Source organism: Stegodyphus dumicola, chromosome X1, assembly GCF_044657685.1.
Source record: "Stegodyphus dumicola isolate Sdum_Otavi_A_Nest chromosome X1, ASM4465768v1".
Lineage (NCBI taxonomy): Eukaryota > Metazoa > Arthropoda > Arachnida > Araneae > Eresidae > Stegodyphus > Stegodyphus dumicola.
Genome location: NC_140780.1, coordinates 180,841,454 through 181,994,886, shown reverse-complemented (window position 1 = coordinate 181,994,886; position 1,153,433 = coordinate 180,841,454). Strand labels below are relative to the sequence as shown.

The 1,153,433-nt window shown below is 32.0% G+C and overlaps 4 protein-coding genes and 3 long non-coding RNA genes across 21 annotated transcripts; 3 read left to right on the top strand and 4 right to left on the bottom strand.

Moving 5' to 3' along the window:
- Nucleotides 1-375,909: 375,909 nt before the first annotated feature.
- LOC118185736 (uncharacterized) lies at nt 375,910-395,834 on the bottom strand. 2 transcript variants are annotated; one of them, XR_015038539.1, is made up of 2 exons: nt 395,666-395,834; nt 375,910-379,161 (listed from the first exon to the last, which is right to left on the bottom strand). It is a non-coding gene; the product is annotated as an uncharacterized LOC118185736 (long non-coding RNA). The 2 variants fall into 2 exon arrangements; XR_004757640.2 differs by lacking the exon at nt 395,666-395,834 and adding an exon at nt 383,003-383,094.
- LOC118183128 (uncharacterized) lies at nt 381,552-794,363 on the top strand. 10 transcript variants are annotated; one of them, XM_085807731.1, is made up of 12 exons: nt 473,361-473,526; nt 475,895-476,014; nt 652,821-652,922; nt 687,734-687,871; nt 694,560-695,062; nt 708,613-708,783; nt 720,953-721,072; nt 740,898-741,043; nt 779,375-779,510; nt 783,658-783,863; nt 784,429-784,505; nt 789,545-794,363. In XM_085807731.1, the coding sequence occupies exons 2-12, from the start codon at nt 475,954-475,956 to the stop codon at nt 790,438-790,440; spliced, it is 2,556 nt and encodes an 851-aa protein (XP_085663857.1). In that variant the 5' UTR covers nt 473,361-473,526; nt 475,895-475,953; the 3' UTR covers nt 790,441-794,363. The 10 variants fall into 10 exon arrangements, with proteins under 10 accessions (XP_085663858.1, XP_085663859.1, XP_085663857.1 ...); XM_085807732.1 differs by lacking the exons at nt 473,361-473,526; nt 475,895-476,014 and adding an exon at nt 381,552-382,361; XM_085807733.1 differs by lacking the exon at nt 475,895-476,014 and having other exon boundaries at nt 473,353-473,526.
- Nucleotides 436,419-471,206, bottom strand: LOC118185735 (uncharacterized). The gene is made up of 2 exons (XR_015038373.1): nt 470,740-471,206; nt 436,419-436,534 (listed from the first exon to the last, which is right to left on the bottom strand). It is a non-coding gene; the product is annotated as an uncharacterized LOC118185735 (long non-coding RNA).
- A 9,846-nt stretch (nt 794,364-804,209) lies between the features above and the next one.
- On the bottom strand, nt 804,210-881,951 carry LOC118183160 (coiled-coil domain-containing protein 186-like). Of its 3 annotated transcripts, none has more exons than XM_035352606.2 (14): nt 881,795-881,951; nt 872,412-873,109; nt 865,519-865,678; nt 860,994-861,206; nt 851,443-851,562; nt 849,763-849,966; nt 840,074-840,160; nt 832,046-832,188; nt 826,783-826,963; nt 822,604-822,678; nt 818,329-818,413; nt 817,929-818,008; nt 816,328-816,534; nt 804,210-804,537 (listed from the first exon to the last, which is right to left on the bottom strand). In XM_035352606.2, exons 2-14 carry the CDS (start codon nt 872,915-872,917, stop codon nt 804,358-804,360), a joined length of 2,241 nt encoding a protein of 746 aa, XP_035208497.1. In that variant the 5' UTR covers nt 872,918-873,109; nt 881,795-881,951; the 3' UTR covers nt 804,210-804,357. The 3 variants fall into 3 exon arrangements, with proteins under 3 accessions (XP_035208497.1, XP_035208502.1, XP_035208509.1); XM_035352611.2 differs by having other exon boundaries at nt 861,081-861,206; XM_035352618.2 differs by lacking the exons at nt 826,783-826,963; nt 832,046-832,188.
- Nucleotides 881,952-927,583: 45,632 nt separating this feature from the next.
- Nucleotides 927,584-1,037,928, top strand: Amph (amphiphysin). 2 transcript variants are annotated; one of them, XM_035352638.2, is made up of 13 exons: nt 927,584-927,830; nt 984,765-984,845; nt 993,587-993,641; nt 995,233-995,327; nt 995,903-995,998; nt 1,000,272-1,000,382; nt 1,011,788-1,011,873; nt 1,015,595-1,015,771; nt 1,017,377-1,017,492; nt 1,019,201-1,019,292; nt 1,019,410-1,019,517; nt 1,024,810-1,024,911; nt 1,036,644-1,037,928. In XM_035352638.2, the coding sequence occupies exons 1-13, from the start codon at nt 927,759-927,761 to the stop codon at nt 1,036,722-1,036,724; spliced, it is 1,272 nt and encodes a 423-aa protein (XP_035208529.1). In that variant the 5' UTR covers nt 927,584-927,758; the 3' UTR covers nt 1,036,725-1,037,928. The 2 variants fall into 2 exon arrangements, with proteins under 2 accessions (XP_035208529.1, XP_035208519.1); XM_035352628.2 differs by having other exon boundaries at nt 927,586-927,830; nt 1,019,171-1,019,292.
- A 36,376-nt stretch (nt 1,037,929-1,074,304) lies between these two features.
- LOC118183189 (uncharacterized) lies at nt 1,074,305-1,100,122 on the bottom strand. 2 transcript variants are annotated; one of them, XM_035352660.2, is made up of 5 exons: nt 1,100,063-1,100,122; nt 1,083,859-1,083,957; nt 1,083,430-1,083,556; nt 1,076,001-1,076,088; nt 1,074,305-1,075,292 (listed from the first exon to the last, which is right to left on the bottom strand). In XM_035352660.2, the coding sequence occupies exons 3-5, from the start codon at nt 1,083,547-1,083,549 to the stop codon at nt 1,074,397-1,074,399; spliced, it is 1,104 nt and encodes a 367-aa protein (XP_035208551.1). In that variant the 5' UTR covers nt 1,083,550-1,083,556; nt 1,083,859-1,083,957; nt 1,100,063-1,100,122; the 3' UTR covers nt 1,074,305-1,074,396. The 2 variants fall into 2 exon arrangements, with proteins under 2 accessions (XP_035208551.1, XP_035208541.1); XM_035352650.2 differs by lacking the exon at nt 1,100,063-1,100,122 and adding an exon at nt 1,084,593-1,084,848.
- On the top strand, nt 1,100,095-1,147,080 carry LOC118183200 (uncharacterized). Its single transcript, XR_004757199.2, has 3 exons — nt 1,100,095-1,100,232; nt 1,141,926-1,142,006; nt 1,145,262-1,147,080. It is a non-coding gene; the product is annotated as an uncharacterized LOC118183200 (long non-coding RNA).
- Nucleotides 1,147,081-1,153,433: the final 6,353 nt, after the last annotated feature.

The following is a 1,153,433-nucleotide window of genomic DNA, read 5'->3' as shown; positions in this document are numbered from 1 at the left end:
GACTTTCTTCGCGGTTTTGCCCAGTAGTCAGAGAAGTGATGCATTTTTAATGAGAACTGGGAGTTCCATTAGCTAAGTGCAAACACCACTTCGAATAGTTTGATAGTCGCCTCTGAATTCCTCAACGTTATCTATTTCTTCTTACGTTTGCAAATAGAGAAAGAGCTGTAATAAACGAATTACTCCAAATTGCAGATTCCATTTTCCGAGGCTTGTCCCGCTTACAGTATGGAGTAAATGACGCTTTTCTTAAATCTTAATCTCTTAAATTAGTATTTTTTAAAGAAAAATATCATCAAGTACAGAGCAAAATTTTTGGCACTGAAAGAACATATTTTTTTTTTTGTTCAGTGGCATTTACAGACCCATGAGAAACAAGAATTGACTGCTCTAGCACTGTAGATGACCATTGGAAACAATTAGAAAGTTTAGAGACATTTTTTTTTTTTCATTTTGAAAAAAGTGGTTTTCTATAATCATCGATATTCACAAGTGCGTTTCTTTCAATAGGAAACTACTTACTGAATAAGATACAGACCATACTACTGTATTTATAAGAGACATTCTACAATGTTGAATCTAAAATAATATATCATAACAAAGGCTATGTTAATCGCAATACACATCTTTCTACATGAAAGCATACCTCCTCTTAGGCAGTTAGCCCTCATGGCTTTGTCACATTCAAATAATCTAAACTAACATAACTACTTTATGATGGAACCTGAGTGAAAACTGAATATTTGCTTCAATTTCGTTTGTAATATGACTGAATTTTCTGGAATGTGCAGTTATTTAGAAGTAAGATAAAATGGTTGTGAATTTATTCAAAATAGAATTCATTTACGTAATCTTTTATTTTAATAAGTTTAGCAAAACTTGGAAGTTGGCCTAATAAGGTTTGATTGATGAAAAGAAATACTTTGTTAATATCGAAAAATAAAATAATGTTTTTAGATTAAAATTAAGAATTTCTTTAAACAAAAACTCTTAAATACAGTAGAAATGTAATTAACATAATTCATCTTCAAACTTATTAAGGTAGATGAATTTTAATGAAGTACAATATTTTAATTATTTTATTCAATCCAAGCTAATAGAATTGTCCTGAAAAGAAACTGATATATTGAACAGTAATTATGGATAATATTAAGCTATAATAATGCAAAGAAATTAATATTTATGGCTGCATATTTCGAACTTGTTAAGATATGAAAACTTGAACGTTTTCATCAGATAATATCACATCGGGGGTTGAACGAAATTATGTGAGATATGACAAATATTAACGTGCTTCGTGGTTATCATATTTCCTAGAAAACCGAAATTCTAATTTCATAAAAGCGGTTGTGATAAATTCTAATTAAGTTATGTTTACCTAGTATGTATTTATTATACATGAACTGGACGTATATTATTTTACTTTTATTTGTTAACAATTTTTTCCTTTCCAAGACCTGAGTACGTGTCTTTCTTTATGAACTTGGATAGCTAAAAATAAAAATTTTTTCAGTCGTTTACTAAATTGTAAATTCGGTTTTATATCTTTTAATCCTAATTTAAAGCTTATAGTCACATCTTAAATATGTGCCTTCCCACCACTCCTCAGGCACTTAACAAACGTTTATTCTAGATCATCTTTTCTGTGTATGTCTTAAAGGTGATAGCAATACATGTCGTGACGTATTTCTTCTTATTATCTTATTAATCCAGCACCTTCTATTTGCCTCCTCGTAAGAGACGGCCGATGGCAGAGTTAAAAATGAATTATGCAGTATCTTATGTACTTATATATATGCTTTCTTTCGGTTAACCGCAAATAATTGCGTTCAAATGATTAATTTATTTAATAGAGAACAAGGTTCAGTTATTCCCTAACTAAGATTTAAAAGTAATAATTTAAAAGTAATCTATAAAGCTGAACAGTCTGTAAAATTTAGAAGCCTTTCTTATTTGGAGAACGGAATGCTTTTTTATAAAAGCGCAGTTGAATTAAGCTCCAACCCTAATCGATATTTCTTAAATTATGCATTCATCATTGAGTAGCTCTGCAGAGGATTTGCTCTACTTATTAATATATATGTATATCAGTTCTTAGCAGTTTCGTGGGAGATATATAAGAAAAAAGATACTAATTGAACGAATTTATATTTCAAATGAAAATTTCTATGCAATGCAAAATTTATTATACTTTTAATTTTATTTTATTCAGAAATAAATCATATTCATAATACCTCTTTGCTGTTTAATCTTTTTCATTCACTGAATAATTTTTTCCTAGCAGTTTAATAAAAGTATATAATTAAATTATTAAAATAATGTTAAATAAAGATAATTTTTAATAATTTTATATTCAGTTGTAGATCGATTACTATAATTTTGAGTTATGTAAAGGCTTCATAATATCTAATCAGAATATATGTATTTTTCAATAATTGTCTTAAAAATAAATTAATATTCGAAAATATTTTTCTAAGAAAAATATAGTCACGTCGAGTGAAGGTTTTAGCACTTTTTAAAAATCTTATAGCAATTCTAAGTCTATTTACTAATGTAAAATTCTGAATTTCTATTAATAGGTTGTAAATTTAAAATGCATTCATTTCTTTCTAGTTGGAGATAAATGAGAGAAGAATTCTATTACCAGGACTGTTATATCAATAAAAATTTATTACTTTACTGCGCATTTGTACTTAATTCTTTTAACAGTTCGAGAAATGTTTCCTATAAAATTTCTGAAAATTTAAAATTTTCATTCCATCTGAAAAGTGATGAAAGGTTGCAAGAATTTATTTTATTCTAACCAATTATTTTTAGTTTGACTTTTTCCCCCTCCTGATTTCAGTTTCCTGCCGGAATGTAAATTTGTATGACGCAGTATTCAAATTTAAACGTGTTTCAGAAGCAGTATTTAAGCTGCGTTTCAAGTCTTCAAAGATAGTAGTCGCGGACTTAGTTCCCATGTTTACGCTGCGAGTTTGAAACTAGCTCTCTAGTCGGTGTTCGACACCTTTCAGTTTATACTGATATTTCTCTGCTTGGCTTTGCTATGTACAGCTGATTTAACGTTAGTTAAGCTAAGGAACCAGTCATTAGATATCTTAATTTACTAGTGTTTTGTTACATTCTTTTTTTCTGTTAATTTACGTAGCCGCAAGTGTGAGAATTTGTGAGCACTAAGTGCGTGCATCCGTTTTAATTTAGTCTAAATAAAAAGGGTATTTAAAACCTTTCTTCTGCAGTATTTATTCTTAGAGACATAGCTTGAATTCGCTACTTCATCTTCGATCGAGTCCAATTTCTATGATACCAAAGAATGCTTATAGACTCTATAAGGTTAGTTATGCCATTTTACCAGTGTTTTACTAAGGCTGGTGTAATTCTTAATGCTTAGAGATACTGGGCGTAAAAATGAAATTATTACAATAATATCACGATACAACTTGTGGATCGTAAAAAATTAATTACGTCGTGCAACGATCATAAATGGCAATACCTTCATTGAAAGAAAGAGGCGTTTTTGAGTGTTTGGAGAATGCCAGTCATGCGGCTTTCCACACTTTGGCCAACTTTTATCTCTTGTTAGGCGCAGATGGTCTTTAGTGTACCACTCGTTGTTCGATCATCGTTCAGACTGTTTACGTAGGCGAGAAATACAGTAAGCATGTGGACTAAAGTAGAATGTAAACATGAACATCGTCCAGGAATTGTTTGTCATTGCGTTGCACATGCGTTAGTACATTGTGCTGCTCTTAATTGGCCACGAGAAGAGGTTAGAAATAAATGATAACAATAGGCTCCCAGCGCTTCAAAGACATAACGGTGGATGGTCAGTGTAGGTGGGATTCGTCTGAGAAAAAGATGCTATGTTATTCTCTGCTCCATCCACGATGATTTAGACAGCATTACAGCCGCAGACGCTTGCGGTGAAAAGTTAAAGGCAGCCTAAGCAATAGACGCTTTGCAAAAATTCCCAATCCTTGAAGACGATTTTGCATCAAACGTATGCAAATAGTTTCCGTGTAAAGCAGCTTAAATCTTGAGCATGCGTTTTTGACATGATAGCCTGAAGGGCTATGAGCTATCAAGCCAAGACTTTGCTCGATCTTGTGACAGGGCTAATGTACTTCACTAAATCTGTCCTTTTTAACCCGCCTCAATCATTTAACTCTATTTGTACACTTATGACAGCAGTTCAGCTAACATAAGCTGCTAATCTTTTACACGTTTCTCTATTATCTCTGTGAATGTTTAATATACAGCACGCAATATATTTTTCCAATTGTTACATTATGGAATTATGCTGTAGCGCGTTTTACAATTGAAACAGTAGATTGTTACACACTATTGTTCAGATTTTCATCTGATGAAGGGTTAGTTCATGAGATATTTATTGTCAGTACTCATAAACTTATAGTGTTTTTCAGATGAACATGAAAACCATATTTTAACAAGTCTGCAATTTCTTGAGGTGCATGTCCCTGATCCTTCTCAACGGGCCTCAGTGAAAGGTCAACAGCCACAGCAAGCAAATTGTCTGAGATAAGATTATCTGAAAGAATGTCTCCTCCAAAAAGGTTTGAAACCATCCCTTCCATTTGGAACGGGAGACTGATTTGTGACCCATAGATTTGTGCAGATTTTATTGAACTGCATTTAGAGAGTGCTTTGTCGTAAGCTCATGATATATAAACAGCCTCAGAGCCTCATGTATCAAGTTTTAGCACTGGAATTTTTGTACTACAGTCAAAAGTCGTTAATCCGGACTCGTCGGGACTTCGGCGATTCCGGATTATCGATTTTTCCGGATTATAGATCATCAGTTTAAATCTGGTAAGATGGCATGCAGAAATTATAAAATTAAAAATATGAAACCGTAATTAATGAAATAAAGAACAATTCGGATCTAAAGAGTATCACAATTTACAAAAAGTAAAAGCTTAGTATTTATATGTTTACTTTATTAAACATTTCTTTCAATGTAAGTTGTTTAAGTTGCTTCGTTCCATGTGATAATACTTTATCTTTAATTCTACTAAACAGACATGTTTAGTTACAAAGTTCCGCTGTTACAAAGTCCTATAATTTCTGTGTCGAGAATACCGACTAATTTGTCAATCGAAATTTTTTCGTTTTCAATAACCTCTGTATCACTTTCTTCACTATCGGAAGCGAATTATAATGACGAGAAACTTGATTTAAATCATATCAAAGACGGAGTACATCGAGATGAAATACTACATTTAGTAAGGAATTATAAGCCAAATAAAATAAAAACCTCTGCCCTGAAGATAAGGATAGTGCTGACAGATCAACTTCCAATTCATTGCGCGCTGCGTCGTTTCCCTCCCCCCGCAGAGCAGCGTGAAATTGATAAACATATTTCGGAATGATTAGATAATCAAAGGATATACCTTTATCCATTTTTTTTGCAACAATTCCACTTTCTGCTTAATGGACTTCGAAACATACTTTCGCTTTGTAGATCCTTTACATATTAGTAAATATATATCGGAAATTCTATTTGACATAACCGAAAGTTCAAGCTTACTTTTATAAAATTGCTCTAACAGTCTGCAAAAAATAATAAGCCGGATCCAATTCGAAGATTAAGGAACAACGCAATCTGCAACATTAACTGTATTAGATAATTTTAGCTTAGCTTATACCGTCCGTTATACATTAAACGCTCATGCGTAAACGTATTATGCGCATGCGCACACGCATATTCACAGCCGTAAAGGTCTTACGCGCATGCGTAAACGCCTATGCACATGCATCAACGCGACGCATGCGCAGAAAGTTTGTAGCTTTGAGGTCCGGATTATAGATCATTCCGGATTATGGGTGTCCGAATTAACGACTTTTGACTGTAGTAAATAAATTCTGCGGTGTAATATAAGAGCATATGTAAAACATGTAGAGAGTTCTAGGTCATTGTGAAAGTTTTTAGAAGAATATCCAATTTTTCTCATCAACTGACATCATTTTTTGAATCAATTGAAAGCTTCTTTGGATAAGAGATTAGAACTTCTTTGATGCAACTTTATTCATTTTTTAATGCACCTTTCTATAACTAACTCACAGTTTGACAGTATACAACAGTATTTCTCAAAGGGTTAATCACAACCCATAATGAATCTTGAGTCACGATTATATGCTGTCTATTTTCTCAAAGAATTTAATTTCATGAATTTTACTCCCAGCTGAAAATACAGTGAATTATATTGTTGATTCATGATTCCAGTATTAAATCATGCTTTCATCATCTTCCCCACGTAGCACATGACGTAGCAAAGACGTTCCCCCGCCCCCTTTGCAACCTCTCGGACCAGTTTGGAGCATCTTTGCTACGTCATGTGCTACTTGGGTCCCTTGCTTTAGCTTTTTTACTTAGCTTTTCTATTTTCATCATTTAAACTAATCCATTTAATCTACACTATTCCCCTTAACGTGGGGGAATGTATATCTTATATGCACTGAGTACCCACTGTTTTCACTGCTTTTGTTGCTTTAGCCTGAAATTTATGCTGCAGTATATAATAAGTCTGACTTTAAAAATTCTCTAGTACTTGCCTTATTTCGTTTGTACCATATATAAAACGCTATAAGCACCTTGACACTGTCATTTTCATCACTTTCAGTACCATTCCTTCAAGTTTGCCATGTATCTTTCCTAGTAAACATTTCATTGGAGTCATTCCTAAAACTGATTTCGCAGTATACATTTAGGTTTTTAGCTCACTATACTCAGAACGTATGATATCTTGAATACATATCTTGATATCACGAACAAGATGATTTTTCAAACCACCTGTTTTATGTGTCGGTTTATAACAGCAAGAAACTGCATTTAACATAAGGTTTCTGGAAGCGTGTTCCTTGAACTACCTTCTCTACTTTTAGCCACCATTAATTCTCAAAAAAACTGATTTTTTTCTTTTTTTCTTCCATGGCAAACCGCTATTGTTTACTTAAGCAAGTTTACAGGTTTTTTCTTTCATTTGTCGTCTGCGATTTACGACAAACTTGAGACTTCCATTGCGGAAAATTTACCCATCTGATGAAACAAAATTTCTACTTAAGGTATATACTTTTAAAAACCTTTCTCTTAAGCATCCTCCACATAACAATCACCAGGTAGGCAAGGTAATATTAAATTTTTCTCTACACATCTAGCTTAGAATATACACCGTGTCCACAAAGATTCTTATCCTGCCTTTATTTTTGCAATCGTTAGTCGTATATATATATTTCTAAATGCAAAAATTGTTTAAAATGACGCAAAGCTTAATAGTTTCCTATTTCTAATGCATAAAATATAATTTTATATATAATACGATATTTTTTTATATTTTCTTCTGTTCCTTATGACTATATACTTGTTAAAGGAAAAGGTTATGAAATACAAAATGCGAAAAGTTTGACTCCGGTAAGATCAAGTTGAACGGAGATATTTAATTTCAAAATTTGCGATATTTGACAACATTTTGACTTTGTATTGAGCAGTCGTTTGATAAATAAATTAGAATAATTCGAGATTCATTTTTTCCCTTTAAATTTCATTCAAATTTCATTCTTATACTCTTTTATGATTAACTAGTATCCTTAAACTAGTATATTGTGAAAAAATTATTGGAGAATAAATATGTTTCGTTTTTAGCTAATGAAAATAAAATGTCGAATTAGCCACGCGTGAATGCTGAAGCCTGCCAGTACTTACTAAAATACGAATAATATAAGACTGTTTGAATAAGATCTGCATTTTGAAAAAAATTATATTGATCAATATTGTTCTCAATAATAGGCATAGAAATCCTCTTCATGTATCTCTTAGAATCTGAAGCCTTTTCCTAAATGTCATTTTATTTTTAGTTATATTATACAAATGCAAACATTTCGCTTTTCAATTTGTGAACCACCCCTGAATAGGATTTTCAATTTTAATATCAAATATCTTGGTCAATCTTTTTAACTTTTTATATAGAGTAGAAAATTTTCTTAAACATAAGCATAGGAAACTCTGGGAGAGCGTGTAAAAAGTTAGATTTCATTTTTTATACAAAGTTAACTATCTTTAATTTAAATATATGAAAACATGAATCTTTGCATCATTTAAGCATTTTTTGGGCTGGACGTATATATTTACCACCAGGGGTTGCCAAAATAAAGGCCTGTAAAGACATTTTCAAACTCTGTGTAAAATTATCATGCTATTTACACAATAAAATACCAAACACTTGTTAGTTTCGAACCTGTATCGAATTTTATTTCGATATAAAAACCTTTAATGAGTTTTTTGAACCTATATTCGATATAAGAATCTTTGCTGGCTGTACTTGAGAAATTTCTCAGTGGTGTACAGTTTTGTGGTGTTGTAAGGCCATTTCCTGAATAAATATGTTTTATAAAATCTTGCTGTTAGATCAGTCTTCTCCCCATCATTTTTTACAATTCTAAGAAACAGAACAAGTCTTTAAGTTATAAGAAGTTTGTTTTAGGTATCATGAAATAGATACCTGATCAGGTACAATTGCACTTTTAAAACTTCAATGTCCTTTGCTTGCCCTGAAACAAAACTGGCACCAAGAGGTATATTTAGAAGGTTATATTTCTTTCTTTTATTCCTCTTTCATGTGATTAAAGAACACTTTAGAAACCTTGAAACAACTACATAGTACTTCTCTCGACATTGACACATTTGATTTTTGTGTGTTTTTTCAGTGAACATGAAATTAGAGTCCCTTACAATGCTGAAGCCAAATATTTTGAGGTCTCTAACTGGTTGTAAAACTTTTCTAGTTTTAAAAATGTTGCTTACTCGATGGATAATATGCTGAATTGAGAATAAGAACAATGACTCAATAAGAGGGTATCTGCATATCAATAAAGACTTGTTTCATGTGCTTTCTGAAGCACAATTGTTATTGCAAATCCCGTATTTAATATTTATTATTTTGATGTAACTTAATAAGTATATTACCAATAATAAAACATTTGAGACTTTGTGAAGCAGAAGATTTTTGTAATTACACCATGTAATTTTAGATGGGTTATACAGAAGAACTGAGATGTAAAAATCCAGTTTGCAAGTTTAATTCTAGAAAAGAATGTTTTTTTCAAAAATGCCATTTGATAATTATAACAGCTTAAAGTTATAAGTTAGTGGAACTCAAACTGTTTTTTTTTTCAATCTTTCTGTGACTACTACTAATACAGAATATAAAATGTGTTAAGAAAACACGCTACGAAAATGTTGTTTTCCAAATACCTGAAACATCTAGCTTATTCTAATAAATTTTGGTCATATCGTCAAGTTATATAAAATTTACTTTTGTAAATAAGTGATAGTTCCCTCATTTACTGTTTTGAATGAATGGTTATTATGTGATTCTCTAGCAGTTATTTTTACTAAAATTCAAAGGTGAAGATTTGAAAGATTGTACTAATTGGTTTTTGGTTTTTGAAGCTGTTTTTAATTAAATTTTCAAGAAATATGCTAGTACATTCTACAAAAATAATTTAGAGCAGCAAAATACTTTTTAAAAATATTTATAAATTTATTCGTCTGTATTTCGCCCAAACAAAGCTTACAGATTTAAAGAAAATACACTACAAAAGTTTTCTTCCCAGCGAAGGATTACAGCTGCAAACGAGATGAATATTAAAACGATAAAATTAATACAGTTATTGGAATTAGGTGAATTCACAAAACTTGTGAATATATATTCATTTAGGTATCCTAATCATTCAAGATTGTAGATAATAGTATTGCACTAGCACATTTCGCTGCAATTTGCCTGAAGACACACTCAAGTAAAATCTTTTATTTAATTCAAAAGTAAAAGAAAAACATAAAACAAAGTAACATTATATGTTTGATTTATAATTATAGTGGTTACAAAACTGCTCATTTTAAACTTTAGCATCGCATTAAATCAAACTAGTCTAAATAAAGACTTACAGATACGTAATAAGAATACATTTAATAATAATAATATATTAAATTACATAATAAGAATTACATAGTTTTGATGGAAGTAATATAAGCGCATGATTTCAGTGCGATTATGATTTATTCTTTCAGCTTAAGTATATTGACTCTAATAAGAAAAATGAGGAGTTATGTTTCCTTATTAAGGAATATTTCCATAATAATTTAAGAAATAAAGTTAGCCAATAGATAACAGCATCATCTTTGCCTGCACGGAAAATTCATATTAGTCTAGACTTTGGGGAATGTTGTCTCAAACCCCAGGACCTTCTGCAAAAGGAACATTTCTAGTTATTATCGCATTTAATTTATCAGCTGCAATTACACGAACAAATTAGTGTCATTTTCATCCCAAACACATTCTGACTCGATTAATACGTAAATTATTTCATACTACAGGACAGAAACATAACCTGAAGCCATAAAACAAATATGCCTGTGCTCAGGAATATTCAACCGTCTTACACTAGTTTAGTTTTAAAAATATTTAGGAAAACATTGGATGCCATTTTGAAAATGAATTGTAATTAATAAAAGAATTATAAGGTACTTCTCCCACCTTCTTAGCATGTCATCGTGGTTTAATGGTCAGCACAATCGGCGCTTATTCGAGAGGTCCGTGGTTCGAGTCCCGGTGAAGGCATTGCTAATTTTTCATCTCTCCTGCTTCGAAATAACCTAACGTCTCTACAGTGGCGCCCAAACTAAAAAAGGTGGAGGATGATGATTCTCTACCACCAGGATTTGGCGACTGGGTCCTCTAATCCCCAATCGCCCTTTAAAAGAGTAAGGTATTTCTCCCACATTCTTAGCATGCCTTCGTGGTGTAATCATCAGCACACTCGGCGCGTTTTCGAGAGGCCCGAGGTGCGAGTCTCGGCGTGGGCATTGCTCATTTTTCATCTTTTCGCTTTCTAAAATGCCTAATGTCTCTACAGAATGTAATAATAACTAAGTCCATAATGACTTTATTTTCTCTTCGTCAAGACCTTTGAGATGTCCTGTAGAAGCCATATAATCTGGATGGCTCTAATTCGCTTAAATTTTTCTCCAGTGTTTCTGCATCCCAATATCCTGCATATGTCCGAAAGAATTGTAATTCCTTTAACCAGGATTAAAACTTCTTTTAAAAAATTAATCATATACAGCGTATAGAATGATAACATGCGTATCATCATTAGCATCTTATTTTAAAACAAGAAACAGAATATTTATAATTCAACTAAAAATCAGTTTAGATGCTTTGAAAGAAATTAGTTTTCTTTCGCACAACTTCAACAGATAGTATATATATACATTTGCACTACCATGCGTTTGGAATGTTACGGTCTCCCTTTGCATGACAGATATTTTTTTTAGCATACTTTTTCCAAAATCCAAGATTTCTTCCAATAAAATTTTCTGAAGTTTCTTCTCAGCAAAAGTTTTACATGGGGTGAAATATCCTTTTTCGCTATGTATGAAAATTTTATCTTTCTTTAAAGAAGACTTTTGCATATTCCTGATAAATATTTGCAGTACTTTATTTTTAAGCAACTTTTACCTGCACAAAGATTCATTCAAGTTTAGAATAATTTGTAAACAAAAACTGCCATTAGAAACATTCATGGAAGAAAAGACCAAATATTTCAATTCATTTGTAAAACGATTGTTATACAAAAGATTTAACAAAAGGTAATATTTTGAAATACGTTATGTTCAATGAAATAATAAAGTACATTTAAACGAAACCTGTATACATTATACGAACTGAATAAGAAAAAGTCACTTACCTGTACTCCAGCAGCTATACCTTTTATATGGAACAAAATTTTGCAAAGTATTATTTGTAATATGTTTATCCATAGAATAATTCTAACTATTATATAAAAAACTTAAGTTTAGAAAGCAGTGGTCGAGCGAGTCACTTGGTAACTTGCTAGGAGTTATTGCGCAATCACTGCACGGAAAACGAAACTTTTATTACTGAAAAAAACCCCGCAGAAATTTTAAACTTTAGTTCATTTTGTGAACTTAATTTTTTAATATTTAAAATTGTATTAAACTGCTTAATACTTATAACTTACACGTTAGAAAACACATTTTGAAATGCAGAGCAAAGCATTTCTTATCATGTTTTAATTATAAATTAAGACAATTTGATTTGAAACCAATTTCAAAAACTTTAAAATGGACCTATAAGTCTGAAACAAAAAAAAAAAAAAGCCTTATCTTCCTTAAGTATTATAATATTTTTAGATGCTAACTGATGTGAATAAATACAATTGATTTATATTTTCTTTGTCAAGAGTTTATCAGATTCTTAATTTAACTATCTCAATACTATGCTAAGGTGAATAACAATCCACTCTCTACGTTCTTTCGAAAGGGATTATTCTTTTTCGAAAGCTTATCACTTAATTTGTTCATCAAATGTGTTAAAATATTTCATCGCAGTTTCTCCTGTAAATAAAATCTGGCTTGAAATTTATAAATTTTAGAGCTAAAAATAGAAATCTGGAATTCTGCTTAATTTCTTAAATATATTTCCAATATGATATTTAAAGTAAGTTTCCTCTTAAATGAGAGAAATCTTAAAAAACTGCCATCACTAAAGCATTAAACTTGCAGGCATAAAGGCAATAGTATGATTAAATATTCTGAATTATTTCATAAATAAAGTTATTTCTCTTCGAACAAAAAATTAAAGACTCCGCTTCATTAAAATTTTAAATCATAGCTATCAGTGTAGCAGACGAATTTTATTTTATTAAGGATTCAATATTTCAAGGGTTACCTTTGCTGGAAATTTCCTTCTCTTTCCGCCTTCTTTATTTTTATTTTAATCTCAGCCTTTCATAGACGCAAGAATGAAATAGAAATATGGAATATGTGGTACAAATCCTGAAATTAAAGGAAGAGAATTTTTTCCTTTTAAATCATAAAACTAAAAAAATAATAATATATTTCTCATTAAACTTCACAATACAAAATCATATAAAATTTGGTAATGGAATAAATTTTATTTTAAATCCTGAGCTTTAATTTTTTTAATTCATAATAAGCAGACTAAGAATATTAAAAACATGAAGTCGCATTTAATAATTACCCCTGAAACTCAACAACTGGCATATAGCATTAGTCTTTGCAAGACATTCAACATTATTATATTCCTTGAAGCCTTAGTAAAAGGAAGTCGCATCATGTATGGACAGTAATATGAATTACTTGATTTGATGCTGTTTGTTAAGTTAGTAGTTTGACTAAGACAAGGTGTTCTAAAAGCCTCATAAACTGTAATACACTTATTGTGAACTACTTAGGATCCATGTATTTAAGTAATTTTCTTTGAGTGAAAATGAGTGGAATTAAACTTTTAACTGATTTTCTTAGCTAGCTAACTTTCTTTTGTATGCGTGCTTTTCACCCACTTTCCACACGTATCACAGATTTCAGAAGAAAGGTTCTCTAGCACGGGACATCTAAAAAAACACATATCTAGCAATCTTATAATTGCGTAACTTTCAGAATTTCATAATCGATTTCAGCATGATGTAATTCTTGGGGATATTATTATACACATGGCAATTACAATAGATACAGACCAGTGCAGTGTAACCAAAATTCATTAATTTTATGGGGGTGCAAAACTGCAAGCCATTCTTAAGCAGTGATAATCTGATGATAACACCAAAGACAGCATCCTTTTCCTTAGGCAGATTGCATTCGCCTGCTTTGCCAGATTCAAATAACATAACGTAATCGTATCTAGGCCTTAAGTGAGGAAAACAAAAAACTAATATACCTTAAAACAGAAAAACATTGTTGAAAAACCGACAGTAAAGTCAGAAAATCGCAATAAATCCAATCGCAGCGTCACTAAACACCATTAATTTTTAATTAGTGCTTTTATTTTAGTGCTTTTATTGGAATACTTAACCATTTCCTTGAAATTGGAATACTTAACCATTTCCTTGAAATCTTTAAGTTCTCAATTTGAGAATTCTAATAATTCTATGTAATAATAAAATAAATCTTACGTGGTTTCCTTCGCGTAGAAATTAATACAAACTAGATTTTTTAGCTGTGAAAGATTTTCTCTCAGACATATAATTTTCCCTTTTTTAACCTTTGAAAAGATACATTAATTTAATAGCAAATAATTGGGTAGCCTTAGAAATTATATTTTTCCTTCTCTTGAACGCAACTTCCTAAAAGTAAGCACCGCACGCAGAAAGATGAACATATTATTTTCTAATATTTTGTGACAGAATTAAAGTTTATTGGAAAACTTTCTTATGTCATATATTCAAATTTTAAGAAGAATAATCGTTATTTTCAGACGCTAGCTCTGCAAATGCTTATATAATAATATAAAAACGTACTGAAACTACAAACAATTAGTATTTGATTGACTCTTTAACATAATCAGCTCCCTGTTATGTGGGCCCCCTTGTCTTAAAATTGGTTGGGTTGTTTAACTGCGGAAAAATGGGAAAAGTACTATTACAAACCACTAGAATAAAGCTATGTATCTGTAGGAAATTTGAAAAGAAGAAAAAAATGCCTGAGGTAATAGCACTGATAGCAAATGATGTCACAATATTTAAGAAATGATTTTATCTTCAAAAGGGTATACTTTAATTGCACATAGAAACACTAAGTCATTCATTAAAAATAAATTGCTAACTCGAAAGCAAATTAAGCGTACAGCTATTAATCTTCTGTTTCCCATTAAATCGCATCGAAATGCAAGAAATATAAAACAAAAACATTAGTTTTTCTGTTTTGAAGTGTAGTCTTATTTTAGCCCAAAGGGCGTTAGCCCAGAAGAGCTATTAATTTCCTTTTGGCATTTTGCGTTGGTTCACTATAAATGTCGGTTCACTTTTCAAATTGTTGTCACCAAATATTAGAGCCCTGTGTTATACTTAAAGAAATTAAATAATGAAGAATCTGAATACATGTATGTATATTTCTCGCATTGTGATGAAGCAACGGTACCTAGAGCCATCATATTTTGAATAACTAAAGTCTAGACTCGAATATGGGCATCTGGAAGACAGAATTTGGAATTTTAAATTGATTTTGTTATCGATTTCCTATTTTGTAACACTTTAATGAATTTTTTATTAACAAACTCAACGATTTCAAAGTGAGCAATGGCAACCCTATACGGAAAAAAAACCCCACCATCTCCAGCGCACGAGACTGTGTATCGAAAATTCTAAAGATATACTCATTTTAAAATTATTTTGCGATATTGCTGTTGAATTGAATTTTATTGCTTGTGCGAAGAACATGATATTTAATAATTAAAGGTAACACACAAAATTTTAGATAAACGCCTCTTTGAAAATGTAAAATCAAAGGGAGCGTTTTTCTAACGTTTAGTGTGTAATTTTTTGTTAATAAAAAATAATAAAATCTGAAATATTTTAGATTTTATTAATTTTTTTATTAATGCTGATTTCATTAACATAACCAAATAAATTTTCTCTCCAAATTAAACTGCTTAAAATTGCAGATCAACTACGAAAGCATATTCTATTAATATAGGTTATTCCTCTTTCCTGTCATTTTTTAACTGTTGTCGGATTAATCGTGGGATTTTGAGTTAACCGTAGTGCTGTTAATTGTGAGTTTTGTGTTTGTTAGAGTGAAATAAAAGTGTGATATTTTACATTGAACGCTATATTATTTCATACTTTTGCAAAGTGTTATTTGTTGAAATACTTAACAAAAAATATGGATAGATCTGTCAAACGTAATTTTCATAACCTTTTGATTTTTAAAAAAATGACATCTTGAAAGCTGATAAAGCTGAAGAATTATTTTTGCTTCAATATGAGCTATTAGCAACAGTTAAAAATACCTACGCTTACTACTATTTTTATTGATATAATGGAATTCAAATTGTTGCAAAAAAGAAGTTTGTCTACTGTTCATTTAATGATAGTCTAAGGACCTGTATTAGTCTTTTCGTCTGAGTCTCATAAATTTAAATCCCCTTGTAGTAAATTTGCCTAGATGCCTACATATATTAAATTTATCCAAATATCATAACTCAAACACTCATGTTAGGAAAATTTATGATATGTGGATAAAGGAAGTCTCGTAACTTGGGTTGAAATGCAGATCAAAATCCTGCAAAAACGTGTTTTAAAGAAGAAGGGTCGTTAAGTAGAGAATATGTGCTAGAATTTTAATAAGGCTTACATATTATTTACTTTGAGGATACTTATTCTTTGTTTAGAGAGGAACTCATATTTTAGAAAACTTGATGCACGAAGATTCTCCAATAATCACCTCTCGAAGCGTGATACACGCTTTAACCAAGAATTATATTAATCGAAAATGTTTCCAAAATTAATCTGATGTGCGCCATCGTGATGTAAGAACAACGAACGTCGGAAACTAACTGGAAGAGACTGAAAAGAAAGGGTAGAACTGTTGCTACCTAATTAGCATAAGATACTTAAGCGCTGTTGCTAGGGATTTAATTATATTGTCAATAACTTATTTACCTGCTTCAGATCTTCATATCTTGTGAAAATGAATTCATCAAAAATTGTGAAAGTAGAAGTAATAGGGTTTAGTGATATTACAAATAAATATCCTATGCAGATGTGTATTGAAATAACAATAATTCGTCCCATAAAATTTGGGAAATTTGAAAAAAAAAAAAAGAATTTGACTTTTTATAGTTTATATTAAGATAAATAAAAACCTTCGCTTTTAAAAGTTCAAAATAATGTACCTCAAAGTGATACCAGACAGAGGAGCTACAATCCTCAAACAAGTTGCTGACAGAAGTGGAATCCCTGACGGTAATGAAGCAATCTGTAAATAAGAGAATAAGTTCATAGATTATAAATGAAACATAATTTTTTTTTGTTTTGTAATTACTTAGCATTCAATATAAAAGTAAAATAATGTATATAAACTTGATTTTACTATACAATTAAATTTGAAGTATCAAATAACGTCATGTAAAACTTCGATAAACAAATACCATTTACAACATTATTGATTAAAAAAAGAGATTTTTTTTAACTCTGATTCTCTAATGCTCATTTCTGCAAAGGTGTAAAAATATCATTACATCCCCTGATAGCTTAAAATGATATAAAAAGGATATTTTGATGAAATTTGTTATGTACAAATTTGCTTTTACCCAGCAACGTGTGAATTTTCTGTAATCTGATGTCCAGTGCTCTTTGTGGAAACATATAAATACTCAAAGTAGTTTTGAGTACATATATAGAGAAAGTTGTTCAATAAATCAAAAAGTTTCTTTCATTAAACATTAAGACTGTTTCCACTATTAGTCAAATTTCCGTTTTTGTTTGAGTTTGATTAATAGTCGAACAGAAATGCAAAGAGTAAATAAATTTTACTAATCAAATTTTCTCATTTGCTAAATTTTTATGTTCTTATAGTTGTAACATAAATTCAAGTTTTAAAACTTTATTTAAATCCCTTGACAAACTTGAAAGTTTGTTAAACATTTTTTAGTGTTTGGCAATGGCAATGATGAAAAGATGAATGTATGCAGACTTGTTTCTTTTATGCTTCTCAGCATGTTTAGCTGTACCTCTTGAATTTGTTTCTTAACATTATGAATGTCGTTACTTAAAATTAATGATAAATTTTTCATAAAACTTTAAGCTGACTTTCGTCGTTTTCACTATTAGAGCTTGCTGCAGATTTATTTCAAGACGCAAATAATGATTTCAATAATTTCAGTAATAATGACTGATCTTACATTTTTATATGAAATTTTTTATTCACAGAAATTTCTCGTTATGTTAAGAAGCTAAAGTCCCAAATATTTTGCATTTTATTCTAATTGGATGACTAAAAGTTCAGCTAAACACAATTTTCTGATACGAAATTTCCATCTCTAAAATTTGTTTGAATTAAAAAACTTATAGCTACTGAGATTTAACTATCAAGAAAGGAAAGCTCGTTTCCAAAGCACTCTATTACTTCAAGTTTGTACTGACTTTGATGACATCGAAAACATTACGTTTAATTATTAGAAATTATGTACAATTTATCAAAGTAAGTTATCCTTTCGGGAAACTTAGTAGATAGACAATGTCTAATAAAGGCAATAATGACTTTTCAAAATCTTTGTTAATAATATAGTATATCTCCTGCTTCCAGTGAATTCATTTTAGTTTATCCTCAGTTCTAAATATGAGTTTACCTGTACATTTTTTAAAAATTTTGTATTTTATTTGAAACGTACATTATACTTAAAGCATCATTTTGTTAAATTAAGCTGCATAAATATTTCAGATACTGAATTGATATACAATCTTTATTCAAATATAGATTTAGAGATAATTTTCAGCTTTTTAAATAATCATTAAAGTTAATCTCAATTCGTTTTCTAGCCCTAGCTAGTAATTTCAAGCAGCCCTAACATTCGCTTAAACTTTTCTTTCACTTACTGCGTATTCCTTTGTAAATTGAACGCATATTAAGTTTTGTATTTATGCATTATAAGCTATGTATGCTATTCTCGAAGAGCAAAGTTATAATTCTCAAATATTCTTAAAATTTGTTCTTTAAAGATTCAATCTACATTATTTTTTATTTCTATATTAATGATCAATTTTTTTGAGTAAAATTTGAAAGAAAGATTTGGACACAACTTAAATAAAATTATTTTAACTAATAATTTCTCAAACGCTATGGAGTAAAGGAAGAGTTCAACTTAGAGCATTGACCTTATGAGGAAAAGAGTTTGAGAAAATTCTTGAACAGGTGAACCTCAAGTAAGGTCTTAAGTTTCCCTAAAAGGCACCCCTTTCTTTTCAGAACCCCTCTTCAATACGTGTGAAGGAATGGAGCATAAAAAATCTCCTAGAGTTTACTGACTCCAGGATGAGAAGTAGGAAATAAAATCTTTGCAAGGATTTCTGATCCAACTTTAGAGTAGCATGTGCATCAAAGGGAGATAACATGAAACTGTGGTTAGTTTGTTATGACTGGTATGTGGCTAACAAGTTGTTGCTTTACAGAATTCCTTAAGAAAACAATCAAGCAGGGCTTTTCTTTGTTATTTGGGTTTGTAATATGTATACAAAGTAAATAATTGTCTTAAGTCTGGTTAAAAGGTTTTTAATAACGCAACTGAAACAAATCAAGATATTAAATTCATACAGAATATTGCTCTTTTTGATGCGCTGAAAGACATGCTTGGTTTAGAGCTGCCGCAGGAAATTTAAAAAAAGGTTTGAGGAAACATTTTAGAGTCTTCAATACTCTATGCATGTTCGCAAGTTGGCTGTGTTTTATATACTAAGAAATAAGGATCTTTAGCTTTAAAAAATAAACTACATATATTGATAAAAATAAACTACATATATTGATAAAAATAAACTTAAGGGCAACTAGACAAAATTAGTAAATTTCCAGTTCTTAGTTAGCAAAGGGCTATATGAAACATAAAGATTACACATTACATAAAACATATTTAAAAAACTAGGTAAGCTCAAATTTCAATATAACAAATAAATGTAAAGAATTCAGTGTAATATAGTAGCGAAGTACATTAAAAGTTGTGGTAGGGGTAGAATGATAGTTAATAAATGTTTTTGAACTTCTTCTATACGCCTCTCATTCATGTTATATGTTTTTTCTTTGTGTGTATATATGCTCATGAGTAAACAATTATTTCAATGAATAAGTGAAGTTGTTAAAATGCAAAGAGTAACCGAAGGTCCTAGTACGTGTTATCATTTCCCTGTGCCGAAGAGTCTGTAAGTTTCTGGTATTACAATCAAGCTTTTATTATTGCTCAGAGAATAATCTAAAGGTACTGTAGTTTTCATTCCGTTTTGTAAAATAAAATGTTTATATCCATGCTGTTTTATAGCCATTTTTACCGTAATGAATAAACTGAGATCTCTACATTTATAAGTGTAGAAATAGTTGGTTTTATTTTATTGATAGGAATAAAAAAAGTTCTTATATAGCTAATGAACTTCTCTGTGATTTACTGCTAACCATTAATTAATAAAATGATTCGCTTAAGATTTTCATATTAGAGATGTATTTGCATAATTTCAATGAATTTCATTTTTTCTCCTAAACTTCGTGATATATTTCTTATGCGATATATTTTAAAGTTTATTTTAATTTATGATATAAAAAACTTTAACTTACATTTAGCTTAATATAATCATTTTAAATTAACAGTTGCTTTGCTCAATAAATGTTCATAAATTTTCGATACCAGTAGGAATGTTCAAAACTGTATTAAATAACTATGATTATAATAATCCGTTTTTATCAAATTATATATTAAGAATTATCTGGTGTTTTCGTCCACTCACATGCATTATTTTATTATGTTAATTGTATCGTTTTGTAAGGAATTATTAACAATCAGGCTCAAAACTTCTTTAAAGTTACTTTTACAATTACTGTGAACTAACTCTTATTTTGTTCAATGAATCTGAAATCTTCACAGTATTCAAATCTTCACTTCTTTCAGGAAATAAACTCACAATACTTCAAAATTGGGTCGCAGTTTGATAAAATTAGTGTAATCTCATAATGCAGTGCATGAAATAACGAAATAAGACCAGAAATTACGTTTACCTTGATTTTTATTAGCACAGCACACGAATGAAATTCAATGGTGTAGAATACCAGTTTTAGACACACATATGGTCGTGCGTTTTATTCAGACTGTAAGTGAGATTTGTTTCCTGAAATTACTGCTATGATACTATTAACTAAATTTAAGGATGCAGGTTCTGTTAATAAATGTTTAGTAAAATTATTTACTCTCATTTTACTCTGATTACCCAATCAGTAATTGTGTCATAATTTATCTCTATATGTATTCAAATTATCATTCTGGAAGAGAAGTACAGATATGATATTCATTTCTATTAGAAACATAGGATATTCTTCTTTAATATATATATATAAACATGTCGTTTAACGTTGCATTTAAAAATACTCGTATATTTTAATTATTTTAAAGCTCTATAGTGGATGCTTTCATATGATTGAATTTTAAGTAAATCTTACGTTTCTCTCTTTTTAACACTCTAAGCGGCAAGGCCGTATATATACTGCCTAGAATATTTTTTGTGATATCTGTAAGAACATGTATATACGAGCATATTAAAATATGTCAGAAAAATTAAGGCAATGTATCAAAAGAAAACAGATCCAGGTGTGAAATACCAGGAGAGTTTTTACATTCAAATAAAAAAAAAATTTTTTTTTTCACAGTAGTTTTAGGAAATTTGTGCTTTCTTAGCAAAAACCCTGGCCGCTCAGAGGGTTTTAATCGTGTTCTATAATTTCACTCCTTCCTATTTCTTATATTTACATGCCTTCACTGCGCATCTCAATAAAACTTGCAATTATGCAAAGGAGAGCATTATTTTGTGTGATTACATAAAGAAATAGGAGGAACTGAAATAAATACAGATTCCATCTGTCTGTTTACTCATATTACTACTGTATTTTTTGTTTGCGTAAATTTAGTTTCTATTTGTTAACAGTTACTCAATAAAACAAACTGAAACTAAATTTTCAAAGCACTCCTTCAAATAAAAACGTGTCGCATTTAGAAATCAATCGCTCTATTTAGGCAGAGCTGCTTCAGACGTTTTAAGGGAACTGACATATGAAAATAATTTTTCTTTATAAATATCGCAGATGAATTATAATGCTTTAGTGTTTATGAATAAATTGAACTTTTGTTAATTGTTATTTATTAAGTAAATAACATTTCCTTTGAGAATTAATTACATAGATTAACTACGAATAATTCAAAGTATGCCGATAAAATTTGCATTAATTTTTTATAAGGAATTTCAGTACAGTGTCTTTTAAATTGAGACTATATTTTTTAAACACTTAAATTTTTCGACTCAAGGTTTCCTTAAGAATATAAAAATATGTATCTAATTAAATGAATTGAATTAAATGAGTTTGAATTAACTGAGTTTGAATTAAATGAGTAATACAATAATTAAATGAGTTTGAACTTTTTATGAAGAAGAAAAATTTCCAGACAATAAAAATAGGAAAATTGTGAGAGTGTTGATAATTTATAACATAAACAAATCCGTAATTTTTTTTTACTTTTTTATTTTTAAATGTTTGCAAATACAAAATTATTTTTTGATAAGAGTGCAATGGATTTTTTCAAAAATTAGTTCTTCAATAATAGTACTTTTTACAAATTAGCTAAAATTTCTCTAAGAACATAACAAGTTATGCTTTCAGTTATTGAAGTCTTATATTATGCAAATTTTTTCCCTCATTGTTTTTCTTTCGAAATTCGTATTAAGTCCGTTTACGTTATGTAACTCTCAGATTTGAAATATATAGACTGAGTGTAAGCAAATAAGGAATTTATTTTATGCTGAACTGCTTCCTAAATTCACAGAATATTTCAAATCCGAAATAGATTCAGCATTTAGCATTCCAAATAATTCATTCTTTACTCTTATTTATGTAAAAAATACCGTACTAATAACTTATTAAATAGCACTAGAATATCATGCGTATATTTTAATGGCAAAGTTTAAAATATCTCATTTGTTTGTTTAAACTATAGTGTTTATTGTATTTAGATCGCTTCTGTTATATAGATGAGATTACCATAAACGTAAAGTTTGATTTCCAATTCTGTACCCTAAATTTACTCATGTAACTGAAGTCATACTGACTACTCATGTATATATTTTATGCTAATCTTTAAAGCCTGTAGATGTAGCTAAATTAAGTTTCTTTATAATAGGCATGTAATGCTATTTGAAATAGCACTAAAATTCAGCAGAAGGGCTATTAAACCATCCAAAGGTTTTCTGAAATTAATCCCTATTAAATCAAATCTATGCAGTCTAAAACTACTTGCTATGATGGATAAGCAAAATAATATATTTTAAAATAATAATACTTCAGATAAGCTAATAATGCACTCATTATTATGAGTCTAACATTCTCTTTGTAGGTAATAATTAAAAATTAAAAAAGCATTCAACTTGTGAGATTATTTATCTATTTATTTATAATAAACAAAACATTTCTCTTAGCTATATACTGTTTAATGAAAAGATTAAAAAAGGATACTGCTAGATAGTTTGTAATTCTATTGCGTTTTTCCCAAACTCTTCAAAAAAGATCAGAATTTCAAATTCAGTGATTAAACGTAATGGCAAAAGTGCATTTTACATGCTTTTTTTTATTATTCCCCACTGCATTCGCGTAAAATGAACTCAGTGGAATGTTTGCAGAAATTAAAGTAAAGAAACTTATTGTTTTTCTTGAAGCAAACTCTTTTTGCAACTGGAAGCAAACTCCTTTGTTTCAGTAAACATATCTTTTATGCAGAATTCGTTAATTTTCAAAGCAATCCACTCAGTTATTAACTATTTTTAGGAATATCTTATTCTTGGTATTTGTTGATTATTTTTCCCATTTCATTATATAAGCTAAAATTGCTTACGTGATGTGAAGACAAAATTTTAATTTGTTACATGGACATGCATTGGAAGTCATATGTCAGTAGAATAGAAGACAAGCGTCAGTGTGAGCGTTGTCATATTAAAGCATGTGTTAGCCGATTTTCAAACTCGAATGCAAAAGAGTTTCGCTACCTGAAGGGGCCATTTTCAGCAGATCTCTAACAAAACTTGTTTTGCGACATACAAAGTAAAAGCACAGAGTCTTCCTATAGAACGGTTCAAAATTAAACATGTTTTAGAGAAATATTTGTTTTTTAGAAAGAAGAGCACCCTGTACCTATAATTATGAAAATCTATTTCAAATTAAATGTAAATTCCAGGTGATGACACTGTAGCGAAATAGCAAGTGAATCGAAGTGAAGGAAGTAACTAATTAATAAAGTATATGCATTTATAAGAGTTCGAAGACGATCGTTCAGGATTTTATTGGCAGATTATATCTACGAAAAGTGCAATCTATACAACAAATCAATCTTGAAAATGCATTATAAATACGTTTCAAGCAATTTTTACCCATAGTTCTGGGTGCATTTAAACACTGAGTAATTAGCAAAATTTTTTGTGTATCTTACTATGTTATTTCGTACATTAACCAGTATCCTAAATATTATCGTTTAATGATAAACAGAGCAAATTTGAAAAAAGAAAGCAATTTATAAAATCAGCCTAATATCAGCAAGGGAAAGGAATATCATCTAAGCTCCTTTTCTAAACCAATTTGATTCTAAGCGTAATTAAAAAGTCAAAGATGTAGTTGGAGTGCGACTCCACATTTTATAAAAAATTGAATAATTTTGTCATCTACCCAGATTTCTCTCATTTTATACTTATATCACTTTAAAGAGTATAAAAGTTAATGTTTTGCGAAAAGGATATCTACCATTGCGAAATATAATACGAATTGTGTACTTGATTATGTGTAAACTTTGCCTTTTGTTTCTCAAACAGATTCTGTAATTTTGATTGGTATATCGATATAGAATATCCATAAATGTATCAAGTTTAATTGTTAAAAGCAGTTCTTATAGATAAGAGATTTTGTATTTCATGAAATACACTGTTAAAAACAAGTGTTTTTGTTGACGTAAAATAGAGACAAAAACTGAATGTTTATTAATCGTCTCTTTCAAATCTTCTGATTTTTTCCCTTGAAATTTGTTGATTTGTTTGACAATGTAGTTTCTTTTATTTCAATCAAGCACGAATTAAATTAATGTGCATTTTTGAAATTTTGAGAAAGAATAAACTGCACTAGCCTCGAAACGTTTTCTTAGAAAATTCCAAAAGTGTAGAAGGCAAGTCTTTATAATAGGTAGTAGGTAGATAGGAGCAGTAAAGAGTGTGCATTTAAATGGCGCATTCAATCTCCGGTCCACCGGTCACGCTTAGGTGAAAACTGCTCCTTAAGAGAAGAACGATCTCCAAGTCGTTACGAAGAGGTTTCATGGACCGTGCCTAGCATTAGACATATTCCATGAAATTGCTTACCGTAAATGAAATGAAAGTAATGCCCTCGACTTACACGGTTGCTTTAACGGCGAACGCCTAACAAGCTCTTTCCACAAGACGACGAAACAGTTCGGCGCGTTTGGCTGCAGCGAAATCGGTTATTTTCATTTTAGTTTCTCAGAAATGCAGTAGAATTTTAAAAAGTGTGCTTAGAATTCGTATGTAGATTGCAAGCTTTGAACACTCAGAAACTTGAGAAAAAAGATCTCATTTACTGATACGGTATTGGAAGGAGTTAATAATAATTTTCGTATTAAAACGCTTGCTAATTAAAAACGTGTGTCATTTTAATTGCTTAGCAGAGAAAAAATAAAGGAATCATGAACTATCTACTGTGACAGCTTGTATTAATTTTAAAAGGAAATTAAAATAGTAAGTCAAATAATTATGAGCATTTAAAATCCGTCTTCTTTTATGAACTTAATTTCACATTAATATTGATTTTTTCTGAATATGCCTATATTAAAATTGAGTTATATGCTATGAGAAAATCTACTATTAAGGAAAATAATTAACTAATAAAAAGACAGATTTATTTGGGGAAAAATAAATAGCTTCGATGCTGCATTAGCCTGACGAGGTCACAGCCGCTAGTTTATTAAAGTGTTCGCTTCACCTCACACACCACGAAAATTAGCAAATAAACTAGTATCTGTCATAATGAAGTAAACCTTCTTGAGTAAACAAATAGCAAACGATAGAAAGTGGAGAACCTGGAGGAACTACTTTCAGGCTGCTTTGAATCTTATATTATCTCAAGCATAGGTTCTCGCATGTATCGCTTATAGATAAACAGGCCTCTCTCTCTCTCTCTCTCTATATATATATATATATATATATGCACATTTATATAGTTATAATTATATATATATACACTGTTAAAAACAGTGTATATGTATATAATTATAACTGTTAAAAACAGTGTATATTATATATTTATATTATCCATATATATAAATAGATAAATTTAAGTCGCTATGTTATTACATTTGAACAAAATAATTCGTAAATATATTAATTTGTAACTGCTGCTTTGTCCTGCGTTTATGAACTTTTTTCTCGTTTCTATAAAACTTTCGGGTGTTTTTATGCATTTAATCCTGACGACTCTAAATTTGACATTTACTTTTAACTGTGATGGATCTATTTTAAAAGCTCCAGATTAAAGGAGATTAAACTCACTTGGGTCAGAAAATTTCTCTTAAAATTCATGTCATGTCTATGCATTTCTATAATAAATAGTTTAATATGATTTCGTTTTATGTGAAGCTGGCTTAAAAAGTAAATATTTTTAACTACTAAAGCTACACATGTCACATGTTTCTTACTAGAAACAGAATTTTCCTTTAGTGAAAAATTTTTTGAGGTAGCAGTTGTACCTTCTTTAACTATTCTATTCACATATAAACAATAATATTTGGCAAAACGTTTTCAGAGTTAGTATCAGAAACGCATTTGTTTAACATAGAAGCTCCAAACAGAATGTTTTTAAGACCATTAAAAGAAATGGTCGAATTTGATATCAGTGGTTTCATTCTTGTTTATAGGAATAGAAGAAAATTCAGTCTCACTAAGGTGGAAATGACTTAAGACAGTAGCTTCACAGTAGCTTAATATTATATAACAACTAAACCAAAAGTTTAAAGTTCTTACTAAGTTACTTGCTCTTTATCTTCAAATGAGCCTACTTAATGGTATATATAGGAAAAATATTTATTAATCATGTCATCTTTCTAATGCAGGTACTAGCGACTTTCAAGCTCTAGAGCTTGCCCTGTCTTGGGATTCAAAATTAAGAATCAAATGGACACAATATTTTAGATGCTTCTTTTTAAGGGCACAATAAGCTTAGTTTCATAGTTTACCTGTATATAGCAAGTGAAGTCTACGTAATAAAGTGAACGGTTCGCAAAGCCTACAGTGCAGTGACTGTGTATATAAAAAAGAGAAATAAAAGCATTAAGGTATTGCGAAGAAAAAAAGGTTGGCCACATTTCCTTAGAAGTGAACCCACCTCAAGAGGAATTCCCTTAGCGAATGCTCACAACTGGCGGTATATTATTCTCAAAGATGGATTGATTTACCACATTACAGTACGATTATATGCACTTTATTTTACCTCGTATTCTCAGGCCAATAAAAAGTTATAAAGAAACTTAAATAAAACTCATTAAAAAGAGTGATTATTAGAAATGTATATATTAGGATAAATATTTTTCGTAAAAAAAAAGCTTTACAAAGCATAGCGCTTTAATAAAGGAAGAGGATCCATTTATCCATGGTCACTGTATTTCAAAATTTACCAAAAAGTACACGTAATTACTTTAAATTTATTGATAATCTTCTAATAAAATACTGACGTTTGGTTTTTATTAAGCTTCAAGTCGTAAATTAAATTAAAATCGAGGACAAAGATACAGAGTGTAATTAAAGCAAACTGGTTGTAAAGAATTTGCACAGAAGAAAAAATCAGGGATGACCTTCATTTAGAGCAAATGGAAATTCGAAATCACACATTTCACACATTTCATACATTCATGGATATTTTGTTTCAACCGTTTTCAGTGAATAAGGTTACAAGATTTCACGTTTCAAAGGCTGTGATAAATAGAACAGAGCGGTAGAGTGTTAATCTATTGCACCATTATTCTAGATTTAAAAGCGAGTGTGTTATTAAGCTGTAAGAATCGAACAGGTGCAGATGTTTTGCAAAGCGAAGCAATTTTATCTTTTACTACGCCCGAGGTCGTAAAATGCATCCGTTTCAACACCCTAGTCTCTCTTATGTAAATTGAGCTATAACTAATAAAGACCATTCGGATACTGATTTGCCTGGATGCATCGTAGACACAACAGCAAAAAGGTCATTTCCTGCTGCCTGTTGTCCCAGACATAGCAGTCTAGAAATCCAGCCCCTCACTTTTATTTTCTCATCTGCGTCTCTTAAAAAAGCACACCATAACAGATTCATTGGCTCAATTTCGCACCAGATCTATCGTTACTCATATCTCTCACGCACTCTTGAGTCCTGTAAACCATAAAAAAGCCTTCCTTTTCTTTCTACGTTAAAATAGCACATGTAAATGAATGTGAATCATTACGAAAACTATCTGATTCATATAAAAATATTCAAAAGTATAATTTGATATGGCTTCTGTAATTTGGAAAACTTGAAACTTATTAAATTTTGAACCTTCTGTACTTCAAAAATGGATATATCATAAACTGGAGGCAAATTTAAAGTGCGCATAAAAATCTCGAAATTTCTTTCAAACTAAAAATTCTCTATAGGATTACTATACATGTCAGAAATAATCTCTGTTAAGTGATAAATGTCATCACATAAAATAGTGTCCTCTAAACATTTCTTCCTCAGTGACTTCCTAAAGAAAGAAAAAAAGTAAACTACGTTAGACAGACCATTTAGATAAGAAATAAATCATCGCTTTTATACTTTAAATGTTTTTTAAAATACATGCTTATAAATACATATTAAATAGTTTAATTTAAAAGAGTTTTTGAATGTAAGATAAATAATTTTAAAATAATACCAAAGATTTTATTATTTTGGACTTTATTAAACCATAATTTATGTTTCCGTAAAATTCCAATTTAAAAATATAAGAATATCGGAAAGAACATATAGTTAGTCATCACTTCTTACAAAAGATCCAATAAAATTTGCTGTTTTGACTATCTTTAAAAAAATTATATAAAAGATAATCAATATACTGGTGTACTGTAATGACGATAGTATTACACTAAAAAAGTGTACAAATAGGAATTTTCTGAGACGGCTGCCGCTGCTTTTAGTAAGTTGATTAAGGAAGTTTTGAGGGAATTCCCTGAAACCTTCCTTACTTGATTCACTTTTGAATGATACTATTCCCTCAAAAACTTCCTTACTCGACTTTCTGGAGAATAACAATATTTTGAAATACAGTTGGAATATACGTATATATTTAGATTTTGTAACGCTAATGCAGGAAAACTTATGCACGCAAGATATAAAAACGCACAAAGCAGAAACATTTTTCAGATATTATCGAAACATTTCTGTATATTCAAATCCTGCATTCTGCCAAAATTTTGACAGTCAATTTTCAAAAGCTTTATCTTTAGTGAGATAACCCTTGTTAATAGAAATACTGAAACAAAGCCCACAGATATATTAGGGAACTCTTTCTTAAAAGAAAATTTCACTTTGATTTTCTTTGGAAAACGAATATTTTTTACCTGAAAAATTAACTCCTGGAGATAACACCAAGCAATATTTTTATTGCATTTCATCCTTTTAAAAAATAAGTTTTTTTCCCTTTAAGGTAAATTTTTTGCAGCTATTTTTTTCTTCTGAAGATAGCTGTCTTTGTAATTAAATTTGCCTTTCAAGGCAGTTGATTCTCAGACGAGAATAAAAGGATTGTGTTCAGGACACTACTTTCTTATGAATTCTGCATGAAATATGCTTCTTTTTTCTAAAACCATCTAACGAAAAGCCAAAACTACATTCACAGTCCTATCCATGAATCCTAAAGTATGTGAATAATTACAAACTTCTTCGAGTAATGTCTTCTCCGAGGAAAACTAATTTTGAATGAGGTTCGGTTGCAAAATCAAATGATAAATATTTTAAAAATAAAATCACCGTTTAGAATTAACTGGTAACTTTTGTTGTTGTGTTGTGAATTATCTCTCTTTTTTGACGAAACCCACGAAATTCATCATGGCAAGGAGAGCAAGTTTGTGCCTGTCGTTAGCAAGAGCCTTGAGCACCCTACAGTTGACAGTACGACTTTGTTCAGTTACGCCTCCAATTTTCATGGACAGCTTCCCACTCTTCCCCTACCAGCAACCTCTCGAGAGGACTTTCAGCTCGTAGCATATTTAGAGTGCCTGCCTTGCCCCACAGACACTATACATTTGCAAACATCCGTGCCTTCTCTGGGATTCAAAGCCGGGCTTTCGGCAGGGCAGTCAGCTTTCTAACCACTGTCTCGATTGGGCTGCTAATTGGTAACTAATGCAATGAACAGAAAAAAAAATGTGTTTCATATTAAACTGCTGTTTATTTTTGCTCGATTCTGGGAGTCATTAAAACCACTGAATTGAATAAAAATCTATAAAACTCCAAAGCAAACTCTGAGCAAAGGTACTCTTATCTAATAAATTGCGAATGGTGAAACCGCTTTGAGTTATCATAAATATTTATAAAGTACTATGTTAAAAGCTATGAGTGAGTGAGTGCAACATAGAGTGCAATATCTACTAAGCTAGTTTGTTTTCGTTGAAACATTCTGCGAAAACAAAAATCACAGAAATTACAAAATTTATTTTAATTATATTTTATAGCTAATGAATATCCGCTAGTCTTTTTGCCTTTTTTCAATTCAGCAATCTAAAATTAATTTATTTCTGCACTTTAATAATAGATTCCAATAATTATTAATTCTTCCTCTTATTCCCTTAAATTTTAAATTTAGGTATCTCTAGTATATGCTCTCTTTAACCGAAATTAAAAGCGTACAGGATGTGACAAACTTCTGATAGAATTTGCTTTTATTTCATCGTCATGTTTATTATGACTGGAGAAAAAATTCAGTTTTGTAGACATATAACTGATACTAATTCAGAAGTCAAACAATAAAAATCAGCGTTATATTTTCAAATTCTCACAGGACTACTTTCGATGGTTTTACCGAACCACCATCCTCAGCTGCAAAAGCGAAAAAAATCTAATGTCTTAATCTTTATCTAACTGATATTTGAAGGAAATCTAAATAACAAAATGGAAGCCGTATTTGTGGATCCAAAAGATGTGTATTTTGACTATATGTCGCTTATCAAAATAATTTTAATCACACATTATTCAACTGTAGGTCAAAAATCATGCAGTTGGCTATCAGAATAAACAATTAACATTTTAGTTAAATGAATTGAATGAATTGTTAAATACTTATACTAAAGATCTTCAAAATCCAGTTAATTCACTTTTTTAAATTTCTCAGAATACCCTGCTGGTTTAGGCTAAAATTTTAATAATTTCATGTTAAATTAGTTTTTAACTTCTCTAAGATTACATTACTGGAAAAAATATGCTTTGGAGGCTAAATGTTTTCATCTTAAAAGGCTACTTGATTTCACTGCAGCATGACTTATATTTTTTTTATATTTCCATTACAGATATCTAGTCCCAAAAACAGGATTATATTATTTTTCATTGGAAAACGTTTAGACGACAAAATCGTAAAAAAAAATGAAATTATTACGACCTCAGTGTGCAGAAAATTTCCAATATAAAGACTTCAAAAATTACAAAAAATTCCCAATATTAATAATACGTTGCGGCGAGTAATCATAATAACGCGTTGATTTCTTTGCTTTCATGCTTTGCAGCGCCTAAATTTCTTTTGCCCGCCTCTGATTTAAAGGCATATTGCTTGAGAGCTCTTCATAGCAAAGCAAGCACGCCGCACCAGTTTGTGTAGAGAGCTACCTTGTTAAGCTATCTGACGATCAATAGGCTATCGGTATGCCACATTCGAGGGAAAATTCTCTCCCCCCCCCCATGCACACCAAAGAAAGCCTGCCTTAAAAATTCAGAGCTTTCGCCTAAACGCGCATAATGAGCCTATAAATTGCGTCGAAACTCCAAACACTAGCCCGCTTCGATCCACGGCTCCAGTAAGACATTTTTTAACCGACATAGAAGAAGCATCATTATTCGTATTAGAATAAAACGACGCCCCGTTATTTGCATGCAACGACCCACCCCTCGGACTCGAAGTGCTGGCCCCGCCCTCATCCATGGACTTCCGCATTGATCCTCCGCTTCCGGAGACTGCATCATGGGATGGGATGCGGCTCTGCAACGTTTGGCCTTTCCCCTGGCGGCCGCGCGGTAACTAGAGGCACCTCGCCTCCGTCCCGGAAGTGTTGTGTGGCCCGGAAAACACTCGTCTCCAAAGTCCCTCAACCCCAAATGCTACGACTTGAAGCGATACGTGGGAAAGGGGTGACACGATTCTACATATTTCTTAATTCAAACGAGGTAATGCAGTTTCGAATAAAAATTCATTCTTTTCTTAAAAAAGCTAAAAGCTGTTTTTCCCCCTTTTTCTTTTATATTCTTAAAATTTTAAAAACGAAACTGCTGTTATCTCTATAGTTTCAAACGTCTCAAAGCCTTGAATAAATTATTTTATTCTAAGGAAACTGAAATGAATGGAAACATAATTAAATCATAAGCTTCCGGGTTCCGCGCTAAACGTCACTATTACGGAAATTATTTTTGGAGCTAACATGCGAGCTACAGTCAGCTCAGGATATCCTAAGTTTGGGGTGAATTAAGGAGTAAAATCTGATTAATTCGAAACTCAAGGGGGCAAGTAAAAATCCTACTAAGGAGGAAATTTCTATAATATAAAATTTATAGCTGAATGCTACTTTTTTCCTAAATCCTAAATTTTCAAGAGATATTCTTATGCATACTTACCAAAACGTACCATTTTGGATCCTACATTACTAAATATAAACTTCCTCCTTTGCTTCTTCCCATGTAAGAAATTCTAATGCAACAGAAAAAATGTCTAGACGTTAAGTATTTAGTTAAGAACTTAATTGCAATGACGAGCATTTTGCACCATGTTATGAATTTTGAAATCTAAACTTGTAGGAGAGTTAGATGTTTCAAAAGGTAGTGACAGTTTCATTAGAGATTTCATAGTTATATCCTCTTAAGAAAGCTAGTTTCAGAAATAAAATAAATAGTTTCATCTAAACTAACTGTGTTACAAAATAAATAATAACAGAATTTTTACAATTTTATTTACGTATACTATCAACAGCTTAAGACCATTACTGAAGGAAATTCTTTTACAATTTGTTTCCAAAACATTCGAAATATTATCTGATAAGTAGCAGAAATTATTCAACATGGAAATAAAATAAAATGAAACACGAAATGAAGGAGTTACCTAAGACAAGAAAACGAATGAGCTTAATGTTTTATAAATCCTTATCTAAACCTATCATTTCTATTAAATTTTGCAGAAACAAAATTTATATCGATAACTGAGCCCACCAGCGGCCGAGCGGTAAAATCGCTGAACACTGGTAGTTCTGTCCGAGGTTCGAATCCCGCGAACGAGCTGGCTGCATGGGCGTTTTCGTGGTTTTCCCCATGTGTAACGTGTATACGAGCCAGTTTCCCTTAGAAAGTCCTCCACGAAAGGCATCCCTCCCCTTAGGCAGATAGCCCTAGTGTGCTTTGCCGTATTCTCAATAAACACACAAAATATATCGATAACTATCAACATAAAATCTTCTATCTGTTATTTCTAGTAAATTTTGTAGAAAACAATTCATATTGGTAACTGAAAAAAGAGGTTAGTCTGCAGAAAGGTTTCAAGAATAAAATCTAGTACTGATCTTTTTATGTTACAGTACACTGTTTCAAACCAGAAAAGCACAGCTTTTCAGAATTGTAAGCTTTCGTATGAATCTCTAAAATGAAACATTGAACATGTTAAATTATGGAACTTGACAGCTTTGGATATCAAGAGACTATTGTGATTATTCAAGGGCTATTTCAACGTGAGATTGGATCGCATTATGTTTAAGATAGTTGCGGTTAGCTTCCTTAAGGAAAAGAAAAATTTTCCTATTAACGTTTTGGCTATATTCTCAGGCATTTAATTTCAAAGGCTTTTATTCAATGAAGACAAAGTCTTACATTTTTTAATGTCTTTTAAATGAATAGTGCTTTCCTATTTGTTAAGACTTATTTGTCTTTTTAAATGCAAAATCAAAAGTAGAAAAATTCAGTTTCTCTTTGTTCTGATTTTTCTCATAGTTATCTAAAGTACATTAATAAAAACATTATATAAATATATATAGTAATATGCAGTGTTAATCTAAAATAAAAAATAGCAACTCAATTCGCATCCCTTTATATGCAGTATATTGTTAACTTGTGAACGTCTGATTTTCTTATTTTAATTAACCTTTTACTAGTTTTTCAAAATCTGTTGAAGAAATTTTTTTTCTCTTAAAACATTTTTCTGAAAATTAATTTAATAAAATTTATTTTAAATTGATTTAATGAACTAGGTAAACATTAAACATATACTTTCCAATTTAAAGCGATTCTATTATCTATGATGACAAACCGGAAATAGAAAATCGGAGTTTGTTGAAACTTGTATTGTAAATAATACTTCATGCAATCATTTTGCTTTCATAAATGTTAGAAGCCTGAATCTGATGTAAACTTTTGCCGTAGTAAAGACAATTCTGACTTTGAATAAAAATATGTCTGCATGTAAATAAAAGAAATATTATTTCATGTTAATTAAACGTCCCTATTCAATAGAATTTTACTCACGTCTTGTTTGTCTATATTATCAAATACCGAGAGGAAAAAACATTATTTATGTGGCTTTGCGATTATAAATAAAATTTGTAGAGTATGTATTTACACATCTAATAACTTTCTTCAATTAATTAGAGAACATTTTATTAGTTGATAAAACTTTCTACGAGCAAACCTACTATATTTCTCAGAGAAAAAGAAAGCGTTGTGGTGAATAGTAAAAGACATTTTTATCTTCACACACCTATTTTCTAGCAGATATTTTCTAAATTATATAAGTGAATTCGGTCGATTTTGTTCTTTATTTCATAGTTTTCCTATTTTTATTGTGAAAGCAATTTTGTACAGTTATGTTTTACACATGTTGAAATACCTAAAGTATTTATCGGTATGTATTGTCAGTATATAATGTTTGCTTTATCTCCAATATGTACTAAATGATTGTTGCAAAGTTGTCGAGTAAGTCGAAATGTAAATCTAAGGTTGCAATCTAAGGCTTAATATTTAATTAATATTAATCTAAGCAATCTAAGGCTTAATATTTCTGATTAAAACCGCTTTTATGTTTTATATAAAATTATAATAAAAGATTTTGAAACTTTTCCTGGTAGAAGGGTGTTTCTATCAGTTTTCCTGCTAATAAAGTAAATCAGCGCGTCGATTTCCCAGAGAAAGTCTTCTACAGAGGTATCAGTCTCTTCATTTATGCAGCTTAATATATTAATCCCGATTTATTGTCAACAGATCAAATACATTCTTAAAATATTTATTTTTATTGCGTTTTTGCGCACTTTATAGATTCTCAGCTCATAAGAAATCAAATCTTTTTTTTTTTTTTTTTTTTTTGGAATGTCGGCTATGTCAGTAATGTGGATAAATGATAAACTTTAACTGGCCGGAATTTTACAAATTGCTTACTTCTGTACTGCTCTTAGAGACTTAAAAGGCTCCCTATTTAAAGTCTTAAAGCTTTTTTTAACTACTAATTCTCTACAACATTTCATTAGCGTTTTAGAACTGCTTGAAGGAGAACACTTATTCCAATTTCATTACATGTTTTCCTGGATTTACAGTTAGCCTGGATTCGCAAGCTTGTGGTTAAGTTGAAAATTAAATCAAAAATGTATTTTTAATCTACTTCCCTTTATTTAACACATCCTACTGTAAATGAGTTCAGAAGAATTAATTTATTGATCTACTCATAGGCAAAATTATGTAACACGAAATTTAGATTATGGTTAAGTTTTGAACATGTTACATAATTTATTATATCTAATACTGAAATAGAAAAACAGTTAGTATTGCTGAATATTCGTTGTTTACGCAAGCTATTAAAAGCACGCTGAGCCTAAAAATATTTGAAAGATTTACTTCAACTAATTACTTGATGGCTGTGATTATACAGTAAACAAGATCATAAATTCACTCTCCTCTGACGAAGGTCGATATAGCTTATAGAATATCCTGTAGCATCGCCATTTGTTGACAGTTAGCACAGTATTCTCTGTGTACTAAATAGTCCATTTTGCATCAGTTGTCATCACATCCTGCTAACATTTGCTTACACGTCATTTATTTTATGACTAATAATTACTAGTATGAAATTAAGTCAGTACTAGTATGAAAAATAATCAAATATAAAAATTTGAGTTGTTATTATTTAGTACTTAAAAAATTACAAATATTGCAGTGAAATGAAGGCTTTGTGTATGCATTGTTAAAGTGTATGGACAATATTCTGCGATGAAATGAATTTTATGAAGATTCAGATGATTTTTCGCAAGACGTAATTTTTGCCTACTGAATATTTAATATAATTTTGAATTCAGAAAAGCATACAGCATTCATTATATATCCTTACATAAAATACTTCATATTTTATTGTTTTATAAAAAAGTGCATGTAACATCTGTTTCTAGAAGTCTAATCTTTTCCTATAGAGTTACTAACATTTGTCTTAATTTTGTTGTACCAGGTGGTTTTGTTGGTACTTTGAAAAACGCTTTATTTACAAATACTAACACATTTGTAAAATAATAAAGTTGGTCAATGGATTAAACTTGGATTTTAGCTGAAATAATCAGAATGAAGCATTTCTTTACTGTGAAATACACCTCGCTTATTTTTTCTTTATTTTTAAACCAGTTCTGATTATTATCACCTATTAATATAAATATGTTCAATAAACAAGTTGTACTGTAAAGACAGAAATGATACAAAATAAGATTAATACAAGTTATAAGAATGCTCTTTTCTTTAAGTAATATACAATTTGTTAAACACTCTCTTCCACAACTTGCCTATTTCATTCAAATTTAATTTAAAGTTAACAGAAGCCCTTCAATTTCCTTCAATTTGCATGCAATAATTATCAGATTTCTGCTTTACATTTGAGACTTGTTTATTTGCTCTTAAAGCTAAATGAATAAGAGGTATGTTTTTTAATTGTTAATAGATGTTTAATTTGATAAAAGCGTTTCAAGTATTCCGGCGCGAATTTCATATCTGTTGAAAAGAAGTGATTCACAGTTTTAAATATTCCATTTTAAAGCTCATTTTTAAAACGTTCTAAATTTTTACTCACTCACTTTCTTCACTCACTTTAAAGATTTAAATGATGATAGTTTAAGAACTATTGTAGAAAACACAGTTCAGCCTCATTTGCATATTATTTTGATTTAGGAAAATATACTCAAATTCGAAATTCTATGTATGAATTTTGAAAGATTCAAATGAATCAAAAATTATATGTCAGATCCTATTTGAAACACTTACTATTAATAAAAATTACTTATAATCTTGAATAACCTTTCAGTGATAATAACTTTCTGTCCTAAATAACGATAATTTCAGCCTAGATTTTGGGAAAAAATAATCATCTACAAATTTTATTAAACGCTTGTTTAGTTATGAAATTAATTATTTAACATTTTCAGGGAATTTGAGCACAATATTTAAAGTCATGGACTGCTTTAAGCAAATATAAAAAACTTATAATAAACTAAATACGGAACCGATATCTTCAAGTATTTTCCAAATAGCGCAAAGTAAGATATAAATATTGAATTAAAATCCGAAAATAGACTTCACTCACTTTAAAGATTTAGGATTAAATATAACCAGGATAGTGGTTTGCGGCCAAGATAGTGCTTAGCGACGCTGACTGAATCTCGGAGAAGGCATGGAAGTTTGTAAATGTATAGTCTCTGCGCGGCATGGGGCACTCTAAATATGCGGCGATATAAAAATCCTCTTGAGAGGCTGTGGTTGGGAAAGAGGAGTGGGAGACCTTCGGACCTATTCCCCCGAGCGTTTTTCATCAGAAATGGGAGCGAAGCTGAGTTAAGTCGTACTGTCACTTGTATGGTGCTCAAGACTCTTGCCAACGATAGGAGCAATCTTGCATTCCTTGCCACGAGGAATTTCGTGGGCTTGGTTTGATGTTACTGTAACACGGGTGAGATGAGTCACAACAACAAGATTAAATATACTCATTAAAGATACATAAAAGATCTATTCAAAATTACATAGGCTATTGTCAATTGTTTTGTTTTGTTCAGGTTTAAAACAAACATAAAAAGAAAAATTCTGAAAGGTTTCAGATTTTAAATTACGTCCAAAGGGGCGTTTTTTTAGCGCTTTATGTGTTACCTTTATTTATTAAATATTATGTTCTTTGCACTTAAACCATAAAATTCAGTTCAATAGCAATGTCGCAAAATAATTTTAAAACGAGGGTATCTTTAGAATTTCCAATACACAGTTCCGCGCGCTGGAGATAGAAAGGTCTTTTCCCCACGCAGAGTGTTGCCATTGCTCGCTTTCAAATCGTTGAGTTTCTTACTCAAAATTCATTTTAGAAAATATGAAATCGATAATAAAACAAATTTTAAATTTCAAATTTGGTCTTCCACATGCCCATATTCGTAGGAGAATTACGTCATTCAAAATTCTATGGCTCTATGTACCGTTGTTTTATCACAAAGCGAGAAATATACATACATTTATGCAGATTTTTCATTATTTAATGTCTTCAAATATAATGGAGGACTAACATTTTGTGACAACACTTTGGAAAGTGAAACGGACATTTATAGTGATTCAACTCAAAATCGCAAAACGAAAACAATTGTCCTTCAGGGGCAGAGCCCCTTTGGACTAATTAACAGTTACAGTCTACGCTGTAATATTCGCTCCGAAGATGATTGTGACTTCCCTAATTAGAAAACTTGATTTAATTTTAGAGCATTGTGATTTTATCATTATCTTTATCAATATTTAATTAACTCCTTAAAACTGATGTAGATTTTTTAAAGAATTAAGACGCAATGATGTATTGAGAAATTTTAAGGTAGAGGTGAGGCCCCAAATCATTATATGGCAATTGAACTCCATAAAATAAAAAAACAGAGACAATTGTTAATTCGAAGCATTAGAACATAGATATATTTTTTTAGACAAAAGAGGCTTTATCCCTGAGAGGACTATTGTTTTCGTTTTGCGATTTTGCGTTGAATCACCATAAATGACCGTTTCACTTTTCATAGTGTTGCCACTAAATGTTAGAGTACTGCATTATGTTTCAAGAAATTAAATAATGAAAAATCTGAATAAATGTATGCATATTTTTCGCATAGTGATAAAACAACGGTACCTAGAGCCATCGAAGTTTGAATGACGTAATCCTCCTACGAATATGGGCATGTGGAAGATCAAATTTGAAATTTGGAATTTGTTTTATGATCGATTTCATATTTTGTAAACCTTTAAAGAATTTTTGAGTAACAAAATCAACGATTTAAAAGCGAGCAATGGCAGCACTCTACGGGGGGGGGGAACTTTTTTTTTATCTCCAGAGCGCGGAACTGTGTATCGGATATCCTAAAGATATGCTCGTTTTAAAATTATTTTGCTACATTGCTATTGAACTGAATTTTATGGTTTAAGTGAAAACAACGTGATATTTAATAAATAAAGGTAACACACAAAACGTTAAAAAAAAGGGCCCTTTTGGACGTAATTTAAAATCTGAAACCTTTCAAATTAAAAGAATTTTTTTTTTTTGCTAAATTTTATCATTGTGGAATGATACAGAATCTAGTTTTATTTTATTACAAAAAATTCCGAGATTCGGAAACGGTAAAATGACATCAAATAAAACTCTCTTTGCTTTGATCGATGTTTTTCCAAATAAATATTTTCTTTAGCATTTGAAGTCAGTTTTGCTTGCAATGAATAGCTCAATGAATATTCAATAACGTTTTGAAATGCAACATAAAATATATTAATAAAATGATATTTTATATTAAAAAGCACCCTCTACGTAAAACCGAAAATTATGTTTATTTAACAAAAATTAAAGGTATTTATGTAATCTAATTATTATGTACACAGTTAATGTTAAAAATTATCAGCGGAGTAGTTTAAAGTGTATTAGAGCTGAAGAAAACTATCTTATTAAGCCAATTCCATTTGTGTTTTCCAATCCAGTTTTCCTTAGCTACCCTCTTTTATCGTTAGCATATTTGAGTTTTTAAGGTACTCCCCACTGTAATTAGGGCAAAGTAGAAATTAAATGGTAATTACGTAAAAACGTGAAGTAAAATGTTAAAAAAAAACTCGCAGATGTATATAAAATCATTTTTGTAATGCAAACTTTAATTTTAATTCAATGTGTATATTTAAACATCAGTGTATGCATACATTTTTAGAAACATCGTTATATAGTATCAGATTGATGTTATATCTTACATTATTAAGTCATGTCACTGAAAAACTTTTGCATTCTCTACTACGAATCCAAATTTACAACTGCAAATACTGAGAGAAAAAAAAGAAACAAATCCTTTCCTTGAAACAGAATTTTCGATTTTGAGGATTGCATCCTCAGTTTTGCTAATGTACTGCTATATATAATACGTATAAGATAAATGGAGAATATATCAGTAGCATCAGAGTTTGAATAAATAACAATACTCATTTATAAGAACGCATTCACTTACTTTTAAAATAATACACTGTTGAAATCTGCGCTTAGATTACTTAAGCAAAAGTGCCATACTACATGCTATTTCCTCTTGTAATTAATTTATGATACTTTACTTTGTATCCGAAACCAGTAGCTTTGTACCATAATTGAAGATTAACACAGACCAAGGAAGAATCTGAGCGTTACGGCCTTGCCCCTGAAAATTCAAATTTCCTCAAACTGCCATGAGTAAATGATATTTTCTCGATTGTAATTTCAGAACAACTCTCTCACTTTGTACCTTGACTCCTTTTCTTCCAATATACATCCAACCTGAAATCGGATGCATTAGAAGCTGGCAGAAATTTTCATGTAGCCTTTTATACGAAATTTTACCTCAATAACCCTTAGAGAGTTAGAATTTATTTTTTTAAAGATGTTAAACGTTTAAAACTGCCTTTAAAAGTACTGATCACGCTAATGTGAAATTTTACTGTTTTCATATACACTTCTGTTAAATCTGTTAAAAGTTTTGGTTTAAAACTGTCTGAAAGAAAGATTATGTTTTGAATTGTGAAAATTTAAATCTGCCTCAAAAAACAATTAAGTGTTATTCAGCTTAAAATCTGTCAACAGGAAACCAATGTATGCCCAAAATATTAAAAGCAATCACCTTGATTTCAGGAATCCCCTTATTGTAGGTTTGAAAATCACAGTTAAGCGATTATTTCAGGGGTATCATATTCCACCTAAATCACGATATGTCTCGGTTAGCACAGTTCATACTTGCTCAGCAGTTCCCTAGCTAACCGATATTTATGCTGTTAAGCGAAATATTTAAAATTTTCTATGTTTTAAGTCTTCAAAATAATATTTAAAATATTCTATATCCTACATCTTCAAAATATTTTAAAGATAGGAATATCTTAAATATTCTTATGTTTAAAATATTCAAAATCTCAGAGGTCTATCTTACAAGGAGGTTTTTCTTCAACTGTATCGCTTTTCATATGTGACCGCAAGCGTCATTCTAGTTCTTCGGATCCAAATATTGTATTGACATACATTGAATTTTTAAGTGCAAAAATAGTTTAATACTCAAGTAGTTTATATTGTTACAGTAGCTTATATTACAATTATATTTTTAAAGAAGGGGTGGTTAAACCTGCAATTTGTTTTTAAATTATTTTGAATTAACTACAAACTAGTAGAACATACATAACAATATCATAGTTTGCATATGAATTCTTCACATTACCTTTTGAGAAAACATGCCTCTCAGGAAAGATTTTTGTACATATCAGAGTTTTCATTTACACAAATTACTTTCCATCTCGCCTTTTTAAAATTAAACTTCACTCAAAAACTTTTTCATAAATCTAAATAGCAATCACTTTCATAAATGCTTCCATAATTTCTTTTGAAATTTACAAATATTATGACTTTATTAATACAAAATCTAAGTTAGGCAAGAACTTTTTCGATTAGAGCAATACAAACTTCACTGCTCTGAATTCTGTCGTTAATAGTTATCTCTGTTTAGAACTGGGCATTAAAATTAATTTTATTGTACTACAATGATAATTTTAAACATGATTAAGTAGTAAAAAACAATTTTATTTTAAGATATTATTTGAAAATCTAGTGAGTTCAGTACCATAATACAGCAGTTAGCATTATTGTTTTCTATATATCTCTATTATTTCGAATATTTGTGCCATCATTTTACCGTCACAAAATGGTTAATCCTTTTCTGTTTACATACGTATTTCTGTTTTATAAATGAGGTATTGAAAGAAACAAAGTAAAACTGATGTAATATAAAAATTTACGCTTTATATCTACCCGACTGATATTTGAGAACATTTTTATTACTGGAGGAATTTTTATTACCGAACATACTTTATACATTCAGTACAAAACTTTCTTTGGAGATTCATTTTCCAATAATTTCACACAGAGAAGTGTCTTGTCAAGTGTACTTACTTTGTTTTTATCATTATTTCTATCTTTCTCATAAGTATTATATTAAAAAAATAATTTTTAAAAAGCATTTTAAAGGTTTCAGATCAAGTCAGAGCGTTTTTACTAGCAATTCACTTAGAAATACTCTCATTACATTATATAAACTCTAATTTTGAGAAACCAAGGTATTTTAATGCATATTAGAAATACTGCATGATACAATAGCTTGTTTTAAAAGATCCAAAGCCTAGTATTCTATTAGAGTGGAACCTTGAATGACGAACGTCTTACTTTACGAGCAGTTCTGTTCTCAAACAAATTATATAAATAGAAAACGCCTCGGATGATGAACTGTGTCTCAGATTACAAGCACTGATGTCGGCCTGAGTGTTAATTATCACTTTGAGTGATTTGACTTGATACGCAGGACTTTTTTTTATTATCTATGATACTGTGTCTGTAGGTAAATCCATAGACTAGAAATTTAAAATGAAGAGAGGGAGAAGTTGCTAGAGGACCATAAAAATGAGCTCAACAAGGAATTGAAATTTTAGAAGCAGCAACAAAAGTCAGTTTCCATTGGAAACAAATAGGATCCTACACCTCTTATCCTCGAAATTTGTGCAAAATGAATTAAGATGAAAGGTTTTCAAGTCCCGTTATCGCGCCGATAAAGCGGTGTCACATTACAGTGTAAGCAATTTCAGTGATAATGCAATGTTTGGCTTTAGACACATTTTAAAACTTAGATAACAACAAATAACAGTCATATTTTGAGTGAACAATATCTCAAAATTTGACAATATTTGGAGTAATATTGTCAAATTTTGAGTGAAACAGAGGCCCAGTGAGTCTCAAGCGAAGTCGAGTGACGCTGAAAGAAAAAAAAATTAATAAAATAATCCGCCTTAAAGACAATTTCCTGATGTATTTCAGGAAGGGTAGTTCGCAGCCAAACAATAACACCATCCTGACCATTTGCCACTTATGCCATCCACTCTCTTTCGTACAGGTGGTGTGAAATTAAATAAAATTTCCCTCTGTTTTATCTGTTTAATAGTATGCTTATTATTTTGTCTTTACACTTAATAATATGTAGTTTTTTTAGGAAATTTCTTTATGTCCGTTTATGTTTGCTTATAATTTGGGGTTATATAACCTATGCACGAAATACTTTCTGTAAAGTTCAAGGGAGCGGTCATATGTGAATCAAGAACGAATTAATCCATTTTACCTATTTTTTATTTTACCATTCCTATGGAGAGAACCTTTTCGATTTAGGAACATTTCGGTTGTTCGGTTCTTTTCAGGAAATAATTAAATTCATCGATGAGGTTTCAAACTATTTTATAGCTTTGGAACTGAAATTTTAATCTAGTTTTTATCAACTTTTATTATTAAAACTGGGATCACACTTTTTAAGTAATCAGTACTCTTACTCCTAGTTTGATATTTAACTTTCAAAATTGCAAAACAGGTAAATTTTAAAATGTAATAAAACTAATATAGCAGTATTGAGAGAAAATAGATTAGTAGGTGATGTAAATTGTTTGTAGAGCTTTTCAAGAAGCGTTTCACTGTTTTGTATGCTTGATCCCTGTTGGTATATAGAGTTATTCATCAAAAATGCAGTTTTTTTCCTGGTTTTTTAACACTGAATAAAGGTAAATCTCAAATAAATTGTAATTTATAAGCATTTTATAGCAGCGTTATGTTATTTGGTAATGAGTTTTCCAATTGAATCTTTACTAATTGAATTAACAAGTGTTATCGTCATCAAATAATAAAGGATTGCCAGAGAAGGAAAGAGAGAAAGACTGACAAGGAAATTGAAAAACAATTTACGACACTATAACACATCACTAAAAGATTCAGTTACGAACTATATAACAAAACATCTAAGTTACGATAGACATCTTAAAATACTAATTAATAAAATTCATCTAAACAGAAATTAAATAAAACAAATAAAATATAAAGACAGTCAAATTTAATAATATATATAATACTGTTTTCTGTTTGCAAAGTGCGGAAAACCATCTTCACTATCTAATTCATTTTATTATTGCTTTTGATTTTTTCGGAACCCAGACGTCTCGTGCAAGCTAAACACATAAAAAGAGTTTTTAAATTAAGTTTCTTCTCTACTCATTCTATAACTATTAAAGAAATAAAAGGGAAATACTTCGAATATAGAATTCTGAATAGTATTTATTGAGATTTTACACTCTGAAATAAAAGTTTTTAACTTTCATTAAGCTGTACTTTATCTCTCCTAATACTTAAACAGCAAATATTGTAGATAAAATTTTAGCTGTCTTCATTTTAAAAATTCTGCAGAATCATTTATCTTGTAGTTAATTACATAATTGGGTATGTTTTGTTTTGGAGGTTTAAACACAACAAAAGTACATTTTTATTCAGAAACTCGCTTTTTTAACTAAATAAAAAAGAAATTCTCCGAAGTTATTTCTGATACAAATTTTACTTTTAAAATACAGCATTATAAAATATAAAGAATATATTACCGATATACTATATGCATAAAATGAACGAGTACAAAATATTAACTTTCTGTTACTTTTACTATATATGTTACGGATATAATAAATGAATAAAAAAGTGCATACAATGTTCGGAAAGTAATTTTGCTGCTAATTAGCCTCACTTTACACAAATTTGACGAATAAGTCCAAAGTTAAAACACTGCAAGATTTTTAAAATCGGTCCCACAAAATAATTTTTTGAAAGCCTTTGAAATTCGAATAAATGCGAATACTGGGTTCCCTAAAACCATCATAAACTAGTTGAGAGTTTCAAGAGTATGGGAAACAAAATAGTTTTAAAAAGTTGAAGTGTACATTCAGATGTTTTCATCAGATTAGAAATTATCTTAAACCTCCTAAAATAATTTTGAAGTACCTAAACTAATTTTTGTTAAAGTTCTTAAGAATAAATGAAGATTTAAATGGTGGAATTCTAATAATATGTTTTCATTCTTTCTTATAAAAGCATAAACTTGAAACAAAGAATGAAAGTAAGTTTGCCAGCCCTTCTTTTTTCAATAGATTTCCTATCTGCGTCTCTTTATTTTCTTTTACTTTTTGAGAATTTTTCATCAACATGCATGCATGCTGGCTCATAATATTGTATTCCGAGGTTTGCTTCCACAAGAAGCTGTTGCTGACATTTTGCAAGAATTCTTTTAAATACATATGCTTTGCCTACTGAAATTCTTAAAAAATAACTTTAAAAAAATATTCCGGCTCGTAAGTGCAGAATAATGCGATTTTAGTTGACCTCTTTCCACAAGAAACTGATGCCAGCAACCAGAAGGCCGTTGTTTTCCTGGTATAACCCACTTTTATAATATAGTCGAGTTTAAATTCACCCCTTTGGTTCCGTCTGTTGCAAAGAGGGACCAAATGTGACCCATATGATTCGTAACTGTTTAACGTGCCTAGGTAGGGAAAGCCGCTTGCGAAGCCTTTTTTGGGTGAGGAACAATACCCCCAATGCAGACGTACAGCATTATTCCGGTCTCCCATTTTTTTATACCTTTTCTACCTATAATAGTTACAGCTACATGTACCCTTTTTCAAACAGACATGCAACACACATATGCATTCTCTAAATGTTTTGCCCTACATTCTCTCCTGCTATAACCTTTAGTTGCGTGATTTGAATATTCAAATATTTGGATGGAACAGAATAAATATAATATGATGATTATGAGTTTAGGGTTATGGGCAAAATATTAAAATTCCCGGCAGACTATGAGACAAATTAGTCAAATTGAAGGTATCGACTTGTAAAATTTCTTTGCTAGCATCTAAATTTCGATATGCAAATTGTTTTGGTTGATTTTTCTTAAATCAGCTGTTTATGTATATGTTCAGCTGTTTTTGCCCCCACAATATGGTGGCTTTAGGTCATTATCCTAAAACAATGTTATTTCGAAGAAAGAAATGAAGAAAAAAAGCTAGTGTCCATAATTGAATCCACTAGTTCCATGAAATTTAGAAACTATTCTAAAACTGTTTCCAAAATTGAGAAATCATGTTAAATGCGTTAAAAAGAAATAATTCTGACATACTATTTAATTCTTTGAATCAAATGGGCACAACTCTCTGTATTTTTATATTTTTAAAATTCCAATGGAATTCCTTTAACTTCACTGCAAGCATATAGATGTTTTAGTTAATGTTTTAAGTGACTGTATTCCTTAGCATGAGGTTATATATATATATATATATTAAGTTTTTCATCAAAGTAATTGACAATCTTTATTTTGAAATTTTCCGATTTAAATTTCATTTAAACACTATCATATTTGTTCCTACATTAGTGAATTAATCGGAATAGAAAAAATAAATAGAAAATGAAATACATGAAGAAGTATTTCAGATTTATTAAAATGTTATTTATAATTTATGGCTCATTCAATGTACTCATTTAATTAAACAATAAGATACCCAGATGTCAAATTTCCAAAGTATGAGATAAGTAAGGTTCTCGATTTTTTAAATATCTTTTAGGTGTATGCTTTTTAACCGCAACGTATTTCGTTTAACTTTGTTCTGTTTTTTAAACGCATTTTTGTGTTTAATGCTAATATCATCTTTAATCTGAGACACGTTGATTAAGGTAAGTAAAGTAGGATTTGTGCACCAAAAGGTTATACTTCGATCAATTACTTCCAATTACAAGGCAAATTATACTTTAATTTTAAATTCCATGAATGTTTACTTATTTTTGCAGATACATAATAAAATTTTAACTTCTTTACAGAGAATATATGTTAATCATATCCTTTTTAAAACCAACCTCAAATACTTCATTTAACACATGACGTAGAACTCAGTACTGAACAAAGATACACTTCAAATATTATCATTTAAAAAGTTAACCAGTTATTGCTGCGAAACCAGTTATTTCTTTCAGGCAAAAAACAATATGCAAGCATTGTACCTTTTCTTAATTTCTTTAATAAAGTAAAAATAAAGTATGGTTTAATTTCTCAAACCATACTTTATTTTTAAATTTTAATATTTAATATTTTATTTTAAGGCTCTAGAAGATGTAATAAACCATACTTGTGTAAAAATCATGTTTCCCTAACCTAATATTAGCATTAAAAGAGGATATAATTAACTAATAATAATTTCACACCCCAAAGTGTTATCAAGAATCATTAAGCAGTTAGACCCCCATTATAGTAGCTTAGAATTTAAATTTTCTTAGAACTGTTTTGTTCATGAATAAAGAACTCTTAAACAAAAAATTTAGAATAAACGAGAATCATGAGACGTCGGCAGGTAAGTTATTTTGTATAGGATTACTCAACAGTTGTCAAGATCCGATCGTCCACGATGCTTTCTTTACATACAAAATTATTTTGCTGAAAATTTAAAAGCTCTTAAGTAACGTCATTAATAAATTAACTCGAATGCCCCCATTTCTTCTGTGGCTACGTTATTTAGATGTTCGTGCTACTCAATTTGTCATATATTTGGAGGAAATTTGTTTCAACAAAATTTCGTTCAGTTTTACAAAATTGCAATTAATCTCTTTATTTGTAAATTAAAAAGTAAATTTATCTAAAAGCTCAAAGTAAAAATCTATTTTAAATTCAATTAGTAGATCATTGAATTGAATGAGGCTTTTTGAATTTCATTTCAAATTTAGATATCAAACTTATTTAGCTATGCATGAGCTTCCTTCTTAAAATTACGGTTTATTTTATTACAGTAATAAGGAATTTCTCGGAAACTCCTAAATACCTCTATAATCGTAAAGAAATTCATATAAAATATTGTTTTTTCGCAAAAAATGCTTAATTTTCATGCAGCTTAAGAAATTCATTAGCTCGTCAAACTTCTTAATTTCGCATCTTCTTCTTCTTGACTTTATCGTTAGGTTATGTGACTTCGTTACATTATCTAATAAAAGATTCCGGTAAAAATATCTTAAAATAAAATCAAAATCGTATGAAAACTATCTTTAAATATCACCTTTTTTGGGGGAGGGGGGTCCTAAATCAATACTTTAAGTCCAAAATCTATCCTGATAGAGGCAGGAAAAGTTCGTGCTTCAGGTTGAATAATAACTTATTATGCTTTATAGGAAACACTGGAGAAAAGCACGAAATTAACATGCTATAAAATGCAAGTTCAGGAGGGGGGAGGACATTTAAAGACGTTAGAATAACTGCTTATTAACTGCCAGTTTTTAAGGGTAAGATAGACTTCTCTATACTTCCGCCAATGCTTCTCTTAACTGTCACTGATTATTTCAAGTAAATTGAAATCTGATATGATTTTAAAACCTTAAATCGTATATAGCAGGTCTAATAATTTATATTCAGTAATCCAATAAAATTCATACTACTGTTCCTTCTAAACTCTACGATTCTTAAGCAGTTGATTCATCAAAAGAAACAATTTTCTATAAATTAAGTTAATTTTTGTAGAAATTGATGAAATATAGTCGTTCACTTAAACTTACGTGTCAGACGTTCTAATTAACAACCGTCTTCATATTAACATTAATATTTTATAGCCTTGGATAAAATTAGAAGAGCAAATATAATTTGATCATAATATTTCGAAGCATTTTGTTGGAGGGAAATAGTAAAATCATGAAAGAGAAATTGCAATATAAGAATACAAATAAAGATTGTTGGTAATCTTCAGTATCATCCGTTTACTAACAAAATTGAAAAATAAAAAAAAAAATTATTTAGATTACTGTTGACATATGAGTCCTGGAAGAGTCTTTTCTTACAAAACAAATTGACGCTTCTTTGATATTTTAGCGTTATTGAATATGGATATGGATATGGATATGGAGAAGTGTGGTGGCACCCATTGTTTAACCATTGGCCATGTGAGTGTTGTCCAGTAACACTAGATATCCAGATAATTACACCCCACAGGACTTACAGAAGACCCTGCCAGGCGTTGCTTACAATGCTTTGTATTTTACCACACCGCGAGTGCCTTTCTTTTTTCCTTATGGATCTTATGCATTGTGAAAAAATGTGATGTTTCCTCTGAAATTATGCTTAATATAACTTCTAACAAGGATTTTTGATTCTGTGCTATCTGTTGTGATGACTTAAAGAAAGACATGATTCAGGTCTATCGTGTAAAGTCAGCGTTCATGAGAAGTGTGCTGGTGCCGGAAAAGAGATCAAAATGTATTACTGCGAAACATGCAACTGAACTCATCAAGAATGAATAATTGACGCAGTAATTTTTTTAAGATTTATAGCCTAATATTAATAGTAAGATTAATAATTATTTTATGTTATTTGAAAGCTTTCAAGTTATGGTTATTGTTCTTTTTATACTAGCCTAACTATAAATTAGCCTCAGATTATGTGTTTCACTAAACTGTTTAAATAAACGAAATTCAATGTTATTTCTTCGATTCTCACATTAGGCCTATTTTATGATTATAAAGACTAAACTAAAATCCAACTCTTTATTCCTTGTGAATAATGCGAAGCTATATGTATGTTTCAATGTATTTATAGTGGCCTGTGTTAGTTTCTAACCAGAATTTTATATTTACGAATCACGCTTAAAATAATTTTATACATTATACTCACTTGTGTTAATATGATACTGTATTAAAAAGAAAATAGCTATAGACCATTTCATAGAAGCTCCCCGGGTCAATGAAGGCGACCGGTTTCCTTTATTGGGCCAATGGCACCTATTTTTATTTTTCTAATATTTATTCAATACTTCATAAATATAATGTCTATTCCTACAAAATATTATATTAATAATAAAATAATATTAAAGTAATATTTATATTAACGTGTACAAAACTGTAAAATTGCCAAGGTTGATGATTTTAATGATTATTTTGTAAAATTGGCCCCTCGATAGCAACCTTCCCTTGGGTACAAAAAGTTTTGTAAAACGAGCCTCCAAATGTGGTTCTCCTCCGTCCTCCCCGGGCCCACCAGCGGCTGAGCGGTAAAGACGCTGAACACTGGTAGTTCGGCCCGAGGTTCGAATGCCGCGAACGGGCTGGCTGCATGGGTGTTTCCGTGGTTTTCCCCATGTGTAACTTGTATACGAGCCAGTTTCCCTTAGAAAGTCCTCCACGAAGGCATCCCTCCCTTTAGGCAGATAGCCCTCGTGTGCTTTGCCATAACTGAATAATCCAATTCAATAATCCAATCCTCCGTCCTCCCCCTTCTGAATATCCATTTGATATATAAGTTGTAGATTAATGCAAATTACTCATTTTTTTCCAGAATAATCTACTTTAATCACTGTAAATATCATCTTACAGAATTAATATAAACTACTTTCCAATACCTCGTAGAACTAAGACACTACTTCCCCGCATTACCTAATATGTGTTTAGAACATTTCAGTTTTACACCAAAGACTCTTCTTTAAATCATATAGTTCTTTAGAAAAAAAATAATTGAGTATACTCTTTTTCTTTTAATGATAAAACATTTTCTTCCTGATTTTCTGTTAACAATGAATGCAATGTGTCTTTTAATAATAAAACATTTTCTTCCTGATTTAATATTTAGGATTATTTGTTTTTCAAAATTAGGAAGACTCACTAATATAATATAGACTCACTAATAATTGTAAACAAAATGAAACAGTTACATTTGAAAATTATACTGATTTCTTCATTTTATTGTTTCTTGTGTTGTTCAAGTCGATAATTTTAATAATCTTTCTGATAGATTAATACCAGTTTAATCTAGTTTTAATAAAACGTTTCCATTCTTAAGTTAAAATCTCAAACCATTCCATTCATTTCATTCTTTAGCATGAACCAAATTTTAAATGAATAATTTTTTATTAATTCTTAAGCATAACTATAATAGTTTTTAAGATCAGAATCAAGTTACTTTTGCTGAAAACATTTGGGTTGCAAATTAAAATAATAAAGAGAAACTACGCTTCATTTTATTTACCAAAAGCTGTGGAACTAAAAACGTCTCTAAGCAAAAGTTCAAATAAAATGAAAAGCTGTGAAATTTAAGAGGTATAATCACATATTTACATTGGTGGATAACACGAGTAGAATTTAGCAGATACTCACCAAACTAGATTTAGAAACTTAAGTGGTATTAAAATCGAGACCATGCAGTTTCTGTCTTAATTTACTGAATTTATTTAAAGGAAACTTTAGAAGCATTTTCAAATAAATTGCAGAATTATCAATATACCTATTTGAAGACTTGAGTTTTTTTATAGTTTTATATAGTGAGCTTTAGTGAATAACACGCTATCCTGTTTTAATTGCTTACTAATTGCGCCTAAGTTTTGAAGAAGATCTGGACAAGATTTCATTTGTATACTTAGGCGAATAAACGGCTTTCAGATGATGTTGACAGGAGCGGTGTATAGCTTTTCCTGCCATCTACTTCAAGCGGATATTGTGCCTCTGTTTGCTTATGCATATACTTCACGTACTTCAAAACTAGAAGAGTTTCTCCTTCATTTGCTTCAATTCATATCACTGATTTTCTTGGTTTAAAGATTCGCTAGTTACGAGCATCATAAGTAAAAGTATTTGAATTTGTGCCAATTGAAAAATACTTCACGGTCTTCGATTTTAATTCACCTAAATACCGAGCTACTGCTTCACGGCAGAAAGCGCTGCACATATAATCTCAATCATAACACATTCATTTTTATTCGTAATAAGGAACTCATCTGCGCTGTAGATTTTAGAGTTTTGTTTGATGAAAACTCACTAATGGAGTTTATGATCTATTCAGAAGGCAGTCAAGCCACATTATTTAGCTAAAATAATTTCCTGAATGTTTGACCCATTTCACTCCTGTAATGCTGTTACTGTTTACTCTTTTAAGATCAAAGGTTTTCATGTTAAGATCCGTGAAATGAAAGAGGAGTTGAAATTTTCGATTAAACTCCACGTATTTGTTTATGTCTCACCGAAACAAGTTCTCAGAAATTCCAGATTTTATTTTTTAGACTTATGATGCATACCAGTGCAAAATACTCAAACTGAATTTTAAAAGTGTCCGATACACACAAGCCGTATTTTATATTCCCTTAAATTTAATATTATTCCGAAATTCCTAGAAAAATGGGACTGACACTTTATATATAAATTAAAACATCTTCTCAAGATTACACATGTAATTCATTTTTTCAATAGAAATTGATAAAATCGCAATAAGACACTAAGTATTTTACAATAAAATTCAAAGGAAAATAATAATATGTGATACTCGGTATTATTTTTTATCTGCTCTGCAGTAAACTCATCATTAGTTAAGCTACTTTTTCTATTAACCTGCACAGAAATTACAATCAAATAAGTATCAAGTAATTAATGACATTAAGGAATCCTTAAACACTGAGATGTGTATGCTTTTCTAAGTACCAAGGAAAATTCGAGCTTTAAAAAACTTTCTGAATGTCTCTCTTGTTTTATAGAATTTGCATTCTTAAGCAACGGAATGCAACAAATGTGACTTTTCATACGATATTTACGCTGAGCGAAGCAAAGCATTTTCAAAATTCTAAGTACCTACAAAACAAATTTGGAGCTTAAGAAATGTAGTACAAACATTTGTTCAAGACGCCGGCAATCAAATATATTTATTAAACAGATTTGCAGTTTCAAAGAATAGCTTCTAAGTCTTCCATAACATTGAATTAGTGGCGCAGATCAGACAACTATCGCTCCTCAAACACATAATTTATCGATTGTTTTCATGAAATTCTTGCTAAGTAACGGCTCAGGTTGAACTCTTTGATTGCTTTCTTTATTGTAAGGGAATAGGTATAACCATTTACTGTATGAATAAATAAATACGAGGTGAAAACTCCTGTACGGTGTTAAGGACTATTGGGGTTTTTACTTCCACTTTACTAAAGTGACTAATATGTTTAAATATGACAAAAGATCGAGACACGAGATACCAAAAATACAAAACATCCCTATACAATGCTGGTATTTTTACGAACACTTGGTGTCTTCTTTTGTTTAGATTTTTATTTATTGTGGCTCTCATTTAATTTGGTAGAGGAGACAGACATAGCTTAAAATTAGAAATGTAAATTACTTTAGTATTTAGAGGCCAATATTAATTGAAGCATCCATCGAAAGCTTATAAAATATTGTCCTCTCTCTGATTTACAGAAATAAACTTATAATGTGAGCTGGACGGTTATAAAGATTTTAGTTTCTCGAAGGACATGTTAGAAACATATAAATAGCATTTTCGATTTTCTCACGTCGACGTATGCAACTAAAAATGATATTGTGACTACTACCAAAAATCTTTTAAAAGAATTTAGAAATGGAACTTTACTTTTCAAATATTTTCAAATCTTGCAAGATACAGCATATTTATAAATGAAAGCATGACGTTATTTAATGATTTTTTTTCCACTAGCAATCTTCCTGTTTTTTCAGAAATTGTTAACTTTTGACATTGTTGCTGTTTAAATTGATTTGAGATACGTATCCTGTTACCTATCCTTGTAGCCCACCTATGATGTTCTAACTCAGAAATCAGTTTTTGAATTTCAGTCATAGAGATCACTGACGAAAAAGAAATTAAAAAAATTAAAATTTTACAGTTTAGTATAATAGTGATTTATACTCCTATACATTATGCTTTGCCTGACGCACCATTTTCAAAGATGTTAATGTGAAAAGAAGCTAAAAATCATATTTCTTTATCAAAATACTAAGTTTTGGATGTAAATATTTCAAAATATAATTAAGTAATTAGCCAAGTAATTAGCCAAAATTTCGGCTAAAGCTAGGGTGGAAGGCATTTGATGAAATTTCAAACACAATTTTCATTCCTTTGTTTCGGAATTACTTAAAAATATACTGGTACTAAAGTGTTTTAAGAAAAGTAGTATTAACTGTATGAAAGTTATTTTGAAATTAAAGAAGAAAATCTTAATGCTAATGACTGAAGTTTGCTAACTGAGAAGTTTAACATCATAAGTTAATTTAAATTACAAATGTATAGTACATAAAAATATAAAAAGCAAAATAAAAAAATGAAAACGTTACATTTTATTTTAATTTATTTTGCCCGCTGCAGGTATTAAAAAATTTCGAAACTGCGTTTCTTTTCATATCTTTAATAAAGCTCGGAATTTTCACCGCGAATGCTGTTTTGAATGCCTGCCAATCTCGAAACAATGTTATCTTTAGTATTCTTTAACAAATGGTGAGTAACAGTGCATGCTTATGTATGCAAAGTTTTAGAAAATTTTCTGTATCATAGAAGTATATATATAGCATCAGCTAGATGCCACAAATTTAAGTCTTTAATTCATTTCAAATGATTCTAGCAGAATCTAATTCCAAAAAAATTGAAATTGAAAGAAAAATTGCAAAAAATGCTAAGCAGTTATGAGTATCCTACTTAATAATTTACGACATATTTTAAGTTATTAATTATCTTAGTTAATCGATTTTATATGGCCTTAATATATTCAACCCAACAAAAGATACTGTAATATTTGAAAATGAAAGCTTACACAAAAAAAGCTATCATTGCTATTGGCATTTTTACTAGATCTGCATTTTAAACAACAAACAGTTCTATCTTACTTATAATTTAGCAAAATGAATATATTTCTTTAAATGCGCATATATACACTGTATCGGAGAAATTAAACGCTAGATTCTTTGCTCAAGTCATAGACTGAACAATTTCAGGCAGAAAATTCTGCTTAGTAATTAATATGTATTCTTTCTAATAGAAAAGTATAAGTAGTTTTGTAAAACGTAATTAGAGCCAGAAGTTCAATTTTTTTCAGTGTGTATATTGCTAAATAGGAAACGCACAAGGTATTTTTAAGAAGCACACATAACACTCTCAAGACTTAAATTTAACCAAAGCTGCTTCTTATTTACCAAGTCGGATGGAATTGTTTTCATTTAATTTTCAGACCACTTGGGCAACTATGAATTTCACCCTAGACTGAACTGATAGTCTGCCATTTTTTTTATTTCCTAGTAATTATTCTTCAACCATATTCAGTAATTATTCTTAACCATGCAAGAACGCTTATTACACGTTAATGGTTCTGCTGTACCAATACTTAAGCGAGAGAATATTTTCCACCTGACGTTTTACAACATGTTCCGATTGTTGCAAAAGTATACTCAATATTAACGTGAAATCTTGCATTAATATAGTGGAGAACTATTTTCCGTGCATAATACCGCTTGCAAACGACAAGGAAAGGAATTATACAAGTTATGAATAATATTTAAAGAAATAATGCATCATCCTTAATAGGGGAACCGCTCATATTCCTGCAAAGTTGGTTTAGCTGGTGCATATTTTCTCCCTCCTTTCCAAATGCATTCGTCGTGTAACTGTTGCACACTCAATGCGTATTTGAGAGTTCCTAGTTTGAGCACCGGCGAAGGCATTGCTCGTTTTTTTCATCTCCTGCTTCAAAATTACCTAATGACTCTATATATTTTGTAACTGTATTCTCCAAATATATCACAATGGTTAAATAATATTCAAATTTAGAGAGTCTTACTTCATATTTTTCATGCTGTTTGTTGGGCAAAACTAGCTGCGCAGGTAAGAATATTATCGTCAAGCAAAATGACAACTCTTGCACGATATCACTATTACATCACTGGTTGGACTTCGTTGGTTAAAACATCGACATATTCCTTGGCAGTAGGTTTCTGTTTTCATTAGGGCCTGCAGAGACATAGGTCTTTATTAGATGGCTGCCTATAAAACTTAAGATCCGCTTGTAATAGTTAGTAGGAGACAACTTCTATCGTAGTCTTTTTTATGTATCCTTTCTACATATCTACATATCTATCAATGTGAACAATTATTTGTCTGACCAAATGATACTCATCCAAATTACCATTTGCACTCCTAGCACCATTGTAGACGTCAAGTGGCTTTGGTATTGCTACTCTGTCACGAATCTTTTATTTGTAAACATTCGTAAATTATCCACAACATAGCACGGCTTTTTAACTTAATTTCTACTAGTTATTTGAAGAAAAACATCTACACTACTCACAGGAAGAAAAACTGGTGGCAATATGTAATATTTTATAGATATGAAGCACATGCATAAAAAGTTAGTATTAATAACTGTTTCCATCTTTTGGGCATTTATCAGCATAAAGAGATATAATTTGTATGCTATTACATATTAAAATCTCTGCCTAACTCGACAATCATGTATCACCGTGAATTTTATAACATGGCCTTGAGAGAATTTTAACTTAAATTACGATATGTAAAGAACTTAGGGAAAAAAGCATTAGTATAATTTTCTAAGAAACCTGCTCTTGATGGTAATCTACCCACAGACCTCTAGATCTATTCTGATTGCTAAACTACGATTGTCACTAGCAAACTTCTTAATTACTAAACTTACAGTTTGCCACTAGCAAACTTCTTAATATCTATATAAGTTTCTTCGGAGTCATCATGGCATATTTTACTTGTTACAAGAAATATATTTATCAAACATGTCATTTTAAGTAAAGCAACCGAAAATGAAGTCAAATATTTAAAACTCCTTTTATTTAGCAGATGTAGTTACCTAGGCAATGAAACTATTAAAAGAGGAAAATTTCTTAAACAAAACTACTAAAAAAGAAAAAATACTTGAACAAAACTAATGTTTAAAGCTGTAAAAGAAGTAAAATAATGAGTTTGTACTATATTTTCTTCTTATCTTCCTTTCTTATCCAAAATTGTCGAAATGATACGTATTAAGATATTTTTACGTTTACAATTACTCTTCAAATTCAATTGAAAACTGTATCCTTTGAACTCCTTTCATAAAGGGAATTCAAGAGTCGGAAGCACACGAAGTCTGATTGGAAATAGAATCTTTATTTCGGAAGTCTAAGAGGTGCTAATCTAAAATAAGAATTTTCAGAATAAGTATATTGCTTATCCACATATTAATTCTCTTAGTTCCAGAGAGATTCTGATTTTTAAAATGGAAGCTTGCATCTGTTACACGAAAAGTAAAAGAGCTTTGATCAACAAATGATCCCTTTCTTTCAAGATTGAAATTAATTAAGGAAATAGTTTGATGACTGATAGCTCTAGTAATGTTTCCTTATAGTTTGAATCCTTCACTTTTATTCTTTTCTAGATAAAAACTAACTAAATATAATACTTACTATTCCGCCAACACATATTTTTTCCCACGAAATAAGTATTTCTAAATTACTTCATTAATATAATTGAAAGATAGTTATGCATCCCATGATACAAGTGGAACAATTATATATAATATAATTTTTAATTAAAGATACAGTAAAATATTGAATAGTCATATAATTCATTAAAACAAAATGAAGTTTATAAATTAAAATATCACGAAACGCCAGAGCTTAGAGAAGACAAAGATGCTTTATCTTAGCTCATATATTTTAAATAAAATGAGTATTTTAATACAGTTAAGTATTTTAAAAAAGATATTTAGAGGTAATTTGTTTTGTCATTAGTATTGCCTTACGAAAAGAAAAGTATTTAAAATACCTGTATTTGAAACAAGGAAAGGTTTAGTAGTGTGAACTTTAAAAATATTCGTATGATGTAGGCATCTCATATGCATTATGAAAAACTGAAATATGACCAAATTTTGGGAGTAATTAATGCAAATATATTTACCATTGATATGAGACCTTTAGTAATGCAATTAAAGTCTTCGAATTCCAATATAGCACTAAAAGTTGGCTCAAATCATCACTAATAGGGTTGGCTTTGAGCTCACTCAAATTTTACGGTTATTTACTTGACATATTTCATTTCTTTAAGACTTTTAGTAACTATATTAGTAAAATTTTAAATGACTTACATACAACTTTCAGGTTCGAAAACTATTTTAAATATGTAATCCCTGTCTAGAGCCCAAGTCTTCCAAAATCGAACTATGCTTCTTCTCATTTTTATCATTAAGTTCAACTGTATTTAAATTTCAGAGAGAGTCATAATTGATACAATTTTTTTCTCTTTAATCTAGTAAAAATAAACCATAATACGTGTGATATTCATCTAAAAATAAAAAGTGAGTAATATTTTTTGGCATACACGCAAATCATGTATGCGCATAAAGAGTCCAGTAAATATGAAAATAATGTTTTGAAAGTATGGTTGCCTCTCAGTCACATTATACAAGAAAATTCAGTGATTTCTGCATATAATTTATTAAACATGTACCAAAAGAAAGCAACATTGTGAAAATCTCGTTAGATTTTAGGCACAAACTATAAAAGAAGAACATTATTTGTTTTCTCAAATAACCTCGTAACAAACAAAATATCACGAAAAAGGTAAAGCGATTTTTAAGATATTCTTTGATGCGAGTTAGATTACTAGAAGAAAGTCAAATAAAAAGATTTAGATTGAAATCTTCAGCAAAATGAAAACTCAAAAGGGGTAAAAGAACTCATAGAAATTTAATGAAGGGAAATCAAAAGAATAATCCCACCAATGAGCAAGAAATTTACTCGCTTCTAAAGACAGATGAGTTAATGAGAAACTAAGTCGTATTTCATGTATATTTATGTTAGTAGCAATCGATATCAGAGAAATAATTAAACTCTCTAAAAAATGAAAGATGGTTTAATGTTACAAAAATTGCAGGCTGGAAATGTTATTGCTTTAAAAATTACATTCAAATTTATACTCTAAGCACAACTGAAATTTCAGTCTATTAATGGAGGCAATAAGATCTAGGCATTTAACTCAAAACAACTCAAAACGTCTCTAATTAAAATAAGAAACGTATGAACAGTTGCGTCATCTAACACACTTCAAAGGCAAAATAAGGAAAATCAATATATTCTTAAAAATTATATTCATACACACTTACAACTCTAAACCCCCTCTTAAAACTGCTTTAAAGTAAGCGAAAACGTTTAAATGTTTTGCTTATTAACAATTTAATAAGCTGTAGGAAGGCTATAAGTATTGTTTACGAAAAGTGAAGAAAATTCTTGTCAGTCGAGGGAAACATGTTTCGGCATAAAACCAAATAACCTCTCTATATAAAATATATTTTGTTTTTTCTCTATCATCTAGAAAACTACATGAAAATTTTAAACAGCATGCAATACTCAACCGTAATTTGGCTTTATATTCAAGTTTAACGTATTACGAAAAATAGACGATTCATAATTTGTTTTATAACTTTTTGTTTATTTTAAAATTTATGCTAACACGCATTTATTATGCAAGAATACCGTTACCTGAAAGTTATTAATTATAGCTATTCAAGTCTTGCTTATTAGGCCTGTGTCTTAAAATTAAATATGTAGTTTATAGTTGGAAACAGTTATAAAATACTCAGCTATAAAGTTACTACGTATAAAATGAAACTTAAGGAAACAGGTGAGCAATGCAAGGATTTTTATGGTTAATACAACCAATTAGGCACTGACAAATATACAGCGCTTTCTTGTAAATTTAGATCAGAGTTTAATAAAAGTACCTTAAACAAAAACGAAAACGAATAATAAGTAACATACCATATACAAAAGATAAACAGGTACCTGAAATGCATTTATCAATCGTTTCGAAAACTAATAATTGCTTATATCTGACTATTTTTGTTATTTTATAAATATAAGAATTCCATCTTGATACAAATAACAGTTGCTAGACTTACTGCTTAGCGATTCATTAAACGGAAACAGGTGAGCAATGCAAGGATTTTTATAGTTAATACAGCCAATTAGCAAGCTCTACGCACTGACAAATATACAGCGCTTTCTTGTAAATTTAGATCAGAGTTTAATAAAAGTACCTTAAACAAAAACGAAAACGAATAATAAGTAACATACCATATACAAAAGATAAACAGGTACCTGAAATGCATTTATCAATCGTTTCGAAAACTAATAATTGCTTATATCTGACTATTCTTGTTATTTTATAAATATAAGAATTACATCTTGATACAAATAACAGTTGCTAGACTTACTGTTTAGCGATCCATTAAACGTACTGTAAAAAATGATTCAAGTAAATTCCATTGTCTTCATTCTTTTTCTCATAGGATTGTGAAATATTGCAAAGCAGAGTTTAGTAAAATTCCTCATTGTTAATTTTAGCACATTTGCTTCTGTTACTAGCAGCCCAGCCGGTATATTGGTTAGTGACTCGACTGACACAGCGATAGGCCCGGGTTCGAATCCCGGAGAAGGCATCGTTGTAGCTGTCTGTCGCTTTAATAGGCCCATTAGGCGCTTCCATAATGAGATGGCCACCACTTCCCGCCCCTATAGTGGTGCATGCTAATGGCTATTAAATAAAGTGCCCGGTCATTTATAAAAAAATGGTTTCTGTTGCTTAACTTTCCCATCTTAAAAGTCGCAGTCTTGAATCTTTCAAAAAAGTTGCGAATCAGATTTGTAACATTTGAGGCGTTTGGGCTAGCCTCATGCAAAACTTTTTTTTTTGATTAGTTTTGAAACCCAAAAAATTTCTTATTGTCATTACACTACCGACCTACATTTTCAACTCGGAACTTTTCAAAGATTTATTAAATTAAGTTATTTTCTCCTATTAAAAGCTCTGTGTATTACAAAAAATTATGGAGATGCCAGAGTATATTTCTTCACATTCGACAATATGTTTAGTAAGAAGCAACATAGACTACTTTTCCTAGTTATATTTAGGGTATGACACCTGATTCAATGTTTACACACGGTGTTAGACATCCTTTAAGACAAGCCTTACTTTTCTCAGCTTAATAAAATTTTAAAGCACTAATTTTTATGTTTCTATCGTAAGAAAGTTTTTATCAGTAAATTAAACTAATCTTCATGCTGCAACGTTTTTCAAGTTTTGTTTTTATACCGTTTTGTTTATTTTAAAAATTTATGCTAACATGCATTTATTATGGCAAGAAAACCGTTACTTGAAAATTATTAATTATAGTTATTCAAATGTCTTGCTTATTAGGCGTGTGTCTAAAATTAAATATGTTATTTATAGTTGAAAACAGTTATTAAAATACTCAGCTATAAAGTTACTAAGTATAAAATGAAACTTACGGAATAGGTGAGCATTTCAAGAAAGTCATCACAACAGATGTAATTTATTGGCTCATCATATAAAGACTGAGTTTTTTGCTTATAATTCTGCAGTGGATGTTAATTATATTTTCATAATAAGTGTTTTATGTAACACACTTTTTGTCTTGCATGTGTTATTTTAGAATGAAAAATAACACAACATTTATTTTAGTTTAAATACGTAGTAAAATAAATAAATTGTTATAACTCTTATGGTTTTACTAAAACTATTTGTATTGTAAATTTATTCTGCAGCACCGTTTTACAGTTTTAATAAATTTAATCAACGGGCTGATGATAAATTTCATGTTAAGATAAAACTTATTTTGCAGTGCATCTCCTAAAATAGAAGTACTTACTGGTCTTTTTTTCCGTGTTGCTTGTGTTACACAATGATGAATATTTAACTCCGATGTACAAAACTTATTATAAAAGTACTTTTTATGCTGTGGTAAAATGTTTGGCTAAATGATCTGATCACTTGAAATCTATTGCTTCGTAATCCAAGATACCTGATCAGCTGACATTCATTGCTTCATAATCCAAATGGAAAACGTATCAGTTAGATTTCAAATTAATTTTCACGCTCATATGTATGTTTTAGTTAAAAATGCTTATGTACACTTGAGAAATAGGTATATTCATACAAATGTTTCTGTTAAAACGTATGCACTAAAAGGAAAATCAAACATTTTTTTAATAAACATGAAAGAAAGTCTAGTAGTTATTATTTCTTTAAAAACCATTTTTTCAAATGTTTTTTTTCTTTTTTTTCTTAAACCATTTTTTCAAATAAAAGCGAATATATATTGAAGACATGGAAATCTTAGAGTTTAATTTGCAAATATGTCAATTTTATTCTTAACGTAAAAGTACCATACGAAAACAGAAATCAATTTAACAGATTTTTTAGTAAAAATATATAAATATATGAAAACAATTTGCATCTGCGTATAATATAATTTTTGTAGAAATGTGAAAAAATTCTAAAATTTTCTGTTAATATGCTTTATAGTACAATAAAATAAGCAATGTTTTCGCCGACTTTAACTTTGCTAATACATATTAAAGAATACATTAAATATACGTAAAATGCATATTTTTATTTAATATTAAACATACACATAAATCAAACATCCTTAAAATACTTAAACCTCAAACTACTCGCTTTGAAAATAACTAATATTAAATAAATTCCTTTCCTTCCAAATCTAATACATTTTAGATTTTTAGGAGAAAAGATTTCATCGTGCTTATAAATGTTTTAAACATTGCCTGTAATTTATTCGTTATTTCTGTGCTCCTAAATTTTGAATCAAATCTCTCGCTAGTGATAATGTCTGTGATCTTTTCTATATAGTATAAACGAAAATGACTTCTACCAGGATGATTCATATAATCGAATTTTATAATTAAAAATGACAAACATATTTTACACAAATACATATTTATTTTAAAAATGTTAGTATTTTATTTTAACACTAAACTGTACCTCTATGTAAAACTAACTAAATAAAGACTACGGTAATAAATCTATGCAGTCTATGAAGTTTCATCCCTTTTGCATTCAGATATCAGATTTAGGAATAATGCACTCCCCAAGCAGGCTTTATCGTATAATCCCAAAAACTGAATTAATAGAACAAACAAGTTTCCAATAAGAGAGACAAAGGCAGGCTAGGAAAGTTAAACATAAGAATAATCAATGCGAGAAATATCTTAAAGACTCCAAGATATAAATATTTGATTACTAAGGCAAGAGTGATTTGTAGATTTTGAAACAGTTAGCTAACCGTTCCAATATCTTGTTGCCATACTTTCCCCTTAATGTTACCCAGGTAAGTTTTAACTAACTCGGGAAATCTAGTCTTTGGATAATCGAATTTTTGCTGTAGACATTATTCAGTCCACATCCAAGAATAGCCGAAGTGTTCTTGATCCCACAGGAACTTTTGAATCCTTAGAATTGAAGAAATACGTACATCTACCTTTCTGCCAGATCCAATTGAATGAAGATTATCATATATAAAAACAATTTATACCAACATAATATATATCAGTATAAACTGCTTACTGAAAATTATGTTTCAGAATTAGAGGTGCTTTGCGTCTGCTACTTAAATGGAAAAGGCATATATGCCATTATTATTTCTTATCCAATACCCGAATAAATAGCCACCGAAACGGCCTCTTTTTGTCATAGCTCTTATGACTTCTAAAGAAACACCTACTTTGCACAACTTTTCCTAGATTTGATTGAGGATAAAATTACAGGGTCTCTTACTCCTTTTTTTCATAACCTGCCCCTCGGCAGGAAAATTCTCGTCGACAGATCTTAACTGCATCCGTACCACAATGGCATTACCTAGTTAAAAATATCCCTGCCTTCACCTGTTTTCAACAATATGACAGCCGATTTTCTTTATCCAAAATGCCATACAAAGCTGGACGAAAGTTATTTAGCACTTATCTACAATATTGCTTCATCAAATGCGGATAATTAAAGGGAGAGCACACATGTTCTTTTAAGTTTTTACTTTTTAAACACGAAACTTTGTGTGTATAACATGACTTATAACATGATTATCAAACAAGTGCTAAAATTTCATTTTTTAAAAACAAATAACTAGTTGTTGTAATAGTTCTCCTTGCACTCTAGTTTTCAATAATTGTTTCTAATTTTTGCATTAAATTACTTAATACTTTCAAAAATATTTCAATATCTGTTTTTAAATCTAACGAAAAGTACATTTTTAAAAATTATTTGTATAAATTAAAACCCAGTTTTGACAGAAATTTCATCATTTGGTAAACGCTTTCTCAAGTTTCCAAATCCAAATATACATACACGCATTTATTAAAGCACTTAGCGAGATAGTTTCTTTCAACTATCATTAATTTTTAACCAAACGTTAGTCGCATGCAGCATTATCAAGACAAATGAACTGCTAAAACATTTTTTGAGAAAACTAAATTTAAAGTTTCACTTCAAACTTACCTTTTAATGCATTTCCAAGAGAAATACTTAATTTTCTTTATATTTAATTTTTAAATATTAGATGCTGTCTCCTCATTTAAGTATCATTAGTCTCATGCTACTAAATACAATACAATTAAACATGTTAGGACAATCTGCTATATCATTCACAGGTATAGATAAAAACTTACTTTACTGATTTGATAATATCCATTTAAAATATTAAAATACATAAGTTCATTATTTGAACTTATATATTTTATATGAACATATATAAGTTCTAATTATATCCATTTAAAAGCCTACCAGCGGCCGAGCGTAAAGATTATTTTGTAAAACTGGCCTCTCGATAGCAACCTTCCCTCGGGTACAAAAAGTTTTGTAAAATGAGCCTCCAAATGTGGTTCTCCTCCGTCCTCCCCGGGCCCACCAGCGGCTGAGCGGTAAAGACGCTGAGCGCTAATAGTTCGGTCCGAGGTTCGAATGCCGCGAACGGGCTGGCTGCATGGGCGTTTTCGTGGTTTTCCCCATGTGTAACGTGTATACTAGCTAGTTTCCCTTAGAAAGTCCTCCACGAAGGCATCCCTCCCTTAAGGCAGATAGCCCTCGTGTGCTTTGCCATAACTGAATAATCCTATTTATTTAAAATGTTAAAATTCACGCACGCAAAAATCAAATTCATTAATAGTTGTTTATATTGACATTTCTAGCCCGAATTTTAAGAAACAAATACATAAATTAACTCAGTAGATATGTGCTGAAGCATATTTGTTTACAATTTCACCATAAAAAAGTCAACGTTTGTGTTCTTTACACATCTTAATGCTAACTTCTTAAAAAATCTGAATACCTGAATATGGTTTCTCGCATACGATCCGGTTACTTATGTTAAAAATATAAGAATTAAGAAAATATAACTTAAAACATTGAAGTTCTATCAAGCATTTGGTTAATATGAAACTTAAAAATGCATGAGGCTTTCTTTAATGTGAATAAAAACTGGTAAATAAAAAATTGAAACCTATCTAATGCCTCCTAATTATCGGATTCTTATTTAACTTATATAGAACCATTAGGACATTTGGAAACAGGAGAGATGAAAAATGAGCAATGCCCTCGCCGGGAATCCAACCACGGGCCTCTCGAATACGCGCCGAGAGTGCAGACCACTACACCACGAAGGCATTCTAAGTAGACAGGCGAAATACCTTATATACTCCCCCTTTTAAAGGGCGACTAGGGATTAGGGAACCCAATCGCCAAATTCTGGTGGTGGAAAATCGTCATCCATCACCTTTTTTAGTTCGGGCGCCATTGTAGAGTCATTAGAATAATTGGAAGCACGAGAGATGAAAAATGAGCAATGCTCTCGCCGGGAATCGAAACATCGACCTCTCGAATACGTACCGAGAGTGCAGACCACTACACCACGAAGGCGCGTTAAGAAGGCAGGAGAAATACCTTATAACCTGATTCAAACACACTTTATAACAACAAAGAAATTCTGTGTAAAACTTTCTGTTTGTGTGATTTATGTATTATAAAGGAAATACTATTTTATACTGAAATTTACGTTTCTAAAAAATATTTTAAAGTACTCTTTATTAAAATCTTGTGAAATAATAAGTGGCTTTCTTTTTTCATATCTGGAAAGAAACAAATGATAATGTATATATTAATATATATGCGCCGCTTTACGCACATATTTACATGTATACGCATTAGCGGGACACTAGAAGTAAGCTAATAAAAGCGTAATTTTGGGTATGAGAGGAAATACATTTATTATAGAGTGTGCTCCAAAATCATTTAATCATATATGTTATTAGTAAAGTTTACCATCTCCTTTTATATTTCGCATGAATTAAATAAATTCTACTTTCTTAAGTTAAATCTCATGCGATGCAATTGCTATCCACCGCATTTAATTTGATGTAAGACTTCAAAAGTTTTTGTTTTCAGAAAAAGGTTTTACAGAGTCGAAAGCTTAAGGAACTTCTGCGATTAATTTACTGTATAGAAAGATCTTGTTTGCAACCTAAAATTAGCAACTCTAAAACTAAGAAACGAGTAGAAGTGGGGAATATTTTAATTTCAGTTTACGTAGTCAGCAGCTAATTACGTCTAATCTGTCTATCTAATCATCTAATTAAAACCTGAAAATCAATTGTGAATTTACCATTTAAACACGTTAAGCAAATTTTCCATCTCTATTTGTTCAGAAGAAATTAAAATGTGACTTAAAGGACTGCTTTGTGGAAAATATGACAACAATATTTATTTTAGCGAATATAGGTCTATGAAGGATGATGCAGAGAACTGGGAATTTCAATATATTTATTTAATTTTAAATTCTTCCTCTTAATTGCATACGAATTTTCAACAATTAACAATTTTATGCAAAAATATTGAAACACTGTGAAATCTAAAAGAGTGAAGGATTTACAGATACATTACAAGTTATACACTAACATGGGATAAAGCTGCTGCTAATGAGAACGAAACGGCTGAATCGTATACTTCTAACATCAATTCTTAATTAATAAAAGATCGAATGTTCTTTGCACAAAAATTGAGAGCTTCCTCTTACGCAAGATATTAAATTTTAAATATGAATATTTTGCAATAGTTTAGTGCTTTTAAAATAATATTCTTTTAATATTTGGCTCATTTTTTATAAAATAAAGTCACTGCAATTCCCAATAACTCAATACATTTTGCTTAAAGAACAAAATGTAGTTACATCATAGTCTCCTCTTGAAATTATGCATATTTTATTGTAATTAGTAGGCAAAATAATCCCCATATGTTTGAAGAACCTTTTTATTTGTGTGAAGCTTCGCATTTTAAGAATTCAAAATAACTCCTATCACCTTTAAGCTATTGCTATATATTTTTGTCAATTGGTTTTGCTTTAGTTATTGCAAATATATGCCTAGAAAATACTAATAATTTGCAAACTTTTATCATAACTTTAAAATCAAAGTGATGAGGTTATCTACTAAGTAGCTTAATAAATTTAATTAGTTTTATTTTTTATTCTTCGCAACCCAAAATCTGAAAACAAATTAAAACGTTTTTTTAAATCTCCTGATTATTTGAGCTGTAAATCGTCTTTAGAGTACAATTAATATTATTACCTTCATTTCGTTACACATTTATCTGCCACCCTTTCTCCTGAAAATAAAGCAAACATTTCACTGCAATTTCACTTATAGAAACTTGCTGAGTACTTTCCACTCCATAGTAGTGCAAATAGTTCAAATGTGGTATTTATATAAATACTTTTAGGGTAGTTCAAGTCTAAAGCTTTAAGTTCTAATTAGAAAATTTAACTTATAAGTTTAGGCTGTCATGCATCGAAGTGCAAAAATTAAAATGTCAGAGAGGCAAAAAAAAATAATGATAAGTGTTCTTTTTTGCAATGGCGTGTAAATAACAAAATATAGGAATGTTAAGCCATATTAGATTTTTGTAGGGAAACGAGAAAAAATATCCCAGAAGGAAAGCAATGGTTGAAGTGTAGGTTTTTTTTAATTTTTTTTTATTTAGCACAACCGTCTTATCTTGAATTTAGTACTAGAGAATTATTCAAAACAAGACCTTTAAGATTTCCTAGTTTTACACTATTAGGATCTTAAATAGCTAATTAATGAGGCATTTGCTGTATTTATTCTCTTTCTGTTCGTTACAGTTATTAGTCTTCTTAAACTTTCCTTATGAGCTCGATCCTAGCCTAGCGCAATAGAACCCTGAACATTAGTAGTTTGGTTCCGGATTCGGTTTCTGTAACAGGCAGCTAGTGGAACCGGGCACAGTAACGGAATGTAACAGGCCTACAAGGATTGTTTAAATGTTTACTTTTCAAGTGATACATGAAGTAGCAATATTTTTTACTCTCTGCTTAAGGAAAAGGACTTCTGAACTCTGATACTAATCCCCAAGAGGATGATTGCTAACTTATTTTCATATATCTATATCTTCCTCGTTCTCCACTCCCAGGCAAACAGTATTGCTTTCCTTAGAAACTGCATTATGAAACTAGTTCTGTTAATAAAATGCATGTAAAAAAATACATGTTTTTGTCTTATTGTCAGCTTAATTTACGTGTTTGAAGTTTCTTTTAATTTTAAATGTACTCATTTTGGTTACTCGTTTCCTGGAGAAAGAGTTAGTTAGGGTCTAAATTTGAAAACCTATCTGAAACAAAAACCGGAAAAAAAATGCAAACTTACGGAATTCTTAAGACGACCATCTAAACGTAAACTTAACTAAATCCTTAAGACGGTCAATCCGTGTTCTTTGCAAAAGAAAGTTGAATTCAAGGCTACTCTGGAGAAGCAAAAATTTTGCAGTTATTGGAAAAAGTATGCGATAAGGTTCAAAGGGTTCAATAACAGAGCAAAGTATTTTAGCGTGTATTCAAAATGCCCTATCCTGTTAAACTTTGTGCGTGGGAGTGCCAAACGTTGGGTGCGGTCTGTGAAAATAATTACCAATGAGGAGGGTGATCGTGTTTACGTTTAGATGGTCGTCTTAAAAATTCAGTAAATTTGCGTTTTTTTTTTTTTTTTTTTTTTTTTTTCAAATAGCTTTTTAAGGCTCAGATTAGATCGGCAAGCAGAGTTAATTATATTTAGACTGTTTTAATATTTTATTTAAAATCCTCTGATGGGTTTCGCTAAGAAAGTCTAAATTTGCTAAAACTGCCATACGAAAGAGGTATTTTCTTGATTTTAATGGCAAAATGCGACTGTTGATTTATAACTGGATTGTTAGTACCTTAACCTTGGACATATTTTAATATGCACGTAAATATACTTTGTTAATGACATCTCAAAAAACATTCTAGACCGTATATATAAATGGCGTTGCCAGTCAGAGGATTTTAATAGCTTAGATATTTTTGGCTTACATTTATGTTTTTTTTTCATTTGTTTCAATTTTTTGGCGCATAAAATTATTTATTGCAATTGATACTTTTTCAGTTCAGTTGCTTTTTAATATGTGTTTGTTGTTTCAGGAAAGTAAGAAATGATAAAGTATACAAATTAAATAATGTCCTCTTAATCATTTGGCTGATTATATTTAACTTAGTTTTTAATTAACTCAGTTTTATTTCTTCTTCCCTCTCTCTGAATATATACAGTGTCTCACAAAAATGATCTGGCGCGACAATATTTTTACTTTTTCAGTAATAGAGAAAAGCTCTGCAGTAAACTAATAAAGAATATTTTACCTTTGAATACATATTTTCTTAGCTGTCTCTTTATACTGAATAAATTAAAAAAAAAACGGAGTGGTAAATTTAAAAAATAGCGTTTTATACTGAAATGGAAGAAAAAGATATCACAAAATTATTCGTAATTTCTAACTAAAATCATTTCCAATAAATAAAAAACGAAATTTTATCCAATTAGTTTGGATAAAGAATCTAGGCAAAACTCTAAAAATCGTTTGAGTTCATAATTCGAATTTTCGTTTTAGAAAATATTCGTTATTTTAATGTTTTCTTGCAATGGCTCGGTCACGAAAGGAAATATCGTTAGAAACACACAGATTAGTTATTGATTCGGATAAAAAAAAGGAAATTTATTAGAAAAATTGCCTGTTTACTTAATTTAAGTGATTCTATAGTTTTTGTTATAACTAAACGGTATAAGATACAGAATCGTATTCAAAACAAAGTAAGACAATCTAAGTTATCTCATGGAATGAAAAGCTTTATTCTAAAGAACATTAGGAAGAATCCAAGACTGAATGCTTCTAAACTTGTTGCGGAACTTCGGGAATTATATGGAATATGTGTAAATCCAGGAACTGTAAGAAGAGTAATGCGATCTGCAGGATATCATGGCCATACACGCAGAAAATTTTGTGTCAGTAAAAAAAAACCCGAAAATATCAACTCGCTTTCGCAAAATCGATGAAACAAAGGACACCCGACTACTGGAAAAAAGTGTTGTTGTTTGCTGACGAAAGCAAATTTAACATCTTTAGCTCAGATGGACGATTGTTGGTGTGGAGAAAACCAAAAGAGCAGTTTCGGAAGCAAAACTTAGTACCAAGTGTTAAACATGTTAAGCATGGTGGAGGAGGAGTTATGGTATTGGGATCTATGGCACATTAATATAGAGTTCGTAGGATAGTATAATTCATCAGTTGACATCTTGAAGAGAAATTTGGCATCGTCAACATAAAAACCTTTATATACAAAATAGTTTTAAATTTTACTAGGACAATAATCCAAAGCATACTGCTCACAGTGTCCAGAAGTAATTAAAGCACCACTCCAATCGCCAGATCTTAATATTATTGAACATATTTGGCAGGAACTTCGAAATTCGAAAACAAAGCATACCTTTGGGACATCAACTGAAAGCTGTGATGCAAGAGGAGTGGCGTAAAATAAGTCCAGAAATAATAAAAAATATTTGTGGAGTCAATGCTAAAAAAATAAAATGAAGTGAACAAGTGTAAAGGTTATGCTAAAAAGTATTAAGAAGCAAAAGAAATGTACGTTTTTGTCATTTTTGGCTGTTACTAAAAGTGTCCGATTATTCTTGTGAGAATACTTTTCCTCATTAAACAAATGATATTGATTTTGGAATTTAATTTTCGTCTTTTCGAAAATGTATTTACTATAAACAATGTTGAATTTATATATAATTACAATAAAAGCTTTTCTTTTTGTTTTAACTTATTTTTATGTTCATTAAAGAATACAAAATCAAAGCACTCTACCATTTTTGTGAGCCACAGTATATATATATATATATATATATAATTAAAAAACAGAAATTGGAGTTAGTTTAATAACCAAGGTTAAAAATTGTTTTAGGCTTCCCAAGCAAATATTACCTAGCGCAAATGCAGCATTAATTAAATGGTAGTAAAATTTATAAAAATAGTTTTAGAATTTCACACTTTCCAAAAAACAAGAAGCTATAATAACAGCGCAAATCAAGGTGTAAGAAAATGTTCAACGAAAACAGAAAATAATGATATGCAATTAAATTTTTTTAAAAACATTTGGAAGGACTGAAAAGAAGGGAATAAACAAAGTATATAAAATTTACAAGCTAATAAGCTAAAATATTGGAATGGAAAGTTTTTCTTGTTTCCTTTCGGTCTCAAAGGGATGGCAGTAAACAAGTGAACTAATCCCGGCCTAATGTAGTAAGTAATTCCCATACAACGTTTCTTAAAAGTATATGTTAAAAGTATATCGTATAAAATTAGCTAAGTTCTGGGCTAGGAAATAGATAAAAACATAAAATAAAGGAAGATTTAGGACAGTTAATTTTTAATAATTTTTCAAGGGTAGAGAAAGAGAGAAAACAATAGTTGTGTGCTTCTGACACTTCTTTAACTTTATGCTATTCTTAACAGATGGAACTAATTACTATGAATTTTACTCATTAATTTCCTTTCGAATTAACAAATTACTTTTTCAGATTTCTTCTAGGTCTCAAATTTACGGTGATGAGTAAATGCAATAACATAAAATTAAACATAAGTAATGGGATTTTGCATATTGTATCGACATCACTAATTCTGTAGTTCCCATTTCTAATTGAAGTACATTTCACAAATATTAAGTTTCAAATTTTAAGAAACGATTTCAAACTATTTTACAAACATGCGAAATTCAAATTATCTGCAATACATGCAGATAAATGCATTCCAATACAAACAACTTCCACAACAAATTGATTTACAAAAATTATATGTATTTTATGTGTGAATATTTAGAGAACTAGCACATAATTTCCTTACTATTTAATTTCGCCCACTTAACTTTCTGTTACGAAAGAATGTCGAAGTAAAAATGCAAAATAAAGCTGACAAAATAAACGTGCTCTTTTGTCGACTTGTGTAATACTACTACTTTTACTACTCAAAAATTAGTTGCTGATTTAGCTAGCATGTGATATGGTGAAAATTATTTTCGAAGTTTCCGTTTTTGCTATTTATGTTTTACAGATCAACAAACAAATCTTTCAGTTATAAGACATTATAAAAATATAACCGAGACTCGCCAAATCTTATTTTAAGCCTTTAGTAAAATTCTGAAATAAAGCATACCTTCTAAAATCAAATTATTTTGTTTTAGTAAAAATATAAGATTTAAAATAAGGTTTCTTTAAATTTTATATTTTCCCTTTCTCAATAAGAAATAACACTCAAATTTGAATTATAACATTTTAAAATAAAACATAATAGTTCTGCATTTAAAATTCAGGTTTCTAAGTTAAAGATAAAGTTGCATGCATGATCACTAAATTAATGTTTTGTAATCACAGCTAAGTCTACAAAAATCTTAACAAATTGTTGTTTCCCAAATTATTGTGAATAACCTAATAAGCAGGGCTACTTCAGCAATAGGCCTTACGCTTAGTTTGGTGCAGTTTGATGAAAACGGTATATTAAAATTTAAGTATTTGTTTTGTTTTGAGATTTATTCAGCTTCTTTACCTACAGTTTTTTACTGTTTAACATGTTTTATTTAAACTTTAATCATAAATTAACAAATGTTAATTAATTAATACAGTTAGCAATCATTAAACAATTTTGTCTTCTGAACGTCATTTACTAAATGGCTTTAAACTGAAAATGTGAACGGTGTTTTCTAGTTTTTTTGGTCAACTTATTCACTTGATTTTTTTTTATTATTATTATTATTTCCCACGCCCCCCTCATAGTTATGATCACTTTCCTCGCAAGGGGGAAAAAAATGATGTATTGAAAAAAAAAAGAACTAACTTTCACTTTCGCCTTCGGGTACAACAATAAAAAACTTTTCCACAAAAAAGCTGTAGGTGCTTATTTGCGGGAAAAAAACTCTCACTCTCTCGAAGGGAATAAAGAGGGCGGAGGCGTAAAAAAGGAAAAAGTAAAAAAAAAGCTCCCGTAAACTCTTAACGCCAGGTACGAAGCGAAGCTTCGATAAGAGTGAAAACTAATCATGATGCGCCATCTAGGGTTAGATCAGAGAACTGCGCTGTAAAGGAATCTGCTTTTGCAAGTAGAAGTATCGCTTACACTAGCATAATTATGCGTAGATTTACTAGCAAATTTTGAAGAACTACTTATATGTTATATCACAAGCTGCACACCTTCAGTCAGAATATGATTCTTCTTTTTACCCATAACTGTTAATTTTAAAAATATTTCCTAATTGCCAAATATATTATTCGCTCTTTTTTAAAAATCAAAATTTAACAGATAAATCTTAAAATTAAAAAATAATAATAACTGGCGTTTTTCGAGACATTTTTAATTGGGTAAAATTACTCTTTATTTAAAGATCAGATTCATTTTGTAGGTAACATATAACATACTTCATATTTGTTATGGTTTAGTTTAGCAGAGTTAAATAAATATTTTCCGTAGGATTTACTTGCATACTGCAGTGATCCTAAATTGGCGGCCGCCGAAGCAATTTTATGCGACCCGCGAATATACTTCAGTTACATATTTGTTGCAAAAATTTCAAGATTTTAGATATTTGAAGTCTGAGTTTACGCTACTTTTATTAACATTAAAAACGAACATGCATAACTCACCAGACAAACTAAAAATGGAGGTAATTAATTTACAGTGTAATATAAATCTTATTCAAAGATTTTAACATTCGGCTATTTTTAAATTTATTTCTTCCTTGTCAGAAAAAAATCAAAAATCTCATTTACATATTTTTGCATTAAGAACTTCCGCGCTTTCTTAGGGAATACATTTAAATGTGAAAAGCTTTTCTTCACAGTTGAGAATTAACACGAAAAGAACTTGATGAGTATCTAAAAATCCATAATAAAAAACAAAATTAGTAATTTCTCTCCAAAGATACTAAATTTACGAATCAAAACGCCATCAAGTGCTAAACTAGAGTAAGAAATAAAGAATTTTATAGTTATTTACACATGAACGTAGTTATTTTTGTTAATGCGTTGAAGAAAAATTTAATAACTAAGAGAAATAGTGTAGGTTGCCATTATTTATTTTCAAGATTTGTCACACTTGGAAAATTTTTATGATTTGCTTACTTTTAGTTTAAATTAAAGTAAGTTATTTAATGACTACTTAAAAAAATTAGAACTCTTTGAAATAAATGTCAGTCTGAAAATTTAATTTTCAGCTGTCAGTATACTTAAATGACAAAATGTAACCAATAAAGATATCTTTCAGGTACCAAACTTGGTATTCAAGATTGAAAATAAATTTAAATTTGATTTTTTAGACATTATTATTATTGTTTTTGTAAGTTTTGATAAATAATTAGTAAACCAAATTAAAAAATTTTCTAATTGTTTTTACTTCATGAATTAAAAATTGTCCTTTTGTCTAAAAAAACTTCGGATCCATCAATTCCTTTCAGATCGGGCCGCATGGTGTTTTGAATTTGAGATAACTGGCTTAAAAGAAAAATTAAACCCCTGTGAAAAAATAAAACCCTATTGTTCCTTGAAAATATTGTGCGAAAGTCATGCGAGTGGATGAAATATTTCACAATTTATGCAATAGCCTACCATTCTGAATTTTGTTTCAGTTTCGTTTCATTATATCTTGACTTTAAAAAACTGATTACTTTTGAATTTGTAACAGTATTTTTGACAGTTTTGAAAAATATTGACATTGCTTGTTGTTTCTAATTTGACATACAGTTTATTTATTTAGCTTCGAGATTTCTTATTTTTAATACTGTTGACGTTTTTTGAAATATTTTGTGTTTTAATCACCTAGAAGCAGATTATATCTTGGTGATTTATTAAAAAGACTAAATGATTTTTTTTAATTTTGTAAAAAAAATTCTATTATTTAATTTACTGCGTTTTTCATTTGCATTATTTAAAACGTTAATGCTCTTATATTAGTTTAATTAATTTAATTTATTAACCTTTGATCCAGACATAATTAAGAAACATGGCTCTGTTAAAACATTTTCGGCTGCTTCTTGAAAAATATCAAAGGATTTTCAGTTATTTCATTTATTCCTTTATATTACTTTTTATGTGTTATTTTATTAAATTGTTTTGTTTTTGTTCCAGCCTTGCTTATGTTCTTCTTTTCAGATTGTTAATCACTAAAATTTTGATTGAATTATTTAATTAATTTCGCAATATACTGCCCTACTTTCAAATAATATTACTTCATAATTTATAATCTTAGCTTTCAAATTCCTGAACTCTTGTTTATAAATATATATATGACGGGTTTGTACCCAAGGAATCATTTTAAGACGTGCAAAACCTTTTCAAAGTTCATATATATATAAGAAGTTCTTCGCTTAAAATGAAATATAAAAAGGAATTTTTAATGCAAAAAAGAGGAATGTCATAATTCATACATAATATATTCTATCTTCTATTGTAAGGTATATATGCAGTGTTGTACAAAATTTTACGAAATAAGCTGAAAGATTGTCTTTGTGCTTAAAATGTCAGTTAATCTTACTATTTGTTATACGCTAATTAATTCTTTAATTAATACATTTTCTGAAGTCAACGGTTATTTGCTGCAATGGAAATCAGTGATAGAGACAAACTTTAGGTTCATACAATTTAATATACTATAACCTTTTCTATCCTTTCTTTGTTTGCAAACTAAATTTATTATACTACATTAAATTTTACTGCATTTTTCAGCGAATAGATTTAAACAGAATTCTTGTAAAGTTTAAATTAGTGATTAAATTTGCTTTATACAGATGAGTCTTGTTTTGCAAACCTCCAATTTAGAAACTCAACATTTTTACTGAAGTTTGAGGTCAGGTCCTGGAAAGTTTATACTTTTTCAATGATTTTCTCATTTATGAACTTTCCATTTTATTAGCATGTTTCACAGTTCGTAAGAGTTCAGATGACTAAGAATCTACTGCAGCTTTAAGATTACTTAAAAAAATTCTTCAAAATCTTCATTTTCTTCCTTCATCTTCACCATTTTTCTTTGAGTGTTCATCAATATTGGTTTTTTCAATATCAAGATTTTCTATTGGATCACAACAAAAGAAAACTGAGAAGGAGTGAAAGGCTAATATGTTAACGTTGCGAAAGTATAATTAAAGAGTTATATAGAGAAGACGTAAGTTAAAACGCGTACATCATTTAAAAAAATAAAAACACTCGAGCAATTTCCATTACCGAATTCATTTTGCGATTAATGGCTATTATGATACGAATAATCATTTGAAAACTGCTTTGAAAGATTTAAAAATTTGGTTAGTGCCGGCTATATTAATTATAAATATATTAAAAGAGAGAGAGAAATTAAAATAATTTCCTAATTTTTAGTTGAAGTTTTTTAATTTATGATATAAATTTATAGCCGTAAACTAATTTATAACAAGTATTTTTTTTTTTTATTTTCTTAATTTTTTCTGTATCTACTGAGTTCTTTTAATGGTAAATAAAATGGGTGCAAAATATACAAGCGGAGTTTTCATTAAATGTAATTTCTATATGTAACTCGTTTTTTATTTTCTATAATATGTTGTTAATAAAATACCAATTTTAACTAATTTTCCAAATTAAACCAGTGAACCTTCTAATAAAATCTGAATTTCGTGATAATATACATTTGATGTATATACATTCAAAAATTAGTATTTTGCGAAATTACTCAAATTTATGAATTGATTTTAACTGTGTTAGAAATTACAAAAAACAATTTTTCGTGGAATTTCCGTATTTACAAAAACTCTAGATAAAACTTAACTTTGCGACTTGCTAATTGAATTTTAAATTCATAACTTTTCAGAATTTAATGCATTTCATCTTTAATTAAAGAATCTCAAGCATATTGGCAAAGTTTTGATGTATGTAAACTGTTTAGTTGCACCTTAAAATAGAACGTTTTCCGTCTTTTTAGTGAATAATATGAGCTTTTGATTTAGCTTTTTATAGTATATAATAGCAACTTTAGCAATAGCTTTATACAGTAGATTTTTAGCAATTTTATGCAGCTAAATACGAAAATAGATTGAAATATTGAAGTATGTTATATTCATCTATAACGGGATGACAAAGTAAATGCAAATTTGCATGAGCATAAATTTCTCGAAGTTTGAGTCAAAGGGAAATCTTAATTCGAACATTTCTATCTATTGACGGAAGGGATTTCAGCTTGGCTAATAAAATGAACCATTTTATGTAAGAAACTTTTCTATGAGTATTTTATATACATAGTTATCAAACATTATGGGAAGTTGTATTTCTTTAGTTCAACATTAGGAATATCAGGACAATACAACGATTCCTGATTACTGTTGCTGCAAATAGCATTTCGCAAGATAGTGAATATTTCGTTACGTATTTGCCTATTTTGTTAGATAGTGAACATTTTGTTTTTTTATCAGTGACAAACAGTAGACCTCCTCAAAATGTCTTGAGAGGGATCGCTGAAATTTCTGAAATTTACAATACTAAGTTGAAGTGTTCATGCGTAAATCAATTAATTATTGGTATATTGCAATAAAAAATTTATGCTACAAGCTGTGATAATGCAAATGTCTAATTGCTGTGAGCATGCATAATTCAGGCTGAACTATTTTAAACTACTCAGTAGTATATAATCATTTTATAACCCACATGCAACTCATTTAGTTAACACCACGTAAGACAGAACAATACTGGCAAAATTTTGCAAACTGCAATATAAGATAACGAAAGGAAGAAAGCCATTAATTGAAATCAGTCATAATATGCAAAAATGTATTTGCAGACGTACATTTAGAATGAATAAGAGTTTGGTGAGCCTGAGAGAATTCTCATATGAACGTGCGATGTGTTTCGAGTTTGCTCGCATCTTTGCTTTTTATAATTTTAAAACATCCAAACAACTATGTACTACTCCAGTTTGAGCTGATGCTCTCAAATAAAAAGACCCGAATTTGCATAGTAAATTGAATTAGGGTTAAATTCTGATGTCGTTCTTAAAAATAGCGTTTTAATCATCCAATTGGAATTATAAGGAAATATTATTTCTTGTAATTGATACAGTATTAAGATTTTGATCACTATGTAGAGACATTAGGTTAATTAGAACAGAGAGGAAAAATGAGCAAACGCCTTCGCCGGGAATCGAACCGCGGACATCCGGAACACCGGCCCAGCGTGCAGAACCACTACACCACGAAGGTACCCTAGGAAAGTGGGAGAAATACCTTACATACTCCCCTTTTTAAAGAGCGACTGGGGTTTTCAGGGGACCCAATCGCCAAATCCTGGGGGTGGAGAAACCTCATCCAACACCCCTTTAGTTCGGGCGCCACTGTAGAGACATTAGGTTATTTGGAAGCAGGGAAGATGAAAAATTAGGTACGCCTTCGCCGGGAATCGAACCGCGGACATCTGAAATACCGGCTCAGTGTGCTGACCACTACACCACGAAGGCACGCTAAGAAAGCGAGAGAAATACCTTATAGCTATACTAATAGTTAGTCTTCTAAATCTTTAGCAACGCTCATAATCAAATAAAGAGATTATTTGCTTCAGGTTTGCTTAAAAAGCAACTAAGATCTGAAAACATCATTGATCATTAAGTCGTTCAAAGACAGAACAGTTGACTGTATAAGATTGATTAAATGTTTTTAGTCCTTTTAATGTTAAAACATGCAGTTTGTTTCGGAAATAGGTCTACTGATCCGAATTGCAAGGATAATACTACAGCTTAAGGAATCTGAAATGTGTTCCTCTAGTTAATAATGCCCAAAGGGTACTTCAAATGCAAATTAGTTTTCTGGTTGAAATATTTTAGTTTAGATACTTAATTTTTGATTGATTTTCGCCAAAGGAGAGGCTGTTTAAGTCTTTATCCCCAGAGTTTAAAATAATAGCTCATAAATTTGCATCATAAAATAAAGTGTGCTAGATTCTGAATAAAACGAGTACTCTTTATAAGAGTTTTGAGATTTAGTCGAGATTTCTGATCAATTTTTTTCCGAATTTCACCGCTGAATGTAACGGTAAGCCGAAAAAGGTTATAAGCCTCTTCGTTATAAGAATTTCACTTATGAAACGCGAGAACAACGGAGATTTGAAAATAATGAATTTATAGGATTGCTCTGTGTTTTATTTGAAAGTCCAATTAAATACTTAAAATTATAAATTTTTACTCAAAACCGTATATAAAGAATTATATTGTAACTCAAACGTAACATTATTCCGCAGATAAAAACCTTACAATAAGAATTGTTTCGATTTCACATACGTTTTTATAATTGCCTTTAAACATTAGGCTTTTTTCCTTAATTATCAAATATTTTTGGTATTTTTAGCATACATGGAAGGAAAAATGGAACATCATTTCTTAAATTTGCTTTTGAAACTTTCCTCATTCACTACCAGGAATAATCTTATGAAGTATTTTACTGCATTGTTTCCACTTGAAAACGATACTTTTTAAGCATGAGCCCTAAACCTATTATTCCAAATGAACGTTTGATGAAATTTTGAAGCGTGGATTGTAGAGTCATTAGGTGTTTTTTCGAAGCAGGAAACATGAAGAATGTGCAATGACCTCTCCGGGACCAAAACTGGACCTCTCGAATACGCGCCGAGTGTCCTGCCGCTTACACCATAAAGCCATGCAGGAAGCGAGAGAAAATACCTTATAAGATTACGTGAAAATTTTTTGGCCTCTTGAGCAAAATCAAAAACATGTAAAGTCGTACTCAGACTAATAGTCTGAGCACGCAGCAGAAACAGCAAAATTTTAAATGTAATAATTATCAATCAGAATCAAATTGATGCTGATAATAGGTTCTATATATTTATAAGCTTACAGAAAACGAGTGCCTGTAAAAGAAATGTTGTTCAGAATTTGATGAAATAGAAACGTCTTATTAATGCATATCCCTTTGTCTTATAACGCTATCTTTATTGTTTGATGCATCAAACAACTCAAATCCTCTTTAATAGCTTTCGCACTCTTTCTGGTAAAGTTCACAAGTGGCTGGCTTGAGAACTTGACTGGTCTCTCTTCTTGGTCAAGTGTTTGAGGTTTTTCCCAAGTTTAAAGTAAATACTAACCAGATTCCACTAGAAAATCCTCCACGAAGGCGGTTTTTCTGAGACTTACAGACTTCTTATATTTTACTACTATGTAAGCCAAATAAGTAATCTAATCACGCTTTCATTATAATCAGGAATATCTACTTTCTGAATGTATTATTATTAATAATAATTTTTGTTTTCCACTACTCCATGCTCTAGCGGTGCATCTGGTGGAAAGTCTGGCTAGCAATTGGGAGATCCGGAACTCGAATCCCGGTGAGAACATAGCTGATTTCTCACATTTCCTGGCTCTGCAAACGTAGTAGTTTAATATATACTCAGCTGAAGAAAGATCTTTCAGAGAAGTTTAACAATTTATTGACATCAGAGAAGATAACATTTAGAATGGTGCAATACCCTTTCCTTTTTTTCTCACAAAACTTGCGTTTAAACAAGAAAATTTACATGAATTCCTTCATTCGTGTAACTTACCGAGTAATAATTAATTCCTAGAATAATTTTCCGATTTCATACATTTATTTTCTAGGCCAATTTTAAACATAGTTTAACACATTTTAAATGTTTATATTATTCATAGTTGCTTACAGTAAGTATATTCAGAATAGAACTCTAAAAAACAAGATATTTTTTTATATTTCTTTAATACATTAGAGAACCGGGGAATCCTAATGTATTTCTTTAATACATTAGGAAATCATGGACCAGTATTATAGGGAATTGTTTTCTTGACAGTATTTGTTACGTTCTATCTTAATTTTAAGTACCTTTGAACAGAAAGAAACTCAAAATTTGTTAAACTTCTTGCAATAAAAATTTACTGATGAGTTTCTACTAATTAGGATGATATTAAATCAATTTTAACTGTATTCATTTAAACATTTGTATTCCATAAAATCCAAAATACTCAAAAACATGGTGCTTTGCTTCATTTTTTAGACTTTATTTTGTAAATAAATACATTGCATGACTGGAAATTCATTAACTTGTATGATTGGAGAAGAATGCAGACTGCAGAACATTTCTTTACAACTCCAACTGTTCATAAAATGACAAATTCCTAGAAAATATATTTTACATTTATTCTTCTGTTTAACATCCAAAGAAAAATGGATACGTGGAGTAAAATGGAAAGAATATGTGAGATATCCGTTTTGAAGTAATGGTGGTGGTGTGGTGTATTTAATTATGGCAAAGCACACTAGGGCTATCTGCCTAAGGGGAGGGATGCCTTCGTGGAGGACTTTCTAAGGGAAAGTGGCTCGTATGCACGTTACACATGGGGAAAACCACGAAAACACCCATGTAGCCAGCCCGTTCGCGGGATTCGAACCTCGGACCGAACTACCAGTGTTCAGCGACTTTACCGCTCGGCCGCTGGTGGGCTTGAAGTAATGGAAAAATCTGTAATGTAAGTAGAATATAAGCTCCATCTATAACTATTAGAAGAATCAACTAGGTGACATTAAAACATGATGTTTTACATATTAATTATATTAAAACGCCTGAAAAATGACGCAGTCTGTAGTTGTTCGCCACAGAGAATCTTCGCAGCGTTCTGTTGTAGAGACATTAAGTTATTTTTTAAGGCAAGAGAGATGAAAAATGTGCAATGTCCTCGCCGGGAAACGAACCACAGACCTCTGGAATACGCGCCCAGTGTGCTGACCACTACACTACGAAGGTATGCTAAGAAGGCGGAAGAAATACCTTATATAATCTCCCTTTTAAATGGTGGCCTGGGGATTAAGGGACCTAATCGCCAAATCCTGGTGGAGAGATTCATCGCCCACCAACCCGTCCTTGTTCAGGCGCCACTGTAGAGACATTAGTTTATTTTTTAAAGCAGGGGAGATGAAAAATGAGCAACGCCCTCGCCGGGAATCGAACCGCGGACCTCTGGAATACGCGCCCAGCGTGCTGATCACTACACTACGAGGGCATGTTAAGAAGGCCGGAGAAATACCTTATACTGTTATCTTATTGTATATTGTATTACTTAGCATCCAAGCCAAGTAATGATAACTTTACTATTCTTCTGAAGATGACTTTCATGTTAGAAACATGTAAGAATTACATCTATGAAAATTTTATGGATATTGCCTAATATAACAGTTTTGGGTAACAAATATCCTCTTTAAAACTTGCAGTTTTTTTCTTTTTTTTTAAATTTCTTTCATAAAATGTCAATGATTAAACATCAGAAGGTCTGTATGAAATTTCAGATAAAAGGACAGAACAGAAAGTAGATGATTTAATGATAAATTACACTAAAGCAATCTGATGTTTGGAGGATACTTTCTTCAGAGACTTGATCAAAGAAACTGCCTAGATTATAGGATAAATCACAGGAAAGCTACAGGGGTTGGACAAAAATATGGAAACACCTTTAAAAAAACATGTTTCTTTGCTTAACATGGTGTAGGAAACCCGTTGGCATCCAAAACAGCTTGCAGTCTTCTCGGATTGGATAAATACAGTTCCTGTATGTTTGCAAGGGAATATTATACCATTCTTCCTGCAAAACGGTGGCAAGTTCAGATAACGATGTTGGCGGTGGATAACGAGAACGCACTTTCCGTTCCAATGTAGACCACAAAGGTTCGATAATATTCAGGTCTGGTGACTGTGGTGGCCAGGGGAGATGGGACAACTCATCCTCGTGCTCAGAAAACCAGTCCTGGACAATATGAGCTGTGTGAACAGAGGCTTTGTCGTCTTGGAAGACACCATCACCATCGGGGAAAAAGTTTGTACTATGGGATGAACTTGATCGGCCAAAATGTCCACATAAGTCTTGGCAGTCATGTGCCCTGACACAGTTATCATGGGGCTAGCAGAGAACCACGATATGGCTGCCCAAACCATAACAGAACCCCCGCCATGTTTCACTCTTGGCAACAAGCAGTCTGTATTATAGGCTTGAGATGGCGTTCTCCAGACGTAAACTCGGTCAGAAGTGGGAAACAATGTGAAAGAAGACTCGTCAGACCATATTACTCGCTTCCACTGCTCTATAGTCCAGGCTTTATGACTTAAACACCACCTTTTCCTGTTACGGACATTAGCATCACTGATGAGTGGCTTCTCAATTGCAGCACGGCCAGCAATTCCCTGTTTATGAAGCTCCCTTCTAATTGTTTTGGTACTCACAGGGTTCGGTAACACAACATTCATTTCAGCAGTAACTTTTGCAGCTGTGGTCTTCTTATTTTTCGTCACAATTGCCCTTAATGATCGTCTGTCACGATCACTCAGGACACACTTTCGTCCGCGCTGTGATTTAGCAGATGATGTTTTTCCGCTTTTCAAATATGCGGAATAAATCTTCGATACAGTACCTCTTGAAACACTAAACACCTCGGCTACCTTGCTTGCGGAAGCACCTACCATACGTGCTCCAACAATTTGCCCACGTTCGAAGTCTGTTAACTCTGACATAATGCAATGACAACCTCACATAACAGTACTCCGACAACAACTGAACTGTTTAGCACATTTACGAAGTTGTATAGGTGGCTTCAGTAGTCAAAAATGCCAGCGCCACCTACATGTTTCATTAAAATCAATCTTTCTTTTCAAACATGCATTTCACAAGGTGTTTCCATATTTTTGTCCATCCACTGTATATGCATCCCAACCCTTCCAGCAGTTAATATGTGCTCGATAAGACCCCTCGGTCAAGCGGTTTTATGTACACTGATCTCAGCAGATAAGTGAAAAATTAGTTAGGTAAATGAACTACAGAAATTCACTACAGATTCTCAAATGAAGAATTTGGGCAAACTAGAAATTAAAATTACTTAAATATAAACGATACTGGAATGTGATTCTAAACTTGTTTAAAAAAATGGTTCAAAACAGTAGTTGTTCCGGTAAATTAGTAATTATTTTTATCAGTTAATAATTCCATTCGTTTTCTATTGTGTATTTAGAGATAGTTAAATATATACACGGGGTGGACAATAAAATGTAACATTGAGATTTTTTAACAAAAGGGAATAGTGAGGATGAAAAACTCATGTATAAAAAAATTACAACTCAGTAGCATCACTTGTAGGGAACAGTTACTTTATGAAAGGTACATCTTGAATAGTTAATTTCTAAAATAAATACTCTGTAGTTATTTACTTAATTAGAAATGTATCTTTGATTTATACTCAATATTATCCTTTATTTTGCTTTATTTGCTAAATTAACGTTTTCTCTAATCGGAAAAGTTAAGCAAATGTTTTCTAACAGCTTACAAAGAACGTGTAAAACAAAATTCTAGTTTTTCTTTTACCATTTTGCATGCATTCAACTAAAGCGTACTGTAAGCAATTTTATTGCGTTTGCAAATGAACTGTAGCCTTAAAGACTTAAGTTTAAGAGTCCTACAATTTCAAGATTATGGCCTTAAACTAAAATTTTATGAGTTTTGTTTATCAACATCATTTGGTTTCATCTAAGTACAGTTACTCACTAATACAAATCTCTACTTTTAGATCATATAAATAATTTTAAATCATAAACATGTAACATAAATAAGGGAAAGTTAGCGAACGCATCCGCTTATTTAATGTTTATACCAGCCACTTCAAAATATTCTTGAAGCCATTCCTCACATTAGCCGTAGCGAGCTTTGTTGTATTCATAGAACCTAATCTAATCTTCTGCCTTTAAATAGAAAAAGAAGTGAAAGATACACCTTTCTACAGTGCTGTCCTACCATACGTTGAGTCACAAGAAATTAGCAGCCCTCAGTAATTCGTACATCTTAAAAACAGATATAATGTATGCCTGTACAGGTTCCTCTCTTTAAGCTTAAGAAATCAACAATGAGGAAGAGTTTTAAAGTTCAGGTTACACAGCTTACAATTCGAAAAATTTTATGAAAGTGGCGTAAGTTCATTACACGTAAATTTTAATATAAGCAGAGGCCTTTCTCATCTTTACACTTGGTCATTTTGTCTACTGAGTCCTGCAATACCTAAATGAGCTTCACAAAACAAATCTCATCTGTCAGTGTCCTTCTCATCTATAGGGTGTGGTAATTTAGACTACTAAATCTTCTGACATCCAATTTAGACTACTAACTTTTATGATACCCAATTTAGACTACTAAATCTTAGGATACCCAATGTTTACCTAATCCTCACATAATATGTTATGAAGAAACTTCGTGTATGCGTCTAATACAGCCCTTCGAGTTTCCTTCGACTACCTTTCATTCTCCATTTTTTATAAATTATGAAAGCTTTTAAAATAAGCATAGGTTTTAAAATACATGGTGCAAATTATCATTTTTCTTGAGTATTCAGACATCAAGGGATTTTTTTAAATAGTGAGAAAAAAACCACTTTTTTAGGCAGCAATATAAATGCTGTTTCTCTTTTTTTTTTTAATAAAATGGGTGCTTTTTATTGAGAATAAGTATATAATGCTTGATTAGGCTATGCTTTAAATAATAATTACTGCATGTGCTTTTAATATACAGTAATTATTAATAGCTGCATTTTTAATTGTTTTAAAAAGCAGTCATTTTTGACCATTTTTAAAGGAATTTAAAATATACATTTTTAAAACTATATTTTTAAGTGAAACAGCAAAATGACATGCATTTTAAATATTTGAATAAGATTTTTATGTAGAATTTTTCTTACCTTCTCAATTTTGGGCATCATTACGTTATGTTACATTGTAAGGAATTATTTCTTTTGTGGTATAAGCGGTTAGCTCGTTCAGTTCGCGAATTCAAAGATACGTGTTTTAAATCCCAGCAAGAACGCTGTTGACGTTTCGTGTTAGCCACACAGAAAGACTTAAGAGCTTCTGCTATGCAACCAGGATATTTACAAGATAGGTGCTGCTATTCCATGAGACATGTGGCCAGGTAAAGAGTCATTTCTTAGAATGTCCAAATTTGACGTGAAATGAATTCTTAAATTTATTTGTCAAATTATAACTGTTAAGTGCTTAACATATGAAGGAATTTAAAAACAATAACTTTTCTCTTAGTAATATATTTTTTAATTTCGTGTTTTTCATTTTATGTGATTGACAGAACTTACAATTCCTAGCCACCTATTCGATATAGTTTGTTAGTGATTCTGACTGCGGTAGCTAGGGGCCCGGGTTCGAATTCCGGAGAAGGCATGGTTGTGACTGTCCCTCCCTTTATAGAAGGCAACGGTAGCCACCTATTAGGTGTTTCCATAATGAAATGGCTACTACTTTAATTTCGGTCCTAGTAGTGGCGCAAGGCTAATGGCTATTAAACAAAGTCCCCGGAGTTAAAAAAATAATATCTTCAAATAATAATTGTTATGAACATGTATACCATTATTGTAAATGATAAAAAAATGTGTTAACCATACACAATATGTGTCACGATGCCTTGGTACAAAATAATCGCTTGCCTTTGTAAACTTTTGAAATTTCTAAAATTATTTTTAAAACTTAAAAGCAGTTTAAAAGCGTATTAATTACAATTTACGCAAATAGAAATAGGTATGTTTTGATAGTAGTGCAGGATAATTAAAATTTTAAAAGCATGTAGAGACATTAAGTATTTTTTTGGAATTTTTCTTCGCCGGGAATTGAACCACACCCCTGGAATACCGGCGCGGCAGAACCACTACACCACGAAGGCACGCTAGGAAAGTGGGAGAAATACCTTAAAAACTCCCCTTTTTAAAGGGTTTTCAGGGGACCCAATCGTAAAATCCTGGATGTGGAGAAACCTCATCCAACACCCTTTTAGTTCTGGTGCCACTGTAGAGACATTAGGTTATTTGAAAGCAGGAGAGATGAAAAATTAGCAACGCCTTCGCCGGGAATCAAACCGCGGACCTCTGAAATACCGGCTCAGTGTGCAGAACTACTACACCACGAAGTCACGAAGAAGAAAGTGGGAGAAATACCTTACAAGCAAAAGCTTCAGTGATAAAGGAAATGTCCAGAAACTAAATGTTTTCTTAAAATATATATTGTGACCTTCATCACTAAATAACGTCTACTTAGAAATGAATTTTTAATTAAGCAGCACAAAATTCACTTTATGATTCATACATTTCTTCGAAATATTTTTATTTACATGCGCAGTAAGGTGCTTTGGTCGTTAGAATACGAACTTCTTTCGAAATTTGGAAGTTGAAAGAAAAGGGGACATAAATACATAATTATAGTGGAGGAGGGAATGAAAAGTGTAAATTTAGTTAATCTACATTGCTACAATTAGCAAATATTGGTAAGGCTATGTCTATCTGTAAACATGGATGTCAAAGGCTTATGTGAAAACTTAAAATACTTATGAAATATATTTACTACAAATAGAAAACTCGAAAGCCTCTTATTTTTTCTAAAATAAAATTTATCAAAATGATGCAATTTATATAGGCATTAACGTATGTTTTTCTTTTCTAAAATCGAAGCGAGAAAGTTTTAACATCATATAATGAAAAAAATATTACGTAATAAAATTTCGCTATAAATATTCCCTGTTTTAAAATATGAAGGAAGAAATTAAGGACACTTTAGGGAAATTAAGAAGTGTGTGTGTGTGTGACCATGGCAAAGACTCGAGGGCTATCTGCCTAAGGAGAGGGATGCCTTCGTGGAGGACTTTCTAAGGGAAACTGGCTCGTATACACGTTACACATGGGGAAAACCACGAAAACGCCCATGCAGCCAGCCCGTTCGCGGGATTCGAACCTCGGAAGTAAAATATTTTTTTCCAGAAGTTTTCTCCTTTTAATATAATTTTTGCACAAGTACTTTTAAATATGTGTAAAATGTTTTCCTCCTAAATCGTAAACTGATATGCTGGGAGATAAACTGGAACCGCTTTGAGATTCAAAGCTATTTTTAGGTTTTTGCATTTATTATAAGGACTAATTTTAGTTGTAGTTTAAATATTTCACTTTGAGAAATAAAGCGCATTAAATCTGTTAATCAATAGTTACTTCAGAAAAATGTAATTACGCTTTTTAGTTGCCGCAGAAAAATATAATTACAATTTGTAGTTGCTTTAAAAATATATATTTATATCTTATGTGGAAAATGGATCTTTTTTGCATATAAAATTTTTCGTATTACATCAAGATTATTATGTTAAGTATTTTTTTACTCTTATGTTTTTTGACCTTCCAGTGGCCAAGCAGCAAAGTCGCTGAACACTGGTAGTTCCGTCCGAGGCTCGAATCCCGAAAGCGTGCTGGCTGCTTGGGCGTTTTCGTAGCTTTTCCCATATGTAATGTGCGTACGAGCCAGTTTCCTTTAGAAACTGTCTCCACGAAGGCATGCATCTTTATGCAGATAGCCCCCGAGTGCTTTGCCATAATGAATTAAACGAAAAAAAAATTACCCCTTTTTTTAGCTCATTTTAGCTGATCTGCTTCTAATACCTTAGGATCGAGAGACTTTTAATGAAAAAAATATTTACAATTTGCTACTGTAGGCCCACCAGTGGTCGAGCGGTAAAGTCCCTGAACACTGGCAATTCGGTCCGCGGTTCGAAATCCGTGTAGTGGCTTAAGGGCGGAACACGTAAATAATAATAATAATAATAATGATAATGATAATAATTTGTTACTGATAATTCATTTCCCCAAAAAACGTATTTTGGAACAACAGAGGCGGCTTTCAGCGTATGAATTAGCTTTGGTTCCATCTGATCAGAAGGAAAAATATTTTTTTATTTCGGAAACAATTCAAACTGCGAACTTTTATCTAAAAGCAGAAATTTCACAAATTAAGTGCTACTACATTGTTAGTTTCATCTGAGGATAACTTAAACAAAATCTCCTATTTCAACTTCATGAGTAAAATTTGAAAAATAAAATATTTATTTTGAGGTTAAAATTTTTAATTTTAGGTAAAATCAGATTAATCAGATAATCAGATTAGATAGTAAAAATTCCAAATATTAAAAGATAAATAAGAAATAATGTAAATAATATAAGTTGGAAATATGTAAAAATGACAAGACCACGAAGTTTTTATCGGTATTTAATTATACTGTGGCAATTCTTAAAATCACAAGCAAAGTTTAAGATCTTTGATAAATATCCAAGTAACACCGTATTTCAGTTCCGTAACTCTTGCTTCGAGTATTACAAAGAAATATACATACTTTTCACTAAGCATTCAGCTTTTACCCTTAACATCAAAAGCAATAAACAAACTTAATCATACATTACTTTAATTTAGAATTAGGATGTGCAAAGGCCACTATTTCTACGTTATGTGAAAAATATGAAAAGCAAAATATTTGCTAAACAAAACTCTTAATTTTAGATGAAATTAGATTAAGGTATAGAATGGGAGGATCTTCAAGTAACGCAAAACAAATGCGCATAATTTTAATTCCATATTATTGACAAGACTGCAGACTTTATATTGGCATTTAATTACTTCGTGACACTTTTTGAAACACAAATAATTATAAAGCCTATGATAAATCTCAAAAATATTTCCATATGACATATGTCAGTTTTATAGGTGTCGTCCCATTGGTAGTTGCAAAGAAGTATGTGAACTTCTCATAAAGCTTTCAGCACCCTAATTCAACATCAAAAGAGATAATCATAATTACTTGCAACCGAATGCGATTCAAATTTTGCTGAAGAAATTCGAAGCTTCAGAGAACATTTTACAAAGGGTGTGTAGAGTTTTCGCAGGAGACTTGAAATGTCATTTTACTCCCTCAGATTTCTTCAAAATATTTTAATTCTACCTCGCTAATCCTTTCTGAATATATCAGTTGATTAAATCTTGCTCTGTAGTATGCTTTATCAGTTGTGTTATTGAAGTAACCCGTGAAGAAATTCATCAGAAATCATGGTAACAAACTAATTTCGTAATATTTCATTTCTCGTGGAATCTTAAATCCCGTTTTAAAATTTAAACTTACTGTTACGCAAATATAAAATTAAATAAATCAAATTAACTAATTTATTAACTTGCATACTAGATTCCGTGTAACGTAAATTAAGATTTTAAAATGCTTAATTGACTTTTACTTGAAAATATTCATAAACCTATTAATTTGATGTCTTATAGAATGCCTTCTGTTACTGCAATTGCAAAAGAGGAGTCATTGATATGTCACTTGAGTTTTGAAAAAAAAAAGTTAATTAGATGATATTAGAATTTATTAGTTTTTTTAGATGATATTAGATTTTTCCTGTTTAGATGATATTAGATTTTTCCTGTTTAGATGATATTAGAGACTTAATGTCTCTTTCAAGAAAACTATTCTACATTTTCAGCAAGTAACAAACTGAAATTTAGAAACAATATTACATGGGAATTATAGTTAAATGAAAACCTGCAACGTGCAATGTTAGCGTCGTTATTATCTTTCGGGAAATGACACAAAAAGCAAAATAACGTGCACTTGCCTTCTAAATCCATAGAATTTTGTTTAAGTTAAAAGAATTGTTTTCAAATTCCATTTGAAAAACGAACTTCAAACTGCAGTGCTTTCGTTTTTTTATTAAGGGAATTATTGCATTTATGGAAATAAATCTCACGAAACTAAAATATTACTGCATTATTGACTTCTCACCAAATATTTTGACTTGGAATTTTGAAATATTTCATGACTCAATGGAATACAAGTGTGGATAATGTTGAGCGGCGTGACTCCTTTATAAGAGAGTGAGAAATTAAGGAGCAAAAATATTTAGTTAAAAACTTTAGAAACAAATATTGGTCTTCCACAACATATACTCTATTTCTAGTTTAAAAAAGTAAGTGAAGGAGATAGATTGAAGATTCTTTCGCAACTTAACTAGCTTCAACTGTTTTTGAATTGTTGTTTTGTCTTAAATATTCTAGAATGTTACTGATTTGAGAGATGGCTTTTCAGCACTCAGAACTTCTTGACAGATGCTGTCAGGATCAAATATATCAAACAGTTTTCATTGATGTAAAAACAAGACAATAATTCCTTTTATAAATACGGTACAAATATTTCTAAAACAGCTTCTGTTATATAATTATGTAAATCAATTTAAACAAAAAATCCTTCAAATTTAGATTTAAAAGCTTTCTCCGTGCCACACGAAACACGCTTATGATCAAGTAGTTAAGATATTGAAACAGAGACTTGAAAGTAGTAGTAATTGAGATAGATGATGAAACAAAGAGTAAAAGTATTAAGTACTAGAATATTAATGCTAGTACCGCAGTTGTCTAATAGTAAATTTTGTATGTAAAGAAACAAAGGAAAATTCCTTCCAAAGAAGAAAATAGAGTGTGAAGAGTGAAACTGTGAAGAGTTTTGTTTAAAATTTAAATCTTCATTTCAGTCATGTAGTTCCCTCATTGCAAACTAGAAGTAAGTGTGGGAAAATACTTCTCTCTAAATGCTAGCTTTTAAATTATAATGCTAGCTAATAAGGCTAGCTTTTAAGTTAGCCTATTAGCACTATTAAAATAGCACTTACTCATTCTTGTATCCCACGAACCCTTTCATAAAAAAAAGTCATACCAGATTCTTTGCAACAATACATAAAATACTAAGCATTTGATAAAAGTGAAACTCCTTGTTTTCCACACGCATGCTATGGATTAGTTAAAATACACTTTTGTAATAGCATGATAGTGAATAATTGTAGAATTAAGAGTATTATCATCTATAATTGAGATAATTATTTCTTGAAGGAAGTTCTTCAAGAGTGAGAAATTTTGTGTTAAGAAGCAAGTTGAAATTAAAAATACATTTTGTATTGATACAGTCCACTGCTTTTTAAAATAAATTCAAATGATTATGCACTTCATTAGCTCCTTGAAGGCGACAGGGAAAAATATTTCTAGAATTAACCTTTTAATAAAAGGCCGCAGGATTCATTTATGAGTAGAAATAGCAAATTATTGCTGAAGGAAAAATATGTTGCTCAGGTGCTTGAAGGAAATAAAACTGTTGCAAAGAATAACTTCAATTACTATTTCACTCAGCCAAATATAATACACAATGAAATAACTCGTAGAACATTAGAAATAATTCACTGTTTAGTTTCCTGGATTCTAATTTCAGCATTAACCAGATTCGAGAGTAATTTGCATTTTGGATCTGATTTTCACTCAATTGATCAATTTCTTTTTCAGTTGAACAGAACATGTAAATTTATCGATTTCCTAAGGAAATTTCCCTTTTGGCTACATTAGCAGCTGAAGAATATTTTGAAACAGTTAAAGAGTCATTTTCAAAACTGAATCAACAACATTTCAGTTATTTAAGGGTGAGGTATTTAACAAATAATTTCACTGCCTAAAGTCATTAACTGACTTTTATTATTCCATTATTCCTGATAATAAACTGAATATCAGGAATAATGGAAAAGTATTCTCAAATCCTTTAAAATTTAGTATATTTAAAGAAATTCCTGTACAGTTTTATATGCTTAAAGAAATTCCTTTTAGGTAGAGACTTCAGGAAGGAAAAGAGACTAAAACACTTGTAAAACCCTTATAAAAATATAATAAACTGTTCGGGGAGAAAAGAATCTTTAAATATGATTCATCTACTTAAATGTATCTGAAGATTCGATTTCACTTAACAATATCTGTCTTAAGAGTTAAACATCTGATTTAAGCACTAAAAATACTAGGCCCTATGAAAAGTGAACAAAAAAATGAAGGAAAAAGAATTGAGCTTCCAATAACGTGCAAGGGGGTATCAAATTATGCGCTTGAAAGAGAATAGAAAAGAACACATTAGCCGTTAAGTGAACTTGACTCTAAATTGCTTACCAAGAAAATGCTAATTTCAGATCCCAGTCTATATGTAATATCTTTCAGAAAATATGTCCGCAATTAGATTTTTGGAGATATCCTTTAATGCTGTTTCAGTTCACAGTTTTAAATGCAACTTTTCAATTACCTATCTCTAACTTCTTTTCTGTTTGGCAATAAAAGCAGAAAATTCCCTTATTAATTCTTAGTTTACTGAAGATCTAATGCAAATACCAACATGTTTACCGATATTTCATATTCATTATTGACATAATCACATTTAAGACGCTGAAGACGAAGCTGCAGATTTCGAGGGAAAAAGAAATGACATGAAGGAATGGCATGCGTAAAGTTATAGTATTACAAAAATGTCTTCGATAGAAATACATGTATTTTGGTATTGTGTATTTATATATATATGTGTATATATATGTGTATTTATATATATATATATATCTAAAACCAAAACAGCCACATGCGATTCCCAACCTAATGCGGTACATAACCAAATGTGATTCTCATTTTTCTGTAGAAATCCCGAAACTTCAGAAAACATTTTAAAGGGCGTGCCGAGGATGTTCAGGAGATTTAAAATGTCATTTTACTCTCTCAGATTTCTTCACATTTTAATTCCACCTCTTTAATCCTTTCTGAATATATATGTTGATTAAATCTTTCTCTGTAGCTTGCTTTATCTCTTGTGGTATTGAAGGAAACCCGTGAAGAAATTCATCAGAAATCATGGTAACAAACTAATTTCATAATATTTCATTTCTCGTGGAATCTTAAATACCGTTTTAAAATTTAAACTTCTGTTACGTAAATAGAAAATTAAATAAATAAAATTAACTAATTTATTAACTTGCGGACTAGATTACGTGTAACGTAAATTAAGATTTTAAAATGCTTAATTGACTTTTATTTGAAAATATTCATAAACCTATTAATTTGATGTCTTATGGAATGCCTTCTGTTTGTGCAATTTCAAAAGAGAGGTCACTGATATGTCATTTGAGTTTGAAAAAGAAACATTAGTTGGATGCTATTAGAATTTGTTAGTTATGGCAGGTTTGGTGCATTACTACTAGCGAGTAGCTCTTTCTACAAAACTATTCTACATTTGGGCAACAAATAACAAACTGCAATTTAGAAACAATAACGCCTGGGGCTTACAAATCGATGAAAACTTGCAATGCTAGCGTAGTTATTATCTTTTGGAGAGACACAAGTACACAAAAATCAAAGTGAAATCTAATGAATCGGCAGAAACTTTGGCAGATCCAGTTCTGGTTAAAGTATGTTATATACCGACTTCTAGAGGTTTTTAGTTTTTATTCATTAAATCTTTTTTTTTCTTTCATTTTATTACCATCTGAAAATTTCCGAATAACTACCGAGATACGTTCATCTCTTCAGAAGACTGGGTGTATTCTTGGGTGTATTTTGCAAAAAAAGTTTAATATAATCTCAGATGTGGCATATGTTAATTTGACTGAATTTTATTGGTACTTTTATTTTTGTACATTTTTGTGTATATGTTTCTCTACATATACAGCAATGACCGTAAAATACCGTAAAATGATTTCATCAAATTTTTATTCAAAACTTTAAAATTCACATAAAACCGAAAACTCGAATTTCAAATGTACCAGAATTTTCCCTACACATTTTCGAAACACTTGGAAAAAAGAATAAAACATTGAAAAAAAGTGCCAAAATGACAATTAAAAAATCATAGAACTTACATTATGCACATTGCAATTAGAAATAAATAAATGAATAAATAAAACAAAACAAAATTGGACTAAAATCAATATATGCTAAGCCGAAATTAAAAAAACAACAAAAAGGTCTAAAACCAATATATGCTAATCCGAAATTCAAGAAGAAATAAAGAGCAAAGCTAATAGGCATTTAAACAAACTAAAAAATTAGGAGGTCCACTATTGAATTAGCTAAACTTAACTTATCAAGAAAACAAAAAACTGTACTTAGAGAGATTTCTATAAATAAAAAGATTAAATTTGAGCTTTAAACAGATGAAAACTGAAAACCTATTTGAAACAATAATTGAAAAAAATTTTAAAACGCAAACTTACTGAAATCTTAACACGACCTTTTATGTGCGAGATAATTGAATTCTAAAGATGACCGAACTGTATTCTTGCTAAAGTAAGTAGAATTCAAACTGCTCTGGAGAAGCCTAAATTTTGTAGTTCTTGGAAAAAGTATGCTACAACGTTCAAACTGTTCAATAGCAGAACAAAGTCTTGAATTTCGGATTAGCATATATTGGTTTTAGACCAATTCGTTTTCTTGAATTTCAATATACATAATGTAAGTTCTATGGTATTTTAATTGTCATTTTGGCACTTTGTAATGTTTTATTCTTTTTTCCAAGTGTTTCGAAAATGTGTAAGAAAAATTCTGGTACAACTGAAATTCGAGTTTTCGAGTTTATATAAATTTTAAAGTCTTGAATAAAAAAATGATGTAATCTTTTGCGGTTTTTGATCTCAAATGGACCAGAAGAATGAAACATATTTTCGAAACCTATTAATCGAATTTTATGAAGCTTTAATTCATTTTCCCCTGAAGAGATATGAACTGGAGTTTCAATAAAAGGAGATTAATTTTTATTCGTATAATTTTGCATATTTTCCCATTCGCAATTTTATTTTGAGATTGTTCTACTATGAATTCTCTCTCTAATTGGGTTAGTTTTGATACTGTGTTAAACCTCTTATACGCAGTCGCAATTATTATATTATAATGGAAATGCCTAGCTTTTATTCCAATTAACTAAGGATATTTTTGGATTTTTCCTTTTGGATTTTCAAGAAGGCAGCTCTGGATAAGTATTAACTCTATGAAAATTTAATTGGCCTGTCTCAAATCGGGATGACCATTTCAGCTTTGTTTCACTTGATTCACCTTTATTTGGATTTTGTAGTTTCTTGTTTTCTTTCTTCATTACTTATACTGATATTCTTTTGTCATTGTTAATTTTTTTATTCTTATTTTTGTCACTGATAACTGTATTACAAATAAAACTTCTTAAACAAGGCATATATATGTGAGTGTGTACTTACTCTCATACGAACAAAAGAGGAAAAAAAAAGATTACTTAATGCTATGGAAAGCAAACCTTTGTACCTGAAACCAGAAATGAAAGTAATAAAATAATTAGAAGATTTGAAGCAATTAGATTAAGTTCGTCATTAGAAAGCAGACCGCAACCACCATAGTCTTAAAGCTTTTCTGTATAATTTCTCTATTCATTTCATCAAATTTTGATTTTTGAAGATATAAAATTGCTTGTTGAATTTAAGTTAGTATGTAGTAATTCCGTAACCAGTAATAAGTCCATAAACAGAACTAAATAAGCCCAGAAGCGATAATTGAGAAGAATGGGTATTAGGCGGAATACGAGATGAAAATCGCCTCAGATTTCTTAAATACCAAACAAAATAAAATAAAGTTACTGGCATCAATACTATTTAAGTATAAGAGATCTACATAGAAGGTTAAAACTTGTCACCTTTAAATATAATTGTTGTCAATTATTTAGCATAGCTTTCCTTGAGGAATAAATAAGATTTTTTTTTGCAACTTTTTGCTTACATTTTACAGTTCTTATAGCAGCAGGTAAACCGCAATTTTTATTTCATTTCTCCTATATTTTGAACTATATATATATATATACATACATATATATATATATATATACATATATATATATAACATACGAAATTTCTACATTCCAGTAACGTATTTATAAAACAAATTGCTTTGAATCGCTCCTCGGAAAGAATGTTGTGGCTGCAATGTTCTTCATATCTTCCCTAATATATTTCCCAGAAGAGGTTTCCAAATAAACGGCAAGTATTTTGGGGAAACACATTTTATAATTCAGGTAAAATTCAACTATTTATGAAGAATTATCCTATAGCAGTATCATCCCAAGTAGCACAGCAACGTCATAACGACGTTGCAAACTCGTCACGGATCTCGTTGCAAAAACGTTTCAATATGTCGTCTTTAAGACGCCCAGATGTCCGCGAACATCCACTGTTTTGCAACCGTTGCAAAGATCATTGCAGATGAGGTTTTTGTCGCATAGACGTCGTTATTGCGACTTTCGCAGGTTGTATTTTGGTTGTGAAAGCATCCTTTCACGACGTCTTAACGACGCTTAAATGTTCGCAAAATTCCACCTTTCTGCAACAATTGTGAAAACGTCGTTATTATGTCCTTGTGTCACATATTAATTTATGCAGAAAAATAAGCTTAATAATTACAATATTTTTCTTCTTTTTTTAAATATTTTATTTCTTGTAGTTTTCTAAAGTTTAAATATTTTATCATTTCCTGAAAACCAGAAGATAATACAATTTTTTCTCTTTAGACTAAATATGCATAATTAATAATAGCCTTACTTATTTTCGGTACTTTAAACTATCGATATATTTTTTAAATAACTTAAATTCTAAGCTACGATTATTTAAGATTTCATCATTTTTTTCTCCTTAATCCTTTAGTATGTAAGTGAGAATAATTATGAAAGTGGTTATTATAAATATATAACGTTAATAGTAGGTTTTAAGTAAATAAAACTCAATCAGATATAAATAAAAGTAAAGATACATATGTGGGTAAAAAACAACGTTTCTGATAACAGCATTATCACATTTATTTCTGTTAAATCTCAGAGACATTGAAAATTGCCCCTGTCATGATAAATTAGGAAGCGGTTCTTAAGGTAACATAATCAGTATTTTACCTGAACCCAAGAATAAATTTATTCGCGTTTCACAGTAAAAAATATAACCATTAACTTCTATATCTCCAACATATGCAAATGAAAGACAATATAAAATAGTTAAAAAATGTGATAAAAAACATACCTAAATTTAATAACTTCTCATATTCATATCTAAAATGAAATAATAACCTAACAAACAACATACATGACAGCACTATTTAAGAAAAAACATGAACTAGTAGTGTTTGAAAGTATAAGTAGCAGAACGAAGGTAACAGAACTAACATTTCCAATTATTTAAAAAAAATGTGTTCTTTTAAATAGTAAGCAATTAAAAGTGCAATAATTATGGATTGCAGTATTTGCTAGTAATGCTGATGTTTCTTAACACCATTTCTTTCGAACATATGTTAATGTATTTACTAATTTTTAGTTTCTACATTTTAGAATAGTGGAAGATTATAATGTTTATTTCATGTACTTTTTATAATCAATAACTTTCCTTTTGTTACTGTACAGAAATAATTTAAATAATATAGTATACGATAGTAAGCTACGTACGTTAAAGTAAGCTTTTCGTTAAATAGCACACGATGAAACTTTTTGTTTCTACTTATTATGAATTTCTTTGTTATCACAAGCACATAAAAAGTAAGCGAAGAAAATAGAATATACTTAAAGTTAATAAAAATAAAACCTATCGATATGCGATATAGCACTTAGGACGTTATAACCGAAGCACAAAGCTAATAAAGGTATACAAATATTGCACCGCTGGAACCACAGTGATTGGAGAGACACTATTTCACTAACCACAGAGACACTATTTCACGAACACTATATTCCACAGACCACTATAGATCACAGAGACACTATTTCACGAACACTATATTCCACAGACCACTATAGATCACAGAGACACTATTTCACGAACACTATATTCCACATACCACTATAGACCACAGAGATACTATTTCACGAACACTAGATTCACGATTCGCATTGCAACATTTCTTGTAGAGCAGATATTCACACACAAAATAAGCACAAATTCAGCATTCTCACGTTTATTTCTTCTCAATTCAGAGGTTCCAAACAGGAGCTCACAGCAATGGAATTTCACTCGCTGAAGGCAGTTGAAGTAAGTAGATACAGAACAATGAGAAGATTCACAATGCGTTTTTTGAATGACAGTTCATTACATTTGCTTTTAATATAAGCAATAATATTTAGATCAGTCATTGTTTGATTAAATTTCAAACGCCTTACAGATGGCATCTTTACCAAATTACTTGAAATACCTGCTAAAATCTGAATTAATTGGCAGCTAGCCAAAGCGCCCAAATCTCGAGATGTTCGTTTATATAAGCATCCAGTAAATAATGTACAGGTCTGCTTCTCGTTCCGCCATATATATTGGACAGCCGTGAATTCGTCCTTACTTCAAAAATAAGAAATAAAGTCATATTTCAGTAGTGAAATAATTGCTAATATGTGATTTGAATTAATTTCAGAAATATGATTTTTAAAGTATATAAAATGCATAACTTAATAACTTACTTTAGAGATTAGTTTCAGTTTTAAATATTTTGCTATAATATTTATAAAAATATTTTAAGTATTAATTATTTTAACAAAATTTTAAATAATAATTTAGCACGTATTTTTAGATCTTATTAAATTTAATAAATAAAACGTAATTATAATAAATTTACATTTCATTAGATGAATCTACCTTATATTAACATATTTGGATGAAATAAAGTAATGAAACATTGCAAAGTAAAGCTTATGCGGACTTGATTCTTGAAAGGGCAGATTTAGTCTCTTTTCATTCTAAAAGTAATGCTGATGAACTAAAAAAATGCTAAAAGGACCAAGTCTAAAAGCGGTCATGTCATGACGTTTCAGCGACGTCAACAAATTGCCAAGATGCAACGGCAAATATTTTACTTCTTCGCAACGTCTACGTCGTAAAAGTTACCCCGACAACTTTGTAACCTCTCGGACCAGTTTGCAACGTCTTTGCAACGTCGTGTGCTACTTGGGATGAAGCAATGTTTTCGAAATCTTACATTTTGCTATTTTACACGTGCATAAAAAGTAAACTTTCTTTCCTGTCGTGAAATAGTAATGATAAGTAAATCAGGAACAAAAATGATTTTATTTTTACTAGTCTTATTAAAAGAAATCATGGTAATACATATGAATGGAATAGAGAATGCGCAGATTTGAAGGATAAGTCCTCTCTTTCTCAGTTTTTATATGCATTCGCTTACTTTTCCTGTCCGGATGATTAAAAGAAATCATCCTAACAGATAATACTGATAAATTTTAAAAAGATTACTACTTCAGATTTTTAGCACAAGAGAGAACAAATAAATATTTTCTTGTCAAGTGTGTGACTGTATAGGAAACCAAATTAAGAGAAAGCTTTTAAAAGTCGCCCTTAAAAATTTACAGAGCGAAACAAAGAATGCTTTTTGCTTTGTAAGCCTCCACTTGAACAGAATTTTAGTTCTCCATATGAAAACAATCTTATTTTGCTTATTTTATTCTTATAAATTAATAGCACTGATTTCACGAATAAATGAAATAACAGATATTCGAAAGAATTCAAACAAATATATGAAAAGAATGTAGCGAAAACATTTACTAAATTTTAAACATCAGATATTCATAATTTTGGCAAGTATATCCGTGCTGTCAGAAAAAATATTAAATTAAAAGGAACATAATAACTAAATAAGGCGTGTGATACTTTCAAAACATATCTCAAATATATTTCAGCAGATTTTATGCTACTGATAACTGTGCCCAGATCTTCAATGTAAAAATTGTTCACTCAAGTCTCTTCGAAAGTTTCTGTGGCTTGAGGAAGTATCTTAACAGTGCAGAAAGTTCCTAGATCATCTTATATATACTTGCTAAGATTAAGTTTTGAGTTGCCTTTCTCATAAGCAAAGAATATGTCTCTTGAATCGGTTGTTTTCTTAGCTTAATACTACGTCTTAAATCATAGGAGTCCTGAGCCTCATCATTATATATACTAACATTCAATGTGAATTTATCCACTCTGTCATAAATATGAGAGGTTTGACAGCGTATCTTTTTTCTCTTCAGACCACAGTGCATCAGGAATGATGTTAGCTCTAGATGTTAAACATTCTCTGGTCTTCAGGCTAATTAAATTAAATATTTTAGAATGTAATTGTTCTGTTGTATGGGAGTGTAATCGTGTAAAAAGCTAGTAGTCTTGCGCAAGGAACTCTTCTTCAAGCCTTCATTGGGGGGGGGGGGATACCGAGCTTCCAGTAACCAGGGCAATAACAAATCCTTACTCGGCGAGAATAGACCAGCAGGAATTAACTGGGCACGAATAGTTGAGTTGATCAGGCAGGTATTCGAAAACATCCATTTTTCTCATACAGTTTTAGCCCTAGATACTGTGCAGGAATTCTGAAGTTAGTACTTATGTTTCTAAACTACAGAAAATCTCATTTTTTGCACGCTCTGGATTCATCTTCCAAACTTATATGTACGTCTGCATGTTTTTATTAATGACGCTTTGACACTATATTTTAAAATTATATTACCCTAAAAATCTCATTCTATTACTATAATAACCGCTAACTAGCAAACAACCTAAAAGGCATGTTTTTATGGTAAAGTACCGTTCTTTTGCATAACATACAATAGCTCGGATTTATTAGTCTCAATATAAATAACAACTATGGATTTTTAAGTAAAGAATTATTGAGATTTTTCTTCCATTTCTTGTTAAACTGCACGAAAATGTTTAGTTTAAAATTAATTTAGTAATTTTATTCTTAAAAATAAAAGTTAAAATTTCCTGAAATATGAAATAAAAAGTAAAATTTTCAAACATTCGTAATAAGGAACATTTGTAACAAATTACACTTTTCTTGACACTAAAAGGTGAAACTAAATAAAATTAAAAATTCTACATATTACTCTTAAGAAGTCCAAATTGCTTTGAATTAATTCTTTTATTTTAGTTTATTGTTCTTCCATATTAAATTTTTCCTCATAGGTCTTCTCACATTATTTTTTTTTATTCTAAATTTTACATTCTGACCATCATAGTACCTACTGCCATAATAATAGCATAATATTTTTTCAACATGCTATAGCTTAGCTGAAGTTATTTTAATGGCATCGTTTTTAATACTAAATAAATTAAATTATTCTTAAACTTCGCAAGTTTCACTTATTTTAATGTGTTTCATTAACTTCTTCGTTTAAATACCTCAATGTATTGTATTGTTGATGTGTAATTTTTCCTTTGTATCAGTATTATTTTTAAGTATTATTTTATTTTTAATACTGTATTATTATTTAGTTTATTTCCTTTCATAGGAGTATTAACATAGTTTAATTATTCATGGTATATTTTAGCATTTTTATTACAATAGTATTTGTATTTTATATTATTTCTTTGCTTCCTCCAGACATAAATATTATGTTTTTATTGTTGAATTATACCTCTTTGTATTATGAGTCATTTACTTAACATCTGTAAGCCTCGTGGAATACTTGGTGGAGCACGAGAAGTTTTGTATTTGTTTTCTTAATTAAAATATATAAATATATAATGATATTATCGTCAAATTTCTTTGAAAGTAAATAGTAAAAGTAGCAAATTACGAAGAACAATTCTTAAAAATGATTTTAATACTTAATTTGTATTTGATTTTTTTCAGTATAATTGATTGAAAGAAATTTAGCAATTGGCTTGAATTTTTAAAATATATATTTGGATTTGTAATCCAGTCATCGGAACTATTTTCCAACGCTTATTAAATTTCTCTTGGAAAAAAAACAATTCTTTTCTCACTTGTAAAAATGTAATATTTAGTTTTCTGTCTGCGGTTTAAAAATCCAATAAAAATACTACTTAATTTAACCCTAAAGCAAAGTAATAAAAATTACTGGAGTGAAGTAAATTGATGTCGCCCTCTCAGGCTTTGATTGAATTATCTGGTTATATTTAATGGCGATTGAAATTCAAGTGCAAATCTTAAAAATTATAATCTCTCATTCCTTTTTATGCAGCAACAAATTATTATTCTATATGGTAGTATCATATTATATGACGATAAAAATGTCTCTCAGTAACTACTGTTAAAAATTAAAACTTTTGTTAAGAAATTGTTGAACTTGATTTTATATTTAATCATTTTTAAATGTTTCGAAGGAAATATTTTGAGGTGTTTATTACTTTCATTTCCTGAATTTCATGTCCTAAAGTGGTGGTAATGTTTATGAAAATCCTTAATTACATAGTATAAAATTATTATGTTATTAATTATGAATTAAATGTACAAGTATCCTGAATTGCCTCATTCAAAAATATAAAAAATAAAGTAAAGATCTAATAGTAATTTTGCTCATTACTTTTAAATTATTTAGTTTGGTTATCGAAGTAAAATTTGAATTTTAAAATTAATTTGAAGATCATACTAATTAATGTATCTTATCAATTTTATTTTTCAGCAATTAATTATTAAACAATGACGTATATTTTCTATGTAGTATAATCAATATTCTTTAGAAACCAAGCGAAATACTGAATCTGAATGAAAGGTCCCCCCCTCAAAATTTCGCTGCGCAAACAAAGAGCTTTTACTACAAAAAAAAGATACTTTTAATAATATTATGCTGAAAAGGCTTTTTTTGTAAAAATTCATTACATTTTTTTTCTTTGCTGAAAATCGATAGAAGCAAAACGTGTTTCGTTAGAATAATATCATTATTCCCAAAATCATTCTTAATAGTTTAACTCTCAAACACTTACAACCATAATACGCAATTTAATTATTTTTTATAAAAATTTTAGTTTAATAAATAAATGAAAAAAGTAAAATAATTTGAAAAAATACCCCTTCCAACAACAAAATAAAATAAGCTTAACAGCGCATTTTTCTTAAATTTATTTGTGTGTTAAATATTAGTATTATGAAACATATTACTTATTGAATTAAAGCTGAAATCTGGCCAGCAACATGTATGCAACTGAATGAATTTAACAGCGGAAATAAATAACAAACTTTAAGCAAACGGTACATATTAAACCGTAGAGAAATTACCGGTACTCCTTTTGAAATATTTCATCCAATGGGAGTTATGCGATAGAATTAAGAGCGGAGTTTTAAAGCGAATATTAAAAACGCAAGAAAAAAATCCAATTAGACGGAAAGTAAAGGTTCCGGCAAACACAAGGCAACCAATACAAAGCTGTGTTAATTCGTTGCAATATAAAAATAAAAACTCTCCTTGATAAATATTTTTCGAACGGAATTTAAATTCGTGACATTGTAATTCGAAATGATTCTCTTTTGGGATGCAATTCATTCGGCTTGTACACAAAGCTTAGCCAAGACATAACTATTATATGTTTTAAAGAAACCTATGCCTTTGGCATTAAATATCATTCGATTTGCTTATAAAATAGAAATGCTGCCGCATGAGGGAAATGAAATTTTCTCTCTCAATTTGCTTTGCGCAGCGCGATCAAAACTAATTCCAATTACTAAACAGTGTGCTTTTTCTTTTCTTTTGCAGGTATTTGCCTGTTTCCATTTCTCTCTGACGTGGCTTATGGGCCATGAAATACTCCAGATCTGATTATCGTAAATAAGGTATCACCCTGTAATGTATTTGCTGAATTTTCATTATTTGTAGATGTCCAGAAGTATGAGTAGTAATTATATATGCGCTCATATATACACATGATTTGAATATATTTTAATTACCACAAATACTAGTGAAGAAAAAGATTTTATGTACGTATATAGAAGCACATATATACATATAATACGTTCATACCATATTAATACATAAAAAGTAATAAAAGTATGTAACTCAGAAGATAAAAGATTCATTAGACAGACGATACGTTTTATAACTATCTACCTGTTACCATATTTTATGGCTTGGTAGAAAATATTTTAAAATGATTGCAGGAATTGTTTCCCGAAAAATATAAATATTTGTCATATGAATCTTGACTGCTTTAATATTTGTGAAATGCGCAGAATCTTCTGGTCTTAAAAAAGTCTCTCTCGTTAGCTTCAATGATGTCGATTTGCTTTTTCTTTAATTAAAATTTCGGCAGGCAATTTTTTAATTAAATTTCTGAGTTATTTATTTTTATTACGTTTCTGAAGGAGAGTATTATATTTTCAGTATATAAATGGAGAAGCAAAGGTAACAAAATTATAATACATTTACTTAAATCAGAGTTATCTTTAAATGAGCAATACATAATTCTGTTAATATATCATGAAATTTACACCTGATATTTGGTTTTCTATTTATATAGACAAAGTGTGTTTCTTATCAGAGAAAATAAATGCAAATATATGTATGATGAATGAAATGTATATAGATTAAAAGATCATTTGTAAATATTCCAATATGATGACCCTAAGTATCTATGAAAGGTTAAATGTTGAATAGAATGTCAACTCTCAACAGTAAAATGACTTAAAATCGAATAATATACGCCTTTATGAAGATTAAGGAAGCTTACCTTATTATGAAATAAATAGGTTCCACAAAATTAAAAAAAAACAGATAAATAATCTGCTATAAAATGAATAATTGTTATCAGACAAAGCTAGGTTTAAGCATTTTGAAAGCCAAAAAACACATGCATCTTTCTTCTATACGTAAAATGCAATATACATATTACTTAAACTGAAAATTAAGCAGTGTACGCATAAGATGACTAAACATATACTAATGTGATATAAATCTTAAAAATTCTAAAATTTATAGATATAAAAGTTAACATCTTACATCTTACGTACATGTGTGTAGCTGTATGTCTCTATTGCTTCTTTACGTGAACAGAAAAGTTTTCGTAGACATTTTTGTCTGTCTACAGAAATACATAATTCAGCGGTTATTAGTATTTTATAAATAAGCCTTATTATCGATAAATATTAAATAGTTTTTAGATTGCTTCATAATGATGAAGAGTTTTCTGAATCAAGGAATAATGATCATCAAGTTAATTTTTTTTCGAAGTTAATCAAAGCTGTTTTTAAATCAAACTTGTTAAAGTATTCTGCTTTCAAAATGTCGCATATCTTAATAATAAGTATCATTTTTCCGGTAAAGACGTGAAATAAAATTCCAGGCTTTGTTTAAACAGCTGCCTTTCTTTCTTTACACTTAATCATCCTTAAAATGAAAACTTCCGAGGCATCTGAAATGTCGCATCATCGAAAAAAGTGTTATTGGAAGCCGCTCCTTTACTCTTTTAACCGCATTGCGTCACATGAACTTATGTTTGAAAAATGAGTTGGAGCTGAAATTTTTCCCCCGCAGCGAAAACGATTAATTTTACGTCAAAACGCTCTTATTAAAACAAGAAAATTCGCAAAAAGTGTCAAATTTTCTTCCAAAAGAAAAATATCATCTTCGCTTCGCTTCTATAAAAAGGTTATTCTTGCTTATTAAAATATCTCACTTTTATTAGTTTTGTGTTTTACAAACATTAAATCATAGCGCGCTTCGACCGTGTTCATCGAAACTTATTAAAATGAATTTCGCTGGCCTTTCTGAAAAAGTTCTACCTTTACGAAGGAGTAATAGCGATAATGATAACTGACTTATAAGGGCTGTCACTCAAATAGCAAAGGCGCACTCTGGAGTTTTTTTCCTTGAATACCTCTCTTCGTTCATATGGCCCTTCCAGGGTACCGCGAAGGTTTCATTGTTAATCAGGTTTCCATTGAATCCAAAGAGCTTCTCAGGTTGCTAAGCGGGAAATATTTATCGCCCTTATTTCGCACCGTCTTTTCACCAAAAATTGGCCATCAATTTTCAATGTTGGCTACAGTTTAACCTCTTTCATCTTCCAGACACATTTAAAATTTCAGTCCCTTCGCCCCTCTCTCTAAAATTTACCGTTTCTTTTTCCTGAATTTGACATTCCGTAGTTTTTCACTACTTTTAATTAACGAATGTGCAGGATTAATCTAAATATATTGGTGTTCAAAAGTTAAGCAACAAACGTAGAAGGTTGAAAGCTTCTTTGAGTAACTGGCAATGAATAATTGAATTGATATTTTTAAGTAAATATATTTCCGATTTTAAACATGCTTAAAAAAACCACAATAATTCTAGATTTATTGCAGTAGTATGGAAACTTGTCAGCTGTTATAAATTATTTCTGTCGTGATGAAATACGTTTAAACAATTTAATGCAGATGCCCTTAAGAAGCTTTTGAAGCAATCATGTGAAGATAATATTAAGGAATGGAGCAATAGAAAGCTTCAATCGGAGTAAAAAGAGAGCTGTGATAGCTATAGAAAGTAGGTATTAATCGTAATAATGATTAGATAAGATAAGAAAATGATTAGATAAGATAAATTTGCGGTTTTGCAGCTGAGGATGGTGGTTCGGTAAAACCATCGAAACTAGTTCTGTGAAAAGTTTGAAAATATAACGCTGATTTTTGTTGTTTGACTTCTGAATTAGTATGGTAATGTTTTTTATATAAAATAAATTTTGGTGGATTAACGTTTTTGTAAACGATAAGCCATGTAGATTGATAACTCTGTTCCCTTACTCTAAATTATTTTATTGAAACATTTCGATTATTTAAAAGAAAGGAATTAACAGATTATGCACGTCATCCAGAAAGTTCAGATTTTTTTTCAAGAATGCAATTAAACAATGAAGTTCTCACCTGAGGACCTGACCTATCAATTAAGAAAATTCAATGCCAAACCAATATCATTGCATTACTTTTCTCAACACAATATTACAGGTGTTGCCAAAAGTTTCTTAAAAAGCGCATATTTGCGCTTAAATGATTCTTTTTCTTGTATCACAACGGTTTCCATACAATAGTGAACACTGTCTTTAGGAAAGAGTTATGTCTTTAGGAAAAAATAATGTGCTGCAATAAAAATTAAAAGCCTTTAAATTCATAATTCTGTGGTTGTTGCTCAAACTTTTAGAGCTATTATAAACATTTTACATGATATTAATGAATTAAGTCATTTAGAAAGTTTTAGAAATCTTTTTCCCCAAGCTTAATCTTCGTCGGTATAGAAAACTGCTTTCCTGTTAATTTCAAAGCAATTATGTCTGCGTTATGTCTATTTGATTTGTGTATGCTACATTATTTTCAGATTCTAAAGATGCGTTAATGACTAATTAGAAAGTAAGCCAAATAAAATGAGCTAAACAAGAAACTAGTCTTAATTGACAAGAGCCAAAGTTACTCAGTAATGAAACTTATCCATTTATACCAAATTATTACGTAAAATGGCATTATCTGAATTATTAGTAGGCTATATTTATAAATGTTTTAATAAAAGCATCTTCATTTAAAACAATCTTTAAAAATAAATTTAAAGTTAAATATACTAAAGTTAAATTACCATAGTACTGTATGTTAAGTAAATTAAATACAAAAATAATCCTTTTATTCAATATTTATTCCAGTTAGCAGGAAAACAATGGGAAAAGAAAATGAAGGCATCAGAAATAAATTTAAATGCAAAATTTAATTAATTTCATTATTGCTTATGAAAGATAAATTTTTACAGTTAAGAATTGCTTTTTCTGTGCTTGGTCTGCATTATAAAAAAATCTGGAACAGAAGGTGAACTTCAAGTAAAAAGTTATGCAACAAATTATTTAAATGAACATGAAAGGTAAGTTTTCCAGTGCAATTTTTTTTAATACAATGCAATTTAATGGCATTCGTTCCTTCTAAATTATTCTTTTATTCTATATTTCTGTGAAAGAGCAGATAAGTCTTTTAATAGGAATGGGCAAGAAAATTAGGATATGGTGACTGATTTTGTAAGCTTTTATCAGCACTGATCGTAAGAAAAACATATTTTTGAGGTTAAAAGTCTACTACTATTATGAAACTCGACAAGAAACTGAGACTATTTTAAAACTGATGAATCTTAGGAAACTACAAATCATCAGTAGTGATCATTCATAATTAAAGTTACTTTTTTAAAAGCTAGTTTCTAAAGTACTCTTTGTCATTAAACATTATAGAATACTGTAGAAAGACTAATAATTTGACAATATTCTGTAAGGAAAACAATTTAATATTATTATACTTTATTACATCCAGTCATCGAAGTTTAGTTACTCCTTTCGTTTACTGAGTTAAAATATTGTGCTTTAAAATTTGTCATTATTGACAAAATATCCAAACTTTTGTTTTAAATTTATAATCATAAAAAAATTAAACCTCGTCTTTAGCAGTATTCGTTTTTTAAACATATTTTAGAATTTTTCAGGTTTTTAATAAAAAAATAATTATAATAACAACGTTTGAGCTATAAATTATCTAGCAAAATTAAAACGCAATTAAATTGTACAAACGTTGAAATTTAAAAATATATGATATGCAATATAAAATATGTGGAATAATTCAAAAGCTATGATTATAGGAATCAGAATGATGTAAATTCAAGTTTAGGGTTAATAAAAAGTAACAATTAACGGAATAATTCCGGCGTTTGGTTTGTCTTCTTGAGACATATCGACTTTTCGTCATTTATTTTCTTCATACACATGCATAACAAATGATAGTTATAGCTACTTATAATAACCATTAATTATAGCGGTCATTTAATTACAAGACCGATACAAAAATTTGCCATGTCACGAGAGTACACAAAGTGAAAAGCTAAAAAAGTAAATTTAAGAATATCTTTTATCGCTTTATTTTTACGGTAATTGTAGACGTTAGTTATTTATAAAAGGATTGATATTCAGCCATATTTTTATTATTAAACGGAAAGATGAGAAACTGGCTGTAGTATTTGGGCTATTTATCAACATTTTTACATAAATGATTCGAGAATATGTATTTTTTTGCTCGTGCACTAAAATATAAATAAAATAAACCAGAAAAAAAATGCTCTTTCAAAGCATAAATACCTTACGAGGGCAATTGTTCTTCGCCTATATTAATTTATCATCCTCAGATTACATAAGAGTAAAGGTATACTTTTCTTTTTCTGAAGCTAAAAGTTATTTTTAACCGAAAATAAATTTAGCAGGACAAAAAATTCCTTATTTATTTGGCCTGAATTTGCGTCCAATCATGGCGTTGTTAACAGTCTTGGCATGATTAGCTCTTTTCAGACGGACATGTCACACGGGAAGATGAGGGCTTCACGGTGTCAGCTGGAAGGTATGAAGGAAAAGCAAATGACGCGCCTGGCGAGAAAAGCGGAGGAGAGGAAGAAGGAAGTTAGAGAGGGTACAACTTGTCTCCTCAGTTATTTTAAATTAGCTGCCTTAAGACCAGTGTGGTATGTGAGACCTCCGAAAGGCTTAGTGGCCAATCTCGTCAAAATGCGTCTTGCTCTTCGTCGCAGCAATACTGGGCTTCCTCTAATTCATTTCAGACAATGACATAAGAGCCTGATCCGTACTCATCGACTCTAGAATGACAACGAAATAATCAAGCTTTTTTTCTTTGTTTTGGAATGGTAAATGAACATTAATTTAGAGTCATTTCTTTTAAGTGTATCTTGAAAATAAATCTCTGGAGGAGAGCCTCGTTAGGATTTTATTTCAGTTGGTTTCTATGTTATTGTATAATTTATGTGACAGATTTGTATTCTGTGCAATATACCACTCTGCGCAATGTAATTTAGTTATTTAATTGTGAAAAATTTAATGAATGGAAAAAAAGCAAATAAATATATTTCTTTGAAAACAAAAATGAGAAGATAATAATTTCATTATTCTTTTGAAAAAGGTTCAATGACAAATCAAATACAGTTTATTACATCAAATCTTATAGCGGTCTTGCGATTCATTTTTTGGCTATGATTTTTTAACTCCTGGTACACTTTTTAAATAATTGCTCATTATAGAAAACGCTCTGAGCTCCATGACCGGCTTTATGAGATTTTTTGCCACTTTTTATATATTAGCTTATAATTTAAGATATGCCGCCCAGTTGTATAGTGGTCAGGGAAGCTGACTGCGATGTCGAAGGGCCTGGGTTCGAATCCCGGAGAAGGCATGGTTGTAACGGTCCGTTCCCCTTCATAGGAAAGGCGATGGTGGCCAATAAAGAGACCACCACATCCGGCCTTGTATACATTAATGGACTGGGTTACATTTGTAATTATTCACAATCTGCCATTTAAAAAAATATAAAATATTTTGCTTTCTTACTTTCATTAATAATAATGTTATAAATGCCATCTTGATGAATGTAAGTTTATGAAAATAGAGACTAAAATAGACAAATATACATATATAGCTGATAAAGGCTCTTTAAATACAGGTTTTGGTGGCAGATCCAAAACCCCGAGCCACTTAGAGTATTCAAAAAGGTTATTTTATCAAGAAAGATACATAAATAAAATTACCCTATGTTAATATTCGCGTGCCTTTAAACCTCAAGTCATTGAATAGCTGTAGGAGTACAGCTGTTTCGCAGATAGTACCTCAGTGTCTGTTATTATGAGTGTATTAATTACATTTTGATGTAATATAAGTGCACTGATTAAATTTCGGTGTCTTGTATCAGTCACTTTTCAAAGCTGTGAATCTAAATGAATTTTGTAGGACTAAATATAACTTTCTTCTTTTAATCATTTACAGAAAGGAAAATGATCCTGTTGTATACGTTTTCTAACTAATAAATAAACACTATTAATTACTAATGAATTAAACTAATAATACACAGGAAATCTTTGTTTAATATGCAAAGAATACGAATGTGAAATTAATTTCAAGTGAACGTGAGAATTTTAAAACTGTCAAAAGCCTATGGCCAAATTATTGTTGTTGAAAAGTAGGACAGAGATAAAAAGCTAAAATGAAAACAAAATTAAAGAAAAAGAAGAAAATGATGCAGTCAATTGAATAAATTCAAACTAGACTATCGTCAGGGTGTGTTTAAATGTATGTCTAATACCATCAGACATTTGTGCTGATAAACTTTATTTCATAAAATATATATATAAAATCTTAAACGTGTATTTTACATTGAATGAAACAATAACATACATCCATTAAAAATTCCACATTTATTCTTCTCTTCTTTAGATAAGGAGCAAGCCCAAATGAAATTAATTTCGGGAATTTTCACAAATAGAGGGCAGAAATTGAAGGTCATTTCAGAGAAATAACTAATACGGTTTTAAAAAATGTGCTATGTTTCGAAAATTTTTAATATATACACCAATGTAAGAGAGAACAAAGCATTTTATAATATAATGAAAACCTCTAACCTTAAAAATTCTTTTCGTGTTGGTTTATACTTGATAACGTGTCCGTGATACAAGCTTGGATATTTGCTGAAGCATCGTTTTAGCTCTAGCATTTTATTTACTTCAAACTTCCGTATTTACAGCGATGAACAAATTAGAAATTTCTTTTAGTTCGTTTTAATGAATATGTGATCACTGTAACATCTTCTGATATGAAAGCATGGCATTCGTCACATTCTGAGGTATTTCAAAAGATATATTTTTCAAAATTTGCAGAAAAACAGCACAATTTTCGGTTATGCTTTCTCTCGACCGCTTACGTTTACAAAACGTTATTTGGATTGCGTAGTGCTTCGTGAAATGTAATTAAGAGTTCCATGGGAGTATTCACATATGAAACGAGAAGAATAAATGGGTGTATTTCTTTTAACATTTATATTTGAATTATTTTTAAATGTGTCTAAGAAGGTATTTATACCGCTTCAGTCTCTGTGTATAAGTGAACTGAGTTGCATTAGTTTGTAATATCACTTGTATTAAAAAAATACACAAATCCACCACTTCTGTTCTTGGCCAGTATGAGACATTATATTATATTTAATCATTAAGATGTACTATAAATGTGTATACAATCATTAAGATTATATTTAATCATTAACTTGACTTTTTTCCAAACTTAAATGCCTTTCAGCAAGAAATTAAATGTGACACTCGCGACAAAAATCTGTGTCGCCTTCGGTATTTAAATACAGTCAATAAATTACGAAACTTTAATAAATGACAGCAATAAATTTTATTTTCATAGCTCACTTAGGATAGAAGAAAATAATTTCTAATTGTTAACATTTAAATAAAATTCCATTTGAACTGACATCAAACAGTCGATTCTATTAAATGAATACAAAATATGCTGACTTATTTGAAAAAGCAATTCGTACTTTCTCGCTTTTCGCAAGCATATGTATGTGTAAATATATATATTTTTTATGCTCATTTACAAAATGTAAACATAAAATTCAAGTGCCAATTTTTCTAGCGCTCCTTAAAAAAGTTTGAAATAGTTTTCTGAAACTCAAGTTTTGGGAAAATTAATTAAAAGCTTGCTATATTCGAAATTTCGTGAAATTTTTGGACAGAACGACAATTTTTAGACAGAAGAAAATGAGAAAATACAATAAAAACACTTTGACAGATTCTCCAGTCATATTGAAATTCTTAAATTAAAAAATAACATAAAAAAGGTTGAAACTTGCATCTTTTAATTTTCTCTTTAAACTTTGACTTCCGGTGTGGAAGACAGTAACCTCCTTTTTGTCGTCTGTCAGAAAAACTGATATATCTCCACTTTTAATCAACATAATCAAGAAGACAGAAGTTGTTTTTGATAGCTAGGAATGTGGCCTTTAGAAATGTTAAATAAAACAAAATTGAGATTTTTAGTCAAAACTGGCCTTTTGAACGAATTCGGTTACCTTAAGTTACGAGAAGAAATTAAAGTTACTTACTCTTATTTACAACTTTGAAAATGTAAAATTTAATATTTTAATTTTTCGAACAACAGTGCAACTGATCAGTTTCTTATAGCACGGGATATAAATCCTCATATTTTGTAGCAGAATGAAATTCAGCTTTATTACAAAACTAGCATTTTAATAAGTAAATATGGACATGGCGCCTATATCCGTTGACGACTTTTAATATAATTTCTTAAAGCATTCTTTTATAAATTCAAAAATAATATGTCTTAAAGTTTATCGTATCTATGAATCATACTCGTTTTGAATTCAATTAAATTAGATTAAGCCATGAACTGGGTCAAGTTAATGATGATTTGAGTCCAAAATCTGCAGATCGACTTTTTCCGTATTTTGGAAAAATCTTTAACAAAAACCTCACAAAGAATGATAAAAATAAGTCTAATGTGCAATAACTAAAAGCACGAAAATCAAATTAAAAATAATAATTTTTTAACAAATTGAAGGAACGCTGTCTGAAAATTAGAGTAAAATAAATGTACAGTAAATTAATCTTTATTCTTTTAAAAAATTAGTTCCATAATTTTGCAAACAGCAAACATAAATTAGAAGACACTTCGATGAACTTGGCGTAATTTAAAGCTTGGAATTATATGATATGGAATATTACATAATATATATATATATATGTACGTATGTGTAAATTATAATACTCAGAAAATTCGCGTTGATTACTAAAATTAGCTGAGCAAAGAAATAGCAACAGCCTTTTTTGATGGAAAAAGCCCATTTTTCTACGAATAACTTTAAGCATTTAATAACAGACTGAAATTTTGAAAACCGTTTTATAAGTATTATATTAATATATATAAACGAACTGTAAAATATTTGTTTTCTTTATTATACTTTCTAAATTTGCAAAATACTGTAATTCATACTGTAGACATAATTTTTGTTACGTTACATTAATGTTTGTAAACTTTCAAGCTAATTCTAATGGGTTTACGATTTAACTATGACTAAGTTTTCAAAAGTACATCTACATTTTAATGATTATTGAACATTGTTAATCAATTATTTATGATGATCAGTTGTTATTTAGCAAACTCTATCAGATATTTCATCTTTTGCTTAGAGTTTAACTACCCAATTGCTGTTACCCCGTAAATTAAGAGACATATTATTCTTTAAAAGCGAATCTTAAGTATTCCCTCCACAAACAACGATGCTTAAGAGCAAAGAGCTGGCTGGTGATTAGGAGATAGTATTGGAATTTAAATAGATGTTAAGACACAATAAATTAAAATAGAAAATCGGTCATTGATTAATGAAGACGATGCATTTATCATGCCAAAAAAAAGATAATACACTGTTTTTCTGTCTTTATTTTGCTTAGTATAAAACCTGACATGGTTTAGTATAAAAGCTACATGTGTACAGCAAACATTTGTACTGATATGCTTCATGTTATTATTTAAATTTTCGTACTGACATGTTAAGTTTAAGGTTTTTAAATATAATATATCAAATATTTAATGATCTAAAAATGTCCCAAGCGTTCTTATTCTTAATACTAAATCGTTTTAAAATTCATTTGTTTTACATTTATCGGCTATTGAAGAGGCATATAAATAAACTTTACTACCATGTGTAGTTTTAAATCAATGTAAAATTTGTACTAAACTCTTAAGTCACACTGCTGTTACATTTAAAGCAGTACCATGGATATATCAGTGATTCCAATGTTTTTTTAGAAATGTCAGTCTTGCTTTATTTAATGAGCAAAACTTAAAAAATAAATCTGATATTTCCAAAATAAATAACTATAAATTTTTTATGTTTTTCTTAGTTAAAGAGATATTACATTACGGTGTGAAACTTGTTTTATTATTTAGAACTTAATCAGTTTTATTTTCTTCTGATTGGTTCTGTCTAGTTGTCATTTCATAATTTTGAAAATAAAGAGTTTATCATGAACACTACTTCAAAATACTTATAAATTGTTTCATTCTTATTTACATGACTCATACCATAATAATACCATGACTCATACACCATAATTTTAAGCAGAAGGATTCCGTTTGCAAAAAATTAAATCTGAGTGTACCGAAATGATTTCTCTGGAACATTAGTTTAAACCAGTGCTTTTTTCAATCACGACCCCTTTTTATCAAAGATATTTTTTTCGCTACCTCTAGACCCCATAATATTTACGAAAATTTTGTGGTACTCTATAAGCATTGCACAAATCCGACACACGCGTGAGGGAAACTGCCAATTTTTTCACTTGCACTGTAACTATTGCTGTTTTAGGTCTTTAACTTTAATTTCTAATTTTAAGACATAGAACAATGTGAAAATTTTAAATAAGTAACAGACGAAATGACAGCGTCATGTGCAAAGCAAGTAAAATGAACGTTTATATAATAAAAAGAACGCTTTCGTTTTCGTCGTCGAAATGTTTTCGTTTTTCCTTTGTCTGTATTATCTTATCTTTATCTATTTTCAGATACATAGTGTAAAAATATTTGGTTATTGTAAAATTATTATAATAAGTTAAAGAAATATCAAAACTGCCAAAATTTTTAGCGACCCCCTGCTGCAGGTCCTGCAACCCCCATGGGGGTCGCGACCCACAGTTTAAGAAACTCTGGCTTAAACGATAATGCTTTTGTATATTACTATCTGTATATAGTCTGTATAATTGTAGCGTTTTAGACATTAGTTTTTTTAAGTCAAAAATATTTAACCTAAATATTCAATATCTCATTTAATTGTTTCTAAGTGTAAAATTCGTTAATAGTTACTCCTCAAATAATTTTAGAGATTTTAATCAGAATTGTAGAGTAAAAGTTGTGTGACTCTCCTGTGCACTTGATTTGAGTTGTATATATATTTTAGAGTAACAGGGCTTGAAATTCAGTTTTTATGTTACACACTTTATGATTTCGTATCTGCTCCTTGTAATACCGTATCACCTAAGAACCTAAACTGAATATAGAATTGAAAGTCGTAAATGTGGCCTGATAATTTTAATTTCGTTGTCAAATATTTGGAAATGGAATTTTTTAATTTAAATATTTACGAGAATTTCCTTTGCGGAAAGTAAATAAAAAGGAAAATGGATTTCTTTAAATTTAAGAAACGAAAAATTTAATATAATCGGAACAGTCTCCAATTCCCCCAACTATGAGCAAAGGTCTACTCTGGTTTAGCTTAAGTTTCTACAAACTTTTAAACTATGTGTGAATGAGATCTTGATTTTTAAAACTTAGATTTAAATATTTAAACTTTTTTAAAATGTTCTTAACTTTATCTTATTTAGAACAAAAATTTGATACATCAATTTAATTAAATATCCCTTGAAATGCATTTTAAAATATCTATGGACTTCATATATGAAACTGCTCTAGATGGGAAAAGGAATTCACAGATTTATAAATTTTATTGCCCAAAAGCAATAATGTTTTTCTGCATTCAGGAATCGAGTCATATTTTTCAAAGGAAACAAAATGGTATTTGATCTTTTAATGATTAAAACTGACTTTTCAATTTTCAGGATTTTATTAAATGTTAAAAATGACAAAAATTTTCAAAACTATTTTAACATTCAGAACTCTTAATTCCCCATTTTATTAAAAATTAAATCACTTTAAAGTTATGGCATTAAAAATAGATTTGCATTTTATTAGCTTATTTTTCCGTATACAAGAGAACTAATACAATGTTAGTTCATGTGGCACCTTCTTTCCGTTGCTTCGTATATCAGCTCTATTTTAGACTCTTCAAAATGGAATTTTATATTTATTCTTGTTTAAATTGTTCATCTTCTTATTCATTAAAGTATTTATGTATCGCAATTTTGTAAAATATTTTAATGTATCGCTACTTTGCATATTAAAACTTCTTACAAGGTTCTCCAAAGAATAATAAAATGTTCTTTTCATTTGAAAGTTTAACTACTTTATTCTTTTTGAACCTTCCGTAACAAGATAAAAAAAAAGTAAATACAAAAAACAAGATGATAAATTCGATGCTTTTATATAATTTGCCTTAATATTATGCCTCTACAAGTTACGATACTGTAGTATATTTAATGTTCAACACAGCTTGTTTGTTCTAAATTTTAAAAGCACTTTTTTAATATTAAACTCATATTCTGTTATTATGTGCGAAACTAATTAATAATAAATATTCTCTTACTTAAGCTTTCTTTGGAAATCATAAAACTTAGTTTTCGTTAAAAACTTTTACTTTACATTTTTAATTTTTTCTTCAGTTTCACCTAGACTGAAAAGCGTATTGTTATTTGCCTTTGGGCAATCAAACAAAACTTGGCTAATGAGTGCATCGAGTGTGATTTCTGAAGAGTCTGAGCTCCCGATTTGATTATTTTTAATTTATCTTGAGGTTACTGCATTTACAGTCGACATATATTCATCGTATTTATCAGCAACTTTTAATTTCAGATCCGAATTAGTAATTAATATGGAACTGTGTTTTGGAAATTTTACCTGATAGAAATGTGCAGTCTATTTATTGAATACTGACAGAAATGACGACTGAAGAGAAATAGGTAAATCTTTACTGAATACATTCTAGAAATTCACAAACTGTAAATTTCTTTCGAAAGCTAGATAAATCAATAATAAGCTTGAAATCCAGTTTGAATTATTTATACTCTGCTTCAGATTTAAAAATATTCCTTGAATCATTGATATATTAAGCTCTCCTTGTTCTTCCTCTGATACATTTAAAATTTTTAAGAAGATATTTAAACTCTCCAGTTAGCGATAGTTTGTCTAATTCCAAACAGTTCGACAACCTCTAACTTATAATGACTTTTTCTTGGGAATTTTTTCATTTTCTTACTAAAAGAACTCAAACAGAGTGAAATTTTCAGAAAACAGAAAGGAAATTACAAAATATATTTTGGTATCATTCTTTTTATTTAAAAATTTAAATCATAAGTGTTTCTATAAGGTAATATTTTAATAGATTTTCACAAGCATTTCCTTCTTAAATAGTACACTATTTTCTTGAAACCACATTAAAAAAGAAAATCCTGGTATGAATAGTGAATTTAGATTAATTTTGGTTGGAAAAAATATGTATGCTTAGCAAAACTGAAGAATTTTTTTTTTTTGATTGGTAACTGAATTCAGGTTTTATTTCTATAAATTTATGTTGTGACAACTAAACTATAATGGAATGGAATTTTGATTCAATTTGTGTTGTCTATTATGTATTGAAAAAATTTACATTAAATAAGTTTTTATTATTGTATGTAATACTATACTATAATATAAATGAAATTTTATTACTGTCCTTTTATATCCTAAAAGAAAATGATAATGGAAAATTACGAAATTTTTTGCTTAGTTACTAATCCTTGCATGTTATTATTGAAATTTCTCTTAGCTGTGCGTACAGATCATTTAATATGTTACGAAGTAGATTACAGTTCAGAGGAAAGACTGTGCATCATTGCATTTAATTCAACGTAATATATTATTAGCATTCCTACTCTTAATTTCTACATTTGTTCTTTTACTGTAATATACCATATGTAACAACTAAATTTTAGATTTATTTATTTATTTATTTTCATGAAACAGAAATAAAAATTTTTAATCTTACGTTTAAAAAATATGCTTAGTGCACTGACTCTGTACGAGGTCTTTAACCTTAAGATTCTCAGGCAAGAAATCTTTCTTCCTGTTCCGCAAATTCCCCCCCCCCCTCAATTTCGTTTGAACCCAAACCCTTTACTTCTTCTATCGAACTTATCAGACCCCTTACCGAGACAACATTGAAATTTGAAAAAAAAAAAAAAAAAGGTTCAACTACCGACCTCGAGGACATAAGGTGCACAGAAAGCATCGTTTTAACAAGCAGTATACTTTTCGGTTCCCACAGTAGATAATATTTCCACTAGAGGCCACTGACAGCTACATTTTTTCATAGAAGGACTTTGTAGCGTATGTTCAGCACCTAAGCGGAGATGTCGTAAAAGAACTTAGACTACGACAGATGAATTGTGTTATTCAACCTCCTTTTCTATATTATGCAGAACTTATTTTAAGATGTGCTCCAATAATTATTAATATTATTTAATTCACTTCTAATATGCTTGTTTTTGATTGTAATCGCGTTAGTTTTATAAATTACCTCAGAGAATGCTTTTAGCACTGAACCAAATCATAGGCATCTTAATAAGCATATTTTACATAAACACATTTTAAAGTCTTTTTTTTAAAACATAACTGAGATTTTTACATTCTATTGTATAAATCTGTTATTTATCATAAATTTATAATGCAAGTGTAGTACTTAATTAATTTAATTCTTAACTGCTGAATTAATAAAAATGATTATTCAGGTAGTCAAGGTAGTTAACTATTTTTAGTAAAAGTATTTTACGTATTCTTAAACGCCTTTTTTTAGACTTACAGCTACTAAATTACTTTGAATATAAACGTTATTTCTTTGATATAAAATATACAGATATTAGTCTTTTGTAACTTGAATGAATATTTTAGAATCTAGGTATGAAGAAACCCGAAATATTAACGCGTGATAGCGTGAAACTTGTAACAGATTAAACAAAAACTTTCTCTTAGTGTTAGTTAATTTTTAGAAACGGGAATGGAATAGCTGTATCAATTATTTTCTAAAACAGCACCTTTTTATAGCTTTCTTCTAAACTTCCTAAACAGATTTCTAATCTAAGACAGCATCTAATCAGTGATTTCCAAAAGTTTATGTTCTTAATCTTTTAGTTTATGTTCTTAATCTAAGACATCATCTAATCAGTTATTTTCTAAGATAACATCTTTTTATAGCTTTCTTGTAAACTTCCTAAACAGGTTTCTAATAAGAAATACTGCGTTACATTTAAAGCGCAAAGAAAGAGAAGTTTGCAGATTCTTGATTTAACTTTAGAAATTTTGCTACCTGAAAAGGATTTATCAATTAAAAAAGTTAAAATTAATAAATAAAAATATTTTCATAGTTTTTAATAAAGATTCTGTTTTAAATTTGTTTTTTCGTTTTCCCACACGAATGACATCAAATAATCAGAGATTTATTTACCGTTATTATTAGTTAACATTTCAAAACAATTTAATCCCCTTAGGCACAATTATTTGTACCTTTTTCAAAATATCAAATTATCTCATTTCATGCCTTAAATGGTTTACCGTTGTCATTCTTTTCGATTTAAGTTATTATATACAATTTTCTACAACCTCATTTTTGAGTTCCTTTCCACGCTTTAGGTGACTAAAATATACTAATAACTATGTTTGTTAATATTCTGTGTAATTATATTTTTAAATGCAAATACGCTCAAAATTCAGAAACCTTGAAATTGTTTCCTACTAATATTTTACGTAATAGTGTAAAATAAAAAATCTGAATTAATTTTTTTCTGCTTTTCTGAACTCACTTTCCCGATTATATTCCCGAGTGTGACGCCAGACGAGAATACAGAATGAATTTATAATGAAGCTTGAAAAAGTAATGCATTATAAATTTTCAGAAATGTTGATGTATTTTTGACTTTTTAATACTTTTATGCTGGAATGAATTTTCTACAAATTAAAGCATTTTTTCACAAAATAAAACTCTAGTTCTCCAAGGAGACATGCATAAAATATATTCTATATTACAAAGCAAAAAATTCTTAGTTATGCTTCAGTATATGCTTAGTTATGATTTTAAATAGATTTTGGTATTATCTTAATTCTGTTTGGTGGAACATAAAGCCATATTACTTTAAATTATAATTTATAAACAGCAATACTGTCATATTTTTCGTATCTATTTTTCATTTGCTTGTTTACAATCTTACTGTAATTTATAAAATGTACCGTATAAATTTACTATATATATATATACATATATATATATATATGTGTGTGTGTGTGTATGTATTCCTTTTTCTTATTTCATTTTATTTATTTTTGACTTTCCCGACGCCTCCTCAAATACACTTAGCTTCTCCATAGTGCCATATTCCTGGTCAGAGACTTTTCAGCTTCGTTTTCCCTTCTGATAGTAACAAATGTTCAGAAGTGTTCAATTTTTTAAACGAAGCAACCATCTCTTAAATTATTCTTTGAAAAAAGTAAGTATCTTCAACACATCATACACAAATACAACACATTGTTAGGAGACGTGATATATTATGCAGACACACGTATATACCATATATTATGAAGATACACGTGATATATTATGAAGATACACGTATATACAAGCTCATTGCACACGTATATACCAGGAGTTGATACACATAGTTTACCGATAGCTGACTTTCTACTTTTGTCTTCTTCTCTCGATGTAAATTCACCGGCCTCTTTCTGAATCTCAGCACAAACAATTCTGAACTTCAATTATTTGGCAGGCAGTACCATTTTCATTTATTAAATTAATTAAAACCTCAGTTATATAAGATAAACATTAACAGGTACTAATTAAAACCAACAAATTCCAAAAATTAAAAAGTTTCAAAGTTCTGGTTGCGCAACAAGGTATAAAATGTATTTTAGTTTTAATAATACCAAACACAATTTAATAGAAAAAAATACCGCTTTAGATAGTTAGTATCTATCAACGTAAATGTAAAAGTTTAACATGGCTGTATTTTGAATAAATTTCAATCTCTGAGAATTTAAGTTTATTAAATGTTAGCTTTTTCTTCTAAGAAGTAGATTACTTTTAATATTAATAGTGAACCTTTATAACAATTGTGACTCCAGAAACAGTGTTCACTCAAATTTTTGTTACAACTTCAAAGTACAGAAATGTACTCAGATAAAACTTAATTTGGATAATACATTGGAATTTTCCTTTATTATGACTTTATTATTATAAACGAAGATTCTTTTTTATTTATCTTGCTATAGAATTGTTATGGTTGTTATAACAACAGGAAGTAGATTATTTTTAGAAGAGTCGTCCAAATTATGTGCATTAAAGCTATGGAGGAAAAAGTAACGTTTTTAAATTTGGAGAACTAACGGGAATACGTCTAGATCTTACTTAGCAACATAACAGCTGAACCATAAATCCAGACTCACGCAGAAATATTTTTCAGTAAATGCAAGACAATATAAAAGAAGTGCTTTTTAAATGTTTAAATAAATTTAATTTGGAAATGTGATGATAATTTCCTTAATGTCTTGAAGCATTCCAGAAAAGCTGAGCAGGTGAAACATTTTAAATGAGATATGCGCTTCGGACAATCATTTTTAAGTTAGTCCTTTGCGGAGGAGAAATTTTCAAATGTATTTCGAGGTGGGTAAAAATATTTCCTTTATGAATCTATATTACGTATTAAGGATTTAAATATGGTAAGTAAATGCATAAATATGACATAATATTTAAATAAATTGTCTGGTGGCTAATAACATTAATAATGTTAACATGTTATAACATGTTAACATTATTACTAATAACATGTTAACTTTGATGAGCTCTTAAAGTTATGATAATACCTCTTATTTAGCGATGTACATTAACGGTAAACTACAGATACTGCACTGCAAAAAGTAATTTTGACTGAAATTAAAAGAACTACATCAAACAATTTACTGGATATAAATTACAATTTCGCTTACTTCAAACTATATTTAAAGTGATTGTAATATATAAATACATTTAAAGCTCAACCTCTTCTAACAGAGAAAAAAATACGAAGGTATATTCACAGAAGAAAGAATTGGTCAATAAAACTATTTTTAAATGTTAAGCTCAAAATCTGTATCCGCGTGCAATAAATGTTATGCTAATTTGAGTATTGTTTCGACCATTCAACATAATTTTCTGTAATGAAGCATTATACAAATTAAAGTTTATAGTAGTATTTAGTAGCATTTATAGTAGTATTACAGTACAAATTAAAATTTAAAGTAGCATTTTTCTTAATTTCTGTGTATCTATATACACAAACGCTTAGTTATTGATACAGATATGAAATTCTCGATATTACAAATATTTGATATAGTTATAAATTAAGATGCAGATTACAATAATTACAGATTACTTTGAATACTAGTTGTTTCTGCACAAATTAGATTGAGTTAAAAATATTTACACTTTTCCTTTTGTGTAACAAATCTGAGCCGTTTTCATTAGATCAATGGTTCTTAGACTTTGGTATATTCACATGATAAGCACGTTAATATAACAGAGTCTTCAAAGAAGGATTGGGAAAATTGGAGAATTGAAAAAAAAAACACATGATAACAGAAAACAAAATAGGCGTAGAACTCTGCATCCGAAGAGAAGTTTTTATTTAAATACCGAAATATTTATCTATCATTCTTGAAAGACCTGTTAAATTTCCTACAAAGAATAGTTAGTTATGTTTCTTATTTTCTTGAGTATACGCTTTTCGAAATTTTTAAAATACCGAACAAGATCGCAGTCATTTATGTTTCTCCAGCCTAGCATGCTGACCACAGAGTGCGAATTGCATTCAGTATCACATATTTTTCTCCTTAGTATCTTTGCATCATTTCTGAACTGTGCATCGATGATTCAGGTTAGCGTATTTACACCTCTATTATCAGAAACAGCTACTGAGAATAAAACTACGAGTTTTCATAGAATTTGACAAGAATATCGATGCAAGTATTTCTCTTATATGCGGTGAACATCATTCAAAATAAATAATTATGCAAATGTGGAGGGTTAAAAGGGAAAGATTCAAAGTCCAGTTCATAATGAAAAAGGGCTCAGACCCAGCTCCTCAAGGAACACATACATGAGTAAGGTCAGCTTCAGATGTCTTCCAAATTACCAAACCCCCAGAGACAAACTTTTGCATAATAAAAAATACAATGACACACACAGCCCGAGTTCAGACTTAACAATACCGTTACGAGTTCCTGCCGCATCTGAGACGACCACCCTAGAAACACTGGTTCTAATTCTGTGAAGGCAGGCTAATCTCCCCATACTGTCCACACTCAACGTATAGGCAGAGCGAGTGACCATCTCGGGGCAATGATTTCATAAACATCATGATTCAAAGTGCGCAGCGAATTTATCTGTGGAAAATATAAGTTTTACGAATGTAAGTTTTTTATTTTCGTTACAGAGCTTCTACAATATACACCTTTGCTTAAGAATTTCTTAAGAGTAATTTCAGTGATCCTGGATACTTTGAACACACATTTCACTGTTAAATTGGCCATAAATTCTTAAATCCAACTTTCCTCAAAAAAAATTCTGAAAGCTTTCAGATTTTATATTACCCCAAAGGGGAGTGTTTTTTTTAACATTTGTGTGTTACTTTTATTTATTAAATATCATGTTCTTCGCACTTAAATCATAAAATTGAATTCAACAACAGTATAACATAATAATTTGAAAAGAGCATATCTTTAGAATTTTCGATACACAGTCTTTCGCGCTGGAGATTAAAATGTTTTTTTTCGTACAGTGTTGCCATTGCTTGCTTTGCATTAATAAGTTTTCTAATAAAAAATTTATTAAAGTTTAAAAAATACGAAATAGATAATAAAACAAATTCCAGATTCCAAAATAGGGCTTGCAGACACCTATATTCGGGTGGAGGACTACTTATTCAAAATTTGATGACTAGGTACCGCTGTTTTTTGATGACTAGCGAAGCATACATACGTTCATGCAAATTCTTCATTATTTAATTTCTTTAAATATAATACAAGGATCTAATATTTGGTGGCGACAATTTAAAAAGTGAAACACTGTTTTTAGTGAGCCAACACAAAATGTCAAAACGAAATTAACAACCCTTCTGGGCAAATTGTCCCTTTGGGCTAAAAAAAAGCATTTTCATACGAAATGTGGCAGCCTGAAAAGAAGCTATTTAATTATTTTACGCTACAAAAAAACTGAGATTGCCTTTTTAAATTTATAAATATAAAGGTTCACAAAATGTCGTATAATATTAGTTAACTTAAGAATTCAAAAAGCAAGTAAATTTGCACCAGTCATGCCATGTTTATACCTCTCCCCAAAGCGAGATATCAAGGGAAGCTAAAAATCAAGCTAATCAGCTCTATCTTATAACTTTACTAATTCCAATTCGTTACAGGATCTCAGTTATTACTAAAACACCTCATCACTAGTCTAGAGGTCAAAAAATATTTTGCTTTGCAGTTCATGAAGGTTAATATTTAGAAAATACGACGTAGTTGCTATATTTTGCATGATATATAATACTTCTATTAAAGCGCAGAATTTATAGCTCCTTCAGGGTACATAAAGTAGGCAATACAGAATAGATGGTTGGTATTTCGGCATCATCGGTTCATAAATTCGGATGAAGAGTTAAAAACGAATATATGTATAAACTACCTTTAACTCATAATGAGAGCTTAAGACCTATGCACGCATAAATTAGCCTAAACTATTTTACAAACACATCATCGTTTAGACAAAGATCAGCAACAAGCAAGATGCTTTTCGAATACCATAAACTGAAATTAATTGTATAAGAGAAAAATATAGCCCCAGTATGTAGGTCGTATAAATGGTATTCGAGAATGCAATGCTTCTTTTCGTGCTATTACCAGACGAAAGCAGAAGAGTGTTTCAAAGACGAAGGAAAGCACAGGAAGACGATCGTCATACGATCAAGACGTTTTTAATTTGCAGTAATGCATCACTGATAGTATTGGCACACCAAAAGTGGACATAATGCATTTGCCAATGTCCCTGTCACTGTTTATTACGTTCTATATTGCGGAAGCGTTTGGTTACAGGTTTAGGACGTTCTAGATTACGGGTGTTTCTTAGATTGTCTTTGTCATCTCCGAAACCTACTGCCAGAATGTAATGGTATACTGAATGTCTTGCGAGGTAGACTTAATGGCATGACATTAGCTTAGATGCTTCAGCATTAGGTGAAAGTGATGGTCGCATATATAAGAGAAATGAAGACTATTCATACCTAGCATACCGCGTCTACAAGAATCAATCTTTTGTGGAGTGTTATTGGATTCAACAGCAGATTATCTCTTATAAGAAACTAAGCCACCCTACCAAATACTCGCTATGTCAATGAAATTCTAAGACCAGGTGGCTTTTCTTTTTGTAACGTCTTCTGGAGGGAACTTCAAGAGTAATGCAACTCCAACTACAGCAATGAAATTAACAACGTTCCACTTCTTCTTTGTTCCCTTAGATCACTTGGATTACCCCTCATTGGAAACGTAGGGAATATGAACAAACGAAAAGTAACATGTTATAACATTTCTACAAGAAAATCTTGACGAAATTCTGTAGTACATTGATGAAGCTTGGATAGCGATTCTACAGCCAACATTAAACTTTAAGTGAGTACCATGGCGTGTAGATTAAGTCCACAAAATGTATTCAATGTGCTAGATCAAGCTAGAAGAGAACACGCAGGATGCTGACAATATAATGTGTATAGCTTTAATATAGTGTCGTTCTAGCCTATATTTTTAATATTGTACTATAAAATTCAAAACTTTAGCTATATTTCGTTTAATTGTTTCATTGGGTAAAATCGTATATTAATATTTTTCTACTGTCGCAAAGCACATTTTGATCTGGAAGGAGCTCCCAGTTTGGACGGTGCCACTGAGATATTTGACATTCTTCTAGGTTTTCAAACTCAAAATGACGTACGTTGAGAGAGCAGCTTTAATATTTTCGCTTATTCCGCTTCTGCTATAACCGCCAAGCATGGTAGTGTTGTTCTCCATCTCAACATAACTCCTCTGCAGACAGAGTACTCTGGTCTTTAACGGAAGATTAACATGAAATGTCTAATTTCATACAGAACAAAACAGATTGTTCCATATTAATTTTAGGCTTGTTAAAAACGTATTTCAGATATTTCAGACACTAAAAGATTGAAAATGTGTATTCCAGTTTAATATTTTGAATTTCTAGTCATTTCGGACAAATGAACGGATCCGTGCAACCCTATGAATCTATATCTCTCCCATGTAAAATGTGCATGCCAAGGATTCCGCAAGGGAATGGAATTTGCTTTAGGTGGCTTTAAATGCTACCCTTGGTACGTTCACAAACGCTTGTAATAAGATGTACTGCGTGTGACTTTTCTGACGAGTTGTATCTGTTCATTTCTTAAGCTCATTCCTATGGGTTTCAATTCTAATCTGGACGCTAATTTACGTTGATGAAAACACTCACTTGACTGTAGAATCCACTAAATTTATTAAATTAACCATAGCCACCTCATTTACCCGATTACAATCTTATCGCACATGTCTTCAACACCATATAACCCTCTGGAGAAATCAGAAATATTGAATTTGAATATAAAACAGAATTGTCGAACACTTTTAAGAAAGTGTAAGGTTTATGGCCTACAGAATACTTTAAATTCGTGGAGTACACACCCTGGCATAATTCTGAAATTCTATACGCTTTTTAGGAATTTATTAAGTATTAGACTGTTTACTTATTTTCTGGCCTTTCCGTATGTGTATTCCGTATGTGTATACTCTGACTCAAGGTCAATGAAATTATCCCACACTGTAGAAACAGTACCACAGCCAGGAGCTGAAGAAATGGTTGAGGTACATGTTGGCAAGCAAATAAAAGGAATTTTATGCTAACGCACATCGTCCCAGATCCTGCAAGCTAAAATTACAAAATGCCAAATTTAAATAACATCACTTTGTCGACTGTTTTGCAGAGACATTAGGTTTCTTGGAAGCAGGAAAGATGAAAAATTAGCAATCGCCTTCGCCTGGAATCGAACCTCTGAAATACAGACTCAGTTTGTTGACCACTACAGCACGAAAGCATGCTAGGAAACCGGGAGAAATACCTTACAGTTTATGAAGCTGTAAAAGCACCAGTTGATGGATCGCGTGTAAAGAAGAAAGATACTGTCTGGATGCCAGAAATGATGGTTTGCACTCTTACTTCCTCAGAGGCCTTACCATTTCAATGAGAATCCCAGGGTTGCCTGCATACCCTATAGCTCGCTACATGTATCATTCGTATAACACAGTCCGACAGAGTTGGCAACAGCGGAGATGTGAAGGGACCACATGTGGTGGATCCTCTCAGAAAGAACTAGGCAGACCGTAAAAGAATTCGAAGAATCATTCTTCAGGCGAATGCAGATCCAATGGCTAACCAATCCACTGTGTAGGCAGTTGGATAGGATAAGCTGAACGTGAAAAACCATTGCAAGACGCCTTCAAAAAATTAATCTGTGATCTAAACAGGCTTTAACACCAGAAAATCACGACTTTCCAATAGTACCAATCCAGAGCAAGGTTCCGGTGAACCTCTAGTCAACAGAATAATCATAACCTAGTTTTCGAATAGCACATGTGATCAACAGTAAGCATTATGAACTAGGCAGCCATATCCTACGATAGCCTCCCTTTTCTACCTGAGGTTCATAGTAAGTTGATAACCCAGCCATGTGTGAATGAAACTGTATGACTACAAGCACTTTGATTCCTTGCTGAAAGTTGAATAATGCCTGGATGCATTCGGCATAGGTTATGCATGCGCGGACATGTTCAAAGTCATCGTGTGAATAACCTATGCCGTTTAGATGTGTCGCTATAAATTTAAAATGCACCATTCGGCAAGGGCTACGGGTAGCTGTAACGGGCATATCTATTGCGGTATATAGCTGTTTTATCGATCGGATACTGAGCTCATAGCCGGACTGTTTTGCGGCATGTGTCAATGTTTCACATTATGCGGCAGAGCAACACCTTGTTGAAGAGGATTTTATTATCCATTGCGTTGCTGCTCTGGTTTTGAGATCATGTGTATCTTTTATATATATCCCTATGTTAATGAAATTTCACTTGCGTTCAGTGCTTTCTTCTTAGTGTGCTAATGTCACTGACCATCAGAGTATACACGACATGAAAATTCGTCATTACATTAATAATGACAATCTTAAGTTTTCTAAAAGCTCTTTATGGAAGGAAAAGAAAGCCAATATTATAATAAAGCTTGAACTCTTGAATGAAAAAGACGAATAAAGCCAAAAAATATTCTAACATAAACCAATGGCATTTCTTTTAAATAGCAATTAATCGCTATTTATATTCTGTGTTATATTCAGTTCAATTTTCTTTTGTTTTATTTACTTTTGGTATATTATATTGATTTTTGGTTCTCTTTGTAATAGTGATAAAAGAATAAAAGCAAGTAAATTATTTGCATATATGTTTTGTACATATAACTGCAGAAACTGGGAAAGAAAATTCAAAATTGAGTTAATAAAGATCAGATAACTTGAAAATGTATTTATTTTGATCAATTCTTCACCTCCTCCCTAACTACAGGCTATGCGCATACAAGAAAATTGACAATATCCAAACAGCTGTATACATAGTTCAAAGGTCACCCTTTTATTCGGATTGGTAGACATGTTATAAGAGATGTACTAAATTATAAGTTAGGAAATGAAATTACTGTCATGAAGATAGCAGCGCAATTTTATGTGTATGTTCCAGGTGCTGGAAATTGCCCTATCGTGCTCAAATGATTGACAGAAACAATTAAACCTGTTGAAGCAGATTTCCTACACTAGCCATGTCGAAACTTTTATCTTGAGGTTAAAAAAATGATGAAAATACATCAAATCAATAGATAAAAAAAGGAAGAGAAAAAAAGGAAGAGAAAAAAAAAAGGTTTGATGAAAGAGACCAACGATGTATACCGTGTTAAAAAAACAATTTATTTTGCTTTTACGGTACAATCAAAAGTATATTGTTTTATCCGCGAAGAGCTCTAATGCCCTTAATGGAGTTCGGACATCTATAGATAAGATGAAAAAAGTGGCATTCTAAAAACAAATCATTTTTCATGATATCTTCATTTTGAAATAATACGCTTAGTAAATCGTTTTCAGCCAGGCAACGGAAAAAGGTAATTGCAAATGCCATAGATTTATGGTATACATGTGAAATGGTTTTAAGATACTCTAGCTAAGCTTTCTGACGTTTCTGATATTGCTCCAAATATCTCCATGTAATCAAAACTTTCTTGGGAGACTTTTCATTATTTCATATGTAAGAGTTCATTTACTATTTTATGCAGTATATTTATTGACAAAAGCCTTCTAAACCGTATGTATACCTTCATTAGTATATATATTATAAACTAGGTTGTAAGTACAATACTAAAAAGACCAATTTTGGTCAAAATCTTTTGCACAATATGCTGCAAAATTAAGAAAATGAGAAGAGAAATTGTAGTTAGCTCGCCAAAAAGTTACCAGGAGCTGTGGCTCCAAGAAAAAGTTCAACACAGTTTTTTTAAAAAAATGACATTGAATGAGGTGAAATATTAGGCTATATGCGAAATAAAATGTAAATTAAAAAACACAGTAAAATACTTATCGTTGGAAACAAGTTAAAGGTGAAATATAAAACATAGTAAAAAACCAATCGATAGAACAAGTTAAAACATATAAAAGTAAAAACATATAAAAATTAAAAAGCGGAAAATGGTAAATTAGCTCAATTCGAAGTCCACCCTGGCTTTTCAAGGAAAATTGTTTTGGTTGAACGTCGAACCAAGCTATATATATATGCCAGTATTTTTAATTAGATTTCGCTCATTCCGTCTTGATCGGCCTAGTGGTTAACGCTGATGGCGTATCTTTGGACCCGGGTTTGAATTGGTTGTTTGTAACTGTATAGCGTCTTTGTAGCATGAGGGTACTTAAATTACACAGCAAGCTGGTAGTCCTATCTGGTAGAAGGTGGTAGGGAAAGAGGAGCGAAGACCCTTGGAACTGTCGTTCGGGGCATTCTCCATAAAAACTGAGATGTACGTGGGCGTACTAGTAATGTCACCTACCTATATGGGACAGAAGGCCCATGCCAAGGAAGACGCAATCCTGCGCTCCTAGCTAAGCTAAAATTCATGGATTTTTTAATAATTTTACTGACGGATAAATGAGATAAATCGCAGCAAAAAAACAGATTTTATACAACCATTTTTAGTGCTGGTATTGTTTGCTTCAAGCATACTTTTTGTCCTCGGTTTATTTTGATTGGTGTTATGTTTTTGCTTTCAACTTGGTATTTTTTTAGAACAAACCTCAAACTGCCCCAGTAAACTTACACTTAATTTATATTTTTTTGCTCCCTAACATTAACAATTCCTAATGTTAATTGCTACTATTAATCTCTTCCTAATGTCTGGTATTCCCAAGTGTTGTAAAAATTAGCTTATAGTTATCAAAAAAACTTTTAATTTGGCATTTAAACTCAGAATTATAAACAAAACTTATATGCAGAATATTATTACCTTCCAAAACAGAAAAACCTCTGCAAAATATGTAGCAAAAAGCACATAGAAAGAAAAGAAAAACATAGAAAAATCAAAAATGTCCTCAATTCTGATAATAAATGATTCCAAGCTGCCGCTTTCTTTCAGGTAGATGTTGGAATTCATTAATATTAGTCGCCAAGCAAATAAATAAAAAAAGTTCCCAAAATAATGGAAGTTCTTTCGGGGCGAAAATAAGGAAGAATCGATTTGCTGAAAACCCTAGAGGGGTCCATGTTCAAAGGAGGAAGGCATTTTTCTCCAGCATGCGTTTTGGAAACTCAGCGGCGAAGAGTAGAAAAGAAAAAAGAATCTTTTATCCTCTGACGTGCCGTTGCTCTGCAAGCCGTTTTGCAGAAATAAAAATTTTTCTTCTTCGGTCTTCTTCCCCCCCCCGCCACACATTTCTCAGTACATTGCAGAAAGCGCCGAAAGAAAACAAGGGGGAGGGGGTGTTATACGCTTGAGACAAGGGGGGAAGGTTTAGATCTCATGTTCTCTGCTCTTTAAGCTTGGGCGCCCACAACAGTAAGGCGGCAGATAAAAGAATGAAACGAAAATTTAAATTGCCAAAGACAGAATGCAGGAGAGGGCGAGCGAAGGAGATATAAAAGGTTAAAAAGAGAGTAAAAAACGCGCTTCTGGAAATTAAAAGAGGGAAGATAGTAAACATGGGGTCCAAAGACGTGTTAGGAAGGAGTGAACGAAAAATCGATGCTCGTGCATGCTTTCCTGCTCCCGCTAATTAAAGACTTCGTAAAAGATATTCACGACTGGGTTCCAAGAATAAAAGTTTTTTGAACAACGCATTGACCGGGAAGATGCGATTGTAATGCTCTTCCTAAAGCTCTAAAAACTGAGCTCGAAAAAAGAGAACAACTAAAGAGGCAACAAAACTAATATTTTGAATAAAACTTTTTCCCAGCGAAAAATTTTCGTAATTAAAAATATAATTAGGGAAGTCTGACTTTTATGCCGCAGGAACCAGTTTCGAAGGCATTAACGGCTGGTATTTGTCGCTTGATTAAAAAAAAAAAAAAAAAAAAAGAAGAGACTCAGAAAAGCTCGTTCCGGATAATAAACACAGAAAGGATTTTCTAGAAAAGTCCATTGTCGTTCTAGTTTATAGAAGAGGAGAAAGTTAACGCACTTTTAATTAGAAAAGAGAGCGCTTTAAAAGAAAGATAGAGTAAAAATCAATATTTGCTAGAGAAGAGGAGGGCCATCATGAGCACGGTTTGCCCAGAGCATAAACAATTTCTGTATCTACCAACAGCCAAAAAAAATTAGCTCGCTAAAGGTTCATGATTGAGTATGAGCTGCCATCAGGCAGACATTTGTTGTAATGAGGCATGAAGGAAAAGAAAATATCTTGTTTCGGTTTCATGACACTAGCTTACTCATGAATCCAAACATAAATATTCGCAAGCAAGTCTAATGCACTTTTAAAGCGTTCATAGCACCTTCCCATCAAAATGGCCCTCAACGATTGTTTTTTAATGTTTGTTCAGATTTAATTCGTCATTTGACGTCCAATCTACTAAGCTTAATTTGTAATTAAGTTTTTTTTTTTTTAATTTTGGGGCTCAATGATGGCACTGCATAAGACATTATAATAGTAATCATCTATTTTTGAAAATGATCACCTCTTAATACCAGCTCATAATAAACTATCATTCTTTAAACTACTAATCTCCTTACTCCAGATTCAATGAAATAATAACTATTTTTTGAAACTCGGGCAAGGCTCAGTCGTTAAAAAGAGCTGAATACTTTTATAAATTTATATGCACAGCACATAATTGATATCTTATTTAAATAGTTTATTTACAAAGCAACTGTGATTAATTGACGAATGCTTTCACATCGAAAGAAAAATTTATTTTAATTTTCCGTTGACTTCAGTGGCAAAAGACATATTTCCTTCTTATTCAGATAGAAGTTAATAATTGCACTTTAAAATACACTGGGATCAAAACTATCAAAAACCATTCTTAACAATGAATTGATTCACTTTTAATTTTGATCACAGCCGATATTCTTCTGGACAATGATTCAACAAGTTGCTAACTTCATTCCTGAGGAATATTAGTCCATGCTGACAAACGGCTATTCTAATTTCTTTGAAGTTTTATGGTGATGTTTTCATACTTACGAGCAATCTTTCTACTTCAACTTACAGAAGTTGAACAGAATTGAGGTCAAGGAGCTGAACTTGCCACGGAAACAATTTGAACTCCAAATCATGCCCCAACCAATTAGAAATCAATCTTGCGTGATGATAAGGCGCATTGGCCCATTGAAAGTCACCGCCTGCATGAGGGAACGTCATTGATATAAACGAGTATACACGATTCAGCAACGATACTGAGGTGAGCTATTAGGCTGACAACTGTTTCCAGACGTATCGCGGTACCCACTATACTCTAGAGAAATATTCTCTATATAATAATTCTGTGGCCATCAGTTTAAAGAGTTTACTACTAAGCAATAAAGTTTCGTGAATTTCGTCAGCTTGCTATCCTCAACGTCAATTTTGGTGCCTCTGAGTCCGTAGCAACCTCGATTACCTGTTTATCAGTAATAGCATAAGCACCCTGAACAATTCCCTGCTGTTTAAACCACCGAAATCACCGGTATAATGGTGACTGCTGGCTACCATATCGTTAAATCAGACTTCGAGCCTGAGAAGGTTGTACAGTCATTAGGTTATTTGGAAGCAGTAGAGGTGAAAAATGTGCAGTACTCTCGCGAGAATTCGCAACCTGGACCTCTCACCACCTGGCGCCACTGTGGAGTTATTGGGGTTTTTTGTGTTGAAGACATGAAAAATGTGCAATGCCCTAGCCGTGATTCGAAACCTGGACCTCTCGAATACGTTTCCAGTATGCCTCTAATTACACCATGAAGGCATATGAAAAGGAGGGAGAAAATACCTTATATGATCCGAATGTTTGTTTATAAATGCGCAGTGTCTGTATGGCATGAGGCACTTAAAATATTGCCAGCCGAAAACCCTCATAAGTGGTTTTAATTGTATAGAAAGAGGTATGGAAAACTTTCTGATCCTTCCATCGGGGTATTTGTCATAATTTGGGCGAAACTGCACAGTTAGAGCGGAGGGACTATGCCTGTTAGACCAATGACGAAATTCTGGTGTCCTACCAATTTTACTTATGCCTGCTGCCTAAATCTTCCATTGCAAGATCCATGGTTTTTGGGTTCGAATATGTATTTTGATGCATCTGAATTAATTTGCGGTGTTGTTGCCATTTTGTTCTTGGGGACTGTTTATGCTAATGGCCTTTCACCTCTTTCATTCACCATCATTTTTTCAACCAGCAACCAGCATTGTACTTACTGCCTGAAGGTTTTTGCTTAACTGTCAACACATTTCATACTTTTACCACTTATATGCACATGGATGTACCTGTCACATTTCGGCTTCATTTCGCCTACTAAAAATCGAACATAATATGCAAGAATTGTGTCTGTTATAAATTGATAGCTATAGTTCTCCATCCGAACACGTGTGAGACATCAAACCCAGGTGACGCTGCATCACCGTAAGATAGCATCCTTGCCCATACAGTATGCACCACACCACTCTGGTTTCCAAGCACGATAATTCAGTTAAACAGGCACTTCTGTAAACAAAATTAAAAGACATATTTTAGAATGCTCAGAAATGTTTTACCTGCTGTATTTTCTGTCTTTAATTTGGTAGCAAAATATCTTAAAATATCCTTAAAAACAGAAGAATTGCAGCGGAAGAGGTTGCAAGGGACTTGAACAATCATAGAATGCTGTTTCTTGAAATAATGTCTACACTGATTTCCAAACACTAAGAGAAAATCACTTCAAAAGTAAGCCAATCCGTATAAAATTTGAATATTTAGTCAAATAAGAGTTGCACAGTAAAATGGCGCTGCTGCTGGAATGCGTGATCTGCGAGGAGCATAAAATTGCATGTTTGAGAGCAAGGCTGCGAATTTTGCTGTGACACTGAGCTACGAAATCTGGTATAGCCAATTCGTAACAATGACCTCCAAACATCATTTGCCCGAAGAACTGTGATGGAGAGCTATTGGGAAAGATAAGACTAAATCAAATAGAAGAGGCCAGATGGCTAAATGTGAGTGCTTCTGTGGCTCATAAACTTTGGCAACAATTTCTAACCACAAATTCGGCATAAGCAGGTTCAGCCAAATACGGCCAACCTCTAAGTTTGTGGAGACATTAGGTTATTTCGAAACAGAAGATATGAAAAATGAGCAATGCCCTCTCCGGGTCTCGAACCACGGACCTCTCGAATACGCGCCGAGTATGCGCGTATATAAGGCGGGATAAATACCTTATATACTCCCCTTTTAAAGAGAGACTGCTGATTAGGGGATATTAATTTTAATCTTAATTATGGCAGCTATTAATCTGGCATAATCCAACTTTTGTTAATAGGTTAATTTCTTTATAATAATTGTATACTGTGTATTTGTAATTGTATATTCAATGCGTAAGTCTAGTATTAATGTAAAGTTACTGTGTAAATGTCTTGTTAGACTGGCATCCGATGCGGGCCAACCGAAAGCCCAGCGGGTGCAATAGCAATACCCGTAAACGTCACTGACGAAGTTATGGTGCTCCGTCCACTTTTCCCTGTCCCTGTTCCTGCTGATTAGGGGACCCAGTCACCAAGTCCTGGTGGCGGAGAATCATCATCTACCACCTTTTAGTTCTGGCATCACTGTAGAAACATTAGGTATTTTTTGAAAGCTAGAGAGACTTGAAAAATGAGCAATGGCCTCGAACCACAGACCTCTCGAATACGCGCCGAGTGTGATGACCGCTACACCACGAAGGCATGCCGAAAGCCAAGGTGGGAGAAATACCTTATAAGATGAGCACCTATGACCAATATTCGTAGTTATGCGCACGAAGGAATAGAACCGCGACTCCGACTCAACTCAGATCCTCCCTTGCTGCAGCCACCGGGAGGTTGGTGTCAACGTTAAGCATGCCTAGAAGGCTTCACGAAACACATTTGTACGTGAGGCTACCAGCCATTTGCGTGCCACTTACGCCACGCCATAGAAGAGAACGTTTGAAGTGGGCATACCAACCTGTCGGCTGATGAATGGAGGGCTGTTTTCTTTCTGGATGAGTTCAGGTTCAGCCTCCTAAGCGACATCATTTGCTAAGCGACATCATCTCCTAAGCGACATCGACTCCTAAGCGATATAACAGACATCATTTGATTTGGAAAGAACCTGGAATTCTTTATCATCCATCAAACAACCGTGAAAGACATACATAAAGAGGAGATAGATACAATGTTTGGAATGGTATCTCTTTGGGTGGTGGTACAGACCTCCATGTCTTTCCACGTGGAACAATGAATGCTCAGGCCTACAGTGATGACATCCTTGATGTTTATGTGCGACCTTATGCTGGGACAATAGGTGATGATATACTTTTACAGAACGACAGCGGGACTGACAGTATCACACATTACTGTATGTGTTGCATTCTTTCTAGGGAAAGTTTGCTATACTTTTCGTATAGCAAACTGACACCTTCAATTTGTTCATTTTATACATGTGCTAATTTCTATGCTACCATATTTGTCTGTTAATTTCCTTTTATGTTATTTGATACATTACTATGTGTTGTATATTGTGGGTAAGTTTCATTAAATTCTACATGTAACGTTTTCAGTAATCGTGATTTATCCTTACTTTATGATAACCAGTGTATTTCACTTATCTAAACAGATTTATTATTATTTATGTTTTAATTCATTCTTACCTGAGTTTTAGTACTAAGGTATTAAGCTGATTTAAAGTGTTTGATAAGTAAACTGTAGAAACCCAGAAGGCACTAAAATATTTTTCAAGCTACTAAAATTAAAATTGTTTCAACGTATTTGCTAATGAGCTAAAATTATCAGATATCAGTTTTCAAACTTTCTTCCTTGGGCGTAGTATAAGACGTATTTGTAATTTCTTTTCTGAAAATGTGCTGATTAAAAGGTATGATACTTCTTATTGAATCAACTGAAATGTTTAAAGCAGACTGCTGAGCCATGTTTAATATTTTTTCTTAACTTCAGCCTGTTCGACTCTATTACTTCACTTAATTGTGTTAGTTTAAAACAGCAATATAGAGTTGCATATTTATGACCGAAAAAATTTCCCAGCTCAAATATTCATCCTTATGTAACAGCACTGGGCATCCGAGCGAAATCAACATGTCGCCATATAATAAAAAGTAGTTTATGAAACGCAAGATGGGATCTCTAAGAACCAAATGCATAAATTATTTTTTCTGAGTACTCAAAAAATTCTTTCCTTCCAGATGCTTTGAGTAGCTTGTCCTTTATCGTGCAAGTTTTTAAACATAACATATATGTATTAAGTATATATATTTAATACAGAGAGAGAGGAATTTATATATCTATATATTTATATATGATTATGTATGTATCCTATATTTATATACATATATGCATTCATATACGTATGTTATGTATTATATATATATATATGTATGTATTACGTGCTTAAACACGCTAATGCACAATTTCTTGAGAGTATGTCATCATACTTATTAATCCACACTTGAACTGCATTTGATGTTCCTGACTTATATTGTTTTAAAGGTGCGACCAAAAATTAGTTTGTTTTTTTATATACGCCTTTGAAACAATATACTTATAGCTCGTCTTAAGTCCAGAAAACACATATTACCAAAGCTTTTGAATTTTTTTCAACGTTCTTCGATATTTATTGCATATTATTTTCACTACTAATTTCTATGTTAACCTTCTAAAATGAATTAACTTTCTTACTTTATTTAGTCCACAGAATTTTGCATGGTATTAGTCATCAATAAAAAAACCAGAATCAAGTGTAAACGTCTCGTTGCTTTGAAATACGTCAAAATTCTTCTCCTTGTTTTCTCGTGAGGTGTACTGGTCATGACTAAATTTGACAGTTAAATAATCTAAATTTTAAAGTTTAAATATTTACGTGAAACTCAAAATCCTTGATCCAAGTAATTTTAAGAAGGTCAATCTATTTTTAATAATTATAACAATACTATTTTGAGCAAACTAGCTCTTAATATCGAAAAGTGAAATTATTTACGAAAGTAAATAGTAGCTGATTGTTAGAATATAAATTAGTATATTAGATAACTTTCAAGAAAGGCACAAAAGTTCATTATTTTTTACAAGGCAGATTTTCTTTGTATATTGGCAGAAGTGAAATTAATTAATGTTATGCAGAAATATTGTCTACTTAATAGAATGTATTTCTGAATTACTTATTTATAATTTATGTGCATTAGATTTAAAAAAATGGGAGTAAAATGCTCCGAAATTATTAATCTAAATTAGAATCAATATTTTGAGTTGCAGACTAGCCTATTCTTAAAATATATCTATCAACTCTGAATACAATAAGCAATTCATCTGGGAGAAGTTTGTCTGATGGTTAAATAATAGCCCATATAGTAATAATAGTATAATAATAGCCCTTTTATATCCTATATAGGTCTTTCCAACTACACTAGTGTAAAAATTTTAAGCAACAAATTCGTTTTTCAACATACAATCACAAAACAGTTGAAAATCGCTTTTGCGATCAGTACAATAAAAGGCGCGAACTCAGTAAAAAGGTGACGCATAAGCAAATATCAGTGCCATAACTCCAAAGAATACGTCAGGGTACACAAAACGAAAGCAATCAGGCTCACAGTGTAAGACAACTTAAAAAGAACGGAAGGCGCATTTCCAGGCATTCTTCTGCAAGTGAAAGATTGTACTTGCAGTATGGCTACAAGGATGTATCAGAGCCCCTTTATACGCGATAGAATGAGTGGCAAGCAGGGGCATAGTTTCACGCCTGTTGCTCGAAAGTGATAAAAGTCTTGCTTCACGAGATTAGAAAGCCTTCCAAACGACAGGTGGAGCTGTAAGAAAGGTTAATGGTTGTCGACCAAGAGAAGCAACTGTGACTGATGCTAATGTATTGTCTTGCAAGGCAGAAAGAGATCAAAACCAGACAGCAGGCAACATTGCTCAGCAGTTAGTTTCTCACAGAAACCGGATGACATGTATCCTAGTTTACTGTAGTTTACGTTATAAAGATGGTCTCTTCGCCCGCCATCCTGAACGCGGAGTACAAATAAAACCAGCCCATCGCGGGCAGCGTTTACAATGGTGTAGAAAACATAAAAACTGGACACCTCATCAATGGAATTACCTCCGCTTTACCTATGAAAGTCGTTTCAGTCTGAGAGAAACGATTCTCGGCGTCAGTTGATATGAAGTGAGGTAGCAACATGCCTTCATCCCACTAACATCAGGCAAAGAGATAGTTTAGGTGATCCTCTTGTGCTTGCATAAGGAGATATTGTGATGAACGGACGGACGAAGTTGTACATTTTCGAAAGAAGCTCGCTTTCGGGGATCCATTCCGTGGTGAAGTTATCATCCCTGTTTTCGCCCTTTTCGGGGTGTCCTTAGTTCCAACCTTATTTTTATGAATGTAAATGGTCAGCCACACAGGGCTCATGCTGTTGAGGAGTTCATGGAAAGTGAAGCTATCCATGAAACAGACTAATCGGCGTGCTTCTCTGATTTAAACCGCACTGAAAGTATGTAGGAAGACACCTAGCTGCATGATCATACCCTCAGGCGACCACCCGACAAGTGAAACAGACGCTCCTTGAAGAATAGGAACTGTTGATCCAAGAAGTGTTATATAATCTAGTGTTGAGTACCGACAAAAGGGTGCAAAATAACCATTGCAGTTAGATAAGGCCATACTCCTTCCTAAAAGCTCTTTGGTTTGTTCTTCTTCCTCTTAGCCAGACAGTTTTTGTAGCTACGCCATTTTGTTAAGAAAGTATTTTTCTGTTCATTCCATATTGTATGCATCCTACTCATATTTTTGTTCGTATACCTTTCTCATCCTTTAAGTACTATATCGTGCCTCTGTAGCATAAATTTCATATTTCCCAATTTTTTTTTTTTTTTTTTTTTTTTTCGAAATTAGGACCAAAATCCGAAATGTTGCTTGAGTTTTTGACAATAATGTATTAGTGTCTATCATATGTGTTCTTATTCTACGCACCTTTTTAATAGTTTTTCTTTAGCAAAGAAGTGAAAACAAGACAGTATATTATGACTGACAAAGCTATTAATTGATGATCACCAGGCACACGCTTTAAATTTAGCTAAACTAGAACTTGTATTTATTCGTAATTGTCCTAGCTCTCATTCATTTACGCTTCTCTTTAGTGAAACTGTGCTTTAATGAAATTATCCTTTACATTCAACCACAGCTTTTATTCCCATACATATACTCAGAATCAGCATTAATTAATGCTAATCTTACCCATTGTATTCAATGAAAAGCTGTACTTAAGTCATTGCTCGCGATTCAATATGTTCCTTTTATTCAGCAACTTTAAATAAAAATTTGTTTTGACGATTTTATTTATTTTTAACGAATGCCATTGTTTCCCTGTTTTTTTCTTGTTTTTTTATGAAGATTGCATGTTAGTATTCATATGTATGCGAGCAAAATAATAAGAATCTCTAAAAAACTGTTTCTATTTAAGATATGTAGATAAAGGGCATAAATACACGAAACTCGGTATCCTGCGGCGCTCTGCAATTATTTTTAATCAGTTATCTCAATATCATTAAAGAGTTTAAAATGAAAGTTAAAAAAGTGCTTTGCTGCCTTTTGTTTGAATTGTATTTAAATAATAGTAAACCATTCTCCGAGCAATTTTAGACTTCAAATTTCGCTTTGTCTTAATTCAAATTATTTTTAAGATTTAGACATTCATCCCTTCCTGATGCTGATATTTCGCAGCAGCGGTCTTTAGTTTTTAGTCTCGAGTTTTATTTTACTCTTACCTGCACGGCGCCTCAAAGCTGCCTTGTCAGTAATAAGCCCTTTCTTATGTAAATTCATATCCTTTTGTGATGTAAATTAATTTGATGTCACCTAAATTACCTCTAGATTTCACAAATCCTGCCTGCTTTGAAGTTAATGTTGTTTGTTTAGTCAGATTTTAATGGAAGTGGGCAATTTTCTTATATCCTTAAATGCGCTCGGTAAAAAAATTATCTGAGTTATAATTTTCTCACAGTGATGAATGCCGAACTTATTTCATCATCTTGCACTGGTTTATTTATCTTTTTTATCTTTGTCAAATCCTAAATTTTCTATTTGCTCAGGGGCTTTAAGCCATTTCATCTTAATTTGTGCGATGAAAATTATTATTAATATTCAGACTAGAAAGATATTAAGTGTTTCCTTAACATGAATAATTATTTTCACTTCTGCAATGCACCGAAGTATAAAACAGAAGTAAATCAGACCTGTATAATTCACATAAACATATTGTAAATTTTAAAATCTCTCTCAGAGATTTAGGTGACTTCAATAAAATATTGAGATACCTGTAAATATTTAACCAATTGCAATTTATGCAAGAGAAAATATGCCATCATAGGCTTTATAATTAGACAAAATTCTGCCTTATATTGATACTAATTTTCAGAAATAATCTGTACATTTCCATACAAACTGGCATAAGTGTCTATCTTTCAAGAAGGGATTGGGCTATTCTATCAAACACCAATGCGTTAATATATCGAATAGTCTGCTAAATTATAGCATTTTTTACATTTAAAGCGAGCGCAACTTTGGCGTCACTACAATGCGAGGAACGGCGTACCACAAAGATATATAATTAGCACATTCATCATGCATTATCTCAGGTTATCTCAGGTATTAGAAATTTCTAAAATTTTAGATTTAGGCACAATTTCACGAAATATTGGCCATGATATTCAAATTAAGTTGTTCCAGAGTTAAGGGTATTTCCCACTTGCTCTTTAAATTTTACATAATGGATGTTGAAAATCGTGAATGAGAGAGTTTTAAAAAAGATGAGAGGAGCTCAAACTTGGATGAGTATGGCATAAGGATGTGACATAATGCTCAATTTTTGCTTTGGGAAACTAAGACCTCTTAAAGGACTTTTTTTTATTTCTTGAATGTGCATCATGCATTGCAAAATTTTTCTCTCATATTATACTTGGTCACTTACAGATCCTATGCTTTTCGCTCCTTCTGTAAATTAAGCAACTTCCGCTGGAAGCATTCTTGAATGTTTGAGACAATTATTTTCTTTAACCGTAAATTTTTAAATTACACAATTCCAACCCTTTCCTCAACAACTAACAAGATAACTTTTTAAAAGCAGTTAAAGAGAGAAAAAAATGCGTTTAGACTGCTATCCAAGCGAGCGTAAAACCTCAGCCCGGAAGTGTGTACCTGCTGGTGCAGCATCTCGAGAAGACATTAACCGGAGTTTCAGGATTCAGTGCTGCGAATATTCATTACAAAAGCAGAAAAAACTCTTTTTCTGTTCGCTAGCTTCAAATTTCTCTCGCAGCGGCGGAGCCTTGCAGAATAAAATAAATGAATATTTTGCAGTGCTTACCATTTCGTTTAGCTTAAACACTGAGCTTCTTTAGTGATTTCGTACGAGTTATGCAAATGCAAACAATTATGTAACCGTTCTCAGATGCTTGGTTTTGCACGTGACGGGGGTGAATGACGTCACGAGATACCCAGCACTCTCTCCATACGCAAACCGAGATCGGCCTCAAATTAAATAATGGGAATTTTATTCCGAAATTAGATGAACGAAGCGAAATTTTGCTACCTCTCCGCTTTCTCCCACAGAACGTGATCTACATTTCTCCTGCTTGTTCCGCATATGAAACAGAATACAGCATTGAAGTCCTGCATGAATTATTTTTTATAACCTCTCCCGCTTTTATTGTGGCGATTTCTCAATTGTGCGTCTACAGAATAAAATTTTGCGCCTTATATGGAGTGCAAACAGTTTTACAAAGCCAGTTTCAAAGTTATGCTGCAGATTCCAAAATTCCTGTTTGTTTTTTAAATTTTAATCTCAGTTTTCTGAGGCTAATGTCACTATATTTTATTTAAAGAGCGTAGTTTATTTGAAGCAGTCGAAATTAAACTATAAATGTTGTTAATATACATATACAATAAATGATTCGGGAACGCAATTCATGGAAATGTGCAGATTCAGTTGGTATCTTATGTAATTATATTATACTTTGTTTATTTATACATATCTTTTTATTCTAAAGATAAAATGGAAATGATTATGAAGCAGAAACTGAATCTTTATGTTATGTTTTACCTTTATGTGATTAATTATGAAGTCTGAAAAATTAATATTTCCTAGGCTTATCTTCACATTAAAGAGTAAGCAAGATTTGTAATATATAAGAAAATTTCTTTGTAAAGCGATTAGAAACTGCTTATTGAGTTATTATCTAATATATTTTTAAAAAGTGGATTTGTATGCCTTTTTAGCACATTCTTTTAGTTAATAAAAAGGAGAAAAGTAATGGAAGGTCACGAAAAACCTGACTTATTATTATTTTGTATTTTTGTAATACACTGACTACCAATAAGTATTTGGACACCTATGCAAATGACGATATCTGCGGTCCTAAGGTACGTCACTGACTCCGCCGGTATATATCGTGTAGGAAACAGCATCGGCTTTAGTCGCAAGCAAGATGCCTCGTAGTTCAGAGCTCTCTGATTTCGAGAAAGGTATAATTATCGGGTATCACAAATGTGGCCGATCCTTAAGGGACATATCTAGCGATCTGAAGTACCTAAAATCGACAGTGGCCTATGTGATTAAGAAGGTGAGCGGTGATTATCGGAATGTGCCCCGAGTCGGCAGACCAACGAAACTGGGAGATAGAGACCAACGAGTGCTGTCCAGAGAAATTCGGAAGAACCGCACCCAACCGATGGCCCTCATCCGCGAGGAGTTTCAACAGGCATCCGGGAGTATTGTTTCAATTAATACCATCAGTGAGGAAGCACATCTGCTTCGTTTTCATGGTCGTGCTGCTGCCCATAAGCCTTTGATCACAGAGTATAACCGCGCTGCTCGGTTAATGTGGTGCAAAGTACATCGAAATTGAACCGTAAATCAGTGGAAACGGGTTCTTTGGAGTGACGAATCAAGATTCACCCTTTACCGTTCGGATTGCAGGGTCTGGGTCTGGCGTCTACCTGGAGAACGTCTCCTGCCAGAATGCATTGTGTTAACAGTCAAGTTCGGCGGAGGTGGAATTATGGTCTGGGGTGTTTCTCCTGGTATGGGTTGGGACCCTTGGTCCCCATTCATGGTAAGCTCAACTCGGATGCCTACTGCACTATTTTGGATGACAATGTGCTTCCTACGTTGTGGCTACTTCCTACGTTTTACGGGTTGGACCCCTGTTACTTTCAGGACGACAATGCCAGTTGTCATGTTTCGACGTTAACCAAGGCTTGGTATGATGCCAATAGAGTTCATCGAATGGACTGGCCTGCCTAGAGTCCAGACCTGAACCCTATCGAGAACCACTGGGACGAGTTGCATCGCCGAATTTAGGGGTTCACTACCCGTGCAAAATCGGTGAAGGAACTTCTATGTCTTCTCTAAGCCGAGTGGAAGAAAATACCACTAGCTGTCATACAAAGACTTGTGGAAAGTATGCCCCGGAGAGTCCACGCTGTAATTACTTCTCGTGGAGGCTCTACCAACTATTGATTTTGAATAAAGTTAGTTTTTCTTTTCTATCACAGGTGTCCAAATACTTATTGGTAGTCAGTGTATAGAAAGGATCGCAACAATGTTAACTTCTTATGTTTTAAAGCAGGTCACTAAGCTTGAATAGATTTGCAGAAAAATATATATAAAAACTAAAAAAAGTATTATATTCAACAAAAAAAACAACAAAATAAAAAGCCTTAAGAAACTTTAGGTACTGTTGGACATTCCTATTTCAGTCATCTTCAGTTTGCATATTCTTGATCTGCAGTTTGAGTAGTGTATTTTGATATATTTGTTTTATTCCAACCTTCAGTTTTTAGAGCTAGTTATCCAAGCATTTAATCGCTGGATATTTTTTATATGAGTAGAACGTTCGTCAAGCAGGCAGAAGCACCCCTCTTTGCCTTTCACTCCCAAGAAAACCTCCCTCCTTTCTCTTTCATCCTAGCTCCCTCTTCACCCTCTAGCTCCGATATATTCTTATCACCGCACAATAACCCTTCTTTCCAACTTTTAAACCTTACCTTATTTTTTATTATTATTTAAGAAGAAGAATGTGAATAAAAAAAGAACTTTCCCAAGGCAAAGGGGTTCATCGGCCTCTTCAATATGTTTTTTCTTCACTTGTTCAATTCGGTCGATGACATCATGGTACACAGCTTAAGAAAATGAAAATAATTTACAAAATATTTTATAATTGTCTTCTAAAATATAAAAATGTTATACGGAAAACTTAAATGATCTGTCACATTCAACGGTTTGTTTACGTAAACCTGAGTAAACCAAGATAGGATAGTTTGAATTGAACCTCGGTCAATGACCTCCGTACAAATTCTCTAAACATTTTAAAATAATTTACAAAAATATTTTAAATTTAAAACAATTAGAATATTAACAGTTTTATAAAAGAGCTACCAATTACTTCGAAAAGTAAAGAAACTTGTTTAGCGGTGTTTGTAATTATAAATGATTTGCATAAATTTTTAATCTAATTCCGGAATAAATTCCATTATCATTTTTTAAACAAATTTCAGAATCAAGCAAACGTTCACCTGTAATTATGAGATATAAACGTTTTACAAGCAATTTAATTATATTTCAAATTTTATATAAAAAAATTACTATCATTTACATAACGTGATTAATTATTTCCAAATTCAAAAAGAGTATTTCTGAAAACCAGAAAATAAAGTCTTCCACCAAATTCTCCAACCCATATAAAAATGTATGCTTTGTAGCACTACATTGTTATCCAACAAAAGAGTATAGGGAATAATATATGTGACTTTAACTAATTTTAACAAAGAAATTTTCGTTTCCTTTCAAAATCATTACTAGTTTGAAGAGTTAAAAAACTTGGAGTCCAATTACATACATAAGTATTCATTTTTCGCTCATGTTGACGTCTAAAATTTTCATCTAATAACATTTTTATGTAGAGGAGAAATTATTTACTATTTTTTATGTACTGCATTTTTAACTTGTTCTTAATAAAAATAAATTTCTTATACAAAAAATTAGTATACATGTTTTCAGACTGCTAATGCAGGATAAATCTGAGCGAAGGGTGGTCAGTTCAAAATATAGTTCCAAAATCATTTGCAAATTTAGGAATTTGACTGATAATTTTATTGTTCTACGAGAATTCACTAATACAATAAATGATAAGCAATAGCTATGAAACTGTTAAAAGGGGAATCTTTCTCTTATTCTTCACGTTATTTGATTTCTCTCATTTGTAATTTTCATGTAAAACACTTAACCAAGAATTACAATGACAATATTTGAATGTCTTTAGAACTGGTTTTATTTGCTAACAAAAATTTCCGAAAACATTTTGTAATAACTAAACATTTTTCAAAATTATTCAAATATGCAAATTTTACATTTCAGGAAACCACCTCAGAAAAATAGCTAGAACATTTAAGAGGACTTCCAATTACTTATCAGAAATAAATAAGAAAAAAGCGTTTCTTGTAGCGTTATGTGTACAATAAACCAAAGAGCAGCATTAATATTTTTTCAGATAAAGAAAAACACATAAAGCTACATATGTTGATATTACAGAAATTATTTATTAAATCAAGTAAAATTCGGGTACATCATATTTTTTCTCATAAATATCAAGAGGTTATCTTTGCTAGTATAAAATGTTACTGTCAATGTACTCGAAATGCATATTCCCTTGTTGTTTGTATTGAGTTAAAAAACACATGGTATTTAAAATTCTTTTTTAAAAATTTTTATTGATAATTATAATAATAAAAGACGTCTCATAAAAGAGATGGAAAGTGTAAAGAAAAATACTTTTTAAACTTTTTCTCCCTATCGTTTTTATCTTGAGAATATGAAATTTACCTTGACTTAATTAACTGTCAACGACATATCCTGCCATTATACACATATTTGTATCAATGAGCCTAAATTAAGTGTAATTTTCTTAAAAAGTCGATTAAAGTTTTAAATGTGAAAACTATAACAGTTTAAAATCGGAAGCTTTCATTGCCTATTGATGAATATGTACTAAACTGCACTGTTTTAGCAGCTCTTGAGGTCATCAGTCAGTTTATGTCAGTCAGTGGCTTTATTTTAGAGAACCGAAAAAGTCGCGCTTCTACGTGGTATCGCGGCAATATCCGTCCAGCACGAACGATCAACCATTTTATTTTCTAGATTTCTTACCTTTTGACCCCGCTGTTCTCTTTTATCAAGATGGTTTCAAAGGGTCAAAATTTTCAGATAATTCAAGTTTTCCAAACCAGCCTATGATAAACATTAAAAGAGACATTTTCTCAATGCTGCTAGAAATGGCAGAATCCTTAAGACAAACGTCCGTTTTATTCAAATTTTATTATAAGATGATTATGTTATAAGGTATTTCTCCCGCCTTCTTAGCATGCCTTCGTAGTGTAGTGGTCATCAAGCTCGGCGCGTATTCGAAAGGCCCGTTGTTCGAATACCGGCGAAAACATTGCTCATTTTTTATCTCTCCAGCTTCCAAACTATCCTAATGTCTCTACAAAGTGATAATAACTACTTTAACTTTTCAAATCGAACTTCCCTTCAAGCATTTTCCTCAAACTTCTTAATCGTAGGATTATTACTCGAAGGGTATTTACAGCTTTAGAGCTCGCTATGTGAAGAAAGTTTATGTAAGTAGTTAGACTTTTTGACTGTATTGAAAAAGACTCCGCTTCTATCATTTTTGTTGTTATCTTGCAATGAAGCCTAAAACTAATGTCTGACGATGGCACATGGAAGCAATGTTCGTAATTTTACAAAGCCGGTGAAAGCAGTTTCATCCATCGCCACAGAAACAATAATGCATTGTAAAGAGTACTGAAGTATAAATTTTAGGTGTGTATCCAACTCATCAGCATTAAGACATGAATTCCACCAAGGGGAACAGAATGCATTTATATATGCCTGAAATAAACCAGAATGAAAATGCCGAAGATTGTATTTCAGAGATTTTTCCTTTACACGCGCTTTGAAAATATTAAGCTCCAGTTTCTTGTTTTACATAAATTTGTTATCTTAATAATTACAATATACAGTATTGATAGTAGTACCATTTACTCAAATCCAAATGTCACGTTAATTTATTTTCTTTCGTTCCTAAATTTGTGCAAATTAACATATTTCATGCAAATGAGATAAAAATTTAAGATTGAATTAATATTTGGAGGTACTATCTTATGACTCCCAATATTCAATTCAAACAAATGGAAGAGAAGGCTTTGAGTTCCTGAGATTATACAAATGAATTTGTCTTTTATCATATACTGAAATATACTTCTATTGAAATATTAGTTTATTTACAAGGGATATCGCCCTTCTTTAGCTACATGAATGTGCTAGGTTTATGTATTTAATATACGAACTGTATAAATGTCTAAGAGACAAACGTATAGTAATAATTTACTTAAAAAGTTAATTAGATTCATATCTCTCTTATAAAATTAATCACCATTCAATTGCTTTTAAGCGCAAGGAGAAATGTCACTTCAGCTGCTTACCTACTCCTTCCGTAAAAATATTTTCCCTTTTTCCACAGCATTTCCCTGATCACGTTGGTTTAAGAGGCATCAACTTACCCATTGGATGTGCTTTGTAAATATTCTTGTTGTTCGACTCTCTTTTCGCGTCTTTTAGGCGATATCTACTTTAGTTTTGTTGATTTGATTTATGCTGATTCGAGTTCTTGGTAAAATTAGCACTCTTTCCAGCGAGTCCTCCATCTTCATTTAATTGGAGTGAAGTAATTAAAACAGCAGATCAACTGCTTAGCTGAATTCGCTTTGCCACTAACTGCTATTGACCAGTTCAACCCAAGCAGACCTTAGTCGTGATTGAAGATCATCAGGTGTTTCCTTCTCTCCTAACCTAATTAAGTCCACCGATTCGCTTGCAATGCTTTAAAATCGAAACTTCTTTAAGGTGTTTATTAGTTTGATTTTTAATTTTCTTTTATTTGTGAGAAACATAATGTCCAAGATCATGTAGACTTTACGAGCAGCAACTGGTATCTCAGTTTATGGAAACTATACTTAACAACAACAATATAATTAATATAAGATTTACAAGAAAATGTTAATTACAATTTTGTTAACTTTTAAAGATTGAGAAATTATCTGAAGACGAAGCTTAACCGTCAGCTACCTTGCTTAGACAATCAGCATTATTTATTTACTCATTCTAAAGCAGAAGATTTAAATTTTTCAGGGCCTTTTTTTATTTTTCAGTGGGGGTTAATAGTTGGTGCATTTTGAGACTGCGTTGCTTTTGATGTTTTGATAACTTCATAAACTCAAAAAGCGTCATTTATTTTCCAGCATTCGGAAAATAAGCAGTAACCTATTAAGGACTAGGCAAACTTGTGCTATTTATTTTAGATTAATATATTATAACACAGTGAACGAATATAGACCTATGTATATTATGAACTGAATATAGGCCTAACAAATATAGGCCTATGTAGATACGTATATTTTTATTGATTCAGTTGCATGCAGTGCCATAAATGCGATATTTCTACATCCATGACATCGATGCTCGTCCACGTACCACAAAGGACGGCAACATTCGTCGATCGGGGCTAATTTGGTAGATTTCTTTCCTTGAAGGTAAGGATATGAATTGGATAGCCCGCAAGCTATATTTTCCGCCCTAAAATCTGCAGAAAATGTCTCGTACTCCGTTGGGAGGAATTTCGTAACGATTCCTCTGTCCCAGAACTCTCCATGATCTAAAAGCAGCGTTGCTGGAGTGGGGTCGACCTCATAGACCAATAGCCTCCGTTTCGTACGCTATCGGACACTCCGTTTTAATGCAATTGTAATTGCAACTCTTGAGATGGATTTTTGGAGCTACAGGTGGAGTTTGAAATTCTGTATATGACCATTTCAAGAGTCTGCTGTGTTTGCAGGAATTTCAACAAAACTTTGAATTTATAGTAAGAGTACGGCTATGAAATGACTCGGGATTAAGATGAACAGCATCAGCTAATAGTAATGATTTTACCTGATAGGAGCAAAACATTGCCTCAAGTAATATAAAAATTCTGTTCCTGTGCATCAACAAATATCAGCATTTTCATTAACAGGATTTAGTAGTCAATAACCAGGCAGAGTATCCACAATGAACGTAAGGTATAGAATTGTGAAGTTCACCTTGGCTCGTTTATTCGGATGCTGAACAATTTATCATGGAAAATGAAAGCCTTGCATAGCCAGTCATATTTCTAAACTGAAAGGATCTTTATGTGGACAAAATACCCCGAATTCACAAATTCTACATACCAGAAAAAGACTGTAAACGCAGTGATGGCTTCTTAATGGCGTGGGATTTAATTGACATTTATAGGGGCTTTGGGTGCGTCTATAAACATCTCTGATAGGTCAACACAATCGCAGTTGCACCAACTCATTAGTTGAATTTACACCCGGGCGGTTTACAGGGACTATTCGGGTATCGCCCGGAATCCGCAACTGTACAACGTCAGAACTGTTTGCTGTAGAAATGCAGTAGAAACAAATGCAGTAGAAAACCGGCGAAACAAATTCAAATTCGGATAAGTTGAATTTCGTATGAGGTAAGTATTTTCTCACAAGCGGTGACATGACGACTGCTTTTTAGTGGAAAATACTTAATTGACTATGATTTTCTTAACATTCCAACCACTTTGTAGCCAGTTCTAGACATTTAAGGGCTTGAATGCTCAGTAATTATTACTTTATTATCGCAACAAGAGTTTTTATTTCCTACGATTTCTTGCTTATTTCTAACAGATGACATGAAATAATCATCATTTGAATTTTCTAGCTAGAATCACTCTTTTCGTCATTCAGTCGTTCTTTTTTTCCCATCATAATTTAGATTTCTTTAAGGTTCGTATCATCGGTTTGGATTTTGTGTTTTCGTTACCACACTGTGCAATTTCATTATCGTTTTCAATATCATTTTCATTTCATCATTCATTGTATTATTTTATTTAAATTTTGTTCCAAAATATCTTTAGCTTCGAAACTTCTCAAGGATTCTGGGAATCTCTGGCCATCATGCCAGAAAAAATTAAAGCTTTTCTTCAAATCCTTAATTTTTGCAATCTGACTCTATAAACTGGAGTATTCGTGCAATTAATTAGACAATTTTAAAAGCTAAGCAAAAGAAAATCGGTCTTCTGAGTTTTTTTCAAGGAATTTGTGGGCATATCATCAAATAACAAGTGAGGTAAATCTTACAGCACAAGTAGCGTAAAATTACAATAGAAAATAACCATTATCCAAGGCACGTTGAAAGCTGAAACTAGCGATGACACAAATTCATTGATTGTACATCTAATTTGTTTCAGTTTATTTTCATATTGTTTTATAATAATTCAAATGCAATTTCTCTGGTACGATGACAGCATTCAATCGAAATTGGATAATATTTAACCTTTTGCACTGCTTAACTAATTTCTGCTCCCTGGTGAAACAAGATAATGTTTTTTGTAATTTTTCTGCAGAAAAGATTTTCATTTAATATTTATTTTGTTTCGGTAGTTTTTTTATTCGTTAGACCATTTAAACCTCGCTATAGCGACCCCATCCTATAAAGAACAAATGTTTTGGTCTTGTCCAATTTCCTGCATATTTAATGTTATTTTATACGGCTAAATGTATGAAAATCGAATATTATGAACTTAATGGCTATCTTCGAATGTAAACGTAATAATTTTGTAATTTTCGTGATTTTTGCAAGTTTTGACTGAAACATTATTAATTCTGAAAATTACTCATATTTAGTATGTTAGAATTCTGTCCATATTAGAACAGCAGAAAGCACATTTACGTTAACGTTCGTTTTATCTCCATGATCCCTTTCTTTGTGTTCTAAGTAAAGGTTACGCGAAGGCGAAGCAGGTATAACAAATAGATCTTGGAGGATAAGGACATATCTTAGGAAAGCATATGGTAACCGTTTTCGCTGAAAAAAATTTGAATGAGTTCTCCGATTCCATTCAATTTCTTTGACTTAGCTGTTAGACGGAGCTCTGTCCCAGACTGATTCTATTAGGAAACTTTTTAAATATTTGTTATTCATGGAAAGAAGTAGTGAATATATTCTCATGTGCATGGGGTTATACAGGTAATTCATCTTTTAAGGAAATGTTTTTATCCTTATAGATTTGTTTTGCATTTAAAACGCTGTCGAAATTCTGCTTTCTGAATGGGAGGTTTTCATTATTTAAACGTTTTGCAAGATTTAGGATGTTTTTTTATCAAAACTACTGCACCTTTTACTTTGCATAACGGATTAGCAGAGATATTATCTTTTATATTTTCCAGAACGGAGAAGCTTCACATATTCTTTTATTTTACTCTCTTTACTCTGTATCGGGAAAAGTTTTAGTGTCAAAAATTCATCCGTATGGCAAACAGTAAACGTTTTAAAAGTAAGGTGAGGATTGCTCTAAAAATACAGAATAGGTGTTGTCAAACTGGCATCTGACGGCAATTTAGTTTATCCGAATCTATGGTTACCGTGTGGAAAAATCGATACTTGATAATTTCTGTTGAAGGGGAAAATAGGATAAGAGGAAAACGTTGAAAAAGCAGAGCTTAAGGATGTTGAAAAAGCGCTTCAGGAATGGTTAATTTTGAAAGAAACCTCAAGAATTATCTGAACAAATATTAATTATAAATGTGTAGTTTAGATGGAGTTGTGTAATTGAAGGGACAGATCTAAATCATGCTTATATGCTAAATAATTTACCGAGCAAAATTATTAATGAAAAATTACGAAAAAGAAATTTAGTAATAGCACGTAATAATGATTGTAATTAACAGTTAGTACGATTTTTTTAAATTAAAATTATTATTTACTTATTTTATGGGATGTAACAATGCAAATTAGGCTTTTTTATCGTTAATCATTTTTTACATCATAACACTTTTACAAATATTTCTCATTCAGTTGCGATATAGCGAATGAAATTTCCCTTCCCTTAACACTCGTTTTATCAGGGTTCAGCTGTACTTCGTTTTCCATTTTACTCAGCAAATTTTCCATCTAGAAATGGTTTTTCTTTCTTCAGCTGTGATATTCTTCATTTATATTCTTTCATCATTTTTCAAGCATTTCTTCCAAAGTTTGGTCGTTTAATAATTTACAAGAATATCGCATACAATTTTAATTAATTTTCTTTTCGTTCCGCTTTTATCATTATGTTAATCATCACTTTTCAAAGTGCTCTGGGTTAAACTTACTTCACTTTTTCTATTACCCATTTAATAAAATAGATATATACACTTAAATATTTATATACTACTTTTTAGCTTATTCTTTTGCTGAGTAAAATGATTTTGTAACTTTAATTTCTACAGTCTTTCAGCAGAAAAATTATTCTTCCAATGTACATACTTTCTGAAAAGTCTAAATGATCAAACTTTTCTTGCATCGGGGGTCTGGGGAAGCTAAATTTTATTTAGAGACATATTTTAGGGAGGTTAAACCACTACAGTTTATTTCAAGCCTTAACTGCAGTGAAGTTTAGGATAATACATATGGATGAGAAAAACTAACAATTTAAAAAATATTCTGCAATTTATAGTGAAATACTAATTTCTTTTAGATATCTAAGAAACCGAACATTATAAAGATCCAAAGAAAAACTTTTAAGATCGTCTTCCTGTTTTAATACGAAATACAGTTTATTTTTATATCATTTGTCAATAACAATGCCAGGTAAACATCTTAAATTTTCTAATCACCCTTTCAACATAATTGTCAGCGCTTTGTTAATTAAAGTTGTTTCTCAGAACTAATTTTTTTAATTAATTTTCAAAATAGATTTTCGAATTAAACTCTTACTCAGAAATTTATTTTATGAAAAGTGATTTTAATTGCAAAATTTCTGCTATACGTCGTCATAAAACAAGTTTATGACTATGTTCTGTAGCAATTAAAGAATGTTAAATATTGAAATATAAAGCAAAGTAATATTCAATTTGTAAACGCTTCCGTTCAATCTAAATTTAATTATTCGCAAAACATTCATTAAAAAGTTTCTTTTCTAATTTAAAACACTCATTTAATTAATTAAGTTTTACTCCTTAAATTACGACAGTGTTCTCCGTGATTTATATTGAAGTTTACAAATCTTCCGATCCTTTATTGCTCAAAAAGGATGAAAAACCGAAGAAATAACTTAAATTTTCTAGAAAGAGTTTCATATAATTAAAAAAAGATTTCTCTTCAAAACAGCTATTGTTCTTTGAGATTAACATGATAAACTTCTTAATCTCTTCTCCCAAACAACAGCTGTGTCTACATCGATTTTATAAGAAGGATTTAGGAAAAAAAATTAATAAATTCCAGAGGACCTATAAGCGTCATGAAATGGCCGTTTAGCAAATTTCTTTTTCCCCCTACTTTTCACGCACCTATGCATTATCCCTCAGTTATGAGGGGCCTAAAGCAGGGAAGCGAAAATTCTCATTTCAAACACCAGGTGTCGCTCAGTTCGTTTAAACTACATTTTGGCCCAATTTTAGAATGATGGGAGAAAAATTTAAATTGCAGACTTCTTATCATTGCTAAGCAGTCGAATTCCGAAAATAGAAAAATTCTACAAAAATCAAAATAATCCTTTCTATTTTTCATAGTGTTTAGAAATATTTCTAAAATATATGTCATCAAAAACCTTTTCTTTCCGTTGAATTAATAAGCTCTTTTATATTTAAAAATGATGTAAATCACACATTAATTTAATTTTATGCGATTAGTTTTACTTAATTTTCTTTTTTGGTTACTTCAGATAAGGATTTTACAACACGTTTTTGGGGGAAAAAGTGTTTTCTTTCACAAGTTTCTTAGATGTTTTGTTCAAATTTGAATGTCATATTTATTAAAAGTAGGAAACTTTAAGCGTCTTTTCGTTGATGGCTTGCAACTTACGTGTATCTTAAAATTCGTTTTAAATCTTCATAATTTATTTGTTTATGTAAGCGATCATTCTTTTCTATTACTACTTAAGTTATTACTTTTTTAATGTATCATCACAGAGAGCACAGATCTTAGGAAAAGAAATCAGGCTGTATTTTGATGAATTATGTATTCCTCCAGATTTGTTTTTAAACATTTGCTCTTAATTTTATATCAACTATTTAATAAAGTCTTACATAAATTTTCTGTGAGGTAAAAGAGCAAAAAGAAATATTAAATTTGAAATGTTGGTTTATTTTCGGAACATGATTGCTATTGCTGCGGCAACGTTACTTTTCTTCAAAGTATAAAATTTATTAATGCTTATAAATATTTATTTTACAGTTACATAAAAGATTTTCTGTCTTTTAAGATAAAATTACTTAGAAAAATAAAAAAATGTAAATAAAATTTCTATCTTAATGAACTGAAGTAATATGAACAGTCCATGAAAACTAATAACGACTATACAGTCAACTGATAATCCTGCTTCTTGTTTGGGGTAAATTTCGAATGCAATACATTGGTTAATATTAATTCTTTTCAATATAAAAAAACTAAATTCAGTTTAACTCTTTACAATGTATTTATATAATAGTATCTTCCCATATAAGGTTTGAATGAAATTTTAAAGCACTTGAATAAAGGAAGGTTTTGAATATAATCTGGATAGACCACTTTATAAATGATATTCTGATTTTATAAACAGATCAGAAATATTAACATTTCTAGAGCTCTTAAAAAAGGGTTTTACTCTATTTGGAAATGCAAAAATTCCTGCTAAAAATTTCTAAAAATAATATGTTTTAGCATTAAATTTCTTGTAAAAATATTTTCTTAACTAAATGATTAGGTTTTGTTGCATTTTAACTAGAAAACTAGAAAAATTAATCAAGAAGAAATTTAGTGAATTTTCGTTTTGAAATAATGGTCTCTGAATATATTCTAATATAGCTTGCTTGTAAAATAATCCCATGGCTTGATTTTCTATGTAAATTTCTATATTTTGTCCTTATTTTTAAGGTCGGTATTTGAACAAATTTCTCTAGGAATGAAATTTAAATTCATAATTTGTAAATATTCTGGTTATTTTTTCTTTCAGCCTGCAGAAGAATCCGTTAAAGATGCATTAATTAAAAAATGAAACTAGACAATTGTTTTGTTAAAAATATTTTCTTTTGTAAAATTTATACTCTCACACGTTCAGAATAATATTTCTTGCATTCTTACATCAAAACATTAAGTGCAGAGGTAAAGTCAAAAAATAAGTGAATTTCATAAGCGTTTTAATATTTGAATTTATTATTGCAACTTTTCTTTTTCGCAATGTCCCATTTTTACCTTTAACCATTTTTTCTCAGTCTAGACGAATAAAAGTCACTTCTGTCTAATTCTCATGCCCGTTCTTTAAATGAAAAATGACGTCATACTTCTTATTATTTTGTTTTTTTACTTCTCAGAACGCTTCTTATAGTGTGTATTTTGTTCCTTAAATTTCCGCTCTTGAAAGTGCTTTTAACTTTCCTCGAGATTTTCAATAGTTTTAATATCAAATTTATTAAGATTAAATTTTTAAAATTAAAGAAATATTTAAGAAAAGTAAGTCTAAAGAATCTTACCAAATATGAAAAATTAAGCATTTCTGTAAAACCATTTATTAAAGATCCATATGTTCAACATTTGTGCCCAAAAAGTGTGTTTTAGCAGTATACTTTAGCAAATATCGGATCTTTAAAACAATTCTATATTGTTAAGGAGTTTATTTACGAACATAATTTAAAATATCCTCGCTAATATATATCTTAAGAAAATCTATGCAACATCCATACATGAGTGATTGCTGAGAATGGCAAACACAAAATTTCTTAGGCTGGAACGAAGACCACACGAGGGAGAAGAGTGATGTAGAAAATTTTCATGCTATACTTATGATAAATTTTTCCATAATTACAAGAGGAGAAACACGACAAATGTGAGAACATATAATGTAATTAGTATTTATTTCTATAATAAAAATATATGGGTTGAGCAACACGAGCAGCATTTTCTTCTCCCTCATATTGAACTGGTTGAAAATGAACTAATTTTCTTGAAACTGAGCATTATTTTAAAAATCGCTGAAATCTTACGTAAGACGGTAAAATAAACTTGAATTTTTAATCATTTCCTATCGAAATGACTATATTTAGCATGAAGTTCAAATTTATAAAAAAAACTGAATAAAAGGCTAACTAACGAAAACGATATGCTGCTCTTTTTAGGAACTGCTTTTTTGAACATCAAGCATCAGTATTTTAGCTAAACGTTTTCTATACTAATATCTTAACTTAAATTACCATCATTATCATCATTATAAATTTTAACATATTTAAATCTGTTGTCACTCTTTTTGTAGTTATTACTATGTACCTAAAAAGGTTAATTATTTTCTTTGTGTATTCTTTTCCTTTTGTAACATTATTTCAAAAGAAGTGATACTAAAGAGACATTAAACTTTCTGAAAATTCCATAAGGATTTATTTCTAATTAATCAGTCTAGCTATTTACATTGCCCGTTTGCGCCTAACAGATCAACAAAGTTTGTTCTCTCAAATGCAAGAATGTTCTGTGAAGTTCATTCTGAAACTTTTAATGGTTTATTTCTGATTAGTTTGTATGAGCGGTCTGCACTGCACTCTTGCACCTAACAGATCAACAGAGTTTATCGTCAGAAATATAAACAAGATTTTTATCCAAAACAGCTAGTATTTTTTATTAAAATAAAATCTCAAATGTACGGAAACATCGTACGTAAAGCAGCGTTAAGACTTTCATGTGAGGAAAAATATTCACAAATTTATCATAAATGTGAAAATTTTACTTGGTCAACATACAAAAATGCATTCTATTACAGTACGGAATTCCACCATGATCGACATCATTTTCCGTGCCTTCATGACAAGAAATCAATTTTTAACGACTTAGTCTGATGTTAGCATTTGTATTTCCCAGATATTATATTTTCTTATGGAAATTATAAAGACCAAACTTTACTAAATCTAGTACACGTGATATGAAATACAGACTAGGTTTCAAGAAATTTCATCGGCATCTTATTCGTTTCTTGCACATAATTCCTTTATGTTTTCCTGTTCTGAAATTTTCTTTTGATAGTAAAAAAATGGATGACTGGACATAATTTTTATACAATTATATATTCTGGTAATATTTACATGGAGATTAATAGAAAGAAAAGGAGAATATCTGTATTACACTGCTGGTGATTAAAGAACCACATCATCAAATTCATATCAATTAACTTGTTGCACATAACGAAATTTAAAGTCTACCATGCTATACAAAGCTTCCCGAGCGTAGAGAAAAAGCAGAATTTTCTTTTGATTCCCTTTAGGAAAATAAGGAAGTCTTTCAGATATTTTTTGACAGATTAGAATACCTATGGATAATTCCCAGTTACAAAATATGAACACGGAGGGTTTTATCAAGGTTTACGGTAACTGGCTATCAGAAAATCAGGTTTAAAGTAGCCAAGATTTGAATTCACAAAGCAAATTCCTATCAAGCTCTAGCTCAGTATTCTTCGAGCGTGAGTAGTATAGGACTAACACCGGTGTGACGTAGTTCTAAGAGCTGAAACAGGACACATCACGAAGGTCACTGTAGAAGCTCTCTCTCTATAACTTTCATTCTTTAACACGTGCCTACTTACAAGTTAGCTAACTTGTATCCTGGTAGAAGCCGACGAAATTAGAAGGCGTAGTACATAAAATAATAAGATGATGGGATAATAAGATAAACCTTTCAGGAATTCTTGCATTTTTAATCTCATGAGTAACATTTCAGACATTTATTAAACGTTTTTTGAAATATTACATAGCAATCTGAACAACAATTTTGTTTTCTTAATGATATTTAAATCAATACAGACGATATTTCGTTAAACATTTCAGCTATAGAAACGTTACAAAAACTGGATAAATTAAAATCTCCCTCACATTTTCCCCTACTTATGTTTGTCGAAGTTTTGAGTTCTCCAGTGCTCTATGTTTTTCCTCTATAGATAATCTTCTGTATATCTGAGCATATTCGTTTACATAATCATGAACTGTCTGCAATTATTTGTCCCTCTACATAATGCAATTACAGATTAACAACATTTCAGCAAATTTAATATGCTAAATATATGCTTCTGTCTCGTTTTTATATACTGTTTGCTAAGTTCACGGGGAATAAAATACCTAAAATAAGGAAATAAATATTTCATAATTTTTTTCTTTTTTATCCATCTATTGTTTTATTTATCAGTCTGTCTTTCGATTTACATTTATATTTTTATCTACCCACTTAGCCAGGCAGCTGTCGATGTGTAACACGTTTTATTTAACTTTTCCACTATCCGAAAAAGGTAATATATCCGTTGTTTTAATGAGTTTCCAGAGAAAATTTTATCGCCAGGGCCAAAAAATGACGAAAGAAATTCTATACATATCGTCTTTTGTAGAGCTGGAAAGCGCGGAAGACCGCTCTGGTTCTGTAACGGAAATGAACGTTTAAAATAAGAGCAAAATGGGTCGTAATATCGATATTTGCATTCTAAAATCGGCATCGGCGGGTTAAAATACAGCAAGCAAAACTCGTCCTCCGGCCACCCGGGTGAACCACAGATAGACCGACGATAACAGTCACCCGCGCGAACGGAAACATTAATTACAAACGTCGTGAAAAGTTTGCGCCGTATTAGCTGATTGGTTGGGGGAAAAAATTCGGAAAAGAAATCTGCTCTATGTAGAATTTAATAAACGCAGAAGGCGTGCGGAGATATTTATGACGCTCGAATGTCCCAAATTAAAAATCTGTCTGTATGACCTTTTTTTAGGAAAATTCGTTCGCAATGACCAGGATGAAGCATAATTTGCGTTCCTAGTTAATGGTCTCGCTCTTCTTTATAAACGACGCTAGAATAAGAGCTGATACGGAATCATTGCATAAGCTTTAAGCTCTGATCATCCGTCAGTGTAATGACTGAAATAGAGAAGGAAAAAATCGATATGCTTCCATTTTCATTAAATAAAATTATTACTCCCATTTGATACTAGTTCTTTCGCGAAAATTAATATTTCTAGGTAGGCAGCATTTAAACGGAAAATTTCAGTTACATAAAAGATTATCTGTAAATCTTTCGCCTTTAATAGTCAGTAACTTAGTAGCCTTCGGCATCTCTGGTGTTAAGTTTATGCATCTTTCTTGCAGAGCACTGAGTTAATTGTTGGATTCATTTGCATTACAGATAACCTCTCCTTTTTTAAACCATCGAGAGAGAATTTTAAAAGTCAACATTAGCTATATATGAGCAAATTATGCCATTATTATATGGGACCTGAGGGAATTGAGGCTTTCTCCTCGTGTAAGCAGAACGCCGAGGTAATAAAAAGTGTCTAATATTTGCATTATCTGTTGATACAAACAGAAATGAGTCTATTTTATAGCTATGTTACTCCAACATCTAATTTTATATCACAAACTAGAAAACGTGGTAATAAAAACCAATAGTGTGCTTGTAAGGAATTATCCCATTCCCCGTTGCGTGCTGCTCTGAATGCATCTAGAAGGCAGTTTGAAAGATCCGTGGTTTGAATCCTGGCGAGAACACATTTGATTTTTCACGTTTTTCAGCTTCAAGAAATCTGATAGTCTTAACAAGCTAAATCAGGCCTAACGTACAGAAATTGTACGAAGAAGAAGGACTGACCTGTATCTGATCGTCCTCGAAATCGATAGAGTTTTATTCAAACATTACGCCATAATAATATCGCTTTTTTTTTTTTTTTTTTTTTTTTTTTTGCTTAATTTTAAATTTTTCGTTGGCGTGATGATCGTTTAAGAAAAAATATCAATATTTTTATGATATTCTGAAACAATGTACACTCTTGGACAAAAAAATCGTCGAACAACTCGACATTTGAGTAGGAAAGATGCCACTATTAGACGATGTTGGCAGGAATGGGTGAACCATGGCCGCACATAGCGTCAGGATGGAAGCGATAGGCCTAGAGAAACGACAGAACGTGAAGACCGAGCAATCGTCAGAGCGGCACTCACAGCCCAGATGCATCATTATCATCGATTGTACGTGCAACTAGTGCTTCAGTGACCGCAAGGACCATTCATAGACGGCTCACAGAAAGTGGGTTGAGGTCACGGCGCCCTTTGCGCCGACTACCATTGACCTCTGTACAACGTCAAACCCGTTTTCAGTGGTGTCGGGCTCATTCGCACTGGAATGTCACTGACTGGAGTAGAATAGTCTTCAGTAATGAGTCCTGCTTTGAACTGAGCCCCAATGACCAGCGATGACGAGTCTGGAGACGCCCCGGTCAGCGGTGTGATACCAACCTGACTGTCTTCCGGCAGACAGGCCAACCAGGAGTGACGGTCTCGGGTGCCATTTCATTTCATAGTAGGACCCCTTTGGTTGTCATCCGTCACAACCTTACAGCACAGCGGTACGTCAACGAAGTTCTAAGGCCCGTTGTGTTGCCCTTCATGTCACGCCATCCTGGACTTACATTTCAACAAGATAATGTTTGTTGAAGATAATGTTTAATGAACTGCACATGTTTCTACTGCTTGCCTTAGTGCTTGCCGAGCATTACCTTGGCCAGCAAGGTCGCCGGATCTCTCTCCTATTGAGCACGTTTCGAGCATTATGGGCAGACCTCTCCAACCAGCTCGGGATGTTGACGATTTAACGAGCCAGTTGGGCAGAATTTGGCACGATATCACTCACGAGGACATCCACAACCTCTATGAATCGATGCCAAGCCGAATAACTGCTTGCATAAGGGCCAGAGGTGGACAAACGCGTTACTTACTTTTTCACTTTGAAAAGCTCTATCATATCAAATTTTTCTCAAACTATAATCATTTGTTTTTCTGTATATGTACATCACTTCTACCGATTTTCGTCCCATTCGCATAACTCCTTCTTGGTGCGGTTTTTTTTTTTTTTTTTTTTTGTCTAAGAGTGTATTATTGAATCAATGTAGAATTATTAGGGACAAAATTATGCTCTTCTGAATTCGGAAAATTGCATGAATATTGTAAGGAAAACATTTGATTCATAACATTCACTGATTTAAGAACATTTTTCATAAAAATCAATCTTGAAGAGGCAAAAGTTAACTGCTTTACAAATGCCTCAGGCATTTTTTATAATTTTATAAATTTAGCATTATTTCTGAGATTAATTTTTATATAGAAAGCATAAATTTTAAACTGATAGTTACACGAGATGTGAATGACTCTTGTATATATATTGCCCTTTTCTTTTTTCAGGCAGCTAATAAAATGAAATTAGTAGTAACTATCAGGATTATGCTGTCTCGCATAAAACTGATGAAGCTCCTATATATAGCTTTATCAGTCTTCATTTAGCTTAAATGAGAGTTGTCATAAAGAGTCATCAATTCTGTCTTTAACGTCTCATTCCTTTCTTTGACACTCTCGGTTCCGAAAGTTTTGACAATTCAGATGATGTGGGAAGGACCTTTTTTTTTCCACTAGTGCATTTTAATCTAATGAATATATCATTTAATTCCCCCCCGAAAGTAATTACAGCTGCAATAATAATATTAAATGAAATTTTCTCTTTCCACTTAAGATTTCGGGAGTAAAGAAAATATTCAATGTTCCATTACGTAGAGCGAAACCTATGCTAACAGTGGAAAGCATTCTCTTTGCATTCTTATATTTCATGTTTCTATCGCAAAACCTTATTTTCCTCCGTATTCAACTTTATTATTGATGTGCCTGCTTTATTTATAATATAGAATTATTTTTAGTCAAGCTTTTAAGCGGAATTAAGTTAATAATTAATTATTAACTCAATAATTACTTAATTACTTAAAGTGCAATCTTCTTGTTTATGTAGCTGATACTGGTGATATGACGTTGTATTAGATAAGAAAGAAAGAACGGTAACAGTTCTAAATAAGTAAAGTTGCTTGAAAAATAAAAAATTTCATTCTGAATTAAAAAATTCGATTTTAAAAGGAAATATTATGTTTTACAAATTTTACAGTATGGATGAAATTAAAGAACAAACCTTGTGTAGAACGGAAATACACTTTTTTTGTTCTATCTCTATACCCCGAAAACTGCTTATCGTTTAGCTATACAAAATGGGAAAAAAAATTCAAATAAAAATATATCTTTCGCTGTGCATTGAACTCATGATGCTTTTCATAATTTTTTAATAATAACTAAACCCCTTACTATCGAAATGTAATTGTTACTAATGTGAATTTTGTGGTATCAGGAGCATGAAAAATGGTTAAAACTTGCAATTTCCAATTATTTATTGTTTGCGCAAAAGCTAACAAAATATTTCTTTTTGTAAAAATAACAATATTTCGTAATTTCTGATAATTTTAACTTTTGATTTTTTAGTAAACAAACGGTGAAGGTACTTTTCAATTTTAATTTTATTACTCAAAAGAGTTTCAGATAAAGTTTGAATTTAGATTTCTGGAAAACTTCTGACGCAATAGGTTTTGACAGGAAAGTCGTTCTGATCAAGCCATCTTTTGCGTCAGCGCCACATACATTTTTAGATGCTTCACTCACAAGTTTGACACGCCATTCTACATCCTGAACAAAGAAAGCTTTACAATTTTGGTTGCAGAGATATGCCAGTCTTTAACAGAATTTTTATATCCTCATCCAATGTCAATATTCCTTAATACTGGAAGAAAACAGACATTGCAACTATCTCACCGAATCATGTTGAAGTAGTCTGTTGCTTGGAAATTGAGTTTTGGCGGAGTGATGTTTCGAATAGTTCTTCCCTTAAAAAAGTGATCCAGGTTTCAAAAATCGGCGAAGCCCTATTTCCTGATACATCTTTACGTCTTTTTTTATCCACAATCATTGCAAAGATAAAATTTTCGGGATGAACAAAGCAAACATTCCAATGAATTATTGGATTGATGACTAGTAAATTTTCAGTTAGATATGATGCTCTTCTGATGGCTTCAAAAACTGTCTTTGGACAGTCTGTGAAATTTTGATTTTGAACCAGAGAAGGATGTAAACACTAAAAATAGAATGTATCAAGAGCCTAATTTCAACAGTATGTTTTTCTAAGCTCACGTTAAATCTGAGAACTTGATTTACTGTCGTCTTAAATGCGAAAGCCGACCACGCTCATGAACTCATGAACAGACTATATTAGCCATGTAAATAATTTACATGGCTAATATAGTCTGATCCTGGTTCTTCTGCGAGGAAATAATGGTGCTCTTTTTCAGTTCTTTGAAAATACTTTAAATTAACTTTTTAATTGTTCTCGTATAGTACTTTCCTAAATCCGAGTGTAGAACACATAGTGTTTCCTTAATAAAATTAATTGCCAATCATATCTGTTATCACGAGTTTTCCCTCTTCTTATTTTGTTTTTGTCAATGACGTGAGAATTGTACGAAACAATTATCACATATGTAGTTACATAATATTTACAACTACACAGTATAGGACCCAGCGAGATACATTATAGTCGCCGTTTAAAAATGTTTGTAGTAAAAATTACAAAATATTGCTATTTTTACAAAAAATTCTGTTTTTGAACCTTTTCCACAAACAATAAATAGTTTTAATTACACATTTTAAATTTTTTGTGTTCCTCATACCCCCCAAACTTCGCATTAGGACCTACAGTGTTTCGATAGTAGTAAATTTAATAAATGTAAAAAATTTTCGAAAAACATCAGATTTTCACCATTTTCGAAACTTTGAGTGGGGAGCGCGAAAGGAAGATACAATAAAAATATGATTCTCGGTTCAACCTAATTAGCAAGTTTTAGGGAACTCCTTCTAGCCAGATCCATTATATTACATATATGACCAACTATTCAGCCGTTTTTTGGATCTTTATTTGCTTTTAACACAGCTATCAATCCATTAAGCATTGCCCTCGTAAGTACCGTCCACAAATTTATATAGAGTGGAATGAGGCGATAATGTCTGTGTCAGGAAAGATCAAGTGATGTCTAGCATTGCCTAGTCTACCTTCTCAACAAACGGTCCAAGACAACAATTTACGTTAAAATATCACTCAGTAAGCAGACTACTTGTAGAGCCTTTAAGATGTTTTATTCTGGAGAAGTGAAAAATATGCATTGCCTTCGCCGGGATTCGAAATCTGGACCTCTCTAATACGCTTTAATACCTTATACACTAATCGTAGTTTGTGCCAACTAATAATCATCTCACAGCATACAAATAATTTTCCATGGTAACAGAAATTTACTATCAGGATTATTTTATCGCGTACCTTTTTCTATAATATAGCTTTATAAAACCGTGAACGTCACCTGTGCAGGGTACTGTATTGGATTCTTTTAATTTCATTCATTAGCTAATTAATCACTGGGAATGGGAACACGTTTTACTGTGCAATGAACCGATAATATAATTTATAAGGCTTCATTTATTTATCTAACATTTAAATATTTAGTTCTTTCTTTTCCAGTCGATTCCTTATCTTCAAGACACCTACTTGGAATACATATATATTACTTGTAGAAAAGTTCTTTTTGCACACCAAATGTAGCAAAATTATAAAAAAAGACACTGGTAAATCACAAAAGAATATCATTAAATGGCATTTAAGGTTAAAGTTATAAGGTATTTCTCCCGCCTTCTTAGCGAGCCTTCGTGGTGTAGTGGTCTGCATACTCAGAGCGTAATTGAGAGGTCCGCGGTTCGATTCCCAAAGAAGGCGTTGCATATTTTTCATCTTTCCTGCTTCCAAAAAATACCTATTTTCTCTACAAAGTTCGACCTCAAATTATCGTAATTTATTTCTTAATAATCCTCAGTGCAAATTCAGATTGATGTCACATATTATCAATTTTGGAATTAAATATCTCATTGGTGGGGTCAGTTTTCGTCATAGGGTGGTCAAACATTTTGTTTTTTTATTTTTAATAAAGATAAAAATTATCTTAAATTTAAATATGGAGACCGGAGGAAGGTGAAAAAATTTAGATTTCATATTTTATACAAAATTATTAAGAATATGAAAGCGCGAGTCTTAGGGTCACTTAAAACATTTTGAAATTGGAAGTATACGTCTACGAGGAATGGTTGCACTAATGAAGACCAGGTAAAAACTTCTGTGGTCACACATTATATGCATGAAAATAATGCTCGTTAGAAAAGAAGAAATAGTGGAAGTGATTCGATATGACCCTTTTGAATCGATATGACTTGATGCGTTTTGTTGCTCATGCTAGAGCAGTAGCTAGTGTGAATTAATTGAACCTCTCTGCCGTTGCACATTTTACAGTTGCATTTGTAAGTTGACATTTGGAATTCGTTGAGATTAGCAGAAATAAGTAAGTGGAATTTAAGCTGTTATATTTAAATTAATTCAACAAGTCATGACACATGAATAGAATGTTTAAAGTAGAATGACTAGCTTATTTAAGTTAATAAAAGCTTGTTTGGTCTATTCAAGAATTTGGGACGATAATATTTGCAAGCAGTTCCAAATCTGTAATTTTTATTTTTCTGAATTTAGTTATACTATTTCAAGAGTAATAAAAATTATACGTGTGTTTTGCATCTTCTTTCGTATTAAATTTAATTTAGCTCGGAAGATTGATTTGCACTGTGGTAAGGCGATAGCACATGTGACACAAATTAATGTTCTACTAATTAGTCAAAGACAGATTTTACGATTTCTGCTTTTACTAGGTTAACTCACTAGTAGCGAATGCATGAAGCCACTGCCACTTTCGTTCGGATCATTCCCACGGTAAAGCAGTTTAAATGTAAGAAACTTTGGCCAATTTTCCTCATGTTTAAAGGAATACGAGACAAATTTCTTTTATTCCTCTTAAAAGATAGCTCTTCCCAGGTTAAAGATTCTTCATGTATTTGCCCCTATCATTTGTTTGGCCTAACTTATTACTAGCTCTCTCCGTTTGTCGACACTCTTTGTATGCTTTCACAACTATACTACCCGAGCAAACCACATGCTTAGGTTATTTAAATATGACAAAGAACAAGAGGGCAGTCTGCCTTGGGAAAGCTATACCTTCGTAGCAAAAGAAGTAAAACTAGCTCGTATTCATACAGCACATTGAGAAAACCGCAAAACCCAACCATGCAGCCAGTTTGTTCTCCTGGGATCGAACCCGAGTGGAATTCTTCCCATACAGCGGTCTTAATCCTTCGGCCACTGATGAGGCCAAAACCACATACTCACTACTTTGTGATATACAATAATGCCAGATTGTTCATTATAGTATATTTATTATCTTAATTCTATAGTTGAACTCAAATCGAATTCAATTAAACATACCTCATGACGTTTATATTTCAAAAATTAAGATAACATACTGCTTCTCATTTGATTTAGAATGCAAAATGTGAGTGATAATTGCATTAGATATTCTAACAAGAATGCTATGTTATTGTCTTAAATTAAAATTGAATAAGATAGGTCATTAGACTAATGAGGAGTGAACATACTTTCTCTAAACCCTATTCGGATTGCAAGATACATCAATTTACTGGTAAATATGAAAGAAAGATCAGGATTTCACTAAATATTCTGTTTTTATAGAGTAAATATTTTGAATTATAGTTTTAAAATTATTTTAGATCATAATTTAATAATAAATATTATTTATAATTTATGGCTATTCTAAAACATACAAGAAGAACTGTACTGAAAATATTAGTCTGCATTTACATTACACTTCAAAAATAATTGCAAATTACAGAAATAAATTATCCAATATAAGCAGCATTTGATGTATATGATAGCATTCTTTTCTAAGAAAATTTCGCATTAATGTCATTCAAGAGTAAAAACTGAAAGACTAAGTCTATTAAATTTTTATTTTATAGATAAAATTTTGGTATAGTATAAAATAATGAATTTATTTACATTACGCATTTTATACCACAGGAAAGATTTAAAGACCTTTAGATGTTTAAGACTTTCAGGAACGGTGGTGTGTATTTAATTATGGCAAAGCACACTAGGGCTATCTGCCTAAAGGGAGGGATGCCTTTCGTGGAGGACTTTCTAAGGGAAACTGGCTCGTATACACGTTACACATGGGGAAAGCCACGAAAACACCCATGCAGCCAGCCCGTTCGCGGGATTCGAACCTCGGACCGAACTACCAGTGTTCAGCGACTTTACCGCTCGGCCGCTGGTGGGCGACTTTCAGGAACAAATTGATCATTTAAAAAGAATTTAATACAGAATTTTTTGAGAATTTCTTCATAGATAGGATAAGCTCCAATGTATGGTGTGATCTAAAAATCAAGAAATACTTGTATTCAGTGTTATTAAGAGGAAAATTTATATTTCAATGTCTTTTTAACACAGGGGAATACAAAATCACATATTTCCTAATTTTTAATGCACTTTTTTAAGAAAGTGTACATTGCTGCACTGAAATAACTTTAACAGCCCGAAAAGAATGTTTTTCAGCGAAGAACGTAGCCTAAAATTTGTTTCTGTAAACATCTGAAAATAATCATTTGAAATCGATAAAAAACAGTGCCGTATTTGCAAATCTAAGAATGGTTTTCAGTTATATTCTTATAAAGTCAGCTACTGTGAAAACAACTGCCAGTCCTTCCAATTTACTTCAATTTTATAAACAGGTGTCAATAAAATTATCCAATAACCATTGTCAAGTGACTTTTAAAGCTTTCCTTCAGATTTATTTGCATTATTTTGTACACTTTTATATGAACAAGTTAAGACTCTTTTAAACAAAACTTTGTTTAAGAAATAAATTACACATTTGTGTGTTTTTCTTTCTGATGCCAAGAGAAATATCTTGAAGCCTGTGCTCTTATTGGAGAAATTACGACTTTTCAAATAATTCAAATATGAAATTTGAAAAGAAACTTATGGTGTGTAATAAGGAAGACGAGGTATATTTTGGAACTTCAGATCCATCAAATACTCCAGATCATACGTTAACGAATACATTTTTTTGATTAAAAGCTTAAAGTTTCATAGTTTTAGTGCACTTTAGAAAACCTAAAAAGCTTACGTATTGTGCCTTGAAGGCTTTCTATGCTTTGAATTCAAACTGGCTTTTAGAGAGATGAGGCAATAAAGATTTTCAAATATTCCTCTGTACATGCATCATATGCCAAATTTAAATACTCTTACCTAAGTTCAGATATGTCTAACATTTTAAAATGCCTTGAAAAGTTTAAAAAATGTGCATAAATTAAATTTTGAGTATGTTTGAAAGTATCTGTCTATGAATTTTTTTTCATTATATAAATTAAATCAGAAGTGGGTTAGTTTTCTCTTTAAAGAGAGTTAAATTAATCATACTTGTCTTTTAGAATGGAGTAATTGTTATTTTTGAAGTTTCACAACATTATTACGCTCTTTTAACTTCGTTTTCTTTGCACTTGATGTTAAAGATTATTTTCTGTATGAACAATTAATCGAATCATCATATTAACAGATTATTCTATATTTATTTAAGAATAAATATTGATTGTCTTAAAACTTTTACCCCTGATATTTGATCACACTTATCAACAAAATCTAATCTTAAAGATTTTTATTTCATTTAGATGCTGATCATTTCATGCTGATGAATAATCTTCGTAAAAATTATTTTTTTACACTTTAAATATAACCATCATGTTCCTATGCATTTCGCTTTCATCACAAGGGTAGAAAAAGGTCCAGTAAACTGTTGACAATAGGCGACAAAAATTTAAATACCTGTTCTATAACCATTCTTTTGAATCTTCTTCAAAAAATCTCCGACTATTCATTCACTTTTTATGCATATTAATACCACTGTCCGGTTAAGAATGTTTTCTGGAATATCCCTAATTAATTTTATTCGGAATAAAATTTCTGCCTTAGTCCTTTACAAACACGTTTTTTCAATCAGTTATGAAAAGTATATTATAGTTTTAGTTTTCTACTTTAAGTGGAAAAATAATAAAATAATACTCTTTTTCAGTTAAAACTGTGACAAATTAAAATTCAGAGTTTGAGTATTTTAACTTAACTGAATATGTATTCAGTAGCAATAGATTTTCACTTCAGCATAAGTGTATACATTCTGACATGTGTGGTTTTAATGTAACTTTCAGTTTGTTATAAAATCGAGAGTAGTCGTCAATATATATATGCGTTTGGTACATATTATACTAAATTAATATCATAGGAATAAGAGTCAGGCGAAAATATTTCAGCTTAATGAACATATTTTTTATTTCCTCTTGCAAAATGTGTGCGTTAAGTGAATTCTGTCAGCTTATTTAAGTACATTAATGCAAAAATTTATTTCTTTAATATTTGGAACCCATCACTGATTTTAATAAATGTATGATTAAAAACCAGCTTTCCCAAGGCAGCAAAATGTTTTGGAATGCTTTTGGGAAAGTTGAAAGTTTTGTACTCCAGAAATGTTTCTCTAATATTTCTTTAGATTTGAGCTCAAAAAAAAGAGAAGGTTTTTTATTTTCAAGCTTTAAAACAATGTATTGTTTCAGTTGAAATAAACATTAAGTTTACTTTTATAAAAATTATAATTAATAAAAAGAACATCTACAGTATAAGAAAGAAAGGTCTGTGTTTATTTTTCCCTCTAACCACCAAGAACAGAAAATACTCCTTATAAACATGATTTAGGACCCATATTATAATAATTTATTCGCTTTTGTGTTCAGTAATATTAAATGCGTAATTAAGGCATATATTTTACTACATCACCAATACTCAATTTTGAAGCTCTTACTTTTTTCCTGGGAGTTCAGTTAACTTTTCAAGGCTCAAATAAAACAAGCGACATTAAAATGTTTTGGAATAAATAGTTTAGTATTCCAAGTACAAGCATATCACTTCTTTAATATCGAAATTCAAATAAGTATGTTTTCCTGCTTATAACTTTAAAGCTGTAGAATTATTAAGCACATAATTAATCAAAAGTTTCATAAATTTCGAAAAATGCGTGTATTCTTTATTCACCAGTTTTTATAGTGTTATTATTAATAACAACTGCGTAACTTTATTTTTCAAAATTTTTCCTAATTAGAGCAATCTAATATGATAAGTAGTAAATATTGGAACGAAATTCTGTGATTAAGGGTGTTAAAACCCAAAAACCTTCAAAAAATTGCGATTTTGGATTTTTGCATTTTCAAATTCTCTACACTTTTATCTTTCTAAAAATACAATTCTTTAATCTCTATGAAAATTAGAACTGTAAAAAAATCTAGTTTTAATTTTTCATCATCAGTGAGGATTTTTACATAAAAACGCATTTTTCTCCAAACGTGATTTTTTTATACTTGATGTACCTTTCCTCAGGAACTACTGCTCACAGGTATATAAAAATTTTATGGTTTATTTATTAGGTTTCCTAATATTTACTGAATGAGTTTTTTGTGATAAACTAAGAAAAAAAAATTAATTTTTTTTATGTGAGAAAAGTGCTAAATTTTACTAACAAAATAATCTGTAAATTACTCTAAAATTCAAAATGTTTCAAAAGCTCATTTCAGTAAAATAAGATGGGTATACTTTACTTAAAATACACAAAAAATTTCAAGCGTGTATCTACAGCAGAGTTTGAGAAAAGGTACATCGAAAATGGCCAATTTAACATTGTCGGTATAGGGGTTGCTGATACAGCTTAAAATCTACGCACGTGTTTTGAAGCATTAAATTCAAAGAAATTTATTAACCTGCAAAATGCTTATCCGAAAGTGTAAGGAGTTAAAATGCATAAAAACATCGATGTTTTTTCTTTCACACAAAGATAAATTATTTGTAATATAATATGTTGACTTAACAATATATTTCATTTTTCACAGCTCTGAAAGTGAATATGAAGCTCAGAAAGAGAGTTTTCAGATTAATTTACAGATTTTAATACTTAGGTTTCATAAAGCTTGTAATAAAATTATTTCTCTTCTCAAGGAATGGGATTCTAACTTCAACACTTAAGTTCTCCTTGAAAGTCGAAATAAACAGTTCTACATTTGCAAATCATTATTCTAAAATTAACTTCCGCAACAACCAAAAGAAATTAAATTACACAAAATGAAACCCTGAGTTATAGCCAAATTACTCATGTGTGGCTGAAATGTAGAGCATCATCATAACGAACGATGTATCATAAAATAAATAACGACCTTCCCATTCTCAGATCAGTATGATGATCCTTACGCCTTCCGTAATCGAAATGTTATTGCTAATATTTCGATATACATTAAGACTCTTAAGTTATTTAAGCTTCCTTTCTTTTGTAAAAGAGGAAAGTGAGAGCGATCGCGCCATCTTCATTCACTGAAGTTGATGGCAGTTCAGGGGGTGCTGAGCGCCTCGAGGAAACACCTGTTAGCTTCGAAGGGTGCTCTAGATGGGTGGCAAGTACGCCAGCGTCAAGGGTCTTTAACCTATGCACTTGATGATGTTCGTGTCAATTAGCAATTATAGACGCTTTACCTACAGCAGAAAAATTATTTTGCTATCTCTTATAGAACGAAATTTTCTGTTTTCCTTCCAAAATATTTTAAAGCAAATGTGTGTAAACACCGATGCCAATTTAACACATTTATGATAGCACACTGATGTGATTTATTCACACTGAATAAAAATTCCTTTGCATAAATATCAGTAAAATTACTGCATGCAAATGATAATTTTACAGATTTTCAACGATATATTCGATATATATATAAATTTTACAAAACACCTCTAAAGTACTTAAAAACCCTATTTTTTTACATCAGAATTTTTAAAAAATCATGGGAAATTCTGACAAATTTCGAGGCACATCTTTCCAGGGCTAAATTGCTCATCATAAAATATTGTACTCAGATTTTGTTTCAATTGCTTGCAATTACAGTGGTTTCGAATTCATGAATGCTAATAAATTGATTGAAAATTTGGAAAATGAAGTTGGAAGTATCATGCTTTTATTTAAGGTAATGTGGAGAAATGTATTGTAGAAAACAGGAATGCTTACTAATACTCGGATACATGTTGTGTGCGTATACACATGAAAGGAGTTTTCATAAGCTATATTGTAGAAAATATATAAAAAAAAACTATGAGTAAGTGCTTCAAGACGTGGGTTTTTCTCAGGAAAAAATTTTGTAAAATATTCACTTTTCCATTTGCAATTTTTCAAGTTTTGTCCGAGTTTCCCTTTTAGCATAATTTAAAATTGATTTAATCACAAAATTAGTAATAAATATATGTTGTTTAATATTTGTATCAAAATTCCTTACCTTTTATATTAATGTATCCATAATGAAGAACAAATTGGTCATTCCGAAGGCACGTGGTTTCACTTAATTAAGATGTATGGAAATCCAAAACAAGCCACTTGAAATGAACATTATCCAAGAAAGCATTGCACCAAAATCCAATGTAATAAACTCACGTGTTGTTCACTTGAGACGAAACTGTTATCTTGTTGACGAAGAAATTTCACTCTCGCCTGAAAATTCCAGAGGATTGCGAGATGAAAGTGCATGTCTGTGAGGTCGGGCCGTTGAACTTTCTTGAAGCATGAACCTGTCCACTTTCTCTCTCTCTAGCGGAATTCTATTACTGGTGGGCCCCCTCAGGTAAGGGAGGGGGCCGTATTAACCCGTACTCACACAATAAGCCTTTCCGTTCTATTCCTCAAAGAAAGGGGTGAGTTTTTTTTTTTTTTTCATAATAACAGCTTCTATCTTTTCCGCGTATGATGGGTAGCCAAAGGGGGCCGTTGAACCCGTTAGGTAGGGAAGCTTTTTCTGCGAGATCCTTGCGATATTAGTCTGAAGAAAAGACGCTGTGAGAAAGATCTCAACTCAGGTCATTGATTTCTTAGTAGATGAGGATTCGAAGCAAAGTTTTCGGGAGTCCCTTACTTCTGGGGATCTTCAGGTACTTTCAAGATTCTCATACACCCCAGAGTTCATTGACTGAGAATGTCAACATTGGCCCACACCTGAAATGCCGACACACGTCGAACCTCAGAGTACCGAAGATCTCAACACTAGGAAGACCCGAAAAAGATGTCTCTGCATGGAAATGAAAAGTGTTAATTTGTGATTATGTGTCAATTAAACTATGTATATTTGACTTATTTGACTATTACCAGCATACGTTTTAAGTACTTATTCAAATCTGGGATTAATTTCGATATTGGATTGCTGTTTAGAAGTAAGTTTTAATTAGATATATTCGTTGACCTTTATAGTACAATATAGAAACTTTCTTTTCATAATTCAGAGAATCGCATATATTTGCTTAAAATAATTTTTCATTTTGAAGTGCTATTTAACAAATAAAATATCTTAAAAGTTAGCTATATTTATATTTATAATGAGAACCTTCATAAGAGCTCTTGGCTTAGTAAAAAGAGCATAAAGTTTTTATTAGTTTTCACTGTTTATTTTAATTCTAAATTTGTAAACTAAATTTTGATTAAAAAACGCTTATTTTTCTGGAGATTTTTAAAGCTCATTTTGTGAAATTTCTGTAAAATAAAAATTTAATTAAAAAATAATTGCTCTGTAAGAAATATAACTTTGCCTCAAACTCTATAATGAATTTCGTTTCACATCATAATCTCGCTTATAGTCTTCCTGTACATTGTGTGAAAACACTTTGGGCAGTTATTCACTCCCTAGAAATTACTAAGGGATGATTATATCGTCTCCTTCCAAAACTGAAGGCGCGATCTTATAAGTGGGTTTTAGTTACTTTTATAAACTGCATCTTATTGACAATGTGTTTCACTAAGAACTGTCTTTTGTGCATGCATTATCATCAACTTCCGATTTCTCCATGTAAATAAGATGTTTTAGGGCAATGAACTCTCTATTCAATTTCACTTAGTCAAAGTTTTGAATCTTCTTCAAAAGTTCTGAATCTTAATATTTACACAAAAAATCATAATGTTTATTCTTTAGTTGAGAAAGACCTTCCTAAAATAATTTACTGTACTTAAAGAAGAACACAATTGAATATTAATGGTATAAATTTGTACACCATCTTGATACAGATATAAATTTGAATTAATGTGTGACTATTATTGAAATTTCAACCGTGTGCTTAATTTTATTTATTGTCATTCATAAATACCATTGATTTCACAGTTATTCGCATAAAAGTAAATTAATTAGTTTCGATGATCTTGCAGTTCCTCAATTTAAATGTTTTTCTTGTTTCGTTTGTTTTGGTTCTTAATTTTAAAATCGCACACATTTTCACAAACACAATAAAGTATGTTGCTTTCATTTTGGGAATGTTAACACAAAATTATAAAGGAAAAAGCTTTATAATTTTGATCATAAAGCTTTCCAAATGAAGATTATATAAATTTGTTATGAATTTTTATAGAACAATTCTTAAATTAACTTGCTTTTGAAAGAAATGAAATGCCTTACTTTTATTCATTTACAAAATCAAGGTACAATCTAAGTTAAGCATCTTATACTGCAGAATATTCTGCAGTTTTTGTTTAATTGCCAAATATTCTTAAAACGCATAAATTCCGAATTATTTTACTCCAAATTTTTATATCTCTAAAATGCAAAATAATTCATAATATATTCTTTTTATCCTATTATTAAAGTAGCAATATTTTTCTAAAGCACTTAATATAATCTCTAACAATAAAAGTAATGTTTTTAATATTAAGTGCACTGATCCTTTTCTCGCAAAGTAAAAAACAATTCAACACTAGATTATTTACGTAGAGCATTAACACTAAAAATGAGCTAAATTAAATTTCTAGATAAAAAAATTATTGCAGAGAGTTTAATTTAAACGTAAACCTCTCATTAAAGCCACATATCCTACTTTTATATAATTCTTATACTGGCTCCAAGGCATATGTTACACAAATGTGTCCTCTTTCAAACTGAATGTTTTATATAATAACGCAATCCTTATAAAGTAATATAATAAAAATTTCCCACTTTTTTAATGTTTCAGCATTTTTTTACATTTATAGCTGCTATTATCTAAAATTTAATTTCGTATTCAGCATTTTATTACAATTAGACTGTTTTTTCTTTCTGAAGTGTTTTGTAGTCAAGCGAGATTATTGAAAAAATATAAGAATCTCAATATTTTATTTAAAGACATATCCGTAGCTTTGATCAAAGAATATTATTACAGAGAAGGTATTTGATACTTTATATCCCCAATGTGTTTTTCTTTACATTCGAAGGAAAAGAGTTCAATCTTATTTAAGCATTCGTCATATTAATAATGCGCTTTCTAGGAGAAATATTTTCTAATATGCGAAATAATTCTGTTTGCTTTCATCATTCGCAACACTTTTTGAGCTCTTAACTAGCTAATTAAAATTTCAATGAGTATATTTTGTGCAAAATATTGTCTTAAACATCCTAATCATTCAATCAAAATTAGCCTTCTCAGCCTGAATTGAACAAATAAGCAGGGGCACCTTATTAATTCCTTTTGCAAAAACTATTTTTATTAATCAATTTTTATAGCTCAAAACTCATATCTGGTATATATATATGTATGTATATAAGCGAAACCGCTTTAATTCGCTGTCATAATCAATGCAGTTATGACTCCTAAGTCTATTTTTTGGTTAATAAAGAAAAATTGAAATATTTCTGCACATAAACGCGGAAATAGAATTGACAGTACACTTTACGCATAGTTCGGTCATTGACATGGATGCTGTATGCAACGGGGAAGCATCTGTCCCAAAGAAGTCCCGTTTCGGAATCTCAGCTGCTCCACAACCCTCGTTTGCTTCCGGCCTCCTCTCTTTTCAGGTAGATCAGGACTACTGAGTAATGAAGACGTCACTCATCAAATTCTTTTATTTAGCGGCAATTAAATTAAGCGAAGGAGCTCCCTCAAATCTCTGGAAAGATTTCTCCTTATTAATCTCCAATCAGTTCTTTTTCGTCCGCCGCAACTCAACAACCATGTGTTATGCTACATATCCTGGGGGAGTATTCACACATGTAAGGGGAAGTTTATAAGGAATAATTGCGATGCTCCCGCTATTAAGATAGTACTTTTAAGTAAAATCTACTTTTAACACAGTTTTTGATTCGATATACTTTTAGTTACTGATTATTTTTAAGTAACTTTCATTTTTTTAAATTTTTCGGATTTTTCCCTCTTATATATGAATTTATGTTAATGCAATTTCTTACTCTTAAATTTTACATTACTTTTAAATGCAAGTTTATACTATAATGATTTATTATTCTTAACCCATTAACTTAAATATTTTCGATGAATTTATGTTTATTTTGCAGATTTTTAGGTTTTATTTACGAAGTCTTTATAAATCTGTATTTATTTAAATTTAAGTAATATGATCTTGAACGTTCTTCTTACGTATTTACATTTATTATTTGTAAGTTTTACTTATTTTAATTGCATCATTCTTTTTATATTGTAGTTCTTTTTTAAATTTTTTATTTTAAATTCTTCGCGTTATTTTTTACATTTAAAATTATATATGTATTATTCGTTTAAGATTTCGTCTATAATGTGCTTTTAATTTATTCGAAATTTTTGTTTAAATTAACCGCTTTCGTTTTCGGTTCCTAACATATAATTTTGTACTTTGAGTTTTAATCACGGATTAATTTCTTTTGTTGTCACAATTTTATTTTACCATTTATTAGTGCATTATTTTGTATTTTATGTAGTTCGATGTTTTTTAGCAAAGAGTTCTGATTCTTATAAACTAGTAATTATTTTTAATTCATAAATAAATATTAAAAAGTTCTATTTTTTCAAATTAGTTTTATTTCTCTGTTATGGGGAGAATCTAGTATAAGTTCCATTGCCAGAAATATGCATAAAGACAGTGAAACAATACTCTTCTTTCTTCCCATACATAGACTCTTGACATTATTTAATCTGCAGAAGAATTTTAGCAAAATATTAACCATCCGAAATTTAGTTAATTTTTGCTTACTCCGTTTAATTATTTTCCCATTTACGGAATTCATTTAGTCATCAAAACTTACAAAATGCCAACATGAGAGCTATTCTGTCATTCTCTCTTTTGCCTTACATTAAAAATATGACTTCTGTAAAATGCAAGAAATAAAGCAAGAATTTTCCACAAGAATCAAACAGGGCATTGCCCTTTAACTGTCACCCATGAAAATGCACATTAAGAACATCACAGGCTAAACAAAACCTTTGTGAATAGTTTCATCATTTTTAATTAAATTGTATGTAGAGTCTGTTTATGTAAAAAGACAAAAAGGAAGAAAAAAAGAACTAGTTTAATAATTTCATTGTAAGGAACAGTTCTTGGCCTTACTAGAATTCAGGTAGGCAAAAAGCACAACTAGTTGTTTCATAACAATAGAGCAACAAGTTGCGTAAATTTTGTTTCCTTTTCAGCAGCTTTTCTTATCTCATAAAGTATTAAGTTAAAACCGATAAATTAAACAATATACCATAAATGGCCAAATAAACTAATAGACAGAAACTTCTTAACTTCCGTAACGAAATTTCTAATTTGCATTCACATTCAAGATTTATATGTTATAAAATAACACTGCCATATGCTTAGGAGAAAAAAGCCTTTATTCTTAATTTGGCTTTCTAAAGGAAATAAATTAAATTCCTCATGGGCTAAGCAGAGAAGTCCACAAGCCAGCGCATTAGAATCTTACATTATTCGTTGCTGTAGGTCTTTTTTCAGCAGAGTTATGAATCCATTGGCGTGATTAAATCTGTATAAAATTCCTTATACATGTAGCCTTACGAGATTACCCCTCTGAAAACAATTCACTTGCTGCAGCAGCTCAAAGCAAACGAGAAAATTCCTTACTCCCAAACAGATTAAGTCGTTCCGCTTATTATTGTATTCGGAAGTTGATATTTAAAAGGCGGAAATCTCTTCGGAAAAGAATTCGCACCATGACCTCCGATGCCACCGGATACAGGAGCATCAACTCGGAAAGGTATCGAAGGAGATGCTTGCTCAATGAGATCCTTCTGTGGATGGGACTTCTTTCTTTTAGGAGCGGTAATTGGCGTCGGGAGTGATTTAAGATCGGTTTTAATAAGCGTCGGTGAGAGAGATCAATCAGCTGGTAGCAGGAAGACGACAGGAAAGGTAGGGAAACGTAATAGTCTGCAACTTCATGAATGAAAGCGACGTCACACTCTCATTAACATACGTGCCTCCATTGTCTTTATTGCGGCGATGGATTTGCTTTGGTGCCATTGTGCCCTTCCCCTCTCTCCCTTTTCTCCCGAATACTTCGACCTTCGGAGGCTAATCGCGTGAATTATAATCCGGAGTTTAAACGGAAAATTGGAGCATACGGTGTTTACTTGGTTTGAATATTTATAGAGCAATTCTCTGTAAGGAAACCGCAAAGTCTCTTACAGCGCGAGCTAGCTTTCTCCGCTACCGAGGAATTCAAGGTCGTCTTTCGAGTTTCTGGGGTTTGATTAGAAGAGCGTTCTTTGCCCACGTGACCTAATTTTGCTGGTTTTCCAGTTCGCAAGTTTAGAATTCATATTTCTTATTTTCTTTAACTTCTGTCAGATGAGTAATAATGAGTAAATCCTTTCAATAATATCATTTAGAATTATTCTATATATATAACAAAAGCTTAAAATTTGTGACTTAGGAAAAAAAAAAGGTTATGCCATTATAGAAAATTCTTTAAATTGTATTTTAAAAAATAGAGAAACTGTTAAATTTAATAAACAAATAAGTTGCAAAATGAAATTTTTTGAAGAATTTTTTAGTATTTTTTTAAATAAATTCTGAAGAATTTTTTTTAATTTTTCAGTTGAATATGCGAATTAAATATTCAAATTAATTAATTATATTCTAATGCTTCAAAATAATTTAACACATTAAAATATGAACATTTAAGGGCTAAAATGTATATATCTATAAAGTTTAAGCCCTAAATATAGAGTTCCTTTCCTAGTGTTATTACTTTTTAATTCTGAGTTTAGTTTAAATTATTAGATTACTTTATTAATACATAAGCTCGTGCTACTGAAAATTATAAATATATACTTGTTCTTATAACAAGGAAAATAATTTTAGTTTCAGAAGACAAGGAATACATTTGAAAAACCTACAACAACACAAAATATAATAGTAGTAGTAATAATAACAATAATAGCTTCCAAAGAAAAAGTAAGCATCATCCAAACAATTGCATAATTCTCATAATAACATTCTTTTTTTTTCATAAGTCTCTTTTTTAAACAGGCCTAAAGGTTGGTTTTTATGATCTGTAAAAATTGCAGAACATTATTAAGTCATATTTTCCAAAAGTCGGAATTTAAAAACATTAGATATAGGATATAAAAAAATTATGTTGGAAATTTAAAAACAGTGGAAAATATATAAAATGAACTTCACGTGGAAGAGATTTATCCACCTTTTCAAAGTTGATGTTTTTATGATTTTTTTATTGTTAAATGAGGAGCGATTATTAAAATCATTAAGCAAGAAGCGGCCAAGAAATGATTTAAGCGTTAAGTAAAAACAAAACCTAAACTGAACCTTCAAAAAATTGTTCCCATTTGTACTTTGATTCTCTCGGAAAGCACGTATGCCGGATTTTTTATCTCAACTCTATGCTATGCAATGCACACTCATTCACTCAAACAGAGAAAGAGATAGAAGTTGCTCCTTGCTACAAATTATTACTACCCTAAATACAAGAATTTTAAAGCACTGGGTGAGTAAATCCATGCCGTTCTTCACTGGGTGGACAGCACTACATTGTGAAGACTACGTTTTTCGTTATTCAATTGTCTTCAGGTTGGAGTTTGATTATTGCAAACAAGAGCTTGTATGTTGTCAACAGTTCGTTTTGGCCATTTTCAAGGGTAATCAGTATGCAGTGCGAAGCAAACAAAAATGGACACATCAGACACATTTGACGCCTCTCCTGATTACCAACTTAATAATATTTAGGGACAAGAGTTTCATAATGAAGCTTCTTTTAGCATCTAACTAACAGATTTCTTTAACCCGAAACTACAACAGTTCTATAGGAAAGACATGAACTCCTACCTGAATTCTGGCAAGCGGTCATTGGTCATTACATCATTGAGTGAATGAATGAGTGATTTTTGATTTATGATGCAGAGAAAGGATGTCTTGTTATTGAGTATTGTATTGTTTTGTAATATTGTAGTGCATTTTAAACTAATAAAATCATAGCATAGTAAGGAACAGCAACCCAGTGTAGAACAGCACGAGCCTATACACTGACTCAATACCACAGCACTCGTATCAAAAATTATCATTAATCTAAGCTGTTGTTAACTGCAGAACAGTTGGTATTTCTTGATACAAATTCAGAATGTACAGGTAGTATATCAATCTATATAAGTTTAAATGCAATTACAATAATGAAAGCCATACTGCTTTAAAAGTACTGATAAATTTTATCTTATATATAACATGATCTAGGTATAAATTATAATCTAAGAAAAACTATCTAAACAAGATAAACTTTTATCATGTAATTTTCCTTTCAACATGGGGAATTCAAATCGTATCCGAAACCACAGCCAAACCTTTTTGCCTAGAAGAAAAAATGTTGAATTGTGAAAGGACAAAGAGAAGGGAGTGTTCTACTAAACTAAGTATTAATTATTAAAAAGTGTTTCTTTAATTATTAATTTTGAAACAAATCATAAGAACGTGATATCATTAGAATTCATAATATATTTTTGTTTTAGAGCAATTCTTAAGGCTAAGTTAAAAAAATCTGAAATTTTACAGTCCTCACTTCGGTAACTGAAAGAATTTTTGGAAAAATAAGTTCGTGAGGTGTGAACATTTACCAACTTCGTGGGGCTGAGTTTCACAGTAGGTTGATAAGGATGTGATATATAATAAAAAAGGACATACACGTTTACATTCTTCTTTCAGTATGCAACGTTTTGGCAAACTGATGACATTTTCTTTGTAAAACAAGTTGTATAATGCTGAGTGTTTTTTATCACCTAGATTCAATAACTTAAGCAATCTTCTAACGTGTCTTGTAACGAGTAACATCTTGTAACTTTTAAGATGCTTGCACATTACAATACTGCAGATGCAACAATTCTGCTTTGTTTAACGTATATGAAGTTAAGTTTTATTTTAAGACGATCTAACTAGGTAGTAAAAGTGAGCAAAGATACGGCTAAAAAAACCTATCAAGATTAGTGGTGTTTTTAATAAAACTATAATGATGTTAGAAGTATCAAATTTCAAGTCTATATTAACATTTATGCAGATCCTTCATTACACAAAATTAAAAAACACATAATTAAATTTTATTAACTGATCAGATATAAATTATGAAATATAACGTCTCGAAAGTTTGAATGAAGAAAAATTGTTGATGTAAGGAAAGTAATGTAACATTTTCTCTCCTAAAAAACTAAGTTTAAAATGTTGAGTAGTACTTCATTTAAGTAAAAGTAAAAGACTTCAAGATGAAAGTATATTTTTATACATTAATTATTAAATCGTTAAATAATTAAACATTAAATTAATTATTATTTTTTTACAACCTTCAGTTGTTTACCATAAGTCAAAACGAATTTCCAGATGAAATGTAAATACATTTCACAGCAAGACTATTGTTTTAAAAAGAAATTAAAGAAATCTTTTATGAGTATTTGATAATTTGCCCGAAACACGCCGGGGGCAATTTTTACGTTTCCTGCTTCGATAAGTACCGAATTACCTCTACAATATCACTATAATATACAAAATTACATACTGCAAATAAAAAGGCAATTCGCACAGCAATTTTTCCTAACCCAAATTTGTATCGTAATTTTGTTTTCTCTGACATTTCTTAACATTATTGCTTTAATAATATATATATATATATATATATATATATATATATATATCCGATATAAATATTGCAATTTTTCTAACTCTTTGCCTTTTTATCTTACAGTGTGTATATTCAATTACTCAGAGAGAAAACTATTTTTTAAATTAAAGTGTTATTCTCATATAGTTCAAAATTAACTTACATCTTGGTAATCCTATTAAAATTTATTCATTGAATTTCTCATATAGTTCCATATAGCTCAGCTCAGATTTATTAAAATTTATTCAGAATTATTTAATTCTAATGCAAGATCTATTATTCATACTAGTGTTTTCAAATTTTCGGTTAATATGTTTTTGTAACATGAGTTGTAAGGAGAAATATGATTTCTTTTAAACTACTTATCTTTTTTGTAATTTTTTAGTCCCTTCCACATCAAAATTTGCAAAATAATTTGACATTTAGTGATATTTATATATGGTGCAAGAAAGAGGTTATTAACATTAATTTTGATAAACTTTTAGCTCCAGTAACTAATGCGAAATATAAAGAAATGCAAAATTCTTTAACTATAATAATAAATGAGAATGAGAATAGTTCATCCAAAGCAAGCAAATAAATTGCAAAACACGTTAAACCGACAAGATATATGATTGTTAGCAAAGATGGACTTATTTTATTCGTTAATGGTTTCAGTGCTGCAAGAGAGAATGTGTCTTTTCTAGCCTTTGTTTTTCTGGTCACGTTTTTGAAGCTGAACTCCTATTTCCATTATGTTTTTGAAAGGGGTATCGCATTTTCTACATGTTATAATTATATCTGTACAAAAGAAGATCTCCGTCTTTCGTTTACCTCAAAATCACTTTCTTGGACAAGTCTTGCAGAAAGGAAGGGACTGCTAAGAAACGTATGAGAACTCTAGCATCAATTTATTTTGCACCATTTGGTATAAAAGTGGTAAACAACGCTTCGATTAATAATATGGCGGCAAGCGATAATTACTTCAAATTAGCCGCTGAATTCATAATTCGTTATTGATTATTTCATATGCTTGTAAGAATCCATGCATTGAAAAGCAAATGCATGAAAAAGGTTAGCATTTTCCATGGGGCTGAAAGATATATGTCTCATGCCTTCACTCATTTAAATAAGGCTAAAAATTATTTCACTCTCTTACAGAGATTTCAATTTTACTACTTAATGTGAAGCAGAAAATGGCAGATACTGTTGATTTGTTTTTCTGTTTCTTGCTGATTAAATAATTAACCAAATGGCTTCAAATGCATGAAAAATTAGTCTGTAGAGCATAAGTGAAAAAATTAATTTTCATGTGGTTTCAATCAACAAATATCTCTTCCATACGAAATACAAATGTAAAGTCTATATTAGAGCCATAGGTTTTCAAATAATACTAAAAATCCAAAAAATGCGCTCTCTCTGATGCATGGAGTTTCAATAGTAACTTCATTTCATTCAACTTTATGAAGCTAGTTTTCATAATTTCATTTCGTTACTCTTTGTAAAGCAATAAGCTGTTTAATGTAAGAATGCAAAAATGACATTTTTGTCTTTCTTTTTTCGTGCCTAATTGGTCCAGTTCATCTATCAGGAAAGCTGTCAGTTGAAATATTTTCAGCTTTCTTAAAGTAATGGAACTTTTCTTAACATTTTTATACTCATTGCGTTGCAATAAATACAACGCAATGCACATGAGTCAAGTCATATTAAGTTTATTTATAGGAGAGCTTATGGTCAATTTGAAATTTGGATCAGAATTAAAACATTAACTGATTAAAGTTGCGATGATAAGCAGAAGTTGGCATCAAACAACCATCTTTCACTAAGAGCTGTACTTCCTCCGTTAATAAAACCTTAGATATTAACCATCAAAAGAAAGCATGCACATCATATACCTGGTAGAAAAATATTATTTATTTATATTAAAATCTTAATTACTTTACATACTCCTTTTATTAAAAGTTATTTCACATGTTTTATAAAACGATTTCGAAATGTAAAACGTAAGATAGACTAAGACTTTTAATGCAAGTATTTATTTTTAATTAAAAAATACACTTCATGTTTTTTCACCTATTTTATCATTTCGATGAACATAGAACACTTCAGCACAGCTGGGTGGTTTGGCTTGCAGTATATTTTTGTGGAAAGCATGAAACAAGTATCATTTTCCCTCTTGTAATATTCTCTTCAATCTTCTAAGCATCTCATTCTGAAAGACATACATTAAAATACTACTGTTAACCAGCATCAAAAGTATACAAAAACATCAACATATTAATATCAAATTCAATATATTGTTAATGGAAATGAATGAACAAGCTAAAAATGTAAATTCAAGCTGTTTTCTATACAAAAAGACCAAATATATGTAATGAGATAAAACATAAATGTACGTTATAATAAATAATGCTCAGTAACAAAAGTTCATGTGATCTACGTTCAGTAAATATTTACATTTATTTTACATTTATTTTGTAGTCTGTCAATTTACTGTTAAACTATATTTTTCTTTTTCTGTACTTCTTCTACTAAGCATAAGACTGCATAATAGTGCAGGACAAATAATGGGCGTTTTAGAGACTAATTTTATAATTTCAGTCTAATTTACAGTATTAAAAGAAGTTATATTGAAAGAGTCGTTTTTAGTTGTAAAATTTTTCATCAGGAGATATGCATCATTCCTTTGCAGTATATAAACAAAAGTACGGAATACTAAAAAATGCGTTTGCTTTTTAACAATCACAACTGAAACATCTTGGAAAGTTTTCAGGTATAATAAATTGAAATGTTTCCAAGAATTTTTCTCATTTTTGTAATTGTGAAAGCAGCTTGACACAATTTTATGCTTGTTAAATGGCTTCTTTAAAAGTTTTTTTTTTCCTTCTGAATACAGAAAGGAATTTAAAAAAAGTATTGAATTTATATACTTCCTTTAAATTATAAATAAGAAAGTTTTTGTTTGAAACGATAAGACAGATAAAAGTACATTTTACTATCATTTCTATTTGTGAGGATTAGGAGTTCTTTCATTTAAATTGCGGAAAAAATTCTGTCGCAAACTTCAGTCTGTAGTGGAATGTATTTTTGAATAGACTGCATTTTCATCCTTTTAACTTAATGTACGTATGTTTATTTTCTAAAGTAAATACAATTTTGCAAAATAATTTGAAAATATTTTTCGCTTTTAGAGATTTGCCCACCAGCGGCCGAGCGGTAAAGTCGCTGAACACTGGTAGTTCGGTCCGAGGTTCGAATCCCGCGAACGGGCTGGCTGCATGGGTGTTTCCGTGGTTTTCCCCATGTGTAACGTGTATACGAGCCAGTTTCCCTTAGAAAGTCCTCCACGAAGGCATCCCTCCCCTTAGGCAGATAGTCCTAGTGAGCTTTTCCATAATTAAATACACCAACACCAACTTTTAGAGATCTTTATAAAGATAGTTTTAACTTCAAACAAGCAATTTTTTCGCTAATTTTAGTTGCAACCTGACATTTAACAGAAACATTTTATTTAGTAATAAATACAAGTAATATTTTTGCACAAAATGCTTTAAAATAATTTTATATTTAATACCATCTTAAAAAGAGAAATCAGGAAGATACCAGTTACTTTCATTTTTATAAAACAATTCTTATAAATTATTTTTTTTCATTTTTATAAAACTGTCCATACATATGCACTCTTAATACGTAATTTGCATCTATAATCAACCTCTAACTGTAATGTATTTTAATCAAACAAAATAACATCTCATTATTTAATGTACTTTTACTTCAGTGAAAGCGAAAGCAGTAAAAGCTTAAGCATTTCGAAACTCAGTAGTCAAAAATCTTTATTTTAACTTTTTAAACTTTTATTTGCTTTTCATATTTTCGTACTACTATGAAAACTTTTGATTTCAGTACAATTCGAAAAATTTGGAGGAAGGTGAAAAGTAATTTAATTTTGTTCTTTAAAATTTGGATGCTCCTTCAGAGCTTTTTTTTATCATGCACAGTACTCTGCATGGCTTCCAAAATTAAAATTTCATTTGTTGAACAATTTGATTTCACTAGTTGCATAACAAGTCAGCACAGAGCTCATGAGGTATTTTTAAGGATAAGAAAACTCATTACAACAGAATAGAAAAATTCTGAAATAAAAGAACTTAAAAAAAAAATATTTGCTGTTATTTCAACTCATCAAGATATGATAAATAGTAATAAATACATGTATGTGATATAATTTTTAATGTTTATCAGGAACTTTTATGTTATCATAACCTTTCAGCTGCAAACAGAAGATGGCTGTTGGCTTAATTTCATTAGCTCTTTGTACAAAAGGAGAAATGAAAAAATTAAAATATAACAAAATACATGATAGCACTCTGGTATTGTGATACGTTGTATGCAGTGCTTAGCAAACCAGAGTAAGATTCATCAAAGATCTTGATAATTATGTTTCGAAACATAACTGTTGGTTCCTTCAATTACTAAAAAAATTAAACTGTTTTTAGTAAATACGCATCATATTTCAAAGAAAAGTTCTTATGTAATAATTAGTAAAATATTTTTTAATTTATTAATTTCTACAACCTTGATTAGAAATTCTAGTAAGAAAATAATTGTAATTATAGCAGCAATGACTGTAAAATGATGAAAAAATCTTGAAAAAATGAAAAAAATCATTTGCTTGATAAAAATTTTAGACCGAGAACACATATGAAAATACATATAACTGCGTGTTCTAAAGCTGATATGACATTATTATGTTAGAAATAATCATTTATTGTTCTATATTGAATTTAATTACTTGAAAAATAACATAAACCAAATTACCTTACAAGTTATTATCGATAAATTTTATCTTTGGTCATTTATTTTGGACAGAAAGGTTGATAAGAAAATTTCTGTAAACATAATTTCTTTAATGATTTCTATAAATAATATATTTCCTATCAAAAGCTCTACTAATTTCTTAAATGTTTGTTATACGTGAGTTTTGATCGGAATTTAACACTAACAGAAAAATATTGTGGCAAATTACGAAATTAACATTTCATAAAGACTTTCATTTGTCAAGCTCACTAAACAACTGGTGAATCACTCCTTTCTTCAATCTGATTTCTGTATTATACCTGTTGAATACTTACGATGAGTCACTCCATATACCTTAGTAGTCATCGCATAAAAGCATTTCTTGACACTTTTTTCCTAAGCTTCAATATTCACTGTTGGCCCTCTTTCAACCCCCTTTCTTACATCACTTAGACTATGAGAGGAGGGAGATGGAGAGTAACAAGTCAGTAACCCCAGTAACTTTGATGGTTTAGTAACATGAGTAGTTCCAGTTTGTCATGGGTTAACAACTTCCTTAGAGTGTTTAAGTTGTATTTTCAGACGGTGTTAAGAAAGATTTGTAAACTTCTCCTGAAAGACAATATAGCGTGATCAAATTTTGAGATAAACATTTTATTTTGCGGATTATCTGAGCTCAAAGAGTTAAGCGCTTCTGGATTGCGATGATCCTTTTAATTTGCATGTTTTTATTTAATTGTTTTGATTATTTTCTTTTATTGATAATGTTCTTATTGACTCGAATGTAGATTAAGGTCTTATAGTAGTTTTTGGTCCCTGTTTTGGTGGAAATGATTAGATATGTTCAGGTCGATTCTTTGGATTATTTAAAGTTGTTTTCCTTCATGCAGGAATGAGTAAATAATTTTAAAAGGTACATTCGTAAAAATCAGAAAATATTATGCAAATTATTCTTAATACTAGATCTTATATTTCATCTTAATTTTTAAATCAAACTATTAACTTCCATTAAAAATATATCAAATTCCAATAGCCGCTAGTTTATTAGATTAAAATTAATTAAATCATTAAACTTCTCTCATAGTAAAAGTTCTTTTAAGTATGCGTGTGAAAACGTTTCTTTGCAAGTGGTTGCAAACTCCAAAATTTGAGATTTCTTGTTATGTATAAAACCGGCTGTCGTGTATTTTACTTCAAAATGAACTTTCATTTTTGATTTTTGACAGTTGCTTCTCCGTGGAAAAAAAATTTCAAAAATAGGATATCCAAAGATAGAAAATATATTACACTCTTAAAAGCATTTGAGCGTATAAATGCCCTAATGTGTTCTGCCGTTATCTAGTAAGTAGACACGTGAGGCAGACTTTACTATTGTTTTTGAAGAAAACAAATATTAAATATTATAAATTCAGAAGTAATGATTTTCTAAAGAATTTTCTTTTTAAACATCATGAAAAATTTCACTGTCATTACCATTAGCATCTCACGGTGAAAACGTTTTTACTGTGCAAAGAATTTTTCACTTTTTCCATTGCTTAGGTAATATTTTTCTAAAACTTTGAACTTTTACATACTATATGCTAATAGCTATAATTTTTCAAACATACGTAATGGTAACTATTACTTTTCACTTTTGCGTTGTCGTTCTGCCGATGAAATAACAGTGCTAGTAAATAGTGTCTCACCATTTTTTCATTTGTTTTCTTATAAAACAAAACTTAAACGTTCTTTAAACAATGGTATAGTAATTTAAATCAATTTGTGTTTACACTTCAAAAAACTTTTAACACAGGCAGTCAACTTAACAAAAATTTGCAAAATGCAGATGAAACAAGCATTTTCGAGTCCTTCTTCTATTTTAGAGCTAAGTATCAAAGAGAAAAAAATTAATGATCTCAAAATTAAGACAAAATAGAAAAACAGATGTTATGTAATCTCAAAATGTTACGCATTGCATTATCTATAAGTGAGTATTACTCAGAAAGCAACGAATTTACATTTTTAACTTTCATTTCGACAGTGAGTAAAAATAAAGCTTCAAAGTGATCTAAATGTATTAGTAAACCCCTAATAATAAGTTAAGTCCTTGTATCATAAACAAATTAAATTTCGAACTGCTAGAATTCCCGAATTTCGGCTTCTGTCTTTTTTTTATCTCACAATATGTAGAATCATTGTATGTTACTTTTGAATTAGAAGAAATGAAGCTCTTCTATTTAACTCTAACGGAAACTCTATTATTTAATTTCTGCATTTATATATGAGGTGAGACGTAATTTAATATAAAAGTTCAAAACTAATTGTATCAGTATCAATCTTCAAGATTTTAGACATTCGATCTCTTAATTGTCAGTCTACCAAATGAAATTATTTAAATTATTTCAGTTAAAATACATTTAAATTTCCTGAATTTAATTCATGATATATATTTAAAAAAACTATTTCTAACATGCTTAATCATCTTGAAAATGAAAACCTTCCACCAGGTGTCTAATAATTTAAAATTCCTCAACGAAGGTATGTGTGCTTTTTCCCATCTTATCAAAACACTTTGCTTAAAATTATAGTGCGAATAAAATTGCTTTAATCAGTTTAAAAAATTCATACTGCTGTACTATTGAAAATTTTGATCCACACAAATTTATTGTATATAAGTATATATAGATGGATAAATAGACAGATAGACAAAAAGAGGAAGCGAACGATAGATAGAGAGAGATAAAACGTATTCTCGATTATATTTGGTGGGAATTTTCCCCTAATCTAATCACAACTGATCATAGCAGTAGTCTAATCACACCTGAAACGTATGAACGGAAAGTTGTATGCTTTCGGGTATTGAAAAATTTCCTACATGTCATTTTGCTATTATTAATGCCCCAAGATTATTGACATAATATTAGTTTCGACAGCAATATTTTCTGTAAGTTAAATTCCTGCAGGCAGTGAAAGAGATAAAAGCAAAGAAATGAAAGACTATTTCAGAATATCAGATATATTTACAGCTTGTATGCTGTAAGTCAGGAACTCAAAGATGTCGATATCTGCCCTGATTAAAATAAAAGCCCCGGTATACGATAAGCTCTAAATCTCCGACTTGGGATCACTTGAATTCTTATGATCAGAAATTGGTAAACATGACAGAAGTTACATGATTTTACTTTTGGTTATGCATCAAGCATGTAGAATTCATTCGTCAACAGCATGTAGTACAAAAATGAAATTTTTTAGAGCACATTAAAACATGACAATGTTGAGGTACTAAATGTCTATCACATTTCATTTACACAATTTTATTCTAATGTGCGTGGATACCTAAATTACGCTTATTCAAAAGTTATTGCCTACCTTATTACTAAAGCAACAGCACTGCTAAAATATTTTAAACAAACAGTGAAATCAGTTTCACCAATTATGTATACTTAAAATTCCTTTTAACAACATATAAAATCTACAATTAGGTCTCAATAATGTGTATCAAATGGGTCTATTGAAACAATGAAAAAAGAGAAATTTGAAGGTTGTGGAGACTCTGACTGTAACTGACTAATAGCCAGATTTATGAATTACATTCATCCCTGTCATCCCAGTTTATTAATTCATCAAGGGAATTAGCTGCCCATAAATGTAGCAGAAGTTTGTTTCCAATTAGTGTTGTATATGTTAAATTTACGTTTTATACAAAAACTCTGTGTACCCTTAAATTGTTTATAATATTGCGTTCCATGTACTGATTCATTTGCAATATTTTTATTGTGTTAATAATTATTGATAATTGCCATAGCTTACAAATATTTCCTTGGGTTACCTTCACTGTTTTGAATCCTTTGATATCATTAAATTAGATTATGTATTCTCATAATATTATGAATATTGCATTCCTTACATTATATGCTGTAGCATAAATTCTCTTTGAAAACATTGCTTTCTTTCAAGTTACTATATGACATACTTAATATGCGTAATTAAAGGTAAAATTCTTTACCTTAAGAACTGTAATTAAAATATAATGTTAGTTTTACTGAGAAGTTTACAAGTTTCTGTTGGCCCATAATACCTTTTAGTAATTTTAAATATCTTTAAAATGCGAATTTCCAAACAAAATTGAAAGAAAAATTCTACCTAAGAGAACTATTTTATTTCCTTTTAATTTTTCCCTCTTATCTACATATGTTATGTCCTGAATATAATTTTCTAAAATCTCTCAAAATATAAATTCTTAATAAATACGTCCCAATAATTTTTGGAAGCAAACTCATAAACATATTATTTCTTAAAAATGGTATTGTATTCCAAATCCTTTTATATTGTTCCTTTAAATACATTCATCTGAATAATAAGTTTTTAGGGCTTAGATATGCTTAAGCCTTCTCATGTAAATAATTTTTGAAAAGGAAAGATTCACTTCCGTAGTTAGGAAAAGATGTAACAATTTTATTTCTATTGTTTACATTTCTCATCTAAAGAAATTAGTGTACACTTATAGGAGGACAGTATTTATAATGTGAGTATACCTGCAATAATTTTATGATAGAGATTAAAATTAGTTAAGTAACTTTCCTAATTCTTTTTTTTTTTTTCATTCTTGAAATCCATGTCATCCTTTATAAAGGCATTCTTTTATTTTTTTAGCATTACCTCTATTAACTATAAAAAAGAAAATCTACAGTAAGTCTTTCGCTTGTTTGTTGGATGGCATAAAGGTATTATTGTTTTTATAGGGAAATGATTTCCTATACTATTTTCATTCAAACTATGCTATAAAAAAGCCTTCTTTATTAAATTTTAACGTATTGTATCTTTATGATAATTGTTACAGATGTTTACACTTTCCTGGAAATGTCTAGGTGCAAAGGATATGTGTAAGTTTAATTGTAAGTTTAATTATATCAAAGCTAAATATAATTAGAACTCTTTTGAAGTTTTTATTTTTTTAATTTAATACATTTTATCGTTTATCCTGGTGTTGTCGTAAGTAAGAGTACTACAAATACTGTTCCATACAAATCAGTGTGTGTGTGTGTGTGATTTTGGCAAAGCCTCGAGGACTATCTGCCTAAGAGGAGGGATGCCTTCGTGGAGGACTTTCTAAGGGAAACTGGCTCGTATACACGTTACACATGGGGAAAACCACGAAAACGCCCATGCAGCCAGCCCGTTAGTGGGATTCGAACCTCGGACCGAAATACCAGTGTTCAGCGAAATACCGCTGGTGGGCACCCATACAAATCAGAAAATACACATAAAATTTTTAACCAAAAATGATAGCTGTTATTGTTTAAGGGATAATAAATTTTAAGGATACGGGGAGTATGGCGGTACTGTAGAAATATTTGATTATTTAAATAAGACAATTTTAGTGAATGGAAGAAGAGGATAAAATTGTACCTCTTACTTACAATTAAAATCATTACTTATTAGATATTAATTTGGGGCTAAAACTTATTTCTTAATATATTAAAAAAATATTTGTCTGTTCTTATGAAATTAGCAGAATTAATATGTATTTCTAAAACATTTTAATAAAATCTCTTTTACTATCGTAATTAAATTGTACCAATAATGCATATTGCTTATAAATTAAAAAAAAAAGTGTTCAGTAATAGTAAGAGTATTATTATCATTTTATTATCATAACTTTTTATCTGACAGGGTAAACTTGCGTCATTTTAAAGCGTTTTTAATTATTTGAATACGATTCAAGCACATTTGTTCAAAACTATGTATTTATGGATGAACCTTATATTTTAATTTCAAATTATAATGTAGTTTAAACCGTAAACTAATTACAGCTCAGATTTAAATTTTAACATAATTACTTAAAACAACGTGAATTAAAATTCTTGAATGAAATTCGAAAAGTAAATTGAAACCTTTGAATATATTATAAAAGGAATAGTACAAGTATTATTATCATTTTATTATAATTCATAACTTTTTATCTGACAGGGTAAACTTGTGTCATTTTAAAGCGTTTTTAATTTTTTGAATACGATTCTAGCACAATTTCAGCTAGTTTTTTATTTATTTGAATACAATTTAGCAAATATTCCGTTTCCATTACATTTGTGCTAGAGTAACACAAAGTTTTGTGAAATAATATTTTTTAAACTTCTTTTTGCATATTCACTGGGGGGGAGGAAACCTTTCACTCCACGTGCATCTAATAACCTTTGAGGTTCTTCATGAAAACTTTCTGCTATTTAAATAGGCTTCTTTTATAGTATTTTAAACTTACTCATCACTAACAGCCTCAGGGAATGCGGCCACTTCAATCCAAATCACAAAGTAAACACAGTCCGATAAAATTATCGCTTTTCCCCGCGAAAAATGTGGTTGGCGCGCCGCGCCGACAATCGTCTCTTCTACCGACGGCGGCGAACCAAATAAACTACGCAAACTAATCGTCAACCGTCCTCCTGATATTAGTTGTTAAAGATGTCATTTCGTTGAACCTCTATACCTGTCTTCACGGCAGAAGACGGGTTTGGGCTCCTAGTGTCTAACATCTTCAAGAGTAGAGCAGGTTGCGGATGATCGCTGGGTCTTATTCTCATACCAGATATTTATCGACTTGTTCCGATCATAGATTATCATGATGTTTTCCCGAAGGTAGACGATCAGGATTGGGGATCTTCTTGGAATGGAGTTTTCTTCGCACTCTCGGTACGAGATTAATTTAGCCGATATATGCGAAGCCGCTAAACGTTTCCAAGGGAGGGGGTGGTTCGATCCTGATTGATCGACATTCTCTCACGAATAAGGGCACACATTGGCTATCTGTATTTACGATTCATCGGAAGTGCCGTTGTGAAAGGAAAGAAAGGACCATTTCCTGGCAAAATTATTACATTTTTTTTTTACTTCATTTATTCAAAGAAGTTATTAAAAGGATGAAATGGATTATTCGAACTTCTTTTGGAACTGGAAGTCGTCGGACGAAATCATTGATTTCCAATGCACCTCACTGGTTAGACGCTCCTGCATCATTTCTTAAGCTGGAACACGTGTTCTAACGCTTTGCTGTTATTGAATAAATCGGAGCAGTTTTGTCTGTGAAGCATTTAAATCCGATAAAGGGAGGAGAAAAGAGTATTTAATGTATCACCTCATATCCAAAGTTCTAGTTTTGCCTTCAAACTTTATCATTATTTAAGAGGTTTATTTCTTGTTAATTTTCTGTAGATCATATAATGATCCACAAATCAGGACGTAACTTGGAATCGGAATGTCCTCCTTGCCTAATCAAGGAGATTTTATGCATAATAGTTTATGCAAATCGAGCATATTAATGCAAACATTTTTTCATGCTATAAAAGTACGGCTGTTATGACTATATAAAAAATTCATTTAAGAACTTTAAAAACAAGAAAGTATATAATTAAATAAGTTTATCAAATCCATCAAAGATTTTTTTAATCTTTTTGTTGGTAATTAAATGTTAACCCCATTTACCTACTTCATTAATTCATTTTTATTTTTATTTTATTAAAGTTATAAAGGAGTACATTACATATATGTACATTCCCACAAATATTCCTGATGGATATTAAGTGGCTTACTGAATTCATGCCCATACATTTTTTAATCTACTCTTTCTTTTTATAACTGTAGACACAAAAGCAGTTTTACTATTCAAAACTATTACAACCAATATTGGAAATTTAATCAGACTAATTATATAAATGAAGGCTGATTTGTCTTCGTAATTGAATACCTACTTCATGGTCCATAAAGTTGTTAAAAAGCTGCTTTAAGTCAAGTTCATATTCTTTCTCTCTAGAAAAACATTCCAAAAATATATTTTTGCAAGTAAAAATGTTTCTTAAACAGATGAGGGCATTAGAATCATGCTAGATGTCCCCATCAAGTCTACACAGTTGTATTTACATTTACATTATGCTAATTAATAAGTATTACTTTCCTATAATTAATGTAAAGTACATCCAAACATCTTAAAGTACAGTACTAAACACATATTTTCCTCCAAGAATTTTAAATGAAACGATTAGAAATTTCCTGCATCAATTTAAGTGCATCTAAGCTGTTTTTGGACATAAATATCACACTCACACCTGCTACTATCATCACGGTGGATTTTTCTTGATTTTCTTAAAAGGGTCCAATTCCATTATCCATCAGGAATAACACAGCAAAACAAAACATCTATTTCTGCAATGCAGTTTTCCAGTTGTTATTTATATTTTAAAATAACCATATTCCTGCTCAAGAGCCATACTTTTTATGGTTTAGTGAAGAAACTTAATATTTATACTTGAATGAATGTGTCACCAGCTGCTTCAACCTCATCACTGTCGTCATAATTTTTATATTCGAGATCTCTGATCTGCATCCTCAAAGGAATCAACTGCTACTTTAACTGTACCTTCAATGTATGCTTTATTTTATTTAAAAGTGCAACATGAGCTTCTGTGATCGAATATTATAATTTTTCACTTCTATTGTAAAGGGCAAAAATACTTTTTAAAATTTAATGCACAAATTTTAATTCATATTTCCCATTTAATTACCTTAAAATGTCCGACAACCTGTGAGTTCTTGTTTTTCCTTCCAAAAGTTGCCTGTCCATGCGTTTTTCCCCGAATAAAATCTATAAATTGTTGTTTCAAATAAGGTTCAAATAAAAAATTATAAAAAGGATTATTAATTCTCAATTAATCTATTTTTAGAAAGACTTTTCAGAGTGCACAAGCAGTAAATTCTAGAAGTGGCTGCTCAGAAACTGAGTTCAGTACTCATGCTTCTCAAAACGTAATGCATAGTATTTCACTCTTGAAACTTAAGACCTTTTAAACACTCCAATTTGAAATACATTTAATTTAAAATTAATCACTAAAGCAAACTTAGATTGATATTAAATGCTTTTTTTTGTCTAACTTTGAATATATTAAATAATCATGCTACACATTTGCATTCCAAATGCAAACCGTTATATAGGAAGGATTTCCAAAACAAAAGTATAGAAATAATTCAGTGTCATAAATTTCCTTATTATCCAGATGGCATTTGTTTGAAATACTATATTTTTACTGTTTTTCATAACCTACCTTCATAGAAATTTAAAGTAAATTTATAAAGTAAAACAAACATGGAAATGATTTTGCAATGAAAAAACTGTTCTAAAAATTTGACTTACTTCAGTATTAGAGATTTTAAAATTTTTTGTAAGTAATGTCTTATTTCTTTTCTGTCTTAAATAAGCTTTTCTGAAAGCAATTACATTTTTAAAATTTTACCTGGAACATTATTACATATTAAGTACATTTTAAGATTTAATTGAATATTGACATTAAATTCATGAAGAATAGTTATGATTTCACTCTGCAAGTACAATTATTATATCAACAAACTATACATTATTTTAAAACTTTTGTTGTATTAAATTAATCAAAAAAAGCTAATTGTTCAAAATGTTTTAATAAAAGAATTAAATAATGACTACATTCATTATTTAATTATTTTATTTACATTAATGACAAATTCTTACATTAATGACAAATGAAATTTGAAACGTTTAAAGCATTATAAGTAAAATTATTTAACTGCCTCATGATATTACTCTTCCAGCATTACAAAAACGTCGCATAGTCCCAAATGATGTAGAAAAGTAATATTTGTAACTTTAAAAAATTACTTCCGAGAAAAAATGGGACACTGTAAAGAAATTTTAAGGAATTAAGGAAAAGAAAAACTGTTAGCAATATACATATCCTATCTCAGAATGTTGGCTGAAATGCAGATTGGAAGCCTGTAAATAGTTGACCTAAATGAATTTGAGAGCAAACATTCAAAAGTAGTTCAAATTTCCAAAAATGTAAGTAATTAATTTTGTTAAAAGAGGTTAAATTGGAAATAATTTTAAGAAGGAATTTTTCTGGCATGTAAAATTTTAATTTAAAACAAAAACACCTTCGAACCTTATTTACTTCGGCTAGTGATAAGCTAAAGACCATAATTTCAAACTATTATTATTCAAAATATTGCTTCAAAACTATTACATCACTAGAACTATTCATTACTAGAACTTCCTTCTGTCTCTTCCTTCTGTCTGTCACCTTTTAAGTCAAGATCATTTTACTTTCCTATTAGCGGGCACTAGCCATTTATAAACTTTGGCTACTGCTAAGGCAGAGCGATGTGGTCACTTCATTATGCAGACACCTAACAGGTGGGTCAACGTTGCATCCTGTGAAAGCACAGACAATTTATATCCATTCCATCTGCTGGATTCAAACCCGGACCTTCGGTATAGCAGTTAGAGTCATTAACAACTTTCCCGTCAGCAGCACGACAAGATCTCAAAGCTCCAAGATTATCCTATGTAGTACGGTAAGTTAAAATACCAGTTTTAAGGAAGCCTTGTGAATAAATTTTTACTGAAACAACAATAAAAAAAATTTAAAAAATCTGAAATGTTTCAGATTTTAAATTACGTCCAAAGGGGCGTTTTTTTAACGTTTTGTGTGTTACCTTTATTTATTAAATATCACGTTCTTTGCACTTAAACCATAAAATTTAGTTACACAGTTCGACGCGCTGGAGATGAAAAGGTCCCCCCCCCCTCCCGCAGAGTGTTGCCATTGCTCCCTTTTAAATCTTTGAGTTTGTTACTCAAAAATTCGTTAAAGTTTTACAAAATATGAAATCGATAATAAAACAAATTCCAAATTTCAAATTTGGAATTTCAGATGCCCATATCCTCAGTAGAATTACGTCATTCAAAATTGGATGGCTGTAGATACCGTTGTTTTATCACAATGCGAGAAATATACATACATTTATGCAGATTTTTCGTTATTTAATTTCTTCAAATATAATGCAGGACTCTAGCATTTTGTGGCAAGAGTTTGAAAAGTGAACCGACATTTATAGGAGTCAGACGCAAATTGCCAAAACGAAAGTAATAGTCCCTCGGGACTCAAATCCCTTTGGACTAATAACTAAAACACTTTATTCACTAATGAAGGCAATCCTTTGAATCCAAAAGATTGATTCAGTAATGCTTTTAAAAGCATTACTAAATTTCAGTTGAATTAATGTCACATGATTTTATAAACCTTAATAAAGTACATCTGTTCACTTTATTAAAACAAGTTATTTAAACAAATTTTTAACTAATTTGATATGAAAATCTGCTTTATTAGTAAGCATGCTACTTTAATAAATTAATTTTTATAAGCAGTTACTTATTGTAGTCTCTTTTTTTTGCCATGTTTTTCAAGACCAAAACTCTGTTGCTTAAAATTCCTTAGATACACCAGGCGAGAGTAATTCACTAAAACGTTCATACTTTTGCCTCAGTCTATGTAATAGCTCTAACTTTAAGAGAAACAAAAATTTTATACTTTCCAATAATTTCTAGGGTCTTAATTGAGAGATCTCTGAAGGAGAAAAATCGAATGTTGTCACGGTTGTACTCTTCCGCAATATTTATCCATACTGAGTTACTGTAGGTGAATATGATAAACGAAGAGACAATTTCAAAATTCATGCCTCATTTATCGCTGAGGCCTACAGTTACTTGAACAACGCCTTTATTTATAAGAGTTAAACACACCTCATTTACCATGAAATTATAGAGTTACTTAAGTGAGCAATACTTTTGCTCTGTTTATTCCTTAAGCAACAGGTTAAGTAGGAGAAGTGACATATAAAACATTTCACTGGTTGTTACCTGTTGTTTTCCTTTAGTAAAATAGTATCTCAAAATTTTAATTCATAAGCTTTTTCACTATTTTTCTTGGTTTTTGTTAATTTTAAGGAGATCAGTTATTTATATTTTCCACATTACTCCTGATAGGGACATGGAATATTGTTTGACGTTAAAAATAGCTTTCCTTTTATTATTATCCTGGATATTGCACAGAAATAATACAATTATTTTTCAAAACTGTTATTTCTTAGTAATCAAAAACCATAGGAAATGGGCAGCAGTTTTAAAACAGTTAACGTTAAAGCTTAATTTGAATTTGAATTAAATAAAAAGACTTTTCTTTTACATCAGCAACAATGTAAATTTTAATTGTGTCTGCGTTTAAATGTCATTAGCATATTTACTGCATTTTTTATCCTTGATAATGTTTAGGAAAGAAACTTCTCCGAAGTTATTAAATTTCTTGTTATCAGCTTCTACTGCTATTTAAAATGAATCATTTTTATTTACTTATATGACTTTCCCAAAAGCAAGGAAACCTTATAGCTAAATCACGAATTGATTATAGCATATTTATGTGGATCACAACTACCCGGTTCGATTTCCATTTAATTCCATTAATGACTTAACTCCGAGTCATAGTGTTTGAACTTGCTATTGGTGCAACAGCATACCCGAAACACTCAGCAATTATATGCACTCTTCTATCAGTTGCATTGTAATTTTTATTGACTTTTGCCTGTATTCTTCAAAGAACTATAAAAATAAAAGTAATAGAAATTGTAATACTTATGAAAATCATTCCAAGAACATTCTCGGCGAATTGCATAACGCACTCATTTTATTTGAGAAAGTCAAAAATAAGATTTGATTTCTCAATGCATCTGCAGTGGTATGCTAGATGCTGCTTTTCTACTTCTACTTAAACGGCACGCATTATCTTAAGTCACTAAAAAAATTTACGTTGTTTGGACAGTGGGTTATCTATGCATGAAATGGCATAGTTAACATTTCCTTCCCGGTTATTTGCCTTTAAGAACCGAAATAAGTGTCAGTAGTAATGGGAAACTTTAATAAAATATTAAGGAAGCTTCTCTAATTTTTATTTGCATCACAAACTAAAAAAAATAGAAATTAAACTCCTCGGAGAAGGTTGAAAATATCTGAGTGCAGCAAATATTTACTCCTGCTGCCTCGGCTGTCGTAATTAGAAAAACAGAATTCTCATTACACAGTCCCAGCTAAGTGGATTCCGCTTTCTTCCACGTATCTCTACGTTTATTATTAAATACTTTAAAGTATTTTACTTTTAATACTACGCGTTATTTTCAGGATTGCGTTTTTGCGTAACGGTATCTGCATCCAGTTAGCCACTCGATCTTCAGATTAAACATTTACTTCGTGCAGGTGTGTTCTAATTGCAGCCGCAGGCGAACCGTCCGAGAGCGTCTAATGGATATTCTCGCATGATAATATGCTCCATTAATGCATTCCAAAAACAGCCTTCTCTAAAACTTCTGCAGGAAAGACTCCCGTCAGTCATTTCTTTATCCGATTAGGACATTACTTATTCACTAACTCCTGATATTCTCGACTGCGTGCTTCGGGCTACCCTCCCTTTCTCTGCGTGCCATTGTTTTTCCCTCTCAGCCTTTATCCCCGGCTTTCTTTCGCGCATTATGTATTCTCGTTTTAATAAGACCTGGACACGGCTAATGTTAACTCGTCTTCGGAACTTCTTAATCTGTAAGACAAAGCCTCCTCCACTCACTGCTGAGGACAGCGAGTGAAGGCGTTCATTATACCTGGAAATCAAATCCGTCGCATACCTAATGTCACTTTGACTTCGTTGAAAAATGTAAGACTCCAACCGGTAATCAAATGTATAATTAGTATAACGACAAGCACAGCTCTGAGATGCAACATTTGGAAGGATTTCGCATATAAATTGATAATTTTTAATGGCTGCTCTCATTTGCATCCTTAAAATTATTTCATTTATGAAATAAAAAAATATAAATAGCAATGGTTTAATTTGCACGTACAGTAGAGGTCCAAACTTCTGTGCAAACTGCTACCTTAACGCATCTGGATATTCAGAAATCTTACATTCTTTCTAATTTTTCTTTGTAGGCCAAACATCCATTTAGTGTAACGCAAATGAAATAATGTTACTTTTCCTTTCATTTAATTTTATTTAGAAAACAATTGCATAGTTAAATATTAAATGTTTTTATTTTTTAATGTACAGCATAGTCTTTGTTTTTCAGCAAAACGAAGAAATATTTTTTTATTTGCCCGACAAAAAACTCATTTCTAGTTCATCTAAAATAAGTTTCAATGATTAAATAAATTTTCCAAACAATATCGCATGACGAACTTTAGGCCACCCTTGTTTTATATTACGCAGTTTCTTTACCATTAATCTTCAGTTGTTGGGCTGCCTAGTTGCTCAACAATAGAAACTAATCTATAATTGATACTTTAATCTATACATAAATTCAAATATATTGTGCACTTATTTTAAAGCCTTTTAAAATAGCGATTTCAATCAGCGAAAAAATCAAAAGGAAATTAACTGCAAGCATAATTTTGCCTGACTTAGAAATAAGAACAAATGATCCACATAATTGGACTTGCACTATATTTCTAAACATATCTTATCATTTGAGCCATTTAAAGAAATGTAGGTGTTTTGCAAAAGCAACTGCCTTTGTTTACAATTGCTACTCTCGTCCAAATGGAAATTATACGCATGCCGAGAGTGAAATAAAAGTCCAAATGAATGTGCCTGCCTAATGGATGTGTTAATTAATTTCTTAAATAAGATTCTAGGCCAGACAGATTGTCTCTTTAGAGAAATATTCTCTGCTGATCAGCAGAAGCTGAGATGGAATATGAGACTAAATTTTAAAACGTTTAAACTGGGAGAGTTCAATTGCTTGATTTTGTAATTATATTGGAGGGAGACCTTATTTAACCCTCATGTAAATTATAAAAGCCAACAAAAGTTTCCATTAATACACTTAAATAACACCTTTTTTGAATAGGATTTTCTGAGGTGTTAAAATTTCAGTTGCTTACCATATTACAGTTTTGCAATGATCCCTTTTTCAAAGCTTAGAAAGTATCACCAATGTATTTTGTTATTTTGATGATGCATAAATGATATTTGTGAGAACCCTATCAAAGCACTGTCAGATATTCAGAAACGTTTTAAGACATTTGTCCTAAATTTAGAATTTTTTTAAGAATTATTCTGCTTTAGTAGACTGATAAGGATTCCAAAATGTGTATCAATATTTTACCGTCATATCATCATTGCCATCTTATAAAATGTAAACTTTTATAGAATTTGTACTGTCTTCAATAAGACCTCCAAATGTGAATATTCCAATGCTTTTCGAAAAAGTGTCAAAAATATGACTGAAATATTCATGTTTTAATAAGACCTGGATCTTGATGAACACATTTTGCTTCATTAAAGCTTTAAAACAAAAAAAACTGTTTCAAGTTCAAGGGCCCCTGCAATAGTTCCATGAAACATCAACTTTGTGCATGGGAATTAATAATACTCATGTTACACTTGAACTCAGTGCCTCACTCATGTTGCCCTTCAAATTCAGAGCAATTAAATATATCTGATAGTATACCACCTGCATATTTAACTAAATAAGGCATAAATTCAAGGATTTGAAAAATGTACGAAGTTTAGACTAAGTGTTGCAATAATGCTATTTCTAAATTTCTACATTCTAAAAATCAATCTTCACCTTCAGTTTGAGATGACAGTGTCTCTATCCAAATTGAAAGCAAGAAACATTTGTTTTAGAAAATTTTTATAACTATTAGGTTTGACATTACCACACGGACTCTAATATAATAGCATTACCTTTGGCGTTTACTTTTATTTCAAAATTTCTAATTTAAAAATTTTTAATCTGATCTTGTGATTTCTTTATTTAAAGTATAATTTTATAAAAATTAATGGTAACTTGATCACACGCATTGATGTAAAACATTGTGTTAAAATAAAGTTCAGGGAGATTATGGGATTAAAAAAATTGCTTAATAAACAACCCTCTTCCCGTTTTTAGAAAGTTTCAAACTTTATAAATGAATACTGTTTGATTTTTTTTTTTTTTTTTTTTTTTTTTTTTTTTTTTTGCTGTAAATTGCATTGTTCAGAGATAATACTAAAATTCTCCATAGAAATACAATACATTTTTCGCAATGTAGATCTAAAATTGTGTAAAGGAAATTTCAGACTTGCCTTTTAATTTATTGAATATGTGTAATTGTTTTCTTTTTTGTTAAGTTCTGAAATTCTAGAGTTAAACATTTCATCTAAAAGAATGTGAAGCAATCAAAAAGTAATGATATCTAATGCTATTTTAAAACGCCTGCTAGAATACAACAAATGTTCATTGTTTTCTTAGTATTGAATTCTGTATTAAAAGTACAGAAATTAAGTTTAAGCTTCATCTTTTCTATAAAATATTAAATAATATTTGCTTTAGATCCAAGAGCTCGATTTGACTTGTCACTATTACTTGTGAGTTCTATTAAAACTGTACAAATCAAGCTGAGAAAAAAATTTAAAATTTAAAGAAATTAAAACTAATTAAATCAATGTACTAAGAGGACTGGTGATGACTGAAACAATGACTTAAAATATTTCTATAAAGCCTCTTATTAAAAATTATGAGGACTTATTAAGAATAATATGATAATTTGAACTTTAAGAAGATTAATAAATTTTAAAAACAAAATGGTTTCAAGTAAATTTTAAACTTGGATATTACTTAAAATAGATTGATGGTTAATACTGCAAAATTAGTAAGATTGTAAACCTCATCCCCTTCTAACAACCGAAAAACTCTACATTATATCAATGATATTTATACTACTATATCTTCCCTTTGGCGCTTTATTGATAGAAAAAAATAAGGCTACTACTAATATTGCATGTACAATTACGCATGAATGGGAACACGACTCTATGAGATATTTAATAGTATTTGTTTCTAATATATACCTCTAGATCAATTCGAAATACACTGAGTAAGAGAAGTTTCAAAATAAAGAATTAAAAAGTCAACTTTTTCGTTTGTTTTCCTTTCTAGCTATTTACCGAAAGAAATATAGTCCAGCTTCAAGTTATATTAACAGGATAAATGCATTTTATTATCTTTTAAGAGAAAGTAAATAACCCTATCAAACTTCACATGTCATTCAAAATATTCTTCTTTCCTTCCATATGTCGAAAGATTAAATAATTCTTAAAACTTCTCATTTTAAATTTAGATTGATTGTTAAATTACTTTTACTTCTTCATATTTCAGATTTTGTGATAAGAAGATCATTAAATATCTAATTAAGAATCTGCTTGACTTTGTATTTGCTTTCATTCTTTCCGTATGAGAAACTCTCTCCCCTTTCCCTCCTCTTCTCCCAGTAATACATTTTAAGAAAAGTAATGACTTTAATTGAAAATATAAAGTGCATATGTTTCTGGAAAAAGCTTTACTAAGTCAATAATATACAGAAAGTTTCATTAGATATATCAGACGAGATACCATCCGTCAGCCAAAAATCATTGTGCTTTGTTGATCTTCATATATGTCAAATTTGACGTCTGCAGCGTCCTACTTTTTATTAGTTTCAACCAGATGTTACTGTTTTACTTAAAGCATGTATTTTTCTTATTCATTTTTTCTTTGAATGATCAAGCTTTTCAAATGAACAAGACTGCAACTGCAAAAACCCTTGATTGTCTTTTTGTTTTTCCACATGTACGCGATAACATTTTCCTGAACAAATCAAGCATGTGCCAACAATACTCCTTGCATAAAATAATTGGTTTAATTTTCTACCGTATAACTTACGAAACGTTTATTCTAAAGTGTTGTGCAAAATAATTCAAATTTTAGCAGACTGATTGCAATGTTGCACGCTACCAGAAATATTCCATGTTTCTTTGCGATGTAGACTTCAGATGAAAGATCTAAAAGGTCAGTGTTTGTTGTATTGCATATATTTTATTTGCTTTGAAAGTTATGTTATTTTTTCAAGGTAGTAATCTGCTAAGTTAATTTAGTTTAAGAAGTTATTTACAACATAAAACTTATCATCTTACTCTATAAAAATTTTTAGCGTTAATTGTAAACGAATTTGATAGAAGCCAGTGTGTTATAAATTTTGGATAATTTTACAATAAATGATTGATAGAGCAACTAAGAATTGTAGCAGGGAAAGAGTATAAAACTTTTGACAGATCTGGTAAAAGTCTTTTAGTATAGTTATGGTCATATTTTTAAAAGATTTATTGATTGATGTTGCATTTCATTACACATTTTGTCTTCTTCAAACCTGTCAATTGCATTAATAAATAATATGGAGCCGTCCTAATAATTCTTTATAGTAATTATTATACTGAATAAACAAAATTTTAAGCGTTTATCCATGTGCAATAGTCAATCTAAATCCCTTTTTTTTCAGTAAAAACATGGGCTATTCTTCGTAACTACTAAAATATATATCCATACCACATAAAACTGTAAGCAATGACCACTCTCTTGATACAGACTGAAAACATTTTCAGATGCTACAATGCAAAATTCGTCTGATCTTTTAAACATGAGGCAAACGTTTAATGTGATTCAAAGCACATATAAAAGCAACTGTGATTTTATAATTTCTTTTGGAATAAAATGTCTAAATGCTTCGTTGGAACTTAAAATGACCAATATAAGCTCTCACTTTTACTAACAGTTTACAGAAAAGTATTCAGAAGCTTATTACAGTTAATTTGACGTACATAAGATGACATAAAATTTAGTGTAGAATATATCGACGATAAAAATTCTGTAAGAGTAACACATATTATGTTTACTTAATGGTAGTTCATTTAACTTAAAAATTAAAGTTGCTAGAAAGACTTTTGAAGATTATAATGGGAATTAAAAGAAATTAGGAAATCAAATTCTTTTAGGTAAATTTTTAAAGATCATACACACAGTATTAAATTTACGATACCGTTTCGTCTTTCCCTTTCAGAATGTTCCTAAAAAGTATTCTAAGAGCTTATTATTTGTTAGCACTCATTACTATTTTAGCATGCACATGTTTTCATCTTCTGCATGTTTAAAAGCTTCTATTATATAGATTATAAGGTATATTGAGAATCGTTGCAAAGATAATCTGTCTCTAAGATTTGTAATATTATTTCATTAAGCTATAATAATTAATCCATTCAGTTTTTCTTAAAAGCTCAGTTATTTAAAATATCATTGTTTAGTTATTATTTTAAGGATATTTTCTACAATGCTAGAAAAATCTCCCCAATAATAGCAGGTTCTTTGGGTATCTGTAACTATGGAGTATTGATTCACTTTAGTTTGATTTTCAATATCATTTTTTATTTTAACTTGTTTCATGATGAATGATCTGAGTAAATAATAGGAACAACACATCATTTCTAATATAAAAAACAACTCCGGAAATTTCAAACTATTTAGATTTTAAAATTACTGAAATTTTATACTTATAAATTGTAAGCCGAAGATCTTTTTAAATGTTTCATGATCGCAATCATATTAAAACTAAATTCAGAATTGAATTCAAAGCATATTGCTTTAAATCCTATAGTAAATAATAATAAATAAATATTTCTTGCTCCCATACTTAAAGTATATGTGGGCTGTCTAACAAATCTAAATAAACATTTTAATAAATTAAACCTTCGTAATAATATTGCTGCGTACTTGTACAATGACATAAACAGCATCATTATAATTTTCCAAACCTGATTTAACATTAGTAATTAAAATAAAAAGGATGAAAGCCTTTAAAGATATGGTACCATAGTATTTAACAAATTGATTTAAAATCTTAATTCCTAATTCTACGTAATTTGAAAACAAAACAATTTCAGCAGGTGTTAAAAGAATAAGAAAGCCTTTTCGGAAACCTCTGATAACAATTATCGTAGTTTACTGTAACTTAAGTTTTTCAAATTATGCTGTGATTCTAAAGTGCTTTTTTTGTCTTTGATTTTGAAGACATTCGGCAAAAAAATAAAACTTATTCCAAAAATTTTTTCGATAAAATTTTTAGATTGTAAGAAAATTTAGCAAAGCATCAAAACATGTGTCCGAAAAATTCCATGAAACTTTCCTCATTTAATGTGCCAATTTTACTAATAAAACTTTCTTGTAAGTTAAATAATTACTTGAAATGAAAAAAGATGTCCTGCAAATTAAAATGCTCAAAACTTCAAGTAAATAATTCCAGTATAAAATTTTTTAATATTATGTTATACTAATTGCTTTTAAATTTAATATTCATTTGGCTAATATTTTTATTTAAAAACTCTTCACATTTTAATAACATAGATTTTGATATCCCTTTCACAAAGTCTTTTAATATGAGAAATGACAAAAAATATTTAAATAATCATAATACTGTTAGAATACCGTGCTTCACCTAAATCAATCCTTAATTCCTCTCAGTTGTATATTCAATAATCAACAATTATGTACTTGGCTATACAGTTCATCTTCGCCTATATAAAAATTTACCTGACAATTATCATTGAAACGTTTAGGTACTTTGATCTTTAATGCATGTAAGAGTTTTAGTAAACGCTTTATTTTATGGTCTAGAACAGTGTTTCCCAACCCTTTTTTATGCTATGCCCCACCTAATTAAAGTTGTTATGCTTCCCCTAGCATATGCATAATTTTTAATATTCAAAAATTGAAATGTTTACGAAAGAATCTTAAATGATAGGTTTTAGGAAAAAATCTCTAAGCATTTAAATGTCCATGTCTACAGCTAAAATTCTTTACATCTTTAAAATGCACCGTAATTTAGAAACTTCTTTACGTATGCATCACTTACATTATTCTTTACTTTGGGGAATAAAAAGTGAAATTTTGAAAAATTTCGACTTTGAATAAAATTTAGAAATTTGAATAGTACTTGTCCCCTTGAACTCTGGACAAGTCCATTTTCAAATTGCCCGCCTTAACAATCAAGTTGCCCTGTATAAGGCATAGGCTCCACGTTAGTAAACACTGGTCTAGAACGTAAAATATAATCGTATAATTTGAAGTTTTATGAAGATAAATTTTATGAATGTCTGTTTAATAATACTTCTCTTTAAAGACTTCATATCAGGACCGTAAAACAACTGAAAAAAATCAAAAATTTTCTCTCTGATTGTAAATAAAATATTCCATTGAAATCAACAATTTATATAATATAGAACAAAAAGAATTCAGATTACGTCATTTTTTCACTCAGTTTATTTCCAGTGGTGCACATAAAGAAAAAAAAATAAATGCTGAGGAACATTTTGAAAAAATTAAATAATTTTAACCTCAATAGATCTGACGCATTGGATGATCGACATTTTCTGACGACTATCAAGGTTTGATAATTCACTTCTTTTAAATTCTGAGTATTATTACTTGTGCTTAGAATATATTAGAAGTTCCATATCTAGCATTTGCAATAAAAACTTGTGACATCTCTGAAAAAGTAATCTCTTAGAAAATCTCTTTGCGTGTTTGATGATAGTCAGTGGTTTTAATATGGTTGCAGTCTGGCTTATGCTGTTCAGTTACCTAAAATAGATCATTTTTGAAGAAGAATGAAATTGAGGAAATAATAGCATCCTGCTGGAGTTCTGTGAGACATTATAAAGTTAAGAAAGCCTTACGACCTTCTCAAGGTAAGTCCAGTCTCAAATCACATATTTTGCTACAAGACGAATCCAATGAACACTCACCTTCATACCTTCACTCGTCTCATGAAACAAAAATAAGCTAGTTTATTATCAGTTTCAGCCTCAAATTTTCAAGTAAATTTTCCCATTTGATAATGGGCAGTTGTAGCAGAAATGAAGCAAACCCTAAATATGTTTGACAAAACTACATTTGGGACCAGCTCGAGCCAAGTGGGAATCTCAGGACAACATTTTTAGTTAGCAGAACTATCGTCCAAAGTTTTAGAAAGAATTGGCTTGCAGTTTTATAAACGCGTTTTCAGTCTGCTGAAGCCTACTCCTTCTGTTATACTAGATCTCTAGTTCAAAGGAAATGCACTCTGTAAAACAAAACTTCGAACAAGCTCAGCCAGCACTGAATTTTCAGCTATTAATATATAAGAAGATGATTGTGACCTGCAGTAATCAAGATATAGGCATATGAAGTTATAATTCTCAGTCGATGATATCATCTACCAAAACTCAGCTGAGTTGCAGTTCCTACACTCAAGAAATAAATACCTACTCAGCAGAACACTGCTTCCACTAACTTTAGCAGCACACTCTTTAAAGGCTGGAGAGGCAGCAAAAGTATCAAAACTTTAGCAAACTCTTTGAAATATTCTTAATCCTACCACCATCAACAGTAAGCTCAGAAAGGCTGTTTAGCACATCAGGCATCCTAGCTGGTTTAAAATGATGTAGGCTGGACAAAGGCAAAGATCGAATGTCTATTTCTTAAACAAAATTCTCCATTAAAGGGTTTTTTAGTTAGTCCTAAGAATAAAGTTTATTTTTTAAAGTTAGTGTGTTAGTTATAGTGTCTAAAGTTTTATGAACTCTTAAACAAGTGTTTTTAGTTATCTCAAATCTCTGGAGAATTCTTAATTTTCCATGATTAATGTGTTTGTTCGCTAATTTTTAAAAACGTCCTTCCTATCTATACGTAAGTAAAAAAAATTCTGAAAATAGCTGTAAAATTTGAGCTCTTGTTCTAACAGTTTTTGACATCTTATATTTCTTCATAAAAAGTCGGTTGGTTAGGAAATGATATTTTGCATTATACTGGCTGTTTTTTCAAGGGCTCCGTTTCAGAAAATACTAAGCTGCTAGCCCTGGAGTTAAGAGTTGATCTAATTGATGCAGGATGCTCGACAATAGGTAGATTATATGGATCATTATTGACTTCGAATAATGGGAAACATAATCAGGCTCATCAAAAGCTTAAATGCGTATCTTGCAGTAGGGGTGATGATCTTGCGGCTTCTAATTAGGTTTATAAATGTTTCCCCATTGTTCAAGTAGTTTGTGACTCGTTTTCTCTGAGTGTTTTGCTCTGAGAAATTTGGAAATAGTTCCAGATATTAGAAAACGGCTTGAAGCGATGCCATGCCATAAGATGATATTAGATACACTTTGTAGGGATACCTCAGTATAAGGATAACACAGCGAACTCCTATTCGGCATTGTTTTCCTAAGCTACACAAAGTGATCAAAACGTGCTCGCATAAAGTGAATACTGGTAGCCATGCTGACTGAACTGTTTCTCTGGATTCAATTAAAGTAGCTATTTATATTGCTTATATTTTCTCTATTGATTTATAAATGTCGGAATGCATACATTGGTCTTTTCTCCCATATTTGAATCAGTTCTCTTATCAATGTTCATCAACACTTCTCTTGAAAACAAAATATATGTTAGTTGCTATTTGGGAAACTACTTCAATTGCAAAAATTCTAATTCCTTTTCTTTTTTTTCATGTTGAACGAGTTGCTGGGGTAGGATACAAAAGATTCGAAAGACGAAAAAACCTCAAAAATAAGATTCTAGGAACCAAATGGCCTAACTATAGTTGGATCATTATTCTTATTTATTATTACATAATAAAATAAGATGGCTTTATGTTGCATGTTAATTTCTTTACAAACTTTTTTCCTCTTGTACAGTAGATTTTTTATGATTTCTGGTTTAAGAAATTATGTTGAAGACATTAACGATTCTTGAATATCAATTACTGCAACACAAAAACGAGAAATATTTCCAAGGGCCTTTTTTGTATAAATATAAATATTCTTTAAAAACACCGTAATGTTAAATATTACACAATTTAATTTACTCTATTACATCGCTGAGCATTCCTCCTATTTCCATAAACTTAATCTTAACGATAACATTAACCTTGAAGATTTTGAAAAGGAGCACGAAGATTCCAATATTTTGCTCTCGACTCTAAACTAATGCCAAGTAAATTCGAAGTAATATATATTAATAATTCGAGAAATGTTTAACCTCCTCAATTAAGAAGGTAATATAATTCACAAGTTAAAAAATAGCTGAATACTGCCTAAAATAACTGCTTCTATAACTTTCTCATTTTCTTCTTCCAAGTTACGTTCCAAGCTATTCGCAAATCTTGAAAGCACTAATTAGAGTTTTACTGCGAGTGTCATTTCTGATTTTTGCCATTAGGGAGTATTTAAATCCACTTAAAAATCCTGTAAGATTTAAGCGAGCAAATATATCACCCCCTGTCTTTCGATTACCTGTAACCTGGAGTAACTACATGGATTCCTTTTAATTACTTTGAGCTCTCTCCTCAAAGGGCGAGAATGTTTTGACGCGGGTAAGCGTCTGTCATCTACGAAGAGGAGTCATACCTCTTGGATTGGTCCCGTTAAGGCATTTAATCGCTATCTAGTCGCCTGATAATTCGAAGAAGGAATGTACGAGGAAACTGTATGTAAAACTATTCTCGAATTTTAGATTCTCATAGCGTATTTAAATAACTTGAGATCTTAAGTTAGATATGACCTTACTCATTTGGAAATTTTTATTACCAAGAAGTGCGTTTTGCTTGCAGCTGACCTGTTTCTAAAGCCACTCCTTTGTCGGCTTCTAGTGTATGACTCATTTCTCAGTTTTTATGCCCTTTTGAAAGTGTATCATGTATGTTCGACCTTTTACGGATCAAAAATGCTTCACTGAGAATAAGCAAGTTAGAAAAATGCCTGACAACGTAAATACATGTCTAAGTCACTAAACTGCAATCACTCTCTTTATTACTCAGGTACAGATCGAAGTTTAAGTTGCGTACCCGTATAAAAATTAAAGAAGTATTCTCATCATACGAAGCTCTACATCTCTGCCGGTCTAGTTTATGCAGGTACAAAATAATACTGATTTTGAAAGTAAGAAGTCGAAAAGTAAAAAAAAAAAAAAAAAAATTAATAATACTACATTTTTGTTGCGTTTACAACGTTTTAATTTTTTTTTCCTCCGGAATTGCTTTTTTAATAGATTATTATTTTTACACGCCTAATATTAATCAAAACTAACACAGCATACTTCTACAGTCACATCTGTCTTACGTTAATACAAACTTGCTAAAATGGTACCCATCGGTAAAAATTGCTAATAAAATGCAAAGTTTTAAGCAGTCAAATTTCTATTATATGATTTCACCTCAATCCTATCAAATATATGCGCAACGTCCCAGGGTACTTTTATATACCATTTTCCCCAAATTGACAAATACCTTGGAATGTGAGATATGACGGTAAACACAAATCACACAAGTGAATTATGATCAACCACGAGCCCCAATAAACAATACACTATTTATTAAATTCCTTTTATTATGTTTATAGCTGTAGATGTAATGCTATCATCACCACTATATATTAATAGTCAGTATCTGAATGCCAGGAACTTAAATCTGACTTTTAAGATGGAAATCAAACAAAGATTTACTTTTTAAAAGACGGTAAAGTTTCATGCCAATTTTTTCGAAGAATGCATGTATGGCATAACTCTTATATTTTCAGTGCACCTCTGGTGGCCAATGTTTGTAACAATAACTTTCAGTGTTGAATTATATTCAATTACATTTCATCAAAAATTTCTCAAATTTAGTATCAAAATTTAAACTTTTTATGCAATCGAAAGGTATATTTAACATTAGAGTAAAGAATTATGTAGTGACCCTCACTGATTTTTATAAATCTATTTTTGCAAATGATACTGGCACTAGCTTATTTAGATGCAGTGCGTGTTCAGGAGGTATCACGAATTAAGTTCTTAATATTTTGCTCTTTACAGTTGATTTTCATCTCAAAAGTCACTTTTATAAGTCACTAATCTTTTTGTTCCAATAAATGTACTTTGTGAAAGTTCTTAAAAAGAATTCATTATTGAGAACACAGTTGCTTGAAGTGCTCTCCAAAATACGCATCGCTTCAAGATTTAATTTTTTCAACGAGTTCCATAAATTTGGCATTGATTATTAACATATTTAGACTAGTTTTCTTTCAACTAGCATCTTGTTAGGGAAAGGAGTAAAGACTAAAATATTTACCTGAATTTACATAACCGATATATATTGGAGTCAAAAACTGTATGGCAAAAGACAGTGAAATTATGAAATAGATATAAATTATATTTGGAAATGGAATGTTATATACAGCCAAGGTGGATCATATATTGTATTTAAAAGTTTCGTTTTTAAGAATGGCTTCGTGGATAATCTTGGGGAATGAAAGCATGAATGGCAGCTCTTCAAATTTTAAAATGAAAGAACATGTGAAACATTTACCTGAAACTAAGCTTATGAAAAATCTTCATGTTTTACAAAGTATCAAATTGATTTTCAGTAAGTAATTTTGGACGTTAAGGTCAGAAAATACTCTACAAGATGACTGTTTTTGTTATTGTATGGTTATGTAACTTGTCACAACCCTTTGGGCATCAAACAATCAACTGCAGCCTAATTATCCCTTTACACACCTGATCTGATACCTGTGAGCGACGTTCTGTTTTTTAATGTAAAAATTCACCTAAACGGGTTCTATCGTGAAAGCGGCATTAAAATTTCATAAGTACATTCAGGTTTGACTTTTGAGAAGCTATATAGAAAATTTTATGACCTTACCAAGAAAGATACAGCTTTAGAAGGAATTTATATAGAGTGCTAAGAAACTACAAATATTTTTCTTAAAATATCAAATTCTGTGACTAATATGGTAATAATGTTAACATGTTTTGTGACTAACATGGTTTTCTAATACAGTAATAATTCCCTTTTGATTAGTTCTTCTAAATCAAATCGATGAAGTAAATCAATCAAAGAAATTAAGCATTGTATTGTTGAATATTTTAAATTAATAAACTCGAGAAATTAATTCTTGTACATGTGCATACAAAAAAATTGCTTCCAAAAAAGTACTTTGGAGACAGCTCCACGGATGAAATTCTTAGTGTCATAGTTAAGCGTCGTCTTACTGGCATTAAATCTATATAGGGCTTGAATATCTGACGCTCTGTAATTACGTGGTTTTTAGGCTGCAGCTGCGTGGTACAACTACTGCATTCGGATAACAGATGAGCTTCGTATAGCTCATATAATTATATTTGTATTAATACCAAGTTTTCATCAAGTACACATTTGTTCAGAATATTTAAAAAGCAAATAAATAATTTACTAACACAATAAATCAAAAAACTATTAAGGAACTGTATTAAATGCAGATAGCACTTAATTATGTAGTACTTGAAGAATTCAGTATGCCACTATAAAACACCCGATGCAGCTTTTCTTGAGTAACCTACTGTAAAGCTTTTTAACAAAACTATCCTTTGATCAGCGGCAGAAAGGTCCAGAGCGTTTGATCCTAAAACTGCATCTTGGACATCGTTACATCTTGGACATTAATTATAATTTCCTCCAAAATTGAACTTATAATGCTGAAGTTGCTTTCACGAATCGAATTTTGAAATCTTATTTTGTTACAAAATTTATGACCTTTTAACAGCAAATTTCAATAGCACTAAATTCAGATCGAAAGCACAAGTGCTGAAGCAAATTATGTAATTCAAATATTCTTAAGAAACGCTAAAACAAACTTCATTTCTCAAATCTTTGAATAAAGCTTAGACGAATCGCTTTGAATAAAGAAGGATGTTCTACTACCTTTTAGGTTTTCTTACTGTATTTCTATAAACATATTAGTTATTTCATTTCGCTTTCATTACAACGTTTAAAAACCTGAGCGTTTCTGGAGAAGGAAAGGAACCTGATACTAAATTTAATTAATCATTAATACTTTCAACATTCTTGTCGTAAATTTGCTGTTGCAAGATAATATTTTATGTCTCCTTTTTAACTAAACATAATTATAAATAAATAATGTGTTTCAGTGTAAGATAATAATGTCAAATTAAATATCATAACCCGAAGAATTTCATTTAACACGATATTGTATTTTTATCCATTAACATTTAAAAGTCGTAATTATGTGTTAATTTTTCTTGTTTATATCACGTATTTCACTGCACTAGATTAATAAACATTTTCAAACTATCTAAACTAAATATTAACAATCTAAAACAAAAACTAAGTATTAAAAATCTAACATGATTGTTTAATCAGAGATTAGACTTATAATATGCTTACATGTTATGGAAATAGTAAGTATTTTGGCTTATCCTTGACTTGATGATATCTTTTGCACTTCTCTTTCAATTCCCATTAGTTTCAACTAGTTAAGATATTTCTGGAAGAAGGCGTGAGACTTTTCAATTGCGAGTCATTCAAGTTAAACTATTCAAACACGTTTAACATTCACTCTTCACGAGTTATAATATATTTAAAGAAGATTGAAGGATCAATACGATCCTCTTGTGAAGGTTTTTAACGAAACGGAACCAATTACATCACAATAATCACATTTGGTATTCTTCAGCAATTAGATTTCATTTGAAAAGCGTAGATAATTTCATCTTTAACCATGCTCCTACCTCGTCTCATTACCTGCCTACTTTCCTCAGCATTGAATTTGTCTATCGCACCCGAATAATTTAGATAGCTGGATGCTCCATTTTCGTTGCATGTCGTTTTTTCTCTGAAATTTCGCACAGATTTTTAAGAGCTACTTGCAATATACTAGTGTTTCTTTATTACAACTAATGCAGCCGCCACCGCATAAGCCTAGCATAAAAAAATAAAAGGAAAATTGTTGCATAATATTCCTGTCCCTCAGCGTCACGCCAGTTAACTACTGCGCATTTTAAACGGTTTAAAACTTCGCTCAGGAATGTGATATCATTTCCTACGTTTAAGAATGATGGAAGTTTTTATCATTTTCGTTAAGTATCATATGATAAACAATTTCAAAGGAGATTAAGAGTTCATTATTTAAATTGTTTACACGATAACATAGAAAATCAACTATAGAATAGTTAATTTTATTTACATTACGAGACTTTTTAGAGATAAAACTCCTTTTAGATGAAATTATGGTTATTATACTGAATAAGGATATTCTGCAAACTAAATTCATATATTTAAATCAAGAGCTAATATTAATTTTGAATTTAAATATTGAGCATTCGATAATGTAACTTTTGCAGACAGGAAAAGTGTATCTAAGTTAATAACAGAAATTCCTTGAATTGCTGAATTCTAAAAGATCATTCTATGACAATCAGCATATTTCATGCATGTAATTTAATATCAGTGAATCTAGTCAATGCATCTAATCTAACGTCTTTGGTTGCGAAATTCCATTACAAATTAATAAAACAATAAAAGTGTGGTATAAAATATATTCTCGAACAATATTCTTACCTACAGGTCATCTCTAGAAATATTGTTCTTGCTTAATCTATTTTCTAAAAGATTAAATGTTACTTTTCTAAATTTTATATCTATCTTGACGTTTATCTAATTTCTTAATGTGTTCAAGTTTCATTTCTCTTCTTTTCCAAACAGTATTACTGTCCAATAAATTTTCCTTAAATTAACAAGAAGAAATTTCTTAAATCAATTAATACACTTCTCAGATATAATTTTTTAGCAACTATTAAGCTAATTAAGGGAATTTCCAGATTTAATTATTTGCAATACTTTGTTTTCAGTACATTTTAATGCAATTAATACTATAATAACACTTATTTTCAACTCAAATTTTATTTTATTTTCCTGCAGGACATTTTAAAAATGGATATTTTCCATATCCCAAGTTTTTAAACGAAATGCTCCTATCTTTTGCCACAATTCAGATATTCGGATTCTGTTAAATAAACCGGCTTTATTAAAATATATAAATTACTTAAAATATCCTTTTAATAAACTGAATACAATCCTTTTGGACGACAGAAATAGAACAGATAGAAGCATTCCATTTTTCAACTCAGTTGGTCTAGATGAAATCAAATTCTGAATCCTATAACAAGTCTTTATAAGCCATTTTTTATATTTCTGGTAGTGAATTAATCCATAGCGTTTCTGAGTAATTAATACTAACTCTGCTGCGAAAATACCTTTCATACTCTTTCAGTTTTTAGGTAATTAAAACATAGTGAAAAACATTATCAATTAAATCGCTGTCTATTGTATAAAATTCAGTTTGGTTTATTTATAAATTTCAATTTGTATATTTAAAATTATATAGAGTTAATAACACTAAAACACATAAATAATACTACTCTTTATAAAATTGATGTGGCAAAGTTGAGCTTTGTAAATGTCTCTTAATATTAAATAAAATGCAAGTAAGGTAAGATCGATAATAAATATGATAGTTTTAAAAGCTCATGAAATGGTATACTGTGTTTTATAAATCTAAATCAAATATAATTTTTTCCGAGTAATATATAACAAAATGGTATTGCGTTCTTAAATGATGGCATGTAAAACTAACAGATATGAACTAAAAAGAAAACATTAATATCACTGAATATTTTCAGTGTATCTGATGGTGTCAATGCTTAGCATTCAAATTATATTTCTTTGAATGTTTTTCCTATTCTGGGAAACACAGACCTATGTCAGGTTTCCTTCGAAATCGATACATTTTTCTTGGAATCTACTCCAGTCTAAGGTGAATTTTTGCCAAATTTTAAGCTATAAATTCGTTGCTTAAACAGAAGAGTCCTGGAGTTTTTACATTTTATGTTTACGTACTTCTTTTTGAAAACTGTTATTAAAAGAATTAAAAATAAACAATCATTTTTTTTTTCTTGAGAGGCTCTGACGCTGATGAAATTTGAACTCATTTTTATATTAGTATATTGACGAGACAGAACCAAACGCAAAGCGTACCGGAATTATACATAGGCATCACGAGCATCAGTTTCCAAACTTAATCATAAAAAGTATATTCATACGAATTTTATAAATTCTAGAAATTTTGAATTTACTTTTTAAATTAGTTTAAGGAATTATTGCAATAATAAAACGTCAATCACGTCAGCGAAACTTCGACATCAATTAGAAATTCACAAAGCAACCTCTTTAGCTGAGCTATTTAATTGCGATAAATTAATTCCATAGAGACAATTGCTTCAAATTTTTTAAATCTTCAGAGTTCTATGTCAACTTTCCTTATTTTAAGTAGCATATGTTTGTGTAACTTGCAGTGAAATATCAAAATGAATTTATTATTGATTTATGACAACTGTATAAATCTAATCCATTTGAATATCAGATTTAATGCATATATATCGAGGCGCGAATATTTAAACAATAATTTTATTTAATAGTAGAGGTAAATAGCATTTTAATATAGAAAATTAACTTTTAATGCATGCGTAAACGTTACAAATACCACAAACAATTTAATAAGGCGACCTATTTTCAATGTATTAATTTAGCAACATTCTTAGCTTCAATTAAATGAAAGTAATTTATAACTCATTATTTTGATCTATGAAATAATTTTCTAAATATTTTACTTTAAATTTTATCAGTTAAGAATAATATCTAATGTAATTTCTCCATTTTCTAAATGGGTTCTGAATGCTTAAAAAATCTCTCTTTTTGTTATAAATAATAGAAATAAGTGTATTAATTGAAAATATTAAAAAATAAATGTGTTTCAACGTTTAGAGATTTTAGTTGAGATATAAATTAGCTCAGACAGTTTGCACATTATAAATATTGCAAACTGAAACTACTTTTGCATTACCAAATATCATTTATTTATTTAAAACATTCTATTAATTATTTATTAGAGTTATCGTGTTGCTTATATAGTACTCATACTTTATTTTGTAATTATTAACTTCAAAAGAAAAGAGAAACACCACAGTAGAATATAAAATTAGGTAAAGCAAGAACCTTCTGTTTGGCGAATATTTTAATCTAAACAAAAAAGGCTTGGATTAAAATATACGTAGAAGATATTAATGTTAATAGCCATAATGTGAGAACACAATACCGTTTTGTCACATTTTGCTCGAAACAGATTCTATTCTGAATATTTTTTTTTCCATTGGCGGTCACTTAGCCGACTTAGGCTTGGCCACTATTAAGATTGAATGTTATAGCCACGTATTGTGGAAGCGCATAATATGTGGGCCACTGTTGCCTCCTATGAAGGAACAAATGCAGTATAATTAAGCGTATTCAGAATACATAAAGCCTTTTTTGTACATAAGTGTACTCAGAATAACTAAAATGTACTTAACGTACTTAAACATCAAACATCATTGTATTTTCAATATTCTCAGTATTTTCAATTTCAAACTATTTCAATACTATTAATCAGTCTGTTGTATTTTCAGTATTTATTAATAATCAGTATAGAATGTACTCTAGTATCTATGTATCACAGTATTTATGCATTTTTCTGCATGTACTCATATCCCAGAGTAATTTGATTATTAATTTAGTATTATTTAAATGTAAAAGTAGCATGTTACAAAAGCCCTTGTATGTCGATGTACTTATATTTTTCTTTGATATCAATGGATACTGGGCAGTTGCATGGTAGTGAACCCCATCGGTGACTCTGGATAATGGTGAACGGGGTGCTGTACAAATTAAGCATTAAGGTGACAGCGCCCACGTCCTCCGTCACTATCGCTATGAAGGAACGGATAGTTACATCCATGCCTTCTCCAAGATTCGAACCCGCACCCTTTGGTATCGCAATAGGCTACCCTAACCACTATACCGTCTGGTCGGCAAAGTCTATATTTGAAAACATAGCATACTATTTCATGAGCTCTTGAAACTTCCCACTCAAATTTATTATCTATCTCATCTTACTGACATTTTGATTAATATTAAGAAGAATTTACAATACTCGATCTAGCCACATCATTTGTATAAAGATCCAGCCACATCAGTTGTTGTTATTTATGTACTTTAATATATATGATATTATACATTGAATCTTGGTTCCAATATATGCCAAACGAAAGGTTGTTGCCTTGCCTAATTTAAATTATTAACTTTTTCATATATATGTATTGCATTAGTAGCAAAACACTCATTGACAAAAAAATTTATGTCCCTACTTGTATTGATTGTCTACTAAGTATTGATTTCAAAACCGTATAACAAGTCAGATAATTCAAATACAGGAATTAGTCTATGTCTTCTCCGTTCATATATAATAACATTCTTTATTTTATGTGAAATATTTATCGAATTTGACATTTATTTTTAGAAATCAGTTTATAAATAAACAATAAGCATTGTAAATGAAATTAAAAGGTTTTGGGGCTAAGCCTAAATAAAGTATTTTGAATGAAATTAAAACAGTTTTAGAAGTGCTTTGAATATTAACTTGTTGATTATCTTTACTGGTTTATGTGTGCATTTCCTATTGAATCTATTTTTCTTAATTTTTGTGAATCTTAGTTTCCTAAGCTGTCGAATCTTAATTTTTTCTAATTTCATGATATAACGATATTAAGCTCCACAGAAAAGAAAAAGATTTTGCGAAATATTATTCAGATTTTAAATTATTATTCAGCTGTTCAACCAGTTGCTGGAAAAAGCATTTGCAGATAGCTCTAGCCATTTTATGGAGGTATTTGCCAAAACTGGGGGTAAGCTCCTTTCACTTATTAAAATTTAGTTCACGAGTCAAAAACTTAAAAAAAAATCGACTCATAGAGTAGCGAGAGGTGAAGCTTGTACCCCTTTTGCAACCCGGAAGCATTGTAGCAACCAGACGTCCCACTCGTAGCTCGTGCCAGACAACAGCTGAGGGATCTGCGAACCCCATTCCCCGGAAATAACGGTACAAAAGTTAGCATTTCCTTGTTTTTTTTCACTTGAGTACTACCTATGAGCAGTTAGGTTTTCAGTCCTACAATATTTCCGATAACTGGTAAGATTAATTCTGATAAAATTAAGTGTATTTGCTTAATGAAATTTGTCAATAAATTGATATAAATTACTTCCTATCGCCAAAAATGTTATACTTGTGTTAAAAGGGCAAGATATGTTATATTAATCTCAAAATCGTTTTTTTTTTTTTTTTTTTTTTTTTTTTTTTTTGCTAATATAAATCCGAATTCTCGTATTCCACAAAGCATCTTGAAGGAAATTCAAGAACTCAAATTTTGTGCCCCTCCTGTTTTTTATATATATATATATATTAACTTTTTTGCCATTGAACGCGAAAAAAGAACGCGAATGTCGCAATTTTAGTGGATATGAATCACCAGTATCACCTCGTGGCAATTCTGAATGTCAAACCTTTAATTTTCTAAAATTTCAAGACCCCCGTTTTAAAGTGTATAATTGTGCTAACTCTTTACACTTAACTCTTATGTTATCTAACTTTCCCTTTTACAAATGCTGGTTTGATTTGAAAAATTATGGAAAGTTTTCAAATTTTTAACAATTGCTAAATTATATTGAGAAAAATGAATCAGAGGTTCAAGATCATTAATTATATTATTCAAGATCTTTAATTATTATAAATATTTTCTTAATAAATATAGGCAAATATAGGCGTATTTTGAAACACTGTATTCTTAAATTTGTCTTTCTTTGTCTACAATTCATAATTATTTCTAAGCATTTGTTCATTTCATAATGACCTCTAAAACCAGTCCAACCTTCAGTAAGTAGTTAAACCTCTAAGTAGTTAAACTTTCAGTATATTCATCTTTTTAGGGTTTTTTTCCCATTCGTAGCTTTCGAATTCTAACAAAAAAAAAAAAAAAAAAAAAAAAAAAAAGCAGTTAAAAGTTTTAATTGAAAACTTTGGAAAAATTAATATTATTGATTTCAGATAGATTCATTCATTGAAAAATAAATTTACTTTTTGCCATTTCAGTGGATATGGATCACCACTATCACCTCCTGGCAACCTTGAGTTCCACTCTTTTAATTGTTTGGAAATAATTAAGGCTGCAGGTCAAGTGCATATCTGCACCATTAACTTCCGAAATAACAATTTCCACTCTAGTGCTGCTTTGTTTTAAAAAGTTTACGGAAAATTACGGAAAGGTTTTCATAGTTACTCAAATATGTTTTATGAAATAGTATTGATAAAATGAATCTCAAGATTCAAGAACTTTAGTTATGCACTTCATTCACTAAATAAAACTGTATTTAATAAATATAGGAATGTTTCAAAAACTGTATTCTTAAATTTATTGATCTTTAAGGATCTTTAAGGAAATTTATTGATTTTTAAACATGGATTTCAGGTTTTACTTTAGTTTAAGACTTTAAAATTAAAAAAGGTATTTTTCATTTCCTGTTTTTCTTACATGAAGGCTTCGAGAAATTAGATAATCTTTTTGCATTCGGATTCATATTTGAAAAATTTTAGGATTCGTCCCATGCTTTTGAATCCTTAAATCTTTTTAAAATTATCTACAGTTCTTCATTCTATAGTTATAATAATTCTAGTTAATTAATCTATTAAATTATCAGAATCATCTCTTCTGTAGTGGTTGATTATTAAGTCACCATATTTGAGAATATATGCAAGTCTAATATTGCAAAACAAAAATTGAAGACTATATATTTTGATCATTTTTCTGTATGCAGGTAAGCACTTATTTCGTCAAGATTTTTTTTTAATTTTAAGTTTCGAAGCTCTTCAGACAACAGTTAAAAATCATTTCCCGGAAACAGATGCTGATATTAAAGAACTGAGGTTTATCAAGATCAGCTGTAAGTAAACTTCGTACAGCAAATGTTAGTATAAATTAAAATTATTGCATTCGGATGAATTTGAGTATAAAGTATTTTGATTAACTGCTAAAACCGTATCACTTATTTTGTCAAAACTAGATATTAGAATCAGGTTTGCCTTATTCTGAAAGATCAGTTTTTAAATATACATGCCTCTCAATACTATTTGAATCAACATCTTCTCTTGAAAATAATTTATTAGACAAGTTATCTTACATTTGACACCTTTCTGGTCCAATTATACTAAGTTTTAAATCATCGCAATAAAAATATGTCTGCTCATTTCTGCATATTTCATACCTTTCTTATTTCATATCGTCCTTATTATCTGCTTATTTCACATATGTCATTCAATATTTGAATTTCCTGCCTGATACTTTATTACATCAGGGCATTACAAAATTATCTGAACAATAACTGCTTCCATTAATATATAAGCAGCATTTTATTAGTCAAAAGTACTTCATCCTTCTAGATGGACGTATGGTAGAAATTTATTAGGTGAAATATTTTTGAAGAAACTTAAATGTTTATATATCGCTAAACGAAATATCATTTAAGCCTTTATTTGACCTAAATCCGGACAATCTTAATTTATTACTTAAAATTTCTATTCGGTATTTGTTTGCTGCATGAATTTACTTAAAAGACATAATATGTAAAAGGGGATTCTATATTTTTAAGTATAGAAATTTTAGGTATGGTGCTAAAATTAGCTGCTTGTTACATACTAGTTTCAGAATAAGGTATTTTTTTTATTTTTATTTCATTATAAATAGCTTAAATTAAACACTGCGACTGAACACGTTACATACTTAATATTTAATTTAGAAACTGCGATGAATAAGAAAAAATCGAATCAGCAGAACGAGGTAAATCGCTCAAAGTATAGCAGCTTTCAACTTTATACGTATTATTTAAGCTACCCCCCAAATTATAAAAACTTATACTTTTATTTAATTAATATTCTTCCAAAAGAAAGTTACTTAACATGAATTTTGTCTAACTGCTAAATAAAATAATTTTATGGAATTATGTTCTTTTCCAGTTATCACGAAATGCTATAAAGATTGAGTTTTAAGAAACCCAAATTATGTCTTTATTTTATTTATTATTAGTTTCACAAATTCTCAGTTGTATAATTTAGTTGTTTAGTTGTTAGTAAAACACTTTCAGAAATAGCCGTATTATTCCTTAGATATTCGAGAATTTCCTTATATTATCCAGCTACTGAATAAAGCATTTGTTCATTAATTACTTTAACCAGAATGTATGATATATTTCTTAAACATTTTGTTAATAAACGTTGTCTCGCTTTCATTCACTACATGCCATGGCACTTTAATATATATCATGTACAAGAGTTCATTTCTTATAATGTAATCAAAAATATTTCAAATAATTATTCAAATATTTTCAGCGTCTTTAAAAACAGCTGATCAAGTGGTAGGTACAAGAAAGTATTCTAATTTGGATTTAATGCGTCCTTCCTGTTTTTCATGTGCAGTGCAGAAGAAATCGCGAACTGTTTTCTGAAACAACTACTGCTAAATTATACATTATGAAATAAAACTGTTCAAATTAATTGCACTGAAGTTTAAAAAATGTTGTTTAATTTTTTTAAAAGGAGCTGGAAAAAATATGGTCAACATATTCTGTCAATTTAATATTTGTCCGGCAGTGTCCCACTGCGTGAGATCATTTAGCACTAATACCAATTAGTAATGATGCAGGTTAACTGCTTATGCGGTTTACGTCATTCTCGTATGCAATATAAATTCAAGTCAAGTTTCTTTAAAGTACCTTTGAAGACATCCTACTCAAAGCAGTTAGCTCTCGCAGGCTACGCCACAGTAAACTGCCTATGTAAATGAAATTATACTCCGCACCAAAAGCTGTACATAGTATTTATTACATAAAAAAAATATTTACATAGTTTTATATACAATTTCTAAAATATCAGTAACAGAAATAGCATTTTTTTTTTTTTTTTTTCAAATGACCAAATGATTACTTCTCAAGCATTTGTCTCGATTGACGGAACCGTTTGTTCATTTAACAATCTCATCACCGGTAGCTTTTGCGCAGGGTGCACCACGGAAGTTGTCAGATATTACTTCCGAAAGAAGGGGGCAAAGCACGTGTACAAATAACCAAGTGTTTCTCAGGATTCGAACCTACAACCTGGAATAGAACTGGAAGTGCACCTCCGCTAATTATTAAACAATTGAGACAGACATGAAAACAGCATACAAATTAATTGCATAGTCATAAAGCAAAATTTTATAAGTTGTATGTAGCACATATAGAATATTTTTTAAATTATGACAACAAATCCGAAAGGGATTTTTCACAACAGTTTTAGTGGAAATAATTATAGAAATGCTGTCAACAATGCTCTTGCAATTACAATTTCTTTCATTAAAAAACTGAGTTTTTTAAGACTGTTATTACAGTCAATCTTATAAAAAGTTATTAAGTTTCAATCTTATAAAATTTTTAATTTGACTGAGCTTTTAATAATTTAATCTTAAATTTTAAGATGTAACCTAAACAGTGTAGGTCTAAATTGTTACATTTACCACTGTTCACATCTAAATAATGTCATTAAAGTACTTTTTTTTGCAAGCTCTTAAAAATTAGATTCCGGTTTTTGACATTAACCTTCCATTAAAACTTAAAGCAGCTTTTCTATTGAAACTGTTTCATAAACTTTCCAATAGCTGGAATTTTCACGCTTTGATGTATGCATTTATTGACCTCAAATCTCTGTTATTTTAAAAGTTTTCAAAAATCCTTTTTCCGAATTACTAACTTTTATTCCCTAAGATAAGGTTTAGTGTTTCTTTTTAAATTTAATTTATGTTTCCTTCGTGGATGTTAAAAACGTACTGCAGTAAAATGGTATAATAAGTTTGAAGTGAAATAATGCAGCTTATGACAGCATTACAACACCGAAAATTTAACTTCCTACGAAATAAAGAATTCCTAAAATGAAAAACAAATTGACTGGTTTAATGTTTCATATTTTTTTAATTTTATTCCAGCATCTCTTTGAGAAAGCTATACAAATTTTGCATAATATACAGTCTCAGAATATAATTAGTTTGCGTGTTTATTTCATGCTAAGCTCAATTTTTAAAGAATTGGATCGTGCTCCATAATATAATTTTGATTATTTTTTGTTTTCACTCTTCATATACTAGAAAGATCTGATTCATTTGAAAAGGGCAGTACTAATTCAAAATAATGTAGCGTTCCATTTATGCTTCCAATGATCTAACTCAAGCTAAACATTCGAATTAATTTCTCTCATTTCGAAAATAGCTGTTCTTGTCATATCCCATGTCTAAATAGACAGGTCCAAGTTGAATTGTGATAAACTGTTTGATCAGCCACTTGTCATGGACCATGGACATTACTGAAAGCACACTTTGACTTAATAATCAACAATCATAAACAGATCGACTTTAGACGCATTAATTCCGAGTCGAAGGAATAATATGCCTGAATCAAATTGCTTAAGCTGAAAATATATTGAAAATTTAAATGCAGTTTCTAGTTAGGAAAATTTAAAGAAGCATTCCAAAAAATATTTAATCACTTAAGAGTAAATAATAGTAAGGTTTTATTTTACTAGAAAACAGCATGTGCTTGATATTTAAAATTTCATTCTTGAATTAAAGAATTCTAAAAATTAAAATAAGAGTACAAAACGAAGAGTGATAAGTAGATAACACTCTCTTTTTAATTAATATATTCAAACTTGAATTATATATTACTGACATTTACGATCTGAAACTGTCTTCAAGTAATGCGGATTCAAAGTTACTAGTTAATAAGTTAATAATTTACTCCCGTTTACAGACGGGGTTTGAATCTTTATTTTGAAATCTATTTTATTAGTTGCTTTGCTACATTTAAACCATAATGTTGGAGATTTTTAAGTGGATATATGCTTCTTATCACACATCAGTTTTTGCGAGAGCAGTTATTAATTTTAACAGCTTTGATAATAGTACGTAAAATGTTCATTGAAAACATGATTCATAAAAACTTCTGAATCAGTGCCTAATTTCTAAAACTAGGAGTATGAAAAATTTTTGTCATTCTTTGCTTGAATGTAGACCACAAAATATTATTTCCAAATGCCTACACATTAAATGTAATCTTCAACTTTCTATTCGTGTTTCCATTATTGTGCTTAAATTCAGGTTGTCACACTGTATTGTTCCGCTCCTTAATTAGCTTAACCTGAACCCTACTGAGACTGTCAGACTTCTTATAAGTTCTCAGTCTATGCAAGCAGCAACAATTCAGAAGAAGGTTTAAATGAACAGTTTTGTTTAAATTCTATCTTAACAATGCACGGTTTGTGCTTACAAATTAATCTGCAATGCTTGCGAGATTTTAAGGTACCTAACATGGATATTTAAAATTCAAAGCAGGAGATTTGCTGCTTTGAATCAAATGCTGGAGATTTACAAATATGTAGCTTAACAAGCATCGGCTCAATTTCAACTAAATTCTTAATTATTTCGGCTAGCAGGCAAGGCTAACGCCGAATATAGCAATTCCCAGAACTCATCGAGGAAATCACAACGGTCAGCGTCGCTACCAAAGCTCTCTCTCTAGCTTTCAAAAACTCTTTTCTTATGCACTCAATTTCATTTATATCCTCGGGAGAGCTAAAGAAAAGTAGAAGCGAAAACATGTAGAAAATCATAAGACAATTAATTTATTCAATTAATATTCTTGCAACTGCTTATATTATGAGAACAAATTTTTGTTTGCTTCTGAGAAAGAGTAATTTTTATCTGATCTTTCTCTAAATAGAAAGAGTTTTATTTAAAAAAGCTTAGCCAATCTGATGCTGTTTTTTTACATAATTTTTATGTATGCATATAAATAAATACTTTTAAAAATAATTCTTATGTCATTCTTTTTTCTTTCATCTACCTTAATTAATATATTAATTAAGGAAACTGGTAAAGTCTGAGATTTTAATAGAGGGTTCAGAATAATTCTCATTTATTTACCCTCCATAAGGCTAAGATTACTGAACTATTTTACTGCAGGTTAAATTTGGAAGTGGAAGATAAAGTTAATGAATTGTTAAGGTTCTGGTAGTATGGTTTTCATTAGGTTTGATCAGCATAGTTAAAGGAAATTAAATGTTCCTCTTGTGTTAATCTAAGAAACAAAGGAGATGAGAATGAAGGCTTGTAATTGGTTTGAAATTCCTAAAATTAATCATTAGTGACAACTGTTTAAATACTGATATTTATTCAAGTCAACGGAGAGCCAATTTCAATATTTTGAACATATCCACGCGTAAAGAAATAGCATAAAATCTGCCATCTTATTTAATTCAAATAACGAGCATAGAATTGATTGAAAATTGATGATTCTCCTGAAAACGCTCTCAAGGACTTTTCCAAATACAGAGACGGAAATACTTATGTCTCTCTAAAAGCCTATTTTTGCTACTTTAAGACTTCGAAGTTTGCTTAACTTTAAATACGAGTTTTGGCAAATTAAACTTATTATGTACATCATTAGTCGAGAAAATTTCACAGACTTTTCAATGAAGTTCGGAAGCTGCTCTATGTGGACATGGTAAGGCGATGGGAAAAAAAAGGACCTGATTTGCTATCGAGGTCTTTTTCGAGCAGAAACGCTCTGCTTGTTTTGGCATCGCACAATACCTGCCCCTTATTATCGACCCAGATTTTGTTTCTTTTGGCAGCGCACTTCTTGTCTCGAGTTGTTGCTAGGGCTGAGATCGAGAACCCCATCCATTGCTGCTTGTCTTGCAGTCGATAAAAAGTGTGGCTGTCGCCCACTGGATCGGAGAATATCGAGCACACATTCGGGCTCCAATAGCAATGCGTATGTGGCCAAATAGCTCCGCCCCCTCCGCATCACGATCATCCTCATCTCCGTCTTCTTTGCAAAAACTCCTCTCCTGCATCCTTCTCTTTCTAGCAATATATAACTCTTCCCCCACCCTCCTTTTTCCCTTGGGACGAAGCTTGTGGAAGTAAAAGTCCAAGCTACGGGGTGGGAGGCGCATGCTGGAAACATTTGCATATTCTTTTCCATCCACAGTCTTTTATAAAACAGGCATCGGCTGTAAACGAATGAGTTATTGTTTGAGGAAAAGTTTGTTCATCGCCTTCCCCTTTTAAAACCCTCCCTTCTTTTGAGTTTGACATTTGTTTTGAAAGATGATGTCCACGACTCACGAGTTTTTCGCTATAGTCTTTGAAAGTTCTTTCCACATAACTTATGGACAATGATTCCACATTCCTATTTATTACTAAATTGCTCGTATTTAGCTTTTATTATCTGAACTAAAATTGACAATAATGCTGTTTCCTACGGGCAGACGAAATGATATATCATTACTCGAATTCTGTGCACTCAGATCTTTACAATGTCTTAAACAATGATATAAGTAAAAGGGGATGTCTGTTTAGCTAAATTTCTGTAACTGGCTTCTTATTGATTTTTCTTGCCACCCTAACACTGCTTTGAATTCAATATATTATTATTTATAAAGAAGAAATCTTTAGGAACATCGGAAATGAAATAAATTTCTTGAGACTTTATATGGCATTGAAAATGTTTTCCAAGTTAATTCGATTTTGAGTTTGTTGTCATTGATATATATTATTTATTTTTTAAGAGGTATGTATGTTTGCAAAAATTTTTGCTTGCCATTTAGAGCTAGCTTTTGTACTTAAACTCTAACTGCAACTTGCATATTGAGGCCATTCTATTAAGACATTTCAATTCTATTAAGACATTTCATTTTATTCAAATTTAGTGTTTGATAGGAGGTATGCAAGAGCCTCCTTATGTTCACAATTTACTTTACGGACACAACATAAATATCTTCCCATTTCAATTTATTCCTAATTTAGTAGTATACAACTTCCACTTCCTCTTTTCTACGGGCACGCACAATCGTTAATATTCATACGAATGGCACTGTACGCCCGTTGGAAGAATTATATGTGATTTTCTAATTTTAAATGCTGACAATATCGACATGAAAGCTGCAAGCTTTATGGGCAAAGCCTGTAATATCATATTTATTTAATTTTCTTGCTGTCGTCGTTTCTTCACATTTAATACATTTTTATTTGAAGGAAACATCTTTGTATATTTGAATTTATCTTAATGCCTCCAGGAAATTGCTACAGTTTCCTTGTGACTTTTATACACTTATTATTCATTTAAATTTAAATCTATTTATCTTTTATTACCTGATTAGAAAGCAGAAATATGGGATTCTCTGAAATGGATGAAATATCATTAACCGAGCTTTCTTGCCTTTAAATATCTTGAACAAGATTTATAAAGAGGAATGATACTCAGCTAAAATTCTTTAAGAGGGCGTTAATCGATTTTTTAAATTTCTTTCGCTTTACTTTGAATTTAATAACTCTCTCTTATAATATATTACCTGCTAAAGAGTTTAAAACGAGTATGAAACAGATTCGTTTTCGGAATCAGACTTGATATCGATTACAAAAAGCAGTATAAAATCTTTTCACTTTAATTTGTGCAATACCTACAGTCCTACTAATTAAAAATGATTAAGCTGGAATATATAAAATGATTTCGTTTGAAAGTAAATAAATATATGTAAAATTCTCCGGTGTGTAAAGACCAAAAGCTTACCTATTTTTTCAGCTTCAGTTTGCTTGTTTAGATTAAATATTACACAATGCAAGAGGGATCTTTGCCTATGGAAAGAAATGCCTTCCGTGGCGGACTTTCTGCCTAATTGAGTAGATTTTCCTACTTTTATTAAATCACGCTGACTTCTATAATCCCATTTTACTTTTCTCAATTTTCTAATTGGAATATAAATATTCAAAAGCTTTTTTGAAATTTTTCGTGCTGGTATTAAAGATATGGTTTCTTAGTATATTTCTTTTTAAAAATGTAAAGAAGTGAAATTGATAAAAATTTCGATGCTAAGTATTGATGATAATGAGTGAAGACTTCGACATTTTTCGTTTCGCTGAAAACTGCTAATATTTTATCATTTACTGTTTAATTAACTGCTATGCTGACGAAATAAAATTTAATAATTGAAACATGCCATTATCGTTAAAAGTCTGTAAAGTCAAAGACTCCAATGATACTAAATACGCAGAAGCGATATTAAAATAGGACTATTTTAAAATGCGAAACAAAGTAAGACGAAAAACTTAAAATAATGCACACCTTTGTGCAGAATAAACTCTTCCACATTCATAGAATATTCTTGCAATTAATATGAATTTCTGAAGCTAAGTTTTATTAGGAACCTAAGTGCAGGTATTTCTTGAATTAAAATGTCCGGCTTGTTACCCAATGAATGGAAAACAGCTACCTATGCGACATTACAGCTATGAGTAACTGCAAAAGAAATAAGAGTAATCTACAGTAACTTAAGGAAACAAAAGTTCTTACCTCTTTTTTAAAAATTTTATTGTCATTAAGGCAGGAAATTTTTGGAAAACGGCAATCTCTCTTCCGAACTATGTATAGATTGAAATATAATTTAAATCTAGAACTGAAACGCTTATATCTCTAATCAAACACATATAAATGCATTATTAAAAAATGACGCTTAGTTTCAGACTATAAAATAGAGCAAAACTTAAAATTTACTGCATATGACTTTTCTGGTTTTAGAGAACGTTTACCTTATTTAATTCAATGGTTTTAAGTTTGGAGTTGCACTTTTCTGCAACATAGGCAAAACATTCTGATTTCTGAAAAACTCAGTAGGAAAACTTAGCTAAAAGTTCATAAAGTATTTCTGCTATTATTAATAGCACTGTTTCTGTTCATATAAAAGAAACGAAACTGTGCATTATTAATTTAAGTACATAAACAGTAGGAAAATGTTATACACAAATACATTTTCTGTGTACGAAACATTACACTTGAATGATATTTGCTTCAAAAAGAATTCATATATTATATTTTTCAAAGAACAAATCCATTAAATTTTTATTTTGGTATAAATACCTGAAAATAATTCGAGCAAAAATTCCGCATCCTTTCTCAAGCATTATGTTTTATTCACATATAAAAAGATGAGAATGTGCTGCAAAATGTTTTATTCCGGTAATATCAGGCATATATATAGCATATACACAGCAAATAAAAAGCTTAAGAAACACGTGATTAATAGCAGTAGCTTAGAAATTAGTTAAATAAGTTGCAGTTATTAAATATAAAAGAATAAGTTCCAGAAATTACTTAAAGAGTCAGAAAAGCTACTCATGTTTTTATGTTAAGAAACATATAAAAAATAAAGTGGAAATAAACTTTTTTATTTCGCACTTTTTTATTTCGTTTCTTTCAAAGGAAACAAATGGCTGGCTTGAAGTTTCGTACTGCTTCAGACTTTAAAATTATGCATAGTGTATACAGACTAAAAAGCTTTTTAACGTTGGAATTAATTAATTTTCACCAATCAGAGCAAAATTTCTATATCTTTGCTTATTAGGACAAAGACGAATAATAATCACAAATTTCTGAGCTAACTCAAAGTGATCGTAACTCTTGGAGGAAAGGATGGGGTTTTTATTACTAGTAGCTTTATTATGTTTCATTTAATATTTCTGATTTTACTTAAACTATATCAAAGAATTTTATATCAAAATAAAAAATAAAGGTAAGATAATTTAACCTCATTTGTACTGCAGTATCAAATCTGAATATTTTATATTTTAACATTCTTTATTCAAGATTTTATTTTCCACTTTACTCATTATATATTTAGTCCTAATAGCTAAATTTCAACTAAAATATTAACATTTATCTGAAACTTATGAAAAGAATTTGAGATTCTCAATTGTCGCATCCGCCGGAACTCTGTGAAGGGAAAAAAAGGAACGAAAGAAAGAAATTATTAGAGTTGTTTGGTTTTGCCAAAACATACAAGAGCTGTCTAGAGAAGCGAATGTTTGCATTATAGTGGACATTTTACTGGAAACTCTATTATTCAGATTACACATAGCAATTCTTATGCAGAGCCTGCCCTATCACCAGTACATGAAATCAGGTCAGACTACATGTGTTCAGTGATGACTTTTGAAAACAGAGTAGTATAGGCAACTGTCTGAATAAAAGAAGAATCTAATTTATATGATTATTACCCAAACAGTATTTTACTATAATTTTCCTAATTTTCTAGATCTTCTACATTCCATAGGATTTATAAATAAAACAATATTTCATTTTTAGACTTCATTGCTTTACAAAAATGAAGGTGAAAGTATGAATCGTAAGGATAAAATACTTGAAAACAATATGAAAAAATAAAATGTCAAAAAAAGTGTTTCCCTTTCTGGTAATTTCTCAAAGAGGATTAAATTTAATTCAGGGAAACCGTGCAACTGTATCTTCACAAAGCATATATATATAGATTTACAAAAAAAAGGCTGTGAACTCATTTAATTTATCTGTTATTTTAGCATAGACAGAGATCATGAAATAGTTTTAGGTTTGTTATTAACAGGTAACAAAATTGGTAAGTTGCGACCAATTGACAGAGAAGGCTGCTTTTTATAAATGAAGATAAAAATTTCGTTCAAACCTGAAAGCTTAAGCAATCGAATGCCTGCATTATTACGCCATATCAGTACATTTAGAGTCAACAAAATTTCTGTACTCTGCATCTTTTATAATAAAAACAGACATTCCCCGATTTTGTTCAGGTAGCTCAGAAAACTGATTTTAATAAATAGATTTCTAAATAAAGAAGAAAGCAATTCTTAATAAATCTTCTCAGGATTAATTACAACATTTATTAATAACTTGCTTAATTAATCTACAGTTTTTCGAGGGAGTAGAGTTGCCAATATACAAATTTGAGAGGCATATTTTCGATATAAGTACTTCAAACAAGCTCACTATTTTGAAAGGTAGCATAAGCACTTTCCCTTTTATTAACATAGTATGTTTCGCAGTTTTCTGTACAATTGGGAACTGTAGAATTATTCTTTTGTAACGGTAATTTTTCTGTCTGTAGTCATAGATTATAAAAATGATTTTTCCTGTAAAATAAGCGGAGCAAATATTACTCAAAAAATTTATTAAAAAGATTGACAACATTTTTTGTAAAATAATGATTAAATAACTTTGAAAAGTAATGTACTTTTATTAATTAATTTTATACATTTTTCACTGAAAGCTAAATGTGACACTGATTTACTAAACCGAATACATACAAATATAAATTACGTTTTTATTTTTATTCTCCCTACTTTCTGTCTCAAAGTGCTCCTTTGCAAAATATATCCAAAATATATATATAGTTTATGAAACTAAATATCGTCTTAAGGCAATTTATGAAAAAATGTGTACATCTTGTATATATATACATCTTTATATATATATATATATCTTGTATATATCTTATATATATCTTATATATATATATATATATATCTTGTATATATCTTATATATATCTTATATATATATATATATATCTTGTATATATCTTATATATATCTTATATATATATATATATATCTTGTATATATCTTATATATATCTTATATATATATATATATATCTTGTATATATCTTATATATATCTTATATATATATATATATACAGTTAAAATCTACTGTTTTTCATCATATTGAAGCACTTGGACCTTCAGATTTTGCTAAACCGCTAAGGCTAGCTCCTGTGCGTTTAGGAAGATGTAAAGCAAACTTCTAAACTCTTGCGATTTTAAATATTTTAGTACAATATTTGCAGTTTAATTAAATCTGTTATGTTTAAGAAATACTGAATTATGTATTAGAGAAATGTATTATTAATGTTTTTATTAACTTATTAAATTGATTTAGCTTTACTTATGATACTGCATGCTATAACGGTAGAATATGTAAGTGGTAAAAAATAACCAAAGAGTTTCTATAAATCAACGAATATCAATGTCCGACGAATATCAAAGGGTCAATGAAATTAGTCCGTATATGTGTCAATTATACGATATTTACATGAAAGGAATAAGAACAAGCCTTTTTTAATTTTTAATTTAATCCTTTTTTGCTATCATTTTTGCTACTCATGGTTTGTTATCTTAGCATATTAAGATGCTAAATATTTGAACCACGTTATTCTGTTTGTGTATTATTACACACTAGCTAACTGCATATTTTGATGAATTAGGATTATTTCTTTCTATAAAGATGAATTCGTTCAAATGAGAGGAAATATTTGATTAAAATTTAACTACGATGCTTCGTATTTATTCATTCAGAGACGATATGTAACTCCAAGATAAAATGCTAAGTAGCTGCTTTTACTTTTGCCACATTTTCCTATAATTTGTTATGAAAAAGGATTTTTAAAGAGCTGTTAATAAGGTAAAAATTTTACTTAGTTTTGCTTAATTTATTGGTAATTTCGCTAACATTCAATCCTAACACAAGTGTCTATAGCAAGAGCTGCATTGCGTCGGTTTGATAAATTATTAGAGAAGACATTTAATGAAAACTTTTACATTTTCGTTTAGTATTAAAGCAGTCAGTTACATTTTGAGAAAAGATTCACACCTCTATAAAAATATAAATATGTTTCCAAAAAGATACCATCAGATGCCATCTGTTTTAAAAATTGCATGTAGTTGAAAAAATATCAACGACTGAAACAGCTTCGTGATTTACTATTTTCAGATTTCTCTTTTTTGTTGCTAGTAACTAAAAACAGTTTTCCATTTTTAATTGGCTTAAATAATCAAAGATTTGTATTGGGAAGCAATCGCTGCGATTTCCATAAACATTATGAATGAAAAATAAAAGGCTATGAATGATTTTACCGTCGGCAAAAAGAAATTAGAGTGATACCTGGCTATGTTAAAACTACCGAGTAAAATGTGATGTAGTTTCCTGCATAAACAAGAACATAATAACATGTATGTTCTTCCTTATTTCAGTCAAAATGAAGCTGTTTAAAACAAAAATTCATTTGCTGACATTTAATAATGTAAGGTTCTGTTAAAACATGAAAATGCTTCAGGTAATTCTACTGATGGATAAGAGATTTTCTAAATTTTAAATATGCTTCAGAGATTATCATAGCATGTTTCAATTTCCTCTTTTGAAAATTTATCATCAAATAAGTGAATACAATCAAAAGGTTTATAACAGGAATACCTAAATAGATAATGAGATTAGGAATAAATACTGAAAAAACTAAAGTAAATGGAAGATAAAATTCCTAATAAACAAATATATTTCTAGGCAAGTTATCTTGACTATATTATCTAAATAATCAAAATGGTGGAGAAATGATGATGGATCTATGCAATTTCTGTAAGAATGCAAATTCCTGAAAGAATTCATCTGCACAGCAATTATCTTTAATGTTACTAAATTTTCCCCTGCGTTTTGTGTTATAACAGATTGCTTTTACAAACTTAAGTAACAATTTAAGCTTTTACATAATGCGCATATAGAAAATACTTATTTTTTTCATATAGTGAATTTTCTAACATTTTCTCACAAACGAATATTCTTAAAAATTCATATGCAGTTGCTTCCAGGTAAGAAGAGTAATGGGGCATTTCTCACTAAATATTAATTCTTTTGCCACAATTTATTGGCTCTCCTTAAAAATGTTCAGTATGACTGCACACATTTTCAGAATACTCCAGCCCTTACAAGCGCAAGTCGAAAGTCGAATACTTTTCTTGAAAGTTGTGCTCAAGTGATACTTAATACCTACATTTTATGGTCTAAAATATTGCAATTTATTTGTGACTCAATGTATCTTGAATATTCATTAATGGCAGTTTGATAAAACCTTCCTTTCTCTCATTATAGGACAATAACATTAGTTGTACACAGTTTAATGCGCTAAAATAACACTTTTGTAGCAAAATACATCCTGTAGTACAGTTGCTTATTCTCTAAACTTTGTATCTCGTTTAATCCGAAACTGGCATTAATGTTCTGTCGGCAGAAAAGCATTGTCATTGAACTAAACATTTTATCTGAGGTCAGTTGCAAATCCTTTATTATAATGTGCTATTCAAGCATCAAAAAATACAGCATCCATACTAAGCCCAAAAAAATTTGTTGTTGTAACTAATTTCACTTGTCTAACATCAGAACATGCCCACGAAATCCATCGTGACAAGAATGCAAGATTGCGCCTGTCGCTGACAATAGCCTTGCTCATCATATAAGTGACATTACGACTTTGCTGAGTTCCGCCTCGAATTTTGAAGGAGAACCTAGGTGGGAGCGGGTCCAGGTATCTTCAACCCCTCTTTCCCTACCACTAATCTCTCGAAAGGACCTTCAGCTCGCCGCATATTTTGAGTGGCTCCATGACGCACAGACACTATAGATTTACAAACATCCATGCAATCAGAGAACTAATCACGATCCCAGTTGGGCTGCAGTTAAAAAAATAATGATGTATTAATAACTGTAAACGAAAATATTATTATTGTTACAGATCAAGGACTGAATACTAAACCTAAGCTGTCATATATTCGCAGCACGGAAGATTGAAGTATTTTCAACGACTTACCGAAAATAAGGTTAAAGAGAATTTTGCTTTCTATTTTGAATGAATTAGCTTCAATTCCTGTAGCTCCTATTGTAAACATGAAAGAGACTTTTGAAAATTCAAGCATTATTTCAAAACATTCATTAAGAAGACCATGTGTGAAATATGTACTTTCTAAATGCTATTTTCTTACTGATGAATTTGAAGTAAGCTTCACCAAATATTGTGATTTTTTATGCAAACAGAATAACTGAGTACCGTGTCTGGATTTGGTGGACAAGGAAAAAGTATATTGACAAAAACTTCCTATACAGCTGAGTCTCATTAAAATTTTTGTAAAGCTAAGTCTGGAAACACATGGACTGGAAAAAAGTTTTTCTGGTGTGAGTTCCTTGTTTTCTTTAAAACTGGTTTAAGACAGTGAAACATAAATTTCTTATTTAGAATCATCGATGAAAATATCCAATAATCGCTCAAGAAAGCTGCAGGGAAGGGGAAAAAAACTTTTTAATGCAAAACAGTGTAATTAGTGTGTTATCTTTCAAGCGTCACATGTTAATCACACACTTCACGATGGAAGATTCAAAGCAGTTCACAGTGATATAAATAAAAGATGATTAAGAACCTATCTCACTCACTACTTTCACTAAAATTGAATAGCTAGCATGGCCATTCATGAAAAAACTCCTCTAGCTGCCTTTAAGAAATACATGAAGTTTTGCAGAGTTCTCTGGAAATTTTGGATTTAGAGAGATAACTATATATATTCTAGCTGTTTACAGATAGTTTTATACTAGATGGCGGTATTACTTTGGTATGTACCTTTTGGTCTGAAAGCAGCTTTCAAAAATTTATTGCAATTATTCAAGTAAAACTTACTGCAAATATTCAGTTAAAAGGCTCCGTGTCAGATTAATTCTCATAAACATTTCAGTTCAAATACAGTGAGGGATATGTTACCAAGATCAAGCGAAGTACTATTATATTTGCTTGGTGAAATATACACTTGTCACTTTTTCCCGATGCTATCGAGGCTGACCCAAGTACATTTTGGAGTTCCTCTAGTGTATACTAATATTATATGGTCTTATATGCTGATGAAGAACGCTTATTTTTTTTAAATAATAAGATTTGTTGCTTAATATTAAGTCTAAGTATACTTGCGTTTTAATCATGTTCATAGGATTGCTTGTTGAATCCCAGAAATAAACAATACAGTGATCCAAAAGATACATTAATACAGTGATTCAAATCGCAGTAATTTCTTACACTTTTTCTTATAAAAAATTCCTAATTCCTGAGGTGAATTGCGGATGATTTAATTTATTGATTTAATTGATTCCTTAGAAGAATTGCATTACTATGCTGTTAAAATATTTTAAAATTAATTTATGCATTGCTATTAAACTGTGATTTAGAAAATTTTAAACAACATTTCATGCTAAGTAGTTTTATTAAAAACCGCCGACTGAAATGAAACTTTACTGCAAACTATTTTAAGTAATACTCTGAAACGCCTCTATTCTATACACATATGTCTATTTAACACATGAAAAAAATACTGCAGTCCAAGAAATTCAAATTACCTCAAGGAAGATTTTACCATTAAAGATCTCAAAAATTTAAAAGATATTAAAAACATTAAAAAATATAAAAGGGAAGAAAAATTTTTAAAAAATTGATGCTAAACTTCTGTATTAAGTACGTTGCGAATGACGAAAAAAAAACACTTTGATAAATTGCAATACAAATGTGCGTATTCATAAGACGTGTTTGCTAAATTTATTATAAATTAAACTGGTTTTAATCTATACCCTTTATGTAAGTTATTAAAAAAGTAAAATAATGGTTTAAACAATTATGAAGAACATTTATTGTTTTTGCACCTCTCAGTTTTTTAGACAGCAAAAGATTAATCAAATTTGAAAGTTAAAGATCTTATATTCTGCCGAATGAAGACACTCAGAACTAGCTGTACGCGATGGCATATCTTAGGTTTCCCGTAGCAGCAATACTTGCTTTTAAATTTTGAGTTTGTTAATCAGAAACAGAGTGATTATACATTAATGCTAAAATAAAGATCTGACACTCTAAAGAAAGGCAACAATCTGAAAATCTGCTGTTCGCAACGCCGCATGAAAGATAAATAAAAATTTTTTTTTTGATAAATTAAAGGTTGACAATCCTAATCAAGGGCTTCTTTTAATTTTTTTCCTTTAAATCATGCGTCGGTTTCGAAAGTATGATTCTGTCCACAGACTTTAATTTGCTATAAATTTTAAATGTTAAGTTAAAACAATACCTTTTCGTCGAGGTGTAATAACTATCTAATTTTTAATGAAATTTATTTACTTGGAAGGAACAATAGAAAAACATATTATCCTTTAAAAAATATTAACTTCATCTTTGAAAGCAAATGAATTTAAGTAGCTGGTAGTGTAAAATGTTAGTAACATTTCGTATTTTAAGTGTGTAAGAAATATGTTCAAAATCTTATGTGTGATTACTATGTAATATTTGGTACGGAGTATATCCAGAATGTTTCTTATTACATAGGAGAAAAAGTTAAATCTTGGAAACTGCGTATTACATAAATATTACTAATTACTTGAATTTGGTCGCATTCATGAAAAATAACTCAACGAATAACGGTAATTTTGTAATCGTTTTTACATTCCTGGAATGAAGAAATACCTTTATACAAGCTCATCGTAAAGAATGCAATTAAAACTGCAACTGTTAACTTTCTTTTATCAGGAAGCTTACCAGAGGAAGCTGATGTCTTAAATTTATAACTTTTCCTGATTTTAGTTTGCCCGTATTATTGATTCTACTACAAGTTTCAATAACCAAGTAAGAATAAAGATCTTAGAAATAGTAAGCATAGTTTGCTTCATTATATTTTCAATATGGAAAGAAAATTACACATATATGAAATTGTTTTCAACAATGGCACTCAAAATATAATATTTTTAAGATAGCTGTATTCAAGTTTAAAATTTTCTTCCGCACCTTGTGGCTGATTATGGATTGCTTATTATTAAATCATTAAAATCAAGTTGAAGCTATTTTAATACTCGAATTAATTTATCTCCCTTTTTCTCATTTTATACGTTATTGAATTACACTTTCATTTATAGCGTTAATTTCACAAAATTTTTAAATTGCCTATGGCGAAATATTTACGTATTTTGCCCATGCTCTGTGTAATCGAGTTTTTTTAAATATATGGAATTTCTCATGAAACATGATGTAAAAGGCTAAAGCAAGTAATGCATTTCTGTCTGTCTGCGAGTTTTAAAATATTATTGATTTTAAACAAATTACATTTTAAAAAGTTATCAAACTAAGAGTTACTAAATTAACTGGAACAAGCATGCAATTTGTTTTAAACACCTGCTTATATACCAACGTATATGGTGTTATTTTTATACCATTGCTATTTTCTTCTTGGTACTTGCTCCTACACTGACTACCAATAAGTATTTGGACACCTATGCAAATGACGATATCTGCGGTCCTAAGGTATGTCACGGACTCCGCCGATATATATCGTGTAGGAAACAGCATCGGCTTTAGTCGCATGCAAGATGCCTCGCAGTTCGGAGCTCTCTGATTTCGACATGCGACGGGGAACGTGGGCACCACCCCTTTACCGTCGGTTAATTGGTGTAGCGCCACGTCCACCAATATCTAGAGTTGAACCTTGAGTCTTTCAAAAGAGCAATTACATGGCCATACAAGGACTTTTAATATTTAGTATTACATTCTTGTTTGCTGGTTAACATATTCTATGGATAACGTGATTTACAGAGTTACATACTGACTTTATCTCTCATTTCCGGCATACAATGCATATGCATTACCTGAATTACATTAATCTTACATTGCGTTGAATTACTTTTGTGTACAGTTACAGTTTTTAGTTGTACATTTCAATAAATATACTTTACTATACATTACATTAATAATTAATTACATACATTACATAATTAATTACATTACAGTATAATACATTACTTGTACATTGCATATAAATACAGTTTGCATGTACAGTTACATATGCCAATATTACATGTGCCTTACGTTACATTATTTTTATATACATACATAGTCAGGCACGCCTGCTTCACATATTACTTAATTTTACCTACATTGCTTAACCTTAGGTTACATATACTTGCAGTTGCTTACGGATACATGCAGATACATTCTGATTAATTTTTAGATACAAATATTTACAAACATAATAGTCTTACAGGTTACTTACATTACATGTTATTTGGGTACTTATTGCATAATTTTCCAGTACATGAAATAGACATTCCAATATATACATTGCTTTGCGTTAGACATCCTATATCCCTTATTCATACTACAAAACATATATGTTACCCATGCATTTTTATTAGACATTTCTGCATTTATATTGCATTACTTTAAATTGCATAACTTACTTATACATAGCTTACTGATACACAAAAATATTTACTTATTTACATATATTAGACTCCCTTACATTACTTTTGCTTACAAATATATGCACTTTCATACATTCATACATATTATGCCTACATTATATATCGGTTCATTTTGTATGGTCTTACGGTATAATTTGCCGAAATTTATTTACACAGTACATGCGCATTGTTAAATGCAACTGACTTTCCAGGTATGAATACAGGCAGTCTTTATACTGTGAGTTTCTAGTCTACATTATAGTTTCTTACAATTCACTTGAATGACAGTTTTCCTACATTGAATACATGTCCTTTTTAAAATGCTTAAGTTGTTTTTACATGCTGGGTTGTTCTATGACTGACACAAGTCTGTATCTAAGTCGGACAGTCTGTCCATCAACTGTACCAGCTTTTTAATAAGGTGCCGCTGTTTTATAATATATTTACAGAACGGCTGGCGACTTGTTTCAGGGAGATTGATATGCAGTCCTTCTGTTAATAGGCATGACGTTAGATAGTGCTCTGGTGAGCCTGAGTCGCCGCATGCACATTGACTTGTGTGACTTATGCCACGCTTGAAGAAATATTCCGGGTAGGGTCCATGCCCGGAAATGAACCTTACCAACTGTGCGTTCGCTACATTTCGGCTAGTGTCCACATAGCCGATGAAGTAGTGGGTCTTTCTCCCTGTGGTGCTTTGGTCCCATTCGTTCTGCCACATGCCAGTGGCCCTTAGGCGTAGTGTCTTCTTTAAATACGAATGCGGCCATGGGATGATAATTGGTGCATCAGGCGGGTCAGTTGTTGCCTCTTTGGCGAGTTGGTCGGCAAGTTCATTGCCATAGTGGCCAACATGAGCCTTTATCCACTCTAATTTTGTGCGGTACTGGGGGTTGCTTCTAAGATCTCTCTGGATTCCCTGTATAATCTCCGAGGGATGATCTGCATTCCAAATGGCATATAACGATGATAAGCTGTCCGTTTTAATGGTGACATGGCCATGCTGGTGCGAGTGCAGGTAGCGAATCGCTTGTGCAATTGCCACTGCTTCGCTTTGAAAGACACTGTTATGTTGTCTTAACTGTCCCTTCCATTTCTCCATTGCGTTGTCTTGTTTCGTGGCGACATAGGCGCATCCCACTCTTTCGTCCAATCTAGACCCGTCTGTATAGATAGTCATTTCCCTTGAGTGATGAGTTGCAGCGGGATTAATTGAGATAAGTATCCCTTTGCCTTTCTCTGCCGGGTGGACGTCAAGAGGGCAGAAGTTTGTTTCGTACTCATCCGGGTAGTATGTTTCATCGTCAAAAGTAACTGCCTTCTTAAGTTTCAAAATGTGTTGGCGTGCTGCCTCCTCCTCAACCCGGATGTGCAGGGAAAGGAGACCAGCAAGTACGTTAATGGCATCGGTGTAGGTGGTGCGGTAGGCCCGTGTGATTCCCAATGCAATGGTCGTTGTATGCTGTTAAGGTGTCTGACCTTCCTTCTTTGCATTGGGTAGGCCCATACTGCGGCAGCATACGTCGCTATCTTCTCGATGACTGTCGTGTACAATACCTTTTGAATATGGGGGTTAAGCCCCCATTTGTGACCATAAAAGAGTTTCATTTGTTTGGCTATGGCTGCCGTCCGGAGTTTGAAATCCTGCACGTGAGAGATCCAGGTCATCTTATGATCAAAAGTGACCCCTAAATATCTTAGCTGGTCCACTATCTGCAGGCGTTGGTTGTTAATCTTTATGGTGGGGCGTCTTACTAAGGATCCTCCTTTTTTCGGAATTAAAAGGACTTTTGACTTATGTTCTGCAATTGTGAGTTAAAGTTTGGTACACTGGTCATGAAAGATCGCGCAAACTTCATTGCAATTTTTCTGTAATTTTTCTCGCGTGGTACCCTTTACGATAAGCGCCGCGTCATCCGCGTATGCAATGATTTTAGTGTGCGCCGGCCACGTCGCTGTCAGTACTTCATTGAACGTTAAGTTCCATAAATGCGGCTTGGCGCACGATCCTTGCGGACATCCTCTAGTTTGCACATTTTCGATAATGCCTGCATTATGTACCGCTAATAGCTTCCGATCCTGCAGGTAGTTGCTTATTATACTATATATGTTACTTGGGCAATTGGCCCTTCGTAATGCCTGCTTGATAGCCGGCCACCACAGCGTATCGAAAGCATTCTTTAGGTCTATGCTGACCATAGCCGTGTGGTGGCCGCTGTGTCTATTTTCCAGAATTGCCTCCTTTATATTATGGAGGGCATTCACCGTCGATGAACCAGTCCTGAAGCCATGTTGGCTGCTGCTGAGATAACCGTTGAGATGCAAGTGGTGGCGCAGTCTGTTGATGATTAGCTTCTCCAACACTTTCCCCATCGCCGACAAAAGGCAGATGGGTCTGAATGATGAGGCTTCTGAAGGATCTCTGTTTTTCTTGAGGAATAATACCACTTGCCCTATTTTATATGGTGTTGGAAAAAGTCCTACTGACAGAAGCTTATTGAAATAGCTTACGAAGAATGTAGGGTATGCCTTTATGGTAGCTTTTACGATTGTGTAGTCCATGCCGTCTGTCCCGGGGGCTTTCTTTCGCGGCAGACTTGCCAGCACTCTCTGCAGTTCTTGAAGCGTGAATTCCGGATCTGCTTCTGTGTCTATACTATTTGTATCTGCTCGATTTCAGCTTGTTCGGCGGTGTCTTGCTCTGCATCGTCCTGACTGAACACAGTATTAAAACATTCAAAGTGTCAGTCGTGTAGCTTTGGTTGCTATCCAGTGATGACGGGATTTGAAGCTGCGAAGGCTTGAACACCTTCCCCGTTGCTATCTTGTGATGCAGCCCATATACTACTTTTGTATTGGAACAGAACTCTCTCCAAGATGTTACCTTAAGGGGAAGATCTAGCGATCTGAAGTACCCAAAATCGACAGTGGCCTACGTGATTAAGAAGTGGAAGGTGAGAGGTAATTGTTGGAATGTGCCCCGAGTCGGCAGACCAACGAAACTGGGAGATAGAGACCGACGAGTGCTGCCCAGAGAAATTCGGAAGAACCGCACCCAACCGATGTCCCTCATCCGCGAGTTTCAACAGGTATCCGAGAGTATTGTTTCAATGAATACCATCCGTAAGGAAGCACATAAGCTTGGTTTTCATGGTCGTGCTGCTGCCCATAAGCCTTTGATCACAAAGTCCAATCGCGCTGTTCGGTTAATGTGGTGCAAAGCACATCGAAATTGGACCGTAGATCAGTGGAAACGGGTTCTTTGGAGTGACGAATCAAGATTCACCCTTTGCAGTTCGAATGGCAGGGTCTGGGTCTGGCGTCTACCTGGAGAACGCCACCTGCCAGAATGCATTGTGCCAACAGTCAAGTTTGGCGGTGGTGGAATTATGGTCTGGGGATGTTTCTCCTGGTATGGGCTGGGACCCTTGGTCCCCATTCATGGTAAGCTCAACTCCGATGCCTACTGCACTATTTTGGATGACAATGTGCTTCCTACGTTGTGGCAGTTTTACGGGTTGGACCCCTGTTACTTTCAGGACGACAATGCCAGTTGTCCTGTTTCGACGTTAACCAAGGCTTGGTATGGTGCCAATGGAGTTCATCGAATGGAGTGGCCTGCCCAGAGTCCAGACCTGAACCCTATCGAGAACCTCTGGGACGAGTTGCATCGCCGAATTCAGGGATGCACTACCCGTGCAAAATCGGTGAAGGAACTTCTATGTCTTCTCCAAGACGAGTGGAAGAAAATACCACTAGCTGTCAAACAAAGACTTGTGGAAAGTATGCCCCGGAGGGTCCACGCTGTAATTACCTCTCGTGGAGGCTCTACCAACTATTGATTTTGAATAAAGTTAGTTTTTTTTCTATCAGAGGTGTCCAAATACTTATTGGTAGTCAGTGTAGAATAAGGTCGTCGTTGACTTGAGTCGTTTATTTCAATTGGATTAACTGTTATGTAAGTTACTTCCTCTGAATAAGAGCTCATTAGAATATTCACTAGCAAATAATATTGCTTTAATGATATTCCAATCACGTGTTTCTAACAATAGGAAAATTAGACAATATTGCTTAATATTTAAAAAACATTTTTTAAAGTTTTTAGGGAAAATATCATTATCAGGAAAAACTGTAGCAAACGAAATTATTGCAAATATACTCATAATATTCTTTTAGCATGCTAAAAATTTATTCAAGAACAGACATCTGACTGTTAAAAGATAATTAAGAGGATAATCTTTATAGCTAAAAGAAGATATTCTCCGATTCCTATAATTGGGATACCAGTTTCTATATCATCTTATTTTACTTGAAATAGTATTTTTGTTTTCATTCATTTTATACGTTGTTTTTATATATCTATGACTAACTCAACTGCAATTTTAGACTTCATTTGCGATTTTAAGCTTCAATTTCTCAATAGTTTCGCTTCTCATTCTTCTTCCATACATTGTTACCATCCTTATTTTTTTGTTCATTGAAAGCGAATATGTTGCTAAATATCATTCATTTTTGGTTACAATCATTTAAAATTTTTTAAATGAAAAATCCTTAAATCAAATAACGTTTATATTTCATGCATGTAAATACACCGAGTATCAACATGCATAGAGTATTAAGATTTTTTCAGTTGATGAACATTTATCAGCAACAAAGTAATTCCTATTGTAGTCAACAGATGTCTAATTATCGAACATCAATACCTTTTGATTTTTCGATAAGCATTAAATTTTTCCTACATGTCTGTTATTAATGATTTTAAATTTAGCAATAAGGAGAGAATACATCTTATAAAAATCATTTTACGCGCTTTCTTGTTATCTTACATGCATATTTAGAAAAGGTAATCTAATCAAATGAAATTCCTATCATATTACTTTAATTATCCGAAATGTCTTCTAATAATTTAAATTAAACGTGAATCGTCTTCATTTGTCATTCTCAGTCATTGCAGACAATTGATTAAAAATGTGTGTTATGAAATTAAAAAAATTACGTCACTAAAGAAAACATTCAAACTATATTAAATAAACTGCGTGCATAAACTAATTAAATACAGCATGACTACTTAAAGTTCAATATCCTTACATTAATTCTTTAATAACTTTCTAATCTAATTGCATTTAATAGCAATATTCAATAGATTCTCTCCATAACAGATAGTCAATACAAGCTTTGTTGATTCCACAAATTATACTTTCACTCAATTTAAATTTGCTACCAAATAAAACTCTAAAACAAAAAGTTTCCTTCCTGCTACAAATCCACGTTAATAGCTACCGAGATTGAAACGATTAATTTTGAAACCTCATTGTGAATCACATATCAAAATGAACGTTAAACAACCACAAAATACTGCTGATGTATTTAAAAATTACGAATTATACTTTCTAAATTATTTTAAACAATTATATTCAAGCTAGTAAGGTAGGTGCCTTTGTGCCTTTTTTTTAAACCTAGCAGCTGTCCTTTGCTAAATGTTATTACACATGTAGCTTCATCCTAAATTAAAACATTATATTAAATTTAGCTAAAATATTTTAGTTAAAACTTTGTGCAATATCATTTAATGAAATCTAATGAAGCAATTAAAAATGTCAAATAATTTCATTAATAAGCTGTTCTTTTTTATTTACAAAGAAACTTAATGAGAAGTATCAGAAAAAAGCATTAATTAAAATACAGATGCAATTTTCAAGCTTAATAGTAAGTTATTTCAGTTCGTAAACTATTTTAATATCTGCTTTTTCATAGCAGATAAAACTCAGACTCTTCCATTTATAAGCTCGTATGTCATGTGGTGTAGCAATAAGAAAGAAATAATGTAAAAGCGTAATTTCTTCGTTCTGATGCTGCCTCTGCCGTAAATTAATAAACACAAATATTATTTCACATTGCTTAGCTGTCAATGAGCAGTATGAAATATAGTTTAACCGCTCGCGATAATGAGCACAAACACGCATGCTCTATTCGGACACATTTGTTAACGAAATAGAGTGGATGGGACGTGACTGATATAGTAGTGAATTTTCCATTCTTACTTTTTTCCTGATTATTTTCACTGCATTCGAAGAGCATAGATTCAAGGAGGCTGAAAATTACTTTTAATTAGTTTGTTGTTGTTGTTACTTATGCTCAATTGTCTGACAGTAACACTGTAGAGTCATTAGGTTAATTGGAAGCAGAAAAGATGAAAAATATGCAACCGCCTTCGCCGGGAATCGAACCACGGACCTCTGGAATACCGGCCCAGCGTGCTACCGTTACACTACGAAGGCACGCTAGGGATGGCACGCTAGGCAAGCTAGGGATTATGCCAGAGCGGAAAAAAAAAGGCACCTACCTTTTTACATTGTGCATGAGCTGAAAAAAATTACTTCGTTTCTACTTCCAAATAATTTTAGCAAAGTGTCTAAACCACATTTGATGTTTTATCGCTTTCAACAAATATGCCAAATTTCAAAAGGGGCTAATATATAAATTCACGAATATCTTCAGAAATTTTGGATAAAAAAACTGTAATTTTTTGCAGGTATGCTTATTTAATTATGGCAAAGCACACTAAGACTATCTGCCTAAGGGAAGGGATGCCTTCGTGGAGGGCTTTCTAAGGGAAACTGACTCGTATACATGTTACACATGGGGAAAACCACGAAAACGCGCATGCAGCCAGCCCGTTCGCGGGATTCCAAGCTCGGACCGAACTACCAGTGTTCAGCGACTTTACCGCTCAGCCGCTGGTGGGACCAGGTATGCTTAGGAAAATGGCTGCTTTATGATGATGGCAAAATTTTTATAGATTATAATTCAAAAATGGTTTTGAAAAATTTATAAAAATTATTTTTAAAATGTAAATTTTTAAAATAAATCATAAAAATCGGGTGAATTTTATTTGGAATGAACCTGAATTTCGAAATGTGAAAGGGAGAATCAAATAAGTTTAATAAAAAAGAGAGATTATTGAATATGTAACAAACTCAATTAACTTTGAGGAGCTAAAATTTTGAGAGCTCATTTTTTAAACACGACTCGTGCGATTTTTACAAAACTTGGTAGTTTGGCTTAATTTGACTCGAAATATGGAAAAAAATGGATATGTTTTCTTCAGGAAATTCCGATTTTGTGTTAAAATACCTATATTAGAACGATGCTATATATAAATTTAATACATATCGTAAGTCGCGCTTTCGAGACATGAAAAATGCAAGTTGAATTTCGTCAATCGGCCCAGTAGAACGGGAGATATAGAACTGTCCCTTTTTTTTTTCCGGAGTGTACATAAAATTTCTAATTTAAAATTTATGCAATTTAAACTGATGACCGACATTACTGTTCAATTAAATTTAAATTTTAAATAACATGATTTTAAGTGCTTCAGAATATAGCTTTAGTGCAAAATGAGTGTAAAAAGGAAAGAAAATAAAAGAGGGAGAAAAGAATGCGTAGTCATTAAAATATAGAATTGTTCAAGCATTCTATGTGCAAAAAAAGGGAGGACTTACATAAAGATATGCATTACAAAAAAAATTCTGGAACTAATTACATTTTGAACTACGTTAAACGCACAGATGTTTGACGTTTAAAGGAAAAAATTCGAAGTAAAATAAGAAGGAAATAGCGTTAGCTTCTAAATAGCTTTTTTTCTCCCTAGTTGTCTAACCTTGAACCTAAAGTGTTTCTATCGTTTCTTATTGTTATAGTAAGTGGCCATTCTGAGTAAGGTCAGCGGTCATAAAAGCCATATATTTATATTCAACTACTTTAGCAATACAGTTAATCCAAAAAATCACACCATGTGGGAAACAGAACAATAACGTTAATATTTTAATTAAGTATAATAATCCTCTGACCAATCTAAGTAATAATTAAGTATAATAATAAATTTTAACTGAATATAATAATAATAATTTCGATAATTTTACATTAATAATACTGTAATATAAAAATCTTCACATTCGGGTTTTTTTCATGTATTTCGAAACGTAATAACAAATTTATTTGTGGACGCATGCAAAAATAATTTTTTTTCAGAGGGAAAAATAAAGTAAGGAAAAAATGCCTTTTCTCTTTCTTTCACTACGTCTTTCATTTCCAATTAATTATATAAGGATTAATTTTAATACAACATTTAATCTTCAGAATAGAACTGAATTTTATTTCACAAAATGTAAAGCTGCAAAATACTGAAAATTAAAGCTCAGTTTACGTTACATGACATTCTTTTCGCACTGCATTTTCCAGTTAAGATTATGCCTGCATTATCATCAAAACACATATTTGTATATAAATTAGTATTTAACATTTAATATTTGTGCCTAAATTTAATTTGTATAAATTGCTTCTACAAACACTACTTACATTAAATAATATAAAATGTTGTTTAAATGGAAATTTGATCCTGTTTTATACATCAGGAATGTATGCATGAAAATAAACTAACCCTTAAACGTTTTTTAAATAATTTTGCACACATTTTATCCATAGCATGAGAACTGATCTCTTGATAAAAATGAAGTTAAAATGCCTTCAGATTCCATCGAAAAAACAGGTAGTTAATAAAAATGTTAGTGCATAAAGACTTTAATGCAAAAATATTTCTCGCTTTGATGATAATAAATATATAAAGTAATAGCTGCAATAAGTTTTGCTGTGAAAATATTTTAAATTATTTATTTATACACATTATTGATATCATTTAATATTTCGTTAAGCGGATAAACAACTCGTCTTCTGTTACTGAATATTAGAGTATGTTACAAATTTCATTTAATAAACTTACCTACACACAGGCAGTTCTGATATATGAAATAATTTTCTATCCTTTCTATCTAGCGTTTACATGAATGTTTCTTTAGAATTGTACATTTATTTCTTTTTAATGAAATTAAAATGTTAAATAAACCTCAGTTCTGAAATGCTCATTATATGTGTATACAATACTGCTTCAAAACTTTAATCTTGAATTAGGAAGCAAGTAGTTAGTTAAAGTGAAAATGTAATATAAAATTTGAAATGCATGCTTTATATGATTTCAATATACCTTAGATCTCATTCCTAATTACAGTGTAATGAAGAAACTGATTTTTATTTCACAAATAGATAACATTAACATGTTTTATGTTTTCATTATCATAAACTGATATTGCTGTTCCGTTTAACAGGTTACGTATTGTAATAAGGTTACGATTTTAATAGCAAAATATTGCGAAAGCAACTATGTAACAAAGACGGAAGAAGAATGTTGAGCAAAAATCGCAATTCATCCTTCTCTTAGAATTTTTAATCCGAAATTTTCCATGTCTTAATGTAATAGTTCAAATAAAGACCATTTTCATTTGAGTGCAGATGCAATTCATTTAAGACGCATTGTAATAAATGCAAATGAATTACTTTTATGGCGTAAAAGAAAGTATTTATAGCGATTGTGGCGCTTTAAAAGACCTTCAGTTGTACATTTTCATACAGTTTTCATGCACATTACTAAATACAACTAGTGTTTAAATATGCATTCTCGGAGACCTTAAAATCTATGTGTGGTAGCTTTGTAATTTTAAAAATTTACAAGAGCAGTTATTTCTAATATTATCATTCGGGGTTATTTTCTCGCATCAAACAAATTCGTATGGCTCATAAAAATTTTATTTTATTTATTGGTAAGGAAAAGAAATCAATTAATGGTTAACAAAATTAGGAGATTGTGCAGTATGTAAAAGGTGGCGTACAGTTGATGAATTTTCGCATACAAAATGACAAATATGAATTATAATAAAAAGTTTTAAAAATTACACATTTATTTAAAGAGATCTGCAACTACTTATTTTGCAGGATTGCATCAAAGATTTATGGTATTAAAAAAATTCAGGATATTTTCAATGTGAAACTGAAAGCATCTGTTATAGAGTGCAAGATTCCTGAGAACTACTTTAACCATAGTACGTCTATGTATTAACAATAAAAAGGCGATTGTCTAGAAATTCTTATGATATTTTTATCCACTTTTGTTTAAGGGCAAATTATAACTCTGCTTTCTTCAATAGTATAGATTTGATTGCTGGTCAGCAATCCTTTTTTACATCATTTTATCATATTGAATTGAATTTCAATTCTTTGAGTCCACAGACCACCGAGTTGCTGGTGTAATCAGTACTAGCAGAACGTAATCTTTTCTACATCTGTGATTACTTGTGCACTGTGTTGATGTACATTATTATCCCGAAGAAAGAGTGTTCAACTGCATTAACATAAGATTTCGCAAAATGCCTGTGGACTTCATTTCTGTAATTTACTGAGGTCCGTAAATCATGCAGAATCGCTTAAAATTCAATGGAAACACCAATCGACACACAAGAAAAGCATTTCTGAAAGGTCCTCTCTCAAACCAGACATACTTACCGACTTTACAGGAAACCTCAACACATTTATAAATAAAACGAACTTTCATTGCTGAGCGCTCAGATCGCTATGCCCTATAGTGTGCAGCTGAACTATACCCAAATTGCCTATGATAAAATATCAGCTGTCCACTGTACTTCAACCTAAACTGCCCTGACTGTCTTGATTATTTGGTGGTACTGGACATCGGAGTAGCCTCATGCTTAATATTTTCTATTGCTAAAGTAGAACGCTTCAACATGAATAGCTTTAATAATATTCAAATTGAAATACCAAAAATTATTCCCAACAGAAAGAAAAACTTAATCGAGAAAGTCCATTTATAGAAAAAAAATTAAAACGCTGCATCCTTTTGCATTTAAGCCATGACAGCAAAGTATTTAATACTATGAACAACAAAATATTTTCAAAACTTCTTGCGCTTAAAAACGCTTGCAATTTTCAAAGTTCAATACCAAAAAAGGAAGCAAAGGCAGCAAAAAATAATAAAAAAATATTTCTGGAATTTATTAATTTAATTGTTAAGTTGTGTAGTAAAGAAATTATGTTAAAGATACTAAAAAAAATCATTTTCGCTTTTAAAAATATTAAAACTTATTTATAAGTTTTAATAATAATTCAATGTTTAATTATGAGTTTTAATAATAATATTAAAGCTTACTAAAAAGCTTACTAATATAAGCATACTAAAAATTAACACCAATTTTATACTCTGAAGTACATTAATAATCATACCTAAGGACATGAAACTGCTGTTGAGATTATTAAAGGATTTATAAACTACTAGAAAAGGATGCATAAATTTCTGAAAGTTGCTGCAAGATTGATTTCCTAAATCCAAACAGTAATTTCACAGGTTTTAGCAAAATTGTAAATTGCTGTAAATTTTTCCCACTTAATAATGTAAAAACTAAAATTTGCTTTAAATATTATATAAAGATTAGAATTTTGCTCTCTAACCGCAATCAGATTTCTGAAAATAACCCTCCTCAATATTGTCACTATTTTTTATATGAATGTTTTTAATAAAGATCATAAACTTATAATCGTAGGCAAATATATTGTTATTAAAAATGTTTTCATTAAACAGGCAAAAATGTTTAAGGAATCATGCTGCAAATTTAAAATAAATTACAGTCTTAACAAAATTATTCTTTTAGCAAAATCAGAGTTAATTTGAACCAGTATATTATTATTAAGAGCTACAAATATAGCACACATCTTAATGCTGTTGAAGAATGGAAATATAAGGTTTACAAACGTATTACTAAAAACAATTTATTAACTAACTAACAATTAATTATTTAATTATAAAATTCTAATTTCAAGGAACTAAATAATGAAATAAAGATATTAAAAATATATTTGTCATTACTACCGTCCAGAAAGTCAAAAATAATTTTATCATAATTTGTAAAACCTTCTACAAATAAGTTATAGGAAAAGAACCTGAAATGGTAGTACTTTCAAAATTTCTTCATCGCAAGCAAATATCATTGAGAAATTTAAAGAATACCTTAAAAACACTGTTTCAAGCAAACTTATAACAAGTTTCCTAGCATTTACCACTTCTTATACTTCCCAAAATCCCATTTAATTTATATTCATAGGCTACAAATCAATATATATTTGTGCGTTTCCAGAAATTCGTAAAAATCCCATTAAATTTAGAGTCATAGCATACATAGTGCTAATAATTACGAAAAAGCCATTGATTATCCTTTGCTGTCATTCTTATAAAGGTTTATGAGTTTATTAAACATAGTAACAGTTTAATCGATCATGATCTTCAGATTATAAATAATAGTAAAGGAATTATTAAAGCTATTAACGAAATCAAGTTATAAATATTAATTCTTACGATTTCGAACCTTATACTACTCATTACCACTTAATGAATTACTCAATATTTTCACTGATCACATAAATTATTTCTTAGCAAATGAAAGTATTAGAAATTAAGAAAACTGGACTAACTATCTCAGTTTCACATTATTTTATTAAGTTTCAAAATAACCTACAAGGATACTACAAACTACAAAAGGATACCTACAAAATTAATGGAAATACTGGGGAAATTGCTGTTCTACTACCGTATGTAACTTATTTCTTTTCTTTAAAAAATGTAATTTCATTATAAATTTTGGTTATCCTAATTTATTTAAACACGTATTTAGCTATGCTGATGACGTTATTAAAATCAATAATTACTGTGACATGGGAAACAACAAATTTAACTTAAACGCTTTAAACTTAATAAAACCAGTGACACTGAGAAGTAAATGGACTATTTAGACTTTAAATTCTACAGCCTAAACTAGATAAAAAAAATTGATAAAAAAAAAGCTTTTCACTTTTAAAACTATTAAACTAATACACTGACAATACAAGCATTAAAAAAAATAGTAATAATTGCTAACACAATTTTAGGATTAAAAATATTTGCAAAGCTTACTAAAAACTTTCCAAAAAATTAAAAATATTAATTAATACTCAGAAAAATAAAAACATTTCCTAATAGCTCTATTTAAACAAATTGCCAAATTACGCTTGTGAACTTAAAAAGTTTTTCTTTTAATTAGTAAACAATTAATATACATATCAGCTTATTCTTAAACCGTAACTGAAGGTGTAAACTTGGTGTTTTGTGACAATTGGTTTAAACAAATTGTTTTCTAAAAGTTATTATACATCATTTTAAACTGCAGGTTTTTTTGAAAGAATTCCTTAAAAAATGTCTACTTCTTTTTAAACTTCTCTAATTAACTAATGAGTTCGTTTCATTTCATGACCTAGGGGGAAATTTCTTTAGTGTAACTACTTATTTCGTTTTCCAGTTCTGTGACGTTAACTCTCTTTTTAGACTCATGCACTTACTACATCAAACATTCCTTTAACTGTAGAGGTAAATAACTAGCTTCTTAGTTTACTCGGGCATCGTTAACTTTGCTTGAATTCTCCCATATTAAACTTGTCCGTGGAAACAGTGTGGTGTGTATTGAGAATACGGCAAAGCACACTAGGTCTATCTAGTCTAAGGGGAGAGATGCCTTCGTGGAGGACTTTCTAAGGCAAACTGGCTCGTATACATGTTACACAGGGGGAAAACCCTCGAAAACGCCCATGCAACCAGCCCGTTCGTGGGATTCGAACCTCGGACCGAACTACCAGTGTTCAGCGATATTACCGCTTGGCCGCTGGTGAGCCTGTGGAAACAGTGAGGAAAATTATTACTTTTTTCATTTTTTCCGCTCCAAATTTAGATAGTTTATAATTTCTTAATTTGTAAATTTATTTTTAACGATACATTTTAATTATTTTTTAAAAACTTAAAATTTCATCTCTCGATCACTTTGTAGTAATACTGATACAAATGCATACTGATGTATATACATGCTATTTCCATGTATGTATATATTAATCACAGATTAGAAATTGCAAATTAATTATTAAGCATTACTATGCTGCTAAACTGGTAAGTCAAGAGATAATACAAAATTAAATTTTCACTAGTAGCAAACTTACTAACAGAAAGAAAAAACAATATTAATTTTGTATCTTCTTTGTTACGTAGTTTCGTTTTCCTTTAAGTTTTTATTTTAATTTTATATTACATAATGTATTTGTATTATGTTTGTTTCTAATATGCATTTATTAATATCTAAGTATATATTATAAATCAGCCCATAAAATGTTAAATGTTTTTATTTATTTATCTATCAAACATTTAGGAAAGTTATAAAATAAAAGACCGATTTAGTTTTCAAAGGAACAGGCAAAAGCGCTCAAAATATTTCGAAAAGCCGTAGTTTCCTAACCGTGCTAACCTCTAATAAGAAATGGCTTTCGCTGCTCACTATCGGCAGATTAACCTTGAAACCGCGAGTGCTCAAAAGCATTTAGCGAGCGAAAGTAACGCCAGCCCAGCCGTGCTGAGCTTTTCTAAAAGTTAGTGTTTGGCATTTATTAATGACCTTCTCGAATTACTCGCTCAGAAGTCTCAGACCACATACTGATTATGTCGTTTCTGTTTATGTCTTACTTACATCTGTAGTCTGGTCAATAAGTTGTACCAAGCCTGGATGTTTAATTTGTGACTGAGATGTATATTTCATTGCTCTTCTCTTTATCTAGTGCATAATTAACCTTTCCCTTCGAGACCTGTTACGAAAACTCATCACCGCGTGTGCCTAGAGCATAATAAAACATGTTCCTAAATAAGGCTTTTCTCCCAAGATGTCTTGAGCATGTGATATTGTTGACATACCTTCGCTGTAGCACTTCGGCTCTTACGCTTTCTAAGACTTTATTATTCTTTCAAAACAGGTTCATTTTTATACTGACATAATATTTATTTACATATTTTACATATAATATTTTAAATACAAAGCGTAGGTCATTTTCCAGGTGTAATTTTCATTTATCTCAAGCTTTCTAAACTCATCCTTAAGAACATCTTATAAACTATTATACCTTTGTATCAGTAGTCGTAATTTAGACATAATTTGCATTTCTTCTAACTAGCGGTGTATTAACTCTATATGATTGTACCTATCAACACCGCATTTAAGCATATGCATAGTAGTCAAAAATTAAAAAATTACAATTACGTCATGATTACCAACGAATTTGCACAAGATGACAAAAAACGGAGCCATGAAACGACTACTCTTTCAACTACACTACCACTTGACACTATCAAACATAGAAAACCGCTCAAAGTATTTAAGTTTCTTATGTGATTAAATGCTTAAAATTATCATTGATGAACTCTGGTTAATTACAGTATTTTCAGAAATGAATTTGCGCATTTCGTATTTCATATCGGAAATTGATACAATATTTTTTAAAAAGAACTGTCAACTTATAAGACAATTTTGGAAAACAAAATATTAGCCTAATGGCAAGGAAGTAGAAAAATATTGATAAAATATTTTTGTACCCTCAAAATCGGGTATAATCGTGAGCCTAGTTAAGTTAGTGGTAATAATATTTTTTCTCTCCAACTATGTCAAAAGTTTTATTAACAATTTCTCTTCGTTTTGACTTTATGACTTTTTTTTATTATTTTTAAAAGGTAACTTGAAATAAGCTTCTTTTAAAACATTTAGCTACTTGCCAATACTAGAGGATTCTAGAAATAAGAAACGTTTTCGCGAGTTTCCGAAGTGTGTCTGTATCGCACAGTAATGAATTACAATGGAAATACGATCCTATCTTTTACTATGTGAGTAAAATTATTCTGTCTAAATAAAATTGCTTCACATAGAAAAAACTTAGGACGGTATTCACGTTTTAATTCATTACCGCGCGACACAGACTTGCTTGGAAAATTCGTGAATTCACAATTGTCTGAGCAAATGAGAATACTAGCTGTTTAAATTTTATGAAGGCTATTTAAAAAAAAAGTGGTTTTTACAAAATAAGAAGAAGCTCGCAGACTATTTTCAATTGTGGCATTACTGGTTTTGATTAGAGTTTGGGAAAATAAGATAACTGTCCGGATTGTCTCCATTTTGCTATTCCAAAATCCTCACTGGAGCCTCAAATATGAAATTAGATTTCGGATTCAATTATATCTCCTATTCGTTTCAAAAATATTCTTCTTTAATTGGCTATCTTAGAATTACCTAAAATTTTTAGGCCCACCAGCGGCCGAGCGGTAAAGTCGCTGAACACTGGTAGTTTAGTCCGAGGTTCGAATCCCGCGAACGGGCTGGCTGCATGGGTGTTTTCGTGGTTTTCCCCATGTGTAACGTGTATACGAGCCAGTTTCCCTTAGAAAGTCCTCCACGAAAGCATCCCTCCTCTTAGGCAGATAGCCCTCGTGTGCTTTGCCATAATTAAATACACCACACCATACCAGCCTAAATTTTTTAGATAAGATTTATCTGCTGCATTTTGAAAGGGTTGGGTTGGTTGAGTTATTCAATTATGGCAAAGCACACGAGGGCTATCTGCCTAAAGGGAGGGATGCCTTCGTGGAGGACTTTCTAAGGGAAACTGGCTCGTATACACGTTACACACGGGGAAAACCACGAAAACGCCCATGCAGCCAGCCCGTTCGCGGGATTTGAACCTCGGACCGAACTACCAGTGTTCAGCGTCTTTACCGCTCGGCCGCTGGTGGGCCCCATTTTGAAAGATTAACTCCCTCTTCTCACTATATTATACTGCAACCAGCTATACGCTGTAGCAATACAAAATGGCTTACAGCTAACATTTACGTAGTATAAATTTGCTAATACAAAGGCTATAACCACTAAAAGATTTTTTTAATAAATAGTACCGACTTCTGTTAAAAAGAGAGAATTCGCTAAAAATAACAAATTACAAATTGATTGGTAAAATTTGATATATAGAGTCAAAAACGATTACTCAATAGTTTGATTGAAGCCCTTTTGTAACTTCGCGAATTTAATTCCTTATCGCATACCAAATGTTTTCAGATTGAAACCTATTGTATTTCGCATTGACAAAAACAAATTAAATACATTTGCATTCCAAATAATTTGCTTATATAGTTTAAAACGGGGAATAAGAATGACAAAAAATAAATAATGTGGACTTTAAAATTCTTTCATAAATAATGTGGACAAATATAACCGCAGAACAATTTCTGACAGTGTATACATAAAATTTAAATAATGTTATGTATTATATTCATTAATAGACGTAAATATGCTTGGACAAAGATTTTCGTTTTCAGTAGAGTGCTAATTAAATTATGAGTTTGGCATATTTTGTTGAGTTTCTAAGAAACAGATATAAAACGATAAGCAAAAGAAAAGATACCAGATTATGAAAGCCAACTTATGAAAGATTATGGTATTTTTAAGGTGCATTTTGGTTATGGAGAATCTAATATTTCATTTTATTCAGTACAACAAAGAGTAAGCTAAAAAATAGTAGTTTCTAATTCATTTATTTTCAGTCAAAATTTAGTGTCATCTTCAAATTGCACGATTAATGTACAAGGGCCGAACAATGAAGCTAAAAGAACCTGAGTCTAGAATACAGTACTTAACTAATCTGGTTTATGTTCTCATTTGGAGGCACAAAATGCAGCGATTTTTCTTAGAAATGACAAATATAAGTTCCGCTTAATTAGTAAAAGTATTTTAGCCATTCTTCTTACAAAAAGAGGTTATTTCATTTCATACGGGTGAAGGAAAAAGCGCATTTCTAAATTCGCTTCCAGCATATTCTTAACAGATTCTGTGGTACTGAGATCAGGGAATTGTACAAAATGTAAAAGATGTTCAAGCCCATTTTCATGTTATTCAAACCATTCTGACTCTATTTTACAGTGCGAAGTGGTGTAGTGTCCTGTACACAGCACGTCCATCCTATACACAGCATGTCCATTGAAAAACGACTTTAGAACAAGTGGGAGGAATTCATCCATCAGTAGTCCTTGACAGTGATGTGTCCATCAAGAATAATCATCCAGTTGGTTGTAAATACTTCGTTTTTCTAGGTAAATAGACATGAATCTGGTTACCATGGTCTATACATAAAAAAGATTTGCTGCCGTGGTCATAGATTCACTAACCAAACGAACGCGAAAGTTTTATCTACGATAGATCCCTCATTAATGTCCAATAATTTAATAACTAATTAGTACCTTTAACATGATTACAAACGCAAATTTCACACTCTGCTGGTTAAACTCGAAATCATTCAGTTTTCCTAACCGAAAACGTCATTGCTGGCTTGAAATTTTATAGACTATACTCTATAAATGTTTCAGCTTCTTTACTCAGACTTTGTGTAAGTAAATTTAACCTACTCGTTAATGCCTGCATTTGCGTTATATCGGACATCGAAATGAGGGTATTCCCGCACGTCAGTGTCATTCAGCTTAAACCAAAAGCTGCAGTTAAAAGCTAAACTTGTAGTTTACAGATTTTCTTAAGCAATAGATTGCGGAAGTACACATGTCTAAACAAAGTGATAGATCACCATAAAAATTTGTTACATTAACATTATTCGATCAAGATATATTAATTCTTATAAAAATGACTATTTCCATTAAAATACTGGCAATGAATTTTTTTATTTACTTCTTTTTTAATTTCCCTAAGTACGAAGAAAAACCAAGTGAAGTTTTACTACATACTGCAATCTGCAGTATGTAATCATCTGCAGTCAGCAGTATTTAGTAAACTGCAATCTGCAGTATGTTGTAAAACTCTAGAGAAATGTTCGTTTTCATTTAATCTATTTTAACAGCAAAAATTACTACTGGCAGGAAATATTCCAAACACTTCATTTTGGTTTTAAGAAATATTTTTAAAATAATATGATGAACATCGATAAACAAGAATAATTTTAGGCATTTAATACCTTTAACAGTTAAGTTATAATTAATAAGGCATGCGATAGTTTATGAATCAATGCATTTTTATTCGCTTTAATATGTATGAACAGAATAAAAGGTCAAAAACAAGTAGTTATAATAAATAATAAGATAAAAATTACGTTTGGACGGATAAAAATGCTTTTTATTGTTAAATGTTTTTGGGCCCAGCAAAAAAGACAATTTAGATAGTATTTTTCTGGGCAGTTTTTTATTTTTCAAGATGTATTCCTGCATTATTGACTTAGTGTATCCTCAAGAAAAGTAATGCAATAAATGTCTTTCCTTAGCCCTTTTTGAAATGTAATGCTCTTCCAAGTATTTAAATAAACAAATTAAGCATGTTAAAATCAGAAATTTTGATTCGGTATCGATTAGAAGTTCAGCGAACTCAAAAGCTGGAAAACTAGTAAATTTTAAAGTGTTAATACAATGTACATAAATATTAGTAACATAATAACAAACAATAAACTTGAACTTATATATGAATTTAAAATTTTAAAATAGTTGAAATATTTACTTAGTTTCCTAAAAATTGCATAATTTAAATTTTTATACTTTTTCTCCCGATCTCTCATAGAACATTTGACCTATTCTTGTACTAAAGCAAAATTACATTTCCTTACTTTTTTTAGTGATCGTGAATCAGTCTTATTTGCTATCTAACAGAGAAATTTCTCAGCAAACCTTGAATATCTAACTCTTTTCTGAACTGTTTATGATGTAAAACCCTAATCAAGATTTGAATATGGAAAATCCTTCAGCAAAAATATGCTTTATTCTGAAGGTGTCCAATTAAGAAAGGCAGCAAATAAATAAAAGCTGTTATATTCCTTTTATATATATATATATATATATATATATATATATATATATATATATATATATTAATTATTGCCAATCTGTATCTCATTTGTAGTATTGTTACTATGTAATACATGACGCTAAAACCCAAAAAATAACAGCTGAATTCCCTCAATTTACGAAAACAACTCTTTTTTGTAAAAAGACTACGTAAGATATATTGATATTTCACCTTATATATGATTTGCATTTCTTCGACCGATATTTAACTCATAAAGCTACAATCTGTAAATAATAGAGTTTTCTAGGTCAGGAAAAACTGTACATCGCATTATAAAAGATTACAAAACTTTATAGTGTGCAGCAAATTTAAAGGATGTAATTGAATAACCACCAAAACTAATTGTATTTAATTAATTTTTAAATGAAAACTCTAAATAAAAGATAAACACTAATTATATTAAGGTCATTCAAATTATATCAAACATTTAAATATATGAAAGAATGAAATCAAAATGAATAGGAAAAAAGTAAGCAAAAATGAAAAGAAATTTTTTTTTCCTTTTTGGAGGAGGGTTATCTTTATTAGATTTGCGAAGCAAGATAAAAGCCCAAAGATTGTCAATAAATGTTACATTCGTTAAAAAATCTTGAATTAGAGAGTTTCATGCTAATACATTTGCCTTTATTAACAGGAAGCAAACATAAGGGCAATGAATCACTCTCTTTGAACTTGGTCCCAGAAGCAGCCGAGATGTTAAGACGGCTGAATACTAGTAGTCTGACCTAGGTTCGAACCTATTTGAAGAGGCTAGCTGCTTGGGTGATTTTCGTGATTTTCGCCATGTATATAGTGACTACAAATTAGTTTCTCTCAGAAAGTTCTTTACGAATTGAATCCCTTTCAGCAGGCAGGTCCCACGTGTGCTTTAACGCATTCAAATAATTCTCTTTCACTTTTTACTCGATTTTTAACCACAGGTAGTTTTTTTCTCCTACTTAGCAACTAGTCGGTTACAGAATTCATTAGAAGCTAGTTTCCTCGTCTTCTTTAAAAGCTAGTTTCAGATATAAGTTATGGATAAAGTTTAAAATTTGCTCTTCATCCTTAGATTTATATTTATTTATATCTTGTTCGCGAAAATTAAGAGTACAAGGGTAAGCCAAACAACCATTCCAATCATGAGCTTGCCAAGAAAACCATGGAGCTTTTCCTTTTGCAGCCTTCTCTTTCCCTGCTCCCTTTTCCAATAGTACGATTCGAATTTATTTTTGAACTTTTCTAATTCCTTTTGGACATGTAATTTTTAACTAGCATTTTTTCATATGTTTTTTATTTAAAATAAAAAATAAAGGGCAAATAGAAGACTTTGTTAACTGTTTGACTTTACAACTTTTTCTTCATTTTAGATCTTTTGCATGTTTACCTAAAGCAGTATGCTTTGATTTAGGTTAAAATAACACACCGAATAACGATTACTGGAGAAGATAAACAACAAGAATCAGCGTAATATTTGTAAATTTTGCAGGAAGGACTAGTTTCGAAACTAGTCCTTCAAAATTTAGAAACATTAAGTTGATTCCTTTTACTTATCTTCTCCAATAACAGTATGTTTTGATTTATACACAGAGAATATAAAAAAGAAATTAAAAATTAAACTTTGCGTCTGTAAACCTGAGATATAAATATAGCTGATTATTAGAACTCTTATATAAACTTATCAATGATTAACAGCTGTAATGACTTGCTATTGTGCAGAAGAGAGCAATGGAATCGACACTGAATGTAAAATAATTCTCAAACTGCAATATAGTGCAGCCAGCAAATTGAATAGGGTGGTAACTCGAAGCAATGCAATGTAAAGCAGACTGACTGTAGTCGCTGTTGGGCTTTTTTCATGCACCATAAAGTCAGATTCTATGATGAAATGCTAAGGAAAAATTATAATCTATTCAAATTACTTACTTTACCTTCGGAATTCTTTCATAGCATGATAAGAATGAATCGTTACCTTGGCGAATTGTCATAAGCATCGTATAAAATAAAATGACTTGAATGAAATGGTGAAATTTAGTCTCAAATATAACACAAATAGATCTAGATCGTAAAACTAATCATTAAACAGCTTTTATGAAATTGCCTGTGAGTATTATGCAAGAAGACTACTGACATCTGTATATAACAGGTACAAGAAACTATTTAATTTTCATTTATGTTCAATGTGTACAGTTTTTTAAAGATTTAAGGATTTAAACTAAGGAATAATAAAAGTACATAAAACGAGTTAAATCCAAACGTGGTAAAATGCAAAACAATAATAGCATGCCTTGGGGAAGAATTTCACCTTATGGATTTCATTGAGTTCTATAGTGTTTGACGTATAATGTAAGTTGATTGACTCTAAAATTTTGGAAAGCTGTTGTTTGAAGGAAAGTTATTAATAAAATCTTTTTAAATCTCTAATTATATCTCTTATAATCTCTTTTTTTATTTATGTCCCTTTCTTTAGTTTCTTCAATTTTTTCACTGACGTTTGTGCAGACTGTTCTCTAAATATCATCAGTATCATATTATACAACCATCTGCATAGTTCCATGACAATTAAACAAATAGTATACTAAATACTTAATCAGTTATGTTCCATTAATATTTTTTTAATTTAATGCATCAAAAATTACACGGATATATCGCTTATGGTTAGCACATGATTTAAAGTGAAATTTAAGGTGCTCTGATTTTGTATAATTAACAAAGTTTATATATGTATTTACTTCTACATTCTTATACGTGGATTTACGGTTTTTTTAAATTGAACTGCAATTTTATTAAATATATTTCCTTAAACTGTATTCTGAAAAGGTATTTTGAATGATATATTACGCCTAACGTAATGACAAAAAATTACGAAAAAGCTGAACTGCCTTAAAAGAAAAGAGTATGCAGGAGAAAATTTGAAGGAAATTTGGTTAATTTTACTTTACACTTTAAAAAACCAAAAAAAAAAAATTCCATGCAGTAAGCATTTCGAACATAATCAATGTGAGCGAGAAACTACCCACATTCAGCGCTTTATGTACTCAACTACCCCACCAAACCAATAATTGTTGTTGCTGTTGTGATTTTTCTCATTTGTCTGACAGTAACATCAGAACAAGCCCACGAAATTCATCGTATTAAGGAGTGCAAGATTGCGCCTGTCGTTGGCAAGATCCTTGAGCATCATACAAGTGACAGCATAATTTCGTTCAGTACTGACCCCCAATTTCGATGGACAGTACCCCGGGGGGACGGGTCCTAGGGTCCCCTACCAACAACCTCTCGAGTGAAATATCGGCTCACCGCGTATTTAGAGTGCTCCCATGCCGTACAGATATTTACAAACCTCCATGCCTTCTCCGGGATTCGAACCTGGACCCTTCAGCACGACAGTCAGCGTCGCTAACCAATATCCCGGATGGGCGGCACAAACCAATAATTTCTTCTCTCCAAGCAAGTAATCAGGAATCTGTAACATCACAGGTCACAGGTGAAAAGTTTACTTGAAAGAAAATTTGAAGAAATTGGAAAAAACTGGATTATTCTAAAGATTCAAAGATATCAACAAGACAATTTTTCAGTTAGTGATCTGGAAGAATAAAATAAATAAAAGATTAACTTAATAATTGTTTCAAAAATAAAAGTATTGAAAGAATAAAATGCACAATTTTAGTAATAATTTTAAGTCAAATAATAATTCAGTAATAATAATTCAGAAATTCAGTAATAATTTCATTTCACATTTTCATGTGAAAATAAAGGATGAAGGACAATGGCAGAGTTCGAAATGGAGCAGATTCTTTACAGTTGACAAAAAGCGAATTCTTTACGGTAATATGATGCAAAGAAATTTTTGAGGTTTACTCTAGGAGCATTATGTTGGTTGTTCAAAATAAATAGTACTTGCTGAGGTGAGATTATTTAGGCACTCCTCTTGGCTTAAAGCTTTAAGAAATATCATCTCTCTTCGTTTCAAGGATCACCATGTTTCAACTAATTTAATCTTTCTAATATTTTAATTTACCTAGAAAAGCCTCAGTCTTGTAAATTTTCCTCGAATAAATTTGTGTAAGACAAGCAGTACATTCGGAAAGTGAAATAATCTAAAGTGGAAAAAGCTTTGCTTTGAAAAATGAAACACACCAATCTCATTCATAAATAACAATTTGCTGCTGTTTTCGCATGACTCGTTTTCTTAGCGCCTCAGTTTTAACTAAACTACTCGAATTCGCACTTTTTTCCCAAAAATCATTTGAGAATGCCAAGAAGGTACTCTCTAGGGCTGAAACTTCCTTTTGAATTATTATTGTCCTAACAATATAGTTTCATATCAATGAGAAATGGAAATGTTTCTTTTTCCTTATTATAATAACGGCTAATCAACTTTTTTATGAATAAGGATTAAACAAATAGCTTTTACGATACAATCAATTCTTCAATAATTTCTTAGTGGAAGGTTAAGAAAGATTTTAGGACAAAATTCTAAAGAAAACTTTAATATAGTACTACATTACTAAATTTTGTTTTGTTTCAAATATTTCAGCAAAATCATTTAGATAAACATAATTTAAAACAAGGATAAAAAAAGGTTTAAATTAGATAGATTAAAATATCTCTCTCTCAAAGTTGAACAAAATGTAATATGACAGAAAAATTTAAGCAATAAAAAATAAAATGAGTTTCTAAATTTAGAAATGCAATATGTTTCACATATATTATTCAAATATCTTTAAAGGATGAATATCAGACTATTTAATTAAACCGAAAAAAAAACAGAAGTGAAAACAAAAATATTTCAAAATAAAGTAATTTAACTTGTAATAATTTCCAGATTTTTAAAGCAACTATCGAGATTTATTAAATCAATAAGAAATTTAAGATGTTTGCAACGAATGTGCAGCAAATCTTTGTTTTATATATTAGGTATAATATTTCAAATAGGAAAATTTAAATAAAACCTGGATAATTTTGAATCTGCGAATAGAAGTTGGGTATTTAGTGGGATTTTATATAAAACATTATATTTACATACTTCAAAACCACTGTAAAGCAAATTATATAGAATATTTAACATAATACGAAGGCTCTGAGATAGTTCAAGACATCAGCATGCGGAGATCTGCTAACAAAGTACCTGAGCCCGACTTTTTTTATTTGCGGGTAGTTTTCAAGAATAACTTGATAAGATTTTGCTAAGGATTATTAGAGATTGCTAAGGATTTCTGCATGAAGATTTGAAGATTACATTTTCATCAAATGCTTATGCAAAAATTAAATGAAAACTAGCTGTAGCATCATATTTCAGGTTCTGTGAGAAATCAAATATTTTGAAGCGATATGTGGTTTATCACATCTAGCTTCTTTATGCTTATCAGAACTAATCAAATATTAATACTTTTTTGAAGATCTGTATTCAGAAATAAATGAGAAACCTCACTTTTCAGTCACCAGTATATTCAAAAAACATGCACAGAATTTTATCTCCTTTTTTAACACTTTTAGTGTAACATCTGTAATTAAGAAAGGGGATTTTTTTTCTCGGGGCTATTCCATGGATATGATGATGATACGTTCTTTTGAAAATAATGTGATGACAAAAAATTCCGAGAAAGGTGAACTGCCTTAAAAGAAAGGAGTATGCAGGAGAAAATCTGAAGGAAATTTGGTTAATTTTACTTTACACGTTAAAAAACCAAAAAAAAAAATTTCCCATGCAGTAAGCATTTCGAACATAATCAATGTGAGCGAGAAACTACCCATATTCAGTGCTTTATCTACTCAACTACCCCACCAAACCAATAATTGTTGTTGCTGTTGTGATTTATCTCACTTGTCTGACAGTAACATCAGAACAAGCCCAAGAAATTCATCGTATTAAGGAGTGCAAGATTGCGCCTGTCGTTGGCAAGAGCCTTGAGCATCATACAAGTGACAGTATGATTTTGTTCAGCTCTGACCCACCAATTTCGATGGAGAGTACCCCGGGGGAACAGGTCTCGAGAGGTCCAACAACCTCTCGAGAGGACTTTCGGCTCACCGTGTATTTAGATTGCTCCCATGCCGTACAGATATTTACAAACCTCCTTGCCTTCTCCGGGATTCGACCCGGACCCTTCGGCACGACAGTCAGCGTCGCTAACCAATATCCTGGATGGGCGGCACAAACCAATAATTTCTTCTCTCCAAGCAAATAATCAGGAATCTGAAACATCAGGTAAAAACTATCAAATGCCGTAAATTCGTGTATTAGAAAAGAAAGAATACATGCTTGGGGTTTGCGTTTTTATTTGCTGAATGACATACTATAAATGGCTATTCAAATGCCAAAAAGGTTCACACTTCAAAAACATTCCTTTAAGTCTTTCCAAAATGTTCATATGCTTGTCTTCTTTTCTCACTGAAATAAAATAGAACAGAAAATTGGAAAATTATATAGTTGAAAAATTTAACTTTTATACCCTCCTTCTAATTAAAGTATCTCCAAAACAGTGCCTTTAAGGATAAATACGATTACTGTTAGTATACAACTACAGTATAATATGTATTACAATATAAAATAAAAATGAAAAATACAGTGGCTTCAATTGAACACATATTTCTAAAGCAGTAAGATAAAATACTATTGACAACTTATAATAAATAAAATACACTGAGATAATATCACTTGAATATTTTTAAAATTTCGTAATTTGATATTATTCTACACATTAAAATATGTGAAAGCTTTTTTCATCAAAATTTAAGGATAATTTTTAGCCTCATATTAGGTTTCTTTGTATATATATGTATAACTTGGAGAAAATGCGAAGGACATTGTTTCTAAAGCTCTTTCTTTTGAAGTTTTTTGACTTGTGGTACTGATCAATATGATCTCTACAAGATTTTGATGTTTATTTTTAATAAATATTATTCTTTTAATTTCTGCGGACTGACATGTGTTAACCATTTAGAATTTCATGGCTAACCAGTTAAACGTATGAACTATCGCAAATGTATATGGAACGCATACACACAATTGCCATTAAAAAAATAAATGAGATTACTTGACAACCTTGTGAGTCACAAATAATATCGAAATAAAAAAAAAGCGAGAAAAAGTGTTGTTGGGGAGAAAGAAAAAAGAAATTGGTGAGGAATGAAGAAATTCTTTTGGTTCCTTTATCGCAAAGGTTAGCATTTTGGCGTCACACACCCTCTGTTCCACTTCGGACAGCCATATATTTCTTGCTCTTTAACTCTTCTTTGTCTCTGCATCTGGGGCCGAACTAAAAGGTAGGTGAATGATAACTTGTCACTGAATTGCGTCGATCAACTGAGGTTCATCCCATCTCTCAGTTGCCCTACCTGTACTGGGATATAAGGAGTTTCAAACATTCCTTCCATGTGCTCTTGTGGTACAGAGATTAGCATCCAAAGTCTGCGTATTGATAATTTCGTATTCAACTCCAGGCAAAAGTACTGTAAATTTTTCACTCTTCACCTATCATATAGCTCTCTTATAGAAGTTCTAGTATTTCGTACATGAATCTACTGAAAAATGTAAAATTTAAATTGTTAACACTCCTCTCTCTTAAATCCTTGTTCTTGATATAATTTAAGTGTGAATTATTTCCAGATGCAGCTGAATGTTCGTAAGAAATGTTGTCTATCTACACGATTAGTACCTAATGCTATATAAAATGGTATACATAGACATTATATTTTAAGATGTAATTATAATTGTCATTAGAAAAGATAGATTTTTTACAATCGATACAAAGTAATTTAATGTAAGTACTTTCATTGAAAGCTATCCTATGATTTCTAAGCACTTTATTTGTAGCAGAAAATTTTACAATTCATTATGATATAAGAACTCATTATGATATAAGAACTCATTATGATATAAGAATTCATTATGATGAATTCTTATATCATAAACTCATAAATTCATTTAAGATAATTATTTCAGAATATTAGCTGTTACATTATTCAGCGGATTTTGCATTTAAAGTAGTTTAGAAGTGTCAGGGATGATGCATGAAACATTTACAGCGGAAAAGACTGGAGAGCAGGCAATTTGTCGGTGATACCAATAATCCTATCTTTCTTAATAGATAAAATTTGAAATCATCGAAAACCCCTTTTACAATCAGTATTTTTTGCTAAAAGTAAAAAAAGATCCGAAAGTGCAAGTCTTTGAGCTTCTGAAACTTCATTAAATGAGAACACACTGAAGAGCTTAGTTTAGTTAATTCAAGGCTCTAAAATGTTTTCGCTTAGCTATATTGTAACGAAATAAATAAATTTCGAGAATTATTAAAATGTGAATCAGATATTTAATTCTCGTTCTCAGATGCTTTTTGTCCACAGGCATAAATTTTCTCGTAAATAACAGTTTAATGCATTTAACATTTTGATCTGATCTCTTGACACCAATGCTAAAGTATGTGATAGTAAATGAGGAAAGGCTTTCTAGCCTTTCCTCATTTTTTGTGCGAGATACGTTGCAAGATTTAAGATAAGAAAAACAGCGTTCAGCATTAAGAACCGAAAAGTATTAATAGCACTTTAAAGAACATGGAAGATAAAATTAGGTATTTCAAGCCCAGAAATAAAACTAATAGAGAACACAAACAATACGAGATTTAAAATTTATGTGACATGTCGTAATACACCACTGTTCTCCGGTATCTCGTGAAAATTCCATTTTGGTTCACATACAGAATTGCTTTATATTTTTAACAACATTCTTATCATTTATTTGCTTCTGTCAGCTGTTTATACATTCCTTTGAGTCGTCATATTCAATCTTAACTTTCTTTCTATTTCTTTTCCCAGACAGCACTCGCGGTGACAATTTTGTGTTCGTATTTAGATTTAATAGCTTCTTTCAATTTTCCGTCTTTTTACCGAGAATACTTTTCACAATCTGGTTTTCTAATACTTTTTTTATTCTGAAAAGACACATATTAAGCTGTTAAGTCTGAAACGACACATATTAAGCTATTAAGGCAGAAATCTTATTACAAGCATTCTTCACCTTGCACATGATGCGTTTTAGTAATTTTTAAAATGGTGCTCGTATTGTTTAAGACTTGAAAATGCTGATGATTTTTAGTTGTATTTTTGTTTTGGCTCTTGAAAAGACCAGTTACATGTAATTATCAAACAACTATACGACTATTTATTTATCAAAATTGATGCATTTTTTTTTCATATTTAATGCAAATAGACATTACGTATATGATGCATTAAGCGGGAATAAAGTATTTATAAGGTATTTCTCCCGTCTTCCTAGCGTGCCTTCTTGGTGTAGTGGTTCTGCACGGTAAGCTGGCGTTCCCGAGGTCCGTGGTTCGATTCCCGGCGAAGGCGTTGCTATTTTTCATCTTTCCTGCTTCCAGAAAATACCTAATGTCTCTACAGAGCCCCCCCCCGAACTAAAATGGTGGTGAATGATGATTCTCCTCACCCAGGATTTGGCCATTGGGTCCCCTAAAAACCCCAGTCGCCCTTTAAAAGGGGAGTATATAAGGTATTTCTCCCGCCTTCCTAGCGTGCCTTCGTTGTATAGTGGTTCTGCACACTGAGCCGGTATTCCAGATTCCCGGAGAAGGCATTTGCTTATTTTTCATCTTGCCTGCTTCCAAAAATACCTAATGTCTCTACACACTTATTAAATAAAATATTTCCATCGCAATTTACATTAAGAGAAAAATTTAGAATTTAAGTTATTAATTAACTTTATTAATTAACTAAATTCAGAATTTAAGTGATTAATTAATGTTAATCCTTCGTAAATGCTCTATCTACCGCACTTTAAAATTATGCTTTAAAATTAATGCAGTATGCTTGCTGGGAAATTTTATTTTTAAATACTCTCTGAATAAAATAATTGACTTACTTTATCTTAAAATTAGTTTGTAGTTAGGTTTTTAGGAAATACTACTACAACTGTTTAACACCGATAATTGTTACTTTCTGTATGATATGAATCTATTTGTCATTCACATTGAAGTAAATACGTTCGTATATTCTGTCACCTTATCTATTGAAGTTACCAACCTATACTCAATTGAATCACATTTATATGCATCATTTATTGAATTTATACTTCACGTTTTTTGTAATTCAACTACTGTGCAAAGAATTTTTATATTCATAAGTGCAGTTACAAATATAATATAAGATACTCCTTCGAAATGTAGTTTTTTTAACTCTGCATATTTAAAATTTACGTAAATTTAAAACTTACGTAAATTTAATTTAAAACTTACGTAAATATAGGCAAAAAAATAAAAATGAGAAAATGGATAATTCTTGCCAAATACATATTTAGAAATTTTAAGTTTAAATTTTGCCTGTTTGCTAACCTAATACGTATTTTCTTTTAAACTTCAGTAATCATATAATTCGGTATTCTTTATATAAGCAGACATTAATTTTAAGGATATGAAATTGCACTCAGCACGAAGTTTATACTGCTCATCCTCATAGACAGACACAAGAATCTTGGATGCAAATTTCATACAATGATTGTTATGAATTTCATGAAATCATCTAGTCTCTAACTAAAGGCTCAGTAAACATCATGAAGCTTTGAATGCTGTTTTAAAAGTTATAATATTAGATGACCATTTGTTAAGATTATTTCTGCTGTAAATTTCAGGTAGTTAAGAACTTTTATGTTGTTTGAAAATTTTAATTTTATTTTATTATTTAAGAAAATAAATGTAGAAGCTCCACTGTGATTGATCCGTATCACTTTTTTTAATAATTTGTTACATCTTGCTTTACTTTCGGAAGGAAATTACGAGCTTCATGAAGAGTACTCGAGACATGCAGAAGAGGAAAAAAACTACCACAAAGAGAAAGGGAAATTATTAAAAAAAGATTAGAGGGAGTATTAATCTGCACAAATAAAAGAAACACAGTGCGCTGTCTATTATCGTGAATAGAGAATTGCTGTGACTCTATATGTTAGTTTGAACTCTACGGAATAAGAACAGTGTAAACCCGAAAGAAATTATTCCATATAGTTTTTTTCCTGCACCATGTGGTGGTATTTCATTTCTAGCATGCTCTTCAGACATCACGATTTGTGGTTTTTCTTTCTGACACCCTGAAAAAGAAAGTCTAGAGGCGTAACCACTAGCAAATTTTTGTCTGTTTTTAATAAAATACCACTGTTGTCCCTTTCAAGAGAAATCACCATCAGCAAAGTTTCCTTAGTTCCATTGCAAGCAAAGTTTCCTTAGTCGAAAATCCTGCTTACGCTTCATAAAATAACCTGTAATTTTCTTTAGGGAAACTTCCTAAATCCTAAATGCTTCTGTGCGTATTAGCATTTCTATTTTTTTAGACTTGTCTGAATCGCACTCATTTTTTTATTACCACTCCAGAAAAAAGAAGTACTTCAAAAATATTGTTGCAATGCACTTTTTAGCCCAATGCAATTACTTGCATGGCAAATTTAATACTTTTGCACTCATTTATTACCTAGTTGTATGTCACAATTTTTTTAATGTTATTACCTTTATTAGATAATATTGCATACTTTTCTATTAAGCAAAAAATAGAATAAAATATTTTAAAGTACACTTCAAACAAAAATTTATGAAAACTTTTTTTATATTAGAAGTGTATAATATTTATTTCATGTGTTTAAAATAATGCCCTAAAATGTTTTCATACAAAAGTTATTCAGAATTATATTATTACTGAAAACTAAGGGTAGAAGGAGTAGTGACTTCTCTTTTATGAGGAAAAAAGTTATAGAGACATTAGGATTTTTGGAAGCCGGAGAGATGAAAAATTAGCAATCGCCTTCGCCGGGAATTGAAACACGGACCTCTGAAATGCCCGCTCAGTGTGCTGACCACTACACCACGAAAACACGCTAGGAAGGCGGGAGAAATACCTTATAAAGTTATCTCCAAATTCGGGAGGGAGAGGGAAATCAAAGTTCTTGTGAATAATATTTTTAGATAGCAATGATGGAGACTTAAGTAGAGCAAATTTATTCTTTACCTTGATAGTTATTTAGGTTTAAAAATTAGTGGTTGGAAAACCTAAATAAAAAAATACAATATTAAAAGGCAGTCGTTGCTCCAGAACATATTGTATAACACTTCTTTTACTGTATAGATATGTTTCATAACACAAGGTGTTTAAATGCGTTTTTAATGCATTATAAATGCATGCATTTCTAAATTGCACTTTGTTTCCGATCTAATATTATCTTGTTTGTCCTGTACATATCAATTTACTTTTTTCCTTTTCTATAGTTATGATGTCCTCAGTAGCAGATTTACTTTAACACTTATTTTCATAAAAGCCTTGCTGTCAGCTTTATTATAGCCCTTAGTATATTCACATCTTACATTGTAAAAATCCTTACTGGAAGCTTTTAACTGGATAAGTAATTTTTAACGCTTTGTAATCTGAGATCTCCTCTTATTTTTCTGGCTTCCTGTGCTTCTAGTTTTACAACCATATACGAAAGAAAATTTTTGTAGCTTTTTAAAGGTAGTTGAAGATTCTTAAATTAATGCTTAGTGACATAAAAATTTGCTATTCGTTAAACATGGGTAATTTAGTCAAAAAGGGCTGCATTTGATTCAAAATGTTTTCTTTTTTTAAAAAATGAAACTGTTTCACTGAAAGTTTTTGTTTTAATATTAATATCATTATCGCGAAAAGAGCTTTATAGAAATACTTTTAACTCCGTGACAGAAATAGCTTTAATGGGTTTTATTTCAATAAGCTTTGACAGAAAAAAGAAGAAGAAAATTCCAAAATACTAAATAGAGCCAACACGATTTTTGTTCAAGATTTAGGAATTTGGACACTAGTTAATATGAATTTAGGATGTGGATACTATTTAGACACTAGTACGAAGTATTTGAGTATTTTATCATAAAAATAAATAACTCGGTTATTAAATTTTGCATTGTGTGCATTTTTTGGCATTATATGCAATTTTAGTTTTCGGCAAATACTGTTTCCAGTTAAATTTTCTTTCGTCGTTAAATGTTTATTTTTCTTATTATTAATCAATCTTAAATCTTGTGTTTTAAAAAATTTGTAATTTCACTTCTGTGACCACTTACAAAAAAATAGAGATTTTTATATAAACAATATCCACCGAACACTGAGCTTAACCTTAAACATGTGTCATACTATTTCAACACAAGGCAGTTTTCTTTTATTCCTTAATTTATTACTACGGTATATTGCTTCTCTTTTTTATTTGTATTTTTATTCCTATTTTTTAAATATTTCTCACAATCTACGATCTTGATTTTCTCAAAAGAAATGTAACTCCATTCTCTATAATATACTCTCTGAGATCCTTTTGTATAATTTCTAACTCAAGCCTTCTATTGGAAAATGAGTAATAACCATTCATTAGCAAAAATTATTGTTCAGTTAGTAAGTCTTTCAAACTCAATACCCGAAAAACTTTCATGTGTAAAAAAAAATTCTAATTCTTTTAATAATACTTCATTTTATTTTCATGAGTTTTGTAGCAACAGAAATTTCAGCTGCTTAATATCATAAAGCTATCCGTGACAAATACTGAAATTATTTTGAAATGGAAGTGATCGAAATTTCCGTTTGAAAACTGTCATGTGAACTTCAGAAACTGTAGTTTGGTCCATTTGACTGATCAATCTGCCACTTCAGCTTTATCCTGAAAAATAAGAAAGGAAGGAGAAAAACGTAAATTAGTCAACCAAAACTGTTTTCCTTTTAATTTATGACTTTGCTTATGATTTATAAATCTTTGAGCTTAACAAGAACTAAATCTGCTTTATGTGTAAATGTTCTTTGAGACCTTCGCAGCAGAAATTTTGATTGAATGTCTTCATTCAGTTATATTATAGACTTCCAGACAAAAATTAGCGTGGTCACATACACGCGACAGATTATCAAGAAATCCCTTCAAGACCAATAATCGTATTTAACGGGATGGCCTACTGTTCGCAGTGAAAACGGTTAGTGCAAAGAAATTCTCTGCGCCAATGCAGTGGGAAGGCAGCGAACTGGCATCACGTGATCATTTACTTTTTTTTTTAAGTTCCCTCTCAGAAAATAAGGCTCAAATCGATTAGTTTATCTTCCGTGCCAGATTTCATTCTCTTCTTTTCCCTAAGAAACTATCGAAAATACGGGCAAGCGGCAGCCTTTGGAAAGAGCCTCCCTAAAATTTCCGGCCATTTTCATTTATCGCGAAAGGAGAGTAAAAAAGCGGCGGAGCGGAAAGGCATATAATTTATGCTCCTCTTGTGCTGTGCAACGCCTTCCATTCCAATTAATAGCATCTTCGGAAGCAGATAAACCGACAAAAAGGACAATTAAGAAAAGCGCGTTCTCCGGATCTCCCGCGGAGCGATCGATATTCAGCCAAAAGAAGAAACGTTCGTCAAGTCCTAGAAAAAGACTTTAAAAAGACTCCGCAAACCATTATCGAGAGCCGATACTTCTACGCTTCCGCCTTTTTTTAATTCTGAATCGGGTATCTGAAGCTAATCTGTAGTTTAGCATGATTTTATTTGCTTAAACTCACACTGTGGTTTTACAGAGTTTGAAAATCGGATCCTACAACTAACAAAACCCCTTCATTTTTGCTTCTTAAAATCGATCTTTTATCATCAGTCCTTTCTTTCGAAAATTGTTGTCACGTAATGTATCATCGAGCCATCTACTCTTAACTGGAAACTTAGATCAAGCTTGGCAAGCGTTCTAGTTCTGGTTTCGCTAACTTTAACTTCAACACTATTAAGGCTGAACAATATTAAGATAATCACATAATTCTATTAGATATTAAGATAACCGCAATTTGTTCTGCGAAAACTTTCACTATCCAATTTTCTGAGATACAAATACCTCTCACGGCTTCCAAACCGCAATTGCTTAACACAATCCTCCCTACTCCCGCACAGCTACAGGGACAACTGATCCACTCTTTTTCTCATTACACCGCAAGAGCGTGGTCTCATTTAGCCTTGTTATAGCTTGCAATATCTTGGCTTGGATTAGGCTTATTTGCAATTAGAGTCCTCCAGCATTTTTGCGAATCTTTTCGAAGGAGCTCTACAGCGACGCTATTTCGGAAGCGAATATATTAAAGTCTCCTAAAAAAATCTTCACAGTAAATCGATTATTTACCTGCCACCGACACAGCTAGTAGATAGGCTTAAAGTTCGAACGACTTGAATGAATAACAGCTGCAGTTGTTAGAAAATGTTGAAAAATGCGCTGTTGCTTTTAACAGCACTAGAAGAAAATCTGCTGCAATAAATTCTTCCTTACCCTTCCTCCCCAAACCTCCCTCCTTGAGAGCTCCTTAAAAGATTGGTTGATTGGAAAGATTTAAGTTAATATCACGACCTAACATGAGGAAAATAAAACTCAAATGCTGCTTTTCCTAAGATTTATATAAATTAGGAATTTAAGCAAATGTTCTAGGAATGTGTGGATGGCAAGAAACAGAGCATAATGGCAGAGTCTTGCCTAAAAAGCAGTTTTTAATAATACAGAATTTTATATTGGGATTTGAGTTTGGATCCTTTTCTTGCTATCGTATAATATTTTTATCGTATAATAGTTCAGATTATTGTATTTAATATCTCTGTGCAAGAGCATTCAAAATTGATTTAGAAAGAATTAACCATGAACAGCTTGTCTGAACTTCATTAACAGCTTTCCTGCTAAATAATCAGGTAGCTAGAGGTCTGACCTGTCATTTAATAGTAACTGAGCTCTAATCTTGATTAAAGTAATAGCTCCTATAGTGATTCAAAACCTCCCTTAAATAAGGAGCGGTAACTTCCTAAGCTGTAATAAGAACATTAGCTTAATCTTAAATTTTATATTAAAGTTGAAAAATTTAGATTAACATTAGTTTTACTGAATTTTGAGCATTAAATAAGCTTTTAGGATGCAGAGCTTTTATAAGGAGGGAAAGCATGCCAGTTTTAATAACCGCAATGAGTTCCCGATCCCTTTGAAAGTTTAAACAGGAAATAATATGTAACTCTCAATATCACCGATCTTCAGCTAGAGGGAGCCACCCCGTTTAGGAAGCTGCGATATAAGTTATGCCTACAGATTCGTGTATCTACTTTGTTGGCTGGCATCTAAGCATTTTGTTTACAAGAACTAAAAATCTGTTCTGTATTACGACAAATGATACGTCACATACTAAGTTTATACTAAACCCCTTAAAAGTTTTACTAAGTTCTCCCATTCTCCTTTGTCCCCATTTCCCTCTTATGGACCGGTTCTTGCTCTTGGTGTTTAAAGGCATTGTGTAATCTAAGAGAAGGTTAAGGTAGCTTACTGGATTTGGAGTTCATAGTGACTAACTTGTCTGAAAGTTTAAACAGATGTTTTATATTAGCACATCAGATAGTCAGCGACCTGATATTTAGCGAAAAAAAAATCTGCCTATAGTTATAGCATGATTTTCTATTATTTTTTTCGGGAGGGGGTGGTGAAAAGTTAATGATTTAATGATCCTAACATGCTATCAAAAGTAAATAAAATGTATTTAAAGTAGGACTTACATCATTTTAATATGGTTATTGGTGAAATTATTATTAAGCTCTTTCTCTAATAATAATAAACAGAATATTTTTTAATTAAATGAATGTTCTATTATAATTTATTTGAAATAAGCATAGGAATAAAACATAATTTTTCCCTTTTTATTTTTTGTGTTTTCTTTGTTTTTCTCCTTACAAAAAGTGTAAATCTGCATGCCAGTTTTTTTTCTCAAGCCCCCCCCCAAAAAAAAAAACCACCGAGTAATAATTTCGAATTCCAGATACAACATTTCAGTCTGAGTTCTCTTCAAAATATTAAGTGGTGATCCAAGTGTCAGTTTATTTTTACATGAAAAAAACAACATGGTAGTGATATCAATAGAATAGTATTTTAAAATAGATAAACAATGAGGAAAGGATAACTATGTAATGCTATAAGTAAGGATAAAAAACTAAAACTAAACTCAGTAGCGTAACAGCCCTAATGGGCCAAGGCCAGGAGTACCCGAAATCTGCTTTCTTGACCGTGGACCCCAGGGTGTGTAAGCATATGCCCTGAACAAGTGGTCAGCTTGTCGCAGGACCCCTAGTGTTTAACCCCCAAGCGAACTTGGTACTCATTTTATTGACTCCAGTGATGGAAATCAAGAGATGAGTCGACCTTGCCCAGCCCGGGAATCGAACTTCGGACCTGTGGTCCTGCTGCGCGATGCGCCAGCCACTGCGCCACGGGGCCTATAGTAAGGATAGCAGCAGTAAAAGTTGTACCCTCGATAATTAAAGTTTTAATATTAATTAGAATAAATAAGTATATCCAGTAACATCCTAACTACCTAAAATATCTCCTACTTCAGTTCTTTTTGTTCTAATAAGTGCCATTTATTCACACAACTCTGTTGTTTCATTAAATATTTCTGAATTTTCAAATAAATTTCAAATAAATAAATAAAGGTACTCCTGCTTTCTGCTAAAAGTTGAAATTTGTTCAGAAAATTATAGATCATAGTTATATCATAATGAGCACAATGTACTTTATTTTGCATTGCATGTTCTCCTAAAATATGTGACACAGATATTTGAAGTACATTTAACGTAAAAGCAAGATTTAAAATAATCATAAATTACGTGTTACATTTATGCTGCGTTGCGTGATTATGCAAATTACCGATTAAATCTTTGTACAAAATTTAAGGAAAGTCTAACTGTGAAATTTGAAAAAAAAAATAGAGAACGAAGGAAAAAAATTATCCATGCAAATCGAAACCTAAACCTGAAACCTGATTGAAACTTATGTTCTGTGTTTTATAAGCACAATATTTTGAAAATCACAATAAATAATGAGTATTCTGCTATAGAGTTCGGTGTTCTTTGGTCGCATAAACTGGTGTCAGACTTGGAACGAATTATAGCTGCGTCTGAAGTTAAACCACAAAGTCTTGAGAAGGTTTTAAAACAAACCTTTTTATTTAATCAGAGCTTGAACATAAACGCATGACCCGTGCTTACAACTCAACCACCACTTATGGCGATGAAACTTAAAAGTAACAGTCAGTTTTAAGAACTAAATCTAAGTCTGGTATCCAAAGGCTACACAACGCGAAGTTGGCTCAAAATCTTCTCAACAGCGTAACAATTTAAAATGACGACAGCTATAACGCAAAGCCGAATAATTCAATCTTATATGAGCTATCAAAAATCTAGTAATGTGCTTCGAGAGCCAGAAACAGGCTCTGTCTTACAATCCGAAAACCTCACCTTGAATATTCTCAAACTCAATTTGCATTCGGGTAGGGAAACGAAAAGGAGAAGTGACAGTAAAGGTCTAAATCATAATAACTGGTTATATTAACTTAATGAAACTCAACACTGTTTTCTTTTTACCCTCAAGATTTGATTTATTTAGTCAAATAAATTTTCAAAAGTGTCAGAGCTACACCTTTTTATTTAATAGTGAACACCCTACTTAATCATTTCTTCTCTTGACAACGAACTTTAATACCTATAATGGATTTGTACCTTTTAGTAAAGAGCCAGATAGGTGAATTGTGCCAATCAATTCAAAACCAACTTAATATATCTAGCGATTCCTAGCTTCAAATAATAATTTGAAATGTTTTGTTTGAGAAGTAAACTTAGAAAAAATAAAAAAACATATTTTAACAGAAAAATAAATTTGTTTGAATGAGAATGCAACTAAAAAAAAATAACAGAGATCAGAATCAGATTAGCACAAACATTTTAGGTCAAGGTTATTAATTAATAATGGATAGTTTCCTTGATCAAGTATTAAAGACATTTATCAGGAACAAGAAGCGCAACTTATAGGAAACTAACACATTTTTAATTTTTTTAAATTAAATTTGCCAAAACTGTACCTTATTTTGTGATTTTAGAAAAAAAGTCTGTTGATGTTATTAAAAGATTAGTAATTTTAAATACGAAAAATTTGATACTAGATGGAATTCTGTTCCAAGGTCTATTTTGTGGTGCAGGAAAATTCCTTCATATGATTCAAATTTTTTATCATTTTTAAACATGTAAAATTAGATTTGAGATAAATTTAGAGTTATACTAGCTGTAAGAAATTTATATAGTTTTATTATGTAGCAACATCGGAATCAGCATCTTTATCTGAGATTCTAATGACCACCGAAGTACAGTCTTTAGGCCATTAACAAAATTATTAGTTTAATTTTCAAATAAATTTAGCCTTAGCTTTATTTTAGCAGTTGACTCCATAGTTAAGATAAACTCCCTTACTTCAATATTTGTTTATTTTAAGAAATGATCCTATAAAATTTTATCAGGAGATCGGAGTTAACTAGCTTTTCTGCTTAAACTTTGCAGGCAAAGAATAAATAAATTCAAATATTTTAAATCATGCTGAAATAATTTTACCTCAGGATTCACTCTACTTTATACAGCTCATAACTGGCTCATAGTATCTGCATTCCACTATATTTTGAGTGCCTATCTAAATAAAAAAATATCAGGGGATATCAGATTGATTACTGGCTTGGAAAATTGATAGAAATGTGTATAAGACATTATTGCAAGTTTTCTCCGTTGTCGTAATTTACGTCCGCAGTGTTGGCAGTTATTGCAACCATTAACCATGCTTTTCTGGACGGCGAATTAAGCATCCTTTAAAACATGGGGTGAATTTTCTCATGTGACTGGCTAATGACTACAACCCCAGCTCTTCGCCCCGTTTCAGAAGTTCAGTAAAGAATTCTTGCACTTGGCTTTCGCTGAGAAAAGGGGAAAAAAAGGTGGAAGTATTGGAATGCCATCTAAGCTAAAATCCAGGGGACATGAGTTTTATTGCAGATTGGTAACGACTTTATTCCCAGGCCAACAAAAGTTGATTAAAATACAGTGAAATTCCAAGGGCCTTTCGCTTGAGTCACACCTTCATTCCACTGGTTACGCCTCGGTAATAAAATGCAGATACACCTGTTTCAAAGTTTTGAGTATTAAAACTGTTTTTATAATCAGCTTGGCCAGAGGCTTTCTTTTACAATTCAATGAGAATCCTTATAATTTTGATAAAATAATTATTACTTCACAATAAATTAAAGCAAAAAGTAGTTAGCTTTCTATTAAATAATTCCGGCTAATAGAAGGGTTGCGTAAATATTTTTGGATTTTTTCCGTGTGTAACTCGCAATATACATATGTGACACAGTAGCCTTTAAAATATTCTTCCCCCCCCCCTTTGTCATATAGTCCTCGCATGCTTGGCCATAACTTATTGAAACATTCAAATTAAATGAATACAATAACAAAAAATACACTGATTCGATCATCCACTAATGTCAATCATAAGACTCTTTTTTTAACTTTTCGTTCATCCAAACATTGATGAAAATGTCTTAAATATTAAGATGCACTCTTTATTTTCAAAAATGTTCTTTGTTCGAAAAGGATCATTATATTCAAAGTACCTGCGGTATAAAACAGTTATCCGATGTTGTACATTATTTTATTTAGGGTCTGATTATAATCTACTGCGCTTATAGGAATTATCTATAGTTCTAGCGACATGCAAGGCATTCAAGTGTTTGGAAAACTCAGCTGTTTTTCTTTGTCCATCGAGAGAGACCTTAAAAGCACTTCGAAATGAAGGACTTCATCCCCTTAGCCCCTTAGAAAACTGGGCCATAAGCTGAAGAGCCGCAAGTAGTGGAAACTTTGAAGAGCCGCAACCAGTGTATTAAAATGTATTTCTTCCCTTAACCGTAAATTTCATTTCCTCAAAAACATATGCCGCAAACTTAGCCTAGATATAAATTTAAACATTATAGGAAAAACTTGCAGTTCCATCAAATTAAAAAAAGTTTATTGAAATAACCGAACATTTTTTTACTATAGTGATGAGCATTTTAAGACATTAGTTTCGTTATGATATCTCCTTTCCAATTCTTTTCCTTAATTCAAAATTAAGAAATTGAATATAAAGCTATTAAGAACATCCAAAGTTATGATGACTGTCTGGTTAATTGAATCTTTCCAGACAAAAGTTAGCTTTGGATCGCATTCCGCTATAGGATATTCCCTGACTCTATGCGATTTTTATCATACACTGAGTTAACTAGAAGTTACCCTTGTTGAAAATTAATTTTTTTTTAATTAGATGTAAGTGAAAATAAAGCAAAAGTGGGAGTTTATTGAATGTTTAGAATAGGTTTGTGATATAAATAGCAAGGTCAAATTTATCTTTTTCGCTATTAGCTTGAGAGTGCAAACCTTTTAGTTCAATTTGTTTCGCTTGAGTGGAAAAACCCTAATGTGACTTTATGAACCTTAATTACGAATTTTACTTTTCAGTGACTCTTTGAAGTTTGAGATTTAAGTTAAGAGGTGCTTGGTTGGTTGGTTAACTGATTACAACTAAAGAGGCAAGAAATATCTTTCTCGGGAGGATGGCCTTCTAGGGGGATTTTCTAATGGCACTGTCTCATATTTACATCACACAGAGGAAGAAACCATGAAACTGCTGCTAAACATTTCGGAAAACCCGGAATAAACTACTGTTGTCTAGTATTCTTATCCATTTGTCCGTTCAGGTTTTAAGGAAGATTCTGATAGTTGTAGAAAGCTAAAAATCGATTCACTAAATAACGAATGTAAAGGCTTCAATGAACCTCAGAAACTGCGTGAAAATAAATGCATAAAATAAATATCTTTTAAAATGGATATATGCATGCTCTCCTAAATAATAACTTTTTATAAATGCTTATTAGGTTTTAATAATTTTAGTATCTAGCCTTAGTTTTTGCACTAAAATAAGCAAATAAGTTTAATTAGGATTAGAAGTACCGAAACGAGTAAGTTTAATATGAGAAACAAATTAGCAGTACTTTAGCCTTTTAAGTTTAAAACACCATTGAACAAAAATAAAGAATATGGGAAGAGTTCTATACTTAGGTTCGAATTGTTTTGCGCTTTAAGCAGAGTAAGTTATATATTTTATTTAAAAGAGCTTAAACTGTCGTTCTTGGGATGTATTTTGAAATGCAAAGTGCAAGTTTCATTACAACATTTTAAGTATTTGAAAAAGAGAAAAAAAAATTCTTTTAAAAGACCTTTCTAGCTACCCCGTATTAAAGTTCTGTTATAATCATCATCATGAGATTTATAAAGGGAAATAGCTGTAATATATGAATATTTGTTTAATTATTTGTCATCTCACTAGCAATTATCATTTTATGATCATTAAAGAACGATATCTATATAATAACTGGGGATTTATATAATTGGTGAAATAAGAAGCCATTGGAATTTTCATTATAAAAATTTTCAGTAGAGGAAAAATATATCACTGTAGAACAAAAAATAAAGACACTGGTGGAAGAAAGTCACATTAATAAAATTAATTTAAAGCAATGTATAATCAAGTATCGACTACATAAAATCCCTTAACAAAAGGCTCCAGAATCTGTTAAGTTTCTCGGAGCAGAAAACGTGAAAAATCAGCTATACCCTTTCCAGGATTCAAAGCACGGATTTTCCAGTGCTAGCAGCACGACTACTTACACCAGTAGTTCTCATCCTGCGGTACGTGATGCCATAGTCACGGATACGTGAAAGAATTTTTAGTAATGGCTTAAATAACAAAGTGGTATAATCAATGCTGATAAAAATATTCAAAAAAATTTAATTTGACATTGATAAGAAAAAAATCAGTTTGAATTATTCCAATGTGAATGTTACTATCGGAAATGAGTTTAAAAGTGATGTAATAAGTCGTAGTTTGTCCTGCCACACTTGCCTTATTACTATCTTCTGTTCGCATCATATCTAGCCATTTCCTTCCTTGTTATGTCATATACGATGACTTTATTTTCAGCATTTAGTGAATAATAAAGTTAGTTGTGTAGCTCTCTTTCTCCAAATTTTGGCATAAAAACCAATTTGACTGTGGAGCTTTGTTTTAAAATAGTGTTCTTGTAAAGTTACAAACTGTAAAATTTTGTTTATATGGAAATGGATAAATAATTGGGAAGTACACATATCATTGCACAAGAACGAAACCACTTGTCTCAAATGGCTTCTATCTGGCGTCTGCGTCAAGCAAGTTTTAAGAGATCATTCGCTTCAAATTAGCCTGCTAAATCATGATGATTAATGGCTTAGAGAACTTACATAACTAACCGATATTTTTTCAAAATTAAATAAACTGAGAGAAGGAGTATCAAACGGTCCCATAACTGCTTCCAAAGCGTCTAACAAAGCTTATTCTATGTTAAATATGCTCAAAAAGTTAGATTTCTGGAATGTTCGCGACACTTTACAAATTCTTATCAGAAAAATTAGCTTCAGTTTGCAAACGAAGTCAAGGAGAGCATAAGAACCCACTTAAAGGGTCCCCAAGGATAGTTTAAACGTTATTTTCCAAAGCATATTGAAAAAGACAAGTGAATTTCGGATCCTGTCAATGAAATTTCCTTAACATTGCCTCAAAATTCTCTAAAAAGGAATAACTTTACATTTCTGACTTTACAGTTTATTAATTTTTCGGTATTTAAATAAAAGCATTGTAAGATATGTTGCGAGAATGCTGGAAGAGTGTCAGGGAGTTATAGGTTTTTAAGGAGGATGTTAAGATACTTTATAATAACAATCTCATTAAGGGGTATGTAAAAAAAGAAAGGCTGGAAACAGCTAACTTACACCGCGAGAGCACCCCCAAAGGCATGAGACAATTTCCTAAAAAACATTTTAGGCTTACTTAAAAGTCATGGTTAATTACCAAAACCCTGAGATGCAAAAGCATGAATTGATTGCTTTTTTTTTTTTTTTTTTTTTTTTTTTTTCCCTCCCATTTTAGACTTTCCATTTAACTAAATGAGCGAACTAAAATAACCACATAACCTGCATAAACGAACTAAAATAGCCAACACTAGTATTGATTCAGATCATTAGCTCGAATTGAAGTCGAAACCTAGATCCTTGCAATTTAAATCCAACAAAACTTTAATTCCTTAGAATTAGAAAGAACAAAATCTAATTCTATTTAAATTTGGGTATTAACAAGAAATACTGAGTTGAATCTTATTTATTTCCTGCACCTATTTTGTGTTTCAACTAATCTTTGATAAGCTTTATTATAGAAGAAAGAGGGTAGTGTGCAATTCTGGCTGTCTATTAAATTTGATGTTTCGTCTTTACGAATCTGAATTGGAATGCGTAAAATTTCTTAATCTGGGTTGAAATTAAGAAATCATTTTTTAACTTGTTTCATAAAATCAGAGATTTTTTTAACTTGTTTCATAAAATGATACAAACATACAAATATAAATGTTAAAAAATGTAAATATTCGCGCTGGATAAAAAAAAAATTTAAATGATTAGATTCTAGGCATGACGAAATACGTATGAGATATTTTACGTGAAGTAATCAAATGTGTGTTGTTCAATCCGTTACTTATAATCTCTGATTAAATAAATGCTGGGATGTTAAATATAAATTCCTCGACTTAATGCTAGTGAATGCCATTTTTAACATATGCATCCATGTAGACTATGATTTTCCTTTCCTTAAACGTTTTCCTTTCTTTCCATTTCACAAAATTTGGGCGAGGTACGCCCGTAACGATATGTTTCCAGATAATTTTCTTTTCACTTGGCAATAGCTAGATTACTCTTCAATTAAAATGCAAGATACATTTTTAATTATGATAAAATAAATAAATAAAAATAAAGTTCGAGATTTAATCCTAATATTTCAGATAATTATTTTCTTATTTCATGCTGATATCAGGATAGCGGAGAATGCAAATTTTGCTTAATATTTGAATAAAAATAAGACAATAAAAATAAATCCGTCTTAATTAGACAGAGCAGGAACCACATTACGCAACAGAGGTTTTGCTTTTATAATTAAAATTTCGATTCAAAGCTTCCAAATGCGAAAGCTGACTTTCATTAGGTTAGCATATTTTTTCCAATTAATTAATGAAGTGTATCTAGATAAACCCTAAAACAAATTCCTTCCAGAAATTGAAAAGCAAAGCAAAACCAACTGAAGCAGGATTCTGTCTTTTCCTTCATTTTTTTCACAATATTTTGTGTAGATTACTGACCATGCCAATTTAAATTTAATGTCCATTGCTTTCCCGAATACAAATATTGTGAAAATATTGTTTCTTCCCTGACATTTAAACAGATGTGTTTCTTGAAATATAATATTTGTATTTTAAGGGTCATTCAACCAAAGAGTAGCAGATGGTTGCACATTTTAAGTTGGTAGTTAATTTTGAAATTCTTACCAAACGCTCAAATGCTCAAAGGACTTCTTTTTCCCGGCCTTGTAGATTAGGATGGAACCAAATAAAACAGCAGAAGCATAACATTAAGCAAATAAACAAAAAAAGGCTTTAATTATACATTTATAAACATATTTTTCCACTGACACAATAATTTTTTACTATAAATCTTTGCTTTATATGCAAGTTTACCGTAATGAATTTTCATACTGCATCCAAATATGTCATTTGTATAATTTTCATCCTCAGATTGTAAATATAATTGAGTTTTAATTAATTTAATCTATTCTTTTGTTTCAAGAAGTCGTTATCATTTGTCCAAATTTAAACCGTCAACAGTAATTTTTGTAATATATACTTTATCATGGAGGAGTATTTTAACCTTCTTAGGCATAATTACATAAACAAAATTATTTTCTTTGCTAAAATTACAAAAAGCAAGTAAATTCAAATGTTGTAGTGTAGCGTTTTACTTATTAATGCACTGTGCTCTATTTTTACAAAACGTATGGGTTTACATTTAATTAGAAGAGAAACACGCAGATATAAAACATAAAATTAGGCAAAAAAACAACTTTAGATCTGCACAGATTTTAAACTTTATAGAATTCTATGACGATGTAAGAATGCCCTCGAAATCGGTAGAATTTTATATAAAATCAGCATCAATCTAAGATAGTTTTGTTACCCTAATTTTATATATGATTTCACACGCTTGCATTTACCGACAACATTATTCTGAAATTTATAAAAAATTACTTTTTTTAATTGATACATTAAATATATTAGTGTTTAACTAAATCAAGCTATATTTGTAGAAATAACACTCATATGTAAAAATAGAAGAAAAAATGTTGCTAATGAAATTTATTGATAGTAACCCAAATAATTATAAGATGTCTTTTGTAGACGTTTATATTATTAACATTAAATAATAATTGTTGTATTTTTGAATAAAAATACTGTACAGAATTTTCAGTCTTCTAATACATTTAAAGCCCTATTGGTGCAGTTCCATAAACAAAAGAAAAATATTATTGTTCAAAATTAAAGCAAACTTTCAGTGAATCTGGTTACATGAAAACTTTAAAAAAATTTTTTCCTTTTTAATTTTCATAGTGTACTTTAATCAGCTAGGCTTCAGCTTACTGTATTATGCTTAATAGGTGGTGTACCCACCACTTCTACTTACTTGGTTTGAAACTTTTAAAGTTAAAATAAATGGCAGTTTATGAATGTCTTTCTGGTACAGATTCACTCAAGGAACTTTTTTTTTATCATAATGTGCCCTGTCAGAGATTTTCATCGTGTCTTATTAGTCTAAATTGCTACATACTGGAATCTATTTTTATAACTAATTCATTGAGCATCATTTCTAATACCAATTTTTAACAGGAAGCATAATTACTTTTCACATGCTTAAATACCTAACTTCACCTCCTACTAAAGCTTTCCACACATACAATAAATAAATACAAGTTATGTTTATTTTTGGCACGCCTGCTTATCTTCGCACAATATACTACTAATGTTTTTTTCGAAACAGTATGTGAGATTAATGCATCAAGTTGGCTTTCGTTAAAGTTTGCATGAATGTGATTCAACGTAATATCAACTAAAGTAAATTATCTCTGGCTGAATTATTTTACTGCAAAATTTGGCTCTTTTTAAAATAATTTAACATAGCGTTGGTGTATTTAAATTTATAATACTCAAATATTTTTCAGACAACTCACCTACCTGTTCGACTTTAATACTGTTATTAACCATTTTTCCTCGGTTCGGAGTTTAAAAAATTTATTTTAGCATATAAATTTTAAAATGCTTTTAAGATGCTTTTAACATATAAGCTATTCATAAGGTTACATAAAGTAACCACACTTCACTTCTGGTCTAAGAAAAACTAGCCTATGTGTCACTTTTTAAATAGCAATTATGTGGCTGCATTTTTTTTTCTACGAACTGCTTGCTTTCTTTTATGCATTAAATAATCTCCCTTGCGTTGAATAATTTCAAACAGAAGCTGCGATTTGTGCAGGGTATTTGTTATTACGGCAGATCACTTTTTTTTATCTGCGGGCTACAAACAGCTCAGATATGAATACTACGTTTTAGATTAGCAATCGATTTACATAAGCAGGCAATATGTGTAATTTCTTCAAGAAATACTAAATTTCCTTTTCTCTTTTATCCCCCCTTTCAGAAATCATTGAATGGCGTAAGTATAGAATTTTTCATTTGGAAAACTGCCAAAAAACTCAATACCGTTGATCGTAGAAACAATGCATATTTTTTCCCACTACTTTGTGAATTCACTTTTTTTTTTCAGCCTCTAAATTGCTGTGTTGTCTAATCACGTGATTTGAAAGTGAAATTTTTTCTTCGTGCTGCTTTTATGTATTTTATTCTTTACTGGAATGTTCATATTGTGTTGTTACTGAGTCATTTACAAAGCTTAAGACTGAGGGGTTGATTCCAAAATTATTGATCTGAGATTTCTCTGTGAAGTTGTTTTTAGTTTCAAAATGCACATTTTTTACTTAATGTTTTACAAAATATTATATTTGCAAATTTAGATCAGTTTTGAAACCTGAAAATAATACTAACACTTCTAAAACAGACTGAAGACCTAATAAATTTATACTCTTCTGCAGAGAGTTCCGCATAGCTACTTACAATACAGATTCAAAACATTTCAAGAAATATGACAAATACGAAATAGTCCTTGTGAAAGAGACACGTGAAGAAGTTCATCATAATTAAATTCGGTATTCATTTTTCTCCTAAAAAGTATTGTACAAGCACGTAAAATGCCAATTGTATTCAGTTTTTACCATTGATCAGTAATCTTAATTAATTTACTATTAGTGATTAAAATTACTTTCTCTGCTGTTCACCATTGGACTACTAATCCTAAATTACTTAACTCCATAAATTACCTACTCACATATCGTTTTAAGATGCATGAGTAATATATTTTTGAGCACTGAAACCGAAAATAAAGTATACCTTATAGATGTCTGCCAATTATAGAACAAAATGTGAAGAAAAGAAATAAATTTCTTCATTTTCGAAATGATATTATTTCAATAAATCAGAATTGGCATATTGTAAGATTTCCAGCGATTCCATCCTAAGATTTCCTGGTAATTACTGACTTTGTGTACAAATTCTATTCCAAATAATAATAATTCATTTTCTAAATGATTTATTCAAATATAGTGTTTATTTTAATATTTCAGTAATTCAGAATTGACATATAGTAAGATTTCCAGCGATTCCTTCCTAATATTTCCTGGTAACTAGTGACTTTATATACAAATTCTCTTCCGAGTAATAAGGCTCGTAGAAAATCAGCTATCTTTTATATAAGAAAGAGAAAAGTGTACTTTTTTGTCCGCTTTCTAGTCCCTTTATCAATTAAATGCTGAAAAATTCTTTAAAATGCTTGCTTATTTAATACTTAATAATTTAATTGTCATTTAATTAATTAATTAATAATTTAAATCCTTAAGTAGGATTCCTGTTCTTAAATAACATGAATTAGCAGTCCGTTATGCTATCCAGAATTTCAGTTTGAATAGCTTTTGGATTATGAGGCATAGTTAAGCTGTCAGAAATTTAAAATTAAAAAAATGGAGCAAGAATATTTTGAATAGCACAATATTTCTAGAAAACTTTTGGTATCATATTAAATTGTCATTACGTCATTCTGCGACTATCATTTTAGTAAGATCTCGAATAATATTCTTACCAGCTATCTCCGTATTTGTTCAAATGAATTGTTGACGCCTCTTCAATTAATGAAATATTACTAAATCTTAAATCGGTAATCAAATTTGTTTAAATCTGAATGCTGGACGCATGTGTAGTTTTATGTAGCATGCACTTCATTTCATAGCGGCATGAATTGTATTATAATCACTCAAAATTTAAGAAGTGATGAAAATGCCAATGCAGCAAGAAAACAGTTAAAAATCCTAATTATTTTTTAAAGTTTTAAAGAGGAATTTTGATTTTGGTATTTAATTTAATTTTTTTTTTAATTTCCTTCTTAAATCTGAATAAGCCGTCAGTCTTCATACACATTTATGCTATAGATAAGTTTAGATCCAAACATAGTACATTTATGCTGCAGATAAACTTAGATTCACAATCATGCATAATTTTCATATCTTGATACCACTTCAATACTACTCATATGTAATTTATGCTCTGTTTTGAACTGAAGCAAATGGCATGATATTTATTTATCAACTTTTGATACTTTGTTGAATACATGGATATCTAAAATATTGATTTATAAAAAAATTAGTTTCTTTAGCTTTATTTATATTAAACTAGACTCCCTTTCATTTGTTGGGAAGAAATACAACTTCAGACAGGCTTTTCATCAGTAATTTAATTTATTAAAAGCAAAGCACGAAAATTATCTTTAAATTCAATATAGTAGATACGTGTAAAACATTGCTTTGTTCATGATAATAAGCATATTTAAATTCCCTCAATTTACTTGTAGTTCTTTGCGCTAAAATTATAAGTTTTTGCTCATTTTAAAAATACTACAATAGTGAAAGGATACATATTTTTACCTGTTCACAGGGTTCTAAAACGGAATTTAATAACCAGACTATTTCTCAATGCTATGCAAACTATTGTTTTAACTTTTTCTGTTAAGTAAAAGCATTTCAGTTTACTTGTATATTTATTTGAAGTGAAAGATGGCATAATAAACTTCCTTCTCTGTGGAAGTAAGATAGTGAAATAAGTAATGCTTAGAATTATGTGACTACAATTGACACTGAAAATGTAATATGACTTTGAACAATATGCCGCATTTTGGATACAAATGATCGAAAAAGCAGTATATACAATTGACATTAAATAGCATACAACTTTCATAGCTAAAATCTAACAAATAAATTTCACTTACTTCTCTTCTCAAATATAAATGACTACAATGCACCAGATGGAATCCACGTTATCTCGGGCTGGTCGTTACTGATCAAAATTATAAGTGGAATAAACTGTCGGAAGCGCTTTTAACAAAGCAATAATTTTGTTGTTAATCAACCAAACCGGAGCGAATTCAGAATGCAATATATTTTTCAGAGAGGAAAAAATCAAATAAAAATTAACGAGTAATTCGATTGCATCAACTTCGCAGTTCCCTACACCAAAGCTGTTTTCTTTAACTGTTTATTTTTTCATTCAGTGTTTTGTTTATGAGAGTTCGACTTCCGTCGTTGCCTGGGGCACAGATCATGGCATATGTTTGATTGCGAGCGTCTATGACTACTAAATCCTGTAACGGCGACTGGACAGGAAACAGATTCTAAAAACGCTTGCGGCAAGGTTAACAGTAACCCTTCTGCTTCATGTTTTCTCGCTGATATCCATTTAAGCTGCATCTATTTCTGTGAGAATCTTTCAAAGAATCTGATCACACAATATTTCTGCAGGAATCTATTTTCTGATCTCATTTCAGATCTGTGTGACCTGTGAAGTAGCTCCTCTTTCATTAAAATTCATTCCTTACCCTTCTAAGAAAGAGCTTTTCGTGAGGAAGAGATCTCAAAGGATGAAGTTATTCCAGTTAGTTTTCCACATGGGTTCTTCTTTAAGCCTTAGTCTAAAACTACACGCAAAGTCAATCTTTCTAGCTCTGTTTGACAAAATAATATTTTTTCGCACAAGTAATGAGTTGGTAGTTCAGTAGTCATTAAGAAAATTAAAAAAAGCATTTTACTTTCATCAGTGGGATGAAGGCAAATATATAGAGAAAGAGCTATTTATAAAATATTGTAATGCAATTTTTCGGCGCAAGGGAAAAAAAAAACAAAATACCTCAAAACTGAGCCAAAAGCAACACTGTTAATTTTGATAAGATACTAAGATAAGAAGAATAATGATAGATTACAAAATATTAAGTTAATGAGACTTCAGCTTTAGGTAGTTCATATTTCATAGATTTGTAAAAAGACGAGAATTTTTCTTCATCTGAAATATCATTAAACAAATTACTAATTATTTTAAGAAGCCTTTTTTTAATTTGGTAGCTTTAACCTTTCCTAACTCTAAAAATTTGTATCCATGCTTCCCTGTTATCTAATATTTCAAGATTTTACTTTATAAATGATATTTTCCATTGATTTGATATGTTTCACAAGTTTCATAAACAAAGCAAACGAGAGGTTTAATTTAGTGTTGTTTAACAAGCTCTCATTTAAATGCGCAGGAAATTACCTTTGATTATAATTGTACTACTGCAATAGACAAAGAAAAAGAAAGACAGAAAACGTCCATTTGAAGTTAAGAGACTGCTTTATGTTTTAATAATTATTAGATTCTTACTTGAAAAATGCTCACATTGCAAAAACAATTTTTATTTTAATCAATCAATCTTCGAGAAATTAAACGCTTTTATATAGTTCAACTACAGATTAAAATTTCTTAGTTAATATATTTGATATTTCGCTTCGTTTTTATTAACATATGAAAATATTATATATAGAATAAGAGGTCTAAAAGAAAGACAAAACAGAAGATGTACATTCAAACAGAGATTGATTAGGCAAAGCAAATTTAATATTTCAATATAAAATTAACAAAGTAATTATTTTAATTTATTCTTTCATTGCTTCCTAAGTTTTAGATTATTATCCCGTGAACAAAATCTCCAGCGTGTTTCTAGTTGTGAAAAATTAAATAAGTAAGATTACTAAAAGTAATTAATATAATCCCATTACTGAGCAAATATTTCATACGGTAACATTAAGTCCTCCTTTCCAAGATGTTAACATAGCGTTACTTCAAAAAAGGGTAAGTATTTTTATTTATTTCTGATCATTGTATACAGCAATTTATTCACGGAATAATTTACTCCTCATCTGATCACAAGTAAGCCATTTTAAATTTAAATTTTCTTATTTTTGTTTTCACAGGTTTTGTACAGTAACATACTTAAATTTGGGTATTATTAGCAATACTGATGAAAAAATAATGCATTAAGTAATTTAAACTTTTGTAGCTTAACCAGCAAAACATAAACATAACGTTCTCTGTTATATATTACGAGCATCATAAGCATTTCTTCAAAGATAAAAAAAGTCTTCAACTGTTTAAGAATTGAGGAATAATGTAGATTCAAGTGATTTTAACAGGGATATGAAAAATTTACATGTAGTGTGTAATTTTTATGTATTTGTGTGAAATCTTATTTTTTAAAGTGGATCTTTTTGAAGTTTTCTTTTCAAATTTCTAAAGGGAATAAGAGGGACGCGTAAAAATTCTCACCCAGTGCAACGGAAAGTAAACCATTTTACTTACTTTAGATCGATGCTTTAGTTCGGTTTATTTTTCATTATTTTTTATTAATTCATACGACTTGATAAGACCCTATTGATTTCTTTAAATGATTTCGCAATAATGAGGCAAAAACTTTAAATTACATAACCATGAGCTTGAAGTTGGTCGTTCTTGATTGTACCGCCCTAAGATTTTACTTGACACACAGCCCATTCAGAAAGTTATGTTATATTAATACGAAAACCGTAAAGCACATGAAAGGTGTCTGTTTAAGGGAAGGGATGCCTTCATGGATGACTTTCTAAGGCCTCTGTGAAAACTGGCTCATATTCACGTTACACACGCGAAAATCCACGAAAAGCAGCCAGCCCGTTCGAATAGGATCGAACCCGCGTCAAACTTTCACTATTCAGTGGTCTTAACTACTCAGCCACTGGTGAGGCTCCTCGTTCAGAAAGTAATCTTTTCAAATACTTGCAATGATCTTGCTCATTTTGCTTTATTCTGTGTAATAAATTAAATTGAAAAGCAAAGCTCTAAAAAAGAGAAAACTGCGCTGAAAATAATCATCCTTTTCTTTACATAAAAATTTCTTGCCATCATAAACAAACTGCATTCTTTGTTGTTATAAGCCAAAATTTAATTTTCTAAGAAAAATAAAAAATTCTCAAAAAGGTGTACAAAAATCTTAAAAAGAAAATCCCACAATTTAACTTCAAAAAATACTTTTATTACGGTGAAATACCTTAAAATTTAAACAAATTGTAAGAAAACATGAGTTTAAATTTGAAAAGAAACTATTGGATGAGTTAATTCGAGGCCTACTCTGTATTTCAGAGTTAAAGTGTTAACTCAATACTCCGTTATATAAAATCAACTCAAAAACTTGTCGTATTTCTGAGTAAAATATTTTAAATGGATAAGTAGAAGTCAACAGTTACCTGTCTAGAAATCCACTTAATACCCATATATCCCTAAAATTGGAAAAAATAATGAAAATAAATAATTTTTATTATTTCATTTTCCAGTCTTATTTTTGAAATTTTATCCCTTTTGTAAGATCCGCATCGTGAGTTTTATTTACTGTTATTTTTTTCTTCGTACGGTCTTACACAGGTTCATAATTTTTAAGAGTTTCAGAAGAAATCGTTAAATTAACTCATGCATTAAGTTGTTAATTTTCTTAAAAGAAAGAAACAAGCTAGTCGATCTGTAAAAAAAAAGAAATACGTGATTTTCTATTGCAAAAACCAGCAATGGTAGAATAAACGTGTGTTAAGTGAAGGTTAAACTTCCAGTTTGGAATTCCTCTTGTGCTTTTGTATATATAGCAAGTCTTAACTATCTATTTTAGTCTTGCTTATATTCCGAAGCAAGACTAATATTTGTTGACTTTTATTTGTTGAAAAAAAAGGGGATTTTTTTTTCTAGTCTGAGAGCATGAACAGCATTTGAAACTGCCGCTACTGAGCCAGCCTACATGTTACTATCGGTATTCGACGTCAGCAACTGTTCGCGAACCGATTTGCTGAAAGATATCTCTGTATCAAAAGCACAAGAGGAATTTCGGTATTCAGGTTGAGTTTGGTTAAGCAACTTCAATAATGAAAAAAATTCTTAATAATTTCTCTTTGATATTCTCCAACATCCTGCAGGATTAGAGCCGAGTTCTCCGATGAATCGCTCTTTCAGCATCTTAACTTGCTTCCCAGGATAGTCTCTGATCATTTTGATATGTGTAATACACATAAGCTTAAGCCAAGTTCAATTCTCGTGTTCAGAGTGATCATATATGCCTCTCAGAAGTGCAAATAATTTTGAAAAGATTTCTGCTCGTAATCTGAAACCACTCATGTCACACCACCCTCACTACACATGTCTCATTTAATTCAATTTAATTCAATTATGTTCTTGAAAACTGTCCTATGGTTGGAGGTAACAACTTCTTCATTTGCATATTTAAACCTTGAAGTTTTACTATTTAAAATTATAAGGTAACGAATCCCAGAAATTGAAGGTATTTTTATACTGATAACCTAACAGTTTACTGGCGTCCTAGATCACGCGAAGTGTTTAATATGCTGTATATTCGTTATCTTAAGTAACTAACGAAATAAACAACTACGCGTTCGGATATTATCTTGAGTATTTAACCTCTAAATAAAATTTGAACTCTTATTCCTAGTCTCTTATTTGATCCCACCGTAAGCTTCTACCTGTGTATTTTGCGATTCTTTATAGTGAAAGAAAGGGTTACATAATACTTCGCAAGAAGGGGGATTTTTTTTTTTCAGCCTTAGGGTGAACCGTGTGGCCGGCCTTTAAATGCTTGAAATAAAAAGAAAGGTCTCTTCCCACCCCGATTAACTTTTTTCCCTCTCTTCTTGTAAGAAATCCTGTTTTACGAGCTCAAAGAAAAGTTCCTGCATTTGAAGTAGGAAAGATTACGTTCTGGAACAGATTTGCTAAGGGCTTATTACCATTGAAAAAATGAGACTTTTTTCTTTTTATATTTTAATTTTTTCATAGTTTTTTTATTTCCTGATATACTAACATGTTGCAAATGTAATAAGAAATTAACAATAATTCCAGGCTACCTCTGAAAACGCACAAATACGAGACAGAAAAAAAAAGAAAAAAAGAAAAAAGAAAAGAATAAGAAACTTCATACCACCGTGCATGCAAGATAAATAAATAAGTCATCCTGGTTAATGAGTTAATAAATGTTCAGGAAGCACTAAAAGCTATAACATAATTTCATGATGAGATTTAACTGAATGCTTTTTGAGCTACTTTTGAGCAATACTGTGCGATTCCTCCTTCATTTTCGTTTTTAAAACCATTATTCAAATAACTTATATTTCCGAGGTTTAAATCTTTAAAACCTTCAATAAAACTATTTGATTTTTCTAGCTGTCTTAATATAAATACATGTTTTTTATTTATTTAATATCTTACTTTTGTTTCTTACCTTATTCTGCCCGTTGGGCATCTAAAATAATTCTTTTCTGTCAAGTTTTAGATGTATTTAAAGAAGAAAAGGGTACTTTTTTTCATAGCTAAAAATTATCGTTTGATTTAGAAACCAAAATGCCGATTTCTAGTTTCAAATTTAACTCAGAGATAAAGGGTTTTTTAAATTTACCAATTTGAGTTCAATAGCCTTTTCAATAACTAAATCAATCCAAGTTTTAAAGTGACTATTACGTACAACTAAAGGACAAAATCTTTCTTTAAGTCTGCAGCCATTCTAAAATTTTAAATTCTTAGAACAGGAAATAAAAAGTAAATAATTTTGAAATAAAATAAGTTTATTATTTTTTAAATAATGTAATTTAAATTTCTATATGGAATTCATGCAGAGTAGAGCAATCTTTAGTTCATATTTGTACTTAAATTCCCGTATCCTTATCGTAAGCCTGGGCTTTAACTAGAGTGCAAGGATTGTACCTTGCAAGAGTAATCAGAAATTAGTATTTCAGTCAATTTAATATTTATTTTCCCTTTTGCATATTATCTCAGATTTTAGACCTATTATTAAATTTCAAGGAAACTTAACTTTGCAGAGCATAAATCAAGCTTGTAATATTTGCTAATGAAACATATATTATTACCATTTAAATGTTATTAAAAATGCATAGCAAGCGTCAATTTATAAAAACTTTCTTGTAATTTATTATTCTCGTGATATCTCAAAGTGATAAAAATTTCTTTCTTGCGGATGACGTATGTTCTCTCTGGAGGGCTAGTTTTAACTAGCTTTTCAAAAATCAATTGAAGTATTCTTGTACAAATTTTAAAGCAACTTCTGCTTTTCGAGAATTTTTAATGAATCAGCGAGAAGTGCTTTAACAGTAATTACACGATACCGAACAATTTTGCTTCAGAGTTAATTTGCATCATGTTTTAAAATAATAATCAATAATGAATTTTAATTAAGAATGTTTTTCCTTAACAGATTTCTCAATTCCGACTTGAATTATTTATGCTTATGAAGGGAGATGTGCGCTTATAACATCACTGCTTAAAAATTCAAATTTAAGAGACTGTTGTCGTTGCATGAATAATTTTTTTATACACGCGAGATCATTAAATGCATTCGAAAAATGCAAAGTTTGTCGACTGTTGAATGATGAATATTAATCAGCAAAATATAGTTAAATTTGTGCAAGTCATTTCACGAAAAATAAAAAAATATGTCATCATGTGAAAGAAGATCCGGTTCCTATGTATGCCAAAAATCAGTTAATGCTAATTGTTTTAAACTGTTACCCCGAAAACATTTTAAGGCATGTCGTTTTTAGAGAACTTTGAAAGAGCATCTTAGCTTCATCACGTACAGCAGATCCTTATGTATCTTCTGGTACATTCAAAATAATTCTATTGCGCCTGTACATGACTATGAAAACTAAAAACTGAGTGATCCTTATGCCTTCCACGCATAATTTAATGTTGTACCATTAACCTGAATTGCGAATAACTTTTTTAATTAACTCTATAGCTTAAACATATGTTGTAAGTGATTCAGATAGTACAATTATTTTCGAAAGAACTTGCTTTATTTTTTTAAACCCAACTCTAGGGTTCTTTAACTCTTTTAGACGATTTCGTACTTAAGTATAACACTAAATGCAGACACGTTGTAGAAAACACGAAAAATCAGCTATATCCTCACCAGGATTCGAACCATGGATCTTCCAATGCTAGCTGGGTACGCTATAGCACCACAGAATCACAACGGGAAACGAGACGATAAACCCATGAAAAATTACTAATATTTTGGCAAGGAGACGTTTCTATTCTATTCTATTCTAATTTCTTTGTAGATTAACACTTGATGGCAATCTAATACTTATAGCAATCAGATACAGATTACTTTAATCTGAAAATGCTAACGTCTAGCTAGTCTTCTTTAAGAAATCCAGTTTCCAATTTACATATGCATTTGCTGACCATTTAATGAATAAGAATAATGAATGGAAGTGTCTTTCTAGATAATATTCACACCAAAAAATGCACTTGAGAAGTTGCATCTCTCTGCGCTAATATCAAATTCTGTGCTTTAACTCATGTCTAAATAAACATACTCGTGTGCAAAGTTAAGAGAGTTTTAAATACATAGCAATATATGAATTTTTTCTCTTGTATATTATACTAACTCAAATAAAATTAAGCTGATACAATCAAAATTCATAAATGCAAATATATAAAATTTATTTAAACAATTTTAAGAGATGAAATACTCTTACTGATCACATTATGAACGACTTTCAGCCAAAGAACAATTTATTAAATTTGACTTTTTTGATAATAAATTTTAACCATTATATTGCCTTACCCATACCCTTATCTTCTTTTTTGCCTTAACATAAGTCTAGACACTCCTTACTATTTCCCTCGAATCGGTTAAATTAAAAGAAAACTCATGTAAATAAGCTTTTCGATCATATAAAATTTTCATCAACAACAAAAATTTGTGGGACCTAATTTCAAACATAAAAACTCACCAGTGGCTGACAGTTAGGGTAGCTGAAACTGGTAGTTTGACCAGGATTCATATTCCAGTGAACTTCTCGTAGAACAGGAATTTTCCCCATTTGGACGATAATACGAACTTGTTTCTCAAAAGTTCTCAATGAAGACATCCGTTCTCTTAGACAGAAAACACAGCATGCTTTGTCGTTATCCAAAGAATCTTAAAATTCAAATCTCAAAAAAAGAAGTTAAATTTACTATTGGCAGATTAACCAGCAGAAATTGTTGACTAGCTACTTTTTGCAATTTTAATTTTTAGTACTTCAGGTGCACTAAAAAACAAAAAGCTGCTTAAACAAAGTCATTTGTTGTTTTGTCCATGAATTTCATGGAAGAATGGTTGTCAGAGTCTCAAGGAGGTTAGACTTCTACTTTCACCCCAATTTTGAGAGAGACTACCCCGGGGGATGGTCCGATGGTCTCCCACCCCTCTTTCCTTCCACGAAACCACACGAGAGGACTTTCGGCTCGCCACGTATTTAGAGTACCCCTCATGCATTTACGAACATCCATGCCTTCTTTGGGATTCGAATCAGGACCCTTCGGTGCCGCAGTAGGCTCCTCTAACCAATATACCGTCTGGGCGGCTCAATAGTCATTTAGTTCTAGCATTAAAATCTGAGATACATATGTTCATTAGACTTAAAAGAATTAGCAAATAACAGTAACTAAATTAAATTGCATACACCAGGTCAAACTTAATTTATTAAATCTCTACGCTTTATTGGGCTCAGTTGCAGAAAAGTAAAACTTATCCTTAAATACTAAATAATCCATTTTTGAGTAATTATTTTCTAATAATAATAAAGTAATAAGTCTTTCTTGCTTTTCAATTTCTAAAAATAAAAAAAAATCTATAAAGTAATATTTAGCATAATTATAAAATGGGACTCTAAAGAAGTTTAGAACTATCTTTAAAAAAATATTTAAAACCGAAATCTTTTCCTTTCAAAATGCTTTCTTATAGATATCTCAGCAAAAAATGCCTCTGCCAGATAGAATTAATTTATTTAAATTATTAACAAGTCTTTCTTAATTTAAAATCAGAAAACCACATGAATAGGAGCAACTTTGAAATATTTTATCAAAAATAAATTTTTACGTTATGGTTTTATGCGAGACCAGTCATGTTTATTGCTGATTCCTTCTCATTTAAAAAATGCAAAATAGTATACAAAATATCTCAAACAGGTTTTCTGAAATAAAAATGACAAAATTTACTTATTCAGACGAACAACTCATCCATAAGCTATCATACAAGGAAACGGATAACTAATAAATAAATATACGTAAAATAATGCTACTTACATCCCCATAATTTTTATGCATAGCGCATATCAAATCAATGTACAAAGTTGGAAATCAATACTTTTTACTATGTGCAAAATTAAAACAAATAAATTTTGAAAAACATGGGACGTTTGTGCTCGTAATGGAAAAGTGCTTAATATATATGTTCCTCTGTACTTTTGTCATCCAAGCGGCATTATACAATTTGAAAACAATACCTGAAAACATGAAATGTAAAATAAAAGTAGAGTATTGTGTTGAGTCTTTTATGAAAAATAAATTGATGCAAGCACTGTGATTTTTTTATTCATTTTTAAACTTCCAACAAAATCATTCATTGTGTATTACTCTACGTATCATCTATCAATCTATTTCTCTTTGTCTGCTTGCATATGTATGTGTGTGTGTAAGAGAGTAAGAGTAGGTGGGATCCTCGTTTCGAAAGCACCGTAAGTCATTTTTGCTTTTTTCTCGAGGCAGAATCATTTTCAACTTCATCAGGCTGTTTTTAATTGTTTTTAGTTGCAACTGAATGTTAGTTGATGCAATATATGAATTAAAATGTTTATGTAAATAAAAAAGCATTGTTTAATGGATATATATCTGTCAAATATACCCTAGCTTAGCAAATTCTAACTTCATCAAAAGTATCGTTTTTGGGCTTATTTTAAAAAGGTTTTGTGAAGATACATGTGCCTTTCGAAATTTCATACACGATTGCTAGGCGGGCATTGTTTGAGTCTCCCGCAAACAAAACAGCCTCCGGAGCAAAAAGAACTTTTTTAGATGTCTTTCCGCCATTGTCTTTGCGACTAATGTAAACGATATGAATGCAAGTGAAAAATGCAACTTCGAGAGCATTCCGAAGGATTTACTTCTCCAATTTAGGAAGCTTTGTTTACCTCTGGGAAAAGCATTTGTATGCAGCACTACTATTCGAGCTCACGCCAATTTTTATGCCAATTAACCCAATATAAACTGGAAATAACAAGTATTAAATTTATTCCTTTTTCTCTGCGGTATACAGCATAATTCGAACGGTTTATTCGACGATATTTTGTAAACGGCTTAAGGTGAAAATTTGAAAATGCTTTATTGATGCAATTTCTTCCGATTTTTAAAGGAGGCTTCCACATTCCCTTGATTATAAAGCAAACAATTCTATCTCTTCGCAGCTAAAATAAGATTCGTAGAGGAAAATAAATTTTTGATTTTAAATTTTAATAAACTTTTTTTCTTCCCTGGGGTTCTATTTTGCATTATATAGAAGAAAACAATTTTGCATCATTGAGCGATTCTTGTTTAATGCCGGGTTTATTCTCGAAGGAGTCAAAGAGAAGTTCAAAACACTGTGAAGGGGGACCTTCACCCTCCCACCCCATTCCCGAAGAGAACGTTTCAAAAGGGATAACCTTGAGCTGGATATCTCATGCCTCAATTATAGCAATAATAAGAATGAGTTAATCTGAAGTTTGGTATCGTTTCATATTCAGTAGACAGATTTGGCTTTCAAGTGTAAATAATAGAGAAAAGGTGCTGTTTTTTTAAAAATCTTTTCACAAAGTTAAGTGCATTACTCATTCCACCTTGTCACCAAACAGTTATCCTGTAAGGAATAGTTGTTAATTTATACATATGAATAGTAAATAAAATACCCTATAATTCTTATTATAAAGATGATGTCCAAAATACATAAGCATCCCTTCCTACATTTTAAGTAGTTCACAAATCCAAATAAGAGTTACGGTCATAATACAGAGTTTCTCGCATTCAGTTGTTTTCTAATGAAGTTTTGATTGCTAACATTTTCAAGATTGAAATGTGAAAACATTTTACGAGAAATTTTTAGAATAATGACTTTTCTTCTTCATTCTCTCTTTAAAGATCTAAGCTAACTGAATTGATTATTATTTAAATAATTTTATGCGCTTCAATATAACATTTTCTAGCTCAATAGCTACCTAATGATCAACCAATTTATCTCTTGCTTTATATTTTATTACATATCCATTTATACATAATCATATTATAATTTTAAATGGTATTATTTCTGCTAGAATCGTTACGCAGGTTGATCCATTTAAAACAAAAACCAAACTCATTGCATTCTATTTTGCTTTTCATTTGCTGAGCTAAATTAAAAGGAGACTGCTAAATTTTCTTTTGGAAGAAACGGTTTATTATTTTAAGAAAGACTACTAATTAATCTAGTCATAGTTGTCTTTCTGTAGGATAAACATTAAATCAAAATAATTTTTGAATACCTATTGGTAACAATCTATTACAGGGAAAGTAAATGCCTGAAAAGAGGGAAGTATTCAAATCATGTACCAATAAATCAGTCATATCAGAAATATTCTCTTCATTCATATCAGAAAGTAGACGACCAGGTTTGTTACATTATTCTTTTATGAAGAACGAAATGAAAAGAGCAATGCAAGTTTAATTTAAAATGAAGTGTATTTTCTTATTTAAAAATTAATTCTAACATATGAAATATAAAAATTGGTTACCTTATAGTAATCATATTAGATCTTTCTGTGTGATTTTATACGTTTGGGTTTCTATTATTAAAATTTATCGAAGCTTTCCCATAAACTAAGCAATAAATAGGTTAGGTTACAATGAAAAAATTTGGCTTAGAAGTAATTCCCATTTGAATTGTTTCATAACTACTTAATTACGATTTACAGCACCCACACGTGGACAAACAAGGAGAGTTGGTAGACACGTCTTGATAATGGAGGTATCAGATCTGTCAAAGGTGTAGCACCAAATGGACTGAGAAATATTTTGTTTAAGAAACAGGAATCAGAAACAAAAAGGAGGAGGTTTTATTAAGTCAATAGACCATGAAGGTCTTTTCTCGGCTCTCAACAGTCCTGACTGCATACAATCAAGTACGAAGTATATATGTATAAAACACTGTAAACAAGTATACCGTTTTTCTGCAGAATTTGCTTGGTAATTTTGCATTTTGAACTGCAGCATTTTCCTAGTTGGTCAAGGAAAGTTAATAAGATTCGTCTATTCATATCTTCTTCGTTAATAAATATGCCGTGAATTCAACAGTTTTTTTTCAGCAGTTTTATTATTATTAGTTATTTCATTTTGCTTTATTTATTCCTTTTATCACTTTTTCCAAATATTTTATATGAATTTATTTATTTATTGAGGTACATATCACGTACGAGTTGAAGCATGAGCTGGGCATTTACGTAAACGAGCCTTGTTCGTTGTTAATGTTCTATCCCAATTTCGAGGAAGAACGACCCGGGGGAATGTCCGAGGTTCATCTACCCCTTGTTTGCCTGCCATCAGCCTCTCGATAGGACTTTTGGCTCGCAGTGTGTTTTTGAGTGTCCTCTTACTGCACAGACAGCACAGGCTTACTAACATCCATGCCTTCTCCGATATTAGAACCTGGGCGGTAAACAGTATACCGGCTGATAAGTGTTGAATACTGGCAAGCTATTTGAGAAATATTGTAGTACATATGGAAGCGATACCCTCTAATGTAAAGTATAAAATTATTGAAAAAGTAACTTACATTGGTAAATATTTTATTCCAAAAAATATATATTTCCTTTCACATTCGTGCAGAAAAGGGAACTATGTGTCAGTGGGCCTCTATATCGATGGAGTGCTGTGTAATATCTACGTCGAAGTTCTCCTCCCCTTCTCAGTTTTTCAAATATTATACTGTCAATTGATTAAACGTCACCATAGGGGCTAAAGCTGTTACTTATAAACAGATTAATTCATTATCTGCTACCTGACATTTAGTTACATTAAATATATAAAAACCTTTCCCTCAGCTACCCTACTACTTTGAAATCTCTCAATCATTTGCAGCAAGATCACGAGAGATTTTAACTCGTCTTGACTACACGGCTCTCTTTCTATTTCTGTACCACTCTGGAGTGGTGGTTAGGGAAGGTTTACTACCGAGTTGAGAGGGGCAAGTTCGATTCCCTGTCAAGACATAGATGTTTGTGGGTGTAGTACATTTGCGGGATGGAACCTTTAATCGACTGGGGTAGGAGAAGAAGGGAGTGCACTTCTCGAATTTCATCTCAAGGGGAATGAAATGAAACGGAGATACTAAAATATCTCTCATTTGTTTTATTTTATCAGATAACTCTCTCTCTCTCTCTCTCTCACGTTTTCTAAATTCTGTAGATCTTTGGGTTTATTGTTGATTTTGGGGAGAATAAGGAGTATTTATATTCGCTTTACTAACCAATTTTCAATGTAATATCTATCACTTTGTTTGCTACGCTTAAGATTTCTGCTTATTTTGTGAATATTGTTTTTATATTCTTTTATTACCAACCCTTCGACAAACAGCAGCCTTTAATGTGCTTAACAAGACTGGTATTAACATAATTTTAATAAATTACGCAATATGTATTGTCATTGCAGTCGAACTGAAAACTGAAGGATAAAGATAGTTATAAAAGCAGACACGTATACTGAGTAAAAAAATATTACACGCATAGAGAAGGTTTTATAGCATGCTGCACAAAATATATGCGGCAATAACCTAGGAAATGAATTCATTCAGAGTACGTCTTTCTCTACAGCACTTTATGATAATTTTTGCAGCAGATTAGCAATCCCGTAAATAGCAACTCATATATTAGGAGGAAGGTCAAATGAAAAAACACTCTTCAGCTTAATGAGTTTTACTTGTGGAAATATTAGAGATTCATAGATTTATCGCCAGATCTGTTTCTCCCTTACTGAAATGTAAAAAAAGACAATGTGGTCCTGGCAGACTGAATCTTTGTTTTTTTGAGTTTCTTTCATAACTAGTCATTTTTGATTGGTGGTTCTATTTGAAATATTCTACAGCTTTTGGCATACTGCCATCTCTATCCTTAAAGTGTTATTTTTTCCTCTTTCTCATATCTTTTAGAAAGCTATCACAATGTAACATAATCCTCATTCCTAGTAAGTACATTGTACAATTTAAATTCCCTCAAAGCTGTCCAAATTTTTCCAGTTTATTGCTGATAACGTTTGCTCCGTTTTTATAATCATTTGATTATAACGCATTCAAGCGTTCTTTGAGCCCCCCCCCCCCCGTGTGGTCAAATTATGTCGAAAAACATAGCAATTTGAAAACCTTCAGTCAGATAATATTACTTTTTTATCATTTCATTCATGTTACTTTTTTACCTTTGAGACACTGATTTCGTTTCTGCCAAAAATTCGATTGATTAGTAAGGATCTAGACTACATTTCAACAAATTTACTCCTAGTGGTAAACCCACGGCACTCTAAATATACATAGAACTCCAAGAGTAAAATTCTGAAATCGAAATTAGGAGCAATTAATGAAGAATTCCTGCGTTCCTAGAAAATAGGATTTTAGAAGGAAACTAAAGAACACTACTTTTTAGTTTACAACTCCCAGGTTCATAAAAACTGCAGTCCCTTTTACAATTCTTAAGAGTATTCCGAACCCTCTTCCTCTTGCTGACTTGAAAAAAAAATTAGCATTAAGAACTTTAGTTCGATCACTTGCCAATTACAAGCATAGTCTAAGACTGAGAGTTTCATTGTATTTTGCATAAATTCTGCTTAATTCGAATTTATTGCTCTAAATCCTCTTTTGCTTTATATTATACTAACAAACACATATGGAAAACTGATTTTTTCAGCAGACAAATTGTAAAAGTTTCAAGTACAGCAAATTTTGTACTGTAATTAAATTTTTTAAATGTTTATTTTTCTTCTTTACTTCTTATGATCAAACCGTTTAACTAAAACCTTTCTTTTTAATTTAAAAATTCATTATTTTTTTCCTTAGGCCATAGACATTTTAAATATTCATCAAAAGATATTGTGTTGCTTATACTATTTAAGAACTATTACAGCAAAAAGTTATAATGGAACAATTTCATTTATGTCAACTTGTGTTTGTGTAACATTTTATGCGGCGTATGAACTTCCAATAAAGACAGATTTCGGTCATCGTTGAACTGTACTATAAACAAAAAAAAATTTTATTTGAATATAGAATAGAATAATATAATAGAATCTAATTAAGAGATGAATAATTGTTCTTGTTGTGCATGGTTTTTTATTTTAAAGAAATGAATTTCTATTCAAAAGCTGTTTGAAATCAAGAGGAGCAATGAACGCATTATAGTTAATGCATTTCTTGACTTAACCTAAAAATAAACGTTCAAGTAAAAGTAATAGGCAATTAATTATGCAATTTTCAGTTATCATTTCTTTATTTGATAAAAAAAAGTTGTATCCAAATTTTTTATTCTTAATGGGAATTCTGTGGTGTGTTTTTAAAATCAAAAACGAAGCTCTATACGTGCTGAAGTAACAGAAATTAATCGCAGCCTGCATGTTAAAATAAAAAAAAAAAAATGTTAATATCTGAGAATAACAGACTTTTAAACTTACATCGTATTTTTTCAATACTTGTAATTAGACGTTTATTTTCTGTAAATTGCTAAAGTATTTAGAAAAATGAAACTACATGCTAGTAAAAAAGAATTGTTTACCTGTGCAATACTTATCACTTGTGTTCAGAAAACTAGTACTTGGATATTAGCACGAAAGATATGAGAGAAACACTTGCATAAAAAATGATTTAATTCTACATTATAATGCATCAAAAACATAAAATCGAATTTTATTTATTTAAATTAAACGTTTTTAATTTTAATTAAATTTAAAAATAAATTTAAAATTTAAAAATTAAGCAAGTTTTCAGTTTTTACAAAGGTATACATAAAAATAAAATATGTTGTTCCTATTGACACATATTCAACTACTCAAATTCCTGAAAAGTTAGACCTTTTTGGAGAAATTGCATTCTAATAAATGGGCATCCTTAAAGTTCAGAAGTGGGTATGCCCCTGTGATTTAAAGCGGAGCGCTCATCTCGCAAACGAGGCTGTTTCTTTTTTTCATCACGAAATTTTTATAACAGCTTACAAAAAATTTTTTACTAAAACAGTCTTTAGATTAATATAATTTTTCTCTAGTACTTGTATACCTTAGATAACCTTGCTCTCTGTGTAGTTTTCCAGAATGTCCTTCATGTACCTCCTCTTCGCTTTTTAATTTAGGTACTATTTTTTCTTCCTGCAATTTCATTTCAAGTTAGCATGACATTAAAATCTTAAACTTTTAGACTTACGTTTTTTTTTTTTTTTTTTTTTTTTTTTTTTTTTTTTGCAATTTATATTTGAGAGTCATTAAATTGCCCTTTAAATCAAATTTAATTAAAAAGCTTCTTTCTTAAAACTAAATATTTTTATTTTAAATTTTTTTCAGCTTAATAAATATATATAACTGAGCCAGTTTTTCCTCTCTTAGCTTCTGGATATTAAATTATTGATTTTGGTTATATCTTTCCTAGTTTTTTTTAATTTCCTAATCTTTATAATTTTTAACATACATTGCGCCATCACTCTTTCGTTTTCATATTCATATTTTCGTTCTTTTTTGTTTAACCTTCATCTTAGTGCAATCAAAAAATGTATATTTTGTTCAGCAATCACGTATGCATGAGCTATGCACATAAAAGAAATTATATTTATTGATATGAGATATTTTTGTTAGAAACTTCTTCTCTTATGCATACAAAACGTTCATTTTTATTTTGTATGTGTGCATCTAGAATTCATTTTAGAGCGATTACTAAAAAAATAAGGATTTTACACTTAAAGGAATTTTTTAATTAAAGCTGTTGTCTACTTTACTAAAATAAGAGTTCCGGGGAAAAAGTCCGCTAAAAAACCAAAAATAGTTTCCTTAGCCATTAAAATAATAAAAACGTAATCTTAGCTACTTGATACTTATAGATTAAATTTTCCGAAATTATCACGTGGCTTAATTTTTAGAAAATATGCCAATTTTAGTTTTTCTTAAAAATATAAATTAATCATAGCATTTTAATTACACATTTGGTAAAAAAAAATCAGACACCTTTAAAAGAATAGTTAATTATGAATACTAAAATACTGATTTAACAAACAACGTGCTTCATCTTTGTAGTAACAAAAGAAATGCTCCTCATAAAATGCTCAGCATCTCAAAAAAAAAAAAAAAAAATATTGCATTATTTAAGGCAATGAAAATAGTGCTGTACAATTCATAATTAAAGCCAACAAAAATTAATTTGAACATTATAATCACTTGATTGTCAGTTAGTAAGACCTCTGTATCCATCCTTGAACAATCTTCTGTAATCAAATTTCTGTTAACATGTTATGCTTTATTGTTAGAATGAAAAAGAAAGAAAAACTACGTCTCAAGCGGCCATGTATTTAAAGGGGGAATTTTATTTTATTTAAACTATAAGACAAATTTCAATTTTTTTAAACTTCATCAAAAATCTTCAATTTATTTCATTTCAATTTTTTAAAATGTTTATGCAAAACATTATCTTGAACTTTCTCCGGCAGTCATTGTGTCTTTCTACTAAATATTCTAAATATTCAATGAAACCTTTTACTTACTCTTGCAATTTTATTTTTAAGCAGCAACTTTAAATTAGGCTTTTGTTTTAAGAGAAAATGTAAATGAGAGCTTTAGAGTGAACTCAGAGATTAAGGAGCAACAGATCAGTGGGAAGTTGGGTTGTATACAGATTTTTGAATCGTAAGCACTTAGGTTATGTATGAGTACAGATAAAAGGTAATATACACATTACGGTTGAAGGAAAGTATTAAAAGGCAAAATGCCTTGAGAACTCCATTTGGATTGTCACTGAAAAGCTGTATGAAGGCCACAAAAGCCTTCTTGACTTACGTCTCAAGCGGCCATTCACTATATTAACACATTAGTGGAATAATACGGCTTTGACATATGGTTCAAACCAATTAGATCAGTAATTCCATGCATATGAAAGCTCTATTACGGAACCTAAAAAGAGTTATTTAGAATGCAGCAGCTAAACATAGTCTTTCCTGCCTCAAGACATTTTGATAATTTGCCCGAACTTCTGTATTCAAAGTGAATATAGTTCATTCCTTTAGTGGTGTCACTCGCACTGAGCTTGAACAGTTAAGCGACGAGCCAATCATCTCTTCATAGGTGAGATCTGATTCCATATGTCAGTATGGTCTAGATATTAGCAGATCTGTCTTGAATATCCTATCGTAGAATTTTTACGCACACGCACCACAACCATAATACGTAGAAAAAAATCAGATATAGCAGTATTGGATGATAGTTTGAGAAGATATTATGAAAGATAATGATAATGGACAAGTTGTAGGTAAATATGGAAACCCTGAATAGCGAACAGTACTGCAACATTCTTCTGTATCATGTTCAGTGTATAACTTATTTTTAGAGATAATGGTACAGCATCTCGTTCTAAAGAATAGAGCAGACCCTTCTGAAAACTAAGCACATATCAACTGCTCAGCAATTCCCATAGGATCAGCGCCCCCCCCCTCGAACAAGCATACAGTAAAGTTAGGAAGACCAAACGGTTTTCGAAAAACCTCACCTGAAAATAACTGGAGCGACATTCACACTTGGATGCCAGCTTACCGCAGGAAGCCTTATATCAATTTTTACACAGCTTTATAACTTTTTATATATGATATCATCTGACAACAAGCTTGGAATACATTTAAATCCCCATCTGTTTTCAACTGCAAAGAAATGTTTCGATAAAGTAAAAATGTAGTGCAACCATAGACTTCGGTTATTTTGGCTAATGAACTTCTACTGTGTGTTTTATTTTAAGTCGTTCCAAAATGATAAAAGCAGGAAATAGAATGAAAATTGATTTGTGTGCGAAACCAACAGCCTTCATTATTTAATAATTGAATAGGTGTATAAATTAAGAGCAGAATTCCGAACTGCCAAAATACAACGATATAAATCAATAATAATGTCATATTGCATAAGTCCTGACAAAAGTTAGATATCTATGTGAGTTTTTCAGTATTGAACGCTTTACATTACATATTTACTGAATTATTATTATATGGTGATAGAAGTAGCTCAATCAGTAAAAGATATATGAACTGTAAAGAGACTCTTTGGTTCACAAGATGACATAATAAAGTACACATTTTGTCTATTAATGAGGTGAAGGCTGTATTGTGATCACAAGCAGAAAGCAGCAAAGTATAGCAGTCAAGTAAGGTGGATAAGATGCGTACAAGTTTTTAAACAGCTTTAGATAAAATCATATTTAGATTCTGGCTAAAAACATTGGATAGACGGAAACCTGAAGACTATATTTATACTCTTTTTCGCTATATTTTGAAAATAGAAAGTGAAACAAAGAGAATGAATGAGTCAATAGGAAACTTTCGAAGTTTTGTCAGTGTAGCAGTTATGGTCAAATAGAAATTTTTTAGTGAAATTATTATTTTTTATTTATGAATGAAAAGGTTAGATATCTCCTGAAGGAAAAGTAGATTGGGGAATGATTTTAAGATTAAAACAGTGGTATGTAATGAATAGTTAGAAGACATTTAAGTAACGGCAATAAAATTGAGTTTATCACATTCTCTTTAATTCTGATCCAAGCAAATTATGAATAGTAAGGAAAACTTTCAAAAGTCAGATCTGCTGAAGTGAATTTCCATTACCAGACGTCAAGAAACAGCAAATTTATGGTACTGAACCTTGTGGTTAAAAGAAAAAGTCATAAGAGAGAAATCTAGTCAACCAATACTATATGAATTTGGATTAAATAGATTTTCATGCATATGTATAGAGATTTTCTTTAAATTCTAAACTCTGGATTGAACAACTGAAAACGCAGTGAAGATTTTTTAAGTTCTTTGACATTTCGTTTAAAAGGTCTGTTTACTTAAAAAGAAGAGTATAATAATTTGAATTACATTTTACATGGTTAAAGTTATTTGTACCAATATACCGTCGCCCAGAGGTTAGGGGAGCCTACTACGGTACCAAAGGGCCTGGGTTCGAATTCCGGAAAAGACATGGATATTTGTAAAGGTATAGTGTCCTTTACAAAAAATTTTTTCCTTACAAAAACTTTATTTTGTAAAGGCATGGCGGCACTCTAAATATGCGGTGAACCGAAAGTCTTCTCGTGTGGATTGGTGGAAAGGGGGAGGGGTGGGAGTCCCCCGGATCCCCTCCGGGATGCTTTCCTCAAACGTGGGGGTGGAAAGTAGAAGTCCAACCTCTCTTATGAGCAGACTCTGGCAACCTTTGTTTCATGTAATATGGACAAAACAACAACAAAGTACTTGTACAAGGATGTATATGCACAAAATGAGTACCATTTGCAGAATTAACCTGGAGTTATAGTATGGATTGACAGTAACAACTGCTGACCCTGAGTTTCGATGAGGAAAAACAGGAATTTGGAATGGTCTCCTATAAAAAATAGTAAAAGCAAATACGAAAAATATTCACAGGTGACATAGAAAAGTATTATGGCATATTTTTTCCATTAAAACCGTTCTGGATAGCTTTTTCCTTTAATGACCAGTATTAGGTTTTTTACAAACTCAGTATTTACTAGCTTCTAGATAAATCAGAATCTATTTCATATTGGCCCACTACTACTGCCGCGTCCTTTAATTCCGTGATTGTTTTGGAGAGATGCATTTTAATTCCTTCGCAAATAATACCTTAAAAAAGCTTTTCAATTGGATTAATGTCATCGGTGTTTTCAGGTCTTTGAAGATGAGCATAAAAGACTTCCTATTTCCACCCTAAACTTAAACTATGAATGCTTAATTTGTAACAAGGTAAAAATCCCAGAAAGAAAATCAACAAGATTCTTTACCTTTTTTTATGTGTGGCATAGACTGATATCCTCTTGTAATACATACGATTAATTTGGGAGATGTTATTTTTTGGTAGATACAAGATTCCTTATTAGGGTATTGTTCACTATATGTGGTCTCCTCTGTATGCATTGTGAACTCCCGTTGTCTAATACGCACATCCAAATCGTTAGTATCTCAGAATATAATTCGGAAGAGGAATAGATCCAAGTGCTCCTACAACTTTCAGCAAGGAGGCAACGTGTGTCAGAAGAGATCAGCAACCATCATTGAAGGTGACCTGACACTAATTGTCAGGCAGTGTATTTAGAAATGAGTTTTTGTTCTATAAAAACGCTTACTTGTATCATCTTGCTTAATGTAAGTTTTTTTTTTTTTTTTTTTTTCTGATTTTTGGCTTTTGTAAGCTATGCAGTCAATCTCCTACTTAGACTACTGCTTCTATAGAATACTAAATCATTTTATTTTTCTCTTATTGGCAGATTCTTACAAAATTTCATCCCGCTTTAAAGCAGTCTATGATAACCGTTTGTAGTCCCCTTTCTTACCGTATCCTTCTTCTTTGAAAGTTTCAGAATTCTTGAAATCATTGCCTGATTTGCCAATGACATACTGCGGGTATATTATTTGTTCCTTTTTCGTGTATAAATACTAAGCTTTTAAGCAAGGCAGATAGTAACAATCATTTTATATAAATTTTCATTTGAGGTATACTCCAGTTCAATACCTTTGTAATTTAAAATTTTTCGATGTCAAGAAATTATAGAAATCCTCATTGCCCTGGCCGGGATTTGAATTGCTGACTTCACGAATACGTGTCGAGAAAGCTTTCAGTTACATCACGAAGGCATGAGGAAATTAGGGGAAAATGTCTTATAAAGTTATAAAAATATGCTTTTCTAAGACACAACTAGTGCTAGTCTACTTCAGTTATTCTGATATTTATTTTTTTTCCAATAAATTCATACTTTCATGGTTACACGCTTTTGCTACTTTAACTGTGATCCAGCATGCGAAGCTCCAGTGAATACTACTTGAAGTGTTATATATGATTTTGAAAACAAATTATGTTTTTTAAAATTATTTTTCATATTGCTGCCTTACCTACTGTGATGTATTTGTAAGCTACATCTGAGCTCCAAAGATTCTTTTTGTGAATAAAATAATTATTTCTGATCTCCTTTAATGAATATAGTTACGGTAGGTTTATTCAACTTTCTTTTAACTTATGAATGTTCTCACACCCTTTTCATACTTTGATTTTATTTAAATACATAAGCTGAAACTCAAAACTTCTTTTTTTTTTTTCATAAAAAGAGAAACTAGATAATTTATATCATTGGCAGTGTTTTTATGATTTCTGTGTGTGCATTTAAAAAGTGAAAGTTGAAAACCATTTTTATTTCATACGACCTGTTTTTAAAACGGAATTCTAAAATTTTATATTAATAGCTTCAAATTCTTTATATGGGTAATCCCTGTATAACTTTATCAAAGTTTGAATGTTGTTTCCTGATTACGTTTTTCCTTAGAAATATTGATTTTGGGGGAGGATTAATTGCAAATTAAAGAATCACGGTTGACACAAAAAATTGCCTCAAGTTTTTCCGGTACTTAACAATCCCTTTCAGTGCTACCGGGCTTCACCATCCCCACCCCCAGGACATGGTCACAACCAGTTCATTATGGTTGTTTTCAATAACTTTGTCGGAATTGAATAAAATTTAGCTGAATTTTCTATTCATTAGGAAATCATTATATTACATAATAGTTTCATTATCAGCTTCCTTGATTCATTATGAGTCCCTTGAAGTTAATATGAGCATTGTTTTAAACAACAGAATTCTTCCTCGGGCAAATAGTTTAGTGATTTTTGCAGAGAATAAATTAAGTGCAAAATCTATGGTTAGAGACTCGAAAATTCTTTCTTCTCTCCTTATAGTCAGTTCATCTATTTCACAGTTAGCTTAAATGATAAAATAAAGTGCTGTGTAACTCAAAAGTTAAAATTTCGCCCTGAATGAACCTCTTTTTTTTTAACATACTGACACGACAAGACCTTTTTCACTTGCATTGCCAAGAATTTGTAGTTTTGTAGTAACTATTTCTTTCTGTGATAGTCAGTACATTATATTCTAATTTTATCCCACTTTATTTTGATTTAAATCCTTAAAGAGCAAAGAAAACTAATCCAGACTGAGTTTGTAAAATTATTTGTATCCTAGATTTCGCTTGCCCTCCGTAGGTTGATGAATTGCAGATACATTATTGAATGTTCAATAGCTTGGGGTCTAGATTTTGGTACTTAATCTTCTGCGCTAACTCTAGGGAGCTTGAATCTTGATTTTGATGTTTGTATTCTCTGCGGGCCGACTTCGCGGTGTCAACCGCGGCGACAAATTTCGAATTATGAACACACGCCGTCACTTATGGCTAAATGTTATCTAATGGCATCTCGTTTAGAACCTCTCGGGGTAATTGCCGATATCCATCACATTAATGATTACCAGTTAATAGGCAAAACTTCAATCCTCGACTGAGCTTTGCTTCTTGGAGAGATTATTTGAATGAAATTGTTGAAATGGCAAGCTGTTTCAGTTATATCCGATAAAGGTAGCGCGGTTAGAGCTCTGATGAGATTTTCACTGACTTTATAGGGAGGGAGCGTTATTATAAGAGAGTAAGGATTGGTTTCAATCGTCATATTTTAACAATTTTCCAAATTAAAAAAAAAAACTATATATTGAATAAAGGTCAGGAAAAATCTGAGATAATGATAAGAGAGATGTACTAATTTAGTGATTTTTTTTTTAATTTTTACTTTTCGAATCAGGTAGTATTTATTTTCATAATGATTATTGTGTTATTAATTATTTATCGTTTTATTTAATGTGTTATAACATATAGTTATCAGAGTAAAATTCTTGAATCTAAAATTAAATAAAAATGTAATGTCCTAGCTAAATGAGTCTTCGTTAAGAGCTAGAATATTGCAGAACTGTGTAGCGACTATTCGCTCTTGTAGGTAAAAAGTCCAAAGAAGGGTTAACTTAAACTTTACTCAAACTCAAAATAAATTAACAGATGGTCCCTTCTCGGGTTTACAATAAACCTCAATTTGGGCTTTAACTCAAGATAGAAAATATAAAACTAATATATTGCTAACTAAACTAAACCATCCGAGGTTAGGTTAGGTTATTTAAATACGGCAAAGCCTTGAAGGCTATCTGCCTAAGGGAAGGGATGCCTTCGTGGAGGACTTTCTAAGGAAAACTGGCTCGTATACACGTTACACATGGGGAAAACCACGAAAACACCCATGCAGCCAGCCCGTTCGCGGGATTCGAACCTCGGACCGAACTACCAGTGTTCAGCGACTTTACCGCTCGGCCGCTGGTGGGCGACTAAACCAGCCGAAGCTGCATAGAAGTTGCTAACAGAGTTGCCACTTATTTAAGATCCCCAGTGTATACTAGCAGGCACGTAGCAATACGACCGTATAACACTAAGCTTAGACCAGCAGCAACAAAATAGGCGAAAAGCAGAGCAGGCGAATACTCTGTTCTGCTGAAATGACCAGACTTCAGCTTAAATACTCATTTCTACCTCTTTTACATAAATCAAAATCTTGAAAACTTATTCTGGCAGGGAAACGTTTGTGGGAAATGAGGAAATAAAGCAAAGGATTGTTCCAAAATAAAAATAACTCGGGAAAATAAAGTAAACCCTACAACTATTTCTTTCTTTTTTTATAACTATAGCTGATACTAGTTAACTATGGCTGGTACTTGTCTTCCATGAGACGTTGGCATGAGGTAGTGTTTGACAACACAAATAAGATCTGCAATCAATTTGACAATAATAATAAAATTAAATCTAGATTAAGATGAATAAAGTTTACTCAAAGACCAAAATTTGTTTCTTTTGTGAATGTATAAAAATATAATATTAATTTTGAGTAATTAAATTAATCTAATTATTATTATCTTTAGAAACTGTAATGCAAGATTTTTAATCTTATTCATCTTTGAAACGATTAGAAATTCGTTTCCGTATCGAAGATTTTACATTTTAAATGTAAATTACAAACGAATTTAATTTGAAAACACTTTTGAATGCTTTTGAATGCGCTTTATCGAAACTAAATGTGAAGGTTTTATAACAAAACGTGTATTCTGGTAATAAACATGTATTCTGGTAGTAAATTACATAATGTAATAATTCTGCTCAATGTTAAAAAAAATTTAAGTTTTATTATGAGAGTTAAGAAAAGCAAGAGACTAAAATCTCAGATCTTTTTATATAATTCTCTCTTTTATCGATAATTTTCAAGCGACTGTTTGGAGAAGAATTAAAAATACGATATACGTATAAAATTTCGATGTAAAATAACAAAAGAAAACACTGTTGAAGGAATTACGATTGGAGGTCACTTTTTTCCCCTAACAATGCAACAAAAAAAAATTCACATTTTAAGTATTACTCTTTCTATTCTTGGTCAATTCTTTTGTATTAAGTATTATTCTTGGTCTATTCTTTTTAAGTATTTCTATTCTTTTTAAGTATTACTCTTTCTATTCTTCATTGTTTCTTATAGAAACAATGAAGTATAAAAAATTTAATATTTTCCTAGTAGTATTATAAATGTTTTTATATTTTGTATACTTTAGTGCAAAAATTCAATGTTTCTGATATTTATAAATATCCGGCGCAAGTATTCATAATAATTTAATGATTTAACATTCATAATAATCATGCATAACTAATATCGTCAAATTATGTCTTAGCCTACTTTATCACAGTATAATTTTTTGCAGTTGTTGCACTTTAAAATTGTTTCAGAATTTCCATCAAATAATCCTTTGCATTTGGGGGTCACAAAATTAGGTAAATATACTTATATATTATGGTTTATTCTTAATTATAATAATTAATAACCAAGTCATTAGTAATTTTGCTCCATACGTGCCTTAAGTAGCTTGTAATAAACCGATCAATACTTTTTATTTTCTTAATTTAGGCAGTGGCTTCGACGTGTATAAATTAAATCTTCTTTATTTTCGAAAATTAAAATTACACTGGATTATTCAAGACATTGACCTTAAAATTTTCAACAAATTTATTTATAATTAAGACACAATAACATGCCGAACAACTATTAATTTAGAAGTCAAACAATAAAAATCAGCTAGCGCTGATTTTTGTTGTTTGACATCTAAATTAAATTTATTTATATTAGGCAATTCAATTAATCACTTTCGGAGGGTTGTGAAAAAGTATACGATATCAATAAAAAAAAAGACTGCTAATCTAATTTAGTATTATATGTATCTAAATTTACGGTTTCAAATTAATACAATAAATTTCAGAAAAACTTTTTCACACATAATATACATTTCAAGCAATTTTTAGGTGCTTCGAACCTGAGTGCACAGCTTGCGCGGTTATTAATCTGTGATATTTTGTCTTACATGCATTTATGTACCTCATGCACTATACTAAAAACGTTTTCTTAGGTTAATTACGCTAGCCATATTCCGATTAAATTTCCCTTCAAATACGAAATAAAAGTATTTTGCATAGTTTGAAGTGAAGCAATTGCTTTCATCTGTAAATCTTCATCAATTGAGCACCAAAAGTACAACGAACATTTTGAAGTGATTCTGAAGTGGAATTCTTTTGTTACTTGGGAACCTTAAAAATTTCTAATTCAGATTTCATTAATTAGATTTCGCAATAATGCACAGAATATGCTGGAGATTAATCTCCAGCATATTCTGTGCATTATTGCGAAAAGCATTGCGACCTTAACTAAATGCAAATGAAATTAACTATTACTTCTAAGAGCTAATTTCCCAGCAATAAAATTTGAAATATCCTTGAAATTTCTAAAGTTACAGCAGCTGTACTGAGTCGCAGATGCAAAGTTAACAACTAATGCTGTCCTGCATATATAAGCATTCATGAATTTACCTAAACTGGTCACCTAAAACTAATCACTATTATTTCGCTTTTAAATATTTTCACGAGGTACTAAAATTTCAGTTATATGAAGTTCTTTAAAGTCCTACGGTCCTCACTTTCATTCTCATCATGATCAGTTTAATCATTTGAAATTGTTAAACAGTCATACCTGAAACAACTTTTCACTCCTTAAACGAATTCTGGTAGCAATATTCGATCTCAGAATATAAATGAAATAAAATAAAAAAGTAAAATAAAAATTATGTAGACAAAAAGCTCTTTTCAAAATTTTTTTGAAAACCTGAAGAGACTAGTTTGGTTCTGAAAGTCTACAGTTAAATGACAAAATATGGAAGAAAATTGGCAAGTACAGAATTTAAAATGTAATTTGCAAAATTTCGAAACTTTCCGCAGTTGAAAGAGAAGGATATCGTCATATTATATGGGACGCTGTATAAGGGTAAATAAAGACGTTAGATATAATCTGAACATATGAAACATTATAACACGAGCATGATATACATGCTGACTTGATAATAATTTGGGACGGATCTTTTTATTCAGAATCAATTGGCTCTACTGGTTCTGTATTTTTTCTTCTTCAAATTAAAGTATTATCATTGAATTGCATAAAGCAATTCAAAAACATGAAATAGACTGTTTTATGATATCTTCATTAGTACTGTGAGCGTGGTGTTTTTCACTTTCTAATAACAAGAGATTTCGTATATGTAACGGCTTTTTTAATGCTGCGAACATCCAGAAATCACATGCTACTAATTCTAGGCTGTAGTCAGGGCTTTGTTGCGTTAGTAGATAGATTTCAGGTGATGTTATAGACTCAAGGAATGCCATAGATTCAAGCAATGGCCAGCATTAACATGCATCTGAGCACTGTCCTGGAACAAAACCATTATTTCTTGAACAAATACTGTCTTTTATTAATTATGACACCATGCTTTATAAGACACTTAATTAATAATGATTGTACGTTGTCTACCCATGGGTGTGCAATGTTGACATCCATAACCGTAACGAATAACTTGTAGCACATGCTTTGCCTAGCATTCGCTTGTTACCGCCTTGAAGTACTTTTATCATTGGAATACTGAAACATGACTAAATGTTTCCTCACTATGTGCATACTGTAGTATTTCAAGTATTTCATAATGGGTTTTCGTTAAATTAAACCCATAATTCAATAACATCTCTGATGTATTCTCATAGACACAACTTCCTCACTAACCACAACAAGTGGTTCTATTCTTTGTGACCATGGTTGTGCAACTACACGTTCAACCACATAGATGTATAGTCATCTTCATGAAACTTAATACAGGGTACCTATGTCTAATATCAGAAAAGAGAAAAAGAGACTGTCTCAAAAATATTTCTTTCAGCCGTTGGATGTTCTTTAATTATTTTTTGTGATTTTCTAAATGTTTCAGATTTTTAAATTAACTGAAATTCAAAATTTGCTGCATTCGCAGAAAATAAAATTCTGTTCTTTGTATCAGCAAATAAGTGTAATTCAGTTATACATTAATCTGATCATTTAACTTTGCAGTACCCACTTGCACAAAGACGTTTTTTAACTTCTGACGTTAATAACACAATATAAGAAGTAAGAAAATTTCATTTAACAAATTTTATGTGCTTTTTCTTTCCTTTTGGTTATTCATGCTCTTGTCCCTTCTCAAAAGTATCATCCAGGTTGCTATAAATTTGGATTGCATAGAATTCTTTGAGAGAGATCCGATATTTTTGCTCAATAATTTTCAGAATTTCTCCTCCTTTTTGCACCAGTTTTAATTTTTTTTTTTTTTTTTTTTTTTGTCTCCCATTTCGTATAAATTAAGAGTCGGAGGATGAACAGTCATTAACGGTGGATACTTTAATTTTCATAATATGTATTAAGGAGTAACATGCATTGTGTGTTACATACTTTATATTGTATGCTAAAAAAGTACTTATAGTTTAAATAATACAAATTCTAAGTTTATATTATTCTCAAAACAAATTAGATCTCTTACTCAAAATCATATTCAAATTTTTAACCCTTAAATGCGTGAATTATTACTTTTATTTTATTTTATTAATAGTTAAAAATACATTATAATTGTTATCAAGTAAAGTAGGAAAAATAGTAAGAAAAACCTAAACTAAGTTTTATTCCAATTTTTGAAAAAATATGGTTGTTGCGAAATGGCTACATTATGCAAAAAAAATATGATAGGCAAATGTGTAATGTTCAAACAACTTTAAAATTTTGAATGCATAAAAATAACAACAAACACGAAATCAAAAATTCGTAAACACAAATGGTGACCACACCCTACACATCAACTCACAATAATGACCATTACACCAAAGTTTCAAAACTGTAAACGTATGTTTTCAATTGGTTACACTATGCAGTACGCTAAAATTTGTGTTTTGATTTGATTTACATGACTAAGTATAAGTATGTTGCCAAATGGCAACTGCATGCATTTAAGGGTTAAATTTAACGAGACGGCTACTTAATCAGTCTCTCAATTATTTTTTATCCCAAAATTGTCTTTATTTTAACCAGTTACTGAGTTGTTCTATCACCACACTGGAAAAAGGAAACAGGATTTGGCAATTTGAAGTGAAAGAGAATATAACACACTTCTGTACCACAGCAGAGCAAATCGTAGCCCGATCTTGGGCCAACCTGTTGAAAGAATTAGGAATAAACTTTTAAACTTGAATAGTCGTTAGATTTTTTGTATTTTTCTTTTTATTTGCTATTCGATTCTTATTGATTGATACATTCGATTTCTATTTATATATTTCCAAATTTCATTTAGTTTTGAACAATTTTGAGTATTTAGTGGACGATCAGACAAATAAGTAGCTAACAGATCAAATATATGATTTGGAGGCTATTGTTTTACATATCTCGTCGCTTGACAGAAAAATATTTGAATAACTATGAGCGGTTACTTATTTTCATTAAAAAGAAATGTGTAAGGCCGTTAATGCAGATGGAATCATTTTTAGCTAGTAAAAGAATGATAATCGCTCTAATGCCTAGTAACAGGAACAGCATACAAAGTCACAGATTATATCCAAGATGCAGAAACAATGCATGCTGTCAAAGAATAATTAGAGTGAAGCACCTGAAGGAGAGCTATTATTCAAACTCTTTAAACATAACTTTTCCTTAGATAGTTTTAGATTTTATAAAACAGCCATCACTTTGCTACTCTCTATTGTACAAATATAAATATGTATGATTTCTTTTATATGGCATATGTGTAATTTATTTAATATATAATCAATAAGAATAAAATACAATTTGAACAAAATGCATTTTTGCAATAAAAGTTTACTATAATTAATATACAGATAGATAGATACGGATATTTAAATCTATTAAATCGAAGTTTAAGTACGCTCATATTTTATCATTCGGATTTGTTATGCAATATACTCAACCCATTTATGAACTGCAACATCAGGAATGAAAATTACGAAAATCAGATATTTCTGAACATGCAGGTAAGACGATTATACAAGTAGCAGAAACATAAACAAAACACAATAATTGTTCTTTTAGTTTAATAAGAAGAAGTTAGATCATCGTGAAAATACAAGATAATCGTATTTCTCAAGGGATGAAACAGAGATCATGCGGCTTATGATGAAAACACTTTTTCTGTTTTAAAGAATAATGTAGTAGGCGGATATCGAGGTCTTTCAGGATATCGAGGATATATTTCAGGCACTTCCACTATGCCTTGATAATATAACTGACTGACTGAGGACAAAAATTTGTCTGTTGGCTTCATCACTTATTTCAAAAATCACGTTGAAATCATGGTGGTAGTATGTAATAGATAGGTCTAGTTCCAAGGACAGAGTTTGTGAAAAATTATATACACTGAAGTGACAAAAGTCATGGGATAGCAATATGCAAATATACAGATGGTAGTAGTATTGCGTAGAAAATGTATAAATGCGAAGTGCTTTGGCAGGGCTTTCATTTGTGTTCAAGTTATTCATCTGAAGAGGCTTTGACGTGATTATGGCCGCACGACGAGAATTAACAGATTTTGAACGCGGAATGGTAGTTGGAGCTAGACGCATGGGTCATTCCATTTCGGATATCGTTTGGGAATTCAACATTTCGAGATCCACAGTGTCAAGAGTGTGCCGAGAGTATCTCATTTCAGGCATAACATCCCACCATGGACAGCGCAGTGGCCGACCACCTGCACTTAGCGACCGAGACCAGCGACGTCTGCGTAGAGTTATCAATGTTCACAGACAAGCAACACTGCATCAAATAACCGCAGAAATCAATGTGGGACGTACGAGGGAAGTGTCCGATAAGACAGTGCGGCGAAATTTGTCTTCCTTGGGCTATGCCAGCAGAAGATCGACTCGAGTGCCTTTACTGACAGCACAACATCGCCTGCAGCGACTCTCGTGGGCTCGTGAGCATATCGGTTGGTCCCTAAACGAATGGAAAACCGTGGCTTGGTCAGATGAGTCACGATTTCAGTTGGTGAGAGCTGATGGTAGGGTTCGTGTGTGGCGCAGACCCCACGAAGCCATGGACTCAAGTTGTCAACAAGGCACTGTTCAAGCTGGTGGTGGTTCCATAATGGTCTCGGCTGCTTTTACATGGCATGGACTCGGTCCTCTGGTGCAACGGAACCGATCATTGACTGGAAATGGATACCTTCAGCTACTTGGAGATCACTTACAGCCATTCATGGACTTTACTTACTCAAACAACGATGGGATTTTTATGGATGACAATGCGCCATGTCACCGGGCCACAATTGTTCGCAATTGGTTAGAAGAACATTCTGGACAATTCCAGCGAATGATCTGGCCACCTAGATTTCCCGACATGAATCCCATCGAACATTTATGGGACATCATCGAGAGGTCAGTTCGTGCCCAAAACCCTGCACCGTCAACACTTTCACAATTATGGACGTCTATAGAGGCAGCATGGCTCAATATTCCTGCAGTGGACTTCCAACGACTTGTTGAGTCCATGCCACGTCGAGTTGCTGCACTTCGCTGGGCAAAAGGAGGACCGACAAAATATTAGGAGGTATCCCATGACTTTTGTCACTTCAGTGTATATCTGAGATGATCGTGGCAATTCAAAATGACGAGATATGATTTGATTTTAACAAGCCTTTTTCCACGTATGGTATGAAATAGCTTTGCTGATCATTTAGTGATTGAATAATAAATTTCACAGCTGGAGCCATGTAACCAGAGGGATGAACTTATGTTGTGTATCTTCATTTGTAAACTCTACCTGAGATGAGGAAAAGAGTAAATGGTGATCCATTCAACCAAACTACATGCTTTCAGTTATTCAGGTTTCAATTTGGATGCTCTGAGCCTCTTTTGGAAGTAAATGGATACAATTAAGGGCTTATATGCTGCAGTATGACCATAAAAAGCGACTGAGTAGAGTTTCCGGTGAAGAACTTTCAACAAAATCAGACCTTCCCTGCCATATTTTTTTTTAATCTGAAACAAATATAGAACCCACATTTATCTTAACTTATTTCCTGCTAAAACAACTTGTACCCTGCATCATCACTTATTGCTACATATATGCTCACATGCTGTTGACCTGGTAATTTCAGTTTACATAAACTTTATCTGATTAAGCCCCCTTCACTAAACGTTTGCATAATTTTGCCTACTGCAATTATTTGTGTCACATAACCAACAATTTGAAATGGAATGAACAGTTTTTTAAATAAATGTTATCAAACAAATAAAACGTTCTTCCATATCCTTTGTGAAATCTGTTAGATTCCTAATTCTTCCTTTTCTCCTACTCCTAATAAACAAATTTTGTCCACCTCTGAAATACCGATAAGGAAGTAATTAATTTTATAAGTAGTTATTATAAATTTCCCACCAGAAATATCTTCGTCTCATCTCCATTTCTCAATGATCAAAAATATTATTTGTCCCACATTAACGCTATTATATTTTCCGATAATTATATATAGTTCTCTAATGTTTAACATAATAAACCCTTAGTACAGATTATCCTCAAGATGTCCGATTTAAGTCCCAATATCATGAAACATACTTTGGATATCCGAGTATGTATGTCTCGAGATATGCAAGATGTTGATTCTTAGACATCATAAGAGCTTTGTTAATTTCACATCCTGAAGATATTCATACTACATATTCCTGAGAACTTCCGTTATCAAACATTCTAAGGACGTTTATTCTCAGTTCTAGAAATTTTGGTTTTTCGAATTCGGAGCTTTCACATTCTTTAATTTTCATAAGTATTTTGCTTCTTGAAGAGTTCTAATTTTTTTCATCTCTAAACATTATTCAATAAAAGTATTGATATCCAGGTCAGACTTGTTACTTTTATTAATTTTAAATCCTATTTTTCTGGCATTTTAAAATTTATCTAGGCATACGAAAGATATTTTGAATGAATGAGCTAGTTCTAAAACATTTACTAAATTCTGAATAACATGTATTTTATATTAAAAAATATGATGTAGACACCACATGACTTCCTCGTACGGCCTATTAAAATACATATATTTTTTTCTTAATTTCATTTAAACTTATTTCCTCGAATGTCATTAGAGATTTATTTCTCATTCAATTAATTTTCTCACTTCTCGGCAGTGCAAAAATACATAAAATCTCAGAACACCATTAAAAATTGTAAAATACAGAAAAACATAAAACACCAAATGCAGTTAAAAAAAGTTAATAAAACAATTTTTAGAATTAAAATTAGAGTTTATGCGCAAAAACAACAACTCATCCAGCATGCAAGAAGAAAGATATTTGGTGCACAATACTGAAAGTTTATTTTTGGTCCTACTCACAAAAAGAAACTGAAGTTCGTGCACAAACTGATTTAATCCACTATTCTACTAAGAGCTTCAAACGTAAACAAATGGCCGCTTCGTTAAGCTTAGCGAGACTTAAACAACTTTTAAATTGTTGATAGTTCTGTACCTATTGCATGCATATTAACTAAAGGCATAAAAACATCAACCGGAACATAAGAGGAACATAATTCAATCACTTTTAAAGCAAAAAAAAAAAATGTACAACTCACCAATATATAAAAATAAAAAACTGAGTTCACCTATCCAGGTAACGAAGTGGGTAGATATATATATATATATATATATATATATATATATATACACATTATATATATATATATATATATATATACAACATTATATATATATATATATATATAATGTTGTATGATCTTAAATTCACTTACTGCGGAATCGAGTTTTTCTACTACTTGCGCAATTGCTGCAAAGTAAGTTAATAATAATTTATTTACTAAATAATATTGATTATCTCATAAGATTAATTATAGTAGAATTAAATGAAAAAAAGTGAATCCATACTTAGAAAGTTCTATTTCGAAAGATGTTTTGAAGTAACTTGAATGTGTACGTTTGGTACGGCGAATTCAATCACTTTTAAAGCAAAAAAAAAAAAAAAAATGCACAACTCACCAATATATAAAAATAAAAAACTGAGTTCACCTATCCAGGTAACGAAGTGGGTAGATATATATATATATCTATATATATATACATTATATATATATATAGATATATATATATAGATATATATATATATAATGTTGTATGATCTTAAATTCACTTAGTGCGGAATCGAGTTTTTCTACTACTTGCGCAATTGCTGCAAAGTAAGTTAATAATAATTTATTTACTATATTATTTATATATATATAAATAATATTGATTATCTCATAAGATTAATTATAGTAGAATTAACTGAAAAAAAGTGAATCCATACTTAGTAAGTTCTATTTCGAAAGATGTTTTGAAGTAACTTGAATGTGTACGTTTGGTACGGCGAATTGCAACCAAAAAGGGAGGTGCGCAACTACCTATTATAGCAATTCCACATACAAAATTTCAATATTTTGAGACTGCTCATTTTTTAGTTATGCGAGATACATACGTACATAGGTACGTACAGACGTCCCGAAAAAAATCTCTTCTGAGTCCATTTTAAATACGTTTTACGATCCGTTTGAGGAAAAAGAATCATTTATTGTGTCTTTAAGTACATATGTCCTGAAGAAACATCGTTAAATTGGATTCGAGAGCCTTCAAAACGGATATTTTCGTTGAAATATGATACCTGAAATTTTTCGCGATTACAATACTTCCTTTACTTCATACAAGGAACTAAAAATTGTGTAAGTTACTTATATAATTACTTGTCAGGTACAGGCAAAATTGAAAGCGTAATTATTTTTTTTCCAATTACAGGACGAAAAATTTACGCTCGTACACTGTTAATGTTACTGAATTATAGTGAGGCGATAATTTTGCGGTAGAAATAATTCTTTGAAAACGATCCACGGTTGTAAACATTTTGGTCTTCTGTTGAGGTATAAATAATGCTTAATAATAATATCTATTAATATTCTCAGAAATATTGGTCACCTTCAGAAATAGTTATTTTTAGAGGTGATGCTGTATACATTTATTTATTAATATTCTCAGAAACTGACATTTCTTTATATTCTTAGAAACACTGGACAGAAAGTGGTCGGTCACAAATGTGTTCATTGTATGTAGTATAAACAACGCTTTGCATTTTCATGAAAATAAATGCATTATTATTTAATCCCAACCATCTGCCCTTTAATTAATTTATGTGATATAGGAAAAACGGTAAGATAAGTAGAATTTATTACGGAATAATGTTAAGAGTTCTGTAGAACTATATTCTTTCCCACAATGCACATTCTATCAGAGCAACCGTCGTATTTTTTAGCCGAGAAATTTTCAACGTCATTTCAAAGTGACTTCGATGCGAGTTAAGGATCAGTTGTTATCTAGACATTCTGTTATATACAAGGTAGGTTCAGTTTTAATGTTTGTATATTTACTTTACATTTGTGCTTTATTTCATTTTGTCAGTTGAATGTGTTAGTGTTAAATTTCTGTTATGAACACTATATGTTACTTTAAAAACTATGTGCTGAAACTTTCTTTGTCTTGTTCATAACTTAAACCTTCTTAGTGGGAGTATACCAGTTTTTTTTTAAACTTCTTTACCAGTTTTATCAATGTTGTTCATTTTTACTTAAAGTACAATTGCTCACATTTGTTTTCAGCCGCTAGTGTTTTTGAAATCTATTTGGAAAAAATATCTCAATTAGAACTAACATCAGAATTTTTTCACATGTTTTATTATTTATTTTCCCTAAAACTAATTGCTGGGAAAAAAAGCATTTTTCTTAAAATTCAGAAAATTTTAACTTTCTCAGAAAGTGCTGGAAAGGAACTCGCATTAACCAATCATGTGAACTTTTAATGCACAAAGTATAATTGTCTGTGAGACTGCTCCTTTTAAAAAAAAAAAATCTGAAAAAGGAAATATTACCAAGACTTCCTTTTTACAGTTGACTGTTAACTGAACTTAAACATTTATTTTTTTTTCCAATGATATAGTAACAGATGCAAATTTCCAAGCACAGTGCAACAAAAGACGATATAAATACACTTAACATTAAACTTTCACGAGCATTCCTAAGTAGAAAACAGTACAATACTTTTTGAGCCATTGTTATTACATATGTTTTAGAAGCAGATAGATCAATATATCATTTCTAAAGTAAAAACATGTAAATGCTTGAAAACATTTACTGCTGCATGATCCAAATCTCTGTTTGCATACAGTTATTGCATTTCAGTTTAGAACACTGCAGGCATGTTGTATTCTTGAAAAGATAAATTTCTTTCATTCAGTCACACGAAAAGCCATTATATATTTTTGAAGTGCTAAATTACAGTCATCACTCTAGTTTATCGAGAACATGAGTTACTATGAAATATGAGATTATCTAGGATTCTGTAGCTCCCATTCCATATCTGCATTTTAATGATTTCATAAATATTGATTTTTCCTATATTTCCACAATTGTTTTCGAGCAGTTATGTATAATGTAATACGGCCACTCAAAAAAATATTTTTTCTCCTAGCTCTTAAGTTGTGCTTTTGAAAGCTGGTGTACTTATATTATATTGCATTTCCTTGTGGAATAAATTTTATAGTGATACTTTCAAAAATATGTTTTCTTTTACCATACAATTTCTTTCTTTCTAAAATTTCACCTTTTGGTGCAGTCGATACTTTTTGATAGGCTGATTCACTATCTTGTTTAGATCCAATGCATTATTCCTCTGAAATACTATCTGCATCTCTTACATTACTTCTAACTCCATTAAAACATACTAAAATAGTTTCTTCGAAGTCTTGATCGCTATCATTTACATTACATTTCTGCCCTCTCTATGCAGATTCTCTGCGGAATTTGTGACATGAACAGACATCCGCAGCCTTAGACAACTTAGTTGATCTAAAAATTGTTTCAATTCAAATACTTATAATGTATATGTACTGCAAATAGTAGGGCAATTTAAAAAAATTTGTTTGTCCTAGGTAGACTGATAAGAATGAGGACGATTTCATTTTAAAATTATCAGAAGACACATGAATGGGAGTCTGAGAGACATTACATTAATCGTAAAATGTTAAGTATTTGGACACATAAAACACACAACTGATATTTAATAAAATTTGCAAATAACAGAAAATTTAATAATTAATTTGATTTCTTAAATTAAATTGTATTTCATATACAATTTGGCATAAATTGAACAAATGTTTCCGTAAAGTAACATCTTTTTTTATTTCACCTCTCGATCATAATTATTTTCAGTTTAGCTTTTCAAGAAATATTGTATTTCCTTTTTTCTGTTTTTTAGTTATTTCTTTACATTGTTCCACTTAATTATTTACGTCGTTAAATTAATATAGAGGATCTGAGTCTAGAGAATGCTGAGAAATTTTGATAACTTCAGAGTAACTGTATTTTAATCATAACTCAATATCTAAACTTTATATTTAGAATTATTTTGATGGTAGAACTTACACTGGTGTGCAAAAATTAAGGACGAGACGGTTTTTTCAATATAACTTTGTACAAAAGCTTTCCAAATCAACACATTTAATACCGTAAGATCCCCAATACGTAAGGACATGAGTAATGTAAGCAACACTTAATAAAAGAGAAATCAGAGGGATAAAAAGAAGCTTTATTGAAAAAGTAGCATGGAGCGCAATGCGACTGAAGGCCGAAACATCCCTGTGATGGGTGTCCAGCAAGAAACATCCGGTCTTTAATAGGGGATATGATCTCCCCTGACTGCTAGGCAGGTTTCACAGCGTCTGCCCATGCTGAGAATAAGGGTGTCAATGAGTTGTTGAGGCATTGCTGCCCATTCGTCTTGCAGCGCCAATCGAAGCTCCTGAATCGTTACTGGTGGTAAGGTACGAGCTGCCAAGCGTCTGCCTAGAAAATCCCATACATGCTCGATGGGATTGAGATCCGGAGATCGTGCCGGCCAATCCATACGTTCAATATCCTCACTCACTAAGAGATGTTCGGCAGCTACTGTGCGATGACATGGTGCCTTGTCGTCCATGAAAAGGAACTGCGGACCCATGGCGCCTCTAAAAAGACGCACATATGGAAGAAGAATCTCGTTACAATAACGGGTCCCGTTGACTGAACCTGCGTCGAAGATGTGAAGGTCTGTACGACTACCAAGCATAATGCCTCCCCAAACGAGAACACCGCCACCTCCATACCTGTCCCTTTCAATGATGTTCGAGGGATGATTGCGGCTTCCCCGCTCTCTCCAGATGAGTATGCGATGAGAATCGCTACTCAGACTGAATCTGCTCTCATCTGTAAAGAGTACTCGTCCCCATTCATTGTCTCTCCAATTCCGGTGTTCCCGGCACCACAAAGAACGCCTTCTCCGATGGGCAGGCGTTAGAGGTACACACCGTACAGGGCGTCGTGCAAACAGACCACCACCGTGCAGTCTTCTGGCCACGGTAAAACGTGATATCGGTCGTCCAGTCGTGTGTCTAGCGATTTCTCCCGCTATCTGCCGCCTGTTTCTTCTGGCCTGTAAGGCAATATACCGATCACCTGCGGGTGTGGTTCCTCGTGGACGACCACTACTAAACCCCCGGATAGCTGTTCCTGTAGTTTGAAATTGTCTCCAAAGTCGTGAAACGATGCTGTGAGCAATTCCGAACTCTGCAGCCACACTTGTCACACTGCGGCCTTCCTCCAACTTCCCAATGATTCGACCTTGGGTAAAAGCATCCAGATGTCGTCTAACAGATTGATTATTCGCCATTTCTCGCTGAGGCAGCAACTCGGTGTGATTTTAACTGCTATACGGCGTGCAATCTCTTTGCCAGAAATACTGATCTTACACCGACAACATGCTTTATACTACTCAGACACTCCCCCATTACGTCAACCTGCATATCTGCGCATGCGCTACCGTACATCACCTTACTTAATCTCCTGATTGGTCTTTCTGTCCGCTCTGCCTCTTCGTTCAGCTGATATGCTAATTTTTCGACTTCGTCCTTAATTTTTGCACACCAGTGTAAATGTAATTTGCGTTTCAAGCTTTTTTGTAGAGTTTTCAAATTTTCAATCCAAATATCTATATTATTATACTGATCCATAGTAAATGAAAACTTAATTTTGCATACCAAAACCATCAACCTTCGTTTCATTTTCTAACCATTAACTTTCGTTTCTAATAGTAAGTAATAGGGTTTTTTTTATTTTTATTCTTTTCAATATATTATGCCAATATGAAAAATGCTTGCTTATCATGGGTTTTGCAAATTCCAAGATGCAACTTCCTTATATTTTATTTACAAAGAATTTTCTTTTTGACACTTGGCCATTGTATTCATATGCACATAAGTCAAACAGTTTCAGAAATTACCATCTGTTTTAATTCAGATACAAGTTTTATAGCAATAAGCTCGAGTTTGGCTTAATTTTCTGTAGGATAAACCTCCGATTTCTTCATTTTGAGCACTTTATCTCAACAGCTTTTCAGATACTGATAATACTTTACCATGTCTGAAGTGGTTTAGAGTTAAATTTTTAATGCAGCATGCAGGACCTGTTACAAAACCTGTTACTGAAGAGCCCTACCTCCTTTCTAGTTGGTTTGACATAGTAAATTATCACGGAACTTATGTTTCATGTAAAGTACATTTCATTATTTTATGGAATAAACTTATAATTCAATATTTTTCTTTAAAGGATATTTAAACAACAACAATACACATACAAAACAATTCTAAATTTTGTGCATATACTTTTCATCTTTTCAGTTTAGTATGCATTGCATGTGAAAAAAAAATTAAGACATGTTTTTATTGCAGTATTTTTCTTCATCAGATAAATTTAAAAAACACTGTGAAAAAACAAATCTGAAGCACCGTTGCATTAATCAGCAAAAATTTTCATAATTTTCTTCATGTATAATGTGATAATGTGAATACGAGACAGTTTCTCTTAAAATGGTCATCCCCATGTTTATTTTGCTATAATCGAATAATCAAATTATTGCTACTCCTTTTATGGATAATAAATGTTAAAATGCTTTTAAATGTTTCCTTTAACTTGCTTTCTTCTAGTATTTAATTTCATGTGATCAATTGTCAGTTGTTTAAATTTAACCATGAATTATGTTTATATATAATAATTGCAAGTGTTTTTTTTTTATTTTAGGTGATGTGAAAGAGCAAAGGGCGAAGTGCAGTTTATCATTCAAGAGTTCTTATGTGTCATTTTTTGTAAGCTTAAAAATAAATTATTTTGCAACAATTTAAAAGGGAATGAGAATGTGATAAACTGAATTGATTAAAGCTATTCTGAATTTCTAATGTGTGTTTTTTCTGCATTTAATCATAAGATAAATGACTTAAATTTCAAAATGTGTTTATTTTTCATGCAAATTAAATAGATTTACAAAAATTTGTCACATTTATAGTTTCTGGAAAATTTTGCATTGTTATAATTATTTGTTATAATATATTTAGTTAAACTAATTTCTGTAAAATGTTTCTATGCTTGAAATCACAAAGGGGAGTGGTTAAATATTTGCTTTATTCCAAATTTAAAACACATTTTAGAAAAACGTTTTAAAAACATTTTTAAAAAGTGGTATGTGTAGAAAATTCATAAATTAAACTATATGCGAAATTAAAAAATGTTATATAATAAATATTTTATAAATAAAATGTAAATATTTTTACCATTTGTTGTCTAAAATTCATTGCATCTTTTATATATGGTCGAAGAATGAAGTATCAGTGTTACGATTGCTATGATATAAGTTCACATACTTTGATTTCTCTTTTGAGACCAAATGAAAAGCGAACTAAACATTGTCGTAGGCATTGAAAGTTGAATACAGCTCATCTCAAAATAAAACGAATTAATAAATTTATAAGACATTTTACCCACTAAGTAGAAAGGAAAAATTGAATATACATAGAAGCTTCAACAACTGGTAGAGTTGATTTTAGAATAAAATGCCTTAATGGCATCATGGCAAACATAAAGTAAAATTTCTTTTAGAGTCTTTCTGCATTGCGTAAAATATACATTTAAATTTTAAAATTTTATGACATTGATATTGATTGATGATTGTCATATAAATCACAATCACTGGTTTACTTTACTTTGAAATGAATGGTTACTTTTATAATGAAATACTGCATAAGATAACCTTTAACAGGTGCAAGATTTTAAAATTTACAAAATTTAATTTTAATTTGGTGCAGATTTCAACTGGCAAATTTCATGTCATTGAATTTTTCATAAACTAATATCAGTGAGACGATGCAATTTTATTTTCCGTCCAAAAGGATTTTATGTGATCCACAGGAAATTCGATGCTTCACTTTTCATTCACGTCTGTTGCCATTTTCAAATTCAAACTGATTAACAAACTAAGCTATTTAAAGGAAGATGCAGTTCCTAAGAATACTCTTTTCCTATAAAATGTTTCGCTTTTTTTCTCTAGTCATCTCTATTGATAATCTCTATTGGTAAACCATATTAAACTTTGAAAAATCCCTTTTGGGCGAATGTTAGAATCTGAACCCTTTCAGATTAGATATATATATATTCATGGGCGAGTAGAGTAATTACCAAAAAAAGATAGAGTTTTAAAAGAGTTTCTTGAATTTTAAGCAACTGAGCAACTGAATTCTAAGCAATTCTAAGCAACTGGCAGCAATCATTAGCTGTATAAACATAATTTTTTCAAAAAATATTAAATATATAAGAAAAACCTGCAGCATTTTTATGTAACAAAAGTACTTCATCATATTTATTTTTTAACTAAAGTTTGATTTACTTGTAATAATAAAAATTCTTTTTAACAATACTCGAACAACTGATTACAAATTTTACATTGAGGATGTGGCTTATTCCCTAAGCAACATCCTCAGGATATCCCGTGGATGATTTTATAGTATATGTTTTAATTCTCTTTCTTTTAACAGCATTTTATATTTGCATTTCTTTGTTTTTGGATTTGTTACTTTTCTTCAATTTTAACTGGACTTCTTCCCAGTTTTTAACTGAACTTTTCTGCAGTTTCTCCAGGTTTTCTCTTGCAATGCCTTAAGTAACAACTGTGCAGAAAGGATTAAATAAGGAAAATTAGGATAGCATAACAATTACATAAATTACTCAAATATTCATTCCATTTTCTTGAGGAAAAATTTACTCTTTTGCTAAATTTACAAAATATCGCCTTATGTCCGAATTAAATTATGATTGACAGTTAATATAAAAAACCACATTAAACAATAATGTTTTACACTTAATCATGAATATTAATGTTATAAATGATTTTGCTTTTCTCTTCCAATTGAATGAAATGAAGCAATAGATGTGCAATGAAGATGTAAAAAATATTTGTTATAAATCGGTGATCTGTTTTTTATAGAGCTCCTTTAAATTTTCTTTAAAGTTGGGAGCATTCCTTATTTGCAGGTAACTGTCTTATCATAAACGCTTTTCATCAAGCTCCCAATAAATCTAAATTTTTCCGCTTCGCTGCCTGATAACGGATATTAGATTATTTGCTAGAAAAGATATTAGGTGATTCCCGCGCAAATTCCTTTTGCTGCAAGCATCGTTTATTTGAAATGAATATAGTTCTTAAAAGTAATCTATATAAATGTCATTTTAAGCAGAGAAAAAAACATCCTGCTATACATGTAGAAATTTGGCAAGAGACAACTTGTTTTTGTTTGGTTTATTTGATTATAGCAAAGCACTCGAGAGCTGGCTACCTAAGAGAAGGAATGACTTCTTGGAGAACTTTCTAAGGGAAACTAACTTTTATATATGTTACATACGAGGAAAACCACGAAAATGCCCATGTAGCCAACCCGCTCACCGGAATTCGAGCCACGAACCGAACTACCAGTGTTCAGCAAATTTACCTCTCGACCGTTGATGGCAAGACACGAATAGTTTCTCCATAAAAAGTTCTATTCTCCCTTTTTTTCCATTCTTCGTTAAGAGCATTCCAGTTATAATGATTGCTGAATTGTTTACTTATTTTCTTCATTCAAATACAGAAAATTTCTTTTTTTGCAGAACCTTTTCGCTTTATTGGAATTTTATTCTCATAATCTCATAACTTGCACTTCGATCTTCATTAAGAAGAAGTTTAAATTCCACCACATGCAGAATTTTATACTTGATTTCGGGATTTCTTCACACACATTAAATTTTAAGTATTTTTCGTTTAAAATGGTAAATTAAGTATTTCTCGTTCCATGGTAATTAATAATTAGAAGAATTATTCTGGACTACTAAGTTCGGCTAAGTGATTACCATAGCACTTAACAGTCTAAGGTATTTTTTTAATTCTAAATAAGTTATCAAGAAAGGAAAGAAATGGTTAATATTTTAATCACACAACTAAAAAGAAGATATTAAAAATTATGCGAGATAGCTTCCAGCTTCTAATCGGTAAAATAATAAATGCCAATGGATTTATGTATTTTAAATGTCACGTAAAGTTAGGGAGAGTTTAGCAAAGCACACGAGGTCTAACTGTCTGAGGGAGAGGAATGCTTAGGTATTTTATAAAGGATTAGCTTAGCATATAAATACCTAAATGATATAAATGCTCCAAGCATTCCATTTAGATATCTACTTTTTGAACCCATACTACTTTAATAATTGTAGTCGCTAAAGCAAAATCAGTCATACTTGACATATTTTAGTTCAGAAATTGTGTTCAAAACATTTTTAACATTGCCAGTTAGTGCTCCTAGGGTTAGCTTCAGAAAATTTTAAATAACCAAAAAAAAAAAAATTGTAAAACTCTTTTGGTTCAAAAAATCTTTCAAATGCCTCTATTTTCTCTGCAAAACGTAAGTTCTGAAAACATTGTTGTCGATTTTATTTCATTAAAGACAAGAAAAACTAAACTGCGAGAAAAATGTGAATAGTAATGCAGTATTTTTTATATTATTACAGTGTTATTCTCTATTTATCAAGATAGTACTTTTTAACCCCTTTATTTTAAAATTATTTACATATTAATTTTCTGAATACATAAAGTTATGATTACAAATATTATTAGAGTTATAATACGATTTCTTAAAATTAACTTTGTTGAATATAAAAGTATAGACATATAATTAATTTGATTGCATTAAAGGGGCGCGTATTTACTTTCTTGCCTAGGGTAGAAAAGTACCTTGGCGCGACTCTGGCAACTGGTATTGTTTCGATTTGGCGCGACACTAGATAATTAGCTAGGCAAATTTAATGCTCAGTATTTTACTCTTTCTATAAAACTTCTCTGAAGATTTGCGTGATTTCTTAATATCTTAGAAAATTACAAAGAGTCTAGTTTTTTTTTTTTTTAAATCTAGCAAAAAAAAAAAAAAAAAAAAAGAATGAAAATCATTTTTAGTTATTTTTTAACTAACGTGTAACTTAAAACTTTCTCTCCTTTTCCTTCGCTTTTAGTCCTTGCAAACTGATTCAAAGAAACCTACATTTAATGGTCATGTATGTAGTAGGTATGTGAAGTAATTTTAATTGGACGATTCTGATATGTTATCTTCAAGTAAATTTTCATTGCCCATTTTAAGGAAGCATGACTGATTTATTCTATTTAATCAAGCTTTCACAAGAAATATTTCATATGATTCCTCTTCTGTTTGCGAAGGCATCCCTGCCCTTAGGCAGACAGCCCTCGAGGCTTTGCCATTATCACACACACAGCTGTTCTGTTTGTACTAAAAAATATTAGTTTATTCTCTACTACTGCATTTTCATCTTCTTTTTACTTTTGGCTATAACTGCCAAACCCGATGTTAATTAACAACAATGCTTCTTAAACTTTTTTTATTCGTGACGCCTTTTTATCATCGGGAGATTTTCGTGATCCCAGGTATTAAATATAAAGCAGAGGTATAAAAATTAATGTTTTCTCATAAATGCTTTGGTAAATAATACGCATATGAAAAGGAGTAATTTTAGGATTAGTTTCAAATCTACAAGAATTAATGAAAGAAAATTGCATTTTAATAATATAGATCTGCTTGTTTTTCGCTGCATAGCAAGTTTCTTCAATATTTTACATTGTTGGGTGTGAACGTAATATTAACGATTTGTGTAACTTATTTGGAAAGTAAAGGCACTTCATCTCTCTCAGCATCGCTGCTTTCACTCTAGGTTGATTCAAGATCATCCAAGTCTTCATTCGCCATTTCTGTATTAATTCTTTGAATTTTGCTTCTTCTAAATCTGAAAATCTTTCACCTTCCCATTTCCTCTGCTTTTCCATTTGGTATGAGTTCTTTGGCTTCGCTTTGAGTCTACGGAAATTCTTTAATATCGTTAATAACTTCTGGTCAGAGCTGATACCACCATGCATTCAGTGTTGATGAATGAGCTTTGAGCCGTGTATGAATGAGATTCTAGTTTTGGAAAATTAAATGGAAATAATTAAGGTACCGTGTAACATACAAAATCGCCTTTTACAAATCCGCGATCAAGAAGGGTTCACTGCATATAGCAGGAAATTTATCTCAATAATGTCAATCAAAAATTCATTTTTAGTCCAAGATAACTTTTTAAATCAACTTTTGAAATCATGATTTTAAATATTCGCAAAACTGTGTTTCTGAGTTTTTGGAGTGATCGATAATAATTTTTGCTTATTTAAGTATCACAGCGTTTTTTTCCAATTATAAAACTGTCGATAGATGAAATCAATTATTTTCGTCCTATTTTTCCAAATATTGATCTTTTTATTAAAACTTTTATCACTGGAAGTAAATATACTGCTATTTTTCCCTGGGCTGTGTTATTGGGTTATTCAATTACGGCAAAGCACACGAGGGATATCTGCCTAAAGGGAGGGATGCCTTCGTGGAGGAATTTCTAATGGAACTGGCTCGTATACAAGTTACACATGGGGAAAACCACGAAAACGCTTATGCAGTTCCTGTTCGCGGGATTCGAACCTCGGACCGAACTACCAGCGTTCAGCGTCTTTACCGCTCGGCCGCTGGTGAGCCTTTACATTGAGAAGAAAAAAACTTTTTGCCATTTTATTGCAAAGATATTGGAAAATATCTATTGACATTTTAGAAAAAATTTAAAAGCAATAAGATAAATATTTAGAACAATTCTATATTTAATGCCTATAGACCTTACACAAGAAATATTTCATTTTTAAATGCAGAAATTTATGTTTCTTCTAAGGAAATACACCTGTTTCAAGAACACACATCGCATCCTCACACAACCAAAAACAGTATAAGTCAGGTTAAGTGTGATTAAATTGTTTAAAACATACGATACGTAAGTGTAATTTTATTAAGTGAAATATCAAAGCTAATCTAAGAGTTAACTAGCGATGTATTATATAACTTAAGTAATTTGCGACGGAGTAGGTTTTAGAAACTTTGCGAATGAATCTTATATTTTGGGTGAAAGCTGTATTTTTAGAAGACCTTGGAATAGGAAATATTAAATTCACGGAAACTCGAATTATTCCAGTACCTGTTATTTGCAATTAATTAAATGAATTTCTAGTACTCCTAATTTTTTATTCTTCAAAAGAGTTCCAAATGTGTAGAATGTTGAACTTCCATAATTCCAATCCAGAAACTGAAAAATCTTTAATAGCTTAAATTTAACGATATTTGACATAGCTGTTATATCTTTAAATGAATTTAAACAATACGTAGCTCAAATTTTTAAGTCGTGTAATATATTATTACATTCAGATGCACTTGTTAATGACAAATGCATTTAATTTAGTTTTCTGGTGGGCCCCTGCTATTTTTCCCTGAAAACACAAGTTGAGAACGTTTAGTTTCTCATAAATATTGTCAAACAACACAGCTTTGATAACCACAAGTCATTTTTAAAAACACCAGCAAGATCAGATTTCTTTTCTGGTTAAAAATATAATCATTTTTCCTTTAACACCAGTAATCTTAAATTTCAGCCTCTTTGCAACCATCTTACTTCTCCTGCTAATAATAAAATTGTGTATTTGTTGTTCATGTATTTACACAGTGTTGAAAATAAACGTCTGTTAAGGCCACAATATTTAATAAAGTATATAATTTTCACAGCATCTTGAAGCACCATCGTTCAATTCCGTTGCTGCGTTTTTTGCTGCAAGGGCCCCTCAGTGGATCAGAGACTGTGTAGAAGTGACATGATATTTATCAGCAGCATTAACAAACGACTTAAAACCGATGTTTTTACCCGTGTTCGCTTTAGCCCCATTTGGGCATACTCCAATGCAATTTTTCCATCTAAACCTTCAGTTAAAAATAATCCGTCAGCTTCACTATGTATTTACGGTATACATACTATATATGCACTATAAAAATACTCTATAAAAGTATTTTTATCAACAGAAATCTAGCCCGCTTGCGAAAGTGAAATTTACATTACATTATCGAAAACTTTGGTTTAAAGATATGTATGCAACTAAAACAAAGCGCCTCTTCTTGCAATCTTCTCCCTTATAATTTAGAGTGTCCGGGGTGATTACCTACTTCGATAAAAAGCCCAACAACCTCCTCTAAGAAATTATACTTTTAAGAAACTTCTTTAAATATTTGCTTAAAAGTGTGTGTGTGGGGGGGGGGGGTTACTGGACGTTTTAGTTTTCAAACTTTGAAATTTTAATGCCCGTTCCTTCGTCATTTCCTCTTTAAATTTACCTACCTGTTCTCTTACTTACTTTTCTGAATGACTTCTTCAATCCCCTAACTTGAATTTTATTTTGATATATTAAAATTATTCCTGAAAAGGCAGTTTTATTTTATGGCACCAAATTAATTTTTTGGTAATGCCGTAAATACCGCAGAGGTTGCATGCATTGTTTTAGCAGAGAAGTTTTCGTTGCAGCTTATATTTTTGGAGAAATGTAGTAAGAAAATATGAAGTGCTTTAAAAATGTAACGCATTTCTTTTAGGCTGTTACATCATCTTTTATTTGCGCCTTTAAAGGTTTATTTTAATCAAAAATACCTTTGATTCATTTAAAGTGAACTGTAAATAAATGGCAAAAATGCTTGCAAAGTAACATTTTATTTGTGTTAGAAGAAGCATCTAATCTTACACAGTCATTTTATGCGCAGCCCGATGTTTCATATTTGCGCTAAGTTGTTTACGATTCGATGAGCTCCATTTGCATACCTTTGTCTATTTAAACGAGCTTGATTACCGCCGATATGCAACTAAGATTTAATGCAATGAAACATTAAATTTAAATAATGGTCAATGGAATGGGGTGGTTAAATATTTAAATATGAAAGGTAATTAATATCATTAAGTTTTATAAGAGTCTTTAAAGCGATATTATTCTAAATTTTAAATTGCTTCTTAGTTTAGACCTTTTTAATTATTTTATAGACATATATATCTTTATTTCTGTACAATAAGTTTCCTCCTCAGTCGGCCAATTTGCTTCCTGTAGGTGCTATTAACAAGCATTATTTTCTAATAACAGCAAATAAATTAGTGAGTCCAATGAGACTGCTTGATCAATATCACTTTTAAAGTATACGTAAAAAATGGTGCATTTGTAGTTTGAAAAAGAGTATATCTCTTTTTAAATAATCACATGAATTTTTCACTACTTAAGAATCCACCACTTATCATGCGAAAATACTCTTTTTTTAAATGCAATATGGCGGGATGATTCATCTTCAAACAAAATGGATATAGCTCATTTTTCAGCACATCACTTTGGATAGTGTTTATTTTATTATACTTTTGCATAAAATTAATTTTAAAAAATGCTTTTTTTAACATTTTTTTTTTAAATTATGCAAGGAAAAACAGTTAGTCCCATTATTAAAAATTGAAGTAAGGTATACATTCATTGTAAATAATCTGTCAGCTTGTCAAGCATATAAGTTTTTAGCTTGAAAGACAAATTAAAGAACTGATTAGATAGATATAGATTCAAAGGTCACAATACTTAACTTTTGCAATATCTTTTTAACTATTAACCGATGTAAAGTAACAGTTAAAGAAGTTTTAAAAATGCGTAATGAAAATTACTAACCTAAGAAAAGAAACTTGTAAAAGAATGATATCAGAAATTTATATTACCCCATAAAAGCAAATCAGATATTCAGTTTCAGAGTCCCTCTTTAGAAACCTGTCAACATCAATAGTAAATCGCATGCAGATTTTTATATTGGATAATTTTTATTGGTTAAATTTTAATAGAACTTTTCACAAATATATTTTCTGTTTCAGTAGTTCAAACAATTTCAGAGTATTACGTATATTTTAATTATATAATAAATTAATGAACATAATTACTTAAAAATCCTTTCTAAAGCATGACAAAGTCTTGAAGCAGGGATTTCAGAGCTCACTTGTTTGTATATCATATACTAAAAGGACTCCCTTGCACCACTATAATAAACATTTACTTCTAAACCGTGAAACAGAGTAAAGTTGCTTTTTGAAGAAAGGGAGATGCTGGTTTTTGGACTCCTTGAGTCAAATGCATACAGACTTTCTCCAGTAAAATAAAATCTTTGAAATTTTGTAGGAAATGTCCCTTGTTGTTTTTTTAACCTCCTAATTCTGCCTCAGAAATGTTTCTTTACCATCCAAAATAAGAGGAGTACAAAATCTAAAAAAATTTTGCGAAAAAACTTGGCAGTTTTCGTGAGCACATGTTGCGTCAAGCAACTGTTTATCTACATATTCGTAATTTTAAAATTTTTCAGTTGTTACAGCTATAGGCATTAAATTTCTCCTTTAAATGAAAGAAGTCTTCTAACACACATATTTAAAAGATATTTGAATTTCGCCGCACCTAATTAACCGCTATGATGTGCTAAATGTGATAGCTTTTGGACCCTTAAGATTTACAAATAAAATTTAAATTTTCATGCTTACCATTCTCAGGTTTAAATCAAGTTCTTAGAGAGTATGCAATTTATTCTGCTTAAAATATTCCATACTGTGCTTTAGTTTGTAAATGGCTTGCAATTTACATTAATTTCCACGTAATTGCTTTCTATCTGAATAAAACATAGTAGTATTTTTCTAAGGATTGCGTTTGCTTTCAGCAGATTGAGAAATTATTATGCCATTTGAGTGTTTTATATTTATAAATAAAATAAATTTAATTTAATTATGTCGCTCATTATATGAAATTTTATATATATCAGGAATTTTCCGAAAAACTTTCAAGTCTCAGTTGCCGGCAAAATAAACTGTCTAAACTATCTGTGTGGTTGTTTCAGTGCCTTTCTATTATAATTATTAATCATAAGCTACTGAGCTATGAGACATTTTGCCTTAAAAAATCCGCTCTGAATGTAATGTCTCATTAATGTAAATCTCAGGTTTTTCCAAACCTCGGTTACCCCATTGACATAAAAAGATACAAAGTTAAAATAGTGAAAAATATTATTTGAAAATATCACTAACTCTTTCTCAGATCATCTGCATTAGATTCAAATATTGTCACGAAACTGTGTGTAAACACACTTAAATACCGCTTAGTTATTTGTTTAGTAGCTTATTAATGCGTTTAAGGTCATCTACAGTAAAATAACAGATAATAACACATAACAGATGTAATAAATGCAAGTAAAATCTTACATTTATCATAAATATTCATATATAATCCCCATTCGTACTGTAACTATTAAATAATTTAAAGCACTTGAGGGTTTTCTCCAGGTGAATCTAAAATTTCAATAATTAGCAATGTAAAATTCTTCCATTAAAAGAATGTCATTTATATTGAATGAATATTTAAATAAAACGTTTTTGAGCATTACTTATAAGCATTTTGCATTACTTAGTTACAAATTTTACAGCAAACTTTAAAAGTTTTTTGCGGTGAACTTAAGGATGTGTTGTTACTGTAAAGAAAATGATTGTATGGAATTAGATCTAATATCAGCATATCGTTAGCGAAAGAATGTGGTAATAAAAGAGAATTAGTTTATCATTTAAAGATTTTATTTTGCATTTGGACATATTTTCCTAGTTTTATCAGTTGCTGTTTATATTGTTTTGAATTTTTATTGTGAATATTTTTGCAATTATTAATTATTCTTGCAACAAAGCTTCCTCTTGATCAGAACTCTTAACATAAAAAACGTATATTTTTTTTTCTTACGGAATATATTCTGTTTCTTTTTCAGCAAATGTGGTAGAATAAAGAGATAGTATAATTTCTGTCTTAATTATTGAATTCTGTTTTGCATTTCTACATAATACCAATTTATATCGGTAAATTGGGATTCACTGTTCATAAGAATTCTCAAAATTTTCACTTTTTATGTAGACATGGCAAGAATTACACTAAAAGTTTCTGCAAATACATCAGAGTACTAGTAAAATAAATATTTCAGTAAATGTAATAAATATTTCACTAAGCAATGCATGTTGCCTTCGATTTGGAAAATTATAACTACTTTGGAACAAGCTCTGAATATTTTATTCAAAATTTTCCTCTAATGCTTTAATTCCAATTCAAATGTATTTAATATTATTAATTTTTAAATACATTCAAATGAAAAAAGTACATGAGAAATTTATAATTTTGTAGTGATATTTGCACTGAATTTCTGAAGTAAAATAATAATAATAATAATAAGCTCGCAAAAAACTTTTAATTATTATTTTTGTGTCAGAGAAGGAAATAATATCTTAATCTAATCATTTTAAGAGCATATTAACAGAAATGACCGTTATTCTACGACAATATTCCTTAGTCAATTAGTAAACTGTCGAAAGAAAAAGAAGCCATTGGTCTTATATTTTGTTACAACTAGCTGTGTAAGTAAAATTTCTAGCACGGAAAAGTTCTCAAATAGAAAAAAACAAATGTGCTTGAAAACTCTGAAAGCATATTGCAGTCATAACTGAATATATCTATCATCTTCTACAATTTCCTTGAGTATTTCATATCACTGTATTCAAACGTTTTTTATCTACAAAAATAAGAATTATGAATATAGGACCTAATATGCACAGTGTGGCACAGTGTAAATGAAAGCTGCACGCTTTGATCTTCGTCGCAGCCATTCCAGCAAAGTAGAAATATTGTTCTTGTATTAAAAAGAAAGAAAAAGAAACAGTTGCGCATCCGATGCAATTAGAGTGTCGAGTACATTAATTTCAGCGCAGCTGAGTTCAATTAGCCCTCTGTCCGCAACAGACGTCGTTTCGGAAGGCGCATCAAAAAATTGTTCCTTTTCTGTTGGATTTGGATCTCGTCCAGGGTCTGAATGATCGACGTTGTCCTGTGAAGATGATAAACGATGAGTGATCCCCTTCCTCGCACAATGACCGCACATTGTGATAGCTGAGTTGGATCCTTCATTCGGGAATTCCATCTCTCCGATTCATCTCCTGTTCAGAAGTTTACCTGACAGTCACGCATTTCTTTATTTATTTATTTATTTATTTATTTATTTTCCCCTGATCTCCAGAAGTAATCCTCTTTAAAGAAAATCTCTCACAAAACGGTATGTCAACTGAAAAATGTATTGTATTAATCTACATTTCGAACAGGAAATCATGACACATTGCCAACATTCATTTCATCGTTGTCAATCACGATGTTAATGACATATTATCCGGCCATTCCTAATTATTTCATATCACGCAACTTTCAGCAAGGAAATCGAAACCCAACTAAACCCTATAATCAACATCATGTAAATATCCATATTTTTTATGTAGCTTATGTGTGTTTTGAATTGTAAATTATGTTCATATATGAATAACACTTTAAAATAAAAGCCCTGTAAATGAAGGTCTTATGATATTGCATTCTAGCTGACAGATTTGCAAAATAAAAAAAAGTAGCTCAGAACGTTACAATGTCATAGTCAGCAACTTCGGCAAGTCAAACAATTCAGGCAAATCTAAAATCCCGTATACCTGGATTTAAGGCCTGCCGAAATTGTTTGAATTAAAATGAAAACTGTGTTTTGGAAATGCATATTTTCAAGAGATTCCCCCCCCCCAAGTGTAAAGTTGAATAAACTTACCCAAATTAATTAAATAATATTAATAAAGCAATTAAAAGCTGATGAACATTTTGCTTTAATGACATACACCTAAAAACAAACGAAAGCAATTAAAACGAAGTTAAATTTCAACCTAGCTAATTGTCCTTCGGTTTCCTTTTCCGTTTCTTAAGTAACAAATCATTTTCAGAAAAATTAGAAACATGAAACTCTTCTAATAAATAAGGATATTAATTTTCCTAAAATTGTTAATACAGTTCATTTCGATATCTCAAAAGGATGTCAATATCTAATGAACTTTAATTAATTACTCCTTTTAATAAACTTAAATAAACTTACCTAAAACAGCAGGGTTTCAAATATAGCCTTTGATACAAATGCCTTTCTTTTGTGCATCTTAAGGAATATGACCTTGCGCAAGCGTAAAACTTGCATTAGTGTAATCGATTTCTCTACAAATACACTATACTCTAAATATAAAAGAGGAATATTTTCAGAGGTTTAAATTATCAGCAATAATGATGTTTCAGCTAAGAGAGTTCTATTTTCAATGAAGGTATAATAACTTTGCTTCATGTCAGACCAATTATAGAGCTAAACTTTACCTTTATCGAATATAATTTAATGTGTAAGTTTCCTCATAAGACTAGATCCTTAAGCTTGATTTTTCTATGTTTTATAACATCGCATCCTAGTCAAGACAGCGAATCCTTATGAATGTTATCAAAAAAGCTTTTGCTAAATGGAGGTATCATATTTATCTATGTCTGCAACATAACAGAATAAATGCTTTGATATGATTTTGTGATTGAATAAGATTCCAGCCATACGGGACAACCTGTATTCATGAATAATGAGGTTTTTTATAGCATACTGTAAAAAGGGAAATGTGAGGCTTAAATTTTTTCCTACAGGCAAATGAAAGCGAAACAATATTAATGTCTAACTGATTGTGTTGAAAATTTTTCGGAAAATTATGAATGAACATAAATGATTAGACTTAAGTTTTTCTCTCGAGATAAAAAAAACTCTGCAACTGTATTTATAATTAAGAAAAAATGCGTAATATACTTTCAATTCAATTTTAAGCTACAAAACAGGGCTTGATTCAGAAAGCAGATCATATTTTAGAAATAAGAACTGTAGAGCTGTCTTATAAAAATGTTAAATTTTTCTCCCATTTAGTAAGTTTCATTATATATATTCGCTTGCCTCATAATGAAGTTTACATAAGACCTGTTTTTGATTAAATTTTTAAGCCTCTTTCTGATTACCTGCCTTATAATGTCTATATTTCCTCCTGTGGTCTTCATTAAGAAAACTTTTATGTTTCATTTGAAATATATCTTAAATAACACTTCGTTTCAGATGTTTTTCAGTAATGTTTTCACCATCTTTCACTCTCTTTTTATTTACAGTCCCGTAATTTCATTTATAATATGTTCGTTAACCAATTAATTTTAAGACGCCTTTGCACCCATTAATACCGGGTACCTTCCTGTCCTTATTGAATGACCTACTGAAACCAACAACCGGCTTGGAATATATTTTACTTAAAGATAAACCTCGAAACTGTGGCCTTGACAATGACCAACTGACGAAAACTCTTAACCTTAGACAGAGTACGCCTTCACAGCACTCAAAGATGCACCAATTACCAATGTAAGATTTCATTTAATAAGAAGACGGAAACGAATGTTTTGGTAAAACTTGTATTATATATTTATAATATCCAGGAATAAAGAAAGCTAATTTATCCCTTTTTAAAATCAATAAGATATAGAGCATAAAATAAGTTTGGAATTCGAGAACTCTTTTGTTATTTCCCTCTCCACTTTGTAGTAGAGATATTTTTTGCATATTTCTGTTTCTCTCGTTTTCATTTTAATGCCAGCTTCTGCCACAAATGAAGAAAAGTAGAGCAGTAGAAATGTGGATTTAATCTTTGCTATATTTGATACTCGAGAGCAATTTAATTGTTTGGAGGTAGTGTCAAATAACTATCTAGTTTGGAAACTCTCTATTGTGTGTTTGAAAGTGATAAGGTGGTAATTTTCTTTTGAGGCCAATAAGCGATCTTACTTCAAATGATTACTTTCAAACAGGTTCTTTGTTGTATAAGCACTTATCTCTTAGTGCTTTCGCAAAGCTGTAAAACCTCTTTAAATTTATTATTTTACTTGAGTTAGCGATTAGGTGATGCCTTACGATTTCAAACTTAATAAATCTCATGGAAAACCCATTTAACTTAAAAACGGTGTTCTCTCAAGTACATTAAAAACTTCTTCATTTCTTGAAATACAAAGTTTCGAAAATATTTAATTTTTTATATGTATTACCTACAGTGCTGAAATATTTTGTGTTTCTCATGTTTAGTGTTTATAATGCTCGGAAACTTTTATGTGGAGTACGTATTCAAGAAACATTAATTACAAAGAAGTGGTGTTTATTGCCTGCTGCTTATCTAATCCTGCTGGTTCATCTGAAAAGTAAACAGCTGAATAGATATTAAACGCAAAGTACTTCAACTAAAATCTTACACATAGGTAAGGCCCACCAGCGGCCGAGCTGTAAAGTCGCTGAACACTGGTAGTTCGGTCCTAGGTTCGAGTCCCGCGAACGGGCTGTCTGCATGGGCGTTTTCGTGGTTTTCCCCATATGTAACGTGCTAGGAGCGAATTTCCCTTAGAAAGTCCTCCATGAAGGCATCCTTCCTCTTAGGCAGATAGCCCCTGAATCTTTGCTATAATCACACAAACACACACTTACACATAGGTAGGTACTCGATAACAATTATTTATCACACTTGTTGACTCTATTGATAAATTACGAGTTTTCAGTTGTATATCTTTTTTTGAGTAACTGGAATTCCTTCTTACAAAGCGACAGCATATAACGATTCTTTGAAGGGCATAAAATGTAATTTTTGCCAATCATTTTGCATTCAAGAACAAAGAAACCGTTTTTGTAGTCATAAACGTCATTGTAGTCATAGTTTTGTAGCATAAACATGGAAGATAAATAAAAGAAGATTATGAACATTTTATTTTTTCGTACAGAGTTGAGGACCATAATAGGTTTCACATGCACTCCTGTAGTACTTATGTGTTTTCTCTCAGCATGTTTAACATCGTAGCAAAAGCAATAATACTTGAAGTTCTGTATTCCAAAAAAAAGGATGCTACAACTACCTGATTGCGGAATTATTTGAGTAAATAATAAATGAATTTAGAAACTAGAATTAAACTAAAAAAATTAGTTTTCATGGGAACTATTTCACACAAATTCTTTCATAGAACTCATTAGATCTCAAATAAATAATAAGGTAAGAAAATATAGTCAAACGGGAAACCAAAAAACTCCTAACATGAAGAACAATCTCAATATAAAGACAACAAAATAAATCAAAGCTTTCAAAGAGAGTTTACAAAAAATAAAAAGTTAATTTGACGTAGATAGACTTTGAACATAGATAAGAACAAGGTCTTAGAAGAAAGGAATGCAAACTCCATATAATAAAAAGAACCCATTTAAAACAGGCGTATGAAAGATTTTTGAACTTTTTTCCTATTTTTTTTTAACCAGTGGCGCGCACTCAGCCGACTTCGGCTTGGCCACTACTAAGGCTAGAAGTGGTTTTCACTTTATTATGGAGGCACCTAAAGAGGTTATCACATTTAGCGACGGTCCCTGCTAGATCCCCTGAATGTTTCTGATGCCGAGGGAGTGGTGCCCCGAGGCAAAGGTGACGGAGCGTTATCTTTCTTGTATTTAGTATTTTCTTCTACCTCGCTGAGGCTATGTATAAAGCCGGGCAGGGCCTGTGGGGTCTGCGCCGCCACTGAGGGGTCCCTACAAAGCCCGGTACATCTCAAACTTCGAAAGGTATATCCAGGACGAGGGTCCAGGTTTTGGAGACCTGTCCCTGGTCCCTGCTAGACGGGACTTTTCTGAGAACACTCTCTGGTAGCACTTTTTTAAACGGGAGGATTCCTAGAAAAAAGAGCACCGCTGGAAGCGAAGTCCCGCTTAGCTACGGAAACGATGTACTGGCTACGCGAGATTTTTTGACACCTTGCCAGAAATGTTTCGGCTGGAGCTCTGTCCCGCGTAGAGGGATCAGACGAAAGCTCTGCTTCTGAAGGATCATGTGATCTCAGTCTGAGTGAGAATCGATTACTGTTTGGGGTTCAGGTCTTTGCAGTAAATGAAAATGATAACCTAGCTACGTGGGTTTGCTGGAAATGTGCGGGTTTTGAAAATTGTCCCGTTCGACGTCCAATCCCTTCGTAGCGGAAAAATAATGTGATTGGTACTTAATAAGCGGGCTACCCTTGCCTCCTATGAAGGGACAGACAGTTACAATCACGCCTTCTCCGGGATTCGAACCCGAGCCTTTTGGCATCGCAGCCGGCTTCCCAAACCAATTTACCGTCTGGGCGGCAAATTTTTGAAACATGAATTCAGTATTTCTCTTTTCATAAATTTGATCATTGTCTCCATTCATCGATTTGACCACAGTTTGGCTTTGTATTGTGTTGTAAATACCTTGGAACAGATCAAAAGTAATTGCGATAAGAAACAAGAATCGTATGATCAAAAGCATTTAAGAATGCTGTTTATGTTCGTTATTTTTAGCTTCTCACTATATACCAATAGAGTTTCTAAAACGCGTCAAAAACTGGTGTTTTCGAAAATGTTCGTGTTGGGCAAATATTTAAAATACTTATGTATTATCACAAACACCTCAATGGAAATCGCGAAATTTTCAAAATGTGCCAAATTCTGGTAACCATACTTACGACAATCATTTAGTCAAGCAACGTCGTCATTTTCATATGCAATCTTTTTTGCTGTATTCCAAGTTTCAACGATTTTTCGCCTTAAACTCAATTTTAAAATATGCGCTTGTGGAATTTGTTGGCATTGGAAGAAACTGCAACAAGAATGCAGTTTTTATTGTTAAATCGCTTAAGGAAACAATGATGAGATGGGTTTGGCAGATACTGGTGAACAATGCCGAGGCTGTGCAAGATTTCGAGTTTGTGCAATTCTCTGATTTTTTAAAGCGAAAAGAGATCTCTCTGCAGCAGGAGAGAAGGACAAATAAAAACAAATTAGAAGGATTTCGGAAAAAAAAAGAAAGAAGTGTTTTAATTTTTATTACATTATATAGTAATTAAATTATTTAATAATTAAAACTTGTATTTTATTTTGCTAAAATGCGTTTTCTTTTGATATGTTGATAATGTTTGTTGACTTATGATGAATATCGGTAGTTCGAGAATCATTTTAAAGAATGTTATAAGATACGCCAATACACACCCAGTAAGTAATTTTTGATCTGCAAAAAATCTCCATATTGCGTTATGGTAGTCGGACTAATACGTAAGTAACCTTTATAATGGTTAAATCCTTATTTGCTTGCAAAATTCGGTGCTAAATAAAATATTTAGTAACACTTAGCGGTGCATGCACAAAATCTGCAGGTGCATCTAGTTCCCATTTTGTCCTCCCAGATTTCGCTGTGGGATATCCTTTTCCATAGTATATGGTAAATAGCTTTCATTTACTCAGTCATCAATCATGCATCTTATCCGTCGACCCTAAATTCATATCCAACCGACAATCTCTTCTAATTCAATTTGAACATAATTGCACTTTTATTTGATTTGAAGCTTTCTGTCTCTTCATTTGGTATGGTGGAACACAACCGTATGGTTAGAAGCCTAATATCACCCCTAGCAGAAAGCGTCCATTATTCAAAATGAAGTTCTTTCTTCCTGTGTTCATAACGAAGGAATTTTCTTAATGTATAATTTTCTGACCGACAGAAGCCATATGACGGGGCAGTTCCAAAGCTCTCCCACTCCCAAAGTACCCTTCCTTTGTACTTCTTATACAGCTATATTAAAGTTTTTCCTTCTCTGGCTTCTTTTCAGTTAGTAATAGAACTGAAAACCATGAACGAAGCCAAGTAAAACCCGTATTCACTAAGCATACTTATGTCACTGGTAGCCATTTTCTATACGTCAAGCGAAAATGAATGCTTGCACCTTAGGAAACGCAATATGCTTTTTATACAAAATTTTGGCACACAATATAAGAGAAAATTACCATAACTAAACATCTTTGTGAAAAACTTAGTAAGTAGCGGAACCCCAAAAGTAAATGCATATTAAAATTTGATATAAGTTAATGAGAATATCGAGGGCATTCACGGGAACAAGAAATTCACCACAGAGAATTTTCAGCTAAACGCTACCAGAGAATCGCAAATACACTATAAGTCTGTAAACCATCTGTTAACAGAATAAACGTGTAGAAATATACATACATCATGGATTCCGTGGTTAATAATAATGAATTTTTGTATATAACCATAGCAGAGGACATCAAAGTTCACATATGGTCCGTGGGTCTACAGTAGATAAACTTGCTAAACTTAAGTACTAGTCTGAGTGAGCTGTGAAACATTTATTAAGTCCGAAAATGTTAATTCCTATACAGATAATAACAGTCTGTGGGTCCACAGCAAACCCCCGGACCGTCATAAGTCTGTATAAATACAGTTGTAAGTCTGTCTGTACCTTTATTAGTCTACATATATGATTAGCTGTCTTACATTCTAAGAGTATTTTTCGTTGTTTTGATCGTAACTAAGGCATTTTGAGCTCTGAGATATGAATTCTAACTAAATAAAGTTGACTTTAAAACGCCAAAGCCATCTAAAACTTCAGCATCTCTTCAAATTATCTTCCCAAATTGACATTTCCGGACGTCCAACAAAATGTTCAAAACTCTCCCGGATTACTTGTAAAATTTAGTCCGAAAGTTTTCATTTACATTAGGAAGAAAGCAAATGCCCTTTTTTTTTTTTTTTTTTTTTTTTACAATATCTGTTTTGCCAAACGCATTAATTTATAATTAATAATGTTTTCTGACATCAGAAATCAATTTTAATAGTTCTAATGTGTAATCTACAAAAAAGATTATAAGGTATTTCTCCCGCCTTCATGGTGTAATGGTCAGCACTCTCGGCGCGTATTCCAGAGATCCCAGGCTCGAGTCCCGGCGAGGGCATTGCTCATTTTTCATCTCTCCTGCTTTCAAGAAATACCTAATGTCTCTACAGTGGCACCCGAACTAAGAAAAAGATGGTGGATGATGATTCTCCACCACCAGGATTTGGCAATTGGGTTCTCTAATTTCCAGTCGCCCTTTAAAAGGGGAGTATATAAGGTATTTCTACCGCCTTCTTAGCTTGCATCCGTGGTGTCGTGGTCAGCACACTCGGCGCATATTCGAGAGGTCGTGGTTTGAGTCTCTGCGAAGGCACTGCTCATTTTCATTTCTCCTGCTTCAAAAAATATCTAATGTCTCTACAAGGCTATTAACTTTAAATGTCTTCAGTTTATGACTCTAATTCTATGCAATGAAGAAAATCCTGTTTGTTTAAAATTTCCCCATAGTTAAATACAAAACTGAAACACCTAATTAAGACGACTAACTATTCCGTTTTAAAAAAGTGCTATAAAGCAAAATTTAACTACATTATTCCATTGCACAAAATAAACTAGAAGAGTTCGAAATAGACTAAACTGCTTAGGAGAATGCATAATGCCAGGACTATTCCAAAAAGATCAGAAGCTTTTTGATTACATTTATTGTCGGGGATCCTTCCCTATTCTGAAGACATATATTTGACCTACAAATTAGACAAAAGAATACTCACAGCTTCAGTGCTTCAGTGCAATGAATAAACGGAAGTTCAGAAGAGCATGTTGCTAATTAATATACGAAAAATCTTTCCAATGGATTTATTAGACTTAAGGAAATCCTTAGAGGAAAATATCCAGGAATTTTAAGGAAATTTAGAAATCCGAAGGAAAAGTTAATTATTTTAAAATTCAGTTTCAAGTAGCCGCACATTTTGAACAAATATTTAACTTTCCTTAATATCAGCACATGATAGTTACTTTTATATTAGAAATGAATCAAGAAAAAATTAGCACACGATAATTCCGTTTCTTATTTGAAAGTTAAAACGATACGTATGTGACGTTTTTTGCATTTCCGTGAAAAATTCACCAAGTATAACTTCTTCATTTGTACTTTCTTAGATTTAATTTTAGATTCTTTCGATCATAAATTGCTTCATTGATGTAAAAAAAATTACAAATCTAATTTATTTCAAAAGCTTTTTGTTCCAAGTTTGAAAATTCATATCATTTTTATTCAGTTACTTATTAATTCCTAACCCCAGTCTTCTTTTGAGTAGATTCAAGTGGATTATTTATTTATGACAAAGAACTTTAAGTCTATTTGTCTAAAAGAGAAAGATCGCTTCGTGAAGGGTTTTCTGGAAGAAAATTGGTTCATGCTTACTTTACACGTGAAGATTCCTGAAATGGATTTTAAGCATTATATACTTTTCAAAAAAATTAATTTACAGGTTTTTTTTAAGCTTTAATTTTATATCTTGTTTCTTAAATTTGTTAAACCTTTTTTGATAAATTGTATGAACCAAAATAAAATTTAAAATATGAGTTGAGACTCAAGAACTAAATTAGATTTTTCAAAAATAATTCTGAATACAAAATTCACAAATACTTAAAAATAAAGTTTTCTTCGACATTTTTTCCGAAATGTAACTGAGTAATAATTCAAATTTAATTTATAATTAAATAATGGAATAAACGACCTTGAACTGGATGTAGTTTAATTTGTAGTTGTTAATCAGGTGCAATGAAAGAAATACTTCTCAAGTTTGTTGTTCTCTTATAATCGAATACTAATAGCCATAAAGATTATCTCCAATTCAATTCATCTCCCAAAGCTAACTCTAAATCAATGCACTCGCTTTCTCCCAAATCTTGCGCAACAAGTTACTCAATTAAGGAAGAGCAAAACTTAAGATTTTCTCCTATTTGGAATCTAATGGTAGGAGACAAATTGCTTATTGTTTTCTGATAAACAACAGAAAGAGTTTTGAACTGCTTTTCTCAATCTTTTAACTTTTCTGAGAAAAGCCTCAATTAAATTCTCCTCTTAAGCTTTTGTGGACGGTTTTATAATAAGTTCTATTTAGTAAACATAGACAGACTAATCCTTGCTTTATTTAACAAGATGTAACAGTTGCTGAGGGTGAAACATTGATCTTCAGTCCTCAAAAGAACCATAGTGTTTGCAGTCGAGGCAAACTAAATTCTTTATGCACATGGAATAAAATCATACTTTAGTAAAATACATGCTTTTTCGAATCGATTAAAAATTCTTTCAAAGAAAAGTAATGAAAGACATCAAAATCAATCTGAAAAACTAATTTCGGAACCTGTAGTAGCATAAAACTTTAAACCTAGTCTATGATTGTAAACTGCAACTTTTAATTATTATTTTGATGCCTCAGTGATGATTGATGTTAGTTCTTTTTTTTTAACTTTTAAGAACTTCAGCTATTTTTACTGTGAATTACAAAATGCTCCTTGTAGGTCAACAATATAAATTGAATTTTAAGTGCTTGATTCGGAGTCTGTAGTAGGTGGACTTAAATTTTAAAAATAAATACGTAACTAGTTGCGCTAAAAACTACAGTGCTATCTTTAAATGTTGTTCGATGAGAAATTTTTCTAAGAATAGCATTTTTCTTGAAAATTCAGAAAATTTAGTTTAATAAAACTACTGTATAACTAATTTTGTATTTATGTATTGGTAGCAAGTGAATTATTATTGATTATTAATAATATGAATTTAGATAAAAAAAACTTATCTACGAACATTATTGTTATACAACATACTACATTATGACCTGAGATTATCAGAATAACTTTTCACGGGGGGGGGGGGGGGGCAAAGCAGTTAGTTGGTTTATATGTGTAAAATTCTTTAGGTTAACTTTTTTAGACTAACAGATTCTTTCAAATTTGCTTAATTTGCTAAATTTTTATGTAGTTTAATTTCTCTACGCAAATATAGGTATAGTTAAATTGAGACAAAATATTCATATTTATGTTGTTTTTAAATTGCTATCATGGGCATTAATGCATGGAAATAATCTCGAACTTTACTGTACTCCATATTGTCACTTCTTGTTTATTTAAAAGGTTTTTTTCTTGTTAACTTGCTAGTTTTTTATATGTGTGCCTCAGGAATTTCTAATATTCCTGATCATTTTTAGGCTAATATTTATGAAATGCAGTTCTTTTATTACAAATTTCGCTCAGACATGAAATATTGGATTTCTATCCCTAATAATTTGAAGCCAGGAAACTGAAGTACGCCCTCTAACCGAAATATACCGCGTTCAAATCTCTTAAAATCAAACTTCAAGTATAATAAATAAGGATATTCAAAATTCAAGTATAAATATCCTTATTAACGTTTTAGCAAAGTCTAGAAAAATAAAATAAGAAGAAATGAAAAACATCATTGTTTTTTCACAGTACTAAATATCGCATCTTGGACTGCAAGGCCTATAGAATCAAAATATAGACATTTTTGGTAGACTCTTTTCATTTATAAATTCCGCCATTCATTTAAGCATTTCTGACTCTGCGAATTAATTTAGTCACAAATCGGATTCAAGCAAATTACCACTTCTGTACCAACCTGATTTTGAATATTGGCCAATACAATATTTCTATACGAGAAATTGCTATTAAAAGCACAACAATCTTTCTCTAACACTAGGCTTGTGAAAAGAAAGACTTCTATATTTTATAACCCTTACTTATTTTTTGTTTTTTATCATAAAATAACAAAGTCAAATTTTCTAATTAATGCACACATTTGGTTTCGCATCTTTTAAAATTTTTTAACTTGAAAATGAGGATCTTCATTAGCAAATTTCAGTCCTTCGAGTGAATGCACTAAATTATGCGAAATAGTATAGCTGTGTACTAAATGTGTGAATAGTACTACTGTCTAAGCTATCGTGTAAAATATCACCTGCCATGTTTAAGATTACTATTTTAACTCAATTCCAGTCAGTAAACATGAAACGGGTTTAACTTTTTCCACCTGTTTGTACAAAGCAAAGAATCGCTTTTAACCAGCTGTCTAACTTACTTAGGTAATTTAACGTTTCTTAGGTAATTTAACGTTATTTTTCACATTAATGTTTCTTCTACTATTGCATTAAATTTTATTCTGCATTAAATTTTATTCTGCATAAAAAAAGTTTTAAAATGAAAAATAAAAAATTACGCAACTTAAAAAAATTTATCTTTTAATTTCATGTTACCTTTTTATAAAGTGTAATACTTCTTCCTTTTAAAATTCAATTTTAAGAATTTTCAGGATGGTATAATCTTTTTCTTCTAATATGTAAATTAAGTTTTTGTTATATTTATATAAATTATTTATAAAGTATGTATTTTTGTTATTCCTGTTGAACATCTATACATATTTAAACTGACAGAGACTGATAGGCAGAGAGGCTGAGAAATACTAACTGATCATGAATAGATGTACAGAATGTTTGTAAAACTCAGAGGAATGAACAGAAATTCCCATTCATGATTTTTCTTTTATTTAGTGCGGTTATGTAAATAGATATGTTGCTGATAAATGCTGATTGTCGTTACTTTATGTATACATTATTTTATGTACTAGTGCGGTATTGATTAAGTGAACATTTGATATTTTCGTTTGAATCAATAGACTTATTCGCTTGAGAGGTAAATTTAATTAATATTTAAATTAATTAATATATTTACACTATAAATGTATTCTAAAGTGATTCAGAATATGTATTTAGAAATACTTTTGTTATAATTCACAAGAAATCATATGACATTTTGGGTGACAAAGATTCTTTATGTACCACTTACATATCGTCTTCTATATTGAATGATAAAAAATTTTGGTAAAAGGTAGAAAGATAAGGATTTAAATAACAAGGAAAAATGGATTTTCAAAGTATAAGTTATTTAAATGTATACTAATATATTATATCAGTTAAATTATATTAATAGTATTGCAGTAACAGATTCCGTAACCGTATCATGAGTGTAGTATCCTTTTAATAAATATTCTGATTTAACAGAATACAAAATTTAGTGCTAAATCATTAGATATTATCACTCGCTTTTGTATCACTCTCCTGTGAGTTTTAAAAGTTTGGATAAAACGAGTCGTCCGGTTTTATCATTTTTCCGAGAGAACATTACAAACACTACATTGATTTATATCGGTATCTTTTATGCTGCAAGCAGAGAAAAACTAATTCGTCTGTTCGTATTGTTATAGTAAACTTAATATAAGTTCGATCAATTCAGCTGGTCAGTAAATATTTAAAATTTTCTTTTATTGCTTACTGGAAAATGTACGAGAAGAAAATAAAGTGATAGCAATGAGATAATAGGTATAACTTTGTTTTTATTAATATAGAAGCCATAATGTGAGCAAATTCACATTACAACACAATACTTCAAAGTGGAATTTATCAATTTTTGGTGGAAATTTGATATGTCCTAAAGATTTCGTTAAAGTAAAAATAATGACAATTACATTAATTGTAAAAGACAGTTATCATGTTTTTAACTCAATTATGCTGTATTTCCCATGCAGTTATTTTAAAATTAGTATATTAATCTTATAGGAAACTGTGTGTCTATAAACCGCTGTATTTTACTATACCTTAGCTAATTATTACATTTGTAGGAAAAGTAAAACGAAAATGGTTTCTCTAAGCAACACAATAATTGAATTCCTATATATACATATTCCTATATTCACATAAGTGTAACTGTCATCAAAAGTTAATCTTTGAATTACAGCAAATTATATAATAAATAATGTTAACTTCTTCCTATGAAAATTGTTATGAAATATAGTCGATATAAATGAAAATTTTCGTTGCTAGTGTTGACTTCATGCTGGAAGTTTTGTAACAAAAATATCCTGATAATTATTATATTGTAAGGAATTCTTATGAATTCGTCATTCGTTAAACATCTGAAAAATATTTCGTATATTTAGGCTGACAGAAGTATTTAAGTAAAAAAATTTAATCTTAAATCAGCAGGCATCTATTATTTAGATGCTTATAATGTAAGATTGTAATCAGTAAGAGATGTAAGATTCTTAGAAACAATACTGATTTTGTAATAAAAAAAGATGGTAACTGGACCTTTTATGAAGACACGAGGTATTTCAAACTCTAAATTAATTAATAATTCAGAGTAATGATATTTAAATTTAAGAACGGTATGGTCTAAAATCCTAGTTTGTTATGAAATATGCATAAGTAAACTGTTTCTAAAGAATAAAGTAAAGTTAAATTTAATTTTAAATAATTCTGTTGCGCCATTGCTGCAAGGAATGAAATTTGAATTTAACAAACACTCTGTATTCGTAAAAAGCAAATTAAAAGCAAATTTAAAGTTAATTTAAATTAAATTTAATGAAAAAATAACTGATTAATGTTGTTGCGAACTAATCTACAATATCATTTAAATTCTGAGAGCATATGTAAATCAAGTGCAAGTATCAAATTCATGAATAAATATTAAATTCTTAAAATTATTTAATCCTAAAAAATTGTTTAGGAAAATGCATAAGTGAATGATTGTTGAGCAGGCAGTACTCAGACTTATCAAGGGAAGTTGCCTCCAAACCTAACTCTTCAACCATTCAATTCGTGTTTCGTCATTCATGTAGGCAAAAGTAAAAGTCAAACCAAAAGTAATACCAAATGTGCTGAAATACTAAAAAGAAATTTAAACAAGTGGAATTTTGAGAAATTAGCAATTAAAAGACAAGAATTAAAATTAAAAAATTTAAAAAATAAGAATAGAAAACCAAAGTAGTTTAGAAACTCTTGCCCACAGAAACTATCCCTATACGAATTATGCATATAAATCAAAAGAAACTAGGCATTATCTATAAAAACATATATAAATCATACTTAAATAATACTAAAAAGGCAAGTAAATAGTAAGTTTTAATTTAACTTACCAACTAGTTTGTTGATGGGGGTTGGAGAAGCATTGCCAAACTAAGTGATGTAAGTAGTGTGTTCTTCAAACTTAAATAGAGGGTGCTAATGTAACGTTAAGTTGAGTGTAAAGTTGCTATCTGTTATCAATTTTAAAAAACCTATTCTGTAAACTTTAAGTAATGCAAAATGTGTGTTCTGTTGTAAAAATGTGTAAAACATTCTAAAATTCAAACTGCAACATTATGTGAAAAAATGTTGCAAATTATTAAGGAATGTAAAATATTCAGGATGTAAAAATTGAAAAATTTTTGGAAAAATTACTAATATTTTGAAGTAAAATTTACTTTTAATTTAGATTTTGAAAACATTTTTATATATAAATGTTATATTTAAAGAAAGAAATTTATTGTAATATTCTAAATTTATTAAAACTTTATTTTAAGTGGTTTAATTAAAACTTCACTAAATATTGGCCAAAAGTAAGAAAAATTAGAAAAAGATAAAAATCGTCACTCAATTCGGGCTATAATTGAGACTTTTGAAAAGAGTTGGTCCTTCATTAGTAAAAGGAAAGAATCCAGTATTGATTATATGCATATTTACAAATTAATTTTACAATATTTACAAGATAATCCCTTAACTCTTTAAAATCCTCAATTACCCTCAAGTAAAGGTTTAAGGTAATGCTATCATACCATAAAGAGTCAAAAAATATCAAAGAAAAGTTAATACCAGCCTTTTTAATATATAAATTAATAAATTGTGTTGGGACATCGTTATTAACTTTAACATTAATTAGCTTTATTATTTCTTCCTTTAAATCTTCTATTTCAGTACATATATTTTTTATTCTGATTATTTGGCTATAAAAAGTGTTTCATATTACTTTTCTAGACATATTAGAATTCCAATCAATTAGTTTAATGGTATTCAACTGGAAATTCCTCCTTTTATCATATAATCTAATAGAACGTCTTTCAATGGGCAAATATATAAGTAAACTTACACTGTTAGAAAATACAGAAAAATTTGAAGCCTGTGATAAGTACCTTTTAACCTCCAAAACATAAAGCTATGCGTTTCGCACTATTGTTGACTTTTATTACAGCATTAATGAGTGTTTTATAATACATTAAATTTGATGCTCTATGCTCAATATGTTTTTCTTAAGTTAATATGCAACATGTATATTTAAATCCTGTATGATATTAAAAGCACCTAAAAATCTAAATGAAGTTTAATATAAATCAAACCTTTGTATGCTCTTGCCCGATTTCCTGTAACTAAAGGTAAGATAAATTGTACCTTATTAAAAACGACAAATTAGTAGCTTGACATTTAGTTAAATTATGAATTATTTTTAATAGGGTAGCATATTACGTGCACATGTGACTATTTTAATGCACTCTAACCAAAATCTAGTGGGAGTGAGGTAGAAATCATTTGTATCGTTTAAATTTTGCGAGCTTTTATTTAGGTATGAATAATCATAGCAAATAGCTTTAAAATTTTTTCTAATGTTATCATAATTCTGTTATTACAAGCTTAAGCAGAAGCCACAATAAAATTACGAGAATTTTCGGTATGAATATTTGCAGGATTTTTTATTTAATAAAAATTATTTATGCTTTATTATTTATAAAAGTATTTCGTATTTTTCATAGCACCTAAAACGAGGGTGAATTTTTAAAAAGAAATATGTTTTGTATTTCGGTACGAGCAGTCGTAACTATATGCTTAAATAAATATATGCTACCGGAATGAAAGTGTTAAACCGTTCGAACAATTATAGGCATATTGAGCAATTTCATGTTGCTTTTGGAAGACAATGCTCTTGTCTGAACCCAGTGCATCTTAAAGTAAATGTATATGTTTCCCCTTCAAGATTTTCCCTCTAAAAGACATTAACAGTTTTATGGAAAATGTATTTTGAAATTCAGTCTGTACGATTAAACAACAGCCGTTCAAATATTGGCGTTACTAAATTAAATTTAAAAGAGCAATTTATACTTCCACAAAAGTGCTTTACTGGTTACAATAGTTTATTTTTAAATAATAAATCAACTTTAATGTTGGTGAGGGTAATAAACATAAAATACTGTTAAAATAACGAAAAAAATTAAATAATTCCATAATTAAAATCAATTAAAAAATTGTCTTTAACAAAATTCTTTACCTCACATTAACTATGCCACCGATGGAAATGATGCTTACAAATAAATAGCTATCGTTCACTCTTTCGCCTGAAAACAAATTTTCAGAATTTAAGTCAGGTAATTTTATTTTATAAGATGCTGACATAAAAATAATTTAGCCTAAATTGAAAGGTTTTTTTAAATTACTATGTAAAGAAAACCTTCCCTTTTTAGTGTTGAAAAGGAAAGATTTTATTATGTGAAAATTTGAACATTGCATTTTATAATTCCAAGAACAACAATGGTTAAAAATTTATAACGAATGGCTTTTTAATGCTTTGATGTTTTTAAAAGGGCATTATTAAGTGACTATTAAACATTATTAAGTAATATTTTTCTTGTTAATGAAACCACTTGAAATAAAAATCTCAATTTAATAAAAATTTAAAGGAATAGTTAATAAAAAATTCGTTAAATAAAATATCGATAAACTGGTGTTTTAATAAGTGTCGCTGTTCGTTGCTTCAATTGAATATCTTAAAAAAAGGAACTGAAAGCATTAAAATACAATTATGCATGCATTTGGATTTACACATAGATTTTCAGTAAGATTTTCCTCAAAAATAAATCTTTTTCCCAATCCAAAAGTAGTGTATTGAAATTTTGCTCTTCTGTTTACTTCGGGGACATTCAACTCCAATTTTGCACCTACCTACGAATACCGATGCAAGATAACAGCAGGTTAAGAATTTTTTTATTGGAATTTGCGGGGACCGAGGTGCAGAAGAGGCGACTGAACCCTGGAGACGGCAAGGGTTCAATACCCAGGTACGGCTTTCCCCATATTGTTAAGTTTTTCGTGGGGTGAAAAAAGGGTTGAATGATCTAGAGTGGCCTTAGATTCAAAATTTTTTACCCTATTTAGCCTCTCAGATAAGGTACGGTTCCTCGAAAGGCCCCTTCGTTCCCATAGACTCATATGCTGCGTTCCAACACTTCGAAAATCCCTAGATCATTGACCCGACTATAAAATAGAGTTTAAAAGCAGGTCAGAAACTGTATACGTTAAGAGTTAAAGCACTGATTTGTAGATGTAGACTTGTGACTTAAGTATTTTACTAATTTTTTAAGCATTTTAAAATTATTTTGAAAGTCCTGCATTCTTATTAAATTCATGATTATTTCAAATAAAAAGCTTACTTCGTTTTTAAGCTATTCGCTAAAAAGCTTTTAATCTTTTATATTTTTTACCTTTATTTACATTCTTATAAGTTAAATTAATAATATTTCCGCTTTGTAAAAGATTTCTCCTTTGATATTTTTTTTTTTAATTCCTAGCCATAATTTTAAATTGAAGGCCTCAAAGTGAAACTATATCTGCGAAAGAAACCTAATTTATTGTTTAATACAAACATATATTCAGTTATTTGTAACAATATTACAAGATAAGTGTTTTTTTTTTATTATTATTAATATTTTTAAACATGGGCTTAAGGAATGCCTCACAAAATTATTCTGAAACGCACTTTATTTATTCTTATTTTACAATTGATGTTTCTAATCTATTTTTTTAAATGTCAGCAGAAGATAATTCAAAAACTTTAAAACTTGAGCATTTTAATTAAGCAAAAATTCTTATAACACTAAAAGAGGTCTAAAATCTAACTCCTCTTACAGTACAAAATTTTTTAGAAATATTTATATTCAACTAATTAATAGGTAAGATTTCTAAAGTTGGATTAAGTTTGAAATTAAAAGCAAGCGAATTTTAAGTTTTATAAAAGAAACGCGAAAATTTGCTTTTGTTAAAAGGGAACCCCCCTCCACACACACACACACCTTTTTTGAATGAAATGCGTTTTGCTTTTTGATTGAAAAATATTTAAATTGGTAGAAAGAAAAAAAAAAATGTTTAAACCTTCAGATGTGTAATATAGGCTTTTTAATTTACAGTATTCATTATTTAAACTTTTCTCTCAGGCATACTATAATATGCATAATTTTTCTCTCTAGATTTTCAAGACTTAAAAATAATTTTTAGCCTAAAATAAAATGTAATGTGATTGTTCACTCTCTAAATATTTATTCACAAAATGAGCACTTTTTATCAAAAAAAATTTAGATTGCCTGCAAAAATTTTGCATATCTTGTACACTCTTTTTTTTTTTTTTTTTTGACTTTTTGAACAATATTAATATGAAATTCTTTCAGTAAAAAATGCTCAAACATAAAAATTACGCAAACAGATAAATGCGCACAAATTGATTTCCTTGCTTTCCCCCCCCCCAATGAAAACGCTAATGAAGAGCAACAAAACATTTCAAATACAAACACAGTTGTTGCCACAGTTAAATAAATAAATTAATTAAAATTTCCTGAAATGGGGAAGAAAAAAAAAACTTTTCCCCTTCCCACACTGACGTTCTAGTCGTGGGTGACAGCTGGCATTTGTAATAAGAAAGTAGTGCCAAGGCACGCATGCAGGAAGATCAGTTTTAAAGGGGTATATTGATTCTGAGGGTGTGACGTTGCCGAGTATGCCCGCGAATAAAAAAGATTGAAATAATGAATCCCAAATCGAGCCGGGAAACTCCCAAACCAATGCCTTGTGCCTGTAATGTATGCGAGCAGACCGCATAAAAAAGACTGGATTAATGAATCGGGGCAATCCGCTTCCCCCTGCTTATGCTAACGAGCGGCGCGGTTCTTTTTTCATCGCGTATTATGCGGCTGCGAAAACAAAAGCGCCTCCTTCACTGCTGAGCGCTCGGAATGAATAGCGGGTGCGGGGGAGCAAAGCGGCAGTGGGAGAGCCCCTCCTCCTTCCATCACAGCATCCCTTGCATAATGAGGGAAACCGATGCGTGTGGGGGCGGACTGGCGGACACCCCTCCCTCTCCGACGCCCGCACTTTTTTACCCTCTTCCAAGCGATGAACCGAAGAAAAAAACCTTTCCACCCACCCCCGTCTCCTGGCTGACCGCTAGTATTGGATTTGGTTCTCTGGTTGGTTCGAGTGATGAGTTATGTTCCTGGGAATCCAATTCCACCCCTCTTCAGGATTAACTCCAGTAGGGGCAATGCGGTTAAGGCTCACTGAAGCGTCTTTCTCCGCTCTGAAGAACAGATTCTTCTTGTTATGTTGTGGCTGGTTGTTGTTGTTCTATGGAGACAGTTTTCCGTGTTGGCATTAGAGCTACAAGTTGCCCTTAAAGTTTTTATTTTTTGTGAGCTTGTTTTTGAAGGAAATAATTTTTTATCACTTTTAGTCGAATACCTCAAAGCTAAACAGAGTTTACTTTTTTAACTTCCTTCTAGAAAGGGGGGGGAAGAAGAAGAAACAATGCCCGTGCTTGCTACACAAAAACTTAAAGCTAGATAAATATTCGCAAAAATCTGTTGCAGCTCCAAATTCTAATTACTAATTACTTTTTCTAAACTTTTAAAAGGCGGCTTTCGTATGCCATATTAAAATCACAGCCTCAAAGTTTTATAAGGGTTAAGTTGGAAACGAATCTCTTTTAAACAGCAGAATCAGTCATAATATTTAAATGTTAGTTAAATATTGTTTTATTTAACTTTTAAGAAAAACGCTGTTTGACAGATTTTATAAGAAGATTTGCCCTTCAGTAGTATCTCAAATTTTATCTCATTCTTAATTATCTGTCCTACCATTATTTAAATAGTTAGAAAATATATAATCCTAACTTCAGGGCTGAAAAGTAACAATCTTTCTCATACCAATAGGCAAGATTTTGCGGGTAAAGTGCAGAATCGCCCACTTATTTGTTTGGCGCTTTTTATAAGAGTAAGAGGAATTGGATTTTTATCAATTTTCTTTGACATTTTAAGTGAAAATAGGTCGATGTGTACATGGATACTGAGTTTGTGTAATTCTTAAAAACGCGCCAAGCAGTGGGTGATTCTGCACTTCCCCGATTTTGCTGTGAATACGCATGTCAGATTTTCTTTTGATGTATTTACCTTATATGGTATCATTCTGCATTTAAATATATTTTACAATTAGCTGAAAACATATATAATACGCATTGTGAGATCCAGTCAGTTTTAACTGAAAATTTTACTTCTTTGGGAAAAAAAACTGTTCATAAATACAGACTAAGTTTAATATTTAAAATACTTTTTTGGAGCATGTTATTATAAATAATATCATTTCAAAAACTGAAATTTCTTATTTTAAAAAGAAAAGAATTCACATACAAATTATACAATATTTTTCACCTCGTCTTCTGAATCTTTGGCTAAAATAACTACAATATCAACTATGCCGTTACTACAACAACCAGAACGGAAATTCTTTAACATGACAAATCTATCAAGAATTGTCATAGCAGTAAGCTAATTTCTATGACTAGCAATGGGCAATGTATAATAATGTATCACTAGGTTTAATTCAAGATCTTCTGATTAGTAAATGACATAACTAATATCTAGTGAGGGGGAGAAAAGTCACTACTTCTTGATCTGAATGAAAATAGAAGCAAATTCTAGTACGAACACAATATTATACACATTGTAAAAAAAAATACCTCTAATATTGTGTTGAAATTAATATTAATACATTTTTAAATAAATATACTGTGTTGAATAATTATAAAAAATATAAAATGTAGAAAGCAATACATTCCAAAAAGCTTAGGGTTTTAATGCAGTTTAATTTGCTTTGCCAGCGCACAAGAGCATTTTGAGCCATTACATTCCTCTTCAGACAGTAACAATGAAATGTGTGAAAACAAGTGTGATTTGAGAAATGATACTGAATACTGTTATTTTCACTTGTGTGACTTTTTCACTTGGGAAACTATGTGCATTGCTGCACGTATCTTCACAGATGTTTCGTTTTAGGTGCAAATTGTAGTGCCATTGTACTTAATAATATATTATTTATATATTAATAACGTTCGTGACTAATTTGCGTTGTGCATCTCTGAATTCTAAAACACTGAGCAAACTTTGTGAACATATTTTTTTTTTTTTTTTTTTTTTTTTTTTTCAAAATTACATTTATTTTAAACTCCTTCAACACTCTCCTTAAAGACTAAATGAAAGTTAATTTGTGCTCTTTCAGAGAAATACAGCATGCTTCAACAAAGTAACCTTTTTTCTGTCTCAAGACATGAATGTGTCTTAAGACAGTGCGGAGGATCGAAAAATTTTAAGAAGTAACAATGGATAGATTAAACTTGCAATCGAACTTTTGCAAGCAATTTTATTAGCGATATCAATTAATTCAATAAAAATTTATCTTTACATATCACTACACTACTTAAGTATACCTGCATTAATCTTTGTATTTTAATTTTAATGTATAATTTTATTTACGATATACATTTTTGCTTGGAGTTCAGTCAAAAATCATGAAATCTGTTTTAACGAAGAAATAGTCAAAGTATAGTTTTCTGTACTGAGAAATTTTATGCTACTTACTTAGAATGGATCTTTGGTTAAAAATTTCAAAAAGCTGAATTTGTATATATTTTTCAGAAAATTTTTGTATAGAAATTGAAATTAAGCATATTCATTTTCCTAAATTATTTCCATGTAATCGGAAGTGTAAAAAGTTTTTAACGCAAAATAATTTAAATAAGAACGGCTAGTTTCTCAGGGCATCTTCGCTTCTTATACTGCGTTTTATTAGAGATGGTTAATACCTAGGTCTACAAGACCTAAAATTTTAGAACACCCAAAAATTCTCTTATTCTTTACCATTAGCTTGTCCTTTTCCGACAAAAGCTATTAAAAGCTTATTCCGAACTGAGGCCTTCTGAAAGAATGCTGTGCTAAAGGCCCAAAAATGATTATTCGTGCCTTCCACTTTGTTTTTGTTGTACATTTATTTTTTCCTACATTTTGTTATGCTTTAGAATTTGTGTCTTATAAAGTCGGATATTTGACTATCTTTACATCCATATAATTACATGCTGTATAAACTATTATTAATAATCAAGCAACATACTAAATTACCGAATCAGTATTTTTTCTTACTTTATGTTGTATTGCAAATTTCATACACGAAAACATTCAGCACCTAAATGAAGAAGAGTTTCTTGGTTTGTTCTTTGATTTGGTAAGATTAAGAATAAATCTTATGAATTAAAAATACATACCTTTCTAATCTCTAGGAAGAAATTCATTCTCAGTAGCAAAACTAACTGGAGGGGGAAAAAACCGTGCTGAATTTTATAATTTTTTAATTAAAACCAGTTAACAAGTAAAAATTTTTCCTTTCTCTGCCTAGCAGATCAGGGTATCTGCTGTTACGTTAAATGAATTAAAATTCTTCAAACCGACTAAACAGGTCTTTTTGACGTACCGCTCTATCAAGGATTATAAGTGAATTACGTCAGTCAAGAAGCGCTTGCGCCAAATCTCATCAAATATTGAAAAGAAATGTACAGTGATCAAATAAGAATTTAATGAAACCTCCATGACCAGTCTCTGCTGAGAACCGCGATTTAAGAAATGAAGTATATTCAGGTTGCCATGACTTCACAATTAACTTGCAATGACAATCAAGTTTTGCAAAAAAGTGTACAAAATGCAACAAAATTAAGTCCGAAATTGCTCTTAAAATGCTTACTTAGCGCTGAAAGGATAAAAGATCACTTACTATGCATTTATCCTTTTTTTAGTCAGTGCTCGGTCAGAACAGTGTCGAAATTTGTCATTAGTCTAATGATGAATGATCTTGAAAAGGCGTGGCCGTCTTTCACTTTTTTTAGTGTATCAAAATCCTCTGACCAAATGCAATGCTATGTTGCAGCCAATAAGACTGAAAGCATTTGAAAATCTTGATATTAAGCTTTAATTAGTTTTCCGTATCTCTACAGCTGATGCTAAAAATGTTAGCATAGTTCAAAGTAAAAGAAAAATGCTTGTTGAGTATGAAGTAAGTAGTCAACACCTTGATCCTTTATATACGCTGAAGTATCTAAAAGAATTTTATTTTAATAGGAGAATATGAATTCACCAGTTTCATTTCAAACAACAGTTTGCTTCCAAATAATGTTTTTGTCACTATTTAAATTGGAAAAAAATCGCCAGTTTTGATTTAAACTTGAAGCAATAAATTAAATTCCTTAACTAGGATACATAATAAAAGCATTAATAGACTTTTCTGGTCTTTACAGGATACAATGTTTAAAGATTTTCATAATTAAGAGATCGTAGAACAATATAAAGTATATATTTCAGCCAATTTAGTGATTTTAGTGATATCTCAATTTTTAACTTGCTTATGTGATTTACAAAAACTATGGCATACATTTACGATGTTTTAGGTCCGTTTAATTTTTACGCAGTCCCGCTTTGCTAGTCATGTTATTATTTACAACAAACTTGTTCATGCTTTCTTAAGTCATATGCGTTTTTGTTATTCTGTATTAAATTCTATTAAGTAGAAAGTTAATATTAGTAGTTAATATTAAGTAGAAATATAAAGAAAAATTTTCACTATTTCCTGTTTGATAATTTATGTCATTAGATGTTCTTGTGCCCAATTTGCTAGATGGCACGCATATACTGAGCGTTTCGTATGCATTTTATTTGCTATAAAAGGTCTGAGTTCAGACTCAAGTTCAATTAGAGAGTCTTAGTTTCATACGTTTAAACATGTTATAATTAAAAAATATTCTTACTAAAAAATTCACATTAATCTATTTTTATGAAGTCTTCTCAGACTATGCTGATAAAAGCAGGTAATAATATCTAAACTTAAGTAAGGGAATTGTAGCCGTATCAGTTTTTCAAAGTTGTAATTCATGTTAAGCTACTATCGCATTTATTAAAAAAGCAACTATTCTGCAATAATTTTCCCTGATTTAGAAGATGTTGCAGAAAGTTAATTATCTGGCCAAACTTGTAATAGTGCTATCCTTTTAAGCTACACAAACATCGCTTTTCAAATTCTAATTTTTGACACAGTTTATAATTTATCCCATTATCATCATTAGTGGTATACTTTATTCGCTTGAATTTCACGCCTCAAATTGTGGTTTTATCGAAAGTGTAGCACTTCATCGATCAAATCATGTACATACATGAAGGCTGTAGAAGATATACCATGTTTCTGAGCTTTGTATCGATTAAGTGAAGTTAAATTTTTTAACATCTGGATATATTTGACAGAGCTACTGGATATATTTGACAGCTTTTAAAACAGTCATGAAATTAAATGCTATTTCACAAGTTCAACATATTTCTTTTATGAATGTTCTACACCGAGCATGTGTTCCGGTTCATTCTTCTAGTATTCTTGTTATACTTAAAGAACTTGGATTTATTACTTTCTCACTTTGAAGCTTGTTATGCTTTTATTTGCATATATATTCACCAAAAGGTTAACTTGTTTATTAAACGTTGAATTCAGCAATTAAGAATTAATAAGCCTCTTCTCCTGTAAACTTTTGGAACGCATTCCTTTACTGAAAATGCGTTTAAAAATCGGTTGTAGAACCATTTAGCATCAGTTCATCGTTTAGATTAAATTCGTTTCTTCTAACGCAATCTGAAACGTTCCACTTTTGTGGCGAAGATATTTTGCTAATATCTAATACAGAGATCCCAAGCATTTTTCTTGCATCAAACGCTTTTAAACGTATGGATCCTTATACTTTTCTCTATAATATAGTCACAATACAAAATGCAATCATAATACAATAATTGCTCATAAATAACTCAGATACAGCAATTAGATTAAAAATGTCACCAAGAGTTTTGAAAAAAAAAAGGGTTCGTTAGATTAATATTTAATTACCTTTGGTATTACTAATATTTTTAATTTTACAAATACAAACAAGCTTTCAGAAACAGAATCACAGATTCTAATGGCACAAAATTTTGATTTTAATCAATGTGTGGTGGCTGTGCTTGAATAATTTTATTATTATTATTATTATTAAAAGAAACACAAGACGTTCCCCGTGTACCACACATGGGGCTTTCAGAAGTAAGTATAAAACACAATACAAAATAAACAGAAGAGAAAATTGAAACAAAATTAAGAAGGATTACAAATGAATTGACAAAAACTGTTAAAGGCTTTTTTCTCAGAACTAAATTGGTAAAATCTGGAGGCCAGTTAATACTAAAATTTTTTATTCCCAGTTTCAAGATTTTTCTTTCGCCCTCATATTTAGGACACAGAAGAAGCACATATTCAACATTCTCCTCGCCACCGACGCTGCAATCACAGACAGACTGTGAGATCAACTTAAATCTGCTTAGATAACTTTTGAGATTTCCGTGGCCTGTAAGAAATTGGGTTAATTTATAGTTTGTGAAGAAGTGATGACATGACAATCTCATTTTGATGGAAGGGAAAAATCTCTTAGTTAAGCTCCCTTTATTTGAGCTAATGAATTAATTCTTAGTTCCACGACTCCACAGTACATTCATGCATGACCTTCTTATAAAAGGAATTAGGGATATTGACAAAAGTGTCATTTTCACGCTTACTGGCAATCTTAGCAAAGTACTGAAACAATTTTTTCAATTCTTGGCATAAAGTTGCTTAATTTATTTTTTAAATCACCTCGTCTATTTACCCGTTTCTAATATTCAACCCGTTTCTTTTTTTAGTTCCAGGTTAGCGTTCTTCGTGTTTTTTTTTTTTTTAATTGTGTTCTCTTGTGCTTTTGCGTTTTATTTTTTCATATTGCGTAGAACATTTATATATTTAAAAAATATTACTGATTTTTAAAATCTATTAAATAATTTTAGTGCATTTTCCCCTTCTATTTGTTATTGTTGTTGCTGTGACTTATCTCACTTGTCTGACAGTGACATCAGAACAAGCCCACGAAATTCATCGTGGCAAGGACAGCAAGATTGCGCCTGTCGTTGACAAGAGCTTTAGACACCATACAGGTGACAATACGACTTTGCTCAGTTCAGCCCCCACTTTTGATGGAGAGCATCCTAGTATTACGGGTCCGGGGGATCTCCTACCTCTCTTTCCCTATCACCAACCTCATGAAAGGACTTTTGACTCGCCGCATATTTAGAGTGCCCCCATGTTGTACGAACACTATACATTTGCAAACATCAATGCTTTCTCCGCGATTCGAACCTGGGCCCTTTGGCAACGCTCTAGGCTACCCTGACCACCATACTGCCCCCTTTATATGACGTCTTTCTTGCTATATTGCATAGCTTCAGATTAATAAATAATTAATTATCAATTTTATTAATATTTTCTTTTGTAATTAACAGGATCTTAATAACGCCGAACAGTTGCAAGTGCATACTCGGCTATCGATTTCTAATCGATCCCTTGATCATCATTGATCTCCTTTAAAATTTCATCCCCGCCCAAGGGGTCAATAACGATTCCGTTTGGAACCCCTGATCTACTGCATTTTAACCTTTCAAAAAAGTGCAGAATGAATTTCCATAAAACTACAAATGGTTTCAACAACTCAAAGCCCTAATGTACTGGAGGGTTTCAACGGCGATTTTTTAAAAAATATCTATAAATTACTCTAACATAAGAATTTCAACAGGAAAATTATTTGGGTAAAAATTCTGTATCCTGAATCATGGCAGGTACTCTTTTTATTCTATCAAACTATTCACACATAAAAGATAAGGAATACTTTCGGCAATTAAAAAAAAACGATAAAAAAATGTCCAGGGATTTAATTGCTGTACTTGAATATAGTTCTGTAGGAATTTCAGGTAGTTTACTTCCCCCAAAACGAATCTATAGTTATAATAATAATGTGTAACACAGTACTTTAATAATTTTAATCTTAGTCGAATATCTTAACGTTTCATTCCATGTTAGAGGAATACACATAGAAATCAAAAAATAAATAAATAAAACGAAATTTTACAGTTTGCGAAATTCGCTTTAGTTTAAAGACGGTATACAAAACCTTAACTAATCTGAAGAGCACTTTTTCAACTGTAAAGAGTCAGTATATAAATCCAACGTTAGTATCACAACTATAGTCATATAATTCAAGTCTTAAATGTGGGCTTTTATGCTTCTCTTTATTTATATTTAAATTAATCGAACTAAAGTTCGAGTTTCGTTGTGGCAGGTAAATTACAAACCCCCTGAAAACTTTAGACTTTTTCATAAAGTAAACTAAATTGTTTGGTTAAATTCTTAATTATTCAATACGCCTTTATGTTTTATTTAATTATTTTAGCAATAATTTTCAGTTACAAGCAGCATGGTTTGAACAAAAATTTTAATTTGATTTCTAAAAACAAAATATGTATTCTAAAAATCGGAAACTTGATTAACAATTCTAACTAGTCATATTCATATCACGTCTTAAGTCATAAAATATTAATTTTATTAAAACTATTGTTAAAAAAGGGGATTTTTTTTTATTATTTCTGAAAGCTTTCCTGCATTTTCGTCACAATTGCTCCAAGACATTGACAAGTATCATCCCATGAAACAGTGCTGTCTCGTTACTAATCTTCCTCAAAGCTTCAGACGACAAGGGCATAAAAATTTAAATATCAAAAGAAAGAGTGAATAGTTTTGGAAGTCGTACAACAAAAATTTGAAATTTGAAATTTTATCAAACTTCAGCACAATGAGTAACTTGAAAAGAGATTTGATCTTACAATTGCCTTCCACAGCTGTAAAGGAAGTTATGACGAAAAATAAAATGCATTTCATTTTAGCTGTCGTATAAACTTGATTCGAAAGAAATCAAACGGCTGTGTAAACGCAGACTTGCATAAAAGGTATATGTAGTTTTCGAATTTCACTTACACATGTGTTATTTTGCAATAGATATTTGATTTTTTTCCGGAAAAGTGCATCCTATTTTTATTATGTTTCAACCTGAACAAATAATTTGAAAACTTGAAGTTTGCGAAATTCGCTTTAGTTTAAAGACGGTATACAAAACCTTAACTAATCTGAAGAGCACCTTTTCAACTGTAAAGAGTCAGTGAGTTACTTTGCTTTCATTTTTTATTCAATCTTGTATCTGAGGCTACTTGGTGAAATGAAATGATACGTTAATGGATACCTGAAGCTGAATTACTGAGTTACCTCCCATATGCAAAAGAGACATGTTTAACTACACATTTTATATGTATTATCTGTTTCAGGATTTAAATAGGAATTTTTGTGGCTGAGTAAAGTACTTTACTTCAGGTAACTTTGTCACATTAATAAATAATATTTTTGATTTCTCTTCGAAAATCCAAAGTGAAAGTTAAAACACATATTACTAAACAAGTTTAATTTCAATAACATATTAATGACTATTTCTATCTATCTTGAAAAAAGAATAAATGCAAGCTAGAAATAACATCACCTCCTGAATACTTCCTGTATAGTAAAGAAAAAGATGACAAATAAAGGTACGTAGAAAGGCAAAAAACAAAATAAGGATTACTAACGTAATATTGACATATTGTTTTCTTCCAAAAAAGTAGTTTTCTTTTCTCAGTTTGTCATTTAAAGGTTTAATATTGCTAAACATTTTTTTGTCTAAAAGATTAAGCTGTGAGATTGTCTACAGTCCAATGCATAAATAAATAAAAGAATTATATTTATCATTACATGTGTATTTAATCGGTTTTTGTCATGTGCAAAATTGTAACCAATAAAGTAACATTACTGATATTTACTTTTAAAATTTATTACCCTCTACAAATTATTTCCAAAACATATCTACAAATTATCTCCAAAATTTGAAATTTCAAAGTATGTAAAAAAGATTAAAATAGCCTGAAAATCTATATTTTTCATCACTTATGAAAATTACTTCGAAAAATCTCTTCATTTAGGAAGATGTTAAGAAATTAATACCAATTCCGAAATACTAAGCTAGCTATAATGAAGGTTCTCTTCAATTGTAAATAGAAGTATTAGGAAAATCTTTTCAAAACTTAGTTAATTTTATGTTCTCGCAAAATCGTATATAAGCAGTTTTTGTAGAATCACTTGTCTTGATTGTTGTTTTATTTAAGCATTTTTATTTTGTGATCATATTTGTACATTGCATTCCACGAATCATCTGAATGTTTTGAAATAAATAGAGTTTTTCTACTGCTTTTCTTTATTTCTTTGTGTTTTAATAGTTTTGTTTTCACATATTTATTCACTTAATTTCATCATTTCAATTGCATAAAATGCATTTATTAACCTAACTGCACGTTTTAGATTTACTTTCAAGCCATAAAATATAGTTAATTGTGACACCTATTCAATTATATTCAAAGTGAAAAAACATTGCTACTTAGGAAAAATATTGGTTTCCTTAATATAATCTTCAACTATAAATCAAGGGAGGGGGATTGTTAAAAATATGTACATATATATAAATTCATGTAAATATAAACAGTGACAATAATTTCTGTCGAAAACTGAAACTAAAATTCATGTGTTACAAAAATATTAAAGAATTTCCTGAAACTTATTGCAGAACATTTTATTCTAAAAGCGAAATACAGACTTTTGCATGCTCACTTTAACATTACAATGTGCAATACCCATAATACAATTCATTTTTCACTCCTCTCCTCCTACCATAATATTTTTTAATTAATAATTGTGCTTTTCAAAATCTATCTGATCCTTAAATGTCTGTAAAAAATAATTGTTCTCTGTTTATTGAAAAAAATTTGTTGACAGAATTAGTAATCTACAATGTTATCCTGATAATATAAAAACAGTCTGTGCTTTTAAGAGGAAGAACTTTCATACGGTGCTTTGGAAAAAGAGTATCTTAAATTACATATAATAAATAACTTACTGTTGTTGGCTTCAGAATTAAAATTTTAAAAATTGGTCAAGTGCTTAATCTAGAACGTTATTTCATATTTACATTGCAAAAGCAAAATGTTTTAAAGAGCCACCAAATGCAAATTCATAATTTAGGAACAAAGATTTGTTTCGCATGGATTCAGATTATCTGCCTGTACATTTATAAATATCAATTTTGTAAAACAGCAAATTTCTACTACGCATGTGTCTTGTAATCTCATAATACAAAACAGCTTATTCCGAGTAATATAATCCTACTCATGAACACATTTCACGTGGTTTTAGAAGGGTTAAGACTTTCATGATTCAAAGTTATCTTTTGTAAGTAAAAATCAGTTTGACTTAACTGAAATGTAACCTCAGAATAAATATTAACAAGTTATATATATATATATATATATATATACTGAACAGACTCACATGTACACTTAAAAACATCCAGTATTTTAAAGTTCTGTAGCATTCGTAGTTAACTTCAACATCAGTAAAGGAAATTTAAATGCCATTATAAAATGACATTTAAAATCTATGTCAGAAATTTCATTTGCTTGAAAAAAATCCATCATAAAAATACAGCGTACTAATCATTTTTACTTTTCTAATCATCCAAATTGAGTTAAAGCTGCTTTATGTAAATTTTAGTATTTTTCTGCTTTTCAGTGTTTCATTTAAATATGTCCATGAAATTTACAATTATAGACAACAGGTCTTCTTTAAGACTTCCATTCCTACTTATCAGTAACATGTATACAAAACAATAATAGTTATTAATAATATATTCTCATACAATTAACACTCCTCCTCTTAAAATTACTACTGATTTGTTCTTCTTTGACAGTGTATGTTATTATAGTTTAAAAAATTATATGAAAATTAAATGTTAACTAACTGCTATTATTTAAACTATGATATTAATAACGTTATGTCTAACCATTTAGCAGAGTACTAATGCGTCTAAAGTGAAATAAAAATAAACAAATAAAAATAAGCAAAATAAAAAAGTCCTAAAACTGAAAATTTGTAGGACATTTTAATTAACCTATAATGATTTTATTTTAGGCAAATTTTAGTGAATTAATATTTTGCAAACTCAGCAATATATTTAGTGAAGTTTAGTGATAGTCATATGTCATCTAAAAAAAACTGACTACAAAATCCTATAGATGTACTGATACTGACAATTCAAAATTTCCTGTATCTAAACAATATGGGTCGTACCATTACCAAAAAAGAAATAAGTCTTGTCTAATTTCCCGCATCTTATGAGTGGCAGATTGCTATCTTTACAGTATAAATGCCACTATCTTCAGAATATGATAGCAGTTAAGCATCTAAGTAGTGTAGAGTTGTCGTTGCAGGCAATTACTCTATATTCAGTCTCAAGATTATATTGCAAATATTTTATATAATAAGACGCTAGCTACTAGACAAAAAAAAAAAAAACATGTTAAATTAATCCAAATTATTATGCTTTTGATTTTGATTTTGTAACAGAAATTCCTTAACTATTATAGGATATATCCCAGCTTTCATTGAAATTAACGAACATAATGAATGATAAAAATTTTTCAAATCATGGCAAATACTACAATTTAGTCGCCTTTTCACCACTGCCGTTAAACCTGCCAATAACATAAAAACAATTACTAGCAGAATTCAATTATAGTACTGCACAAGTGTTCTAAATTCTTTCACTGTTTTAACGGTTCTTTATTAAAATTAGTTTAATAATAGTTTATATGTCATCTAAAGTTTACATAACACAAGCTCATGAGCGAAGTAAATAGCAACAAAATTTTACTTACACACAATAGCATTTATATAAGAAGGCTAATTTTTATGTTTTTAATCTTATGAAAATTCTTAAGTATTTAAAAGTTTATTTAATTCAAACGTTAAATGACAAGTAGGATTTAAAAAAAAACTAGTAGTAAACATCATCTGTCCTTTCTTTTCAAATATAGTTCTTTTATTTATATCATACGTTCATACATGCATATATGCCCCATCTAAATGAGGTGATCAGACGTGTACACAAAAGTCCTAGAAAAAAAGGCTTGTACTTGCAAATGAAAAATATTATTAGTTTTAAGTTTCTTTTCAGATCATTATGCCAAAATATAAAAACAAGTTTTAAATGCAATCTCATACCCTTTTTTTCATAATCAAAATTACATTTTACATAATTACAACAATGCAATACCCAGAAAATATCAACTCTGGTTTCATTTAATAAAATAAAAACTATTATATCAAATATTTATCTGCTATATTGAAATATAAAGCATTTAATTGCATTTATTCATTCATCGTAAAGTAATTTTCTTTCAGCATAATTCACTTGCACGACAATTGAGGTATCAAGTAATTTGTAGTATAATAATTGTGGTACGCTCCAGTGTTGATTCTGCCTAATTTTTCATTTAAAAGGAAATGACGCAGAGCAAATAGTGGCTTAGATTTTCAACTTAAAGCTGTTTTAATGCTAAATATTTTCAAGCTTTCAAATCCAATTTAAATATTTGCCAAAGAAGCTCTTTTATATAAAATATTTTTTATAATGTATCTAGAACAGACTAGTTTAATAATTGTTGGATTTGCTTTATATATTTTCCTCTTTAGTACAACAAAACTTTAAAAATTCACTTTAGCTTAAAGCGAAATTTTTTAATTAAATAATCTGCATTTTACACCAGAAAATTATTTTTAATTTCATCCGCTTATTTTTAATTAGATATTTTAATTAAATATACACTTTAAATTTTTTTAAAAATGTCAAATCACAAAGCTGATGTATTTTTTGCTCTGCGAACATCCAAATCAGGAAGGGAAATATCCACACTTATAGATGCAATTGTTGTTTTTATTACCGAAAAGAAAAATCCTTGCATTCTTTGTGATGCTCTGTTCCCAAAAGGACCTGAAAGGAAAAACAATAATCTTTATTATGACTTGACTCACGCTTCTTCAGAGTAATTAATTTCTAGCGATAAAAAAAAAAGAATTGTTTCACTTAGAAAAGATTCATAGTTATTTTTTTTTAAATCATGCTGATTACTAAAATCTATAACATAAAAAAACAGCAAAATTTGCTGGAACCTTTCTTCACAATCAATTCAACATCTTTAAGCCACACTGCATATTTTTATGGAAAACAGTCGCATTAAAACTGTATATAAGTTTGCAGCAAAAAGAAAGTTTTCTAAATACATGAAAATAACTTAACAGATAACTTACTGTTCTTTAGAATCAAGCTTAGTTTACTGATGTTAAATGCAGTGAACCAGAAAACAATCGTAAACATTTATACTGCTTTAAACATTTAATAAAAATGAATATTATAGGGGCTTTATCTTCAAACAACTATTTTTAATTTATCATACGTATGAAGAATTTCCTTGCTAGATCCCATGTGTAACGTGTATACGAGCCAGTTTCCCTTAGAAAGTCCTCCACGAAGGCATCCCTCCCCTTAGGCAGATAGCCCTAGTGTGCTTTGCCGTAATTAAATACACCACATCAACATCACACCTTGCTAGATCTTGGCTTAAGTAATTAGCTTGCAGAATCACTACAAAAAGCTTAAGTGATTGCCTTATACCAAAGGTGTATAAGGTAATCAATTAAGTACTTTTTTATGCTTAAGTGATTGCCTTATACACACTTTTTTATTTCTTTTAACATTACTTAAAGAACATTTGAAAAGTAAAAATTACAGAAATTATTACTGTTGGAACCTGAAGTAAAGTATTAAAGGAATCGCTTAAAACGTTCGTTTTACCTGCTTTTATTACAAAACAAATGTAACAAGATAAAATGTAATAAAATAAAATAAAAGCCTACAAAGTAAATTTCTATGTCTGTATGAGTTACATCGATGTGCGTTAAAGAAGTAAAATTAGAGGAAAGGTTATCGTTTTTATTATTATATTTTTGCACTGATAATAACTAACAAATAGTATTACAACGGAATGTTTCAAATAAAAATTAAAATTTCACTAATTATTGGTTTTTAATTTGAAATTAGTAGCACACGGTTTTGAGGTGAGTAAAAAAATATGCAAATTTTCAGAGTAAAAGCAATTGTTCAACAAATTAAAGAATTTTTTCCTGTGTCTCATTTTGCTAAAGTCATCTGTTTGTTATACTTTTTTACTAGATAAAAGCATGTTTTTAATAAAAAAGCGAACAGCAAAGTAACATTTTTAATTGAACTATAAATTGTGGTATTTCTTTTGCTTAGTTGCTTATTATAAATATTTCTTCAACAAAAGTCCAAATGCAGACTATGTTAATTTTAGAATAATTCTTTTTATATCAAATGATAACAGCAGGCAACTAGATAAAAATGTTAGATTTTAGTCATCAAAAATACAAGTTATATGTAATATTGCTAAATGGAAAGATTATCTGTTTATTAATGTTTTACATATATTGAATCAGAAACTAGTAGATACTGCTGTTTTTTAACAAGTAAATTTACTGCTATAGAAGTAAGGAAGTATTTTGTTTTAGAAACTGAGAGTCAAAGTTTTATTTTAGAATTTTTTTTTTTTTTTTTTTTTTTTTTTTTTTTTTTTTTTTTAGAAAAATAAAACATGGGACGAAAGCTGTTAGTAAAACTTCACCCAAACATACTTATGCTAACAACTTATGCTAAGCAACTTGCATACAGCTAAAGACCAAAGTCTGAAGTATAAATAGACGATCAAAAATACAGAAAAAGGAAATGTGTCAATTAGAAACGACTATGTTAAAAAACATTTTATAATAAAATAGGAAGGATCTAAATAAATAAAAATGTGGTATTAAGAAAACTACTTACAATAACGGACAGGCTGTGCATTTAAAATAATTTCCAAAGGATGTTTCGCTGCTAAGTAAACTCTTAACTACTAACAGCAAAAACTACAGCCCCCAAAAAAGTACATTTCCGCTCTTTAAATAAAACATTCTGACAATGAATCATTTAATACTTGCCAGAAAAGAATATTTTTTGCTAACTGATTTAATGTGCCTGCTAGATATGTATTTTAGTATAAGCAGTTAATTTTAAAAAATAAATAAAGAAAATCAAAACCAAACCAAAAAATTATATAACATGAAAGATTTCCCATCCTTAAAATTCATTTAAGAAAAAAATTCCTTTTTTTTATTGTTATTTTTACCCATTACGTTTTTCTCCCCTTCTCCTCAGATCGATACCCACTTTTATTTATTCCACACACCGAAATAATTTGTTGGCGCCGAAGCTCTAAACTTGGCGAAAATTTGGCAGCAGTGGTGGCGCTGTAATGGCGGACTAGTGTCAGAAGATCGATGCGAAAGAAAGAGTCGGCTCTCAAGAGAAGTTGTATTATCGACCGAAGCGTAGCGGATGCCTGGTTTTTGTGTTTTTGTCTTTTTTTTTCCTTCAAAAAGCCTCGCCTCTTTTTCCACTTGCTGAGGACGGCCATCTTGGATGAGCAACGAGCCTCGTTTGGACTGTGATCAAAGGGTTAGAGAAAGGAAGCCAGTGTTTGTTGTTGCTGATGCGGTGTTCGCATTAGGCTTCTGATGTTTATGCGCATCTCGACACTCCAGGACATAAAATCAAAGTTAAAAAGGTATGAAAAAGAAGAAAAAAATTAGAACACAAAACATTTTTAAAAAAAAAAAATATTTTTTTTACAAGAATTTTATCGATTTTTGAAACTTCTGAGGACAATCGATAAATTAACGAGAGCATGAATAACAAATCCACTGCAGAAAATTTTCGAATTCCCTTTTTGTACAAGATAAAAAGCGGTGTTATCATTATGATTTTTCTTTAAGAGGAAATAATTTAACGTCAGAAATAAATATTTTGACAGTATGTGATGAGAGTTTTATATTTTTGTTTTCAAACTGATCGTATCTAAGTCAGTGAACTGTGAAAGTGAAAACATTACTATGACATGCAAACTATGACACACGTTAAGAAAGTTACTTTTAATACTGTTTTTTGCAAAATGTGATTTTTTTTTCCTCGCGTTCTCTGATTTTAGAGATTTACTGCTCACCAGTCTTAAACTACTCACCAGTGAGCTAAATTTTTTCACAGCATGTATAAGCCACGGGACAGATATGCAGAGAGAAATGGTAAGTTAACTCCGTCACTTTATTTTAAAATGATACGAGTTTTTTAAATTCTATTTATTTTTCACTTTTCGGGTCTTTATTACTAATGGCACGACAAGCTAGAGTAGACGAGGTATTTAAATTTCTTCCTTGAGTCTTACATTAAAAAAACATTTTTTAAAGTTTCCTAAAAAATGTAACAAAAATTAAAATAAAGCATTTCTTAATTAAGTTACAATGATCAGAACTGAGCATGAAAAGAGAAGTAAGGTGCCCATACTTCCTGATAATTCATAATGTTAAAGTAATTTACAATTTAGGTCATGTTACCATATTTTACACCACGTGCTGCTTTATAATTTAATTAATGAACTTAACTTCGGAAATCTTCCCAGTTGTATGCTAATTATTACATCCTGTATATTAAAGCATTTTTACTTAGCTGAATTATCATTGAATAAAAAAAGTTCTCTGTGATAAATAACTGAGTTTATGATAGAAAAATCTCGAATTATGTTATATGAATGGCACTGAATCACACAGAAAATTATTTAAAGCAACAAGCATTGAATTTATATTCATACCAATTAAGTTTATACAAATTTCAGAATCTAAATCAAAAATACATCTACAATCAAAAATCTACAATCAAAAATACATACATATTCATAGAGTCAACTGGCGGCCAAACATGTTTTTAGATTCTAGAATTTTTTTCCCAGTCGTTTGGTTGTTATATTCATGGCATTCTGTTATAAAGAAGTTTGTTTAGAAGTTTGTTAGTATATCATTGAATTTACATTAATCAAAATTATTCAGATTCGAAGGTCTAAGAGTATAGTGTGAATTAAATGTATTTTTAGTGCCTAGTATTATTGTAACATTATTTGATTTCACTCAAATGGAAATTTAACACGCAAAATTAATGAATGTGATTTTAAATGAAGCTTTAGATTATATACTTGAGAAACCGAGGAAAAAGGATCGAGTTTCATTTCATATCTAAAATAAATACTCGCACATACATATTTTGTAGAAGTGTAAGCATAAAATCTAAGAAGTTAACATTTTTATAAGTAAAAAATAATAATTGTTAATTAGAGGGTAAATATTATTTTACTGAGTGAATATAGGTTACACAGAAAATAGGTGAAATACATAAGAATCACCTTAATTTTAAAAAAGTAATTAAAGAGCACAAACAAAATTTATGAATAAAAGAAGAAATGGGTTTTATTTTCCTTTAACCCTCGTTTTTTAAAGCATTTTTGCCAAAACTAATGTAAACGTTTGATAAATGAAATAACATTTTACTAAAATGATGTAAGCTTATCCTTTAAAACTGAGTTTCCTGACATTAAATTACAATTAAATGAGAGATTGAGTTTTTAAATTTAAGCCAACTGCAACTTAAAGTTGGAGTTAAATATTAGAAAAAATTCCTGCAACTTAAAGTTGTAGTTAAATATTAGAAAAAATTCAAACTTCACGAGAGCTTAAGCTTCACAAAAAACGCATTTCAAGAAAGGGTGACACAGAGTTTCTCTTCGTCAAACAGAAAATATGCTTTTTGTTCGAAGGATTGCTCATGGAAGAGTAAAAATATTCTGCATATTTTGATAGCAGAAGACTTTTGCTCCTTGAAGAAAAGAGAGCTTATTTAATTTTCTCCCGAAATGCATGCAGTTGCCCTGTAAAATAAATGTCAATCTAGCCATATAATCTAATTGCTCATGTCATTTTTTCTCATATTCCAAGAACTCCATCTATCACCGATATCAGGGAAAGGTTTGTGCAGCTTGAAAGAATCTCATACGAGTCGTTGTTCTTATTTTATCCTTACTGAAGAAAAGAGGTCAGCATCATAAAATTTTGAAATGAATACAGATTTCTCTGCCGCCTATTTTATGTATGGCCAATAGTTTCTTTTGCTCTTTTCTGAATTACTTAAGCATTAGACTACAATATCTATGCTAAATTTAAACATATAACTGAATAAGCATAATTGTAAAGAAAATAGTGATTGTATAATTACAGTAGTAAAGTTAAAAATACTTATCTAATCATCTGTTTTACTTATTTTTGAAGTTAAATATGCCCTCCTTTATATACAAATTAAGTGGGTCTTTAAATTGTTAACACTTGTGGAAAATCCACATTTTTGAATAAAATATATGACTTATTCGAAATGGTCTGGTATTGAAACCTATTGCGATACCTTTATAAATGATAATTAACTTTTACATTGATTTTTAACGTAGTTATGAAGCCCTTTTTATAAAGCATGCAGAAATTATATTAATATAAAAATGATAAAAGAACTAGGTATTTATATTAATTGCTTTTATAATGAAATTTCTGCATCCAAAATAACTTGATATAACATGATAGTATTTTGGACATACCTAACTCATTAGTGCATTTTAGATGAAATTATTCCAGTTTTCGCATTTAAGCTCTAATTGGATGTCTTTAATTGTTAACAAGAAATTCAAGATGGATACTCTAAGTTTTTAAAATATATTATTAAAATCATAAGATTCTTTTACCTTTTCCAAAATACATATTCATAGAGCAAAATTATTTTCAGGTGCCTGCATGAACTTGAGATCACTTACTCAGCTTACATTTCAGTTTCATATAATGATTTCTTAATCTCATTTCTGGATAATATTTTTCTCTCTGGGAAAACATCGGAAAAAAAGGAACCTAAAACTCTCATATAACTTAAAGAAGATGTTGGGAAGGGGAAGATAATATAAATATATTACGAAAATAATCTAGCATCTAGTCATAAGCAGAACACGGAAATTAGCATCTTTGCATGCAGTATAGACATACTCTTTTCAAGACTGTTATCGTTCTTAATAATAACTAGGTGGTCATCCTTTTTTGCATGCCATAAATAACTCACGAGATTTATTTCCTGAAGAAATTTTGAAAGTCACCTAAAACAATACTCTTATTTGATTTTTTTCATTAATTTTTATATTGCAATTATCAAACTACAAGTTTATTTTGCCCTTCAGAATAATGATTAAATATTTGAAAGATTTTACAGAGTATAAACATCTCTGCCTAAAAAAATTATGAAATTTTTAACATTAAATATTCTTTGAAGGGAGAAATTTATTTAATTTTTCTTTTATCTTGATGCATCTTTATTCTCGCGTTCTCGTCTCGCATTGATGCATCTTCGAGTCCCACACAACACAAATCTTGTTTGAGATATGTCCTCAAATTTCTTAATTACTTTTGTACACAAATACTAATGTTATTTTTTAAAATATTAAAAAATAAAGTCTTTGGTTTAAAATTTCGGTTTACGATGTTTCAAAATATTTAGTGACTAGTATAAATGGAGTTTCGTGCTTGTGATATGAATGAAGTAAATTGGATTGGTTTTAGTACTTTAAAATTTTTATTAGAATTTTGTTTAGAGTTTTAAATTATGAATATCAATACAGAGAGTTACAAATTTTTATCTGCACATTATTGACATCATAAAGACTTATAATATACGTATAGAAGGAGGGAGGTAATAGTTTTGAAATTTCAAAATTAAGATAAAAAATTATTAAATTATATATATAAATATATATATATATATATATATATATATATATTCAATAGAAATTTGCTGCCATAAGAACTTACACGTAAGTAGATTTTAAGTACTTCGAACGGTGGTGCAAGGCTTGTGATGACTACAATTTCTTTTGAGTAATTTTTATTATTTCGCTTCCAAAGATTTCAGTAAGAAATGAAATTTCAATTTGAGAAATGAAATGACAGAGCATATTTATTTTACAGACTTTCAAGTTCCTAAAGTATTTATTCAGATTTTCTAGGTATTATTTCCACTTTTCTTTAAAAATATCTCTAAAATCATCATTATTTAGAAGTTAATAAATAGTGATGCTCTTTCGATAAAACTTTCTACAAGATGAAACTTACATATCTATGAGGCCTAAAAAGAGTGCATTTGAAGGAAATCTTTATAAAAATTTTGGCAAATTTTATGAAATATTCTTCGTATGGACGAAGTGCAAATTTTCGAAATAAATTATTTGGTATAATTTACCATTAAGGAAAGAGGATTTTTTTAAATGATCCGCAACCATATAGACACACTTAAAAAAAATCAAATTTTGATTTTATAGCTCTTAGCCAAAAAATTTTTTAAAAAAAGTTTTGTACAAGTAGAGATTTCAAATAGAGATTTAAGGCAAATTTTTGTTTTTCTTTGCAATAAGCTTGGAATTTGCAAGATGAAAGCGAGGCACATATTTAGAAAAGGCTAATCAGGCATACGAAGAGGTCAATTTTTTTTCCTGTGCACAAAATGTATGTTAGCGTGCAGACTTAATGTAAGATTTTTACAATTTTCCTAAATTAAAACTAGAATTAGTATAACCTAATACATGTGTTTAATCAAGATTTAAGTGAGAATTTCAGTTAAATATTATTTATAATAAATATCCTCGTAAAATATGATATTAAACACAAAGAAGTCCATTTAAAATGATACGCTGAGAAAAAGATTTACTATGAAATATCAACTTCTTAATAAATATACAATCATATGGAAGAGAAAATTATTTCTATTTGCTCGTCTATCCACGCATTAGTATTAATGGATATTTATGAATGAAACCTTAATTGGGTCCCCAAATAAAAATTACTAAATTACTTACTATGTTTGCATCATGAGGTCTATCATTACAGTAGCAATAAGTGTATAACTTCCATGGTATTTTTTAAATAAATGCATAAGATTTTTTCGTAAACTACTCAGTAACTTCTGCGTGGAAACAATAGCGAATTCAGTTTAACTTTTAGTCTAAAATTAATCTTAATGAAACTGCCTTTAGTAAAACGGCGTATGAAGTAAAGTTTTTCTTATTTTTATGGCTTTATAAAACTTTGCCATCCATACATGCAGTTTATATAGTTTATGGATTTATATTCGACCAGTTTTACAACACTCGTATTAGTATATTTATGTAATTTTTTGTAAGAACTTCAATCATGAATTTCTGATTGTTTTTTCGAGATACTTCAACATGCTTGACTTTCTAGAATTAATAACCTATACTGCCTATATAATTTCAAATTAACTTGCATTAAACGTAAATACTCCAGTAGCATTTTTTCTGCTTTACGTTTTAAAACATAACATGTAAATATACTTCTATCATAATCATAGCAAGCTTCCCAAAGAAGTTCAGCTCAGATTGTTTCGTGTATTGCTTGAATCGAGTAAAGATTAAAAATTCATTTTGATGACCCAACGAGCATAATAATTAATATTTTTAACTTTATTAGCCTACTGAGTGATACTAAGCTGCTTTCTTGAAAGTGCAGTTTTATATTGAAATACACATATAATATTATTCTTTGATATGCCTCTTAAAATTCCTGGAAGGATTTCTCGAAAAAGCATTTTCATTTATTTTACTTTATTTTCTGCCAAAAACCCCCTAGAAAACTTTCTAATAATTAATGTGTAGAACTTTCAATTACAAGAAATGCAACTTGGAGCTCAGTTGCTTTTAAAATTCGAAAAGAAATGGTTTTCAAAAAGAAGTAGGGTGGACAACTTTCAAATCATCAAAATGAAATACAGTTAAGCAATAACATTTGTGACTATGCTTATATTAGGAAGCACGGCTCTTCTGTTTTCAGTTTGTGTTTAATTATAGTTATTAGTAAAATGCTCATAGAAAATATCTGTGATAAAAAAATAACAGGAAGATGCATGTTTTGATTGGAGGTTCGAAACTTTTTTTTTTTTTTTTTTTTTATGTGGATGCCAAAGTTGTACAATTCAGATACTTGCTTTATGTAAAAAATAAGATAAGATCCAAAATTAATGTATAGTATATATTAACTAAAAAATTATAAAATTATTTAGTGGTTCTCATTTTGAAATCTGTTTCAAGTGTTGAAATCTGTCTCTATGGCTTCAGGTGGTACTTATAGCTTTAACTCTATTTAGAAAAACTTTTAACCTGACATGCTCTTCTTTGTGTAAAGAAAAAAAAAGAAAAGAAAATATTTTTAAATTTACATGAGAGACCTTATTAATTCAGACAAAGTATAAATAAGCAATTTATATTTTTAAAATGCGCAATGAACGTTAAGTCTGTAACATTTTTAAAATTCGAATTTTTTAACAATACTTCGATTCATTTAACGAGTTTGCTTGCAGTGCCATTTGAACATATTTTGTACGAGTGTTACGCGTTTAATAAAAAATCCTGGACAACACTAATTTTGCTTTGGCTAAACTTAATGCAGCACTAGTTATGGTGTAATTAAAAAAAATGTAACATCCATTTACTTTTGATAAATCAAGACTCTTGATAATTGCAATACAGTAAATTACTTATGAAGGTTTTCAGCTTTGTATCATTATAACCCAAGGTATTTATGGATATTAACTTTCTGACTGTTTCCAATAGTTCTTCAAGTCATCTCTTTTCTTTTATACGTATACATCAACTTGGTCATTCTGTTAGTAAAAATTCTCTAAAGCAACCCTTCTTTCCTGTATTACCATAGAAAACAAAAATATTTTACATTCTTCCTCCTGTTGTTTTTTCTTAGATTTTATGAATAGAAGAAATCTCTGTGTCTTAGAATTTTCCCTGTTCGTAGGAAATTAATTAAAGGTCTTAGTATCTATCGTTACTCCAGAATATGTTCACAGAATTTAGCATTATTCTTTGCATTAATTAGCATTTAAAATGAAATTTGCATTTAATTTATTAATAGCTGTACTTCGAGAGTTACTATTAACAGGTGCAGTTATTTGACAAAAGAAAAAAACATGCGAGGGCTCCCAAACTTAGACGGAAAGCTTTCATATAGAATTTCTTTAAAAAATTCTGTATATTCCTACTGCTCATGTTGCAGTTGACAGAAAACACAAAATGCCATGCATTCTCCTAGACTCGAACTCAAAAGACTACCATTGTTCAGGAATCCTACACATCTGGTCGCTTAGTATCAGAAGGATTCTACTGGATTTAAGGGAAGGGATAACCTCTGGGAGGACGTTTCGAGGGAAAGCCACTTATATTCACGAAACGAGTATAGAATACCTCAAAAACTCACAAATAGACACTCATTCGCTGGGATTTAAACTCGGGTTGAATTACCAGTATTCAGCAATTCTATTGCTCCGCTCCTGGTGGGCCATTAAAATAAAGCATATTTGTCAGTGTCAGATACTAATTTTCTTTCCCTAATAAAAACTCATTTTGTCTGATTTAGCTGACTATTCCAAATAATACTATTACGATCCACCTAAAAAATGTGTGTCTTCGTGGAGAACTTTCTAAGGGAAATTGGCTCGATTTTAAGTTAGATTTTCAGAAAACCCCCAAGCAGCCAGCTCGTTAGCTGAGATTTTACCGGATCGAAATTCCAGCTTTTAGCTACGTTAGACTGAAGCAAATTGCAAACAAGAACAACATATGCTTAAGGTTCTTATGGAGTTTAAAATATTTAGCACCAATATTCCTCTACAAAAAATTTGCATTCATTTAAGGCAAGGCAATTAATTCATAACGAAAGTACTGCAAATGTATCGAAACAAAGTAATTATAACTTTTACTGCAATTTGAATTCTTTTTCCTGATTCATAGACTTTTTTTTTACATAATTATTCCTTTCAAACTGCTTTAATTTAGTTCATCTTCACATCGCACTACTGTCTCTTTCTGTGTGTCATCCAATGTCCTGTGCTACGTTATTTTCTTTTTTTGTTTCTTTTTTTTTTTTTTTTTTTTTTTTTTCCTAATGCACAAAAGACTTTGTTAACTTGTCCTTAGGCGATAAGATACAAATAAATACTGCGTGTAAACATGCAAATAAAATTCAATAGTAAAACCAGATTTAGACAGCAAAGGTTTAAAATATTATGAATAAAGTTTCATAAGCTTTCGAATCGAATTTAAATATAGAACCTTCTGTTAAAGAGGGATTGCAGAGATCACCCTTAGGACAATTGAAAATTCCAATCTTGTTCAAGTGAGAAGTCAAGTAGTCATGTCCAGCTGCTAGTTGGAACACAGGGTCTTCACTGTTTAGTGGCCAGTGTGGTAAATTCTCAAAATCCTTGCTCCAGACTTTGTTTTTAATATGATTTTGGGGATTAGAAATCTAGAAAAATTGTAACTTGCTGTCTACGATTTTACACGCTGTTTTAAAAGATGTTTACTTTAAGTACTTTTTTTCGCTGCATAAAGTTATAACGTTTTCAAAGACGTTCTATGATTACTTTCAAATCTCGTCCTATCAATACTCTCAAATCTTTCCACCAAAAACAGTATAATTTAACTACGACAATTATTTAATATTTCATTTAGGTAAGTTTTTATATTTTTATTTAAATTAGGTTAGATTGTAATCTATACTTAACCTAAATAAAAACTTTTAAGCTTTTATTCCTATTTAGATTAATGAAATAAATCTAAGTTAATTATTCATTCGTATAATGAATTTTATTCCATTTTAAATATCTGAGTGTCAAACAAGTTAAAGTAACTTTTTATTATTATTATTATTATTATGGAGAATTAATTTTCAAATTCTATTTTAGAAAAACCCATCTCAAAATTAATTAAATGATAAATTTTTGAAAACACTAATCACTCATTCTCCTATAGCCTGCTATCTTTCTCAAAGAAATGAAAAGTCTCTATTGAGGCAATATCTTCTAAACCCTCTTTCGTGGTATAGTTTTAATATTTTGCAGCAAAAATAAATTTTGCGATAATACATTTTCATTTACCCCTAAGCTATTTGGCGTCACTCATTTCTTTCCAAAGACGTGAAGATGCCTAAGACACGGAGATGCCAGAGGCGGTGTTTTCCAAACTCTTTTCGGTGCGCATAATAGCGCGAATGATTTGCCATAAAAAGTTATAACGGCAACTGTGCACTCCTATCTAGCCTTTTCTTGCCTCAGAGCATATATTACTTTCTGAAAGGAGTGTAACTGGATGGTTTGAAGTAATGTTTCCTACAATGCAAATTTTCTTGGATTGTATATTTATGTACATTTTTTTCTGCGTCAGATTAAATCTTTATTCCTGTTAAAATTCCCGAAAACAAAAAAGTTGGAAAACCTATTTCCCCAAATCTGTTTTGTAACTTTACTCAGTAAACAAAATATATATCATATCACAACAAAATGACTGATCCTTTTTCCCTTTTCTTGTTCGTGATTAAAAATATGTTAACTTGTATTTTACAATATGTCTATAAGAGATTACTGCAAGGCTTGCTTTAAACTATACTAGTATTTAACTTTGTCCCTTCCTAGTACGCACGTCAATTTGCAAAGAAGATAATAAGCAGCAATTGTTTTCGATTATCTTCCTTAACGAACTTTCGTGAAACGAAGTTATGAACTGCTGCAATATTTCTTTTCACTAGTAGCAAAACAATTTGGTGGTTGTCAAAATACATTTCTGTTAAATTATTTAGTCATACAGAATAAGTGGAAATGTCTTCATTCAATAAAAAATGACGAAGCTTAAAAAAAAATTAAAAATAAAAAAATAAATAAAAAAAATTCACTGCACACAATACTTTTTTTTTCATTATTTTCACCTCTGTAGAGAATTCTTTATAGGGTTCATCATAATGCGTAACTTAATATAACATTTTTAAAACTGGTGTCTTTTACATTAGCTTGGCATTGGGATGTAGCTCAAGAAAGTTTAAATGAAGGGAAACTTTTATGGTGAACTTTCTAAGGGAAATGGACGTATCTTCCTTCCTCCTTAAAGGGGAAACCTGAAAATTCATTCGTTGCTGACAATAAGCGTAGTGATCTAGGTCACCAGCTCACCAATAAATCATAAATCGTAATTTACCATTAAATTATGCAACATATTAAAAGAGTTTCCAAATTTTTAAGAGTTGTTTACGTTGAATAACATATTTGCGTGGTATGTAGTTTTTCCTAGACAAGGAACTTATCAAACTAAGATAGATCTATAACGTTTAGTAACAAAATTTCTTACAAAAAAAGTAGAAAATTTGTCGATTAAAAACTTTATAAGTAGCGCCCGTAAATTAATGACAGCTCATTTTGTTTGCTCAAGAGTTTTCGTATTTTGCCAAAAGGTTAAAGAACTGAATGAACTACAAAATGCTGATATATTTGAGACTTTTATTACTTTTCCTTCTTTTTATTAGTATTCTTCTATTTGTTAGCATTGTTCCATTTATAGTTTCCTTTCCTTTTTTCTTCGCACTTCCACTTCTCTTTCACAGCATTCCTCCTTCATCTAATAAATTCTTTTTCATGATAATTTAAATTAGTTTGACTAAAATATCAGGCTAATGCCTTATATAAATAATTCAAGGTTTAGTCTGTAATTGTAGCATTACCTGGACAGATATTTACAGATGCATGTCAAGCTCATTTCTCTGCAGAGTTTATTTATATACCTATATAATGCGTTATCTACCCGTATAAAGTAAAAAATAATGGTTTTTTCCCTCAGTTCAGAGAATCAGAAAAGCCGAATTATGGCTAACATAGAGTATTTTTAAAATAAAATTTCGTGATATAATATCTCTTTATCAGTCGGTTTAGACCCATGGCTTCAATTTAAAAAATGAATCTGATAAGGTAAGCCTTCTGTGATAATTTTGGTCACATGATACCTTTTAGTAAAGATGTGAGAAAGAAATTTTTATCTAGATCCCGTGAAAAGAAAAAAAGAAAAGAAAAGAAAGAAAAATAAGTGGAAGCAAATTTGATAATATTTTCCATAACAAATTACGGCCTTCAGAAAAAGACTACTTTTCTCATATGATCAAAATCACCCGAAAGATTTGTAATTAAACATTTTGGTGACCATATGGAAATACTGCTCAACACAGCCAAGCTTGTTAAATTTTTAAGAGCATATTTTTAAATGTTCTTTAACGTTTTCAAAATGTTCGTTTAGAAGCTTTGGTTTCAAATTGTGAAAAAAATAAATATCGCGATTATTTTTTTAATGGAAGTTAATTTACAGAAATCCTAAAAACCTGCGCCTTTTTATTTGGTTAAGCGATTTCAATCATTTACTTTTGATAAATATTTTTCAGGACGAGTTTAGCTTATTATTTCCCGGTATTTAAAAATATAAACTTTTTTCGTAGTGCCTGTTTTAACTGCTTTTCAAATCATAGTGTAAAACAGTGTCGAAACTGTAAACACATAAAAATTTAAATTCCACATATATTTACTGAAAGATGGCCCAAATTGTCATTGTCCAAGCATTAAAAATTTAAACTCCACATATATTTACTGAAGAGTGGCCCTAAGTATCATAGTCCAAGCATTAACTTATTTTATTCATGTATCACACTAGAAATAAGTGTCTGTGATAGAACTACAGATATAAGTATGTGATAGGACATATTTAAGTGTGTTTATAATTAGATGCTCACAGTGTTCAAAATTCTTGCAAAAAAATTGAAAAGGTTGTCCATTAAAAATTTTTAAAAAGTAGGATACAGAAATTAATGACTGAACTTATTTTATTTGCTCAAGCGTTTTCTTATTTTCTCAAAAGATTAAAGAATTAAATGAACTGCAAAAAACGTTAATATTTTTTAGATACGCAATCTGTGTGTAAACCTCACTCAGATATAAAGTGTGTGTATAATTAAATATAAGTGTGTGAGATATAAGCGTGTTCAAGAGATGCTTAACTGAGGAATAGTTTTGAACTTATCTATATGAACCAGATTAATAGAGGAAAAGGGAAGCTGTTGACTGAAAATGATAATATATTACGGCAAAAGAGCGATATGACTCATGGTTCCCATAAAAAGCTTTCGAAAAAACTTTATATTTCATATGATGAAAAGTATACTGGTCCATGAACAGCTTATTGTGTAAGACAGTTGAACACTAGTAATTCGCCCTGGGCTTGGTTTCTGGCCACTGACCGAAATGATTGCATGAAGTTTTCATAGCTTTCCTTAAGTGAGAATACGAGCCAGTTGTGTCAGAAAATTTTCCACGAAAGCACCCTTTCTAAGGCCCCCAAATAATTTTCTATAATAAGAACCTAATATAATTTAATCAAAGGTTAATAATGGATGTCTGTGTTATGCAGTCGTTCTTCTAGTAGTGGACTGAGAAAGTAAGTTCTTAAATTTCCATTTAACAGCTATTACTAAAAAATCCTGTAACAGAAGTAATACGGTAAATACGTGCGAATTTATGGCAGCCACGTGTGGATCAGGAGGGAGGAGATTGCTTTTTATATCTATAGAAAACAGTCTTATTTTCCTGTAAAGGAATTACTGGACGAAACTTTTTATTACTATTTCGCATCAAAAAATATCATTTGTATTTTGTCAGGAAACGTAGGGAATTTTTTTCCTAAAATACACCTATTTTTTCTAAGCGCAATTTCCACAAACATATATTCTCCTCAGATGTTATAAATAAATACATGTTGAAATATGCAATCTCGACTTCATTTTCATATTAACTCACAGGGTACAATAAAAGGATAGAGGAAGTAACAACAAATATTTAGGAAATGTAATATGCAACAAAAATAATAAAATTAAGTGATACATAATACAATGCCAGCTCAAAACTAGTATAAACGAATAATAAACACAGCATAAAAATCTTAGAAAATAAATAATATTTATAAAGTTATTTTCACATATAAACAGTGTGTTGCTTAGGAAGAATAAAAATACCATATCTCTGTAAGTTTCAATATGTCCTAGTTATGATTTGAGTATTGGTCCATAACTACATAAAATTTGTCGCTTGAACATAATATATTGAGAGAGGGGGGGCAAGTTTTAACTTCTAACTACATTTAGTAATATTTCTAACTTATTACCATTTCATAGATTAAGTTAACTATTTTTTATTACGTTATGTACTGGAATTATTGCTGTATTATTTCTGTTCACCGACTCTAAACTTACGTTTGATTACTGCAAAGTCTAAACAGCATTTAGTACATTATTTCCTAAGATCTCTAATTTAACCTTTGCCACGGCAAATAAATAAATAAAACTACTTTGATGGCACAGCTGTTTAAAATGCTATTCCAAGACAATATTATCAAATAAATTTACTCACAGGTATTGGAATGACACTCGCAAAGATCAAATTGGAGTATATGATTCCGGAACCCGATTCAATTGAGGCCTTGGGCTGTTTTTTAATCGATTATCCTCGAAGTATCTGAAACTCGATTAGCGAGGAGAGTTTTCGATACTCATCCCCACCTAAACTAAAGAATAAGAGGAGAAAACGAAAGGGTACTTACAGAGCAGAGCACATACTGGGGAATGCCTCCATCTCCGGAGCGCATTGACTCCAGATGGGACAAACGCTTTCAACAGGTGAGCCATTTCCGACTTTCGTTTGGGGAAGGGAATCAGTTTTTATGCGTTGAATCCTCATGGGTGGCGGTTCGTTGAACCCCTTTCTGCACCAACTGCGGAAGTTGGTAACAGAATTACCTTACCTTAAAAGTTCCAGTTCAGATATGCAAACATTTCCATCTGGGAAGAAGTTCTTGAACTCTAGAGATATCTCTCATTCTCGCTAAACTGTTGAAATGATGGCTGGTCAGTATTCTTAAGACTTCATTTTGGATCTTGGGTTAGCTACTTCTAAGTGTTTCATTGCTTGTGCGAATTATCTTCCAAATAATTTTATCATACCTTTATATGGGTTCACTGACCCCAAAACTGAATGCACCGACTTCCTGTGAAACTGATGCTGGTCTTCATCAAGTGAAGTACCACATCTTAAACTTTGGTCAGACTACCAATATATTTTTTCGTCTAGGACATTCCAAAGCATAAAAATAGGATCATCCCAAATGCTGCTTGAATGGGGTTGCATTTATTTCATCCTTGAGCTATAGAGAGATTTTAGACTCCTGAAGTACAGTTTGGTAAGGCATTATGCTGAGCAGCAAAAAGTACCAATTTTAAATTGCAAAAGTTTACAACTATTTTTTTACTATAACTTTTTTCTTGAATCAATTTTTATGCGGTATTTGTTTTAAAAGACTTGACAGATAGAGAATATTAAAATAAATCATAAAAAATTTCAATCTTCTAATTATATAAAGGAATTTTTTCCCTTAATCAAGATAGTATAAAAAATGTTTATGCTGATCATTACATATATAAAACTAATAACTGAATATAGCTTCCAGTTCGCCCAATTTTTTTTTTATTCTTTGTTACGTGCTCTAGGCTCAAAAAAAGTCAAATAATATTTTGCAACAAAGCATTTCGCATAATTTCTTCTATTTTTTTGTGCAATTTATTCAAATTGAGATAGGTTTGAATACATCATGAAAAGCTCCTGTGTATGAAACGTGACATGTAAAACCAGAAGGCAATTTTAGGCAATAAAATTCTTAAAAGAGAAGAATTAACAGTTAAAAATTTATTGAAACGTTTCAAGGAAAGCCAGACTGGTCAAATATTAGCTTCATTTTATCAAAACAGATATTAAAATGTCTTTGATGAATGGTATTCTGGACACTTTTAAGACTTACACTTATAGATACAAGATTTTGATGCACATTATTTTACACATAAAATGAAACGTATCATGGGAATTTCTTTTCAATTTCCGGTTTGCTATTTGAACAACCAAGCATGTAGAACTGACAGTTCATGTCCTTCAAGCTAACTAATAATCCTTTCAAGTCCTTGATGTTTTTCCTATTTCTATTTCATGTTATATGTGGTTAGACGGTTTCATTTATTAACTTTTATTCCTCACAGCTGCCTATTCAATGGTATGGGTTGTCTGCAATGTGTATTTATTGTTATTTTAATGCTCCAGAATTCCTTCTTATCGTGTTGGAATACTAAAATAAGTAATGAAACAAAATTTAGCTAGAATTGACATTCTTATTCATCTGTGGGTAGAGGAAGAAAATTTTTTTGCAGGTCTCGCAAGTCTGTGACAGTCAGAAGAAAATTCCCTTTATTTTTAATAAAAATGCAAACTGTATTTTTTTAATCTCTATACATTATGTAAGTTCTGCTGCCATAAAATTTTCTTCTTTCGCTTTCTATCTTTTAAACTTTTTTTTTTTTTTTTTTTATTTTCATCTCATTTAGTAACAACTCGTTTAATTATCTGAGATACTGAAAATATTGCGAAAATATTTGCCTTAAACAATTTATTGAATCAATCATTTTAAATAAAAAGGCAGAAAATCTTCAGAGCTCAAACTAAAAACTTTTACATTTTAAGCACATTGCGAAACTTTGGTAAACAAAAATCGAAGGTATTTTTCCTAATTATTTAAGAATTCCAATAATTATCTGACTAGGAGAGTATGTTATCATTAAAAACTAAAGAAGACTCGGAAGCAAAAAATAAGCCTGTTTGGAGCTCTAATAATTTAGGTTAAAGTAACACACCAAATAGGGATTATTGGAGAAATCAAACAACAAGAATCAGAGTAATATTGGTAAATTTTTCAGAAATAGTTTCGTTGGTTTAACTACTATCTCGTTCATTTGCACTTAGGCAGCTGAGGAAGCTCGTTCTGTAGTTACACCATTGAAACTAGTTCTACAAAATTTACAAATATTACCCTGATTCTTTCTTGTTGTTTCACTTCGCCAGTAAAGAAAACTCGTTTATCTTCATGTTATGCATGAGAAAAACAGAAAACAATTTACAATTTATATATAAAGCAGATATTAAGTTGATAATGACGTGATTTACCCTACATATTTCATTCAAAATAATTACTTCCTGTGACTAAACACTGCCCCAATATTACTGCTGAAAGCGTTATTCTTTGATATTCCTTCCAAACAGTTTGTCATAATTTATTTGAATAGCAACTAAATGTAAAAATGTGCTACCAAAGTCTACTTTAATGAAATAATAGCTATCCAGTAGTTTTTCAAATATTTTCATTCTTAACCAATAATAATGAGAAGCTTTCCTTCTTTGGCAAAAATTTTCGGATCATTCAGAAAGTGAATGGAAATCATTGTGAAACATTCTCTCTCGTCTTTTGACATACCATCAACATTCTTCGTGCTTTTAAATTTTTAAGCTGGACACCAGTCCATTTCTACAAATTGCTCCTGTTTTATGCGATGTTGTCTAACGACTGTATTCTCAAGCACTGTGAAATGAAAGAAGGTTCCATTATGAGTACTCTTATTTATTTTATAAGGTTGTAAGGAATTTTACGTTAATTAACCATTTATTTATAATTGTAGCCTTTACTGTAACGTTTCCTTTCCGTATTCCTCACCGGAATGCAAATGAATAGCCAGTATTTAAACTAAGGTTTTTAGATTTTAAGACCGACTATATATCTGGAATTTCTCGCATGCTACGTGTTAGTTTCCTATCAGCTCTGATAGTTTCAGTTATTAGGTTTTGCTTTCGATCGCTGCTGACAGGCTCCGATAGAGTACTGAGCCAGCTTCTAGTAATATTTGATTAACTAGAGCAGGCAATTTGTATAAACATACTTTTTTAATTCCTTATCTATTTTCAACTTCTATTTTCCTTCAAAGAAGAAAAATATAACTTTTATTTCTGACACCAACTTTATCTGCAACCAGATGAAACTTTTATGAGTGTAATAATTCATTTGGAATTCATTGTCTCATTAATTCATTGTCTTGGAAAATTACTGTTATAATTATACATTTTTTACTCTGAAATTAAATGCATAAGGATATTATTTTAAAATAGTCTTTGTTAAGTCTTCAGTAATTTACCAACTGATATTTACAATAATAAAATCTAAACCTGAGAGCTGTTAAGTATTCTTAACAGTTTTGTAATATTTAAAATTTTGCTGCTAACTGATAAAAAAACTGCACTATCATACTATATCTTATCATTTATATAATAATTATATATGTAATTAAAATAAAGGGTAATTAAAGTGCAATATATGAGAACAATATATTTTTAAATCAATGTATTCAATTTACTAGTTCTTTAAAAAACTCTAAACAGCTTTTTATAGCTCTTATTGGTCTTATTTCGTGGTGCAGGATTATTTATCCAGTACAAAAAATTTCATTCGAACATATTTTATGAAAAAGGATCCTTAATTTACACTTATATGTTTTCAAGTATTTTAAAATTAATTCACTTAAAAGCATTACTGTTCAAACATTTCCGGTGATAAGAAATAGGAGGGGAGGAAGGAAATTCTTAAATCATTTCTTTCACAAGAGCATTTATGTCGTTTTCCTGAATTCCAAACTTTTTTTAAGTTATTTTATCCTGGAATTACATCTCACTCCTAATGATTTTGTCCAATATGCGGTCTTTCATTGTTATTCATAATATTTAACCTGTGCCTTCATGTTCAAATTAAAATCATTACCAGTAACTTTCATTATCGTGTAAACATGGCTGTTCACTTAATCACAATAATATTTATATCAAAGTCTGCTGCCAACTTTTTCAGACAAAGAAATAGGATAATACTGCTAGTGATTGACATGCATAATAAGTAAAAAAAAGTAAGGGATATGGCAAAAGCCATTGATAGGGAATAAAGAACTGCTGCACTTCAAAGAGCAGACGTTTTCAAAAAATGAAATGCTGGTTTGACATATATTATATGAAAAGAAATAAAACTTCTTGTGCCATATGTTCTTCGGTTACTTTCAATATTGCTCAATTCCAAAAGTATAGTTTAGTATGATCACGACATATTAAACTGCACAAACCTTGCGTAATTGCATGATGCTAACTAATGCAAGGTTATTTCTAACAATTTTTATCATTTCATTCTTAGTACTACTAGCTAGAAATTTTAATAATTTTTCCTCCTTAATTTTTCACTTTAACTTATATTTTATCTGTTTTGTCTTGGATTTAATACAAAGCAATAAACATCTGTTTTTCAATAAATAATTTTTATCTTACAATTATTATATCTTCTCGAAAGCTAAGGAATATAATAAAACTAAGAAAGATTGTTTTATAAATTTTACGCCAGTGGTTTAAAACATACTTCATGCTCCTACTGTGTTCTGGGCTCTAACTAACATGCTCTACTGTGTAAGCATCGTGGAATATGAAAAAGAGCGTAGAAAAGTTAACGGAAAAGTAAACCTCCTTAGTTAATATTAACAAATTTCAGTTTCTTCTGAAAAGAACATATAGCGCCCACAAAGATTGCTGTCTACTTTTATGACATTTTGATATTAATAAAATCATCGTCTATAATAATGTGATAAACTGACAGTTATTTGTGAAAATGCTTTAAAAAATCCGTAATTTCACTCAAGAAAATAAAGCTCATAGCTGTAATCCAATTTTTTATATTTAGAGTCATTGGAAACAGAGCCTTGATTTTTCGCAATAATCATTAAGCTAAGAGCATGTTGTACGGGGGAATAAGGTACGCGGGTCACGTTTTAGCGGCACACAATCCAATAAAATCTGGAAATTATGTAAGTTGGTTCCAGAAGTGTCACGATTTTTTCGTAGTATTGTCACCAAATCAGATATTAGATTCTAATTCTAAGCTGTGTGACACCTGCAGAAATATTTCATTATCATTCTATTAGATTTTAATTCTATGCCGTGTGACATCTGCAGAAATATTTCATTATCATTCTCGTGTGTAGACGTAGGTGGTAAATGCAGATAGTTTCAGCTTTATCTTTTTTTTTTTTTTTTTTTCTTTGTGTGTGTGTGTGTGTGTGCATTGCGTCCATTAGATAAAAATAACTATACTATGTCTACAAAGTAATATATGCCATTAGAAAACGCATATCCAAGAGCAAATAAATGTAGTCGATTACTTAAAACTCATGTTTAAGGTTTATTCTACTGTTGCGTACTGTTATGAAAAAAAAAAAAAACAAATCCTATCCAAAGCAAATACCTGAAAACGTTTATTGAAAATTGCTGCAATTATAATTTTAAACTCTCCAAAAAAATTCATATCCAAAACTCTTGATGAGGAAAAATTAGTTATCAGAAATCTAATATTTCGATGTCCTTACTGAAAAACTAATCTGCTTCGACAGCTTTGACAAAAATCTTTGTTTTTTTTTAACGGAAATTATAGTAAATGTTAAAAGACTAAGAGATTAAAAAAATTATAAACTTATGGCTAACAAAAATTCTGGCCGTCTAGATGTGGTAGTAGTGACGTTGGCTACAGTACCAAAGCGTACGGTTCGAATCGCGGAGAAGGCACGAATGTTTGTAAATGTCTAGCGTCTGTGCGGCGAGTCGAACGTCCTCTCGAGTAGCTTAGTGCATGAAGGTAGGAAAGGGTTCCTACCTCCATGGCTTAGTGGCAGGGGAAGAGGGATGGGAGACTACTGGACCCGTTGTCGAAATGTTTTCCATCAAAACTGGGCAGAATCAGTCCCAATTTTCGGAAAATGGTCCTGCTGTCGTCTGTATGGGGCTCAAGACTCCTACCAACGACACACACAATTTCACACTCATTGTCACGATAAAATTCGTGGGCTTGTTTTGATTAGATCAGACAAGTGAGATTAGCCACCGCAACAACAAACATTCTGATTGCATAAAGAAGAGAAAAACGCAAAATGAAGAGGAATATTATCAAAAAAATAATTGAGGACTGCGAAGTTGAGAAACAACAGCAAACTAAAATGCAAAGACTCTTTGAAACTGATGCGGATTAGTTAGTTTATGATAGGTTAGTTAAGAACATAAACATTCATTTAATGTCTATCCGAAGACCCAGCTTTGGAATAACCACTCTAGAATTTACTGAATAACTTTTTACGTGTTCTGAACAATTTATCAAAAATCTTATAGCTACACTAAACAAAGTAAAAACTGACAGCGCCTAATGGGAACCCGACCACCATACTAAGTTAACAAAGTCAGTTTCTCTCCCTACAATAGCGTATTCTACCCTTCTTTCGAAGCATGTCTTATCTTCGGCTAAATCTTTGGTTGTATATCGTTTAGAGCTATTAAGTACTGCTTCATTGGTCAAATATTTCTAAACAGAAGAGCTAACATGTTAACTTAAGAGTATTTTGTTTCATCAACTGTCTCTAATAGAAGAAAAATAACATAATCTATGTCCTTTCTAATCTTGCAGTTCAGTAGCTTCCAAGCTTAAATGAATGATGATTGATTTAACGCTTATCTCTATAAAAGAATCACGAGAAAAGAATACTGCATCGTAAAAAATACACAAAGCCGTCATTAATAACAATTACAGACTATTGCTTGAGGTAACAAACATTAAAAGGAAAGAGGAAAGAAAAAAAGAATTAAAAAAAGTCCCTATATCAAAAAGACTTGCAAAATAAAAGATTAAAAAAACTCAGATCTCAAACTAGTTTTTCTCGAGCAGACTGCAACCAGACGGATGATGCAAGGCCACTGGGTATTAACCAACAAGCATGGCTTCTCATCAACCGAAATCGGTCGTCAGGAAACTGGTCTTTTCTCGTCTGCAGTGTTGTTTCTCACATTATAAATCATGGAGGTAGGAAAGGGAGGAGGGGCCATTCCGCGCTAGAAGTGAAGCACTGCTTTGAAGCTTGGGTCACCAGACGGGGTGTTTTTTGTTTACAATCAGAAGCTCCCTTGACAAAATTCTGATAGTATTTCGACACACGACAGTTCCATAGAAATCGAAAAAGGGACACTCTCGCATGAAAGAAACATTCATAGTGTGATGGATAATAGCAATTTGTATAGTTTACTGACATTTACGCAAAAATCACATCTTGGTTATTTTTCGATAACTAATAACAGCGATTTTGATTATGAATTTGTTTTATAAAATTCTAAGCTGTTGCACTACAAAAATATAGATTTTAAGAAAATTGCTAAAAGAGATCTGCCAAAATTTATTTTCTAGAAGATTTGAAAAGTTTGAAACTTGATGGCTAAATGTAAATATAAAATTATGTATGTTAAAATATTTGTAATTAGGCACATAGGTCAGATTAAGTTTTTATTAAATAGAGTAACGCATGCAAGGGCTATCTGCCTAAAGAGAGAGATGCCATCGTGGGGGAATTTTGAAGAAAAACTGACCTTTGAGTGGGTATTAAAAATAATACTTATAATTTTCATTCAAATTATATTCATATATATTTTTATGTAAAACTTTCGAGTGTATGCTAAATTAGTGTAAATTACTTTACACGAAAAATATAGTGAATGCATAGAAATTAAAGATTTGCACATGCCGGAAATGATAAATAGGAAATATGTATGGGTTGATGCATGTGCTTGCAAAAAGCATGTATCTGCCTTTGACAAAATACTTAAATATTCATTAAATTATTTATAAATGTATTTGAAATGAAGAATTTATTCACTTATAAACAACTGTGATAGTACTGTGAAGAAATCTAATGATTAAATGTATCTAATTTATAATGATTATAAATATTATCTAAATATATAATAACCTTAATATTGAATTGTAAACATAAATTGAAATCCTGTTGACAAATACGTTATAAAACTATTTAAGCAAGAATTGTTCGTATTGGAAAGCAATCTGTTAAAAGGTATTGTAAAGCAAATGCTATGAGATGCGCACTTAAGAACGTAATAAAGAGTTTTGGAATATGTATTGTTGAAATGAAGGGTAAAAAAAAAAATCTAATAAGTATAATTAAAAGAATTATTCCCTTTACATTTTATAATAACTCAGTTACAAGTTTTAAATAATACTTAAAAAAAAATAAAATTAAAAAAAAAAAAAACTTATTTTATTCCCTTTCAGAAATGTTCAGAGAAAGTCAAATACTATTTTCCTAATAATTCTCTAATTTAAAATGAACCGAATAGAGCATTAATTATAAATTGACTTACATTTTTCGATTTAAAAGAAGCCAAAAAATCATGTCATATTTAAGAAAGTATTTTAGGAAGAAGCTCTATAAATAGAAAAGAAATAATGCATAATTTTAATATTAATAATACAATAAACTTTGATCTTAATTTTTGTACCTTAACCGAATAAAATCGAATTACCTTAATTTTTTTTTTCTAATGTAATTAACGAAAACTTGTGAAAATATTTCATTCAAATTAAACCATTCTGAGAAAACTGTCCTGTGAAAAGTATAGCATTTAATTCCGTTCAGAATGAAATGTTGTTTAAAAATATGTTGTTTTCACATACTTAGGACTCTGAAGTGTTGTAGAAAAAGAAAATATATACATTTATATGTATATTTGCGACGTAATTACAAAATATTTACACCCGAACGCGTCAAATCCCATAGAACTCAATGGTAAATGACCCAATGTTTTGGTCACCACGTAGGGATCGCCGGTGCTTCAGAGCAGGGTACGGAGAAACTTGTTTAGGGCGACTCTTTCTTACTTCCTACCTCCATGTTATAAATGTAATAAATTGTACACTGAATATACTGTTGTTGCTTTCAAGCGTTGTACAAACCACCTGTCTAATGTGTTCAGCGATATAATGATATTGGAGTAAGTCTTTAACTCATTTCGACACCTTGAAAGAGTTGGACAATGCCCATGATATGAGTTGAATATTTACTGCTCTTTGCAGATTTCATACCAATATTCTACTTTTTTACTTGGAAAATGATTAGCGATATCATAAAAGTGAATTTCTGGCTATATCAATGTATTCTATCTATCATTGTATCCTGTTATACATCAATTTACCCATCTAAATAATTTGCGATTGAAATAAATTTTATTTCTAATTCGCAAAATGATGATGAAATACTTTTGACTCTTTATCACAGATAAATTATCATTTCTAAATTTAAGCAGTTATTGCTTGTAAATTGATTAGTATAGCTATGTAAACAGAACTATCACATATATACTCGTAAAATAATAATGAAGAAACGATTAAGCTATTCTCTATTAAAATCGGGGTCCGAAAACTGGGTCTTCTGGTAGACATTAAATGAAAGTTTAAGTATCCTAACTCATATATCTTAAACTAACCTGATAACAGGACCCCTGAACACTGGTAGATCGACACGGATTCGAATTCCAGCAAACAGAATCATTGCAAAGATGTTTTGCGTGGCGTTCCTCATGAATAATTTGAATGAGAGTCAGTTTCCCTTAGGGCATTCTCAACGAAGGCATCCTTTCCTTTACACAGATCGCCTTTGTATGATTTACTGTATCCAGATAATCTAACCTAATCTTCTGTTTGGAGCGGGAAAAAAAAAGGTAAAGCGTTGACCTTTCTCAAGCATTAATAAGTTAAGAAGAAAGAGTCCTTTGGTAAAATATGTAAATTAAAGTGAGACACTTTCTTTGGTCTAAGAGATTCTGTCAAACAATTGCACTTTTTCCTGAAAATTTTATGAGTGCCTCGAAATGCATTATTATTTATTAAAAGTTGGTTGGAATCCATTTCTCAGTTAGAAAACAGTGCATATGGAATATCTGCTTAAAAACTTAAATACAAACTTAAACATAATAAACAAAGCACTGAAGGATGGGTTATGGATTATTTAGTTATGGCAAGGCACACGAGGGCTATCTTCCTAAAGGGAGGAATGCCTTTGTGGAGGACTTTCTAAGGGAAACTGGCTCGTATACACGTTACACATGGGAAAACCACGAAAACGCCCATGCAGCCAGCCCGTTCGCGGGATTCGAACCTCGGACCGAACTACCAATGTTCAGCGTCTTTACCGCTCGGCCGCTGGTGGGCCACAAAGTACTGAAGAAGAGAGCTGAATGTTAAATTTTTTTTATTGTTAAAATACTAATATCGAACTCAGCTCTAAAAACCTTCGTAGGCTGGTTCTGATCACATCTCTTTCGTAATGCTATAAACCTGCAAGAGTACTGATTTTTTTAATTCCCTGAGAAGATCTAAGATAAGGAAGTAGATATATAGAGATGTATATGTATATATAGAGAGAGAGAGAGAGAGAAGGCACAATTCTCTCACTGTTGTGTAGATAACTCTGTTGGCTGTGTTACACTATTTTCACAACTGATGAACATTTTGAGGATACGTAAACTTCATCTGTTAAGAATATAATCTATTTACTATGGGGAAAAACACATTGCAGAAAGAAATAAAGCAGAAAATGATAGAAAATTTTTGTAACTATCAGAACTAATTTACTATGAGAAGTTTCAAATCACGTTTTGCTAACTATAAACATCAAATTTGTCTTCATTATGATATTTTGCTTTTTACACAAATGCGTTTGGTCTATGAATCTATGGAAATTTAAAACTTTCTTAACAGAAAGAAAACTGTCAAATACTATACTCCATAGAAAAACTTTAAAGTCGTTTGATATAACTAATGTATTCAAAGCAACAGGCCGATAGCACTGATCCATTAAATATGAACAGAAAACTGGAAAAGATCGATATCAGAACATTTTTACTAATTCGTTTGCTATTCTGATTAAGTTGGCAATTTTTTAGCTGATGCTTATTTTAAATTTGATAAATTGACATAACTTCAAATACGGTTATCTCCAAACCCAAGTTTCCCTATTTTTTGTAACCAGAAATACAAGAATAGATTTATTTCTCAATGCTTTTCGTTCACCATGCTTATATTCATTACATTTAAACATTTTCAATTATTTATAGTACAAAATGAATTTTAATTGCATTTCGGCTAAATGATGACATTTAGGGAAGATATAACATTTCTTTCGGCTTGAAGCTTGAAAGTGTTTCCATGTATTTACACGCACCATCTCCAAAACAGATGATTATTGGTTCAGAATAGTGATTTGCATAGATGATTGGTTCAGACTAGTGATCATTTCGAGATGTATTTCTGAGTTACATGAGATACTACACAGTTACGCTCAAATGCTGAGATTTTCTTAAATATTTTAATTGCCTCAAAACCTGAATGCTTACAAATGGTCTAAGAAATTAATGTATTTAAAGAACTCTTGAAAATCAGAATTAAAAATTTTTTTTATAATATATATATGTGTGTGTGTTAGTAATCCTATTTTTTAGTATTTTAAAAATATAAAAAGATATGAAATAAATAACCTATCAGTTATTTTTTTTCTCTTTTCCGCATGCCTTTGTGGTGTGGCAAGTACACCTGAGATGGATTCGGGAGGTCCGGAGCTCTAATTCCGGCGAGGAAAAAGCAGATTTCTTCAGTTTCCCGACATCTGAAACATTAATTGTACGAAAATATGTAAAATTCTTTTTGGGGGAAGGGGGGTAATGAAAGAGAATTTTTTTTAATCTTAAATTATTCTACTTTTGATGATCTAGTAATAAAAAATTAATAGATAAAAAATGCTACCTTTCGCTAAATTAAAATTAACGCCTATCATATATTTTAAAAAGAAATATCTGAGCTAGAATAAATATTTTTCCCAGCTTCTGAAGAACAAAACTAATAAATTAGATCACTTTCTCCATTTTGTTCCGTGTTTTATCGAGCATCAATCTCCGTTAGCCTTTAATGAAGGATTTTGAGTTTCGTTTTAGGAGACCGTTCTCTAACGAGTTGTTCCCCAACTTTAATATGATATCTTTTAGCAAGATATTTATAGCTTTTATTTAGAGTTCCGAGCCCTTACCCAAATGATATAAACTCCATTTTTGAGCTTCCTTGCGACTTAGTGAGCCAACTTGATTATAAAGAGTTTGCTTTCTTCGTCAATAAAGTGGCCGAGGGTTGGGGCTACTTCTCTTGCACTTTAGAGGATAATGTTTTGGATCAGCTCGTCTTATTGGAGGGTTATTCGCCCGCCCACTGGGATGCCACGAAGAAAGATTGTGTTTTACAGGCAACTTTTTCTTCTTGGTGCAACTTTATTTGCATTAATCGCGTTATTAGTGGAAGTTTACCGACTTTTAAGAATCCCGATGATTGTGTTGCGCAGGGTATTGCGAACAGCATCGGGAGGGGGCTAGTTGATGGAAGTGCAGAAAGAGGCGCAGACCTTCATTAGATGAACCTTCATCAATCACTAATTTCTTCGGTAGTGTTGTCTCGTGAGAGTTCAACTTTTGAGAAGTCCTCGTTTTTGCTTCGTCATTGAAATTTTAAGACTACTCCTTCCTGCGCTATACTGACATAAATAAGAACTCACGGCACTATTTTACACAGAACAGCACTACGTCAGAGTAATCATGGAAGAATACTGTTGTCCAAAGATATTTCGTTTCTTTACATGAGCTATTTCTTTTTAAATTAGAACGTTCTTTTAAACATAAGAGTTTAGCAAATAAGCCATTAACAAATCAGATGAAATAATTGGATTTTCAATTTTTTTCAGTTAAAATGTAGTTTGAATCATATAAATTACTCAGTTTATCTCACCTACCCTTTCCGGCTCCTTCGTCCCTTCAAGGAAATTTTACAGGATTCTCTCATTTACAATTTATGGAAATCTGTAATTTTTAGGTTACGCACGTTTGTTTAATTTTATGTTACAAGGCAAGAAATTTAAATTTTCTGTATAACACCCAAATTTTCTGAGGTAGTTTTTATTTAAAATCTTTTACTGTTTGCATCTATCTTAAAGGAACCTAATTTTTTTTTCTTAGCGAAATGTTTTTCTGTATTATTTAGTTTCATTTTAACAATATTTGATTTATTTTATTTCTTTCTTACAGTAATTGTTTTCGGATTAATTCTTTACTAGCTGCCTGTGCCTGAAAATTAGGAAAACATTAATCTTAAAAGCAATTGGAAGCATTCCAAAACTACAATATTGTTTAAAGAAATAACAGTGTGTTTGGCGAAGAGTGTTTCTATACAGTCGCAACATGATTATTACGCCGGAGTGAATATACGAACATCTGGAAAATCGTCTTTCCAAGTATGAGATAGAATCAAGAATAAAATTTCTATAGTAATATAAAACTCTTAGATTTAGAAACAAAACTTCTTCCGGATTTCTCATATTTTAAAGATCATGCTGCGAATTAACTCAACAACACATATTTTTAGAAAATGCATTTCAACAGAATTTCGCAGAATTTTAACCGTTTGAAAAACATGTTTTTAAATTTTAAACTGAAATATCGATTTCAAAATGACGTCTGCAGTTTCACATTCTATGACAAACTGTGAAATGAAAAATAACTTGCTCAATTTAAAGACATTTATTTGCATATAACGTGTATTAAAATAGTCTTTAATTATTAAAACGTTTAGCATTCAATAATTTTTTCAAATCACTGAGAATTATGCTAAGATATTTCAAGCAAACTGCTTAGAAAAAATTTATTGACTTTTTGAGATCACGTTTTGAAACTTTACTGCAAGAAGCAATATAGTCTCAAATTCTCTGTATTACTTCTGAATTCCGAAGTTTTTACTAAAACTTCGCAACTGCAACTTTTGTAAAAAAATCTCTCTATAAAATACAACCAGGGAAAAGAAAAAGAATGGCTAGTCGAGTGTTGTTAATACCAATAAAATTAGCTAATTACGTTTAAGTTATCAGTTTAGTTAAGTACTATTGACAACCATTTTACTTTTCCTATTGACAACCATTTCTGGTTTTTCTGTAAAACTGCCATTTGTTTTGAAACTGCACCACTGAAATTACATGTACGATAAATGTTATAATTTCAAAGTCATAATGAAAAAAAATTCTTCTTCATAGAAACATACACAAATCAGAAAATTTTCATTAAATTTCGGGAAAACTTGTGCAAGAAATTTGTTACAAACTGATGTACTTAAAAGATAATAATTACTTTAAAGTATGTTCGAAGTATCTAGCATATGAACTTAAACAAATTTTAAACTACTAACTGTTAAACAAGTTATAGTATTCCGAAACAAAACGCGCTTTTCTTACTCCAAAGGAAAATTAGAATGGGAATTGGAAGCCTTCATAGTACGCTTAAAAGCCCGAGATATATTAAATTCGAATAATTCTAAACCATTAGTAATGTAGTACACTTTTCCAAAATAGAAACTTTAGCTATTTAATAGAGAATTCATATTTAAAGCAGCAATGCTTTCTTTCCTCATCGTTCAAAATATGTATTTCAGGGATTTATTAAATATATGGCTCAAGAATATATTCTCTGTGAATAAAACTACCTCTGCGTGCCATTCTACAATTTGCAGCTCACTTCGCTTAATAATACTGTCGCAGACTAGAGTTATATTCGATTTAAAATGTGTACTAAATTGCTAATAGTTTGGTTTGGGAATACGGTTTTTTGAGAACAGCTTTTAAAAACGCATTGATTTAAATTGGATAATTATTAACGCTCAGAAATAAGCGTTTATTCTTTAGTATTTAAATTATAATATATTTAAGTTTGTGAATATAAATTATTTTTTGAGAAATCAAAGATTATAACTGGGATGGGTTCACCCAAATTCATCACTTTCAAGTCATTAATCAAGGACAAGCAGAGGATTTCTTGCAATCAAATAGAAATTAACATAAGTTGCTGAACGGCTCCAGTAGCTCAGTTGGTAAGAGGTATTTAAGGAGTTGTAAACTGAAGACTTTGAAATATTTAGAAAAGCAAAATTTTACAAACGAGCTAAAATGGGCTGGAAGGTTTTGGTACATTTTCTAAGATACGAAGGAATAGGATTTCACTTTCCTTAAGAAGACCTGCATAGAGAAACCACATCACTTGAGTACTGTGCTAAAACAAAATATTTATTTCTTTCCTCTGCATACTTTTATTATTTTAAGTTGTTCTGCTGCTATTCAATGTCAGAACTACCACATTTGGCTAAATTTTAAATAATAATGTCTTTTGTCATTTTCTCATCTGTCTGAAAGAAATACAGTAAATTCAGAAAAGCAAAGTTTAGTCTGAACATTGTGCAGAGAAATAGCGAAACAGGATGTTTTCGATATTTTCAAACCATACAGACCTGGCCACTTCCTTACTCAGTTTTATACCTCTCTCAAACTTTATCAGAATATAGAAAATAATTAAGTTTTAGGACTGTAAACTATGAATTTTGTGAAATTTAGTTTCTTTGCACTTGCATTCGAAACGATAATAATTCTTTTCATATAAGAACTGAATCTGAAAAATGTCCATCCATTGTTCTTAATCGGAATCAAGCAATTTTCTGTAGTCTTTCATAAGCATATAAACCAGTGCTTCTCAACTGGATTTACTCCAAGGACCGGTAAAATATTTCGGTACGTTCTCGCGGACCGATAAGTTTAATAATTCGATCCATTGGCACAATTTTTTCACATAAATGCTATAATATCACTTAAATGTTTATACATAAATGTTGTAATATCGGTTGTCGGCCGATGACACTTTGGATTTTGGACACATAGCTGGATATTTCGCAGACCGGCAAATATTTATTGCAGACCGGTGCCGGTCCGCGGACCGGAGGTTGCGAAATACTGATATAAACGACCATTTGCTATATAAACTGTAGAATCATTAGGGTTATTTTGAAGCATGAATACACGCAAAATGAGCAATGCCCTCGTCGGGACTCGAACCTAGACCTCTCGAATACTCTACGAGTGCGTTATTGTTACACCACTAACCACATGCTGGACGGAGGGAGAAGTACCCACGTAATTCATCTTTGCAAGGAGAGCCTGTCATTAGCAAAAGCTTTGAGTACCATACAGGTGACAAAACGACTTCACTCAGTTACACTTCCCTCCCAGGTCTGAAGAAGGGCACCCCGGGGAGAAGTAAAATGCTTATTTCGGTTGTTCAATTTTATCTAATGTTCAATAACAAATTCATATGAATGCAGAAAGCTTAATTAAGACAAACAGAAAAGTTTAGAAGCTAATTAAACTTTTTTAAAGAGCGAATGGGGATTAGAGGATCCAATTGCCAAATCCTGGTGGTGACGAATTATTGTCCACCACGTTTTTGTTCGGGCGCCACTGTAGAATCATTAGATTATTTTGAAGCAGGAGAAGTGAAAAACGTGCAGTCCCCTCGCCTGGACTCGAACCCTGGACCTCTCGAATACGCGCTGAGTGTGCTACCGTTACAAAACGAAGCGTGCTGGAAGGAGGGAGAAAATACATTATAAAACGACTAGCTTCTCTGCGCAATCGGAAACGTATCTGAATATTACTAATATAAATATCATTAGCTTACATACAATAGCTTACAAGCACTTAATGATCAAAACATTTTTTATTCAAACCAAGGAATCTTTATTTCTAACACCAGATGTAAAAACAGTAATATACTAAGTATCTTCCTTATATTACAATTTTTTTATTTTACTCTGCAAGTCACTGAGTCAATTTTTAATTTTAAATGTAAATATGAACATAATCCTTTGATTATGAGATTGTACGTTTTCGCGAAGATTTATTTCTCATTAAACAAAAATTTAAAAATTCTTAATAAAGAAGGAATTAAATCTTAATATGTGCGAATAATATGTATATTCCATCATGGGTAAAAAACCGCTGTTCTTTTTTGAAATCAGCCAAATCATTGCTTCATTAAAAACATAAATGGTTTGCTAAGAGTTAGAACACATTGAAATTTTACACTGAAAGTATTGTTTTTACTTCATTTTCAAAATTTCCTGTTTTGCATAGAGGATCTTAGCAGAGAGACTCCACAGTGTATTACATACTTGAAAGCTTCAATATCATCATACGATATTATCTATTGATAACTGAAAAAACTGATTCCGTATTTTAAATTTTCAAAAATTAAGACATTGTAGATATTTTCTTTACTTTCATTATCTTCAAATATTCTTTTTTTTCCTTCAGATTTTCTCATTGTTAATGTAACATCCACTTTTAATTCTAGAAGGAATCTGTTAGAATTTTTTTTTCATTCAAATTCTTCTAGTGTATGCTCCTAGAGCTATTAGTTTTCGGAAATGGAATGGTTGAAAAATCAACTATGCTCTAGCAGGAATTTGAACTTCGGAACTTCCGACTGTTAGCCTGACGTGCTACCTGTAACAAAGATACGCAACGAAGAAAGCGAAAACTCTTCGATACGGCTTAAGAAGGGTCTCATCCAGTGGCCTTTCTGGTAAGGTGACTTCTAATTCTCAGAAAGGAAGGGATTTAAGAATTCGCCGACTGTCAGCACTTTTTTGGCTTTATCTGATAGATTTGCAATCAATTTTGCTAATTTTTTTTTTTTTTTTTGAAGCCTCATAAGCTGCATCTTCTTTCAACCTTCTTCGCCCTTGCAAGTGAGCTTTGCTATTCCTGTAAAATTTACTTCCTGTTATCTACTATATTTCCTAAAAAATATGTACATATTTTTACCTTCAGAAATAATATGAGATATATTAAATTTATACTTTAATACAAATAAAAACTAAAAAAAAGTTCTGATTTTATAAGTTTTAATAATCCGCAGTGCATTTTTCATAAGCTGAAGTAATTATGGAGTTGAGGTTAAACTGCCGCTGAATATTCACACGTTTGCGAAAAATGCAGTAAAACAAAAGTTTGAATAGAAAAAAGATGTGTGTAAATAAATAAGTAGTGTACATCTTACTGACATTTTAAACTCGTATATTAAACTAATACATTTTAAACCCGTATTACTTAAATCAGAAGGAGTAGTTTGACTTTTTTAAGCGATTATTTGATATTCAAAACACACGGAATATTTTAAGCTTGCATACTAAGGAAACACATGAGCAGGATATCTTAAGAAATACCTTATGAAATTCAGAAGGATCTGTCCATTAATTGGGAGATTTTTGGTAATGAATAAGAGAGATTTATGTCTGATCGCCCTTGAAACTGATAGAGTTTATTCAAAATCTACCAAGCACAGTTTGCTTTTTTTTTTTTTTTTTTTTTGACTAATTTTAAATTTCGCATTGGTATGTTTCTTCTCAATTTGAATGCAGTTATTACTTTAAACTGTTCACATCAGTTAGGGAATCCAATATAAAAAAGTTAGTCGCTATCTAGAAAAAAATTTTCCGTTATCTGCAAATGTTTCCCAGACCCCAGCGACTGACTTCCCCCCCCTTTATTTTAACTTTATTGGCAGATAAATGTTAATCTTCTTACTGATCTATAAAAAAAATAAAAATAAAAATAAAAATAAAAATAAAAAACGGAAAAGAAAAGTGAAAAACTAAAGGTATACAGTAACTAAGATAAATAGTGTTATTCTGATTTTTTTTTTCTCATCTTTTTAACTTCAGAGAGTGCTCTTTTTTCCTAACATGAAGATATAGAAAACTTATTTCTTAAATTTAAGGTACTGAACTGTTACAAATATTTAATATTTGACACATTTCACTCTTAGGTTGGCATAAGACTTATCAAAAGCCGTGTATTTAGAAAGTAATTTGACAAAAAAAAATTTTTGAAGGAAAAGAATATTCTCTATCCTATTATATAAGCAGCATTTAAGTAAGCTAAAAGAAAAGACGTGAAATTATGTGATTACGCTTTTAAACACTCTCGGAAGAGCAAAACCGGTATTATATCAATAATTTAAAAATGACAGATTTTCGTGAACATGAAATATTGCACAGAAACCTAATTCACCAGTAGAAGAAATTTCTTATTATAGTATCAGCAGAATTAAAATTAAAAGAGTTATTAAAAGATCATTAGTGACTGGTTATAAAAGCTATATTTACTTTTATTTCTCTGAAGTAAGATTCATGGTCTTTATTGCTAAATTTTAACCCTCTTTATCATTAAGCACGTTAACTATACTGAAAAGGAATGATATAAATTTCTCAAGGAGTAAAATTTGAAATAAAGTCGTTAAGAAGTGGATAACAAACTTTATTTTTATTAGAAGGAGAGATAAACAGTCTGAAGAGTGAACTTAAAGTGAATTGTTTTTAACGAACACTTTTTTGGGGTAGGATAATCATGAAAAAAACCGTTTTTAAAAGATTTACCAATACTATAAGGCGAAAAGGGCCCTCTGCAATAGAAACACATTTCAAAGAGCGTAACACATCCAACTTCAGTACTACGGTTTACCGTAAACCTTCATCGGTTTGTCTTCCACCGCACTTCAAATCATGTCATCCGACCAAACAAAAGTTAGCTTCATTTTATTCCTATGTTTTCCGTGTTCTTCAAGTTTGCTCCTCCAAACTATCTCTTGATGAAGAACTAAATTATTCAAAAGCAGTAGCTATTGACAGGGGCTTTTTCACCCAACATTATTAATCAAGCAGTTAAAAAATTCTCATCTCAACACATCAAAAGGCACTCTCTTGTTTTAGGAGATTATAAAAATTCTATTGTCATTCCCTTCTTTCCATCAATTAGCTATAAAGTTGCACATATTTTACAGAAATTTAACCTTCGGGTCGTTTATTCTCCCATCAATAAAATTCCGAGTTCCATACCCAAGGACCCCATTTCGGATAGGAATTCTTGGGGTATTTATAGGATTCTTTGCCAGTGTGGTTTAATTCTAAGAGAGCCTTAAAATTTCGCGTTAAGGAACATGAGACATATGTTAGAAAAAAGGAAACACAGGAGTCTTCTGTTGCCCAGCATTGTTGGTCCGAAAAATCCCACTTTCAATTTTGCTGCTATAATTATTCTAATAATATCTTCCATTGCTTCTATTTTCTAGAGGCATTTTACATTCAAAAAATCTTTCTGTTATAGTTAACGACCCTAATTCCAATCCATCTTTGCCTTCAGCCTTTAAAGAAATTATGTTTTAATTCTGGTTTCATCAACAGATGCCGCTAATAGCTTGACTCCTGTCCAGGCTTTCTTTTCTTATCTTATCTAATCATTATATCTTATCTCGTTCATTTGCGCTTTTACAGCTTAGGATAATGGTTCGGTAAAACCATCGAAACTAGTCCTGTGAAAATTTAAAAATATAACGCTGATTTTTATTGTTTGACTTCTAAGTTAAAATTTCAAAGAGTTGAACTTTTGAGCAAAGAGTGCTTCTGAAGAATAAATATTAAAGGACTGAAAAACATAAAAGTAGAATGAAGCTGTTTTGGAGGGGGACAGCATGACGATAAGAAAATATGGGGAGGAAGGAAAAACGGAAAATATTTTCAGTAAACAGTAATCTTAAAATTAAATCTGTTGTGTGTTATTAGGAAACATAAACCTATTACTAAATTCAAAGAACATCAGAATTCATATTAAATATTACATACGTTAAATCCTCTCTCTTACCCTCAAAAAGTTCGAAGGTGTCAATTGTTTGGTTTCCAAATAATGTAAGTAAATATCAGCAAATACTGGACTGAAGACTTGATTAAATTTTAACTCTCAAATTGGTGCATTTCTTTTCCATCTGTGACACAAATTTTTATCGATGTTCATTTAAAAACTAAGTTATATAGGTTAAACTTTAATCTTGTTAAAAATATTTTCTTCGAAAATGTATTATTAGAACGTAGCAGTATGTTACTATGCTTTATTAAATAGTTTAATCAGAGTATATCACTGAAAAGTTGATTCAAAAAGGAATTGAAAGAAAGATATTGTTTGCCATTCGAATCTATCTCCGTCTTTAATTACATTAAAACCTGTGGCAGACTAATTGTAAGGAAAATCTGCATACAAGCGCGATTTTTATAAGACTTCGCCACTGCTTGGAATAATTAAATCGATAGAATTCGTCTGCTTTTAAAACAACTTGGCTTGAAATTCATTTGAATCTCCTTATCATCTTAAAAGCTTTCCAAGGCAAGTTTAATGACAGACTTTTGAACAATAAATGTTCTTTTTTCCTCTTGTGGCACTAAAATGAACATAATACTGAACTGTATATTTCATTCTTTTGGATCTTTTAACTGACCCCCTTCTCGAGACTTATGTTTTAAGAATTTTATGTTATTCCTGAGTGTGAGGTACACTGAAAAATTACACGGTAAAGAGGCAAAGTAATGAAACCTATTTACAAAATTAATTCTTCTGTTATTTTAATTTTGTTTAATGTAAGTTGAATATAATTTAGCGAATTTTGATTCTAACCCATGTTTTTCTTCAAACAAAGATCTTCAGGGAGAGGTAAAAACATCTCTGTTCTTTGTGCAGAAAAAAAAATTTCACTCTTATGATAATTTCTTACAATATCAAATTAATTTAAGCCTCCCAACCATTATAGTTGTTAGCGTCGCTGACTGCTGTGCCGAAGGGCCCAGGTTCGAATCCAGGAGAAGGCATAGGTTTTTGTAAATGTATAGTGTCGGTGTGGCATGGCAGCACTCTAAATATGCAGTGACCCAAAAGTTCTCCTGAGAGGTTGCTGGTAGGGAAGGACGAGTGGGAGGCCCTCGGACCCTACCCCCCCCCTCCGGGATGCTCACCATCAAAATTTGGGACGGACCTGAGCTAAATTGCACTCTCACCTGTAAGTTGCTCAAGGCTGTTGCCAACGACAGGCGTAGCTTGCGCTCCTTGCCACTAGGAATTTCGTGGGCTTGGCCTGACTATACGTCAGACAAATGAGCATTAGTAACAACAACAACAACAATAAATTAATTTAATCCGCTTTAAGAAAATTCCAGCTGTATTTTTATGTAACGTAGATTACTGAAATCCCGATGAACATGATCTGCCGCCAAGGGCTTCATTCTGTCGTTTTTATGAGGATTTATAAAATTATTTTGGGAGTCGCTAAAAAAATGTGAACCACAGGCACCAAAATTCTAGACCTAGATGATATTCAGGCATTGAATGTACCATAATCCCAATCGAATAAAATCTGAAATATAAGATCACGAAACACATTTACCTTAATATATTTCTCAGTCTTGTTTTTAATTAAGTAAGGGCAAATGTCTCTACTTAACGCTATTTATTAACATGAAATAATGCAACCGAAAGTTTTTCTATTTGCTTAAATTTCTGGTTTTCCTTTGATCATCTGAAAATTGAGTAGGGGGTTTATTTTTAAATCGTTTAATGCTAGCTGTAAATAAAAAGTAACTCCTCCTCGATATGGAAAAAAGTTATTGGAATGTGATAGCAATGTTTTCATTAATTATGATGTTTAAAAATATGTTATTCCACAGTATTGTTTCAATAATAGTACAGGAAATAAAACCAATTTCGAATAAAGAATTATTATAGTTTTAAATTCCTTTTCCGCACATTAATTTTAACGGATTTCTTTATTTCTCTGCAGATGGAGAACTAAATTCGATTTTTGCTGAAAGTATTCAGCTTTTTAATGGCTGCCAGTTATTAACAAACAATAAGGGAATTCAGTTTGACATTTTTTAATTCATTTACAGGAAATACTAATATACTATTATCGATGCATAAATTAGTAGAATTAATAGAACACAGCAGATTTTATAAGGAATTAAAATTCTCCATTACTTTTTATGGTTTTGTTCGCATTATCTTACCATATGATTATTGAATTTAACCAATTTATCAAATGTCTATCAAATGTCTGGAATTCATTTCTTTTTTAATTTATTTTAATGATAAACTATTCTTTTTTTCTGTAAAAACTTGCTAGTTAATAAACTAATTTAAATGAGTTTTTAATAATTTGTAAGAATTATGTTAATTTTATTAGCAGTTAAATTTTGAGTTAAACTTCTTTCCTGTCAAATTCTTAACTTCAACTTACTACTTCCGGCCAGAACGTAGTTTTAGAATCACGTCTGAATACATAATGAGGAGGATTGGTATTTAACCGCGAATTTCTACTTGCTGAGGTAAAGAAAGTCAGAGTCTCTGATTAGCGCGCGTCCGCCTTTTTGGCTACTCTCTCTCAAAGCTGTTATTACGCTCGGCCGTACTCAGGCCTTTGATAGCTTCGCAGTCAGTTAGCGTTAAGGGGCCAACTCTGTTAGAATCTTGATAGCTTTGGCTATATTTCGTTAGTTTAGATTAGTTTTAGTTTACCTCTTAGCCTCTTAAGTTAAAGCCCAAGTGTCGGCTTTTATTGTACACTCCAAGACGGAGTTCTGTTAAATCTTATTTGAATAAATAAAGGATTATTTTTCCTTCCATCTTGTTGTTTCTTGTCACACGAACTCAAGCGATTATTCGCTTATCAGTTTTTAAGATTCTTCACGTTCAACAGCAACTTAGCTTTTACAAAGTGGAGAACTCTACAAATTATATATTAAACAGTCATTATTTTCAGAATGCAATGACAAGCGAAAGGAAGTAATATTAAAAGATTAGTTTTCCTCCTTTAGATAATTTTGAACTCTTTTGCGTCACTTATAAACAAACTTTTCTACAACTACACAGTCTTTTCACATTTGAAATTTACTAGTTAATTAACTCACATTCATATCATGAGCTATCTAAGCTTTAAAACACGTATATCTAAGCTTTAAACGTTATGTTTGACGGGTATTTTATTACCCGTCAAACATGATAATGTCAATCATACTTGCATTTATAATATATAAACGTAAATGTTCCGTGAGCTAGGTGTTTTCTCTTGTTTTTATAGTACCTTCCAGAAAATTTAGAGTGAATAAGAAAGGAAAGAATTATAATATAATAATTCCCTTTTTCTCTGCAACATTTAATCTTTTGTGGTAAATCTTAAAATAACTGAGAGAAGGGCTGATTTCATTAAATATATCCGGGTAGTGCAAATTAAAGTATCCAACTCAGCCATGTCATTCTGTAGCCCTATGGTGCAACTATAAGGCTTGCAAAAAAGGCTAGATTGATTTATGGGACAGGTTTTATAGTTTGTTTTCAGCTGCAGAACGAAAGCATTTATTTTAACTACCTAAGCTGACTGTTTAAATCAAAAGGTTCTTGATTAAAAGGTTCTTGAAGGATGAAGTGCAAGATTACGGAAGAGCACTAAAGTGAAAAGCGAGCCTCGAGCCATTTGAAGATAATAGCACTGACCGCGACAGATTTTCGGAAGTGTCACTTTGCGTAAGAAGATTCAGACTCGAAGCAACTAAGTTATTACAGCTACCTCAAGTTTCAGCTTTTAACTTCCCTTTCTGCTCAAAGAATAATAAAGAAATCTCCAGTTACGCACCCCTTCCTCTATAAAATATATACCTTCTCCAATTTTTACATCCACCTCCCGTTGCAACCATTTTATTACCAGCTAATTTAACTGCTATGACAAGTAGGTATCACCCTACTCTTCTGCAAGAAAAGAAATGACCTGGAGCGCACTTCCAGAAATTTGTAAGACGCCGCAATTGCATTACCCTATAAAAGGAAGGAAGGAACCTATGGATCCCCCTTTTTTTTTCCTTCCGCTCCTAAGATCGTGGAAATCTATCTTGAAATAAAGCTGCGACAGTGGGGGCGCACCTTGATGTTAAGTAAACGACGATCAATAAAAACACTCCTAATAAGCAGCTGTTATTTATATCGAGGTGACATGTTTTGGAAACGACGAATGTTTGTTCATGCCATGCTGGTGTCCAGACGGGAAGGATGTAGTAAATCATCACATTTGTGGTTCACGTTAGATTCGAACCGTTTGTTTTAAGACTTCGAACGTGATTTTGCAGGATGGGAGTTTTCCTTGTTCCATTGCATGAGAGAGAATCTGTCTGTTATTTTTGTTGTTATCATTCTTAATATTATTTCTCGGTAATTTAAGAGCAGCTCATATTTATAAATCCTTTCTGTTTTTGAACATTTATTCAAATATATTAAATTAAGTACTTAGAATATGCGATCCAAGCAGTGCAACTGAGCCATTATGTTTTGTTATTTGTGGCTTTAATGCTGGCTTTAATGAAAGAATCAGCTGAAATGCAATGCTATGCAGCTTTCAGGGAGTTCCTACAGTACAGATCTATGATGTCATGACTATACATTTCCGCCCACCAGCGGCCGAGCGGTAAAATCGTTGAAAACTGATAGTTCGGTCTGAGGTTCAAATCCCTCGAACGGGCTGGCTGTATGGACGTTTTCGTGGTTTTCCCCACGTGTAAACATGTATGCGAAAGAAGTCACAAATTATTTTGTAAAGTTTCTAATGTGATTACTCATATCATTTTCTTATTAAAATGCAAAATATCAGTTGAACCCCCCACCCCTCCCCAGGTTTATTTGAAAATTTATAAAACAGTAAATTTTTCTTTAACCGTTGGTACAGTCTGCTATTTTAGGACAGACACTTAGAACTGTCATATTCTGCTTCTCCCCTCCTATTACCAGTCTTTCCAAAAGACTTTCGCGCGGACGGGTTTTTAATTCCCTTGTTTCGTAAAGATATACTCACAAGTGACATAGATAAAAAAAACATTGATTATATTGCTAGTTCTTCCAGGGTTCAAATCCCGGAGGAAAGGGCTGCGAGACTTTTAGTGATATTCCCCATGTTTAAACGTAAATTCCATCCAGTTTTCCTTAGAAAAACCTCCACATAGGCCTTCTTTCCTTTAGGTGAATAACTTTAATGTACTTTGCCTTAATCAAATAGTCAAGTCCAATTCACTCCCAAGGATGCTACACAGTCGCGGTGAAAATGATCCATGTAGGACTGGAAACCGACCCCGTTTTCTGTCAGTCGCCATGGTGACTGAGATGATATGAGTAAAAGTAATAAATCAAATTATTATATTTCTATTTGAAAAAAAAAATTTTACTGGAAAAGTTCAACTGGGAATAAGAAGACTTGAGAAGAACAACACAAAATAAATGTATTTCTTTGCAATCACTGTACAAAAAAAAAAAAAAAAAAAAAAAAAAAAAAATCACATTTTAAAATAATTATAAAGCAAGAACTTTGTGCAATAATTTATCAAAAACTGTGTCAGAATTAAGACAACTTCATACATTCTTCTTTTTCTTTATATTTCTAAACATTCCTTTTTATATCAGTTTTTGGGAAGCACTGGTATAAAAAAGAAATATCTGCAAACGAGAAAGCGATTAAATCTGACTAGAATAATAAAACGCAAAAGGAAAACTATCTCTGGTAACTTCTTATGGAACTATAGCAGACTCCTGATCGCCTGCGAGTTGTTTATCCGATTTGAGCACACTCCCGATGAGGTCGGATGAGGGTGATGACGCACAATAGAAAGAGCGAACTTATTCCGGAAAATCAAGTAAGCCATTCTTCAAGCCTTTGATTACGCAAAGAGATTCTTGTTTATTTTCAGGAACAGGAAAACGCGATTCTTTCCGTCCAATTAGTATTTCTTCGATTAAGAACGTCAATTCGCAAAATGGAAACTAGCTCATTGAAGCACAAATCCACTTCAGAATTTTTCAAATCTGTTTAAGTGAATGCGTTTTTCTAAGGACTTACGTAATAAAACAAGTCTTAATACATTCTTTGTGTAAGAAAATAAGCAAAATCGAAGCAAGCTGATTGAAGCATTTCAGATTTATTAAAGTGAGTGGTTTTTGCAAATAATTAAGTGACTAAACGGGATCAATACTTTCTTTAATAAGCAGTTGTGTTTCATTTGTTAACAATCGTGGTTTACTTAATTTCAACTTACTTTGAACCTACATTAGTGCTCTTTAGCATTCAAATCAGTGAAAAATGGATATTTTTCCAGCATATCCGCAGCTGTCTTCATCGTCATTAGCATGCATAATGGGCAACTTATTTTGTTAGTATTTTTAAACAGTCTCTCATAACATAAATGAATTCTTTTTCTGTGATATTACTAACGAGACAGGAAGCGCGTAATTTATTGCTGATTACAAATGGAAATAAAGTATAACCTATAGACGCGTGTTTTGTTAAACATGAAAGGGAATTTCTTTGCCTGTAAAAAGACGCAATTAAATTACAGTGTATACTGTACATTCTTAATGCATGCATGCACAATACATCCTGAACATAAATCTGGCACGCTACAGGAAATCCTACATATTCTATAGAGCTTCTCGTGGCTACGAACTTTCAACTGCTAATTAGAGAAAAATACTAATGTAAACTTTAAAATTCGGCAAAAAAGCAACTTTAGATTGGCATAGATTTTGATTAAAACACTAACGATTTCGAAGGCGATCAGAGCCGAGGTCTCTCGAAAGCAAATTTTTCACCCTCCTGAAAAAGAGGCCTTTACTCCTGAAGAAGAACCTATGCCTCATAGCCCTATAAATCGACTTTTGTCAAAATTTGCACCAATCTGAACCTGCTTTCTTGCCTAATTTTAAATTTAAAATGTTGCTTAATGTTTTTGTAATCTAGTTTGTAATGTTCAATTTGATGAATAAAAAATTCATATTTGAGAACTATGTTAATAAATTTAAAAAAATTATGTAATTCCGTTATGAAAAGTCATCCGTCCATCGAGAAAATGCATTGCAAGAGCATTAAAATTCTATGTTATTTAAGTTCTTCGTTTACGCTGAGCATGAACTTTATATGCTAACTGCGCACCGTCAGATCGAGTTGAGATTTAAGTGTGTAAAGCTGAGATTCCCATTATCACATCAAGTAAAAATTGTCAAAAGCTAGCTACAGATTATGATAGTATTGTGAAATTCTGTCTATTCGGCGAAAGAAGTGGCCGAGCGGTAAAGTCGCTGAACACTGGTAGTTCGGTCCGAGATTCGAATCCGGCGAACGGGCTGGCTGCATGGGCGTTTTCGTGGTTTTCCCCATGTATACGAGTCAGTTTCCCTTAGAAAGTCCTCCGCGAAGGCATCCATCCCCCTACACAAATAGCCCTAGTGTGCTTTGGCGTAATTAAATAAACCAAACGAAACCGCCGAAAGAAGTTCTAGTTCCAATCAAAGTCAAACTGTGGAGTGAAGCTTGTCTAAAAGGCTAGAATAATTAAGGAATGCGCGGCGACTCCTAATGATGTTCACCCCAGGGGTCGACCGATGAAATCCTCTTGCGTGCTAGCTGGGATATGTACCTAGGCAGCCTCGGCACTGAGGGTAATTAATCAGTCTTCACAGGACTAGAATCATCGGTTCTTTCGTGGTAGATTCAATCTGGGCAGAAACTGGACTGGTGCTGTCAGGTCTGTCTTAAGCTGTCTTGGATCGCAACATCTCACTAGTAGATACGCTCCAAGGTTGTGTATAGGCTTCATGCCTGGATTAGAAACTCTCTCTGGCTTAACGTTCCAATGATGTTTTAGTTAGACACAAAACTTTTCTTCAAAAATGGAAGGAATGGGAAAGATGCATTCTTCCATATCATAGCCGAAGTGAAGTTTACGATGGTGCAACAGAGCTTTAAACCATGCCTTCAAATAGAAGATACTAAAAATTGACTACCCTTTTTTGGTTGTGATGAAGTAGCTTGCCCAAATGGAAAGGAAATTTTTGATCTTATGTCTTAATCAAAGCCCAGACTTATCAAAACTTTAGCCCAGACTAATTAAAGCTCAAGACCCGGTTCTGGGTTCGAATCAGAACAACATGCCCTACATGCGCGCTATTGCTGCACTACCAAAACCAAACACATCTCTAGTAATTTCTGTTTGAAGTGACCATTTGAATTTCAAAACGAGTTCTTAAACTTGAATAACGATCTGATCCGTCACCCGCATCAGAGTTATACTGGCCTATAATCCTGACCCAAGTTTTAATGATGAAATATTTAAGCCCTAGTTGCGATTTTCTCAGGGGGTGGAGAAATCGAATCAGATCACGCGAGAAATATTTATCAGAAGGTATATCTTTATGGAGGTGTTTCTATAGAACGTGGAAGTAATCATTGCCGTTAATTACTATTTGTAGATCCACTCGATCTGATAAAAAAAAGTCGTTCCTTAACTTTATAAACGGTGTTTAACACGACCATGGGTAAATGACAAATTACTATCGTGCCGAAAACAGTGTTCCTCAATGAGGTTTTAAAGCTAATTATGTGATATTTTATTGACCTCTCTCTTCTCAAACGTTTCGTACTCCCTACTCCCTTTCCGCTAATCTTTCACTCTGTTTCGCCGATTTACTTATGAAAAGGCGCACTTTTTTTATCGTGAAACAGTAATAATAAGATTAAAAATAAATACCTTTTAAAAATAGAATAATACAAATAATTAAAAACAACTAAATATAAAAAAATGGTTATAATTTTGGAAATCTTTCGAACATGCAAAAGTAATGAAAAGTTAATAGTGAATCCTCATATATGTAAGTTAAAAAAAAATAGAGTTACAATAAAGCATAAAATGCTTCTGTGACCCCAGTAATTTTTACTCAACCCCCTAGCGGGTTGCGTACCCTATTTTCAGAACCTTTGTCCCAAGCCAAAGAAACGCATCCATACTTCCAATTACACACATGACTCCGTGTGCGCGACGAAGAATGTTTTGTAAAGGTAGCGAATCCCTCTTGGAGCTAACATCGGTGTCACCAGAAGATATCGTTTTCGCACATTTTAAATGGAAGTTAAGTGGGTTGTAAATCCTCTTAACTATCTTACGTCTCTTATTTCTCATTGCTTCTCCCCAACTCATTCCTCAGAAATCGGGATACGCCTTTCTTCGAGTTGCTCAACTTCTTTTCTATTTTACTTTATTTATTTATTTATTTTTTAAATCGTCTCTTGCTCATATCCATTGATCGGAGCTTGTTTCCGATCTTTCTGTCACACGCCTTCTAGAAATGAAATTGTAAAATAAGTTTCATTTCCTATGATGAATTAACTTTTTTCGTGGTACTTAATTATAAGAGAGCTGACATAAATTGAACTTTGGAACTCCAGTACTAGCAAGCGTTTCCTTTTAACTGTATTTACTTTATTTAACAACTGCTGCATAACAGTAATAACAGTCAATTTTGAACGGAACATCGCAATTATTAACCGTATTTAATTGCAGAAATTGAATCAGCTCAAAGTAGCTTAATCACTTGTGTCCTAGCAACTAGTCAGAATTTCCCCTTATTTTGAGATCGGAAACATGGAAATATTTTTTCCACTGAAGAGAAATGTTCAAGCAAATATTTGCAACTAAAAATTCACTACTTCAGCTATCAAATTCTCTGGCAAGATGTTCGGATCATCTTTAAAATATTCTTGATTTTTAGTTAAGACTATCGTCACTGATTTAGATTTTAATAATATTTTATCCCATTTTTAACGCAAGAGGATATCCCTTTAAAAGCCACTTTAATCGCCTGTAACTTGCAGCTGCATTTAGATATTTTTTAAATATATGTAATCATAAAGAATTTATTCAATTTTCTCTATATAACATACATCATTTAACTCACTAGCGTAAGTAAGGGAGGTGATAATTTTCTTCATAAGTATGTTTTTATAAATGCCTGAAAGCTGAACATGATTATTTTTAATTATTATTCGCTGACTTACACTTTATTTACTATATATATTTTCATCAGAAAAATCGTTTGCTTAAACGGCAGGTCAGTTAAAATGGATTAGTCGGAAGAAAGGAATTTTTCCAATTTGTGTACATACTGAGAAAATATTTTTTTAATTGATGTAGAAATGAAAGAGATAATACAAAATTCATTAATCTTTCAGATGTTTTCAGTTATGAAATTCACTTTGTATTTATGAGGAGGTGGGAATAAAACTTCTTCTCAAGCAACAACCCTATTCTTCTTTGTGAAAACGCAAAGTAAGCTTTTAGCTGAACGTTTTAGCATAATTTCTATATTTGCGAATGTTTCACGAACAATAAGTAAGAAAACTTTCTGCAGCATACAAGGAGTAAAATTTAATTCACATAATGCACGTTTAAAAATATTTGTGTAGAACTTTAGACTAGTGGATATTGTCATCTTCTAAGTACTCTCCTTGCGAATGTATTCACTGGCATGAACGACTTTTCCATTTCTGCATGCAGGTCTGAAACTCATTTCCTGTAATACTTCAGTGTGCCTATTTGACATTAGCAGTTATATTAGAATAATCATCTTCTCTGCATCGCAGCTTCTAATTGTGGCAATAGCAAGACTGAGGTTAGTTACATCAAATAAACAGGCAATATTATTTACCTGGGTAACCACGTTTTTTAATCAAAAGTCTCTCGCAAGAAGTGCACAATGACAGTGTAAGCGTTCTCCAAGCTGATAGATCCAAATTCTAAGACAAACTACGTTAGTTTCTCACAATTTTCTTTATTTTATTTTTTCCTTCTTTTTACCCCCTAATTTTCAATTTTATACTGGTGTGTTTCTCTTTCAACCTGAAATTTAAATTTGTTGCAGATTTTGATAGCAGAAATGTTCCTCAATGTTTGAGCTCCGAATGGTAATATTCTCTGTGAGAACAATATATCTATTTTTTCAGACTGCATTAATTCCACTGGTCCATGAAAAACATATACGGACAATGTGTATGTTTTCTTGCATCAAAACCCCACAGGAATTCTTTATTCAAATTAACGAGTTTTCTTTTTTCCTGTGTAAGGTATAAAATGGTTCCAAAAATGATGCTAAAGATGTCGAGCTTTATCTCATTTGGGAGTTTTCCTTACCATCAGTTTTTTTAAAACACTTTAAAGTGCAACAATCAAATCATAAATATCGATTGAATAGTTTCCATTTTCTGAACTTATTTAGCCCGCTTTTTTCCTACTTTTCTTAGATCTACAGATCTTTTGTTTTTAGTGCAATACCATTGTACCACATCCTAATATTTCATGGTGCTCTGTTTGACTAATACATTTAGCATCCTGCACTTTTTTTTTATTCGCACAATATATAATATATAATTCGTGGGTGGTTTCGTACATATATAATCTGATTCTCTTTCAATGTTAGATTCTCAGATTTGCTTTACTGCAAATTAATTTCTCTTTTGATAGTGAATATTTCTTTTATTGCACTATTTAGATAGTGTATATTTCTCGTTTTTACACTATTTTCTTTAGTAAAAGATAGTATTTAAGCTACAAGTATGATCAAATATGACTAGCTAAGGAGTTTCCCCACTAAAAGGCCCTGAACTGGTTTACTTGATTACGCTTTGCTTTACCATTTCTGTTTTATGCTTTGAATAGTTGGGTTTAATATTAAAACTTTTTAAAGGAATTACTTTCTTTGTATTTTACATTAAATTTGTGCCTTAATTTGCAGTTGTTTTAAATATATTCATATATACTTATTGTAATAAATTATTTACGTTACAACATTAATCATTTTTAAATTTCCTTTTTAAAGTTATAATCCAGTTTTCAAATGTTTCAAGTTTCTCTTAGTTACTTTTTCTTAAATGCTTCGAGGAAATTATGAGCATAATACATCCTTAAAAACAAGACGCTCAGAAGAATTGCAAGTATTTCCTGTTTTTCGGAATGTTCAGTTAAAATTCAGTATCAACATGCGTTTTTTAATATAAATTATTCTTCAAGAGAAACTCATTTTATTTATTTCCACAATTAAATTCAAATAATTATTCAAAATCCTGTTTGATATTTGTTGCCTGTGCAGGCGAAAATTACTTATTTAATCATCTGAAAAAAATAGCACCTTCTATTTAAGTAATTACCTCACAAGCGTAGGATTATTTATTGCAAATAATGAAGGCAGTAAATTAAAAATAAAGACGCGTTAAGGTTTTTAAGCAAAAAATAAAATGGGAATTTTCTTTTTCTCTCAAAATTGAGTATTTTTAAAAGCATTCTGTCTTATCAGATTTTCCGCTCTGAATATTTTACAACATAATGTAAACTTTCGCAGTTACCCAAAAAAGAAAGAAAAATTTGCCTTGGAAGCATGCTAATTGACAGCAGGGTTTTCTATGTTAGTGATTCTCGTAAAACGCTCCACTCAAATCCTTCTTTTTTTCCCTCCCTCTTACTCTTCATTAAATTTATTATTTGCATTCTGAGCGTACGTCATGAACGACATGTTTATGTTTAAAGCCGTAACTATGTAAAACAAGAACCGGGTGAGATACTATCTTCATCATTCGGGACATAAAATTCACCCCTCTTTTTCAGAGCACGCATGACGCACCTGCAACTGGCGAAAATATATTTTAAAGATTTTCTCCTTAGTGCCTTATTTTAAGGGATCGTAAAAATTTTGAAAAGTTATAATTTGCATTAATCACTGCCTTTTGTTTTCTATTTCATTCAGAGTCCCCGTTAACTCAAGAAATAGCGAAATAAAAAATTTTATTATGCTAATAACCAGAAGAAGGTAACATTATGTCAAGTACGAAAACAAGAGCAGTCTTTTAAAGAGATGTCAATAGAAACTATTGCTTTATTTATTAATTTTGGATTGAAAAGTTGGTAGTGTTTTGGAATTGTTATCAAACTATAATATTTTTTATTATGTGATAATAGTTTTACAGTGATGTTTCAACTGCAATTTTTAGGAATCAATATAGAAAATACTTCTAATTAATTCCTTATCAGAGTTCTAAGATACAGCTTACCTAGATGTCTTCATATAAGTAGAAGCTATGTTTTTACTTTTGGCTTAGTTTAAATAATTTTATTTAGAAACTAAATGCTGTTTTACAGCATCAATGCATAGCCTCTATGAGATAAACTGGAAATTTTCTGGTACCATATCTTGGCAACTTAAAATACTTTAAATTTCCAATCACTTTAAAGCATTAAATTTTCAGAGTATAGGTTAGATTCTGGATAATATAGTATAGAAGTATAATCTAGTATAGAAGATTCTCGGAGTTAGGGTCTAAAATTCAGAGAACTTATGCTGCGGAAGGTTGCTGTAAATAAAATCAAGTATATTCTTTAAATATATTCGATCTACTTCATTGACTATCAAATTCCTTAAGCTAATACGATTTGATTCTTCTGAAAATAAGGATTAACGAGATGCTTCATTTGTATTTCAGTCATGTTTGAGAGAGTTTGTAATGAAGTTGTAGAGACATTAAAACCTTTTCTGGAAGCAAGCAAGATGAAAAATTAGCAACTGCCTTCCCCGGGAATCGAACCACGGACCTCTGGAATACCGACCCAGCGTGCAGAGCCACTACACTACGAAGGCACGCTAGGAAGACGGAAGAAATACCTTATAAAGCCATCCGTTGCTTATTTATTTTTGCAGCTCTCTTTCTCGCTTTTTGCGCATGAAGATATTTACGCATGTTTCAAAGGCAGTTTTTAACTTTCGATTATTAATTACTTTTTTCCCTTATTTTAATACACCAATATACTTTCAGGTACCAGATGAAGTTGTTCACGGATTCTGAAAAACATATTTTGCTGTTGTTGAACAATATGGTCCTTGCTAAGCACCCTCTTGAAATATTATTTTGTTTCACTTTTGTTCAATATTTGTCTGCAAATACTACATATAAACTGAAGCCTTTTAGTCCATGGATTTGACTCTTTTTAACATATTCTAAATAAGATGTGTTTCTTTGATGCTGATTCTTTCACATTAACAATTTTTTTTTTTTTTTTTTTTTTTTTTACTTTTTTCTTCTCTTTTCTTAATTTGTCTCTCTAACTTTCGAAGATAACAGGAATAGTTTCGTACTTTATGCATTTCTGCACATGTTACTCTTCTAAGAGATATTTTAAAGAGCTATGACAGTTCTCTTGATTTTCTTCCTCTCTCTTCTCACATGAGTTTGTATTCATTTATACAAAATATCGATACCTGAAGTTTCTATTTTAAATGGCTTTGCAAAAGGGAATTATTTATTAAAAATTATTCACCTCTTTTTAGGCATCTTGCTTGAAGAGTATTTTACTCTCCACAGGCAGAAATATTTTGTTTGGAGCAAAAAACTCTGCAGTTTCAAATCCTCCCGCTAGGTGTAAAAGCGATGCAGTCAAATTACAGAAGAAAATCTTGTGGCTCCAAAAATTATGCTGCCGGGAGTAAGGAGAGGTCTTTAGTATGATAAATATTGCACCACTAGAAAATATTTTTTTTTTTTTTTTTTTAGTAAATCTTGTAGTATGCAGATTCCAGTGCTTAAACTCGTGTATGCATGCACTCGTGTACTATACCACGAAGGCATACTAAGTTGTTGCTCACTGATTTTTGTGAACTTGCTTAGATTTTAGGTTATCAAAACTTGGCAAAATCTTTAAGTATAAAACAAGTTAGATATGTATAAAAAGTCTTGAAGAGGAGGAATGACCTTAAAAAGGAAAATATTCTGTTTCCAAACGCAGCGCATATATGAAAGAAAGTGATAAAACTATTTATTGTTGGTAGTTCTTCGGAAGCCAATTAATGTGCTGTAGGGAAAGAATAATGGAAAATTTCTTAAAATTTAAGCAATTGTTTGGTAAATTTGATATTTGATAAAATTCTTACGACAATAATTCCAATGCTAGCTATAAAAGTTTTGTGAAAAGAAGCTTACTGAAAACTATTGTGCATGTTTCTTTATTTTAGTAAACAACCAAAATAAAATTTCGCTAATTTTAAGTAATATAATGTGGTATAATACCGTGCCCTCCAAAAGTTAAGGAATAGCATGTTTTTGGTGTCTAATTTGAGAATGAAACAAGAAATTTACAGAACACGTTCACTAAACAGTTTTTTAATGCATGCGACATGGAGTGTTTCTAAAGTTCAACACAAACATGAATTACTTCAAAAAATTTCACTCTTCGCAGAGAAATCCAGTCTTCGAGAAACAGTATATCACAGTTTTTTTTTAAAGAAAAATGGGGTGGTAACATTACAAAAATGTATTTTAATAAGAAATGTGTCCAACCCTAGCTCCAATACATTGGCGGCAGCCACCTTCCATGCTGTCAATTAAGTTGTCGATCAGTGAAATGAGAAGCTACGACCAGACACGGAGTAAGCCTTCTTCAAGCTTTATCTAACGACCTTCGAGAAGGACTTAAAGCAGCAACCTGTCTCCCAAGGTAGTCCCAAAGATGCTCTATCGGATTCAGGTCTAAGGATTGATCTGGTCATTCCATCCACTCCATACCGTGACCCTAAAGATATTCTTCAGTAACTCGAGCTCGGTGTGGTCGCGCATTCTCGTCCATCAGAGGAAATCCAGGACCAATAGCAGAGGCATATGGGCGGACATATTGATCAAGGATCTCGTCTCGATATCTCGATATCAAAGTTCCTCCATGGAACACATGCAGGTCAATGTGACCACCGAGAGAGATCACAGCCCAAACTAATATTCCACCACCTCTGTAACTGCGCCTTTCCACAAGGTGGGATTGGTTGTATCTGGTGCGTTGTTCCCTTCAGATCAGCTGACGACCTAAATCACTCTTCAATGTAAATCTGGACTCCCTATGAAGAGAATAGAAACCCATTGTTGCCTGGTTCAGGAGACGTGTTCTCTTGCCCAACATAAACGGACACCTCTGTGTTTTGGGATCAAAGGGGCACAAACAACTGGTCGTCTTGCATACAGACCTGTATTGTGACAGGTGTCTGCGCACTGTAGCAGCTGAGATTCGTTTTCCTGTTGCCACTAAATGATCTGCTATGAGCTGAAGCACAGTAATGTTGCTCCTCCTTCGGGTCGAAAGAGCAAAATAACGGTCTCCCGCAGGTGTTGTAACTCTAGGTCTGCCTGTAACATGTCTTTTAGACACCATCCTCGGATTCAAACTGATTCCATAGTAGGTGGACCACACTACGAGATACATTGAGACGTTTAGCAGCATCAGCTTGTGACATCCTTATTTCCATCCTTTCGATCGCCCACTACCTCAACGAATCGGGCGAACTACTTCTTCTGGACATTGATAGACTCTCCTGGATATTGTCCACGAAATTGTAATAACAACTAAAGATTACCAATTGTGAACAAAAAACAAAAAATGAACAAAAAATTTTTGCATTTTTTCTCCAACGCCTATTGTTTTTGCATACATTTTCTCAAACTTCGTTACTGTCATGTATATGAACTTTGAATTTAAACGTTACTGACAATTTTGTAATGGCGAGCTTTGAAAAACATATTGTTCCTTAACTTTTGGAAGGTAGTTTATTTTTGCTTATTCTGAAGGCTACCAAATGCTAGTTATCAAATATCTCCGGGTATGCACTTGAGCAGAGCAAAACTGAACACGAGAAAACTGTTTACATTGTTAAGATCTTGAAGACCGGAGTGTCTGATTTCAATTTTCACCTTAATCGCAGCACGTTTGTAAAACAAATACAGAAAATAAAAATTTAAAGTGTTTAGTAATAGTTCTTTTTATATGATAATATTAAATTATTATTCTTTACATAAATACAATTTATAATATTTATATAAATAGGATATGTTTTATAGTGCCGAATGTATGTCATTTCTTCTTGATGGATTGATGTTCTAGTACAGCAAATATTACAAGGACAAAATTCCTCATATTTTCATTTTTTAACAGTCATATGTAAAAGCTGTTTCATCATTTACTTGTCATCTTGATTATAAACAGCATAGAATTACCATCTAGAAAAAATAATAAAAGTACTATTTAATAAATACGATCTTTATGGTCTTAAAAATTTATTCGGAAGCAGAAATTCCTGTCTCGAATTTTGAAGCCGTTTTATAGAGTAAATGGAATTAGTGAAAACTATTAGAGTTTTCGCAAGCTCACGAAGCCAGAATTTATCATTTATATGAAGCAATAATTAAACATTTGGGGAAAAAGTGTGATTATTGTTATGTGAATGTGTCTATGTGTTATTGAAGAGAAAATAAAAATGAAAATATATTAAAAAATGGTAATTAAACAGACGTGCTTAGTATTGAAGTCTACCACTAAATATGAAGCTAAAGAAATTTCCTTCACCAATGATAAGTTAAAAAAGCGCAGAGTCCTTATCTCGTAATTTAACAGTTTTAAATTTAACAATTTAGTTTAAAAGATTTTGGATTTTACTCTTTGATGCTGCCCCCAGAGCATAATCCTTTTCAAAACCAAATTTAATGTTAGAAATCAAATCATATGTACGACAGCATCTCCCTCCCCCCCAAAAAAAAAGCATGAAACGTCTTGCACGGCTAACAAATGAAAACTACAGGTATGTCGAATTCGATGTTTAAATCCCACCAAAAAAATAAGTATAATTTAATTTTTAACATATAATTTTATTGCTTTATCACTCCTCCCCCCCAAAAGAGTTCGTTCAATGCATAAAAAAAAAAAAGGTAAAATTAAAAGTTTCTCAAAGGCACCATTTTTAAATTCTCTAGCGGGGGAGAAAAGCCCTAGCGCCGGGCTTGTTTCTCAAATATAGGTTCTATGGAACAAAAAATAATGTATCCTTTTCTATGACAATCTGCATAAAAATACAGGTCATTTAAAGTTTGTCAACGGTAATTTTGGATTAGTTCATCATTTATCAAAGTTTGTTGGAAATTGCTTCCGTAAAGTGAATTTTTCAGTTAGTGTTTGAGCTGAAATATTCAAATGCAAAAAATGTTGAAGAAGGAAACCAGATACCTTATCCGCCATGTTTTCAAAGTCTCTAAAATAAAATAAACATCGTATAATGTTATTTGTCCTTCAACTTTTCATCTTGAATTCAAGTTCGACCTTTAATTAAACAGAGTAGATTATATTTCATAAATATTCCCATAGTTCATCAACTTCCACATCATAAGTAGGTAAAGTAACTCGTACTCATGAGACCATGCTTTTATTGTTTTTATTCTTCCTGTTATAAAAACCTGTAAACTTTTTTTTAAAAAAATCGTTGATGACATGGCATTCTAGAGATTGGCATTGCATATATAACACTTTGTGGAAGAATTCATAATAGAAGGGGATAATTTTCAATAAAATTTAAATAAACAGGAAGTGTTTTTTAGTTTTAATATTCTGCAAAGTGAGAAAAGTTCGGAAACCGAATTGACGCTGATGTTCGATTCCCCCCCCACACACACACACTTCTTAAGGAAGCAATCATCTTCATTTCACTCGAAATACTGATTTTATGGCATTATACCTCATATATTTGACTTGAAATTGATATAACAATAAAAATTCACATATATGGCATAAAACTATAAGCATTTTAAAAACACAATACCTTAAACATTTAAATGTAGCATATGGCATATATAATGATAGTCAAAATTATGTGTATTATTCTTCATTCAGCATTTCTAACTTTGAATCTTGATTAGAAGTTCCTAAATTGTACTCTCCGTCTACTTAGCTAACAAATGACTGTAGAATAGAAGGACAAAATAAACAGAGTTATAACTTTTTTTACCGTATTACGTCTAGCCCAACAGCGGCCGAGCGGTAAAGTCGCTGAACACTGGTAGTTCGGTCCGAGGTTCGAATCCCGCGAACGGGCTGGCTGCATGGGCGTTTTCGTGGTTTTCCCCATGTGTAACGTGTATACGAGCCAGTTTCCCTTAGAAAGTCCTCCACGAAAGGCATCCCTACCCTTAGGCAGATAGCCCTAGTGTGCTTTGCCATAATTTAATACACCACCACCACCGTATTACATCTAAATTTGAGCTACTTGTTTCGCTTACGATTTTAAATAAAGAATTGCGTTATCTAAGTACTTGCTTTTTACTAAGAAAAGTATATTACATACAACTTTAAAATGTGCTTTGAGTTAAATACTGCAGATTTTATGTCATTATGTGTTATCACTTATTTATATATATTATATTACAGTGATAATATGAGTTAGCATATCATATTTAATTCTGTTAGCATTAAAAAGAAATTACTGGCAAACAATGAAGGGATAAACCTGGAGGGGGCAGAGATCAACTTCTGAGAAGCTTTAATCCTTTATCCTTAAAAGAGCACTCTTGATTTAAGTGAGGATGATTTTTATAGAAAAGTGAAACTTTTTTTAAATCATCTCGAACAAAGCCTCAGTTTTCACAGATTAAATATTTCTAACCGGTTGTTTCCTCTTCTAGTACTTCTTAACAACTTAGATAACTACTTATAAATTCCCTCTCTCTTTATATGCAAGTAAAAAGGGGAATCATCTAAATCTTTAGAATCCTATGAATAATAGTTTAGAGTGCCTTACATAGCTTGAGAAGTGTGTACTTCCGAGGTTAAGATAGTTCCAATTTACTTTGATGAAACTTTATTTGTAAAACTATTTGCCGGTGTTTAAACGTTACTAAACATTTAAACGTAAAAGTTGCTTGCCTTGAAATCATTCCTAATTTTTTTGTTAATCACAGCATTCAAGTACCGAATTAAAAGAATAGAAAACACAATATTTTTTAATAAGTGTACTTACCATTTGTATTAAATTTGTCGCCATATTTAATTCTTTCTCACCGCTGTTAAATACGTAGATTATAAAACTAAAGATTTAATTGAAGCAAAGCAATAAGGATTATTATATTTTTTAAAAATTAAATCGAGAGAAGACAGTTTAAAAAACACACATTTATTAATACATTATAGAATGTTTTTTCTCAGATGAAAAATTCTGAAAATAGTAATCCAAGAAAACGGTTCCGTCCCTTTTGTTTTCGAAGTAACCTGAAAGAAGAAAATGTACATATAATTAGCAGAAATTTGTATAAAATAGTTATTGATACATTATTTATGTAAAATTTATACGGTTATTCTATTACTTTAATTTATCAACACTAAAATTTAGAGATTGTTAGATGACGCCTACTCCTATCTGCCTTTTGATGAAATTAACAGAAATTTTTATAAAATATTTATTGATACATTATTTATGTAAAATTTATGCGGTTATTCTATTACTTTAATTTACCAACATTAAAAGTTAGAGACTGTTAGATGATTCCTACTCCTATCTGTGATAGTTCGGTCCGAGGTTCGAATCCCGCGAACGGGCTGGCTGCATGGGTGTTTTCGTGGTTTTCCCCGTGTGTAACGTGTATACGAGCCAGTTTCCCTTAGAAAGTCCTCCACGAAGGCATCCCTCCCCTTAGGCAGATAGCCCTAGTGTGCTTTGCCATAATTAAATACACACCTACTCCTATCTGCCTTTTGCTGAAAATGTCATAACTCAAAGTAAAACGTTAAGATAAAATCTATTTAAGTACAAGTCGACCTGAAGGTTATACAGTTTCAAAATGTATCTACCACAAAACTCCACTAACTTGCGGATAATCTCATTAATTACGTCCGAATTTGATTAAATATAGAATACAAAATCAAGGGATCTCACTAAACCAAGGCTTACCCGTAAGTGCTCGCTTTAACTAAAAGATAGATTAAAGATCTTACGTCATGTCGATTGGCGAAACTCTGGAAATTGGCTGTTTGTCAAAAACACCATTAAAGATAAATTAAACATTTGGCATCCCGTTTAGTGATAACACTCGCCAGGTTGCGTTTATAATATGGCCTGGTAGCATAATGCGAAACAAAGCAAATACCCCAAAATTTGGGAAGTTCCACGAAAATATTCTAAAGTTAAAGGAGAAGGGGAGAAAATCATATCTTTGTGAGTTATGAGGAAAAAATTCTGAAACGTGGACGTAATATGTAAACTGTGTTTGACTGAGCGAGAAATTTTTATTAAAAGAAAAGAATGTTAAAATGTATTTGGGACTTATGATCTGAAGCTTATAAGAACACAAGTTCGTTGATAGAATTCTGTTCCTTTATCTTGCATCTCAAATTAATAAAAGAAGGAATTAAAAGTATCATATTTTTCAGGATTGGGAACTAAATTATTTTTTAATAAATACGCCAGTCATTCTTCAAGTCTTAAATTCATGAATTGAATCTTTAAATGCCCCAAATAAATAGATATATATTGCTGAGGTAAGAATGATTTAGTAACTTAGAAGAGACTGCATCACTCAAAGCTCCTAGTGTTAAGATGAGAATGAATCAAATGGCAGTGTTCGTTAACATGGATAAAATTTTGTAATTGATGACTTGAAACTGATAAATATTTTAAAAAAAACTCACATATAGTATAGTTTACGGGAACTTTTTCTTTTCAACAAAATAAAGTTAAATTGAATCAAAGTCCAGGTTAACATCTATCTAAATACCATTAGGATAAATACAGTATTTAATAAAATTTATACAGATTACTTAATCACACCATGAAAACACGAATTATCTTCAATGAAGAATTCAGGAAAAAATTCTTAAAAAGCCTATTCATCTTCCGAGCGAAAACATATTTATATTGGAAGACTTGTCAACAATTTTCAAGTCTTGATTCAAGATCATTACACGAAGATGAACTAACGAAAATTGGCAGCTAATTTAATCTGCTCTAAGAAACGAATTTGAAATAATATTACCAGACAGTAATGATTTTATTCGCTCGCCGGCTGTAGGGCTTAGCGAACTCAAGAGAGAAAGTCAAGGTTACACCGGATCATTAATAATCCCTTAGACTTTAGGGAATACAGACCTCAAATTTCTAAACGCGTAATGCGACTCTCTTGGAAAACGAAGAAATAACATATCCCTTCTGAAGACAACACAGTTAACGGATACAAAAATTTTACCCGTAAAGCGAGAATTAAATCGCGACTGCCAGAAAATATACAACAATTCCGAACTAATATTTGAATTATTTATTGGTTGGTAGAATTTTGTGGCGAAGTATTAGATGTTAATTAATAGTGCGCTAGACACTATCGTTGAATGAATTCTTTGAATAGTTATAAGTTATCTAAAAGACAGGAATGTTAAAATTGCGTTTTAACAGAAAGGGAGTGGAATTTACAAGCCTAACCCGGATATTGACCGAGTTTATTAAACTGAACGGAAGGGAACTAATTGTTAATTCGCCAGTGGCAACCTTAGGTTCTGTGAAATCCATTTTTAAAAGCCTTACCAGCAGATAATTAGTAGTGAAATCAGCGAATTAAAGATAGGTGTTATTTCCTCTTAAAAGCCACCGAATATGCCCTCACCTTAAAGTGAACGCTGACCTTATGATTTTATGGAGACGTCTGAGACCCATATCTCACTCACCGTCTTTGTTTCATTTCGGCGCAGCTGCGATATCGGCTCTCGAATGCCTCAGGTAAATCACGAATCAAACTCGTGACATCTAACTGAATTCAGGTAAATCTAAAACCAGGTGGTGCCTGAGTCAACGGAATAGTTTTTTGTTGCTTTTTTTGGATATGTCTGACGTTCTTAGCATGGACGCACTGTTTTCATATGTGTTCGTGGCTTGTATAGACAGCGAACTACGTCACAGGCAGACGTCTTCAGATGCAGGACTGAATTAGCATAGAGCTTTTCTTTTGCTGTTTTACAAAAAGACAAATAGAACTCAACTACTTTTTTATCACCTGCGCGACTCGGAATTTTTTTCATTAGGCCTCTGAACTTAAGAATGAGTTATTCGTTTAATCTCTCGTTGTGTACGACGTTTTTAGAATTTTAAACTGTAGCCAGGATTTTAAAATTCTAAAATCGTCATCCATAGAAGAAGCTAGACTAGTCTTTATAATTTAATCAGATTAAAAGTCGTTGTAAGTCTGCTCGTGAAACTGATTAATTGCACTCAGAATGTAATAAAAAAATAATATTTTCAACCTGATCCCTGAAAAAAAAACTTTAAATACTTTTAACGCTACTTATTCATTTTTATTCTTTTCACTTTGTTTCCGTGAAAGAAATGAATAACAGTTACCTTAGCCTCTAACCGCTTTTAACTTTCTCCTCTAACCGGCAAGGCCGTATTTATACGACTTAGAATATTTTTTGTGATATCTCTAAGAATATATACATACGTGAATATTAACATACGTCAAAGAAACTAAGGCAGTATATTAAAAGTATACAAATCCAGGTATAAAATACTAGGAGAATTTTTACATTAAAATCAAGAAAATAATTTTTTCTCAAAGTAGTTTTGAGAAATTTACGTTTTCTTAGCGAAAACCCTGGCCGGTCAGAGGATTAAGAAACACGGGAAACAATATGTTTAAAATTTTGCTCTTAAATACAGTATTTTAAATTGCCTTTGTAATCCGTTAACATACTTCTATGACCTAAACATACATCATCCGATGGCACAGTGATTATTACAGAATGAATGCTAGGCATTTTAGCTTTTCTCCCGGAATGAGAGTACTTATAAGCGGTCGACCCAAAATTCCTCTCGAGAGACTGTTATAGGGAAAGAGGAACTGAGACTTTTGAATTGCGTCACCATCAATAAAAACTGGGACAGAACTTAGGCAGGTAATCTTTACATTTGTTACTGTCATTTGATACTTTTTAACCTAACTATGAGTAATTTTGTTAGTTGAGAGCCTTATTTGGAATAAACGTCTTTTTTAATAGTCACTGACTGTAGTTATAAATTTTAAAAATATATTCTTTAAAACACGTTTAGTATATTTCATTAGAAAATCTAACAATCACCAGCTTAGTATGCATTGGATTATAAATGTATCATTGTATTCTTCATTATTTATGAACGCTTATATTCATAGCTATATATCCCCCCTATGGTTTGCATTACAATAGCCTGACACATTTTAGATGTAATACACATCAAGTTACGGAAGTAAGCATTGCAACTCGAAATTACACGTGATAAATGAGAGGAGAGGAGTATATGCTTAGATACATCTTTACTTGCATGGTATGTGAAGGATGGCGTTACGTTAAATTCACTAAAAACTGATACAAAAAATTATAAGAGTTGACTTCACTGCATGGTTTAATGTTTAGTTAGTATCCCGAAGCTTCATCCAGTGTACGGTCTGTCTCAGCTATAAAAGTCTTAGCTATCCTAATGAAAAAAAAAAAAAAAAAAAGAATTAAACTTAGAGACAAAGCCAGTTTCCACAGCTCGTAAGGTTTTATGCTAAATATTATTTCGGCTGTTTGGCTTTACTTCTTCTACCAGAATGCTAATTAGTTAAAGTAAAAATGAGCGCAGAGTTCTTGGATTTGCTGAAAGAGCATTTGGCATCACAGGCTGACCATCACTTTAGTTTCAGCTTTCCTGCTTTTGCATTTAATTCATCGGCTTAAGCTCCTGCTAGCTGTTGTTGCTTCCTGAGTGATTTAAAAGTAATAATCACAGTTCATAATAATTTGCGGAACTTCTCACACGGATAATCGGCAACTCGTTCAACACTGGTGATCTGTACTTTAATTTTATTTTAATAATATATCTGATTGATATGATTTTAAAGACAGTTTATAATGTATCCAAACGAACACTTTTATAAATATTTCCAATTTCCAGCATTATTATAATTAATAAAATACATTCCTAACACCATATTACGTACCGTAATCACTAGGTTTCTTAAGGTTTTTTAAAAACTGTGTTCCAAGAAGTTTTGCATTTGGAACAAAAAGACATTGTTTTACTTTTTCATTAGGAATTACGTTCTACTGATTGGAAAACTCTAAAATTCGTATTGAATACCTCAACATTTTTGTGTCATTTCCCTACTTTTAAATTGAGGATATTGCGAACATTTAAAAGTACCTAGTTTTCGTTTTGAACTGAAGTCATGCAAATAAACAGCTTAGAAGTGCGATTGTATCGAAATTGCTAAGTTCCCATTGGAATGATTTGGTTGCTCTGAATTCCCATTTAACAGCCATAATATTCTAATCCCATTAATTAACACAGAATACATATTGAGGATTGATAAATTTAGATCTGTGAAATAGCTACAAAACGATACATCATGTTGAGCGGGTTTATTAAATGTATGCGCGCTGAATTTCGTAAATTTACTTCCCTCCAATTTAAATTAAAGGCTAATCTTCTCTTGTCCCAGCAAAGCTTTAGCAGACTGTTTAAATACCATAGCAAGAATAACGCTAATAAAAGGTATTTAATTATCGAAGATATAGAGACGGAATAGATCTGCATCTCGGTGGTCAGATAATCATGCTATAGTTAGAGAAGCATGCTAGAGCGAGGTATTATATTATTGCAAAAATTAATATTTTAGAGCCCTATATTTTTTGCTCGTCTCATTTTTATCGAGCACAAGTCAATCCTTTTTATAATAATAGTAACCAAGTTAAAATAAAAATATAAAAAAGAACCAAATTTTTTTTTTTAATTTAAAACACTTCAAGAACCGTTTCTTTCTCTCAAACAGGAACAGAACTGCAGGAAATGGCATATTGATACAATAACTCTAGATTATGTTTTTAGTTTCAGTCGGAAACTGGAATTCGTGAGGGAAGAATAAATGAGAACTGGAACTTGTAGGGAGTTTTTCTAAGGAAAATATAAAAATTGGCCTGTTTTATAATTTGATAATTAAGAATTTAGACTAATTCCTATTTCTTTTTGCATTTTTAAAAATAAATCAAGGAATTCTTTAAGCTTTATAATAATAGATTTCTGTATGTTGCTCAAGACTAGTTTGGCCAGCTGCTTTTAAATTGCCTGTTGACTTACATACGCATGTTTCAAAGGTTAAGAGCTTCAAGGCGTATGATATAACGTTACAGCCTATGATATAACCCTAAGCAAAAAAGTCTAGAATCTTCAGTTATGGATTAGAATCTTCACTGATGGATTAAAGAATCTTCAATGATGGATTAGAGAAATTAGCTATGTCCTCTCCATTTCCCCAAAAATACTCAATATGTATCTAAATTGTGCACACAGTAGAAAAATATTACATATTTTCAGGACCCCTACTGAAAACTAATCGTATTTTTTTCAATGTATGCGCTCTCTCAGCACTTAGTTTTAGAAATTCATAGGATGTTGTGCATCATGTATAATTTTTACAAAAAAGAATATATTTTTCAGGCTTACGTTCATCATTAAAAATTAAACAAAATATTTTATCTCATACTGCTTTTCTCTCCAACCTATATTTACTCCTAATAAATGCATTTTGACGGATTCATATAATTATTAGTCCATAAGGGCAATTTGCCCAGAAGGACGATTAATTTCGTTTTGGCATTTTGCGTTGATTCACTACAAGCGTTGTTTCACTTTTCAAATTGATGCCACCAAATATTATAGCCCTATATTATATTTAAAGAAATTAAAAATAAAGAATCTGAATAAACGTATGTATGTTTCTCGCATTGTGATAAAACAATGGTACCTAGAGTCATCAAATTTTGAATAACGTAGTCCTCCATTCAAATATGGGCTCTGGAAGCCCAAATTTGAAATTTGGAATTTGTTTTATTATCGGTTTCCTATTTTGTAAAACTATTTGTAAAACTATCCTATTTTGTAAAACTATTTGTAAAACTATCCTATTTTGTAAAACGAATTTTTGAATAGCAAACTCAAAGATTTCAAAGTGAGCAATGGCAATGTTGTACAGGAAAAAAGGACATTTTTATCTCCAACAGGCGAGACTGTATCGGAAATTCTAAAGATGAAAGCTCGTTTTAAAATTATTTTGCGATATTGCGGTTCTACTGAATTTTATGGTTTAAGTGCGAAGAACATGATATTTAATAAATAAAGGTAACACACAAAGTGTTAAAAAAAAACGACCCTTTGGACGTAATTTAAAAATCTAAAACTTTTTTTTTTACTAGCAATACTTTTAAAGCGCCTGATGGGGCATTTAAGTATACCTTTAAGAAAAAATTCTTTAATATAGATTAAACATAAATAAGTCGAATGTATATTTAATATTGTTAATGCATGCGAAAGAATCGGCTATTTTTCGACAAACAGCAAATAAAGCGAAAGTTAAATGCTCCAGTGGTTTGTTGGTTTAAGATTCCGATTATATTTTCTAAGCTTAAATTTGAAATCTTACGAGGAATGATCTTATATTAGCACCCTTCAGAAAAACTATTATTGCTAAATTACTTGAACAATTTCAGCTGATAAAGAAAAGAAAATATCAAAACTATAATTAGATTAAACCTATAAACCTTTCTAGAATACTGCTAAAGTATATCATAATCATTATCTTAAAAATAAAACAGTTAAATATATAGGAAAAGAAGAGCCCTAACCAAAAGAATAAATCTATTAGGTAAGTAGAACACTTGTTACAGAATTCGATTTTCCATGTGTGGCAGAGTTCGCACTGCCTGAGTGAATACATTGGTTTAGGTGTGGCTCCATCTTTGACTCCCGCTTTTAGCACTAGTATTCTTCGCTTGGCTACTGTAATGGTTTTTCTCATTGTAACGTAAACACGACGAGCCAGTTTTCCTTAGATGTTCTTCAAAGAAAGCATGTCTTCCTGCTCAGACAGCCTTCCTATCTCTGCTATAGTATTAAATACTCTTCCTTCGAAAATTGGTTAAAAATATTGTCTACCACTGTAAAATTTATAGCTTATTCGTATCCGTAAGGAAACTTAATTTTTTCCTCAAATAATGGTGTGTAACGACATAGGTGTCTAAAGCAAATATATACCGAAACCGTCAATGCAGATGTCTAAATGAACACCTGAACAAGATATCTCTTATAGACACTATTTTAAAGGAAACAAAACTTAAGCTTATCAGAAATATTTCGTTATTTTATTTAGTACCCTACGATCAAATTTACGAACTTAGCCCTTTTTTTTTTTTTTTTTTTTTTTTTTTTTTTTTTTGACGCGGGAATGTAACAATCGAAATTTGTTATATTTTTTAGCTCCATATAATGATAAGACATGTATACTGATAAAACACCTATGACGAGCGGAAAATCTTAAAAGATAAGAAGTTTTACACAGAATTTGCTCTGATTCAGTAGCTTAATTAACCCTGTACTAAAGTTTCCTAAATGAGTTTTATGTCGTTTCCTGTTATCAATTTTTTTTTTTTTTTTTTTTTTTTTTTTTTAAGATGTGAAAAAAACATAGTCAAGTCTCGTATTTTGTTTAATATTGTAATTGCGTAAATTTTGCCAATAAGCAATAACATTCATGCAAAAATACTGTATTTAAATTGTAGAGATATTAGGTTATTTTTGAAGTAGGAAGCACGAATAATAAGCACTGCCCTCACCGGAACTCGAACCTCGGACCTTTGGAGTCCGCGCTGTGTTTGCTGACCATTACACTACGAAGGCAGGCTAAGAAGGCGGCAGAAATAACTTATATACTCCCCCTTTTAAAGGGAGACTCGGGATTAGGGGAACCAATTGCCGAATACTGGTGGTGGAGAATCATCTTCCACAACCTTTTTTAGTTCGGGCGCCACTGTAGAGATATTAGGATATTTCGAAGCAGGAGACATGAAAAATTAACAATGCTCTCGCCGGGACTCGAACCACGGATCTCTCGAATACGCCCCGAGTGTGCTCACCATTACACCACAAAGGCATGCTAAGAAGACGGGAGAAATACCTTATAAAATACACTCTTAGACAAAAAAATAAAAGACGCACCGAGAAGATATATAGCAAATTGGACGCAAATTGATATGCATACAGGTTTCGACAGAAAATGCAAACTTTTACATTTGATGAATGAACGGTTGTCGCTACAGCGCATCTGATCTGCGCAACTGGCAGGATATTTGAGAGGAGAAATTACGATTCCAGGTCATAAATTCTTCACGAATTTCATTCCGTGTACTCAGGTAGACAGTAGCTATGCCTCTCATACAGATGCGCGAACGATATGCGCAGATGTCAGAATTTGAGAGAGGTCATGTAGTGGGCTCAAAGACGCCGGTTTGTCTTATCGGCGAATAGCTCGACATTTGAGCAGGAGCGATGCCACTATTAGACCATGTTGGCAGGAATGGGTGAACCATGGCCACATACAGCGTCAAGAAGGAAGCGGTAGGCCTAGAGAAACGACAGAACGTGAAGACCAAGCAATCGTCAGAGCGGCACTCACAGCCCCAGATGCATCATTATCATCGATTGTACGTGCAACTAGTGTTTCAGTGACCGCAAAGACCATTCATAGACGGCTCACAGAAAGAAGGATGAGGTCACGGCGCCCCTTGCGCCGACTACCATTGACCTCTGTACAACGTCAAAGCCGTTTGCAGTGGTGTCGGGCTCATTCGCATTGGAATGTAACTGACTGGAGTAGAATAGTCTTCAGTGATGAGTCCCGCTTTGAACTGAGCCCCGATGACCAGCGAAGACGAGTTTGGAGACGCCCCGGTCAGCGGTGTGATACCAACCTGACTGTCTTCCGGCAGACAGGCCAACCAGGAGTGATGGTTTCGGGTGCCATTTCATTTCATAGTAGAACCCCTTTGGTTGTCATCCGTCGCAAACTTACGGCACAGCGGTACGTCAACGAAGTTCTAAGGCCCGTTGTGTTGCCCTTCATGTCACGCCACCCTGGGCTTGCATTTCAGCAAGATAATGCCCGCGCTCACACTGCACATGTTTCTACTGCTTGCCTTAGTGCTTGCCGAACACTACCTTGGCCAGCAAGTTCGCCGGATCTCTCTCCTATTGAGTACGTTTGGAGCATTATGGGCAGGGCCCTCCAACCAGCTCAGGATGTGGAAGATCTAACGCGCCAGTTGGACAGAATTTGGCACGATATCCCTCAGGAGGACATCCGCAACCTCTATCAATAGATGTCAAGCCGAATAACTGCTTGCATAAGGGCCAGAGGTGGACAAACGCGTTACTGACTTTTTCACTTTGTGAAGCTCTTTCACTTCAATAAATCATCCAATTTTTCTCAAACTGTAATCATTTGTTTTTCTGTACATGTACATCACTTCTAAAGATTTTCTTCCCATTCGGATAACTCCTCCTTATTGGTGTCGTTTTTTTTTTTTTTTTTTTTTTTTTTTTTTTTTTGTCGGCAATAACAGAAAATTAATAGTTTACCTCATTCACTTTTTAACTTATCATATTTCTATTATTTCTCATAAAAATACTTTATGTATCAAAGAGGAACCTTGCTTCAGCTTGTATAGACGTAAGTCTGAAGGAGAAAGATATGTGAAAAGCTAACTGTGTTGTCAACAAGATCCGAGCAATGGATCTTCCAGCTGATTGTTAGATATGATAACCACTTACACCACAACAGTACACGCTGGTACTGTTGTGGTACCAGCGTGTACTGATTATTTTTTGCAAATTTACGTGTGTAAGTATTTTAAGGTCATTAACTTAGTGTTACCGCGTTCTCAAGTATTATTATAATAGTCATAATAATAACATTTTAGTGTGTACAAAATATTAAAAATAAAATCTCCAGTACAAAATCCTCTTGAATTTTTCAGCTGTTTCATGAAAAATTTAGAAATAATCTTTTCATATTTCATACATCGATATAGGCTGCGTCTTTAATATTCCAAATAAAACGCAATCTTGCGATTAATTATGAAAAATTATCATGCTAACGAAGATTGCGCTGTTGATAGAACCCCTAATTTCAGAGCTGAGCATGAGTTTTAAAATCCTTTCTTTTAATCCTCACCCCATCTAAATTTGTAAGGAGCACAGGCTGATACAATTTTTTATTTATTTTTAATTACACTTTCCTTAATTTGTAACATTTTGAGCCAGTTTTCAGTTTTCCAGCCACTGCGCATAAGAGATCCATGCTTTCATATCGATCGCATGTTAGGGGAAATGAAAAACTGTAAATTGGAACTATCTTTTTGTGGATTTAAAAACTGTTTGGCTCAGGAGTGAATAAAATCTTGCCCTCAAAATTATTTACTACGCTTTTTAATGAAACTAATGATGTTGCTTTATTTATTAAGAAAGGTATTCTTTTTAATGTGCAGTTCAAGCCCAAATCGTGCTTTAAACATTTAGTCTTCTAAAAAAAATAGCTACTCTGTAATGTCACTAGAATAATTAAAAAACTCTTAAGTGCTGCATGATTTTGATGTCAAAAAAAGCTATTAAAATTGTTATATTATATAAATGAAAAAAAAATTAATTGCTATAAAAAAAGCAGAGTCGTACCACGGTTAGGTTTTTTTCCAGCACTGTTACGTGATTTTAATTGTTGTTCACCCGCAGTAATTTAAAAAACTTTCAGATTATTTTCTGCGAATATAAATTGCTTTAAATCCATTTGTAGTATTATGAAATGCAATAATTTCTGAAGGAGAAGAGTGGAGTAAATTATCGCAAATTGCAGTTGCGTAAAACAGCGTGAAATGAAACCGAAGCGTGATCCATTTCTGATAGTCAACAAATAACTGATATTGTAATAAATTTTTAAATGCAGACTGAGAATAAAAATAAATTTAGCCTGGAAAGCTTCGTTTCTCATTCAGCTATTTTTCTCTGTGATAATTACGTTTCGTCTCATGTAAAAATGTGACTATTAGAAATCACGAACTATTTAGAGGAGAAATATATATTTAGTGCTACTATATCTAGTTACCATTGGTTTTGATAAATTTAATATAGTAAATTAATAATTAATATCAATAATAGGCAAAATAAATGATACAGTCTTGAGCATTTTTGCCCATTACAATTCATTTGCGTAGATCACCGAATTACAGGCCAGATTTAAAACGGTAGAGTCATTAGGTTTTTCGATGCAGGAGACGTGAAAAAGGTGCAATACCATTGCTGGGACTCGAATCCAGGACCTCTTGAATACGCGTCGAGTATGTTTATAATTTATCTGCTATTAAGCCGATTATTATTATTATTATTACTCAGTTATTATTATTATTATTATTACTCAGTTATTATTATTATTATTATTATTATTATTATTATTATTATTATTATTATTATTATTATTATTATTATTATTATTATTATTATTATTACTCAGTTTTAAATTAAGCCCTGGAAAATAAAGGCACCAGAAACTTTCTAAATTATTGTGCTGGTTATGAGATCAGTGGAGGTCTTCTGTTGGCTCCAAATGCTGTCAGCTGCTTTGACATCTGTGCTTGATAAAGTAGTTCAGAGCACCTTAAAGACAAAATCGCACTGTCTAGACGAAATGCTGTCAGGAAACAAGACTGCAAAGGAGACTTTATTCTGTCGCTGAGTAACTTTGTCTCCTCGTATAGACGACCCTTTATTACATTTAGCCACAGTAGAGTCTTTACGTTTTCGAAGTAGAAAACATGAAAAATGCACCCTGTCCTAGTCGGGATTTGAACTCCGGACCTTCCGACTATTAGCCGGATGTGCTTCCAGTTACACCACAAAGACACGCGGTAAGGAGAGAGAAAATATCTTACAGAATCGAGACGAAAATGGAACTTCAAAATATTAATCAGCTCTTTTTGGACTCAAAACTTCGTATATCAAATGTAAAGTATGGAAGAAAATTTATTAGTACTTATTTTAAAATAATTTTCAAGAATCCACAATCTTATTCATTTTGCTTACAGTTAGCTGTAAACTAACGGTAATTTTCATTAAAAAATTAAAACCTAATCTCTCAAAAGCATTGCCCGATATGAAATATTGACAACTAAATTTGAAATCGAAGCAATATATATACTTTTGAATTCATATATATATTTTTGAAAATTCAGCATTTGAAATAAATGCAAATCATTTCAAATTTATTTCTTTAAGTAATTTGATTTAAACAAGGTCAGAATTTTGCGAAAATTAGTTTTAGCGTATTTTTCAGGGTTTGTTCTTTACTGAAAATGGGGTACAAATAAAAAATGGTCATGTAAAGGAAAATAAAATTTTCTCTGAAGGAAAGTTAGCTATTTTTTGGCTAGTTTTTAGTAGAAAAGCAGCAGTAAATAAGATAGCTAGAGTTAATGCTCGGTAGTACCCGAAAATTCTCCCCCCCCCGATACATATACACTCTTTTGCAAAAAAATTGAAGCACCATGAAGGAAGTAGTTGTTTTTGATGAAATTCAATATGTGTATAGCTCATATACAGATAATAAAATGATTAAAAAATCAAGGTCATAGTACCTGTTCACGGCTCACAATCACCCATTGAGTGTTCAAATTAGTAGTTGCTCGAACCACCCCTGGCGGCAATGCATGCTTGAATTCGTCGAGGCAAGGAATGGTAGAGGTTCCTAATGTCATCTTGCGACACATTCTGACAGGCATTCATAGTTGTCCCTCCAGATCTGCGATATTTTGTGGTGCCCGAATCTGGCGGCCCACTATGTCGCAGACATGCTCGATTGGTGAAAGTTCTGGTGACTTTGCTGGCCAAGGAAGAGTATCAACCGCACGGAGACAGTTCAGAGATATGTGGCCTGGCATTATCTTGTTGGAAAATGGCCCCAGGATGACGTGCCATGAAGGGTAATGCAACCGGCCGCAGGATGGTATCAACGTATCGTTGAGCTGTTAAAGATGCACGGAGGATGACTAAAGATGACCTGCTGTCGTAAGAAATAGCACCTTACACCATCACACCAGGGGTTATGGCTGTATACCTTTGTAAAACAAAGGCTGATTGGGACCGCTGGCCTCGTCCTCTCCAGACACGAACACGGTGGTCATCTGCTTCAAGAGGGAAGCGGGGTTCATCACTGAACGCTATACGAGGCCAGTCTGATGGCAGCTATGATGATCGGCTACGACATCACTCCAGACGACTCCACCGATGTTGTGGGGTCAAATGCAAATGTCTTAAAGCCTCTGTGAGTGTAAACCCGCCTCAAACAAGCGCCGTAAGATGGTGGACGGTGCCACGGGGGGGGGGGTATAAACGTGGCTGTAGTGCGTTGAATAGTCGACAATGATACCGTTGGGGGGGGGTTCGATCCCGACGAACAGTCATCCTAGCTTGCTTCGCATTTGTGCTCCTTGGCCTTCCACAGCCTTCATTTCGTCGGCAATTTCCTTGTAGCAACTATTGCTGCCAACATCTTTGCACAGCAGTGTCTGTACGCTGCAGGTGGCGGCCTATTGCTCGGTATGACCACCCAACTTACAATGTGACCCTACAATGCGACCACGTTCGAAGTCGTTTAGTTTTCTGTATGGTCTTCGATATCGTCGTAATGGCATATTTAGTTGCTTCTTTACGGATTTACAATGGCAGCAACAAAATAAGATAAATTTTCCGCCTCTGTTACTGGTTTTCTACTTTGCGAATTGCTCACTAGAAATTCGCGCTATGATCGCAATTCCTGTTCATTTGCCTTGAATTTTTGACCATTTGCATGTTCGATCAAGATGTTTTTGCATACCAAATTTCTTTACGATTGCAAAAGTCCTTCTTGGTGCTCCGATTTTTTTTGCAAAAGAGTGTATGTATCCGCTCTTAATTATTTTAAAATAAATTAAACAACTCATCTTCTGAAATTTAATTAAAAAAAGGTCTTAAAACGTTTACAAATTTTAACGACGCTGCAAAAGAAAAGGAAAGGAAAATCGTTAAATATTAATGAAATTTCCTCTTAACTCCCAACCCAATAGAGCGGCCTATTCTATTAATTTATTAAATTTTGGTAGCTCCGTCTGGGTTTGGCTCTCAGCATTGTACAGACTGGAATCGTACGTTTCTTTTCTCCTTTATACCATAAATACAAGGCATTTTCCCCACAAAGTCTTCTCTCCTACACCGTGTGGATATGCCGTGTACTCTGGCGTAATATATAAGCTAATCAAATCGTTTCAAAAGTGAAATTTCTAAGAATTAGGTTAACGTCTAGCATGGATGCAAAAATTTGCTAAAAAAGCTTTAGAATTTTAGACTTGATTCTACGAGTATAACTTACACGAGCTATGTCTGAAAGACATTTATAAACAAGAGTGGCTATAATGGCTATGGCTATAATTGGCATTAAAAAAGTACATTACGAAGAGTTTGACGTTTTACATGATGATGATAAAATGGATTAATCATAGATGTTCCGTCCATCCAGTTTTACCATTTTGACATTAAGAAGAATGATTTGAATTTTGTATGATGAACCTCGATCTAATCAACAAAGATCCATTATTTCAATCTGATAAGATGACATTTATTATACTTTCCATTGAAGATAAATCTTCATTTAACTTCAATCATTTGATGAAGAAAGTAGGATGCTGTTCAAAATATAATTCCTGTAACACTGAGAAACTTATTAGAAAGAGAAACTCAATCTAAGACAAATTTTTAAAATTTCCATTTCATTTTCAGAATCATGAAAGCTTTGTTTTCAAAAAATAGATGAAACTATTCGTTGAAAATGGTCAGAATTCTATGCATTTAATGTATTCGCTAATTAATATAAAATTGAAAACTTTATTTCGCGGAATATTTTAGCCAGAAAAAGTCTATTTTTCAATTTATTTATTTAATGTGAACAGCTAACTTGAATACTGAAAATGTTATGGGCTACGTGTTTCGAGCAAAGTTATTGCCGAAACAGGAAAAAAAAATTCAAGCGTTTTAACACTTTAAATGAAAAAGCTCTTTCTTTACTTCCCGTAAATTTCTTAATTTTTAAATACAAAAACATACAAATTCACATATTCGATTTTCAGAATTCATACAGTTCTTAGGCTCCTCTCGGTGAATCAGTATATCTATATATATATATATATATATATATATAACTTTACCAATGTGTATTACATATATATAAACCATATTAAAAATAAATTTTTGTTATAATAAATAATATGTAATTGTTATTATATTCTTTCACATTTCCAAAAACAGATTGTAAAAAGCTTCAATTTATCCTTTTTTAAATTTCTTTCCAGTTAGCTACTGTGTATAAAATTTTATTTAAATGTTGTAATTATTATTCATTAGTATATGACTCGAGCTCATAAAATAAATATGAAAACTGAGGAATTCCCTCATAGGAACAAAATAATGATAATATTAATATTTTTATCTTTATTGTTAAGTCTACCTATCTTTTTTTAAAAAAAGTACAACGAGTAAAGGCAACAAAGCAAACGTTATCTGGATATATTTAGGAAGAACCGCAGACTAAAATGAAACAGAATGCCCATAAATATATTTAACCATACGGGAAAACTTTTTTTTTTTAAAGGAAGGGACTCTTTCTTTATTTTTCTCCTATCTTCCTTTCATGCAAGTGATGGAAAAGAATTTTGCATTTTAGAGCATTTCCTAGCTTTTTTTTTTCATTATCGTCGTAAATTTTTCTTAACAGTTATGTAAGCATGATAAGTAATGTCATGTGAATTCCTAGCCAGACTGTGAATGAACTTCATAGTCTCAAACAATAGAAAATATAACCAGCCAGAGTCTGGTTATAGCTAGCACAGCAGTGGAAGAAGTATATTAAAAGCTCCAATTTATTTTCGAATTTTAAGTCATTTACGACTTTTGACACATGCTTCATAGAAATGCCGCTTGTTAAGAACTGCTATTGAGTGCAAGAAAGTATATTTTCTGTTCAGTCTGAAAAATACAGTAGTAACATATTTTTTAAGTAATTCCTGAAAAGGAATTAAACATGTTTTTTTTTTTCATAAAAAGACAAGCATTTTTGTAAAAACTCAATCACATCGAAATCTTTCATTTGAAATTGAAGTACGTCACACTGCTTAAAAAAATGCTGTCAGCCAAATTTGGACTAAACTGGACAAAACGAAAAACTGCAGGAAATGAATCCTGCCTTTTTTTAATACCTAATTGGGCCAAAATTTAAATTTCTTGGATGGTTCAATACGCTAAAAAAGGATTTACGTGTTTAAATGTAGCTATTTAAAATAGTGTATGTGGGTTAAAACAGTACACTTACCTAAAAATTTCATCTCTCTAGCATTCCGTTTAAAAATCTCAAATAAAACATTCAAATGATTATTTGAATGTTTTATTTGAGATTTTTATTTGATTAAGTGAAGGAAACGATAACCTATTGCAAAAGTTATAAACGTCATTAAACTTATTTCAACAGGGTTTTTAAATTTTTGGAAAATTCATCATTTCTGTAATGAAAGAGTAGTTCAGTCGAAGTCATTAAAGAAAGAGAAATGTATAATATAACCCTTAGACCCCTCGATGCTTCTTAGTCTTTGCTCTGTCAGTTCTTCAGGGAAAACGCACATCACGTTTTCTGTGACAGCTAGGCGTCTGGGAGGAGAATACGAAAAAGAGCAGAACCATGTAGAAATCCATTAAAAGTTACTGATTTCCGAAAGTGAACAAGCCCAGGGCTTCAAACTAAATTAAATATTTCTTCTAGCTAAATTATTTTTGAGATAGAATACTAATTTATTTTATTCGTGTTAAACTGAATTGATTCTTGAATTGAACTGAATGATAATGAGCCAAGTATTTTTTTAGTAGTAGATGTTGCTTAAGTTTCCTTTAAAAATATTTAATTCGAATAAAAATTATTTATTTTGACACATGCTCGAAAAATTGTAAAATAACTTCTTCAGCTTAAATTTGTAAAAGTGCTGTATGATTTGAATAAAGAAAAGAAAACGAGAAAAAACGCAGCTTTTATTGCCTAACAATTATATTATCATAATATTAAATAAAAGTTCTTAAATTTCTGTCAATAAATTTTTCCTCTTATGTTTTAAATAGGTTTCAAAATTTTCATTTTTCCTAGCCTTCAAATTATAAGAAACATGTTGGAGAATAGCTTTAAGATTTCCCTTTACAACTAAAATGCTTAAAGGATGAGGACTAATTTCTTGTTAGTGATAGTTCTAGAGAAACACTTTTTTTTATCATTTTAACGCAAACCCTGATTCAATTAAAGAACTATTCCAGATTCTTTTTTAATGAAATATATTTTAAAGAACTTTTGATGACGGGTCCAGATACTTAAAAATGTAAGTTTCTTGATCGTTATCATTCTTGATTTTTTAAACATAAGTATTTCAAAAAATCCTTTTTCTTTTTTTTTTTTTTTTTTTTAATGAATAAAATTAATTTTCATTAGAATTTTAACGTTAGAAAATCATAGAAAATATAATATTATGTTTAAATTTCTCTTAATTAAGGATAAAAAGGAGTAATATAGATGGAATGACTGTGCAATATTTCACACTTATTGAAAGCTTTACCACGTTTCATGAAATATTGCTGTTTTTAGCCAGAAATGAGTTAATATTGGTTGATAATTTAATTATAATGTTCACATTAGTCATGAGTGAATTTAGCCTTATCTTGTTTAAATTTAAACTTTATTTTGATTAATTCTGAAATTTTTTGCCTGTTGTGATGTTTATTTAAGCTAATATTTTCTTAACCTTTTAAATATAATAACAAAATTATGCCTATCAATACTTTAGTATTAAACTCACGTATTGTGAATAAACGCCAAATTTTCCGAAAAGTGTTGTGGAAAATGACATTTAAACATTAAAATGAGTCTGGGGTAAAATTACTATAGAGAGCTAATTGTTTTGTTCATATCCTTTTCAAGAAAAGTATTCTAATTGACACGACTTTAAAAAACTAACTTCGAAATACTACAAACAAAAATTCTGTTCTACAGTTTGATCAGAGAGAAGTTCAGAAATTTCTGATGATCATAAAAGTATTCAGCTCAGAAACCATGCATGCAATGTATATACATTTAAATATATCGTAAATGTAGTGTTTTGCAACTTTTAGAAAATGCATTTAGTTCCCTTGTAAATCGTACAAATCATGATCGGGAGATTTGAAAGTTTTTTTTTTTTTTTTTTTTTTTTTTTGTTTGTTTGTTTTGTTTGTTTTTCTCTCCGGAGGCTTTATTTAAAGATGACGAATTACAGTTTTTGATTGGTGAAGTTATGAAAATGAATATTTTAAATTTTATTTCGTAAGGGCTGAGAGAAGTATTGTTAAATTTTGAAATGTAGCGAAATATTTAATACGAAATATCGATAGTAGTAGCCTGATTTAATGAAATTAACCAGTGCTGTGTAATTTAGTTAGATGAAATATAACATTAATATTCCAGTTAAGAAAGTTCAGTGCATTTTGCAAGTAGAGTGAGAATAGGGCATTCTTAATTTTCTAACCAAAGGAAAGGTTTTTCTTATTTTGAATACCGATATAAAATTTAAGGAATGTTCTGAAAACGAAATAACAAATTAACTTCTGTAAAATATGGTTTTAATGAAAAACTTTGGCTTCACTTTATTCATTTCAGCTTCCTGTTATAATCTTTCATTAGATAAGGAAAATACAGAAGGTAAATATCATACTATGTTTGCTCTTCTTAGTTTTGATGCATAAAAAAATAGTATTTTATTTTCATTTTCGTAAAATTTCTTTAAATTCGTGAATTTTACTCAGTAACTCAGAATATTTTCTATTTGCGTTGAAGTAAATACTCAAATTCCTCACGGTACTGAAAAATGTTGCTGCAAATTAAAATAAAATACATAAAATTAGTTCTGAAATGTTTTTAGCTAACGTAGTTACATTGCAAGTTTATTTGAGACCTTAACTTGGTCAATATGATAAGTAACCAATGAAAGAATTTCTGTAAAAAATTCATTATTGCTCTTTAGTCTTCTAGCAAATGCTTGATTACATAGGCAAAAAAAAAAAAAAAAAAAAAAAAAAAAAAAAAAAAAAAAAAAAAATTAGCACAAAATATCTGTATTTACTTAATTTAAAAGCATGGGTTTAGTAGCTTTTCCCAGCTTAGTAGGATATGAATTTTTGTTTTGTAATGCTATGAAGATTATTATAAAACTGCTGTTAAACTCGTTATTTTATAAGCAAGAAATTTTCTATGCAACCTTATTATAATTACAGTTAAACATATTATAAACTATATTCATTGCTATATAAACTATGTTGAAATACTCAACAATCTTTATTTTTTATTTCATTTGAAAGCTTAAGCATTTATAAAAACAAAAATCGAGTATGTTGGGCGTAAGCAATAAAATATCTAGAGTCAATTAAATACAAAATAACGCAACTGATCTGATCGCTTCTAATATTAATCAAACACCTGACTTATGGCACTTTATTATTATAACTGCGATTATGAGTACACTACTTTTACAAATATGGTGAAATATATTACAGCCATAACAAAATACACGATAATAATTATGCCGGCTTTTAAATACATTTTTCGTTTCAAACAGGAATTCTGTTATCATATAAAAAATTCTGATTTAATACCTGATTTATAAGCAGAAAACAGTTTCAAAAACTCTCTTTAAGAAAGCGGAAGAGTTAATTTATAATAATCCCTTTGGACAGAAATAAGCTTGATTAGTTAACTAATTCTGAAGAAATTACGGATGCCTTCAGCTATATTCTCACCACATTCAGCGTGAAATCAAATATAATTCTGCAGTTAAAGAACTGTTAACAGTTACTTATATATTTAAGGAGGTTTAATATATATATATATATATATATATATATATATATATATATACGTATAGACATACAAACAAGTCTTTGCTACACGCATCGTTATTCTATTTCAGAAACGTTTGGGTATAATTTTGATTTTGAGTGTAATTCTGAAATTAAGCTTTTTATTTACATCAGTAATTATCATTGCATATTATTAAAAAATATATATGCATTTGCGGCACACTATCAGATGCAAATCTCATTGAAATGTCTCTTTTAATTCTATCCGAGACAAAATCAGACAAAGATGACTAATTTGCTGCTACTATCTAAAATAGTTTTCAGTTATTTTAACACGATTTCGTAGCAATTTTTTCGATGTTTTAAAGGGGAAAATTAAATGCCTTAAGAATGTTTATTGAAGAATATTTACTGAGAAACGGAACTGTTCGATAAAATTCATATACTTTTATTAAAGCTATATTATCCACCTCCATTTCAAAGCCTTTTCCGAGAAACCCTTAACCTACTGGACACACAGACATTCATTCCTTTTAATTGAAAATTTTCAAATTATGTCATTAAACTTGCATTACGGGCGAAATACCAACAGCAATCATATTGTAATCCTCTTATTTAAGGTCATGCCCTATCTTTTTTTACAAACACAGGTCAAAAGAATTCACAGTAAAAACGTCATTTTACTCTACATCAGTGATTCCTAAGGGGTTCGGTACAGGCCCCCTGGGAGTGAATCAAATTTTAAGGCGGATCAATGAGGTTCAAGCGGCCGATTGATGGTCGACAGCCGAATATGCACCGGCAATTGATCAGCATAATCAGGATCCCATTGATTAAGGAAACTGATAGTTAATTATTTATTTAAGGATTTAAAGTTGATTTAAAGTTGTATCATATCATAAGGAAGGAAATCATATAAAACAATATAAGGGGAAAATACATTAAAATCGTTTAATATATTTTTTAAATAAAAAATATTGTTTTGAAATATATAAAATTTTTATGCAGTAAGTGCAATATAAAAAAGTAAAAAGCAAGAAATAATAAAAAATAATGAAGAAAGGGAAAACTAAAACGAAAAAGCAAGAAACAGTTTGAATATTTTTGGACGAGGGGATTTAAGGCTTAAAATATTTTAAAAAATTACATCAATACATTAAGTGCAGCCATCACATTTATTGAAATCGAACTTTGTGCAATTAGAATTTATGATTTTGTTTCTAAGAACTTGTTTGTAAAATTACATTAAAAATAATAATAATACAAAAAATAATTAAACATAAATTTAATAAACCATTTTATCAAAGCTTTTGTTCGTATTCTAATCTTTAAATTATTTATGTGCAGTCATTTGTATTATGTTTATGTTATACACTGTATATTAATAGAGAAAAATGTAATTAAGTTGATAAAGAAAACCATTCTTTTAAAAGGGGTCGATGCAAGAAAAGGTTTGGTTATCCCTGCTCTAGACAGAGGGTGTAAATAAGTCGTAACTTCACATTCACCATTCGCTGTTGTAAGACTGGTTAAAATATAAGCCTGGAATTACATAAAAAAAAATTGGGAAATGCTTTTAGTTATTTCATATGTATCCAAACATGTCTGAGGCAACGCCTCGGCAACCCAGTTATAACGAACGCCAGGGAACTGAAAGATTTACTCCGTTTTATTCATGATAAATTAAATCTTTATGGGTCCATAAGGCCTATTAATTCCTCATAATTTGTTGCTATATGATCATATTGCGTCCACACTCGTTGAAACCAGATCCAATTGCATTTGCATTCTTGATAAAAGAAAAATCAGATTTATCTAAAATTTAATAAACAAATCTGTGATACGTATTCAGTTTTTCTTATAACCTTCTTTCGAAGGGAGTGAGAAAAAAAGAGTAAGAGAGAGAGATATCTAACTATATATTAACGCGGGGCACTTGCCCAGCGTAAATATTTTCTTTTACTTTCCCATTGTTTATTACATGTCTGAATGAAAGTGCGGGCAATAATTTCGGTGTCTTTAAGACGGATTGTAAGAATCTCAGAATTTTAGTTATATCTAAATAGATGTAATTTAACCAGCTTCAGTCATAAGTTACTCTGTTAATAAAATTTATTCATCGCTTTACTATTAAGTTAATGATTTCCTTAATAAACCTAATCATAAGAATTAAAAAAGAACTGCTTACATACTCATTTCATTTTGCGTAAGTGCCCCTTTGAAAAACAGGCTTTTAAAATCTGTCATATTAGTAAATTATCTAGTCAGTCCATCTTCGAGTGGAGAGAATTATTGAGCTAAACAGAAAATGGTATTCTTTATCCTCCAAATCTCTTGTGCCTTCTCTTGTTAACTTAATAGCATTTTCGCCTGTACCTTCTTATTCTCCCTTAAAACATTATAACAAATAATACTTAGGTACTTCAAAGTATTATGATTCCTCAAATTTTTATTCTTGGTTGACTTTTCACGCCAATGATCTACTCCTGTTAATCTCAGCAAAGCCTTTAATCTGCGAAATTACTGCTTTTCATTCTCAGAATCTATGATGGATGTGGTTTTCATTTGTACCCTCTGAAACAGGATGCAGTTCTACATTTGCATATTTTTGGGCTTTAATCGAAGATCGGAACACAAGCTTGCTTTGATGATCTCCTTCGTGTATCAGAAAGTAAATTAAAAGTATCACCCAAGCTTAAAAATTAATAAGAATTCAATGAAAAAACATTAAAGCATTCAACGCTTGGTCATGAGAAAATAACAGAAGATGATACATAGATAAAATGCACGCGATGTTATCGATTAAGAAAACTGCCACACTATTTTGCTCTTCCAGCAGCGCTTCTGTTAGCAGACTTGATGGAAGCATTTTTTTTTAAACTGGGCATGTTGGCTAATTTTCGGAAATCGGCTTATAGTCGAACAAAGCTTAATACAATTAAATTTAGAATTAAAAAGAACATAGATAAGCATAAACTCATATTTTGACTTTAAGTCTTATGAAAGAATTGTTCTTTTTTTTTATTATTGTGTTTAAAGAATGAAAATAAATTATAAAAGCAAAATAGATACCTTGAGCTACTGTTATATATATATATATATGTGTGTGTGTGTGTGTGTATACACATATATAATGAGAATAAACGTAAAATAAGCTTAATGTAAACTAACCCTCCATGAGGAAAATTTTAAAGAGGAAAATTTTTCGCCGAAACTTATTTGACCACAAGATCACAAATTCGTCAAGAAATTTAAAAACAAAATTATGGTCTTATTTCGATAGTACGTCTGTTGGGCCCACCAGCGGCCGATAGGTAAACTCGCTGAACACTGGTACTTCGCACCCGGGTTCAAATGCTAGTGAACGAGCTGACTGAAAGGACATTTTCCTGATTTGCTCATGTGTAACGTGCATTTTCCTGGTTTTCCTCATGCGTAACGTGTATACGAGACAATTTCCCGTAGAAAGTTCTTCTCAAAAGTCTGCTTCCCTTTAGCCCTCGAGTGCTTTGCCATAATAAAATAAGCCAAACTAAATCAGTGTTACTGCTATCATGAAAGTAAATATAGATTGTTACTGCTGTAAAATAATAAAAAGGATTCAAAATGAACATTATGAAAATGAAAAATTCTGTGGAAATTTTCATTTTCGTTATGTTTTATAGAATTTTAAAAACATGATGTTTTCATAGAACAACATTTCAAGCCAGTTAAAAACTTCTCCTGATATTAAGAGAATGTAGTAATGATCAAATAAATAAACGAAAAGTTGAGGAAGAAATTAGAAATTCGTCTAAATAGTACTGCTGTGAAATTACAAAACAAATATATGATAATAGGTAAAATAAAGTATCCTAACAAAAACAACCGAAATTTGTTTAAGACTCATAGATAATTATTTTAGACAAATATATCTATATCTATCTAGTATATATACTAGATAATGCAAAATAAAAATAAGATAAATAATGCGTTTCTAATTTATCCCATATTCAGTTCGGAATAAACTTATGCAAAAAAAGCAAAACAAAACAAAAAGCATACTGGTAAACTACAAGATAAAGGGGACTAAACATCTCAAAAACAAAAATGATCTAGGAAATTTACATCTTTTCACTAACATCGTCATCAGGAGGTTGGTGAAACGAAAGAAATAAACATATCAGCCTGTTTCTGAACCAAAAAATACACAAACTAAAGTTTAAAATTTAAAATTATCTCAGAAAAAAGCATAAATTAATCTGTCTTTATCAGTCTAACCCCTACAGGCCGAAGTAAAAAACTGCAAAATTATTTTGGATTTGTAATCCAGGTAATTCGTTGATTTTTCCTTTTTACTTTTATAAAGTAATTCATTTTTGTTGCGTAAATTACAACCTATTTAATGCTGCAGTGGATATTTTTTCTAATAATGTTTGTTATAAATCAGTTTAAAATTCGTAGTTTATCTATATCCATTACTTACAGGCTTAGAAACGGTATTTTGCTATCAAACAGAATGAATATATGATTTTCCATTTCAAAATTTTTGTGCTCTAATTTTGCAGATTTTAAGAATCAGCTCATATTTTTATAAATTTATTTTTATTTTTATAATTTTAGTTTAAATTTTCAAATGTTGGGTTGTTTTTTTTTTAATCAGACCTGAATGAATTCAAAATTTACATACATTTTTATTTTTTCATGTATTGGATTGCTTATATTTGCATGTTTTGTTTTGCTTTCTGGACTCGGTCTGCTAGAAATAATAATATTTTTAAAATTTGTATATGTTTTTGATGCTATAATTTTGCAATTATTTACAGTGCTTACTTCGACCTGTAGGGATTGGACTGATAAAGACACATATTACTTTAATTGTTTTCCTGAGATCATTCTAAGTTTTAAATTTTCATTTTTGTCTTTGATGGCTCAGACTGATTTATTTACTACTTTCGTTTCGTCAACTCGCTGATGATGATGCAGTAAGAGATGCAAATTTCTTATTTCATTTTTTGGTTTTGATATGTTTTGCCCAACTTTTTCTTGAAGTTTACCAGTGTGCTTCTGCTTTTTTTTTTTTTTTTTTTTTTTTTTCATAGGTTTATTCTGAATTGAGTATGGAATGAATTTTAAACCGTATTATTTATTTTATTTTGCATTATTGTCACCACCTGTTGCTGTTATTACCGCACAACTGGATTAGGTTATGAGCTGCTTTTTGTTCTGTATTTATTCTAGTAGGAGTTCCTCATTTTTTCTTTAAGAGAAAATCATATCTAATAATATACTTTCGTTATTTTTTAAGCTACGCAATCGCAAAATTTCTATAATTCTATAATTTTTTATTGGGAAGGGTTAGGTTGGAATATTTTGAACTTTTTTTTCTATTTATGACAGTATAATGCTCCATAATGTATGCACATAAAGCAAACAGAATTGGCTTATTTTTACCTTTAAAATGAAATTCTTTAAATACTTTAAGAATATAAAAGACCTTCATGTGCAAATTTCTAAAAAATTTCACTCAATAAGAAATACTGGGAAAGACTTGTTACTTAAACTTATATCATCCTTTTTATCACATCCTTTTTAAATTTTGGCATGGTATTTTCTTTTACTTACAATCGCTTTAGCATTTGTAACCTTGAAATGTGTTTCGTAATTCTTAATTTCATTTGAAACACAGATAAATATTTCAAAAATATCAAATGATTAAATCTTCTTTGAAAAAAGAGACGTCGTCATTTGCTCAATTACTGCTATGTGAATTTTAGGTCTCGGTGATTCAATTAATCTTTGATATCAATATGACGATATTAATCATATAAAATTGGCGAGAGAGAATCTCTCTGAAAATTTTCATTTTGGGTATCATATGGAAGACACACAAATTTAAGAAAATTTTTGTAGAATTTTAGGACAAAATTACTTTAAAAAAAGTTTTTAAATGTTCTTTTTTATTTATTTTGTATCTTTATCTATTTAGTATTTATTTTAATAAAAATTACCAGAAAAATACCTGTTGGCATTATCTGGGAAAAGGATTAAGTACAGATATCAAAAATTTAACTTTTATGTACTGGAACTGTTTTCGGAACGATTAATTTAATGGGAAAGTTTAATTTTCTTAAAGACGGAGAGGAAATATATTGTCGGAATAAGGGCTTAGAAAAGCGACAAATATTGTTGTTATTGATTGTTTTCTCAACAACTTCTCCACTTTGTCTCGAAATAAATTGACAAAAGAATGTCTATAATTTGATTGCTGCGAAAGAAAATTTATTAAAAAACAGCATTTGTAAATTATAACTTAAGTAAAGAACTTAAAAGGAATATCTTTGCAGTCCTCGAATGTTTTGCCTTTTAAACTTCTAGTTGCTAAATACTACAGCGAAATGTTTCCAGCAATTATTTAGTTTCAGTAGCAAACCTTTCTCTTTTAAGTTTTTAATGTAGTGAAACAAAACGAATATTGCCACATTAACAATATTTAACATTTCTTTAAGTACTTAATGTGTATATGTAAATCTAAAATATTATACTTATGTAAGTGGATCCAAGGTTAGGCACTTATCTAAATAATAAAGCTTATGTCAACAAATATCGCATGTACCCAGCTGATCATAAATTCCTGTCTTATTTCTTAAACATTAGCTCTCCGATTTAAATTTCACGTAATAATCTGGATTTTTATTCGTAGGTCATTTTTCAGGTCATCGGTAAAAATAAGGAAAAGAATTCGAGAAAACCTAAAAGTTTCGGATTTGAATTTAATACTATAGAATTTTTTAAAAAATTTTTAATTGAATTTTCTAATTTGAAATATTTTTAGCAATATCTTAAAGTTTAATATTTTTAAAAATGCAGGATATATGCATCTTAAAACTAAAATCAAAGGGAGTTTTTATAGCAACCTTATCGATTTTCTGTCCTTAATCACCAATCAACAAAACAAAAATACTAACTATCAAACAAAATTCAGTAGTTTATAAAAAGCAAAAAGTAATGTCAAAGTTTCCAGCACTTCAAAACAGTTTAACTGGTATATAGAAAATCTCATCATTATATTATAAGGTATTTCTTCCACTTTCCTACCGTCCTTCGTGGTGTAGTGGTTCTGCACACTGAGCCGGTATTTCAGAGGTCCGTGGTTCGATTCCCGGCGAAGGCGGTTGCTATTTTTCACCTTTTCTGGCTTTCAAAAAAATACCTAATGTCTCTACAGTGGCGCCCGAACTAAAAGGGTTGTGGATGATGATTCTCCACACCCAGGATTTGGCGACTAGGTCCCCTAAAACCCTAGTCGCCCTTTAAAAAGGGGAGTATATAAGGTATTTCTTCCACTTTCCTACCGTCCTTCGTGGTGTAGTGGTTCTGCACACTGAGCCGGTATTTCAGAGGTCCGTGGTTCGATTCCCGGCGAAGGCGGTTGCTATTTTTCACCTTTTCTGGCTTTCAAAAAAATACCTAATGTCTCTACAATATCTATTCGTTAAAAATGTATTTTTTGCTTAGATGAGCATTTAATATTTTAAATGATCACAGTATAAAAAAGTAAACACACAATTGAATACTAATATTAAATTTACACTGATTCATTAATATTATTGCTGATAAAATTGTGCCTCTTTTAACAAATCGCCCTATTTTGTAAATTATAGGAAAACTTACGTAACAAAACAAATGAATTAAAACTAGCAATAAGTTCACATGCAACTGCTGTAGAAGTTGCTCATCGTATAGTTAACGAAGCAAATACTGTTTTCCATTAAGAAAAATATTTTTCTTCTTCCATGAATATAAACGGTGCTTTGCCAACAATACTCGTATTTTATATTTATCGTAATCTATGTGGTTTTCTCTGACCCTGATAATAATACTGCTCAGTAATTAATCTTATTTAAATCTAATACTGAAACAGCAAGTACACAAGCAGTTGCTGTTACGGACAGGAACAATAAGTCCAATAAGTCCATAAGCAGTTGCTGTTACAGAGCCGTCACTAAAGTTAAGATCCGTCATTCAAATATAAGATCAGTTTCAAAGTTCAGAGTTTCTGTACCATAATTTTTTTTAAAAAAAACTGAAAATTGTGTAACTTTATCAGCACCATCCTTAGCTAGAAGGTTTAACACTTACATGAACCCCTTTTCAATATTAAAAGAAAGTTTTTTTAAAAATTTTTCAAAGTATTCATTTCATAAGTATCACGTGATAACAAGTGATTTTATTAACGCTTGTTGGTCGTATTTATTACGTCATTACTGCGCGTTCTAAAACCAGGAAAAGAAGCAATGTAAAGTATAAACTATGACTTTCTATGAAATTCATATAATTGTTTATGTTGGTATTAGTGTTAGAGTCTGTATTCTAAATCAGACCTTAGATTATAAGGACACTTTTTATCCCTTTATAATTTATGAATGAAATCTTTAAAGAGTTACAAGCACAGTTTCTAAGAAAATCACAAAATTTCCCGTTCACAAACCTTCACGTTCAAGTTTTTCCTATTCTAATTCCTAATTTTTACTGAAACTGATTTTTAAAAATTATTAAGCTTATTTTATGAACGTGTTAATTCTGTAACTATTCACAATTTAAAACCTTTTAGCATTCTTAATAACCGAAAGGACATAAAATTTTATATTCAGTTTATTTTTAATAATAAAAATATGAAACTGACTCCAATTAAATTAATCCAATATAATTAGTTTACTGATAAACAGAATATAAAAAGAGGTTTCTATCGATTGCTTAATGTTTTTTATCTAGTCTGCTATTTCAATCAAGTTATGGCCTTCAGCAAGATTAGATTTAATTTAGATTTAATGCGTAAAAGAAATGAATGGCTAGTTGCACAAAGAATTTTACAATTTTAACCTATTTAAGCCGACGCATGAGTATAAAATTTTAAATATCAGTTACCTATTAATCCCTGATAGCATTATTTAATTTTTTAACCATAGGATTTTGTAGCGCGGCTTGTTTAATGCACTAAATAGTATTCTTAACTAAGAAACACGAGACAAGAAGCAATTCCAATATTATCTTTTATCTTAAATCATTGCTTTACTTTTTGAATCAGTTTATGTTTTTATTTTAATTAAAAGAATAGAATTTTATTTTACTCTGAATATTGAGTATGCTTAGTCAACAACTAAATAATTACTTTTTTTTTTTTTTTTTTTTCCGAAATTTCTTACTAGCATTTAATACAATATTTCCTGTTATAATTCTCACAAATGTTATTTAATTCGAAACTTGAAAGTTTCTTCTTTTGTATTTTTCGTTGCAATCAGAATGTATTATTTTGCTACTTAATTTCCATATATAAATGCTTATAGGTAATTGGAAATACTTAAATGAATGAAGAACGATAACCCAGACGAATTTAGAGTAAGTTTTCAAAAAGTAAAAAAACTAATAGTAGTAAAATCGAAAGTTATTCAATGCAATTTTCTTACATAAGTGTAGTTAAAATACATTTTCTTCTTTTTGTTGTCATTTTGCTTATCAAGAAATTGTACGTTAGTTGATTCTCTTAAAGATAAAAAGATGCGTTAAGTATTTTCGTAGCAGGAAACAATTTCTTCAGCAAAGCAAGGGAATGTTGCTAACAAGAAAGAATAATTTAAATTATCAATTGAAGTGCTCGAATCATAATGAGCAAAACATAGTACAATACGTATGCGGGCAGAACTGGACATCTGAAATGTAAGCAAGCCTTTAGGATTCTAACTGAATACTTTTCGTTAATTAAAGATCTAAAGTAATCTATCAAATCATATTGATACAAAATAAACGCGATTATGGCTGTATCATATTCAATATACTGATGATGCGGATTACCAAGTATCAAAACATGAGTTTATCATCAATATAATTGAATATGATATGTCCTTTTATGAACATGAAAATCAGGCAAGGAACTAATTTTTCTGCTTCATTTTAACAATAATTTAGAAAATGATTTCTTAGTGCCTTCCTTTAACAGCCAAATATACCATTTGTTCTGAGAAGAAAAGAATTATGCATAACGCTAAATTTTGTGGCAATTTTTATTGCATAAATATGTTCTGAAGAAAACTCTATTGCTAAAAATTACAGCAGAAGCTTAGAAGATGCAGCAGATGTTTTACTACGGAGAAAGCCGTAACTTTATGGCAAATATTTAAATATGGAGAACATTTATGATAAATCTCAGCTTTCTTAAATACGGACGTGAGTAGCTCAGTTCAATATTTAACACAAGAGTGGGAAAAAAGAAATGCGCCTGTTTAATAATTAGAAGCATAACTGTTCCTGATGATGATGTTCTTCATATATTAAGAGGAAAACTATAACATTATATTACATAAAGTACATTTCATATGATTAGAATTGCAATCAAATTCTTACAAGCTGATTTATACTTTAAAAGCCTTCATTCTTTCCCTCCTTCTCCCTTCCCCCTTTCAGCTATTTATTATAGAAATCTAAACCCCTTTCAGCTAGTTATCATAAAAATCAGCTATATCTAAACCAAGAATTATTTCATTCTAAAATTTTACGAACGCATTTTATTTGCTGCTTACATTTTTAGTTCTCTCACCACGTAGTATTTTTTGTTTTGAAAAGAATTTTTTTTCTACTAGTAAATATTACATGTTAACAAATGAAATAGCACATAAATAGTTTGGAACATCTTAATCAAATAATTATTTGTTTGATTAAATGATTCCAAACGATTTATATAACTCATAATCAGTATTTAGTCAGCTAATTTAGATGTTAAAGTATTTAAGACTGTTAAAGGCATTTGTATCTTCACAAAAGATGACTTCAATTTTAGCCTAGTATATACTAATGCGCTGGGCTTAAATTTTAAAAAAATGTCCCAACCTCTCTATCTGCTGTTGCGTTTGAAGATATATAAACAAGTATTCGACCAAATTTTTAATAATGCAATATAATTTTGCTTTTACCTTAAGCAGAACTGGAAAATCAAGATTTGTTTTTAAAAAATCCGATACATTACAAAGAAAATTTATTTTATTAACTCACTTAATTTAAAATAGTAAGAGTCTTGAATAATGAACTTTTTTATCTTATGCCGCATATTGAAGATATGATGGATTTATTTTGTTAATATTTTAGCCGTTTTTCATGCGTTCCAGTACGATAAAACATATTGAAATATTAATTAGATAAGTTGTCTTATCCATATTAGAAAATGAGCATTACATGCAAAATAATCGCATATTTATTATTATTATTATTATTATTATTATATGTAAGAGTACTAGTTGGACCTTTCAGCATTTGTTCACGTTTTGCAACGAACCAACTGGAGGGTCTAATGGAATTTCTTTTTCTTTCTTTAGAACTTTTACTATGCATCTAGTTTCACGACTGCTGTATAGTACTTCCGTATTTCAGTTCACATGAACAAAATTCGTATAAACACATTTCATTTAAAATTAAATCATGCCTTACTTTACATTTATTGAAAGAAAGGGAAGTAAAAAAAATTGCTCAAGTAGAAGTCTTCAAAACTTTTCTATAGTTAAAAGTACAGAATACTTCCTAATGTAAATATTTTAAAATTTCCTTAAATGCATTAATTGCACAAAATTCAGTGTGAAAAGTCAGTTTGCTTTCGAAATAAGATTTCAAAATTAAAAGCACGTCAGAGAATTTTAGGAATCAGTTTTGAGTACATGGTCATACTGTTTCATAATGTTCACATTTAGTTTCTTCCATTCTATTTATAATTCGAAGGAAGTCAAAGAATTATAAAGAAAAAAAGAGCTCAAATACTCTTTATGAGGAAATTTTCCAAAATGTGTGTAGGACACACAGATGAAAATCTTTTAATTACGATCATTAGTACATATTCCTTTAGCGATGTTTTATGTTCTACATATCTGAATGAAATATATCAAGAGAAAATAAATAATCGTTAACATAAGAGGTACAGTGTCTGAACTAGTCATTAATAGGAAAGGGGTCAAATGATAATATTAAATCTATAATTTGTTTTCGATATTAGCAGCAAGGCAATACATCCCATTGCAATGAATATTAACTTTTTTAAATTACTCATACAGCTATTTGCTTAAGAAATATCACATTTCATTTGACAAAAATCCCGGAAAATGGTATTTTTTTAACTATGTTTTAACTACAGCCAAGAATTTTGGTGCTGGCAATAGACAGCTCATGATGAAAACAAAACTGTTTAACATTTAAGTAGACATATATGTATATATTGTTTTTTACATTAGAGGTTTTTTTTTTTTTTTTTTTTTTACTTAATTTGCAAGTATTTGTTTTGAAGCCTTTAACTTCCAGAGATTGCACGACTAGTTAAAGTGCAAACAAATTAGCTTTTATACTTATCTCTCTGTGTGTACATATATATGTACAGCAAAGATAGGTAAGCGAACTAACACCAAGGAAACTAATTTATCTGTAGTTTTAACTACTCGTTCAATATATTCATTCAGTCTCTGATAATTAAAGTCTTCAAAACTGATATTTGCAAGTTAAATTAAAACTTTCCTCTGTTCTTAATTTAATGACGAAGAAAAGAAATATGCTATTTATAAAATAGCTTATTGGGATAAGCATGTAGTCTCTTAAAATTGTAAACTGAAATGATCCTCAGAGCATGATGACACTTGAAATTAATAAAAGGCAATGTCATTAAGGTGACAAGCAATTGACATTTCCTTTAATTAACAACTTAAAATGAATTACATTAAAGGACTAAACATGTAAAATATGGAATATATCAAACAAAAGTTATTTGGTAATAGTTATCAAAGAATGGTCATTTTTTTGTCAGGTAAAGTAACAACAGCAAAAGAAATTGAAAATTACTTCAGATGAAGAGCAGAACTTAAATCGAATTTCACGTGTGAATGTCAAAAGGTTTCTGTACCTTTGCCAAGCAAAGATAGGTAAATTCATTACATTTTTATGACACTTTAATCAATGAAAATTTCTGTGATCAAGTGATAAGTGTGTAAGATGCTATTATAAATTCACTTTTATAAAAGATTAGTAAAATTTAGAACAATCTGAGCAATTTTTTCCCTCGAAGAAAAGTTTTTAGACAAGGTAATACATGTTGCTGAAATCTCTTCCAATTTTCAGAAGATGAAAATGCGGAACAAAAATAAGTACGTTATTATTAAGATAGTATAGCTTTTAAGGCTCATTAAAATCTTAAGAATAAATTAAAATCATAACAAAGAGCTTTAAGAACTAAAAAAAGTACCAAAGATTTCATTTCTTAATTCTGGCCGTTTATTAATGTGCCTTATACGTATTCGGATTTTTTAATTCGGACTGGTTATGGATAAATGCACAAATTTGTATTATTAGAACATAACTTATCCGTTTAAAATTTTAATTTCTTAAGATAACCATCAGCTTTCCAAGCTAGGACTATGGATTTAAACTCCTGACTGAAACAAGCAAGTTATATTGAGAGAGAGGATATAAAATTTTCCTTAGACTAAAACTTCAAGCAAGTATACCTTTTTAAAGTAATAAAAAACAAGGATTTTGAATATATGAGTTTTTAATTTCCTCGTGCATTAATGTAAGCACCACATTAAATTCATAATAAATTTCTAATGCATATCTAACTATGAAAAAATATCAGTTTAAACATACTTGCCTTTCTGCTTCAAAATTACTTTTAAAAAAAAAAGAAAACATTCCAATAAGTTGTCCATGTGATCTTCAAGAAAACCGTGCTAGTGACCGCTGTCCGATATCGATAGAAAGGCCGTGAAGACGTGCTAACTTGAGAAAGTTTCCTTGGAGTTAAGCAAAATAAAGTGATAGGCACTAGGTAAGGTTATTGCCTTCCAAGTGAACCTGGCCCCGACTGCCGTCTTTGCACCTTAGTGCGACGGGTAGTTGGGTGAAAGGGGCCCCTTGCTATCAGAACGATGAACGGTAAGCAACCACTGAATAACCCCCTCCCTTCTGGGATACGGAAGAAAGCTTCTTTTTTTTACCTATCCAGCTGCCTGCTCAAATATTTCCTGTTATGAGTCCAATGAACTCTTTCGTTCGAACCTTACCGTTCTGTCAATTCCGATACTTATACTGACTTCTGAACTCATATTAAGAAGTTAAAAGCTGAGAGGTGTGGTATTTGTCCCATATGAAAGAGGAAAAACATTATTATCGCTCATGTTTCGTTTTTTTAGTATGCTACTGAAACCCATACCTTAAATTAATTTTGTAAACGTTTCTTCGGTCAAAAAATAAAAGCCGAATTTTTTAATTTTTATTTATTTATTTATTTATTTATTTTTAATGGCTCTAGTTATATTTCATACATTACTAGGGTTTATAAGCCACTGCAGTTCAAAGCTAAAAATCAAAATGAAAATGTTATTTTTCAAGTTTAAAAGTTTTACTTATGAAGTTAAAGCGGTAAGTTTGATAATTTTCTTTGATCTGTTTAAGTTCCCATAGTTTAGATTTTAAGTACAGTTCTGATTAAGTTGTATAACAAATTAGGATAAAATTATTAATTAATTCACATTTTAAAAAAATAAACTAAGACTATAAATTTTTCTAGGGTTCGCCGTTTGCAACATATATATATAAATTTTTTAAAATAATTATAAATAAAGCCAGTGGCAAATAAAAAAAAATCAAGTTATGAATCATCAAGTATTGAAATAATAAATTACAGAAAAATCATAATATGGTATTAAAAAATTTGGGGATATAACATTTCTTATATTTAAAGATAACATTGTTTCGCTTTTTCCTGCATTTATTTTCCATACATAAGTAATTTTTCATACTAGATATTAATGTTTTAAAATAAAAAGTCCAATTTCTCGCTTCTCTTCTTTATTTCTTTATACCAGTGGAAATGGTGTAAAGACATGTTAGTTCGAGAACAGTTTACTTTTCTGATGCCTGTTTTTTACACTTTTCTTAAAATCAGAAGGATTGCAATACTTTTTTCTTTTGTTTCACCAAGCATCTTCTACTATTACTAACGAGCCAAACTTGATGCATATTGCAATTGTGCTTACTTCTAATTTTACTTCTAATTCTTTAAATCATTTGCCTAGTTAAGATCAACAGCAAATAGAAAAGAAAATTCGGATCATTATTTGAATGCAAACTTACCTAATTACAGGAAATTACTTGCCAATATTCTTTTCAGCTGATTCATAAATATTACTACTCTTCAGTATTAAAAAGAAGTACTTACCTGTGTTACGGAAATCTGAGATTAGCCATTTGAAAAAAATTCGAGTCTTCTCATAGCATAGAAAGAAAAATTCAAACCTCAGTACAGTTTAATAAAAGAGCGCTTGCAAGTAAAGTAGGCCGAGAAAGACGACCATCGAAAGATCTCTGAATTAAGCGCAACTCGCGTCAAAACTTTTCCTAACTTCGACCCGCCTTCCTCTCCCAGAAATTAAACAAAGTTATTATTTATCTGAGCACTCATCCATCATCGATACGTCACTGGAAAGTCTGTTTTAGATAGCTAGGCCTCAGACAGACAGCTGTATTTCCTATATGGCTATTTAAGGAAATTACAGAGAAAAACTAAAAAATATTACGAATTTTAAAAAAGAAAAATTAAACAAAAAAAATGCTATGAAAAAAGTATCCATATTCTGTATGAGCTAAATATAAATAAATAAACAGAAGTGACTTTTAAATTTTTTTAAAGTTTTATCGAAGTGTTTTTGAGAACACTAATTGAAAATAAGAACAAAGTTTAAAAAAGTCAGTATTTTCACTTCGGATGATGAAGAGATAAGTCAGCATCATGTAAAATATGTGTTTCAGAAGTTCGCGGTCGGAAGTCGGTCGCACGACGGGCGGGATACCGGGCGGAGTCCATCGAAATTGCTGCAGCCCTAAAAGAAAAAAAAAAAGCGAGAGCATCTAGCATCCGTTTTTTGGCGGCGCTCCGGTACTCAGGAGAAAGAGGAGGAGGCGATCGATGCAAGCGGAGCATAAAAATCTTCTCCTGTGGGGGTTGGTTCTTGCGCAGACGCCCTGTCCCTCGTTCTTCTTTTGCTTGCCAGAGAAAACCTTCTCTGTGCGCATTTCTTTGCATCCACGCCCTCTGTCGTGCTCCGGCGGAGGCCGTCTGACGTCACTCACTCCCCTCCGCGCACGTGACCCGACGCACCCAATCGCGCACCCACAACAGAGTCGCCCTCTCTCGCCGTGCAGGAGAGAAGGCTGACACCCTCCCCGGATCGCCTTTTTCGCCTGCGACCCCTTTTCTTTGCCGCCTTTCAGTCGAAGTCCGACTCGCATCGCTAGCGGTTGGTGTCTCTACGCGCTCCACCAGCGACCGCCGTTTTATTGGTTCCGGCGCTCTCCCCGCATCGCCACTGGACACTGCGTGACCTTCTAGTCAACCACTCTCTCGTGAATGGAGTTACTGCTATGATCGTCAACAAAAGTAGGTCTCAATCTTTCTCAACCGACCGTGTCTTTCTTCTTCTTGTGATGTTTCTATTCGTTCTTCTTATTTCTCCTCCTTTTTCCTTTGTTTTTTTCCCTTTCGCCTTCTCTAATTTTTTTTTTTTTTTTTTTTTTTTGTCCGTCGCAAACTTGTGAGTACGTAAGTCCTCCAAGGAATCTTCGTTTGTTTTTTGGTTTATGGTTTTATTTCTTATTATCCGGAATATTTAAAAACTTTATCTTAGCCTACTTGCTGATCATTTATTACATTTTCTTTCCAATTATTAGACTTCGAATTTTTCCCCCATTTCCCGATTTTACTTTTTTTTTTTTTAATATCAAAGCACGTCAATTTCATGTCAAAGCTCAAATTTTAATAGCTGGGAGGAAATTCTTTAAAGAAACCTGGAGTGCGGATTTCAGTAGTTCAGGCGGGAATTTCGAACTCGCGATTTTTCAAACTTGGGACTTTGACACGTTTCTAGCGAATGATGGCACTTGAGCGAAACACTTCAAAAGTTTTATTTATTTCGCCTGCTAATGCAGTGGAAGTTTATTGAAAAAATATTAATTTCAATCCTTCCTAATTTCGAGTTCTGCAGATTAAAATTGTGATGAAATTTATTAAAAAATTAATTTAAAAAACTGATCAAAAAAGTAAATGCTTCTTAGCCTTCAACGCTTTGTAAGGCTCCCTAAGCTATCTTTTTGTTGATTTTTTTGTGAAACAAAAAAGAAACCGAAAGAAAAAAAAAAAAAAAAATTCGCTTCTAAATCGAATGCTTCATTGCCGTTCTTTAATTCCTTTAAAAAGTCTGTTATCTTCTGTTATATGTATTTTAAAATCCTTCACATCATTTTAAATTTTCACTTAATTTTTCTTCCCCCCGAAATTTATTTGGCCTGCGAAAAATTTTGCTTTTTGACACGCTAAATTTCGGAAAAGGAATATTTGTGCGACGAAGGATTACTGACGGTAAAATAATTTTCTGAGAAAATTTTTTAACTAAATTTCTTCAACTTCAAATTATTTTCAAAAGCTCAGTCAAGTTTTTAATGTGAGACACAGACTTTCTCTAAACAAAATACTATAAAATACTTTGTTTACATTTGATAGCAGGAATTTTAGAAGTTACACTGGATTAACAGGAGCGCTAGAAGACTTTACGCGAGGCAAAAGTTTTGCCCGCTTTTGTTGCGGCGTGAAACCAAAAAACGTGGAATGAAGTACGGTAACGAGAACTGTTTACAATCAGCAGCATCCGACGAGCAACGAATGAGTTGTGGATGCGGGCGCCCTCTGTCGACAACTGTGGCATACTCATCCTCTTAATACATCAACACTAACAATCAACGATAAATCACAATTTGTCTTTCATCATCTTTTCACTCATACGGTCGTCCATTCAACAATTTAGGGCAGATATATTTTTGAAATAACTTCACTCATCACATTGAAAATGAGAGCTAATATCAAACATTCAAAAATAATTATTATTAGAAGGCTGATTTTAACTTGAAGATATAATTTTAAAGACTTTGAATGAAAAACTGGGTATTGTATGATTCTGAATTTTTGCTTTTTGAAACTTCGGAAAAGAAAGATTTTAGCGTAAGTCATCTTTTTTAACCATTCCATTAATTAATTTTTTTGCTTGGTGCCGCTTTTAAATTTCTAGATTCGTTTCTTCAGCAAATATTGCACTCGAAAATGCTAATTTCATTCAAATGTTTCTCTGCTTGATAAAGGATAATGTTCAAGAACAGAAAGATTTTAAAAAAAAACCTAAAAAATGCATGTTTAGTCAATTCCTGACGCTGAAAAGGAACTTGTGAATATTTCAGGTAAATATTATAGCAAATTTTATAACATATAGCATTAAATTTAAACCGTTCTGAATAAAATTCTACCATTTTAGTTACAGTTAAAGGTTATTCTTAAAATGTTATTTTTCGAGTTTGGGGAGGTTTCTGCTGTTATGCAAGCCTATAACTTTATATCTGTTAGCACTGAGAGGTTTTGTTATGAATTAAGGATCATAAAATTAAATAAAAAGGAGAGTGAGAGATATATAAAGGGAAAGGCCATAGCTAACCTGTCTTATTTTTTTAACTTAATTGTGATCCAATTTGAGGTAAAAACGTCCTATACTTCAAATACGTAACGTGAAATAATAAAGTAGCTTTTGTTACTTTATAATGGTGGATCATTTGCCTATTTCTAATTTTAATATCTTTCTTCTTACTGTCATGAAATAACTTTCCGTTTCTTTACCTTAGATCTGTTGTATCTATGAATTCTGTAATTATGTTAGTCTTAAATTCTTTACAATCTTCTCTCACTTCTCCAACTTACTTTTGATCAGTTTTGCAAATGCTACAGTGGCGAAGCAGTTTTATTCCCAATTGTAAGATACGTTCGTGAATGGATTTAAAAGAGATTTCTAAAATTAACACGCTTTTATGGCGAGATATGAAGAAGAAAGGTAAGTGCATTTTATCTTATTTAATTTGTCACAGAAAACAAAGCATAAACTTGCAAAATACTAATTAAAAATCATTTTTACTGAATAGGTGCTTGATAAGTATGCCGTATTAGTCTGCTTAAAATGTGTTTTTTATCTGAAAGAAAAATCATTTCCCTAAAGTAAAGAATAAATATAAAAACATTTAAAGTAAAAAGTGATAAATGTAAGAAGGTCAATTAATTCATCAATAAACATATCATGGCCTTAAGAAACATTTTGTGAAAAAAACAAAGTTTGATTTTTATGTTATTAAATTACTATTACAGACTCTCTAAAAACGTTAACTTGGTCACAGTGCTTGAGGTATCTATGGTAAACTATGAAAATGTAAAAGGCGAAATACTGAGAGCGAATGCATTTAAATTTCATTACGTGATATGCAACTAATATAAATTAGTATGGATAATTAATATGCGATTTTCGTACATATATGAATATACATGACAATCATAAATCAAATAAACTATCGTTTTAGAAATTAGGTGCTTAATAGTAGGCATTTGCGAATATAAATACAGGATGACGAAAGCAAACTGTATTACTAATGTTAGGAATTCTGCATATGTGAACGTAAGTAATTATAAAAAAAGTAATGTTTATCTAAGTACACGTAGCTTTCGCAAAAATTTTATATTTGGGGGCAGTAAATGTAACGGATTCTAATGTCACGCATGATTAAACCTGTTAATGTAATCAGCTGTAAAACATGCAAATACCCAAGCCAGTTTAAACTATTCATAACTATATGCCAGTTTAAAATGATTTCTTTAAGTCTTCTCTTAAGGTTTTATGAAACATAAACTTCCTAAAAAGATTTACACTTGCTGCCAAGACAAATAAGTAAACAGTGATTGAAAAAATGTGTCATATTCGATCAGAAACAAAAGAAGACAAAATGTCTTTATCAATACTTTGTGACAGTTTTTCTTACTTTCTGAATTAAACTGATCAATAATTATCAAGTCAAACAAAGAACATTTTTTAAATTGTTGTCCAGATCTTTTTTACACATAAAAATATCCTTATAACTTGCATGCAACTTTTCATGTTATTTCGGTTTTAGAAAACGCTTATTCTCGAATCACTGGAGAGTGCAGCTAGTATAAAAGCTGTAGCTTTATTATTACAAAACATAGATTTATTCTGTTTTCTAAATTAAATGCTCGCGCACATTAAAGCTCGAGCTCTATCATTTACAGTCATATACCCACACAACGCAAGGATGAGTCTCAGGACTGAGCTATATATAATTTTTTATAGCATTTGGGGTTCACTAACATAAGATTTATCGTCTGAGTTCGATGAAGGAAATACGTTTCATGTTTTAATAGTTAAAGCTCAGTCAGTGATCCAAAACGGCTGTATAGAATTTTTATAGCATTTCGGGTTCACTGACGTCCGATTTATTGTCTTAGCTCTATGAAGGAAATGCGTTTCAGATTTTATTAATTAAAGCTCAGTCAGTGATAAAAAAATATAAGTAGCTTCACTGGCCTTTAAAATATTTTAAAATTTGTGCAAACTCTTCATAGCTTAAATTTTTTCCTCAAGAAATAGAAGACAATTTATAAATATATTCATATAAGCTGCTTGAATCTGGCAGGAAAAACCTAAGGAAAAGGCGTTTCCAATTGGGATTTTAAGAAGCCATCAAAATAATAGATAAATAATAAAAGAAAACAACGCATACGTCCAACATTATTTGTATTCCTTGTAACATATATTAGCATCTTTTCTCGGAAATTTTGAGTGAAATGTGTATAAAATTGCTTGAGAAATAACTTTGTTTCCTAGTGAATATTTGCCATTGAGATGCAGACTTATGATGCAATGAGTTTTAAATTTTTTGGAAGAAATGTATGAAAACTCTTCTTTGTAGTAACCTCCCGATGCGTGGTTGTTGAGTCGAAGAGACTGTTAAGCTAATTATAAAAACTCCCGAGTCTTTACGGAGCTCGAAGTTTAGAGAACGGCAAGATAAAGAAGCTGATAATATACCCCAATTTATAGCCACTATTAAACTAGCAGCATGAACTTCGAGGACTTTTTCCCCCCTCTTTTATTTTAGACTCTTTTCATAGAAATTGTTTTATATTTAGCTAGCTATGTTGCCTTATTTCTTGATTAAAGTTTAAGGGTTTTATGACTGGTGTATAACCATAGCGCTACTAAGTTTATGAGGTGTGTCTCAGATAACAAATGATAAGGGCGAACGATTTTTCTAACATCCTTTTCTCCGCAACCTTGCCTCTTTTTACTCAAAGCACTCTGTTTTTTATTACTTCAGCTTAATTTACAATATTTAATAATCCATTATTCTTCATCTAATATCTTTTAACGAACGCTCCCTGTAGAGCCAAAAATCACAGTCTACAGATTTTCAGTTTTATGAAAAGTAAGCAAAATCTAAGCAAATTTTTACGCGCCATTAAGTAAAAAACACTTCAAAATCTCTCAACTTTAGTGCTTAAGATTTTATCTTTCGTACTCCCTAAGTATGGAAGTGCTAAAACTAACTCCCATTTTATCCAATGTAGCATAATTTATCGTGATTTTTCTGAAAGCATCAGATGATTTTCCTCTTTGAAAATGAAAACCTAATGTGTTAAATTTTATTTTATAACCGCTTTTACCTTTCTTGTTTGAGAATTAAAATATCTAAATAACTGTGAATTACAAATGCTCAAATATTTTCTTCAAAGGCATTAAAGTAAATGAACAACCGAATTTAAATTGTAACTAATGAACACGTCTTCTGAGTAATCATCCAATGTTGTGATTACTCTCCCAAATCTAAAAAAAATAATAACAAGATATTATGTTAAAAATTAAAGGAAATGTTAAATGATGAACGTAGTAGTAATTCGCATTTCTCCGTCTATAAATGCTTTCAATTTCGTGTTAAGAATTATTTCGGAGCTTAAAAAATAATTTATGTGAGTTTATTGTTAATCTATACGTTTTTTCTTTGTTAAAATTATTGATGAGCTTCTAAACTGCAGTTTACACTATTCTTTATAGCACAAATATTCTAAACCATGTTAAGTTCCAGCTGCTAAAGATAGTTTGTCTATTTAATCTTAAATGGGTCTAAACTATAAAAGATTTATACATTAGATAAATAGTAACACTAACAATCCTCAATTAGAAATCGTATTTAATCTTTAATCCACATAAGCTTCAACAAAATAATAATTTCTAGTGTTTTCCCTTATATTCATAGCAAAAAAATTAACGGTAATATTTGAATGCTAAGCAAATAAGTAAAATTTTCTAAACGCATTAACAAGAAGTTCATAATTTTCTTTGAAATCGAGCATTAGGGAATGGTCATGGTTCATAGCATAATTAGAAATTCGAATTCCTTATCGAAATAGCTTCAAACTTTGATTCCTTATTATGTTTGTGCTTTCACCTTGTTCTTAAACTAAACAATTTCTACAATACACCAATGAAAAGTTAATATTGTCAGGCATTATGCCTTGTGTGCTTAGGGTAAGAAATGCCGCCAGGGGGCTCTAGCGTACAGGCACATCATCATTTGATCTCCCCCCCCTCCTTCTTCTTAAGTCACTTAATTTCGTTAAAATGCTGCAAGCTCTTCCCATTTATTATAACTGATAAAAAAAATATGACAGCTAAGCGTATTTTCATGGAAACTAGCTCAGGCGCCATTTTTTAGGGGATTAATCATCGATTAAATTTTGTAGGGAACCTTTCCTGTTCTAATTCAGCTAATGTCACCGAGATAAGTGCTAAACAGGTATCTCTTCAGACAGGATACGCCCTTTCTTTTCATCAACGACTCATGTTACCAAAATAGAAACTTTAAACAAGAATTTGTACTGTTCTGTAGATTTTACTCAAATGAAATTTATTTTATTCCATTGCATAGAAACCAAAATTCGGCATTTTTGGTTTAAATGCAAGCCTAGCAAAACCAAAACTTTTCTTAAACTGAGATTTTTGAAATCATAATCTAGTAAACGGAAAAGGCACAATTTTTTTTTTTTTTTTTTTTTTTTTTTTAAATTTATTCTCCGGGTAACTAGACTGAAGATATTTCGACTCAATACCCACATAATAATATGACCCGCGAATAAAACTGTATTTGCCAAAAATGCTTTTACCTTCCTTTCGTGAAGGAACGAAGCACTTTGATTATCTTTTGCAATAAATATACAATTTTGACCAAGAACTAGAATGAAATCTCATCGAATAACATCCATTTAAATAAAGCAAACACTTTTTTACATATCATATACTCGTTCATTATATAAACAAGCTATATAATAAACATATATAGATTATTCATGCATAATATATAATCTTTATATAATCATTTCACTAACATGGATGGACAGTATCCAATTGTCAGTCAAAGCTTTGCTTCTAGAACAACTCTTCTCAGATTTATATTGTAGAATTCAAAAAGTACATTATTAATAGTACACAATTAACAGCTTTTTCTACTTCGCATTTTCCCTCCTTCCCCAATATATGACGTAAATGCCATTCTTAATATGGATTTATCATAATTTTGCAGTTAATGTACCCTTCTGATTATTGAATATTAATCAGAATTCTTGCTTGGGTTTCTCAAAACAAACATGAAAAATCAAAAAATTGTAATGCAACTTTAGATTGCGTGGAAAATACGGGCTAGTCTTTCCATCTGTATATTAAAAACCTCACATTTTTACCACAGATTTTTATTTGTAACCTAGAAATTAAATATAATAACCAAAACTATATATAAATCATTTCCATTTCATTATGTTTAAATCGTTTCTATTATTTTATAAGAATCATTTGGCCTGTACGAGTTCTTTACGTGAAAAAGTATCTGTCACAGGACTATGCTCGAGACAGCATGTATTGCTTGAGTTATTATCTGAAGATGAGCTTATAAATGTGATTATTAAAATGACTTAGAAATGATATCAAACTATCAGTTTCATTAAAGTATCATTAAAGCTCATTCATTAAGCAACTTAGCCATCATATGCTAATTTTGATTAAATTAGCTCTTATTTTCTATAAAACTGGAAGGGTCGTTATAAACTGATTGGGTAAATATACACAATATGCTAGCGTTACGTCAATTAAAATACTAAAAGCATAATTGTAGTTACCTCTTGTCATCATTGCTATTTTGAAATTGAAGTTATTCATCATGCATTGCAACCGCTCAAAATTGTACTCGGTGTTGCAAGGTCTATTAGAATAAGGAAAATAATAGAATATACACTCGGTGATTCAAAATTGTACTCTGTGTTGCTCTGTGATTAAAATAAGGGAAATAATAGAATATGCTCTAAAGTATTAGAAAACATAAAATGAAAGTATTATGTTTTTACCCGGAGCATTATGAGCTTAGAGCAAAATTAAATTATATATTTGCAAATTATTTTCGCTGTTCTAAAGATCAGTATCTATTTCAAATTAAATTCTACTTTATTTGATAAAAATGGCTACATTGATCAAATAAGATGTACTTATTGTTACAAACTGTGAATTCCATCATATAACATTTTCTCAGAAATCTTATTAATGCATACTACGAAACAAGTCCAGCTGGAGAATGTGTAACTTCAGACGTAACATTTACAGATTAGTAATGAATGATATCTGAGTGCAATACAGGAGTACTGAGTTACCTATGAAATTTTAATCCTAATAACTAAACGGAGTGCATTAAAGATTCTTAAACATGCATTAAGAATCACAGTTTACATTTACGAAGTAAGTCCAAAACATAATAAAATGTATTTTATCACTTCCGTTGAATTTCTGCCCACTAGCGGCCGAGCGGTAAAGTCACTGAACACTGGTAGTTCGGTCCGAGGTTCGAATACCGCGAACGGGCTGGCTGCATGGGTGTTTTCGTGGTTTTCCCAATGTGTAACGTGTATACGAGTCAGTTCCCCTTAGAAAGTCCTCCACGAAGGTATCCCTCCCCTTAGACAGATAGCTCTCGAGGCTTTGCCGTAATTAAATAACCTAACCTAGCCATTAAATTTCTGTAGTTTTAATTATATGTTTTCTATATTACAAATCTACTCGAAATTTAGGATAGAACTCTTTTTTTAGCTAAATAATTTTTAAGTTACACATTCTCCAGCTGGACTTGTTTCATAGTATGCATTAATAAGATTTCTGAGAAAATGTTATATGATGGAATTCACAGTTTGTAACAATAAGTACATCTTATTTGATTAATGTAGCCATTTTTATCAAATAAAGTAGAATTTAATTTGAAATGGATACTGATCTTTAGTACAGTGAAAATAATTTGCAAATATATAATTTTAATATGCAGTCTTTAACCTTGAAATCCTCTAACTTAAATAAGTCTTTAATCCTTGAAGAACATGTATTTATTATAAGAAAACTTTGCGAAAATAAACAAAGTAATATTATAGTTTGATGAGCACTGAATAAATAAGTAAGGACAAGGAAAGCTTTTAATAACGTAATGGTTCTATGTACCCAACACAATTGTGTTAGATTTTAAGATTTCAAATTTCACTTGTTTTTAAAGTGGTCTTTTTTTATTATTATTATTATTATTATTATTATTATTATTATTATTATTTTTCCCATTCTTTCCCAGCATTCTTTACCATTCATCATAATTAAATGACAAAATTTGAGTCAAACCAAACTTAAGTAATTTTTTTTTTTCGTTTTTGCAAGAACTGAGGGATCTTGAAATAAATCTTTTTTGTAATTACTAAAAGAATTAGAGAGACAGAGCAAAAATAACTGGCAGAAAAACCACTTCACCCCCGAAAAGCCCCTAATTGCATTGCATATCAAAAAAAATTATTGCAAAAAGGAGTGAAGCTGTGGCACTTTTTCCTAAAATACCAGTTTTGTCAACCACTGAAGGACCCAGGCATCAATAGTTGCTATGATTTGGAAAACATAATGATGGAGTAAAGGGTAAATAAAGTAACTTTGCGGGGGATGAATATCTAATTTAGCGATGAAGTTTACTTTCAGCTGAATGGTTACATGAGTAAACAAAAATGGAACGTTAAGAAAGCTAGTATCTATATACTAACTTTTCAGAGCTCTTACACATAAAAATTTGTAAAGTAAGGGTCATTTTTGCGACATTTTTTAAACGAATTCATAGGAAGTATTCACAGGAGGTTTTATCACTGAGCAAAATTATCAGCAGTTGTTGCAGCTGAAGCTCGTTATCACAATATAATTCGTTGATAGTTCCCTTATAATATCATAATATGATTAACATGTTCGTTCGAACAAAAACAGAAACTTTTTTCTTGACTGGAAACAACACTCAGTGACAACACAATTGGGTTAGATGCAAACAATATTGACTGAAAATGGTATCGAATGACCCTCCGTTCAGTACAGATCTAATACAAAAGCAAGCAAGATTTTTTTATAAAATTTAAAACAAGTGATTTTATTTTCTACTCGTTTCCAAAATTTCAACATTGTAAGGGTGAAAAATATCTTCATTTTTCATTTCAATCATTAACAAACTACTTAATTTTACTTTGACTTTCCTTATTAACAGTATCATTAATAAAGTCGTTTTTTCTTTAAGTTTTCGGGATCAATGAAACCTTTGCATGATATACTATTATAAACTACTATTATTATATACTATTACTTTGCATACCATTACAAAAATTCGAAAGCTTTTGAACATTTGCAGCCGAATCATTTACACAGTTGATCGATAAGATGTTATTTACTTGAAATGTATTAGTCTCAGAGCTGTTATCTTACGAAGCAACATTGCACACATCATATAGAAGTTCTTAAAGTAAACTTTATATACATGGGAAATTCTTTGTACTTTTTCTCATACTTAGGTACTGTAACTTGAAATTAAAATTTTCTGAAAAAAAAAAAAAAAAAAAACTGAATACTTGAACTGTCATTTCCAAAGGGTTCTAAATGCTACATTGCTCACTGGTGGAAAATCGACTGCTACAATAGAAAATGGTAAATCATTAAAATAGTTGTCTAAAATCAAAGAAATACTTCCGTTTTTTTCTCTCTTTCTGCCTGGTTATTTCCTACATTCATTTCTTATATTTTAACATCTATTTTAAAATAGCATGATTTTTAGTTTTGCTAAAGAGAAGGGAATAAATTTCCTCCAGTTGTACTATAGGTAAGTAAGAATTTTCCATCTTCCCAGGTACCACTAACTATTGTAAAAACTTTCCTTTATGCTGCTTAGTAAATAATTTCAAAATATCATTCGCTGATCAGCATGAAAATTTCTTCTATCCCATAGGCCTTTTATGAAGGTTATTGTCCTTTCTTTAAAAGTATCAACCATTTCAACACCCACATTTTGTGGGCTTAGAATTCTTTTCCACCATTTATCGCAGCTTTATAAATGCTTTAGCTTATGTTCTCACAGTCTACACTTGCTTGAAGTTTTCCGTAAGCTAATTTGTTATTATTATCTCCGAGAAATTTAATGCGCTCAAATTCTTTCAATCACAATTTTGTTTTTTATTGATTAGACTTTACATCTGCCATTACTTACACAAAATGAAATTAAGTTTAACAAGAAAAGAAATTAAATTTATCATATAGTTCTTGCAAAAGAAATACAAAAGAAAATGCAGAAAATTTACTTTTGCAATACTAAGAGCAATATCTGCTACTAGATATAAAAATTAATTCATTGCTTCATTTTCCTAAAATAACAGAAATGTCCTTCCTTTTACTATTGTGTTCATCGTGAAATCGCCCCCCCCCACACACACACAGAAGCTATTTATTCTCCATAATGGGAAAAGAACTTCCTTTTAGGTGGGGAAAATCATCATTTCTTAACAAATAATATTTCTTTCTTAACATCATAAGCAGTTAGAAATGGAAATAAAGTTAAGACAAACTTCGATTCAATGGTTCTCAAAAGCTTTTTGAACATTATAGAATAGTTAAATCAAGATTAATTTTAAATCGAAGAATCGTCATAATTTTAAAATGTAAATATGAAATATTCTAAAATGCCAAAGTTTTATTTGTACTTACCAATTATCAATCTCTTTTGTCTTTTAAGCACACACGCAACAAAAATATTACTTTTAACAAGAAAGAATCTTTAATTCAGGAATGTTCTCTATTGGTTTTATCCGGTTTGGGCTGAACCAATGAAAACAACCGTTAAACTGAAGCTATCATTAAATCAGGTATCATTACATCATGGTTGGTTTCGAAAACACACAAGTATGTGAAGAAGGAAGGAAGCATTACGATCACATTCATATGTTTAAACAATTATATTTATCTTGTAGGTTAAATTTATCTTGTAGGTTAATCAGTCATTGTGCACAATATACAGGTAATCACATCAAAGGACATTTTTATGTTAATTGCTTATGGGTTAAAATATATTTTTCTTTTTAAATTCCTACTTTAGTTTGGGCACTTTACCAAGGTAGTCACTTCAGATCTCACAGTATTTGCACATTTTTGTCCCCCGGACTTAAATAATAGATGACACAGCTGATTTTAAATTTAAAATTTCACGAAGTTCATGAAGTTTGTTTCACCAATACTTTGAAATCATTATGAGGAAAGAAAATACTTTAAAATTACCTAACATTTTACTATTATTTATTATCTTATCCTGTAGCAAAAATCAAAAATAACCAGTCTATCAGGTTTCAGAGACAAACGTGCACCTATAATTATAGAGCTTTGCCTTCCAGAAAACTTATTTGTAGTTTATTTCCTTTCATTCTGAAATTATATGTTTTCAAAGCGCTCTTAAATGCCTAATGTAAGCAATCATTGAGTATTTTTGACAGAAAGGGACAGCTTATTTCTTAAGCAGATCTAGTAGTTCTAATTAAGGTGAAACCAAAAAGCAACATCTATTTGAACAAAGGCCTAGAATTACAAGCAATTCATTCAGAAATTTATTCTTACTTAAATACTACTTACTTAAATACTTATTTAATTCTTAATTAATACATTGTCTAAAAAAGATTATATTCTTTGAGCCTAAGTAGAGTACTAGACAGTATTTCAATGATTTATTCAACTGAAAATTATGTTTCTTGGCGTTTAATGTGTTACTTCTGACGCTTAGATTTTATTTTACTTTTATCTGTGAAATACTGAAAATAAGTCCCAAGGTTATTTAAAACAGCCATTAGATCTTCAGCATGAACTGTTGGTGGGAAAGCTATTGTTGATTTCTAACTCGCAAATTAGTTTTACTTGCTTTAATAGAATCATTAATTCTCGAAACTGAATGAATGTTTCATTTAGTTTCACTAACTTCTGAGATTCTCAGTCTAGGTTTCCATCACTTTACACTAAATTGTGTGCACAGAAAGCAAGAATACTGCTATTTTATTATAAAGGGGCAAAAAAGATGGCATTTTAAAATTTATTTCACATTTGATTTGAATTCAGCGGGTGCTGTTGCATTAACTTCGACATGCAGATGTCTCTTCCTTACGGCTTCAGTTGGGAAAATATTTTCTTAATCTAAGAAAGCCTCGAATTGCATCTTACAAGAGCTGTCGTATGGGCATATCATGCATAATTCACATTAGTTTAAAATGTTGATGATACTTTACAAGCTTTGATCTCTCCGATTTTACGAATTTGTTGTTAGTCCTTAACATCAGAGTACGTAAAATTCAGCGAGCATTTTCTAGTGTTATTACTCAGATCTAGTTTTCTTAACTAACTTGTAGCAAATTTTTGCCCTTATAAATTTTCCGATTCGCTCAGGTGTTAGTCGAAAACATAATTCTGAAACGTACAACTGGATTTGGATTCTAAAGATGAAGAAATGCATTCAGAATCTTACAGGCGGCCTATTTAAATAAATTCAAACAATAGTTTTTGAAGACATTCGAATGCTTCATTTTCGACAAGGCCACTCAGCAAAAGTTTATTTGAAGATGTTTCTCTGGCGTATTTAAAAACTTCTCATGATAAAATTTGACACTTTTGGGGAAAAGTGTTCATCTTGCGTTTGATTTATAACCTATATAAGTTAAATTTTGCAATTATCTTAAATCAAATTACGATAATATCTGTAACAGTTGTTTTTATACTGTATATTATAGAGAAAGCATTGTTATTTTCAAATACCATAATGAATTCAGAAGTTGACAAAGAACTGGAAGGGGGATATATAAGGGTTTTTGTCCCTCGCAGATTGTTTTTTTGCTTTCGGCCTGTAAGACATATATACAAAAAGAATAGTTCTTGTGCCCTTAAAACAGAAAAACACAGCTCTCAAAGTAAAATTTCTTTAGATTATTTTCAAAAAGCGGGTGATAGGTAGCAAAGTTAAAATTATTTAAATCGCTTTGTTTAGAGCTAATACATAACGAACTTAAGAATAAAAACAATTTTAGGCAAAACTGTACTCTTTACCTTTCTGTGCGCATTCAGTTGAAGTTGCGTTCATTCAGTTGAAGATGTTACTGCTGATGTTTAAACCTTATTTTAGAAAAAGATTTATGTTCACTTATTTGCAAGAAATTCATACCAGTTTTGAATATAATATATTGGATTACTTTCTCTCAGACAAACGCATTTAACTAAATTCTTTCCAGCAGGCTCTTTATCATATTTTGTAATGCTTTAAAAATACGTAAGAGAATCTAAAGTCATTTTCTCGATTATTTCTGCTATTTCTTCTTCTGTTCATGTGCCTTTCTTCCTAATAAAATAGTTCCTTTACGTGTTATTGAAAGACGAGCTTCTTTGTTAATTCACATTATTTCATAGTAATCAAAAGAAAATAGTTTTTTGTATCAAATTTTAAATAAGCACTTGTTCTCGACTTTTCTGGAGGAGAAAGAAAACTTTTTAAAAATGCGTAATCAAGTTTGGAACATGTTATATGAAAAACCCTTTCTTTGCCAAACGCTAATTTGAAGAAAAGAAATGGATGAAATATCTAAAATACTTTTAAGAATTATGGGAAACATCTCAAGAATTTTTTTATCTTTTTCTTTGGCATTATTTGACTCTGGTCAAGTGAGAAATACCGCCTTTCCTTCTAGGAAACTTTAAACAAATACATTTCATCCTGCTCCGAAAATTCTCATTGAAAAATGCGTAATCACCTTGCACTGGATATTAAAACCTCTTTCATCGTTAAAAAAATGACTTTCCAAAAACATTTCAGGATTTAATAAAAACAATCCTTGAGCGGAGTTTACCTTCCCTTCCCTCTTCCTTTGCTTAAGACATAAGCTACCCCGCGCTGCTGAATTTTAATCCAAGTGCTTTAAACCGCCTAAAAGGTCGAACCGGTAGCATATAAAAGCTTCTAAGCGTACTTTGTAATCAGACGCTACTCATTTTCTCCTTTATTTACACAGTGGAGCACGTAAGAAGCTAGTCTCTTATATAAACTGAAAGTAAATTAAAAGTACACCAGAATTTATTATTTCCGGACACGCTACTAAAGTTGATGCTTTATTTTATTTTTTACTGCTGCTCACGTACTGGCCATATTTACATAACCTTTGTTTTTCCATTAGTTTGTTAAACTTTGAGCAGATTAAAAAAGTCAATCTTTATTGTAAGCGAAAATTCCTTGGTTTTACTTTCTTCTGATAAATGAAAATCTTTTTGTGGTCGAACGTTCTTTGTTCGCACTTTTCTGCTGATCTTATCGCTATCCCTCTCTTAGCTAAGAACTAGGCTCTATCCAGCTTTTTAATCGAAATTTTTGTCAATGAGTTTAAAGTGTGCTTCAAAACTTAATGAAGGCAACTCCGGAACTAGGGCATAACCAGTTGGCTGTTATGCATACAGATTCATTGTATTGTTCCTTAATTTTCCTTAATTTTGTTCTCTAATACTTTTTTTTGCAAATTATTTTTTACCCATATGTACAAAAAGCAATATCAGTTGTATCGTAATATATGCTTCTTCAAGATTTATTTACACCTTGAGCCTGATAAGGCTTGATATAATATAGCTTGATATAATGATAAGGGATGCAAATAATGTCCAGCAAAGTTTTAATGAACTCGTTTATGTGTACTTCTTCTATATTACCTTATTTTCTCTTACGTAAAATTGTCTCGTTCAATACATGGTTCGCATGGTTATTAATTCAGGCAAGTTTATTTTTCTCTTTAAGAATAGGTACGTGATACTCCAAACAAGATTTTTGACAACAATATGTAAGCACTCGAAAGTTATATGAATGAACGGAGATTATTCTGTACAAGATTCCTTTCAGTTGAAGCTAATCTCAGTTCAATTCCTCGACCAAAGTGTGCAAATGAACTTTTTTTCATCTATACGATTTCATGAAAAACGTCTGTATTTCTTCATAATATAATTTAATTTGGGAGTCTAACCTGGTTAATTTTCAATACATCATACTGTGCAAACTGCAGTGACAATTCAAAACACAGTAAATTAATTTTTGCTACATTTTTCTCTGCTCATAAGCTTTGAGGCAGATCAAACAATATTTTTGAGCTATTAGTATTCTGTTACTAGTAATACAGTTTCTCTTTAATAAATAATATACATCTTAATCTTGTATCATAGTTGCACATTAGGAATCATTTTGGGCTAGGGAAAATATAATTAAAGAAAGGCAGGATATTTTCAAAGTCATGTTATATTTTTTAAACTCCATTTAATTTGAGCAAAATGTAATATACTTAGTAATAAATCAGCTTAATCAATTAGGCACATCTAGAATGTAGAGGTAAATGTTATCTCGTCTAGTTCTACGAACTTAAAATCGGAAATATTTTGTTCGATTTCTTTCAAAACTAAACATTCCTTTTTAATCTTTTTTTCCGTTCTCTCATAAAATGTCTGGGTTCTGTAAAGAGACAGAGAAAATTACTCCAGTTCTCCTGCTTATGGTACTAAAAAGTATAAAATTCATGCAATGGAACTAAGTAGTTAATTAATTTAATTGCAGTATATATTTTTTGCTTAATAATATGGAGATAAAAAGGTGCTTAAAAAGGCCAGATTGATAACTTTAGAATAGAAAATAACTATCGGTTATATTTAATTTGAAATACATTTAAAAAAAGAATTTTTTTTAACTTAAGCGCACTTGTTGATAACAATTACCAGATGAAGAGGTGCAAATGAGCGAATAGATATTTTATGATACATATTAATTCTTTTTTAAAAGTAGAAATTTTGGAGCACGTAAAAATTAACCCATAACGAAATCTTATCCTCTTCAACATTTTAATACAGAGAGTTTTCTTATATTTTCTATAAAACCTTTGTACTTCGATTTTTTCTTCCGGTTTGAATTTTCATAAAATTTCAGTTAGTGCCTTTATTTCATGGAGTTTCAGTTTTGTTCAAGTTCTTGATCAAGGCAATAAAAATTGTAAATGACACTTCGTTTCGCGGGAATAGGCCTGATGTTTGACAAATAATGTCTATTGTATTTTTCAGCTCGTTAATCAAAGCAATTAATGCCGAGTTTTAAATTTCGCTGCAAATACTAATCAGTGATATTACAACTTACTATTAATACTATACAGCAATATTCCCAGAATGTTTCAGTCTCTCGATCTATTTGCATATATCTGTGATTTATTGCAATCTGTATGCATAGAGTCTCTTTGAAATACAAATGGAATTCCTAGAAGAAATTAATATAATAATATAGTAACGACATGTAATCTCCGTTACTATTAATAGTTAACTGATAATTATAAAGTGCTTCGTAATTAAAGTGTGTCACGTGAGACTCACTGTCCGACAAAAAGATTTCCTAAATATAAAATATTGAAAGGCATAATTAAATTCCACGAAAACATTTTTAGCCAAATAACTTGATTTGGTTATTTAAGTTTTTACGAATTAAAAGCCCATTTATCCACTCCGATATTAACTTAAATTTGAATTACGTCTTTGTGATTACCCAAATCGGATGTTATTCTGTTTATACGTACACGCGCACACATTTTCTAAAAGATAACAACACATTTCAAAAGTTGAACTAGCTTCGGTTATACATCCAGATAACAGAAAGTGTTTAGCGTAAGTGAGTACCAAACTTTTGATATTGTGAAACAGTATTTTACAAGTAAGCAACCTTACAAAAAGTACCACTTCTTGTAAACTTGAAGCAGGTTTACAAGAAAACTTGAAACAGGTTTAAACTTGAAACAGGTGGGTGTGTTAATCTGGAATTAAAAATTTAGCATGAAATTAACGTTAATTTCGATTTTTAAGTATTTGCAGGACTTCTCTCTTTTTGCCAAGTTTTAAAATTAGGAATAACATAGTTCTTATCAGCTAATTTTAAAATGCAAATGTAAACGTTCGATTACATTTACTATTTTTGCTTTGTTTTTATTTCTGTAACTATTATTATGGTTTAAAATCATTTCAATAAGTAAAGAAAAAAAGCAATCATTTTGAATGCATTCTAACATAGGCCGTTTCTGCTCACGTATCCTTAGGTTCGCATGTAAAAAAATCATCTTATGCAAATTCAGATCATTTTTAGCATTAATTTGAATACTTATGATAAAAATTATGTCTATATTGTTTATAGAATTTACGTAACACTAAAGTTTGGGAGCTGTAATTATCTAGGACATTTAATTTCGTTTCTGTCAATGTTCTTCTTAACCATCCAAATTGCTTTTGCTATTTTAATCTTGACAACGGGTAGCTGCCTGTTTATGAAAGTATTGATCATAAAATACAAGTTTCCGCTGGGAAATTTTCAATGAAACGGAAAATAGTTTCAAACTTTTATTAGTAAAGAGCGGAATATTGTGTCGTTGTTTCTTTTTTTCTGTTCTCCCTCTCCCTCTTGTGTATGCCTAGAAATTCGAGTGAAAAAATGTAGTACTTAATGCTCTGTACTTGACAAAAACTTGTTTCTTAAAGAAACAAATGAAATGTTAATTCCTTTACCACACAGATAAAACGCATTCTGCAGTCAAATTTCAAAATTATCCAAAAAGTTATTAAATAAAGGATACGATATTCGTAGAAACGTGGTGTTATACTGGATTTTCGTACAGCATCTAAAATAAACTTTCTTTTCCTAAATTTTCAATCCCTTTCAAGATTAGTTTTAATATTGTTATTTATCCAAAGTGCGATATCTTCTATGTTGCATTTTATGGCATTAAAGAATTTGTTTAACTATAGATCTCCTTCACGACGAAATCATATAAATATAAGTAGTCGCATACCACTTTCCAAGTTCATTGTAAGGTTAAAATTTATCGGAACTATCCTTTTCTCTTTCCTTAACTAAATAAATGTATTTAAATGTGTATTTACATTCTGTGTCGAGTTTATTTGCGCAACCTTATTCTCCAATCTTAATAAAGAAGGAAAAATTGCCATAACAGACTGAATAGTCATCGAAATCGAAAGCGATTCAAATGTAATATAGGATGATGCAATAACTCGTTGATTAAATGCGGCTGTGTACCTTGTTTAACCAATCCTTCTTTATTAAAGAAGGCGTTGCCATCACTTCCAGAACTCAGAACGATAGAAAATTGAGAACATAGGCTTATGAATCATCGTTGAAAATATTCATTCATACATATATTCGTCTTTTCGCTTCTGAATTTCTGGAGAAATATATTTTGCATGACAGTGTCAGAATATATTGCGAGATCACATGATCTGCTTGATGCCCTTATATTTCCTGAAGTGTTCGCTTTCGTGTGCATCATATTTAAGTAATAATAAAAAGTCTAATTTCACCCAATCTTTCGATTTATATTAGGATTAACGACTTAAAGCTTGTTCACAGAAATTCAACTGGTATTCACCACAATCTTAGCTAGTAGTCATGAAGTCCTACAATATCCTTGGTATTTAATATTTTCTGATTATACTAATCTGTTTGATGAGCTATGAAAGTTTGCTTCACTCCAGATCATTGCGTGATATTTCTAGATTATTTCTTTGTTTAAATTACACTCGTGTGCAGGTATAAGACTATAAGCTTAAATAAAGAAATAGTGAAGATATTTGTTAGCTTTCGTGCTGATCTGAGTAACCTATACACACAGAGGCCATTTCCACTGGCCGCTAAAACTTATATAAAAACTAATATTGAAACTACCTTATCCCTTTTTTCATCCCTTAATAGGTGTTTATACTTCACTCGCCCACTTGCTTTCATAACCGTAAACGTTATATTCCAGCTATAGCAAGCCATGCGTTTTACGGTGTTTAAGTAAAAAAAAAAAAAAAATCACATAATAACGTAAACTTTTGGTTTAAAAGCTATTCTTGAATTAATTAGCATATAATAAGGGTAAAAGGTAATGAATTTATGAAAAATGCTCACTGAAAATACAATGTTACTATAATTCTAAATGTGCAATTGTCCCAAAGATGATAATAATTAAACCGTATATAGATAATTCAGGAAGAACAAATCACGGCATAGATTTATTTAGAAGTTGATTTAAAAATAAAGCAGGCATTGAATAAAAAATGTGCTCAGTGATATTTACAACCAAAAAGGTTCTTAAATGTGCAATCTACTTTAAAAGATAGCTGTCAATGTGTAAGATTGCTCTTTATAATTAGACATTTAACTGTTGCGTTACAGCATGTTGTGTATGATACAATTTAAATTATATTCTAAACATTTTATTGCAACTTTTATCTTTATCACTAGATCAAGAAGTATTCATGCGCTGTTTTCACAAAATGAAAATTTTAAATTTCGTGACAAAAATTCCACTTTCATTTTTGAATTCTTCAGTAGTGAAAATAAGAACATTTCCTTCAGAACTGATGCAACAGACCCAAATGAAGTAATGTAGCTGAGCAGTTTTCAGCAATTATCAGCCCTTATCTCTCAAAAAGGGTGACTTTTACGTTCATTTTCGTTTTGGTAGAATATATGAGATCTCTACCAATGATTTTTCTTTTCAGAAATTGAATATCATTTTTAATAAAAATTAGTTTTTCTTTATAAATTATTTGACAGAAAATCTGTTGCTATCATTCATAATAATTTACTTCTACCACGTAGAATATAAGAAAATGTATGTAAGTTGTTGTATATCAAGAAATTACTAGATTTTTTTATAAAACCTGCTATTAATATATACAAAGTACGAAACTGTTATTGTAGCATCCTATTTAAAATCTGAAGCTTAAGCGGAACATGAAACAAGAAGTAAATTATTACCCTCCTTCTAATGCGGAAGATTGCATGTCGCAACAAAAATTAGGTAATCACAGTTATTTTAGGTAAGGAGTCTGATGACCCTAATGTGAATAAAGCTGGTTGTTAGATTCATGCATAAACGTATCGAGCGCCTAAGATTGAACAGAATGTATATAATGTACAGCTACAAAACTGCTTTACTTAAATTTACTTGGATTGAAGCTGTTAAGAAAATATCAGATACCGATTTCACTAAGGAATCACGAAATCTCAGTCAGATAGCACGAAGTTTTATGCTCCGATTTTTTAAATGAAACTTTAAATTATCAGCAACAAATTCCATATTGTTGAATTCTTTACAAAATATGCTTTTAAATCCCTTTAAAAACATTACGAAATTTAGAAGAAGGATATAAGAAGCTGCGATTTTTTTTTTTTTTTTTTTTTTTTTTTTTTCAGAAATTTCTAAACTTTTAAGCTTTTTTTTTCTTCTTATTCGCATTTGAAAACCCATTGTAAAAGAAATGCATTACAGATTCAGTTCACATTAGAGAAATAACGATCTTTTTCTCTTTATATTTCTTAAATTATTAAGTTATATATTTTTTCAAGTGAATGAACACTATAAGAAAAATCTACACTAATTAAGAAAAGTTTACGCTAAATTGTTCAAAAACCAATATTTTCAATATTTTTAGGCTGAGAGACGAAAAAAATCAGGCTTTCGAATGGGTAGTAAATTTGCTGTTAAACAATAACTAATGCCTGCGTAAAATGTACCTTAAACCTAGCAGTAGGCCCACCAGCGGCCGAGCGGTAAAAGCCGCTGAACACTGGTAGTTCGTTCCGGGGTTCGAGTTCCGGCGAACGAGCTGGCTGCATGGGCTTTTTCGTGGTTTTCCCCATGTGTAACGTGGATACGAGCCATCTTTCCTTAAAAAGACCTCCACGTGGCATCCCTCCCTTTCCGTGTAGTGCCCAAGGGCGGAGCACGTAATAGGAAAAAGAAAAATAAAAAACCTAGCAGTAATTCAGATATAATCAGAGTGGAATATATACTGAAAAATATATTGCGAATGAGTATGACCTTAAACTGGATTATTAAAAAAAGCTGCTGAATCATTACTAACTTACCTATAAGGCTGGAATCTTCAGTTCTGTAAAAGTTCAGTTCTGCAAAATCACCCACTCTTCATTACAGTTTAATGACACGAAATCATTACCATTTACATGAAATTAAAAAAAAGAAAAGAAACACGTACGCAGTTGCAACCGATATTCGATATGTAAATTGGACGTTGAATGTTATTAGTGCCAGTAAGTTTTAATTTTGATGCAGCTTTAATTTTGTGCAAACAGGTAAATTTAGAGAAAGGTTCTATAGCTTACGTAAAACCTATATGACATGAGAAACGTATTTTATTAATTATAATAGGGATATAATGTTAATAAATATTTTGAAAATAAGAGTAACTTCCATCACATGTTTTGAAAATAGCTTCCTTTATTGATAAGATTTCAACAGAAATTAAAAATAACAGCTACTGGCTGAAACAGAGTTAATAAATAAAAATTAGCACTTTTCTGTTTCTAGTTATAGTAAATCATGTATGAACTCGTTTTCGCTTACTACAGCTTATTATAATTTTTTAGTTGTGTATTCATTTTGGTTTCTGAAGTCATATGTAACAGAATAATATGTAATAATTTGTTCGTTTTAAGCGAAGTTAGTTTGCAGTATAACAGTCAGAAATTATAATTATTAGAGTTACTTTTAAGAGTCTTTTAACTTACTGAGATCATAAAATTATACATGTTCTGTTTATTATTAAATTAAATTAAGAGCAAAAATTAAATAATTATAGTTCTGGTTCCGAACTATGAAAATCTAAAACTTAATAGGGATTGTACCAGCTTTTAGTTCATGATTTGAGGCTTGCTTCCTGTAAATTGTTAACACTTTTCTCTATGTAATAAGGCTTATATCCCGGTTTTTAGCTTATGATTTGAGACTTGCCTCGTGTGAGCTGTTGACTTTTTTCTCTATGAACATCATAAAGTAAGCTACTTTTGTTAGTCATTTAATGCATTTTCCCAAAGCAAGAATTTAGCAAATATTGAGAGTTTTTGCAATTTCCTTATTTTTTAATTTTACTTATATATATATATATATATATATATATAAGAAATTTAACTTCTTACACGCTAACCATTAAACTAAACAAGACAGGCAAAAATGTTAAAGCCGTCCTTGCAATTTCAATAGAAATTTTTTGATATGCAATAATTATTTATTTTACTTACAATATTTAATAATGTGATAAATTTTCTCTATTAAATGCACTTCAAATAGAAGTCTCTTTTTCACAAAAATGACTTAAACAGTGAAGTTCATGCATTATAGTACAGTATCTGTGAAAAATGTTTTCTTCAGTCTAAACAAGGGAAGATTAAAAACCTTAAAATAAAGCAAAAAAGGGAACATAGTTTGGTGTAGATTTTTAATAAAACTCTGTGTATTTCGAGGGTGATCAGACACAGGTCCCTCTTTTTCAGGAGCTAAAAAAAAAGTCATTTTTTATGCGAAGATTCTTCCCATTTTGCAGGGTCCCCCCCCTCCCCGTTGGCGAATTTCTTTTCTATTTGGAAGGGCAAAATCATTCAAATTAACTTCAAACCATCTTCCTTGACCATTCCGATTGAAATTTAAAAGAAGAGAGAGGGAAAAAAAAAAAGGAAGAAAGAGAGGCTAGAGAGGTTGGGAAGAAAGAAAAGAAAAAAAAAAAAAAAAAATTGGGCTACAGAAAGTGTGATTTGCAAGAAATAATAATTGCTGGTATGCACTTGAAAGGCACAGCTATTAATGCAGAGTGAAGTAGTTATTTGCGATTTAATTTGAAATTTAAGCGTTTAAAAATAGTTTTGTAATATGAATTTAATATGAGTGCTCCCTGATAGTAGCGATGAGGCACGAATAAACCAGGTTCCGTTTAACACTTAACATGTTTCTTATTGACATTCTGTTAGAACTAAAAGAATTTATTTTTCTCGTGTTAAAAGGACTCAGTGAGAATACAAATATTATGCAATTAAATTTTTCTCAGGAAAATTCTTGACATTTAAATGCTTCTTAAGAATTAAATACATGCATCACTCCTTTAGTTTGGGTATTACACAAGTTCAGTTGCAGTGTGCTTTTTTTCAATTAGAAGAATAAATTTCTTGAATTATTAACAATTTTTTAAGACTCTTTAGATTTTCTTCGTGTTATATATTATGAATGTCTGATTAAAAAACAATATAGGCAAAACTTAAGAGATTCTTGAACAATTAAAGAAAATAAATGAAATTTTTCATCAGTAAATAAAACAGAGCATGATTTCTACTTGTAATGCAAAGATTTTGCAAAATACCAAAGCTTTCAATATTTCGTCTAATACAAGTTGTGCATGCCGGAAGCGTTTTTCATCAAAACTATCATGCATTTGATTTTCCGTGTTCTCTTTTGTACTGTAATTTAAATTTAAGAGCCCCTTAGAAAGTTTTCAGTGAAAGGCAATTTTCCTCTTTTTTTTTTTTTTTTTTTTTTTTTTTTTAATTTCGTTTTGGCATTTTGCGTTGGTTGAATATAAATGTCGGTTCACTTTTCAAATTGTTGCCACCAAACATTATCGCCCTGTGTTATATTTAAAGAAATTAAATAATAAAGAACCTGCATAAGTGTATATATGCTTCTCGCATTATGTTAAAACAACGGTACCTAGAGCCATCAAATTTTGAATAACGTATTCTTCCACCGAATATGGGCATCTGGAAGCCCTAATTTAGAATTTGAAATTTGCTTTATTATCGATTTGTATTTTGTAACACTTCAACGAATTTTTGATTAACAAACTCAACAATTTCAAAGCCAGCAATGGTAAAACTGTACAGAAAAAATATATATATATTTTATCTCTCTGCTCGCGAGACGGTGTATCGGGAATTCTGAACATATGCTCATTTTAAAATTATTTTGCGATATGGCTGTTGAATTGAATTTTATGGTTTAAGTGCAAAGAACATTTAATAAATAAAGGTAACACACAAAAGGTTAAAAAAAAAAGGGTGCTTTGAGCGTAATGTAAAATCTGAAAGCTTTCAGATGTTTTTTATTGTTTAATTTTGTTAAATTTATTTTTTGATGCGGTTCTTCTTGTCTTGCCATAAGCAAAGGGATTTATAAAGTACGCACTGTAAATTAATACCCAGTAATAATAAAATGCCATAATGTAAGATTTTGTTTCCAAACTTTTCCAAAAGTCTAAAATTTATTAGTATTATACGTAAGTTTGCTACGAGTTGCTTTCTGAATTACTATTTGCTTCTATTCTCTTTCGGTTTGCATTATTTCAGTGCTTAATGATATAAATTGCCCACGCTTTCTTCAAGAAAATCCTTTATTCTTCTGAAAGTAAAAAAGGATTTCGTTTCAAATAAAAAGCATTTCAAAATAATGACTTGAAACGACTTAATAAACATAAAAATAATTATTCACATCTGACCATGTGAAACTATGTAAAAACTAATTAATCTCAAAAGAAATGAAGTTCATTATCTCATGGGGTTCTGAACAACATCATTATACATATATCTTTCATACATTACTACTCAAGAACTAAACTTATCCTTATTGGGTTATTAAATTTTCACGATTTCCTTTACCATAAGATATTTCATTGCCCCATCTGTAATATTGCCAAAAGCATTTTTGGCAGCTTTCACGAAACGTATTAACAATAATAACAATAATAATAATATACCACTTTTCGTTTATCACAATTTCTGTAGACAAATGCATCTTTCCTCGCAGGAACTGAATTAAATCTTAACGATACTTTAGTGCCCGATTCTCCTCAGCCTCTCCCTCCCTACACAGGCATACAGTATTTTTTAGTCGACCTATTTGCATTTATGCTTAGAGATCTCCGACGACATGAAACTCTTGTGTTAACAATCCTTTTAGGGGCATCAGTTTAAAACTCTTAATAGTCTGTGTAAATGATGAAATGAAGCTGCTCGGTCTACCGACTTACTTACTCATAGTAATTAAATATAGATTAGACATTAAATTTTATAGCAGCAAATACATCACAGGATTATGATAATGCATACGTAGGAAAATAATATGTTTTAAAAAAGGGGGGGAATGAATAATTTCATCTTGAAATTTTTCATCTGAATTAAATTTAATTTTGAATATTTTAATATAGTTTCAAAATAAAGTGTTCAAATTCTGAACTTACGATAGCAGCTTTATTAAACATACACTAAAATTAAAGCTAAGAAAAACGAACATATTATGTAGTTCTAAGGAAAATTATAGTCGAATTTTTAAAATTAAAGAAATAAACTTTTACAGCAAGATTTTACAATCTGAAGTTAATAATCTACTTCATATTCCTTCAAGAAATGTATGAATCCGCTTCGACTTGTAAGGATTTTATGAAGTAAGTAATCTTTTATTCTCTTTTTATAAATTGCGTTCAAAAAAGTTTCCAAAAAATGAAAAAAGATCAACTTTATGAGTCTTATCTTAAATTTAAAGCAACTTGCTCCAGTAAAAATTATCTTATCCTTATCACTATAGAAAAGAAACCGGACCCTGTGACTATAGAACAGGAACGATATCCTATGACTAGAAAAATATATCCTATGATTACGGAAAAACTTCTTGGACTAAAAAGCATGTCTATAGGGTCCATAGAATTCATAGGTCTCTCGGAAGGGTTAGAAGGTAATATAACATAGATTATAAACTTCTGTTGTAGAAGCTGTTTAGCTTGTATATGTAAGTGTCCAGAATGCATAGCTTAAAATGTGGTGCATTTCACGCTGAATATTCTAATATATTTATCTCAGTTTGCTTTCCTCTTTCATCGCTAAATTTAAGTTAAAATGTATCTCGAGTTTATGAAAAATTAATTTTAGAGTTCTTTGTGGATAATGGTCTGCATTTTGTTTGATCACTGTTTACTCTTAGGAATTCATTGGAAATTTCTTAAAAATCGTGTTTGGTCCCAAACAATCATTATTCTTTTCATTTTTTAATTTATATTTTATGTCTGAAAAACTAGATCTTTTTAGAACTGCTAAAAATTACTAAGATGAATTGTCTCTCGCATTATGCTACATACAACATTCATACATGCACTATTCATACTGAGTATGAATTGTCTCTTACATTTACAAGCAAACGCTAGAGTAACATGCAATTTGAAACTCGCGCAAGTTAAATACGTGAATTTTTATTCACTTGAGTTCATTTCGAAATAAGAGGTTCACCTTATTTCTTAATGTTGAATGGCACTTAAGAAACTGAAAGTTAGCTTAGTCTTCAAAATAAAATCTGAAAAATTATTAGCAGCTCGTTAGGTTTGCACGATGCATCCAAAAATGAACTCCGAAGGAAATAAAATAAAATAAAAAAAAAAAAAAAAAAAAAAAAAAAAAAAAAAAAAAAAAAACGAGGTTTAACGCCAAATATGGTAACCCAAATTTCTGAAGCGGCGTTTACCCCATCATTTCAAAAAGTTTGCAATGCGGAATGGGTTGCCAATAACCGGAAGCAATTCTCGTAGCTGCTGGTTTCTTGACGGCAGTGGGCAAAAAATATATCTATATTTTTATGAAAATACGTCGAAACACACATATTTCAGAACGCTTTTCAAAATTTTCTTTTTCAGTTTTCGAAAGATTCGAAAGCCTTCACTCTAGAATTTATCAATTTGATTTTTCCAACATACAATCAGAAACGAATGTCTCTAAACCATTAAAAAATCAAGTGCATTGTAAATTTATGTGAGAACAATGTACGAATGTAGAAATGTTTGTGATTTGTATGTATTAAAATTAAAAATTGTTTCAGTTTAATAAATTAAGGAGTTGTATCCATTGTGTTCTAAAGCGATTATGTTTTCTAAATGGCGAACCTTTTTGATTCAGATAGCGTTTAATTTAAGATCGATTTGCTCAAAACCATTAAAAATATTATATACCTGAAAAATAAAAGTAACTCTTCATTAAAAAAAATAGGCGTTTAACAATTTATACCGTGCTTTTTTGCCACTAAGTGCTCCTAAACAAGTAAACAGAAATAATTATGTCGGATTTAGTTTCTTTTTCACTACAGTTTCGAAAAATTGGCGAAAGTGAGAAAAATGTTAGATTAGTAAAAAACTAAAAACTGCACGTACAGGATTTAACAAATTGTTATGATAATCGAATCGATTTAAGAATGTGAAAATGCTGAAAAGTAACTAGAAAAGTAAAGGTTTGGAAGTGCTTTATGCTTATATTTTTATAAACCTTTGCTTTGCACCAAGTTAATTTTTTTTTTCTTTTTTCTTTGATATAAATGTTACAGTAGGAAAAAAAAAATTCAGTAAAATGTATTTCAATAGTATGAATTACATTATTCCAAACATCGATTTGGGAGCAATTCCTGCTTCTTCATTTTTCTGAGATATAAATATTACGGAGGCGGAAAAAAAAAAAAAAAAAAAAAGAAAAAAAAAAGAAAAATAGAGTTAAAGTGTACTTCAATAGTTTGAATGAAATTATTGAAACTTCTGCATACATCTTTATTTTTAATCATTAATATTTTGAGTAAAGCATGCTGTAACTTGATCGCATATGTTTCGAAAACACCATTAATAGTTCTTTTTTCTTATGACAACTGCACTGTGGCAAACTTTCTAGTAAAACATTAATTACACAATTAAATCACATGATTTTATTAAAGAAAATGGGAAGTTTGGTTAATTTAACTGATTATGGCAATGCACATAAGGGATATCAATCTGAGGGGGAGGGGCCTTCCTGAGTGACATTCTGAAGAGAAATATATTTGAGTAAGCATTTTATGCAATATCCATTTTCGGCATTATAAATGCAGCAGATATTTTTTAGATGAGAAAAAAGTTAATTTTAGTCTTGGTATGCTGCAATTTTTTTAACTTCAATATAAACAATAAAACTGCAAGGTAATTTTAAAGCTCAGTCTACTACTATTATTTTTAAACTTCTCTCAGCTTTATTTTCCTGTCAACACTGCAAGAGTTATCAAAATTAAACCACGGTCAAAAAAATTAATAACACTCATATAAAGAGAGGAACATTAATATACTTTCTATTTACTTGTTGGTATACCGTTAGGATTTGCAATACCCCGCGTCTATGAGACAAAAAGGCGGAAATCACGCGTAAACCGCTTCTCGTAACTCTTCCCCCCCCCGTTAAGTACGCTGTGGCATTACATTATTTCAGAAAGCAGCACAGCTGCAAAGCCTCCTGTTTTCTAATCGCCAAGGTCGCCCGAGCTCCTCTTCCGTGATTGGGACCAACCATCATTGAAATGCATATGCAGGATCTTTAGAAGAATGTTTGTCTGCAATAAAGGATGACTTAATTTCTGAACAGGTAGAAAAACACATTTTACTGAAATACGAGGGAAGCCTGTCGACAACCAAATTTGGCGAATTTTTTTTTTTTTTTTTTTTTTTTAAGGGAACCTTTATTTCTCGAGGACACAAACAATGCATTTTGAAATTGAATTTCGCTCTAGAAATAAATTGCTTCTACAAAACCTTGGAAAGTACGGAGACTTTGAAATTCGAAATAACTGCCAAACATGGGTGAATTTTAACACAACCCCCCCCCCAAAAAAAAAAAAAGAAAGGAAGGAAGAAAAGGACAGAAGGGGAGAAGGAGAAAAGAAAGGAACAAAAACATTATTATTTATTTCCAGTATTATGTTATATGAAGAGCAAATAAACATAAGTAATGAGCTAAAATTATACTCAATAAAAATAGCATAAATCACTGCTATGTTAGATAGTACAAAAAAAATAAGGGGACTTAAAAGCTTTTAATAATTAAAAAATGAAGTCCTAAATAACTCTTGCTGCTATTATTTTTGTAAAATGTAAGAATAGACAGTTGTCTATAGTTCGACTAATCTAGAGAATAATAAATGCTTTCTGAATTCTAAAGAATTAACAAAGCTCGTTTAAATAATTTTAGATTCAAGAAAAACTTTTTAGGGGGAAAAAAAAGAAAGAACATTTCAGTATAGCAGCAGGATCGGTCATTCGCCTTTTCTGGAAAATAATTTTGATGTCATATACTGATACTCATTTTTGTAAGTGGGGATAAAACTATTCAATGTTGATGCTTATTATTATCAAATTGCTGTTTTTATAATGATACGTTGTAGTGTATTCTTCCTTGTGATAACCTGAAATTTTATAAGTTCATTTGAGATAGAGCAATGACTCATAGACTCTCAGATATAGGTAGTATAACCTATTTCCTTAGGCTATACTACCTTCTGAGGAATATTTTACCCATATTGTTCTCCTTATAAATGCCATTAATTAACTGCATTGATAGTAACTGGAATATATACTGAAAAAGCTCTCTCAAAACATTTCTAAAAAATAAAAAAAACTTACGGATAATCTCCCCCACTCATGAATACAACAGAAAAACTTAAACAGTTTATATGTATATATATATATATATATTTAAAAACATAATTATTCAAAGTATTTTCGCACAATATGGTGTTTGTGTAAAATAGGTTCTAAATTTCTTACTTTTGTTTCTATATATATATATTGTTTAAATTTTACTGTTGGCTTCATGAGTGCTGTTATATAAATTTCTTCCTATATGTATATGTATATATATATATATATATAGTAATTTTTTTTTAGTCTGGTCTAGAGCTATTAAAGAAAAAAAATATTTTTCATGATAAGGAAAAGTTAATTTAGGAAACATAATTTTATTCCATGATAATTCACATCACATCAGTTTGGTAGACAAGGTATTTATCCAATCATAGTTAAATATGATAATTTTTATGTGATTGGGTTTTAAAAGTACCACGTAAGCGTCTTAGGCAGGAAAGCAGAGGAACGCATAGGTGTTTGCAGGGTAGAAGTTAGGAAAAGGAACGACGTAATTGCTTGCGACGCAGTATTTATACTATATAGGTGCACAAGTACAGCTAAACTGCTATTGGTTAAATTTAGGTTGTTATGTAACGTGGAAAGATCTCGAATTCGAGAGAACAGATGAACTTGAATAGTCAATTTTGAAACTGCCAATCATTTCTTATCGTAGCTTTATACGAATGAGAGAATATTTGTTAAATTCATATATATATATATCACGCAAGTCTTACACCACTCGCACAACAGCAACTACATCCATATATGTATACATAAATTTAAGAATGTTATGTGAGTGGTATGAGAATTATCCATTAGTAGCCATTTTAAGAAGTGATTTGCGATCTGCGTGTGAGTAAAATAAAAGTTAAAAACATCTTTTTTCTTTGACTAAACGAACGAACTTATTAAACGCTGGTAGTTTCATCGTAGTTTCTGATACTTTCAGAGGGCGTGGGACAATTTTACTCCTTTTCACTTTTGCGCATAAATATCATATGCCACCCGCATGTCCTTGAAATAAATACACTTTGAAATGAAATAGATAATTCTTATACTTTTGATTTAATTAAAAAAATCATAATCTAGCTAAATAAACACACACATGAATAAGAGGAAAATATTATAGATTTTAAATGACAAGCACCAGGAAATGTAGCTTACACTAATTACGGAAGTACATGGGCTGGCATCCATATTGCAGAAACGTGTAAAGGAAAAGAGAGGGAAAGGCAACTTTACATTTAAGTATTAAGTATTAATGCAAATGTATGCATTTACTTTGAATTTAAATAAAAATCATTAGTAGATTCGATATTTATTATAAGCAGTACCTAAGTTCGCATATTTGAATGAAATAGCTATATGTATTAAACGCAATATATATCATTTGCATGATTTAAAATATGTATAAAAAGTAATATATATCATCTGTATGTTTAAACTATTAATCATCATATATATATATATATATATACAAGACTTCATCGTATAAAAAAGTACTCGCTAACGTAAAAAAGATTAGCAGATTTATATTAAATATGCGAGTAACATGTTTAATTAATGTTCGAAAACAGAAATTTACATGGTTATGGAAAGCAAAATAGAGCGAATTTAAGCGCAAAAAATGTAACTCGAATAACCACTGAACATTACATGCTTGTTCCTGCTTTATTGGCTTACAAAATTTAAATTGATCCTTGTGTAATGTATTGCTGTAAAAATAAGAAAACATTTTGTTTAGTGCAGAAGAAGCTTTTCATGCATTATTCATCTACATTAGCATTAACATAATATAATGCTAGGAATTTAGAAAATCAAATCCCACTTAACAGCTACAGTGCAAAGGAAGGAAATTGCTTCCCTTCCTGAGTTTTTGGAAAAGTTTATAAGCAAAATGTTTTAATTATTGATGCATTGAAAAAACTGTAAATGAAGGGAAAAAAATGTGAAAATTGAAATTAATTTTAATTTACGAGTATAAGAACCAGTAGGTATAGAAATTAGGTACCGGCCCACACGCAACAAAATGAAATCAACAAATAAAAGAAAAGATATTTTTTCACTTTTTTTTCATAATCTTATTTATTGTAGTAATAGTCAGTTATAAATTACCTGCATACTTAACTAACTCTGGATGAGGGGAGCTCACATTATTTAATACAGTCAAAAGTCTTTAATCCGGACTCATCGTGACTTCGGCGATTCCGGATTATCGATTTTTCCGGATTATAGATTATCAGTTTAAATCTGGTAAGATGGCATGCAGAAATTATAAAATTAAAAATATGAAGCCTTAATTTATGAAATAAAGAACAATTATGGTATAAACGGTATCAAAATTTACAAAAAAAAAAGGCTTAATATTTATTTATTTACTTTATTAAACATTTCTTTCAATGTAAGTTGTTTAAGTTGCTTCGTTTTATGTGATAATACTTTCTCTTTAATTCTATAAACAGACATAATTTCTTGTTCAGTTACGAAATTCCGCTGTTCAAGTCCTATAATTGCTGTGTCGAGAATACCGATTAATTTGTCAATCGAAATTTTTTCGTTTTCAATAACCTCTGTGACACTTTCTTCACTATCGGAAGCGAATTATAATGATGAGGAATTTGATTTAAATCATAACCAAGACGGAGTACATCGAGATAAAATAAAAACATCTGCCCTGAAGATAAGGATAGTACTGACAGACCAACTTCCAATTCATTGCACGTGGAGGCGTTCCCCCCCCCTCCGCCGCAGAGCAGCGTGAAATTGATAAATAGATTTCGGAATGGTTAGAGAAACAAAGGATATGCCTTTATCCATTTTTTGCAGCAATTCCACTTTTTGTTTAATGGACTTCGAAACGTACTTTCGCTTTGTAGATCTTTTACATATTAGTAAATATATATCGGAACTTCTATTTGACATAATCGAAAGTTCAAGCTTACTTTTATAAAATTCCTCTAACAGTCTGCAGAAAATAATAAGCCGGATCCAATTCGAAGATTAAGGAACAACGCAATCTACAACATTAAGTGAATTAGATAATTTTAGCTTAGCTTATACCATCCGTTATCCATTAAACGCGCATGCGTAAACGTATTATGTGCATGCGCACACGCATATTCGCAGCCGTAAAAGTCTTACGTGCATGCGTCAACGCGACGTATGCACAGAAAGTTTGTAGCTTTGAGGTCCGGATTATGGGTGTCCGAATTAACGACTTCCTTTTTCCTAAAATAACTGTACTTCCTTTTTCCTAAAATAATAAAAGAAAATTAAATCTTCATTCGCCATTCATGTTGTTGCGGCTTTAAACTTAATTACTTATTATTTTTGTTTATGTTTATATTTTGACTTTCGTTTTTGTTTTTCTTTTATTATATACAGCAATATCATTACTACTTAGTAATATCTATTGATTTCACTTTTCAAGAACTCTGTGGTCATTGCATTCGAAGTAATATGTTGCAATTTGCTTGAAACTAGTTCAAATACTTCAAAATATTTTTCTCTCTTTCTTTTCTTTAGTATGAACTGAGAAGATTAGATATAAAATTATTGCTATAACATTAATGGCAATTTCAAGGATAAAAAATCTCAAGCCTGCAGATCCTTGTTCAGTCTTTCTTTTCGGTTGATGGTTTTTTTCGTCATTCGAAAACAAATTCTTGACGTAGAATGAGCATGTTAGAGGAGGTTTCTTTTCTTTCATTTTTCTTTCATCTAGTTATAAAAGTACCAATTGTCTGGAAAGTCTTCGTAGTTTTCACCTTATGTATTTCCCACTGATAAAAGATGATTATCGTATTTGGTGCACAAAATCTATTTCTCGTAATAATTGTCATTTACAATTTTTATAGTTTATTCGATGTCATATATTCAACCATTACAAATGCTTTAAATTTAGGGGTGTTGAGTGGATTAAACTAAAGTATCACCTAATTACCACATTTATACTTTATTAGCCCATTCGTCAGATGCGGATTCAAAGTACGTAGTTACTGTTATACCGTAACTACTGTGATTCAGACTGATCCTTATTCAGCACAGAACCGTTTTAAACGTGGTGACTTATTTCTATTTCCCGACGTCATATCTTAAGAATTTTTTTGAGGAAATTCGATTAAATTTGTGTTTCATGCCTTAAATAGGTATTTCTAAAGAATATCTGACGACTACTGTGATATCTGAAGGAAACCGAGGAATTCTAGGAATTATGAAAGTGATATAGCTTCCAAAACTAGAAATTTCCTTTCTCTTAATTTAGTATTTATCTGGCGGATGCTTATAAAAAAGATTTTGTGCCAACTAATAAATAAAGAATATTTGTGAATATCTATGCTAACTGTAGATGTAGTATATTTCAATTATTGTTTGCTTGATTTGCTGTTTTGAATTATGTTACAAATCCCAACTTGTCTCACTTGTGATAGATTTCCCGTGGTGAGAGGAAACGGGGGAGAAAAGCGATGAATAATTTATCTCTGAATGTTTGGCAACGGAAAACTTGCTGACCGGTTGTTTTGTTTATTCTTATATTTATGCGAAAAGGCAAAGATAAAGTATACCGTAAGGTGGTTTGTTGCGAAAGGTTAATCCAACATTACATATATAATTTTCAAAAAATTTCAGTATTATTATTGTACTAAGTTATCAACTGTGCCAGCGACTTATCTAAAATCACACTTGCAAATACATGTGTACTTCAGAAAAGGGAACATTTGAAACCTATATTTCCTCACGGACTGGAGGAAACGTTCGCCAAAGTCCTTTCTTCTTGCTTAAAAGCAAGATTGCTAAAACCTATATTTTATTTTTGCATGTGTAAGGCAGAAATGTTTAGAAAGCTTTGGTTTATATTTCGAATTTAATTTGACAAAAAAAAAAAAAAAAAAAAAAAAAAAATGCTTGTAATGTGTCTATTTAAAAGCTGTGAGTTTTTAATTTCATATTTTTGCTATACTCTAGGTTAAGAAAGTGCCAGTTATTCACCTAAATATCTGTTGTTATATCTGTTATTAAGAATTTTGAGCAGCGCTTTTCATGTTATTTATTATATCAAATCCATAACAATTTTTTTTAATGACTGGATGGATAAATGTAGGCAGTTTTATGTTATAAACTATTTTTTGCATGTAGAAACATTTTATGCATATGTGCATTATCACTTTATTGAATGTGACTGAATGAAAAGCGTTAAAAAGTAAATTGTGTTCATTCTGTTGTAATCTGCAAACGATTAATCTAAAACCAAACCAACAAATGGATATTTAAAATCAACTTGATTCCTTACATATAGGGCAGTTTTAGTTTTAAAAAGTTCTTGTTACATTTCAATTTATCCTGAAGAAAAAATGCATATAATATGTCTATATATAAATTATATGAATCATTCATTTCATATTTATGCCATATTTTGGGATAAAAAAGTGTGATTTATTCACTTGAACATACATTATTTTTCATGCTAATGGAAATTTTAAGTGGGATCATTTATTATATTTAATACCTACCTTTTTGGGAGAATGGGGAGGTTAAATTTGAGCAAATACATATTATAAACTATTTTATGTGTTCAGAAGCATTTTTTGCATGCCTATTATCTCTATATTGAATGCGAATGAATGAAATTATTTTTAAAATAAAATGTGTTCATTGTAATACACTCTGCAGCAGAGCTTGATTTCCAGAATTGGAAGTGCTAGAAAAAGTGAACATAAATAAATTAGTTAAGATTAAATAAAATGTAAAACCATAAATAAAAATATTTAAATTTTCCCTAGAGGAATAATAAATGCTAGTAAACCATTGTTTTCTAAAATTGAAATGAAATTAAAAAAAAAAAAAAAAAAAAGCAACTACAAAATGATAAGATACGGTACATCAAAGGTAAAAGAAATATTTGGAGCAGTATTCTGCCTAGTAACATAAATTTACTCTTTTAAATGCAAGAGAAACACTCGAATGTAAAATTTTAAAGTAGTTTAAAAAAAAGCTCCTTATTTTGGTGCGGATTGGTCTAAAATTCCATAAATTTCAAGACAGATACAGGTATCTCAGAATGTTTGCAGACATTTTTTTGCTTCTATAAAATGGGACCTATGTCTGTCTGTCCTCAAAATCAATAGAGGGTTAATCTTTGGATTATGGTAACTTAACGATTTTTTGGCGACCAACCCTGCTGCAGCAACCTGCTAGTTTTGTTTTGGACGCCATTTTGTTTTCACGAAGTAAAGGCAAGTTTTTTTTTTTTACTCAATATTTTTTTCCAACGATCTGTTAGCCGAATTCGCTTATGCTAGAACTTTTATGTAGTGCTTAATCATAACGAAGATTAGGTGTGAAATTGGGAGAAAGCGCAGAATTGCCCAGTGCTTTGCACAAAAATGGCATTACGCACACTCTTGACTTTATCCATGTACACTTTTAAAGTCCTAGCTAGTAACCATTATCGCCTTACCAAAATGTCACCAAACTACCTGTTACCATATTCCAAAGATTAGCCCAATAAAGTTTTATTTAAAATATATGGGAAAATAAGGTTGCTTTTTTGATTATTTTAAGTTTTAGTCTTATATTGGTTGCTAATAAATGTAAAGCTTTCTTGACTTGATGGGTAGAGCACACAAATATTTTTTTTCCTGAATAGATAGCATTTCAAAACAGAAGATCTATATCTTGGTTGCTCGAGTGTTCTCTTATTTTTCCAAGAGAGAGTGAGGCTTGCATTCAGTAGCTAATTTTGATAGCAGTTTTACTAGTTGATAAAAGAAATGCTGCATCAGAACTAGAATTTTCTGTTAATATTTCACTTATGTTATACAACAAAATACTGGATCTCATCTTACTTAGGGCTTTAGTGCACTTGTCTGGAATTAAGATTTAAATAAGAAACTGAAAAGTACCGGAAATGGTCTCTGGCTGAATTTAATTCCATTTCTTCAAACGGTTAATCAAGAAGTTGAGTTAGTTGGATATTGCTAAGTTTCTGAGGACTATATGCCTAAGGAGAATGATGCCATTGCAGAGGACTTTCTGAGAGAAACTGGCCTATATTCATGTTATGCATAGGGAAAACCATGCAGTCAGTTTCTTCACCTGGGATCGAGGTTAAACTCCATATATTCAGTGTCTTCAACCACTCGGCTGTTGATGTGGTTATGGTTAATCTAAAATCATTGTGGCAAATAGATGCATAGAAACAATTATTTCTGTGCTTGTACTGATGAAATTTTAAAGCAGCATCATTTCTGGCTAATCTTTGGAATTTGATAACAGGTAGTTTGGCGACATTTTGGTAAGGCGATAAAGGTTACTAGCTAAGACTTTAGCAGTGTACATGGATAAAGTCAAGAGTGTGCGCAATGCCATTTTTGTGCAATTCTGGGATTTTTTTTTAAGTGAAAATAGGTCGACGTGTATATGGATACCGTGTATGTGCAATTCTTAAAAACGCGGCAAGCAGTGGGCGATTCTGCACTTTCTCCCAATTTCGCACCTAATCTTTGTCATGATTAAGTACTTGGTTAATCTTTGGATTATGGTAACTTTGCAATTTTTTGCCGAAAATTTGGCAACCAACCCTGCTACAGCAACCTGCTAGTTTTTTTTTTTGGACGCCATTTTGTTTTCATGAAGTAAAGGCATTTTTTTTTTTACTCAACATTTTTTTCCAACAATCTGCTAGGCGAATTACGCTTATGCTAGGTCTTTTGTGGAACAAAAGTGCTATACATATAATCATTACATTGAAATTAATGAAGGATATTATTTCAATATTTGTGCAGTTTTAATGAAATTTAGTGATACTAGGCCGAGTTTCTTATTTTCATGAGAGGGTTAGAAGTGAAGTGTGCAGGGTTAAGGATTCTAAAACTTCTAACCTTATTGTGTAGTGTGCGGATATTTCTCCTGCATTTCAGAATTATTACGAAATTGTCATAAATTAGTGTCAGAAAGTTAAATTTAAACTTGTATTATTCAAACTACCTAACCAGTATTACTGACCATGTTGATTCATTTTGCTCTGAAATTCTGATATGAATGATGCTTGAAATGCCATTATTATTAATGTTTTGCTTAAGTTAGATATCCTGAATGTTATGCCGCTTATGATAAACAGATTACATGGATGTAATAGGCATGAGATACAAATATTTTGCAATTTAGCATTTATTTGTTGTTTCAGATTCTACCTTCGGATGAGTTTGTTTTCCTCTTTTAAGATTATGTAAATAATCTGCATTGAGCAGTGTGTTAAATAAACATTGGTTAAGTACTGACTTATTCAATAGTTCAAACATTATCATGTTGATAAACCTATGGATTTTATCGAAAGTTTTGAGAAAATATACGTATATTGAAATTTATGTTCTCATTAAAATTTCTGAAGTTTTCCCCTGGTTAAAAATTTATATCTGTTTTAAGCTTGTATAGTGTACAGATATTTGTGAGTTATTTTAAATTGTATGTGTAAAGTTTTCTGAATTCCTTCTAAAGGAAAAGTTTAATCCAAAATTTGTCTATTTACATAGGAAGTGACATGTTAATTTACTGTTCTTGAGAAAAAGTCAAAATGATTTTATGAGTGTGTTCTTTAAAATGAAAACTTAGCTTTCAAACTGTGTTTGTATAAATTTTTTTGGAAGAAATTAAAGAAACCATTCATTTAAACTGGCCTTATTTCACAGTGTGAGTTATAAGTGTATAAATATATCAACCTTGAAAAGAACAAGAGAATATGTAGTTTTAAATAATTATTCTTGCTAAACTATTTAATGAAACAGTGGTATGTACTAAAGTATCTGAAATGTTTTGGTAAAATGTTTAAATAGAAATATGTTTTATTCAGTATACATGTTTCAGAAGCATATATTAATGAAACTAGATCTTTTGAATCCTCAGTGCAAATATTTTATAGATGTGTACACATTCTTAAATGTAGGGCATTAGCATGTAAGTGGATAAACTAAGAATGTAAATTCTATTATGGTCATACTAGCCAAACATAAACTTATTAAATAATGCAGTATTTAAAATTCTAATGTTTAAATTAATTGAGTACCCTTGCATTTTTTTTTTTTTTTTCTTAAATGTGTAACTTTTATTCGATTAGAGCATTGTTTCCCAAACTGTTTTGACTCATTCTTTCCTTTTTTATTATGCTTAGCGCTCTTCTACCCTTAATTTCTTTTTAATGTAATTTGCAGGTACTGATTGAAAATGCATGAACAGTTTGGGGTATTTATTTTATTTCGACTGCATCAAATTATTACTTAAACCTCTTCATGCAGTAGGAAAACTGAATTGTAATAATTAAAGATATCTTGAAACATTTAATGAATCTTCAAAACATACATGCTGCTGTAGCATGTGCGATAGTATACTAACTGGTATGGCCGCATGAGGCAAAAGTATTTAGGCATGGCAAAATTTTTAGAATTTAGGAACCAAATTCCTGAATTTAGGAGTTGCAGAGTTTGCACGAGGCAGCAAAGAGTCCAGCACCAGCCCTGATAGTATATATTCCAAGAACATGCTATTTAGGCATATTAGATATCACTAGTAGTATTAAGTTATGTTTCTAGAATATCTGATAGTTTGTAAGTTCCGATTCATTGAAGTAGAAAAATGAAATTACATGCAATTTGAGCCAGTCTGTATTATAGTTTGATTGACATGATTTTTTCTTTTTTGTAAGAATTTTTAAATGTTTCAAAAGTGCTTAACCATATTTTCCAAGCATGTTCTTATTGGCCATATGCTTTTTAATGATGCCTTACTGGCTTTAGAACCAGTAATGCCACCCTAGATTCAGTTATCAATGATGTTTATGTCAGAAACTATGCTTTGCAAGAATATTGCCTCTGATTGTCTTCCATAAAATATATTATTTCCAAATAGATTATCTCCTGCAATTTTATTTTAAACAACTAAACTTATGGGTATTAAGTGACATTTATTTTTGTAATGTTTGAAAAATAATTTCAAATATCCCATAAGAAAAAATTTTGAACTTTCATTTAATGGTGTGCATGTTCTTGCGCGTGTAATACTTAAGGCCCGTTTCCACTACTGCGTACAAACGCGTTGCGTCAACTGAAGACATGCCTACGGCATCCGTATAAACGTTTCCACTGCCGCGTATCCGTAGATTATTTTCATTTTCTGCCGCTAGGTGTCACTGTAATAAAACAAGCAGTTCGAGAGTTACGACACTGAACATCTGAAATTTTCTCGCTTTCTAGAAGCCTTAAATATTAATGAAATAATATATATATATATATATTATTAAAACTAAAATGTACTGTTAGTGAAAAAATAAACAAATAAATAAAATAAAAACATTAAACAAATTAAAAAATAGTTGGTACTTAAAATACAGAGCAACTGTAAAAGAAAGGTTCACAATATTTACACAAAATTTGCTATGCTTGTATACCGCCGACTTCAGAGTCATAGCTGAATGATTTATTAGAAATCTTGTTTGTTTTAAAATGCACTACGGGCAGTTATATTTTATGCATAATCCATAAAATATTATTTTTAATTTAAAAATTTTAATTCATATCTCTTTTTATAGAAGTTGTTATAAAAGCCTTTTCTCTTTATATATACACACATTAGGTAGAGAAAATGGAAATATTTAATTAATTCCTCTGCTTCTGCTGGACAGGACTGAATTTAAAAGCAATTATTATAGTAATTTCTTGTTAAAAAATTTTAGGGCATTAATACTGTCTCATGTTAATTGGTAATGAAAGTTTAGAGCTGTAAACATCCCCAAGTCTGAGCATATGTATGTACATTCACATAAAAGTGAAACGAAAATATATATGTATATGTACAGGGTTTCAAAAGAATAAATAGTAAAGTTACATTAAATTTAAATAATTCTCTTGTGCTATTGCTGCAAGGAATGAAATTTGAATTTAACAAACATTCTCTGTTTGTAAAAAGCAAATTTAAAATTAATTAAATTTAATGCAAACAAATAACTGATTAATTATTGCTGCAAACTAATCTACAATATCATTTAAATTCTGAGAGCATATGTAAATCAAGTGCAAGTGTCAAAATCCATGAATAAATATATAATAAATTTATTAATCCTGAAAAATTTATAAAAATGCATAAGTGAATAATAGGATAAATAAATTTTTTTCTAAATAAATTTATAATTCCAAAAATTTATTAATAAATTTTTGGAATTATATATTTATTAATCCTAAAAAATTTATAAAAATGCATAAGTGAATAATAGGATAAATAAATTTTTGGAGCTGTATATTTATTCATGGATTTTGACACTTGCACTTGATTTACATATGCTCTCAGAATTTAAATGATATTGTAGATTAGTTTGCAGCAATAATTAATCATTTATTTGTTTGCATTAAATTTCATTTAAATTTAATTAACTTTAAATTTGCTTTTTACGAATAGAGAATGTTTGTTAAATTCAAATATATATTAAATTCGTATTATATATTAAATTCGTATTATATAATTTTCAAATTTTTTTACAGGGAAAATTTAAATAAATAAAGAGCATAAATAAAACAATATATTTAATGCATATAATAATAGAAATAAATTATAAAACACAAATATAGATCAAATTGGAACAAAAAGCTAAGGAAGTTGCAGACAGGGTGGAAAAAGTGTATGGGATTCGAACTTACGACCCCAAAAGTTAATCCTTGTTAACGTGCTTTACCACTAAGCTAGCATCACACGGGAATGATATGCATATTTTGGCTTATATACATCATCAAGTGAATCAATTCTTAAAACTAAATTTTTTGGTCCTATTTCAGTGTGCTATCGTCAAAAAAATTCACCAGAGTTTGTTCTTCAGCTTCTAGTACATTGTTTACAAAAAACATTATCTTTTAAAGTGGCGTTCCGATTGAAGTTAAACAGACTGCTAAAAATATATTTCATGTGCTTACAAATATATGTTAGTCGAAAAGATATATTTATAAATAGAGAAATACAAATTTAACGTACTCTTTAATGCAGTGGAATATTTAAAAGGCTATTAAATTTAATTTATAATTAACGTTTTTAGTTTTTACGTATTTAAAAAAAAAAATCTTTTAGTGCTATATCTGATTTGCTATAGCAGTTTGATATAGTCAGACATTCATTTTCATTAAAGGTAAATGTGTATGCAGAACTAAGAAATAATTGTCAGGACAAATTTTGCTATTTCATGCTCTTGAAATTATAATTTTTGCCTCTGCTTTTCTTGAACTGAATTTCTTGAACGCCTGATTTTATCTGCAAACAAGTACTGTAGTTGCAGTTATCTTATTTTTCTTATCTTTTTTAAACTAAATTCAGCTGATTACTGACTTTTTCAGCACGCAGATTTTTCACTATAATGTTAATTCAGAAATAAGTATTTCTTAGCAAAACATTCTTTCCCTAAGCGACCGTTCATCGCTACTTCTGCCGCCATTAATTTTTGGTGACTACACCTGATTGCTCCCTTTTTACCACATGACCCCCAACGCATCCGCAGACATACGGATAGAAGTTGAACATTGTTAAACTCCATCCGTATGTCATCCGTCACCGCACATCGACGGGATTGCAGATGTCAATCAAAGTGAATTCTAATTGGAGAAACGTATACGCAGCAGTGGAAACGGATCTTTATCCTGATGCTGAATGCCACAAAATGAATAAGAAGTCTCCACTATGATGTTTGAAATTTAAAACTTGCTGTGTTTAGTTTCTCTCCCAAATATTATGTTAGCTAGGGTTAATAGTGCATATAAATATTATATGATACACAAGATGTAAGTTTCACATGTATTTTTTATGCATTCAGGTGAAATAATTATATGATAGCTCTGTGAGATGGATAGGATAACGTTGGCTAGCAGTGAAAAACACTTTTTAAAGATTTTTAGCACTTCTTAATGTCATTATAGTTCTTAATCTGAAAATGTTACATATTATGTAACATATACCATTTTTTTCCCACGAATTTGATATTTTTTATCACATACTAGGTGTGCTACTAATATTTGGTTACTGTGATAATAATTTCTCAATTTCAGTTAATTGAAAAGAAATCTTGGTAAGTGAAATCAAATGCATAAGCAATAAATTGATATTTTATTACAAAATTAAAACAAATAATGAATTAAAAACGTTTTATTGACTTCTTTAAAATAAGTCTTAAAGTCATTATTTTTCATATTGGAAAAAATCATAATCTTGTATATCAACTTAAAATGTATTCCAATTTAAAATACAACGAACTTGAATAGACAATTAATACAGATAGCTTTTAAAACACTATCTGTGCATCTTTGTCAGCAGGATGATTATACTAACCTTCCACATTTCATATGCATTAATATTCAGCAAAATAATTAAGACACAATAACAGACCGAACAAATACTAATAATAATTCAGAAATCAAACAACAAAAATCAGCGTTATATTTTCACAATTTTCACAGAATTTTGAAAATATAATGCTGATTTTTGTTGTTTGACTTCTGAATTAGTATTCAGCAAAATGTTTTATCTGAAAACAAAAATACTAGCAATGTGAAAACCTTAAATCTGCCTGCAAAACTTTGACTGAAAACTCTTTTCTCCTTGTTTAACATAAGGCTGAATTGCATGAAACAGTCTGACAAAAACAAGCAATTACTTAACCCTCTAAATGGCATGGTTTTTTTGTGTTGTGATACATTGTGGCAAGGAGAATAAGATTGTGCCTTTCATTGGCAAGAGCCTTGAGCACCACCGTTACAGGTGACAGTATGACTTCGCTTAGTTCCACCCTCAATTTTGATGGAGAGCACTCCAGGGAAGATGGATTCAAGGTCCTCCCACCCCTCTTTCCCTACCACCAACTTCTCGAGAGGACTTTCAGTTCACCATATATTTAGAATGTCCCCATGCCACAAAGAAACTATACACACTTACAAACATCCATGCTTTCTCCAGGATTTGAACTCCTTTCCTTCGGTACCATAGTAGGCTCCCTAACTACTATATTGTCTGTGCAGCGGCACAGTTTTTTGATCTGCTCATGAAGAAATGTATTTAAGCAGTATTTTCCTTCCCTAAATTCATATAATTAATCATTTTAGTCTCTGTTTTCATAAACTTTCATTCATTCAGACAATATTTGAAGAAAACAAGGAAACAAAATATTTTAAGTGATAATTTAATATATGCCAGATGACTGGATAAAGGCTCTCGCCACTCATGGAGTTAAATATTTCTATAAAAATTTATCTCTTATATGAGAAATTGAAAAAAGTATTTCACACCATGCACCATGCATGTTAGATACAAACTTTAAACTTGTTGAAATGAAAGGGAAGCTTTGATTGCCATACTGTACTAATATTTTTATGTAATTTTAATAATGCAGACTAATAATAATGGCCATAGTTGAAAGTATGCTACAAATATTCAGATCTTTAAGCTTTTCTTTGGATATAAAACTTTACATTGTGAATCTTGATGCAGCAAGCAAGGATAGCACACCTGCTAAGACATTGAATGGAAGGGGAGGTATACTGAGTTTGTTACAATACTAACTTAATTGCAGATTAATGTTTTCTAAAAGAAATTAATTTGCACATGAGAAAAACTGTGAAACCCTGTCCAGTCAATCTGTTTGCCTGTTATACCATCCGAGAAAGGGTGCTTGATGGGTTATATGGCTGTAGTTATTTATTCTTGAAAAGTGCCATAGTTTTCTTATAGTAATGTTTTGGAAAGGAGGAAATTCAGTTTTTATTTTCTGTTTAAACATTAAGATCATTTCACAATTTGTGAAATATTAAAAATAGTTTCTTAATTGCATTTAAATAAAAAATTTAACTACAGGAGAGAAAAAATTTCAGAACTGAAATACAGTAAACTCCTTTAAGGCAACCATGTACAGTTTCAGATAATTTTTGTCTTCTATTGAGGTAGTCGATAACCTTAGAACAGAGGTGAATTGGTGATAGAGATTATTAGTTTGCATGATGGATTCACCTTATTCGAGACTCTTTGAATTTAATAAAAAATTACTGAATGAGAAGTGTAGTATATTGGTTTATTCATACATATTTGATATAATAATTCTGAAACAGTTTCATAAATAGTGAATAATGTAGTAAAAAAAACTTTGGAAAAATTTGCATAATTTTGTGAAATAATACAAGTATTTTAAGGTATGGAAAATAGATTTTTATTTAAAGGTGGAAAATAAAAAAAAGTTGTTTTGTAAATTTTACATAATAATTTCAAAAATACTTGCTAATCTCTCTTGCCTGATTTGCTCATTTAATTAATTTTCTTTTTCTAGAACAGTTTGAACTTCATAAAGTAAACCAACCATCTGTTATATATTTCTGTCAACTTACTTTAAAATGAACTGTGGCAGCAATTTCAATATAATTATGGATATAAATATAATGCTTTCACATTTTGTTTTTAAACATCTTAATCTAATGTTCATATAAGATAAGAAATTTAAAATAAAAAAACCACATGCTTATGTGCGCTGATCTACCAACTGCAAAATAAATGTGACTGCAATAGCATCAAAAACAGAAATGTGCATATATGTGATACTTGAATATTAATTTATTTATTATCAGCCGCACAGCAGAAATGAAACAGAATTATAAGCAGTATAGGAATGTGATTAATCATTAAACAGTGTTTTATCATAACTGTTGAATGAAGCCTGCTTGAAATATGACTCCACATTGATCGACATTAAATTAAAAATAGTTTTGTGGTTATAATTAGAACTGGCAATGTAATTTTATAATTTGGTTAGTACATAAAATAGTTTAGTTTGGCTGGGTTATAAAATGTTTGTCATACAGAAGAGTAATGTAATTATCGTTATGGATATTTGTTTATATTTCTTAGAAATGCTAATCACTTTCAGAAATGATGATTTTAGGGAGGTAATTGTCATGTGAAGATCTGCTGTGTTTATAATTGATTAGAACTTATTGTTTTAGGGGGGGGAGGAGGGTATTTTATCATTTTTAGTGGTGACTGTGTAGTGGTGTTTTTTAGTGATTTTAGTTCATTATAATTATGAAGATGCCCAAAGTTTGCATGTTGTTATTGAAAGTGCCATACTGGCATTTTGTTAATTTTTATATTATGCATTAGCAATGATAATTTACATGAATATGAAAGCATAATAAGTGCTATTTGTCATCATATTTAAAATGTTGAGTGATGATTATATAACTTAATAATCATTTTTTAATGTCACTGTGGTATGTATCACTGCTTTAACATAAATAAAAAATTATTGGTAATTTTAATCACAGCTCAGCATTTTGATAAATCTTTGTTTAATAAGTACAGGGCAGTTTGTGGGTGCGAATTTTGTTAAAAATTAAAGTGTTAGACCAGAGTCGTAGCTAGGGTTTCCAGCGCCCAGGGACAACTGAAGATTTCGCGCCCCCTTCTGCTTGCCAAGGATGGAAAACATTTAATTCTAAAATGTCATAACATCAGTTTGGCGCCCTTTGGATCCTGCACCCGGGGACAGATGCCCCCCCCTTGCCCCCCTCTAGCTACGCCCCTGTGTTAGACCTTACTGGGCTTGCTTGTCTTGTGAATTTTCCATTAAAGAAAAAGCGGAGGTTTCAGATGTGGACAGCTAAGGATGGCAACTGTGTCTAAGTGCATGATCAGTTTCAGAAATATTAAAAGATAACATTGTACTAATTTAAACATTAATAGCTGAATATAATTCAGATATGCTATTATTAGGCCATGAACTCGGTTATTTAAAAGGGTTTACTTTTACATGATGTTTCTTATCTTTGTATCATTAATCAAGGCTTCTTTTACAGTAGTTAGGAGAGTTGTAGCTAGGGTTTTCAGTGCCCGGGGCAGCTGAAGGTCTTGTGCCCCTTCCTGTTTGCTTAGAATGGAAAATATTTAATTCTAAAATATCGTAACATTAGTTTGGCTCCCCCTGTATGCTGCATCGATGTCCCCGCTTGTCCCCCTCATTAACTAGGCCCCTTGTAGTTAGCAGTATTCTTTATTTCAAAATAGTATGTTGTTATCTATTTCTATTGCATTATAACAAGAAATTGCATGTTCTCCATCAATTTCACTTTGATTGTGTAGGACTTTATTAATGAAATTAGTAGTCTGCCTCTTGTGGCATCATCATCAATAGTAGGCAGTATTCAATGTAGTACTATACAGCATCATCCTGACAATACGGTATTAAGCTGCAAAGAAATTTAAATCCTATTGTAGCATGTATATCTAAAGGGTCACCCAGACAGGAAAGTTGTCAGTGATTCTGACTGTCATACCAAAGTGCCTGGGTTCGAAACCAGATAAGGCATGGATGTAAATATTCTGTCCCTTCATACGAGGTAATGCTTTTGGCTTTTATTGTAGTTATCATCTATAAATGGCTGGAGCCTGTCACTGGGGAAAAAAATGTCGATCTAAAGTAATATGTATGTTTTGTTAGGAGGAGAATCTGAGTTTTTAATTATAGTTTTGATGTTCATAAATTAACTGTCTATGCTTAATGAAATACTTAGTGATATTTGTTGCAACATCTTTTCAAGGGCCTCTTAAATCATGCATGTGCCTCAAGCTGTATTCATTTCTATGTTTTCATGTTTCTGTGAGGTGTCTTTATCTTATTCAGTTGGATAAGGATGAAAGGCATTGCCAAAAGAAGCAAAATCATCAAAATACAGAATCAGTACTTATTAATTTACAAATACATTTTACTTGCCAAAAGATTTAAATAATTCTGTATGTATCATTTGCAAATGCTATCTAGTATACTTTCTTGTACAAAAGGTAATGAATTGAACAAAATCTTGGCTTTAAATTTTCAAGATATGATGGAAGGAGATCAAACGAATTAAAGTTACAGATCAATAGGATTAAATATTAGGTAGTATTTGTAGATTATAGTATGTATAGGAAAAGTAAGCAGCTTAATGTTTTCAACATAGACATATGTCTCTAATTGTTAATTATTCAGTTTAAATACTGTGAAATCTGTAATAGTTGTGTATGTGTTTGCAAAGCAAAAAATGATCATTAATGTTTTGTTAAGCATTTATATGAGGATATGTTAATTCTTGCTTCCTGTTTCTTCATTGGTATTTATGTATTAATGCAACCACTTTGGCACAATTTAATGATTTTTTTCAGATGAAAAGGTAAAAGTTACTTATCATGTGTAATATGCTTTTTTTAGAAAGATTCCCAAACTATCGATGTTTATCTATCAACATATGAAAGAAAATATACTTTACAAATTTAAAATGAAAATTTGAATTATTAAATAGGGATTATGTGATACATTAAAAAATAAAACAAATTTCTCATCAAACTTTTTCGTAATTTTTTGTGCAGTTCTCCCAAAGTATGCAGTGATCTATTTTTGTTTAAAAAAAATCGGAAAATTGTGGATACTTGGCTTCATGCAATCCTCAGCAATAGCGCCTACCTAAGAAACGCACTTCTTGGTTGTTCCCTTTTGAAAATTTTCAGCAAAATTCTGTATTCCTGCAGAAATTTTACCATGGTTTCTTCCATTGCTAGCAAATTTCACAAGTTCATATTTTCAAACTAAGTTTAAGGCAAAATATATCACAATTTGTTTATAAAAAGACCTTTGAACTTAGAAAACAACAAAAAAGAATGCATATGAAAATGGCGGCACTGTTTGACTGAGCGCCGCCTAAGATAACCACTGACCTGACTTTGATATAAAAGTCTTACAGTGTTAATAGTATTTATCCTGGCAGAAGGATTATTTCTTCCATATAAAAAAATAAATATTACATGGGCATACAAGGCCTGCATATAAGTACAGATATGTTAATTACAGATGTTGTCTTGTACAAGATATATGAAATCATCAGATGTAATCATGACAGTTATGTACACATTTAAACAACATCTGAATTCATATTTACAATACTTTTACTGAGATGAGATAATGTTAACTTGCTATGAGAATGATTGCTAGAAGAATGGTTATGTGTATGGTTGCCAGAGTTTGGCTCATTGTGAAAATTTGGCGATTTCGCCTAAGGTGGTTGCCTTAATACATTAGACCTCTAATTATCTTAATCAATTGGGACCGGACCCCATTCGGATAATTGGATTCTTTCTGAAGAGAAGGTCTACGTACACTTTAATTACTGTATGTACTGTATGTTGAAAACGGAAATTTAAAAAAAAAAAAAAAAAAAAAAAAAAAAAAAAAAAAAAAAAAACACAATTTTTAAAGAAAAAGAGATTTTAATTAATTAAAATGAAAAGGCAACACTTTTATGTACATGTTATATAGAACACTGTACAGTTCTTACAAGTGTTGAAAATCATTGCTTGCTGAACATCTCGGTCAACGTAAGCTGTTTGACTGTCTTAGCCTATTTTTGGGCAGCTAAGTTGTGCGTCTGCTCGGCAATAAGAAGTTTCATGTGATACCACTTGGGCTGATGCTCTATCCACTTCATCGCAGTTTCAAGGCCGGCAAATGCTTCACTAGCCTGTTGGTCCTGCATCTGCTTCAACTTCGGCATCGACACTTTCTTCTCTCACGCTTTCAATAACCTCATAATTTAGAAAATTTGAGACCCAGGGTCTAACGAATCACACACCATCCATTCTTCTGTATCCTCAGCACTATATTCTGAATATCCAGGAATTTTCAAAAGAATTTTTCTTAATTCCTCAAGTGACACTTCCTCCTCATCTTTTCATGTCTCTTCCTGTTCCTTTTTTTGAGCTTCTTTCCCCTTTTTCTCCTTCTCTTCTTCAGTTGATTCGGAAATTCTGAAAGTGATTCAGATAATCAGTGATTCGTATAGTTGGAGTTTGGATAATTGGAGTTGTACTGTACCTCTTCCTTTAATTCCATTTTACCTTTTGATCTGTTCAGTTACTTATATTGTATATTTGCTTAGGCACATTACTTTTCTTTTAAGGCCTCCCTCTGCTTCGTATACTTTTTTTTTTAACTTTAATATGCTTTTAGTTTAGTGGTGATTATTTTATATATTGTAGGAAATCTGTGTGATCTCAAATGGGCATTTTTAAAGTTCTATGGCTTATAGATGTTTACATGTAATTATTTTTCTTGTTTCCAATGCATTCCATTTTGACACTAATATTTTGGAGCGATTTGCATATTTCGTACGCATTATAATTTCAGTTATTCATCTGCCACCCAGATGGTGTAATGGTTAGGGAAACCTACTGCAGTAAGGAAGAACCCAGGTTCGAATCCCTGAGAAGGAATGGTTTTAACTGTCCCTCCCTTCATAGAAGGCAACGGTGGCTGCTTATTATGTGCCTCCACAATAAAATGGCTGACACTTCTGACCGTAGGCTGATTAGTCAAGTGCGCGCCTGCCATTGGAATTTTTTTTTAAGTTGTTCAGCTGAAAATGCATTCATTTCTTGTCTTGCAAAAAATGCCTATGTAAAATAAACTTTTCTTTATTGGGTAAATAATATTTTAGCCCAAAGGGGCATTAGACCCAAAGGGCTATTAGTTTCAGAAGTTTAGTTTCATTAGTTGGTATTTTGCATCGTTTTTCACTTTCTGCTTTGGTTCACTTTTCAAACTGTTGCCACCAAATATTATCACCATGTATTATATTTAAAAAAAAACTAAATAATGAAGATTCTGCATGAATATTTCTCACGTTGTGAAAAAGTGACGGTGCCTAGAGCGATCAAATTTTGAATTATGTAATCCTCCAACCGAACACAGGAACTTGGAAGCGTGAATTTTGAATTTGCTTTATTGTCTATTTCAAATTTTGTAAAACTTTAACGAATTTTTGATTAACAAACTCGATGATTTCAAAGCGAGCAGTGGCAACACTACAGAAGAAAAAAAAAAAAATTCTTATCCTCCAGCACAGGAGATTGTGTATTAGAAATTCTAAAGATATGCTGTTTTGCTGGTTCTAAATATTTTGTGATATTGCTGTTGAATTGAATTAATTGTGGTTTAAGTGCGAAGAATGTGATATTTAATAAACAAACATAACACACAGAACGTTAAAAAAAAACACCTTTCTGGACGTAATATGAAATCTGAAGGCCTTCAGAGTTTCTTCCCCCCTTTTAGTAGTTTTATCTTTCGAATGATTTTCCCATCTTTATGCTAATTATAATACAGTATTATATATAATAACACTGTATTTATACCTTTAATCTTTCATATTTTTGTTGGAGTGTTGTTAATCTAGACAGCAAAATATTTCATTAACTTTATGAAGATATCTGATTCATAGCGCTTCGCAGTTTTTTTTAAAACCCTTATTGCTATTATGATTTTCCATATATACATAATGCCACTGTTGAAAATCAGAATCTGATTTACTGCTATTGTAGGTAAAGGGCAACACATGATGCCTTTTTTTTATTAGTACTATTAATTACATAACCCTCACATGCATTGTGATAATTGACTAAACAAAATAGCATTATTAAATGTAATTAACATATATATGTTTTTAAGTGGTCAATATTTAGAGAATAAAAATTAATTTTAAGAGATTGTATAGAGTTAGGGTAACTATAAATGAAGCAAAGCTAATATGAAAAGTAGGAAACCTGGAGTGTTCAAATTTCTTTTAGTGTAATTTTTCATGTTAATCATTATTTTAGAAACTGGGATGCCACATTTAGATATTTATTTTTCTTTTATTCATTTTAGCATAAAGTTTTTGATCAATTTTGTTTCTTACTTTAAGATCATTTGTCTTTTTTTTTTTTTTTTTTTTTTTTTTTTTTTTTTTTTTTAACCCAGATATATAATGGTGGGCAAGCAAACACTTCTAACCCAGATACCGTATTAATTCTTGCTGTTTTTTTTTACATTTTGCTTCAAGTTTGATCGGGTTAAAAAATAAAATTTAGCAGATGATTGCTGACAGCAATTTTTTTTTAGTGAAATGTTTCGAAGATTGGAATGTATTGGGAGGGGGGATTTTTTTTTCCTTCTGAAGTTGCTGTTAGCAATGGCAGTTAAGGTAAAGCACTTTTTTTTTATGGACTTGGTTCTGATACCAAAGTATGAATTTATAAGAAAAGTGCATAAACTAAAGAAATGTATGATATACATTTTAATGACTTATTTAGACAACATTTTTCATCTGTTAACAGTCTTTTAAATGATACAAATGTGATTGAAAATTATCTGCTAAAATTTATTTACAGAGTGTAATAATTGGCATACATGCATCACCTATATCTCTCCCGTTTCTTTCAGATTAATATTGCCAATAGTGTATAAAGTATACTTTATTAATTTAGAAGGTAATTATGAGTGTAAATTTTGCTACTAATTTTCTAATAAGCAAAAAGATGTTTCTAATTTTTTTGTCAGTTAATATTATGTCATAGCTGTGCAGTAAAACAGCTGAAATTTGGCCTAATCTGCAGTAAGAGGGTGATGAGCTACCAAACATGTCAAGTTTTAAGGAATAAAGGGTGGGTTCACAGTTCATAGTACTTTAACACATATTACTCTAATGAATGTTCTAGCACAGTACAGAACACATAAAAGTGCAACATACTCTAAAATAATTATTAAAAACCAGAAATACACTTTCTAAAGAAACTAAACTGAAATGACTAGTAGTTCTCTCAAGATAAATATGATGATGCCAGACTGTCTCTCACACTAATTAAAGATAGCTCCATTCATTTGTACATTTGTTTGAGATATTTTAGTAAAAGATTTTTTTAGATGAAACTAGTTTATATTCATTACACGGAAAAAACAAAAAATGAAGCAGGTTACAAGTGTTTGGTGCTCTTATCCATTTAGTTTTTATTGGATGAGGAAATTATTGAAAGCTTTTGGCAGCTGATATTAATCTGGACCATAACTTAAAAAAATCCGCTTTTTAAAAAATATGCCTGCTCATCTAATGGGGTAAACAATAAGTGCTAATCATTGTGTGGTAATACTGTTTTAACTTGCACCTCCTATAAAATAGATTACTATTCCCTCATTCCTCAATCAAGTGAATTCTGGAAATAAAAAATCGAGTAAAACAGAATATCTGAGTTTCTAGTGAAAATTCTTTCGATGTGTTATTGTCAGGAACGAGTCCAAGATGACAGACTTTTCATCTTTTAAGCTTATCACATTAAAGTTTATTAATTCATTACATTTTGGAAATATATTTAGTGTATGTGTCTTAAATCCAAAGTAATTTTTGCTGCATATTTTTAGTTCTAATATAAAGTTTTCTAAAATCTTTCTAAAATAATTTTATTTTGTGTATTGTAGTTCCATTTGTTATCGAGGCTGTGATGACATGCAAAGAGAGCTAAATATCACTTAACATTGATAGTTTTTTACCCGCCTGTCATGGATTAAGCTGTTTTTATATGATGCAGTACTGACACTATTAGAATTGTGTTATATAATATTTTTGTCCTCATAGTGAAGGATTATATTATATGTCACTTATCAAATATTTTGTTCTGTGTGCTGTAAAATGTTAGAGCAGTGCTCAGTCTTTTGCATCATTTGATAAAACCAAAATAATTTTATTTTCTTGCCATTGTTGTTACCATTCTCATTTGTCTGACAATAGTCAGCACAAAGTCATGACAAAGCATTTGTAATGGCAAGATGTCAAATTCACTTTGGCAAAAGCCTTGAGCACCATATAGGTGACAGCCTGACTTTAGCTCAGTTCTACCCCCAATTTTCTGAGAGAGCACACCGGGGGGGATGGGTCCGAGTGTTTCCCCACCCCTCTTCCTCTACCACCAACCTCTTGAAAGGACTTTAGGCTTACTGCTTAAGTAGAGTGCCCTATGTTGCACAGACATTATACATTTCCTAAAATCCATGCTTTTTCTGGGATTTTGGACGCAGGCACTTCGGTCTCTAACCGCTAGTCACCTCCCAACTAGTCAGAGTCACTAACCATTATCTCAGTTGGGCGGACTTTTATTTTTATTGTGTTGGGCATAGCATAGTGTGTTTCTTTTATGATTTTAGTTTCAGCTTTCGTATATGTGGATGCTAAACTATGCAACTGCGTTTTGTATTGAAATACATAACAGTTTTCTTTATGCTCTGAACAGGATTTAGTTTGCCTTTTTGGGCTCCAGTAACTTGAATTTTAGGAGCATTTTTACAAATTATGTGTGATTTGCGTATCAAGAGAGTAGTGACTTACATCTAAATTGTTATTCTAATACTGCAAAGGTTAATATCAGTTTTGGGAATTCCTGGATTCTCGTTCCTCATTAAGACTATTTCATTATAATAACCTTTACTCACATTTCTTTAAATAAAAATGTATAATATCTTCAATTGATGTTAATTCATTTGAACATCTGAAGCTCTAGGTATTGTCTTAACACAAAGATTTCAGATATATTCAGCATTATGGCAAAATCTGCATAAGTGATGTTAAGAGAGGGAGGTCAAGCTTATGAGAGGAATATGTGAGAACTAATTGTGTAGAAACTGGATTCCTCCCTTCAAAAAAGAAACATGTTCCAGAACTTTTAAACTCCTTTTCATCAAAGCCCTGGTTTTACAGATTCATAGTTTTGATGTGATATCAATGATGAAAATGAACTGCAGTTTTTCTAGATTAGTTGTATATTTCAGCTTGAGTTTTTTTTGCTATTGAATTTATAATCATTTTGCACTTCCAGAGCCAGAGCTTCTGCTGATAACGTATAGGAGGTGTGGAAGGTTTAGAAATTGTTGAAGACAGTATTATATTTGGTGCTCACATCCCGAATTGCTTATTAAGGAAAGATTATAATGAAATTCGCGGTTTTTTAATATCTTTCGTTGGTTGATTAAATTTTTATTAGTATCAAGATAAATGTTATTTGGTTTTAAAATCTTAATTCCTTTTCGTGTATCCATTGCATGTAAGAAATATTTTTTTTTTTTTTTCTGTTTTTATTCAATGCATTTTTAGGTATTTAAAAATTTTTTGTTTTTTGTTTTGTTCATAAAACACTCGTTATTTTGTTTTGATGTTAGTACATCGCGATCTACTGAGGTGATTGTTATCAAAAACAACGTAGTGTTAGGTTCGTGTTCTGTGCATGGTTAAGCCCGTTTGTAGTTTCAGCTGTTTGTTTGGAAACATTCCTGCGATAACAACTAAATTCGCCATTATGTCACGTGTTTATATTGTTTTGATTTTAAGCATCTTCCGATGTGTTTATGTAATATAACAGCATTGGTTAATTGATTTACTTTTGATATTTGGATTCAAGCTCATTTTTTCTTCTTTGCTTTCTTTCTCATGAAATTTTTCTTGGAGTGAACACCTTTCAGAAGCCTGGCGATTAAAGTAAATTTTGCGTTATCAGAGTATGGTGTGGAAACTTAATCCAAGCCCTTCATTGTCACAGGTATTTAATTTCATTTGAATTTAAATCCTAACGTTATAGCCTAACGCATTATCAGTTGCCTACTTCCACGAACCGTGTATGTGTAAGAATGCCATTCTTGCTAAGTGCCGAGTTAGTCCATTATAAATATTATAATCCGAAACTGAATACTATGGAGTCTAGCTTCACATTCGCTGCTGAATTTCATCTTATTCATTATGCGTTTTGAACTTCTTTTTTATTTTAAAACACTCGAGAGTGAGCTGTAGAATTTTTATTTACATAAGCAATATATTCCTATGCTTTAATATAAGTTTCTAAAATCGCGAGTAATTTCATTTATCATCTGTGAGAGATAAGATTCTTAATATCCGACATCGCAGAATGAGATCAGTTTCATTCCATGATCATTGTTTTTATTATTGTAATAAACTTTTTTCTAATAATGATATTTTCCTTTATAAAGTAAATAAAATATTAAACTGCTAAAAATAACTTAGTGTTAAAGTGAATGAGTATTCTGATTATTGTGCTCTGATTTTGCTGAATTTTTCTTTTTCGTATTATGTTTTATTTTGCTAGGAACTATTTCATTTATGCCCAGGGGTATGTAAAGGTATTCTAAAATGCACTATTTGATATACTTCATAAGCGATCACTTGTTCCCTTCTGGTGGAGAGAATGTAAGTTCGATAACCTCCGTGGTTGGTAAAGAAAATTTCTCTGAGGGTTTTTTTTAGGGGGGGGCGCTTTCTCCCCATCGCAATGAAAAAGTTGAATAAAATAATGTGTTAGGGAAAGTTCTGGGGGGTTATAAAAAATCCTTTGCTATGCATCGCATTGCTGAAGTGGGAGATGTTGTTGAACCCTTCTCCCCTTAATCTGTTGTCAGTGGCACAGGTAAGTTTTGTGTAAACCGGTTATTACCCTTTAGCTTCTCGAATGTAACGGAAGTTCACCTTCCCCATTGCTCCTCGTTCTTTTCGACCCCTTACTGGAAAGTGTTTCTTAGACGAAGTTATCGGCCTTTTCTTTTTTCTTTTGGTTTAATGCTTGATTTCTGAGCTGTAGTGTTGTGCTGTTGAGAATCAAGTTGCTGAACTGAGCAATAAGAAAATGTATTTTACTGCTTTAGGATTTAAAAGACACCTTACCTTGCGCTGTGTATATTTGCTTGAAAAATAATAAGCTAGTTCTCTTTATAAATATTTTATTTTTAAATTTAGGAAAATGTTTCCCATATAATTTATTTTTGTAAATGGTATTTTAACGTCTAATATTTTATAATCAAAATTTGTTATAGGTTTGAAAAAACGGATTATAATGAAAGTGTGATAGGAATTGTAATTTTAATTTTACATATTTTTGATTACTCTATTTAGTATTTATTTTGAATCCCTGATTTTGAAATATTGGTGAAGCACAATATTAGACAAAGTAGATATAATGCTATTTAAAAATTATCGCGCGTTGTATTCAGTTTATCTTAGACGTATCTCGCGAAGACATCTTTCAAGAGTAGGTTAGCTTCGTATGCTTATCCTGTAGCAGTTTCTTTGCTGTTTATTAAACGTAATGCTTGTATTGGAGATGATCGCTCCTCATGCTGGTTGACGCGGTCTATAATCATGTGCTTCCTCTCATTGAAAAAAAGAAGAAAATGTAAATACATTTAGCATTGAATTTGGAAAATGAGAACAGGCTAGATGGTTTTTAGTGGACATGACTGCTTGCTGAAATGAACTAAGCGTGCATCTTTCAAACTGAAAGAGACTAAATGATGTTTCAGATAATAACATTCGAAGTTAAGTAAAATTGCAGCAATCCCACAACCATCTTGGCAAGCAGCTAATTAACTCAGGAATTCTTGCCTGTTAAAACCGTCATAAACAGTGAAAAATGTGTGTCACTATTAACCATTTTGTCAGAATATTATGAAAATAGATTTCAAGATTTTCGAAAACACCATCTGCTACTCCATTCGAAGTTGGCATCAAATTTAACTACGAATTTGCAAGTGAAAGGTGTAAAGTTATTATCAGATTTCTTTAAATGGATTTTTGAAGCTCTACCTATTAAAAGAAAAATGTCCAGCGTTTCATAAATATTTCCTGGTCATAACCCCAGTTTGTGGAAAGCACGTCTGTTGTTAGCAAGCAACTTTTTCTTTGTAAGAAGAAACATCCAAAAATAAAACGAACGCAAAAATTTTCTGAATAGCATTTTCAACATACTCTTCTCGGTCGCCAACATGTCTATCAAACAAGATGCAAATGCACTAGTTTTCACGAAGATGGAAGGTATGCTCAAGACTGACATATAAAACGTTGTGTTCTAATAATTCCAAATAAATGTATTTTGGATTAAAAAGTAAATGTAATTTTATGAGACGTAGTGCTATAAAGTACTGACTAAATTATGATCTTTAATGTTATCATATTTTGTATATGGCGCTTGACGTATTTTACTGGGTAGTGTGAGACAGATGTTTCCAAAGGCTGGAAGTTTACCCATGCCTTTTAGGATTAAATTAATATTGGACCATTGATCACGTTTTCCATCATACAGAGATCATCTGATATTAGTGGAAATATCGAATCTAAGCTTGTTTCCGATGAGTCGCAATATTACTTTTCCATTTTTCTGAAGGTTAAATACGTGTACTCCATATGCGCATGTAAATTATTATAATTTGTGTTAAGGGCTCTTGATATTTATTCCAGGTTCCTATTTTAAAAATATCCTCTAAAAATTTTATTATTCACATGCATTGTGAAGTAAAATTTGATTTATTTTGATTGTATATGCACATAAAAAACCTGCATTGTTGAGCAGTGAATTTCATTTTGTTGAAAGAATCAAAGAAAAAGAAAGAATGAAACCAAAAAATTCTTCCATTATTTTGAACAAAAATGAAAAGTTTCTGTAGAATCCATATATTATTTCGTAGTATTGGGAGAATTAATCAAAGCAATCCGAGACAGGTTGCTTTTCCTGTTAAATGCTAAATCTGTTAAAGTATTCAATCCTCCAGATGTTTTAGTAAAAGTGTTTGAATGTTAACTGAATTGAGAGTTTAAGTTTCTTTTAAAAATTAAAGAAATTTTAAACAAATTTTAAATTGTAATAATGGAAGGGAAAAAAACTGAATTGTAGGATATTCACGCTGTCTGCTTGGTTTTTGAACTGCAAATTTCATGCTGAATGAGAGAAATCTCTCTCTCTCTCTCTACGTTGCTATCTTAAGAGGAGACATTTTAAAAATTTGTTAGTTGTAAATTAAATTTAAAAAAAATTCAGTCGTTTTTATTTGAATAATTTAATGACATTTATATTTTTTAGTGGATAATTTTAGAATATATTTTTTACCGGTGCCAATGGCTTATATGTTATGACAACTGATTATGCCTAAGTAATGTCATTTAATATTTTCATTGAACGTTGTATGTGCATAGAGAGAATGCGATTACAGTCCTACTCGGAAAAAGAAATTTATGTTTTTTCTGTCATATGATTAACTGAGGCAGCCGAGTTCGCATGCAGTGCGTTGATATGAAGGTAGATATTATTATGTTTGCGAACGTGATTATTAAAACTGTTAGAGGGAAAAGTTATGCTAAAATGCTTTAACTGAGTTAAGGCTTTTCTGAAATGTGGATGTTAGAAATGTTATTGTGTAAAGAATTAGGAATGATCTCATCTCCCCTCCGTGCGTGCTCTTGCTATGCTAAATGGTCCTTTTGAACATATTGGAGTATCTATAGTTCAAGTCATGTTAAAGGAGCAGTTAATTTTTCATGTTTTTCTCTCCGAGTTGCCTAATAGTTTGTACAATCTGACCTGCATCTTTTTATCAAATTAAGTTAAAAAGATAGTCACACCTTTGAAATATATACTTTTAGGAAAGCGAGGTTCTATTACTTTTGCAAATTTCCAAGGATTATTAACTGGGTTAATCTGGTCAGAAAATAACACAAAATTTATGTTTTTGCTAACCCTTATGCCTACCTGTGTAGCAGAAACAGCCTGATGAATGCACATGTTTGGAGTGAGAGAATGTCTGTCGTTGGTCATCTAAATTGTGACGGTAAGAATTTGTTCATCTGCATCTTTTATTTGATCTTTGGATTCTCACTGGTGAAGGGAGAACAGAATCTAATGGCCTTCTACCCCTCTTCCGTTATCTCTTACTTACCGAGGAGATTTTCTGCTAGAGGAATTTTAGTGTCCCCATTTCACAAATTATACATTTACAGATAGATATTCATGTATTCCCTGGGATTCGAATCTGGATCAAAACGTATGACTGCTGGCTTCGCTAATTGCATTACGAACCAGAGCCACACAAATTATAAAGGTCTAAGTGGTGGTCTCAAACTCAGAATTACATGCGGGCCGAATGCCCGATCAGAAAACAGATGATTGGCCAGATTTTTTTTCCTCCCAACAAAATGAAAATTTTTCATTAACAAAATAAAAAAATATTTTAAATAAATTTTAAAGTTCTCTTACTGAATATTTATCAAAAATTACAAATACAAATTACTAATAATATCCAAAGAAAAAATTCAAATTTTTGCTTATTTTCTATCTGAAATATAAAGTTTAAATACCTGCAAGATATTTTCGTTCGTTACACTTTGTAGTTCAAATATATGGACAGCTAAATGTTACATTTTCAGACTAATATTTATTTCAGATAATTTCAACATGTTTAATTAATCATTAAATAACTTACTCTAATTTAAACTAAAAATAGACAGATTATGAATACAAGTTTTCAGCGAAAACTTCCTAAGTGGGACAAAATTTGAGAATAAATGATGACAATCTAGTTTCTTTCTCTTTGCTTATTAAATTTTTTTCGAAACATAAATAAAAATGCGTATGTTACTATAAATAATTATAACTTTCCTTATTTCTTACTGTATCTGGACACTTGGTGGCGTTTCAATTCTGATAAAGTTTGTAGCCTTTGAGAAAAATTGCTATAAGTTATCTTCATTATGGATTGTAAATGCTCATCGGTCAATCGGGTTCTTATTAATTTTCAACTCTGAAAAAGAGTTGTCGCATATAAATGTATTCCCAAATAAAGACATAATCCAAAAATTTATAACTGAGCGTGCATATTTTTTTGACAAGTACAAGTAAAAATGTATGTTCAAATCTTTGTACAAGATTAATATCACACTGTAAATTATTTATCTCCATTTATAGATTTTTTGGTGCGTTATTCATGTTTTTTATATAATGGTAAGTAAAATAACATAAGTTCGGACTTCAAATAATTAAAATTTTGAAATATTTGCAACACCGTATTTACAACAAATATATTACTGAAATGTATTCGTGGGCGCTTAAAATTGCTTCTGAGCCCGTTAGTTTGAGACTACTGGCCTAAGGTTCGATAAGAACTCTGAAATTAGGATATCTTCATTCGTGGAAGGTTTGCTACTGGTGCTCTCTGGAAACGCGGATCAACTTCGAATTTCGACTTAAAGTGGTGATATATCCTATTACTGAATAAGCTTATTGGCGAGCGAATATTGTCTGTATAACAGGCTTGACCATCATATTCTTTTTGGCCTACCGACAGCCGATTGAAATAACGGCTTCGCTATGGATACATTCATTTTGAAGTCTCTTTGCACGTTAAGATTTGTCCTATGTCAGAGAAAAACGTATTTGTAAAGTGATTCAAGTATGGTCGGCATATTCACAAGATATGTTCTTGTACAGTTTTTCTGAGGGTATATCAAAAGCGCTTCTTTAATATAGATGGGCTGGGCTGATTACTGCGGCTGAAGCTGTAATTGTAATCAAAATCTGCAGTGAGTTCACGAAATGGGAAAATTATATCATTGATTCTTAACAATGGGGTTTTCATTCAAACTTCTTTTGTTTGTTTAATAGCACTGATAGAGTAAATATTTTAAAATATTTAGTAAAATAGTTTCCTGAAGCATTTTAATTTTTTAAAATTTATAAAATATTTTAAAATGCGTTAGGGTTTTATAATAATTTTATTATAATTACATTAAAAGTAGCAGTCTAGCCTGTTATAAATATGCTTAAATAATCAAGATTTAGCTATGGGAAATTACAATATGGGCTAAATGTAATTATATGCCATTTTTGAGCTTTTATGCACTAGAAATTTAAACTTGAATCTAATCTGATACGGTTTACTATAATTATTTGTTAGTCTTAGATGGTTATTTAAAGTTTTCAGTATTCTTTTATTATGTCATCCATTAAGCATTCAGTATGCTTTTGATGTCTCTTTCATTTTTGTTTAACACCATTTAGTGTGTTGAAACATTAGCTAGCTGCATTTCATATCTTCTGTTTGAGAGAATCACAACAATTCAGAGATTGCCTTTAATAGCCTGACATTCAGTTTTTAAATTTGTATTATATGATACACTTAGTTTATTCGTATGACTTTTTAGTACTGCTTCTTTTAATTCAAACATAAGTTATGTTTCAGTAATTTTGCGTATCATGATTTATGAACAGAGCTTAAAATTCAGAATAGTTTTTTGACGTATTGTCATCCACCAGCCTTCTGTGGATCAAAATGTGCAGTGATGCACATTATGCATAGTGCTTATTCCTATGCACGAATATCTCATTAACGGAAATCGATTTTAATCTAAATAGGTAAAGATTGTACTTAAGTTTTAAATTTTAGAGATTCCTTTAAAAGAAAAAAGAAAAAAAAAAAAAATTGTGAAAAACTGTTACTATGAAACTGGAGAGCATTCACCTTTTATATTAGCAGTCGGAAATTATTGAGTCCTTTTCAGACTTTACAACATCTGTAAAGATATCCTGTTGCATATTTGGGCATGTAATATTGTTCTATTTCATAGTTTTGGCATTTGGTCTTTTTGCTTAAAGGAAGAAGATACAGAATTTTATGTAATTGAAAGTAACTTTTATGTAGCTATATTCCTTGCAAAAATTTTAACATACTTATTTTTATTTAGTTATTTATTTTTGAATTCCAATTTGAATAGTCCCGACTTTATATTCGTATATTAAATACATCATAAAATTCATATATTTATACTAGTGCTGTTCTTATAAGCAGATGCCTAGCTGAAAAAAACAGTAGCATAGCAGGTTCCTATATTGTAATTCTAGTGTGATGTTATTTATGAACGTCATTTCTAAGTCGGAAAGATAATTTTAGTCCCAAATAAATTTTGAAATTCTTTATATTTTACTTTTGAGCAGAAACGGTGATAAGAAATTAATTTCTTACTTTGCTATCCAGCTACAAGAGCGTTAGAACTCACGTTATATATGTATATGTTTAAAAAATTTTGAATTAGCTTCTGTATATTTAAAGGAAAGGCAGTAAGAAATGTGTACCAAAGTGTTTGTAAATGCTATGGTATCATAGTGAACTTCACCTAATTAATATAGTTTTACTCTTTTATATATATTCTTTCATTTGGTGCCTACAACAGGCCTATATATCTTTCTATGCTTACTTTGTATTGAATCTTCGATCTTATTTTTTTTTAATGCAATTTAGTTGCATGGGCATTATTTTCAGTAAATCCTCTTTTGCAACATCATATTTGACAACTGCCTCTGAGGTTCTGAACGTTAAAGAGTTAATAGCATTATTAAGAATTTTTATGCTCATTAGCTTATAAGTTTGTGTGCATTGTTTTGTAATTATCTGTATTTTTCATGTAAATTTGAGTGTACCTTTGGTGTTTTGCACTTTTTGAAACACGTGGCTTTATAGTATTTAATTAAAATATAACATAAACGTGTTTATATGTTTTCTCTTGATCGAAGGTTCATCTTTGTTTGTTGACACGCAAAAATCTTTATTATAACCGAGTTTCTGGCGAGCATTCATAATGAGCAGAAAATTGCAACAAACTCTTCGTATTTTCTATTTAATCAATCTGACAGTTTATGTAATATGAAGATCAACTTAAATATTGCCTTAAATTTGACTATTTCTTATGGAAAAAATAACATTTGTGTAAAATACTGTAAATTTTCCTTTCTTTTATTCTGTACAAACATTGCTCAAATTCAAAGTGCAACTTTTTAAAATAAAGTGTTGAGACAATTTTATTCAACGCTTTTGCTGCATATTTAGTGTTGTGGTATAAGAGGGTTTTTTTTTTTTTTTTTTTTTTTTTTAATTTCATGTAAAACGTACTGAAAGTATGATAAATATTAAAATCAATAAATTGTAATTGTAACCATATCTATTATGAGATATTGATATTTCTGCTTACATCAAGTTCAAAAATCCGCTTTATATGCATAGATTATTTCAGAGTCATGTTAGTTAGTAGATATTCGTAAGTGTATAGTGTCTTTGCGTTGTCTTTTGTACCAGTGAAAATGCTATTGTTTATTCTGCATAGTTTGAATAGTATGTTCAGAGAAAAAATAATCAGCAGTACCCTATCTCATGAATATCAACAAAGTGTTTTTTAGTCTACAAAAAGTACCATCGCGTTTCAAATATTGCAGTTTTGCTTTGCGATGTATGTAAATGTTTCTGTTGCTTTTGAAACGATTTACGTTCAGTTTTGTTTCCCTGTTTTTGCAGCTATCTGCATATTTTATATCAAAATATGTCACAGAAGCAGAATTTTATTCCACAAATATTATATTCACAGACTTATGAATTTGTGATACTTTCTATAAAGGGCATAGATTGCAATTCACATGTGAAATATTTTTTTAAGTGCAAAACATGGAAGATAGATTTAAGGTACTTAGCACTTTAAAACACAGGGATGTAATCTTTTTCCGCGTGTTTATAATTTTTGTTAAATTTCACCAAGGTTTGATATTTTGTTTTGACTGCCTTCTATTTAAATATGAGTTATGTGTAATGTGTAAATATGCATCTATTCCAAAGATCTATTGTATTAGGCAATTGCATCTTTCGCTTCCTTTTTCCTCCCATGTGGCTAGAAATTAAGATGCATTCAGTTTTCATATTATGTATTTGATGATTTAAGAATGTTTGACACAATATTAATTATATAATTAATAAGTATATATAAAATGTATTTCTTTTTTTACACCTGAAATTATGAACAGGTACATCCTCTTATGCATAAGGGTAATGGTTTTATTGAGTAATTACGAAAGGTATTAAGAAAGATATTCAAGTAAACAGAGAATATTAAAGATGATCCGTTCATTTGAATATTTTTGTAGTAATTAATTATCTTATGACATTTTGTTGAGTAGCCTTCCAAGATTTTTCATAATTAGTTGGTATACACTGGTGACATGGTGACAGGGCATTTTCAGAACATTTGGTGTCACCTGAATTGGCAATAAACGACAACCAGCTTGAATCCATAAAGCTGAAAGAAATAATGATTCAGTAGCTGTAATTTTTTTTTCTGTTGTATAAATAATATTCTTAATTAAAGTACATATCCTCCTCCCCCCAAGTGTAAATCTAGCTAGGTTAATGCACTGCGGCTATATCCAGTAAAAGAAATGTGTATAGAAATTCCGAACTAAAAGGCTAGATTTTTTTCCCTTTCTGTCTTAGCTACAACTGGCTGTTTGTATGTGTATGTGCATGTATATATATGCGTGTGTGCGCGCCGCCTAAACGGTATAGTGGTTAGTGAAGCCTACTGCGGTGCCAAAGGGCCTGGGTTCAAATTCCAGAAAAGGCATGGTTGTAACTGCTCGTCCCTTCATAGGAGGCAACGGTGGCCGCCTATTTAGGTGTCTTCACAATAAAAAGGCTACCACTTCTTGCCTAAGGAGTAACCAGTGCTGAATAAGCAATAATATATATAAAAGAGAATATGCGTATAAATGTGAATAAAAGAGATAAAGAGAATATGTGTACATGTGTATGCGTGTGGGTGCATTCTCGCAGACTACCGACCAACCGAAATCTTGAAATATGTTTTAATGCGACCATCAAAATATCTAACTTCGCTACTAAATTAAAATATTTTATGTACTAAAACAAGTCAAAGGACTTGCATTTCCTTTTATTTTATCGGAAACAGTTGTTAATCAGTTCTGATGCATTAGTTTTATCCTCTGTGACCGTGGTGTAGGTTTATTATGCAGTTCTCTTATTTAATGCATTTCTTAACTGTTTACACAAATATTTTCTCTTGGTGGGGTTTCATAAGCTGATGATGTTTTACAAGTCAGTGTGTTCAAGTTGAATCAAAGGTAGTTCATTCTATTTTTGATGTTTGCAACTGATATTTTCTTTATTCTAAGAAAGAAATTAATTCTTAATTTTGGAAATAATAAGGTAATTGATTTACTTCATGGAATTCAAACTGTTTTAGGAAGTGAAGTGATTAATGAACAGATAAGATCAAGTAGGCTGACTTCATGAACGTTTTAGTAAATTGTTAGTGTTTTAAAATTAACCAAATAAAATTTATAATGAATGTTTCAAGAATATGAATGAATGTTTAATAATATGATTGAACATTTTAATAATACGACTGAACGTTTTAATAATATTCTTTCCCCTTTTATCTATGACAGAAAATTCTCCACTGACAGTATTTCTGAAAACTAACTGCAATATAAATTTTTAAACATTGCTACCCGATTCTATACTTATGTTTATGAATTCATAATTTTGTCACTACCATATATTAATTGCTTACTACATTTTTATTTCCTATTTTAGTGTACTACATATCGTACTTTTGCTTTAATATTTTTTTAACCGATGCCGAGAGCCTTGAATAGGATAAAACCGTTATGCAAGTTGATAATCCACCACCCATAATCTAAGACGACCGCATCAACAGAGGCTCCAAATCGTTTGGAACCATGGGTCTTAAAGATAATGCACTATGCGTGTGTATATACACATACAATGCACGCACACGTACATATTTCTGTATTAAAAAAATTGCAGAAAATGTTTCTAAGGCAGTCCATTTGAAATACAACAGGCATTACCTAGTTCCAAGCCAGATCCATAACCAAAATTCATGAAAACATATACACAGTTGTTACTGTATTTCTGACATTCTTGGAAATACCGGTAAGGTTGATATCTCTCATAAACTGTTGAGTTCGGGGAGCCGAATTATCTTAAAACATTGACCGCTACAACTTTCTGGATAAAAGAGAATAGCAGTATCGAAGGCTGAGAAATCTGCAAAATATGGTGGTTGCGGCATGGCAAACATCAGTATCTATCATTGAAAACCCAAAATTTTTTGCTGAAATATTCTTTACTCAAAGGTATGACGTTGCGCTGAATGATGTAAAAGACGTTTTGAATCTGTTTGTACTACAAATACGAACTCCGTTGTCCAGCATATCTGTTCTTGCACCTTCATATATAGTTTTGACAGCTTTAAATTAAACTGTGATTTTTTTTTCCTCTCCAAAAAATAAATTTTGCTCTTAAAGCTTAGTTTAATTAGTACTAACAAAATTTTAACATCTTGTAATATGTATATGTAATAATTTTAATTTGTAGTATGTATAAATGGAGGAAGAGGGATTTTGATTCTAATAAAATAAATGAAATAAAGTGTTAAAATAATTTATCTGATACTTTCTTTAATAACGGCTTCGATTTATTAACATCAATAGCATTCCAGCTTTTTTTTTGATTGGGCTAGTAATATGCAATTTAATTTTTTTCCTAATTAAAATTTTCTTAGATATTATTAATTTTCTGAACTGTGCATTCGTTAGCTGAAAAACAAGGATTATTTTTACATTTCTTGAGATACCAGCCCCTTGAAGAAGAAGTCTGGGGAAAATAATTTTTTTTAATAAAAGAAATCCACATTTTCCTAATTTTTTGGACTTGTTGTTTTTACGCTGTTGATCGAGATTCCTTTTTGTTCTGCTTTGCTTCTCTACGAATGTTTTTTTAAAATAACTGTCGATTTTAATTTTTTTTAAAAATTTAAGCACTAAATTATTTATTTAATTTTTTTTTCTATTTATTTCAATTTTATGCATTTGTTTGCACTCTTTTAAACGAATTCCATTTAAATTCTACTGTATCTGAGTGTTTTTTAATTTGCTTTCTATTTTAATTTTAAATTATTTCCATTCAATTACACTATCAGCGCGGGAATTTGCTTCCGATTTTTTTAGAACCTATTGATAACTATTTTTATTTATTATATTTTTATATATATATCAGTCGTTGCGTATTGAGTGAGAATTTTAATATATTTCTTGGTTACGTTGCTTGTATTCGTGTTAGTTGTCGAAGGAGTTACTGAAAATCAGTTACCATTAAAAGGTCCTTTAGAAGCTCATTTTTAGTTTGCTGAATGTATATCTCTGTGTTAAGCAAACGATTTTTCTTGTTTGGCTCGTTAAATATTATTTTAGAAATGCGCTACTGTCTTTAATCTTGAATAAATACTCTTATTGCTAATAGCAGTTTTTCCCTTTATGTTCTCTATTTTCATTGAAATATTTGAACAGTCTCCTTTTTGAAAAATTTAAGTTCATTTTTAAGAAGGCTGTCTTTACTCGGATTTTGGCAATGACTTCAAATTATTACGTTTAGCATAAATATTCCCCCTTTCGTTGTCTGTTATGGCCATTGCTTTTGAAAGTTGAAAATACAGAAATGATTGGTGCTTAGTATAGGCATAAATTTCATACTTTTTAGCTTTTAACATGCACTGGGCATTTGTCTCTTCATGTAAGAGTTATTCATTTATATGAAGCATAATGTAATTAGAAAAGATGAGCTATTGCTATGAGATATTTTTATTTATTTATTTAGAAATTTATTTAGCAAATTTGTAACCGTACTTTTATGCATTGTAGCAAAAATTTATTTAGAGGTCAGTGACATTTTTTTTTCACAAATATGCAGTTCAGTGCTGCTTTAAAATAAGTAGCATATGCTTTTTTTTTTTTTTTCTGTTTTCATTTCTTGAAATTTTAGGCGCAGTATTTTTAAAGTAAAAGTAAAAACTTCAAGAAAACCCTAGTTTGGGTTTTTGACCTCTTCTAAGCATTGCGTATTCTTCTGTGAGCACTTATCGAATACAACACCTGCCATCACCCATACTCTCTCCAACCCCATCCGTTTCCTGTTTTCAACCCTTTACATTTTTCTCGTATATAAAAAATCTACGTACCCCCTTCGGTGTCTTTGAACTTTGGTAAGTAATCGAACTCTGAAACAGAATTATTTAAGAATACCTTTATATGCATGCAATTCCTTATTAGTAAATAGTTTTCATTGACATTTTTGCAAAAGTTGAAATCTGGAAAAAAAAAAAAAAAAAAGTATGAAATCTGAAACATCGAAATTTAAAAACTTGAACCCTTGACAATTTTCCCTTCTTAGCGATTTAAAAAAAAAAGGGGAAGAAGCATCTTCTTCGATGTCGTTGAACTTTGGTTAGTAGTTACTTTGAAACATTATATAATTTTTGTTTTAACCTTTGGTGATTTAGCGTTATTATTAAAGTTTAATTAATCTTTTATTTAATTTTTTTATAAAAAAGGGGAGGGGAATAGTTAGCGTTTTCTCTGTCAGATCATCGCATTTCAGTTGAATTTCGAATCAGTAATCAAACTGAGAATTACTTTAGAGTAATTTACATAAATTGTATTTTTCAAAAAGCAAGCAGCTGTTGTTTGTGGGAGAATCCTTTTAAAACCTCCGTTTCTTTCATTATGAATTTATCAAGGGAAAAAATTCAGTTACATATTTCTTTATTAATTTATGTATCCAAATTTAAATTATTTTTCAGTTTGTCTTTAATTTTGTCTTGGGCATCTTTTTTGAGTAAATTTGGACTTCACAAATTTTTAAGCTTATCTGTCCCGATTTAAATTAATTACTTTTATTTTAGCTGCTAGTATTTGTGGATGTATGCAAAATATATTATTTTATTAAAATTATTATTTATTTTTAATCGAAATAATAATTGCAATGAAGGTTATCATTTGAAGTAACCGCGCACGTTTCAAACAGCAAGAGCCTTTGATTGCTTCACGCTTTTGATGCAAATTTATTAGGAATTGAAAGCTCAGGAATTAGTTATAAGCATTTGCTTCATCTAAACATGACTGTTGAAATGTTTTCAGGTATGAAAATTTAATTTTAATATTAAAATAAAGCCATATAATTTGCTAAGATCCTTAGCGACATGCTTTGTTTTCCTTAAACTTTATGTTTACATTTTTATAGGGGCTTTAATGTCAGTGTAAGAGAAGATAAACTTAATATATTCTTAAACCTTTCTTAAATCATATTCTGGCTGTTGGGGAAGACTAGATGATCGAAGAGAGATTTTTCAAGTGTCGACAGGGTTAAGCATATTTTTTACTATTCGATTTTGAAGAATTTGAGTATTATTAAATCTCATTTTATTATTTCTATATTATGTGTGTTCTTGCGTCTTTATAGGGGCGTTGGTTTGAATTAATCTTATGCAAAATTAATTCAAAATCTCGAATTTTATGTGTCTCCTTCATTATTTTGTATTGAAATTTTGGATAGTTAAACAAATTTGAATTTTATATACAAAAACCTAAAGTGTTTTATTGAAGCCATCTTCATTTACAAAAGTTGCTTGATTTTGAATATGCGACTGTATTTAATTATATAATTATGAGTAAGGGTAGACGCTTGATTTTACATTTTCATGGCTGAAGTCTCGTAAAAATATTGGAAATTATGATGAAAGCATGACTGAACATATATTTCTTAGTCTGGATTGCACTGTATGTAATTTGAGGTATTGTTTTAGATTTACAGTTATTATATATTGTACATTATTAATTGCTAGAAGTTGATCGATGGTGTAAAATTTTAGGGATTAATTCTGTCAATGATTGGAGACACTAGTTATTGCATTGTGTAGAACTTAGCAAGTTGTTTGACACATTTGAGCTGTTCCTGACCAAAGCGGCAAATATAAAAACAGCGTTTCTTATAAATTCAGGCAAACTCACATCTATCTTATTTGGCTGCGATATTTCTTAAATATCATAATTTCATGCTTCTAAAGCCTATTATTACCACAGATGCCTTCGCCTGCATCTTAATATGTACGCATGGTCACATTGTTGCAAAGTTTGTTATCTGTCTTTAGGAACAGAGCGCTGAATGTACGAATTAAAAGAACGGAAATAATTATTGTTTTAATGTTATATTCCTTATATGAACTGCTACCATTTTGAAATTTTCCGTGCCGTAGTGCTCTTAATAATATAGTATAATAATCTGGAGGCTTGCTTTTATGGTTATTTTGATTAACGTTTTGTGGTTATAATAGTATTTTCAACAAATTTTGATTGAAGAATATTTAGATGTTAAAGGACGTTCATCAAAAGATATGTTTATAGACTCATAGACGTATTGTAGTATGTTGTCATATGTAAATTAGTATATAAAAAATGGGTTATGATCACAAAAAAAAATCTTTTTCATGATTGCAGAAATAAATGGGAATGAAAAATCCTGTCCAGTTAGATAGAGATTAATAATTAAGTCTCTCTCTCTCTCTCTCTCTCTCTTTTTTTTTTTTTTTTTTGACAGAAGCCTAGATCTTCTACCCGAGCATTGTAAGTACATTTGTTTTTAACTTTATTCCATGTCGGAATCTGTGTTCACTTTCCAAATAACTGTTTTATTACTATTATTATTTCTTCTGTTTTAGTTGTCACTTTCATTATGAAAATTACATATTTAAAGTTTCTTAAAAAATAAATTCTGGAATATTCGAAATGAGTGGCTGTATCATATAATTAAGCTTACCAACTTACAAGGAAATTTAATTTATAACGTATAGCTTATGGAAGAAAATGTTTTATAGCTATGCAATATTTTAGGATGGCTCTGCAGGGAAGGCTTTTTTATTGCAACTAAATATGTAGGCCGCATAAATTCAGCGACTAGCTTTTTTAACTTGAATCCTTTTTTACTGCTTATAATCTCGTTGTCACGACTAATTTTTTATTAATATGTTTTCAGGTTAATGTATTCTAAGTTCCTGTATCACTTCTTCGTGATTTCTCGTCGGAAACGGCTGTGTATTAATGCTAATTGTGATAATTCGCGAGCAAATGGAAATGTGTGGATAAGATTTATTAGCGAAGTCCGCGTTATAGTTTCAGAAACTGACTCGTGCGTTGCCCATGGTCGTGACCAAGGATTTATTTCGAAGAATAATTTTGTTTTCTGAGTTATCCGAAATTTTGGAAAAGAATATTGAGGGTTTAGCTTTAATTGTTTCGTATTAGCTTTAAATTTTCGAACGACTCGTTTTTATTATTATTAAAGATAACGCTTTTAGAAATTTAATGTCCACCTGAAATGAATGCGATAATGCTTATTCATATTATTTGTAATCTGTAATTGGTCTGCACTGTTTCCTTGACATTTAGTTCGCAGTTAAGATTATTCTGATAGTCTGTGTGAAAAATGATAAATTTATCTTTTTATAAAAATTAAATAGTAGGTAGTTAAAATTAATCTTATCTGCTCCAGTGATTTTTGTTAGAAAAGTCGATCAGTTTTGATCAGATTTGGAAAGGGGAGGAGTTTTATTGATTTGTTTGAAATTGCTGATCTTCAAGTTCTGATATGTAATGCAGCTGTAGAAACTGCAGACCAGAGTAAGCTCTCATAAATTTTGAGATTTTCGATTAGAAAGAAAAAGTAAACTTTGAGTATCCTGGTCGTCCCCCCTTTTCTTTCAGCTCGTAATCTTACTTATACTTTTTACGAGTAGCATATAAATGCTTGCATTAAATTAGGTTTTAGGTTATAATAGGTTGAGGAGTTTTAATATTTTGTGATTAAGAAATAATTTCAATATACTGCTTGGTGTCCTGAATCATTTCTTATACTATTGTACATCAGTGTATTTAAATCTAGGATGTAAATATGAAACTCTTGCAATACTCAAATTTTTAGGCAGATAGCCCTCGTGTGCTTTGCCGTGATTAAATAAACCTAACTTGAACTGCTCGGAGAATGCGGCACTATCTCAATTCATAAGTCATTACGTTTCCTTTCAAGAATTTCGATGCCGTTTTGCTGCCCTGAAATCTACGTTTCCATAGCCTTTTAATAATTATTTTCTTGTAATCCAATTATCTAGATTTGAAATTGTAAATTTAGAGAATGCGATCTTTGTACTTAGCGTGGGAAAGCGATGAACATGATTTACAAATATTTATTATGTATAGCTACATTATATTAAGTAAAATATTTTATTAGCGCAGCCCTTTAAATTGGGTAAAACTTCTCAGCTGTGAGTGAAATTCCACGAAATAATCAAAATTCCTTTCTCTGGCTCTTCAGAAAAGAAACTGCAGAAAATGTATTTTACTCATTTTTTAAGTGCTTATTTAGTGTAGGGTTTTGATATAATATTTAATACATTTGCAAACTATTTAAAGCATTAAAAATGTAATGGTATTGAAAAATGACAAAATGCTTAGTTTGGTTTGGATTACTTGATTATAGCAAAGTACACTAAAGCTAGCTGCCTATGGGAATCTTTCATGGAGGGCTTATTACTAAGGGATCTTTTTACTAATGTATGAGGGAAAAACATAAAAACCTCATGTAGTGGGTAGGAATAGAGCTCAAGAACTACAGTATTTTATGGTATAAAGAATCTTAGAAATCATTGAAGACGAGATAAGAGTGAAGCTTTCTTTGAGCTGTATAACTAAAAAAAAGGACATTCATTCCAAATGTGTTGTTAGACGTAAACGATTATTCTACATCGAAGTATGTAATAATGGCATTAAAAACGTATTTTATTGATTAAAATATTGGTGCACATGTTTATAAAAATTATCAAGTTATGAATCACACGAATTAGATGGACCATAAATTACATCAATTAGAAATACTATTAAAAAGTAATTAATGTAAATTATTTAGAAGTATGGCCGTTGCTTTTAAATATTTCAGTTAGTGAAACAGCATAAAGATTTAATTTGAAAGGTTGACTTTTTGGCAACAGTTTTAACAAGTGGAAGTTTGCCTGGTTGCGTAATGTAACATAACAAGACCCGAAAAAAACTATAGACATTTTTAACGTCAGAATTTTTTTTAAATTATATTTTTAACTGATTGATACGTTTTATTCCCTTCTAATTTTTTTTAATTCATTTATTTTTGAACATTTTAGTTTTTGGCTTTTAAATAGAGCTCGAGAGAACAATATCTTTCTCATAGTATTCGCGAAAAAAAAGTGGTGTGCAATATATATTTACGTTGTACACAAACATTGTCGCGCGGAAATCGGATGTCTCTCTAACCCGATAGCTTTAGGTTTTGCGGTATCCACGTTATAGCCTCATTATCAAGGAGAGAAAGATTAATTTACCTGATTGGCTTAGGCGGCGTAAATTTTAATTTTCAACCATTTGCAATGTTAAAAAGATGCAAATGAAAGCATCTCGTTAGCGAGAGTGCAGATGCAGCGCCACCTAGGATTCGGAGCGGTGTCGAGGATAAGGAGCAAAGCAGAGGAAGCAGCAGACGCACGAGGTTGGTGGACCGATCAACAACGTATGACGAGGCTGCTCTGCGAAGTCGACGTTTCTTCTTCGTCCGTTCCCATTAAATGAAACTCATTTATCACTTCACCATCTGTTAGTGATCAACTGCAATGCTTCTTCGCCACGAGACTGACCTACGGAAGAGTTATACAAATTTAAAAGGACAGTGTTGTGTTTATGTCCGAGCGGGGAATGAAATATTTCTGCTGATGGCTTGTACACTTATCAGCTGATTTCTTCTCTCTCGGCACCTCTCCTTGTGTCCAATCCCCATTTAAGAGTTGTCCAGATGTCAGCCGGACGATGTGCTTGGCTAAAATCTGTTGTGATCCGAGGACATTTCTCGCAGCGCCAACAAACGCGCAGGTTAGCAGACGAAAAAGTGATCTTCACAACTGTATCGCTGGCGAAGTAGGGTTAGTGGAGAAACTCTTACCCGACGGTTAGCCAACCGATCGCCGGGTCTTGTCGTTCATGTATCGTGAGTCCATTGAACAAATTTCAGTGCTTTTATCCGCCGCGAGAGTTCACTCTGACTTTTCTCGATGGTACTTTGATGGATCGGTCAGTTCGGGAGCCCGTAGATTTTTGCACCGCATCCAATTCGTCGGACATTCAGCTTCCAGGACCTAGCGGTGGACATTCGGGACCTAGCACGCCCCTCTCTGCGGGACGGCTACTCTCGAGAAATGCGAACGGGACAAGTAAGTACAGAGCAATTTCACAAGCATCTTCGGGCTTATCTCGCTAATATTCCACCCATAACTAAAATATTTTGTGCTTTGTTTCTGCTGCCAGTCACATTACAATGATAACTAGTGAAATTTACACTTTTATTGCCATAATTAACGTTTTCTAACGAATGACAGTTCTTCAAAGCGGTAAGTGAAATAAGCTATATTTAGTTTTTGAAACTTTTGTGCATGCTGCGATTGTGGGAATGTTAGTAATTATTTTGTGTGTTGTGTATCAGTGATAAGTGTCTTTTTAAAAAAAACAAGAGGCTCCATTGTAATTATCCTTTCCTCATAACATTAACTTTCTTGTATATTAAAACCAGAATGTCATTTAAAAATAAATATGCATCAAATGTTATAAAATTTTAAATAGTGTGTAGATGTGTGTCATTAAAAATGCAAGTAAAGCTCTAAAATAAGATCTCCTTATTACTGTTAGATAAGATCTTGTATTAATTTTGAAAGGGAAAAAATCTTTTGTTTCAAAACACATGCATTTCTTTTATGCATTTATTTTAAACCTAAATATCTTGAGCTTTTATGGAGCTTTGCATTCTGATCTGCCGATTATTTCAACATTTTGCCTAAGATAAATGCTTTGGTGTTTAATGCTTATTGTAGAAGTGTTATGCTAAGCCAGAGTTTGTTTTAGAGCTTATAATATGTTCGTTAATACTGTAAACTAGTCATTCATATAATCTTGTTATGTTGCTTCCTTAATGTCAATATATGCTGGGCAAGAAACATTTATTGCAGTTGCTGTGTGCTGTCCAGTGAGCACTGCTGAAAATTTTAGGAGGGGGAAAAATCTTTTTATATATATAGCACATATAATTCTAATGTATATTCAATGAATTTTAGATCATTCAATATATATATATATATATACACACACACACACAAACACTTGGACAATCTTTTAATTTTTAAGAAAATCCTGTATCATTGACTACCCTCAAAGTCGACAGTTTCATATTAAAATCTATATTAATGTAAGTTTTCTTTTGGAGTAATATAAAATTTTTATTGTTGTATGCATTTTCTATTGATCTGAAAATATCTGAATGAAAATGCGAAAAAAAATTAAACTGTTTAAAGTTATAACTTGCTGCATAGTTATAATAGTTTTTAAAATAGTGGCCAAAGTAGTATTTTACTAAATAACCAAGAATTAGCCTATAAAAACAGTTTGATTATGTTGTGTGTATATTCGTTTTTCCACATAATTTTTTTTTATTTATTTTTATTTGTGAGAGTCAGAATTCAGTGCATGTAGAATTATTAATTATTACAAAATAGAATTTTATATTATCATAAAGGAGAGAAATAGACGTTTTACTCATAATGTATATGCAGTTTGATAGCCCGAAGCTGAGTTTTCCATTAGGTGAAAGAGTTTTTAAAGAAAGAAAAAATTTTTAAACTCGTAAAATTAATTTAGGCTTAAAACCATTGAGGTTTCCAAAAAATGTAATATTAAAAGGTTTGAGTTTGTGGAACTAATCTTGCATTGCATAAGCATTATAATGTAATTAATAGATATCCAATTCCTGTGGTCATGAATTTCTGTAGTAAGCTGTGAAGTCTGTATGTGTAATTTTCTGTTACCAGTCGTATGACTTTTTATTTGAAAACTTACGATTCTTTGGTGTCGTAACTATGGATTGATATTCCATATGAGATTTCGGTGATGGAATTTATTTTTAGAATTTGTTTTAGTAGATATGCAACTATGTATTTTTTCTTAAATAATTTTGCACTTGTGTACTATTTCTTATTTGTGCGTTTTTGTGTGTGATGCAAAGCTTCCGCAAGATTTGCCATTCTTGACAGGGTGCTTATAACTTTTTTATTTAAAGTATATAAAGCTGTCATTGATAAGGTAAATTATGAAACTTGAGCTGTGTTATGTGACATGAATTATTTGAACTGGATCATTTTTTCATGGCAAAGGTTATTAACACTACCAGACAGCCCATGCAGCTCATTTGACTTGCCTGTTAATATATATTTTTTTAATAATACAAATGCATGTTTGGTAAAAAATATGTTTAGTTTGTGAAAATGTGTATGATTTAGAGCTAAGTTCCCCTCTCTCCCTAAATTATATTTAGTATAAACACTGTTTTCACACAATTGAAATTTCTGTTTGTTTTGGAAATAATAGGCTTATATTGATAGTTAATTGGTGTGGGAAATAATAGGTGTACATTGACAGTTAATTGATGCAATGTTTTTTGAAGCTTTAAATGTGCATTTTGGCTCGGCTTAGATGAGTAAAAGCGAGTTGCTAAATACTTAAAAGTTTACATCGTGGTTACAGTTTAATTGCTGATGAAAATGTAACTTGATTTGCTTGCTTTTGCATGCATCCTTATTTAAAACAATTAAAATGATACTATGCAGCTACAAATTTAAGGCAATCTCACAAAATACTTAAGTTGTAGGATCTTTTTTCCCCTACACTTAATGTATTTTTTAATTTATTACTCTTTTAATCTTTTCATTAGCTTGTCTGATTTAAATAATTTTGAATTCTACTTTTGTAGTAATGTTTTAATTAACTATAAAATAATATATTTTGACTGTTTGTCATTAAATATTTTTCGAATCGCATTTTATTTTGATATTTTAAAAAATGGTGTATGGTAATTGGGCTGTGACTAGTAAATGTAAAAACATATTATAAAAGTTATTTCTTTTTGAAAATATTGTTTCTTTTATTAATGGAATAACTGCAGCTGCATTTGCACTGTTTCTCGCCAAAGAATAAAAATACTCCTGGGATTTTCAAGGCATGTAAATTAAATCTCTTGGTATTCTTCTAAAGATTTCCTTAATATTTTGAATAAAATGCTTACTCAAAATAATTCATATGTTACATGTGTGATGAGTTTATTGGAATTGCTCTAAAATAATATAAATAATAAATGTACAGGAAAACTATTGCTAGACTAATGTAATAACTAAAGAATTGCATTTTGCAGCTTATATTGTGAACTAATAATTTAATTAATATCATTTCATATGTAATTTACATTTGCTGAATATTTTTATATTTTAGTATGTAGGTATTTTTGAAATGCTTTGAGCAAAGGTTTAAGGTCTATGTGTTTTCACCCTTATATAAAACATCGGTTTCAATCTGTATCAATCTTTTCCTGTGTATAGTCCTCAGTGGTCGTTTAATACAGTTGATCAGTTTAAATTGTCATTTATATAACAAATCTATCATTTAGTTGTTATGTGCGAGCCTACTGGTAATCGAGCAATAAAGTCACTGAACATTCATAGTTTGACTCTTTGGTGTCCTTTGCGGTCAGATTGAATGGCTGCATGGGAGTTTTCCCGATTTCACCATGTGTAATGCAGATATCAGCCACTTTCCCTTTAAAAATCCTCTACGAAGGTATCCCTTTCAACAGGCAGATAGTATTTGAGTTGCTTTGCCCTAATCAATTAACTTAACCTTTACTCTATGCATTATTAAATTCATTATATATTCCTCCCATCAAATTAATAAACAGAATTCATTAATGTTTAAATGATTGTTTTATATATAAAGTAAATTCAGCCTTTAAATACAAATACGAATTTTTCATTTAGCTAGTTTATTTAAAAATTATAATGGGAATTGAGAATAGATTTAATCATTTGTGCATTATGTAAGCACTACAAAAAGAACAAAAGTAAAGATGAAGTTAATTTTTCTTAATTTATCTTATTATTAAAAATTAGTATTGAATTAATATTTCTGTGAGCATAATATGAATAAAGATATTAAATAATATTTATTTAATATTTTTATTTTATAATATTTAATACATGAAACATATTAAATAATTGTGAAACTAGTTCATTATTGAAGTTTCTAATTTTTGAGATTTTAGAATTTTTTATCTTGGGAAGGTAATTACTTACAAAAATAGTGACAATAAAAGGGTTTTCATACCACAATATCTACATTTTGTGTTGGTAGTAACTGTGTTGTGGTTTAGCTCTTTATTTTAAAATTTTAAGTTTTTTCCCCAAAATAAATGTATTTTTGGCATCATGCTAAATTATAAGAAAAAAAAAAAAAAAAAAAAAAAAAATGTGCTTTTCTCCAGTTATGGGATTTTTTTTTAACTGATCTGTGTGAAAAGTGTTCTGTGCAGAGTTGAAGAAAATTGTTATTATTAAAAGTTAAACTGCAAATATGTATGCTTAAAGATCATTTAAAGCCTATCTAGGAAAGAGAGGTGTTTCAGTCAGGAAGAACAGTGCATGGCTTTGTGAAGTGATGAAATAATTGTCTCACCATTTATGTTTTGAAATGAATTAAATATTACACATTAATCCTTTGACTACTTAATGAGACATATACGTCCCACTAAAAGTTTAAAAAATACTGCCGAGTTAAAAAGTACTTAGAATCTCCTAAATTGTGGGGATTAGCTTCCAATAGTTGGAAAATCAAGATGCTGCTCTGCTCGTTGTAACCTGTGGCTGTGTCCCAGCCATAGTTAATGGTTATATTCAACTATGGCTGGGACCTTGTGTCCCAGCCTTTAGCTTGAAAACTGTTTGTTGAAAAAATCCCAAATGCTAAATTTACCTTATTTATTACATATTTTGTTCACTTGGATAAAAAAAGGGGTATTTTTTTTAATTTGCAGTCAAAAGGTTAAGATAATAACTTCTAGAATGATCAAAACATGTTTTTACAAAAATTTTTAAACCTGGAAATATAAGAATGCAGCTGATTGACATTTTTTCTGGTCATTTCCCAATGGCTTATAATATTAATTAAAGTAAATATTATTTTTAACTATATTTTATTCAGTGGCTGTTTTTTTAATTGTATTTAATAGCATTAGTTCTATTGCACTAGATTCCTGCTTTGTGTAAACACAATGAACTTTCTGATGACTATGCACGGTTCCAAATAATTTTGGTGTCGGATGGAGGTAATAACCTTAAAAACATAATATTTGATACTAGTGTGTATCTAGTTCCTTTCAGATTTGATTGTTATAGGAAGGTGGGATCATCAGAGGGTTCATTGTATATTTATTGAAATATCCTCAGAACTTTTCCAAAATTTTAGGAAATTCTTTGGCATTAACAAAATTATAGTGATTTTAAAATAGAATTTTGTAAAATTTCAACATAAATATTGACAGTAATTTCAAGCCAATCTTTGATAGTTGGCTGGTTAGCAGTCTTACTGCAAATGTTTTCATTCATGGGTTGGTGTGGATATTTGTGATGCCTCAAGCAGGGCCAGTATTAGACTTTTTGCTGCCTGGTGCAAACTCTGAAAATCTAAAATTCTACTGCCCGGTTCCTTCCAAAATTCTAAAAATTATGCTGCACAGTATGATCACACAAGTATCGCCAGCCATGGCTCCAGGAAAGGTATGATTGTTCGTGAGAGGAAAATCTTTGCTAAATGGTATCTGGTGATTGAAAAGCTTTTTTTAGAGGTTGTTTGCAGAGAATGATATTATGAAACCCTCAATTTCAATCTGGAGTGCTTGTGGCCAAAACTGAGATGGAACTCAAGCAGTTGACACTAATGTATTTTGCTTGTATTAAATAATCTGATCTACTTCTAAATGCCAAGAATTTAATTATCAAAATACATTTGGCAAGTAGGATAAAATGTCTCTTTCTAGCACTTTGGTAAGTTTATTGAAATTATGTTATCATAAAGTATGAAAAATTTAAGGGGAGTTTTCAACCTAAATTGAAACTTTTTTGGTACTGTTCTGTTATCGGGACGGGATTCAGAATGTATGCGGGTTTGTATACATATATGTGTATATGTATGAACACATATACATCTGTGCTTGCATGTATTACATGTGTACATGAACATGTACATCCATTTATACATGTATACATTACATGCTTTCTGAATGCAGTCTAGGTAACAGAACAATACCACTTTTTATGGTATAGCAAAAAAGTTATGACATTAAATGTCTGAGACTTCTTTTTAAATGAAGAAACATCTATGATCTATCATCCTGAGTTAACAAAAGTACGTTATTTAAATTTTCTTCTAATATAAAAAGTATGCAATAGGTGCATAATTTTGGGGTATCATATGGGACCTTTTGTGTTTTTCTAAGATACTTTATATTCCTTGCTATAGCACCAAACTTAAACTCTTCTAAGCTAAATTTTTAACAATTTTTCATGTAATTATTTTTTCGAGATAATGCAGATTATGCTATGATAAGCAGATTAGTTTACGATATGTGGCTTAAAATATCTTGTCATTAAAATAAGATGAACTGGATTTTAAATCACTAATAATACTTGTATCTTTAATTTTGTGATAAACATATCTGAATTTGTATACCGAAATAATTGGCAGGTGCTCAGGTTTTGACTATAGGGACAAGCAAAGTAACCTTGATGTGTCTAGAAATTGTACTCAATCATAATAACTTTAGTAGATTGGTAGGATCAACTCTTTTTACATTGGCCTCATATCAGTCATGGTTTAATACCATCAAATCAGAAATTTTTTTTGACCTAACCACTTTTGAGAGAGAATCATTACAACTCTTGCTGCAACTGCACTAAACATGAACCAGGAAACAGAGTTCTGATAACTGCAGGGCAACCAATAGAGCTCATATTTAACCCCTTAACTGCCACGGGCGTATATATACGCCTTGCTCAGCCGATGCGTTAACTGCCCCAGGCGTATATATACGTCCTTCTAAACTGCTATCATTTGCTGCTACACCTAAAATTATTCGCAAAGTTAACGCGTCGGCTGCGCATCTGGGGCAGTTAACGCATCGGCTGAACAAGGCGTGTATATATGCCCGCGGCAGTTAAGGGGTTAAATTTATTAATAATGTACTAAATTTGAGTATTGATGTTTATTTTGCAGTATAAATTGTTAAGGTTTCTCAAACATTTTTTTTTTCAACTAAACTACTTTTTCCCCACTTTTCAAACAGTTTCTTGAATTGACAGAAGTAATTAATAAATAAAAAAAGAAGTAAAATTGAGTGCAAAGCTGTTGCGCATCGAAGAATATAAAATGTTTGTTTGGACATCATTTTCTGAAAATGCCTTTTTAAATTTTATTCGTATCTGTCCTGAACCTAAAAAGTGGCTGTTAAAATTAATTGCTGTCTCAGAAGAAAATGTTTTCTGAAGCTCCTGTTTGAAGCATATTTTCAAGTCTAGAAAATTTTTATCAATATATGCAGCTGATGCTGTCTTGCTTTAGTAGAACCTGTTGTGATTTTTTTTTTTTTTTTTTTTTTACAGTAGAAAAATATTATTAAATAAAAGTGTCAAAGGGAAAAAAATTAAGTGTCAAGATCTTTTGAAACTACCTTGTAAGTTCTAGTATTTGTTCAAACATTGTTTTGACTAATTTTATTTAGCCATCCAAATGACCATTTGCCTTTTAAAACTTCACAAAGACAAATGGTCAGTTGAAGACTGTCTAAAATTAGTCAAAATAATTTTTGAACCAAATACTAGAATTTGTTTGGCAGTTTGAAAAGAGTTTGCTACCTCTTTTTGTAATTTCCTTAGATATTCATTCATGGGTTCTGATTTAAAATGAATATGCGTACATAGAACCTATGAATTTTTGAAAGGAGGTTTATTAAGTCAAGCAGTACTTTGCTTCTGAATGTGATCAAAATAACTATGTATTTAAAATATGTAAATATTTATCAAGTACTGCTGAATGAATCTAAAATATTTCAATAAGAAAAACGGCAACCTTTAGAAATGAAAGCCCTTGTAGTTATCAAAAATATAAGAGCAAAACACTTTTGCATTTGAAAATACTTTACAAAATATCAAAATGAAGTACTAACTGGTGAGATTTATGACAAATTCATTGCTGAAGTAATATTTGACAGAAATTGATGGAAGTGCAACCTCAAAGTGTTGATGCAAAAGATAAGAAAATTAAAATTACATCCATTTAATTTGTTTTCTAATTAATCACTAAATACTTTTTTTAACATCCAATATTGAAACTTTTTCCAGTAATTTTTCCTACACTAAAATATTAGTGTTTAGATTTTTTTAAATTGTTCTAATCGACAGTATATCTATGCTGCTAAACTGATAACTGTTATTTTACTCAGTTCCTGTTGTTCCCTTTTTTCACTATATTTAATTTTGAGAGGTGTACTTTTTAATGCCATTTATGAACTATAGTTCTTGCTTATTAAGTAGTGCATCATTTTTATACTTTACTTTTTGTCTTAATATCTTAATAATTTGTCTTTTGCCTCAATATTTTTTTTTACTTTTAATAATCAGTAGGTAATAAAACAGAATGCTTAGTTTTCAAATAAGGAATGAGAGAAATACATTGCAGAGTAAAACTTCATAATTAAAATTATAAATGATTATGCCGTTTAGGGAGTTTAATAAGTATTTTAATTGGTAAAAATTGTTAGTAGTAGCGATAAATAAAATAATGCAAAACAATAAATAATATTAAAATATGAAAAGATAAAGTGTTAATAAATCAATGAGTGTGGTTTTTTATGTGATGATATCTTCTCTGAGCTCCAGCTGCACCAGTGGCCAAGTGGTTAGGACCATTGAGTATTGATATTTCCAACGCAAGCGAGTTATCCATCCCCTTAGGCAGTTAGCCCCTCTTGTGTTTTGCCTCATTCGAATAACCTGACCTACCTTGAACTCTTTATACCATATCATAAGAAAAAAATGTAATAACTATATAACAGGCTTATTTTTTATTGCAAAATAACCATATAACAGGTTTATTTTTAATTGCAAAATAACCATATATCAGGCTTATTTTTTATTGCATATTAATTCCCCCCCCTTTTAGCTTATTTTTAGTCCAGAAGGCATATTTCTCAAAATGGCATTTTGTGTCATTTCACAATAAATAGTGAATCACTTTTTAAATTGTTGCTGCCAAATATTGTCACCCTGTATTATATTTAAAGAAATTAAATAATGAAGAATGTATGTATGCTTCTTGCATTGTAAAAAAACGACAGTACCTAGAGCCATTAAATTTTTAATAAAGTAATCTTCCATTCGAACATGGGCACCTAGATGCCTGAATTTTGAATTTGTTTTATTACTTATTTCATATTTTACAAATTTTTAACGAATTTTTGATTAACAAACTTGATTTCAAAGTGAGAAATGGCAACACTGTACGAAAAAAACATTTTCACCTCCAGCGCATAAGACTCTCTATCAGAAATTCTAAAGATATGCTGTTTTTAAATATTTTATTGTGCATTTCAAATTTTGTAAAATTGCTGAATTTTTTATTATCAAACTCTATGATTGCAAAGCGAGCAGTGGCAACACTGTACGGGACTGTTATCTCGAGCGTGCAAGACTGTCTATCAGAAATTCTAAAGATAGGGTGTTTTTTAATATTTTTAACCCAGATGCTCTCGAAATTTGAATGTGTACGTAAATGAAAAAAATGCCCCTTTGGGCATAATGTAAAATCTGAAAACTTCCAGATTTTTTATTTATTTATTTATTTATTTTTTTGGCTTACTCCTTAACCAGGTAAGAATATTTTAGGTAGGGAAAATTACTTTTTCCCAAGAACTTTATTTCAGTTGAGATGATAGTAGTATTTTTTTTTCAAATTCTCTGATATTTTTAGAAGAAAGAATTATTAACTTTCTTGAATCCTTCAGCAGAATAATAGTAAGTATTTCTTTTAGCATTGAGTCAAATAAGATTTTGAGATAAAAACCTTATAAAAATAATAGTTAATTTTAAATAGAAAAATTGAGATCAACTTGTGGTTGAAATTAGCCTGATTTTAGAAGTGGCATATTTATCTTACAGAAGGCTTAATTTTTAAAATTTGAAACTTCTGATCATATGGTGGGAGTGGTAAATAATAAATAAATAAAACAGTAAATACTGAATATTAAAATTAAATGAAATACAAATAGCTTAAGTTTTATTACATTAAATTTATAATAAATAAGTTTTAAAAAAACTTGCAGAAATTAAATGAAAAAATAAAACAAATGAAAAGTAAATAAATTAAAATATAATATCATAAAAATCAAATGAAGTAATAAAACAAATAAGAGATGGTTAAATAAAAGCAACAAGGTATGGTACAGAAAATAAAAGAAAGACAAGATTTTTAATAGTATTCTTTGTGATTCAGATAAAATGACATTTTAATTTTACCTTAGATTTCTTGGCCAAAGTATACACCCCAAGCCTTCGTAACCATATGTGTATAGTTATAAAATTAAAGGGATCATATTTTGATGTGAATTTACTTTTGAGCACTTCAAATTTTCTCTCTTTTTTTTCTCTTTCCAGGGAAAGTGAAGCATAAATCAGTTTTATTGGCTGTTAATTTAACTATTGAATTAATAACAGTTTTTAACTATGATGGTAATTGAGTTATAACAAAGCATGCCTCATTTTAGTGCTGCAGTATGGTCTGACTGGATTTATGATTTCACTCAAAGGCAGAAGTATCAGAACTAGGCTCCAGCTAAAGTTAAGCTCCGCTTTTTCTTCTATAACTGTAGTTATATTTTTAAAACTTCACTTCTTTTTAGAGAAATAGGGTAACATTAGTGCGTATAATTAACGATTTCTTCATCAGTTTCAGAATTTAAAAAACTTTCCAGGTAAGTGCACAAAAATTAGCAATAAAAGTTTGAAAATTAATGAAAAATTACATCAACTAGTAGACTTTAATAATCTAAAAATAGTATTTTTTAAAGTACCTCATCATTGTGTTAGATATTTGGTTTGCAGCAGTATGCATTTATGCATGCAGGCATCCATTGCTTTTTTGTCAGGTTAGGAATGTGAGTTTGTCAAAACCTGGGTATTGCCAAAATGCATGCCCAGTGCCAGTGCCCATTTAGATTGCCAGTGTACCTTGGCCACCAAAACATGTCAGAGGCATTTTATATTACTTGTAAGTAGTATGAAGGACTAAATACTTGCAGAAATACTGTAAAATAAACAAAACATTTCCTTGAAATTTACAGAATATTCTGAAATGTATTGAAAGAGTGCATGATGCTCTAAATTCCATTTGTAAGCAAAAGGTATTAAAAGAATTGATTCCCATATTCTGAAGAACCTTTCCTTAGCTCAGTGATTGAATTAGACTATATGATGAGGTATTCATTTTGAATATCTTGAAGAAAATTGATAAAATGGCTCTGTTTCAAGTCATTTAATCATATTTAATTTACAAGCATTATAATGCAAGATGTTGCATGTTAGTTTTTAATACATTAATGAACATGTGTTGATGTGACTAGTAATTAAATAGTTAGCAGGGTAGTTTTTACAAGTATATCTGCCCTCAGTCTTTAAGAGATTCTACTGGAAGAAGATCTTCAATAATTTTAAATTTAAAGATACATCTCTACATAAAAATTAATTACTGTGCAATTGGTATTTGGTCATTAATTTTTATGAACTGGGATAATAATTCTTCATTAAATTTTTATTAATATGATATGTTAAACTCTTCTTATGACAGTTCTCTGATATAAACTTTTAGTCTCAAATTTGTGTTTCATACCAGGACATAAATTTCACAAGCTTTAGTAATGTATTCTTTGTGACAGTCTCCATCTGAAAGCAGTTTATTTTTGCAGTTATATAAGCAATAAAAGAACCTGCTTCTACACCATTTCCTTGTTCTTTAGTTTTGCTGTATGAAAATTTTGCCTAGATACATTTTCTATAAATTTTTCAGCCTTTTTTTTTTGGTCTGGGGGGGTTGTGTTTCTGGAATTAAATTTGCATCACAATGAGATTCTTTAGCAATGAAATGGCTTTTATTATTGTGCTCCTTCAACACTGATAATTTTTCAGGGTAAATTATTCAAGTGCTTTCAGTATTTACTTGAGAAAAAAAATACTTTGTGCTTACTCAATTTTTTGATTTTTTTATCCATTTTTAAAAGGGCATAATTTCTTTTTTAATTGGTGCTGAATTTATGATGATCAGTAATATCAGTAAACAAGCTGTGGAATGTAATCTGTGGAGCTATAGTCATTCCTTTACTTCTGTTGCTATTGCCATTATATGGAGGATGAATTCATGTCTGTGACTTTATTGTTACTCATTTTAGCTCTCACTGGCTTGCTCTCGTTCATGTACATTTTCAAATTCTACTTAATTGTATATGGTGTTATGTTAAAGTGGTAGCAATTGAGATTCCTGTTAGTTAGGATTAATTTTTTCTCTTCTCGGAGAATAATGGCCATTTTAAGCGGAAATTTTCATCTGCTGTTATTCAGGTATTGTAATATTTTTCCTTGAATGTCCTAATGAAGTATAATTTATTAAATTTTATCTTTGATTTGAATAAAACTAGAGGGCATAAAATACTTGAAAGGCTTACAAGTGCAAAATGTGTTATAAATCCAAATCTATTTTACTTAAAGAAGGCATCAAGAGTGAAAAAGGGAATTGTTTTAAGAAATATGATTACTGCTTGGGGGGGGGCTTAGTTTGACCAGGCCTTATCTGAATCAATAGTCATTTTTATTTAAGAATATCTCTTGTAAGCTTACTTTTGTTGCATTATATTTATAGCTGGTTGTTAAAATTTCTTTAAGCCAATTAAATTTTTATCAAAAATCTTAGGTTTTTTTTTTTTTTTTAATTTAAGTCACATAGGTATACTCATGCTTAACGATTCCGTTTTCTTTTGCAAAATTTGATGTCATTATTTCAGCATTCTTCTTAAGTGAAAAATTAGCTGTTCTTTTAGGAATTTAGAATTGAAAAACTCAATATTAGTTTTTCAAATTTAAGTCAAACTCAGTAATCCAATCACTGATCCTACAAATGACACTAAAAGATATATATATATATGTATGTACAAACTGCAAAAGCAAAGGTGGTCATAACTTTAAGGATTGACTGAACATTACTTAAGTAATAGTTTTGTAATATAATGTGGGGTGGAATTTTAGATGTTAACATGGAAAGACAAGAAGTATGAAGAGCAGGGAAAATGAAAATTTCTTTTGATCGCAGATGTTTACAAGAATTGTTCAACTAAATGACCACCAAATACAGTGCATGCCAATCAGCATTGACAGAGTGGTTGGCACATACTGTGGTATGTCAATCATGCCATCTTCTTGTGACAAATCATTTGGTAATTATGTATTGTATTATGAAAATTGTTACTCTTGCAGTCTTTCATTTAGGGCTTACACACACAAACGCACGCACACACACAGTGGCTTCCAAAAGTGTTCGTACACTTATGATTTTCATTGAAATAGGGCTCTATCCATTATTTAAAAGTAAACTTTCTAAATGAGATTTTAATAATAAGATCTATAATCTATTTGTAACAAAATTACATGAAATATTTTTAAAATATAGCGAAACTTTAAGAAATTAATAATAAAAAAATGATAAACATTTTATCTCACAAAAGTCTTCGTACACTGAAATATTTTTAGATAAAATCAAAATTAGAATTATCGTTTGCCGCTTTTTTTAATTTTTGCATTGTGGTGGCATTTAAAAAATCGTTTGCTTTAATTTTTTATTGTTTACTTCATAATATTCTATTTATTTTTGAAAAATGGGTTGCAGTTGTAAAGAAATTACAAACAGCATTCAAAAATTGATAATTTTTCACCATAGCAGTGGTAAATCAATTCGAAATATCGCTAAATTACTTAATTTATCCCATTCTACTGTGCAGTATTTGATAAAACACTTTAAAGAAGAAAATCGGATTGAAAACAAGGTAAGAAAAGGTCAACCGAGAAAGTTAACTAAACGTGATGAGAGATTTATCATTAGAAAATTTGTGAAAAACCAATGTTTGAGTGCTGTAAAAGTTTCTGCAGAATTTAATGCAAAGTTTTCTACTTCAATTTCACTTTAAACTGTTTGACAAGTTCTCAGAGAAGCTGGATTACATGGGTGTTCTGCCCGTAAAAAAATTTTTGTTAGTGAGAAAAACAGAAAGCTTAGGCTTTCATTCGCAAAATCAATGATAAATACACCCGAAACATACTGGAATAACGTCATATTTGCTGATGAAAGCAAAACATTTTTGGTTCGGATGGTCGAATAACTGTATGGAGAAGAAAAAATGAGGAACTTCATTCTAAGAACTTAGTTGGGACAGTTAAGCATGGTGGTAGAGGTGTTCTTGTGGGGGGGGGCATGACAGCATCAGAACTAAGTAATTGTGTATTTATTGATGGCATAATGAATCGTTCTCTTTATTTAAATATTTTAAGAGACAATTTAAAATTATCATTCCAAAATTTCGGTATTGGAAACAACTTTATTTTTAATCAGGATAACGATCCTAAGTATACGACACTCAACGTTCGCCTGTAGTATCTCTATAATTGTCCACAGGTTTTCAAAACACCACCTCAGTTGCCAGATTTAAACCCCATAGAACACATCTGAAAAGAGCTGGAGGTTGGAGTACGAAAACACGACATCAAAACGAAAAGCAAACTCAAAACAGCCATGATGGAAGAATAGATGAACATTGATACAGAAATTAAAAAAAAAAAAAAAAATAGTAAAATCTATTCCCAGACATTTAAAAGCTGTTGTGGATGCTAAAGGATATCCTACTAATATTAATTTAATGAATAATGAAAATATTTACTAATATGTCAAGATTTTTTTTAAGTGTGTGAAGATTTTTGCGAGATAAAATGTTTGTCATTTTTTGATTATTAGTTTCTTAAAAATAAAGTTTCGCTATATTTTAAGAATATTTCATGTAATTTTGTTATGAACAGATTATAGATCTTATTAGTAAAATCTCATTCAGAAAGTTTACTTTTAATTAATGAATAGAGCCTTATTTCAATGAAAATCAAGTGTACGAACACTTTTGGGAGCCACTACATACATAAATTCTAGATGAGTGTATGTAAATCCTAGACTGTTTTTACAGTTAATAATCATTTCAATAATTTTAATATTGTCAGTAAAGTTTAAAAAAAATTGTAACTTAAGTATATTTTATCAGTTTTGGCTTTAATTTAAACTGCATGTGAATATTTGCTTTATCAAATAAAATTTTAAAATTAATGCAGTTAAAGTCAAATAAGTTATAATGGAAAGGAAAGCTGAACAATTTAACAGTTTTAAACTATAAAATTAACAATTAAAAAAATCTAAGCTTTAGCGTCATGTTTCTAATTGGTCTTGCTGTTTACTTATAATTTACTATTAATAAATTACTCTTGATAGCTGCATATGAGCATAATTAATTTTCAGGTTCTTAATGAAATTAAATGTTATACTTAAAAACATGAATTAAATGCATATTGGTTATTTTCAAAATATATTTTTTAATTAATTTGGAAGTTACAAGATTCAAATTTCATCTCCAAGTTCTATTATAGCAAGAAATTAAAATAAAAGCGACTGTTTTATTTTAAGTTATGAAACATCAAAATAATATGAGTTTTCTAAATGTTTAATTTCTTTAATTTACATTTTATACATTTTTAAGATTTATTGTTTATAAATTTTTATGTGTTTGAAAATGCTGGTTAATTCGTGTGAAGTACAAAGCCTTTAAGTAACCTTTTATGGTTATTTTTAAATTTTGTAGACGTTAAAAATCTTGTTACATTCTGGTATCAAATTTCTCTTCCTGGTGACTGAAATGAGATGAATTGATCTCACCTCCTTTGCATCAAAATAATTATAACTTTATAATAGATGAGGATAGTTATGTCACAAATTATGCAAAATGAAAAAGTGTTTGTTCTTTACATCATTTGACTTAAGATAATATATTAAAATACAAAATGTATATATAAAAATTAACGTTTAAACACCCAGAATGATTATTGGGTTGCAGAATTATTTAAACTATTTTTCAAGCATCTGATGAACGAAGTGCAAAACAAATGTAAGATTCCCATTCATCGATTTTTAAGATTTTGAATACTTTTTTAAAAATATAATATACATTTTTGACTTCTCAATCTACAACTATAGCACTCTCTTCTTCCTGAAGTTTAAAATATATTCTGCTTCTTGATATATCTGTATTAGAAAACTATATTAGTTAGCCATTAGCATTGTCTGTATTGCAATGTAAAAGATTTATTAATGTGGCTCCTTCTCAAAGAACCTTCAAATTAATATTCTGAAATTCAAGGAACTATATAATAATCATTATGTACTTGCATATATTGGCTATGTTTTATTTGAATTTTTTACTCTTTAAATGAAAGATAAATTAACATATTTGCTGTACAGTTTTTAGTTAAATGGCTCTGCTGATGAAAAACCTTTTGTTTTTAAGAAATAACTAAATTAGAATACCTTCTAAAGACAGTGAATTTTGATGATGAAAGACCTTTTAATCAATCATCAGTATAACTAAAACATACATACATATTCATATTACATATATTTTCTAACTATGAAAATAGTTTTTCAAATCCCATTTTTATGTATGTATTTCAAAAGCCAACAAACTTGACAAATTTGTCATGTAACATCTATAGGTTCTTATTAAATAATTTGGTAGCTCTTCCAAATGTAATTTATAGAATCATACTGATTAAAGTAGTGCATATAGCCATGTGACAGACTTAAATGTAGTGATTTGCATGTTAATTGATTAGCACACATATTTGGCACTTTCTTAATACTAGTTATGACATTTCTAGTTATGTTGGTTTTACACATTTTCAGTTTATGGTGTTTTATATTTTTGTGTAAAATAAAAATAGAATTATGTAATTTTCAAATTTTGCCTTTTTTCAGATAAATAAATTATTTATTCAAACTATAAAGCTTCCTTTCATTACTTTGTGTTTTTTGGTTTTTGAGTGTTTGATCTTGGTGATTACAATAGAAAATTTCTAAGCTCGGTAATGAGAAATTATTTTGTCTTGAATAATAATTTTTAAAATTTATTTTCAGATTGTTTTATAGAAATGGATAGATAGGCACATATACACAGTTTACCTGCAAAAATGTAAGGGTAAAAATATTACAAAAATAGCACTCAGCTTCTTAAGATTTTTCACTAGAAATGAAGTATTTAAAAGTTCAGATCAGAGTTCTTCACACTTTTTTTCCCATGGTTAATCTCTTTGAAGCCAAAGGTGTATATGAATTTCATTCACATTTGATTTTTTAAATTTTCATAAATTCTTCCCATTTTTGGTGTGTAAATTGTTATTGAGCAGCTTTTATCGAAAATTAGTTGTGTTCATTTTAAAGGATTAATTGTTACTATTTTTTTTCCTCCTGTTTTGTTTTCAATTAAGTAAACATAACTCGATTTTATAGAAGGGACAGCTCACATTCGCTTCCAGCAGCTAAGCCTGGGAAAGTTTATCGCTTTAGATAAAAACAATACTATTTTAAATTTATGTATGGTTTTTAAGCAAAAACAATTTTCTTTTAATTTCGTGTTTGTCTCTTCATTAAGCCCGAAATTTTGAACACATGGATGCATCTTTACTTGCCTGCCTAAATTGGGAAATAATGGCCTTGAAATATAAATTTGAGGGTAAATTTCGGCGAGTAAAATCTAAATTGTCGCACATAATAGAGAACTCTACAGTTCTTTAATGTGTACATTAATGCTTTCCTTATTCAAAGTTCGATTTTCAGTACATTCTTATAAGGAATTTAGCGATAAGGCGACTCTGTGTGACCATTGTTTTTTAAAGGTCTTCAGTTCTAGGTCGAAAATTCGTAACAGAAACATTTTAACCTACACGATTCGCTGCTGAATGAGTTTTAAGATGTCGGTTGTGGTATAGTTTGCTTTAAAATGCAGTTATATCGTCTTAAACGTCAAGCTAACGAGTAACGTAAGTTTCATGCATTGTATATGGATCTATCTGACTCGGGGTATTATTCTGTTATTTTTTAAAGAGAGGTTAGTGTCATATGTCCCCAAAGAATTGTCGAGTATCGTTTGTCATCTGTTAAATTTTTCATCGTTGCAAGAAACCCCGAGGAAACTATGTGTTTCCTTCTTCATCCCTTTAAATCCTTCCTCTAGAACATTAACTGTTGTCAGACTAATGAAAGTGGATCCTTTTACTTCCTAATCTCGTACACTATATATTTATATTAAGCGATGGGAAGTGGCCGAATCATTATTGTATTTATACATGAAAATGTTTGTTTCTTGTTTTATTGCAGGATTTTTTTTTTCTCTTTCTAGGTTTGTTAAGTACTGGAAAATACGCCTCATTATGACTTCATTATTTCTGTAGTTTATTAAAATATACTTGTTAGCGAATTCCCGCTGCATATATATTTTTCTGCAACTCTTCCCCTCCCTTCTTTTCGTGTAATTACGCAATTGCTACCAGCCGCCCATATTTTAATTTTTGTTATTTGATGTTTTAGTAAAAAGATAAATATAATTAATGTTTTTTCTTTCCCCCCTTGACCATTAAATTTATTTGTTTCCAAGAAATTTTTGTTGCGGTTTGCCTTGGAAATTAAGAAGATTTGAGGCTTTCGCGACTATTGATTCGCTTGGGCATTACGACCGTAATTCAGAAGTAATCTTTTTTTGAAATTTCTGGTATTTATTTGAGGTTTTGTATTTATTCTTAAGTGTTTCAAAATATGGCAATTTATTTAGGCCTAATTTTGGGGGAATTAATATTTATTTTTTTTGCATTGGGCAAAAATTAAAATAGATGTCTTATAAAGCTTTTTCTTGAGAATGAAGCAGTCATCGAAAGAAACTGAAAGTTCCCAAACTGCACAGAGCTCTTCCGAGCTACTAACTTTGGAGGTCGTTCACTTTTTGGAAGTTCACCCCTTTTTTGCTAGTTGCAACCCTTTTATGTAACTGAGGGCAGTACCCTCGTTTTCCATAGGCATTTACAGGGAAGCTGAGTTTTTCCTTCTATCCTTCAACCCGCTTGTTATATATCCCCGTTCGTTTTGTTCACGTACTTCGATGATGTCCCCTCTCACTCCACCAAATATCAGCCTGAACTTCGTGTATCGGAGCGCAGGTTTCCATAGTTGAATCCCCTTGCAGGGGTCAGAGCCCCAACGTAAAAAAGCAACCCTTTAGCCAGGTAGCAAACACAGAGGTTCGTTGGCCCCCCATACTCTCACCCTTTACAGTCGTATGCCGTTTCCTCTCGTTTTCACTTCCTTTCTTGGTTCCAGGGTTCATTCACCATTCTGGGTTTATCTTCAGCAGTATTTCGTTCTTGAACTTTCTTTCGTGAAATTGAGTAAAATTAAGCCTGCGTTTTTAGATGCAATAGCTATTAAACATCTCATTATTTTATATTAACCTGATGAATTTTTATTTAACAAAAAATCTTTTGGGGGGATGTTATAGAAAGTTATCAAATTAATAATTCTTAAATTAATTTTGACTTATTTGGCTTCTAAGTTAATGTTACTTTTTAAAGATAGAAATGTTGTAAAGAGAGGGGGCCAGTTTATCTGTTGCTGGGACAGAATTTGTGTATAAAAAATAATAATGAAATACCTATAGAATTCGCGAGATGTAACACAAATCATGTGGGCTGCAGATGAAGAATAAAATTTAATTTCTTATTCATCTTCAAATTTTGCCTATACTGTTGATATGAAAAATAATTTTTATAAATAGAGATAAAAAGAATATTCAAACCATAAAAATATAAGACCCATTAAAAATAACAGGCACCCTAAGTTAGTAGCTTGTCAACGAAATGGTAAAGGTGATACTGTATACATGCTGAAAAACACGTACATTTGAAACAGATGCATTAAGAAAAAAGAATAACTAATATCTACATGAGTAGAGTGTACTTTGCTAAAAAAATTGTTAAAGAAAAAAAAAATATATATATATATATATATATATAATATGCATTTGCAGTAGACATTAAAAAAGGATCAATAATAGTTATAAGTGTTAATGAACAGAATTTAATCCAGGGAAACTATTGAGCTAAACTGAGCATATGTGTTCAGAAAACAAACAGCTGCGAGCAAAATTTGTTTCGCCATTGATATGTTGACCATGCCTACTGTAAATTATTAAAATGGGAAGACTTCTCTTATTTTCTGAAGTATAATATGAGTAAACAGCAATATTATATTTTGCGTATAGTTTGATTATGATAAGCAGTAAATATTTATAGGACAGAAGGGGAAATAACCAGGTTAAAATGGAAAGCCAAGAGACTATTGCAAATTATTTTGATTTGCATGCTTTTATCTTATGTATCTCATAAATGTCTTGAACCACCTAATTTAAGCATGAATACACAGTGATTTCTGAAACAGATTTCAATTACTTCAGTTAAAAAAAATTAAACATTTTTTTTTACCAAAAAGTAATCTTATTCAGGAACAACTAAACCTGTCAAAATCTCACACGTGATATGTAATTAAAAAAAGTTAAACAGTTTTAGTTAAAAAAAAACCTGCAGTTACATTATTAATTCTTGTCTGTAAAATGGAAGACAAATTCTGCTACAACTATCAAGAAGATGGTGGCGAGAGATCTGGATTTGCTGAATTTTTTAAGAATGCTGCGAGGCCGAAGTCAAAATAAGAAATGGCTGGATAGGAAAGTTGGAAAATAATTACAGCATAGAGAGAACGCATTTTGAAGATTTTAATGGTTTACTTTTGCAGCCGTGCTTTTTTTTTTTTTTTTTTTTTTTTTTAATGTACTGTGCACACAGTCATTGCAAACCCCTAAGATTTGAACTAGAAAACAAAAAACTTACTTATTAATTTATATACTTACAGAGCTTGAAATTTATTTTCCTCTGCACTGCTTGAATTTCCTTGTGCAGAAGTTAATTTTAGTTGGAAAATATGTGTCTCACAACGTATGTGTATTTTAATTCAGATTTCGATCTAACTTAATAGGTCTAAAATTTTAGATAAATTTTATAATTTTAGTATGTTTGGTTCCTCACATTTGAAAAAAGATTATTGCTCTGCAAATATTTTAATATATCACATTGTTTACATTAAGGGGTATTGTCTGAATACTTTGTTAGTCAACCTTTCACTTCAGTAAGATTTTTCTTTTTCTTTCTTTCTTTTCTTTTCTTTTCTTTTTTTTTTTTTTTTTTGGATAGTTCGGTAAATAGCCTTAGTAAATAAATCTTGTACAAATATTTTAATTTGCTACATTTTTATGTTAAGGCAGATTTGTCTTGATAACTTCTTTATTAATTATTCTTTCATTTTAGAAAAAAGTTATTCTGATGTTTGTTAGTTAGATCTGTTAAGATTCTTTGTAAATAAAGTGAGTTTCTTAACAGAGAATAAATACACTAGTCAAAATTATAAAATGCTAACTTTCGCGAAACATATTTTATTAACTATAGAAAACAGAATTTTCAACAATTCTTTTAGGTTTCTAAAAATTTGTATGCTTTTGAAAACTGAATTTCGCTATTTAGAATGTCTGCCTTTTGGCGCAAATAGAAAATTTTCAACGGGAAGGCTTCCAATGTAACCCAAATATGATGCCATATTCATTCTTAGTTTTGCCCTTACATGAAAAGTAATTGAACTTGATTGTAAGGATTAGAAAGTGGAATAAAAGTTCTGATATTTGTTGAATATTAATGCTTAGCATTTGATTGAAGTAAGCACTAAAAAGTTAGAACGCATTTATTCACCGAAATTATAAACTGAAGTCGATTACTATTTGAGTTTACATTTGCATTTGGCCTTTTTCAAACTTGTTAGCTCTTCCACTGAGCTTTACAAATGGGTTACGAGTGTACAACCCCCCTTCCCCTTCAAAAATTTCTCTAAATCTCTCTGTACAAAATTAAATTGTTGAATAATTGCTTATATGGATTAACATAAAATATTTATCAAGATACACACGAAGTACTTTATAGAAATGCTTATGGATGATAAATACAAAATATTAAGCAAGAGCATTTTCTCATCGTCATTCATCGTACTTGCGCAAGCAAGGTTAAAGATGAGTCAGAAAGCAGCACAAATTTTGAAGGGTTAGCGGTGTTGGTTATCCCTACCCTCTAAATAAGTTTTACAAGAAGTTTTTAATTGTTTTAAAAATTGTTAAGAATAATAAATGCAACAAATTCTATTTTTCTACTATGACATCTTTTCAAAATTTCGTGAAGTGGTGACGACTTACAGTTGCTCTTTTCGGAGTATCTGCAGTATATAGTATAATCATTCAAATCAGGAGATCTGATAGCGTATTCGTTTTCTGTTAAGTATCTTAAATTTTAAGATATTCCTGAACCGAACCAAGTGCTGGTAAGCATTATGATTCATAAAAATGAACTGAATGTCGGAAGCTCCTCTGAAGGCTGACTTGGGAAACTGGAATCTCATCCATGTATCTTAACGCAGGGGAAAACATGTAGAAGTGTATGTGTCCACCCATCATGATGCCACTGCACATGAGGTACTACTGCATTAGTGGTCGATTACTGTGAAAGGAGATTTTGGATTATTCAGATGTGAAAACTACGAATATCAAAATATATAAAAGTATCTTAATTGCCATTGAAGAGCACTTACTGCAACTGATCCTGTATCCAAGCTTGATGTGTCTGATGACCGTTCCGAAAAGTGTAAGGACAAATGGAACATAAGTTAGCTTCCTTGCATTCTTCTCACTAAATTTTCTGTAAGCTGTTTTTCTCGTGATCGATGGTGTAGAATTAAATGACTTAAAGACCACGTTTCTTGACTATCTGTATTCTGCCAGAGAGTTAGAGCCGTATTATGATACCAAGTTCTGAGAGTTCTTAGGCCGCGTTGTGCGATTTTCTGCTTTTGTTCCAATTTTTTAAATTATTTCTAGAGAATGGAAATAAATAAGACTTCCAGAGAATGGATACATTTGTCCTATTGGCTGCTTTAACTTCAGATTGCCTTTCTTCCGATTATTCAGTTGTATCCACTCTGGAGAGATTTTTTAACTACGGTGGGTAATATTATTCCATGGAAAATAATATTTAATATATCTTTTGAGAGTAAGCATTGATAGAAGGGGCTTGACCTGCAGCAGGTTGGCGTATTGTCTAAATTTGCATACTTCGGTAATAGTCGGAACAGTTTTAATTGAATACTTAAAATGTCAACTGTTTATAGTTCCTTCCCCTAGAAAATATTAGGCTCCATAATTTTACGTTAATTAGTAAAATCCCTTATTTTTTTCAGTTTAATTTTCAACATAAGCATATGCTATAAATTGAAATCTTTATCCGATTACTATACTAAGGGACTTGTCGTCTGATTTTGTTGGTAGAATCTGTTTCTTGCTATTATTAGATTTATTTTCTGTAACCTAATGAGATCTGATAGATTCCCCTTAAAATAGTAGCAGTGGTAACCCTTTAGTGTATTTTTTTATTGGGTTTTGGCATGATAAATTAATTTTCAGCATAGTTTCCCAACCCTTTTTTGGCTAACCGTTCCTCTTTCCGAGTTCCCCCCCCCCACCTCATGCCCATCGCTTCCAAATCTTACGACAATTATATGTTAGAAGTCTGAATAGAACCTTCTGAATTTTTAGGTATTTATTGTATATGTATCACATCGGGACGATTAAAGATTTAAGAGCATTTATAGAAATGAACGTGATAAAATATGCGCAGAGTTTTACCATGGCACGTGAAGTGGCATATACTGAAAAAACATGTTATTTGGGCCTTCTGGATATCATTTTGCGATAATGGTTTTAGAATTTTTGACATAGTTTTTAACTTTCGTCCTGTGGGATAAGGAAATGAATCTTCATATTACTTGGTCCAACATCTGTGAAGGCTATTAGACTGTGAACTGTCTATCGTCATTTGATATAATGTTTAATGATTAATGTTAATGACCGGAATATTTGTATTATCGAATGATTGTTGAAATATCTAAGAATGCTTAGGCTAGCAAATTTCCCTAGAGTGCTCTTATTCGTCACCTACTTCTCAATGTCCCCTTCCTGCCTTTCAGATCCATAATGCTTCCATAGGTGTTCTCAAAGTCAACCAGTAAGCCATATTGAGCATTTCCGAACGCTCTCCCAAGAAACAACGATTTACAGCATCAGAAAAGTATACCTAGTAATCAAATTATTAAAGCAACTTAATTGTCGCCCAGATGGGATAGTGGTTAGTGATGCCAACTGCCATACCGAAGGGCCTGGTTTTGAATCCTGGAGAAGGCATATATGTTTGTAAATGTATAGTTTCTGTGCAGCATGAGGATACTTAAAATACTAGCAAGCGAAAAGTTCTGTCGAATGGTTTGGCTGGTAGGAGAAGAGGAGTGGGACTGGGCAAAGTAGTGCTGAAGGCATATGCCAACGACAGACGCAGTATTGCACTTCTTGCCACTTCAAAATTCGTGAGCTTGGCCTGATTAAGTCAGACAAATGAAATAGTCACAACAACTACAAAATAACCCAATTAAAATAAATTTTGAACGTAACACAATTTAATTGAGATCATGTTAAAGTGTTTTTGAAAATTTAAATATGTAGTTTTTTAATGATTTTAAATGTTACGTATCTAAAAGACATAAAACCCCCCAAAATCAAAACTGTTTTAGCCGTTTAAAAACTTGATTAATTTTATTGAATTTTCATTGAGGGAAAAATCAAATTTTAAGAAATTTTCATAAATTTATTTGTTTTTTAATTAGTGGTCAAAAATTGAGTTTATAAAGCAAAGATACGATTTTTTTTTTTTTTCATTTTAAAACACAAAATAACCAGATATTGAAGTATCTTAAATTTCAATCAACACGCAGCAATTTCGCGCCTAAATTTTGCCTTTCCCTTTCAACAGTTATCTCCCCCTCCCCCCAAAGAAAAAGCTGTTTGCTATTTTTTTTTTTTTAAATATCGATCTCTGCAAGTAATACGCGAAGAAATTTAAGTGACGCCAACCTGACAGATTAGTAGTTAAATTGGGCCCAGTTCCGAATCCCGGAGAAGGCTTGGATATTAGTTAATGTATGATGTTTCACTGTCATGGGGGGCACTTAAAGACGAACCGAAACTCCTGTCGAGTGGTTTAGTGGCAGGGAAAAGAGAAGTGGGAGATCCTTGGACCCGTCTCCCAAGGAATTCTCCTTCAAAATTGTGATAGAACTAGGCAAAGTCGTAGTGCCACCTAAAAGATGCCCAAGGCTCATGTCAACGACAGACGCCACGATAAAATTTGTAAACTTGTTCTCATGTTACTGTCAGACAAATGAAATAAGAACGAAATTTGAGAAGAGAGAGAAAAGCAAAATTTCATGCTTTTCAACTCCAGGTGGAAAAACCTCTTCATGCTGTCATCAAAGTCATAAAAAAATTCATTTATGTCACAATCAGCTCTGAGTACACCAGTATTGTAATTATCATTCGAAAAGACTGTACAATCTGGTTCTATAAAGGTTGTGAACTGAACATAAATAGTACGCAAATTCTCTAAGGCTTCTACTAGCACAATAACACTGGCATGAGAAGCAGAAATAAAAGCATCAACCCGCCATACTAACGAGAGGGAACAGTAAGGGGTTAAAACGGTGAACAAGTGACATATCAATTGAAAAAAATGGCCATTTTACAAGTTAACGATGTCTCTTCTTGCTATATTTTATTGGGGATAATAACCGTTATCCATATCGAATAGCTTGTTTTATGTTTCAAAATTTAGGTAATGGGTAGAAACAACAAAAGGGGGGGTACAACAATTGAAAGAATTTAAATCATATTTAATACAGTATGCAGTAAAGAGCTACCGTAACTTCAGTTTCTTTTTTTAATGTTGATTCACTTTTTATATATTTTTTCCCATATTAATACATGAGTATCTGCCATCAATATAAATCTGCGGAAGATTTTCCGGATGAAACAATTTTACAGATAAAGAGTTTGAGCAAAAATAATCTTAAAAAACGTTTGCTTTCCTTTCTGTTTATATCCGCTTGGCTTAAATTGCTGTAAGCCACAGGTATACTCTAACATATGTTCTAAAATACGTTTTAAGGGAAAAGGTAGCGTCATAACTATTTATGAAGCAAACGTGTCAATACCAGAGCAGTTCTGATATCCTTTGTTAAAATTTTCTGAGAATTAGAGGACTTATTTTCTGTAACATATCTTAGAAAAAAAAATGGCCTTTCAAATTTCATAATTGCACGCAAATCACTGTTTCCTGGAAATATTTAGATTATTTTCCCAATTAATGATATCATCCGTACCTGAAATTTATAGTATTAAATGACTTCTGAGGTGGTAATTTTATTTGGATATGCTTAAAGTAAGGCTATTTGGACGGAAAAGATGAAAACTGTGATTTGATACTATGTGCGGAAGAATTAATAACATAAGAAAAATGCTTTAAAATTTATTTTACATTGCACAGACAAAATATAGTCATTTATAACAAGAGTATTTATCGCTTTGTTTTCTGCATGAGGTTTTATTATGAACAAACAAAGGAATTTGAAATCGGCGTTTTGTTGTCAAGAGGGAGATTTATTGCTGTTTTATGGTAATTAAGTGATATAATGGCATAAGTTATTTTTTTCCCTCACAAAGACACGCAGTTTAAAAGATAATTATACTTGAAACAAATGTGATGATTATGAATGTGTAGCTACAATTCTTAAGTGTAAAGAACAGAAATTTTGTGGCCCAAATCCGTGACGTTTAAAGATGTTTACTATAATTTTTTTAGTCCAAAGGGGCTTTGTCCCTGAAGGACTATTGTTTTCGTTTTGCGATTTTGCATTGAATCACTATAAATGTCCGGTTTACTTTTCAAACTTTTGCCACCAAATGTTAGAGTCCTGCATTATATTTGAAGAAATTAAATAATGAAAAATCTGCATAAATGTATGTGTATTTCTCGCATTATGATAAAACAACGGTACATAGAACCATCGAATTTTGAATGACGTAATCCTCCTACGAATATGGGCATATGGAAGACCAAATTTGGAATTTGTTTTATTATCGATTTTATATTTTGTAGAACTTTTGATTAACAACCTCAAGGATTTATAAGCGAGTAATGGCAACACTCAACGGGGAAAAAAAAAAAAAAAAAAAAACCCTCTTTATGTCCAGCGCGCGGAACTGCGTATCGGAAATTCTAAATATATGCGCATTTTAAAATTATTTTGCGGCATTGCTATTGAACTGAATTTTATGGTTTAAGTGCAAAGAAATGATATTTAATAAATAAAGGTAACACACAAAACGTTAAATAAACGCCCCTTTGGACGTAGTTTAAAATCTGAAACCTTTCAGATTTTTTTTTAAATTTCTTTCTTCCTTATTATTATTATTATTTTTTTCCTATGTGATACATTACTATACCGTAGAAAAAAAAACTTTGACGTTTTTCCCAATAAAAATTGGAACTTGGTCACATAAATTTTGCATCATCCATCTCAATAGATATTGTAGTATTTTCTAGTGTAGAATAGTCAGTTATTTTTATTGCTTACTTTTCTTTTGCTGTATACCTTTCTTCACTGGCGAAGCAATCTTTGCTGAAATCTTTTCTGCCTACATACACACGTGTTACCTAAAAACGAAAAAAAGGTACCATTTAAAAATGCCGGAAGAGTCATCCCTCAAATGCAAGGACGCGATATAATTTTGTCTTAGTTCAAATAAACTGTAAAAGCGTAAAATGGATTTAACAACCTAAATGTTTCCTTCCGTCCTTCCTATGCATAATATATGACAATGAAACTAAAATATTTATTTGCATTTTATTGAAGGGTGAAGTTTGTTACATCAATGTTTCTACCCCCTTTTTTTGTTATTTATCATAAAGTGTTTAATTTGGTATTACCCCTGAAAGAGATTGATGCTTGGATTTTCAATGATTCAGACCCCTTTTTGATCACAATTTTCATTCTAAATTTACATTTCGGAACTATTTACTTTCCCATTGCTATTTATGTAATTTTTGTCGCACGCTTTAGGTATGAACTTTTTATATTTTTATATTTACATTTCATTTATAGCATTTTATACAGTTGCTTAGATAGCTGTCCTCAAAGAAAATGGGCGAAGCAATATATTTACGATTTAATTTGAGTGGGTGTTATCTCTGACAGATGGATAAAATTTTGAATCCTACAAGTATTTTTCTTTAGAATAAATGAGAGTAAATTATAAATTAATTTTTGTTAATATTTTAATATGTATTTTGTTTTAAATACCATAATAATCATCGTTTACTGTTCGCAGCTTCTCGGTTTTCGTTGATCATGTTCGAAATTAATTCATATGCATCAAAGAAGATGAAAATTTAAGCTTTGAATTTCAACAAAACCTTTAGAATAATAGTAGTTAGAATAAAAAAAAAATGAGCTTAATGAGTCTTGGACAGCACAGGGAACGAAGTATTTTTACTGATTCAATCGCACTCTGTAGTGAAGTAGCTCCTTCCCCCAATTACAACAAACATTAGAATTAGTATCTTAAGGAAAACATGAAGTAAATGTGTGTATGTTTTGTTACAATTAACTGTTAAGATTTGTATACAATTTTTAGGGTTTTTTTTTTTTTTTTTTTTTGTCTGCTTGAGAATCAAGTTATATTGCTGCTTTAAAATGTTGAAAAAATATTAATTAATGTATTATGTATGTAACAGTAAATACATCTAGATATTCAAAATAAATATTTCTTTTGTTAAAATATGAGTTTATCATGAAATTGCATTTGTGCATAAGTGCGCAGTAAAAAACGTTTAGCTTTCCTTAGCAGTGCTTTGCCATAGTCAAACAAACCAAACCAAGCCAAAAACTTACACTGACCAAGATCATTAGACACTTTTTCTGAAATATGCATTTAATGTGCTCAGTTTTAGAGTAGTTTCTTAATAATATAATTGCCTAAATTCAGATTTTCTGATTGTGATGTTTTTCTGCAGTCATTTAAATAGGTTATGTCTTTGTAATTATTATGTTTGTATTAGTAACAAATTAGTTTTTAGTTAGAGCTTTGACGTTTAAATTTCTATCATAAATTTTTCTCTTTAATTTTATTCTAAAATTTCCATCTGTACTTAGGTTTCATTTGTATGCAGTGAAATGAATAGTAGGAATCTCCTGTTCTGATTCACTGTGTATCTGAATAGTTTAGTTTAAATTCTATTCAGCAGTGTCACAGGAGTTTGAAAATGACAAGACTTAAATAAATAAAAATAAATTTCCAACCCTTTAAAATTCCCAGTTTTGTAAATTTAGGCTGTATCATTAAAAGTTAAAAAAAAAAAAAAAAAGATAATTTTTATTATTAAGCTTTTTTTGAATATTTCTGTTTGACGGAAAATGTACTTTTTTTCCTAGTTCGTTGTCTAAATAAATGACTGTCATGCATCTGAAAAATATGTGCATATATATCTGTGCTGTCAGGAAGTTCAATAAACAAACATTTCCACGTGAAATGTATTTGACTGTTCTAACGCCTCATGTACAAGGCAAAAATTGTGCATCTTAAAACCAAAGGAAATCTTATATTGCACTGTAGTCTTAACCAAATTCAAACTATTTAGCGTAACAACACTGCAGACAGAATTTCAAACTTCCTTTCTTGAAAGCCTGTCGATTAACGCTTTAGATTCTTAACTATTTTGTTACTGAACTCTTAATTTCGAAACGTTAACACGAATAAGTGGGCTGGAAATAAAACAGAGATCTAGGGTCTCTTGGCTATTAAAGTGTAATTGAAGTAATAAACTATAGAGTAAGTTTATAGAGAGTCATAGACTAGTATTTGACTGGATGTTTATTTTCCCTCTTTTGTATGTTTATTTTTACCTACTCTCGGAACTTATTTTGAGGAGTTCCGAATGAAAGTCTCGATTGTTTCTCATTTAGACTTCAGCGCTGCTCTGATAAAAAATTCATTAAATGAAAATTATTGAACTCAAAAGACGAACTGAATAAAAATGGTAAATTCGTAACGAATTCGGCTTTGCTCGCATTGCTCCTCCGGTATTTATTTCTTTTTTTATACCCTCTTTTTTATACTGCTCCGTATGTGTATACCTTTTTTTTTTCCTAAACCAATTCATCACTGATAGTAGTTTCATTTTAAATAGGACAAACTAAAGGGCTGTAATGCGTTGAAGTGGCTGGCGCCAGCAATTCTTTCGTCGTTGTGCAATTTCTCGCAGACAGTTTTTCCTTGTTTTTCTCCTTGGTGTTTTTTTTATATGCTTCCTTGTTCTTATGTTTCATGCTTTGGCTCGGAGGGGTTAGAGTGGAGGTGCGGATGGTTTTTGCTCCGCTTTTTCTGTGTCTGGTTTTTCTTCTTATGCAGCTCCATCTTATGACCTTCGAGGAGTCGGAGGAGGTTTTTGTTGCAGACGTCTGCCTGCTTCTCTTCTCGAAAAAACAACCAAAAACAACTAGTCTAGACAGGGAACAAAAATAATAGCTTTGGAGCTCATATAAGAACGCGAGCCACTCAATTTAATATTTCCATGAACGAGCAAAAAATATCCTAAAAACTGTTTTCATCATTTCGAGCGAAGTGAAAAAAAAATTTTTTTAGTTGTAGATTGAGTTTCCAGGAAATCGTTAGTTTTGCCCCCACCCTCGCACTTCCCGACCCTCCTCAACCTTTCTTCTCCTTCCTCTTCTACCAATACTTTTTCTCTCTCTCTCTCTCTTTTTTTTTTTTTTTAATCTTTGCTGGAGGGTTTTTTCTTCCGCTTTTTATGCCTGCTTCGCAGAAAAAACACACATAAAAAGACTAATGAAGAAAAAATTCCAGACAGTAGACTCCGCATAGATATTGATCTCGGATTTAATGTTTTTTTGCGATAGACACGCGTGTGTGGGGAAATTTTTTTCCCTCCTTTCAGTCGCTATTTTTTCATCGGTTTCTTTTCCTCCTTGTTTCTTATTTATTTTATTTCAAAGTAGAATGTCGAAAACAGATCGATGGATAGAAATTGGATAAACAGTAACGAACGCGCTTCTGAAAATTTAGTGTGCACGTACCATTAAATTATAAAATTTAATATGGCTTCTTGGAATTTCATTGTGGTTAGATGTTTAGAGAAGTGAATTTATCGAGGATCTAGTATGTCCTTTTTCTTGAAAGAAAATTGAATCTTCGTAAAATTTTGCATTTTCTCTTTAATTATTTTATTTCCAGGAATGTATTCGTTCTAGAGATTTTAAATATGTTTTTGGCGAATCTATATATTTGTACCATGCATGTATATATAGTGCATATTACAGCGATATGTATACGCAAGAATGCTCTAAAACTAATTAATTTTTTTAATAAACTGGCATACAAATATCAATTCTAAATATCAATATAGCCTAACTATTTAGGAAATACATACGCTTCGCATTGAAAATAAAAATAAAAAACTCCTGTGATATTTTACAACGTGTAATTTTTTTACCACAAAGGCCCTCGGCGTGAAGAAGGGTCAAATGCAATTCTAATTTGAGCTTAAAAATGTATTAGTTCTTTACATGTGTGCTTTATATGCACATATATATATATATACATAAATTGCATATCTACACATATGTGTATGGGTAAGTGCACGAAAGAAAAGGAAACTATATATTCATGTAAATGATATCTTCCCCTGTGTGTGTATTTTTTTTAATATACTTATACAAGAATATGTAATAGTGTTCCAAAAATGGGGGCTGTGTAATTATTTTCTTAAATATTGTCCTATACAATCAGGGAATTTCAAAATAATTGACGATTCAAAATATGATGTAGATTTTTACGAAAGCAGTTTCAGCACTTCGGATAAAATGGTTCTGTAAATGTAAAACTTAACGTTTTACATGGCTCCTGTGACGTTTTACATGGCAAAAAGGTCCAGTTTGTAAAACGTCTCGTATGTGTGTAAATTTGTTCTGATAAATTAAGCGAAATGAGCTCCGTATATTAATAATGAGTAATTAGTACTTTCTTGAAGCTAATTTCGAAATTAATAGTTAGTGCTGCTTTACCTAATATAAGAGTATTAATAAGAAAAATGAGCTGTTTTCGGTTTGTAATTGTTCCTTTAAATTTAGGGATTTTTTCGCGAATATTTGATAGTAAATGTGCACTGAAAAGTGACTTAAGTCAGCAAATTTGTTCTGCAGTATATTCACAGTTTTCCGCGTAAAAGTATGCATTTTCTCGTATTAAGCTTATAAGGTATTTCTCCCGACTTCCTAGCGTACCTTCGTAATGTAGTGGTCAGCACACAGAGCCGGTGTTTCAGAGGTCCGTGATCCGATTCCCGGCGAAGGCGTTGCTAATTTTTCATCTTGCCTGCTTCCAAAAAATACCTAATGTCTCTACAGTGACGCCTGAACTAAAAGGGTGATGGATGATGATTCTCCTTACCAAGGATTTGGCAACTGGGTCCCCTAGAAAACCCTGTCGCTCTTTAAAAGGAGGAGTATATAAGGTATTTCTCCTGCTTTCTTAGCATGCCTTCGTGGTGTGGTGGTCAGCACACTGAGCCGGTATTTCAGAGGTCCATGGTTCGATTCCCGGCGAAGGCGTTGCTAATTTTTCATCTTGCCTGCTTCCAAAAAACACCTAATGTCTCTACAAGCTTATTAAAAAGCACGATGATTGTTTTACAGATCGATCGTTTTGTTCTGCTATGACCATATAAGAAGCTAAATTTCATATTTTGAAAAATATATTCTCATTCCTAGTGCTGGAACTATATTGACAAACTCTGGAGTTAGAAAAAATGCGTGTCTAAGATGACTGTTTTAAGGAAGTAAAGTATCTACCCCCTTTTTTCGAAGAGCTTTCTTAGATCTATATATGGTATAAATGCCCAGTGTTGAACTAAATGCAAGCATAATGTGTACGCCATCGGAATTTCAAGTACTTAATTTTTTTTTATTTAATAGCGTTATACAGGCGCAACATTATTACAAAATAAGTGTATTTTAAATATATTGTGATGCCTGTATATATATATATATATAGAGTGAACAGAACTAACAGGGTTACACAATGTAAAACATTTATTTACTTAATACATGTATTGCTGATTTCGCAGCTACATATGAATAAGTAGCTTCTTATCATATAGCTTCCTTTTTCGTATGTAATCGCAATGTCTTAACAGCTTCTATTATAATATTCCCCTATCGCGGGGATTTATTTAAGCTATTGTAAAAATTATTAAAGGCTAATTTGCTAAGAAATAATAAAACTTCGGAAATGTAGAATTTTATGCCCGTCCATATATTAAACAAGGAAGACTCTTTCTATAAAGAGGGAAAATTTTCAGAGGCGAATATTAAGAGATGCAAAAGTCTTTTAGAATGAGCGATCTTTTATCCATTCGTTACTTCTATAAATAATTATATCTATGACAGTGGATTCTAGAATGATGATTTTAGAAATAATGATATGAGCTTGTTTCTGAAAAAAAAAAAAAAAAAATATTTCTTTTCTGAAAATATTTGTATCCAATTTATCTATGTTTTCTTCTTTCGTTAACAACGTCTCTTTCAAATTTGACTTTACAGTCTGATAAAGTACGGAAAGCTAAAAATATTTTACATTTTATTCGAAGCAAAAACTGCATATTTTGTTTCGGCTTTGTTTCGCTCTTCAAAGAATATTTCAGTTTTATTTTCATGAATCGAGAGGTGATCCTATTGAGTTCTGCTTTTGTAGGAAATATTTGTATTCCATGAAAATTTAGGTTGCCTGATGTTTCATTATGGAATTCGCTTTTTTTTTATTAAAAATATTAAACATCAAGTAGGGTACACAAACACACGTAGATATATATATATATACACGCAATCACGTACTTACAGGAAGAGGGTATTAAAATAAAAAATTCAAGAAAAACACAAAACTGTATTTCTGTTCTTGAGTTAAATGTTTTGGTTTCGTTTTTATGAACAGAATTGTTCTTAAAGCCTGATATTCAAGTACTAGCACTATATATATATATATATATATTATTTCAATTACTGAGTGCTAAAATACAAAATAAAATTTAATGAGTTTCCTTTGCTGTCAGATTTTGAATGAATAATTGGCAAAGATCTCTGAGATCTGTTTGTCGTATTTCAGTGATATCGTGTAAGTAGGAGTTATGTTACAAAATGTTATATGTTTGATTTATAGAAATGTCAGATATTCTTTTAACGGAAAGTGTACCTAGAAAGGAAGCATTTTGGTATGAGTTGTTGTAATCGGTGTTTATTAGAGAGTCCAAAGAAAAACTGTGGTGGAACTTCGGCTGTAACGGTAGGGAAAGCCCTTTACATTAATTTAAAAAAAAAAGAAGAGAAAAGAAAGAAAGATAAAGAAAAAAAAATATAGTATGTTTTTCGTTATAAATAATTAAATTTATTTTTTATGGAGTTATTTATTTAATTAAATAAAAATATGATTTTAGGGAGGATTCTTGTCATATGATTATTTTGTTTTCTTTCTATTTTTAGTACTTAATTTTTATTATTGCTCAATGGGGCGATTTTTCATATTTATTGAAGCATGTGTCGGGTAAAAGTGACAGAGAAACGTGCGAGCAAAATATAGGTCATAACACTCAAATTCTTTTTCCAAAGATTGCTCTGGCTGCAATTAGGTTGTGGTTGAGCGATTTGTCACTCATCATTGTGGAACAGGATATCTAGTCTTCGAGAAGAACCTCTTTTAAGCCTTCGCTTAATCGAACGACAATGGAAAAATCAAATCTTTGTTTGCGCCTCGGCTCATATGTTCCGGAGACACTCAATACGCGCTTTTGATGACATTTTCCCCCGATTACTGTGCGAATGGAATTGTTAAGTTGTCGAGTTTTAACGGATAAACTGGTGGTTCTTTTTGTTGTTTTTGCTTGTTTTCGCTTTGGGAAGAAGGTCAATTTAGAGTTTAGAATCTGCATAATGTGGAAACTTTTTTTCTTTCCTCTTTCACTCACCTGGTGAACAATGCACATTTTGTTTATACCGATTACTCTTCAATGGAAATGCATTTCCCTCTGTGTGCTTTTTTTTTTTTTTTCGTGTGTGTGTGTTTGTGTGTGGAAGAACCGTCTAAAATTCTGAATTACTCGGTTTAATTTCCAGATAAACGATAAATTTGATTAACGGTTTTCTACGTACTATTATTGCAATGCAGCTCTCAGATTTAAACATTTTTGAGAGGTTTCAGAAACTAGAAAATAAATTTGAATTCAGATATACACTAACTACATACATATTTTATTATTATTACATACATATTTATTATATTTAAGTATTGTTTTACAAACCAAATAATTTTTTATCAATAATTAAATTGATTTAAGGAATTAAAAATATTTTCTGAGTTTAAAAGCATGTGTATGTCTCATTTCTTTTACTCAGGTGGAGCAGATAACTGTGGACTCCATTCTCAATACATTTAACTAATGTTAAAAGGAAGTTTATATATATATATATATATATTAGATATATATAAATATTTTGTGCATATTATATATATATATATATATATATATATGCACATAATAGTAATCATTCATCTCTAATAAATTCTCTATGTGACCAAAAATTCCGATATGCTCAACAGTCCTTCCCCTTTATTTTCTTCTCAGGTTTATTGCGCACATGAAATACATGAAGTCATCAATATCCATTTTACAAATTACTCCCATAAACTAGATTCTAGGTAAGTAATCATAAAGAGAACTCGTCACAGTTGTCAAAAACAAAACGTCTCACATCGTCAAAAATTCAAGGGACTTGCATATACAATGAATTCGTTCTTACAAATCTGCTGAAGCACTGCATCCTGAAAAAAGTGCTATACTCTGCAGAAAACTACAATCGACGGGCAGCCCCCATTCATTTCATGCTTTTAGCACTGGTGTTTTTGTTTGCTCTCATCTACCTTCTGGTAAAATGGTAAAAAACGACGGTCTGTGTAGTTTTTTTTTAACAGATAATAAACAAATGCTTCATAACGTTTAAATGCAAACTGCATATTTCCGATTTTTGAATTTTAAATTAGATTTGCTTTTATTCGTAATAGGTCAGTGCGGGGGGGGGAAGCAAACGTTGCCTAGCGTAATCTGAATATATTTTAACAGGTAAAAATGAATTTTTTTTAAAAGAAAAATTAGGAAATTTTTGTGATGAATGTCTTAGAAAAACTATTTGTGCAAAAATTTAACCGAACAGCGCTCATAGCCACTTAAAAAATTACAAATTTTTTAATCTAATGCTATTTAAAACATATAGTATTTTTTTATAACATTAGCTAATACAAGTTATTGAAAGTCCTATAATTTCGAAATGTTCATGTTATTTTTTTCCCTTCATAGGCAGCGTTGTAAGGTTTTTGCATTGGATTAAAATTTGTACCGTACTCATTATTTATTCTTTAGTTGGCTTTCTTTTTCATAGCGCTAAAAATCTTCTATGCAGTTTTTTCTGTAAACATCCCAAATAATGTTGTTCATAATCGCATAAATTCGATTTTTAAGCCCTGTTTAATTTTTATCATGTGTTCTTTCTGCAGACGTATTGCGATTTCATTTACTCTTTACTTCAAATATTCGGATTGTTAATACTGTGCATTATATAGCGTTTATAAGTTTTTCTTACAATAATGAAGTGGTTTTATGTTTCACTGCTTTGAAATAAATATTTCAGTTTTCTCTTCTTACTAGATGTATTTGAGGAAAGGATTTAAATTTTTACTTTAGGGAATTCCAACTGTAATTTAAGAAATCTTCCAAACTTGCGCCTATTACTCGGAATGGGTGTTATTAATAAGGCTTTCATTTTCTGCCCAAAACCATATTATTCATCACTTGCTTCAGTAGTGACTCTTATTAGATAGTCTGTTCTTGAAATTTGTTTTAATTTTTTCTTTAAATATAAAACTCTAACTTGCTTAAAATAACGTAAAAATAATGAAAGCTGTAATATTTATCTACTTTACTCACTGAAAGCTTTCATAGTGGGAAAATGTATTATGTTAATGCTTGAAAAATTTTAATGCCCCCCTCACTTAATGGTTTCTTAACTACGAAACTGATCATCTTTTTTTCTTTTTTTATAATGTCAATCTCTGAAAGGTTTTGCTCTGTTCAGCGCAAACGCAGCTGGTATATGTAATCAGATATACCACGATTATAGTCAAGGAAACAACTTTCATCATGTAATCTGAGATAGCATTTTCCTTTTTATTCTAGTAGAGTGAGCTACTAAATTAAAAATAAATAAATAAATAGATGCATTGAAAAATTATATGTATGAAATTTTAAAGCTTGGTACTCAGTAACATCCATCTGAACTGGTACTCCATCTGGAAGCCGAAATTTGGAATTGGATTTATTATCGATTTCATGTTTTGTCAAACTTTAACGAATTTTGGACTAACAAACTCAAGAATTTCAAAGCGAGCAATGGGAACGTTGTACAGAAAAAATATTTTTATCTCCAGTGCGTGAGACTGTGTATCGGAAATTCTAAAAATATGCTCAATTTAAAATTATTTTGCGATATAGCTCTTGAACTGAATTTTATGGTTTAAATGCGAAGAATGTGATAGTTAATAAGTAAAGGTAACACACAAAATGTTAAAAAAACGCCTCTTTGGACGTAATTTAAAATCGGAAACCTTTCAGATTTTTTTTTCTTTTTAATGTAATATTCATAATACGTAAGACAGAAATGTTTTTGATGGCGATTTATGCCGCAAATCCCGTTGTAGCAGGCAGACTTTAATACTTCTTTTGGATAGAAAATTTAGTAAACAAAGGCAAAAATTCATATAGAATTAACACTTCACTGAACCATACCTGCTTTCATGTATCTGAAATTAGTATATCTTCATGTGTCTTAATTTCCATACCCATCATTTGGCGGCTGAAATTTGAGTAATTCGAAGCCATTGCAAATGAAATACTGGAAAAAAAAAGTTTAAAACGGATAAGCATTCAGTAGCTTGCTTTGAAAGGTATAAAATTCGTGTCTCCTTTGAGAGGCCTCAAACGAGTGGAATCATCTGTGAAGGAATCAGATTCAGTAGGACTTAAAATATCGGAAAAAAGTGGGACCACAGTCTATACGAATTCAAAGTATGCGGTTAATTGGGTAGTTTCTCCGTTCTTCCGTGGACCGAATAAATATTTACTATAAGGTAGGTGAGCGAATTTTATTTCTTCAAAAATTACATGAATTAGAGAGGCAGTATAAAACAGGATACAAAACATACTTTTTCCGTCAAAATTAATCAATGAAATTATTTTTATAATTAAACACAAAACTCTCTTCTATTTCAGCGAAATTAAACAGTGAAATTAATTTTTATTTTTCTAGACTTTAAAAATAAACAGAGCATATAAACGATATGTAATTGCTTTTGCACTGATGTGCATGAGGACCATTCTCCATATTTGCCATTTTCCATATTTCTCCATTTGACGCTATTCTCCATATTTGACAAACATTGGAAATCAAGCTGTATGTCGTAAATGTTCTCTATATTGATATTATATACACTGTGCTATATTATCTTCCTGGATTACTTAAATGACCCCCCAAAAGTAAAATTATATAAATAAATTAACTGCAAGAATAATTATATTTGGCTTAAAACAACCGTTTCGGATATCTGGAACTTGAGTAATTATTGTTCTACTGTACTAAAAATAAATTAATAAATAAATAAAGGCCTTTACATTGCTAAGTTGTATGAAAATATTAAATTAAATTTGATATATTCTACTTTTATTGCGTTGAAGACATATTTTTTGAAAACCTTGTATCTAAAATTTATTTATTGTGAGCTACATACAGTCTGTGAAGGTATTTGCAGCGACTGGCTATTAAAAAAAATATTTTTTATTCCATACTGATTTTTTTTTCTCCCTGGATCAAATTGGTGCTGAAACGAGTAGTGATGTTTAAAATGCGCTTTCTGAAGTACTTTACATGGCTTTTACTTAGGAACGTCTTTTCTCTTTTTAAGATTTTGATTGGATGATTATTTTTTAACCTGCATGCCGTATGTAGATTCAACAGAAAAATCATTCCTTAATAAAGTATTTTTAACAATTCCTGAATCATTTAATGTTTTATCGGGATATTTTATTTAATTTTCTTATGCCTCTTGGCAATTTCAATTAGATGCTATTGCATACCCTCTGGCATTATGGATTTCTGTCATCTCTTTTTGTAAGTTTTTTCTGCTCTCAAAAGACTTTTAATTGGAAGAAAATTAGGTTACGATTTGTGGAGAAATATAAATTCTACATTCTGAATTTATTCTGCGCGTCTGATATTTTTTTTTTTTTTTTATATTCATTCCTCGAGTTTGTTGTAGTTTTGTAGCTAATAGTTTCGAATGTCTTATTATTACATTGGATGTCGAGGAAGAAGGTGTGGTAAAAATTTGAATATTAAAGATTTTTGTTTGAAGTCATATTTTAAGAGAATTATTCAATTATAGTTCGAGTAAACACAATTCTCGTTAGAAAGAACGCTTTTTTTCTTCCCAGAGTTGTTTCATGTAGCGTTTAAAAGGGAAATTATAAGAAACGTATATAGTTGCGCGTGAATTTATTTTATGGCAATTTAAAAAACACCTCCGCCCCCCCCCCCCAAAAAAAAAGCACATCGTTAAGTACCTGTCCAGAAGAATTTAAGTATCTACCACATTACGTTGAATCTACACTATGACTAATGACTAGAACTATTCACCGCGATGGTTATCAATCAAAAAAGTGTTTTTTAAATCTATAATTATACTCATTTGTAGTTTACTTGATCCATTGAAGCAAGCACGCACTACTTTTGTGCTTTTACGTTCAGTTTAAAGTATTTATGGTTTCGGAATTATTTTAGTTTATGCTGTACTTGTACTAAAATGTAAATATTCCTTTTACAAATAAAAGACATAACTTAAAATTATCTGAAATGAAAAGGAGTGTATGTGTTTTCTGCAGCTCCTAGAAAAGAAAATTCATATTTTTATCGTATGATATTTGCGATTAATAAATTTTTAATTAATTTACATTTTAAAAAGTGATTGGTATATTATTTTAATTGAGACCTAAGTTTATTCATATCGATAAATGGGGATAAATTCTTAATTTACTATAATTTATGTTTACAGCGAAATTTGAATCATGAGTAGGAAGTTTACATATTATAGATTATTGTATATTTGTCCCTTTTTGGATCTCAATACGCTAAAAATTTAATTAAATTCTATAGCTACCGATTGTATGTTATTTCATGAAAGTTCATATATTATTTCAATTTTCCTTGTCATATTGTGAAATACACAATATTACGATTAACGACAGGACACCCGTAGAAAATTGTTTATCTGGAGCTGGCGAGATGTCAGTATGACTTAAGTCCGCCATTCACCCCTCTAATTACCTCTGCTCTTTGAGGATTGAAGTTTAATAAAAAGTGCCATGAATTTCGGTAGGTTGTTTGCAGGTATTCCGTTTCATTCTCTTCTACATCATGACAAACAGCTAGCTCTAAAGCAGATTTGAAGTGGTTTGGTGTGCCTCTAAACTGTCACTGTAACTTATCCCAGAGAGAATTCAATTAGGTTCCGATCAGGGCTTTGGGCCAAGAAATCGATTTAATTCACTTCTATTTCATCAGACTGTTCGGTTTTGGCTTTCGGCTTATGAACAAGTGAATTCTTATGTTGAAAATCAAATGGACCAATTTCAAATTGCTTCTAAAAGATGGGTGGCACAGAATGTTTAAGTATTGCATCACTGGTTTTGACATTCAAAGTTCGAGGCAGAAAAATCAGTGTACCAAAAAGCAAACTAAAAAAAAAAAAAAAAAAAAAAAAAAAAACAGGCCACATCATAATACCTCCTCTGGTAATTTCACATTTTCACAATAGATTCTTCTAACACGCTGCTGGCATTCGGTAGGTCTATGCACAATCATCAGAAGGTCACAACATGTAACGTGAAACAGCACTTCACATGGTGCTTTTCCACTGTTCTGGAATCCACTGGCGACGTATTTTGTACCACTGTAATTGGCGGTGTACGTTCAGTTTAGTGATCATTAAAATGAGTTTCAGCTTATCCATGGAATGCAAGTGCAGTCACCTCTCGACGGATGTAAGTACTGCCATTGCTTTCAGATGTGAATCAAAGGTCTGTGCCACGGTTTTTAAAGAAGTTTCCGGATTTGACTTTCACCATAAGCCTGATCCGTCGACGGTCCATATCTGTAAATTATTTTTGCATCCTTGTCTACGGCTGTGGTTTTATAATATCTTTATATTTCCATTTCACCATTGCTTCAATTTTACCTGCAAGTTATATCTGGGGCTTCCCAGAAGTCTGATTGATGAAACGATCTACTCGGTAGCCACTGATCGTCATGGATCTATCAGTCTCGCTCAACTCTCGTCCTACGTTAATATGGGTAACTGCAGCTAGTACACACATTTGTACGCTCACTGTCTTTTTATAGGTTCATGACATGCACGAGTGATGTATGGGCAATTTCCTTTTGGTGGGTGCCCAACTGATGTATAGCTTCATTTACATTTTGTTACTTAAGTTATCAAGCATATGATGCCAATAAAATAATTCGGTTTTTTAATTTTATTTTTTATTTTTTTAAATTAAAAATATATTAAAATGATGTAACTTGTACGGTTTCTATATAGTATGGAAACACACAAAAATTGCGACAACTTGTTCATGAATTAAACAACCGATATAAAACATGTGTCGTTAAATAAAAGGTGCTGAACAAAATGTGAGTATACAAAATAGTGTCACTGCAAATCGGAATTGTCATCTGCTAGGAGCATAAAAATGCATGCTTGAAAGTAAGACTGTAGATTTCACTGTGGTAGTGAGATAAGAAATCTGGGACAGTCAGTTCGTTAGAAGGACTTTGAGGCATCTTTTTTCGGAAGAACTGCCATGAAGAGAGTCACTAAGAGATTAGAGTCAGGTCGAAATAAGAAAGTGGCCAGGTTAAAGGCAAATCCTTTTGTAGTTTACAGACTTCGGAAGCAGTCTTTACAATTTCATAGATTCGGCATTCAAAAGGCTCAACCAAGGACAGCTCTGCTCTACGTCGACCGATATTTGCTATTATGCGGATGATGGAATCAATCTGCAACCTCAACTCAAGCCTTCCTTTGCTGAGGCCACTAGAAGAATGATGCCAACGCAAAAGGCTTCATCAGGATTATCTGTGCGTCAGGCGAACACCCTCTTGTGCCACCACCCTCTTGTGCCAGCATATCCACTAAACGGCTGATCAATGGAAGGCTGTTGTCTTTATGGATGAGTCCGGGTTTAACCACCAAAGCGATAGTAGGATTGTTTGATTTGTGGAGAATACGGATTCATCAAATATTTGTGAAAGTAATATGTACACTTGGAAGCAATGTCTTTGTTTAGGATGGTGTATCTTTGGGTGGATGTGCAGGCCTTCACGTCATCCCACGTGGAACTGTGATTGCTCAAACCTGTAGAGATGTCTTCCTTGATGCTTATGTGGAGCCTCACATTGGTGCAATAGGGGATAATTTTATCCTACGAAACAACAAAGGGAGACCAGAAAAGGTTTGTATCTTGGAAGATCATCATCAGCTGGAAACAATTCAGCTCAGCTTATCTTCGTACCTGAATGACATCGACCATGTTTCGAATGCTCTAGGGAGACGTATTGGTGCTCTCATTCCACTTTTTAAGAACTTCGCTCTGCTTACAGCCGCTTTGCAAAAACAATGCTCTCATTTCTTACCGATCTCATAACTGACAGCATAACACATCGCTGTTATGCGCTGCATTAGTGATTGAGGTGATCACATTCCATGCTGAAGGTACTCCTTTCCTATACCAAACTGATATATCTTTTTTGGTCAGTTTCATGCTAATTTCTAAAACAATGTAACTGTCTGGCAATTTATTTTCAGTGTTATTTTACATCTTACTATGTGTTCAATACTGTGGCTCAGTTTTATTAAACTCAACGTGTAGCATTTTGAGTTTCTTTCACTACTTTTGTGATTTTTATTAATTAAACGTGTGTTTTAATATCAAACATTTTCTGAAGATCTTTTGTTAAAGCTAGTTAATACCCTTAATATAATATATAGCATTATTTATATTTACACTTAATCCAAAATTATTCCTTACCGAGGTACTTAATATATGGTGTTAGAAATATCTGTTATTAATTATAATAATAGTGCAAATTTTCAAAACATTTATGGTTTGGATATATTATAACATATACAAACGTCAATTAGGTACTTTATAAAAAATTAAGATTTAAATTATTAAGTTCGTTTGGTGCTATTAAAACGTTCACTTTGTCAGAAAGCTTCAGTTGTAATTTGAAAGATAAAATTTAAAATCTTAGAAACAATATTAGAAAATATAAAATCTTACAAATTTTAGAAAAAAAAATTATAAGAACTTAATTCGCACTTATAAGTTCCATTTAAAAAATGGTATATTTCGGTTAGCTCTTGATTCTCTACTTCTTTTTTCCGTATTGGTAGAACAAAACCTTTTATTTCAACCTATGGAAATAACTGAACGTTGAAGAATGAGAGAGAGATATATATATTATACACATAGTAAACTAGTAAATGGGATGCCTTTTGAAACTGAAAATTCTTGCTTTGTGTACAGGGAATGGAATAGAAATTACTTTTGCTGAGAGACGGGCAGGTTTCGAATGATTACTTATCAATGCAGATGTTTGTTAGAAGATCTACGGCTCACATTTATCATTTTAAATTGTAAACTCTTGTTCTCAACCTCGCCGCCTTAAATTAAGAAAAAACAAAACAAAGAAAAGCATATTCAGTCAGCTTCCCCCTTTCAAAGTTTTTATCTCGTTCACCAGCTGTGTAGCCTGCCGAAATAAACAATCATTTGAGCACTTAAAAGATCGCCTACTTTAAAAAAAAAAAATTTGATACAAATAATCACAAGACGGTTTCTGAAGTAATTTGGTGATTTTTTTTCCTTCGGGCGTGGCAGACAATGTGAGCGGAGAAGATAGAATAATAATAACTACTCAGGAACAGCATCATTGTTGTAGACAAAGACTAACCCTTTGCTCACCAGCTGCCATGGGCAGTCGCTGAAGCAGGACCAAGGTGGAAGGAAAGATTCGATTGGGGGGAAAGGGGTAGAGATCCAGGAAGCTCCCTCAAAGAGAAGAGTAGCTTCTTTCTCTAGCATGTTTTTTTCAATTATTTTTTTTTTTTTCCCTCTCTCTCTTGCTCGTTCTCTCTGACTCCATATTTGGCGCCTGTATCGACCTCGCCATTCTGTCTTTCCCGCTTTGCCTTTTGGCGTATTGGCACGTTCTCTGGCGCCGCATTTCAAGCAGAAATTTTAATCCTTTATGTTGGTTTAAAAATGTTCCCCTGCTCTGTTTTTTATACACAAGGTTTGGGCTTAAAGCTGAGAACTTTGTTTAAAATACTGAGAATGGGAGTAAAAATATTCGTTGATGGATACACTAAAACTCATAAAACTAAACGACTTATTCGACTATAATGAGTGTACTTTTTTAAGCTTGTGTAATAAAGCAAAGCCTGGGATTTTTATTGAAAAAAATAAACTGGTAAATGTGTATATTCTTTAGAAAAATTTTTAAACTCATAACTGACTGAATTAATTTGTATATTGATTATTATAATGTTGGAAAAAAATACAAAAGCGTATAAAATTTTTTATGTTAAATTATTTTGATCGAAAAATAAATGTAAAAAGTACATTTATTGAAGTAATGTAGATAATTTTCGAGGTTTCTGTCGTGATACTAAGCTAATTTTCTACATCAGTTAGAAGGGTTACGTCTGTAAGTAGAATTAGGAAGAACTGCCTTTATTGGGTTAGCGATTACTTAACATCAGTTTGATTAATATATTAATGGCACGTGTCTAGATGATTTACTTGATTTAGCCTTTATCAAAGAAAATTTTAAGCAAATGAACTTGCATTAATAGCATATAAAAGAAAGCACGAAAATTCTAATCACTTACATTTCAGAGCAGTATTTAACCCACGGCTTCACGATTTTAAAAACACTGATGTAAAATATCACATAATTTACCAACTACTATTATAAGCAAATCAAAATTTTATTTCCTGTGATATTTATTAAAATTTCTTAACCTTTCAAGCGCTTTATCGAACAGATTAAACTTTAAGCAAAACATTTCTCTCGTAAATTGAGATCTTATAATGTGCCGAAAAGGAATCTGAAGTAAAAAAAAAAAAAAAAATCCAAAGTATATTTTCAAACATAAAGGTCATTTAAAATCATGTAATAATACTCAAAGGATTTTAAATAAAAATAACAATTCCCTAAATACTTATGCATTTTAACTGAAGTGTAACTAAAAATTCATTTGAAAATCTTCTAGTACATGAACTGAAAAACATTTAACTATTGAAACTGTATTTTTAACTATTCTTTCTAGTTCTACATATTTTTATCTGTGCCTAATTTAAAACATCTTTATTATTTACACCTTTAACAAATACTAATCTATATCCCTCTCTCTTCTATTCCTTTGTTTCTGTCAAGGTGTTCCCACTCTGCAGTTTGATACATTTCGTCAGTTTTCCTTTCTCTTTTTTTTCACCCCTTCTTCTAGCGTGAGCTGTTTTTGTTTTTGTTCAGTGAGTATTAGTATTCTCTTAGGCTTTATTAGGTTTGTCATTTTTTAATATCTGAACGAAAGCGAGCTCAATTTCACGGTGAAAGACTAAAGAACAAATAATGTTTCCTCTTTTTTCAGAGCTCCAAAGTCGACACCTTGCGCGACTTCATAATTAAATTGTTTGACGCTTTTCTACTCCCAGTGTTTATTTACTTGGAATGCATAAAATCATCGTGTTGTTAAAGGGCAATGAATTAGAATAGCCCGAGTAGGTTTTCCGATGCTCGATTAATGGCGAGAAAGCGACTGATTGGCGAGCCTGGAGTAACCCTGGCGAGCATTTGTTTTTTAAGCATCGTATGTATGCATGCGTGAGAAGAGAGTAGGCTGTATTTTTAGCTGTCACTCTCAGGGCCGGGGATCAGAGGGTTAGACGGTGAGGCTCCGGAAGCTTGCCACTCGACGGTCGACTCTTTTGCATAAATTGCCCGTTGCAGTTGGCTATCTTTAACTGAATAATAATAATAAAAAAAAAAAAAAAGCAACAGAAAAAAAAACCTGTTGTCTCATTGCACGGTCCGTTCCATCTTTTTTTTTTTTTTTAAAATTAGAGATAAGACTTATAAATGTAAGAGACTCTTCCGCCGTAGTTGGCGCTTTTCACCTCCCTCCATTTTCCTCCCCCAGGATTATACAAGATCGTTAAGTAATATCTTCTATCTTTTTTTATTTGTATCAACTGCCTTGTCCTTCTCCCACCAGGTGTTTGATGCAAGAGCTTCCGGAATCGATTGTGTCCGTTTTTTAATTATAAATCCATTTTGCTTCCGGTTGATTAAATGTCTAAAAAATTATGCTAAATCATATTTTTTCTGCTTTCATTCTTGATTAAAAAAGGACAACCTATTCAGCGAAGTCCATTCTTTTTCACAGGTTACTGAGCCAGAAATTCATGCATTTAATAAATTTCATCGAGGAATGCTCTGCAATATATTTTAATTTTCATACTATGTATTTCTAAAGAATCTTGCTGACAGTCAAAATCATAACAACATGTCCCTTTTGGGCTTTTTAAGCATGTCAGTTTCTTTTTCTCTTTTTCCTTTTTCCTTTTTACTTCCTTGTACGAAGAAAAGGAAATATAGTAATCGCGAAAAATTTCGGGTATCATATTTCAACAGAAATATCTATTTTGACCGTTCCCGAATTCATTTGAACGATTTTTTGAGTGACGTTTGTACATACGGACATAATAAAGGAGTCTTTTTTTTTCTTTTTTTGAAAGGATTGCAAAATGGATTCAAAAGGGATTTTTTTCCCCCGTGACGTCTATACGTATGTATGTATCTCGCATAAATCAAAAAATGATTAGCCGTAGAACGTTGAAATTTTGTATATGGGACTGCTATAACATCTAGTTGTGCACCTCCCAATTTCATTATATATATATAATGAAATTAAAAACAAATATGACTCCAATTAAATTGTGCAATTTAGCCAAAAAATTAAAAAATTTAAAAGTTAAACCTGATAAACAATGCAATTTATTTATGGCGCTAACTCCAATAAAGTCAAAGCAGAATTAAATTTAATAAAATTTTAAATTATTGATAATTAGAATAAACAAACTTAAAATATACTGAAGAACTGAAGTAAATTTGGTAAAGGTAAATATATGTAATTACTAATTTTCTTTTTATGATTATCTCCTAAGAAAAGAAATATAAAACCATTGCAGACTGATATTAGGAAACATTAACATTCTTATAGGGCTGTGTTAAAACTGTCAAAAACTTGTAATAAACTTAAAAGAAATTAAAAATTTTTAATGATATGCATCAAATCGCACATTTAAAGAATGAAAAAGAATAGTACATGCATCAAAATAAGGTAGAAAAATAAGTAAAGAAATAGTACTTACATAAAAAAGTAACTAAATTATTTTGATTTCTAGGAAGAGGGTTGATTTATCAACGGAATTAAACCTGCCCCAAAAATTCCGCAACAATTTGCATGTGATTATTTTTCAGCTTCTTCGTAGGTTTGAATGAATTCTTTTAATTGTGTAAAACTAACGTATAAAATTTGTATTTAAATGAATGCTTAATAATTCTCAGACATGAAGGTTAATTCTTCGACACGATCAAAAAATAATATATATATATATATATATATATATATATATATATATATATATATATATTTGCAAAAAGATTGTTTTAAAAACTGGTGGAGAATTCAGAAGTGTCAACAAAATTTACAAAACATATAAAACTAGCGTAATGCACATTAAACTAACATAACCAATGTAATTATACAATTTAAACTATAACTATAATTATGTTTATATATAAAAATATAGGCCAAAACATATAATTTTTTATCATATTTACAGTTTAACTGCTTCCCTTACAAATTTTTTTTGAAAAAAATTGCAAAAAATCATCACAATTTTTTATTTTATTATTAAATACAACAAAACGAAGCAAATCAAAATATGTAGGTTTTAAGTTGAATTTTTAATTTTTTGAAGGTGTAAAAGCATTTATTTTTAATATTAGTTTACTATCCCGAATTATCTCGGGCAAACGAAAATAGTTAAATATTAATCTTTGTATGATTGTTTTTGAAACAAGGGACAACACAGAGTGATACCTGACGTTCTATCTGGTTTCTTTTCTTACTGGCTTACCCCTGGAATCTCTTTCACGGGAGCACAGAGTACACTGCCTCGTTGGATTTGATTTTTTTTTCCTCCACCTCTTCATAATCACTATCTGAAAAATCATCGCTTTCGATATCTTGCATCATCGACATTATTTTATTTTTTTCCGAACGCATGCATCCTTCTTTATACATTACTAATCCACAAGCCAACGTATACTATACAAGCGACCAGTCCCTCCAAAAACACGCGACCAGTCCCTACAAAAGAACCGCGCAACCAACAAAATTTGGCAAACTGCCAATCGAAGCTGAATATTTTCTTTCATTTCCTCCAAACCGAGTAAAACCGTGATAAAAGAAATCGTACTAACAAATTCTGCTTCGCCCGAGTTTTCTCGGGATAATAATTAACTGCAATATATACGAACCCGAGATAACTCGGGATAATCAGGCAAGCGGTTAAACTCCATAGCTGCTATTGTGAAGCTTTTAATCGAAACAGATATTCACCGGAACTGACTCTTGAGGCACTTTTAAGTTTAGCTTTAAAAGAGGTGGAAGAGAGAATTAAAAACTATATACAATAGTTTGATAGGAATAGATAGGAATGGCGAGACAGGAATTCGAATGAAGCCCGCTGAAGACCAAGAAAATGTAAATATGAAGTATGAGGGTGTAAGGCGAGAAATTTAGAGTTTTAATATCTCTTTTGGCTATTATGGCTATCCAAAGCAATTTAGCTTTGGAGTTTAACAAATAAATTAAAATTAAAACATTATAATATTCTCTGGCTGGAAATGAAGATAATAGAAAATAGTAATAGTCAAAGGTTTTCACCCAGAATCAGCGATATTTGGCCCTTTAGAAATTAATGGTTTTTTGTTACTAAAAGGAAAGCAGCCAAAGCTATGTACATTAAACTAATTTACAATGAAATAGATAATATACAAATCTTCAAAGCTAACAATATAAAACATATATATGTGAGAAAAATAAAGAGTACATAAAAGATAAATTATAATTTAAATTAGCAGCATAAATTAATTTCCCCTCTGTAAATTCGAAATAGTAATCTCTCTTTGCATTGCGTCATTTCGAGACTAATCCATGCCATATGACTCTTACATCATTCTGATGATGTAAATGGAACTGAAACTCAAACAGCCAATATTAATTTTACAGCAGTATTAATTATCCAATCAAAATTCATTGAGAGCCCAAACTAACTAAGATTTCATCCTGAACGTAACGCACTTACTCTCTACCCTTCGGCCTAGCTGGATTGCTACCTGCTGCTCTCTTCTTATTGCAAAACTGTTAAAAATGTGAACATTTTTAAATAGACACAAATAATGTGCCAAGTTGTTCGGGGCCGCAACATGTTTAATGAAATAAAATGAAGATTCAATCTGCCTCGGCTGATTGTAATTATTAGTTTTCGGCAAATAACGAAATCTAACTTTAATGCGATCTCCAAGTTCTATTTGGGAATGTTTTACACTCATTATGAAGAAATAAATTTATAAGAAATTTGACTCCCTTACGACAAAAATTGACCGGGATATTTAATTTCAAAATTTGCAATTTTTGATGTCATTTTCAACTTGCATTGAGGGAGCGGCTAATTAAATTCGAATAATTTGAGAAAATAAGTTTAAATGAAGTGCAGCAAAAAATGTGTATAATTTAATAGGCCGTACAAGGAAGTCGTATGGGGACCATATCAGATATTTTTTACGTTGGTAATTTGAGTGTTATTTAAATAGATACCGATTGGGATTTCGTAAAGTAAACGATTTAAGGGGAAAAAATTAAGTTCCATATTTCAAACGTGTATACGATACTTGTAAATACTTCTCTATTATGTGTGCAGGAACTTATGAAACACACTTGCACAAATATGTATGTATGTTATACATATCTATTATAAGTATGTATACATATTCAGACACCACCAGCACGCAGAAATACATACGTATCCTAAAAATGATTACATTGTAAAGTAAATGATGCATTTAATTAACGGACGGGATTACTTAAAACTAAATTTTTATTTTTTATGCCATGTTATTCGCTTTATTGTTAAAGATAATAAAAATCTCAAAATGTCAGAATTATACAGTCTTTCCATGTAGTCATGCCTGGCAACATTTTGTGAACTGGCACTAATCTGGGCGAAGACGGAACGCCAAAATGAAAGTGGCAGTTTGAAATGAAATTAAGTTTTCTTCGAAGAAACATATCTGGGTACTTACGTATTGTCCCGTCGATCGTGAAAGCTGGCTACCATGAACCATGAATATTGGCGCGGATCCCGCCAGAGTAATGCCAGTCGTTCTTGCGGAGTTCTGAAGAAACTGATGCCTCTTTATCTAATAAACAGACAGTATTGGACTTGCTTCCTTTTAGGAGCTTTGTAAAAAGGCTTTCCTCGATTTTTAGTGTTTTGTTAGGCACTTTGCTGGAAGCTCTGTTTGGAATGTTATGAGCGCAAACTCCCCGCAGGTAATTATTCCAATATATTACTGTTTTGTCGGTCATATTTGGCTGACCATATCTTGTCCATTAATATACACTTTTCTGATGATAGATTCCATAACTCAGAAAATAATCCATTGCTTGCTGTTCCCAAGTCTAAATTTTAAATTATTTATTTCAGACTGTAAGGAAAAAATAATGCAGTAGCAGTAACCTTGTTCATAAAAAAACAAAACGTGACTTATCGAGAATCAGTCTGCGTTACATCAAGCGAAAGTGCAGAAGTTTTGAGTGTGTTATTACGTCATGCTTATCCATAATTTGCGTTAAATCACGCTGCTTGGTGGCAGTTTTACAGTTGATAGGATAATACGTAAATAGCCATATTTGAATAATTTTGAAAACTAGGTTGATTTTAAATTAACAATGAGGTATTTTTTTTTTTTTTTTAATTTCCTCCTATGGCTTAAAAAAAAAGGTACATGTATAGAATTCAAATGTCTGAAATATAATAGGGAATTTCTGAAATACTTTTTGGATAATTTTATTTAAATCTATATCTCAGAATTTCAAGTCAACCAGATAATCACTTTCGAAGCTAACTGGTCAAAAATCATGGTTTCGACGAAAAGGCAAATAAATTGTGCTTCACTTTTTTCTATTTAGCTATCGATTGCTCTTTTAGCACTATATTTTTGTCAATTACTTGAATTTCATGAAAGCCACAATCTTCTATGCTGGCAGAATTAAATAAAAATTAAGTCAATTAAAATAAATAAATAAAAATTAAGTATTGTGTCTCCCTCCGTGAGGGACCTCTGGTATGTTTATACTTAAGCGAGAATTTTCTTAAGAAATAATGTGTTGTAATGCTTGTACCTAAAATTAATCGAAGAATATCTCTGTTCGTAAACAATTCATTTGAGCAAAAATTTAATTTCCAGTTTTAAGTAAATTGGCTTGAGTCGAATTCCATTGTTGGTATATCTTCATGCTCATAGCCGGGTTTCTTGGTTAATCCAATATTAAGTATTTTCTCTTAAATGTAGAATTATCGTATAAGCAAGCTGCTAGGCTACACCAGCGAGCAAATGGGGATTTACGTTGAATTACTCGGTATATATTAATATTGTTTTCGTTGAAAGTTTTCTTTCTTTTAAGCTGAATAAAGTAAAATTTAATTACGTATATTAAAATTTAATGGTTAAATATAACACGATTTCAATAATCTAACAAACTACTGAATGGGATTAAATGAGGATAAAATGAAAGCATAAATTTAAACGAAATGCTTTATTACATCCGCATTTAGATGCTAATTTTTAAGATTACATTAGGTGTAAAAGCAGCTTTTATCATTGTTAATTCAAAATTCTTGTTTGCTCTGGATACTGATGTTGTTCAGTGTCAAAAGTCCGATATCATCAGTATTAAAAACAGTGACTTTTGATTGCATCATGAACTTACATTATACTTGCATTTTTGCATTATTTTTATTCTTGCAGATACAGAGCAGGATTTTTTTTCCTTATACCTCATAAACTGTTATTTTTTCCGTCCATTTCTTCTTCATTTTTTTAATTAAAGAAACAGTCTTAAATATAACACACATTGAATACTAGGTTCTTGGTTTTGGGGGTAAGACTTCTTTTTAAAATAGCACTTCAATTTTAATGAAACACAGAATATTTTAGGGGGGAGAGCAAAGGAGAATATGGCTATAATTTCTTTTCCCCATTTGCTGTAATATTCTTGAAATATTTTACACATATGATTCATGTAATAAATGAAATATTTTAACTCTTTCAGAATATCACAATTCAAAAACATGAGTAAAAGAGACGATATAATTCCTAGAACTTAACAGAATAGTGTTTCTTCTTCTGTTTATTTTTGTTATTAGGCTTTGCGAAGAAATTAATAATATAAACTAGAGTTAGATATAAAATGTACACGGGGACGGAGATTAAAAAGGGGAAATATTTTTATTGAATAATTATTAATCAGTCACCTGTATATTCGGAACACTTTTGAGATCATGAATTGTCTTAAGTAGACCTGTCGAAAACACATCATGTGTAATGACTCCACTAAAAATTTGCGCTATAATATGATGACACTTCTGATTTAATTGCATTAAAAATTCTACAAAATTTCGTTATTTCTTTTGTTATAGAGCAGTTATCGTTAGTCACGAATACATGGTCAACTTTATAATACAAATAACTCATCAATGACAGAATTAGTCTTTTTTTCAGTCACTTGAGAGTACGCTTACTTGCTTGAGAACTATATCGTCTCTTTACTTATTTTTTGGATTGTGAAATTCCGAAAAAGTTAGAATACACTGGGTATCATTAATCAAGGAAAAATCACAAAAATGACGATAACTCAAAAATTACATGTAGAATTTAATGCAACTGAATCACAGCATACAGCATATAGTAAGGTATAAAATAACATGAAAAGGAATTACCAGACGTTTATGGTGTTATAGAAATTAGCGTATGTATAAAATAAACAAATCGGATATGTAAGTTTGGAAAAAGAAAATTACCTTCAATATGGAGTATTATCTCCTCTAGAAACAGTACAACCCATACAAAGAAGTACGATGCTGTCAATTATGCAAACTTATCATTTCCGTAGGAAGTGAGAACCATTACTCTTGCAAAGCATTTGCAACCTTAGCAAGGTTCTGAAGATGAGGATGGAGAGCAGGTATATGTTTTCCTAAAGCATCGCAAACATGTTTGATAGGATTCAGGTCCAGTGATCTAACTGGCCACTCCATGCGCTTAATTGCTTGCTGCTGATGGTCCTTCACGATGCGAGCCCTGTGCGGTCTAATTTTGTCACCCTGTAGCAGGAAATTATCACCTATTGCCCCGGCATAAGGGCGCACATAAGCATCAAGGATGTCTGTCTACTATAGGAAGGGAGTCTATGTCAAGGAACTATAGGCCTGAGCATTCATGGTTCCACGTGGAAAGACATGGAGGTCTGTGCTTCCAAAGAGATACCACCCCAAACACAGTCACTGCATCTCTTTCACGGATGTTTAATGGTTAATGGATGATAACGGGTTCCAGGTTCTTTCCAAATCAAATAACGCCTATTATCGCTTTAAAGGCTAAACCTGGATTCATGCATAAAGAGATCAGCCCTCCATTGATCAGCTGTCCAGTGGACATCTTGACGTGTCCGTCTCAAACGTTCTCTTCAATGACGTGACGTGAGCGGCATGCAAATAGCTGGTCGCCTCGCATACAGACCTCTTCCGTGAAGCCTTCTACGCACAGTTGATATTGACACCAACCTTCCAGTGGCTGCAGCAAGGGAGAGTCGGAGTTGAGGTTCTATTCCTTCGTGAGTATAACAACAAATATCGGTCATCAGCGCTTGTCGTAGCGGTTGGTCGTCTTTGGCTGAACCTCCTGGATGCCGAATCTGTTGTTAGAAATTGTTGTCAAAGTCTATTAACCACAGAAGGACTCACATTTAGCCATCTGGCCACTTCTGTCTGACTTTGTCCTTCCTATAGTTTCTCAACAGCTCTCCATCGCAGTTTTTCGGCAAATAATGCCTGGAAGGTCACTGTTACAAATTGGCTACCACAAATTTCTTATCTCAGTATCACAGCGAAATTTGCAGGCTTGCTCTGAAACATGCAATTTTATGCTCCTCGTAGATGACGTATTTCGATTGCAGCGCCACTAATTTGCATACTGCAGTCTTACTCAGCAGTTCTTATTTGACAATATATTCAAATTTTATAAGGATTGGCGTATTTTTGAACGAGTTATCGATATTTTTGTGATTTTCCCTTAATTTTTGGAAACCATTGTATTTTATTCTCTGCATCGATCATGCATGTAAAACCATTTCAAGAATACTGCGATAAAAGGGCGAAAGAAATTACAGCGATAGTTTCCTTTGCTCCGTCCCTACAAAAAATGCTGTTTGTGTTTCATTAAAATCGAAGCACTATTTCAAAAGAAAGTTCCATGGTGAAGAGCGAAGAACGTATGATTTAATGTATTTTGTATTTAACTCTATAATTTTAATTTTTAAGAAAAAAAGAAGAAATGGCTGGGAAAAAAGAACAGGTTTAATGGAACAAAGAAATTTTTCTGTGTGCAAGAATCAAAATAACTTAAGGTAACTGAATTTGAATAGCTTTATTAGAAAGAACGTTCAAAAAGTACTCAAATATGTTTCTCGAATGTGGCCTTCACGACCAATAAAATATTGACACCTGACTTAAAAACTTCACACTTTTGTCAAATTTCATGTATAACTACTAGAAACACATCTTGGACGACACTTTTAAGGATATGAGTGGTTTGAGGGATTCTTATAGGCAAATGCCCACAAGAAGAAAGCTGGAAATCTCAGCTATATCTCATTGTGGGCATTCAGATCAGGTAAATATAGAGGCCGGTTCATTGATCCAAGGTGATATTTAAATAACCGTAAGTGATGGCTGTTATTCGAAACTGATCGATAATACAGGGGAAAAAAATGGCATTTGTTTAGTTCGGTTCTAGCTATAAACAAAACAAATCTTTTCAGTCGATCAAGAACCATGCACGTTGTCTTGAACTTTCGAATTAAGTTAGCTAGTACGTAACGAGATGGCATTAACCTGATCTTTTCTTCTTTGATGACTTGTGCAGTGTTTATGCTTCAATTCAGAAATAATATATTTTAATTAAAAATACTTGATCAGTCGCAGAGTAGCTCATTTTTCAAACTGGGCGAAAAATCAAACAGATGATTGTTGTCAACTGCCTTTTTCAATGATTGGAATGCTGCAGCAAAGTTATGTGTTGTACGTTCTAATGTTATTCACATTTAAAGTTGAGCCTATATTAGTGAACACCCGGTATATCCACACAAGTGAACGGCAGTAATTCACTTCAACAGAAATTAGTGACTCAAGATGAATCTATCTAATGACCTCACTAGTGCCCGAGTGGTTAAGACACTATTTAGAGGTTTTAACCACTTGGCCATTCGATCCAGGTTCTATCCTTGGCGATTGAGCTGGCTGCATGTTTGGTATTCTTCATGTGTAATATGAATCCGAGTCAGTTTGCCTTAGAAAATTGCTTCCACGAAGGAACTTCTTCTTTTAGGCAGATAGTCAGTCCTCCTGAGCTTTGCCATATGCAATTAACCTAACTTCAGTTTATCTAATAAAGCAATAAAATATCTATATATACTGAAATCATAAGTATCTGGATCTATTAAAATTATTACAAGTTATTTTTGATTACTTCCAGTCCTTTATAATAAAAAGAAAACGTTCGTTATCTTAAGTATTATCCGTAGTGCATAGCTAGATGTTAACTGTAAGTGATAAGTAACACTTCAGCGCATTGCATTGCTGAGGAAATTGGCAAAGTACTCTTAATTTTAGAATGAATATGTCAAAATTTGTTCTAATTGCTCTAAGTTGTATCACTTTTACATATTAAAATTTTTATTTTAACTATTCACTCTAAATATCAGAAATATACCCTTGGATTCTGTTGATTGCTATGCAACTCTGCTCTCATATAGAGAAATTATTGACTGTTTAAATTTCTTTCTGTAGTTAACAATTTACGCTTTTGATAATTTTACATCTCGCATTGTGGTACTGTTTACTATGGGTATTATTTTATCTCTGATTTTCTGCAAATTAATTTTCGACATTTATAATTTTGGGATATGTTATTTTGTTTTGGAAGTTTCTTGAAGTAATATTAATTATTATAATTTTCATTAATTTTATTAACTCAACTTTTTACTAACAGTCGCTTTGGCTTGCTTGAAATTAATAAAATTATTCTACAATATTATTTAATAAATAAGTTATTATATATATATATATTCATCTGTTGCTAATGACATGGCGTGGGGTCTAGTTCTATAAAAACTGAAAATCAAATCATCATGTCTTGGCAGCACAGCTAGAAATTTCTTTTTAAGATTTTTCGACTTCCTTTTTGTGCAAAGTCCCCCTCCTTCCCCACCCTTGCTTCCACCGTCGTAAATCGCAGGCTGAGACGATTGCATCGCCAGAACTGGAACACTGACCTCGCTCAGTATGGATGATAAGCAAGAGGAGGAAGAGAGGAAGATTGTATTTTTTAACATCCGCGTTTACACTCTTTCGTAATGCTATTTGCTAACAGTTTATTACAACATCTACGTGTTATGTAGTTCAATTTGGTTATCAAGAGCTTCAGATATAACGAATTGGATAGCAAAAGCCGACTGAATTCTCCTATTTTTAGTGGATTTAATGGACCGTTATTTAATGATGCCGATCATAAAAACGTCCTCATTTTATGTAATTTTTGAATTTTTCCAAATGTGAACCTAAATATGTTTAAATACAGGGACGGTGAAAAAACTGATGGCCCTTTTCTTCTTTTCTCTCCCCTCACCCGATGTCATTCATGTGTATATACGTGTCGTCGTGGCCCTGTTACCTGCGATATATGTATGCTATGAAGGTATGCATGCTGATTTCTAATACTATTAAGTTTTGAATTTGAGAATATATGACTACAGAAATTTAAAGGAATGAGAAATGAATAGAAACTGAGAGGGAATTTTTTTTAAATGTTTGTGTCCATATTAAGTATTTTAAATGGTTAATATATTTTTCGCATTTTGTTAATTTCTGTAGTTTAAAAAAAAAGGGAGTGGAGCAAATAAAGGAGGCTTAACATTTTTGTACGCATAAGTTGCATGGCTGAAATAGTGTTCACCTGAACCTTTATTATAAACTAATTTATATTAAACAATGCTAAGTCTCCTCTAAAGTTATTTAAACTCGCTTATAGATTTGCGATCATTTTCTTTACACGATTCTTATTTAAGGGCCAAATTTGGTGTTAAAACTAGACGTTGAGTTACTACAATGGCCCATCTCTTTCACCGGGATTCAAACTGAGCAAATTAAGAGGCCGAATCATTAGTTACCTGTCTACTCAGTAGGCTAGTATTAATCGAAAGACTGAGTACCTATTGATTATCCAGTGCTCGCAGATAAACTGCGGACTATCTGTGAACGTCGTTTAGTGATAAAATCATTTATTTTATTTATTTAATTTGATTGATTTATTTTTAAATTTCTAGTGGGTATTGTTTGGCAGTCGCATTCAAAATGCCATCAAGTAGATTATTAGCCTCTGGAATTGTCCCTGCCTCTTATTCCTGCATTTTGCTGATACTCATACTCTTTCAATGGATTGCATGTGGACGCGAGTCTCGGAATCGCTGTTGACATTGATTATTTTTTTTAAATTGGAAGAAGCAATCCATACTCTCCCTTAGCCCACCAAACAAAGAGAGAGCATTAAAGAAAATAAATAAAAATTTTCATTATTTGTTAAAAAAATTCCGAACAACTTTAGGTTTGCCGAATGCTCTGAAGAATCGGAGTCGCAGGTGTTAATGGGGCCCACCAGCGGCCGAGCGGTAAAGTCGCTGAACACTGGTAGTTCGGTCCGAGGTTCGAATCCCGCGAACGGGCTGGCTGCATGGGTGTTTTCGTGGTTTTCCCCATGTGTAACGTGTATACGAGCCAGTTTCCCTTAGAAAGTCCTCCACGAAAGGCATCCCTCCCCTTAGGCAGATAGCCCTAGTGTGCTTTGCCGTAATTAAATACACACACACACACACGCAGGTGTTAATGCATCAGCGGCTACCTGATAACCTACAAGTACTAAAAGGTTCATCGATTTTCTATTTTGTCATATTTTTCATTGATTAGTTTCAGTTCATTTATAAGCAGTTTTCAGATGAACTGCAATATTAATACTGAAGGCTGGTGTTGTCCACTAAATGACATAGCTACGTAACTTTCTTCTCGCTTTAGTTAAGAAAAGCATAGAACTGTCGAGCTGCCCTCCTTTAAAAACGTAAAATCTTCTTCTAGTTAGTTAAAATTTGAAAGAAAAAAATATTTTGCTGTATTGATATAATATTTCCCTGTGAAAGAGACTGTAATGAATCTTTGATTTCAGTGCAGTATTTCAAATTTGATAATTTTTTTTTAAAATTACCGTCTAAAAATAGAGACCACAATAAGAAGATAAAACAATATACAGCACTTCTCTTAGAAAAATATGTGTGAACAGAAATTCACATGCTTTACTGTTTGTGGAACTATTATGCTGAGAAAAGTATAACATTGTGTTGATTGATTAAACTCCTTACCCACTTCTGTTAATTTCTTCCAGGAGTATCAGGAACCCATTATATTACTTAACGCAAATACTGTAGGAGTCTACGGCAAAAGTATGTTCTAAGGATTAAAAAAATATTTAAAATCAAGATTTAGGTAACGAATGCCAATTTTAACCCTCATATCCCATTCATAAGTAAAATATCCCATTCTACTATCTCGATTCTTCTTATCATCCTTTTGTTGTTCCAGAGATTCTTTTATCTGATGCAGAGTAAAAGCGCGCTGTCGCGCGCTGTCCATTCGACACAAGCAACCAAATTTAATTATTTGTGACTCCATAATAGCAGGTGCTAGGTTAGATAGATTTGCGGTTACGATTTGGATGATTGTAGTGATTAGATATCTACTTTGGGCCTATCGAATTAGTCATGGTGTAAAAAGGGGGGAAAATACATTTAGAGCTCAATGCCAAGTGAAGTCACTTGAAAAGTCATTAAAAAGTGCGCCCTATTACGAGAGAATTCTTGCTCGAATTTTGAAACCAAATAATTCAATATGTAAGTAAAATATATAAACATTATATTATTTTAATAATTCATCAGAATAATTGACTATAATGAATGGTAAAAAATTTTCACTTTTTTAATTCCCATCAAAAGGTACTTTTCATTTATTTTTAACTTGGGGCTGAATTGAATCTGGAAATGAAAACCAGTTTGCTTTAGCACTTTTTTTTTTTTTTTTTTTGTTATGGTCATCTACATAGTTTCAGACTAAATCGTGTTGAAAGTAAAAGATTTTATGTAAATAGTTGAGATTATTTTCTAAAAACTTTAACTATTCTCCCGTCATATATTTTTTTAAATAACAGGATGAAGTCTTGTTGCTCCGGCTGTATAAAAGATTCATTATTATTACTTTCTGTGCATGCCCTGAATGAGAGAAGTCTGTCAAAAAATAAAATCATATTTAAAACGCCGTTGATGTGATTGAGCGATTTATGAAGGGTGTAAAATATTTTTGTTGAAGTATCTTCGAGAATTGAGATTCCTCTGCTATGCATTGTACACCAAACCGACCTAAAGTGTACTTTTAAAATTAAATTTTATTTTATTTATTTTCATACCAATTTGAAGCACGTAATTATTTACTTAGCAGGAGAAAACTTGTTGCTATTTGTTTATTTATTAGTGTCGTTCAATCTGTTAAAATATAAACTCATTGGGGAATACGAGCAAAGTTAGCTGATATGTATCTACTGTATTGTTTATTTGACAAATACATTTCCTAAGCTTTTGTGAACGCGGAGTAACAACGCAGTTCTATTAAAAAATATTTGACTGCTGAATTTTCTTTTTCTCTTCCCTTCCTTCAGGGAGCGCTTTCTTTGACTGTTTTTCCTCTCGTCGTTTTTCGATTTCTATAGGTCTCGTTTCTGTATATACTACAGGATATCGTTTATCGTATTACAGCTCTGCTACGCTTTTTTAATTGGAAGACATCTATCGAAGCTCTCCTTATCCAGCTCTTGTTTTTCGAATCACGCAACTTAATTAAAGGAGGAAGCACCCCCATCTCTCTCACTGGTCACTTTAATGCTCTCAGAATATGTAATCAAGTAACAAACAAAAGTATCCCCCGCCTGTCATTTGTCCCAGGCAGACATCTACGTGGACTGTTGTTATGGCGGAAAGGGCGTTACGAATACCATCTGTTGTTACACACTAGCCGGGAGCAAAGGGTTGGCCATTGTATACTTCCTTGCGTTGAACAAAGGTAGTACTCGTCCACTTGGGGGTATTTACTTGAACTTGAGTTCGTTGTCTAATGGATGATGGATTTCCGAAATGAAGGGATGGCCAAAATTCGATTCAAGCAATCCTTTCGCAATGGAATTGTCGAATCTTCTTGCTGCTATTGTAGTGATATTACTGGCACTTTGATGTCCTCTTTGCTCGAATTTAAAGCGTAGGCTTTTGGAGATTAGCTAAAGTGTTGTTTTCTTTATGAGGCAGAGTTCATGCAAGCAGTTTGGTAGTTTAATAAATAATTTGTGATTATGTACTCCAAAATATTAGAACTCTTATTACTCATATCTCTTCTGCTATGCTGTAAACATTGTTTCCTATAGAGAGAAAAGTTACTTCCTGTTGATAAAAGCTGTAGGTTGATGGAGGAAAGTAAATTTAAGAAAAATTTTCGAAATTCAATCTATAGATTTCCAAATATCATTCCTCCCCTTTTAGGAAACGATCTGTTGTTTTGGAAGAATAAAATTGTCAACACAAGCCAGTTTTTCTTTATTGTGCGAAAGACTTTTAAGCCTCCAGTGCGGAGGAATCTTGTAGATATGACCTTCGTTTCAGTATAGAGTATTTAAAAAATAATCTTGTGTTTGCAACTGGAGAGTGATACTTTTATTTTTGATTTTTAAGAATTTCCTTTTTAAGCCTTTCTGAGTTACTTTTGGGATTTGGTTTTTCTTTTTAAGCCCTAATCCTGCATTCGTTTTGGAGGTTTCTTATTACCTAGCTAATTTAGTCCAGATAATACACAGAAATATAGTCAGTAAATCTAAAGGCATATTTTTCTAACGGGCAAGTCTGATGCACCAGTATTTTACAATTGAAGTAATGATGCCAGAAAAGAAGTTTTGAACACAAATTCGGCTTAATAATAAAGTAAGCGATAATAATAATAATAATAATTTACATAAATAAAGAAAGAAAAAGGAATTAAAAAACGCTGTGTTATTAAAATGAAAAAGATATCTGGCAATTACACTTTTAGCTAAAAATGATTAATTATTGCTCATTTTATTTCAAGAAAAATCTATAAATATAACAGATTATGGTATTCATGAGTTTTCGATAGCATTTAATAGCTTTCATTGCGCTATGTTTCCAGCGCACCGGAATTAACCTTCTTTACGTTTTGATCTACACTCATGTCCATAAATTAAGGATAATTCGGAGTCACGCGGAAATCGAACTCTAAAATAAATATATCACCTGTAAAATCATTACACACATCTTCAAGAATCATATGCAAATTTCAGGAAGTAACCAGATGACACCGATGGTACGTCACAATGACGAGAGTGTAAGAGAGTGATATATAAGGAATACAGGCATAGAAGTAAAATTGTTCGCAGGAGCTTTATAAGCATTTCAGTGCAATAACCGAATAGTTATGACACAAAGGACGCATTTGGATGATTTTTTACGTGGTAGAATTATCGGTCGTCTGGAATGTGGGCGTACCCAACTGGAAGTATCAGACGAACTTGGAATTGCCCAGAGTGTCATCTCCAAGCTTTGGCAACGATTCCAATGATGGTAATGTGAGTAGACGTTACAGCACAGGTCGCCCCAGAGTTACAATGCCGAATGAGGACCGGTATTTGGCAATTACGACCAAAAGAAACAGGCGGAGCACAGCCTCAGACCTGTCTCGTCAGCTCTCTTCAGCCACTGGTACGACAATTTCAAGGCAGACTGTGTACAGACGCTTAGGGCAGATTGGTCTATATGCTCGTAGACCTGTCAGATGCGTTTCACTTACTGCAACTCACTGTCGCCTGCGGTTAGCCTGGAGTAGAGAACATGCATTGTGGACACCGCAACAGTGGGCTTGTGTGACGTTTTCCGGCGAGTCCAGGTTTAGCTTGTAGTCTGATTCTCGCCGGATTTTCATATGGAGAGCTCCAGGTACCCGTTACCACCAAGAAAACATCATTGAACGACACCGTTACGGTGGTGAAGGAGTGCTCGTTTGGGTAGAATTATTCTGGGTTCCAGAACTGACCTGCATGTTCAAATTGGAACCATGACAAGCCAAACCTATTGGGACGTCATTCTGGAACAACATGTACGTTTGTTTCGGGGCGCCATGGGAGCACAATTTGTGTTTATGGATGACAACGCCCGTTCTCACCGTGCAAACATCGTAAGCGAATGCCTTTAATCGGAGGATATCACCCGTATGGACTGCCCAGCATTCTCACCGGACTTGAATCCAGTAGAGCACGTGTGGGACATGCTTGGCCGACGAGTTGCAGCCCGTCAACCTCCTCCTACATGTCTACAGGAACTTCGGAGAGCATTGCTTTTTGAGTGGTGTAATATCCCCCAAGATCAGATCGATAATTTGATACTCAGCATGCCTAGGCGTTGCACGGACTGTATTGCATCGTCTGGGAGACATACAATGTATTAACAATCATACCAACCATGTAATATTGGTTTTTTGTAAATAGGTCTTTTTTGTAATTTGCTCCAGGGAGAAAAAATCGCTAATTTTTTTAATAATATCAAACATATAGCATCTTAATTCAGAAGTTAAACAACAAAAATCAGCGTTATATTTAAAACATTTTTTCACAGGACTAGTTTCGATGGTTTTACCGAACCATCATCTTCAGCTGCAAAACCGCAAATGAACAAGACAGGAAATACTGTTTAGATAAGATAAGAAAGCTTGGACAAGAATAAGCAAGTGGCGCCATCTGTTGGCGAAACCAGAACTAAAACATAATTTCTCTAAAAGCCGAAGGCAAATTTGGATTGGAATTAGGATCGTTAACTAGAACAGAAAGATTTTTATGAATGTGAAATGCCTCTAGAAAATCCAGTTCTCCAATGGAAGATGTTTTTTGAATAATTTTGGCAGCAGAAAAATTGAAAGTGTGATTTTCGGACCAACAGTGCTGAGCAACAGAAGACTTCTGTGTTTCCTTTTTTCTAACATATGCCTCATGTTCTTTGACGCGAAATTTTAAGGCGCTCTTAGTTTGGCCAATGTAAATTAAACCACACTGGCAAGGAATCCTATAAATACCCCAGGAATTCATATCCGGAATGGGGTCCTTGAGTATAGAAGTTGGAATTTTATTGATGGGAGAGTAAACAACCCGAAAGTTAAATTTCTGCAAAATATGTGCAACTTTATAGCTAATTGATGGAAAGAAGGGAATGACAACAGAATTTTTATAATCTCCTAAAATAAGAGTGTGGCTTTTAGTGTGTTGAGATGAGAATTTTTTAACTGCTTGATTAATAATGTTGGATGAAAAGCCCCTGTCAATAGCTATTGCTTTTAAATAATTTAGTTCTTCATCAAGGGCTAGTTTGGAGGAGCAAACTTGAAGAGCACGGAAAACATAGGAATAAAATGAAGCTAACTTTTGTTTAGTCGGATGACATGATTTAAAGTGTGGTGGAAGGCAAACCGATGAAGGTTTACGGTAAACTGTAGTACTGAAGTTGGATATGTTACGTGTGACCAGAATGTCCAGAAACGGAAGAGAATTGCAAGTCTCAAGTTCAAAAGTGAACTGAATAGCAGGATCAATAGAATTCATTGTTGAAAGAACTTTATTCAAATCATCTCTATTACCTTCAAACAGGGTAAAAGTATCGTCTACGTAGCGGAACCATGCCGGGAATTTTAAAGTTTCAAACAATTTTGATTCATAATAATGCATGTAGATATCAGCCAGGATGGGACTGAGGGGGCTTCCCATGGCTAATCCCTCAGTTTGCTTGTAATATTTATTTTGGAAAACAAAATGTGTTTGTTTCAAACAGAGTTGAGTGAGAGAAATTAGCTCATCAATTTCGATGCAAGAGAAATGAAATTCGCGAAGTCTGGTTTCTAGACATCTTAATGCACCCTCCACTGGGACATTGGTGAATAATGATTTTACATCAAAAGAAACCATGAGTAAATTACGAGGAGAAATGTTTTTAACCTTTTTTACAAACTCTATTGAATTTTTTATGGTGTAAATGTTATTGTCTAATAGAGTGGAAAATCTAGAAACTAAATATTTAGCTAATGGATACGAGGCAGTACCTAAATTTGATACAATAGGGCGGAAAGGAATACCACTTTTATGAATTTTGGGAAGAGCATATAATCTGGCACAATTCGCAACAGATGGGATAAGTGAATGTTTTAAGTTGCTTGAAATGATTTGCGAAGATTTGATCGCAGTTTTTATTTTGGATAAGTCCGAAGGTGAAGGATCTTTAGGGATAGGATTATATGGTCCTTCGTTTAAGAGTTTAGTGACACCATCGATGTAAGTGTTCTTATCCATGACGACTATCTGGCCACCTTTGTCGGCTTTTGAAATGACAATATCCGGGTTAGAATGAATCTCGCGCATTGTAGCTCTTTCTCTCGCAGTTAGATTTGGTTTCAAAGGTTTATTATTGAATTTCACATTATGAGCGATAAGATGCCTAATCATTTCTTTCTGTGAATCTGAAACTTTACTGAACTTGAAAGCTTTTTCGATAGGAGCCAAAATCTTTGGAATCGAGGGTTTACAGGTTTGTGAGAAGTTAAAATTATATTTTAGAATTCTCTCTTGTTCTTCTGAAAGACTAACATTAGAAATATTAACTATTGGCTTGATGTTTACAATGGGAAGATTTTTTGAACTACTTGAACTGGAAGACTGTAAAAGAAGTTTTTCGAATTTAACTGCAAGGGTGTTTTTATGACGGTTAACTGCATTCTCTGTTCTAGACCAAGACTTTTGTTCAAGGGCAGTGAATTTTGGATATCTTTTAGCGAGTTCCAGATGAAGTTTATAGAGTTCATGTTCAATTTTGGACAATTGTTGACGTGTATCCCTTATCACGGACCGAAGTAAGGCAAGTTTGCAATTTAACAGAATTCTTGAAACGCGACTCGAAGGTTTTTGATTAGATTTGATTTGAATAAAATTGGGGATCAATTTTTTACATTTACATTTAAGTAAAAAGTCAAGATGATTCAGGAATTTTTGCCGTTTCAGGCGTAATTTAGTGAAACGATTAACGGATGAAGGCATGATAAACAATGCAGAAAATCAAACTAAATTAACTGAGCAATAATAAAGTACACACAAAATAGCAGAAAAATCCCTCACTGAAATGAATAGAAAACAAAATGTTTGTAAGCAAAATGCATGAAATCAGACAAGCAAAGCACAATATCCAAATGTACAAAACATAAACATAACTTGAAAATTGCAAAAAATGTACTCACCGAAACTCCTACAATCACAAAATGGCGGCCACACCACGTGCAAAAAAGAAAGCAAAATGTAAGCCTGTTTGGCATCTTTTTTTGCTCTTTACCTTTTGTTTAATAAATAAGCTTTACAAATAAGTCAAATTTGTTTTGCTTCTAACTCTTCCTTTGCCTGATTTTGCATTATCCTTAATTTATGGACATGAGTGTATTTGAGACAGGTTTTAAATTGCTAGACAGGATTTTATTAGCATCAGTAATTTTATTCTTTAAGAATTTAACTGAGTGAAACGATAAATATTCACATCGTCTTTATTTATAAGTTCATTACTTTTTTGAAAAGCCGAATTAAAGCATAGAAATTTTATCCAAACTACAATATGAACAATGTGTTTGTGTTCGGAACGCCAATTTTTATAGTTTTAATAACACATGTTCAATGACTTTAAGAAATACGTAATAAAAATACCTTTAGTAATTTTTATTGGTTGTAAGAAGTACAACTTAGCTTAGCATCGTATTTCTTATAGAAAAATGGGCAAAATCTGAGTAGTTTAAAATCAGAACTGCTGTATAATCTTACTTTAATATAGAAACATATTTTTTCAACTTACTTAAGGGTTGCTTATTAATATAAATGTTGCTTGATAATATAAGTGTTGCTTGTTCTCTCTTCCCATCCATTTTATGCAACTAGAATTGCGATTTACTCGTACTTTACAAACTCAAGGCTATGTTACTTTTTTTTTTTTTTCTTTTTTTTTTGCTTACAGTTTTCAGATAAGTGGTTTTTAAATGTTTCTATAATTCTTAATTACCATCTCAGCTAAACCTCTGAAATAACTGTTTGTTGCTGATTAATTCTTCTCCCCCCACCCCCAGAATATTTTATTCATAACAGGTGTTATAGAGCTACTAAAATAAGAGACCAATACATCTTTTTCTGAGCCAAGCAAACCATAACTTCCCTGTGTCACCCATTTTCCTCATTGTCACTCATCGCGTGACTGTACTAAGAGCTTGTCAATACTTCCGGCAAGAGAAATGCTTTCTCTTTGTCATATGGTTGCACAGGGTATTCGAAAGACATTTCAAGTTTCTCTACAGTTAAATGATCGTATTTTTTGCCTAGAAAGAATTAGTTCTTGAATTGCCAAGTCATCATTGTTGTTACTTTTCAGCGAAAATATTTTTAAAGTTATCGTTCATTTGAGATACTTCGGAAGCTTCGAAAATTCCTTAATTTTAGAATAGCGCTATGTTTTTTGCTGCCTTTCATTCTTCTTATCAAGAACCGCTTTTAAAGCTCACGATTGTATAAAACTGTGATGTTGATCATTTGATATCATCGTGTTTTCAATACAGGTACTAAAATATTGTGGCCGAAATGTGGTTTCAAATACTTTAAAATGTTTATAAAAATGCTTGCATATATGACAGTTAGACAAGAAACATTATTAGAGTATTTTGTCGAATAGATTTTAAAATTATTTTTGCATTTCATTAATCCCTTTAGTTCCATTGTGATAAGTCTTGTTAAATCGTTTAGAAATGCTACGAGATCAGATGTTAATTTGCATGTAAACGTGCGGTTTTTCATATTTAAAGTGGTGAGAAATTAGGTAAATTAATTCATTAGGGAAAGATGCAATTTCTGTATTCATGCTGATGGTACTCATTTTCGGCACTTATCATTTCAGCTTTACCATCTTCAATCGATTTTTGAGCTAACTAAAATTCTGTAAAGAGATCTTTGCCACCTTCTCGCCATTTTATTTTAAAGAATTTTTTGTTATGTATAGAATTTTTTTTTAAATTTTAGTTTTTTTTTAATATTTAAAAGCTAATAGTTTGAAAAAGATTTTTTTTTTAAAATCGAAACCTGTTTATTGGCCTGAGATGATTGGTCTCGATTCTAAGATAACCGCAAACACGTGTACCCACCCTACCTTTCGCTCTGAAAAACACATTCTAACCTCCGAGCAATTTTTGCTTAGTAAATTGAATTTTTAGAATTTTTCCCCTTTAAATCTGGTTTCAGTTTTTTTTCCCTGTGTGAAAGAAAAAAGGAAGCGAGAGATAAGCATCAAGCTGACCCTTTCTTTGAATGTGTGTTTCATTTTGAACGTGTTTTGCATCGTCTTTTTTTAGTCCTTTTAATATGCATTTATGTTTTAGAATATTTAAACCTGTTCTACCCGTTTTTCTATTCCATTTCTTTCTGCAAGAAAAAATATAATACATATGGCTTGATTCGTTCTTTCTTCTTGCTATACACGCTACCTCCCCTCCCCCCGCTTGATATGCATCTCCTTTCTAACTTCATTAAAAAAATAAAGAAAAAATTAAAAAAAAATTCTGCCTGAGAGTTCAGGTTTCTATTACTTATGCTGTGCGAGGTCTCTGCTTGCATATTGCGTCCACTGTTGTGATTTATTTTGAAAGATGTGAGCTGTTGACATGCATTGCGTCACATGAGCAACAAGGAACTCGTGTTGAATAACCTGGGGAAAAAAAACTTTACAACCAATGAGAACGACTCCCTGCTATTGTTAAAGAAAATAAGAAAACGCTGAATATCTGAAAAAGCTCACTTTTCTTAGTTAAGGATTCTTGTGTTGACATCCCACATTTTTGGCATAGCTGATTTGGGTTAAAGTGTGAAGACAATGTACATGTTTAAGAAATGTAAGTCCTATGTTAAGTTTTTCTCGGATTTGTTATACACGTTTTCGTGTGAGTGGTATATTTAAAAGAAAATCTGGGAAAGGGGAAAAAATGCAGCTCTCTGTTTTCGCATTAATCCAAAACCTAATGATCTCAGGCACACGATTCTCTACTTATCGCTACCGTTAAATAATTATGTGGTTTCATTAGATTGTGATAAAAAGTAGTTAGGCCCAGAAAGGAAGTATTTGCTTGTTTCTGTTCAAATTGTATGCTGTTTTACATTGCCATTTCTTTAGCGCAAATATGCTTCTCATGAGGTTAATTCTTTAAAACATCTGCGGTTTATACTTTTATTGCAAAGGTAGAAAACCAGAACGTAGGCTTAAAATTAAGGAGAAAAAAAATTTTCTAGGAGGAAAATAAAGGGGGTTTAGGTTTAAATATTGTTATTCAGTGTACTCATTACTTTAAAAATTATAGGACTCCTGTAATGATGTAAAACGTTTTTTGAAAATATTCTGCGCTCATTATATTTTATATTCGGCTAACTCTACTGTTATTCTCCCTCCCCGTAAGTTTTCTGAGAGATGAGGAATAAAAGGGATTGTAGGTCGAAATATTATTATTCACTATGCTCACCACATTAAAAGTATTAGACTCATTTATTGATGTAAACCTATTTAAAAAATTTTTTTTGGAAAAATTTGTATGCTCATTTATACTTTAAATTAACTTTAATATTACGCATTTTAACTTTTATTTTATTTCCAAACTTTCTGAAATATACAAATCAAATAAATTTTAAGTTATAAGCACATGCGTAAAATGTTGGGAACATAATAGTATACTAACATGGAATTTCAAATTGCATTAATGTATTTGCGAGCATTAAAAAAAAAAAAAAAAATTATGGAAGAGTAATGATTCTATAATGAATGTTCAAAAGACTTATTTGTCCTTTTTTTTATGTATAAACCGTTCAGTAGATTTTATTCTAAACAAAATTTAAAAGAACAAAGTAAGAAAGTTCGTCCTTATGTATTCAAAATGTGTCCAAACTGAAAAGCGTACTGCTAGTTTTTGATTCACCACTTGGGTTCATAACTACTGTTTTCCGAATTTATTTATGATTTAAGAATCTATTGAATGAGAAAAATAGAACCATTCGATATTTTTTTTTACATAATTTTGGATCTTTCTTTTTCTTACCCTCGAGTATGTAATACTTTTATAACTTTAAGCAAATCAGTGTTAAAATTTAAACATTACTCTAAATCCGAATATATATAAGGAAATTAGGTTGCGAGGAAAAGTGTCATTGATATTTGGAGCTAATGAAATGAGAAATAACTTCCGATTTATCATTGAAAACAAAATCTGATGTATTGTTCATCTAAATTCTGAAGTACATGTTCATGTAGTTGCAATAAACAGATGGGCAGTGATAGGTGATGGTTGTTGAGGTCAGACCAGGGTTTGGGTAATGCTTTTCGCACCTGTTTTATATATACTATATTAAAGAAAGAAAAAGGCAGCATTACGCAAAAGGTATTTTTATATAACATAGTAATCAATCTACAGAGATCACCAAAACGCAATTCAGCAGAATTAAGTCAAAATAACCAAAAATTCTTTTGTATATGTGATGTCCGCAAAGTGTGTCAATAAAATTTGTGCAAGAAAAAGTAAATATAACTAATCTTCACTAACAAGTTCCGGACCATATTATGCTTTCAATTAGCTAAACTATAATGTCTGATGATTTATGTTCTAAAACTATGAAATTTTTAATGAATAAAATTAAAAAATAATAAATTCAACAAAGGTCTCGCCAGCACTGAGGAGAATCATTTTACAGTACCAATATTAAATGAACCGCGTTTCGACTCAGCACACATTCTAAGTTGGAAAATATAAAGCAATCCAGTGCATCTTAATTTAAGTAAATCTTTAACAATTAAATCAGTTCTAGTGTTAAACTGACTGACAGGAAGAATATAAATCACAATTGAAGCGAACACAAAACTACATGACAAAAAATAGTTGAAAATTCTTTGCTCTTTTTCAAGGAGCAGCCGAAAAATTTTAACAGAGCCATGCTCCTGAATTATGTCTAGATGATTAGCAAAACAAATTCGTGAAATAAATCAAAAAGAGAGTATTAAAAATAAGCAAATTTAAAGTAATTTAAAATAAAATAATCTTGCAAAGTCATTGAAAACTGAATATTATACTGTAGTGTCATTAAAAATGCTAATAAAAATCGAGATTAAAACTCTTTTAATCAATCATCATGATATAATCTGCTCGGACGTCACCCGAAATAGATCATACAATACAAAATTAAACAGTACGTATGCATGATTATATACACTCATGTGTAAAATTAAGAGAATTCGCAAGTTATGTCTACTTTTAAGAAAAGCATTTAAGAGGTACTAATTATTCCGTCGAAGAATCGTGCAAATATTCAGAGTCAAATACGTAAGTGTACACGTGCGTGTCTGTGGAGCTGTGATTATGGAGCGGATATAAGCGCACGAGGGGTTTTTCAGCGATTGTGTGCTCGTACTCCATCACGACATTCGCCGTGTTTCTCCGAAGAGTTGGGTACATTTTGTAAGGTATCGGGTAAAACTAGTAGCCGCGAAAGTATGGTTGACAAAATGAGATGGAGAATTGTCGTAGATTGGAGGCCAGGTCAGTCACAAGCGTATGTGACTGCAGAGCTCAATGTAACGCCCGGTGTCATCTGCAATTTGTGGAAACAATTTTAGGACATTGATTCCATATCGAAAAGGACAAGACCAAGACAAGATCAAGAACGATGAATGAGCGTCGTTATTTGACACTTTCTACGCTGCCACACAGCACTACTACAACTTCACAGCTGACATCTGAGCTGTAGCCTGCCAAAAGAACCCGAGTTTCATGATCTACAGTTACCCGAAGGCTTTATGAGATAGAGATGTATGCAGGAATACCCGCTGTTTACGTCCCTCTCGCAAAAACACAACAAACAAGAAAACGCGTTGAGCATGGTTACAGACAACATGCGCTCTGAACCAGACTTCAGTGGAGCACCGTGCTTTTTACTAATGAGTCGAGATTCAGCTTAGACACTGATTCTAGGCGTACCTGTATCTTCCGAGCGCCTGGAAGACGCTACCATCCCCCCTTCACCAGGAAAAAGGATCATTACGGTGGTGGAAGGGTAATGATTTGGGCAGGCATTACATTAGATGCTCGCAAACCCCTGCCTTCGTTTGACAAATACTCCCTACCTGCTATGAAGTATAGAGAAGAGATCATAGAGCCCTGTATTCGGCTTTTACGGGTCGCAGTTGATCCTAGGTTCCTGTTAATAGACGAAAACGCTAGTCCACATAGGGCTCAGCTGGTCTACAATTAACTGAAAACCGAGGATATTTTCCTCATGCATTGGCCATCCAGATCTCCTGACCTTAACCCTATAGAGCATATCTTGGATGCTCTTGGCTTTACCAGTACGCCGTCATGCTGTGCGAGCTGTTTGGCTGTGAAAGGGGACCATATCCCATATTAGACTCAGTTTCACTTCGATATCACAAGAGAGATTTTGGACATCCTTGCAGTATGAGCTTTACTGATAATCATGCGTACATAAAATGACTTCTGAATGGTACATCTCTGCTTCTGTTTTAAATGTATGTTCATATTAAATTTCATTAAAATTTTGTCATTATATTTTCAGAAATTTGACATGATGGGCAAATTCTCTTAATATCGCACACGAGTATATATATGTGACCACATTATCGAAAGCTTTGTTTATGAATATTAATTCTAATATGCTATGCATATCTGAACTGTAAGTACATTTTATTGCTTTGCATTCTAAGCGTTTGGCTGAACAAGAACATCATTAATTTCATATCAAAAGAAACTCTGAGCTATGAAACAATGTATTTTTATTATAACAGTTTATATTTATTTGATGAATGAGAATAGTAAAGAAAGGGAATAAAGAGGGCAACAGTATAATATTTTGGAGTCGAAGTCGGTTGCAGTTGCCACTAAGGCTTGCACTCTTAGTTCTGTTCAGGAGTTGCATACTATATGTTAGCTGCATGAATTTTAAATTAATTTCATTAATATTATACTGATTAAATGAATATAGTTTATCCTACAATTTAATTGTACGTATTGTAAAACAGAGTATTTGTAAATGAACTGTATTAAATTAACTGTCTGTCTGAACTCAATTTTAAATATTTTATGTATTTCTTTCAGATTCGTTTATTGGTACTAACTAGGAAATGTACTGAATTTTTTTAACGTTTTGGTATTTTTAAATGATTTAACAAAATCGTTTGAAATGTTTAATTGTTAATGTTAATGTTCCGATGGAAAATATTCCATCGATACTCTTATATTTATATATATCTATATATAAAAGTATACTATTTATACATAAAGTTTATATTTATATATAAAAGTATATACTTTTATATTTATACGCTATACTTTTATATTTATACGTTTTACGAAATTATTTATTGAAAAACCTGATTTCGCTGGATAAAAAAATAACGTTCCAAATAATGATAGGAAAAGGAATTCGACATTCTGAACGGTAAACATGTTTTTGATTGACCATTAAAAAGCCCATATTGTTATAAAAACTTAAGTAATATTTTTCGTGTTCTTTATTTCGTAATAGTCTGAAAAATGCTGGATACCCGATACACATTTATTTTAAAAAACAAGTAGAAGCTTTCAATTACCTTTGACGTCAGTAGTAAGAGATTTTCATTCTTTATTCCCCGTCTGTGTCTGTAGTCGTCTGGTTTTTAATGGGAAAACAACGTCTTTTAAAGCTATTGAGCTTGTTTGCCATGAATAGTTGAGTTTTCTTCGAAAATTCTTCAGCATTCATTTTGAATTCATAAAGGTTGAAAGACTTAGTTAAGGTATGATTACGCTTTATAGTACGGTAAAAAAAATCATTTTATGTCTTGAATAAAACTATAAGAATATTAGGGACTTGGTTGCAATTTCAGCATGGAAACCGTTAAAAAAAATTTTTTTAGACTGATAAATATAATATAATACGTGATGTATATTTAAATTCATTCCGTCAATAAATCTGTTGTTAGAAACAGTACTTTTCCTCCGGTTGCATCCTTCTGGCAATTATTGCTTTGGATCTTACCTTATTAGAGCATCTTTTTTAGTTTGCCTTTCTGCAAAGTAAATCGAGTTTTAAATAAGTAATAGTTTAATCTGTTCTCTATGCCCCTATCTAGTAGAATGTCATCATTCGATGTTCCTCTCCATTTTCGAAAGTAAACTTAAATTTAACATTTTGCCCAATTACCAAGCAGATAATGATGTCGGTATCTTTCCTGAACACAAAATGTTCGAACTGCGATCACGAAATGGTCAGTACTCGTGTGACCCTCTGCAATTATTTGTCTCCGGCTTGCTCTGCTCTGTGCGGTCAGCCCACCGTGGCGCTGCAAACCCTCTTGCACTCCACCCATTTATGACAACACTGCACGCAAGATTTTTTAACGATTTCCACTCGTGTCTTATTTGTAACACCTCGTATTTCTGTTCAATAACTCTTCAGTCTTTGAGAGGACTGACTATCTAGAAAACCATTTTTCGTGGCCTGCAATGGATGGCTTAAGGCAGCAGGAGTGACTTTTTCTCTGAAATGCGTTTGTTACTGCACTAGGATTGAGGTTAATTGGGGTATTATCAATTACATGCACGAAGTTTGTGTGGAGATTTATCATTACTTCCAGTTACTTTAGTTATTTTTTGATTTCAAAGTTGAAGAAATTAAATATTTCTTTTCTTGACGATTGTCAGATATCGAATAAGCAGAATTAGAAATTTGACCTCGTTATTTTTTTAGATTTAAATTATAAATATAAGGAAATAACGAGGTAATAATTGCCCCAAATCCTGAGATAATAAAGGATGAATGTAATAAAGGAAGTAATAAGCTAATAATTAATAAGAGTAATAAAAGCTGAAAGGTAATAATGGCCACAGATTTTATATCGGCAGATGAGACATGAACTGCTTATCTTATTTTCAACTTTTAGTGAACTATGGATAAGTTTTTGCATCGTATATTGCCATTACCTTTCATTTATCAACGGAAATAAAAGTCAAGTATAGATAAAAGACAACGGAAGCACAAGTGTAGGGTGGGAATAAATGGAAAACTTAACTCCTCGCTTTTAAATCTGGATCCACCCTTTACAGTTTCCTATTTCTTCACTCATCTTTAATTGCAGATTTTTGCATACTGTGTAGTATAAATAAATCAAATCTTTTATTTTAAAACCTAATTCTGAGCATTTTTGTTTCTTTTGGGCTTCTACTGATGAAAAAAGTTAGAGAACGAACTCTGTAATTGGGAATTGGGTATCCGAAATTGATCGAGATGTGAAGTGATCTAGATTAGCTGATTACGGTAACTCCCGCAAGCATATTGAAATTAAGCTTATATATATATATATATATATATATATATATATATATATATATATATATATATATATATATATATATATATATACAGAGAGAGAGAAGAGAGAGAGAGAGAGATGTAAATCACTTTTATAATTTATTTTAATAATAGCTTCTTAATTCCTCATTTTTAATTTGGGAATTTCCTCTCTGTATTCTAAAAGTTGTAATAACTTTTATGAACTGAACCATTTCCAGATTAATCTGTGTTACATGGCTTCCTTAACGCTGATGCTGATGACGTAGCTAATTAGAAACTTTAACTTAAAATTTTGAGAACTGAAACTTATCTAACCAAAACCTTCTCTTTTTGAGATTCCATACTGTTTTGCATGAGCATATGAATGATAATTCTCATTTGACACATCACTATGTTTTTATAAATGCAAGATATGTTTTCAGGGTCATGTGAAAATTGAAATTCGATGAAGTGAAAATTATTCAAAGAGAAATACTTTCAAAGAGAATGATTCAAAGAGAAATGACATCTCATTTTTTCATCAGTTTTCTGTCTGAATCATCGCTTTTACCACTATCGTACTATACTAAAAAAGTAGAACATAATAAAGATATGTCGCCGAATATTGTGTTTTTAGTATAATCTGTGGAAGTTCATTTCTTTTTCCTCACCATTGATGCAGGCAAGTACCAAAGATAATTGTCACAGACTTAAAACTGTTGATAGATAGTTCAAAAACACACTGTTTGGAAAATGAAATTTTTGCATGGGAAGCCGAAGTGAAAGTGTACTTGATTGAAATTCACAACGTTCTGCAACAAAACTGGTAGTGTGCTGCATTGCAAAGTGGATAACGGAGATACATAATTTTATCTTGACTTTTGGAAAATTGGATTGAAAATTCTTCTCAAATTGAATCAACTATTGTATTAAGTTTTCATGATTCTTGTCATTGCTAGCTTTATTCGCCATGTAAGATATCTTTATGCTCTGAAACTGAAATCATCGAATTATCCGTATTAATAAGCATCTTTTTTTTTAGTTGCGTATCATCAATGACAGTTTGTAAACTTGTTTATGTGCTCGGTCTACTTACAGAGATATTCTGGAGTATTTTTCGTTTCTGCTTATTGTGGAACAATTTGTCATTCAATCATTTCTGTGGCATAACATTAAACAGTTATGAAAGAAGGGACATTAAGTGCGAAACATTGCTTTATTGAAACTGATGACTGGACATTCCCTGAAAGAAAAGTAGGATCACCCGTACATCACTGATGCATTCTGTGAACCTATAAAAAAGCAGTGAGCTATAGTGTAAAACTGTATAACAGCTGCAGCTATTGAAATAGATGTAGAGCGAGAGCTGAAAGAGACTGATGTGAGCATGATTATTGTTGCCCACCAATTCGGTCATTCCATTCGCCTTGACAAGTTCCAGATACCACGAGAAACAGTGAGTTATGTAGTGATGAAACAGAAACGTAGTAGTTATACAAATCCATGTCTGACCAGAAAATGCAAGCTAGGTAAATAAACGCTACTTAACCAGAGAGCAATATTCGTACTATAAAATATGGTAAAGGATTAATTATTATGTGAGCCTGTTTTTCTTAATTTGTAAAAGTATAAAGCTGCTCACAGACATAAGAAACGCATAATACCTATCGAATTACTTATTTTAATTTTTTTTTACCTCCTAGAAACAATAGACTATTTTGAATTCCAATACACATTGCATTAGTTTTTTAAAAAAAAATTGATATATTGTTTCACTTGATGAATTGTTCTATGTTGTCAGGTTTTTCATTTGTCAGGTTGTTGTCAGGTTCTATGTTGTCAGGTTTTCAAGTTCTATGAACTGAGAACCTGAGACTGATTGTGCTATGATTGGGCGACTACGGAGAACTTGAGGGTGTCATGAGAAATTTTGTTAAACATGTTTTAATATTCTTAGGTCAGCATTTTTGGCTGACACGAGATTTTTAAAATCTTGAGGAAGTTTCTTTGAGAGCAACACTCAGGGCTCAAATGCCTGAAATGTCTCAGGGTCTGTTTTAATTGCAGAACATGTTAAATATATCATTACAAGAAAACGAGTGTTTAATTTTAGTATCCCCTTTTATTAGATTGGTGGAACAGTTTAAGTAATCTTCCAGAGTTATTTTTTTAACCCTGTTTAACGTTGAAATTTCAGTATTTGAACTGTAGAATTAAGTGCTACTGTAAGTTCATTATTTGGGATATAATTAGCTTTATTTTGATATATTTTAGTGTTTCTTTGAGGTCAGCATTTTGTTTTTTAAGAACAGCGAGATCTTAAATTATAATTGTAATAATATAAAAACTAGTATTTTTATATTATTACAATTATAATAGTAATAATATAAAACTATAATACTATTATAGTTTATATAATTATTATAATATAGTTATTATAATGAGAACAGATTAAGTGTTATTCCCGACAAAAATCTTAAGCAAATCGAATAATTTTAAAGCTTGTTAAAAAAAAAAAATGATCGAAATTCTCCAACATAATTAAGACCTTGTAAAATTTCTTACATCTAAAATGCATACTTGTTTTTTAAGAGCATCATTCTGAAGATTTCTGAGTGGGAGAGCAAAAGGCTCTTCCCTCCTCTCGATTAATAATAGTATTAAAGGTGGCCAAGTTAACACAAATACATTCCTTCAAAAATGACTAATATTTTACAAAACCGAAACAATGAGCATTTAAAGAAAGTACAAAGAAATGCTTTATTTTCCTTATTTAAAAAAGTGCATATTAGAATTTTTTGCCCTAAATAGCCTACATTCTTTCCATGGAAACTTATCTAATAAACTTATTGCGTGATTCGTTCTTCGATAAAGGTTTCGTAACAATAAAAATAATAAATTAAAAAAAATTAAATTTCCGGTTTTGTTCCTTTTTTCTGCGTCAGGGAAAGTATTTAAAAACATAATTAGATGACTGCAATTCTGTTATTGCGTTTATTGCACTAAGGTCAAATAAATTTGCAAATTTCTTGGTAACTTAAATAATTCTCAGTACCTGAGCAAAAGGAGTTCCCTCAGACCGTACGCTCATAAAGTGTCTTCCGCGGCAGCCAGTTAAATGTATTCTTTTTGCCAATCTCTTTTTCCGTTATTGTTGAATAATTGGAGTATTTGAGTAGTTATTTGTCATTCGTTTGTTTGATGTGCTCCAAATTTGCGATGAGACCATTTGTCTGCAAAAGGCCAAGTGACTGCTATTTGAACAGCCGAAGCTTGAGAGGTCTTTATGCAGCTTTTGATGTAGGCATTGCCATCTCATCTGACGTGAATTGGGAGTGACGATGCGCCTAGCCTTCAAGGAGTCGTCTTTATCTGCAATTTTTTCCCTCCGAATTCCGACTCGAGTCCTCTTTAAAAGAGGCGATAAGCCTTTGTTTACTTCCCATATTTAAATGTCCGCAGATAAAGCTCCCGCCTATGCCGTTCCTTTTCTTTTGTTTCGAGCTGTAAAAGGAAGTTATACTTTTTGTGTTTGATTTGCGCTTCCGTTTTATACCTTTGTTTTTCTCCTTTGCTCAATTATTGTTTATTTTCTAATTATCAGATGGAACTAAATTTTTATTACGCAAATTTTTGAGTTATAGGTAGAAGTGTTTTCTCATTTGTTCTTGGAATATTGGAATAATTAAATATGTGTTAATAAATTTGGGAAGGCTTAAAGTTTTTCTAACCTCGTTCTCTTGATCCTCTTAAATCGCCATAGTTTCATTCGATATCTATCTCTATTGTATGGATATATATATTAAGGAGAAGTGATAATGAAAAGATAAAAATTTTCAGATGATGAATTTTTTTTTTTTTTTTGCACTGAAATTATGGTCGTCTTTTTTTTTTTTTTAGTAAGAGGTGCTTTTTTTCGGGGGGGGTATGGAAACTAGTATTGTCAACTATAGGCAGACCTCTTAACCTGTGAAATAATACCCTCCTTCATTTCCCTACCTTACGTACCATTTTTTAAATGTGAGTTACGTTTTACTAAATAAATGCATTTAAAATATTTTAGTATTTTTGCAATAATTAATGAAGTTCGTAGCACTATGAAACAATTATTAAGTTTGGGATAAAAAAATAACAAATTTCTTTCTTTTCTTTAATGTATGCATGAAAGAACAGTATTATTACAAAATTATTAAGCCATTACGTTTGTAAGGCGCAACATAATGAATGGCCTTTGGATTTTATATTTGGTTGGATACTGCAGCTGTTAGAATAGCAAGAATACGCTTTTGTACTGAAAGTATTAATTTTGAAATTTTGTTTCGTTCCATGCCAGTTCTTATATACAACGGCGTTTAATACCTTTTTGGTGTAGGGGTTCTCTTTAACTTTATTTTCTTTATATACATAAAGTTTTTCTATGGGGCTGAGATTTGACCTGTTTGTGAGCTATTAAATCTTTCAGTCATTGCTTAAAAGTTTAAAATATATAACAAAAGGTAATGTCATCCTGAAAAGTAAGTGTTTGATTGTCAGAATCTTCCTCAGCTGCCACGACCTTAAGCAGTATTTCGAAATGTGTCTGTAAGCCTCATTATTTATATTTAGAGTGAGAAAACGAAGATTTCTTATCCTATAAGATGATGCAAAACTTTAAATCTTTATTTCACTTGGATGCGCATTAAGGCAGGGACTGATACACTCTTTAAAAGTTTTTCTTCGGTGTTATGCAATCATGATCCCATTTTATCTGTATAGCAGATGTACATTCGACCTTTGTTCGAAAACTTATCTTCTTCCATTCGTTTTCATCACTGTTCTTTTATTTTGGCCCATTCCAAACGTGTTTTTACATGAAGATATACGAGGTGGTTCTGCAGAATGTATAACTTACTACATGTAAATATCTAGTGATTATGTTTGAATGCGTTTTCATTTATTAATTATTCGAGGCTTGCACCCAGGTTTTAGTCGATGCAACTCAATCACTCTTCTTAAGCGCTCTTAAAGTTCTGTCATATTATGCCTTTTTATTAATTTTAGTCTTCGAAGTCTTGAATTTTTTTCTTCATACATTTTTCTAATGTAATTTATAACACACTTACTAATATTTAACGAGAAATTATTTTCTGTAATGCATTTTCTCCCATTATGCAAAGAAATTGGTTCTTTTAAGTCTCTGAATATTTGTTTTCAAGCTGACTTTTAATCTAGAAAAAAATCTGTAAAGAAGACGAATTTTCATCCCAACACCAGTAACTGACTTGACATCTCTTGTGAAATAACTGAAATCTTGTGTTATTAAAGATATTTTCGCGATCGTATGCACACATGATATACCAATGTTCATTCTGCTATTTGCATAGATTAAAAATTTTTTTCAACGATTTGAATTTCAGAATTAGTTCATTAAGGATGATTTAGTACTTTTGTTTTTGAGATAGTGCTGCATTTCTTTTGCTGTAGCATTAAATTAAAAAATATATTTTTGGCAAGCGATTTTTTTTTTTTTTTTTTTTTTTTTTTTTTTTTTTTTAGAATTTAACTGAATTTATTTTACCATATCCATCACCAAATGTGAAATAAATATCTGAAGTGAGGATTTTATCTGATAGAGAAATAACTGGCATTTAAAATTTGGTGTAAATTATAGAGGTGGTCTAATACATAGTACAGCGGAAAGTTATAATTTAATACAAATCATTTACATGTAATTCGTTCACATCATGCTTACAATAATAATAATTATTCTCAAAAATTTGAAAAGTTACTTAAGGCAAGATGGTGAAGAAATAAAATAGAATAATGGAAAAGGGAACAGTAAAGTGTCCTTAGTCATGATTCTAGAATGTTGTGGACTCGTGAAAAGACAAATGAATATGCTCACTGGAAACTGGTACTTTTTTCTTGGTTCGATGCTCGGCGGGAAGTTAAAAAGCATGATGCACATGGGAAAAACCACGAAAACGTTTTCTATGTGTTTTTCATGTGTTTCTGTGTTTGACATAAAAAAAGTCTTATTAGGTTTCACATGAGGAAAAGCAATTTCTCTTTGAAAATCTTGTTGATATTGCTTTCAAAACAGGTAACTCTAGTGTAGGTACAATAGGTAGTAAAAGAGATTGCTTACTTGTCTATCTAGTCAACTATGTTTTTTCCGTTACAGAAAAGAAAGCCGTTGAAAGGTCATATTTATAAAAAGATTGTTTATTATTAACATTATTTGATTTTCTTTTGCAACATTAACTTAAATAATTAAAAAAATCAAAAACATTTGTACATGATATTGCAGTAGGTCACTGCGTTAATATTTCTCTCTCCAAAAGATTCGTCTGTATAGTTATTACTCTGCATATATGCAGCAAATAAATACTAATATTGTTAGCTTAGTTAGTAAGTGTAACAGTTAATATGCATTTGAGTAAGTTCTCAAAGTAAATGATATCTGCTATACCAACAGTAGTAAAAAGTTATAATTTAGAATATTTTAAACTGGAGAGAAGAATAAAATTATTAAACTGTCTTTATTTACTATTAGGTACAAAACAATAAAACATGTGATGGATTTTGCTAATTTTAACCTGTAACCGTAAAAATGTTTTCTTGTATCAAACACTGGAAACTTAAAAATATCTAGTCACATTAAATGTTATTAATTTTAAAACGAAATTGTTTTACGTTGTTTGAATGGTGTATTAGAAAAAAAATTTCAATTATGAGAAATATAATTTAGTTATGAGATAAATTCAATGGAAAAAATATGTTAGTAAGAGTACATATTGGTTATGAGTAGACATAGTTAATTTATAAAATGAGAGTATGAAATATTGCATTATAATGTGATTATTTAACTAGGAAAATGTGTGCATCTAGGCTATCCTGATCATTTCAAATTTGGGGAAAAAATTAAAGATAAAAAATATTTTATAATAACACACGTGTATAATTAGTTAATCTCAAATCCCAGCTAACCTTCCGACTTTTGTGTATTTAGTTTAGTTGTTTGGCAGTTTAATAAATTAAATTGAAGGTACCTTGGATTTTGTAACATTATTAAGGGCAAAAGAAGGGCCTATTGATAATTCTGTATCAAAAGTGTATCAGATGGACATCTCTCTTATCTTTAAAAGAGAGCTTCTTTCTTCTCTTTCATCGAGAAAGCTCCTAGTGCTACTAAACAAAAAATAATTAAAAATATTTTCTTTAACTTTTAACTCAAGGGTAGATTTGAAAGTCATTTAAAAAGTTTATAGTAATGAGGGTCATCGTTAGAGTAAAATTTAAATTATTATGCAAATCTTGGTTCATTTCAATAATGTAGTTAAAATATCATTATCCTGATTAAAATTTTATCCGTTTGATAATCACTTAATGTCTTTACATCCTCCCCCCCCTTCATGGCCCACCAGCGGCCGAGCGGTAAAGTCGCTGAACACTGGTAGTTCGGTCCGAGGTTCGAATCCCGCGAACGGGCTGGCTGCATGGGTGTTTTCGTGGTTTTCCCCATGTGTAACGTATATACGAGCCAGTTTCCCTTAGAAAGTCCTCCACGAAAGGCATCCCTCCCCTTAGGCAGATAGCCCTAGTGTGCTTTGCCATAATTAAATACACCAACACCTCCCCCCCTTCAGGAAAAAGTCTGCTACTGTTATTAGGACCACCCCGACTGTTGTGTATGACTATTAGTTCCTTAGCTGTGTCACCAGCGATTGCTGAAATGTTGTAAGATTGGGCAAAAGCCACTTGTTAAGAGGAATTCATATTTTCTTTTTATTATTTTTAAATGTTTGAATAATTTCAGAAAAATTAAGATCCACAAGCACTTTTTATTTTTCAGTTTTTTTGTATGAATTTTTGTGGAAATTTTTATGTATTGTAAATTTCATAAAATTTCCCTAATTTTAAAATTATAATAACAACATGTGGTATTATCACATCACAGCTTATTGTTGTTCATCCATACATATAAATAACTTTACGGTAATTAACGTAAAACAAAGACAAATTACCAGAAGCTTACCAAAGTGTTATTTATTTATTTATTTATTTTAATTTGCTTATAAGTCATTTCCCTTGAAATTCATTGATTTCATTCATTGAAATTTCTCAAAACTTGCTATTTGTTTGTTTCTTTAAAATATATATAAATTCTTTATGCTGTAATGTTATTTGTTGAGGTAGCTTTAAAGCTGATTGCTTTTCTCATCATTATGGATGGATGGGTGGGGGAGGATTTTTTTCTCTGTTTCCGTCAAAGACATTCACTAATATAATCTAAAAAATGTCAATTATTTTTCTATTGTTTCTTGTGTAATTAGCGAACGTAATGGTTCAGATAACTATTATGTGTATATTGTTTTTAAAATAGTCTGTAGAAACGAAAACTGTAGAATAAATTAAGTTTTTTTTTTTTTTTTTTTTTTTTTTGTTCTTTTTTTCTCGTAAACTCTTTAGAAAACATTTTGGTTTTCTTTTTGCTCTCGTTTCTCTCTCTCTCTCTCTCTTTTTTTTTTTTTTTTTTGTTCTTTTTTTCTCGTAAACTCTTTAGAAAACATTTTGGTTTTCTTTTTGCTCTCGTTTCTCTCTCTCTCTCTCTCTCTTTTTTTTTTTTTTTTTTGTTCTTTTTTTCTCGTAAACTCTTTAGAAAACATTTTGGTTTTCTTTTTGCTCTCGTTTCTCTCTCTCTCTCTCTCTTTTTTTTTTTTTTTTTTTTTTTTGTTCTTTTTTTCTCGTAAACTCTTTAGAAAACATTTTGGTTTTCTTTTTGCTCTCGTTTCTCTCTCTCTCTCTCTCTTTTTTTTTTTTTTTTTTTTTTATCAGACCATTCTTGTTTATACTGCAATTTTGGACGTTACTTGATTTTTTTGACCTAATAAATCTAATGCCTCCCAAACTTTTTTTTTATATTTTCCCTTTTATTCTACATGCACCAAAAAGAAAAGTGGGAAAAAACTCTTCATTTTATTTATTTTTGCATTTATAAATTTCAGTCAGGAACTTTAACGTTCGACCCAGAAACACAAATATCCTGGTTGGATAGATCATTATATGACCTAATGTACGCAGTGACTGGAAGATTGACTGTCCGACCGCCACGGCGGTACCTCTATGAGTGGAGCACTTTTTTTGGAGGGCGAGGGGGGGAGCTAATTTGAGAATTTGTCGCTTTCCTGTACAGCTCTTTCTGTCTGGCAGTCTGTTGTCTTCCTACTACACATCTCCTTTTGAATAATATCGGAACGAGACGAAAGAGTATTTTTAATCTCTGTAAATTGTTCTTTTTTCCCCTTTTTATCGATATCTGTCTAAAATATTCAGAACAAAAGTTTTTCTAATATTTCTAATTAAAATCTTAAAATTATTTCTTTTTCTTAAAAAAGGGTAGATATTTTCTTCATCCTGCCCCCCCCCCCCGAGAAAAAAAAAACGAAACCTTTTTTAATTAAATTACATTAAATCGTTGAGATGAAAATTTGCAGCACTAAAGATTTATTTACATGGTGAGCGTTTCTATTAAATTATGACATTTTTACAGGGATTCCCCATTAACTGTGATACAAATGCGCCCTCAAAGGTTTAGGGCTGAATTCCTAATTTAAAAAATAATAACAATAATGAAATATCTGAAGAAAACAACTTTGCCTTTTTTAGCCTATAGAGTCGTCATTAGGTTATTTTGAAGCAGAAGACGTGAAAAATGTACAGTGCTCTCACCGGAACTCGGAACTCTTGACATCTTGAATACGTATACTTCCAATTACACCACGAAGGCATGCGGTAGATTTTCCTTAGAAAAATTGTCAAGCAGAAATTTTCTTTCAGAATTGAAATAACATTTAAAAGGTTAGTGATACCGATAAGAAAGAGTGCTGCTGATGACTGGTTTCGAACGGAAGACATCTCATATATAGCATCGTATGTTATCAGCCATGCTATCCGAATTACAACAAACGGAAAGCATAAGTAATATAATTATTTACATAGAATATTCACCTCGATTTTCGTGTTTATTTCTCAGAGATGCATACTAGACATTTGTAGATGTAGTGGCCTTAAAACCGTATATAATATGTATGAGAAAACTGATGAGTCAGTCTTCCACGTCTCTCGTTTAATTCTGTTAGTACTTTTACGATTTTTTTATTTCCTTTGAAAGGTTTTAACCTTGTAAGGTTAAATTTTGATTTTTGCGAATAGGAAGTAGTCCATACACGTAAATCCAGCAACTAAGTGGGATGATTAAGAACAGTTATATTTTTCTTTCCTGTAAATTGCTTAACGTTACTTTCATTATGCAAAGTGGCAATATCGTGCAACAAAAAGCAGTTGCTTGGTCAATATTTTTCTGGTATAACGTCTTTTCAGATGCTTTGTAGAATTTGCAGTTCCATTATTCACTACCAATCAAAGAAAATTCCCAACCTGGACTTCCTTCGAAATTTCTTCGGCAAAGGCGAATTTCTTTCTTACCCATCCAAAACATGTCATTTTATCTCTCGTCCAGAAGCAACACTAACTTTCATCGGCAAACATTTTTTTTTTTTTTTTTTTCTAGTTTTGAGATTTCAGTCTGCTGTTTCAATAAAATTTCGACACACTACAATTAGATCTTCCTCCTGTTCTGCACTGAATGCATGCGACATAAAACAAGAACATGTCTCCCAGCACATTTCTTTTCCCTCAACAGTATTTCAAGCAGTATCATTTCTGGTGTTAATTTCAACTGTTACTACCGAGCCTTCAGGTGATGATTTTTTTCAGTAGCAGGTGCTTAACTTTCTGATGTTATCTTTCAGTTCAGGGTTTTGAAGAACTACCACTTTTTATCAACGCCATTTTCGCGCATCACAGGTCAGATTGTATGAATCAAAAATATTAGAATTTGCTAATGCTTGATCTTTGTCAGCTAGGCCCACCATTTCGAAGTTTTCTTTGCAATTTTATTAGTTTTAACTCAAATATATGTCGCTTCTCTTCGGTCTTTACATCCATAACAGCAAATAATGGCTTCATAAAACAGAGCAAAAAATACTGTTTAATATTTTTTATGTTGTTTTTTACGACCACTTAACGTTCTTCCGGTGATATTTTAAACAAAGCAAGTTGAGGTGTGTTAATCATCTGCTGCTAGTTACCGTTTAGCAACTTCGTTAGACTTAACTAGAAAATTTTAGTCCTAAAGATTTTAAACGTATTACAAATGAATAATTTTCAGGCCAAACAAATGATAGCATACACTACCTTCTCTATCTTCACTATCTCCGTTTTATTCTTGTTATTGTCATATGAATAATAAATCGGAAATTTTTTTAATGTTTAACCAATCTGGAATTTAAAGCGACTGCATATTTAATTATCAAATGAAAATATAAGTTTCTTTTGAATTAAAAGATGATCGATGGACAGATTTTAACTTTTTAAATTGCTGTGCTGCTCAAAATTAAAAAGATGTATTGTGGACCATTTTTTTCTGCGTTTTGTTTGCTAAGAATACAGCGAAGATTGAGATTTCGTGTTCTAAAGATGTGTTTTTAAAATTTTTTGCGATTTTTATGGAAAAAAAGGGAGTGATACGTGACTGAGTTCAGTTTTCTCAAACTCATTTCAGAATTTTCTTAATCTTCTTAAGTAACTCACAAAGAATTTTTATGGGTTAAATTTTTAAGTGATCAAGCTTTCAAGCATTTTTTTCCCTCCTCTGCAAATCATTATTTGCAAGAAAGGCAATTCAAAATCATCTTCCTTCCTTTCCAAAAAACCCAATTGCTTTTCCAAGCATTTAAACTTTCTCTCTTCGAAACTCCAATGGATTATATTAATTTCTTTTCCAGTTTTGGAATCTAAATGAATTGCCTTCGCAGCTTTGAAGTTATATTCACTTCTTGTCAATAAACCCTTATGGCTGAGTTTAATTTGTACGGTTTGAAAAATAGAATATTTCAGCTGAATATTTTTCATAGCTAACTTTCTGTTTCTCGAAATGGAATTCTTGATATGCTATTCTGAATCTAATATTAATTGTCCCATTCAATGTTTTTTCGTCTTTCCAGCGAACTGACTTTGCTAAATTAGTTAAATTTTTCCGAAACATAATTTAGGCTGTTCTGCAAAGTATTTTTTCCCTTCTACTTCCTTTTTTTTTAATCGTTAAGTAAAGTTTACATTCAGTGCCTGTCGATCTGTCAGTTTCTAAACACTTTGATGCAACCATAAGAGTAGATATTAGTTTCTTCAGTCTTGAATTATATGTTTTCTTTTACACTGCTTTTTTACACTTCTTTGATATTTCAGGAAATGGGTACTTCGTCTGACTAAACTATAGAGATTAAACGTTAGATTAAATTATACTAAATGGTGATTATATTCAGATGTTATCGAGACGTGTTATTGTTTTTTGTAGAGATTGATGAATTTCTTTTAGTTGTAATATTTTTCATTTTCCTCTGTGTAGCGGAAACAAAACGTGGGGGATTTAAATAGTAAGAATAGCAAGAAAATTATAGATATGCTAATCAGACTGAAGGAAAAAAAATAATATTTCTTTTTCAAGGTCTGCAACAAGTCCTCCACGAAGGCATCCCTCCTCCTAGGCAGATACCCTCGAGGCTTTGCCATAATCACATAAACCAAACCAAATCTTACATCACCTCTGATTTCTGAGTAATCAAACAACTGTGTTAACTAAAGATTGCAAAAATGGAGTAAATGAATATTTACAGTGACACTCTGAAATTTCTTGTCGAAGTGTGCGTGCTTGCATAGTGGATGAAAAGCACCGGTAAATGATTAAATATAAAATATGTGTTATTTGTACGAGTATTTACTAGCGTTGTGACATTCAAATTTAAATTGTTATAGACCGTATTTATTTTCTTAAGAAATATAGCGTCTTTAAATGAACAACCTGACATTTTCTAAACAATGACATCTTTTTGTTTGGACTTGAACTTCGAAATGGCCAATTTTTATTATTTTAGGTTGGAACTGGGAATGTTTTCTCAAAATTTTTTAATAGAATAGCGGATGTTTACGTGTGTACAATCGATTTTGAAGAAAATAGCTCCTGTCTGGCAGGAAAAATTAATATTTTTATGTGCATTCAAATGTTTATGGTATTTTCATCTAGCATTTGGAAAACGCTCGATAACAGTATCTTTGATTTAATGTAGATTTTCGAACTGAAGTTTCAAGATGATAGCTATCTTTCTACGTGTTTTTATTTCGTAAGGCAACATAATTTTTCTAATTTATTTTGTTCGCGCCATAAGTGCTCTGCAAAATGCATCTTTTTTAGTGAATAGTAAGAAAAACCTTTATACATTTTAACCTGGTCCCCATATATGTTTATTGCTTTAGAATAATGTTGTTTTACTTTTGGGAATTATGGATTTTTCCAAGCATCTGCTGTCTGAGAAAAATGATGTCTTCTGCAAAAAAGACAACGACTTTCTTTTGACTTTAAAACTGTACGAAATGTTTCGAAGTGAAAAATAGTTGTGTAACGAAATATCTAGGAGGATAGGCGTTGTTAGCTTACTTATTGTGCTGTGGGTGATTTGTTTTAAAAATCAGTTTCAGCTGTTTCATGAAACAATAAAATTCCGTGAAGCTAAAAATTGTTTTATCTGATGTCCGTTTCGTGAACTAGTTTTTAATTCTTATTTATTCATTTATTTCACATTATCTGTTTTTAATGAAGTAGAAAACTGTAAATATAACAGATTCTTTTTCTTCTTTTTTTAATAATGATAAAATGTATTGCAACTTAGTAACTAAATCGCATCAAATAGGCTTAAATCTGCGGGGCGGAATGGAAGCTGTCAATCCCTTGTATAATTAAAAAAATACTTGCTTGTGGATCTTTGCGGATCATTTTGTACTGCCGTTCTGTTAAATCTATCACTTTTCAGCTTCCAGCATAAAAAGTTCGGTGAAATTTCTTTTTCGTTATTCGCTTATAGGAATAACGGAAAAGGAGAATAACGAATAACGAAAAAGGAGTATATCCTTTTTTACTTATGTCATTATTTAAGATATACTTGCTTTAATATATGTAAAGATAGTATAAATAAAAATGGTAGATGTAAACGTTAGTCATCCTAACGTAACTCTTTGCCAAAGGATGCGATAAATTGTTCCAGAAAATACCTACTAATGGCTAAATTAATGAATATTATAATCACACATAAAAGTGCGTAAAGAAAAGCACCTTGCGGTCAATTAGAGTTTTTGACTGTGTAAGCATATCAACCTATACTGAGCTAACCGACAATGACAGCAGATAATTGTTTACCATCGATCGCTGTCTCCTTTCACGCGCTTGTATCTTGAAAAATATTTTCGAAGAAGGAGGAGAGTTTCTTTAACTGAATTTTCCCGATCAGTACCTACTTACGTTTAAAAAGTCATATTGCTGAGGGACACACGGAAGTCCGCGATTGATCTAAATAATGAAAGTAAACTTATTTTTGTTTTGTTTTGTTTTTTGTAGATCTGCAAATGTTTAATAAAGAAGTATCTAATGCATAAAAGTAATTATTTTTATATAAAAAGTAAAAAGTTATGTTACTTCTTTGAAAATTACAATTACTAGTGAAGAAAAATTATGTAATTGAATTAGATTAAAGCATTTGAAATGATTATTGTTTTTTCAGTATCCTTGTGCATTTAACAAATTTCGAGACTAGTGAAATGTGAAAGTGAAAGTGAGAAATTCAACAAAGATATTTTTATGTTAGGATCTGTTTGTAAGCGAAAATACACAACTTTCGGGATGTTTTTTAAAGATATAGCTTTCCTTTTTATGTGACTGCAAATCTTTCTGTATGCTCACGTTGTTTATGTAATAAATATACAACTCATTTATTAAATACATATTCATTTGCGCTGCTGCTGATTACACTTAGAACTGGATTAACCATTAGGCAATATAAGTACATGCTTAGGGCATCAAGGAAAGGGGCACCACAAAAAGGTCTTTAGGTATTCAGAAAAGAGATACCAAAAAATTTCCCATTGCCGGTGTTGCCATGGAATGCATGGTGCAGCTAAACCAAAACCGAGAGAGAAGAAATGAAGAAATGTCATAAACGTATGTGTGGGGCAGCAAAAGCTTTTAAGTGCTTAGGGCCTCTACAAGTCTCAATCCGGCCCTGATTGTACTCAAAAATAGAAAACATAATTCCATTTTCATCTTCTGCCATCTAGACAGTGATATTAAAGTTTAAGACTGATGATTGAGTGTTTGTACAGTATTTGAAGCCTACAATGAGCTTTTTTTACGTTCCACTTTTTTCCCAGCTTTTTTTTTCTGTATCAGTTTTCTTTTCTGCACTAGGACAGAGACCGAATTCAGTTAATCTCAAAGAGTGAAGTTTTTATTATTAATTGTTGATTTAGTGCGTAATTTTATGATGGCTGCTGCATAATTCCGATGATAAGTTTTTTTATTATTTGACCTTCAGTTATCATGCTTAGAAGATCATGTAATACTTTTTGAATATAACGAGGTTTCTGATTTATCTTTCGGCTTTTATTTCTTGTAAACTTTGAAGTTAAGATTTATGTCTTTTCTTTGAAAACAGGGGACAAGTGAGCAACAATGCTCTTAGCTATATATAAGAACATATTTTATGTTATAACGACTGTGTAATATTGCCCAGTTTTCAATATATATACTCCTCTCTCTCTCTCTCTCTATATATATATATGTATATATATATAGAGAGAGAGAGAGAGAATATATACCTATAAATATTGTCAATAAAAATTACTAAACGGAATGCAATTTTTAGGTTTAATTTTGGGTTAAAATAGTAGGCTTATAACTGGATAATCATTATTAAAACCTTCATTTTTCTAAAAGAATCATTAAATGAGCAAAGTACTAGAAGAGCATATTAGTGCGCTATAGTATACTACGTTATTGCTAATTGTTACATGATGAAATTAGAGATTGCAGGCGCAATGGTTTTTATGATGTTACCTTGGTAGAATTTTTTAGTACATTTAATTGGTTTAACAAATTATAATTTTCATAACTATAATATGAAAAATCAAATTTTTCATATAATAGTTATCATTATGATTTTTAACAACTATTTTATAATATATGACGAATAAAGCCTTCTGCAATGTGTGCTTAATACACTGCTCTTCAAAAGTTAAGGAACAGCATGTTTTTCAAAGCTTACCATTACAAGAATGTCAGTAACATTTAAATTCACAGTTTACATTATGATAGTAGCAAAATTTAAGAAAATATATGCAAAAACAATAGCTATCACTTTTATTTTATAGAAATGAATGCTCACATAGGAGTTGGAGAAGACATGCAAAAGCTGTAAGTTTTGTTCACGAGTGTTGATCTTCAATTATTATTAGCAGTTTCGTTCACAATATCCAGGAGAGTGTATCAATGTCCAGGAGAAGTCATTTACCTAATTCGTTGAGGTGGCAGGCGATCGAATGGATGGAAATGGGGATCTCACAAGTTGATGCTGCTAGACGTATCAATGTATGTCGTAGTGTGGTCCACCGACCATGGAATCAGTTTGAATCCGAGGAATCTGTGTCTAGAAGACATGTTCCATCCAGACCAAGAGTTATAACACATGCGGGAAACCGTTATTTAGTTCTTTCGGCTAGAAGGAAGAGCAACATTACTGTGCCCCAGCTCATGGAAGATTATTTAATGGCAACAGGAACAAGAATCTGAGCTACTACAGTGAGCAAACGTCTGCACAATACAGGTATGTATGCAAGACGACTAGTTGTTTGTGTCTCCTTAACCCGAGGACACATATGTTGGGCTACAGAACACATCTCTTGGATTAACAATGGGCATTTGTTCTCCGTTTGTACAAGCCCAAGTTCACACTGGAGAGTGTTTCAGGTCGTCAGCTGATCTGGAGGGAACAACGCACCAGATACAACCAATTCCACATTGTGGGAAGACACAGTTACAGAGGTGGTGGAATAATGGTTTGGGCTCGGATCTCTCTCATTGGTCACACTGACCTGCATGTATTCCATGGAGGAACTTTGACCGGTGTGAGATATCGAGACGAGTTCCTTGATCAATATGACCGTCCCTATACCTTTGCTATTGGTCCTGGATTTCTTCTGATGGACGACAATTCACGATCGCACCGAGCTCGGGTTGCTGAAAAATATTTTGAGGGTCACGGTATGGAACGGATGAAATGGCCAGCACAGTCTTCAGACCTGAATCCGATACAGCAGCTTTGGGACTATCTTGGAAGACAGGTTGCTACTTTAAGTCGTCTTGCAAGGTCGTCAGATAAGCTTGAACAAGGATGTCTGATCGTTGCTTGCCATTTCACTGATCGACAACTTAATTGACAGCATAGAACGTCGCTGCGGTCAATGTATTGCAACTAGGGTTGGAGACATTTCCTTATTAGAATCCATTTTTGTAATGTTACCATCCCATGTTTCCTCAAAAAACTGTGATGTACTACTTCTCCAAGACTGGATTTCTCTGCCAAGAGTGCCTTTTTTTGTTGTAATTGTTTGCACTGAATTTTCGAAGCATTCTATGTCGCATTCATTAAAGACATGTTTAGTGAACTTATCCTCTAGACTTCTTATTTCTATGTTTCTTCATTCTCAAATTAGACACAAAAAGCATGCGGTTTCTTAATTTTTGGAGGGCACAGTACTTCTTACAAAATTGGAAAGCTCTTATTTTATCATTGCAGTTATCATATTGTGCAGTTATACATGTACTATGTAAGCTTATGTACCCTAAGCAATATCTCACTAAAATGCTAGTAATGAATATTCATAAACTGCAGCTCTTAAGAATACTTAAGAATACTTAATACTTAAGAATTTATTTATTTATCATGAATAACACTTGTTTATGAGTTTACTAGAATAACATGTATTTTTAAGCAAAGCCTTCTACCGTTTAGTCAATCTAATTTGTATAAATTCTTTGCAGATATAGGAGAAGGAGAGTATTTTCAATTAAGCGCGGCAGAGCATTGGTTCCAGTCATAAGTCACGATTATGATTTGAAGGTTGCATATATTTATGTGATAAAAATGACTTTAAAATGAGCTAAAAAACTTGTGCCTATGTCCCCCAAAATTACTTCAATGCAGTAAAAAGCCATGTTCAAATATAATCTTATAAACAATTCATATTTTTATATAATTTATTATTCGTGATGGTCAGAATGTTTATTATGAGAACATTCATGTATTATTAAAGTGTGAAGCGCAGTATTAGAAAAACAAACCAAGTATAATGAAAGCAATTTATTTGATTTTTACAGTAACCTCGGCATACAGTGTATTATAATTGAAAATAAAAAATTCGAGATGCAATCTAATAAAAACATGGACATTTATGAATTCTGAAATTAAAAGGTATGCTGGCTGATTGTCATTAAATTTTATATTTACTGTTTTATGTATATGGAGGAGGAATACGCCAGTCTGTTTAAGTTTGTTTTTTGCCTAAATTTCTCCTTTCATGTGCACAGAATTAATAATAATGTATGTAGATTATGTAATTTGACTTAAAAATTAGATCTTTAATTAATTTTATGCTGAATACTTTTCATGTTAAAAGCTATGGTGGTATGATACACACGTATGGATACATTAAGTAACGTAATTTATTAAAAGCAAATACAGTAGAAGTCCGATAATCCGGCACGTTCGGGACCGGCTCGGTGCCGGACTACCGAAAATTCCGGTCTATCGGGCGGTAATTATAAGAACAATTAGGTTAATAATTAAACTAAAAATACAGTATGCAAATACATACAACAAAGTTTATTTTACATTTCATATAATGTATATACACGTACTGTAAAACATATTTCACTTAGATTTAAAAAAGTCACGAATGTCTTTTTGTTTTCTTGACTTTTGGCGTTTAGTATAGAATTTATTTCTAATGATATCGAAATCAATAATTTCTGAAGCACTGTAGCTAGTACTAGCCTCGGCAAAAGAGATAAACTTATTTAGTGATTCTGCAGCTTCTGCCCAGCTGATTTTTTCCTTTTCTTCCGTTTCGGCATCTGAGTCATTTTCTTCAAGATTTTGAGTAGGCTGAGGGTTTACTACAATGTTGATAATGTCCTCATCGGTTAGTTCTTGTTCAACAGACTCATTCTCGTCAATTAAAAGCCACTCCTCTACCTCATCTTCAGGCAGGTTTTTCAAGGGATTGTCAGTACTTCTAACGACATCCAAAACTTTGGTCAGAGCGTCTTGATAGTTTTCTTCCTCATCAGTCTGTAGAGTTAGGTCAGATGCAGGGTTTGCAGCTGGCCAAAGTTTCCTCCAGCATTTTTGGAGTGTTGTATTTTTTACCTGGTTCCAAGACTGTGCAATAGCATAGACGGCATCTTTTACTGTAAATATTTTTTGAAAATCAGTCACGTCACAGTCGGCATTTAACAGGCCTTGAATAAAAGACCTTCTATAAAAGCATTTAAAATTTTGAATAACCCCTTGGTCCATGGGTTGAATCAAAGATGTTACGTTAGGTGGGAGCAGAGTAGCAACAATATTTCCAGAAACTAACTCATCTACTGGCGGATGGGCTTTGCAATTGTCCAAAAGAAGGATGGCTTTAGTATCTTCTGGTAGACCAAGGCTTTTGAAGGATTCCTTGACCTCAGGCACAAAGTGGTGAAAAAACCAGTCTTTAAAGAGGGCGGCAGTTATCCACGCATTTGATTGAGCATCGTATTGGACAGGCAAGTGTGTAACATTCTTAAAAGCCCTGGTTTTTGCAGATTTACCTATCACAAAAGGGGTCACTCGGTGGTTTCCAGACGCATTAGCACATAGCAAAACGGTTAATCTGTCTTTGTTTTTTTTTAAAACCCTTGGCTGCTTTTTCTCCTCCCCCAGCTAGTGTAGATGTTGGTAAACATCGCCACAATAGCCCTGTTTCATCAGCATTGTAAATCTGTTCAGGTGTTAAATCATTATCAGCCACGATTTTCTCAAACTCGTCTTTGTATTTTTCTGCAGAGTTTTGGTTTGCTGAAAGGGTTTCTCCAGTTACATCAAGTCTTCGAATTCCATGCCGAAACTTAAAGTTTCTGAGCCAACCATCAGAATAATTACATTCACTTTCAGCAACTCCTAAATCTTGGCCGAATTTCTTTGCCTTTTCAACAATCATTGGCCCTGTTACCGGCTTTCCTTCAGAACGTACTGCACTAAACCATTTGAACAATACACTATCTAGCTGTTCCAGTTTTGGTTTTTTTAATGTTTGTCTAGAAGCCAATTTTTCAGTTGTTACCGATTGAGAAGCAAACTTCATTAGCTCATCTTTTTGTTTTTTAATGTCATAAATAGTTGATGAGCCAATATTAAACTCATTCATTAAAACATTTCTATTCTCGCTTTTTTCTAGCCGTTTGATGATTTCTAGTTTCTGATTGAGAGTCAGTGTTACGCGTTTTCGTTTCTCTCCTTTTGAACTCGAAGGCTTAGGTTTTGAAAACATGGTCACTGTACAGTTAGAACGAAAATCACTTTTTTTATAAACAGTTTCAAAAGTTACGTTTACTACGATGTGAAAGGACACAAAACAACAACGCACAAAAAAATGGCGAAGACGCTTCGTGATTGATTAACGGAGCTGCTCTGCACCTGAATTTGTTGTGACAGCTGAGACTAGCCGGCCGCTAAATGTTTCCGAACAATATCGAGCGCTTCCGGATGATCTCGAACTACCCCGAAAACTTCCGAATAGCTCTCGAGCGCTTTTATTTGCTTTAAAGACACACTTTTGGAGAAAACCAAAATTTTTACAATTTTCCGGAGCGATGCCGGACTATCGGGCATTCCGGACTGTTGGATGCCGGACTAATGGACTTCTACTGTATATTAAAAAAAGTTATTTTTATATTGAACTTTTTTTTTGCGTTACCTAACGATAAAGTATAAAATAGTACCTAAAAACGCATCGTCATATACGAAGTCTTGAAAGGTAAGGTGGCTGATTGATAGCAAGTTGGCAGTTAAATTTTTCATAGAAATAATGACATAATATTTTAATTGCGTAACGTGGTTTGATGTGAAATCTTAAATCTCGCCTATACTGAACATTTTTCATATAAAAATCTATGAAGATTTGTTACCCAAGTGTGGATACTTTCTTTACTTTCAAAAACGCCATGCTTCTTTACTTTAGCCTTTACCTACTTACTCAATTAATAATTGGTGGCCCCTGCACTTATACCTAACTTAACCTGCTTTACTTCAGTTTATAATTACACTTATTCCACTTCAGTTTGTAACCATTATTCTATTATGATTTTACTTAGTGCCTCTTAAACAGCTACTGTGGAAAATATGCTTGTTTCTATTGAATAAAGGAAATAATGCTTTACTTCTAAGAGGCATTGGTTTTTAAATCTGCAAATATACAGAGAAATAATAAAAATATATACCTACCTTATATAACGTTTGCTTTTTTATCTATGAAACTGTGATGCAATTTTTAGCTATGCATTATAATTTAATAATAATTTTACATAATAAAAAGTTTTCTGCTGACAAATATTAGTAATCAGGGAAACGGAAGTGGAAGAGGAAATCGGATCATGTAGTTAGTTTACTCTATACGTTTTAATTTTAGATTTTATTTTTTTTTCCTTGTGTGTGTGTGTGTGTATGTTGTAGGAAATATGTTTCAGTTAATGATATATTTCTTTCTTTTACTTTAAATTTATTTTAAAACATGCTTTAAATTAATGATAATCCAACACATTTATTCTAGATAATCTAAACTGATTTGAACCCATGCGTGCTTTGAATGCTTGTAAGTTAACCCTATTAAGCACAATGAATTAATATGAAAAAACTCATTTTTAATTTTAAATATTTTTCATTCAAAGACTTGTTGTATGCTCCTGTTGTATGAAACTTTAAAAAGTACAGAATTTTAGAGTTCTATTTATGCAAGTCTTGGTCCGATACATTTATTTTTACATTATATTGAGGTAATACTAACTCATATTAACGCTATTTGAATGTCATTTTAATGGCGTATTAAAGTCTGCTACAAATAAAATAATCTTTCAATAAGGTATTAGAGCAAAACTTTAAAACTGTTTTTAAAATAAGATGCACGTATATTTAAAAAAAGTTATATCTGTTATTCTGCTGTTACAAAAATTCAGTATTTTTTTAAACTTTTTCAAAATTTATAATATTAAAGGCGCTAACGAAATATCTGTAATTTTGATCTCGTCATTGATCGCCAGAGAATTTTTAAAATCCAGAAATAAAAATTAGTCATGCTTTTCCTTTCGTTTCCTTAGCGTTACTTCTTATACTGGAATTAAAGAGCCCTCACGTACTTATCTTAAAATCATCTCTTATCTCTGACGTAGCTCTTCAGAGTGTAAACAGATAATTTACTGTAATAATTATATCTGATTCTGTCTCTCCTCACCTCACGTCTAGCTCAGTTTTTATGATGAAACCCACTGAGATTCGATTCCGTTTGTCTTTCTCTTTCTCCCTTTTTGTGCATGTGAAAAGGAAATTCAAAATTTTGAGGATATTTTTCACCACAAAATTATCCTGAATATCCTAATATTCCTTTTATACAGAGTGAAGGAAGTTACAAAATTAAAACTCCTTTTGTTAAATTTAAAATGCTAAACAATATGTTTTAAATCTTAAAAAAAGTCATGGTATAATATTTCAGTTCTTGTCGAAATATCCTGGCAAGCCGAAGGCAGTTTGTTGTTTGCCCAGGTAACTTAGGGTAAAAACTACGAGCTGCATCATCAAGGGTGCTTTTTATTTTGGTTCTCCGAATTTCAATACTGTCTCTCTCTCTCTTCAGTTTCTCTACTCCCCCCTCCCATTCTTGTGTTAGGCGGAAATCATTTAGGATTACCTGGGAGTAGTCTGAAGCATATACGTTTCTGTTTAACGGAGGGTTGAAAGGGTTACCTCGGTGAACGCTTCCACCAGATGGCAGCACAAATCGTCACACCCGTGACGTTGCTATGTACGCGTTGCTCCGCAGTTTTTTCGCCGCTTCCTTTTTCTTTTTTCCTTTTTTTCTACCTCGGGGTGCTTTTAACCTCCGCCATTTATGAAAGGCAGGAGGCAAAGGGTTGAAGCGGGCTGTTATTTCTAGCATATCTGTTGTCTTAATGAACATCTTTCTTGTTTGCGCAAGTTTTCCCCCATTCTTCTTACCATCCTCGGAATATCTTTTCGCAGGTGAAAAAGAAACCTACTCCGTCAAAGGGGGAAGAAAATGCGCGGCGGGTTGACCACGCACGCGGATCGATGGACTCGCCTCGTTTTTACTCTCCTCCCCCCTTTTATCTTCTTTTTTCTCCTTTTTTTCCCCCCTTCGCTTTATTATAATCCCGTTCCTTCATTTGCGAGTGCTCCCGAATTATCGACCGTCGCCTCTCTCTCTCTGTCTCTCCTTTTCGCAAGACGCTCTTTTCCCTTTTTTAACCCTTCGTGTGCCGCCCAAGAAACGGAAAATAGAACGACAAACAAATTACCGGAGAAGCATAAAAGAGAATATTTCATAAGAAGGTTTGTCGGCGTAATTAAACACGGCGTCTTTCTGGCGAGCTTGAAAAAAAATTTTAATTAAAAAAAGTCTATATGTCCTTTAGAGCATCAGCGGAGGGACCTCCGTTACTAGAAAACAAATATTCTGAAATCGAGGAGCATTTTAATGTTTTTGTGAATTGTTTTTAAACGATTGATCGTCCTCAAAGAGTCGGAATTATAATTCACTACTGAGCCTCGATGGAAAATTTCGATTTTTACATGCGATTTGCGTCTGAGCAATCCCTTCTCTTACTCCTTTGGGTTATAAAATATTGGTACACGAAATGAACTGAGCGAGATAAATTCTGACATACAAAAATGTAAACTCTATAGATAGAAGAAGAGAAAGAGAAGAAAACAAACCACTATACCAAGAACCTTATTTTCGGCGCTGACGAATACTAACCGAATGCGAATAAAACGCTTACGCTCTGGAAATAAACGATCAGAGCTAGTTTTTCCGCATTGCTTGCGACCAGTGCACGAAGTGATGTCACATGACCCCCCCCCCTCGACCGCGCTCTAATCACAGTTGTTGGTTAGCAGCGGGTGATTTCAGAACGTGATTCTTAGAAAAGTCCTCCATGAAGCTGTTCTTAAGGCAGGTGGTGCTAGAAAACTCTTCCATAATAAATAAGATAACCTAACCAGAAGATGTCTAAAACGTCATTTGGAGGATCTACCTTCAAATTACGATTAACATTCTTGAACAGAGCTGAGTCAATGATTCTAATTACTTTATCATGAGTTAATAAAAATCGATATCGCCGTAATAAGTAACGTTAGCGTACTGTTTGGAGGATATAGTTTCGAAGACTATTTTGACTAACAGACAACTACCAATCTAACTAAGTCTAGATCTGAGCCATTAAGTGTAAATCATAAACTGACAAAAAGCGAAAAATTAAACGCCACAAATTATACCCATATACAAAAAGTAGGAAATTTAAAATCTATTTTACACAAAAACCCCAAAAAGTTAAATTCAGTACTAATAAATTTCAAAATATCATATAAATATACAAAATAAGAATTAAAGAAATGTGAAATTAAAACCTAAAAATTATAAAACCTAAAAATATATACAGAAGAGGAATTCAATTAAATCTGATGTAACGTGATCAAGAGGAGGATACATCATATTCAATTACAATACCCATTCCACTGAAAACCCTTGCTTTTCTGTATTCAAAATCAGTTGATGAACAAGTCTAAAGTTTTTTAATTAATAACTCATCCACAAATTCTGAAGTCCTCCTCGACGCAAGGTAAATTCAGTTTCAAATGAAGTGTCTTATTTTGTATATTTATAGGATATTTTGAAAAATTTATTAGTATTGCATTTCACTGAACTGTGTAAAATAGGTTCTACATATCTTACTTTTTTCTATATTGATCAATTTCAGCAGCATATTGCGCGAAAATACTTTGAATAATTATGTTTTTAAATAAAAAAAATTGTGATACTATATATATATAATATGTATATATGTGTATGTATTTAAGATAAAAAATAGGTAAATCAAATTACTAACTTTAATTTACAACTCTATACTTTAATTTGTGTATTTCCCCTTTCTGTCTCTTAAAAACTGCTTAGAATAAATCACTCTGAATTGCGTCATTCAAAATTAATCCATGCCATGTGATTTTTGTATAACACTAATGCAGGCACTTATATGAGATTTCAGCCAATAATTATTTCAAATTTGAGAACCAAAACTTAAAATTAGCCTATGGGAGAAAAATCTGAACTGAAATTAAATCATTCTGCTTTCATCCTGAATACGACCGGCATTTTCTCTTTCGCTCCGCTGCTACCTACTTTCTACCGCTTGCAGCTATAATTTCAGAAATTTATATATAGGGCCAATCCATAAGTTGGAAAAGTTAAATATATATGTGATATATCTCATATTTTGCGCAAAACTAGGAGGTTCTTTGCATAGGATCTATTTTTGACTATTTTTTACTGTTACATCGCCTATAACGGTAGCGTAAACCAGTCAGTTTCTTGTCTTGGTCTTGCTTGTTCCAGCATTTCATTGTAACTGTATGTATAAATTTGTGAATATAAAATTCTGTGGTTTTAATAAGATAAATAGTTCTTCAAATTTACATGCAAAAAATATATACATTGTAAGAAAGATTAAAAAATGTTGTTTTGAAAAATCCTCTATATTTTCCGCCTTATAATTAGCCACTAAATATAGAAATTGATGACATCGAAAATGCTTTTTTTTCGGTCAGATTGTGGTTATTCTCTTATAAACTTAGAGCGAATGCATGCTTGCTGTTTCAGGAATGCGTCGCAATAATATAAAAAAGTTTAGTATTTTTCTCACTTTTTTTAAGATAATGGATATTTATGTTTAAAATGCTTTAAGGACTTTTAAATGAATTTTTTTTTTTAAATATGAAGTAAAAAATGAGGTTTATTTAACTGTTCAAACTTCAAAGTGTAAGTGATACCTCATTTTAAGGTTTAAACTATCCCTGAGAAAATTTATTTTTATTCTGCTATCTTTAAAGTGACACACATTACGAATTTTTGAATTAATAAGTGCAAGTTAGAGTAAATAATGTTTCTGCTGAAGTTGTTTGTTAATTTTTTTTTTGAAGGAGTGATTTTTGTGCAAAGTTCTTAGCTTTTGATGATTTCGAATGGCATGGTGTCAGAAAGGCGAAACGTCTTGCTTCAAGTTTATTCCCACATGCAAAAATATGAGAGAGAAGAAAAGCGAAAAAAAATGCATGACTTCTGAGTAAATCCGAGTTACTTTTGCTATTGTAGTTCTTGTTTGTTGGCGTGAAGGAGTTGTCACATTATGGTTGTTGTCAGAAGGTGCTCTTGTTGGAAGAAAAATGAAAACTTAATGAATCTTTCAGAAAAGCGTTGCAATGTTCCCCAGTTGCTTCTACACGCCATTCACAAATTAGACCTCTTCACCTGGAATTTCCGACGCTTTATTAAACGCGAGTGCTAGTCTCTGCGGGAAATTTTTGCACCACCGATGTTGCCATTATGCCTTGGGGAATTTGTCCTCAAATTAAAATGAAGTTTATTTGGCTATATGGTTGAAGTAAAAAATCGTAAAGCTTAATTTTAAAAAAAGGAAAGGAAAAATATCGCTATTTTACTTTTAGTTTTCACAGAAAAGTATTTCAGAAAATATCGCTTGTTTATATAAATTTCTCTTTCCTCCCCCCCCTTCATTATAAAATCACGGCTTAGCTTTTAAGAAATGTGAATATTTATAAAATTTCGCTTTCGTCAACCGACCCCCTCCCTCCGAAAAAAAACACAGTTTTGTCATATTTAAGTTTAGATTTCCCAATTAAAATACATAAATTTCTTGTATTGTTTTCAGTGCTGAGGAAGTCCTTCCCATCCATTTCGTATGAATTTTGCCTTTGTTTTCAGTACACTAAAAATATCTATTCCCTGCAAATTTATTTTAATGGCAGTCTCGGTATAGTTTCTGACAATCTTAAATGGACTAAACTAATTTTATTTTCTGAAAGAAAATATGTTCCTTTATTCATTGAAAATTTTCTCATATCTAAGTTTATTCATTTGCTTTCATTATTTTTTATTCGCTTCAATGAACCTCTCAAGAATTAAAAAAATTCTTCCCCGAAATTTTTTTAATTGTAGTGATTTGGTTTTCACATCATACGATTACGAAGGCTTTGATCTTAAATGATTCCGTTTGCTTGTGGATACTGTATGAAGAATTCTTATAAGGAAGACTTAAACCTTAGAGCGTGTTCGCAAAATTTTCTTCTGATATTTTTACTATAAGAAGCAAGTAATTCTTAAATGTTAAAAAAACGTTTTTTTCTAAAACTTGTGTTTAATTATATCTCTCGCTTTGCATTACTTCTGCCAATAACATTTTGAAAGTTGTTATGCAAATGCACGCTTGTGTTGAAAATTAAGTATTTTAAATGAGAATGTAGTAAACATATAACGAAAGCTAAATGTTTCAGCATTTAGCTGCTGCCTTCGCAATATAATCCCCCCCCCGGCCGCCAAAAAAAATAGATTGGTTGGGTGGATATAAACTAGTGCGACTGGGAAGCAATAAAAACTGAGGCCAGTTCCTCTACTTTTGAAGATGCTTACGAAATTCACCAAAATTTTGAATAAAATAACGTGCATAGATGAAGCTCCTCACGTATCTGTTCACGCAGTATTTTAGATGGTAAATTCAAAATCTTTCAGTCTTAGATACATTATTATTATCGCATCTGTACAGTTTAGACCTACGTAAACTATAGAGAATTTAGTTATCGGGCTTTCTCCGTAAGAAGGGGAGGAGAGAGGAAGACTTTAACAGTTATATACGTATAATATTAACTACGTATAATACTAAGAATATGAAAACATTGAAAAAGGCATTCTCAGAATATATAATAATATAAGTACTAATTCAGAAGTCAAACAACAAAAATCAGCGTTATATTTTCAAATAACGCTGATTGAATTTGAAAATATAACTCTGATTTTTGTTGTTTGACTTCTGAATTAGTATTTGTTCAGCGTGTTATTGTGTCTTAATTAATATAAGTATTCAATGTAATTACCAGAATAAAAGCGTCAGAGCAATTAATGTAATAAATTTAATACTTAGATTCAATATTTGAGCGAACAGTTTCAAAGCATTCAAGTTTAAGGAAGAAATGAAGTGACTTAGAATACTGAAATGTGTAATATTTGTATTTTGTATGAGGACTGCCAATGCTGTAATACATTTTTGTGTAACAGGTTGTCATATGAAAAATCTGTAATGTTTTTTAGCTATCACATTTTTACTTCTGAGATGAAAGTGTACTTTAAAATTTCCTATGTAAATATTAACCAAAAAAATAATGCGCTTTGTAAATAGTTACTTCTATACTAAATAATTTTTACCAAGGTATGTAGTAACAATGTTCATACATAGCAGTTTTTAGAATGGTTTTTGTTAAGACTTAAGTACTGATAGTAAGACATCAGATTTATTTGCTAAATATTCTTAAGATTAAAGAATTTATAATTTCAATTTGATTTTCACGAATTATTTATGATTTATGCTGTGAAATTTATTTTTATGGTAAAGTTACAGCCGTTTATGGTTTTTTAGTAGATGAAATAATTACTTTATTTTCAAAAAAAAAAAAAAAAAAAAAAAAGGCCTCCAAAATTTTTAATGATTTTGTAAATGAGGACTTTGTTTTCATTAGTAATACAATAGAGAATACCCTCCGAATTCAAGCATGATAGTTTTTTTTAGTTCTGAAGGGAATTAAGAACTCTTAAGAATTTTTTAAGAAGTATAAAAAAACTTAACCATTAAATTTTTAAAACTTATACATTCAAAGAATTAGAAGGCTCTTTACTTCACCCCCTTCCACTGTTAACAAAATATTTAGCATTTCTTTTTGATGCAGTGCTGTTGTAATATTACTTAATACAACAATTTATGAATAATAAAAATTAATAAAACCGAAAAAAATTCTTAGTAATTATTAGTTGTCTGTTTTGCATGATTATTAATATATCTCATTTAAATGTATTCGTTGATTTCTTGAATTTTAAGAATGAATTAACAACAAAAGGAATTTGTGTATTTAAATGCTTTTTCAGTGTTATAGCCACTGTGAATTCATGTTTTGTGGTACTTGTTCTTGTTATGACTCACATTCTGAATTTTGTTTTTCAGTCGCCATGACGTCGCAACCGACGAATGAGTCGGAACTACAACTGTATCGAGTCCTGCAGAGGGCTAATCTACTGGCTTATTACGACACTTTCATTTGTCAAGGTAAACTTCTTCCCTTTTGCATCATTCTGAGTTTGCATCGTGCATTTAAAATAGTATATTCTTTTTCTGTATTGCGTTAACAACACTGTAACGGAAATTTCGGCTTCTGTTATGTTTTATTTCTTGCTGTGTTAAAATGGCACGACTTGCGCAGAATAAAAAATAAGTCTTCCTTTAGAATTTAGATTTGAACAGATTTTGATTCTGAAAGCGGATACGAAAATCTTTTAATTGGAGAGGGGAAAATAAAATAAAATTGCAAAGAAAGGATATGAAACTCGTTTTCAATTTTGATTTAAAAAAATCAAGTGCGCTAAAACAGTCCTAAAAATAATTGAAGTCTTTATGAAAATTATACGGAGTTAATGCTCTGTTTTGATACATCTGGTAATTGGCTATTAGAAAATAATAAACGCATAAATTTATTTTCACTTTTAGAGTCTATATATTTTGGCAGTTTTTCAGGTTATTTTTGCCAAAATATATGTTCATGTTGTGCAGATACAGACCCTTTATATGTATATATGTGTATATATGTGCACGCGCGCAAGATAAAAAACAAATATAATAAAGCACTAGCTTTAATTTTCAATAGACCCTTAACTCTTCTTTTTAATTTGGTACTTCCTCTTTTTGTCCTAAAAATAATAACTGCTTATAATATATTGCTCTAAAATGTTTATTCGAAAACTAATTCTTCTCGTATGATTGATTCTAATGTTAATGACAAAGATACTTACATAACTCTTAAAGTCAATATTACTTTTGAATTTTAGCACCAAAACTGTTAGCAACTAATATGGCTAAACCTAAACCAAAACTAAATCATCCTGAACCGGGTTTTTCATCAGAGACACGTGGCATTCGCTCTTCGTTTTACCACTTTGCTAGATTTTCTTGCTTACTTCAAAAGTAAAAAAATTCATCAAATGACGGGCGCGCCTTTTACCCCAGTTAAACTGTGTCTCTGTAAAAATTATACAACATCGAATGTCAAAAATGGATAACATCTGCCAAAAATAGGTAACACTGAGAATAAAAAATTTTCAAGCTGCTACGACTCTTTATGAATCGGCGTTCATCGTCCTGCATCTACGTCGTTATTAAAAATATTATTTCATTTTAGTGAAACGACAGGATTTGAAACTGTGCTTACAAATAGGCGCATACAGAACACAAAGTACAACATAATATATTTATGTGTTTGTCGATATAGAGTATTCTGCAAAAATATCCGAGTAAAGTCAGTTTTTTTCATTTTTTGGAGATTATATAAATAATAATTTGGAACATAGGTCACTGTAAATAACATGTTTATTCATTTATAAGCAATAATAGACTTGTTTATGTCGAACTATCCACACAGAATAGTAGATAAATCCATAATATGTGTAAAATCCTTTTCCACATTGATTGCAGAATTCACTTTTTCTAGCACTCTGGAGATTAATTTTACTGAAGTTTCTTTTTGAATATTTTTAAAACTCGTTGTATTTGCCTCCAGAATTTTGGAAAAGTTGTATTTGCCCGCTCTACATTTTGAATCCATTTCGGAATTTTTTTTTTTCAAGCCTTTAATCTGCAGAATCTCACAGGTGCTCAGTGTGATTGGGGCATAAATTTTGTGGTGACAATCTGACAAGATAGTGCACGATCTGAAATATCCCATCTGCTTCTCTTTTAGTTAAATAGCTTTTGAAGAGCTTAGAGATATGCTTTAAGTAATTATCTTGCTTATAATGAAATCTTCAATCAAAGATGAAGGCCCTTTGTTACATCATCATAGATAAGGATTTAATGATAATTTTCTTGCTCCATTTTTCCATAATTTTTTAGTATGTGTCCTACTTATCTAGAGCTGAATAATCTCCAAGCAAGAATTTTGCTTCAGTTTTCATAGAGTGGTCTAGTTAGCCTTTATTAAGTTCAGTTTTGGTTTGGGTTCAGTCTTAGCAATAATTCTGCCAAATGACAATTTTCACTAAACTTTCTAAGAGAAGATCTACAGATTATTCTAGAAATAATCGCTTGACCTTGTCAATTAATTCCGTGGTTTCTTTTTTTTTCTTATTGTTGAGGTTGTTAATCGAAGACGTCTAATATTTTGTCAGAAGTGGGTTTCTTATTCATCCTTTCCTTTTTCCTTCTTTGAATACCGCCAGTTTCTATCCATTAACGGTTATATTTTGCAGCATTTGATGAGCATTTTATGTCGGCTGCATTTCGTCCTTCGCATTGTTCAGCCAGCACTTTTCAAAATTTAAAAAAAAAAAAAAAATTCTCTGCTCAGTAGACAATTCTAATGAATTTGGCTTTGGAATTGCTTAAATGTTATTCTGTTAAAATATTTTAAAAGTGTAAATTATTTTACTTACAAAAAATCCTCTCTTATCCCCCAAAAATGATAAACTTGCATACATTTAAAGTCTGAAAAAGGAAGAAAATGTACCTCTATATAATTGATTGATAATCTTCGAAAAAAAAGGAGGGTTATGCAGTGAAGCATGCTGACAGAAAAATTATAGATAGATAGATAGACAGATAGGTAGAAGTAATTGAGGACACTTACTTTTCTTTATGTTTATACATTTTCGAATCTAAATCTGGAAATGTGGTATTGAAATGAAATTAAATTACAGTGCAATTAGTAATAATAAATGAAAAAAAGGGATTAAAATTGATTTCTTTTTTTCTAAAACCTTTGCTCAGCATTGTTTATAACGCGTACAGTACATAGGACTTCTGCATTTGTTCATATTGTACTTTCATATGATGGTGAACAAAAAGATAAGTCAATACTAGCAGCTATTAATAAAATTAATTTGTTTAAAAAATGAAATTAAGGAAAATTATAAACTTAAAAAAAAAATTCTATTGCAAAAGCGAAAGAATTTTTTCAATATTTATAGGAAAACTCTGTGTTCAAAATCTGAATAATTTTTATTTATAAAATTAATTTAGCATAAGAAGTAGTTTTATATTAGTGCATAATTGTTTGTAGCCCATTACCAAACGTCAGTTAAATGTATATTTTCAATTTTGATTGCTCAGTTAATTCTGATACAGTGATAATGAATTCATATAATTTTCATTTTAATCAAGGGACAAATCCAAGTAGCATAAATTGATTTTTAAATCTTAAGAATTGCAAAGTACGTGACTTGAGAATCGGGATGAAATATAATAAATTTCATTTTGCATCCTAAATTTAACGTTCTTATGCTTGTTAAGTATAAATAGGATTTTTTTTCTTTTTATAAGTAACTTATTCCCCATTAATAGCGTTAATATTATTAATACTATTACTGTTTTAGGATGAAAGTTTTAACTTTTATCGATTAGGAAAAATGTTGCATTAGCTGTCTTCTTGTATCTCATTCAGTTAACATACTCCTTCAGCTCTTAATTGGATAACTAAATATTTAATCTGGATTATTACGGGAATTGGGAGAAATATTGGTTTTACTAATTCTAGAGGCAAAACTATATATCGAACATCATACATTTGTGGATTTAAAATTGTAGGTTGAAAAATCTGATGTAATTTTAAGATGAAGTAATTACCAGTAATGAACCATTATTCCCTCAGTGAACAATTACTCAGCAACATATTTTCGTTTTTTAATTTAAAATGAGTTCTGTCTAGAACAGCATATGTAATGTCCCACGAAGTAGTATTTTTAAGTTATTGAATGTTTTCAATTACAGATATATGCTATGTGCTTTTTTATTCTCTCCCTTTCTCTTTCAAATTACCGGCAATGACTCTGTTATAAGATGAGTTTCTTTGGATGATTAAGTTTATTCAGTTAGACAATATTTGCTTTCAGCTGAAACAAGTTCTTTATTCGAAACAGATTAAAAAATCTGAGTTTAATCGATATTTTGAGTACTTTTTAAATGAATTTAAAAATTCCTTATCCTGGCATATATAACTTAAAACTTTTTCCTATTTATGTACTCAAAATATTAATAAAATGAGAAGCTTGCAATTTTTTATCCCATCTCTCGCGGGCCATTTTTTTCACTGGATCACAGGCATGTGTGTTCTTTAATAAATGAATGAGGATCCTTTGGTGCAGAGAGGATGTATGTGTTGAGGTATTTAAAAATTTGGAATGTAATTTTATTGATATAAATATAAAGCTTGAATTGAATGGCCAGAACGCTTAATTAGTATCTCCACAAAAATAAAAAAAGAGCGTAAGCGTTTACATTATGAATATTTTTTCAATAAGCATGGTGAATAATAAAACATGAAACATAAAAATTTAATTGTGTTTATATTTTGTCTTCATTCGAACCTCGGACATCAGTTAACAATTTTTTGTTCCCAATGGGCTAATTGAATTTGTAAGCAATCAAATTTTTTGAACTTGCATTTAAATATAAATAAAATTTTCACGGAGTTGACAGCCCGTTTATTCTGATCATACGGAAAGCTATTTGACCATTAGTAATGCATCTTAGTATTAAAATTTAAAAAAAAAAAAAAAAAAAAAAGAAAGTTTTTAACTTATTATTAATCTATCTAATTATCTGAAGGTATTTAAAAAAGAACATACTTGGTTTCAGTACAGAAAAAGTAATAGCAAATTTTTTACCAGATCAAGAAGAATGTAGAGAACATCAAAGCAGGAAATTTGAAAAGTCAACTGTACCCTCACGGGTTTGGACCATGAATCTTCCTGTTGGCTAGCTGGATGTGTTAATAATTTACACATAAGAGCACGACGGAAATTGCGATAATTTCTTACAAGGCTACATGCAGTTTTGTAAAAAAGAATATGGGTAGATAGGTATTTTCTTTTCAGGTGTGAAATGTTTACTTTTTTTAATATTAGAGATCTAAATAGAGCTGCTAAGGTCTTTATGTAATGTTCAGGATTCTTTAATAGTTTAGAAGCTTAAATAACAATGTTGAAAGTCCGCTAGAATTCAAAATTCCTCCCAAAAAGTTTTGCTTTTATAGAAACATAAGCCTTTGCTTTCTGCAGCAAACCTTAGGTATATTCTATATTTATGAGAGTTAAACTACCTGATAAAATTGTCCTAAATGGTCCATGAGGTTTCCACGTGTCAGCATAAAGTCTTTTATTCGAAGTGACAGTTTTTATTGATAATAAAATTAATCCAGATTTGTTATATCGTTTTTTGCATTAAATCTTAAAAAATATCAAAATACTATGCTTCTGTTCCCCTGCTCCCATACGAAAAGAATTGTTGTTCCTAACAGTCATATCTTATTGATTATTATTATTTTTAAATATTCAATCATTCTGGACCTATTTTCATAGATTCCACATTATTAATTATTGATATATTTCGTGCTTATATCTAGAGCATTTTGATAGGTCAATATGCAGTATGACCTAACTTTGTTTTCAGTCGGTTTGGAAATTTAAATCGTGATATAACAGCACGCCTTTTGCTTGTGAACTTTCCTTTCCGGCCCAAATTCATTAACTACCACAAAGTTGTTTGCCGCCGGCTGTGTTTTAATGGTTTACGGCTGTATCTTTTTTTTTTTTTTTTTTTTATTCTTTTTGACGCTGGACCATATGCATATACGTGTCTTGTATGTGATAACGCTTGTAATCGTTGCAAATCCATCTAGATATGAAATGTCCAGTGCATGTAGAGATGCTAAATATTACACATGCATTTTAGCGGATGCTTTATCTGTCTTTTGTGATATCTCATAGAGTTTTATACAATTTGAAGTCTATCCTAGTTTATTTAACAAAAAGTTTTAACTATTGTGTTTGCTTATATATTTATATATTGGAAATAACCTTGTGCTGAAGCTTTTACTTTTGGCCTTAAATACACATTCGGGTTTTCTGCCGAATATTTGTCGAAATTTTAATGATTTTTCAATTTATATATTTTCGATTTGTATAATTAAGCTCAACGTGACGATCTGGTACTTAACACAATAAGAGATCCTTTTTCAGTGCATAACCAATTCCAAGAGTGGTATAAAGCTTGGAACTTGGTTATCTCGTAAGGTGACTCATGTTTTGAGATATGTCAGAAAGTAAACAAGAGTTTCGCTAAGGAACTGCTACAAATTTGCTTGTTTGAGAAAGGTAAATTTCGGTGTAAAAACGTGATCTTTCAGAAGAACGTAGCTATTGTGTAGATTTAAAGTCCGATCTCTATTTAGAGGATCGTACTAAATGGCAAAGTTAGACAGAATGGTAACATAACATACAAAAAATACCATTTTATCAATACAAGGAAAGCCCTTTTTTAGAAATATAAAAAAGAAGTTTCATCAACAAAAGTTTTACTTTATTGTTATGCGATATAACATAGCTTTTTTAAATGTGTTTGCATAGCTCAATAATATACGAAAACTTCAATTAATCTATGTAATTCATGCTTAATTTTCATTCTATGGCATTGTGTAATATATTTCGGTTTAAGAAGCATTTCAAATTATTGCAGAAACTGAGTATAATATTCGTGTTATTTTGCAGTAAAAAATGAAAACAAAAATCAACTAATTTTTATGCATTTTAAGCAAACTTAGCATCTTTCCATGCAAATGAAAAAATCGTCTACAGAGAAATATCTTACTCGTTGCATTCAGTTTATGTTCACTTGGGATTTTTAAACAAACTCTGTTTTGAGGAATTTATTAAAAATGATAATCTTTTGTCATTTTTAGCTTTTGTATCAATATCCGTGCTACGCCTGGCCTCCCTTTCTTTTCTGAATGGGTTGTGGGAACTATGTCAGAATGTATAGGATTTCACTAATTTTAAATCATGGGTTTCACTAATTGTCGAGTTTAAAAGGCTTCCATATATGAATTTCAATAGGAAGCTCCAGGAAACAGGCTAAACAATCGAAAGCCGAATGCTTTCTAAGGAAAGGGAAATATATTGATTAATGCCATCAAGTTTGTAGTGACTATACTTTTTCAATTTAAACGCGTAATTAGATTCTTCATTATGCCAAAAATCCTTACTTTGTTTTGAAATCCAAAGAATTATAAAAACTTTTGAAAAGTGTAATGAAGCCACATAAGCTTTCATCCCGATGTATAGAAAGCTAAAACTCTATAGATCTTTTCTTCATTAAAAAAAAAAAAAAAAAGGTGAACTAAGATTATTAAATTCTTCCTTATGCCAAAAATCCTTACGTTGTTTTGAAATACAAAGAATTATGAAAACTTTTGACAAAGGCTATGATGTCACATAAACGTTTATCTTGCTGTTTAAAAGCTAAAACATTATAGTTCCTTTCTTCATAGAATGAGCTAAAGACCTAGTGTACAAACTTGAGCTGTATATAGATGTTGCTTAGATACGGAAATTGAATAAACGGTTTAATAGTGGCGAGCGCTCCGTTAGTGATCCAGCTTAGCATCGTAATTTTTTCGGAGACTGGAAAAATCAGTTAATTTTCTATTTTCTTACATTAAAAAAAAAAAAAAAAAAAAAAAAAAACTTTCCGTTTATGCTATTTTGTCAATAATGCTGATAAAATCGTATTGAACATGTTCTTTACTTTTTGGCCTTATAAAACTGAGGACATATATTATTTGTTTGAAGAATTAATAAAATTTGTTCGACTAATTTCATTGTTTATGCAATTCAAACCTATATAACGCAAAAGAAAGTCAATAATATGCGTCTGAGTATTGGATAGTTATAAAATATTTCCTAGCGACCTATCCACTCAACCAATCGAAGTGAAATTTCAGACATTGCTGTTTGAAGGTATGCGTTCGAGATTGTGATGATTAAAAATAACAGAGTTCTCACGGTTACAGTTACAGTGTAAAAATTTCGAAATTTTCGATGGCAACACCCACTTCTTTCCAACGCAAATAGATCAGCTCATTGAAAAACTATAAATAACGTTGGAACGATACACGTATGACGAAAATTACGGGCGTAAAAAATTCACAAAGAAAATCATTTTGAAGGACTAGTGACAACACAAAAGAGGAGACTTGGGGGGGGGACTGTTATCGGAATTACAAGTTTTCAACGTGAATAATGTTTAAAGATACAGTTATCTCCGGTAACTTTGCATCAGGTTGAGGTCGGGGGATCGCGGTGACTTTATCGTAGTCACCCTGATGGATTCCTAATTCTGGGGTTATCTGAAATCTAAGATGTACGCATTAGATCCACGAGATTTGTCAGAATTGAAAGACACCATAAAAGGTGAAGTTATATAGATACCTGCTGCGATGCTATGTTCGTCATCGTTGTCAACAATCTCTGGCAATTTGCGTCATAAGTGTATCATTCCAACTCCATTTATAATTTCTCACTGACTGCCCTGATCAATTTGCGCAGGAAAAAAAAAAGGGGATGTTGCCATTCGAAAATTTCAAAACATTTTCACTGTAACAGTAGCCGTGAGAGACCTATTGTTTTAAGTCATCACAATCTCCAGCGCATACCTGCCAATAGCATTATCTGAAATTTAATTTCTATTGGCTGAGGTGATAGGCCGCTAGATGTTTACATAGTTTTTTTAGATTAACCTGTAGATCAGTTTGTGACTGCAATAAAATAATACTTGCGAATATCCTATATTCCATAAAGTGGCCTTCTAAGAAAATTACTGCTCGTATACTAAGGCACAATCATTTTAGGGAAACGAATAATTTCGAAAGTGTACGAAATTGAATCTTTGATCTCGTTCTCTCACTTCATTCACATTTTACATTACCTCATACAGCACGAAAAATCACATGTTGCAAATATATGATTCATTTAACATGCTTTCGCAACCTGGTTTGTTGCTAATTTTGTTTAACGAAGTGCGTTAGCATTGTGTCTCGTATTTGTTGTAGTAACAAAATGTCTACTTTATTTTTCTTTCGAAACCTGTGTGGACAAATGTCAAGAAAAATTTTTTGCTGATGTTTAGGTATCATACTCTGAAATTAATCGCAACAGTTTATACATTTTATAAGAGCACCTCTTTGAATGAAATGACATATTAAGAGTTCATTCGCGAAAATTAAGTTGTATGTGAAGTAGAATTCTTTATTCTTCTCTGTTTCTTTCTACTTTCTAATCTTAAGGGGAAGAAATTATTTATTCCTTTTGATACTTATATGATGATGCCCTTCGCGTGTAATCCAAAAATAAGGAAATGAATTTGATAGGCGACCACAAGAGCTTCTTTCTTCTACATAGTCTTTCCTCAATGCAGTTAACCTTCACTGAAATTTAATTTATTAAATGAAGTTAAACATACGAAAGATAAATCCAAGAGGAAAAGTAACTAACACAAACGTAATTTTTTACTGTATATTAAAGTTTTAGTTTTCGACATCAAACAAATTTGGTTAGCTAACAGCCCATAAACATGCGTATATTTATTGGAAGAAAAATTCTTTCATTTGTTATTCTGATAGCTACGAATTCATTCCTAAAGAAGCAAACATCAAATACAGAGGATAATTGCATTTTCTGTACAAATAGATGATCGCGAGCTATTAGCGAAGGCATAAGGAAGTTTGTTAGAGACTGTACATAATCTTTCGGAAATATGCGAAGTTCGTCTTTTGCAAATTTAAGCTCAAATAGTGCTTCTATTCTTTAGGCTTTTGCCGAAATGTTTTGTTATTGCATTTTCTTTCTGGTTTGCCCTTCCCACCCGAAGTTCTTTCAGATTGCTTTTGTAGTTTTCGTTGTTCATTTCTGTTGTTCTTGTTGAGGTTTTAGTTCGATGGAATTTACATTTATTTATTTATTTAGATTCTGTTTAGCTTTCAGCAGTTTGAAACCAGTTTTGCAAAGCAATCTTAAAATTGTGTTTATTCCTTTAAATTACGCGTTGCAGGACCAATGTCAATATTGTTCATTCTTATTTTGATATTGCAGACTCAAAATTCTGTTGTTTAGTTCAAATTGTTAACCACAAAATAAAGAAAAGGAGCGCGTTTCAGATATGAAAATGACAAATAATGTTTACTGATAGCTTGAAATAATAATGTTGAATTGTATTTATCGAAAGAATTTATATTAATGGTAGATGCGATATTAGCTCCCCCCCCCCATTATACATTAAATAAACACAACAGCAAATGATAAGTAATATATAGCTAGGACGAAAAATATTTTTGCTCCGATTTGATCTGGTATGAGCAAGTAGCTTATCTGGATCCCACCCTATAAGGGGTTTCTGCCCTTTAATTCAAGAGCGTCTTTTTCGAAACACAAGGTCGCGAAGTTTGGCGCAAGTTCAATTAAAGGCAACAACAAATGCATGTCTTTATCCAATTACTGGGTGAAAGTATTCTTTAGTTAAAAGATATTTAAATGTAAGATTCGTTTTCAAAGTGATAGATGTGTTTTTATTGTGGCAAGAGTATTTTGATATCAGAGAAATCACATAACACCAGCAGAAAATAAAAATTTTGCAACGATATTTTAATGTGGTTTAGTTTTATAAACAGCGCTGCCTCAAAGCCATTAAGAAGCAGATTTTCGTTCGCTTAGAATTTTTATTATTTATGCAATGTAGTTTAAGAAGTAAGATCATTTAAAACTTTTTTTTTTTCCACTTCAAATGTGGCAGGTTGGGAAATTCAATATAATTAGTTTTTAATTTTTTGTGATATAGGCTGCAGAAAGGGTAACATTACTTTTCATCGGTATTTTGTAACTTTATATTAATAATTCAGAATTTCAAAATGACTTTCTGTCCAGTTGAAATTTTAAGTATAGAGTGAATAATAGAAAGTTGTTTTAGTATACAGTTTTCGTTTTATCAGTTTCTCAGCTGTTGGAGTAGTATATCAGTTCACTGAAAAATACTGGATTAGACGTTTTATTTAAGTCCGTGTTATAGATGTAGAAATGTCTCTCTATTAGTTCGCAAAATTTCGCCTGAGCTGCTGATAACAAACTTAAACTGATTGCCAAGCCAGTTATTGAAAGAAGCAGTAAAAAGTAAATTTAAGCGCAAAAGAGGCCAGAAGAATACGATTGTTACAGAAAACATTTCTGGAAAATATGTTTTGAAATATTCAGTACACGTGCTCTAAACAGCTTCTCTTAGCTGAATTCCTTTAATTCTACTGCTGCATTTTTCACAATGAGATAGATGGATGAAAGCTATAGGTTAGCATTTGTGCCCGTCACGAGTCAAAATAAAGGGATTTTTCAAGGTAAAGAGAAATTAATAAAGGTGTCATTGTTTACAAGTATCACACTATGATAGTTAAATGGTAGTGTAACGATATAAATTCCTTTCATCAACATATATATTTTCTAGATAATGCAATAAAATATAGAAATACCTATAACTGTAAAGTAACTGAGCGATGGGTTGCTTTATTTTGGTAAAACAGAACAACAGCTTTAAAATAGGAAATTAAGCTCGAAATATTAATTTTTTGGTTAGAGATCATGTAGTAATGACCGCATGAAGCAGTTTTGGTTTTAGTTTTCAGATAGAAAATATCAGGCTCTAAACTTGAGTTAAATTTTTTTATTTCATAATTAACCTAACCTTTCTTGAATTCTTACCAACAACTGTAACTGATGCACATACTTTATTATTTCGTTATCGATTATGTGTTAACTGTGTAATTAATATTTGCTGTTCGTTAATAGGCGGTTTCCTTTAAAAAGTCCTCCACAAAGGCATTCCTTTTCTCAGGCAGGGGGCCCTTGCATGCTTTTTTTTTTTTTTTTGTGTGTGTGTGTGTGTGTGTGTGTGTGCTCAGCTAAAAAGCAGCAACGATGTTTCTTGCTGATTATTACAGTTACTGTCATCTGAATTTTAAGTTAAATATAACTGCCTAAAGTTTATCAGCAAGAACTAGATTTGTTAGTGTTTGTTGTAAATTCTGATTTAGCATATTATAATTTCTAACCGTTCTGCTAAATACGATTGCAGTTTTGCAGTATATCTCGCTTAGGTGTATCACCTCAACAATCCGGGAAAACGTCTTTCTGAAGACAAAAATTCGACTAATATTTCTTCGGCAAGCTTCTTTTAAAGTCTGAGTCACCGCTTGACAATTGATCTCGCTTTCAAATTTCTTTACTAAGCATTTATTACACTATGTGAACACGTAAATGGTGCTGCGTTCTTAAGATGCATTTTTTTTCTCTTTGGCCAAGAACGATGTGGATGGGCATTGTAATCACATGTCTACATGAAATCTGTTCCATTCTACTTTATCCTATACGAAAAAAAAGCAAAGGATGCTTTTATACCTCGTATTTTGAACCTCACTTAACAAGACTATTTTCAGACAGTTGTACAATACTCGAAACAAAAATGTTCCGAATTCATCTTCCACTTATTTCTCTTTCTCCTTATCTTTATCTTTTTTTTATTCAGATCAATATTTATCGGTGCTTATTTGCGAGCCGTAAATTAGCATTTTGAATCGCTCTAAAATTACGTGATTCGAATGCTCCATTTTCTTGTTTCTTTTCGAGCTGGTTCATTCTCATTCTAAATAATGCTTATTAATTCTCTCGCTTGTAAATCACTCATATTAGGAAGGTACTTTAGGAGGCGTTTCGGGTGATTCAAAATTTGATTTATAAAAATTTGTCGGAGCAGTTAGACAATGGTGAATTTTTTTTAATTTTCGTTATTTTCAAATCAGGTTTCAAAGGAGGAAATATTTTAAACTTGAAAAAGCGCTTTTCATTTAGAGAAATCAATTAAAAAAACCTCCTTTGTGGTTATTTAGGATGCCGCATCGTTTTCAAACAAGAAACAATAGGCAGGGAACTCAAGCCCGAATAGTGTCATCGAATACTTCTCTGACCGCGTCTCATTGCATATATCAGTTTGCTATATTCATCAGCTACATATCCCCTTGATGCTCCAAGATCTTATTCTCTTCAGAGATACAGATAAAAGGCCTCTATCAAATGCGCACAAACTACAAGTTATTATCTGATAATTTGTTCGTGGATTTTGTTGGCATATAATCTTACGTATCTTTTGTTAACTGATCATCACCATTAGCTTATAACGTCTGATCTTTGTAAAAAATATTTTAAAGCCATATTTGGGCGAAAGGCCCAAACAGAGCCCTAAAATATATTATATGTAGTTATGCAAATTGCGTAAAATAGTTCTTTCTCTGAAATGAGTTTTAGAATTTTTATACATGAGTACATTAAATAATAGTGCTTAAATTTGGCTCAAAATTTTTATTTTAAAATAACGCCAAGTATTGAAAATTTCAAGTGTCACTAAACTTGTTTTATTAAAAAATGTACTTGTGATAAATCGGAAGATAGTTATTTCAAAACCACACAGTCGAATGTCAAAGAAATCGTGCAACATTATTTTTTCTGTTTCCTAGTGATGATCAATATTTAGATGATATTTACATTAACAGACAATTTTTTTTGTGTGTGTATAAATATTCACTTATTAAATATTAAGTCCTAATATTTTTAGGTATTCTATATTATAATTGCATTATTTATTAAAATTTTTTAATCCATTTATGTGTGTCTGCATAATTCCAATTAAAAACTAACTTCTGTTATTTCAAGCTTACTATAATTTTTTTCATTCAAGCTTACCATCAGTTTTTAATCCTTCCTACTCCCAACGTTAAAATTTAAATGACGGATTAGTGAAGTGTGTTTCATAGGAAGATGGCTTATGCTGTTTAATATGCGAAAAAACATTTTACTGTGTCTTGTGAAAATTGCCATTTATGTAGGCCAGCGTTGTGTAGAACGTCGATGGTGCCATAACGTGACTTTTTTTTATGGATAAATTTATCTTCTGTAGAGCAGATAACTAAAGTACTAAACAGTGATAAAATTTTGTAAGGTTTTTATCTTGAAATTTTAGACATATTTAAATATTTATTACAATAGTTACAAAGCAAAATATATGAAGCATTCAATCTCATAAACATTTATAAAATTAACTTCCGCATGTTTGTATAGATATATTGTATACTGTATAAAAATGCGAAGTAAATATTATGCTGCAAAAATGATATAATAAAAACATGTTGCTATAAAAAGCTATGACGTGTTGCCATAAATGCTGTAAATATAAAGTATTTTGTGAAATGTAGTCGATAAATTATTTGGTAGGGTGACAGCTTTATAAAATGTTATCAGCATTTTGGTAACATGCAAGTGCGATTAAAAACATTTCATTTACTTATTTTTTGTAATTCCTCTATTTGAAAGGTGGCAGAACGAAACTACATGCAATGCAGAAAAATTGTACTATAAAAAAACTTTTAACAAGCTTTAAATATATTTGGAATAAAAAATTATTCTGCTACACCTGAAATTTGATAAGAGCAGTAAAAGGGACATAAAGTAGCAACAGCTGAAAATTAAAGGAGTAGGGGAAAAAAAAAAAAAAAAAAACCTTAATTCTTAATTACAGGCTAGTGAAAAATTATAAATGGTGTCTGGAATTGATTTCTTCAATCATGCTTACAAATTTCGCGAGCATGCCACTCATATATGTCTATTTGTAAAACAAATATTTCATTAATTTAAAAGATGCAGTTTGCAATTTAAAGTATAGAGTGTTCGTCGCGGTTGTTTAGAAGCTGACAGATTCATTATTAAATTCTAAAATTCTCTTAAAAAATAGGGTGGGTAAAAAAAATAAAAAAAGCTTTTAGCCACCTAATTACTTAAGATAACAAATGCTTATAGGAATAAAATCGTCAGTTCCTTGCATCTAACAGATTGTGTTTTTCAATATTTTTGTTTCATTATCATCTTACCAAAAGGGAAGAAACAATAATGCACTCTCTCGAAATGAGATTTCATTTCATGGTCGTAATTTCATCATTCTGTTAAGAAATGTGTTTTCTGTTAATGTAAAACAAAGGGAAAACATTCCGATCGGTACCCTCCCTCATATTAAAGGGCATAGAAGTAAATTTCTGCTAAAATTTAAATGGCCGGAATATTTCTTATAGCAACATCTATTAAACCTCTTTTAATGAGATGATTGGTGGCGTTTCATTACCCATAATTCCGAGACAAAAGTGGTCTTAATTACCACATTTAAACTAAATTAGAAGCGATGAATTAATATTTCTTTTGTCTGATTCATCGGATGAATTGCCTCTCGTAGGAGGCTATCTGTTGCGCTTTTCTGTGAACGATCGCGTAAAAGACACGGTGATGATTGATAATGGCACCGCTTCACACACACAAGTAGGAGGAAAATACGACTTCCTTTAAACACGCGCAAGTATGAAGTGCTTGATGGATGCTTTAATTAACCTAAATACTTGCTCACGACAGATATTTACAATTTTACGCACGATAACGGTCAACCTCAAAAGACAGAATTCAATTAGCATTCGAAACAGTCAATCAACGCTTCTAGTTGAGATATTGCTCATAACGTAGTTTGCGACGACGCTTCTTTCTTTTTGCGCTAACAAAACCTCTCATTGTTTAGATGAAGTGCTTTATTGGCATTAGTATTTGTTTCTTTTTTAATTCTTTACTCTCGAAATTCCTGCAGTGTTCGAATAGAGAAAAAACAAGTTTTTTTTTTTTTTTTTTTTTTTAGTGTTTTTATGGATCTGCTTTCAGCTTTTCAAATTAGTTGAAATTCTTAATTGAGAAATATAAATCGGTCTTCATATTTGGCATTCATAGATTGTTTTGAAATTTTTATTTTTTAAAACATAAAACTCATGTTCTTCAAATATATGCATTTAATGGACGCTTTCCTTTTTTCTAATTTTAATGCGAATTTAGGTTTTTTGCATTTAATTACAGGTACGGGCAAAATATATTTATGTAATCTAGCTAAATATTTTTGCATAAAAATTGAAACCATCGGTAATTTTAACTGAAACTCGTTGAACCTGAGTTTATTATCTCTCTTATTTTTGTAATATAGTAAATGTTTAGAAAATCCTACGTGCAAGAAAGTATTTTGAAGGCATCATTTTCTTTGTAGTATTTTAAATTCTCACTGAGAAGATTGAAGGTACAGCCATTTGTTTAGTGTATGTACGAAAAGTTCGCCAATGAAACAAAATACTGTTTGACTGCGGAAAACAAAGCATTCCTCTGAGTGTACCATAACATCTTATTCAAATGAATGATCTAAAATAATAACTAGCTGAAGAAAGGGAAGTTTTTGTTTTGAAATAAAATAGGTTAGGTATGGAAAAAAAGCAATTTTTACTATGCTAGGTAAAAATTAGGTTTTTCTCTACAGATGAAAATAAATTGGCGTTTTAGTTTGAAGATGTTGATTAATTTAACTTATAGAATTTTATTGCTGTTTTTTTTTTTTTTTTTTTTTTTTTTTTTTTTTTTTTTTTGTTGTTGTTTTGATTTTATTCTTGAGCATATATAGGTCCTTTGAATATTACCTATCATTATTTTCTCCATAAAGCTGTATTTCTTGCTTAATTAAGATTGAAGAGACTGAGACAGATTTAGAAAGGTATTTTGGTTGCTTTGTATAAAGTGTTCTCATGAAATATCGTGCCCGCTATCGCCTTAGTGAAGTTTATTATAAATTTGAATATTTGAGAGTTAATGATGGTTTTTATATATTACTCGAATTTCTTTTGACTCAAAACTTAAAATACTGTATAATTAAAAAGAACAGTGATCTTTAAATTACGTTTCGTTTATGAGGCACAATATGTTTAGCATTCGAAATACATACTCTCAGTTCAAATCCAGGTCAATACGTAAAGTGTCGGGTTACTTTTCACCTTTAAAAAAATAAAAAAAGACCTCTTGAATATTCATAAGTTCTTTTTTTTTTTTTTTTTTTTTCCTTTTTTATTTTCCTCTTCAGCCTTAAATTTCCTTGAAGCAGATTTATTATTACTGCTTCTTTTTCTGCGAATCCGATTTGTTTCTTAGAATACCAAAATGGAGATAATGCAGTTACGGACACATGATGTGAACAAATAGTCACAAGTCAAGAATTATTATTCCAAAGGTGACTACAAGAGAAGATATTTTTCAAAATCAGGCTTGTGGTTGCCTTTAGCGTGTTAAACTTGTTTCTTGGTGCGTTAAAATTTCTGTTCCTATTATACGCAAAAGTATGGTTCCAATATGCTGTTTTCTTTACTTCTTTAAATAATAAGCTTAGAAATTTAGTTTTTCTGCTTTTAATTAAAGGCTCTGATAAAACAGTTTCATGATTTCACAAAATTAACCCAACCTGTTCGTACATCTTTTGTTTTTCCGTTTTCTTTAAATTAATTGCGCCATTCGAGTTATAAATTTGGTTGATTTAAAGTATTTTGCATACATCCAATACCTCTTCATAGAATAACTACGTTTCCGTATTTCTCTAGTTTTCTATTGCAGTCATGAACAATATTAATATTATTCATTAATTTCAAACTTGAAAAATACTTACCGCTTTTAAATCTAGCTTTTGGTATATAACATGCTTTTAGCATGGATATATTCTTGTGCAAGTTTCAAAATCAAGTTTTCAAAATATATTACTTGAAAGCTTTATCTCATAGTAAGTTGTTTATATTTTTTACAAAAAAAAAAAAAAAAAAAAAAAAAAAAAAAAAAAAAAAAAGGTTCTTTTATAACAGTAAGGGTAATACTTATCTCATTTCCTAAACGCAATTTTGTAAATGTATCAAAATGCAATTCTCTACCGTACTTTATTTTGTTTGAATGTTTTACCTTGATCTTACCTTGGCACTTTATTTTAAATTATCAAAAATCTCTATTTTTATTTCGAAGTACAGTTAAAAAAAAAGTTTAAATTAATTAATTGCCATTTTTTATGGAATAAGAAATTAGCATAATTTAAGACCTCTCTGTGTCACAAGAAAAGAGCCTAATTTTTATGTTTTTAAGATTCTCATTAAAAGAAAATAATCTGCTATTAAGTTATAACTTGCATTGTTATTTGCCGTAACCTTATGAATAAAATTTCTGCAACCATTACACATAATTACCATATTAACCTTAGATATTTTACATGCAAAAAATAGGTTCTTACATAATTATTTCTTGGTAAATCACGGGCCAAACCAATTGTAACTTTTAGAGGTGTAATTCCTGTAAAGTTATTAAGAATGCAACTGTTGTGGTTACTCAAACAGCCCGTGGTATCCCAGTTCTCACAAATTTTCTTTATAATCTTATAAGATTTTTTGTGATAGTCTTACATCTTTATTTGTAAACAATATCTTCTTATTTTTATTCTTATTTCTATAATTCTGAATTATCGCAGTTTTTTTTTTTTTTTTTTTTTTTTTTTTTCTGTCATTGTATAAAAGAAGATTTGTTTTTGAAAAAAATATTCTAAATTTTAAAAAAGAAAAAAGTATTCTCTGGAAGAAAGTTATGGATTTTTAACTCAGATAAATGTTAAATAGGCATCATTTTGAAAATAATGGTTAGGCTGATCAGGCCTCTAGAGCTTCTATGATGTAAATTGACTTAAAAACTTGCCCTAACACCTAACGACTATCCGTGAAAGTTATATTTATACGTGACAAATTATTGCCCCTGCTAATGCAAAATTAAAAATAATAGCAAAATGAAATGATCTTTTTCTGATATAAAAAAACTTACACAACAGGCAAGTTGCATTGACGCTAAGATTTGTCAAGTTAAGATAAAAATGTTACTTAATTAATTATTTTAGATGTTAGGTTTTGCTGTGCACATAATATTATAAAATTCTTCCGAAATTTTACTTTGACTTGTGTTCTGTGAAACGCAGTTTGAAGACCACTGCTTTTTTGTCATTTTGCATTGTTCATTCATTCCGGACTTTAAAAATACAAACTTTGATTTGATATTTAACATAACATGCTTTGACCTCATTACATATTTTTGTGTAAGTTTCACTATATATTTCATACTTTTTTGAACTATTTCTGCTTAGAAAGTTTCTGCTTAGACTTGCACTGATACTAGTTTTTTTTATTTTGTCAAAAGATAATGCTCAGAGGCAATGTGATATTTATTTCGTTTCCAAAACCATATTTTACAGGTGCATCGAAACAGGATACGAAACTATACTTCATCTTATTTTTATTGCTTGCCCTCATAAGAGTTGAGCTTGATCTATAGAGATCAGTGATTTTAAAGCAATATATATATATATTGTTTCAATGCAATTTGGAAACATTTTATGTTGTTTTATTACCATTCTTTATGGATTAAGAAATTAGCATAATTTAAAGACTGTTCTGTTTCCTAAGAAAAGGCGCTAATTTTATGTTTTTAAGATGTCTCATTAAACAATTTAATGTAATCCAAATAATGATTCTTATTAATGTAAAATTTAGTTGCATAGTTAATGTTGCATTTTTATTTGTAAGCAGTATCCTCGTATTTTCAGCATTCTAGTTCCTGTCCTGGAAATTGTCGAAATGGTTTTAGAAATTATTTCATGTTCGTAATAACTGCTAAAATTATTGAATGTAAGATTATTTAAATATTTTATTTTCTGTAACTTTATGTAGGATAATGCTAAATAGCAGTTAATTTGCTACCGTTTTGTAAAATTATTCATTGGCTTATAAAAGTATTTTGGATCTGTACATGAAGTTTTATTCAAATGGGTATTAAGAGGCTGTGCGATTTCTATTAAACAATAACACTCAGAATCTGAGTAGTAAGTTATCCTTCATATCAAACGAGAAGGAACAATTAAAATTTTATTTTAGTATTTTAGTATTTATTTAGAAATTCATTAGCTTTGGGCAACTAAATTGAAATATTTTCGCTGTGTGAAACTCTTCAGTGAGAATTCGTGGCTCATTGAACATTTACGCAACATATCTCCACTTCGAAGCACCCATCTTCGCCCCTTGCTGAAGACTTGCACTGGTACTAGAGCCTTTTATGTTGAAGAATGGCGTTCCCATGCAAGGGGTTAGAGTTTGAAAGAGTGGACCTGTTCGCTAGTTTTTCCCAAGGTGCGCCTTCGGAAGTTAGGGTGAAAAATAAAATAAAAAAACAAAAAATACTGCATAAAAAAGGGTTGAACGGGGGTCTCTGAACCGATCGAGGGAAAGTAATCGAACTTTGAACCCAAAATGGCTTCGGGAACTTTCATTTTCTTAATTTTTTTATGATTTTCCCCTAACTTTATTTAAACTGCATCGGAACTTTCGTAACATTCCCCCCCCCCCACCACGTACTTCATTCTGGAGTAAACGTGAACTCGTTTGAACTTTAACTAAATGTGATCGCTTATAATGGTAAGGTTGCAGTTTGAAATTTATTTCGGGAATAGGAAAGCTGTCTCTTGATTGAGAATTCTTGATTTATGCACCTTACCTTAAACATTTATCTGTTTATTTTTTCTGTGAAGTGGAAGCTAGTAAATGAAGATTATTTATTTGCTTTGAATGATTAAAAAAATTTTTTAGTAAGCATTGCAATAATTGAGTTTAAAACGGTTATAAAATTCAGCATAATTTTTTGAAAGAGCTTGAAATTTGCTTAAATTATTTTATAGCGGTAAAAAAATGCCCTTTTATTTAATTATTTCCTTCAGATCATATTTTTAATATAACTTTCTTTCAATCAAAGAATGATACTAATGTAATGAAGTGGAAGCAATTAGTTTGGGTAAATTGCTTGTAGCTAAAATTTTAAGACGCCTAAAATAGCACTATTTCCTCGCGTATTCCCCCTTCCCCCCGCTTTCGTATTTTCTCTCCAAGCTTTTTACGCCAGGTTCTGAAATTTTAAAAATATTCGCGGAATTTTCTCCTTTCTCATTACGTTCAGAGAACGAGCTCCCTTTAAATTAAAAAAAAAAAAAAAGGTTGATCCACGTAGTGTTTGTTTTCGTCTTACCAACATAGACAACTCACCGTAAACTACCTGTGAAGATCACGCCTGAACCTTTCCCGTCTAACTGTTGAACTTTATGCCAGCTTAATACAAGAACCGACCTATCACAGCGAAGCAAAAATGAACTGACATTCAGTCTACGATTTCGTTGAGTTAGCTGCACATTCATCTTCTAATTATTTTTGGATGGGTTAATACCTAAAGATTAGCAGAGACAGCAATAAGAACGAACGAGATTCGAGTTACAGGGAAGTAAAAATGAAGTTATTCGTATTAGATATTGTAATGATAATACTATTACTGTGTATTTTATTGGAATGTAGGTTTCTTTTAAAGAAATAATATTATGATAGCTTAGTTTATCTGTGACTACTTTTCATTTGTTATGCTGTTACTGTTATGCACGAATTAGGGTCACCGCAACACATTTATACTATTTTTATAATCATGTCTGTCTGTGTGTATGTGTGTGACGATTTTTCGTTTGTGTTAACTCTTATAGCAAAACTTCCAAGAATTTCTGTTTTCCGTTTTTAAACTTTCTGCGTTCATATAAAAAGTTGATTAGATTTTGGATAAAAATTGGACAAACAGAAGTGGTATTTGAAGCCCATAACACTTTTGCAGCCATTAATATAATATAGTGTTGCAAATATAAACCATGGCATATTGTTGTAGGTGAATGAGCATTGTTTACTGATGCCTAAATTTCATGGGAATATACGCGCAGATCAAAGTGAATTTAGATTTTTTTATTCTGGAAATACGCGTTGACTTTTTGTGAATTGAACTGCAGTTGAATCAATTTTTCATTAACTATTCGAATAGATTTTTCTTATTTCAAGATATGATTTACACTTTTTAGCCTTATATTTAAAATATTCATGTCAAAATCAAACAAATATCATATTTTAAACTCAGTTTTTGTAAGTTTACTGAAATCAAATGAGATTTAACTTTAATAAAATATAATCCAAAATGTCGTATGTCAGACCTTTCTATTTATTGAAACAACAAATCTGATTTTTTTAGAAACGACCATCCGAAAGTGATCCTTTACTTAGCTCTTTGCTGTTTCAAATATGCGACTGACGGGGCAGGGGTCATGTGCTGGCCATATCAGATTTTTAATGTGTAATAAGAAATGTTATCTTTGATCCGTTTCGCTACGTTATACTGTTTAAGGAGTGAAAGGCATTCCCGTCGATGTGTTATTTTGAGCACATTCGTTTATCAACTGAGAAAGTCTAAGTTTCGATTCTTGGTGAAGGAACGATTGATTTCTGAGGATTCTCACTCTAAAGTACCTAATGATTTTCTAATATAGGTTTAAGTATAAAGTTTATAAATGCTAGTATGAGATGGTTTCTAATTTTTTGTGAACTGAAACTAAAAATTATGAATCCAGATAAAATTTCTAAGCTTCGCATACAATTTAATTTTAAAACTTGCTGGCGATCTTGGCTTTCGCAAGAGCTGACTGTTGTTGTGACTCGAATCATTTTTCTGACTGGAAACATCATAACAAATCCTCAGATTTTATCGTGGTAAGGAATACAGGATAGCCTCTGTCATTGCTTACTACTTTGTCCATTTCCGCTCTAATTTTGAAGGAGAATTTCCTGAGCGGTCGGATCCAAGTCTCAACCGTCATCTTTAGTTTCAAGTCACTCGAGAGAAACTTCGGCTCGCTGTGCGTTTTAAGGGCCCTTCCCCACGACGCAAAGACTTTATACACTTGCAAACATCTAAGCTTTCTCCAGGATTCGAACCCAAGTCCAACGCTACGGCGATCAGCATCGCTAATCATTATACCGATGGGTGGCACACGAACTGATTAATGTATATAAATTTATGGAGCTGATATTTTGTTTGTATTATTGACATGTAATGAAATGAAACCTTATTATTAAATTTTAAATAATTAAGATTAATATAGAAATAAAAGTACAAGCATAAAAAAGAAAATAATTTTAAAAATTTGTTGGATTTATAGGGAAAACAACGGATCACTTACTCAAAGCTATTAAAATCTGGCTTTTCTGTTTCTCACGGATTCCTGTCTAGTTTTATGTAGTTCCTCGAAACAGAGAACTGGCTTAATTGTTTCACCCGTTTCACAGGTGTATGAAGGAGTAGCTAATTGTGCTATCTATTATCTCGCTTTCGCAAAACAAGTCACTTATGAGGATTCGCAAATAAAGCGATTCAGCTGTGAAAATTATTTCACTTCCTCAAACAAATGCCCCTTTTGATGTTTATTCACATATAGTGCTTTTTAATTTAAATTCAACCAAAGCTTAAATAGTGGAAATTTAATTTCACGATAAACCAATAAATTAAGCATTTTGCGCTGAATCTTAACTGGTCAAAGTCATTCGTATGCCGCTATTGTACTTAATTTATTCTCCTCCTTCGCCTTGGTCTGAAATAATTTGTATGCTGTTCCAATTACTGCGTATGTGTGATTCGCTCCTTTCCTCTTGCTTCTTAGGAAATGGTCTTTTCCTCCCGGCGATTTTTTTTTAGAGCGAGGTCTATTTAATAGTATTTGGGGAAAAATCATGAAACATGAAGTTGCAACATTGTAATGCTCGAATGTTGAATAATTCAAGATCATAGTATGTTGGATTTCTTTTTGTTTAATATGTTAACCAATCTTTCTTTAATCCTGCTGCGCGTTTTTGGGGTTGATGTTGACTTACAGCGAACCACCTGCAGGTGTTATTTCCCTCTCTAGTTCCATACGGCTGTTAATACGCAATTTAGATATTAAAATTCAGAGGTGCTCTGCAAATCGTTAGCATTCGTTAATTCCTTTTTTCATTGTACTATTGTTTGAAGACGAAAGCTGTAAATAATAAGACATTTATGTAGAGTTGTAACTACTTCTAAAGATTTTACACATCGCCATCAAAACTTAAAATGCAAAACTTTAAAAATTACAAGAAAAAGGTTACTAAATATACATTTTTTTTTTTTTTTTTTTGTTTTTATTATAGATTTTCATCTTTCTTTCAGTAGTTTTTGAAACTTTCTTTGATGTAGATCTGTGTGATCTGAGTAATATATAAACTCGGTACAGCTTCATTTTTTATCATTAACCCATTAGATATTACTTTAAGAAAGCACACTTTAAGATTTGATAATTTTTGAAAGGGATTTTGTTTGATTTCTTAATCCTGAGTTTACATTTTTTCGCAACACAGTAAGCAGAGGAAAGAAGATGTAAATTTAATTTATTAGTTACAGATAAATTTTAAAAAAAGTAGTTCTCTTTTATGAAGTTAACTTATCGCTGTCTTAAACTGGTGATATAACAGTAAGCTTATAATGTATTTCTCCCGCTTTCCTAGCGGGCCTTCGTGATGTAATGGTTCTGCACGCTGGGCCGGTATTCCAGAGGTCCGTGGTTCGATTCCCGGCGAAGGTGTTTGCTCATTTTTCATCTTTCATACTTCCAAAAAGTACCTTATGTCTCTACAAGCTATTGAGAAGATGAATTTGGTTTGGTGATTATGATTTAATGAACCGATAATTATTAAAGCTATGATTGCTTATGAAAGGTGATCCTGGATTTTCAGTCCTTTGGAAGATCGGACAAAATGTTATTGACCGGATGTTATGACTAGAAAAGCTATTAAATCTCTTAATATTACATTTAGTGTTTCTAATACATGAATTATTTAGATAACTTCAAAGCGTGAGTATCAGTTTAACTGTCACTAAGAGCTATTCCAAGAGTAATAGTGAAGAAGATAATTTATTAATACAAAGATTGTAATTTTGTCCTTAATGCGCTTTCATACTGAAAGGTAAAAATTTATTATTTTATAATGCATTTTTATTGTGCTTTTTCCGGATGCTTTGAAAAATAAGTTTACAAATTTAGTGTTGTACTGGATAAGATTTCAATAGCTTTTGAAGCAATAGTTTTGAAAAATTTTATGGTGTTGTATAATTTTTTTAAAACCTTGAATATAATTATAGTGAATAAAAAAATGATAATTAAATAATTATTTTTATTGTTTGTGCCGATCGTCATTTCAAATCCGTTAAATACATTAAATTCATAGCTTCATAATTTTCCTCGTCTTCACTTTGAGTCAAAAAATTAGCTTTTCTTCTTATTTACCTTGAGTCCTGTACAGCTATTGCCGAGTGGATAAGACTGTTGAGGACTGCTGGTAGTTCGACTTGGGTTACAACGTTCTTTACGAAGCTTTCTTCCTAAGTGGTCTATTTCGAAGCAAATTTGGGTCAATCGAGAATGCCAGATATTTTTGTTAGTAAAATCTTTTTATTAACCTTCTGATGGTCATTACCAAGCTCAGCTCACATTCCAGTTACGCGCAGCAGTGGGCGCAAACGAACACGCTCGCAGTACAAATTTACGACTAACAGATACCGCGCGTATTTGCGACGAAAGAATTGTATAATCTCGCAACTGCGGATGGATTTAATGTAAAATGTTATTGAATATGTTGAAGGCTGTTTCATACATGAAACAGTATTCAGTCTCATAACACGTCATGAATTTGCCCAATGTGGCTTAAACGCATTAAACTTTGGGAATTTGACACGTAGTTCGCGGCTAATTTGTAATTCATAAAGTCAGTTACAACAACACACTTCTACATTCAGGTGTTTCGCTCTCTTTATGTAGCTGTCTTTCTGAAATTGTGTTAAAATTTCTTTAGAAAATTCGCATTAAAAAAGAAGTGCAGCTGTCATATTAGTTACTTTAAGATAAACGAACAAAATTTTATATTAGCAGAAATGAAGTGAGCTTTTAAAATAGATACATTTTTTATCAATCCCCCCAATAAGTAGAAACATTTATATTAGTCCGTCCGCGACAAATTTTATTTATTTATTTATTTATTTTGTTTCTTTGATATTAAACATTTTATTTCATTGCTTCATATAAACACGATAATAGTTCAGCGTCATTCTTTGGCTCTTTGCATTTTAGTTTTGGAAATGAAACCAACATTACGAATTGCTTAACATGCAACAATGGCATATGCTTTAATACTATTCGTAAGTGTATCCAACTGCAAATTCAACATGGGCAACATATTCGGAGGCAAATTAAATATGAATACAACAAAACAAAACTCGAACCATGATTTTCGTCTAGCAATAAATTTGTTTGAAAAATGGAGCAAGAAACATACGATGCATTTCGCATTCGAGCTTCTCTGTTTGAAGCCACATATTTGTAAAAAAGATAGAAAGATAGTAATATTAAATTAGTTCATAAATTAAATCATACTTAATAGCTTTGTTGCTTATTTTTTAACCCTACGTTAAATTAAAAGCAAACTGTGATGCGACAGCGTGACTTCGAAAGATGGTTTCTGAAAACTAGGTAGTCTAGTACATACTGCAGAGAATGAAATGAAAGTTCAATTGATGTAGCAAAGTTGATTGATTTAAGTAATATATTTTAAAAGGATGCTTCTAAGTTCATTTCATAGTTGAAAGTTAACAATCATAATTTCTTTTTTAAAAAGACATTTCTAATTTTTCATAGTTAACTTGGCGCCTCTCTTAGCTGTTCACCTGAAGTAAATCGCTCAACCTTGTCCCTGCTCTGATAACAAGCATTTTAAAGTGTAGCACGATCTGTGTGCATTTGAAGTGTAGCTTCAGACTCATTAACTATATCTGTGGCTAAAGCTGCGACAAATTGGTAGTTTCTGCTGGGTTCTTGAAATGTGTCCGAATGTCTGGCTTCACCATTGGGTTGTGATTTTCTCCGTGTCACAACTAAATATGAATTAATTTCCCTTAGGAAGTCACCAGCGGACTGAATCATAAGACAGCTAACATCGGAAATTCATTCCGGGATCCTATGTCGTCGTACGGGCTAGCTGCTTGGCGTTTTTGTAGTTTACTTCATGTGTAACGGAAATGCGAACTGGTTCTTTTTAGACAGTCCTCAACGATGATATCCACCTAGGCAGGTAGTCCTCAAATACCTTGTCATTATCAATTAACCGTTAACAACCTATAAAAAGACCTCTACGAAGACTTCTCAAAGAAGAGTGCTGTGCTTTACCACAGTTAATTAATCTAACTTACCTAACTTTAGGATAAAAAAATTATTCTGCGCAAGTGGGCAGTTATTTCAGCTTTTGTTCAGATTATGTCAAAAACATGAAATTTTCATTCCCCAATTATTTATTTGTATTGTGAAAATATTTGAACAAGATGAATGGATAACATGCAATTTAATGATGGTTCTGTTGCAAGCATATTTCGTTGATATTATGTTTCGTAAATGTAAAGATATTTGCGCTTATTTTTTTGATGAACTATTTCTTTTTTTCAAATTTATTATTAAGATGGCCTTTTGAAGCTGTGTTAAATGCTTAATCTCAGCCACAATTATTTTGGGTAACCTGCTACTTGATTTATTACGAAGCCTGTCTGCTTTTTGTACAAATGCGAATTAACAGTTACTGTTTTGAGTATGTATGTAGCTTTAGTTTTAATTTTTAGACTTTAAATTTCCATTTGCATAGTAAATAAAAAGAGAATTGGGAGTGGCAAGTTCGAAGGGCGAGTGCTAAGTTTTATAAAATATCATGACGATTGCTTAATTCCGAGCTTGCTAAGATTTGTTTAGTTATATTTCAGCACTGCTTATCGATCATAGCGAAACAAATTATTTGCAAGTTTTTCTTCAGGCGACAAATATCTTTGCGATGTTTACTTCATAATCGATATAATTTTCATTTTTGAATGAATCCTAATTATGTTCGAGGCTGGGGAGAAAAAACATTTCTCATTGATTCGATGAAACGCAGTTCGTCTGTGATCAATCACCATTCACTCTGTACTTTTCTAAATTACATTTCTTTGTTCGGATAAAGAAGAGAGAGAATAATTGCTTGAAATCGAATTTTAAAATTTTGTATTTTACGAAAGATGTAAGGTTGTTTTTTTTCCCCATCTGTATAATTGTCCATGATCTATTTATTATCATCCCCCCCCCCAATTTCGCGATTTTCTACATTTTGCGATGAATTTTGGACTACAAAATAACTGAAAAATGGGTGTGAATTGAAAATTTGCGGTTGGATAAAGATTCAGTTATTCACACTACATCAGGCTGAAGCATGTAATTTATTTTCTTCATTCACATGCATTGTCGGCACTTTTGTTATTTCTCTTTCCACTGGGTTTTCTTTTCGTCTAGAAAAGTGACCTCGTTCCGAGAAAACCAGTTTTTATCAACCTCAATCTTCGTTTACTCAGAGGCCTAAAAAACATTCACGAATGAAAAGGAGAAAAGTAAAAAATTTTTTTAAGAAATGAGGCCGAACAAAGCGTTTTTTAAACACCTTTATTCAAGGTTAGTACTTTGCTTCCTGCTCGTAAATAACCATGGGGAATTTATTCCGACCCCTGGAAAACAAATCTGCGTCTACCAAGCAATTTTACTAATATTTTAATGGAATTACGAAGAGAAGAAATTTTGGAGTATGATTTTACACCTTTATGTGTTATAAACCTTTGTTTTATCTCTTACAATCACTTGTTAAATGAGAGATTTTGTTAAAAATATAGCGTATGCTTGATTTGTTAAAAATGTATTGTATGACCTTTGGTTACGATAATAACTATTTGCATCTTAATAACCTCTAAGTGGAATCTCGGCTATGAATATAAATTTCTGTACTGATTGCTTTTACTGTCGCGAAATAAACAGCTTAAATTTTAAACTATAGTTTACACACAAACTATAGTTACTTTGCTTTACAGAAAACAATTTTTTTTTTTCGTTAGTAACATCAAGGCACGCAGTCTTTACTCTTGTTGGCGTTGTTGGTTTATGAGTGAAGAATTTGACCTATAATTAGGGTTGCCAACTCTGTCGAGTCGTAATAAAGGATACTACAAAATACGTTTATGTTAAATTCCCTTTTTATTATTACCGTAATTTTTGGACTACAATATTAGAATTAATATTTATGTGAACAAACAATTTTTTTAAAGCTTCGAAAACAAATGAAAAAAAGCTTTATTTCAGCAATTTAGGTAATAATGTATTGACTCATTGAACACAAAAGATGCGTTATTAGAATATTCATTAGAATTAATTTTAAAATGGTAATTCAAAAATGTAGAAAAACTTAAAAAAAATTTGAAACTTTTAAAACTGAAGTAAACTTTTTTAATTTTTAAAATTATATTTGTTCTGATTTTTGGCGATTTGAGAACGTGTGTACCACTTTTTATTTTTCGGTAAATTCTGTAAAACTTTCTTTTAAATTAAAATGTATAAATAATTCATTTTTTATAACTCAACTGAATACCTATTTCGTTCATTTATCCATACACGACACTAGAAATTCTTTCGCCGTATGTTGATGTTGTAAGAATTAAAAACACACACGAAACTATTTTTATAACATTTATGTATATATAATCAGCACTTTTTAAAATCATGTACCATTTGCTACAGGATGTTTTGGATAATGTAAGATTTTGAATTAATGTTACTTTATCAGAAATCAAACATATTCGAATCCAGCCTTTTTGGTTTTTTTTTTTTTTTTTTTTCTTTCAGCTTCGAATATATAATAACTTCACGCCGAATTTGTGGTGTGCCGGGAAGGAATTATCTAACAGTCTTAAAACTGACAATCTGCCAAATGTAGAATTTTCATCAAAATGTTCTAAATAACTAATTGCTGAAGAAAGAAATAATTTAGTCTTCAGTATCTTTGAGATTCTGCATTATCTAATTTTTTTCAAATGCTGATGAACTTGAAAGCCAAACAATGCCTCATTATATCTAGATTTAAGCTTATTTTTTAAGTTGGTCAAAACATTGAAAATAACTGCACCAAAAATTTGCAGTTCTAAATTTAGTTCTTCAACGGCTAAGCTGAATATCGAAATTAAATGTCACGTGAATAATAAATATATTTCAATAATCGGTATGATTTCTATAGAATTGTCAGCAATTAGAAGCTGTTTGAATAACTGTTTAGAAGAATCAGCTGGTCGGCTTAAGAAATGAGAACTTTAGTGATATTTTAATTTCAAAATAAAGGACATTTGGCATTTTTCCTTAACTCCAAAAAGAACAAGGGTAGAAAAGCTGGTTAGAAGACAGTCTTTCCAGAGAAAGACGGTTGGTGACCCTACCTGTAACCGACAGCTGGTTATTTTTTTAAATGGTGCAACAGATTCTTTTTTGTGTACCTTTGTTTCTGTGCCGCCAGACGGGAAAGTGGTTAGTGACTCTGACTGCCGTACCAAAGGGTCCGGGTTCGAATTCCGGAGAAGGCATGGATGTAAATTGTTTGTCCTATCATAGTAGGTAACAGTGGCCGCCTATTAGGTGCCTCCATAGTAACATGCGACCACCGCTTCTGAACTTAGTAGTGACTTAGTAAGCCTAAAATAGCCAAAGCCTACCATTAAAAAAAATTGGGTATTGTTTCTGTTAATGTTTGCTACGTTTGTTTCTGTTCCTTTCGCATGAAATTTACTTATTCTAAATTCGGATTTCTTTATGAAGCTATCTATGTCTTTCATTTATTATTTTGCAGTAGTAAAGTTAAGAGAGTAAATACAAGCTGATTAGTGCTCATGCGTTTGTAGATCAAATGCTTATAAATTATTACGTAGCGCTTTATTCTAAAATGTTTTAGCAGTAAATTTCGTGAGTATAAACTTCAAAAACTTCTTCCATTTTTTAAAGTTTAATCCAAGGAAGTACTCGAAGTGTTTCTCATATCTTGTTTAAAAAAAATGGCGTATTTTTTAGTCCTTTGGGCCTAATAACCAAATTTTCTCTTTTAAACTTCTCTGGATTTTAGTTCCTGAATTAATTATATTATCTGAAAATGATACTTCTCAGCGTCTGGAGCCTCTTGGCTATAAAATAATGAGCTATTGTGTTTGATAACACTTTGTGCAAGTCTGAAATTAACCTACTTTTACTAATAACCATTTCAAAGTAGCACTAACTAATAGCCGATGTACGTTTCATGAATAATGACAATCTTAATCGTAAATATTAGCAAAATTTGATTAAAATTTTCAAAAAAAATTATTTTCACATATTTTTAATATGTTTGATAATACTTGCAGTCTGATCATTCAATCTGATCGAACTTTCAGTCTGTTCATTCAGATTAAGCTTTGATAGTATACTAGTAAATTTGCATCAGGCACATGCGATATGCATTCTGAAAGGTGCTATAAACGAGTATATTTGCAGTGCCAACGAGCGGAATACTTAAAGGTGTCATAAAGAAATATACCTGCATGCAAAAATGCAAGTCCATGAAGAAAGTGAAATCAGTTTTTGTTAGTAGTAAGAAATTAACACGCACTTTATTTTTAGCGTAGCTTATATGAAGCTGGTACGCTTTAGAATCGAAGAAATATGGTAATGAGACTCAAGCTATATAACTTTTAATAACCTTATTATGCATTTTGCTGAATATCCTTCCAAATACTTGATAATGTCTCAACAGCTATCGTCGTCCTTGTAGGAGTGGCATGGTCTATTCAAAACTTTTCTTTTGGTTCGAATTCGAGTGGTATGCCAGTTAAAACTTTAAATAAAGATAATACCAACTATCGTCGTTATATAAAACCACGATTCTTTGCTTTCGATGGCACTAGTAATAAAATTAAAAAAGAAACATCTGAAATCTAGTAAAGTTGCTATCGAGATTTATTATTATTATTGGGTATGTAGAGGTACGGAAATAAGAGAGAAATTTTGTAACCAAAGCACACAAGATATGGCAACTGAAAAGTCCTTTATTAATTATTCTAATAATACAAATGTGAATAAATTTACTGTCACCTAAACATATCAAACTAGTATCAAGAAGTACATATAATTTTTAAATGGCTTAACTTTGTAGCATTAAATGGCTCAACTTTGTTGCATTAAAAAGCAGCAGTTTGTTTGTCAACAATTTGGAAATTAACTGAAAGCTATTATGCTTTGTAAATCAACAACTGCTTACTGTTTACATGAGCAGGATTTTCTGAGTAAATTGAAAACCACTCGACCTCTTTCAGGGGTTAAAAGATAAGACATTCAAGATACGGGGTTAAAAGATAAGACATTCAAGATACGGCATTGAAAGATTTTATATTTCCAGTACTCGGCGTCCGTATAAATTTCTTTTCATCAGCGAACACCTCAAATAATATTACTTTCAATGGTTACAACAAAAACTGAAATTTCTTCTGAATGACTACGTCTTCCAATATCCATCGTACACTATTCTAATATCTTTCTAGTCTAAGTGTAGCACTTTAATTCTGTTAGCATTTGTAGAAACTTTTTTTTAAGAAAGATACTTTAAATTTATTTAAAGTAGCTTTCTTAAATTTGTTTATTGGGTAAGTATGTCGAAAAAGAAAAGTCTTACGTTCACATGCATGAACTGCATTATAAAATGAAATCTTAATTTTAAAACTGAGACATTTGATATCTTATTGCAAGAGATCGCTATCCTAAATCAAGTGTAAGATGATTCTGTTCGAGTAGTGCTTCCAGAATCAAACAGATTTTTAATTTAATTTATGTGTATGGAGCACTTAACGACCGCATAGCATCGGGTTTTCGTTAATGCGTACCTAACTTTTGATGTGAAAAACTCATCTATAACACAAGGATAACTTTAATCGAATTATGGTTATCTTTATTGGAAACATCCTCAGTGAGAAAACTAAATAATAAAATTCTGTAAATATTTGGTCTTTGTACACATTTTACATTGTGACATGTGACCTGAAAAGTTTTAACATTGGTCAACATTTCATTTAGAGCTGCTTGAAGTGCATTTTCGATTACACTTTCAAAATTTGGAAGGGTTTGGAGGGCTCTTCAGTAGACCTTATTTGTACGAAATCCACCCAAGATCTTATGTTATGTTTATCTGATCTGAATCGCAAGGATTCAGATCAGATAAACGTGGACTTTATATCAGACATCACTTGTTCTTCAGGGTTGTTATTGATGGATCCATATGCTCTTTCAGTCGATCCAAAGCCGAGACTTGTGTTTCGAATTTTGAATTAAGCTATTTAATGTGAAACAAGATGATCACAACTTGTTCTTTTGTTTTGTTGATAACGTGTACAATTTTTCTGCTTGAGATTCGATGTGTGAATAATATATTTCAATTAAAAATGCTCTCTCAACTTCAGTATAACTCTTTTTTTTTTTTTTTTTTTCAATTGAGAGAAAAATCAGACAAGCTCTTGCTGCCTTGTTACCTTTCACTCATTGGAAAATTGGAGCAAAATTTAATGCCATAAGCCGTTCTTGAGTTATTTGCATCCAGATCTGGTTGTGCGTTAGTGAACATCTGGTAAATTTATGCATTTATGTAAAACATGCATGCAGCACATGCTTGTATCTTATTTTACATATTTACTCAAAGAAAGCAGTATTTTTTAGAGACATAATGTATTTATTATTAGCAAATTAGTCGTGCTTTGTTAATTTAAAGTCATAATTATTTATCAGTAAACGTGAAATTGTGGTAATTTATAAAACTTGACAGACGTAAAACATACGTAATAAAAGTCTTCAATTTCATGATTAATTTCTGTATAAATGTGTTGCAATGAATACCAAGGCTGGTGAACTGGGGAGAGGGAAGCTTTTTAAATTTTGAATTAAACTAACAAAGTTTTTTCTTCTTTTTTCCTCAAAAAGTATTTAATCATTTAATCATTTGGTCTTAGAGTGGTTAATTTGAAAATTCTGTGTGGAAACAACAAACTGTTAAGTTTATATTAATTTAAATTTACGTTCTCAAAGAAAAGCCCACTTCTTTTATTACGATCGAAAGAAAAGTTTCAGCTATTAATGTGTAAAAGGCATAACTGAAAAAGGGAGCTATTTAATTAAGTAATTCCCTTTCTCAGTTTCACATTTATCGTATTTGTGCCTCTGTGCACATTCTACATTGCATATGTATGTAACTGAATGTTGAGAATGAGGAGAAACGGACTGTAAATATTGCTTAGATATGTTACAGTAACTTTATTGACCACATCTCAGTTGAATTATACAATTAATAAGCAATACATTGTTAAATATCCATCCTTTCAATGTGAAATGTTGTCCATTGAATGATTTGATTTCTTGGGCATCTATTAATGCCAATACTCCTTCAGTTGAAGGGGATGAAAACTTGGCCGTGAGTGTGATCTTTCTAAAAATGAGAAAGAGCAGCAAAAGATAGTTAAGTTACATTCAGTGCAGTTTGAAGAATATGACTTGTTTATTTCGGAAAAGCATTTTGCTGTGCTAGGAAAAGCAAATCCTTTTCAGAAATATGTTCTTGCATACTGAAATAACGCATGATTCCACGATGTAATAATAATTCTTCTATTAGTATGTTTATCGTTTTATCATGGGAAGAGTTGCATGTTTAAGAAAAACCTCTATTCGAGAAAAGAATGCTGCAATTTACCTCTTGCCAAATTATTTGATTATTTTTTAACTGTGTATTAATGGGAAATACGATTTCAAATTCTCCACTAAAGTAGTTTTCTGAAGGAATTATACTAGTACTATCTTGTCCTTTTTTTATTATATATGTAAAACTGCTGTTTTCTGAAGTAATTATACTAGTACTATCTTGTCCTTTATATATATATATATATATGTAAAACTGCTGTTAAGAAAAATTGATTCCAGAAATTACAGATGGAAGATGTAAAATAAAATTAATTGACTCGGGAGAAAGACATTTGGAAACATTTGACTCTGCAATCATATCGTACACAGACTCATAATATGGGCAACGTTTAACTGTACAGAAGTTAGCATTAGCGTGAAAGTTTATTAGCGTACTGATTAAATCTATATTCAGGATGAATTTTAACCCCCTAATGTCGCCCAAAAGTGTTGCGAAATCATTTTCCGTTTGGTTTGTGTGAAGTTATACCAAGTAAAATACGAAAATTACATGCGCCGATATTTTTCTCATAAATGACTCTTCAATTTTTTTTCAGGAGGAGACGATGTTCAACAACTTTGTGAAGCCGGTGAAGAAGAATTCCTGGAAATAATGGCTTTAGTAGGAATGGCTAGTAAGCCACTGCACGTCCGAAGGCTTCAGAAAGCCCTCCAAGAGTGGGTTAGCAACCCAAGTAAGTACTTTCAAAGTCTTTCATTGGCATGTTCTTGAAATATATCAGTTGCCTATATTAATCCTTCTGCTTTTAATTCTTCTCCCTGAACAGCACAGATACTTCTTTCTATGAATTATCTCTATTTACCTATAGCTTGCCTTAGGTGTCTAGTTATTCTGCAATAATATGAAGGGAGGTAGTAATACAATGCTTTTCGTATTGTATTGCCTTCTCCTTTTAATCTGTTTGTTGTATTTTTGCAGTCTAATTTTATTTAACGCACTTTCTCACTTGGTTCATAGTGGCGCACTCTCTCTTTCTGTCTTTTGTTCATAAGCGAATTTTATATTGTTCGCATGAAAATAATACATACGCATGAAATAATCCATTAGTTTAAATTCAAAAATCCGGATTTGGAAATGCAGTTCGTTATAAAGCAAGATTTCTTAAAATTCTTATCTATTAGCGTATACAGTTTTAAACACATTTGACGTTATAGTAGAACAGCTAAGTTTTAACACATTAGACAAGATCATTAAACTGCTAAGATGTGACACCAGCTGAAGGAAGTAGCTAAGTCTCTTAAAATGATCTCATCTTAATCTGACATGAATTATTTAAAAACTAAAAAACCCTAAAAAGAGCTCGCATTTCTCAGGGCTTTCTTGTTTTTAATATGTAAACCTTTAAGCTCTTGAGTGTCTATGTACGATATATTTTTCTCCTTGCCTTATTGTAAAGGCCTAATTGGCATGCAAGTATATTCTGTTTCGCTTGTTGATTTTCTGCAATTTATTTAGCATACTTTATGTAATTTTTTAATAAGAATAAGACTCCCGGCTGTTTGCTTCATTTCCTGAAAGAGATCATCGTCAAGTATTCGTTATCTTTTGTTTGGTCGTCATTTAATACCTTACGCCATACTTCATCATTTTTATTTTGGTTTCGAGGACGTTTGTACACTGTACTGAATTTCATTTCATCGTGGAAGATTGAAATTCGACACTACTGATCAAAACTATTTAGAAAATTGCGATTTGTAATGCTATCAATTTCAGTTGCATCTCATGAATCGTTTCATGAAATTCAGCACTAATAGTCAAAACCATTTACAAAACTGAGGTGTGTAATACTGTCGATTTCAATTACATTTCATGATATCGCTGTCAAATAATTCATCAAAAATATTAACGAAAACATCATAATCTCGAGGATGTTACTGACACTGTGAAAAAAATTATTTTGCGTTCTGCAAGATGAGATCCCCCTTATGAGTAAAAAACCGTGTTTATCTTGAAAAGTCATCTGTTAAGCCTTCTCCGTTTAGTATGAAAAATCACTCTTCACTCGCTGTTTATTGATAGTATCTATCACAAAATATATTCTCATTCTATTTAAATACCTTTTACTAATACTAAAAAATACCAAATTTTCTCAAGTTGCTCTGAAAAGATTCTTTAATTTCATTTAATCGTGGAAACAGGGTCATAAGTCCAGGCGATCGTCTACAACTTTACTCGGCATCTAAATTAGTTTATCCTCGGATAATGATGAAGAAACATATCTGAAGCTATGTTTTTCTTTTTATTGGAAAGAGCAAACTATCTCCGCGTACCGGTCTAAATGATATTTTTAAAGAAATTTAATTATGGAACTGCAAAAGTTCTCACTTACTTTTATTAGCTGAGGGGAAAGACTTTATTTTTTCTCTTCGGAAACTACCAAACTGTAGTCCTGCGGTCAAAAGTGAGACGGAGCTTAGGCAAATAACCTTCGTATACTTTGCCAAAATTTAAATAACGCAATCCCACCTTCGGGTGTTTAGTTTTATTTTGTTTTTCTGAGGTTTTCTTCGCCTTGGCTCAAAAAATAATTTATCAGAAATTCTTCATGTAAACGTTTTCAAGTAATGATAATTACGTTGCTTCGTCACCGTAAACACAAATTTTACAAAATAGCATATGCAGAACGTTTATCTGTGATAAAGAACATTAAAGTTGATTTTAGAAATTAAGTGAAAAAGAAAGAAAATATCGACATGTTTTCCATACTTTATAATCTTATGCAAATAAATTTTCTATTATGAAGCCAGCTGAAAATAAACAAAGGAAATGTAAACTGCTGTATTGTTGCTTGTTCTTCTAATTTCCCTGCTTTTGTGTGTGTGCGTCTTTTTTTTTTTTTTTTTTTTTTTTTTTTTTTTAAGAGAGGAGAGAACTTTAGAAGTATATATGGAAGAGAAAAGGGGGGCTAAACTTTTTCCATCATCCTAAAATAGATAGGAATTTAATAGTCGACCAACTATTATTTGTCACTGTAAATACTAATAATCGTGCGTTTTTTTAATATCAAATTATTATCACGTTCTGCAAACAAATTTTTTAAAAATGTGTATTTCTCTTATTGATATCCAATGGCTGTAATGCTGTTTGTTCCGCTTAAACTAAATTTTTCTTCTTTTTACTTTTTTCTCTTCCCCTTTTTTGGCATTCTTTATTTGTTTGAAAAATCCCGCTTCAAAATAAACAGTCGCTACGATCATTTCCAATTTGTCTCCTCCTCCCCAAATTGAATCAAATGTTCCCATTCTAAGTGTGAAGAAACCAATATCATATCGTTAAGTTTTTTATTTTGGGGTGAAAGAAATGGCTATCTTTGTTTTGTTTTGTTTATGGAATATTTAGGTTTTTGGATCTGTCATGTGTTTTAACAGAAGTTTTAGCTAAATTTGTATAATTTTAGTCTCTATCTTCATAAATTTACATTCATTAAGATGATATTTACATTATTAAAGAAAGTAAAAAAGAAAATTTCTTAAATTATAAACTAATATGGATTAAGTGACAAAGAATCTCACGACGGGATAAAGCTGATCATGCCACTCAAGGGGTTAAAAATTGGTACTGAAAATACTTGGTCCGAAATGTGATGAAGTAAAATAAATATATGATATAGTAAAATTCAACCCGAAAAGAATTATAGGAGAAAAATCTGAGAGTATTTTTAAAAAGACCTTCGCAGTATATGTTAAAATTTGTTTTCAAATTATTCTTACCTGTACAGAATTCTAATGATCAAAAACACTTTTTAGATGATTAGAGTTCTATAAAGGTCATTTCTCAGATGCACAAAAATTGCATTCTAATTTAATTTATTTTTATATTTTTTTAAACTTTAATATAAATATTTTTTTAATTGTTGAAAGTTAGGGACTACCCTTTCCCTATTCTTTCAATTGAGCTTGATCAGACTGAAACTTGAAAATGTTATTAGATTAAAAAGGGAAGAGAGAACTTTAGAAGCATATGTGGAAGAGAAAAGGGGGCTAAACTTTTTTTAACGTATTTTTGCAATGAAAATTGGTTTTTTAGGTTATTTTTTTATATATTTTATTTTTTATCTATGTATTATTATTTTTGTTTTTTGTTTAATGCTTGTAGAGTGAGTCATGCTACAGTTAGATGCAAATACTACTGCCGCTTCTGGAGGTGTTAAAATTCTTACTCTTACTGTTATTTATTCTGAGTTAAAATCCTTATTTAACGGAGAAAAAAAAATTTTTTTTTTCATTTTTTTTAGTCGTTTTTTGGTAATAAATACTTGTAAATTTCCAAGGTATTTAAGTTGGAACATTTTGAAATGTACACCTACTTACCAGAGTGTTCACCTAATCTGGCAACTAAAATGAAACAACTATAGTAAATTTTGTGGCATTCCGCTTTACCTAATTTCAGTTCTCCCTTCCCCAATTTCTTCTCGACTATCTTTATTCTACAAAAATATGTTTAGTAATTTAAATTTTTATGTAGTTTCGTAGTCTAATATTTTAATTGTTTCAAAATCTTTTTACTAAAATAGTTAGCGAAATTAAATTATATTTATTGTTCAGAAAATTATCCAAAGTAATTTTTGTTAGATTAATAAGCATCTGAGGAATGTCAACCATAGCATGCTCTTTATATTAGAATGCATTTACTAAAGTTTATCATAAAATGTTGCATGTTTGAAACGAGGTAAGAAGTGTTGAAGTTTTCTGAAGCAGAAAACGAAACCGAAAGTCGATTTCCAAAACAAGGAGGGCGTTCAAACATACACGTGAGAAATGTCACGTGTCGAATGTTTGTAAGCAGAGAACCCTCATCGCTATAGCGGCGATGAGGGAGGAGCTGCGAGCCGTCACTCTTGCTGCCATCCATGTGGTAGGCGTATGCTATTGGGCCTTGGAGAGTAGGAGGAGCATCGTGGCCTTCACGTACTGAAGATGATAGTGGGTCTCTTCTGTAATCAACTGTTCACTGGGTGCCAAATGGAGGGGTAGGAGATCAACCCCCTATCGAAGGTGCTCTTTGTGTGGGATTGTATTCCAAAGTTGTCAAAGTTCTCTTTAAATGGAGTATTAGGGAAAATGTTTGTCAACAAATATATTGCGTAATTTTATCACGAAACACGCCAATACCTTCGCAAAGCTTTTGCGAGAGATTTTCGAGCGTGGTTTTTAAACATTTTTTGGATTATTTCTTTTGAATGGCATATTTTGGAATCTTATTCCTATTAATAAGAGAGAAAGACGCAGTTTTGCTCTTTTGTAATACATCTTTTTTATTATATCTTTGTATTTTTATATTTTTTATAATATATCTTTAGCACGGGAAAGTGTAAGAAATAATAGCTTTTTAAAAGCAAATAATGAAACCAAAAAAAAAAAAAAAAAAAAAAAAAAGAAAGAAAGAAAGAGTAAAAAGGCTTTTTGAACGAAGCATTCCGAATAAATACTTTTCTGCTTGCAGAGAGTTGTTTTTGTATAATATTCCTTAGCACGTGTAAGTGAGATATACTTTCCATTTGAAATTTTTTGTTACTTGCTTGAAATCAGTATTTTATCAGTAAAAGAGAGCCAGTATTTTAAAATTATCTTGTGTTTGAAAGATTTACAACAATCTCTACATGGGTTTCCGGGTATTTCTTTTAAGGCTTGAAATTCATGCAGCTGCTGAAGTTGATAATTTTAAACTAATTAAAATTCCTTTCAAACTTTGCGCTCAAAAGATTCATCTTTGTGAGTTAATAATTTTGTAAATATACATCAACCGTAGCGAACGCAATGAGAGAATTTTTACTTTCACTTGCATATCACAACTTACAAAAATTATGTTCATAATTAATTTTCCCCTCGCTCTGCGTATTTGGGCTTCATACGAAGTTATTCGTGTGTGCCGAACTGTAATTTTTCTTCACTTCCAACTATCTGCATCTTGTATAACACAGACACAGATCACCAAAACTTATAGTACAAAGTCATCGTTTTTCTTCTAAAACTTGCTTTATTTTCATGTCTTTCATACCATCTGCTTCAAAATCCATAATGCAATCATCAATATTTTCCTTGGGAATCAAACTGTGCATTCAGTTTTGTACAAAATGTATTTTCGGAATTCTAATGAATTCGTAAGGTCTGTTTATCCATGCAGCATATATATACATATGCTCTAAAAGTTAGTTATGTATACACATATGTGTACAGGTATATACATGCAGTATCCGCACGAAAATGTTATAACCTTAACGTTTATTTTATAAAATAAAAAACGATGTGAGGTAGGAAAAAGCTAAGCAGTAATTGCATTTAAGAAACGTTATACTTAGGTATATATTTTAAAATTATGTGTATGTATGCACGCATATATATACATACACAAAAGAAAAGAGAGAAATAGGCTATGCTGTAAGTAAGAAAATATTTTCCGTGCATAAGTTATTGCTTGTTGTAAAGCCCTGACTAAGTAAAATTTAGAAACATCTTCTTTAGTGCTATTTCAGAAGTGTCAGGGAAAATAGTAATTGCTCTGGGCTAAAATTATTTTATTTTAATAGCTCATTATATTATTTATTTGCTTTCTTATTTCTGTTGGTTAGTTTCTTTCTCTAAATATATTTATATACTACTGTATATGTATTTTACATTGTAGCTGTCATTCTAATCTTGCATGTTTTGTAGGTTGTTGTATATTATATGTACTTTGTTCCAGATTAATATTTCAGGTTCTGATTTTGTCAACTCTTAATTTTTTATTTATAATAACGAATATACGGAAGACTTTTCTGAGTAAAATTTTCGTAATGATAAAATAGATATCTGAGTGAGTTGAGTGGTAAGAAAATACATTTATGTATTTATATAAACTCAGTTTTTTAAAATTTTTCGTGATTTGTTATGCATCTATTAAATATGTAAAGTATATTTCCTCTGAAGCGCCAAGTATTGATTTTGTACCTGTAGCGGAAACTGTATTATTATTATTTAGTAGCAGTTTATTATTATTTTATTTGAATATAATGTTGTTTATTCTTTGATTGAAAGCTGATGTGCTTTGTTTCTATTGTTTCAGTGGTGCTTCTTAATAAGAGGAATAATGATTAAAACGTGTCCGCTTCCTGTCCGTTATAAAACTTGCCTTGTGTTGCTTTTGGTCGCTGTATAAAAAAGCACCATATTTTAATTTTATTTTGCGCAAAATTTGTGGCTTTTACGACTAGCCAGTATACTTTGAAATGAGATAGTCTTGTTTTTCTTGATGGAGTACTTCTATCCCCCCCTTTGAACTAGTGTATACTTTTCGTTTTTTTTAAATTAAATTTCAAGAAAAAGTTTTTTTTTTTCTTTCTTTTTTGTATAGTATTCAAATGCAGTTTCTCCTTTTTTTTGCAGCAATGTTTCAAACCCCACTTGTTCCAGCTCTGCCTCCCAGTCACCCAAACCATCATATGGGTAGCATGGGGGGTGGGGTATCTCGGAGCGGCCTCCAAGGCAACATGAGCCAAGCTCAGCCTCCTATGCCCATGAGGCCGAGCCCTCCTATTCCGCCGATGCTCACCAACAATGCTCACTCGTCCCCTTCCCCTGGGCATGGGGCCCAGAGCGCCAGCGGAGGCGGCAAAGATGTGACTTCTCCGTCGCAGATGCAGCATCTTCATCATCAGCAGCAACAACAGCAGCAGCACCAACAGCATCAACAACACCAGCAGCATCTTCATCAACAACATCAGCAGCAGCAACATCATCAGTCCCATGCTCCACCACAGTCTTCGCAGCAGTCCTCCCAGCAGCTGCAGCAGCAACAGCAGCAGCAGCAGCAACAACAGCAACAACAGCAGCCACCTCCGCCCACCCATAGTCAGTTGCAACAGATGTATTCTCAGTCCTTGCCACCCGTAAGTAGATGATTTTTATTATTATTATTTATTGGCCAAAATATAACGTCTCCTTTAAATACCATCTCTGTCCTCCTTATTCTAAAACACAGCAGACTGAAATGCAACGAGACACTTAATTCATCTGAAATCAAAGTGCATGCGTGTTACGCGATATTAAAGCTGTCTTCGTTTCACTTACGAATTTTAATCCACACTAATTTTAATTATAAATCTCGGATATCTTTCTTAATAGTCGGCCAATTCCACATGTTTTTTGCTTGACCGTAATAAGATTTTTCAGGAAAATTTCTAAGAATACCTAATATAATTTTCGCAGTGAAATTTTCTTAGTCGCTATATGAAGGAACGTTAACAGATATAGCCGATCAGGGGAGGGGGGGGGCTATCAAGAATTTGAGAACGGAAATTTCCCGGGGCGCTGGAACCCGTGACGGTGCTGATATCGATGGTTTAAAACAGATGAAAATTATTCATAACTCTAGAATTCATGAAGCAAAAAACGATAAACTCATAGGAAAAAAATATTTAATGATACTCTAAAAAAAATCGAAAGATAAACGAATAGTAATCGTTTTAAACTCAGCGTCTTACCCTTTAATCATTAATTCGTTGCAAATCGATAATTGTTGGATCTAATTCTTTACCCTATTGCGCAAACACTAGGAATTTTCACATCCCTTCACCCGGATGATTCCATAAAATATTATAAAGATGCCGGCACCGTTATGCAATTAGACAGAAGTTATCCAAGGTTAAGGCCTTCACGTGAGTGCTCAGGCAGCCTTGATTACGTTTTTCAATGATACTGAACTTCATAAGAGTGTCGGCACACTTGTGCCTTTATGCCGGGATCTTTTCCAGCGATTGCCCCCTTCCGAATAGGTCTGTGCAAGTCCTCGGATATTTACCAAGATTAATACCTTCATACGGGCGTACCGGCAGCTTGACTAGGGATGCGTTCCTCATGATATTGAGCTGCGTATTGCTGTCACTCTCATTACAACTGTCGGCATCCTGTGCTTGTATGCAATGGCATCCTTGCGTCCTTGGCGAAATATGAGCAACTGGAAAAGATGCCGGCACTTTTCCAAGTTACCCGCGTTGATTAGACCAACCCCATCCGCCCCTTAACTTCTGCTCAGATTTGCGCATCGATAAATAACTTATTTTCAGTACACATGGTCAGAAAAATTCATACATTAATACTTTTGGTAGAGTAACAGTCTATGAAAAATAAAGCTCCATGAGTCCTGAAAATAGTTGCTGAAATATACGAATTTGATTAAAACAGCTTTAGACGACAATTAAAATAATTTTAATTGACACTAATAATTTTAGTCGATTCTGGAGATTATTTAGCATTAAATATTCTAGTCTACACGAGTTAATATTAGAATTGAAGTTTGCAGTAGGAATTTCGAAACCTCATCTGTATTCTCGATGCTTGAAGTAAATTGAAGAAGAATTATAATACACATAATTTGTGTGTATGCTACGGCAAAGTATGAAACTCTAGCATTCTATAGAATATCTAGTAGTTAATATAATGCCTGTCATTTTTAGGCAAAGTATGAAACATGAGAATTATTATATACTTTACCTATATATTCTGTAGAATGACAAATGCTCTTTAGGCAAAGTATGAAACATGAGAATTTTTATATACTTTATGTACGCATTCTGTAGAATGACAAATGCTTCTTTAGGCAAAGTATGAAGAAAAGATCATGATAAGGCTATTATTTCAAAGTTTTTCATTCCTCAAAAATACAAATGTTATTTTGAAAAAATAATGGAAGAATGCCGTTAAAAAATTTTATTGAAAGTACATAAAATAAAATAAAATTTAAAAAAAAAAAAAAAAAAAAAAAGAAAACGAAAACGAAACTTGTACGAAACAAAACTGATGCTCTTCTTATTAATGAAAACAAAATTATCATGCAAAAAAATAAGAAGTTAAAATTAACCTATTTATTGCAACGTGGTAGGCTTGTATGATATTTTGAAGTCACTTCATTACTTTTTTCACACAAAGACATTTCATATTCGGCACTTTGTTTCACAGATACACTTGACAAACCCTTGGCCGCTTGCATTGGACTAAACAATTGCAACTGACGATAGAGGAATTTCGTGATCAGAAATACCTTCAATTCTAAGCAGATTCTTAGAACATAAAATGAACTATCGTCTCGTATACAGTAGTTTAAAATTTCATTAGATGTTCATTAGAAGTCAGTTAAAGCTATCCGCTATCACACTCATTACACCTGCCGATATTTACACGAATTACTTTATAATTTCCCTAAGACGGTTTGTCATTTGGCGCAATGTATGCAAAATTTAATCCTTTCATGCACAGTCGGCCAGTTTTCGGCATTCTATAAAATGCCTAGGTATACTATAGAATGCCGCATTTCATACTTTGCCGGTAACATATATAATCTCAGTAACAACACATGCAAAGAATGTCATGAATAAAATTTTTGTTAATTAATCGTAACAGAATAGAGTCATTTGAGAGTACTTCCATTCCTTAATAAACACCAGAATATTTATATCATTATAAAATCGATTAGATGATCTTAAAACAGATTATGATTTAAAATTTTTAGTAAATTGTATTATTATTATTACTTGTTACTGTTCATTATTTTTATTGTTATTTCTTACTATACATTTTATGATGCATTTGTAAGCTGCTGAAATTATATGATGAGTGATATTCAGTTTTTAATATGTAGTATAATCTCCTGCAATGTTAATTCTTCTTTAAAGAAATGTGTTTTTAAATACTGACCTTTCTGTCAAGTGCAGGTTAAGTTAAGTAGGAAAATTACTTTCATTCAGTACTTTCATTCTATTTGAGTAAAATTTCGAATCGCGATACTAATTAAGATTATTAATGAGTGACAAATTTATTTCTTGTTAGGAATTTGCCTCCATTCTAGTTAATTTACTTGAATTTTGATAACTTTACGATTTTATGCGATGTATCAGCATGTGAGCAAAAGATCAAATATAAATTTGAGTAGTAAAATTAAAAATAAATTTATAGAGTTTGACCTCTTTTGGTAGCAAAAACTAGTATCCTGCCCTAACGTGTTAAGCGAATTAGCGCTGCGCCTGAAGTTAACGAGAGAGTCTTAAAAAGGTTTTAAGCAACCTTTTAATTAAAACGGAACTTGAACATAAACGTACGTGTCGTGCTTAACGAAACACTACTAGTGGCGATGTAACTTAGTAACAGTTTAATTCAAGAATTAAACTAAGCCTAGTAATCAATGACTACACAATTGATTTGAAATATTAAGTTAGCTGAGAACTTTTCACCGGCGTACCAATTAAATGTAGGCAGCAATAACGCAAAGCCGAAGAATTACAATCTTATCAGAGCTGGCGAAACCTAGTAATGTGGCCTTGAAAGGCAGAAACGCGCTCTGTCTTACAAACCGAAACCCTCGAATTAAATACTCTCTAACTCATTTGCATTTCCGGTGAAGAAACAGAAAATAGAAGTTCCAGTAAAGATCTAAATCCTAACTCGTTAACTGGTTACTTAAAAAATAATAATAACCCTACAGAGTAACACATTTAATCGAGTTGCATTTCTTGATTTAGCGGTTTTCATGTTCTTTCTCTATGACCGTTGTACTCTTTTTCAAGTTTTTTCATAATTTCATTAGTAATTCTACTGATGACTCCGCTTAAATTAGCGTATAAATGTTTAGATCATTTTGCGTATTTTTAATTTTATTTTTTTTAAATTCATTCTTAAAGGAAAAAGAAATGAAATTCAGACATAATAAATAATCAACCCTTTATGCCCCAAACTATTTTCTTATGTGGGGGGGGGGGAGTTTCTAACTTTTTTTATTATATTTCTTTGCGCTTGAGAAACATTTGATATTGAACTTACAAAAATGCTTTAAGTTTTTTTAATTTAAAATCGTTGCTTAAAAACCCCGTTGGGACATAACTGACAGATGTTTTTGATGGGACTTAAAAGTCAAGCAGGAAAGTAAAGGGTTAAATTAAAGGGGAAATTTGTTGAGCAGTAAAATGCTATTGCTGGCGTTTAAGTTTATGATTTTTGGTACCATTAAAAAACTGAATTCTTCAAGGAGAGATAAAGTTAAAAATTAGCTGGGTTCGAATCAACGCTGCATAATGAGACATTAATTTAGATTTAAAATTGTAAAAGGATAATACTGTGGAAGGACAGAATCTTATTTTTCCAAAAACATATTAACCATATGTTTGAAAACAGTTGTCAGAGATAGAAAATGATGTTTCCTTTAGTTTCCAATCGCATTTTTACGAACTTCTTTATGCTTTGTTTTTACGTGTGAATTACAAATTTCAGAATTTTCTTATATTTAACTTAACATTCAATAATGCTTTAAAAAAAGTGATCAAACACATTAAAAAAAGTACAAAAGGTGATCAAAGGTAATAACATCGCTTTTTACCAATCTAATTTCAAATATGTAGGACTGATACTCTTAACAATAAGATGGAACTGTGATTTATATTTCTAAATATGTGATATTATAATCACTGGTATTTGTGCCACCGTACCACCAATTTCTTTGGGGAAATATTTTTTGATTTTATTTTTTGTTACTAACATTTTCTTGCAATGCTAATGAAGTTTGTTTTGCTTTAAAGTGACTCTTCTTATTACTGTGACACGTTGACCTATTTGGTTAGTCTGAATGAAAAATTCTGATATTTTCTCTGCTGTTGACCACACCTTGCTGTTTCCACTTCCAAAATTTAGTGATGATTTAAGATACAATCGCTAGACATGAAGTAATATGCTAAGAGAATCTTTTAAAATAATTTCTCTAGAATTGACTAAGTGACCCTCTTTAACTGGATGGATTATGGCACTTGTTAACTTTTTTTTTAGTAGAAGTACAACCTGACGCGAGGAAACACAATTTATACGATGTAAATCTGGATCATTTCAATATGCTTTTGATATTTTGAGTCAATATTACAAACTTTTAATAAGAGATAATTTTTTAAGAGTTTTAATGTTTTATATTACGTCATCGGTATTTAATTGAAAGCAATTTCTAGATATTCATATAGATTTTTAACATTTCTTCCCGGGGGAATGATTTAGTCTTGTTGAACTAAAGGTTTCTTAGGTACTAGCCTTTTTAAATCACAACGCTTTGAACCAAGAGATAATGTTATCAGAGTACATTATCAGTTTTTAAGAAGTTTTCTGCTACGAAAAGCAAGCACTAAAATTTTTAAATGTTAATCATTGTGTTAGTTCTGAAAATAAACTAATAATTCGTTTTGAAATATTGAAATTTAATTTAAAAATTTTTAAATTATAGTTATGTCTGTTATCATTTCATTTACCAAAATTGTTTATCATTCAAGGAGATTTAAACTGTAATAAAATGTGTAGCGCATTTCTCTGGCTTAAAATAAGGGTCTATCTTTTTCTCATAAACCCTCTTCTCCCTACCCTAATAAAGTAAAGAGATATTAAATGAATAATGTGTCGACTTTTATGATGGAAAATCTTAAAGTTACATTATATGACTAATATATAAAAAACATTCTGAACTAGTTATTGGAAGCTTTCCTATTGACATTTTAAATGACTCAGAATTTGGTGAATGCAAATGTCATTCAAAATATCAGATTAGCTCTCGATTTTCTGAAATTTTAATTACCCTGAAATATAGGTTCCTAAAATGTTGTTTTCTTGGTATTTAGTCCCTGAACGTCTTCAGTTCAGCTCTTATTATGGCTGCTTTGCTAGAAACTTAAAACTCTCTTGAGAACTGTTTATTTTGCTTATTGGAAAGCACCTTTAAATGCGTTTCTTTAGACTTACAATATATTTTAATAAATGGAAATACATTTGTTGTGTTGACTTGTCCTTTAAAAAGTCGATTTTATCTCTGTAAGTTATTGTAGCATTATGATCACATGATAATTATTTTAACAAAGTAAAATTATTTGTCAATTCTTATTCCTTCTGATTCTTTTGGTTTATTCTCTGTGGTTCCCATACTTACGAAGCTTAGTAATTTGTTGAATCTCTTTCTGCCCCCTCCCTCTTTGCATTTATCTTTCATGCTTCTAATCACTGGAATGTTTTACATTACCGAACAATCGAGCATTATCCTTGTAATGCACGATAGTTCCAACACTACAGCATTATCAGCCCTACTTCAGTTTTATTTACTGTTAGAGGAAAAGATGGTTGCAGTTTGTGATAATAAGAATAATATTCGAGAATGCTATTTGTTCCATCGCATCACGCAAAACAAATATTAGCACGCAAGCGTTTATATTACAAACGTTTTGCGTAATATTGTCATTGAAGTTTTCATTCTCAGAATACCGTATTTTCAAAGGGGGGGGAAGAGTTAAATTCTTTATTATCAGGTGAAATTTTTATTTACTGGTTCCACTGTACACATCTGCACGTCATGCTTTTAAATTGGCATAAATGATTGAAAATTGGAAAATAAATTTCACATATACTTCTGTCATCGCTATATGGCTGAATTCAAGGTAAATCTATTCAGTTAAATTAATGTAGAACTTTGATGTAGTTTTGGAAGAAATGACACCAAGATGCTGCAAATAATGCTATCAATGTGAATTAACAAATTGTTTCGTCTGCTACCAGTTTTATGCATGGAAACTTGTCACACTTCTCAGCAATCCTACCTGCTGCTTCCGTCTGTTCCTTTAACGCGTCATTTTTATAACATTAGAAATGATAACTTGATTCCCGTCCCTCAACTATTGCATTATTAGCACAGATAATATTTGTACAATATTATTTACTGAACATTGTCTTAAAAACGCCACATGCGACATTTTAAAGTTCTCATAATGTCCTTTGGCTGATGTATTTCTCCCACAATTCGGTATCGATTTTGCTGCAAAAGATGCCTGCATATAATGACTAAAGTAGTGTATAGCGTATTGTAGGTTTTGTTAATAAAACTCATTGATTGTAAAATTCGTTATTGAAAAATTATTTAGAAGTATTTTGAATAAATGGTTAAAAGTAGAAGTAAAATAAGCTTACTGTTAAGTAACTCTTCTACATTTTCACCATCGCTGCCATTACCATTAAAAATGTTAACTGTAGTGCTGATTTACAGTTTCTTTTGGATAGTAGATTGCGAACAATTTGATGCAATTTTTATGCATCCTAAGATTAGTGACCTTGAAATTTAATTAAGCTTTGTGTGTCTGACTGTGTTAAAAGCGGGCAATATGTAAATGTAGCAGTAAAGTTGGAGATGGTGCGTTATAGCATGGAGGTAAGAATGCCTCTAACTTCCTACCTCCATGTGTTATAGATATCTGATTGCAGTTCATTTTGGTGTAAAATTCAAAAATGCAATTCATTCCATTTACTTCGAAAAACAAAAAATCAGGACAGTTTCATGCAATAAACTTAAGACATTTAGATGAGTTTTAGAATTGCCAATGCATAAGCACTGGAATCGATATCATTTAAAAAAAATTAACTGCTGTAAGCTATTTTTAGCCATTCCGTTTTGCTAAACAGTTCCTACTGATGTGACACATCAGCTGCGAGTAACTCACTCTTGCATGTGGACCCTGCTTATAAATTAAATGGTCCTCCTTTTTATGTGGCAGGCGTGTCGAGTTATTATGTACTACGAAGAAAGGCTAAATGCTCCACCTAAAAGAGAATGCTGTTTCACCTCAAAGCCAATGAGCGGTCCCTATCCGGAGGAGCGCTAAAAATAGCAATCGATGCTCCGCCTTCCTCTCTCCGGGGAGGAGAACGAAGGGGGGTCTCCCTCTTTTCTGTACTATGCGCCCAGCTTTTTTGCCCAGCCGTTTTATTCTTTTGAATTCGCTCTCTTTTTAAAAATCTCATTTCTTTCCCTTGCATGCATAAAATTCATTAATTTAACATTTTTAATTAGCTTAGAAAGCATTTATATGAACAAGGAGGTTGTATCGATGTTTTTCAATCTTATGATGTGCTAGTGAATGAAATATGAATTAGAAAGAAATTGTGCTCAGTGTAAACACTCTATTTAAATGTCCAGTGAAAGTCACCATTCCACTTTCATCGAGCTATTCAATTTTAATGTGGTCGTTCCCCCATGGAAACTGGAAACTATAAAAGTTACTTCTCATAAACCTTTAATTAAAAAAAAAAAAAAAAAAAAAAAAAGAAAGAAAAAAAAAAAAAAGAAAGCTTTTTTCATTTCTTGCGAATGAGTATGCGAAATAATTATTCACCTTTGTTTTAAGCAACCATTCATATTGTGACAATATTAAATTTTACCAAGATTGGTAATGAATATTCTTCCATCAAATAACAAGACTAACAGTATATAAATTTGATAAAACTCTTCTTTTTTCGTGTTACTTTTATTGTAGAGACTAAAATATACTCACTCCATATTGTAGTACTGAATTATTCTTTATTTATCATTACTGAATTATTCTTTATTTTCTTTGGGTATTAGGTTTCTTGCTTCATGTGTTTTTTTTTTTGGGGGGGGGAAGTGCTATTATGTTAAGAATCGATTTTAAGCTTTCATTGCAAGAAAATTGCTAAGTCCCAGAAAACTGACTTCATAAAACAGTTATGCAAACTGATTTCATGCAATTAATTCATCGATTTGACAAATACAATTATGAATAAAACTCGAGACCTTTATTATTTCTTCTGTTGGAGACTTTCAAGCAAAAGAAACTCTTCTCATGTACTGTTTATTGAATTTTAGTTTCTAATTTGTGTTTTTTTAATTAAAACTGAATGGGGTATATTATAGTAATCTACGTTCTACATTGAAACATCCCAGCATTCAATATCATCTGAAAAAATGTCCATTTTCCATACTTTTGCCGGATGTTATGGTTCAACGAATGTATTAGAATTACTTTGTACCTATAAATTATGTAGTTTTAGAGCTATAAAATTTGTTTCTAATCACTTTGTGTCTAAAAACTTTTCATTCTGCAAACCAAGTTTCTACAATACACAGGGTAGCAACAGAACTAGGAAAATGTATAGCGTATCCTCAAGATTGTAATGCGGAGCGAATTAGCATATCAAACTTTCTGAATTTTCGCTACGTCAAATTAAAAGACTAACATTAAATCTTCCTAAAATTATTGAAGCACTTGTTTACGGTGTAAAATGTGTATTGTTTTATTCTGCTTAAAGAAATTTCGATTGGCGGTGCTTTTTTTGGAGAAACGAAATTCCTACAATAAAGAGATTGTAAAGGTGATGTTATGTAATGCTGCAAGAGAATGGCTAAAATTGGATAAGTGAAGCTGCTAATTTGAATGCTTCCCTGATTTTATACAAAATTATACTGTTATTGAGAGTGTTATGACTCCAAGCATGGAGGTGATCTGTAGAAGAACGTTTTAAGTGAAAACACTGTGTGAGAGCGCAGTCAAAGATGTTATATCCCCCCCGGGGTACCAGTATCTCCATAGTTGCACATTTTGCACATAAGGCAAACCGATATAAGTAGTCAGGGAATGGCCCATGGCCAGTTAATAATTGTGTGATATTGGCTTTTTAACAAGTCTTTGGCGTTTAACTTGCGAAAAGCACCTATAAGATTATATTGTTCACTATCTGAAATTGATCAGATATTTTGCTTTTGCAGCATCATTTGGTGGGAGGTGATGTTTTTAAGATGAGTCATTTGATGTGGAATATTTAGAGTATGAATAGCTGGTCGGAGGCAGATGCCATCTGATTGCTTAAAATACAAATTAGATTTGTGCTATAGTATGTTAATTCTCACTGACACAATTGTGTGCTATTCTCGTGATCTGTGATGCCGATTATTAGGAAAATTAGTGCTGACTAGTTAAAATCTGAAACGGGAGAATTTTCTCAAGTGCATATGTGCATATGTGCATTGCTAACTTTTTCATGCAATAATTTCAAATAAATGAGACAACGAGACACTTCTTATCTGAGATACTTGATTTCGAACTGAAAACAATCAAATTCCTCCCCGATTCTTTGTGAGGTGCTGTCTGTCAAAATTGCTATGGTGCTTGGCAGACAGCCCCTTTGTGCTTCACCTAAATTAAATAAACCAAACTAAACTTTCTGCTTCATTTTTCCCGTCTTCCTTTCGTAGTGATCGACATTTATTAGCAAGTCATAATGAAATCTAAATCAGTAAACATTTCTTAGATTTCTCGTCAAAATCTCTCTTCTTCACTAAGAAAAACTGATTAATAATTAATATTCTGTTTTTTTTTTTTTTTTTTTTTTTTTTTTTTTTTTTTTTTTTCCCCCTATTTTCTGTGCGAGAAAAAGTGTGTTGAATTTCTGCATCCTGAACGTATTCCTTCTATTTAAAATAAAATTTGAAATGAAACTGTATCTTTTTTTCAGTCCTTTGCAATGTATGAGCAAATTTGCTTTCCTAAATAAGAGGGAATATACGAGCTGTTTTATGCTATTCACATTATCTCTGAGAAGTTTCTTCATTTATAGCACTCTCTTGTATTTAGAGAGTGTAAAATGAAGCATGAAAATAGCTTTTAATGGGTTTTAATTGCGTGCTCGGATTTTATGCATGTTCACCTCCCAGGTCTCATGAAGTGCTTTAATTCAGTTTAGAAATCAGTTTTCCACTTTTTTTTTCCCCCCCGTAATCCGAGTAAATAATAGTTTATATTCACTGAATGTTCTTACATTCTGTATATCCATAGACGTTTTCTAATTTATTTGGCTTATTACTTTGCAGCAAGTGAACAGCTGTCAGTTTTACTGTGTACTTTAAAACCTAACTTTATCGAAGTTTAATAGCTCTGTGATTCAAGTTGTTGACGTATTTTCAATGTTTCAGATTTTAAATGTTCAAGTTGTTAGCGTATTTTCAATGTTTCAGTTTTAGCTATTTTATGCAATTTAATTTTAGTAGTTCATTTATAAAAGATATAACTTTAAAGTTTCGCAGTTATTACCCTATACATAAAATTTTTGTTTTAATTATTTCGTTGATGTTTCAATTACTTTCGCTTTCCGTATTTAAAAGTAAATAAATACACTTATTTGGCTTAACTCTGTTTTACATTTTGAGAACTTTTTTATGTCGTAAATTTTAAGACGTTCAGACTCGCCTCTTTGTATCCTGAATGAAATTTTATAGATGCAATAAGTCATGAGCATATTAGTTACGGATTATTGCTAAAAACAGCAATGTGAATTATTTTTTGAACCTTTAAGCGTGACATACGACCTAAAATAGCTATTTTAATTTGTTTTCTTAATTTAATTTGTTTTGATCACATATATTTCGGTCATTTGTTTCATTCCTCCCTTTTTTTTAAAGACACATTTTCTTGAAAGAAATTTCATTTTTTCCTCGACAAGTTAGGTACTTGCAATTGTAAAAAATAAATGAGGAAAACAAATGCATTTTTATATTTTTAACTTCTAACTTCTTCAGCAACTGCGATTTCTAGTAAAGGGAGGGAAAATATTTACCCGTAAGTGAAGAAATATACGACTCCAAATTCCGTAAATAATTTTTGGTTTCAACCTTGCTGCTCAGTGATAATACTTTTTTTTTTTTTTTTTTTTTTTTTTTTTTTCAATCTTAATGTTTAATTCTTTGGTTACATTCTTCATTGATATGAATTTAAAACAGTGTGTTGTTTATTCAGAAATTTTAAGTGCGTAATTAATTAAAATTTGAAAATTTTATTGAAATTATCTTGGTTATTCTTTCGTGTGATCATGTTAAATGAAAAGATACTGGGATGCCGAAATGTTTACTTTATCAAGAAACAGAACAGTTTCACCGTTTGCTTAGAGTTCTCTGTTTTCACAAATATGCAAGTGTGTTTATTTGTTATTTTCACGTTTCCAATAAGTATGAGATTTTTGTTATTTTTATTAGCCTTAACTATTCATTGTGAAATCAAATACACATAACATGTCCTATTGTTATTAATCATTTTTTCTCTTTCTTTCTCTTAAGCACTATTTCATTTGACCTCTCTAAATAATATGGTGTTATATTAAAAGTTCATATGGAAGTTTTACGAAATCCCTCTAGATTAAAAACTTTATGATCGCGACTTGCCTTCTATTATTTGTTAATGTTCGTTACTAATTTTTTGCTTATTTATTTACTTAATTTGAAAATCTAAAACTTGGCTTATAGTATATGATGTCTAAACAGTAGAGACTTTCCTGTATTTGTTTATGAATATTACTAGGAAAATATTTATTATGTGTTATCAGAACATTTGTATAAGATAATAATCCTTAAATCCTTAAATTTGAAAAATAATAATCCTTAAATTTTCGTGCATTTCATTTTAAATGTTGTGAGAAGAATAATCTGTTGTAATGTTATATATTTCGTTAGATACTGTAATTTTAAAAAATCTAATTAATATAATTATTCTTAGAAATTTAGCAATCAGTACTGTTGCATCAAAATTTATCTTTATATTGATATATGATCATGTGATTATGTATGCTGGTATTGTTAAGTTTGTTTGATCATTTTTGTAGTAAATTGAAAGATTACAGTATTAAATGCATTATTTTTTGTGTTGCCATCTTCCATTTTTTCTTTCTTTCTTTCTTTCTTTTTTTTTTTTTTTTTTTTTTTTTTTAATAAGTAAATCGTACACATGCTGTTAGGCTGAGTTTTTATTTCTGTTACTAAAATTAGCGTTTCAAATTTTAGTTTTTGTAACGCGAAGCGATAAATTGGTTGTAAAAAATATCGCTCTCGGAATTTTAGTTTTGGAAGGCAGTTGATTTTTCGGTTAATACCCGCTTTGCTGTTGCAATAATACGGCATTTACATAAATAAATAGCTTAAAAAACAGCATTTATGCAGAGTTTATTTGATTTTTATTCTGAGAGCTTTCAATCGATAATGCAGTTACGGAAAAAAAAAATGCTACTGTTCTGGCTTTATAAGCTTGCAATATTTTTGTTTCTCTGTCTTATATTTTCTTATTAATACGTCTTTCACTAGAACTGTGTCTTAAGTTACTGTTAAGTATTATTTCGATTTTTAGTTTATATTATTACTATTATTGTTATTATTTTGGATTTGTAGTTGGTATGGTTATGCTATTTTACTGCAGGTTTTTGTTTATTTTATATGTAGTTTACTTAATAAATTATGCAAAAAGTAAAGCTAGTAGCTTATCTAAGTATTTTACTAAGATGTTAGAGAAAGGTATCTACAGCTGCCTTTTAGGTTCTTTACCTATGTATGCAGCTAGATAGTTATAGTTGAATTTTGACTGCTTGAATCGGGATGCTCAAGAATGCAGTCTTCTAGAAGAGAAGTTTCAATGAAGCAAATGCAAAAATAGTATTCTCTTGATCATTCCGCCCTTTTTGTAGACCTATTCATTCAAAATTTGATTCACTCAATTTGAGATGAGATACGAGAGGTAATTGTATACTTTTGAGTAATGGAAATTTGGCAGATTTTCTGCTTTTGAAGCAGCAAATGGATACCTAAAAAGATGTTTTTTGTCCCTTAAAGGGCGGAGGAGAGTATCTCACGAGTGACCTCATGTTGTCTCTGACGCCTGTTCTGGTCGAAAGCCAAATCCAGAGACTGTCCGAGACCACGGAGACCCTGATCCCGTCACTACTGGTGCAGTTTGACCCCAAACATCTAAATAACAAGAAGAGGATTAGTAAAGAATTAGAGGTATGGGATTTGATTCTCCATTCCATTGGCCTATGCCATATGGAGATTATTTCATTCGCTTTATATCATCAGCGTTGTTTCCGATGCATTCATTCTTTATAATTTATCCTTTGTTTAAATAACCTGGTTTCCAGTGCATATCTAATTTGTCTTACTCATGCTGAATGAAATTCATCAAATCAGCTATAACATATTAATTAATTAATAGTAGTGTTCGTGCTCTGAATGATAGGAAATTTCTTGATGTAAGATTTGCATGAAAACTAGCATATTGTTTTAATATGATGTGAATCTATAATTCTAAGTATCACGTATTATTAACAAAAAGTATTGCAGCTTTCTTTCTTTCTTTTTTTTTTTTTTTTTTTTTTTTTTTTTTTTTTTGCCAGACTGCGCTGTTATTCTATTGAATGTGATCTTAGTTTCATATCGGTTGCAAATTTTCTATTACCTCATAATTTTCTACGATCGTGTGTTTTTAAAGCAGATATATTTTTGTTAAAAAACTTTCCTTGAAATCAAGACTGCAGTAGTGCTTGTTCTAAGGAAAGACTTCCACATAACTTCTGTCTCATTAAATGATTCACTTCGAAGTAATGATTCAGTATGTTGCCATCACATTCTTTTTGCACGCATCACATACGTAATTAGTTAATTAGTTTTTTCCTCATAAAAAGTGATAAAATTAGTTGACTTTTGAACTCTAAAAGCATTTTGTGATAGATGATATCTGTATATTTATTATTCGTTTTCATTACTATTAGAGTTTTCGAATGTTTCATGAAATACATTCCTCTCTTGATGGTAAAATGTAGGACATAGGCTGTACTTAACGTACATAATAAAGTCTTTATGGTGAATTAAACTGTTTCATTTATAGACACCTCTTTAAAGGTTTTTAAATTAATTATATCTTTTCAAGGTGTCAGTTATAACAGGTTACAGGCGTTCACTTAAAGTTACACTGAATCTTCGTTTGGAAGGAATCCAAAGAGTGTCTGATTACTACTTAGGCCCACAAGCTTCGAGCCTAGGGCTGCAGGCTTTAGGAGGCTCTTAAATCATCTTATAGCTTTTCATAGCCTTGTTTTTTTGGGGGGGAGGGGGTCACAAAAGCGAGAAAGTGTGCATGAAAGGCTCTTGGAAAACATGAATGCTTGGGGGCCTAGATTTCCTTAATCGCGGCCTTGCGTTCAAATTTGTTGCTATTACTAATTTTAGGTGAAGTATAAAAAATAGGTAAGGGACACATTTTGGGGTAGAATCTTTCCGAACAAGTTACTTGTTAGAAGCGATTTACTCCCGTATTGTTATTTATTATTAACTTGCTTATGTTTATGTAGCTTCTCTGTATTTGTAGTATTAAACTGAACCGTGAAATGCTATAAATCTTCGGTCTCCTCAAAAGTGGGAAAATGTATTTTGTTCATTGTTTCAGAGCTTATTCACGAACATTAATTAAAACTTGAGCAGAGTGAATTAAGAATTACATCCATCGAAAGCATTTTAGTTCACAAAGATATACTGGATGAAGTATTTCATTACTGAAATTTAGGGAAACATGCAGGTGCTTCTTTTCTACGGTTTGATAAATTTATTTTTTTTCCCCCTGTTAGCATATTAACGTGATATAAGCACTGCAAATTGCATTCGCTTCTAGAAGAGAAGCGTATTACTGCTTCTGAATGCAAATCTCATTCGTATCACCTTTTTTATTTATTGACGCTTATATCTTTAAATTTGAATAATTGAATATAGCCGGACGGAAATGCATTTGAAATTTGATATCATCATTTAATGCGCTGTCCGTTACCACCCGTGTCCTTTAACGAGTTCCGAGATTAGACACTTACCCCCTCCTTTCCCCAAATCCTTTCATTCAAGACGCTCCGTTTAGACATTGAAATCTGCTCTCACAACTCACAAACAAGCAGCCATTCACAGTCGCGGAGTTCCTCTGATTAGATTGCCCTTATATTCCAATGCATTTTCTTGCGCAGGAAAATGTTTTCCGCTCCAGCGGAGTTGTGATGAGATTTGTGTTAGGAGTGTGAGAAAAGGCGGATGATAGGAATGAAAAAGGTATTTGAGGTTCATGCCCCTCCTCCCAAGAACTACTATCAATGCCGAGAGGACGACTGGAACATACCTTAAGCGTTTGTCTTCCGTTCAAGGTTGGCATTCATCGTGTCGGGTGGTTGGGACTGGTAATTGACAGTTTTATTTGGCTGCATTGTGACGCCTTCCTTCATCGCGTAAAGCAACGCACATGTTCTGGAAAGGCATCGTTGCCCATTCGATATCCTGAGACACTCCCTTCTTCTAATTCAATTCTCTCTTTGCTTTGGTCCTTCTTTTCCTTTTTTAAACCTCATCACTTACCATGCTTTTTCATCTGCTTCAAAATGTCGGTTTACTCGCCTGTGACCGCTCGCCCGAGGCGATTTCCGATCTGCTTATAATAACGGAGTACATCTCATTTACATATCGATTATGCATCTCTCCACACCCACTCTCTAACACAGATAGCCTCGCCACATCTTTAATGCTCGGCTAATGCCGGAGATATGGAAGGGGGTCGCTTGAAAAGTCTGAAAGGGTGGGATGGTTAGTTTCTTAAGTCTACGAAAGGGGGGTCAGCATTGCGTCGAAAGAAGAAAGGGAAAGAAAAAAGTAGATATGGGAAGGAAAAAAATCCTCATTTTCTTTTCAACATCGTTTTACAATAGCTGTTCCCTAACCCGTTTTTCCTCCTCCCTCCATGTAATTTCTTCTGGCTTCAGGCGACAGAAGTGGATTTGCTGCATGCTACACACGTCGCTTTAAGGACGGGGTGAGAGGGGCATTTTTTTACCTTTGTAAAGCCTACGCAGTCTAGTAGTTCAAATCTTGGCTGAGATTCGGTATCATATCCTGACATATAAGTAACAGATTCTTGCTGATGAATTTAAAATAGATTGCCTTATAGGCTTCATGACAAGTTGCACACAATGAATATAAAATACTAGCATCTGCCATCCTTGAAAGAGCGATGACGGCAAATTAATTGGGCACCATATGCCTATCTTTGACTACCTGTCTGCTATTACTTCCTCCAACTTTTTTAAATGTTTCATTTAATTTTCTTCTTCATCTTCTTTATTATGTCTGAGGTAGAACTTCTAGATTATCTAGTTTAGTTATCGTCATGAAATGACCAATTCCGTAACTGAAAAGAATGTTTGAAATAGAACAAACCAAATGGTGATTTTTACTTGTTAATCACATTCATTTAAAGACATTTTTCGTGAAGCTTAGTAATGCTGACTTTGTTATAAAGGGATTTCTAGTATTTGAGGTTATCTAAATATATTTTCATAATTATATTATTTAAGTCGTTCCCTTTTTCTAATAATGCGTCTCCAAAATTCTCGCTTGTCTTATGTATTGTATTTACATGTTCAGAAATATATTTCTAAACATAACAATGCACGTAAACCACTAGGAAACGTTCTGTTATCCAGGTTTCAATTTTTTCTTCCTAATCAAATTTTCCAAATTTCTTATTTTTGTTTCATTTTGATATTTGGCTGAATTGTCAGCATTTGTAGGCAGATGGAATTATTCTGAATGGTGATTCTGCACGATACTTCTAAATCTTGCAATAAATGCTTAAATTTTAAAATTGTCGTTTTTAAAAATTTATTCTTATTTAACCCTTTCCGGCACGCTACCTTTTAACATTGGAATTTTGATTTAAAAAAAAAAAAAAAAAAAAAAGGTAGACAGTCTAATTAGGCCTAGTACACAAGTAAAATTTTGTGAAGATAGCACTTATCTTTTAATTCTGTGGGTGTGCCCAAAGTGGGCACACTGATTGAATTGAGCTTCGAAAAGTTCTGAAACGAGCAATGTTGTCAATGAACTGACCGATGAGATGCGGAGAAACAAAGAATACAGACTCTCAGTTGTCCTAGATTATCGATGAGCCCGGTCTGAGCACACCTAGGGTTCGCCGTTTGATTTTAGGCAAGATTTCAAGGTAAAAATTTAAATCTAATAAAGAATAAGGATATTAGCATACAGCCAAAAAAATAACATAGGAATTTCTTTTCAAACAATTCCTTTTATACCCTAAAAAAATCTTCAAGATTTCTTTGAAAAATGAGGGTCTTAAAAAACTAAACATGGCTAAAATATATGGACTGGTTTGTGTTGAGCTGCCATCTACTATAAATAAAGAAGGTTCAGAGTAACCTATAAATCTTTTGTCATTCAATTTTTCTGTGCGTACAGAAGGAAATTTTTAGGTGAGTCCAAACCGGACACATTGTGCCGCAAGGGTTAAGGTGCTTGAGACCTTTGCCCCTCATTTGCAATTTTTTATCTTTTTTCTTCCCCTTAGAAATGTGGCTGTGCATAAAAAACATTCTTTAGGAAACTCCGCTGTTTGCATCGATGACAGAAAAAAACTGCTGCTTAAATTTTTGAAATTCAGATGGGCATAAAAATTAAAATCTTATACTCAGTTATCTGAAATGCCTGCAGAAATGACGATTGTTTTTATTTTTAAAATTTCAGATATTATGCTGAGAACGAGTCTTAATTTAAATGGTTTTTATTATCATGCTCGCGTAGCTTTCGGATAGATTTTAAATATAATTCTTACATTTATTTATTTTTTTAAATTCTAATTCCATAAGAGGAGAAATTAAGAATAGGAAAGCTAAATGTATTGAAACTAAATATTTATAAAGAAGTCTTAATGAAAGCAAGAATCATTTTCTCCATCTGTCCCTGTCTTTAATAATGTTTCCCATTGCTAGATGATATTAAACAATGCTATTTCAATCTTTAAATTTATTTGATTTCCAATTCATATTTAGAGAAAAATCCATAAAAGAGCTCTTTCTGTTTTACTGATACTTCTTTTCTTGCTCGTAATTTCGAAATCATAATCTGCTTTCATTATTATGACTATATTTGTTATGACCTCATATTTGTATGCTGCTCATGGTCTGCCTTTTATATCATTTATAACACTTAACAGGCGAGCGCTGTTTTTGAGTCATTAGTTGCAGCGGTAAATAGAAACAACTTATTTTATGTCTTCAGTTTATTTCAAGGGCGTTATTAAAAAGCTATTCTATTAATGAGACAGCAAACTGAGCTTTCGTTGCGTGTCCTAATGTCTCGTGCAATAACAATTTTATTACGGAAGAATCGTGGTAGAAAGAGCATAAACACGTCTTAAATTTCGTGTCCTTGCGTTGCTGGAAAAAATGCTTGGCTTTTAGTTCTCTCTCTCTTTTTTTTTTTTTTTTTTTTTTTTTTTTTCCAGGGCGGATGGGGATCATTCATTATATGTCTAATATTTATTATATATGTGTGTAAGTGTGTGCGCTCGTACTGCTGTTATATATATACTAGTGGAATTGAAATCATTATTTCTATTTCTAAATTTATAGCTGCTGCATGATATGTAAAAAATTAAGCCTTATGGGATAATCTGTTTCGGAAATAATAGTTTTATATTGAATATCTATTAAAATTGGGAGAATGAGGTGATCACTGTAAGATATGTAATCCAAGACGCCGTAGTATTCTCAATTTTATTTATGTGGTCTTGTGTATTCTCGAGACTGTTTTTTTTTTGCATAGAGATAGCTTTTGATTAAACTATTTTCTACCCGCAGCGCGTAGATTTTCGTTATATTAATATTTACATGTATTAATTATAGAGATTTTATTTTATTTTGACGTGGAATATTTTTTTTAATCAAAGCCTTATTTATACATAATCAAAATAACTTATGTTACCGCTTAATAAAACTTTTTAACTCAAAAAGCAACGTCTGTAAATAGTTTAGCAACAAAGCTTAACTTAAAAATGCTAAACTTTGTTGTTGCTTATCTCGCTTGTGTGACCTCATCAGATCACCTCCACGAATTTTATCTTGGCAAGGAGTGCAAGACTGCGTATTGCTGGCATAAGCCTTGAGAGTTATACAAGTGACAGTACGACAGTACCCCAGTTTTTAATGGAGGGGGTCCGAGGATCTTCCATTCCTCTTACCCTACCATTAAGCCGCTTGGGAGAACTTTCGACTCGCCGTATGTTTTGAGTGCCGCCATCCCGCACAGACACTATACGTATAGCAAACATTCATGCCTTCTCTGGGATTCGAACTCAGGAACTTCGGGTACAGTAGTCAGTGTGACTAACTACTATCCCGTGTGGGCGGCATGCAAAGCTTTGAAATTCAGCAAGAAATTATTTTATTCCGTTAGGATGCTTATGGTTGAATTGTAAAGAACTTATCTACCTTTAAAAAATTGGCCAATACGTATGTTTCTTTAAAAATTTTGAAAATATGTATATTCCAAAAAAATAGAAGAATTCTGGATAACATATTACTCAAATTAGTGTTATATGATCTGGATCGTATAAAAAACTAACTTTGAAGAATATTTTGCTTGACCTTGACACAGAGTTAACAGAGCTTATAATTAACCTTGATGACTTAAAACTTTTCGCGTAGATTTCAGTCTAATTCTCATTTCTCTTTGTTTACCTACATCTTAAAAAAAGTGTTTGTTAATTATTATTGTTCTTAATTCCTATTAAAAGTGAGGTATAAATAAATGCAATGATAAATATGTTTTTTAAATATATAAAAGGGTTACAAGATCAACGAGGGCAACGCAAGGCCAAAGGATAACATTCGGTATACTTATCTGTATGTTTTACTTGTTCTGGATTTTTAAACATTGAAAACACAAGTTTTGAGTTTTTCGCATTGGAAGCTGCCCAATGGACTACTTTGTACATCTGTATGAGCACTTTTATTTGGCGCATTTTCTATCAACTGTCATCTTTTAATAGCTTAATGTGGATTTTTGTCAGTCAGTACTACAACTAAATGTGCTAGAATAGATTATTCAAAAATTAAAGTCATGATGCCGAGATTTTCCCAGCCATCATTCAAACTTACTAGAGCCAATAACATCTTTAAAACGATTTCTTTTGTAATTCAACCTAGCTCCATTTAAACGCATAAATTTCGATTCATCTACGATTTGAAAAAACACTTTTGATCTTCCTTTTACAAACCTTTTAGGGGGCCCACCAGTGGCCGAGCGATAAAGTCGCTGAACACTGGTAGGTCGGTCCGAGGTTCGAATCCCGCGAACCGGGCTGGCTGCATGGGCGTTTTCGTGGTTTTCCCCATGTGTAACGTGTATGCGAGCCAGTTTCCCTTAGAAAGTCCTCCACGAAGGCATCCCTCCCCTTAGGCAGATAACCCTAGTGTGCTTTGCCATAATTAAATAAACCAAACCAAACCAAACAAACCTTTTAGGTTAAGTGGATAATTTGTTATCACAGAGCCCTTGCTAGCTATTTGCCTTCAGTAATATTATTTCGGTTGGTAAGAAGTACTGTAATGTTATTCAAAGCTATATAATCTGCTGATTTCAGTGACTTATTCTTCATAAAAATGCGTGTCGCGCAAAAGTCATTGACTGCAATATTTATTTCATTTATTTAAAATTTTAAAAGAATATGAAGTTGTTTTAAACTTGTAATCTGCTGATTTCAGTGACTTACTCGTCTTAAAAATGCGTGTTGGGCAAAGTTCATTAACTGCAGTATTTATTTTTTTTTATTTATTTAAAATTTTAAAAGAATATGAGTTTGTTTTAAACTTGTAATTTGCTGAGAATCATGAAAAGTGTATTAGAAGATTACCTAATTTCTTAAATAATCTTAGATATCTCTGTTATCGCTTGTCGCTAAAGGCTCGGATTAAAAAAAAAAAAAAAAAAAAAAATCTGTAGGTCCTAGTTCATTGATCTTGTATTTTATTCAACCTGCTGAGGGCATAAGAAGTTCAGGTATCGAGATCTTCATATCCCCTCGAGCAATAGCAGGAAAGCAGAAACAACCCTTTCCAAGAGGGGCCCATCTAAGTGAAAGGGAAAGGGGCGTTGTTCTTTCTTCTGGAGCAGATGCAAGTAGAGTGAGTTGAGGTTGTTCAACTTCTTTCTCGACCTTCCCTCTTGCTTAGTTGAATCGAAGTATGGGTTGTGTGCACTTGTCCCCTTTCCATAGCACACCTGTGGGAAGGTTGATGCCCTTCGAATAGAATTAGAAATATCGCCCCTTCCTTAATCTCGAAATTCCAACCAGACTTTGAGGAACTCTTTCACTGTGGTCTCCGAAAACGGATATTTTTATTCCGCTGAAAAGTCATGAAAATTCTTGATTTGTAAGTTAGCTCTGTGTCAAAGGTAAATATTTTTGCTTATTACTTCAGCAGTTACTGCAATTACTTTGTCAGTATTGAAATTGCCGTATGAGCTGCATCGATGTCTCAGGTGTATTGCAGTGAATGCTTCAGCTTTAGGCGTTAATCTATTGAGATTTAATACATTACCTTCTTTATATAATTAATGCCATTACCTTTGCGCATAAATACTGGAAAACAAAATTTGCATTATGAAAAACATTTGTGATTTTGCACTATTTATGATGAATTATTATTTTAATAAAATTTACATAATTTCTAAGCGAAATTTAATAATGCATCTTCTTACCCCGAACATTTTGCAACTTCAGCGGGATTCAGTACCGATTTAGTGTAGAATTTTATTTTGAGTTTCTGATGCGTCTAATTTTGCTATATATATATTAATTTTTGGTTAAACGTATATTGCAATTCATGTTACAGTTATTAAAAAGTTCATAATTTAAATTATAATTTTTAGTAATTTTGTGCTTCGTAGAATATATTAGTGTATTATGTAAGCATAAAATAGCAGTGATTTATGCATGTCCGTATTTAGATGGGAAAAAATTGAGTTTAATCTAACTTCGCAACCAATTATAACTACCTGTGAGGTAAAATTGTTCATCACTAGCTTTTGTAATTCAAAGTTTAAGTGATTTTTTTTTTTTTTTTTTTTTTTTTTTTCTCTCTTCTAGCTTTTATTTTGGCGGTAACCAGTTCTTCATTTGCATTTCTCTTTTTCCGTTTCTTGTTACTGCTCTCATTCTGAAGCCTCTTAAATGAATTCTTCATATCTGTTTAATGCGCTCATCGTTATTTGCATTCCCTTTTCTTATCGTTATTCACTTTTCACCACCCAGGCACGCAAATTAAGATAGTAGTTTACTATGCTAATTATTATTATCTCTTACAAGGTTCTGTGCTTTCCTTGTCAAGAAGAAATTTAGAATGCCATTGTTTGATGAATCTAATACCGTTATTTATAAAGAGTTCCAAAAACTAAATAAAGCTATAATTTTTCTCCTTTAATTTGTAATTTGTCTCATGCTGAACTACTTTCCTTGGTCAATATGCCTGCAATGAAGCGGTTGTTGATATGTCAGAGAGTAAACCGGTTAAACTATTAAGACTGAACATGAGAGCTCTAATATAAATATATTTTTTGGGTCTAAATTAGTCATGATAATTGTTGGTGTTTATTTGGGTAGATAAAATATTTTATTATACCAATTGCTTGTATTTATTTGGGTACATAAACTATTTTATTATACTAATTGCTTGTATTTGTTTGGGTGCATAAAACATTTTATCATATTAATTGTTGAAATTTGGTTTGGTAAAAAAAGTATTCTTTGGAAGCTCCGTTTAACTTCATGTTATCCCTAACATTTGCTTGTCACGAATGAAAGTTGTGAAGAAAGATGTTCATTAGTGCATATTACAAGTTTTTGAACTATTTTAATCTGTTTTTATTGTATCAGATCATTTGCCATGTCATCTCGTAACCATTTGTTTGTGATCTATGTGAAATGCGTGCGACTTAAAACGTCGTGCTTTACTTGTTAGGCTTTTCATAAATTACGCTTGGAAAGTTTTTGATAAGAGTTCAAAAACAATGCATTTTTTTTTTTTAAGGGGGAGCTTCAAATAAACATATAATTCTTCCTAACTTTTTATGCTTTTTCAAATTACTCATACGTTTTTTTATTATTGCAAAGCTAAAAAAAAGCTGTATAATAGGTGAAATTTAATTAACTCTAACACTCTGCGGCAAAATGTTTTTATTTATTTTTTTAAAATCAAAACACCCTTATAATTTTTTTCACTCAAATCCGCAGGATAAAAATTTCCCGTTGTTTCAGCCAAATATTGCCAAGTCCATTATTGGGTATTGCTTTTGCATCCTATTGTTTCACCTTAGTATTCAATTCCTCGAATTGTTTGGCAGTAATACAAATTGTTTTGCAGCTTGAGAATTTTCCATTTTTGTTCTTTTCGATGGAGGGCAGAGGGAGTCGTTTCTACTATTCTCTTCTGTTTACAAGAGATCGTTATTGTTGTAAATTATTGAAAAGTTTATAACATGCTCCGCCATAATCAGTGGCATTTGACCTCAGATTTTTGGAAAAGTTGTGCAACTGAACTTATAGATATGTGGCTTTCTTATTACTTTATGAATTCAAGTGTATTATTGTAAATGAAGAAGAAATTATAAAACAAAAGTATTATGAAATTCCATATTTGTTTTCACTTTGCGTTTTAAATTAGGATTGAATAGGCAAAACTTCTGTCGAAATTGCTTCTCAGAGAACAAGTGGGAAATTTTTTTAATTAATTCTGACCAAAAAATAGAAAATAGAGGCAAAGTATTTAAAAAAAAGTGCATAAGTTTAATTCTAAGAAGTGGAAAGCTTTTGTAATTTGTATTTAATACTATTATTCACTACTTTATGCAAAATTTGTTTGCTACGATTTATAGTATAGTGTACGATATAAATTAAATGTTGAACTCTATATCCGTTTCCACTTTGTGATTTATGGCTTCTTAGGGGTTTATTACTTCCGTGTTAAAATAATGAAGCGGTCTGTTATGTGAAGACCCATGTGGCTATTTAAGCATAGTATTACAAGTAATTCTGTATTCGGAATGTCACGCGATATTAAAATACAGTTTTAAGTTTGCCATTGTATGAGTTCTTGCGTATTTTGTTAGTATGCCCCTTTTTACAACTAATAGGAAACTAACATCATAAACAATTAACATCGTAAATTTCGTTATGTATCAGACGTTTGTATTTAGAAATGCATTTACTATCTGGCAACCTTCTATTCCACTTCGTAAGCAATTCTTAACTACTATATACTAACTATGAGAATATATAGTTACATACTAACTATATACTAACTATGAGAATATATACTATGAGAACTATATACTAACTATGAGAACTATATACTAACTATGAGAATATATTCTTAACTATGAGAATATATAGTTTATACAGAATATTATATCTATATTATACAGTACTATTATACGTATATTGTATGAAATTAAATTCCTTTACGGATGCAGATTTCTTAATGCTGTTCCTCCTGTTTAATTTGTAATGTCAAGATAAACTATTTTTATAATATAGTACAAATAATGACGGTTCAAAATGCTTCTATTGCATCTTAAAATCTTATCGTACAGAGCGATGTAGCAGTTAATCGAGTGGATACAGAATTTTTTCATTCAAGATTGGATACGTGGAGCGATCAGATATCCCGTTATAAAAGTAGTCTTATTATAATTCAAATATAAAAAAATTCAAATAGTATTAAAATATTGATCTGACCAAACTTTGACAGACAGGCCAACTTTAAAAGGCTGTGGGGCTGTGTGCAACTCCTGTATGCATTCTAGGGTTAATAAGACTTAGATTACATAAATTTGGGCGAAGAAGATAAGGTGAATTTTGATACACCGTATCCTAGCTTCTTCGCTTGTATTCCATAACTTAGAAATAATAATTTATGTTCATGATTTCATATACTCTAAAGGACTGCAGTAGTTTTTCTTGATTACTTAACAGATGTTTGCTGAATCAGATTGTTCCTGCAAATTTTTACAGTGCTTGCGAGTTATTGCATCTGTCTGCATGATTTGTCCTTTTCCATTCTGTATGCTGTGTCCTAAATTTTGCTGCATTATAATTTTTTATGTTAGCTTCGTATGATTTTCTCTACCAAAAATTTCAAACTGTCGCTTTAAGAAAAATCATTCACTTTCAATTTATTTAATCACTTAATATATCTTAAAACTTACCTAAAATCAATTTTATTTATTTACGTTAAGGCTTTGTTGCATTTTGAGTCACTGCATCTACAACCATGATTTTTATTTTTTGTTTCAGTATGTCATGAATATGCCAGAAGATGATCCTAGGCGCATGGATGAAATTCGAAAGTATGCAGCAATTTATGGGAGGTTTGACTGCAAGAGGAAAGCAGAGAAACCTCTAACCTTGCACGAGGTATAACATTATAATACTGTGCATGTCTTTCTGCTATTCTTATTAATACCTTTTTCCCCTTCTTTTGATAAATTTATTATACACAAATGTGTGTTTAATCTGCTTTTTCCTTCATTAAAACTCTTAACGGTTTCTCTGTGATGATGCTTCTGTTTCTATTATAAATTTCTTTTAAATATTTTAAAAAGTGGTGCATCTCCATTGCAGCCAAGATAACAGAGCAGATTTTTCTCAAATTTACTCTGTTTCCAGAAATGAGAATGTGATTTGCTGACGACCAAAGCAGAGTTGACTTGTAGAATTTTTCACATAATATAATGCTATGCTTATCTTTTAATTTGTGTTTTATCTTGAGCAAGTGATTTATTACATGTTGACAGTTAACTTTTGTGTCTCTATGGGTCTTTATACAGCTTATTCCTAATAAAGTTTTATTGAATGTTCTGAATATTAAATGCATTTACTTGAAATGAGTGTTGGATTAGAGTAAGTATGACTGCTAAGAAGGAAACTCCATAGTATTAACTCCTGAATTTAGAGGTAAGAACTATTTTTGATTACATGGGCTTAAACAGTACCAGTCATTTGTGTAGACTTCGGTTTGTATATCAGTCAAATGAATATTGTGCAGGTAAGCACATCTCATGTTTATTTCCTTTTTCTTACGATTTTTCCATGTGGACTTACAAAAGTTTGTATCAATAAAAAATGCTATATTAATAAGGTTATATTATATGTTTCTTTATATCATATAATGTATATGAAAATTCTAAATGTTTTTGTTTTCAGGGCAAAGTGTTTGATGAGTTTTAGTTTGTTTAATTTGTTGATTTTATGCTTTCACAAAAAATTATCTGTGTTGTGATTTGTGGTCAACTCAAAAGACAGCTTTTCCTCAGGTATTTCCCCAAAAGAATATTTGTAACATCAAAAGCAGAAGAATCTTCAAAGTATTTCAATAAATGGTGCACATTCATGAAATATGTAAATTTCATGTTGTGTATTCTTTGATTTCCATATTCACTAAAAATTCCCTGCACATTCACTCAAAATTCCTTTTTTCACGCTAAAAAACTTGTCCTTTTTTTTACTATTTATTTATTTTATTATTCCTTTAAATTTTGTTCTGAAAAAAATATGCTTCGTATTTTCTTTCATTCCTTCAGGCCTGCATATTATGTTTGATATGCATGGCAGATCAGTATTATAGCTGACGCTATGTGAAAATGGGTCTGTATAGCAGTGCGCACGATTTTTCTCTTGCGATCAATATCACTGGAGCGTGAAAAGAAAGAAGCCAATTGGGGGGGGGGGGAAAAAAAAAGAACATTTAAAAAAAAGTTAACGCTAACAACAGCGGGCGCAAGTTTACGGCCCATTTTTCTCACATAGCGCCATCTATTGGGAACCATGGGAAGTAAAGGAATATTTGGATAGCTTATGATTTATGCTTTCTCCTCCATTGTTTAGAACTTGATATTTCTTGTTTTATTTCTTTCATTATCTTCACTTTTGTATACCTTCTATCTCTTATAGATCATATTTATTCATCCAATTCACTGGTAATTGTTACTCAAATTTCATAAGAAATCGTCGATTTTTAAGTTACTCTACTCATTGGCTAGGAATTTATTCGCTTCGTTTTAGCTTGTGTGCATTCACTCCATTCTGTAAAACATGATTCATAGTCTGTTCTCGAATTATAAACTGTACGCTGCATTAAAACTTTTCGAACTATCTGTGATGTGAATTTGGGTCTGTAATTTAATAACTCTGCCTTAAATCAGGACTTCATTTTTATTACTTATCCTGCGATGATGTCTGATGCTTTATTTGTTTTTCTTTTCAAGTTTTTATTTCAATTCTAGCTACTGTATTCCACAAAATACTTCTGTCTTTGTAGAAGTGAGAGTAAAAGAAATTGTTTCTCAATAAGTCCAACAAATTCTAAATGTTTAAAGGGGGGGGGAATTTAATACAAAGAAATTGTGTTGAAACCATTATTTCTATTACCTGCAGAGTTTTGTAAGCTTTGGAAGAAAACGTTTTTAAAAATGATTACTTTTAATTTTCGCAGAAGTATGATATAAGTAGTGCAAAAATTTTTGAAGAATCGTAATTTTTTATTACTTCTACCACATTTTTTTTATTCTTCTTCCATATTAAAATTTAAAAAAGTGCATTGTTAAAATTTTCAATTGCAAAGAAAGGACTTTTTTTAAGAGGGCTTATATTTCATCTCTTTTTCAATTCAGTATTTTGTCTCTTTTGAAAAGAATTTTTTTTCTGGTCCTAGTAAAACTCTTAAGTTGTTAGGATAAGTGCTACTTCTTAAAGTATTTTTGAAACTATAATAAAGAGAACAATTTGGATATTGATGTGTACATTATGCTATCTATTATTTATTCCGAGTTTCAACAAATCGTTTTCTTGTTGCTTACTTTTTTACGATGTACTTTAAAAAGCACTGAGGTTAATTAATCTAAATTTTACGTTTTTTTTGTCCATTTTGTTTTTTATCAGTTTAATTAAAATTTACCGCTAGAAGCGTTTTAAATATTGGAACTTTTGTTTTATATGTACCCTTTAAATTTTTCAGGTATTGTTCATACCACCCAGTTGTGATTCATAATTTCATAACGCGGTAGAAAATCTGTAAATTGTTTTGCTAACTTAAATAACAATGATTATCTTGGATTAAAAAATGATTCGTTACCTATTACTTGTCACTTTTTTTTTTTTTCATTTGTTTCTTACGTTTGTCAATTCATAAAAAAGTTTCAGCAGCGGAATCAACATCTTGAGAGTAACATTTTGCATTTCCATTCATCAGCGACGTCGTTAGAGGACATTATACTTCTAAATCTTTTATTATTATTATTATTATTATTATTATTATTATTATTATTATTATTATTATTATTATTATTTATTTTTTGGGGGGGAAAGGACAATTCAAAATTTTGTGAAGCAAAGAGAAAAAAGTTGTATTTCAAGCTTTAAGAAGTAAATTTTAGTATGCAAGAGATGTTGCATTAACTTCTATTCTAGTATGTTTTGGAATGATACATTGTAGACCCTAGCTGAAAAGACTAAGTAACGAATTCTCGATAGGTCTTGGAAGAACAGATGACTGCAGAAGAAGGTTTAAATAACCTTTTTATTTGAACTTAAGAAAAAAATGCACTCCCTCGGTGCTCACAATCTACCACCGCTTGTGGCTAAGTAACTTAACAGAAAAATAAGAAGTAAAATCACAATAAAGTAAGCTTGGCTACACGATTGGTTTCTTATTTATGTAAACCGCTTAATCGGCTGCACACAGCAAAGCCGAAACTAGAATATCAATATAATCTAAAGAGAGTGGCTAAGCACCAACTATTCGCGTACAAAAGCTACTTCAAACCCGCGGCATAAATTCGGAACTAACTCTCCTACTCGAACTCTTAAAAGCGTTGCCTAAATACCGACTACGAACTCACTTAGATTTGCATACTACGTCATTGAAATTTACATTCTCCGGAAAATGAAATCAGAAGGGAAAGGAAAGGTTCTAAAACTAAAACTAATTGGTTAGAATAAAATAAAGTCTTTACAAACTTTTATGTATTGTATTATCCACATTATCTTTTAATCTGAACCGAGGCCCTTTCATAAGCTTTTTATGTCTAACATTTACGGATTTGACGTACACTGTGCCATTTTTAAATCGCAGAAAACATAAACAAATAAAAGCTAACTTCTGCTGTAGTATGCAAGATATCAAAGAAGAAAATTAATTCACAATCTTAAAACTCCCATCCCCGAAAAAAAAAAAAAAAAAAAGAGCTGATTGAAGAGTTGCCGAATTAACTGCTTATATTCTAAGCTGACAGAATTCTAAAACTACAAACACAACATTTATTTGAATTTGAGATCTGAGTAAACAATAATGAATGTGTTTCAGTAAACAGCACTTTTCTGTATGAGTAACGAAACTGACATTTTTAAAGATTGAATGATTTTCATGTGAAGTATTAATAATTTTACTATATTTTTAACAAAACTACAAACAGTATACGAAATGAAGTATATTGTTTTCGTACATTCGTGTCCATAAAATTAAGCATATAACACGAAAGGAAATAAGTGCACACAAAATGATTAAATAAACTATCTTACTGTGACATTACATAGCTTCAAGCGAGTGAATACGTGTGTTGGATATTAGTGATGTTAGCGTCGGCATTGCTAAAATTACTGTAAAGTGTACTTTTCTTTCATATAAGTTAAATATTAAATACAGGCAACTTCTTAGAAATTAAAACAGGATCAATACCTAAGAGAAAAGTAACTGCGCTATTATGAACCAAAAATGTTAAATTGCTACATAAAAATAGAATAAAAGGGGTCGTTATAGCCAAGGACAAATTTGTGTCTTTAGTTAAAATGTAAAAGGAGTAGAAAAGCAGAATCTTCACCTGCTTGGTACTCTTAATGTGATATCTAAACGGTGTAAAAAGTTACGTAATGGAAAAGTCTGTTACAAATTCTTTACGAATTTCTTTCAGTGTAATATTCTGTTTGTTCTATGAAAATTATTTTAGTTTACAACCGCATTTTAAACGATTGTCATATTCTTAGTAGTATCACAAAAATCTTAGAAAGTTATTTTAAAATTTATGGATTTAGCTTAAAATGTGTAACGTTACGAGTGTTATTGTTTTCAAGGTTCGATAATCAAAGTAAAATTGAAAAAGATTTGGTTTAAATTTATAATGCTTGTTATGTCATTCATGTTTGCTGAAATATGTTCTATAATAAAACTACTCTCGGTGCTGTAAAAGAAAATATATTGTAGGCCTGTAAATAAATTGTATCTTCTGCAACAAGTATCCTGCCTTTAGTTTGCGTTGGATTGCCCGTATTACACTTAATACTAAAGTGAATTGTTAGTCATATAATACAAATCTGGCATTTAAGTGCTTTCTTGTGCACTGCACAGTCTGGTTCAGTTACCCGGTTTAAGGCCCAGCTAAGAACTAGAAATATCTGATCAAAATCTCTTCAAAACGGGTGAAAATTCATATTTAAATATCTCTTCAAAACGGTTTCAAATTCGCCCGCCGTGCAGTATTACGTAAAATTCTTAACAACTTACCTGGTTCAAGGCCCAAATTGTAAAGTCTGAATATAAATATCTCTATCTATGTTTACAAATTCACCGAGTGTGCAGTATTACGTAAAATCAAGAAATGTGGTGCTGAATTAATCAAATAATAATTTCAAGGTTTAGTTGTATTAACCAATAATTATATTAACTGTGCATTAATCACATGTGACCTATAGCTTATAATCAAGTATTTTATACTGAGGTACAAATGTAAAATGTTTGATTATACTGCAAATTAAAATTTTAATTTATTACCTACTTCATACTAAAATATAAATTTTGCAAGTTAGCGTGGTTTCCATAATTAAGCAGTTTTTAATACTGAAACTCAAAATCCAGGGAACAATTTCATTTAACTGGTTAATTATAAACAAGATTATAAGCGAATGATTAATATTCTAAAGATTAACAGAGTGCACTTGTGAGCATTAATAGTTATTAATTACACTCATTAATTAACATTAGGAGATATTATATGGCATAAGTAAAGGTTATTATTATTTAGAATTCTGTCATACCCTTCAGAATATAGAATTATGTTGATAAATTAACATTCTAGATAATTCAAAAAATAGGTAACGTAAACAATACTTTGTTTCTTTAACCTGTAGTTAATAATGCAAAATACCAGTTATCATTTGATGCCCATCATACTGTTTTTAATGAAATAAAACAAATATTAGTTGGAAGTTGGGGTGAGTTTGTTAACTAACATATGTTAAAAGTTTTTCTTTCATAATTACTGAAAAACATTTCAGGGTTTACAATGGAAGCACGTAAAGTTGAAAAGTATTTTAATGTGAAATATCTCTCTGAAGTCAACTTATGCACTTGTCAGTTCTTCTGGATGAAAAAAAAAATGATATTAAAACTGAAAGTTATTGCCCAAAACAGAGGCGAATTATAAGGTTGCGCAAGTTTCAGTCAACCCCAGAATCTGGATTCAAAGAAAAGCTATGTAAAGCACCAAGTTTCAGTATTTTATGTATAATTTTACTTGAGTGCATCTTCAAATTCATTATCCTAATTAACATGGTAAAATTCCATGTTATTAAGAGTCGAAGCCAGGCTGGCAAGCCAGGTTTTGCTGTTTTCTCCTTATATTACGTGAAATGCGAGCCAGTTTCCGTTCAGGAAGTAAGGCGGTAGGCTCTTGCATGCTTGCCATAATTTATTAAACAATAAACAACAATAAATGTCTACTTTGAGAAAAAATATTGTGTTAAAAAACTTTCATGTAACTGAAAGTTTTAACAGAGACCACCTTCCAATAGGTAAAATAAACGTGGCGTACTGCAAATTACATTGCTGCAGAACATCGTTTTACAGCATAAATTTTCCGAACATAACACTTGGGGCTTGTTTTAAATTACCAAATTAATTTTAAACTCAGAAGACCGAAGAAAGTAAAACACGCAGGAACCACAGAGTAACACAAGATTTCTCAACTTATAACTTCTGCTCACTTACTATCACATTAGAGAAACATTTAGCTCTTTAGACTTATGTTATTGTAGTTGGTTCTGATCTTGAGTGAGACAGTAGTGATTATGGAGTTTCGTTATCCCACTTTAAATTCGGGTCTGATTTTTGCAAGAAAAATGTTTTCCGTGCGATAATTAATTATATAAAAGCATATTCTATTTATTCGGTAGCAAACGATACTGGTTTTAGATTAGAATCCAGTATAATAAATGGATCCGATGATTCTGCTTATGCAAAAGGCTCACATTGGGCATCTGGCAACAAATTATGTGATATGATTAAGATTCTTCTTAGGTGGCCTTTCTCTAAGCTTCAGAATATCATTTCATTGATTTGATTTGAAAATGTTATTTTTTTTAATTAAAAATATTTCTCCTTCAGACAGTGTTGCCAGGTAGGGTGTTTTAAGACAAATTTTAGGAATGTGACCAATTTTCAGTCTAAATGGCATCAGAGAATTCAAATGGTTTTTGCTCAGCTTGGATTCATTTGCATGCTAGCATTATTTAAATAAAACCACTTCCACTATTTTGTAATTCTTTTTCAAAAAAGTAATTTTTGATCAGTTAAATGGGAAAAAATTTTTACCTCCAGCATGAAGAAACTTTGTAACTCTTTAGTCGCTAGATCGCAACTAGTAATTTTTCAGTCACTAGCAGTTTTGTCTTATGATAATAATAGTAGCAAATTAGAATTCAAAATCGAGTTTTTTTTTATCTCTGAAGTATCCATATGTAATTCATAATCCGACAAATAGATTATGAGCTGTAGTTTTCACCGTGTTTGTGTTTTACTTTCTTAATAATGTCAGTTAATACTAATTTCGTAGTCGAGAAAGCATTTTTTTCTTGTACCTTCAAGTAAAATAAAAGGTATAAAATGCATCTGAATCTACTTGTTATTGATATGGCAATCCAGGCAGAACTACTGCTATCAAATAAATGCTGTTGGGACTTCCCTACATCTTTGCATTAGTCAGAATTTATGCCGCAGATTCCATTCGTTTTAGGGGGCATGGAACTTATGAAGGTTCTCAGATTTCATAATTATCGAGTTTTTTTACAAATTTAATTCCGTGTAAGTTCGATTCTGAGACTTATCGCCATAAAGACAAGCATATCTATTATATATTGACATCAAAATTTTCTGTAATTTCCGATAATAAAAGTCTCTTTGATCGATTTGCTTTTCTGAAGAAGAGTTTAGAGTTTTCCGCACTTCAACATCACTTTGAGAGTAAGTCTACCTGTCACCGAACACTTATTACATGCCATAGCTTTCATTTATCCAGATCTTCAATAGAAATTTATGCAGGATAGTGAATTATAATCAAATCTCTAAGGGGCCTTGGAAAATGTCAAAAATTATAAGAAAAATATGAGCGCAAATAACATTTGGAAAAGACTATAATACTGTTTCAGTATAATTATTAGTCACTGATATATTAATCTGAAAGTAATTAAGTAACGCACTCTTTGTGCATTGCTGTCTATCTTTTCTTCAAATCCTGTAAACATTCTTTACTGTCTTGTAAATCCAATATTCCCGCAGACTGTGAAAAGGCGATTTCTCAATGAGCATTTTCTCCATGATGCTGGAAATGCAATGTAAAAGTACAAATTACGCAAGAAATAAACATTTGGTTACAGATACGAAAGAAATTATAATAAAATTTTAGTTAATGAATATTGTGCTCAAGACGTAAACTTAGACTATCGTTTCATTACCTGAAATCAGAAATTATTCATTACCTGAAATTTTCTCGTGGATAGTTAAATAAATTGCCTATCCGTTTTATCTCGTATCTTTCAGCTCAAAAATGAATAATTAAACTGATGCTGATAGCTGGTGTTAGTGGCTATTAGCCTGAGTTTTTCACTTCAGTTTTTAGGGTTTTAAATTTGTAAGTTCCTTATTATGAAATTGATTGAAGCAATTAGTAGCTAATGTATGCAATACATACAGAAAAGGAAACAAGATTACTAAAACATAATTAACAAAGCCTTGAGACTTCATCTTAAGTCTTCGACCATCTCACTAATAATTATCGATTAAGTCGAGATAGAAGGTGTTGATAAAGTAATAAAAATGTCCTATCAAAAGACAACGGAAGGCTTCTGAGGAAACTTCCGCATCTCAGCATCCTTAGGATTGGTTCTTTTGTATTTAGTGAAGAGGCTCTTTGTAATGTGCAACCCATGTTACTTCCGGAGGTGAAAAAGTAGAATAATTCTCCGGAAATTTAAATCAAATTCTTGACTCAGTCACAATTTTTTTTCAATGGATTACCCTCCTTTGTATCTGCTACCAGTTAGAATTACATTTAAAGACTTTTATGCAATTTCATCATCGGCAAAGATAGATGCAAGTAGCGCCAAATGAAGGAATCGGGTTATGTTATACGAGCAGCTATTTAAATAATAGAAAAAAATCTGAATAAATTAAGAGTTTATAATTTTTTTTTGTTTCTTTGTTTGTTTTAGCGAGAATTCATCTTTGTTATTTTATATGTTGCATAATTTTAAACTATTGTCAATAAAATAGTTAATAACCACATGTTTTTTAAATGAAAGGAAACCAAAATTTATGTTCGGCCAAAATGCAGAGTTCTTAACTACTACGTTTATTATTATTCATCGAAAGGCTTAAAAAATGAATAATAAATAAGTGTAACAGTAGCAGCTCTAAATTAAAAACTGACCAGCTAGATAGAGAACCTTGTCTTTACGTAAAAAATAAATACCTACGTATGTCGCTAGTGTTAACTATCTGGAGAGCAAGATCCACAAGGCTTTCAGAATACAGCAGATTATTCTAAATGTCTTGAAATATAATGGTTTTTGTTTTCTTTGGCGTATACGCTTGTTTACTATAAAGAAAATTTATTGAAATTTTGATTCGATGCCTGTGCATCTATATAGCATGAACTTTGAGCTTCATATCTGGAATACATGGAAATTCTCCATGTAAGTTGTAGTCATTAGGTTATATCAATGCAGGACCACTAAAAACGGGCAATGCCATCGAACTCTCGAGCGTGCTCCAGTTACAGCACGAAGGCCTGCGGAAAAGAGAGAAAAAATATCTTATAAAGTATCTAACTAAATAATCCATGAACACAATTCAAGAGTTATTTTATATCTTCATCTTTGGCTGTAGATTGCGAACTTAGTAATTTGTCTTAAATTGCTAGAAAGAGTTCTCAAAGTATAGTGCATTAAAAATAAAAATGATCGCTTGTGATTAAATTTATTTTTGTCTGTTAACACATGGGTAAAAAATTTTTAGTGGTTTTTTGCAAGGGAATACAGAAATAGCGAATGTCATATTTTTTAGTTGTGTTAGACTTACCTCAGTCCCTTTTAAATTTTTGCATGCTGTTTTCTTAAATACATATCTATCCACTGCGAAGTTTATATAATAGGCGAGAAATGTAATTTTATAAGCTGAAAAAAACTCTTTGAAAATTAATTAATTTTAAATATATATTTGGAGCAGACATTATGTTGAATTATGGTACAAATTTGTTCGAACTTGTAATCCGAAATTTAAATTAAAACAGGAGCATGTGTGATTTTGCAATACTTCAACGCGTCATTTTGGTCTTGTTGATTCGACTTCAACAAAAACTAATTTTTCAGGCAGTGTGTAAATATTATCTTTGCAGTAATAGCGCAGGATTTTACTTTTTAGTCCTTCTAAATGAATTTTGAAATTCACTAATTTTAAAGTTTCCCTCTTACCCGGCTTAAAAGATCTTACCCGCCCTATATTTCGCAGTCTTTGATCGTAGTCATATACTTCCAGTTACAGAAGTATTTTAAATAATGAAAATATTCGTGTTTTCGCAATAATATAAAATTAAAAAAATAATAAAAATTTTCGACAAATAACGAAATCTAACTTTTATCTCTCGGTTCCTATACTTATATTTAAGAAAGTTTTATACTTGTTATGAAAAAATTAAAATTAGAAGTTTAGCTCTCGCACGACAAAAAATCACAATTTAATTTCAAAATTTTCAATTTTTGATGTCATTTTCAACTTACCTTGAAAGATCGGTTAATCAGGTTAGAATAATTCGAGGAAATATGTTTAAATGAAGTGCAGGAAAAAGTGTATATAGTTTAATAGGCCTTACAAGGAATTCATGTGGTGTCCTCATCGGATTTTTTTTTTTATTTGTTATTTAGAAATCATATTTTGATTATAGTTTTCATCTCATTATTTTTCCCCAGGAATCTGAGAATAATTTCCATGAAACAAATTACACTTTTTATCGTATTTGCACTAAAGTAAAAGCTTTCGGTAGTTAAAGAAGTCATTACTGGGTGCCGAAAATCGACATTTGTAATATCAAAGCAAATATAAAAAGCATCTACTATCGATTTTAATTTAGCCTTTCATCTTACCTTTTTATTTCTCTTTCATGCTCTTCTTTGCAGGCAACAAAATCACACACAGTCTTAATTGCCGGTTTGATTGCAAATAACTATCAAAAGTTTTCTTTGCTGAGAGAATTTATCTCAGTGCTTTTTAAGAGTTTATGTGTTACTGTAATAACACTAAATTATGAATGTCTTTATGGAAGGAAACGCACCTACGAATTACTGTGATTCAATTTGATAAATTAAAAAAATTTTTTTGAAAGTTTGGAGAAATTACAATTTCGAAGCAAAGATTAACTTAATCGAACAACCTAAACAGTAAGTTAATTTGTGTTTCTTAATAGAATATTAATTTCCATTTGTATCTCAATGCAAATTTTCAAAATATCATAATGCAATAACAGTCCAAAAAGTTTCTTCCAGTGTTTTATTCTATATTATGGCTTCTTAATGAGCTTTCTAAAGCCATTTAAAGTAATATATTCCATAAATGTAACTTAGCAGAGAAATTCAATTCATTAAAATTTGTCTAACTGTTAACAGATGAAAGTAACATAAATCATTTAATTTTGTATTTGTTCACTTTTATTCAATTTCTTTATAAACTTGAACTTCGGTGTTTTAATGGATTCTACCAATAAATTTATTTTACTTCATTTAACTAATTTGACGACCAACTAATGCATTATAACAAACATGCAAAACCTTCTCATTTTGTTTGTTTGTTTCTTTCCCACCTGCGGGTACAATTTTAAATCGTAATCTTGGGGTATTTTACTGATAAACTAATACTGTTAAAAAGCATGTGTCTAATTCTATTTTTTAATCTGATCAAAATTAAAGCAAAATGTAAAAACTGCGAAATATACATGGGGCTAGCTTAACATCATTGAAAAAAAAAAAAAAAAAAAAAAAAAAAAGTGAATACAGTACCGAAGTAAAGAAAAGAAGAAATATTCACATAAGGCTATTCAAGTTTCTAAAACAAAATTTAGAGTAAAAAAAGCAAGTCGAAAGTCTTGGTAAAATACGGCTTCTGTAACTTTCCTATTATTTTCAGGTTAGATTTGCTCTGAATGCACTTTCGGCAACTGGCAGTTTTATAAGTTTCCTTCTTAATTTTGATTATCAATGAACTGTATCCTCTGTATAAATGAAACCTTTTGTTTAAATTCCGAACTGCAACCTGGTCAGAATTTTAATTAACTATAGTAATCGCACCAGTTTGGAGACTTGCTTCTCGTGTTAATTCAGTGGGAATAAAGTGAAAACTTTTCGTTATGTCTGAAAACTGCATGCCTAAGTCATTACAAAAAGTATTCTCCATATGCTGCCATATTTCCAAACTTAAACCTGTCATTACGTAACTTTCGTTTTGCCAAATAGGATTTTATCAGTAAATCAGAATTAGTTTAACTGAAAAAAATTTCAACGAAGTTACTTAAATATGCGATACAGGTTTTACTTGACATCTGCAACCTGGTCAGAATTTTAATTAACTATAGTAATCGCACCAGTTTGGAGACTTGCTTCTCGTGTTAATTCAGTGGGAATAAAGTGAAAACTTTTCGTTATGTCTGAAAACTGCATGCCTAAGTCATTACAAAAAGTATTCTCCATATGCTGCCATATTTCCAAACTTAAACCTGTCATTACGTAACTTTCGTTTTGCCAAATAGGATTTTATCAGTAAATCAGAATTAGTTTAACTGAAAAAAATTTCAACGAAGTTACTTAAATATGCGATACAGGTTTTACTTGACATCTCACATCTGTGAGAGCGAAAATATGTGAGAGCGAAAAATATGTTCGAATTTCGAGTTATCAAGCAAACCAGATATAAAATTCATTTTACTGCGAATTTAGCGGATAAAATTATAAATTTCGGGAAAATTTTATATATACAGTCTAAGATCTATAATAAAGATAAAATGTAAAAGCACAGTAAAAATATAAATTAGGTCGATGATATTGTTAAGTGTTAAAAGAAGGATTGATTACATAAAACTATTTGAAATATTACTTGATTATTATATAAATAAGTAATATTCGCCTCTTTTTTTCTTTTAATGATGGTTACTCACTTAATATAAGAAAGGAAATATTTCGCTGCGCGTATTTTCTTAATTCCATTTACTAAAACCCTTTTTTTAAACTTACTTTTTCGATAATTACTGGTCATTAAGTTCTTTGTTCATTATCAGTTCTAAACAGTATTTTAAACGACACGTACTTCTGTGCAATTATGATGTAATTAATTGTCATAGCTGACACAAATGTTTAGATATTTCACATGCAAGCCGACTGATTTTTCAATTGTAATAAATTGTAAACTTCTTAGAATAGTTTTTCACACAGATAAAACGCGAAATAGACCAAACTTAAGAAAGGTGAGTAATATTTACAAGAGGCTTGATTAACATAAACGTTTAAATAATAACTCCGCAACTAGTATGGCTCGTGTATCTGACCTCTGGAGTTATATTTTCACGGAAAAGATCAAATAATATACGAGTACAGTAAATATTTGCAATCAAAATGTCTGATATGAGCCATGAAATTATATTAAAAGTCAAAAGGAAGCTGATTTAGGTTTACATGTAATAAAATCTTCATTTGCGTTAAAAATAGGTTATTATACTTCTGAAAATTTCAGTTAACTAGTTTATAAATAATGATAACGAATAATTTTTTAGTTGTGTCTGATTTTCAGAATGTAGCACAAACTTCGTTGTAAGGGAAAACTACAACACAATGGGGCTCGGGTTATCGAAAAATTTATTGCATTTTTTTTTATTCCTGACGTGACCTTCATGCAGTTATATAATGAGCCTAAAGAAGCAATCATATCTATTTGTAAGATGGTAATGTGCCTTAATTTTGCTTTTTAAAGGATATAGTTAATAAGTGATTGTTTACAATTTGATGAAATTTATTCAGTTTTTCTCTGCATTCACACACATATATATATATATATATATATGTAACTAGAACTAGTTATATGTGTATGTATAATTCTGATTATAATAATTGTACTCTTCACGCTACTGTAGTTTATTTTTAATAGTTGGAAAGTAAGGAGTTAACCAGTAATAAAAAGTAGTCCAATTGCAAAAATTGAAATTCACTTGCGTTGCACGACTTCCATCTTCTATCAGATTCCAGCAAGTTAATTTAGTTTCTAAATCATTAAACAGTTATTTAGTTTTACCATTTTTTTTATTTTGTTAACCAGTTCATTTATCGTTAGAACTTAAAAGGATTCGATTTCGTAAATCATAACGATGATAACACCTTGCTTTCTTTTCCAACGAAGCTCCTGTTTGAAAGTGTTTTTCATGCAAGATAATGGTCCAACAAGAGTTTTGTATAAAATCTTGTTTAAAAATTTATTTTTAAATGAAAACAATAAAATTCGTTTGATATTTAAAAATATATATTCGATTTCATATTCGAAAATTAAAAGTATTTTAATCATTCCTGACCTGATAAAAAAAAAATAATTTAAAAAAAAAAAGTTTCCTTTCCTCGAGCAATCTACTGAAAGGTTAATTCCCGAAAAATAACTTCCTAACAATTTTGTTGGTACTCAGAGCGAAAATTCTCTTCGTTATTCCTAGAACGGTGTGCGAGTCCGCTATTAAACCATTTGCAGTAGATTTTAGCTTTCAAGAAAATCATTTTGAAAGGATCATATTTGTCTTAAGTTACCGCAGCCAGAGTCAACATTAGAAATAGAATTGTCTAGGTTAATGCTTTCTTCTTTGATTAATGAATTAGGTAATCTTCTAAAGGATGGAGAAACTGGTCAAATTTTATCCTTAAAGTAGGGGAAGTGAATGTTTTGAATAGACATGGAGACCCTGGAATTCTAAAAGCATTTGTTTAATTCTCTCCTATAAATGCCATCTCACCACCTACGTCTAAGTCGATTAAACCTTTTTCTGAATATTCTCCAACAAATAACTAAAGCCTGTATATTATTCTAAACTACTACAAGTTAAATAGGTTAGATTTAAGAAAAGTGAGAAGACATCGAAATTTAGAATTCCACGTGAAAAAGACGATTAAAATGGTTTAAAAAATAGATCAGAAATGTGTTCAAATCTAATTTCCTTTAAAATATATTATCTTGTTTCAAATTATATAAATTTAGAAATATTATCTTGGTGTTGCCTTGTTTGTTATGTTGTGTAAATATATAAATTAAGTTGGTTGATTAGGGAAATCTGCCTGTCTCTTAAACTGGATTGCAAAGCGTACTTCCTTTTTCCCCTGCAGCAGTTGTGGTAATGTGTGAATATTTCTGATGGGTAATCTTAACCTATTTTTTTTACTAAAATTTGCTGATTTTTAGCTTAGAAAATGAACTGCGGCTCTGTCCTCAATAACCTCCAGAGAGAAATTTTGACATTCACCCAAAACTCGAAATGTAGCATGTGCACACCTTGATTTGCAGCAAGAATTTAGGAATTTGCTTTTATTGCTCATGAAAAAGTTGAATTTGAAAAATATCTTCAAAATAACTCCTAATGCTTCAAAGAACTGCGTAGCGCTGACAAGAAATTTTCTATTTTCTGTTTAAGAGCAAGAAAAGGGGGACAAACGCATGAATAAAATAAGAAGTTTTTCTAGCGGAGTAGAATTGTAAATGAATGGTCGTATTTCTCTTTAAAAATGTATTGTTCTTATTCCTCATCAGTATTCCATTTTTTTCCCCTTCTTCTCTTGAAAAGCTAAAAATTTTGTTTACGGCTTTGTTGCACGCGGAGTTTAAAAAAGAAAAGTGGTGTTTCTCTGCATATGGAGAAATCGTTTTGTTTATGTCACCTGAGAAGAAATTTTGCTTTTCGTGCTCTGTCCCAGAATTTTGAAGGATTTGGATATTTGTTTTTCTCGAGCTTTCCAGCTCGTATTTCATTTAACTCCTTTGGGTTTTGTGTTTACGCCTTTGTTAAGTTTAATAAAGGATACGAAATTTGTCTTCCTTTCAAGAGTCCATTATATGTTTGAGTTCAGTTTATTTTGTTTAAATACAGTTTGATATTTCAAATCGTTTTGTTGGAAATTTTGTTTCTTTAATACGATTAAAATTTCATTTTCTACTGCAGAATTTTCAATTTCGCTCCACTTAGCCAGAGTTTCCACATTTTATCAAAATTTATAATTGTTGTTATTTTTTATATCTTATCAAAAAACGATAAATATTAGTTGCACATTGTCAAACATATGAAGTATCGGATAAGCATTTTTGTTGTGTGTACATATGAAATTTAAGCATGCGATTCAATTACTATATAATTTTAATTAATCTTATTTTATTTTTAATGGCGTATATTTTATCTAAATTCGGCAATCAATTAATCTAAACAATTCTGCACAAATATATATATATATAAATCTTACTAGTGAGAATTTTGGCATTGTATTTAATGGAAGTTTCACACCACGCCAGGAATATATAAATATTTAAACCACGGCTCATAATAATAATAATTAGAACGAGTGGTTTTTCATCAAGAATCCTTCATTTAATAATTTAATTTGCTTTTGAATATTTTTTTTTTTTCGAGGGTGTAGAAAATACATTCAGGATCTATTCCATTAGCACGCTTAATGTTTAATTTTTATACGCACATGTTCTATAATATTTTCCTGCCAACTTTAAGTAGCCCTAAATTATAATGTGTTTCAAAGGAAAGTAAAAAAAAAAAAAAAAAAAAAAAAAAAAAAAAAAAAAAAACCACTTCCTCCTGTGTGGTTAAGGAACTTTTCCATGTACTCGGCTGATATTTATTTATTTGTAGGAAAAAGTTGAGCTTTCCATAATGGATCACAGATGTTATTCTTACAGTTTATCCTGCCATCGGAGCTATTCTGACCCAATGGCTCAGTACGATGGGGGGCTGAGCTTAATGACCCCTCGCTCTCCCAACATCAATCGAAAGCTCGGAGAGGCGTTTCGTTATATGCATACAAAGTAGGCACAAAATCCGCAACTGTCTGTGGTTGGAAATATAGTGTGAAATGTCTTACCCTTATTAACAATAAAATTAGTTCATGGTCCACTGGAAAATACTCAAATACTTCCAGCATTAAACTATCATAATTGTAATAATATGTAACAGAAGCATTCGGATTATCAGTGAAATTTGAATCAAAATTTTTCTTTTATTTATTCCCCTGATTGCTGCTGTTACTCCTACAGGTGTGAAAACTGTCTGCTATGTGTATGATTGATTCTCTATTGTGAACGAGCTCCACGAACGGCCGAGCGGTTAAAGACTGTTGAATACTAATATTTCGTCCCGGGCTCGAACCCAGGTGAACGAGCTAGCTTCATTGGTTGTTTTCTGTGGTTCCCCCCCCCATGTGAAACGGGAAATTACTATTCAGCTTTTCTTAGATAGTCCCCCATATAGGCATCCCTTCTGTTAGGCAGAGAGACCTCTATCTTCAAATAACCTAATCTCTGTTTTGGGACTCATTAGTGTCCCCAGTTTGGTTAATTCCACTTTGTATCCTGATTAATTTTACTTCTGACTGGATCCCATGTTGTTAGCAATGCCGTCGCTGGCGAAGAATTCTCATTATCTAGTACAGATTCTCGTTATCGTAGTATATATTTTGTATTTCTCGTATATTAATGACTTTTCAGTCGACCGATTTGAAGAACTGTTGTTATTTACACATTTATTTTTTAGTAACTTAACTATTCTACTGAATTGAAAAATGAATTTTTTTCCGTCTCAAACATCTAATTTCAATCTAATTAAACAATCAATCAATCTGAAATTTATAAATTCGTATTTGATTTTGTAGCCCACCATTGGTCGAATGGTTAAGACTGCCTAACTTTTGTAGTTCGACCCAAGTTCAAAACCCGGCAAATAGGCTGCTTGTGGTTTTCCCTGTGTAGAACGTCACTACGATACAGTTTGCCTTAGAAAGTTCTTCCATGAAGGCTTCCATTCTCTTAGGCATATAACCTCGTATGCCTCGTTGTATTCAAATAATCCAATTTAACATATCTATTTTGTGTCTTTGTTTAAAAAAACAAACATTCACAAATTCAACAAATCGAACGCTTCGAAAAGCGATGCGAAGTCCGGAGTTTTGTTCTCGTAATTATACGTGACTTAGAACAAATTTTCAAAATCCGTTTCATTCCGCTATGTCTTCCTAAAAGATAATAAAATCTGAGTCCTAAAATGTTTAATATAATCTTAGTTTTGAATAGCTCGTCTCATTTTAAAATCTCGCATAATATTTCAAGGAATTCGCAGTAAAAGATTTCGGTAAATGCTTGTATTAAGTTGGATCCACTATTGTGTGCCTAATGTGAACTACATTTGCACTATCAAGCAATTATCATATGGCATGTCCCAAACAAATAAGCGCACACATAATATATATGTGACATTATGGTCAGAGATGATTTTGCTGTAAGATCCCAATGCTTTCTGTTTCGTTATATCTATGAGAAAGAATTTGTAATGACATTCGAGGAGTGAGCTTTCTATAATGTTCAACATATAGAATGCTGTCAGCTTGTAAAGCAAGCCACATTCTTAAAATAGTTTAATATGTTATTTGTATTTAGTTGACGATCAGATATTTTTTAAAGATACAGAAATAGGTTTAAAAGCAAAAGCCATCAGAATATTCAACTGATAACTTGTTTTTGTCTTTGAATACCCTGCAGCTTACGTAATGAAAATAAATCTGATGTGATGCATGAAACGAATGTCAGAATAAAGTTGCGTACTATCTTTTTAAAAGCAAATAGTAAAATTTGCAGCTACACTTCACTTAATTACCTGTATTTAATCATTTGTCAATAATATTAATTAATTTGCAATCAATATGTTATGTGACTGCGTACTTCTTCCTTGGCTTTCTTTTTCTGCTCTCTGAGTGGTCTTTAGAAGAAAGAAGGTAAATTTTTTTTAATTACCAAAATTTATTCCTATTTTTGAAGTAGATTTGTTTCTTGTCACGTCGTTAATTTCTCCCATGTAACTAGTGTCCGACATTTTGTTTGTAAATGTTCTGCCTTAGAAAATTCAGCCAACTTCGTGTGAAACAGATCAAGTAATTGATATTTTGTTCAGATATTTTTCTTCTATTTGGCATTATCGTCAGTTATTTCTGATGTTCATAATTTTTCCTGGTATTTGGAAACCGGCGTAACATTTTCTAGTATCTTCTGTTCGCTCGCATTTGTTTTCAGGCTTTCAAGAGCACAAATTAGCCTTGCACACTTTTATTTGATTTCCTTGGTTCCTATATGTGTGACTATTTATTTTCTGGCTTCAGTGAGTCACAGGGCAGATGAATTGCTCAAAGTGAATTTATGAGAAAAGTTTTTAATTTTTCGTTTCATTTAAGGCTTCACGTTGTGAAAACTTGTTTGTGCAACCTTATATTAATTCTGCTTTTGATGTTATATTAATTCTTAAAAGAAATGCATTGTTACCATTAAACAATTTAGTCCCGTTTTACCGAAAACCTAATCATCAACATGCATTCCTACATCAGCTTCCCAACCTACTAATTTCGCTTCTATTATTACGAATTCTAACAAAGAGTGTGTTGCTTTACTTGATGGGCTTCTGGGCACCAAATTTATTCTTGTGTGTGAATGATTTTGTATATAGGTAATATCCTTGAAAGAGAAGCCATAGACTATTCCGCCCAAAATTAAAACGGGGAATTATTGTTTTTTTTATTCTCATTTGTGTTTTATTATATCTAATTGAATTATTTTTGCCAAAAGTAGTGTACAATAATGCCAAAGGAATGGTTCCAGGTGTCGGTGAACGAGGCCGCTGCTCAGATCTGCAAGCACATTCCTGCTCTTCTCACTCGCAGGGACGAGTTATTTCCTTTGGCCAGACAAGTGGTTCGGGACAGTGGATACCAGTACTCGAAAGGCCATTCCAGGTATGCATTAATGATTTGCAATTACAATTCGTATGAACGTTGCTGTAGATCTTTACTGTATTTCAGCTTTTAGAAGACCGTAGGAAGTCTCAAGATAATTTTGCTGTTAACTAAGAAATTAAAATTTATTTATTTATTTATTTATTCGCATTGCACCTTCATTTCAAAATGGTTCTAAAACGGAAAATTATTCAGTGGAAAAGAGAAGAACACAAATTAATCGGCGTAAACCGCAAATATAGCTTAATATTGCTCTTTTTAAAACAATTATTTTAAATCTGTCCGAATGTATTTAGGGTTAAATCTAAAATACAGTTATCACAACTTAAAAGTTGCTTAAATGCTGATTTACAGAAAACAAGTATATTTAGCTACGATGCACTAATTTTACCATTCAATGGGCTCAATCTGAGAAAATGGTAGCTAGTAGGCAGAGAATATTGGGCACACATTTTTTTTTTTTTTTTTTTTTTTTTTTTTTTTTTTTGTAACTGAAATACACAGATTGATTACTTTTAAAAATATGCAGAACTAAAAGTATTATTTTCATGATATATCTCCTCTGTACGTACAATCATAAGCGCGTGTTCATATGGATTAGTTTTAAATTTAAATGTGCCTAGCCAAAAGGGAATTTTCTCTGAAACAGATATCTATATTTTGTCTTAACAGTTTAGTATCAAAATGAAAGTTTCTTCCTCTTCCATGCAGTACTATCCTCTTTAAAGTGTTAAAAAGTTCTAAAAACCTGTTATATATTCTGCTGAATTGGTCATTCAAGTTATTTGAAAGAAACGCGCACAAACAGTGTTTCACGTTTTCGTAAAAGTTATTCCGTATCTTCTGTACCCAACCGCTGGCACAGTAATACAGAATATTTTAGAAACACGTAAAGTATTTACCTCCTTCTCTCTCTTCACTCTCTTGCAGGTTTCGATGCTGTTTCGTTTGAAAATTTGGTACTCTTAAAATTTCAATTATCCCTGTTTGTTATAATTTCTAGAATTCTTCTGTTTAGCGGAATCAAACGAACAATTGTGACGTTTCAATTGTACAAAAAATCGTGACGTTTCAGGAAAGTAAACCTAATTTACTGAATTAGGCGTCGACATATTGGACTTCAAGAATGAGCAAAGTAATCCATCGAGGCTGGAAAAAAAGGGGGGATTGTGAAACGGCCGTCACACTTAGTATTTGCAGTATCGAAAAGTTATTGTTTACTTATTCGTATGTGAGATAACTCTGAAATTAAAGAAAAATGAATCTTATCCCATTAAGTTTAAAATTATATTAGTCCAAAATATGCACAATAACCATCTCCAATCGTATTGTGGGCTTATGTTTTTTATATCCGTTACTCTCTTCTCGGGAGTATGTTTGTCTCAGCAAATGGAGCTGTTTAGCGATGGTGATTTCCAGATTTGTTATCCATGGTGATTTGCTTTTGAGATACTGTGAAATGAAATGGACTCTGAATGCTGATGCCTAGATAAAAATACAGTTTAGGCAACGCGGAATTTTTAATACGGCTGAAATAAATATAAAAATAGGAAAAAAATCCTGACAGTAGGGTAAGAATATTGCAATATACCCATGAGAACGAAAAAGGATTGATGTTGAATTAAAAAAAAAAAAATAGATAAATAAACAAAAGAACTAGAAACTCTAGGCGGTAGACAGATATATATGTATACTTTTTTCAAATTACTATAGTCTTAGACTTCCGTGAAATGTTTCGTTACAGATTTCCTATTCGTCTAATATTCACAAATCTGCCTCCTTTTGAGTGGTAAGTTTCAGAAAAGAAATTCCCAAACAAATCATCTCTTGGAGAATTTTAATGCTGCATTGAACAAGTGTCTAGGAAAATTCAGTCGAAAAACTGAAATATGACCAAAATCAGTTGTGGAACTCAAATGATAAAAAAATAGGCATCAAATCAATTAACCTGTTGCAACCTGGAAGAAAATATAAAACGAAAATATTTTAACCGTAAATACTTCGCTAGGATTTTTTAACTTTTTCATTTCACATCTTCTGCTTTCGTAAAAAGATTCTCATCCCTCTCGCAAAGAAGTATTTTGATTTTTAACTGTTGAAGTCCGGAAGCATAATTATGTGTATTTATGGCTACAGAAAAATAATCAGAAATGCTTCCATAGTAGTTTATTGTTATTTATTAATACTTACCTAGAGTATTCAACTAGTTCGAAAATTTGTGTCAAATTGGAATCCATTTCAGCATGTACTAACACTATGCAAAGTTCAACAAACTTTTGAAGACTTTGGCCGGCGCGTAATCGATATCTTATAATCTAGCCGTAAATCTTAACTATTTTATTATTGAGCTATTTGCACATTATTCTTTAGTAGGGTAAGGTTGTTTAAGTCGCACCGCCTAAGAAAAACTAGGTATAAATCAGAGGATCTATGAAAAACATAAAAATTGTGCGTGGTAATAATATTTTGTGTTGTCATTGCTGATATTTGTTGCAATAATTTCCATGCAGTCTACTAGCTTGGACAACATTAATAAAATTTATGAACGCGAACTTAATACGACTTACACAGCCAATATTGTAAGTCGTACCACATATAGCTTAAGTCGTACTACGTTTAAAATTGGACAGTTATAATAAAACTTTCTTTTTCTCGATTAACTTAGTCATAGAATTAATTACAGCAATGATCACAAAGGTATTTTTCACAACTTCAGCACTTAAGTCGTGTACCCATCCTTTGCATTTTAGACACTGAATCATATTTTCTTCGCGGTCTTCGTACAAATATTACATGGAGATGAACACGATGTGAAACAATATGATAGATTAGGGGTAATTCGTTTTGCTGGAAAAGGCGCAATTTTTCTGATGTTACGCCTAATACTTAAAAGGCACGACTTAAACAACCTTAACCTACTATTATGACATAGTTTAGAGCAGCTTCACAGTACTTGCAAATAAATACAGAGGCTGTTCACAAATTTTTAGACGACGTATATTGTATTCACAAAACTAAATTACATAAAATTCTTGTATTTTAAATGTTCTATTTGACATCCCTTATTCTGAACTACGAGTATCTTTCGACACCGCAATTTCCAGGATAATAATGCCTTTTGAAGTGGCAGAAGAGATATTCTATGCCATTCCTCCCGAACAGCTTTCCAGAGTCCTGTTAGGGTTTTTTTGGGGACAACGTTTGGATAATGCAGTTTTTAAAAGTCCGAAAGCACAAAAATCCATAGGTGACACATCGGGAGATTTAGTAGGGATATCAGTGAAGGGTATGGCCTTGATACCAGTTTTTTTTTTTTTTTTTTTTTTTTTTTTTTTTTTTTTTGTTCCATTTCTTTTAGGAAATTTACAGTGGATTTTGATGTGTGACTGCTAGCTTTGTCCTGATGGAGTCTCACAGAATTATGGCACTGTGGGTAAAGCGATGGTATTTCATTCAGAAAAATTGGCGATAAAATATGTTCCTGATAGTATTTGGAGTTAATCGTAATATTTTGTTTTGCACTCTCTTTATTTTTAACTTGCCATTATAAGAAAAACCAGCAACAATCATGAATCCCTTAGAAAAACATTCTTTCGATTCTTTAATGTACTTAAATTTTTTCCTCCCCTTTTATAGTAATAAATGGCTTTTTTTTTTTTTTTTTTTTTTTGTTACAATTATTTTAAATACACCCATGCTTCATCTATTGTGACAACTGTTTTCTATTTTTCTTTGGATAAGTGTTTCTCATATAGAATTCTGCAGCATGTCCTGCGTTGAGCGATATGCTTTGGAAGAAGACGATGCACATTGCTTTTTTTCGCTTTCTTAAGATTTAAATCAACGTTTATCATTTTGTTTACAGTGGACACCGAGCATTTTAATGATTTTGCAACTGTCCTTTGACTAGGGGGATTTTCTTTTAAAATTAAACAACGTGCCTTTGCAATAGTCGAAGATGTACGTTTTTTCGTTGGATACTTGTTTGGAATTTTTGTCCCACTTGAGGTTCCAATTCGACGTTTTTTTCCTTTCTTGTTGATGATAGTACTTATCGACGCTTTAGATATCACAAAACCATGACTCTCACATCGTTTTTGGATAACGGAGTATGCATATTTCTCTTCAGAAAGAGCGTAAATGTAGCCTTCGAACCACTGCTTTGTTAAATTCGCCATCTTGAATAAAAACAAAACTTTCAAGCCACAGACGATAATTTTGACTTTTAAAAACATAGTACAATTGCAATTACTTCTTTTTCAGCAAACGAATTTTTTATTACTGCGTACCAAAATCGTCTAAAAAATGTGCGAACAGCCTCTGTACATCATAATATTTCTCAACTACATTAGGAAGTAAAAGAAGTGTCAGAAAAAATTTTTCTGTTAAAAATATCGAAAATCAACGCTGCATATTTAATTGTAACCTTTTCGGTTTTTTACAGTCTTAGTAACTATTTTTAGATATTTTGCAAAACATTTCCTAGCAATATTTGCAGTAACTAAATGAAAAATTATTGCAGTCACTTTGTTAATTTACATTTATATTTATTATTGGTTAGCGCTAAAAGTTTGGTCTTTGGTTGGATAAATACTTTTTGCTGCAATATATTACCCATTCCTCTCTGTAAGCGATATAAGCTAATGGTTAATATTAGCTACATAGCTGAGCTATGTATTAAACATTTAAAGATTCACAGCATAGCTCTAATGTATATGCTTATAAAGGAATTAACCAGATTTGCATTTTATTGTGTCTTCAAACTTCAATTTTTTTCAGATATTTTTCTCTCTTGAGTTCATTAGGTTCTGTATTGATAGTTTTTTATTCTTTTTCATATTAAATATTTTTATGATAATTCTGCTTGGAAATTATACAAATCATAAAACTGGAATGAGGCATCAGGTGATTCACTTTTAAAAAGTGTGTCTCAACTGATGATACTTGAGACACTGACGTAACCTTTTCGGTTGAAAAAATTCTAAAATGTAAATTATCTGACTTCGTGTCTAAGTGAAATAAAATCCAGGATGTTACGTAATTGATACTTCTGCGTTTGGTGATAGTTATTAAAAATACAGCAGTTTGGTAACAGTTTCACTAATTAATCCACCGGATATTTGAGAATAATTTCTTAGCTTTCGAAATGGAGATCAGTGTGAGCTCTACATGGAAATAGGTTTGTTTATTAAAAGTATAGCCAAAATGGGAATGTAGCTATAAGCAGTCTTGAAGATCTCTTTACATCCGTTTGTCACGAATATGAAGTACATAACTCTGAAAAAAATATATTCTTCAAAAACATTCTCTGTCTATACCCTTGGTTATACAAGAATGTGTGTTTGTTCAGAAATATATGTTCTAAATACGCGCTGTTATCAAATTAGCTCGGCAAAATGTGTAAATAAATTCAGAATTTATATAAGGAAGAGTTATGAGTGCAAATAACAACATGATTTTATTTATTTTAATTTTTTTTAACTCTTTAAATTGCAAAATGTGAAGTAGTGCATTCTTAAAACAGTATCATTTTTAAGCCTAAAAATATCTGTTGTAGTTTATTGCTGAATGAAAATGAGCCTGCATGGAAGGGAGGAACAGAAACAAATGGGGAAGTTTATAAAAGAAACGAAAAGAAAACATTTGTAGGTACCAACATGTCTGAATTCCTGTAAAAATTATCTTCTTTGTAATTTGTTTAGTTTTGCTGTCTTTTTGATCTGAAAGGTTAGGTAAAATCTCTGTAATTGTGTAACTCGATGTTCCTCCAAGAAGCAGTATTCAAAGGATAAAATATTTGAATAAGATCAGTAAAGGATCTAATCATCCTCGACCAACGTATTAAAAAGAAATTAAATTAAAAAGAAACTTTTTAAATGAGAAGAAAAGCTTATGAAGTTCCTTTTCAGCTTATGAAGTTCAAGGCAGGGAAAGCATTTTATTTCCTCATCAGAAATATTATTAGATTTACCCATTTTTTACATACAAGTGAAATTCAATAATTCTGAACATCTGAGGCTTACATATGGTAACCTAAAAGTTTCTATGCAGTAAGTGCCAGGTACCATGTTGTAGCTTTTTCTATGGCAGAGATTTGAAATGTCTCTCACGGACCTGAAGACAGCTCTACAAACGGATGATTCTTCATGTTATTGAAAACATTTTCCAGAGAGACCACTGAGTGAATGCTAACAATTTAAATATTTTTATGTTATTTTATTTAAATTTTTAATATGAATTACTTAATAGCCTTTTTGTCATATAGATAACATATAAATAAATTATTATATATTTAATTAAATTATTTTTAAAAATAAGCTTTTATATATATAGCTTATCAAGGATCCAGAAATATGAAAAACCTGTCTTTCTAAGATCAATTCCGTTCCGAAGGATATATCATTAAAGCAAAGGGGGACTGCCCTTAAAATTTTCCCATTCTTTTCACCGTAAGAAATATGATTCTAGAAAATCCAAGCGAAAAACCAGAAATGAGTTTCATAGTTTTCCCCCTTCTAATTAAAAATATTTAAAAAACGTAATTGAAAGATGTTTGTGTTTTTCATAACTTTAAATTTCACAGAAACTAAAAATGCATTCAGCTTTTGTTCTAAGCAGCTATTAATTTGGCACATGTGGATTATTATGGACACAAATTATCTCGTCCAGTCATAGGTCTAGTGTTGAATGATATTTACTAATAAAATTTCTTGGTGGAGAGGAGAGTTTGCTGTACCTGTGTCTGTGCTGTTAATTTTTTTTTCGACTAATGATTGTTGAAATGTGGCTCAGTTCCTCGTGAACACATTTAAAAACAAATGGACTTGATTCTGTCGAAAGAGATAATCGCGTGTTCATTAGCAGGTTTCTTGTTACTTATGGCATTTTTATTTTATTTTATTCAAAGATGAAGTAATCAATGAAGCTAAATCTTTTCTGAATTTGCAGATTTTCTTATTCATTTTTAAATGCTGACAAGTGCAACATTATTGGAAAATATAGCATTTCGTTATATTTATTATTAATGTTACATAACCAATTAGATTTCTTTCCTTTTGCTGTTTGTCGTTATGAAGTAATTTTGTCTGACTTTTAAATTTGGATGTTCTGCTTTGAAATTCAGAGCACTTTTTTATATCGATACAATATAAATCACACTAAATCTTGCATAAGTTTCTGAAATCATTTGGAATTAATTTTAGAGCCATATTTTTGGAATTCCTGGCCTGGAAAGCAACTTTGAAAATATTCTTGAAATATGACGAAACTCATCCACCGAAATATCTGTTTAGCTAAATATTCCTTTAGCGTAGTTAACATATTGCGTATACATTGAGTGCTGTATCTCTTATCGTTGATTTGTTTATTTTTACTTACTTATCAGGCTAACTAACCATTTGATATAATCCTGCTCTCCTTACAGGCTATTAGCTGTTTGCAGTTATATAGTCAGTAGAAATTTTAGATTTCAAGTTATTTGATCCATTGAGCCCTGTTAACGCATATATTCGTTAAGCATGTTCTATTCACTTGGCCTATTGCTGTCTATTACTGTCGAGAAAATTTTAATGAATGAAACTCTAAACGATTATATGTCGTCCAATGAACAATTCAGGAACGAAGACTAAAAAGCAGTTCTTATAATCTTTATTCAGAAAATACTCAAAAGTTTTAAAATGCTACAGCCTGGATGACAAAAAAGTAAGCATTCCTGTTAACACATTCTTTTATATAGCGCACATCACTAGGCCAAAAGAGTGCTTGTCCACGGTACTTGTTACTTTTATTTTTGCTTCGGCTACATGAAGTGCTTCTACATTTCGCTCTTCCATACCAAGAGGGTTAATTTTTCGCTCGATTTTTTGCCTTATCTAAGTCAGCCCATGAGAATGAGGTATTTAAAAGGACTTAAGAACTGTATTCCTAGAGGAATTAGAAGATTAGATAATTCTGCTGTAGGAGCAAAGACTGCAAATGCTACGATATGTCATAGATGGTGAACAGCCAGAGAGTATTAGATGAAATTTTCACCGTCGTTTCCTTAAAATGATTGAATGGCTCAGGCATTGCATTCTGGAACTGCATTTATTCCTTAATAGTTGTGAATGCGTTGTAACTGTTCATTTCTAATTCCTCCCCCTCCTATGTTGAAATTGAAAATTAAGAACTTGTTGGTAGAAAAAGAAATTAAGGCATGGAAAAGTATGAACTACCCCTCCCTCGGTATTTAGCATTTTCTTTTTTTTTTTCAAATAAATTTCTTAGTTTTCTTTAAAAATGTGCAAGTAGTTTGGCTTAGTTTATATTCCTAAAATTACTCCGGTTTTCATTTTTCTTAAATTTTGTAAATCGTCTAAAGCAAACATTATATTTTGTTAAGTAATTGATTTAACCAGAAGTAGGATTAAATTTTTCTCTACATCATCGCGATTTTTTTTTTTTTAATTATAATGTTCCTCGGAGCTTTGAGTACCGGATAAAAATTTTTTAATTTGTTCGAAAAATTACATTATTCAGGCTCAGTGATATAGGTCAGACAGTTATATATATATATATATATATATTTTCCATAGTTTTTTTTTTTTTTTTTTTTTTTTTTTTTTTTTAAGATAGATACAATACCTTTCACAAACTTTTCGAAAAACCATATCTCTTCTGTCACGTGAAAAAATAGTAAATAATTCTATTTATGCTATTTTTAGAGAAAAAATAATGGTTTTACATGCAGAAAGTTTTGTTTTCACTTATACAATGCACACAAAATTAGTAATACGTTAAAAAGTAAATGTTAGTTTATTCCTGCTGTAAAATTGAGCAAATTCAAAAGCAAAAAAAAAAAAAAAGAAAGAATGCTTCATATGGTGCAGGTTTCATTGTCACATTTATTTCAGTGAAATATTACTTAGCAATTGATCCCCTTCTTTGAGTTTTGCGCCTAAATATTTTCACAACCCATGTGGTGACTCTCTGAAGAAAAGCAGTAGCGTTTAAATAAGTTAAATGCCTGCTATTTGAAAGTTATATGAGTTTATGTATAAAACAACATGTTCATAATTCGAATGATGGTCTTTCTTATTTTTCTTTTATTATTTATTTTGATTTTAATTTTTTGAGGGAATTAGGTTTGGGAACGAGGCCGAGATTTGCCTTGACACCAATTAATATGTCTTAAATTTCTTGAAATGTTCAAATTTTCTTTTTAAAAATTGGAAATTATTTAAAATCATAAAAATTACATAAGTCAAAAAATAATAATAAGACATATTTTTATCTTATTAATTTTTCATATTCTAGTAACTAAATACTGTGAATTAATAAAAACTCTTCTTAAAACTTTACAGGAACCATATAGTTATCACGTAATCTCAAAGCAGAAATATAGTACCTATAGTTCTTGAAACATTTTTTACATTAGTGCTTCATTTTTAAATCGGATAATCAGAATAGTATAAGAATTGAAAAGTAAGAATTATTAGATTTTAATAATTTCTCATTACTATTATAAGTTCAGTAAATTACAGTAACAGTTGAAATATAAAAGAAACAGAGTAGAATATAGATCGGACCTCATTACTACTTTATTCAAAGTGCCATATGGTTATATCGCTGTTAGAATGAAATCCAAGAAGTTGGAAAACTCAGTACAGGAAAATCGGAACTAGAACTAGGTAACGAATTTGTTTGTTCTCAAAGCGAGACCAAGTTAGCCAAACTTTTTAAAATAATTATCTAGATTCGAAACGGCTCAGTTCAGAAGCTCTTAATGGGAGAGCGAACTTGTAGCGCCATCTATTGACGAGTCTGGTAAACAGATTGCTTAAATCTCCCACATTTCGTCCGGCTTCCTCTTCCCGTAATATTTATTTTTTCGATTTTATTTTTCACTTTTGTTTTTGAGTCTCTTAAGTAGATATTCAGATACTTCACTCTAATCAAATGCTTTTGTTTGTCTTTGGGTATAATTTGATGTTTTACGGAGAAGATAGATAATCCAAACGACTTAGGAACCGGACATTAGAATTAAAAAATGAAAGGCAGTATGCAAAGAATTTTATTGCAGTCAATTTTACCATGCTAAGCACTCTTTTTTGTTCCCATAATATAATTTTCCGGAAAAACACGTAATATATACTAAATAATTAATTAAAAGGTCTGCGAAAAGCTTTCCTTTTTGATAAATCGACCAAAGAGGCATGGTAAAAGTAACTGGAATTTTCATTTTTTAATTTTAAAGTATACATCTATCAGCGCTGATATTTATTACGCGTAAAAAGTTTGAGCAATAAAATATTTTAAGTAAGTTTTTTATCCAAAAGAAATAAAGAAAAATAATTGAACGAACAAAACCTAAATCAAATAAAGAGTAAAGTAGAAAGGAAACTTGTGAAGTGGACAAAATGCTGTATGTGTTTTGAGCAATTTGGGTGTTTTCAAAGAACAGTTCTTCAAAAATTTTTTTTTTTTGGGGGGGAGGAAATGCGAATTTTAGAATATTTTCCTAACTTTGTGCACAAACGTTTTTTCTATTTCTAAACTCTCATTGCCTACCATTTATCTGAAAGGAATAGTTAAGTATTAGGCTATTGTGTTAGTTCTGAGATTTCTTAGTAAAAGCTTTTTTAATTTAAAGTGTGGTGTATTTAATTATGGCAAAGCACACGAGCGCTATCTGCCTAATAGGAGGGATGCCTTCGTGGAGGACTTTCTAAGGGAAACTGGCTCGTATACACGTTACACATGGGGAAAACCACGAAAACGCCCATGCAGCCAGCCCGTTCGCGGGATTCGAACCTCGGACCGAACTACCAGTGTTCAGCGACTTTACCGCTCTGCCGCTGGTGGGCTAATTTAAAGTGAATCATGTCTTTGCTTTGATGGTTATTAAACCAAACCTTATTCTTCATTCTAATAATCTCATAGACATTATTATCAGTATTGTAATTTTCTATTCAGCTATTACAATATCATCACGTTACATCACTGATTAATTTGCCCCAATCAAATTTTCTTAATACCTTTCCAAATCAAAATTTCTACATTTTTTTAATTTTGTCTTCTATCATTGAATGTTTTCGACACTGATGATGGATTTTTCCAGTATCGTACTGCATTTTTGTTATTAAATGGAGCCAATAAAACGTTATTAATATGTGTTATATATATATATATTTATATTTTTAAAAATCTCTTCACCGAATAGATTTTATACATCGAGCATGAAAGTAATAATAAAAAAAGGCACTTTAAACACTTTTTTCAGTGCTTATACCACTTTTTAAATATTCCCAAAATAAATGCTTCCAATGATTAGGCCTTGTGGATTGTTTCGACGCATACTAGTTGCTGTGATATCAGAACGTAAAGGGAAAAAAAAATTGAAATTTACAGCCAAACAATAAAGTGGAAAGATTATAATATGCACCAAAGAATTGCATAGATATTGCATAGATATACTAGACAGAGTATCGCCATTCAAAACCGGGTGAAAAAGCGGCACAGGTGAGCTGCAGGAGTTTGGGCATGAAATGGAACTCAACCCAGACTTTCGCGTACTATCGCCATGGCTGGCGATTTTTTTCCCTTGTTTTCTCTCAGTTCGAAATGCGAACTTAGAAAGATGTCATTTCGCAGAAGCTGCCGTTGAATTTGCGGAAGAGTTTAAATTGATAAACACCAGCCAAAATTAATAATTTCCTTAAAATTGGATACTTTATTTTAAAATTTAACAGGATAATTTTCATGTCGTAGAATAACAATTTGTAATATAATGTCCATCGGCGTCTACAATAATAATAATAATAATAATAATAATAACTGGAGAGAACAAACTAAATTAATAATAATCTGTAATAATCTGAAATTAAAAATACAAATATTTCAGTGATAGATTCATATGCAGAACGATTCTTGACAAATTTAGTATCATAAAATATAAATTTTATACAAGAAAAACTTTTTATTGTTATTAACTTCAAGTTAACTATAAGTTTAAGGAATTTTATTTCAATCACAATGCATATATTATACTGAATATAACTAAAAAAGAACTTACATTTTCCAAATAAATAACATCTAATGACATCTAAACATAATTACATATAACTTTCTTTATAATACAGTAAATGCATAAAAATAATTAATTATTAATAATAAATAATTAATACATTACATAGACACTAAAAATCAGAGGATTTTATCCTCAGGAAGATTATAAGCCTAAAAATTGGCCAGGAAAAATCAATAAATAAATTAAATTAAAAAAATAAAAGGTTTTTTTTTAGTACTTAGGACAGATTAAAAAATAGATAGCATAAAGAAAAATGAGTGAAAACAGAAAATAATACAAAAAGGAAATTTAATGTTAATACGGTGCATTACAGAGAACTACAGAGTAGGCAAATCAAAGTGAGAAAGATATTAAATTAAATGAACTAAAAAGGAATGTCAATATAGCAGATATAAGTTAAAAGGAAGAGAGAGAGGTAAATTAATAAATAATGAAACAAAAAAGTGGTAAATTAAGACTTCCTTTTACTAGCAAAAATAAATATATTATATGCACAATGTAGTCGCACTTATTTTAAATAATTTTAGAAGGTAAAATTTTAAAAATGTTCATTATTTTTAAAAAGAAACTTAAAACTATTAAAGTTTTGAAATTTAACTGCTGTATAATGAATATTTTCTTAATACTTAAGAAATATAAGAAGAATATATTCTTAATATTAAAATAAATGCCAGAAACATGATATAAGAAAGAAAATACGTAATTGAAAGTAAACATATTTGTTATATTTGGATGCAAGAAAAAGGGGTAAAATAAGGTCATTCATGTAAAAAAAATCATAATTTTATGCAGCTCTTACACAGTGTATTACATCAACATTACCAAGTATTAAATACATACATTACTACTTCGTACATGTCCGCATAAGCAAATGCATACAAAGAATACATAAACAAATGAATTTAAAGCAAAGTTTGTTGGCGTATAAAAAATGTCGCCAAAGCAGAATACTAGGCTAATTAAAATTATATCATATTACTAAAATTTTAACGTTTTTTCAGAACACAGTTATTAAAAACATACATATATATTAAGATACTTTTATTTAAATGTTATTTTAAGTATGCATATATTATATAAAATTAGAAAATCTATTTTTATTAGAAAACGCCAAGTAGAGTGGATTAAAAAAACCTCTACATTTTATAAAAAAATAGGGTTTAAAACATTAGAAAAAGCTCACCTTTGAAATGCTACTCCTCCACCTTTCACGTATCTGGAATTACATCCATATGCGGAGCACGAAAGTAGAATTTTTGAAGTCCGAAACAATGCGCGTACTCGCAAAACACTTGCTTCTCACAAATTCTCCATCTAGGAAATGTTCCATATCTCACGTGGTTCGCATTCCTGATCCCCATCAGGGTTGCCGTTTCTCTCTCTAATACATTACAGCTCTATGGTATATTGCAAGCTTTTGGCACTTCTATTGTGTTGGACATACACTTTGATATTGTCAGAAATATTAGCTGCGTCAGGGATTGTAATAACGGTAAACCGGTTTCGTCAGTAATTCGCGAAAAATAGGCTAAAAGTTTTACTGCTAAATCGACATTAATTTGCCGACTATTCGGTAAATAAAATACATAAGTATTATCCATTTATGTTTTTTTTAAGTCCATCATCAGTGCGTTAGAAAACTCTCCTACATTTAAAATCTGGCGCAAATGAACTTGCATATTTTTCTGACACATTGTCTGCCTTACAAAGAGTAAAATTTCATATTGAAACACTTTTGCTGTAAAAACGTTAATTTATAGATTTCTGACTTTTTGTTGAATCCCATGTTTAACGAATTAAAGCACAGTGCTAAGTACTAAAGTTAGGAAAACTTAAAAAACATCATGTAAAACAAAGACAAACTGTTTAATCTGATATTCTTTAATATCTTTTTCACACCAACTTCAAAAATTGGAATAAAAGAAATTTCAGAATGTAGATTCAGCAACAGTGCAACAGATCCAGTAAAACTGCTGTTACCCCCAAAAAAGGGGGGCGTAAAAGAGGTATATGATACAAAACAGATACTACTGAATTACAAGAAAGGGTATGATAGCGATTATGAAAATTTTACAGGCCCGTTTCTATCGACATCTATTGCTATATTACCAACGAAGGAAAACCTTCAGTTTCTAATGGCACCTAGTTAATGAATATATTGATCTCTAATAATTGAGAAGCAAAGGTTTTTTCCACCGACAGTAGAATAAACTCCAAAGGAACTTTTCTCCATCGGAAGTTTTTCCAGCATCCTGATCGTGCAACTTTCGTTTAATGTATGAAATTGTGCATGAAATTTCATTTAGTGTAGGAAATCTCATTTAGTAATGATGCTGAATTTAGTTTACAGGACTGGTAATAATGCATCTTTATAAAAAATGATTATGTAAATGAATGATAACATTCACGTGCATAAAGCTTCCCAATAATATTCACATGCGTAAATGCATTGAATTCCGAAACATCTTTGGTTATCAAAATCGCAATAACATCCTTGTATTTAGCGTACATATATTAAAACACTCGATCGATTTCTAGGGCTGCTTCCTCCTCATCAGGAGAACGAAATTACTAGAAAGGGAAAAAAAGAAGAAAAATAAAGCATCGGCAAAGGAGTCTCAGAAACACATGATCGTAACCGGATTTTGAATCAGAGTTACACTGGCCGCGTACTTTTACTGAGCCAGGCTATCTGATCAAACATATAACACATAGACTAAAACGCAAAAAAATTCAGCGAAGTCAAAAAATAGGGAGCGAGGAGCAACTGCACCTTTACGCACCAAGTCTGAACCTCGAAATGGAACCTCTTTGGTTATGTTAAAACTTGGCATCTGAAATGTTCTAAATTATATCTCAGAGAAATCTTTTGCTTGATTCTTTGAGACAGTAACCAGTTATTAGGTGGAAATGAGCCTTTCACAGGTAGAGACTTCAAATTGGCTAATTGTATCCACAGTGTGTTCCACAAGCTGTTGAATATCAGTTTCTCAGCCTGGCTTTAAGAAGGCCACTTCTGGTTTTTGCATCGGTTACAGCCCCTTTTAATGACCATCTCCTAGCCTTTTTTGACCGAAAAAGAAGAAACACAACTGTTCTTAGTTTATTGTTCGTCATTTTGTAGTAATTGGAAAACAAATATCTGCTTCTGCTGTGGGGAGAAAGCTTCGTGTGCATAGATATTTTGCCAATGGCCTCCATAATAATCCCATTAAACAACAATTATCCTCTGCAACTGATAAGTATTAAAGTCTCTCTCTCTCTCTCTCTCTCTCTCTCTCTCTTACTTTTTTTTTTTTTTTTTACATCTTCTGTACTAATCCAGATTATATGCTGTGATCTTATAGCAAATCTTGCTGATCAAAATATCGTAAGCTGATGCTCTCTGTATTTCCTATGTTCCTTTCCATATTTGCACAATTATTTTCTTTAATTTCGCCACCTTTTTTAGTTTTTGGACCCTTTGGAGGAAAGTCTTGTTTCCTTATATTATTGTGCTTTCCCAAGTAAAGTCTTGCTTATTTTTCTCTAAGTTTCATTACAGTCAATTGTTCCACATATCGGGCTTTATCAGTGTAAATATCTTAAATATTCACTAAACTTTTCGTGATCTTGAAGGTTCGGTACTTGAAAGTACAAAACCTCGAAGTGACAAAGTCTGAATAGCTATCTAATCTTTGAAAAATGTGAAACACCCTTTAAAACTTCCTGTTTTTATCTGGAATTTCTCTTCCAAAACAATGCATTTTATAAGCAAATCAGAGAGATTTGGGGAGGGGGAGAGGAAGATACACGTTTTGTAAGCTTAATTGTATCTGCGTGTGTATATAACAAGGCGTGATGTTTGAGATAAATGGCCAAACGAGCAGAGTAAATCTATATTATTCATTTGGATTTTTCATACTTTCTTATCAGTGATATTTCATTTAACACAAAAAACTAGGATACATTTAACTTTTGGAGTAAAACAAAGCAAATTTTTTTGCTTATAAATCTAACATACCAGCGTTCCAAAACTTCATTAAACATATTCGCAAATTTGCCTTTATCTTGACAAAAGTAAAAAATAATAATAATAATAATAATAATAATTTTCTGTAAATTATGCAGTTAAGTAAAGTGCAATTTATTCTAAGTTTTATTACTTTTAACTTTTATTTACTATTTGTATTTGCGTGTATTACTTCAAAATACTTGACATTTGTATTTGATTAAAAGTATCTTACGCCATCTCAGGGTTTGGTATGCTAATTTGTAATTATATATCCTCTGTCGATAGTGTACTGTGACTGTATTTATGCTCTGGAAGTAACTTCTCCCACACGACTGGTAAATTATGAAATATTCATATATGTATACAGGTGGGAAGAAATATTTAGTCCTTCAATCTTTCTGCTTCCTGCGAATTAAAAAAGATGAATGGATTTGTAAATTTGTGTGATCAATTTTTTGAACTCCTGGGAAAAATTTAGTAAATTGAAATTTGTTGCTCTTTTATATATTGATTTGCAAAAGGATTTTGATAAAGTTCTGCATTTCGTTTCGATATGAAAACTAGAAGGAACTAGTCAACTTTCTATGTAGGTATGGCAGTGACTTGTAAGAGGGGGGAGAGCTAAATTAATTGACAGTTTATTACTTGCAAAGACTTACCTTATAGGAATCTTGAACTTTTTATACGTGATAGCACTATAGACTGGAGTAGGCCGGCAAGTCTATTCTTGTAGTAAGGATGATATTGAGATGAAGAAGATAAAGCAATTGCAGACGATGTCATATTAGTATGTTGGTGGTCAGCGTTGAGGACAGAAATCCATCCATGAATGTCAAAAATCCATCCATGGATTTCCAAGATCGTACAAATTTTGCTTTTTAAAATATGTTTTGTATTTAAAGTAAAAGAATGAAAATGAAATGTTGTAATAGTTAAATGAGTTCTTTGCGTCAGCCTCACTGAGTAACCTGACCATAGTCGTGTTTAAACAATATAGTTAAAACAGTCTCTAAGCAAAAGTCAGGATCAAACAGTCCCTAAAAATGTTAACAAACTAGTAGTTCATAATACTAACGAAGTTAATGTGTATAAGAAGCCGAAAAGGCCGAAGCTGGAGTACTAATCCAAAAATTTCATCCGATTTTTGAAGAATAATTTTTGTGGCACCCTCTGTCATGTCCTCTGTCATAATTTGCAGATACATTTCTAATCGTTCCGATTAAGTAAGGAATGCTTGTTATTGGTAAGGTAATTATTTAAACCAAGCACATTGTTATGAATAAACTGAATTATTGAATATGACAAAACACTCTTAAGTCTGTGAAGCATATTCATGTGAAAGGATTGGGTTATTGAATGTAGGAAAACACGTTATGGCTGTCAGTCTATGGGGTAGGTTTTCTAAGAATGCCTTCATTGAGAATTTTCTGAGGGAAACTGACCCGTATTTACGAAAGTTGCCACAAAACCCCCAAGTAACTTTCATTCACCAGAAACGGAACCTGGGAAAACTTCCTGGGAATCAGATTATTTGACTGCGCCAGAGTTCGTGAGAATTGTCTGTCTAAACGGAGGGACGCCTTCGAAGAGGATCTTGAAGAGAAACTGGTTTGTGAAAACAAAGTTATATATATATATATATATATATATATATATATATATATATATATATATATATATATATATATATATATATATATATATATATATATATAACTTTCATTTCTAAAATAATGTTGCAAAAGTATATTAAGTACCATTTCTAAAATAATGTTGCAAAAGCATATTAAATTCAAACCCACTGATTTCTATCAGAAATTATGGTTTTTTTTCTCTTTGGATTATTTGGGTTGAGTTTGCCCACCCCCTAAATAAGAAAGATCAGGTGTTGATGAATTAATGATTGGAGGTTCTTCCAACTGCTTTTCATCGTAGATAATAAGGTAGCATGCAAATACTTTTCAGAGGCATTCAGACATATTGGCAAACTTCTTTGCACGAAACATCAATCTCTCAAAATAGGCAAATATCTGATTCAACTGGTTGAAATTATCTGCCATTTTCTTTAAAAAACGTTATACAGTTTTTTTTTTTTTTTTTCTCCCTGACACGTCTTTAGTTTTATTCATCTTCGGCTGCAATTCCAATTACATCAGACCCATACTAGTTAGTTCTTTATCTTTGGCACATCCAATAAAACTTTTTACACTGTAGAGACATTAGGTTGATTGGAAGCAAGCAAGATGAAAAATTAGCAAACGCCTTAGCCGGGAATCGAACCACGGACCTCTGGAATACCGGCCCAACGTGCTGAATCACTACACCACGAAGGCACGCTAGGAAAGCGGGAGAAATACCTTATAACACTTCTGTTTTAACGCTTCTCTTAATTTTCACAAATATTTAATGAATGTTTTATGCACCATCTCGCATTGTATTATTTTATTAATTAATTATTATTAGTTAATTATTTTCGGGTGTAATACTCAGCCGGTATAGTAGTTAATGGCCTGACTGCCGCAGCGATAGGCCTGTTTTCGAATCCCGGAGAAGGTATAGTTTTAACTGTCCGTTCCATCATAGGAGGCAGTAGTGACCACCTGCTAGCTGCTTCCATAATGAAATGGCCACCACTTCCGGCCCCTTGTAGGAGCTTTTCTGTAGTAGTACTTTATAATGTATTTTTTCCAGTAATTTCATAGGGCTTCCTTAACTTGTTAGAAACATTTATGTTAAGCTGTACATGTTTGTATGCATTCATATACCACCTCCCTCCCACTGAGTATAAAAAGAATATATAAACGATTTCTTACCAAATTGTTCTGTATTTAAAGTGCGACATGAGCGAAATAAAATTCATTTTTAAATAATGTAATCAATGAAACTCTATTAACCTATTCTCTATGTATCAGATTAGATCTTTGTGATTGGATTTCGGGAACCCACTGCTATAAAATGTAAGACTCCAGCAGCTGGTATTTTCTGCAGTCTTCAAGTAGTCATGCTTTGAGTATTACTGGGATCATATTTTACTTCCTTGTACGAAGTAAAATTCCTGTAATCACAAAAAATTTCGGGTATCATATTTTGACAGAAATATCCATTTTGACCGTTCCCGAATCCATCTGGACAATTTTTTGCGTAATGGCTGTACGTACGACAGAACAAAGGACTCTTCTTTCCAAAACGGGTTGTTTTGGTGACGTCTGTACGTACGTATGTGTATGTATGCATCTCGCATAGCTCAAAAATGATTAGCCGTTGAACGTTGAAATTTGTATATGGGACTGCTATAGCATCTAGCTGTGCGCCTCCTTTTTTATTGCTGTAAATAGCACCAAACATATATATATATATATATATATACACACACACACACACTTACCCGGCCTTTATTTTCGCAATCGTTGGTCATTGTCATATAGTTCCAAATACAGAAACGTTTTAAAGAACGAAAATATTCATGCTCTGGCAATGTCAAATTTTTTTAAAAAAATTAATTTTTGAAAAATAATGAAATCTAATTACATATGCAATAACAGTTTATATATGTTGTTAGTCTAACAATGAATATCTAAGAATGTTTAATATCAGTTTATTGTTTTAAAAATAATATTTAAGAGGCCGTGCAAGGAAGTCATATGATGTCCGCATCAGATTTTTTTAAATGCTTTTATGTACTTTAAAAGTATAGTTTCTCATAAAGTGCATACATTTAAAAGGAAATTTTCCGCTGTTATTTTTCATAGGCTTTACCTTGTCCCCCTTCCACAAATTTTTAGCTTGAATCTCATTTTGGCTGAGAATTAAATTTTCCCTTACACCATTTTGATTAATTTCTTCCGTACCTTATATGTGTTGTAAAAAAATATTGTTGTTTAACTTAAATATATTTTTGAATATTGTCAGTAAAAGAGATTACCAAAAGACTAACGGTGATATATATCTGAATTTTTGAATGTTAATCATTTAGTAAGGAATAAGTGATAGCAAAAATTTGTCTCATCAGTATTATAAATGTTCTTGAAATCATAATGTTTTATTTACAACCATATCAGCTCTAACCAATCTATCAATCACTCTGCACAGACAGGAAAGGGGAAAATTAGTATGAGCAGTTCAGAAATGTACTGAATCATTTAAAGTGTGTTCTATCATAAACGAGTCTATAAGATGAATTACACTATGCTGGGATGAGGATAAAATTTATGATTCAGAAATGAATAAAAACATCGTTTTACATATAAAAAGAATTTTCTTTTTTCGCTTAGAGATACATTTCTTAATTTTTATAGCACTTGAAATTATTTCAGACTGATACCGAAATTAAGACGTTTTTGATGGTCGCAAATAAGTGTATTTGATAGCCTCGGACGAGTTAGGAAGCAGTCTGTCTTATTACAGAAGAATATTATAATTATCTGTACTTATATTTATTTTTGTTCTCAGAAATACTAGTAACTTTTCACTTTTAAATGATCATTGTAAAATTGAATGCACTTTGTGTCCTTGAAATGTTCAAAGATGCCTCACTTTCCTCATATGCGACATGACGATTTGAAGTGATCATTTCTTGCCCAGCGTTATTGTTTGCTGGCGTCGCAGCAGTCCTCAGTGTACCTTCATCATTCAAAGCCCAATGCCACTGATGAAAGTTTTTATACTGGTTTTGTTGCTTTTCATCGCCAAAGTCAAGTTCTTACGCTCACCTCGTTTTTGTTGCGCCAGGTTTTATTGAAAGTTTCGATAAACCACAGCTTGAAAAATTATTTGAATTTCAAAATTACAACATAAAAAGAATTTTATATCATTACTCATTCTTTAAAAATAAAAATTCCTCCCGAGAATTTTATTTTATTTTGCCAGATTTTAAAAATTCAAACACTGACCTTCATATACATCATCGTACATAAGCATAGTTTCGAAGAATTATGTAATTACATTATTAGTAACCCCCTCTAGGCGCATTTACAGCTGTTTCTTATTACTTTTATTAATTTTGACAAAGCATACTACAACTACTGATGTATGGAAAGAAGAGCTTCCTGGACTTATTCAAGGAAACTGCCCGTTATTTACATTGCATAGCTAGTTCATTCAATCAAATGGAATAGAACCTATAGCAAACCTATAACCAGCATTTTGAGTCTTTAGATGCTCCATTCGTAAGCTTACTATTGCTCGTAAACGGCTAAGAATATAAAATTAATCTAGTTTTAATTAACCTTTAGCACTCCTTCAAATCAGCAAAACGAAACAAAAATTGTAAACTTATAGAAAGTGTGTAAAGCAAAACAAAAATAATCAGCAAAACTCAGAGGTGTTAAATAGCAGAGAAAACAAAAGTAAAATACTTACAGTGGGAAAGTGAAAGGCTTTGTTATGTTGATTCGTAAGCTTCTCATCTAAAGCTTGCTAAGTAATTTTTCTGTGCTTGTTTGTACTATAATCTGATTTAACGCAAAATTTCGCATTTCTACAGCCTCCTAATTCGTACGCAAAATATATCTAGTATTCAACTTGTGTTGATGTATGCATAAGTGCTGAATGTGTGAACAAATTAAACAGAGCTTCCGATGTCTTTTTCTTTGCGCGTATTATCCGCAGTACTTTTTTTTTCTACGAAATAATTTGCATTGTATGCAAAGAGGGGGGGGGCAGTCAGCTTTCTGACAAAACTTGAGTTCATTTATTCTTAAAGAACAGGAATTTTGCTAAATATTTGAATAGTGCTAGATGTAATATTTTGAAATTGTATAATTGGTAACAACTGATTTCCGGTGACTTCCTTATATGTCCTTTTTTAATTCATATTTTGAGTTCATTACACATGGATTTGGCCAGCAGTAAGTACACTATTTTTGCAGAAATTTACTAGTTTAATTTTTTAAGAATCCTCTTTTTATTTTTGCTCTGAGATCCGTAGTGTGGTTGGATCTGGGGAACAAATTTGTTGGTTTTGTGATCAAGAAATTCATTCAGATATGGCAGTTCACAGTGAGTGAGATTGATTATATAAACTCGAGTAAAAAATTACGAGAACTGGCACATTATGTCGAATTTCTGAAAAACTGATGGGGAGATTTTAATGAAACCTGATATAAATATACATGTGTAAGAGAGAAAGAGATGTACCATTCAATAGTCATTTTATGTACGTGTGATTAACGGTAAAGCTCATAGTGCTGGGATACCCCAAATCCACAATGTGATATCGAAATGAAAATGAGTCTAATATGGATTAAGGTCCCCTATCACAGTCAAACATGTCGCGCAGCGTAACGGCTTACTGGACGAGAGGCAGTTGAGGAGCCCCTGTGGTAGTAGATCCCACTCTTGTAGCAAGGCAGTTTTCAACTCCGGAAAGGTTCTTGGAAAAGAATGGCGAGATGAAATTGTTCCCTTAAGCGAATTCCAAACATGCTCTATAGGGTTAAAGTCAGGAGATCTGGCTGACCAATTCATGAGGCGAATACCCTCTATTTCCAGTAATCGTCGACCAGCTGAGCCCTATGTGGACGAGCGTTGTTGTCCATGAATTAACGTTGTTTTAGGATTTATTTCGCACGTAATATAGAAAAGTTTCTTTCCTCATCGGGTTATGCATATCTGTCTTCTTTTTGGCTCCTAAACTTATGTTCCATATGTTCGATGAACAAATATTTTAAAATTGTTTGAAAGCTTAGGTTTTTTTTTTTTTTTTTTTCTGATTTGCCTTTATAGCTATTTCCCGTGACGATTTAGAAGAGCAAACTCTAAGAAAACAGGGGACTACAATATATGCATATTGCCTTATTTAATAGAAGTGATTATGTTGATTAGCATAATAAACAATTCCTTTCCATATATGTTATTTACCAGATATAGCTGCACAATGTTAAAAAAAAATAACTTCCGTTCGAAATGATTTTTTTTAAATGATAAAAATAATTCCATCCTCACTTAGCTTTAAGATTCTGAGAAATTATTCGCGGTAAAACACTGTAAAAATAATACCTATATGTAAATAATGCTCTTTAAACCGTTTTTGCATAACAATGCATTATGTAAAGTTTTATAATATTACATCCTACGTAAGCATTTTTATGCGTTATCTTAAAAGCAAATTTGCCGTAAGATAACATTAATCAGTAATTGTGTTTATAATTAGAAAATAAGACAGACGCTCTGTTACTGAATCGCAGTAAGTGCCGAAAATATTATTTTGGCCATCAAAGCAAGTTTACTGTTATTATTATTCTCTTTCTTAGATCATCATTTGTATTGATAAGCAGGCTTTTAAAACGTTTTTGAGAAAGGTCTGTGGACTGCACGGGATATTATTCTGTAACTAATTGATATAACGTATAGCTTTCGAGCTATTTAGCGAATCTTCTTGTTTCCGTTTTTAATATCTTAAAGAAACACCCCTTTCTTTCAATTGTTTTCACTTTCGATAAAATCATGTCCGCAATATATAAAGGTTTTGCCAATAGTTGAGATCTTTGCCTTCAGTATTAAAAAAGAGCCTCGCTCAGTACATATATATGCTCTTGACTATGACACAACTTTGACTGTTATCGTAGCACATATGCCCTATGAAGTTATAGAATCTAATTCTATTTGGCCACATAAGCTAATCTAGATCCTTCTAATGAACCTGGAGACTTCTCGCACAGGCGTGAAATAATACCAGCACAGAAGAAGGGTGAAAATAACCCTTTATTATTTTCAACTATGAACAGAAAGGCACGTACTTCGTGCTTTACAATAATACTGACAACTTGCGGTGGAACTTAAGCGTTGTTACACAAATCAGTTCAAGTCAAAAAAGAGTACTGCTGGACTAGTAGCTTAAGTTACGGCTAACAAGGTTGACTCGACAACCTACCCGACATGATAATTATTCAAATTGCCAAAAAGGCGTATTAGCAACTCCACGTAACAGCAAGGTCAGAATCTAAACGTGCGCTGGCTAGCGAAGACACGCTCTGAATAAACTACAAGATTCACCCGATTAAATGCTAACTTCACGTAACTTTAAATTAGCATCCTGGTGAGGAAATGAGTGGGGGAGTTGAGGACTTCAGGAAATATAACAAAAATTTGAATAATTGGTTATTTGAACTAAAGGAAACCCTACTAAGTTAAAGGAATTCGTAGTCAAAGAGTAATCGTAGTAATTCGTAGGAATTCGTAATAATCTTTAAAATGATATTTTACCTGGCCTTCTTAACACCATTCTGCTGCGAGTGTTATTTTATACTGTGGATATTATAAATAAAAGAATTCTTCTAACAACCTTTAAAAGGTCGGCTGCATTATTCTTAGCCTCTACTATCTGCATCCAGAACAAAATGAATGATTGTGATGAAATTTTGTAATAATATTTAGCCTGCAAGCTATTTCTTTTAATTTTATTCAAACGGTGATTTTATGTTTTTAATGTTTCGTATTCTTCTGATTATGTTATTTTACATTCGAAAAATAAATGCACAAATAGAGCATCGAAACTTTTAAAGTTTTAATTTTATTCAACGTTTAACTTTTTTTTTTTTTTTTTTTTTTTTTTTTTTTTTTTTTTTAAGTAGGGATGCAAAGAAATTTCGAAAAAATAAAAATTTTCGCATTTGTTCGATAAAAAATAGAGTATTAAAACAAAGAATGCAAATCGTTGCTTCTGTAATGAAATAAACTACTGCAATAATTGGGTGAGGGAGAATAATAACCATGTGTTCCATCGACCGCTACAACCGCTAACTTGGCTTTTAGCTGCTTTTTTACTCCTTCTTTCTCGGAATATGCGAAAAGAGTTATATACTCACGCATCAAAGTATCTCTAGAAGGAAAATTATCTGAAATAGGCACGTATTTTATTAAATAATCACGCACAGCTGGGTGATCTGACTTATGCAGTGGAATATTGCCTTTTAAACACATTTTTACCGCATCCTCAACAAATTCTTCTTTTTCCATTTTGGCACGTTTTTACTTTGAAAACTTCCGACAATTGTAGTTTTCTGCTTACTCCCTAGTAGACCTGGAGTAAGTACATTTTTTTTTTTAATGACTAGCATTAGTCGTATATTTCGTTGCAGTAGCCTTTTTCTGGTCTTTTATGCGAACATTACAATATTTACACATAACGATATGCGTATCACTTAAGCACGAAGCATATTATGCAAACTCGTTTTTTCTATCAATTATTTCCGTTTTTATGACTACTCGTACTGATAAAAATTTACGATTATCGTCGAACTATGTATTTAGAAAACAAAACGAAAGGAGCATACACTTATTCCCTAGTTTGTGACCTCACTGAACTGTCCAAATGAGATAACTGGCGCGGGGCGAGTGAGCAGGTATGTTTAAGTAGATAGAGATTCCGAACAAAATGCGAACATCTAGCGATTCTCCGGATGCCGAGCGTCACACAAATCAAGCAAATTATCTTTGACTACCTATTTTTAACCAATTTTTCTTCATTATGTTCTTAAAAACGTTTTCGCTTTTAATTGCTAATGCTGATAAATTTCGCATTTATTCACATCTATTTCGTATAAATACGAAAATTACGCATCCCAATTTATGAATTAGTAACGATCGGTGTTATTTTTATTTATCGAAAGAAGAGTCGTATTTGTAGGGCATTTCATATTTTTAATTTTTTACACTTTTATTTTATTTATTTATTTTTAAAGGTAGCGTATTTTTCGAAATATTGAATGGTCATCCGAAGCTCTTGGGCTTTAGTTTAGTTTACTCTTTCTCTATACCAATTAAATAATAATCCATGAAACTTACTTTCAAAACTCAGCGAGTACATTTTAGTAAATCTAGGCATTCGCAACTTCCTTCTCAATTTAAATTTCGAGTTAAATAAATTGTTTTAATTTTGCACTGTATGCTACGGAGTTGAAATTTAAGTTACAATAAAGAAGAGGAGAAGCTGAAGCTGCCAAAAACCTACTGTTTGACTTACATGAGGAAACTCCTAACACATTATATCTGACTGTAGAATTCAAATATCAGTAGAACAAAAGCTAAGGGTTTAAAAAATATATATAACCGCGTTTCATTACTTACTGGTGTCGACTTATTGAGACAAAGTAAGCAAATTAAAAATCCTTAAGGAAACAAAGCAGATCGCTTTAACATTTCATTGAAGCTAATAAATGGCATGGATTATTTTTATAATTAAAATATTAACACTTGCATGAAGAGTATCAAAAGTAATATTCAGATACCGAGCATCTGTCCTGAAAATTAGATGTAGAAAAAAAATGTAAATTGCGCGGATTGAGAGATTCATTTCACCTTTGGAACGCACAAGCAGTTAGCTGAATGGAACTTATTCTCTGTAGTTTTAATGGAAAGATGTTATTTTATTTAAAGCAAGTTCAGAAGTAGAAAGTAAAAAGGCTCCCCGAATTTCTACCAGTTAACATTTTTAACTAAATGCGCTTATGGTTTGAATTTTTAAAATAATTAAATAACATATCTTCAAGTGTAAATCTGCATGTTGCACAAAACATGTCGCACAAACATTACTTTCAATAAATTATTTATTAAATATAATAATTCAATGCTATTTACCCTTCATGAGTTCGCAAATGAAAAAAACTATTGAATTTCAATTTATAAACTGATTCAGAATAAATGTAATAGTTTCTTGAAATAACTTCATGATCATGGCAATGTTACAATGTAGATATTTGGTTACGACAAAGCAAGCGAAGGTTAGTTCCTTGTCAGTATTTCAAGATATATTTTCAGGAAGCTTATCTTCAGCTTATGCTTTGCCTGGTGCTTGCTTTCACACCTTCTTCAGCAAACATCAGATTTTTTTATTAGCTTGAAACTGGATGATATGAAGCCCATTCTAAGACTCTGGAGAAGACAAGACGTGTTGGGATATGCGTGAACTGTTTGGCGAAATTCTGTTGAAAGATCACATCTTCTTGCTCACGAAGATACTTGCAGAAGGCAAGAAATGCTGTTGTAGAATTGCTTGGTAGCATTGAGCGTAGTGTCAAATGACCAAAAATTTGACTTCTTCAGGTAGCAAATGTCCTGTGGTCCTATTTTTTTTTTTTTTTTTTTTTTTTTGTCTGGGACTGAGAAGAATGAATTCTTTAAGGAATTTACTTTATGTCATTGAGCCTTCATTAAGGGTAGGCAATTCCTGACTCAGGCAAATGGTTTCTTTCGCCGAATTGTCATTGCTCATATACTCTAAAAATTAAAGGCATTTATCGCAGTAAAATATTTGTCATGTTCTCCGTGTGTAGTTGTGGTGTAGTGTTTAACTTATACAGGTAACAAACGGAAGGTCTCAGGTTCGATTTCCGATGAGCGCACGATTGCTTCCCTTCTATTTTCTGTTTCAAACTTTCTGCTCACAACCAGAAGGATACGTGTTGATTCTATAGTGTTATGTAGCCTCCTGTTACCAGGTCTCAAAGGTTAAAGGCAGTGTAATACGCTCACTGCAAAAGAATTGTGCTGCCACAGTAGACTTCTGATTATCCAGGGTCGGTTTAACCGAGCCCTATCTTTTTTAAAAAAAGTTAACGGTTGTTTATTGTGTAACGTTGCGCGCCTCCAACTTGCACGCAACCAAGGGGTGACTGTGAAAACAGGATAAAACACAGAGTCTTGTAAAGGGTTTAAGTCCCTTTTTATTCAACGTAATAAATTACAATTGCGTGCTCTTGACGCTTACAGACGGCGCCAACTCGGCGGTCAAATAAAAATAATAACCTGAAAAGAACTTAAAGACAAGACTCTAACTACGAGGCTCTCTAAAATAACTAACTCACCGCGTTTTACAACACCGCTGCTAATTCAGCAGACTTGAGGCTCGCTTGAACGATTAACACTACTTCCCGCCAAGCACATAGGCCGAAACGCGAGGTTCTTCAATTTCTCGCTCACTACCTCCGCGCTCGTGAAGTAAGAATATTACACCGAACTCGTTTCCTTCTATTTAAATCATAATACTTCCGCTGATAATTTGAATCCTTGCGCGTTCTACTAAAATTTACATATTCTGGCATTGGCAGTTCCAGGGGAAAGTAAGGCTTGACAGGAAAGATAGTTTAAACTTAAAATAAATGTTAGTTAAAATAAATATAAACCCTACATTTGCCGCTGCCAGAATTTGGAAAACTTGGAAGCAGGTCCTACAAACGACCTGTTGTAAGTTTCTCTAATTCTGAACTAACTGGCGAGAACCTCGTTTACACAAAAAAATCTTATGTAACAATTTGTATACTAAAATTCTGTTGATCGTTATAAAGCTCTCTTCTTACAGCAACTTTTCCTGGACTTCATCAATCAATCTTGTTCTTTTCCTTCCAGCATCTGGAAGGAATAAGTATCAGTATCTTTCTAAATACATTATAATTTACACTTTCTTGACACTGAATAAATTTTTGTTTTTAAACGATTCGTTTTCCTTAGTTATTGCTTAATTCACATTCATTCAATTTTTCAAGCATTAATTTAACTACACCCTGGCTCTCCACCATGTGTGGTGTCAAACGGGAATATTCGTGTTTTAGTCTTACAACACTTCCCATAACCACCATGATTTGTTTGAATTCAACGACCAAATAGACACACCTTACTCGACATTCTACAACTCGATGAGCTACTTTAACATTCTTAGAAATTCAAGTGTAGGTGGAGAACCCTACAAAACACATTCATTCTAACTTCCCCCTCATTCATCTTTAAATATGCAGGCTTTCGCTCTAAAGCATGACTTTATCTACAATTTACTACTTAAATTTTGACTTCATTGCTTTTAAGCTTCACTTTTAGCATCTACAATTTTATGCTTCTAGAATAAATTCTACTTTTACATAACCTTCAAGTATTTACATACATTTACAAAATTTTAATACATATGCTTTTTACAATTTACCATAAAATGAATAAGAGAAAATAAATTTTTACTTTACTCATTCTTCGCCAAGCTGGCGGCACTGAAACTAAAATTCTTATTAATACAAGAATACGAAGTTATTTTTATCTTCGGCCAAATTTTGGCTTTAACATAACAGAATTAGTCTTTCGACCAACAGAAAATGCTTGTTCTTAGCTTTTATACTTAAAGAAAATAATACTTTTGCCTTAGCTAAATAAAGTAAAACAAAACTAAGTCTCAACCGAGACATATTGACTTTCGTCAAAACATAGAACTTCGTACTTATGCATAACATTTCGGAACAAAAGAGAAAAAAAAATTATAGAAGGATTTAACTTATCTTTGAGTTTTCGATGCTTGAAACTCCGTCATTCGTTTTTGGCAGAATTGGTCCCAAGTTAGAGGTTTCATGGATGTTAATCTACTCCTTACTGCCCTCCGAGTGTCGTCCACCTGACTTTTTCTTTTGCGTCCTCTACATGCTGGCCTCTTGGCGGAGTAATCGTCTGGTTGTTGGCATTTCCGTTTCTCCCTGGGACGGCTGGTCTTGACGTCCTCCGGTCTGGAGTCCTTCTTGAATTTCTTCTGTTCGTCGTATTTTTGTGCCTCCTGTTGCCGTTTCAGTTTCCGGAACGGCGGCCTTGCTGGCACCTGACTCTGTGGCCGTGTGCGCGTTCTCCTTGATGTATAATTTTTCCTGCAATCCTTTGTAGGTGGTGTTTTTCTCTTTACCACGGTTTCTTTACCCGGTGCATCTGTATTTTTGTTTTTCTTAAACGCCGGCGTTTGAAAATTATTTTTTCTTTTTGATACCGACGTCCGGGTTGTAGAAGTGCTAGGTCTCTCTTCAGTTCTCTGTTTCTTGGGTGGTGGAATAGTTGTTGTCTCTGGACCTTCTATTTCGTTTAGACTTGAGTCCTGCAAGAAACTTTTAAGGATTTCAAAATCATTTGGATTATAGTATTTTTTCACCTGGTCGGGACTTGCTTTACAGATTTCCCCTCTCTCGTTCTTAAGATATAAGACTACTCCTTTGATTTCCTGAATTACATAGGGGCCTTCAAACTTTAGAGCTAGCTTTGCCATAAAATTGTCTGGGGCACTTGATAAAGAAAATTTCCGCTTCAATACTTTATCCCCAACTTTAAAATCTGCTTCACGGCGTTTTCTATCATAATATATTTTCTGCCTATTTCGTGCCGTATCCGAGGTTTTAAGCGCCTGATCAATCAACTTTTGCACATCTTTTTGTTTAAACTCCTGCTCTCTTTGTTGCACAAAGAATAATTTATCTAAAGGCGTAATTAATTTTCGGCCTAAGAATAATTCTGCTGGAGTTTTTCCCGTAGTATCATGATGTGTCGTTCTTAAAGCATAAGCTAATTCATTTATGTAGCCATCCCAGCGCTTGTGATGTGTGCTCACGTAACTGCGAATTATTTTTACTATATTTTTATTACCTCTTTCTGCTATGTTAGCTTGTGGTCTATACGGAACCATTTTGATATGGCGTATGCCAAGTCCATTGCATATGTTTTCAAATATTTGACTAATGAATTGTTTTCCGTTATCGCTAATGACTTTTATCGGTGCACCGTATTTTAAAATGTATCTGTGTAAGAATGCATTTGCGACTGTTTTGGCTGACGCGCGTGTAAGTGGAACAATTTCTGTCCATTTTGAAAAATGATCTACTATTACTAAAAGAAAACGATTTTTATTTAACTCGCTCTGGGGGAAGGGACCAAGAAGATCTATGCCTAAAATTTCATTCGGAAATGTAGCGCGAATGCTATTTAAGTACCCGGCCGGGCTGTAATTAATATCATTTATTAACTGACATTGATTGCAGGACCTGACATACGCCGTTACTATTTTGTATAATTGCGGGAAATATACCGCCTCGCGTACCCTTTTTAAAGTCTTTCTGACCCCTAGGTGGCCCGCTGTTTTTGCTTCGTGAAACTCCTTCAAAATGCTTAATCGAAGCGAGGCTGGGATGACTGGCTTATACTCAAGATTTTCGTTTGTTGTTTTCGTATAGAATAATAAATTATCTATTATTTCATAGTTTTTTGCTCTATTTCTTATCGCATCGATATCTGTATGCTCAAAGCTTTCGGGGTCTTTCAAATAAGCATAGATATTTCCAAATTCAGGATCAGCTTTCAGTTCAGTAATAACCGTATCTCTAGAATCTAAAATTTTTGAAGTCAACACAGCGCATTTAAGTTCATTTCCTTCATCGTCCAGTTTTATACGAGAAAGTGCGTCAGCTACATTGTTTTCCTTACCCGGTTTATATTTTATTGTGATATTATATTCTTGGAGTTTTAAAGCCCATCTTATTGACCTGGGCGTTAGGTTTTTCCCCGAGTAAAGTCTACCAACAGCCGCATGATCCGAAAAGACTGTTACTGGCGATTTGCCGAAATACACTCGAAATTTGTGTACAGCCATTAATACGGCTAATGTTTCTCTTTCTGTAGCTGTATAATTCCTTTGTGTCTGATTCAATGTTTTACTAAAAAATGCCAGCGGATGGTTATTTTGCATAAGAACCGCACCCACCGCATAGTCTGACGCATCTGCTGCAATTTCCAGGTTTTCGTCCCCCTCCGGGAATTATAAAACAGGGGCATTAATAAGCGCTTCTTTTAATCTTTCAAAAGCTGTGTTAGCTTCCGCTGTCCACGTAAATTTAGCCCTTTTTCTTTTGATTACTAAGAGCGGTTCAACAATATTAGCGAAATCTTTTATGAAAGATCGATAGTAAGAACATAATCCAAGGAAAGAAGAAAGTTTCTTGGCGGTGTTGGGCGGTGGGAAATTCTTAATAGCTTTTATTTTTGAATCTTGCGTTTCTATACCCTTTTGCGAAATTTTATAACCGAGATATTTAAGTTCCTTAGTTGCGAACTTGCATTTTGAGGCGTTAATTGTAAGACCGGCCTCTTTTAATAATTTAAAAACTTGTTCTAAATCATTAATATGTTGTTCCAACGTACTACTCGTTATAATTATATCATCTAGATAAATTAAAGTTGACTTTCCTAGGACAGGCTTTAGAACAATGTCCATAGCTCTCTGGAATGTTGATGGGGCCCCACACAACCCAAAAGGCATGCGTAAAAATACATAAGTGCCCGATTTTGTTATAAACGCAGTTTTATGTATATCTTCGGGTCTCATAGCTATTTGATAGTAGCCAGACGTTAAGTCCAAAGTAGACATATATCTTGTCGATTTGATCTGTCTAATGATCTCGTCTATAACCGGCAAAGGGTAAACTGGAAATTTGGTAATACTATTTAGTTTTCTGTAATCAATAGCAAACCTCCAAGCCCTTTTATCCGAAGGAGGAAACTCGTTCTTTTTCCTACATAGTACGACTGGACTCGCGTACTCACTATTTATGGGCGTTATTATTTTATTCTTTAACATCTCCTGAATATGTTCTTCGATGATTAAGTCTTTTTGTTTGTCATAACGGTATGGTTTAGTCCTACAAGGTTTTTCGGCATTTAATTGAATCTTGTGCGTCACTATTTGGCAGTTTCCTGGTTTTTCTGAAAACAAATGAGAAAAATTACTCACCACTTGCTGTATTGCTTTCCTTTCATGGTCATTCAGATGGCTAAGGTCCACTTGAGGTGTCTCCACAGGCTCCACCACCCTCTGGTCCATCTCCAACACCACGGAACTATCTTGAAAATTTAATTTGGCCCTCGCGGCCCTTAAAAACTCCATACCTAAAATAAGAGAATGTTGCAGATCTTTCACCACAAAAATTAATACTTTGAGATTTTCCTCTTTTACCTGTAAGTTTAATGATAATTTCCCGATGCAGTGACATGTTTTTCCTTGCGCCGCTATAATTTCCGTATTTTTAGTTTTAAATAGTCGTACCCTATAAAAATTCTTTTTGAAGAAATTTTCACTCATAAAATTTCCTTCTGCTCCTGTATCGATGAGGGCTTCTACTGGTACCTCGCCAACCAGGACTTGTATAATTGGTAGCTGGGAGTTTTTTACGATGACCGTATTTAAATGTCTATTTGAGGGTTTTTTTAAAACTTCCGGGGTCTGGACCCTCCCTTTCACAGGCCTCTCTACTCGTTTAAAGCTTTCCTTTCAATCTGTGTCGTCTGGGTACGCGGATGTTTATTTTCAAATTTTCTTTTTGGGTCTTGACCTTCGAGTTTCGATGCGTTATCTTCATAGCTTTTTCCCCCATAAGAGCGATTTCCATTTCTGGTTTCCTCCTTTGAAGATTTCCTTCGGGTACTTTGAGAATATGTTTCCCCTCTCGCTTTTTCCGCTATTCTGCGATTTTGAAACTTCACCGCCAATTCGAAGAGTTCCTGCAATGTGCTTGGGTTTCTAATTTCAAAGTAGTCTTGAACAGTGGGTAACAATCTTGGTAATATTATTTCAATAATCTCCGCATCGGGTTTCTTTCCATACAGCATATCCGTTAACTTGATTTTTCGTAGAATAAAGTCCGTCAATTCTGCTGTATCCCGTTGATAGAAACTATATAGCTCGGCTTCCAGCTGTGCGCGATCTTTCATTATGGGGAAGGCCTTTACTAACGATTTTTTGAAATTTTCAAATATATATGTCTGGCTTCCAAATTCCCCTAATAAAAATTTGCCTATGTTTTTCCATCATAGCGCGGCCTGTCCTCTTAGTGCTGATGTGGCGATGGCAACTTTTTGTCTTTCAGGCACAGGGTAGAGCTGAAAGTGGTTTTCTAGACCTTCTAGAAATACCGCCACCGAATTTTTTCCGTCGAAATAGAAGTTTGGCTTGATTGACGCTCTCAAAGTCTGGACCAGGTATCCAAATCCTTCCAACTGAGTTGTCATTTCTTGGTGTTGTCCAGCGGCTTCCATCCAGTTTTCGGCCATTTCAGTTCGATAATTGTTCGGGCGCCAATGTAACGTTGCGCGCCTCCAACTTGCACGCAACCAAGGGGTGACTGTGAAAACAGTTTAAAACACAGAGTCTTGTAAAGGGTTTAAGTCCCTTTTTATTCAACGTAATAAATTACAATTGCGTGCTCTTGACGCTTACAGACGGCGCCAACTCGGCGGTCAAATAAAAATAATAACCTGAAAAGAACTTAAAGACAAGACTCTAACTACGAGGCTCTCTAAAATAACTAACTCACCGCGTTTTACAACACCGCTGCTAATTCAGCAGACTTGAAGCTCGCTTGAACGATTAACACTACTTCCCGCCAAGCACATAGGCCGAAACGCGGGGTTCTTCAATTTCTCGCTCACTACCTCCGCGCTCGTGAAGTAAGAATATTACACCGAACTCGTTTCCTTCTATTTAAATCATAATACTTCCGCTGATAATTTGAATCCTTGCGCGTTCTACTAAAATTTACATATTCTGGCATTGGCAGTTCCAGGGGAAAGTAAGGCTTGACAGGAAAGATAGTTTAAACTTAAAATAAATGTTAGTTAAAATAAATATAAACCCTACAATTGGATAACGAGGAAAACATTTCGGTCACTAACCATTAAATTCTACCTTAACTAGAAGGTGTAAACATTGTTAAATCAGCCATTAGAACTAAATTGCTCAATTCTTATAAATAAACTGTGCAGCGATTATTTTTCTATTTCACACTGGTTCAAATCGAAATACAAGAGTAATGTGAAATGGAAGGAAACTTATAAAGAATGTACACCAAGAGAGTGAGGAAAATAGGATTTTGAATACTGATTTAATTATCATAGCCAAAAGAATTTATTCTCCAGATTAAACTGCTTGAAAATTCAGGTAAATTGTTAATAGTATGTTTCTGTTAATTATATAGATTTCTTAGCTATTTTCTTATTTCTCTTTCTTGTGTTTTTAAACTGCCGTGGTTTTGAATTAACTTTGACGTCGTATCTGGTATTATCCCACTTAATGAGGGTTTTACTTAGGAATATGATAGAAACATGTGTAGTCAATATTTTAAAAGCAAGTCAGTTTTCCAGTCGAGCATTGCACGGCAAGCACTGAGAGCGCGTAACTTTATTGTTACCATTTCACTAGAAGGAATGATATTTCCTACGAGGTATAAGTTCTAGTGTTTGTACCATTTTTGTTGTAAATTATACTCTAGTGCAGTACCCTATTTAATAAACAGGTTTCTTTGTAAATGCAAAGGAATCCGATTTTTACGTTTGTAAGAACCAGCCTGAGGTGTGTGTGCATTTATGAACACGATTCAAATTTATTCTTTTAAGAGAATAAATTTGATTCTTTTTAAGTTCATTGGTAGAATGTCCTGTAGAATCAATAGGATATTTTGAAGTAAGGGACAGGAAAAATTAGCAGTGCCCTCGCCGGAACTCGACTCGGACCTCTCGATACGCACCGAGTGTTCTGGCCATTACACCACGACGGCATGCTAAGAAGACGGGAGAAATACTTTATATACTCTCCCTTTTAAAGGACGACTGGGGATTAGGGGACCCAATCGCCAAATCCTGGTGGTGGAGAATTATCATCCACCACCCTTTTAGTTCGGGCGCCACTGTAGAGACATTAGGTTATTTCGAAGGCAGGAGACATGAAAAATGAGCAGTGGCCTCGCCGGGACTCGAATCTCGGATCTGTCGATACCCGCCGAGTGTGCTGACCATTACACCACAAAGGCATGCTAAGAAGGCGGGAGAAATACCTTATAGTCCGACTGCAGCTTAGAAGTCTTTCGTTTTATTCCCAACCCTCACAATGCTGCAAAATCTTGTTGCTTTGCGTTTCTCCAAACTATAAGAAGATTACAGTAGCTGCAGCTCTCAGGAATTCTTTCCTTTTTAAAATATTGCAGGTGCTTTGTAATGTGAAATTTTATTCGAATAGTTTTCATTTCACCTATTTTGTAAATTGTGATAATTAACTGGTTAAAAGTTTTTGGATAAAGTGACTAAAATGTGTTTTATTTTCTTCGATTTTCATTATTTAATCTATCTTCTATGTTGTATCAGTCTTCGTGCGATATGCTACAAGTTTGTTTAAAATTTATGAACTCTGGTGTTATTTGTAAAAAATGTGTACTATATGCATATTCTCTTGTAATGAACGAAAGCCATATTAGTTAACCGTTTCTAAAACGAAGCTCGCTGGTGTAAAATAACAGATTTTTCTTATAAAGTTAGAAATGTTGAAATTTATGAGTGAATTTATGTAAGTTTTAGAAAAATGCATAGATAAGTTACTACGTGTGTGATTACGTAAGCATGTCCAAACTTTCCTTCTGTAAATTGAAAGCTTTTCTTTTGTTTGTTATGGGAATTACACATTAAGTTAAAATATGATTACTGAAAACGCTATTCTGAGAATAAGGAAGCTAATATACATACATTTTGTTACACACAAGTCTCTCTTATTTGGTAGAAAACTGTAGCCTGAGTATAGCATTTTCCAGGTAATATACTATTTGTTTACAATTATATTTAAAATACATCATTAAATTGAAACTCTTTTCTGATCACTTCTTATTCATTTCCTTTTATTTATTCGCACACTTGCTGCAAAGTTTTGTTTTTCAAAAGTTCGAAAAGCTCTGCAGGATTACAGCTTTGCAAATGGTAGTTATTTGATAAAAACTGTTGCGGTTAAGTGGATAATACTTGGTATTTTCCAAAAGCTTCAGAATCATCGAGTGTTAATATCTCTCGTTAATTACTGTTAGAAATTTTTATGGCTTGTTAAAGAGTCATACGATGCCGAATTACATTCTTCTTCTTCTTTCTCTTTCTCTCTCTCCCTTTTTGTTAACTGTTACAGAATTTAACACATGTTTAACTTAAATAATTAATTATTAATAAAGTAGAAATTTTAACATATTAATAAACTGACTTGCTCTTATAAAATGTTTTTCTATCTTGGATGTAAAAGATTTATTCGTTATTAATATAATTTCCAATTTTTTATTATTCTTAGACAAAAATAGCCTCAGGAAGACAAGTTTATGCAGTTGAAGGTATTGCAATAACTATAATTTTTAAATGGGTGGTTGTATCAAAAGGAAAAGAAAATGATTTGCATAGGAAGATTTCAGTGGGAGGAGGAAGGTTTTGTCGCATTTCCCCCGGGCTGAGTTCTTAGTATTGTTTGTTATATTTTTTTAGATTCTATATAATTTTATTAGCTTCTGATGGCTATTCAATTTTTAATAAGGTTAAAAAAAGTCTTGATCCAGGCCACCTGATTAATATAGTGGTTAACTGTGCTGGAAGCCGTATCGATGGGCCCAGGTTCGAATCCCAGAGAAGGAATGGATGTTTTTAAGTGTATAGTGTTTTGCCGCATGGAAGCACTTAAGATCTTATTGGCGAGCCAAAAGATCTGCCAGTCTGGTAGTAAAAGAAGAGGGATGAGAGACTCTAGGACCCGTTCCCCGAGTGTTATCCATCTAAATGGGGGCAGAACTATCGCGTTCTCATGGGTGTAAAATCGTGCACCTTGTGTTGCATCTTGTGCGAACTTCACGGTGATGAGATTGATAAATGACTGGTGAGTATTGGCCATCACCTACGAATGCATTAAGTTGCAAGTGTTCCGCCATTTGAAACAACAATAGCAACAGTCTTGATCCAGTTAGAAATGTGAAATGAAATCAGAAAGCATTTAAGAGAATCTGATTCAAAGACATTTTTTGAACTTCTGAACTTTGGATATAAAACTAATTGCTCATTTTTAATCAACTGTAAAACTTATTTTAAATTTTAAGCAGAATCTTTTAAAGAAAAATGGGGTTTTAATCAAGCAGACTAAGCAAAATTTAATTATTTTTATACAGAATTAATTTTGGGAGGTGAAGTATTTATCAGCCAAAATTAATAATTACTACTTGCGTGATCATTAATTAGATTCCTTTTATCCTGTCTTTCATTGTATTTTGAATATATAGTGTATTGACATAGAAGTTATAAGTTTAATGCTTCTCAAAACAAATACTTTTAATTATCTTGATTCTTCCTCAAAGTTTATTGCTCTTAAAATCATCAGCTCTTTTCACTGTACTTGCAAATCGGATTCCATCGTTAAAGAAAAAAATATTCTCAACTCCTTTTTGAAAATTTATTTTATTACTGTGCTTGCAAATGAGATTACTTCTTTAAAGACAAAATTATCCTCCACTCCTTTATGCGAATTTATTTTATTACTGTGTTTTAATTGGTCTTATGAAAAACCTTTACGCATTAAGAAAACAATTTAGCTGAATCCAGTTTCTTGTTTTTTGTTTGATTTTTAGAAATTTCTGTATAGTAAGTCTTTTGATAAGTTGATATAAATGTGTACTACTCTGCTTTCTCTTGATTGCTGCAACAGTAAAGGTAGTGTGAACAATACTTGCAGGTCTCAATTATATAACAAATCTTTTGACGAAGAAACTTGTAAAAGACTGCGTTTAGATACCAGTCCAGGACAAGCAGGCGATAAGCCTCAGATCGAGGAGGAGCGAAAGAAACGACAGGTACAGTATAAACGAGTTTCAGTTTTAATTATCTGTTTACTGTTAATATTTGCCGTATTTACTGTTAATTGCATGTTATTTATCCTATTGGGCCGAATACAAGATGACCCTCATAAGGAAAAACTACATTTTTTCGAGTATAAAAAAGTGGAATTCACATATACGCGATCATAACATATGAGCTTGGCATGTGAAGGTGTTTTACAAAATAATAATAATTGAATAATAATAATTGAATAATAATAATGATAATAACAATAACAATAAATCATAAGACTATATTAAGAGATTAAACAATGCAAACGTACTCTTTTAACTTTAAAATTAAGGAATAAGTGATAAATCATTAATTTATTTCTTTAAATGTTAGGCTACTGTACGTCCTTGATTTAAAACTTATAAACTCCTTTTGATATGAAGCTGAGTATTTCATTAAATACGGTAAAAAGGACTGTTAGCTTATGTTTCATAAATATTTTTTTTTTCAAAAGTTATGAATTTCTGCTTTACTTACGTTTCAAAACATGTTGTAAATAGGGCTAAATTTTGAAGCGCAGTACACCGGTCTCCAAAATATTAAGGGAAGAAGTGTCTTATTATATTTGAGCCATTACGGTAGTTTGATTTTATATTATTTATGTTCAGTTACATCTTCAATACTTTTTTATGATCTCTAAACAGAGTTTTTATGGTGAATTCCGAGAAGTATATTGTATTTTACGAAGTATCAGGAGACATATTTATTTTAGATTAAAATATGTTTTTTATGCTACTTAAATGTGTGTAGGTTGATTTGTTATGTTTACATTTTCTGTGTAAATTCCGCAGAGATAAAGTAATAATTAACACAACTGCATTGTAACTAGAACTCAGTAAATTATAAATTCCTTCACTTTTTTTTTTTTTTTAATCACTAAGAAATGTACTGAACTTCATGTTGAGAGAGACCTAGAATAGAATGTTTACTGTGAATCAACTAAGAAACTCTCTTGCAGTGGCAGGCACCTCATGAATTATGCTGTGTTGTATAAAGTATTTCATGAAGGAGATCCCGAAGTTCAGTTCCCAGTAATATGTGCATCACTCTCCTTCATAGAAAAAAAAAAAGTCCGATTTCGATACGCTAACTTACGGGAGTGAAAATGACGATAGAGAAACATATGACTAAGCACGAATATCAAATAAAATATGGAACACTGAAAAAAAAAATTGACGAAAAGTGATAAAACACACAGACAACAGCAGCAAAAAGCGAACAGCTCATTTGAAGTTGATATAAATATATAAAAGAAAAACGAACACACCGGAGAACAAATGTTAAAGAAATTAATAAGGAGCAACATGAGTTTCTTTGCAGAACTAATAGGAATAAATGTACATGGTTCGTGCTTGCTATGAAATTTCTTTCATTAGATGTACGCCGCCAAGAAAATATGCAAACATTATGCAAAGATGAATTATTAAGCATCATATATGATACTTTTTGTAGAAAATTAGGTTTATCAATTTATGTGTAAGACTTCTCAACAACAGAAAGAAAGTGGACAGTAAATATGCTAAGGATGCTTATTCTTTTGACCAATGAAACCAGATGTTGCTTATGATTCCAAACATTGTTCGATAAAAAGAAAACCAAATGCCCAATATCCATATCAGTAATCATCAAGAAGAGCACCCACTTGTGTTTGGCATGACATTTCTTTAGATGGAGACACAGACCATTATTTATGTATTCTTGAGTGAGAATCTCAGTGCTCAAAAATAGAAAGAGAACATTTTAGAACATAGTGTTATCAGCCAATTACATTCATATAATTGGCTGGCAACAGCTGCTCATACTTGCTTGAGTAGTGGCATAATATTTTCAAGAAAATACTAGTACGGCTGATTAACTGGCCGACTCTGCCGCTCGACCTAAATCTGTCTCACTCTGAGTGAAATGTTCTAGATATGTCACTGTCCTCACCACGATATAACAAGAATATTATAGCTGCTTGAAAGAAACAGTTTTTTTACTTCTTCCCCGCTGACTGATAGCCAAGTAAGTATACTCATTACAGCAAAATAGTCAAGGTGTGTATGCCTTAAAATGATACACTTTTGAGGACTTTATAGGGAGAACTGAGTCATATGTAAGGCATTGAAAGTGGAAATAACGAAAATGCTATGCAGCTAGTTTAGCCTATGGAAATGGAACCAGAACTGAGCTACTACCATTCACTGAAAGGCCCATCAATGACCAAATGTCTAGCTCTTCCGAGAAAGAGCATTCGTCCCGGGTTCTTTCTCGGAAGCGGCCTACCTGAAGCCGAACACTAGTAGTTCCACCCGACACCGAATTACGGCGAACAGACTTGCTGCATGGTCGGTTGGTTATTTGAACATGGCAAAGCACACAAGGGCTATCTGCCTAAGGGGAGGAGATGGAGGGCTTCTAGGAGAAACTGACTCCTATTCACACTATGCATAGGGAGACCCAAACATGCAGTCAGCCCGTTCGCTTGGGTTTGAAACCAGGACGAACTATAAGTATGTATCAGTCTTTAACTGCTGTGCCACTGGTGGGCTGGCTTTCGTGTTTTTTCCTTATGTGTAACGTGAATTCTAGGCAGTTTACCTTAAAAAGTCCTCCCTTCCCTTAGGCAGATATCCCTGGTATGCTCTGCCATAATGTTAGTAATCCTAAACCTTTCCAGAAAGCTGAATGGCATTTGGCATAAAAGCATGGCATAAATGCGAATCGGTTATCTTTAAATTGTCGTCCATGAAGGCACCCCTTCTCTTAGTACTCCTATTAATGTGGAGTATGCGCGCGTTTGTTTATAAATTTCAATTTTAATCTAAAAAATTAATGTATTCAACCTTAAAATTTTTAAACATTCATAAAAACAATAACTATAAAAGTGATCTTGCACTTTTAATGTTAGGCTCAATTAATTATTAATAAAAAATATCAGTTAATATGATTTAGAATTAAATTTTTAAATTAATCAAAACTCCTTCTGGCGTCAGATTTTAAAAAAAAAAATTTAAATACATTATTAATGAAATGGTAGTTTATTTTTGTATTTTAATTAAATATGGAGAAATTTTGTTTCATATACTAATCGCAGAATAAATTTCTTTTACTTTTCCTAACAGACCTTTTTTAACAGAGCTGGAGAAGGCACTGAGCACACTTTTCTTATCTGATTGCAACTTCTTGTTTTCAGTGGTACTCAGTAGCAATTCCACTCCTTAAGTCAAAATAATCACATACCATCTACGGACTGAATATCTTACGCGCATATAAAGTCTTATATGCACTGTTTTTATATTCACTGAATGTATATAAAGTCTAAAAATTAACCTTAAGTTTTCAGTACTGATCCTGTTAACATTAACTATTTCTTGAAAACGTATTTGCAAGTAGTTCAAAATGCAAGTATAATCAGCACAGGCGCCAGAGGTGGTGCGGCCGCATCGGGTGGCAGAATTTAGAGGCGCCAGAATTTTTAGAATTTAGAGAAGCACCGAGCAACAAAATTTAGAGATGTCAAAATTTTTAGAATTTAGATGAGGTATTGTACAGTAGAATTTAGGGGTGGCAAACATTTTTTTAATTAGTGATGTGCCGGGCACCAGATTTTAGAACACTCAAAGATTGCACCGAGCGGCAAAATGCTTAGCGACGGCTCTTAGTGCGTTTATTTGATTACATAAATGCACTCGAGGGCTGTCTACCTAAGGGATGCCTTCGTGCAGGACGTTCTAAGGGAAATTGGCTCGTACACACGTTACACATATCGAAAACTACAAAAACGCCCATACAGCCAGCCCATTCGCTGGCGTGTCCGAACTCCGGACCGAACTGCCAGTTTTCAGCACCTTTACTGCTCAACCGCTGTTGGGCTACTTTGTGTGGAAGACAAATTAACACAACATCACCACTAGTTTCACTTCCGTTGCACATTTATTGAACTTTGTGGGCCGATCTTTGTATTAAAAAAAAAAAAAATTAAATCGCAATTTTAAAAACAAGCATAATTTTACTTAATCTGGGGGAGGGAATGGAATTGGATAATTGGAGTTCGACTGTATTTAGTTTTTCTTATTTTGTTGTCAAAAGTGTTAGAGCAGTAATTCTGAAAACATATTTCTTTTATAGGAAAGGCTAGAAGCTATATCAGAGCAACTGAAACTCTTAGGCAGTCAGCAAGAAGAACTGAAAACCCGTCTTCAACAAGCTCGAGATGCTCAAAATTTTGGAGCAGTCACCCATTTGCAGTCCCAGTTGGAGCAGATTTCTACCCAACAAATGCAGCTCATAAATGACCAGAGTGAAATTAACAAACAGCTCAGAAGAATAGAAAGGTCTGTATTAAAGTTTACTTGTTGGCATATTATATTATTTTGTTAATATAGGGTTACTAGGAACATATAATAATTATTTTTCTAATGCATAAAAGGAATAAAACTAACTACAGATGTCCCTAGGTTTTGAGCATATCTATCTTTAATAAGTTGGCATCAAAATTATTGTTATTAAAATACAAAAAAATATTGTATCAGAGTGATCAAACAGGTTCACTTTCCTTTCGAAAACCATCTACTTTTAAAAGCAGCCCTGCCAGCATCTTTTGAGGACTTTAAGTGGACTGACATAAATTTTTGTTGCATAGGTGTAAAATCATAAAATGCTGTTTTAAAGAATGCTTGTCTCTGGTGAATGGAATCCTGCAGGAAGCTATCAAAGTTTGATATTAACCACTCTGCTATCATATCTCCTATATCTTATGGAAAATATTATGGGTTTACTCATAGCATCAAAAATATATGCATCACACTGGCCATTAATTTTATATAGAATAATTTTAATTATATGCTGAATAATTTTGCCTTCTGACTTTTATAACAGTTCTTTTCATTTCATTCATAGATACTATCTTGGTGGGAAAGGCTGTGGAAGATTATCTTCCTGTTCCGATCCTGATAAAATTGACAATGATGATACAGGTAAGATGATTATTTGTTGAATCAGTTTAAATAGTGAAACATAGACCACATGTACAGTGAAACATAGGTACATAAGGTACTTATGTACATTTTATATTTTCATCCCACCTTCTCATTCAGGTATTAAAACAATCAGAATTTGTGGATGTGATAGAAGTGTTTATGAACATATTATATACAGGGTGTCCCAAAAATGACTGATGGATTTTGTAAATCAATTTAAAAAAAAAAGATGGTATGTGATACATATGTATCGTTTGCAGCCTTATGCTTAGGAAATCAGGGAATTTTATCCCACCAAATTTCAAATTTAGTTAACATTTTCACCCACAGGTGGTGCTGAAAACTATGAAAAAATAAAAACCGGTGTGAAAATTTTTTAAGGGATGTTGCAAAAAATTAAACAAAGACATTTTCAATATAATCCCCATTTGCTGCAACAACGTGGTGCAGTCTCAGGCAAAAATTTCCAGACATCCGTTCAAGCATGTCTCTTGGAATTGTCTCGTATGCAGTACAGATGGGATGCTTCCGCTCTGCAATTGTTTGTGGAGTTTGGCGGTATACTACATCTTTCAGGTACCCTCAAAGAAAAAAGTCGCAGGGCGTCAAGTCTGGCGAATAAGAAAGCCATGTCATGGCACTTCCTGTATGCATGTCGTAATCCAAGGCAATTACCCGCTCACTGAAATGTTCGTTCAAGAAATCAAAGACTGCAGACGTCCAATGTGGATGAGCAGCATCTTGCATGAACCAAGAGGCATTCGAACAGTCCTCCAAAGCAGTATGAATCACAACAAATTCTTCCAAAATCCCAAGATATGGAATGGCCCTATTATTCCTTTGGATGAAACCACAACCCATACCATTATTTTTGGTGAATGCAGAGATCAAGGTTCAGCAATATGAGGATTTTTGCTTCTCCAAATTCGTGAGTTCTGCTTGTTGACATAGTCATTGAAGTGAAAATATGCTTCATCTGAGAACCATATGTTGCCAACATCGAGTTCACCGTCATCCACAAGTTGCAGCATGGCGTTTGCGAAATTATAGTGTGCATTAATGGCATTTGGACTGAGGGCTTGGTGAGTCTGGATTTTGTACGGGAACATGTGAAGGCTGTCGCGCATGAAATGGTGAATGCTCATTCTTCGGAGTCCAGTACAATATGCAACACGGCATACGGAAGTCCGGGGCCGCTGTTGGATAACCTACTGTATGGCTTCAGCATTCGATTCTGTAACTGCAAGGCATGGCCGGCCAACATTTCCAATATGGTCATCATTCACACTCCCCATTCGCTTGAATTTTTGGAATAGAGTCCTTATCACATTGTCTGACGGTCCTGTTCTCACATGAAATTTTCTTTGGAAACTGCCTCATTTGAACAAAACTGTGTTCCAGGCTGTGGAACTCTAACAGTACACGCTATCAGCTTGACGGAGAACTACGGAATGGCGAGCTGAAATACTTCCTTTTAACTATACCTGTTATAGATTGCCTGCAGTGCCACCTGTGGGTGAAAATGTTAACTAAATTTGAAATTTGGTGGGATAAAATTCCCTGATTTCCTAAGCATAAGGTTTCAAACGATACATATCTATCGCATTTAGTCTTTTTTTTTTTTTTTTTTTATTGATTTACAAAATCCATCAGTCATTTTTCGGACACCCGGTATAAGCATACATGTGTGAGTAGTCACATATAAGAGCGGCAGTTAAATACTGGAATAGCCATCTAGTGTTGGTTGTGAAGTAATTATATTGAATCATGTAAATATTGATTTGCAAAGATATTTGAACTAATATGTGCATGAATTTCAAGCTGATAAGATACCTATGTTATTGGGAAGGAAACAGATATCTGTGGATGTTTATATGGGTGTAAAACTGGGTGATTAAAATTTAGAGCATTCTATTAATATTAAATTCTGCATGAAAAGAGCTCTATTAAAATGTTAAAATTGTTGAAGTAAAATTGCTTAGTAGATATTATGAAGTAATTGTATTGAATTTCTGTAATTATCAAAGTATGAAGATGTCTGAATGTATATGTGCATGCCTTATGGCCCAACCTAATTCCCTTTTGGCTTTGCGTAATATTAAAAGAATTATTTACCTATAATAAAATGAAAAATAGCAGAATATCTTTATATGTTGATGCAGTAGTGGATAAGAAGTGGAATATCCTGCTCAACAAAGGAAGGAAAACCCCCACTTCCTTACCTTGGGCTGTTGGAGTTGCTTGCTTTCGTTTGACTACTGGCAATGATTATTTACAGCAACATTTGCATCAGAATGGAGTTAAGAGTTCAGCTTATTGTCCTCTGTGTCATCAGGGTGATATGGATGGTAAGCACCTCAAGAATTGCCCTGTAGTTTAATTACAGACAACTCTATCAAGACTAATTTTTACACTTGCATTTTTACACTCGCATCATTTTATTGGGCTGCTCGTTGACTAATGGCAGAATTGCCAAAGACAGGCATAGGATAAAAAAATATGAGCATTAATTTCAAGCTGATAGAGCCATGTGCTAGTTATTGGGAAGGGACTAGATATCTCTGTGTGTACTTTGGCATAAAAATGATTGACTGAAATTCAGAACATGGTCTTAATATTAAATTCCCTATGAGAATAGGAAAGGGCTCTGTTAAAATGTTTAGAACCGTTGAAAACCATACATAGTGAAGATGCTATGAAGATTTTGAGCGTGTTTGAGTTAACATAATGGATGACCCCCTAGAAACAAACAGCTAAAACAACAATGATGGTTTTAATTTAACATGAACAAGAAGCAAAATGCTCTGACAAATAGCATGAGCATAATAACTGAAAAATGACAAATTTATCTAGAATGCTAATGCTTTAACTGAAGAAATGACCATGAGAAAAATTTTGCAAAACTACCTCACACACATAATTGCAATGAACTTCTCGTGAAAGTCTCTTTGGCTAAAAAACGATCACCAGTTAGATCACATCTTGCCTATTGTATTGACTTAGTTTCCTGTACTTCCTAGCAGTCTCAGAAAAAAAAAAAAAAAAAAAAAAAAAAGGATGACCTGAACATGCAGGGATTTTCTAATTATAACTGATAGCCAACAAATATGAAACCGATAATATGAATTGCAGGCCTACTTCCAAAATTGGAATGTCATCATAATCTGTGTATTGGTGGACAAAAAAAGTATTTTGGAGGTTACATTATACTATATTGTTATATCCATATGTATATTTTTTAAGGTGCAGTTCAGGAATTAAATGTATATGTTCAGGGACTCGGAGACTCCTAAAATTTTCGGCATCATCGTACATCACATTTTTTATGTGATTTTAGTTCACATGTTTATTCAACTTAATTAATTTGATTAAAAATAAACATATTCATATTTGCATATCTCTAACATTTAGGAACTTCACTTACATTAACTGATCAGCCAAGAATAATTTTACATAGTTTCTGCATGTACTAACTGATGCATAAAATGTCACACACGAAAAATCAAAATACAATTTTTCCTGAAAAATATATATAGTCAGAGACATGCCCAATTACCTTCAGTTTTTCTTGTTGGCATATAAGCTTTTCAAAGCAAGCAGATCTTCACTTTTGTGTTTTTCACCACTTCACTTTTTTGCCTTTCACACTTTTTTATGAGTTTTCACTAACTGCTCTTAAATTTGTCTGAGGTTAGTGAATGTTTACATGGAAAATTAAGAGCGTTTCTGAGATTGGGATCCGCTTCTCTGAAATTATTCTAGATAGAGAGGGAGTTTGAATTCCTTGCATGAATATTTTGAGATTCGTGTGATGCCCCACTGACATCGAAAACGTTTTCAGGAGATTCAGTGTGGTTACTACAGGACCCTGATACTATTAATCCATGTGACTTCCTGTGGGAATATATATATATATATATATATATATATATATATATATATATATATATATATATATATATATATATATAAAGGGTAATAGTAGTGCGAGCAGAAAATGTGACTTTCAGGAATTAGCTGAGTATTTATTTTACAAAATTTCATCGAGTGTCCAAATATATTGAAGAAGTCATATATGCAATAGACTATACTCAATGTATCAGAATATGATAATGAATATATCAGATACTGCAAGCCGTGCATCCTTCTGACATGAAGACATGTTAATTTGCTTTAAAGCTTCTTTAACTTATGTAGTGTAGAAGACATATTTCACAGTTTTGTTATGGAAGTTAGTTGTGCATTCTATAATCTATACTGAAGGGTTTCAAATTAATTGAATAAATAAAATTTAGAGTTTATTTGTGTCTTAAGTACTTTCTTTATATTACAAATTCATATATTTGTTGTATGAAAAAATATTATTTGGAAAAAGAATGCCTCAAAATCTATAATTCTGATATTTCTGACTAATTCAATTATATAAAATACGTTTTCTTAGAAATCATTGATATATACTTTTAACTATCTGAAAATTATTACCAGTGTGTTCTAGTGCAGTATTTTCTGTGTCATAAATCTTTAAGGCTGTGGTGCCCAAATGATAGCCCATGAAGATTTTTTATGCAATCTGAAGGTATATTAACAAAATTTATTACTATTAAAGGGATTTATGTACCTTTTCTTATTTCTAATCAACTTAGGACTACTTTTTGACAACTATTTGGAATCAATAGAGAGATCTTGAAGAAACCAATGAGTGTATCATTTTCAGACATATTCTTAAATAAAATTTAACATATAGTACGGCCTGCATCTTCAAGATGCAGATTGACGTTTGAGGGTATTGAAGATTGACCACCTTTGCCACCTTTGCCACCACCTTCCATGAAAAAAAATAATGTGCTCCATTCAAAAATCAGAAGTTTACTTTAATTTTGATCTGCATGAAAATGCTAAATTTATTAAACGATATAAACTCTTATTTTATACTTACAAATATTATTAGTCTGCTTAATTAAATTATTCATATTTAATATTCCAAAACATAATTTAAATAATACCTGAAACATTTGCTAATTCTTTTTTAATTTCAGATTCACAGTTTTCAGCCTACAGCAATGCATCCTCTCCTACTCTGAGTCATGATGCTCATGACTCACCATCACAGGATTCAAATCAATCTGTCCACACAACAGATGTTTTTGGAACAATGAAGATGGTTAAGAAGACCAGTGCGCAAATTACTAAGCAGCTAGTTCAGGAAACTCTGATGGATGAAGGTCTTCGTGTAGTCAAAGAATTAGCCAACCAAATTAAAGAAGAAAGTGAAATTTCTGCCTTGGCTCCTCCTAATGTTAGCCCACCTCGAAATAACAACAGTACAACATCTAATGGTCCTACTCCAAATATTTCAAATAATTCAAAACCTGAGACTGGAAGTCGTCCCAGAGGCAGGCCTCCCAGACTTGACAGAGACTATTCAATATCAACAGCATCTGCAACTGGAGGTGGCTCTAGAGCTCCTACTCCTATGAGTCATCCTCCTCCAGCATCTACTCCCTCACCTTCCACTACAAATAATAACAATACTAATAGTAATAATGGTGGAAACGCTCCTGCATCATCGCCATCTGCTCAAAATGGACGTACTATGTCATCTTCTGCAATGAATGGTCCAGCATGCTCCTCTGAACCCCACAATAACAACAATAATACTAGCATCCCAATCAGTGCCTCATCTCATTCTGTAGATGGTTTTGCTATGCCCATGACAAATGGAACGAATGGCATTAGCCATCATCATCACCACCAACATCACCACCAGCAACATGGGACTGGAGGCAGCAATTCCCCTGTTGTTGACATCACTTCCTCTCCTGAGCCCATGGGGAAAGGAGCTTCCAACAGCCTCAATGCCCTACTCGCCTTTTCCCAAAAAGGGATCAAACAAGAGCCCTCCTCTCCAAATAACGCTTATAAAATAGACTGAGGCCTTCAGTATTAAAATGCTATTAACCAAACTTCTACTGTCTCTCATGTAGATAAGTCTTTACTTTTTAACAAAGATTTTTATTTCTCTTAAGTATATTTTCTGTTGCTGCTTCCACACATTTATTTACGTTTTATAATTTTAGCATTGTTATTAATTTGATTGCTTTTGTAAATTAGACAGTTATCATTTCATACATCCACTGCCACATAGGTAAAGTGGTTCTCTGCTGTTTCTATTTCAAAGAGTAGTTACTAGTTGTGTGACATCATTTAATAAAAAAAAAAACATTAAAATTGAAAATATTGTTGCATAGAGAGACTCTAACAGAGCTGAAGATTGAATCCATTCCATTGGTGCAGTATAAAATATTTGTGTGCAATAACCTGTTATTAAAGTCCTTCCGTTTATGGACTTGGGCCAAAACTAAATGAAAAGTAAGGATTTAAAATCTTGGCAGAATAATGTCTGTGATTCTTCGTTCTTCAATCCATGAATATAAGTTTTAGCAATTTAATGCTGACCTGGTCAGTGCTCCTGCAATGTGCCGTGAATTTCGTGTGTGCATGTTGCTTTATGGAAGTCCTAGACCTCCGCCTTTGCCTAGTCCGCTGTGACCAGTGCAGTACTCGTCTGATCTTAATCTTATAAAAGACAGACGTTAAACTTCTGATGGATCTTTCACTTGAACAGAATCTCCTGAGGTGGTGCTCAGCAGGAGACAAATACATTTTTCCCTACAAACTATCCTCTTATTCAGTGGTTTTCAGAACCAAAAGCTTCAGGCCGGTGGCATGAAACTTGAAAGACATGATTTTAGGGATGTGTATAGAATGAAGTGCAGAATGAGCTTAAATCTTTGTAAATCACTTGAAATAATCTCCTGCTCATAAGTGGAAAACATTCTCCCTGAAACCACTACCAATGCCAATTGTGAGTACAGCAGAAAAAATTTCAAAGTTTTCTGTTCTCTTTTTCATCTTTGTACAAAAAAGATGATATAAATATATAGCTATATATAGGGGAAAATCAAATATTGGTGTTCTACAGAGATCTGCAGTATCATCATACCATGCTTGATTCAGATATCTGTGATTACGGTCATTTATTTGTCATGCTCGTGAACATTTTCTTACTCACACGATAAATCTGTTTCCAAAGGGACATGAAGCGTGAGCTGGACTTGTTATGTACAAGAGGAATGGAATGGGAACAATGAAATCCATCTGAGTTGATAGACAACAACAATCAGTGCATTTAGTGATATGATGCCAAAATTGTACTTGAGAAAGTGACGTTCCATCTTAGTTTTCTAAATTAAGAGTTGTGTGATGTGATAAAATGTGATAGTGTTTACACCCTTAAATGTTATGCACAGATAGCTACCAAAGTCTCAATCGCATACGACTTTCTCATTCAGCATTCTTTAAGCTCCGTGCGCTGATAGCTAGTCTTCAATTGAAGAATAAAAGAGAAATCAAACCTTTAATATAAACAAATTGCACAACCCTAATCTGAGTTTGGTCACCTAAGCGCGTGAAGTGCAAAAGATTGGATGCAGTAATGTGTCTCATTTTCACTACATGCTGCTTGGTGTAGGTTATCTGAAAGGCTTGATTTATGTTTCTTTCCTTTGCTTTAAAAGAATTCTGTGCAAAATCCAAAAATATTAAATTTTACAGTGCTTATAGCCTTGAACATCAGCTAATATGAAATTATTTCAATTAGCTGATCCAAAATCTGAATGACGAATATGTACTTCATCAATTAGGCTACAAGCACTTTTTAAGTAATACACTTATACCATCTTTTTGTTTTAATTGAAATGCTTTATTCGAGATTGTGTTTTATACGAGTCTAACCACTCTCTGAATGCAATATTGATAACACTAGCACTGCTCGCACTACAACAAATCTTAGGCGAATAGAACGTGAGTAGTGTGATAGTGTTGAGTTTATTGTATATCAATTCATGTTCAAGGCTATATTGGTGTGCATTTCTTTAGATATTGCTTATATAAATCAATTATTTAATTTAAATATAAACTTGTGTTGCTGCAAATGCCTTAGATGTGGCTTTAGTTCTTCCTGTTCAAAACAGGTCTCATTTTGTTTATCTTTTCGGTTTGTAAATAATATGTCATATATAAGTATTTAATCTAAGAGTAAATTAGTGTAAGCGCATAATTGAATGTTTATATGAAATAATTTTTTTACATTCAAAAGCATCTCTAAGATAATGCGATTTTTTTCTTAACAGAAACAGATCCATGAATATAAAAAATTATCTTTTAACGAGTGCAGTAGTATGCTAATTTGCCGGGTAGATGCAAAACTATTTAATTGATCGTTAAGTTTAGGGAGAAACTGAAATTATAAATTTCATTTCTATTGTTAGAACTGATTGGTAATGAGATTGTCTTCCTTTGATTTACATTTTCTGAAAAAGTCATGAAAACCTCATTTGCCTGTGCAATAAAATAATTGGGTTTTAAATGTGTTGAATTTTTTACATCATTATGTTATTGTTTCTTAGCAGTTATATTTGAATTTTCTCTATATAAATATTCAAACATGAAGTAATGTTTCTATCAAGTTTCAATATTCTAATTCTATAAATAACTGTGCAATACAGGTTGTCCCTGAAACATTTTTATTAACCTTACTCAAGTAACAGGAAGAAACTCCATGTTTTTATTGTTCATTTTCTTTTTGCATTAATATTTTTTTATTTCGTTACTTTGTCACAGATTATCAGATTAGTGGGAAATTTTAAAATGCTTTATTTTTTTAAATGATTGGGGTCATTTTGTATTTAAGAGATATGAATACTTTTATTAATAATTCCTTTTTATTGTGTTTTTAACAGAAATTTTCAGATTGTGAAATTGTTAAAAACCTGCGTTTAAGTTGAAATTAGAGAAATAAACAATGTTACAAAGTTATACATTTATCCTTGTAGTGCTTTCATGAAACATTGAGTTTATTAATAAACCAATTTGCAATAAATATTAAATGGTTTTAACGTTTTTGTATATATATGTTAACATTTTGTGACATAATAAATTATTCGCTCTTCCAAGTAAGAATGTATTATCCAGTATTGTTGTTATAGAATCCAATTCTCTTTTTATGATGTCAGTGAAGGTAAAATGTCCCAACTACATCCTGAAGTGTATCAGACTGAATATTTATGACTTAGAAACATGAAAGTCAATCTTTTTCCCATAAAAAGACTTTTACCATAGTCAGTTTCAAGCTATCACTTTCATCTTCATACAAAATTATTAATTTTATTTTCTTTGAAAAATTTATAGTCATCAGTGAAACATTATTTTCCGTTGCCATGTTTAAAGAGTTATTTATAGTTAAATATGCTTTGACTACAGCTATGAAAAATGAAGAGATATTATGTATCATTAACTTAAAATTTAGAAATGTTAGAGCAGTACTATCTAACTTTTGTAATATATTTCACTTATAATTCGAGAGATTTACTTTCAAGTATTGTGATACTCAAACCAGCTATTTGCAGCAGTTCTTAGCAGCATTTTTTTACTTTAAATAACAAAAAGGAGACCTTAATTCAGGTCTCATAAAATTCACAGTTTTTTATCATATACATTTTTATTCTATTGTTTCTGACTAAGATGAAAAGAGGTGTGTATTTTGACTATTCTGCTGAGAACTGCTGTCAGGTTATGCTGCTGATGAAAAATAAATAAATAAATAAATCAAAATATATGTGAATTTTCAAACATAATTTTCTTGCTCTTCATTTTTCAAAGTTTCCTAGCCTAGTCTCTAATTTTAATGGAAACTTTGCTGTTGTCAATGCAAATGAAATGCGATTGAGGTGTATTTTTGTCAAGAGTGTTCCTGTTTTGGCTGTCATATCTGAATAAAATTCAATTCCCCTTCTGTCAAGTTGTCACTTCCTCCTTTATTTAATAATAATGATTCATCACAGTATTTTTTTTAATAATCAAGATTTTGTCTCAGTTTACATCTAGGCATTTAGAAGGTCTTAAGTACACCAAGAAATGATTTTATAATAAAAATTCTTGTTCATACACTATTTAAAAAGGCAAGTCAGCTTAATTATTTAAAATTATATTCACTGAAGATTCTCATAAATACTATATATGGTTCACCTAGATTGTATGCATAATTAAGGTCATTTCCATTTTTATGCACTTTGAAGTATCATAAGAATGGATAAGGTATCAGGATACCAATTATTTTTAAATGTAGGATGAATGTTTATCGCAAAATGGAGTTTATATCATTTTTCTCACAGACAAATATTTCACAGTATTAATATGCAGATAGAATGGCATAAGATTATAGTCTATGACTATGTTACACCTACCAACAAATTTTGACTTACCGTATCTTTAATGCTAAATACATTTCTTTATGGCATTTGAAATTCGATGAAAATCACAGTAAAACTGAAAGACTGATTAGTTTTGAAGTTAATTAGAAATTAAATCCACACCAATTTTGGTCACCTGGTTATCAATTTCTCCCAGACAGATTCACGAATAACTTCTATATCTAATTAACATTCAGACATATTCCAAAATCTGTTTCTCATAGAATTAGATAACAAATGAGAAAGACAATAAAAATTTAGGTAACAGACAAGTTATGGTAAAAGTATTTATTAAAAGGTAAAAACCATTCACATTCCATGACCACAACAACAATCCTTGGTTAAATACACTGCTGGCACCCAAATTGCAACACCAAGAAAGACAAGAGACATCACAACAAAATTTATTTAGTAGATAACATGTTGACCAAGTATCAAATGATTAAATTTATAGACTTCTGGGAAGTGTGGTTCCTTCCAGAATCAGTAGCCAGAGTAGCCGCCATTGTTGGAGATAACCGCTGCCACACGCCTCGGCACTGATTCAAAGCGGCTTTGGATGTGTTCTTGGGGTACAGCAGACCAAGCAGCTTCCACACGTTGCCAAAGTTGATCTGGTGTGGCAGCTTGGGAATGTAATCTGGGTCAATCGTTCAGCAACCATGGACCAGATGTTTTCCATCAGCGAAAGATCCGGACAGCGAGCCGGCCAGGGAAGCAATTCAATCTGGCGATTGACGAAGAACCCTTGGACAATGCGTGCCGCGTGTGGTCGCACATTATCCTGTTGAAATATGTCTGTGGGCAAGCCCTGAAGGGCAACTGGCTCCAACACCTCGGAGATGTTTAAAGTATCGGCAATGCGTGCTAGAGAAGTGGAAGAGATATCCAATACCGCCCCATACCATAATACCCAATGCAGGACTAGAATGACGGTACATAACACAGCTGTTCAGCATCCTCTGTCCACGGTGTCTCCAGACTCGAATCCGACCATCGTGGTATTGCAGACAGAAGCGTGACTCATCAGTTAAGACAATTACATTCTATTCTGCTGTCCGTATCCTTCTTTCATGATACCATTGGCGGTGGCAAAGTTTGTGATTTTGCATCAAGGGTAGACGAAGCAATGGTCATCTTGCAGACAGACCACTCTGCTGTAAATGGCGTCGAATGGTATGCCCGGACACTGGATGATGCGTTACAGACTGAATGTGCTGTGCTATGGTTCGTGATGTGACTGAGCGATCCGTCACTGCCATGAGCACAATGTTCCTGTCATCTCGTGAAGAGGTGAGGTGGATGTGATCGTACACATTGATCCGTCGTACCCTCCTGCATCCAATGGTCACATGTTCACAATACCATTGTTTGGTTTTGTCCAACACAACTACTGATTTCCCTGAAAGATAATCCACACTCTCGGTAGGCCACTATCCTTCCTCTGTCAACCAATGTGGTAAGTTAAATACTTAAATACAATGTGGTAAGTTAATGTGGATACTTGATCAAACGATGATCGCTGTTTACTATAAGGCATAATTGATCTTTTTTTTTTTTTTTGAAAAAAGCACAAGAAAATCACAATTACCAAACTTGAAAACGTTCAAAACTCCAAGCCTTAAATAGGACTTTGAAGTGCCGCCACAAGTGCACGTGATGTGTGTCTGCGCTGAAACTCTAATCATTTGCATATCTCACCTCCACTAATGCATGTTGTAAATTTCATGTTATTTGCATGCTTCCTTCAGGGTGTTGCATTTACAGTGGCCAGCAGTGTGCATTCCTATAGGCTTAAAAACTTAGAACTAATTAACATTTTTAACTTATATTAATCATAGTAAAATTAGTAAAGTTTGGTTTTCATTCCTGATAACATTTGACTGTTTAGTGTCATCAGAAGACTGCTGTTTGTAAGCATAATAAAAAGAGATAAAAGAAAAGGCATTTTGTGCAAGGACACTTGATTTGGACTGAAGCTTTATATAGTTAACAGAGAAGATACAACTTAGCAACAATAACAGAATGGCAAAAGCTGCCTAATACTGAGTTTTATTTCTAATAGTTCAATGGACTGGCCATAATATGCTTCTGTGGTTTTCTTGTATGTAATATAAAACAGGTCAGTTTCCCTTAGAAAATCTCATGTGATATTCTTCCCCACAGATGTATTTTACCATAATAAAAAGGAGTGCAATCCAAGTAACCAATGAGATTCACAGTTTTGCCTGCAGAAGATTGTGCAGCTAGGGCAATAATTTAAATCACACAGCATGCACTAGCATTGTAAAAAGAAGGGTTAGAGCTGAAAGGAGAGCATGTGTGCATTTTGGCAATATGGACAGTTTGTTGTACAAAATAAATATGGCCCAATGAACTACATTGATGAGTCTATGAGGGGTAGAATCGACTGATTTGAAACAAATCAAACACAGATGGCAATATTCCAGGAGCTTGATGTCTTGCAGAGTTTTATTTCTGTACGCTGATAGTAGTTCCAGCAGAACAGATGACACTCCAACACATGGCATCTCTTCATTATGCTAAAAAGGCTTTTATGTCATTAGCTGCGAGACAGCATAGACTGGTTACAAAAAAGGACCTTGGCAAAAGGCCTTTAACTTACCACATTGGTCATGATTTTAGAGAATATCCTGTGCGGACAACTGACATCACATGACCTATTATTCTCAATGTCTACAAGTTGCATCCAGCTAACTGCAACCCACTAAAGAAGAGCATGTGGAACTGGATGCAGAGAACATTGTGCTTAAATTCAATTTATGTCCTCATTTTAAGCTCGGTGTTCTAACAATATTAAGCTGCATGGTCCTTGTTTATAAAAGAAAAGTCTTCATTATGCACGCCTATCTGAAACAGACTTAAAAAGGTGGATATAACTACCCACTTACAAGTTGAAACTTGTTTTCTCTGTTTAAACCTCACTGAGCTTGCACTAGCTCGGAAGACATGTCGCAGCTTCAACTTCCAAAAACTCGCTTAGATATATATACTTCTGCTAGCGCAGGACTCCAAATTTCAAGAACAGTTTACTAAATTTGTACAAAATACCATATTTCTATGGCAGGCCAATCTAATGTATACTGAAATCTTCCTTGCTGCTGTATATTTATTGTTTTTTAACTCTAGAAAACTGTTTTTCTTCATTACCAATACAGTGGGATTACTAATAATTTTCATTGTAAATCACCTTTGTTTCTTAACTTGAGGAAACTGCTTTTCTTCATTACCATTACAGTGGGATTACTGAGTGCAAATTATTGTTAATTCCATATGCTTCAGTCTAGCAGTGGCTGAATAGATAGGAGCACTGAACGCTGGTAGTTTGTCATGGGTATGGTTTACAGCTAAATATGGGGTTTTCATGTTTTTGCCCCATGTGTAATATAAACATGAACTATGAACATGAACTTTCCTTAGAAAGCTCTCTGTGAACACAAACCTCCTAAGAGTGACATTTCCAGAGTACTTTGTAACAGTTAAATTAATTAGCCATATATATAGATTTTGGTTGTAGTTTTAGTGGTGGGAAAGTTAGAAAGAAAAGTGATATCCTTCATTTTTGAACATACGTTGCTTTAATGGTGCAATTCTTCTTTCATATTACATTCACAGATGATGCATTTCCTTCAATGCATATCAGTAAATCACTTTGACAAATATCAGTAAGGCACTGTAATGCTCTAAATATGTACTGAACCCTAAAATAAGTTTTATGTCTTGCAGTAGGCTTTATAAACTCTGCATACAAATTGTGAAAGCATATCAGTCTGCTTTACAAGCACATGCTATAAATACTAACCACGACTGTAGTCACTACTATACTTTTCAATCTAGGATTTAAAGCAATTTAAAAAAGATCGAATGCTATTGAGATCTCGCAGCAAACTTGTACATAAAACAGCTGGAGAATGTATTAATTAGTTATTTAATACAATACTAGTAGACCAGTGTAATTAGTTTAGTTATGACAAAATTTTAGGGTTTACCTGCCTAAGTTGTGTATATGTCTTCTTTGAATAAGGAAAACTGGTTTCAAGTCATGGCAAAAATGATTAAAAAAAACTTGATCAAGGGAAGTCAGCAGCTGGAATTCAAAATCAGGATGAAACTGTGTTTTGGAACTTCAGCCATTAAGATTAGCATCAAATCAGTTAACAATTGGTAAACTGTGTCTACAATCTTTAATGAACTACATAATCATTATGCAGTTTTTCAGATAATTCCAATTGTCATTAACTAGAATCATAAATTCATGCACTAAAATTTATCTATCACAACTTGTTTCATGGTTATCTCCATTTCCACCATTCCAATAAACTTTTCAGTCTTTGTCCAGACTACACTCAGTTTCATAAAGCTGCATTACTTACCCGAAAACGACATCACTACATGTCAGTTAACAGTATTAATTCACATTTGCATCACAGAGAAACTCCAATGATAGCCATGTTTTTACTACTGAAAATACTGTAATCAGACAGGCATCGGCTTTAGATTTCCAAATTTTTATGCATTCTTTCCAAATAAGGCAGTGGCAATGAACAAGTATTGCATTTGAATATGTTGGCTATGATGGGAATAACAGATTCAAAATGTAGTTATATACAAATGATATCCGACTTCTTTTTAGAGTAATACAAAGCACTTAAAGTATTTCAAGAGGCAATAAATCAATAGATTTTCTTAAAAAGTATTTTGTTATTTATTTACTGCCAATGACTGAATGTCATTTTGCGCTAAATTGTGTAACATAATTTTATCACTTTTTCTTTTGATTTCAAGCTTGATTTGACGAATTGATATAGTAGTTAAAACCACAAAACATTTGAAGCTCACACGAAGTTTTATTCTTGTAAGTGGAATGATTTGGCTGTGTGAGGTTTGCTTATGCATACATAATATCGCTTCCCACAAGCAGATATCCCTAGAATACCGTGTGACACTCAAATAACACTGTTTGGCATGAAAATCCTTCCCGCCAAACTAATGTGTTATTTTGATAATTTCAACCTATGTAACCCTTACATTAACCTGTAAATTGTCATATCGTGTAGCAAAATCTCGAGAACATCAACAACTTATCTTGACTAATTGCAAAGCAGGTATAAGAATGTACCTATGTGATTTAAAAGTTCTTATACCATACCGGGGTTCAGCATTGCCAAGTCTATGTTTTTTTCTAACTTTAGGGAAATTGTACATAATGTGGCAATATAGGAATTATGTCGTTGCTTCTAGTACTCTCTGTACCCGATCTATCTAGAAAACACCACATGTATGAAATGGGTTTATAATCAGCTGGCTAGTTGTTGGATGATCGCGAGTGGAGTGCAAAGAACTAGGAAATAGCGAGTGTTGTAGTAGTGTTTGCCGTGTGTAAACGATGTTGTTGCAACATTGTCTGAACAAACGTAACATTTTTTGTTATATATCTGGTGAAGTGACACAAAAAGCTCAATGGAAGACTGAGCCCACTTGTAAGAAAAGCCTACGAGTTATATTTTGGGTCCAAAGTTGGTGATCAGGTCAAAACTTGGGCTCCCAAAATTTGCTGCTGCACTTGCTCAAGAACTTTAACAAAATGGCTATGAGGTACTTACAAGTTTATGAATTTTCGAGTGCCAATGATTTGGCGGAAAACTCAGAATCATGTTGATGATTGCTACTTTTGCTTAACAAAAATCCTCAGGTTTTGTTTTTTACTAAAAGCAAACATAAAAAAGTTGAATAGCCTAATATCACCTCAGCCATGAAACCTGTAACTCATAACACTTCTAGCATACCTGTCCCTAAGCCTCGAGAAAAATATGAAATCGACTTGGAATCAGATGAGCTAAATGATTTTGAAACCAAGTTTTCAAGAGAAAGATGATTATGAATGTAGAAGCAATAAACAGCCCCATTTTATATCTCAGAAAAAGCTCAATCTTATTCGTGATTTGGATCTTTCCAATACAAAATAAGACACACTTTCTATGATAAACGAATAAAATTCAAGTCTTCAAGGTAAAAATAATATCGTTTTCAACTTCTAAAATAAGATTGATGCTTTCAAGAAGAAACAATCTCTGGTACAACTTATTTTGTATCTACCTATGCTGTTTACATTTTGATTCATTGTAGTAAAAAATGAATATATCATTCATTTTGGGATTTTCTTAGAGTTTCAGTTAAGTTTTGGTAGTTTTATTCTCGATGCAATATTTTAAGTAAGTTGAATGTACATATGTAAATTATAACAAATAAAATGCTTTAAAAATTTTTGTCATGATTAAATTATGTGAAAAAAATGTGCCAATGGGTTGAATTATTAAACTTACTGGTCTGCGAGAATGTACCAAATTATTAAATTTACCGGTCCTTGGAGTAAATCCAGTTGAGAAACACTGACTTAGTTTATTGTCATGATATTCTGTGTTTAATGAATGAAACCTATAAACCTCTAGAGTTGCAACTGTTTATTGACCCTTCAAAGACAAGCCTGAGGCAGATTTATTGTTTAATGGAAACAAACAACCATCTGTTCCCATTGGTCATGCTGTAAATATGAAAGGAACATACGAGAATATGTGTATATTATTTCAAAGCATAAAATACTAAGATCATATTTAGAATATCTGGATTGATTAAAAGCTCTTGTACTACTTACAGAACTGCAGAGTGGCTACACCAAACTTTTTTTTTTTTTTTTTTTTTTTTTTTTTTTAAATAAGACAGCAGAGCCAGAAACCAACATTGTGTCTTTGAGGAATGGCCATTACATGAAGACATGGTGCATGGTCTGAAAAACGTTCCCTATGAACCCTTAGTAAAGCAGAAGAAAATTTATGTCCTTCCTATGGACATAAAAAAGATCTAAAAATTTCTGTTACAGCCTTAAATAGAGAAAGAAATGCTTTTCTTTATTTGAGATGGAAATTCTTGCACAAAAATGAAACAAAGCTTAAAGGACTATTCATTGGGTTGCAAATACAGGAACTTTTTAAAGATGAAAATTTTGAAACTTCGCTTTCGAGAAAAGAAAATAGAGTGTGTGCTGCCTTCAAAAATATTAGAGCGACATCCTAGATAACAAGAAATCGGAAAACTATAAAGAGGAAGCTGAAGAACTTATCCAATCTTACAGATGTTAGGTTGCAACATGTCACTTTAAGCTGCATTTTCTTCACTCCCATTTGGAATTCTCTGACAGCTTAGGTATGGTTTGAGATGAACACCAAAGTGTGAGACTTTTGATGCAGTTTAATTTTATAAAGTTGTTTTACTGGGGGGCACATCAATATTACAAAGGTTTGGGTAGTGCTGTTTTGGTGTTGATGGTTTGACTTACCTGTGTGTATAGTTTTCAAATATTAATACCAATATCATGGCATTTTCTACAAGAGTTGCAATTTGTAAAATCTGGAATCAAGAGTTTTTCTCTAAATTTGTAGCATGATCATTAACAGTATTTTGTTCTGATTCTAAATATACCACTTACGATATGGGTTATTACAGTACCTGATTTGGATTGACAAAAGCTCAGTTATTATCTACACAAAAGCTAAGCAACAAATAATAAAATTATGATAAATTAGCTAAAAGTAGTTTACAATTCTTGAAACTCGGATATGTTACGAATCGAAGCAAGTTACATCAAGTAGCATTAAAAAAAAAGACACTGCTATTGCTTTATGTAAATATGATACACCTTAAAACCAGCTGTTTAGGAAGCAATTTCAATTTAATGAACAATGGTAAACAATTTTGCGTTAGCTAAAGTGTAAAAGAGAAGTGAAGGCAACATCTGCCCGCAGAATCTTGATATACAGCCATACACTAATTAGAAGCAGGACAATGGCAGTCTAATATTGCAAGATGGCTAAATGTCAACCATTCTGTGGTATGCCAGTTTTGGAACTAATTTTGAACTAATGGTTCAGCCTCTTGAAAACCTACCAAAGATAGTTACCATTCTGCAGATGACTGGTATTTGAGACTTACTGCACATCATAAGACTGCAACTACATATCAGCTTAGATCCATGCTTATTTCTGCTACAGAAAAGACAGTATCAGACATAACATTATACAGAAAGCTGCACAAAAGAGGTCTGTATGCTAGGTGAGCAGCATTGTATGACCTGCTTACCTACCACCACAAGAGAGAATTGGGCAAGTAGTCATGTAAACTGGATTGAAAATCAGGGAAAGTATGTTCTGTTCACTGATGAGTCCTGCTTTGCTTTATAGAGTTATTTGCAATGTGTTTACACACTGAGAGAAGCAAACTTTCGGTATCTTCCATCTAACAAAAGGCTACCTATGCAGGAGGTATGGCACAGCGTATTTTTAAATGGTAACACAAACCTGTATGTGCTGTCAGATGGAACTCTCAATGCTCCAAGGTACAGAGATGACATATGGGATCCTATTGTTGTTCTGTAAGCTGCCACAATTAGCAATACCTTCATTTTAGAAGCAGATATACCCACCTACATATTACACCAATTTCTCGAAGTAGAAACTATAGTTCAAATGGAATGGCAAGCACACTCTCCAGGCCTTAATCCCATTTAGCATGTGTGGGATGCTCTCAGGACACTTATGTCTCTTTAATATATATGTACACCACTATATATTAAAGAGACATCACCATAAGGCATGTTTTGCTGTTCAGCATGATCATATTAAATACTAAGAATATTTTTATATTTAATTTGTTTGTATGAATTCAGGAAATTTTTATGTTACTGTTAGCATCATAAATATAAATTAATCTGTATAACATTTTCTTCTGTTTTTAAGTTACAAGTAGTATAATAAATATTATGACCAAGTTTCATCCGATTTGATTGCTTACTTTTTGAGTTATCAGATTTTCATTTGCTCCTTGACTTTTACAAATCAGTGTATTTGCCAAAAATTTAGACAATGAATATATATAAGAGAACATGAAGATTTTCTCAAAGCACATAATATATGAAATATTAATACAATAACCCATACTCAAACAGGTATATATAAAAAAAGGAAACAAATCTCAGTATGCCAGTACAATGCTAGTTAAGAGTTCAGTTTAGTGCTGTAACTTTTCCTCCACATCAAAAAAAGTTGTGACTCTGAAATAAAGAGTTCCGGATTTTCTAAATTAATTTTCCAAAGATGACGTCTATCATGGAAAAATTTCATATTCTACAGTGCTGTGCATAATTCTGAGCAACTGGAAATAAATTCCTTTTAAAATATCCTTTTCATTCATTTTGTTATAAAACACAGATTATTGAAAACAATTTCTCTTCATGGAAAGAATGTCCCATCATTTATTATTTGTTACTACTGCTGTAATGTCCTGATTAGTTAAATCACAAAATTAATGAAAACACTAAAATATTTTAACATTTTATAAGTGAAGAGAAAGAAATACTTACACAGAAAAGAGATAATTTTAAACTCTTATAAGAACATATTTGTACATAAATTTCATCAAAAAATAGATGAGGTAAATACAAAATATGCTCAACTGAGGAAATTCAGTTAAACTGTCTTCAAATCTACAAATTTAGACCTTTTTTTCATTTCCTTTACCAGTTGTTCTATATGGTCTTCAAGGAATTCAATCTTATCATTTCTCTTAGCTAAAGTCTTCTGGAGTTTTATCACTTTTTCAATCAGCCTTTCCTTGTCAAGTTCAACAGGAGTCTCCACAGAAATTTTCTAAAAGAAATTAGGTATTATTTATCTAAAATGTGTTAAAAGTTGTTAATAAATTAATGCTAATTTTACATATTATGAAATAACTATGTAGAATAAGAATTACAAAATAGATTAAAGAAAAATATAGAATAGATTTATATATCAATTCGTACTTTTTTCAGTTAGATTCCTGAATTTTAAGGGGAAGATCAATTGCTATGGAATTCATGTAAGGGAAATAACTTATTTCATTATTTTCTCCGTAATCAAAGAAATGCATATTATAATTCTGAGGAAATATGAAACAGAAAACTTATGTCTCATTTTAATTCAAACAATTAATTATAATAACAAATGTATTCATAGATTTTATTTATATCTACAAAATTTATGCACATTATTTTTAAAACAAAATTAACTGAAATCTTTTCAAATTCCATTTCATTAAAAATAAATTAAACAAAGGAAATTAATTAGGTTAAAAAGTGAAGGAATTCAAAATTTTTGTAAAAACATTATTAAATATTTTAGCAAAATCACAGCAATCCTGCAAAAGATCAAGAATATCTTATTACTTATTTTTGCTATAAACATTCTTTCTTCAACATTACCAAAAATTTTATTATACTTGACTAATAAATGTAAAAATTGTTCTTATTTAGGAATTAATTTAGTAAATATGTGAGTCATTTATTGGAAAGCAATTTTTCCAATAGCTCTTCACAACCAAATATACATCCATCATTACATAACATTTACTTAATGCTTCAATTAATCAGAGAAGCATTACTTTTTTACATACAATTTAATAACTTTCTTAGACAAAGGTAAAAATGAAATATACACTTAAAAATTACTTAACTAAATTATTCAAAAATGAAATATAAAACATTGCATTCTAGCCTAAGAAATAGTAACAGAATGAAATGAGGCTAATTTTTTAGCTTAAAAACATAGTAAATTAATATTTTATGAAACTCATCAACTAATGATTAGCATATAAAATAAGATTTTACTTGTAGCGGCAGTGCCAAACAGGCAATACAGGCTCAAAAACTATGGAGAAAAGTGCCAATTGGCGAAACAGCAAACAAAGACAGTAAACTTGTTTGGCAACTCTGCAGGCTGACAGGAAGAGAAGAATTTTCCCCGGCAGTTCTGAGTAACAACTTCAGTCTGTGTGCATCTGTGAATCTACTCCAGTTTTGTGCGTTCAACGTGACATGTAAACTCTGTATCTGTGTTGGGAGAGTATGCTTCCTTAACCTTCTTGCCGTCCTCTCCTGTCCGCAAAGATTTCTCCCCAACGCAGTGTGTAATGTTGTTTTCTCTGTACATACATAACTTTTGTAGTGGATGATAGTTAACTAAAATTATAAGGAAATAAAGCATAATGGAAATGTAATAATATCTCTGCTTATTTCTAACAGCAGGATTAATTTGATAACATCTGATTCAGGCGGTCCACTCCTCCCATTTTGTTGTTGTAATCTTTTCCAATTATTGTTTTTTTTTTTTACAGTTCTTTTCCGTGTTTCAACATTAATCATAGAGCTATTATGGACTGTACTCATCAAACGTATATCCTTCTTGTCTTCCCAATTCACAACCTCATTTTTTCTCTTTTTCTGCTGAGTAGACGTCGAAGATCTCTGTCTTATATCTTATGTCTCACTGGTGACCCTGTCTCTCGCTCCTTCTGTTTTAGATTTCTAATGGCTATCCGTTTCAATCATTCTTATAAAGCTAAAAATATGCCTTATTTTGATGAGAAAGCTCTTTTTTCTGAGTGATAAATGCTCAATCCTATTTTTTTCGTTAAATTTCCTTCTCATTTTAGCGTACGGATTACATGTGGTTTATCACACTGTTAAGAAGGATTCACAAGTATGTGGTCAATTTTTTTTTATCTGTGGAATGTTCTTAATATATTTTGTGATAAGTTTTGCTCTAAAATTAGAGTTTTAATTTAAACTTAATTATTCATTGTTTAAAATTGATATTTGTGTAATATTAGTGCTTGCAATTTTATCGAGCATATGATATGATGCATAAATCCTAAAGCATAGTGCAAATCATTCAGTTAACAGTTTACAATATATTTATAATTATTAACCATGGCAGGATCGGAAGGCCAAACAAACAACGAATCGAATGTAGTGGCACAGGAGCCACAAATCTCACATGTGGTGGTTAAAATTCCCCTTTTATGGAAAAATAATGTTAAACTTTGGTTTATTCAAGTTGAAAGTAACTTTTGCTCTAGCAAAGATTAGTAACGATATTACGAAATATAACCACGTGATTTATTCTATAGACCCTGAAACTCTTTCCGCAGTATCAGATATTTTATTTAATCCCCCCCCCCCGACGGGAAAATATAATGCCCTAAAAGCTAGGTTAATAGCGGAATTTTGGATTCAGAAAATGAACAAATACGCAGACTTACTTCTGACTTGCATTTAGGGGATGACAAACTATCTCACTTATTGAGAAAAATGAGAGAATTGGGTGGAAAATGTAATACTGACGAATTTTTAAAATCATTATGGCTGCAAAGGTAACCTTCCTAGGCGCATGCAATTTTATCAATAAGTTCTGAGTCCTTAGATAATTTACCACAAATGGCTGACAAGATAGCTGAAGTGTGCATGCCAACGAACAATAGCATGTTCGCTGTCCAGGCAGCTTCGGCAAGTTCCCCCAGCGAGCCGAACGATTCTAGTGGTCCCCTTGAGGAGCTTAAGGCCTTAAGGAGTGAAATCTCCACCCTAAATAAACAAGTCAAGCGACTATCCAGCGAAAAAACAAAAACGAGGAATAAATTTCCTCCAGGATCCACACAACAGACGACGTAGTTTTTTACGTGGGCATTCTTGAGATCGCGTTAACAATCGTTATTTTCATTCACAATTTGGTAATAATGCACGAAAATGTTGAGCACCTTGTTCGTTTTCTCAGAATTCTACGGCCCAGGAAAACTAGTAGTAGCGTCTGTCGATCGAAACTCGTCGGTAGTCGCGCATTCATGTCGTTTACATGTTTACGATAACAGATTAAATTAAAAAATTTTTATTGATTCGGGCTCGGATGTTTCATATGTGCCACCGACTTCTAAGTTTAAGAAAATGCATCCTGATTTGCTACAATTATTTGCTGTAAATAATTCCAGAATTTCTATGTATGAAACAAAATTGTCAAATGTGAATTTAGGACTTAGATGGAACTTTTCTTGGAAGTTTTTAATCGCCAATGGACCAGTGCCTATAACAGGAGTTGAGCTTTTAAGACATTTTGATCTTTTAATCGAATTAAAACGAGGTAGGCTTATCAATAACACTATGAAATTAACTTGAATTGGTTCTTTTCCGATTCTGAAAATTATTTTTCGGTAAAGCTAATATCGGGTGATTCACCGTATCACAGAATCTTGAAAGACTTTCCGGATTTACTGAAGTTAAAATCTGATTTGGGCAGAGTAAAGCATAGTACAGTTCATTACATTGAAACAAACGGTGTGCACAGTAAAATGCATAGGTTTAGCCCTAAGTTATACGAAGCAGTAAAAAAAAGAATTTCAATTTATGATGGATCAAGGTATTTGTAAACCAGCAAAATTGGCATCATCATCACCTCTTCAGGTAGTTTCTAAAAGTTTGGGCGATATAATATGGCCAGTAGAAGACTACCAAAATTAAACGTGTACACCGAAGTCGATAGATATCCTATCTCGCATTTACAAGATTTTAATAATACACTTAGCGGAAAGAAATTTTTTTCAAAAATAGATATCATCATATACTAGTTCATATGGATCATATACCGAAAACTGCAGTTTGCACCCCATTTGGTCTTTTTGAATTTCCGTTTTTAAATTTTGGAATGTGCTAAGCAGCTCAAACCTTTCACTGGTTTATGAATGAAATTCTTGGAGATCTAAAATTTGCTATGTCTAATTAGATGATATTTTGATATTTAGCGATACAGAGAAGATTATAAATCTCACTTACATACTGTTTTTGAAAGATTAACTTGATATGGATTGACAATTAACGCTTCGAAATGTGATTGTAGCATCCCCGAAATATCTTTCTTAGGGCATTTAATTAATAAAGATGGTACCAAGCCTCTGAGGAACAATGTTGAACTGATATTTAACTACCCACTTCCTAAAATGTTAAAAGATTTTTAGGACATTTAAATTTTTACCGTCGATTTTTACCCAACGTAGCCCAGAATCAAATACATTTAACTTCCTTTTAAAAGGGGCTAAGAGAAATGATAAGACAGGCCTGAATTTGTCTGAGGAAGCGTGGAATGAATTTCAAAAGTGTAAACAGTTAATAGGGAATGCAGTTCTTTTAGCACACCCGAAGAAAGATGACCAGTTGATTTTAGAGATTGATGCGTCAGACTTCGCGATAGGTGGAACGCTATCACAAATAGTTGACGGAAACTTACAGCCTCTTGCATCAAGCAGAAAGGAACTATAGTGCATATGATTGAGAGCTATTGGCAGCTTATGCTGCTATTAGGCATTTTAAGCATATGTTGGAAGTATGGAACTTTTCTTTAATCACTGATCATAAACTGCTTATGTATGCATTCTGACAGCGTTTGGATAAGTGTTCACCTCGTCAGGCTAGGCAGTTATTTATCTCACAATTCACCACTGAAATATACCATATAAAAGGTTCGGGGAATATTGCCACAGATGCATTTTCGCACATAGAAGCGATAAGCATGCCTAACCCTATCGACTATGAGGAAATTGCTAAAATGCAACAAACTGATCCAGAATTACAAACTTTACTTAAAGATTCAAAAGTTCTACAAATCAAAAATGTTACCTTACCTAATTGTAGTTTACCGATACATTGCGATTTGTCAACAGATACCGTCCGCCCTTACATTCCCCAGGCATTGCTATATTGCACAATTTGTCTCATCCCGGCATTCGTGCATCAACAAAGTTAATATGTTATCGGTTTGTTTGGTCTTCCATCCATAAAGATTGCGCACAATGGGCACGACAGTGCATTCCACGCCAGAAAGCAAAAGTAAGCAGACATACTAGAACCCCATTAATGAAGTTTCCAGACCAATCACAGAGCTTTGATCATGTCCACCTTGACCATGTTGGTCCGCTATGTCCTTCTCAAAATAATTATAACTGTTTAACTAAGATAGGTTTACTAAATGGCCCGAAGAAGTACCCATACCAGACATAATGGCATGCACAGTAGCACAAGCTTTCTATGACCACTGACTTACTCGATTTGGTTGTCCAGCTGTTATTACTACTGACCAAGGGCGACAGTTTGAAAGCGGCTTATTTTGAGCACTTTTCCAACTGTTGGGAATCAAGAGGATCAGGACGTCTCCTATGGACCCACATATGGAGTTATCACAATTCACCCACAGGCGAATGGACTTATCGAGGAATTCCACCATCCTTCGAAAGCTGCCTTAAAAGCTTATGATACCAGTAACTGGGTGGCGGGTCTTCCAACGCTTCTGATGGGTTTCTGCTCTGCTCTCAAGGAAGACATAGGAGCAACCACTTCTGAACTTATGTATGGAAAGACTATTCGTCTCCCAGGAGAATTTTTCAATTCGACACCTATGGACATGTCCCCCAAAGAGTTTGTGGAGGATTTAAAATCCCATTTTGCCAGTGTCCACCCGACCACGACTTCTACCCACGATCAGCAAACTTGTTTCGTCCATCCACGGCTTCACGAGTCCACGCATGTGTTTGTTCGACACGACGGAATTCGAAAACCACTGCAAGCTCCTTATGATGGACCATTTAAAGTGCTACAAAGATGAGATAAAACGTTTGATATCAAAATAAAAGGGACTAAGCAAACAATCTCCATAGATAGACTGAAACCTGCTTTTCTAACCATGGACTCTTCCCAAGTTGTTCCCAAGACCGTAAAAGAACCTTCGGACATTTGTATCACCGTTTGTATACATTTGTATCAAAACGTTTGATATCAAAATAAAAGGGACTAAGCAAACAATCTCCATAGATAGACTGAAACCTGCTTTTCTAACCATGGACTCTTCCCAAGTTGTTCCCAAGACCGTAAAAGAACCTTCGGACATTTGTATCACCCGTTCTGGACGTTCTGCTTTTCTAACCATGGACTCTTCCCAAGTTGTTCCCAAGACCGTAAAAGAACCTTCGGACATTTGTATCACCGTTTGTATACATTTGTATCAAAACGTTTGATATCAAAATAAAAGGGACTAAGCAAACAATCTCCATAGATAGACTGAAACTTGCTTTTCTAACCATGGACTCTTCCCAAGTTGTTCCCAAGACCGTAAAAGAACCTTCGGACATTTGTATCACCGTTTGTATACATTTGTATCAAAACGTTTGATATCAAATTAAAAGGGACTAAGCAAACAATCTCCATAGATAGACTGAAACCTGCTTTTCTAACCATGGACTCTTCCCAAGTTGTTCCCAAGACCGTAAAAGAACCTTCGGACATTTGTATCACCCGTTCTGGACGTTCTGCTTTTCTAACCATGGACTCTTCCCAAGTTGTTCCCAAGACCGTAAAAGAACCTTCGGACATTTGTATCACCGTTTGTATACATTTGTATCAAAATGTTTGATATCAAAATAAAAGGGACTAAGCAAACAATCTCCACAGATAGACTGAAACCTGCTTTTCTAACCATGGACTCTTCCCGAGTTGTTCCCAAGACCGTAAAAGAACCTTCGGACATTTGCATCACCCGTTCTGGACGTTTGATATCAAAATAAAAGGGTCTAAGCAAACAATATCAAAAACGTTTGATATCAAAATAAAAGGGACTAAGCAAACAATCTCCATAGATAGACTGAAACCTGCTTTTCTAACCATGGACTCTTCCCAAGTTGTTCCCAAGACCGTAAAAGAACCTTCGAACATTTGTATCACCGTTTGTATACATTTGTATCAAAACGTTTGATATTAAAATAAAAGGGACTAAGCAAACAATCTCCATAGATAGACTGAAACCTGCTTTTCTAACCATGGACTCTTCCCAAGTTGTTCCCAAGACCGTAAAAGAACTTTCGGACATTTGTATCACTTGTTCTGGACGTTCTGCTTTTCTAACCATGGACTCTTCCCAAGTTGTTCCCAAGACCGTAAAAGAACCTTCGGACATTTGTATCACCGTTTGTATACATTTGTATCAAAACGTTTGATATCAAAATAAAAGGGACTAAGCAAACAATCTCCATAGATAGACTGAAACCTGCTTTTCTAACCATGGACTCTTCCCAAGTTGTTCCCAAGACCGTAAAAGAACCTTCGGACATTTGTATCACCCATTCTGGACGTTTGATATCAAAATAAAAGGGACTAAGCAAACAATATCAAAAACGTTTGATATCAAAATAAAAGGGACTAAGCAAACAATCTCAATAGATAGACTGAAACCTGCTTTTCTAACCATGGACTCTTCCCAAGTTGTTCCCAAGACCGTAAAAGAACCTTCGGACATTTGTATCACCGTTTGTATACATTTGTATCAAAACGTTTGATATCAAAATAAAAGGGACTAAGCAAACAATCTCCATAGATAGACTGAAACCTGCTTTTCTAACCATGGACTCTTCCCAAGTTGTTCCCAAGACTGTAAAAGAACCTTCGGACATTTGTATCACCCGTTCTGGACGTTCTGCTTTTCTAACCATGGACTCTTCCCAAGTTGTTCCCAAGACCGTAAAAGAACCTTCGGACATTTGTATCACCGTTTGTATACATTTGTATCAAAACGTTTGATATCAAAATAAAAGGGACTAAGCAAACAATCTCCATAGATAGACTGAAACCTGCTTTTCTAACCATGGACTCTTCCCAAGTTGTTCCCAAGACCGTAAAAGAACCTTCGGACATTTGTATCACCGTTTGTATACATTTGTATCAAAACGTTTGATATCAAAATAAAAGGGACTAAGCAAACAATCTCCATAGATAGACTGAAACCTGCTTTTCTAACCATGGACTCTTCCCAAGTTGTTCCCAAGACCGTAAAAGAACCTTCGGACATTTGTATCACCCGTTCTGGACGTTCTGCTTTTCTAACCATGGACTCTTCCCAAGTTGTTCCCAAGACCGTAAAAGAACCTTCGGACATTTGTATCACCGTTTGTATACATTTGTATCAAAACGTTTGATATCAAAATAAAAGGGACTAAGCAAACAATCTCCATAGATAGACTGAAACCTGCTTTTCTAACCATGGACTCTTCCCAAATTGTTCCCAAGACCGTAAAAAAACCTTCGGACATTTGTATCACCCGTTCTGGACGATTAATCCAACTTTCGCATTGGTATGTCACATTTCGTTGACACTGGGGATGGAGTATGTACTGGCAGTGCCAAAGAGCGATACAGACTCAAAAACTCTGGAGAAAAGTGCCAATTGGCAAAACAGCAAACAAAAACAGTAAACTTGTTTGGCAACCCTACAGGCTGATGGGAAGAGAACACTTTTGCCCAGCAGTTCTGAGTAATGACTAAAGTCTGTGTGCGTCTGTGAAAGTACTCCAGTCTTGTGCGTTCAACGTGACATGTAAACTTTGTATGTGTGTTGGAACAGTACACTTCCTTAAGCCATTATTATGTATCTATATTACCTCTCCTTATTAAATCTCATTCTTAATGTTATATGCCTATCTTAATTTCGATTGCTAATTTTCTAGGTAAGGTTATCTATACCTTTGTATGCACGCATTACTCACCCGTACCTCATACTCATTCATAAAAAATTTTACACAAAATGCTATCTGCCTAAGGAAAAGAGATGCCTTCGTAGAGGACTTTCATGAGAAACTGGTTTGAATAAATGTTACACATGGGAAAAATAATGAAAACACCCATGCACCCAGCCAGATCGCAGTATCCAAACCTTAGACTGAACTATCAGTGTTCAGCCATTTTATCACTCGGCCGCTGGTGGATGATATACATTAGCAACATGATGCATTAACGGTACATGTAAAATTTTAGCAAATACCATTACAGATATGTATAATCATAACTTGCACCAGAAAAAAAATTATCTGATGATTGAATTCATATCTAATGGACTGACTGATTTAAAAAGTGATCTTCATATCTCAGCTTCCACAATATGTGTGCATGAGAAACTTAATTACTTTTTATGTGAAAACCATGGGTGGCTGATGGTTCATTTTACAATAATTTTCCTACATTGATTTCAATTTTTCAATAGCAGTCCTGAAATGTTTTATTCTTAAGTTGAGTTAAGAACAACAATGTACATGCAAATTTCTTCACACAAGCATCCTAATTAAAATTTTAAGGATATAAATATTTTACAGGAAAATTTATTACATTACATTTGGGTTTAGCATTACTCCAGATATATAATTACTTAAAAAAGTTAATTTTCAGTACACATCAACTAACAATTTAATAAACTGTTATATCTAATAATATACTATTATAGCTATTAGTGATAATAACTAGTGACCCTACTCAGAAAACTATGCAAGGTAGAAAAAGATCAAGAGCAAACATTTCCAGTATCACTAATTTAGTGTGAAATGCCCTACATATAATTAGTGTGAAATGACATTAAGTAACTTCAGAATATCATGTAGTTCTCCTGCTGTATGCATATGAAACAGCAGGAGAAAAGAAAACTGAAATTAGAAAAACAACATAGACATTTTAAAAACACTGGACAGCACAATATACATAAACATGACTTCATACATTTGGGATAATGAAGTTCATTATGTAGCTCTCTGACATAACTTTCATGCAAAAGACCACAGCACCACAAACATTTATGAGAAAATGTTGGTTTCCGTAACTTCCCCAAAATTTTTTACTTGAAAGGATCAAACTGTATAAAATAACAGAGATGTTACACTATTTTTGCCTGCCTGCTTAAACATGTTTGCAAAAATACCTGACACCTATCCTCAAAAATTAACAGCCCTACCTTTAGTTCAATGACAATTATGACAATATAACAATTCAATTTAAAAATCAAATGAAATACAATCATAAAAACAGATTAACAGATTATCATCAAGCCCTCATTAAACTAAAATTAGGTTATTTAATAACAGGAAAAAATATTACACAATTCTTTTATTAACTGAACTCGTACTTCACTGATCTTCATAACATCCATTATAATAATTTTATTCTCAACTAACATATTAACATTTCCAATAAACTTTCATCACTTCATATATTAATACAGGAAACGTTTTTTTAAAACTGATACTTCATTTTTGATTACTTACAAATGCAAATATTTTATGCAGCAATTTGTGCACAACCCCTGAATATGAATGCTTGAAAATTAAATATACCAGTCCTTTTCCGCTATATAGGAGTCAGTTTTATATCTTTTTCATAATGAATATATATTTTACTAAATACAACAATCAGGATGGAGATAATTTTTAAAAATTAAATTTTTTACATATAAAAATACCAGAGCATCAATATTTTCCTTCGTTTAAAACACTTCTGTAACTGGAAATAGATCCCTACAACCTAAGGTGTTAAAAATAAAGCCTTCGTGCCCATGGCATATAACAGGATGTAAATTAAATTTTGTACTAGCTATATGGGTTATTGCTTCATTTCCAATACACATCACATAAAAATGTTAGTAAAATCTTTGACACTGAAATTATGAAATTAGCAGTGTTAATCAAGTTGTGGCAGCCATACAGACTTTCACTCATCATCCTCTGAGTTTTATATTTTACCCTGAGATAAAATTACTACCCAATTGTATAACACAACACTATAACATACAAATTATATAGGGAGGAACTCTAATTTTTTTTTTAAATACAACATAAATATAAATCTTTCAGAAGGCTTCTTAAGCACTTTCTCCAATGCATTCCTGAAATTTATTACACTATAAAATCATAATTAATAAAGTGAAATGGTTCAACTTTCAGTCCCAGTGTGTTTCTAAACATTTTTAAATTTACAAAGTCAGTTACAGACAGGTAACTTGTCTACAATAGTTTGCTTTCATGGCAGTGAACTTTGAAGTTTTCTAATCTGTAATTTTATAATACTGAAAATCTAGAGAAGGGTCACTTTCATTTCGTTTTCAGTTTTTGTTTTGTTTCAAAATGCTGCAATTATGTGCAAGTAACAGCAGTTTGATTAAACTCTTACAATAAAAAATAAATCATACCATGGTTTTAAATAAAGCAACACACATAACATGTTGCAAATAATTTCTGAATCTCATTAAATTTTCAGGCCATCGAAATTTAAGAAGTAATTGGGCACACAGCTAGCTGACTATTCATCTCTAATATATTAGTTACTTTAAAAACTTCCGTAAAGGATGTTTTAGAACAGGGAGGTTTGTGCTTCTGATAAACATGAGAGAAACCACAGATATATTTGTGCAGCTGAAGAGCTCTGCTGAGAACTGATCTTAAAAAAATTTTCATAATGTCAATTTTACCTTTCCACAGTAAATCAAAATCCAGTCCCAAATTTAGTTTCATGAAATCAATTATTGTATAAAACATTTTTATAGTTTAATAATTTTAATGAACTCAGCAGCAAAAGGCATACAGTGCAACTCTGCATTTACATTTATGCTTAATGCCATTCCATAATTTGATAGAAATAAGACTTCTGCAATGTAATTTACATAAGGATACTGAAAAAAAGCTTTCATGGCAAATTGCAACAGTTTGGAATTTCTTTTATTCATTCTCCATATTTCACCAGAAATGACATAAATATAACTTGACAAGTAACAAATATTTACTTGATTATCAGATGTTCCTTTGGTATTACTGAAAGTTACAGATGGAGAAACTGGTGAAAAATTTCTTTTGTTTTCATGTGAAGCCATATCAAGAGATGCAGTAGAGCTTGTTCTTGAACCCAAACTGGCAGAATCAGATCGAATACAATTGCTAGACTCATAATTTTCTAATCTTTTTTTACACTGATATAACTCACGTGAAAGTTCCTAAGAGGAAAACAGACGAACTAATAAAATAGTACATTCTAAATTATTGTAAGACTAAGTAATAAAGCAGTGTTAATATAAGTAAGGAATATTTTTCCATTACTTGATTTGTTAAAATGCTCCATAAATATTCTTAACATTTTTCTTAAGAGTTTTTCAGAAAACTTATTAAAAATTCTTAAACTTACATTTCAACCAGTTTAAAGCATCTGGCTTGGGTTTTAAAATCAAGTTAACAAAAGTTTCACTTAATGCTCAACGATACTATGTTATACATGAACATGAGAAATAATTAAATGAAAATTTTAAAATATTCTTTTTAAATAAATGTTATTTAATTAAGCAGCAGAGTATTAGTAATCACATTTATTAAGATACAGTTAAACTGATTACTGCAACAGGGTAGGAACACATATAAAGTTACTATTTTATAGTAAACTAACAAGAAAAATCACTTGAAGGAAATTACACCATATCCAAAATTTAAACAAAAAAGAAAAATTCATAAAAAGAAATGTATTCACTTGAATTCCTAGAACTTTTACACATCACAGGGCATAACAAAAGACAATAACATGAGGAAATTCAAAGAAAATTATCAACAAATAACTAAATAATAACAATGCAAAAAAAATTTTAGAAACAAAAACACTTTTTAATGAGGTTCTGTCAATACAGAATATAAGACCACCACTAGAAAACATGCCTGACAGAGCCCATGGCTATGAAGGAAATAATGATGACAAAAGAGAATGAATGCATGAGAAATAATTTCAACTCATTTGCCCTACTTCATCTTTCAGGACAGCTACTGCAGAGTTATTTCTATCATATTGTATTTACCTCTATTCAAAGTATTACATTAATCATCTGTGGGTGGCACACCACTGTTCAACTGGCTAAGATACCAAAAAAATTGCAGTTACCATGAGTTTAGTTATTGGAAGAGGAACAGGCTGGCATCATGGGGTGTCTCTTGAGTATGGTTTGAGCATGTTTGCTAACACCTCTGTTTTGAGACAGATTTTTTTCCATAATTAATAAATCTTAATTGTCCTACAGAATTACAGACCATCAAAATCAGATGAAAAATAGTAGAAACTAAGATATTATTTTATTACATAACTAATAGGTGATCTTAATTTGAGAAATACTAATAATAATTTTAGTGATAGTTTTATGATGCTAATTTTAACCAAAAGCTAATATGACATACTACACATAATAATACATACTATAAGATGTATAAGTAATCAACTACTTGATAGCAGAATTAAAAATACTAATTTGTTCCACAAATAACACAGCTCAAGCACTGAACATTTAACTTTTACAAATCTTTAAAATAACAAAGCCTACTAATAAAACAATTTGCTGAAAACAATTTTATTTACCTTTATACTAGTAATATGCCTTCTTTTCAAAACTCTGTTCTCGTTCTCAGCCTCATCTAGTCTTGTATTCAAATTTCCAACTGTAAAACACACATGGAATGTTAAAATTTATGCTTACCATTTAATAACAGCAGATGATCTTTTTAAACAGTTTAAAATTTATACCTTAAGCAAAATCAAAGACTTAAACTTTCAACACAGTACCATTTAAATGTGTAATGTTAGCATGAAATTCCTCATTACACAAAGAAACAACTTATAACATATCAATGCACAATTTAAACATAACACAAACATACCTAGAGTTTTAATTGATGGCATTATTAGTTATTTAAATGCAATAATATTTAGAATCACAAAAGAAAATGTTGTCGTGATTAAGGAAGTAAATGCATATTACCATTCTTTGTTTGTTCAGCAAGTTTTCGAGCAAGTAGTAGTACTTCTTCTTCATGTTCTTTTCGAGTAGCTTCAAATTCCAATGTCTAACCAAAAAATTACAAAAATACTTAAAATTTTAATTTATGAAGTGTCTGAAATGAATACATAACATACCTCCCCCAAAATATGGAAGTAAACAACTTACAGATTTGTTTCGGATTACACAAGTGTCGAATTTGCCAAAGCAGTCATGACTCTTACTAATTCTCATGGAACCGATATTGGGATTGTTGCAACTTAGAATTCATACTTGAGCGAGGATCAAGATTTCGTGTTTTATGTTTGCTTCTGTGCTGTCTTTAGTTTTTTAGTTTTTAACATATTTATTATTATTATTTTATAATTTCGCTTTTTGTGATGTCTAAAGGTCCGTTGAGAAGTGTTCTCATCGGTCGTATTTTGTTCTGTTTAGTTTTACTAACGTTTTTGTTACTCGGAGCCCGGACCTGGTATTCCTGGAGCTTAATTAATTAAACTGTTAATTATCTTTAATTGTATTAAATTTCTTTTACCTAATAAATGTGTCCTGGATTGGGGCACGACCACACCGGTGGCTGATATCGTTTGTTGTTGAACGAGCTGGCTCCCCGTGCATCATAGGGTTTCACAGACCAGGTACAGGGGGCTGTGCCCTGATTTTGTCACCACCAAGATATGTCGCTCTCATATATTAACACTTCCTTCATACAAACAAATTTATCTACCCCCAGAAGCACATTTAACACTCAAGGAAACTTCTTTGCTTAATGGTTAGATTTTCAATCAAGTATGCCACATATTGGCTACTTTTAGTGAGAACTAAAAAGCAAAAGAAGATCCTTCCTTGATAAATGGGTTTGGTTTGATATATTTGATTACAAAAAAGCACTGCTATCTGCCTAACGGGATGATAAAAATGGGAAAGCAAATATATTTGCAACATGTGCACTCCCTGAAAAATCCTGATTCTAAAGGGATCCCAAGCTGCAATAATAACAATTTCCCAATACTTATTTGAAACTCACAGATAACCTAGGTTGTTTTAACACAAATGAGAAACTAGATTCAAGTGATCAAACCTTTTACAATGAAATTCAAAATCCAACAGACGCTTATAAAAATAATTACTGAAACATATAATAACAAATAACATTTTATAAATTTCTTAATTAATGCCATGCATCCTTTTTTATAACATGGTAAAATACAATGAAAATTTAAATAAAAAAGTGTATTTTATTACTGCATAAGACACACTTTTAATTCCCTCAAAATACCTTCCTTCCTCAAATACATTTATACCATTATTATTATTATTATTATTATTATTATTATTATTTTCATTTTCTGAAGCAATTCTCGAAGTTTCCTCCATAAGTCTTCTGTAATTGCTTTGATATCCTGTGTTGATTTGTTTGACTTTTCATAGTCATTCTGACTCTACAGAACAGCCAATAATACACAGTAATGAGATCTAGTGAATAAGCTGAATGAGGGCACACTACAATTCTTGTAATCTTAAAGACACTTCCATACCAGAATTAATATACAACACTTAGCACTGTCATGATGAAGAATTAAACCATATGCCTACTTCTGAAGCCTTTTTCCATGAACATAATTTTATAATTTCAAAGAAACATAATATTCAAGTATTCACAATAGCATAGAGTTAGTTCACAGTAATCTCACCAAGTACAAAATAAATCTACATCATTCTGTCAAGATTTTTTAAAAAAACACAATAAACATCATTAATGCTTATCTTCATTGGCATGTTTTTTACAAGAGAACTGAATGATTTCCATTGAAAACTCTGAGCCATACTCTCAAGATCTTAAGTTACTTTTCTTGTGAGGACATTTCTTAAAAAAATGGAATCTCCCATGACTTAATCACAGAGCTCCAATAAAACTGAGAAATGTTACAGCTTTTTTTAGACCGTCAAAACACGTGGAATAATTTTCATTCACTCATGTTCAAATCTGGCATTAAAATGCTTTGAATGGTAACATGAGGGGAATCAGATTCTAAAAAATTTCCCTAAAAGTCAACTGCTTGCTTAATCAAAAAAATAATTTTGCATACTCTTTTTCTCACTCTCTCTCTATATACAGTCAAAAGTCTTTAATCTGGACGTCCATAATGCAGAATGATCTATAATCCAGACCTTAAAGCTACAAAACTTCTGCGTATGCGTCAACACATAATGCGTTAATGCATGCGCATAATACCTTTATGCACGCGCATATGCATCTACGCATGCGCACAATATGTTTACGCATGTGCGTTTAACGTATAACGGATGGTATAAGCTAAGCTAAAATTATCCAATTATCTATTTCAATTAATGTTGCAGATTGCATTGTTCCTTAAACTTCTAATTGGATCCAGCTTATTATTTTTTGCAGACTGTTAGAGCAATTTTATAAAAGTAAGCTTGAACTTTCGATTATGTCAAAAAGAATTTCCGATTCTGGAGCTACCAAAGGATCTACAAAGCAAAAGCATGTTTCGATGTCCATCAAGCAAAAAGTGGAATTGCTTCAAAAAATGGATAAAGGCATATCCTTTGATTCTCTAATCATTCCGAAATATGTTTATAGATTTCACGCTGCTCTACGGGGAGGGGGGTACGCGGCTCACAATGAACTGGAAGTTGATCTGTCAGCACTATCCTTATATTCAAAGCAGATGTTTTTATTTTATTCGGCTTATAATTTCTTAATAAATGTAGTATTTCATCTCGATGTACTCCGTCTTTGATATTATTTAAATCAAATTCCTCGTCATTATAAATATCACAAATACACATCAAATAGTTTTCTGGTTGCAATTTTCTAATTTCGACTATGCGTAATGTATGCTTTACGCATGTGCGCGTTGATAGAAATGTTTAATAAAGTAAACAAATAAATATAAAGCTTATTTTTTGTAAATTTTGATACCCTTTAGATCATAATTGCTCTTTATTTCATAAATTACGGTTTCATATTTTTAATTTTAGAATTTCTGCATGCCATCTTACGAGATTTAAACTGATGATCTATAATCCGGAAAAACCGATAATCCGGAATCGCCAAAGTCCCGAAGAGTCCGGATTAAAGACTTTTGACTGTATATGGTTTTTATTGTTGAAATTCTTATTATAACAAGATAATCACTCAAACCACCTGCAAATCAGATTCATGGTCACTGCAAAGAATAACATTTTACTAATAAACTAATAAATAATATAAAAATTTTAATATATTGTGTACTGCTATAATATATAATTTGAACCTAAATTTCATGTTTTTACACGGACTGTGATTCATGATTCATACCACACTTTAAAATACAGATTCTCTCGACTGCAGTCTATTCGCTCGATTTGTTGATTGTGACAAAGCAAGGGCCGTCTGCCTAAGGGGTGGAATGCAATCATAAAAGACTTTCTAGGAGAAACTGGCTTGTACCTGTGTTATATATAGGAAAACCATTATCTGCCTAAGGAAAGAGATGTCTTTGTGGAGGACTTTCTACTGAAAATTGCCTTGTTTTCATATCACACAAGGGGAAAGTCACTCATGCAGCCAGCTCATTTGCCTGGAATCAAATTCAGGTTAAACTATAATTGCTTATCGACTTAATTGCTTGGCCTCTGGTGGGCACCAACTGCAGCTTAAAACTGTTTGAATGTACTGAAAAGATGAAAATTGGTACCCATTTTTACTAAAAATGCTGATTTCCGTAATGAAGACGCCTGTGCTTCTCCTGGGTGACATTTGGCAGCAGCAGTCACCAAAATTTTCTTATCATAACTCTTGCTTTTACTAAACATGGTGTGCCCGAGGCTACCACACTCCACCATCACAAAAGAACTTTGTGCACAGTATGCATGAAACAGAGCCAGTAGAGCTATACCTCAACTGCTGGCTCAGAATATCCCTGCCAACAGACATAATGTTGTGAAGGACTGGTGGGCTGCATGCTATTCGTAAATGTCAGGACATGAGAAGAAATGTACATTATGCCTCAGCAACCCATAGAAATTAATATTAGAGGTAATTTTTACTAAGCACTTCAATTTATATACCTAACAAATTCACAGAACACATGCTTATTTCTAAATATAAAGCACCAAAGGAAAAATAAATTGTTTTAAAACACATGTAACAATTCAAAGTGGCCAGAATCTAAAAACTGATTCTCAAAGAAGAGATGTTAAACAAATTATTTTACAAACACCAATTTTATTTACATTTCAACTAACCAGTTGGAGATATTTTTGCTGAACATCTGAAAGTTGTTTTTTCACTTCTGACAGTTCATCCTCTAACGCTTGCGCCTAAGGAAATGGAAAAGAGTGTATTACAATGGAGAAGAAAAAAAAATTCTATATGTAAATGAATAGAAATTGAATTTCACACAAATCAGCAGACAGTTTTTCCTCCATGAATATTACTACAGTTCCATAACAGCACTTTTTATCATGAACAGCATAAAAATAAGTTTAAAAATATAACTATACACATAAATAAAGGCTTAATGATTTTCTGGCATAGCATTAAATACTGAAATTGCAATATCTTTTAAACATTAGTATAAATTAAGGATTCCCAATTGTTTTCTTGCTTTGATTATTTTCAAAAGAACAGTTTTCTTCATTGACCCCTTACATTTTTCTCTATAATAAACAACATACAACAATCATAATTGTGGGAAAGGGGGAAGCAGCAGTTAGCCTGTAGTTTTCTTGTCACATGTAAAGGGTACATTTATATATTGATGATATAATTGGCATTTGAGCATAACTAATTGAAGTTAACAACTTAAATGGTCAGCACTGCTGAATGAATATAGGTACATTTTGCTGTGGTTAAATAGTTTTGGTTTCTTCACATTTTTTCCCCCTTTCTTAAGTTTTACTTTTTTATACTGCAATTACTGCTTAAAAACTTTATGTATTTAAAAAATAATAATTTGGGGTTAAAATATTTATTTTTTATGATTTCTTCCATTCTACATGACATAACTTTATATAAATATTTATTAATTTCATTAATAAATATTTTGTAATCAATGACAATCTTGATTATGCTGGATCAATTGCCAATACATATTCGGCTACCGACCCATTTAAAACTTTATCAACTTGCAGAGGGGGTTTATACTGATCTGTTAGGAACCCTTCGTATAAATATCTTTTACATTTATTTTCTGCCACTATAAAATTTAAGGTATTTTTATTTTGCATTGTTACAAATCCACTTGTAGATTATTTATGTATTTTAAGGAATTTTATAAATTTGTAGGGCATCTTACAAATAATTTTAGAAGAGTTACTGTACTAAGCATAAATAATACTTGGACATAATTAACTACACACTGTGTTATATGAACACCTTATTTCAATGACAATCAAATGACAATCTTGATTATGCTGGATCAATTGCAGATACATATTTGGCTACCGACCCATTTAAAACTTTATCAACTTGCAGGGGGGTTTATACTGATCTGTTAGGAACCCTTTGTTTAAATATCTTTTACATTTATTTTCTACCACTATAAAATTTAAGGTATTTTTATTTTGCATTGTTACAAATCCACTTGTAGATTATTTATGTATTTTAAGGAATTTTGTAAATTTGTAGGGCATCTTAGAAATAATTTTAGAAGAGTTACTGTACTAAGCATAAATAATACTCGGACATAATTAACTACACACTGTATTATACACCTTATTTTTTCATGAGGTTATCACGAAGACTCAAAATCATCAGTTTTACAAAGCTAACTTGGAAAATTAGCTATTAAGACATTATGTCACCATTTTTTCAACAGTCAAACACTGGGAAATCTATGGGTACAAGGATGCTCATTTAGAAAACGTGAGATTGCAGAACACACAAATGGACTGTGAATTATGTAATACATGAAGTTTGTCAGCCATGAGGAAGTGTGGTTTCACACTAAATTTTGACATTTTTTCACATACAAAGCCACCAAGTGAGATATGCTATGACATATAACACATTTCTTCATAACTCATGGGAACTATTTTTCGGAATTAAGACTAGAGATAAATATCTATCACACTACAGTAGTCCGAGATCCGGACTCGTTGGGACTTCGGCGATTTCAAATTTGTGATTTTTCGGGATATTAGGTCGCTCAGTTTAAATCTAGTAAGATGGCATGTAAAAATAATGAAACTAGAAATATGAAATTGTGATTGAGGAAATAATGACACATTTATAAATAAAATTATAAATGCTTCAAAATTACAAAAAAAAAGCTTAATATTTATTTGTTTATGTTATTAAACATTTCTGAACATTTCTTTCAACGTAATTTGTTTAAGTTGCTTTGTTTTTGTGATAATACTTTCTCTTTAATTCTCTAGACAGACTTAACTTCTTGTTCCATTTCAAATCTAGACAGGAATCAAATGCACATGCATAAAGCATAGGAAAAAATTAAAAATTCGTTGGTGGTTTTGAGCTCCTAATTTTAGATCATTCTGTATATTAGACATCCAGATCTCGGATTTTGTACTGCACTAGGTAAAAGTATGTATTACAAAATAATAACATGCAAAAGGTGCTTAAAAACACACCATGAATAAGTAGCTCTTCAATGGTTAACCAATACCTACAACTGAAATTTAAGAAATAAATCAAATATAGCATGTTTTCAGAATATAATAATTTTGATATTGTGACACCTTTTCATAATATAAAAATGAAAACTTTTATACAAGCTTTCTACGAAGAAAGTTCCAAATAGCAGGTTTTTGCATAACTTACTAAAGATCCTTTAGAAAATATTTCATCTGCAATAACAGCAGACTAAGAAAAAATTCTTAAAATTATATGACTTTAACTACTTATATCTGGTGGTAAAAAACGTGACTAAGAAAATTGATTTGGGAGGCATATAGCAACTGATTTTGGTAAACATTAAATTTTTAAGTTCAGCTGTTCCACAAATAATGCTAAATTATTACTTTTTAAAACAGCAGCTTTCAGAAATCTGCATTTGAACACTTAACATGTGTAGCTATCACCAACAGTACTTTTATATGGCTTGGAAATACTTTATAATCAGAGATAACACTACTGATTTTAATCATATGAGAATAGATTTTTTCTTACAATTTTGCTTACTTAAATTTTTTCCCTCTATGGGATCCATAGATAAATTTTCTAATATTTTTAATGAAAGGTCTCTCATGACCAAAACTGTACTTTAAGAGCCTATATCATTTGATTCATTTCTCAAATTGAAACCATTAAGTCTTATAACTAGTCATTCAAGTTATAAGCAGTGCAGTCTTTTTTTAAATGCTCTATTAGTATTATTTAAAATAACTAATAATGAGTTATTGTACATATATGAATAGCTACATCATGATGATGACTATAATAAAAACGAGATTTCATAATTCACTGATTTTACAAAGATATACTATTACTTGTTTTTACCATAGAAACAAAACTTTTTATTTCTACAGTCAAATGTCCTAAAAGCTTCATTCTTGTTTAAAAAGTTCCAAAAAACCCTCTCATAATGATGCAAAGCAATGGTTTACTATATTTAATATATACCATGTTCACAAATGTCCTTTATTTTTGCAATCACTCCTCACATACTTCCAAGCATGTACTAAAATGTTTTAAATAATGAACAGTTTCAGGTTATGTCCTTTTTAAATTCAAAATATCAATTCTGTACAAACATTACAAAATCTATTTTTTTATATAATCCCCACTATCTGTAATTATAGTTAGCAAAAGTTTATACTCATCTAAAAATACAACACAAGACGTCAGACTTTTGTTGAAAACTAATGCTTCTTCAAAATAAAAATTTTTGTAATTTTTAGAGCAGTCTGTCTTTTTCTGTTATACCTTTCACAAAACCACATGAATATGTCACTCAAATAAATGAGAAGTTGCAAAAAAGTTTTATTAAAGCTAATCTTAACTTAATGCATTCATAATTAAATTCCTCATGTTTTATCACAAAATTTGGCCATGAAATTAACATAAAGCGTTAAAAACTCTGGCTTCTAAGGATGTGAGTTTATCAAGGTAAAACATAACTACAGAAATATTCCTTAAATTTCCTCCTTAAAAGAAATAATTATTATGAAAGGAATTCTGCTCCCTCTTAAAAAATATTTTAAGAAACAATACAGAAAATCTTACACTTTGAATAATCTGCTTGTTGAAAGTTTTCTTTCTTTTTTTTTTTTTTTTTTTTTTTTTTTTTTTTAAGGATTATTGACAATAATTTAAAAACTCAACTTTAAAAGTATTTTCAATATGAATGGACATTTATGACATACTAACTAAAATTTAATTTTTTTAATGGCCATTAAAAAAAGGGGGCCACTGAGGAATCTAAATAAATTACAGAATATGTTTGACTTCAAAATGTTTACTTTAATTTCCAACAAGCACTGGTCAGACTGCAATTTCACAGTTTTTGCTGTAGTCCTTTCGGTAAATTCTAATAATTCTCCTTCCCTTGCATGACATGCATCCATATCAGCTTGCAATTCAGCATTCATTAAGCGAAGCCTTTCTACTTCTCGTAAGCTAGCAGCTAACTTTTCTCTCTCTCTACCAAAAACAAAAAGGAATCCATATTTAAAAGACAAAACAGAAAAAGTAAATACATATAAGTTCCTAGGAAAAATGTTCTGCATGATAGTATACATTATATATGGTGTATCCCTAAAAGTTTTTAGGGGGCTTTTATTCACACAGCCACTTACTGTAGGAATGTACTTCCTGTTTCAAAAATGCTTTAAATGAAGCAAATAATCATGTTATATTTTTTAACTTGCCCTTCCACCCTCCAAAAAATCCACCAAAAATTATGAAATCAAACATTTCACATGATGCCCCAATGTACTTAGTGAAAGTTTATAATCATTCTTTTAAAAAAATGTGACTTCCATACAATAAAATGCGATCAAGACATTTAATTTCAGAGTTTGATACTGTTTTCAAATTGTTATTCTTTACAGATTTTTTCAATCAATGCCAAAAAAAAACAATTTAACATTTTCTCTGCAGGGGCAGTTAAAAAATAAATTAGAACAATTTGAGTCACAAAATAAATTAGAATAATTTGGTGGATCAAAACAGTGGTTGATCACCACCATTATTAAATTAATAAGTATCATTTTACATGCACTGCTGGCCATTAAAAGCGCAACACCCAGAAGGAATGATCAGATGAATATCAAAATCACATGAAAGGAAGATCTTAACAGATTTTCTTTTATTCTTATTCTTTATTGATTTTTTTCAATTAATGCCAAAAAAAATTAACATTTTCCCTGCAGGGGCAGTTAAAAAATAAATTAGAATAATTTGAGTCACAATGTGGTAGATCAAAAGAGTGGTTGATCACCACCATTATTAAATTAATAAGTATCATTTCACATACACTGCTGGCCATTAAATGCACAACACCCAGAAGGAATGATCAGATGAATATCAAAATCACATGAAAGGAAGAAGAGGTTGAGATATTCAAATGATCAGTGTTTCAGTGCATTTAGACGATGCAGAAGGGAGAAACGACATCTGAAGCACTGCACAAACAAAAAGTTCAGAGTTCGCTCAGAATATCGTGTTATGCCTCGAATAAGAAGAAATGCTTACCAACAAGCATCAGAATTCAATAGACGCAGGATCGTTGTCTATCGAGACAATGGATTATCATTCCCCAATATCGCCCATCACACGACTCAACGTCCAACCACTGTCATGCGAATACAGAATCAATGGCTTGCTGAGGGTCATACTGAATAGCATGTAGAATGTTAATGCCCAAGAGGACAGATATATTGTGAGGTCAGCCCTCAAAAACCACACAACCACATCATGGACCATTGGTCAGGAAATGGGCATGCTTGGCATCCACTCGCAGAGTGCGTTAATGTTTGCAGCAGCGTTGACTATCAGCACGGTGACCATTACATCAGATTCCCTTGACAATGCAGCATAGAGAGAGACAGTAATTCTGGTGTGCCGAACAACAAAGCTGGATACAGGAGTGGCACAATATTGTGTTTTCAGACTAGTCCCATTTCTGCGAGCAGTATTCTGATGGCCGAATACGTGTCTGGAGGCTCCAAGGTGACCGCACGCCGCCTGCTTGCATTCGGTATCGGGATAAGGGCCGTGCATCTGGTGTGAAGGCTTGAGAAGCCACTAGGTACACGACACGCACATCTCTAGTTTGGATCGAAGGTAACTTGAACGTAGATTGGTTTATTCCTGACATCTTACGCCAAATGGTTGCGCTCTATCTTTGAGGCATGGCAAACGCCATCTTAAACAAGATAATGCAAGACCACATGTTGCACATCGCTTTCTGACCTTCCTTAATACACAGGGTATTCGACTGCTGCCTTGGTCAGCACTGTCTCCAGATTTGTCATCCACTGAAAACATCTGGTTATGGGTTGCCGAGAGACTCACCCGCCACCCCTCCCCAGCTACTACGATTAATGAAGTGTGATACAGGCTTGAAGCAGATGGAATGAGTTATCCGTTTCTGTCATCCAAGCCCAGTTCAACTCCATGCCTAACCAGGTAAGGGTCGTTTTAGCTCAGGCCTGGCAGCTGTTTCTACTAATTTCACACCCCTGTAAACCCCTAGACTGCTTACAAATTTGATCATTCTTTTCTTCGTGCCATACTGTTTATGCACAACTTTCTGCATTTTATATCTTTCTGCATTTGCTTTCCTTCACGGTGTTTCAATTTTAAAGGCCAGCAGTTTCGAAGATGTAAACATTGGAATTCATCGTTAAGGTCTAAAAAAATATTAATGCAAACACTGCATCCTTTTCCTTCCATACTATGGGCTCAAACACAAAGCCCTAATCAAATACCTCTTATGAATGCACAACATAAAGCTACACAACTCATCTATGCTTGAAAATACTAACATTGCACACTTGATGACTGAACTCAAATTACCCAGTCTGGTAAAATCATGTTTCTGATTGTTTTCACAGATGGAAAAATCGAAGTGTGGAGAAAACCCCTAAAAAATGATGGATCTCTCAATTTCACCCTATAAACAACGTTAGCTCCATTATAAAAGCTTTATTTAATTGGCATTCAACAGGACCCTTGTTACATTTACAAACATCTCTGAAACACATCATTTCTGACCAGTTTATTAATCCATGACTTGTGTTCATTCTGAAAGATTTAGCTTTTACCTACAGGAAAATGCACTATTATGTCTAGATATGTTAAATTAGAAGCAAAAAAACAATACACAACAAAAAGAAAGAAAGCTTATTGGAATTTAAAATCCTTGACAAAGCCACATGCATTATCAAACATAACTAGAATGCTGTGCTATATGCTACAGAACAGAGAAATTCTCATTCTCAAAATACAACAGAAATGTGATCTATCCAGCAAGAAGCATGGTGTTATTGCTTACTTCTGCAAGCTTATAGGGTTCATGCTCAATCATATCTCAAAGTTCTAAACTCCCATGGAAATCCTGGTAAATATAGTAGAATTCCAATAGTCAATATACCTCGAGACCAAGGTCTGTTTGGAATAATGAATATAAGGATTACAGGTCATGGTTTTCTGAGTTTAATATGTATCTGTTCCTTTTTTAATTTTTACATTAAATCTAGTTTGTTTGCAATAAAAAAAAATTCTAGCTAAAACTACAAACTGACTAAAAACAAAACTGACTAAAAACAAAACTGACTAACACAAATTCACAGATTATTACTCAATTAAAATTTACTGAGTATAAAACTCTCATATTCAATACTTTAAATACAAAGAAAATACCGGTACACTGGGAAATCACTGCAAAGACATAAACTACAGAAATCTGAGGCTAATGTAAAAAACCTTAAAATTTTTAAAAGTACCTAAGAATTTCATTAAAAAAACTGCATACCTACCAATGAAATTAAGTACTTTTTCAGCTCTTAACTAGAATAAAAAATATCAATAAATCAATAAACCATTTTCAAAAATCACAGTAATAACGTTTTCTCCGATTTGAATCCCTTTGCTAAAGCTGCCTTTACATTCTGTGTACACTCAATCAGATTAATAACTCTAAGAAATGTTTAGAATTTAAATTTTGAATGCATTAAAAGAAATTTCTCTGCCTTTTAAGTCCCCACCTTTTTTAAATTAGAAATATTCTTACAAGTACTATCTTCAACAGTGCATCCCTATTTGCTACTGAAGTAAACATGCTTTCTCTTTGTACAGAATGTACCCAAATGAGTTATGAGCAGAAGTTAAGTCAGAATACAATTTCTGAAAAGTCATAGACAAATTCTTGACATAACCCCTGTAAACTTGAAATTAATTTAAAAAGACTACAGAATATGTATCAAAAAGTAATGATTTAGCTATAATGAAAAATCTGCAAGCCTTTCCAATCCGCATTTACTATAAAAAAGAGAAAACTAATAAGCAATGCTAATTAATTTCAATAATATAAAATGTTTGTGTTAAGAATGTGTTACAATGTGGAAAAAGAATGCGTTACAAAGATAATGTGTTACAATGTGGTTTTATTAAAATGTTTATTTGCATGTACACATAAAAGAAAAAGTACAGATAACTTTATCATGCTAACTTTTCTTAAAGTAAAAGTTTGGTTTAGTTGCATCTAAAATTGAGCATTGATTACAGGCATCTGCAGATTAAGTGGCTGTGAATTATCGAAACTCTGCTGTTTTAGATTGGTATATCAGTTTTTTCTCTCTTGCAATTCACTATACACAGTAGCAAAAAGTCTTGTTAATTATAATATTGTTGCAAATACTCATTAAAAATAATTATTTTAATGAGTATTTACAACATATGCACATATTGTACATTAAATCATCTTAAACTCAAGATATATTAATAAAGCAAGATTTAAATAATAGAAAAATGCGTTTACTGCTTTTAAATCACACCCTTGATAAACAATTAGACAAATTAATATGAAAGATAATGAAGAGTTTTTCACTTTGCTGAATGGCAATACTCTGAAAACTGGCTATTTGCAAGGCTGCATGAATGAAAAATATGTTTTGAGCAGAATAACAGCTATTAGTTGTCTGGATGATTAATGCAGAATAAAGTTGTAAAGAAGATTATACCCAAGAATTTCCAAACATCCAAAAAAAAAAAGGTTGGTTTAGTTGATTATAACAAAGCACACTAGGGCTATTTGCCTAAGATATGGGATTGCTTCGTGAAGGACTTTCTAAATGAAAATGACTAGTACCCACTTTACACATGAAGAAAACCATGAAAACGCTCTGTGGCCAGGCCATTCACCTAGAACTCAGATAGGAACTACCAGTGTTCAGAGATTTTACCATTCGGTTGCTGGTGGACCTTCAACAACAAGGAGCCTACAACTAAACTGAATTTAATTTACAACACACTTTAGACAAACAAGTTACCATGAATTATTGCATAATCAATCATGAAGCATTACATTTACTTTCTCCTCATCAATACATCTGTCAATTAATAAAATTATAATTAGTAAAGATGTAATACTGACACCAAATATCTTACACCTAACAGGAAAATTAATTCACATCTAGCACACATCATTATATTAAATTGCATCAAAAATATGCAATATTCATTTAAACACACTGAAATTCAGAAACAGCTTTGAAATACCTTTCTAACTGAATCCGCAGGCTTTCCATTTCAGCCAGTCGAGCTGTGAGATCAACAACTTCTTGTTTTAAAAGATTTTGGCTATCCTTCAGTTTGCTTAAAGTTTGTTCATATTCCAATCTCTCTTTTTCTAAACACTGAATCTAAAATTTAATGAAAGGCCATTTTGATACTTATAAAGTCGAGTACAGAAATAATAAATTCCTACATTTGTGTGCAAAGAATTGAGAGAATTTGCAAATTATATCTGTTTTTACAAAATGTATTAAACCAAAACAATTAATTATGCAGATATACAGAATTGAAAATGAAAGTATGCATGGGTGTGTCTGTGCAGCTGAGATTATCGAAGGGATATAAACATACATGGGACTTTTGTCAATTTGTGTGCTCACACTTCTTCATGACATTACTCTCAAGCGTTGGGTAAATTTTATAAAGTATCAGGTAAAATGAGTAGCCATGAACATATGGATGATGGAATGAGATAGAGAATTATCGGCAGATTGAAGGGATGCCAATCGCAAGCACAGGTGGCTACAGAGCTCAATGTATTGCCCAGTGTCATCTGCAATTTTTGAAAACATTTTCAACACACTGGATCCATATCAAGAGCTGAACAATGTTCATCAGGATCCACAATGACAACCAAGTATCATTATTGGCATTTTAGGTGTGGTGACACAGGACTGCTGCAGTTTCACATTATCATGTGAGCTGCATGCTGCCACTGGAACCCGAGTTTCATGGTCTACAATTGCCTCAAGGTTTCATGATATAGGGCACTGTGCCAGATGATACACTATTTACTTCCCACTTACTACAGCACACAAGACAGAGCATTTAGAATGGTGCGGACAATGCAAAAGGATAATTACTTTGGGCAGGCATTATGTTAGAAGGCAACATACCCCTGCTTGTGTTTGATAAAGCCTTGATTATGATGTATAGAAAAGAGAACTTAGAGCCCTATATTTGACTTTTCAGGCTCAGCTGGTCAATGATTACCTGGAAAGTGATGAGTGATGATATTTGCTGCACGGATTGGCCAGCCAATCTCCTGACCTTAACCCTATACAGTATGTCTGGGATGCTTTGGAGAGGGCAATTTCATCCCACCATCCTCCTCAGAGAATCATTTGAGAGTTGAAAATGGCCATGCTGCAGAAGTGGGATCAACTGCCTTGTCCTTGCTTTGTTGCACAGGGATCAACTTCCTCCTGTCTAATATGCTGTCATACTGCATGACGTATTTGGCTATGAGAAGGGACCATACCCCACATTAGACTCCTTTTCAGTTCAATATTGTAACGTGAATTTTGCACCCCTGCACTATGAGATCCAAGCGCAGAAACTCTTCAAATGCCTCCTGTCCAGCACCCCACCATCCTGCACAACTAGCCTGGCTATGAGAGGACCATACCCCACATTAGCTCTTTTTCAGCTCAATATCATAACACGGATATTGAACATCCCAGCTTTATGAGCTTTGCCGATAATCATGCATATATAAAATAACTTTTGAATGATAAATCTCTTTGTTATAAATTTATATTCATAACAAATTTCATTAAAATCTGTCCATTACTTTTTCAGAAATTTGACATGTGAAAGTTCCCTTTATACAGGCTAGCATATTTAAAACTCAGATGAAATTTCATCCATTAATCAGATGCAAGAAAAAAAGATGAAAGTAAATTTTATGAAAAAAAAACAACTTCCCGTCAACTTTATACCAATAATGATATGGCTAGACTGTCAACAATAAATAAATACAAGCACATCTTCTCTAATTGAAGAAATGCTTCAAATAGTAGACTGAAGTGCCACTGAATTAGGAAACGTTTAGTTTGGATTACTGAATTATGGCAATGCAAATGAGGGTTACCTACTAAGAGGAGGGATGCCTTTGTGGAGGGCTTTCTAAGAGAACTTCCTCATAGTCACATTACACGGGAGAAAACTCAAAAACATCAATGCAACCAGGAGATTCTAGCCTTTGTCAAACTACCAGTATATAGTGAAATTCAGTGCTCAGCCCTGGTGGGATAGACAGTGTTAAGCAAATACCTGTCACTGATGCCATATTTCTACATAACATCATGATAGAATATAAAGGGTTAATTGGTACAAATTTTAGGGAGGATAGATTATTCAAAGACAAATCAGGATCAGATAGTAATACAGGGTATGAAATACAATCGTGATATGACGAAGTAATTTAAAACCAGTAAAATGTCTACTCAAGAAAACTTTCATTTAACACTTGCTCACTGAGGTAGTACAATGGAAGGTTTCACAAATACAGGATTGAGTGATGTGCATCTAGCACATGGAACAACTGCCAACTGTGATGGAGGAGCCGTAGTATGCTTGTACTGCGAGTGCTACCTGTTCAACAAATTCCAAACAACCAGACATTTGCACTGCTGCATCGCAAATTCTGTGAATCAGGTTTCTTTAATTATTATGGCAACAAATGGTATGTGCCAATGAAACTGAAGAGAAATTGTGGTGCTTTGTCATCAAGAAGATACTCCATGAGCAATCACTGGTTGGTCTTCCCAAAACACCTATTTGGATGATCCTAAACTCACATCAGTTACACCATAAGCAACACATACAACTATTGTAGCCTGAAAATATCTGCACAATGGTATCTACAGAAGACTGTGGTGGACATCCTTTTTCTGTCTTCCATTTTATTTACATACAAGGACAACAAAAAGATTTTTTTAAAAAGGACACCTTGACTGGTATAGTGGTTATTAATGCTGCTGCCATAACCTTAGTCCCAGGTGAAATCTAGGAGACAGCTTGGAAGTATATAGTATCTGTGCAACATTGGGGTCCTCAAAATACTCATCTAAATCATTTCAAGAGGTTTAGTAATAGGCAAAAAGACATGGAAGACCCCTGAATCTGTCCCCTCGTAGTGTTCTCCATCAAAACTGGGGTGGAGCTGTAGAATAAGAGCAGTGAAACAACATGCGAAAAAAAATACTGGTTAACGCCTGGGCTCCGACTTACTACAAAATGGGATTTAACTTCTCCTTTTCAGTCACTTATTAAGAAAACTACTTACAATGTTTTAATGTTATTTACCAGGAGAGGAGAATGTTATAAAAACATGGTTATTTGCAAAACTTTCTATTAACATGCATATGTTAAAAATGCACGAGCTTTTCTAATATTATGTGCAACAGGTACGTAGTCACACCATACACATTTTTAAAAGTACGAGGGCTATCCAGAAAGTAGATTACGTTTTGGAATAAAAAAATAAACAAAGTATAGGAAACAAATTTTATTATATACAGATGAAAGCCACACTCAAATACTACTTTTCTACATAGTCACCATACAAATTAAGGCATTTATCGTAGCGATGTACGAGCTTGGAAATTCCTTCGTCGAAAAATTCGACCGCCTGCGCCTTCAACCACTTCGTTACCTCTTCTTGCCTTCCATCTTGCACAAAACTTGTGGTAACCAAGCTTTTCGCTGATGATTTCGTGCAACAAACTTCGCGAAATTTGTGGAAAACTCAAAGAAAGTTCCGTTATTGTGAAATTTCGATTTTCACGGACTTTAGCATCGACTTTTTCGAGAAGTCCGGCGGTCACTATGCTGGGTCTCCCACTTCGATCTTCGTCGTGAACATTGGTTCGGCCATTTTGAAATCTTATGACCCACTGACGCACTCCACCTTCAGTGATAATGTTGTCCCCATACACTTCACGAAGCTGCCGATAGATTTCTATCGGTTTACAGTTTTTTTGCAGTCAGAAACCTTATTACTGAGCGCACCTTGCAGCTCGCGGGATTTTCAATTAACGCAGACATTTCAAACCGTCACAGTATCTGAACGGAGCACAGCACGAACCTCTCACTAGCACGGCTAGATGCAGACTGAGCTGCGCAACGCTCTGACCCCAAGATGGCCGCGCTAGCCCCGCCCCTAGCGGACACAGACGGAAACGTAATCTACTTCCTGGATGGCCCTCGTATTTATATAGCAATATTTTTTCCATAAATTTCTAAAAATAAATGTTAATTTACAGCTTTTTATACTTAGTATAATAGCTGCCCAGATGGTATAGCAGTTAGGGGAGCCAACTGCAAAACCAAAGGGCCTGGGTTTGAATACCAGAGAAGGCATGGTTGTAAGTGCCCATCCCTTCATAGAGGGCAAAAATGGCCCACCTAATTAGGTGCCTCCATAATAATGTAACCACCACTTCCAACCTTAGTAGTGACCAACGTCTACGACTTGCGGCAACCAAAAGAGGGATACTTTGTATAATCTATATTTTCAAAAGTGAATTTACAGGTTCATTTTTTCCCCCTTAATGACATTCAGTGATATTTCTGTGTGATTCACTAGCTTTGTGATTAACATTTTTTAATTTATAATTTTGCCAAAATAATATTTTTGCCATTTAATATGCCAAATTAATTTTAACACAAGCAATTTATATAGTTCCAAATGCTAAAAATGGGTTAACAACGTTCTCACACAGTTTTGTTACTTCAGGATCAGAAGCTAATAGTCATACAAAAAAATAATTTGACAATAAATACACTCATGTCCATGAATTAAGGTTAATTCGGAGTCACGCAGAAATCGAACTCTAAAATAAATATATCACCTGTAAAATCACTACACACATCTTCAAGAATCATATGCAAATTTCAGGAAGTAACCAGATGACACCGATGGTACGTCACAATGACGAGAGTGTAAGACACTGATATATAAGGAATACAGGCAAAGAAGTAAAATTGTTCGCAGGTGCTTTATAAACATTTCAGTGCAATAACCGAATAGTTATGACACAAAGGACGCATTTGGATGATCTTTTAATGTGGCATACCCAACTGGAAGTATCATACGAACTTGGAATTGCCCAGAGTGTCATCTCCAGGCTTTGGCAACGATTCCAAGATGATGGTAATGCGAGTAGTCGTTACAACACAGGTCGCCCCACAACGGCGAATGAGGACCGATATTTGGCAGTTACTGCCAAAAGAAACAGGCGGAGCACAGCCTTAGACCTGCCTCGTCAGCTCTCTTCAGCCACTGGTACGACAATTTCAAGGCAGACCGTGTATAGACGCTTACGGCAGATTGGTCTATATGCTCGTAAACCTGTCAGATGCGTTCTACTTACTGCAACTCACTGTCGCCTGCGGTTAGCCTGGAGTAGAGAGCATGCATTGTGGACACCGCAACAGTGGGCTTGTGTGGTGTTTTCGGACTAGTCCAGGTTTAGCTTGCAGTCTGATTCTCGCCGGACTTTCATATGGAGAGCTCCAGGTACCTACGTAGGTTTTTTTTTTTTTTTTTTTTTTTTTTTTTGTAATTTGCTGAATGGAGAAAAAATCGCTATTTTTTTTAATAACATCAAACATATAGCGTCTTTTTTTGCTCTTTACCTTTTGTTTAATAAATAAGCTTTACAAATAAGTCAAATTTGTTTTGCTTCTAACTCTTCCTTTGCCTGATTTTGCATTATCCTTAATTTATGGACATGAGTGTAGCTTTTCATTTATGCAAATAGTGTTACAAGTTGGCTATGTGCCATACTTGAAGTTTTCTAGAACATATATATTATGAAATTCCAAGAATGAGATCTCTACATTTAAGGAGGAGGAATCAAACAACACTTTCCATAAGATTCTGCATAATACTCACCAAATAATCTGTTAAGTTAAATCAGTTTTTAAATTGATATTTCATTCTTTAGCTGCACATATATTTAAACCTTTCAGGACGGGCATCCCATATATGCATTCCCTAAGAATGTCTCTTACAGCCAGGCATTCCATCCACACATCACTAGAGATTGCATTCAGAGGACGGGTGATGCGTATACACATTTTAAGCTGGAACATTTTTCTGAAGGCCACTAGATGGCATCCTAAGTCCATTACTTTTGAAATGAACACAGTTTTAGGTTGACATTGAGTTTGATATATTCTGCCTGACTTTGGTATTTTACTCATCAACTGTTGCAAGGGTGGGGGGAGGGAAAGCGTAAACAGAGGTGGGCTATTTAAATCGCCACATGCTATTATAAACATCCACGTGTCTGATTTATATCCAATTCCTTTTTTATTCTATTTTTTCCTCTAGTATGTATGATCTTTTAGAGTTACTATGTGGAGTTCTGTTACATTTTGTATTGCCTTCAGATATATTTCTGTTTTTTCTCATTTTATTTCGGAAAGCCTCACATCCGGTCTATTCTGGCGGGAAGGCACTATTTATCAGAGGAAGAATACCCTTATATGGTTAATGAACCATTTACTAATGCAGATGAGAGTGATGATTCATTTTCTAAAGAGTTAGAAAGTGATACTTCTCTATGCTTCAAGATTTACCACACTCAGTCTTCATTTTAAATTTTGTTACTTCTTACTGTAAATAGGCTTTATTGTGTTGTTTTATTAATTTTAAACTTTATTGATGGATTTCATCAATTAAAACTTTGGAATAATTTGAATAGTGCTTCCAAAAATTATTTTACAAGATAAGAAATTTTTTAAGTATATTTTCATGTAATATAAAGAAATAAACGTTATTAAGTGCTAATTTTAACATATATAAGAGTCTAATCTAAAATGATACCACAAATTATGACGATAGAAGTGAAACTTTTTTTTCTGATTTTTTTTAAAAATAAAATTAGGCTTAGTGATGCAAAACCTCCGTCCCGCATGGTGACTGCCTTCGATTCCCTTGCGTTCCACACGAGCGTTTCAAATAAAGGTGCGCTGTCGCAAAAGGGTCAAGTATTTTGTTCTTTAATTTATGCACACCTCCTAAATTTTCAGAAAACATGACCTAAAAAATTTCGATTAAATACTGTGGTTAATTTTCATCATATGGGAGCCAACCATTTCTTGTTTTTTTAGGATGAGCATAAATTTTTACTAAATATCAATTACTTAGACCAGGGATTTGGAGAGAGGGATATAAAAGACAGATTTGAGAATTTTTGCAAAACAGTCTTTTTAATTTTAGCAATGCAAAATATCAATATCTGCCTTACTTAAAACATTTTTTTATATATTTATGACCAACGTTCAAAAATAAAGGCTGCATAAGGACTCTTATGGACTCACCATTTACAAGAAACAATTTGCCATGGTACATTTAGGATTATCATTTTTCTCAAATAAGGAAATCTTCGTTTATTTTGTAAAAGTAGATATCACAATGACAGGTTTTAAGAAATCTATATTATATGCAACAAGAAATTATTTATACCAGCATTTCTCAAACAAGAAATTATTTATACCAGCATTTCTCAAACTTCTTCTAAGTGGAGACCACTTTTATGAATGTTTATGTTATAAATGTTTGTTTTACAGACCGTCTTACTCTTTTCCCCCTTTGAAAGCAATTTTTTAGCATTTGTTACTACCAGCATACTTATACTTTTTACATCCAATTAATTAAAATTCCTTTAATTTTAATTTGTGTTATAAAATTAAGTTAACAGAAGAAAATCTATATTATTTGATTTAATAAAACAAGGCTGTTAGGAATTCGGATAATCTTTATTTATTAACTAAAATAAATATTTACTCACATTAAATGAGATTGATAAGCTTACCAGTTCTTGCATAGCTGTTCCATGTTTTAATGTATGTTGGTAAAGAGCACTAAATCAGCGAACTTCAAGTCCTTCTTTTATTTCTAAGACTACAGTACGAAGTCTATTGGCAACTGGTTATAAATTTCATATTGGATGAAAAAATAATAGATGTTGCCATGTGTAATTACCAAACTCAAAGATTTTTAGCTACAGTGTGGTATATGCAGTTAATTTGAATTTTATTTTTATCGCCCCTTTTTTTTAAATCTATGACACAGAGGGCAGGCTTCAAAGGACCACTTGAGGCTCATGAATCACAGATTGAGAAACACTGGTTTATGCATTTAAAAATAATGTGAAAATAACAATTTTTTTAAACATAAACTAATTTTACTACATCCGATGTTGAATTATGCTTTACTTTTAAAGTAAGTGAATTGTTTTCTTCCATTGTCATCCTTTGTTTTTTCTTTAAAGCTTCCAATTCCTGCCGTAACAGATGGTAAACCTGTAAAATCAGTTAAGCATAATAGCATATATATTTAAAACTTAGTAGATGACAAATTTTATTTTGCACACTAGTATGCACAACATATGAATAAATTCCAAACAAAAGAAAATTTCAAAATATGTGAACATGTGCCTTAAGTATATGCATTAGAATTAGACTAGTCTATTTCCTATGGTAGATCTTTTCAATAAATACACTTGAAAATCTTTTTGAGCTACATGATTTTAAAATAAAAAATTCTGCAGACAAATTATGTAACTTACAAGATTTAAAATAACTTCAAATTTATTTTTGAATATTTAAAATGTATACAGATAGTACTTTTTTATTATTATAAAATGAAGAAAAATGTATTATGAATAATTATTAGTTTTACAGCTAGTACTGCAGTGAACTTAGTTGCACAAATCTCTACATTTTTCTTTTTGACATTTACATTATAGTACAGTGGTGCCTCACACAATGAACTTAATTCGTTCCAGGAGCAAGTTTGTTATGCGAAAAGTTCGTTATGTGAAACGCGTTTTCCCATAACAATACATGTTTAAAAAAATAATTCGTTCTGTAGCATAAAATATGCTAAGAGGACATAAAAAAAGATAAATTTTTTGTTATTTTTATTTAGATACATCTAAAAACATAATTTAAAAAAAAAAAACACACACACATTTTTTAATTTTAAGACAGACTAAGTAGAGTCTACCGAATCTTCCACATCTTCATCCATTTTCTGCTTTTTGGACGATGGTTTCATGAAAAACCTGTCCAAAGTAGTTTTTCTCTTTTCTCCAACATCTGCCAGAAATAACGGACAAGAGTATTGGAGTAAAGATCGTTGATCCTGTTTGCTTCAGCTGAATCCGGATAGTGGGCATTGGTAAACTCCTGAACTGCTTTCCATTTGACCAGGATATTCTTGATGTCAGCAGTTGGGATTGGTTGATTGTTTGATTGTTGCTCCTCGTTATCAGATGACGCTTCCCTTTGAGCATTGTCCTGTTGCTGGACCAGAAGTGCTTGGAGCTCATCAGTTGTCAGCTCTTCTTCGTGTTCCTCAATAAGCTCCTCTACCTCTAATTCCAACCTTTGGGCCACTGTGATGATGTCCTTCACTACTTCTGTGTCATCAACTACTGCTTCTTCCTGGGTCCACGAAGGCACAAGCATCTTCCAAGCAGAAATGAGGGTCCTTTGTGACACTTCTTCCCAGGCTTTCTGTATAAGTCGTATTGCCATAAGGACATCAAATTTCTCCTTCCAAAACTTTCGGACAGTCATATTGTCTCCACCAAACTCGCATTCTTCAAACACCTTACACTTCATTGTGTGAAACGAAGTTCATTGTATGAATCATGAAATGAAGTTCGTTGTGTGCAGCGTTTGCTGTGCGAGGCGTTCTTTATGCGAGGTACCACTGTATACAAATTGTGTTACTTTGCAATTTATACTATCAACAGGATAATAGTCAGTAGCTAAAAATTAAATTTTAAGTTGTATAAAATTATATATTAATTTTGAACTACGCAGAACATTGGCATCGTTATCCTTACATGATTTAAGGGCCAACTGCATTTACAGTGCTCCAGAAATTTGACTATTACGATTTTCAGAAACCAATTATTTATATTTACTGTTATTTATTTATATATATATTACTGTTATTTATTACTTGTTAAGTTGGTAAAATTATGACTTAAAAATATTTATAGTAACTTTCTTTTCAGTGTAAAAGAGCAATATAAGGAAACATGATTTTATGTATTCATTTTTACATTTTTTATAAATGAATTAATTATCAGATCAAGGAAAGAATTCATAAATAAATATTAAAAATCAAAACATGGTAAAGCAGCAAACAAAAGAGTATCCTGAAGATAACAATAGCATATAGGAGTAACCAAATGAATGAACAGTTAATTAATGGGTGAAATAATAATTAAAGATGAAATGCAGTTTTCATAACTAATTAAAAATAAACAAAATTTCCTAATTTTCAACACATCTACCACAGCACAAGCTCGTTTGTTTAAATTAGCAGTTCTTGCATCATGTGATCTCCAGCGTCACCGGAATGTAGCTCATTGCAAGTTTACTATTTTTTTAACATTCCATTGCTTACAAATTAAGCTGGTGAAATAAATATTTAATCCTTCAAAATAACTGGTCATTTACTTAAAATTTCTAATCATTTCTTAATATATATATATAAAATGATTACTAACTAATCCACCATAAGATTAGGCAAGACGGAGAAGAGAGAGAAAAAATTTTTAAAAAAATATTTCGTTCACAAGTGGGACACAATTTTTCCGAATTGAAAGAATCTTAGTGTCCTATGCGGTATTCTGGAAAAAGAGCAAAGACCATTTTTCTGGTAAAAACACCTTCAGAAGCGTCGATCATTTTCAGGAACAATAGATGCCTGATACTACTGGAACGCTTCTGTAAGTCAGGAACCGCAAGTGCCAGATACTAGGGACAAATACTTCTAACTGTAATGCACGTATACCAAGAACCGGTTCGGGAATGTTCATTCTGGAATGCATCTGGATCAGGAATCACAGGTGCCGGATACAATGACAAATACTTGTATCTGAAACTCTTCTGTAGGTTGGGAATCGCAGATGCTGGAACCCAATGACAAATACTTGTAACTAGAACACTTCTTTAAGTTAGGAACCACAGATGCCAGATACTAAGGACAAATACTTCTGGAACACTTAAGTATGTCGGGAACTGCTTCGAGAATGTCTATTTATCATGTTCGGAAGAAATAATGAAGAGACGAAGAAAGTAAATCAATGCTAATTTTTTTGTGAAAGAACTCTTAACATCGCATATAAGAAAATTGTCATCAGCCCAAGGCCAAGATAAACGCAGCTCCAGACCGCTGGCTCAGACAGCCTGCAGCAGGGCAAATGACCCACAATCTCTTTTTTTCAATCAAACTCAAATCTGTCTGACTTTTACTACCATAAAAGACCTGAAGAAAACTTGGTTTCTCCATCCACTAAAAACTATAGGCCGAAAAATTGCACATAAAATTAAACTTAACTAACCAGGGAATTTCTCTTTTTATTTTGCTGAAAATCTTCACACTCCTCAACAAATTGAAATACCAAAGCTGTACAATGACTTGTTGAGCAGCTGGAAACAGTAAGTCACCCAGATGCCCCCCCTAGCTAACAAGTGAACAAATAAGAGACAAAAATCAATGCTGCCCCTTAAAATGAAATTTACAAACGCCCTTCAGTACGAAAGAAACTTATTTGTTCAACACTTGCATCATTCACAGAGAAAGTGAAAAATGATGCCATTTTAATCTTCTTTTTACCACCCAGTAAACAGAAGCCCTGCAGCATGAAAGACATGCAAGACAACACTACTATACTGCCTTCTGTTATCATAAAAAGCTATTCATTAGGAAGTCATTTCCACCCAAAGAAACGCTCCCAATCTTTGTCAGAAAAAAAAATCGAACCATTGAAAAATAAATAGCTAGAGATTTTAACATTTACAAATATATATATTCCATTATGCTCTTTACAAGTTCAATTTAAATAAAATACCTAAATATTGATTAATTAACATAAGAACAGTTAAAAATTCATGACACAACAGTTCCTAAAATTAAGCTACCCAGATGCTAGGTTACAGCTTAAACGTTTGAATTATAAATAACTAAATTCAGTTGGGTCTTATTCCCATGGCATAAAGAAGTCAATATATAATGGTTAATTTAATTTTTACATCAAACTAAAAGCATAATATATTTTCAGCTATTTTCATGTACTTATTGTTCTGATACTGTTAGTTAAAGTCTGGATGAAACTGCATTTGGCAGACTAGAAGATTAAACTAGTGTTCAGAATTAAGCTATAATGAGCTTAACCTTATACATGTACTAACTCTGTAACTAAACCTTAAAAACTGGTCAAAAATATTTCATAATTAAACCTTAACCTTTTAACTGTCATATCTCGGGAACAGCACTGGTGTTCGAAAATGTCACGCCCGAGTATTGCTCGTGGTAATTTTTTTCTTGAGTGCATCGTATTGTTATACCCGAATATATATCGGGAGACATTTATTTCGGCTTCATCTCTTTGTCAAACCCGACTGTATCTCGGGAAAAGTTAATGTCGCTCAATTGAATATCGCTCAATTCAATAGATGACACCACTTTACTGAAGATTTCAAAAGGTAGAGGTTACAAGTTCTTTGGTTCAAAGTGCATAGGATCTTTTTGTTGTAAAATAGCGTCCAGTTCTTTGAAACGTTATATAGATGATTTAGATTCCTCAACCGAAGATGAAGGATGTGTGTTTGATGAGCAGTATTCATGATACTTCTATGGTCAGCCTCAAAAATAAAAAAATGGAGATACAGCCGAAGATTGTTTCTAATTACAGTCTATCTATGGGATGTGTAGATCGCTGTAATCAGGAAATATCCTTTCATCCAACAATCCGGAAACGTCAGAAAAAATATTATAAAAAGATATTTTTACATTTACTAGACAAGGTACTCTGGAACTCATATTTGCTCTATAAAAATGTAGTTGGGAAACGTATTACATTTTTAAAATTTCGAATCCAAGTTGTAGAAGAGCTTTCACATAAATATGATGATGCAGCTTCTGGACAAAAGAATGTTGGCAGACCACCTACAATAGATAACCCTGCCCGTCTTAATGAACATTTTATATCCCATATTCCTCCTACTCCTGCGAAACGTGAGCCTACAAGACAGTGCAAAGTGTGTTGTTTGAAAAAGGATAAAAATGGGGAAAAGATAAGGAAGGAAACACGATTCTGGTGTAGTGATTATGGAGTTGGTTTGTGCTTGGAAAAGTGTTTCCAGTTGTACCACACAAGACTGAATTACTGAACTACTAATAGGTATTTGGCTATATTTATTTATTTTTTTAGAAAATAATTAATTTTTTTCATTTTTAGAAAATAATGCTTCACTAGAAGCGAACTTTATAACTGCCATGTTGAGTGGCAGCCGCCTCAAGCAAATATGCAGTGGCTACAAAACTTTAAAATTTTACCCATGTACTTCAAAATATCAATTTTTAACTACTTAAGTATATTTTATTTTGTACTAAACATTTGAATTTTCCAATAAAAAAAATTGACAATTTGTGTACCCAAATCATCAAAATAACTTGACAGTTAAAGGGTTAAAAAATAATCAAACGCACAGATAACTTGCATTCATGTTGCTAAAAAAATCACTGTGTTTGATGTGAAAATTCAATGTGAAGTGACTTAACTAGCCAGTCACTATTTATATGGGACTAAGTTTCAAGAAACTTTAGGCAGATTTCAGAAACACTTGAAGGGTCAAGAATAAGCCAGAAAATTCTTGAATGTGCAGTTCTGAGAAATCACTCAGATAATTAGTTCCAGAAGCACATTACAAATGCACCATGCAGCAATGTGCCCGACAGGTCTGCACATAGTAGGGCAAACCTCGGTCTTAATTCTCACATGCCTTGAGAATGTATTTAACGGAATTAAAACTGTTTAAAAAAGCACTTTCTCTGTAAATAAAGCAAATACCAATTTTCAAATGATTATTTATATATAAACTAAATTTTTCACTATGTATAGTTCATACAAAACAGAAGTTTATTCAAGAAAAGATATTTTCTTCACTTTCAAAGTTTTATATGCATTTTTGTTTAATAGAAATAATAAACTAAAATTTTATATATTATACACATAGCACAGGGAAGAAGCTCATCTGGGAGAAAATTCCTAGTTATTTTTCATCACTAATGTCACTACATTCTATGTACAGGTCTTCTAGAGGATAAAGAACCATCGAATCCTAAAGCTTCCTCTGGCAAAATTTTAAATTACCTTTAACATAGTTTCCTCTTGTTGATTATAAATGATTTAGAGCTCAATAAAAGTAAGTTAAACGCATTTTCATTGCATACTTTTTTTTTACCACATTCTGAATTGTTCTTTGACAATTCTAAGAATCTCTACTGCACAGTTTCTGAGCATGCTATATTAATTGTCCAATTGATAGCAAAGCAGATGATATATGAGATATGTTCTACTACTACATAAACCATGATTACATAAAAAACTACATAAACCATGATTAGAATATGGAATAAAATTCCTAGTATACTATGAAGAATTCCTAGTGTACTCTCTGAGTTTAACAATGTTTACTGTGCAATTGCTTTGTACAAACATTAAAATTACGTGAATTTCTAAATCAAACTAGTATTTACCTTTAGGATGAGTCTTTTAGGAAAAGGTCTTGCTATATTTCCATCTCTTGAATTGCCAATGCTTAAATCTGTCCACGATTAATCGGCTTCATGGAATTACTTGTTTACATGAACTATGCCCTGACGAACCACTGAACCCCCACTTTGTAATTAAAGAAAATTTTTCATATAGCTCCTGGAAAGTGCAGGTAGCACAGTTTGAGAGCCACTGTCCTTTAATGTGATTTTTATGACCAAAAAACAAAAATGCTTTTGATCGACATTTATACAATAAAAATTCTGAATATCAAGTGTTTTCTTTCATAAAACAAGACCTGTTTCACTGCAGAAACATCTAGTTTCACATTAAAATCCCTACTATATTGTTCATATCCCCCTTCCCAACAAACCTAATTTAAGCAAGACATACAGCCTTTAAAAATGCAGTGAATATACACAGTTTGAGAGATCTTTAACTATATCAAAATGGAACAGTTATAAATTTTTAAATACACTTCAGGCAGCAATAACAGATTTGGTTGGGGGGGATAAGCTAAGCAAGGTTCTACATCATCTGAAATGAGGAAAATTTTCCATCAGCATACGGGAAAAATTAACTGCAGTTTCATCACAAGCAGCAAAATTTGGCTTTATATCTTATATGTTCCTAATAATGATCATCATGGGATATACATGTCTAATATCAGTGCCTTTTTATCACAGCATACTGCTTAACATCAAAGGTTCAAAACCAGAATTCTAATTTAAACAGAAAATTAGCACATAAATAAGCAAATAATTTCAATTTCTAAAAAATAATACAGTACAGTGACTGAATATGCGAACTAATCAGCAGGAAGTAGGGCCATTTCTTGTGGTGATACAAGAAGCAGTCCTTAAATGTAGAAATCAAACATATAGATAGTGTCTTGAGGGATGGATGACCATATGTTTTCAACCATCCTTCAATTGAAGATGAGGCAGATCAATCACATGCCACAAATGCTCGAATGATGCGAGATCTGAAGACCTTCTTGGCCAAGAAAGCATATGGGCAACCAGAACGGTTTCTCTGTTGATGACTGCTGCATAGAGTTAGGCACTGTCTTACTAGAAAACATTATGCAATGGTTAAATATAGGGTAGTGTAACCGGCTGCAGTACTTCACCTATGTATCTTCAGGCTGTCATTGTGACAGATATGAACCACTAACTACCAGTGGTAAAGACACCTCAGACCATGAAGACATTTTGTCAAGTACTATGGCATAGCAGGATTGGAATTGTCTCTGCATCACTTCTTACTCTGCGACTGTCATTGGTGCACTCATGTGTGTGTGTATGTGTGTGACTGCAGCAAGGTAGCATATCTGACTCCAGTACTTTTGTGAGCTTTCATAATGCTTACTCCGTTTTTGAACTCAAAACATATTTATTACAATTACGAGAAGCTCTTTACAAATATATATAATTCACGGATAGCACAGAACAGTTATTGAAGTAAATTATGGATCTCATGATGCTAGGAACCGGCTAACGAAGGTCTCTCTAGTAAAGAGTTCAAGAGCATTCTGACATGTTGTTCTGATGGGAAAAAAATCTTCTGATTGAATTAGTCACGCCTCCTTAATTTTTCAGTAGTATTTTACATCCTCTGATTTGTTACATCTGGAACAATATCAGAGGAAAAACAAGACCATTTGTTTGTCAGCCCTCCTGAAATCGAGAGGCTTTGATGACAGACATAGTGCAGAATGCTAAAATCTCTTGACACTGGTCTTGAAGTTATGTCTCTTGTACTGTCAACTGGAACAATTATTGAGTCTGCAATGTCAGAACCTGTCATGTGACACATCATAAAAGTTTGGAAGCAGTGACTTGTGGGGACTGCACACACAATTTTCTCATCGCTGTGTGGTCCGCCGAAGGTGAAACATAAATGAGACTTGCAGCTGTACATTCAGTCATCCAAAATACTCAGCTCTGGCACCAATTATTGAGGTCAGTGGCTTTGCATCAAAAGCAGTCTTCAAACAGCAGCACGACGGCAAGCTACATTTGAGCACTTATCCAGAAACTCTTCTTACCGATATTGTAGCATCGAAACCTCTGCACATTCTTCATGATGTCAACAGTGATCCTTTGTGGGGCTGCTAATGTATGCCATTGCATGCATCGATTCAAGCATGCTGGTGTCGATCTAGATATACTACTCCCTCTGGCATGATTCAAATTTCCTTCTTCAATCCATCTTCTTCAAATCCTTTGTACGGATATAGGCACGGTGCGATTTGGTTTGAATTTAATTACTGCAAAGTACGCAAGCACATCTAAGTGTGTTTCAGTTGTGATATGACAGAACCAACCATACATGTTGAAATGTTCATTCACCCAAAATGAGACCCTTTACAAAAACTGACTTCTTTAGTATCAGCCAGGCAACTCTTCAACTGTGCATGTCTTCTGAGATAAAAAGTTTCTTATGGTGACAGCTGTTAACTCATCTGACATTTCTTTTCCTATTCTTATGAACTTATAATGGGACAAGCCTGCATTTTAAATCATTTAAATTGTTCAGCTGCATATTCCTCACAATTTGCATAATTACATAAAATTGCTATGGTTTTAAATTTTCTCTGTCACATGGTTTATAATTCATTCAATGATATTATTAAAAGATAACTAAAAGCAAAATTAAATTCATGAATGGCTTAGAAAAAATTATTACAGTTTTAAAGAAGGAATAAATTATGTATAGTTAGTTCCAAAAGAGATATAAGTATAAATGAGATAAAATATGTCAGGCTGAAATGGCACAGGTTTTAATCGTTCTACTAGCATTCCACTGGTAGCTTCCATCTGCAATTCATATTTTAAATCCACAACTAGAATATTCATGTGTTGCATGCAAACTGAGATTGTATTCATCACAGACCCAATTTTAAAAAGCAATTGTAACTACTAGAAAACTGCAGACTTTTTGATTGGTTCTAATTATGAGATGGAGATACTTAACAAAGCACTACTTCATTTTGATCCAGAACATCCCAAGGAATAGATTTTAAGGTTTCCTATCCCTCTGACCACTAAATTCTGAAAAGAACATTTGAAATAATAGATTTTGTGTGCCTCTGTTCTACAAAGACAGTACGGTCACAACTGTCCTTTGTCCACTTCAGATTTGAAAGATTTTTTTTTTCTTTTCTGATTAATATAGTTAAAATAGCGGACACAAAAATTTTAATTTTTTAACTGGGTTTAGCAAAAATGTAGAAAATAAAAATATTATGAAAACTGCACAATAGCTGTGTTACAAAAATTACAACAGGATAAATACTGTCCAATCTTTCAATATCCATACCTGTTCTTGATCTGACTTTTCTTGCTTTTGTACTTCAAGTTCAGATAATTTTTGCTTCAGCTGGCTATCAAGCTTAACTGATTTGATTTCTTCAGCTTCTTGATAGCACTTTATCATTTCTTGGCAATCTTTTCGTACCTGCTCTGCTTCTTCTCTCATTTCATTAAGCCTCTGCACTGTATGTTCCAATTTTACTTGGGTTTCCTAAAATAAGAAAAATGAAAGCTATAGTATGACAAACAGAAAAATAATAAACAAATAATGCAAACCACTACAAAATACAATTAATTATGTACATACTGTGAAAGTAACATTTAACATTCAACTAAAATTACAATGCAGCATGCAAAAGATAACTATAAAGAGACGCTTTCATAAAACTTGATATAGGAACTGACTTATATTTACAAAGCGAAATGTCCCACCCCCAAAAAAATTATACAATCAGCTTAATTTAATGAATAAAATTTGGAATTAAACTTTAATAATGTTTAAACTTTTAGCTGACTGGCAAATAATTATTTGGAAAAAATATATATTAAAGTGGATGATAACTTTTCAAGGGGAAAAAATGAAGTCTCTCTGTTATAGTAGCATTAGCATTTCTATAAGATGCTTGACTAAGTCATAATTTGCTATCCATACTCTCAGCAAAGAAAACATCACTAAAAAATACAACAGATCAGAATGCTTCACAGTCAATAAAAAATGCTGAAAATGGCATCCAGACATGTTTAAATGTAATATTTACATTATCAAAGATCCTGCACAGTATGTACTCACAAGTCTGTATTGTTTCACTAATATATTAAGTCTTTTAAAGAGCATGATTTTTTTCCAGGAGGTTGAATAACATTTCAAGTATTCCTACATGATTTATATACCTTTAATTTCTCTTATATTAAAAAAGCATTCTAGCAACTTCTCTAGTAAAAGCAAAATCGATATGAACAAGTCCTATTCTCTGGACTAGAACAGTGCACTAGCCACTTTGAGTCTAACAAAGTTAAGAAAACATCATCATTAATTTTTATCTCTCCATTAATCTGGTTACTGATTTTGAATCACAACCAAGTATTTCACAAGGCTGAGGATCATTCAAAATTATAATATTTCTATGCAAACTGGAGAGAATTATGCAACTGGCTTTTAGGAGGATTATCCAATGAAATACCTCATAGTATGAAAGCTGTTAGAAAATATGGCAGGCACAATGTTTTAAATGCAAAAACTAAATTTTATTACAAATGTTTTTCTAACCACTTATTTAAATACTTCTGACTTTATTCATAGTTAATACACTCGTATAGTTTTCTGGGGAGGGGGGAATTTTCTTTGCTTGTAACAAATATTAGTTCCTGTATCAAGTTTCACATCTCTTTAGAGAATACATAACTTTGCATGCTGCTTATAATTTTCGCTGAATTTTGAGTGTTATTTTAACAATATGCAGGCAATTGGATTTCCTAGCATACTAAGCTGGTTATTTTAATGTTTGTAATTTAATGCATTATCCAACTCTTAACTATCTCACAAGAAAGCTTTAAAAGCTACCAAATGAAAACTATCCTAAATAAAAAAATAAAAAAAAATCATGGCGGAATTAAAGACCAAAACAGCTTCATTAAAACATAGTGTGTTTCAATACCCACACATAAACAAGAACTGCAATAAGATTACCTCATGAGCACTTGAGACATTCTTTAATTTATTCTGCAGCCATTTGATTTTGGTATCTCTAGAATTGATGTCAGCATTTAATTTTTCATTCTGTTTCTGCAGTTTTGCTATTTCAATCATCTGAAAGAAAAATGTAACAATACTGTTCTTTATTTGCTCAATTCCTTTAATTCTTAAAGTTGTCCAATTATAGAAACAAAAACCTTACTCAACTCAGGAGATAATTAAAACATATATGGCTGCATAGCATATTTGTATTACATATTTAATGCAAACAGAAGACACATATTAACAAAAGCTTATGCTGCACAAAATGAGAAATTTTGCCATACTGCCAGCACAAGTTAAATTCTACATTTGGTAGTACAATTATCAACTTCAAAGTTCCTCTTCAAAAACAATATCCTAGATCAATTTTAATTTAAAAAAAAAATCTAAATGTTTTTGAGATTTTATATTATGCTCAAAGGGGCCTTTTTAACGTTTTGTGTGTTACCTTTATTTATTAAATATCATGTTCTTCGCACTTAAACCATAAAATTCAATTTAACAGCAATATCACAAAACATTTAAAAGAGCATATCTTTAGAATTTTCGATACCCGGTCTTGTGCGCTGGAGATAAAAGTGTTTTTTCTTTTTCCGTTCAGTGTTTTCATTGCTCACTTTCAAAACTGCTGAGTTTCTTAATCAAAAACTCATAAATGCTTTACAAAATATGAAATAGATAATAAAATGAATTCAAATTTGGGCTTCAAGATGCTCATATTCAGGTGGAGACATACATTATTCAAACTTGGATACCGTTGTTTTATCACAATGCGAGAAACATACATACATTTATGCAGATTCTTTATTATTTAATTTCTTTAAATATAAAGCAGGGCTCTAATATTTGGTAGCAACAATTTTAAAAGTCATTCGCCATTTATAGTCAATCAATGCAAAATGCAAAAATGATATTAATAGCCCTTCTGAGCAAACTGCCCCTTATGGCTAATAATAATATTCAGTAAGTTTGTATTCTGATAAACATTTCTTATCAAATTCATATGTAATAGAATCAAATCATCCTGCATTCTTTAACAAATACTTAGTTTCAAGAACTTTATAAAATATATTTCACTTAATAAAGTTTTAAACAAAGGCAAAAATATTAGGAATCTATAGTGCATGCAAAAGATGATAAATAAACTTTATAAAATTGTACTGATCTTGCCTGATAACAGAAAAAATAATGACGAATTTAGCTCCCAGCCTGCAACCATTCTTTTTCAGATTACAGCAATGAGGAAAATTTTTCAATAATGTGTAGCACAATAAATGAAGATAGTATGGGTATGATTACAGAAAAAGCAGAACTTAATGAAATTGAAAAATGGCATGGATTCTAATGATAACATGTCAACAACTGATGAATCAGCAAATGACTTCAAATTTTATGAAGACCCTAAAATTAAAACTGTCAATTTTGATTATATAATGTAAAACTCAATTAAGAAATTAACGAAAAGTACTACACAATACTATACTAAGCAACTGTTGGTAAAAACTCACCAACTGGTTTAATAGTATTTGGTTATTTACTAAACGACAAGGAAATAAATTTTTCCTTTTTGTATTTACTTTTAAAATTTAAATATGAATTTATAGCACTTTTAATAAAAAAAAGCATAATGATTCAAACATTTTTAACACATGTATGAAATCTGCACTTACTAAGATCAAATTGGAATGATTGCAAACTGTATTAAGCACTGGGATTGGTATGCAGAGAATCTCAAAAATATTACACACTGAATTTCACCTGATTAGTTAGTAATTAGTAGTAATTCATTGTTCTGGCAATAAAAATTGATCAAATAATGTAGCCTTCAGAAAATGACAATTTTGATTACTTGACTGCTTTTAGTTAAAATATAAAAATTTTAATTTTTAGACGGACCTCTATGAACAAAGCTTCAATCGAAAAATTATTCTCTGTCATTATAGAGATCTCACAAGAGGAAAAAACTAGTCCTTAATATGCATAAAATGATACTGAAAAAAAAATTGTCAAAATTATGCGTTAAATCCAAATGTATTCAGAAAGTTTCAGTCAATTTAAAAATTTATTCAGAAAAAATTCAAGTAAATTTATGGACCATTTTAACAACTCTATAAATGGTAATTTAAAACAAAGATTCTAAATTAAAGGTCATTAAACATAAAAGTTATCTTTCAGAAATTTGGATTTTAAAATTTAATATGCACATTACATTCAGGAGTATTTGTATATGAAGCTCCCACATACCAATGATATCTTGGGTAATTCTGATTAAAAGTGTATGAATTCTCCCCTCTCTTACATATGATTAATTCAGCTAGGGAAACATTTTCCTCAGATCATAGCATAAAAATTTAAGTTTGACCTAACTAAAGTAATATTCCAAAACTACTACAATCGGAAGGCCTATCTCATTGATTCATGTTTTAAAACTGGAAATATATATCCAACATTAAGCATTCAAGAGATATTTAGTCATGCAATGTTTTTAAATGTTCTGTAAGACAGGCTTTGTGCAAATATTTTATCTGCAGCACAAGTACCTATTAAAAAAAATTAGCAAAATTTTTTCTATCAGGTGATTTAAAAATCATTCTATCATGTTTGACAGCAATACTGGTACATAACTTCCTCTCCATCCCTCCTCAAAAGCAAACTTTTATTTTGCACAATATCCTCCATCATAATATACAAGCTGCTAATGTTTTCAAAGCATAAAAATACAACAATGGTGGAAAATGTCTGGTTTTAGAAACAAAAATATCTGCAAATTCTCTTTGAAGAGCTACCATTTAATGAGTTATTCACTGCACATGCAGTTAGCCAATGAACAGAAAATGTGCTAATTAGGCAAAGTTCCAGCAATTTTAGCACCCTAGGCAGACAATCAGTGGAGTTTGCACCCCATAATTTAAACATTTTAATACTTCAAAATAAAAAAGGTTTACTTAGTTGTTTGTGTGAATGGCTTACATGGTGTCCTTTAAAAATCGGTATCCTAAGCAGCTACCCATGTTACCTATGCTCGGAAACAACTGTGTAGCTAATTCATTGCCGAAACATCCACAGGCCCACGCCAAGCCTATTCAGTGCAGTCATGCAAATGTCTAGCGAGCGCCTTTATGCAGTGATGATATTAAAGGAACATTGCTTACGGTTAATATTTAAAATGAAGCATTATTAACATAATATAAAAAATAGAAATTTTTATATTATGTTAATAATGCTTCATTTTAAAGTACAATTTATATTTTAATTTGTCTAAATATGCAAACATTTTGTTCTTTGTTAACATGTTGAGCGTGGTGCCGGTCCCCTTCCCATGTGGCCGGTGTCGACTCAAATTTTTGTTTGGCTAGTGTTGGTCTAAAAAATAAATATAGTCTCAATGAAATGTGATCAAATTTAGTTTTAATGAAATGTATTGAAACATTATAAACAAGAATACGGCTTAGCTTGCTGTTGGCTGAACGGAAAGGACAGCAAATTTGGTGCCGCGCTCAACGCGTTAAAACACACACTCAAACATATTTATTGAAGAATTATCTATACATTTATGTTACAAAAAGCCGCCCAACTGGTATAGTGGTTAGCATTGCTGACTGTGGTGCCAAAGGGCCTTGGTTCGAACCTCGGAGAAGGCATGGATGTTTGTAAATGTATAGTGTCTGTATGGCATGGAGGGCACTCTAAATATGTGAGGCGAAAGTTTTCTTGAAAGGTTGATGGTAGAAGAAGAGGGTGGGAGTTGCTTGGACCCCTCCCTCCAGGATGTTCTCCATCAAAATTGGGATCGAAACTGAGCTAAATTGCAGTCACCTGTAAGGTGCTCAAGGCTGTTGCCAACAACAAACGTATCTTGCGCTCCTTGTACGAGGAATTTCATGGACTGGGGCTGACTATACGTCAGATAAGTGAGCATTATTTGCTGAACACTATTTATTATCTTAAAATTAAAAACAAATTAATTTAGATATGTATTAAGTTTGCACTGAATAAAATTGTTCTCCGCGTAGTTAATGACAAAGTTCAAACTGTGATTACAAAGGGCACAAAAAATGCTGTAGGGCTGATATCTAGGGAGATATCTAAAATTCGTTTTTGCACACCGCTATGTTGTTGACAACGATACAGCTTAGAGTTTCAGCCGGCAATGCTACATTTCCTCCAAAAGTTTGCAAAAACTGCAGTTCATACACGAAATCTATACCATTTATGTCGCTTTGATTTTTATCAGTTAATTCCTTTTGCAGTTTCTGACATAGAACTGATCTTGTAGATATATGTGAATGAAAATACATGATGCCGATGCATATGTAAAGGAACAGGCCCACGCCATGGACGCGATCAAAAAATTGCTTAATCCTTATTTTGTGTCTACTGTTGCAATGGTAGTAATTTGTGCAACATTTATCTTTTTTGTGACTACTTGTTGTTATTGTTATTTTACATTAAAAAATGTAAGTGCAGTTGCATTATATGTCAAACTTAGGTTAGCTTTCAGAAAACTGACTAACATAATTACTCGAAAAAAATTTTTTTTTTACATGAACTACTTGTTTATTAAAGTAAAAATTATTATCTTTCGAGAAGAAAGGATTAACATATTTACAGAGTACCATTGAATTTAAAATATACCTATTTGAGATTTGAAGAAGTAAATATATACAAGATATTCTGTAATCAAAATTTGGCCATTTTCCTATTTTTAGCTTATATGAAAAACTGAAGTAAAATGTTTCGTTATTTCATTACATCTTAAATGCATAATTAAATTTGATTTACTTACTTTAATAAACAAAAGAGTACTTCTACCTCCTTGAATTATTTGGTATTGATCTAATAGTTCATATATATTCCAAGCAATGGTTTAAGATATACTCAGTGTTTCAGAAGTAAGGTAAAATATTTCAATCAATGACTTTCCGAGTGTTTTTAAGAAGTATTTTACGCAACAGTTCTTATACTAGTTATTTTTTACTTTTATTTTTACTTCTGCTTTTTCTGTTTTCATCTTTCCCAAGATGTTGGAACAAAAACAGAAAACACTGCCTGAGTATCAGAATGCAATGAAGAAAAAGAAAGAGGAAGACTTGATAAAATAGAAATTTAAAATTACTCAGTTTTCCAAAACCCAGGGAATACCCAAGCTGATGCTACTAGCATTAGTTGTCCATCAACGTCATCAACAACAAAAGAGTTAAAAGATTAGTTGCTAAATTCTGCTGAAAAAATTCTGCTTATTGTTTTTGTTGCAAAATTTTTAACAGTTTCAGCAACATAAAACTAAGTAGTTCTGAGTTTAACGACTGGAACCACTTAAACGAGCACTTAAAACTTCATGAAAAAAATAAAATGCATTTCTGGAGTCTATATCTTTGGTCCAATTTCTTAGAACAATTACAAAAGAATAAAACTGTTGATTCGGAATTTCAAAATTTATTAAAAAAAAAAAGAGACAAAAGCATTGGCACGATATTATTGAATGACTAATAAAAATTAAAACTCAAAAAAATATACTTCATTACCTTGAAGATAAAATTCAAAATGAAACGATTAGCTTATTGGATAATATGCAGCAAATTATTTTAAGTAAGGTCAAACAGGTAAAATATTTTTCTATTTTACTTGATTGTACCCCTGATGCCAGCCATCAAGAGCATCAGATATTAATTTGTATGAGGTATCTTAATTTAGAAAATACAGACATGAGTATTAAAGAACGGTTTTTAGTATTTTGTGTTTCAACAGATACGACCGGTGAAGCACGAACAACATTCTTATTAAAGACTTTTGAGGAAAATGGTTTAGATATTAGTAATTTAAGCAGCCAAGAATATGACAATGGCTCAAATATGAGAGGTAAACAGTTTTCAAATAATTAAGCTCAAATTGTTGCTGAGGCTAGAAGCCGCTAACCTATCGGTCGAGCTGACGAGCCAAGACTAAAATTAATTGGCAGGAATACTTAGCAACTCACATTCCACGTCCCCGTTCTGGAGGGATGGTAAAAACATCTGCCATCAACAGAGGCTCCAAGCCCAGACAGTCACTTAAACACTGTCAGACAGACCAGAGCACAAATCCAACCTGCTAACACTATGTCAAGGTATACAGACGTTGACTTTAGGCACCCCTAGAAGGAAACCAAGGAAGGATATGAATATGCAGTTTTGGGGCTCCAGGCACCCACTGGAAACCTCAAGCAGTTTAAAGGCTCGCTGAATTCGACAACTCCACCAACAGGAATGTTTCACCTCGGACAATCATCAATACCCGACTATATAGCTCAATGACAACCAACGAAACGAACGAGAAAGCCATATGGTCCCTGCCAGGTCTGAAACAGCCATCGCTAGCCCTGTGGAGACTGATTTTAAACACCCGTGGTCGAGACTGACTAAATACAGATCCTAATCAGTAGCTTCCCAGGTTTTACCTGAATTGACCCCCATAGGAGCGTTAAAATGAGACAAGAATTTTCCTGTTAGACAGGTAGCGAGATAAACTGCTTGTTTTAATAAATGTCCGGCAACTTTTTGACTCAGCGCCATCGTGCGTCACACAACCTTGCACTTATTATCGGCGTGGGCCTGAACACCTGGCAAATAATGTGTGATGCAAAACTTCATCAACCTAAACTTATCTTGTTGCCGTGTGAAGTCTTCAATTAGTTTGGAAGTAAAAATAAAATTATGAACGAATTTGGCAAATAAACAATCATTTACAAGGAAAATAAAAAATTATCAAGTTACATAATATGTATGCAGAATTTTAAACAGCAAATTAAAAAAAAAAAAAGAAAAAGCAGCCAAAAGTATTTCTAATACTTAATCCTGATTTCTCAATACTTTCTTTAAACATCTGTCACTCTGATTAATCACATACTTAATGCATCATTAATTATTGTTTAAAATGGGAGGGCAGATTTTAACAATTAAACAAAATCAAACACAATGTTCAAAAAGTTTCTGAATTACTTTTTGATATCTAATATATCTGTATACTAAAGCAGAGGTGTCAAACTGGCAGTTTGTGATGCCTCCATAAAAGCAAACAATTATCTTTAGTAATTAATTCTTTTAATCTCAAACTGTAATTTACTGTTCTGAAAATCCCAACTCAGCAGAGAGAATTACATTATCCCTCACTTATGAATTTTATCATTACGTCAAGTATGTCAGCACCTGAGATTATTTTCCTTTCAACATTTAGTTTTATATGCTTAAGGTATGCCGACAAGCACAGATAAAAGTTCTTATAATAAAAGAAATCTGCATCAAATCGAATGAAGGAATTTCTATCATTTCATTCAAACATCTTCAGATACAGGATTCAAACAGTCAAAACACAAAAAAAATCATATACAGTAAAAAGGCCGAAATCCGGACATCCACTATTCGGAATGATCTAAAATCCGGACATCAAAACCACCCAACAACGGTTTTCTCCTACGCTTCACACATGTGCATTTGATTGCCCCCTCCACGCATAATAAAACATCTGGAGAGTACCGATTCTTAATTTCACTTCGACATTAAATAAAATACCTTATTATTGAAGAAACAAACGTTTTAGCATAAATTTGTACAATCAGTAATTTGGCTCCATTGCTGTGTATCTGCTTTTTGGCAGGCATCTCAAATCGAAACATTCCACATAGATACATTGTTGATCTGATGAAAACCTGGTGAATCATTATTTATTATACTTTCCTTTCAACACCGCATGTTTATAAAAACACGACAACTTGAGTAATGACTCATGTAGCGATGCCTAAGCAATTTTTTTTTCATGTTAGTAATTGAATAATAAAGCAGTATGGTAACCTTTTATGTTAACATAGTGCTTGGCGATGATTCCAGATTTAAGTTAAATGCACTAAAAATGATGACGAGGAAAAATTTACCAAAAATTTCTTTCCATAGGCTAAAAATAGATTTTGTTGATGATACTCGTAGACTTAAAGATTACATTTAGGTCTATTTGAATTTAAAATAATTGATTTGATTCACATAAATCAAGACCCAGCACCAGGACTCGTATGGCCGCACAGAGTCGCAGAATTTAGGACCCACACAGACTACATCACGCAGTAAGATATCTAACGCCGGCCCTCAATAAGGCTTAAGTATACGTGGGAATTTATTTATTCAGAACTCTCATAAGCCTTAAGCATGTGTAAGAAATAGACATAAGTATAATAAATAACTAAACTAATATAATTCAGGCTTAATTGTTTCAGTGCGCGATAGAAGTAAGATAAAATTTAACGGAACAACTTGCCGTTAGTCACCAAGCTCATGATGCATAGCCAAATATGTATAGTGAAGGATAGGTAAATTTGATGATGATAGCTGCTAATTTTAAAGGTTTTTGGATATCGCAAAGAAATGTGGAGAAGCGGTAATAAATGAAGATGATATAAAAGAAGTTTATCATTGTGATGACAATGCTTCTCATTCATCAATCAATTAATAAATGGTGAAATCAGTAGTACGGTTCTAGATCCAGAAAATACCGCTACCTATAGTGAAGAAAGTGACAGAGAAGTTACTGAAAATGAGAACATTTTGATTGACAAGTTAGTCGGAATTCTCAAAACAGCAGATACAGGGGTTCCAACAATGCAACTGAACAAGAAATAATGTCCGTATTAGCACAAAAAATGGAACAACTTACATTGAAAGAAATGTTTAATAAGGTAAACAAATAAATATTAAGCTTTTTTTTGTAAATTTTGATACCCTTTAGATCATAAATACTTCATATCATAACTCACGATTTCATATTTTTAATTTTATTATTTCTACATGCCATCTTACAAGACTTAAACTGATGATCTAATACCCGGAAAAATCCCAAATCTGGAATCGCCAAAGTCCGGATGAGTTCGGATTTTGGACTTTGTACTGTACATCCACCTTACAAAGCACTAGCACAACAAATAAAACATTAGCCACCCAGATGGTATAATGGTTAGGGGAGCCTACTGCAGTTCTGATGGGCCCCAGTTTGAATCAGGGAGAAGGCATGGTTGTAACTGCCTGTATTATAGGAGCCACCAGTGGCTGCCTCCACATTAAAATGGCCACCTTTCTGACCAATGCTGAATAGGCAAGTGCATGCCATTGGATTTAAAAAAAAAAAAAAAGAGAGAGAGAGAGAGAGAGAGATAACATTAACAATAAATAGAAAATGCCTCAAGTTCAGAAATGAAACATAAATTAAGAATATAAACACATCTCTTTTTCATCCACCCTACTGACAGGAGAAAGTTCAGCAAATATCATCAGTATAACAACAGTAGCAATCAGACAAACAGGTGGTTTACTAATAGGACAGCAACTGCATTATGTGGCTTCAGTTATTGTAGTGACATGAGAGTCACAATTGGTGTGTAGCCTCTGTGAGTTGCAATTGTGCGGAGAATGGCCAGCAATTTGTTTGACACCTCTGTATTAAAATAGATTTCAATAAAATACTTTAAACTCTACTATGCATACTTTATTTTCAATAGAAGTCACCAATTTGGAATTTTCAATACCAAAGTTTTTTATTTTCAGTAAAAGTGCTTCTCTTTCTTTATTTACATCTTTTAGCTTTTTCTCTAAATCCTGTTGAATTTTCTTCTCCTTCAGAACTTCTTTTTCACTATTGGCATAGCGAACAACAATTGCTTCCTTTTCTTTTCGCAAAGTGTTACATTCTTTGGAAAGCTGTAAACAAAATTATAATAATTTTAAATTCAAAAATTTTACAGCAACTTTTTACACAAATAAATACCTGATACCTTATTGTTTCCAGGGTAATGAAATAAATATTTTAAAAAGTATTGTGGTTTAATGAAAGCTTCCCGTCACTGCAAATATTGTCTGCACAAACAGTTCGTATTGGCATGTTTAATCATATTTTGTCAAACGATTTTTGGCATTTGAAAGAGATTTGCTTTAGAACAATGTGTTCTGAAATTTGTAAAAAAAATAACATTACCATTTAGTACAAGGTGTCTGAAATGGAACTATCACGCTACCAGATTAGAACCATCATTTACTTCCAGTTCTGTTACAAAAAGTCAGCTATAGAATGTCACCAAATCATGTGCACAGTTTTAGGTACTAATGCTGTATTATACGACACTGTGAAGGTTTCGTACCGAAAGTTAAAAAACAAAGACTATGACATTCAAGAAGCAGACCACTCTGGGCGGCCTACTGTTGTTGATGAGGGACGACTGTAAGAACCTGTGGAAGAAGATCAATATCCAACCACTCGAGAGCTTGCTAAGGAGTTAAGACATCAGTGCCATGTCCGTTAGTCATGCTATGCATTGCCTAAACTTGTCGTACAAGTTCAACTGCCAAGTGCCCCATGAGCTGACTCAAGCATATAAGGACAGACATGTTCAGGTCCGCACTAATCTGCTTGAATATTAACACAAGGGCAAAATGCTGGACCAAATGGTCACTTGTGACAAAAAGTGGATATACTTCAACAACACAGGCTGAAAAGAGGGTTGGTCTGCCCCCGGTGAGGCCATCAGCAGCGTCGCAAAGTGCAATTTGACTAACAAAAAGATCATGCTTTGTATCTGGTGAGATTGCCAAGGTAAAACTCTTAACAGTAAGGTTTATAGCAAAATGCTAGTCTATGTTGATGCTGCTATCAAAAAAAAAAAAAAATCACAATGAATTCTGAAGCAAAATGGTAATGTTCCATCAAGATAATGCAAGATCACATGTATCTGCATTCAACGACTCGACTCTGAATGACTTGAATGAGATCTTCTGCCACACCCACCATATAGCCGTAACATTACTCCTTCGGACTTTATATTTTTTCACACCTGCAGCTACATCTTCTTGCTGGTGCTATCTTCCATTCTGCACAGGACATCCAAAATGAGGTTGATCTGTTTTTGGACTCACTGCCACTAAGATTTGTGGGGCGAAAGCTTTGAACATTGGCAGAAAATCATACATTTGGGCGGTGATTACTACCTGCACTAAAGGTACTGCTTTCATGTTCCCCCTAACTTTATTAAGAATGTTTTATGGTGGAAAACCATAAACCAGATATAACCAGATATTTAGAATGTGTGTGCATTTTGCATTATTTACTATGTACTACTTGCCACTCAGACACTATAGTGGTTAGAGGAGCCAACTGCAGTACCAAAGGGCCTGGGTTCAAATTCCAGAGAAGGCATGGATGCAGATTGTCTGTCCCCTCATAAGAGTTAATGGTGGCTGCCTGTTGGGTGCCTTCATAATAAAATGACAAAGACATCTGGCCTTAATAGTGGTAAAACCTAAAAAATGACTAGCGGCCACCATTAAAAAAAAACTATATACTATTTAAATTATTAGTCCAAATTAACAGCAGAAGTTGATTTGTTCGTCAAATCAAGAAAAAGATTATTACACATAAAAGATTTATATTTTTTTTCAAAAAGGGGACAAAACTGATCAACTTATAATCATTTGATAAGTAGGAGATGTAAAATTAAAATGCTTTGAAAATATTGTTACTTATTTTTAAAAAATTGTTTATTGTTACTTGCTAATCTTCTCATAAAAACATTATACAATTAAACTAGAATGGATATGATTTTTCTTCAATTAGTTACTAAAATTATACTATTACACTGCAATACACTACTTTATAAGTAAATGTATTATGATTTTAATATGTGTTACTAATAATTTAACTCAAGGCATCTTCATTTCAATAATTAAAAACTAAATTAATAAATATATAATAAATAATTATAAGATTATTCATATATAATTCTTAGCAGAAACATTTCAGAGAACTGCAAGGCATTAAAAAGTCACCATTGCAATTATCACTGCACTTCAGGCTCCACTAGCCTCTACAGAATGTGTTAAAATTTGCCCATATCAACATTCAGATCTGTTTACATACCATTTTGGTTTAATGGTTAAGATATTCTCAGGTTATATGGCATAACTGCTGGCCATGATTGCTCCTAAAATGTATGCAAATAATCTGGGGAACTTGCATATTATCTCATCGACCGTGAAAAGCTGGCTACTGTTAAACCAGGAAAATTGCAGACTTGCCAAAGTTGCACATGTTGTTCCTGTGGAATTCTGAAAAAACTGACTGCTCTTTATTTAATAAATAATTAATATTCGACCTGCTACAGTTTTACGCTAAAACGGCTTTTGTTGATTTCTCTTATTTTATTAGGCCGTCCGATTTAATCTAAAACCCTCTTTAGAATGCTAGAAGTAAAACACCTACGACTGTTTTATTAGCCACATTCAGCTAACTATACTGTGCCCTTTAATGCACACTCTTCTGATGGCAAGACGCCATAACTTACACCGAAGAGCCATTACATTATAACCACCATCCATCTATAGCAATTGGCTCGCCCTGGAACAAAACCACTCCGTGTATACAAAGCGGCTATGCATAGTCTTTCCAAACATAGCATGATTAGCGACATAATGGGAAAAGCAGCTGATTTATCAGACTTCGATAAAGGTCAAATTATTATGGCTCAACAACTGGGAACATCAATATCAGAAACAGCATGTTTACTGGGCTGTTCACGTGCAATTGTTGTGAGCACATATCGAAAGTGGTGTATGGATAATGAAACAAAAAGTTGCTGGCCGGCAGGGTGTCATCGACGCCGCATTGATTCAAGAGGAGAGCGGAGATTACTAAGCACTGTTCGCCGCGACTGAAAAGCTACAACAGCCGAAATCACCACCAGCTACAACAGTGGGGTCCCAGACAAGTGCTTCTAAACACACTGTGCTTCTAAACACACTGTGCAGCCATTGCTGCATATGGGCCTACACAACCAGAGTCCAAAGTATGTCCCTGCACTGGTGGCACACCAGCTGCATCTGCAATGGGCCAAGAAACATCAGAATTGGACATTAGAAGTGTGGAAGAAAGTTGCATGTTTTCTAGTCCATCACATCAATGGGAGTGTACTAACACGCTAATTAAGCCAGTGGAAGGAATATTATGGTGTGGGCAATGTTTTCATAGAACACATTAGGACCCATTAATCCCCATAGAACAATCCCTGACATTTGTGCACTACATGAACATTGTTGCAGACCAGGTTCACCCATTCATGACAACAATATTTCTGGTGGGGAATAATGTTTACCAACAGGATAATGCACCATATCATAGGATCGAATCATCAGAAAGTGGTTAGAGGAACATTCCAGTCAAGTCCTTGGCCTCCAAATTCAGCTGACACTCATCCAATAGAACATTTGTTGTCCCACCTGGAAAACCAAATTGATGCTGCCACATCTACCCCCTTGCAATGTGCAGGAATTTCAGGACCAATTGGTAAGCGCTTGGTACCAGATACCTCAGACCACACATCAGCACCTTGTAAAGTCCATGCTATGCCGGGTGCTGACAGTTTTGAGGGCTAAAGGTGGTCCTACATGTTATTGACAGAGTGGTCATAATGTAATGGCTCTTCAGTGTATAATAACTTATGTTATTATAATGGCATAAGTTAGTATTATAATAACTTATAATACTAAGTTATGGTTACCATAACTTTCACAGAGAAAATAATCCACAAATTGCTGCTCTGTATAGAGCAGGTTACAAATTTGAATATTTTTTTTTCAAAATGTAAGAAATAGTGTAGCAATAACAGTTAATTTGTAGTCTTGTTTCTAAAAACATAACTTACCGAGAATCAGTCACGGTTACATAAGCCAAAACCTCAGATACAATAAAACAAAAACCAAAATCGTGACATGTGTCATCACATCATGCTTATCCATAATTGGCACTGAGTTATACTGCTTGGTGACAGCTTCACGGTCAATGGAATAATATGAAAGTACCTAACCCAAAGAAATTACGCAATTTTCCCTTTGCTATAATTACTTTCATCAGTATTTCTATCTTCAATGAACAGTGGCTTTTTAAATACCCTACACTTCTCTCTCTTCCTGCTCTCCATCTGTATATATGCATAAGTACAGCATACAAAAATAAGCAGTTACTAACCTTTTCAATATTACTTAAAAATTCAGCTCTAATTTCAGACTCGTACTTTTTGAATGCAATTTCTTGAGTATTTAACTTCATTTTCAACTCTAATATTTCTCTTTGTAGATCAGAATTCTTACTTTCTAGTATTTTAAGTTCACATCTTGGAACAAAAGGTCTATAAGAGAATGCATTCAGTAACATTAAAAAATTTCAATAACATTAAAAAATATTTTTCTCAAGTCTTTCAGCATAAAAAATATACCAGGTAAAGAAAGCCCAAAAAGCAACAACTCAGGAAGAACGCACTTCATATACGATTTAATTGTACAAGGAAATCAGACAACTATCTAATGAATGACAATATTGCTTGAAAGCCAACAGAAGTACATGTTAACTATACATTCATAACAACATATTTAAAGAGAAAACTTATTTTCTACCAAAATTTTCTTTCTGCTATCAACAAGGGATATGGTTTCTCAAATTTTGCACAAACTCTATATAGATGACTTTACAGTCAGTCTATAAATGAAGTCAAAGCACATCTCTCTCAAAAATAAGTAAGAAAATTTGGAACTGGACCTCTAAGTTACTTTTATATTCCATAAGCCCTTTTAATAGAGGAATTCACAGATAGGCTTGCATTATGGTAATAATGTTGTATAGCAAATTTAAATTTCACAAATACTAAGTTCAAATCTTGATGCCCATTGCATATTTCTTTACTCACTTTAATTTTTAGAAAATTTCATTTTAAATTATTCATGAGAAACATTTTAAGATAATATGACAACTGAACTAACATTTGGAGTGTTTTCAGGCAATCTAAACACTATAAAAATTTTAAAGAGTAATGTTTTCCCTTCTCAGTCGCTGCAGATACATTTCTCCATTCACTTAAGTATATAAAAATATCTCAGAGATAGTGCTTGCTGACTGCAGGAAATAGACCTGTAGAGACATTAGGATTTTTGGCAGCAGGCAAGATGAAAAATTAGCAAACGCCATCTCTGGGAATCGAACTACGGACCTCTGGAATACCGGCCCAGTGTGCAGAACCACTACACCACGAAAGCACGCCAAGAAGGTGGGAGAAATGCCTTATATACTCCCCCTTTTAAAGGCGACTGGGGTTTTTAGGGAACCCAATCGCCAAATCCTGGGTGGGGAGAAATCATCACCCACCACAAACGCCTTCGCCGGGAATCGAACCACGGACCTCTGGAATACCAGTCCAGCATGCAGAACCATTACACCACGAAGGCATGCTAAGAAAGTGGGAGAAATACCTTACAGACCGAGAGGTGTAGCATCAACTTTCTGTCATTGTGATATAATAGTTGGCATTATTTGTGTCTCTTTATGTTATGGCTCCTCTTCTTTTTTCATACTTCAAGCATTTTCTTCCAGCATTTTGAAAATTAATATGAATGCTTTCATTCATTCTTGGTATTTGCACAAACAAGGAAAATATGAGTCTATTTAATACTCTGGAGAATACATAGAAGCAATATATATAAATAATAACTAAGTACATTTTCTCCTGGAGATTTTAAAGAAAAGGTGGTCAAGAGAATACAGTAAGACCCCGCTTAACGCGGGGGATAAGTTCCATCAAAGTAGAGCGTAATGCGAAACAGCGCTAAACAAGGCTGCTATCTTTACATGTAAATATTGGGGTTAGGGGAAGATGGCTAGGAAATTGGTTAGGTATTAAATTAAAAAAGTATGTTTTTTTTAAAAAAATAAAACCAAACATTTATTTCTTAAAGCCCAAATTAATACCACATTATTATTTCTTGCAAAAATAAAAACAAAATATAAATAACAAAACGAATATTCTTAAAAAAAAACAAATAAAATTCTAAGTCAGTCATATTTAGTTAGCCTTCCGCGTTTTCAGTGTTCTGCCTTTTTGTGACAAAAGCATCTAATGTTGTTTGCCTTTTTCTTTTGCGTTGTTCTCTTAAAAGTTCTTCATAAACGGATAGAGCATCTCTAACACCACGCCTTACTTTTGAGCTCCTGTCAAAATTCGGATCATTTTTCAATGAATTGATCCATTATTTCGGTTATAGTAGACAAACTCCTTTTTACAAACGCCATCGAAAGTTCTTTTTGCTCTTCTTCTGAATCACTGCTGTCAACATTTTTGTTTTCTTCTTGTTCAGTTAATTCCTTGAGCTCATCATTAGAAAGACTAGCCGCTGCTTCTTGAATTATTTCTTCGACATCTTCCACATTTACCCCTTCAAAATATGTCTGTACAATACCGCACCAAACAAGAAATACAAGTACACTCTTTCGGATATGTATTTGAAACCTATCGCTGCATAATATTTCGGGGAATCCCCGTATGCTGCGAGCGATTTCGTGGAATCCCCGGGTTGAAATAAAAGAGCGCTAAACCGAAACAGTGTTCAGCGGGGTCTTACTGTATTCAAATTATTAGCAAGTCATCATACGAGGGCCATCCAGGAAGTAGATTACGTTTCCGTCTGTGTCCGCTAGGGGCGGGGCTAGCGCGGCCATCTTGGGGTCAGAGCGTTGCGCAGCTCAGTCTGCATCTAGCCGTGCTAGTGAGAGGTTCGTGCTGTGCTCCGTTCAGATACTGTGACGGTTTGAAATGTCTGCGTTAATTGAAAATCCCGCGAGCTGCGAGGTGCGCTCAGTAATAAGGTTTCTGACTGCAAAAAACTGTAAACCGATAGAAATCTATCGGCAGCTTCGTGAAGTGTATGGGGACAACATTATCACTGAAGGTGGAGTGCGTCAGTGGGTCATAAGATTTCAAAATGGCCGAACCAATGTTCACGACGAAGATCGAAGTGGGAGACCCAGCATAGTGACCGCCGAACTTCTCGAAAAAGTCGATGCTAAAGTCCTTGAAAATCGAAATTTCACAATAACGGAACTTTCTTTGAGTTTTCCACAAATTTCGCGAAGTTTGTTGCACGAAATCATCAGCGAAAAGCTTGGTTACCACAAGTTTTGTGCAAGATGGAAGGCAAGAAGAGGTAACGAAGTGGATGAAGGCGCAGGCGGCCGAATTTTTCGACGAAGGAATTTCCAAGCTCGTACATCGCTACGATAAATGCCTTAATTTGTATGGTGACTATGTAGAAAAGTAGTATTTGAGTGTGGCTTTCATCTGTATATAATAAAATTTGTTTCCTCTACTTTGTTTATTTTTTTATTCCAAAACGTAATCTACTTTCTGGATAGCCCTCGTATATTCAGTATGCCAGTACTGAAGCATTTTGTGTTTTGAATGTTTTTATGAATGATGTCCTATAAGTTGTAAATAAATTTGTGGTAAAATACAGTAAGTTCAAAAAAAATGAATAAAAAATTATACTTTAAAAATATTTATACTACATATTTTTATTGCTTAATAAAAATATATATGAATTTTTTGTTTACAAAATAAAAAATTCAAAATAATTAACAATACTGATAAAAATAACAGTTCAAAAATAAAGATCTGAACTAAGAAGACCAAGGTCTGTATCATTGTTATATTACAAACCTGTCAAGAAATGTCCTACTGCAAGAAACTAGCATAAACAGTAGTTGAAGCTTTAGTCTAAATTTTCTTGCTTATGTTTGAGAGTTGTATGCTCATACTTCACAATATCCTTTAAGGTCCCTATAATTTTGTAGAATTTTGATGAAACAGGTGAGTTTGGGTACAAAAATTGTGCTCTCTTCCAGAAAATGATTTTACAGTCAATTTTTTTTTTTTTAAATACATTTAAAAATTACACTAAATTATAATGTGACAAATCCTATTTAGTACAAAAAATGCTTTTTACTTACTCATGCATTAAGAACAATATATATTTGAAAATATACCTTCTACAGCTAGTTTAATAAGGAATCTTACTAATTATCTAATTCAAGATTCAATAATCAAAATAAATGTTCAGTTAATTTAGAAGTCAAACAACAAAAATCAGTATTATATTTTCGAACACTGATTTTTATTGTTTGACTCCTAAATTAATATTTATTTAGCGTGTTATTGTATCTTAAATATACAGTCGTTTAACCTTAAAAAAAAAAAGATCCAAACTCTCTTCAAAGAAATCAGATGGACAGAATGTAAAAAAGAAATCTAATATATATATAAATATTATACACTTTAATAAAAAAAAGATTCATTTTACAGTTTACTATGAATAATAAAGTACTTAGTTCTTTATACAGTCAAAAGTCTTTAATCCGGACGTCCATAATTCGGAATGATCTATAATCCGGACCTCAAAGCCACAAACAGTCTGTGCATGCGTCGACGCATGCGCATAACACATTTAATGTATAACGGACGGTATAAGCTAAGCTAAAATTATCAAATTATCTATTTCAGTTAATGTTGCAGATTGCGTTGTTCCTTAATCTTCAAATTGTATCCGGCATTTTTTTTTTTTTCCCCCAGACTGTTAGAGCAATTTTATAAAAGTAACTTGAACTTTCGATTATGTCAAAAAGAATTTCCGATTCTGGAGCTACCAAAGGATCTACACAAAGCGAAAGCATGTTTCGATGTCCATCAAACAAAAAGTGGAATTGCTGAAAAAATGGATTAAGGCACATCCTTTAATTCTCTAATCATTCCGAAATATGTTTATAAATTTCACGCTGCTCTACAGGGGGACGCGGCACGCAATAAACTGGAAGTTGATCTGTCAGCACTATCCTTATCTTCAGGGCAGATGTTTTTATTTTATTCGGCTTATAATTCCTTACTAAATGTAGTATTTCATCTCGATATACTCTGTCTTTGATATGATTTAAATCAAATTCCTCATCATTATAAATATCACGAACACACAACAAATAGTTTTCTGGTAGCAATTTTCTAATTTCGACTACACATAATGTATGCTTTACACTTGCACGCGTTGAAAGAAATGTTTAATAAAGTAAACAAATAAATATAAAGCTTTTTTTCTGTAAATTTTTATACCCTTTAAATCATAATTGCTCTTTATTTCATAAATTATGGTTTCACATTTTTAATTTTATAATTTCTGCATGCCATCTTACCAGATTTAAACTGATGATCTATAATCTGGAATCACCGAAGTCCCGACGAGTCCGAATTAAAGACTTTTGACAGTATAATATTTTGAATGAACATATAACTATACTTGCATGTAAGAATGAATAATTAATATATATATATATATATATATATGACAGCTTTTTTTCCTGCCTTTGTCCTCTTTTAGGTTACCTATAATTTATAATATTATTGGTAAATTCCTCTTTCATATACTCTAAAAATTGTTCACAGTTTAGACACTGCTCTACATTTATCACAATTACTAATGCTTCACAATTTTTTCACTTCTTCAAAAATACTTTTTTCACAATGCACTACACCTTTCTCGATTGTTGACTTTTAAAATTATTTCCGTATTAATCACTATTACGCATTCCATTCATTGAACCAAACACAACTTTTTCCATGCATTGCACTCAACTTTATGGCAAATACTTTTAGATTTCTTTTTTACCAGAGGAAATTCAACACTTTTTCCTTTTATAATTATTCATTTTTAATGTTATAATGGAGATTTTTCTAATATTTTTATTAATATTAATCAAAAAATGTGTTGTTTTAAATTTGTATTTCACCTATATTCATTATTTAGCATATTATAGGCTTAGCTACTAAACAAGTGAAAAATATTCTTTCATTCATAAATTTTTGTGATTCTAATGTTAGATTTTATTTTTTGTTTATTTTATGGTTTTTGAATCAAATTTTCATTTATGAATTTTTCATACGTTAGACTACTTGTTTTACTTCTTTTTTTTCAACTCAGCTTAAACTGAAAATTATTATTATTAGATTTCTATGCTTTTTTATGATTTTGATGCTTTAAATTTTTTAGTGTTTAACCTGACTTGTGGGGTTTCAAAATCTGCATATGTTTTTATTTTTGCATATATTAGATTGCTTGTATTTGCAAATTTTTGGGGAAGGAGTGACTCTACCTGTTCTAAATAACATTTTTATGCTTTTTTCAATTTCTTTATGCTTAACTCTGCAATCGTTTGCACTGCTTACTTCGGCCTGCAGGCACTGGACAGATAAAGACACAGATAACTTTTTTTTTTTTTTTGTTTTGAATTTTGTGTCGTAAATACACAAAACAGAAACAGGCTCATTTATTTACTTCTTTCAGTGCACCCACACCCTGATGATGATGCCGTGAAAAATGTAAATTTATTTCCTTTCTGGATTAGGCATATTTTCTCTTGAAGTTTGCTACTGCGTTTCTGACACTGCATATGTTTATTCCAAAGGTGAATATGGGACAAATTTTAAATCTATTATTTTTAATTTATTTTGCATTATTACCACTACTTGCTAGTGTTTTCAGAGTGCAACTGCATTGGGTTTTAAACTGCTTTTTGCCCTGTATTTTTTCATTATATACATATATGTGTGTGTATGTATGTATATGAAATAATAATAATAATAGTAAAATAAACCAAGGAAAAGTTTTAAATTTAAATTTTTGTTACAACTCATAAATATTCATGCATAAATATATATTGTACAAAAACAAATCATGATATATTGATGATATTAGTTTATAAAAGTTAAATTTTAAGTCTTAACACTTTGAAAACATTAATGTTTTTCTTGATTCATATATCTGGATTCTTGAGTTAATATAACTGGGATCAGTAGAAAATGTTATGATTTTGGAGAATGTGGTGGTGCTTGCTATGATAAAATTTCCTTTAATAATTTTTATGCATTAATTATCAATGTTTCTTTTTGAAGTAGATGTTGCTTAAACAATATAACTTTTAAAAATCATTAAGATATATGATTTAGAAATGCATAAAAGATCTGTTTAATTTTTATTTTATTCAGAAAGACTTACACTAGGTCTCCAGATTCTAAACTGAAATCCTCCTTTACATCCTTTTCTGGCGAGATTTCCTCATCACTATATGTGCTTATAACCAGATCAGAACAGCTAAGGTTATTTTCACTCTCTGAATCTGCTTTTAATTTGGGTGAAACATCATTAGAATTAACTGAAGTCTGTCCATTAGATAACTGAGTATTTTCATTACAACATGAATGGAAAGATGTGACACATGTTTCTTCAGAGTTAGTATTTGGCAGATTACTGATCACATGAAGAGACTCAGCTTGACATCTGACAGTTTGCAGAGATGTCGAATGTATGGAATTGATCTGTTCTGAGAATGGTGGATTGCATGACTGATCATTTAAATTAAAAATTTTAAAATCATTATCACAAGAAGGAACTTTTTCTGTATCTTCATTGTTTGCAACAGACTCTACCATGGAATGATAAACAGTTTCATAATTAATATTGCTTTCACTGGCATTTTCATTCACGTCTTTCAAATCAGCCATCACTTGATATAAGATACATAATCAAAAGCTGCAAGAAAATGAAGGAATAAAAGTAATTTTACCAGTCCTACCACTCATATTTACACTTATGCAGGTGTTTTTTAGTTCCATTTTTGCAGATTAATACAACAGGAAGCATTATGAGTGTTCATATATTTAAAATTTTTCATTTCAAAAACTTTTGCCCTGTTCCTGAAAAAGAAATAATACTATTAATAGCAATAGTTCATCACATTTTTAAAATTTTTTCGTGATAAAAATAACACATAAAACTGAAATAAAAAACATACAGAAAAAAGCTGGTATAGGATTTTAATTGCACAAGATTTAAATAATTCTAATTACTTCATAAATTTTATTTTCAAATCAAAACAAAAGGAATCAAAGTACACTGGTGTGCAAAAATTAAGGACGAAGTCAAAAAATTAGCATATCAGCTGAACGAAGAGGCAGAGCGGACAGAAAGACCAATCAGGAGATAAGGAAGTAAGGTGATGTACGGTAGCACATGCACAGATATGCAGGTAGACATAATGGGGGAGTGTCTGAGTAGTATAACGCATGTTGTCGGTGTAAGATCAGTATTTTTGGCAAAGAGATTGCATGCCGTATAACAGTTAAAATCACACCGAGTTGCTGCCTCAGCGAGAAATGGCGAATAATCAATCTGTTAGACGACATCTGGATGCTTTTACCCGAGGTCGAATCATTGGGAAGTTGGAGGAAGGCCGCAGTGTGACAAGTGTGGCTGCAGAGTTCGGAATTGCTCACAGCATCGTTTCACGACTTTGGAGACAATTTCAAACTACAGGAACAGCTATCCGGGGGTTTAGTAGTGGTCGTCCACGAGGAACCACACCTGCAGATGAGCTGTATATTGCCTTACAGGCCAGAAGAAACAGGCAGCAGACAGCAGGAGAAATCGCTAGACACACGACTGGACAACCGATATCGCGTTTTACCGTGGCCAGAAGACTGCACGGTGGTGGTCTGTTTGCCCGACGCCCTGTACGGTGTGTACCTCTAACGCCTGCCCATCTGAGAAGGCGTTCTCTGTGGTGCTGGGAACACCGGAATTGGATAGACAATGAATGGGGACGAGTACTCTTTACAGATGAGAGGAGATTCAGTCTGAATAGCGATTCTCATCGCATACTCATCTGGAGAGAGCGGGGAAGCCGCAATCATTCCTCGAACATCATTGAAAGAGACAGGTATGGAGGTGGCGGTGTTCTCGTTTGGGGAGGCATCATGCTTGGTAGTTGTACAGACCTTCACATCTTCGACGCAGGTTCAGTCAACGGGACCCATTATTGTAACGAGATTCTTCTTCCATACGTGCGTCTTTTCAGAGGCGCTATGGGTCCGCAGTTCCTTTTCATGGATGACAATGCACCATGTCATCGCACAGTAGCTGCCAAACAGGTCTTAGAGAGTGAGGATATTGAACGTATGGATTGGCCGGCACGATCTCCGGATCTCAATCCCATCGAGCACGTATGGGATTTTCTAGGCAGACACTTGGCAGCTCGTACCTTACCACCAGTAACGATTCAGGAGCTTCGATTGGCACTGCAAGACGAATGGGCAGCAATGCCTCAACAACTCATTGACACCCTCATTCTCAGCATGGGCAGACGCTGTGAAACCTGCCTAGCAGTCAGGGGAGATCATATCCCCTGTTAAAGACCGAATGTTTCTTGCTGCACACCCATCACAGGGATGTTTCGGCCTTCAGTCACATTGCACTCCATGCTACTTTTTCAATAAAGCTTCTTTTTATCCCTCTGATTTCTCTTTTAGTAAGTGTTGCTTACATTACTCATGTCCTTACGTATTGGGGATCTTACGGTATTAAATGTGTTGATTTGGAAAGCTTTTGTACAAAGTTATATTGAAAAAACCGTCTCGTCCTTAATTTTTGCACACCAGTGTAAAGCCATTAATAACATATTTTCCATTTTGTAATACAGAACAAATAATTGTATAGGTAAAGGGGGGAAAAGTGCTGGTTATTGCAGTCATAAGAGGGATAATCCTGATTTGATTAATAATTTTGTCCTTGACTAAACTTATTTTATAAGTTATAGGCTTTAGCACAAAAAAAAAAAAAAAAAAAGTAGCTTCATTTCATACATTTAATTGCTTTCATAATTTTTTGCTCTTTTAGTGACTTTTGCAAACATTCCCCCAAACTTCAGTTTAAAACAAATTTGCAATGAGAAATACGAAGAAACAGTATTATTATTATTTTTTTTTTTTTTATGAGACAAACAACTTTATCTTAACCCATCATTCTTCTTTAAATGTTTGTCGATAACTTTTCTCATTCTACTACAGAGATTATTTACTTACAAGGGGAAAAAACAATAGAATTCACTAGTGGAATGCTTAGATATTTATTTATTTAAACTTTCTTTTACAGTCAAAGAAAAAGATGTGAAAATGGAAAGAGAAAACTATAGACATTTTTTACAATTAAACCCCACTGTTAGGCCCCAGGAGCTCCTATATGTAATAAATTTAGTAATTCTTTTGAGGATTTTTTTTCTGCAACACTTTGTACCTTTTAAAAGCTGCTGCTTGTTTAAGTTGCTTCGTTTTTTGTGCTAATACTTTCTCTTTAATTCTATAAACACACATAATTTCTTGTTCAGTTACAAAGTTCCACTGCTCAAGTCCTGAAATTGCTGTGTCGAGAATACCGGCTAACTTATCAATCAAAATTTTTTCGTTTTCAATAACCTCTCTGTCACTTTCTTCACTATCGGAAACGTGCATCACACGCATTACATGCACGCGTAAAGCAGCTTTTTTGAAAAATGTTTGTGGCTTTGAGGTCCGAATAATAGATCACTCCTGATGATGGACGTCCAGATTACAGACTTTGTATTGTATTATTTGCCAAGAAGTCTTCCCATCATATCTGGATAACTTCAAAGAGGGACGAGCAGGCATGGGTAAATATTTAAAACCATCAGAATTGCTCACTGTCATCAGTACAAATTTCTTTAAGGTATCAACTTTGTCTGCCACCCCAGAGACCCTGTCATGAATTTCTTGTTGCATGGCAGAAACTCTCTCTTCTATTTGTTCTTTGACAGAAGAAGCTTTTTCTTCAATTTGCCCAACTTTATTTTCAACTGCTTCCATTCTGCATCAATAATAATCAGTAGTTACACTTCTAAATACTAAATATGTTAAATAGAACACAATGCACAGCACATTTAAAGAGCTAATCTGATCTCGAGCTGAACTCACAACAATAACAACAGCAGCTAAGTAAGCAACTGAATTGAGATGCTCTCTCTTTGGCCTTTTATAATTTTCAACTAGTCGCAAAAAATTTTTTTGTAATTTCTGCTTCTTGAGATTTCTGGAAAGGAATAAGAGGTTGAAATTACAGTTACAACATAGTGGTCATTACATTTATTCAATTTCAATACAATTCTTGATACAAATTACCAAGATAGCCATTTACTCAAAGTTCAAAGCATGTGCTCCTGTATTTTTTCTTTTCCGGCATAGCTTTCTCTTAAAATTTGTCTCATGCCGCATTGCACAGAGAAATACAATAATTTTAATTATAACTCTATTAATATTAGCTATCTAAATATAAATTCGTAACAATACAAATAATGGCATATCACCACAAAAACAGGATAAATGCTTTGCAAAAAGTAAGCTTCACTGTGAACTTTTGCTCAGGGTTTATTTTCTGTGTAGTGAAAATATTTTTATGATACTAAAATATCATTTAAAAGAATCTCTATGGTAAAGAGCTGTCAGTAATTCAGAAGGCGAGCTGAAAATTACATAAATGGTAAGATGGCTGATTGCTTCAAAACAATTTCTACATCATCAAAAAATAATTCATTAAAATGTTAAATAATACAGTAAAAGCTTGACAGTGCAGAAAGCTCAAGAAATGCTGAATTCCAGATAGTTAAGCACATAAAAAATGGAATTTGCATTAGTGAAGCCAAATGAATTGGAAAACATTTTATTTTAAAATTATACAAACAATCATCCTATTTGTTACCAGCACGAATATCAAAAGTCCACATTTAAAGTAATATAAGATTTTGAGAAAAGAAAAGCATTTCAGACATAAAAGGCAATGTATTTCATAATCCTTAAACAAGAAAGTGAAACACCTAATCCCATTATGAAATCCTACGAAATGTGAAATTTGGCAGGGATTAGTAAAATATTCCAGTAGAGGTTTAAACAAATGAATCTTTCTTTATTTAGTTTGATAATAAAGAGACACAAATTATGGATATAGTGTATGACAAACTTATTGCTTATCATAACATTTCTCATTATATTGCTATTTTTTTGTCCATTTTCAAAGTCATCTATTGCGGCTTTTCCTTATGCCTGGATCTTATAACTTTGAAGATATTCTACTTCTTGCTATCTGAAATATGAATAATTTTTCCAAAATACAGAGAAAAATAGAATTTCTTTACAAAAATTAAACTGGCTTATCGAGAATTAATCGAACTTACATTAAACCAAAATGAACTTTTCATGATTGTGTTGAGAAGTCACACTTATCCATTATTGGCTCCAAATTACACTCCTTTGACAACAAGATATGCGAGTTAATCATATAGTATAACACGCTCTACAATGGGATTGAAAATCTCTGATTGACCAAACTTTTTAGGGAAAAATTTTTCTTTTAATTCTAAAATATTCCAGTTACTTGAGCTATCCAGTTAGTTGGGCTTCTACTGAACAATTTATATCTGTACTCTTATGAGGAAACAAAAACAGCTCATTAAGTTATTTGAAGGTCTACACCTTTTATACTATTATTACAGTAATCATTTTGTAAACTGCTTATCACTGTTAATTTGAATCTGTTGATGCCCTTTTTTGAGTAGCATGATTGCTTTCATCCAGTGATCATATTTGTTGCTACTTTATAAATATTATCTTTAATTGTCATACCTAATATTCTAATGAAGTAAAGGTTAAACTAGAAACTTGAGCCAATCATCAAATAAAAACTACTACTTTTCATGTTATTTAAAACAGGAAGTTGTCTGCCAGCTAGTTGTGCTTAAAGCTTGCAACCATAATTGGAACTTTAGTATTGTGACAAACTGCATATAAAAGGCTTAACATATGGAAATCCATCATGCAAGTCAGTCAATAGTTTGTTTTTCCCTATCCTCATAATAAGCGATACAGCTAAACAAGTTCTGTATCTGCCTGCAGATTTTGAAACTGAAGTTTTATAACCCTATATAATGCCTTTTAGAGATACAGAAGAGAGAGGATGATGGGGGGCATTTATCTGACGTAAGCAGGTGTATGGCCTTTACCCTCAGATTATTCAGCACTTACTGAAGAATTTAAGAATAGATGTCACATGGCCATACAAGGGCTAGATGGTGATACAATGGCTACGTTTTTGGGCACAGACGATGTAAGAATTATTCTGCAAAGCCAGAATATAAAGTCATAGGCTCTTTAATTACTTTATTTTAAATAGAGATCATATAATATAAAACACGGTTAATCTTTGGATTATGGTAACTTGGCGATTTTTCGGCAAAAATTTGGCGACCAACCCTGCTACAGAAACCTGCTAGTTTTTGTTTGGACGCCATTTTGTTTTCATGAAGTACAGGCATGGTTTTTTTTTTTTTTTTTTTTTTTTTTACTCAACATTTCCAACATTTTTTTCCAACAATCTGCTAGCCGAATTACCCTTATGCTAGAACTTTTATGGAACAAAGGTGCTTAATCATCCCTGTACAAGTCGACCTTTTTTCACTTAAAAAAAATCCCAGAATTGCACAAAAATGTCATTGCGCACACTCTTAATTATATCTATGTACACTGCTAAAGTCCTAGCTAGTAACCTTTATCGCCTTACCAAAATGTCGCCAAACTACCTGTTACCATATTCCAAAGATTAGCCAACATTTCATTCTGAAATGTGTATCATCAATTTGGTGCCTCCCTGGATGCTGCGCCTAGGGACGGATGTCCCCCCTTGCCCCACTCTAGCTACGCCACTGCCTTGGCAAATCGTTTCTTTTTTTATGCCAAGATCGGGGCCAGGAAGGATCAGTGGCAATTTCAAGATGGCTGCTACACAAAACCAAAATAAGAAGTCGAAGACTTGCACTTACTCGGTGTTCATGTACACATCAATCTATTTTCAGTAAAAAAAAATATTAGAGAATTGCACAAACTAGGCATTGCATACTGCCTTAACTTTGTCCATGTACACATCAATTTATTTTCACCTATACAAAATCAGAAAGCTAAAACAAAGTTAAAACTATCATGGTAACCAGAAAAAAATTCCCGCTGTCTTAATAGACAGAGGCAAACAAATAACCAAAAATACACAAATAGAGAGGGATAAATAACCAAAAATACATATTTCCTGACATTAAAAACATTAAACAACAAATCTCTCAACAAAAATTAACACACAGAGGTGAATAAATAAATGAAATGTCAATTTTTAAACATACTTTTAGTGAATCTTTACATTACGGTAACTTGGCAATTTTTTGGCGACCAACCCTGCTACAGCAACCTGCTAGTTTTGTTTTGGACGCCATTTTGTTTTCACAAAGTAAAAGCATTTTTTTTTTTTTTTACTCAACATTTTTTCCAACAATCTGCTAGCCGAATTACACTTATACTAGAACAAAGTGCTTAATTATGATGAAGATTAGGTGCGAAATTGAGAGTGCCTACTTGGCGCGTTTTTAAGAATTGCACATACACAGTATCCATGTACACGTCGACCTATTTTCCCTTAAAAAAAATCCCAGAATTGCACAAAAATGGCATTGCGCACACTCTTGACTTTATCTATGTACACATTGACCTATTTCCACTTAAAAAGTCAAAGAAAATTGACAAAAATCCAATTCTTCTTACTCTTGTAAAAAGCGCCAAACAAATAAGTGGGCGATTCTGCACTTTAGCAGTGAAATTGTTTCTAAGTGCTTATTAGCTAAAATCACGATCAGAATTTTCCGGAAAATGTCACATTACATGTCTCAATCTCTCATTTCTCTGAGACAAAATAATCTGTGATTTGAACTGTGTACTTCTCAAACTAAAGTCCTAGCTAGTAACCTTTATCGCCTTATCAAAATGTCGCCAAACTACCTGTTACCATATTCTAAAGATTAGCCACACTTTTTTTCACCTGCATACGTTTAGACTTCCCACTGCCATCTCCTCCATCCTCGAGGCAAGCAATTGAGATAAATTTTTCGTTGTTTGAGCTCATCCACTGTTAATCAGCATTCATTCTCTTACTCACCACAGACATACTCAAATGATGGTACCCACAGCAAAATAATAGCAAGTTCAAAATCCAAGACCATACCACACACATGCAAGCAAACACAGCGACTGAAAAGAATAGTAAGAACTAAAAACTTGGGTCCATACGAAAGGGTCACTGTTACAAAAAAGTGTAGCAGGCTTCCAAATTTCACAAACAACCAATACCGCTTGGCGATTGTTTCAGACAAAAATCAAGGGTTACCACACAGTAAAGATTAGCTGAAATGTTTTCCATTCTTGGAACACAGAAAGGGGCGCAGCTACGCTTCTGTGCCAAGGGGTACTGTACTCTACTAGAGTAAATTTTTTCATGAAATGAGAATCATATTCTTAATCGAGAGGGCCGGATAACATACAATTAATATATAACAGTATGACTCTTTATTTACTGTGCAGATACCACAGATAATATTTTGAACTATTAAAATAATGAAACATATAATAAATACTTTTATTCACTTAAGAGTTTATCATCATCTGAAAACAAAAAACAAGATTTTGATTACATTTGATATCTGATCAGGCCAAAATCTATTTCCAAATCTTTTAAGCAGTTTCCCAAAGCCATAAGTGACTATATAATATAATCAGAAGGCTGTTTCAATTAAATCCCAGTCTCTTACAAAGCTTTAAAAAATAAACAAATACCAAGGTATAGTGGAACAGAAAGATGCCAAAGTAAAGTTAAACCAAAGTCTTGTAATTTTGATTTCAAGTTAATATATATCCAAGCAAGTAAAAAGGCTCAGCAGTATAAAATTATTATCGGGATACCTTTGATCTGAAAATGATCACTAATTCGAATTCCCAGCTTAATTTAATTCATTTAATGTATACAGGCAACAATTAACATAGTAAAATTGCATTTCTAAAGAAACTATTTTACAATAAAAATGAAGCAATGGAATGTAAATATTAATAACAATTGTACTAAATAAAGCATATTTTTTATGCCTCGATTTCCATTTCAAGTTACCTGTAATTCATACTATCAATGAAATAATCGCCAAAGAAAGCAGTAAATTATTTTAAAAGCAGTTTTTGTGCAGCACTTTACAATTAAATACACGTATGTTACTGATGAAATAGGCAGCTAATGATTTTGGCAAATAGTAACTATGCTTTGGGTTAGAAATTAGAAACATCATTACTCAGGAATCTTGGATGTTCTAAATCAAATACAATATCTAAAAGTGAGCACATAAAAATGTTCCCACAATAAAAGCTGGTCAAATAAAAAATATTTAGCCCAGAAATCATATAAAAGTTACAAAGGTGATGCTCCGCAAATAATATTTCGGCCGAGAGTAAACTTTTACAGTAAGTATTGTGTGCTATAAACATAAAATTAATTTACCAGTTCGCTGAAATTACGCTTTCAAATTTCCGACATTACTTGATATAATTTAAAAGCAAAACGATAAGTGATACGCAACTCTAAAACGTATTTTATGGTAAACTATTTTAAAGTAAGAATTACAAACATTAATGAACACTGCCATAATCAAATAAAATTAAATCTAGTTTTCTTTTACATACCCTGACGATGTGCTTAATACAGAAATTCTCACGATAATCTCAGGCACAAATTGCAATTGATAATAAGCTTTAATTACATATTACTTTGCATCAGACTCGGAAGACTGTTTGTAAATCCCTTTACACATATACTCGTCAGACAGACAGACAAAATATGCAGATGTCTTGTTTTGCACCCGCTAAGTCTTTCTGCCCGCAGCAAGAAAAATCAAGTTTAGGTGTGGAAGAAAGAGGCCAATTTCGCATTCCGGAAGAAAAAATTTCGATTTTTTAAAGGCTAAATAGCAAAGATGGGACTAAAAAGAAAAACGGGAAAGGTCCGTCTTAAATTTCTATTAGAGAGAGAGGGGGGAAAATAAAATTAATAAATATTTTAAGCGCCTACTTTAAATCGACAGAGGAACAGAAAAGTCGACAATTAGTCTACCGGTGCATATATAAATGAAAGCAATGAATTGGACGAATTCTGCGTATCCTCAGAGTGTATAATGTCTCTCAAGAGTGTACAGTAAGCATGTGTTGTATTTTACTATAATGTGTTGAAGATGCTGACTAATAAGGATGATAAAATAAGATTAAGTTTGAGAAACTTAGTTACTATTCAAAAGTACGAGCACTCCTGGACAAATGTTACTATCAGAGGAGAAAAGCAACTGAAAAATAAGCAGCTTTTTCTGATAAGCTTTAAAAACTACAACTGTAAGCAAATGTAAGCTCTGTCCTATGTGGGATACTAGTGGTGTATCACCGGGATACTCGGATTCGGAGATTCAAACCCGTTTTAAAAGTAACATGTCCAAGAGTGTAGAAAATATTAAGATGTCTAAATTTGCGAAGATATTAAAATCACCTAGCAGCACATTTCAAATCCTTCGTAACGTATAAAGGCAATCTGTCCAGGTTATGGAAAATTAAACTTAACTGGTAAAAGGATATTAGGAAATTTCAAGGCACATTAATGTTGTTGTTGTAGTTGTGACTAACATCACCAGTCTGACCTAATCAGAACAAGCCCATGAATTTTTTCCATAGCAAGGAGAACAAGTTTATGTCCGTAGTTGCCGACAACCTTGGGCACCACATACTAGATGACAGTACAACTTCACCCAGTTCCACACCAGTTTTAAGGAAGATCACACCAGAGAGCTGTTCTAGTGTCTCCCGCGCTTCTTTTCCTACCACCAAACCACAGGAACGGACTTTTGGCTAACCCTCATGCTGCGAAGATATTATACATATACAACACCCCTGCCTTCTCCGTGATTCAAACCTGGACCGTTTTGTACCGTAATCAGAGACACTAACAACTATCCCGTTGGGAGGCCGGGCACATTAGTAATCCACATTACACAAGACAATCGAAGAACAAGACACCAAGCACAGAAATTACACCAAAATTCATAAAAATGCTGAATCGAAAATTATACTAAAATTCCAGAATACCGTATATACCCGCGTATAAGTCGAGATATTTTAGACAAAAAAAAAAAAGACTTCAAAGTGGGGGGTCGACTTATACGCGGGGCCATAAAAAATTAAAAGAATCGGAAGTTCAAAAATTTCTTTATATAATGCAGTTGTTTTCTTCCCGCACTCAAATTGGAAGACTTATCAAATAAGTCACTTACTTGAAGTAATTTCATGACTTAAATAATGTGACGAACTAATCACAGAGTTTCATACTTTAACTAGAGTAAGTTTCGATTAAACCAAAGAATTTTCGGTCCCCGAACAACCGATCAATATCGAGCAATAAAAAAGTTTCACCAACACGCCAAAAAAAGAGAAATGCAGATAGTTTTTACGTACGTATAAGTCTTTATAATAGTTATTGTTCATTCATGAAATACTTTTGTTAACAGGCGTACACGTCAAAATTTAAAAAAATAGCCCACGCAATAACTGAACAGTTTTGAATATTTCTTTTAAAAAGGGAAAATGCAGATAGATTTTACGTACGCGAATCTTTTCCGGAACAAATTCTAGAAGGTTACTATATACGATCACTTTTCCCCAATTATCCAATTGTGCAGAGTGGATTAGTTCCAGTCGACCAACATTTACAAAGGTAGGCAACATTAAAAAGCCCGATATTACATTAATTGCTCAGTGGGTTAAAGATGCTTGGAACGAAATACCCTCTGAAATGATTATAAAATCATTTAAAAAATGTTGTATTAGCAACGAACTAAAGGCACGGAAGATGATGCTGTTTTTGAAAGTGAAAATGACGACGAAGGCTCTAGTAGTGATTGTAACAATACAGAGTTCGAGACTGAAAATATGTATGATGACGAGCCAATGACGACAGAAGAGTTCTATGAAATGTTTGGCGAATCTGACCATGAATCGGACGTTGAAGGATTTTGATTTTATTTATTTACCAAGGTATTTTTTATCGTATATTTACTTATTTTTCTCAGAGGATTTTGAATAAATGTAGTACTTAAAAAAATTTTTCGAAGTTTCTCGATCGATTTCGGAAGTGGGGGGTCGACTTATACGCGGGTTTCTTATTTTCGACGAATTTTTTATGTCGAAGTGAGGGGGTCGACTTATACGCGGTATCGACTTATACGCGAGTATATACGGTAAATATTTTGTGTGCACGAATGCATTTGTACTAAAAATTTCCTCAAAGATAGAGAACAATACGAATATTTTATTAATGGTTGTTTACGTTCCTCGTATTAGGGCCCTAGTCTGGACACTGTCGAGATAGAAGAACGGGTCGCTTTTTGCGATCTACTCGACAGAGAGCGAGTCTGGTGTCATCGTCTCGATCATTACAGAGATCGACGCGTCGGAAATTTTTCAGCTGGACAGCTGCCGTTTAAGTTTCTGACTCTCGTTTCAGAGCTAAACTGAGGACGGCGGAGGTCACGGATTGTTTTTGAAAGTGTACGTAATACATATTTTAATTTCTTAAGATCTGTGAAAAACTCGAGTATTTCGCTATAGAAATAACGCATTTGATGCTGACGATTCTACATTATTTATTTATTCTACATTACCAATGCCTTAATTAAATTTTAGTGAAAATAATATATTTGGTGTTTTCCTATTTCACATATAAAGAAGGGGTGCATACTTTTAATTTAAAATTGTAATTTTTAAACTAATGTATATATCAATGTACTTAATTTCATGTTTTGATGAGTAATTTATAAATTTTGAAATTTTATGTTTTAAATTATAATGTATTTCCCTCTACTTTTATTTGAATTTGTAGAGTATAAAAATGTAACACATTAGACATGCATTAAAGAATATGCAGTATATAATTCAAACTATGCACATCCTAAATTCAACATTTACATTAAATTGCTTTGAGTTAAAAAATTTATTTAAGTAGTTTTAACTGTACCGATATCAATGTCAATTTCCAATAGTTTCTAGAGTCTCCTGTATAAAACAAGTTAAATTCCTGTACAATTTTCGGTTAAACTCTTGTCAATATTGTAATGCAAGATTTATAATTAGTTATCAGATTTTTTAATGTAGTCTACTTTTAGATATTACATCAGTTTTGTGTATATTTATTCAGATCAAAAAGTCCTTAGTTTTGGTTTTATGTAATTACGGCAAAGCCTCGAGGGCTATCTGCCTAAAGTGAGGGTTGCCTTCGTGGAGGACATTCAAAGGAAAACTAGCTCGTATACACGTAACACATGGGGAAAACCATGAAAACGTCCATGAAACCAACCCGTTCGCGGGATTCCAACCTTGGACCGAACTTCTAGTGTTCAGCGATTTTACCGGCCGTTGGTGGGATCGATTTAAAAAGTGTATAAATATATATGTACTGCAATTTTTTTCACTGCATCTGTTAATATATTTATACAGTTATATATATATATATATATATATATATATATATATAACAGATTTTCTGTGCCTTAAACTTCTATGCTTCTGGAAGTTACCAATGATATATTGGTAATGACAGATACATTGGTAATGACGCTGTAACGTCAGTACACCCGTGTCGGGTGAAAAAAAGACAGGTTGTCTTTTAAATTATTTATTTGATAAACTAAAATAGATTTCTTGATTAAAACATAAAAATAAACTGATCATTACAACCCTAAATCATACAATATCCGCTAACGCAGATTGGACGCAAAAAAGCGTCCTTTTTACTGTAGTTACAGCGTAAAAAAACTATTGTTCTACAGAAACCACTGACGTGGTTTAGAACGTCCTGTCACCTCAAAATCACATGAAGAACTCTTACACAAAGATTTCACTCGTTTTGTTATCTGCGAAGAGAAACATAATTAGTTCCTTGTGTCCGGAAACTCCCAGGGGTTTTTTCTGCAGTCCTGCTTTTGCAGGTATGGTCCATTTCGTCCGTGAACAAACAGGAAGTTATACTTCAGCACCTGTGCCCGCGGGGGGGGGTTCTAGTAGCTATAGCGTCACAACCCCTTTTGTCCCCGGGGGGCGGGGGTTTTCAGAACTCCAATTCCCGGTAGCTACCACAGCAAGTTTTCAAAGTAAACTAATTAGCAGTTATTAGCATTAATACATTTTACAACAACACTGGGCTAAGTACCAAGGATAAACATAACAAGAACTATATTGAGGCCAGTAAAAAAGCAAACATATAATCAACATAATATTGAGAAATGAACTTAATTATACACATACAAATAAAGAACGTATAATTTTCTGAAAAATGTAATATACAATATACAGTCCTAAGTTTAATATTAATTATATATCTAGCCAGGCTGAAAAGGGAAACCTTGCAGATTTTTAATTTTCCGTTTGTGATAAACTCTCAATGGTAACCCAACACCTGGATGAGAACTACTGCATTTGACCTCAAAATAAACATGTACATTTAATTTGGCTTTAACATCAGAAAAAACCACTTCATTACAAGTTGGATTTACCTCATTCATGAAGTAGCTATATTTAATCCTATTTGACCGTTCAGTATCAGGCACTATAGATAAATCATAAACTGGGGATTCTTCTACTTTCCTTGGTAAATTTACACTACTAGGTGTCTTGGGCAATTCTCCTACGGAATTTCTAGGCATTCGAAAACCTCCCGAGTCTGGTTGATACGAAACGTCATTTAGCTTATCTACAGTTTCTTGTTCGTGCCGAACCGAAAAGGTAATTCTTAACTTGTACACCTTTCCCAAAGAATTACTGTAATCGCTTAATGTGACTAAGTCACAAGATGGCTTTTCAACGTCACTTTTCTTTTGTAGGTCCGCTATAAAAGAATATTTTATTGTAGGCAGTGATAGTTCATTCACTTTCGTTTCAGGCAGAAAGAAATTTCTATAATGAGGGGAGAAACTTCGCTTGAGGGTTGGAGTTCGCCACTTTCAGACTCCAGTGGACAACCTTTCTCCATTTCATTCTTTGATTGACTCGGAGCTCGAATACCTGTTTTCACCTGAAAGAAAAGTTTATCGTGTTGATCTACGGCTAATTTTTCGGCGGTTCTGTTTCCTAACAGATAATGTTCCAATTCATTTCGAGTGACCGCTGCTTTTGTTGTTACTTGGCCAAAAGTTCCTTCTATTGTAACGTTTGCGAAGGGTACACAAATTGGGGCCTCATCAAACGGGTATTTTACCCAAACAGTCTCGCCCGTCAGCATCGAAGGAGTGAGATATTTCTTGCAAATTACGTCAATGCATGACCCGGTATCTCTCAAAACTGGAAGATCAAATCCGTTCACTTTAGCCATCGTTAGATACGGGGCTAAACAATCTTCTTCAATCTCCTGGACTCTATTTACAATAAACGGAGTTTTGAGATCCCTTTTAATTTCTGGACATTGAGGCCTTAAGTGTTGGGTTGACCCACAAGAATAACACTTAATTGGTCTTCTCATATCAAATTGACGCTCATCCTGATTCCGGAGATGTTCCTTTCTGTCAGAGGCATATCTATCTTCCCCTCCAGACTGGTGATACTTTTTCGGATCCCTCAAATTTAAATTATTTGTATTTCCCCTTTGTGACTCCGAACTATGAACAGGAGAGATCTTCTTCCGGGGTTCACGCACATTTTCATATTCTTCTAGCATTTCCGCTAATTTCTCTGGAGTCGTTATCTTCGACCATTCGTCAATAAAATGTTGCCACACTTCGGCATTTACACGACGCTTCATTTGGTCCGTTATCATGAGCTCCTTTAAAAGTTCAAAATCCGTAACTTCCAAACCTGCAATCCATTCTTCAAAATAATTCCTTAATTCAAAGGCAAAATCTCTCCAAGTGGTTTGGGGGTGTTTCTGAGATTGCACGAATTTGATGCGAAATTTTTCTGGACTAAGTTTGAACCTTTTAAGCAGTATCCCTTTTATATAAGCGTAATCATAAGCCTGCTGTTCTGGTTCTCGCATAATCAGCTGAACTATGTCAGTTGGCAAAATTCTCAATAAAACCGAAACCCATTCTGATTGGTGAAGATTCGCACGCTTTGCTTGGCGCTCAAACATGACTAGATACAAACTAATATCGTTCTTTTCAGGATCAAATTTTGGCATCATTTCTTTTAGATTGTATTGGCTTTTTTTAGTCCATTTCCTTCATTCCCACCATTTCCAGAGTCATTTCCGTTAGCGGCTAGTAAACGTAACTTGGATAATTCAAATTCCATTTCTTCTCTTCTAATTCTATCCTGCCTTTCTGCTTCTTCTCTCCTAATTCTTTCCTGCCTTTCTTCTTCTTCTCTCCTAATTCTTTCCTGCTCCTTTTTTTCTCTCTCAAGCCTCGTTGAAGTGATATTTTCTAACAGGCCTTTCACTAGTTCCTCCTCATAGGATTCATTTCCCATAATCAGCTGTCTTAAATCCAATATCCTAAGTTCAGGGCTAACTTTTTCCCCTAACTCTTCAGCCAAGTATTTAAGATCCTCTTTCCTAACTTTTGCTAAGAATGCCATGCTATAACCAAACTTATGATCCTAACAATTTTAGCTCCCTCACACTACAGATACATACAATTGATTTAAACAGGTATCATTTTCACAAGAGAGAAAATTAAACTTTTATAATTTTTTTCACAACCTATTTTACAGATGTTAGACAAAACAAGACAGTTTACACTATAATATGCACATTGCATTCAAAAATAAAACCAAAAATTGTCTACTTGAGGACGTATGAAACTACAAATAATATTATCCTCTGAAAAGCTTTAAATTCAGTTGAGTAAAACACACTTGCTTATAATAATTCAATATACTTTCCTCAAAATTTGGGATATGTTAAAATATGCATTCAGAAATACAATAAATTACACAATACCTATCCATATGCTAGTAATTAACATTAATATGACAACAGGTAAAAGGAAAGATACTGGGGGTTTTATCATTCCCCTTTTACTCCTTCAATATAAAAAGAAATTTCTCAGTTCTTACACAAATAAAAGTTTAACACACCTTAACTGAAATTCTAATATTTATAACATTCAAAATGTCTTAGAAATGATATGTCAGAATGCCATCTAACATTAAAACCTTCAAGTTACAGTAATTCTACTCCTTTACACAATCCAATATATATGTTTAATTTAAGCACAACACATTAACATTTCAGATATTAAAAAAAATCTATTAACACAGGTTTAAATTCTAAATTTTATACTTTCTTATTGTAACATAAAACCCAAAAAGCACATTTCTTTAAGCTTTACAGGAACAAGTTGACTTAAAACAGTTATGTGAACTTACATACTGATTTACAGAAATAAATTAAATTACTTTACTGCCTCAATATAAAAATCCAAGGTACTTACCCGTCTGGACTGGAGACTTCGCTTCTCACAATTTAAGATTTTATGGACACTGATGATCCAGGCACCTATAACGCACACACACAAGATCTGATAATCTAAATTTTCTCGATCACAAGGGTGATCACCCACATATCACATTTTCAATACCCTACACATCACAATGATCTGATGATCTTCGGACAATGATTGTCCCACACGCTCACTGCGTTAAATTTCTCGAAAACAAAGATGATCCCACAAGTAACACCTTTATCACCGTGCTTAAAGATGAGCTTATTTCAGGAGACTGTCGTTCCTCTTTTTCTGGACTGATGTCCGTAACTTCTTCGTGGATTCTATTCCCCACTTCGAAGAGCTGTAAATCACTTTTCGAACGGATGTTCGTAAATTCGTGCTGCACTTCAGAGCCTGGCGATCTGTACTATCTGCAAACACTTGATGATGTTCGGACAATGGCTGTCCTACAAACTCGAGATGAATTTCAGACTCGGACGGTCTGCAATCTCTGCATGGATTTTCTTATCTCGTCTCTTCGGAGAGCTGTAATCACTTTTTCGAACTGATGTTCGTAACTTTTCGTGCTGCACTTCAGAACCTGACGGTCTGTAATATCTGCAAAACACTGTTGATATCCGGACAATGACTGTCTAACAATCTTGAGATGAAATTTTAGAGCCTGACGGTCTGTAATTTCTGCATGGATTTTCTCATCTCGTCGCTTCGGAGAGCTGTAATCACTTTTTCGAACTGATGTTCGTAACTTTTCGTGCTGCACTTCAGAACCTGACGGTCTGTAATATCTGCAAAACACTGTTGATATCCGGACAATGACTGTCCCACAATCTTGAAATGAAATTTTAGAGCCTGACGGTCTGTAATTTCTGCATGGATTTTCTCATCTGAACCGCTGCCACCATTTATTATAGCTGTAACGTCAGTACACCCGTGTCGGGTGAAAGAAAGACAGGTTGTCTTTTAAATTATTTATTTGATAAACTAAAATAGATTTCTTGATTAAAACATAAAAATAAACTGATCATTACAGCCCTAAATCATACAATATCCGCTAACGCAGATTGGACGCAAAAAAGCGTCCTTTTTACTGTAGTTTCAGCATAAAAAAACTATTGTTCTACAGAAACCACTGGCGTGGTTTAGAAAGTCCTGTCACCTCAAAATCACATGAAGTACTCTTACACAAAGATTTCACTCGTTTTGTTATCTGCGAAGAGAAACATAATTAGTTCCTTGTGTCAGGAAACTCCCAGGGGGGTTTTTCTGCAGTCCTGCTTTTGCAGGTATGGTCCATTTCGTCCGCGAACAAACAGGAAGTTATACTTCAGCACCTGTGCCCGCGGGGGGGTGCTAGTAGCTGTATCGTCACAACGCCCATGCGTCCAGCCCGTTCGCGGAATTCGAACCTCGGACCGCACTACCAGTGCTCGGAGATTTTACCGCTCGGCCACTAGTGGGATCGACTTAAAAAGGGCATAAATAGAAATATGTACTGCAATTTCCTTTCACTGCATATATTAATATATTTATAATACATTTGTATATACATATAGTTGCTTATTTAAAACAGGTTTTGTATGCCTTAATTTTTTATGCTTTGGGAAATTACGAGAAATATGTTGATAATGACAGATATATTGGTTATCAGAGATATGTTGGTAATGCAACAAACCCGTTCGCAGTATTTGGACCTCGGACCGAACTACCAGTGTTCAGCGATTTTACCACTGGTGGGATCGAGTTAAAAAGGGTATAAATAGGAATATGTATTGGAATTTCCTTTCACTGCATATGTTAATATATATATATATATATATGTGTGTGTGTGCAAGATAATATGTTTTATGATTTAACCTATAGTTATTTAATTTTTTTTATTTTTCTTCCTATTACTTTTGTTAAAAGTCTGTTATATTTTTACTCACTGCTTATTGGTATCTACGATACATACTAGTATATTTGTAGCTTTATGATTTAACCTATAGTTATTTAATTTTTTTTTTTTATTTTTCTTCCTGTTACTTTTGTTAAAAGTTTGTTATATTTTTACTCACTCCTTATTGGTATCTACGATACATAGTATATTTGTAGCTACGTGATAGGTATAATTCCTGAATAAATAAAATTATTGATATAGTCATTGGTTGCTAAAAATTAAAATGTTTTTTGATTCAAATTCATTAGGAATATTAAATACGCGTACGCGGTGCTATATTTCAATGATTTGACTTATGACGTTGTTGCATAACCTTTTCAGACAAAATAATGTATTTTAATCATAAAATTCCTGTTAACAAATAGTTTACAAACATGTAACCTTTTAGAAAATTTCCATTTTGCAATAGATCATACGTAAAATTATGTTTACGTTTCTTCACATACCTGAAGTTTTGAAAAGGCCATTTCTTTCTGCGTTTAAAATATCCATTAACCTTCCCCATTTCTTTTTTCCATACTCTTTACTAAATCCAGCAGCGTATTTTTTCGAAAAATTTCACCATTTACTCGAACTCGATTTTTTTTTCTACCGCCATCTTCAGTAATAAGCAAGTGCGAAACAGCCCCTTTGACAACAAACTACCCCCTTTCCCTGAGCCTGGAGCAATGTAGAGGTGAGATAGACTGGTTGCTATGCAATAAACGTCACTTCAGCACGGAATTCCACTTCACTTTCCGCCGACGGAATTTGAAGGGGCCAGACTCGCTCTCCCTTCTGCTGTCGAGTGGAAAGAGAATCCCGACTGGTTTTCCGATATCGATCTCGACCGGTGTCCAGACTAGACCCCTTAGAATGGCGCCGAAATGGATGACGTAGTTTCGACTTTAAATATACTTAATAAATTCAACAACTCTCGGTCTATTTAAACCAAACTGAATACATTTAATAATAAAACATTCATACGTAAACATTTTGTAATAATTCAACAATACAGATAAGCTTTAAAATAGGAATTACAACAGTTACAGGCCAGCTACTCTTTTAGCGACCGAATTCTACGAACGACAAAAATCTCAAAAGCGTGTTGCCAACGCAGGGTAACGAAAAGGTAGAAATTAATTCGATAGGCGGGGAAGTGAACAATGGTTGTCCCAGCGTGCTGGACCTCTGACATTCTACTAGCTATTGTGCGAATGATACCTATAATTGAAAAATCAGCAAATCTCTTTGATTATTTAAAAAAGTCAGGGAAAGTCCTTGAGATATGTTCCGAATTTTTCTGTTATCCGAGAACACGTTTTTCAGGCTGTTCTGGGTTACAGTGGATTTTACAAAGTTTGTTTTATGTTTTTCAGGGTTTTTGTCCTCAAGAATTTGGCTACTAGTTTTTTTCAACTGGCTTTCCAGAAATGTTTACAGTTTTTTTGTTTGTTTGTTTAAGAATGGACGATATGGGATCTTAATCACGCCTGCCACGAGATGCAGTTCAGATTATTGAGGGATTCGATAAGAGATATGAGCTCTATTTTTCAAATTCATAGGGTTTTGGGGGACATTGCTTAAAATTGACTGCGTGAAACAAATTAAAATTACAACATTTAAGATTTTTTATATACTTACTCTCACATTGGAAAGATTTACAGTCGTTTGCATATTTCAGACCCTTTCGGTAAATGCTGGCATTTATGATATTGTGAGACACCACACTTAAGTCGTTAACTTTCTACAGAGAAATAAACTCGCAATAGATTTTTAATATCATATATTCTTTCTGTTCCAGTTTCGTTAATAAACTGAGCCTGGAACAGAGGCATGAGCACACGATTTATTAGAAACTTTAATTACGTCTCCTGAAGTAATTTGGTTTTGTTAATATCAACAGGTGTGTCAGAGGATAATAAAAACTACATTAACTGGTTTTGTTTTCCTGAGAAGCATAACATTATGTTGAACACCATTCACTTCTAAATACTATGCAATTTCTCTAGGACCATCAGCGATTTGGGAAAGTTTTAAGAAATTCACTTCTAACTCTGGATGTAAAAATAACATTAAGTTTCTTAACAAATTCACTAAATTTTAGCAGTTGTATCATCATAATTGGTTTAGTTCTGGGTGCCTTTGGAATATCCATAGCAACAATTTCTACGTCATTGTTTACAATATTCTCATTAGTAACATTTTCAGGATTGTTCGTATTATCATTATGCAGAAAAAGGAATTTATTTCCAGCATTAATATGACTGTTGTCTTTTAAGACTTTTGCACCGCGTGCAGTTGTCCGTGGGAAGACAAACTGTCACCGGTCAATGTTTTATCTGAGTAACTTTTTCCAGGCCTCGGGTTGTGCCTAATATTATCCAAATTTTAAGGCAAACCCTTTTTCAGAGCATTTGCATGCGTTTTATAGAAGTCAACATCACTAGAGTTTTGAGCACATAAAGCTTGATCCGAAATTTTACTAGAACTAGAATTACATTATGAATTTTACACCTGTTATCAACAACCAAATTTTTACAGCAGTATACAACAATAGAATTTCAACACTATTAACAACAATGGAATTTTTCTTAGAACTAACAACACTACAACTTTCACCACAGTTAACAGCATCCTTAAGAATAACACCATGGTTAAGAATATTAATTAACACGTGAATCCATAGTAGACTTCTTATGTGCACTTAAAAGTTCACACTTACCTTGCAATACTTTAATTCTATCTTGCGTGGCAGTAACTTGCAAATACAATACCACTTGATGCTGCCTCGCATCCTCTTGAGGGTGTTTCTTTAAAAAGTTATCGTACACATTCCGAATATAATCGATATGGTCCTGCAGATTCCTCTGAAAGCTTAGCGCATTTATAAAATCCACTTGATCATAACGTTTCTTATTCAATAAATTTTTCGGAACTTAAATCCATTTCAGTCATATCGCAGTCCGAAATATTAGTATCATCTTTATAGCCACTATCCAAATTTTACATTCGAAGCCATAATGAAAAATACACAGCTCGAAAGTAAACCACAAAACCCAACACAATTCGAAATACTCTGGGATAACGAACAAGCACGTGGTTGCTGCAGAGCTCTCACACATCACGTCCTTCAGGTAGAATGGTAAGTTACTTGAGTCAAAAGGTAAACCTGGTTTAGATGGTATTAAGAATTCCTAAAAGAATAAAAAGTTTATTATGAGTTCTTAATAATACCAGGCCAGTCCTAGTGCTACAACGATCAATATCAAAGCATTATAACTGAATTTTAGATTTTGAACTCATACGAAAGAAATAGAATTTGGAGGCATTTATTGAAGTGGTGCTCTATTTTTAAAAGATTATAAACTGAAATAAAAGACGATAAGGAAAACTGCACAAAGTCTTCACAGACCGGCCATGAATGTGTAATAGACACGTAAGTAGATATTTCAGTATACATCAGTGGAGTATCGTGGTTTTCACCAAAGGGGACTAGGTATGAAAAACAACTAGAATCTTCTCCAAGATGATCATTCATGGTTTCAGAAGATTCAGGGTTTCATCCATGGTTTTCTTCTTCAATGGTCTCTTAAAGAGACGAAATTTCAGAACTAGTGTTTATTTACGCTTTCAGAAATAGTGGTCACATTAAAAAGCAGCCTTTTGTAGAGATATCTTCACCTCAGAGTTCACCATATTTTCAATACAAAGGCGAAGATAACTTGTTCAGTAATTCATAATGTGCTTGATAAAGTAGGGAAAACCTGAGTGATTGTACCTTAATAAATAAGCTATTTTTGATATGAGAGGTGAGATAAGAATAAATAAGTAAAAAATTATCTCTCCGAAAAGGAACAGAAAGCCAGCAAGTTGAACGAGTTCTTATGATATTGTCAAGCATTTGAAACTGTATAATAGTTCATTCTGGAATGACGGATATAATGTTTCATTTTTTGCACAAATGAAAATATATGGAATAGATCTACTTTTTGAGGACGATTTTTTCTTCTGTAAAAAATGTAATACCCAAATGATCTAGTGATTAGAGGTGATTGAAACCACATTTTGTGATACCAGTAAGCCAATCGGCGTGTTGTCATAGCCAATAAGTTCTTTCGCTTTGAGCTTGGTAATCATTGTTTGCTTTCACATACTCTTTTGCGGGGGCTCTTACTTTTTACTATTGCCCTTTGCATAGTTAAAACTTAGAATTACCGTATCAATATAGTTTTCTTCGAATTCTTTCACATATCAGAAGAACATGCTCCCGGACAGAAACAAAAATATGGCGCTAAAAGCTAATTTCGCTTATAAGAATCATAAGAAAATTAAAGTTTCTAACTACCTACAGAGTCGTAGCTAGGGTTTTCAGCGCCCAGGGACAACTGAAGATTTCGCGCCCCCTACTGCTTGCCAAGGATGGAAAACATTTAATTCTAAAATGTCGTAACATCAGTTTGGCGCCCCTTGGTTTCTGCGCCCGGGAACAGATGCCCCCCTCTAGCTACGCCCCTGACTACCTATCAGATAAAGCGACTATAGGAATGGCTGAAAACTAGCTAGCTTTGAAGTGTGTACACAACTAAAACTCTTCCACTTTTGAGTATAAATCCGACTGCACTCGAACAGCAGGCGATTTCAAAATTTTGAAATAACACGATAAAATTTTGCCCGAAATCATGTTATTATCTAAACTTTTAGAGGACTAGCCTAGTTCCTCTATTACAGGGGTTTTCAACCAGGGAAGGGAATTTCATAATTTCAGGCGTGGAATGTGGTTAGCCTTTTATTTCACCGTTTAATATTTAGTTTTAGTTTCTGAATATGAAAACTAACCATATTCAAGTTTGGGTATTATCAACATTTTCTATACCTTTTTGCTGTTTAATTTATAAAAACATGTTAAAATAATCTAAATCAAAATAAATGCATATGTATTATTTGAGTTTGTGAAAGGAGAAGGGGGAATTGTCTTCTAGCAATGGTCAAAGGCCTGCATGGAGCAAAAAACGTTAAGAACCACTGCTTTATTCCATTAAAGGCATGCCTCTGGTATAACCAGATTTTGTATACCTTACAATAATAAAAGTAAATGGCAAAACTTAATTTTTTTATCCTGAATTATAGCCGCTTCCCCTAGGCATATTTTGGTTTACTTTATTGTAAATCAAGGAACCTGGATTTGATTTTTCAGTTTCCGCAGTTCGACAACTTCCTCCGATCCAACAAGTTCCAATTTGTTTGATCGAACTTTTCAATATGCAGGGTACAGTCACATGTATAATCATGAAAATGAAGGTTTCCTACCAATTTAATATCTTATTTAACATTCTATCGATATATGTAAATTATATCTTTTAAAATACCAAGAAATGTCTGCATTTTCAACAAATTTTACAGTGTTTTTCAAGCTAAATAAGAATATTTATTCTATTAAAAGGTTAGCCAGTGCTTATATAAAATAAGTGTGTATGTATCTGAGATAACGTTTCAAAAATTATATTAGCAGATATTTTTGTTTACTTTTTAAAGTAATTTATATTCATTGAAAAAAGAAACGTTTCGTTTCTTTGTCCGGGAAGAATGAAACATTGATTAAACCATTGACATTGCATCTTTATCTTCTAATTATGCTACTGAACGTATTTCAGTTTCAGATATGAAGATTTAAACTACTGCGCATTCCTTTAAAAGCTTGTTCTTTCATACAGCGTGCAAAATCTACGATATAGAAAATATTTAATTATTACTTAATTAATTACACGGCTACTACAAATTCTAGAAGATCTAGATCTGCATCGACCAAGACTAACAAACGGCACTAAACCTGCCATTTTGCACGTAAAGAAGGGGGCCATAGTTTGATCAGATGGAGGGGGAATTCTTGAATACTATAGTGCGGATTCTCATTAGAAGTGTTAAGGCATTATAATTCCGAAGCAAGTGATAATTTAAAAGAAGTTGATAAGGTGATTTTGCAAGTACCATTAAATCTTGAACCACACTAAGATTATTTGAAAGCTAAGCCTGAAATGAGGAAAAACGATCCAAAATTCAAATTCCATCTCTTCCATTTTTATGTATTTAAACTAAATCCAAGCAAAAATTTGCAGGTTCGACCCACTTCCTGGAAATTTATCTGCCAGTGTGCTTTGCTCATCTACTACAAAAAATAAAGTATTTTTTACTTCAATATATAACTCTCCCAAAAGTCAAATGATGGCAATTTTCTATTCATTTATAGCGTAACAGTATTTGTTCTTGCCATCCTCAGCAAACGACGATCACGAAATTGTGTAGATTAACCATTTTTATTTCTTGTAACATAGGCAGAGTGAAGCATTCCATTTAAAAAAAATCAAATCGAAGGTCCAACATTTAACCAAGGACTCAGGTGGAAAACTTTCTTAATGCCTATACCCGTAGCTAGAACGGGATAGCAAATAAGCATGTGCTTAGGGTACGAAAGGAAAGCAGGCATCATAAAAAGGTGTGTAAGAGGCACCATACAAAGTCCTCATTACCAGTTTTACTATGGAATGTATGATGCAACTAATGGAATGATTTCGATCTTCATTGTTCACAGCATATGAAATAACCTCACTACATTCATGAAGAACTTTAACCAGACATAATACACATAAAAATTACTCTTTATTTTAAGACTTCAAACGCACACTACTCGACAGACGGTCCGTGTTCTCTTTGCGCTTCTACAGTAGCTTCTTAGGGGTACAGTATTTGCCGGTAACAAAGCGAGCGCAAGGCGCGCTCTTTATCGCTATCATCTCACTGTTTCCCCTCAGTTCCTTTGATAGTAACTCAAACCTTTGATAGTAAAGGTTATCAAAGGAACTACATCAAATCATCAAATATTTCAGAGGATTCGTACTATGGAGGTTTTCTCCCTTAATAACAGAATCAGGGTGTAAAATTAGGCGTGATCAAAATGTGGTTCAACATATAATAAGGTTATAATGTACACATACAGAAAACATGTTAAGGCAAATTTCAAATTTTTATAAAAATTCTAATATAAAAAGCAAGTTTCTTTACGAAGAGCACATGTCTGCCTGATCCCGTGACAGTTTGTGTTCTAAAGAGTTCGATAGCAGATTTATTGTAAAGAACTGTCTTTAATTCTCTGTTTGGTTTCGGTTCAGGCAAAGAAAAATTCGGAAGTAAATAGGAAACGTTAAGAATTTTGTGAAGTGTGTCCTTTCTGGTGAGGATTTTGTGAAGATCTGAGTATGGCTGGCACAGCGGTGGCTTTATTCGATCGATACGTAAGTGTACATGTGTACACGATTTTGATGTAGAACTTACGTAATACTTACCTCGACAATGTGCAGATGTTGCTGGTAGGTTTAGTATTCTCTGTATTACAAGACGTGTTTTTTTTTTTTTTAATACAGATTTATTTATTTGTCTCTAATACAAAGACCTGTGAGATGAGAAATTATTGCATTACTAGGTATTTGCTTTTTTCTGTAACTGGTAGCACGTCCAACTAGCATTAGAAGATTCGTTGTTTGAATACCGCGTAAGGGATTTTTCACATCCCCCTCCGCCCTCTCCACAAAGAAAACGTAATGCGTCTACAAACAGAGCTTGATTTTAAGATCTACTTGCTTTATTTCATGCCAAAAAGAAGACACAAATTTTCACTCTTCTTAAACTCTATTGATGTAAAGTAGACAATAAAGGGGGGAGGTAAATTCTGACTTTCCAGTTTTTCTAATAAAAAATTTCTGTTGTCACTTTTCGCCTTGAAATCCTTTAAGCACGTGTAATAATTATGCCAGACCTGAAAAAAAGTCGTTATAATTCGAAAAAAGGTTTTCGCTTATTTTTTTCCGTAGTGGGTTACAGATCATGGAGTTTGCTAACAGCCCAGAATTTTCTTTTATTCGTTAGTAACCAGTGTTAGTAACTAGGATCCAAGTGCTCTAGTTACGCCACCATTTACTCAATTTTCCAATTTTCGATATATGTCGGAAAAGGAATCCCTTCCCGTTGTCACTAAAAGATTAACAGGCGCACTCTTACAGTTTTAATTAGAAATTCATAAATCAGATTTTGTCCTTTTTTGTTCAGTTGTTTTTTTCTTGAAAATGTTCATATTTAGTTATGTATTTCCAAAATGCCACTGGTAGAAACGATAGAATTAGTTATATTCTTTGTAAATGATATTCTCTCTAGTACTCGTATGTCCAGTATTCTTAGGTTAGACTGATTTACCCCAAACATAGGATTTTAGAAGTGAATTAGTATATTTACGAACGGACTTTTTTTATGCAAAATATTTTGCAATATATAAACACGATTTCGGAAAAGCACAACCATATATCATTATTTATGTGACAATATAGATACATTTATCCATCATGAATTTTTAATCCACGTGGATTTTGTCCGCGTAGTTTGTTTTTCTGTATTGTCTTTGCTCTTGTAGTGTTTTTGTTCAATGTAGATCGCATTTGTGTTATTTGTCAACGCGTAAAGAGAAAGTATAAAATGAATTTGCTGAAAAAAAATCATTCCGACAGGAAAGCAAATTGAGTAAATGTTTAAAGGAAACGCAGGATGAACGTATAATTGTAAGTAAAATGTAATGAAACTTGAAATAAAGCAACTAAATTTCTGAAACCGGCAAAACATTTTTCAGTTTTGAAGAACAAAAAGAGAGCATGAGATAGTTCAATAGATCTTACAAACATAAATCGAGGGAAAAAAAATTATTCTTTTTTGTTCCTCTTCTGATTCCTTGATCTAGTTGCATTTCAGAATCATAGCTTTCATCTTTGCTTCGATGATATATAATCCTAGTTTAATTTTGAAACCAAAAGTTTTTTTTTCGGGGGGGGAGGGTTGTCCTAATGTTCGATTTGGTTTCTTCAAGATTGCTTTGAGTGTGAAGTTCCACAAAACTGTTAAATGGGAGTTCCTAATCAAGGAAACTCAATAAAGGAAGTTTCCTAATCAAGGAAGTTTCATAATTTAATTTTGCAATGACTTCCAATTAAAGTTTTCTTCCTATTACAACGATAATTCGTTAAAAGAGAAATGGGACTAACTTAGGTATTAGCCGCAGAATTCATAATCTTTGCGGAGATTAAAGTGCATAGATTCTTCTAGGCAATTTGTAAACAACTGAAATTATTTCTCGCACGTATTGGAAGAACCGTGGTTCGATTTCTGGCGAGAGTACAGTTACTTTTACATGTTTCTCGCTCTAAGAAAACTTAATAGGAATTACCTTACCGTAAATTATATTTTGTTTAACTTTGTTAAAGTTCTGTATGATTCCCCATGTAAAACAGAAAACCCTTCTTGTTCTTTACTGCCAATTCCATGTTCTCTTTTGTGAGTGCTTTTAAATGAGAGAAAAAGTCAAACATAATATTGCAACTTATTCAGCTATTTCCATATATAGATATATTATCATTTGTCTTCCCTGTTCACTTTGCACTAATCGTCTGATTGGCTTGCAAACGCTAAATTCGTAAGGGACAACAAAGACATCTAAAATTTCCAGACGTATTCAGGAACATACAAAGACAGGAATTAGTAATAATATACGAACAGAAATTCTTTTTACTGTGGCTGGGTTTTATATTACTGTTGCTTGTTTTTAATGTACAGTTGTTCCTATAAGTATAGGAAATAAATTGTATTTCAAATAGTAGTTTATGACATGAATGAAGCAGCTATACTTCACAACATGGCATTAATGTAAAATTTTAGTGTTCATTCTATTTTTTTTTGGGGGGGGGCATATAAGTATTATTTTGTAGAAGCTTTTCTCATTCTGTATACCATATACGAGTGTATTTGCACACGCATATTTATATTTATATATATTCGTCATTCTATAGAAACAACTGCTCGAGTTTAATTATTTTCTGATAGTTGTACTAATGGGCAAGGTATTTTCTTTCCTGTTTTGTTCCAGTAATGCAATAATAGTAAAAATAATAGTAATGATAATGACAAACATATAAAATAAAATAAATCTTTCCAAAAATTATTTTACTTTACAGTTTTTATATTCGAAAAGTTATAGAGTTACTAGACAATGATCTTTATTGCAAAAGGGAAATTTCCAAGTTCTTATATTAAATTACATGCATTTTAATCCTCTTCTAGCCTGAAAGCCTATCATAAAATTTGTTTCCTTTAAAATCCTGTCCAGTTTTTTTTAATTTTTTTCTACAATATAGGATGCTGTTTCAAAATATTAATCGCAAATTAAGATAAACTTTCTTTGATGATTTGGAAAGGCAAAGAAATTGCTAGAAAACTTTTTCTTGGAAAGGCCTTATATATTTTTCCTATAAATTATATCTTACGAATACCCCTCGATATTTCTTGTTCTGACATACACAGATATAAGTTTTCTGTACTATACCATAGGCATCAAAAAAATTGCTAGAAAACTTTTTCTTGGAAAGGCCTTATATATTTTTCCTATAAATTATATCTTACGATGTAAGGATCTTAAGTTTTACTAACGTTTATTTTATTTTAAATCTTTACTATCACTTCTTATTTTCTACTTCCGTCCAGAATTAAAAGCTTTAACTTATTTATGCAAATTTGTCTTGCGAACGCCAAGTACTTAAGTTGTGGCTTTTTGCCAAGCAAGAGAGAGGAAGGAGTGATTAGGAGCAGGCCGCTTGCCATAGCAGTTTTACTCGGTTGCTGGTTGCCTTCAAGGCCAGAGGTTTAATCCTCTTGATAATTTTAAACGTATCGTAGTGTTAACAGTTCTCTGTACTACATACGGCCTTTCTGTTAATATACGGCCAATCTTCAAGTAGACACTTGTTTATTAATCCAAAGTTAGTTTAGTTAGAATTTAGTTAATATTTTTATATTCTTACGTTCAGACCACAAGTGGTTGATCTCTGTATTCCGAAGTCCGGAAATCATTGTAAAGAGAGAAAAATAAAGGGTTTCGTTAACCCGTCCTGTGTATCTTGTCTACTTCCCCCATTTATTGAACAAAGCTTTAGTAAGCTCCCTGTTCCGAGTCAGGTCATTTAATGTTTCCAAAGCAAGTAAGGAGGAACACTGAACCTGATAGTGGCGCCCGACGAAGAAGAATAACCATGGCCGAGTTTCAAGAAGAACCTGTGCTGCCTGCAGAAGCGGCTCAGAATCCAGAAATGCCAGCTGCCGCCCTGGAAGGATTTGGTTACATCGTCCAGACCATGCGCGCATCGATGAAACCAGAAGCAACATTTAATGGAAACTCACCGGTAACCAGTTTTTTGGAAAAATTGGAGGACCACTTCATGCTGTATCCCGTGCATGAGTCCCAGAAAGTCACCTTAGCTACCAGCGCTTTGAGGGGCCAAGCGCTTAATTGGTTCAAATGTATCGGCAGAAGCCTCTTGGGTCAAGCGGGAAGTCCCACCTATACTTACGAAAATTTCAAGACTGCCTTAGCAAAAGCCTTCCCTGTCGTAAGAGATCGCGCAATATTAGAAGCGGAACTTTTCAGCATATACCAGAAACGAATTGAAAATCTCTCAAGCTTTATTTTAAGAAAAATTCACGTCTTCAAACTCTTGTATGGAAACCGTCCGGATCCTGAGATAATTCAAGTGATTTTGCCGAGGTTACTTCCCCAAGTACAAGACTTTATTGAATTAAGGAATCCGACTACACTGGAAAAGTTATTTGAGCTAGCAATCCAGTTTGAAAGTAGAAGAACGGCGGACATTGAAAGAAGACGCCAGTATGAACAACGAAACCAATTTGGTGCGCCAAGACCACAGCAAAGTCAAGAACACGGCTACGGAAGCAAAGCGAATCAGTGGGCAAGGAAACCCGAGTATTCAAAAACAACCGGCGAACGTCGACAGTTCAATAGTAATCCAGGAAAAAAGTCTGAAGGCCAGTGGAAAAGAAGAAAAGCATGGAAAGGAAAAAACAAGATTTAAACTAAAACGGATTTCTGCTGACGGGAGGGTACGGAAATCCGAAGGCCAAGAAAACCCCTCTTCCTTCAAGTTAAATACAGTGATGGTGAAAAATTTGACTCTTCCAAAGATTGAAGTGTTGGTGAATAACATCCCAGCCACCGCACTCTTGGATACAGGCGCGCAGTGTTCCTGTGTGGCAGAAGATTTTTTTAGGAAGTATTTTCGGAAATACCGCATATATAATTCGGATAATACGACAGTGTTAGCTGCGCAGGGAGAAAGATGGAAGTGCATAGGTAAATTACCGCTATACGTTCGTATCAAGGACGAACAAGTAAAGATTATGTTTTCTATAGTAAAGAATTTGCAAGCACATATCATCTTAGGGATAGATTTTCTTTAAGAGGCAGAAGTAACGCTGGATTTTAACGAAGCGTCCCTTAAGCTGACGATGAAACCAGTTCGAGAAGAAAAAACAGAACCACCAATGTTAAACCTTGACCACCTGCCTAAGGAAGAGCAACAAAAAATCCGACAAGTGGTAAGTGAATTTGCTTCGTTATTTAGTGATATTCCAGGATTTACTCAAGTTACTAACCATAGTATCGACATAACTTCTACATACACTACCAAATACATGACGACTTTAGAACATAACTTCTACCAAATACATGACGACTTTAGACTTAACGACTGGTTATTTTCAAATAGGGGTTAGACCGGAAGATGTGCCTAAGACTGCTTTTATAACCAAGTCTGGCACTTATGCATTCCTGCGTATGCCGTTTGGCCTTTCAGGGGCACCGGCAACATTTCAGCGATGTATGGACATTGTGCTAAGGCCTGTTCTTGGAAAGTCCACATTTATCTATTTAGACGATATCATTATTACTAGTGATAATCTGGACCAACATGTACAGGATTTAAGACAGGTGTTTTCATTATTAAATGAGGCCGGTCTAAAAGTTAATGTCGAAAAGTGCAAATTTGCAGCCCCTGAATTAAAATACTTAGGTTACAAAATATCTCAGAAAGGAATCGAGACAGACGAATCAAAAATAATCGCTTTACAAAGATATCCGCCGCCAAATACGGCGAAGAAGCTCTCTTCTTTTCTAGGACTTTGTTCATATTATAGGTCCTTTATAAAAGATTTTGAAGCTATTGCTGAACCATTGTTAAAATTAAAAAGGAAAAAGGCAAGATTCTCGTGGACGGCCGAAGCCAATAGTGCTTTCGAAAAATTAAAGCAAGCGTTAACGCAAGCCCCTGTTTTGAAATTTCCTGAAAAGGATGAGAATTTAGAAATTTCAGCGGATGCTTCGGATTATGCGGTAGGAGCGGTACTTTCGCAAAATCAGCAGCCCGTGGCATTTTTAGTCGAACTTTAAACCAAACACAAAGAAATTATTCCGCGACCGAGAGAGAGGCACTTGCAGTTCTGTTAGCAGTGCAAAAGTTCCGAGTCTATTTTGGAAGGGCGCCAATAACAGTGTATTCTGATCATGCGGCGGTAACTAGATTGTACTCACGCAAAAACTTATCCCCAAGGTTAATAAGATGGGCACTCAAGTTACAAGAGTATAATCTGGTAATCAAGCACACCCCCGGAAAGGAAAATATCGTAGCAGATGCCCTATCCAGAATAAAAATAGATGAAGAAGGTAATACTGTAAAGGTGGCAATGCTCACAGCATGTACAATAAATTCCCGAGAAACTGTAATAACCGAACTGGGTAAGGATCCTGAATTTAGAAACATTTATGAGTATTTAAAGATCCTGAAAATTTTAGCCACCAAGATATAGTGGCGATAAGAAATAGGGCGGCCCATTACGAACTAATAGATGGTCTATTATTTTATACAAAAACTACAAATTCCAACAACGAATTTCGACCTGTTATCCCAGCTAGTCTTAGATTAAATATCCTGCAGGAGCTCCATGACAGCTCTTTAGCTTCTCATGCTGGTATTCGAAAAACTATCCAACGCGTACGCGAGGCAGTCTACTTTCCTGAACTGCAAAAGTTAACAAGGGCGTATGTCCAGTCCTGCCCAACATGTCAAGCAGTTAATTATATTAATTTCCGCCCGGCCGGGTTTCTAAATAGCATTAAATCCGAATTTCCAAATGAAATAATTGGCATCGATTTATTGGGCCCTTTCCCAAAAAGTCAGTTAAATAAATGTCGGTATCTCCTTGTTATGGTTGATCATTTTAGTAAGTGGACCGAAATTGTTCCCTTAAAACGAGCCTCCGCGAAATTAGTTACTGATTCTATTTTAAATAAATATATTTTAAAATACGGGGCGCCCCTAAAAGTTATATCGGATAATGGTCCTCAATTTGTAAGTAATATATTTGAAGACATGTGCCAAAAACTGGGCATACGTCATTTAAAAATGGTCCCGTATCGGCCGCAATCAAATATAGTGGAACGGGTCAATAGAAATATAGTGAAAATTATCCGTAGTTATGTTAAAAATTTTCATAAAAGCTGGGATAACTGTGTCAATGAATTAGCTTTCGCCCTTAGGACCGCAAAACATGATACAACGGGCAAAGCTCCTGCTGAGTTATTTTTAGGCAGAAAGATTATAACGCCGTTAGATAAATTATTTTATGTTCAACAAAGAGCCCCAGAATTTAAAATGGGTGATATAGAAAAATTAATTAAAGAAGCAAAAAAGAACACTGAAGTAGCACAGAGAAAACAAAAACTTTATTACGATATTAAACGACGGGGAGTAACTTATAAAGTAGGAGATGAAGTATTAAAAATTAAGCATTCACTTTCTTCAGCACCAGAAGATAAAACTGCCAAGTTTTTTCCACGATTTGAAGGACCATATGTCATAGAAAAAATAACTCAGGCTGTAGTGGTCTTAAAAGCCAAGAATGGTGAAACCTGCACCGCAAACATTGACCAGATAAAACCATTCTATAATCGTAATAAAATGCCAATATTTAAAGATCTTTTGCAGGATCCGGCACGGCAGGCACTGCAGGCACAAGCTCCAGAGGTGGAACAACGACAATCACAAGGGCAAGCCATTAGGAGGCAGGAGCAATTGAAAAGAAAGTTTCCCCGTTGGAAAATTGAAGGTAACAAGAAAAAGAAGCCGTTCCACCGACCAGAAAAGAGAGAGCACGACCACCCCCAGAATGAAGAAGGGAGAAGTACGACGAATGCAAAGAGAGCCAGGACAAATAACGGCAACTATAACCCGGCTCCTAAACGGAAGATCTACCCATCGGACAGGAGTCTACGCAGCAAATGTCGACGAATTGCTGAAGGAACACCAGCTGCGGAGGCAAAGAAACAAGGAAAATTTGAACAGCCAGCAACGAGATCCAAGCAGGAACGAGAGAGAAGTGTCCCGGTTCCGCCAAGACCAGCTGCCATCAAACGGCGAAGACCACAGGCAGAGGCTAAAAAGAAGGTCTTCAAGGGTGACCGAACTGGAAGGAAAAGAAAGCTCATAGAGGAAGGAACTGAAGGGCGAAACGCACAAGAAGGAAGATAAACCAAACGCTAGTCTTTGCTACCTTCCAGGACTGGGCAGAAAAAAGAATGTCCGAATATCACAAAGATAAGTAAAACTTTATGTTACTTTGCAGCCTTAAGTTAATCTTTCATTCTTACTGCAAGTGGCAGAATTCAAGACGTTTTACCTCATGTGAGGTCTACCTTTATCGCCAAAAAGGCGAGAAATGAGTTGTTACCTATTTTGGTATTATGTTTTTCAATTACTCGCGAGTAAAACTATAATTAATATATAATAGGAATGTGTAAATACTTGAATATTGTAAAAGTTATTGTATAAAATTTTATTCAAAAGATTCTGGCAAGAAAGAAGTTTTAGTCTGAAAGACTTTTGAAATGTAGTATTTCAATGTAGAAGAATTGGCACTTGCTTGGAAAAGAATAGGAGTTAACAATGTACTACTAATGTATGTTTTAAAATGCGTAAAATTAACGGCATGTTAATATGTTCTTATATACAATGTGAACTATTATTTTAAGCGTTAAGAAATACTGTGATATGTTAAAAGTGAAAGTAATGCCAAACTATTTTAACTTATTCGTGTGACTGTAAAAAGAGCCAAATTATTGTGAATATGTGTTAAAGGTTGAATGAATGTAGTTAGGCTCTCTGACGCTACACTTCAGAGTTAGCCACTTTCAGAATAGTACCTCAGGGTTTAGAGATGAATATATGAGGTGTGTTATGAGGTCTTGTTATGTTGAATTTTAACACGTTAGTGTTTTGATTGCAGGCGGTAGTGTTGAACACTTGTACATAAACACGTTCGTGTTTGGTGTTTTCTTTTACAACACATGTCAGAGAGCACGGGGAGAGAATGAAATAACGTCATGAATGAAATAAGAATGTTAAGAGAAATATAAGTATTCATGTTACTTGCCATTTAATTGTGTAACATTTCATTAAACTAGTTTTCCTTCCAGATATCTGGAAGGAACCAGATTTCAACTAGAAACTCCTGTTTAGATGCAAATACAGATGAAAAGTAATTGTCCATGGAATTGATAATGTAAAAACGATTTTTTGTTTAAAATTTCTAGTTTCTAGTGAGAAATGTTTGTAAAAGATTGGCCTCGCGTTGGATTCTAGAGCTAAAAGTTTTCAACAAGGTCGTTTTAGACCTCAGTTTCAAACTAATTAACTCTGGCGGGAAGTATGTAAGGATCTTAAGTTTTACTAACGTTTATTTTATTTTAAATCTTTACTATGACTTCTTATTTTCTACTTTCGGCCAGAATTAAAAGCTTTAACTTATTTATGCAAATTTGTCTTGCGAACGCCAAGTACTTAAGTTGTGGCTTTTTGCCAAGCAAGAGAGAGGAAGGAGTGATTAGGAGCAGGCCGCTTGCCATAGCAGTTTTACTCGGTTGCTGGTTGCCTTCAAGGCCAGAGGTTTAATCCTCTTGATGGCTCACCAGCGGCCGAGCGATAAAGTCGCTGAACACTGGTAGTTCGGTCCGAGGTTCGAATCCCGCGAACGGGCTGGCTGCATGGGCGTTTTCGTGGTTTTCCCCATGTGTAACGTGTATACGAACCAGTTTCCCTTAGAAAGTCCTCCACGAAGGCATCCCTCCCTTTAGGCAGATAGCCCTAGTGTGCTTTGCCGTATTCTCAATACACACAAATACACATTAATCCTCTTGATAATTTTAAACGTATCGTAGTGTTAACAGTTCTCTGAACTACATAGGCCTTTCTGTTAATATACGGCCAATCTTCAAGTAGACACTTGTTTATTAATCCAAAGTTAGTTTAGTTAGAATTTAGTTAATATTTTTATATTCTTACGTTCAGACCACAAGTGGTTGGTCTCTGTATTCTGAAGTCCGGAAATCATTGTAAAGAGAGAAAAATAAAGGGTTTCGTTAACCCGTCCTGTGTATCTTGTCTACTTCCCCCATTTATTGAACAAAGCTTTAGTAAGCTCCCTGTTCCGAGTCAGGTCATTTAATGTTCCCAAAGCAAGTAAGGAGGAACACTGAACCTGATAACGAATACCCCTCGATATTTCTTGTTATGACATACACTGGTATAAGTTTTGTGTACTATACATAGGCATCAAAATCAGCCTTCTTTTTCTACATCATTTTAATTAATGCTGAAAATGAGTGGATGCTGCGATACAATACAAACCAGTGCAAAGAATACCGCGCTTTGTCAAATGACGGAAGTTTTTTCAATCTCTGAGTAATCATTATTGAAAACTTATTTTAAGGGAAATCTTCAAACAGATTGCTTTTCTATTGGTAGAATATTTGTAGTGAATTGATTTGTAAAGATGAGATGACTTTAAATATCAGACATTTAGTTTTCCAAAACATCATTGGCATTGTAACCCTGAAGAACTTTAATTGTCAGATATCTCTTTCCGCAACGAGTGGAAACCCATTAGAGGAGGATTTGACCGGAAAAAATTTCAGGCATGAAATGTATAACCGCAAACAAACAAATATATACAAATATTAGCAGAATCTATCTTAAGTTGTTTATGTTCTTGACACTGGCAGCACGGGAAGTGCCAGCGCCTAGACATTGGGAAGAGGCTCCATAAAGAGTTCCATAGGCTCCGAAATTGATGCTTTCTCCTCATGAAAAAGTTATTAGTAATAATATCAGCTCTAGCAGCCTTCGATCTATCCAGGATTTTAAAACAGTTTTTATAAACAATCAACCAAAAGTTGCTGAGTTTTAATTTCACAATATGAGAAAGATAACACGATTCTGAAAGCAGCATGTTTACATATTATCAGTTGTTTCATCTAAATGTGGGTAAATTTATATTGTCCCAAGTGCAAATAAATTCATCTCATCGAAGTATGATAATAATGACTTACACATCTTTCTTTAAACTCTTCTTCGGAAGACATAACTTTTTCTTCTTTATTATTATTTAACATTACCTATTTCTAGGAAATTTTTGATACACAGTAAATATAATATTTATTTTTTTTTTTTACTTTCAAACTTCACAGGTAAAAGCTATGCCGCCTATGAAGTTGTCAATTTATTTAAATGAGAAACAACTTACATACTTTAAGAATTTCTCAAAGAATACTTGTATGAAACAAAATGAAATTAAATGAAGTCAGACTGAGAATTCCCTGTGAATAAATATAAATTTATAAGGTATTTCGCCCGCCTTCTTAGCGAACCTTTGTGATGTAGTAATCTGCACGCTCAGCGCGTAATTGAGAGGTCCGCGGTTCGATTCCTGACGAAGGCGTTGCATCTTTTTCATCTTTCCTGCTTCCAAAAATTACCTAATGTCTCTACACTGGCGCCCGAACTAAAAGGGTGTTTGTTGGATGATGATTCTCTACACCAGGGATTTGGCGGCTGGGTCCCCTAAAAACCCGAGTCGCCCTTTAAAAGGGGAAGTATATAAGGTATTTCTCCCACTTTCTTCGCGAATCTTCGTGATGTAGTGATCTGCCCGCGGTTCAATTCCCGGCGAAGGAGCTGTTAATTTTTCCTCTTTCCTGCTTTAAGAAAAATACCTAATGTCTCTACAAATTAATAACAGCAATTTCGAAAGTTTTTGCGACATGGATGAATATAAGCACCTTACATCAATTTTAACGTGCTGTTGAAGAGCACGAATATGAAAATATTCGATTACCTTTCGTTTTATAGCAAATTGTTAAAAACATTTTTTACACTGGGCTACTGTTAAAGAAAGTTCTATACGTTCGCGTAACTGCTTGAATCTGCGCTAGAAATCATCATATAATAACAAGTTGCTCCTTGTTTTATCTGTTATACGAAACTTACTTTCAAATGAGGTATAAATCATAAGATTGTGAGGTATAATGTTAGCAAAATAGCCTGAAAGTTTCCAACAAAAATCAGCTATTCGCGACTTCGATCTCCATCACTATGGAAGCAATGCACTCACAGAGTTTGAATTGCTTTAAAAAAAAACTATTCTATTTTGTCACCAATTAATAGAGAACGTTTCATATACATTGAAAAGATTGGTCGGGGGGGGGAACTTGCTTCCGAGAGATTAAAAAAAAAAATTTTTTTTGACAGGAATCACAGTTGCTCCTTTTCCTGTGCAAACATATACATAGACATAACAGTCACTATGTTCCTTAAAATAATGAAAGATAGTGTTTTATGGCCCAAATTACTGGAAAATTTCACCGAATGGACTCTCTTATTTCATCATTTTAAACATATTATTTTTGGCCCCACTCTGAATAAGATACATCATCTTTAACTATAAAATTAGTACTAGTAAAAGAAAGTCAGGCCACGGACAAGAATTGAGATATTTTTTTTACGTAATCTCATATGTGAGGTCCAGAACTAATAATACGAAATGAAAGAGGAAATAATTGTCCATACCCAAATTTGGAAATTCACAATATTAAAAACTTTCATAAGAAATTTAAGAAGTTAAGCGATGATTAACTAGCATCCTGGAAGACTTTTGGTGAAGAGGTACATGGTTTTGGGGAAATAATAAAATAGAAAATTATTATCAGTTAGTTAACGAATTGCCGCGAAGCGGGATGCAGAATGTCTGAAAATTCAATTCTGGAATTTTTTCCCTAGGATTGGTGAAATATGATCTACGGAAAAGATTCCACATGATTAAAAAATTGGAACTAGGATATCATGGTACACGAGACTCTATCATAATGGAAGATTTCTGTTTCTGTTTACAGGACGTCATGCTTAAAAAAAGTAACTGCAAATGCTAGAATTATTTTTCACTTTTAAAATGCTTTCTTTAATGTCTACATGTTTTAGTTTAGCATCAAGCCCTACTAATTCGGTGATTTTTATGGTTTAGTAGATTAAAGGGAACTTAAATCCCAGAAAAATTAGAGATTTTTAAACGTAGCATAGCGGTTAAAAATCAAATTTTTTAATGGTAACGTTAGTTTATTGTATTTTGGCTTAACGTTTGTAATAAGTAAAGTATTATCTTACTAGATTTTATAATTACATAAATGTATCAGTGAATTAACTAGAGCTATATATTAACAAATTAAGAGTATTTTGCCTCTTTTGTCAAAACTCTCCTCAGTCTTGACATACGAAAACGTTAGATTTCACGAAATTTCTTACCTTCATTTTCATGTTGAAAGGGGTCAATCAAATTACTTATTTTTATCCATGAGTCGGTAGAAGAATTTAAATTCGCTAACTAGTGTAGTAAAATAATTTTAAAACTATGTATTGATTTTGTAAATTATAATGCATTTTAAAAAAATTGGTCATTTTGTGAAGTGGCCCAAAATTTCCTTAGAAGTGTTTATTATCTGGATGAAAATTTGGAAACTAAACAATCTGTGCTGTTGTTTTAACGATGTGTTTAGTTATTAAAACAAACTAAACCATGCATTCTCCTTGTTAAGGGAACCTTATAAAAATACTAAATATTAAAAAAAAAAAAAAAAAAAAAAAAAAAAAAAAGGACTTCAAGACAATAATGCTCTCTTTTTTACGCATTTTCTGTCCAGATGTTGGATACCATAGTTGCTTTGTATAAGTAGCATACAAATGATATAATTTAATTCAAGGCTTATAACTTTCCAAAAAAAAATAAGCCTTATAATACATAAAGATTAATTTTAAGATTTTTGATATTAGTAATTCTAGAAAATCAATTCCACTAGAGCTCTAAGAGAATTTTAAGCATACATATATAAGAGGTAAGTAAAGGGCCATCACTATCTGATACGTTCCTAATAATTCGTTGAAAATATCAGAATTAATCTTAAGACAGAACTGTGAATGAACAAGTGAAGAAAGGAAAGAAAAAAATTGTACTCTACTCCTGGTCATCCATGGAATTCCAGATTCAGTGTCATGCATCTTAAACTGACCGGGATCTTCGGGCTAAAACAAAGCAGGTTTCAACGAAGTGGGTTCATACGACGCCAAAGGGAATTTCAGAATCCCTCGCAGTTTCCGTCAACTACCTGAAGAATCTTGAAAGACCGGATCAGTCTCCGCTCCTTTTAATCTGAATGGAGTTTAACTGTAAACAGTTATGAAGTGGTAATAAACACAGACGTAAGCTATGGTATATTATGACCTACCAACTCCCTTTCGATGCTTTTCTTTCTGCATCTACTGTGATTTAAAAGAGCTTAAGCAAACAAATACTCGTAGTTATATCGAGTGTAGTCAAGGTATTTGTTCTTTTTGGAGAATTGCCTTTAAAGGTCAGACATCCAGTCTCCTCTTTTTCTTCTCGATCACTATCTTCTTTACCCAAATTTAAAAGCGTGTTAATAATTTCTATTATATTGGACTGTTATAACAAGTTTATAAAATAATCATCTTTAAATAGCCATTACATTAATTTTGAGAAAACAAAAATTACGACAGAAAAAAAGAAAGGAAATTAAAAAAAAAAAAAAAAGAAAGAAAAAAAGAAAAGAAAAGAAAGATGTATCCCAAGGAAGTAGGGCGCTTATAATTTCCAAAAGGTGTCAGTCCATCCATGAGGCCATCTGTCGAATAAATCCCCAAGGGGTAACCTTAAAAATTTGCAGATCCGGTTTGGAGCGCGGGTCGAAAGTTTAGTTGGTACGTGGGCAGTTATTTGTTCATTTAATGGCGACTGGTTTTTTATTGAATCCCCCATTCGTTATTTACTTACTCTCTTGTAACTTATGTGTAAGAAATATCAAAAGGAGTTGTACTAGAACTATAAATGGAGAGCTAAAAATGTTTATGAGCAAAATTTAATCAGACGCTAACATATCTGAATTGCTTTTCTATTAATATATCTTAATTCGTTCAGATGGAAGAGTTATTAATTCAGTACGCAAAATATTGCTTCGGAAATTTTACTCAAATTACGCGTATTATTTGAAGTACATAATTCGTAATAGCCTTCAGTGTAAAACGGAAGTGTATGAGTTGCTTCGACCTGAGACTGAACTTGGGCTTCTTTGTTTATTACCGCGATCGCATACTCTGACTGGACAGATCAAGGTTAGCAAAGTAATATGAAATTACCTTACGCTTGCGTTTTTGTATGAACTTGATGCTGCTTTGCGGTATAGGATTATGGCAAATAGCTTTGTCTTTCCTAGGCAAAATAATTCTCTCTTTTAGATTGTTTTTAATAAAGGAAATTTACAGAAATTATATTTCACCATCCAGTGATAACAAAACTTATAAAAAAATAGAATTTGAAGATCTTTCTTTCTTTTTTCTTTTTTCTTTTTTTTTTTTAAGTAGCTGGTACATTTGCACAGTTTATATTTTAAATGCTAAATCCGAGAACCGTAAGAATAGATAGCTTTTCGCTTCGTCTTACTTCTAAAGTACAGTAAACACAAACTCAGATGAAGGTTTAAAATAAACCTCATTATTTACTTGTCAGTCTGACAGTTACACAAAACTTAAAAGATATAGCAGAATAGAATCTTCGCATGTTACGGAAAAATCAGAACAAACGTTTAAGTCAAATTAAAATGTAAAACATGCAACATGCTCGTATTAAACTTTGGCTCAAGACTCCACATTCCACGAAACAATTTTTCACGAAGAGAGTTTTCAGCTAGGGAAGCTAAAGCGGATTAAACGATTCAAGTAGCAGGGGGGATCTTACAGAATGAACTGGTCAGCGATAGATGCGGAAAGCTTTCTCCCGAACGCAAGAACTCGGGGATTTAAATGTACACATTAACTAATTTGGTCGGTTAATTCGATGGGATTTAATGAAATTAGAAGTGAAAGTAAAAACAAAATAACAATATAAGCGGTCTCATTAACATAAAACCCTACACACTTGACAATTTCATGCAAATGAAAACCTTCTCATTCTTCAACGCTGAGATTCTAGCATAGTTAAGGTAAGCAGTTTGTTGAATGATACTTTTTTTTCCCCATAAAATCAAGCATTCGTAAAAACATTATAACAGGACAGCTTGAAAAATAAGCTTCAGAAAAAATCAGTTTTCAGAACGCAGTGAAACCTCGGTTCACAAATTTTATTTGTTCTTTAAGTCATTCGTCATCCGAATGTTCGTAATCCAAAACTATTTTCTTAAATGAATTAATGTAAAACAGATTAATCTCTTTCCTGCTCCATGCATGATTGCTTATTTTAAATATTACAAGAGAACTTTGTGCAAGGTTCAGGACCCCAAACCAATGGAAGTCATTAAATCTAAGACAAAAAAGGTAAACACAGTATTAAACAGTTAAAATAAACGAAAACTTAATGTAATCTTACTTACCCATACGAAACAGAGGGGATGGCATAAGTGGGAAATGATGAGAAAGATGTTATTTTTTCTTTCTTTTAAATTTTTTTGTCTCCAAGAGCCACTCATCTTTCCTAGAGTCTCACTGGGACTTTGTCTCGCTGAAATTATGTTCAATGTTATTTATGTTTTGTCTAAGTTTCAAAATGTTTCTAAAGTGACTTATGAAATTGTTATTCAAAATGATTAAGTTGTAGCTACTACTGCTCTATTAAGGTATTATCGTTAGGTGAAAACTTTGCATCTTACCACATTTTTCACAAATTTCGTGCATCAGAAAAAACTAGCGAGAACATCTTTCTTTTCTTTTTATGACACTTCTTCCCATCTCTTGTTACTGCTTCTGAATCTGTCACATTTCTTTCTTGTTGAGCTCCTTTTTGCTCTCCTCTAGTAATTTCTCCTCATCTTTATTATTGTTAGTTTCCGATCCCAGGGTTTTCCCTAGAGACAAAATAGCATAGATAGCTCCCTCCCCACTAAAAAAGTCTCAGTTGTCAAAATCCTCAAAGTCTCTGCTATCCATTCAGGCCAGAATTTTCTCCAGGATGAATCCCTGATCTTGTAAATCTTTTGCTTCCAATTTTTATTAAGGAGCGTTAAGCAATAGAAAATCGATATCGATTTAAAGATCACGAATTATAAATAAAGGAAACAGAGTTATGCTTTGCCGGAATAGCAACATCAGAATAAAAAAATGTTCTAAGATCTGACTAAAGTTATGCAAAGATCATGAATTATAAATAAAGGAAGCCAAGTTATGCCTTGTTGGAATGGCAACATTAGAAGATGTTTTAAAGATATGACATAAAATTTGTACTTTAAGTCTTTATTCAGATGGAAGAGTTATATGTTTGTGCTTTCAAAAGACTAAATAAAATTTATTAATATTATCAAAGATGGATTTTTATTGACAAGAACCAAATTTTCACTTCATTGAAATAAAGTGTTTGTAGATGAAAATTTCATTTCAGTATAAAATAAATAGAAACAAGAAAGTATGGACTTAATTAAGACTTATGGGTATCCCCTTCCGTGACCATGCTTTTTCTTCCAAACTAATGTTTCGCCAAAATATTCCTTCCCAAACTAACGTTTCGCCAAAATATTCTTCGAAAATCCGTCGGCGGGTCCTCCATTGACCCACCTTGATCGGCCTTCGTCCAGATCACTTCTAACTACCACCTCTCCCTCATCGTAGTATTCATCCTTCCGATGGCACCCGCTTTTCGATCGTTCTGAAGACTTCTCTGCTTTTTTCCCGCAGCGATGTTCTCTACTTGATGTTTTGCAACATCTTCTCTGCATAAAATATTCTTCATGCAGCACAAATAATTGTATTTATGTATTTTTATAATTATTACTTAATAAACATGCGTAATATTCTAGATTTTCAGGTTATTTGATAAATGCCTACTTATTTAGAGGATTTTCACGACTCCGCGAAATAAATTAGGATAATGCAATGCTTGCTGACCCCATTTATTAATAATTTACACATTATTTTATATTGTAACTGAGTAACACACGTTACTCGGCAGGCGACAAGGGGGAATGAAAATTGGACAAAGCATCATTTTGGGCGAAAGAACTACAAAACCTCACCTTCTCTCCCCTCTGATAATCGCTCATTGCGCAACAGGGGGGAATATAAAAAATGAACAACCTTCATTTTATGTATTCTTGTGATATAGTATTCATTGTATCAAGCTGGCAACTGGACTTGGATTTAATTCTTAACGATTTATTTTTTAACTCCTAAAAGCCTATTAACTTTCAAAACACTGTATTCGTAACGAAACAAAAAAAAAAAAAAAAAAAAAAAAAAAAAATTGTGTAAAGAGTGTGTTAACGAAAACGACCTGCTAGTAATGGCGAGAGCACAATTAGATTATGCGGGGCAAGTTATTGAAGAAATCTTCCTGGAGAGGAAGAAATGTCAATCTAGGAGGAAATTATTAATTGAAAATACCTGAAGTAACAGTTACACAATATCAAAATCACAAAAGATTAGATAGGAGATCAAAGAAAAAGAATATGATTAATACTGTCAAAACAATTTACGTCCTCTGCGAAGACAAACTACGTGAGCACTGATGTTACGTATTGAATTGAACTTTTTTTCAATAAAGAAGACTGTCTATATGCGACAGATTGATGAGCGTAATTTCCTTTTTTTCTTGCCCCCTTTTTTTTAAGATCACTGTGGTTGTTTCAATAAATAGTTACCATCTGCATTTTTTTGTTCATTTAATTGTGTTCATTTAATTAGTGATGGGAAACCACGCGAAGGCTCTCTGCTCGAGGGAAAGGGTACTTTCACGGAGACTTTCTAAGAACTCATACGTTACATATGGGGAAAACGGGAAAGGGACCCATCTCTTTCGCTAAGATTCGAATCCAGGATTTTCCTAAAGGTCTAGCTATAGTTAATATATATACTCATTAAAGTCAGTTATTTAAAAAAGTAGATTCCAAACTTTCTTCTTTAGCGTACTCCTTAATAAAAATTTATAGTTATAGAATACCCGAAGGAGGGAACCCCTTCCAGTATTCCCTCCTTCGGGTATTCTATTTTTGAAATTATGTTATTTCTGAAAGAATGGTAATTTTAAAGCTGCTTTAAAGAAACTTTTATTGAAAGGATCTGAAATCGAGTTGTCCTCTTCACTTCGTTTAAGAAAATAACGTTTGAATGACTCTAGGAACTCTTTCAAGAGGGTTGTTACGATACTTTTGACTTCGTTTATAAGCTGAAACTTATTTTCGGATAAAAGTTTGAGAAGCGTCTCAGATATTTCAGCCTAATTTTTGTAACGCAATATTTCTAAAAGTATAACTATTTGAACTTGGAATTAAGATTAAAAATCATGGATCATGATTCAAAAATTATGTTTGAACCTTAAGCTAATCATCGAAACTGATCTTGCCCATATATTTGAATTTCAGATCTCCACGCTAAGTACGGAATTTTGGATTTTAACGCAAGCGTGAAAGTTACTTTTTTGTTTCCGAACATCATTTGTTTGCTTGAATAAAATGGCTCAAGGACCGATAAAAACATCGAAAGCATATTGCAGCCAATCGTAGGAAAATAATGATAGCTTGATAAGTTTTGAATTGGTTATTTGTTGTGCTACAGCAATGTATAAAAAGGCAAATTGTTTTTTAATTGATTTATATATAATTTACACTCACAGTAGTGTCTAATTCCTTTTAGTAGGAAAATTCGTATAAAATTCTTTTGACATAAATGGATCTTCTAGTCTGTCAGTTTGAATGGTAATTTCCAGATATATATAATGCATTAGTGAAAGTTATTTAAACAGTGATTGTAAAAGTATATCACAGTTGGCAAAATCATCTGCTTCTACACTGCTGGCCACCAAATTTCAACACCAAGAAAGACAAGAGATATCACAACAAAATTTATTTAGGAGATGACATGTTGACCAAGTATCAAATGATTAAATTTATAGACTTCTGTGAAGTGTGGTTCCTTCCAGAATCAGTAGCCAGAGTAGCCGCCATTGTTGGAGATCACCGCTGCCACACGCCTCAGCATTGATTCAAAGAGACTTTGGATGTGTTCTTGGGGTACAGCAGACCAAGCAGCTTCCACACGTTGCCAAAGTTGATCTGGTGTGGCAGCTTGGGATGTAATCTGGGTCAATCGTTCATCGAAACCATGGACCACATGTTTCCTATCGGCAAAAGATCAGGAGAGTGAGCCGGCCAGGGAAGCAATTCAATCTGGCTATTGACGAAGAACCCTTGGACAATGCGTGCCACGTGTGGTCGCACATTATCCTGTTGAAATATGTCTGTGGGCAAGCCCTGAAGGTAAGGAAGGGCAACTGGCTCCAACACCTCGGAGATGTTTAAAGTACCGGTAATGCTTTCATCATACCATTGGCGGCGGAGACGTCTGTGGTTCTGCGTCAAGGGTAAGGGTAGACAAAGCAATGGACGTTTTGCGGACAGACTACTCTGCTGTAAACAGCGTCGAATGGTACGCGCAGACACTGGATGATGGCGTTACAAACTGAATGTGCTATGCTATGGTTCGTGATATGACTGAGCGATCCGTCACTACCATGCGCACAATGCACATCACGTGAAGTGGTGCACTGAGGTGGATGCGATCGAACACGTCGGTCCGTCGTACTCTCCTGCATCCAACGGTCACATATCCTCATTACAATTGCTTGGTTTCGTCCAACACGACTACCGATTTCCTTGAAAGATCATCCACACTCTCGGTAGGCCACTATCCTTCCTCTGTCGAACTCGGATACTTGATCAAACGATGATCGCTGTTTACTACGAGTCATTATTGATCGTTTTTTTTTAAAAAAAACCACAAGAAAAAAACAATTGCCAAACTTGAAATCGTTCAAAACTCCAAGCCTTAAATAGCGCTTTGAAGTGGCGCCACAGGCGCGCGTGATGTGCGTCTGCGCTGAAATTCTAATCATTTGCGTATCTCACCTCAGCTAATGCATGTTGTAAATTTCATGTTATTTGCAAGCTTCCTTCAGGATGTCACATTTACGGTGGCCAGCAGTGTACATGGCGTAAAAAAGCTGCAAATAGTGGTGCAGGAAAGCCATGACTTGTACGGGCAGCGGACATTTCCGTCTTCCTCCTACCATTTTTAGGAGGAATGGATTTCAGGTGTAATGAATGTACTTTAGTATGATCAAACTAGTAACGTGGCGAAATATTTTTCTCAACCTCAAGCTGAGGTTTGTTCCAAGTATTTGGGATGTTCTGGACACGCTTTGTTATTTAATAATTCGTGAATACCGCTTAGTCTAATCTTCGATTGGTAAATCCATGCCATTTTGAGAATACATGTTGTAATTTCTTACAAGGTCTGAAAATTTCATCAAACGTTTTTTGGTACAGAATTCGCCTACCAGCTGCGTATTCCAAAGAAGTCAGAATTGCTATTTTATGTGCCCGAACTACCCGAGTATTTTAAAGTGAAGAGGTGAAACACAAGAAATGAAATTTCTTAGTGAATCCTCCCGCCCAGGAAATTTTTGTTCAAATTAAGCTCTCCTCTTAATTGCTATGATTCGGAAATGAGGGATCGTACATCCCGAACTTCGGTTAGGGAGGCATGCAAAAATTTAATAAGACTTAATAACGTGAGCTGCGAAGGCAATCAAAAATTTTGCACCTATGGAATAGTTGAATGAGTTAAACTATTATGCTTGACCAATTTAATCAGATGGTCTAAGCAGATGATTAAATTAGTCTGTTTCACTGAGTCTTTCACGGTATGGTATTTACTTTGAAAAATAATGTCTTTTTGGAAACACTGGTCACTTAAATTCCTGCTATTTGCGTTAATAGGCAAGCTATGGGATCTTATATGAAAACAGATGAATAATGGCGAAATTAATCGCCATTATTATTTTGTAGATTCCGATACTGGTGAGCATATTCAAAACATTGAAAGACTCTGGACTTCGATAAAATGGCATAATAAAAAACACCGCGGAACTGCGCGACACAATTTAGATTTGTATCTAAGAGAATTTATATGACGCCGACTTCACAAAGAAAATGACTTTTATATATATATATATATATATATATATATCAAATGCTATCAGGGATTTGTAGTCGCCGGAAAGATTGACGGAAATTTCAACGAATTTCTCCCATAATCTTGAGTTCATACTTATTTAAGATTTTCGTATGCTGTATCCTTAATTTGAATTTGTTGATTATCTAACTAAATAAAGAGTGATCTGTAATTTAGCTAACCAACTAAAGTAACATCTGTTCCTTCAAAACTCCGTCAGTATTATTGGCGCAAGTTTGATGAGTTCTCCGCCACATTTTTCAAAATTTCAAACTGATATTTCCTAAATCTGCAGATGATTATTAATGGAGCGACAATATAAAATAAAAAACCCATATATAAATGCAGAATCTTAATTTGCATCATTTACCTGTTTATAAGTTCACTCACTCATTACTTTTGATTAGCAATCTATTTGCTTTCAGTTACTTAAATATTTAATGGAATAAATTCTTTTTTCCCAGCACGAAATAAATAAGTTTAAAAAAATTCAAACCATTCTGCTCTGCTTATTAAGAAAGGTATAGTGGTAATAAAATTAGTTATTAAATCTTTGTAAATAGGCAGTTAACTGTGTAAAACAATATTTTGTCACTTATCAAAGTATTGTTTATCAAAATTTCAAAAATGGTGCCAAATGCTTATTAAATAGTTTACTTTTCATCATTAAAATCTTCACGCAATTTTTTAAAATTATCTCCAGCAACTAATTTAGCTGCTGTAATCTTTATTTCCTTTTTGACCAATACATTTTTTATTGAATGCATAAAACCAATTCTAAAAAAATCAATTTTGAAATTCTAGACTGGAAGACCTTTTTTTTTAACCCGCGGGAAAGCGCGTGGGGTGTATCATACCGCACCTCTACAAAAAAGTGGAATATTCCTAACTTGTGAAACTGAAATTCTGTGCTGCAATTCGGTAGCTGAGTTTCTAGCAGTGGTTGACTTTCAGACTTTTCGCTTTTCGGTTTCCTGTGTGTTTCAGAAAAATAATTATCGGTATTTGGTTGCAACTGGGTATAACACACCCCACGCGCCTGTCCGCGTAAGTGCCTTTGTGACTGAATATTTATTTGAGAAATTTATTTCTAGAGTGAAACAGTAAATATTTCCACTTGTAAACGATTTTAAAGTGTTTGAAATTATATTTTTAAAGATTTCTGATCTTATTATGGCAAATGGAGATGGAATTACTGTGATAATTATTGGAAATAGTTGAAAATGATGAAGATTGCCTTTCGGAAACTGAAAATGAAGATAGGAATATTTTCTACACTGTTAGGTTTTCAAAATAAATAAATAAATAAATAAATAAAACATTAATTTCTTATGTTCCGAAAAAAAGAAAAAGCTATTCTAATGCTTTCAACATTACATTACGTTAGGTTAGGTTACTTAATTACAGCGAAGCCTCGAAAGCTATCTGCCTAAGGGAAGGGATGCCTTCGTGGAGGACTTTCTAAGGGAAACTGGCTTGTATACACGTTTTACATGGGGAAAACCACGAAAACACCCATGCAGCCAGCACGTTCGCGGGAACCTCGGACCGAACTACCAGTGTTCAGCGATTTTACCGCTCGGCCGCTGGTGGGCCAATATATACCGATGATGCTATAGATGATACTATTGGAGAAAAGAAAACACCAGAAATTATATGTTTTTATAATATGACTAAGGGAGCAGTGGACACTGTGGATGAAATAGCAGCAAGTTTTTCAATTGCCAGAATAAAAAGGATATGGGCAATGCTAATTTTATTTTCTGCACTAAAGGTTGCTGCAAATGATTTTCGAATTATAATACTTTCAACTGCTACTCCATCAACCAGATATTGAAGCAGACGTCTGTTTTTTGAGGGACATAGCGTTACAGTTAATTAAAAAAAGTGCTGAACAACGATCAGAGATTAATACTTTATCGAGAGACTTACGTACTGCATGCAAAAGAAGAGCAGAGTTCCGACGAATAATTCAAACGAATGTATGAAATTCGAAACAACTAAGTATAAAAGATGTTATGAATTTTTGCCCTCGAGGCAGGGACAGAAGAACGCAAATGCAATGTTTAAAATAAAAACTTTCCGTGCCAAGAACACATGAATGAAAAGCGTAAACAGATCAAATAAGGATTGTGTATTAGAGATGCAATAAGACCAAGGAAATGATTTTTATTTTATTATTATTTTCATTTATCTTAATTTTAACTGTCTATAAGCTTATTTTGGAAATTAATTTCTTGTAACCCAAGTATTATCCATGTGTTATAAAAAAAAATAAAGCTTTACAATTAAATAAAATTACTTTTACCGTATTTTAAACATTGGGGTATGTGATACCCCACGCGCCCACTCTACTAACTTTTCTTAATGCACCTTCCGCCGGGTTAAAGGACTTCTAAAACTTTTCCTCGAAATCCTTCTAAGACAGCGTTCAAACAACTGACATATACACTCATGTCCATAAATTCAGGATAATTCGGAGTCACGCGGAAATCGAACTCTAAAATAAATATATCACATGTAAAATCACTACACACATCTTCAAGAACCATATGCAAATTTCAGGAAGTAACCAGATGACACCGATGGTACGTCACGAGGACGAGAGTGTAAGAGACTGATGTATAAGGAATACAGGTAAAGAAGTAAAATTGTTCGCAGGCGCTTTATAAGCATTTCAGTGCAATAACCGAATAGTTATGACACAAAGGACGCATTTGGATGATTTTTTACGTGGTAGAATTATCAGCCGTCTGGAATGTGGGCGTGCCCAACTGGAAGTATCAGACGAACTTGGAATTGCCCAGAGTGTCATCTCCAGGCTTTGGCAATGATTCCAAGATGAGGGTAATGTGAGTACACGTTACAGCACAGGTCGCCCCAGAGTTACAACGCCGAATGAGGACCGGTATTTGGCCGTTACTGCCAAAAGGAACAGGCGGAGCACAGCCTCAGACCTGTCTCGTCAGCTCTCTTCAGCCACTGGTACGACAATTTCAAGACAGACCGTGTACAGACGCTTAGGGCAGATTGGTCTATATACTCGTAGACCTGTCAGATGCGTTCCACTTACTGCAAATCACTGTCACCTGCGGTTAGCCTAGAGTAGAGAGCATGCATTGTGGACACCGCAACAGTGGGCTTGTGTGATGTTTTCCGACGAGTCCAGGTTTAGCTTGCAGTCTGATTCTCGCCGGACTTTCATATGGAGAGCTCTAGGTACCCGTTACCACCAAGAAAACATCACTGAACGACACCGTTACGGTGGTGCAGGAGTGCTCGTTTGGGGTGGAATTATTCTGGGTTCCAGAACTGACCTGCATGTTCAAATTGGAACCATGACAAGCCAAATCTATCGGGTCGTCATTCTGGAACAACATGTACGTTTGTTTCGGGGCGCCATAGGCGCACAATTTGTGTTTATGGATGACAACGCCCGTCCTCACCGTGCAAACATCGTAAGCGAATGCCTTCAATCGGAGGATATCACCCGTATGGACTGGCCAGCATTCTCACCGGACTTGAATCCAGCAGAGCACGTGTGGGATATGCTTTGGACGACGAGTTGCAGCCCGTCAACCTCCTCCTACATGTCTACCGGAACTTCGGAGAGCATTGCTTTTTGAGTGGTGTAATATCCCCCAAGATCATATCGATAATTTGATACTCAGCATGCCTAGGCGTTGTACGGACTGTATTGCATCGTCTGGGAGACATACAATGTATTAACAATCATACCAACCATGTAATATTGGTTTTTTGTAAATAGGTTTTTTTTTTTTTTTTTTTTTTTGTAATTTGCTCCAGGGAGAAAAAATCGCTAATTTTTTTAATAATATCAAACATATAGCATCTTTTTTTTTCTCTTTACCTTTTGTTTAATAAATAAGCTTTACAAATAAGTCAAATTTGTTTTGATTCTAACTCTTCCTTTACCTGATTTTGCATTATCCTTAATTTATGGACATGAGTGTAGTTTACCATATAAATTGTAAACAAATGTTTATTTTTTTTTAAAAAAAGTAGATTTTTCATCTTTATATTGCAAAACAGAATAATGAGTCATATAACTAATATAAATTAATGAAACCATCCTAATTATCAGTAGTGTTTATTTTTCAATTTCTCTTGATTCAAGCACTCTGTTCATGAGGAGCAATGCGGCATGTCGCGGCTCTTAGAAGTTAACCAATAAATAGTCACCGGTGTAGCATGATATAAGAACTACACTTGATGCATCGAAACGCTCAATTTTATGCGAAAATATTTATTTATATATTTATTTTTGTTTTCCTCTTTGTGAAAATATTGGTTTTAAATATAGTGTAATTGCATTTTTTCTGTTTAATTTTTTTTCTTTAAACCCCGTTCAGTGGTTTCTTCCTGACGTCACTAACACGCATTCTAAAGCTAGTGGTGTTGACTAAAAATTCGAGTAGAAAATGAATGAATAGAAGATATTTATTTGTGATTATAGCCTGAATAGTTGGGTATTTATGTAGTTTATAAATCGCTGCATCTACTGTAAACTTTAGCGTTTTATTCTGGAAAACAGTTATCTACTTTGGAACAGTTCGCAAAAGTCATAAATGAGAAATTGATGTTAGGTTATATAAGATCGGAAATTAGCTACTCTTATTCACATTCTTACCCTCGTATCTCATGAATTTAAACATGCACTTTTCTTGGAAGTTGCCCAAGATCAAGTTTCTTTGAAAGAGTACGGAGATTTTAAAGAGTACGAAGTTCTTAGAGCCTTGACGAAAGACGGCAAAACTCTTTCAAATTATTATAACTTACCGTAATATTCAAAATAAAATTAGCTGAATAACCGTGTTTGAATTAAACACTGAGAGATTCACAACATATTTACTTCCCCAAATTTTATTCAACCACAGTTCCAGAAGAATTTTTATTTTTTTTAACAGGAATATATCTTATTTTTATACTATTAATTTTAAAATTTTATTGTTTATTACATACTAACAAATCTCCGATCCATTTGTCTTTTATTTCTGATTAACTTGCATCTCTTATCATGTTTCAGAATTTGATGCAAATCACGGAATGGAAAATAATTAAATAAATAAATAAAATAAGGAATAAGCAATAGGTAGAAAACTAAGTAAATAAAAAATCTTACTGCTTTTTTTTTTTTTTTTTCATATAATAATATAATAGGAAAATGTAGGTTAGCTAAATTGGGGAGAGAAATTCTAATTGCCTTAGAAACAGTTTGCGCTCAGGCGACCAGAGTTGTCACAAACGTCAGCGCAAAAGTAATATTTCCTTTAACACAGGCGAATTTGCTTAAAATCAATTTCGAATTTTTAAGGCATTTGTGCACGTATTAGGAAACGTAACGATCAGTATGCAAAGATATTACTATTTTAGACTATATCTGCTAATTTATTCATTTTAAAAGGTGTTCTGGAAAAATATATTGAAACCAACATATTTTTTCCCCAGAATATATTTCTTTAAAATGAATAAATTAGTCCATTAAGCCCCTAGCGACTGCAAAAAGAACGAACGAGGAAAGCTAAGTGGAAAGAACTAGTTACTTTCTCTGTTGTTCTTCCTCTCTCCCCCCTTCTTTATTACAGGAAGAGGAGCAACCGCTAATTTTAGAAAGACGGCATTTGCTGCCTCAGAAAATCTTGCGAAGGAGGAGAGCGTTCAAAATGAGCTAGTCCAGAGATTTCCAGTATAATGTTATTTTGTTTTGTTATCACTTAAAAGCTGTTTTCAGAACAGAAGTGCAACCACTTGGCTTGCTCATACGTATAAATATATTGATCAAAAATGTAAATTTCAGCAACAAAAACCTTTCCAGTACTAAAGAAAATTTTCTAAGTTGACTTTAAAGACGAGAGATGTAATCCTATATATATATATATATATATATATATCTGAGATTTCAAACCATTTTTAACTTCCTAAAACTTGCTTTCAGGCTTCCTGACACAAATTCCGGCTTCAGTAAGATAAGTGAACTGTAAATAAAACTGATATCAAGGCACAGAACTGAAACTTTCTATTACTTAATTAATCTAAACTTTTTAAATTTGCAAAATGCAACTGAGTCCAATTCGTTTGCCATATCAATAATACGAGATGCCGTTCAAAAACTACATATACATAAATAATTAACGATGCATCGCTTTATGCATCTGAAATATAACAATATACGTTTGCGAAATACTTTTCTGAAAATAGTAAATAAACTTCACGAAAGAAATTAATTAGAAAACCCTGTTAAAAGACCCTTTATGCTTATGTCCGGTTTAGTTAAAACTGAGCGTTATTATGAATTTTACTGAGGGTTAAATTTTACAATCATGTCACTAACAGCCATTTATATAATTCTTAAGCTGAGATTTGTTACAAGTATCAGTGCCGCATCCAAAGATTTTAATTTGAATTGCCAAATATTAACTACTTGAAAGCTGAAATTAATAATACAAAAATTTAGTAAGAATTTTCTGTTATCTTATTATTTAGTGAGGATTTATTTTTCGGGAAGTAAGGTTGGCGAGTGTTACCGACATTGCTTCAGTATCGTAAGAATATCATTTCTTTCTCTTCCATTCAGAACAACAGTTGCGTATCCTATATTTCCGTATTTGCGTCACGGAATGTTCCGCTGCTGACTTTCTTGCCTTGTCTTTCTACTCCTCCTATTCATCTAAGCAACCACAAACTTAAGTTGGCGATAAACAAGGAGTGCGCTTGGCGACGCATTTACCTGTTGCAGTAACCTCAAGCACATGCAGCTGAATGGTAGTTGAATAAGGTGAGTAGTGCTAGAGTGAGAAGCTGAAGTTTGAAGAGGAGATTCAGTCAGTGACCCAGGTGATAGTGCCTTTGGCATCTCGGACGCCCTGGCCCCGGCAACTTATGCGAAATCTTACGGAACCTGGCGCAAAATTAAAATGGCAAGTGACAATAGAGCCGGTTCCATCAGCAAGAGTGTTCAAAAGCATGCAGGAAGAGCTAAAGAGAGAGTAAGTAACTATATGGAATATGATACTTCAGTTTTTCTTTTCTCCGCATCCATAGCTAATTAGATACTACATCATTTTTTTTTCAAGGAATTTGTTATCTTAGACTCACAGTTCCATTGTGAATGGGAATTACATGAGAATTTCTGAATGTGAATTGCATGAGAAATTCTGAAACCTTTGGTTTTCATTTCTTTTCTATGTGGAAAACAGAAATTGGAATGAAAATCGACTATGATATGATAAACTAAGATGTCTTCTTAAAAAGGATACGTCTTATCTCTCAACATTATTTCTGAGTATACGAGGAATTCTTTTATCGCAGGAGATCTAGTTGAAAAGAAAAAAAAAATTTAAACTGTCAACAAATAATCCTTTTTAAAATTCAATTTTGGGAATTAGCTTCTAGAAAAACCTTAATTATATTAAGGCACGGATCTGTTATTAAAGTATATTCTACATAAAAATTAAATTATGTTCTAAATTATTTCTATACTTTTCCAGGAAAACTATTTTATTAATTTATAATTTCTGGTGTTTCATCACACCCCATGTAGAATTATATATCTACAAATACTCTTCCTATAAATTTTAACAGGAACTAGTTATATTATCTAGTTTTCACTGTGTGAAATAATTAGTTGCAGTAATTTCTTATTTGTGACAGACTGAGACAGACTACTACGAATTAAAATAAAAATAAATTTGTATTTATCTGCCAACGAATATTAAAGTTTATTTTAATTTTAATTCGTAGTAGTCTGTCTCAGTCTGTTACTAGAGGGAATAATAATGCTGTTCTGAAGTATGCTACAAATGTAATATTAAGATTATTAATATTGGTATTTGTATTATTATAGCATAATTATTGTTATTAATATTGTTTCAGTATAGTTTAAATATTTATAAAAAATTCTGCTCGTAAAGTTTTCATTACGTTAGAAATTGTTAATTAGTTTAAAATAAGAATTATACACAGTATAAAATACAGAAATAAAATTGCGACAGATCTAAATCATATAACTTGTGACGAACATGCATTATATCTAAAAAATGTTAATTTTATTGTATAATAAAATAAGAGGATCGTGAGTCACGTACACTTCTTTATTTACATACACAAAGATATAGGACGATTATAAGTACCAGTTCAGCTCTGTTCAGTTCGTGAATTATAGTACATGTTTACATGCCAGCAATTTAGTGACCATATGAAAGATTTATGTAACTAGTTTTATTGTTTATTTTTTTATCTCCCATTCAGAGATAGCAATTATTGCTTTCGGGTGTTTAGAATTTTGTCAACTAACCACATAAAAATGCACCAGAATCTTGCATTTGTTTTCTTTCCTCTCCATCAATGATTGCAGTAGCTTTATACTTCTTTTCAGGTCACTTCATAAGATATAATCCATAATAAACTACCTTTTAATACATTTTACTATGAAAATGGGATAACCTGCATTAAAGTACTGAATAGTAATGACATTTTAATGTTTTGAAATATGAAAAAGGCTCAATTAAGTTTGCAATTGAATAATGCACCGAGAAATTCATCACCTGCCTTTACTACTCTCACGTGCTTCGTAAATAAAGCCGAAGGGTAAAAAAAGAGATGCAAGCTGTTTCGTCCGATGCGGGGAAAAAAAAAAAACAAATACAGCTATCTTGAATACTCACTTGCGGTATCTGCCTAAGAGTCGCACCAAAGAAAGTAGGTCACTATGTCATCAAATTTTGATCCAGGAACTCGTTTGCTCAAGAATTTCGCGAGGCGCCTTCACTGTCCACTCCTTTGTAATTATACCATTAGTGCTTCGGATACGGATTTCGTATTTAATTGGAATTCAGGTGTTGATACATTTCACGCTGTTCTCCTAAGGATTTAGTTATTATTATTATTATTATTATTATTATTCATTTCGTTTACTCGCATTCAGCTGATGGCTTTAATAGCAATGTATCATCACTAATTACTTAAGGAATCAGATTTTCAGTCGCTGTCAATATTCAAATTTGATTTCGTGATAAGGAGCACATTTCATGAGATTTTCTAAAATTACCTGAATAGTTTTGCAAGTCTTCATTTTCTGCTACCATAATTCTTTCTTTCATTTTTAAAGATCAGGTTAAGTAACAGAAAAACACGTCAAAGAACTAAATATTAAAGCAACTGATAATGAGCTACAGGAATTGGCGTAATGTAAGTAAATATACAGCATTACTGTTTCGAGGGTTATACAGATACTTCTACCCCAGCTACCCGATTTATTTACGTTACGCCCGTTCCTATTGTTTACTATTAGTTGCTTTAGCATAAAATATATGGTTAATAAAAGCTTATATTGTATTTCATAATTTAGTAGCGCATATAACTCGCCCCCTTTAAAGAAAAGTGTTCACGGAATCTCTGGTTACAGAAACCTCAAGAGTACAATTAAACTTGTCTTTAAATTTTCCATTAAGTTATGCAAATTTCCGTTGATATATTAAGGCCCTTCAGGATCTTGCCTTTGTTTAAAGAACAATGAAAAATCATAAATAGAACTAAATTCATAAACTGATATATAACTGCTTTTTGCATTGATTGCACTTAGTACATCACTTAAAAAGAAGGGAGTTTTGTTAAGGAATCTCCAGTATCAGTACGCTGTAACCAATTTTTACTGTACTACAATTACCATCAATCTTTTTCTATACTCACGGTTTCTCTGAATAGAAGGCTAAAACTGTTAAATCGTCAGTTTTTTTAAGGGAATGAATTTTTAAAATTTTGAAATAAATAATAAGATAATTTTCAAAACTTTATCAACTAAAACTGTAATCGTTGTTACCTTTTTTAAACGATATTGATAACATTTGTTTTTAAAATTTAGTCCGTATGTCCTAGCAAACCAATACATGGAATGCGATATCGTTAAAAAAATGCACCTTGTTCTTTTTTTTTAAAAAAAAACTTATTTAATTTACCTGGCTTGAAAAAAAAATACCTTTCCATTTTCCTTTTACATACCTTTTGCCAATGAAATAAAATCAAATACTTGCTTTGAATAAAATGTTTTGCTCTAGAATAGAAAATTAATGTTCCACATTGTTTTTTTTTCTTCTTATGGTAAGTAGGTATAGCAAAAGATTTTGTTTATGGGAACAGAGTTTAAAAGGAAAGACGTTTGCTTATATAAAAATGTAAGTTTAGAAACCCGTGATTCGTGTCATCTCGCAAATTTCTTAGTCATGTTGGATAACTGATAAACATATCTTCAGAAATAGAAACAAAGGGGGGGGGATTTAAACGTTTCTTACAATAATATTTTTATCAGTGTCTTTCCATTTTTAATTTTTATGGACATTTTGTGATAGACATACAACTTTCTTCAAAATTTGCATTATGATTTCTTTTAATCCTCCCCCCCCCCTTGCTTCGTTTTGATATTTTCTATTCCTGCCCTTCACCAACATAGTTGAAGCCACTTCAGTCTACACACTGTATTATGTCAAACCGTTTGAAATTCCAGTTCCATGTCTTTAAAGCTAAATTATTATCTCCTCTGTTTTTATTAGGTACATAAGTATCCTTTGTTTCTCATAATGAATTAAATCCTATTTTGACAGAATTAAGGCCAAAGTTTCTGTTTTTATATAGGCATGATATGTAATAAAACATTAGCATTAGGACAAATCTAATAACCTTTTTTCAATTCAAGAAATACAGAACTGTATGTCGAGAGAAAGAAAACAAAGGAATCTAAAGGAAACAAAGTATGCCGTCTGCTAAAAATTAATCTTAGTTGAAAATCGAGCTTCTGATCTCCACTCCTACTCAAGAAAAGTAGTCAAACAACTTGCTTGTCCTTCCTCGATCAAAATCTATCACATCCATGGCAGATTAAAATACAGTGCTGATTTTCTCATAGCTCTCTTAATTGTGAATATAAGAAATATAAAAGGTGCGAATGTTTATCTAGGAATACAGCATATTTAGTCGAGTAAAGAAACTAAACATTATTTTTCAGTTATAGTCTCTTGATTGAAGGAGATAGATTTACCTCCAGTGTCTCATTATCACCACATTTATTTTTTGAAGTACATCACATTCCTCTGTATAGTTTTCCTCTGTATAGTTATATATTTAAATAATCACAAACTATGGTTCATGTTATCCATTTGTTAGCAATTAACTCTTCATTAAAGAGAAAATTTTAGAACAATGGAACATGCATCATAGAGCTCCAGTATAAGGTTTGATTTGGTTTATTTAATTACGGCAAAGCACTGGAGGACTACCTTCCTAAGAAGAGGGAGGGGGTCTTCGTGTAGTACTTTCTAAGTGAAACTGACTCGCATACTCGTTACACATGGAGAAAACCACGAAAACTCTCAGGCAGCTAGCCCATTCAACGAGATTCGAACCCCGGAGCTAACTACCAGAGTTCAGTGACTTTACCGATTAGCCGCTGGTGAGTACCCGGGAATAAAGGCTCATGCTTTCAGAAATACATGCAGGGCCTTCCAACGGTCACCGCCTGATACACAATTTGATTTAGAAATCCATTCACACTTAAATTTGAGCGATGATTATTTATCAAAATGTTAGACTAAATAAATAGGCCATGACAACTGTCTTTAACCAGCATTTCTCTTTTCAGTTTTTTTTTTTTTTTTTTTTTTTTTTTTTGTGCCGTATATAAACACTGCAACTTATTCTATTGCGACTTCATCGGCTGCTAGTTCACGTACTCTTCACTAAGTATGCAGTTTCAGTTAGCTTACTCATTTAGATTTTTAGTAACTTTATGAGGTATTTTCTCCCACCTTGCAGCATTCGTGGTGCAAAGTGGGAGAACCTTCGTGGTGTAACGGTAGCACACTCTGCGCGTATTCAAGAGCACAAGGTTCGAGTCCCCGAGAGGGCGTTGTACATTTTTCATGTTTCCTACTTTAAAATAACCTAACGACTTTACAACTTATTTAGGTGCATATAGTTTACTCACACACACATATATATAGTAATTATTAGATAGATGCAGTTTATATACACATTTAAATATTTATAGTACTCTTTTTCTCTAAGGCCGAATTTCTTTAATACCTTAGGCCTCTTAAGTGATCTGGTACATGGCTGCGGGTAGCTAATTGAAAAATTTATAGAGAAGCAGTGCTGTTAAAAATTTCAGAATTCTTCTTATCAATACTTAAATTCAATTTAAAATAAAATAATAAAACATTTCAGAATTTTTAACTCATTAATACGTTTTATAGGATTCTGGGAGAAAAAGTAGCGTTTGATGATGTAATTGTGTTGTATTACTTCGAAGAGGGCTAACCCATTTGTGTTTTAGGTCTTTTTCGAGTATGTCTAGTTTTTTGTTAATCTTTGCTGAATGAGGGAAAATCAAACCAACATAATTCATTTTTATATTTCTTATTTGAAACTAGTGCTAAGAATGAAGATCCGTACAACAAGGAGTGACCAACAACAACAACAACAACAAAAAAGAGACTGGTCCAATAAATTATTGTACTTACAGAATCTTCTCCGTGACATTATCACCTTCAAAGTAGTTCCCTTCAGCTTTCACACACTTTTGCATTCAGTGAGTTACACATGAGCAAACCACGAAATTACATTGCTGGTAACAGTTCTAGAACGAGGTTTTTGGAAGGCCATTCAGGAGATTTTCCGTTTTTGCCTGAACCTCTTCACCTGAGGTAAAATGGGTTCTCTTTAAGTAAGATTTAACTTTAGGAAATAAGAAAAATTCGCATGGAGCCAAATCTGGTCAATACGGTGGATGCCTCATCACAGTAACGTTTTTGCTCGTCAGAAACTGCTTGACAGATAGGGAGGGCCGTGTGAGCGGGTGCATTGTCCTGGTGCGACAGCCATCCATCACTCCACAACTGTGGCCTTTTTTTCACCACGTCTTTTAAGTATTTCAATGTAGTAGTATTAATTAACAGTTTGACCACTGGGAACCCATTCAATCATGCACGTTCATGATTGAATGATTATCTTCCACACTGTCCCAACACCCTGAAAACCGCTTATTCCATTTAACCACACGTGCATGAGACAAAAGTTTCATCTCCATAAACCTCGGTTAGTATTTGAAGTGTTTCCTCTGTGGTTGATTTCTTAAGTTTCACAAGAAACTTGATTTTGATTCGCTGATTCGTTTCAAGCTGCACACTTAGTCTCGGGTTTTTTTTTTTTTTTTTTTGTTATATTTTTTATTATATAATAAATGAAGACATCTTAAAGATCCATATTTTTAGGAAACGTACTTTGATAAAAATAATATCTATATCCCCATTAGAAAGAAATTAAAACGTCAATAAAAAAGATTATATATTCTGCATATTCTGTTTCCTTATGTAGATTCTGTTTAAACACATCGAAGCTTTTAAAATTAGAGGAAGAGTGTTCAATTGCCAAAAAGTATGATATTCAATAAGTGTGAACAACGGCTTTGTTTATTTTTTATTCATGATTCTAATAATTCATTATTATTAATAATAATTTATTAGATAAGTGTTACTTTTACTGTTGCTAGACAGAGACATAGCATCATGAGGCTAATTGCTTTTTTGTTCTTATTATGTTCATTTCATGAAAACAGATGCTCCTATAAATAAGTAGTGAATAAGAGGCAGAAAACCCTTATAACTTTCTGCTTCAATTTCGATAAATTATTATTCACCATATACTTTTGTTTAAGTTTTAAAACGAGCAGTTAAAAATATTTCACTTTAAGTTCTAAATTACTCTGGAGCTTTATAAATGCCATCTGAATATCCCTCAGAGTATCAGCCACATACAGAGAATGGGTTGACATCTATTGAAATTCTTGGGTACCGAAATCTCAGAATCTGTCTGCGAATTCAGCCTGCAGCTGATGAAGTGCATCTATATAACAAGGAAAATATTCGCCTGCGGCTTGGACATCCGCGATGGTCTTAAAATGCATCAGCTTGCCAACTTGGAATTGACATTAGACATTTCCCGTTTCATTCGAAAAACTTTGATCTGTTTGAAAAAAAAAGTAGGCATCATCTGATTTTATGGCTTAAAATTCAACTTAATTCGTTCAAACGAGAAGATATATTCTATAGGAAGAAACAATCTGCCATTTAATTTAGGTTTTCAAAGGTGACTAGTGGCCTTTCTTCATTGACTTAAGGCTAAAATTTTGCTGTTCAAAAATTTCGTGCAAAGCTGCTGAACTGCATTACGATCCGTATCGTACTTTGTTTGCAGAAAATTTAAGAACTGCTGATAAGTCCAACCTCGAGGCCGGATAAATTTTCCAATATCAGTGAAAATTTTCATTACGTTATCGAAACGAAGCGATTTCGTTGAGAGATCCCTAAGGAATTACATATCTGTAGCTGATTAAAACATGACACATTGGTTTTTGTCTCAAAATCATCAGAATTACAAAATTCTTGCCGACATTTCTGGGAAATCCATCTGTTGCCTCTCCTGATAGGTCTTCAATGCTGAGCTGGCAATTTCTATCCCTTATGTTTTCTGCAGAATAGTGACTTCCCTCGTTTTCCTTTTTTAATATACGTAGGGAAAGAAATTCTTGCAAAACTTTCAGATTGACTTTTACCCTAAGAATGAAAATCGGTAGTTTCGAGGTATCAATTAAATCTGTGCTTCCATCCAGCGTCAGAGAATAAATACAAGCAACCCTTCAATTTTGTCTACTTTCGCAGCTAGTTCCTCTACATTCTGAGTGATAATGTTGTAAGATCGTATTCTCTTTGGCCACATAAACTGTACGAAATCCTACTAAGGAGCCTGGCGAATTCTCATACAGGCGTAAATGATAACAACATCGAAGAAGGATAAAAACAACCCTTTATCATTATGAGCTATGAGCAGAAAGGCACGTACTTAATGCTTTACAATAACACCGACAACTTGCGATGGAACTTAAGAATCGTTACACAATCAGTTCATGGCTTAAGAGCAGTGCTGGACTAGCACTTTAAGTTTAGGCTAACTAGGTTGATTCGACAACCTACCCGACGTGATAATTATTTAAATGGCCAAAAAGGCGTAACAGCAAGGAAAGATTCGTAACGTGCGCTGGCTAGCGAAAACATGCTCTGAATAAACTCCAAGATTCATCCTTTTCATAATCACTTCACTTAACTTTAAATTTACATCCTGGCGAGGAAATGCGAGAGGGAACTTAAGGAATTCAGAAAAGATAATAAAACTTTGAATAATTGGTTAATTGAACTAATGGAAACCCTATAGTGTTTCTAGAGAGACTAATTTATGGAAGAGATCAGTTTGTTGGGGACACATGCATTCTAGGGCTGTCAGAAGGTATTTTTTGATAAGTTTCCCATCAGGGAAAGGTTTTGAATTCATCGTAAATTTTTCGGCAGTTAAAAAATTAATTTTACCACATTTTCAGCCACATAGAACACTTGCTGAAAAATCAGTAATTATACAGCAAGGGGATTTTGCTTATTCACAGCTGGCATATAAAAATGAGTTTTTTTGGCCTGTTTTGATTCATAATGCTGTCTGAAGTTACACACCTTAACACCTGAAAACAATATCTTGACATTTTATCCATCTTTTTTGACGTTGCATAATTGCTTTAACGAATTTGCATTATAAGGAGTGTCTTGTCTTTAACGAACTTAATGTGTTTTAGTACGTATGTACTTGAAATGTTTCAAAAGCCTTATAAAACACAGGCGTAACCAAACTAACGCAGTAAAGAATGGTGACGATGCCATGCTGTTACCACTGTAAATACACTACTGGACATTAAAATTGCTACACGATGAAGAAAGCGCGCAACACGCCTGAATTTTGCTTGGAAAAAAAGATCCTGCTAGTATACGCAAATGGTTATCATTTTACAGCATACCAATATCAGTGAAAATTACGGGAAAGAGTGACTTGTTTGGTTTATTTGATTACGACAAAGTACACTACGGCTATCTGCTTAAGGGGAGGTATGTCTTCATGGAGGACTTTCTAATGGAAACTGGCTCGTACGCACGTTACACATGAGAAAAACTCCCGAAAACGCAAGAGCAATTACATCTCAAAGAAGTATAGAAAGACAGACTGAAACGCAGATTTTTTTAAAGATAAGATTCTGTATGAAGATATTATATACGGAATATAACAGGATTATTTATTTTTAACGAAGAATTTATACGCCAATTTTCATGCTTCCAACTTTAGCGATTTTAGACACATAAGCATTTTTTAAAAAACAATGAAATTCCTTTTGATATCCTTGGAAGTCGACATTTTTAAAATTCTTTTCTTAATGGGTGTTTACTTTATAAACAATGCATATTTCAACTTTCCCTTTTCTCAATTTAGTTTCTCACTTTAGGTTTAAAAATGATCAGTCAATAAATCAAAACTTTACTTAAAAGTTCAAATTTTTTATTACAACTGTTCTTTTTTTAATGGGTATTTCAAATAACATTTATTTAATGCAAAATAATTTTTAATAAGTGTAATGTCATGAAATGTAAACAAAAAAGTTGTAAAAAACACTTTTGATATCTCAGGCCGCCTTAGCCCTGAGATATATCATATGCGAGATATATATCAGGATATCTCAGGCCGCCTCCCGGGCAAATAATTCGGAACTCCTGCTGTATGACATGGATGTGGTTCATTTAGTGACCAAATGGCCACTAAATGAAGTTGCTAAACAATAATTCACCCAATTTCTATTCCCGCTGAGCAAAGACCCTAGCTGAGTGGAATTTTCGTGTTTTTTTCACGTATGTAATGTAAATATTAATCATTTCCCTTAAAAAATTCTTCACAAAGACGTCCTTACCCTTAAACAAAAGGCCGTTAAATGCTTTCCCGTTATTATATAACCTACAGCATGGTTGTTTAGAATCAGCTTTAAATAGTTATTCTTGAGCAAATGTGATAGAAGAGGTATTAGATTGTCTTGTATCTTTTTGTTTTGTGGTGAAAGATATTAAGATTAAAAAAATGCAAAAATTTCCCTCCATTAAATTAAATGTATCTGTTAACTATAGTTGTACGGTAGAAAACGAGTTTCTGTAGTTTACAACTGCTTACGTCAAATCATGAATGTAAGAATTTGCCAACAACAGAAATTCGCAGCTGTACTTGAAAATCTTTCAAGAGCATCTGTTTCTGATTTTTCATAATGGACTGTCAGTCTATCAATTGATTTCAAAGCCAAAATTTTTGTTCACCGTATTAAATCGTTCTGATGTGAAAGCATCATGTTTTCGTGTGTACACGCCCAGACACTATCAAATCAATGGCCATATTATTTTTGGTTACATTAAAAAACTATTATTATATTTATGAAATATAATTAAGTTATATTACTACTGAAAAATGTTAAAACATGAGCTCCCAGAATACAGACGCAAATCATTTTCTGGGTTCAGTTAATAGGAATTAAAATTAGTTTGCGTTAAAAATCTTTAAAATGTGTGTACATACGCTTTTACAAAAGTATGAAAAATTATTTCTTCCCCCTTCCTCCAATTTTCTCTAAAGGATAAAGCAGCTAGAATTAATCAAAATGTGGGCAAAGCTGTTTCGCTCGAAATTCGAGGGGATTGCCTCTTCTACTCACTCACTAGACGCGAGTCTTAATTGCTTCTAATTATTTTTGCAGATCTGGATTGCTGGTGCCAACTGGTCCTTTCCTGTTTCAACCTTTGTTCGATTTGTACTTTCCAAATTCATCTTTACTTAAAACCCATAATTTCTTTCTTTGTTTGCCATTTCAGCAAGTCCTACTGATGATTTCCTGTATATATATGTAAATATATATATAATAAACTCGTTTTTATCCCTTGGAAATAAAATTTGTTTTGAAATATATAATATACAAATAGTGCATTTTTGTTTTTGTACAGATCTTTTTAGATATACTTTCCGTATCATTTATGATGAGAATTCCTTAGTACGTTTTACAGTACTGTTAAGAAATAACCATATTAGCAAATTTTTGCATTAGAATAAAATTTGAAACGTTGAGCTTAGATACCGAAAGTCATATTGGTATTACATACAGCTTCAGATATTTCTAAGTCGAAAGCATTGTGACAAACAAAGGTAATGAGAATAATGAGTGGAAGGAAAAATGAAAACAAACAGCGGAAGTGTCATTTTAAGCTGACGCGTAAGAATTCATTCTAGCGCTTTTAAACTTTACAACTGAGCACTAAAGGGAACTGCGCCATCATGTTAAAGCGCCTGAGTAATACTGAAATCTTGTGCATAGAATAATCAAAAGATGGCGGCAATCTCAAGCAATGGGCGGCTTTAGACTCTTCCATTAAGTTTGTAGCTCTGTTCTGAGATATATTGAATAATGCATGTGCATTAAATTCTAATATGCCTGAAAAGAAATTGTCAAAACTTGCAGTAAATTATTTGACGTAGGGCAAATTAAGTGCATTCTGCTATGCCTGCGGATAACTGTCTTTTTATTTACGGATGTAGTAAATTTTGGTTACATATATCATTTACTCAGTTACTTTAAAATGCTATCAAAACTGAAACAAGAAAGAGATGAATGTATCTTAAAAATTTAATAGAGCAAATCTTTCGAAATTTCACATCAGTTACATCTATACGTTTTATAAGTAATACAAAGTGAAGAGAATTAATTTCATAGAATATAAGGAAAACAGGTACGGAAAACTCATTCCCATAGTAGGCTGAAAGTTTGGCGCATAAAACACACGATCCGAATGCCAGTGAGTTTCTCTAGTTCATAGCTGGGGCTTATTTATTCACGTGAGTTATTTTTTTACGCTTTGGGCTTAGAAATTTTCTCTTTTTCCCATTTCAGCTATCTTTGAAACCCCATCACGAAGCCACTCCTCCTATTAAGACAGACAGCCTTCGTTGCATTGCAGTATTCATCTCCGACCCATCATTTCAATACAGTAATTACTATCTTTCCAGTTTTCTATACTGATAATTAATTCCTAACTTGGTAAAGATTAGCATAAACATTTCGTATTTATTAAGTTTAGGATACATTACAAGATTAATATTTTGCAATATGCTGATAGTTCTACGTAAATGAATTTTGTTCGGAATAGTACATCTGCAGATATTGCAGATACATAACAAAATATATTTTTAATACAAACTTCGCCACAGTTTAGAAAAAGTAAGGAAGATTTATATACATTATTTCCTGCCTTTTTAAGAAGTATTAAATGATTGCTGTTATGTGCGAGAAAGTTGCAAATTTTATAGCCATCAGAAGTCGCTAACGAGCCAATAATTAATTTTTTCGCAAAATCCCATCTTTTTTCCCTTTTTTAAAATTTTTATCTCGTTATTTTTGTATTTTGAATGCTCTGTTTAATAATAAAGTTCTGCAGTTTTATTCATTATAATATTTATTGAAAATATTTTTAACGGATTTCTTTCCTTTTTATAATTTAAGAAACTTTAAGCAAACATGCTTAAATTACCCTTTTTTTAATGCTTAACAGAAATTCATCAGTGACTTGATTTTGTTTTTGAAAGGTTAGGGTAATTCAAGAAGTTTCTTACAGCAAGCAGTTAATAGAGATTTAAGCTTTTACTGTAGTCTCAAATTAACAAAATTTAATGAGAAAACAGATAAAGAATGTAAATTCACAGCATGGCAAAATAAATATTTTATACGAATACAACTTTTTATCAAACTTGATTTGGTTTTGTACAGTAATTTTCTCGGTGAGGGTTATCAAAATGTAGATTCCATTTAGATAACCAAAGTCCATTTAGATAACCAAAGTCCATTTAGATAGCCAAAGATTCCATTTAGATAACCAAAGTCAGGCGAAACGAGACACAGAAGGAGCTGTTTTCTGAAGTAGAAGACGGCATATTAATATTCGCGCATTACGGAGTTTTGTCATTCATTAAAACTTTCTTCCAAGCTTAATATTTTTAGAAATGAATGCATTAAAGTAAAAAAAAGTTCAGTTAAATTTTTTATTATGTATAAGCTAACCAAATCTCATTTAACTGCCGAAATTTTGATCATAATTATGTGATAAGGATGAAAAGAATTGCGGCTTTATCTAGAAAGAATTTGAAAACAAAATGACAGCATTTCATGCATTAAAGCCTATAATAAGATCAACTTTAATTAACTAAAAAATATTTATAAAACTGCCCTACTTTAGACGCAAAAACTCTAGCTGAATTTCATGAATATTAAAATGACATTGATTCATCAATAGCTATATACAGTACCACAATGCATACTTTATAAAATACTACCAAAATTTTCATAGGGAAAAATAAATGAACAGCCAGCAAAAAATTCATTAAATGATTCAATCAAATTATTAATTAAAAGTCATCACGTAGTACGAAAGAAAAATAGTAACTATGAAAGATTTATAGTAATGAATCTGAATCTATAGTAATGAATGTTTTTAAAGTCAGGCGCAGTGGTATATACAAAAATAATCTCTGGAAGTACGAAATTGTTTTCGTGCTTTCAGAATCTTATACTGGTCGTTTTTAAATTTCTATCCTTTGAAACAGAAGAATGAAACTGCATGCAACTTGAAAGAACGTATGCGACGGGTCTATTAACATTGATCCTTGCAAAAATGGATGACATAAATATTTGAACAAACAGATGAATTCAAAGGAACTGTTTAAGAAAACAAGCTTTCAAAGTGTTTAAGTAAGCAAATTTTTAAAGAGTTTAAGTAAGAAAATTTTTAAAGAGTTTAAGTAAGCAAATTTTTAAAGAGTTTAAGTAAGCAAATTTTCTAATATTGCTCTTATTGCCCGTTTGTTGCTCAATGACTCTGTTCTGTTGCTCAAACCAGTAACGCCCCCTACATCTCTTCGTTGCTCCCATCAGGAGAGAGGGCTATTAATGCCCACATCGTAAAGCTATGTTTCAAAGGAAGGGATGTCTTTGTGGAGGATTTTCTAAGAAAACTGTTTTATTTCACAACAAAGTTTCTAAATTTGGCTAAAAATGGATGAAGTTTTGTGTTCATTCTAAATTAATTTAGTTACGAAAACCCATCACCTGCAAATCTACTATAACCTAGAAAAACACTACATTTGTCTTTGCTTCAATGATGTTTTTAAAGTTTCACTTCCTCTCTCTTCAAAACAATGCATGTCAGTCCTTCTAATTCAGAAACATTTTCCTTTATAAATAGGACATTGTCTCTGAGTGTAGTCTACGTTAAAATGGAATCACTTTAAGCAAAAATAAATGAGTATAACTCTGTATGTTCAGATTAACAGTATTCTTTGAACTGAAGAGGAATACCTGAAACTGGGAAGACAGAAATGATTTCTGTCTACATGAAGTCATTGATAAAATTTTATGATTTTAATGAATGTTTAAATATTCGATGATTGTCTGGCCTTTTTTTATCTCCCATCAGTCTACTAAATTATGACGGAAACGCATGAGAAATAATACAGCATAAATTTCGTAGATTTTCGTAAATTTCGATTACGAAGACTTTGGTGAACTTTTCTTTAAACATTTTTGCTTAAACTAATCATTCAGTGAGCTTAAGCGATTAAATTGCGCTCGTAGAGATGATTAGGTTTCTCTAGATAAGAAAAATGAAAAATGAACTGCATCTGCGAAGGGATTCAAAATACAACTCTTCCACTTTATTAACTTGATGTCGTAGCCCTTTACACCCCAACCACACGCATGGGGAAAATGAGAATTTTCTACCTTCATTCCCATTTAAAGAGCAAATTCATTCCCATTTAAAGAGCTTCATAATATGCCTACGTCTCTCTAAGCTATTAATTACTACGCTCGGCCGTATTACGTGCCCTTGATAGCTTCACCAGCTAATTGAATATTAACGGGCCAACTAGGTTAGAAATTGTGTTAGCTTTGGCAAAGTTTTTCTTACATTTTTGAGTGGAGGCTTTGTTGTACGTCCTGAAAAAGGAATCACCTGTCAACTTTATTTTGAACAATAAAGGGTAATTAACTCTTCTTGAGTTTACTTTTCTATTTTTTTGGACTTATGCGATTATTCTCTTAATAGTTCACTATGTTCCTCAACACTTAGTTAATAGAGATAAAAGTGAGGATCCCTGCAGTGGTGTCCGAACTAAAAAAGGTAGTGGATGATTCACCACCACCAGGATTTGGCGATTGGGTCCTCTAAACTCCAGTCGTCTTTTAAAAGGAGAAATATATAAGGTTAGAAAATAGCTTTGGCAAAATCTCTTTAATTAGTGATTAGTCTGCCGCCTTCATAATATGCCTTCGTGGTGTAGTTGTCAGCACATTCGGCGCGTATTCGAGAGGATGTGGTTCGAAACCCGGCGTGGGCATTGCTCCTTTTTCATCTCTTTTGCCTTCAAGAAATAACCTAATGTCTCTACAGCATTAAGTGTTAAAAGATTCCACATCTAAGTTTTACTAATTTACGTGTGCTCGCTTATATGAGAGATATTATATTTCAGGAATTTCTTTGAAAAGATTTTCAGAACTCAGTACGTATACAGTAAGGCTAACCTTTATAAAGTGTTCTTATTAACATTTATTGTTCACTTTATTCTGTATGCTGCGTGGTAGGACAGTTAACAGAAAAACGGCTTTTTTTTTTTTTTTTTTTTTTTTATCAGAAGATTAACAAAAAGTGTTGGCATTAATCTTTCACTGAGAACCTAACTTAGTAATTTTTTAGTCTTAATGGTGCTGATGCTGCATCATATAACTACTAGTATATCCTTGAGATTTAAGGGAGTCGGAATGGTTAAAACCAATCGATAGTGGTAGTTTCGTCCCGGGTTCAAATCCTAACACTGAAACGGCCTGGCTGTAAGACAATTTTTGTTGCTTCCATCCATGTCAACTTTATGCGAAAGATGAATTGCAAGTTTATCTGATGATCTCTAAATAATTAAAATTGTGTTATTCTTTGTTGGTCACAGCAGCACAATGCGCAGGGAAAATTTTGAATTGAAGACGTTTTCTAGCTGTTAATATTCTGTTAGTTACGTAAACCCTGCTTGAGGCTATGGAAATTGAGAATTAAATCTATGATTACAGTACTTTAACCACTTTCCTTTTTCAAAATTTATGAATCAGGAGGGGGAATGTGTCTGCCTCAATATTGTTTTATTTTTTCTGTCAGATAATTTTATAATGCTTGATGATTTACTTGCCCAAATGAAATGGGAAGCTATATAATATTTAAAAATGACAGTAACGTAGCCTTCTGAAAATAGCAGTTCTATTTAGGTAAGCTTCTATTTCAAGCAATTAAATAAGATATAAATTATATTTTACATTTACTCTTTCTTTTATTTATTATTCTATATGTGATACACCAAATAAGTAGTGAGGAGAATTCCAGTCTTTCTAAAGAATTTGCTGCGCATTTCTCTGGGACCGAAGTTTTTTTTTTTAAAGAATTCTTCATGTAACTGCTTTGCGCCATCGTTTGCTTTCTGTTGAAGAGGTGATAACACATAATCATCTATATAGAAACGTGTGGGGATTCTGGCGGGTAGCATAAGAAGTATCGAGCTTTGGGTACATCGAGCACTTTATCGACCAACGGCAACCCGAAAACTCTCTGCTGCGAAAAACCCAGAAAGTAGGAGGAACCCTGAGCAATTGAAAGAATGCGAAGATTTAAAAAAATAAAAAGGAAGAAGAAGAAAGAAAGCAGGAATAAAATAGGAAATCCTATCTGGAATGTAAATTCTTGTTGTGGGGCGTCATGGCAAATGAAAATTTACCTTTAGGATTAATTCTGACAGGACGTCTGGAAAAGCTAGAATTTCAAGGAAGAAAGCAGAAAAACTACCTGGAAAGCAAATCTGGAAAGGGGGAACCTGTAGAGAAGAGCTGTAAGCATGAAGTTGCTGCATTTTTTAATCCATTGCCTCCTGTTAAGTAAAAAGATTTTGATATCTTCCTCCGTTTTACTTACGCAAAGATACGAACCACTAGTATATCAAACCCTTCCGACATTTTAGGATAAACATTAGGAAATAAAAATGTAGGTGGATATTTATTTTGCTTCGCAGTATTTCTATGAAAGAGAACCTTAGTTCCCCATCCTCGTTCAGAATTCCTTTGAAATAACTGCACCGTTAGCTGTGGGCAAGGGCAGTGTTAATGATACATTGTTACCTATTTGCGTTCAGGCATACCAGTTAGCAATAAGTGGATGCAGGCATAAACAAAATCAAACAACTAGTCACAGCTATTATAATTAGCGGTAGTTATGCAGTTTATATGTATCGTAATTGCCTGCGAGAAGTTTGTTTAGTGCTTAAATAATGCACTGTTTTTCTATATACTATGATAGATACTATGAAATTTTATGGGGGGGGGGGAAATATAGTAAAAAATGGAGGATTATATTTTTGAGTAAATACAGCATTAAAATTTTCAAATGAAAAGTATATAATTCCGAAAAGGAACTGAATTAATTTAATTAAGTAATAAGTCGCAAGAAATGTACTTATATCAATCTCACGTAATTTGCTCAGATTAATATACAGCAAAATACCTTATCTAAATATTTTTTATCAAATCATTTAATTTAATTGCCAGCAAAATACTAATAAGCTGATAAATAATTATTAATATTGAAATATTTAAAAATTATTAATTATTCAGCATTATTTTCAGAACATGTTTAAAGCAGTTAAGAGTACAGTTTTTTCCTCTGTTTCCATATAATCTCCATCTAATTAAGATTCAAGGGTAGATACCATCTGATATTTTTATTCTTGCTTCTTTTGCTCGGTGATGTGATTACTTCTATTTCTTAGAAACATATTCGGAATGATTAGAACTCGAATCTAAGCCCTTTTTATACAATATGTAAAAGTTTAAGCGCAAATTCATACATTACAGTTCCTGTATTTCATTCTATTCCGTATTCGTTATCACATACCACTGAATATCACTGTGCAAGTGAACTGTAATTCAGTCAGCAAAGCGTAACAAAATCAAATAAAACTCTATTCATTACGCCTGTCCTTTATTTCATTCTTTAGCATATTCATTGATAAAAGCTGGATATTAACGCTTCGAGCAATCACGGATGTTTTTGATTGGATCAAAATCTACTCAGTGCATAGAACATTGTTGGTGAATTTGAAGTAGCGCGTGTTCTTCAGAACCAGAACATGCATGCGAGCTGTTGTTTTCTTCCTGCTAACGTCTTCTCAGCCTATATCGCTTGGAGTTAGAAGTTAAAGAGCCAGGCCAACGAAACTCGATTTAAAAACAGCGCACGCATTCACATCACGCAGAAAGTTAAGTGTTTATAAATATCTTTCATTTTAACCTAGTCGGTGAAGAATTAGCACACTGCTTTATTTCTCTAAGCTTTATAGTGTAACTAGCATAGTATTTTAAGTTAAAGTAAAAAGTTCTTTTTATACAATTTTATTTATCAAACCTGAGCTTCAGGTTTCTGTTCGAACGTGACTATGAGCTCATATACACCCTCTATTTATTATAGAAAAACCGAATTATCTTTTACTTCACCACTCGTCTGTAGCGCGTAAACCGATTATTAAGATTAAATAGGATGGATATCAACTCAGTGTACTCTAAATAAATTACAGAATACACAATATTTATGAACTGATAAACGATGAATGGAAATCGCATATAAGGTATTCGATTTGTGACCAGAAACCGATTAAAACTATTTGAACCCCACCTACATCATTCATTCAGGCTCCCAATACCCACATTCTTTGTTTTTGCGAGAAGTTCGAAGAATTACAAGATGATACTGGAGCTCCTCAAAATTTTGATAAACGGTTTTCTGTGCCTAGGCGATAATCAGACCAAGTGTGATTGGTAATAAGGTATTCTGGCCTGAGATTATTTTCGTGATATTTAAATTAGAATCAAGAAAGGTTTAAAATAAAATCTAGAATCCTAGTCATTAAAATACTATCTTAAATTTCAAGTCAGGTGTGGCCAAGTGCTCAGGTCCTCCCAGATTTCACGAGACAATTTATACACATTTTAGCTATTTTAGAATCTTATAAAATATAACACAGTTACGCTAAAAACATTTCCTAAGCTGTATTGTATTTGTACAAATATAATAATATGTACAAATTTATTATTTGTACAAATATTACAAGTTATATTTGAACAAATAAGATATGAAAACAGTTAGAAATGGAATATAAAATGTGAACACTTTATGGGCTAACGAGCTGTGAATTTTAAATTATGACAGATAGTTCAATAGTAAATATGCAGGGAAATAAATTTCTTTTTACCGGAAAGGGGCGATATTTTCTTTTGAAAACACCGGGCTCCTTTTCTGTCGCTTTAATTCCAATATAGATTTGTATTTTTCTGTTTACTAAAACTCGATTCCTATTATTTCTGCTCATTAGACAACTAGGATATTACACTTTATTTTAAGAATTCAAATTTGTTATTCGTGTGTTGTTCTGCAGTTGTTTAGAAAACCACGGTGCCATGATTTTGTAATATGACTTGCTTTCTGTCTTTAGTAGATGTTTGCTGTGCTTCAGAGTTAATCCAAAATTATTTTATTCACTTCGTCGCTTAAATGCAGTCCTGAAGCAAAATTTTAAACTTACCACTTGGAAAATTATGTCGCTGAATGTCTATCACTTTATTATTAAAATGTTCTGGTCGCAAAATTTTTGCTTCAAAGAATGCCTTCCCCAATATATAATCTTGGAAAAATTATCTTGATTCTAAATAAGTCCAAGCTGTCATATTTGCCATTTTATTAATTCAGATTTTTAGTTATCAGTTTGTAATGCTTCCAGTCTTTATACATACGTTTACAATTGGTAATAATTAATTAAAGTTCGGTAAATAACAAATATATTCAACGAGCGTGAGGTTACAGGCTTCATCGCATGTCATATTTTCTTACTCAAAACTTAACTTAGAAACAAGCTTTCTGTTGTCATTGCTATTAAGCATATTTCACGAAGCCATTAAAGGAATAAATAATTAGTATTTTCCCCTGTATTAAAATTTTATAATAATGCTGAATCTTGCTTTTCTCTATAAGCTAACAAACTACTCAAAAATGGCGAATTTTTAATTCTTACCCCATAAGGTATATAATTATTCATTATTATACTCAAAATTTTTATAAAGAATCAGTTTTCAATAACACTTCTGTTTTATTCCATATTTTAGTAATACACTAAACATGAAAAAAAGTTACATTTTTTGGTTAAAGTACATTAATATGTTTTTGGGTTTTAGCCAGTGTTAGGTTTGATAAGTTAAATGCTTTGGTAGACGATATTGCAAGGCAAGAAATTTCTACGTCTTTTCTCTTCCCCCCTTTTCCTTAAATGAAGAAATCCGGTTTTATTTGCGTCTTATAGGTTCTATGTATTAAACCCCTTATTTTCTTTTCTTTTGCACTATCGATTACTCTAAACACGCCTCATCATGAAATAATTGGAGAAAAATTAATTATACTTCTAAATTTTTTTTCTCTACTTGTTAAAAATGCTTGGCTTATTAACATTAAAAACTGGGAACATCTACTAGTAGAAACTAAAAACAAATCTAGTTATGCATTGTGTATCAATGACTGAACATTTAAACTACAATTATAAGTACTTCCTTTTCTTATTCAATTATTTATATAAATTAGTACGCAAGATAAATTAATGGTACATATGTATATTTAAATGTTATCCACAGTCTAGCTCCGATACATCAACCCTGAAGGGACAAGCAGAAAAAAAAATTGAATTAAAATAATATTTGATCTAATAAAATATATTGACACTTGTTTCGAGTTCCATATTTCGGCATTCAGTTCGATTTATGCTATTAGCTCGAGTAATGACTGTTGAACTATATTTGAAAGAATATAAACTTTTTCACAGTAAATTTATTTAATTAATATAAACAGACTTTATATTTTTAAATATTTTTTATAGTTGGATTTGCATACAGCTTTGCGTTCTTCGAATACGCAAAAGTTTCAAAAACTGTTAATTATATCATATCACAGTGGAATTTTCGTATAATTATGACAAGATCAACCCTATGAACAAAATGCATTTCAGCTAGAAGACGTACAATTGAATGGATGTTACTAGTAAACTTTTACTAGATACAGAAACTTATTTTATCAAACTCGAAAGGCTTAGGAAACCCGGACAGTACTTGAGAGACTTTGATGATGTCTTACATTTCTTATAAAAGCATTTATTACTCAGTTATATGATCTAAGAGCTGTATGTGGGCCAGTGAAGTAACGGATAACTGACTACGGACTGCGGAGCTAAGAGCTGTGACCACAGCAACATTACTGTATTAAATATATAAGAGAAGAGACTTATAGTGGTTTTACTGACTAAAATTAAACCTTCAGAGGCGAGTTGATAAGTTCTGCCTGGTGGGACATGAATTTGTTTTTGGGCAATTATAATGCATTTTGTTACCTGCATTGTGTTTGAGCTGTAATATTGTTTGAGTAAATCATCAAAAAATCCTTTTTATTCAGCTTGCTGCAATCGAATTCCTTATGCAAAATCGGTTGCTGTCGCTGAAGAGATCGCTGTTACAAAAGCCATAAACCTAAAGTGTGCACACAAGAATGACTGTATTGATATCAGGAGTATCCGTATGTGATTTTCACACTTCGTATTTGTCGACGACCAACCCAACAACAGAAGACTTAAGTCAGCAAAGAGGATGAATGAATTGATTCAATGATCAGAGCATTTTCGTATGTATTATGATTAAAGCCTTACCTTGTTCCAAAAGGACAGCGCTTAGCGTGGTGACTGACCAATGCACTTGACCACACAAGATACACAACACATGAGTTTCCGCATTTCTCACAAAGAAGATGATGTTCAACGAAAAGCAGTTTGCCAGGATCTTCTGCAGGCATCTGTGAAAGACGGTATCTTTAATGATTTAATTACGGCTGATAAAACGTTAGTTAGCATACCTATACGACCCTTATTTTAAAGAACTGTTTATTAAAAGACGTCACAAATCATTCGCAGCAAAAAGGAGTCCATACTTTCCAGATCAAGTGGAAAATCATAGTGAACGTGTTCTGAAGTTTAAATAGGATGTTTTCATGGATCATATGGAGGAAGATGCAATTGTGAACAAATGTATTACAGGGCATTTTACAAACTGAATAAAGCAGCGAAAAAGAAAAGAAATTGCAGAAAATCTGCCGAACACCAGACCTCCCACTGCTCAATTCAGACGATTATGTTTCATACAGCCTAACGTCTGCCTAGCTCTTTACTTTTTTTCGGGGGGTATTTGTACACCTGAAGAAACATCTTCCTGGTAAGTAATTCAGAATAGCCTTTTAACTCAAAACGATAGTGAAAGATTAGCTTTATGACCAATATGTGACTTTTTAAGGCATTTCAGACCCGGAAAGAAATGTACTTTTAAAATATTACATCGATTGATCAGGGTTTGGAGGCAAAACACTGAATTTTATATGTGCCAAATCTCTACGTGGACTATATGTGTTTTCTTGATATCTCTTAGATTACACGTTTTGTTTAAAAATAAGCATATTATTGACAAATATTGACAGATATTTTTATCTTCAGAAAATTTCTGCAAGATTTCATTAGAGTTTGCGTCTTTCCTGACAGATTGAATTTCATTTACGAAACTACCATTAACAAAATTTTCTTTAATTTTATATTCATCTACCAGTTTATCACCAGTTTAGTTTTCATCAGCCAGTTTAACTTTTTTAAAAGATTCTTTTATCTCATGTTCTTCTCTTTTCTACAGTTTTATTTTTTAAAATTTTTTCTATTAAGAAACTCTAACAAAATTAGCTTATCTATTTTCAAAGTAATATAAACTTTCTCTGTTAAATTTTATGTATTCCACTTTCCTATGACCCCATGACTCCCACGAATCTTCAAGTGATAATAAGCCATTTAATTCTTCTTTCTGTATTTTCTTGGCCTTCAATTTTAATTTTAGTGACCTTTTATTATTTAACGTACCATCTCATCCGTTCTAGCGTAACTACTGTTCGCTTTGTCTTTCTTACTCTCTCTCTCTGTTTTGTCTGTTTAGTCTAACTCCTTTTTTTCTCCCCTTTATTCTCGAGATATTCCTGCTGCACTTTTCATGACACTACGAAAGGTATGTTTCTGCATCATACGTCGATCGATGAATTACTTTTTTCACTTAATTGCGGTGAGGTGAGGAAAAGTACGATCTAGTATTTCAAACTTGTCTGGAACACATATAGAAGATTGTTTCTATATTCGAACTTATATTACAGCTCATTGCCTCACCAAATTTCTTTCATGTTTCTCCTTTTACAAAGAAAATAGCTTTTCATTAAATTCTTCTGCCAGAGTCATATTTTCTCGAAATGAATGGTTCATCAATTTACGTTACATATCTACCAAATGGAATTTTAATTAACATTTAGTAAAAATTTCTAATGGTTAAGATTTAAACTGATTATTTTCTTAATTCCTCGTTTCGTCATGTAGCCGCTTAGTCCAGAGATTTATGCAGATTTTATGGGAAGTGGCGTAGTTTGAATTGAGGAGAAGAATCTTAACCGTCATGACTTAGTAGTAGAGATAATAGTACTTAGCTATTGCTGTCACTGTCTGCTTGCCTATTAAAGCCTAATTTGCTAATAAGACACTCGACCTGGCACGCGACCCGGGTTATCTCTTGTTTCTACAGTCAACTAAGCAAAGGGAGATACCTCGTCCACACAGGAAAGGTACAATTTGAAGGCGAGTGGTTTATAGAAGAAATTGATTAGGCAATTTACCTCCCCTTAATTCCCCTTAATCGTTATAATTTTTCTAATGCAATTATTACTCAAGCAATTAATCTCTGATTCCTCTTTTTGGGATTTTACGAAGCCAAAAGCATGAGTGATACCAGTTATCTATATAGAATAGTATAAAACTTTTAATAATCTCCATACTTAATTTTCATTGTGAAACTTGCTTTTTGAATATTCGGATGTATCAACTTTCTAGGCTATTCATGCAGAAAAATCATATTTAAATTCATTAAACTGTTTATAAAAATATCTTTGGCTTGAGATATATTAAAACAATAGGTTTTTTTTAGTACCGTATCTCATCAGAGATTATTATCGATGACAGCCGTTGTAAAAAGAGTATTTGTTTTCTTTATAAACACCCTTACCTTCAGCAGCGCTCAAGCGTGTCTAAAACGCTGCAGCAGAGCTGAATTGAAACACTCATACCCTAAAGGAAAACTGATTCTTCACAATAGATCTGAATAAATAGGTTAATTAAACCCGCTACTTTTCTAAGTACTGAAGACAATTTATGGAGACGAATGCAGTCGCATTCCAGAATACTAATGGAAACCAATTAAAAGGCCGTGAACTAATTTTCTAAAATCTATTCTTTTCCCTAGAATTTATTTGGAATCGCATTATATAGCAAATACAACGCAAAATCTAGACTTTTTTCAATTTTAATTGTTTTGCTGTTTGCTATGGAGTTGCTGACATTTATCAATTAACAAACTCTTTGATTTTTGAACCATAATTATGATTCTATCCTCCTTTTAGTTCGATAATTGCGACTGAGCAGCGGCGTAAGCAGAATTGTCACTAGCAAAACTGCTTGTTTAAACATTTCCTAAAACATTCTGCTACATTTACTTGGCTATTCCAATGGCCCTCCAAATATTCTTCAACACTAATCAGCTGGATGCTAAAAATACTTTTAAATTCATGCGTTTTAAATTACCAGCCAATTTTATTCTAAGAATTTGTTCTTTGAGATTTAATATTTATTTAAAGACAAGTTAATTAGGTTCATTAGATGAAGAACTTAAATTCATCTATTCTTATATGCTACGATTCTGGTACAAAAGTATCGTTTTTACTATTTAAATCTCCCTGGATAAATTCTCTAGCTGTCTGATTTCCCCTCCGACCTATACATTCAATCTCATGGCAAACAAACTGGCAAGCAAATTTACAACTTACTAACAAAATTGAGTTGATTTATAGACTTGCAAATTCAGAGTACATCATAAATTAATCAGAATTCACGCTGATAAAACTGTAACTGTGTTCCATCAACATATAAGAATTTATACGATCATCTTTCACATTTACAAGAATTATTTACCGCCTTTTTTAATACCTATTTACATTACAGTTTTATTCTTTGTATTATCGCTGACAGCAATTACCTGCTTTAAATACTGAAATATTCATTTTACAGATAGAGATAAACCTCGGTGTTAAGTATTGGTGCAAAAATATTTAGAGTTCCGTAACTAATTGATTTAAGGGACTTTATCACATTGCACTTATATTTTTATTTAGTAAAAATAATTTAGAAATTTAGAAATTTAATAATTTAATAATTTAGAAAGCTAATAGTTTCCAAGTCCCAGGATATAATTATTTTTATTTCTACAGTTTTTGAACTCAATTTCTTTGTATTAGTTTTATGGTGATTATTTGCTTTGGTAATCATAAAATTCTCAAAATGCGATTAAAAAAAACTGTAAACGCAAATTCTGTAAACACTAGTCCTACTAAGGACAAAACGATGCAAGAACTTATGGAAAAATACGTCTTAAATAATGTTGGTCAGTACCTGAAGCGAATAATTGCCCAATGTGCGTTCTAATTTTGATCTCTTAAGTGCCGACATTTTAAAAGGAAGATGAAAGGCGTTGGATGTGGGAGTAGATTTAGTATCTCTAATCGCCAGATTCTCACCAGCAGATCATTCTCAGAAAGGATATTTTTAAAGGACTGTATTTATGCAAACAACCCACGTAACGCAAAGACCTTGAATGCAAGCAATTTACACCGTATGGAAGAATCTAGCCATCAGTGCTAAGACGCATGAAGTAAGCACGTGTTTCCGTTCGACTGGCCATGCGGACTCCCGTTTCCAGAACTATCTACAGCAGTGGTCTCAAACTCATATTGCACGGTGGTTGAAGAATGCACGATCTATAAGTAGCTGACGCGCCGAATTAAAAAAAAAAGGAGGGAGGAGGTTTTTTTTTTTTTTTTTTTTTATTTTTTTATTTCAGCTACCTATTTGTCAAAACATACATAAACATTAACAATATTGACGTAAAGAAAAGATTTGAATTCATGCTTATTTCCTGTATAAAATCTAAAGATTGTTATCCGCAAGAAATTTCTTTTGATTAAGCTTTGTAATCCATACGTAATGACAGCTAAATACACTGGTTTCCAAAAATTAAGAAAAAATCACAAAAATACCGAATACTCATCCAAAAATAAGTATAAAATTTGAATATGTTTTCAAATAAGAGTTGTTGATTAAGACTGCAGCATGCGAATTAGTGGCGCTGCAGTCGGAATGCGTCATCTGAGAGGAGCATTAAATTGCATGTTTGAGAGAAAGCCTGTAAATTTCGCTGTGATACTGAGCCAATTCATGACAATGACCTCCAGGCATCATTTGGTCGAAGAACTGCGATGAAGAGCTATTGGGAGACTAGAGGGAGGACAAAATCAGAAAGAAACAGTTGACAGTTGACAGTTGAGAGCAGAATCTGGACACCTGTGCGGCTTACTTAGACTATTCGGGTCTAGTCCAAGTTCCGCAACTATCCGGGGCAACACCTCATGGGCTCTATAAGGGCATACATTGATCCTGTATACATGCTTACATAGTTCATAATATATGCTTATAGTTACATAGTTCATAATATATGCTTATAGTTACATAGTTCATAATATATGCTTATAGTTACATAGTTCATAATATATGCTTATAGTTACATAGTTCATAATATATGCTTACATAGTTCATAATATATGCTTATAGTTACATAGTTCATAATATATGCTTACATAGTTACGTAGTTCATAGTACATGCTTATATACAAGTAGTTCAAAATACATAGATCTTTCATAATACGTGCTTACATAGTTCATACATATACATGCTTACATAGTTTATAGTTGCTTAAATAGTTCATAATATATTGAGCCTGTTACATAATACATACATAGTTCGTAATAATTTTCATTGGCCATAATACATACATGTTTCATAATATATACAGTGGGCCGTAATAAATACATGTTTCATAATATATACAGTAAAAAAAAAAGAGAGAGAGAGATTGACAGGGAACTATTCCACACTGCACAAATCTGTTCCCAGTTCCTCCAGTTTCTGCATTATCTTGCATATTTTGATGCGAAATGCTGGCTGTTTGATCAGATAACGCTTATTAGAAATTGCCTGTTCCGGAAGCTTCACATGCCACTGTGCGGTTAGAGGGCATTGGGTCAAGTAATGGTCTGGTTTACTAATGCCTCCACAGACACAACTTTCGGTATTTGCAATTCCTCGCTCATAGTAATAGGAGGGGAAAGGCCCGTGCCCCGTCACAAATCTCGTTATTTGTGGAGATGACTCGAGACGATCGAGAGAAACTTAAATGGTAATATTCATAGGTCTTCTTGCTTTGTTCGGTAGTGTCCCATTCCCATTGCCACTAGTGTTGAGCTACTGTCCTTGTCACTTTTTTTAAGGTGAGACCACGAGAGTTTGGTAATAACGCTTTGTGCATCGATATTGTAATTCTTTTGCTAGCCTGTCGGCTTCCTCATTACCTTGAATGCCGGCATGCGCCTTTATCCAAGATATGAGGATATTCATTGTCGGCAAACGCTCCTTCAGCATGTCCTGAATTTCCGCTATGATAGGAGAAGGATGTCTGGGATTTCGTAAGGCATATATGACCGAAAGGCTGTCTGTAAGAATATTAATAGTGGATCCTACTGGGTGGGCTTGTTAACTCGATAGCTTTGCGAATCGCAATTGCTTCAGCCTGGAAAACTGAATTATTCTGTTCCATATGACCTTTCCATGTTATCAGCGTTTCCTTGTTCTTAGTTATTATAACCAGACAGAAGCAGCCAGATGACTAAATGTGAATCCTTCTGTGGTTCATAGACTTTGTGAACAATTTCTAATCACCGATTCGGCATCCAAGAGATTCGGCAGAGGATGACCAATCGCTACTACGGGCGCCGATGGCCAGTATTGTTGTTATGCGCTAGAAGGAATAGAACTGCATTTCCAACTCAGATCCTTCCTTGCTGCAGCCACCAGAAAGTTGGTGTCAACGTCAGCTGTGCGTAAAAGGCTTAACGAAGAGGGTCTGTATGCGAAGCGACTAGCCGTTTGCGTGCCGCTCACGTCACGTAATAGAAGGAAACGTTTCAGGTGGGTACGTCAACATGTCCACTGGAAAGCTGATCAATGGAGGGCTGTTCTCTTTACGGATGATCCAGGTTTAGCCTCCAAAGCGATAGTAGGCTTTATTTGATTTGGAGAGAACCTGGAACCCGTTATCAACCATTAAACATCCGTGAAAGAGATCCATACGGACGAAGCAGTGTCTGTGTTTGGAGTGGTATCTCTTTGGGTGGAAGCACAGACCTCCATGTCAATGCTCAGGACTATAGAGATGACATCCTTGATGCTTATGTGCGCCCTTATGCCGGGGCAATAGGTGATAATTTCTTGCTACAGGATGAGACAACGCTAGATCGCACAGAGCTCGCATCGTGGATGATTAGCTTCAGAAGCAAACAATTCAGCGCTTGGAATGGCCAGCTCGATCACCAGACCTGAATCCTACTGAGCATGTTTGGGATGCTTTAGGAAGACGTATAGCTGCACTCAATTCTCCTCTTCATACCCTTGCCACGCATGCAAGTGCTTTGAAAGAGCAATGGCTTTCATTTCCTACGGAAGTGATAGACCGTATAATTGACAGCATCACACATCACTGTACGTACTATATTACTTCTAGGAGAGATTAAACTCCATACTGAAAGTAATTTTTCTATACAAAACTGATACATTCGATTTGTTCATTTTATACATGTGCTAATTTTTATAATACCATAACTTTATGGTAATTTCTTTTCAGGACATATTATACCTTGCTATGTGTAGCATACTATGGTTCAGTTTCATTAAATTCTCCATGTAACTTTTGAGTAATCGTCATTTTTTTATTTTTCCTTAAATAATGATAACCAGTGTATTAAATTTTCAGTCTGTACTTTATAAAAATAAGCTGCTAAATATCTTACCTTTAACTTAAACCAAAACTAAACAAATTACAAAAACTTCCCAAGAGTCTCGTAATAACCACTTGAAAATAAATAAAGACAACCAATTCTCTTTCTTTTATTTCCTAAATTTTTATGATGCATACATAAAAATTGCATATTTGTATGGAAATAATTATAAACTTGTTTATTTATCAATACAACTTTCAGCTGTAACACCTCATCGCATTTCGATTTTGATAAATTTTATTCACTATAAAATATTCCATAACTATAGGCGAGGGAAAAAGAAAGAAATTTGTTTAAAATCAATTTTCATATATTTATTCTCATGCATTTCTTTATTAAAAATTTGTTCGAAAAACTATAATAAACAAAAAGTGTAAAATGAATGGCACGGAATTTGGTGTACAGAAGCAAAATAGTTTTATCATCAGATATGTTAGTACTCGTACAAACCCCTGTATTTTACTTTAGGCTGACTCAATAATCTTGCTTGTTAGATTCTGACACATGAAAATTTAGATTGCTTAGTTATGAGTCATGGATGGGGTTTAGGTAGTGAAGTTCGAAAATTAATAACTAAATTGGGAAATGACGATAAACGATTAAGTTAAAACTTCATGGAAGTTACGTAACAGATTTCAGCATGTTACTCGAAAGCTCAGATATTACGTGAGAATCAGTTAACTAGTAGAATGAATAAAAGATAACTTGATGCTCATGAGGTGCGAAAATCCTTAAGATAAGTATTTCAAAATTGCATGTAGAGACAGAATGTTTAGTAGGGAAAAAATATCCCATGAAAGAAATGGAGAGGATTTCGTTTAAATGGCTTTAAATGGCCGAGTTGCCAGAAAGAAGCCCTACGTAAGTAGGATGAATAGGAAAAAATGCCTGGGATTTACTCGGAGATATACGAAGAGGAAGCCCTAATTGCTAAGAATATGTGATGTGAGAGTAAATTTAATGTATACAATTCTGATGGAAGACAAAGGGGTTGGAGAAAGTCAAATATAGACCTAGACCAACAGAATTAATATCTAGACAAGATAGAATTTAGTTCGATTTATTTTTGCGTAGAGTTGTATGACAGAGACTCATGTTGGAAATTTGCATCAGGATTAACGGAATTCGCCGAATTCCCGTCGATTTAAATGCTTTGAAATTTGAAATTTAAATAAATTGGATGGCCTAAAATCTCTACATGGTTAATAATCCAATGTACTTTACAATGTGGCATATCTATAGTGTGCCCTAAGAGAGAAATCCCTTCCCTCAATCGTCAGATCTGAACATAGCTGACCACGTTTAATCACAATGGAATACAAGAATAAGTAAATACGAAAATTACTTCCATAAATTAATTCAAACTGTTCTATCGTAGTAGATAAAAGTAAAACAACAATGATAAAAGTATATGAAATATGCTATTATAGAAATATAAAGATCATATTCATTTAATTTTTCTTTATAATGCACTCATTTTTTTTTCATGCTTTTAAATCTGTTCGAAAATGTTTGGGGAACTCTGTTTTTACTACAGCTTCAAAATTACAAACTCCTCCAATTTTCTGCATTTGACTTACTATTTTGACAATCGAGATCATGTTTTAGCATTTGATAGCTTAGGAATTTTAGACTTTAGGAAAGAGTTTTCAAGAGATAGATTTCAAAACGTAAAGCTATCGAATATCAGGTTACTCGGTACCTGGTCTGGTAATTAAAAATCAACATTCTTGAGTTTCAAATAGTCTTTAATTTTGGCTAAATTTTAGTAGACTTTTTTGTCCTCATTTGGAAATATTTGCTTCTATAGTTATATTTATAGATTTCACCTAATGAACATAATGGCCACCCACTAATATTCTTAATACTTTTCATTAACCAATCAAGAATATTTTTGCATCCAGAGAGGTGTATTTTCTGTCTCGATGGAGCTTTTGAGGAATTTTGTATTTCAGTTACAAAACTATGCATAAACATTTTTATTATTTAATCGCTCTACGGCAATCGCTAGCAAAATTCATTAGCGTTTACAATTTAAAATTATCCTAGAATTTATAAGTAGTGTGAAACTAATCTTAAACGAAGTACAAAATGTTTTTTAGAAATCAGGAAAGGAGATTATTTTATATTTTTCAATAAAATTCCCTACGCATTTAAAAGCTAAGACTGCATAGACGATGAGCCAGTAAGCCATTTTAAAGTACGCGTATACTTTCTCATCCATTGAACTCGTTGGAGAGAAGCCAGATTGTCTGAAAAAGATGTTGTTTGTTACTACAATAACACTGGAATAATCAACTTTTGTCTACAACGACAATGTTTCCTTGAGCTTAAAGCATACGTATTCGGTGCTTACGTAAGTGATCATAAATGCTCTGATAGTTCATATAATTGGAAAAATAAAGATATGCATTCTATTTTTACGTATTTAAATTTGCATCCTTGGGAAGATTATAAATTTTAAATGCCCTTTTAGAGCATAAATAAGCTAAAGACGTTCCTTCAGTCAACTGTCATCACTTAACTGTTTTAACCTGCACTGAATGGCCGTCATTCATAGCTTTGTTAAAACCCACTATCTGCAAATCCTATCAAAAATTATTTTTTTAATTTGCCACCAGTAAATACGAAGACACAAAATAGCTTTAAACTTTTACATAAATGTTTTCCATATTGACAATGTTGAGGATTTGAAATCATTTTTTCTTCAGACGCCCAAAGCACAAGAGCGGGTATTCATTAACAAATTAAACATCACAAAACATGTTTAAAGATTTAAAATCAATACTATCTTTTTAAATGAAGTCATAAAAATAATGATAATATAAGGTTATAGGTATTTTCATGTGATTATCCTTTTCACAGTCCATTCTCAGAACATCATTAAAATAAAAGATTCTCTTAAGATTTGAATCCAGTGTTACAATTAACGGCAAACATTAACACAAATACGCATAGTAATTTTTAAATCAAGTAGGTGAAATTCATTATAAATTGATACATCAACTTAAAATGTGACAAAACATATTCAAGCGAAATAAGGTACTTTCAGAAATCATTGTATCAGAAATATAATTGTATCAGAAAAGACGAACAGGAAAAAAGAAATGTGTGTTGCGCGGACTCACTTAGCTGATCAATGTTTATTAATGCTTAACAATATTTTGACCTAAACATTGTTTACAGTCAAGTTTTTGATTAATTGCATGAGTTGATTTATTTTGCTAAATTTCCTGCTGGTTGTCGCGCAGTGTTTGTGTTCTGTTATGAAAGAAAGCAATAAAGTAGCTCATCTACGTTCGTTTAATCTTTATTTAATATTATTTATTTATTATTAATTCCGTTAAATCTTATTGCCAAATTTCAAAATGTATATAAGGTTTTAAGGTCGAATTTATTCTCTACTTTTTAATTCTCTCATTCTCTTTCTTATGCAATTCATACCGCAGCGAGTTTCACGCGTTCGCTTATTCGATTCGTTACGGAATCGGAAGCCTTACTAGTTTTTTAAATAATTTGCGTTTTGTTTATGAAAAATATTTTCAAAGAAGGAGTCATTGACATTTTTCAATTTATTAATTATACTTGCTTAATTTTAAAGATTTACATTTTAGAAATTTACTTTTCCAAATGGCTCAAAAACATATTTGCTGCCTTCAGCAAGTTTTAGGAACTTTCAAGTTTCATAAGTTATGAAAATATCCAATAGTTAATGAATCGCATGTGCAAGCAAACGCGGAGCAGAACTTCGATGTTCTACAGAGGGAATATACTTTTATGTTCTCAATGTTTGCGCTTTCGCTTTAATTTAGACCATTAACTGTAACGCACATCATACATTGTGAATTTACTTGCCAAATCAAGGCTACTGACCTGCTTGTACGAAACGTTTTTGTAGTTTAATTTGGCAAAAAATCCCAGAGAAGCTCAATAAAAAGTCAGCTTCAGTATTATCGTCTCTTCAGAACTAGCAATCTAGTTTAAAGGCAACGTGCCAGCTTCCAAGCATAGTTCAGCTATTTTCGTCCAAAAGTTCTTGAAGGCTTCTTCATTTCCGGGCATTATGTGTGTCTGCTGCTTCTTTCAGACTCCTTTAGACATGATGACCAGACGCAGCAAATTTTTCGATTTTCTGCAGAAGCTTCGGTGATTTCTTTCAACATTCATAATAATATGCATCAAAGCTATATAGCAGTTTCTTTTAACTAATCTATTACATCTGAACCTTAGTGATTTTGGAAAGAGGGTAAACTGTGTACACTGGTAGTGTTAGGAGCAAGTGGGCGAATGAAACGAATTTGTCCTTCAGATTTAGTTATAAATTAACCTAAGGAAAAGTAGAATTTTTTTGGGGTTTTAACAAAGCATTTTGATTTCTGAAGAAAATAGGTAACATTTAAAAAGATCGTAATTGTAATTAGCAAATCATTTAATTTTTATTCAATACGAGAGCCTAAAATGTCTTCCATAGTTAAAAATTTTGTATGTAAGTCCATCTCAAGCACTACTGACCATTTGCAAAAATTTATGGATGTTTACATTATTTTTAACTAGCTAAGTTGTTAGGTATAAAATATAAGATCATATTTTAAATCTAAAATTGAAAATAACTAACTTACATTATCAATATCTTATTTACAGGACAATTTAATTTCAACCTGTAAATGTAAATAAAACTTCAGATTTCCGCCGTTTCGCTGCTTCAGTTATATCTAGAATCTTGAAAGTCTAAAAGTAAATAAGGGATTTCTTAAGAATACTAAATTAATGAAAGAGTTGATGTTTTACTTTTAAAACGTTAAGAAAACTCTTTTTAAATTTTCGTGTTATGCTACATATTTGCTCATATAGCATTTCGTTCCAAACTTAAACTTATTTTTCTATGCTGCTGTTAAAAGGCAGTTATGATAACTTATGGGATATATTAAGAATTTTTTAAATGTACATTTTTTCCAAAAGACATATTTTTCGTTCTATTTTTAAGACACCTGTAATTAACATAAGAAACCCAACAGCTGAAATTTTTTTGTATAATTTATTTTATCGTATCATATTAAAAGTTATTCAATGATATAATTTTAATATAATAATACTATTAATTCTGTGCATCATATCGATAAACAAGAAGCTGCTGTGGTAATGTAAAATATTATTAATAAAATAAGTTTGCATACCAGTGCTAAGAATACAGACTTTCTTTTCACATATAAAACGATGTTGTTTTTACAAGTACTATTGTTTCGAATTCAATATGTAGATTTCATAACCCAAAGCAAATGTTATATAAGAATATATAATTAAATATTACACTATTACAAATTCTCCAAGACTCTAGAAAGAATGTGTAATTCTCTCGTACTTAAAAGAATTGCTTTATGATTATAGTTTGCTACTTCAGAACAGGCATTTCAGAATTATCTTCCCCATCCAGCTTACCTCGTAACCATAATAACTACAGTTGCGGCAGATGCTTGAGCCCCTTAATTGTTTTCTCTTCGCTTTCGTTTAGCGTGTTTCCCACTGTGAAAAAGCGAACGAATGGAAGTTGACTTGAACTATATTCTCAAATGAGGTGGAGAAAATTAGTGCTGTGCGGTGATGACGATAAACGAAATACTGGAGGGTGAAAAGGTCTTGTTTTAAAAGCTGACTCCACTTTAATAAGCATATTTGTTTCATTATTACCAAACTCAGTGTAAAATAATGGTTTGGTTTATTTGTTTATGGCTAAGCACTCGAGGGCTATCTGCGTAAGGGGAGGAATGCCTTCGTGGGAGACTTTCTAACAGAAATGGGCTCGTATACATGTTAAACATGGAGAAAATCGCAAAAACACTCATGTAACCCGCCCGGTTCGAACCCTGGACCCAACTATCAGTGTTCAGCGACTTTACCGCTTAGCCAATGGTAGGAGTAAAATAGTGAAAACACATATCAGAGCTTTCTAGTGTGTTCATAAAATGATTGTGCTATGTATTCGTAGTGTATTAATAAAATCGATGCCTGTAAGAATCTTAAGAATAGAGTTTTGAATTATGCTTTCCAGGAATAGTGTCATTTGGCTGGTCTTTATTTCTGCTAAAGTTATAATATTTATCATTATGAGATCATAGCTCTTTTTTTAATAGAGCTACAAGTAAAAGTAATAATTACTCCATTCCTTGAAAAATGTTATTTTGCACATCTATATATTAAATTCATTGTGGCAACAGAGAAACTTTCTAAGTTAATATTTAGTTTATTTTTGCATATGTACATTCAAGTATTATTATTTTGGATTAGATAAGTGTGCTCTAGATCAGAAAATTCAACTGACCATGATTTCAATGAGCTTGACTATTCTACAGTTATCCAAGATATTCTTTTCTAAATGGGGATAAAATGTCAGTAACAAGTTGCACAGATGGTGAAAACAGTTTGAAAACAAGAAGTAATATCCTATACTAGTCTACTGAAAAGAATTCGAATATATTCGCTGTAGCATAGATTATAAAAATAGGCGAGTGGCTATTTTTATAAGCTAAAAACAACGGAAATTCTCAATAAATCATCAGTGAAAATCATATCGATTCTCAAGAATTAACTCATTAGATACTGAGACCAGTAGAAAAGAAATTCAGGAAATACAAGATCTCGACTTGAACTTGCTTAATCGGGGAAGTCTGAAAATGCATAAAATCTGATTACTTTAGTAGTATTTCGCCAAATGTTGTAAATTTTGTCTCGGAATTTGACCACCAAGGTTGCTAAATTCGTAAACATGATGTCTTTTTCCATAATAAAACTAGTATTTACGTGCTAGAAGTGTATCAATGCATGCGAAATTTTACATAAAAATGGAACATGATACAGTAATCAAATATTTATTTACCAACCCCATTTACGAAATATTTATACAATTACGGATAAATAAATTAGATTCATAATTTAAAAACGCGGGACTATTGCATGGATAGGAGAACAAATGTATGATTTCAGTTCATATATTGTGGTAAATTGAACAATATAGCACCTTCATCAGCTAGCAGTTTGTAAGAATGTCTTTTACAGCTAAAGCGATTCATCAAAGATTAATCCTATCTTAAGAAAAAACAAATTCTAATGCCAACGATAGGAATTTTACGAACATTATACGCTAACATTTTACGACTTTAATAATATATTCTTATGCTTCTAAATAAAGTATAGCTCTCATAATTACTCTCTTAATTAATACAACAAGTATGGTCAGGAGTTAAAGAAAGCTTTTAAATTCAGTTTTTAATTAAAATATTTGGTAATTTCTGGAAATGATTTTTTTATAAAAGTTATTATAATTTACAAAACATGACAAAATGAACATCTTATACATAAACGTTTTAAAAAATCTTTGTTTAAAAGAATAAAAACATACTTCGCCATTCTCATTATGAATTTTCAAGGGACTAACACATAATTAAACTTCAATAAAACTCTTCCTTTTAAATTTTCGAATTAATAGATCACAAAACAGACGTCACTCGTTCAATGTATTAATGATCACCTCATAGATATTTCGCCCAGATATTTCTAATTTTGTCCATTATTTATACAATAAGTTTCATGAAGAATGAGGAATTAAATGTCACTTGAATGGTTGGTAGTAAATCCGTATTATGAGTTAAAAAGGCGACAGTTTTGGTTCTTTTGGTAAAAAATAACAAAGTTTTAAGTTTTACTTTATCCCTATAATGGAAAGAAAATTCAATAAAAAAAGTTTATAACTGATTAACAGAAGAAAACAAAAGACAATCTATAGTCGGAAGATCAAAATTTCCCAAGATATAGCTTATTAAAGTTACGCTTAAACTGAAGATTGTATATTATGTTGGTAAGCAAATATATTCCAGTGCAATTTTTTAAAACTTTTTTTTTTTTTTTTTTTTTTTTTTTTGTTTTTTTTTGTTTTTTTCGTGAAAGAAATGGGAATATATGTGTATGGGTTTCAAATTCCCCTTTCTAGAACAGCAAAATATTTCAAAACTCTCCATTGAACTAAATTCAGTTTTTATATGAATTCCGCAACAAAATTTCGCATTTTTATTTTCTTCTGTTGAACAAATTGCAGTCATTACACTTTGACATTACCGAACTAGTTTTAGTTGCATACGGAGAAATTTCCCAATTAAAACTTTCTTTGGAGAAGGCTTGTATATAAAAGTTTAAATTATGCATATCTTTATTGAAAATTACTACCTAACCTAAATTATCGCAATTCGAAAGTCTATTTTAGCTGATTCATTTCGCGCACTATGATTTCTCAATAACCATCATTTCAGGCGATAATTAGTTTTCGAATAATTTTGAAACAGCATAATAATGTGATATCCCAAGTAGCACATGGCATTGCAAACTGGTCCGAGAGGTTGAAAGGGTCGTGGTAACTTTTACGACGTCTTTACAACGTTGCGACGATGCAAAATATTTGCCGTTGCATCTTGGCAATTTGACGACGTCTCTGAAAGGTCATGATATGACCGCTTTTAGACGTGGTCGTTTTAGCACTTTTTTCATAATTCATCAGCGTTATTTTTAGAATGAAAAGAGACTAAATCTGCCCTTTCAAGAATCTGAAGTCCGCATAAAATTTACTTTGCAATGTTTCATTACTTTATTTCATCGAAATATATTAATCTAAGGTAGTTTCATCTAATGAAATATAAATTTAATATAAATACTTTTGAATTATTAAACTTAATTAGTACTAAAAATACGTGCTAAATTATTGTTTAAAATTTTGTTAAAATAATAAATACTTAAAATATTTATTTATAAATATTATAGCAAAATATTTAAAAATGAAAGTAAGTTATTCAGTTATGCATTTTATATATTTTTAAAAAATCATATTTCGGAAATCAATGCAAATCACATATTATCAATTATTTCACTACTGAAATATGGCTATATTTAATATATTAATATGACGAGCCCAATAAATATTTTTTGTAAGTATAACCTTGTGAACATCGTTCGTAATTCTATTCAGTTGAAATAATTCTTCTAAGCCATTTAAAAAAGATTCTATTAAATAATCAGAAGAACCGTCGAAAGGTTTAATGCAATCGTATAACTCGCTGAAAAGTTACACTGAAACGCTGTTCAACCGACTGGCATTCCATGTGTATAATTTACTGGATGATTATATAAACGTACATCTGAACTCAAGGATTGCGCGCTTTGGCTAGCTGCCAAATTCGAAGACGTTAGTTAGCTGCGCAATAAATTTCGGACTCCATATTATTTTCAGGAGTGTTTTTTTCAAGGTTTTGCAATTCACCGTCCTAATTAAGTACTGGAGAGCTTCAATACAGAAAGAGAACGATGCACAAAAATATAGTGATGGCAGTTTATTTTGAATTGAGGAGAAATCATCACGGTAGTGCCGAATTTCTGCTTATTTTGTTTGTGAATATCTGCTCTACAAGACCACACCGAAATTTTGAATTTTGGATGCATCGTTTAAAGAAATATCGGTTGCAGCGTGCTAAAATCGTCCATATACAGTGAAATAGTATGCTGTTTTGGTGTTTTATGTGTTACCAGTGATTAAAATTATGTGGCGGTTTTCTCCAATTTTCAGTGACCCCAGCGGTGCAGTATTTGGATACACGGATTAGCGATTCGGTTATACCGTCCTAAGTGCTATATCGTATATCATTCATATTAATCGATTATTGTGTTGGTGCTCAGAATTAATTCATATAAAACCAAAAACAACATACAACGTTAAGGCATTTTCTGATTTTGCTGAAAATGCAATTAATGCAGAAGCAACAACAATTCAAGCTCTTATGGTATGTTCATTAGTTTCAAAACACAAAAAAAAAAAAAAATTATTGGAGTGATACCAGTACTTAATATGACTGCTGAAGATGAATTAGATATATGTAATAACAAGAACCAATACTTTAAAATTAATAATAATGCGCATTCTATAGTATACAGAAAAGGACGTCGTTATGACGTTGCTGTGCTACTTGGGTATCGTGTTCTTCCTCATGTATTACGTGAATAGTTTCCTTCAAAAAATTCCCCATGAAGGCACTCTTCCTCGTAGACAGCTCTGCCATATTCGAATAAAAATAACCCCAAAATGCGATATTTTGCTAGATTATTTTATCTGTGTGCCTGAATATAGCGTTTCTGTGTACGTTTATAATACCAGTCCGTATCGTTGCTTTAACGTCAAAAATATTTCAGTGGTTATCCACTAAAATTTATACGTAACATCTCAATATGAGCTTCAGAAAAATCCCGTCAGACTGGTTAAATGAAACAAATACTTTAGGCAATGACAGAAAGTTTTCTCACTGAAATTAACAACTGCGTCTTCATAAAAAATGAGAAACTCATGGCCGTGAAAGATTTTCCATTGCTTTTATTTAGACTCTGCCGGTAGCTGAATTAGCACTTCTTTGTTTAAACGTGTATTTGTTTACCTAAGGAATATTTCGGGAGCTCACATTCTGCTCTCTCTCTCTCTCTCTCAAACTTCGCTGAGCAATTTAGCCATTAATTTATATGTTTGTTTCGCTGAAACGCGCTTTATAGTTTTAATTTTTAAGCTAGCCGATTAATATGGCTTACAAACAATGTGAAATAGTTAATAAAACTTTTTTTATTAGATTATGATATTCTTTCTGATATAAAAATTGCAGGACAACAGTTCGCCATTTCAGACTATCGTCTATTTCACAGAATTTGCTTTATTCTTAAACATTAATAAATGGCAATATCAATTGTTTAAGAATACTACTGAAGAGAATGCAATTCGTGTCATATTTTGAGTAGGCTGTTTTTTGCATCTGAATACATGCCTGTTAATCGCGCGTTGGCAGCAATACCCCCTTCCCCAGTAAACAAGTATGAGACACACATGACAATTATAAGATTTAAATTAGAGTGACTGTGCTGTAACTTGAACACGGGGACATATTTTTTATATTAACCTGAATTCTTACTCTTCATAAAAATTAGTAATCTTACTTAAGAGCTTTGAGTAAGGTTTAACTATTCTTTAATCTCTCCTCATTCAAGGCGTGATTTAACCTTATCAAATAACACTTAACAAACAAATAACACTTAATAATAACTTAATAAATAACATTTATCTAAGTGTGATAAAATTTCGGATGATCTGTGGACTTCTCTTGTCACTTCTTGCAATCTTCCTATCGAATACTTATAAACCAAACTGTTGAAAAGTTTTTCACCTCTACTAGCATCTTCCCAAATTACGCTTTCTTTGCTAATTTTTAAATTAAAAAAAAATCTACCAAATATACCAAAAGCGGGATCTATTCCTATTGGTCATCAGATGATTTATATGTATACTGTTTAATTTTCAAATAAAAATGATGAGGTTCTCTTTCTCTGAGCTTCCTTTTCTGATCGGTCTTTTTAATCTCAAAAATATTCATATACATTACTTAATTTCTAAATTAAAGATGCTGGAAATGATAGGACTCTATTCTTGGGAGGATGCACGTGCTTTCTAGCATATCTAGTACTTAGGATAAAATAACACGCCGACGCAAGTATTCATTTAAAAGTCAAACAACAAAAATCAGCATTATATTAAATAGTCCTGTGAAAATTTGCAAATATAACGCTGATTTTTGTTGTTTGACTTCTAAATTAATATCGAGTACTCTCAACTTATGCTATAAGAATAGGTATGCTTATATATAAGCATATATACTGTAACTATAGATGTGCATTTTTGCTGCTGATTTCTGTATTTGCGAATAAAATCAGATAGGAAAGATATTAAAATGTCACTGCAGAGGATTTCAATAGGCCTGAATGAGAATTAGAAGGGCCGTATCTGAGCAGCGAACCGGCTTTTTCCCGCCCTTGATATAGAACATTTTTATAAGCAAAACACAAATAATTTACATATAATGCAAGTAAAATAAATTATAAAAAATTACAACATAAATACATTTGTACGCATTCAGTAGGTATGCAATTTACGTATGTTATTGACTTCATCTCAACATAAGGTAATCTTTTTTTACATGCAACAAAATTCGATAAAACTCAGAGAAAAATATTTCTTCTTTCATAGCTTAGCTTCAAAAGTTATACATCTGAAGATATTTTTGTATTTATCATACTTTTCCTTCTAAAACAGAATTAAATATAATTAGACACATAAGGGAAAATACAGGATAATCAAAAAACTGGTTAACCTGAAATAATAAAAAAAAATTAGTAATAGTTATAACAAAGAATGTCATCAGTATCTTTAAAGTATATAGGGCATTTTTGCTTACAAAGCATAATTTTGGATTTGCCATCAATCAGAAGTCCTGTGGAGACATTAGGTTATTTGGAAGCAGGAAAGATGAAAAATATGCAACACCTTCGCCGGGAATCGAACCACGGACCTCTGGAATACGCCCCCAGCGTGCAGACCACCACATCACGAAGGCATGCCAAGAAGGCGGGAGAAATACCTTATAGTCCTTTCTAACATGTAAAACCTTTCTTTTGTTTAATACATAGAAATTCTTTTCTGTTCTTTATACTAACGAATCCAGGCACTAACGAATTAACTACAAATCCCTCTTCCATTCCGTTCTTAATTTCGATGTGTTTATAGCTTCTAAATGCTCTTATATCATAATGATGTGAAGTTTATATACGAATATATTTCCAAGAAGGACGTATATATGTATATCTTGATTTGCCTGTCAAAAAGTTGCTGTAAAATAAGCTACCGAAGCTGCAGCTTTTAATTTCTTATTCTTTAGGAGAAGGCTACGCTTATAAATTTAACAATTTATTTATTAATTGGAACATACCTTCAGTTTGAATAACTGATGAAATGAAATAAAAAGAAATTAATATTTTTTACCGTTTGCTCACTGCGGTTAATCAACCCATCAGTTGTTGCTTAATAAATGACGAATTTCAAGAATTTGTGTTATGGAGGTAGCAAAGCTATTTTATATTTGTTTTGTTTATTTTCAATATATTTTAAAAATTCCATCATTTAATACTTACTGTTAATAGTTCGGAAAAACTCTGACTTATTTCTAGAGCAGCTACATATAATAATTCTGAAATTAAACGAAATCTATGGTTCTATTTGAATGCAAAGAAATTAAAAGTGGAAAATACCAGCCGAATGTACTTTCCATTTTTTCTTTATTTCCTAAATTTACATTTACAGTGTCTTTGCATGGGTACATACTTCCTTATTATCATTTTTATGTGTTATCATTAGTAATATGCTTTTAAATGATTTAAACCAATCAGTTTATGTAAAACAATACTTCTAACTTCTCAAACAGATACATTGTAAGAAAAATTAATACTTTTTTCATATTTCTTCAGCGAATTTCCAATCTTGCAGCTGTCCTGCTATCAACCACAATCCAAGCAATCAATCATGTATTCTGTCATGTATAAGAGAATGAAGAAGATGAATGGAATAGGAAATGAATATACTACAATCACTTTGCTTCTCGAAGTTTATATGGGAATGAATAAAAATGTTTTTTGATCTAGATCTGAACTTTTCTTTAATCATTTGGATTTTGTTCCGAGTCTGCTTCTTTAAGTCAGTTTCATTTGGATTTTGTTCCGAGTCTGCTTCTTTAGGTTAGTTTTCAGTTGCTTTGGCAGTTCTCATTGTGACTAATGATGTTAATAAGCGTTTAAAAATGGAATATTAGACTTCTTTCGACGCGATCAGTTATAAATCATTCACTTTGAAGGTTTTATTTTATGACATGAGCAATTTTCGACCTAAGCTAGCCTAAAGGCAACAAACGGAATACATCGGTATACCGTAATTCTAAATGAAAAGGTATAGCAGTTATATTTTGTGAGAAAGTAGCTTCATTTACAACTTCTCTAATGGATCTTCCGTCGGTCTCTCCAAAGTTACAATTTAATTTAGCTATTAACTGCTAGAATTATCTGATACTAAAAGCAATTATTTCGATACTGACTGCAATACTTCTACGAAAGTTTTTTCGATCCTTCATCGCATGCTTAGTTTAAAAAATAATCTTGTCTAATTCATTTGACATGGAAGCTGCCTGGAAATGCATATGCTGTGTGCACTTCATCTAGGAATTTGTGAAATCATGTTCGCAAATTAAATATTTTAATTGAATTTATTTTTTATACGTGTATTACATGTATATGACTTTATTATTATACAGTGTGCATCTAAGAGAAAATAGGGGGAAAATAACAATGCAGTATATATACGAGCTTGAGTTGCTAACCGGAATACATTCTACATCTATAACACTTAAATCTGCTGAATTCAGAATCTGGAATATGGTGGACTCCATTCAGTGCAGCTGTTTCAAATTCACGAGTTTCTGTAGCATGATTCTCAAAGCATATTCATTTTGCTTCGGTCACTGACTGCCTTACTACTGGGAGAAGTGGAAAAAAATTAAATAAATTGGTAAAATTTTTGACACGATTGCTCAACCTATCCTCAGGAAGAATTCTGAGTGAATAACGCGGACACTAATTTTTGATATTCTTAATTCTTCAAAGAACGTAATTTCCCATTTATGTGATATACCGCATTTGAAGCTGCTTATTACACCTACAAGTATTTCAGTTTTAGAATTAAGCACTCTGGGTTCCGATTCATACCACGTTTACTATTAGCATGATATGCGAAACAGATCATGTGAAGATTCAAATTTTCTTAATTTCTTTTTTGGCAGTCTTCGCATATTATGGTACGAATGTTGACCCTATAGTTGTGGTATTGTCAAATTGTAGTATTGTGTTTAAAGCAGGTAATTCGGGTCGAATTTATTGAAGGTAACTAATTCTAATCAATAATACATATAAAAGCTTTCTTGAATATGTATGCTACCAATAGCGCAAATTAAAAAAAGTGAGTAGAAAATGGCATTATTTATTTATTTTAAGGCGAAATTTTAGGTGACACGCAGAAGATTATTCTGTAGCTGCTAAGTGTACCATATATTGCTTTAGAAAAGTATTTCAATAATTAGGCTACGGATATAGATGAGTGCAAAAATGATCAAGTCAATATATTATCCTTAATGTGGACCAACTTCTTTAAAAAAACTGAAAATTAAAAGTATTAAAAATTATATATTAATATGTTTTTAAATCGCTCTGTTTGTTACGTTAATAATAATTTAGGATGTTTTAATACTTTTTTGATCCAGGGAAAGGGAGAAATCAAATCTGACTTCTCCGAGATTTGAATGTTGTATCGTCCACTTTTCAACTAGGAGTGCCATTCACTAATATCACGAAAACACGCACGGGGAAATGCGATTCCTTAAATTCAACCGCATTTAAAAAAGACCAGGAAAAAGGCACTATCCTTAGTTGCCCAAATCCAAGTGATGACAAATTACAGTACACTACATTTTAGATCCGGAATCACTGTAAAAGTTATCATGCTTTTAGCAGCAGGAAACATGAAGAATCAACTACGCTCTCACAGAGAACCCAACCACAGATCTTCCAGTGCTATCTGGAAGGGCTGACACTCCAACAGCACTCACAAAAGAATATGTTAATACGATGTGGCTTATTTTACATGTCTGATCTCATCAGAACAAGCTCATGAATTTAATCGTGACAAAATTGCGTCTATCGTTAGCCTGAGACTTAAGCACGACTTTGCCCAGTTCCGTCCCATTCTTGATGGAGAAACCTCAAGGTGCAGATCCGCGGGTCTCCCACTCCTCTTACCCTGCTAACAACCCCCTGGAGAGGGCTTTCGGCTCGCCGTGTATTTTGAGTGCCCCGATGCCACACAGACACTATTCACTTACAAACATCCAAGCTTCCTTTCGAGGTTTCGAACCCCAGCCTAGTAAACGATACAGCAGACAGAAGCATGAACTACTATACCGATCAGGGTGACCTTTACGAATATACTGCTATAATTAAAAATTTTATGACACAATATTGACAAGAGCTGCCAGAACTGTCTATTTGTTGGGTTACGTGGGTGATTAATGAGGGGATAATGTAACATAACGTGTGGCGGAAAATAGAGTGAATTATAAAGGCTTCTGAAAAAACAAAGAAAATTACTCGAGATGTGCCGCCAATTGAAATTTCTAAATAGTGTGAAAGAATTTAACATCCGCACAAATTGTTTTGTTAGTTTTAAAATAATTTATAAGCAGTCGTCTACCATAGAACATGACAAAAACGTACAATGTCCTCTGTTCTTAATATTCTGTACGTTTCATAAATAAAAATAAGACCTGCTGACTGCAGGTCAATGGAACTCAGTCTTCTACTGCATGTATTAGCTGTAACAAAAAGGCTTTTATAAAGTGTTCTTGTTACAGCTGATTTTTTTTTACATGCAGAAGTTTTGGTGGCAGGCTCGAGATGCTGGACTGTTTAGTCAAGAAAAGAGCGATGGAACTGAGAATGGGTTTTTTTCACATCTTGTACAAGAACAGCAGCCGTTGCTTCATTCAAGAGAGATCGTGAAAGCTTTAGCTTTTACTTCGTTCCTGTCGAAGGCTCGGGAAAACCTGCCTTAAGCTCCATCACTCTTATTTCGATCAAGCATTTTAACTTCTCTAGGTACCATTGCAACTTTTACAGCAAACAGCAGTAGCGAAAACATTTTTATAAAGTTAACCAGAATTCCGATGAAACTGCAATCGGCAATGAAGTGAATGTTTTTTTGCGCTACTCTTTGAATTTCTGCATTTGTTGACCGCATGCACCACATAAAATGATCTGTTTCAAAATATACATATATTTATTAATGCGCAGATAATTTTATGTGGAAGAATATTTTCTTGCAAAGTAGACATTTCGTTAATTTTGCAAGAAGTTATAAACATTCTTGATTCACATACCAGATTTTCTTATCCTGTATTAGTAATCCACTGCGAATAATCCTATGAAAAATCGTAGTCGACGGAAATTATCTTACATTTTTATGAACAATTGTTATGATTATTAGCCGGCAACAATACCTTTGCACTTGTAGTTCACAATGTGATTAAATAATGCTGCTTCTTAATAATATAGATTCTTCAAAGCACAGCTATAATTGTAATTCCTCACATTCTTATTTACGCCATGCATTTTACGTAAATTTAATGCTTCTTAATAAAACACATACTTCAAAGCGCAGTAATGACTGTAATTCACAATATTCGTATCTACGCCATGTATTTTAAATTCATTTGATTTCCGTTTTACAGCTGAAAAAATTTCAGTGATTTCGGATATCGAAAACACATAAATAGAAAATGTATTATTAGTAAATTTGAAATGATTCTATTTAAAATCTATTTAAAATTCGGGTGCAATAAAACATCATAAGAAGCTAGAAATGGGTGTGTGTTCATGCGTTATTTACACAATTTGCGTATTATTTCGGTTTTAAACTAACACTTAAGTGCATAAAATCAAAGATTCAGAATCTTAGTTCTTAAGAATAATGAATCATAGCTTACTGGGTTGATATAAACGGTAAAAAAATAAATAACACACATACACCCAACCGCGTGTACAAAAAAAAGGGAGGAAAAGAAAAGAAAATCGCAAATTTAATATTCAAACACATCGTTAAATTTGCAGTAAAAATTATCAGTAAGGTAGATAGATAAATAAATAAAATAAAACCGGCGAATTATTCTATTACCTTCAGTGAAGCTTGAGGATAATAACATAATTAAGTAAACTTAAATAAAAAATTCCTTTTTAAATTTGGCCCACCAGCGGCCGAGCGGTAAAGACGCTGAACGCTGGTAGTTGGGTCTGAGGTTCGAATCCCGCGAACGGGTTGGCTGCATGGGCGTTTTCGTGATTTTCCCCATGTGTAACGTGTATATGAGCCAATTTCCCTTAGAAAGTCCTCCACGAAGGCATCCCTCTCTTTAGGCAGATACCCTTCGTGTGCTTTGCCATAATTGAGTAATCCAATTTTTTTTTAATTTGTGAAATCATTAGAAAAATCCAAATTCCTAATTAAATAGAATGGGCAGAGTTACATCTTTTTACCTTTTACGGGGGGGGGAATGGGATTATTGGAATGTTATACGTATTAAAGCTTCAGACAAGCGATTTTTCCAACAGTTTTGTTAACTTCATGCCGTATTCCATGAAAATGCCCCTTTTCAATCTAATTTTCCTTAAAAGAACAAACACTACGCGAAGACGCTTAAGTTTCGGACGAGAAAAATCAGCTATGCCGTCACTGTTAATGGAATTACCGATCTTCTAGTTTGCTGGCTACACAAAGTAGACACGGAAGAAATGCCTTAATTCCTTGCAACAGTACGAGATAGAATGAAAGCACAGAACAACTGACGAAACAATTATCAATACTTCTAAGCAATATTTCATCCGACCTGAAGCTAATCTGTTTAAAAGGCATCATTTTGATTTTATTATAGAAAAGCAGACATGTGTAGCAATAACATTATAACATAATGGTGTGGGGATTCGAAAACTGACCTGATTTATGTAAACTAAAAATTTGAATAAAAAATTTCTTTTTACATTTATATTTTACACCAGGAAACTTTTATGGACAGTTTAAAATTTAATCTTAAAACTAAATAAAGTTTCACTTACGAGTTATCTGATATGTTTATTTTATAGTTAGCAGAACAAAGATTAATGCATCGATGAATGAATGTCACATATATGAAAACAACATTCACTTATATTTTTCTGACCTGAACTTTTAGATAACTTCTCGTTTATTTACTAGAAATATAAGGTATTTCTCCCGCCTTCTTAGCATGCTTTCGTGGTGTAATGGTGAGCACACCCGGCGCGTATTCGAGAGGTCCGAGGTTCCAGTCCCGGCGAGGGCATTGCTCATTTTTCATTTCTCCTGTATCAAAAAATAACCTAATGTCTCTACAGAATGAGATAAATGAAAGTTGAAAATATTTTCTTGAGTATGTAAGAATAATTTTATGTGCGCTTGGAATTTAGGTTTTTGCTGAAAACAAAATGAGTTATGTGATCTGAATGATGACGAAGCATGTCGGGGAATCCTAATCGCACGCATTCTTGGTGCTCAGAGAGCCATGTTACGAAAGGAAATTACTAAAGTCACAGTGGCACTTATTTTATGTGATAATATAATATTCATTATTTTGAACGAAAAGACTTTCAGATGTTGAGGACTACTTAGATTACATCTAGATATGAAACTTAAGAAAATACTTATGCTCCAAGAAGTGTTACAGTCGAAATATATAGTTTACATGCAAACAGTTATAGAATTCTATTGTATGTGTAGCACCTTTTTCCTCGTAAACCTAATTTAAAATATCAGATACCAAAGACAAACGAGTTTAGCATATCCAATGCTCAATATGAATGCATTTAAAATACAGTCATATAAAATGTACTTTATAAATATGAATTTTTAGTAGCATGTATCCAAGAAGCTGTAATATGAAACTTTTGGAATAGAATTTTACCCTGACTACCCTTTCTAAAAGACCAAAACATGTATTTGAAATTAGCACAAAATAAATAAATAAATAAATAAAAATCAGCATATAAAATTATCTTGTGCTATACAAACAGACATTTATTTCATACGTTGTATAATGATTAAAAATGGGGAAAAACTAAAATGTGGTTTCAAAGAGCATTAGTTCTCTGATATCTTCTTTAATTATCAAATATGAAAGCCCCGTCAGTGACCGAGTAATTAAGACTACTGGAAATTCAACTCGAGTTTAAACACAGGCTGCATGGGTGTTTTGCAGGGTTTTTCCTCAGGTGTACTGTAAATAGAAGTCAGTTTCCCTTAGAAAGTTCTCCATGAAGAGCATTGCTTACCTTAGGCAAATGGCTTTTATGTTTATTATTGTGATTCAATAATCTAGCCTGTAAAAATGAGTATCTAATTGACGAGCATACATTTTAAGAAGGGGTGTTAGATTTTTCTTCGGATTTTTCCGCAGGAATTTAATTCGTATATAGTGGTAAATGTTGCTTTCTTTAGAATAATGAGTATCATAATGAGAAATATATCGTACAATTTAGCATGCAGAAATGGCAACGGAGATGTTAAGTCTTAAAGAGAACAACTTTCAAATACAAATCGATTTATTTTATGCAATTAAAGCTTTTGAAAGTGAAACCGAAACCCTTTAACAATGAAGAGATGAAAAGAGCTGCAGATTAAAAAAGGAAAAGGGGGAATAAATCATTTACAGTTACTGACTAATATTTTAGGTTTTTTTTTTTTTTTTTTTTTTTTTTTTTTTTTTTTTTTTTTACAGTGATTTCCAAGTCTTCTTGCCCGGTTGTAACCTGCAGATAGTACAGTCCGGTTTCCTTGAAAACTACAGATCTGATAGAGAGCTTAGTTCTACTTTTTCTTTAATGTTATGAAACATAATAATAATAATAACTTGTTATATGTTCTTAAGGCACAAATCAATTGTTTAGCCCCCGATTGCAGTTTCCCAGCATTTTGTTAAAGATGTAATTAGCTGATCAGCATTTTAAAAACTTCATGATAAAGTAATTGCTGCTAGTGCTAACAATTCTGAATGTTTTAGCAATAAAACAATCATTTAAATATTCAGAAGTATTTAAATCTGCTATCTGTCTTCTTTGTAAACTACGAAACAAATTAAATTACTGAAAAGGTAAATTAAAAAAGATATTAAACTTTTTCTCTTTCTTTTTTTTTTCCGGGAAAAGGAGGGCAAGTGAAAAATTTGGATCCCTTTTTCCAGCTTAAAGTAAGAGCAGATTAAAGCAAAATATTTTCTTTACATAGTAACATCAAGATCTAGCAGCATTCAAGCAATAGTTTTTTTCCCAGTGGCACGCCAAGGTGAAATTTTACCCAAGGTCGAGAAAAAAGCAAGAAATAACAGTAATTATATCAACATTCTTTTACATAATATAAGCAAGGACTTGCTATTCAGTATGCAAACGAAAATGCTATATTAATTCAGGAAGCAAATTAAGGAAACATTTATTAAAGAAAGTAAGTATTTAAAAAAAAAAAGCTAAAGAATCTAATAGTTAAAATTCTCAGAGAATGATAAATTATTTGTTAAGGTTGCTACGACGTATAGGAAAAGAGGAGAGAAATGTAATCTAACAACTGCAATGCGCAGTTAAAGGGAAAGGTAAGAGTCACCGGTATATGTGGTAATTGCTATGGAAAATTACCCGCGTAATAATCTGAGATTACCTAATGGACTCAAACTGCTTTTATTGCTTTTTTCTAATTGTTTTCAACTTCTAAATTACTAGCAAGCTATGTATGGCCAGAAACGTCTCCTTTAATTCACTTCTATATCAACAATGTACGTAGTGTTTTAGAGAGAAAACGGTTTATAGGCTCATGCATGTGAGGCCAATATTTAATGTAAAATGAGAGCAGAAATTAAGTTCAAACTTGAATAATTTTTTTTAAAGTTTACGTGTTCTCATTGCATTCCTTATCAATAAATAAGTTTTTCAAACAAACATAAATACAAAATAGAGCTTCATTTAAAAAACGCTATTTACTTTACGGGAAATTTTTCCTTTTAAGTCAGACTTTATAAGTTTTTGTTAACTCTGAACACAAGATTTTAAACGAGCAAAGTTTTATTTTTCTGTTTAGTTTTGTTAAAAAGAGAAGATGTACTTGTTTATTAAATGATAAGGCAAAGCAGTGACTCCCTGCCTTAGAATGCATCCTTCATAGAGAAATTTCTAAAGGAAACTGACTCATATTCACATTACTTATGAGGAAAGCCGCGATAACTCCATGCAATGAATTCGTTCATCTCGAGACGAACAATCAAGGCATATGACCATCTGTAGGCTTAAGCGATGCTATGATATAAATGATTTGTCTAAAGCTAAGTTAAAAAATTCAAATCTCCCTCCTTCGCCTCAGAATTCCAATGTTGTTATAGATGACTACTTATACCTTAAGTAAACTGGTTTTGTAAAAATGTGGCTCGCGAGGGAGCCTGCGGAAAATATGCAAAAGAAGGAGATTGCAGATGACTTCTTATTTATGTCTTCGCATACTATTCCCAAGAAAGAATATATCTAACTTTTTCACATACATTGACGTCTGTGATGCTGTTATTTATTATTAACTAGCCGCTACGCGGCCAGCCTTCGTCTGGCTTTTAAATGTACCGCGAAAATGCCTAAAGGGAAAACCAAACATTAAATTTAAAAACTGCACAGAATTTTACTCTGCAGAACTACTTTATAAAAAAAAATTCTATAAAAGTGTATTGCATATGAAAAAATGACAATGAAATAAGCAATATCTCTTAATGCAAATATTAATTATCCTAATAAATAAATTAACCAACTTCCCGTTGCCTTCTCTCTACAAACGTCCAGTGTCCAAGAGAAACGAAGAAACAAACGCCCTCATTTTTCCAAGTGGCAACAGTATTGGTATCAGCAACAATGGCACGCAGCCATTGTTGCTGATATAATGAGAGAGAATTATCGATATTATGAGATTTCATCAAAAAACTTAAAATAAAAAAAACTCATTCGAATTTTGGAAAAATGGCTTCGAGGTGCACTGACTCTTGTCTAGATGCACCCTATGTACCAATTTCGTAGCCCTGTGTCTATTAGCTTACTAGCAGCACGAACTAAAGACACAGACACACAAACAGACAGACTCTTCCTTTTATATATATATATATATATATATATATAAACAGATTTTGACACTCACCAGACGTCACAAAATTGTTATTAGTTTCATGTAAACCCCCTTCTTTTCTTTTCTTACGTCTGAAGATTTCAAATAAAAGTTTCGATTGCTGCAAATCAGTCTAAAAAGCACATTAATTCGTATTTTTAAGGCCATTAATTTGAATTTAGTTGCAGCAGATAGATTGCTGAATTCGGAATTTTAACAATTTTTTTCGCATGTCAGGGGGTTACTATCAAAGAAGTCAGATAAGCCGCAGCCCAGCAAAATAATTGGGCTAAAATTGTTTTAATAGCGCCATGAAAAACATGGTGGAATGAAGGACATATTGTCCATCGTTTTTTTCTGGTATAAATTCTATCTCGTTATGCAGCGAAAATAAATAATTTTTACTGAACACACCTGACGTCATTCAGTTATTAACAAGTAAAATGAATCGTAGTAATCACATTATCTAGCATAGTGCGTTATGATGAAGTTCCGTCATCATTGTTTTGTACTTTAGTAGGTTTATTATCTCTTCTTAGGTAAGTACCTCTTCCTTATTTGAATAAGTTGCTTATTTGAATAACTGCTTTTTCTAGTGATTTTATAATCTCTTCCTTGTTTGAATTATTGTCAAGAGGCATTCTAATTACCAAATAGGGCTTTTCGCTTGAGTCGAATCGCTCATTAAACCGAAGGAGGAAAATCGATATCATCGTGAATTTCTTTTCGACGAGCGAATATCATTAGACATAACGTTATGATCCGTTTTCAAGTGTTTTGTGCTAAGTTAATTTAAAAATTCTTTACACAGTAAATAAATAGTTATCGGATTTACTAGTAATCTGAAAGTTAATTCTTCAGTTTGTATCCTTTCATGGCAGCCCAAGTATTGTCTAATAAATTTAAATTTAGGATTTAATTTTTATTTATGTTTCTTTTTGAAGTTGATTTTCTTTTAGCAGTTATGTTGATTTTTCTGTTGAATCATTCTTCAGTTTGTATCCTTTCTTGGCAGCCCAAGTATGGTCTAATAAATTTCAATTTAGGATTTAATTTTCCTCTACATTTCTTTCAAGTTGATTTTCATTTTAGCAGTTATGTTGATTTTAAGCAATTTGTTTGTGTAATAGTTATCTAAGGAAATGATTATACTAGCTGAAGCAACCAGGCCCTGTATTTGATTCTTTTAGACGGTTATACAAATTCCTTCCATTTTATTATTAAATCTCTCAAAAAAGAAATAAAGCTAAAAACATTATCGTTGCTTCCTAAAGTAAAAAATAATGATATTTTTTTCCCTTTGCATATATCCATAAAGGCAAAAAAATGTTTTTTATTTCATTTTCAACGGTTTACTTAAAACAGGCTCTTGCAAAGGCTTCTTTGCAATGTTTTCCCTCATTTCTGTCTTCCCTCCTTCAATGCTTATGACATGTTTTTTGTTGCTATCAAAAGGTGTACAACTCTATTAGAAAAGAGTACTATTAAATGCCAGAGACATCATGCAATTCAGATCTAACTCAATAAATCACAGATTATGCAATCAAGTTCCATTTATGATAATAAATAACAGGGTTAGTGACAATCATAAAAAGGAAATAGGCCTGCGTTTCGGTTACCTTTCTCATTCTCATACTTCATATTTTGTGAAAATCATTTGAAGTGATACATGATGATTAAGTAGTTTGTTTCATATTATTTTTACATACTTTTATAAACGAAATGAAGTGAAAGCAGATTGCCTTTGACAGCAGATGAGTCGTTTCTGTCAGTATTTATTATTTGTGCAGGAGATCAATGCATTGTATAACTTTTGAAAGACACGCATGAGAACAGGAGATTAATTGCCTTTTTTCGTACGTATTTAGTCGATAACATTGGTTACACTTGTGGCCGTGATTCTAATTTTATTGTTAAGAAAAGGTATATCTATTAGTTTTCAAATTAAACTTCTTTCACTCTTTCACTCATGCTTAAAACCAGAGATACCCAGCAGGATCGGTATTGACCCCTTAGGGGGCGATGAAACTTAAAAGGGGATTAGTGATGCTCAAAGGATCGAATTTGAATCGATAGCCGAATATGCAGTGACAATTGACTGCCATATATTAAAATTCCATTGATTATAAATAGTATTAATAAAATTTATAAATAATTATTTATTGATATAAAGCTACATCACGATTATCTTCGGTTTTTATTCTAAAACTGGCTTGTTTCTATCAAAACTGAATCGAAAAGAATCCTAATATTTTGATAACTTAATGCGGTTATCCATTACTGAAAAAACTTGTATTTGCCCAGAAAGTATATTGATATACAAGCCACAATTCAAAATTCAATTTAGCATGTCCATCATCCTTTGTGCAATGCATTCTCCTTCGATACAATGAAATTTTCTTGCATTATGATATAGAGGTCAGATATATCGGACTTCAGAGGTTTTTATGAGCCATGCTGACATATTTAAATTTTCATTGTTTTGGAAACTAACATTAAAATCTTCTTTTAAATTTTGCAAATGGCTTGTTTATAACAATATATCACCTGAGTAAAATCAACCCTTTTCAATAAGGGATAATCGTATTAAGTTAAAAAAAAAGTAATGCATTTATTTTCGATTCAGTGTCGATATAAATAATTCAGTCTTTGAACGAAAACTGAATTCGTTCTAGCTTCAATGAAATTAATGGCTCTCCCGTGAAGTTTGTTTCGTGTGGCGCTGAATAATGAACAGGTGTCAGCCAAGTAGAATATATACTATATATATGACATGAAAAGAATGATTTTGAACATGGCTGTGGCGTAATAGATGTCCAGCGAAGAACTTTGCAAGGCAGACATGGCCGGATTCAAGACAATTTTATTATTGAAGAAAACAATCCTGGGTTCACAATGTCTTATGCGCCCTACATTTTTGTTACCTCAGCACATATTTAGTGAACAAAAAAGGTAGTCGCAAAGCGTCTGGGCAGGAGGAAAGCTTAAGCGAAAGTGACGCAGTAATTTAGAAGAAGGGAGGGAGTCAGAAGTTTCAATTCGAGTCAAAAAAGTTTTCGTTTACGATTATTTAATTGGGCAAGAGGTAGCTGCATTAAGCGTTACGTAGGATCGCATGATTAATTTACATGACGCAGTTTAGACTTATAGCGCTATATTTAAGACAGAAAGAGGAAGTCCCCAAATTAAATTTTAAAAAATGAAAGTGGTTATAGCCAATTAAAATTAGAAGTTTTCTTTCAGATTTTTATATTTGGTGTTCTTCCGTCTAAATTTATCTGTTCTCCCAAATTCGAGACCTTTCCATATTATATAACGTTGCTTGAAAAAGGTAACTAAAACTAAAATTAACCAGTCATAGCCTAGAGTACTTTCTGCATATACACTGTGTAAATACCGCTCGCAAGTTAACTACGTCATCTTCCTTTCCTAGCTTCCGCCACTGCCGAAAATCTTCCCGCTGCACTGCTTGATGTCGCCCCCTTTAAGTTGTATATGTGAGAAATTATTGTAATTGTTTATGATCAGAAAGTATATTGTCTACGAAGAATGATTCTAATGTGCCTAGAAATAAAGATGTTAATTAGCTGAACTTGCATTATGTCAGCATCTTCTTCCTGCCTTTCCACTCGACTATGGAAAGCTGTTAAAAGTTCCAGTGACGTCTACACACTTAAAACATTACAGATATATATAATCAATTAGTCAAAGCTTCCTAAAAAGATTTCAAAATCAAAGTTTAAAAACTAACTGCTGCAGTTTCGAAAAACAGAAATGCAATTTTTTTTTTTTTTTTTTTAACGAAGAGAAAATGATATAGCTTTAATGCGAGTTTACAATTCTTATCGCTTAACTTATATATATATATATATTAAATTTTATTAATTTTATTAATGGGGTTGTCAGCGTTCAGAAAAAATTAAATTCTGTCATGTTATTTAAAAAACCTATAAAACCCAAAATAATTACCTTAAGAGAGTCAGAGTATTTCGGTGTGAAGAAATAAATTACGTTACTGTGTTTTACTTTTTTATGTTGCAATTATTGAATAAAAAATTATATACTAAAAATATTAATGATTTTCAAAACGTATTAAATAATTTTTGTTTTTCTCCTTACATTATTTGTTTTATACTATTTCTTCCTTACCGCATGATATACTTTATATCAATAAACAATTATATTAATAATCTATTAATTATCAATGATTTTTATATAAAGTTTTTCGAATCAATGGGATCTTGATTATGCAGATCAATTGCCTGTGCATATTCGCGTATCGACTGCCAGTCGACTCCTTGATTATCACTGACTCTCTTTAAAATTTCATCGATCTCCACAAGGTCAATAGCAACCCCGCTGGGAATCTCTGCTTTAAACTAACTTGCTTTCTGGTGGAAGCTGACGAAGGTACAGAAGAGTCAAAGCAATAAAATAACTGACTAATTAAATTAAAATCTTACAGTTTTACGTAATAAATCTTGCATGGCTTCAAGGATTTATGTATTGACGAATGTCTTCTTAAGTCTTTGTATTCAAGCCAAGCAGGCTTTGTTAGATCGCCAAGCTGAAAAGGTTTCGGTTTAGTTCATTATTGCATTAGGGCTATCTGTCTGAGGAGAGGGATGCCTTCGTGGAGGACTTTCTAAGGGAAACCGGCTCGTATACACGTTATACATAAGGAAAACCACGAACACACCCATGCAGCCGTTCGCCTGGAATCGAGCCCAGGTCGAAATAACCAGTGTTGAACGATTTTACCTCTCGACCGCTGGTGAGCCCCAAGCTGAAAAAATGAATATGAGATGTACATATTGTTAAATATTGCCTTATTATTTCTACATGAGTTCGACTTCTAGTATTAAAAAGACTAGACAGTAATTTTACGTATGTAATAAATTCAGGAAACTTACTTGTTTGCAATAGAAAAAGTTTAGAAGTAAAATTATAATAGTTTCGGACAGCTTTGCGTACAATTTATATACGAATTTGACAAAATGCTAATTAATAAATTTCATTTGTATTTTATAACTTGCTTTAACATAATGTCATTTTCAGTGCTCTTTATGTGAAACATGTATAAGTACTTAAAAACTTATAGCATTTCTTTATTACTTAGATTCTACAAAATCTGGGGAAAGCAGATCGAACGACAGATGACATCCTGAACATATACATCAGCAATTTCAACAAACAGCATGTAAGTACTTCTTATACTATATATTGTGTTGTTTTCCACTGGAAATAAAGTTTACATTTTCCAGTGGAATTTCCGTTTGCATTTTGGTACTCACGTATTATTGCAACCACTGTGATGACGTTTGGCGAATTTTAGGAAGGAAAAAAAAAAAAAAAAAAAAAAAACAATTACCTTTATTAAAAAAAAATATTGCTTGCATACATATTTTGCGTTCCAACTACATATTTATTCAAAAAACAATCAGTGAACCTAAAACAAGCGGGTTTTCGTTCTTGTTGTGAAGGAAATTTTAATTCAATCGCTTTGAGAAAGGATTCGAAGCATTGAAGCATTGCTTCTTAGCAATTTTTCGGCAAAATACTGTATTCCTACAGAGGTTTCAGCTCTGTTTCTTCTTCATACAAAAAATCCCACAAGCATGAATTTTCTAGTTAAGACAAAAAATAATCATAATTTTCCTATAAAAGCCGTTGGAAGTTGGAATCCAACAAAAAAGAACGACACAAAAATGGCGACGTTAAAGCAGAATATTCGTAATGCACATTTTTTTTTTTTTTTTTTTTTTTTTGGTTGGTTGCCGAAATAATCGTTATGCGCCTGGTTACCAGAATTTGACGTTTTCTGAAACTTTGGAAATTTCTAGTAAGGTGGTGACGATAATTCGGAACTACTTGCATTTCATACATTATAATGCGTATTTCGGAACGTAAATATAGGAACTTTACCTTATTACAAAAAGCAGTAGATATTAGACCAATACATAAACAATCAGAATCTTTTAAAGTAAAACTTTGAGTAGAAGACATATGCTCTATCCACCTAAATGTAATAGAAATAACTTACTCAGTTTTAGAAGACTATAAGTAAAAGGTAATATAACAAATCCCTTTATTTTCGCCTTAAAAAATTGTGAATGGTTTAATCCATTGTTGGCGTAGTCTACGGTTTAGCCTTGATTATAAAATAACATCAAAGGCGGCCTTGTGCAAAGTCTGACAATTGCCGAACATTAGAAAATCGTGCATTTTAAATTCGAATATAAATACAGAAGCGATTTACATTTAAGCAAACCGAGATCTGAAATTCCAAGCAGTCAGTATTCCGAATGAAATGTGTATTTAATTGTGTATTTAATTATGGCAAAGCACACTAGGGCTATCTGCCTAAGGGGAGGGATGCCTTTCGTGGAGGACTTTCTAAGGGAAACTGGCTCGTATACACGTTACACATGGGGAAAACCACGAAAACGCCCATGCAGCCAGCCCGTTCGCGGGATTCGAACCTCGGACCGAACTACCAGTGTTCAGCGACTTTACCGCTCGGCCGCTGGTGGGCCTCCGAATGAAATGATTATCAATCTTGATTCGTCATTTACATATTAAGAGGCGATACTATATCTGAACTTTGAATGGTATTCAAAACCAAAACTTTCTGCCCCTTGGAAGCAGACTGTTCTTATTCACTGAGCTAACAAAAGCCTGCAAATAGGTTGCATGTTTTCTACTCAAGAGCATAATTCACAACTGTGACCTTGACGATTTAATCTGTTGACGTAAACGCTTTAACTCCGTAAGCGGACTGAATACACCTCACAACGTAAATAAACAAATGAATGTACATACATCTCACATGAGTTATTAGCACAAATCAATATTTTTAAGGTATAAATAGGTATTTTAAAGTTTACATTCAAATGCTTAGCATTCACACAAATTGTTTCGTAAATTAGTTTCGTACTTCCTAATCTAGTATGAATTGTTTCCTCGTTGTTACTTAGTTTCATTTTTCGAAGACAGCATAATATTTTCAGAAGCCTGTATGGTACTCTTTAGCTCTGATTGTACTTAGCTTCTAAACTTTTAAATAGATGGACACTGAGATAGTAAACAATGAATCAGTTAAGGGTATCGAATGTTTCAAAATATTTGTGAAACTATTAATCCCTTTTCACTTTAAAGAAAGGAGAAATTATAATTTTTAAGGATTTTAATATATGAATTAATTATAATTTACATTTTAAATTATAAAATATTAATAAATAATAAATTATTCGCAAATTATTTTATTGAAAACTGTTTCACATAATGTTTGCTTATGAAACTGGCAAAAACTCTAAACTGGAAGGTAGTTTAAAACACATTGAAAGAAGACATTCCTTGAATAATAAAACTGATGATAATTTTTACAGTAGTGGGTATTAGTTAGATTTAAAGTTTTGTACTTTTTGATTTACAGCTACTTGAATATTTTCATACTGCACTAATTGCAGTATGAAATTGCTTTCCTTTTGAGGTATCTTCGGAATTTATATTTTGTGCTCCTTTTATAGAGCGGGAGAATGTTATAATGTACACATATGTAACTAAATTCTAGATACACAACCTGACCCTAAGCTCTTACCACCTTACTGATTCAGGAAGAGGAGTGTGAGAGCCTCGGATCTGTCTCAGTGGGTGTTCGCCATCAAAACTGGACGCAGCTGAATACTTAGTGAGGTAGAATTATACTTGTAAGCATTAATGGTGAAATTCTGGTATGTCGCTCACTTCTACCTATACCTGTTAGCTAGCTAGCCTTAAAATATGCCGGGCATATTAAAAGCCTTTACTCAGTAGAGTCCATTAGACCTTTCAGAGCAGAAAGATGAAAAATCAGCAGTGCCCTCACCAGTATTCGAACTTCAGATCTCCCGACTGACAGCTGGATGCGCTACTGATTGCACCATAAGTGTACGCAATGAGAGACGAAAATTCCTTACATTTTTCTCTACTTAAAGGACGATTGTAATCGGAAGAAACCAAGCCATCAAATCCAAGCGGTGGAGAAATATTATCCACTATATTTTAAATACGGCGCTTCTTACAGAGCTTATTATGATCTGCTGAGCATTAGAAACGTAAAGAATCAGCTGCCGTCGCCAGGATTCATTCTCCGAATTTTCCGATTGAAAACCGGATATGCTACCGCTTACACCACGACAGCACTAAATGGGGAAGACGAAAATTCCTTATAACATAGAGCTCTAAATGAACACAGAAGTAAATTGACAGCAATAAATGATTACTGATGCCTTATAATCTGTGAGTTTCACTAAGCTCATAGTAACTGCATGTTCTTCAGTCTACATGCATTTAAGCATTTAAGTCATCAGAGTCTAATTTCTAAAATCAGAATTGTGGAGCTTTCTGGAAGGCCTTCGGGAACGACGAAGAGAACTAATTATCAAGTAATAATATTATTTAGCATTATTTTATTTATTTGTTTCACTTCAGCGTTTCTGACGAAAGACTTCCCGTTCCTCAGTTTTCCCGCGTATTTTTGACTCTTCTTAGGGAAAGTGAAATTTAATTAAACATTCAGTAGCTAATATCAATTTCAGTTTTATTAACTTCTAAAAAATTTGTTGCTTTAGTTGAAGAACTTTCTACTGATATTCCGATTTAAAGTACCGAAGCTTACTTTACACGTGACTGTGATTTCCTATACATAGAATTATGATTTCGCTCGAAACAACTAAAGCCAAACTCCAGTGTCTCTGACCGAATTTAAAACTTTAGATATAGGCTTAATAATAACCACTTTCTACGTACAAATAATACTCCTGTTCACTTTTTTGAAGAGATTACTTTTTAATTCACATCAACTCTAACCTACAAAAAGTTAATTTAAATACCACTTAGTCAGACTTACATAGCACAGCCGCCCAAGATAAGCCGTTCAGTAATTCAGCTCATATGTACTCTAACCGATATACCTTCGAATTAAATTCGTTGCTACGTGAAGAGCGTCTTCTTTTTTTGCATACTAAATTAATCTGCATGCTTCTGGAGTGAGTGATGTGATTCAGAAAAATGAACATCTAAAGGACAGAGAAATTAAAATGTTTATCCCTTTAATAAAGATTGAAATAAAAAACAGTGAACTACTAACTTGACTTCCGGCTGCCAGAATTTTTTTTTCTATTGTTGTACGGACCATGATAATACTTGCCTGTGATGTGATTTATTTAAAACATTAACCGTTTTAAAATTTCTCATGAAAAATGAGGCAACTCATTGTAACTTATACCCAAAAATCTCATAGAAGTTTAAAATTAATTTAGAAATGCGGGATCTAATTCTCTAATATACTGTAAGATAAATTCAATTTCACAAGTTAGGTTAATGGGAGATTCTATTTTCCATAACAGTTTTTTTATTTAGATTCTAATTTGTCTCAGAACAATCACTGCGACAATTCTTTTGAAGGTTTTTTTTTGGGGGGGGGGTGCTTGTGAGTGTGTTGGTGTTATTGAGAGTATTATTTGTCTTGCCAGGCGCATTTCTATTGCACAAGCAATTTTACTAAAGTAATTAGTACAAGTGTAAGGACATATTTATTGCCTAGGTATCGGCCTTTATCTCCAGCTTTTCTAACTACGTCCTAGAATCATACATCAAAGTCTGGTAATAAGAATACTTAGTTCAACGTAATCTTTAAGAACTTTCTCTGAAGAGTAAGCCTAAGGGCATTCAGAGACACTGAATAATCTGTTTGTATACTCGGGCGAATTCAATGAGCCGCATAAATGAGCCTGCGTTACTTACTTTCAGAGGGCATATCCATTATGATCATGATATATTACACACATGTTAGAATAAGACACAATAATTGAAGAATGCAATGCTTCTTAGACATGTCATATGCCAATAAAATGAATGACATCAGTATGCTGCTGGAGAATGCATGTTTCTTCCGCAATACTTTAAGTAAAGAGAAGAAGCTTTGTTTAAGAATGCTGTATACCTAAAAAAGCGTGAATCAAATTAAGTATGTAGACAACATTTTTGGACGATATTATTTCTTTGTAGACTAAGCAATACGTCAGCATTCTTTTAAAATGATTCTTGAAATTATTAAACTAATTAACTGTATTAATATATTGCAAATAGATCAAACAAGAAAACTTCGTTCGTTTTAAGATATAAATGTTAATCAATCAAAGGTATAAAGCATGCATTTCTCTTATTTAATATGCATGATTAACTTGATGTTCAAGTAAAATTAAGCATTTCTCTTAACTGTGAAAAGAAATTCTGTCGTCATCAAATTGATGATTGATTAAAAAAAAAAAAAGGAGGGAGGGAGGTAACAAGCAGAAATGATTCGACATTTGTTAGTAATCGTGACTTGCCGTCTGTTGTTTTCACTGACCTATTTCTTCACACAACGAACGGGTGTTTTCGCTTACGAGTTCAATACTCTTCTTGTATTTCACCAGGAAGTGATTTCTTTTTTGAATCAACTTCTGAATTTTGGCCGCAATGAACAGAAAGCTGCAATAATTTATGTCAAACATCAAATAATTTATATTTCAGAAAATCAACTGAAAAATCAAGATAAAACTATTGTAGTTGCTACCTGCATTTAAACTTGGCTCAAGCCTCGTGAAGGCTATTCTCAACTTGTTGCGAATGGGAAAGATAAGAGCATTTCCACGGTCACTTTACTACCTTCGTCGAAGCCCAAACATGGCGGTTACGTGATTGTCATTCCTTACAACTGCTGGGGTTCTTCCCACTTGGTGACCTTGACTGAAACGTGTGGCGTCGAGCAAAAACAACGAACTACGCAAAGTGCGTTGACCAACGAAGAAAAATAGCTTCTTGCTGCAGAGTAGGCAGATTCCACCTTAAATAAAGCATTAAGAATTTATCATACTTCCTCATACTTTCTAAAATATGCTTTTCAACGAATTTTGCCTTTCCTGATAAGACTTTTTTTTTTTTTTTAATGTTTTATACTTGCGATTATGCTAATGTTTAGAGATTTCCCGATTAAAATGATTACATACATGATTGTTGTAAAACCTGTTACCCAAAAATGCTTACTATATCTGTTGTAATCTGCAAAGCTAAGAGTTAAGCTAATCACTGATAACCGAACGAAAAGGGAAATGTTTGCAGTTTTGTGAAATAAATTTGTACCTCAGATTCATTTGCACTTAGGCAGTTGAGGAAGATGGTTCTGTAGCATCGAAACTTGTCCTGTAAAATTTACACATATTACGCTGATTCTTGTTCTTTGACTTCTCCAATAAATTCGTGCCTGCAGTTGTGAGAAACTAGGCAATACCTAAAAAACAGAGTCTTATAGAGATATGTAAGGCTCTGAGCTTTGAAACTCTGTGAACTTCGCAACTAATCAATAAACCATTTATTTATAGTTGTGGTAATTATTCTGATGGATCAAAATGATCTCATTAGCGTTTTATCTACGTAAGAGAATGATCTGCGGTTTAATCAAAGTTTACTAATGAAAATTTCTCTCCCTCCAAACTAAAAGAGTAAATATTTCATTTACAATTTCATTTATACAGAAAATCTTAAATATTTTTTCTTCCCTTCCGTTCTTAAATAAAATAATTCTTTCCTAGAGAAGGTTATAGCTGATATATCTAAAAACAAGTCAGTTAGATAAACCTTAATAGTTTGAAATAACGTCTGATAAAATAGGGTAATTTATTGTTTGAGCTATTCTTGCAATGAAAGTAGTTTAAAATGCAAGTGTAATTAAAAATTTTATTGCCTATTTTGAAAAAATGGATTTGAATTAGGCTGTATGAGGGAAGACACTCTACTGATTCCAGAGAATTTTTCTGTATCTAACTTAAAAAAAAAAAAAAAAAAAAAAAAAAAAAACATTTTTTTTTGTTTCTTTCCCGACGAATTAAATTCTGCATGCACTAATAATTATAAATCACGTTGTGGTGATAAGATCCTTGTTTCAAGAATTGCCAATAATTCTACCCATTGATAAAATCATATTTGAATTGTTGGCCGGTTGTTCGCTTAGAAAATATTGTACTCTATGGATAGCATTTTACGAAATGAAGTGCTGAGATGAGGATTCTCAGGCCCGCAGAGACTCCATTTCTGTTTGTTGACTACACCATTCAGCTGGACGTGAGCCTTGGCACTGAGCCAAATACTGTTTTCAACAGTTTTTTTTTTTTTTTTTTTTTTCCACTTCATATCATCTCTAACGTTACGTTTTCAAAAATAGTCTCATCTATTAATGACATTATTGCTGAAGTTGTCTTATAGAGGAAGACCCATAGAATTTCTACATTTTTTGCAATGAACTTGATATTCTTAATAATTATGATATAAGGAAGTCTTTTAAGATGAAATAGATGGTTTTTCTTCAAAATATTTTTATACTCGTTCTGTACTTTTTTCTGCCGTAATACTAAATTTGTTCCCAAATCCTTCACTTCTTGGATCAAAAAGACTTCCGACTCACCTCAAGTTTCCTTATTACAAAAAGTTGAAGGAAGTCGAAAATCGTAACGATATTTAGGCCCTCTTGCAAATGAATAAGCTTTGAAAAACTAGAATTTACAGTACAGTAACCGCATTAGATGAGCTTTCTTGGCCCTAAACGCTGTGTAAATTTATAATGAATTATGGTAATATTTTGATTATTTCCTTGCGATAAACAGAAATTCTTCAAAATTAAGCATTCCGTATCATAATAGAAGATTTTACCCAATAAAGAATACCATGTCATAGCTTTTCATTAATTAAACTCTTAAAATATAGTAATGAATGTATGCAGATTTTAAAGATAAAAGAGCTTGTTTTGTAGCTAACTAGTATATTAATTAAGATTATTGTGTTATCTGAAAGACATTTTTGCCAAATATTAAATATGTACTAAATAATTGCATAAATAAATAAATCGAAATTCAGTTTTCATTATTTAAATACTTACTTGTTATTTGGGCCACTGCCCTCTACAAACAAAAGTTAAAAATGTACATTTCCTTTTTAGAACCAAAAGTATCACAGCGTCATATTAAAATTAAAATAAACGTGGAAAACCATTTTGAGTAAGAGCTGTATAATTTCAAATTAAATATTTTTAACTTTTTACGCCATTTTAGGGGAAATATGTCAAAAGTTCTGCATGTAGTTCTTGGATGGAAGATCTAAAGTATTTGAGAAAATACATATAATTCATTAACTGTATCATTCGTAAACACATTTGCAAAGCTGTAATTTTAGAATTACTTTGTTGTTCACAAAGCAAATAATGTAATACAAAAATTGCTTATATTCGCACGTGGAATACAAAATGAATAAAGCAAACACATACAATTCAAACTTTAATGAAAAATCAGATGTCTGTAACACATTTGCTAAAGCTAATGATAGAGTTAAATCCAGTTAGAAGTCTGAATTTATCATCGCCTTTTTACACACAAAATAAATAGAACAAATGACTAGAAAGTACTTCCACAGAAATCAGTTTTATTGATGATAAAATTCCGATTTTTGATTATCGTTTATTTATGATACTTTATTGAATGACTAGTTTATTCTGCTCACTAGAGAAAAAAATGAAGAAATGTTTAATGCATGCAAAATATATTAAATCTCTTAAATTACAAATTTGTATTGGCTATGAACTGATGATCCATTTTTAATAAAAATGCAACTTCTTCCTAAAATTATGATAAAAAATGGAGTTTTGCAACTTCAGATAAATAGATCTTCAGATTTAAAGATTAGCTTAAATATTTTTATGAACCATGTCACACAGATCGCTTTGTGTTATATTTTAGACAAAAGATTAATACTTCATAACTTTAGAGAAATCTTAATAAACCTCTATTTTAGATTACAGTGTATCTTTACTATATGCTATATAAATAAGATCTACATGTAAATTAATATTTATTGATATCAATTTTGTAGGCTTCAGCACAAAGGCTCAGCAAAGAGTTTAAAAACTATGTCTCCTGTGCAAGAGGTAAGATTTATGTAATTATAGATTACATCATGTTTTATTTTAAATTGCAAAATGAAGGTTCAAGTTCAATAAATGCCAGTGGGTTAAAGTACTCACTAGACTTGCCTTTCTTAAAATACTAAAATGTATCTTTATTACCTTTATTAAATTGCTAAGCTAGTACAATATTTAATTAAAAGAAATAAACTGAGTTTCATATTCCTTATCAGTTGTCTTTACGCTTTCTCAATTACCTATTTTTCTCATTTTACTGAAGAATGATATATGAAGGTAATGTAATTTTTTGCAAAGCGGAGTTTATAACTCTGCATTGATCGAATCGATCGACTCAGTTCTGCCAACCACTAATACTCACCTTGTGTCTGTATCACATTCTGGTATTTTGTCGTTTCATTTGAATGAAAAGTTAGAAATGATTGATTAGTATTAGAGAGTAGGGCATGTCGAAAGCCGATAAAGAAAATCGAGCGGGAAAAGCAAAGAAATGTTTTTGAAGAAATTAAAAGTGCTACTTCAGATAAACCTACAAATGATAATAAAACGAAATAACTTTATTGCTTTATAGACAATAGTATGTACAACGAAAATGTACTTTTAATACGCATAGAGAAAGTAAACATTTATTTAACTGCGGCGCCTAGTTTATTGCAGTGGGTTAGCTACGTTCTCAGTAACTCGAGTTCGAAGTATGTTAGTTTTAATTAAACTTTTGAAATTGTGTCTAAAATTTTTATATTTAAACATTTTGAGTTTTCTAACATCTTGAATTTTTCATTTTTCAAAATTTTTATGTTTTCCTAAATTTAAGATTTTTGAGAAGGGAATTTAACAGTTTACCACTTCATTAAACATTCTTAACCGAGGTTAAAAATGTTTAATGAAGTACGTCTGATATTTCAAAATGAACCTTTCACGTCGAAATATGGATGAAACTTTTATATGTTTAGGAAAAAATATTACTAAGGAATATTTCTGTAACCTTTCTTTAAAGATGAAAATGTCCGTTCTTTATGTGGAGCATATGCTATTATAAAAAATGTCGCGTGTCATATATTACAAACCTATCCTCTTTTTTTTTTTTTTTTTTTTTTGCTTTAGATTTAAGTACGAAATAAATTAAATCATAATAGACTTTGATTTTGATAAACGATTGATCATTTTACATCAATTAGAATTCCATTATTGTATTAAATGTTTGCTATCTCAGAGAATACAACTCCAAAGTGGGGACAGTGTATGATATAGAAATCTGGTTTAAAGGATGTCCGAAATGCATCCACATAATTATTATTACTATTTATATCAATCATACGTCTTTCTTCTTTGAGTATAAGTACTTTTTGGCTTCTAAACCAGTCAACGATATACCGCTGCATAACATAAGCTGTAAAATTTCTGTTAGAGATATAATCGTCATCTACGCTATTGTTCATTTCCTGAAAGCTTTATTGTTTACTACTTTACAGAAAGTTAAAATATAAATAATTTTTGTCCTAACTATTCATTTTTTGTAGCCCACAGGAGTGAAGAATTTTGTCATGATTATTACCAGTTTTATTGTTCGAAGAAATAATCGCTTGATATTTTATAGCTATGCAAGCTGCCAGTAAAAGTCTGATGGATACACTGACTGAAATGTACGAACAAAATTGGGTGGGATCCGAACAGCTTCCAATTAAAACTCAGGTAAAGCACACCATATATAAAAAATGCTCTGTTTTTCATTGTACATTCAGTCATTCAACTCTTTACTAATAAAACGCTGAATTAGTATCATCTATCATATAAATTATGAGTAAACTATTACAGAGCGTGACGCCATTTTTCCCTTTTTTAATCTTAACTTAATTGAATGTAATTTATGTTTCAGTCCAGTTATATTAGTACTGTATATTATTTTATATTCAATACTTTACATTGTTTTTGCAACATTTAAGAAAATTCTTTGAGAAATTTGTTTGCAAATTTAGTTATTTCTGATGCATAAATGTGTGAACTAACATAAATGGTGATGTTATATTCATCGTCCTTAATCTCAGCTTAGTTAAATATAATTCAAGTTCCTATTCAATTCTGTTAAAAAATATTCTACATCGATTACATTTGCAAAATGTGTGTTTTGAGTCATTTATTTATTTACACTTTTATTATTTATTTACCTATATTTTTCGTATTTATTTGTCTATATTTTTATTATTTATTTATTTATTTTGAACTATTAAATGACGCAGACATTTATCATGTGTCTTTTGTTAATAAAGGTACTCGAAATGGTGTGGGACGATTTTTGCCATAAACTCAACGACCAAGTTGGCGTTCCAATTGCAACATACCTCAGCCAATTTCCTGAAATCAGGGTAAGATTTTGTTATCACATTAGGAATCGATTGAAACAGAAACTGAGTTTTCGGTTATAGCACTTAGTTATTCGGTTTTATTACTTCTCAAGATACTTTTTATATTTCAAAATGTATATCAGACGCATTATGACCCAAATGACGATATAAATTTCGATCTTCCTTTTGGTTTGTTTTGATTATAGCAAATCACTCTTGAGTTATCTGCCTAGGCATGGGCATGCCTTACTGTAGGATTTTATAAGGGAAGCTAATTAGTATCCATGTTACATATGGTAAAATCCACCGAAATAAATTTCAACTAACCTAAAAAGTATTATCTGTGGGATAAGCTGTAAAGCACATTTAGGTCTTGGATTTCAGCCTTATATTGTAACTGAACCTTCTTCCTCTTTAACCTCTTTTTTAGTAACAATTTTATTTTTAGAAATGTATGACTTTTTAAGAGCTGTTGCAAAAATTTCGCAAAAATATTTACTAAATTTTCAAATTATAGCGTTCCTTGCTCAGTTAAGTACAACTGATATTCTGCATTGTGGTAAACTTTCCTTCGAAATGGATAAAATTGCCGTAAGGAAAATGGATATCTGAAGAAAATAAACACAAATTTTCATTAAATATGTAACAGTCACTGTGAAATTTTTAAATAAATGTATATTTAATGATATTTTTAACCCTTTGGTCTGACTTGCAGCTTTAAACAATTATCCAATGACCTTTGGCTCAGGGAAAGTTATAACATTTTTAAAAATTCATTTTTACCTTGAAGTTAAACTATAAGGATAGAAATAGTAAGAGTAGTAGTTGAAACTCTCTTCAGACTTATTGCTGTATCATCATTAATAGACAAAAGAGGCTCATTGTATTTTTGGTATGTTTTTTTTTCCCTTCCATTGAGAAATGTCTTTATTCATTTCCAACAATTAATTATATCAATAGCACTTCATGCGTTTTCGAATGTTTCATTACGCTGTCAAAGTTACATCAGTTAATATAATGTATGTTAGAAAGGTTTTATGAATTTTCTAGTTCTTGTCTGCACAACGATAAGTAACTGAACTGATACAATTTATACAAAAATTTTCATTGCGCTTATTACTGCTTCAGAAACCCAACCCAAAAAAGAAAAAAAAAAAAAAAAAAAAGAAAAAAAACTATTTCATTGGAAGGCATTAATACTGCATATTATATATTTACCAGTAGTTTCGAAAAGAATAGGCCCAACAGCAGCCGAGCGATGAACTCGCTGAACACTGGTAGCTCGGTCGGAGGTTCGAATCCCGCAAACGGACTAGCTACTTGGGCGCTTTCGTGTTTTTCCTCATATGTAACTTGTAATGAGCCAGTTCCCTTAAAAAGTCTTCCACAAAGGCATCCCTCCTCTTAGGCAGATATCCCTCGAATGTTGTGCCATAAATCAAAAAACTGATCAAATAGAATAAAGGTATCCATAGATTTAGGGGTAGGAGAGCTATCAAAATCCCGAAGTTAATGAAATGTCAGCCGCTTGTAAATCTGTTTCCGTTGGGAAAGTAAGGAATATCATTTGCGAATAGGAGGTAAAGTTAACTAATGTCGTACATTTGTTTAGAAATACCCCAAATTTTAGCTTTAAATATATAAATAGTCATAAAATGGGTCGGAACAGCGGATTATATGTCAAACGTAAGGTCTGTGGCTATTTAAAAAATAGTTGAATGAATAGATCGTTGAAATGCGGGCATCCTGAAAGATGGGATACTGTAAAAACTGTTAAAATTCCATTTATAAATATACATAAAGTGGATTTAAAATTTATATGTTTTCTTGAAAAAAATTAGACTGACCGCTGTGAGATCGAAACAGTTATATTTTCTGCAGTTTAGTTAGCTTAATTTTAATTAAAAACTTTTTACATAACTGCTAAATTTTTATACAAAGGTAGTTTGTACAACAACAATATCTAAAAGTGTATTCAATATGAGTTCATGAGAGCAGCCAAAGGCATTTAAAGGATCAAGGATTTAAAAAAAAAAAAAAAAAAAAAAAAAAAGAGCTGTTTTAAAACTGAGCAAGTGTTTTCAAGTTGTTATTTGCGAAACCTGTCTGTAAAAGAGAAAATTTTGAAGAATATACGTGATGGAACGTTTAAATGTTACGGTTCCAATATACAGTCCTAAAAAAATAATCCACAAAGGCAAAGCGCGGAGTAAACCCAAAACCCATTTAATGGATATGCCTGAAATTGATCCAAATGGTTGGTGTGCCATTACTAGACAACCATAGCAAACAAAAGCAAAGCTATACAAAAATCCATGCATTACGACCATCACATCGCGAAAGACCGAATGGCTCGGAAGAATGTGCAATGGAAACATCACGCTAATAATTGGTATGATAACCTCTAGCTGAAATGCATCCTTGGCAAAGGCGAGGGAAGCTGGCAATAGTGTCGTTGATCGCTTCTTGTGGCAGTAGCGCCCATTCCTGTAGTAATGAATGTCGGAGCTCGTAGAGAGCATCTAATGGCTATTCAACTTCCCATCATGTCCTACACATGCTCTACGGGATTCAGGTCCTGTTATAAGGTATTTCTCCCAAATTCTTAGCATGTCTTCGTAGCGTAGTGATCAGCACACTCGACACGCATTTAAGAGACCGTGATTCGAGTCCCTCCTAGGGCACTGCTCATTTTCATGACTCCTTTCAAAAAATACCTAATGTGTCTGCAGTGGCGCCCGAACTAAAAGGGTGGTGGATGATGATTCTACACCACCAGGATTTGGCGATATGGTCGCCTAATCTTCAGTCGCCCTTTAAAAGGGGGAGTATATATGGTATTTCTCCCGCCTTCTTACAATGCCTTCGTAGTGTACTGGTCAGCTCGCTCGACGCGTATTCGAAAGGTTCGTGGTTCAAGTCCAGGATAGGACACTGCTCATTTTTCATGACAACTGGTTCGAAATAACCTAATGTCTGTACACTGTGATCTAGGAGGCCGTGGTCTATGTGGAAAGGTTTAACTTTCCAGATAACTCCGCATCACTCGAGCTCTATGCAAGCGGACGTTATCGTCTATAAATATTGCATTGATACCCATTGCAGCGAAAAAAGGACACACAAGAGGGCGGGAATTTCCTCGCGATATTTGACGGCTGTGAAAGAAGCACCAGGAATCACGTAGAGGTCGATGCGGGCGTTCGTTGCTATCCCAACACATATAAGTAAGTCATCTTCTCTGTAATGAACTTTTTCGACGATGTTTGGCACCCGAAAGTGTGTCCCTGACTCTCGCCATATCATTTCTTCGGAAATTGTTCTGGATGTTAAATCGAGACTCATCCGTAAACAGTATTGATGCCACTTTTCTGGATCCAACTGCGATATTCGGGGGGGGCGAAGTTCAGCAGCTGTCTGAGATGCAATAGGGACAAAGGAATACAAAGAAGAGGTCGTCGGGAGTACATTCCACATTCATGCAGTCGAAGCGATACGTTTTGGCGGGATATGGGCCGTCCTCAAGCAGCAGAGAGATGCGACGCCAGTTGTCATGCTGTTAGTGATCTACAGCGCCTTGCACATAGCAACAGGAAGCGACGTCTGCCGCTGTGGTAATTCTCCCGCTTCCAGGACCACGTCTTCTGCAGGGGCTTTGATCTTTTTGGTAACGATTGCACTTCCTATTGATGACATTACGATGCACATTCAGCTCTCTCGCAACAGCGGATTGTATTGCACCAGCTTGTAACATCTCAACAGCCTCCCAATGCATATTATCATGCAGATAGTGTCTTCCGCTCATGCTTTCGACTTCGGCTCTCTCGGATTATACGGAACTATCGCTCCTTGCGAATTGATGCATAGGTCTGGCATGCCCCTTTTTAAGGCGCTGTGGTGTGACTGCGGGATTGCATTTTATGTTAATTTTGGTTGCCTATTTGCATTCGGCTATACAACCTCTGCCTCCTATGAAAATTGTGTGTTTTAATTCCCCTTTTTAGTTTAGTACCTTTTCATTTAGCTTTTTTACTTATTTTTTCCGCACGATTGCAAAATTATGTATAATTTTTCATTAAACGCAAGAGTACATTATCTAAGGTTTCCCCCAATGTTTATTGCAGAGGAATATTGCCAGTATATATCATGAAAGGCTTAGATGTTAATTGAATGTTATGTTATTAATGCAATATTATAATTAAAAATCAGGTCCAATATAACACATAAGAGTAACTACTCTGAATATTGTACATAACAAAGAAAGCATTTTAAGAGTACTTTCGTATTTTTACTCCAGGGGAAAATTGCTAAGAGAGGAAGGAAATTAGTTGATTACGATAAATGTCGCCATAACTTGCAAGCCTTGCAGCAGCCAAATCGAAAGAGAGAAGAAATGAAGATCGGAAAGGTGATTTGAATTTTTTTAATTTCTTTTTCTTTTTATTTATCCTTACAACTGTAAGTTACAACTGTAAATAATTTTATGTGAAAGTCATTCGAGTAGAGAATAAATATTTGGTATAATATATTTAGATGACATTTATATTCTTAAGGCAGCGCCTTCTAACCAAACAGAGTTTGAGGAAGATTATTTTAAGACATACAACTTAAAAACTAAGAATTTTTCAATAATCTGGTAATTCCCAGATACGTGTTTTCTATAATTTCTTCGCCCACCAGCGGCCGAGCGGTAAAGTCGCTGAACACTGGTAGTTCGGTCCGAGGTTCGAATCCCGCGAACGGGCTGGCTGCATGAGCGTTTTCGTGGTTTACCCCATGAGTAACGTGTATACGAGCCAGTTTCCCTTAGAAAGTCCTCCACGAAGGCATCCCTCCTCTTAGGCAGATAGCCCTCGAGGCTTTGCCATAATCACACACACACCATAATTTCTTCGATATAAAGAGTTTTTTCCCTTTGTTTTGCTTAAGGAAATACAGTCTTTGAAGTTTATTTGCAAAGGTCTATCTGAGTATCATTAAACTGATTTCAGTGCAGAGTTTGGAATATAGATAGACCGTAATTGATATAAACCTTTATGGATGTATTGCAAAGCAGAATACAGCTCTTAGTATGGCCAAAGGAGCTGTAGTAATAACGTAGCCTCATTATAAGTTACAAATTAAGCGTACTAAAACATATTAAGCTTTATCTAACAGCCTAAATACAGAAACGAGTAGCCTTAAGCTAACAGAAATCTTATAAGCAGTCACTGACGAATTCAAATTCATTAAGTCACTTAATCTAGGTGTGCATTCAAGTCTGCTCTTTAGCTATCCATAAAAATTCATAGACCATGAATAAAGGGAGTTAACAGAATCATATTTATTTTATAAATATATCATAACGAAACTATGAAATGATTACAATTCCAGGTCATTTTGATGTACAGTACATGCAGAAATCAGTTTTATGATCATCTGTCTCTGGAAACAAGAATAGCTATTATTTGGCCAGGGCAGTTCGAAAAGATTTTGGATGGTAGTCACAGGTACTGCAGTCTGTGTGGCTTCAATTATATGTCAGAGTTCATCAATCGTACTAGCTGGAGTGTACATTCTCACCAGTCTCTCTGCAACAGTTGATCAAATGTTTTCGGTCATATGAAAAGCACGTCGGCTTGAACAACTTGTGTGTTGACGAAACGTGGGATATTGTTGGCAGCATACTGTTTCACATTGTTCTGTTGAAAGGTGGGGAGACAAAGACCCTATACACAACCACGAGCATTAAAATTTCAATAATGAAATGGTAATTGGTAAAAAAAAAAAAGCGTATGTGAACTTAGAGGTGAACGGGATGTTTACCGAATGGTTCTCCGTACCATCAATCTAGGTGCTGGGCCGGTATGGTGAGTTTAAAGCTTACAATGTTCATTTCATTCACCGTCTCTACTCACAGGTACATGGCGATGTAAGCAGAAAAAAGAATCGGCAGTAAAGACGACGTCATTCCACTAATGTTTCCATATGCGTCGATTAACGAACACTATAGGCTGTAATTCCTGTGCTGTATTGTCAATGGAAGTTGAAGCACTGGTCGCCTTGCTGACTATTCATAGCGTTGTAAATGTCGTCGCTGCGTATGTGCAATATTTAGTGTTAAGCAGCTTGTCCACTTCACTATCCCAGCATACGTGATATATCTGTACGATATTTAAGTGATACGTCTAAGATGATTGTCGCCTCGAACATCGATGAGTGAGAGCCATTGAGAACCCGTATGTTGCCTTTTGTGCTCCTCTTAGATGTAACGATTGTAAATTCTCATAACAGTCATTGGATCTCGAACAACGAGAGAAGCATTTGCGCGATACAGAAATTCCCAGTCCCGGTAGGGTATGATCTCCCCCCCCTCCATGGCAGTATTCTGAGACCTGCTAGTATGAGTTCATTCTTCTTATACGACTCATAAAACGACCTCTGCAAACAAAATAACGATCAAGCAGGATTTATTAACGAAAAATCGCCTTTTCCATCTGACATGTTATACAGCTTCGAAGTGTCATTATTCTTTCCTGCAATGCTCGCATGTTGTGAAATGCTAACTTTTGCATATCCTGGCCTGTTCTACATTTTATGAAAATTTTAGGTTTATTATTAGCTTTCTTCATTGTGTAGCAATTTTAATGACCAACAAGTGTAATTCAAAGAGAAAATTTATCACCAACTCCATGGATGGACAGAATGACCGAATATCTCTATCATCTTTTTTTTTTTTTTTTTTTTTTTTTTTTTTGCAAATTAGATAAAATTTGTATCGTACCGCTAGACAGAGTGTCATTTTTGTTGGTTAAATCACACGCTTCTTGTTCCTCTGGCTTAATTTTCAAGGAAAATTTGAAAGCTCTCCAGCGGTTTGCTCTTATTTATTAAATAATCGACTTATGTATGAAGTATTCTTAGGACATGCATACGAAGATGAGCGAATATTTTCCGTGATTAAAGAAATAAAACTAGCTGTAATAAGCTTAGAAAGCTATATTTAGTTATGTTCCTAGAAACTTTATTGAATCAATGCCAGATATTAATTTCACACTCAAAGTGAAGAAAAATAGCTCTTCAAAATAATATTTTTAGGAGAAGAATGCAAAGAACATCTTTTCGACATTTACATATGAATTAAAAATTTCCCATGTCATCTTATTATTATTTTCATATCATATTTATGTTGTTTCAAAATTGTCTTACTTCTGTTTTAAGTTCTTGAAAGTTGCTAAATGGCAATATTGAATAGCAAAATGTTTTATCGGTGATCTCACCGTTTATCTGTGATACTTTCCTTTTGTTCCCTTCCTACATTTGATTTAAAGCTAAGAAGTTCCTTTTGACTACATCGTGAAGTGTAAAGTTTGCAGTTTTTTGTTCATTTTTATTACAATTAATTTTTTTATCTTCAATACGTATCGCCGACTCATTTATTTCGAATTTTGAACTATGAAAGGAAGTTCTTAGCTTGTTGAGATACTCGTAGGAAGAAACGTAGGAAGAGAACTTTGTTTGGGTGGAGAGGATGTCCAGCTTTCATAAACCTGTTATACTCCTTCTTTCTCGATTAGAATTTATCAAATGAGTCACTTCGTATTAAAATATAAGGGGGGGGGAATTCTCTCTTTCCTATTTAAGTTTCCCTCTTTAGCAACAGATATTCTTTGTTTTAATATGCGACATATTATAACTTAATTACCTTAATATTTAGTTTCAGGTGGGATACATGGCTATTTGTGTTTCTGACACATTGTTATAGAAAATTTAAAGAATGAATTTACCTGTTGTATGAATAAGTTTTTTTATAATCTGAGCTTCTATTATAAGGTATTTCTCCCACTTTCCTAGCGGGCCTTCGTGGTGTAACGGTAGCACGCTGGGCAGGTATCCAGAGGTCCGTGGTTCGATTCCCGGTGAAGGCGGTTGCTAATTTTTCAACTTGCCTCTTCCAAAAATATGTTCACCTTGAAGTATTCACTAGTTCAGGCCACTACTTGAATTAATTTATTCTAAATTCAGACTCTAGGAAAGAACTTTCTATTGCTCTGAACTTATCTTTTCTGCTGACTTATGAACTTGTTAACTATTACGAACTTATTGAACTTATTAAGTGTTCATTAGCATATATTTTATTTTGTTTATTATAATTACCAGTAATATAATTATGACCTTCATTATTGTTAATATATACTAAAATTAATGAATGCTTAATATCAGTTGGTACTGAATTTTATCGTGATTAACTGTGTTTTAATTTGCTTAACATTTTTTTTAACTGCAATTTTATTGTGTACCTGCAACTGTAATTTGCTAAGTATAAGTTACTATTTTTCATTTCAATTTTGTAATGTTATAGTGCGCTGCTGGCGGTGTTTTTTTTTTTTTTTTCCCTCCTTCTTTGTTAGTATTCACCTCCCTGCTATTAGCGCTAGTTCTCGCAAGCACGCAAGTGTTGTCACCTAAAACCATATCCTCAGTGGTATAAACTGCGCTTTCACTTACTTTGTGTTCCCACATATTACTGTAATTTCAGTGCTTTTTACTGCGCTTATAATTACTCTATGTGCATTACTGTGATTTAAATATGCATCCAGATACGCCAACTACTTCTGCGGACCCATTTAGCTCCACACGCGCTAAACAAGACTTCCCTTCGGTAGACAGAAGCACAACAAATTCTTCTACTCCCGCCTCTAGAATAGAGGCAATCTTATTTGTGACCAATTGCAGTTGTTCATTAGACATTCCAAAGATTCTAAAAAACTCAACGCATCCGTCAGGAAGCAAGTAACCAGCTTTGTAAATACAGTCCGCAACACAATAGCTGAACAAGAGATATATTACGCTCAGCTGCAGGGCCATATCCAGGCATTACAACAGCAGCGCGATACTTCAAATATCATTGCTCCTACTGCACCTGTTACGGTACTCCCTTCTACTACAGATGATACATATTACCAGACAGATACAAACGAGCTTCCTTTCACTGAAGTTCTAAAGAATAAACGCCATACAAAGCCGCTTGGAAAAAAGAAATCCGAGCACGTGTTGCTAATTAAGCCCAACGACACAGATCGAACCTCTGAGCAAGTTAGGGTTCAGCTTACTTCCAAGATAAGCGCGAGAGCCATAGGCATAACAGTTGAAGAAGTTCGCCCTACCCGGGCCAAGGAATTGCTGGTGAGGTGCACTGCTAAGGTGCTTCGGAAATCAATAGAAGAAACACCTGCGCTTTCTTCAACAGTTTCTGTGAGAGTTCCCAGCGTTCAAAAAACTTCAGTAATAGTTTACGGTGTGCCAGCCTCGGCCACAGCTGACGATATAAGTGAGGCTTTTGTGAATCTGGTGCCGTCAATTACACAGTCCCACATAACACCAAGGACACCTGTACGTAAGTCTTCAGGGGATAACAATTGGATTATAGATATTCACACCAGCAGTTTTGACCTTGTAAAAGACCACCCCCGTGTTTTCATTGGTTTTAGCTCGTGCACGTTTAGACAATTTTTCAAAGTAAAGAGGTGTTACAACTGCCAAAAATTAGGTCACATCAGCCACACTTGCAGGTCATCCCCCACGTGTGTTACCTGTGGTAAAGGACACGCAGTTGGCAAGTGTACTACAACTACACCTCATTGTATTAACTGCGAAGATTCGAATAATAATCTAGGCACAACATACGAAGTAACACACTCGGCAAGTGCAGGAATATGCCCAGCATACAAAGCAGAGCTCAGTCGCCTCAGAGCAGCTTATCAACATTAAGCAAAATGCAGGGTCTTGTACACAAAAGTATACTTCAGGGTTTCTCCGTCTTACAGGGGAATCTCCAGAGATGCCAGGCTGCAACAAACAACGCAGCCCAAATTATAATGGAAAATAACTTTCCAGTGGCCCTACTGGAAGAATATTACACCACAAATGGAAAAATTGTAGGTATGAGTTCTTTTAAAATATTTCAATCAACCAGTAATCTGGCAGCAATAGTGTACAACGGTCCGCTCACACCATTACAATTGTACAAAGGAGAATACTCAATCACCATTCAGCTTGAGAGTCCTAATGGGAACATTTCTTTCACAAGTGTCTATATTCCGCCCTCACATGATATAGCATTAGCACTGACTGAGCTAGAATATGTAGTTGCCCCTCCAGGTTTGCAGCAAAATTATTGCAGGAGACTTTAATGCCGCAAGCCCTCTTTGGGGCGCACGGGAAGGAAACAGAAGAGCAGTGCCAGTTCTGGACTTTATAACATCCCATGGCCTGACGATAGTTAATTCAGCTGACAGTCCCCCAACATTCTGGACCACACGGGCAGAGGGCTGGCCAGATATTACACTAGCAACTACTCCCATTTACTCAAGAATAAACAATTGGAATGTGTGGAGTGATTGCCCATCATTAAGTGACCACTATTTTATTAGATTCGACATTGACTTAGAACACCATTACGCAGTTAAAAATAGATGGAAAACAAAATACATAAATTCCCAGAAATTTGGCAGCTCTTTAGCGCCCCATGTTTCTCATTTAGTAGCAGCCTTTGAAAATGCAAGTAATAAGGAAGAGCTCGATACGGCATACAATATGATAATAGACACATTGCAGACGGTCTGTGATAAAGTACTTAAACGGCGTAGTCACTCTGTTTTAAATAAAACTCCATGGTGGAATTCCATGTTAGCGGCCGAACGGAGTCGAATTCGGGCCCTTAGGCTCCGTTTCAAGGTTGCCGCGATCCAAATGAAAGAGAGGCATTGGGAATGATATAAAGGAAAAACCGCGCAGTCTACAAACGGAAGATTTCAAAGGCTAAACTGGAATGTTGGCAGAAATATTGTACGAACGCAACAGAAAAATTTGGTAGACTATTCAAAATTGCTCATGATAAGGTTTTCAAACCTACTAGCCTAACTACGTCAATCTGTCAGAATACCAACACTAGTTCCCAGATAGTGACACATATACTAGAAACGATTTTCCAGCGTGATGATCCCCACAAAGATACTGCAGCGCAGAAGAAAATACGAACTAGTATTGAACAATATTATACTTCGTCGATTCCTGATTCTGAGCCTCTTCCAACAAGCAAGGAACTGAGTGACGTAATCAAGAAGCTCAATCCTAGTAAAGTTCTAGGTCCGGGTGGGCTTGACAACGGCATTCTCAGAACTATGCATAACACGCATCCGGCAATACTTTTCTCCTATTTACAGGCATGCTGGAGAATTCGCCACTTTCCAGAAGGCACAAAAATAGCAGAAGTTGCCCTCTTCCTAAAGGGAAATAAAGATCCAAACGAGGCTGCTTCTTATAGGCCTACTCCCAGCCATAGGAAAAATCCTCGAAAGAATAATACTTCAAAGACTGAATTTTTACATTCATGCTAATAAACTCAATACTAGGCAATATGGCTTTATAGCAGGAAAGTCAGTGGATCACGCACTGAATCACCTACGGAACACGGTACTTAGAAACAAGCAGAATAAACTGCATACTGTTGTCATCAGTATAGACATTCAAGGTGCCTTCGATTCGTTGTGGTGGCATGATAATTTGAAATGTCTCAAAGATATTAATTGTTCCAAAACTATATTTGATTTGATCTACAGCTACCTGAGTGAAAGACGAATTCAAGCTACAACGGACGGAGGTGTCCACATGCAAAAGGTGACGAAAGGCTGCCCGCAGGGCTCCTGCCTATGTCCACTTCTGTGGAACCTGGTAGCAAACACCGCGCTCAACCTGTTTGATGATGATGAAACATCAGAAATAATAGCGTATGCTGACGACTTCTTGCTAATTTCAAACGGTCACAGCCGTAACAGTTACGAGATAAATTCCCAAAAAGCGTTAGACAAAATAGTCCGCTGGGCCAGTGAACATAAGCTCACAATTTCAAGAGCAAAAACCAAAGGAATGCTAATTAGCCCAGGAAAAAGGCACGAGCGTACCCCGTGCGTAAACCTTCATGGCAGAAACATACAATTCGTGAGACATTTCCGCTACTTGGGTGTGATTAAAGACGACAGATTCTCCTGGCTCCCTCACATCAAGGATCTTAAAGAAAGGTTACATAAACTGTCTAATACAATGCGGAGAACAGCTGCTGCTAACTGGGGTGTCTCCTCACAGATGCTCAAAATATGGTATGTCACAGTCGCTGAGCGCATAGCTCTTCATGGCGTTTCCATATGGGGCGTCAATGTCACGATTAACATGCAACATGCATTGAACTCCGCGCAAAGACCATTTCTTCTGGGCATCTGCAGAGGATTCCGTACCTCTCCTACAACTGCATTAAACGTATTGGCTGGGCTTCCGCCGCTGCACTTGATAGTACAGAGCGAAAGTCTTGTGGTGAGAGTGATCAGACTAAAACAAGACGTTACTATTTGGAGTAAGACCTATGTATTCTCGGTCTACGAGAATCACATTGCCCACTCTCCTTGCCACCCTGCAGACTTCGATATAGAAGCAAACTGTAATCCTCCAAGTGCATTACAATCCTTAGCCGTATATACTGATGGCTCATAAGGAGAACTCGGGACTGGCAGTGCCTGGTGTGCAATGGAGGGTGACCACATAATCCGTTCCTGGGCTAAGAAGCTTCATCCCAGTAACTCGGTGTTTCAGGCAGAACTTACAGCCCTAAAGGCAGCTCTGGACTTTACTGCTAACAATAGCAGGTATAAAGTAATTTACACAGACTCAATGTCAAGCTTGCAGGCCATCCAAGGCGGCCGCAGTAGACATCCCATTGTCAGAGACATACAAAAACTATTAATTTCAATTCCTGCAAGTCTGAGGCCCCAGCTACAATGGGTTCCAGCCCATACGCGGATTAAAGGGAATGAAGTAGCGGATATGATTGCGAAGGGCGCGGCCAATGAACCCCACGTGAGTAGCACTGGTGTGCCCCTTCCGCACTCGTATCTGAAAACTACTCTCAAATGTGACTAATGAAGCAGTGGCAAAACTACTGGGAGACAAGCACCACAGGCAGAAGACTGTATGATTTCCAACCAAAAGTTAACCACAATTTAAATAGCAGTTCTTCGCACCTCACACAGTATTTGACAGGGCATGGCCTCTATATGTCCTATCTTCACAGATTTAGCCTAAGAGAGAGTGACCAATGTATTTGTGGCAGTACTGGTGACCCAGATCACTATCTGTTTGACTGCTCGCACACGGGAAATTCACATTTGAAAAGACCAACTGCAATCAATATGCCAGCATGGTTCAAGAACACAATTAAGAATAAATATGCGAATAAAAATGCATTAGAGACTGCACTACCATTGCTAAAAGCATTGCTGACAATCTGGAGTGACTTCTTTCCTTGGATACCATGCCGTCAACAGCCTGATCTGTACATATATTGATTTACTTAATGTCTTGTGTTTTTTGTTTGTTTGTTTGTTTGTTTGTTTGTTTGTTTGTTTTGCTGTTTTTAATTATATTTAATATCATGACTAATCCAGAACTCATTTAATGTATTCCACAATTTGTAATGTATTTGGTCATCTTTACATCTGTACCTGATTTTTATAGCACATCCTTAATATAACTGTATGCCGAACATGTACGATAATAGTGAAATGTGTTCCGCTTAGTCTCAGCATGCACCATGCACCTTCTTTCTATGTTCTGGTCTTCACTTCAATGTTCCTCGTTTCGTGGCCAATCCCCGGAGGACACAGTACTAAGCTCTTTATTTATATTTATTCATGTATTTTTAAAATTCCATCGACGGGATCCAACAGGCTGAAAAGCACCTAACCCAGTGGGCCAGCTGTTCCGTCGATGGTGAAAAGAAAAGAAAGTAGAACTTCAATGTTAAATACTTCTTCCCCTCATTCGCATTTGACAGCGATTCTGAAAATACGTTCTGGCCAGAAGTTGTAAGCTGAAATTAAGAATGGACAGGAAAGTAACTTTAACTAAAAATTAACTGTTAGATAACGTAGGAAACCTTACAATGAAAAAAAAATTGTATAAAATACGGAAGCTAACCTTTTATACGTTCACTCGGTCCGTATATTTATGCTCAGGAAACTGTTATACTCATTATAAAAAATGAAACACAAAACGTTTGACTCCAGTATGTCAAACTTTGAAAGACATAATTAATTTCAAAGCTTGCAATTTTTCACATCATTTTCAATATGCCTTTAAGGGTCGATTAGTAAATAAATTAAAATAACTCAAGTCTGATTTTTTCCCTTAAATGCCGTTCAGTTATATTTTTATTTACTTACTTGTGTTCTTTAGTTTATAATTTTGTTATGGCTGGTATGCCGAAAGAATTTTCGCAGTTCTATTTTATATATTTTGTAATATTAGGAATACATTTTTATTAGTCTCATGCAGTTGTCATTCATTAAACTGAAAATATTTTTAATTTTTAATTGATTAAAATTAGGTTACGAGTTTAGCAATATATATGACAGTACTGAAGCCTACCAGTGTTTTCTATAACACGAATTCTGTAAGATACCGTGAATAAGATTTCTCTTTTGAAAAACATTATATTGATCAATTCTTTCTAAGATAATTTGCATGGAAATGCTCGTCGCTTAATCTGTTAACAGGCGAAATCTCTTCCTAAATGGTATTTAATTTTTTAGATAAGTACAAAAACAAAATCTTCACTCTTTAATTTGTGTACGAGCCCTGAATAAGATGCCCAGCTTTAAAACTAAATACCTCAGTCAATTTTTGTCATACGGGAGTTATAGTTGTTTTTCATTTTAATTTTTATAATAACAATAACATTTTCATAAATAAGAAGTATAGGAACCGAGAGAAAGTGTAAAAAGATTTATTTCGTAACATTTACTAATTTTATTTAATTTAAAAATACCAAAAAAGGAATATTTGGGTAATTTAATGTATTTGTAAGCATATGTCTAGAAAAAATGGTCTGTAACTGGAACGGTTTCAGTCGACGATTCTGAAAATAAAGGCTGGGTGAGGACTTTACATGCTTTCCCCCCCTTCATTACGGAGGACATTGGTAAAAAGCTTTCTTTAATTTTTCCTACCTTGATTTTACCCCACATGTTTTGCGGTTCATTCATTTATTACAACCAAAGAAAATATCCTGCACAAGTTATAACGCAAATTCTAAATTTTTATACTGCATTTTGTTGTAAGCTGCCCAGGTAGAAAATTGTTTAATGATACTGACTGTTGTACCGGTTTCGAATCCCGTAGAAGGCATAGATGTAAATTGTCTGTCTCTTCATAGGAGGTGACCATGGCCGCCTATTAGGTGTCTTCATAATAAAATGACCACCGCTTCTGGCCTTATAAGTGGCCAAAGCCTAGAATGGCTAGTGCCCTTCATAAGGAAAAAAAAACAGGGGGGTGTTGTAATTTTTTTTTTTTTTTTTTACTTCACATTTGTTGTTCTAACTTTCAACTTCGTAAACTTTTCAGTCTTGCCTTGTTCTTGAATTAATTCAAGAGCCATAAAATAAGATAAAATAAATTATCAGACTAGCTTCAGGAGCAGAAGTATCCATTTTTGTAGCACGGGTGTTTTAAAGTTTTATCGCCTATTCTAATTACCTTTATTTGTGTTGTATTACTTTATTTGTGTTATTTTTTTTTCTGTCTAATGATACATAATCGAATCCTGTTTTACGATGCAGCCAAGATAATTTAAATTATATATTCTAAACTGTAATTTCTGATCTGAACTTATACAATGCATTATTGATTAAGTGTGCTTTTCTTAATGTTGGAGACAAAATATAAAGAATGAGAATTCAGGCTACATAATCTTAAGTTTAAATAAATGCACGTCTTTCTTAGGCGAAAGAAAGGTTAGACGAAGCACGAAAATTATATGAAGTTATCAATAATGAGCTTCATGACGAATTACCAGCTTTGTATGATAGGTAAGCATAAAAATTTTATTTTTAGTTACTAGTATTGATTTTAATTTATCTGTGGCTGAAGTTTACTTATTATTGCCGCACTCATCGTTAATGTATAATATTTTATGTGTTTCACAATAATAAGACCAATGTGGATGCTGTCGCTGTGGCGGAAAGTTAAGGCGGTGAAAATAGTTAGTCTTCCTAATATAAGCATGTTCCTTATGAGAATTTTGAATTCTTTGCATACTAATATCACAAAATTTATGCCTCCAGTCAGGATTTAACGCCATCTTGTCCCTCCTCTGAAGTTATGTGTTAATCGAAAATGATCGATGAGAAGAAGCATGGAGCTACTCTTCATTTTAATTGCGATAAGTTACTGTTTCTCGCAAGACAGCAAACTTACGTGGTGAAAAAAATGACATCGCTCTCCATGAAAGATTCCGATAGCTTTGACGCCTCAGCACAGAATGAGCTTTAGGTTTGATCAAAAAGAAAATTTATCTGCGAGCTAAGAGCAACGTCAGGTCGAATTTCGCTGGCACCTAGGAGTAAAACATAAAACCGCAAATGGCGTCTTTTGTCGGTAGAAAAAACAAAAGCGTTCTCAACAAATTGCTATCAGCCACAGTAATAGATGGCGATGCTCATTTATACAAGGAAAATAGGGCGAAGGGAATTCATTTCAGCTTTAGTGGTGACCAGAATAGGAATGATTATATTGTCTTCTGACTTCGTCCATAGTCATATGGGGGAAACCACTGGGTGAGCTGGTTTAGATACTGTAATTCGATGGTTTCATCTAGTATTGAGGTTTGTAGTAACTGTAGTTCGTTGTGTGAAAGTTATTAATGCACAATGCCGACCACCTATGTAATCCTTGAGAATAAAATACAGCCTACTCGGAGACTCAAAAATTTAATGCTAGGTTTCACTTCTGGCTTTGGTTGCCTTCTAGCACCAATACTAGGATCTGCTTCTAGCCCTACTAAATAATTTCCCTAAAGAATGATTGTACAATACTGGAGAATGCGACTTATTCTCATGAGTATGCTCTTGTTGCGTACATGGTTCTCAGCTCAGCGAGTTGATGTCATTGATTTTTGCCTTAGATAAAACTCCTGTCCCAGGGAGTGAGCGTGTTTTACAGAGCTCTTAGTGCAGTGTTGAAAAGCCCAAAAGCTGTAATATCTATACATCTAAAAAATGAGTCAGTTTAGTTCCTATGAGAATTTTGTATTGTAAAGTTTAGATATTCAGTTCATATTTAGTAATTTATATATATATATATGTATATGTATAATTTTTCAAAAATCAATGATTATTCTATCAGGGAAACTATGAAATGCGTGTGAACAGGACTGATGAAACTAATAAAAATATTTAACAAATAAAAAAGAAATTAAAATAAAAGTTAAAAATACACAAAATAAAAATCATAAAATTTTTAAATATTTTAATAAAACAATAAAATAATTTTAAAATAATTTTGTATTAAATACGAATAATTAAGGAATTATTAATAATATTAAAAATATATATACAAAATTGTTTAAGTGCGGCTAAGCCTAATTATTTTTACTACAGTAGCCATATTTGTTAACGTTTGAAACTTAGTAGAATGTGGATTTGTTGCCAATCTAGAGAAACTAAGCTTCGCATCAACAAAGGTAACGTCTTCTTTTATTATTGCGCATTAAAATTATTCTTTTATTATTGCTAAATCCATTCTGGAATTCATTCGAGAAAATACCTGTTTAAGATTTACTTTGTAATTTTTAATATCGATATTTTGAGCTTTTGTGTATTTTTGCCTTGTCGCGAAGTAAGAACTGAATTAATTGAATGCAAAATATTGAATCGTCTGTAAAAAACTAATTTTTTTTAAATTTCTTTTATACATCGTTTTAGATTTGCTATAGTATTTGAATAGAACATGTGGCAAAGATTAGATAATTCTTCAGATGATATAAATTTTGTGCTATACAGTACTCCAATGCGAATTAAGACCTCTAAAAATTAAACTGCAGCATTTACATTTCAAAAACAACTAAAAACGTAGATAAAATAGAATAATCATTATTTTTTGAAAAATAAAATTTTTTCAATCTCAGCTATATTTTGCGCTAGATTTTTCAAGCTGAAATTTCGAATGTTTGATCAGATTTTTAAATTAGGTTATTAAATATATATATATATGTGTGTGTGTGTGTGTGTGTTTGTGTGTGTGTATAGATATATACACTTGTGTGCAAAATTAAGAGAATTTGAAAATTGAATTTATTTTTAGAAAAAAGAGTTGAGCCAAAGGTTCTAACGATACCGCCGAAGAATTATGCAAATATTCAGAGTCGAATACGTAAGCGTACACTTGCGTGTCTGTGGAGCTATGATTCTGGAGGGGATATAAGGGCACAAGATGTTTCAGCAATTTGCGTGCTCGTGTTCCTTGTTTCTCGCAAGAAATGGGTAAATTTTTTAAGATAGCAGGTAAAATGAGTAGCCACGAACATATGGGGACGGAATGAGATGGAAAATTTTCGATAGTTTGGAGGTAGGCAAGTACAGGTAGCTACAGAGCTGAACACAGCGTTCATTGTTATCTGCAGTTTGTGCAAACAGTTTCAGAACCCTGGATCCATATCGAGAAGACCTAGACAAGGTCGACCGAGATCCACAACGACGACTGAGGATCGATATTTAGCAATTTCGTCGCCGCGGCATAAGACAAGACAGCTATAGCTTCACAGCTCACACGTCAGCTACATGCTGCCAGTGGAATCTGAGTTTCACGGTCTGCAGCTATCTGAAGATAAGACTGTAGGCTAAAAGTCCCTTTGTTTTGCCTCCTGCTCAATGCATCAAGCAAGAGAGAGCGTTTAGCATGGTACAGGCAACATGCACGTGACCAGACTTCAGTGGAAAACCGTACTTTTTATAGATGAGTGGAAATTCAGCCTCAGCGTACCTGTATCTGGAGAGAGCCTGGAATATGATGCCATTCCTTCCTCATCAGGGAAAAGGATCATTACAGTGGTGGAGGTGTATGGTTTGGGAAGGCAAAATATTGGATGGCAGCACACCCCTGCATGTGTTTGACAAAGGTTTTCTGACTGGTATGAGGTATAGATAGGAGACTTTGTTCGACTTTTCAAGGCCCAGTTAGTCCTGGGTCCCTGTTAATGGAAGGCAACGCTGGTCCACATAGGGCTTAGCTGGTCGACGATTACCAGTGAGAATATTCGCCGCATGTATTGGCTAACCAGATCTTCTTGGCCCTAGCCGTAGAGATCATGTCTATGACGCTCTAGATCATGTCTAGACGCCATTCCCCTCCAAGAACCACCCCGGAATTGAAAACCGTCTTGCTGCAGGATTGGGATCGTCTACCGCAGGGAATCATCAACTGCCTCCTGTACAGTGTGCCGTCACTCTGCGCAACCTTTCTTACTCTGAGAGGAGACCATACTCCATATTAGACTCATTTTAGTTTGATATCACAACATGGATTTTAAATATCCCTACTCTGTGAGCTTTACTGATAATCATGCGTACATACCTTTGAATGGTACATCTTTTTTCTGTGTTATAAATATATTCATATCAAATTTCATTAAAATCTGTCCATTAGTTCTTCAGAAATCGACATAATATACCACAAATTCTCTTAATTTTGTACACAAGTATATACATTATATATAGTCTTTCATTTTCCGATCAATTATGATTTTTTTAATAGCCGGATATCTTTCCTGGTTACCAATCTGCAAACAATGTTCACATCTGAAACACAGTTTCACAATGAAAATGCCAAAATATTCAACCAACTCACCGAAGTTGTGGAAAACCTCTCGTTAGAGAATCAGAAGGGAAAATACCGAACGAGAAAACCTGGATCGCCTCTTATACTGAAAAGGTTAGTTCAGACTTTCTTTTATTAATTTTTAATATTATTGTCAACAGGGGACGTCCCTACCAATAACTCGTGTTAGTGACTTTAAAAATCTTGAATCCTTCATAAGAGCATTAGAATTCCTGGCTATTTATCTTTGTCCCGCTCATATTTTAACTTTGCAGCAATGAATGGTACTCGTTGTAACATATATCAAATGAATGAAAATATATAATTTTAAAACAGCACTCTTTATGCAAAATAATAATAATGATCTTACTATGAAAATGATGATTATGATGAGGAAAGTCAGGTTCAATTAATGATATTAATGATTGCGTACTTCAACCAAAGATTTCCTTAGCCGACCAGCAGCTGAGCAAATAAGTTCGATGAATACTGGTATTTCGATCTGGCGAACTGTTTGGCTGTGTGGGCATTTTCCCGAGTATATTATGAATATTAATCATATTGCTTTAGAAAGTATTCCACGAAGTTATCCCTTCTCTTATGCAAATCGAAATAGTGAGCTTCACAATAATCTAATAAATCCAAGCCGAAGAATTATTTTGATAATCTTGTACGCAATAGCAGTATTATTTTGTAAGTTTATAAATGAGCCATCGGTGCGTTTAGGTAGCGTATAAGATTTTATATGGCGCTACAAACTAGCATTAGCAAGTACTGTGAGCTGCAAGCCAGTGTCATAGTTTTCTCCGTAATTACATAATATTATACAAATTTGTTTTACCCTTTCTTGTTAATTTGTTTTTTCGCGAACGCAGTTTAAAATACTTAAAAAGCAGTTCAAATTTTCGAAGTGCATTTTTATCAAATCTTCTTCCTATAATATTACTGACTTTGATATCATTTTATTTTTTTTAACATGCTTAAGTGCATTCCTACCTGTTCTGCATTTCTTTGTATTACTTCAGTTATATGAGGATAATTTTCGTTGGCTGATTAAGGCAAAGTGTACAAGGATTAACTGCCAGGGTAAGAATGTCTTCTTGGGGGATTTGTCTAAGAGAAACTTATGTGAATTCACATTACATATGCAGCCAACTAGGGTGGAACTACCAGTTTTAAGCAATCTTCTCCACTCGGTCACTTGTGGGCAAGATTTTGTCAGATTTAAAGGCATATAAACGTTCTCAGAGGTCATATTATAATAATGCTATATTTGAAAATATTGACTGAATGTAGAGTAAGAACCATTCATATTACCGTAATAGATTAAATACTCTTGTGGTGATATCAAAGTGTCTTCATGCGGCATATTTATTAAGTTATCAATTTATTTAAAGTCATGATACATACACCATAACTGTATACATTTCTTGATGATTAAAGTATAATAACTGCTTATTATATATAGAACTGACAAGCCAATTTATCTTAATCAAATGTAGTTTTTTAATTAATACCTAGAATAAACAAACTTTGACATTAACTTTGACATAAATCAAATAAATATTTTTCAGTGTAAACCAAATAAATATTTTTCCGTAAATATACTTGTTCAGCCATTTCAAATGCTTAAAGCGTTCTTGAATTTTCTCTTAGTTTTATAAACTTTTGTAATAGGGTTTAATGACAAAAAACTATTATTCTAAATTCATATTTCAGTGAAGGTGATACAAGGCATTATGAAGAAATTGAATTTAAGAAGAACCAAGGAAGAATGTCAGGGCAAAACTTATCCAATGGAGAAATAATCTCTTCAAATACATTGCCGAAATCAGGTTCGCTTAATTTCTTTTCTTTTAATGGAAGATCATTTGATATTATTTGTATATTTGAATATACTTTCTTATATGTTTCGCTCTAAAATTTGGTTGATGTAAGTATTATTTTGATAACGGATTCTCCGAAAAAAATAAATAAATAAATAAATAAATAAAGCTTTATATAACAGCACTCTTCATTATCTTTTACCAAGGAAAAAGCAATTTACATCAATAACGTTCGATGCTATAGCTGTTGAAAATTTAAAAATAAGACGCCGAGACAAAATGCATTATTGTTTCACACAGCGTAAAGTGAGAAAAATTAAAATACTGCCAAATTTAATTTTGAAAAATTACCAAAAACTTCAAACTTGATTTTATGAAATATGAAGTTATTCTTCCGCCAATTTTATATAATTTCGAATTTCATAGTAATATATTCATATATTAATCACAAAAGTCTCCGAAAACGAAATTACACTGAAAAAACTCCTTATATGAGAAAAGATTGTCCGATGTATAATTTCTCCTTGACTTTAAGTTCACAAGAAAACGTTGATTCAAACCACGGTTCTATTTAATTTGTAAGTATAAACCTGAAATAATTTGTAAAAGAGTCCATTACTTATCTCTTTTTAATATTATTTTCCCTTTTTGCCTTGTGAGCAAGCATCAAAAAAAAGGGATGTCAAAGTATATGTCCAGCAGAAAATAACTGCAATAAACATACACACAAACCTATTCAATTAGAGCTTTGCTATAAATGATAATTTAGCATTTACGTTAGTTAGCATAGCCAAGTAGCATGTTATGTTTTAGTATGCGTTATTAGTAATTCGAAATAATTTTGGTTTTTTTTTAATTAAATATCGCGAGTATAAAATTTTTCAAATCTACCCTACATTGCGTCCAAAACTTAAGACTGTTCTGTGAAATTTATTTCATAACATATATAGGTTTAATTTAGATTATTATAATTAGTCAATACAGCATCTCATCACAAAGAAATCATTGTTCAAAAATGGAAAACTTGTATCAAGTAGAACTCGATATAGTCAATTTTAAAATACAATCAACGCCCGTTTTAACGACTGCTCATTGTAGAGACCGTTCCATTACAACGGTCACTGCAAAAAGGTCCCCAGCTAATAAATATATATTAAAGTCATTTTCATTACAGCACTTATAATAACGTCCTTTTTATAAGGACGCAAGAAGTCGCTATAACGATCTTCCAGTGTACTGTTTGATTGCTATCTTCACAATGAATGAAATATTTTTTAGTTATATTTTTTATGCATTTTCGTAGTGCTTCATTCTCACAAAACCTAATAACATATTAACTAGATTTTCTAAAACTTATGATTTTAGTGTGTGAAATGCAATGAATGTAGCCAAATTTAACTTTAATAACTCATAAAATTCTATATTCTAATGCATTCAGCCGCTTTTGTATTAAAATTAATGGCAAATAATGTAGAATTTTTTCTATTATTTAAGTTATGATTTAGCATATTTTCCTTTTTGGGGAATATCTCATTTAACTTCTGCTTAATGCATTTTTTGTTTGACTCTAACATATTACCTATAATATTAAATAGTACTTTAATTAAGAAGTATTTATTAAGTTCTTGGTACTAAAGGTTTCTTAATCAAGCATGAATTTTTCCTTGTTTATATCTTCAATTTTTAGAGCACAAAATGCGAGAAATATCTCTTACAGTGTCACAAACAAATGCCTTAAATACGGACAGTTCTACTTTGGACCAGATGAGAAAACCACCAAAATTAGAAAAAGATTATGAACCAGTTGAGGCAAGTACCGTATCCAATGATGAAATCAGATTATAAATTAGTGTAATAATTAATTACATTTCATTATTTAAAGCATATTTGGAAAATAGGTTTTTAAAACCAGCGCTATTTTTATAGGTAAATGAAATGAACCAAGATCATAAAGATACACAAAAGCTCGATGAACTGTATGATATCCCTGTTGGAGCTACAACTACAGACCTGCCAGCTGGAGTTTTATACAGGGTATGTTTTTATCCCTGAATGATAAAAATAAACAGTTTTTTAATATCGTAAGGTTAAAAACCTATTTTTTCCTAGCATAATTTTTCAGACCATAATCATGAAATTAAAATGTTCACCACGTTACTCGTACTTTTGTTTGGCATCCATTCCGACAGGCTTCTTTTTTAGATCCATTAAACAACACTATGTCAAAATATTTTTATGATAAGCTGTGCATGTGTAAGGGCCAAACGGATTTATTTTGATGTCTGATGCAAATGTCAAAATTACGCGAAATGAATATTTTCAGCACTTTCACACAAACGTTTAATTTGTTGTTATATTATAAGTTTTGTCTTTTTCATTTTTTATGTGAGGCAGATACCTCACCTTTCCCCATCTCGACACAGCTGTGTTAAAAAAAAATGGAATTTGGTGTATATCAATATAAAAATAATGGAATTAAAAATGGAATTAGGTGTATATCAATCTACTTTTGGAAATGTGCGTATACTTTCATTTCCTCAATGGTACCTTTTCACGACGTCTTCTCTAAATGTTCCGAAGGTATGTCAAAAATGCCCAGCTCAGTTTTCATGATAAATGCAAATAAAAACTAAATTATCAAAAATATGTGCTGTGTGAAGAAGTTTCAAACGGAAATTAATGAATTAAAAATGGGTGCACCTTCTGAATTCAAAAAGATTCAATTATTAATACACTTGAGTCCAAACACTCAACAGCAAACGGATGAATTAGCATATTTGTCGAAAGTAACAACAGGTTTCCACAAAATTTTGCATGAATAATATATCTACGAAGCAAAACGAATGTTCTTTACCATTTTTTTTTTCCAACGAGGGAGCCTATTAGGTATGAATATGGTCTATTTTGTGTCGAGCTTGTATTTCTGCGTTGCAGATTTCAGAAAGAAAATCGAAATAATCAAAGTCTGAAAATTGAATCATCCTCACCTAAAGTCATCTGAGTGAGTTCAGGTGAGGGAAGCTAACAAGGTGTCCCAAAAAATACGAAAGACAAACAGTTGAAAGATAACCCAAGCCTAGATGAGAAACGCTCCGTAATTTGCCGCCTGTGGAACCTGTGCAGAGAGGAACAACTGTATTGCAAAGGCCAGTAAATGGACATCTAAATGTCACTATCTCTCAGGATGATCATTTTCTGTATCCCCAGGCACGCCGTCACAGGTTCGTCACTACACGTTAACTTGCCTCTGACCTTGCAGCGTCAACAAAAAGAGTTATATCTCCACAAACTCTTTACAGACAGCGATATGCAGAATAACTGTATACAAGATTAGTAGCGGTTTGCATCGCACTGATACTCACGCACAGACGCGTGCGCTTATAATAATCTCCAAATCCCTTTAACTGGATTCTAGAACATTTGAATACTATGCTCTCTTCGCCTAAGTTATGGATTGGTCTATAGACTGTTTTTCGACGCTTGCTGACATGGCTTACTGCCCTGGAACTTGCTGTGACGCTAATAGCATTTGCGAAATACACGTATACAAATGGAAGTTTTGTAGAGACATTAGGTTTTTTTTTCGAAGCAAGAGAGATGAAAAATGAGCAATGCCCTCGCCGGGACTCAAACCACGGACCCCTCGAATACGTGTCGAGCGTGCTGACCACTACACCACGAAGACATGCTAAGAAGGTTGGAAAAATACTTTATGGTTTGACGATTTGTGTGGGAAATACTGCACTTTGATCTCCACACCATCTTTCGACGCACTGTAACCACATTTCGGTATAGAAATCACATCCTTGTCCAATATGTTACTCCATTCTTGCTGCGCTGGGTCTTGGTGATATTTTTATGGACCACAACATGCGAGTTCATCGGTTGGCATTATTGTAAGCCAGTACATAAAATCGGAAGCATTTTTTCTTGTAGAATGCCATCAAGCATGTAAGGAACATAATTAGAAGGCGTTTAATTTATTTTCGTGGAGCTTTTACGAGCTAAGGATCAGTTTGACCCTTGAATGGGCATAAAATGCCTTAAACCTCCGTACATGATCTTATACTTGGTATGAAATGATGCTTTTGGGCATGTGTTTCCAGTAGAGATTATCACTTGCCTTACTGACATACCTGCACTCGAGAAATGTTTTGCCACCAAATATCCTGTACCTTTGTTTACTAGTATTTTTTAATCATTTGTCTGTCTGTTTCTTTGCATTTCTCCATGCTGATCCTTTTTATTATATAGTACGATCTGTGAAATTTTAATGAAGTCAAATAATTACTTTTCTTTTTCACTTTGTTGCTTCATTTTTGAACATGAATATAATTTCCTTCATATTTATCTTTTCAACTAACTATCTTCTTGTAATCTTAAGCATCTGCAGAATTATGAACCTGTATTACATGTGGGTGTGAATGATTTCAGTGTCGCATACTTTTATATTTTATCCATAGTGTAAAATCTCTATCAGAATGTATTCATGAAAATAAAATTTAATGAGTAAAAGAAAGCCAAGAATTAAAATAAAAATGCAGAAAACGACACAGTAAAAACAATTCTAATTATGAGACTCAAAAAGAAGATTTCATCTACCTTTTTCAAAAAGGAGATATTTTTTTAGTAGTTATAAGGTATTTTCTCCCTCCTTTCTGCATGCCTTCATGGTGTAACGGTAGCACGCTCGGCGCGCTTGGCTCCAGGTTCGAGTCCCGGAGAGGGCATTGCTCATTTTTCTCCTTTCCTGCTTTAAAATAAACTAATGACTATACATAGTAGCGCCCGAATTAAAGGTGGTGGATGATGATTCTTCACCACCAGGATTTGGCGATTGGGCCTCCTAATCCCTAGTCAGGGGAAGTGTATATTTTCTCCCTCCTTTCTGCATGCCTTCGTGGTGTAGCGGTAGCACACTCGGCGCGTATTCGAGAGTTTCAGGTTCGAGTCCCGGCGAGGGCATTGCTCATTTTTCGCCATTCCTGCTTTAAAATAACCTAATGACTCAACATAGTGTTAAAATATAATGTATAAAATAAGAATATTGTTAATTACAATACATTACGTGCTTACATTGTGAAATAGTTTCTCTGTGTAACTCTCCCCCCCCGAAACAGAAAAAAGTTATAGATGGAGGTTCCAGCACTGCACAAAACATTCGTGATGCTTCCCTTCCCCCGAGTTATGTTAAATTTATGAATTTAATTAGATTTCATATCTTTTCATCAAGCTTTATGTTGATAATCAAGGATTAATTTAATTCATTTATAATTAGCAGTTTGTGAGCCAGCATCAACAACTGAAAACCAACAATAACTGCTAACTGCGTTCAGCAAAGTAAAATAAAAAAAATATGAATAAATACAACCATAATTTAATGTTTAGAAATTTAATCGAATTTATTTATTAGTAAGTTGGATTCGTAAATGCATGAGAAAATTTATTTGAAAATTTAAGTTTTTTATAGATGATTTAAAACATAAGCCCAGTAAAATTATATAAATTTAAGGAACGAATTTATAAAACTATCAATTTTCATATATTTAAAATTTGTTTTATACGGTATTCCACTTTTCAGAGCAATATCTCTTTTTTAAGCTTTTGAATAATGAAATGTATTTCATAAGTGACATGCTCTTTGTATACTTCATTGCACGTCTTGCTTGTGCTTTCTTATATATCTAATCACTTACAATAACATATGGATGTCATAAAATTTGAAATTGGTTTATTATCACACCTCACAGTTAAATTTTTCAAAAAATGTACAAAATGTTTCAACAATTGTAAAATCCAAATTAAGGAAAAAATGTGTTTCTGAGGATATTTAATCGAAAAAATATGAAAAAAAATATATTCAATGTGATACGCAGTCTTTTTATAATAGCAGGTAAGTTTTTATACCAACAATATGGACCATCCTGTCTTTCAAAACATTAGTAAACGCTTACCGGGGTTTCACGTTAACCCTTTGCGGCACAGCGTGTCCGGTCTGGACACACCTAAAAATTTCCTTCTGTACGCACAGAAAAATTGAATGAAAAGGGATTTATAGGTTACTCTGAACTTTCTTTATTTATAGTAGATGGCAGCTCAACACAAGCCAGTCCATATATTTTAGCCATGTTTAGTTTTTTAAGACCCTCATTTTTCAAAGAAACCTTCCAGATTTTTTTAGGGTATAAAAGGAATTGTTTGAAAAGAAATTTCTATACTATTTTTTGGCTGTATGCTAATCTCCTTATTCTATATTAGTTTTAAATTTTTACCTTGAAATCTTGCCTAAAATCAAACGGCGAACCCTAGGTGTGCCCAGACCGGGCTCACCGATAATCTAGGACAACTGAGAGTCTATATTCTTTGTTTCTCCGCATCTCATCGGTCAGTTTATTGACAACAATGCTCGTTTCAGCACTCTTTTCGAAGCTGTCTTCAATCAGTGTGCCCACTTTGGGCACACCCACAGAATTAAACGATAAGTGCTATCTTCACAAAATTTTACTTGTGTACTCTTCTATGGCTAATTAGACTGCCAACTTTTTTTTTTTTTTTTTTTAAAAAATCAAAACTTCAACTTTAAAAGGTAGCGTGCCGGAAAGGGTTAACGAAATAACCTATCAATAGAGTGGGGAAGCATGCCGATACACGACAGCGTAGATTCCGTTTTGTGGAGCTAGGCGGCGGCAGCAGCAAATAGCTTGCGATGCGCATGGAAATCACAGTTGCCGTGGAATTCATTGCACCGGCTATTTCGATTAGGGTGTCGCAAGAATTAAAATATCATCTAGACGTATGCCATGCAAAGAATGGTGCCCAAATTCTACACGTAATTTAAATACTTGAAAGATGGTTCTTTTCACCTATGCATCCCCCCCTTTATCAAGGATAAGTATAACCATTAGATCCAATAATCATTTATAACCATCTTAATTACATTATAAATAAATATCTTGATCATTAAAAGGATTCATTTCTGGCAGCATAAGTTCATTTTTTCCAGTTGCTGTTCTTGCACATCGAGGAATGACAGACCTTAACCTTCGATTTATTGATAGCAATAAATAAGCTGCTACTGCCATCCTGCAGAGCCGGCGCCAGCTATACCGGGTGGCCGAATTTAGGAGCTAACCATTTTTAGAATTAAGGAAACACCGAGTGGCAAAATTTAGAAGCCGCAAAAAACGTAGAGCCGACCAATGCTGAGTTTTATGTGTGATTAAATATACAACTTTTCCTAATTTTTATGATATTAATCAGTGACAGTTTTTAATACTTGTTGATTGTTTAATTACTTGGAATTTGTTTCATCTTGACTCATTTTAGGTTCGTGCTACATATAAATATACTGGAGAAGATATCGATGAACTATCTTTCGAAATTGGTGACGTAATTCGAGTGGTGGAATATGATGATCCTGAAGAACAGGTAAACTAAAATGTTTGTTCTTATGTGTTAAATGGCAAAGCTGTTTAAAGGCACGACAAATTAGTTCTACTTTATAATAGTTACCTTATTTGTATAATATATTATTCTGTTTTACAGTTTAGCAATAGAAAATTCATTTTGACGAACTCCGCATTATTTAAACAAACAGAACACAAAATATTAAACAATAAAGATAAGAAGTGTAACGTGACTACAATACTTCACTAGCTTCTAGACGTGATTTGCGTTCTTTAGAACATAGTAAATATAGTTTTAATATTTTTACAAGTTCAGCAATAAATTTTTACATTTTATGAAACGGTTTAAAATGTTTCAGATAACGCATTACTATTTTCGTTATGATAATTATGAATATTCGTCATGTATAATGTCAATATCTTTTCTAATATTTTTCAATAAACTCAGGTTTCTGAAATTTATTACGACCTTTTCATTGTTCGGTTGAAATGTATTTACTCTTTACTGAAAATACTACATTTTCAAATTTAACAAAAATTTATAATAATATAAAGGTCGTCTTTCCTGGTATGAAATTAACAGACTAGTAATACCTTAAACAATTGCTGCGGAAAAATGAAACAGATCATCTATGAAGATTTATGGAGAAAAGTTGTAACCATCGATATGTATGGAAAAAAGCTTTAAAAGGTTAATAGTTTTGATAATTAGTTTAAATCTTATCAATACTTATTAAAGCAGTTTTTTAAAAAATATTGCATTAACAAATAACACATGTCAAATGCATATATAAATAACGCAGAATCTTCACATTCAAACCTTTAATTTTGTGTAAAAAAGTTTAAAAATTATTAATCAAGTTATATTATGTAAAATTATGTATTATATGTATTGAGTTTTAAGATGTAATCAAGCAAAAACGTGCATTTACATACTTTTAAAGCAGTTTGTACAATTAATAAACTAAAATAAAAATAAAATACGCATGTTTTGAAATGTGTACAAAAGGAATTTTTATATATTTGCAAAAATGCTGCTACGAAATTATCATTTTCCTACAGTTCATAATAACATACTACTGCATCTTGGATTCTAATCTTTATAAAGGGTGCCTCAAAATTAACGCAAGATTTGAATTCAATATAAAAGAGAGTTTTAGTCTTTAGATATTTATTTTTAAGTGAATCATAAAGTACATAGGATGAGGTTATTTATGGAATAACACATCGGGCAAATGACCTCGGCTTTGCTGGCACATACGCACCCTTTCATCGAAATTTTTCGTGACCTTTCTGCATAATTGTGGCTGAATTTCGTTGATGCAGCGTTTAATTTCCTTTTGTAATGCACGTGTGGTTGTGGGATTGTTGACATAGACCCTTGACTTCAAATAACCCCATAGGAAGAAATCTAATGGTGTTAAATCACATGATCTAGGGGGCCAATTCTGATCCCTGAAACGAGAGATTACACGATCAGGAAATGTCTCATGTAGTAATTGAAATGTTGCATTGGCTGTATGGCATGTGACATCGTCTTGTTGAAGCCACATATTGGCCACATCAATATCATCCAATTTCGGCAGAAAGAACTTTGTTATCATGTCGCGATATCGAGCACCATTAACAGTTGCTGCTTGACCAGCCTCTCAAAAACGTATGGTCCGATGATGCCCTCCTGCCCAAAATCCGCACTAAACAGTGACACGTTGTGGGTGCATTTGTTTTTCGCTAATCACACGTGGGTTCTCCGAACCCCAAACACGGCAATTTTGGCGATTAACAAAGCCATCGAGGTGAAAATGTGCTTCATCGCTTAGGATTATTTTGCTCGAAAAACCAGCATCCACTTTTTGATGATCCATTCCATGAACTCTCTTCACTGTTCGAGGTCATTAGGCTTCAGCTGTGTTAATTGAATTTTGTAAGTATGAAGACACAGATCTTTTGTGAGTATACGCTGTAGAGAGCTTCTTGAAATTTGCAATTCTTGTCCACGACGCCGAATTGATGTTCCTGGGTTTACACCACTCTCACGGCACTGCTTCAGTATTGAAATTTGAACGGCTTGTTTTTGGACGATCGCTGTGTTTAGCGTCTCCAACTGATCCAGTCTCCACGATATTTTCAATTAATCTTTTTACAGTTGATGAGGTTAAAACACTATTTTTACCATATTTTGTATAAAATTTTCGAACTGCGGCCGCCAAATTTTCATTATTTTTAAAATATTGTTCAATAATGAAGACACGTTGTTGTATCGTATAACGCTCTATTTTCACTAACTTAATGCAAAACAACTTAATGCAAAAATGGCGCCAAATTCAATTTTGGGACACCCTTTATGTCTATGTCCTTATGATTCATAGGTATTTAGAGATTAGAAAGCAGCACTAAAGTAATTTTATTATACTTCTGGCCATTAAAAGTTCTACACCAGGAAGGAAAGCAGCTAACAGAATCTTATTTATTGTACATAGTATACAGTAAAATGGGAGGAAGACATTAAACATGCAAGCGATTTGGGATACACAGCATGCAGAATTCAGTACACAGAGCTGCCAGTTCTATCAGCAACATATAATATTATATGTTGCTGCTATAATTCGGCTATAATTCGGCTGGGCATTGAGTCGAATTGAGCTTGTATGATAGATCCAGGTACTTCATTCCGTGCGGCTTCAACTCTATCCCAGAATTCGTCAGTCATAATGGTTGGTAAGTGAGGGCTTACCAATCTCTCGGCAACCCATGACCAGATGCTCTCACTGGGTGAGAGATCTGGAGTACATGTGGCCCGGACAACAGTGGAACTCCATTTGTATCGAAAGAGGTCAGAGCAGCATGCGGTCATGCACTATCGTGTTGAAAGATGGCGTCGCGCAGGTCTCGAAGAAAGGGCTAAACCATGGGTCTTAACATTTTAGATATGTAACGGCGGCTGTCCACATTACAGACTATGCGAACAAGAGATGACCCGGATGTGTACCCAATGGACCCCATACCAGCTCGCCAGGTTCTGGGCACGTATGACGATGATGAATGCGAGATGGCAACGTTCCTTCTTCTCTGTGCCTCCATACATTGATACTTCCATGATTATAATACACGCAGAGCCAGGATTCATCAAAAAAGACAAATTTGATGTCACTCCTGGGAGTCCGCTAAAAATATCGCAGACAAAAACGTCGCGATGAAAAACAAGGCAATGGGAAAAAGTCGTTGTACAAAACAATGTGGGAGAAAAGAAAGCAAAGCAAAAACATCGCAGCTCTAAAACATAGAGATAGAAAACATCGCCGTCAAAAATAAAGCGGTTCAAGAACTTCACAGTTTAAAAACATTTTCATCGAAAATATCTTGTTAAAAAATAAAGCACGTGCAAATCAGCACAGATATGCACTTTTCAGGTTTTAAAAGTTGTAAATGCATATTCGCATAATGATTTGTGAACTCAAAAAAGAGGACTATATTTTTATATATTTCATATTTCTGATTTAACTAATAAATTTTTGCTCGAAAAGTAAAAAGAAACTTGAGCCTTTAAAAACTGAAAATATATAGAAAATTAATGCTGCTTTTAACAGTTGACAGAATTTCAACCCTCTACGGAAATATTTGCTAGCTGACTTGTTTCGTCATAACTAACAAATCGACATCCAAACGATTAACTATACGCTGTGCATGACAACGTTAATGAGACTAAGAAGACGAATAAACTGAAACAAAGCAATATTGAATTTTTATTAAAAGAACATCAGATTAACAAAGGTGAAAGAAATTAATTTTAGAATCTGATAATTAAGGAAAGAATTTTAATAGAGGTAGTTACTCATCTTCCGTTTTCTAATATTTTTTAGATTGCGTTTGTCATGAAAAATTACCAATAAAACTTTGGAAAAGATATTAATTAATCAATGATCTTTGATTGTGCAAGTTCAAAATTCTATTAACTACTCTAAGTACCATTAATATTCTACTCATTTACAGTTTTTTAATGCTTAAATTTCCTTCTTAGTTTTTCAGCAAAATTAGTTAATTCAGAAATATGAAATATAAAAGTAAAAATATTCTTCATTCTTGTGTTCACAAATCATTATGTGAATACGCATTTACAACTTTTATAGCCTGAAAATTTAGCCTGACAATCTCAGGTGAACACGCAAAGGATGTGATTTAGGCTTCTACGGTCTTAGCTCATCAATTCTGATTTACCCAACCCTCTCTCCGCCCCCCACCCCCAAAAAAATATTTGCTTTGAAGAGGAAGATGAAGTTGAAGGTCAGCAATTTTCTCCGCGGCGATTGTCATGAAACGAAATGTCTCCATGTGACGTAAATATTGAACATATTGCACTTATTGAGAAACTTTAAAGTTTCTTTAAACATTTGATTAACTATTTTTACAGGAATTTCAGTAATTTTATATATATTTTTATAATATGGTTATTATAAATCCTTTAGAAATAATATATTTTGCTCACAAACTAAGTCAAGATTTACAAAACGTTGTTATAGTCGATTCTCTGTTTCACTGGATTTCAATCAATAATTCAAGATCCTCAAGATATTTTTTACAAAAGAAACTTCTTCAATTTGACTACTTGTTTTATTCAAAATTCAGTCTATTTAGCACCTGTCTTATGTTTTCAGTTTTCTTAGTTTCAGTAGCATTTAAAAAAGTTATTGTCCTCTAGAATTAGCATTTAGGAATTTGATAGCATTTAAGATAACTGAGCAAATTTATCATTACATAAATCTATGTACTTTTTTTTTTCTGCATAGGATTTTATATCACAAACTAGAATGAACTATATATAATTCCTTATTAAACCTATACATTGTACATTAGCGATCATTGCATTATACATCAATCATTGATCATTGTACATTCATCATTGTGCATTAGCAATCGTCAGTCGTTTTCTAATTCAAATTAAGTGCTTAGAAATAAAGGCCTTGTTAATAAGGACAGTATCTAGGTATGTACTATATTCTTGTTACGTAACTTTAAAAAGTTTTTGAATAGTATTAACTTGTAAACGTTATCTAAAAAGTATGAATTTTATCATAAGTTAATGATTTAATTTAGAAGTTAAACAACAACTGTGTTCGGCGTGTTATTGTATCTTAATTATTAGTTAATGAATTTTTCTTTCATTTGAAATTTGAAATAACTTAATCATTTCATTTTTGCAGAAAAAATCTATTTTAATTAGTGATGGGCAACTTCGGTACTTTCTTGTACTCGGTACGAGAGTAACGGGTACAGACAAGTACCCGGTACAAAATACCCGTTACTCAAGTAACCGTTACTTTGAAAAGTACCGAAAACCGATTTCAAGTACCGAGTACCCAAGTAACGATTTGGAGTACCGAAGTAACGAAATACCGGAGTAACGGTTTGCTGTACCGGAGTACCCTAGTAACGATTTGGAGTACCGAAGTACCCTAGTAACGATTTGGAGTACCGAAGTGCCCTAGTAACGATTTGGAGTACCGAAATACGCAGCTAACGATTTTTCGCACTGAAGGAACTCTGCCACGTCACCACGTGTTTGATTTTATCTGTACGGAGTAAGATTTTGAATATCAGAAAACAAGTCAACTACGGAAGTGTCTGAGGAGCAGGAGAGCGCGGCGGGTTGTTTCTGGTGTTGGGTTTGTGTAGATTGTCTTTGATGGCCAGTGGGGGTTGGGAGGATTGGCGCGGGAAGTGGATGGATGGAAACATTTTCGCTTTCGGTTGTGTCTTGTGTGCAGGTGCAGCAAAATCGATGGGTGCTCTATTAATTTCGAGAAAGAAGTCGTCCATAAATGATGTCACGCTTGGAGGGGGGGTTAGTGAAATTGTGACAGTTTGTGACAAGACGGGGGAATCATGTTTTGATTAAAATAAAAATGTTTAAAATCAGCAGATTGAATTTTGAAATTATTTTTAAATTACCAAAATTTGAAGGTATTTCCTTAATTGGGGCAAAAGCAACTTTCATGTAATTTTTTTTTTTTTTTTTTAACTTACATTCCTTTCTTTCCCCCCCCAAAAAAAAAGGCATTCAGAGTATAGGTTTTGAGAATAGGGTAGCGGCAGAAATTGTAATTTTATTGCTATTGTGTATTAATTATGTTTTTGCTGTAAACTTTTCTCTTATTTCATACAAAATAAGTGCACGAATCATTATTATTGTTATATTTACAGATGTCATTAAAACATATAGTTTAAATTTAAAAATAAAGTCTGAAATATTATCTATAACGTAGTGCTACGTTTTTGAACTGCAAGTATAAGTTTACGTAATATTGCGTGACATGTGACAAAGGGGGGAGGGGGTATGTTGAAGTGTGACACTTTGTGACAAAGAGGGGGAGGGGGGTCCAAAATGTTGCAGAAAAGTGTGACATCATTTATGGACAGCCCCAAATGAGCATAGTTGCGTACTTGAAAAACGTCGGAAGATTTTCTTTGTATGATATTGAAGGAAGGGAGAGCACACTATATTTTTTTCAGCTGTGTTGTGTTGTTGGAGGGAAACAAAGGGAAAAAAATCGGAAAATAGAAATTTTGATGCAACTTTATAGTATGAGTAAAAATGTCGCAATAAATTTAAAATAGAAAATTAACTATAACTAGCTGTGTAGCAACCCGATAGGATGCAGTTTCCTAATTAAATATCAGAAATTTAATGATCAATCTGTTTTAACATGATAGTTTTTATTTATACGGATATATAACATACCACAGAAGTCGTTTAATACCTACAATTCGGTAGTAAAGGGCATAGGGGTGCGTAGGGTCTAGACATTAAAATAATCACAAACCTTTATCCCACTTATAGATAAGATAACGACCTTCAGTACCACTGCGAAATAAAACTTATTCAAGCTACCAAATTTTAAAAAAGATAAATCTCTTATTCTCTACTCTCCCCTATATATATTAAAAATTCTGAATAAAAAAGTAAGATAATTTAAACATTAAATATAACATAAATGACCTTGTGTGTTTAATTGTACAATACTGGCATAAAATAAAATTTACACATTTATTCATATACACATGGTTGAAGAGCTTTGCCACAAAAAAGTTTATACTGTTCCTTTTTAAATTACATTTAGGTTTATTTTGAGTTAAATTTGTACTTTTGGAGATTTGACATCGTACAATAAACAACAAAATGATTAGAAATATTTTTAAGAACAAAAAATATGATTTTAAAAAATGCATCAACATATATATTTGATTTAAACATTTTGAATTACCAAAAGCACTAGAAAATGAGGTATGTTTTGAAAAGTGAGATAATGTAATATATTTGGATGTACTACAGTAATAAATAAATTTCAGCAAAATGGTTAAAAATATTTTTAAAAACGCACAATATGATTTTAAAAGGCACATTCAATATAACAATTTTGAATTGAAGGTTATCAAAAAACACTAGAAAATAAGATATCAAAGGGTTTAAAACTGTGAGAGCGCAATACCTGGATGCAGTAACTGCTGTAAACACAAAATGCAACAGAATGGTAAAAAATATTTTTAAAACTCAAATTACAGCCAAAGCGCATTCGACATAAGAATTTTGAGTGAAAGATTATTAAAAACACTAGGAAATAAGGCAGCATGTCTTTAAAACTACGAGAATGTAATATCTGGATGCTGTAACAGCAAAAAGCAACAAAAATATTTGTAAAATCGCATTATATGAATTCAATAAAAACACTCGATATAAAAATTTAAATTAAAGATGATTTAAACACTAGAAAATAAGATAGCATGCTTTCAACTATATGAGAACTTAACATATGTGAGCACAGCTAAGTAAATAATAGAACTGTAGAACTTTATATCATATTAATGATCTAAATACAATTTCAAAATAATATATTTTTTTAAGAAATTGACATTTGAATGAAGTAATATTACATTTAATTAAAACAAATAAAACTTTGATAGGCTGTGCAAAACGTTATAAAAGTATCAAATTTTTTAACTTTATGAAAATTTTAGGCATTTAATTCCTTCTATTTCTTTTTATAAGGACCAATTAAAATATGTAACGAAAAATTAAGCATAAAAAATTGACTCCCAGAAACAGTTTTGAAAATCATGCAGCGAAAATAAACATAGAAATAAACATTTTAAGCTGAACTTAGGTTGGAATTTTAAGAAGTTCAACAAATGATTAAATATTATAATTGTAATGTAAGAAAATTAGTTGTTTCAACTTTTGTCCACTCAAACGGTTTCGCCGAGCATTCAGTATTAATCCAGCTTTAGAGAACACCCTTTCGCATGGCACTGAAGTAGCCACAAGGCCTAATTTTTTCCGTGATAATTCATACAAATTAGGAAATACATTTTTATTATTTTCCCACCACTCCAGTGGATCAGATTTCCTGGAAAGAATGGGCTCTTGCAGGTATCTTTTCACTTCTGCCGCAGCTTTGTCGATCGCCGCGTCTGCTGCGGGAGCTGATGAAGTTCTTTAACTTTACTTTCAAACTCGAACCAAACCGATGATTCGTCTATCTCTTCATCATCCTCTTCCACATCCTCAACAAGATTATGGGTAGTTTGTGCAACTACCGATAACTCACAGATAATATCACTTTCAATTTTTTTTGGCGACATCACATTTGAGCCCCAAATTTTTATTCGGGGGTAAAGGAAAGCGGCTTGAGCAATGTCTTTTCTTGAATCGATAGTTGTAAATCTATTACCCAATTCACGTTGTAGTACTAGTACCATATTTTGTACTTGTTCATTAACACTTTTACTAAGCAGATTTTCACAGATTTTTTTAAGTCCGCCGATTAACACAGGCGCCATAGATGCTGACAAGTATTTTTCCGAACTCAACTCGCAAGTCACCTTTTCAAAAGGTTTCAAAACGTCACAAAGATGTTGGACACTTTCACATTCTGGCACATCAAGAGCCTCTGGGGGGTCGTTCATCAAACCCATTGTAGAACGAATAGCGTCTTTCAGTTCAAGGAAACGTTTTACCATATAAAACGTGCTGTTCCAACGAGTCTTCACATCTAAGATGACTTTTAAGTCTTTTCTCTCCTCGCTAGAGCACAGATATTTTCGCAAATTTTTTGCAGCGATATTACTTCTCCTGTAAACTATCACAATATCCCTAATTTTCGTTAGAAGGTCGTTAACCTCGTTTAGAGAATTTGTGACAGCCAAATTGAGAGAGTGTGCAATGCATCCTAAATGTTTTAACTTTAGTTCGCTGTCGACAGCGTTAATCATATTTTTGGCATTGTCAGTCACTATTAAAGACACTTTTTCCATCCGAAAATATGGTTGGCAAATGTGTATGATATTTTCTGCAATATTTTTGGCTGAATGACGTTCATAAAAAATTGAGCAGTCAATCAGTACCGTTTTCCTTTGCATGTGTTCGTCAATAAAATGGCCTGTCACGGCCATGTAACTTTCAGCCTTTTGGTTGCTCCAACAGTCTACAGTCGAACAGATATTTTGTACAGCACTAAGAACGTTTTTTAAACTATTCTTTTTTTCTTCATAAGCAGCAGGAAGCAAGGATTTAGAAACTGTTTTCCGTGAAGGTAAGGAATAGGTTGGATTCAAAGCCTTTGAGTATTCTCGGAATCCCTCATTTTCTACGATACTTATTGGTTGTAAATCCTTATATACCATTTTGATCAGTGCGCGATCGATTACTTTTTTTTTATATACATCCATCGTATTTCTCTGGACAAACTGCATTATGACTGGGATTTTTGTGAAAATACACGAACAATATCACAAGCACTGTTGTCTACCGTAAGTTGTGTAGTCTGCTGGAATGTGCATGGTTGCCCACCAGCTGCAGGGCTAGTGACGACAGAACGGGCTGGAGCGGCATCAATATCATCAACATCTTGATTCGGCAAAGCGCGTTTCTCGTGCAGATTTACACAAGGATGCTTCCTTCGCAAATGTTTTTTTTAATTTCCTGTTGAACCACCTTTGATGGATAAAAGGTCTTTACAAATGTCACACATAACTTTTTCGTCTTCATTAGTATAGAAAAAGTGCTGCCAAACCAAGCTGAATTTCCTTTCATTACTAGACATTTTGTAATTCGATTTTTTTTTTTTTTTTTTTTTTTTTCCTGAGGCATAAGAAACTGATAGAGACTAAGCAATTCTATAACGTACCGATACTCACCAGTACGAGACAAGAATGAATCTTCTGGGAAAAGTGACAAAGTTGGGAGATAGTCATCAGCATCAGATAAGCATAAAAAAAATTCTATTAACGTCTTCCGCTGTTCACTCCAGCTGCAAATTCTAAAATCAGCACTACGCTGTGAAAAGGGCAAGTACAATATCGCGTAATGATTCTATTAATCAGGCATGAAAGAGCAAAAAATGCAAAGGAAAAAAGGGAGGGACATGTATGTTTACATAAACATGTCCGGATAATTTCCGGTGTTAGTTTACCCCCCCCTCAAATAAGCTCCAGAGGGAGTAAAAAAAAAAAAGGAAGATTCGGACTGCCAGGTCAAAGTTCACCTCTCTTCCTATCGGAGGAGCGTCGTCACGTCCTGGGGGGGGGGTAAAGCATGCGTTGACAATCCTGCGTTAGACACGTGACCTGGGTTTAGTTTTTGGCGAGATGAAAATCTGTTTTTAGAAGGGGGAAGAATTATCATAAGTGGGTCAGTTATCTTTGTTCTTTCATTAGAAAAGTTTAAAAATTCCGTCTGTATTTTATGTTGATTGGCTTAGTGATCCACTAGATGCTGTGACATTTTCTGAAGTAGGTACAGCGGGATAAAAAAAAGGATCATATGATTTACGTTGCTCTATTAAGTAAGCAAACGAAAAATATTTTTCATGATTTATGCTAAAAATATGTTGAGGAAAAGGAAGTAATTTAGTTGGTAGTTGATTCCATTCACCAATCCAACAACAGCAACTTACCAAATCAATCATTTCAGATCCACGCAGTTTTTCTCCTACAAACGATGAAAAATTAAAACATGCACAATTCGGATTGCAAATCATCTAGCGCCCCCCTCCCTTTCCCTCCTGACTATACTCCAATCACAAGCGAGCAATGACGGCGACAGTGACTCCAACTGCTACTATTCCCTCCCACACACACACACACACACACACAACGAACGGCCTTTCGAAAAATTTCCACTATTTCACACTCGTCCTCCCGCGCACACAAAGGCAATTAATTATACTACCTCAAACTCTAGTCTCCGTGACGAACGGAACGGAAGTTTCCCCCTTTCACGTTTGCCATTCCATACCCTATTTCAAGGTCATTCATGGACACAAGAAGCGCATATCGCCATTTCGCAAATGTAACCAGATACTACTGTCCTCGTACCAAAACCGAAGTGAGCTGAACCCTCATCGATCCTCCAGTAACGAATACCGAGAAGAGACGCATATTTTTGTTACAATGTAGCGAATACCGAAAAGCACCCGTTTCGGTACAGAAGTAACGAATACCGAAAAGTACCCGTTTCGGTACAGAAGTAACGAATACTGAAAAGTACCCGTTTCGGTACAGAAGTAACGAATACCGAAAAGTACCGATTTACAACTAAGTACCCGTTACAAAATACCCGGTTCGGTAGTACCGACTCATCACTAATTTTAATTACTTTTTTCAATATACTATTGCATGAATATTTCTAAGACTATTAACGAATAGCACTATTTCTTAATTATGAAACTTTGTAAAATTTAATCATTTATAATCTCTTTGCAGGAGGAAGGCTGGCTTATGGGAGTGAAGGAATCAACGGGCGAGAAAGGACTTTTCCCAGCAAATTTCACTCGTCCTATATAGTGCCTTTTGAAAATTACTGTTTCCAATTCCATCAATAAAAACAGATAATTGTCAAGGAGGAAAAAATTACAAATAACTTTTATAACAAAAGGAGGATATCATTTCATACAACCAAATGATGTTTCCTGAACCTCTTAAAGTAGAGAATGTGCTTGTTTGTTGATTGTATTGTTTTAATTTCTTTTAGATTTTATTTTGTTTGTTTCTCTTTATAAATTAAGTATATATAAAATTTATAAAAATATTAGAGTAGCATCATTGATTTCTGTAAAAGGAGCTAGATGATTCCTATGATCGGAATTCATAATGTGCCTCCTCGAACTAAGTCTTCCTTTCTTATAAATATGATGCAATAATCTAAATATTTTCATGTAAAATATATTACATTGATACTTCTTTATTTAAGTTTACTTGCCAAGTTAGCATATTCATTGACAATAATTTCAGTTCTGTTTGTAAAAAAATTTATATTTTGAATCAGAAGGCGAATCTTAGAGATAAATATTTGATTTCATCGGAAAAATTAATTTAATGAAGTACTTGAAGTCTAGCTATTTTGTTTGTATCATGCTGATTTAAGAAGTATTAATGGTCCTCATTACTATATTACGTGATCAGTACCATCACCGCATTCTCACTACACGTAATATCAGAGCCTGTTACATGTAAAAACTTAAAATGAAACACAATTATTTCATTAAGATCATTATTTCGAATTAGTGGTAAAGCAATAGCTGAGTGTTTGTTCATTACCTTTAATTCACAGTTTTTTGCATGTTTTATATAATTCTAGAAAATAAAACAACCATTGCAACATCACAAAATGAAAACATCTTCATGTAATTTATAAGTAGTAAATACGATTTATTAAATGATAATTTAAGTGCCTTTAACGTGTAGTTATTACAACTTGATGAGGGCTTCACTGCATTTCTCTTGTCTTCTGTAAGCGTTTCTGAGCTGTTTTGTATTAATAACTTAGCTAAATGTAGTGATTTTCCCAAGATTGGGAATATAATCTGGGCTAATGTACGCTCAAAATAAGCATTATCTTCTATTTTACTAAACTTCTATATGGATAGAATCATTATTCATAGCACATATTTTCATCGAATGTAATCCTAAACTAAAATAATTTAATTATTAAACTGAATTACTTATTGATGATGTAATTTGGTTATTAAAATTAATGAAAGAATCTGAATTTTGTCTGTGTTTGTTTGAGATTATCTTACTGTAGTGAAAAGAAAAGACTTGAAAAGTGTATAATACAGAAATTATACATTTTCATAATCATTAAAATCAATGTTTAAATTCACATACTTACTAAAACGTGTTCCTTAATGTATAGAGAATGAAATGCTACGCTTCATTGTAACAGACTATTTGTTGACAGCCTTCATGACATTTTCAACTCCATAAAATTAAAAATACAAATTTAATATGACGCAGAAGTGACACTGTGATACTTAAATTAACTTTTTACCTTGTAACCGGTTGTTTTTCTTTGACCAGCTGAAATTTCCTTTTTCAGTTTAACGCATACTTGATGAAATTTTGAAATTAATTCCTGCTTTTATTTCAACTGAAGCCAATCACGGATAGACGTCGCTAAACGACATTTCAATAGAAAGAAATAAGACAAAGTAAAACGCAAAATAGCAAAGCAACAACCTTGTGTTACGAGTAGATTTTAACTAACGTTTTATTGATTTGGAGGGGGCATAAGTAATATCAGGAGCAAAGAAATCTGCAACGAAAGGAAAGCCACGGTTGTATTTGTACCCAAAGGAAGAAAACGCACGAAAAGATGTAGCATCTGATTTCGAGAATATTAGTACTCTTATACTCGAGAACCTCTGTGAACGAGAGTAGAGTAGAATGTAATGTAACTGCGTAAATAGCGCATCATTGCTGTCTTATTAGTTAGAAATAAATGTTTGTGGCGTGAACTAGTCTGTTTTGGTTGCGTCATGCATTTCACTGAACCCACACCGCTAGACACAATAAGTTGGCGACGAGGCTGTGTGAGAAGCAAATCGTTCCCGACTCGGCGCACTCGGTTACATGCGTAAGTAGTGGCAAAACCGAAACTTGGATTAGGGGATTCCCCGAAAACTGCAAAAGGTAGGAAAGTTATTTGATTTTTATTTTGAAAGGATGGAGAAGTTAATTGAAGAATTGATGAAGCTTTAATGGTCGCATTGCAAGAGAAATCGGAACATAAACAAGACAAAATTTCTGTTTCTTTTGATAAGTTCGATGAAACGGTAGAAAATTTTGATTCGTTCATAGAACGATTTGAGGCTTTTTTGGACATTCAAAATGTTCCAGAGGCAAAACGTGGGAAAGTTCTGATCTCAAGCTTGAATGCGAAATTGTATAATTTGTTGAAAAATTTACTCTCTCCGGATAATCCTTCAGATAAAAATTTTACCGAACTAAAAAAGGTTCTTAAGGATCATTTAAATCCTAAAGCATTAATAATACCTAGTCGGCACATGTTTATTAACAGAAAACAGCATGAGGGGGAATCAATTAGTAGTTATGTCACTGAATTACGCTCGTTAGCGATTCCTTGTGAATATAAAGAGGATATGCTAAATACCATGTTAAGGGATGTTTTCGTTAGCGGTCTACGAGATCGTAATATCTTAGATCGATTATTTCAGGAAGATGATATCGATTTAGAGAAAACATTAAAGATAGCCTTGGCGATGGAAAAGGCGGTTAAGGGTGCAAATGAGATTATAGGAAATTCCGTAGAACTGAAGGTACTTAAAACCAAGAAAAATGAGTCCAAACCGCGGAAACAAAACTTTGTTGCTAAGAATAATAAAGGTAAAAATGAAACTTGTTCGCGTTGCTTAGGAGCAAATCACAATAAAAACAACTGTAGATTTGCAACAAGTGAATGCCGCTTTTGTAAAAATATTGGACATATCGAAAAGGCGTGTTATTTGTCTAAGAAAAACCGACAGGTTAAACAAAAGAAAGTTGAGGCAAATAATGATTATGATTCGAAAAATGAGGTCCCTATCTATGGATTTAACTCCAAAATGCACATGTTAAGAGAGGAAAAGCCAAAAAGACCGCCAATAATGCTTCAAGTTAAAATTGAAAACAAACCAGTTAGCATGGAACTTGATACTGGGGGAACAGTTTCGGTAATGTCTATAAATAAATTTAGAAAAATTTCCAATAAAAAGATTAAGCCTACAAATTTAGTTTTTAAAACTTACAGGGGTGATAAGGTGGTACCTTTAGGATATGTTCCTGTTAAAGTTGAATACCAAGGTCAAAAATTAGTTTTAAATTTATACATTGTGAAGGAAAATTTGGACACAATCTTCGGCCGAGAATGGCTGTATAAAATCAATCTCGATTGGAATGCTATCAAAGCATTGAAAAATTCTAGTGAATTGAATTTAAAAAAATTGCTTGAGGAGTATAAGGAAATTTTTGACGGTAAATTAGGTGAAATTAATAATCACGAAGTAAAACTAAATTTGAAACCTAATACTCAACCAATATTTTGTAGGTCACGACCGGTACCTTTCGCATTAAAAAATAGAGTTGAATCAGAAATTGATCGGCTTGAGAAAGAAGGTATCATTGAGAGGGTTGAGACTTCAGAATGGGCAACACCAGTTGTGCCAATTGTTAAATCTGATGGTTCCATTAGGCTTTGTGCTGATTATTCTGTGACTCTGAATCCTAATTTGGAAGTGCCACAGCATCCATTACCAAAACTCGAAGAAATATTTTCATGCCTTAATGGAGGTAAAAATTTTTCGAAACTTGATTTCAGTCATGCTTATCTACAAATGAAGGTGCATCCGGAGAGCCAACGGTTATTAACAATAAACAAGCATAAGGGGTTGTATATTTTTAAACGCTTAATGTATGGATTAAATGCTGCCCCAGCTATTTGGCAGCGCTATGTTGAGGGATTATTTCAGGGGATCGAAGGAATTAAAATTTTTGTGGATGATGCTCGAGTGACAGGACCGGATGATCAGTCTCATTTAAAAGCATTGGAAATATTTTTCAAAAAATGCAAGGAGCACGGCCTAAAATTAAACTTAACTAAAAGTAATTTTTTTTCAAAATGAGATTAAATTTTTAGGGCATAAAATTGATGCCGCTGGATTGCATAAAACGGATGAAAAGATTTCGGCAATTGCTAATGCCCCTACGCCGAAAAGCGTCCAAGGCATTAAAAGCTTTTTGGGATTAGTGAATTTTTATGCCAAATTTTTCCCTAATCTGGCAATTTTGGCACATCCATTAAATAATTTAACAAAAAAAGAGGTTAAATGGAGTTGGTCAAAAAACTGCCCAAATCGCTTTTGAAAAAAATAAAAAAGGAAATTTGTTCAGACAGAGTTTTAATACATTACGATCCCACATTACCGTTAATGCTAGCTACTAATGCATCTCCGGTAGGTCTTGGGGGCAGTGCTCTCGCATGTTTTGTCGGACGGAACAGAAAGGCCTATAGCATTCGCATCGAGGACACTGACTAACACGGAGCAGAAATACGCCCGAATCGATAAAGAAGCACTGTCAATTGTCTGGGCTGTCAGAACGTTTTATCTATATCTAAAGGGAAGACGCTTTTCTCTGGTGACAGATCATAAACCTTTAGTGGCTATTTTCAAATCGAAAAGAGGACTTCCAATCCTCACAACCACCCGACTCTTACATTATGCGCTAATATTGCAAGCATATCAATTTGATATTGTGTATCGAAATACCAAGGAACACGGTAATGCTGACTGCCTGTCGTGCCTGCTTCTTAAGTCTGAAGATTTAAACATTAAGGATGATGTTGAAATATTTCAACTCTCCCAAATTGAAACTCTTCCGGTAACAGCCAGGGAGATAGCTCGGGAAACACGAGCTGATGAAGAATTAAATAGTCTTTATATGAAATTAAAATCTGGAGAAAGTTTGGAAGGTAGGGAAGCCGAGTACACCTTACAAGATGACTGTATAATGAGTGGTTAGAGGGTAGTTGTTCCGAAAAAACTCCGAGTTAAAATTCTCGAAGAGTTACATCAAGGACATTTAGGAATCGTTAAAATGAAGACAATTGCCAGATCCTACGTCTTTTGGAAGGGAATTGATCATGATATTGAAGAAGATTCTAGGAACTGTGTCGATTGTATTAAGTTCAAATCAGATCCAGTAAGGGCAAGGGTCCATCACTGGGAATATTCAAGTGCGCCTTGGAAACGCATTCATGTAAATTTTGCAAGCCCTATTTTTGAACGAATGTTCTTGATTATCGTTGACGCACATTCTAAATGGTTAGAAGTGTATACCTTAAAGTCAGCAAATTCCTTTCAGACAATTGAATGTTTGAAAAACTGTTTTGCAAGATACGGACTGCCTTTAGTAGTAGTGAGTGACAATGGTCCTCAGTTCACATCGGGGGAATTTGAAACTTTTATAAGGAATAATGGAATCAAACACAAGACGTTTGCTCCATTTAAACCGGCAAGCAGAGCGGTACGTTTACACAGTTAAACAAGCATTACGTGCAATGCAAGGTTATCCAGGAAATATTAAGCAAAACTTGCCATATTCCTCATGAATTACAGAAAGGCACCGAACATGACAACCTTGTTAAGTCCAGCAATGTTATTCTTAAAAAGAGAAATTAGAACTCGAATTGATTTAGTTGTTCCAAATCTTAAACGAAGAGTGGAAGAACGCATCCGAAAGAAAAAATGATGTATTCAAAGACAGAAATTTTGAGATCGGAGAAAAGGTTGCCATTAGGGATTACAGATCGGCAAATTCTCGATGGAAAATTGGCAGAGTGACAAATAAGGATGGAGCGCTGCATTATACCATTGACGTTCAAGGAACTTTACTGCGCCGGCACGTCGATCAGATCAGATCGGTAGGGAGCGAGGTTCCGTCTGCACCGATAATCTATGAACCTCGTATGGCTGCTACTTCATATAGAAACGTGAAGTCACAGGCTCCGGACAAGGACATCGAACAAAGAAGTGAAGTTGTGCAAACTTGAGCCGGACTTGAAACATCGTCAGTTCCAAGGAAAACTGATCCAGTCCTTCCAGGGGATCCTGATAAAGAGTTGCAGCAACCTCACCCAGAACTTAGATGATCTTCGCGCATCCGCAAAGCTCCTCAGAGATTAAATCTCTAAATAAGTGGGGAGGGATGTAGCATCTGATTTCGAGAGTATCAGTACTCTTATACCCGAGAACCTCTGTGAACGAGAGTAGAGTAGAATGTAATGTAACTGCGTAAATAGCGCATCACTGCTGTCTTATTAGTTAGTTAGAAATAAATGTTTGTGGCGTGAACTAGTCTGTTTTGGTTGCGTCATGCATTTCACTGAACCCACACCGCTAGACACAATAAAGATAGCGCCATATGTTGGCAGAAAGAGTAACGAAAATTGAAAAATTATATTGAAAGAATTTTGAAAGCGTTAGGAAGACTGGAAATGAATTAATGTCATTAACTAAACAAGGTAAATCTTCGTGAATGTGAAAAGTTTCAAGCAAATCCAATTTACGTAGAAGCTTTTTATAACTTTTTCAGACTCAAAAATCAAAATTATGCTTAAATTTCCAACTATGATTAGCTCCGAAGAATTGTTAATTTTGCTTTTCGAACATAAAATTCGTGTCCTTTGATACGAAATTTTAAAACTGTTTTAGTTTGGCCGATAGATCTCAGACCACACTGACGAGATATGCTATAAATTCCCCAATAATTAAAATCAGAAATAGAATTTTGATAATAGAACCATGGATTTTATAGATAGGCGAGAAAATGACTTGAAAATTGAACTCTGGACAATTTTGTAACTAACAGAAGGTTGAAATGGAAGCACGACAAGGTTATTAATGTTGTTTCTAACAGCGGAACCTCTTCTTTGATGGCAAAGTGAAAACATTTTAAAGGACTTTGTCAATGACCACGGGAGAAAAATTCTCGGCCAATAGCAATTGATCTTAAATAGCTGAATTCATTAACAAACAAAGGTTCTGAGTAACAATCCCTGAGAGCGCGAAGTACATGATAATAAAAAGAAGCCGAAGCCATTTTTTGCTTAGCCGGGTGGTATGATACAGAATGGGGAGTTAAACCTACAGAAAAGGGTTTACTGTAATTCAATAAATCATGTCGTACGAGATAAATTTCCAACGTACTAAAATTTGAATGCGTGTTTAAAAGATATAATGTAAGCAGCCACATAGCACACTATATTTTGACAACTTAAAAATGAAACCTACCACAAGTGAAATCCACTGAAGAAATGTTCAGATTTCCAAGAAATAAATTTTCAGAAAATTAAATACAGAGAATTGTGCTAAAATATGTTAAATGAACAAACGCATTCAGATCATGCAGGAAAATGAGCTTTGAGTGACTAGTCTAGGATAAAACAACGAAAAAAACTTTATTGTTAATGCTTGCTTTTGACATCCAGCAATCAACCTTCTGTTTAACATGACTCAGCTTAAGCTTAAAATTTTGTGCCTCAAGCTTTCTGATAGTTTAGCAAGAGATTTGAACTCGAGGAATTTTAAATATCTATGTAGACTAAATAGCCAAAATATAAACACAAATATTTAGGTTCCTCAAGAAGTTAGGGTGAAATGCAGTTTTTTCCCGGTAAAGAGGCAATAGACAAAGCAGAGCAAATCACATTGTCCGCGGAAGTTTAAAAAAAGTTGGTGTAGTTTAACAACTTTGATACCGTTCTCGCACACAAACGGTTCAAGCGATTGATTATCGGGTAAATGAGGACATAGCTTTGATATTATATACTATTCTTTTCAAAATTGGTTTGCATAATACATCAGTAGGGTTACTTATGTCAAAGCACAGCAAAACTAAGGATATGAAGCCTGGTGAATCCTCAACCAGAAAAAAAAAAAAAAAAATTGAACCATTCCCCCCCCCTACTTCTTTGAAAGGCAATGACCTGTGCCATAATTTCTAATGACCGGGTGAACCTAAAATACAAAGAAAGATATGCACATAGGTATGTTTTGATAAATGGAGTGTTGTTCAAGAAGCAAAAGAAATCATGCAGGATGTAAAGGTTATAAACTATGCTGAAATAATACCAGATTGACAGATATTCCTGCCTAAGAATTAATAATGACTCGAAAAGTTTTATGTAAACGGGAGTTATTCTGAAATCTTCGGATGAAAATTGCAAAATTTGATGGGAAATAGACGCGGCCGACGTTAGACATTTTGCCGCCCGCTACAAATTCTGCCTTTCTGAAAATCTTCTACCCGGTTCCTTCCTGAATTTTTATACACTCCTGCTAAAAAAATAAGCAACAAAGGTAAAACACGGAATAAAATAAAAACTGTGTAATGAATATGCGTAAAATTCATCCAAGAGGTCGCTGTGGCATTACTAGACCACACAGCATACAACAAAGAAAAGACACGCAAAAATACGTATATTACAATTATCACATCGCAGAAGACCAAATGGGTGGGAGGAATGTTCAATGGACACATCACACTAATAATGGATATGATACCCTCTAGAGCTGAAATGCATGCTTGATAATAGGGAGGCAAGCGGCCCAATATATCCCACACATGCTCTTTGGGATTCAGGCCCAGTGATCTAGCAGGCCGCGGCAGATGTGGAATGGTTTCATTCTCCAGATAACTCCGCAGCATTCGAGCTCTATGCGGGCGAGCGTTATCGCCCAGGGCTGTTCGCTCTGGGCTTTATCTGAGCTAACGCAAACAATGACACAACCGACACTGCTCCAAAACTAGTTTTTCTTCGTAGCGGAGCGAGTTGAAAAATTCGAACTTCAGGTACAACGGAGCTATTTGACACATAGAACCGACTTCGTTAGTGAAGATAAATCCCAATGCGGAATGGCCTTTTACAGAGTTAAAAGGACGCACAAGATAGTATAGAATTTCATCGCGATATCGGACGGCTGTGATGGAATCACCTAGAGGTCAGTGTGGCCATTTGTTGCTATCCCAGCCCATACAAGAAAGCTCCTCCCCTATAATGGTCTCTTTAGACGATGTTTCGTGCCCGATAGCGTGTCCCTGCCTCTCGCCATATCATTGCCCTTCGGGAATCGGTCTGGATCCCGAATGAATTAAGGATGAATCGAGACTCTTCTGTAAAACGTACGTGGCCCCACTGCTCCAACTGCGATGTTCAAGGGCCCAATTCAAACACGCTTTGACATGAGGTGGGAACAAAGGAACACAAACCACAGGTCATCGAGAGTACAGTCCACCTTCATGCAGTAGATGCACACAGTTTATAGGGATATTGGCCGTTCTGCAGCAGCGGAGAGATGAGACGCCAGCTGTCGTGTTGTTAGTGATCTACGATGTCATGCATCTCTTGCTCATTTTCTGAGCACGAGTGTAATTTGCCCCTCCGTGCCGCAGCATCGGTTGCACCTGCCCTGAGTTTAGACAACAAAAATGATCATGCAGGCGTATATGTCACTAATACATACTGGAGTTTAAGAGTGAATAAGAGTCTGGTTATTCATCCTTGATTGTGAAAATTAGTTCGTCAAAACTTTTAAAAAATGTAAACTTTAAGGCCCCTATTCTTAAGGTTTAAAACACGACAAAAAAAATTTTATTTATTTATTTATTTGTTGTTAAATACCATTTCCAAGAATTTTGTTTCGAGCTCTTGTGGGGTTATAGAACTGTTTAAAATGCTCATAGGTTCCCGTTCTAGAATCCTGCTTCTACAAAATTTCAGATTGATGATCTTCTGGTTTGAAAATTTCAATCACTTACTATTTTGTTTATATTGTTACTCTGTAGAGACATTAGGTTAATTGGAAGCAAGAGAGATGAAAAATTACCAAAACCTTCGCCGGGAAGCGAACCGTGGACCTCTAAAATACGCACCCAGTGTGCAGACCACCACACCACGAAGGCATGCAAAGAAGGGAGAAATGCCTCATATACTTCCCCTTTTAAAGAGCGACTGGGGTTTTAGGGGACCCAGACGCCAAATCCTGGGTGTGGAGAATCATCATCGAACACCCTTTTAGTTCTAGCGCCACTGTAGAGACATTAGTATTTTTGGAAGCAGGCAAGATGAAAAATTGCAAAGCCTTCGCTGGGAATCGAACCACGGATCTCTCAATTACGCGCTGAGCGTGCAGACCACCACACAGTGCGTCAAGAAGGCGGGAGAAATACCTTATATAATCCCCCTTTGAAAGGGCGATTGGGTTTTCTAGGAGATTTAGTCGCCAAATCCTGGGTGTGGAGAATCATCATCGAACACCCTTTTAGTTCGAGCACCACTGTAGAGGCATTAGGTATTTTGGAAGCAGGCAAGATGAAAAATATGCAACGCCTTCGCCGGGAATCGAACCATGGACCTCTGGAATACCCGTTCAACGTTCAGACCACCACACCACGAAGGCATGCCAAGCAGGTCGGAGAAATACATTATAACTTCATAATTTACATTTAGTAATAGTGTTTGTAGCTATTGAAATTTTTCTGTCCAAGTAAGCCATGTCTGAGCCTCGCAGTTAATACGTGGATCAACAAAATATAGTAATATCTCTATTTTACGAATGTCATTAACGTGCCTCTCTGAGTTATAGTTCGATTTCAATATACACTGCCCTCCAAAAGTTAAGGAACAGCATGTTTTTGAAAGCTCACCATTACTAAAATGTCAGTAGCATTTAAATTCACAGTTTATATGCATGATAGTAACGAAATTTAATAAATTATATGCAAAAACAATAGCTACCACTTTTATTTTATAGAAATGAATACTTATATAGGAGTTGGGAAACAAATGCAAGAATTGCAGTTTCGGCTCATGAGTGTTGATCTTCAATTGCTATTAGCAATTTCGTTGACAATATTCAGGAGAGTGTATCAATGTCCAGGAGAAGGCTTTTGTCCGATTCGTTGAAGTCGCGGGCAATCAGATAGATGGAAATGAGGATTCCAAAAGATAATGATGCTAGACTTCCCAATGTCTCTCGTAGTGTGGTCCACCGACTATAGAATCAGACTGAATCCTAGGATTCTGTATCTAGAAGTCATGTTCAAGGCTGACTAAGAGTTACATCACCTGTGGGAGACCGTTATTTAGCTATTTGCCAGAAGAAGAAGCAACAGCAACATTACTGTACATCAGCTCATGGCAGATGATTTAGTGGCAACAGGAACAAGAATCTCAGCTATTACACTATGCAGACACCTGCACAATACAGGTCTGTATACAAGGCGACCGATTGTTTGTGTCCTCTTCATACGAGGACACAGAGGTGCCCGTTTATGTTGGGAAAGAGGACACATCTCTTGCACCAGTCAACAACTGGCGTCTGTTCTCTTCACAGACGAGTTCAGGTTCACATTGGAGAGTGACTCAGGTCGTCAGCTAATCTGGAAGAAACAACGCACCAAATACAACCAATCTCACACAGTGGAAAGACACAGTTTTAGACGTGATGGAATAAGCGTTTAGGCTGGTATCTCTCTGTGTGGTCACACTGACCTGCATGCTTTCCATGGAGGAACTTTGACCGGTATGGGGTATCGAGACGAGATACTTGAAGATCCGTCCATATGCCACTGCTATTGGTCCTGGGTTTCTTCTGATGGATGACAATGCGCGACCGCACAGAGCGCCGGTAGTCACGGTATGGAGCGGATGGAATGGCCAGCTCAAACTCTAGACCTGAATCCGATACATCATTTTTGTTCTACCTTGGAAGACAGATTGCTGCTTTAAGCCCTCTCCTAAGTTCGTTAGATGAGCTTGAACAATTACTCCGTATCTGCTCGTTGCCTCTCCTTACACTGCCCAACAATTTAATTGAAAGCATGGAACGTTGCTGCCGCCAATGTACTGCAGCTAACGGTTTAACCCCCGTTTTTTTATGTTTTTATCTTCCAGATGAAAACTGCAAAATTCCATTTAAAATGCATACAATTACGCCTTTTGTTTTTCTAAATGTATAATAGATGGCAGCACTAGTATTCAATAATATAGAAAAAATTCTTTGCAGGTCTAATTTTTGAGCATTTTTTTTTTTTGTTTGTTTTTGTTTCTTGTTTTTTCCCCTGAATTTCTTATGCAATTTAAATTATCTGAATTGCAACTTTTGGTATTAGAATGAACATTTTTATTTGAAAGTTTCCTTTCCTAATAAAAATTACTATTTGAATTCATACATATTAATTAAAAATGGTTGAAATTAAAAGATGGGAGAAATACGTCCCACTACGCATGTAGAAAATGCTGCTACTAGGTGACAGCACTGTTCAAATTTTTTTTAATTCAAGTATCATGTTCATTTCATATATAGGTAACGCAAACTTATGTTTTTAAATAAACTGAAGTAATATTTTTTCTGAAAGAAATGAAAATATAACCCCGTAACAGGAAATGTTATTGAATATTGAATGGATATGTGAGAGTGATTCACCATAGAAAATATCCTAGGCAGACACAAAAGAGGTGAAATATAAATAAACATATGATGACCTTTCAAATATCCTCCTTTTCAAACCTGTAGCAAATAAAGCCCTTTTTGTAACTCAAGTCAAAAATGATTATTTTAGATAATATTTTATAAATCAAAATTCCTGGAGTTAAAGTCAAAATAAATTTAAATAATAATGTAATATAAAATGGCATACTCATAATAGAATCCATAACGAAGTAAATTTTACAAACCCGTTAAAAACAGAAAGGACGTCCACTGATAAAATAAGTAACTGATAGTCCACTGATAGAAGAAGTAAGCGTTTTGGACTGGCAATCTCTTTCTTCAGGATCATATATTTCAGAAATCATTAGAGTTCTTTAATTCTAAATAATAATAAATAAATAAATAAATAAATAAAATCTCAAAGCTTTTAGATTTTATATTATGCCCAAAGGGACGTTTCTTTCATTTACACACACATACACGTTTCGAGGGTATTTTCGCTAGATAAAATTACTTTAGTATACTATAAAGATAGATAGTAAATACTATAAAGATAGATAAAGTAATTTGAGTTAAAATTACTTTATCTGTCTTTATAGTATAGCTTTAGAATTTACGATAGACAGTCTCGCGCGCTGAAGATAAAAATATTTTATTCTGTACAGTGTTGCCACAGTTCACTTTGAAATCGTTTTTCAATTAAAAATTCGTTAAAGATTTACAAAATATGAAACAGACAATAAAACAAATTCCAAATTCTGGCTTCCAGGTGCCCATATTCGGGTGGAGGATTACGGTATTCAAAATTTGATGGCTGTATTTACAATTGTTTTATCACAATACGAGAAACATGCATACATTCATGCAGATATTTCATCACTTAATTTTTTTAATATAATATTTGGGGCCAACTTTTTGGAAAGTGAAACGGACATTTATAGAACCGACGCCAAATGCCCTTTTGGGCTAAAGAAGAAAGAAAAAGAAAACACACCGGATAATGCAGGTGCATGAGTTATTGTGCAGTATTTTTAAGTGCCTTTCTTGTAAGTCTTTAACAAGTAAAAAATTGATTTTTATCATTTTTAAACAAGCATTTTAGCATGTGTGGGGTATATCGGAATCGTAGGTGATGTTCTCTTCAAACAGATGGCGCCATATCACAGTCCGCGTTAGCCGCCGATCGTATCAACGACTTTCTCGTTGGATCGTATCGGCCGAAGGGGCATTCCGACTTTTCCACAGCGATGTTTGTTCTCTTGAACAGATGGCGTCACACCACAACCCTCATCACCCGTCACTTAAATAATGGTTTGCAATACTTATTCTTTGTGCTTTTCGAAGAAGGGAAAAAAAAAAGACACTTGAAAAAGTAATTTTATATCAATTTAACTGATGAATTTTTATCTAGTTAAGTAACCCCCACCGATCACTCACCCTCAGACACTACTTGTGCTGTAGTGCTGAGTTATCGCCCTTAGCTTAATCTGACCGTGGAGGCAGCAGACGCACAAAGTGTAAAATATTAACTATATTTAATCTAACTGCTTATAAATTAACTTAAAGCAATACAAACACAAAATTTAAGTCTCCAACTGCTGGTTAAGTATAACAGTTTAGCTGGCTACAACACCAGTGCTCCTAGTAGAAGCTGAAATTATCAGTTGGATAATACAACTTAAGGTATTTTACTAAATTTTACACTTACCAAAACCGTGCCTATTATTCGTCGATCACTTTTCAGGTAACAACAGCTTCTGCGGCAAGGCGAGACGGCGGCAGAAGGAACAGAAGTGTGTGTTTGTGTGATTATGGGAAAACCTTGAGGGCTATCTGCCTAAGGGGAGGGATGCCTTCGTGGAGGACTTTCTAATGGAAACTGGCTCGTATACACAGAAGGAACAGAAAAAGCCTATACTACTAATCACGCCAATTAACAGAAAACTTCTAAGTTTTTGAGATAAATCTTAATTCTAGCCGGAGCGCAACGGAGCCCTTAAAAAAAGGCTCCGGCACTTCGTTTATATAACTAAAGTACAAATTCAGCATAAAATGCTTTGGATCTCGAAAATTTTATTTTAACAATAAATCTATTTTAAAAACCGATTTTAACTCAATCTATGTCTGTCTTTCTCTGGGAAACTAATCATTTGATGGTCAAGAACAGAATAGCCCCCCCCCCTACATGTCAAAGGATTTAACTCTAGGAAGGGCAACGAATTTATGAGACCGGGTTTATAGTTCCCAAAAATAAACTATTGGAAGGCGGACGAAAATTTTCACTTGCACAGAACTGTTTAAAGATTATAACTCGGACTGCGGAGGACATTTCGGAGAACACTTTTTATCCCTATCACATTCTGCTGGAATTGTATCGGCAGGGGTCGTGTTCAGAAATATTGCACTCTTCGTGCTTCGTTTTCACTCTACATGTTTGCGTTAAAATCTCCCATGCTCTTTCGCCCCAAAATTTCTTCATCCATCGACCTCTTTCTCGTGATTACTCTCTCTTGAGCCCTTCCTTCGCCCAAATCATTTCTACCTTCTCCTTAACCCCAGTATAGGTGATATTCCTTCCATAGTATTAGCTTAACGTAACAAGTGTAAATAACAGTTTTCTATATCGTGTTATTATGCATTAATTTGATTATGATTGAAATCTATAAACATGTACACTGAGGAGGGGGAATGACAGTTCTATAGCTGCCATTCTACTGGGCCGATTGACGAAATTCAAATTGCATTTTTCATGGTTCGAAAGCGTGACTTAGGATATATATTAGATTTATATATAGCATTGTTCCAATATAGGTATTTTGACACAAAATCGGACTTCTGAAATGATATGTCATTTTGTTTTCATAATTCGATTTTACGACTCAAATTATGCCTAAATATTAAATTTTGTAAAATTTGGTGCGAAATTTACGGAGAAATTCAAAAGTTTGTCTTCGCGCATTCTTTTCACTTTGCGCCAAGAATAATTCACTTGGCGATTCACTCTTAATTTATGGCAACTCTTTATATTCACTCTTAATTTATAGCAACCTATTTTCCTTTCCTTTTTTTTTCATTGTAGAGGAGCAGAAAAAAAGTCATCGTTCATACATTCAAATAATTTTAACAAAGTGTGTAAACCACATTTGGCATTATTATCGCTTATAACAAATGTGGCAAATTTCAAAAAGCACCAATATGTGAATTCATATATATCTTAGAAAATTTTTGAATAAAAACCCTAATTTTTTTGCAGGTGTGCCTAGAAATACATCTACTTTAAGATGATGTTAAAAATTTTATAGGTTGTAATTCAAAATTTTTTCGAAAAATGTAAAAAAAAAAAAAAAAATTTAAAATACAAATTTTAAAAATAAATCATAAAAAATAGGCGAATTTATTGAGAATGAACCTAAATTTCGAAATGTGAAAGGAAGAATAAAATAAGTTTAATAAAAAAAAGAGATATTAACAAATATAGGCCAATTCAATTAACATTGAGGAGCTAACATTTTGAGAGCTAATTTTTTAAAATCTACGCGTGCGGTTTTTACAAAACTTAGCGGTTTGGCAAAATTTGAGTCGTAGAATCGAGATATGGAAAAAAATTGGCATGCCATGTCAGAAAAAGTCCTATTTTGTGTCAAAATACTTATATTAGAACGATGCTATTTATGAATCTAATATATGTCCTAAATCGCGCTTTTGAGACATGAAAAACGCAAGTTGAAATTCATCAATCAACCTAGTAGAACGGGAGCTATAGAACTGTCCCTTTTTTCTTTTGCGCCGTGTACAATAAAATTTTAAGTTATTTGATAAATACCAGCCTATATAGTGTATTTTTAAGACTGCGAAATCAAATAGGATTATGTGATGTTTGTTAACTCATTGATTTGCAGTTTACGCATTATAATAATAATGACAAATGCTTTGAAAACGTCAAAGACGAATCTTTCTACTGAGATTGAATTTCGTTTCTATTGAATTAATTTTCTTTGAAACAGTAGTTTTACAATTCAGTTCGGTATAATTCCTGATACAACAGAATAGTTTTAGTTTTAAGACATTTTATTGCTACAGCTTTATTCATCACATGTCTCTCGAATCATGATTTGAATTCATTATGTAATCATCTATTTATTATATTTATTTTTAATATTAACATAAAAGCAAAATATTTTTAGTGAGCTACCCAAAATTCTGAGCTGACATATTGGTAGCTCACTGTCGAAGTTTTCACGACCCTTGCCCTAAATAATGCTTATCATAGCCTGAACAGAAAAAGTTTGATTATACATATTTTAGGGCTCTTGAATGACATTCAGGCTTTCAACCGTAACGGCTTTTATCAGTAATAGCAAAATGCTCTTGGCATAGGCGGTAATTAAAAAAAAAATGTAAATATGCTTATAAGTGGCATCAAAATCGGCGAAAATTCTGGATTGTTTGAGCTAATAGAATAATAGAGAAATAATTTAATAATAATTGAGAAGGCGAATGCAAATCTGATTCGATATTTAATATAAAACAGAATTTTAATTAAAATGTCATATTTCGGATTGGTCTCGGTTTTGATTAATTGCAGGGCACATGGAAACCTTAAGCCTTGCAGAAAGGTTGTCTGCATGGAATTTTCTTCAGCGGAAATCGACTCATCTTCACATTATACATATGGAAAATTCCGAGTTCCGACTTCTTTGGTTAAAAGTTACTTTGCGTGAAATCTGCTAATTTTTCTAAAGCAAGGATGTTAAAGATATTATTGCTTTAAACTCAGACAGATGAAAAGAAATTCTTAGAATCCTAATTCATTGTTAAGAGTTTTAAACAAAATCATGGTATATGTTTAGTGAAAGAAATTTTTTTCATTTGCATGATTAAATTACGAAATTCAAAAAATGTTACCGTACACTAATTAAATAATTCATTCTTCCCCTCAATATAAATAACCGTTCCCGAGATGTTACTCTTCACTAATCGCATTTGACATTAAAAAGAAAGAAAATGCGGATGAAAAATAAAGTCTCGTTTTTCAATAAAAGTAAGTATTTTTGTGTCTGTGTGCGTATGTGTGGGGTTATGTGTGTGTGGAAGTGTAATTTATAAAAATGATGTTGTTATTACATTTATTTAACTGTCATAAAGAGTAGACGCTTTTATTATTACTGTTTATGATTTAAAATTGTATTAAGGATTAAAAAGTACATTAAAAAAAGGAGTTCAGGAAGAAGTATTAATAATCATGGTTCGAAATTCATATAGAAAGTTGTAGAGTTGCGCGCCTCCAACTTGTACGCAACCAAGAGGTGACTGGAAAAATGACAGAGTCTTGCTAAGGGTTTAAGTCCCTTTTTATTCAACTTAAGGAGTTACAATTGCGTGCTCTTGACGCTCACAAACTACGCCGACTCGGCGGTAAAATAAAAATAAGAACCTGAAAAGAAAATACTAACAAGACTCTAACTACGAGGCTCTCTAAAAGTAACTAACCTCACCGCGTTTTACAATACCGCTGCTAATTCAGCAAACTTTGAATATCACGTTGAACAATTAACAATTCTCCAAGGCAAGCACACAGGCCGAAACGCGGGGTTCTTCAATTTCTGGCTAACTACCTCCGCGCTCGTGAAGTAAGAACAGCACACCTCGAACTCGTTTCCTTTCTATTTAACTCAGAATACTTCCGCTGATAATTTGAATCCTTGCGCGTTCTACTAAAATTTACATACTCTGGCATTGGCAGTTCCAGGGGAAAGTAAGGCTTGACAGGAAAGATAGTTTAAACTTAAAATAAATGTTAGTTAAAATAAATATAAACCCTACATTTGCCGCTGCCAGAATTTGGAAAACTTGGAAGCAGGTCCTACAAACGACCTGTTGAAAAGTTTCTATAATTCTGAACTAACTCTCGAGAACCTCGTTTACACAAAAAAAAAAAAAAAAAATCTTATGTAACAAATTGTATACTAAATTTCTGTGGATACTTATAAATCTCTCTTCTTACAGCAACTTTTCCTGGACTTCATCAATCAATCTTGTTCTTTTCCTTCCAGCATCTGGAAGGAATAAGTATCAGTATCTTTCTAAATACATTATAATTTACACTTTCTTGACACTGAATAAATTTTTGTTTTTAAACGATTTGTTTTCCTTAGTTATTGCTTAATTCACATTCATTCAATTTTTCAAGCATTAATTTAACTACACCCTGGCTCTCCACCATGTGTGGTGTCAAACGGGAATATTCGTGTTTTAGTCTTACAACACTTCCCCTAACCACCATGATTTGTTTGAATTCAACGACCAAATAGACACACCTTACTCGACATTCTACAACTCGATGAGCTACTTTAACATTCTTAGAAATTCAAGTGTAGGTGGAGAACCCTACAAAACACATTCATTCTAACTTCCCCCTCATTCATCTTTAAATATGCAGGCTTTCGCTCTAAAGCATGACTTTATCTACAATTTACTACTTAAATTTTGACTTCATTGCTTTTAAGCTTCACTTTTAGCATCTACAATTTTATGCTTCTAGAATAAATTCTACTTTTACATAACCTTCAAGTATTTACATACATTTACAAAATTTTAATACATATGCTTTTTACAATTTACCATAAAATGAATAAGAGAAAATAAATTTTTACTTTACTCATTCTTCGCCAAGCTGGCGGCACTGAAACTAAAATTCTTATTAATACAAGAATACGAAGTTATTTTTATCTTCGGCCAAATTTTGGCTTAAAATAACAGAATTAGTCTTTCGACCAACAGAAAATGCTTGTTCTTAGCTTTTATACTTAAAGAAAATAATACTTTTGCCTTAGCTAAATAAAGTAAAACAAAACTAAGTCTCAACCGAGACATATTGACTTTCGTCAAAACATAGAACTTCGTACTTATGCATAACATTTCGGAACAAAAGAAAAAACATTTTATAGAAGATTTTAACTTATCTTTGAGTTTTCGATGATTGAAACTCCGTCATTCTTTTGTGGCAAAATTGTTCCCATGTTATAGGTTTCATGGACGTCAATCTTCTCCTTACTGACCTCCGAGTGTCGTCCACATTAGTTTTTCTTTTGCGTCCTCTGCATGCTGGCCTCTTGGCGGAGTAATCGTCGGGTTGTTGTTTTCGTTTTTCCATTGGACAGCTGGTCTTGACGTTCTCCGGTCTGGAGTCCTTCTTGAATTTCTTCTGTTGTTCCTGGTATTTTCGTTCCTCCTGCTGCCGTTTCAGTTTCCGGAACGGCGGCCTTGCTTGCACCTGACTCTCTGGCCCTGGGAGCGTTCTCCTTGATGTATAATTTCTCCTGCGATACGTTGTAGGTGGTGTTTTCCTCTTTACCACGGTTTCTTTACGCGGTGCATCTGCATTTTTGTTTTTCTTAAATGCTGGAGTTTGAAAGTTTTCATTTTTTCTTTTTGGTACCGTCGTCCAGGTTGTAGAAGGGCTAGGTCTCTCTTCAGTTCTCTGCTTCTTGGGTGGTGGAACAGTTGTTGTTATTTCTGGACTTTCTACTTCGTTTAGACTTGAGTCCTGCAAGAAACTTTTAAGGATTTCAAAATCATTTGGATTATAGTATTTTTTCACCTGGTCGGGACTTGCTTTACAGATCTCCCCTCTCTCGTTCTTAAGATACAATACGACTCCTTTGATTTCCTGAATTACATAGGGGCCTTCAAATTTTGGAGCTAGCTTTGCAGTAAAATTGTCTGGGGCACTTGATAAAGAAAATTTCCGCTTCAATACTTTATCCCCAACTTTAAAATCTGCTTCACGACGTTTTCTATCATAATACACTTTTTGCTTATTTCTTGCCGTATCCGAGCTTTTAAGCGCCTGGTCGTCAATAAGTTTTGCACATCTTTCTGTTTAAACTCTTGCTCTCTTTGTTGCACAAAGAATAATTTATCTAAAGGCGTAATTAACTTTCTGCCTAAAAATAATTCTGCTGGGGTTTTTCCCGTAGTATCGTGATTTGCCGTTCTTAAAGCATAAGCTAATTCATTTATGTAGCCATCCCAGCGCTTGTGATGTGTGCTCACGTAACTGCGAATTATTTTTACGATGTTCACTCTTTCTGCTATGTTTGCCTGTGGTCTATACGGAACCATTTTGATATGGCGTATGCCAAGTCCATTGCATATGTTTTCAAATATTTGACTAATGAATTGTTTTCTGTTATCGCTAATGACTTTTATCGGTGCACCGTACTTTAAAATGTATCTGTGTAAGAATGCATCTGCGACTGTTTTGGCTGACGCGCGTTCAAGTGGAACAATTTCTGTCCATTTTGAAAAATGATCTACTATTACTAAAAGAAAACGATTTTTATTTAACTCGCTCCGGGGGAAGGGACCAAGAATATCTATGCCTAAAATTTCATTCGGAAATGTAGCGCGAATGCTATTTAAGTACCCGGCCGGGCTATGATTAATATCATTTATTAACTGACATTGATTGCAGGACCTAACATACGCAGTTACTATTTTGTATAATTGCTGGAAATATACCGCCTCGCGTACACTTTTTAAAGTCTTTCTGACCCCTAAATGACCTGCTGTTTTCGCGTCGTGTAATTCCTTCAAAATGCTTAATCGAAGCGAGGCTGGGATGACTGGTTTGTACTCAAGATTTTCGTTTGTTGTTTTCGTATAAAATAATAAATTATCTATTATTTCATAGTTTTCTGCTCTATTTCTTATCGCATCGATATCTGTGTGCTCAAAGCTTTCGGGGTCTTTCAAATATGCATAGATATTTCCAAATTCAGCATCAACTTTCAGTTCAGTGATAATCGTATCTCTAGAATCTAAAATTTTTGAAGTCAACACAGCGCATTTAAGTTCATTTCCTTCATCGTCCAGTTTTATACGAGAAAGTTCGTCAGCTACATTGTTTTCCTTACCCGGTTTATATTTTATTCTGAGATTATATTCTTGGAGTTTTAAAGCCCATCTTATTAACCTGGGCGTTAGGTTTTTCCCCGAGTAAAGTCTACCAACAGCCGCATGATCCGAAAAGACTGTTACTGGCGCTTTGCCGAAATAAACTCGAAATTTGTGTACAGCCATTAATACGGCTAATGTTTCTCTCTCTGTAGCTGTATAATTCCTTTGTGTCTGATTCAACGTTTTACTAAAAAATGCCAGAGGATGGCTATTTTGCATAAGAACCGCACCCACCGCATAGTCCGACGCATCTGCTGCAATTTCCAGGTTTTCGTCCCCCTCCGGGAATTTCAAGACAGGGACATTTATGAGCGCTTCTTTTAATCTTTCAAATGCTGTATTTGCTTCCGCTGTCCACGTAAATTTACCTCTCTTTCTTTTGATTACTAAGAGTGGTTCAACAATATTAGCGAAATCTTTTATGAAAGACCGATACTAAGAACATAACCCAAGGAAAGAAGAAAGTTTCTTGGCGGTGTTGGGCGGTGGGAAATTCTTGATGGCTTTTATTTTTGAATCTTGCGTTTCTATACCCTTTTGCGAAATTTTATAACCGAGATATTTAAGTTCTTTAGTTGCGAACTTGCATTTTGAGGCGTTAATTGTAAGACCGGCCTCTTTTAATAATTTAAAAACTTCTTCTAGATCATTAATGTGTTGTTCCAACGTACTACTCGTTATAATTATATCATCTAGATAAATTAAAGTTGATTTTCCTAGGACAGGCTTTAGAACAATGTCCATAGCTCTCTGGAATGTTGATGGGGCCCCACACAACCCAAAGGGCATGCGTAAAAATGCATAAGTGCCCGATTTTGTTATAAACGCGGTTTTATGTATGTCTTCGGGTCTCATAGCTATTTGATAGTAGCCAGACGTTAAGTCCAAAGTAGACATGTATCTTGTCGATTTGATCTGTCTAATAATTTCCTCTATAACCGGCAAAGGGTAAACTGGGAATTTAGTAATACTATTTAGTTTTCTGTAATCGATAGCAAACCTCCAAGCCCTTTCATCCGAAGGAGGAAACTCGTTCTTTTTCGTACATAGTACGACTGGACTCGCGTACTCACTATTTATGGGCGTTATTATTTTATTCTTTAACATCTCCTGAATATGTTCTTCGATAATTAGGTCTTTTTGTTTATCATAACGATACGGTTTAGTCCTACAAGGTTTTTCGGCATTTAATTGAATCTTGTGAGTTACTATCTGGCAGTTTCCTGGTTTTTCTGAAAACAAATGAGAAAAATTACTCACCACTTGCTGTATTGCTTTACTTTCATGGTCATTCAGATGGCTAAGGTCCAATTGAGGTGTCTCCACAGGTTCCACCACCCTCTGGTCCATCTCCAACACCACGGAACTATCTTGAAAATTTAATTTGGCCCTCGCGGCCCTTAAAAAGTCCATACCTAAAATAAGAGAGTGTTGTAGGTCTTTCACCACAAAAATTAATACTTTGAGATTTTCCTCTTTTACCTGTAAGTTTAATGATAATTTCCCGATGCAGTGACATGTTTTTCCTTGCGCCGCTATAATTTCCGTATTTTTGGTTTTAAATAACCGTACCCTATAAAAATTCTTTTTGAAGAATGTTTCGCTCATAAAATTTCCTTCTGCTCCTGTATCGATGAGGGCTTCTACTGGTACATCGCCAACCAGGACTTGTATAATTGGTAGCTGTGAGTTTTTTACGATGACCGTATTTAAATGTCTTTTTGAGGGTTTTTTTAAAACTTCCGGGGTCTGGACCCTCCCTTTCACAGGCCCCTCTACTCGTTTAAAGCTTTCCTTTCAATTTGTGCCTTCTGGGTACGCGGATGTTTATTTTCGAATTTTCTTTTTGGGCCTTGACCTTCGAGGTTCGATGAGTTAGCTTGATAGCTCTTTTCCCCATAAGAGCGATTTGCATTTCTGGTTTCCTCATTTGAAAATTTCCTTCGGGTACTTTGAGAATACGTTGACCCTCTAGCTTTTTCCGCTATTCTGCGATTTTGAAACTTGACCGCCAATTCGAAGAGCTCCTGCAATGTGCTTGCGTTTCTAATTTCGAAGTAGTCTTGAACAGCGGGTAACAATCTTGGTAAGATTATTTCAATAATCTCCGCGTCGGGTTTCTTCCCATACAGCATATTCGTCAGCTTAATTTTTCGTAGAATAAAGTCCGTCAACTCTTCTATATCCCGTTGATAGAAACTATATAGTTCGGCTTCCGGCCTTGCTCGATCTTTCACTATGGGGAAGGCCTTTACTAACGATTTTTTGAAATTTTCAAATGTATATGTCTGGCTTCCAAATTCCCCTAATAAAAATTTGCCTATATTCTTCCACCATAGCGCGGCCTGTCCTTTTAGTGGAGATGTGGCGATGGCAACTTTTTGTCTTTCAGGCACAGGTTAGAGCTGAAAGTGATTTTCTAGGCCTTCTAGAAATATCGCCACCGAATTTTTTCCGTCGAAATTGACGTTTGGCTTGATTGACGCTCTCAAAGTCTGGACCAGGTATCCAAATCCTTCCAATTGGCTTGCCATTTCTTGGTGTTGTCCAGCGGCTTCCATCCGATTTTCGGCCATTTCAGTTCGATAAGTGTTCGGGCGCCTATGTAGAGTAGCGCGCCTTCAACTTGCACGCAACCAAGAGGTGACTGGAAAAATGACAGAGTCTTGCTAAGGGTTTAAGTCCCTTTTTATTCAACTTAAGAAGTTACAATTGCGTGCTCTTGACGCTCACAAACTACGCCGACTCGGCGGTAAAATAAAAAATAAGAACCTGAAAAGAAAATACTAACAAGACTCTAACTACGAGGCTCTCTAAAAGTAACTAACCTCACCGCGTTTTACAATACCGCTGCTAATTCAGCAAACTTTGAATATCACGTTGAACAATTAACTATTCTCCAAGGCAAGCACACAGGCCGAAACGCGGGGTTCTTCAATTTCTGGCTAACTACCTCCGCGCTCGTGAAGTAAGAACAGCACACCTCGAACTCGTTTCCTTTCTATTTAACTCAGAATACTTCCGCTGATAATTTGAATCCTTGCGCGTTCTACTAAAATTTACATACTCTGGCATTGGCAGTTCCAGGGGAAAGTAAGGCTTGACAGGAAAGATAGTTTAAACTTAAAATAAATGTTAGTTAAAATAAATGTAAACCCTGCAAAGTAACTGATTGATAATTGTAGATATAGCTAGCGATGTGAAAATACAGAGAGATGAAGGATGAAAGGGCAAACAGAGATAGAGAAAAATTCCCATTCCCTTATGTCCTAAGAGCGCACCAACGGCCGAGTGGAAACTTCGCTGAGCATTGGTAGTTCTACCTGTGTTCGATTCCAGATGAACGGGCAGGCTGCATGGATATTTTTGTGGTTCTCCACATGTGTAATGTGCTAATGAACTAAGCTATTTCTTAGATTTTTTATGAAATTGTTGTTCCACCAGCAGCGCCAAATACGATGAGATATTTTATTTTGTTTTTATCTATTCATCATAAATTCAGTAATTTTTTAAATTATTGTTTATCTCGGTACGTTTTATTGAACCTCAATTTTAATTATTTATTATTTTAATTATTAATGTTTACTTTAATTGTTAACTTTATTTGCTTATTTTTACTTTATTTATTTTATTTTTATATTTATTTATTGTTTGTATGTTTTCTGACGGCCTTCCTTAAGGCTCCGGCACTTCTGATTTTAGAAATTAGCCCTGAAAGCAGCAAAATTAGATTAAAACTAACTACTGCCTGGAATAAGGCTCCAATTTTCACTCTTTGTTGACCTAAAAATAGAGAAACAAAAACAAGAAGAAAAGTCACATCGTAATTTTTCTTGCAAAAAAAAATTCCACTATACGTTTTCCACTTTGGTACGCTTTATAAATCCTAGCAAAGCGTATCACGTGTTATAAATACGTGCAGGGCTTAATTTCTAAGATTAGAAGTGCCGAAGCCCTATGGAAGACTGTCAACAAAGAGGAACAAGAGTAAATAAATAAATAAAATGACTATTAAACTCATTAATAATTTTAAAATTAAAGAGTTAATTATTATCAAATTAATTGATAGCTATTTAATTAATGTTTATAAATTGTTATGTAATCAATAATTATTAAATAATTAATTAATTATAATTTAATTGTAATTATTAGATAATTAATTATTTTTTATTGAAATAATTAAAGATTAAAGTAATTAAATAATTAAAATAAAATAAAATGTAAAGAGATAAGTTGAAATTTAATACGCGGTTTTTAATATAATTTTATTGTTAAAATAAAATTTTCAAGATAAAATTTCTACTGAAATTGTTATTCAGTTACATAAAAGAAGTGCCGCAGTCTTCTTATTCAGGACTCCGTTCCGGCTAGAATTATGATTTATTACAGAAACTAAGAAGCACCAGAGCCGAGACCCGGTGGGCTCTAGCCCAATTTAAGCTCTGATCGTAGAGGGGGAGTTCTTTTATCATCACAAAAAATTAAATATACTTAAATTATAGCTGATGAAAATTCCAGAATTAGGGTATAAGTGGGTGGAAACAAAAAATGAGGGGAATCTTGGTGAGAAAGAACGTTCTCTTTGACCGCGGCTCTCTGCTGATACAATTATAGCCATCAAGCAGATGTCTGTCCGGGGTAAAATGAGTCCTGAATCTGACTTCTAAGGATGAATGTAAAATTGTTAGTTACGCTTCCCTCCATTAGTGGATACTGTGGGAAGACGATGTACAGGACTTGCTTGAGCAGTTTATCTCAGTATTTCCCTCTTATTGTATTCGCTGTCACTTAACGCACATTTAAGAACACAAATTTTCCTTCCTGCGAGGATAACTAACTGTAAGCATCGATAACAATACACTAGATACGATGGCATGGCGAGAAATTTACGCGTTCCTAAGCAAACTTATCCAAATTTATTGCTTTTCTTAAAGGGAAAGGTTTTCGCATGCGAGTGAGGGGACTGTTAGAACACTTTGCATTTCACTATCTTGTCAGTAGATGGCTGCACCAGTCCAATACATTGGATTTGAACTTAGCATTTCAGTGGCCTGGTGATAGCCCAGACATTGGTAAAAAAATCAATTTAAATTATGAAAGAAAAGTGTAATAATTATTTGTCATTGCTAATAACTGTAATAATGTGCATTTAATTTTTTAAAATTAAGTGTGTGAATTTTCAGAACATTTTTGTTTTGCTGTGTTATTGTTTTTAAATTTTCATATGTAACTGTAACATTGACTAAAGAGTTTGATGACCATGTGTTTTTTCCCACGTACGATGGAGGCAGGATCTTGGAAGAGCTCCTGAATTTTCAAAGGTGTTTTCCGGAAAATCTTCATTTATTTCAGAAAATTTTCGCGAATATCCTCTGCATTGTCTCTTTCTCAAAGCTGGGAGTTCTCCTGTACCTGGGGGTCTTGTCTTCTTTGCAATCTTTTGCAGCACTAAGACGGAGCGTTCAGATAAGTAGAACTTCTTTTCTCTAAGCTAAATCAAATATCTGTCACTAAAGTACCTTTAAATTCATTCATTTATTATGATCATTATTATTATTATGCTCATTTTATTATGTTTTGGCATTAAATACTTAGTAATTGCTTTAAATCATGTGGTTCTTTTTTGGTTACCATCTCGTAGGGACGCTATCCTTATCAGTAGCCCTTATCAGTAGTGTTAGCCCTACCCATTGGGGCCCCTTTGAGGAATTTTTCGAGAGCTAAAAACACGATCTCGGGCCTCAATGAATGTATGGAGTTGTAGTTTTTGCTCCTTTAATCTATATTTCCTATCTATTTAAATTAAAAGCATATATTAATACAGTGCGCCTCAAATTGATAAAATAGTACACATATAATAAATTATGACCATTAACTTAATAAATAAATAAAATGCTTATTTTTAAAAAAAATATTAATTAATAATAATAATAAAAAAAACTCCGTAATTTATTTACTTATTTATTTTTGCTGATATGTTCTCGCCTTGTTTTGGATTTATGATTTTATCTGATGGTGTTTTCTGAATATATAAATATGTTGGAAACCGCAATAGATGATGTTACTTAGTTTAATGTATAACTTTGCATGATATTATATGTATCTTGATCTTATGTGTCTTCTGTTACTGTGTCTCAAGGTAGAGGCTAATATTGGTTTCCATGTAAAAAAATAAAAGTTTAAATTTAAAAAATTTTAAATTTTAGTTTCCTTGTTATAGCAAAAGTTAGCTTCTAAACTTGACTTATACTGTTATGTGACTGGACCCCCAAAATTTATTATTTTATTATTAATTTTCCCCATCTTTACCTCTATTCAGCTTTACAAAACACACTCATTACACACACCTGGAAGACTGTATTTAATGTAAATGATAACAACTTTGACTACACTCATAAACACAATCGTTTTTTTTTTTTTTTTTTTTTTTTTTTTTTTTTTTTTTTTAACAAAATTCTCTTATTTCCTTTCCTTTTCTTTCTATAGGCCCTTTTTTTTTTAATTATAAATAAATTTTTTTTTCCTCTCCATTACTTTTGGGCCATTTATTTTTTACTTTATTTTGTCCCATCTTTTCTTTCTGGCCTTTCGAACTCGTATAAAATATACGAAGTTCCTTTTTACTCTCCTCTGAAATACGAAATTGCCCCCCTTTCTATATACCTTTCCTTCGCACCTATGCTTGATTTTTCGCCCATCGGTGCAGAAAGACTTAGCGGGTGCAACAAAAGACATCTGTCTACCAAGGAGGTTAGAATAGAAGGAGGGAAGGTTCAACTCAAACGGTGAAGCTTGGCGGCCATGTTACTGTTATCACTGTGACTTGTGCAAGGAAGTCTGTAATTGTAACATTTTTCCCCCTTTTCTTTTTGAAGCATGTCAGCTTATATTGCATATGGATGCACAAATAGATTTTCAAAAAATATTCCTGGGATTACTGTTTACTCGTAAGTATTGATTTTCTTTTTTGTGTGTGTGTGTGTAATTTCATAAATATGTTAAAAAATATCACAATGTCATGTTGTTTTCTTTCCAGATGTGAAAAAAAAAGACTTAATAATAATCGAAACATGTTAAATACATTTTAATGTTTTTGCTTACAGCTGGTATCTTCGTTCCCTAACATACAATGATATGTGCTAGTAATTAAACTGTATGATTTGAACGCTTAGGTAAATAGTTTCATAATTTTCATGAAAAGTAAGAAATCAATTGTTACTATTTTTATGAATTGTAAAAGTGTTAAATAAAGCAACGCTTTCTTTATGCATTAATTATTATTCATTTTTAAGTTTTGTGAACTGTTACGAATATAATTTGTGCATTTGATCGAGATAAACTGTTCAGTTGTTAAAATGTTTTTGCATAAGCTTACAAATTTCTGGGCAGTATTGCGATAAACGTAAGTAAAATATTTACACAAGTGAACACGTGGAAAGATATATCCAAAAATTTATATAGGTACATTTCTGTAATTCAGCTTAATTCAGGGTAATTTCTTTGAGATTTATAAATATGAAACGCGCATAAACTGAAATCATTGAATTCACATAAATCTGGTTTATTTTATTAATATTTATTTGCTTGTTGATATAAGGTTGTTGGTTGTGAAAAAAATCTATTTAAAACATTCATTTAAAAAAGCAACATGTTACCACTTTTTTAGATAATTATCTGCTATTAATTTCAGGTAAAAATTATTCTAAGTGATTCTTTAATAAATTGTAATAATATTGCGAATAAATCAGAAATATCACTTCTTAAAGAAACAATTGGAAAGTATACCCAACAAGTTGATAATAAAACCTATACAAATTCTTGAAGTTATGCAGAAACATCATTTAGATTTCGAACTATTTCTTAATGATTTTCTGTACTTAGTAAATTACGGATATCATCTTTATAACTTTAAAACAAAAAACTAACAATAGCGAAGCATTTCATTATAAATTTAAGATATGTTTACTGGAAAATCCCTGCATTTAACAGCTGAGAAACACGTACGTTTCACTACCGTATGGCAAATGTTTTGAAGTTACAAACATGGACGCCGCTTGTTCCGTGGAGCTTCATTCCCCGATAGTGGAGGAAACTGCGAACCCTCCCTCCTTCTATTCTAACCTCCTTGCTGTCTACTTTGTCTGTCTGTCTGTCTGTGTTTTTTCGTTCACGACATGTGTTGGTGTTGGGTGTGCTGAAGGTGGACGTCTGTAATTTTTTTTCTGTATAAGTTTTTAGTGCTGTTCATGATTATGAATAAAAGTTTGCAATGAGTTGAACTAATATCTTCAAATCCAATGTATTGGACTGGTGCAGCCATCTACTGACAAGATAGTGAAATGCAAAGTGTTCTAACAGGACTTTACTTGAACGTCTCACGTTCTCATGAGTTCGTATTTCTAGGGAAATAGAGTATTGCAAAGTCTGCTTATTGTTAAACTAAAACGTTAGGAACTCTAAATTTTTCCCCTTTAAATTGTGGTTCAGTTTTATAAAGAGAAGTACCGGAGCTCATCTTATTTAGGGTTCCGGCTAAAATTGTAATTTATCTTAAAAATTGAGAAGCACCGGAGCCGGGCTCAGGTGGGCTTCAGCGCAATTTAAGCACTGAATACGTGCTTATACTGTGTAATAATTAATTCAACACCCACCACAATCATTATTAGTGGGAAACCAAAGATTCCTCTCTTTTTTTAAGTGCTATGAATCATAAGGAGGACACCCAGAAATATATTTTTGCACAAGGGTACATGAGTTCTACTTACGACGTTGGTAACATGAAAGAATGCACTTAGTATTCATGCGGATTGCATTAACCATATTAGGATTATTCAATGCGATATTCAATAGATGGCGCCATCAGTCAACCTTGGAAAATGACACTCCCATGAAATGATTTTTTAAAAATCATTACTCCTCGGTAAAAATACAAAATTTTTATTATCGTTATGTAATCCAAGATTTTTTAAGCAATAAATAATTCATAGCTGTTTAATTATTATTTAAACCTGTATACCAAACTTCTTTTATTTAGTAACCCTCTCTTTCTGTTTTCTTTTTAGCATTACTCATTTGCAGTTTGGGCTCAGATAGGATATGTTTTTTAAGTTAAATGTATTATGAATGAGGGCAAAACTTGCTTTCATCTTTGGTGTTTTAATTTTCTTAAATAATCAGTAAGTAGTATTCCGAATTATCTCAAGTATTTTAATTTTTAAATATAAAACGTATTATAAAGAAAATCGATTTAATCATTATTCTTCATTCTTGTATGATGAAAAGTATTATTTATTTATTCATTTATTTTTCCCATGTTGAGAAATATGATATTAATCTGTGATGCGAATCATACGTTTTTAGATAAATTTTACCATTGCAAAGACGCAGGAAATACATCTCCAATTTAACCTGGGATCACGACTGCATTTTTCGCCCGAACCTCTTGCTCATAGGACTGATGGACAGTGGTTGTTGATGTTCGATCTTAGTCCAAGAATTGCGAATTTCGAACAGCTGACGATATTCACTTCAAATACGCACCATCATTTGTTCACTATCATCATTCTCAAGGGTGTTTCGCCATAAAATTTTCCACGACCAATATTCGAAACATAGAGACCGTCATAAGGGTGCCTCAGCATACAGGTGTCTGCACCCTTATGCAGATCAGTTTCTTTTACTTGAAAAAATTTCATCCCTCTCAAAATCCATGTTTTAAATAGTGACGAGCTTTAAGTAAAGTATCAACATCCAGCTGATCATTTAGGAACAAAATCTGATTTGTCATTTCAATAAATAGAAAGGTATGTAATACGAAATTTCGGGTCATATTTTATTAGGTATAATTGACTATACGTAAAAACTGGTTTTTCTACATTTATACCCACTTAATCAAATGTTTTGCCCCTTATGTTTTTTATTAAAAATTTTATTTTGTTAGGCAGTTGAATAACATAATTAGTTTCAATTAAAAATGTTAATTATTATAATACATTTACGATAAACACTTTGAAACGAATGCCATAATTTAATTCTATACTATCAACAACGATATTTATGTATCAGTAAACAATGCTCGTCAGTTTTCGGAATTAGAGTTGTAAAGTAATTACCGTGCTTTCAACAACAGTGCAAGAGAATAACAAGTGCTGCTTTTTTTTTTTTTTTTTTTTTTTTCTTTCTTGGTAACAACCTTGCTTGCATTACAAGAGTTTTAAGTCCTGCTGCAGATGAAATTCTTTTACAAAAATCATTCTCTTTTGTGGCTTAGTATAAATAATTATCATAAGCAGATCAAAATTTGGGATTTTGGTCAATCTAAAAAATTTAAATGGAGACACAATTGGAAAGAATGCTGCAGATTTGAGTAAAATGCATAACTTTAGTGAAGAATGTCTTCATTTTAAACATACATAGTTATTTGAAAATAAACTGAATATATCAATTGCAGAACTGAGTTTAAGGACAATAACTCAAAAATGAAGTCGACATTTTCTAATGTGGACACAGCAATGCGCACTCTTTTAAATCATGATTGCCACTACCAATTGTAGTGGTTTTTTAAGCACTGAAAATAATAATTTATTTATGCCCTTCTTTCGCACACAGCCACATTAAATGATTTGAGTATTTCATTTCTGGAGAGTGACTTATTAAATAGCTTAAATACGTATGATATTATTGATCAATTTGCCAAAGACAAAGCTAGAAAAATAAACATATAAGTTTACTTTTGTTTTTGACTTGTATAGTTTTTTAAATTTTGTATAAATTTTTTGTCTTTATTTTGTGTTATGGTAATAAATTGACTTTTTTCCGAAACTTTTGTAAAATGTTGCCTGTCAGATCACTCCTGTTACCCCGCTCGTGTATTTTGTTACAAAGAGGAGTGCATTATTATTAGTATCCCATGGGCACTGAATATTTTAGGACGGTGTTGATTTTATGTGAAATGTCATTAACCTTTCCTGTTACACAGGTTAAAATATTCTGTAAATAATGTTTTCCTGTTCAACTCTTTTTACTGGTCTTGTTAGATTACTATTTACTTCTAATTGAGTTTTTCCACAACACTGTAATTAAACTGAAAATTTGTTGTGAAACTATTCAAATATTTAAGACACAAGAACACGCCGAATAAATACTAATTCAGAAGTCAAACAACAAAAATTGTTGTTTGACTTCTGAATTAGTATTCAAATATTTGTTTAATTTATCCAAGTTAAATTTTAGAAACATTAGTAGCTTTCAGTAAGCATAAAATAAGCAATTATTAAAAAGTATCTAAGCTATTACACAATAAATGATATTTTTGTCTCATTTACATATATCTTTTTCAAGGCTTTTATTTTCTTTTCTAGATAGCTGCACCATCCCCATGTCCCCCTACATTTAAATACTAACCTCATTATATCTCACCCATACTATCAATAAACTTAGTAAGAATATTAAACAAAAAATAAAAATAGTTTTTAAACCATTAACCAGAAATTTATTGCACTTGCATCAAAATTAAGTAAATTCAAAACATAGAATTAAGCAGATTCATTAGAGAGGAAAATATAAAATTAAGCAAGCCATTATATAGGATTCCGAAAATTATTTAAATTGCTGACATTTTTTTCAAATTTCCTTCTAGCTTTAAGAAATGATAATTAACAGGCTAATGAATTCAAATATATCCTTTAATAATGTATAAAATTAACCTTCTTCAAAATGTTTTATTTTGTAAAAAAAAGTAGTATTTATTGCTTGTAAAAATATTAACTCTAAGTTAACATAAAATTAATTTTAAGTAATTTAAAATTAGATAATTAAAAATCACTCAGACTTCCATTCAGATAAACATAATTCAACAATTTATAAAATATTTAATGTATACAGTCAAAAGTCGTTAATTCGGACACCCATAATCCAGAATGATCTATAATTCGGACCTCAAAGCTACAAACTTTCTGCGCATGCGTCGTGTAATAGGCGTTTACGTGTGCGCGTAAGACCTTTACGGCTGCGAATATGCGTGTGCGCATGCGCATAAAACTTTTACGCATGCGCGTTTAATGTATAACGGACGGTATAAGCTAAGCTAAAATTATCTAATTCAGTTAATGTTGCAGATTGTGTTGTTCCTTAATCTTCGAATTGGATCCGGCTTATTATTTTTTGCAGACTGTTAGAGCAATTTTATAAAAGTAAGCTTGAACTTTCGATTATATCAAATAGAATTTCCGATATATATTTACTAATATGTAAAGGATCTAAAGCGAAAGTATATTCCGAAATCTGTTTATCAATTTCACGCTGCTCGGCAGGGGGAACGTCGCGGCGCGCAATGAATTGGAAGTTGATCTGTCAGCACTATCCTTTTCTTCAGGGCAGATGTTTTTATTTTATTTGGCTTATAATTCCTTACTAAATATAGTATTTCATCTCGATGTACTCCGTCTTTGATATGATTTAAAACAAGTTCCTCGTCATTATAATTCGTTTCCGATAGTGACACAGAGGTTATTGAAAACGAAAAAATTTCGATTGACAAATTAGTCGGTATTCTCGACACAGCAATTATAGGATTTGAATAGCGGAACTTTGTAACTAAACAAAAAATTATGTCTGTTTAATAGAATTAAAGAGAAAGTACTATCACATGAAACGAAGCAACTTAAACAACTTACATTGAAAGAAATGTTTAATAAAGTAAACAAATAAATACAGTCAAAAGTCGTTAATCCGGACTCGTCGGGACTTCGGCGATTCCGGATTATAGATCATCAGTTTAAATCTCGTAAGATGGCATGCAGAAATTCTAAAATTAAAAATATGAAACTGTAATTTATGAAATAAAGAACAATTATGATCTAAAGGGTATCAAAATTTACAAAAAAAAAAAAAAAAAAAAAAGCTTAATATTTATTTGTTTACTTTATTAAACATTTCTTTCAATGTAAGTTGTTTAAGTTGCTTCATTTTATGTGATAATACTTTCTCTTTAATTCTCTAAACAGACATAATTTCTCGTTCAGTTACAAAGTTCCACTGTTCAAGTCCCGTTAATTGCTGTGCCGAGAATACCGACTAACTTGTCAATCGAAATTTTTTCGTTTTCACTAACCTCTCTGTCACATTCTTCATGTCTTTATCCATTTTTTGCAGCAATTCCACTTTTTGTTTGTTGGACATCGAAACATACTTTCGTTTTGTAGATCCTTTGGAAGTTCCAGCATAGGAAATTCTATTTGACATAATCGAAAGTTCAAGTTTACTTTTATAAAATTGCTCTTACAATCAGCAAAAAATAATAAGCGGGATCCAATTCGAAGATTAAGGAACAACGCAATCATTAACATTAACTGAAATAGATAATTAGATAATTTTAGCTTACACCGTCCGTTATACATTAAACGCGCAGGCGAAAACGTATTCTGCACTTGCGCACACGCATATGCGCAGTAGTCAAGGTCTTACGCGCACGCGCAAAACGGTTGTGTGCATGCGCAGAAAGTTTTTAGCTTTGAGGTCCGGATTATAGATCATTCTGGATTATGGGTGTCCGAATTAACGACTTTTGACTGTATTAAGCTTTTTCTTTTTGTAAATTTTGATACCCTTTAGATCATAATTGTTCTTTATTTCATAAATTAGTTTTATATTTTTAATTTTAATTTCTGCATGCTATCTTACCAGATTTAAACTGATGATCTATACTCCGGAATCGCCGAAGTCCCGACGAGTCCGGATTAACGACTTTTGACTGTATGGCCCACTAAAAAGTGAAGAAATTTAAACATATTTATTTAAAGTACCTCACACTCACTATATCTTGCATTATTTTATGCCCAAAGTAAATTATAGATAGCTATTTTCAACACAAAGACGCCGATGCACAGAGAATTTTAAAATAGAAAAAAAGTACAAGCTATACAAACGGAAAGGAAAATATAATTTTATGTATAAAAAAGATGCAACTACAAAAGCTTAACCTGTTAGTGTTTGATGATTCAGTTCTTTCTAAACATCCAAGGAAAAAAGAGAGAAAAATTTTTTGAGAATGTTAGTGGTGCTCAAAGCATCCCTTTGTAAAAACATATTGGTGGAGGCTCAGTAACGGAAAATGATTCCATAGCGATATTTGGGCTGCGTTTTCTACTTTCTGACCTTAAACTGGGGAAGGGGATCATGTCCACTCCTTCTATTTAATTCAGTGTTTTCTACAGATGCAAATAAAAACTGATCATAATGAAAAAACTGCACATATTAGTTTGGTCATTTTCATATCATTTTGGTCTAATCTAATCAAGATCCAGAACCAAAATGAATTTGAAATACTAACAGCAGGATTGCCTAAAATAATAGTACACTTATATGCGTAAGCTAAGGAAACAGGTGTTTGATGAGGGAATTAAAAAGGATTAAGATGATTTCATATGATTACAGGCAAAGCTCGCTGAGTGAGAAAGAATAAGTTTGACAATTCAGCCAGAGTTCCAAAGGCTATGAAACTTCTGGAACTGACAAAATTAAATCCTTTTGTCAACATATTACACAAACAAGATTTTGAAGTGAAGTTATAAATACCCTTTTATTTTCTGATTATATAAATTTTCTTTATATCCTGTTCAGTAAATTTTGAAATTATTTTTGTATATTGTATTTTCTTAGTGCCAAATTTATAATTGAAGAAACTATAATAACTAGATACACCCTTAGAATAAGTATAATTATTTTTTAATTGTATTGATATGTTCTTTTTGGGATAAACAACATTTGAATACTTATAAAATTATATTAATTTAAGTAAAGAAGCAATTAATTAGGCTGATTTCAAGAAACAGTCTGTGTGTTTAATAAGTACGCTAAGTAATCATAGAATATAGGATACATAATGTCTTGCATAATATGCAATGTTAAATATAATTTATCTTCCTTTTATCAGACATTAGAAAGCAGAAAAAAAAAAAAAAAAAAAAAAAAAAAAAAAAAAAAAAATGATGTATAACATTTATAAGGATTCTGATTGTAAATATGATTATAGCTTTCAATTCTAATTCTCTTTCATTTTTAAAAATCAGTTAAATATAATTTCGATAAGCACTGATATGGTAATGTAGTGAAAGCCAATTTTAAAAATAATACGAATGATAGGCACTTTTCTGTTTTGCCGGCGCAGGCTTTAAAGTCGCCAATAATAGTACAACTGATGCCAAACATAATATCCTCACTGGTAACCTTTTACGCCTCATTTTCAAAACAAGTTGCAGCCATTTCTTAACAGATTGTTTCTTTCAATACTGGCATGCAGTTACATAAAAGTTTTACCAGATAGTTCAATTTTATGCCCTAAGGCAATTTGCAGTAATTAAGTCAATTAGGATGCCATCACAGTGCTCGTATCGTGAAAATACAGAAAAGGCAAAGTCAAGGGTTAAATTCATCCATTCTAATGAGAATGCACTTGCGAAGTAAAGCACTGCAGTTATATATAATTTCTGAGTAAGCTATTCATACGAATTGAAATAATTCTTGCATTTAAACTTGTATTCCAAATTAAAATTTAACTTGAAATTTATGTAGATAATGTAACTTGAAATTAATTATGAGATCACTTGGGGTCACGTGATATGAAAAGGCAATTTAGGATGTTGAACCATGAAAGCATAGTAAATTCTTAAATTAATATCTTTTTACAAATTTCTTGTCTTTATTTATTGGCTTTTTATAAAATTTTAAAAAGGCGAATCAGGATGTTGAACCATGAAAGCGTAGTGCATTCTTAAATTAATATCTTTTTACAAATTTTTTGTCTTTTTACAAAATTTTGAACAGTATTAAAATATTTATGCCTTCAAAATAAAAAATTCTTAGAATCAGCATTTGTTAAAAATTTTTATGTGTATATTGTATGTTGTCGCCAATAAAGTCTGCTTGATGAGATTTGCGCCGGTGAAATGGAAAAGTACCGATTCATATATTTAACCATAAAACTATGCAAGATAAAATTAGAATCAACAATGTATGCAGAATCACATATGCAACAACTTAATGCATATTAAATATACTATGAATGGACTTTGTAATGTTTCGAGTTTAATATAATATTTATATCCTTTATCATATTTTCTATTAAAAATAACTTGATAAATATAAAAGCACTTTATTTAAAATCTACATACATTTATACAAATATAATAAATAATGTTATACTACAAGGAATTTCTATGTACAAAATTCTACATATAGCATTGAGGTTTCATATTTGATGACAGAACAGATTTTTCTAATACACTATAAGGCATTTGACTATTATGTTTTTCAACATCAGGTTGTCCTTTACTTAAGTAACTGCAAGAACAGCTTGTAACTACTAAGCACAATATAACAGCCACAACAGCAACTATGGCAATAGACATGTGAAAAGCAAGTGTATTATGAGATCGCTGGGATAGTCTTTCAACCCAAGATGACAGAGATGCATTTAATACTTCTTTAGTAAGAAGTAACATTGCTATTTGTTCTTTCACACAATCTAAATAATTATTAGCCAATTCTTTTTGTCCTTTTAAAGAACTACCAGAAAGAATGTCTTCAACAACTGCTGTCATCACCTTCTGAACTCCAGGCTCTTGCTCCTGAAGTTCCATCCATTTTGTACGAGCCCGTGGAGTAAAGTGGAAAGAAGCCTCCATTAGTTCTTCACTGCCAGTTCTTAATTTAAAAAACTCAGATTTATTAATAGGAATGTCAGATTTCACATATATTGTGCCAAGAGCAAGCTCACCAAATCTTTGTGCCATACCTCTTACAAATAAAGTATATGGTAAATTAGGTACAGGTAGATGCTGTCCTGTATAATCTAGTAAGAAACATCTTTGTAAAATCCAGTCGCATAAATCCAGATAAAATTTAACTGTAGATAAAGGATTAGACTTTGAATCAGAAATAGACTCTCTGAAAATAGTTAATCTCTCCTGCAGCGTATCCAACATTGAAATTATACTGGCTACCCAGCGATCCACGCTGTCTTCTTTTATCTTGCTCATCACACTGTTCGTAATTTTCCAAGTCACAATGATATTGTCCACATCAGATTTGTTTGTGGTTGATAACATCCAGTCCACAGTTGAAACTATGTAATTAAAAACAAAATTTCAATTAATGGGAGCATACTAACATTTAAAAACTTATGCTAACATATACATATCAAGAGCTTACCTTAATAAGACATTGGAAAATTTGCAAAATAATAAATTAATCTAAAATACTAAACCACATATAACGCTGGTCTGAATTTTAGCTGATATAATGATTTTAGAATAAACAATTCAATATAAATGATAAATATAAAATATTAATGAAAGTTAATACACAACTGATTTCCGAGCAAGATCAGAGATGAACCAAAAACATTCAACACATACAAGCAACTTATAAAGAAAATGCATATCTTGTTTTTGTTAGTTCAAAATCTACTTTATTTTCTTAAATTTAAACACATGTTTTCAAAACAAAAGAAATTCAGCTTACAACAGTTTAACTTAATGCAATGTTTACTGTATAAATGAACAAGAGAAATTTAACAATGTAGAAGATAATCTGCATGATAAAAAATATTTAGATTTCCTATTTATATTTTATCCATCCACTTGCTAGAAGAATAAGTTCACATCTAATTCTAGTACATATGATAATTTTAGAAAGCCATAGTTATAACATGAAATCTTAACATTCCAAGAACAGTGAATTATTAATTCTTCAGAATTTTATGCATGATTTAAAATCTCTATCTAATACTTGATAAATTGTAATAGAGAAAAACAAAGAAAATATGAATTACCTAATTCATGTCCAAGAGCAAATATTATTTTGCCAACATCTTCATGAGAATGGAAAACTCTAGTCGTTTCTTTCGCACAAGCTTCATCCTGGAAAACAATATGCAAATTATAGTCTGCAACAAAAATCTATTTACTGCCATATATAAAAATTTTTATAATTTCGACTCCTCAACCGGCATAACAAAATGACTAATAATAAATTTCCTAATCAGTTTCTAATTTAAGGAAAATTTGTGTTAACAAGTCATTCTTTAATACAACTAAAGTAATTAAGACACAATAACACGCCGAACAAATACCAATTCAGAAGTCAAACAACAAAAATCAGTGCATATTTTCAAAATTTTTATCCTCAGCTTAGGATAGTGGTTCGGTAAAACCATCGAAACTAGTCCTGTGAAAATTTTGAAAATATACGCTGATTTTTGTTGTTTGACTTCTGAACAACTAAAGTAGTTTTCAACTAAGATTCACTTTCTTTCTTCGACAATTAATAGTAAATTTAAGTGAATACCTGGACATTCAGAGTAAAATATTCATGATGCTTTCCCTCTCTTTCTTTCCTAGTTTATTTTTAAGGGTCTCGCATATCACGAGAAAAACACAAAATATCAATATTTTCATTGAAACTTTGCTTCAGATTTGTTACTTAGACTCAATTACAGTTCTTATCTTCACAAGATGGGAATTTAACTCCTTTCAGGATTGTAGTTATAAACCAATTAAAAGTGGGATAGCCTTTTCCACTAAAAAATAATTACCAAACTGCTACAACAAAACCTGCTGAAATGTAATGGTGAAAAAAATTACATAAAAAAATCAGTATTATTAATAAATTATAAACAAAACAACTCAGCAGTCTCAAAAATTTCATAAATAAATGACTAATTATTACTTATGAAAATATGATTGTTTAAATGAAAATACATATATATGCATTATACTGCATAAAATTTTTTCATTACCATTATAGCACATTTTTCATAATAAGATACTTATTCTATGCAGACATCTAAAACATATCATGTATGGCTTTCACACACACACAAAAAGTATTTACAAGTAAAATTATTTTTTTCTTGCAGAATTCAAGGCAAGTCTCCAAGGAGCCATGCCCTTGAACCTTGATAAAAAAAAGTACACCAGGGTCTAAGACTTAGATATATTGTGCTGCTAGACAGGATATATTGTGCTGCTAACAAACATTTACCATGTTTCTAAAAACATGGAACAAACATGGATTTGAAGAAAGGATGTTATTGGGGTTGCTTACCCTAGATCCAGGCTTTGTTAGGCATACACTGGTGTGCAAAAATTAAGGACGAGACGGTTTTTTCAATATAACTTTGTACAAAAGCTTTCCAAATCAACACATTTAATACCGTAAGATCCCCAATACGTAAGGACATGAGTAATGTAAGCAACACTTACTAAAAGAGAAATCAGAGGGATACAAGGAAGCCTTATTGAAAAAGTAGCATGGAGCGCAATGCGACTGAAGGCCGAAACATCCCTGTGATGGGTGTCCAGCAAGAAACATCCGGTCATTAATAGGGGATATGATCTCCCCAGACTGCTAGGCAGGTTTCACAGCGTCTGCCCATGCTGAGAATGAGGGTGTCAATGAGTTGTTGAGGCATTGCTGCCCATTCGTCTTGCAGCGCAAATCGAAGCTCCGGAATCGTTACTGGTGATAAGGTACGAGCTGCCAAGCGTCTGCCTAGAAAATCCCATACATGCTCGATGGGATTGAGATCCGGAGATCGTGCCGGCCAATCCATAAGTTCAATATCCTCACTCTCTTAGAGCTGTTCGGAAGCTACTGTGCGATGACATGGTGCATTGCCGTCCATGAGAAGGAACTGCGGACCCATAGCGCCTCTAAAAAGACGCACATATGGAAGAAGAATCTCATTACAATAAGGGGTCCCGTTGACTGAACCTGCGTCGAAGATGTGAAGGTCTGTACGACTACCAAGCATGATGCCTCCCCAAACGAGAACACCGCCACCTCCATACCTGTCCCTTTCAATGATGTTCGAGGGATGATTGTGGCTTCCCCGCTCTCTCCAGATGAGTATGCGATGAGAATCGCTACTCAGACTGAATCTGCTCTCACCTGTAAAGAGTACTCGTCCCCATTCATTGTCTCTCCAATGCCGGTGTTCCCGGCACCACAGAAAACGCCTTCTCCGATGGGCAGGCGTTAGAGGTACACACCGTACAGGGCGTCGTGCAAACAGACTACCACCGTGCAGTCTTCTGGCCACGGTAAAACGCGATATCAGTCGTCCAGTCGCCTGTGTCATGTGTCTAGCGATTTTTCCTGTTGTCTGCCGCCTGTTTCTTCTGACCTGTAAGGCAATATACCGGTCATCTGCGGGTGTGGTTCCTCGTGGACGACCACTACTAAACCCCCGGATAGCCGTTCCTGTAGTTTGAAATTGTCTCCAAAGTCGTGAAACGATGCTGTGAGCAATTCCGAACTCTGCAGCCACACTGCGGCCTTCCTCCAACTTCCCAATGATTCAACCTCGGGTAAAAGCATCCAGATGTCGTTTAACAGATTGATTATTCGCCATTTCTCGCTAAGGCAGCAACTCGGTATGATTTTAACTGTTATACGGCATGCAATCTCTTTGCCAAAAATACTGATCTTACACCGACAACATGCTTTATACTACTCAGACACTCCCCCATTACGTCTACCTGCACATCTGCGCATGTGCTACCGTACATCACCTTACTTAATCTCCTGATTGGTCTTTCTGTCCGCTCTGCCTCTTTGTTCAGCTGATATGCTAATTTTTCGACTTTGTCCTTAATTTTTGCACACCAGTGTAGATAGAAATAAGGGGCTAAGTACTGGCTATTTGAGATTTTTTTTTTAACTCATGATACATAAAGCTTTTTCTAAATATGAATTTTGGCCTAAGACCACTAAGTTGATTTGTGTAACTTATTAGCGAAAAAAATACTCTGAAGTCCCTTTTGATCCTTATGTTATTTACTTCTATCCAACAAATATAAGTTTAATTATTCTTTTTTTTTATATTACTAAGTACATTTAAAATTAGGCAATAAAATCAACCCTAGTTTGGCATAAATTTTAAATAAAACTATCGATTATGAAGGCAATCGGATACAGGTCATTTTTCTTCAGGAAAAAAGAACAATTATTCTTGATTCTTTTATTTTAACCTCAATGTACCATGCCTTATCATTAATTTAGACACATTCCATTTGTTTTCAATATAATTCTCTTTTTAGGATAGATTAGTTAATTATCATTAATTTAAAAATGCTTTCTATTTATTTTTCCCATTTTATTATTTAATTATTTCTTCCCTTATTATTATTTTTTACTTATTTCTTTTTGCTGCTTCTCATATTCAAAGGCATCCATCCCAATAACATAGGTAGCCATGATATGCTTTGCCATAATCAAGTCATCTAATCCATCTTACCTGCAGTTATAAATTCAAATCTAAATTACGAACTTTTAATGAAAACAAGGAAAAATTATACAGCAAATGCTTTCACTATTCAGCAAAATATTTATTGATACTTCATATACATATCTTATACCTAGCTAATGTCACATAAGTGCAAAGCATACTTCAGTAAATGAAAATAAAATAAGAAATACACTAATTTTTTTAGCCATTTTATGAATGTCAATTCTTTATGAAAAATATATATGCAGAAAGCATAAAATAAAATTTGTTGAATTTTTAATTGATGACTTTAGAAAACTGCTAAATATTTACACCCCACGTGTAACATGTATAAGAGCCAGTTTCTCTTAGAAAGTCCTCCACGAAGGCATCTCTCCCCTTAGGCAGATAGCCTTCGAGGCTTTGCCGTAATTAAATAACCTAACGCTAAATATTTACAACACGTTTTGAATGTTATAATTACTGCTCTTTGATACCAGAAAATTAATTAAGAATTACTAATATAATACGCATTGCTTTATGTTATAGTAGTTATTGTTATCAATCAGATACCATTATCAAATTGCCTGCTCATATATGAAAAAACGGAAAATACATCATTCATTATGATAAACTATTCAGTTGATATGATCAAATTATTCTGAAATATTTTTTTTAACTGAAGTGATGTCATAAAGTAAAGTTAAAATTGTGTATAGAAATTGCCAATGAAAGAGAAAAGTCATCTGGTGAAGAATTAAGTCGGCAGACTGCTTGGTTTTGGTTAAAGTCAACCAAGGACAATTCTGGGTACTATTCTGTTATTGAGACTGGATTCAGAAATGTGTGTGTATGCACATATATACTACATGGATAATATGAACACATACATGCATTCATTTCTGAATTTGGTCCCAATAACAGAAGAGTACCCAATATTCTTATTAACACTGTTTATTAATTAATGCCCTAAACAACCTATTATTTAAACATAACATTGTTTTTTAATTAATGCCCTAAATTATCAGTAAAATATTACCCTGAAAATATTTAAGCTATTATAATGCAAATGAAGCACATCTATATTACATCATATTGCTTCAATATTATATTTATTTAAAACTGAAAGTTCAAAAACATGTAAAGTATCAAAAGATTGTGAGACCATTTTACACTGCATCAGTATGTGCGAGATAACATAGCAAAAAAGACGGAAAAAGTCTTCAGCATTTTAAAGAAGAAAGCGCTTATCAATGGACTGTATGTGTAATTCATAGGTGTGGCTGATATATCAGTAAATGCTAATGAAAGCTTTTAAAATGGGATAATATACTGGAAAGCTCTTACTGACATAACATAATAGCACAGTGCATAATGTAGATGACTATGGATAATGAAGTGGAGTTCTTTATTTACCAGCAAATACCATGCCATAATTAAACCTTGTTATTACAGGATTATTAAGAGTGATAAAAAATGCCATGTGCAATGAATTATCACTGCGAGATGAGTAGTTCAGAGATAGCTAGAGTATTGAGTCCAAATGAATTAATAAGGAAAACTAACTTTAATGCACCAAAGTTGAGGGATATATCTTGGAACCAAAAGACAATAAAGAACTGTTCTAAGCATGGCAGCTTTGAAATACAAATGATGAAATAGAGGAAGTTTAAGAAAAAAATTGCATTCCTGATTAACATGACTAAGGAACATAACATTTTGATGGATCCTGATGAAAAAGTTCAAGCTGCAGTACTGATATCCATCTGTCACTTTCAAAAATAAATCCAAGAGCATCATGTGATAAGCTTTCTGAAGAAGATGATGAATTCAGTGAATTTCCTACAAATGCTGAGATAAGAGATGTCCTCTAAATGTTAAGATTATGAAGCATACAACATCACTCAAATAATTTCCAAAAGCATTGTGAATATAAACAACTCATGAATAAACTTTTGCATAATAATTGCAGTTCCACTATTCATGACTTTTTTCTCATAAAAATGATGTGAAACTAATTATATGTTTTTAATATACTTGCATTGAATTAAATGTAATGAAATCTACAGATAGTTTGAAGGATTATTTTGCTCATTGTTTAATGTTACCGAAACTGGTGCAAAAGCGTTAAGAATGGAATACTTCAACTCAAACACAATCGCCATGGCAAAATTACAAATCCACAAAATTTATCCACAAAAGTTACAAATCCACAAAATAATTTTTATTAATAAAAATGTTAGAAAAAGAAATTTTTATGCTGCCTAACTACAACAAGATTTTAAAGTTTTATATTCACTCAGCAATTTAACAGCAGTGTGCAATAACTTCCTGTTATTTAATACACAAAACTATAACAATTCTTAACAAATTTTAAAAAGTTTTGTACTACTAATAAGCAATATCAACACTGTACACAGCAATGATTTTTGACACCCCACACAGTTACAGTTAATGGAGATGTCAGGCCATTTCAGTGGAAAGACTACTACAAGCCTATCAGAATGCAGCCTTTGACTGAAACACTTGCCATATGCTTAACTTTATAATCCCAAACTAAATATTTACCTTATTATAACTGAATATCCTCAGATATACATTAAATCATTTAAATACTGCAATACTGTACTAAGACATGCTACATGCAAATGATAATTTTATTTACACAGCTATCAGTGCTTTAAAAATGTAAAATGTACCAAAACCAAAAGTATGCAGTCCACACTGCATAAAATTTTTCAATAATTAATCCCTAAAATGACTAATTCAGAAGTCAAACAACAAAATAACTCATTCCTAAAAAGACTACTTAGAGCGTGTGATATTTTTTTTTTTTTTTCATTCTTAATAAAAAGTATCAGTTTCATTCAAAATACATTTAGTAAAACCAGAGACAAATATAGTTTTAAAGATATATTTTGGGGAGGAGGGAAGGCTTTCTTGAAATATGAAACCTTTATGATTTCATTACATGTATACTCCCCAACACACTATTTAATTCAAAACATTTAAGACTGAAATCCTGTTGAACTAATTAAAAAAAAATTAAATTGATTTGTTTTCAACTGAGTATAAAACAGCCATTTCAGTTTCTTGACAGCAGGATCTCATTTAAATATTTGTACACATACCTTTTCTTAGAAAAATTCATTTTCCAGGACTTGCCCATTTTTTAAGAACATGTATTTGTCCCTTTTTTAGTGCTTCTTAATTTTATTTCTGAATAACTCATTTGGTTTATAAAGCAATCGGTCTTTTTAAAACCAAAATGTATTTCCACCTTGTGCCAAATTATGTTAACACAAAGCTGCTTTAAATTTTGTAAATTATTGGAATATTTACTTTCTTGAAAGAATTCAGAATTAATCTTGAATAAAATGTAAACAAATAGCCTCTTTTCTGGGATATCCTACTTTATCATTTCCACAAACATGGTTTGTCCGAGGAGAATATTCCTTTCTGAACCTGCTTCATTTTCAGATAGGGCTAGCACCTGAATTGGTACAACTGTACCAGGTAATAGAATTTAGAAGTGAGAGCAAAATTTTTAGAATATAGGAAAGCATCATATATCAAAATTTAGAAGCTTTAAAGTTGCACCAGGTGAAAAAGCCTAGCACTGACCCTGTCTTAAAAAATTTTTAATACAAATGGTTTTTTTTCTATTGCTAAGAATCCTGCTTTCTATTGCTAAGACACTGGAAAAATTCCACAGTATTTTTAGACAGCATTTCAAGATAATAGAATAAAAGAGAAACAAATCAAAAGTCATAAACTTAAAAGCATTTACCAAAGAAATGCTTAACACTCATGAATATACCAACATTCACTAAACAACTTTCCTCCTTTTTCCATGAAATTATGTTTAGTTAAACTTTCCAATAACTTACCACTATACATTATAACAGAACAGAAAGTTTAATACAAAATATTTACTCATTTTCACATTTTTACATGTAATATTCAATAGCCAAACTAATACACTGCTTACCTTTAAAGTACGAGACACCAAAACACCAGCAAGAACTGCAGTCCAAATAACTAGAAAACCCAAAGCTAAAGAAATGAAAGCAAGATGCCGGGAAGGAGTGTTTTGTATCTGAGCTGTCATGTTGAATCTGAAACGAGAATTATGAGTATTTAGAAAGATGTCAAATTATTTTTGACATAATAATGGAAAATTAATGTACAAAGCTTACCAACAATCAGTATGAAAACCCCATTTACTATTCAAAAACTAACTACACTAACAATTCCTTTTCATGCAATATATACTTAAATGATGATATTAGCAGATTTTTGTAATTAAAATATGCTCTGAAACAAAATCTAAAAGTGAGAAATATACTGCTTATAGATAAAAAATAGTCATTTATAATTACATACGATGTATGACAAAGGTTATGCATAACATAATTACCTTAAAAATTCTGAGTGATATCCAAATATTTTCTATGCGAACAGGATCATAAATGACTGCAGCAATGTAAAGTGCAACATCAGTTTCTCCAAGGTATTTCTAAAAAAATTTACAGATCATCAGAATTTTAAGATATTTTAAGAAACATTATGAATTTACTCAGTGAATGTTAAATATACGATGTGCATTACTGACACAAATAAACTGCAAATGGTAGCAATAACGGCACACTTTCAAAATGCATGTTTAATGATATTACTCAACTTGCACCATGCATTAAAATTTAAATAAAATTATTTTGCATGCATTAAGTGATTAAAATCAAGCCAAAAAATCAAATGTAATTTTAATTTCTTGGTAAAAGACAAAAACTGAAATATTTCCAAAAACCGCTATAAATATTTTTAAAAAATGTACAGATGCAAATTCAATGTTTTGGAAGAAACTGTTTTTGTATTGGTTTCTTTGAGTTCCAATTAAAGTCATGTATTTATAAAATGAAAAACAATCATTTTTTGGTTTCAGTAATTAGATGCTGTCAGACAAACCTATACACGTTTTACGAAGAGTTCGATCGCAGACGCGTAGTTGCGATCTGAATAAATCTGAATTTAAAAAATGTTGTTAAGTTAACAATTCAGCAATTTTGTTTCTCATCTAATAATGAAATGTTATTTAAAACGCTTAAAAGTGGCATATTAAGATAAAACAAATATTCAGTGCAGAAAACTCACCGTTCTATTTATGAACAAGTCCAAAACTAATCCTCACTTAACTTGTAATCCAATTCTGACAACATGAAGAGCTTTTAAATTCGGTATACAACCACGGGCAAACTTGGAAAGCATATGAGAACAATGAGCGATAGCTGATATGAAGATCAGCGGCACAACAGCTGCACGACGAGGTTGAGCGGAAGCAGGGCAGAGAGCGTGAAGCATGAAAGGAACATGTAACGCTTCAGTTCGTTCTTTTTATGCAGTGGGTGAGCGAACGTCCTGCCGATAGTCCTTGCGCGAAACATAGTCTCGTAGGGTTACTCCAAAAAGTAAAACCGCCAAGAAACCGGCGCCTACAGCCGAGATAAAAAAAAGGGAGCCTTCCTTCCCCCTTCTTTTAAGGGGTTGCCAGCTGCATGGACGAAACACAATGCCTCAAATTTAAATATCAATCACAAGTCTTTATTGCTTACTCGAGAGGGAGGGGAACGAATAAATAAAGCGTAAGATTTAAAAACTTAATAAAATAGCTAATGCATCTGGAAGGTGAAAATGAAGAAGAAAGTTTTCTGTACGTAATTTAACGAACAGTAACTCCTTTAACTGACGGTTACAAAATGTACCTGAGAGTACCTTGTTTCGTGCAAGGAAATGATGAATATAATCCACTAAAAATGTATAGCTAGTCTCAGTTACGAGGTTTACTTTTGGGGGGGGGGGAAGAGCTTATAAATATGAATAAAAAATTAGCTATATCTTTAAAAAAATCTCAGTATACTTTAAAATATCATTATTCCAAAATTCATTACTCATACCATTATTTCAAAATTCGTAAAAAAATATGAAGAATTTCATTAGTTAAAAAATACAGGCTTACATACTTTGGTAGGACTTGTAATGTACACACCGGAATAACTACGAATAACAGGAAGAATGATCTGAATTAAAGCAAAGCTAAGGGAGAGATTCCTTCGTGGAGGAATTTTTAAGAGACAGTGGCTCGTATCCACGTTCCACAGAATAGCAATCTAAAACTAGTCTTTTATGGTAAGCAAGGAAAAATATGTCTAATGTGATGCAATAAAATACATTATTAATTATTTCTCAGCCCACCAAGAGCCTAACTTTTATTTATTTAAATGCTGAATAAAAAGCAAAATTTTCAAAAAATTTAAACTTGGTATTAGACAAAAGGAAAAGCACTTCGACTATTTCCGATGTAACTGTTACAGGCCGTTCAAAAGCAATGTAATAAGCTATGTGTAGTCATATTACTCGATTCCCTTCGAATTTTTTTTTGTGGAGACCTTTTTTTTCCGGACTTTAATCTTATGTTACTAGCTTATTACTAATGGACATTATGAACTCGGGGAAAAGGGTTTGGCCGGGAACCCTTTCCACGGTCTGATCAAGAACCAAGGCGTTTTGTTACGGAGTATCGCAAAATAATTTTAAAATGAGCATATCTTTAGAATTTCCGATACACAGCTCCTCGCGCTGGAGATAAAAAGGTCCCCCCCCCGTTAGAGTGTTGCCATTGCTCGCTTTGAAATCCTTGAGTTTGTTAATCAAAAATTTGTTAAAGTTTTACAAAATATGAAATCGATAATAAAACAAATTTCAAATTTGGTCTTCCACATGCCCATATTCGTAGGAGGATTACGTCATTCAAAATTCGATGGTTCTATGTACCGTTGTTTTATCACAATGCGAAAAATATACATACATTTATGCAGATTTTTCATTATTTAATTTCTTCAAATATAATGCAGGACTCTAACATTTGGTGGCAACAGTTTGAAAAGTGGAACGGACTTTTACAGTGATTCAACGTGAAATCGCAAAACGAAAACAATAGTCCTTCAGGGACAAAGCCTTTTTGGACTAATAAAAAAAAGGGGGGACAGTTCTATATCTCCTGTTCTACTGGGCCGATTGACGAAATTCAACTTGCGTTTTTCATGTCTTGAAAGCGCTACTTAGGATATGTATTAAATTCATAAATAGCATCGTTCTAATATAGGTATTTTGACACAAAATCGGACTTTTTCTGACATGGCATGCCAATTTTTTTCCATATCTCGATTCTACGACTCAAATTTTGCCAAACCGCTAAGTTTTGTAAAAACCACACGCGTAGATTTTAAAAAATTAACTCTGAAAATTTTAGCTCCTCAATGTTAATTGAGTTTGGTATATATTTATTAATTTCTCTTTTTTTATTAAGCATATTTGATTCTTCCTTTCACATTTCGAAATTCAGGTTCATTCCATATAAAATTCACCCATTTTTATGATTTATTTTTAAAATTTGTATTTTTAAATAATTTTTATAATTTTTTCAAAAAGCATTTTAAATTATAATCTATAAAATTTTTACCATCATCTTAAAAAAGACGTATTTCTAAGCATACCTGCAAAAAACTACAATTTTTTTATTCAAAATTTCTGAAGATATACGTGAATTTATATATTGGCGCGTTTTGAAATTTAGCATATTGGTTGAAAGCGATAAAACACCATATGTGGCTTAAGCACTTTGCTAAAATTATTTGGAAGTAGAAACGATGTGACTTTTTTTCCGCTCATGCACAATGTAAAAAGATAGGAACGAGGTGCCTTCTTTTCCGCTCCGGCATAATGGAAGGAAAAGGAAAATTGGTTGCCATATATTAAGAAGTTCGCCAAGGGAATTATTCTTGGCCAAGAAGAATTTAGTTTGCATTTTCCTCTATATAAAATTGAATGCAAAGAAGTTAGATGTTTAAACGACCCCGAGCAGGATTATCCTCTCATTTTCACCTTCCCCCGTGAAAAAAGGGGTTGTAAATTTACGACTTGACCGCATGTAGGCAGCAGAAGAAGAGTTAGCAACCGGCACGCGACTGGCGTGAATGGTTGTTCATGGTCTGAGTTAAGAGAATTATCAAAAGAGTTATGTTACTGTTCCTTTAAATAGTGATACTGAAACAAGTTTGACAGTGGAGTTTGCTGATGTTCTTTTAAAGTTATTTAATTTAAAGCTTTGTTTACATAAGAATGAATAAATACTTAAAAAAGTAGATTTTTGCAGAGAACATATACTACTTGTGGATAATAATTCGGAATTAGCATCTGCACTAAGTGTGCTTTTGAAACCTCTAGTTTAAGCTTGAAATTTCTTATTAATGCGTAGCTACAAATACTTACATAACTATCCGATATTTTTTTCAAAATTAACAAATGCAGTTTAGTGTACTGAACAGTTTTATTTTAGGTAATGCAGAACAGATTCATAACTGTCTTTAGAGAGTCTAACTAATCTGATTCTATGTTCAGCAAGCTAAATTTTTTGGAATCATGTACAGAAAAAAGAACGAAAAGGAAAGGAAATAAATATTCGGGACACTATAAATTTTTGCCAGAAAAATGAACTTTGAGTGATACACGAAGTCAAAGAGACAATAATAACCCACTTAAAATGCCTCCAAGGTTCCTTTAAACATAAGATGCCCTAACATGAAATGAGAAAGGCAGGTGGATTGCAAATCTTTTTACTGAAGATTTCTTTAAAGCACTCTCAACGTTATCATGCTCTGAAAAAAAAAAAAAAAAAAAAAAAAGCATAATTTTTTGACTTTATTCATTGCAAATTATTTATTTTATGGTATTAAAATATTAGCATTGTAAGATATATTGCAAAATTATTGGAGAGAGCTAGGGAAGCCGTAGGTTCTGAATAGAGTTTTATTAAAGGGTACACGAAAGAACCGCTCGCCTAGGGGAGTAATTGGTAGGACTCCCCTTGGAGCGCTGGCGAAGGGCTTTTGCATGGATATTTTCGCGGTTTTTCCTATTGGTGATGTAAATATTTTCCTTAAAAATTCTTCACAAAGGCATCCTTGCCGTTGGGTGTTAGTGTACTTTGCTGTAATCAAATAACACAGACTTCATTTCCCAGTCTGATGTAAAAATGCTATGCTAATATTAAGATATCAAATTCATATTAAGCATATTTCATACTACTCATACATTTCAGAAGAAGAAACTGTAAAACTGCTTGTTAAGAGATTTGAAAACTATTTCACTTTCTTTTCCCTCTACCAGATGTTTCTTGTCGGGACAAGAAGATCTTTGCCACGCATTTTGTCCAGCAGCCATTCCGCCCAAATTACGCCCCAATTTTCTTTGTCCTCTACCAAGAACAGAGATAATTAATTACCTATCATAATTGCTAGCTTCTTCCCTTATTGATCTTTTAAGAGAAGAATTGAGAAGTAGTCGATTTTATGAGTACTTAAACTGTTAACGGGCCCAGACTCCTGTCTAAACTGGGCAATAAACGGTGGAAAACATTTTACTTTCTTTCAATTCAAAGCCCTGCTTGATGATTACTGAAAATCATCAGGTTCTCACATTTTAAATAATACAGTTTTATTACATACAATTTTAATGTATTGATTATTAAAAAAAAAAAAAGAAATCGTACTAAATACAAAAAAATATCTAACTGAAACGAGATTAAGCGAAACGTTTCAACTAATGACTCTGAAGTTATTATTATCTAAACATCTCATACGCATGAATTAATCTATTAAAATTGGCCTGGAGTAAAACTTTATATGGAGCCCCCTCTCTTTCGCTGCACCAATATTTGTTTTCAGTGCAGCAAATATTACGAATGCAAACTGCATAAAGTATTTCTAGAAATAATCTAAGAATTCAATTAATTTTTCCTTTAATGATATTTAAAGAACAATTACACACCACCCTTTTTTGTAAGGTTTCCCTTTCAGTTTATTTAGAGTTGCATAAGTTGCGAAAAACTCAGAGAGTACTAACAAAACTAGGGAACAACTGCTTTTTATTTATCATTTCCTAGGTCAAATAGTAGTTAGAGGAATGCTATTTATCAGCCACTGTTTGAATATGTCCTCTGTTAAATATGGCTTCACTGCACGTTCTTCCAAACAGTCCTAGAAGTTATCCATTACTTGTTGTAACGTATCGCCAGAGATATTGCTGAGGCAGTTACTGATGCTGAATGTGGATAATTCCAGCAACACAGAATGACCGGACGCTCAGCCAAAGTATTCAGACTTTTTTGCAAGAGTTATTAATTCATTATTGTTTGAGTAATACCAGCTATAACTCAACTCTGTTTAAGTTTTTAGGTTTTGAAAATAAGCTCTATCGTTTTTGTAAATACATTGCTGCTAAATTTTGTAAATATTTGCAATTAAAGTGTTTTTTCATATTAAGTCCATAGTTATCTTCGAATGTTTTAAAAATTATGGTGACATCTCTAGCCCGCCCCGATCATTCGATCTAACATGCTCCGGTATTTTCTTATCGGAGTACATCAAGCAATAAATATTTTGAACACGTTCTGTCATAATATAGTAACCGAAAGACCTCATGAGAATTGCCATCAACAGTATCTTCAGCGGTATGTCACAGCAAAGAACGGATAGGTTCCAGCATTCTTGGAAGGAATATGTAGTTCAACGAAGGAATACAGGATAGCCAAAAAAATTGTTTTCGGAATTTCATGAGAACATACTAGACCGCAAAAAGAACATTCCAACCCATTTTATTTTGACTACCCTATATGTCTACCTTCTACAGAGAACATATTGAAACACACATGGCGTTCCTGTAATTACTGTTTAACAATAGGAATAATAAAGTAGCAGTTATCTGACGGCTTGGTTTTTTCAATAAACTATAAATTTTGCCGAGCCTTATGTAAAATATAAGCTTATACATTTTAAACCAAGCTCCTAGAGCAGAATTTAAAGGATACTTATTACAAATTATCCTGAATGATTTGAAGAGGTGTGAAATGTCATAAATTACGTTAACAAATGGAAAACTATGGGGATCCTTGGATATTATGGATGAGGGAAGAGACTTAAAATCCAGTCTTTTTTTGCATTTAAAAGAAAGATTTATAAAGAGAGAAAATTTAAAAAAATGTTTCCTCTGGATTCTCTTTCCTATTGGAAGTCAAATAACCACAGAAATAGCTCACAATGCAAAAGCAAGCATTTAGATTCTGGTTTAGGCTATTTTTATGTTTTTCTGTTTTAAAAATCATGATACATATTCTGAGTGAAATTTTGATTCAGTTACAGAAAAAAGTAAGGTACTAAATTCAGTGTATTCGTATATATGTTTTCAAACCGATACCAATTTAAGCATATGTTTTCTTCGTTAACCGAAATGTTTGAAATTATTACCTACTTTTTTATTTAACCATTTTTTGATTAATATCCAAAAAAATCAGACGAAATTTAGAGCTAATTATACAATTTTAAGAACTATACATTTCGAGAGTTATTAATCAACGTATCTACAACATGTTTCACTTGTAATTTCTTTTCAGAACAAACACCTACCATGCATTAAAATTCTTTTTTTTACGAATAGTAATCTCTTGGATCTTATTTACAAATACAAGTTAAATTAATCACTTCGGTACTCTGCTGAACGAAATCCATAAAAAGCGTTGTTAACTACGACTTTACTTACGTTAAATGTAGGTAATAGTAAAACTGTACACTAATGAATTGACTACGAACTCTCTACGAATTTTTAATTACCAGCTTCGTTTATTTTGTTGGCCATTTTATGACTTTCAGAAACGTATTTTGGGATTTCTCTGATACTGGAATTTGGCAATTGTTTTAATTCTATTCATCCTATCGCAAAGAAAATAAATAGTACAATCATACTCTGTTCCGAATTTTTAGCTCTTTAGCTTATCATTCCATTTTTTCTAGTCTTATTTTTTTTAATGATTTTAAATTAGACTATTATATTTTTTACCATTTCCAATATCGTTTAGCATTTATTAATTTCTTAAGTTTTTTTGGAAAATTAAATAATTTAAACTCTTATTTTAAATTAGCATCCTTTTAATTATTGCCGCATTTGTTCATAATTATTTTTCTATAGAATTGCAAAATTTGTATTTTAAAAAATTTAGTTTTTATTAACCTTAGTTATTAAAGTATTATTACATTCTATATGCATGTATATATGTTACGCTATTTTGTAATATATATATATATATATATATATATATATGTATATTACAAATTTACTGAAGGCCAATGTTCTTTTCCTCAAAAAGTGATATTTGGATATTGAATGAAGTGGGAAAGAAAAAATGGAAGGCAGATGCAAACAAGGATTATTGTAATGGCAAACTCCAGATTTTGTAGAAGCAAAGCTATAACTGTCTAAATCGCAAAGTAATTATCAAACTTTCAAGCCAGAAAACTACACCCTTTAAAGCAGGGTTTCTTAAACTGTCTGACCTGCAGCAGGGGGTCGAAAAAACTTTTAGCACTTTTGATATTTCTTTAACTTATTATAAAAATTTTACAATTACCAAATATTTTTATAAAGTGTATCTGAAAATAGATAAAAATAAGACAATACAGACAAAGAAACGCTGCCATTTCGTCTATTACTTATTTAAAATTTTCACACTGTTCTATGCCTTTGAATTATAAATTAAAGTTAATGACCTAAAACAGCAACAGTATATTATATTACAGTACAAGCGAAAAAACTGACAGTTCCACTCATGCGTGTATCGGATTTGCGCAATACTTATGAGGTCCTACAAAAGTTTTGTAAATATTATGGGGTCCTGGGGGTTGCGAAAAAATTTCAGTGATAAAAGGGGGTCGCGATTGGAAAAAGTTTAAGAAACCCTGCTTTAAAGTAATATGGTCTTTAATTAGAGAAAATGCAAAAATGTCGAAAATATAGATATCCCATCTCATTGAGATTGGTATTTAACCAAACATGTTTATTCCCGCTATTTAATTTTGAAAAAAATTCTGACGTCATTACTTTAGAGCTCTCTAATAAGGATCCAAACTACGCGGCTTGTTGGCACTTTGAACGAGGCTTGCGTTATAACAAGCAGTAGCTTTATTTTTGTAATATTATACATTTGTGTGTTTATATGTACTCTGTATAATTGAAGTAGATAATATCGAGCTATGTCAAATTTTAGAAATCATTCAATTAACTTTTAAAACTGCATCACGCATTTTATAATTTCAAACCAATATCAAAATATGCGACTTGTGAAAATTTTCAGGACAAAAAACATAAGATTATTAATTCCGTTGCTGAGATTTTACACCTTAGCTGTGCTATCTTTAGAACAATTGCCGAATTAAAAGCGCAATCATTAAGAATATGAAAGAACGACTTACCTGAAAGCTACCAAACGGCGTATAAGTGCCTAAAAACAGAGATGCCTTCATAGAAGACTTCTTCAGGAAAAATGGCTCATATTTACGCACCAAACAATGGAAATTGTAATTTTCAATAGGTGAAACAAATTACGGTGCTTCAAATTGTATCTAATGAAATAATGAATTACTTTAAAGCTAAGTGTGATATTCGTATATTGGTCCTGACGTTAGTTGAATATGAAATACTGAACCTATTTTTTTAACCCAAAGGACGTTAGCCCAGAAGAGCTATTAATTTCGTTTTGACATTTTGCGTTGTTTCACTATAAACGTTGGTTCACGTTTCATATTGTTGCCACCAAATATTAGAGCGCTGTCTTATATTTAAAGAAATTAAATAATGAAGAACCTGCGTAAATGCATATATGTTTCTCGCAGTGTGATGAAACAACAGTACCTAAAGCCATCAGACTTTGAATAACGTAATCTTCCACCGAATATGGGCATCTGGAAGCCCAAATTTGGAATTTCAAATTTGTTTTATTATCGATTTCATATTTTGTAACACTTTAACGAATTTTTGATTTAAAAAACTCAACGAGGGAAAAAATATTTCCAGCGCGCGAGACTGTGTATCGGAAATTCTAAAGATATGCTCATTTTAAAATTATTTTGCGATATTGCTGTTGAATTGAATTTTGTGGTTTAAGTGCGAAGAACATGATATTTAATGATAAAGGTAGGACACAAAACGTTAAAAGAACGCTCCTTTGGGCGTAATGTAATATCTGAAGGCTTTCAGATATTTTTTTATTTAATTAAAAAAAAAAAATTCAAGATTTCTAGTACGCTGTTTGTTTAAAATAATTTTCGTATTTCAATTGCGATTTCCACACAGCGAAATCTGTTCTGTCGCAATCGTCTTCATTCTTTCCAGAGAGTAAAATTAACCATACATCCCTAATGCCATATAATAATTTGTTGTGTTATTGTAAACGTTTCTAGTCCTTTTCCTATTTCACTTTTTCTATTTTGCTAGCACTTTTTCTATTTAACTATTAAAACCAGCAGGTAATTGCAATCAAGTGAGGAAAATCGTAGATAATAAAAAATAAATAAACAAATAAAAATTTCTAAAAAAATCTGAAAGTTTTCAGATTTTAGATTAGGCCCAAAAGGACTTTTTTTAACATTTTGTGTGTTACCTTTATTTATTCAATACCATGACCATAAAATTCAATATATACGTTTATGCAGATTCATCAATATTTAATTTCTTTAAATATAACACAGAGCGATAATATTTAGCGGCAACAATTTGAAAAGTGAATCGACATTTATAATGAATCAACGCAAAATGCGAAAACGAAATTAATAGCCCTTTGGGATAATAAATAAAGTTTGCTTTTGCAATCTAATTGGGGGGAGGAGGATTTCAAATACGGCGAAGAAAAGATTAATGGAAATATTTCTCGAATGCTGAGTAACAAAAATGATTTATTTTGTTAACAATTAAGCACATTAATTAAGAATAGAAATCCTTATTCCTTTATTGAAACGTTTTTGTTCTGTTTATAAACTATTGTACTACTTTAAGAGAGTATAAATATCTAGATGTGGCTTTTGAATATTTTTCAATATTAACATGCGACTGTTATTACAGGTATGAAGTTTTATCACCCCTGCTCTAGAGAAAGATGAAGCTACGGAGGGCCGCAAATGGCCGCAGGGGGCCCTCGTTTCCACAAACATTCCAACGTAACAAGTCAAGCGGGAAAGAGCCACATGTGGGGGCTACATGAAGCTGCCTTATTGGTAGAAACATAAACGATTATACCAAACCCAACAGCTGCTGTTGTTCGAAACTTCGTCTTTTGTAAACTGTTCTTGCCATTGAATTATAAATTAGAACCACCTTAATTTCAACTAGGGGAATTTTTTAATGACACTATTATGAAAGGCGCTTCTTTAAAAATTTCGTCAGCTGTTGGCAATTATTCTATGAAAAGACATTTTTGCACGCCCTGTAAAATATTTTCTACACATTCTATGCAATTAACTTTTTGCTAGTATGAATTTAAAATTGTTTTTATGTGCTCCCAGCATGTTACATTTGTATTGATATTTAACTGAGATGATCGATAGTCCATGGCTCCAAACTGTTTTAGTCTTCCGAGGAGATGGTCGCCTTAAATAATGTGGCTGCAAAGAACATTTCATAAATAAAGGTAACACACAAAATGTTAAAAAATGTCCCTTTGGGCGTAATGTAAAATCTGAAAGCTTTCAAATTTATTTCATTTTATTAGTCCAAAGGGGCTTTGTCCCTGAAGGACTGTTGTGTTGGTTCAATATAAATGTCCGTTTCACTTTTCAAACTGTTGCCACCAAATGTTAGAATCCTGCTTTATATTTGAAGAAATTAAATAATGAAAAATCTGCATAAATGTATGCATATTTCTCGCATTGTAATAAAACAACGGTACATAGAGCCATCGGATTTTGAATGACTTAATCCTACTGCGAATATGGGCATGTGGAAGCCCAAATTTTAAATTTGGAATTTGTTTTATTATCGATTTCATATTTTGTAAATCTTTAACGAATTTTTGATTAACAAACTCAAGGATTTCAAAGCGAGCAATTTCAACGTTGTAGGGAAAAAACATTTTAATCTCCCTCGCGTGATACTGCCCCGTATGCTCAATTTAAAACTATTTTCTGATATTGCTCTTGAACTGAATTTTTATGGTTTAAATGCGAAGAACCTGATATTTAATAAATAGAGGTAACAGACAAAATGTTAAAAAAAAAAAAAAAAACGCCCTTCGGACGTAACTCAAAATCTGAAACCTTTCAGATTTTTATCTTTTTATTTATTTATTTTGTTTAATATAGCAAAGCATTAGAGGGCTATCTGCCTAAGGGGGGGATGCCTTCGTTGAGGGCTTTCTAAGGAAAACTGGCTCTCATACACTTTTCACATGAAGAAAACAATAAAAACGCCCATGCAGCCAGACCGTTCACTGGGATTCGAGCCCCTATCTGAACTACCAGTGCTCAGCGCGGCCCCTGGCGGCCTTCTTAACTGATCGAGATCTTAAGAGCTTTTACGAAAAAGTACGAACAATTTAAATTTAACGAGTGTCTATTCAGTACATGAACCATTTCTTAAATTTTCCCTTTATTTAAAATTCTGTTCACTAATTTAAATTCCCTAAACTAGAGTTCCCCTAACTTAAAATTCGGTTTAAAAGACGTTTTTTTTTTTTTTTTTTTTTTTACTTTGTTGATAAGGATGTGAATTTTAAATAACTTCAATTCATGCAATGTAACTTTGTATAAGAAATGATAAAGTAAGTCTCTCTTTACACACACACCATTTTAGAATGTTTTCTTCTCAAAGGCCCCGAAAGGAGACTGTTGCAGCTCGCCACGATGAAACAATGGCGAGGATAACATAGCTGCGGAAGATGCTCAGCTAAGTGAATTGCTTTGTCACGAAAGTTAATTTTGAAATTCAAAAAGTAATTAACAAGCATCAGAGATACAAATGAATTATTAACAAGTAGCAGTTGAAATTCATAGTGTTGCAGCTGCTATTAAAGCTTTTCAAAACACAAATATGCATTGAAAAAAAAAATTGTGAAGATTTCAGAATAATTTTAAAGGGAACTACTTAATTCTTTGAAACATAATTTTTATACACGATTTTTTTAATGCAAAATGGGATGCTTCATTTCTTCATGATGGAGCTTTTTTAAATCTTTGCCCCGAAGCCACTACATGTTCATGGTTTAAATGAGAAAATTATATCATTCTTCCTAAAATGGGAAGCAAAAATGCAGTTTGTGATTCTAGCACAAATTCATTTGCACGCAACTGGCAGTGCTTTAAAGAGATAAAAGATGAAGTATCTCCATCCTAGTGGGAATAGTATTAAATTTTTTTAACAGTTAAGTCAAACGCTTTCCTAGCTTTTCTTTGATTCACATAATGTAAATTTTCTCGGATGAGAAGATTATGCAAACATGAAGCACCCGCAAAAATTTAAAGATTAACGAATGTTTGTAGAGTCATTAGGTATTTTTGAAGCAGGAGTACATGAAAAATGAGCAATGCCCTGGCCAGTACTCGAACCTGGACCTTTCGAATACGCGCCGAGTGTGTTACCGTTACACCACATGGCATGCAGAAAGGAGAGAGAAAATACCTTATATACTCCCCCCCCCCTTTTAAAGGGCGATTTGGGATTAAGTGACCCAATCGCCAAATCATGGTGGTGAAGAATCGTCATCCACTCCTCCATTTCGGGCGCCACTGCAGAGTCATTAGGATTTTGAAGCAGGGGACATGGAAAATGAGGAATGCCCTCCCCGGAATCTGGACCTTTTGAATACGCGCCGACTGTGCTACCGTTACACCACGAAGGCATGCAGAAAGGAGGGGGAAATATATTTGAACGAACAGTCGTTATGAACGAATTAAGCTGAAATGCTCTACAGTGAGGAATTGAAAGTCAGATGAAACACGAGATAACGAGACTATTCTTTTTGAATCAACAATGGCCCGCGAAGGTAATTCTGGGTATGCCGTTTAGTGGAAAATAAAGTTTTGAATATCAACGAAATTTTGTCGGAGGAAAAATTTCTGAATATTTATAAAAATTTTAAAAAATTTACAAAGTTTTAATTTAAACAGCAAAAGCGAAACACATAGGGCTATAAATTAGTGACTCGCCTTGGTAATTCCACTGCTAACACTAAGTAAATCATATATCAGTACATCATATAAGCACGCATATGGTACAAGCAGTCACATATAGTAATAGGAGAAAGAACTTTAATTAACTTAAAAGTGCTTTGCAGGATAACAGAAACCAAAATTACTTTTATCATAGCAATAATAAATAACATAAACAATAATAAATAACATGAACAATTTTTGTTGTTGTCGTGTCCACATTCCATGGAACAATGGTTGCCAGAGCCTACTCAGAAGAGATGTTGGACTATATGATGTACTGCTTATATGATGTACTGATATATGAGTAAAACCAAGGCCTAGATTTGATGCTTTGAGCTCAATATTGGATATTCTGGAAGAATTAGAAACCTATTTTTTTCCCCCTTGCATTCGGTTCTGGAGTGTCAGAGGAGAGAATAGTGATGGCGTCGGTATTAAAAAAACAAAAAATCTGATGTGGACACCACATGATTTCCTTGTACGGCCTATTAAATTATACACATTTTCTGCTGCACTTCATTTAAACTTATTTCCTCGAATTTTTCTAACTTAATTAATCGATCTTTCAAAGTAAGTTGAAAATGATATCAAAAATTAAAAAATTTTGAAATTAAATTTCCCGGTGAATTTTTGTCATACGGAATTCAAACTTCTTATAATTTTACTTTTTCGCAACAGGTATAATTTTTTCCAAAATATAAATATAAGAACCAGGAGACGGCATTCAAAATTAGATTCGTTATTTGTCAAAAACTAAATTTTTTAATGACTTGAGATTGCCAAGCATAACTATTTTCGTCATTTAAAACACTTTTGTAATCAGATGTATATGACTAGGACCAACGATTGCGAAAGTAAACGCTGGGTAAGGATTTTTAAGCCGGGTAAAGGGGTGGGTTACATACGTTTGGTTCTGCCGATTGCAATAAAAAAGGGATATGCACAACTAGATGGTATAGTAGTCCCATACAAAATTTGAACTTTCTACGGTTAATTGTTTTTAAGCCATGCAAAGTAAGTATATACACACACGTACGTAAGTACAGATGGCTCGAAAAAATCCTTTTTGAATCCACTTCAAACGCCTTTTACAATCCGTTTGGGAAAAAACAGTCCTTTAGTCTGCCCGTACGTACCGCCGTTACAAAACAAATCGTCCAAATGGATTCAGGAACTGTCAAAATTAATATTTCTGTTGAACTATGACACCCCAAAAAAATTTTTAATACAATACTTCCTTTACTTCGTACAATGATATAAAAGAAAAGAACTTTAAGTTGATATAAATATAGCAGAAAGACAATTATAGGTTCCATTGGTTCAGCAAATCATACGTTTGATGTGTTCAAGGTCATTCTAAAACATTTCTTTTGGTTTCAACAGAGCAAAACTGGAGACAGAATTTTATAGCAGGGCTAGGATCGAATAAATTCCAAGACATAATACCTGTCTGCTGAAATACACTACTTAGAGTGCTGATGAATATCCACTCACAAGGTATGGATTTGTTAATTATGGCAAATATTCCTACTGGGAAGAAAGCTTTATAGGAGAACATTCTAAGAGAAATGCATTGCACTTAGTCACTGCTCTCGGCCGTAGAAAGGGCTGGTTGCACGAGGGAAGACCACGAAAACTTCACGCAGATAGTCCTCTCCACCACCAAGGCAAAACGTTCGGTGAACTACCAGTGCTCCAGTGCTTAGGCAGTCAACCTGTGGCAAACGTTTGTTCGCTGGTGGTTTAAATGTAGAAGCCATATTCCGTTGCGTTTCCGACTAAGAGGCTTCTGCCTTCTCAAAGTCTTTTGCCTTAATTTCTTGGAAGCTCATTTGTGCATACAGAATACGTAGAATATATAGAGAGTATGTATTATATATAGTACAGAACACGAGAGCATTAAGTATGTATTTACATCTAAATTTCGGAGAGCAGTAAATATACTGAAGCAAATTTTTAGTACCATGAAATTCTCATGATTAAGTAGTAGTTGGTTTGGTTTGGTTTATTAGATTACGGCAAAGCACTCGAGGGCTATCTGCCTTAAGGGAGGGATGCCTTCATGGAGGACTTTTTAAGGTTTGGTTTGGTTTATTTAATTATGGCAAAGCACAATAGGGCTATCTGCCTAAGGGAAGGGATGCCTTCGTGGAGGACTTTCTAAGGGAAACTGGCTCGTATACACGTTACACATGGGGAAAACCACGAAAACACCCATGCAGCCAGCCCGTTCGCGGGATTCGAACCTCGGACTGAACTACCAGTGTTCAGTGACGTTACCGCTCGGCCGCTGGTGGGCCAATTAAGTAGTAGATGCTGGTTAGCTCTACTAATAGCTAACTTTGATATGACATTTGACTAAGGGATATTTTCCATGCCTGAAGAGGTACTAACACTTAAAGATTTCAAACGAAAGTTGAGAGCGAACCATAAAAGATTCTTAAATAAATAAATAACAATGTCTTTAAAATTCTGCTGTTTCAGGTCACTCAAATTATTTAATTTTACTGAAATTTTAAGAAAGCATATATACCTCACCTGTTTTCAGATCTGGAATCTGCTTCAAAAGCTGAAGCCAAGCCATAAAATTCTAGAGTTACGGGTTCCCAGAAAATGGATTTTTATTTCGAACGGATGCAGATGCACGAGTTCTAGCTCAAGCGCAGAACCTGGAGTGAAAGACGAAGAGCAAAACGGAAGCTCCCAAGGTAAGCGGAAACTCTGAAACGCAACTATAGCTTGCCTTCCCTTCTCTCCCTCTTTTCAGGAGTTTCCGTACTTAACAGTGATATTTGTTGCGGTAGATCGGCTACTGTGACGAAGAGTGGAGACAAAAAAAAAAAAAAAAAAAAAAAAAAAAAAAAAAAAAAGGGAGAGAGAGAGGAGCAAAGAATTGCTTGGTGGATTTTACTCTCGAGACTGTCTCGTTTCGTGAGTTAAAAATATCTCTTTTTTTTTTCTTTCGGTCAGATCTCCCTCTTGTTTAATGTTTTGTAAAGAACCTAATGAAAAGTTTTTATCCTAAGGTACCCAAGGCATATTTGAAGCTTTCTTATTTTACGAGAGGAAAGGAAACAATAAGTTCTGTAAATCAAAAATGATAGTTTTCATAATTTAAAAATATCATGGAGCACCTTTTTCTTTATCACTTCTATAGCCTCTTTTGATATGAATCAGCATATCTATTATCTAAATGCTCCATCTAACTTTTGTTATAGCTCTAGTAGAAATGCAGCACAGCTGCCTAGAGCAGAAATATTCTACGTATACTGTTTGGGTTATGCTAAACGTTTTGCACGGTGTGAGCGGAAAGTAAAAGTAAAGTTTACAATAACCTGCGGCCACTCATCGCGCGGTTTACATGGAACATCATCTGTAAGCCCTATTCCATTCGTTCTAATTTTTTCCCGCAAATGTTCTAACACTTGACTCCAGTCTTGATTTGTTTCTCAGATAATGCAAGGGCTTGAAATGACAAATACGGTGAGTTTTACCATTAAGGTATGTGTACAGTGAAAATAGAAAGATCTAAAATAAATGGAATCATCATCAACTTAAATAGATAAATTTTCTAACAGAAAGGCAGAGATTAAAACAATCGAACCACTATCTTGGAAAACAGGTTATAAAGGAAAATGGAAACCTAAAATGACTATCGAAAATTGCTGGTCAGTAAGAAGGAGTGTACCAGAGGTAATGCAAAATTCATTCATCCAAAATGTGACACTGGGAAGGAGGAACCCAATAGGCTGGAAATGTGTACCATGCGCAGTCCTCGACATGCATACAAATGATTAGCACTGTAGTGCATACTTAAATCATGTGTGACACTAATTCACAGAGAAACACAATAAAAAGGAAGAGAAATATATTGTTTTAAGTGCTTGTATTGTGCATTTTCCCGCTGTTCCTTTGCGTAAGAAGCTGTCACCCTGATCAGCATAGTGGTTAGCGACGTTCATTGCCGCACCAATAGGCCCGGTTTCGAATCCTGGAAGGGCGTATGGACACTCAAAATACTGGCAGTGTATACGAGGCAGTTTCCTTCAGAAAGTCTTCCACGAAGGCATCCCTTTCCTTAGAAAAGTAGCCCTCGCGTGCTTTCCCATAATTAAATAAACTAAACCAAACCAAAGTACTGGTCAGCCGAAAGTTCTGTCAAGTAGTTTGGTGGTATGGGAAGAGGGATGGGAGATCAATTATCGGATCATCCTCTGGCATGTTCGTCATCAAAATTGAGATGGAACTGTACAGTCAGTGTGGTTAGACCGTACCTGTACGATGAATACTGAAATTCTGGTCTTCTGCCCTTTGTACTTGAACCTATACCTGTGGGAAAAGCTTCATTCTGTCTAGTAAAATTGGCTACGATTCAAGTAAGTTTCGAAGTCTGACAGAGGAAGAATTGTAATAATAGTAGTAGCAGTAACAAGTGCACACCTCGGCCCACCTCACAGGTAATAAGCGCGCTCTTTGAAGAGGAATAATTGTGGCTTATATAGATTGGGAATTATCCTTCTGAGAAATAGCTGCTCGTGTTTGACAAACTCAAGCCACAATGATGCAGATATGGAATTAGTAGATTCAGGTGGTTTGTACGGATCTACGAAACGATTACACCAATTTCATTACACTACTGAACGAGAGGTTAGACAAGTTGTATGTATAGCAGCGATGGATCGCACAGTAGTACCAAGAATTCTAGTGCGAGAATCAGAATCTCTTGCATAACAGCATGTATATACGACAGCATACTTAACATTCGATGTTATCTGCGGAGGCGAAGAATCTTTGTAAAGCACCCATTGCTACTATTATCTGCATATGACATTACCTTTTCAGACGAATCTCGATTCTGCTTACAACAGCCCGATGGTCAGAGTCTGGAAGTATTGCGGTGACAGATATCACGATCCTTTCATTATATACTACCATACCGATATCCGTCACCTGGATTTATTGTTTAAGGTATCTTTGGACATTATTCTCTTCCGCCCCCTCCCGGGAGACGACTACTGTACTGGCAGAAATCTATAGCACCAGGAGTGATTGTGTATGTAACTTTTCAAGACGTATTTTAACTGGTAGTCCCACCTCCCGCCTGACATGGATGTTTTCAGTTGAAGCCAGTCCATATAGTGCTCTTAGTTGTTGGTGGAGCATGTAGATATTTGTTTATTTCCCAATACGCATCGCTGGTATTCTCAACAGTCGTCATTATATTTTTGTAGTTTTGAAGCTTGTTGTTTTCCCTAACTTCAAATCTTGCCCGCTGCTAAGATTCACTAAAACAATACGCAACCGCAAGTGACACGCAAGTTGAACATTTTTTTCATTAGCCACGAACTTGCTCTGCTGCCTTAGCCCTTCCTTCTCTCGGTCTGTCGCCTTGAGAATATTTTTGGCCAATGATTGACAAACAAGCGGCCCACCCACGATTACGGAAACGTGGGGAAGTTGCATGGACTGATAGACTCAAGTAAACATTCAAAACCTCTTTTTTTCACTGTTGAGGCGTGCCGCAGCAGTTTTTGCCAACTACGGTGGCTGCACAAAATGCTGATTGTAAAGAAATCAGCAGTGCAGTGTTAATCATCAGTGTAGTGTTAATCAGCAGTCAACCGGGACTGCAGTGTTAATACATTCACATCGTATCTCATATTATTTATACAGCGCTTAGATATTGCTTATTCTTCATGATTCAGCATTTTGGATGGCCGGCAATGTATCGAAAAAAAGCTATTAGAACTTAGAATTTAAGCTAATTATTACTAACGAGGATTGCATTTCGCAATGTAAAACATAGATAGTTTTATAAAAAAAATCTATCACTTAAAAAAAACAAAGTCTAATAAAAGAATTTAGTAACTGGATTAGAAATCAACTCAAAATTACTCTTAAAATTCACTGTCTGAGCTCTTTGTAACAAAAGATTTGTTAAATTGTGTCGTACAATGATAACTGAGATTAGAGTAAATGCAAATTAACGGTTATATAGTAACATCAAAGCACATAAAAGTATCTGCCTAAGGAGGAATGTCTTCGTGGAAGAGCTACGTAAAAAGGTAGCACGTAGTTGTGTTAATACACATTGGAAAATCCGCGAAAACACCCACGCAGCTGCAGGGAACAGAACCAGGAACGCGACTACTAGTGTTCTGTAGTTTTAAATACTCAACATTGAAGGACCTCTTATTCATAATTATACAGCTGCTTTGTCTAAGAATTAAAACTGCAGCTTTCTTTTTTCATCATTAATTAACTTTTTATTATACGCATATATACATTCATAATATATATTTTAATAATTCGCCTTAATTAGTTAGTTAAAATACTGGCAAATAAAGTTATGACACTTTATATGCATATTTCTGAGAAAAAAGAGAAACAAAAATGCCAATTCAGATTTACAATAACTTTTACTATATTAAATAAAATATACTTCCAGCGAATTTTTACTGAGTTTTACTTTAGATGATTAATTTCCTCTGCCCCCCCCAAAAAACATTATTAAAATGTTCATTTAGTTTTCTCTTCAACTGTACTAATGTAAGTTAAATTTTGAATTGAATATTAACAAAGAAATTTTAGAAATACAGTTCCCAAATGCAATTATTCGAATAAAGGGTAACTTACTGAAATTTCACGTATTACTTAGGCTATTATTTTTATATTTTATTCAGACTGCAAGTGTGAAGCACGCTATTTACGGGATGTTTTATTCTGTTTCGTTTAACGTAATATATTTGTTTCATGCAATTATAAAGTTCAGTCAATTATCTTAAAAGTGTATTAGAATAGAAATTTTATCTGTATAGTTTTATTTATTATATTACGGAATGCAACATGAAAAACATTATGATATTCTAGCATGCAAAAATTTCTGTATTACTTTTGCTCTAATGTTGGATACAAAGCTACTACATTCACTCTAAAAGAAGTGTATTAAAAAAGTAAACAAATCTATCTTTCAGTTCTCTATTCTTTATTCAAAGAATAGTCTTTAATTAAAGAGCACTTGAAAGTATTAATACCTCTCATCGCATTTCCAAATGAACAATGACGACTTGTCACTGACGTCACAGTAAATGCTACTACCACGTTCGGCGCTTGAGTGTGATATCTAGTTACTATTATACGACAAGGACAAAAGTGTACTATTTTGCAGCTATATTGACAATACGCACACTATTAAGCCACAATACCTATACCAAGATATATAGTACAACTGAAGAGTGTTAGGTGTGTGTTTAAAACTATTTATAGTTGAGATAATTTATATGTATGGAAACGAAAAGAAATTTATTTATTAAATTATAAATATATTTCGCTACCAATTAACATGAGGCAATATTAACACCCTAAACAATTTTTTTCTAGGCTGGATAATATTTTAAATTAAAAAAAGAATTTAATTTTCTTCTAATACTTTCTTTATTTTATCTAATAATTGAACATCAGTCAATATGAGGCAATATTAGCATCCTAAACAGCTTTTCCTAGGATGGGATAATTTTTTAATATTTTTTTAAAAATTTCTTATAATAATTACTTTAAAATTCAATCCTCTGCAGCTCGAGTTTATGTAAAAGTTAACACAAGTAAACGTTTTGACAAGTTACTAAGTATTATGTGGCAATAGAAAGCAAAATAATAATCTCACTTTAAATTAGTATCTTGAGTATAAGGCTATTGCTTATGAAAAAGTACTAAATACATATAAGCTTCAAAATTCGCATGCATGATAACAAGATGCAGACCCAATTTAAGACTATAAAATGATGCAGAGTAGCTATATATTTAAAACGATATGTGACTGAGTTGGTAGTCACGTAAGTTTAACATCATTGCACATATTGGAGTAAACTGCCGAGAGCATGAACACAATTCTTACAAATAAAACTAGGAAATTAATAGGACTTATAAAATTACTTCGGAATCGCATGCGAATCTGCCTATAAAGTGTTACCTTGTTCATCTCCAAGAGTTTCCGTCATATTTGTATGAATCGGTTGTAGAGTCCTTAGGTTTTTCGAAGCAGGAAATGTGAAATGCTCTCGCCCGGTCCTCCCGATTTCCAGCTGGACGTGCTTTCCAGTTACTCCATGAACATACGCGGTAAGGAGGGAGAAAAACTTTAGACTGTAAAAGTAATGACAGATATATACAAATAAGATGCGAAGATAGATAATATGAAGTGGCAGTATTCAGTATTTAAACTCTTCCAAAGCTGTCTGCCTAAACGGCAGATCACTGTCCGCCTCAAAAGGTCTTCCAAACGATAGTTTAGTGCCAGACTCGTTAAATATTATATTGCAGAAAATCATGGGGAAATACCTTTTGTCTGAAGTGCTTGTCGTGCCTTGTGAAGTGCTTGTCGTGCCTTTAGATGACATTGTTATTTCATTTCAAAAACAGATTGATCGGTTGGATTGCATAATGATAATCAGATTTGTTTTTTGTTTTTTCCATGAAAAAATAAATCAGACTCATTAATTTTTTCATAAAATAGCCTCATTTTTATGTATGTAAAGGTAATTCTAGACAATAGCGTAGAATTCTGTATATCTGTACAATTTAACGCAAAATGAATTAGAAATCCGTAAAACGAACGGACGACTTTAGACATGTTGAAATTTCTAATATGGAGAGGAGATGATGTTAAAACCGATAATAGAAATGCAACAAAACTCTGATTAACAGAAGCGATGATTAAATTACATAAAGTCTGAATATCACCATCTCCAGTTTTCAATTTTCAAAACCATGTTTTTTGCTTGCTTCTTCTTTCGAGGTTACAATGAAAATTAGTGTTTGTATATCGTATGCAAAAATAGTGAAACTCTAAAATAAATCTGTTTAGAGTTCGTCAGTAACTAAACACTGATGTCCACCGAAGGATTCTAGAAAATGGAAATCACGTTTGGAAAATATTTTACTGTAATACTGAAGATACGACAACAAAAGGAATTCCGCAGTTGTTTTGGATAAAGTGACGTATAATTGGATAAAGAGATGAATGTACGATAACTATACTACTCATGGAAACTTTGAGTTGCTAGTAAGCATTGCGAAAGAAACCCAAAGAAAGATCACCCATTATTTTAAAACAAACACATATAAATGCTTCGTAATATAGATACGTAAATGTAATGCTATACGCGATTTTACTTAACATTGTCATATCGGTATTGATTTCTATTTTAAGTGCTGAAAACAGTTTTTACGAATTTCTATCGAAAATGCTTCCTCTCCTATTAATGCGGATTGATAAGATTCTGCTACGTAAGTATAAAGGCAAGTTCTTAAAGAATTGTAAGGTATTTTTCTCCCGCCTAAGAGATGACAGGAGCTTTCCCTGTTCAAAAAAGTCTGCTTCCTATGAAGAATTTATGTTTCTTTAATATGTTCTGCTTCACAGTTATGCTTACCGTCATAAGTATTTGTAAACAGGGATAGAGATTCAAGTGTCACCCAAACATGCTTTGAGCTGTCGTATTACGATCATTTATAAAAGACTAACGAACTGGCACCACCAAAGGACTCCCACCCGAGATATTGAACAAGAGACTACAAGTTCCTGTTTCTTGCCAAATGTCAACACGCCTAGATTCCTTATTTAAACTGAACCGACACTTACCTGTGAACAAAGACCGCACTTTACGTTAAAAGAACCAAGCATATATCCTGTTTAACACAGAATGCGAGAGTGAACAATAATATTGCTTACATTTTTCTTACGGTAACGTCTACAAAAGGCTTTTTATTGAAAACTACGAATGACTGTACGTCACCGATAGAGTTCTGTTACAGAAAATTCTTAATTGCAACTTGCTCAAATTTTAAGTGTATCATTTTCCATCAATGTTTTATGTGCCGCTTCCATTAATTCATCATATTTTTGAAAGGCATTTTAAAAATTACGAAGTAAAACTTAAATTTAAAAAAAAAGGGGGGGAGGATGCAAAAACTTATTCACAAAAGTTAGAGCAGTTATTTGATTACAGGAAATTGCCAAAAATGAATATGCGCTCGTATAAGGATTTCCATATTGTCCACTACTTGCTTTTGCTATTTTGTGTTTTGTGGAGTAAAATATGGCGGACGAACCTGTATTTGGCTCACTGGGTCTCGTTCCCCTCGCCTCACGCATGGAGGTAGGAAAGGGAGGAGGGGCCATTCCGCGCTAGAAGTGAAGGACTGCTTTGAAGCTTGGGTCACCAGACGGGGTGTTTTTTGTTTACATTCAGAAGCTCGCTTGACAAAATTCTGATAGTATTTCGACACACCACAGTTCCATAGAAATCGAAAAAGGGACACTCTCGCATGAAAGAAACATTCATAGTGTGATGGATAATAGCAATTTGTATAGTTTACTGACATTTACGCAAAAATCACATCTTAATTATTTTTCGATAACTAACAACAGCGATTTTGATTATGAATTTGTTTTATAAAATTCTAAGCTGTTGCACTACAAAAATATAGATTTTAAGAAAATTGCTAAAAGAGATCTGCCAAAATTTATTTTCTAGAAGATTTGAAAAGTTTGAAACTTGATGGCTAAATGTAAATATAAAATTATGTATGTTAAAATATTTGTAATTAGGCACATAGGTCAGATTAAGTTTTTATTAAATAGAGTAACGCATGCAAGGGCTATCTGCCTAAAGAGAGAGATGCCATCGTGGGGGAATTTTGAAGAAAACCTGACCTTTGAGTGGGTATTAAAAATAATACGTATAATTTTCATTCAAATTATATTCATATATATTTTTAATGTAAAACTTTCGGGTGTATGCTAAATTAGTGTAAATTACTTTACACGAAAAATATAGTGAATGCACAGAAATTAAAGATTTGCACATGCCGGAAATGATAAAGGAAATATGTATGGGTATTTATGCATGTGCTTGCAAAAAGCATGTATCTGCCTTTGACAAAATATTTAAATATTCATTAAATTATTTATAAATGTATTTGAAATGAAGAATTTATTCACTTATAAACAACTGTGATAGTACTGTGAAGAAATCTAATGATTAAATGTATCTAATTTATAATGATTATAAATGTTATCTAAATATATAATAACCTTAATATTGAATTGTAAACATAAATTGAAATCCTGTTGACAAATAAGTTATAAAACTATTTAAGCAAGAATTGTTCGTATTGGAAAGCAATCTGTTAAAAGGTATTGTAAAGCAAATGCTATGAGATGCGCACTTAAGAACGTAATAAAGTGTTTTGGAATATGTATTGTTGAAATGAAGGGTAAAAAGAAAAAAATCTGATAAGTATAATTAAAAGAATTATTCCCTTTACATTTTATAATAACTCAGTTACAAGTTTTAAATAATACTTAAAAAAAAAAAAAAAAAAAAAAAAAAAAAAAAAAAACTTATTTTATTCCCTTTCAGAAATGTTCAGAGAAAGTCAAATACTATTTTCCTAATAATTCTCTAATTTAAAATGAACCGAATAAAGCATAATTATAAATTGACTTACATTTTTCGATTTAAAAGAAGCCAAAAAATCATGTCATATTTAAGAAAGTATTTTAGGAAGAAGCTCTATAAATAGAAAAGAAATAATGCATAATTTTAATATTAATAATACAATAAACTTTGATCTTAATTTTTGTACCTTAACCGAATAAAATCGAATTACCTTAATTTTTTTTCTAATGTAATTAACGAAAACTTGTGAAAATATTTCATTCAAATTAAACCATTCTGAGAAAAGTATAGCATTTAATTCCGTTCAGAATGAAATGTTGTTTAAAAGTATGTTGTTTTCACATACTTAGGACTCTGAAGTAGAAATTTATTAAGTAGAAAAAGAAATTTATTGTAGTATTCTCTGAAGTAGAAAAAGAAAATATATACATTTATATGTATATTTGCGACGTAATTACAAAATATTTACACCCGAACGCGTCAAATCCCATAGAACTCAATGGTAAATGACCCAATGTTTTGGTCACCACGTAGGGATCGCCGGTGCTTCAGAGCAGGGTACGGAGAAACTTGTTTAGGGCGACTCCTTCTTACTTCCTACCTCCATGGCCTCACGCGCTCTTTAATTATAGCAAAATACGAGGAACTGTCGTCTTCCCCACTGCCTGTTCTATGATGTAATGGTAGCACGGCCGGTTAACAGTCGGAAATTCTAGAGTTCCAGTCTTTGCGAGGGCATAGCTGAGTTTTCATGATTTTAGCTTCAAATAAAAATGTAATAGTTTTGCCCTTAACAGGGCTTAATACAGATACTTTCGTGAAAAACGCTTTATGGGAAACAGGCTCATATTGAAATTGATCACTGAAAATTCTTCAACCAGGCGATTTTCCGAGCAACTCTCCAACCAGGCGAATATATATATATATATATATATAAGACAGAAGATTTTCTAAAAAACAAGTATACAAGCTCTTAAAAAAATATGCAGTGGCGTAGCTAGGGTGGGGCAAGGGGGACATCTGTCCCCGGGCGCAGCATTCAGGGTGCGCCAAATTGATGATACACATTTCAGAGTGAATGTTTTCCATTCTTGGAACACAGAAAGGGGCGCAAAATCTTTAGGTGTCCCCGGGGGCTGAAAATCTTAGCTACGCCTCTGAAAATATGACAAGTCCAACTGTAAGAATTACGTACTGCTTATTTTATCACTTTGTAGTTTATTATTCTTTACGTTAGTACGCAAGGAATGAAACTGAGTGAAAAGGCCGATATAATCTGCATTTTTAGGTGCTTTGCTTTAATATACTTCACGTTTTCTTTTTGGGATAGCATATTTCATCAGTTTAATTAATTACCATCTTATCAATCCTCCCATCTAAAGAACTGCAGGAAGTAGTGATTTTCCTGTAAAAGTCTTATGAGTTATCAAATGTGAACGCTACATGTAGCATTTCATCTGTACGCACATTTTAATGTCAAAATTTAAAATTCCAACATATACATATTTGGTACGAACAGATTTTAGAAACCTATATCTCTACACTAAATGCATTATGTTTCTTTAAATCTTATTATTTTGGTGCAATTTTTAGGCTAAAAAGTTTATAAAAAGATAGTGACGAAATATAAGGCATAAAATTTAACATATACGCAGTCCCTACTGTATTTATTCTCTTTGTAGAGATCCATTCCATTGATTAAATATTATTGAATGTCAATCTCAAAAGACTGGTTGGCTACATGATCATTTTGCGGGATTTTCTCCCTGTGTAAAATGAATACGAGCCAGTTTCCCTTAGAAAGCAATCCACGAAAGCATTTTGCCCCCTTTAGATAGTCCTAGTGGTCTTTGCCTTAATAAATGAAATCCAAATCTATTGAAAATTTTGGGTTTTATTTGAAAGAAAGTAGAATATTTCTTCACAAACAATGTGACTTCTTTGCTATAAGAGTTATTATTGGCAAGATCTGAATTAAAATTTTCCTGATTTAGAGTAGCTACTCTGAAAAATATTAAATTTCTGAAAATAAACATAGATATCATTTGTTTTCTTTCTTACTTTCTTTTACTTCACTTTTAAGTTTCATCTCGTATAAATATTTTTTTCACTGAAGTGATGAAATATTAAATTTATGTTTTTTTGATGAAACTATGAAATATTATGTTACGCGATGATGAAATATTATGTTATGCAACGATGAAATATTACATTACACATAAAATTATAAAAATGAAAATGGTAAACGTTTTCTCGCTCATTTTCGAAGCTTCACTCAGTGTAGAATATAAGTACTGTAGAGATAAAAATTGAATAAAATTATACTTAGAACAATCTATTTTGAAATCTGAGAACTATTTCATATTTGTATGCTGGTTTTACTTTTCGACAGTACGATGGAAGTTTAATGTCTATAACTTCTTAACTATGAATTTTAATTTACGGTTTCTGCATATTAAATTTTAACAGCTTAGATTTGGGGAAAAAATGTTAATGCTTGAACTTTAGGGAAGGAAAATCATAGCTTTATAATTGGACAACATGTTACATTTATGCTTTGGTGAGTATTTTATCCATTATTTAACGTATTATCGTGCGAATTTTTACATACTTATATTCAAGAAAGGATTTCAGAAAAAGTATTATCTGACTATTTTTGTACAGAAGATATTAGACTCAAAGTATCAGACGGAACCATTAAACCATAATTAAAATACAGCGGCGGAGTTTGAAATAGATGGTTCATGGGGGCAGGGAAATCTATTTTACCATAATGACTGAGAATAGTATTAAGGAAACGGGGATTTATTATACTAGTAATAATTGAAAATACTTTAAGAAATTGTTACTTAGTAAATGTTACTTAGTTAAGAAAACACAAATTTTCTACGTTTTTTATGGTTCTGATTATGATTTAATGTGAGAAGATGTTGAAAATGACTACGTTACTGAATCCAGAGCGTCGGGTAGATAGAATGATGCATTTTCTCCTTCCCCCCAAATTAGTAATTCATTAGTATTTTGATTTAATACAGCAAACACGAAAAATTACTTACTCCTCTCATGAGTACTCTTAAATTCTAATTGTTCTATGTCACAGTGGCAATTTTCAAATAGTTTGTTTTCAAATTGTTTTATCGTCAGATTTAACAATATTAATGCTATTTTAAAAATGACTGTTGGTCAAGGTATTCTGCTAAAATAATTACGATAAAATCAACTTAAAAAAAATTCACTTTCATTTCTGTATTTTTTTTTATTAGTGAAAGCAGGAGAAATATACGCCATGTAATTAGTTAACTATTTTACAGCAGCAAAAGCCAGTTGCTTTAAATGTTTCGAGACAATAATATTTGGATTATTGCTTTCTATAACTGAAAAGAACAGAACTTTAGGTATCCTAGCAACACAATCTCTATCAGATCATTTACTAAGTAACAATTTTTGACGCCTTTGAAATATAATAATGAAAAATATTCCGCCTCGCAGTTAATAAATAATATTCTTACATAAACTCCATGCCCGTATTTAAGGCATATCTCATCCACGTAATATAAATAAGTCGGCTGAAGGAAAGAAAACTGGGTGGAACGCAAAATAATTTACTTTTTCTTCTTCCTTTTGACTATGGGCGTGGGTGCATATATTTATGAAGACGAGTAATGAAAATCGGGAGGACAGTACAATCTCTCGCTGACGCCCTACATTCAAGGGCGGTTGTAAGAAACTTTCAAACAGGACGGATATAACGCATCTTCACTTGCATTAAAAAAAAAAAAAAAAAAAAAAAATCACCCCCCTCCCTCCCCGCCTTTTTCAACTCTTTCGCCGCTATGCTGGATTTTAAGCAGGGTAGGTAGATAACTGAACGCCAAAGATAGATAACATTAGTATATGACGCCTTTTCGAAGGATAAGTTATGTAGTCCATTCTTATTTTTATCGTATCTTTAATTTTATTTTATTTTATGGGGGGGGGTGAGAATTCAATAAACGAAAATTTGTATTCAAAGCAAAAAGTCAGACACCTAAATAATAAAGTGAAAAATTTTCACAAAAATAACTTCACTCACTTTTTGTTTTGATTGTTTGATTTTTTGATTTGATAATCGGACTTGAGAAAATGAGGTACAGGTATTTTAAATATTTACGAATAAGTGCTCCTTCGTATTAATCTAGGTTCGATTTGACCATCGAATTTACGGAATTAATATGAAACATTCGTTCCCCGAAGTGGTATGACAATATGGTAAATGGCGAGGACAAGGTCAGAAGATGATTAAATATAATAAAAATTTGAATAAATCTTATTTTTTGTTTTCGAGGATTAAGTCTCAGTATTTAATTATAAACTTCTTATTTTGCCTGAAAATTAAATTCTGCCTGTTTAAATAAATTTGGTGCTTTCCGCAAGTTGGAACATGTTACCCTTCTAAAACTGCCTTTTCTATAGCATATTTAGATTATTACCTAAGCTACTGTCGTTAAATATTTTATTGCGATATTAAAAAGTACATTAACAATTTTCAAAATTATGTTGTTTTTCATGGCCATAAAGAATACAAACGTAGTAAAAACTCTAATGTGACATTTTTTTCTTTAAACTCCGGAGACCTGTCAAGAGAAAACTGCTTTTTAAACATTCTACATTTTGTATTAGTGAACTGAGCAACACTCTCTAAATGTGTAACCATTCGCTTATTTAATCTAAATTCCCTTATTTTTATTATACTTTTTTTTTAAATTCATTGACATAGATTTTTCAATAATACAAATGTTTCATTTATTGCTTCACTGCAGTTTATAGTGTGTAATTATATGCCTTCTTTTCGAATTTCTTTATTAACATGACGAAGAACACTGGGCCACCTAGATGATATAGTGATTAGTGATTTTGAACGTCATTCCGATGAGCGCAGCTTCAAATCCCGGTGAAGATGTTGTTGGATGAATGTTTGTAAACATAAAGTGTCTACGCGTCTGCGGGCACTCAAAATATACGGCGAACCGAAAATCCTCTTGAGTTTTCTCGTAAGGCAAAAGAGGTGAAAGATCCTCGACGCCCGTCTCCTGGGATGCTTTCCTTTAAAATTGGGCTGGAACTGAGCATAAGAGGCACTGCCACCTTTTAAGATTTAAAGTTTTAAATTAGGCAAAAACAGCAAACTTTTTTTGGAGTACATATAAGTAATCTAATTAGGAATTTTGCAGCGGTTAAAACTGGGAGAATATTTATATAAAATGAATGACATCGTGTACGAAGTGAAAGATCTACTATTTGCGTTGAGACTTTTTTGTGGTAACTGAATTATTATTACTGTTATTATCGAGAAAGCAAGTTTTTATACACATATGCATATCTTATATGCAAGTAAATGGAGACGCTTAAGTTAAGCTTTGCACAGAAAAGTCTTTTATTCAGGGAGCGACACTGATTAAAGTGGTCAATAACGGTTATCTGAAGTTTACCTAGGTATCTAAATCTAAAAGTTTTCAGAAAAAATTCAACTGTCATATATTTGAACAGTAGATAAGTAAAGATTTGAATTCATTCTCGGTTTTTCAGCTAGGTTTATAGATCAACCTATTCGCGAGTGTATAAGGTAACCATCTGAATTACAATAAAATTACGTAACCAATCGGTATAACTTGTAAAGAGGTTAACAATTAGCTTCATATTTCTTAAAAAAAGTACTATTACATATAGTAATAAAATTACGAAAAATCGAAGAATATTACTCTAATACTACTCATCAGAATTAAAGTATATTATCAGAAACAGAATCTTCACTGTTGCTCATTGAAAAATTATTAAAATTAGTTTACACAAAAATACTATTTAGCATAAACTTTTAAGTTTGCCAGTTGATTAATCTCAAATTGTTGAATTTCAACATTTTGAATCACATTTATGAAAATTTAAAAAAGATGGAAAAACAATTTTCCTTGTATCTCAACAAATCTCATTTTAATGTGGTGTCTGGTTACCTCGAGTGAAATGAAAGCCTCACATCTTGATTTCGTAGAATTTAGAAAATTGTTGATCAAGTTTAGTGGAATTTAAAGTTATTCTTCTGAAAGTGCATTTTTCAGATCTTATAGGGATGGGAGAAGCATACGGCGTCTGCAGTTTAGCAGTCTTAAGCATCCGACACATACCTAATCAGGTTCCACTCTGGTAAATATGAGTAAACTGGCCAATCCATTCTCATCATATCTTCTGTTTCCAACTGTTCTGACACAAGAGATGCTCGATATGGATGAACATTGTCATCCATTAGCAAAATAACTGTGCCAACGGCATCCCTAAACTACTTTAGATGGGGTTTAGACCTCGTTCACATACCTGTAATTAGTTACAGAACCTCCATCAAAGTCATACAACTTGATGCGGCCATTTTTGGTGATTCCACTCCAAACCATGAAACTGCTACCTTGGAAACGGGATCTTTTGCGTATAAGGGAGAGAAAATTGCATTTTGCTCGCATCCTCCAGATGAAAACATGTCTTGAATCACAGTCTGGGCTGCATCTGAACTCATCAGTAAATAATACACGGTCCCTTTCCTCTTGCCTTCAGAGAAGGTGACGACACCACCTTAAAAGGGGAACCTTGGGAAGATGAAGTAAATGGCATGCAAACTATTGGTTTTCTCGCATAAATTCCTCTCTTATGAAGCCTTGAGCAGCATTAAGTGGCTGAACAGTTCCTGTGACAGCTTAAAGGTCTGAAAGTAACTCTCTAGTAGGCACTTCATGGTTTGTTTTTACCAAGAATGATTCGAAATGGTCTTTGGATGCAGTTTTTTCTCTTGGCTGTCTGCTAACTTATTCAGGGCTTAAAAACTGTTTCTAAGTTCTTGGTATGAGACTTTGAGGAATGTTCAGATTTCGCGCGATTAGCATTTATGTTTTACCCTTAGATGGTGTATTTTAATCATAACTAGTGAATACTGATGGCTCTCAGAAACCACAGTAACCTTAAGCAACACTAGATACCCGCACTCCATGCGTTCATTGCGCAACACGATTTCAATCGCCTATTTTGCCTATTTCATTCCTTAACCTATGCGTAGAAGTCTAATTGAGCGTTCGCCGCGCCAGTGGACGAGCGGTTAAAGACTGTTGAAATATTGGTAGTTTTTCTGGGTTTGGAATTGCGGTAAACGAGTTGGCTGCATAGTTGGTTCTCGTGGTTTTCCCCATACGTAACCTAAATAAGAGCCAGTTTTCCTTAGAAAGCCCTCCACGAAGGCATTCCCCTTAGTCTGATAGCCCTCATGTGCTTTGCCGTATTCAAATAACCAAACCAAATCAACAAATTCTGCGTTCAGTTGTGGGTAATTAACATAAATAATTAAAATTTTCTATTATAAGGTTGGGAGAGAGAATAGGAACTATCACATTGTATATCATCACCATGTGATCGTTTTCACGTTCTTTTGGGTCATGTGGCTTAAAAAAAAAGTCATGTTGGAAGAAAACTTCCCTTTTACTTGAAATCAAAATATTGTATATGAAAAAAATATAGAATATAGCATTATTAATATCTGTATTTTAAAAGAAGAGAAAGATCTGATGCTATGTTTTTTGAAAATTTCAAGATGCTATTAGAATTAGATTTTTTTTTATGCAAAAATTCAAAACTAACATTAATAGAAAACAAATCGAGATATTTTCCCAAAAATCACTAAGATCGTTTAATTAAGTTAGAGATTCAGATAAACTTCATTTAAAATATTTCTTCCGCTCTATCCGATAGCGCAAACATTGACATATTGCGATTATGACTTTTCTGCAATATGCAGTACACACAGACAAATAAAATTTCTATTTAATATTATTATCAATACAACATTTTATTTTGTGAATTTATACTCAGATGTGCCCATGACGGAATGGAATTACAAACTGCATTTTTAATAAAGGTAACAAAAATAATCTCTTTTACTTCATGTAAGATGAAAAAGCTTTGAAATATCACATTAAGAACAAACTTTTGATATGAAAAATGAAATTAATAAATATTTTTTTTTCGAATCGTTTTTCTGATTTTCTTTTAAATATCTTATCCGCTTAGATTTTTCAAAAAGTTACTTTGCCATGTGAACTAGATTTTCTCTAACTCTTCCACATTAGTCAAAATCCCTAAATTTTTAATACAGTTCCTATTCCTATCGTCTTGTCCATAACCTTTTCACGCTTGATATCACGTAATTACTTCATCTCTTCTTTCTAGCAAAGTTGGTTTAAGTATCATAAGTGTCTTTAGCAGGTGGGGATAAGTAAGTGAATTCTTACGAATTCAGAACAGTGTGCTAAAACAACTAGGCTTTGCAGTTCAAAATGGTGAAATTATTTTCCTTTAGAATAATCGATTTGGTAATTCTGTAGTTGAAATTTATGCTAAATTAAGATGTTATTTCTGCCGATTATTAAATTAAACTTCCTCGACTTAAGTTCTAAATTTAAATTAATCATCATCTTTAGCATAAGCATATAGTCAAAAGTTAATGAAAAAGATGTGAATTCATTAAAGCAGTTGTTAGAGGGGAGTACATGAAGAGATTTAACAAAAGCAAAACAGAAAAGTTTAATATTAATACTGTTATATTTTTTTAACAACTTAAAGTTTCCAATTAAATGTTCACAACATATACATTTAAGATTATTTAAATTAACATTTAAACAATTAAGGATTTAAATTTATTTAATATTTAAGGAACCATTAAATTGAATGCTTACAACACATACAGTTTTAAAAGGTAAGAAAGGTAGTTGAGTATTTAAAATATAAATTAAGATGGCTAAGAATAGATAAAGAGTTGCGGATACTATAAAAAGCTTTAAAAATGATATCTGATGCCTCTACAAATTTAATTTTTTTCGGTTTTTTAGTGTAAATGTAACAAAATTTTAATTATAAATTATGCTCCTAATTTAGATAATTTTCCTTAATAAACTTACTCATATTCATAACTGAAGTAAAATTGAATAGACGAGAGCATAAGGGTCTGGGGTCCGCTTAGAACGCACTGGAGTGCCTCACTTTCCAGCTGATTTTACTGATCCAATTTTTCGAAGAACTTTTATTGTCATTATATTTTCAATCAACTCTGACGTAGCAGTAGTCAGAAATCACTTTGTAATGTTTAGTTCAATTAAAATAAATAACGCTGACCAGACAGAGTAGTGGTTAGAGAAGCCCACTGCAGAACCGAAGGGCGCGGGTTCGAATCGCGGAGAAGGTATGGATGTTTGTAAATGTATAGCGTTCGATCGGCAGGGGGCGCTCTAAATATGCGGCTATCCGAAAGACCTCTCGAGAGGTTGGTGGTAGGAGACCCTCGGACCCATCCCCCCCCCGATGAATTCTTCTAAGCAAAAGAGATAAGTAAGTCGAGCAGACTTTCACTCAACTTACTCATCTCCCTTTGCTTATTTAACAATGCTTTGCCACATCCATTTGGCAGGACTTCCTTTAAATTAGTCGAATAAGTAGCAGACAGAGAATGATGATTGAGACTAGAAACTAAGTGGATACTTGGTTTTAGACATGACTACAGTATGTTATGGCTGCCCTTCACCGAAGTGGCGTAGTGGAGAGTAAACAGATTCTTCGGAGAGAACATTATGCTGTGAGGCTGTTAAAATAGCTTGAGGGCATAGAGGTAAGAAAGCTTGAGGGTCAGCAGTGCTCTTCTGCAGTGTAACGGTAACGGCGTGTCCTCCATCAAAATTGGGAGCCAGAACTGAGCGAAGTCGTACTGTCACCTGTACGGGACTTAAGGCTTTTGCCAAAAACAGGCGCAATCTTGCTCTTCTTGCCATGATGAATTTTCATGGGCGTCTTTCTGATGTTACTGTCAGACAAGTGGGATAAGTCACTACACAGTAACAAAATAAATAATGAATAGTTTAATTTTTGAAAACGTATAACATTCTGAAGAGAAAATAGTTTTAACTCAAAATATCCAAATGTTTGTTGTATACTTATATGTAATTCAATACAATAAAAATTATGAATTTTGCATAAACAAACTGGTTTAATATTTAATAATGAATTTTAGTTGAAATCTTTTTTTTTTTTTTTTTTTTTCTGGCGAGCAGTAGCCACCGTTATCTCCTATGAAGTTACAGACTTTTTTACATTGAAAAATATCTTTTCCGAGATTCTATCCCGGGCTCTTTGGTACGGCAGACGGAGTCACTAACCATTTTCCCATCTGGGTGGCATGTTAGATGAAAGTACCTTAACTACCTTCCGCCCAACAGGTATAGTGGTTAGCGTCGTTGACTGCTGTGCCGGTTTTCAAATCCCAGAGAAAACGTAGATGTTTGTAAATGTATAGTGTTGGTGCGGCATGGCGGCACTCTAAATATGCGCCGAGTCGAAAGTCCTCTCGTGTGGTTTGGTGGAAGGGGAGAGGGGTGGGAGACCCTCGGACCCGTCCCCCCCCCGGGGTGTGCTCTCCATCAAAATTGCGGGCGGAACTGAGCTAAATCGCACTGTCACGTGAATGGTGCTGAAGGCTGTTGCCAACGTCAGGCGTAATCTAGCGCTCCTTGCCACGAGGTATTTCGTGGTCTTGGGCTGACTACGTCAGACAAGTTAGCATAAGTAACAACAACAACCTTCACTGGCTTAAGTATGTTTTAAATAGTGGAGTTCTTAATATTTCATAAATAGTCTACGTTGAAAAATTTTACGATTGATGAGAATTTTATTGAATAAAATATTAACAATAAAATGACAAGGTACAGTCAGTTATAATTATTGAATTATTAATATTAATATTAATGTTAATGTAAAAAATAACGGTTCGTATTACGTACAGCTGTCATATTTTCCTTTTGGTAATTCTGATTAGCTAAGACAAATTCATTGCGAAATATACATCTTTACCAATTAGGACTCTGTCGATTAATCCTTAAAAAAAATTACAAGCCTGTCCTATTATTGTAGAAATTTATCCTTAGCCACTGAGCTAAAATTATCGTGCAGACTTACCTACGAGACCTATAGTAGCATGTTAGTTACTAAGTATTAGTAAATGTTCTTTTAAGACACAAATTAACGTGTAATATTAAAGATATATATTCCATTTGATTCCTTGAAGTGAAAAGGAATATTACCTGTATTAGAGCATATATAATGTTCCTTCAATTATTCATTCATTAACCACATTTTTTTGTAAGAATTCCGTCTTTAAAACAACATTAAAAAGACCGCCCAATTTATTTTTCTGATCTTCTTATTTTTGCATTCAAGAAATTAAATTTTTCTCCATTCCAGATTGGTGAAATTATTAAATAGCAATAATAGCATCAATAATGCTACGGCTGTTAACCAAGATCTTAAACTCAAAGTTTGACAACCATTCTTCATCATCTGTGCGGAGTTTATAATGCGTTTCAGAGTCACTACGAAAAGAGAATTGCGGATCGGGCTAAATCAGGAGCGCATGCCCTCGGGCCGGGAATGAGCAAACTCTTGATCTTTTCAGCCTGTTTTAAAAAGAAAAATTGATTAAAGTCAGAAGATCTAGACCTTTGGCTTATAAGATAATGTGAACGCCCTGGTTGGTAATTCTTTTATTACATGACGCGAGAAAGTGCGGAGCTTCCAGATGAAAATTTGTTGGAAAATAATTGCAGCTTAGGCTTTTCACCCTTAATCAACACATGTTTCTTCCCAAGGAAGTCCTAATCTCGCGTCGATTGGATTGATAGAGATGCAGGACGACGCTACAGCCTCAGGGCATAACTGCAAAAGAAAATTCTGCAACAGTTTTCGATCAAAATACAGCTACTATCCTTCTTAACCTGCTATAGTACTGATAGACTTTCAATTATTTTGAATTAATGTGCAATTTGAAAAAGTAAAGTATTTTTTTGCCCGTTTCAGCTACTTTTATCTAGAAATTTAGAGCAAACTAGGAAGTGCTTTATAGAGGTATCTTCTCACTGTAATCCTTTGACCGAATACTATAGTGATACGAATCAGAACATAAAATTTGTCAAAATTCAAAATTATACCATATATGCGAATATTTAAACTTAGTAAATTTTGAGACTGGTATTATATCAAAAGAACTAGAATTGGAAAATTTATTTTATCGAGATGAGTAAATCTCTTTGAATTAATTGAAATAAATTAATCGACTGGACTAACAATTGACAAATAGAGCGCAAGGTACTAAAGTAATGAATTGCTGCACATTCAATAACACTTGACAGAAATTTAATTAGAAGACAGTATCATTATAAATATTTTATAAATATAATACAATTTTTTTTTCTTTTCATTTTAAACATTTTTTTGGCAAATCATTCTCTTATCTGTTTAAAATAAAACAGAAAAGAGAAAATAGCGCTTCGGAACTACATTTTGATTACCTATTAACTATATTTTTGGAATTTATAAAAGACAACACTGAAATAAGCAGAATTTATCATTACTATTGCTGTTATTATTGCATTTGTTGTTGTCTTTGTTTAGCTAAACTCAAATAAATCAGTTTTTGCTATTGCTTTTCTCAGCTTTTGTAACTCTGCCCCCCCTTGCACGATGAAATTATTTTGTATTTTGTTTTTCTTTTTCACGGTTTAGCAAGGTTTATAGTAGTTAAAGAGTTTCTCTGTTACACTTATTGGCTTACGCCCGCTTTACCATATGTTGTAAATTCGTCGCAAATAACAAAGAATTTTCTAAAAATCAAAACTCAAACCTATCTTTTAAATATACAAGTATGCAAAATTAAATTAGAATTGGAACTACAATCGTCGCAGTAGTTTGCTGTTGCAATATGCAGCAAGATAAAACGAATAGTTTTATTCTAATTCAGAGTTTGAAAAATAAATCTAATTTTTCGCTACTTTTAGTTTATATTCTACCAGCCTTCAGTGAGTTACCATTTCAGGTGCAAACTTACGAACTGAAAATTAAATTTGTTTACAATAATAACAGCAAAGCAAACTCAAAATAAAAACTAGAAGGAAGCACTTAACTGCTGCTATGTTGTCCAAATTTCTAAATAAAGTATCCTGAAACCAAATTAATTTACCCATGATAATTTATGTTTTCCAAATTTTTTATCAATTAATTCCGAGCAAAGAAATTAAATATCTCTCAGTAAACTGAACGGTTCACCCGTCCGCCAAAGTTATTGAAAAAGCTCTAACATCAAGCAATTAAAACACTCATTCAAATTCAAACTTACTCTCACTTTTCATATCAATTTAGTCACTAATTTATATATGACTGTGATTTTTTGAAGTGAACGGGAGCACATTATTACATACAGTGCGAGGTATATTTTTTTTACTAATAGTTATTTTTCGTTTGCTACCTTTTTCTATCCTTTCTGGTTTCCCTAACGTTTCCTTGCAAGGATGTAAATGAGTTAGGGTGAGCGAGTGTGTATTTAAACTGAAGTAACGAAAAGGTTAGTCAGAGCGTATTTTCACTTTTGAGTGCGCATGTTGTTACTTCTACCAGCTGTTTAAATTTTGAATATCGGCTTCGCATTTTGCCGCCGAATTTAATATCACGCCATATAGGTTTCTGAGTCAACTTGCTAGTTTAAATTAATTTATGTAGTCCAGAACTACTAGTTTACTTTTTAATTTAGATTGTTACCGTTATCTTTAAGTTCCTCACCACAATTGTAAGCACGTAAGTCTATGCTGTCTGTAAATAACTGAGTTCAACAAAAGCGGCTTTTACACACTTTCCATGTTGTATTCATCTTCCAGTCTGAGCGATAGGTTTTTATCATCTTTAATAACCTCACAACAAGTGGCTAGTGAAATTGTAATCACGCAAATCCATGTCATCTGTAAATAACTGAGTTCAACAAAAGGATTACACCCTTTCCCTATTGTATTCATCTTCTAGTCTGAGCGACAGATTTTTACCATTTTCTTTAATATCCTCACCACAAGTGGCTAGTGAAATTGTAAGCACGAAAGTCCATGGCGTCTGTAAATAATTGGGTTCAACACAAGGATCTTTTACACTTTTTCCCTGTTGTATTCATCTTCTAGTCTGAGCGATAAATCGGTACCCAAACGTTCACATAGGTCTAGTAGCACTGTATGCTTGCCAAGGATACTATACGATACAATATGACAAGAATAATAATAAAAGTACCTTATATGGGTTTTTTCCCTAAGGAATCTGGCTGCGAGGAATAGAAACTAATATTACAGGAAGTATTCGGATTATCCTTTTCAAATTATGTCACTCTGTACTGCTTCAATTAAGGTTTACATGTATATGTTTCTCTTCTCTCACGTTATTAAGAAAAAATAGCGAATGCCTCACAAAGCAATTAATTTCAGTTTATAAGGTGTTTTCTCCCCCCTCCTTTCTGCATGCCTTCGTGGTGTAACGGTATAAGGTATTTCTTCCGCCTTCTTAGCATGCCTTCGTGGTGTGGTGGTCTGCACGCTGGGGGCGTATTCTAGAGGTAAATAAATAAATAAAAATAAATAATAATAAAAGAACAAAAAAATATAATCTGAAAGCTTTAAGTTATATTTTAAAAATGAGTATATCGTGAATTTTTCTTTCTTTTTCTTTTTTTTTTTTTTTTTTTAGTTAAAACAAATGTCAAAGAAATTTTTAAAATGTTAAATCCATTATTAAACGATTTTTAATGATATTCTGTGCCAATTACGCAAGATATGGCGTTAGAAACATCTTTTGTAATAAAGGTGCAAATGCTCCTAAATATTATCAGTTCGGTACATTCAAAATTGAATGTACCTTAATTTGCATCAATCAAATACATTATAAAAAAATCAAATAAAATTTTTGATTGTTATGAGGTTCCGTAATTACTTTAGAGCTAAATCACTCAGTTTATTAATCAATAACACATTCAATAAAAGTGAAATACAATTCCAGTCGGTAAAGATGATCTTTACCGACTGGAAGCACCTTCCTGGTACCAACTGTGTTAAAGGTACATTAAATATGTCATATTTCGAATAGTGACAGCAATTACCAACACGTTTGGTTGATAAATGTTGCTTCTGGATTCTTCCCTTTCTTCGTCTGTGAGTTAGAGTCATGTTCTCGTCTAAGGATTTTATTTTGCCAGGATGTGATGTTAATTGAAAACAATATACCTCTTTCAAGATGAAAACATTCTATCTTCATGGGGTCAAAATTACCTAAATTATGAATAGTTAAGTTTTCTCAGCATTATTGTGCTTGTGAATTCTCGATTACAAACTTCTAAATGTCAAATTTCGAGATAAATAAATAAATAACTAAATAAAACATATTAAAAAATGCAGCTTCAAATTCCACGTACAATTATTTTTATCAAAATATTGCCTATTACAGACCAATTATTTACCTAATTTCCTTTTAAAGAATTTGTAGTACATAAACTTACTATTTCCAAAATTTTATCCGTAAAGAGACCATATTTTATTTATTTATTTATTTATTTTAAAATTTATTTATTTATTTATTTATTATTTTTTTTTTTTAATTTCGAGTGTTTTAACTCTATATTTAACAACATAGTCTGAAAGCTGACCTTATTCGATTAATTTCTCAAAATGAAACCAAGAGTCTACAACCTGCATCCAATTGTTTAAGACATTAATCGTGCAATTTTTTTAGAAGCATTCTGTGTCTATTATATTGACATTGCTACTTAAGAGAGGAATTCAACCACTTTGTTTGTACGAATGAAGCAGGGAATCTAGTATTGTGCATAATAAAAGGTGTACTATAACTACTCTCAAATTAAATATTCTAATAGACATTAATTAACAGACATGAATAATCGATCTAAGCATCTATAGAAGATGTGAAATATATCTACAGCTCTTAAGAAAATATTTGGGGGGGGGGGGAAATTTATTTCTTTGTTGTTTCAACAATGAAAAAAAAGTATTTTTATTTTATTAATTTATTTATATATTTATCGGTAAAGAATTATAATCTTAAAGCATTAATATTTGAATAAAAAAACAAAAATACTAGTAAATGAAGAATGCTAAAAACGTTAATTTTCTTGTAAAATAACACTGTATTTCTAAAAATTTCTCATAAAATAGTTCCATAAAATTTCTTTATGCGAATAGCGTTTCCTATTTTTATGGAAATTTCCCATAAAAATATGTAAAAAAACAGATATCACTGTAGTAGTGTTTGCACTTTTACCAGATAAAAAATTTGTAACGTACAGTAGATTTTATAGTATAATTAAACAATATGCTCTAAAACAAGTTATGAGTTAAAAGTTATGAATAATTTCAGTGTACATTAAAATCTATGGAATCAAAACAAGGAAACAAGCATCTTTTTGAGCGTCTGAAGTGGAATTTCGGTTACCACGACAATAAATTTTTTATGAGGGAGATATAGAGTTCCAGAATGGCATCAGAATACACAGATAATGAAGAATGGTCATTGGTATGAAGAAAATAATACAAGGAAAAAGTAATTAAATTGTCTAAATCTATATCTTGAGGTTAAATTAAGTAAATACAGTTTCTTTTAACATAAAAAAGTTAAGAGATAAGTACCGAGTGAATTTTCTTAATATGTTTCTCAAATGTTAGATTGCACGTACTATAAGGCAGTTTTGATTTTCAGAATGACACTTTAGTAATAAAGACATCGAGTCATATTCGGGTCAGTAGAGTAATTCCATCTGAAGTTCGCTTATCAATGTAATAATATTTATGTTCATACAATACATTAGACAAACGTTTATCATTTGGGAAACAAGGTGCATGCTGGTGTGCTGTTCAGTGTTCCGGCCCGGTACATTCTGTTTCCCGTACTAGAACTGCTTCGGAAAAAAACAGAGAGAAAAAAAAGAAAGAAAGGGAAAAAAAAAAAAAAAAACGAAAACTGTCTAAAGTGAGGGTGGGGGGCGGACAGGCATGGGGGTCCAAATGCTGTAATTACTCTCTGGAAATGCAGGATACATGCGCGGTTGCTTGCCCATTTCCTGCTCTCCCCCAGCCACCCAAGCGTACCCAAGACATCCTGGCCGATTCTTAATGCTTTTTGGGCTTCTCAAAACACTGATTCTGCAGCCGCGACGTCTTTTCGACGCAGTCACTGCTGCTGACATCGCAAAACTGCGGTAAGGAGCACCAGTGCAATGTTCCCTGTAGAATGGAAGAGAGCAAAATGACGCAATCGTGAACAAGTCACTCTTTCGAAGAATTCTGAACTTAGTAATAGCAATTTTTTTAAACACACCATTTACTACAAATTGCGTCAAGTGTCAAAGACAGTGCCTTGATTTTTTTCGTAGCGAACTTTTAATTATGCTGGTGAGATGTTTGCTTTTTCACGCACACGTTATTTAGAACCACGGTGTCATTTTTTAACAAGGCACAAAGGGAAGAAGTGAAATCTTTCTTTTCTGCTTCAAGTATTTAAAAAGACATTAATATATGTGGAACTTAGAAGAACCAAAAGAAAAATAACAGCACCGCTTTTCGATGATTCAATAAATTCTGAGACTCAAAGCCAAAATAAATATTTATAACTTCAAACTGCACATAAAACAGCAGCAAAATATATCATTATCTTAAGCGCTTAAAAAATGTGCAGAAGAAAAAGGGCTAAAAACAGAACTCCCCCTTCCCCATTTGGGCAAATTTTGGCCAAATGGGGCATTAATCATCGGCATTTGGTTAAATGGGGCATCGCACATTATACATCAAGTCATTATACACCAAGTCTTACTTTGTGCATTGCAGGACATGAGTTAGCTGCCAAAGACATCAAAGATGATTTTTTTGTTTTATATATTTAAATTATTTTTGATGTAATTACCATTAAAATAATGAGTAATTATTTTAATTAAAAAATCAATAAGGAGAATTCGCAAAGAATTTCCAACGAAGATGTAAGCAGTTTAAAATTTGGCGAGAAAGGTACTTCAGAAAGAAATGGAATGTATTAAGTTAAGACAAAAGTAAACAACTAACCCATGGAATAAGGGGGGGGCAGAATAAATTTAAAAGCCTTTAAAAATATATATATATAATAAAATAAAATAATAGTTCGATATTTTTTAAAATTAGAAACAGGAAAATAATAATTAATAAAATAATAATAATAATTTTTTTCCTACTGTTGTAAAAAACTCAAAAGCTCGCCCCCCAAAAAATCTTTTAAATAGAAATGATAGCATTATTTTGTATTTACACTAAATTTAAACCCTCTTAAAATTAATTTTGGTCATTGCATCAATATTTTAACGTTATTTATTAATATTTATTCTTCTTATAGTGCATAAGAAATAAGTAATTTTAATAAAAAAAATTTTAAAACTTTGTATCAGTTTTGAAATATTTTCTTATAAATGAAGTCATGAAGGTTACTTTATGATACTCTTTGATAAACTAAATGAGATTATTTTATTTATTGACAGAAAAAGGGGAACAGAAAGCTTTCTGTAATACCTGTTAATTTTAGTTATAGTATCCTCATAAAAAACATTAACAATGAAAATTTAGCTTTCTTATTTCGTAACTTAGAGTAAAATTCCCGTATAATGTTTTCTAACACTGATTTAGAAAATACTATATAAAAAAAGTCTTAGGAAAAAAGGGGGATTCAAAGTACTAATTATTTTCTGAAGGAATAATAAAATTTTCTTGATCCTGCATGAAATCGGAACACAAATTATATTGTTGTTGTTGTGTCCATATTACATGGAAGAATGGTTGCCAGAGCTTACTTCCAAAGAGAAGTTGGACTTCTATTTTCCACTTCAATTTTGAGGGAGAGCACCACGGGGTGTGGTCCAGGGGTCTCCCAGAAGACTCCACAGACACTACACATTTACAAACATCCATGTCTTCTCCGGGATTCGAACCCGGGCCCTTCGGTACCGCAGCAATAGGCTCCACTAACCACTATACTGCCGGAGACCCTACAAAATCTATTGCTTAGAAACTATGAATCAAACCAGTATGAAAAAATATCAAGAAAATCTGACAATAAAGAATGACTTTGAAAGAACAAGTAACAAATTCTTGTTTTCCTCCCGTTATACTCGATAATTTTAATGCATTTTCCGTATGTATATTCCCCCCTCCTCCTCCTTAATTCTAAACTGTTGTCTTAACGAAGACTGGTGGATTTATACTATTTTACAGTACCATTTTTTGCAAATGCAAAATGTACCTTTTATTTCAACACAACTTGAAATATTTTCATGGACAAATTTTATCTGTTTATTTACTTATAACACAGGTATTCTCTTTTAATCATTAGTTTGTAATAACGCCAAACGTTATAAAATATAACTCTCCCCCCCTGTTAATTGCTATGTATATAACCTATATATGACTAAGTAGTAAGTATGTGATCATCTTGACTGAATCACTTAGGGGCTGCAAATGTAAATATGCTTATCAATTTCGTCTCTAAACAATCCATTAATTCACATAGTGAAACAGGCATAGCCATACTAATAGGGACGTAGGTTACATAGTATGGCAATTAAATTTTAATCCCAAAAAGTTTACAGATCAAAACTATATAGCATTTTGAAAAATCATTTGTCATTTTGTAGAGTCATTAGGCTAATTGGAAGCAGAAAAGATGAAAATATGCAACCGCCTTCGCCGGGAATCGAACCACGGACCTCTGGAATACCGGCCCAGCGTGCTACCGTTACACCACGAAGGCACGCTAGGGAAGTGGGAGAAATACCTTATAACCTGACTGAACAACTGATATACAATCGACGTTCACTTGTTAAGACGCCCATCTCATAACAACGAGCGGAACAAAAAGTATTTAATTGATTGAGAGTATTTTAAATTAATTTTCTCTGTAGCGGTCATTCTTTATACATTCTTTCCCGCAAGATGCCAGGGATATTTATAGCAAGGATTAGCTTTGAGAATAAAGTATACGATTATTAATGCTGCATTTTACATCATTGGTCGAAAACCACTATTCTCAACTCGTTGAACCGCCCGACAACTATCTTAACCTCAGTAACCACGCGTACAGCAATTAATGGCCCAACATTAAGTATCTGTACTCACTCATCCCTCCTGACCTTCAGATTTGCTCCCTGTGACTACTTTCTCTTCCAAAAATTTAAATTTCTTCTTAAAGGAAATCCCTTGCCTCTTTGATATTGAAAAGATCAAAGAACTGCTGAAGACGTTCTTATAACAATACTAAAAACAGACTTCAGCGACTTTTTCCTTTCTTTATTTGATACTGTCACTGTTTAAACTAATGCAGGGTGATCGCATTTCGGGTAATATACATGACTAGACTCATATTGTATGAGTCAACAATACTCATACAATATAAGTATTGACTGGACTCATATTGTATGAGTCCTATGACTATGCCATTAAAAAAAAAAGAACTGAAAGCTTTTAATTTATTTATATCCTGTTTAGAATCCATTATTATATAATCTACACACACACGTATCATACATTTATTTTCATCTTCACTATAAGATGAACTCACCCATTAAGTCACTCAAAAACGGAAATAAACCAGCTCATACTAAAAACAGTGCAAGAATACGCTGTTGTAAGGAAGTAACACAATAAGAGCTGTTCCCTACTTATAATTTTCCGCATTGTTTTTGGACAATGGCTGAAACGTACGTAGGAGGATGATGCGATTCTTTTTTCACTTGCCTACCTAGCCGGAACGAGGGCAAGGTACATCAAGAATCAATAAACATTTTTTATCTAGTTACCCTAGTCGGAACGCTGTTCTGAAACTGTGGATATGAGCTTACGTCCATTTAATAAAAAAAAAAAAAAAAAAAAAAAAAAAAGAAGAAGAAGAAGAAGAAAGAAAGAAGCGTGTGGGAAAAGCGGTGAAAGAAAAAAAAAAATTGCGGAAGCTACAATGATTCTTTTTAACTATTAACGGAATCAATTGAGATTGATAGTGATGTAAACATCTCATCTATCAAAATCAGAAAAGGCAATGTTTCATTTACGCATTCAGGATTGACAAGATGAGATTTAAGGATGAAAAGATTCAAAGCAGAAGTCAGAGTTTCGCAAACTTTTTTTTAACTTGGGACCACATTTATAAATTAGAATCTTCTGCCTACCGCTTGAATCTTGGCCTCTCCGAAAGCAATTTTTTTAGCTTATGTTACTACAAGTATACATAGATATTTAAAATGCAATTAAAAATTTACATTGGTATTAAGTTGAAAGAAGAAAAATTATACTTGTTTTTTAGTTATTCAAGGCTATTAGAGCTCGGAAAGTCCTTACCTTATTAACTAAAAATTAAATAAATGTTGTTACTGATATTAATCAGAAGGACGAGACTACCGATTCTTGCATAGCTTTTCTATGTTTGAATGCTCCATATTGGTAAGAAATACCCAAGTGCCGTAAATCCATCTGGTCACAAGACTGAAATGGGAAGTCCGTAGGTAGGATAATCGGTAATAAATTTCATAAAAATATCAGTCCTGGGATAGAAAATGATAGACGATTGCCGAGTGTAATTTCCAGAATCTTTGATTTTCAGCTATAGTACGGTATAGGCAGTTAATCTGAATTTTATTTTTTATCTCTTTTTCAGAAATATAGGAAGACCACTCGCGGTTCCACAGCTAGACAAACGCTGGTTTAAGCGATGAAAAATGAAATTAGCTGCTGCTTTGAACAATTCGAGTAAACTTTACGTTTAATCTCATCAAGCAGTTTATTATTTGTTTGAATCGGATCAAATTTAATAGACACTTTCGATATCTTTTGTTAAAAAGCAATATGCGTCAAAAGTTTTCTCTAAAAACTAAATTCATTTCGAATTTATAGACTGAAGTTAAATTTTCTAAAAGCATTAACTTTCTGATTAGTTATTTCAATTTAAAAAAAAGGGCGAGGAGTGACATACTTTAAAAATATTTCTTTGACAATACTTACTTTAAATAGGAGAATACTGTTATAAGCCATTAAAACAGCAGTATTAATTATTTAACACTGGCCAACAGATAAAAGTTGACGCATGTATCTTTCTATAGATAACTGCTTGACGTGTGCTGTCATATAACGAAAAAGATCCTAAATTGTTTCACACGTAGTAACAAAATTATTTTTTATTCGCATGGTCTAAATTTGCATAAATTCTCCTGTCATGAAATTTGTATCTTTCGAAATAAAATTTATGACAGTAAATTACAGAGTTTTTAACGTATCTTTCGCTTTTAAAAAAATTTAGAAATCAGGAAAATTTTTCGAAAGAAAGAAATTTGTAGAAATATTCTGTTTCCGAATAGAATTTCGTAAGATTAGACTTAGTATTTACATGTAAAGGTTGTTAATTGGTTGGTTGGTTGATTTAAATAATGTAAAACACACGTGAGCTATCTGTCAAGGGAAGTTTATTCTCGGAGAGAATTTTCTAAGGCAAACTGGCTCCCATTCTTTCTTCTCCAATCAATCAATTTAGATTAATTTCGTTAATGAAAGACAATTTAATATGCACATGAGAAAGAAAACCACAAAACCTGCTTGCAGCTCTATTCGTTAAGATTTGAAACCGGTTCTAACTCCAGATTTTTAGCTGTCCTAACAACTCGGCCATTATTTAGTCTGCACGTGAACAACAATGCGCAAAAGAAATCATTAGGAAAATGCAAAAATGTGTTTCTTTAATATTTTTCTTTTCAAATCTAAGCACTTCCAGTGAAACTTAATTGAAATTACTTGGGTGAAGAGTCGTTTACTTGAATTGCAAAATTTTCAAATACGTTAAACGGAGCTATTTTATTCCCATTCCTATAAAAGAAATATTTATTTGAACGACAATTTAAATTTCCTTGAAAGAATTTCTTTGAAATTACTCAGATTTCTTTGCGAAAACTCTAATTCTTTCGCATTAAAAAATCGCTGTCATCAGTACAAACATGATCGCTTTCTTCAGCTGCAGACTGCACAGGCGATTATGTTTGAATCGCTGAAAGCTGAATGCAAAAGTAAAATCAACGTCCAGTTGCTGTTTATCCCGCTTTCTTTCCGGTGCAGCATCAATTTGTAATCTGCGGTGTATCCTGGACTGCATTCTCTGCATTTATGCAATTTCCCTATAATTCCTATTTGTTCCTATTTTGACATCTGAATAAGATCTACTAATAAACTGATTTTATTTCGACTGTTTTCATTTGGCGACAATCCTACAAAATATTTTTCTCGGTGAAAATTCAAAACTTAACTTTTGAGTTTTGAAATCAACTCAGTGGCTTCCCCAAAACCTTTGTCTAATTTTATTTTTTAATCCTTTAGGAAATGAAACAAACTATACTGCTTGTTTGAATAAGGCACAACGCAGACGGACTCTCTGCCTAACTGGCCAAAAACCTGCAATAATTCTATAGTTTTCTGTAGTTCTCTGTTAGCTTTTTCCCGACTACAGGTGGCCCTCGATTTTCGCATATGATTTATTCTTGAAAATGTGTGCGACTTTTGAATATTCGAAATAGAGAAATTTAAAAAATATATAAATGAATAAATTATATTTTAAAATATTTATTTATGAATAATATTATTTATTTGCCAATATGCATAATTAAGTTAACGAGGCATGCTTAAGCGCTTTCAGGTATTTCCTTTATAAACTTTTCAAGAGTTAGTTGAATACCACCCATCAGCTTCTTCTTCCTTATTTTCATTGCGTATTTCACTGAATTCATTTGAAAGAGGTGCTGAATAAAATTCAATCAACTCATTAACATCTTCATTGCTGACGTCCAAATCTAGTTCATTCATTAGGTTAACTATTTTATCTGTGGTAGTTTCTGGAGTTTCTCCAGAATTTATAAAATCACTCATCATTTGTGGGCATAACTGTTTCCAGGAACCTTTCATTGTTGTCCCTTTTATTTCAGTCCACGGGTCTCCAGATTATTTATTGAGTTCCACACATTACTACCTTCCAAAAATCTCTTTACGTAGCCCACCTTCTCAACCAATTGCCTTAATGATCTGATTTATTATTGTCCTCATATAATACTGTTTAAACGTAGTTATGATTGTTTGATCCATGAGTTGTATGAGGCAAGTAACATAAAATTAGGTAGGAAGAAACATAAAATTGATTATCAAGTAGTATATATTCGTAACAGGGCATTGTCTAAGATTAATATTGCTTTAAATAGCAAATTTTTATCTTTACAGTATTGCTTAACTGCCGGTGCGAAATGAAAAATAAACTAATCTTTATTTATTAACGCAGTACCCATCTCGACAGCTTGAATTTCTACTTCCTGGAGGCTTAAAGAAAATGCCTGCGTCATTACGTTTCTAATTTCGTACAGATATGCTTCATTAACATTTATTGCTGATGTAATACATTGTAATACATTGGGGGGGTACACTCAGACCCTCCTGGCTACGAAGTGGCCTCATGGTCGCTCGATCGACTATTTCTCGACGGAGGTTGAGTCTCGAACCCGAGAACTCCATCCTTAGCAACGTAAGAGGGAGCGACTGCGTGGAAGCGAATATATTTTGTAATATCGATAAAAAATCTTTCGAAAATTTAACATGTGCGAAAGTCGAGAGCCGCCCATATAGTTGCCGTAAATGAAGTTCGGTTCCTGGTGAAATGGTTTGCCAGTCTATTCTTCTAAAGCTTTCATGGATTTTCATATTCCTCGAAAATCCAAACCAGCTTCCTTTACAAAGTTATCTGTAAATGTACCATTGCCAGATACTATGCTCTCTTGTACTTAGACAGAATTAAATATTTAATTTATTTATTTTCCATGCAAATTTAACCCATCTTAGATGGAATAACAAAATGGATATAACCAGGAAAGTTTACCCGTCATTCAACAGTTGCTTTAACACAATATACTGCAATTAATATAGTTTGCAAAGATATTTTAATATTTAACGAACCGAAAAACATTCATGCACAACACATTTTTTTTCCTTTTTTTTTTTTTTTTTTTGAAAACATAATAAAAACACTTCAAACAAACGTAAAACTTAGTTCTCTATATTTTAACAACTTAAGCACTGAAATATTAACTCTGAGCTCATAATAATCCAAGGTCATACATTCTAAAAAATATGCAATAGAAACAAAACTATCTTACAATATTTAGTTCTAATTAGTTTAATGACACTTTTGTTAAATTTTTCAATAACATCAGTGATTTATATTCCTTATAAAAATAAATAGTTTCAAATGGCCCAAAGCAGTGCAAGTTTAGACGCGAAATCATAAGCTAAGACGGCGCTTATGTTCCGTAAAAATTGTACGTGATTTGTTAAAGAAACCTGAAGAAGTTTGATGCACATGTGATAGGCGATACGAATGACCATGTGTTCCTGTTGAGGTTGATGCGAAAAGGCATAATACTATTACTGCAAGTCCGTTGCATACTGCAAGAAGTGTTTTTGAATGTACCGAAAACCTCAGTCTTCAAACTTCTGCGCTCTGTTCTGCGGATGTTTCCTCATTGATTCCAGAGCCTCCAGATGTTGAAAACTGGAGATGAGCAAGAGCGTATCGACTTTGCGAATTTTTGCCTCATCAGATATGATGAAGATAGTAGGTGGTAGCTGCGGATATTATGGGCAGATGAGGTGTATTCTTCCTTATCTGGGAATGTAAACTCCAAGAACTGCGTTCACTGGGCTAACGAAAATCCGTATAATGGGCACCAGCGCCTTTACATGGAGTTAAAGTGAATGTGTGGTGCGGCATTGCAAGCATATTCGTTCTCTGTCCATACTTCTTCGAAGAGGTCACTTCCACAGGTATGAAAACGTGTTCCATCCCAAGTATTCGGCATACAACAAAATTTCAGAATAACGTAATTCCAGAATTGCTGCAGCGAAATGTCGTTAATGACATTGTATGGATGAAAGATGATGCTCCTCCATACGTCACCACATGCGTTCGACTAGTGCTGCAACACCACTTTGGAGATAGAGTCATCTTCTGTAACTTCGCAATTTCGTGGCTACCGTGATCCTCCGAGCTCGTTCCGATGGATTTCTGGTTCTAAGACTATCTGAAATCTAAGCTGTACACATCGAATCCCGAAGATTTCTTAGAAATGAAAGATACCATAAAGCGTGAAGATGCACAGTTTTCTCCTGCCATGTTACGTTCGTCATTGTTGTCAACAATATTTCGCATGTATTATCTCCTACGAAGGTGAGCCCATTGTGAACGTGTAGTTCCAGTAAAACTTCCTTCCCCATTCTTTCTTTTGTTGTCATTGGTCCTTTACTTCGGCAATTTTCGTCATACGTATAACGTTCTAAAGCTATTTATGGTTTTTCAGTGTGGTGAACAATTTGCGCAGGAAAGAAGTACGTGTTGCTTAATAAAAATTTCGAAATTTTTCACTGTAGTCATAAGTGAGATCTCTGTTGTTTTAAATCATCACAATATCGAGCTATCGATGTTTGATGGTAATCAAATAACAATATTTGAAATTTCAGTTCGATTTGTTGAGCGGATAGGCCACTAGGTGTTCATATAGCGTTGAAGTTTTTTTCTCACCACTTAATACTTCTAGTTACAGAAGTTTTTAAAAGAGGCAAATATTCATGTTCTAGCCATTTTTAATTTAAAAAATCAGATTTGTAATAATTATGAAATTTTACTTTTTATGCAGGCTCCCGGTTATGTAGTGACCTTTAATAAAAGTTTATGGTCATTTGAAAAATAAAGACGAAAATTTTAATTACCAGCGACTGTTTACTAATCGCAAAGAACCCCATTAAAAAGTATTTTCAAGTTGTATCACTTGCTTACACATGATTGCGCTGCCACAGGTTTTTCAATTCAGAGAGGGGAAAGAAATTTAGTTGGATATAAAATCAGTATTTATGATTAGAAAATCCAAACTAAGGAAAACGTGCTTTATCACCGGCTGATCATAACATTACAGAAAAAAAATTTGAACAAATAAAAAGGCGTTTCCATAGTTACACGAATGTTGGTGGTGCAATACAAGTTTAATGTGGTACCTGATGAGGCAGCTTAGTGACACATACAATAAATACGACGAGCTGTTTGCTAAGAATAAGACTGTATAGTTTTTGCATTAGAAGCCCTCCTTTTTTTGTATGAATGTTATTATGAACGCCTGGCTAATACCTAGGACCTAGCTGACATTTTCAAACGCCCAGTCTAAGAGCATCTTATGCGTTTCTTGGATTAAAATCAAAGGAATGGGCTAATCTTTGTTGGCGCCTGGCGTCCTCGTTTTCCAAGTGTTAATCCATTTGACCTCCTTTATATGGGATTACACTGTCATATTCATACGCAAGAATTCAGGCACAACTGCAGCCAAAAGCTTGGCATACTGCTGAAGAATTGTATTAGTTATGTGTGAGTTAATTAGACATTTCTTCAAGTTTGTGTAGTACTCTGATTGCGTAAAGGTCAATGAGACGAAAGTACTTATGCCTGTCGAAATCAAAATTCTTGCGATAGATATATGCAATATAGAAGAACTAACAAAAAAAAAAAAAAAAAAAAAAAAAAAGAGAGAGAGAGAGAGAGAACAGAATGGTACACACGCAGGATCATAGGTAAGACTCATCGGTGCAGAAGGGTTTAAAACAGGGGTTTTTAAAACAGAGGTATTCATAAGTTTCGTCATTCTTGATTATGTAATTAGATAACACTGGCAAATTTTTAATTTTTAAAAGCATTCAATACAGAGTTTATTTTATTGTTTAGCTCGCTTTTCAAATATTTAATAGAAACTTTGAAAGAAATATATCAGCACTATCTCGTTGCAGCACATAAAGGTGTACGGGAAAGTTCAATCCAGTATACACTTATGGATAAGTGATTTTAATCGCTAGATAACATATTAAGTATATAATGGAAAAAATTTTTAAAAGAAAAATATGATTGTATTTAATTTTGTAAAGACTTTTTACCTTTTGCATATGAATACTGCGGATTATTGAAAAGTGAAATTTTAGTGTAGCATTCACACTAGGATTTGCAATGTAAATTTATATAAGAAAATATTTCTATATGTGTATAGAAATTTATACGATATTTAAAAATAAATTTATATATTAATAAGAATTTATATAATTTACATTATTATATAATTTTGTATAATAATGTAAATTTATATAAGAACTTATATTTGTATAATTTATATAAATTTATATATAAACACTTTGCTTTCTATTAAACTTTGTGTTGAAAAAGTATTGGAAGGTAAACTCAGGGTGAATTTCACTATAAACTTCAATAGTTGATTTTTAGTAATCGTAGTCTATTTTCTTGATCAGTGTTTTATTTATTAGTCCATAGTACAATAGTAGTAGAATATATAATAGGAGTAAAATACATATAACTAGAAAAAAGAAGACGCAATCTTTTATTTAGACTATTTAAATTAAACAGTTCATTTCAAATATAAAAAATGTAGTCAGTATTCAGAATTTTCTTTTGCAGCAAAATCTTAAAACCATTGAATTGAGGTTTTTTTTTTTTTTTTTTTTTTTTTTTTTTTTTGTTATAAGTAAAATGAAATACACTAACATTTCACGTCTGATACTAAATCACGCGAAATCAAGTAATAAGACATTAGCTGTATGTGTTAACTTTAATGTAGTGCAAAGCTTCTGCAATATTTGAGATCACTTGTATTTTTCAAGAATTAATTTTTTGTATTATTTTTAGAGACATTAGGTATTTTTTGAAAGAATGAGAGATGAAAGATGTGCAGTGCCCTCACCGGGAGTCGAACCACGGACCTCTCGAATACGTGCCGTGCCATTACACCACGAAGGCATGCTAAAAACGCGAGAGAAATACGTTATGTACTTCCCCTTTCAAAGGGCGACTGGGATTAGGGGACGCCAAATCCTGGTAGTGAAAAATCATCATTCACCGCCTTTTAGTTAGAGCGCCATTGTAAAGACATTAGGTATTTGTTGAAAGCAGGAGAGATGAAAAATGAGAAATGTCCTCGACAGGACTTCAACCACGGACCTCTCGAACACGCGCCGAGTGTACTGACCACTACACGAGGAAGGCATGTTAAGATGGAGGGAGAAGTACTTTATATTATCTTTTATTGCAAATATCTCTTTTGTCATATCTTTCAGTTATCTCAGAAAGTTCTCTCAAGAGGTTGATGTAAAAAAGAGGAGATTCTCGGACCATCCCCCGGGTGTTCTCCCTCAAAATTGGGGTGAAAAGTTTAACAGTTAGCAAGGTTCAGCAGTACCTCAATTACATGTGGTACTACGAAGGTGCTGGCCTAGCTTCTACCTGTACCTGTCATATCTTTCACATTACTTATAGTAAACATTGGGTGTCAAACTACACTTTCACCTGAACCTGTCATATCTTTCAACGTGAATCACTTGCAAATTACCTTCATAATAATGTTTTCCTATTTGTTACAGTTTTAAGTTATAAATTTTTAGAGGTTATGTTATGCAACTCCGTAAAAATATGTATTTATGGCATTTGAACCAGATCCAAAAAAGTAACAGTGATTTTAAATGCATTGGATAACATATGTTGAAGACAGTTTTTAGTAAAATGGAAACTTTTAATGGGTTTAAATTATCAGCATTACTTAAAGATACAACATAAAGAATGACTATTGTGACTCACAAGTATTATAACATTTTTGTGCTAAGTTATTGAAAAGGAATTTAGTAATGTGTTTGGAGCTTTAGAGACAGTGGACATTTTTTTAATATAATATGCAAGGAAAATGTTCCTTTAACGCTACTTTAATGTTTCAGATTAAAAAAAAAAAAAAAAAAAAAAAAAAAAAAAAAAAAAAAAAAAGGTAAACAAATTTTGCAAGCACAACAAAACTTTCATTAGATACCTACTTTGATTTGAGAGTTAACAGTATTTATGAAGGAGCATAAATATCGGTATTGAATATCGCTGATAATTATGTTCTTTCAAGCAGCTATCTGAATAAATACCAAAATTGATTGGAAGTAACATAGGAATGTGCCATTTTATTTTTATTTGCTTGTTCATTCAAATTTATTAACATTCAATTTATTCACATTCCAAACAAGAGATTACAGATAAGCTTCATAATCAAGTATACAAAAGATATTATCTAACCGTAGACATTTCAGTCATTAAACTATATATAACTGTACATTCGCTATAAACAGAGTCGTAGCTAGGATTTTCAGCGCTCAGGAGCCCACCAGCGGCCGAGCGGTAATGTCGCTGAACACTGGTAGTTCGGTCCGAGATTCGAATTCCGCGAACGGGCTGGCTGCATGGGCGTTTTCGTGGTTTTCCCCATGTGTAACGTGTATACGAGCCAGTTTCCCTTAGAAAGTCCTCCACGAAGGCATCCCTCCCCTTAGACAGATAGCCCTCGAGGCTTTGCCATAATCACACACACACAGCGCTCAGGGACAACTGAAGATTTCGCGCCCCCTACTGCTTGCCAAGGATGGAAAACAATTAATTCTAAAATGTGGTAACATCAGTTTGGCGCCCCTTGGATTCTGCGCCCGGGAACAGATGCCCCCCTTGCCCCCCTCTAGCTACACCCCTGACTATTAAAGTCAATATATTTTTAGATACGCCATCTGTACAGAAGCCTTAAGTATCTTAAGCTTTTACACAGATGTATTTAGTATCGAATTACTCTTTAATGTAAAGAAATATCATCAGTTCCGCTTGAAAAGTCATCATAATTATTAAACCATTAAACCCAAGTACAGTTTCTCACTGTATTTGAAAGTACAAGCACTCATTTTGGTTAGTTTTTCGAACTTCATGCATTAAGTGACGTTCATTGATGCAGCATTCATTTTATCAAATATTCTATGTAAGAATTTTTCAAACTTTTAAGTATTTTACAGTTGAATATTTCAACCCTGTCATGCATAATATATTGTGTGAAAAAAGCAGTTGTTAATATGGTTCAACACTTTCAGTGAATTATTTTCTAATATTAGTTACCTAAACAATTTGCAAAGCCTGTTATTTAGATTATCAGTATTTATCATATTTTAATTGTAACTTAATTAATTAATGCTGTTTCAAACTGTATAATTTAGTATCACAATTGTGACTAATAACGGTATATATATAAATTTTTGTATTGTTCGTTAACATATTTTAGTTGGTTTATATAGAAGATATTTACGGCTAAAAAATGCTGATCACTATTTTACTTATTTTACAAAATTACTTTACGTTACAGATAAATTAGCAGTCAGCGTGTCTTGAAAGTCCTTATGCGACCTTTATTTTCGCAAAACTGCTTTAATTGAAACAAATATTCATGTTTAGATATTTTTCAGTTTAAAAAAAATCAACCTTGTAAAAAATACGAAATATGGCTTTTTATACGCTCCCACAATCTTTTCAAGTATGTTTAGGAAAAATTCCAAAAAATTAAAAATAAATATTTAACTCCCATACCACAAAAGATGACCAAGATATTTAAATTTAAACTTTCATATCGCATGAAAGCGAGAAATATTTGCAACGATACGAAACCAAAAATGCAATATCAGTATAAGAGAAGATTTCTAACGTTAATAAATTAAATGACAAGTATATACATGTTATTCAAAATGGAGATCTTATTCAAATAATGTTGCAGAACTCATTTTCTAGGAAACTGAGGCAGGCTTCAGTACTGACACGTAACCAACTAATAACATTATATGCAAAAATTTAAAATATTTCTAATTTAAGTTGTAGAGTCATTAGGATATTTTTTGGAAGCAGGCAAGAAGAAAAATTAGCAAACGCCTTCGCCGGGAATCGAACCACGGACCTCTGAAATACCGGCTCGCCACGAAGGCACGCTAGGAAGGCGGGAGAAATACCTTATATACTCTCCCCTTTTAAAGGGCGACTGGGGGTTTTTTAAGAAACCCAATCGCGAAATCCTGGGTGAAGAGAATCATCAGCCAATACACTTTTAGTTCGGGCGCCACTGTAGAGTCATTAGGGTATTTTTTTGGAAGCAGGCAAGATGAAAAATTAGCAAACGCCTTCGCCGGGAATCGAACCATGGACTTCTGAAATACCGGCTCAGTGTGCTGACCGCTACACCACGAAGGCACGCTAGGAAGGCGGGAGAACTACCTCATAAAGTATTGATTTTAGAGTGATAAAACTGCATGAGAGTAATAATAATGTACTTTTTTTAGCATTTGAATTATTTGTGTAAATTTCTTTGGGCATACCATAGGCGACAAAATTCTAAATTAAATAATGTTACAGACTAGTAAATCGCAAAATAATATCATTGAATGGCATCTAAGGGGCGAAAAATAAAACTAGAATTATTCTAATACATTCTTTAACCCAGCCCAACTCTTCGCGAAACTTCTTGCGTTTTATTTTCTTAAAATGAGAGAAAAAATATTTAATAGAACTATAGGGACGGGGATATATAAAAATTAAATTTCATAATTTTATAAAATTGACTTTTTAAGTTTAAGAATGCCAATACGTAAATACTTGTTCTATTTAAAAGACTTTTGTTACTATAAGCATGTGTCTACCACCAATGGCTGCGAAAATAAAGACCGCATGAGGACTTTTGTGGATACAGTGTGTCCACAAAAGTGTGATCACTTGAAATTTTGTACAAATTGGAAGATTATGTATATATATATACAGCTTTCACTTATATGCAAAAACTGTATATTGCTTGTATATTTTTGCTTCAAAAACTAAATAATAATTGCAAACTGTCTTTCATGTTACGACCTGCATGTATATTTTATCTGCTATTATCTTGCTTAATTTTTCGAAATACGTTATATTTTGTAAATAGTTAAAAGTTTTGTATTAATAGGGAAATGCTACAAACTGAAGTGCTAAAGCAAATTTTCAAAATGAGAGCAAAATTTTTTTAATATTCTCATGTACTACTACTAAAGAACGTGATTTGAAACATTGTGATATTTTTCTTTATTTAGGAGCCATGTTGTTTAGATGTCCGGAAGCTAGAAGTAGTAAAAATTATCCATACCAGGAAGAGAAAATTTAAAAGCCATAAAGTAAGGAAAAATATTGTTTTATTTTTCGATGTTGTGTATTTTTAATTAAAAATGAATATTTACTTTTATTTTTGCATTTTTAGTATTAGCAATGTAATAATTTTTATCCATAGTGCTTACTGAAATGCATTAAACCATAGTATTGCATTAAAGTTGTTTGTAATCGAAAAAGGCTTTCTAAATCTGCTGTGAAAAATAAATGTCAGGATAATGACATGTAAATTTTTGCGTTGAAACGAATCCCTTTTTTTGTTACATGTACTTTTCATTATCTTCGGTAAAATGTTTTCAAGATCTGCAATGATAATACTGTCTTTTCAGAGCATTAGTTTTCAGTCATAGTAAATTATAAATGAGGCTATTACTATTATGGTTTCATAAAAAAAGAATTTTCCATTTCTTTTTCCACTTTATGCAGAATTTTTCATATCTTTTTCCACTTCATGTAGAATTTTCCATATGCGATATTAATTCTCTGAGTGTTATCCTTGCATGCTATTTCAATAAAAATGAAGGGGGGAAAACTGCACAAAGCCAACTGAAGGTCAATATCTTTGAAATATTTCATATTTTTAGGCATTTTTGACTAGCCATTACTTTTGCTTCAAGGTTTTCAAGAGGCTAAAGCGAAACCAGTAACTCGTAGCTCACGCAATGCCATGTGGAGCAGGGAATGATTTGTTTAATTCGTTCGTCGTCATGGTAACACAAGATGAAGTCAATATGCGTTATTTGGGAAAAAGAAAAATATTGTTCGCTGCTAGGAACCGAGTTTGCATTTATTGAGTTTGCATTTTTTAATAAGCTCTTTTCCCAAAGGCAGAGCTTTTTCTAACCCTTTCTTTTCCAGGTTAGTGTTATGGTGCATTTTATTTCATTATACGCGCCTTTAATTATGAAGGTACTGCAAGTCCATTTTTTGGAAAGAAGGGGGAGACAAGAAAACGATAATTTAGGTGGAATTTCAAGTGACATTAATTTAAAGATAATTTATAATTCATATTTTAAAATATTCATATGCTGTGATCTATTGCAAATTAGTCAGTAAATGAAAGTGTATAAGCACTTATAATGAAAATGATGCAAAACTATTTTTAATTTTAAACAATGCCGGTAAGCTTAGAGATAAGACACATTTATTCGACTATCAGCAAGTAAATCTTAGTCATTTAATAAGAAATTTTAAGAGTTTAGGAAAAAATATCCAAGCTTAACTCCAGATTTATGTGAACCAGGAAGTGAGACTCCAAATAGGGAACCACCATACTAACACCTTCAAACAAAAGTAATTAGATCCACATCAGAAAAATTTAAACATACGGAGCAGGTATTATACCTCAAAGTACTTTTTATGTATCATATATATTTCAAAAAATTTCCGCATAACAATATAAAATGAAGAATGCAATCTAATGCTAAAATTACGACGACTTACAAGCATAACGTAATTTAAAAATAATATTGAAATTAAGTAATAGAAGATTTTGCATCTTTTTTTCGTTTATCTATAGAGCTAGACCAAAACATAATGTTCAAATGAAACTGAAATTTAAATCATAAAAATTTAGTGACTTAACAAACGCAATAATTACGAAGATGAAGTAAATCTATTTCTGTGGCCCAAGATATAATGTTTGGCGTAGTTAATTCTGATGAAAACTGTCGTATAAGAAATTTAAATGCATTTAATATAATAGATTTATGAAAAATTTCACAAATATTGTTAAGATTTTTGAGTCTATTGAAACGTAAAGCCAAATAAACTCAGTGTTATTTTTGTTAATAGTGACGTAATAGTGTATAAGTATTGAAAATATTTAGCGTTTCGAAGAGCAAAGTTTAATCTAAAGCAAGAATAATGCATAGTTAGTTCACAATAATAGTTATTGAAGCTAAATTCTCATTGAAGTGAAAGATTTCATATGATTGATTAATGGAGAATATCTATTTCTTACGAGTTGAAAAACAGTGAGAAGGAAAATGGCAAAAACAAAATATGTTTCATTTGATGCTACTTATGTTGTCAAATGATATCGTTTTGATTATGAGAAATTGAGTTATTGTTATTATATATGTATGCAATAGTATCATTTTCGCTTTAAAAAATTTGAAATCTTTTCATAAAATTTAATACCAGATTGAAAGAGAAAACTCAGATTAAGATAATAGCGTTTCAAATAACAAATAATAAGAAATGCAAAAAGAGAAAATCATTCTAATTCCTTAACTTCTATTCTCTGAAACTTTCTAAAACAGACACATATCAAGCAAATTTTAAGGTTTTTCAGTCTATCATTTAATTGGTGAATACTGGAATTTTCAAAATATATTAAAGAAAACATTCTTTAAATGTATCTTGTTTTTTAATATTTTGTGAAAATAAAAGGAATTATTCGCTAATTTTTCACTCACTGCATGTTTACTTTATCAAATTAATAAAAAAGAAATTAATTCTGCTTGAAAACCTTTTTCAAAACCTAAGAACTGTTTCTCACGCGTGTTCCAACATACAGAAAGCGGTGAGAGTATTGCAAGAGACTGCTCCACTTGCTCCGAAGAAAAAGATTCCTAAACGACGAATCTTTTGTGATGCAAGAACTACTTTTTCCCGTGAAATCAAGATCTTTTTTTAATACTATGCTTGGTAGTCGATGCAATTAATGCAAGCTGGCTGATGCGTATGTTGATTTTTCTCCAGGTAGGGAAACTCGGAGACTGACCTTAAATAGCTTTCACTTGAGAATTGTCTCTGTTGGTGTTTGAGGGGCATAGCGAAACTGAGAAGCAGGCAGGCGTTGCTTTGTTTCCTACTGAATGACGCCCATTTTCGGGAGATTTAAAGAAAAACTGGACACGCGGTTCGCTGAACCGATACTCCATTACCAAAATAGCGTTGTTGAAAGAAACGCATTCAACCGCCTAAGAAACTAAAGTCTTCTTTCTTTTGGATTTTTTTTTTTTTTTTTTTTATTATTATTATTATCATTTTTATTCTGCAAGTTCACCTCCCTTGTATCTCTCAATTTCAAGTAAGCTTAAAAAATATGGGCTTGAAATGAATAAATGTATACCCTTATTTTGTTTTAATATTTGCAAATATTTTGATATGAAATTACAATCAGTTTAAAAATTAAATTAAGGATTTAACATTAATCTGTTTGGGACAAAGCGCTCACACGCAAAGGAGCAAATTTGAGTGAAAACTTTCTCTAGGTACTAAAATGGACCGTTTTATTTATGAAATGTTTATTTCAGGTAGTGCCAATGAATGCCGATGAAACAACTCTATGGAATGGTCGGGAATCCTACAAGCAGAATGTTCTATAAAAAAGAGCTACAGACTTTATTTCTTTAAATGTTGATGTCAGAACATGTACTTCCTTTTATAATGTTTCTCAAAATAAGACAGAGCATTTTGTGAAAACTATTTAGCTAAAATGTTAAAACAAAGTTTTGCTTTTTATATGATAACTATGGAGCGAAAACCTCAATTAGTAAAATGTTCAATAGTCTTTATTAGGCTAAACGCAAAATATTTCGTAAATTTATCTATAAAACTCATTGGCATGTTAGAGAATGAATTTTCTGATTTAGATATTACTTTTCAGTAACTATCATTGAAATTGTAGCTTGCCCCACAAAATGATTAATGTCTAATATCTTCGGGAATATTTCTCGTAAAGGCAGACCATTTTGTATTTAACTAAATAAAGCATAATGAACGTTTTACTGACCAGACTTACACAAAGATCTTATAAAATGTTAAATTTTGCAGTTGCAAAATTCTTCAGTTTCCTAAGGTAAAAAGCCATTTTTTTTTTTTTTTTTTTTTTTAAACTTTTCTGCTAATTTGGTTTTAACTTATGGTTGGTTGTCGTGGTTTTCCCCATGCATAACGTGACTACTGAGCTGTTTTCCCATAGACTAGTCCGAAGCCATCTCTTTCCTCAAGTAATTGTGTGCTTCAAATATATATTCAAATAACCTAACCTAACGTTACTTAAAAATAAATAAATAAATAAGTAAAAATAAATAAAAAAATACACTTAGTTTTATTGACTCATACATGGAAGTACGACACAGAGAAAAGGCCCCGAACTGTTTTTTCCTCTACACTGCCTTGAAGCGGCAACGCACCGCTCCTGGTGACTAAAGCATTCAGTGAGTTGCTACTTGTATTAAGATCAATAGGTTTTGACATGATCGGAGGTTAACACTTTGTAATTACGTTGTAAATATAAGTATAAACGTATATATTTCCTTTTTCTACAATATTTCAGAGTTCTAAGTATGTGAAAGAATTAAACAAAATTTCGTTCTGAACGGAACTAAAGGCTATACTTTTCCCAGAACAGTTTTAATCTGAATGAAATGCCTTCACAAGTTTTCGCTAATTACATTAGAAAGAAATTTTAATGCAATTCGATTTTATTAGGTTAAAGGTTATAAAAATTAAAATCAAATTTTATTCTATTATTAATATTAAAATCACGCATTATTTATTTTCTATTTACAGAAATTCTTTCCGAAACACTTCTTCAAATATGAGATGATTTTCAGCTTCTGAGGCATCTTTTAACCCTTTTGCGACGGGAAGTGCAAACGCGCGCTTATCGCTGACCGCTGAGGCCGGCAGTCTGTTTCGCAAGTCTGTCCAGGGCCGGAGGTTTTTTTTTATGCTAGTAAGCCTAAATCCATGAAGAAGCAAGAAACGCACTCATAGAGTGTTTTCCTGCGATATAAATATTCGCGTTTCTATATTCCTGCGAATCCTTTTTGTATTCATTTTTTGCTACCATGTAGAGCCTTTTAGGGTTATTATGTGATGTTCTATTACGTTTGGCAATGTTTTTATTTCGGAAAGCCTTCAGTTTACTTATATACATTATACGACTTCAGTTTATGATGCCGATCAAGCGTTTTTTATCGGACGATTGATAAATGAGCCACTTAGTGATATGAATGAGAGTGATGATTCATTTCCTAAAGAGTTAGAAAGCGGTATTTCTAGTGATTTTCATATGGACATTTTGTCAGAGATTGAGCTCACTGAGTGTCTAACTTCCAGTTATCGTTTGTAAACAGACTTTCTTGTACTTTTTTTTATTAATTTAAAAGTTTATTAATGTATTTTATCAATTAAAACTTTTAACTTATTTGAATAGCGCTTCCGAAAATTATTTCTTAAAGTGAGCATTTTTCATATATTTTCATGTAAAGTAAGGGAAAATATATTTAAACACTAAATTTAACATGTATGATAGCTTAAAGAGATGTCATAAAGCATGCCATTAAGAAACATTCCTTTCCCCTTATGTTTATGGAATCAAAAACCACGTGTATGTGAGCAATGCTACTCTCATTTCGAGTAGAAGGTCAAATGTACATGTATCTGAAACCATATGGACATACAATGCTATCTTGTGCCAAAAGTTATAGTTTTTAAAACGTTCCAGGACACTGGCACAAATGTGTGACGGTCGGGGTGAACGAGAAAACGCTCTGGCACGCCAGCGTGTCGGCCGGGAAATGAGCGCATTTCTTGCTGGCAGGTATACCTGACAGCAGGAGAAAGGGTTAAATCAAAAATCATCGTTATTGTATAATCAATGGTCTGTTCGGTTCATTTCAAATTACAGCACCTTTTATTTTTAATAGTCAGGTGTTGCTGCTGTTTTCTGATTTCCATGTACTTAACGTCTGAAAGCGATAAAAAAATAAGATAAAATCTAAGGAAATAATTCCTTTAATAATTATAAATTTTTTTATCCTTCATTTCAGCAATACAAATTCTAAAAATTCTAATTCCCTTCTTCCTTAAGTACGCATCTCACAGACTGTTTTTTTTACATCTCCTTTTAATAGACTGTTTTCCAGTATGAATAGTTTTTACTTAACTAGTTTTATAAACATATTTTTCAACAGAGTTTCAATTTATATTTACAATTAAATATTAAGGCCATCATATATTTAGATAATATTTATAACCATTAAAAATGTATATATATATAGCAACTAGATTTCTACGCAGTAACATTCCCAAGAGTTTATGAATAAATAAATCCTTCATTTCCGAATACATTTACATGTAATTTAACAAATATTTGCGTATTTTGTTAATGCATCTTTTTATAAGGATATGCATAAATGTTCAGATACATTCAACGTTTTCCATTTTGGGGATATGCAAATCTTTAATATCAGTTTAATCCCTATATTTTTTGAGTAAAGTAGCAGAACATATAGTCTAGCATATATCAGAATTTTTTGAATAAGAAATATATATAAATATAAATGGTATGAAAATTACATGCACTATTTTTAATACTTGCTCAGTTTTTCGTCGAAATTTCTCGGCGAAGGCATCTCTTTCCTTAGGCAGATAGCTCCTGCATGCTTTATCCTATTAGCCTGACCTATGGCGTAACGACAAATATTTGAACGTGCATAATTTTATATTTACATTTAGCCATCGGGTTTCAAAATTTTGATTTAAAACGTATTTTTAGCAAATTTAACCCAATTTAATCATTCTGTGACAGTATAATAGATAACAACTATCCATTTCGTAGTTAAACAATAATCCATTATCATCAGATTGCAATCTCGATTGCCTTACTCTGTACACCAACATTTCTTCATTTTTTGAAACAGTTTAAACAACTAATTGATCTAAATTTACATATTTCAAGATAATCCAAAAGGCAACAATATTTAATATGAATTATTGTAATATACCGATTAATAACATCGATGATGATTTTTTCATGTCTTGAAAATGTTTTAAAATTAGCAGATAACTACTCTTCTTCATTTATTAGGGATTAGATTAAGAAATAAAAATTGATTACGTTTCATTCAACAATATATGTATTGAAGAACAAAGGTTTTTTCATTCATAGTTTTGTGCTACATTTAGTCATCAGCTGAACATGCTGCTAAATATAATTTTAAAAAGGAGAGAGAGAACTTTATTTTGATATTTTTCCTTACAACTCTGTTAATCACTGAACATGAAATAAAGGTAAGTTTTGCATACAGTTGACGCAACTGAACTATTTACAGTATTTTTGCAAATATATTAGAGAATTTTTTTAAACAAATACATAATAAAAATCGCTCTTGCAAGTTATCGAAAAATAACCAAAATGTGATTTTTGCGTAAATGCTTCTTGTACAATTGCTATTACACATACTGACCGTTTCTTTTATGCCGAAGTGTCCCAGCTTTTCGATTTCCATGGAACTGTCGTGTGTGGAAGTACTACCAAGCTGCTGGTCAAGGTAACATGCTATGGATGTAAACAAAACACCTTCTTTGGCTACCAAAGCTCGGCAGCACTGCATCAGGCGTAGTGCGGGAATGGCGTCTCCTTTTTATTCTTACCTCCATGTTATAATATCAGATCCTTAAATTATGTTTCTTGTAAAAAAAATGGCCTAAACATATCTGGCTGTTATAATAAATTAGTGTTACTTCTGCATAATGAAACTTGGCAACATCAAAAACAAACCAGCGTCAAACCATATAGTGGCGAGAGAGAATTCTATGTTTTTTAGATGCAGAAGTCTTGAAAAGATTTTGTACTTGTATTGTATTTGTGCGGCATTCCTTTCAGCATGTTACCTGCTTTTATGGGATATACTCCTGATAATATTGTCTAACAGGTAAGCCTGAAGCTATTTAAAACTGATAAATGAGTATCTTGTAAATTCTATATTTCAGAACTTAGATTTAAATGTTTGGAAAAACTGTTAATTTTTATTTGTATTCTATTTGTGTTCTATCTGAGTTAAGCAAACTCTCTAACTTCTTAAATAAAGATTTCATAGTTATTCTAACTTATGACTTGGCTCATCTATATGAAGCCAACTTATGGACAAGCCTCCTTTCTCTGTTCTTAAAATTAGTGTGACTTCTTGTACAAAATGTACTAAATTTTATTTAATTTTTTATAAGAACTGATGCTAATTTTCTCGAAAACATTTTGCGTGTTTATCTTAGAGTATTTTGGTCTGTACGATACTTACAGCTGGCTATTAAAGTTCTACCCAAATAATTACTGAATGCAGTTCTACCCAAATAATTACTTTATAAATAATTACCCAATACTTACCCAAATGATTACTGAATGCAGAAAAGCTAAAACGCTGCGAAAATTATGCCTACCTACAGCAATCTGACTTCGCTTTACCATATCAGACCAAACGCAGCGCCCCAAAACACAAATTTTGGGATGTCAGAAGTTTGTATTTTTGCGCTGTAATATACACACATACATAATACAGGAGTGTACGAAAGGCTCCATATATAATGTAACACTGTTTTTTTTTTTTTTTTTTTTTTTTTTTTTTTATTGTAGGTAGGTTAAACTTTACTGCACATAAACCTCAATATATCCACCTATATATGAAGGCTTTCGTGCCACCGTAATACATGTAATTAATGTACAAGTCAAGTATAGCTGACAATTAAATTAGATGGTTTAGTACGGTAGACATACGATTTGTAGAGAGAGGGAGCGAATATCCAGATATCTAAAGATTCAGAATCCCCTCTAAGCCCTTAGGCAACTTAGCCCAGGAGCTCTCGAGAATGGACGGGGTGTTGTTAAAAACAGGATGCTCCCCATTTTTAAATGACAGCAGGCGATTAATAGCTTTCTGAATAAGAGGCGCTTTTCCTTGAAAAACAGAAAAGTGCCACATAATGTTGATCAAATCCTGAGGCGAAGATAGGTTCACTTCTTTGAGAAGCTTCGCCTCATAACAAGGCTAGGAGGAAGTGGAAAATGAAAAGAATAGGCAAAGTAGCAGTGGACTTTCAACGATATCCTACCGTTAAGCATCATTAAAGGAGGTGCTAAACTAATTGGAGGTATCAGCCTTTTACTGGGTTTCAGGAAACTTTTAAAATTATCTAAAATATTGCTAAAAATGTGTAGTTTGCCTGATTGTTAAAAGAGACTTTAAAGTAAGAAATGCGCTTCAGAAAAGCCATCTGAGGTACATCTCAATCAAATTCACCCAAGCAAAATATTTTCATAAGCTATGGTATATTTTTATTCATGGAGAAGAGTTTAAATTAGAGAAATTTAGCTTGCTTTTTTATCATCAACACGTTTTAATTTTTAATACGCATCATTTTTCGCTCTTCAAGAACTTGCTTATTACATTACGTGAGGCTTATGCATATTTTTTGCAAAATGTAATATTGTATTAGGGTGATATTTGCAATAAAATGAAAGCGTCGGTCAAGTGTAGACGTTTTGCCGCCCGGTGGCTTGTACATTACAACACAATACTATGAATAAAATTATAAATCATTTTTGTTACAACAGCATTGTAACCTTAATATATCTACTAAAGTAATATTTGAGACTGGCAGGAAAATTCCAGTGTTTAAGTGTATTAAGCGCATGATCTGACATTTTGCGATATCCAGCTGAAGTCTGCATACTGGGATTATATTTTTCGGTATTTTGTACTTAAGTGTCAATTTTTTTTCATTAACTTAATTTCAGTTGTTTCTGTCAGAGTTTATGAATGTCCCTGTCGCTAGTTTAAAGAGTCAGAAAGAAATGTGTACATCCATACACACACACACACACACAAAAAAAAAAAAAAAAAAAAAAAAAAAAAGTCTAGTGTGCATTTCGATGGAAAAGGGGCTGTTCTTTTTTGTAGTATGAGGGAAAATGTTTTACCTTTGAGATAGATCTCTAAGTTCTGGATAAGTTCTAACGTAAGGGAGGTAAAACACAGATTTAAACTTTCAATAAGGACTTCATTGACTCGAATATTTTGGAAAGAATTTCGTTGATACGAATTCAAGGCCAATATTAGTTCTGAAAATAATCCCACCAGTGGCCGAGTGAATTAGGCGACAGAGCCGGCGCTTGGCATTTTGCCGCCCGGTGCAATCTCTGCGAGTTCTAAATTCTACTACCCGTTGTCTCCCTAACTTACAAGAATTTCAACGCCCTTAAATTTTGCTCTCAAGTACCTGCCTTAAATTCCGAAAATTTTGGCGTTCCTAAATTTTCTTCAATAAATCTTCAAGTGCTTCAATAAACTCTAAACATATTATCACCGCCCTGTGCAGCTTTGACGCCGGCCGTATGCACAATTCAAACACTATTTCAAATATTACGCTTCTAGTACTTTATACTGAGTTTTTCCTGACTGAATTTCACATTAATTTCTTTTAAATCTTTTAATTACTTGAGCTAAAACCTCATCCTGTTTTTTTATGTAATTTCACTGCAATAAAAAGATTATGAAAATAAACTAAAACCTCCGAAATGTCGCTAGAATGTTTCTTATTTCTCTTTTAAAAAACTTCAGGTGCATTCGATAATTCCATTGTTAGTTGCAGAAATTTAAAACATCCAAATGGAGCACTAAATCTGCACAAATTTCCGGTTTTTTTTTTTTTTTTTTTTTTTTACAGGAGTATTGCCTTAAGGTTATTTGAAACTTTTGCCCCTGATTCGTATTCATTTGTGCAATTTTAAGCGGGAAATTTAAAAATGTGTCGGAAAGAAACTACAATTAAAGGAAGAGAAATTGTAATTAATATAAGGAAATCTGGAGAAACATATGAGAAACATGCTCACACTATTAAAAGACCACTTTAAACTATAAAATACATAGTGAAAAGGCATCTGGAGTCAATAAATTTTGTAAACAGGCCGAAAAGAGGGCGACCAAAAGAGTTGACAGGTATAAACGATATCTTTTATAACAAGTTAAAAAAAGATCTGACATTAAGTGGTCCAAAATTGAAACTACTGATTAAGAAAGAAGTTTGTACTCAAACTGTAAGAAATGCTCTTAAAGAGTTTGGTTATAAAGAACGATCAGCTCGAAAAATATATTACGTGTTTGAAGTCAATAGAAAGAAAGGCTATCATTTGCAAAAAAAAATATGTAAACGAGCCCCTAGACTTTTGGAAAAAAGTTATATTTAGTGACGAAAGTAAGTATGACTTATTTGGAACAGATGGTAACGTAAGGTGAGGAGACAACAAAATAAAGAATTTGAATTGAGAAATCTCCGACCAACAGTAAAGTATGGCGGACATTACTTGCATGCCTGACGTTGGTTTGGGGCTGCATGCCTGACGCAGGCAGTGCCTTATTTCTAAATTAGAAGTGCCGGAGCCCTATGGAAAACCGTCAGGAGAGGGGAACAAGAATAAATAAATAAATAAATAAATAAAATCACTAATCAAATCATTAATAATTAAATAATTAATTATTAAAACAATTAACTAATCAATGATTAAAGTAATTAAATAATTAAAATTATCCAACAAAATGTAAAGAGATAGACTGAAACTTAATAAACGATTTTTGATATAATTTTATTACTGAAAATAAAATTTTTTAGATAAAATATCTAACCAAAAGTTTGTTCAATTA

Coding starts and splice junctions, on each gene's coding strand:
- LOC118183128 (XM_035352559.2), top strand. CDS start 548,190: ATGGATCGGTCAGTTCGGGAGCCCGTAGATTTTTGCACCGCATCCAAT. Junction 687,872..694,559: donor AGAGTGGGTTAGCAACCCAA/GTAAGTACTTTC, acceptor TTTTTTTTGCAG/CAATGTTTCAAACCCCACTT. Junction 708,784..720,952: donor GGATTAGTAAAGAATTAGAG/GTATGGGATTTG, acceptor TTTTTGTTTCAG/TATGTCATGAATATGCCAGA.
- LOC118183160 (XM_035352606.2), bottom strand. CDS start 872,917: ATGGCTGATTTGAAAGACGTGAATGAAAATGCCAGTGAAAGCAATATT. Junction 865,679..872,411: donor TTAGAATCTGGAGACCTAGT/GTAAGTCTTTCT, acceptor ATTCTCTTATAG/ACCTTTTGTTCCAAGATGTG. Junction 840,161..849,762: donor AAAAGTCAGATCAAGAACAG/GTATGGATATTG, acceptor CTGATTTTACAG/GTTTACCATCTGTTACGGCA.
- Amph (XM_035352628.2), top strand. CDS start 927,759: ATGGCAAGTGACAATAGAGCCGGTTCCATCAGCAAGAGTGTTCAAAAG. Junction 1,000,383..1,011,787: donor AAGAAATGAAGATCGGAAAG/GTGATTTGAATT, acceptor CGTCTTTCTTAG/GCGAAAGAAAGGTTAGACGA. Junction 1,019,293..1,019,409: donor AAGATTATGAACCAGTTGAG/GCAAGTACCGTA, acceptor CTATTTTTATAG/GTAAATGAAATGAACCAAGA.
- LOC118183189 (XM_035352660.2), bottom strand. CDS start 1,083,549: ATGACAGCTCAGATACAAAACACTCCTTCCCGGCATCTTGCTTTCATT. Junction 1,076,089..1,083,429: donor TGGTGTCTCGTACTTTAAAG/GTAAGCAGTGTA, acceptor ATTGTTTTCCAG/GATGAAGCTTGTGCGAAAGA. Junction 1,075,293..1,076,000: donor TGCTCTTGGACATGAATTAG/GTAATTCATATT, acceptor TTAATTACATAG/TTTCAACTGTGGACTGGATG.